The sequence below is a fragment of the Panthera onca genome, chromosome A3 (assembly GCF_046562875.1).
Source record: "Panthera onca isolate mPanOnc1 chromosome A3, mPanOnc1 haplotype 2, whole genome shotgun sequence".
NCBI lineage: Eukaryota > Metazoa > Chordata > Mammalia > Carnivora > Felidae > Panthera > Panthera onca.
Genome location: NC_138341.1, coordinates 34546164 through 35615224, shown reverse-complemented (window position 1 = coordinate 35615224; position 1069061 = coordinate 34546164). Strand labels below are relative to the sequence as shown.

The 1069061-nt window shown below is 44.6% G+C and overlaps 19 protein-coding genes, 7 long non-coding RNA genes, 1 other non-coding gene and 2 pseudogenes across 73 annotated transcripts; 11 read left to right on the top strand and 18 right to left on the bottom strand.

The window, feature by feature from the left end:
* The first annotated feature begins 13819 nt into the window (after window positions 1-13819).
* On the top strand, window positions 13820-22611 carry LOC132692043 (oxaloacetate tautomerase FAHD2A, mitochondrial). 5 transcript variants are annotated; one of them, XM_078444761.2, is made up of 9 exons: window positions 13820-14020; window positions 15905-15968; window positions 16265-16512; window positions 18334-18550; window positions 20674-20733; window positions 20926-21088; window positions 21972-22080; window positions 22191-22278; window positions 22391-22611. In XM_078444761.2, exons 2-9 carry the CDS (start codon window positions 15960-15962, stop codon window positions 22451-22453), a joined length of 957 nt encoding a protein of 318 aa, XP_078300887.1. In that variant the 5' UTR covers window positions 13820-14020; window positions 15905-15959; the 3' UTR covers window positions 22454-22611. The 5 variants fall into 5 exon arrangements, with proteins under 5 accessions (XP_078300887.1, XP_078300891.1, XP_078300890.1 ...); XM_078444765.2 differs by lacking the exon at window positions 15905-15968 and having other exon boundaries at window positions 16342-16512; XM_078444764.2 differs by lacking the exon at window positions 15905-15968 and having other exon boundaries at window positions 16288-16512.
* A 171-nt stretch (window positions 22612-22782) lies between these two features.
* GPAT2 (glycerol-3-phosphate acyltransferase 2, mitochondrial) lies at window positions 22783-35679 on the bottom strand. 7 transcript variants are annotated; one of them, XM_078444760.2, is made up of 22 exons: window positions 35567-35676; window positions 33132-33259; window positions 32883-32996; window positions 32129-32202; window positions 31595-31699; window positions 31222-31350; window positions 28848-28947; window positions 28330-28463; window positions 27924-28023; window positions 27615-27827; window positions 26924-27043; window positions 26672-26754; window positions 26203-26321; window positions 25405-25475; window positions 25056-25314; window positions 24819-24967; window positions 24564-24641; window positions 23950-24081; window positions 23748-23868; window positions 23583-23648; window positions 23299-23354; window positions 22783-23025 (listed from the first exon to the last, which is right to left on the bottom strand). In XM_078444760.2, exons 2-22 carry the CDS (start codon window positions 33192-33194, stop codon window positions 22909-22911), a joined length of 2403 nt encoding a protein of 800 aa, XP_078300886.2. In that variant the 5' UTR covers window positions 33195-33259; window positions 35567-35676; the 3' UTR covers window positions 22783-22908. The 7 variants fall into 7 exon arrangements, with proteins under 7 accessions (XP_078300886.2, XP_078300884.2, XP_078300883.2 ...); XM_078444758.2 differs by having other exon boundaries at window positions 23748-24081; window positions 35567-35678; XM_078444757.2 differs by having other exon boundaries at window positions 23583-23868; window positions 35567-35677.
* A 741-nt stretch (window positions 35680-36420) lies between these two features.
* LOC144615823 (uncharacterized) lies at window positions 36421-53065 on the bottom strand. The gene is made up of 3 exons (XR_013554433.2): window positions 52878-53065; window positions 47972-48057; window positions 36421-36826 (listed from the first exon to the last, which is right to left on the bottom strand). It is a non-coding gene; the product is annotated as an uncharacterized LOC144615823 (long non-coding RNA).
* A 47607-nt stretch (window positions 53066-100672) lies between these two features.
* Window positions 100673-104543, bottom strand: ADRA2B (adrenoceptor alpha 2B). The gene has a single exon (XM_060653930.3). It carries the CDS (start codon window positions 104072-104074, stop codon window positions 102746-102748), a length of 1329 nt encoding a protein of 442 aa, XP_060509913.1. The 5' UTR covers window positions 104075-104543; the 3' UTR covers window positions 100673-102745.
* Window positions 104544-107276: 2733 nt separating this feature from the next.
* ASTL (astacin like metalloendopeptidase) lies at window positions 107277-126672 on the bottom strand. The gene is made up of 9 exons (XM_060653935.3): window positions 126495-126672; window positions 125719-125844; window positions 123525-123586; window positions 122114-122204; window positions 121317-121434; window positions 120372-120553; window positions 116441-116522; window positions 116188-116342; window positions 107277-111968 (listed from the first exon to the last, which is right to left on the bottom strand). The coding sequence occupies exons 1-9, from the start codon at window positions 126586-126588 to the stop codon at window positions 111568-111570; spliced, it is 1311 nt and encodes a 436-aa protein (XP_060509918.1). The 5' UTR covers window positions 126589-126672; the 3' UTR covers window positions 107277-111567.
* A 3879-nt stretch (window positions 126673-130551) lies between these two features.
* On the bottom strand, window positions 130552-132901 carry DUSP2 (dual specificity phosphatase 2). Its single transcript, XM_060653921.3, has 4 exons — window positions 132398-132901; window positions 132179-132300; window positions 131528-131747; window positions 130552-131425 (listed from the first exon to the last, which is right to left on the bottom strand). Exons 1-4 carry the CDS (start codon window positions 132783-132785, stop codon window positions 131211-131213), a joined length of 945 nt encoding a protein of 314 aa, XP_060509904.1. The 5' UTR covers window positions 132786-132901; the 3' UTR covers window positions 130552-131210.
* Window positions 132902-160071: 27170 nt separating this feature from the next.
* Window positions 160072-187397, bottom strand: STARD7 (StAR related lipid transfer domain containing 7). The gene is made up of 8 exons (XM_060653865.3): window positions 186359-187397; window positions 176439-176647; window positions 175830-175879; window positions 173987-174097; window positions 173824-173906; window positions 173274-173373; window positions 164618-164702; window positions 160072-163526 (listed from the first exon to the last, which is right to left on the bottom strand). The coding sequence occupies exons 1-8, from the start codon at window positions 186676-186678 to the stop codon at window positions 163342-163344; spliced, it is 1143 nt and encodes a 380-aa protein (XP_060509848.1). The 5' UTR covers window positions 186679-187397; the 3' UTR covers window positions 160072-163341.
* Window positions 186997-188270, top strand: LOC132691986 (uncharacterized). The gene is made up of 2 exons (XR_009616121.2): window positions 186997-187109; window positions 188112-188270. It is a non-coding gene; the product is annotated as an uncharacterized LOC132691986 (long non-coding RNA).
* A 7313-nt stretch (window positions 188271-195583) lies between these two features.
* Window positions 195584-208617, bottom strand: TMEM127 (transmembrane protein 127). 2 transcript variants are annotated; one of them, XM_060653895.3, is made up of 4 exons: window positions 208457-208616; window positions 207732-208049; window positions 198826-198990; window positions 195584-198044 (listed from the first exon to the last, which is right to left on the bottom strand). In XM_060653895.3, the coding sequence occupies exons 2-4, from the start codon at window positions 207973-207975 to the stop codon at window positions 197737-197739; spliced, it is 717 nt and encodes a 238-aa protein (XP_060509878.1). In that variant the 5' UTR covers window positions 207976-208049; window positions 208457-208616; the 3' UTR covers window positions 195584-197736. The 2 variants fall into 2 exon arrangements, with proteins under 2 accessions (XP_060509878.1, XP_060509885.1); XM_060653902.3 differs by lacking the exon at window positions 207732-208049 and having other exon boundaries at window positions 208457-208617.
* A 159-nt stretch (window positions 208618-208776) lies between these two features.
* Window positions 208777-214723, top strand: CIAO1 (cytosolic iron-sulfur assembly component 1). Its single transcript, XM_060653881.3, has 7 exons — window positions 208777-209079; window positions 209660-209808; window positions 209962-210073; window positions 210176-210264; window positions 210511-210712; window positions 211345-211432; window positions 212313-214723. The coding sequence occupies exons 1-7, from the start codon at window positions 208941-208943 to the stop codon at window positions 212551-212553; spliced, it is 1020 nt and encodes a 339-aa protein (XP_060509864.1). The 5' UTR covers window positions 208777-208940; the 3' UTR covers window positions 212554-214723.
* Window positions 214724-215405: 682 nt separating this feature from the next.
* Window positions 215406-244170, bottom strand: SNRNP200 (small nuclear ribonucleoprotein U5 subunit 200). The gene is made up of 45 exons (XM_060653857.3): window positions 244000-244170; window positions 243323-243486; window positions 240798-240969; window positions 239897-240089; window positions 239358-239413; window positions 237615-237713; window positions 237090-237242; window positions 236881-236980; window positions 236558-236694; window positions 235885-235968; window positions 235603-235776; window positions 235167-235304; window positions 234803-234958; window positions 234099-234269; window positions 232406-232599; window positions 232076-232199; window positions 230702-230851; window positions 230349-230459; window positions 229672-229803; window positions 229302-229490; window positions 228543-228740; window positions 227987-228139; window positions 227793-227873; window positions 227436-227519; window positions 226459-226565; window positions 226005-226123; window positions 225558-225712; window positions 225256-225445; window positions 224875-225048; window positions 223305-223465; window positions 222764-222991; window positions 222216-222407; window positions 221948-222126; window positions 221609-221760; window positions 220648-220756; window positions 219733-219841; window positions 219017-219206; window positions 218758-218922; window positions 218412-218533; window positions 218047-218190; window positions 217771-217947; window positions 217302-217462; window positions 217105-217186; window positions 215946-216038; window positions 215406-215842 (listed from the first exon to the last, which is right to left on the bottom strand). The coding sequence occupies exons 1-45, from the start codon at window positions 244042-244044 to the stop codon at window positions 215699-215701; spliced, it is 6411 nt and encodes a 2136-aa protein (XP_060509840.1). The 5' UTR covers window positions 244045-244170; the 3' UTR covers window positions 215406-215698.
* Window positions 244171-255290: 11120 nt separating this feature from the next.
* On the bottom strand, window positions 255291-288699 carry NCAPH (non-SMC condensin I complex subunit H). Of its 2 annotated transcripts, none has more exons than XM_060653794.2 (18): window positions 288584-288699; window positions 284270-284489; window positions 284019-284109; window positions 283017-283109; window positions 282556-282691; window positions 281755-281879; window positions 274991-275180; window positions 273254-273345; window positions 272336-272541; window positions 268497-268645; window positions 268039-268145; window positions 266800-266922; window positions 263854-263964; window positions 262483-262665; window positions 261711-261824; window positions 259438-259529; window positions 259025-259100; window positions 255291-255817 (listed from the first exon to the last, which is right to left on the bottom strand). In XM_060653794.2, the coding sequence occupies exons 1-18, from the start codon at window positions 288600-288602 to the stop codon at window positions 255758-255760; spliced, it is 2187 nt and encodes a 728-aa protein (XP_060509777.1). In that variant the 5' UTR covers window positions 288603-288699; the 3' UTR covers window positions 255291-255757. The 2 variants fall into 2 exon arrangements, with proteins under 2 accessions (XP_060509777.1, XP_060509783.1); XM_060653800.2 differs by having other exon boundaries at window positions 262489-262665.
* A 3684-nt stretch (window positions 288700-292383) lies between these two features.
* On the bottom strand, window positions 292384-296996 carry ITPRIPL1 (ITPRIP like 1). 5 transcript variants are annotated; one of them, XR_009616105.2, is made up of 3 exons: window positions 296764-296996; window positions 296495-296607; window positions 292384-293005 (listed from the first exon to the last, which is right to left on the bottom strand). XR_009616105.2 is itself a non-coding variant. In XM_060653834.2 (2 exons), exon 2 carries the CDS (start codon window positions 295636-295638, stop codon window positions 293995-293997), a length of 1644 nt encoding a protein of 547 aa, XP_060509817.1. In that variant the 5' UTR covers window positions 295639-295652; window positions 296764-296996; the 3' UTR covers window positions 293956-293994. The 5 variants fall into 5 exon arrangements, 4 of the variants coding, with proteins under 4 accessions (XP_060509817.1, XP_060509805.1, XP_060509810.1 ...); XM_060653834.2 differs by lacking the exons at window positions 292384-293005; window positions 296495-296607 and adding an exon at window positions 293956-295652; XM_060653822.1 differs by lacking the exons at window positions 292384-293005; window positions 296764-296996 and adding an exon at window positions 293956-295931 and having other exon boundaries at window positions 296495-296606.
* Window positions 296543-316176, top strand: LOC132691955 (uncharacterized). The gene is made up of 2 exons (XR_009616107.2): window positions 296543-296624; window positions 315921-316176. It is a non-coding gene; the product is annotated as an uncharacterized LOC132691955 (long non-coding RNA).
* Window positions 316177-335707: 19531 nt separating this feature from the next.
* Window positions 335708-341068, bottom strand: NEURL3 (neuralized E3 ubiquitin protein ligase 3). 2 transcript variants are annotated; one of them, XM_078444766.2, is made up of 5 exons: window positions 340894-341068; window positions 340517-340654; window positions 337699-338184; window positions 336694-336762; window positions 335708-336045 (listed from the first exon to the last, which is right to left on the bottom strand). In XM_078444766.2, exons 1-5 carry the CDS (start codon window positions 340919-340921, stop codon window positions 335825-335827), a joined length of 942 nt encoding a protein of 313 aa, XP_078300892.2. In that variant the 5' UTR covers window positions 340922-341068; the 3' UTR covers window positions 335708-335824. The 2 variants fall into 2 exon arrangements, with proteins under 2 accessions (XP_078300892.2, XP_078300893.2); XM_078444767.2 differs by lacking the exon at window positions 340517-340654 and having other exon boundaries at window positions 340894-341060.
* Window positions 341069-373486: 32418 nt separating this feature from the next.
* ARID5A (AT-rich interaction domain 5A) lies at window positions 373487-387147 on the top strand. Of its 2 annotated transcripts, XM_060653673.2 has the most exons (7): window positions 373487-373619; window positions 381942-382057; window positions 383548-383686; window positions 384030-384082; window positions 384564-384661; window positions 384963-385122; window positions 385544-387147. In XM_060653673.2, exons 1-7 carry the CDS (start codon window positions 373616-373618, stop codon window positions 386780-386782), a joined length of 1809 nt encoding a protein of 602 aa, XP_060509656.2. In that variant the 5' UTR covers window positions 373487-373615; the 3' UTR covers window positions 386783-387147. The 2 variants fall into 2 exon arrangements, with proteins under 2 accessions (XP_060509656.2, XP_078300894.1); XM_078444768.1 differs by lacking the exons at window positions 373487-373619; window positions 383548-383686 and having other exon boundaries at window positions 381943-382057.
* Window positions 387148-400002: 12855 nt separating this feature from the next.
* LOC132691908 (pancreatic progenitor cell differentiation and proliferation factor pseudogene) lies at window positions 400003-400644 on the top strand (annotated as a pseudogene).
* An 8464-nt stretch (window positions 400645-409108) lies between these two features.
* On the bottom strand, window positions 409109-635808 carry MTA3 (metastasis associated 1 family member 3). 9 transcript variants are annotated; one of them, XR_009616011.3, is made up of 18 exons: window positions 591646-591780; window positions 589898-589965; window positions 580494-580587; window positions 529147-529273; window positions 505199-505262; window positions 502024-502141; window positions 487859-487961; window positions 483815-483914; window positions 464295-464483; window positions 454749-454823; window positions 452244-452302; window positions 447024-447148; window positions 443240-443391; window positions 442073-442295; window positions 432923-433009; window positions 430038-430184; window positions 413540-413613; window positions 409110-412752 (listed from the first exon to the last, which is right to left on the bottom strand). XR_009616011.3 is itself a non-coding variant. In XM_078444770.2 (17 exons), the coding sequence occupies exons 3-17, from the start codon at window positions 580513-580515 to the stop codon at window positions 412727-412729; spliced, it is 1617 nt and encodes a 538-aa protein (XP_078300896.1). In that variant the 5' UTR covers window positions 580516-580587; window positions 589898-589965; window positions 635339-635808; the 3' UTR covers window positions 409109-412726. The 9 variants fall into 9 exon arrangements, 8 of the variants coding, with proteins under 8 accessions (XP_078300896.1, XP_078300898.1, XP_078300900.1 ...); XM_078444770.2 differs by lacking the exons at window positions 413540-413613; window positions 591646-591780 and adding an exon at window positions 635339-635808 and having other exon boundaries at window positions 409109-412752; XM_078444772.2 differs by lacking the exons at window positions 413540-413613; window positions 591646-591780 and adding an exon at window positions 591338-591582 and having other exon boundaries at window positions 409109-412752.
* Window positions 488335-490946, top strand: LOC132691912 (uncharacterized). The gene is made up of 2 exons (XR_009616074.1): window positions 488335-488627; window positions 490650-490946. It is a non-coding gene; the product is annotated as an uncharacterized LOC132691912 (long non-coding RNA).
* Window positions 556442-556514, bottom strand: TRNAK-CUU (transfer RNA lysine (anticodon CUU)). The gene has a single exon. It is a non-coding gene; the product is annotated as a tRNA-Lys (tRNA).
* A 343-nt stretch (window positions 635809-636151) lies between the features above and the next one.
* Window positions 636152-700506, top strand: KCNG3 (potassium voltage-gated channel modifier subfamily G member 3). 7 transcript variants are annotated; one of them, XM_060653729.3, is made up of 5 exons: window positions 636152-637602; window positions 678545-678618; window positions 692345-692397; window positions 696881-697065; window positions 698197-699251. In XM_060653729.3, exons 1-4 carry the CDS (start codon window positions 636938-636940, stop codon window positions 697028-697030), a joined length of 942 nt encoding a protein of 313 aa, XP_060509712.2. In that variant the 5' UTR covers window positions 636152-636937; the 3' UTR covers window positions 697031-697065; window positions 698197-699251. The 7 variants fall into 7 exon arrangements, with proteins under 7 accessions (XP_060509712.2, XP_060509722.1, XP_060509731.1 ...); XM_060653739.3 differs by lacking the exons at window positions 696881-697065; window positions 698197-699251 and adding exons at window positions 693459-693479; window positions 694348-696860; XM_060653748.3 differs by lacking the exons at window positions 696881-697065; window positions 698197-699251 and adding an exon at window positions 699266-700506.
* Window positions 700507-704488: 3982 nt separating this feature from the next.
* Window positions 704489-705030, bottom strand: LOC132691904 (small ribosomal subunit protein uS17 pseudogene; annotated as a pseudogene).
* A 26844-nt stretch (window positions 705031-731874) lies between these two features.
* LOC132691814 (uncharacterized) lies at window positions 731875-737623 on the bottom strand. The gene is made up of 3 exons (XR_009616005.3): window positions 737529-737623; window positions 734961-735138; window positions 731875-734300 (listed from the first exon to the last, which is right to left on the bottom strand). It is a non-coding gene; the product is annotated as an uncharacterized LOC132691814 (long non-coding RNA).
* A 148-nt stretch (window positions 737624-737771) lies between these two features.
* COX7A2L (cytochrome c oxidase subunit 7A2 like) lies at window positions 737772-759373 on the top strand. Of its 2 annotated transcripts, none has more exons than XM_060653546.3 (3): window positions 737772-737972; window positions 757307-757438; window positions 758500-759373. In XM_060653546.3, exons 1-3 carry the CDS (start codon window positions 737901-737903, stop codon window positions 758638-758640), a joined length of 345 nt encoding a protein of 114 aa, XP_060509529.1. In that variant the 5' UTR covers window positions 737772-737900; the 3' UTR covers window positions 758641-759373. The 2 variants fall into 2 exon arrangements, with proteins under 2 accessions (XP_060509529.1, XP_060509519.1); XM_060653536.3 differs by having other exon boundaries at window positions 737772-737978.
* Window positions 738627-757298, top strand: LOC132691810 (uncharacterized). Of its 2 annotated transcripts, none has more exons than XR_009616002.3 (3): window positions 738627-738810; window positions 743881-744004; window positions 750224-757298. It is a non-coding gene; the product is annotated as an uncharacterized LOC132691810 (long non-coding RNA). The 2 variants fall into 2 exon arrangements; XR_009616004.3 differs by lacking the exon at window positions 750224-757298 and adding an exon at window positions 745091-745663.
* A 3886-nt stretch (window positions 759374-763259) lies between the features above and the next one.
* LOC132691804 (uncharacterized) lies at window positions 763260-774594 on the top strand. Of its 2 annotated transcripts, none has more exons than XR_013554752.2 (3): window positions 763260-765327; window positions 770643-771736; window positions 771856-774594. XR_013554752.2 is itself a non-coding variant. In XM_081795218.1 (3 exons), exons 1-3 carry the CDS (start codon window positions 770599-770601, stop codon window positions 772044-772046), a joined length of 483 nt encoding a protein of 160 aa, XP_081651344.1. In that variant the 5' UTR covers window positions 767355-770598; the 3' UTR covers window positions 772047-774594. The 2 variants fall into 2 exon arrangements, 1 of the variants encoding a protein (XP_081651344.1); XM_081795218.1 differs by lacking the exon at window positions 763260-765327 and having other exon boundaries at window positions 767355-770770; window positions 771617-771736.
* On the bottom strand, window positions 773461-933751 carry EML4 (EMAP like 4). 11 transcript variants are annotated; one of them, XM_078444776.2, is made up of 26 exons: window positions 933440-933751; window positions 873158-873233; window positions 863461-863643; window positions 849333-849350; window positions 846446-846575; window positions 842674-842847; window positions 840654-840782; window positions 840135-840160; window positions 839898-839930; window positions 826869-826992; window positions 824756-824905; window positions 823727-823796; window positions 822509-822619; window positions 821686-821781; window positions 816893-817027; window positions 816646-816781; window positions 805556-805707; window positions 803497-803622; window positions 803063-803194; window positions 802289-802356; window positions 791661-791749; window positions 790229-790326; window positions 780449-780536; window positions 779844-779942; window positions 777091-777221; window positions 773461-776226 (listed from the first exon to the last, which is right to left on the bottom strand). In XM_078444776.2, the coding sequence occupies exons 2-26, from the start codon at window positions 873222-873224 to the stop codon at window positions 775753-775755; spliced, it is 3039 nt and encodes a 1012-aa protein (XP_078300902.1). In that variant the 5' UTR covers window positions 873225-873233; window positions 933440-933751; the 3' UTR covers window positions 773461-775752. The 11 variants fall into 11 exon arrangements, with proteins under 11 accessions (XP_078300902.1, XP_060509438.1, XP_081651339.1 ...); XM_060653455.3 differs by lacking the exon at window positions 873158-873233; XM_081795213.1 differs by lacking the exon at window positions 933440-933751 and having other exon boundaries at window positions 873158-873466.
* An 8489-nt stretch (window positions 933752-942240) lies between these two features.
* On the bottom strand, window positions 942241-1003336 carry LOC144615958 (uncharacterized). The gene is made up of 7 exons (XR_014137405.1): window positions 1002966-1003336; window positions 1002010-1002096; window positions 1000666-1000988; window positions 998540-998632; window positions 947548-947674; window positions 946900-947030; window positions 942241-943310 (listed from the first exon to the last, which is right to left on the bottom strand). It is a non-coding gene; the product is annotated as an uncharacterized LOC144615958 (long non-coding RNA).
* Window positions 1003337-1037907: 34571 nt separating this feature from the next.
* On the bottom strand, window positions 1037908-1054283 carry PKDCC (protein kinase domain containing, cytoplasmic). 2 transcript variants are annotated; one of them, XM_060653409.3, is made up of 7 exons: window positions 1053476-1054283; window positions 1049136-1049258; window positions 1048268-1048539; window positions 1047534-1047613; window positions 1047170-1047277; window positions 1045393-1045566; window positions 1037908-1038333 (listed from the first exon to the last, which is right to left on the bottom strand). In XM_060653409.3, the coding sequence occupies exons 1-7, from the start codon at window positions 1054112-1054114 to the stop codon at window positions 1038314-1038316; spliced, it is 1416 nt and encodes a 471-aa protein (XP_060509392.1). In that variant the 5' UTR covers window positions 1054115-1054283; the 3' UTR covers window positions 1037908-1038313. The 2 variants fall into 2 exon arrangements, with proteins under 2 accessions (XP_060509392.1, XP_060509382.1); XM_060653399.3 differs by lacking the exon at window positions 1037908-1038333 and adding an exon at window positions 1044225-1045172.
* Window positions 1054284-1069061: the final 14778 nt, after the last annotated feature.

The following is a 1069061-nucleotide window of genomic DNA, read 5'->3' as shown; positions in this document are numbered from 1 at the left end:
CAGGGCTCCCTCTGTTCAGGTCTCTTAGCTGGCTTTGAACATTACCGAACCTTCCTTTAAATGCAGTATCTAAGTCTACCCCATCCCTTTGCCTGAGATGGCCCCTCCATTCGCTTGGCAACAAACGGCTGTCAGGAACTTCGCTCTCACTGAGGTCCCTGGGCACCATGGGAACGAAAGACACCAGTCTTCCGCTTCCCCGCATCCTCCCCCTGCTCCTGGCAGTAGCCTCCCAATCTCGCCTGCGGAGCCCTCCTCCATGCTCCATTGGTGAAGCCCTGGCGGCCATACTACCTCTAAACCCAGATGAAGCTAATCGCGGCAACGCCTTTCCCCGTCAGTGATTGGTTGGGGGGCGGGCACCTGACCCGATTACAGCCAATGAGGCCCAGGGAGACATATGCTGGGCATGCTGGGAAAAGGCGCTGCTGCCCTACTCCCAGATACTGGGTCGTGTGAGTCCTGGAGTTGTTGCTGCAGCTTCGTACCTGCAGGGAGCCGCGGGAATGAAGCCGGTGCAGAAGATGGCCTGACTGAGGCATGGAGAGACAGAAAGCAAGGTCCGGGGAAGGCAAATGGGGGAGGGGAAGCTCTTGAGCTCAAAATCAAACTGCACCTTAAGCAAGCCCCCTCCCACTCTCTAGACTCTTCACTTATGAGCCACTGGTTAATAGGATTCCCCTCTCCACCCCCACCGCCATAAGCCAGTTAGACCTGGGTTGACTGGCACTTTTGCTGAAAAATTCTCAACTGCTGTGGCCCCGCATGTCAGGCTCAGCTGTGGGGTGGTGAACATGCGTTCCAGACTCCAGCGGGCCCTGAAGGAAGCGGGGCGGGGCGGTCAGGGGCCAGAGTGCCCAGTGCTGTCTCTTCTGCCAGATTGTGGGCGTCTTGCAAGTGGGAGCCATGGTGGTCCCTCCTGGGGCCAGGACTGGCACTGTGGCTGGCACATTGGGGAAGGGAGTGGTCAGTAATGCTGCTGAACCGAAGGTTATAGGGAAGGAGGCCATGGCAGACAGCCCAGGGTGGGGCCAGGTGTCAGGGCCCTGAGCCTAATGGGTCATGGGACCCGCTTTTCCGCAGCACCAGGGTCAGAGTCTTTTTTGAAACATCTTTTGAAACATTTCCTCTGGCCTGCACTGTAGAGCACAGTCTGAGCACTCACCCCCAGCCCAGCCCCTCTTTTTTCTACTTTCCTGAGCAATTCTGGTTGTGTCCTGACCCAGGAGCACAGCAAATGAAGCCAGGCAATGGTTTTTCCCAGTTTTGAAAAATTACCAAATACAGTAAAACATCCAGAAACTAAAAATAAAGCCCCAAAGAGCAGGCCATCAGTCAGTCCCCCACAGCCAACTGCCAGCCCAACCAGTATTGTGAAATCCTCAAGTTCCCTGCTTTGTTGACGAACTTCCCCAGCCCTGAGTGGAACTTTGTCCTGGGCAGAACGAATGGAGCCCAAAGGGAGGTGGCCCTGGTCTCTGACTTGTGTCCCCCCCACCCCAGGCCATATCCCCTGTGTCTGTGGGACAGGCATCGAGACTCTCCAGCCCCCATCCATCCCAGCCCATTACTTCACTATTCATCCATCCATTCATTCATTCATTCATTCATTGGAAAAAACAACAACAACCTTTGTACACCCAGCACTCTGGGGCAGTCTGAGGATAAAATCACAGAATATTTGCAGACCTCTCCCTGGTGGAGCCTATAATTTCTTGAAGACAAGACGTTGATAAAGTCTTCACTGAAAAGATAAATCACTCAAAAGGGTGTAAATTTACAACCAGTGCCACAGCCACAAAGGTGAGGTCTGAGAACCTTTGGACAGGCCACGTGACCTCAGGAGGCTTCCTGAGGGAAGTGGCATTTGAGCTAAACCTGAAGCATGAGCGGGAGGGAGCCAGGTAAGGGGTTGTGGCACAGGAGGGAGACAGCACTGCCCAGAACTGGGCTAGAGAGACGGGACTTGGAGCCCGGAATCCTGAGCACAGATGGAGGTGAAATGGGGAGGTGCTCTGAAGGCTTGGGCCTCAGCCTGAGGGCAGCAGGAAGGCACTGATAAGTGTATTATTGTCAAATCATCATTCTGAAGATGCCCCTCTGGCTGAAACATGGACTCCAAATCGGAGGGGCCAGAGAAGATGCAGGGAAACCAGAGAGGATGCTGTTGGGGTCAGCTACGACAGCATAGCAGTCATTGATTATTATTACATCTCAGAGTGATGTTTGTTCAAGATCTCTCATGCACTTGCAATTAGACAGTGGCTGGGGTAGGAGTCATCTGATAATAGAAACTTATGGCAGATAGGGACACTATATGGAGCTTCTGGAAAGCACTGATAAGAGAATCATCACAGTTCAGATTCTAGGACTGTAGAGCATGTCTATACCCTCTTCTCAAATATCTACTCTGACTTTGAAAAACAGCTCTGGCTTGCTGTTGGGTTTTATGTCCCACCATAGGCTATTAGGTGGCCATGCAGTCTGAGCTGCCCAAAAAATCTGGGTGTTGTTGGATCCCTCAGTTATAAGGTTGGGCATGTGCAGCATCAGTCTGTCATCAAATGGAAATGGTAGCTAAGAGTCCGAGCTCAGGCAGGTGTGGAAGATACAACTAAGTTGAATGCGCAGGTGACTCAGATTGTTTTCACACCAATTCCAGTCGCATTGCCTCCTCTCTCTCTCTCAACCCACAGGCAAGGCTTCCTGGGATGATCTTTAGGATATGTTTACAGAAAATGAAAAAATTCTGGGGCACCTAGGTGGCTCAGTTGGTTGAGCGTCCAACTTTGGCTTAGGTCTGTGGGTTCGAGCCCCGTGTCAGGCTCTGTGCTGACAGCTCAGAGCCTGGAGTTGCTTCAAATTCTGTGTCTCCCTCTGTCTCTGCCCCTCCCCTGCTCGTACTCTGTCTCTCTCTTTCTCTCAAAAATAAACACTAAAAAAATAAAAATAAAAATAAAATATTCAAGCATGCTCTACAGATGGGTTTGCATGAAATGACGCTGATAATTCCCCAAAGTTACAAGGCAGCATGGCCATCTCATTCAGGGATGAAGGTCAATGGTAAAGAAAAATTTCCCATGTGGCTAGAACTTTGGGCAATGTGTTTGATTTTCTGGAGTGAGAGATGGCCAGAAGTATGAATCTACTGGTTATTGGTTCATGATCTGTTAATGGTTTGGCTTTATGGTCAAGCACTTGGAAGGAACAGGAATGAAAGATTGGTGTAATAGGGTTCTCCAAAGAATAGAACCTAGGTAGATAGATAGATAGATAGATAGATAGATAGATAGATAGATATTTTAAGGAATTGCTTATGTGATTGTGGAGGCTTTGTGTGTCCAAAATCTAATGGGATAGGCCAGCAGTTTGGAGATTCTGGAAAGAGCTGCAGTTTGAATTGAAAAGCCATCTGCTGGAAAAATTCTTTCTTGCTTGGAGTAGGGTGGGTAGGTGTCAGTCTTTGTTCTGTTAAGGCCTTCAATGGATTGGACATGGCACATGCACATTATGAAAGCAATATGCTTTACTCAAATTCCACTGATATAAATGCTAATTTTATGAAACCAATATTTCACTGTATGTTAACTAAAATTTAAATTAAAAAAATATATCTTGCTGAAAAAAAATGTTAATTTTGGGGCACTTGGGTGGCTCAGTTGGTTAAGCATCCAACTCTTGATTTCAGCTCAGGTCATGAAATGAGAGGTCATGATCTCACAGTTCATCAGATTGAGCCCCGTGTAGGGCTCCAAGCACAAAGCCTGCTTGGGATTCTCTGTCTCTCTGTCTCTCTCTCTCTCTCTCTGTCTCTCTCTCTCTCTCTCTCTCTGCCCTCTCCCCACTCATGCCCTCTCTCTCTCAAAATAAATAAACATTTTTAAAAATGTTAATTTCATCCAAAGAACACTCTCACAGAAACATACAGAATAATGTTTGACCAAATTTCTGGGCACCGTGGCCAAGCCAAACTGACACATAAAATTACCATCCCAATTGATGACAGGTAAGTCTGGAGAAGAGTTATGGGGATGGACCTCTCTGAAAGGACATAGACTATGAAGATATTAGTGTACATGTGAATGCCCACCAAAAGGCATCCATTGCAAAGGAGCACAACAATAGGTGGGAAACATGGATACTTACTAACATACTCTGGATGTTAGTTAGCCTCTCTCCCCACCCTAGTGCTTGCTCAATGGGCCCATGAACAGGATGGCAGGAATAGGGTCCATGCATGGTCTCAGCAATGTGCACTTACCCTTACCAAGACTGACCTAACGCTATTGCTAGGTGCCCAGTCTGCCAACAGCAGAGACCAGTGTTAATCCTTGATATGGCACCACTCCTTGTGGGCACCAGCTAGCTACCTAGTGGCAAGTAGATTACTTTGGACCTCCTGCATCACAGAAGGCACAGAGATTTGCCCTCCCAAGACACGTATTAGTAGTAAAGTTTAATGAAAAATACAGCAATAGTAAAGGTTAATGAAAAACTACAGAAACCAAAAAAGGCAGGACCATTGAGGGCTCAAACATTTTGGGAATGAGAGTTTAAGTCACTCCTCTAGGTGTGAACCCCGAGCAGTTAAGGTTCTCCTTGAGGGCAGGGGAAATACAGAGGGTGCAGTGAGAGAAGAAAGCTATCAGTATCGGTTACAGCCTTGTGACAAATTACAGAAAGGAGAACTGTAGTAGTTTGGCTGCTTTTTTATTTGTTTTCATTGATTTTTTAATCATTTTAATTTTTTTTCATCATAAGTGTAGTTTTTAATCTTCATCCTCTATTCCTCCCATCCCCTCATCCACCTCCCCTTTGGTAACCATAAGTTTGTTCTTTATAATTTAGAATCTGTTGGTTTGTTGCTCTCTTTTGTTTTTCTTTTGTTCATTTGTTTGTTTTATTTAATCCTATATATGAATGAGATCGTATGATATTTGTCTTTCTCTGACTGATTGCTGACTAACTCTATCCATGTTGTTGCAAATAGCAAGATTTCATTTTTTCTTATGGCTGAATAATATTTCATCATGTATATACCACATCTTCTCTATCTTTTCATCTGTCAATGGACACTTGGGCTGTTTCCATAGTTTGGCTATTGTAAATAATGTGGTAAACATAGGGATGCATATATCCCTTTGAATTAGTGTTTCTGTATTTTTTGGATAAATACTCAATAGTGTGATTACTGGATCATAGGGTAGTTCTATTTTTAATTTTTGGGGGGGAACCTCCATACTGTTTTCCATAATGGCTGCACCAGTTTGCATTCCCACCAACAATTCATGAAGGTTCTTTTTTCTCCATATACTCACCAACACTTGTTATTTCTTGTGTTTTTTATTTTAACCGTTCTGAAAGGTGTGAGGTGATATAGCTCATTGTGGTTTTGGTTTGCATTTCCCTCATGATGAGTGATGTTAAACATCTTTTGATGTGTCCACTGGCCATCTGTATGTCTTCTTTGGAGAAATGTCTGTTCATGTCTTCTGCCCATTTTTTAATTGGATTATTTGTTTTTTGGGTACTGAGTTATATCAGTTCTTTGTATATTTTGGATATTAACCCTTTATCAGATATGTCATTTGTAAATGTCTTCTCTCATTCACTATGTTGCCTTTTAGTTTTGTTGATTGTTTCCTTTGTTGTGCAGAAACTTTTTATTTTGATGTAGTCCCCGTAGTTTATATTTGCCTTTGTTTCCTTTGCCTCAGGAGACATCTGTAAAAAAAAATGTTGCAGAGCATCTGGGTGGCTCAGTCAGCTAAGCATCCAACTTTAGCTCAGGTCACGATCTCACAGTTCATGAGTTCGAGCCGGTGTGTCAGTCTCTGTGCTGACATCTCAGAGCCTGGAGCCTGCTTCACATTCTGTGTCTCCCTCTCTCTGCTTCTCCCCAACTCACACTCTGTCTCTCTTCCTCTCAAAAATAAACATAAAAAAATTTGTTTTTAAGTGTTGCTATGGCTCATGTCAAGAGACATTACCACCTATCCTCTCTTCTAGGATTTTTATGGCTTCAGGTCTCACATTTAGGTCTTTAATCCATTTTGAGTTTACTTTTGTGGGTGGTAAAAGAGTGGTCAGTTTCATTCTTTTGCATTGAAGAGACTGTTTTTCCCCATTGTATATTCATCCCTCCTTTGTCAAAGATTAATTGGCCATAAAACTGTGGGTTTGTTTCTGGGTTTTCTGTTCCATTCCCATTGATCCATGGATCTGTTTTTGTGCCAGTACCATACTGTTTTGATTACTACAGCTTTGTAATATAACTTGAAATCTGGAATTATGACACCTCTAGTTTTGTTTTTCTTTTTCAAAATTGCTTTGGCTATTCAAGATCTTTTGTGGTTCCATACAAATTTTAGGATTGTTTGTTATAATTCTGTGAAAAGTTTTGCTTATTTTCTATTTGATATGTTTGGATATGCTAACCATTTGTTTCTCCTTCCCAATTTTCCTTTATCCACAAGTTGTCAGAAACTTAGGCAACAGAATATTCTAACAGGGGACTTTTACTAAATTGAGCAATGATTAACATAGTGAGTGATGGGTACCTTGACCCCTGGGGAAAGGATGAGAACTTCTTCACTCCTAAGAAGAGTAACCTCATATTAGATAGAAATCGAGAGTTATTTTGTTGATGTACAGAATTCAAATATGTGTCAGGGGGTACATCTGGAAGCAGAGTAGTCAAAGGGCTGGACTGTGCCAGTTACCTATTTATTGCTTGTCAGCTCTAGATTCACCTTTTTTTTTTTTTTTGCCTATTCTGTAAAAATGGATCCAGGCACTTTAAATATTTTCTCCTTTCCAGCTGACACTAAAGCATTGTCTACAGAGGGCACTGGAGAGACATTCTAGGAAGAAAGGATTATGCTTCCTGTTTTCAGCATTCTCACTAGACCAGCTCCTGCAGACTTCTTCAGCAGCAGGATCCTACAGCATTCCCCACTTCCCCAGTGCCCAGCTCCTGCAGTACCTGGTCCCAGAAGCTCTGGTGGCCAGCAACCTCCCTTGGCACTCCCTTTGTCAGTTGGCTTTGTAACAGAGAGCTTCCAGTAAAATGTTGCCAGTACCCTAAAGCTTGGATTTCAAGTGAGCTCCAGATTTCTAGTAGGTTTCACCAGCACAGCTCTAAACATCTCTGCCATCTCCAACAAGGGGAGTGGGGGGAATCCCAGCCTTGGCAGGTTTCTTCCTAGGGTGCTTTCTCGAGTCTTAAGGGTTTGACTTCTTATATCCGTTATTACTTTTATATTCTTTAGAGTCTTACTGGGCAATCCCTCACGACTCCAATCCCCTGTTCTACTTAATACGTCCTATACTAAACTTAAGTCTGATCAAATTCCCGTGTGATTTCTTTCCTGATTGGACCTAGACTGATACGCTGTTGAGAGAGAGAGCCAAGAAGAGGCTGTACCACCTTTTATTGCCTAGCTGTTATAGGCTGAATTGTGTCCCCCCAAAATTCATAGGTTGAAGTCCCAACCCCTAGTACTTCAGAATGTGACTGTATTTGAAGATAAGTCTTTTAAAGAGGTGATTAAGTTAAAATGAGGTTGTTAGGGTGGGCCCTAATCCAGTATGACTGGTGTCCTCATAAAAAGAGGAAATGTAGTCACACAGACACTAGGGGTGCATACACAGAGGGACGACCATGTGAAGAGCCAGCAAGAAGGTGGTCATCTGCAGGCCAATGAGAGAGGCCTCAGAAGAACCCAACCTGCCAACACCTTAATCTCAGATTTCCAGCCTTCAAAACTGAGAAAACGAACGTGTGTTCTTTAAACCACCTGCTGTTATGGCAGCCCAAGCAGAGTAATACACTGACCTTGGCAGTCAGGCAGGATCATCCACTGCACTGTATTTAGTAGAAGTGAGTCACTAAGTTCAGCTCACAGAAAATTAGATGGATGAAAATTAGATACCACTTACTGATGGAAGGAGTGTTAAACAACTTGTGAACATGTTTTAAAATCTGTCAGAAAGGCATAGTAGGAACGCAGCCAGGTAGGATATAATAGTGGCTTGACCTGGGATAAGAAGTCTAACAACTCAGATTTGGAAAGGTAATGTTGCTGGGACATGAAGATGAATTGGAAATGAAAGAGTGAGGGAAGGGCAAAGACTGAATTCTGGTTTGGGAGCTGTTCAGCTGGACAGCTTGTCATGACATCCCCTGAAATAGAGAAGAAGACCATGTTTGACGTGGAAAAATCATAAGTTCAGTCTTGGACATGTTGTTTACGGTGCTTTTGAGACATCAAAATGGAGATGTCCAATAGGCAGTTGGATTCATGTGAGACTTATTTCTGTGGTGATAATGAAACCATCAAGCATGAAAAAGATTGCTTAGGGATCCTACTGAGTGAGGAGAAGAGCAGTAAGGATCATGCTTTGAGCGATGCCATCATTTATAGGGTATGTGGAGGAGGGTAGGTTTGAAAGGGACTGAGATGGAGGAGGAAATTCAAAAAAGTGTAGAGTGACAGGAGACTTATCAGTTCAGACTGTGTGTGACTGCAAGTAACAGGGATCCAAAATAACAGTGGCTTAAAAAAAAGATTTTTTTTCTCTCGCTTGCACGGAATACCAAAACCCCCATCAGTAACCCCTAGCAACCATTAATCTGTTTTCCATCTCTGTAATCTTGAGATGTTCCATAAATGGTGTCATACAGAATGTGACCTTTGGAGATTGGCCTTTTTCACTCAGCACAATGCCCTTGAGATCCATCCAAGTTATTGTGGATATCCAAAGTTGTTTCCTTTTTATTGACAAGTAGTATTTCATAGTATGGATGTACCACATTTTGGTTAACCATTCACCTACTGTAAAATATTTTGGTTGTTTCCATGGTTTTAGCTATTGCAAATAAAACCGCTATGAACAATCATGTATAGAATTTTATTTCTCTGGGATAAATGCCCAGGACTACAGTTTCTGGGCCATATGGTAAGTGCATGTTTAGTTTTTTTAAGAAACAACCAAACTATTTTCTAGAGTGGCTATGGCATTTGACATTCCTGTCAGCAATGTATAAGAAATCCAGTTATCTGCATCCTCCCCAGCATTTGGTATTGTCACTATTTTTTCAACTGTTCTAATAATTGTGCAGTGATATCTCATCATGGTCTTAATTTACATCCCCCTAATTTCTATAGAGATATTGAACATCTTTTCATGTGATCATATGCCATTTGTATAGCTTCCAGTGAAACATCTCTTCGTGTCCTTTATCCACTGATTGTTTTTTTCTGCTGATTTTTGAGGGGTTTTCTTTTTTCTTTTTTAACTGAAGTATAGTTGACACTATTTTACATTAGTTTCAGGTATACAACATAGTGATTCGACAAGTCTGTGGGTTTTTTATATATCCTAGTGTGCGTTCTTTGTCAGCTATGTAGTTTGCAAATATTTTCACCCTTTCTGTAGCTTGTTCTTTCACCCACTTAACATCCTTTTGCAGAGTAAAAGGTTTTAATTATGATGAAGTCCACTACTTTTTTTTTTTTCCTGTATTAAGCTTTTGGGGTAATGTCTAAGAACCTTTCACTAAGCCATATGTCTCAAAGATTTTCTCCTATATTTTCTTCTAAAAGCTTGATAATCTTAGGGGCACCTGGATGAATCAGTCAGTTGAGCATCCAATTCTTGGTATTGGCTCAGGTCATGATCTCACGGTTCGTGGGATCAAGTCCTGTGTCGGTATCTACACTGACAGCCCGGAGCCTGCTTGGGCTCACCCTCTCTTTCTCTCTGCCCCTCCCCCACTCATTCTCTCTTCCCTCTCTCTCTCAAAATAAAAAATAAACTTAAAAAAAAATAAGAGGGGCGCCTGGGTGGCTCAGCCGGTTAAGCGGCCGACTTCGGCTCAGGTCATGATCTCGCGGTCCGTGAGTTCGAGCCCCGCGTCGGGCTCTGTGCTGACAGCTCAGAGCCTGGAGCCTGTTTCAGATTCTGTGTCTCCCTCTCTCCGACCCTCCCCCGTTCATGCTCTGTCTCTCTCTGTCTCAAAAAAATAAATAAACGTTAAAAAAAATTTTTTTTAAAAATAAGATAATAAAAGCTTGATAATTTTACATTGTAAATTTAAATCTGTGACCCATTTTGAGTTAAATTTTATATAAGATCATGGATGTACAGTTGCTCCAGCACCGTTTGTTGGAAGGACTATCTTTCCTCCATTGAATTGCTTTTGTATCTTTCTCAAAACCAGCTGGATATATTTCTGTGGGTCCATTGATCTGTCTATTCCTCTGCCAAGATCACACAATCTTGATTACAATAACCACATAATAAGTCTTGAAATCAGGTCGACTGGTTATTCTCACTTTATTCTTCTTTTGAAAAGTTAGCTATTTGTTTTAGCTATTCTAGTTCCTTTGCCTTTCTGTGTAAATTTTAGAATAGTCTTGTCTTTATGTAGAAAAAATTGTGATTGGATATTGGTAGGAATTGTGTTACATTTGTATATCAGTTTGTGGAGAATTAACATCTTTACTGTGTTGGGTCTTCCAATCTGTGGGCAGGGTATATATCTCATTACTTATGCTGATCTTTGATTTCTTTTGTCAGTGTTTTATAGTTTTCAGCATACAAGTCCTGTACGTGTTTAGTTAGATTTGCACCTAAGTATTTATTTTTATTTGAGCAAATAGTATTATATTTTTAATTTCAGGATACACATTTTCATTGCTAGTGTGCCGAAATACGGTTGATTTTTGTATGTTGATCTTGTACTCTGTAAACTTGCTGGATTCACTTATTATTTCCAGGAGGGTTTTTTCCCCCACTGTGGATTTTCTATGAAGACAACAATACCATCTGCAAAAAGAGATCGTTTTATTTCTTCCCTTCCAATCTATACATTTTTTATTTCCTTTCAATTGCCTTATTGTACTAGCTAGAATTTGCGGTACTATGATGAATAAGAGGGGTAGGAACCGGCGTTCTTTCCTTGTTCTCAGTCTTGAGGGGAAAGCATTCAATTTTTCACCATTAACCATATTAACTGTAGGCTTTTTGGTAAATGTTCTTTATCAAGTTGAAGAAGTTCCCTTCTCAGTTTTGAGAGTATGTTTCATGAATGGGTGTTGGATTTTGTTGGATTTTTCTACACTAATTGATATGACTTTGTGATTTTTTTTCTTTAGCTTATTAACCTGGTGAATTATATTTAGTGTTTGGATATTGAATGTGCCTTGTATTCCTGCAATAAACCGTTTGGTCATGGTAGAAAATTATCTTCATATATTGCTGACTTAGATTTGCTAATATTTGGTTAAGGACTTTTACATCTGTATTCATGAGATATATTGCTTTGTGGTTTCCTTTTTTTTTTTTTAATTTTTTTTTTAACGTTTATTTATTTTTGAGACAGAGAGAGACAGAGCATGAATGGGGGAGGGTCAGAGAGAGGGAGACACAGAATCTGAAACAGGCTCCAGGCTCTGAGCTGTCAGCACAGAGCCCGACGCGGGGCTCGAACTCACGGACCGCGAGATCATGACCTGAGCCGAAGTCGGCCGCTTAACCGACTGAGCCACCCAGGCGCCCCTGTGGTTTCCTTTTTTGTACTGTCTTTGTTTTCTGGTATCAGGGTAATACTAGCTTCATAAAATGAATTGAGACATGTTCCTTCCTATTCAACTTTCTGAAATAGATTATGTGGAATTGCTGTTCATTCTTTTTTTTTTTTTTTTTTTTCAACGTTTTTTATTTATTTTTGGGACAGAGAGAGACAGAGCATGAACAGGGGAGGGGCAGAGAGAGAGGGAGACACAGAATCGGAAACAGGCTCCAGGCTCCGAGCCATCAGCCCAGAGCCTGACGCGGGGCTCGAACTCACGGACCGCGAGATCGTGACCTGGCTGAAGTCGGACGCTTAACCGACTGCGCCACCCAGGCGCCCCTCATTCTTTAAACATTTGGTAGAATTCTCCAATGAAACCATCTGGGACTAGATCTTTCTTTTTTAGGAGTTTTGTTGTTGTTTGTTTATTTTGAGAGAGAGTGAGCATGCGTAGAGAAAGGGAAGGAGAGAGAGAATCCGAGAGAGGCTTTGTGCTCCCAGGATCCCAGAGCAGAACCCAATGTGGGGCTTGAACTCAGGAACAGTGAGATCATGACCTGAGCCCAAATCAAGAGTCAGCCGCTTAACCAGCTGAGCCATCCAGGTGCCCCTCAGGACTTTTTAAGTTACAAATTCAATTTCCTTAATAGATACAGTGCTATCCAAACTATCTATTTCATTTTGGGTGAATTGTGACAGGCTGTTTTAAGGAATTGCTCCATTTCATCAAGGTTGTAAAATTTATGTGTGTAGCTTTGTTCATAGTATTCTCTCATCTTTTTGATCGTGGTCTTTAATAACATCACCTATTTCATCTTGTCCAGAAGCAGAAGTCCTCTCCCTGGCATTTCGAAGGTGCAGTCCCCAAATTTTGCCTAAGTTGTATGTTCCCCTGTCTCCCTGTTTCCCTTCAGTCTTTCTGGCTGATCCTTACCTGATGGGTCTTCTGACTGGGGGTTATATCAGACTCTCTTTACCACATTCCTCCTGATCACACTTACCCTCACAAGTCCCGTTTCTCTCTGTATGCTGACCTCTACCTTCAAGCTAGACTAGAACCCCAAGTTCTAAGACCTGTGTCTCCATGTCCACCCTGCATTGCCTCCTTGAATGTGTCACAGGCACATTAAATACAACCCATCCAAACACTGAGCTCATCATCCTCTCCCTAGACCTGCTGCCCCTCGAGAATGGAGGACCCCTGTCTCCATGAACGGCACTGCCATTTACCAGCCAGAAACCTAGGATTGGCCTGAGACCTTCTTCCGCCTTCACTTCCACTTCCTGTCATCATCAAGAGCTGTCTGTTCTACCTTCTAAACATGTCTGGATTCTCACCGTCTCTGCCACACACCAAGCCACCTGCCCCACTGCACTCATTTGCCTTGGAGGAGTGGCCAGAGCAAAAGTTCTCAAATGCAAGTCTAACCCTGTGTGTGACATGTCCCGTGTGCTTAGATAAGGCTCAAACTCCTTCGTGGGACAAGTAAAGCCCTTGATGATCTGGTCCTTGATTAAGTCTTGGGCATCTTGCCCAGACCACTTAATATGTCTTCATATGCCAGAGGCCTACAGAGCCGGATTGTAACTGCCTGTGTAATTAAAACACCTCTACACGAGAATGCCTGTTCTCTGATGCTGGAGGTTATGCCTCCCGCTGTCCTGCCCTAGGCCCAGCACAATGCGTGTGAAGACAGGGCTGCTTGAGAATGGCAGTAAAGGACTGCACTTGGGGTCAAAAATGCTGGTTCCACTACTCACACTCCTGTGTCACCTTGAGCAAAACACTTCCGCCTCGGGTTTCCCATATGTCAAATGGGTGCAATCATCCCTCTTCTCTGTGATATGTCAGAATCAGAAGACAAAAATATTCGTTGTTGTGAACCGGCACGCCATCACTTGGTCTCCTCCACCACACTTTGCCCAACAATCAGAACGGTGCCTGGCCTAGAAGCAGGGCCCGACGCAGGTGAGGCCAGCGAGGCGCCTAGGGCACAAAATTTCAGGAAGCCCTCCTTGTCGTTTTCGTGCAGTTGCAGGGCGCGCTGACGAGGAGTGTCCGCCCGGGGTGGGGGGAGGGGGAGCGGAACGGAGGCGGCCGGCCTCACCTGCGTCGGGACCTGCCCAGACGCCTGAAGGAACCGGTGAAAGACAACCTGCCCTCCAGCGCTAGGCCCGCCCCCTCCGTGGCTTGGCTTCCGGGTCGGAATGAGGCGCCCTTCTATTGGCTGTTGTTCTCTGGCGTCACTAGGCAGCGCCCGCTTGTGCAAAAGTCTTACTTAGTGAAGCAGCCTGGCGTGTTGTCCCCGCAGTTCCCCGCCGGTCGCTGTTTCCGAAACGCGCTGCAGGTGTCTAGGCGCCCGCTGACCTCGGCCCCCAGCTCGGTGAGCCCTAGCCCGACAGCTCAGGGAGCCCGGCAAGACCCGCCGCCGCGGCCAGGTAGGTTGGGGTGGGGGGGCGGGCCGGTCTCAGCCTCCCTCCAGGTCTCCCGCTGGGGTCAGGACTGGACCGGGCCCCCCCATCCCTCTGACCACACGGGTGGGGTGGGCCGTCGTGAGTTCCCGCTGAGTGCCAGGGACCAAGCTGGGGGACTGGTTCAGGGTGCCGAGCGAGTGGGTGGCGGGACGGGGCCCACGTCTCTCAAGCTGTGATGCTTGTGCTGTTTCTGCCTCGAATCTCTGCGTCTTTGCTTAAGAACACTTTTCCAGAGTTGAACTGAGCTCGTGCCCTGTTGCATCGTGATTACCGCAGAAGCACGGAGGCCACTTTCTAACTGGTACTTTGGCAGATGATTTCTTTACGCCTCAGTGTCCCCTTTGTAAAATGGGACCTTGTGCCTGAGGGGATTGCTGTAGGGTGGAATGAGAGCCTGAATATGCCTGTCATGTGGGAAGGTCATAGTCAATGGGGCCTGGGGTTATCTTGGAGAGCAGATGACCAGCCTTATTCCTGAAGCAGCAGTCAGAATGTGACCCAAGTTTTCCCTGGCTGATAGCAGACAAGGTGTCTATGGGGCTCTGGGAGATCTGTTGGAGATCTAACCCCCACCCATCTCTAGGACACTTTAGCCCAAGCCAAGAATTTCGATGTCACCTGGACTTGGATTCAAGTCCCAGCTATTTTCTCTCCCTGGGAACTTGGGAAAACCCCTTCATCTTACTAAGCCTTCGTTTTTTCATTTGTAAAATGGGGCTAACAGTACCCATCTTCCATAACTGTCAAGAGAATTAAATCAGATATTATAGGTAAAGCACTTAACACCTGGCATTCAGTGGGAGTGGTTACTGTTTTTTCAGTGTGTGGAGATCTGAGTGCATGCATTTTGGCTTGAACACATTTTTGACAGTAGCATGGTTGTATAAGACAGGAGGGCAGAAGTTTCAAAGCTCCTTGTTTTCTGGTCAAACTTATTGGCCATGACAGTAGTCAGATCAGTGACCTGGGTCTAATGAATCTTTAACTGAAGGTGGCAAATTGAGTCATCAGGGTGAGGACCAGGAGTCTGGGTCCACCTCCACATGACTGAGCATAAAGGGCTGCTTTTTAAAGCAAGGGCCCATGCAGGGCAGAGACTGTTTGGAATGAAGGCCAGACTTAGATTAAAAACAAAACAGGAGAATGGGGTTTGCCTCTGAGTAAAGCCTGGAACTCAAAACAGGACCTGAGCCCTGTTGATACCTTCTAAGTGATTTGAGAAAGGAAGACATAGCCATATTGACAATCACCAAGCTTTCCCAAGTAGTGAAAAGTCAAGCCCCTGCTTCTGGCATTTGTTCATTCAACAGAGAGCAGTGTAGAGCCTTCTGTGTGCCAGTCACAATGCTATGAAAAAGCAGTGAAAAGGACAGAGGTAGTCTTAGAACCCAGAGAGGAGACAGCCCAATGATGCCTGTCAGGCTTTGACCCTGCCCTTTGTCTGCAGTCTCTTCCCTCAGGTAGCCTGTACTTCAGCAGGAGAAACTAAATACTGTCTGGAGAGGCTCATGGGAGTTGCTTCTAGAAGGCTGGGATAGCCTGGTAGGGGGTTTAGCTTGGTAATGTGAGCAGTGGAAAGCATTTTCACTAGGAGGTTAATAGGATCAAACTGGCATTTAAAAATTTGCCTATGACAGCTGTGAAGCCAGTTTTACCAGTGGTCACTTGCCCATGCTGTGCCCCACTCTTAACTAATTTCTAGTCCTGCTTATTTTAAGGCCAGCCCAGCTCAGCTCAGTATCACTTCAAGAAACTAGACAAAGGCAGGACCCTTGGTCTTTACAACAGTGGTCCCAATTGCTGGATCTTACTTACAACGTCATTGTTAATATCCGTCTCCCCTGACAGCAGGACGGCAGGACTGAATGTGTCTGATCTATACTGTTTGTCCAGTGCCTCAGAGATGTGCCAGGTACAGTGTAAACCTCTAGAAAGCACTGGTTGAAGGAACACTGGAATCCCTCCTATCTAGATTAGTGCCTGGCATGAAGTAGTCACTCTTCTAGAAATGCTTCATTACATGCATTGAATTGAGAAAAAAAAAAAGTCACCTTATAAAATGTAACAGTGAAATAACTAATAAATGCAGACTACTTCTAGGAATGGCTGGTGGGCAAAAGGGCTTGGGCTGCAGCTCAGGGAACTTTGTGGATCTTGATGGTGGTTTTAGCTCCCTCTGTCCCCTAGGACCTAATTTTTTCTTCACAGGTTCTGATGCTGGTCTCTTGTAGAAGGTTGCTCACAGCTTTGCTGCAGGCTCAGAAGTGGCCCTTTCAACCCTCCAGAAATATGAGACTGGTGCAGTTCCAGGCACCCCACCTGATGGGACCTCACCTGGGCCTGGAATCAGGGAATGGCGGGGGGGTCATTAACCTCAACGCCTTTGACCCCACACTGCCCAAGACAATGATGGAGTTCCTGGAGCAGGGAGAGGCCACTCTCTCGGTGGCAAGAAGGTAAATCAACAGGCAGCATAGCCCTACAGTGGCTGTCCTGCTACCCTCTTTCTCGTTCCACCCATTCCTGCCCTGGGAAACAACCAGCTAGTAACTTTTTTGCAAGTGAGCAGGGTAACTCTACCTTTCCTTTCTCACCTGTTCTCTTAGTGAAGAGTCTTAGAAATCTTGTATGACAACATCCTCAGGCCCAGGGATGGTGATTAACTATCCCAAAGCCACATATTTGGTGGTGGAGCCAGAACTGCTTCATCACACTTGCCTTCCCCAGGGTATTAAGTTCCTGGCTGCCTGAGGAGTCTGGGACCTGGGAGGGGGGGAGGGAGGGGAGGGAAGGTCTGGATTCTTGGCTCCTTGAAGGAGAGAGGACTGCAAAGAGGTGTTCTTATAGATAGTTCTTGGGTTTGGGCTAGATTAGGTAGGGACTTCCCCAAAGCCAGGATCCGTGTGGAATCTGATGAAATTAATTGAGAACCACTTTGAGTTATTATTTTTACATATTAAACCGGCAAAAATACAGACGTTTGGCAGCACACAGCGTTGGTGACGGTATGCTTCCTATACTGTCATAGTCTTGCAAGATTAGAAACTACACGGGTGCCTGGGTGGCTCAGTCGGTTAAGCGTCCGACTTCGGCCGAGGTCGTGATCTCACAGTTTGTGAGTTGGAGCCCCACGTCGGGCTCTGTGCTGACAGCTCAGAGCCTGGAGCTTGCTTTGGATTCTGTGTCTCCCTCTCCCTCTGCCCCTCCCCTGCTTACACTCTGTCTCTCTTTCTCTCTCCCTCTCAAAAAATAAATAATAAAACATTTTAAAAAATTTTAAAAAGAAAGAAACTACTTCTGTATCCCTCATCAGGTAACTGGGTGTATCTGTATTGTGCAGGTATATACAGCCATATGAAAAAAGAGGGGAAAGTATATACTGTTATGGAGAGATCTCCAAAAATATGTATTTATTTATTTATTTTTGAGTTTGAGAGAGAGTGCACAAGCATGCATGCATGCAAATAGTAGAGGGGCAGAGAGAGAGAGAGAGAGAGAGAGAGAGGGAGAGGGAGAGAAAGGGAGAGAATGAATCCCAAGCAGGCTCTGCACTGTCAGTACAGAGCCCAACGTGGGGCTTGAACTCATGAACCGTGAGATCATGACCTAAGCTGAAATCAAGAGTTGGATGCTTAACTGAGTGACCCAGGTGCCCCTAAAAAATACATGTATTTTTAAAAATGTATTTGGTGTCATTTGCCTAAAAAAAGGACGGGAGGAGCAGAGTATACATAGAGCAGCCATGAAGAGCTACACAGGACACAGTAGCTGTGTCCAAGGTTGGAGCAGGGTGACTAGGAGAAGGGGCAGTAGAGAGGCCTTTCCATTCTTCCCATTTGCACCTTTTGAATTCCTTACATGACATGTATTACCTAACAGGGGAAAGGAAATCAACATAGATAAAAATAAAGTGTTCTGATACCAAGGGACAATAGCTGGGTTTGATTTCCACATTGATTGTGATGGTTTATAGATCTAGAAGTATATAATTGTAAGTTTGTTTATTTGAGAGATTATGCCCAGGAGGGGCAGAGAAAGGGGGAGAGAGAATCTCAAGCAGGCTCCAGTTGTGAGCGTGGAGCCCACTGCAGGGCTCGAACTCAAGAACCATGAGGTCATGACCTGAGCTGAAAAAGAGTTGGACGCATGACCAACTGAGCCACCCAGGCGCCCCTTTAAAGAGCAAAACTTGTGGCTGCTGCAGTACCTGCCCAGCGTGTCCAAGGGTTGCTGGCCTGCTCCCAATCAGTCCCTCTCTCCTGCTCTTGTCTCTGCAGAGCTCTGGCTGCCCAGTTGCCAGTCCTACCACGGTCAGAGGTGACCTTTCTGGCCCCGGTCACACGGCCAGACAAGGTGGTGTGTGTGGGAATGAATTATGTGGACCACTGCAAAGAGCAGAACGTTCCTGTGCCCAAGGAGCCCATCATCTTCAGCAAGTTTGCCAGTTCCATCGTGGGGCCCTACGACGAGGTCATCCTCCCACCCTTGAGCCAGGTCAGTGCTTCCTTCCTCACTGCCCTCCCCAGTCACCGGGGCCCAGCGCATGGGTGCTCAGCACTCAGGATGCCTAAAGAAGCCGCCTGTTGCTTAGTGTATTAAGCAGATACTACTGGGGACTATACAGTGGAAGGCTGGTCTCAGGAGAAAAAAGAATTAACATATCTTTTACTGATTACAAAAATAGTGCACCTTAATTGTAGAAAAATAAGAAAATTTAGCATGCATCTTCTAAGAGTAAGCAGTGTCCTGCATGACCGTAATAGCCACTATCACCACTAAGAAAATTAACATAATACCCATTATATGGTCCAATTGGGAATATTCCCAATTGCCTCCAAAGAGGATTTCTAATTTGGGTACGGTTTTATTTTTTGTTGAACCAGGGTTAGTCAAGGCCACACATTGTACTTGGCTATGTCTCTTTAGGGCTTTTAATCTAAACAGGGATCCACAGACTTTCTCAGAGGGTCAGTTAGCAAATAATAGACTCTGAATGCTATAGAGTGTCTGTTGCAACAACTCAGCTTTGCCACTGTCATGGAAAAGTAGCCGTGGCTGATACATAAATGAGTGAATATGGCTGTGTTCCAGGAAAACTTTATAAAAGCAGGCAGTGAACTGGATCCGGCCTGTGGGCCATAGTTTGGTGATTTCTGATAGCAAACAGTCCCCCTGCCATTTTCTAGCTTTCGTGACACTGATTTTTTGAAGAATCCTGACAAGTTCTCTTAGCATATCCCGCACTCTGGATTTGTCGGTTTCCTCATGATTAGATTTAAATGTTTTTGTCAAGGATTTTACATAGTTCATTTGGACTGCTGTAACAGAATATCACAGACTGGGTGGCTTATAAACAACGAATTTCTCACAGTTCTGGAGGCTGGGAAGTCCAGGATCAAGGTGCTGATACATTTGGTGCTTGGTTCATGGACTACTGTCTTTTTGCAGTTTCCTCACATGGTAGAAGGGCAAGAATCTCTTTTATAAGGGCACTAACCCTGTTCATGATATGAATGCAGTCTGTACCAACAGATGTGCATCACACCCCATTGAGAGGCCATTTGATCACTTGGTTTACTTGATGTTCACGATCTCTTCGTTGGAAAGGTGCCTTTCACTGTGGTAATTAAGCAGTCTGTAGGGTAGTAATTTGAGAACCTGTGACTATTCTTATTGCCACATAGCTTTTCATTCAGGGATCCTCACCTGAATCCATTATTGTATGTATTAGGGGTTAGAAAAAGGTGATTTTTCTGTCATGCCGCCTCTACTCTTATTAGCTGGCATCCTGTGAAGAAAAGCTGCCTCCCTTTTTATACTCCTGTCCCTAGCAGGGTGTATTTCTGATTTTTATTTTTACCCAGTATGTTGTAATCTATCACTTACATTCTTTTTGATATTCAAATGCTCTCAATTTGGCCAGTGGGGGGCTCCAAGTTGGCCCCATCCTTGTCACTTTTTGAGTACTTCCCTTGCTTTCTGGCCAAGATATTCCAGGCTCATCTTGTATTCTGTCTCAGACCTGGAATTTGCCATTTCCCCTAAGAAACCTAGTTCTGTCTAGTGGGAAGCAATCCTAGAGACCAAGATCAGGTGTTGGGGTGCTCAGATCAACTGGTTGTTACCATTAGAACGAGCAACCAGTTTGAAAGGCTAAGTTGTATCTGTTTTATAGTTGTACTTTACAGATTATGGGAAAGGCTGAGCATGTTTTCCTTTTTCTGTGGCCATGCTCATTTCTTTTCATTTAAATGAGTTAATACCCGAAAGCATATAGAATGCTATTGGCGTGCAGTAGGGCTAGCTGTTATTACTTGGTATTCACCCTTTTTTGAAGGCATCAAGTCACTTGTAAATTCAGTGCCCAGACTCCTCTTGCCTTCTGCAGTCACAGTGGAGAGCTGTGCCCGCATGGAGTGGTATTACCTGCCAGTGCTCGAGGATTATGGGTCTACAAGCCACACTTCCCCCTCCTTCACTACATCTGGCTCATGGTGAACACATATGTGGGCCCACAGCCCCTCCCCACTGTTAGAGACCCAGGGCCTGAGGCAGGGTGGTGCATACCCCTCAGCATGGGAATGGAGCCAGGCAGCCCACTGCTTCTTTCTTTACAGGAGGTGGACTGGGAGGTGGAGCTGGCTGTGATCATTGGAAGGAAAGGCAAGCACATCAAGGTAAGGTGGAAGAGGAGTGGCCAGCGGTCTGTGCCATTGGGAAATGGTTGGCAACTACCTGCTCCCAGCCTTATTCCTTGCCCATCTTTGGCTAGTTCTGGCTACTAACATGGGATAAAGGCTTGGTCATGGGGGTTGGTGTCACCGTGATGATCTAACTTCCAATCTGGCCAAATCCCCTGTCCCCTAAAGGCCACAGATGCCATGGCTCACGTAGCCGGCTTCACTGTGGCTCATGATGTAAGTGCTCGTGACTGGCAAATGAGACGCAATGGAAAGCAGTGGCTGCTGGGAAAAACCTTTGACACCTTCTGCCCCCTGGGCCCTGCCTTGGTGACCAAGGACAGTATAGCAGGTAGGTCTTGAGATAACCCGTGTGGTAACTCTTCCTGCTCTTGCATGGATGCATCAGAGTAAATGAAAAGCAGCACTCAGGAAGTTCGGAGTATGGAGTTGCCTTTTGCTGACTCCTTAGAGAGCAAGTCAGCCTAGGCCATGAGTTTCACAGGCGTCCTTCATGTCCCTCACTGCAGAGGTATGACTTCCTCTAGCTGCCACTATCCAGGAGCATCTTTAAGTTGGAAAGAACCAGAAGTTAGGTATTGAGCATCGGAAAGTGGCTGTCAAAAGCCTGTACACCTTTTCCACAGTAAGGAAGATCAGGACCTCTGCAGCCAGTGTTAACAGGGCAGCACCGGTTATAAGCAGCAAGGGCAGAGTGAACAAGAGGAAAGCCCGTGATTAGGAGGGCAGACAGCCATCTAGGTGGGGGTGTGTCCATGCGGTCCAGGCTTTACACCACCTGATGTAGCCAGCCATCAGTGAAGTGAAACTGTTCCAGCTGCTCTAAGGAGCGTGAGTGTATACGGTAAAAAATAAAATAAAAGTGCTTATTAGGGCACTAGTACGGGTAAGCTGTCCCCTGCCGTCAGATGCAGGAGACTTCAGTGCCCCTGCCTATACAGATACCAAGTCACTTCTGTATCTGCAGCTGTCAGCCTCTGCTGTGGACAGATGGCCATTTAAGGCAAAAACAGCCATTTTTTTCTCTCCCAACTGAGGGTCTGGGACAGGCCCTCCTAAACTCACCCAGATACTCTGCTAGGTGGTAGACGCAAGACCAGCAGACAGGCCTTTCATTTGGGAAGTCACAAAGCCTCCCTCTGTATTTGCTTTGAGTAAAGGGAGGGGTTTGAGAGAAAACAAGAACCCCAACGTGGTGCTTTTGCATTTTTCAGATCCACACAACTTAAAGATCTGCTGCCGAGTGAACGGGGAAGTGGTCCAGAGCAGCAACACCAACCAGATGGTGTTTAAGACAGAAGAGCTGATAGCCTGGGTCTCCCAGTAAGTGGGATGGGGCCCTACCTCAAACACCCACCTGAGGTTGACCTGAGCCTTCCAGTCTTGGCTGTGGCCATCTCAGCCCCTGGTCTCACCTGTCCCATTTGCCCCAGGTTCGTGACTCTTTACCCAGGGGATGTCATCCTGACTGGGACGCCCCCAGGTGTTGGTGTATTCAGGAAACCTCCAGTCTTTCTCAAGGTAGGTTGACTGAAAGGAGGAAAGGGCACACACACCCAGAATTCCTGGCAGCCTTGAGAAATCCAGGCCTCGGAGCCCAAAGGACTGATGTCCTCATGGCCTGCTGTTGCAGAAGGGTGATGAAGTTCAGTGTGAAATCGAAGAACTAGGCGTCATCATCAACAAGGTGGTGTGATGGGTCTTACCACAAGCCCTGGACTTAAGAGGTGGGAGCATCCACTGCCGTCCATCACAGGGAGCAGCCCAGTGCCAGCTGTTTCAAGCTGCCTCTTCTGGGTGGAGGGAGAGGGATGGAGCCCTCCTCATCAATAAAATTCTCAGCCCAGAGCAGCAGCTTGGCCTCTGCTACAGTTTATCGTCTTTTAGGGCTTTAGGGAACAAGATACAGCATTCTTACAGGGAAGGAGAAGATACCCCAAAAAAGACACTGGCCTTGGGAAAAGTCCAGTCCCCTCGCTTAACACACCAAAGGATGAAGAATGCAAGAGAGTCGACAAGGGACAATGAAACAAGAAAAGGCTTTATATACAGTTCGGGTAAGGGTGTACAGCCTCCCTTCCAGTCTTCTGGCTCCAGCGCATGGCTATGATCTGGGGCTGAGAATCTCAGCAGGCACTCCGTCCCACAGTTCTAGCTACAAATGAACTGCCGGATGAACTGTTCCAGCTTCTCCTGATTTTCCCAGCTGGTGAACGCAGGGGACAGGTAGAGCATGGGGCCTGCGGGGCTGGGCGTCTGCTGCAGCACCTGGACCATAGAGAAGGGCTGTGAGCGCCCACCCGGGAGGCTGTGCCCATCCCTCGGCAAACTGCCGTGAGACCTGGGGACCACTGGGCCTTAGTGTTTGAGTGCAAGTGCTGCCTCTTAAGCCCCCCAGGGGTAGTGGTTTAGGAGACCAAGAAGGCCAGGAAAACCATCCTACCTTCTCCAACTACTGTCACCATACCTATTCTTCCCAGAGCAACTCTCTCAGGGTGTAGGGGTGGGAGGCAGGAGGATGGTAAAACTGGCTCCTCTTACCCCCAGGTCTCTGAAGGTCCAAATAGCACTGATGGCAAGATTTGGGTCTGCGCACTCTGGAAGGAAGGGAGAAGTGAAGGCTAGAGGGAGTGGCAGGGAACCACTGGGAATAGGCTTCTCTTGTGTTGAGAAGGAACTAACCAAAAAGATAGGGCTCAGACCCTCTCTGTACCCTGCAGCCCTCCTTCCTGGAGTTGGGGTTGTCACTGACCAGCAGGGGGCAGCAGCCACTGGCAAACCCTCCCCTGCCTTCAGGGAGTCTGGGCTGGCCGCTGCGGACTCACCAAAGAACCCTTCCTCCTGGGCAGTGGCCTGCAAGAACTGGAACAGCTGCTCAGCGTAGCCCGACTCTGTGGGAGAGAAAAACCTAGGCCTGGGGCCCCTGCACAGCCTCTGCCCTGAGCTCTCCCCCCTCCCTCTGTGGAGAGCCAGGGAAACGTGGGCCTCACCTGTATCAGGCAGCTGTCCCTGGTGGAGGAAGGTGGCAGCCTGTGCAAAGGCCTTGAGCAGCGGGCTAAGCAGGCGGCAGAGGAAGAGGAAGAAGTCGGGGCAGTGTGACTGCTGACTGAGCTGGAGGGGGACAGACCAGAATGAGGGCAGCTCCCACTGCCTGCCTGCCGCCTCCTTCCACTGTGGTTTCTCCCAACTTACCCTGAAGAACCGGCCCTCAGCCTCCTCGAAGTCATCACTGTCACTATCAGTAAAGTCTCCACTTGGCTTCCACAGCAGCTTTGCGCTTAAACGCTGCCGCCCTGTGTCACAGGCCGGCCTGGAGCCTGGGGTCTGGGGGCCATGGGAGTTATTGGTCCCTAACAGGTTCAGCCTTGAGCCTCCCACTTCCCCAGACCAAGTACATAGACCAGGCACATGAAGGTGAAACCAGAAAAGGAGACCCAAGGAGCCCAAGAGGACACCCAGGACCACACTAGACCGTGACACCTGCTGAGCCAACTTGCAGGGTGAAAGGAAGTGAGCACTGACTCAAGAACCACAGTTCTGTGGACAAGAAATGGGGGTGGGGGGCAAACAGGAGGTATGCACAGAACCTCAGAGGTACAGCTGTCCAGTCCTGTCATGATAGGGAAGATGTGGCAAATCCAGGGCAAAGAAGAGCAGAGGCGGGACCCAGGCCTCCCTGTCTGCCAGGCCAGGGACATGTCCACCCCCACAGCACACTAGGGCAGAGGAAGAGCCTGGGGCAGCTGTCATTCTGGGTGGGAGTAGGCAGCCAGGCCCCAGTCGGACTTTGTCTCCTCTCCGCCTACCTCCTCGGCAACCAGGAGCCCACACTGGATGAGACGGTCCAGCACTTCCTGACAGTAGCAGTAGGAAGACTGACAGGGCTGAGGAGAAAAAGCACCCATATGGCCTCAAGAGAACCAGGAAATGGGCAGGAGCCCAGCCAGAGCAGGGCCAGAGACCTCCTGCCGTAGGAGGATTTAAGGGGTTGGACTGGGCAGGCGTGGGCCCCGGACCTCTTCCGACAACCACGTGGGGGAGGCTGACGGGACAGGGCTGACCTGTAACAGCAGCAGGTCCTGTGGTAGCAAGTGCAGCAGCAGCAGGATCTGGCGGTACAGCTCGTTCTGGCTCAGCAGCTCGATGCCCTGTAGCTCCCAGGGTCCCTCAGGCGGCACCCTGCCTGCCAACAGTCCCCGGACAGCACAGGCTTGGAGAGGAGAGGGCCTCGAATGAAGAAGGAAGCCACTCCCTCACCCCTACACCCGTCCCACCCAGCCCAGGCCCCGGGGACGCACCACCCACAGCTTCACTCAGGAAGGCAGGCAGCAGCTCAGCACTCAGATGTGCCAGGTGGGTGAGGCCGGGACCCAGCCGAGGAACTACGAGCAAGTCCCCCTGATGGACGCGGAGGAGGGTCACGTGTGCCTGTAGCAGGCTCAGCGTGTGCTGCACAAGGCACCGCAACTGCCCTGAGAAGCCCACGTCAAAGCCACGCAGTAGCGTCTCCTCGGTCAGCCAGGAGAACTCCCCCAGGAGCTGTGACAGGAACACACCCTGCGGTGGGGGGGGGGGGGGGGGTACGGTACAGGAGCTGAGCAGGAGGGCCACACCCCCTCCCCCAGCCCCTACTACTCTGTCCCCTACCTTCTGGTGCTTGAAGAGCAGCAGTGTCGCCATGATGGCCGTGCTCATCACTGCCGAGCTCATCACGCTGGCTGGGGCCGCGGTGGGAGAGGAGAGGGAATGCTGATCGGGGCCTGAGGCCCAGCAGCCTACTCCTTCCATCACCCAGCGAGTCTTCCTAGTCAAGAACCCTCCTCCCCCAACCCGTAGCAGCGGCCACACACCCCCCACACAACTCCACCACAGGCAAGGGGAGAGAAGGCCTGGTCCCTGAGTGCCACCCTTTCCTGTGGAGAACCAACATTTATCAAATACATGCTGAGAGCTCAGGGACCATCCCTGCCTCACAAGCCTACTCAACCCATAGTCTTTGCCACAGAGAAGGCGCCCGAGAAGGGTAGTAAAGAGAATTCGGTTAACCTAGTGTCTGCTTTAGAGGGTGCTCTTAAGTCCCTTATATGCGTAACTCTGTGCAGCTGCCATCAGCCTCATTTACAGCTAAGGTAAAGTGATGAGCCCAAGGCAGGGCCAGGTATGGCCTTGGGTACGTGGCTCATCCAGGCATCTGCCCCCTGCACAGTGCATCCTCCATGGCTTAGCCGGCCTGTGTGCACTCTAGTGGCTCCCTCCTGTTCTCCCTGGCTGCCCTGGCTCCCCAGAGCCAAGAAAGCTTCCACTCCTCTTCACATGTCCCAAGTGGGCCACACAGGAGTGGGCATCGGGTGCAGAAACCCGTTTGGAATGGAGGGTCCCAATGACTGGCTGAACCAGTAGAGACACTACTCAGGAGCCTCCCCTGAAAGGCCCAGATCCCCTCACCATTCAGGACATGACGGCTCAGCCTCCTGACCAGGAGCTGGTCCTCTTCCTTGAGCGCCAGAAGGGGCCCAGTTGCTGGAGTCCACTCCTGCTCCTTCTCCGTGTCTGGGACAGTAGTGCTGGGATAGAGACACAGATCACAGGATAAAGGGACCGAACCTAAAAACAGTTGTGGGGAAGCCAACCTTCCTCAAAGGTAAGGATATTTCCCCATCCCCACTCCCAAGGCAAGAGGTGGCCCATGTAACTCTAGCCCCTTCCAGGCCTATCTGCCACGTCCCGCAGTCAGGTTATAGGCAAGGAGGGAGGCCTGGGACTGTTCTAGATGACCCATGGATAACTGGCGAGGGAAGGCTGGAGGAAACGGTGATGTGTTTGTGGGTATGGGGGAAAGGGGTGCCAGTTTACAAGCTGGATTGACAGGGCTACCAGCCTTGCCCCTGAGACCCACACACGCCCATGCCCCTACCATTGGCCCAGCACGATGGGCTGCAGCAGCTGCTCCAGGGTCTGCCTGCTGCCCCAGCAGCTTCTAGCGTTGATGGTGTATTCCTGCCCAGGACAAGGCTCTTAGGTGGCCTACCCTGGCCCACCAGGAAACCTGCACATAGCACATCTGAGGCAGGCAAGGCTATCCCTGCAGAGGGCTTTGAGGGCCAGGCTGCCAGAAGCCACGGGACAGACCCCAGGTACTCCCAGCCTTACCCAACAGGCTGCATACCTGTAGGGAGAAGGGCTGGGCCAGGTGAACACGGACACAGACTGGGCGGCTGCGGCCCCAGCCTCGCAGGATCCGCAGGACAGCCAGAGCTCCTGTCCACAACCCCAGTGGGGCCGAGGCCTGCAGGGAGGGAGGGGTTGAGTGAACAGATTTCCTGGGGTCACTGTTTTCTGCTCTGCTTTATCTTGGGCCCAAACTGGTACATGACCATGACCTCTTCAAGCTTATTTTCTCAACCACGAAACAGGAGAAATCCCTCTAACTGGGTCTTGTGAGGATGAAATGACTCAGTAACTATAAGGGCCTTGGCAAGTGCCACAGGATGATGATTGAAGAAGTCCTTTGAATTCTCCCCTTAACCCTAGCCCTAAAGGGAACTGGCCACAGGACACAATAATGTGTATCTTCTCATGGGGTACCTGGGTGGCTTAGTCGCTTAAGTATTCGACTTCGGTTCAGGTCATGATCCCATAGCTCATGGGCTCGAGCCCTGCATCAGGCTCTGTGCTGACCGCTCAGAGTCTGGAGCCTGCTTTGAATTCCATTGTGTCCCTCTCTCTCTGACCCTCCCCTGCTGCTTGCACTATCTGTCTCTCGAAAATAAATTTAAAAAATTTTTAAAAACCAAAACAATGTGTATCTTTTCTAGAGATGGTACCCATCTGGGGTCCCCGGGGCAGGAGGGTCTCACGTGGTATGCATCACAGGGTGCATCTGGAACCAGATCATAGGTGATGGCCACTGGCACCAGCATAGCATCTGGGACAACGCCCACCTGGACAGCCTCCACCACCAGTCCCAGCCAGTTTTGGCCCAGGGCTGACAGCCGAGGCCCCAGGACCCCAGGAGGCTCTTCCAGGAATATAAGCAAGGGCTGCTTGCTGACCAACAGCTGCTCTATAGCCTGGAAGAGAATTAGGGGAGGCAGATATCAAGGCCAGAGGAGCAACAAGTCCCTGTACTCTGGGCTGGCCCCACTGGAACCACTGGGGGCACTTACGGCATGGACCACGGCCCTTGCAATGACTCCCTCAGAGCTGTCCAAGGTGAGGTTGGCCTCTGGGGGCAGGAAAAGCCCCCCAAGCTTCTTTAGCAGGGCTCTGTGAGGCACAAGGCAAAGCTTGATGAGAGAAGGGGCTCAGGAGATGGGACCAAGGCAGGATAAGCTAGTGAGAGCTTTGGCCCACCACCGCCAGCCTGGATCCTGCCTGAATATCCTGAATCCAGGCATGGCCTTAGGGCTAACCCTCCATCTGAGCCCCACCGGTGGAGATGGCAGACTTGGGAACAGAGAGACAATGAAGAAGGCTTCTGGGCAGCTGCAACACCCCCATACACATCCCCACACACCCCTGCCCTGGGCTGGGGACTTCTGCCTTGCATGTCTAGGGGCACAAAGCTTTTACCTGAGGGTGGGAGAGCAGGTGCGGGGGTCCCAAGCCACACGGAGCACACCCAGGCCTTGGGAGAGCAGCACAAAGGGCAGCAGGATCCCATCCAGGAGGGACTTGTGGGTAGAGAGGAGGACAAGCGGCAAGCCCTGCTTGGGGACAGCCAGAGGGAAGTGCCAATCCGCCCCCACCCTGAAGATGCAGGAAGCTGAAACCCAGCACCTCCGGACCCAGGGCAGCCCCAGAGGGAGGGAGGGTTCAGCTGAGCAGTTCTTCCTCTGAGCACATTTCCCAAAAGTAGAGGAGCTCTGTCAACAACTTTTAAGGTAATGCACTGACATAATGGTTAAGACCATGATGAAAAGACGTTAGAGGAAGCCCCATGGGAGCAAGACCGTGAGACACGAAGAGAAGGTCGTCAAAGAGCAGTGGATTTTTCCCACCAGCTGATGGGGCTGGTCCCAACTTGGGGCTTGGCTAGCCTCTGCTCCTCTGTTCCCGCCATCCCCATCCCAATGGAGGGCGGGCCTTACCGCCTGGGCGGCCTGGTGGACCATCTTCATCTGGCCCTTGTGGAGCTGCACGTTCAGGAAGACACATTTCAGGAACCGCAGCAGCGCCCAGCTGAATAGTCTGGAGAGGGACAGCCAGTCTGAGGTTGTATCTGGGCCCCACAGGCCCTCAGAACGCTGCCCAGCACTCCTCTAAGGCAAGTACTATTACTGTCCCCACGTTATGGAAGAAGGAAGTGAGCCTTGAGGAGGTTACAGAAGCTGAACAGTAGAGAAAGCTAAGTGGTGGTGCAGAGGCTGGAAGGCAGGCCTGACACCAAACTCCACGCCTGTGAGGTGCTGTTACTTTCCCAAGACTTCATGGTGCAACTGCCTCAAATCAGCTTCAGGGCATCTCCTGCCTCCATTTACCCCAAAGGAAATTAGAGTACCAAGACCCTCTCTAGGCATAACCTAGCCTGGTCTTTGAAAACTGCTGGGAAAGGTGAAATATAAAGGAAGGAGTTAGTGATACAAAAAGGGGAGAACTGAAAGGGCCAAGTCCCTGAGGCAGCATTCCCCAGAGGCCCAGTGGGGGGACTGGTGGGGAACAAGGACAGAAGCGTAGATGCAAGCACCACAGAGACGTGGTGGACAGGCAGCATGCCCTCGTCCAGTGGCTTCTATTTCTCTATGAAGCAGAAGATGGGGGCATCAGCTGACAGTGGGTAAACCTGAGGAGCAGTCTGGATCAGTCTGGGCGAATGCTATGTGCCTCTTTGAGAATCTCATAAAGGAAACAGAAAAGGCAGGTACAGAAAAGGCAGGTAGCTGAGTCCAAACAGAACCAAGTGACTCCTTCACCAGGACATTATCATCATGAATTCCAATGCTCTGGAACTGAAGCAAGTCTAGGAGGGAAGAAAAGACAAGAGAGGGGCTGATGACTGGTATAAAGATGGTCAGGTCAAGGGACTAGAAGTCTCAGCAAAGTCAAACAACTGTCACATGGAAGGCTGGTCAAAGTTACTGACAACCTCTACTTCCTGTCCTAACCAAGCAGTTGACCACTGAGCACTTTCAAGACAGCTAAGCACCACGCACAGCCCTGTGCCTTCTTTCCCTCAGTGACTCATTCATCTCTCAGCTTTAAACATCATCCGTATGCTAAAGCTTTGCAAATCTATGCTCCTGGCCCCAATCTCTTCTGAGCTCCAGACTAAGCAACTACCTCTTCAGTGTCTCCAACAAGTCAGGTATCTGAAACTCTTTATGTCCAAAACATCCTTTGTGGGCCAAACTCACTCCTCCCCAAGCCTGCCCCCTCCATCCACAACACCAGGTGCTCTGCCAAAAACCTGGCTCTCCCGTGACTGAGATCTCTTCCCCTCATTGCCCCCACCCTCAATCCATCAGGGAGACCTGTTAATTTCACACTGGCCTCTCAATCCATTTTTCCAACCCCTACTGTCACCACCCCATGCCCCATGGATGGCACCTCACCTGGACTAACAAAGCTTCCCAAATAGTCTTCTGTTCTCTACTCTTGATTCCAATTAATCTTGTCAGTTCCTGCCTAAAACCTTTCCATTGGTTTTCACTGCACTTAAAAATCAAATTCAAACAACTTGAATGGCCCTGCATATCTTGTCCCTTCTCTCAATTTCGTCTCCAACAGCTCTCTCTCCCTCACTCACCAGCTTCCAACCCCATCAGCTTCTTGAGCAAATGTGGCCCTTTCCTATGGCCACAGCTCATGCTATTCCCTCCAGGACTGTTCCCTCCAACCTTGCCCCCTCGACGTTGGCTCCTTTCCCCTTTGTGTCCCTGGCTTACAAGTCTCTTTCTCCCCTGCAGGTATTCTCAATCCTAGCCCTTGTTCTGTCCTTGCAGCCATGTGTTACTCTGTCCCAAGCGTCCCTCCACTCTCCAGGAACAGTGCCCTGCATCTCAGAAGAGCTCAGACCTGTGTTACAGGAGTGTGGGAGAGAGCATGGGAGCCTGTAAGATGGAGGAAACCAGCCACCTCACCTCCTCCACAGGAACCTGATCTGGGGAGAGAAAGAAGAACAGAAAAGGAGCTGAAGTCTGGACCACAACCAAGGCTTCCTGGGGTGACCCCCAACCCCCTATCCTCAGGACAGAGAGACAACGCCAGGCCAGCAATGGTAAGAACCTGGGCTGGAAGCTGACTCAGGTCAAAGCCTCACCCCATACCTGACTGGCCCCACCAAGGAGCCAGCTGTCCTCAAAAGGTCTCACAGTGTCTTCAGGCATTCCCTCGGGCTCTCTGGTAAACACACCATCCAACTTCCCGGGAGGGGAGTCTAGTCTTTCCCCAAACTTAACCAACACTCATTTTCCAGAAGGGCAGAGGCCCCAGCCCAGAAAAGAATGCCCCTCAGCACAGAGTTACCTGAGTAGGAAGGGGCAGGGTGGAGCCTGGATATGGCCCAGGATGCGCTGTACCTCTTTCTTCACAAGGCCTGACACCTGGCCTTCTCCAGCCCCTCCTGGGTCCCTCCCTGAGATGACATTCTGCACCCTGTGGTGTGAGGAGGAGTGGTGTTAGGCTGGGGCAGGACTAAGATCTCTCAGGTAACTTCCCTCAGCACCACAGCATCCCGATGAGCACAGATTCCAGTATTTATCCTACATCTTTAAAGAAGGGCGCCAGGCAAAGCTAATGCTCTAGAAGCCAGCCCTCTCAACCACCCCTACCTAGAGCATCTGTCATCCCTTCAAGGGTCTCAGAAGTGCCATCCAGACCCCAGTCCATGCCTCCTCACCCAGTTCTTTCCATGATCTTCTCTGGGGCGTCCCGACAAGGTGGTATGTGTTGCTCCAGTGACCACAGAAAACAGCAGAGCCTCCGAACCAGCCAGCCCCGAAACCTGAGCACAGCCCCCAGAGCAGGGGGAAGATGTTTCAGAGGGCCCACGCTGCACTAGGGTCTACAGAGCATGCTCCATCAGAAAGGGATCACACCTGAGTCCCACGGCCTGAGAACACCTGAGCTTGGCTTATCATGGAGCAGGAAGAAGCAGCACCTGCCCCTCTGTGCCCCCATCCCTCCCCTCTCCCTGCTGAGTGGGGTACGGGTTTAGGGCCTGACACACTGTGGGCAATCCATAAATGCTCACAGAACAATCTGCAGGAGAGTTCCAAGCTGCCTCTCCCCACCTGCGGGTATGGAACAGAGGATGGGGGCCCTTCTTTTTCCACCAAAGGGAAAAATAATGACACCACAAAGCAGGGCCCCAGCAGCCCTGCACCCAAGGGCCCTGCCCACCACCCTCCACCCATCCCCCAGCTCTGACTACCTGGTGTTCTCCTCCTTCACCAGAATCACGTTGCAGAAGCCTAGATCCATTATGCTTCTGTGAAAGAGGGACTCCTGCACGAGAGGGGCCAGGGACAGCATGTCCTTGGGGGGAGGGGGGCCTTCACAAACCAACAAAGGAAAGCTCCTGCTCTATCTTCTGTAGTCTCTGCCTGATGAACTATTGAGTATACCAGGAGACAATTACACCACAGCATTTCATTTCTCATCTTGAGACTTCCTCAGGAAGAAGAGTTCCATGGTCAAAGCAGAAGTGTTGCACTCTCTACAGAATCAGCCTCTTGGAGCGTAGCATATAAAGTCTCTGAGAAGTTCTCTTATCAACATCAGAGAACATGTAGCCTGGATCTCTGCCAGGACCCTGGGGCTCATCAGCACCAGCACATGGCATGGACACAAGGTCTTCAAGCATGTGTTGCATGTTATGTGACTTTAGTGTCCCCAGAACAGAACAGTAAGACTCACACAGGCATGGCCAGACCCCAGCCCTCTGGCCACACCCTAGCTCCTCTCTCTGCACTTCTCCACCCAACTCTCCCAGGCCTGGAAGCCAGCCCCAGGCTGACAATACAACCAACACGGGTGCATCCATCCCCTGGAGAGAAGAGCAGAGGCATGGGCAGGAGAGGGCTGAACTCAGAAAGACATAAAGGAAGCTGCTTCCCAAAGCCATGGCTCTCATAGTCAAGTTTCCCCAAGATTCCTGGATGGGGCCCAGCCCCAACATCACTCACCCAGCTCTTAGGAGTGCAGGTCTGGCAGCAGCGACCCACAAAGGGGCGATATTTCCCCAGGAATGGGGTAACAGCCTCCAGTTTCATCCCAAAGCCTGAGGACCACAAGCTGGTCTGGAAAAGGGCCACAGGAAGAAATGAGAGGTCTCAAAGTCCTTAGCAGGGGGAAGGAAGTTCCAGAAGTGAGGGGACATGGGAGGGGAGGGGAGAGGACAGAGGGTACTGGGGGAATGGGAAGGGCCACACTACCTCCCGGCTGTTCTGGGTGTTCCTCTGCTTGGTCTGGAGTCTGGCTTCCAACATGGTATCCATTGGGGGCCTATAAAATCTGGGAACTAGCCACTTCTGCGCCTCTCTCTCCCCCACAGGAACCTTACCTGGGGAGAGGAAGAAGGATGGAGGGGAAACTGTAGTTTGGGCCACAACCAGAAGTTCCTGGAGTGACTCTTCCTCAGCCCCCACCTCCAGAACGGACGGACAATACCTGGCCCAGGAGGAGTGAGAAGCCAGGATGGAAGATGGAGGGAGACTGGCTGAGATCAAAGCCCCACCCTATACCTGACAAGCCCTACAAAGGAAGCCAGCTGGCCTCAAAAGATATCACAACGTCCAGATCAGGGGCTCCCTCAGGCTAACATGAAAGGGATCAGCTGTCTTGCCATCAACAGGCACCCTGCCATCTCATAGTACAGACGGGGGTGACAATGGAAACTGAGACCCCTTCTGTGCACAGGGAAAGAAGGCTGGATTGGCAGGAAGGAGGCATCAGACTGCTAAAGAGGAACAGGACCATCATCACAAGGCTACCAGGTCCTGCTCAGCTGCTCTTCCCTTTGCACCAGAAGACAGAAATTTATCCATCCAATCATGGGTACTAGGTGGGGGACAGTTGGGGGCCAGAACACAGACCTGTTCCCAAGGAATGCTCATCTGGTTGGGAGCAAGACAGACTTTTCCATAGTGGATCCCCTCGTAATAGTACTCTCCACAAACGCTCCCACCTGGTATCTCCTCAGCACCCTCTTTCCCACCATAATACTCCCCTGAACTAACAAACATCTTTCTTCCCCAAAACGACTCTGAACTCCTCTGGGCCTAGAAACTGGACGCTAAAAACCCCTCTGACCAGATTTCTCACAATGTCGCTGATGGGTAGGCTGATCCAATTATTGATGTTACCCCACCACACAATGAACAAAATAACCATGTGGAAGCGCCTTCTCCCTTCCCCGTCATCCCACCAAATTCTGTCCATGGCTCTCCATCCTTGATGCCTCTGGATCACCCTCTAATTTTTGCCTCTGTTCATTGATTCCCCCAGCCCAAGCTTGCTGGGCAAGAAGCCTCCTGCAGGGCCAAGGTTTCATTTCCCCACATCATCTGAAAGTCTCCTGGGGGCAACAGCTGCACAGAGGAGGGACCCAGGAAGTGCTGGATGGCAGACTGGAACTTCCTCTCCCAGAATTCCCCTGGGTCTCTCCTCTTCCCACTTAGCACAGTTTAGAACCATGAAGCCAAGAGGCAGGAGGATGGAAATTCCTTCAGTGCACAAGCTCTGGTAGACTCATTCCAAATGTACTTCCTACTTTGAAAAACGTTCTCACAGCCCCATTCACAGACACTTGGCACAGGGAGCTCCCAAGCCAAGGCTGCCATGTGAAGATTTCTGCCTACTCTGCAAGGAGGATGTCTTCTCCCCAGCCTCAGACCACCCCCAATCTTAAAATCTAGCCCCATTAGATCCGTGCCAACCCTAAAGGGGCAGCGTAAAACACAGGCAAGGGGTAACTCCCATTCACCCCAAGTCAACTACTCCGCTCATAAGATCCAGAGGTCAGTTCTGGGGTAGATCTTTCTAGTGCTCAAGTCCCCAAAATAGGGGCTTCTGTCACTCTGTAGCTCCTGCCTGGACATCTATAGCAGAGGTGGCAAACTGGCATCGCAAGGGCCAAATGTAGTTCATATACGTATTTTACTTGGCCACATAATGTTCTAAAACTTGATTAATTAACTTCAACATTTAAAGCTAGTGTGCTTGCTCTATTAAAAACAACAGGTTTCCAACTGCTGTTGTTATATTTAAAAAAAAAAAAAAAAAAAAAAAAAAAAAAAAAAAAACACTCCCCAACCTGAGAGCGGGCATCTCTGGCTTGTACCCCAGACGGCCTGGGCTGGCTGGAGCCCGGAAGCACTGCCTTACCATTTGCCACATCAATCATGCCTGATACCCAGCCCGTGTGCACAGCTGAGTTTGCAGCCCCTGGTCAAGGGATAACATCCAAACCCGCTCTCCTGTGTGGAATGTCTGTTCCCCACAAAGAGCCGCAGCTTGAACACGGCGTGCCGAGGGAACGGAGGGAGGAGCGGGCTCGGAACTCGGGCCTCTCACCAGACCCCTCGCAAAGCGTTCCCCGAGCTGTCTCAAGATAACGAAAAAGCGACTGCGCCAGTGGCGGGGTCGAACGTCTGACCTGGACGCGTCCCATAGGTCTAGGCTGCCGGGAAGCCACAGTAGGACTCATCTGCGCGGCAGGCCGTGCAAAGTCCGCACTCCGATCAACCCTCGCCAACCCCCTCCCGAAAAGTCGCCCGAGCCGAGCTGGCTCCCAAGATGGGAAGGCCCCGGAACTATCCTAGGCCTGGTCTGACCTGCCCCAGCGCGGGAGCAAACCCACGGTTCTCACCTCACACCCGCCGCCAACTCCCGCCAAAACAGCAGCCCGTGAAGACGCCGGAAGGCAAGGGCTGGCGGCCTCTGCGTAGCCGGCTAAAAGGGAGCCCCGTTCACCAATTGGAACGCGCACCGGGCTCGGGGGCCCGCCCCCGCGGCGCCCCGCCACGCCCCGCCACGCCCCGCCACGCCCCACGTCACGCCGTGCCACGCCACGCCCCACGCCACGCCACGCCACGCGTGCGTTGCTCGGCCACGTGATCCTTCCTGGGGGCGGGGGCCAAGTTGACTGTAGGCGGAGCGGCTGCATTCTGATGGCGTGGAAGTCGCGTGCAGGGCACAGGCTCCTGGGGGCACCTCTGTTTTTGTGCTGCGCCCGGTTCGCCCTTCCAGGCAGGTTCTGTGGGGACGTGGAGACCCCTGGAGACGTCCTTGAGACTCGAGGATACCCAAAGGTTGAACAAGGACTCCAGGGCAGCCAGTTTCTAATAAATGAGTTTCTCTCCCGGATATATGGCCTCCTACGCTGGAGTTCAGCATCTAGCAAAATTCCAAGTTGGGAACGTTTAGAAAAGAGAATCACCAGAAGCCAGTTATGGATCATGGAAAAACAAGTCCGTCCTCCCCAGTGTCATTTCCCTCCTTGGTTAGAACTCTAGACCATAGTCAAGGGACGAGCTGCAGTCACCAGGTACCTGGGTTTCAGGTGGTCCTGTGACCCGTTTATTTATTCGTGCGGTTATTGGATTGATACCCAACTCATGTCTCGGCCCTAAGCGTCAGGTGAATGAAGACTGCATTAACTCATTCATCTTTTGACTGTTCCCAACACACATCAGGGGACCCGCAAGTAGCAGGCAAACCATATAGAATAAATGAGGGAAGGAACAATGACGGCTGTGTTCCCCCACTGCTCCCATGTAATGAACGCACTTGATGCACAAGAGAAACCCAGTTTCAGAATATTGTTGTCGCAGCATGAGCAAAACCACATGGAGGCCTGGCTGTGAGAGAGAGAAAAGGTGGTTCACATCCCTTCCTCCTCGACTCACTGCCCTTGATGTGACTGCCCCCAACCTACCCCTCCAGGGTGTAGCCATCTCTCTGCCTCCTTTGTGCCACTTTGCGTAATATCTACCCAGGCTGTATGTTTGTGTCCGTTGACTTTAACCCGGGTTTGCGGTGCCCTTTCAGCCCTTGCAAAATCCATGTTTCCCATGATACCTTTCTTTTCTGGGTGCACTGGCCACAACTAGATCCTGCGATCCTGAGGCTGAAACAAAACAAAAACAAAACCACCTTTATTTAGAAGTTGTGAGTTGACTCCTAAGAGAACAGATTTGAGTTTACCTGACACCCGCTTTGTTCTGGGAACACTATCTATATAGGCCGTTGAATTTCACAGTTATCTGAGGTAGGTTCCCACCTCTCCTTCTGAGGGAGATTCAATGTTGACGTAGCCCCAAGCATTCCCAAGATGCCTCAGACTGGCGAGTTGCCCGGATTGTGACAGCAGAAACCAAGTCTGTCAGCGAGCAGAGTATGTTCTCAGTCATGTTGCTTCTTTGGAAAAAAAAAAAATGTGTTTTGTTTTTGTTGTTTGCTGTGATTTGGACATTTGAAAAGAAGCCTCACCTCTTAGACGTGGATCTGAGTTGGGGAATTGAAGATTCAAGAAGGTGCAGAAAACATGGAGCTGCCATGCAGCCAGACCTGCAGGCCAGCTGCTGTGGAGAATGACTGTGACTGACCTGACCTTGGGAGAAACAGAGCAGCTCATTTGGGCTTGGACCCACCCAACCTGGATGGCAACTCAGGAGCCCCAGACAGAGAAAGACACTCACCAGGGGGTGTCAGAGAAAAAGTCCCTTTCTCAGATTACCACCTCCCTTTCCAGGTCTAGGGGCTCAGCCCAGTTACCTTCAGAGGTAACCATTGTGTTGTGCTCTGTGTTGCACTTCCCTTCCACTGTTCCAGAACCTTCCATAAAGTCTTGTTAAATTTTGCAATAAACTGCACAGTTGAGAATGGAGGAGTGGAATCCGGGCGCTGGGGGCTGGAAAGTGGGAAAACGAAAGCTGCAAAGAGATGCTCACCATCTTACTCCCTGGCCGAGGTTGGCAGATCTGTGGAAGAACACTTGAGCCATGAAGCTGGGGTGGGGGATGGGGAATGAGGAGTGGGAATATGAAGTCCTTGTATAATAGTTGGAATTTGGGATTCTAGGAATGTCAGAAACAGTGTGAAAAGTTAAAGGCTGGATGGCCTGAGGAAGGAGGTTGTTTTGTGTTAAAGGGCTCGGTCCTTCACCCCAACATCTTTATCCACAACTTGAATATTGACCCAGAAGGTGGGTTTAGCATTCTAGAAGATGCCATGAAACAATAAGGAATAAAAGGTATTTGCTGGCAGAATTAGGGTTCAAAGAGATTCTGCGAAATGGGAAATTAGAACCAAAACCAGCCTCAACCTAAAAGTGGTGATCCTGAGGAATGACAGTCGAGCAGAGTGGGCATAAAGCTGGACTTGTTGTTGTGGTCTCTGTCCAGAAGCACTCTTTTCCTTTCCACCGATCATAACTCAAATAAACCCAAGCCAAAAGATAATGGGTTGGCTCACATAACTAGAAAGTGTAGGTGTGCTAACTTCGGGCATAACTGGATCCAGTGATCAAACGATGTTGTCAGTCTCTGATTTCTCTCTTGTGTGTCTACACTACTTGTCTCTAATTGGTTTTATTCTTCTTGACACTTCTCTCCTATACCAAGATGATTGCCAGCAACCTAAGACCCATCTGCTTTAGCAACCTTAGAAAGAAATGTCTGTCCCCCAACATCCATATGAAAACCCCGGGGAAGACTCTGATGGGTCCTGCTAGGATCGTCTGCCCACCCTCTGTGGCAATCTGCCCACCGTCTGCCCAATCCCTGTGTCTAGGGAGTATGGTGCCATATTGGTTCCGCCCAGACCACTGCCCTCTCTCCCTAACTATGCAAAATGAAGGGGGGACACCTTGATTGACCACCACAACAGGAATGGGATGTGGAGAGGTTGATTCCCTCAGGGAAGGGGTGCTGGCTGAAAAAGCAACATGCCCGTCATGGTTTCTGCTGCTGACTTATTACCAACGCTAGGCTGGGACCATTTGTTTGGTCTCTGCTACGTCCCAGGGCCAGCACTGTGGACTCTTGATAAATGTTTGTTGAGTGATGAGTGAACTTCCTTCTCTGTGGACCTTAGTTCTCTTCTTCTATTGAATAAAGATAATAATCTGTCTACTTACTTCGCATGGTTAGAATGTGGCTCAGGAAGACTGTGGAGGGGATGGGTTTGGAAAAGCATGATCAATCCTCCAAACAACACTGATGATGGTGAACCAGCCAGTGCCACCATGTGATGCTGGCCAGGAGGGTTGGACAACCCTGGGGAAAGCCAGGAATCGTTCTGTTGTTCTGTGATCCCCTTGCCCCTTGCTCTCACTTCAGGGGAACCCAACCCTTCTGGGTGGGAAGCTCAACTTCCCACTATATGCTTTTTATCTATCATACTTGGATTTCATCTACCCAGAAAACATAGGTTCTGTAACAGGATGTTTCCCTTCCTATTGCCCAACTTGCCTGGGATCGGAGGAAGTGGTGCTGAGTAACATTCTAGAGCCACTCTTTCTTCCTTTTTGGAGATCAACTCCTAGCATTGATTTAGCAAACTCCATCCATTGCCTGCTAATTGTTAGGTGGGAGCAAAGTGTGGGTGTAGACACTCCCCAAATAGAGTCATCTCATGCTCTTGGGAGGGGTGGCCTGATATACGATGATGTTACCTCTCCCTAAATTAATCTGTAACGTCGCTATAATCCCAATAAAAATTCCAGCTATGAAAGCTTACTCCAAAATGTGTGAGGAGGAATAAATTTCTACAGATGCCTACGTAAAAGGGGAATGGACAGGAATCTCTCTCTCCCAAATATTTAAGCATACTACAATGACGTTGTTTAAAAACAAACAAAAGAACAGTCTGATGTTAGTGAAAGAACAGACAACCCCTGGGGACATGGTGGAGAGTTTAGAAATGGATCCCTAGTTCTAAGGAAGCTTAATATACAATAAAAGGTGCATCAAAGTCTGCTGGTCTTACTGGGAAAATTCTGACTCACTTTATAGGGAAAAATGATGTTATCCCATTACAAGGAGAGTGCTCAGATGGTCAAAGAGTCCATGTGAATGGCCGAATGATAACATTGATAGGAAAAAAAAACACACACACACACACGGAGGGGAATATCTATGAAACCCAGAGCGAGGAAAGGATTTAATAGACAAAATTTCAAAGCACAATCCATAAAGCAAAAAAAAAAAAAGGGGGGGGGGGGAAGAGGGGTACTTTACTATATCATAATGAAAGATATCTGTCCCAAATGACACATGACAAAATGAGAGAAGATATGTGCAAAGTCTAAAATTTACAAGATTAGTACAGCCTTAGTGTACAAGGAACTCCTGCAAATCATCAAGAAAAATAAATGAACAAAGGATATGAGCAGGCACTTGTTGGAAGAGGAAACCCCCCCAAAATCTAAGAAACCTATGTGGATATGGTCAAAACCACTAGTAGAGAAATTCAGATGATAACAATAAGACATCCAAACAGACTTTTCCCTAAAGAAGACATACAAATGGCCAAGAAGCACATGAAAAGATGCTCAACATTGCTAATCATTAGGGAAATGCAAATCAAAACCACAATGAGATACCACCTTGCACCCATTAGGATGGCTACTAAGAAAACAGCAAACAAGTGTTGGTGAGGATATGGAGAAATTGGAACCCTTTGCAGCTGTTGGTCGAGTATAAAATGGAAACATAGGTAAACAATGTAAAATAGGAAAAACGATGCGGTAGTTCCTCAAGAAATTAAGACTAGAACTTCCATGTGATCCAACAATCCTTTTTTTTTTTTTTTAACGTTTATTTATTTTTGAGAGAGAGAGCAGAGGAGGGGCAGAGAGAGAGAGAGAGAGAATCCCAAGCAGGCGCAATGCTCTCAGTGCAGAGCCTGGCACGGGGCTCGATCCCACAAACTGGGAGATCACGACCTGAGCCAAAACCGAGAGTTGGAAGCTTGACCATCTGAGCTACCCAGGAGCTCTGAGATATGGCAATTCTAATTCTGGGTACATACCCTAGAGAATTGAAAGCAGAATCTCCAAGAGATATTTGTGCACACATAACTAGAGCAGCATTATTCACAGTAGCCAAACAAATGGAAGCAACCCGAGTGTCCATCAACAGATGAATAGATAAACAAGCTGTGGTACATACATACGATGGAATATTATTCAGCCTTAAGAAGGAAGGAATTTCTGACACATGCTACAACACGGATGAACCTCGAGGCTGAGGGAAATGAGCCAGGCAGAAAGAGACTGGTGTAAGTTTATGATTCCACTTATATGAGGTACCTAGAACATTCAAATGCATAGAGATAGAAAGCAGAATGGTGGTTGCCAGGGGCAGAGGCAAGAAGGAAATGGTAACTCAGTGTTTAATGGGTACAGAGTTTCTGTTTTACAAGATGAAAAGCATTCCTGAGATGGACGGTGGTGACAGCTACACAGCGGTGTGAATGCAATTAACAACGCTGAGCTGTCTACGTAAAGTGGTTAAGATGGAAAGATTAATGATGTGGATTCTTCACCATAATTTAAAAACCACCACCACCAAAAATATCATGCTACACCTATGTGGTAGGCAGAATTCTAAGATGAGCCCCACTGCCCAAGCCCTGTATAATTCTCTGCCCTTGACTACGGGCAGAACTTATAAGCTTGCCTCTAACCAGTGAGATATAACAAAGGTGATGGGATGTCAACCCCTGATTAGGTTATGGATTATGGAAAAGGTGAAGAGAATTTGCTGATGTAATGAAAGCCCTGGTCAGTTGACTTTAATTTACTCAGAAGGGAGATTATCCTAGGTGAGTCAAACCTAATCATGCGAGTTGTTTTTAAAAAAGGATGTAGAGGGGTGCTGGGTGGCTCAGTTGGTTAAGCATCTGACTCTTTTTTTTTTTTTTAATTTTTTTTTAACGTTTATTTCTTTTTAAGACAGAGAGAGACAGAGCATGAACGGGGAAGGGTCAGAGAGAGAGGGAGACACAGAATCTGAAACAGGCTCCAGGCTCTGAGCAGTCAGCACAGAGCCCGACACGGGGCTTGAACCCACAGACCACGAGATCATGACCTGAGCCGAAGTCGGACGCTTAACTGACTGAGCCACCCAGGCGCCCCAGCATCTGACTCTTGATATCAGCTCAGGTTGTGATCTCGAGGTCATAGGATCGAGCCCCCAGGTGGGCTTTGGTGTTGTGGAGCCTGCTTGGGATTCTCTCTCTCTCTCTCTCTCTCTGCCCTCCCCCCACTCTCCCTCATTCCCTTTCTCTTTCTCAAAATAAATAAACATTTTTTTTTAAAAAAAAGGATATAGAGATCAGAGACTCTCCTGCTGACCCCGAAAGAAGCAAGCCACCTTGAGTTCTACAACCACAAGGAGATGAATTCTGCCAACAGCCTGAGGCAGCTTGGAGGCAGTTCTCTGTCTCTTTGAGCCGCCGATGAGAATGCAGCCTGCCCAATACCTTGATTGCGGGCCGAGCAGGACACCCGGCTGAGCCAGACCCAGACTCCTGGTCCACAGAAAATAGGAGGTAAAAAAATGCATATTATTCCAAGCCACGCCGTTTGTGGTAACTTGCTGCACAGCAGCAGAGAACTAAGGCAATCTTGCAGACAGGCCAGACTTAGCTGAATAAAGCCCAGTGTCAGCGTCAGGTGGAAATGTGGGGATGTCGGCGAGGGTGTTGCGGTGGAGGACAGACCAGAGCAGCCGTGGTGGAGATAATGCTGTGAAGAGCACACAGCCCTACAACCCTGTGACCCCATTCCCAGGTAGAGATGCAAAAAACGTGGACGCAGGTCCATAGGACGTGTATAGCATAATGCTCTGGGGACAAGGGTTGTCAGAGAGAACCTAGGTGTCCATCCCGGGGAGAGTGGGAAGAAGCATGGGAATGGCTCACACCGTGAATTATGCAGCAGGCAGGCGAGATTAAATGCACACATAGCAACGTGGATGGGCCTTAATGCTGAGTGTAAAATGTGAGAAATGACACCAGAACCAAAACACTACCATTTGCAGAAAAAAAGAAAAAAAAAACCCATAAAGACAATATCCATCTTGCAAAAGCACCTACAAGGGGGTGGAGGAACGAGTTCCATTAGCATGTTGCCTCTGCGGAGGAAGGGAATGGAAGTGGGGTAGAGATAAAAGAGAATAAGGAAAACAAGAGAGGCGTTTTATATTGACCAAAGATGATAATGCACCGGGGAACTTAACTCCACTTGAGAGTACAATGAACTGTACCTGAGGCCCCGCAGCAGCTGAGGCGACAGTAAGGTCCACTCCCGCCACAGCTGGGCAGGGAGCGAAAGGACAGGGGATGCTAATGAAGTGAGACATTAATTCAGCCCCAGAGGGAGTCCTGCCTTTATATTCGTAACGACTTGTAATGGGAATGACAGAGAGCCTAAAATTGTTCAATTTTGTTTCTTTATTTTTAATAAAGGGAATTTATCGGCTCAAATGACCTAGAGGTAGGTTTCAGGTATAGACGGATTCAGGAACTGAGATAATGTGATCAGGATGTCCCCGGGTGCTCTTCCAATCGGCTTGCCTCTGGGTTGTCTTCCTTCTTAGGCTGACCCCATTGGATGACAGAGATGGTCCCTAGCAATGCCAGCTGTAAAGTCTCCAGCCAACGAACCCCGAAGTGTGGGCTTCCCTCGTCCAGAGGTTCCCACAAAAGTCCCACAACTAACCCTGAGTCACGGAGTCACATGCCCACACCTGAGCCAATCCCCAGGGCTCTGATGGCCACGCCGGGGTGGCATAATCACCTGGGACCGTTGGGGAATCCTGATAGAGAGAATGGCCCAAGCAAGAGCTTAGCAACATGAAGACACAACAGCAGAATGTGAGGTTCCTTGCTGCCTGGCTCAGGCCTGGCCGTCCCAGGGAGGCAGGCACCATTAGAGTCTCTGAGCAGAAGGATCAGATCTGCAATTTGCAGACCACTTGGCAGCTAGCGGTGGGTGGCCTGGGGGGGAGCGGGCGACATTCAGGCCCTCCAGCATTTCCTCTGACAAAGAAAATGCCTCCAGAAGTGCCCCCCTCTAAGCCATTCTCCCTGCCAGAGTCTCTTTCCCAGAAAGCAAAGAGGCTAGCAGGCTCAGAGTGTTTTCAACATAAATGGTTGCGGGAGGGCCCTCTTGGGGTCCTGGGTCATTGCAAGAGAGCTCATATGGAAGCAAATCTATATAATCAGTTGCCAGAAAAGTACTTAACTGGCCTGTATTCATCCTGCACCAGGAGAGCTGCAGAGACAGAATGGTCCCAATCCCTCAACAAAAACCCATTCTGGGCCAGCCCCAGGGTCTGGGGATTCTCCAGCACTTAACCACCAGCCTTTCTGCCCCACCCGGCCCACGAGCACCTGGTGGGTGGCTGCTGCATTGTCTCTTGAGGGCACTGGGGGCAATGCTGGGCTGCGCTGGGCAGGGCTATGGTGGGGGGAGGCATGGGGATCTGAAGACCTTTCTTTATGTGGCCCCCACAACACCTCCCCTCAAGCCACATCTCCCGCTGCCTGGGGTTTTGAATGCAGTTCTCAGGCTTTTTCATGGCTGTAGTGGGCAGCATGTTGCCTAATGAACAGCCAGCTACAAGAGGCTGAGCTCCAACTGTGGGCAAAGAACAGGTAGCGCTGCTTTCCCCCAGAATGGGGAGGCTTGGTGCGGGTCTGCACCTGCCTCTGGAGCAGGAAATGCAGCAGAGAGAGATGTACGGATTGGTTAGAGTGCTTTCAGCTGAAAGAAATAGAAGGCCCAACTCAAAGGGGCTTCAACAATAAAAGAGAGGTCGCCTGCACAAGGAAGCCCCGAGGGAGGATAGCTCAGGGCTGGTTAGTTCAGTGCTACAGTGACATCAGTAGAGACCCAGGGCTTTGGATGCGGAGCATCAGAAGCTCCAGGAGGAATGAGATCAGCTGAAAAAAAAAAAAATGGGTTTGATCTTATAGACAGCTTCCCGTGCTGTCCTCAATGGGCCAGCTCTGCTCTTGGGGCAGCTTCTCTCATGATCACAGCATGGCTGCCACAGCTCCAGACATCGCATCCAGACATGACTGCACACAGCAGAGGAGACCACCTCTTCCTGGTTTACTCCTCTTCTTCTTCTTCTTCTTCTTCTTCTTTTTTTTTTTTTCTTCTCCTGGTTACATCTTGTTAAGAGTAAGGGAACTTTTCCCAGAATCCCCCTAGCAGCTTCTGTGTCTTATCTCACTGGCCAGAATTTCATCACGCACTCATTCTTGGCCAGTCTCCAGCAGAGGGCACTGGCTTACAGGGTGTGGACTACCCCAACAGTACCGGATTCTGACCCTCCAGCAGCATCTGTGACACCGAGACACAGAGGTTCTTCCCTTCACAAGTCAGTGGAGAGGGGTTTGGGGTTCTAGCCCTGTTTTCTTCACCAATCAATGTCTGATCCTGGACAAGTCGGATCCCCTTGTCAGTCACCCACGTGGCAGGCATTCACAACTTGCAAACACACTCCTGATTCGGCTTGGTGGCAATGCGCCCAGCCAGAGGAGAGATCACGACTGTGTAAGCAGTTGTGACAGTACCTCTGTCCTTTGTTAAATACGTGCCTGGGCAGCCTCCACTGCAACGAGGTGTAACCATGTGACCCATTCCCAGGCGATGACACAGAAGGGGGACCCGGCTGCGGTATTTCTGGAAAAGATGGGGAAGGCCCTCACCTCTTTTCTTTCCCCTGCCTTTCTCCCTTCTTTCCAGTTTTGTTCACCAGTAAGCGAGGACGTGATTTTTGGAGCCGTGGCAGCCATTTTGCAATGAGGGAAATACCAAGAAAATCTCAGACTTGCTAACCTCACGTTGTCACGTTACTGGGCTGTGAGACAATCCTAAAACCACATGGATTTGTTACGTGGGTAAAATAAACTCCCATTCAACTAGGCCTCCATTGGTTGAGCTCTCTTTACCGGTAGCCAAAATACCTTAACTGACACGGAGCTCAGTTTCTTTACCAATAAAACGAAAAGACTGACTCCAGTGGTGGCCATCTTCCTTTGGGTTCTCCTCTTTGATGAAGGACTCCTCCTAGAATTTCCCCTTTAGAGCACCAAGGAAGGCCAAGTTCCTGCCGATCTTCCGTCTGTCCTTGCAAACCTGATAGGGCCAAATGATGACAATAGAGAGTCCCTGAAGCCCTTTCCTTTCCTGCCGGGAAACTCCATCCATGACCAAAAGGACACGGGTGAGAATCAGTCACAGGTTCATATAACAAAACCACAGAAGCCTGACAATAGCATCTTAAGCAAATAAGCTTTGGGTTTTTTTTTTTACCTCAATAAGAAGTCCAGAGGCCAGGAGGCCACTGGGGTTTGGGTGAGGTTATCAGGGACCGGGGTCCTTTCAACTTCCTACCTTGTCATCCTTGGCAAGTGCCTTTGTCTTTATGGTCACAAGACGCCCGTTACCCTTTCAGGCAGAGCTTCATGGTCCAGAGAGGAATAAGGGGAAAGGGAAAGGCCAAAGGGAAGAGTCACCGAGTCTCACAAGAAATCCCTACTCAGAGGCCACCTGTCATTGGTAATTTGGGTTGTGTAACCATCCCTGGCTTTGAGGGAGAAGAAGGGGAGAATGGCTGTTGGGTAGACAACTAACCACATGGGCCACCAGGTTTGGGGTCAGAAGAGCTGGGGTGTAGTCCCACTACTTGCTGCTGCCTCTGTGACCCTGGCAGTTGGGTGAAGTCTTGAGTCTCAGGAGCCTCATCTGTCTGGCATCCGCGCGAGGGTCCCCAAAAGGCTGGGGTGCTAGTTTGGCGACCTGGGGTTGGTGTGGGAATGGGAAGGGTGGCTTACTCAGGCTCTTTTGATTTTAAGTGATAGACACTCACTCAACTTCTCTACACAGAAAAAAAGAGGTGGCACATCTCAGACCCGCTGGGCCAGGGGAGAGGTCAGACCTCAGGTGGGACTGGACCACAAGCTGGAGAGCCCTTAGAGACAGGAGCCACCGCCCTCTCTGGCTCTCCTGGCCTCGGGCTTGCCTCCAAGCCCGCCTTGGCTTTTTCGCCCTTGCTGTCTGCACCTTCTATCCCCCTGGAGGAAGAGAGGCTTCCTCAGCCTATAGCTCCCACGTTCCCCTGGTCAATGGACTGCTGGCGTGTCTGCATTCTTATTGCGGATTTGTGGGGAAGAGGGTCTGATGGTCCAGCTCATACTTGCGTCCACCTCTTATCCCATCGGTCCAGCCGTAGGATTAGCTGAGGCTGACTAGCACACCCGAGACAAAGCGCTGCCCACCAGGGGAGAGGTGATGCAGAGGCAGGAGAGTCCTCCTCGGGGTTACGGGAGGCAGGGTCCTGTGGGAAGGATGGCTGGTTGAAGGCCGACTTTATGCATTTTTTTTTTTGAGAGAGTGCAGGGGAGGGGGGAAAAAGAGAGAGAGAGACAGAGAGAGGATTCAAAGCAGGCTCTGCCCTGACAGCGGAGAGCCCAACGCGGGGCTCCATCTCAGGAACTGAACCGTGAGATCGTGACCTGAGCTGAAGTCGCTTAACCACTTGAGCCACCCAGGCGCCCCCGGACTTCACGTGTTCTCATGTGTCCAAAGCTTCATTCGCTTCAGTCAAGTCGGATGCTCCCTTTCCCCTCACCCCCTCTTCAGGATGGAATCCGTTTCCTTGGGACCATATGATCCCAAAACAGCTCCCAGGAGACCGTGGGGAGGGAAACGGGGGAAATGAAAGATGTCCCCACATCAGTCACCTCCAAGATCTTGCCAGTTTGAACAGGACAAGAAAGCAGATGGGAGGCGGAAGAATGAACCTGGATGAATGCACGTCCTGATCCCTGGAAACAGTTACACGGCACAGGTTATACGGTAAGGCAGAATTCTGGCTGCAGATGGAATTAAGAATACCGGGCAGCTGCCCTTAAAATAAGGAGATGATCCTGATTATCCAGGTGGGCCCAATGTCATCACAAGAGTCCTTTAAACATGGAGAGGGAGGCAGAAGAGACGTGATCTGAGACTCGAGCAGCAGTTGCTGGCTTTGGAGATGGAAAGGGGCCACAAGCCAAAGAGTGTGGGCAGCTCGCGGAAGCTGGAAGAGGCAGAAAATAAATTGTCCCGTAGAGCCTGGAGAAAGGAACACAGCCCTGGAGCCATCCTGATTTTAACCCAGCGATACCTGGGTCAGGGTTCTGACTTCCAGAATTATAAGATAGTAAATTTGTATTGTGTTAAGCCACTGAGTTGGTGGTAAATGCTTACCCTGCAGCAATGGGAAGTTAATACACAGCATTTCAAGAGCAGCCTTCCACATGGTGGGAGTGATGGAAAGGCATCCGGGGCAGGCGCTGCAAAACAGAAATAAAATATTAAAAATTTCTGCATTTCTACATTTCTAGCAGCCACATATGACACATAAGAAGAACAGGGGCACCTGGGTGGCTCAATGGGTTAAGCATCTGACTTCAGCTCAGGTCACGATCTCACAGTTCACCAGTTCGAGCCCCGCGTTGGGCTCTGTGCTGACAGCTCAGAGCCTGGAGCCTGCTTCATGGATTCTGCGTCTCCCTCTCTCTCTGCCCCTCCCCTGCTCCTGCTCTATCTCTCTCTCTCTCTCAAAAATAAATAAACATTAAAAAAAAATTTTTTAAGGGGCACCTGGGTCACTCAGTCGGTTATGCATCCAACTTCGGCTCAGGTCATGATCTCGCAGTCCGTGAGTCCGAGCCCCGCGTCAGGCTCTATGCTGACAGCTCAGAGCCTGGAGCCTACTTCAGATTCTGTGTCTCCCTCTCTCTGCCCCTTCCCCGCTCGTGCTCTGTCTCTCTCTGTCTCTCAAAAATGAATAAACATTAAAAAAAAATCTTTTTTTAATTTTTTTAAAGAACAGGCAAAATCAGTTTCAATAACGTTTTAAAGCAACATGTTCTGAATACTGTCATTTCAACATATAATCGATACAAATAAATGAGACATTTATGGTATTAATTAGTGAGATAATCTCTGGTGTTAGATATTATTAATGAGATGTTCCACGTTCTGTTTTCATCCTGTCTTCAGAAGCCCGTGTGCATTTTACACTCACAGGACATCTCAATTTTTCCGGACACGTTTCAAGTGCTCATGAGCCACACATGGCCAGTGGCTACTGTGGTGGACTGCATAGTGGCCATACCTCTGGTTGCTCGACTGGCAACAGCTAGCAGTAGCCTGGACAGGGATCCATTTGTGAGACACACAAGGGAAACTGCCAACCCCTGCTGATCTGCGGCTATGGGTAAGACATCTGAGAGTCAAGTTCTTTCCTAATCAGGATCCTCAGTGGCCGTGGGGGCACCTCGATTGTGTTTGTGCATCTGAGAGTCCAGAGGGGTCAGTGGGCTTAATCATGGTGGACAGGAAGGCCCCAGAGAAGACAGGCGTGGCTACCAGCTTGGGGGAAATGACAGCTCCTTGGATTGAGGGTGGAGAGTCCCATGGGAACACGCACAGGCTAAGAAGGAAATTTTAAAAGCCTGTGCCTGGAACATTCTGCCTCTAAAGAATCAGGTGAGCTCAGAGCAGGGAGCCAACTACAGAGAGAGTGTGAGACGGCTTCATATTTGGAAAGTAGACAGAAACCGTTGCTTGGGCTTTGGATGCGGAGCATCAGAAACTCCAGGAGGAATGAGATCAGCTGAAAAAAAAAAAAATGGGTTTGATCTTATAGACCAAACAGGAACAGTGGGGAACAGGCCAAAACCAGAGTGGAGGAGAACAGAAAGCCGCCTCCATGGCTGTAATTCTGCTCCTCATCTTTGGGGGAAGGTGGGACCAGCTGGGAACAGGCTGAAGGTGATGTCGGTGGTAGCCTAAGGGGTGGCCAGGAGAGGGAGGAAAGCTTAGCTGCAGGAGAAGAGCAGAGGCAGGGCCTGGGGGGGGGGGGGGGGGGCTACACTGTGGACAGATCACAGGAGTCACTTATAGCCCAGCCCAGGGCCTGAAAGAACCAAGGGAAGTCGGCTGGGGCCAGCAGCTCTGGGCCGACTGGCCCAGCCAGCCCTCCCCAGGCGAGGATGATGGTAGCAGCCTTCAGCCCCTCTCCCCACACTGTAGACAGAAGAGAGCTGGAGAAGCCAGAAAGGGGGGGAGCTGACCTGGCGTCCCCCCTCCCCAGGAGGGTGCAGCCCAGGCCTCCAGCATCCCATGGAGCTCAACTGTTAAAATCTGCTCAGCACTTAAAAGTTCCAGCCACTAGTTGGGGCCAAAAAAACGTCCTTGGTCTTTGACCTTGGCCTGTGGCAACATCGCCTTTTTCTACAGGGAGTATGGGACCTAGGAGCTGAGAATACCCTTCAGCCAACTTACACATCATCTCCCTTACTCTTACCATAGTCATTCAAGGTGGGGATCATTCTTGCCCATTTCATGCCTGAGAAAACAGAACCTCGGGGAGGTGGGGGGAGACTCCGTGGAATAGTCAGGACAGGGCTTGGTTTGCTGTTGCAACCAACATCTTTGAAATCTCATACCAACACAATAGTTCATTCTGGCTCCCACTATATGTCTCTAGGGGGCTGGCAGGAGCATCGTCTCCGCACAGGTCACTCAGGGATTCAGGCTGATTGAGGCTCTGCTCTCTGGAACAGTGGCCTTCCCAAACCCCCTGGCAGGGGAGGATACAGCTGGAGGCTTGCACACTGGCTCTTCTATGCTTTGGTGTGGCCCTGCCTAACTAGAAAGGAGCAGGGAAGTCTGAGAGAGCAGCGAGGATGTCCAATGAGGCACACGCAGTCAGGAAATGAGAGCAAGTTTTTAACTCAGGAGTGTCTAATGTCACAGTCCTTGCTCTCAAGTCTATATTATACAGCTTTGCCCCCAATGACTTTGAATGCTTGTTGTGAGCTGTACGGCAATGCGCAAGTTCAAGGGATGTCAACACCATGACTCCCCGATAGTTTCATAAATCTCCTCCTCAGCCCCTCCCCAGGGAGAGAGGGCTCTGCAAACCAAGGGCCCTCTCCGGCCAGGAGGCAATCGGGCACTACCCCTGCCCTCTGGGCCTCTCCCCTGCATTCCAGCCTGCACACTATGTCCCTGTTTAGTCCAGTGCCCTCAGGTTCCTAAGCTGGAAGATTCCTTTTCATTCTTGTGGAATCTGGAGCCCCAGTTCTCCTCCACCGCTAGTGCCTGCCCCAATCCTTGCTACCGGCCCTGCTAATCTGTTAATTATCCGCTGCTAGCGGTGAAGCCTGTTAATTGAAAACTCAGCCCCCTCCTTTAATTGCCTGCCTGCCTTCTGGCTGTTTCGGTTTCCTCTCCATTCTCTGTAAGCTGTTGGGCCTTTGGTTCTCTGCCTTTGAGTTCTGGATTTCTTCCTGGCCATTTGTTACCGCCTTTTACAGAGCTGATCACTGGGGCTGCTGAGGCCCTGGTGTGAGAATGAGGGAGTCGCACCCACTCCTTCTTGATCTACTGTGGGGGGCAGGAAGGCAGATAAAGCAGTTTGCCCCAGGAACTAATGGAGAGGTACTGGGCCAGTGGGAGGACTCACAGGGGAAGCAGATTTTAACTTAAACGAAATGCCAAACTCCCCGTCCTTGCAGAGCTGGCCAGAGGAGCTGGCTGCCTGGGAGGGTTGTCAGGGGCCTCAAAGCGGGCTGTGCAGGTGCCTGGAAGGTTCCCACTCTGAGTCTCCCCCTCACCCCCACACCCACTGCCTAGAGGGTTTTCTGACCTTCAGTCCTTTGAATCTGGCCCCTGGCCTCATCCACCCCTTCTCTCCCTGGCACATCACCAGATTGGCCAGGCACAGATAGAATTTGCAAGTGTCAACAATCTGATGAGTGAAAAAAAGCAAAGTTCAGAAAAATGGGGATAATATGATCCCATTTTTCTAATAAAACTGAGTGGGGTAAATATATATATATATATATATATATGTTTGTAACACATTTTTTTTTTAATTTTTTTTTCAACGTTTTTTATTTATTTTTGGACAGAGAGAGAGCATGAACGGGGGAGGGGCAGAGAGAGAGGGAGACACAGAATCGGAAGCAGGCTCCAGGCTCTGAGCCATCAGCCCAGAGCCTGACGCGGGGCTCAAACTCACGGACCGCGAGATCGTGACCTGGCTGAAGTCGGACGCTTAACCGACTGCGCCACCCAGGCGCCCCTGTAACACATTTTTTTAAAGTTCTAGTAAAATACCCACCAAATTGATGAGCAGTAATTTTTGGAGGGTGGGTTGGGAGAAGGAGAAGTGAAGACTAACATTTTTATTGTTACCATTTGAATTATTTCACCAAGAAAGGGAGCACGTGAACATTTGTCCTCAATGGCTATCACCTTGGACAAACCACTTGACCACCATGAGCCCCAGGGACCTCATCCGTAAAAGGGAGACTTGTCCTCAAATCCCCTTTCACTCTGTATTAGGGCTCTTGGTTGGAAGCAACCTAAACCAACCCAAGCTTGTATAATAAAAAGGGGAAGCATTTTGGGGTGCCTGAATGGCTATAAGTTAAGCATCCAATGCTTGATTTCGGCTCAGGTCATGATCTCACAGTTTGTGAGTTCAAGCCCCGTGTCAGGCTCCACGCACAGGCTCCACAGCATGGAACCTGCTTGGGATTCTCTCCCTCTCTCTCTGTCCCTCCCTGGTTTGTGCTCTCTCTCTCTCTCTCTCTCCCAATAAATAAATAAGCTTTTAAAAAAGGTGTGGGGAGAAGCCTTTCATAAAAGGACACAGAGATTTTTATGCATCCAGATGTTAGGCAAGAAGAATAATGCTAGGGATATCTCTCCATCTCTCCTTACCTGTGTTCCTGTTTTCTCCTCTCTCTTTAAAGAATGATTTCTCTGCTTCCACATCCCCATGGAAAAAAAACAAAGCAGTAAGGTTTACATATCATGGGTCTAGCCCACTAGAAAGGCCTAGGTCCTAATTCTAAAGTCTTAGGCAAGGTTCTTATTGGCCAACTTGGTGACTATCAGTCAGGACAGGCTGGGGTATGCTGTGGTAACAGACAGCCCCCAAATCTCAATGGCTTTAAAGCAGTAAAATGTCTTACACATGCAACATGTCCACCGTGGATATCGTCACTCCGTGACCCAGTATGATGGAGGCTGCCTCTCAACAGGGGCATCCAGGACCTCACAAACACGGAAAGAGATGGGGGAGACTAACATGGGCTCTTAAAGCTTCCTCCCGGAAGTCACACGCACATCGCTTCCTGTGACGTTTGGTTGGTCAGAGCAATCAGATGCCACAGGCCTGAACTGCAGTGGACAGAGAAGTCAACCACGATGAGCCTGGAATCGAAGAAACAGCCCCACTGACTACCAGAATGACCACCTACCCACTCTCCTTTCACTGGCCCATCCCTACAGGAAGTCCCACTATGCTAATGAAATGCTGCCAGCAAAGGAGGCAGAGATTCTTGGGGAGGCTTCAGTTTCCTGCCATTGTTAGCTTGCTCCTCTTCTGTGGTGCAAAAACAAAGACAAAAACACATCAAGGCTGGGAGCTAGAGGTCCAAAAGATTGCTGGAGACTCCCGGTGAATCCCAGGGTTGCCAAGGCCCCCACTCCCCACACTTCGGAACTTGGGGTCCCAGGAGGACAGCCTTCTCCTCAACCCAACCTTTTCCCCCTTCCAGCATGAAAGACAATACTTCTGAAGGTTAGGAGTCTGGGTAGAGGTGGGGGATGGGAGGGAACCTCTGAAAAATTCTACCTAAGGATCCACAACATAAGCTCCTTGCTCTGGTGGTCCCTCACCGTCTTCATCTTCAGAAACCATGTGGACATTAAGGAGTGGGTGCCAGGCAGAGGTGAACTTCAGGGTTCAGAGGTCTGGGTTCAAGCCCTGGCTCTATCACTAACTGGCTCTCTGACCTGGGCAAGTCAGTTAATACCCTGGAGCCTCAGTTTCCTCATCTGTAAGCTGGGTTAATTACAAGGTCTGGCTGCCCGATGGTCCTTCTGGGTTCTGGTGAGGACCGGCTGCTATGATGGGTGTCACGGCTCCTTGCAAGGGGTGATGCCTGGGCAAATATAAAAGGTTATCTTTGTTGTCATGGCCTGCCTGGGATCCTCACGAGGGACTGGCCCTGCCCTGCCTCACGCCTGCCCCTGGGAATGGCCCACCTTCTCTCGTGCCTCCCCACCCAGCCATGAAACAGTCACTCTGCCAGCTCTGGAGAAGAACTCATCTCTGAGATTTTAGACAGAATAATTTCTTCTCCCTCTCACGCCTGCCTGTCCGGGAAAATCACACAACCCACACGCTCCCCCCCGTGTGCACCCACACGCTCCCAAAGCCATTGTTTCCCTCATAAGCCAGCAAAAAGCTTCCCATCTCTGCGAAGCCGAGTGAGGCATGGGAAGAGGAGGGGAGGCTGAGGAAAGAGGGCTGGCACCCCTACCTAGAGGGGCTCCTAGCACCTGGCCAAGGGCTGACCTCAGGAGGCAGGGACTGGGCTCCTTCCAGACTCCCACCCATCTGGTTCCGGCCACGAAGCTAGCTCTGGATCAGTTCAGTCACCCTGCGAGGCCCACCCTGCTGAGGCCTTGACCCAAGCCACTGCAGAAGCCACACAGGGCAGGAGTGAGTGTCAGTGCCCTGGCGTCAACGGCTGTTAACCCACCCAGGGAGCGTGGGTCACACAGCCAGTTAGTGACAGGCAGGATGAGAAGTCCCATGCTCTTTCTGCACTCTTTCCCAGACCTTCTTGCCACCGGAGGCCTGGAAGCCAGAAGAGCCTGGAAGGAGTTTCAAGGAGAGCCCAGGGACACTGGGAGCCCCAACTCCTCCCTCCCGGTACTGGGCTCACCCAGGTCTCTGCCACCCAGCACTGCTGGGGTTGGTTCCGCCAGCTCTTGGAAATAGCAGCCCCTTTTCCCAGCACACCATTCATCACGAGGACCAGGCTCCATCAGGCATAAAGCCTGCAAGGTCCCCATCAAGTGCAGGCATCCAAGGAGCAGGCCGGCTTCACCAACTGTGACTGAGTCTCTTCGGGACTGGACAGGTACGCCTGGAGAGGGGCACACCCTGGCCACCCTCCCCTCCAGTAGAAGGCAGGTTCTAGATCAGGGTCCATAAGGGGCTGATGTGGACCCTTCCCCCTCTACCATCCAGGACCCTGGGTCTGGGGACTGATGATGGATTAAGGGAGCTCAGGGAGCAAGGAAGTGCAAGGCAGACAGAGCATTTGGGGGGAGACTGGAGATAGCGGACCCTTTCTCTACAGTAATGCCGACCTTTGCTCAAAACCTGTTTCCACGCCTCCTGTTTCTCCCCAGACGTGGCCTTCTACCAAAGGGCCTTGAGGAGGGAAGCCAGAAATAGCTGAGGCACCAGAGTCTGCCCCTTCTTGCAGCTCCCAGGTGGATACTGCTCCCCTCTCAGAGACTGGGGTGGGTTCTCCAGGATGGGAGGGAGCTGATCCCAGAGAAGGAAGGCGGTCTGAGAGAGGAAGTGGCCTTCCCAGGCTCCCAGGACAGGGTTCCTGGCCCCGGGAACTGGGGGACACGCCCCATCTCTGCTGTTCCCACAGCCACCTCCTTCTGACCCCTCCACAAACTCCCTTGTCACTGCACCTGGCCCCACAGCCCATCAGGAGCCAGGGAAAGCACCTCTCCAGGCACCAAAGGGTTTTGTGGACGGCACTGAGAGACAAAGCTTAGGGCCATCCTGGGGACTGATCATTATCCAGTCCCACCATAACCAGGGCCATAAATATGCCATGTTCCTTGACCCAGTAATCCCACTGTTTGGAATTCCTCCCAAAGACATAATTGCAAGGGGAAAATAGCTATATGTGCACGGCTGTTTATAGCAACATTATTTATAATAGTACAAAACTGGAATCAGCCAAAAAGCTCTGCAAGTTGTGGAGCGGATGGATGATGTGTCAATAAGGCAGAATATTTATGACGCGGCCAGGAAAAATGGCAACCTTGGAAAATTCTTCGTGAAATAATGTTAAGGGAAAAGAGAACAAAAACGTGTACACGTTTATTCAGTCAGCAAATGGTAACTGAGTACTGGGTCTAGGCCAGACTAGTACTGCTCTAGGCACTGGAGAGACTACCATGCATGGGACCAAGCCCTTACCCTCCTGGAAGGAACATTCCAGAAGTGATGCATATGGTAAACAAGGAATCATAACATCATCAGTTAAGTGCCTCCCTAAGACAGGCAGTGAACAGAGAGACTCTCCCAACCCCCACCCCCTGCCCTAGCTGCTCTCTGCTGCTCACTGTGGGGTCCATCTTGTCTGGGCAAGTGTGTCACCAGAATGTGGCCCAGCAGAGGACCACGGACTCCCAAGGGAAAAGCCTTTCATCAGGCAAGGGCTACACCCAGGAGTGAGGAAGACAGGGACACCGTGCAACAATAACCAGGCCAAGGGCAATGGAAACAGCCAGCCTGAAGGGTCTTCAGGAGGGAAATCTGGCAGGGCACTTTTGGAAAGCCCATGAACGCTTGGGTTTGCGGACGAGCCAGGGGGAGAAGCAGCGCCCCCAGAGTGTGAGCTAGGTTTTCTACTAACCTGGCAAGTAGGGGCTCAGGATTGACTGTGCCTTGGGGACTAGGGGTCCAACCTGTCCTAGCAGGACCAGATCTGTATGTAGGATGTGTCCCATGGTGGCCCGTGGAGGTAAGCAGGTAGGAAGGAGGGGTCCAAGTGTAATCTAGAGGTGGGCCGGCCCCAGTCCTGCCCACTCTGTGAAGCCCACTCCATTCAGATGCAGAATCCTCCCTCACTAGGTCCTCCTGCATGGGGGCAAGAGATTCACAGAGCAGTGGGGCTTGGAGGGATGGAGAAGCCAGGTTTCCAAGAACAGGAGGCCTTTTCCATTTTCCCAGAGCCTGGAGGGATCTTCCTAGGGTGGGGCAGAGCCCAGGCATGGAATTGCAGGGCACCCCCACCAAGTCCAGGGTCCAAGTAGACTGCTGGCTGTGGTCAGGGCTGGGGAACACTCTCTGTCATCACTCTCCTAGCCCAAGCAGAAGCTAAGAGACTCCCAGCTCGGGGCCCGTGGGAGGCACCAGGCAAACAGAGGAGTCGCAAGCTAAACATGCTATTAGCAGCGACGGAGAAGTGACAATTATCTGCACAGCTGTCAGCAGCATCTCTCTGCCCCCTCGAACCCGCACTCGGGGAGGGGCCACCTCTCATCTGCCTTCCCAGAGATCCCAACCCAGGAGAGAAAGGTGAGGAGGCGGGCATTCTGGGCCACCATTCCCTCGTGCTATGCCCGGGCCTTTCCCTGGGGATCTGGCCTTTCATCTGGTGACAGGGGACAGAATGGCAAGGCCCATCTCTCCACCTGTCCCCCTATAGCTGGGCCTTTGTTTCTCCAACTGCGAGCCGGTGGTGAAAGTAACACCGCCTCACGGGGTTGTTGGGAGGGTCCAGTGAGATATTTTGTGTAAAAGCACCTTGCAAATGCTAGAGGGCCACGGGGTCACTGTTGTTACAATTCTTCCATCCCAAAGATCTAATCTCCAGGGGTTCTCATTGTCTATTTCACTCACATGGAATCAAATTGAGGCCTAGGAAGCGCAAGCAATGTGACCAAAGTCACACAGCTACAAACGGAAATAGGTGTCAGTTTCAACGTTGGAACCCAGAGGAAGCTCAAAGAACATCTACCCCCATTCTGTTAAAGGGGACCTGAGGTCCAGAAAAGTGACCACAGAGCAGGATGGAGGGCGGACAGCACTGAAGGCCAGCCCTGCCAGTTCCCGCCCGGTGCCTTCTCTGGCTTTGTCCCCAGCCGGGGGCTGCTGGCCAGAGCAGCTGAGGAATGAACCAACCGCGGAGAACTGAAGCTCAACCCCAGCGGCCCTACTGGAGCTTGTGCCTCTCAGAGGGGCCCTCTCGGAGACGCAGTGCCATCACCTAGAGGAGTACACGCCTAGTGTTGGGCGTGTGGGCTCCACGGCCAGCTAATGAGAGGTGGGCCTTGACTGGAGGGGTAAGGAGCCTGTCCAGGTACCACAGCCAGTCACCCTTTCTGAAAGCTCACTCTGTCAGCTCTTGGGAACCGAACACCTTCCCCCAACACTGCCCCTCCAACGGGGTCAGTCTCCACATCTGACCGAAGAGCGCCCTGCAGGGGGTAGGCTGGGAGGTGAGAGGCAGGGTGAGAGGCAGGGTGTGCTTGGGGCCCTGCCCACCTGCCCGCCCCCACCTCCAGTCAGCCTCAGGAAAGCGTTCAGGGGAAGAGCAGCGGACTGGGGAGGCGGGGATGATGTGTCCCACTTGTGTGGGAGAGATGGTGAGGGGGGATGGGGGTGACTCAGAGGACAGTGGGGGACATGACGTGTATCAAGGAACCAAGTGGAAGAGAAGGGAGGTGGCGGCTCAGGGATGGTCAAGGAGGGGGTGCATGGCGAAGGAACTCATTCCCAGAAGCCACTTGGCCACCTCGCAGGACTTTAAAAGGCGACAGGCTCATGCCCCTTGGGATTCATTTCGGCTCTGAGTAACAGCGTGTGAACAAGAGGGAAGTTTATTTCTCTCTCACACCTGCCTGTGGGGAGCCTGGAGCCAACCTAATGGCACTGCTCTGTGAGTGTCAGAGGGCTAGGGGGGCCCTCTAGCCCACCCACAGCCCTCTCACCCCCAGGCAGCACGTACAGAAGCCTTGCCTTTCTTCCCTCTGCTTACGCTCAGCTGTGTGCCAGGGCTCTCTGGGCCTCAGCTGCCTGGTCTGGAAAGAAGGCAGAATGCTAGTGCCCCTGCCATCAGGGAGCACTCAGGGAAGACTCTGCCCCCGGCCGCCCTGTCCCCCCGACTGACCCACCCTCAACCCGGGCCTCTGCGGCCACAACCATGACAGGGGTCATTGGCAGAGTGAGGGCTCTAAGAGGAAGTACTGGGAGCATCCAGGGACATCAGCGGAGATCATCTTGGGTGGCCCCTTCTTCTCTCTTAGAGCCTCCTCCCCAACAAGACGCCCTGGGCCCTTGGCCTTTCTGGACAGGCCTCCCACTGTGGCCTGAGTGTCTTTGCCTTGCTACTGGTGTTCACATTGTAAAACAGAGGAGGGTGATGCTTAATCCAAAGGAGCAAAGCTCTAATGGAGAGATTTCAGCCTTGAGGGGGAAGAGTTTGGCACGGTGTCCCCCACTCCGCCATGTGTCCTGAGCCTGTCCTGAGCTCCGGGTTCCCTGACTTTTCCACTGCCATCTGCACATTCCCCACAGAGACAGCCAGCCTTCAGGGAACCCTTGAGCTGCTCTTCGGGGTGACCCCGTGCCAATTACCCTTCCTTCCTCCCTCTAAGGGATAATGTGAGAACTGGTGTGTGTGTGTGTGTGTGTGTGTGTGTGTGTGTGTGAAGGGACCTGGGGGGGAGTCTGCTGAGACTTCTGGGGAAACTCCCCATTTGCTGTCTTTGGATGTGTGAGGACATGTTGTCTAAGCAGCGGCAGCCATCTTGTGACCATGAGGAAACAAGCCCAAAGAGGGGGGTGGGGGGGGAATGGTCCTTGACTACATCATTGAGATGCTAAATTAGCCAGCCCTGGCAACGCCCTGCCTCTATTTGTTATGTGACATAATAAAAGCATCACGTGCATTTACACATTTTAGATGGGCAAACTCCTTTAGTTGCAGCCAAAAGTACTCTAACACAAAAGCCAAACACTATCTGGTGCCCACCTGCCTTTTCAGCCTCATCTTCCACCACAACCCTTCTAATGCATCTCTAGGTGAAACATGTTTTGCTTTCTTTGTTTTGCCTGCTGCCGATGGGCCACCTCCGGTCTCTTCTAATTGGTGAACTCTTAGCCATCCCTCAAAGCCCAGATCAAAAACTCCCTCTTCTGCAAACTTCTAAGATCCCCCAGGCAGAACTCAAGGCCCTGTTTTGTTATTTCAAACGCCTTCTTCCCAGATAATTCTCTGTCCACTCGTCAGCTGCTCACCCCAATGCACTGTGAGCTCCTCGACGTTAAAGACCCCTTCTTCTTTATCAGAGTCTCCCCTCACACTGCACCTGGCATGCTACAGGTTCTTAGTAAATGCTGAATGCTGAATAAATAAAAACCCTCCCTCCTCCAGCCCTCAACTCTCCTGATGTTCTTGTCCAGCTGGGCAGGAAGGTGGTATACCTCTCACTCCCCAGGGAAAAGAATGCCAAGGTCGCCAGACTGGTCGACACAAAGTGAGGACTCCAGGCTGGGTTTCCTGGCTCCTGTCCAGGGCTCTTTCCAGAACTGAGTGGGGGAAACTGGGTGTGTTTCAGAGCTGGCATGACAGCTGTCCAAATTGACGTGACAGTGAGGGAGGCAGGAGCTGGGGGAGCAGAGGGAGCTGTCAGGTGCTGAACAATGCCGCCTGCCAGCCACCGAAGAGCAGAGGGGGGTGGGGAGGGGGAAGGGAGTTTGGTGCCGGGAAGGGGCTTGGGACCTCTTCTCCCAAGCACACCCACTACCCCAGCCCGTGCTGAGTCAAGCCTCTCACCAGGCAAAGGTGTGGACCCTGCAGCCGGTGGGCTCAGGGTCAGCCAGGGCCCCTTTGGGAACTCAACGAGAGTGGCTTGGAGGGGCTTTGGAGACTGGAATGGTGCTTTGCCCATGTGGGGAGGGAGCAGGGTTCAGTGGCAAGAGCACCAGCCATTTCTGGGGATGTGGACCGGGCTCCTGGGGCCAGCCCTGCTCCTCTGAAGCTAATGGCAGGATTGGATATATGCTGTGACTTCTGAGCCCCCCTCCTAGAGGCCCATGGAGCTGGGTTCCTGAGCGCCGAGCTGCCCTGGCCACAGCACACAGACACTCTGGGCCTGGTTCCTGCCTGAGTCCAGCCAGTGTGGCCTCTGCAGGCCTTCCTTCAGCTGCAGACCAAATCTGCCTTCCTGAGACCTGAGCCTCCCAGGCAGGGTGGCAGTGGAGGAGGGATGGGGGGGGGGGGGGGAGCAGTGCTCAGGAGCTGCAGCCAAGAGTTTTATTTTTTATTTATTTACTAGGTTTTCAAGATTTTTAAGTTGCTCAAGAACATCTTTTTGTAAGAAAAAAAAAAAAAAAACCCCACACACTTGAATATTCTAGGCAATGCTAATGTGTCTTTTAACTACTTCCTGCTCCCCCAAACAAGTTTCTGTCCCTAGAGATAGTAACTTCAGCTGGTATTATTTTTTCATAAAAATACTCCATGCAAAAACATATACTTGTTCATGGTAAACAGGTACCAAATATCTACGATGAAACGTTTCCTTCTCCCCAGTAATCATTATTAACAATTTTGGGGGGGCGGGTCTTCCTCTGAACCTTCCAAAATTCAAATACGGGAGTAAGATATTCATCGTTTTCTCACAAAATACATAGTCCTTGTTTTCTACACAAATGGGGTCATGTTCTGTACGCGGTCCCGCTTCTCAGAGGCTTCTCCTTGCACACCCAGAAAGACCGCAAAGGTGGCTGCTGGGGCGTCCCTTCTCCCAACTGCTGAGCTATGACTAACCCGGCCCAGTCCCTGCAGTGGACCCGTCCCTGGGGTCTGCGGAGCTGGGGGAGGAGTCCGGGTGCGCGTAGTGGGATGGCGAGCATCCACGAGGGGCACTCAGAGGGTCCCGGACTAGCTGCTGGTGACCTCAAGCCCGCCACCAACCTTGAGTTTCTCCACGGGAGGTCGGAGTGGGAGTGAGTGATGGAGTCAGTCCAGTCCCTTCCTGCCTCCCCAAGGATGAGCAGGGGGTCACATCGTCCCGTGCCTCTCCAGGAGATGGCCCCAGTTCAGCAGCATGAGCTTGCTGACGGTGTTTGCTCTGCACCAGCAACCCCCGGCCGGGATCCCAGGCTGGGCACCACTGTGCCTGCTCCCTGCCCTCTACTTGTCCATTCCTTCTTTTTTTTTAATTTTTTTTTTTAAGTTTATTTATCTTGAGAGGAGAGAGAGAGAGAGAGAGAGCAGGGGAGCAGCAGAGAGAGAGGGAGAGAGAGAGAATCCCGGGGCTCCATCCCAGGACCATGAGATCACGACCTGAGCGGGAACCAAGAGTCAGACGCTCAACCGACCGAGCCACCCGACGTCCTATTTGTCCATTCGTTCTGATACCGGGAGTCCTGAAACAATGGCACAGACTGGGAGGCTGTGTGGCCAGTGAGGCTCAGCAAAAGGCCTCACGCCTCACCCCCCCCCCCCCCCAGCCAAGGCAAAAGGAGGCTTCAGCCTAGCTTGGCTGTTACCCCATGTCTACCTCGACTGCTGCTGTACTCATTCAAAAAACAAACGCCCTCTCTGCCAAAACAAAGAAAAAAAGGGGGGGAGGAACCCCAATAAAAAACTTAATATTCCTGAGATGTAGGTCTTCTCAAACAGGAGGCAGCTACTGCTAGAGCAGAGTTTGGGAGAGGCAGGGGTGGGCTCTCTCTCTCTCTCTCTCTCTTTTTTTTCTTATTAATGCTTTCCATTTTTGCCCAGGAGGTGCCTCTTGTCAAAATACTTTCCTGGAATGTGATCTCCATGTGCCTGGCTAGGAATTAAAGTTGCTGTCGGTTAGTGTTTTCTTTGCCTGTTTGCTGTGTTTGTTTGTAATGATCGCCAGGCGGGGGTGGAGGGGGGCGGCGAGGGCGGTTAGTGACAGGATGTTACAACGGAGGTCGAGAGAGGGACATGTGCACAAGGTCAGGGGGAGCTGCCCCAGCAGTAGCTGGGGGCCAAAAGGGTCAACCAGCCAGGGGGTCAAATCCTCCCTGAAGCCAGCCATCTGCTACCAGAACCTGGATGAATACATTGGCCCAACTATGCATCAAGCGTGACGATACGCTGAAGACATTTGCAGACATAGCTGCCTCGTCGGCCCCTTTTCTCGGGGAATTTTGGGAAGAGATGTTCCATCAAAACCAGGCAGGAGCTCCAAGCAGCACTGACAAGGACTTACGTGGGCTTTTGGAGACCTGAGGGCTCAACGCAACCTCCTCGCCTGAGCAAGAGGAAACAGGGCTCTGAACGATGATGTTAAGGAACTGTCCAGGTCCCTCGGCCAGGCCCAGGTCACTGCTTTCCCCTGTGGACCACGGAGCTGAGAAAATGGATCCAGTGACGCAAGGGCTCGGGGCCACTCCGGATCTGGCCGCGGCTCTTCAGTTGTCCACTCGCCGGGCCTGGCAGTCTGGAGCGCAGATTTAGGAGAAATCCCAAGGCTCCTGCAGGTTCAGCAGGAACAGGTGCGTGATGGGCCCAGGAGTGGTTACACGTGGCCCAGGATCCGCCAAGCCTAGTACGAATGTGCTCCAAGGCCCAGTCCTGGCACGGGTTCATTGCTTCTCTGATCAGACAGCAAGTCCTGCCAACAGTCCTCAGGCTCCCCGAGACCACTGTAGGAGGCCAGACAAAGATCCGGTGGCCCCAGGGGTCTGCTCTTGAGCCTTTTGCCTGGAATCCCATTTCCTGGAGTAGAATCTGCAGCCCAAGGGGAGGGGCCAGGAACGCATGTCCTCCGGGCTCTCCCCCCACCCTCCCATCCCCTCCCCCTGATCCCTTGGGGAGTGGCATCGATGATTCTTTGTCAGTCTGCACCGGTGGCTGTCAGTGTTATGCCTCATTCCCTTAGTCTTAGTCCCATGAAGTCTCCTCTTATTATCACACAACTACTGCCATTTGACGGGCTTTGCTCTCTTTATTTTGGAAATAAACAGTTTTGAATCCTGAAAGCAAGAAAACAGGATGCTGAGTGGCCTGGCCAGGGTCTGCCAGGTGGTAATAGGAGTATAAACAGTAAGGATGAGAACTGTCATTAACCGAACACTTTGCTCCATATACAGTCTCACTTACTTTCACTCAGCGTGGTCTGCAAAGGCCCCCCCGCTAGTCCCCCATTTTATGGTGAGGCTCAGAGGCATGAGGCCAAGTGTCCCAGTTCACCTGCTCCTATGTTACGAGCTGGGATTTGAAACCAGAATCTTCTGCCTCTGTGGCTTCTCAGCCTGTCCCTTCCTCAGTCTCCCGAGGGGACTCAGCGGCACTGTGCTGGGCCATCCCACTGAGGTGATCAGAACGCATGACCTGGACCCTGACCGGAAGCAGACACTGTGCACTGGGGAGTGGGTGGACAAGAGGGACGAGACATGGTCCTCCCCACAGCGGGGGGGGTTTGCCGGGAGCAAGGGAACCCCCCAGTGAAGCTGGAAATGGCCATCCATCCTCGATGGTGAACCGCACCCTGCCATGGGGAGCCACGGGGAGACACTTCAGTGATAGAAGCAGCGTGAGTCGAGGTGGAGGGGGCTCCTGGGCAAAGGCCCAGAGGTGCTGCAGGTGAGGGGAATTTGGGAATTGGTGAAGACGTTGGAGGTGGCTGTGAGGCCCCATGTTGGGGAGAAGCTGAGAGAGAACAGCCCCTCTGGCGGTGGTCCCCTACTTCCCTCTGGGGCCCCTGAGTGGGGCTGTCTCCCCACCCCCACTCCCATCCAGGGAGAGCACTGCTGCCCTGGGCAGGCCAGGGAAACAGTCGGGGTTCTGATGTGCAAAGAAGGCCCCTCCAGCCCCTTTCAAGAGGCAGCCTGGGGGAAGGGGGAAACTCAGAGTCCATCCCACTGAGTGACCTTCCTTCTGGAGACCCCCCACACCCAAGGCTCTAATCTCCTTCCAAAGTGATAAGAGCCAAAGATAGTAGCAAAACCACTCTTGTAAAGTGAGTGCTAGAAGGATGTAAGTGAAAAGGGCCAGGATGTCAGAGGTGAAGGACTTCTGAGCTGTTCTCGCATCCAGTCTTCATTTTACAGAGGAAGAAACAGGCCCAGGGAGGTCATATAATGTGCCCGAGATGAGCCAGTGACTTGGAGAGAGAACCTTGCCGTCTCTCCTACACCATGCTGCCCGCAGACTGACAACTCTTTTCTCACCTCCTTTACCTGCCCCTGACCCCAAATATTTCTCCTCAACCTGCCATACTGGATGGGATCACATCATTAAGACAGTTTCTTGGAGGTGGTTAATCTGCATGCCCTTTTTAGGAAGGCTTTAAATGGGTATCAGTCACTCACACCTTAGTATGAACTAGTTTTATCAGCTGCTTTCCCCAGAGCTAACAAAGCATGGGCATTGGTGGAAGGGGAATTTTTTTTTTTTTTTAAAGGGCAGAGAAAGGGATAACTGGATTCTCTGGCTTTGTTCAGGGAAGACAAGCTTAAATGGGCCCCAGGCAGCTGTTCTAGTGCAAAGAGGAGGTCTGCTTTCAAGTCCAATTTCTCAGATTTATTCTCTCTAAGCCCCACGTCCTATCTCTGCAAAACAGCAGCAGTGAATTGACTGAATCAGAAGTCCCCTCCAGGCTGACATTCTAGTTTTCCCCACCACAAGGAAAGGGTCCCAGAAAGGGTGTGAGCAGTCCTCCAGCTCCCCAGCTTCCCCACCCCTACCCCACAACCCCACCCCAGGTCCCAGAACAGGAAGGCAGACTTCAGAACCTTTCATCTCATGGGCCAAGTCCTGTTGGGGCTCCCATGAAGGCAGGAAGATGGGCTCCAGCAGGAGTCAATCACAGAGGGAAATTCCTGCGTTGTCAGCACAGAAGGAAGCAGACTGAACCTCTCAGCCCATCTCTACCTTCAGCCTGTAACAGCCTCTTCCGGGGAGCAGGACCTGACTCCCTCCCCGACAAACATAAACATCTGTTCTATTTGTGAGTTTTCCACAGCTTACAGAGCTCCATATATCCATTACTTCTCTCTTTTCATGCTAACAGTACTTTATTGCAGTACAGTATAATTAACATACAATGTAGTGTGCAAATCTTAAGTATACAGCTCAAGGAATCTCTGAAATGGGTACACTCCTGCAGCCATCACTTACATCAGGATAATAAATGAGTCTTGCAATGGTGTAATTTATTTACCCCTCTCAGTCCTTTGTGCTAGTGTTACCGTATATTTTACTTCTGCATTCTTATTATTTTTGCTTTAAATGGCCAAAAGCCTTTTTAAAAACGGGGGGGGGGGGGGACTGATCTGTTATATTTGTCCACATGTTTACAATTTCTAGAGTCTCCATTTCTTTCTGGTAGTCTGGGCTTCTTTCCCTTGGCCCGAAGAACTTCCTTTAATATTTCTTGTAGTATAAGCCTTCTAGCAATGATTCTCCAAGCTTTTATTTGCATCTATGTTCATGAAAGATATTGGTCCATAGTTTTCTTTTCTTGTAATGTCTTTTTCTGATTTTGGTGTTAGGGTGATGTTGGCTTCACAAAATGAGTCAGGAAGTATTTCCTCTGCTTCTATCCTCTGCAAGCAATTGTAGAAAATTAGTATAAATTCTTCCTTAAATGCTGGGTAGAATTCACCAGTGAACCCATCTGGGCCTGGTGCTTTCTGTTTTAGAAGGTTATTAGTTATTGACTCAATTTCTTTATAGATCTATGCCTATTCAGATTGTCTATTTCACCGTGCATGAGTTGACAGATTGTATCTTTCAAGGAATTGGTCCGTTTTGCGTAGATTATCAAGTTTGTGGGCATAGGTCAGCTCATAATATTCCCTTATTATCATTTTAATAAAGGATCTGGAGTGATGAACCCTCCTTCATTTCTGATGTTAGTAATTTGTGTCCTCTTTCTTTTTTTCTTAGTTTGATTGGCTAAAGGTTTATCAATTTTATTGATCTTTTCAAAGAACCCACTCTTGTTTTCATTGGTGTTCTCTTTGGATTTCCTGTCAGATTGCTAGCCTGAGGGGTTTATCTCATTGGTCTTTATCAAGAGCAGAGCAAGATGGAAGCTGGGTTAGTTTCAGTTCACTGAGGTTTTAATATTTCAAGGGTGAGTTCAGGTCCCATCCCCCTCCATCAGGGCTTTGGATCTAAGCACCGTGAGATATCTGTGTGTGTGTGTGTGTGTACCTATGTTTCTTTTTTTTTTTAATGTTTATTTATTTATTTATTTTGAGAGAGAGAGAGAGCACGAGCAGGGGTGGGACAAAGAGAGAGAGAGAGAGAGAGAGAGAGAGAGAGAGAGAGAGAACACCAAGCAGGCTCCATGCTCTCAGCACAGAGCCCAACATGGGGCTCAAACTCACGAACCAAGAGATCACATCTTAGCTGAAATCAAGAGTCGACTGCTTAACCGACTGGGCCACCAAGGTGCCCCTCTATCTATGTTTCTATCTGCTTATCTATCTATCTATCTAATCTATCATGTATCTCATACTTTCCAGACCTGGCCCCGGCTGATGCTTATTCAGCCAAAGCTCCCTGGAGAAAAACTGGCAGGCCAGCTGGTAGACGATAGCTCTATCTTTGGGGGCTTCTCTAGACTCTAATATACCAGACAAGTTCACCTGGTTGTTGAAAGTTTGGACATTGTCTCGTTTCCCAGGAAAGTCCCTCCACCTGTCAGGCCTGCGCCTCCATTACCCAGTTTAGGCAACCACCCCCCCCACCCCCGGCAGTATGAAAGCAACTGCCAATCTCTTCTCTCCTGAAAGGCTTTGCCCTCTCTGTAATTTAGTTCACTTGGACTGTGTGTGTGTGTGTGTGTGTGTGTGTGTGTGTGTGTGTGTCTACAGCTTTCTATGGCTTTAAAGGAAACATTTAAAAATTTTTGTCTGCTGTGCTCTTCAGTTTGGATAATTTATTTCAATCTGCCTTTGAGTTCCCTGATCCTTGTTGCTATGGCAGGAACAATGGTCTTTCACAACCTTCCATATCCTACCAGAGCTGTGCCTATTATCTCCTTCTAGCCTCCCATCAGCTCTGTGAATTGGTCAGGTCAGGGATTGGCATCATCGTCCCTGTTTCACAGCTGAGGGCACAAAGGACTAGAATGGTCTGTGAACGCTCAGAAGACATAATGAAGCCCTAACTGGAACCCCATCTCCTCAGCCCAGTGCCCTTCCCCGCACGACTCTGCCATGGGGCTCCTGCTCACGTGACCAGGCTCCTTGTCAACCCCGCTTCACGTGGGCCATGAGGCACCGCACAGAGCTGGACCCTAGGGTTCAGGTCTCCCTGGCCCTGTTCAGTCCCTGTGTCCACTCCTTCTCTCAGAGTGGAGGGAAGCTCGAGCAACCCCAGCAAGGCTTGGGGGCCCTCCAGACTGAAGGAGCCTATAGGACACCCCACCCCACCCCCGAAGCCCTAGGGACGGGCTGCCTGTACCCTCTGTACTTTTGCCCTACTCATGCTCCAACACACAGACACAACTTGTCCTCTGGTTCCATCCAGACTCCAAACAGCCCTGCATTTTCATCCCTAGCCACTTGAATGAAACCCTCTAAACCCAGTTTCCCAGGGCCAGAAGCTCAGCTAACAGCTAATATCACAAAGGCATCATTGTTGGACCAGGGAACCCTCTCTGGTGACTGGGTCCTCATCTGCTATACCTTTCCTTCCGAGAAATATTAACAGCCCACAGAAAATGGCTCTGTTTACGACGTGTACAATTTTGACCTTAAGTGTCTTATTTAGTGCCTGCTGCGTGCCAGGCTTTGGGCAATAATGCCATAATCCTTCATCTTCATAGGCAATCTGGCCAAACCCTGCAAACATCTGAAATGCCTGCAAACATTCTTTCTCCCTGTCCCAGTCCCTTGGCCCTGCTACCTACAAGGGCTGCTTGTCCTCTGAGGCACTTGAGAGGCTGTCTTTCCGGATGCGCAGTCGCTTTCCCAACATTAATTATTGTCACGGTTCAGCCCTGCGCTCCCAAATCCCACCTCCCCCTCACAAATTTAGAAGTAAATGGTGCCTCGAGATGCTCCCTGATTTGCAGGGTGGTGGTGACTGACAACCTTGAAATCCGGTGAATAATCTCAACTCCCAGGACCAGGTCATCATCCCCACCCCTTCCCTGGAGCATGCTGAAATAGATCCTTTGGGCAAGCCCGTTGGGCTCACAGTGGACCCCAATATCAGACACCCGGGCCTGCCATAACTCTAATGGGCTCACATCGTGGGCAGAAGGCATGAGCAGGGTGAGTTCACCCTCCACTCTTTGGAGTAGAGAGGCCTGGATTTAGATCCTGGTCGCCCACTTATTGACTGAGCTTGGCCATTTGCTTTCCACCTATCTGGCCTCCAGTGAGGACAGGCCAGGGCACTGCATCAGTGTACCAGTAATGAAGAGAATGCTCACTTCCAACGCCCATGTCCTCTGCTGACCTCCATCAAGTGTTTGGGCTGGCCCAAACACTGCTCTCAGTGGTGGGAAAGCTTTCCTACGACTCCATTGGAACAGCCTCCCCCCAAAATAACACAGGTTTGAGGTTCACAACCAATACTCAAGGCCACCAAAGGGCTCTTCTGAGTCTGTAGGAGGAAGCTTTGAACCCATGCAAATCTTGTTCAGATACCAGCTCTGCCATTTATCCCCCCTGTGACCTCGGGCACTTATTTAGCCTCCGTGGGACCCAGTTACCTCATCTGAAAGGAGAATGATGACACCTGAGAGGAGATGGCTCGTGTATGACGTACACCTAGCTCACGAACAGGTGTTCAGTAATGTCCATTGTCTGCCTCCCTCCTTTCCCTCCCCTCCCCAGGTAGGAACTACAGAAACCTGCAGACACGGCCAAGCACTCACTGTCTTGACTATATGACCTTTGAAAAATCAGGGAGGCACGAGGGGTGCCAACAGACAAGTCATGGGGGGGATTTTGCACCCATTTTCAAAGAAGAGATTAAAAGACCCGCATACGGTGAAGCTTGAATTTTATCTCCAGCAAGATTCGCAAACTATTCAGTGGCTTGACTCACAAGCACCGGGAAATGGCGTCTGCAGGCTCTTCGGGAAGGAAGCAATAGTCGCCGCTATGCAGGGCCCCGCCGCTGGCCATGCCAACCCAAACCCCTTCCCCTCTTTGGTACCTGACCGGCATTAGGAAGAAGATGTTAGAAGCATAGCATTTCTCGATTTGACAAACTGTCTCACAGTCCCCTCGGCGGTGATGGGCACAGGTTATAGCTCAGTGGTGCATTTACACAGATGAAGGAGCAACTAATTATTCACAGACTGGGCCTCTGACACTTAGCCATGGGACTCTATCCTAGCCCAAGAGCTTGACAATGAGTTGGGTGGGCCACAGTATATCTATTAACCAACGCCAAGGTCACACCGGCTAGAAAGGATGGCGAGCTCATTGAATGAGGATCTAGATTCAGAATTAACCCAAGACTGTGGAGCAGTGGGTGTACTCTGAGACGTTGCTGGTGGGAGTGAAGAGAATACAGGCACTTTGGGGGAAAAAAATCTGTCAGTGTCTTATAAAATTAAATATACAGCTACATATGAGCCAGCGATTCCAGTATTAAATATTTACCCAAGAGAAATGAAGACATATGTCCACACAAAGGCTCAAACACAAACGTTCTTAGCAGGTTTGTTCATAACAGCCAACAATTGTGAATGGCCTAGCTGTCCATCAGTAGGATGGAACCTAAACACAGTGTGGTATAGTCATACAACAGAACACTACTCCGCAACAAAAAGGAACAAGCCACAGACATACGCAGCAATGTCAGTGACTCTCAAGAACGTGTTGCTGATAAAAAAAAAAAGTCTGACACTGTAAGAGTCCACTTATCTGAGTTTCTAGAATAGGCAAAACCCATCAAAACAGTGCTTGCCTCTAGAGGGTTCAGATGGACGTTGCCAGGGAAAGGCTTGAAAGAGCTTTCTGGGGTGACGGTAACGTTCTCTATCTTGAGAGCGATTGGGGCTACACAGGTGTTCGCGTCGGTCAAAACCTGGGACTCGTACATTTCGTTGTATATACCAAAAACACGTAAATCAATATTGATCTCTAGTCAATGTATGCCCGCTGGAATATTGGGGGGAGCGGCAGGAGAAGAGTACTGATGTCTGCAACTTACTTCGGAAGTTACCGAAAGGTACACTGAATATTCCAGGTGGGTAGATATGTGGTAAAGGATACTAAAATAGAAATTACAGGATCAAGGTGGTGAGTACACAGGTGTTTCCCATCTGATTCATTCAACGTTTTTACAGGTTTGAAAATTTCATAATAAGATGTTCAAAAAAATTAACCCACCAGGATAGGGAGATGGCCGAGAATCAGTAGGGTGAATCGAATGCCAGTGAAGGACAACGGTCTCTTCAGCTAGAGGTGCTTCTTTGCTTGAGCAAGGAATGAGCGCGTCTCGGTTCGCCAGCTGTTTACATTCATATTCACGTTCAGCTCATAAGTTTGTTACGAGCCCATGTGCTGCTCCTGTAGAAGACGCTGGATTAATAGATGGTTCCACAATCCCTGCTCATAGACAGCATCCATACTGCTCACATCCCCTTGATGCTGGCGATCCTGTTGGGAGAGACATTAGCAAATGACTGTGTATCGATCAGGATATGCTGCATTTCACTGCAGTAACAAAAGATCCCCAAATCTCAACGGCTTCTCGCTCATGTTCCACGTTTGTGGTGGCTCTGACCCATGTCATCTTAGCTCTGGAACCCAAGCTAACAAAGTAGCCTTTATCTGGGAAATTCTGTCTGGTGACAGAGGGAAAAGAGACAGAGCAAACCACAGACTGGCTCTTACAGCTTTGGCCTGAAAGGGACATGTGACATTTCTGCTCACAGATCATCGGCCTAAACAAGGAACATGGCTCCTCCTTGGTTCAGCTGGACGCGGATGCCCCGTTCTCCTGTGGGGAGAGGTACAGTAGACCATGGCCAACAGTGATTTGCTTTACTCTGAGGATTCCATCAGGATGTGTGAAGTCTGGGAAGGGTGAGAGGACTACGAGAGAAGAGGTTGGGGGATGACATGACGCTTTTCTTCAGACACTTTGAAGGACACAGGTCGAGGCTTGCTCTGCATCACTCCAGATGGCAGCCTAAGGACGTTTCCAATGGCTGGGAGTGACTGGTCACCACAGGAAGCACTTTCTTCTTCTTTTTTTCAAAGTTTATCCATTTATCTTGAGAGAGAGGGAATGCATGCACGTGAGCGGGGGAGGGGCAGAGAGAGAGCAGGAGAAAGAGAGAGAATCCCGAGCAGGCTCCATGCTGTCAGTGCTGACACAGGGCTCGAACCCATGTACCATGAGATCATGACCCGAGCTGAAACCAAGAGCCCGACATTCAACCGACAGAGCCCCCCAGGTGCCCCAGGAAGGACTTGCTAACAAAGACCACCCAACAGTTGGGAGCAAGGAGGGCACAAATTACCTGGGCACCTCCGTGGGCCCCGCATGGTGCCCAGCACTTAAAGATATTGTATTGCATCCTTCCTATCCGCCTGAAAATACTCAGCCCAGCTGCCCACAAGGCAGTGAGCTCCTTGTCCTCAGAAGGATGTAAGCAGAGCCCGGATGGCCATGTGACAGTGCTGTGGATGCAACCCCTGCATGGGAACGGTGAGGTCAGACCGGAGTGTACCCACCCCCCACCAAAGTACCCTTGGGAGGGGGCACCTGGGAGGGCCTCTATGCTCTCTCTTGGCATCACCTGCCCCTCACAGGACTGCCAGCTGGGCTGCTTCATAACCAGGGTTCCAAACAAGCATGCTTTCTGGGAGGGGACCACGAGGGCAGAAACCTCCAGCCTTGGGCAGCTGCCCAGGGCTCTGAGACCTGGAATGCTGGCCAGGACTATTACTGAGCACCTATGACCTTGGCAAGGGTCTAGCTGCAGGGGAGGGGGCACTGACCCAGCGCGCTTGCGAGTAACTCAAGCAGATGGGCCTGGCCTGCGTCTCCGGGTCTCTGAGCGCATCCGCCAGAGCCACATGGAAAGAGCGTCGGCCAGCTGTCCAGTGTGGCTCCCACGACATACTCAGGGCTACAAGCAGGCAGTTCCGGTGAGCCGCACTCCCACGGGGCGCCCGCTGTATGTAGAGAGACCGCCTGCTCTCTCGCAGATGATTTACTTCTCAAAAATATCAGGCCCATCTTGCCATTGTGATAACCCTTTTCGTGAGGATAGTACTTTCCAGCTGAAGCCTCTGCGGGCTCCACCCCTGCGTCCTGGCCAGGGCAGGGATCCAGTCCCAGGCTCGCACATGCCCCAGCACAGGTGCTAGTTTGGGAGGCCAGGCAAAAGAGAAGGACCCAGCCTGCAGCCCAGACGCTTGCCTGCCCCCTGGGAACACTCCGTTTGCCCCGCTGAAGCCGCTGAATTGGGCTGCAAGGCCAGCCCTTCACTCCACCTCCCACTCGAGCAGCACCTGACAGCTACAAATTTCCTCCACCTCCAGGGGTGTACCTGACCTCACAACATCCCTGGAGAGGAGGGAAGCAGCCTGCCCAAGGTCACGCCACTGGTAAAGGACAGGCAGAGGCGGGGACCCACGTCTCCAGCTTCTCAGAGCCCCGTGCACGACTGCCCTCCTTCCTACCCACCCGTGGGCCAGCTCCTGGGCTGTGTCTACGCGAGTAGGAAGCCCGCCCCTCCCGCCTCTTCCCCCAGCCCTGGCAGGGCCTCCACATCCTGGAGTCAACGCACAGTGAACTTCTGCCCTAGGGGTCCCTCCCGCTCAAGCCTGGTGCGGAGCCATTGGCCTCCAGGGTGGTGGATACCAGAGAGGCAGAATACAGGCCTGGCTCAGGGCTGGCCAGCCACAGGCCAGGGACTGCAGAGCTGCTCACGTCCGCACATTTCTGAGCATCTACATCCCTTGGCTCGCTTCCAGGGCCCAAGACTCCCACCCCTCCGCTGGGGACAGCCGCCTTCTGCACTCAGCCAGAGGTGGCCCAAGAATTCTGGCTGGCTCAGCCTCCTACTCCGACCTCGGCAGAGAGGCACGCGGAAGGCCATGCCTCCCTGGCCCTCCCGCCCCTGCTCTCTCCTAGGGCTGCACGATCAAATGCTGACCCTCAGGGCTGCCGCCCTGCCTGGGCCCCCACACACAAGCCCCACCTCCCACAACTGCTTCACACCCCCTGGGGCGGCTCACCCTCTCCCTCCAGCCACGATGCCCTTCCCCACTCTTGCCTCTTTCTTCCCAGGCGCGTGAGCCAAGGCACAGGCCTCCACTCAGGCCCTGTGAGGTGCCCCGGGCAGACTTATTTCAGTGTCCTTCCTCCCCCCCCCCCGCGCCCTCTAGCCTCCCATGGATGTCCTTCAATACCCAGGTATCCTTAGAACTATCTAGTATGATTCATGGATGCCGGTGCTCTCAGTTCACAGAAGTGTTTTCACGGTATAGCCCCTGCCCATCACATACATCTTTACTCAGCACCGTATTCTTAGGATCTCCCGGGGATGATGTGTCACCTTGCTCATGGCTCCTGACGGCCGTGTGGCTCACACCTATCTGTCCTCCTGACGCTGCACCGCTGATTTAATCCTACACTACCCTGCCATAAACAACACTTCGAGAACCATCCTCGTGAAAGCTCCTGTAGACCTGCGTGGGAGCTGCCTGTGGGACGCCACAGAGTTACGCATACTTCGTATCCTAGGTGCTGTCGGATTGTTCCCGAGCCACAGGACTGTCCCCGCTCCACTAGATGGCATGATGAGAGGAGAGAGGACGTGCTCATTTGGAAAAGTCTTTGCTTCCTGACAAGGCAGGAGCTGATGTTTGAAAGAAGGCAAGCTTAGGGTGCAGGGGACAGGTGTCTCCAAAGAGAAGGTGAGGAAAAAAAAAAAAAAAAAAAAAAGAGAAGGTGAGGAAGGAGAGAGGAGAAAGGAAGGAGCTGCCGTGGCGGGGTCGGGGGTGGGGAGGAGGCCAAGTGAGGAGTCCCATGGGCAGATTCGGAGCTGTCTAAAATGTCACCTTAGAGCTACTCGCTCTGCGGGATATGGTGAGACCTCCCTCCTCAGAACTACCAGCTGCTCCGAGGCATCTGCTCTCTTCCCACAATGCTTCATATGAGGGGGCTTCTGAGGGGCCCGAGGAGGGGAGCAGTGGTATGGAGCAGACACCAGTGTGGGGGTCAAACGGGGAAGAATAGAGCACCGGTGGTACCAGACCTCCTCCTAGAGGGCTTCAGGCCCCCCGCCCCGGAGCACGGGGTTTGGGGTTCTTGGCCATCTCGTCTAGATCCCAAGGGCGGGGAGGTGCTCCTGACACCCGGAGGATGCCGCCTGGCAGGTGTGGACGTTGTTGAGGACGTCACTTCCCACATCGCAGAGCGCGCCGCTCAGGACCCTGGGGAGAAACGCCCTCTGCACAGTTACCTGTGCTGCGTCTGAGCCTGGTTGTGGGCGGAGCTAATGAACTGTGTACATCCGGTCTCTAATCAGGTTTCCCACTGAGGCCACCGTTATCACGGGGGGGGGGGGGGGCGCCTGGGTGGCCACCTCTCCCTGGGTTCCCGGGTCATCTTTTCACTTTCCTGATGGTGTTCTTGGAAGCATGGGGTTTTTTTGTTTTGTTTTGTTTTTTCGAAAAAGTCCAGTTTATCCATTTTTTTTCCCCTTCGGTTGCTTGTACTCTCGGTGTCACATCTAAGAAACCACTGCCCAGTCCAATGCCGTGAGATTATGTCTGTTTTCTTGTAAGAGTTTTGTCGTTGAGTTCTTCCATTTAAATCTTTGCTCCATTTGGAATTAATTTTTGTATGTGCTGTGACACAGGGATCAAAATTCTTTCTTTGCTTGCGGCCATCCAGTGTCCCAACACCATTTGGTGGAAAACCTATTCTTGCCCCTACTGGGTTCTCTTGGTACCGTGGTCAAAAATCAGTTGGATGTAGGAGCGCCTGGGTGACTCAGTCAGTTGAGTGTCTGACACTTGGTTTTGGCTCAGGACACGATGTCACAGTTCGTGGGATCAAGCCCTGCATCAGGCAGTGTGGAGCCTGCTTCTCTTAGCCTCTCTCTCTCTTTCACATACACACACACACACACACACACACAATAAATAAATAAATTGAAAAAAAATAATTTGGATGTAAATGCGAGGGTTTATTTCTAGATTCTGAGTTCTACTCCATTGATGGGAATGTAACCTTGTGCCAGTTCCACACAGTCTTTAGCTAAAGTAACTTGGTAGTAAGTTTTGAAGTCAGAAATTCTCTATCTTTGTTCTCTTCCAATATTGTGTTGGCTATTCTGGGTTCTTTACATTTCCGTTTGAATAGCAGGGTCAACTTTTCCATTCTTTTGAGAAGCCAGCTGGAATTTTGATAGAGATTACATTGAGTCTGTAGTTCAGTTGGGGGAATATCGCCATATTAACCGTATCAAGTCTTCTGATCTATGGACATCTATTTTCATTTCTTTAGATCTGCTTTGCTTTCTTTCAACAGTGTTCTATGGTTTCCAGAGTATGTTTTTCACTTCTTTTGTTACATTTGTTCGTCAGCGTTCTGTTCTTTGATACCATTGTAAATGGGATTGTTTTTTTTTTTAATCTTACAATGAAGTCGGATTATTCATTGCGACTATATAAATACCCAAGGAGAGACCAATATCCTCTTTCCCTCCTGTGGTTTGGTCTCCCTCCTCTCTGGGCCATGGCCCTGAGCCACCCTGGGTTCCAGCGGCATCACCCAATGTCACCAGGGTTTGGCACTGGCCTCTGTCCCCACCAGACCATGGCTCTTCGAGGGCCTCATTCCGGCACAGGGCCCGGTATCAGGGCATGTTCATCCTGGGAAATGAATGAATGAGTGAGTGAGTGAATGAAGGAACGGATGGACAAATCAATCCATCCTGGGTGCTGGATCCTGCATGTTATGGGGCACCTGCCCCCAGATCACTGGCCTGAGGTCCTCCAGGTGAGTCCCGGACTGATCCTGTACCTTTCCCGGAGGCACTTCCGCCCCCTGCCCTCCACCCACACTCCAGGGAAATGGACCCAGGAGGGCGGCTGGCTTCCTAGCACTTCCCTGCAGGCTGCGAGGGAAAGGTTCATTGGAGGGGGAGCTTCGTGAACGGAGAGGGAAGTGGGCCAGCACTGGGGAGCGGAAGCCCTCCCCCAAGGGCCAGGCAGGCTCCAGGCCGCCAAACGGTTGAAACAACCCAAACGTCCATCCACTGATGGGCCGATAAACAAATTGTATATTTATGCCAGCAAGGATCATTTGGCCATAAAGAGAAATGAAGCACGGATACATCCGACAACAGGAGGAACCCTGAAAACGCTACGCTAAGTGAAAGACGCCGGGCCTAAAAGGCCACATATTGTGCGATTCCATCTACAGGAAATCCCTAGAATGGGAACATCCATGGAGACGGAAAAGCGACCGGTGGTTGCCAGGAACTGGGGGTAGGAAGCGGAGCCAAAGGTCGAGAGGTGATGGATAAAGGGTACAGGGTTTCTTTTGGGGGGGTGACGGAAATGTTCTAATGTTGATGGTGGTGATGGCTGCATAGCCCATGCATATACCGAAAGCCACTGAAGTGTGTACTTTAAATGGGTAGATTATATGGTGCATTATAAAGTCTATCTCAACAAAGAGGGAGAATTGTATATGAACTATATCCCAGTAAAGATTTGTTTTAGATCTCCTTGGAGGGGCACCCGCAGTAGCTCAGCCCCCTTTCCCAGGAGAGGAAGGGGCAGAAGGTTCTGGGTCTAGTCCCCAGCAGCAGCACAGATGTGCCGGTCACCTTAACCAGGCCATCTCCCCTCTCTGGAGCTTGTCTCCTCATCTCCAGAATGGGGGGACCAGGTGACATCTGAGCGCCTTTTCACCCCTGATGTGTAATGACTCAAAATGTGGCAGCCCTTTGAGCCAGCAGCCCCAGTTCTGGAAATCTCGCCAGGAGAGCCATCCTCGGGCAGGAGAAAGCACTATTGCTCAAAAATGTTCCAGGCAGCGTTCTCTGCAGAGCTGAAAAACCAGAAGCCACCTAAGCTCCCAACCACAATAGAACAGTTACATAAACAGCAGTTGTGCCATTTAAAACGGGGCCTAAAAATCCCAACAAACATGGGAAAGGCTGCTGCTGTGACATTTGGTGCAACGCGGGGACAGGGCTGAGTGAGGACAGGAGGCCAGGACCACGTAAACGTTCCCAGAGTGCAACAGGGACAGACTGGAGCTGGCGCATCAGGGAGAAGCCGTGAGACAGAGCACGTGTCCCACTAATACTGAGAAACCCACCAAACGTCACCACCACGGTGCCTGTGTGACCTACGAGGTGGAAATCAGTTTCTCCGTGTGTAGTGTGTGTTGCACAGGTGACCCGTAGGCTGTGGTTGCCTCATGGGGCAGGCGGACTCGGTGACAAGGAAGCCAAGCGGCCACTCCCCAGGCTGCCTCGAAGTCGGGGTCCCTGATGGGCAGGGGTCCCCCGGGGGGCAGCTGCCAGGGACCGTGGGGAGGTCCAGGAGGAGCATCCTCACTCAGCTGGATTAGCCCCCACTGCCCGAGGCAGGGCTATTCTTCTCTGAAAGCTGGGGCAGTGGTGGCAGGGGCTGGCTGGGCCTCTCCTCTGGCCGTACCAGGTCTGGCCCAGCGAGCTCAGCACAGCTCCCCTCCCGTCCTTCCGTGGGCCCAGTGGGCCCAGGCTTTCCTCACCTCAGTGCCTTCCCACCCCCTCCTCCCCTGCCCCATGCTTCCTGTGGGTGGCTCCCTGCAGGCCTTCATGGCCCTTACCCCCGCATCCATTTCACAGGGACAAAGGAGGCTGGCCACACCACCTTACCCGAGCCAAAGAAAAAGCCACACTCCTGACCCCCTGCACCTGGGAGGAAGGAAAGAGGAGATGAGGAAGTGAGGGAGGATCCAGCAGCTGGCATGGTTGACCGGGCTCTGGTCAAACTCAGCTGTCCTCAACCACCTCTGGCCAGCAGCCGTCAGGGTCTGGGGCGTGGCTCTTGTCCCAGGTACAGGTCTCACCTGAGCTCTGGTTGGGGCCAGCCACCTGGGCAACTGCTGTCCTCAGGTCTCAGAGACAGAGCAAGCCAAGGCAAACAGAGGAACTTCAGGGGATAGGGCTCCTGGGAGTGGGGCCAAGGCAAGAGACAGGGGGTGCTCTGGGCCCAGGAACCGACCCCCAAAAGTCCTGGACGGGCTTTTCCGTTTTCCGAAGCAGTTTGCCACGCGGGGCCTCGTTCACCTTCCAGACTCAGCCCCTAGCCTGAGAGACGGGCAGGACAAGCCCCGTCTTACAAACAAAAAAGCCATTTGTGGGCCTGCTTTGTGACAGGCTCTGCACAGGCTGCTGGCATGCCCAGTCTGGAGACGGACAGACAGAGAGACAACCAAGAATGGTGCGGTGGGGAAGGAGGCCAGCAGAATGTGTCCTCGGGCTGGCTGCCAAGCCCAGGCATGAGAGCCATCACGACGGGGGTTCAGAAAGCCTCCCAGAGCAGCGAGGCCCGGAGTGGTGAAGGCTGGGGAGAAAAGGCCAACAGGAATGGCACGTGCAAAGGCTTAGTGATGATGTCAAGTGGCTTCAATTCCTGAGACGTTACTAAGTGCCCGCCGCTATCTCAGTGCCTAATTTTGCAGGGTAGGTATTCTTGTGTCATTTCACAGATGAGAAAACCGAGTGGTATGCTAATGGCCCGCCCACAGTTACTCCTCTAAGATTTTTGTACGTTAGGGTAGGTGAACTGCCATAACAAAGAACCCCCAAATCTCTGTGGCTTAGCACAAATCGATTCCTTGCTCACCTCATAGTCCTGTGTGAGTCAGGCACCCGCCTCCAAGCTGTGACTCAGAGACCCAGGCTCCGTTCATCCTCTGGGACCACTAGGTTTAGCCCATTGGCCTTTGAGGTTACTGCGGGGTGGAAACTGAGCTGGCGACTGCACAGGGGAGACTTTTCTGGGCCAAGTAGAAGCGGCATGTGTCACTTCTGCCCCCTTCCCACCGGCCCTATCCATGCCTGGGTGAAAGGGGTAGGAAATGTGGTCTATTGGGTGCTCAGGAAGAAGAGAAACCCAAGGACATCAGGGATCCTGAACGACTGATCCCTGAGCAATTGAGCCTGAACCTGTGTCCTTAGCCATAGTCTGCTGCCTCCCACACATTCTGGAAGAACTGGGCACCTTGGCTCCAAGGTAAGGAACTGGCATGGCTCAAATGCAAGGGTGGGGAAGGACTAGCCCTCAGAGGGCTGCAGGCCAAATGTGAAGGTCTATAGCACCAGCCACGGTGTCTGGACTTCATCCCCAGGCAGCGAGGAGCCACTGACAGGCTTTAGGCAGGAAAGTGCCATGGGTAAGTCTGGGTTCTAAAGAGATAAGACTGCCTGGGTAGGAGGGGAGGGGCAGGGGTGGGAGGTAAAGGAAACAAGTCCAAGAAGTCATGTGAATGGCCCAGGATCCATGGTGACCCACAGTTGAGTCTCTGGACCCCCACTCCAGTGTTCATCCTCCTCTATCCCAGCCCATTCTGGAAGCCCGGCCACAGGATCTCTGCAGGAGCCCTAAGCAGGACACCCTAGCCCCACCCCAAAGGACAGCTAAGGGAAGGCTGCCCTTGCTCTGGGAGGGCGGACATGTGGCTGTAATTCTATTGTGAGTGTCTGGGAGCTGGCAAGGACAGAGGGACCGATAACCACGTTTTGTTCATTGCAGGCGCCCGCACATCACTCAGGCCCAGGGAGGAGCCATTAACCTAGATCGAGTGTGCCCTGCAGGGAAACCATCTCCCAGAAGCCTCATTAGGACAGGGCCTTGCAGCGAGACCCAAGGGGGTGGGTACGGTGGGGCCGCTGGGGAGGCTGGGGATGTCCCTCCCCAGGAGGAAGCGTTGGTGGGGCAGGTAAATCATCGGGCCCTGGATCATGGCTCTTCGTTGCCCGAGGAGGACAGGTGTTTCCAGCCCCTGTAAACCTCCTCAGACCCCTTCTTGTCCCTATGCAGCCTGGTGACAACACCTCGCCTTTTTTGTCCCCTCTAGACCCTCTCTTCTCCACAGCCCCCACCCCAGGGTTCTCACAGAGAGGTGGAAGGCCCCCTGCCCCTGACCACAGCTACTGGCTCTTCTCCTCCCTTGTCCTCACCCCTCCTCATGGCCTCCCAGCTAACCACAGTGGCGGCCATAACCACCATCCCGGTTCCCCAGTGCTGGCCACGGGCAGGCCTGTTCTCACACTCCACTCGCGTCACCTCACCTCACCATGAATCAGCTTGTGAGCACCGTCCTTCCCAGATCCACAGACGACGGGCTGCTGCCCAGAGAGGGCAGGGAGCTTGCCGGAGGTCACACAGCAGCAGGGGCCAGAGCCAGAAGTGCTATGTTTACCCCCCTCCTGGCCCTGTCCCATCCCATCCTCAGCCCGCTGTCCTCTCCCTCTGCGTTCCCCCTCCAGCCACACTTTCCACCCTGGGGAGAAGAGCTCGGGCTCCTTATGTCCTGTGGACGCAAGCTGCCCCTCAGATCTGGGAGGGTGACATCAGCTGATGGGTGGCCTTAGGGCTCCATCCCAGTGGACAGAAGCAAAGGGAAGGCAGGCATAACTTCAAGGAAAACAGCCCCTAAAGGAGCTGCACGCAGTGGGCAGTTCCCCGTGGAGCCAAGGATGTTATTACCTCCACGCCCACATGCCTCCTTGGTGGCCCAGGAACACCGGGAAACCAGATGTCTGCCTTCCACTGGCAGAAGCAGCCAGCGAGGATCTCGAATGGGAAGCAGGGGAAGCTGGCAGTGAGAGGCTCACCTATAGATGGGCCGAGTGCCCTCTGTCCCTGGAAGGGTGGAAGGGTTGGCTGGGTGGGACTTCAGAAGAGGACACGAAAGAAGTATGAAAAGGCCAAAGGGAGGCCCAGTGCTGTCTTACGATCTCTGCTCACCTCAGCCGCTTGGTATAAGGAGGTCTCGTCTTCAGGCCTGAGCCCAAATGAAAATTCCTCATATTCGAATTCCTTCACCGACAGCTACAGTTGCCTGAAGTTATGGCTCACCACCTCCTCCGTATCTGAGCCTCGTCCCACCTCGTCTCTGCCTTTAGCTGACGCACCCGGGGAACAGAGGTCCAGGGCAATTCTCTGGAAGATGTAACCCCATAGCACTTGCCTTGCCGGGACAGGCAGCCTTTGGAATCAGAGACCTGGGTGTCATTCTGGGCCCCTTATTGGATGCGGCGTGCCCCTGGGCAGGTGGCTTCACCTCTCTGAACGTTAGCTTCCTGTAATGTAAATGGACCAACGTAGCCTATCTTGCACGGTTGTGGGGATCCCATGCCCCCAGTACAGACCACACCAGGGCTCATGGTCCTCGAGGGCCAACTCTGTCACCTCCCACTTCGATTGCCCGCGACCCTGGCAACCTCCAGGAACGGTCTGTCCGCTTTGCCTCCCAGTCAACTTCTGGAGAGCTGAACTCATTGTTAGTTTCCACACCAGGTCCCCCACTTAAGTTCCACATTTCTGACCTGAGAATGGTGATCATCCTAGACACTGGGGCCAAAAGCTGTGAAATCATCTTTGACTCCGCCTTTTGGCTTAAATCCTTCTACGCATGGTCACCAAGCTTGGGTAAGAGTCCCTTACCCAAATTTGCCTTCACTCCAGTCCTCTATACTCAGACCAGGGTCGAGACTAAGAGCCTGTCCGCAGCAAGGGCCCTCTATATGAGCTATGGGGTGTGGGTGGGGAGGCAGAGGTGGGGCCCTACCCTCAGGGAGCATCCCATCAATGCAGGAGACTGGTTTGTCCAACCTTCCCCATGACCAACAGCACCATCAACAAAGGCAGTCTGGGAAAGCTACAGGTGGCACTTGGATGGGGTATTAAAAGATACGGAGCACTGAAATCAGGGCAGAGGTGGGGAAGGGCGTTCCAGGCTAGGGAACATAAACTGTCCATTCAATAATATTTTAAGTGCCTGTTGTGTGCAGGCACCTTATGGCCCATACCGAGGAGAGAAGACCCTGTTCTCATGGAGTTGACAAATTCAAACACAATTAAGTACTATGAGGAAAATAAAACACAGCATGTGGTGAAGAGTGGCAAAGGGAAGCCTCTCTAAGGAAACATTTCCAGAAGATCTTCATGATAAAAAGGAGGCACATAACACTGAAGGGAAGAACGTTCTAGGCAAAGGGAACAGCAAGTGCAAAGAAGACAAGCCTGTCTTCTTCAGGGAACAAAAGTACCTTTTGTTTTTAATGTTTATTTATTTTTGAGACAGAGACAGAGCATGAGCGAGGAAGGGACAGAGAGAGAGGGAGACACAGAATCCGAAGCAGGCTCCAGGCTCTGAGCTGTCAGCACAGAGCCCGACACGGGGCTCGAACTCTTCAAACACGAGATCATGACCTGAGCTGAAGTCGGACACTCAACCGACTGAGCCACCCAGGTGCCCCCCCTTTTATATATATATATATATAAAATATATATATATATTTTTTTATGTTTATTTATTTTTGAGACGGAGAGAGACAGAGCATGAGTGAGGAAGGGACAGAGAGAAAGGGAGACGGAACAAACATACTTTTACAGGGACCCCTGGGTGGCTCAGCTGATTAAGCATCCGGCTGTCAATTTCAGCTCCAGTCATGATCTCACGGTTGGTAGGTTTGAGCCCCGCATCGGGCTCTGCACTGGCAGTGCGGAGCCTGCTTGGGATTCCCTCTCTCTCCCCCTCTTTGCTTATGTGCATGCACTTTCTCTCTCAAAATAAATAAATAAACTTAAAAAAATACTTTTTCTAATCCAGACAGTGTGGTACTGACATAAGGATAGACACATAGACTAATGGGGTAGAACTGAGAGTCCAGAAAGAAATCCATATGTCTGTAGCTAACTGATCTGCAACAAGGGTGCCAAGATTGTTCCATGAGAAAAGAATAATCTTTTTGACAAATGGTCCTGGGGATAACTAGGTATCCACCTGCCAAAGAACGAAGGTGGTCCCCTACCTCACAGCATACACAAAAATGAACTCGAAATATGTAAATGTAAGGGCTAACCTTATAAAACTCTTGGAAGAAAATATTCATGACCTTGGGTTTGGCAATGAATTCTTAGACATGACACTGAAGTCACAAGCAACAAAAGGAACACGTAGAGACAAAAGGGGCTTCATCAAAAAATTTTAAAAACTTTTGTGCATCAAGAAAAGGAAAAGAAATGGTATCTGTAAATCAAATCCTTACAGATTTCGAAAGAATCTAGTTTCCAGAATATATAAAGAGCACTTACAAATCAATAATAAAAAGATAAATAGTCCAACTAAAAAAACGGGCAAGAGATCTGAATAGACATGTCTCCAGAAAAGATATATAAATGACCAACGAGCACACGTAAAGATCTTCAGCATCCCTAATCATCAGGGAAATGCAAATCAAAACCACAACAAGACACCACCTTACACCCATTACAGTGGTCAGAATTTTTAAAACAAACAGTAAAAGTCTTGTTGAGGATATGGAGGAACCGGAACTCTCATACACTGCCGGTAGGAATGTAGCATGGGGAAGCTGCTTTAGAGAACAGTTGGGCAGTCCCTCAAAAATAGAAACATAGAATTACCATACGAATCAGCAATTCCACTCCTAGATATATACCCAGGAGAACTGAAAACAGGTACACAAGTGTTCATAAGAGTACTATTCACAACAGTCTAAAGGTGGAAACAACCCAAATGTCTATCGCCCGCCGAGTGATTAAAAAACATGATATATGGGGCGCCTGGGTGGCTCAGTCGGTTAAGTGTCCGACTTCAGCTCAGGTCATGATCTCATGGTCCATGAGTTCGAGCCCCGCGTCGGGCTCTGGACTGACAGCTCAGAGCCTGGAGCCTGCTTCAGATCCTGTGTCTCCCTCTCTCTCTGCCCCTCCCCCATTCATGCTCTGTCTCTCTCTGTCTCAAAAATAAATAAACATTAAAAAAAATTTTTTTTAAAAACCTGATATGCTCCACACCACTCTTTGTCAGGGAAATACACGTCAAAATCATGATGAGATACCACCTCACACCTGTCAGAGTGGCTAAAATTAACAACACAAGAAACAAAAGATGTGGGCGAGGATGTGGAGAAAGGGGAACCCTCTTGCACGGCTGGTGGGAACGCAAACTGGTACAGTCGCTCTGGAGAAGAGTATGGAGGTTCCTCAAGAAACTAAAAATAGAACTACCCTACGATCCAGCAGTCGCATTATGAGCTATTTACCCAAAAGATACAAAAATACAGGTTCGAAGGGGTACGTGCACCCCAGTGTTTATAGCAGCATTATCAACAATAGTCAAACTATGGAGAGAGCCCAAAAGTCCATCGACTGGTGACTGAATAAAGAAGATGTGGTGTGTGGGTGGGTGTGTACACGATGGAATTATTACTCAGCCATCAGAAAGAATGAAGTCTTGCCATTTGCAATGAGGGTAGTGGAGCTGGAATGCATTATGCTAAGCGAATTAAGTCAACCGGAGAAAGACAAATGCCATATGACTTCGCTCATATGTGGCATTTAAGAAACAAAGCAGATGAACCCATGGGAAGGAAGGAGGCAAGAGAAGAGAGGGGGAAAAAAAAAACCCAAGAGACTCTTAATGATAGAGAACAAACTGTGGGTTGACAGAGGGACGTGGGTGGGAGATGGGCTAGATGGGTGATGGGTACTGAGGAGGGCACTTGTGATGAGCACTGGGGGTTGTAGGTAAGTGATGAATCACTGAATCCTCCTGAAACCAGTATTGCAACCGTGTGGTAACTAAAATTTAAATTTTAAAAAAAGGAAAAAAGGGAGTATATCTGTTCAACGGGATAACAATCAGCCATGAAAAGGAATGAGTTCTGACACCTGCTACAGTTAAGCAGTAACTTAAAACATGCTAAGCGAAAGATGCCGGGTGCAAAGCGTCCTGGAAAAAAACATGCTAAGCGAAAGATGCCGGATGCAAAGGGTCACATACTGTACGATTCCCTATACAAGAAATATCCAGAATAGGTAAATCCATGGAGACAGAAAGTAGGCTCATGGTTGCTAGGGGTGGCAGGAGGCATGGTCACACAACACTGCCAATGTATTAAACGCCACTAAATCGTACACTTTCAGATGGTTAATCTTATGTTATGTGAGTTTTATCTCAATAAAAAAATACATTTTCTGGGGCGCCTGGGTGGCTCAGTCGGTTGGGCGGCCGACTTCGGCTCAGGTCATGATCTCGCGGTCCGTGAGTTCGAGCCCCGCGTCGGGCTCTGTGCTGACAGCTCAGAGCCTGGAGCCTGTTTCAGATTCTGTGTCTCCCTCCCTCTGACCCTCCCCCGTTCATGCTCTGTCTCTCTCTGTCTCAAAAATAAATAAACGTTAAAAAAAAATTTTTTTTTTAAAAATACATTTTCTGACAAAATCCTTACAGAGTACATAAAGAACCCTTATAAATTGATAAGAAAAAGACAAACAACCCCGTTTTTTAAATGAGCAAAAAGACTTGAACACACTCTTCACCAAAGAAGATATCCAGGGGCACCGGGTGGCTCAGTCGGTTGAGCGTCCGACTTCAGCTCAGGTCATGGTCTTGCAGTTCGGGAGTTCGAGCCCTGCGTTGGGCTCGGTGCCGACAGCTCAGAGCCTGGAGCCTGCTTCGAATTCTGTATCTCTCTCTCTCTCTCTCTCTCCCCCTCCCCTGCTCATCCTCTGTCTCTCAAAAATAAATAAATGTTAAAAAAAAAATTTTTTTAAACAAAAGAAGATATCCAAATAGCCAACAAGCACCTGAAAAGATGCTCAACATCATTAGTCAATAGGAAAATGCAAATTAAAACCACAAGGAGATACTACTACACACCCAACAGACTGGCCAAACGCGCTGGCGAGGACGCAGGGCAGCAGGAACTCTCTTCCGCGGCTGAGAGAAGTGGAATTGATATACCCACTAACGCTAAATCCTCGCCTATCTCATGACCCAGTAGTTCTACTCTTAGGTATTCACCCAAAAGAAATGGGTCTTTTGTGTCCGCCAAAAACATGTCCGTGAGCATCTATATTGGCTTTGTTCATAGTCACCAAAAACTGGGAACCATCCACATGTCCAGCGGCAGGGAATGAGTCAACAAACTGTAGTATTAGACCAACATTGAGACAGCCTGGACAGCCCGCCCAGATGTTATACTGATCAAGAGAGGCCGGACACAAAAGAATACGTGTTTTGGTTACATGTCTATGAAAGTTCCGGGAGGCAAAACTCATCTCTGGTGATGTAAAGCAGAATGATGTTCTCTCCTGGGGACCGCTGACTGGGAAGGGGGGACAAGAGACTTTCTGGGGTAAAGGGAATGCTCTGTACCTTGATCTGGGTGGTATATACATACACAGAAAGGGCCCTTGAGCTGTACCCATGGTCCTTCTGAGTGCAGAGTGGAGAGGGGTTTGCAGGGGGCTAGGTCGGCAGTGGGGGTCGTGCTGTGACTGGCACAATCGCCCAGCAAGCATCTCCTTGACCTGGCTGGTCGGGCCTGAACTCAGGGTGTTCATAAGTGTTCATAAGAGTACTCAGTACTCAGGGTGGACTCAGTCTGGGTGTCAGGTAAGGAGGGTCTTGAGGAGGTTTTCTCCCGCGCCACCCTGGCCTAAGTGACAAGACTCAGGCCAAGACAGGAGGAGGGACTCATTCCGCCGGACAGGAGTGGTGGCAGAGCGGGGCAGAAGCCAAGTCCTGGCCCCCTGGCCTGGTGCTCACTCACTCCAGGCAGCAAGCTGCTCTCATATGATGCTCTGTGAGAAATAATGGCATGTCCTTTGAAAGTCCTAAAAGGACACCTCGAAATAGGGACACAGGAGGGCGGGAGAGGGTCATTCTAAGAACTGAAAAGTTCAGCAGCCAGATGGGAGTGAGTAAGGCATTTCCACCCATCCTCAGCCGGATGAATGGTTCGCAGGGGAGAAGGAACCCAGGTCAGGTGTTCAACACACGCCTGGCTCAGTGTAGGACCCAATGAACGGGGTGTCAGGACCGGTAGGAGTGAGCTCTGAGATGTCTGAAGAAGTCGGGGACGCCGTGGGGCCCACAGTTCATCATAGAGGGGTTCCAGCTCAAGCTGAGGAAAGCTGGGGGACTTTGAGAATGAGCTAAGTCCCTTGGGGGCACAGAAAGACAGGGGGTCTGGGACTGCTGGGATGAGGCAGGCCTGGCCTCCGGGTAGTGCCGGCTTAGCACCAGTTCAGACCAGCTCCCAGACCTGTGGCTTCCAGCGGTGGGGGGGGGGGGGGGGGGGGGGCCACCTCTGAGGCCCCACCGCCGCCAGGCCCTCCCTCATGGTTGGCAGCCAGAGACTCCCAGGCCAGGGAGTGAGAGGAAAGAGAAGGGAGGGTCGGGAGAAGGCAGAAGCACCTGGCATTTTGGTCCCCACCCTCCCTCGAGGTCTCTTCCCCCCCATGAGGAAGAGGCTCTGTCCGGGAGTGAGTCTCCACTGTTAAAAATAACCTGCCTTTCCATCATCCCGACAGCCGCACTCTGGGACAGCATGTTCCAAGGCCCAAGACGCTCTCTAGGGACGGGAACAACAGGGCAAGAAGGGTTGTGCCCAGGCCAGGAGAGCGTGCAGACGCCAGCGCCTCACAGGCCTGATTCAGGCTCCCGGCCACATCAGTCTTCCTGCGCCTCAAGGTCCTGGGGTATTGGGTCCAGTGGGGAGAGCCCCGGGAGTGCCTGTGGGGTGCTGTGGTCACCTGGGAGGCCCACGGGACCTATAGGATTTGTGGGCCTCTCCTGGTCATCTAGAACTCCCTCCCCCCCTTGCATGGAACCCAGCAAAAAAGAGGGTGCTGCCTCTTCCTACACGGCTTCCTCCTCTGCTTCCCCAAAACATCCCTGGCTGGGCCCGGAGGGAACTTTACAGGGGCTCAGGGGGAGGGGGAGAGGAGGGACTCGTAGGCATGTGAAGCCCATGTCCTTGTCCTGCTCCTCTGCGGCCCCCTCCCCATAGGAGAGGAAGAGGGTAGCAACAGCACTCGGGGTTAAGAGCCCAGGCTCGGCACAAAGACCTGGGTTCAAGTGCCGGCACACCTCTGAGTGACCTTGAGAAAGTTACTTAACCTCTCTGTGCCCTGATTCCCTCATTGGTAAAATAGACGCTCACGGTCCCAACTTATAGGGTTGCCGTGAGGGCTAAATGTGTTCCACATGTTACTAAATGCACAGCACCTGACACGTAGTGAACATAAATAGTGTTACTGGAGCACCATGGTGAAGAGCACTGCTATGGAAAGGAATTTCAAGTCTAGCCTCCTCCATTGGCCGGCTGTGCAGCCTTGAGCAACTTGCTTGACTCCTCTGATCTTTCACTTCCTGGCCTGTACAACAGAATAGTACCACTTACCTCCTGGAGCTGTTGCAAGGTTTCTTATACAGACACTCTTCCAATGGTGCTGAGCATGTAGGGGGCACTCAGTAAGTGTGCAAGTCCCCAGTCAGGAGAGCATTTGAACTGGGGTTCCAGAGAGGGACAGTCCAAAGGCAGGGGTTGGTGGAGGTCAGGGAGGAGTAAGGGAAGCCCCTTTGGCCACGCTTTTCCAGAAGTAGCTGGAAGCCTTCTGGCCACACACCTTATAGGCTGGGGGTTCTTGGGGCATGCCTAACCTGGGCTCACCTATGCCCAGGCGACACAGCCCCATAGGCTTCCCGAGGCCCCTGCAGACCCATCCAGCAGGCCCCCTGTCCCCCGCTTCATGCTATCCCTGCTGCACTCAAGGGTGGGGAGGAGAAGGAGGGAGAGAGACACACAGACAAGCAGAGAGAGGGAGACAGACAGAAACCAAGAAAGAGTCTCAGGATCCGGGAAAAGGAAAGAGAAGGGGAGAAGGAAGGAGAGATGAGACCCACAGTCACAAAGTGAGACCAAAAACAAAAGTAACAGGAAAATTCTGGAAATTTTGAAAACAGGAGTGACCTCTCTGAAAGGACAAAATGGGAGGGAGGGAGAGAGGGGGACAGCTGGGGAACCCTGAGGTGGGGGGGGGGGGGGTTGCTGCAGGGACGATGATGAAGCCCAGGGAGCTGGAGATAGCCTGACTCCCCTGCAAATAGGGCTTTTACCTAAGGATGGGTAATATGTTGTCATGACAACAGATGTAGCATTTAGGGTAATTACTGGTGAATAACAGAGAAGAGGTAGCAGTCCTAGCTGGTGCAGCAGCCCAGAGAGGGAGGGGGTGGTCTTGGAGGCAGCCCTGGGCCCCCATCTGCCCCTGCCCCAGCCCACACCCTTAACCTCTCGGCCCAGCCGGGAACTTTCCAGTCCAAAAGTCTGCCCCGGAGCTGACCTTCTGAACGACACCCACGTCCCCAGGTTACCTAGTCCTCCCGGCAAACACAGGCACCGTCTCTGTGACAAGCATTTCAACGTAACTTTCTCCACGACCCTCTGGGTGAGGTACAGCAGGGACGCCATATTGCAGATGACAATACAAGACTCGGACAAGTTGAGAAACTTTTATGAGGTCACATAGCAAATAAGCCAGGATCGGAATGCAGCGTTGCTCCTCCACACAGCCGCTCCCCAGATGATTCCTGGGACGAAGGCCGGTCCTAGGTCGGCCTAGAGACAGGCTATTCCAGAGCATCTCACCCTCCGGCATCTGCCGGAAAGGGTCAGAGACAGCGTTTGTGGGTGAGACGGGGAGGGGGCATTACAGAAAACGTTCAGAAAATGCTCTCTACAGACATTCCGTTTTGTCTTGAGATCATTCTATCTTGTAGCTGAGAATACAGGCTCACAGAGAAGGGACTTGCCCAAGAACCCCTTTTGGTCGGGAACAGATGCCCTGTTAACGAGCAGCTATCTGCTCTGGGGCTGTTCCAGGCCTGATCAAGCTGGATACCCCGGGATTGCGAGAATTTCGGGAGCTTGCTTGCACGGTGAGTGCAGGGCCTGGGCTCTGTGTGTCGTGCTCCTGAGTCTGGGGGCTTAGGGAAGCTCAGAGGCCAAGGCTCCCAGGAGGCTCCCTGCGGCCCACAGCAGCCCCCACCAGGAAGCCGTGATGTCCACAGCTGCACTTTCTGTTCTCGTCCTCTGGGCCATTAGCCTCACATCCAGAGAGCCTCCAGACAGATGTCTACCTCAGGGCTACCAGGCTGAGGGGGGGTGGGACATCCCAGCTCCCAGAGCAGGGGAGGGAGTGGCCTGGCCCTAGCCAGGCAATCGTAGGGCAGCAGGAAGCGCATGCTTGGCCTCGGCAGGAGGGCATGTTTGTTAGTGATCCCAGTCTCTGGGAGGATGAGGCTCTGGCCTTTCACATGCCTTCAGGGCTCCATGCGGTGGGCCCAGAGCCCTCCCTGGCTGGCGGCAGGGTGACAGCAGGGGCCCTCTTAACACCCCCAGGCCCATCCCAAGGGAGCCTCCTCAAGGATGAGACCCAGATCAGGGCTTCCCTAAAATAACCCCCAGAATCTAGAAAGGCTAGCCAGGACTGGAGCATGACCCAGCTGGGAGGGGAGAGGGCCAAGGGGCTCCAGGCTTCCAGAGGCTCTGGGCTGCCTGCCACAAGGGAGTGGGGCTGTTGAGGGGGAAGGAGGGTGTGCTTGCACGTGCACGTGAGTGAGAGAGGGGAAGGGGGGCGCTCATGGGATGGAGCTGTGGTCGGTGAGGCAAGACTGAGGATTCTGAGCCCTTCTAGAGAATGTATGAACAGACCTGAAGAAACAAAGGAAGAAGAGGAGGAGGAGAAATGAAGGCGAGGGAATAAAGGGGGCTGACAGCCTTGCACAGGGGTCCCTCCTGCAAGCTGCTTGGCCACCCTGGACCCTTTCCAACAGCCCCTGGATGCAGGCCTGTCCCCGCAGCTGCAGGTGGCCCAGGACCTGAGCCCAGCCCCCTCCTGAGGACCTCGCTGCCCTCTCACGCTGCCCGGCCCCACCGTGACCACAGGGGCACAGGTGAAGCAACAGGCATTCGGCAGAGCAAGAGTGGCCCTGCACGGAGGCTCAAGGACAGCCAAGGGGACAATGACCTCCGGGTGGTCAGGGTTCTCCGCAACAGGGGCTCTTTGGTGTGAGGAGAGGAAGGAGGGGAGAGGGCCCTCCACATTTACCCTGGCATCTGAAAAGCCCTCCCAGCCCCCAGAGCGCAGGGTGGAGGGGAAGACACGCCATGCCCCCAAGGTGTCAGCAAGCCTGGCAGGGGGGCTAAGGTGGGGGCCATGTAAACCCTGAAGAATTGTGGGGCGGCCGATGTCATACCCACAGGCCTGTTACCACACCTGCAGAGCGGCTTTTTTCATCACAGACCCTCACATCGCCCCTCATTCTAAGAGCCGTGTGGGTGTTGGTGCCCTATCTGGGCTGAAGCCCCCTGCAGAAGCCCTCCCCCCACCCCACCCCGCCGCAAGGAGACCTGGGCTTGGCTGTGGCTCCAGGCAAAGCCACCCAAGTGACTGAGACAAGAGCCTAAGCTACCTGGGCCTGGTTTCTGCATCTGCAGAATGAAAGGGTAGAAATGAAATTGGATGCACAGGGTTTGATGCACTCAAAGGAATGCATGGGAAACGGGGTCCTCTGCATGTAGCCAGGAGTCTGGGGAGGCCCGCAGGTCCATGGAGGCCAGTGCCCCTCACCCAAACCCAGGGAGCAGCCAGCTGAGAGACTTCAGGCCAGAGAGAAGAAAATAAACAAACAAGTTTGTTGGCCGCCTTCGGCTGGCCGTGACCGTCTCCTCCCCTTTGCCTCCTCCTCCTCCTGACACTCATCATTCTTCCCCACTTCCTGGAGCCAGGAGACCCTGACATCCCGACTTATTTTTAGTCAGCTGCCTCTGGAGCAGGGCTGCTGGCCCTGCGCCTCACCCCGCCCTGTCCCCTGCCCCTGGGGTGCATCCTAGGGCCAGAAGGCACCTCAGATCGTGAGCAAACCCACACCCAAGCCACAGCGGGGACAGTATTCTGCCCCCCTGCTCCCTCTTCCGTCCCCCTCCTGCCTGAGACGCCAGCCATCAGTCCTCAGCAGAGCGCAGCCCTCCCGCAGGCCTCCTTCCTGGCTTCCTGCCCTCACCAAGGTCCCCCGCCCCGCCTTCCCTTCTAGAATACTGAGTGTCCTGTTCTGTACTTCATCCCTCTGTGCTCTGTAACCTTGGTGCCGGGGGCCTCTTCCTTGCCCACTGGGTCCCCCCAGAAGCCCCCCACCTCACCCCTAGGGTGCAGTGTGGTGTTGTCTCTCTCTTAGACACAGGTCCTCGAAATTACTCATCCTGGACCAGCTGTCCATCCTGTGACTACAGCCAAGATGGGCATAGGGCAGAGGGTGGGGGGTGGAGGGCATCACTGGGGGCAGCCTCTACCTACCTCCACAGGCCCCAGAAGTTTCCCCCCGAGCCCCAGACTTGTTCAGTCCACCCAGCCAAACCAAAGCTATGCTGTGGGGGGACTCACGGCTCCCCCGGCCCCCAAAAGTGGCTCAGCCAACAACCAACACCCATTACTGTTCGAGACCATCCCTTGAGGCTCTCACCTCCCACCCTCCTGCCCACTCTTCCTCCCTCCCTGGAAGGAATTCTCATAAATATGGTTTTCTTCCCCTCACCACATTTCCAAGGATATTTTAATAACCCTGGAGACTGCGTTAAGGGCAACTGGCCAACCAGGCCAGTCCTTAGATTTTCACCGTTTGTCGGGCACAGTCAGGCCTAGGATACACGGCGGACGGGAGAGTTAACCATCGCAGCCCACAGGGAGCTTACGTTCCAGTAGGGGACAATGACAAGGAGGAGACAGGTAAGTGAAATATGCAGGATGCTCGCTGGTCATAAGTGCTGAGGAAACTTCCAGCAGGAAGGGGGGATACATGTTAGGAGGGGCCGGGGAAGGCTCAGCACACGGCCACACGGATGCACACTGAGGGATGGGGGCTGCAGGGTGGCCTCGTGCTCTGCAGGTGGAGGAAATCTGGCCCAAAGTCTGGAACACAGGGAGCAACACCATCCGCTCCAACCAGGTGATTGGACTCACAAGCAGCAGAATAGGCCATTCAACTGCGTGGGCCGGGTGACTCTTGAACCATCCTTGCCTTCCTTTACACACTCTCGAGAGAATAAGACCTCCTAGTGCCCCTGTGCCCCTTTCCCACTCTTCCTGCCCATCTCTGGCCCAGGCCAAGGTGTGCTGGCCCAAGAAGCTCCCACTCTCACCCAACCTCTGCCATGTTGCCTGGCCCCATTCCCTCTGCTGGCAACTGTGTTTCCACATGCGATCTTCTCAGTCTCTGGGGTTCTTCCGCGCCCGGACGTTCGATCCCTGGGTCCTGCTGCTGCGGCGGCTGCAGAAATCCTAGAGGTCTCCAGAAACGGCCCTCCTTCCCGCCCTCAATGGCTCCGCTGCCATCAGGCCGGGCAGCCCTTTCCCCCACGCCTGCCCAGAACAAGGGTTCTCCCAACGCTGAGGGGCAAACGGGTTTCATCTTGCACAGCAGCTGCTGCTGTTGGAGGATGCCTGGCTGGCACTGCCTGTGGGCTTGTCTCAGTGCATAGGGAGTTCTGGGTTCCAGAGCTGACATCTGTCATGCACACAGCAGTAGAGGGGTAGGTATACACATGCTACATTTAACACATTCACCTGAGAACCTTCCCTTCCCAGCTACACCCTGGAAAGAGCTTGGCAGAAGCTCTTGGTGGGAGAGGCTTTTGGAGCCCAAGGAAGGAAGGGGTGAGGGAAGGTGGAAAGAGCAGACTCCCTATGCCAGAGGGGGCCATCTTCCAGGGCACAGAGCCCACCCTCCTTCCATCAGGCTGCTGAGTGGTGACTCAGGGGGCACCGGGGACCAGGAGTTCTACTAGCTTACCTTGAAAAGGACCTGGACTTTGAGAGGAATAATCAGACTGGCCCTGCCACTCCCGGGCACTCTTTCAGGACCTTTTCTACACACGTCTACCTCTCAGCACACCTCTCCCATCCTAATGTAGTTAACCTACCATTTGAAATGGGGGGAAACTGAGGCTCAGAGAGGTTTGGCGGTTTGCCTGAGGCCACGTGGCCCACAGGCAACAAAGCCAGGTTTGATGACAAAGTCAGTACCCTTTTCACGCTGCCAGTGGGATGATCCAACCGGTGTGCTCTCTCTACCTGTCCTGTCACTGACCGGCCGCGTCTAGGCTCCCACACTCCTGGACAGGTCCCTGCCACCACCTCCTGGGATGTCCTGGTGCTTCGCCCACACTGCAGGACAGTTCCCCCCCCCCGCCTAGCTCAGCCAAGACCAGCACGAAACCTTCCAACAGAATTTCTCTAGGAAACTCCGGAAAACAAAACAAAACAGAACGATTAAGCCCCCACATCAGAGATTCATTCCCAGAGCACAGGGGCCCCAGCCTTAGGTGACTAAGGCCAACACTGCCCCAGTTTCCTGGGAAAATGCACGCAGTCAGCAATGTTGCCTGGTGCGCTCTGTGCTGGGCTGTGAGGGGAGCACAGGCACCCCCTCTGCCCTCAGCTTCCGTCATCCGAAGGCAGAAGGCACACGCACCGCAGCTGGGGTTAACGTGGGCTTCCTCTCTCTGTGTCATTCTGGTCCTGACCCCATGGCAGCATGGTTTCTCCAGGAGCCCTTCTCCCAGGGGACCTCACCCACGTCCCTTCCCCTTCCCCACCTTTTTTTAAATGTTTATTTATTTTGGAGAGAAAGGGAGAACTGGGGGAGGGGCAGAGACAGAGACCCAGAGAGAGAGAGAGAGAGAGAGAGAGAGAGAGAGGAAGAGAGAGAGAATCCCAAGCAGCCTCCGCGCTGTCAGCACAGAGCCCAACCCGGGGCTCAGTCCCATGAACTGAATGGTGAGACCATGACCTGAGCCGAAGTCAGACACTCAACCGACTGAGCCACCCAGGTGCCCCTCCCTGCCTTTCTTTAGACCCAACATAAAACAAGGGCTGGCCTCTGCCACGCCACAGGCACGTGTCCACCCCCGTGCCACCAGCTCCCAGCCTGCCATGGAGGAATGAATGTCTTCTGAGGCGGCTCTTCTGAAGTTCATGCCAGTGAGATTTTGCTGGGACATAGGTGTCAAGGGCAGGACAGGGAGGTGGCTGATGTGTGTTACGTGAGCCTGGGGTAGGAAGGGGATGGAGGTCATAGGCGCCCCCAGAGGAGGAAGCCTGGTGGGCGGGAAGGGGGAGTTGCTTCCTAAAAATGGATAGGTAGAAAAAAGCAGGGGTGGAGTGGGGACAGGAAGCCACTGACCGGGCCCCTTTCTCTCCCTGCCCCTGCTCCGCGGTTCTTAGGGCAGAACCCAGGACATGACTTGAACATGCTCCAATCTGACTCCTTTATCTGACAACGAGGAATTTGAAGCCCAGAGAAGGGAAGGGATTTGCCCAAGGTCACTGAGCAATTTGATGGCCCTACTGGGACCATGACCCAAGCCGCTGGACCCTGGCCAATGCTTCGGAAACAGCTGAGGGAATCCTTCCGGCAGTCACCAGTCTTGCACCCACCGTAACTCCAGCTGCCAGGCCAGCATGGGATGGAGAGGCCATAGCCTGTCCAAATTTGTAGCCAGGACAGCAGTGTCACAGCGGCACCTGACCAAGAGCACCGGGGACCTAGTGGAGCCTGGGAGGGAGGGCTGGATTTAACCCTTGCCCCCCCCCCACTTCAGTGTCCAGGGACCCCAGCAGCAGGCTCAGACAGCCTCCCACACTCCCTGTCTCCCAGCTGCAGCCAGCCTGGGATGGGAACAGGGATGACAGGGACACCGGGACTCCACACTGCCACCCACACTACCATGGTCCGGCCCTCTTCCCTCCTAAAGCAGCCCAGGCCCCCACGGGAGCAGAGGTAGTGGCATTTCATCTGAGCCTTGGCTGCCCTCAGGTTGGAGGGCCCACCCCCAGCTCCAGAAGGGGCCTGCCCCCTCCCCAGGGAAATCAAAGATTAAGACCACTGCATCCTGGGGCTAGGGCCCAGCACCTCCCCCCCAGCCACCAGAGCGCCAGGGACCCCAGAGGGCTACAGCGGGGCCAGAAATAGCCCCAAACTGCCAGGGAGGGAGGCTCTTTTTTAGTCTCTAGTATGTTCTGGTCCCCTTGCAACCACAATGGTCCATGGAGCCTGCAGGTCCCATGAAGAGCCAGGACCATCCCCAAGGGGGAGGCAGAAGTCAGAAGTTCAGCAGGAGGCAGAGGGGACACTCAGGGAAGGGGGAGAAGCCTCTGAGGACCCGGAAGTGGGAAGGGCCAGGAGAGGAGGGGAGAGAGGAAGGAAGGGGGGGGGGGTAAAATCCCAGGGGGAGGGGGTGGGTATTAAGCGGGGAGGGCACTCTTCCTTTTAAATCACTGCTAATCGATAGATGGCCACAAGGCCACGCCAAGGGCAGGAGCCTTTGGCCAAAGGCCAGGCGAGGGTGTGAGAAGATCAGAGCCGGCAAGCCCTGGGGAGGGTGCAAGCTGACATCCAGGCTCCTTCCAGCCCTGGCGTGCTGACAACAGCCGTCCCCACGCGGGACGGAAGGACGGACGGATGCAGGAGCACGAAGAATCCCAGAATCTAATTTTAGCTGAGTGCTCCCGCCTCTCCTGCTAACCGTGAGCAGAGCTTCCCACCCCTGCCCAGCTCCCGCTCTCACGGAGGTACCCGCAGGCAGGGAGATCACCCCCCACAAAGCCGTGAGGTCTCTGCGGGGGGCTGAGATCCTCCAGCCAGCACAGGGCAGGGGCTCTGCTGGGCTGGGAAGGCCCGAGGCCTGTTTCCCCACCCTCGGAATGTGGGTTTTCCAGAAAGCTGGGGGCAGGGCAGAGATGGAGCCTCAAGCTAGGTCAACCCATGGTTGACCATGGAGTCAACCCCTCGTGGGCAGGCAGGGACACTGAAGCCCCAAGAAGAACCAAGCCCTGCTTGGGCAGCCCGACAAATGCAGACAAAGGCATTTTTGCAAATGACCCCGGCCTCCCCATCACCCCCCCACCCAGTGCGATTTTCACGGGCACGAAATCCCACACCAGCCCTGCCGCGCACAGCGACCAGGCCCTCCAGGCAGAACGCCTGGCCAGCAGCAGGGAAGCAGAAGATCGCCCAGTACCAGCTTCACCTGGACAGAGGGCTCTTCGGGCCCAGCCAGCAGCAACCCCATCTGCAGGCGGTAGCTGAGCGAGGTCTCACATCCCGGTTCTCGGCACCCCCCCCCCCAAACACAGAAAAGGGAGGTCACGCGGAGGATGGGAGTTGCAGGGGCCTAATGACCTCACAGACTCCCTCCCCCTTGAGCTCCACCTTGAGTCTTTTTTTTTTAAAAATTTTTTTTTTTTCAACGTTTTTTTATTTATTTTTGGGATAGAGAGAGACAGAGCATGAACGGGGGAGGGGCAGAGAGAGAGGGAGACACAGAATCGGAAACAGGCTCCAGGCTCCGAGCCATCAGCCCAGAGCCTGACGCGGGGCTCGAACTCACAGACCGCGAGATCGTGACCTGGCTGAAGTCGGACGCTTAACCGACTGCGCCACCCAGGCGCCCCTCCACCTTGAGTCTTGGAGGCAGGTCAGTGGGCCCTAGGGGCACAGGTGCCTTTTGAGCAGGCGGATTGGGGGTGTCCCTCCTGCAGCAATGTTCCAAAGAGGAATTTCCAGCGGCCCTGAATTTCTCAGCAGCTGGCCCGAGGCAGAGGCTGAGATTGAACTCCCTTTCAAGGGTGTCCCCTGCGATCCAGGGACCCAGATTCTTACACGCTGAGTGAAACTGGAGGGGAGATGTCTTCCGCCGCTTCTTTAACGGCCTTCTCGGTTGGTCCCTCCCTCTGTCAAGGTCGTCCTAAGACAGAAGCTAGAAAGGTCCGCAGAAGGTAGACGCGCCCTGGCGAGACAGCTCACATCCACCTGGTGAACTGCCAAGCCTCCCTGCTGCCTTCTGTCCCCCACCCTCACCTCCAAGGTGTTTGGGGGATTATTCCTGGGCGGAGGCGTGCTATACTGCCCCTCCCCCCCCATCTCTGCTGCTCTGAGCCCACCTCCTCAACAAACTAACCCTCAGATGGGCTCAGGATGAAATCAAACGTAGGTGCTGTTCACACAGAACAGCAGGAATGGGGGGGGGGGGCGGGGTGCGGCGGTGAGAGGAGGAGAAGGCAGCCTGGGAGCCGGGGGTCCTGGGATCGAGCTCCAGCTACACCACCTGTTAACTGTGCGACCCAGGACTCTGATCCTCAGACTCTGAGGATCTGAGAACTGCATAAAGTAGCACAATGGGGATGAGCCTAGCCCTGGCCCTGGCACGCAGCCGGCTGTCAGGGGACGTTTCCTGAACCCGTGCTGTCATTCCTTGAGTCTAGATGCTATCCCTTCAGTATGAAGGCTTGGAACGGCAGGCACGGTGACAGGGCAGCCACGTCTGCCGCCACGTGGCTGTGGGGGTGGGGGTCCAAGGCAAGCCATCGCTCCCTGGGCCTCAGTCATTTCTTTACTAAAATTCGGGGTTTAGACTGAGCTGTCAGGAATGGAAAACCTGTGAAACACATACCATCACTCACATAGTCCGCAGCAGTGACAGGCGTGAGCGGCCCATCGCAGCACTGCCGCCTGCCGATTCCAGCCAGGTGCAGTTGCGGAATCCCCGAACGGCCAGCGCCATCGAGAGAGAGCTGGAACCACAACTCTTCTGCACCTGCATTTTAACGCTTTGTGGTTCGGGGGGCCCAGCCGGGTGACCTGGGGCCTCAGTTTCCTCCTTGGTAAAAACAGCCACACCCAGCAAGGTTGGGAGAATGAAGATAACGTGTTCAGACTGGACTGCCAAAAGTCCAGCTCCAGAAGGGCTCATTTTCTGCCACCAGCGCCAGAGACTGGGCAGGGAGCTCTTCCCCCAGCCACAGGGGCCTGCCTCCCACAGACCCTCAGGTAAAACAGTGTGGCCCAGTGGAAAGAGCTTGCAACTGGTGACCTCTGTCAAGCCGTCACAGCTTTCTGAGCCTGTTTCCCCTGAATAAAATGGGCAGATCCTTCTTTTACACAGTGGGCATAAGGATTAAACAAGGTAATTGGACGAGGTGCCAGAAAACTGATTGGCTCAGTCAATGGAAACAAATGAACTTCTTTAATCTAACCCCATCAAGCCTCCTGGCTTTGGCGCTGGAAACGCAGACGGGTAGGAATTGCTGGGAGCTCCTCCCGGGCGAGTGTGGCTTGTTTGTTTGTTTGTTTTGTTTTATTTTTAATGTTTATTTATTATTGAGAGACAGAGAGAGACAGAGCATGAGCAGGGGAGGGGCAGAGAGAGGGGAGACACAGAATCTGAAGCAGGCTCCAGGCTCCGAGCTGTCCGCACAGAGCCCGACGCGGGGCTCGAACCCACAAACCGCGAGATCATGACCTGAGCCGAAGTCGACGCTTAACCGACTGAGCCACCCAGGCGCCCCCCCGAGTATGGCTTTCTTACCAAGTCCTCGATGAAGCCCACTGTCCCTCCCCCACGTTCACCAGTGATGGTAGATACGTAGGCGTCTCCATCGGTTGCCCATGGCGGAAGCCATGGCCCCAGGAAAGTGTGAATCCTGTTTATGGGAGATGGCCACCCACCACCAGACCCTGGGGCCTCACTGCTCCTCCCTCTGCCCTTCCCTCCCAGCCCTCGCGCCTCCCTGGGTCCTGCCCCTGCCCCCAGCCTGCTGGCCTCCCTGGCCCTCAGAACCGGGCCAACCTGATACAGGCCCCAGAGGCTGCCCTCACAGAGGTGGGATGGGATCCCCAACTCAACTCCTTACCCAACTCATATGGTGGCTCTGGGGCCTCAGAGGCCTCCTCTGGGAAATGAGATTGATAGGAGTGACGTCCACAGGTCCTCCAGCTCTGATATTCGTAACTGAATCTTAGCGTCAAAGAGCCTGGAGCAGAGCGGTTCTGTTCCACTCTTGCCCTCGCCGAAGACAGCAGCTGAAAACATTCTGCAGAGTGACCATCCTGCCTTCCTCCCCGTGTTCCTCCCGCCCCCCGTGGGTGCTGTCCAACTACCTCCTCTGGCCCCCAGCTGCTGCACCTGACCGCAAGGCGGGGCTGGCTTTAGACTGACTCTCAAACTGTCACAAATCCCCCAAACGCACCCTTGGCGCGTGCTGTCCTCTGCCCGAAACACCTTTCCTGTCTTGTTTCTTGGTGTACCCTTGCTCTTCCCCCAAGACCCAGCCCCAAGGCCCCCTCCTCCGGGAAGCCCTCCTTTTCTTCCCTTGCCAGGCAGCCAGTCTCAGGCTTCTCTGGCCACTCTCGTCCCACTGACTGGCAATGATAAGGGACGCGGAATGGACAAAGCAGACAGGCAGGTGGATAGGTACCAGGTACCTAGGGGAGGAAAGGGCAACTGGCCCTGGGAAGGAGCCCATGCTTACAGATGCTATTCAAGTAGCTGAGAAATAATTACTCCTGGCAGCTCTTGGGCAACAAGGACACAGCTTGCTTATTACAAAATATCCTTTATTGATAAAATAGCTCAGACTTAAAAAAAAAAAAAAAATACCTGCATATCACAACAAGGGGGCCACAGGCAATAATTGCAGGAGTCTCCCGGGACACACGCAAGACCAGTCAGCAGATGTCACAAGTCAGCCACTCCCCTGGGCCCAGCCTCCCCAGCCTCACCCCAAGGCAATGCCCTGGCCTCACAATGAGATTGTAAGAAGGAGCTAGACAGCCCCTCTCCCCAGAAAGGACTCTCTTTGGTCTCCATTCTCTCCACCCCAGAAAGCTCTCCAAATCCGGCCGGGCCCCTCAGAGTGCCAACAGTGCCTTGGCTGCTCAGCCCTACCCCCCATGCTAGATGCCCGCTGGCTTAATGCTGAAGCCAGGAGCTCCTTGGAGAAGACTGGAAAACATCCTTCCAATGCTCCCAAGTCTTCTGGGTGCTAGGTCCTGGGGTTGGGGAGAGAACCAGGAGAGGAGAGGCCCCTGGAGCCTCATCAGTGGGGTGAAGCAACATGGCTGGGTCAGAGATGGCCAGCCGGCCCCCACCCAAGGTAGGATCAGTTACACATCACAGGGACCCACGTGGGGCTTGGAGAACCGCCTGGGCGCTCTGGTGGAAGGCTCCTGAAGGAGTCCACAGGGCCCTCACTCACCCGTTCCAGCCCCAGCGCCTGCCTGGGGGCTCTGTCACCCACCACAGACTCTCATCTCAGATTGTTCTGATGGGGTGGGTATTTTTAGCCATCTTGGGGAAACAATTTGCCTGCTTGATGACAAAAGACTTGTCCCCCGTTGTGGGGGGGGGGGGGCCAAGCCACCGAAAACCCTCTCGGTGTCGCGGGTGAAATGTCGAGGAGCTGTCATGCAGCATAACAACTAAACCCTTGCAGGCACAAGAAGGTGATCTCGAAGAAATCCTTTAACTGAAATAGTTGGTTCTCTCTACCATTCCCCACTTCCAGTTTGGGGTAAGAATTCCCGCACCCCAGGCACAGAACAAAAGTCTACAGGAAGACAGGTGGTGGTAAACACAGAGAAAGGGGATTTTTATATCTCCAAATAATCATATTTTCTGGTTCTCTAGTGCGTTCCCCTACGGAGCTCAAAGCTTTCCGCAAAGCCTTTCATCTCCCTGCAGCAAGTAGGCAGCATGCCATTGTCGCCAGGTTTTTGCAGGGGGTGAATGCTAGTGATCAGGGATCTCCCATCGAGGCAGAGGCCAGACCTCCAGACCACCCCACCAAGGCGAGGCCTCTGCTGGCACACACACCCGCCTGCCAGAGGGGTGCCAGGTAAGGAAAACGATTCCAGAGAAGGTTCTGGCCTTTAAAGGAGCTACAAATCTAAAGGTAGGGGGAAAGGGAAGAAGGACCAGAAACAGTGCCAGGCCGTTAACTCCCCACCCAGTGCCTGATGGGGACCATGGGCGCCCAACGTGGATCCCTCGTTTCTGCCTCTTCCTCCTCAGCAGCGGGTCCTCCTGGGAAAAGTGGAAGGCTGGCTTCCTGCTCTTTACCCGGGGAAGATGAGAAACAAAAACGCCAAAAGCAAGTGACCAGCCAGGGAACAAAGGGTCCTTAAGGAAGGAAAGCCCACCCATGGGCTTGCAGGGGTCCAGGGTATTGGGAGAGAAGTGCTCTATCTGGCCCAGCCTTGGCTATGTTCAGGAAGGTCCAAGCCTCATCCGTGGGCCTGTGTTCACGGGGGTAGAGAAGATGTCCCCCCACAGCCAAGCCAGCAATCGGAGGCCTCAGCTGGACCCCTGTGAACAGCACCCCTGCCCCTCCCAGGGGGGCTCCCAGGATGAAGCCTGCAGGACCCAGGCAGGGACCAGGAAGCCCCAGGGAGGTGGCCACATAAAATAGGGCAAGAATCAGGGTGGCCCTGGTGCCGCCTGGCACCAACCCCACACGGGTGGCGGGCAGGTGGCTCACCATGCCGTCTGGGTCCACTGGCGGCAGAGGATCCTCCGGAAGGCACGGCGAAAGTCCTGGTTAAAGATAGTATAGATAACAGGGTTCAGCGAGCTGTTGCAGTAGCCGATCCAGAAGAAGAACTGGAAGAGGCCATGGGGCACCTTGCAGTGCTGTGGGCAGATGGCACCCAGGCTGTAGCTGAAGAAGAAGGGGAACCAGCAGAGCACAAAAACGCCGATGACCACGGCCAGCACAAAGGTGAACCGCTTCTCCCGAGTCAGCTGCGCCCGCCGCCGCCACCACTGCCCGCTCGAGGTGCCCACGCCCCTGCCCAGGAGCACCTGGCCACGTAGAGTTGCCAGCACCCGGGACCCCTGTGGCTGCTGCAGGGGTGGGCTACAGGCGGAGGCAGGAGATGCTGGCAAGGCCTGAGGCTCACACTCTTCCTCCTCCTCCTCAGCTTCTTCCTCTGGAGATGCCCCACAAACGCCTTCCTTCCGACCCTGGCCTGAGTTGGGAAGGGCCGACCAGCTGGGTGGCAGGGCAGGGGTCGCAGGATCTTCAGGGGTCTCCCCCTCCTCCTTCTCCCCAGTGGGCTTGGAGTGACCATTGGCCTCTCCAGAAGCAGCCAGAGAGGCCAGGGTTGGCATTTTGGTTGAAGTTCCAGTAGGGACGGGGCGGGGCTGCTTAGACTCACCCTCCCTAGGGCGGCCCTTGGCCCTGGGACCTCTGCGGTGGCTGCGCTTGGCGATCAGGTAGATGCGCAGGTAGACCAGGATCATGATGAGGCAGGGTGCGAAGAAAGATCCGATGCTAGAGGCCAGGATGTACCAGGCCTCTTGGTTAAGTTTGCACTGCGGGCGCCCACGAGGCTGGGGCCCCTGGTCGCCCTTGTAGATAAGCGGCGGCAGGGAGATGACAGCTGCGATGAGCCACACGGTGAGGATGATGCACTTGATGCGGCGTGGGGTGCGCTTGGAGTTGTACTCCAGCGCCCGACTCACGGCCCAGTACCTGTCCAGGCTGATGGCGCACAGGTGCACGATGGACGAGGTACAGAAGAGCACGTCGAGCGCCAAGTACACCTCACACCACGTGCGCCGGAAGTACCAGTAGCCCAGCAGCTCGTTGGCCAGCGAGAAAGGGATGATGAGCGTGGCCACCAGGATGTCGGCGGCGGCCAGCGACACTAGGAACAGGTTCTGCGGGGCGCGCAGCGAGCGACTCGTCAACACAGCCAAGATGACCAGCGCGTTGCCAAAGATGGTGAAAAGGATGAGGAACGTGATGACCGCCGCGATGGCCGCGGTGGCCTGCACCGAGTAGGGCTCCTGGTGGTCCATGACGGGGCGGGACGCGGCCAGAGGGGTCGCTGCTCGCCCAGAGCGTGCTCAGCCGGAGGCGGTACTGTCCTGCGCAGCTAGGCTAGAAGGGGGGATCGACCCCCTGGCGGCGCACAAGGCGCTGGAGCCTCATGGCCAGGCCGAACCGGGCCAAGGAGACGGAGGGATGCCTGGGGCCAGCCACCGCCCTCCTACATCCTCTTCCACCGACACCCGGCGTCCCTGCCGTCCTCTCCAGAGAAGTTTTCCAAGTTGTCCCGCTGCCGTCCCCGCCCCGCCCGGGACCGGGGGAAAGTTGCGCCCTCCCGCTACGAAGCTGCTGGACGCACGCTGGGACCCGGGACCCGGCAGGCCCGGCGTTGGGGCGGGGGGCGCGCCACCGGTTCTCGGAGGAGGCGCAGCAGCCGAGGCGCCCGTTCCGCTCGCTGGCTCTGGCCGGGAGCCGCGCCTGCAAGCAGCCCGCCGCGGCAGGGGAATGGGAGGAGAGCGAGCGCGCCGGAGGAGGGAGGAGACTGGAGGCGGGAGTAGGAGGAGGGGAGGGAGGCGGGGCGGGCGGCTGACCACGGGTGGGTGGAAGGTGCGCCTGGCGCGAGGACCGGCCGGCAGCAGCCTGCCCTCCTCGAGGGCCTCCGCCCTGGCGCTCCTACCCCTTTTCCTCCTGGCCTCCGCGCCACGGAAGGCCAGAGATCCGCGTCTGGGGTCTTCGGGACTCCGGGAAGGACGTTTGCAGAAGTGGAAGGATGGGTGCGCACGGGGCGCTGGGACCCGGGAGGGACCTCTCTTCCTGCAGACCGGGTCCGAGCACCAGGATCTGGGACGGTGGGTGCCAGCTGATCTCTCCCCGCGCCGCCCAGGAGCCCCAAGGAGAGGGTGGGTGGGTGGGTGGATTGGGGCCACCGGAACATAGTGAACCACCCCTCCTACCCGGTGCCCGCGAAGGAAGCCGAGTAGGAGTTGGGGGAGCGGGAAGACTGCCCTGGAACCCCTTCCCCAAATGCTCTCTCTCCCGGAGCGGATTCCGTCGGGCTTGCGGAGCCCAGGATGGCGCGCGTGGCAGGTTGCGAGCGCCCCCTGCCGCCGCCCGCGTGTGGCGATAGTCCGCGGCCAGCCGGGAGACCCGCGTCCTCGCCGCGTTCTGGGGGCGCAAGGAAAAGGTTCCCAAGGTCGGTGGGGCAAGCCAGTGCTCCAAGATTTATGACTTCAGTGTTTCTGTTTCCCCGCAGCTGCCTCGGTTTCCTCCACTAAGGGCAAAGAGGTAAGAGGAAAACTGGCTTGGACTCCACTCTCAGCAGCAGCAATGGAGACTCAGGCAAGGGTGGGATCTTCTTAACACAGCTCAGAGAAGAAGTAGGTGTCAGGGGAGGCTATGAAGGGAGAAGCATCCCTTTGTGTTTTGACACCACCCCCCTCCATTCCTGCACCCCCCACATATCTGCTGCACACCCTCTTGGAGTGGCTGTGGAAGGAGCCCCGTCTGGCACCCTCACCCTACTCACTCTCCCTGTGGCCGCTGCCACCAGCGTCAGGCTGGGCAGCCTCAAGGGCACATTTTTTCACCGCTTCTGGAGCCCCTGACGCTATAACCCCAGACTAGAGCCAGGCCCCATATTTATAGCCCACAGCTCTGCATGACATCCTCTGTATAAATAAGCATCGAGCCACTGCTGAAAGTAGGCCTCCTCCAGAGGACCAGGCCTTGAGACAGCATGCATACTGCACCTCCCTTCCTGACTGTTCCATCTTCATGGGACCAGGGAATGACTGCTCAGTGCCCACAGACAATATCTCACCCCTACCCAGGCTCACACGGCAGGGGGTGGAGGGGTTCCTCCCTACAGGTCCACCCCTGCCTCCTGCCATTCTACTCAGCTGTTTTCTTAGGGGGATCGCCCGACAGCCTGATGGTGGGAGAGGGCAGCCGGCCTGTCTCACCTCCTCCAGAGACAGGTTTTTATGGACACATCCCTCCCACCGGCTGGGCTGGGCTGATAGGCCTGGGCCCTGAGGTTGCCAGGGATGGAGAAGTCTCGGTAGCCCCTTCCCTGAGGGAGGACTGAGGGGTGGCCACCGGAACTTGGAAAGCAGCCACTTAGTTTCCTGCCTTGTCTCCGAGACTCCCTGTCCCAGGGGCGGAGGGGGCTGAGGAGTCGGAGTGTTCTGGTGGCCCATAGCGACATTAAGAGGGACCACTTTTTCATTCTCTCCAACCATACTCAGACTGGGGGGGGGGGGGGGGCACTGGGTATCTCCCAACACTGCAATCAGCATCAGCCTTTGGTCTCCTGGCCCAAGTTTTCCTTGAAAGGTGAGGCTGCCAGGACCCCGAAGGAGCTGAGGCCAGGGCTGCTCAGACTCTCTCCCCTGCTCCTTCCTCCCCCACTGGGTCTTCACTGAAGGGGCAGCTCTGGATCTACCAAGCATCTCGCCCTAATGGGCACAAGCCTGGGGCGGGGAGCAGGGGAGGGGGGAGGGAGCCAGGGAGAGTCTACAGGCATCTGTGAGACACAGCCCCAGGGTCTGTGTCACCTGCTGCCACCTCCCAGATGTGCAGCTGGCTCTTGGGGCAGTGGAGACCCTATCCCATGACTTGATTCCCCCTCTTCTCTGCAGCTTCCACGTCCCCCCCCCCCCCATGCACCTTCCAGTACTGCCTGCCCCGCCCAGCCCGGCATGAATCAGAGCCCTGGGGCCTTAGCAGGGCTTTCCTTCAGCTCTTCCCCAACTGGATCTGACCACTTCCACCAGGGCTGGCAGGACTCAATCCCGGACCCAGCCAGGAGCACCCAGCCACCTGTGGTGGGAGAGGAAGGCCGTGATGGGCACTGGCCTGCCTTCCTGGCCCCACCAGGCTACCTGTTGGTCCCTGGGCAAGCCCTGAGCTCCCACATCTCCAGTCCTTCCCAGGGGCTGGCACCACCCCCCCTCCGACTCTCCAAGGTCCACTCACCTTTCACCCACTGCCCTCGCAGAGAGAAAGAGACACTGCTTTTCAAGTTCTTTGATGCTACGTCCACAGTACCCCTTTCACGCTCAGAGAGGTACTGAGGTGGGGGTGGATGGGTTTGCTGCATCACGCACCCCTCCCCCACCGTCCTATGGAGCACACATCCCTTCTCTGTCCCCAGTACCCGGCCAAGATTGCTGAATGACGAGGGGGAGTGGCAGCCTAGCGTCCACGGATGACCTCCACAGGAGCCTTTCTGAAGGTAGGGCCAAATGAAGGCATCCCCGAGGGGTGCCCTTGGGAAGAGGGGCCAGGGGTGGGGGGGGAAGTTGACCTCGCACCATCTTTTCCAAAGAAAAGTCTTTTCCACCATCCCTAACTGTGAGAGCACAGCAAGAGACGTGCCACCTTAGTTGATCGCGCTGGAGCCACTTATCCGGGTCCGAGAGAGGACACTGGCCCCAGATTCTCCTGTGCCAGAGTTCCGCAGGGACGACGCCCAACTGGGCTTTGCACCCCAGCTTTCCCCAGTAGCCGCAGCCTTTCAAATCCCCCGAAACCCCCCCCCCCGTGTGACCCAACCCCTTGACTTTCCCAGGCCCTTGAGCCACGCCCTCTATAATGTAAGGCCACCACCCTCTCCTCCATCACAACTCACCCGACAAAACCCCAACCCTGGTCAGACCTAAATAACCCCCCCAGCTTTTACCCGAGCAGCTGCTCTTTCCGGTGCAAAACACTCACTGCATCCACTGGCCTCGCTTTAAAGTCAGGACCACACATCTCCAGACTTCCCTAGTGTGCTCACCTTTCCCACTCTTCAGAATCTGCATCCCTCTCCTCCTCCTCGCCCCGCACGCCCTCCCCCACTCCAAGCTGTGACTTTGCCTCGGACTTAGAAGATGAAAGCCATTAGGCAGGAAGTCACCCCCACAAGCTCTTGCATCCGAGCTCCATCTCTGCTCCGAGGGCAAGTCCTGCGTGTGTGTCCCGAACCCTCTCCTATCCCCCAGGACTCTGCTCCTGCAATTATCACCCTCCACGGTCACTCCTCCCCTGCTACAGGGCCAGGCCCTGCCCTGGAAAGCCCTCTATGTCCTCTGTAGCTGCTGGCTTCTCAAGCTCTTTGCTGCACGGTCTCTAACTCCTCACATTCTCTCCTTGACCCTGTCCTCGGCTGAATCTACTGCTGGTGGGTCATTCGGGACTCATGCCCGAGTGTGTCCTCTTAATTTTCTCAGCAACATTTTAGACAACAGACTCTTGCCCCCCCCCGGGGACACTGCAGGCCTGACTCCCTCCTTACCGCTCACCCCTTCCTTCTCAGCCCCCTCTTCTCCCCCAAAACTCCCAATCACCGATTCTCACGGAGAGTGGTTTTTGCCCCTTCTCCTCCAGGGACATTTGGCAATCTGGCACTTGAAGAGATTTCTCGATTGTCACAAGAGGAAGGGGGCGCTACTGGCACCTGGTGGGTAGTGGCCAAGGGCCCTGCTAAACACCTTACAACGTACAGGACGGCCCCCACGACAATTATGACAGAAAACACTAGTAACGCGGAGACGGAGAGACCCTGGCCTAAATGCCGCAGCACCCCCGTTCAGTCCTGGGGTCCCTTTTCTTCTGGCCCCAAACTCCTCTTGGTAGTTTCCTCTAGCTCCACAGCTCCCACCTAGAGGCTGAGGACTCCCCAAACTACATCTCCAGCCCTGAACTCCAGGCTCATTCAGCCCGCACACTCTCTCCTCTCCTGAGGTCCCGGTGCTGTATGTGGGACCCTCACGCCTGCGTCAGTCACAAGTGTGGTTGCCTCAACCTCCAAAACATACTCCAGAAGCATCCACTTCTGCCCATTTCCAGTCCCCATCACTCTGGTTTGTACAACTGTAGTTAGTGGCTTCCACCTGTTCTCCCTGCTTCCGGTCTATTTTCCACGGAGCATCCAGAGTGATTTTTTTTTAAATCCTGGATCTTGCCCCTCCCCTACTTAGAACCCTCCAGTGGCTGCTCCCTGTTGCTCCTGGAATAAAACCATCCCTCACTCACCTTGCTCTGCCAACATCCCCCATCCCACCTCATTTCACCCCTCCCATCACACCTTCCTTCTTTCTGCCTTAGGGACTTTGCACTGGCTATTTCCTTGGATTTTTTTTTTACGAGATAGTCCCTCCTATCATTTGGGTCCCAGTTGAAATACCAACCTAAAGGAATGCCCCCCCCCAATCATTTACCAATCTTAATCACTGTCCTTATTTATCTAATCACGGCCCATCCCTCTCCCACCCCCGAAATAACCTCCACAAGAATAGAAACCCTGCCTTGCCCACCATGTTAGTCCTGGTGCCTATAGCCGAGCCAGCCTGGCACGTAATACAACCGATTCTGTCCAATGAGTGAACAAATTGATGAGTGAGCCCACATAGGTATGTGCCTGGGGATTGAGGAATAGGCCACAGGCCAGGGTAACAGCCCAGGGCCCCGGCCACAGCACACCCCTCATGCCAGGGCTCCAGGGGCTGGACCCCAGGGGCAGGGTGGCGCCTGTGGAACAGACCTGGAGAAGGGGAGCTGTAGTGATAGGTGGCTCCATGGGGGAAGGACAAGGGCAGCCTCATCCCTGATCACCCCCAAAGAAGAGGGCAAAACACTCTTCCCCTTGAGCCGCCGGGCTCAGCCAGCCCCACCCACCCTCTGGAGAGCCCAAATTCTGAGACCGAAAGCCATATCCTAATGGAGGCTCATCATGGGCAGCCTCTAAGAACGGGGAGGGCCTCCTCGTGGTCACCAAGCACATCACCTGCTCTGACCTAGGGTGACCACTGAGAACCCCCAGCCCAGAACCAGAGGCCTGGCTCCACTACTTAGACCCAGAGATGCTAAGGCGGCCACACTCATTTCTCTGATAGGCTGGGGCACTACATTACATTCTCGATCTTTGCTTGGGAATCTCCCAGGGGAGCTGTCACCCTGCGAGGAGCACGTCACCCACTTTAAACTCAGACAGTCCTCCCCTCGTGTCTGGGGGGGGCAAGCAGAAGGACAGTGTTTCCCCCACCCGACGGTCCTCCCCTCGTGTCTGGGGAGGCAAGCAGAGGGACAGTGTTTCCCCCACCCGACGGTCCTTCCCTAAGGCTAATCCCTGAGACCAGGCCCCTATTCAGTCTGAGAAAATCCGTGAACTCAAGACTGAAACCCAAGAGAGACTGAGGGCAGAGGCTCCAGGCTCCTGCAAGGATGCCCCCCCTACCCCGACTCGGCCCAGGAGGCTGGCAAAGGCCAAGCTCTCCCCCAAACTCAAGCACAGCAAGCCTCAGCCCTGCGCTGCTGACCCTCTGCTTCCCCGCTCTCCACCCCAAGAAAGTGGGTGTAACCACCTGAGGGTCCCTCCCAGGTCAGTCAGCAAGGTTAAATGCACTCAGGCACAGCCCAGTACCTAGCTCCTGGAGCAAGTACCCAATTTTATTTTTGCCTTCCCCCAAAACATGTGAGGAACTTGGCCCCACGGGGCCAGGGCACAGGCCCCTACTTCCCTCCAGGCAGGGCTTCCTGGGGCTTCTGACAGTTCATAAGGATGGTGCCACTCCAGCTCTGGGGGTGTGTGTGGGGGTGCTCCTGGCCTGTCAGCCCATGTGGAGACCTTATTAATTCCTGGAACAGCCCTCACACAGGAAGCAGGAGACAGGAATAGGCATTTGCTGAAGGAAGATAAGCAGGGTGACCAGCCCCCTCCCCTACAGCCCCTTCACACCTTCCAGGGCCTCCTCTGGCCAAGTCCCTGTGTGGAAGGGAAGGGTTCTTGGAAAGCAGAGCAGGCTGGGAAGGAGCTTTGAGTCCTAGGTTCAGGGGCCTCACATTCTTGCTGAGTTTCCCCATTGTGCAGTGTTAGAGGGTGCCTCCAACCCTTCCTCGTCGCCCCATGGAGTGGCATCCCTGCCTCTAGAACCTTCCTGCACTGCAGGGGAGCAAGCTGAAAGCCTCCTGGGGAATAAGGCTGGAGGTTACAGCCACAGGACAACACTCCTAGCACCCAGACATCAGGGACAGGAGACTTCTCCCACGAGCCATGGGCTCCCCTGCAAGTCCTGGCCCAAGGGAGAGACAGAGGCAATACCTTAGCATGCTGGGAATGCTGTGACTCACCTACAGAATGATTCCCAGGGGACTTCAGGGCTGGAACCTGCCTCTGCCCCCCTTTCCAGACCCCTGGCCCTGGAGCCCTAGAGAATGTCACCTCCCCTTCCCAGCAGCCTCCGGGACTAGGGCAGAAGTTGAAAGCAGGCAGAACCAGGCAGCTCTTGACTGGCCTGCCTTCCCCGGATAAACCTAGAAGTCCCTTAGAAGCCCCTAGTCCCTAGAAGCCCTTAGGAGAACATATGGAGAAGAAAGGGGCAGAGGGAGAGTCCCAGGCCTCACACAGGGTAGCCAGATTGGGGCTGGAAGACAGGGTACTGCCCGGAGGGGGCTAGGGGCTACTCTAGACGGAGATGCCCTTCCCGGTTGGGGACAGAAGCCATAGGCTCGACTTCTGCACATCCCCCTGAAAGGACTTTCAGGTACATGTGCTCCTGGGAGAGCTGCTCCCCAAAGCCTCCTGGATGGGTCCTGGCTGGTCTTCTGCTTCCGGAGAAGCAGTGAGTGGTACGGAGGGCACTTGGGCCAGCCAGGACCTCTCTAGAGCCAAACCAGGAATGCCTGCTCCAGGCCTGGAGTTGAGGGAGGAAGCTGGGGTCTGAAGCAGCCTTGCAGAGGCCCCCACACCCAACTTTCTCAGCGCAGGGAGCTTCCAGCTACGTGGGCTCTCTCCAGGCCCTGCAACAATGCGCTGGGCTCTAGCCTTGGAGCCACTGGGGTCGGGGCGCCCAGATTCTGCCGACAATGCCTTCAGAAGCTGCTGCAGGTATGGTCTAGAGGCAGGAGTAGGGCTCCTACCATTGCTGTGGGGCTGGAACCCTGAAGCAGGAAAGACAGGAGGTTATGGCCCGGAAACACAGCAGGAAAACGTGTGGCCCAGCTGTAGAGAGCCAGAGTGACCTTCAGTTTCGTTCATACGGATAGCTCAGCTCATCGGAGATAACCTGCCTCGCCCCTGCTTAACGCTTTCAAGACCCAAATTCTCAACCCACACTTAAGGACGAGGACGACAGAACTCCTCAGTCACCACCACAAAGGCCCTCGGGCTCTCTTCCATGGTCTCCCACTCATACCCCCGAGCTGCTGATGGTCAAGCCACCAGATAGCTAAGGGTGGAAAGCACTGCAGCCCTCGCCATTCCGACACCTCCTGGGGTCCTCTGTACTGAGGGACACCCTGCTCTCACCACCCCATGTCTGAAGCCTCCTATAGAACTTTTCCTGGACTTGCAACCACCTGCCAAACCCAGAGCATCAGGAGGACATTACTGAGCCCTGTCAGGCCCATGTCCTTAGTGAGACAGGCCCTCTTTGCTCTTCCCTGCCTCTCCTGGACCACCGCTGCCACCCACTGCTTTGTAAACCTCTTCATCTTAAGCCCAAGTTATCTGGCCAGGCCTCTCCACCCTCTCAGTGCTGCCTCTCACCCATCACCCCTGCCCAGGCGCTGAAGGCTTCATGATGAGCCCACCCTTCCATCAACAGACCCTGACCAGGGGGGGGGTGCCTGGGTGGCTCAGTCGGTTGAGCATCCGACCTCGGCCCAGGTCATGATCTCACAGTCTGTGGGTTTGAGCCCCGTATCAGGCTCTGGGCTGACAGCTTGCTCAGAGCCTGCAGCCTGCTTCAGATTTTGTGTCTCCTTCTCTCTATCTGCCCCTCCCCCGCTCATGCTCGGTCTCTCAAAAATAAATAAATGTTAAAAGAAAAATAAAAAAATTAAAAAAAAAACAGATACTGACAAAATCAGAGCTGATCGGCTTCAAACAGTGACTCTTCTCCCCCCTGGTCCCATTGATCTCACAGTTCATTCCCTGCTCCCCACCAGACCTGGTCAGTACCAGAAACCATCGCTGCAGAAGTCTGGGTTCCTGGCAGCCCACGCCTATATTTCCAGCTCGCTTGTTTAAATATCACAACGATCTAGCCCCTTGAGCGTAGGGACTCCGAGGTCTTCCTGCTTACAAGCTCCTCACTTCCAGATCGTTCTCCTCATCTGACTTGGGCTCCACACGCTTCACTGCAATTACACCTCAAGCACCGTCCCCTCTGTCACACCTGCCCACAAAACCCCAGTCCTGGAGAACCAAGTCACCAACCTATGCCATGCCTCCACCTGGCTGCCCCAGCACCACCCACAGCCCTGCAGGGTATCTCTAGCTGGTTTCTTCTCCCGCAGCCCAGTCGGCAACATCACACCCTTTCCCTTCACATCCATCCCCTTCTCCCCAGCCTCGAGGCTGGTGACTTCATGTCATTCTCTGTGACCAAAGCCCTCAGAAGTGCATGAATCTGCACCTCAAGACCCACATGCAAATTTAGGTCTGCACCTGTCTTCCTTCTCATTAGGACCAACGAAGCTCAGACATATCCTTGGAGACCTATCCACCAAGGGCATCTCCTACCCAAATGTTCTAGATATGCATCCTTCTGCCCTCTGAATCCAACCTTTCTCTTTCTCCATTGGGTTATTTCAGCATCCAAGCATGCTTGAATGTCTGCCATCATGGTAAACCTTCCCTAGACCCACAGCCCCTTCCAGCCACTTCCCAATTTCATTTCTCCTAATAGTCCAACCTCAACAATAGTTACCCACAAAGCTCTTGCCACATTATCTATACTTATTAACTTCAAAAAGTATGCAATATTTGATATTATGTATGGGAAATAATAGTCTAAGAAATGGTGCTAGAGGGGCACCTGGGTGGCTTAGTTGGTTAAGCATCCAACTTCAGCTCAGGTCATGATCTCATGATTTGTGAGTTTGAGTCCCACATTGGACTCTCCACTCTCAGCACAGAGCCTACTTCTGTCTCCCTCTTCCCCCCCGCCCCCAATGACTTGTGCATGCTCTCTAAAAAATAAGTAAATGACAAAAAAAAAATAGTGCTAGAACTGGGTAGCAAAAGTCACATGCAAAAGATTTAGGATTAAATCTTCATGAACTTGGCTTAGGCAAAGGCTAATCAGATAGGACACCAAAACCACAGTAAAAGAACAGGTAAATCGGACCCCATCAAAATTAAAAATGTTTGCATTCAAAGGACACCATCAACCTAGAGAATGTGAGAAAATATTTGCAAATGATAGGTCTGATAAGGGACATGTATCTAGAATGCACAAAGAACACTTTCAACTCAGCAATAGAAAGATAACCCAAATGAAAAACAGGTAAAAGGATCAAAACCCACTTCTTTGAAGATATGCAGATGGCCGATCATCTGTATGCAGTGCAAATCAAAATGCCAATGAGCTGCCATTTCATACCCACTGAGGATAGAAATAAAAGGATAGATAATAGCTAGTGTTGGCAAGGGCATGGAGAAGTTGGAACCTTCGTACGCTGCTTGTGAGAGTGAAAAATGATACAACCAATTCGGAAAACAATTTAGCAATTCAATCTGGAGTTACCCTAGGACCCAGCAATCTACTCGTAAGCATATATCCAAAGGAAAAGACATAGGTTCACATAAGTTCCTGTAAACAAACATTCGTGGTAACGTGAATCATAATAGCCAGAAAGTTGAAGTAACTCAGACGTCCTTCAACTGATGAACGGACAAAACGTAGCTCATCCATCCAAGTTGGAGTGTCATTTGACAGTAAGAGAATGAAGTGTTTCTATAGGTTGCAATATGGATGAGCTTTGAAAACATGAAGTAAAAGAAGCCAGTCACAAAAGATCATGCATCCTAGAATTCCATTTACGTAAAATTTCCAGACTAGGCAACCCTAGAGAAAGCATAGAGCCATGGTTACCTCGGGGGGTGCTCACGTGCCACTTACTGGTTATGGGACATTGGCCAAGTCAATTAAACCCTCTAAAAAACAAAAAAAGAATAAAAAAAAAAAAAAAAAAGAAGTCAAACTGTTTACCAAAGTGGCTGTAACAATTTATACTCCTGTCCACAGGGTATGGACAGGACATTACTCCATTTTCTTATTAGTATCGGGTATTATCAAGTTTTTAGATTTCTGTTAATTTAAGGGGTAAAAAAGCGGTAACATTGTGGTCTTCACTTGCCATTTCCTCAATTATGAATAAGGTTGATGGTCTTGTGTTTATTTCCCATTTGGTTTTTTTCCCCCCATTAGGTCTCTTGCCCTTTTTCCTGCTTTGTATTTTGCTCAGCATGTGTTTATCTATATTATTATATATTAATATGTAATATATATCATGTATTTTAGATACAGTTATGGGTTGCAAGAGTTCTGATTTGTAACCTGTATTTTCACTCTGTCTTGATAAGTAGCTATTATGTCATTACAGTAGAAGTAGTAGTTATTATATAGTAAGAGTAGTTACTAATGTAGTTGGATTTATGAATCTTTGCAGTTTTATGGTTTGCTTTGTGTCTCATTTAAGAGCCTGGGGGGCTCAGTCAGGTAAGCGTCCAACTTCGACTCAGGTCATGATCTCACGGTTCATGAGTTCAAGCCCCACGTCAGGCTCTGTGCTGACAGCTCAGAGCCTGGAGCCTGCTTCAGATTCCATGTCTCCCTCTCTCTCTGTCCCTCCCCCACTTGCACTCGCTGTCTCAAAAATAAACATTAAAAAAAAAAAAAAGAAATTCTGTTTCTATACATCTACCTTTTAACATCCTTTTGCTTCCAATAATTTAATAGGTTTGGTTGCTTTCAATGTAGATAATCATCGTCTGTGAATAGTGACAGTTTGCCTCCTTTCCAATACTCAGATTTTTAATTTTTTTTTCTTGCCATACTACAATGGCTAAGACCTTCACTACAGTATTGAATAGATGGGACAACAGTGGAAAAAAACCTGTTTTGGTCCTGAGTTTAGTGCTTTAACATTAAAAAGGATTTTTGCTCTGGGTTTTTGGAAGATACTCATGTTAGGGTTAAGAAAGGGACCTCTATTCCTAAGGGTTCTTAATCCTACGTGATCATTTTCACATATTTTGTTTTACATGTCTTGTGGTAACCCCAGTGATTTTGTCCTGCAGCCTCAGTCCCCCACTTTACCCTCATTGACACCACCTCAATATAGGATCCTTCCAATTTCTCAAGTCACTCACCTCTCCCACGGGGACTTTGGCCACTTGGGCTGCAGTCATAAAGCCTGAGGACCCGTGTGATGTCCGAGGTGCTCAGGTTCCATCGCTGGCCAATGTGGACACTGGGAGCCCAGAGCGGTGTGATAGTGGGCAGCCCACGCCGGCTGAAGGCAAGCCTGAAACCCAGTAGGTGGGGACCTGAATCCAGATCACAGCGGGGGCTGGCTGGGCAGTGTAGAAGGAAGGAACGTAGAAAAGGAAAGGGGGTCCTCACCTCCCATAGTGCATCACTGATGAGTAGTCATAGGGCACCAGCATGTTGCTGCTCCGAGATTTGATGAAGTTGATTTCAAAGCCTGGGAAAAACAGAAACCAAAACCAACAAAACTTGGTGATAAGAGAAGAAGGCAGGGAAGGGAGGGGTGGGGTGATAGGGGCCTTCGAGGTACTTGTACCCTACCTGAGCTGACAGATCTAAAACTACAGCCAGATGTGCCCCCCTCCCAGTACCAACCAGTCCCTGGTCCCCATCTTCTTGGTGCTTTCACTGCCAACTCCTGTCTTCCCCGCGATGGGTCCAGACCAGCACTAGCTGATGTGGAAGCACAGGGACCTCACAGCTTCCTAGAGCTCACTCTGCTTCTGTCCCCTGTCAAGCTCACCAGTGTGCATCTACCTTTACAGAACAGCTCCCGCTAAGTCAAATGCTACGCAGGGTCTCTGATGCCCCCTACCCGCGAGATAGAGTACCTACCCTTCAACCCAGCTTTAGAGACCCACTCGCCCATCACCTGCTGTTGGGCTCCCACTCCCCAGCAGGTCACCTTGTTCTTCCTGCCTCAGGCTAGCAGCACCCATCCCCCAGGTTCAAGTGAAACACTCCCCCGCTGGCTAGAGCACCATTTCCCCCATCAGTTGGGTCCCCCAGGCCTGAGAGGGACAAGATTCCCTCCCCCAGCCGCTGTCCTGCCCTTCACAGTGAGCCTCTGAATAAACAGCCATACCCTGGGTATTTGCTCTCCCAACACCCCCCAGGCCCCGCCAGCCTCTTCCACAACCTGCCATACCAGCCTCTAGAGCACACTTACCTCTTCCTTTTAAAAACCCTTAAGATATTAAACAGTTTTGAACTGGCAACATATTCATCTGGTTTAAAAGTCAAAAAAACAAAAGTGACACAAAAACAGATACTCAGATCAGTGGAACAGAAGAGAGAACCCAGAAATGCACCCACAAACATATGGCCAACTCATCTTTGATAAAGCAGGAAAGAATATCCAATGGAATAAAGACAGCCTCTTCAGCAAGTGGTGCTGGGAAAACTGGACAGCGACATGCAGAAGAATGAACCTGGACCACTTTCTTACACCATACACAAAAATAAACTGAAAATGGATGAAAGACCTCAATGTAAGACAGGAAGCCATCAAAATCCTCAAGGAGAAAGCAGGCAAAAACCCCTTTGACCTCGGCCGCAGCAACTTCTTACTCAACACGTCTCCAGAGGCAAGGGAAACAAACAAAAATGAACTATTGGGACCTTGTCAAAATAAAAAGCTTCTGCACAGCAAAGGAAACAATCAGCAAAACTAAAAGGTAACTAATGGAATGGTAGAACATATTTGCAAACGACATATCAGATAAAGGGTTAGTATCCAAAATCTACAGAGAACTTATCAAACACCCCAAAAAACAGATAATCCAGTGAAGAAATGGGCAAAAGACATGAATAGACACTTCTCCAAAGAAGACATCCAGATGTTCGACACATGAAAAAATGCTCGACATTACTCATCATCAGGGAAATACAAATCAAAAACCCCAATGAGATACCACTTCACACCTGTGAGAATGGCTAACATTAACAACTCGGGTGACAACAGATGTTGGCGAGGATGCAGAGAAAGAGGATCTCTTTTGCATTGTTGGTGGAAATGCAAGCTGATGCAGCCACTCTGGAAAACACTATGGTGATTCCTCAAAAAATTAAAAAGAACTACTCTACGACCCAGCAATTACACTACTAGGTATTTATCCAAGGGATACAGGTGTGCTGTTTCGAAGGGACATATGCACCCCAATGTCTATAGCAGCACTGTCAACAATAGCCAAAGTATGGAAAGAGCCCAAATGTCCATCAATGGATGAATGGATAAAGATGTGGTGTGTATATACAATGGAGTATTACTCAGCAATCACAAAGAAGGAAATCTTGACATTTGCAGCTACATGAATGGAACTGGAGGGTATTATGCTAAGCGAAATTAGTCAGAGAAAGACAAATATCATAATACTTCACTCATATGAGGACTCTAAGATACAAAACAGACGGACATAAGGGAAGGGAAGCAAAAATATAAAAAGAGGGAGGAGGACAAAACAGAAGAGACTCATAAATATGGAGAACAAACTGCGGGTTGCTGGAGGGGTTTTGGGAGGGGGGATGGGCTAAATGGGGAAGGGGCACTAAGGAATCTACTCCTGAAATCACTTTTGCACCATGTGCTAACTAACTTGGATGTAAATTATAAAAAAATAAAATGGATTAAAAAAAAAAGTAAAAAAAAAAAAATGTTGAGCTATGTGATAAACCTCCCCCTCTATCTTCCTTCCAAGTTCCCAGCTCCCCACCCCCAATTACAGTTATTAGTTTGTATATCTTAGTTTGTTCTACACATGTCAACTAATACAAATGTATTCTCATTTTTCTTCATCCTTTAGAATTTTTTTTTATTATTTGGCGGGGGGGGGGGGCGAGAGGGGGGCGAGAGGGGAATGAATCTTAACCAGGCTCCACGCTCAGCACGGAGTCCTATATGGGGCACAATCTTACAACCCTGGGATCATGACCTGAGCTGAAATCAAGAGTCGAATGCTCAACTGACTGAGCTACCCAGGCACCCCTCATTTCTCTTCATTCTTAAACAATTTTTCCCCACTAGAGTACCTGGTGTCTTAACCTGTTTTATGGTTAAGGTTGAGTTTGAGTGTCGTTGGTTTTCTAATTCATTAACTTCTGTCTTTAATTTCATTCCCTCCTGCTTTCCTTTATTTTATAAATTGGACTTAAAAAAATAGAAAAAATTAAGTATTTAATTTTTTCTATTTTTATTGATAAGAATTTAAGTCTACACAATTTCCCTGAACACTGCTTTAGCTGTGAATGATTAGTTCTAATGTGTTACGATTTTTTTTTTTTTTAAGAACTCCTGCAATTTAACCTTGGAACTAAAAGAAAGGATTATTGTTGTTTTTTTAGACTTGAACTTCCAAGTATAAGAAGTTTTCAGTTTTGATTTGTTATTTTCTACTTTGCATTTTACATCACCAACAAAACACTTGAATTAACTTTTTCAAATTTGATATTTTTCTATCATATGGTAAGTTTTTGCAAGTATTCCATGAGCACTTGGAAGGATTATAGTCTCTGTTTTCAGGGTACAGTCACTATCATCACCCCCTTCCTTAGACTAAGCTCTGATCTCAAGCTTCATCCCTCCTCTCATTATCAGGTGCTACCCAAGTCTCCCCCAGAACACCCTTTCTCTGGGGCTCCATGAATGCGGATCTCTTGAGCAGCAGCCCCCTGCCTACTTGACCTGGTTCCCTCCACAACAGCGGAAGTGCTCATGCCACAAGTTCTCCACTTACAGGAAGCCTTTGAACCCTTCCCCTTTTATACCCATTCCTCTAGACCAAACCCCTTATCATGTATCTCCTCTGCTTCCCTCTTTCATGAAGGGATTGTCTCTACTCTTCTCGTTCCCTGAATCAGGCTCTCCCCCCAACAAGGGTGGGATCCCACCATTACGGGGGTCAGATGGCCAGCACACAGCTCCTGCTCACCAGCATCCGACACAGTGGCCCACTCCCAGACCAGCCTCGGCTTTGCCCCTGCCACCTGTCAGGACATGGCCCCCCGTGCTTCCTCTGTCCCGCAGGCCCATTGGTGCCCATCTCACAAGGGCGGAGCCTCCTGCGTCTGGCAGATGGAAGGCTCGGGGCCCGGAGCAGCAGTATCTGGACCACCTCCAGGTCTCAAAGAGAAGCAGGAGCCCCACCTTCCCAATGGTGGACAAGCAGGTGGTAAGAAAGATGGATAACCTCTTCTAAAGTGGCAGGCAACTCTTCAGGCCCTGGCCAGAGGCTGCCCTCTCGCCCCGAGACCCCCAGGTCCAGCGTGGGCTGTGCACGATTTGCCTTACCTGGAAGGATCTCATTCCAGTTGACACGGATATAGTGGTCCCGGTCAGCCCGTGAGTGCTCATGCCAGAAGCCCAGTACGTGCATGAGCTCATGCAGGACAATGCCTGGGCCCTTCTGGAGACATGTAGGTGCCAGGGATACCACCTGCATCCCTCCACTGCGTCCCACGCTGGAGAAACACCTGCAGGGCCAGGAGAGGACACTGGGTAGACACTAGCCCAGAGATCCAGAGCAGACCCAGGCCCCTTCCCCCTCCTCCCATGTCCTGGGATGAATGACCATCAACGGGTAGTCTCCATCCTGGATTCTAGTCCCAGGTTTGCAATTCCCAAGCCCCTTCACCACTTGGGCATCCGTGAAATGGGTACACTGGAACTCATTACCAACCCGAGGTACAGGGAAGATGTAGACATGAATAGGAGCACAGATACCGGAAGCGGCTCATTGAATGAGCATCCCCATCCAGGGTCCCCAAGTCAAAGTTTTCACACATGATCTTAGGTCTCTAACAAGCTAGGAAATGGGTATTGCCGTTATCCCTGCTTCCACAGAGAAGGCAGGGGAGCCTCGCAAGATAAGGCACTTGCCTGGCGTTGGGTGGTTCCTACACTCTGAAACCCAGATCCAAGGCCAGGTGTCTCCCATGAAAGCTGTCCCCATTCACCAGACCGTGAAGTCTCCCCAGAGGAGGGTTTTGTAAGGGACATCAAGCACCTGATTCCCCTCCTTCTCCACCTTCTGCCTTGGGTATTTGTAGGTCTAACTCCCACAGGGCAGACCACTCAAGGGGGGGTGGGTGGGCTTTGGATCTGGGAAGACAGGCCCCCAAATAGGTTTTAGAGAATGGCCTAGTTAAAGCCAGGCTGAAGGCAGAAGAAAGCCGAGGAACTCCCCCTGCACATGCGCGCTTATGCATGGATACGCACGCCCCCAGGAGTACTTACCCAGACATGGGGACGATGGAAATGAAGTCTCTCTGGCCCTGGTAGGCAACAAACCTGACGCATGTGAAGCGTTCAAACTCGGCAAATGCCTTTAGGAAGATGTCGCGGCTGGCTTTATCTGGGGAGGCAACACCCCGGCTGAACCTCCCACCAAGACCCCAGAGCCCCTGTGACCCGTTGGGAGTCCGCGTGCAGGGTGAGCACAGAGCTTCAAATCCCTCTTCCAAAATGGAAGGTCAAGAAAGGGGAGGGGTGCCTGGGTGGCTCAGTCGGTTAAGCGTCCGACTTCGGCTCAGGTCATGATCTCTCAGTTTGCAAGTTCGTGCCCTGCGTCGGGCTCTGTGCCGACAGCTCAGAGCCTGGAGCCTGCTTCGGATTCTGTCTCCCCCCTCTCTCTCTCTTCCCCTCCCCCACTCATACTTTTGTTTTCTCAAAAATAAAAATTAAGAAAAAAAAAAGGGGGTAGCCTGGGGCTCAGGGAGGAGGTAGAGAAAGCTGGGTCCCAGACAGGCCCCAGCTCTGTGACCTTAGGTAGGTCCCTGTCCTCTGGACTGGTCTTGAAATGGGTCAGCTAGTCCTTGGCTGTCCCCCCATCAGCTCTTCTGGGGTTTTGGCCCTCCCAGCTCAGGAGGCTCACGGGAATAAAAGGGCTTCTTGTGGAAAGGCTCTTTGGTGGTATCCGTGAGGAGAGGCAGAGGGAAGAAACCCAGAGAGGAGCCCAGGCTGCACAGGGAGGAAGGGGTCGGGGCCGGAGGGAGGCCCACGGCTCCCAGGACCCAGAGCACATGCTTACTCACCGTATCTGCTGGAGATCAGGAAGGGGACCTCCACAACCTCCCCATTCTTGGGCCACTTGTTGCTGGTAGTTGAGAACAGCCGCAAGGGACTCTGAAGAGAGAGGGCACTTTAGGGACCCCTGGGGAGTCCTGGGGTAGGACTAGACCCCTGGGATAGGACTAGACCCCTGGGATAGGACTAGCCTAGCATCTTGCCCCCAATGGTGCCAAATCTCAGGCCATAAGAACCCTAAAGATGTGAGAAGCAGGACACAGGTCCAGGAGGGTGAGGAGGACATCAGAAACAGGACAGAGCGCTGGGAGATGTGGGGGCCCGCTAGGTGAGCCGTGGTGACTACCACCACCCTTTGTGCCACACAACAGAACTTGTTACCGATTGTATCCAACAGAAAAACAAAACTGCTTGTTCCCAACGAGGCTAACGAGGCATCCCAGCTCCCCAGGGGGGCCTAGTTCCAAAGAGCTCAAGGGCCCACCAGCAGCCCCATCCTTCCAGAAACACAGCGGTCAGCCGAACATCCCTGAATGTTAGGGCTCATGCTAAGGCAACACCCCTGGCCTCAGCAGCTCCTCTTTCCACTCTTCCAGCAACCAAAACCGTTGGAGGCACGGGCTTCACGGAAGCCCAGCAGGTCCTGCCCCACTGGCTACCACAGGCTTCGCCGGATTCCGCTCTTACCCTGGCCTCACTGAATAACCGGAAACAGGGGCCTCACCCCACCCCCAGGGCTCCCACCCAGCCCCAGCCTTTGACTCTGCAGCCCAGCCTCACGCTGTGCCCTCAGTGGGCGGTCACCAAACCCCAGAAGGGTATTGCTGTCACCAGGTCGCAGTTCTGGTCTGGGCACCTCTGCCACCCAGTCTCCTGAAACATGGCTCTGTTCCCCTGAACACCGTGCATTCTCGGCTCCCTGGCAAAGTCACCCCAGTTCCCACCCAGCCTTCTGACTCCACCCCTCACCTCCCACGGGGATGGGGTCCCTGCCTTACCTCCCCAAACCGTGGCCACCACCCCGGTGTTCACGACCACCACCGCCCTACAGCCCCACCAGCCCCTCTGCCGATCTGTGCTCATCTCTTCCTTCATTCTAGTACTTTCTGAGCACCCCCCCTGGGCACAGTACCAAGCTGGATCTTGAGGGCTCAAATGCCCTCCTTCAGGAAGCCCTCCGAGGCCGATTGCTGTTACCACTGTAGAAGTTACCCTCCCTCCTTTTCCCTTCAGTCTGGCTAATTGTGGAACATTCACTGTGACTTTAGCAAGAAGGGGGGCGGGAGGGGGGAGTCTATCAAGCTACGAGCGACAGAGACAGGTCCTTCACACGTCACACCCCCATGACACCAGAGGCTGGGCTCGAAGGCCTCCAACAAGATCGTGAAGTTATTTACACAGATGTGTATGCTTGCTCACCGGCCGGAGGATGTCCCCCTCGAGGAGGAAGCTGCTCTCTGGGGTTTCCTCTGGGATGAGCCCTGGGAAGGAAGGGAAGGAGTGTGTGAGCCCATGCCCCCCAGAATCCAGACTCTAAGGACAGGCCCCAGAAGCAACCCCAAAGTCTGTCCTTCCTGACTCTGAAGCTGGAGCTTCCCTGGGCCCCCGAGGCTGTGTGGCCTCAGGCTAGTCACACGGCCCCTCTGAGTCTCCCGTCTACATAATATATATGGCCCCTCGGCCCAGTCACATCTCTCCCTTGCTCAAACACGGCCCAGAGCACCTGCCACCCACACACCTCCCTCTGCGTTTGAGCCTCTCTGCTAATCAGAAGCAGACTTTTTCTCCAGCTGTCTCCTTCACCCCCCTCTCCAGCACAGGCCATACTCTAGGAACATGCCCTGGACCCCCCCCCCCCCCCCGTCCTACCTCATCCCCCCTCTAATGCCCGCCGATTGGTAGGATATTCAGGACCCTTTCGGGGACAAGTGAAATTCCAGCTCACGCCACCACAGAAGGGAGGGAAGTCTGGATCCGGTTGAGTCTGCCTCCCCCCGCCCCCCCCCCCATCTCAGCTAGTCTCTGCTTCTGTCTCCAGCCTCCGTTTCTGCCACAGCCCCGTGAGGAGTCTTAGAGGAGGGTCTGGCACCCTGGCGATACCTTAGGTCAGGTTCCCTAGAAGCAGAGCCTGGGCTGGGGAGGCACCCGCAAGCGATTTACTGAGGGGTGCTGGGGAACACCCCGACTCCGCCGGGGTGCAGCCCCAGTCTGATCCCACAGGAGCTCTGGACCCCAAATGGCACCACAGATTTGTTCCACTTTGAGGCAGGGGACTGACCCGTGGCCCACAGGAGTCACGGCGGGCCGCCTTGGGCAGGGGAGGGAGTGGCTTCCTAAGCATCCCTGGCAGAGGGCCTTCAGCTGCGAGGCCTTAGTGGCCCACATTCCTGGCAGCTGGGGCTGGGGTGTGCTTCCCGGTAAAGGGCCTCTCGGATAGCAGTTGGGCTCCAGCAGCCCGAGCTGAGAGTATCCATGGCAGCCCAAAATCAATGCCAGGGAAGCCTCAGATGGGTTCTGGCTACCTCCAGACCGGTCACAGTTACCAAAAGGTCGCACGCTGCCCTGAGGCTCCGTAGCTCCGGGGCTCCAAGTCGGTTCAGACCACAGGGTAGCCGCCACGTTCGGGAGATCCCCATCCCTCCAAAGTCACCCCCCGTCCCCCCGACACTTCGGCTCCAACACCCGAATTCCAGTATTCCCCCCACCCCCGCAGCTTCATTCCAGGTTATCTATACATTCTCTTTAATTTTTTTTTTTTAACTGTTCATTTGTTTTTGAGAGAGACACACACACATACAGAGTGCAAGTGGGGGACAGAGAAAGAGGGAGACACAGAACCTGAGGCAGGCTCCGTGCTGACACGGGGCTCGATCTCACGAACTATAAGATCATGACCTGAGCTGAAGTCAGATGCTTAACCAACTGAGCCACCCAGGCGCCCCTAGACGTTCCCTTTCTTCAGCGGGGATCCCCAGACAGGAAGGCCATGGGCCTCATGCCTCTTTGTGTTTATAGCCCAGCTCATACCCTCACACCTGCAGCCTATCCTGCACCAGGTGGCTGACATCTTTTCGAACATCCGCTGATGACTTAGTTTAACACCAGCCGGAGCATCTGAAGACCCACGTTTTTATCGGGACATTTTTAAAAACGTAGGCTTTCCTGGGGCGCCTGGGTGGCTCAGTCGGTTAAGCGGCCGACTTCAGCTCAGGTCATGATCTTGCGGTCCATGAGTTCGAGCCCCGCGTCGGGCTCTGGGCTGATGGCTCAGAGCCTGGAGCCTGTTTCAGATTCTGTGTCTCCCTCTCTCTGACCCTCCCCTGTTCATGCTCTGTCTCTCCCTGTCTCAAAAATAAATAAAACGTTAAAAAAAAAAAAAAAAAACGTAGGCTTTCCTCCCTTCTTATAAAAGCAACGATCTCATGGAAAAGATACAGAAATACAGACTTTTCAAGAGTTGCCCATAGACCGAGGAACTGCTACTCACCCAGAGCCCAGTAATCTGGCACAGTTCCAGCTCATTCTGCTCATCCGCGTGTTCTGCGTGGTTTTCACCACACTACATGGACAATTTCGTAGCCCCTCACCCCACAAGAAGACACAGCACCCTCACCTTGGTTAATGGCAGGGATGTCCTTGTCCCAGGATGTCTGGGTCCCCTCGGGGTTCAGGCCCTCCGAGAAGCTGGTTCCACAGGCTTCTGAGCAGCTGGAGGCTGAGGGTGCTCCTAGGATCAAACCTGGCCCAGATGGGCACACACCCATGATGCCCGAAGTGCCCTCATTGGCGAGAGAGGACAACAGGGCCTGGGGGGTGGGGGGTGGGGGCTGGGTAGTATCAGACCACAACAGCCAGGCCCTTCGCAAAGGCAGACCCCCAGAAAGTAGTCCTGGGAGACTGCCTGGCCTTCCCTCAGTCCAAGCTGATAGCAAGGCCTAGACAACTTGAAGGAGCTCCTTTAAGGGGACCAACACTGGGTTCCAAAAAGCAGCCCCAGGCTCTGAATAGCTGTGTATATGAGATAGGGGAGGAAGCAAAAGAGAGAGGCGGGACCAGACCTCAGGCTCTAACACTGAGGGTGAGCCCGGGCTAGCTGCCCCGACCCCATGCCTCCCTTCTCAGCCCAGGCCTCTGGAAATCAGACTCAGATCGAGCAAGCCTAGCATGACCAGCAAAACAAGGATGCCTGAGGGCCACACCTGCTACCTCCTGCCAGGCAGGCCCTCTGCTTTCAGGATCTTCAGGATGCCTCCCCTTGGTGCCCCCTAGGAACTGATTTCTGGGAACATCCCTGGAGAGCCCATTTTCTGCGCCGTTCAGATCCCTGCAGGCTCCAGCCACACCCTTCTCGCCTCTACTCAGCACTCTGCAGGCTAGCAGCCCACTTACCTGGCAAAGAGACCAGACCCAGCACCCAAGGCCAGAGACCTCCCATATTCATGCTATGGTGGCCCCCCGCGGGCCCTGCAGCAAGCGGGAGCATGACTCCCAGGCGAGGACAAGCCAGCCACTCCCACCCCCACTCCCACGCTTAAATAGCTGCGTCTCCAGCCCCCACCTGCAGCCTTGCCCCAACCAACTCCACCTGCTGCCCTACCCATTCCTACCTGTGTTCCCCACCCCCAGCCCTACCCACCCCTACGTGTGTCCCCCACCCCCAGCCCAGGCCGAGCCTTCTGGACCCTAGTCAACCCTTCCCAGCCTGGCTGAAGTGGGCAAGAAGGCAAGCATCCAGGCACAAAGCGCCCTGCAGGGAGGGAGGGGCCCACTTGGGAGTGTGCCTCTTCTGAGGTCCCCTCCCACCACCAGGGGGCAGAGGAACACCACAGAAGGGTGCTGAGGTGGGCGCCCTGGCGTGGACCTCATCCTCCAATATGTGGAGACCCGTTCCTGCCCCCGCCCTGTGCGCAGACATGGGGAAAGCTGCCTGAGACCCTGAGGCACCACAGTCTGTCTGTGGGAGGAGGGAAAGGGCACTAATTTTTATAAGCGGACAATCACAAGCGTAGGGATCAGGAAAAGTTTACACGCTGAACGCCCGGCGTAACCAGCACCCCAGAGAAGCCTGCCATGTGGAAAGGGGGATCTCTTGCATATCGGGACCCTCGCAGGGACACTACCCCTGTCATCCCCCACAACAGCCTTGCAAGACTGGCATTTATCCCCATTTGGCAGATCCAGAAACTAAGGCTCCTTACCCATCTCCCTCCTCCTCTCTGCTCCTTGGCCTCTGAAGAAGCCCATTCTCAGAGCTTGGTCACCAAGGGTCCCGCCTGGATTTAAATCCTGGAGGTGAGGGATTTGGGGACCTCCCCAGCCAGTGCCCAGTGAAAAGAAGCAACAGAGACGAGGCAAGGTCACCGGCTGCCGTCCACAAGTGCCTCTCCGCATCCTGCCGTGCCTAGAACCCAGCATTTCTCAAAGGACAGGAGTCAGAATCACAGGGAGAACAGACAGGTGCCCCTGGTGCCTGGACACAGTATTAATGTGTGTAAAAATGCATGGAGCTGGCCGCTTCGGATGAGTGCTTTGTAAAATAATCGTAATAAGAATCGCCCTGCTTGGGTAGAGCAACAGATTCTCAGTTGAGAGATACAGTTTGACTTGAGGACATTACGTTAAGCAAAATAAGCCATTCACCGCAGGGAAAATATGGTATGATTCCGCTTATGAAGTATACAGTCAGGTTCAGAGACAGAAAGAGTGGTGGCTGCCAGGGCCTGGGGGAAAAGAGAAAATGGGGAGTGGTTGTTTAATGGGTACAGAGTTTCAGCTTTGCAAGATGGGAAAGTTCTGGAGACCTTGAATATGCTCAACATTACCGTACACTTAGAAATGGTAAAGATGATACATTTTATGTTATACACGAATGTATAATGTCTCTGCAGGGGATACATTCCAAGACCCCCAGTGGGTGCCTGAAATTGTGGATAATACAAACCCCTATATATAGTATTTTTTCCTATACAAACATACCTATGATAAACACTTAAATTACAAATTAGGCATAGTAGGGGCGCCTGGGTGGCTCAGTTGGTTAAGCGTCCGACTCTTGATCTCAGCTCGGGTCTTGATCTCAGGGTCGTTTCAGGCCCTGTGTTGGGCGCCATGCTGGATATAGTGCCTGGGAAGGAAGGAAGGAAGGAAGGAGGGAAGGAAGGAAAGGAAGGAAGGAAGGAAGGAAGGAAGGAAAGGAAGGAAGGAAGGAAGGAAGGGAGGGAGGGAGGGAGGAGGGAGGGAGGGAGGGAGGGAGGGAAGGAAGGAAGGAAGGAAGGAAAGGAAGGAAGGAAGGAAGGAAGGAAGGAAGGAGGGAGGGAGGGAAGGAAGGAAGGAGGGAAAGGAAGGAAGGAAGGAAGGAAGGAAGGAAGGAAGGAGGGAGGGAGGGAGGGAAGGAAGGAAGGAAGGAAAGGAAGGAAAGGAAGGAAGGAAGGAAGGAAGGAAGGAAGGAAGGAAGGAAGGAAGGGGTACCTGGGTGGTTCTGTCGATTAAACATCAGACTCTTGATTTCAGCTCAGGTCATGTTCCAGGTTTGTGGGACTGAGCCCCCCACATCAGGCTATGCACTGAGCGTGAAACCTGCTTAAGATTCTTTCTCTCTCTCTCTCTCTCTCTACCCTCTCCCCGCCTCCCTCCCTCTGCCCGTCTCCCCTGCTCATGTTCTCTCTCTCTCAAATAAAAAAATATATATATTTAAAAAATAAATAAGAAGGAAGGAGGGGGAGAGACAGAAATGCCGTTTGTTTAGAAAACAAAAACACAGGCAAGGGAGGCTGGATGGGGAGGGTAGATGGAAGGGATGGGGTAGCGGTGAGGGTGGGGTGGGCAGCCACCAGTCCTGCTGTTTGTGAGACGTGACCGTGTGGTGGGAAGGCTCCCGTGACTCAGGGCCCCCCATGCTCTCCCCACCCCACAACCCCAAGCTGAGCGGCTGGTAGCAGGTCCAAACGGAAGCCCCACTCAGGACCTAAGGAAGCCCGGATAGTAAGCCCGGCTCTGCCCAGCTCTCACCCACCCCTAGACGGCCGAGGGAGCAAGGCGCTGGGGGCGGGCTGTTCGTCCTTCACCCGGCCTTGTGGAACGAGTGCCCACGTGTGCCAGACCCCGGGCACAGAGGGCAGAGCAGACCACAGGCCCTGCCCTCATGAGCATCCAGCCCAGTGGAGACGCATACTTTCACACCCGCACGCCCGAAAACCTTCACCGACCATCCACCAACGTGTCCTGAGCACCTACTATGTGCAGGTGCTGAACTAAGCCCCTTAAACGGATTGACTTGTGTCATTCTCAAGACCACCCTAACTGCCAGGGGCTCCTAATAAAACCCCACTTTACAGATAAGGGAACTGAAATACAGCGAGCAAAGCTGGCTCCCTAACCGTCAAACTACACCCCTCAGGTGCACCCTGCCAGGCGCTCAGAATTTCCTAAGGAAGAGCCAGCACTCCGCGGGGATGACCCTTGAGCTGAGTTTGGAAAGGCAGAGTTAGATGACACTCCAAGCGGCCAGGAGCATCAGAGCGGAGGCTGAATGACACAGGGTGAGCTGTCCAAGAGCTGTCCTCAAGGGCCTCAGCACCCCTGCCCTCTGGCAAATCACAGTACCCGTTTCCGGCCGCCCCAGCATGCGCCCCTCCACTTCTGGCTTGGCCTGGGCCCACGACTCATGCCTCCCCAGACAGCGTAGTCTCAAACCAGGCAAGTAACCAATATTCGGTCAAGGCATGCTACTTGAGTGGGTGGAAAGAACAACCAAGCCCATGCCTGGTGACGTGTTCTCCACACCAGACCCCGGGCCACATGACTTCTGGGGACAAGAAGGAACTCTGGAACAGGGGCTTCCGGGAGCCCCGGCACAAACAGGCATTCCGAGGCTTGGGGGCCCGGCCCGGGTGTGTGAGAGAAGAGGTGAGAGAGGCTGTGCTGCCCTCCTGTAGGGAAAAGGGGGCCCGGCCTAGCACACACACGTGCGTACGGCCACGGGAAGAGCCACACGCGTGGGCACACACACAGATACGTTCAAGTACACACGGCATGTAGGTGTGTGCGAGCCGAGCACAGACATCCACGCCCGTGGCAGCAGCCACATACATAGACCCGCACACGTACATATGCACCCACGTTCCAAAAAGGAAGTGGGGCCCGAGCCATGGACACATGGCCTTTTCCCCACAGGGTCCAAAGCCAGTCACAGGAATAAGGTTGGAGACCGTCTCCCTGAAACTGCCTCCTTCAGCTCTGGAGACAGACAGAGCTGGGCCAGGACACCCACACGGGGGGGCGGAGGTGGGGGGCAGGGCCGAGGGGCTCCTCCTGCAGGTGAGGCCCCCCCACCAGCACCTTCTTCCTTCCACTTCTTGGATACTGCCGGCACGAGGAAAGGTGAGGTCTGATGAAACAGCGTCCGAGCATTTTCCCAGGCACTGACTTGAGACCGACGCTTGAGAAGTTGTTTTTTAAACAAAACAATATTTTATTGACGCATCCTCAATGTTCCGTATAAATATAAAGTGCTAAGTTTCCAACCCCCGCCCACAGGGCCGGGAGGAAGTGGGGGAGGGAGTGTTAAATGTCAGCTGAACACAAATAACTTTCCAGCACCTGGCCAATACAGGCGTGAAACACTCACACACATACACACGTGCGCACACGCAAGCACAGAGGTCCGGACGCCCCAGACGCGTCACTTCCCCGACACCCAGCTCCCCAGGAGCTCAGGGCTCAGACTCCAGGCCTGTAGTGGAACCCCCCCCCCCCCGCCCCTGCAGACGGGGCTCCTGATTGTCACAGCTTGTTCCCTTAGAGCTCTCGGGCTGCCAAGGGCTCCAACACGGTGGTGGGACCAGTGGGAATCCATGGGTGTAGAGTCCAGTCAGTTTCTGCCAGAAGACGGAGGGGCGAGGGGAAGCAGACATGCCCTCCATTCTGGTCCCTCGGGATGAGGGCCAGCCCTCAAACCTAGCAGAAGAGCACCAGGTGAGAAAGTCCAGCATTCCCACATTCCCAGCACCACCAGCTGGGGGCTTTTCGAATTCCAGGGAAGGGGCAGCTTTCCCTGAACGGAGGGACCCGGTGGCCCTGGGGGAGCCAGCAAGGTGCGGCCCTGCCTCAGTGACATAGCACCTGCGTCTCAAACTGTAGCAGCTGCCCCATGAAACTGAAGTTGGGGGAGATGACTCCCCGGCGTTGCTTAACAAAGTCGAAGGCCTCGTCCAGCCTCACGCGGCGGCTCTGGATCAGGTAAGCCAGGCAGATGGTGGCGGAGCGTGAGATGCCCGCCTGGCAGTGTACGAGTACCCGGCCTCCAGCGTTCTTCACCGAGTCTGCAAAGGAGACGGGGAAGGGGAGGAGGGTCAGACAAGACGGCGGGCAGGGGAGCTGACAGGTGCCCCTTCAGGTCCCTGGGCTGAGGGCCCCCCTCTTACCAATGAAGCTGATGGCCTCCTGGAACCAGGCACTGATCTCCACCATCTGGTTGTCCTCCACCGGGATGCTCTTGTAGCGGAAAAGGCCCTCAAAGTGGTTGGGGCAGCTGGCGGAGACGTTGAGGACAGCTGTGATGCCACAAGCCTGCAGCCCCTGCAGGTCGGAGGAGTGGCTGCAGCTGCCCAGGAACAGGTAGGGTAAGATCTCCACAGGGCCGCCCTGCATGGGGAGGAGGAAAGGGGTGATGGTGAGGTCTTCTCAGCCCAGGCCTGGAGAGCCTGAACACCAGTGAGGGAAGAGAGGGCAGGCTGGCCTGGACAAGAGGAGCCCTCAGCCTATCCTGACCAGGATCACACTCAGGAATACGAGGACACAAGGGGACACACACAAACACGCACCTCCCCCATCAAGGCCCCAAATACACTTCAGGCACACAGATTCACGTGAGCAGCCCATATCATACACACATAGATGTGCTCCCGTTTGCTGCGGACACACACACACACACACACACACACACACACACACGAATGTGGACATGGAGAGACTCCTGGCATCCACAAGTGGCGGCCTCTTTCCCCAGAGGTGCCTATCGGGCAAATACGGAGGTGGCGGGGAGAGCAGTGCACGGAGCCCTGATCTCAACTCACCTGGTCGTAAAAGGGAGCCCTGGCGTCAGAACGGCTGTTCTCGGCCCCAACAGGCGACATGGCCGGGGCGGGGGACTCGGAGCACAGATCGGGGCAGCAGGCCTGGAAGCCGTCGAAGCCGCCTGCAGGGAGGGAGAGGGCCGGTTAGCGGGGTGGGCCCGGCGGGGGCGGCGGGCTGGGAGCGTGGGCCGGGAGGGGGCCGGCGCGGGCGGCGCTCACCTCGCAGGAAGCAGACGGCCGTGGGCCCCGCGCGGGTCTCGGGCAGCAGCGCGGAGAGCAGCGCGTGTGCCGGGCCGTCGGGCGGGAGCGCGGCCACCGAGGCGCTGCCCTCGTCCAGCACCACGGCCCGCGCCAGCTCCCCGCGGGCCAGGCGCGCCCGCAGCGCACGGTCGGGCAGCAGGCAGGCGAGGGCGGCGGCGGGCGGGCCCCGCGCTCGGCGCCGCAGCAGCGCGTTCCAGGGCACGGGTCGCGCGTGGCGCACGTGGTGCCGACAGAAGGCCAGGAAGGGGCGACAGTCGAGCAGCAGCGTGCGCTCGGCCTCCCGCGGCTCCCGCAGCAGCGCGCCCAGCGCCGCGCAGTCCAGCTCGCGCGCCGCCTCCAGCCCCATAGCGACGGCCGTGGCTCTTCGGGCCCCTCTAACTGCGCTTCCTCTTCTCGTAATCCGGAGCGCTCCCGGACTCTCACGGCCTCCGCGCTGCCCGAAAGGAGGGTTCTGGGCGCCCTGGGCGGCGCCCCGGCTTAAGTACCCCTGGGCCGGCCTCCCGGGTCACCATACAAGGGCAGCAGGAAGGCGCCGGCGCCCGCCCCCGCGGCCCGCAGCTGGCGCGAGCTGGGCGGGCCCGGGGACGGGGCGGGCGGAGGGTGGGGGAGGAAGCCGGGACCAGCTGGGGAGGGAAGGCGTTTGCCAGGATCAGCGGGGCGCGAATGCCACCCGCCACTTCTGCGCCCTAGCCTGGAAGAACGCTCCCACCCCTTGAGCTGCTCCACACTGCTCAGTGCTTGGGAACTGGCTTCTCAGGTGCACATCCCCGTGCCCGGAGACTTCGGCGCCAGCGGTGCCCCTTGCTGAGCTTCCTCTGCCTTCTGCCTTTCTCTTCCAGGATCTTCCCTCTAGGAATTTGTTACCCAAAAAAATTGACATTGTGATGATTTTTACACTGAAGACTGGGAAGCCATGCTGAGATGGCCGTTTTCTAGTTAGAAATCTCGCACAGGAGAAACTTTATTTCCCCTTCTCCCTCCTCTCCCGCACTGCATGGCTGAGATCAGCACTCTGGGTCTTACAGCAGGTTAGTGGCCAGGCTAGCCCGGACCATTATCCTCTGGGCCCAAGACCCCTGGACATTGGCATGAGAAGGACCCCTGGACCTTCCAGGGGAAAGGCGGGGCGCCTATGATAAGTTTCCCGTTATGAGTGGGGCAAGGCTTCCCCTGGGGCCCAGGGAAACCCCAGGGGCCCAGGGCGAAGCACTTCCCCAAGTCACAGGCCTACTCGGAAGGGGAACTCTGGCTGACGTTGCTGGGCTCTCCCTGGGGCCTTGTGGGAATTTCAAGAGCCTCACCAAGGGGAAGAGGGAGAAGAACTACCAGAATCTGCCTCCTCCACCCCCTTACCACGCCCCCTGTCAACCCTTCCTAGGCTGTAGCAGGCCCCCTGGACAGCAGGGACCTTGGACTGGCACCAGAGCAAGACAGTGAGCATTGAGAATGGGGAGCTCAGCAACCTACATCCCTCTGCCTGCCCCCACCCCAGCCACAAGCCCAGGGACCGGATGTGGTGAGGCCCAGGTGTGGGGTGGGGCGGGGGGGGGGGGGGGGATCTGGGCCCCTGGGTTGGGGGCAAGAAATTTTGGCCGCTGAACTCCAAAGCAGAGATGTTTAGGAGCTGCCCCCATTCCTGCCCCTAGCTGTGTGGGATTTCAGATCCCAACCCTTAGGCCCCCACTACTCAGTGCCCTGTGTAAGATCCTTCCAGCTCCCTTGCTGTTCCCTGTGTCCAGACTGTCTTGGAGGGCTGCAGCTAGGACCCGTGTCAACCCCCAAGCCCTCTACTTGGCTTATAAACTCTAAACTCCTCAAGATGGTGGGTCTACGTGTCTATAGATGTTGGAGCATGGTCTGTATGCACAGTGTTTGAGACCGTTTGTAGCTTATGTGTGCTGTGGGGAAGAGAGGATCCAGGGAACAGAAGCCCCACGGACTCCAGAGATTCTTGGGGCCAAGTCACTCTCTCATGCCTCAGTGTCCCCATCTGTAAGATGGGAGCTCGTAGTTCACCAGCTGTTCACCCACACCGGTTCCAAGGCCATGAGGTGACACCACCACCTGGGCCCCTGCAGTGTCCTGTCCCTCCCTACAGGCCAGTCTGGAGGCTGAGGCGGCAAAGCCCACAACAGAGCCGGGGTGTCTGGGCCACAGATCCCAGAGGCTGATACGGGGCCCTTATCCTTGGCATCAGCCTGGCAAATGACTTAATGGCTGATTCCAGGGGCAAATTACAGAGCATGCAAAAGAATAGTCAGGTCCAGTCTTGCTAACCCGTGGGGCTGGCGTCACCTGCCACGCTGGGAGCCACGGCCTTCCAGCTCCTTGGGGAGGAGGAGAGAGAACTGGCCCGCTGAGATCCTGACTCAGGAGTGAAAATCAGCTCGATGGTGGGGGCTGCAGATCGCGGACTCCCATGCTGGGCTGTTGCCCTCCTTGGGAAAAACGGACTCGAAGTTCCACTCGGGAGTGGGAGTACATTATCAAAGGCTTGCTCTGGTGACACAGTCCCCGGGGCCCTGCCCAGCGCTCTGCCTGAGGTGGCTGGATATGTGTCGTCACCCCCTCGAAGCCACCTGCTGTGGGGCTGTCCCTTTTGCAGCTCTGGAACACAGACTCGAGGAGGCCTGACTTAGCACTGAAAGAGGAGCTTCTCTTTTGCCTCCTTCCCCCTCTTCCCAAACTGGGGTAACCCCCACCCCCAATAACAGGGTGAAAGCCCAAGGCCGGGGTAAGAAGAAAGGGAGAAGAAGACGCAAACCCACGTCCCACCCCCACTTCTGCTCTGACTAAAGAGCCCAGACCTTTGGTGAGTCATGGCAGGGGATGTCTTCCCTCCTCTGCCACCTCCTGAAGGAACACCGTCCCCCCTGGCAGAGGGGAGGCAGGGCTCCGGGCACACACGGGTGAAGACAGTGTGAGGAGGGGTCTCAGTTAGACTGGATGCCCCCCAGGCTGCAGGTTCTGGAGGGCGGACCCCGCTCGTCACTAGACCGTAAGGGACAACAGCAGGGGTGTGCCATACTCAGTTACAGAGCGGACACTGTTAAGTAGGTTTGGGACCCACCTTCATTTTTTTTCTTTTTAATTAAAATATCTAATTGGAACAAATGATGATGCTGTGTTATTCTTTGTAACCACCTGCTTGGACAGTGAAGTGTCGTTCACCTCCTGCCTTTGGGATTTCTGGTCTTTCCCTGCCCCCCTAGCACATCTACCCAGCCCCCACGCCAAGTGGTTTCCCTTCTACAATCACGAAGCTCGAAGCTCTGTGCTGATGTGGGCTTGTGTGTCGTATTCCTTCCTCCTCCTTCCAAACCTACACCCCAAGCCTGTGCCCCAGGGAGGAAGGAAGAAATGAATGGCATGGCTATCATCGTCTATGCCAGGGAGGCACGAAGGTGAGAGTGACGAGTGATGGCCACCCTCAGCCTCATCTGAGGAGTGAGTCAGGGTGATGTCAGGTTTCCTGTGCCAGGCCTCTGCCTAGGAGGCACGGCGGCCACCCCCACAGGCTCCTGCCAGGCGGGCACGGTGACTGCATGCTCTTCGAAGATGGCCCTGTCCAGCACCACGGGGAGCATCCAGGTGTCAGAAAGCCCGACTCGGAAGAGGGGCCTCCTGTGGCCGAAGGGGCTGGCGTCTGTCCCCACACACGTTGTCACATGTACTTGTGGGCAGGAGCACAGTCAGGCAGTCTGCTGGGAAAGCTCTCCTCCCCACAATAGATATGTCGAGAAGAAAGTCTCTACTGGAAGCCGGTGTGGCTTTGACACCTCTCGAACATTAGCGCCTTCCCCAAGCGTCCATATCCAGATCACTCTTTCCTTTGTGCATTTGCTCATTTACCGGCCCCTCACTCAAAAAATATATTTTGAGGACCCGTGATGTGTCAGGTACTTTTCTGGGTGCTGGGAATACAGCAGTAAATCACAAACCACTGCCCTCAGGGGGCTGACCTCATTGTTTCAATAATATTTGTTTTTGTGATTATGTCGTATTCATGGCAAGTGAGACTAGTTATCCACCTAGAGTAATGATATAGTTGGATGGTACAGATGGGACCCAAAGATGTTAAAGAGTGTGACACAGGTGGGAGAGTCAGGACTCACTGTCCAGGAGAGAATCCCCACAGCCCCTTCCAGCTTCTGTGTGGTTCTGGGGTCTGGTTCTCCCTCCTGCCATGGTCCCCCATCAAAAGAGGAGCATGAGGCATGGAGGACGGAGGCGAGAGCAGGCCACAGCCATGACGAAGGGCATCTAGGAGACCCGGTCCCATTGCCAAAGCCAGAGCCAGCTCCCCTGGGCGAGAGCCATGCTCCACGGGCGTATCCATCAAAAGGACCCGGGCTGCACCCCTGGGTGTGCCCGGGCTTGGGGCTAGGGGAGATCTTCTCTCCGCACTCTTCCCTTGGCAGGCACCCACCCCCAGCACACGCTGGGCCCCCAGCACTTGCCTCTTGCAGCCGTGAAACGGTCCCTTCCCACCCTGTTGGCCAGATGTGCCCTCGGCTTAGGATGAAGTGGCCGAGAAGGGAAGAAGAGGTTGCTAAGGAAGAGCTCAGTCACCAGTGGGAACGGTTAGGCAAGAGGCGAGGGATTCTCAGAAATGTGACCACACTGCGGTCTCAGGGTGCGTGGCTCTGTGGTAAGAGGACTCCCAGGGCTGCCTCACAGCCAGGGCTGGGGGCAGTGTGAGGGGTGGCAAGGGGGCTTGGAGGCCCAGAGGAGCCAGAGACTGTTCCTTCCCACCTGTCACCCCTGACACCTTTACCACCACCAAAGACCAGGCTGGTCCACTCCCCTGAAGACGAGTGATGCCACCAGCAGCAGGGCAGTGGCCGCAGCGTGTATCGGTGAGCGCTGGGGGCTCTGGAGCCACATTGCCTTGGCTCAAACACAGCTGGGCTGCTTCCTTGCTGTGTGGCCTTGGACAAGTCACTTAACCTCTCTGTGCCCTCATGAAACAAGAGCAGTTACTAGCACTGCGATGGGGGTCTCCTAGGCATTCCTGCATCTAAGCTTCAGGGCTTGGGAGCCGACCTCATTACCCAGGCTTTGCAGACAGGGAAACCCAGGCCCAAAGGGGTCAGGTGGTGGAACCAAGGCCACACGGCCCGTAAATGCGAAAACTGGGAAGCCTGGCTCTGTCCTAAAACCTGTACGGGAATGGTCACATTCAAACCTCAGACAGCCCTAAGAGGTAGGAACGACTGGTACTTCAAATACAAATGGGGGAACCCAGGCACCAAGAGGCTAAGTTACCCAAGCTGTCGTAGCTGATAGATCGTAGAGCCAGAGTTTGAGCTCACAATTTTGTGTCCCTCCCTCCAGCCCTCGGAATCCAGATCCCCACCCCACCCACCCAGGCTCCTCTTATCTGCTCCTACTCTTGCCCAAAGCCCTTCTCTCGGCTGGGCTCTGGGCACACAGGCGGCCATCCAGGAGGACCTTGCTATTTGTAGGGCATCAGCGCTATCCCCTGGCTCGGCCACAAAGCCCTTGAGGATGCGGGGTGCACAGGGCCCCGGACAGCCCGACGCTCAGCTCACGGCCACAGCCCGACGCACCTCTGTAGATATGTTAACGTGTCTCTGTGCTAGCCCTAAAACAGGAAGCTGATTACATAGGAAGTCGAAAATCCACACTGTTGAACAGAGGTCAGTGTCAGGATGGGGCCCGCTAGGCCCCTCACTCCGACCTTCTCCCGGCGCCAGAGCAGAAGAGGAGCCCTCAGGTCCCCACCGCAGGGAATGGTTCCGGAGAGGAAACAGGCCGGCATATGAGGAGAGAAGTCCTCGGAACCCGTGCAGGGAGCCGTTGGGGGCCGCTGCAGTGGCTCAGGGGAACTGGTTGGACCTGGGGGGGGTAATGAAGATGGAGAATGTGTCCAGATCAGGTGTGGGGAGAACGAGCAGGGACTGCGGACAGAGCCACTGGAGGAGGGCTCCCGGGTTTGGGCTGAGCAGAGGGCTGGACAGCTGTCTAAGGGAAGGATGAGGCCAGGCCTTCCTCTCCTCCTTCCCGACCTCGAGCTCTGCCTGGGCACCTGCTCCCCCAGCCAGGGGACCCAGAAGCCAGCCAGGGGACGCCAGCTGCTGTGTGTGCTCACCACGTCCCGGGACTCGGTTTTACAGTCTGGAAGAGGGCCGCTTACTCAGCACGTGTGAAGGAGAAGGGCAGAGAAGGGAGGCCACCTATGCCACAGCCAGAGAGGAGCTGGGGGGCTGGAGGACACGGGGTGCCCAGGAGTGCCCTGGCTCTGAGGCTGGCTGTAGCAGCACAGATGGCTTGGGGGTTGAGAGAGGAAGTGTCTGGAGAGGATTAGGCGGATCAGGGCCACAGATCGGATTATGCTGCCCTTGAAGAAAAGCCGAAGCCCTCACTGTTCATGGAGTCGCCCCTGGACATCTAGAGAGGGCCACGCGCACGTGCGTGCACGTGCACACACCCACACACACGTGCATGCACGATCACACGCGCACATGTTCTTTGGAGGGGAGATCACCCTGGGAGATCGCGAGGCCAAACAAGATGGCCCGCATTAGTGTTGGACTCTGCAAATACAGTGGCAAAGGCTCTCCTGGGTGTCAGGCCCTGTGCTGGGTGCCCCAGGGACACTTCACTGTGAGCTGGGCTTTGCTGTCATCCCCAGTGACACAATTCCTTATAGCCCATCCACTACCCCAAGTCAGGGAGACGGCGATACAGGCAGAAATGTCCAAGGAGCCAGGCCTGGCTGTATTCTCGGCAGGTCCTTTTTGAGCATCCCAACCAAGGTGCCCTGCTTCTTCCCGGGGGGGAAGCTGCTGTCCCGTCTCCCCAGCCTGACTCATGCATAGCAAGGACTGGGCAAGGAGTGCCGGCCTCAGTTTCCCCAGGGGCAGGGGCAGGCCTCCGATTTAGTCTGACACAGGAAAGGGCCCTGGGGGCTAGGCCAGGCGGGTCACCGGTAGTTTCGCAGGCCCACCTTCCTGGAGCCTGCGATGGCCAGGTAGGCACAGATGCCCAGTGTTCCTGCCATCATGGGGCGGGCTGGCTGAGGCTGCAAGATCACGCTGGCCTGAGCGCAAAAGAGCAGGAGGTTGGAACGAGGCCATGGGCCCCAGGGTGCAGCCCCAAAGACAAGAGTCATTAGGCTAGAAATCCAGGCGGTTAGACCTCCCCACTGCTGGTCTGAGTACTAAGGGTGGGGAAGGGACACCAGAGACACAGGAGGGCCAGAGGGTGTGCTGTCCTTGCCCAGAACCCATAGGAGGACCCACGGGAGGGCAGGAGAGCAGTGCCCTGGGAGGTGTGTCTGGTGCAGCAGCTGGAAAGACCTACATCTGGGCCACCTGCCCCCACCCCCACCGCCATTGCTGAAGCCACCGTCTCCAGGAAAAGTTCCTGGGCCCTAGTGCAGCCCCGCAGATTTCCCCTCAGGGGCCGGTGTCTCTGGGAGCCCTCCTCCATCCTACCCTGCAGCCCCACACCATCCCAGGCCCAGCACAGCTGCTGCTCCAGGGACGCTCCCCTGCATGGTGCTGGAGCGGTGGAGTGTCCCCACCTGAAGGTCAGTTCCGTCCCCAGCCTGAGGCTCTTGTCCATCAAGGCCAAAGGAGTGAGAGGAAGCCGGCACTCTGAGGTCAGAATTGCAGAACTGCCCCCCCCCCCCCCATAGAGCAGGTGCCCCAGAGCCTGGGGACATCTTCCCATCTGGGGACTGAAGCCCCTGCCGAGGCAGGGGGGTGGCAGACGTGAACTAGACAGCTCCTTCCAGCACAGGATGCTCACCAGGTAGAACAAGATTTTTGGTTGCTTCCCCACACACCAGAATTTCAGTTCCCTGTACCCTTCCCCCACCAGGCCCCTCTGCCCAGGCTGCAGACTCTAGCCCAGGCTAAGGGGCCTGGCCATGGGTCTCTCCACATGCCGCCAACCTTCCCCAGCTCCTGGGGGCCGGGGCCTGCCTTCTGCTGCCCCACTGAACACCCCAGACCCTGCGGGCTTGCTTAGCTCTGTTCCAGGAGCCCCAGGCATCTGGGTGGTGCCTCACACGGGCCGAGAGCAAGAAACACTCAGCAATGTTTTCAAACTCACACTTTTTGTGGACCTACCAGATGTTAGGTACACTCTATGGCATTTCTCATTCTTCGCTTTATGTCACTTGAAGAGATAGGAATTACTGGGGTGCCTGGGTGGCTTAGTCGTTACGCATCGGACTTCACCTTAGGTAATGATCTCACAGTTCGTGAGCTGGAGCCCTGCTTCGGCTGAGCACAAGCCCTGGGTGAGCCCCACTTCTCTCTCTCTCTCTCAGCCCCTTGTGGGATTCTCTCTCTCTCTCTCTCTCTGCCCCTTGCTCACTTGCACCCTCTCTCTTTAGAAAAAAAAAAAAAAAGATAGGAATTCCCTTAACTTTGACAGGAATTACTTTTTCTCCCCACTTTGCAGATGAAAAAACTGAGGTTCAGAGATTTTCCCTAGTGTGTTCAAGGTTGAGCTGCGATGTCAGCCCTCCCGTTCCCCGTGAGGTCCCTGTGCTTGGTGCATTGCTCCTGCCTCTCCAACGACAGGAAGCAAGTCTAAGGTGGCCCTGGGCCCCGAACCCCCCACCCACCCACAGTAGCTACAAATTAGAGGGACTGGATCCCATCTTCCAGGGGCTAGGGAACCTCTCCACCTTGACTGAGAGATAAGCTCGCTTTGCCTCCACCTCCAGGAAGCCTCCCTGGCGGCCCTGATGGAGCGTCGACTGTCTCTCGACTCTCTCTCGGAAGCACCACAGCACTGTTGAGCCCTCAGGAGCTTGTGGCTGTACCGGAGCCTCTGTGCACTCAGCTGCCGCCTGCCCCTCTCGGATGTCACTCTGTCTCTCTGTCTCTCGGTGCCAAGCAAAGGACTGGAGTCAAGGAGGTGGGTGCAGAGCGCTCTCGTGCATCCTTTCTTCCTTTCCCTGCTTTGCCTCACCCAGGCCTCACCCCGGGGAATTTCATTAGCCCTAATCTACAGGTGACAAAAGAGGTCCAGAGAGGACCTAGAAGTGAGACCTGCGAGGCCACGTCCAGAGCAGGGGGCTGGTGGAGGGGAGGACCTGTCTCGTCTAAGCTCCTAGAGATGCACTCCCTTCCTTCCACCCCTTTACAGAACTCTCCTGCCCCTGGGCCAACCGCAGTTGCCCGACTGTCACAAGAGGCCCTGTGCCAGAGCCACGCTGAGCAATGAGGCCGTGGGCAGCTGACAGCCGCGGTTCCTGTGGGGGAAGGGTCAGGAGCAGGTCACAGAGGAGCCACTGGGCTTGTCCTCGGTGGTCTCCCATTTCCCCATCCAGAGCCTCAGGGCTGGAAGAGAAGTTCACTGCGTCCTGGCCAGGGAGGGAATAAGTTGCTGGAGCCGTGGGGTGGCCACGTGGGTCTGGGGGACACGGGCCAAGGCAGTGTCCAGCAGCCTGAAATCTTTGAGGTGAGGCCAGGCTGGGCTCCCCCATGCCCCCACCCTGCAGGGGGCCAGGGCAGCTCCCCCAGACTGGTGCTATGCCGTGACAGATCTCGACGGGGGGGGAAGAGACCCCACAGCCCCAGTCGAATAAGGGAAACAGAAACTGCTTGCATACCAACAAGGAGGCACCTTCCCCTTCCCAGTGAGCCCTGCTGGGCAGCCCCCTCGTGCTGTGCTGTGGCTGGTGAGTCAGCCTCAGACGCCTCCCGAGGAAGGGCCCAGAGCAGCGCCACCTTGCCTGCCTGCCTGCCTTGTTGTGGGAACTGAATCAGCCGCCTTCCGGAAAGGCATTTTGGAAACTATGAAGGGCTGTGCATGTGTAAATAATGTAAAGGATTATGGAACAATAGGCTCGTGACCCAGCGGCCAGACCTGGGCCCACACCTAACTGCAAGGAAGACCCGTTATCCTCGGCAGCCACGTCCCCAGCTAAAATCCCAGGCTCCACCACGCCAAGCAAGCTTGTCAAAACACAGATCCCGTTTAACACTCATTCAAGATAACGGAAAAGCGGCATTCTTAGCATACGAGGTATAGAAAGAAATAGAAGCCTCCTTAAGTCCAGCGAACATCATACTTAATAGCGAAGCTTCCAGATTATTCTCCTAGGAGGAAGAACAAGACAAGCTAGCCCACTAGAACAGCTGCCGGACAGAGGCCTGCGTGTCCTGGTCTTTCAACGGGACAAGAAAGAGATGTAGGAGGAGAACATAAACCATTGTTATTTGTAGGAAATATGACTCCCTGTCAGAAGAATCTAAGAGAATCATCTGACAAATATTAGCACTATAAAGGGAAATCAGCAAGGTAACCAGATACAAGATCATCACACAATAATCCTTGCTTCCCTACACACACACACACACACACACACACACACACACACACCCCAATGGGAAATTATAGCAAAATGTTGCCGTTCAAAATATTAACAAAAACTATAAGATAACCAAGAAACAAGCCTAACAGGAAGGTGCAAGACCCGTGTGAAGACAGCTGTAAAATTTGGTTGAAAGGACGTGGTAAAGCTAAGTATACAGAGAACTATGTCAGGCCCCATAATAAGAATATTTCACATGAAGATGTGCGGTCCTACCTGGCTTGATCTATAAATGCATTACAACCCAATCGTGAGATGTTCTTTTTTTTTTTAATGTTTATTTATTTTTGACAGAGAGAGAGAGACAGAGCATGAGTGGGGGAGGGGCAGAGAGAGAGGCAGACACAGAACCCAAAGCAGGCTCCAGGCTCCGAGCTGTCAGCACAGAGCCCGATGAGGGGCTCGAACTCACAGACTGCGAGATCATGACCTGAGCCGAACTCGGACACTCAACCAACTGAGCCACCCGGGCGCCCCAAACAGTGAGATGTTCTAATGGGATCTGACAAAACTTTTTTTACATTCATGTGAAAAGAGAAAATATTACAAAAACAGCAAAGAAATTTTTGAAAATTAAGAACACACAGGGAGGACTTGTCCCACTTATTCTAAAAATAAACTACTGGCCTGTCAGTTAAGTGTCCGACTGCTGATTTTAGCTCAGGTCGTGATCTCACAGTTCGTGAATTCGAGCTCTGAGTCGGGCTCTGTGTGGATGGCGTGGAAACCTGCTTGGTATTCTCTCTCTCTCCCTCTCTTTTTCTGCCCCTCTCCTGTTCATGTTCTCTCTCTCCTTCTCTTCCTCTGCCCCTCTCCTGTTCATGTTCTCTCTCTCTCTCTCTCAAAATAAATGAACTTTAAAAGAATAAGCCACAAAACTCTAGTGATTTTTTTTTGTTTTTTTTATAAACCATTCAAAAAAAAATTTTAATGGTTATTTATTTTCGAGAGAGAGAGAGAGAGAGAGAGAGAGAGCACAAGCCGGGGAGGGGTAGAGAGAGAAGGAGACACAGAATCGGAAGCAGGCTCAGGCTCTGAGCTGTCAGCACAGAGCCCCACACGGGGCTTAAACTCACGGACTGAGATCATGACCTGAGCCAAAGTCAGACACTTAACCAACTGAGCCACCCAGGCGCCCCAAAAGTCTGGTCATTTTTCAAGTGTGGTTCTGTCCCAGAAATAGGCAGGTGGAACAATGGAACTGATTAGAAGGTCCAAAAGCCCACTTAGTGACACAGGCGGCATTTCAAACCAGCAGAGCAAAGATTGGACCCTTCCACATACAGCAATAGGACAGCTGGCTATCCACTCCTTCAAAATTTTTGATCCATATCTCAAATTCACAAAAACACATTGCATGGAGAATAAATCACTTAAAATAAGACCAAAATATGCAAGTATTAGAGAAAATCTCCACCAGAGTATGTTGGAAGCTTTGGGGTTAAAAAGCCATAAGCAAAATGCACAACACAAAAGCCACATGTGGAAGAATTGATACGTTTGAACTCCTGTAAATTGGGTGTCAGATGGCGGTCACAGAAAAAAATAAACAGGGAGGAGAAAGGGAGTGTGGGGAAGGAAAGCAAGAATAAAAAAAAGTCAAAGAACACAACAGAAAAAGGGGCAAAGAAGAGCAACGTAGAATTCACAGGTCAAGAAATGCAAATGTCCGGGGCGCCTGGGTGGCTCATTCGGTTGAGCATCCGACTTCGGCTCAGGTCATGATCTTGCGATTCGTGAGTTCAAGCCCCACGTTGGGCTCTATGTGGACAGCTCGGAGCCTGGAGCCTGCTTCAGATTCTGTGTCTCCCTCTCTCTGCCCCTTTCCTGCTCATGCCCTGTCTCTCTCTGTCGCTCAAAAAATGAATAAACGTTTAAAAAAATTTTTTTTAAATGCAAATGTCCAACAAACATACTCTGCCCACAGGAACAATGTGATGGGGTTATTTGCTCAGTACTGGGAGGGTCAGGTAAATGAGTAACCCCACGCCCCTTTGGTGGGAGTATAAATTGGTATCATTGGCGGGGGTGGTACGTGCAATTCAGCAAGGCCTATCCAAATGTTGAAAGCACATGCCCTTTGACCCCACAACCCCTCTTGTGGGTATCACTCTGGAAAGAGAATTGTACAAAGATTTCCGATGCAGCATTGTCTGTATCGGGGGGAAATGGAATACACAATTTTTACAGTTCTACGAAGCACCTGTAAAAGAATCATGACGCAAATCTACACACACTCATCTAGAACAAGCTGCAAGAGAATATGAAAAAGGGGAGCTGCCCATAAGGTCGTATGGTATGATACTATTTTTATAAAAAAGAGAAAGCTCTGTATTCTATATAAATGTAAATATGTATCAAGACACTCTAGGAGGGGGGCACCTGGGTGGCTGAGTCGTTAAGCGTCCGACTTCCGCTCAGGTCATGATCTCGCAGTTCACGGGTTCGAGCCCCACATGGGGCTCTGTGCGGACAGCTCAGAGCCTAAAGCCTGCTTCTGATTCTGTGTCTCCCTCTCTCTCTGCCCCTCCCCTGCCATGCTCTGCCTCTCTCTCTCTCTCTCAAAAATAAATTAGAACATTAAAACAAAGAAAGTTTTTTGAAGACGCTTTAGGAGAAAAAGTCTGGTTACAAACCAAGGACAAGCACTGAAGCACCCAGAGGTGGCTGCTGGTGTGACAAGAGCTGCAGGGGCCACACCGTGGCTGGGCCAGGCCAGGAAGCGAATGTCTAGGATTCTCCCACAAGTGAACTGTCAGGGGAAGGGGCCCTGAGGTCCGCTGCGGGGGCGTGTGGCAGGGATTGCTCTGACAAGGAAAGAGAGTGTCAGTGTTAGTGTTGGTGGGAGGCCAGGCCAGAGGGGAGACTGAAGGCCCTGAGCAGGCCAAGTGGGTCGGCTCTGGCCGGGTGCGCAAAGAGAGGCCCCCCCATGACACTGACGCACACACCTTAGGCCAGGTGTGCCCCAGCACCCTGTGCTGGCTGACCCCACCTGGGATGCCTTTACCCACCCCTCACAGGCCCCTCCTTCAAGAGTTCCCTTACGCCTCACTTCCTCCAGGAAGCCTTCCCAGATCCTCAGGCTGAAACAAGGGCCTCTCCGAGGGTCTCCCAGAGCCCAGGCTCACCACTGCACTCCACCCCTCCCAATACTCAGGCCTCCCTGATGTCAGGGAATGGGCCTTGGCAGTTTCACGTTGCCCGCTCTTAGCTCAGGCCTGGCCCGAGCAGGTCCTCCATCGGGGTCTACGGGATGGACAAGTGACATTTTTGCCCTGTTCTTCCTTCAGGTTTGGTTTCGCCCTTGGATACCAGACCTCCCTGGGGTAGCTGGGGAGATTTAATCCCCATCTCTCCAGAAGGCACCGTTCCTGACCTCTCACCCAGGGGTCTGCTTCTGCCCTGGCTGGGAGCCAGGTGGGGCAGGGGAGGCCTGTCAGGGAGCAGGATGTGACGACTCCCACGCAGCCCAGGGTCTTTTTCCGTGGCTCAGAACACAGCGCACCAGGTGGCTGCCTTTGCTGGGAGCCACCTTGCTTCTCACGGCCCGGCCCCTCTCTGCTCACATCCTGTTTCCACCCCTCTGACACCCTGGGCCCCAAGACTTGGGCCCCCACCCCTGCCTGCTGGGTTTTCACACGGCCTTTCCTGGGTGTTCTAGGAGCACAAGCTCTTGCTTTCAACACCTGGGGGCTTGAAGGAATTTGCACTTGATTTCGCCCTCCTGAAGGAACAGTCTTAATGTGTCAAATGTCTCATGGGGCAGGCTCAGCTTAGAACAGCACCAAGGTGGAGGGGAAGGAGCAAGGGTCAGGTCAGGTCAGGTCAGGCAGGGTCAGGAAGCTGGGCTCCAAGCCTATTTCTCTCACCAACACACTACATGACCTTGGGCGAGATCCTTAAACGACCTGAGCCTCAGTTTCCTTGGCTACCAAATGGGAATCCAAAGCGGGTGGCCTCACCGTGAAACCCAGCAACAAAGACACCCACAGCATACCATTGAGACCCCAAGTCCTACTTCCCCCAGGACAGGCGCCTCATCTGCCACACCCCACCCTGCACTCAGTTACCACACAACAGTGGCTATGTTCCCTAGTTGTCCCAGAAATCTACCCCACTATAGAAAACTGAGAACAAACGGAAAAGAAAGGAGAAGACACTGAAGCATTGGCCATAACCCACCTTGGTTCATTTTTGGAGTCACTCGCTCCCTAGGTGTGAGACCTTTGCACTTGGTGAGAAAGGGCAGGGAGGGAAGTTCATTACTGAAAGCAAGGCCGTTAGCCCCACAAGGCCTGGCAGGGAGCCCCAGACAGACTGCCCCTCCTCTGGCAGCACAGAGAGACCCTGCCCCTCACCCCCCGCCCCCATCCTCCTCACCAGCTGGTCCCACCAGCCGGGTAGCCCTCCAAGAACCCCTGTAGCCTCCCCTTTCATCAACATCTCCCCTTCCGGGGCAAGTCCAGCAGTGGGGCTGGAAGCCAGGCAGGCGGAGGAGGAGGCCAGTCCTGACCGGGAACACAGCATCACACACCCTACGGTGGACACGACCCGTGGTGGCTGGTCTCCAGACCTCCCCTACCCGATGCACGGAGTCCCGCCCTTCTCAGCCATCCGGCAGCAGGGCAGAGCCACGTGACCCACTCCAGCCAATGAAATGTCACTTCCGGTCTGGGGCGCTGAAAAGGCCTGTGGGCTTTTCCAGTCTTGCTCTCTCCCTCCGGCCTTCCGACGGGGAGGACGTCCTGTTCTGCGGGCAGTGCAACAACACGAGGGAGGTCTGTGAGCCAGCCCTGAACCTCTGTTAACGTGTCCAGTGGTAGGCATGGTAGGGCGGCAGTGTACCGTAACCCAGCTCTCCGGCTTCGCGCGGCAGTCTGCCATGGCTGGAAAGCCCCACGTTTGTTTCTACTGGGACAAACCCACTCTCTGCGGCCCTGCCCCTCCGCCCCCCAGCTCCCATGTCACATCTATTAAACCCCTCTGCTTCCTGTCACCCACCACCGTCTGGGGCCTGAGCTTCTCCTCAGCCTTCAGACGATTAGTCATGTACATCCTGTTCGTCCTCCTCCTGGGGATCCTCGATAGTGAGGGGTTCTCTCCTATCTGGCCTGAGGGCCAGCACCTTGGAGACAGCCCCACATGGAAGGGCAGCTGTTACCGGCCCTAACTCTGACTGCCGCCATCAGTCAGTCTACCCTGGTACAGGAGTTTGCTGTTGGCAAACTCCAACAAGGGTGGAGGGGGTGGAAGAAACCCCTCCTATTACATTTGGGCACTGTTACTGACCACACATTTGGCTTCCTGGTCGTTTTTTCATTTACTATAACCTAAGCATGTCCCCATGTCTCAAGCACCTACCCACAAGAACCGAAGACACTTGCTTCTGTCCACAGCACTTCCTGGCTTACTGTAGCTACTCTTCCTGCCCCCTGCCAAGTCCTGAACTCCCTTCCTTTTTTGTCCTTCCAAACCTGACACCTGGGGGAAAAAACCTAATGGCTCAATCCAGCGCTCAGCTTTGGTAGCTAACGCTGCTGGAGAAAACCACCATAATGGGTCCTTCTCTGCTCCTCTCTCCCACTCTTGGGTCGCCTGATCCTTGTGCCCCTCTCCCACTCCTTGGCAGCCTAGCTTCTGTGCTAGCTACGCTTAGAACATAAAACTGGTAAACCAGATGGGCAAAGCAAGGTTTGATCCCTACCTCACACCACCTACATAATGGAGTAGATATCTAAATATACAAAGTTAAACTATAAAGCTAAGAGATAAGCATGTGGGAGGGCATCTTTTTTACCTTGAGGGAATAAAGATTTTAAAAGCACAGATTATAGTTGAAAAAGTGGGTTTGACTACATAAAAAGTAAAGATCTCAGCTCAATAAACAACATCAAAGATAGTACTAGATGAGTGATAAATTGGAAGAAAATGTTTGCAGTGTCTAAAACTGACAACAGTTATTGCATATATATTATCTTTTGTTTCATAAATAAACTATTAAAAATCCTAATTCAGGGGCGCCTGGGTGGCTCAGTCGGTTAAGCATCTGACTTCGGCTCAGGTCATGATCTCGTGGTCCATGAGTTCGAGCCCCGCATCGGGCTCTGTGCTGACAGCTCAGAACCTGGAGCCTGTTTTGGATTCTGTGTCTCCCTCTCTCTCTGACCCTCCCCCGTTCATGCTCTGTCTCTCCCTGTCTCAAAAATAAATAAACGTGCGGGGCGCCTGGGTGGCGCAGTCGGTTAAGCGTCCGACTTCAGCCAGGTCACGATCTCGCGGTCCGTGAGTTCGAGCCCCGCGTCAGGCTCTGGGCTGATGGCTCGGAGCCTGGAGCCTGTTTCCGATTCTGTGTCTCCCTCTCTCTCTGTCCCTCCCCCGTTCATGCTCTGTCTCTCTCTGTCCCAAAAATAAATTAAAAAAAAAAATAAATAAAAAAATAAAATAAAATAAATAAACGTTAAAAAAATTTTTTTTTAAATCCTAATTCAGCATATACAAGGAAATTTTGCAAATCAAGAAAAAAAATAGAGAATTTATACAGAAATGGAGGTAGCCATAATAGGCAATCCATATAAGGGAAATCTAAATGTTTAATAAGTATATAGAGAAATCTTAAACTCCCTAGCAATTAGATAATTCAAAAATAAAACTATGAGATATCCCTTTACACCATCCAGATTAGCAAAATTAAAAATAAAATTAAAAATCAGAGGTGCCTGGGTGGCTCAGTTGGTTGAACATCTAACTCTTGATTTCAGCTCAGGTCATGGAATTGAGCCCCATGTCAGGCTCCACACTGAGCATGGAGCCTGCTTAAGACTCTCTCTCTCTCTCTCTCTCTCTCTCTCTCTCTCTGTCTCTCCCTCTGCTCCTTTTCCCTTGCTTGCACACACACGCACACACACACACACTCTCTCTCCCTCTCTCTCTCAAAAAATAAAATAGATAAAATAATTAAAAATAAATAAAACAGATAATACCAAGTGCTGGCAAAGATGTACGGAAAGAAACATGGCAGTATTTAGTCAAAACAGTATACTTCATTGGCAAAATCTCTGTATCCTCACTCTTAAAGAAAGAAAAGCACAAAAGACAAAAACCAAAAAAACCTTCCCTGTAAGAAGTGTGGGAAAGGGTAGAATAAGGCAAGGAAGGAAAAAGGTAGGGAAGAAGAGGAATGACACTCCCATTCTGCCTCATATGAAATACAAAATAATCTGCAGTGAGGAGATATATGTAATAATATAGAACAAGGAATAACTGGAAATATCCTCAACATTAAATGTGAATCTTACCTCATACCATATATAAAAATTAACTTGCACAGATCATGAACCTAAATGTAAAACCTAAAATTATAAAGTGTCTAGAAGAAAACATAGGAGAAAATCTTTGCATCCTTGAGTTGGGCAAAGATTTCTTAGAACACAAAAGCACAAAATATAAAAGAAAAAAATTAATAAGTTGGACTTCATCAAAATTATAAACGTGTGCTCTTTGAAAGATACCATTAAAAAAAAAAAGGCAAGCCACAGTGAGAACATATTCCCAACACATGTATCAGACAAAGTACTTGTACCTAAAATATACAAATATGTTGGGGCGCCTGGGTGGCTCAGTCGGTTAAGCGTCCGACTTCGGCTCAGGTCACGATCTCGCGGTCCATGAGTTCGAGCCCCGCGTCGGGCTCTGTGCTGACCGCTCGGAGCCTGGGGCCTGTTTCAGATTCTGTGTCTCCCTCTCTCTCTGACCCTACCCCGTTCATGCTCTGTCTCTCTCTGTCTCAAAAATAAATAAACGTTAAAAAAAAAATAAAATAAAATATCCAAATATGCAACTCAACAATAAAATGATAAATAATCCAATTTTTAAGTGAGCAAAGGTATTGAATAGACATTCTTCCAAAAAAAGATAAAAAATGGCCAATAAACACATGAAAAGATGCCCAAACCATTACTCATTGGGGAAGTGCAAATCAAAACCACAGTAAAATACCAGTTCCCATCCACTGAGATGGCTAGAATGAAAAAAACAGTAACAAGTGTTGAAGACGTGCAGAAATTGCAATCCTTGTAAGTTGCTAGTGCGAATGTAAAAATTGCAGCTGCTTTGGAAAACAGTGTGATAGTAACTCAAAAAGCTAAACAGAGTTATCATATGACCCATCAATTCCAGTCCTAGGTACACAATCAAGAGAATTATTTAAACATATGTCCCTACAAAAACTTAAACATGAATGTTCATAATGGAATTATTCATAACAGCCAAAAAAGTAGAAAAAAACTCAAACGTTAAGCAAATGATAAATGGATAAACAAAATGTGGTATATCCATGCCGTGGAATAGTATTCAATCATATAAAGGAATGAAGTACTGATTACATGCTATGGCATGGGTGAACCTTGAAAACATTATGCTAAGTGAAAGAAGCCCGTCAAAAGGACCACACATAGGGCACCTGAGTGGCTCAGTCAGTTAAGTGTCTGACTCTTGCTTTCAGCTCAGGTCATGATCTCATGGTTCGTGGGTTTGAGCCCCATGTTGGGCTCTGTGCTGACAGCATGGAGCCTGCTTGCAATTCTCTCTCCCCCTCTCTCTCTGCCCTTCCCCTACTCACTCTCTCTCTCTCTGTTCTCACTCAAAATAAATAAACTTAAAAAAAAAAAAAAAAAGACCACATACTGTATGGCTCCATTTACATCAAATGTTCCATAGGGACAAAAAATAGATTAGGGGTGGCCAGGGACTAGGGAGAGGGATGGGCGATTGCTGATGGGTCTGGGGATTCGGTGGGGTGGGCCATAAAAGTGCTTGGAATTAGAGAGTGATAATGGTTGCACAACTTTGTGAATATGTTAGAAACCACTGACTGTACTCTTTGAAGGGGTGAATTTTATGGTATATGAATTGTATGCAACTCAATATTTTAAAAGAGAAAAAAAATAAGGGGCGACTGGGTGGCGCAGTCGGTTAAGCGTCCGACTTCCGCCAGGTCACTATCTCACGGTCCGTGAGTTCGAGCCCCGCGTCGGGCTCTGGGCTGATGGCTCGGAGCCTGGAGCCTGTTTCCGATTCTGTGTCTCCCTCTCTCTCTCTCTGCCCCTCCCCGTTCATGCTCTGTCTCTCTCTGTCCCAAAAATAAATAAAAAACGTTGAAAAAAAAATTTTTGAAAAAAAAAAATAAATAAAAAAATAAAAGAGAAAAAAATAAGATTCTTACACTGTAAAAACTCTTACAGTGTAATAAGAACACAAACCACCTAATAAAATTGAACAAAAGATTTCAAATGACACTTCATAGAAGATTTATGAATGCCAATAAACACACAAAAATGCTAAACATCATTAGTCATTAGGGACATGCAAATTAAAAGGCTAATGAGCAAGAACATGGATAGACTTAGAGGGTATTATACTAAGTAAAGTAAGTCAGATAGAGAAAGACAAATATCGAATGATTTTTATATGTAGAATCTAAAAACCAACACAAACGAACAAACAAAACAAAACAGGAACAGACTCATAGACACAGGAAACAAACTGGTATTTACCAGAATGAGGAGGTGTGGGGAGCAGGCAAAATAGTGATGGGTATTAAAAGTTACAAACTTTCAGTTATAAAATAAGTAAGTCATGGGGATATAACGTAGAGCATAGGGAATATTGTCAATACTATTGTGATAACTTTATGTGGTCGGTAGACTGTGGGGATCATTCTATAATATATAAAAATCATCAAATCACTATGACCTACACCTGAAACTCACAGGATGTATGTCAATTATACTTCAATTTTCAAAAAGGATGAGAAGACGCCATAACATGTCTTGGCAGTAAGACGGAGCAACTGAAACTCTCATTCACTGCTGGTGGGAATGCAAAATGTCACCACCGCTTCGGAAAACAGTTTGGCAGTTACTTAAAAATGTTTGAACACACAGCTACCACATGACTCAGCCATTCCATCCTAGGTATTTCCTTAAAAAACAAAAGCAAACCTCAAAAACACAGTCACACAAAGGCTTGTACATAAATGTTTATAGCAGCCCTATTTGTAGTAACCCAGATCTGGGAACAATCCAAATGTCTCTCAACAGGTGAATGAATTAACAAACTGTGGTATATCCATGCTGTGGAATAACAATTAGCAATAGAAAGCGAGGAACTATTAAAAAATGCAGTGAAGAGGGGCGCCTGGGTGATTAAGTCAGTTAAGCAACTGACTTCAGCTCAGGTCATGATCTCGCGGTTCATGGGTTCGAGCCCCGCCCTGGGCCCTGTGCCGACAGCACAGAGCCTGGAGCCTGCTTCGGATTGTGTTTCCCGCTCTCTCTGCCCCTCCCCTGCTCGCTCTCTGTCTCTCTCTCTCAGAAATAAACATTTAAAAATGTTTTTAAAAATGCAATGTGGACCAATCGAGGATCATTATGCTGAATGAAAGAAGCCATGGGAAAAAAATAGGACATACCGTACGACACCATTTATATAAAATCCTAGAATATGTGAGCTATTTGATGGAGAAAGCAGATTAGTGGTTACCTGGGGACAGGGCTAGAGGCACAAAGGAATTTTATAAACGATGGAATGATGATGAAATATTCATTATTTTACTTGTGATGATGGGGTCACAGGTATACACACACACACACACACACACACACACACACACACACATCAAAATTGATTAGATCATGCATTTTAAATACATGCCATTAGGGGCGCCTGGGTGGCTCAGTTGGTTAAGCGTCCGACTTCGGGTCAGGTCATGATCTCACGGTCCGTGAGCTCGAGCCCCGCCTTGGGCTCTGTGCTGACCCCTCAGAGCCTGGAGCCTGTTTCAGATTCTGTGTCTCCCTCTCTCTCTCTGACCCTCCCCCGTTCATGCTCTGTCTCTCTCTGTCTCAAAAATAAATAAACGTTAAAAAAAAAATTTTTTAAAAATACATACCATTAACTGTACTTTGATTACACATCAACAAGTTAGGAGAATAAACTACATAAAGAAACAAAAACAAACCCAGGTAGATGTCAGACTGAAAACGCCCGTTACCTTTTGCGCCCACCTGAAACCCCACTTCAACAACAATTAAAGGAAGCAAAATTTAAGGCAAACCCCACACAGTCAAGGAGAAAGAGGAACAACAGGAAAAACGTTTTGGGAACTGGAAAGCAGGTGCACAAAATGGTACATGGCTTAGGGGAAACAAAAAATTGAATTCCTAGTCAGTAGTGGGGACAAGTGAGAAACCCACTTACACAGCAGAATCCGCGAAAGGCTCAGAATAAGTGGGACACCGAGCGGAGCAAAGCGAGGGCCTAGAATAAGAAGCAGCTGAAGGTCCGTGTGAAACACAGCCAGCCCACCCCACAATGAAGTTCATAGCCAGGTGCCGACACTCACACGCTCACAGCCCCCCAGACTGAGTTTCTTAATATGAACTCAAACCAATGGCTTTTAGCCACTCAAGGAACGCCTCTATTATTCAGGAGAAGGATAGTCCATCCTTGGACATTCCCAAGTGGAAGGGGAAGGGAGATCTCTGGGAGATCTCTCCTGCCCAGCCGTCTCCTGGAAGGAGAAGCCGTTAATACCTGCTCTGGCTGAATATCAAGAGACCACAGTCGGCAGATGGGGGGCGGGGGTGTGAATTTGCGATCAAAACACAACAAAGCAAATGAGAAACCAAGTACTCACTCCAGGCAAAAATAAAGAGGTGTGCAAGAAAGAATCAGAGCCTGCTTCTGATTCTGTGTCTCCCTCTCTCTGCCCCACCCCTACTCATGCTCTCTCTCTCTCAAAAATAAATAAACATTTAAAAAAAAAAAAAGACACTGATTCTCTGGGATATGAGGATTACAAATAATTTTTCTTTATAGTTTTGTGAGTAAAATAAATGTTTTAACTTTTTCACCGCACAATTATTACTTCAGGAAACAAAAGAATATGAAGGCAAAATCAAGAATTTTCTCACTGGTGAATCAGCATGACACTGGAGCGTAGGTTCCAGACTGTGGGCGGGTCTCGGGAATGGAGTTTCCGCTTCATCCCCACACAGAGCTGACACTCCTTTGGTCCTCCATGTTGGACTGCTTAATTCTGTCTAGTTCAATGTCGACTCCCCAGCTGCTTCATAAATCGTTTGAAAGTCATCAGGCACATAGTGGGTCTTCAATAATTCCTTGCTATATATCACCACACCGTGCCTTCTTTCGCAGGCACAGAAATACAGCAAACAAAGAATTATAACAGGATGAAACTAATACAACATTGTATGTTATCACTGTAATTAAAAGAAAAACTATTTTTTTTTAAGTTTATTTATTTTTGAGAGAGAGAGAGAGCACAAGTTGGGGAGGGGCTGAGAGAGAGGAGACAGAGAATCTCAAGCAGGCTCTGCCCTGTCAGCGTGGAGCCCGATGCCGGGCTCCAACTCACAAACGGTGAGCTCATGACCTGAGCCAAAGTCAAGAGTTAGACACTTAACTGACTGAGCCACCCAGGCGCCTCTAACATAAAAACTTGGAAAGGAAAGGAAAGGAAAGGAAAGGAAAGGAAAGGAAAGGAAAGGAAAGGAAAGGAAAGGAAAGGAAAGGAAAGGAAAGGAAAGGAAAGGAAAGGAAAGGAAAGGAAAGGAAAGGAAAGGGAAAAGAAAAGAAAAGAAAAGAAAAGAGGTGCCTGGGTGGCTCAGTCGGTTAAGCATCTGACTCTGGATCTCAGCTCAGGTCATGAGCTCAAGGTTCGTGAGTTCAAGCCCCGCATCAGGCTCTGTGCTCACAGCAAGGAGCCTGCCTGGGATTCTGTCTCTCCTTCTCTCTGCCCCTCCCCTAGTGTGCGCTCTCTTTCTCTCTCTCTCTCTCTCTCTCTCTCAAAATAAATAAATACACTAAAAAGAAATTTTTTTTAAAAGAAAAGAAAAGAATTATAACAGGAAATGCAGGAATTATAACAGGAGGACGGGTCCTCTGCTTAGCCCATCAGTTCTGGCTGGCGCCGGAGGTTAGCACCTAACTCCTTAGAGCGGGGGCTGGACTGGCCACAGGCTGTCAGGGAAGAAGCAGCAAATCAAAGCCACTGCCTCTTTATCCCCACCTCTCTCTCTTTCCCTTGCACAAACCCTTCGTCACTAGGCAGCGAGCCTATGAATCTCCCACTGGCCCTCAGCCTCGTCTTCCCAACTTATTATATACACCCACACAGGTTGTGGTCATCCGACCTACTTCCTCTCTCATTTATTCATAGGTCTTGATGTCCATCAAAGCTTTGAGGGAGGGGGAGTGGTGCCCAAATAGACCCACATTGAACTGTTGGCTTTTATGAGATGTAAAATCCTTCCAGCAGCCAAGGGCAGAGAAGAGGCTCCCAGCAGGCGGTGCAGCCCTGCCCCCTGCTGCTCCCACGCTGAAGCTGCAGGACAGGTGACCCTGCCCAGGCTGGGGAGTCTTTCTGGACTCCATACAGGGCCATTTCTTTTGAAAAGTCATTCTTACATTGAGTTCTCTGTAATTTACCCTTGTTAGGGATTAAATTGTTTCCCCTCAGAATTCATATGTTGAAGTCCTAGCCCCCAGACCACAGAATGTGACCTTATATTTGAAAACAGTGCCATTGCAGATGTAATTAATTAGGTTAAGAGGTGGTTACACTAGGGGCACCTGGACGGCTTAGTCGGTACAGCACGTGACTCTAGATCTCAGGGTGGTGAGTTTGAGCCCCGTGTCGGGGGTAGAGTTTACTTAAAAAGAAAAAGAAAAAAAAAAAGGTTGGGGCTCCTGGGTGGCTCAGTCAGTTAAATGTCCAACTTCGGATCAGGTCATGATCTTGTGGTTCCTGAGTTCAAGCCCCACGTCAGGCTCTATGCTGTCAGCATGGAACCTGTTCTGGATCCTCTGTCCCCCTCTCTTTGCCCCTCCCCCTATTGTGTGCTCGTTCACGCGTGCACTCTCTTTCTCTCCCTCAAAAATAATAAACATTTAAATAAAACTTTTTTTTAAATGTTTATTTATTATTTTTGAGGCACAGAAATACAGGCACAGAAATAATAAACATTTAAAAAAAACATTTTTTTAAATGTTTATTTATTATTTTTGAGGGAGAGAGAGAGAGATAGGACATGAGTGAGGGAGGGGCAGAGAGAGAGGGACACACAGAATCTAAAGCAGGCTCCAGACTCTGAGCTGTCAGCCCAGAGCCCAATCCGGGTCTCGAACCCACGAGCTGTGAGATCATGACCTGAGCTGAAGTCGGACGCTTAACCAACTGAGCCACCCAGGGGTCCCCTCAATAAACATTTTTTTTAAACAGGTTAAAAAAAGAGATGAGGTTTTACTTAAACAGAGAGGGCCTCTAATCCGATATGACTGGTTCCTTGCAAAAAGGGAAATCTGGACACAGACACACGCACACAAGGAGAACACTGCGAACCTGAAGGCAAAGATTGGGGTGTCGCGTCTACAAGCCACGGAACACCACAGGTTGCCGCCAAGCACCAGAAGCTGAGAGAGAGGCCTGGAACGGACTCTCCCTCCCAGCCCTCAGAAGGGACCAACCCTGCTGAGACCTCGATCTTGGACTTCCGGCCTGCAAATCTGTGACAGCCCGTTTCTGTTGGTCAAGCCACTCAGCTTGCGGTTGTTATGGCAGCCCTAGCAAACCAGAATTATCTACTGGCATTTTTGCAGTAGACTCTGGATCCAGAGTCTTTGAAGTGCCACACTGAAAGTTGTGGGCGAGGATGTTTCAACCGTAATTTGGCGAACCCTGTCAGTTGCCCCCATCTCCTCTCTCTCCGTTTTCCTCAGCAAAATTACCTCTGAATTTTAACTGGGCATATGGAGGCTCCAAGGAGCAACTACTCCTCAACAGCTGGGTGTGGTCTTTTGACGAAGTTCTGGCTACTGGTCTATAAAGCAGAAATGGTGTGGCATTCTGGGAAGCGTCCTCAAGGGAAGGGACATTCTCTTTCCCCCTCCCCGCCTTCCCACCAGCAAAACACAGACATGGCGGCTGGTGGGAGAGCAGGCCCCACCCAGGCAGTGACTCAACAGGTAACGAGCAGACACAGTCCCGGTCCTCAGGGTGCTCACCTGCCGGGGAACAGAGTCAGGTCCAGTCCTGGGCGCCACATTTTAGGGAAAACAGTCACACAAATATAACACAATGCTTGGGTCTCACCCTCAGAGATTCAGATGTAACAGTGTACCATTCTCATGTTGAAGGTGGGACAAGACAGCAGGAGCCTGGGTCTGGAACTACCAGCCCTGGACTATGTTCACAATAGAACATTGTTAGTTTGGTTTCAGCCATATTGTGGGTTTCTGTCCCTGAAGGCTTAACATAATCCTAACGCACACACATAACAGAGTCTTACGATCACGATAAAATGCATAAACCGTAAAAACATTAATATTAGTACTTTCAAACACCCACCCTACCTTTTTAGGGGTGGTCAGGCTCTTTAAAAGTGGATGCTAGAGTTAGGTCATTTCTAAGTTATCTGAAAAAAAATTTTAAGTGCACTTGCAGAACAGAATCAACCATGAGGTTATTAAAAGTAACTGACAGTGTGTGGCCTGGAGTTTCTTTTGGAATGATGCTCTGTCAAGTATCCACTGAGCTTTGTAGGAACAAATACATTGTACATTAAGATCACTTCCAGGGGCACCTGGCCGGCTCAGTCAGTGGAGCCTGCAACTCTTCATCCTGGGGTTGTGACTTCGAGCCCCAGAGCCCACGTTGGGTGTAGAGATTACTTGAAATATAAAATCTTAAAAAAAAAAAAAAAAAAAAAAAAAAATCCCTTCCATCCACGTGCCGTAATTTTTAACTCTTTCAAGTTTATGAGAAATCAGAATTCTCAGATTTTATGAAGAGTACTTTCATTGTTAAAGGAAAATTTCCAGACTCCGGTGCTCCCATGCTGAGCAGAGACTGGTTACTTTGGAACTATTTTTAGAAAATGCTACCCTAAGATGTCCCCAAGAATACCACCCCATCCCTTTATTAACCCATATGTCATTGTAAAGTGGTATATATGGTTAAGTTTCAAAGATAGAAATTTCATTTATGCTTCTTTTTGAGAGAGGGTGCGAGAGACAGCATGCACACACGTGGCGGAAGGGCAGAGAGAGAAAGAATCCCAAGCAGGCTCCACACTGTCAGCGCGGAGCCCAAGGCGGGGCTCAAACCCATGAAACGAGAGCTCGCGACCTGAGCCGAAATCAAGTCACTCACTCCAATATTTATGCTTCTGACACTTCCAGAAAGAGCATCACCAAACAATTAGCAATTGGATGGTGGAACTAGCGGGTAAGGGGGAGGCTTAAGCCATGTAAAAGTTAACAAGAGCGGATAAAAAGCAAGCCTATGATCCAGGTTCCAAAAGAAGTCAGCCACCCTGGGAAGGAATCAAGCAGGACAGTATTTATGAGAAACTAAATGTGAAGACATGCTGCTGGAGGGGTCTTTGGCGAGGTCAAAGCTAGGTCTGCATCCTGGCTCTGTCACTTCCTGTGTAACCTTGAGCAAGAAGATTCCTTAACCTCTGATGCCATTTCCTTGCTTATACGACAAGGATAGCTACATACTCACAGGGCTGTGGTAGGATTAGAGATCTTGCATGAATGCATGAAGCATGGTATCCGGCACCGTGAGTGCTCAGTAATGGTGGCTATTATTAGCTGATCCCAAGCCCAACCTAAGCCAACAGTGTGACAAGACTGGTGACAAGTTAATGACACCTTTGCCTGGATTAGAAGTGTGCAGATCAAGGGAGATTGCAGCCTATTTTTAATCCTTCTGATTGCTGTAACATTCCATACTTACACCCTCAGCAATTCTGATGTAATTGGTCTGGGGTGAGATCCTGGCACGGAGTTTTCAAAGCTCGAGTTTGAGAACCACTGCACTACATCTGAAGCACCCAGAAAGCTACATTACAAAGGGCAGGCTACCGTTGACTTAGCTACTTGGCTATTGACTAACACAACACTCGATATTTAACTGGATCCTGGATTTGGGGGAGGTACTGTTAAGTCACTGGGCGGGGGAGACAACTGGGGAAATTTTAATATGGAGTGAGTTATTAGATATTACATAGATATTACATTCTCTGTGCTAATGGTTAGTGTGGTTACAAAGAACATCACTGTAAAAAAAAAAAAAAAAAAGCATACTCAAGTTAGGGGTGAAATATGGTGATGTTTGAAACTTATTTTCAAATGGTCATGAAAACTCTACTCAGACTACCAGAACAAAATACCATAGACCGGGTAGCTTAAACAACAGAACTTTATTTCTTACAGTTATGCAGGTTAAAAGTCCAAGCTCAAGGTGCTGGCCAATCCTGTTCCCGGTGAAAACACTCTCCCCTGGCTTGCCAGGCTACCTTGTTGTCTGCACAACGGTGGAAGGGAAGAACAAGCAAACCTTTGGGGTCTCTTCTCATAAGGGGACAGATCCGTTCATGGAGGGTTCCACCCTCATGACCTCATCTCATTCAAATCACCTCCCAAAGGCCCCATTTCCAATACTATCACATTGGCCATAAGGACTTTCAGCATGTGAATTTTAGGGAGACAGTTCAGTCCACAGCAAAGTGTATTTATATATAAAGACAAAGCACACACCATAATAAGTTAACAACCAGCAAAGGTAGGGGGAGGGCATACAAAGTTTTATTATTTTTCAATTTTTCAAACATTTTCATAATAAAGAGTTGGAAGGATTTTTGAAGCTGCTAGCAACAGAAAACCTGGGGAAGGGTAAAGGTCACATGAGCACGGTCTTCAAGAATGTGAAGTACTATCCCATGGAAATGTTTTCCTTGTGTTGTTCCAAAGACAGGGCTTGACCCACTGATCCTGGTAGATGCTGAGGTGGCACATTTAGTCTCAACATAAAGGACTTCCTGAAAGCTAGAACTGTCCAACAATGGAAATGTTGCTTTCTGTAAGAACTCAAATGCTTCTCAGTGGAAGTGTTAATGCAGAATCTGGAGAACGATGTCAAGGATGCCACGTGTAGGGGCCTCTGCAGCAGGGCGGAGGCCAGAGTCACCAACTCCCCAAACTGATTATAAAAACACATGTGCACCCATAAGCATACAACACCTAACAAGTAGTCTACAAGCAGGGATGGCTTTCCAGTGATTATCTCCGAACAATTTGGAGAAAAGAGCCTTAATGGTTCAGGTGTACATTTGTGTTCACGTAGTGTTTCCCACAGGCAGAATCACACATAAACTCAAAATTCACGTTATGCTCTTAAGTGTCTCCGATCTATCCATCGCCTTGCAACAAATTTACACTCTAGCAGAACTGCTTGTGTGACCCTACTTCCCACCAGGCCAAGTGGGGTTTGAACTCACCACCCTCCCTCTCCAGCCAGAGTCCCGGTCTGCCTCCCGCACTAGACCTGGCTTCCTCAAATCCTTTCCTCCTTTCCTTGCTCCCTCCCAAGTTTCACTGTCAGCAAAGCTCAAACACTGTTTCCTCAGGTTGATCCTTCCTTAAAAGCAAAGGAGATGGTGAGTAGATTAAGACAACGAAGTGGAAACAGGTGGTTTGTTTTCATTTGCCAAACTGGCTACCTGGAAAGGGCTCATAATCAAGGCAAGGTGGTTAGCTCTGTGTTAGCCCCTACCCAGACCACACCTTGCTGCTTCCATGTGCCAACCCTAAGTAGAAACACTCCAACTTTCTGATCAGGAAGAAACCATAAGCCCAATATACAAGATTTCCCACCACCACATGTCCAAAGACAAACACTCTTGTACCAATCTTTATGTATTTATTCACACATTTGATAAAAATGTCACAGTTAGAAGTGAAATCATTACAATGACATAAGTAACTGTACAGACTGACCCCAAGTATAGGGTCAAGTTGCCAAAAATAGGAACATGAGCAACACATAGCTCCTTAACACCTGTGCACTCACACACTCTTAACCACACCACCATCCATGCCCCAACAATCACAGGCGCTAAGTTCAGACATAGCCCAGGGAGCTTTTCCCTGGCTTCTGTGAAGTCCTGGGGATGAGAAGAGAGAAATGATCAATGAAAAGAAGCTGGAGATACTCAACACATCTCTCTGTTCTGCCAACGACTCAGAGAAGGCAAGACATGAGACACGGGGGCAGTTATTTCCTTGGCACAAAACTTAACAGGCAACAAAAATGTCCAGAGGTTTGAGTCAATCTGAGGCTTAGATCCCCTTTTCAACAACACAAAAGGGTAGCCAAGTAGGAAAAAAGGGGAAAATCCAGCCGTTTAAATTCTACGGAAAAAAGAGAAGGGAGTATTTAAAACTTGATCCCTATTCTGTCAGATTGCAGCAGGACCATAAGCAAAATCAGCCAGGCCAAACTGATACATCTGATTGTGACTTTACCCAAACAGTGTAGTTTTGCTTTCGTTTTAACTCTGAAAAGAGGAGGAAAAACTTTGCAGGGGAAGAAAAGGGTCACATAAACCACATCCCCATTATATTAGTATTTGGGGCAAGATTACATCTAATTCTTCACACAGCTTGTCTACAGCTCTGAGAGCTCCAAGGGAGTGGCCCAACCCCCATTCCTCTGCCTTTAGCCTTCCAAGATGGACAAGTCCTCAGCATCCAGTCAAACCTGAAGTGTGAAAAATAATGCCTGAATCAACATGGTGTTTTCTCTACAGTAGGACTATGGAGAAATCCTACTCAAGTTCCCAATTCCTACATTTTGACACAAAGGTTAAAAAAACAAAAAACAAAACAAAAAAAACCCCAAACCTAAAGTGTGATATTTTGAGCATCACCACTGACCCTATCAAAACAATGATGACACAGAAAGCTACCATCTGAAAGGATTCATTTCCCAGTGTTCTTGATAAACGGACTAAGGAAGGAGGCGATGATCCAAATTAATATAGTGCATGTATAGAGAAGAACTGGTCAATGCAAAGGAAACTGCTTTGGGGGGTGGCGAGTCAATGGGGTGGTATTTGGGAGGCAGGAATTCCTTGGTACAAACTTGATGTCCCTAAAGATAGAAGCAGGGTGAGGACAAGGCACTTACACTGCCAAGCAATAGTTCACATCCATTCAACACTAGGACTGTTACCAAGAGCACTCCCAATGACCCCTCATTGAAGACTCAACTGGCCAACTGTACTTTCCAGCTGGACCTTCAGAACTGAAGGAAATCCCAAGCGCCGCAGAACCGATGGTGAGAACTGGAATGTTGGCAGAGGAAACTACTCAGGAAGCGAAAAGAAGTTGTCCCCTTCTGGCCTGAGGTGAGAGGTTTGTTCCAGATTAGCTCAATGAAATACTGAATTTCAAAATGCTTGGCCTGAGAATATGACAACCCCCTCATGGATGATTCCTCCTGTTTTGATAAAGAGCAATAAGGGCTCTGAATGAAATCGGACACCAGTTATTGAGTTATCCTGCACTGGTGGTTACAGCAGACGCTTTCTAATACATGTCCCCATTCTGTAGCAGATAAGGAACTGAGACAGGGCTAAAAGCAGCCTGTCCCTTCTTATCCCAAAACCCTTCAAGCGTACTCGATCCGGGCAGGGCCACAACTACCCTCATTTTTCCGCTCTGAAGACGGGGTGGTAGCCTTGGCTTCACTACCCGTTTCCAGAGGCTTAGATGAGATATAGTCCTTTACTTTGATCTCCATGTTCTTGGCTTTCAGAGTGGCCATGTGCAGCTTCTCCAGGAAATCTGGCATGCCTGGTGGGAGAGAGGAAAATCTGGGTAGGCTGAAATACAAACTGACAATAGGCTCAAAATTAGAAGGCCCTATTTCTTTCACGGTAGGGAGCCAATTCCTTTCTTATAAAGATCACAGCCTAATCAACAACCTGTGAGTGACAGCTGCCTCCTAAAATGTATACAGTGAAAACAATCCATGACCTCGGAGATCCTTTGGAAAGGGGTACTGATCAAGCCGCATAAGGCTTTTAGGTGATTAAAACACCACTTATCAGTAGCATAGCCTAATTATCTGCCAATTTTATTTAGACAAATATCAAACAGAAACACCTAATCTCTCCATTCTCCCCCTGAGGTATTAGAAGCTGCCTACAGAGAAGCAAAAGAAAGAAAATCACATGAGGATGCTTTTTAAAACAAGGAATTGGAAGAAAAAGGTACAGTTACAGCTGTGATATGTAGCCTTTGTCAAGATACATGGTAGCCCCTTTCTCAAGGTTACTGTCCTATAACTACCACATTTTTTCCACCAGATTGTATGGCCTCCAACACTATCTAAAAAGAAAAAAATTGTTAACACATTAACATACACAGTCCATATTTAAGGAATAAAAGCTGAGCAACTGTTCTTAAAACTCCCTTCTGGGCACATGTTGCTTTCAGGGACTCCCTAACTCTCATCCCTCTGAACCCCAGCTGGAGGTTTCAATGTCTTCACAGTATTCAAGAATGGACCAGGAAAGATATTTAATTTCTCCAACAGTGCTCCCATGAGACAAGCACTAATCTTGCTTGCCATTAAGAGCTAGAGAAAAACAGGGGCGCCTGGGTGGCTCAGTCGGTTAAGCATCCGACTTCAGCTCAGGTCACGATCTCGCGGTCCGTGAGTTCGAGCCCCGCGTCGGGCTCTGGGCTGATGGCTCAGAGCCTGGAGCCTGCTTCCGATTCTGTGTCTCCCTCTCTCTCTGCCCCTCCCCTGTTCATGCTCTGTCTCTCTCTGTCCCAAAAATAAATAAACGTTAAAAAAAAAATTTTTTTTTAAAAAAGAGCTAGAGAAAAACAAAATGCTCAGCCCAGGTTCCAGGCCTTGTATACAAGTGCCCACTCACCACTGGAAACCATCCAACTAACGCAGTAGCGAGGAAACACAGTCTGGGGATTGTCACTGTAGGTCAACAAGTAGTCAAAGCCATTCTGAAAAAGAAGTACAGCAAAAATAATGATACCTGAATTACCCACCATAGCTTCCATATCCAGTACCCCAGAATGATCATGATCGGACTCTGGGGCAGACAGTGTCATTTTTTACCCCGCACAGAAAAGTGTTAATACTGAAGACCTCAGAGGTTGCCATTCGTAGAAGGGCCACCCTACAAGGTTGGCCCTCGGGTGGTATCCGGGAACTTGGCTCCCGGAGTATTCCCAGTCAAGTGTAAGGGTGACTCCCTGTGTGTCTTGTCTGTTTGTGCAAACAATCATACAGTTTGCGCTAACCACCTGTTTTCCTTCTGGGGACATCTGGAATTTTGGTATGTGCTATGCAGAGGATCCCTATGTGACCAGCCCTGAATAAAAATCTTGGGTGCTGAGTCTCTAATGGGCTTCTCTGGGCAGAAACATCACATACCTGTTGCTATGTTTTTGTTGCTGGAAGAATGTGCTCTCCTTCACGGGAGACAGCAAGAGGAAGCCTCCACATGGATTCCTTCAGACTCTGCCTGTCTCTTCCCTTATGATCCAGCTGCGTATCCTTACTACGTGACTATATAATGAATCTTAGTCATGAGTACAATTACATGCTTAGTCCTAGGAGTCCTTCCTGTGAATTTTGGGAGTGGTCTTGAAAATCCCAACACATATCCCAAAATGTTTAAAGGTCCTAATCTTTATCAAAATGATACAAACTCTGGGGCGCCTGGGTGGCTCAGCTGGTGAAGTGTCCGACTTTGGCTCAGGTCATAATCTCGTGGTTCATGGGTTCGAGCCCTGCATCGGGCTTTGTGCTGACAGCTCGGACCCTGGATCCTGCTTCGGAGTCCACGTCTCCCTCTCTCTGCCCCTCTCCCACTTGTGCTCTTTCTCTCAAGAATAAACATTAAAAAAAATTCCCGGGGGTGCCTGGGGGGCTCAGTCAGTTAAGCATCCGATTTCGGCTCAGGTCATGATCTCACAGTTTTCGAGCCCCGTATCAGGCTCTGTGCTGACAGCTCAGAGCCTGGAGCTTGCTTTGGATTCTGTGTCTCCTCTCTCTGCCCCTCCCCGACTTGTGCTCTCTCAAAAATAAATACATGTAAAAAATTTTTTTTTAATTTTTAAAAATTATTTTTAAAATGATATAAACTCTGCCGCACTGCTGCTACTACTACCAGCAAACCTTTATAGACCACTTAATGGTGTGCCAGGAACGATTTCAACTTATAATGTAGATACTGTTACCCCATTTTATAGGGGGGGAAACTGAGCAAAAAGAAGGAGCTTTGCCCAAGGTTACCCACAAACTCAATGACAGCCAAGACGAACCCAGAATTCTGACTGCAGGGCCCTTGCACCCACCACTCTTTTTGGCTCAGCACTCTCATTGCCTAACTCCAGTGAAGGACAGGAAATTAAGGAGATTTACAAGTGTCCTGATCCTAGCAGAAGTAACCAATCATGCTCCATCCAAAGGGGTAAGAGATAACCGCTCTTATGTTGCACTTTTTTTTTAATGTTTATTTTTTAGAGAGAGAGTACATGCGTGAGCAGGAGAGGGGCAGAGAGAGAGGCACAGAGAGGATCTGAAGCAGGCTTTGTGCTGACAGCAGAGAGCCTGACATGGGACTCCAACTCAGGAACCGTAAGATCATGACCTGAGCTGAAGTCGGACGCTTAACCACTGAGCCACCCAGGTGCTCCTATGTCTGTACTTTTTAAAGCAGAGTGGCCACAACTCCAGGTGGTAGAACTACAACTTTAAATTCCCATGGTTTTTTTTTTTAAACCAGTTTTTTAAAATGTTTATGTATTTATTTTTGAGAGAGAGAGAGAGAGAGCACAAGCAGGGGAGGCAAAGACAGAGACAGAGACAAAGGATCCCAAGCAGGCTCTGCTCCAACAGCAGAGAGCCCGATGCAGGGCTTGAACTCACAAACCATGAAATCATGACCTGAGCCAAAGTGGGATGCTCAACTGACTAAACCACGCAGGTGCCCCTAAATTCCCACACTTTTACACCAAAGTTCTTTTTTTTCCTGAATGGATTGTTTAATCTTTTATTCATTTACTCAATACATATTTGAATGTCTGCTGTGATTGGCACTGTGCTGGGTATGACAGAGCAAACAAAAATGTGCTAGTCCCTGCCCTCAGGAGCTTTCAATTAACAGAATAGATGCTGTAACAGAGATACAGATGAATACTATGGAAGTAAAGAGAAGGGAAAGGTAAAACCCGTACAGTGGAAACAGTAACAGTACCCACCACAAAGGTTGGCTAGAAAACTAAATTAATTAATATATATAAAAGACTTTATTCTTCCCATAAAACACTTGGGCTGAGAAGTCAAGAGACCCAGGTTCTCATCCACCACTACTTGTGTTTTAAAAGGAAACCAAAAACAATGATTACCCATAAGAAGAAGGATGGAACTGGGTGGAAGGTACAGGGATATAAGCAAAATCACTCTAGTTATTGATAAATTTCACTTTGGAAAAACAAATTTTTTTCATAATTTAATAAAACAAAATTAAGTTTAAAAAGCAGTATCTAAAAATCAAAAGTAAAGTAGAAAACAGGGAACCCAACTACAAACTGAGTCAGTAAGAAAAATCACAAAGAGAACACCTATTTCAAATAACTTTAAGTGTTTATTTTTGGGGGCGTCTGGATGGCTCAGTCGGTTGAATGACCGACTTTGGGTCAGGTCATGATCTCACGGTTCATGGGTTCGAGCCCCGCGTCCGGCTCTGGGCTGACAGCTCAGAGCCTGGAGCCTGCTTTGGATTCTGTGTGTGTCTCTCTCTCTGCCCCTCCCCCACTCATGCCCTCTCTTCTGCCTCTCAAAAATAAAGAAACGTAATAAAAAACTTTTTTTTAATGTTTATTTTTTGAGAGAGAGAGTGGGGGAGGGGCAGAGGGAGAAAGGGACAGAGGATCCAAATCGGGCTCACGCTGACAGCAGAGAGATGACATGGGCTCAAACCCACAAACCACAAGATCATGACCCAAGCTGAATTTGGATGCTTAACTGACTGAGCCACCCAGGTGCCTCTCAAGTAACTTAAACTCAATTATTTTGTACCCTGTGTACATACCCTAAGGATAAAAAAATATATATATACAAATTTTAAATCATCACATTATTGGTGATCTTTGCGGTATTACTCTGAAGCTGTTGTGTATATATCAGGTTAAAGCAAATGGGTAGTTATGTTTGGAGTGATAAGAACTGAATTTCTCATCATGGGAAAATATGATAGATGTAAGACACAAAATAATAAACAACTCTCCAGTCTGAAATTTGAATTAAAAGTATTGGCATGTATTCAAGATTTATCTTTAAAACAAACAAGTAAAATTTATTACTTAGTTTTATCTTCTGAAAAGACCTAAAAACAATGAGCAAACCAATAGCTATTACTCCTAGAAACCAAATTCTGGTTATTTATTTTTAAAGATTTTATTTTCAAGTAATACCTATACCAAACCTGGGGCCTGAACTTACAACCCTGAGATCAAGAATCACTTGCTCTACTGACTGAGCCAGTCATCATCCCCAAATCCTGGTATTTAAATGACATTTTCTTAAAAGGAACCAGGACTCCCTAAAGAAATGCTAATTTCAGCTAAACCTATACAAGATGAACCTAGGATATCTTGTAACAGCAGAAAACAAAAGAACCCCTGAGGTCAAGTCAAAAGGATTCAAGCCAGGAAGATGAGGCCCCTAATGGCCAAAATTGGGACAAATTTGAGTATCAATAATTGTAGGGGCACCTGAGTGGCTCAGTCAGTTAAGCATCCAACTCTTGATTTCAACTCCAGTCATGATCTTGCAGTTCATGGGTTCAAGCCCTACACTGGGTTCTGTGCTAAGAGCTTGGAGCCTGCTTCAGATTCTCTCTCTCCCTCTCTCTGCCCCTCCCCCCTGCTCGCACCTCTCTCTCAAAATAAACAAACTGAAAAAAAGAAAAAGAATAACTGCAATAGGTTAAAACTAACCAAACATGTTTAAAAACTGAAATAGCTACCCTCAAGACAAAAAGCTTCTACACAGCAAAGTAAACAATCAGCAAAACTAAAAGGTAACCAATGGAATGGGAGAAGATATTTGCAAATAACAGATGAGATAAACAGTTAGTATTCAAAATCTACAAAGAACTTCTCAAACTCAACACCCAAAAAGCAAATAATCCAGTGAAGAAATGGGCAAAAGACATGAATAGACGCTTCTCCAAAGAAGACCTCCAGATGGCTAACAGACACATGAAAAAATGCTCAACATTCCTCATCATCAGGAAAATACAAATCAAAACCACAGTGAGATACCACCTCACACCATTTAGAATGGCTAAAATTAATAATTCAGGCAACAACAGATGCTGGCAAGGATGTGGAGAAAGGGGAACCCTTTTGCACTGCTGGTAGGAAATCAAACTGATGTAGTTACTCCGGAAAAGTGTGGAGGGTCCTCAAAAAATTTAAAATAGAACTACCCTACAACCCAGCAATTGCACTACTAGGTATTTATCCAAAAGATATGGGAGTGCTGATTTGAAGGGGGGCCATGCACCCCAATGTTTATAGCAGCACTATTAACAATAGCCAAAGTATGGAAAGAGCTCAAATGTCCATCAACTAATGAATAAAGAAGCTATGATACACACACATACATACACACACACACACACACACACACACACACACACACACACTGGAATATTACCTGGCGATCAAAAAGAATGAAATCTTGCCATTTGCTACAATGTGGATGGAACTAGAATGTATTATGTATGCTGTTTGAAATAAATCAGGCAGAGAAAGCCAAATATCCTAGGATTTTACTCATATGTGGAATTTAAGATACAAAACAGATGAACATAAGGGAAGAGAAGCAAAAATAATATAAAAACAGAGAGGGACACAAACCATAAGAGACTCTTAAATACAGAGAACAAACTGGGGGTTGGTGGTGGGGTGCTAGGTGGGAGGTATGGGCTAAATGAGCAAGGGGCATTAAGGTGGACACTTGCTGGGATGCGCCCTGGGTGTTATATGTAAGTGATGAATCATTAACTTCTATTCCTGAAATCATTATTACACTATATGTTAACTAACTTGGATTTAAATTAAAAAAAAACACCAACAACTAAAATAGCATTAGAAGAAGTCTTCTATCGGTTCTTCTACAGCAAAGACTAATGGTATTTGTCTATAACAAAAAAATAAAAACTTTACCTTTGGAGGATCCCTGGTTGAAAGGACCAATGCATTATTTTGAAACTCATAAATAAAGGAACAAATCAACCATTTCTCTTACTTCCCTTTCCTATGTGCACTATAGAAAACCAAACAGTTGGTGAGGAAAATTACCTTAATGTATTTCAATTAATAAGTGGAAATAGATGAAGAAAAATAAAGGAATTACAAAACCAGCAATTTGTTATACCCCTAATGAAATAACGGATCTGAGCCATAATCACCAATCATTTCTAAATTCACAAAGAAAGAAACAGTCATCAACTGGCCTTCTGATACAGTGGTCTTGCCCAAAACAACCAACCAACCTGAATCTGTTCAAGCCTGAGGTTTGAACAGTAACTACCAATACCCAGGAAATATAGGCAGGGGACAGGGACAGAGGAACACATTAAATGATACTATGGAGATACAATCATCAAGATCCAGGACAAAAAACCCTGCTTCTTCAACAAATATAATTGCAAAACAACAACAACAACAAGAAACAAAAAACAAAACAAAAAACAAAAAAGAAAGAGGGGAAACATACTGACTTCAAAAGACTCAAGAGATAATATGAACAAATTTCAAATGTCTAGAGTCTGAATGATATTATTTTTTTCCTTCAAGAATTTTATCTTTTGGGGGGAGCTTGGGCGGCTCAGTCGGTTTAGTGTCCGACTTCAGCTCAGGTCATGATCTCACAGTCTGTGAGTTCAAGCCCCGCGTCAGGCTCTGTGCTGACAGCTCAGAGCCTGGAGCCTGCTTCTGACTCCTTGTCTCCCTCTCTCTCTGCCCCCTGCCCTGCTTACACTCTGTCTCTCAAAAAGCAAATAAACAAAAAAAAACAAAAAAACAAAAAAAAAAAATCTTCTGGCACACCTGGGTGGCTCAGTTGGTTAAGCATCGACTCTTGATTTCAGCTCAGGTCATGATCTCACGGTTCATGAGTTCAAGCCCTGTGCCAGGCTCCACACTGACAGCAAAGAGCCTGCCTGGGATCCTCTCTGACCCTCCCAGCTCGTGCTCTCTCAAAATAAATAAGAAAAAAAAAAAAGATATTTATTTTTTATTTTTTTATTTTGAGAGAGATAGAGACAGAAACCAAAGACTCAACCAAAACCAAAACCAAGACTCAACACTTAACCAACTGAGCCACCACCCAGGTGCCCAAACTTTTTTTTTTTTTTAAAGCAGGCTCCATGCCCAGCACGGAGTCTGACGCAGGGCTTCATTTCACAACTGGGAGATCATGACCTGAGCCAAAATCAAGAGTAAGACGCTTAACCAACTGAGTCCTGAGTCAAATAAACTACAAAAAAATTCATGGACCATCAGGAAAATATGAACACTAACTAGATTATTTGATATTAGGGATTATTATGACACTGAGGTTGTATTTCCAAAAATGCTTTTTCTTTTTGAGATAAATACTGAAATATCTATAGAAGAATTCTTCTATGGGTTCTTCTATAGTAAAGCAAGAAACTGTTTCAAAATAATCAGGAGAGCAGGAAAAGGGACAAGAAAGGATATAGATAAAATAAGTTTGTCCATGAGTTGATCACTGTTGGAGCTGGGAATGGATATAGAAGGTTCATCAACATGATTCTTTCTACTTCTTTATCTTTTAATTAGGGAAAATTTGAAATGTATATAAAAGTAAAACAAATAAAACACCATACCTTGGCTCAAGGATCTATTTTCCATCTGCCAAGTCCAAATGCAGCTGCCTGGTTTTCAAGTATTCTATCTACGTGGTCAATGTTAACTTATCACTCCTCCCTAATCTCAACTTTCCTTTCTGAGTGGTGAGTCTCTGAACCTATTCATGGCTCATTTTTGTCTTTGTCCGCCCCCAGGGCACTTCCTGTTTTCCTCTATCCAGTCTGCCTTTTCAAGAGACCCCACTCAAATCTTACCTTTTTCATAAGAGCTTGCCACCAATACACTAAAAGAATTATATAGATAATTTCTATTGTTCCCCCACCCCAACTGAAAGAAATTATTTACTGGGCCCCTGCTAGATACAACACACTCGGCTAGGTGCTAAACGATGCCTTGGCTATTTCATGGTCATGGTTTCTAAAGGTAGCAATGCTGGAACTCAAGTCAGTTTTTTCCCAATAGGAAATATATGGGGGGCAAGGTTAAAATTTTAAAGGAAAAGAGTGAGACCTAAGTTTGTCTCCCACACGGTCTCCAGCCTGACCCAGGCTCCCCTTCCTAAAGGCAACTAGCCATGGACACTAAGTAGCCTTACTATTTCTTTTCTATTTTCTAAAGTTCTAAAGGACTTTTTAACTACAACACACTGTAAATAAACTTTTTACACTGCAACCAGTTCTCTCTCAGCCTCATACACACACATTCATACATCCGTATGTACCTAAACAAGTCTCATGAAATATGCTTACACTCAGATGATTTCTACTCCATGTATTTTTTCTTTTCTTTTTTTTTTAGCTGGTCATAATGCACTAAATTAATTTTGTCTTCCACTAACGGGTAGCAATCTGTTTGAAAAATATTGCTCTAAAAATAGTATACAAGTAAACACACAGATCTCCCAGTTAAAAAGAGTCAATCACCACATTAACTGAAGCGAACCACCATTTCTGTCATATTTAAAGTCCCACGTCAGGCAGTATAAATAGAACAACTTGTTGAAAACAAAACCATACTAACACACAGTTCATCCAGCTCAAAAATAAAAGTAATGAAAGAAACAAAGCCTTTAATTATAAAGTGAAATACAACTAAAACCAGCAACCACTGGAATCAATACGTAGTAAACTCAATAGATTTCACAAAAAAAAAAAAAAAAAGCAATTCCCTACATTGAAAAAAAAATTCTTCTCAAAGAAAGGTCACAGAATTTTAAAGAAAGCTGAGAACATTATTTTAACACTCTCATTTTACAGATAAGGAAACAGAAATCCAGAAAGGTTTCAAATGTTTTGCCCACTGTGGTGAAATTTTGATGGAAAAGGTGCTCCTTCAGTTCCCAAAGAATGCCGCTAACAGGTCGTCGTCTTCTCCTGTCTCTCACAAACAGGAGTCGTGGGTCATCAGAACTTTGTCCTGGAGGATCTTCCAGGTGTATCACCCTACAGCAATGGTTCTCAAACCAGTAGCATCACATGGGGACCTCTTAAAAATGAGAATTCTTGGGCCATACCCCAGCACTGTATGTTAACAAGCTCCAGTGGACTCTGATGCACGCCAAGTTTGAGAACCACTGCCCTTCCCAGTTCAGACAAAAGGCATTCCTTGAGAAAATCCCATAGCAGCTACACATCATCTCTCGGATGATGTAAAACTCACCTCATCAAATGACTTGTGGGGACGGATAACCATCTGGGATTCATACGATCTGACCCTTACAAATTCTGGAGACTCTGGAACACTAGGGTGCTCCACAGCACTGGTAAGGAGAAAAGTTAAGGAAACTCAGTAATGTTTACATACAAAACAGCGTAAGAGCTAAAGTTAAGAGGAAAATCTAAAAAGCTGGCTCTAACTTTTAAAATAAAACAAAACAGAGAGTCACCAAGATGAATGAATACAAATTAAGTTCTAAAAACAAAGTGAGTTTCCTTGGTGATTCCTAGGCTTTGTAACCTTTGTGCTGAAGAAAAAAGCACTTATTTTTCTAATTATCAATATTAAGGTTAAAGAAATGGTTTAATGAAAAGTTTACATCCCTTCTATCTTCCTAGACTGTCACCAGTCAAAGCCCACTCGTGTTCTAGCTGGGATGGATGGGGTCCTAGCAGCGCCTCTATTAACAACAAGACCATGCAAACTCCCACCAGACATCTATGAAGGACACAGCTAAAGGGTCTCAGGAGGAGCCACAAGTAACCACACATACCGTGACACCAACACCATCACGTTGTTTTCCTGATCCACGCTATACCGTCGAACATAAACATAATCCCGGGAATACATTGGATACTAAAGGAAACAATAGGCAGAATTAGTGTTCTGCCTCACATGGATGTGATAAAAGTAAAAACAGTAACGAAAATACTCACAGGAAAATGGGTTACCCAGTGAAGAACCTCAGAACCACTAACCACATCCCTCTCAATCACTTCCAGCTTGATTACCAGGGCATCCCACTTTTTTCTATACTCTGTATCCAGCTGTAGAAAGAGAAGAGACTGTCAAGACCTAAGAAATTCAAAACAAAGCTGCAGAAGACTTCTCCAGATGCTTGGACCTCTGACCCAAGGATCTTATTCTGAAATGGAAACCTGACCTAAAAGTGGCAAAGTATGAAAAACACAGCTGTGTTTATTTTAGACAAGTCTTTCAAAATCCTTTCTTATAGGCCAATAGCATTATCTTGAAAGTGAATCTTACTAAAGAAAGGCAAAGCACAGGGGCGCCTGGGGGGCTCAGTCAGTTAAGGAACCAACTCTTGATTTTGGCTCAGGTCATGATCTCATAGTTCATGGGGTAGAGCCCCACGTTAGGCTCTGCACTGACTGCATGGAGCCTATTTCGGATCCTCTCTCTGCCCCTCCCCGCTCGCTCTCTCTCTCAAAAATAAGTATTTTTTTAAAAAGGCAAAGCAAAGGAAAATATAAGAAAAAACTATTGTGATAGACATGTTTAGGGAAAATTTAATAGGTAATGACATACAAATGTACAAGGGTAAAACAAATTTTTAAAGATTTAAACAGACAAAAAGCCCAAAAGTATGAGCAACACTTCACAAAAAGAAATGCAGGCAGCGTATGTTTAAATTTCTAGCATCAGGGGCGCCTGGGTGGCTCAGTCGGTTGGGCGTCCGACTTCGGCTCAGGTCACGATCTCGCCGTCCGTGGGTTCAGGCCCCGCGTCAGGCTCTGGGCTGATGGCTCGGAGCCTGGAGCCTGCTTCCGATTCTGTGTCTCCCTCTCTCTCTGCCCCTCCCCCGTTCATGCTCTGTCTCTCTCTGTCTCAAAAATAAATAAACGTTAAAAAAAAAAAAAAATTTAAATTTCTAGCATCACTTGTAACCAGGGAATTTCAAAATAAGACATATCATACACATCCAAACTCAACAAAAATTCCATATAAATTAACAAAATTCAGTGTTTGGGGGGAAGTGTGCACTTGCATATTATTAGTGAGTGTCATAATCATTAATTAGCTACTGAAAGCCTGATAAAACAGTGAAAAATCCAAGAAGGAAAAAAAAATTTTTATACAACTCTAGGTGATCCCACCTCCCCTTTTCGTACATTTCCACCCAAGGAAGAAAGGAGTCTTTGAATACTCTTCATCTTTACTAATTAAATAGCTTCACTGTGGCAATATTCCACATTACTAAATCCTGATTGGATCTGCACTCAAGAGGAAAATGCTGTAAAGAACATTGTCGGGTCAATAGATAAAAACTGGAATACAAACAAGAGTAGAAGAGCTGCAAAAAAAAAAAAAAAAAAAAAAAAAAAAAAAAAAGAGTATAAGAGCTGCATCAATGTTAAATTTAGAGACTTTCATAATGGCACCACAGTTAGGAGACTATGTCTAGTTTTAGGAAATACACACTGAAGGATTTTGGAATAAAGGGACACGTATGTAACTTACCCTTAAATTGTTTAGGAAAAAATAACCGTAACACCTTATAAAATACTAAAAACATTCAATTACATTCCTCTAATTGATCTTCCCAACAGCCCTGTAAGAGGATAGAATCAGTCTCATCCCCTTGGACAAAGAGTAAGTCCAATGTGTACCTAGATGCTATTTGACAGGAGAAGAAGGATACAAAGATAGATGTACTGAAGCCAATGTCTTCAGAGTTAAAGAAATTATTCATGTGGACAGTTTGCAGTGGATTTCCAGGCTTAGAAGCTCCAAATCTGGGAAGAAAAATTTACTCACCTGAACGTTGAAGAACTGCCGGGGTGTCACATCTGTGTAGGTTCCAAAAACTAGAATGACATAACAAAGAATAAGGGATTAATGCCACATCCCCATCACTTGCCTTATTCCTATCACTTAACTGCATTCCAATTATAGAGTACAGACAGATCTTAAAGGCAGATTCAGGAGCACCTGGGTGGCTCAGTCAGGCGACTCGTAATTTCAGCTCAGGTCATGACTCCAGGGTTCCTGAGATGGAGCCCCACATGGGGCTCTGTGCTGACACAGCGGAGCCTGCTTGGGATTCTCTCACTCCCTCTCTGCCCCCCCCCCCCAATAAATAAACATCAACAACAAAAAAACATTTGCTATAGAAACATAAAAGGCAGATTCAAAAACTAGATTATCCTATTGGGACAGCAAAGACAGACAAAGACAACCTACAGCAAAGTATAGCAATGAAGACACTGAGATACTTGTCATCTGGGGGAGGCAAAACAAAAACAAGAAACCATGGTAAATTTTCTGATCAAGAATCAGAAAAGAACAGTTTAGAGAGGATGAGGAACAAAAGTCCTGCACACCTGGGCAACCATGGAACACACAAGGCAGCCAAGCTGGGCTCACCTCTGTACTGGTAAAGGTGAGTGCCTGTAATAGGGCGCCGCCACAGCTTAAAGTGTTTCTTATCCATCACCATTTCCCATGGCTGCTCTTTGCCCCCTAAATCTTCATTCCCTTCTGTCTGGGATTTTGGTTCTGAAGGGTGGCGTTCAACTCCAGAGCGCTGAAACACATGTGACATTTCCTCCAACCGCTTCATCTCATCAATGGATCTGCAAAGAAAAACAAAAGGAATGGTGCAGGTGGTTGTAATTAACCTGTGAAATGAAACGTCCACACAATGACTTGCATAAGAAAGGTGTGGGTTTAAAGCAGTATAAAATGAATAAAAACCTGACTTCCTGAGTTTGAATCCCAGTCCAACATTCATTCACCAAAACATTAAATTACTTGACCAGTCTGTATTCTTAATCTGTAAAATGGGGATAATAACAGCACCTACCTCAAAGGGTTGATTATAAAAACTTATATAATTACATATTTTTCCTCCTCTTTTAAAAATATAATTCACATTCCAGAAGAATCATCATTTTATAGCGTATAATACAATGTTTTTTAGTATAGTCACAAGGTTGTGTAACCATTACCATTAATTCCAAAACATTTTCATCATCCCCCCAAAAAACTATACCCATTGGCAGTCACTCACTCCCATAACCTCTCACAACCACACATCTATTTTCCATCTCTATGAACTTGTCTATTTTGGACAATTAATATAAATATTATACAATATATAGTCCCTTGTGTCTTGCTTTTTCCACTCAGCATATTTTCTTATGAATTTTTTAATGTTTATTTTTGACAGAGAGAGAGGGAGAGAAAGGGAGGGAGGGGCAGAGAGAGAGGGGAAACACAGAATCTGAAGCAGGCTCCAGACTCTGAGCTGTCAGCATGGAGCCCGATGTGGGGCTCAAACCCACAAACCACGAGATCATGACCTGAGTAAGCTCAAGTAGGATGCTTAACCGACTGAGCCACCCAGGCGCCCCTCCACTCAGCATAATTTCAAGGTTCATTCATGGTGTACTTTGTTCCCCTCTTTTTTGGCTGAATACTTCTATTTCATTGAATGATACATCACATTTTGTTTATCCATTCATCAGGTGATGGGCACTTAAGTTTCTACTTTTTGGCTGTTATAAATAATAATGCTATAAACAGTTGTGTACAAGTTTTCATGTAGACACAGTTCTACACAGCTTTCAGTTCTCCTGGGTAGATTCCTAGGATCGAATTTGCTGGGTCATGGCAACTCTATGTTTAACCTTTTGAGAAACTGCCCAATTATTTTCCAAAGCAGCTGCACCATTTTTATATTCATACCAACAATGTATGAGGGTTCCAACTGCTTCACATCCTTGCCAACACTTGTTATTGTCTATCTTCATGGTTCTAGCAATCCTAGTGGGTGTGAGAAGCATATCTCATTATGGTCTTTGATTTATATTTCCCCAGGGCCTAATGATGCTAAGCATATTTTCAAGTGCTTATTGGCCATTTGCGTATCTTCTTTGGAGAAACAGCTATGGAACTCTTCACCTATTTTTAAATGTTTGAGAGAAAGAGCACATATGCACCGCATGTGGGGGCGGGGCAGAGAGAGAGAGAGAAAGAGAAAGAAAGAGAGAGTGTGTCCCAAGCAGGCTCCGTACTGTCAGCCCAAAGCCCTACATAGGACTTGATCTCAGGAACCCTGGGATCATGACGTGACCCGAAATCAAGAGTTGGACATTTGGGGGCACCTGGGTGACTCAGTTGGTTAAGTGTCTGACTTTGGCTCAGGTCATGATCTCATAGTTCCTGAGTTCAAGGCTGCTTCGGGCTCTGTGGCTGACAGCTCAGAGCTGGAGCTTGCTTCAGATTCCATGTCTCCCTCCCCCACTCGCACTCGGTCTCTCAAAAATAAACGTTAAAAAAAAAAAAAAAGTCAGACACTTAACCAACTGAGCCACCCAGGCGCCCCTTTGCGTATTTTTAAACTGTTATTTTATTGCATTTTTTTATTGTTGAAATGTAAGAGTTCTTCTATATACTCTCAGTAACAGTCCCTTATCAGATATAATTTCTATTTTGTCCATTGCTTTGGGTTATCTTTTCAGTTTTTTGATAGTGACCTTTGATGCACAAAAGTTTTTAATTTTGATGAAATCCAATTCACCTATTTTTTTCTTTAATTGCCTGTGTTTTTGGAGTTACAGTTAAGAAACCATCACTGCCTAATCCAAAGTCATAAGGACTCATGCCTATATTTTCCTCTAAGAGTTTTAGTATTTTTTTTTAATTTTTTTTTTTTAACGTTTATTTATTTTTGAGACAGAGAGAGACAGAGCATGAACGGGGGAGGGGCAGAGAGAGAGGGAGACACAGAATCGGAAGCAGGCTCCAGGCTCTGAGCCATCAGCCCAGAGCCCGACGCGGGGCTCGAACTCACGGTCCGTGAGATTGTGACCTGAGCCGAAGTCGGACGCCCAACCGACTGAGCCACCCAGGCGCCCCAAGAGTTTTAGTATTAAAAAAAAAAGTTTTAGTATTAGTTTACACTTTGATCCATTTTGAGTTAATTTTTGTGTATGGTATGAGGCAGGGGGTCTAAATTCATTATTTAGAATGTGCCTCTCCAGTTGTCCCAGACCCATTTGAAGACTATTCTTTGCCCACTGAATTGTCTGGCACTTTTTTTGAAAATCAACTGGCCATAAATATAAGGGTTTATTTCTAAAACTCTCCATTTTATTCCAACAATTTATTTATCCATCCTTATGCCAGTACCATATATGTTTTTAAATATTTATTTATTTAAGAGAGAGGGTAAGTGGGTTTGAGGCAAAGGGAAAAGGAGAGTGAGAGAATCCCAAGTGGCTCCACACTCAGTGTGGAGCCCAACATGGCGCTCATTCCCACAACTGTGAGATGATGATCTGAGCTGAAATCAAGAGTCCAATGTTTTGTTTTAATTTTTTTTAATTAAATAATATAAGTAAAATAAAATAAAATATAAATAAAATAAATATTCATTTTTGAGAGACGGAGACAGAGTGCGAGTGGGGGAGGAGCAGAGAGAGTGGGAGAATCCGAAGAGGGCTCCAGACTCTGAGCTGTCAGCACAGGGCCCGACGCGGGGTTCAAACTCACAAACCGTGAGATCCTGACCTGAGCCAAAGTCGGACACTTAACCGACTGAGCCACCCAGGCGCCCCGAGAGTCCAATGTTTAACTGACTAAGCCACCCAAGCACCCCCCATATCATCTTAATTACTATAGCTTGGTAATAAGTTTTCAAATCAGGAAGAGAGAGTCCTCCAACTTTGTCCTCCTTTTTCAAAACTGTTTTGACCATTCTGGGTTTTTTCATTTCCATATGAGTATCAGGATCAGCTTGTCAAATTGCACAAAATAGTGTACTAATTAAGACTTTGATAAGGATTGTATTGAATTTATAGATCAGTTTGACTAGTATTGCTATCTTCACAATCATCTTCCAATCCATGAACACAGCTTATCTGCCCATTTATATGTTTTAAAATTTCTTGCAATGATCTTTTGCAGTTAAAAAAAAAAAAAATGTTGTTGAACAGTACCATGTTGAACAGAAGTGGTGAGAGCAGACATACTTGTCTTATTCCTGATCTTAAGAGAAAACCTTTCAGTCCCTCACCATTAAACTATGCTGCTAGCTATGTCTTTTGTAGATGCCCTTAATCAAGTTGAGGAAGTTTCCTTCTATTCCTAGTTGTTGAATGATTTTTTATCATGAGAGGAGGTTGGACTATCAAAATGCTTTTCTGCCTGTACTGAGATGATCATGTGGTTTTTTAGCCTTTATTAATGCGGTGTATTAAACTGATTTTTATTTGATGAACTAACCTTACTTTCCTGGAATAAAACCCACTACTTCATGTCCCTTTTTATATGTTGTTGGATTCAGTTTGTTAGTATTTTGTTCAGAACTACATGAAGCTTTAAAACATCCAAGATAATACCATATAACCTTCTATGTTTCATTATATATTATTTAGGAACATATGCCTATGTATAAAGACACAGATGGGAATGAAATACAACAAACTGAGATAGATAATCTGGGGGACAGGGGAGATTTCAACTGGACAAGAGTACAGAGAAGTCGTTAATGGTATCTTATTTTATTTCTTAAATATAACTGTATTTGTAACATTCATGTTAAAGTCTTTTTATACATCTGAAACATTTTATAATAGTTTTTAAAACATGGCTTATATTTTTGCCTTAATGTTTAAATAGCCCATGGAAAGAAAGATTGCTGGCTGTCTGCATCATATACAACTCTTCTGTTATTCAAGACTGAAGAAGACATCAACTACTGATAGACTGTCTGAAATGCCCACTCTTCTTCAACCTTCAAAAAAACACACAGTTCAAGGTCAACTTCCAGGCAGAGTAACCATATTCTTTTACTTTTATTCCTCTACAGCCATATATCATATTATAATTAATCTATCTTTATACATGCCTCTTTACTAAACTATGAATTCCCTAATGTCCCCAAATCAGTCTTTCATGTCTGTATTCCCAGCATCTAGAAGTACCTAGTAAACATTAAAGACTCCAATGTTTACTGAATAAATGGAGTATATATGAAAGCAGGCCTCAATGATTCAAATTCTTATTAAAAGATTATATTAACACATTACTTTAAAAGCCAAAAATTCAAAGTTATACTAGTGGCCCAAGATTAAAAGTTTAGAGCAACCCAAAGTGATGGTGACTGTAAAGACCTGTGTTCCAGTCCTCACTCTGCCAACTATGTGATCTTATGCCAAGTCATTTTACCTGTAAATCCCTCCCTTTTTCTACCCGTAATGTTAAGACATTATTTCTTGAAGATTTCTATTAGCTCTAAAATTCCGTTTCTCTGAATTTTAAACTTTGGGCTTCAATGAGAATCCCAAAATAGGTGGGATATAGCCCTCTTTCAAGCCCTAGCAGTTGAAGTACAGCACCTAACTTAAAGGAGGTTAATTAGAGACTTCTGGTAGAGGATGTGAATCTTGAGGAAATAATACAAGGCATGGGATCTTTTGGAGATTATTCTCAGTGATCTTGAAGAAGTTGAGAGTCTAGCAGTGCAACCAACCTAGGGGAAACAAAATCAGCACTAGTACCCTAAGGAGATTGATTATTCCTATGGCAAGTCTTGGCTGTTCTCTTGGCCAACCTGTACTCTGGTCTTCTTGTCAATGCCCTGAGTGACCTAACATCTTTCTGATTAATCCCTTTGGCTTAAGTTAACCAATATCACCTCTGTTTGCAACCAAGAACCCTAGCCAGTACAATTTATACTGATGTTCTGATGAAAAAAGTTTAACCATTTTTAAAAAGTTTTAATTTGAATTAAAAATTGCAAAACAGGATTCACTGCTACCACTACAAACACATATAGAAATAGGAAAGGAACTTTATACAGTAAGATCTTTCAGAGAAAAAAGCAAAAGCAAAACCAGAACCAGACTGGCTCAGAGAACAATTCAGGCATCACACAGCACCAATTATGACACTTTTAGGACTAGTAAAGCATTCTTCAGTAAAAATTAAGCACCACCCTTGAATGTCATTCTTATCACATATTGAAGAAGGGGAGGAATGTCTTATTAAAACTTCATCAGAGGCTCATAAAACTACATAGTAAGGTTTTAAGAAAATTATATGACTACAGGCAATACTTTTAATGGCCTTCTAAGGTGGTACAGAGCTTCTGACCCATTGCTTTATCAACCTCTCCTATATAATTAAAGGCCACTAGGTGACCTTGATTAAAATTATGAGACCAAGTCCCCAGAGGGGGAGAGAAAGGTCTTGTGAAGGCCTGACATTCATACTTGAAATAGCACAATCTGAATGCTGGCACAAGACTGCGACATGAAAATGCAAATGATTCTTGTCCACAGATTCAACAATATGTGAAGGGTCTCAACTTCTTCTTTTTTTTTTTTTTAAATGTTTATTTATTTTTGAGAGAGAGGCAGAATGCAAGCAGAGGGAAGGGCAGAGAGAGAGGAAGACACAGAATCAGAAGCAGGCTACAGGCTCTGAGCCAGAGCTCGATGTGGGGCCCAAACCCACAAACTGTGAGATCATGACCTGAGCCGAAGTCGGTCGCTTAACGGACTGAGACACCTAGGCGCCCCCAAAGGGTCTCAACTTCTAAATGCTGACATGACAGACATCATTAGCAGCACACAGGTGTTCAAAGTCAGTCACTATCCTGTATGTGGAGGAAGGAAAACCTCTCACCATACATCTCTTTAGCCTGCTGTGCCAAATCCTGTTTGGACAGGGTGAGTGTCTAAACCTTGTTATCTAAGAGACTTAAACAGGTAATAAGAAGAAAGGACAAAAGAGATTATTCCCAAAATAGTAACAGAACCAGCAGATTAGTAAAAGGATTAAGAAAAAGACAGCCAATGCTTACCTTTCTCCAAAACTAAAGTCATTTCAATATGGATTGAGAGGTATAGAAAGAAAATGAAGACATAAAACTATTAAAACAGAGTAATAAGTATAACCAGGTTCGGCCATGTTAAGTCCTGCCCCAGTATAGAGTTTGATATAAGGGCCCAAAATGATTCAAATAAAGCCATCCCGAAATTAGCCATCCCGAAATTAGTAATTTCAGTAACACAACTGCCTCAATTCACATAATCCCTTCCTTAAATTACAAATTACGGTCAAAGTTAGAAACTTTCAAGTACAACTGTTACAAGACAACACATCTACAAATAACAAAACATCAGCTAGCTCACTGCAATTCTGGGCCAACTGGTTAACGGGAAAATAATGAAGACAATGTAAAAAATTTCAAGTCAGGTTTAATGTAGTCCTGATGATCTAAGAAGGGTATGCCAGCAAAAAATCTTCAAGTGACAGTGGCAAAAAAGATGAAGGACCTTTTGTTGGTCATTTATCTAATTAATAATACACCAAAAAGTTACAATTATTCTAAATGACCTGAGATAAAAGCGGGAAACTAAACAATTTCTTTATGAAATTTTACTGGTACTTATTTACTCAAATTTCTGGAGCAATGGACTGTAACTTTTTTAACAGGAGGAGGGGTTAATAGAACATTTTCCCCTAGCCTTTCATATTTCTTAACTTCCTTCCTCCTTTTGTTCTTGTAATTTTTTTTTTAATGTTCCAAAGCAATAAAAAATTACTACTGTATTTTTCCATAAGATCTGTCCTGGGCTCACAGAATGCCAGCTAGTACCAAAAACAATGATTGAAAGTTATTTTGTTTGATTTGTTTAATTGAAGCCACTGGGTAAGAATACTAGACTAAGCATTAAAAGACCTGATTTCTACACCTGGTGCCCATCAGTGCGTCAGAGTCACTTTGTACACGTTACTCCATTTCTCAAATTTTCTTGCTGTTGCTAAATAAATGAGATTCTATTTGTTAAGATGTTCTCAAGCATAGAAGAATTGAAAGCCAGGTTATTCCTTTTCATTCTGAACGGAGACTCAAGTAATATAAGAAAAAACACATGCCACGTTTAAAGCATACATTCAAAGAGTACCAGCACAAGTTGGTACAAAAACAGCACAGAAGAACCAAATGCTGTGATTTAGGGGCCATGGGACAATCATGCTCTTCTTTCATTAACAATGAAAAAAATGCACTTGTCCTGAGGCACATTCAACTGCGCTCCATTATGGAAGCCACCCAAAATCATTTCACTAGAACAAAGAAAATCTAAGATGTTCCAAACTAGCTATAAGAACCTCAGCAGTGCCTCCTTTAAAGCAAATAAAATACTTAAACGACAAACAAAAAATGTTAACCTGAACCCAGAATATTTTATTAAATAAAATATATGACAAGATATTAGAAACATAAAAAACCTATAGAACCACCGTACAATCGGCATATAGTTGAACAGCGTTACTATTCGTCTCCCTAGCAAGGTAACAAACATTTTTTTTTAGTTCTCAAAATGGACACCTTCATCAAATTTTAGGTATATGACTGAATTCAAGCATGAACTAGAAAACAAATTGTTAAACGAAGATCTTTACTACAACAACTCTGGAGAATCAGAAAGGACCTTCAGTGTTCTGACTGGCCTTCATCTAAGCTTATGAAATTCACGAGTGGGTTAACAGAGGGCAATACCTCTTCAGGAGCTGGATTAGAACCAAGAGTGTTTCAAATGCCCCCAGGTTTCACAGACAGCTCAAAGAGAAGGGAAATGGTACGAATACAGGGCCTGGTCATCAACTGGTCTCTTTCTGCTACAGTGGGTAGTGACTACGGACTCAAATGTTTTACCACATGCATTTTTTATCTTGTTTTCCTCTCTAGCTCCTGCTAATGGCAAGCCTACTAAACAAAGGCCCCAGGACAGATTGTCCATAAAAACACATGAAATAAGCCAAAGAACGTCATCTACCACCCAGGCCCCCAATGCTATTCAATTCCCATCCCAAAACATCTCCCTCTCTTTTGCACCAGGTAGCCCTTTTCTGGTTTTCTTGTCTTTCCTTAATAGATCCAACTGGGAATTTTCCTCTCAAACTTGACTACTGGGGAACATAGGTATTTCATCATCAAAAAGAAAACGAAAATTCAAACAGTTAATTGATAATTTCTTAATACAAAGGTTTTCCTCCCATAAGTCGTTTTATTTCCCATACCTGAGACTGAGAAGTTGCACAAGAATACTAACAGAAACTAGGAAAGCAACCTATCATGCTTTGGTATCTTAACATTTTTGTGAATAAGATTAAGACTTTCAATTGCATTTATATCCTCAGGGTGGATATTTAGTAACTAGTTTTCTATATGTATTATCATAGTAATGCAGGGATCAAAAACCATAGCCTAGGGCCAACCACTTAATTTTGTAAAGATTTACAGGGAAACAAAAATTTAGGGGGTGGAGGGAGAGAGGGGATAGCTGTTAAAAGGAAAATACAGAGGGGCGTCTGCGTGGGTCAGTTGGTTAAGCATCTGGACTCTGATTTCGGCTCAGGTCATTATCTCACGGTTGTGGGCTCTGCGCTGACACTTCGGATCCTGCTTGGGATTCTCTCCCTCTCTCTCCCTTTTTCTCTGTTCCTCTCCCACTTATGCTCTCTCTCAAAATAAATAAACTTAAAAAAAAAGTTTACTAAAAAAAGGAAAATACAAAGATACTGTAAAGCAAGAACTAAATCAAGGCTTCCCATGAAATGAGTTGAAAACTATAAGGATTAAGATTCAGAACCACAGATTAACAAATTCAACCAATGGTACTGCATTTTTCACCCAGAAATTTTGATGATGATGACAGCGTAACTTCAGAGTCTAATGAAACACTATTCCCTAAGTTGTAGTTAGAGCAGCAAAAAACTGACCTAATTTTTGCAGGTTAAAATGGCTGGGCTACTGGTCTGAGAGGCCAAAAGCCTTTCCAGCCTCATAATTCTGTCACAGCAGCAAAAGAGCTCTCCTGGCATTTCTCACGAAATCCCATTTGGAATGCAGTAATTTTGTAAATTACATATCCTTAGGTCAAATTTGAAACCTGCATTGAATTTGCACCTTTTTGGAAGAATTAAAGATTACGTGAACCAATGGGTTACATGCCTTCAAGACCTAATTTGTTTTTTACAACGTTATTTCTTCGGCGTGATACTCCCTATTCAAAGTCTTCCCACCTACACCAATCTGCATTTCGTTATTTCTAGCCAAATGAAATTAGCACAGAAAGACAATAAAAAAAAAAAAAAAAAAACATGGTGTGCTAACACAGGATCAAGTTACTGCATCGTCACTTCAAGTACCACCGGGTAAACCAGACACACTGACCGAAAAGGCAGGCCCGGAGGATCGATGTGCCGATCTCCCAATCTGACCCGCGCCAGCGAACCGGACCGAACGACCTCGTCTCCGGACTCACCTCTGCAACTCCTCCTCCTGGATCCTCTCCTCGTCCCACACGAACGCGCCAGCGAGCGCCGCCATCAAGGCAGAGGCATGGCCAGGGCGGCCGCGCAGCCGGCGCCAGAGGCGGCCGAGAAGGACGCGGCGCGAGGTCTCCGAGTAGAGGCGGCCGTACAGCTGCGCGATCTGCTGCGCGCGCCGCACACGCAGGCCCGTCACGAAGCGGCACTGATTGGCCAGCAGGGCTAGCAGGCCCCCGCCCCGCGCCCCCGCGCGTCCCGCCGCCGCCGCGCCCGCTAGCCAGGCGGCCAGGGCCCGCGGCCTCCGCAGGAACATGCCGCCGACGCGCGCCCCGCCCAGACCCTCTTGCCCCACCCCTCGGCTCCCGCTGCGCGCCCGGAGGCGAACTAGGCCTCCCTCTCGGGGCAAAAAGAACGGGTCCGGGAAGGCGCGGGCGGCCTGCCGCGAGTGCCCCTAGTCGGTCGGCCCCGAGCTCGTCTCACGGTCTAACAGGCTTTTCATCTCTCTCTGCAGTAAACGTTGAGGAAGAGTCCCCTTTGCGGAGAGAGTCGGTCATGGCACAGTCGCGGGGGTGGCCCCGCAACCTCTGCAAGAGGCCTTCCTGGGCTCAGGCCGCGAACGCGGCAGGCCAACAGCCGGTCAGCGTTGCTGGCTCCCTGCTTCCTTGGCGTCCTCAAGCCGGCACCGGGGCCCTGATGTGCAGCGCTCGGGAAGCAGCGAAGTGGGCGGCTCAGTCGCAGCAGCAGGTGAGGTCCCGGGCGTTCGGCGTCCGCCACATGCGCTGCTCGCCTGCAACCTACCCCCTTCGTGGCCACCCGGCTCCTGATTGGGCGCGGTCCGGACTCCTCGGTGCTGATTGGCGCTGCCCAGTGCTCGTCAGCGCTCCTTCCCGCCCCTTCGTGTAGCGCGCTGGGCCCCTAGCTAGCAAGGTAGGTGGCGCGGCGGAGAGCCAGTCAAGGGCGCCTCGGAGAGTGACCCGTAGACCCCGCCGCCGCCGCCGCCGCCGCCATATTCCGACCAAAAGACCCCACCCCGCGGGGGGGCGCGACCAGGTGTCAGTTAGAGTCCTGCGCAGTGCTCAATTGGTTTGAGAGGCGGGGGAGCGTCTCCTGTTTCACTACTTTGAATCTTGGGTGGAATGGGGTCTTGGTATTGCCTCTGCGGGACGCTGGGGGTGTCCAGGTTCGGGTGGGGAGAGGGCGGGACGGTGTAGACTCCTTTGGTGAATGGAGACCTTGCTGAGGCCTAGAAGCAGCTGCCATCAATACCTTCTTCGATCTCTCCGGCTGGCCTCTCCCGGAAGCGCTTTTAATAACCAAAGGTAGTGGGATGGTCTCCGAGGGTCGGAGTCGTAGCACTCATCTCTCTGAACCCCACGTCGCTAGAGTGGGCCGATGTGGCATCCTTAGAGCCTAGGACACTTTCCAGAGAGCTACGTGGGCAGGTGGCCTGTCACAGTCTGGAAATTGAAAAACCTTTTGGTAAAAGGGCAGCAGAATGGAGTTACTTGGGACAGATGCCCTAGTTCGCGTAGTAGCTGTCCCACTCTCTTTGACTCAAAGATGTTAGCGTGAGAAGGTAAACAGGTCTCCTAAAACCTACTGTGCACCACCCGTGAACACCCTGGCTAAACGATTTCGAAAGCCATCAAATTACTAATCTGTACCCATCTCATTAATACAACTGTTGGATGGATGTCCAGTAGGAAAACCTTACACTAAATTATTTCCTTTTTTTTTTCCTTACAGGTACCTTAGGGACGAGAAAATATATGTAAAAGGACGTCTTGCTACAAAAGGGGTTGTGCTCATTCCAAGACCATGCATTTAGAAATTTTACTCTTACTGTAGCTAGTTGAACCGTTGCAGAGATTAATAAAAAATGTTAATCTAAAAAGAGAAAAAAAAATCAAACTTTACTGGAAGCTGAAGTTTAGATCTATCCTATCCAGACTGTCTGCTTTTACTCTGGGGATTGGTATTGATATTTATTTTCCCCAGAAAGCAGGTAAGGAGAAATGGGTATATAACAGAAAATAGTATTTGAAACTTTGAGTCAGGATTTTCCCAGTGATGGCCAGGAGGGGGCTGTGTGGAGAGAGGTTGAACTCTCCTACTGTCTTGCTCCCTTGATTAAAAGCTTAGCACTTCTGCTTTTTTGGGTTTTTTTTTCTTTTTTCTTTTCTGTTTTTGTTTTGTTTATCAAAATGAGTTCTCAAGAACTTCAGCTGAGCCCCTCTAACCCTCAAATCTAGCCATTTTCTCCATCTCTACTGCCTCTTCCTTCAGTACATAAACATAAGTCCATCTTCAAAAAAGCTTTGAGAAAAAGAGACCTTTAACTCATCCTCTTTTCAGATGCCGCCTCTCTCCTTCCTTTCACAGCTATGATTTTGTTTTTTATAAGGATGGCATAAATATGCTTGCTGTCTCCATTTCTGTACCAACTTACCAATTCTTCCACTTTAGAATTTTAGAGATCAATTTCTTCTACAGCATTCTCTCTTCTACTTTTCTGTTGAGGCCCTAACAGTATTCTCTAGCCTGACCTCCCTTCCAATCCGTTATCAACAAACTTTTTGCTTGTGTATCCCCAGAACAAGTTGAAAAACTATTCCCTTTGTATACTTTTGTTGGCCCCAAATTCTTCATCATGAGCTTTTCTTGTGTAAGTTAGGTTCTGCCCTTTAGACCTACTAAAACATAAAGTTAAATAGGCCCAGCAATAATTCATAGCAGGACAGAAGTAGTACATCCAGAATTGGGTATGGACAGGATCAGGGGCACAAGTCAGCTCTACCAGCAGATGACCTAGACATTCATGTCACCGTTTTTGCACCAATGCCTCTGCCCTCAACTCATACCTATGGTTACATAGGGAGTGAGGTCCCTTTGATCAGCTAACAAGGAAAAAAAGCAAAATTTAATTTGCTGATAGGTCTGAATGGTACATGGATGCAAGTAGAAAATGAACTGTGTCTGTACTATAGCCCCACCCTGAGGTGATCCTGAAAGACAGTGGCCAGGAAAATTCTCCCAAAGGATAAATCCTCAGTGGTGCACCTGGCCATTCACTTTGTGTGGAAATGTAGCAGTAGTTAAAATATGTATGGACTCACAGCACTGGCAGTTGACTTGGCTGGTTGACTGGGGACCTGGCAGGAGAAAGAAAGATGGACAAAAAGGGGCACCTGGGTGGCACAGTCAGCTGAGCATCCGATCATGATCTCACAGCTCATGAGTTTGAGCCCTGCATCAGACTATGTGCTGACAGCTCAGAGTCTAGAGCCTGCTTCAGATTCTGTGTCGCCATCTTTCTCTACCCTCCCCCCCCCCCCCCCCCCCCGCCACATGGGCTCACTTGCTCTCTCTCAAAAATAAGTGCACATGAAAAAAAAAACAGACAAGAAGGTCTGGGAGAAGGGTACCTGGGTGGCTCAGTCGATTACATGTCCGACTCTTGGTTTTTGTTCAGGTCGTGATCTCACGGTTTTGTGAGTCAAGCCCCGCATTGGGCCCTGCACTGGTAGCATGAAGCCTGCATGGGATTCTCTGTCTCTGCTCTCTGCCCCTCCCCACTCATGCTGTCTTTGTCTCTGTCAAAAATAAACTTAAAAAAAAACAAAAGGTCTGAGAGAGAGAGGAGTATATAGGTGGACTCTGAGTAGACAAGAAGTGTACAGATGCCCTGCAGAGAGTATCTACCCTGAAAGAGGCCCTAAAGAACAAGTAGGAAGAATAACTTACCAGTTGATGGCCCCCAGATGCTATCAGCCACCTCAGTACCAGCACAATGGGTATGTGAATGGAGCAGCCATGGTAGCAGGAATGGGAGTAATACATGGATCCAAGAACATAGGCTCTACTCGCAAAAGCTGAGACCACTGCTGAATGCCCAAACTAGCAGCAATTAAGCCAATGCTGAGCCCCCCCAAATAGCAATATTCCTCAAGGAGAGCAACCAGGCTGGATGACAAGTTGACTGCGTTGGATACTCTCCATCCTGGAAAAGGCAACAATTTATTTTGACTGAAATTGCTACATTGTGGGCGTTTGCTTTTTCTGCCTGCAGGGTCTCAGCCAGCACCAGTGTCTTTTGAGTGTTACTGAATGTCTGACCTATTGACATAGGATCCCATATAACAGTGCATCAGACCAAAGGACCCATTCATTGCACAGCAAAGGAGGCATGACCGTGGCACGTGACCATGGGATCCACTGGCCTTATCACATTCTATACCATCCAGATGCCAGCATGAACAGAGAGAAGGAGTGGACTGTAAAGGCATAGCTGAGGTTCCAGCACAGAGATGATACCAACTAAGGATAGGGTACCACCTTCCATGACACCATGTACACTCTGTCAACAGTATGGTGCTGTGTCCCAATAAGAACAGACAGGTCCAGAAGCAAGTGGTGGAAGTAGGAGTGGCTTCACGTACCATTAAGCCCAGTGATCCCATTGGGTATTTCTCACTGCACCTGTGAACTTTGAGGGTTTTGAGGCCCTGGTTCCCAAAATGGGAGTATTTTCATCAGGGGCTATAACAAAAATCCCATTGAACTTTAACCTTCAGGTGCCACCAGACACTTTGAGCCCCTTATGCCAAGGGACCAGCAGGCAAGGAGCAGGCGTCACCATCCCAGCAGCAGTAATTGACCCTGATTAGCAGGAAGAGCCAGGGCTACAGTTACACAATGGGAGCAAAGAGGAAGATACTTTGTTAGCACCCAGACAGTCCAGCTGGCTGTGTCTTTGTTACCCCATTGCTCAATGTTGAGAGTAAATAGAGAAGTGCAGCAACTATGGCCAGAAAAGAACACCGTGACTAGGCACTCAGCTTAAGTGCTTCCTGAGGGTGAGAAGCATCTAAAATGGATAGAAGAGGAAGATGATGTTATCTAGTTGGGGCCTCAAGACCAGCTGTTGGGGGAAACGTGGCTTATCCCATGAACCATCGGCTTCCTGCAGAAAAATCAAGCTGCTCCCAAAACTTACGCAAAGAAGTGGATCTGAGTAGTAAACAGAAGGAACAGTGGACACCATGATATGCCATTGCAGGTCCACCTTCATGACTGAAGAGCTTCTTGTTCCTAGGTACTTTGAGTGTTGTTGGCTGACAGCCCTCAGTTATCAGTCCTCTAGGAATTGCCCTCATGTGATGGAGCTTCCTCGCCCGAGGTAACACCTTCCTCTCTGGGGCATGCATCCAGTGACTCGCTGAAGCCAGCATATAAAGGCCTGGTCCCCCCACCCCAATTCAGGACAACTCAAAAGGCCATCATCCCAGCTTCAGAACTCTGTGGGGTCAGGCCTTTGTGGAGATGACTTTGCACCCCACTTTCTCCCTCTGACCAGGACTGCTTCCTTCCCTTCCTCCATAGGTGTTGAACCAGAGAACACCCCCAGTACCACATCACATGCTAATCTTTATCTCACAGTCTGCTGCCCAGGGAACCCAACTCTGTCCTCAAGATCAATACAGTCTGTCTGTCCAGAGAACTGGTATTGGGAGTCGGCTCATGGACTCTCTTTGCCTAGAAAGTGCTAGGGGCCCTGAATACTCCCCTCTCCAGATGTCTTTCTCTGGTATCCCTTAGCAGATGCCCTTGCCCTCTGACCCATCCTTCCTCGTGGCAGGTTCCTCATGCAGGCTCCAGGTCCTAGACTAGACATAATCTCTCCCGGTTTGGGGATCTGGCAGTTAGGAAGCACCAATTTATTGGTTTAGCAGCATTTGTAAAAATCACTTCTTAGGCATTCCCCAGAGAGTTAAATGGGCCCACTCTAAATTAATTAGGATTTGATGCCCATGCCTTGGTCCCTTTTCCCCAGTACTTGGAAAGTAAGTTGTCTAAGACTGATGCAAACCCTGGGTTCCAACGGTCAGGCTAAGAGGCAGCAGTAATTGCCTTCTCCTTGCTTCAAAATGGTACGTAACCCAAAGCTCTATTCATCTATTATTTAGAACGGAAAGTATTTACAACATTTATCCACTTATTCATCCATCCGTATGTGAGATCTTTTCATAGCAGGCAGTTTCCCCTAATTCACAACCTAAAAACAATTCAGGAAAACATGTGTTCTTGTCATCAAGGATACAGCTTGAGCTGCCAGGCCAAAGCACTTCAGGTCAAGTCTTCCAGAACCAGATCAAAATCCCTTCGACAAAAGAGACATCCCGGTCCTTAAACAAGAGATTAGTAACAGCCTAGGGCTGCTTTGACCATCTTCACCACCTTTGGGGAGAAATTACCTGAGCCCATGAGAAGAACGGAGAGAGAGAGAGAAATAGTGTCTTGACATCATCATTTGAGTACTTGGATCCCGCCAAGTCACTGTTTCAGTTATGCAAACCAATAAATTAATTCCATTTAAGATAGTTCTGTGTTAAGAGTTCTGTATCTTGGAGCTGTAAGTATTCTGACAAAACCTTTGCTTTCCAGGCCCTCACGGGCTGGATCCCTCCACCTTATTACTCTCCTCCTGTGGGTTATCACCACTTCAAAACACTGACTCATTGCTCCCCCCCACCCCCAAAAGCCTGTCCCTTTCTTACTGTCACACCATTGATTACATTATTCTCATGAGAACCTGCCCATTCTTCAATGCCTGTATTGAGTCTCTCCTTCATGAAGCCTTCCGAGACCATTAGTCTCAAGGGGCATCAAACTGCTTTTGTCAGGTCTCTGCAGGTCTTGTAGATTTCCTCTTTCCTGACAGCTGGACTAGAAGGCCCTCAAGAACGAGGATCGTATGAATTCATATATTTGCATCCTTCACAAAGCACACTATGTTCATTTGGTGAGTGAACATTGCATAAGAAAGCAAGCCTCCCTGCCCCTAACGAAGTAATGTAAAAAACAAGACATAAGGCCTGTGCAACCTAATAGTCTGTGTGTTCAAGTGAACATATGCACAAATTTCTCTCACCACTCTTACTAGAGCACAAGGAAGCAAACAGGTGGGAAAGCATGAATAAGGGATGGCCTTCCCTTTTGAAAACAAAACCCACCCACCACCCCAGTGTTATTCCACAAGGAACCTCTCTGCCAATAGTTGGGGCACCAGAAATCTGGGTGAGAGAACCCCAAGAGGAAGGTAACACCAAGGTGGAGGACCGAGTTACAGGGTCTTGTCAGACCTCGCCATTAAGGGAAGGTCCTTTACAAGGCTAGCTGCCATTTTTGCTACAGAGACCAAGAGAACTGGAAGCTTCCAAACAGGGCTGCCTGCAGGCCCGGTAACTCCAGCCCCATTCTCAGAGCCTTCCAAGCCCTTAAGTAAGATGGAACCACAGATGTCTCTTTGAAAGTTTTACATCACCAAACTCTCCAGAGACATGGTTGTCCAAAAGGCTGAGGGGACTCTATGTCTTCTTGAACTCATGTTACAAAGCCCCTCACCATTCACTGTGGTTTTTTTTTTTCCCACTCAGCTGAGTGGGCAGACCAGGCCAACATAAATCTTTGAGCTTTAAGAAACCGCTGAAATCTCTCCTGAGGAAACTTCCCCTGCCCACAGCAGCAAAGCCAAGCGTTTTCCCCAAAGTGAGGAACTGTTACATTAATTCTCAAAGTGGGCACCTAATAGAGAGCCTTCACTTTAGGTACACCATTCAAAGAGTCATTTTCTCCCCTCCACGTGCCTCCCAAACGTTAACTAAAATGCCACTCCCAGAAAAAAATGCAGGGGAGAAGATTTCGGGCTATTTGGAAACAAGGGCCAAAAAGTTTTTTAGTTCCTTTGTCTCCCCACAGAACCTTGTGACCTATGAGTTTAGTGGCTGATGGTGTAGACATCTGTGGGTGCGATGTCAGCTGAAGATTCTCTAGTTATTTTAAGAAAACTGCTCTTCCCCAAGACCCAACCACCTCTTCCTCTGTTCTCCAAGGTTCTCTCCTTGCTGCCCTTCGCATCCTGCATCTTCTCATCTGTGAGCCCTTCTAAGCCCACACTGCTGACTCTGCCTCCATGCCATGAGATTGGTCTCTTCCCCTTCCGCAAGCTTCCAGGCCCCCACACCACTTCCCATTTCCCACACCCTCAGGCTCTGACACTTAACAGGAGTTGGGCCTCCGTCACACTGTCACCAGTCATTAAAAGAAACCTGGATCCCTCCTGTCTCTTCTCAAAACCTTTCCAGGATTCCCCACTGCTTTTAGTGCCTTCAATGGGCCTCTTACCTTTCTAACCTCTTCTCTCACTACATCCGGGCCTCCAGTTGTGCTTCTGCTCGCTATTCCTTCAGTGGGAACTCCCCACGCCCTACCTCCAAATTCTCACGGTAAGCCTGGTTCAAGGTGCCCTCCTCCGTGAAGCCTTTTGTAATCACTCAAGTCATAACCAGCCTCCCCTCTTGACACAGCACTTTCCCCAACTGTCCATTAGACCACTTACTTCACTGCCTGTTTGTGAACAAGACCATCTCCTGAACTAAGAATACAAAATTCTTGGAGACGGGGGCCACTGGTCATCTTGTTTCTTCTCATGGTGCCTAAGGGCGCCTCATATACAACACGGGCCATTTGTAAAGATCTGAAATGAGATGAGACAGAGCACATCCTAGCTTTCAGGAAAGATGTGTATTCTTCCAAAGGGGAAAAAAAAAAAAAAAAAAAAAAAAAAGAACACCTAAACAGGCTGCTCCTCAAAGGGAGCCCTAAACCCTTCTGCCATGATATACATTTGGCCTAGTGTGTTGGCTGAACGAAGGGAAGATGGGTAGCCACGTGAGGCGTGGACACTAAAGGCAGGATCCTTCTACAAGTTACACTCCTGGAACTGTCTCCACTCGCATGCCTCTCCCTGTAAGTAAGTAATCATTCCCTGTGGTTTCAAAAGGAAGTGCAGCAACTTCTCCAAGTCCTAGCTCTGAAGAAGTCTATTTCTCTCCGCATCATGGCTGGGGTTCAGATGCAGCTTTCTCTTCTGCAGCCAACCAGCAGCTGCAGAAAAGAGCTCAGGGTCTGAAGACAGGGACCGGGCTGGAGGTGTCTATTGCTCCTACCCTTGGGACCCTGGTGTGGAAGGTCTCAGGATTAGGGGGGGGGGGGGGTCTTAGGGGTGAAAATGCCTTGCATGGAGTAAGCACATGCAAGTCCCTTCTTTTCTTTTTATTTGATTACACACTTCATCAATTTCTCCTGCTTCTCTAAGAGGAAGGGAACAAACCAAATCAGGGAAACTGCAACAGAAAAATGACAGGGAGCCACTGGCATTTACATTCTTATTTGTAGTTTGTTTTGTTTTGCTTTTTAATTTTTTTTTTCTAGAAAAAAAAAAAAAAACACAACCAGGGGGATATATATGACAAACTATCAGTGTCAGGATGGCAGGGAAAAAGAGAAAGGCCAGAGGTATGGGGAGCTAATAAAAAGTGGGTTCCAAATCACATGGAACGGTCCACAGGGTCATGTCTGGGTCCTCATGAGATGACTGGTCACTTTGGCATGCGTGTTTGGTGCCCGGTCTCTTGGTCTGCCTGCTTGGACACCCACGGTCTGAGAGAGCTGGCCACACCCTGGAGATCTGCCAAAGGCAAACTCGGACTTTACAGACAGACGTAAGACTTAATTTAGCTCCTTGGCTTTGTGCTCAGGTATCATACTGCGGTCTTTCTTGCCGAAAAGTCTGGAAGAGTGTGAGAGTCACCATGGGACACACGTTGGCATCACAGTGAACTCCAGGCAGCCGCTCACTCGTGCACAGACATGGTCTTCACCTCCCACGCAGGCATCTGTCCAGATGTCCCCAGGACGACAGGCTGAAGAAGGACGAGATACAAGACAGTCCCTTTCTAGCCCCAACTCAACAGTGGTATCCATTCTCCGGTCTTGTTCGGTCTGTTGCCCGTGAAAGGAAATTGGGATCCAATCTGCTTTTCAGCTCGGCATTGGACACTGATTCCAAAGAAGCCCGGCCATCTGGATCCACGCTGAAGATCTCTCACGTTTCTCCCACTTTTGCCCCAGATCTCAGGGCAGAGTTTCCAGCCAGACCCAAAGCTATGTGTGGCAAACAGGATAGCCAGAGTGATGGCTGGGCAAGGAAGAGCCAGCGGCACACTCCTAGACCAGACAGAGTACATTCGAGAAGAGAAGAGGGGCATGCAGCAAGCCGTTGCCCCAAGTCACAGTCCAGGGGACACACTGAGCCTGAAGAACACAGCCAGGTCCGTTAGTCCGACAGGGTGGTGTTGACACCTCACGCGATGGGACCCCACTGGTGGCGGTTCCTATGTGGAGAGTGGCGGGTTTCCTGCCCTACTGTGGCCCCTGTTCCTGCACGGAGGCCAGGTTACATCTCAGTGCCACAGTCCTGAGGAGCACCACGCTGGCCGGCCAGCCAGGCCACAGTCCTCAGCCCCTCGGGGGCTGCCAGGGCTCTGGGTTCCACAGGAAGGGCCCAGGGAGCCGGGTCACTGCAGGGAGCAAGGGAAGGGAGCAAGGGAAGAGGCTGCATTCTGCTGGGAGAGGTTCAGGGAGGACCTACCTGGGAGGAGTGGTGGCCCCAAACACTGCGGAGCCAAAAGGAATGGGATACGTGTCTGAAAAAACGACAACAGTCTTGTCGCTAGTTTAAAAACAATATTGTTGCTGTTGGTTGTTTTGCTTGATCCTTCTAAAACCACTCACGTTTTAAAAGGTGAAGGGGCTAGGGAGATTTGGCCCCCCTCACTCTGATCCTTTATGGGCACCAGGGGGGCCTCAGGCCCACGCCAGCTGCTGCTCTCTTTGCCTGGGCTCCAGTCACCCAAGCAAGGGCAGGGCGGGGAGAGCACTGGCTCTGCTTCCCGACAGCAATTCCTTCTTCCCATAAAACCAGAACACACGTAATGGGAAGTCCAAAGACTAAAGTGCAGAGAATTCCGTGGAGTGGACGGCCCGGTACTGGGGCCCTCCAAGAAGGAATGGGGGGGTGGGGTCAGTCCAGGGTTACAACTGTGGGACAAACACGGACTGTTATGAAGTAAGCCTGCAGGGCATAGCCCCCTTTCCCTTTGCACCTGCTGACACTTCTATCTGGGACTGTCCACTGTCAGCAGCATCCCAAGGAAAGTCCCAGTTTCGAAGATACGGCCCATGAAGGGAGAAAAGTTGTATGACCATCCCTGGTTGGTAAGGACTAGTGACCGCGAAGGGACAGGAAGGTGACAAGAGGGGAAACAGTGCATTATATAAAATCTGCGAATCCCAGGTTTCGAGAGCAGGGATACATGAACAACCTTAAAGGCAGAGTCTCTCCTGGGAAGGTTTGGTGAAATGGTCAGGATCCTACCAGTGAGGCCTGCTGGGGACAGGAGCTCCTCTGGGGGTGAGAAGCGCCGCAGAGTGGGGAGGGGCTGCTGTGGCAGAAAGCCCTCGGCCGGCATTAGGGTGTGTAGGCCGGGGGCGGCTGGAATTGGTTGATAACCTCATACTCTGCTGGGTAGGGCTCGTTCTCCTCCATCTCGGAGAGCAGCTCTAGGGCCTGCTCCTCCTCCTCTGTGGGGTAGTGGCGCAGGAGGTTGGCTGCTGTGGCCAGGATCGAGGCTCCACCGGCTCCTGCCACCAGGTAGAAACTAACAGCAAAGGTGACATAGACCTGGGAGCCATGGTACTTCTTATGTTGCTGCTGCTGGGCCAGGATGAGTTCAGAAGCCCAGTAGGAAAAGCCGATGACGGTGGCACACTGCAGGACTGGGGGACAGAGCGACAGCATGGGGATTAGTAGGCACCCTGCAGCCAGGATGCTCAAAGAACCAACTGCAGCCTCTCCGCCCAAACCTCATTCTCAGAGAACCTGCCCGGCTCCAGACACTGCAGTGGGGAGCTCTCTTGGCCAGGAAAATTCTCGGGCTGGGGCTGGGCCCAGAGGCCCGACCCCTTCTTGGCCAGTCAGAGTCTCTGCGTCTCAAGAATTTGGAATTGGGATATCAGGCTGCTATAAGTCACTGTGTGTTTGAAAGGGATAGACCAGCTCATGCAGTTTGGGGGTGGAATCGGCACCACCACAAGTCAAATCAACACAGCAGCCCAGTCATGAGGGAGGACAGAGGCTGCACCTAATAGAGAAAGGTGGCATGCAGGGAAGCAGGAAGAGAGAAGGCGATGAGACCAGGTACTCCAGGGGAGATACAGTGAGACACCCCGGTTTCCTTCCCTGCTTGTGCCAGGCCCCGTGAACCCCAGCTGAGCTTCGACTCCAGTTCTTAGAGAGCACAGAGATTTCTTGTGGAATACGAACAATATTCCCTCTCCACAGCTGGGCCGAGTGGCTCTGTGGCCCTGGCAGGCATAAATGCGAATGAAAGAAACAAGCTGCTATTACAACTCCATGCTTTGTGAAAGGCTAAAGCTGAAATAAGAATCTGGAATGGTGTCTGCTCACAGAAACCCCTAGGACCCCAACTGCAACTCCAGACGGGGTGCCTCTGCCCTGTGGCAGTTCCTTCCCCACCGTGAGCAGGCCCAAGCGTACCTGTAAGGATGTGGGCGAAGGCATAGCGACGGGTGATCTTCAGAGCTGGATGCTTGGGCCCAAAGACATCTAGGAGGAACGCAGAGAGACTACACAGGATGCCCAGGAAGCAGAAGGCGGCGATGACCCGCAGGAGCAGTACTGTCTGGGGATTCATGCAGAAGTCTGTAGGGGAAGAACCAGATCTTCAGGACCCCAAGCAACACCTTGGTGCAGAAAGCCTCCCGCTGGGAGGTGTTTGTCCCCCTCTACCACAGTCCTGGGGAACCAGGGGAGTACTGGACCGAGCAGTCTTGGCTCCTGCTCCAGCTGGCCTCCACAGGAGATGGAACAGCAGACAGGAACCCTGGTCACTGCTCCCATGAGCCTCAGGTCCTTCTTCCCTTTCCAACAAAATCAGCCTGAGTGAAGGGCTCCACTTCCTCGTGCTTGCCACCCTCTGCTAACCATTTGTAAAGACCTTGACGATTAGCCTGACATGGTAACCCACTCTGCGAAAAGCGTGCTTTGGGCTGGCAGGAAAAGCCCACTGACTTCTGAGCTGGGACGGCCAAAGAGGCTAAGGCCAGAGGCCGATTAATGTTGACTGTCTATCTAGCCACTCATTCATTCCCTTGTTCAAAAAGAAGTTGAAGCAGTTTACAAAAACAGAGAATTAGAAGAGTGCTAAATAAACCAGGAAAGAGGGTAGACTAGTAAGTCACATTTATTTTTGCTCCCTCCTTGCACGCTACTAAAACAAAAGAAAAAAAATTTAAGGCATAAACCCACACAAAGAGGAGAGGGGCAAAACAAAATTCTGGAAACTGGAAATTAAAAGGAGTTAGAACTACTCAGAATGGACTTAACGTACTAGGTAAGCCCAAGTAGCCCACTAGATAAGCTTTTCCCAGATGTGGGAAAAGCTAAGAAGCAATTAGTTTACACCACAAAAGCCTAACAGACTCCGAAACTGACAGCCCCCGACACCTTCTAAAATGAGGCCAAGGCTATTGAGGGGTGCATGCTCTACCCAAACGAAGGAGTGAACCAAGAAAAAGGAAGATGCTGAAACAAGAGCCCCAACACTCAGAGTCCAGAGTCCCCAGGGTCATGGAGAAGGGAGGTCCCAGGATGACAACCATCACCAGACACAAACAGCAAACTTCTAGGACTTTAGAAACTTCTTTAAAAAAAAAAAAAAATCATCGGGGCGCCTGGGTGGCTCAGTCGGTTAAGCGGCCGACTTCGGCTCAGGTCATGATGTCGCGGTCTGTGGGTTCGAGCCCCACATCGGGCTCTGTGCTGACAGCTCGGAGCCTGGAGCCTGTTTCAGATTCTGTGTCTCCCTCACTCTGAACCTCCCCCGTTCATGCTCTGTCTCTCTTTGTCTCAAAAATAAACGTTAAAAAAAAAAATTAAAAAAAAAAATCATCTAGACAACACTGTTCCATTGTATATCTATGCAAACTACTAGAGCTCCCAGAATCACATAGAATAAAGGCCCATCCAAGAAGAAACCATTTTAGGCTTTGGTAGAAAGAAATGGGCCTTCACTAACTCTCCCCCTTCTATTCTAACCATGGGCAAATTCTTCTTTCATTTAGGCCATGGGTCACCAACTGATTTAGGGCAATTTGGAAAGGGCCGGCAGGACTTAGACTATAGGCTTCTTTCCTGAGTCTTGATCTGAGGCTGACACTGACAGGCTGTGGGATGATGGTCATCAATCTAGTTCACATGAAAATCGCAAGGGTGCTGGCTGAGAGCATGTTCCCAGGCCCCAGAGATTCTGAGCCCTCAGCCTGAAGCAGGGCCTAGGGATCTGGATTTTAGCAAGCAGCCCAGGTAATTCCCAGGCAGGTGGGCCAGGCCTTACATTCCAAGAAACACTGACCCCAGACCTATGATGGAAAGTGGACTGCTGAAGAATAGTCCAGGAACCTGGAGAGACGACCTGAACCCCACAAGGCAGGCTCAAACCAACAGACACTGGCATCACTGGATCTTGGGCAGAGGGTATGGCCTCCCACCCTGAAGAACCAGACCAAGAGGCTCTGGGCCTTTGTGACAGCATGCATTCCCTGCCTCAGGCTCAGAATTCACCCGGCAGATGTTGGCTGAGCTCACACAGGACTCCTATGCCTCCATCTGGCTGCAGATCATTCATTAAGCTGCCCCAGAGCTATCTGCCGCTCTCTTGTCAGCTGACCATCTGTTTTGGGTCCCATCATCCAGCCTGGGAAACCGTCTGCTGCTAAGAGGCTTGCCTATGAGTGAGCTCTGCCAGCAACCAGGACCAGCCTTCGCTTAACCCAGCCCTGCATCGCCTAAGACAGCGCTATGGCCTGAAGGAGTCTAGAAACCCACAGGCCTCACTGAAAGAAAAGCTCCTGGAGGCAGGAGGCTGTCTCCTGCCTTTGCTTGAATATTGTTAAAAGCTCTCTGAGACAGTTCTTCTTGGGCTCCACACGGCACATAGCAGGGACGGGACAGGACGGGACAAAAGTGTTCTTCTAGTGCTTCCAAGAATAACCTGAGAGCGGCAGGGTGTAAGGGCTTACATCACACTCGGCACTGCAGCAGGCTGTGTTCTGATTTCAGCAGCATTACTTAATGTGGCCAGACACTCTGAGTGGTGCTTTAATTGTGGTTCTTAAAAATCAACTAGGGGCACCTGGGTGGCTCGGTTGATTAAGCATCTGACTTCTGCTCAGGTCATGATCTCATGGTTCCTGTGTTTGAGCCCCACATGGGACTCCACACGGAGAGTATGGAGCCTGCTTGGGGTTCTCTCTCTCTCTCTCTCTCTCTCTCTCTCTCTCTCTCTCTTTCTTTCTCTCCCCCCCCCCTCCCCCACTTGCACTTTCTATCAAAATAAATAAATAAATAAACAAACCAAATTTCGGAGTGCCTGGGTGACTCAGTTGGTTGAACATCTGACTCTTGATCTAGGCTCAGGTCAAGGTCTTGAGGTTTCGGAGTTCAGGCCCCACATCAGGCTCTGTGCGAAAAGCACCGAGCCTGCCTGAGATCCTGTCCCCCTCTCTCTCTGCCCCTCCCCTACTCACACACATGCACGCACATGTGCACGTGTGCTCTCTCCCTCAAAAATAAACTTAAAGAAAAAAAACCAACTAAATTTTAACAATTAGTTTTAACTGAAAGAAGTAATACATCAGTGCTTCAGACACTTTCTTTGGCTGCATAGGGAGTACAGGATGTTCGTTTTATTACCATCCTTAAAAATACATTTATTATATATACTCCTATTATGTCTTATGTTTCGTAATACACTTATTTCAATAATAACGAAGACGTGCACGTGATAAAAACCTTCAGAGAGGACGTCCCTACCCTTCCAAATGCCCAACTGCCCCACCCAAGAGACAAATATTATTGGTGGTTTCTTGTGTACCCCTCCAGGAATAGCCTGTGTGCACAGATGGGTCATACATTATTTTAGTTGGGGCACCTGGCTGGCTTGATCAGTAGAGCATGTTACTCTTGACCTTGAGGTTGTGAATGCAAGCCCCACATTGGGTGTAGAGCCTACTTTAAAAAAAAAAAAAAAAAAAAAGTGTTACTTTAGGTATGCCTCACTCCACACTGGGGGATTCATCACACAGCTCAGATGAGGAATCGGAGGCTCCAGGAGGTCAAGGGACTTCCTCCAGGTCACACAGCACAGTTAAGACTCCAAACCCGCATCAGCCTCCCTTGCATCATGAGGCTTGGAATCATCAAGCACCAGACTTAGCCGTTTCATTCTTTCCTAATGGAAGTAATCAATCAAATCCTAAAGAGCGGTATTTGAACGAAGGGTCAGAAGTTAATACGAATGCTGTCAGAGCCATCCTCAGAGCCAGTGGCTGCTGAGCTCACTAACGGAACAGCTGGAAGCATGAAAGCTCTTCTAGGCAAGAAAGGCTTGGGTCATTGAGCCATGAGAAGTGGGAATCACTGGGCAAAACCTGCTCGGTGTGGTCTGGGCTTCTGCAGCCATCGGTCTGGCTCTTGAAAGCAGTGGGGACGCCAGAAAGGCACCGAATCCTAGACCGACCACAGACTCTGTGTTACCTTGAGCAAGTCACTTAACTGCCCTGCTCTCTCATCTAGCAAATGAAAGCAGTAACACCTGCTCCCTCTATGAAGGGGTGTGCCGAAAGAGTCAACTCACACCATGCCAGGAATGGGCCTGTACGGACTGCCACTGGCCCACTCTCTCGGCACTGGGGCTGTTATGGCTGGGCCACAGCTGTGTCATCCCCGGCGTGCCTTTCCTCCTTCCACTGGTACTTCCTCCTCTGCACACGTCAGCCAGTGTGGGCCAGGGAAAGAGCCGACTAAAGCCAGACTGAGAATCTGCCCACAAGAGTGATAATGTGGTACAGAGAAAGAGCTTTTGACCCAAAATTCAAATGAGTTTTGTTTCAATATGACCACCTTTCTCTACCCCAAAGCTGTGAGTAAACCCTCAGGCATGGTGGGGAAGCGAAATACAAACTTCCCTTGTAGGGGCGCCGGGGTGGCTTAGTCGGTTGGGCGTCCGACTTTGGCTCAGGTCATGATCTCATGGTTTGTGGGTTCGAGCCCTACGTTGGGCTCTGTGCTGACAGCTCAGAGCCTGGAGCCTGCTTTGGATTTGTGTATCTCCCTCGTTTTTTGCTCCTCCCCGGCTTGCACTCTGTGTGTGTCTCTCTCTCAAAAATAAATAAAGAAAGAAGTAAATAAACATTAAAAAGTGTTTTAAAAAATAAAATAAACTTCCCTTGGAGTGATGTTTACAGATACCCCAGGAGTCTGCCTCATATCCCAAGAAGTCTTTCATCAGAGAGTCTCCAAGCACACAGAAAAGCCAGGCAGAGTTATTGCAGACATGCTTAGAACTCAGCTCAGACTCTCCCAGGGTCAGGATCTCAATGTCTGTTTCTCTCCTCCCCTGCCAGACATCAGTATGGCAGGGAGGGCAACGAATATCCACTCCCTTGAGGGTTGCTAAAGGGAAAAAAAAAATCCCCAAATGTTATGTATGTTTTTTTTTTTTTAATTTTTTAACGTTTATTTATTTTTGAGAGAGAGAGAGAGAGACAGAGCATGAACGGGGGAGGGGCAGAGAGAGAGGGAGACACAGAACAGGAAGCAGGCTCCAGGCTCTGAGCCATCAGCCCAGAGCCCGATGCGGGGCTCGAACTCACGGAACGTGAGATCGTGACCTGAGCTGAAGTCAGACGCTTAACCGACTGAGCCACCCAGGCGCCCCAAGTATTATTTTATTTGTGGAGAGAAATGGCATATGGGGCAGGGTCCTAATTTTAAATTCAAACCAGTGGTACAGTCTACTACACTCTAGTAAGTCAGAGAACACATCCTCTTCTCCAGTTGTGCTGTTTATTTTGGTAATTATTGCTGACTGTCCCCTCCAGTCACCAGGGAAGAAGGCAGCTGCTGTGTAATAGGATCCCAAGGAACTGACTTTGCCCAAGGTCACTGGTGTGTCACTGGGCTGGATTTGTTTTGAAGGCCCTGGCTCTTCCTGTCTACCTGCCCATTGCTCTCACCCCCTCCTCCTGCAGGCAGGAGGGTTAAAGTGGCTTCTGGACAGTTCCCTTCTTCTGTCTCATCCTCCATCCCTTCACCCCTCACTGGAGTCTCAGCGAGTCAGAGGCACTTCCCCCTTGCCCCAATCCTTCTCAGAGTTCATCTATCCCACCTGCACAGCTCACTGTGACTTTTTAGCTTCCAGACAGGCTTCTGACACAGGACTCCAACAGGGCCCTCTAGTGCCTGGCTGGGTATTACCACAGATACTCAAGGTTCTAGCTGAGCTTCCTCTGGGGACAGGCCCGGCAGGCATTGAAAGTGCCAGCTGCATTAGTCACCACTCAGCAGGCACACTGGCCCTCCCTGGAAGGGCCTTGATCTTCGTGGCTTGTTGTCAACTGTGATTCATTGACTTCAAATCCCAAACTTCCTCATTCTCCAAAGATGCTTCCTGAAGCTGTGAGCTGCCCTTTGCTGGCCACACTTGATAGCAGGGACTGGGGCTCAGAAGGAACAATTATCTGGGGCTCTGCTGCCTGGGGCCACTAGCAGTCTGAGCATATCTATGGACCTGGGCCCAGGGTGAAGAGCTGTGTGAGAAGCAGGCACCCCCTGGAGAGTGGAAGAATTCAGGACCAAATCTTTTGAGCCAGCCAGCATTTGCCAAAGCCTTCTGGGGCTCTGCAAGTGACAGCAAGAGGGTGAGTGGCTTTGCCTCAGGATCACCAACTTGAGCTGGAATGCTGAGGCCACGAGGGATAAGAAGCACAGCTTTGGCTGGGCTTGTGAGAAAAACTCTACTAGAATGGGGAGATAATAAGCCTTGGACAGCTCCAATAGAAGGAAAAAGAAACCTCGAGTGTACAAAGTACGGTGCTAAGAGTGGAGGTCCACCACCACCTGAGCCTGAGACCTTTGTGAAGTGAGGTTAGGACGTTAGGACAGTACTTACCAAAGAAAGATATTCAGAAGAAACTAAAGCCAGACATGGAGTGTGCTTAGCACAACGCCTAGCACTCAAGAAGGGGGGCTGCGAAACAGGAAGGCACTGCTCCAAAGCCTGCCGGCCCCATCTACTCCCCTTCACCTGCAGAGACCTGGTAGGGCCTGTTCTCCCTCTGGTAGCAACTATAGGCATCAGATCTGTGCCCCGCAGCTCTGCTCCCTCCTGAGATATGGAATATCCCAGGCTTTCATGCTAGGACATGGGTTAGGCCCTAAGGATCAACATAATTGTACAGGAAAGCCCATGTGTAAAGGCCCATGGGGTACCAAAAACCCAACAGGTACAGAGAAAAGGAAGAGAAGCCATCAGGGACCTCCTGATTCCTTGCCTTGTTCTCTGAGAGTTCATGAGGTACCACTGGCACCTTCCTTATTAATGGACGCCCACATGTTCCTAGCTTGCAATGGCCAACAAGGTGGCCACGGAAAAGTAGGTTGAAACTATCCATGGGGTAAGATCGCTAAATGCGTGAGTAAATGTAATGTAAAGATTAAGGCAACATGCTTTATAAAAGACCAAATCTGGCTTGAAAAACTTAAAAAGGGTAAATATATACGTCAACAAAAGAGAACCTGCATCAAGAATTTGTTTTTATTTTTTAAATGCCTTTAACAAGGATGCACACCAATGTGGAACACTCATGAGATCATTCTCTATGACACTCAAGTAAAACAAAGGTGAAGAAACATAGGAGACAGCATCATTTTATACTGGACTCGATAGATGTCAGCAGCCTTAGCTCTGCCCCCAGTTGTGTGACCCTGGAGAGATCACTTCACTTTTCTCAGACACAGCTTGCTGGGCCTCTGAAATAAGGACATGGGACCAGAGTGCCTCTCCCTCCATCACACAGATTCTGTGAGCCTCTCCAGGAATGATTTGAAAGGGGGGAAGCACCATGAACTCTCTCCCAGTTTGCAGGGGACAGGTTACACTGGAACAGCAGATGATCAGTGGCAAAGATCTAGATGAAGTAATGGAAAGGCAGCAGCTGTGCTCCAAGGTAGGTAGTGTGCTGAGGGTAAAACCATCCAGGCTCTACTCAAGCTGGATGGCTTTTCTGCCACCAGCTACACGCCAGAGAAAAAGCTGCACGTCACGAGGCCTCCATCATGTGTATAACTTGGGTCTCAGTGAGCCCAACCAGCAAATTTCATCACAGTGAAATGTAGAAGTAAACAAGAAACCCCCATCCTGTTCTCTACAAAACTATCCTAAAACATCGAAAACTCCAGAGAGATTCAAAACAGCAAGAGAACTCTTAGAGAAAGACAACATTAGGATCTAAGGATAGGGTTTTTCAGACTAGGCCTGCAGAAGCGGCATATAATCCAAAGCACGGGAGAGAATTTGACCTTTTCACTAAATCCCAGTGCCTGAATCCTTAAAGAGGCAAAGTGAAGATAGCTAATGCTTCCGATACATAGGGAAGTAAACATCTGGAATGCATCACAGATGGGGGTGGCCCAGGGAGAAAATATGAAGACCTTCATAAACGGTTCAAAAGACCTTGGAGGTAATGAACTGTGCTGTTACTAAGGGCTTTTGGGGATTCTCTGACCATTTTGGGGGTTGAAGCCAGGCAAGTGCAGTCCTGCTTCCCACCACACAGCCTTTACTTTCATTACTGGAGACAGGGCTGGGCAGGATAACCTATGAGGCTCCCTGGGACAGCCCCTCCCCCCCCCCACACACACACCCACCTCCGGAAATTTTGGTCTCCTCTGTGCCCAAGTAAAGAGAACAGTCCCTTTCTTCTCTCCTGGCCACCGGGCTAAGAAGCATGATGAAGAACAAAGCAATCTTACTTCACTCGAGCCCACCCGCTTGTCAAGGTTCCAAGAGACAAATTCCGATTGTTTTACCGAGGGGGCAATGGAACTGACTTCTGGTTATCGAAAATGCCATAAACTCCCTTTTTCTCTAGCAAAAACCCAGTTATGATAGAACTCTAAAATATCTATTGAAAGCTGGCCACAATAAAGTTCCTCTTCCTCCCTCCATCTGGCTGCCCCAAAGAAACCTTCCTATATTCCGTAGGTTCCTCATAAAGGGGCAGCTAATTGTGATGCCTAGCACCCTTATCAGTTCTCGATATACAGCGCCCTTCCTTAGGCAGAATCCTAAAATAACAGCAGTCCAGATTAGCACGGCGTAAGAAGTAGGTGCCTGGCTGAATAACATCAGAATTAATGAGGGGCCAGACCCCAAACAGAGCCACCTGGTGGGCATGTACACCAGGCAAGAATGGGGGTGTTTTCTTAAAGCCAAGTGCCTGCCCCTGGCTATCTCTGCTCCAGCCCGCACCGCATTCTGTTCTCCACCAAGGATGTCCTTATCGCTCAGAAAGAAGAGGGCCGGCGCGCAGCGCCCTCACCTTTCAGCAGGTCCGGGTGCACGTAGCCCAGCACGTCGGAGACCCCCAGCTCCTGACGAGAACAGGTGCCACCGTGGATGTGCAGCCAGGCAGGCTCCGCGAGGGCAGTGCACAGCGCCGTGATGGACAGGGCACCCGGCAGAGCCGAGGCCAAACTACGCTCCGGCTGCTTGGGCAGAGCGCTGCCTCCAGGGCTCCTCCGCCGGCGCCCGCCGGGCAGCCCTGCGCCTCCGGGGGCGTACATGCCCGGGGCCGCCCGCCGTCGCTCCGCGGTCGCTGCTGTTCGCCGCGGACCTCCGCAGGGCGCGCTGAGCCTGCCTGTCCCGGGGAGGAGAGCAAGGCACTGGGTTCACGGAAGGGGGGGCTGGCGCAGCGCTGTCAGGGCCCACACTCGAGAATAGGGGGTGGGACCTGGGGCCAAGCATAGACAGGAGGGCTGCAGGGAGTCGGGGGGCGGGGACAGGGTCCCTGGAATGGGGCTGCGGAGGTGAGGAATAGGGACCCGGAGAGGGACGAGGGCCGGCCAGGTCTGGGCAGGCCAGAGTAGAGGCGCTAGTATCTGCTACTGATGAGAGAAAGATCTGGGGTCTCCGCCAGAGAGTGCCGAGGGGTAGAGGACCGGGCTGGGCCGCGGGGATCGGGGACCCGGGATCTGGAAACAGTCCTCTCGGGGTGCGACCTGTGGCCAGAAAGGAGCCTCCCCTACACCGACTCCTGTTCCTCACCGGTCAGCAGGCCTCAGGGCCGGTATGGCGCCGCTCAGTTCTGTCAGGGGCTCCGCAGCTGCCGGGAGCCGAGCGATCCCAGGCCCCAAACCCGCAACGCCCGGACCGACCCGGGCCGATCCACTTCCGGCTTCCTCCACCTCTGCCTCCGCCTCCTCCGGCTCCCCGCCCCGTCCCCCGCGCGCGTCACAGCCCGGGCGCGCCGCCGGCTCCCTGCGCAGGGCCTCACGGGACTGGTAGTTCGAGACTGTCCCGCGGTGGTTTCCTCCTGGGGTGGGGGGAAATTGACTACAACTCCCAGAGGGCAGCACAGCCGCAGCAGCGGGCACTTCAGTTCCCAGGAAGACCCGGGCCTTCGGGCGGAAGTGGCGGGACCCGAAGGCCTTGGAAGGCCGGAGTGGGCGTCGCGGGGGTTTGCACCGACTGGCTCGTTATCGGCGCTCCTGCATCTGCCCACCTCCTCCGCACCCTGCTCCGGGTCGTCATGAAGGACTCGCTGGTGCTGCTGGCCCGCGTCCCGGCACACCCGGACTCCCGCTGCTGGTTCTTGGCCTGGAACCCCGCGGGAACCTTGCTGGCGTCGTGCGGTGGTGACCGTAGAGTCCGCATCTGGGGAACAGAAGGTCTGTCCCGGCCTCGCTGCGCGACCCTTGCTGCCGTGGGTTCCGCGTGCGCGTAATGTGGGTGCCGGGCTTAGGGAGTGCGCAGCCTTTGGGGCAAGCCGACCCTGAATGGGGTTACAGGCTAAAGGGGAGGAGGGAGAGGCCGCCTTCAAGTTGGCCACTCTGGGAAAGACTTTTTGGGCAAAGGAGTCGGCAAGTATTGGAAGCAAAAACGTCAGTAGGCTGAAACTGTCGAGGGGATTGTGATAATTGCTGAGGCCGGAAAGGGAGAAGAGAAGGGTGGTAGGAATGTATCGTGCAGAGTAATTTGCTACACAGGGTGAAGTTTAAATTTTATCCTGAGAGCATTTGGGAGCCATTGACAGTTTTAAATCAGGAAGGTGACTCCTCAGATTTGTTTTATAAGGATGCCTCCAAAGGAAGTAGAGGAAGTTACAGCTTTCTGAAAGCATGTTGTTAAATATGCCTGTTGAGCCCAGCATGGCTCCCGCACTAGCCCTTATTATCTAACGGCATTGACATTGCTTCTGCACGTTCTAGTGCACCCAGCTCCAGAGACTGGCCTGTCCTCTGCTTTTAGGTGACAGCTGGATCTGCAAATCTGTCCTTTCCGAAGGCCACCAGCGCACTGTGCGGAAGGTGGCCTGGTCTCCCTGTGGCAATTACCTAGCCTCTGCCAGTTTCGATGCTACCACGTGCATTTGGAAAAAGAACCAGGATGACTTTGAGGTAACCAGGCTGGATGGGAGCAGGATTGTTGCCTTTTTGCTCCCTAGGGCTGTTTCGGGAACCTGAGCCAACCTGGACTAGCTGGGCTATACCCATGTGAAGAACCCCAGGGGTCTCAGCTGTTTGATTCTTGTCTCTCTTCCCTTTTCACAGTGTGTAACGACTCTGGAGGGCCATGAAAATGAGGTCAAGTCAGTGGCCTGGGCTCCTTCTGGCAACCTCCTTGCCACCTGCAGCCGAGATAAGAGTGTGTGGGTCTGGGAAGGTGAGTCTAGGTCCTTCCAGACGCAGTTGCAAGCCAGTGAACAGACTCTATATCCCTGACAGGGTCAGCTGGTGGGCTCCTTTTTTTTTCCCCCTCCCACAGTTGATGAAGAAGATGAGTATGAATGTGTCAGTGTCCTCAACTCTCATACACAGGATGTCAAGCATGTGGTTTGGCACCCAAGCCAAGAGGTAAGTGTGAGGTGAGCTATCTCGTTGGGAAGAAATTTCGGTGTGGAGTGTTATGCCCAGCCTTCCTTTCCTCTTCAGCCTCAACCTGGCTTTTATGGGGGATCTCTATCTGTGGCTAAAAGTATTTTTAATCCCTTTATAGAGACAGATCCCTGGGACTGTCCTAGCTGGGAGAGATCTTGGAAATAGGCACTTCCTGAGCCACAGAGACAAGTGCTGTGTTCCCTCTCTCCCCCACCCCCCCAGCTGTTAGCCTCTGCCAGCTATGATGACACAGTGAAGCTCTACCGGGAGGAAGAGGATGATTGGGTATGCTATGCCACCCTCGAAGGCCATGAATCCACGGTGTGGAGCTTAGCCTTTGACCCCAGTGGCCAGCGCCTGGCGTCTTGCAGTGATGACCGTACTGTGCGTATCTGGCGCCAGTATCTACCAAACAACGAGCAAGGTGAGGGGCCAGAGAGCTAAAGGAGACTCCTCTTTCGTGCGGTTTATAGTCTACTAAGGGTCTGAGACATATAGATGAGTCACAGCAAATTGGGGTAGGAAGGGGATGTGCCACGAGAGGGCTCCCGAGTGAGTACTGGCAGAATCAGGGAAGACTGTGGAAGAGGAGCCATTTCATCTGAATTTGAAAGTGTACAGGATTTTAACACGAGGAATTTAGCATGAGACTTCTGGGTGAATACAGAACAACATGAGCAAAGGCATTGAAGGCGTAAAAGCCTAGATTTATGTCAGGAACCCTGATTTCCTTTAGATGGAGGATAGGGTGTAAAGGATTCTGGGAGAAATAAGGCAGGTTGGGTGGCTGGTTGGTGGCCTTAAAAGACAGGCCAACTAGTCAGACATAGTCCGTAGCAAAAAGTTTTTAAAAAACAGGACATTTCCTTCTCAGCATTCTGGAAAAACCCCTGTCTGGCCACAGTATGTAAGGCGGATCAGTAAGGATGGGGACAGGGGAACGAAAATGAGGTCTCAGATTGAAGGTGGGGGTAAGGGAGGGCAGACTAGGATCTCCTCCCCTGAGATGCCCGGGACACAGACATGTCTTAGGCTCAAGAGAAGTCTGTTGTGCAGGGGTGGCATGCAGCGGCTCTGACCCCAGCTGGAAATGTATCTGCACTTTGTCAGGCTTCCACTCCAGGACCATTTACGACGTTGCTTGGTAAGACCTCCATCCCCACATCTGCCCATTTGGAGAGATTTTAGAGAAGTCAAGACCCCGTGCGTCTCTCTACCACCTTTGAGAGTACATGGAAATGGAGACCAGCCACTTTCATTTATTCAAATCGGGCAGACTGTCTAGCTCAGAGCTGGCTGGCCTGAGGTTCACAGGAGCCGGGAACAGACTTACAGACCCAGGCCTGTACCTATGTTAACATCTAGGCTGTGAGGGCAGCACCAGCCTTGTGGTAGGGGTGGGTATGGGGGTGGTCACGGCATCATACCATCCAGAAATATTTATTCTTAAAATTGGGACTCATGGCTGGGGTTTTTATGGTTGGTAACACTGACTCTACCCTTATGGAGTCTAGAAAAGCCATACCATTCATCTAGGAGAGTCCGTCAGAGGGCAATTCTGGCCATAACTATCTGTCTGTAGGAAAAAATCCTAAGCAATGAAAAGAGTTGATGTGCATCTAAGCTTTATTTATATTAGCAAACGTTTGGGAATAACGAAAGTGACCTTAAATAAAGTATGGTGAAGTTCAGTGGCCTAGTACTGTTCAAAAAAAATGGTTAAGAATAGCTCACGACAAGGGAAACTGCTTAGGCTAAGTGAAGAAAGTGCAGCTCAGAATCGTGGAGTTTTGGGGTTGACCGGGGAAACCCAACCTAGATGGCAGCACTTGAATTCAGGGGGGACAGATTTGTGGCTGTGGTTAGTTAGGGAAGCTTTTCAGTAATAGGCGTTTAGCTGAGGCCTGCAGTTTGGGAAGAGCTGGCCAAGGACTGTAGAACCAATCTCTTGTGCCTAATTTGCCAAGGGGGGGGGGGGGTGGAGGAGCCACTTGCATACTCACTGATGCACATGTTCCTCTCAGGTGTCAGCTGACAGGGGCCCTGGCCACAGCTTGTGGGGATGATGCCATCCGTGTGTTTGAGGAGGATCCCAGCTCAGATCCACAGCAGCCCACCTTCTCCCTGACAGCCCACTTGCCTCAGGCCCACTCCCAGGATGTCAATTGTGTGGCCTGGAACCCTAAGGAGCAGGGGCTCCTGGCCTCCTGCAGTGACGACGGGGAGGTGGCCTTTTGGAAGTATCAGCGACCAGAAGGCATCTGAGCTACCTTGACCTTGGAGAGCTACCTTGACCTTGGACAGAATCATGGCTTCCCAGAAAATGCCGTAAGACTTTCCCAGCCCCAAGAGGACCTAGAAAAGCATCCTTGACCTTCGCTTAACTTGGCTCTCTTCCATTCACACTTGGGTAGAAGTACAGAGTCACAGAACTGCTCACTCTCCCCATCCTTTGACATGGGACCCTTGGTAAAGAGCTACAGAACATCCGGTGCATTGTGGTCATGCCACAGATCTTGCTTGCTTGAGGGCAGTGTTAAGTTCTGGGGGATGAATATAGTATTTATAATCACCTTATCTCTATGTAGAAAGGATGCCTCTTAGGCCTTTCAGAAATTGGAAGCTTTGTAGAAATAGGTCATCTGAGTCCCAAGTCCAATTTTATAAGGACATTCACAATTTAAAAGAAGTCCATGGTGAGTCCTTTTCTGAAATTGGTCCTGCCTTCCTGATTTCTGGGTAATCCTTACAGATAAGACGTTCAAATCAAGATTGAAGGAAACTTTTTAACGTAGGCTGGTTTAGGGGAAGATACACTTCTGCTTTCCCTTAGAAACCCTCGTGTATCTTCTGTGCCATATGCTGTGGTGGCAACTGAAAATGCTGAAAAATAAATGAAGACGTGAACACTAGAAGTTATTATTGGCTAGGCTGTACGTTCTCAGTGGGGCTAAAAATTAGTTTCTGAAAATTTTAGCAAAAAAAATCTAAGAGACCGTTTGTGACCCTCTTAAAGGGCCACCAGTTATTAAATTTTCATGGCGGGGGCAAGTAGGAAAAAGATAGCTAATAAGGCTCATTGGAGGCATAATGAAAAAAGGTAGAGAATCACTCCATAGGCAATCAGTTCTTCAGTGTCACCCAGGTTGTCTTCTGCAAGTCACTTCCAAATGGGTTTTGACTTGAGGACCATCCTCAGAGCTACAGCCTTCGCCTGATTTTTTACACCACGAAAATTATGACCTTAGACTTGAAAACACACCTGAGGCAACACCTAGCACAATAGCTCTCAGAGTGTGGTCCCAAGAGCCTTTCAGGAGATCTGAGAGGTCAGCTGTTGGCACCTTGGCAGGAATAAAGGCAGCGGCAGCCAATACCAGTGGTCATGGTCTTCAGCCGCCTTGCTCTCCTGGTAAAAAAAAATACTGGTAACCTCACTTAAGAAATATCCTGGATAGAACCAATAAAAAGTTTGTTAAATCTTGACCCCTAAGAATGAGCTAATATTCTGACAGTGGAAAGCATGATAAAGCCATTCTGTACACTGAAGGTGGTCTCGACAAAAAGTTGTACAGTTGAGTTACAAGCTGAATTAGGTCTTCATGGCATACCATTTTTACTCGAACTAGCAAATTGTTATTTAGAATTGGCTATTTGGCAGACATTTGCTGGGAAACAGATGGAATGAGACTTTCACTTCAAGGGAAACTGAGTGTTGCCAGTGAAAAAATAGAGCTCTCAAGCAAAAATGAGACTTGTATTGCCACCATGAACTTGACATCTTCCCAACACTTAAGACTTTTCTGATGAGATTGGTGGTACTAACAGATGTGATTTGTATGATGAAACGTGTCATTTGGAAGATTTGCCTAAGTCCATGAACCAACATTTTTCAAATGAGTCAGGCGCGATGTCACGAAATCATTCGTGGGTAAGAGATTCATTCAAAACGGGTTTTAACAATAGAGGACAAAAAGTTTATTACCGATGAGGTTTCAGATTCCACACTGCCTTTAAAAAACTCACTTGCAGAGTCTTGCTGTAGTATCTAGTAGCCGATCGCCTGAAAGGCTTGAAAAGCCCCTCCCTTTTCTGACTTTATGTCTGTATAAAATCAGCTTTACGTCATTTCACTTCAACTCAAAACAATATACAAAATTGTAGAAACAGCTATGAGAATGTCTTCCATTAAACCAGACATTAAAGATCTGTAAGGGTGCCTCGGTGGCTGTCGGTTAAGCATCTGTCCAACTCTTGATTTTAGTTCAGGTCATGATTTCACAGTTCGTGGGATTGAGCACCCCCCACTCCCCCACACACACTGCGCTCTGCACAGACACAGAGCCAGCTTGAGATTCCCTCTCTTCCTCTCTGTCCCTCTCCCACTTGCATTCTCTCAAAATAAAAAAAAATAAAAATAATTGTAGAAGTGTAAAATGCAGTCTTCTCCCTGGATTTGTTTTGGAAGGTAGTTTTCATAAAAAATTATTTTTAAATGCATTAAGTTTTGTTTTATTCTTTAGTACAGTAAAGGTCGATAGATGATAAAATTTCTTTGGGGTTCTTAATTTTTTTGTAGTGTAAAAGGGGTCCTAAAGTCATATTATTTGAAAACTACTGGTTTAGAGAAACTGAAAATTGTCTCTAATTTTATGCACATTTATTCCTAAAGAACGGAAGGCAAGAATTTGAAGAGGAAAATTTGTAAATCTAAGATCACAAAATTGCTTTACCAAGACTGGGCCCCACCCAGCTGGTGCATTTTAATCCCCTTTTTCTGCTACTGCCTCCTTAAGGAAGGGGAAACTGCAGATCGTGAGAGACTAACATTCAGTGTTAATTCCCACAGTAGTGCTGATATCTGGGTAACAACTGAGGTAGTAGACAAGGGCATAAATCTGACCAGAGAAGCTATCTCACATTGATCCCTCCCTCACACTGACTAAAATGGCTGTGGGTGACAGCCCAGCTAAACAGTAGCCTTATCCTCTACAGGTATTCATTATAAGCAAGTTCAATGGCTAAAAAAAAAAAACAAAAAAAAAACCACCATCGTTTTGGCCAAGGGCCTTAGGTAGACAAAAGAAACATTCCTTTGGAAACACTGCAAAGACAAGTGGTTTCTCCAAGTTATTTTATTAGAATGTTTGACAAAAGGAACTACACAGAACATGGCTAAAAATGCTGTACACAGTTTATGCTTGACAGTTACGGGACACCTGCAGACACTGGATCCCAAGTCTAGATGGCAAGGTAACAAGAGGGCAAAGTAGAGGAGGGGGGCCGGGACAGTACCTGCACTGACTGGCCAGACCTCACACGAACAGATCCGGTCCCCACAGGACTGTACATCTTCCTGATTCAGGTGCAACTCTTCTCTCCTCTTTGCAAGAGTTAAGTGCCTCTGGACTCAGTCGGAATCACTGTCTGTCTCCGCTTCTTTCACATCCACGCTGAATTTGTATTCCTGGTCACATCCCATGTAAGCATCACTCATGAAATACAGAGTGTAGTTGTGGGCGCCAGTGGCTGGGGCCACAAAGTCAAGCTTCACCTACAGAGAGCAGAAGAAATCCAGGTGAGCATGAATGCAGTGAGGGAAGAATTCTCACCCTGACCCCAGCTCAGAACAAATGCCAGGGCCAGCATACACTCACCTTGGCCTTCTGCTGCAAGGTCAGCCTCTTGATGGAGATGAGGCTATTGGACTTGGCATCGCCGATCACTACCCACCAGCCCTCTTCACGTTTCTGCAGTGACCAAAAGCCAAGAATTTCGGCACGTAAAACTTGACAGCCATGAGACCATAGGAATGATTATAAAAGCAGGAAAAAAAAGCCCAGATAGAAAGCTTTCTAAAATTTCCTCAATTTGTTATAACTAAGATTTCAAAACTATCGAAAGGTATCTCAAATGAACTCCACTTTTAAGTAGCAAATGAACTCATTGTGGGTTCTGGCTCATTTCCTTATTTGTTCCAGAACGTCTTCTCCCATTCAGTCCTTGTCACTGAATCCAAGATTCCACTATTAGAGATCTAGCCTTTGTGGCCAGGCAGCTGAGTTCTCAGAGATCCTTTTTAAGTAAACACATATGCCAGATAAGCAGAACATGTTAACATGGAGACAAGCTGCCGACAGAGAGGATCCAAAGCAGGCCTTGCCTCTATTGAAAGCCTCTCTGCTGGGCATTCCTGTCAGAAAGCCCAGGTGTTGGTTTAAAGCACTCTTTCCCCAGAGCCTATTAACTAGTTTGTAAAATAAAACATTACAACATATCTGGTTTCTGCTTTCAGTCTTCAATTATTCTCTCATATAAGGAATCAGACTTTTTTTCTGGTGGTAAAGAACCAAGTAACTGGAAGCAGAGTGAGGGGTAGTGAGAGAGGAGAGAGAAGAAACACGGACTGGAAAAACCCAAGTATCCCAGAGCCATTTAAAAACAAATGCATCTTAACAGTCATAGAGAATGACAATACTGTAGAAGTGATGTCTTTAACAATGATCAGTCACCTACTAAATTGTTTTAAAGCAAAAAACAATCAACAAAACCACCCATGGCCCCAAGATTAATTCTCAGCTTTGTGTCTTGTCATTACTCTAAATTTCCCTTCCCCAGTGACAATGTGCCCTTGAACTCTGTACTCTAGCCAATGGCTAAGGCCTCCAGAAGACACCTCATACCGCTACTTAAAAACGGAGTTGGAGATTCCTTTTGACCATTTAAAAATCTTAGTTATATCAAACTGTCTTTCACAGGGACATTTCAAAAAGCTTTCTATTGGGTTTTTGTTTTTGTCCAGCTATGAAAACACACCTGTGGAAAGAGAGGTGCTATCACAGGGCCCGTGACCTCCTCCTCTCGCTCCAGCTGCACCAGCACCACAACTGGCCCGCCACTGTGGGAGAAGAGTAGGGCAGCACATCAGCAACGTGGCAGTGGGGTCAGAGCGCCCTGTCATGTTGTACCCAGCAGGGACCCTGGGGCAGGGCACCCGGCTGACCATGGCTCACCTGCGGATGCTGTCCTTATCCACCACTTCATAAGACAGCTCGATATTAGGGTAGCGGTTGCAGAAACGGGCCACGTCCGCGATCTGGCTGTCAGACAGCTGAAGCAACGCATTTCGTTCTTCATCTTCCATCTCCATGATGTCAAAAACACTCTCTACTCCCTGCAGTGCGTATTCAGAGGTCAGGGAAGGAGAACACATACTAACGGCAAACGAAACCTGGCTCCAAACAACTGCTGGTTCAACTCCTATGCTATCAGATCATCTAAATACACGATTTCAGAAAGAACACAGCCCACAACCGTCCAATCGTCAGGCTCCCTAGTACCTCAATACGTGACACCCTCAGGGAAACCAGAATTAGAACCCCCCCTGTACTGTGACTCCCCTCCCACAACCGTCACAAGTCCCCTCCTTCCCCTAGAAACTTGGCTCAGCCACCCAACAATCCGGGTCCAGATTCAGCTCACCTTGTCTGTACAACGTTTAATATGCTCTGAGGTGAAGTGTGGCAGCTGTTTCAGGTACGAGTCCTTGGACCACATGGCTTGGGTGACCATCTGGGCCAGCTCCATAGCTGCCAGAGCAGGGCTAAGCCACCCATTGCTGGAAAGGACATCCACACAGGCCTGGATGAGCCGGATTGCCTGAACCGAGACAGGAGTACAGGACAAGGTAGGGTTGGAACCACTACTTCACAGGCCACCACTGGCCCCTCCACACCCGCACCCGCACCCACACTATACCTTGCTAAGAATTTCCTCAGTATCCGACTGCAGCTCGGCACTCAGCTGCATGCGGGACAGGTGAGCTTGCAGAAGCAGGTTGGTCTTGACATGTGGGTCATTGAATTTAGGATTATTCAGCTTATGGGGGACCTTCTGAGCCAACTGGAGAGTGGAAGAAAAATAGCTGGTGATGAACAGGTGACCCTGCCTGAGAACAGCTCTCAGGCCCAAAGTACCACCTGCCCCAAGCTCACAACCCTTCAAAACAGAAGTGTGGGTGATGTGTTAGGATCTTCCTGTGGTGACAAGGACAACATGTGCTCTGGGCACACAGGCCAAGTTTCAACTCTAAAGATGTCCTCCTGAATCCAAGATGCCCTCACCTGCCGCAGGAGGTTATCTTCATGGTGCCGGATGGGAATGTTCTCATACTCCGCCGCATTGGAGATGATTTCAATAAGCCCTCGCACCTTGGTCTTGGCATTCAGGGACATGCTGAAGAGCTCTGACAGCCAAAGAGAAGGAGAAACGGGAGGAGTCAAACGCAGGTAGAAAAGGAGCAGGTAGGAGAGTTAACTGGATTACTCCTCCCGACCCTATGATACATCCCTGGAATGTGCTTCCAGGGCACTGGAAGCCCTGTGCTCTCTCATCCCAGTGGGCTGCAGACCCCTGCATAAGGCTTCTTTAGCTTGGGCTCCCCAGACACAGCCCCTGCCGGCCCCTCACCAATGGTGGTGTAGTTGATGTAATAGTAAGCAGCGATCATGCCCAGGTTCAGAGGTGCCACATCCATTTCATCCTCAATGCTGATGCACTTGGACTGCTCTAAGTCACTCAGGGTCTGCTCCACAAGCTCGGACAAGTGGTCAGACAGGTGACGATGGGAGATCCCTGCAAAGGTGAGAGAGAAGTGGGGAGTCACAGGGAGACTGGCCGGCAAGGTCTATGAGCCACAAAAGGATACCGTGCTCCAAAGTCCACTGACCCTGCAGGTTGTAATAATTGGGGTTCTGTGTCATGCGGCGGTACAGAAAGGTCCAGGTGAGGTAGTCCACAGCATCCTGCTTGTTCTCAATGGTCTTGGTGACAATCTCAGCATTGAAATGGTCATGCATACAGTGGTCCAGGTGGGACTCTACTGGCAAGGGCTCATATAAGAACTTTTTGAAGAAATCCTACAGGTTGGAAAAGAACAGACAGTAATACTCAATGACAACATGGTCACAATGAAGGGCCAAGGGCAAATCAACAGGGAACGGCCCTTGTGTGACAGACATAGCTAATACAATAATGGAAGAAATCGGTTGCAGAGACAAGGTGAACTAGGTCTGGACCTGGAATGCTGGATGTGTGTGTCCGTTCCCACTGGCATCAATGGTATTGATGCCAAAAATACCAATACCACTGGTATTTTTATGGTGGGAACAGGGATACAGCAAGTCACACAGGCCTAACAGTACATGAGAAACCACCCAGAAGGTGAAAACCTTGACACATGGGAGTCCACAGCAGTAGCAAAAACAAAGGGCTACAAAATTCCACGTGGCTAAGAGGTTTATTACCAAAGCAATGTGGAAAATTAAAAAACAAACAAACAAAAAACAGAAGTTGACAGAAAAACTGTAAACAATGAAAGGCATCTATTAAAGAATCTACTCTGAGGCCCAGGATCTCAAGAGGGTGCAAAAGGCCAGGACTGACCTTTTTGGAGCCCTGGCACATGATAACACAGCGCCCCTCATCATCCTGCAAAGGGCGGTTGGCATGGCCCACCATCTGAAGCACGTCGTAGATAGGGTAATCCACATACCTGGTGACAGAGAGAAGAAGGCAGGCAAAAGGTCCGTCACCACAGAGGCCATACTCAGGAGGCTAAGACTACCTCAATGTCAAAGAATAAAATGTAAACATAGGACACAGTGGCAAATTACAGCTGACTTCTGTATTTACGGCTTCTTGTGCTCAGGTACTAGCTTCACTTGTTTAGAGATTACAGTTTTCAAGTTTAAGAGCTGGGACTCTGCTGCTCAGGGTCCTTAAACCAAAGCTACCAACCCATCGAGTGCCAAAAGCAAGTAACTCCCTGTTAAAGGATTAAATATGTAAGTCAACTCCCCAAAGAGGTGTATACTTCAAGAATTCTCAAGTCACCAGACTTAAATCCATACCTAGACGCAGTTTTAGGCATTAAAAATAAGCCCATAAATAACAGTCACTTAAAAAAAAAGTCTGCATTTTGAGAAAAAAAATTAAGAGTTAAATCATTCAATTTTTTTTGGAGAAAAATGGATCCTTCTACTTCTCGTCACCACAAAGGTATGTGACTTGGACCATATCACCTTCCCAGTCTATAAAATACACGAGTTAACTACCTAATCTTCAGCTCAAACTTCCTGGTTCTCTAACTTGCTGAAATGAGAGGAAGATCATAAAAGCAAATGTGAACCTAGGTCCTAAGACTAAAAAAACTCTCCGACACCTGGCTGTAGGGGAACCTCAGCTGACTGTTTAGTTCCCTAACACTTCTTTTTCGTAATAGCTAATTTCCAGATCTTCAGATGTTATGTTCATTTTAGGAGGAAGGTTCCCGTTAATGCACAGCACAGCTAGACTCACGCATGAATCTTGCCATTGTAGTACTGGGTGTCCATGATGATCACCAGGTGGGCGGCCACATTCATGCCCCAGCAGAGACTCCGGGAAGCTACCACCACCTGGATAGCCCCTGGATAGTAGAGAGAAGAAGACTGAGTGCAGGGCTCACTGGGAGCCTCCTTCTGTGCAGATAGGGGCTTATCCTATGCTAAGTTTCAGAACTCAGAGCAAAGCGTGCTGGGAAATGAGCCCTAATAATGCCTAAGGGTTAACACAGTACTAGAAAAGGGAGCTCTATGCTGCTGTTGCCCTGCTTGGGGGCCTATCCTAGGGGAAACAAGGTAATCTTGGGACCGAATCCGAAGCCCAGAGAAAGCCAGGGTTAGCCATCTGCCTGACACACTGGCCTTGTTGACTGGAAAATGCTAACACCAACTCAGTCATAGGCCAGCTCAGTACACGGCAGCAAAACTGAGCTAAGTGTACATCAAACCAAATAGATTCAAGGGCCAATGAGTGCCAGTAAGTGGTTCTGGCAGGAGCATCTCCATTGCAGCTCCAACAAAGAATGTCAGAGTGACAATACTCTATGTGAAATGCCAGAGGTCAACAAGTGACAGTGGCACACAGGCCACCCAAGGGAGACTCTACCGTTTACTACATCTCTAAGGTCTAACAACCTTGGCGAATCTGGTATCCATAGAAAACCAGGTCTACTGGTCAAAGGTCTAGAAAACCAGCTTCTGAAGTAATACGACCGTATGTGCCTGTTTTCTCAGCTAGCCAGTAGGGATAATATCCTACCTATACCACAAGGTTACTGGGAAAATCAAATGAGATAATACGTAAAACAATCAGAAAAGTATTTTGAAGGTGGTAAGTGTGCAGTAGGGAAGTATCACCCACATCCTAAAGTTTCGTTCCTACCACCTGTGACACTCCCAGATACAATCTCCCTCTAGGCCACAGCACTTTTTTTCACCTGAGCTGAAGAGCTGTTCTACCAGGCGTCGCTCCATGGGGCTGAGCCCCTCATGCAGGTAGCCCACTCCATTTAACAGTGTTTCCTTAAGCGTGCTGTCACTTAGTTTCTCCAGGTACGGGATCAGATCCTTCTCCGTGCAGTGCAAAAACCTAAGCAGCACGGGCACTGATTTAGCTCAGAGCAGTTCCAATCCCTTGCAAGACCCTTCCAACTGTGCGGTTGCCCAGCCCCTGGCCCCAATGGGGCTAACCCCCACCCTCATAAACAGAACACTCTTCAGGATCAGCCAACCTCACTGACCCAACTTCCCCCCCTCCCCCGCCCCCGCCATCCCACCTCTGCCGCTGGATATCTGCTGCACACGTGGTGAGAATGTCAATTGCAGTGAGGCGGGTCTGCTTTCGAGACGGAACAAAAACAATGACAGGCTTCTTGGGAGAGTGTTTGGTGATAGCATGGTACACGGGCTTGGCCATGGAGAGCAGGCGAGTTTGTGTATGGCTAATGTTGAAGCCCTGGAGACCGAGGAAAACGAAAAGACAGAAGTTACAATACCTGGTACTTCAACAAGAGGCCACGCAGGAACGGGGAGAGCGGGCCCTACCTGGATGTGCAGCTCCAAGGGCACAGGGCGCACGTTAGGGTGGAAGTTGAAAGTCGAGGTGGCACTGCACCCCAGCCAGTGGGCCACATCCTTGGCATTCGAAAGCGAAGAGCTAAGTGCCACAATGCGAATGGGTCGCTCAATCTGGGAGGAGATGTAGCGCATCCGGGAGCAGATCACTTCTAAGACAGGCTGGGACAGAGGCGGGGAGTCACTAGGGGCCCGGGCTCTCCTTCCCCATCCTCCACCCTGACTTAGGCTTTCTGTCTAGTTCAACCACCTCAAAATCATCACCTAACTCTTCCTTCTAATTAAGGGCTCTCCAATCTTTGGTTCTACCTCCTCCATAGCAGCCAATCTTCACTAAGCAATGCTATTTTCCAAAAGTACTACAAAAAAGTCTCACAACGTCCTTTTGGAATAGGGTGACAAGCAGAATCCTCCTGGGAGAAGCACCTAGTCTATGGCCTCAGACCCAAACCGAAGTCCCCAAAGCTAAGGACACTCAGCCAATCGCAGCCCCTCCAGTGTGCAAGGTTAAGCCATACCCCATTCTCGCCCCCGATAAGGTGGACTTCATCCACCACGAAGAGGTTGATGTTTTGGACATTCTTGCGCTGCTTCCACCGCCGAGAAAGAATGTCCCACTTCTCAGGGGTGCTGATGATGATATTGCCCTTGCCCAGAAGCTTCAGGTCCGTGCTAGTCTCCCCCGTCAGGAGTACCACCTTCTTGTTGAGCCTGTCCTGGAACTTCTCATACCAGTCCATGTAAACCTGGCACGCAGGGAGAGGAAGGGCAGCAAACATCAGGCCACGACAGGCATCGTTTCATTTGTAATGAGAATTGCCTGAGAAGCCAAACAGAGAGACCTGATGGTCTGTAGATCTCAAGCTACCTTATGATCCCACACTGACCTTTAAGAGTATTTTTCTTTAGGACACAAACTGGGGACGTGAACAAAAGAAAGCAAAGGGTCTCGCCCCAATTAACCCTGCAAATTTCAAGGGCTTAGAAAATCTTGATCTGGACTCAGATAAAAATAGCTTCCAGGAAAATTCACACGTGACACAGCAGCACGCCACATACCTGCTCTGCCAGAGCCTCCATGGGAGTGATGTAGACACAGCGTCCCTCTGAGTTCTGCAGCAGCATCCGCAGGATGGCAAATTCCGCACAGATGGTCTTGCCGCTGCCCGTGGGGGCCCCCACGAACACATTGTCATCACTGTTGTAGACGGTGTTGAACACTGGAAGCCGGCAGAGCAGCAGTGGGAACATCAAAGAGAAAAGACACTCAGACCACTCCTCAGAACAGAGGACACCCGGAGAAACTCAGCCAGTCGACTGCCAAGTGCCGACAACGAAGGGGGAGGCATCAGGGCCTCTAATTACGGTCAGCCTACTACACCTCTCCCCTCATGCTCTCCCTCTCACACACAAGCAACAGGCGAAAAGCCCAAGACCAAGAAGTCCAGTAGCAGGGAGATCTGCAAGGTGGCAGAGAAAGTAGACCAAGTATCCGGTGCTTCTCTGCCAGTCTTCTCAGGGACCAGGATACGGAACAAAAAGGAACTGGCTACCATTCTCTGGCTACCCTCCGACACTCTCCTTGAAAGAAGGTAAAGCCTCCGTCCTGGCATCAAGACTGGTTAAAGTCAGTTGGGGGGGGGCACCTGGGTTGTTCAGTCAGTTAAGTGTCCAACTTCGGCTCAGGTCATGATCTCACGGTTTGTGAGTTCAGGCCCCCGCATCAGGCTCTGTGCTGACAGCTCAGAGCCTGGAGTCTGCTTCAGATTCTGTGTCTCCCTCCCTCTCTGTCCCTCCCCCGCTCACACTGTCTCTTAAAAATAAACATTAAAAAAAAAAAAAAAAGATTGGTTAAAGTCCAAGTTCTGTTTATTAAATGATTCAGTTGAGGTGCCTCTCTGTGCCTAGCTTCCTCATCTGTAAAGCAAGACACTAATAATAGTATCACAAGTAGTAAATCCCCCATAGGATCAGTGAGAGGAATAAAAGAGAAAATAACCAGATGTACTCAGCCAAAGTACTTAGGAAACAGGACATGCCCTGTGAACATGCCTGTTATTTAAAACGACAGACAGGGGAGTGCCTGGGTGGCTCAGTCAGTTGAGCATTCATTCGACTCTGCTTTATCTCAGGTCATGATCTCTCAGTCTGTGGGTTTGAGCTCCGTGTCAGGGTCTGCGCTGACAGTGCAGAGCCTAGTTAGGACTCTCTCTCTCTCTCCCTCTCTGCCCCTCCCCTGTGTGCGCTCTCTCAAAATAAAAATAAACTTAAAATAATGCATTAAAAAAAAATGAAGGGAAAGGAGGCTTCAGTCAACACTGCACATGCTGCACACACATGAACAACAGGAGCACAGATCCAGCCTCCTGAGCCTGAGAAACAACAATGCACCATAATACGACCTTGTTCTGACCCTCCTCAATGACACAGGCAAATAAGCAAAGGAAATCTAAGAGTAACCGAGGACTGAGAAAGTAAAAAGTCCTAGTGTGCTCCAACAGTTGCCACTGATGAGCTCCCACACCTACCTGAGCGCCCTACGTCCCTTCTTGCCACTGAACATATCTGTCTCTACAGAGCCTTTAAGGTCCTCCAGAGGAATGAACCGCGTGGGGATGGAAACACCTACCTTGGGTCTGGATGGGGTTGAAGAAAGGAAATTTATCCTGGTAAAGGCTCTCAAAAGCACTGTTTCTCAGGGCAGACACGGGCAAAGGCTGCAGGTCCAGAAGCTCGGTTGGAGGTGGGTACTTCTCCGGTAGGATCAGGTGCCGGAAGGAGACAGGCAGCTGGGTCTCACAAGCTGCCAGAACAGAAACGGGAGAGGTCATAAGCACTCCTCTCTTTACCTAATGACCCCTCAGAGCCCCTCCATGCACACTGAAAACCCCAAAGCAGCAGCAGATAGTATCACTCTGACCCCACGAAGTCCAGTCCAGCACAAAGTGAAAGACACTCTTGATTCCCCCAGAAGACCTGTCCCTATGGGACCGTACAGAGACACACTCACAGAGCCAGCGGTCAGACACCACTCGGATGAAGTACTGAGGGGGCAGCGGTTCAAAGACAGGAACAAAAAACGTAATGAGGTGCTCATCCTGAGCATACTTGGCCTTGAGTAGAAAATACTCATGGTGGAGTATCACCTCACTGTCTACATCCTCCACCAGAATCCAGAATGCCTCTGACGAACCGTGTACCTGTCAACACAAGCACAAGTAAAAGGAACACGAGCCAGCGTGGACTTGCACCTCCAATCCAGCTCTCCTCAGGGGCATTCGCGAGTAGTCCCTCCGCCAAGCAAAGCCTCACCTTTTCATCCCACTGGAAATCCGGCGTGATGGTCAGCTCCACTTTTAGGGTGGAACGTGTGATAGGCTGCAGGTGCACCGACAACTCCAACTTGGGGAAGAGGTGGACGTACTTGTGGATGGTCTTCCCCATCTTCGGCATGCGGATAAGCTCCCCTAGAAGGACAGGAGGGTACAGGGGCTGCAGCCCAGCCTTCCAAGCACAGCTGCAAACCGGGCCTTGAGGGCAAGTGGCAGAGTCCGCTCTGGCGGGCAGACTCCTCCTCCCTCCACTCTCAGTGCAGTCCAGAGGAGTCAAAGTCCCGGGACCAAGAGCTAGCCACGTTACTTCAGCAGAATAGGAGAAGTGAACACAGGACAGTAGGGCACCGGGCCCCGGAGACAGAAAGCAAGAGGGCTTAGAAAGATTTCTGAGCAGTAAGGACAAGGAGGATAGCTCCCCACACACCTATCTCATTATGATTCAGGTCATACAGACGCTCAAAGGGGAAGTTTTTCTTCTCGATCTTCTTCACTACCTCCTCAGGGAGTTTCCGGAACTGGCGCAGAGGACACATGGACTGCCACCTAGCCAGGAAGGAAACATTAACTGTCAGTCCCCTGTGAAACAAACTGCCTTTGTCATGGCTTCCAATTAGCTGTGACCACACAAAACAGTCATTAAAGGAAGGCATCTGGAACTGTACCAGCAGTGACACTTGAAAGCCATCACTCATCACCACTCTCCTCCCACCCCCAGGCTCCACCTCAAAGGGCCCTCCGTCTTCTCAAGTTTTAGCCAAGTTCAAGTCCCATCTCATGAGTGAGGACCAGAGATAAGAGCACTCCCAGGCTTCCCCACGACATCCTCAGCCTGGGGACCTTAACTTATGTGACCGGCTCCCAGCCCAGTGGGTCCTTACATGCGCTTATCAATCATCTTGCAGAGGTTCAGTGTCTTGTCTGTAAGCTGCGCCCAACCTCGATTCAGGACAATTTCAAAGATGGCACGCATCAACCTGCCAGCCGACTGGGAAAGATAAAGCATTCCCTCTGTTAAGTCCCCACCATCCCCAACCTAATGAAGCCACTCTACACGTGGCTTAATTACCTCAAGCTCTGATGCAATCGGTCACACCTCTCAAAAATAAAGCCCTCTGTAATTACTCCCCCACCCTTTTTAAAGACTTTTTTAAAGTTTATTTATTTGTTTTGAGAAAGAGGGAGAGCAGGGGAAGGGCAGAGAGAGAGAAAGAATCCCCATTTGTACCGTCAGCACAGAGCCCAATGCGGGACTCAAACTCACGAACTCATGAGATCATGACCTAAGCCAAAATCAAGACTGAGATGCTTAACTGACTGGGCCACCCAGGCGCCCCTGCCTTTCCCCTTTTAGGTAGCTGATGTTTGCTGAATGCAGAATAGTTAGAAAAGGGCAGCTCGAGCTTACTGTACAACATCTTAACCTAATAACCATTGTGATTTTAAAGTTCGGCTCATTTAGTACTCAGGGTTCTAGCGAAAGCAAGGATGCTAATGACTTGCCCTCAAAGGTAAAGACGAACTGTAGCTAATAGAACCTTTTGCCATTTCTGGATTTACAGATGAGCCTAGCCGTAGTGGAAAGTCACTCTCTGTAGGGAAGCAGACATTGTGTCTTGTGGCTCTCCCTATGGAACCTGCCCAGCACTCTCTCTTAAGGCCCTACCTCTCCTCACACTCAAGATCAGCGACACAGAATGGCTATGCCATATGCACATAATCAACGAGCCAACTAGAACAAAACTTGGCCTTCTCCCCTCCTCACTAGCGTCAGCCCTGTTTTTTCCAAGACACACAACAGCACAAGGGACTGGAACTGTTTAGGCCTCTTCTCCCGGCAGCACAACTGCGCTCTCACCTGCGTAACATACACCATGTCTGCCATCAGCGCAAAGCCCTCCAATTTCAGCTGTGAGATGAAGGCTTGGAGAAGCACATTGATCTGGAAAAAAGCAAGGTCAGCAAGAAGATCGCCAGTCATTGATGGTGCAAGAAGGTGAATCACACTTCTGCTCTGGGATCCATGGATCATGCCGAATCGGATCCACAACTCCCGCTTTATAGGCATTAAATAACTGCTACTCCACATAAAGAACATGCGGAAAGGATGCAAAACCCAGGAAAACTGAGCAAGTCATCGAACATGAACGTAGATTCAAGGTTCACTTTTTACAAAACCATCCAATCCTTATGCCAAGCAGAGGAGTGAGCTCACCTTTGCACTGGGTTCCTCAATGCTCTCCTTTACAGGGATGGGCACCCTCTCCAGCAACTTCTGCAGCTCCAGCTTCTCCTCCTGCCACAAGAAGGGAACCGGTCAAGGAAAAGCCAGGTGACTAAGGAGAGAACCCATCCAGCGACTCAGCAGTGAGTACCAACCACCCGTCCCAACACGCTGTGTGGACTCACCTCTCTCACAGTGATGTTCTTGAACTCTGAAGACAACGAGAAGACTCTGAAAAGCTCAATTTCACTTAGGGTGGGCTTCAGCAGCTGGTTGTAGGTCTGTACCGTGTCATTGGTGATGTAGTAGTGGCTGGCTATACGGCCCAGTTCTGTCACCTATGAAGGAGGAAGACTCAATCCAACGGCGATCATTAACAAGTGGCAACCTCTCACTGTAGACAACAGGGGCCCACTGGAGGAACTCACAGTAACAAGAGTTTCTGGCCCAAGCACATGAAGAAAGATGGCACAACAAACTGACCTATGGTGAACTGATGCCCACACAGAAAAGACAGGTGAATGAGCTGCCTCGACTCAAGTGACAGAAAGCAGGCACCCTCAGGTTCTACTATACCATTTTAGAGGTTCCCAGATTCAAAGGGCACAGTCTAATCCCACCTGTTTTTCTACACAATGGGCAATTACACAGGCAGTGCTCAAATCAAGAAAACAATTTAAAAAATTGCCTGAGATCACCACTTTTACTGAGACCTGTGGCTCAATCCCTCAACCCACTCACCTGGAAGTTGCCTGTCTTCTTGTCATACTTGACCAGATTGTTCTTATCCAGCATCAAGGCGGCAGTATGAACCAGATCCAGTCGGCGCTGGTCCAGCAGGGGATCTCCCTTGAGGTCATCATGAGAGATGCCATAGAGGGTTGGGGATCGGAGCATTCGGATATACAGATAGGCATATCCAAGCCAGTTCACCGCATCCTACAAGAGAAAACCCGCTGGTCTGCGCATGGAGTAATTATGTCCAAATGAAAAGCTCCCAGAGGTCACTTAGAAATTAATTCCAAGGACGCCTGAGTGACTCAGTCGGTTAAGTGTCTGACTCTTGATTTTGGCTCAGGTCATGATCTTACAGTTTGTGGGAAGGAGCCCCAAGTTGGGCTCCACGTTGTCTCCACGCAGTGCAGATTCTCTCTCTCCCTCTCTCTCGGCCCCTCCCCTGCTCGCATGCACATACTCTCTCTCAAAATATTTTTTAAAAAAAGAGAAATTAATTCCCAACTAGAAGAATGTATGTTGTCTTCTGAAGGTTTCTAGTATCTTATTAGAACGACAGAGTTCTGAGATCTTGGTAACAAGGGGAATTGTCAGCCACAGAGTTGACAAGCTTCAGAGAGACTGCTTACATTGAAGATGTGGGGCACAGGGTTGGAAGCCCCTACGTGCTGGTGGTCCACAACACCACAATGGAGACCATCCCACCCTGGTACCTTGGCTTCTCTGGAGAAGGCAAGACGCGTGACGGGCAGAGCCCTTCCCTACCTTGGCATTCTGGACATTCCCCAGCACGATTTCCGCATTGAGCATGTCAGGCAACTTTGATACCATCTGGCTCTCAATAGGAAGTTGCTGATTGAGGAGGGACAGGTAGTACTGTAGCTCCCCATGAGACGTGATGAGTATGCCTTCGCCCTTGGTGTCATACTGGGGTCTTCCAGCACGTCCCAGCATCTAGGTCAGAAACAGGTTGCAAACCTTTTAAGAGAGCTATGGCCACAGAGCCTCCGGTTTTGTTCCCAGACTTCTACTTTACAGAACCCCACCTTCCATCTGCCACCTTTTTGGCCTCTTTGCATAAATTTTATACACAGGATACCTTTCCCCACTGAAAATAACCTCAAAGGCTCTATACCTGCAGAATGTCCAGTGCCCCCAGTTCTGTCCAACGCCCCTTCTCTGGACTGTACACCTGGGTGCCTTTGATGATGACTGTATGTGCGGGGAGATTCACACCCCAAGCCAGAGTTGCTGTGGAAACTAAAACCTATAGAAGCAAAGCCAAGGTAATAAAGAAAAGACGTTACCACCACAGGGTTAGTATCCCCAAGTTCTCTTAGAAACTGGCCTTAAAGGTTCTAGCAGGACTGAGGTGGGTCCCACACTTGTCAAGGTAACACTGGAATAAAGAGGAAAGGAGTCCCTTGGTTCCTCGTCTATTCAATAATTAACATTCCACAGTTCTCGAGATACTTAAGAGGTAAAACTGTAGGCTAATATTAATCAACTTAAAGTTACCAAACAATTAACAATACACCCTGAGAGAGAGAACATACGAGGTCCTAACCTTACGAGGCCCTGCTTGGTGACATCTGGAGTCACTGACACGCTTCCTTTGTTATGCTTCTCAAACGCTTTCCTAAAATCACTCCTCTTCCCTGATGCAGTAGGTGAAGAGCTGGGAGAGGTGGCCAAAGTTCTATCTACCGTACCTCCCACAACCCTCTAACCTGGTTTACCATAAGGTACTGGGTGCAAACATGGCATCTGACACCTGAAGTCTTCTGATGCCTACACTTTGCCCACGCTCACCTGAATGTGTTTATCAGCAAAAAGATCCTCTACAAGTGTCCGGTCAACTCTGGTCATGCCTGCATGATGAATAGCAAAGCCATATGGCAGAAGATCCTTCAGCTCCAGATTCTGTGGAACAGAAAAAAAACAGGTGAGGAGGTGAGCCTCGCTGTGGGAACTCCACAGAGACTAAGTAGATCTCTTCCCGTGAGACCCTGCCCCCTACCTATTCCACAGAACCAGACCCAGACAATCAACCTTCACCTGTGTGAAACAACAGCACCACGATGCAGTCGAGGACTGTCTGGACAACCTCGGATTGAACCAGTTACCAGGTAGGAAACAAGAGAACCGGGCCTGTCTCTCCTCACCTTGCACTGCTCAGCTTCCGTCCGAAGAACTTCGGTGGAGGCTGAGCCCTCTCTCAGAAACAGACCCAGAGTGTCCTTCTCTAGGCACATGTCCCGGATGGCCCTGGCCGTCTTCCCAGTCTCCTTCCGGGAGTGGACAAACACCAGCACCTAAGGAGAAACCACAGTTTGCCACAGTCAAGAGACGCAGCTACCACTGTCACTCCTCTGGCCCCATGGCACCAGCACCAGGAAGCAGAAGCTACACTGTTATGAGGCCAGAAACCCCGAGAAGAGCAATGGCAGGAAGGTATACTGATTCAGAAGCGCCTAAGACCCTGTGTGAATAAAGTACAAAGTACAGTGGCAGAGTTCTGTAGCTGGGAAACTAAGCTAACTCTTCGCATCCTATCTTTAAAACCACATTTAAGTATAATATAGATGCAAATTCAGAACTCCCAGTAATAAATCTGTGTTCAGGCACCTGACAGGATTCTAAGTCACCTGAAGAATGTGTCTGCAAAGTAACAGCTCATATACTGTATTCAATGATAGGCACTAGCCTTTGTAAAAGGACTTAGGAAGTCTCAGTATAGACTAGTACCATTTGGTAGGAAATAAAGTCCTCCAAGTATTTAGTGCTGAGAAAAGATTTGTCTTGGGGCACCTAAGTGGCTTAGTCGGTTAAGCATCCAACTCAGTTTCATTTCAGCTCGGGTCATGAACTCAATTTTGTAAGTTCAAGCCCCATACTGGCAGCGCAGAGCCAGCTTGGGATCCTTTCTCTCTCCACTCTCTTAAAATAAATACACTTAAAAAGAAAGAAAAGATTGGTCTCTTCATCTAGATTCATAGGCTTTTTTTATAAAAAAATATACACACCCTGCCACTTTCCCTTGGTTTTTGTCTTGGTTAACGTGACCAAATGGTGTTTAATTAAAAAAATATATTTTTTCTAGTAAAATGTCCTCTTTCACTAGTTTTTAGTTTTCAACTTTATTTTCACTGTAAGTCAGCCAAATCTTTTATGGAAGGACCCTTGATAATGTAGAGAGACAGACTGATTATCCACACCCGGGGATTTCTTTTTTGGGAGTTTTTAAATTACAAATTCAATTTCCTTAATGGCTATGAAACTATTCAGGTTATCTTCTTCATCAAGGCTGAGTTTTGGTAGTTAGTAATTTTTGAGGAACAGGCCCCTTATTTTTTCTAGGTTGTCAAATGTACATGTGAAGTTATTCATAATAATCCTTTATTATCCTTTCAATGGCTACAGGTTCCATGTTAATATCCAATTTCATTCCTAATACTGGTGATTTGTCTTGTGTCTTTTCTCTTTATAGAAGTCAAAAATGCAAAAGAACAGAGTTTAATAGGAAACCATAGATAGACCTGATTTTTTCCAGCATGTTCCATGATTTTCTCATAGACTATTTCATTCATGATCTGGAAACGCTTGATAGCTTTTTTCTCTGTGATACCCACATAAGTCTGTTCCAGAGGCACTGGGCGGAAGCTAGAAATTCAAATTAGATAAATGAGGTTTTTGGCACAAAATAGTGAGGAAACAGACAGTTGTTTTCAATGGAAAGGACATTCTTTCCTGGATTCACACCACATCAAAACCCAAAATCCGTCTAATACCCAATCCAAAAGAGCTCCTTGAAAAGGGGGAAGGGCATCAGGAAGGTCACCCTAATCTTCTCCCAGTCTTTCTTGTACCTGTTGTCAAAGTAAAAGAGGCCCTTGGCAGGATCTACACGCAGAAAGGTAGCCACATCTTCATAGTTGGGGAGGGTGGCACTAAGACCGATGAGTCGGACATCCTCTTGGGTCATCTCAATGTTTCGGATGGCCCTGGCCACCAAAGCTTCCAAAACAGGACCTCTGTCATCGTGGAGAAGATGGATCTCATCCTAAGGCATGAGGGGGTGGCCAATTACCTCTAGGGCTAGAAAAATGTAGTCCTCTTTCCTAATAGACCTATCCTGTAGTACATACCTACCAAGCCAAATAAAGAAGAAAGGGGATCCCAAGCAAGAGAAACCCAAAGGGTGAGACAATACTCACTACGAAATACCCCAGAAAATAACATGCTCTGACCACCAAGCTGCTTTGCTAGTTTAGTGAAACCTAATGCTTTATGGCAAGAAAATCTGATACTTCAGGTAAATGAGCTCATTATAACTTCACTCAAAGATTAATTTCTTTACTAAAAATGAAGCTTCTCAGCAAACTTTATTTATATCAAATAAGGCTTCACCCCTGGGCAGTCATTCTTCCTACTCTGTGCTTGCAAAAGATATGAATCAAATGATGAGTTCACATAGCCTAAGGCAGTGCTTCTTGAATGTCAGCATGTAGCAGAGAATCTTACTAAAATGTAGATTATGTTTCAGTAGATGTGGGATGAGGTCAGGGAGTGCACTTCTAACAAGACTTTGAGTAGAACTAAAGCAGGGGCTGGCAAACTTCACAAAGGGCCAGTCAGGATTTTAAGCTTGTGGGCCATACAGTCTGTTACAAACAGAGCTGACCCTTGTACAGTGCAGGGGTTACGGATGCTCCACACAGTCGAGAATCCACTTACAACTTTTGACTCGCCCAGAACTTAACTACTGAGAGCCTACTGTTTACCAGAAGCCTTACCAATAACATAAACAGTTGATTAACACATATCTTGTACTTGTTTTCTATACTGTATTCTTACGATACTGTAAACTAAAGAAAACGTTATTGGAATCATAAAGAAAAAATACATTTATAGTCCAGTACTGTATTTACCGAAAAAAATCATCATAAAAGCGGACCTGCAGTTCAAGCCTGTGTTGTTCAAGAGCCAATTGTACTCAATTCTGTCACTAAAGCACAAAAGCAGCTGTAACAATATGTAAATAAATGGGTATGGCTATACTCTGATCAAACAAAATCCAGTAGACACAGACTGCCAAGCCCTGCTCTAGAATGCTGAAAATCAACATGTGAGGTCTCCTTTCTGCTTTCCCAGACAACTTAAAGAAACTACAACCAGACTCAAGGTCATTCTTCTCTGGGTGCTCTCTGTACATTTGGAACACAATATCCTGATTCCTTCCTCATTCCCCTCGAGAATGGATTATTTATTTATAAAGCCCCCCTGGGAGGAGGACACAATTAGTTTTGTCTGTTTACATTTACTCCAAAACATTTCGGACACAAAAAAACACATAAAGAACAACATGGCAGACACCATGCACCTCCTCAGAAATCTTTCACTTAGGGGCAGATTCTCATTTAACGGTAACAGCAATACTGACAACAGCTGTCATTATAAAGGCTAGTGACTAGAGGAAAGCACTGAAGAAACAGCGTTAAAATTCAGCAAACCCTCCTCGACCAGGCCTGGTCTCTACGTGCTCAAGTACTCCCTGCTCACCAGAATGATGAGCCGCACGAGCTGTGTGTAGGTGCGCTCCCCACCCTTGCGGGTAATGATGTCCCACTTCTCGGGGGTGCAGACGATGATCTGAGTGGCGCTGATCTCCTCCTTGCACAGCTGGTGGTCGCCAGTCAGTTCTGCAACAGTGATGCCATAGGTCGCCAAGCGCTAGGTGGAGGAGAGGCACGTCAGGCAAGAATGCTTGAAGGGGGCCTTGCCACCACACTTTATCTGGGAAGTCTGAATGTAGGGTATTATTGGAAGGAGGTATCGACCCAACAGGGAAATATCATATGAACACAAACACGTATTTCTAAAATAAACCCAAGTTTACACTCAGGCAAATGAAGCAAAGAATTTCTGGGATGTCTGCACAAAGAGGGGGAAATGGAAACTTGTAGACAACAGGACCTGGAATAACACCGCTATGTCTAATGTCAACCATATCCTATGAGCATTTCATAAATTCTTCAGTAATGTACATAACAGCAGAAAACTGACTCAGAGACAGTAACAGAAAGATGCTAAATCCTCGCAAAAGTCCAAGACAAGCCCAGGACACTCTTGCTTCAGAAATACTCGGACCCTGGGTCAAGCTCCACCTTGAAGTGGAAGAAAAACACCATACAAGACATTCCAGAGATGTCCCAGCACAAGCAGTGATGCACTAGACCTGTTCCCAATACCTTTCTACCCCTTACCTTTCCGAAACTGCCCACCATCTCCTGCACCAGAGATCTCATAGGAGCAATGTAGATGATCTTGAAGTCATCCACGTTGATAGTGCCATCCATGTTAATGTGTTTCCCTATCTCTCGGAGCATACACATCAGGGCCACGTTGGTCTTACCCGCACCCTAAGACAGAATCAAGGATGAGAAGGCCTGTTTACCTGTCCTCACTTCTACGGGCTTATCGGCAAAACAGACACCAGAGCACCTCCTAGGACATCTCCTCCATCAAAGAGAAAAGAACTGGGAGAGGATTTGGGTGAAGATGAACCATCTCGCCACCAAAAACATACACCACTTCCCACAGGAACAAAGCAGCCAGGGCAGTGCTTACAGTAGGGGCGCACAGCAGCAGATTCTCATCTGTTTCCAGAGCAGCACGGTAGAGTTTACTCTGGATCCGATTCAGTGTTTTGAAGCCCTCAAATCCAGCCTGGGCATACTTCGGCAGCTTCTCCACTGGAAGCAGTTGCTAGAAGGAAGAAATGCCATGCATGTCACACACTGGCAGCACCCTTGAGCAGGCTGTTTTTGCGGGATGGCCAGGATTGTATTTCCTGGCGCCCTCCCTGAATAACTCTGCACTGAAGGCCAGATGAGAAATTCAATACTGTCCCCTGGACTCAAAATCAAAACGGGAAACTCTGAAGCAACTTCCATTTCTGGGATAAACGATCTATGACACAAGGTCACATTTTGGCCAATGGGTTGAAATCCAAACTGGAAGGAAGATGAACTGAGCAGAAAACTGAGAAAAATAATTCACTCACTTCTTCTGAACCAAAGGGCTTGGGCTTCAGAGCAGGCACATGCACCTCTTCATAGCCCTTGCGCTGGCGACGGAAGGACCCATCAGGAAGCTGACAACGTTTATTGGCCATGAAGTGGCTCCCCTGGGTAAAAACCAGGTCCTCCAAGTCCAGAACCTGACGCGGAGCCAGTGCCTGGGAAGATGGGGGTAAAAAAACAAAAACAAAAAAAAACACACAGTGAACAAGGCGAACAACTAAGTTTTCCATCCGGCATAGCCTTAGAAATGACCCAATACTTACCTCTCCACCCTGGTCCAGATCCATGGTTTCCAAGTCTGTGTCCATTCGGGACTGTCGTACTCGCTCTCTCCGAGACCTTTCCTCCTGTGACGGGGAAAGATATAAAGTAACAATTATTCACCGTTGTAGGTTCTGGTCCCTTCCAACCCCTGCTTAGCGAAGCCTGACTCACAGGTGCTGACCAGTAAGTCTCCAAACAGAAAGAGGGCCCTTTATGTTCAGACATTTGCCACAGGGACCACCAGAATGATGACAGCAAACAGCTTTAAAGGGACAATGCACAGCGCAGGGATTTCAAAAGTAGACATTCAGCAATTCAGCATCAAGGGCTATCCCTACAGGTAGAAGCGTGGGTTCTGTGTTCAGCCAACACATGTGTTCTGTCCCAGCATTTTCAGTAGATACCATGATTTATTGTGTAACCAAAGAGTGAACCGTCCATGGTGCTGGTGAAGACCATGGGAAGTCAACAGTCTCTTGACCACACCAATGTCAATGTGTAGATTTTAATCTACACCAGTGACAAACCTCAAAGAATTCAGAGAAATTACTTCTTCAATTCCCTTTTCTAATAGGAATTCAGCTCTACGCTACAATCTTCTAAATGAGGTCTCCTTTCCAAATCAAACAGTCTAGCTCCAGAATCAGACAGATAAACCAACCCAGCCCTTACCCGGATCAGATCCTCCTTCTCGGTCTCATGGAGCTGGTAGAGGAACTTGGAGAGCTCTGGATCAGCTTCCATCTTTCCCATGATCCTTTCCTTTTCCGCTTCACTCTGTGCACTGGCCAGTAAGGTGCAGTATAAAACTGGCAACAGCAAAAGGAAGAAAGGGAAGGTGAGAAGAAGGGGGTAAGGTAAAAATCAACCTTCAACCTTGGGGGAGGAAGCAAACTAAATGAAAGAAGCGCTGAAGCTATGAAAATTAACAAAGCCTCCATCACACATGCACACACACCACGTATATGCTCCAGAAGAGACCACTATATACTCACTCATCATCCTGTGCTGTCGCAACACTTTAATAAAATCAAAAGTGTTGAAACCAAGGAGCAGAACCAGCTGGTTCTCACATTCCCGATCATCACTGGCCGTCTGCAGAGAGAAGGTAACACCATGATTAAGGACGCAGCCATCTGCTTCCATCCACCGTCCCATCTGCTAAGATACATACAATGAACACAAAACAACGTCCTGGCTGTACCTTCAAAATCTCCAACACTTCATCTGCCTTCTTCTGTGACACAATGGCATCATCATAGAAGCGACTGAGCTGCCGCTGTAGCCAAAACGCATCGATATCCCGAGGATGCAAATCCTTCTTCTTAGAACTCATCAGTTCCCCCGACGCTACAAGCTACAAAGGTAACCAGGCACTTAGCTCACACCATGTCTGTCTGCACCAACAGCTTTCTCATCATCCTACAACAAAGTTCTACCTGCCACCCATAGCCTACGATCCTTTGAGGACTTTCCAGAAGGAAAAAACAAAACTCTGCTACATTGAGCTCAGGAGCATACCAAACTAAGATTTCACCAACACATGCCTTTGGAAAGGAGAATGAGTGACTGAAGCCTTAAGAAAATCAAGACACTGCATGTTTATTACGGCTCCTATAAAAGGGTAGCTTGGTAAGTAATATATAACAGGACCTACATATGAGAAACAAATGCTACACCCAGAAATCCCCTGACCTTGCAGCAACAGGCAAAAACAAACTGTACTTACATTAGCTGAAAGGGTGCAGCGCACCACAGCCTCATCCCCTTCCATGTCATCATCAGATGCCTCTTCTCGAACTTCCCCATACACATCTTCATCACCTTCCTACAGAAACAGCCCAACCCCAACTCATGATTTGGAAGTGACTCTGGCATCACCACAGAACTTCTCCCCTCAATCACTTAATATTGGATCCATGGTTAGAGCAATGGTTGGGGGAAGGGGGAGGTAACCAATAGCTTACTGGAGCCAGGGTCAGTCTTACTCCACAGTACATTTAATTGAATGACCTCATTACTCTTAAGTCCACTTGGCATGGATTCATTCGATGCTTCTACTCTCTCTTCTGCTTCTCCTCTTAGTTTACTAAACTCCCTTAAATTTATTTTTTGCGAGAGAGAGAGGCAGAGAGAGGAAAAAAGAGAATCGCAAGCAGGCTCCACACCACCAGTGAGAAGCCCAATGCGGGGCTCAAACTCACGAACCAGGAGATCATGACCTGAGCCAAAGTCAGATGCTTAACTGACTGAGCCACCAGGCGCCCCAAGAAATTCTGATTAGGTGGTAAATCTCAGTGGCTGCTGCAATTGTTACTTTAACAAACATGTACAAAATATGCCTGTGCTCTTGGGCAAAAGTGCATTCTTTTAAAACTGGCACAGGAGCACCAGGGTGGCTCAGTTGGTTGGGTGTCCAACTTCGGCTCAGGTCATGATCTCACAGCTCATGGATTCAGGCCCCATGTCAGGCTCTGTGCTGAGGCTCGAAGCCTGAAGGCTGCTTCAGATTCTGTGTCTCCCTCTTTCTCTGCCCCCCACCCCCATTCATCTCTCTCTCTCTCTCTTAAAAATAAATAAGCATTAAAAAATTTTTTTTTTAAATGGCAGGACACAATACTGAAAATTGGAAAATTATCACAATAAATTAAAACGCAGTAAAACAGGGGCGCCTGGGTGGCTCAGTTGGTTAAGCATCCCATTTCGGCTCAGGCCGTGGTCTCGCGGCTTGTGGGTTCTAGCCCTACGTCAGGCTCTGTGCTGACAGCTCAGAGCCTGGAGCCTGCTTCGGAATCTGTGTCTCCTCCTCTCTCTGCCCCTCCCATGCTCATGCTCTCTCACTGTCTCTCAATAATAAATAAATGTTTAAAAAAATAAGTAAATAAAATAAAATGCAGTAAAACATGGTAATGTATGCCCTCAATGGAGGTGCATGCTGTACTTTTTGTCTTTTTGCTGATCCACATAATTTATTTTAAATTATTATATGTTTAGGGGCACCTGGATGGCTCAGTCAGTTGAGTGTCCGATTTAGGCTCAGGTCATGATCTCACAGTTTGTGAGTTCGAGCCCCACATCAGGCTCTGTGCTGACAGCTCAGAGCCTGGAGCCTGCTTCAGATTCTGTGTCTCCCTCTCTCTCTGCCCCTCCCCTGCTCATGCTCTGTCTCTGTCTCAAAAATAAATAAAACGTTAAAAAAAAAATTTTATAAAACAAAAATAAAAAATTTTAAAAAACCAAATTATTATATGCTTACATTTGTAAGTTCAAATTTGCTTTATAAATCCCTAAAGGCAACCGCAGCAAATTCTTAGCAACATAATATTTATGCCTGAGTTAGACATCCATAAAACAAACACCGTAAAATTCATCTGGCTTCAGTTAGGAAGCTTCTTTACGCCAGAAGTGGTCCCCTCACCTTAACAATTTCAAAAAATAAAAACAGACTGCATCCGTTTGCTTTATCACTCACCTCCTCATCAGACTCAAACTGAACATTCACACCATACGTCTCATCAATGTTGTCATCTGCAACGGTAAGAAGTAAGAAAAAGAATAGTGAATTAGTGTAATGAGGCACTTTGGAGCTAATTCCTCCCCAACTGCCTGACTTGCCTGTCATCAGCATAGATCTATAGTCTCAGGACCCACAGACTAAGACACTTAATATAAGAGAGCCATCCACATTGCCACCTCTGAGGCCTTCTCCAACCTGCCAGTTCTGGATACGGCCCTGCATCGCCTGCTCAACCACCCGAACGTGCCACACTCCTGCCCCCACACAGGCTCTGCCCAAGTTTTCCCCCAGGTTCTATACAAAAGGGTCTTAAGAGTAAGAAATGGCTGCTGTATCTAGGGATTCTGATTCACCAATCACAACTCTTCAAACACCAAAGAGGTTACAAGAACTCACTGACACATGCAGAGGTTTTAATGACTGAGGCTAGAAGATCAAGTTTAGAAGTCAAAAGCAATCATTTAATAAGATAAGGACATAAAGAACTCAGTTACCCATATTCTGGATTTCCTTGTCTCCACCGTAGTCTGTGATCTTTTTGCCCAAGTTCACTAGCACGTGGTATCTGGTATCATCTGTCTGACCCAACAGCAGGTCAATCTCCTTTCTCCTTTCCTTGTCCCGAAGCTTTTCATTCTTTAGAACAGCTAGAACTTCATCAGCTGCCCCACAAAGGATATCACGTGGCTAGAGGCAAAAAAAAAAAAAAATTTTAGAACAAGATCTAGAACATCACTGACCAGCTTCATGTGACAACAGGATGTGAACAGCCATGCCTCTTTAAACCTTGCCTACCAGATTCTGACTACTTTCATCACTACTAATAAAAAATGCCACAACCGAAGGAAGACCCATCTGTTTTTAAAAAGATTAGGTAGGTGGTCTTAAGAGGTAGGACCCAGATTCCACAAGTCTGGCACATTTCTACAGGTGGCAGAGGCGCTCCTCAATGCTCCTCTAGCCCACCAAACTTTTGGTAATTCTTTACCCTCGCCAGAGCCTCTGAGATGCATAAAGACCCTTAAACTAATCACACATATATAATGCTCAAGAGCACAAATTTCAGATATAGAATATCCGGGCTCCTATGGTGGCCCTGCAACCTCTATCACGTAGGAAAATTACTTAACTATTCTTTGCCTCGTATCTCTCGCCTGTAAAATGAAAAATAAATATTAACAGGGCCTAGTCACAGACCTGATGTCATCGAGGACTGAAAAAGAGAAAACACGTAAAGTGCTATTCCACATAAAGCAAGTGCTCAGTAAATATTAGCCACTTCCACAAACTGCTATCGTCCGCAAAGAAAAATCCACAGTCAAGGTTCTTCTGATACTTCCCAGTTGCAATTCTCTCCCTCTCCAAACACATGGTTTCACCCTCTGGCTTCCTCACCTGGTCCCCAAGGGCAGCTTGGATGAAGCTGAGTAGCACCTCATAGGTCTCCCGGGTCTCTTTAGTCTTGGGCTTATAGATAATGCCCACCATCTCATCGATGCCCTCCGAGAGCAGAGTATAACCCTTCATCTTGTTAATGTCATGTCGGTCCTCATCACGCTTTCTTCGCCTAATGAACACATGATATTGAAGAGGTAGAATCTCCCCACAAAGGCAAAACTAAATCAAGCCTATCCTCTTCTCCTCAGCTTCATGGCACACAGGTAATGTTTAAAAACATGAATCTATACCTCAGCAAATGATTCCCACTTGGCCAGGTTTATGCGGAAAAAGTAACAAGGAGGGAATCCTCTGTTATTCTCTCACTAAACACACTAAATGTTGCAATGAGACAGCCTCCTCACTCACTTGAAAAAGGACAACCCTTTTTGGGTTGTTGGCATAACACTACAATCGAATTTCAACTGGCCACACCTCAGACACAGTTTCTTTTTCTGGCCAGAGAAACTGAGGATCCAAAGGAATCTACTACCATTAATTCTCAACAAATTATAACAAATCTGTAAAGGAAGCCATACTCTGCAAGGTCAAGAAACCATGATGTATTTATTCACTTCAAATGTAAATAATCAAGGGGTGCCTGGCTGGCTCAGTCGGTAGATCATGCAACTCATGATCATGGGGTTGTGGGTTACAGCCCCATGTTGGGTGTAAAGATTACTTAAAAATAAAATATTTTTTTTAATTTTTTTTTTTTTTAAAGAGAGCAAGAGAGCACGCATGAGCAGGGGAGGGACAGAGAGAGAGAATCTGCCATCAGCATGGAGCCCAATGCGGGGCTCAAACTCACGAAACCTTGAGGTCATGACCTGAGCCGAAATTGAGAGTCAGAGGCTTAACCGACTGAGCCACCCAAGCACCCCAAAAATTAAATCTTAAAACAAACAAACAAACAAACATAACTAATCAAAACTGGGCCTCTGAATTACTGAGGTTTCATCATTGAAGAGGGAAAAGAGACAGAGATGATCAGAGATTTCAAAACACAAGGATGAGGGGCGCCTGGGCAGCTTAGTCGGTTGGGCGTCTGACTTTAGCTCAGGTCATGATCTTCCGGTTTGTGAGTTCGAGCCCTGTGTCTGGCTCTGTGCTGACAGCTCAGAGCCCGGAACCTTCTTTGGATTCTGTGTCTCCCTCTCTCTCTCTGCCCCTTACCTGCTCACACTTTGTCTCTCTCTCTCTCCCTCTCTCTCAAAAATAAAAAAATAGGGGCGCCTGGGTGGCTCAGTCGGTTAAGCGGCCGACTTCGGCTCAGGTCATGATCTTGCGGTCCGTGAGTTCGAGCTCTGCGTCGGGCTCTGTGCTGACCGCTCAGAGCCTAGAGCCTGTTTCAGATTCTGTGTCTCCCTCTCTCTGACCCTCCCCCATTCATGCTCTGTCTCTTTCTGTCTCAAAAATAAATAAATATTTAAAAAAATTAAAAAAATAAAAATAAAAAATAAAAAAAATAAATAAATAAACAAAAAAAAAAAAAAAACATACAGATGAGGTAAAGTTCAATGATTTTTAAGTTTTGAAATATGTCCCCAGGGGTGCGCAGGTGACTCAGTGGGTTAATCACCCGACTTTGGCTCAGGCCATGATCTCGCAGTTTGTGAGTTTGAGCCCCACGTCAGGCTCTATGCTATCAGTGGACAGCCCACTTCAGATCCTGTCTCCCATTCTCTCTGCTCTTCCCCCGCTTGCGCACACACATGCACATGCTCACTCTGTCTCTCTCTCTCTCTCTATATATATATATATCCCCTCAGAAGTTAAAAAAAGAAACAAAAAACAAAAACACACACAACAAAACCCAAAACGAAACAAAAAACCTGTCTTTCTTACTATGGATGCTTGAGCGTTAATCTATAACGACAAAAGTAGGAAGTGGTCAACAGCAAAAGAAAGAAGTAAGGGTGGGAAGTTCATAATGGAAGAAAAGGAGTTACTGAGACAGAGAACAGCAAGGGTCCTGAAAATATCGTGGAGAAAATTAAGATCCCTCTATGGACCAGAAACACATACGTTAGAAAAAGATCTAAAAGTTTTCTCACTTCAGGTATGCTGATTGAGGCCAAAGACCCTTTTAAGTCTCACGTTCCATTTATTTTTTTTAATTTTTTTTTTTTAACGTTTATTTATTTTTGAGACAGAGAGAGACAGAGCATGAACGGGGGAGGGTCAGAGAGAGGGAGACACAGAATCTGAAACAGGCTCCAGGCTCTGAGCTGTCAGCACAGAGCCCGACGCGGGGCTCGAACTCACGGACCTTGAGATCGTGACCTGAGCCGAAGTCGGCCGCTTAACCGACTGAGCCACCCAGGCGCCCCTCACGTTCCATTTTTACCTTCACTAAGTTGTTTGATTGCCCCCCGTGTCTCATCTTGCACCAAACATTTCAGCAAAAAAGTTGGTCAAATGCTCAAGCAAAGATGGACTCTGGATCTGAAAAAAAAAATCATTTTCTCCCTGGTACTCACTTGGCTCTTCTTTCCTCCTGCATCTGTGGTTTGGTCCGTTGAGCTTTATCTCCCATCCGGGTGCCCTCCAGCTTCCCAACCAGGGACAGCACCTCTCCTGTGGGTTCATCCCGCCGGGTCCGGTCAATGAGAGAGCGGTCAGCTTGGAGGACAAGATTCGAGTTCTGAAAACATCAAAACACTATCAAAGCTCTGCCACCAGTAAGGCCACTTGTTGTATCACAGGAATACAATTTTGATGATATCAAAATTAGTAAGAACTGGAGCAAATGAGTGCCGACACGGACAGTGGGAATAAGAGGTTTTCCTTAAGATGAAAGAGCGCCATGTGACTGCGCGGGAGGAAAGAGCGATCAAATGAGTGGAACGACCCTTGTGCCTAACACTGCCCGTTAATAATCCACCTCTGGGAAAAGCGTTGGGTTCGCTGGGTGGGGGAAATAAACGGGGGCGGGTATAGCGCTGAGGGGACAGGGAGCAAACACTCCTAGCGGAATTCTTAGCCCATAACACCCGCCCTAGACCCTAGTGGGGCTATTCGTGTCATCCTGTACCCCCCACCTCAGCCCGGGTCTGATTTCCTCTCCGCTTTCGTGGTTCACCTGCAGGCCTTCTGACTTGCCTCCCGCTCCCCACTGGGCTCCCTAGCCCGGGCCCTCCCCCGAGCCCACACGCACCGCCTTGTACTCGTACTGCAGGCTACGGGCGGTCACATCCGCCATGGCCGCGGCTGCCGGGGGGTCTCAGTGCTCAGCTCCCCTCACCGCACTTCACGAAACGCCGTCGCTCTCCTCTCCCGCCCGGCCCCAGCGACGCAGGACTGACGCACAGGACAGGCACTGAGACGGGCTCCTTTCCGCTTCCGGGTCGCGCGCCGGAAGTATGGGTGGGGCGTGTCTCCGGAGAGAGTGTGTCGCTCACCCGCGCGGCCTTCTGGGCGTGGCCGGAGCAATCGGGGCGGCGAATCCCGGTACCCCTAGACTCCGGTTCCAGCCACCCCTTGGGACTTAAGACACTTCACCCCCCCCCCCCCCACCGTAGGCTTCCGGCCTCGGGCTGCGGCCTTCGGCCTCTTCACATCACCGCGAAACCTACACCTGCCTAACCCAAGAACTTTTCCACGCACTTCTTCCTGACTCTAGCCACTCTCTTGTAAGCCGTACTGGCAAGAAGGGCCTAATTAGCTCCTTTTCCGGTTGAGGAAACTGAAGCACCCAGCGAACGGTTTAAGAGTGTGTGTCTGTGGCGTCTGGGTGGCTCAGTCAGTTAAGAGTCTGACTTCGGCTGAGGTCATGATCTCACAGCTCGTGTGAGTTCAAGCCCCGCGTCGGGCTCTGTGCTGACAGCTCAGAGCCTGGAGCCTGCTTCACATTCTGCGTCTCCCTCTCTCTCTGCTCCTCCCCTACTCACGCTCTGTCTCTCAATAATAAACGTTAAAAAAAAAAAATTGTGTGTGTGCGCGTGCGTGTGAATTACTGGTATCTTCCCTTTGGATTTCAATTATGTTTTTAGCGATTGGAAGAATTGTCCCCCACCCATCCCACCTAAAACCCTTGCATGCCTACAAGACCCTCCTGGATCTGCTGGGGCCTTCTATTTGCTCCTAAATGCTTGTCTCATTCTTTTGCAGAGCCCAAGGGACATTGTGAAGGTAGCTGCCCTTTTGGTAGGAACAGCTCCTTGAAGTCAGTGACTTAATTCCTTCCTCAAGGGCAAAGCCCCAGGGCCAGGAGGCACTCCTGCCTTCCTACCCACAATGAACTAATTTTCGCCTGTGGAATGGCAACTAATAACTGAATGGTTATCTCACTTAGAGTCTGTTTGCTTTTGAAAGAGAAATGAAAGGGAAGATGAGTATTAAGCAAAAGGCATTCATCCTCTATAACAGTGTCCTGGGCCAAATTTGCCCTGCAGGGGTTTTTTGTTTGGCTCTGTTGGCTCCTTACTTAAAAACTGGGATAGTTCACGAAAAATCTGGGTTTTTAACATCTATGGAGAAATCAGAATACTGGCCACATGAGACCCACATTCCTACATGGCCTGCATGCCCAGTGCTAGTCAGCAACTTGCTGTCCTTAGAGGATACGCATGCCCCCCCCCTCCCCCCCGCTCTGCACGTAGCTTGCAGCCCTGCCCACATTTTTGTTTGTCTAACTTCCAGGGGACAGTCAAGTCCTTGCTGCAGCTCTGCTCCTCAGTGGCATTGTGACTTTGAGGTAGCTACCTGGTCTGTCTGGGTGAGCCTCATTTTGTCATCTTTAAAATTGAGGCAATTAAACTTTCCTCATATGAGTGTTGTGATTAAATCAGGTAGTGTGGGTTTTTTTTTGTTTGTTTGTTTAATTTTTTTAACGTTTATTTATTTTTGAGACAGAGAGAGACAGAGCATGAAAGGGGAGGGTCAGAGAGAGGGAGACACAGAATCTGAAACAGGCTCCAGGCTCTGAGCTGTCCGCACAGAGCCCGACGCGGGGCTTGAACTCACGGACCGCGAGATCCGAAGTCGGCCGCTTAACCGACTGAGCCACCCAGGCGCCCCAATCAGGTAGTGTGTTTAAAAGCACCAGTGAATGTATCAAGGTGAGGGCTTACTGAAGGTTATTTAAATCTGAATCCTGAAGACTGACTTTTGTTCTATGGCCATCCTGTGGGTCACCCACCTGACACAAAAGAAGCTGCTATTTCAAGGATTCTGCTTTGCATTTTTTAAGTTTTTATTTATTTTGAGAGACAGAGTGAGCAGGGGAGAGGCAGAGAGAGAGAAGGAGAGAGAGAATCCCAAGCAGATTCCACACCATCCTCAAGAAGCCTGATGCGGGGCTTGAACTCATGAACCATGAGATCATGACCTGAGCCAAAACCAAGAGTTAGATGCTTAACGGACTGAGCCACCCAGGTGCCCCTCAGTGAAGGTGTCTGTCTGTTTGTTTGTTTTAACATTTATTTGAGTGGGGGGGGGGGGGGCAGAGAGAAAGAGAGACACAGAATCTGAAGCAAACTCCGGGCTCTGAGTTGTCAGCACAGAGCCCAACGCAGGGCTCAAACTCACCTACTGCGAGATCATGACCTGAGCCGAAGTCAGACACTCAACCAATTGAGCCACCCAGGCACCCCTCAGTGAAGATGTTTTTTAAAAAAAATTTTTGGGGCGCCTGGGTGGCGCAGTCGGTTAAGCGTCCGACTTCAGCCAGGTCACGATCTCGCGGTCCGTGAGTTCGAGCCCCGCGTCAGGCTCTGGGCTGATGGCTCGGAGCCTGGAGCCTGTTTCCGATTCTGTGTCTCCCTCTCTCTCTGCCCCTCCCCGGTTCATGCTCTGTCTCTCTCTGTCCCAAAAATAAATTTAAAAAAGTTGAAAAAAAAAAATTAAAAAAAAAAAAAATTTTTAACAGGATTATCCCCAGAAAGCTGAAGGACCCAGGAGCACCCTGACATGCACAGACCCTTGTGGGGGATGTTCGTTACCAAATTGGGCTCAGCTTTAAATATATTTTTTTTAACGTTTATTTATTTTTGAGACAGAGAGAGACAGAGCATGAACGGGGGAGGGACAGAGAGACAGGGAGACACAGAATCGGAAGCAAGCTCCAGGCTCTGAGCCATCAGCCCAGAGCCCGACGCGGGGCTCGAACTCACAAACCGTGAGATCGTGACCTGAGCTGAAGTCGGACGCTCAACCGACTGAGCCACCCAGGCGCCCCAGATTGGGCTCAGCTTTAACTGTCTTCCAGTCTATATGTGCCCCACTGTGCTGCCTCTCTGCAGAGATTCAGAATTCACTACTCCCTAGCGCCAGGCCTGGACACGGGGTTACCCGGGCTCCTGGGCCCTGCATTTCTGTACCTTAAGATCGGTTATTTCATTTAGTTAACCTCTCAAATATTACGTGTGCATTAAACTTTGTGAGCACTTTTAGGGACTCAGAGAAAAATGATGCAGTTAGAACCTTTGAGAAGTTACATAGTCTTGCAGGACAAAGGAAATGTACCGGTAACTGTACCGGTAATTAAAAAGCCTAGCGTAAGGTACCAGAAAAGGAAAAGTCCATATGCTCCCATACCTCCTCACCTTTCCCCCCCTTAACTAAAGCCCCCTCAACACTGCCTCCTGGCAAACAGTCTCTCCTTTGCTCTCCTGCCCACTGCTCCCTTGCAGTGTATCCAATAAACTTCCATTTCAGAAGAAAAAAAGAAAAAAGGAAAAAAAAAAAAAAAACTGACTGCAGTCAGTGTCACAAGGGGGCGTTGTGAGAAATCAGAGAAGTCCCTTCTGATTGGAGAGAATGAGCGAGAATTTGCAGCTGTAAAGGACCGCTAGGATTTCAGTAGAGGCAGGGAGTGGGGGAGATTTCAAGGGCATACAGAAGCAGCAAAAGTAGGAAGGTAGGAAGACAGGGATATATTCTAGGAACTGTTAAGAACAATTCAGATGAATGAAGTCCAAATGTGAGGAATGAAACAGTGTAATAATTTGGATAGATATAATGCAGAATCTCTTGAAAAAATAATGCCATTGTAAAGAGCTTTTTCTTTATTCTTGGAGACAATAGGAAGCCATACAGATTTCTGGTTCGGGAGGGTTAAGTTTGTTTTTACATCTGTATAGCAGGTGTTTGATTAGAGAGACTAACATTTAGATTAAGCAAAAAAAAAAAAAAAAAAAAAAAAAAACCAAAAAAACAAAAAAACCCCTACCGTGTATCATGTGGCAAGCACTTGTAAAGTGCCACTTTAGCATACGTGGTCTCATTTAATCCCCATACAGCCCTATTAGATATATTTATTTCCCCCATTTTACCAATGAAGAAATCGAGGCCCAGGGAAGATAACTGACTTGCCTGGCCTCACCTGCCTCAAAGCCAGCCTGTCTCATTCCAGATCCTCTGCACAGGGGCTTCCTCACAGAGCTGGGTATGAGGAAGGTCATTCTCACAGTACTAGGCAATGTGTAGGTGGGAGAGTGGGATGTAGGGGAGACCAGAGACAGGGAGTAGAGCTGGGAGGCCATCGAAGAAGGCAGAGCAAGAGGTTAGGTGTGCCTGATGGGGGTTCCACCGGCAGGGGTAATGAAATGTTAGAAATGCGAGTGAAATTCAAAGGCACTGGGTGATTGGTATATCCAGGAGGCTGTTAGGTTGCCTGAACTCTTGGGTTGGGAAAGAGGAGTGCTGGGTTGCCCAAAAGCTCCCGGTAACTTGCGTATTAGGTAGTGAAATGCCTCCTGACCCAGGATTGAACATTCACATTATAGGGTTTGAGTGAGGCTAAATTAAACGACTCCAGTAAACACAGCGTCCTATGTGGAGAAGGGATTCAGTAAATCCCGTGTGCCTAGAACAGTAACCCAGTAACGCACACTTTTGAACTACTCCATTCATTCACTTCTTCATTCAGCAAAATTTTATTGTGTCCTATGTGCCATTCACCACGCTAGGTTCCAGGGCTGTATCAGCAACAAGTCAGATATTATATGCACGTGCACGTAAGATTTAACCATGTAGTGACATAATTTATTTTCTAATTAATTTATCTGGTGTATGTTTCTCAACGGGATCAGCTGCCTTTCCAGGTCTTCACCTTAGGAAGCAATGCCCTGGCATTAACCAAGAGGCAGTTTGATGTGGTGATTAAAAGCATGGACTCTTGTGTCAGACTGCTGGGGTTCAAATCCCAGCATCCCCCCTTACCAGCTGTGCAATCTTAGGCATCACTTGTGGAACGGAGATCGTCTTACCTACCGTAGGCTTGCTGGGCACCTAGAACTCCACCAGGAAGTAGAAAGGATCAAGTGTTGTCCAACACAGCTGCATTTCTCAAAAGCATTTATGAAGTACTTTGTGTTTGGAGGCAGTTTGTGACTCGAACACAGGCGAATGGTCTCATTTTTTTTTTTTTTTTTTTGTCATATCCTTGCTTTACTATAAATGGTCTTACCTGATGGCCCTGCCACACAGCTAACTTGGTTCCGAATGACTGTTGGCTCTTTCCTAGACTCTACCCACCCCCCCCCCACAAAGAAGATAACAGTTTGCCAGGATCAGGTGCATCCAGTAGCACGGTTGTAGGTTGGGTGGCTGTGCCAGAATGTTCTGTGTTTGGGGCCACATTGTCAGGCCAAGCGTGTGACTTATTTGCAGGGCTTCCTGAGAACTCATGTGATGCACAGGTTGCTTGTTCAGAAATGAAATGGTGTCCTAACTATATATAAACATAGGCAGTCGTCATATGTCAAGGTGTGGCTCATACTGGTTCTGTGATGGAACCATTCCTAACGAGGCGGCCGGTGGCCTGCAGTTTTGAGGACTGGCTTCTGCCACAGATGGAGGACAGACTCGTGTAGCAAAGCTGACTCTCCTGCTTGTACTGGGCAGTACCTCTGCTAGGCTTTCCCTTCCCTTCCGTACCATCCCATTCCCTCCAATTCCCATTGCAGAGCAGAAGTTTCTTTTAAAAGAAAGCACGGGGAGGCCTGGCTGGCTCAGTCAGAAGAGCACGCAGCTCTTGATCTCAGGGTTGTGAATCCAAGCCCCACGCCTCGTGTAGAGATTACTTACATAAACTTAAAAATGAATGAATGAAAAAAAATGAATGAATGAATGAATGAGAGGGATAAAGGGAGACACAGAACATACCTGCACTGCATGTTGCTGCATTCTTGCCCATCTTCCTCTCTGGGCACTGATTTTCTTTCATCTTGGCAGCTCTAAGTCCGTGCCCATTAATCTCTCCAAGCCCCGGACTGCTGGTTGGGACTAAAGCCAGATCCCAAGCCCCAGTCACTTTTTCCTGAAGCACCGTGGCCTTCAGCACGGACGCAGTACTTGCCAGGCGCTTGTGACTGGGCCCAGGATGAGGAGGATCGCCAAGTGCAAGCTCTTCCCAGGGACAGACACCAGCAGCGGAGGGCAGGCTGAGTGAAGAAGGCTTGGAATGCTGATTCCTGCCAGAGACCCATGTGCCGAGGAGATGGGCAACGAAAGCATACCAGTGTGCCCCATCACACTGGTACCTCAGAAGCCGCTTGGGGCTCCTCTCCATGTGCTCCTCTCCCCCTCTCTCCACCAGAGGTAAACCCTTCCCTGACTTTTATATTAGCCATTCTCTTGCTTTTCTTCGTAGTCTTACTAGTTACGTAGGATCTCTAAACAACGTATTGCTCAGTTTTAAGAAAATGAGTAGCAAACACCATACCCCACTGTGCAAAGAAAGGGCAATTTGGTCCCAATAGATGGAGCATCAGAAGGTCAAAGCAGAATGTCTGCATCAGAGGCTGGCCTCGACTCCCCTGAGCATCTATGGGGCCACGCCAGGCAGTGAGTGGGCGAGGCCACAAAGGAGGCCTGGAAGCACGGGGTTCAGGACACTTGGGCACCTAGCAGGGTCTTGGTGTGGACCAGTACAGCTTCTTGGAAAGGGGTACGTGTGAGGGTTGTTCTGTTGTCTTTTAAACATTGTATGACCCATGGGGCGCCTGGGTGGCTCCATCGGTTGGGCGACCGACTTTGGCTCAGGTCATGACCTCACCGTTCGTGAGTTCGAGCCCTGCTTCGGGCTCTGTGCTGACAGCTCAGAGCCTGGAGCCTGCTTCGGATTCTGTATCTCCCTCTCTCTCTGCCCCTCCCCTGCTCATTCTCTGTCTCTCTCTGTCTGAAAAAAATAAAAATAAATTATAAAAAAAAAAAAAGATTTTCTCTGTTCTTTCTGGGCCCCCAAATTGTCATGTGTGGGACATACCTAGCGACCCTCCTAAGTCCTCTCCATTCTTTTCCAGCCGTTGGCATTTTTACTCCAATTCGGGGACATTGCTTCTGTTTTATCCTTCAGTCTCAGTAGCACCTGCCACACCGCACACCCCTCATTCCACATCCCTGCGTCCCTTGTCAGCCTGGAACACCTGTGGCAGGTCTCAACCCTTCAAGGCAGACGGCCGCCACCTCTTCCTCAAGGCCTCCCTGGGCTTCACCTTCAGGGTCAGTTGAACATTTACCAGTATCTCACCGAAATAGGTGAACAAATATAAATAAAGCCTATTTCAAAGAGAAGCATGAAGGAAGGATTCTAGAATCCTTAGAGATGAGACCTACCCTTGCCAGCTCTGAGGTAATCATCCTGATGAAGTCTGGGGGTGACAGTGGGGTGACCCGGAGCTGACGGCCAAGAGAGAATTCTCGAAGACATCCTTGGTGCAAAGAGGTGACTTTATTAAAGCACAGGGACAGGACCTATGGGCAGGAAGAGCTGCATGGGGTTGTGACGGATAACTCATTATATACCCTCAGGTTGGGAGGGGGTCAGGGATAGAGTAAGTCTCTAAGGTATTTGGGAAGCAAGGTTTCCAGGACCTTGAGGGGCTAGCTGTTGCTAGGGAAACACCATTTATTACCTTTTAGTAAAACCTCAGGCATAAGACCCTTCAGATGTATATGGGGAGGCCATAAGCTTGGAGGATGATTGCCAGCATATATCTTGGGGCAGTTGAGATAAAGGAAGTAGACTTAACAGGATCCTCAAGGTTGGGATAATGTTAAGCCAAGGTTCTCTTTTGCCCCTAGCATAGTGTCATCATCGAGGCAGCTGAGTTCCTAGAGAACGTCACTCTGCTGGTCCTAAGGACTTGTCAATGGGCTACAGGCAGTAAGGAAATTTAATTTTACATTTGCCTTAGTTTCCCACATCATCATGGCAAGCGCTTAAACCCCGTTCCTTTGTTCTTGGGTAACCAGGCGTGTCCGAGGACTATCACACACATTCCACCTGTGATGGGGGTGCTGTTAGCTTGTATTTTGCCCTCAGCTTGCCCCCCACGCTCCCTCATCAGTCCCTCAGCTCCAACCCACCCTCTATTCTGTGCCACTCTGCAAGCCCCATTTCTGCTTTGCCAGCCACTCCCAGCCAGGTTATGCCAACGGGAGGCACTTGAATGAGACTGCAGGGCTGGAGAAAAAAGGACTCGCTCCTTCCTGTCCGCTTCCTGATCCTGTGAGCATCACCCAGTGGTGCTTCCTCATGTCATTAGCGGCCCACCGATCTTCCAGCACCCAGCACCAGCTTCGCCATGTCCCCCTTAGACACCATCATTAGCTGGGCAGCACCCTTCCTCAGGGGCCAGTTTCTGCTCCGCAGAGCCCTCTTCGAAGTTTTCCTTTGCTCCTTTTGTTTTCCCAGCCCTGGGGCCACTGTTTGCTTCTAGCAGTTGCTACTTTAGATGCCCTATATACCTAGCAAACAGTTCTTTATAGTAAGTTCTTTATTCATGTTCTAGGTTTCTGTCTCCTGACTAGATCCTGTTACAACTCCCATCTTTATTTTACAGAAACTGTATTTTACAGGAGGGGACTGCAACCCAGAGGGACACTTTTAAGGCAATATCCTGAATTCAGTGTGGGACTGCAACCCAGAGGCAACCCAGATATTTAAGGCAATATCCTGAATTCAGTGTTCTTATTCATCTGTAAGAAGAGGGGATGGTTTCCCAAACGGGGCTTCCATTTTGGCAAAGGAGTAGTTCTCGCGTATTTTTGCCCAGGACACCCCCACTGGTGAGGCTGAGCATTTCAGCCCGGTGGCTTCATGTGTCTTTTCCACACTGGCTGCATTTCCTCCTGCCACAGGGGGACTCTCCTCCATTGTTTTTGTGTTCTGATCGCACCTTCAGCAGGAAGAGGGAGGGCATTCTGATGCCTTAGTGTTTCCTTCCAGGGAATGGCCTCCTTCTCCTCCTCTGATTCTGCAGGATTTTTAATTCCTAAGGAACTGTGACCAGATCTCACTTTGGAAAACCCGGTTGTAAATGAACTCCACTCATCCTTATCCAGGAAAAACAATCTCTAATGTTAGGGAAACGATTTCTGTTATGAAAAAGTACTCTGCGCTCGGACTCGGAAGATCTGGAACAGCTTGCTCCCAGAGCCTCCTGACAAGCAGGGAAAATTGGGAAACCGTTCTATTTCCTTCCTGGGGAAGTAAAAAAAAAAAAAAAGCTTGTTTAGCAGAGCTCCAGAAGGAAACTTTCCGTTCAGGCATCCCCAAAGGACAGAGGAAGTTTATCTTCATTGGAAATGCGACCTGCCCCCCCCCCCCCCCCCCGCAGCTCCTCGTAGTCTGAATTATCATTGCAGAGAGGGTGCAAGGACATCATAAGCAAGAAGAGACACTTAATCTCGAATGAACAGTGTTAAGATATCAACCCACTGAGAGAGGTACTGAGAGAGGTACCACGTGGCCTATGACAGAGACACAAATGCAGTACTGTCCCATTTAACCTGACAAAGGTTTTTCCTCTGATTTGAGACTTTGTGCATATGGAAATCTTACAAAGGCATGCAAATGAAATCGCCTTTTCCTTCAGAATTTTTTTTTTTTTTTTTTTTTTTTTTTTTGAGAGAGAGGCCCTATGAGTGAGGAAGGGGCAAGGAGAGAGGGAGACACAGAATCCAAAGCAAGCTCCAGGCTCCGAGCTGCCAGCACAGAGCCCAACGCGGGGCTCGAACCCACGAACCGCAAGATCATGACCTGAGCCAAAGTAGGACGCTGAGCCACCCAAGCACCCCATGTCATAAATCATTTTTATTTTTAAAAAATTTTTTTTAACTTTTATTTTTGAGACAGAGAGAGACAGAGCATGAATGGGGGAGGGGCAGAGAGAGAGGGAGACACAGAATCCGAAGCAGGCTCCAGGCTCTGAGCCATCAGCCCAGAGCCCGACACAGGGCTCGAACTCATGGACCGCGCGATCGTGACCTGAGCTGAAGTCGGACGCTCAACCAACTGAGCCACCCAGGCGCCCCTTTTAAAAAAATTTTTTTTTAACATTTATTTATTTTTGAGACAGAGAGAGACAGAGCATGAATGGGGGAGGGGCAGAGAGAGAGGGTAAATCATTTTTATCAAAAAGAATAAAATGTGATCAACTCAGCACTGTTGGAAGAATCCGAGGCAGCTTGGTGACTGGAGCCCAGAGGAGCACTTTGCTTCTCTAGTCAGCTATGAGCAGTGCATGTGGTACACCTGATGTGCAGATGAACAAACACAGGCTCTTCCTTGCTTTACTGAACAGAATCATCCCTGGGAAACAGGACTAGAGAGGAGTGTACAGGCTTGGCTGGTTGCGCTCCCAGAAGTAAGAGCAGAGCAGGAGAGGCAGTGCTCACCTGGCAGGGGAAAGGCGTGGGGGGCTTCAGCCCCAGCAGGACAGGGATCCTCACTCAGCATCACCGCCTTTTCCTCTAACGCATGTTCATAAGTCTACCCTCTCAATGTGGCAGAACCGGTAACATTTTTTGGACACGATTTGGGAAGCACGTTCTGGGGTGTGTTTTGTGTGGTTTTTGGCTTAGAAATAAGTTCTTTATTATCAAGAGCTATTGCCAGTCAAATACCTCACTGCTTCTGATCTAACATCCAAGATCTCTATTTACCCAGTGAGTGGTGACAGGGTGCTCTGATAGACGGAGGACCTGCCAAGGAGAGAATTACTTGGATCAATGTCTACAGGCAGAGCCTGTGATCTGAGCAGCATATAGTGCCAGTGGCTAAGAACAGACTCTTAAGAAGCACATTAGTTCAAGATCAGTCTCTGACAGCTGTCTACCCTTAGGCAGGTTCCTTTACCTTCAAGTACCTATTTCTCCTCTGTAAGTGAGTGATGAAACTATGTTCCTCACAGAGATGCTAAGAAGGCTGAGTGAAGTAATCCACAGGAGGTAGCCGCTTAAACAAAGGTTAGCAATTTTTACCACCATCACCCTCCAGCAGAATTCATAGACCCAATGGACCCAATCTGGAAATCTGAACCTCCAGCCAGTGGTTTCTTTCTCCTCTACTGTTACAAGACCAATCTTCTCAGCCCTTAAGTGTTTCCTGCCTTTACTGACACACAGGTACCTCATCAAGCTAACAAGACTGCAACCCCCTTAAGGGAAAGCACCAGCTCTAAAACTTATCTAGAAGACAGTCAAATATTTTGTCAAGCATATGATTCAGAATGATTTTATTTAAGCAGACATAACATATATACATTTGTAAGTGCACAGACGATGTATTTTATGTACATGGCTTAGACAGCTGTTTAAAGACAACCAGTGCCCACTGGGAAATAATTTTCTACAAAAGTGTGGAAAAAAACAAAGATCAACTGAGGAGGCAAAAACTAGACATGAATTCAAAACATGGGTATAGGTTTTCATAATCAAGAGCAGTGCCTTCACCATCTCCTCCCTGTGGTCACCACAGGGCAGGAAACTTTAATCAAAGAGCTTCAGGGTGCTGGTTCCCAGACCGTGAGGAAGAGAAGGGAAGAGCAACAGATAAAAAACCCGGCACTTTGGTAGTGGGCTACAGCCTGGCCACAGGCCTGCCGCACTTGCAGCACCCAGAGTGGGGACGTCCCGGTCACCGAAGAAGCGATGAGCCCCTTTCTGCCAACTCTTCTCGGGCAAACTCAATCCCCTTGCCTCACAAGAATGTCGGAAAGGTCCTCAGTTCCTTCCAGCTTTAGATTCTGAAGGAAGATCAAACACATGAACAGATTCTAATCAAGGTAACAGGGTGGTGACTACAAAGAATGAACTTAGTCCCATGATTGTAAGAAAATTATGTTATAGCAAATATCATTTGCATAATAAAGCTAATTGCAAATCCTTGCCAACTGCAGGGGGAAAAAAGGCAAAAAGACTTCCTGGTGCTGGTTCCTGCAACAACCTCTCTCTGTAACGGGCCCAAGAGCTAAGCTATTTGCTCTGGAAGGAACGAAAAGTGGATGGGAAGCCACCAGGAGACACAACACATGCTTGTTAACCCTGTCCATGTGCGGCCTTGTCCAGGCCCTCCCCCTCCCTGCCCCATAACCTCATCCCTGAGGACGGCCGTGACAGCCCCCTCGCTCCATCTGCTCAGGCCTTTCCCTACCTCTCAGCTCTTCCCCCACCTAACACCCCCACTCTCCCACCCCATGAATTCCCCACCAATCCCAGGCACTTGTTTCCTTTAGGACCAAACAATTGCCAGAGGCGTGTCTTTCCTAAGCTCACCACAAGCATACCTCCCCTCACTTGGCACTGGAGGCAGGCACGATGTGCTGGCACTCAGCAACCACACCACCCTTTCTGGTGCACCTTCCTGTACTGCTAACGATGGAAAGCTGAAATCATACCCCCCTGAAGTGTGACTTCTACGACTCAGGTTCCAGAAGCGGTTCAGGTTTGGGTAATCAGTCACACCATATTGGCACTCAGGCCCACAGAGGTAGAGGAGACCCTGCGTCCACCACTGCACCCCACGCCCCGTCGCACTTCTCAGGGGAGCTCATTCCCAGAGTGGCTGATGAAGAATCCAGATGGGAGTGAAAGACAGGGAGAAAGAAGGCCACAAGAGAGTCATGTTCTGGTATTAAGCGTTGTGAAATTTCTCTTGGTGGTTCTAAACTGAGTTACCACACACCCCTGCAGACTATCATGGTAACTGACAGGGTCAATGTTACAGTCAAATCTTCTCAAACAGCCCAAAGCCAAGACCCAGCAATGGCCTCCCTCAGCGCTTAGCCCAAGGGTTTCTGGTCTGGTGCCATCTCCCCATCCTTTAAATGCTGAGCGCTCTGGGCCCCTAAAGACACACTCGATCACAGCACAACAATCCCGGCCCTGCTGTTGGGGGAAGCGGCGCAGTGCTGGAGCCAGAGCATTATGTGCCTCAGTGAGACCACAGAATCACCGATGCTTTTTAGCAGGGTTTCCTCGGCCCGGTCTATTTCGGAACCGAGTGTAGACCATACAGCCGCTCTCTCACAGGGAAGAGGCAGGCTTCTGCAGAGACACACAGCCCAGGGCAACACCGATTCTCAGACTGGTGCAATTGAGTGAAATCAGTAACATTCTCAATTTGGACTCAAGATGAGGGTTTCTGAGCTTTGGGGGCACCCTGTGCTTTAGGAGCCTGTATGTGCTAGGAGAACACACCCAGAGGGAGAGTTCACCAGCACCTACGTCCGTAAAGATGGTGTGAGGTTCCAGGCCTCCCCCAGAACAGCTTTACAGTCACACTTCTGAATGTCAGACAGATGGATGGCTTGTGTGCCCTCCTCTTCAGATGGGGAATCCTCCTCAGAGCCATTTGTGGATTTCTTGTCAGGATGATAATATCTTTTTGTTTTTTTTTTTTCCTCCTAGTTATTCTTTCTTCATGTAGTTTGCTTCTGACATTGGATAAGTTGGAACATGTCAAGAATCACACGGAGCCATTCTCACTGCCATCTCCCACAACCACGGATGGGGCTGTGTGTCCCCTAGCCTTGTCTTCAGGACTTCTGAACAGGGCACATGATCTCTGCAGTCAGCCACTGCTGCTTACCACCTTTCACCCTGCAGCCATGTGAGTTCAACGTTCCTGGGTCAATAATCAACCACGGTGACTCTAATGTATAAGCTCTTCCCGTCAGAAGCTAAGCTGGGTTGCTCTGTTCACGCCTCAGTAGTGAACGCCCGGGCCCAACAGTCAGCACCGTAGGTGCACACGCGCAGCACCTGTCCTGGCTCACTGGCTCTTCCACATCTCTTCCCCGCCCAGCCTCAAAACTAGCTTCTGCCAAATGGACACTTTCTTCTTCTTCAGTGAGGTCATGAGCTTCGAAAGAGAAAAAGTGGTCCCTGACTCCCAGTGGGAGGTCCACGTGGATAGGCTGAAGGCTATCCTACACGGGTCATCCTGCAAGGGAACCTCTCGCCTTCGGGCCCAGCAGTCAGTCCAAGCAAGCCCAGAGCTGCGAAACAGCCGATCATTGCGTCATTTTAATTACGAGGCCAGAGGTCAGGCACTGGCACACAGGAAATCCTGGGTGCTTCTGCAGCACCCCATTTTTGCTGGCATTCCAGTGCAATCTTATCGATCCTCTCAAACCACTCTTCAGTGTTCAGACAGGCGCCACACTCTCGGCTCTGGGGCAGGGTTCCGGTCTTGGAGGAGGTTAGAATCCACAGCTGTGGTGCACGATAGCAGCGAGACATGCCCAGCCCTAGTGATGCTCTACTTCAAGAGCCAAAGTCTACGTGAGGGACCGGCTGCCTAAGGACACAAAAGGATACAAAGGGTACAAAGCCTCACGCAGTGCCACTTGTTGGGGCTTGTTGCTGGCTGCCTCACCGGGCTGCCTCCTGGGTAGCTGCCACCACACTCTTGGGAAGATGGGTCCCTGCCCGCTCTTCTGGTGACTGTGCCACGACTGCTCAGTTCTGCTGGCTGGCGTGGCACACTGCGGAGCCTGGCATTGTTGGTGGTGCAGCCCTGCTGGCCATGGCCTCCATGTCTCACTATCCTCTCCCTGCATCAATTTTCCTTTCATCCTCACCTGGCCCTCCGTCCTCCACCACATCTCCATGTGTCTTGACTTTGGCACCGGCAGGATTTGCCCTTTAAAGCCTCCGACACCCAAAAATACAAAAGCACTTTATGCTTTAAAGTTGGGAACTGACAGATCACAATTCAGCACCTAAAAATTTCCCCAGTTGGGTCCTCCTCATTATTTTCATTGCTAATCACACCAAGTGGCCTTTTTCTAAGTCACTTCTAAGTGCATGGTTAATCCTCTGGGTTGAAAGTACTGCGTGAGTCACTGTATTTAAGATGTCCTATGAGGTTGCCCGTGAGAGATCTAATTAAGAGCTCAAACAGGTTGCGATGAACACAGAATACTCCCACGCTTACCAGATTTACCTACCTTTTCATTGGCTAAATGTAGGAGACAGGCAAAGGCCAGAGGTATAGAGAGGTTCTGAGCCATGAGGGGAGGCAAACTATAAAACAAAGAGGCAAGTATTCAGCTGGGTCACTGCAGTTCTAGGAACAAAGGCTCTTTCATCAAGTATGAATACACATGTCCAGTGAACAAACTAAGCAGAAACAAAGAAATATTTCAGATGCATCTTATAAGCAGGTTCTTCTAGTTTCTCATTTGGAAATAAAATATCACTTGTCCCATTCCAGTCAATGGTGCAGAAAAATGCCTTTTTAAAAGTTGGTCTCTATTAACTCATTTCACAATGCAAAGAAGACACGGAAAAACTGCCCCAAGTATTAAGAGAGCAGAGTGTGTGCAGAGGGTCTGTCAGCCCTGCGGTCACTGGCACGCACCTCTTCTGCAGATCCTTTGTGAGCCTGCTGAGCATCTTCTCATCAGCCACCTTTCCCATGTCCCCTTCTTTTCCAGTTTCACTGTGGTTTGTCTAACAGAAGAAGGATATTGACAACTCCGATATGTAGGACCAGTTCACTTTCGAGAAAGCAACATAAACCTAAAGATTGTATCTCCAAAAAGTCTACATCTGAATGAAACCACATTTTCTAAGTTACATCTTAAAGAAAAGGGACCCATAAGGGGACTCCATTCCTTAGCCCTGCACCAGGACACTGACTACCAAGTGATGGTAAATGTTGATGTCAATGCCAGTGTAATCCCAGTAAAGGAAAAATTGCAAAAAGTCTTCTAGTTTTCTCTGAGGAAAAAAATACAAAACAACAAAAGCCATGATCATTTATAGTTTCAACTGGCCTAACGCAGCCAAGGGCAGCACAGAATCCATAATCCATACGGCAAGCAGTTATCAAAGGATGTCATGTCTCGTATTTGTGTTACAATAATTCAGAATGTGTACATGGTGGGTGGGATGGGGAGGCAGGACAGGATGGGTGACAGTATACATAAAACAGTGATAGTTATCAGAAGTAGGTGTTCACTATACTATTCTCTCTCTACAAATATGTTTGAGTATTTTCGTGATAAAAGACTTTTTAAAAAAGGATAAATTCTTAGTTAACCATAATCCCTGGAGTAGAGGGTATTCTAAGTTGTTTAAATTCAAAGTTTGGGGTGCCTGAGTGGCGCAGTCAGTTGAGTGTCCAACTCACTTTTGGCTCAGGTCATGATCCCAGGGTTGTGGGATCAAGCCCCACATCGGGCTCTGTGCTGAGCATGGAGCCTGCTTAAGATATTCCCTCCCTCCCTCCCTCTCTCTCTCCTTCTCCCTCCTACCCCCCACCCCCCCTCCCTGGTCGCGTGCTGTCTCTCTAAAAATAAAATAAATCTTTAGGGGTGTCTGGGTAGCTCAATCAGTTAAGCATCCGACTTTGGCTCAGGTCATGATCTCTGTGAGTTCCAGCCCCGCAGCAGGCTCTGTGCTGACAGTTCACAGCCTGGAGCCTGCTTCTGTGTGTGTCTCTCTCTCTGCCCCTTCCCAGCTTGTGCTCTGTCTTCCTCTTTCAAAAATAAATAAACGCTTAAAAACAAACAAACAAACCTTTAAAAAATAAATAAATCTTCAAAATAAATATATAAATAAATAAACTCAAAGTTTACGTAGAACCCCTTTCCTACTTTTTTTATTTTTAATTTTTTAAGATGTTTTATTATTTATTTTCGAGAGAGAGACAGAGACAGAGTGTGAGCGGACACACTCTGAGAGAGAAAGAGGGAGACACAGAATCCAAAGCAGGCTCCGGTCACTGAGCTGTCATCACAGAGCCTGACGCGGGGCTCAAACTCATAAGCTGTGAGATCATAACCTGAGCCAAAGTTGGACACTTAACCGACTGAGCTACCCAGGCACCCCACCCCTTTTCTACTTTGTAAAAAGCGCATTTCCCTTACATTTGCATCCTATTCAGTTTTAGGCATATGATTGGAGCCTTAGCTGATATGTAGGACTACACAACTCAGGGTCCTCAGTCAAAGCATGATTTTCACTTCTCAGCCAACAGGAGAAGGTATAGGAGAACGGGTTGGGTTTGGAAAGCTCAGAACATTGCCTGAGCATTAGCGGTCCAATAGAGAGGATGGAAGGATTCTGGTTAACTGAAAGTTACATTTAGTTGGAAAGAGTCAGTCAAGGTTTCACCTTGTTCTGAAGGAGAAAGAGACAATTTGACAAAATTGTTTTTTACTATTTTCCTACTTTGATTATATTTCCCAAATCAAGAAGTATTAGATCAAAGGGCTTAAACATTTTATGGCACCTGAGATGTTAGAATTTGCTTTCCAAAAGGGTCATTTATCAACTTAAATTGCACCAGCAGTGAGTAAATGCTCCAAGCTTTTCCTCAACTCTGTACTGAAAAAATTGTTTAACTGCTAAAGTTGCTATTTTAAAGGAGCCTAAAATGCTTTCATCTGTATTTTTTGATTACCAGCAAGGCTGAATAATGTCACATGCATTAGTTTACCATCTGCATCGCCTTTGGTGTGACTTGCGTGTTCATATACTTGGTTCATTTCTCTTTCGGAGGTGTGAAATTTCTTTGTATTTCTGAATGAATGCTTTCTGAATTCACGCCACTGATCTTAGAGCCTTAACCATGAGCTATTCCCCTCCCACATGCCGGGCACCTAGAGAGTAAGCAGAACATGTTACCTCCGCGTCTGCATGCTTGGAGAACTCTGTCAGCAAACTCCACATGCTTTGCTTCAACTTCTTCATGTCCATCTTTTTGGCAGTCTTGGCATAATGGATTTCAATTTTATTTACCTGCAATAGATATATAACCAAGTAAAACTAAGTAAAATAAAAAAAAACATTTACCATCAACCCATTGTAAAATCAAAAGTCTGGAGTTCAAATAAAGAATCTAGTTTGGTTTAATCCAAGGAGTTCTAGAACTTCCTTTGGATATACCAAAATAGAGTCCCTTCCTTTAATCTAATTTCTTGTTGATCAAGTATAATCTACATTAAGACTAACCTGGAATCCCAGTGTAAGAGACATAGGTCAATCAAATATATATGAAATCACCAAGCCTGTCACTTGGTACGGGACAGATGCTTAATGCATGATAATTTAATACAAATTGAATCTGGCCAAGATTTTCCAGAGACAAATAGCTAGCCTCACGCAATCAGCACAGAAACCGATTTTCCCTGCCTGCAGCCTTCATTCACATACTTTACCACTTTGCCCCTAGTTATATGGTTTATCACAATCTCTGGAGAGATGACTAATTCTACACATACTTAATTAGCATCAGCTCATTCCCAACACAGCCCTACTTAAGAGTCAGCCACTTAAAGAGCAACGACTTAAAATAGAGGGGGAAAAAAAAAAAAAATCAAGCCCAGACCAATATGACTCTCATATAGGAGGCAAATTAAATAGATCTCAGGCAAACAATATAATTCTCGGCTTTCACCTCTACCTTCTGAGGTTCAGCTACCAGATTCGACTCCCCATAAGTGGTGATGTCCAATCCTTGGACTTCAGGGATATCATCATCCTCTTGTGTTGTTTTAGGTGGATGGCAAGATGTAAGGTCAAAGGTCCCAACTGGTCCCACAAATAAATCATCCGACTCTTCATAATCACTGTCAGCAGCCTGGGAAAGAAAACAGTTCTTCAAGTTTGGCAGAAGCTGTCTGAGAGGCTTAGAAGTATCCTTGAAAAAGACTGTATTTACACATCAAGAGCAGAGCACCTGAGAATTCATTGTGTGAGTCAACCCTACGATGGACTTCTAGGTGCCTCTACTTATCTTCCTGTTATACATAAACCCTAAGAGGAAAGCTAGCTGTTAACTAAGACCTCTAGAGCAAGTTAAAAGGAATTCAATAATCACAACTGCCAGTATCACCTTTGGCTTCAGGCCAACTTAAGATTTCATTTTATAGAAAGCATTCTTGAAACACTGGAGATCTGACCCACATCCCTCACCCAATGTGAGCACAAGAGTCGCCAGGGGTCTCCAGCCGGCCACAGGATTCCTGTCCGGGAGCCATGAAAAATTCATTTTTGGACCAAGGCCAGCAGGGATGGATCAGATCTCTGGGCTGGGACCTAGGACTTGTTTTTAGCAGTGATTCTTTTTTAGGGTGATTCTTAAACACCCGGAAAGTTTGAGAAGCACTCAAGAGGTCTGGATTTTCACTAAAATGTAACAACGCAATTCTCCACGTAAGATGGTAAGGTGAACAAACTATTCTGCAGTTCTTGTCCCTCTCCCTACAGGGACACAGATGAGGCCTAATATTTTCCCCCTTTCTGTTATTTACATTCGCTATCTCATTAGTGGACTCACAGTAGGAATACTGAGATTATTTAGCCTAAACCTAGATCTAAATTTGGGGAGTAGCTTGTATAAGTTTGCAATGTAAGAACCAAAATCAGAGCTAGAAGCCTAGTCTCCTGAATCTACCCCATAGACTTTTTGCCTATCAGATCACACCATCTTCACATGTCTATGTGCTCTGTCTCCCTAGCCGAAATACTAGCTCCTCAGAGCAGGAAGAGTATTTTCCTTTGAAATCCCAAAATAGCCAAGATAAGTGCTTTGCACAGGCTAAAGATATTGACTGGTTTATGATCATTCGCTTTCCGCATGTAGGACTGGTGGCAAAGCAGGCCAAGGTTTTGGCTGTTTCCTCACCTTTGCTCATTCCCTGATGCCTGGGGCAGGGCAGGCAGCCACAAACTCCCCACCTGATTTAGAATTTCCTGCAGCTTTCCACCATATAGGAAAGAAGGCTCTTCCGCTTAGAAGAGAGGACAGAGCTCTTCTCTCCTTTACCTGTAATCCAGGGCAAAAGTTGGAGGTGTCGTTAGGGTTGTTGTAATCATAGTCTCCAATTTCTTCATAATGTTCAGTTCCTGCCCTCTGGCCTTGGGCCATCTTAAGTAACTAGAATGAAGGAAAGAATAACAGTAGAAAGCAATTTCTAGGAAAGCATCTCTAAACTAAGATGGACAATAACCTTAGTTCTTATGATCAATCTCCTAGAATTATAGAATTTTAGGGGTGTCTGGGTGGCTCAGCCGGTTAAGCGTCTGACTTCAGCTCAGGTCATGATCTCACGGTTCGTGAGTTTGAGCCCCACGTCGGGCTCTGTGCTGACAGCCCAGAGCCTGGATGGAACTTGCTTCAGATTCTGTGTCTCCCTCTCTCTCTGCCCCTTCCCTGCTCACACTCTGTCTCTATCTCTCAACAATAAAAATGTTAAAAAAGGGGCGCCTGGGTGGTTCAGTCGGTTAAGTGGCCAACTTCGGCTCAGGTCACGATCTCGCGGTCCGTGAGTTCGAGCCCCGCGTCGGGCTCTGTGCTGACCGCTCAGAGCCTGGAGCCTGTTTCGGATTCTGTGTCTCCCTCTCTCTGACCCTCCCCTGTTCATGCTCTGTCTCTCTCTGTCTCAAAAATAAATAAACATTAAAAAAAAAAAAAAAAATTAAAAAAAATGTTAAAAAAAAAATTAAAAAAAAAATAGAATTATAGAATTTTAGAGTTCTAAGGGCCCTGAAAAGTCATCTTAATCCTGACAACTTCAACTGCACAGCTCCGTTCTAGAGCAAGCCCTGGGGTAGCAGGGCTTGGAGACTCCATCCAACCCAAATAAACCAGAGAGCTAGTGTGCAATTAGGTCTGTGCACAACTTTATTGGAAAGGGTTTCTTCATTAAAAACAAAACTGCCTAAAGCTATCTGAAAAGAAGTCAACTTGGTTGCCGCTCGAGCAATTCTGAGAAAACCCATTCACAATTTTAATTCACAGGCAGCCTGTCTCATTTCTGAGACAATCATAAGAAGAAACATTCAGCTTTTTTCCCTGTTGTTACACACAGGGTCCTTGTTCTGCCTTCCAGAGCCTCAGAGAACAAGTCTGCCTCCTCCTTTGGGAATGCCTGTGACCACAGCCCTTCAGATATTTGCTGATCTTTAGACCAGTGATTTTTGCCTGAGGGGTTTCTTTGGGGAGAAGGACATGAGGCTGAAGGTATGTAGTTTACAAAGCATACTGAATATTTTAATACAACTCTATACCCAAAAGCAGCCAAAAAAAACCCTTCACAATGTTTTTATAATACAAATCCAAAAATAATATTCAGCAATAGGTATTTATTGTCTACTTTCTTCCACTGTTCCTCCTATAACACTATTTCTAAATCCCTCTCCATTTAGGATACTCTCCTCGAGGCACACTCTAAATTGTCCATAGTCTACAAAAAGTGTTTCAGGAAGGGAACATGACAACGGTTGCTATTAGAATCCCCTTGCAAGATATTAAACTGGATGGGTGGTTGATCTGTATAGTCTCTAACCAAATAGTGCTTATTAATCCAGCATCTAATTTCCAGGGTTTCCAGAGCTTAACAGTGATTTTCCCAGTGTAACTCTGCTGGGAAGGTCAGGGAACTCCAGCTCCTGCTGCCTGGCTGCCCTACCACACACCGTGTATTTGTTCCTATGGACAATCAGAAGCAAAAGTTCTTTCTCTATAAGAGACAATCATAAAACAAAAAACAAAAACAAAAAACCACCCCCTGGAATGCAATGTCTCAAAGACTTTGTTCTACCACCTTAACATCTGAATACGCAAATTCCCACCGAAGGCCACAATCTTCAAATGTTCACAATAAGGGCTTGAGGGAAAAGGGGGTGGCTTGTGGCCACAGAGAGCAGCTCCAGGCTGGGCAAGGTTTGAGAAGTGTCCTACCATTCTGCTCTTCCGCCACAGGGTTCCATTTTCTGATCAGAACGAGGGGGCTAGCATCTTACCAATACTGACCATAGCCATACTTTCTCATACTGCGGTTTTGTATCTCTTTCTGCACTTTTAAGAGTATTTCTATTAAGTAAACAGTGTTGATTAAAAAGGAAAATAAATTACTGTTGGTTTATAAAAACACAATGTGAGATATCAGTGATTTGGGGGAGCTGTATACATATCATTACGGTCTTGTACAGAAACAGGCAAAATAAGGAAAAGGAAACTGAAGACGGTTTGTGTATATGACGCCACAAGACTAGAACCACCAGGAATGCAAATGAATGGGGGTCTAGATAAATGAAAGCTAGCTTGAACCACTGACTGGTTGCCCTGGCAACAGTGACATGCGCTTGCTACCAGCATCACCAGAAGAACCACAGGCAGATGAAGCGAACGGCGACTAGGTACAGCACCAAGTGGTCTGGAGTGCTCATCTTAACAGAGGAGCCAGGAAGGTCGCGCAGCACTGGAGAACTCCCTGAGGACTGCACAGTCAGACACCGGCACCTACATCACCCCTCATGTCACAGTCTACACCCCGTCCACACCCTGACCATGAGGAAGGCAACGTGGGCTGGGAACAGCATCTGCCTAGTGAATCCACCACCTCAACAAGAAAGTAGAGAATCAAGCAATAACTAACATCTTGTAAGAACCTCAACAAAAGATTGTTTATCGCCCTAGCATTTCAGCGTGTAGGGCTCAGTGTCCATCCGGAGGTCTAACCAACTGATGTATTTCAAATCTTTGGTGTGCATCTATCCCATAAGCTTTCCCTTTAGCTCTGCTATACCCACTGCGTCTTCCAGTAACTGCCCTGGGCTAACACACATCTCTCCTCTCGCTCTCTCCTTTTCCTTAAAGGCACTGTCTGACAGTCACACTACCCATCATTCGATACCTCTGATGCTATCAGCAGGTTAGACAACAGCAGCAGCCTGAACGAACCAAGGAACAGTCTTATCCTGGTCTTACCCTGGTTCCTGGTTTGAGATGCAGCTGGACAAGATTATCAGTCTCATACAGGAAATCCGTAGGAAGAGTGGTAGCTCTCCAATTCTGATTCTCCAAAGTGGATTTGGTCAGAATAGTAGCAGCCTATTAAAAAAAAAAAGTTTTGGGGCGCCTGGGTGGCGCAGTCGGTTAAGCGTCCGACTTCAGCCAGGTCACGATCTCGCGGTCTGTGGGTTCGAGCCCCGCATCGGGCTCTGGGCTGATGGCTCAGAGCCTGGAGCCTGTTTCCGATTCTGTGTCTCCATCTCTCTCTGCCCCTCCCCCGTTCATGCTCTGTCTCTCTCTGTCCCAAAAATAAATAAAAAACGTTGAAAAAAAAAATTTAAAAAAAAAAAAAAAAAAGTTTTTAGGCATCTTTAATAAGAATGTTCTAAACATATATATATATATATATATATATATATATATATTTTTTTTTTTTTTTTTTTTTTTTTTTTGAGGAGCTTGGAAAGGATTTGGGCAGCACTAGTCTACTGTCAGAATTCCCAGTTCCATGTGAAAGAGTGATTTTGCTAGACATTATTCCTATTCTAAACCTGATTCTATCTGCCACTGAGTTCGGGTTTTTTTCTCAATTCCTCTAGAGACTGAGGGAGAATGAAACCATCTATTTACTCTAAAACTTATATTTGTAATTAATTGTTTAAAAAATCACATCTGTGGGGCATCTGGGTGGCTGTTGGTTAAGCGTCCAACTCTTGATTTTGGCTCAAGTCAGGATGTCGCCATTTTGAGTTTGAGTCCTGCACTGGGCTTCATGATGACAGCACAGAGTCTGCTTGGGATTCTCTCCTCCTTCTCTCTCTCTCTCTCTGCTCTTCTCTTGCTCACATACACTAGTGCTCTCTCCCTCTCTCAAAATAATAAATAAACTTAAAACAAAAATCACATCTAGGGGTGCCTGGGTGGCTCAGTTGGTTGAGTGTCTGACTTCAGCTCAGGCCATGATCTCACAGCCCATGAGTTCAAGCCCCACGTTGGGCTCTGTGCTGACAGCTCAGAGCTGGAGCCTGCTCTGGATTCTGTGTCTCCCTCTCTCTCTGCTCCTAACCCACTCGCATTCTGTTTCTGTCTCTCTCAAAATAAATAAATACTAAAAAAAAAAAAAAAAAAAAAAAAAAAAAAAATCACATCTGAAAAGAAAGAAGAGTAAAAAGAGTAATTTAAGAAAGCACATATGCTAATAAATCTAGCACAAACCTTTGTTTTTCGAAAATATATGTCAAAGTCAATATCATCATCAAAGTCAATTTCAAAATCTTTCTTTGTATTCTTCTTTTTGTTTTCTGATTTGGAGGCAGCATCATCTGCAGAAATGAACACAGACATCAATACCGTTCACCTCTGTGGACAATATTTACCCATTCTGCAGGATCCTTATCAATGGCAAAATACCATTTTTATCTGAACAACATAATGGCATTAGGAAAGGCAAACCACATACCTATTTCATCAACTGGTAATTTGTGGTCTTGCTAACAAAACACAATAAAAAATATGCTAATTAATCCCTTCCATTCAAAGATAGAATGCAAAACATAAAACGCTGGCAAGCCCTTCAGAGTTCTAGAGTCCTGCCTTGTAAGCTTGTGGTCATTCCCACACATGCTGGATGGTCACTGACACTACGTGTTCAAGTTCCATCTAGAAGTACATACGTTTGAGTCGGGGTCTAAAGCGCCAGTGATCCGGGCCAGCCCACATCGACATGGTACGGGGACTAAAATAGGAATATTCTCCAGGTTTCATGGACAGAAGGGGGCACATGGTCCTAATGTCTCCATCCCCAAGGGGAATCATTTCTTCCCTGTAACACACATGAAATCACATTTTTACATGTACAACCACGTACATGTCAATATATATAACACAATCATGCATTTACACGTAAAGCAGCATGTGAGGCAACTGAAGACTACCTACTCAGCTTTCACAGATGGGCAGGATTTCTAAGAGTTAGTTCAATATAAATACTTCATCGTTAAAAATCCTTTAGTTCTTACTTAGTCAAAGCGCTTTTGCTTCTCTTAATTTTATAACAATATGATCATAGCTATACAAGGAGGTTTTAAAGTGCTTCATAAAATGCAAGTTTACCCACTTGAGAGACAAGAAAAGTGGCAGAGAGAAAGTTGGACTGCACAGTTAATAAAATGCCAGAGCTGGGAGTTGGACACAATTCTCTGAATCAGCTTCAAGATCTTTCCATATGGAAGATTTCCCACCACACAAGATGATAATCTCTCTCTCATTCTTTCTTCACCATCCTTCCAAAAGTGAGGGCTCCAATAACACTAGTGTAATCTCTACCAAAAGTGAAACAGATGTTATTCTAATTTGTCCCCCAAATGATCGGGGTGGGGAGGGGCACTTGTAATCCGTTAAGCCATCTTAGCTTTATTCTTTGCTGTGTGTGAAGTCTAACTGGCCAGTCCAGCATGGCAGTTTTCGGTTGATTTTTCAACCTTTCTACAAGGTACTAGTATGTGCGAGGTAGCTTTCTCCTAAAGGCCCCTGACACATCAGAAAGTATGTTAGTGCTGCTATACTGCCCTCTAAAGGTAAAGGTAACAAGGGAACTTCAGGCACCAAGGGGTTTTTCATCCATACTGTGCGATCCATACACACAAATCCTCTTTACATCAAACCTTATGGAATAAGGTTAAAAAGTTTTAACAGGGGACTTCACCTGTATCTACAGAATATTTATTTAAGAACTAGGAAACTGGATTTGTATAATTATTGTGCAATTAAAACTTAATTTTAAAAATAAGAATATGCTCAAAAAAATTCACATTTCCAGTCTGTAGAACACCCATGTTACTGATAACAACTGTACTACACTGTGAGCTCCGGAGGGAGAAAGACGATGCCTTCAGTAGAATCTCTGCTCAATTCTCACAGATACTGTTCTGTTTTGGCAGTCATGCTGGGACTTTATTGGGAACTTATAGGCAAAGCTGTAAAGAGCTTGGCCCCCATCCCCTGAGAATCTGTGGGCCAGGGCAGGGCTAAGGCCCTTGAGGCTTGAACTCTAGCCATTTTATCTTACGATACACAATACTATGTGGCAGGCACCCTACTGGTCCTAAGTCCCTGACTCAACAACCAACCTACTTCATGGTCTATCCAGTTTTCAAGGCCTACCCCCCACCCCCATCAAGCTTCTCTAATCCCCTCTGGGGGAACTATTTCTTTTACCTGCTCCCCCACCGCAGGGCTCCTCCTTCAATTCAGCACCAGTTCAGCACATCACACTTTAACCTGCAGGGTAAAGGTCTCCTCCCAGTTGGCTTCTAGCACATCACCCAGCACTTAGCAAAATGCTTCATTCTTACATGCATGGAGCAGGCTGTGGTGGGCCCTGGAGTATAGACTAGGTCTGTAACCACAGCAAGCACCTGTACACAGAGAGATTGGCTAGAGCACACGTGGCCCACTGCTGCAGGAAGAGGGAATGCGCCCAAGATGCTGCTGGACATACAACACTTCTGTCAGGCCCGGCCTTGTTAACAGATGATGTGCACAGTTGTCCAAGTGTTGCCATCCAGGGACCAATAACATGGGGCATCCTACAGAACACTGGAATTTATAATTCAGCACTGCCATAACCCACCTTGAGCTAGAGAAGCCCTTAAAGACCTTTTAGTCCAGTACAGTGTTGTCATCACGGGTGCACAGTACAATCACCCAGGAAAAGTTTGGGAAATGTGACGAAGAGCCTGGCTTCAGGGACTCTCAGTGAAATGCTCTGGGGGGGAGCCTACTATCCAAAGTTCATTACATGCAGCCAGAATTGGCCAAAGGTGCTGAGTGATACCCAGCTCCATCCCAGCATTTAACTTCTCTGAGCCTGTTCCCCCATCTGTGAAGTGGGGATAACAGGACTTAATGATAAGGTTGTTGTAAGGCTTAAGAAATGACATTTTCTGCACTACGTAAATTATGGGAGGCAATGCAGGTAAGGCACCTGGCATGGGTCTGGCACAAAGCCAGAATAATATAGCACTCATGAGCTCAGACATTATTATCTAGTCCAAACCCTTCATTTTATGGATGAGAACACAAGACCCTAAAAGGTGATGCCACTTGCCTCTGTCCCACATCTCACATCTATCAATGACAGAGTCAAGTCTGTGCAGTTTAAATATTTACTGAGCTCTCGGGAAAGAACAGCACCAGGCCAAGGATAGGGATTTCAAGATGGACAAAACCTTAGGCTAGAACCTAAGCCCCCTGGCCCTAATGCACTCAGTAGGATGGACTCTACGATTTCATTCTGTTTGAAACTGGAGAGAAATGGAGACATTTATTCAAAATAACAAAATGGAAGTAACTAAAGCCCTTTGTTACCATCAACTCCTCAGATGCCAGGAAAAGTAACAGTTGTTCTCTGACATTTGAAAATGATATTAAAAGAGCTAATCCCACCAACCTGCCTACCATTTCTCACTTTGTAGAAGATAGGATGGGAACGGGGACAAGATTGCAAGTATACTAACAGTACAAACCAGGAGAAGAAAGGACGGTGCCAAAGGTCTTAGATGGTAGTTTTGCCTTGAGGTGCTAAATGTTTAGCCCATCACTATCTACTCCGATTTGAAGAGACATTATCAATCAAATCATTTTCCACATAAGCAGACAAATTATACGGGACAACTTCTAAGGTTTCACCCCATAGCAAACCAGCTTAGCTGTCCCCAGTCACAGGCACACAAAACTGCTGTAGGCACAGGGACTGTTCGTTTGTAGTCTTATGGAATCTCCCACACCCAAGCCTATTCATGACCTTTAGAGGCCCTTGGTACTACGTGATTATGATGCTTCCAAGCCATATTCAAAATTAAAACAATACTAATCTCTTCAGTACGTATAAAAAGGCCCAGAAAGCTCTGATTTTCTTCTATGCCTACTAGAGTAATAAAAAATTTAAATTACTACAGGCTAATTCCTCCTGCCCGATATGCTCAGTTTTATTTGCTTATTTAGTTTCCCCTGCTTTGCTTATCCCTGGTCTGCCTATCTGGTAACTGAACACTGCCCAGCCCCCCTTCTTTGCTTGACCCTGAAGAGGCAGGGGCCACTGTTTCTGTAAGCAGCACATAAGCCTGTTTGTGTCTATAACTGACATGCAGTGATGTAGCCAAAAGCCAGACTATGCGTCATGTGTAGAAAGAAAGCACACTCTGTGCTACCAAAACACGTAACAAGAGCCACCACTGAAGTAGCTCCTGTATCCCGGGTACTTTTTTCCAGCACTTTACATATTTTAGTTCTATCCTTACAAACTCCCACAGTGTCAGTTTTATAACCACTAAGTTGCTGAGCCAAATTCACAGGCAGGTGTGATTCTGTGAGTCAGAACGGCTCAGCCTGTGTGGACTACATGGCCAGCACGCCAGCCTAGCCAGTCTCAGAGATGAAATTCGACTGTCTCAGCAGGGAAAGAACAAATGGAAAACTCCGCTGGGAACATCTGTGGCCCTGAGAGCCTTACGGGCAGCTATGAGTGTGGCAGGGTTCCTTCCAGCTCCTGAACTCAGCGTTGTCCCCAGCCATGCTGTGTTCAGGCTCATCGTTCGCATCAAAGTCGTCCTCCACGGGCCCATCAGGAAAATCCCCGCAGTCATCCTCCTCTACCTCGGCGTTGATGTCAAACACCTGTTCGTTTTTCTTGAACTTGTCTACCAGGGCAGACACGGACTGGAGAGGACAAAGAGAGGGTTCTCTAGTACTCCCCATTCCCACGGCCACCCCAGCCACCGCTGGAGGAACAGACTCCTTTCTCATCCCAAAATTCGAGTTTCCAGCCTCTCCTCCCACCTCCCCAGAGCCAACGTTCTCACGATAGTAAAGCGCTGAGGAAGTTTATATTGTGCAGCACAGGATGAAGCTGTATTGTCATCAGGCACATTTTGTAAAACATGAAACAGGAATCTGTATCCATTAACTACATGTTTAGAGAAAACTGTTTTCCATGGAGACCATTTATTCTGGAAGTGGTAGTATGTAGGCTAAAGGGGGCCATACTAAAAATATACAGAGGAAAGCTCTACACATGACAATTTCTCAGGAAACTCTGTGCCAAGGGACTCAACCCTGAAGAGCAGGAAATTCCTTGAGCCTGACAGCAGCCTGAGACCAGAGGACTGGAATTAACCATGTTAGAGGGTAAAGCTAATTAAAAAAATGCACACCCAGGAATGACAGGGCTGCCTCACCCTCCATTCCTAGCCCCCAGGTTTTAGTCCTTACAGAAGTGCCAAGGGAAATATTTTCTATACTCTTGGCCAAATAAAAATGATGCCACAGTTTTGGTTCTCACTGGGCAGGACTTGTCTTGGGCCATCTCACTGAAACCATGAGCAGTTGGACAAATGCCCAGAGCCCTTAGAAGTCTAAAAGTTGAACTCACCTCATTATGTGCCTCGCTGTCCCATTTAGTGAACTGGAACCCAGCCAGGGAAGGGCAGATCTGGCAATCTTCCACACACTGTTGCAAGGGCGCTGGAGAGAACAGAAGATGGCAAAGAGGGACGATGGCAAAGAATGTGGATGGAGCACACTCCTCCCTGCTCAGAACGACCAGAGCAGCACGATGGAGATGGGAGGCTCAGTTGCCTCTTGTTCTGTGGCAGAGGCTGGCTGGAGGCCAAGCTCCAGGTCACAGACTTCTGTCCAGGGAGAGGGTGGTGCTCCAAAGACATACCCACACTGGAAGCAGGCTCCACATTGGCATTCCAAGAGTTACTTAAACATTAGGGCAGAAACCTGAAGCACAGACATTTGACTCTGAAATGGACTCTGTGCCCCTATGCTATAGCTGGGAAATCAAAAACCCTTCCAAAAAGTGTACCAACTGGGGGTACCTGGGTGGCTCAGTCAGTTGAGTGTCCGACTTCAGCACAGGCCATGACCTTGCAGCTCGGGAGTTTGAGCTCTACGTTGGGCTCTTTGCTGTCAGCACAGAGTCCACTTCCGATCTTCTGTCTCCCTCGCTCGCTCTGCCCCACCCCTGCTTGTGCTCACTCTCTCTCTCTCTCAAAAAAAAAAAAAAAAAAAAAAAAAAAAAGTGTACTAACTGCGCAACCAATCATGCAATGCTACTTATTTTAGTCCCAAACTAAACTAGTTACCTCACAAGATTAAAGTCCCAGTTGGGAGCATAAACTTGGAAATAGATCATGAGCACAAAACAGCTGTACTTAGAAAACTTTAGACGAGAATCGGGGCGCCTGGGTGGCTCAGTCGGTTAAGTGTCTGACTCTTGATTTTGGCTCAGGTCATGATCTCACAGTTCATGAGATCAAGCCCTGCATCAGGCTCCATGCTGGGCGTGCAGCCTGCTTAAGTTTCTCTCCCTCTGCCCCTCCCCTGCTCACACATGTGCACGTGTGCACTCTCTCTCTCTCAAAGCAAAAAACAAAAAAAAGAAAAAAAACTTTATACAAGAATAGAAAGGATGAAAATGGGCACCGTAACATCTGTGTGGCCCTGGGGGCAGGGGGGTGGGGGGGAGGACCAATTTCATGCAACACATAAAAAAGACTGCACACAAGTGTAGCTACTACATTCCTGCACCTGCCATCCCCCCCACCCACGGCTGTCACAATTTCTCAGATGATTCAGAGGGGTATGGACGGTAGGATGGGAGGGGGGATAAAACCCTTTCCAAGCCAGTATAAGGAGTTAACAAAAGGACAGGTCCATTCTCAGACCACCACAGTGGAGTCTGAAAATAATTCACAATGCCCTCTTCTCCTCAGGACCCCCTAAATTGGTAACAGAAGAACAAGGCCTCCCTGGCTCACCAAAAGCCTATTTTAAAGCTCCTTTCCCAAGTCCAAACTGTGACAGGCCAGGCTTAGCCCAGGGCTCTAAAACGTGACTGTGCAAGCTGGCTGCTGACAGGGGCACATGAGGGATGCAACACATATAGACCAGGTGGGCATCAGCTACTACTCTTAGACTCCATGCTGCAGAGATGAAGAGAAGTTAGTTTCTTCCAAAAGGATGCCCAATTTGGCATTCCAGAGGCACCTTCTGGTAATTTAGCCAAGCAACGTAATGACAGGCTTATTACACTCCAGGGCTGTACGGAAACTTTTCTGATGACTGAAATGCTCTGGTGAGACTCACTATGTGTACTCACCCTTTAAATCTGTCATTTCTACCCAACCTAAATCTGGCAACTCCAGGGGTTCTTCAGTGGAGAGAGTCTGGACATCGGAAGGAAACAGCAGCTCACTTCTGTAGTCATGGCAGTGGAGGGTCGAGAGAAATACCCCCGCTGTGCTGCACTCATCGAATGAGGCTGCTGTCTTCTGAAACATGGGATCGATCTGAACGTAAAAACAGAGGGAACCGAAGAATTATGGAATGCAGCCAAAGCAAATATAAAATCTCATTCACTGGACCCTGCTTATACACAACTGCATATGCTGGATTGAAGTATCTCTGCACATGATCCAAACAGGTCGAGGGCTTTCTGATAGGTAGAATCTCATCCTAGCAGATACCAATTGAAAAGGAAGCCTGTGTGTGGTCAGATGAATAAATGCATAGTGCTCAAGTACACGGTAAATGGGAACAAGCTTCTACTATGTCAATCTGTTTATAATCTACACAGACAGTATCCCTCTGCTGGTCTCTTTCCATAAGTCAGTTTTCAAATAGCTATCTCTAGTAGAATGCTATCACAACAAATTCTGTGGACTTAGAAAACCTGTATGAGGGATCTGTTCACAAGATCCCGTTATTACTCTGAACAGAAATATTTTCACAGATTTGAAGGAACACACTAAGAGATTGAGGGGAAAGACAGGCAGAGTCAGCAGGACTAGATGGATGGGTAAAACATGGAATAGGCTGTAAGAAGGCTCCCAAGGTTGGGATAAGGAGTAGGAGTGGCACGGCCACATGACACCAATCCCAAAGGCAGAACAGGGCACAGAGCACGAGAACAAGGACAGAGCAAGGCACACGCACGTGTGGCAAGAGGACAGAAGTCACCTGATTGTACAGGTGGCCCTGCGACAGGAAACAGGTTGGGTACTGGATTCACAGGTTTTATGTCTCCGGATGTAGCTACTACGGAGAGAAGAGGCCTCAGGTGGGATGACAGATGTGGGTCTCTGGCTCTTTCCTGGCCCCCTTAGCTCTGAGCCTGGCCCCACCAGAACCAAGACTCTCCTCTCGCCTTCCCAATAAACCTGTCTCACCATCCTCCTAGCCCGAGTATCACATATATCACCTCCAAGTTCTTCCTGTCTCCCTACCGCTCACCCAGTCACACAGCCTGGCAAGTTTTCCTCCTCGCACATCTCTACCATCTATCGCTTCCTTCTTCACCCCTATTGCCGCCAATACAACCCACGCCTAAGTTAACCCTTGCCTCTGGTCTTTCTCATTTCCCATTCCAAAAATACTAGTGTTGCTATTCCCATTCCCTTCCTAAAATGCTACCCAGACCATTGGCTTCCCACCTGGAGCCCCACACCCTTTGAGGTCCTGTGTGGGTAGTTAATGAAACTCAGCATTTCAAAGAGTCAATGCAGGAACTGTAAATGCTAAAATAAAACTGAAAAACACTAGTTTTCCTCACTTTTGTCTAGAATTACATCATGCTAGTGTAGGAACAATGGTCTTGACTAACATCTTTGAGTAATTTGAGGGGAAAATGAATTATTGCTAACTGCATAGTTTGGGTAGATAAAGCTTTTGTCTTTTATTTATGTATTTATTTATATTTTAAGTAATCCCTACATCCACCATGGGGCTGAAACTCACAGCCCCAAGATCAAGAGTCACATGCTCTAAAGACTGAGATAGCCAGGTACCTTGGGTAGAACAACCTTTGAAACAAGGGTCCACAGCAAGGAAAAGACAGAGTAAAAAGAGACCTTGGTAGACAACGAACTGCATGGTAAAGCCTAGGTGGTTTCAGCTGTGTGAGTAAATACTAGACAAACTCTAGTTTGGCTCTAGACAAACTTATAAACCACCCAGCTGCCTAGCTGCCTAGAATCACCTTCCTGGCAATCTCCATCTGAAAATACCTACCTTTCCTTTAAGGCCCAGTTTCAAATTTCACCTCTTCCATCAATTCTGACCTCCACCCACTCTGATTTCCTATACTATGTGCCTTGAACTTCCTTTCATTGTATCTATTTGTGCTCTCCTGGTTTAAAGAACTGGAGCATAATCAGGTTGGAATCTCTCATGACAGCAAACATTTTGCACACAGAGAGCTGTGTCCAAAACAGATCAGCTCATACACAAATAAGAGTTCTCAACTGGTCTAGACACACCCACAGAACATTTGCTTTCTCATCTCCATGCCATCTCCAAGAGAATGTGGGTTCAAGAAACAGTTGAAACTTCAAATTTTAGGTTTGTGACAATCTCTCCCTCTTGTTTATCTTCCAAATTGGGCTTTGGGCCATTACGGCAGATTACAGAGCAAAAAAATACTTTCTAGGATGGGGTACTTGGTGTTTCTTCAAGACTAATGATGGGGCTCCTGAGTGGCTCAGTCGGTTAGTCATCCAACTCAGTCTGGGTCATAATCCCACAGTCTGTGAGTTCGAGCCCCGCATTGGGCTCTCTCCTCTCAGCACAGAACCAGCTTCACATTCTTTCTCTCTCCTCTCTTTGCCTGTCCCCACCCTCAAAATAAATAAACTTAAAAAAAAAAAACAAAAAACCCAACACCAAAAGACGAATGATTTCACTTGGCCTAGATGTAGCTGACCACCACAGGCTTAGAGGGAGCAGCACTGCTTGCTCTCTCATTCTCTCTTTAGAACAACTGGAAAGGGTAGTTACTGCAAGCTTCCTCAGGCTCCCTGGAACTGGGTCTACCTGGTCAGAAAAAAGATGATTGGAAACAGAATTTTCTGTAAGAGCTGAAGTTGGATGTAAGAAAAGGGGAAAATGGAGAACTGGGGAGGGGACAGGAAGGTGGGAAAGAATTATATGGCTTCTCTTCAGATGTATGCAACATATTACTATGGATAAAAAGCAGTTTGCTAGGAACAGATTCACTACCACAAAACCCGTATGTGGATAGGACTAATGTCACCTGTTCTTACAATTTAACAAAGTGAGATTCAGAGTCTTTTCCCAAACCACACAGCTAAGACAGTGGAACTAGGATCTGAACTTTACATCACCTGCCTAGAAATCTGGCACTACCCAAGGTCAACGCTGACACATCGATAAATACAACTCTCTCTCCCCAAAGCACCTGCCACCCTTGTTTTTCCCCCTCCCTCTTTGGCCTTGGCCTCAGTGGATCCACCTTCCTCAGGCCCCATCCTGCCAATTCACACACAGTCCTCACACTAGCACAGGCTAGAGCCTCCAGGCAAGTCCAGAGAAGAACTGCCCCACCACTCAGAATAAGACTGGCAAGGCTCCTCTCTCCTAGCCCCCCGCATGCTCAGCCTCTACCACTTCCATCTGCCATGAGGCCACCAGGACTAATTTCATTATTACCCTCTATTTAGTTTATTTATTAGTTACGTATAAAAGACCCAGGAGCCCCCAGGATTCTACATTTCCCAGGCTCTAAACCCTATACAGCTCCGACATCCCCTTTTTGGGCCCCACCCCCCTCTCTTAACAATTGATAATTTCTGCCAGGGCCCTCTAGACTCGGTCAGTCATCACCGAAATTCCCTACATTCCCCCACTTCTTTCTTCACCTACCAGCTGTAACTCATTCATTTTCAATGGGGGTGATATCATTCTAAAGGAAGTGAAAACGGGTTCTGGGAGAGGGTGAAAAAAAATCTCAGAAGTTATAATAACTTGCGGTTCTAAGCCTCAAACTTACCTGACAAAATCTTATTCCTTTATAATTCATTTCAGGGCAGGGGTAGGAAGACAATATCTAAAAAGGCTCTGGAGGAGGAAGAGAATGACAAAACGCTAAGGGGCACTGCTCTAATGAAACCTGCTGTCTGCCCAAGGACACTGCTTCCCTGCAGGCTCACCAGTGCGGCTGCTTCCTCTTCCGCAGCTCTCCAACCGACCGCTGGCCTAGATGTGGGATAGGTGAAGTTCCTTGTTCCTCATCGCTGCTTCCAGATTACTCTCCTTCCCAAGTCCTAAAACCCTCAGCTTTGAACGTAATATAAGGTCAGACCTCATCACCCTCTGCCCATATGTTTTTCAATCTCCTTCCAATCCCCAGGTCTACCCAATTCTTGGGAGACCTTAATATGCACTCTTGGCTCATTACTATTCTCCAATTTTACTGCTGTCATAGTTTTTGGTGGTTTCAATATCCATCTATCCATCCATCCAGCACTGTGGCCTCTCAGTTCCTTGATATCCTCTCCTTCAATGGTCTTGAGCTTCATCCTGAAAATCCCAGGACTTCCAGAGATCCCAGCATGAACCCCACACCTCCTGTCTTTTACTCCCTTTCTTCTTCTCTGAATTGAATCCTAACCATGACTGCAGCCTCTCTGTTGCTCAACTCTAAGTGCCCCTGACAGTCACCTCACATCTTTCCAGCCAACACCTTCTTGTCTCTAACACCAAGAAGTCTTTGACCCACCAGGCCCTACAACCACTGATCATACGGCTTTATGCTGTCCCTCTTTTCCCCACCAAAGTTCCATAAACACTGATCGTAACCACCCCCTCACACATGATCTTCACTCCAGTGCTCCTTTCTAGCTGTGTCACATTGATTCAGCTGAATACAATCCTGTATTAAATCCAGCTTTCTGCCCGCTTCACGCTCGCACCCACACAGCTAACCACTGTCAGAGAAACACACAAAGTCACGTTGACTGAACTTACTTTATATTCGTCTGCCACGGCCTTCAAGTCAACCATGAGTATTGTCTGGCAAGCAAACTCTACTTCCCCAGTCCACTTGCTCACCCACCCTCCTACCTTTTTCTCTCCTCAAACCTTTACCTTTCCTCTTCCACACAGTTGATGGTCTGGCTTCCTATTTTCAATGGGGGGGGGAGTGGGGGGGTGCTGGTGGGACACAACCAGAAGGGACTACCTGGAACGCTCCCACACGTGCACACTTGCATGCCATCTCTCACCAGCCATGGGTGCTCCTTAGCCAAATTCTGTCGACACTGTCCATTCCCTTCCCTTCTCACGAGCTCAAAGACTCTACTTGAGCAAGTCTCCTCCATTCTCCACTAGACTGTTCCCATCAACAAGTAAACATGCTGTTAATTCTCCCATTAAAAAAGCAAAAACCAGGAAAACCCTCCAGACCTTACTTTCTTCTCCACTTGCCACCCATTACTCTGTTCCAAATTATAGCAAAACTCTTCAAAAGAACAGCCTATAGTGTCTTCATTCCTCTCTTGCCATTTGTTTGCCCCCATTTATTAAGAAAAATTTCAAGCCTACAAGAATGTTGAAATAGTAATAAGAACCTCTGTGTGGGTAACATTTTGCATATCTGCTTTCTCTCTTTGCCACCCCCACCGAACCTTTTCGGAAGTAGATATTGTGACACTTTACCTCTCTGCCAGTTATTAAGGTATTGCTTCTCAGACCCAAACCAACTTCGTATTGTCCGCTCTGTGATGCTAGCTCTAGGACCACATTTGGGCTTTGCCAGCAGCTTCCTGTTCGGCTCCACCAGTAGGGGACACTAGAGGGAGCTTGCAAGGCTACAGGAAGGGACTTGCTTCTTTCTGTAGGCTTCCTGTTGCTGTCACCCAGCAGGACTTCTTCACCCCAGATGCACTAGCTGAGTTCAATTTGCACTTTTACTCACACTCACAGAACCAGCCTCACTGTGTGCCCCTCACAGACACCAGCACCAACCAGAATGCCTTCCTCAGAGGTCTGGGTCCTGGGTCCCACAAGCCCCTCTTCCAAACTCAGGGACACTGAGCCAAGCAGCACCCATTCCTTGGTCTGAGTTTCAGCTCCATAGGCCCTTCCTTCTCCAAGAATACCAGTGGCCCCAGGTTGCCACTTTGGTAGAGCTGATCACTCCCTCCTCCCTGACACTTTCTCATTTGGGTGCCACACCCTCCTGGTCTTCCTCCTACCTACTGAATGTTTCTTCTTTGGCTCTTTGAATTCTTAAGATTGGGGTATCCCAGGGCTCAGTCCTTTTTCTACCTATGCTCATTCTGGTGATCAATTCCAGTCTCTTGACCTTAACTGCCATTTACAAATGTCATGGAGGTAGGAGAATGTAATCTAGTCCACTGTTGGTGGCATAGTAGATTGGTACGACCCAATGGAAATTCTATGACTCAGAATTTTCTTACAGATACATCCTCAGAAGACCACAAATATGTACAAGAATGTTCACTGAGATACTGTTTTTAATAGCAAAATTTTAAAAAAGCTTGTACCAACACCTTTGCTTTAAATTAACTATGCTAAAGATAAATGAAGCCTCTGGCTGCCTTTAAGCAGATTCCTTAGGATTTGCCAGATCGTAAGGCTGTTTACAGCAAGGACTCTGGAGCGAGGCCACTTAGTTTCAAATCCCAGCTTGCTTACTAGCTGTATCATTTTGGGCAAGTTACTTAACGCCCTGTACCTCAAGCGAGGTAACACAGCTCAGCTCACAGGCTTTGGGCAGGATAGGGTACCCAGTAAATGCACAGTGAAAGTTAGCCATCATTATCTTTGCTGCATGTACTAGGAAAGAAAATTAATGGTATGATCGATTAGAGTCCTTGGTAATTTGCCATCTCTTTCGACTCAATCATTCTGAAATATTGTGGGGAAAGCAGGGACTTATACCTGTCTTCACTATAAAGCTAAGGGATGATAATGCAGATGCCAATTATATATTTTACTCCCTTGAGGCCTAAGCAAACGCATACCGGGCAGGCTTGGCTCTGCCGAGTTTCAGCCACTGAGGCTCCGAATTAGTCAGAGACCACACTGCACACAGTTCCTCACCTCACACTTCCGATCTGCTTCAGAGACATTGAGGTTGCTTATATTCTGTTCGATGGTTTTGTAGGAGTGCTTCTTCTTTGGCTTTTGAGCCTTTTTGGTTGTTCCTGTCTCAGTAGCACTTCCATCTGAAAGAAGAAATAAGACTAGTTACTGCAAGGATTGCTCTGGAGCACGTAACTAAACTAATTAACTCATGTTCTTCAAACCTCTAAAGAGCAATCATAATTGGAATGTGCCATTCTCTCAAAGCAAAAGGCTCATCTAATCCGCAGCTTCAGGGACGCCTGGGTGGTTCAGTCAGTTAAGCGTCTGACTTGGGCTCAGGTCATGATCTCGTGGCTCGTGAGTTTGAGTCCCATGTCAGGCTCCATGCTGACAGCTCAGAGCCTGGAGCCCGCTTCAAATTCTCTCTCCCTCTCTCTCTCTCTCTCTACCCCTCCCCTGCTCATGCTCTGCCTCTCTCTCAAAAACTAATCCACAGCTTCGGGAGAAACCTTAAGTATTTGGCTTCTAATACAAGCCAATTTCTAAAGCCCCCCCAAATCAGAAGCTCCCCCACTTGGTGATGTTTACTCAATCTTGCCTAAATAAAAGCCAAAAGTTTTAGTAAGGTTCTTCTCTTTTTTGAAGAAAAACAACTCTAGGGCTTAAGGATCTTCTCATATACAATTCTGAAAATGTTCATGTCTTCAGTCGAATGAGATTATTGATTTCCTACGACTTCATTCCAACATATTACTCAAATCACTACCTGCTACACCCTTAAGCCAGCCCCTTAAATCCAGATCTGAACCCACATACCTGCATCATGGTTCTCTACCTCTGGAGATGGCGCATCTTTGCCCAGCCCCCCGAGGACTCTGTATACATCGGCATGGACAGCGTCCACCCGCACAGCGTAGATCTTGGTGCTGGCATCCAGAGTGCCAGCGGCCACCTAGTCAAACAAGCAGAGCTATACTCACTGGAGGCATAAAAAGGAACTGCCGAACAAGCAAAAACACAGCAAGCTTTGTAAAATATTTACTTGCTCTTAAGAAAAAAATGACAAAGATTCCCCTAAGACTGACAGGGAATAAACAAAATATAACACAAAGAGATCTCTAGTTCATCAGTTTAGGAAAGAAAGTAAAGAAGCTAATAAAATGTCTTATACAAGGAAGGTTCTCATGTATTTGCAGAATTCAAGTACAGGATTGTGCTAAATATCAGAAATAATCATCATTAATTCACATCCAAGAGAAGGTGAACATCCTTCTTACTTTAAAGTTGGTCGGTTCGGTGTCTTTCTGTTTAAGAATCTCTGACATGAAATCAATCAAGTGCAAACCAAAAGCATTCTTGGTAGTAATTTTCTGAAAACAGAAAAACGTAGAAAGGTTTGTTATTTATAGCCTAGGCTCATGTAAATAATGCTACCCTAATAGAGGAAGCTACGCTTTTACAAAGTAACAGCCCACATCTCACCACAGGTATCAATTCCCACAAACACTTGATGACAGGGCTAAATCCATACACGTATCTCCCCATTCTCAAGGCCCAGAGGGTGACAGCACACTTCCTGAGTTTTCACTGTACGCAGACCCTGTTCTAAGCACTGCACATAAAGGGACTCGGTCACCCTCAGAACAACTCTAGGAGGCAGGTACTAGTCACATTCTCATTTTACAGCGGACAATGCAGCAGAGTGCTTAGGCGACTTGCCGATACTATACAGCTCGTGAATGGCAGGGGCTGGATTCCAACAGAGGCTAGCTCTAGAACTCACACTATTAACCCCTAAGCAATGCTGCCTCTCTAGATACACTGCAGGTGGCAGGCAACCTTATCAAAAAGAGCATCGAAGGCCCATAAGAAGCAGCAAAAGCATGCCGAAAAATATTAGCATTAAGAAGAGTCGCTGGACAATGAAAGCACATAATTATCATCAATTGCGCGTTCTCCACAGAATCAAGGATAGATTTCCCTTGTGATCAAGTTGCAGTATCTTCACTGATAATCCAGCAGATACTCACATTTTTCTTTTTTTTAATAATTTTTTAAAAATTTATTTTGAGAAAGAGACAGCACAAGCGGGGGGAGGGGCAGAGAGAGAGAGAGAGAGAGAGAGAGAGAGAGAGAGAGAATCCCAAGCAGGCTCCGTGCTGCCAGAGCAGAGTCTGACATGGGGCTCGAACTCATGAACCAGCAAGATCATGACCTGAGCCGAAACCAAGAGCCGGACACTCGACCAACTAAGCCACCCAGGCGCCCCAGATACTCACATTTTCAGTGGATAGTTTGATACAGGTGGAGTAATGTTCTGTAATCTGTGTATTTGTAAATTTAGGAATCGTGGCTGAAACGTCAATATTCCTACACGAAAAACAAAAACAACAAACTCTGGCAAGGATCCATGATACCCTAAACTTTCAAAATCTGGATCCAGAATCCCACATGGTATCGTGGAGATGCCAGACCCACGTGACCCGCGTCAGGACAGCCACCCAATGGAGGCAGCCCCGAATGCACTCACCTGCTCGATGGGGAGGCTAGCAAATGAGGCGAGTCTGCGCTGAACTGCAGGTCCAGGACTCGGGAGCGTCTCCGCTGCAGTCGCTCCTTTTCGTCGTCATTCTGAGGAAAGTCTTCAAGGACGGGGGTGCCAGGAGTATTGAGAGGGGCCTTCCGAGGCAGGGGCATCGAGAACACCCGTTCTGAAGGTGAGGAGGTACTGTGGGGGTGCCCACGGATTTCTGAAGAAAAAGGTATTCACTGTGGCTGACGGTGATGGAGCCAAACACTTGCTCAACAAACCTTCCACAGAACATTTCCTATTCTAAAGTGGGCTTGGGGCCTCTCCTGGGGTGGAAGTTCACTGCACATTTGCCACCAAGACCTTTTCCAACTCGAATATTCCGTGGCTAGAACCTCTATAGTTTACGTTTTTCTTGGCGTGACGGCCTTCTGATGCTTCCTTGACAAATTAGTGAGGTCTGAAAGGAGGTCAAATTCGAGAAGGGCTGAGAATCAGTCAGTGGATTTAACCACCTGGAGGTTTATTGGTGACCTCGACAATAGCCGTTTTCCTAGGGTAGCAGCGGGAGGAGAAAGTCAAACAGGCATAGATTCCAGGGAAGATAGGAGAAGAGACACTGGGAGACAGTAAATGGAGACAAGGTTTTCAAGGACTTACGTGGTAATAAGGAAGGACTAAAATGGGAGGGAAGCAGTTGAAAGGGAAGTGAGGTTGAGAAATTAATTTTAAGATGGGAAAACTCCAGCTTAATAGAGAGAATGAAGCAAAGAAATTGTATTAGTTTCCTATTGCTGCTATTAACAAATTACTACAAACTTAGTGGTTTAAACCAACACAAACGTATTCTCTTGCGGTCCTGGAGTCAGAGTCTAAAATCAAGGTGTTAGCAGGGCCGTGTTCTTTCTGGAGGCTTCAGGGAAGAATCTCCTTCCCTGTCTTTTTCAACTTTTAGAGGCTGCCTACATTCGTCCCATCACTCCAACCTCTTGTTTCTGTCATCACATTGCCTTCTGACTGTGAACCTCCTGCATCCCTCTTATGAGGACCACTGAGATTGCACTGGGCCCATCCAGATTATCTGGGATAATCTCCCCATCTCAAGACCCCTAACCTAATCATATCTGCAAAGTCCTTTTCAAATTATAATCTTGTATTAGAGTGTGTGTGTGTGTATATATATATATATATATATATATATATTTATTTATTTAGTAGCCTCTACAACCAACATGGGGCTCCAATTCACAGCCCCAAATTCAAGAGTTGTATGCTTTTCCAACTGAGCCAGGCAGGTGCCCCAGCAAAGTCCGTTTTACCACATAAGGATACCATATTCAAAGGTTCCAGGTATCTTTGGGGGGGGGGGGGGCACTATTCACAGCGATCATGCAGAATAAAGGGTAAAAGTCACTGAACAATGCATTCAAGGAACAATGCATTCAAGGAAGTAAGAGCATTGCTTTTCCTTACAGAAAGCCCATCCACAGCAAGAGAAAGGAAGCCAGACAACACAGACAGAGATACAGGTAAGGGAGCAAGCACAACGGTGCATTTGTGGATGTTCCTTTTGGACTGTTTTAATTTTCTTAGTAAAATAAGAAGCACATAAAAACCAAAACGCAGTAGCTAAGGGTGAGGGCCAGGGAGGAGGTACTGGAGATTTCAGGAGAGAAAGGAAGGTATGGAATAGCCATCTAGAAGAAGGAGAGTGGATGAACAAGGGAATACAGCATGACTGCTGGGCAGCTTTAGGGTCCCCTTGAGACCATCAAGTGAGCAGGGGCAAGGAGAGTAGGCAGAGTTGGAATTAATCAGGATTGTGATTTTATCAAGAAAGTATACAGAGGCCGGAAGAGGGCAAAAGGCTAGAAGGGGTTAGAAGCGTATGAAACAGAGTGATTGACCAGGGAATGTAAGCTAAGTAAGGAGGGGAACAAGAACATGAGAGACATGAGGGACAGACAGTGAAAAGTAAAGAATATAGGGGCTCCTGGGTGACTCAGTCAATTAAGCGTCCAACTTCAGCTCAGGTCATGATCTCATGGTTCGTGGGTTTGAGCCCCGCATCGGGCTCTGTGCTGCCAGCTCAGAGCCTGGAGCCTGGAGCCTGCTTTGGATTCTGTGTCTCCCTCTCTCTCTCTCTCTCTCTCTCTCTCTCTCTGCCCCTCCCCTGCTCATGCTCTGTCTCTCTCTGTCTCAAAAAAAAAAAAAATTAAAAAAAAAAAAGTGATACACAATTAACACTAAGTGTTGCCCATGTAAGGGGAAGGGAACATAAGTGGCAAAGGGTGGGGGGGGGGGGCGCGCTAGGTGGCTCAGTCAGTTAAGCGTCCCACTCTTGATTTCAGCTCAGGTCATGATCTCACAGTTCCGTGAGTTACAGCCCTGAGTAAGGCTCTACGCTGACAGCACAGAGACTGCTTGGGATTCTCCCTCTCTCTCTGCCCTTCCCCGGCTCACACTCTGTCTCTCCCAAAAGAAATAAACTTAAAAATAAAAACATTAATTGGGGCGCCTGGGTAGGCTCAGTTGGTTAAAGTGTCTGACTTCAGCTCAGGTCATGATCTCAACTGTTCGTGAGTTCAAGCCCCACATGGGGCTCTCTGCTGTCAGTGCGGAGCCCCTTCACATCCTCTCTCTCTCTCAAAAAAAAAAACATTAATTTTTTCAAAAGTGGTGCATAGGGATAAAAGGGAATAAATAAAATACAAGAAGAACTTCACATGTTCCCCTGATAGCTTCCCACAGGCTGAAGAGTATGTTTGACATTAACTCTGAGGTGAGGTCAAAACAAACAAAAGGAACAGAAAGAGAAAATAGAAAAGGAAGGAGGCAAGAGACATATTTAGGGAATGAATCAAGAGGACTTGTTACTATCTGGATGAGGGCACTTCCAGAGAAGAAGGGGAGTTGGACCTTGAGACAAAAGACTTTAACAGAAATAGGAAGCACTGAAGGAGGAACCTAAGAGGGAAACTCAAGATGGGGATCAGAGGCACGCTTCAATTCTTGGAATACTCCTCAGATTTCTCTCGTTCAGATGATTACTGAGCTCAAAGACACTTTCTACATCTACTTCCTTACCTCCCATTCGTTTTTCAAACCTCTATGTCTGGCTACCACCCCCACCACTTTATGAAAACTATCTTGTTACTATCACCTACAACTTCTGGCTACTTTTCAGGCTTCATCTCTCTGTAGAGTTTCAGCAGCATGTGAAACAGATGAAAACCCTTCAAGTGCTTCTTGAAACACTCCTGGTTTCTATGTCACCGCTCTCTTCTGACGGTTTTTCAAGCTCCCCCTTCTCTATCTAGCTTCTAAATGCTGGTCCTGAGTGTCTTTTCTTACAGGGTCTTTCTAGCATTCTCACCTGTTCCCATGGTTTTATGATCTATATGATGATGATGTCCAAATTTGTTCCTGAGTGGCCCATATCACTCCCCGGAGTGTCCAACTCTTATCCCAATGTTTACTGACCCGTTCAACAGTCTCTCACATGAGTCATTTACCACGTCCAAAACGTAACTCTAAATTTCCAAACCTTTTACCAAGACCTGCAAAGGCCCTGCCTACCTCAAGGGCCTCACTCACTGTTCAGGCACAATGTTGCTAGTCCTAGCGGAAGCCAGGCTCTTTCCTCCTTGCCCTTTTATCGCACCTGCTTCTTCTCCCTAGAACCCGTTCCCCAGTCTCTGCTCTAAGACCTTCCTTGCATCCTCAAATGAAAGGGGCCCCTCCCCTTACTCTGCTATTCTCAATCACAGCACTCAGCCTCATGCGCAATTCTTTCGTTTGTTAACTGGCTCCCCAACTAGAATACAAGCTCCAAGAGGTTGGGATCTTAACTGTTTTGTTCTTTACTGTATCTCTGCACCTGACAGAGCGTTTGGCCCAAAGGGAGCGCTCAACGCTTACTGAATGAATGCAAAAATACATGCACGCGTGCGAAGCGTACGGCAGGCCCAGGAAAACCACCGTTTCAATGGAGAGACACCGCGCACGGCATAGAAGCCTACAGGAAAGGTCGCCCCACACCCAGCGACCGTAAGGAGGAGTGGGGATCGGCCCAAGCGCTCCGGACGCCGACTGAAGCCGTGTCCTGATTGGCGGGGCACACCCCTCCCCCACTCTTCCTTCCCGCCTCTTCCTCTCGGCGCCTGCCTCTCCCTCCACCAGCAGAGCCCAAGACCAACAACTAGGCCGAGAATATCCGCATCTCCCGCTCAGTCCGCCTGCCGACCCTGCCCGCCCGGAGCACCGCTTCACGTCGACCCCTTCCAGCGGCACCCCGCACCCGCTCAACCTCACCTGGGCAGGGAGGCCCCATCTCGCTCTCCCTGTCTGGAGCTGGTTTTAAATCGCGCGCCGAGACGCTTTAACGGCGTAACGGCCGCGGTGACGTTTGCCGTGGGCGGGGCCAGAAGCGGGCCTGCGCAGGCCGCCTCATCCTCCGCCCGCAAAGGGGGTGTGCCGGGCTGTGCACTAGTGTGCTGCTTGGAATGGCTGGTTTCCTGCTCGGTTCCTGTGAGCGCACTGTAGAGGGTCCATGGACTCCCTGAAATAGCATGAAAACTCCCTCTTTTCGAGCTTAGGCGCGGAACTGGGCACTAGCCCACTAGCTGGGCTCCAGCGCGGAGCAGGACGGGCGAAGACACTGCTTTCACGCAATTCACTTTCTAACGATGGGGGCAGATTACTAGGAAACAAGGTTAATTTCTCATAGTGACCTGTATTATGAGGGCAGCAAAACACTAAGGAGGTAGAAAGCGATGGATGGGGTATGGGACAGAGGTGAGAAGGAGCCAACAACACAATGGACGGATCGGGCAGGCGGACAGGTGCGAAATGTTGTATATACAGTTTTGAATGAAGGCCATCATTTTTACTCACATTCTTGTGAAAAGCTTAATGGATATGTACACCTCCCCCCCCCCCCCCCCCACACACACACACACACACACTCCTACCCCTGCCACACTAAAGAAAAGGTTAAGGTCAGAAATGAGATGGGTATAATTGGCACCTACCCATTCTTCATGTGGTCCCAAGAATCGTATTATGGGAGGAAAGGCCAGGGAAATTTCCCCAAATATCTCTAGAATATCCTATAATTTCTTTTTTGTTTTTTATTTATTTTGAGAGAGAGAAGGAGAATCCCAAGCAGGATCTGCACTGTCAACACGGAGCCGGACCTGGGGCTTAATCCCATGAGTTCTGAGGTCATGACCTGAGCCAAAATCAAGAGCCTAACTGGCTGAGCCACTCAGGCACCACCCTGCCCCCATTATTTCTTACAACACACATCTGGCATTTTATGCAGTGTTTCCCCTCAAGGGTGTTATTGGTATTCAGGGTGAAACAATTCTTGACACGTGGGACTCTGTAGGACTGTTCAGCAACCTCCACACCATTTGTCCGCTGAATGCCATCAGTGCCCCTCCGTCATTAAAAGTACTACCCTTTGTTGCAAACCTCTTCATAAGCCTATTTGCTTTTGCACAAATAGTGACCACCTTCAAATCTTTAGCGCAAGGCAGTGTGGAATAGAAGAATGCAGGTTTACAGTGTCTTTCAGCAAATGATTCTACCAGCCACCCAGGGACCCAAATCAGCACCCAGGAGCCATCCTGGATGCCTTATTCTCTATACACAATCTATTGTTGAACTCTTTTTACTTCCTAAAAAGCTCTTCAGCCCTGCGTCTCTTTTTCATCCATATTACCTTCTTGCTGGTCTGCAGCAGCCCCACACCTGCTCCGACACCCTCCTCATTGCACCCAGGGTGGTTGTTGCTAAGTACCTGTTGCTAAGTACCGACCTGTCACTTCCCAAAGTCTCAAACCATTCAAAAGTTCCATTGCTCTGGGAACTTCTAAAGTAGTCTAGAAGGCCCTACAGGGTCTGGTCCCTGCAGCCTCTCCAGCTTCATCTTGCACCTTGCCTCCGCTTACTTCCTGCCCTCCAGACACTTGGGCCTTCCATCAGACTCTCCCTCATCATGCCCATTCCCACAAGGCCTCTGCACATGCCATGTGCACATGTCCTCCACATAGGATCTCAACCCCATCTTCACCCAGTTGGCACCTGTCAAGTTTCAGCTCACATCACTTCCTCAGGGAAGCCTTCCTTGATACGCTCAAGTGTCCTTACTGGAAGTTTTAGTGGAACTTGTCACCTTTGAAATTTCACATCCGCTGGTGTGACTATTTCATGTCTGTCTCCTCCACAGGTTGTCAGTTCCATGAGGATGAAGCCATTGTTTTCCCAGGGCCCGGTGCTAGCCCCGGACACAGCAAGTGCTTGAATATGTATTGAATGTGTGAAGTTGGAAGACAGGCTTAAATCCTCGGTTGGGCATGTGAACCTCTCTGGGCCTCATTTTCTTCTCTGTTTATAAAACAGTGAAGATAATACCCCTTCACTGGACTGCTTGGGGCTCCCTGTGCTGGGAGGGAGAGCCAGCTCCGCCCCCTGCAGGCGGGTCATTCACCTCCAGATCTGAATGCCGTCTTTGTTTCTCGAGGGGTTAGTTGGGTGGAGGGTGCCAAAAGATTGAATGATTTATCAGTGGTATCAGTGGTATGCAAAACTCAATTGCTCTGCACACACCCAAAGTAGTGCCTCCCGCCCCCACTCCTGGTCTGCCAGAAAAGCAGTACTGGGGCCATTCCCCTTCCCCATTTCACTCCTTATCAAGATCTACTTCCCCGAAATGAATGGCAAAAACCTTTAGGTGAGGAACGATACCGTTATCGGTTGGCGACCTGAACAATCTTTCGGCTTCAAATTTGCCCTGACCTTCCATCCTGCAGCTGGCTTGTATCATAATGTAGTTCATGATATAAACAAGTCACTGGGGCTCAACAGGCATGTAGTGCAAATGGCTTTACGTTCATTTTGGCCTCTGAGCAAATGCCTTTAATTTTTGTACGTGATACGAAACTCCTGACCTAAAGACTGGGCTAAGGACCAACAATTTCTGTCTTCTAGAATTTCTAAACAACACACCACCCTTTATCTTAATGTAGTGCTTTTAGCTTTTCAAAGCATGTTAACTCCTACATCTTGATATTCCCAAGACCATGCTGGAAGGTTGCTAGGACATGCACTTTCCTCCGGGCTCTGCCTTTTACTAGCTATGTGACCTTGAGGAAGTTGTGTACCATTTCTTTTTCTTTTTTAAATTTATTTTGAGAGAGACAGAGACAGCGCGAGTTGGGGAGGGACAGAGAGAGAATCCCAAGCAAGCTCCGCACTCTCAGCACAGAGCCCAACGCAGAGTTCAAACCCAGGAACTGTGAGATCATGACCTGAACCAAAACCAAGAGTCGGACGCTTAACCGACTGAGCCACCCAGGCGCCCCAGTGTGTACCATTTCTGTGCCTCAGTTTCCTCATAGGTAAAATGGAAGGGATAAAGCCCTCACTTCATGGTGTTATAGTGTGAGGACTAAATGAGTTACCTCACTTAGAGGTAACTTAGCATTAAGAACAGTGCCTGGACCATTGGCAATGCTCAATGAACGTTAAGTATAACCATTACTAGAACTCCTGTTGTATCCTGGGTGCCGGCCAGGAATTGTTTTAGAATAAAGCTCAGCTTCCTAAATTATCTAGAGAAGTTTCCCCTTTCATTGTAAGAGTATTCCCAGAGCACAACAGCTCTGTTCTTTCCATTACTACTTGTTTTTTCTATACTCGTTCTTAACACCCTCTGCCCCACCCAAGCTTCGCTGACTGTTCCCTTTGTTGTCTTCTGTTCGCTCCTCTTTTCTTACCTCTTACTAGACTGGAAACCACAGAGCTCTAGAACATCATACTACCTTTCAACTTGACAGATTTGTGCCTCCTACAGCTTCTGCATGTTGTTTGCAGTCTTTTAAATTGGCTGATATTTTGGTTTGGGCACCATGAAAATGAATAACATTCTGAATTATTCTTTCCTGGCTACTGGCCATGCCACTGGGAAACCTCAGGGCAGACTGGTTCAAGGTGCATTGAGAAATAGCAGGATGTACTGGATGAAGCTATCAGGAGAACATGGACATGTTGGGAACAGGCATGTGAGAATACTGGTCTTCTGTGTGTGTTATTATGTAGATTCCAACTGACACACAAAATAACTTCCTTTATTGATTCAGAACTAAAACATCAACAAATTGTTTTCTAAACAAAAAGAATATGGATGTTTCTAAAACATCAAAATCCCAACGAGCATGGAACCAACCATCACTGCATCTTAGCTTGAAAGCAGTACCTGGCACGTATCAGCAGATAACACGGGAGCACAGCCATTAATGTGCGGTAGGAGCCTCAAATATTGACTTGCATCAGCTTCTGGGACATAAATTTGTAGTTTAATTTTGCCGTGGGAGGGGTGTGGATACAGCAAAAGCCTACCAGGCCAGCATCTAAAACCCCTGTGATCGAGTTAAATGTGCGGCCAGGTTCTCCTCCCCAGATCTTCCTGGCATGCAGGGAAGGAACAGCATTGTTATTTCCAAAACAACCACACCCACAACTACAGTCACTTTTCTTAAGCCTCCTCATCAGGATGCCCAGGTTTTTGAGAGACGGGAAAAATCCACCAATCGTATCTTCAGAATCACGACTTTGTTGGAGCTGGACTGCTCCACAGTCCCTTCCTGTCCGACCCTGGCAACGGGCCTGGATTGTGATGATCCTGCTTTGCAAAACCGCAAACATAGTTCAAAAAACTCCCTTTGTCATCTTTGAAAAGAGAATACAAAGGCATTAACAGACTGAGAAAAAGCACGGCTACACATGGGGGTTAAACCTTTTCATTTGACAAAACAAATGGCTCCCTTTAGAAACACTAATTGTTCATCTCAGAGCCACCCGCCCCCCACCCAGCCAAAAAAAAAAAAAGACTGTCCTCTGTAAGGGTTTTATAACATTGGTTTCAGGCTTGAGAAGCTTGTTAGATGCTGGCTATGTCATTAATTTTAGTAAATACACTAAATTTACTAAATTTACACAATTATGAAATAGATCACCATTGACTTAATATTTGTGAATCAGTGCTAATGAATTCTTTGGGTAGTAGTGGGAGTTTTCTTTCAGATTCATAAAAACAGCTGTATTATATTCTACTTCATATATTATATGAAAATAGGGCTAAATTAAGAAAGGGAAAACAAACATCTTGGTTATATCTTCAAATAGAGAAGGTCTGAAAAATTAGATCCTAACACACAAGCAATTGCCTTCACAGGTATTTAGGATAAAATGATGCGCTATCAGCTTGGATGTGAATTAAACTAACAGTTCAACCAGGAAACCAGGTTGCAAGGAATGTTGCTGGGAGTCATTCACAAAAAGGAATAAGCTGCGACGGAGGTATTCTCTGGTTCTCTTTCACTTCCAGTGTTGATACAAAACACAACTTCACAGGCCGCCTCTGGATTTCAACTCTAGCTGCAAGATCCTCCTATAACACCCGTTTCCCTGGGCCCTCTTTGGGTCATGCTAAAAGGCAGGAGAAGAAAACCTCAGAAGACACACTGTAGATCAGACCCTACAGGTTGGACCCCATCCTTATGAGCACTTCGGGTACCCCGTAAAGTGTCTTTATCTATCATAGCCCCCCCACTGGCAAGGTAAACATCACACATACCACTGACGTGTCCTGAAAAATAAACTCTTTGGCAGCCTGAGGATTCAGAAATACCTTCTCCCCTTTTTTAATGGCCTTTACATTAATGTGCCCCAGCCAATGGGGCACAGGGCAGCGTTTTCACTTGGGTCAGAAGGTTGTGGAATTCTTCCACTGCCTGTGAGTGTGCCATGGGGTTTAGCACCAGGTGTTGGAAGAGATTGACAGGCTCAGCATTCCGAAATGTCTTAGGGATCGGGATGGTCAGGGGCAGGAAGGCGTTACCAATGAGGAAATGATGGAGGGACCGTTGCTGGAGGCCACGGCCCAAGAACCAGAGGATGTCCTGGAGCCGCTGGGAGAGCATGCTGTGCTGCCAGTCTGTTAGGGGCAGCCGCAGCAACAGGTGCATGAGGGCCGTTTTGAAGTGGTAAGAGGTGAGGATAGGACGAGATGCTCCCTGGGGTAAGCTCTGAAGGTCCCGGAGACTTAAAATGATCTGGAGGCACTTGAGGTGGCAGGTGTTCTCCGGAGCAAAACGCCCTACCAGCTTCAGGAACAAGTGTTCACAGGCTGCAAAGGACTCAGGCCAGTCCACACTGGTGAGCTGTTCCTGGTCAGGAGCCTGACTCACCAAGTAGACCAACGTGTCTTCCCGTTGCACCCCCAGAACCAAGTGGATCGAGAGAAAGCGGCCTGAGCGGTAGTCCAGCCTGAGCTTGCAGGAGGTGGTAGACGGTGGGAGGCTGAGCTTAAAGTCATACTTGTGGGCCACAAGGGCCCAGGCATTGCCCATCATGTTCCGGAACCACTGTACTGTCTTGCACACGTCCAGGTGGGAGCCAGTGCAGAGAGCCACCTTGATGGTGCTGCTACACTTGCTTAGGAGAGCCGAGTGATCCCTGTGGTGGTGCACCAGGCACAGCACGTCCCCCAGAATCTTCTCACGTTTGCACACACATTCCGACTCTACCAGCACAGAGCCACAGCGGCGGCCTAGGGTCGGATCCCTCATCTCCAGCACAAACATAGTGCCCTGCGGAGGGACAATGGGCACCAGGATATCAAATTTCTGAGTCTCGTGAAGGGTTCCCCATTTCTCAAAGGCAGCCCCGATGCCCAGGCAGTCCTCCAGCTGTGGGTGAGCCTCCCGGCGGCTGAGCACCCGACAGGCCTCAATGAGGTCATCCACAAAGCTCTCTACGAATTCGCAGGTGCAGGACAGATCACGGGTGACATTCTGGACGTAGTGTTTGTAAAAGGATTCCAGGGCCTCCCTCGAGGGGAAGTCAGTAAGCCAGTTATAGGAGGTGACGGGCACAACACGGACTTCCTCCTCCTCCTCATCGCTGCTGGAATCAAAGGCCGGCTCATGCTGCATGTTCTGTCGCAGGAGCTCAAAGATGAGAAAAAGGCAGAAGAGGCCAGCATTCCACAGGTTTCCCAGCAGCCAGCCCAGTGGCCCCTCCTGGCCATCAGCCTGGAATGGCCACCCCATGTCTTGCTTCCCCAACACTAACTGGTCACTGGATGTGTCTCCTCTCCAGAAGTTCTCTGCCTTCTGCTTCTGCTCAGCTGCCCGCTTTCTCTCTTCAAACTCTAGCTCCAACTGGCGCATCTCCTCGCTCATCCGCTTCTCCAGCTGCCGACTTCTGGCTAGTGTGTCCAGGTCCATCCGGTCGCTGACCATCAAGGGGTGGTGAACAACATACATCACTGCCAGGAACAGAAGGCTTATCACAGCCATGGAGGCCTCTGCATCTGGAGAAGTTAGGAGGGTGGGAGTCAGTGGTGATCTTCGGGATTCATCTGCTCTCCAGTGCGTACTCCCCAGAGCCCTGGAACCCCAAATCCTGGAAGGTACTCAGGACAAACAGAAAGCTCACAGAGCTGAGCATGGACAGAGCAAGGGTCTGCCCAGGAGGTGGTCTGGGAGAAATGGGGTCAGCAAGATGTGCCACTCGGTCTTTCTGCTTTCCTTCCACATGGTGTGGGTGGTATTTAGGCTTCCAGAGTATGGACCCAGGACTGTTTTCATTCCTGTGTAGAATAGGGAGGGGGACCCTTGTGGTAGGGTGGCCTCACCCGATTCATCAGTCCACCGTGGGCACCAGGAAGGCACCGTGCCCTGCTGATCCCAGAGGGCCTTCCACTGGCAGAAAGTACTGATCTTCCTGGGCAACACCTTTCCAAATCTTGCCAGGCAGCCAACCCCAGGCCCCCAGCTGTAGCATCCCACTTCTGTGACTTCACAATCCTCATTCTGCTCACCCTGTGTCATCAGACCACTCAGCCTCTCCTCCCTCGTGCCCAGTGGGGCAACTGCCAGTGGGCACCAGGGAGGCACAGTCCTGCCATCCTCCTCTCCACTGATTCCTGCTGTGCTCTCTCTCTGAGGTCCTAAAGCTTATTATGCTGTATGCCCCTTCTTGGATGGGCCAGACGCAGAGGCAGGGAAGGCTCCACCTCTCAGCCCAGGAAAGTTCATGAAGAACCAGCTGCCCAAAGCCACTTGACAGTCAGCAGTCATCGGATCCTCTGCCTCCCACCCACCACGAGGCCGGAAGCTTCTTGCATTCACCCCCACAAATTACTGGGCTTACCGAGATTACGAGATTACGAAGGACTATGCCGTGTGGGCGCTGAAGCCAGGTGGAGGGACTCTCCTCCCTTTGGAACTTGGCCTTGCTTAGTCTCACTGCCCGCTCCAGGAGCTCTGTTAAAATTTACAAGGTACCGGGCTGGGTTGTGGTTCAAAGCAGGGTGCCCCCTCCCATTCATAACTTCCCCAAATTCCACGCCCAGAGATCCCTATTCCCATCCGCCTACCCTTCTGGGGGTTTCTCCCAGGACTTGGGGCCAGGTTACTCACCGTCGGTGTTAGCGGGAACACGGTCTTAAAGAGACAGTGCGGCCTGACCGCCCCCGCCTTTTTCCCGGCGGGGTGGGAGCTCCGTGTGCCTCGCCGGGGCCGCCCGGGGGAGTAGCCCCTCTCTCCTCTCCCGGGGAACGCACCATCTTGTCCGAGGGCCCGATTGCCAGTGCGCGGCCCGCCTGGGAGACCCCACCGCGCCGGGCGCCGCTCCGTGGGCGCCGCTCCGTGGGCGCGGGCCCCCGCACCGCGGATCCCGCCGTCCAGGCTCCGCCCCTCCCAAGCTCCTCCTACCCCAACCCCACCTCCCAGCGCGCAGCTGGAGCGCCGCCCTGGGGCCCCGGTGGCCCTGATCGCGTACGCGCGCCTTCTGTCCGCCGCTCCGACTCCCGCGGGGTCGTGTGCAGAGCGGAGGGGTTGTGGTCTCGGACTCACAGCCGAGGGGCGCGCACGCCCCTGGGGGTGGTACCAGGGGCAACTGCAGTGCCGGTTGCCGGCTTCACGCAGCTCAATTCGCCGAGGATATACTTACTGGGAATTTGGAACGCACCGTACATATACAGCGAAGAGGATCGTGGCATGACTAGGAATTGACGGGTGGGGGGGACAGTGCGCGTCATTCCCTCTTCGGGCTCGTCCTGCGCAAAACGGCACAGGAGCTGAGGTGTGTCGACAAGGTCCGTAAGGTGCCTCTCACCCCCAGCCCACGCCCAGGCTCAGGTGCCTTTCCCCACCTCCTTTCTCCTGTGGAGGTGGTTGTCATTAAAGGACCAGACAGAACGCAAAGACCTGGCTTGAGGCCTTACTTGTCACTCACTACGTAGGAGTAAGAATCCTAAACCTCCGGGGTAGCTCTGTTGATGAGATGGCGTATAAAGGAAAACTTCATGAAGTGTGGAAACTGGACAAGATTTATAATACACTGAGCTATCCCAACAGAAGGGATTTCCCAGAGAGGCTGAAGAACCCCCAGCCTTCCTGTCCTGCGTCAGCTAACCAAGGAGAAAAGGAAGTGATATCTTTCCATGCTTATTAACCAAAGTCCTTCTTCCGGAAGACAGTCAAGTTTCAGGCCTCCTTATCCAGTGGCAATGTAGAGGTGGCCCCAAACAACTTGGACAGTGCTTCCAAAAACACTTATTTCCCTGTGGAGGAGGAAAGACTGTCTTCTGGCTGACCATGACTGAAGTTCCAAAGTTAATTTTTCTAAACTTGAGGGCTACTACCAGTAAGCATTAGTGCTATCAGGCAGTGACAATGAAATTTTCTATTATTTTTTTATGACAACGTTGGGATGAAAAAAATACATTTCAGGGTGTGCGAAACAATGGTGGTTAAAGCCACATGTTTAAAAATGTGTCATGATCAAATAAGGGTTTGTTTCAAAAGTGATTGTCATGTCAGAAGACATTTGCTCGCTTGCGCTCATGAAGTTGGTTGCTATAGCAGACAAACTCCAAGCTGGAGAAATATTCATCCGTGTAAATATCACACTTAAAGCAGCAAGAAGCCCTCTAGCAGTGAACATTTCTTGGCCTGTTTTTGGTGACTTTTCTTCTTCAGCATAATGTGAAGTGATTGCTGGCTTAGTGGGATTAAAAGAAAATCGAGTCACTTGACACCTTGGCATTGATGCTAATTGGTGATTGTACACAAATGACATGAGGAAACTGGCAGTGGCCACTCATTTTAACAATTGAATTCCACTGTGGTGGGATTGACCCTTGTCAAGGAAGGAAACATGGTAGTTTCCCCCCCAAATAGTTTTATTTTTATCATTGGAAAATAAGACCTAGAACGTAAGTACCTTCATAACCTATGTACGATTCTGCCTCTTGGCCTGCAAAACCTAAAGTGTGTTTGAGACTATTAGTGTTTTGGGGGGCACCTGGCTGGCTCAGTTGGAGAAGTATGTGACTCTTGATCTCAGGGTCATGAGTTCGAGCCCCACATTGGGTGCAGGGATAACTTAAATAAACAAAAGTAAAAATAAAGACTATTAGTGTTTTGGTGAGAAGAGTTGCTCAAAGAATTGAGGATGTGGGTAGAAACGTCAATAATCAGTTTAGGGGCTCCTGGGTCGTTCAGTCAGTTAAGCATCCAACTCGTGATCTCAGCTCAGGTCTTGATCCCAGGGTCATGAGTTTGAGCCCCGTGTTGGGCTCTGTGCTGGGCATGAAGCCTACTTTAAAAAAAAAAGAAAAAGAAATCAATTTAAAAACAGGTCATATGATTCTGAGTGATTTTTCTTTGGCTTGATGAATCAGCAAATGTTACTAATACTGCTCAGTTATTGCTGTTTTTTGTTGTTGTTTGTTTGTTTGTTTGTTTTTGAGAGAGAGAGAGAATCCCAGCAGGGGCAGTCCCAAGATGGGCAGAGAGAGAAGTGGGGCTTAGCTGAAACGGGGCTCATGTTTTACCTGAAGGCAGACTCGTGTTCACCAGATGCAGGGCTTGAACTCACAAACCATGAGATCATGACTTGAACGGAAGTCAGATGCTCAACAGCTGAGGCACCCAGGCGCCTGAGTTGCTGCTGTTTATTCAGGAAGTCGATGCAGAGTTTGCAATTACTGAAGAATTAGACTTTATGAATAGTCTGCATGGGACAACTACAGGCAGGAATATTTCTTTAAAAAAAATTTTTTTAATCTCTATTTATTTTTGAGAGAGAGAGAGAGGAGAGACAGACTGCGACTGGGGGAGGAATGGAGAAAGAGGGAGACACAGGATCTGAAGCAGGCTCCAGGCTCTGAGCTGTCAGCACAGAGCCCAATGCGGGGCTTGAACTCATGAACTGTGAGATCATGACCTGAGCTGAAGTTGGACGCTTAACCAACTGAGCCACCCAGGTGCCCCAAGAATATTTCAAAGAAGCTGAGAAAACACTAATTCAGTACAACCTGACGTGGAATCTGTTAATATATGTTACAACTGATGGTAATAAAAAAACACGGAACAGAAAAAGGCTTAGATAGGCAAATTTACAAAGCTTGCGAAAATGTCAGGTGTTTCAAGCCTATGGTTATTCATCATATTATTCATTGGCAGGTACTTTGTGGAAAATATTCGAATCTGTCATGTATTTGTGAACCACTAGTGTCAATGGTAAACTTTGTTCATTCTCATGGACTTAAAAATCGTCAGTTCTGGGAAGTTCCATCAGAAACAGATACTGAGTATCTTGACTTGCCCTACCATCATTATCAGTTTACAATCTTTTCGAGCTTGGGGATGAGATTAAAATTTTTCTATGGGGCGCCTGGGTGGCGCAGTCGGTTAAGCGTCCGACTTCAGCCAGGTCACGATCTCGCGGTCCGTGAGTTCGAGCCCCGCGTCAGGCTCTGGGCCGATGGCTCGGAGCCTGGAGCCTGTTTCCGATTCTGTGTCTCCCTCTCTCTCTGCCCCTCCCCCGTTCATGCTCTGTCTCTCTCTGTCCCAAAAATAAAAAAAAAAAAAAAAAAAAAAGTTGAAAAAAAAAAAAAATTTTTTTTCTAAACAAGGGGTACCTGGGTGGCTCAGTCGGCTTAAGCATCCGACTTTGGCTCAGGTCATGATCTCACAGTTGGTGGGTTCAAGCCCTGCATCAGGCTCCGTGCTGACAGTGCAGAGCCTGCTTAGGATTCTCTTTCTCCCTCTCTCTGCCTCTGCCCCTCCCCCGCTCATGTTTCTCTCTCTCTCTCTCTCTCTCTCTCTCTCAAAATAAACTTAAAAAAAACACATTTTTTTCTTTTTTTTTTTTTTTTTTTTTTTTTTTAAATTTCTTTTTCAACGTTTTTTATTTATTTTTGGGACAGAGAGAGACAGAGCATGAACGGGGGAGGGTCAGAGAGAGAGGGAGACACAGAATCAGAAGCAGGCTCCAGGCTCTGAGCCATCAGCCCAGAGCCCGACGCGGGGCTCGAACTCACGGACCGCGAGATCGCGACCTGGCTGAAGTCGGACGCTTAACCGACTGCGCCACCCAGGCGCCCCAACACATTTTTTTTCTAAACAAGAACTGCCCTCAGCTAGTCTTATCAAACACTGAACGACTTTGGAAATCAGCTTTTTGTTGTAGATTTGAGACTGCTTCTTAATGAAGTCAACATAAATTTACAAGTCAAAATGGCATTTACATATGAAATTTATTCTCGGACCAAATCATTTTAACAAACAGTCACAAGTAATACCAAGCTGTTTTTTACACTTCCAGCGCTGTCAAAAGATTAAACAAGAAGCAAGATGCCCATTCCTACCTAAATTTATAGCAGATATATTTTCTGAGCTCAAACTACAGTTCCAGCAGAGTTAGTCAGACATCAGTGCAAGTGGAAAGAATACTTCTATATTTCAAAATCCATTTAACTTTGCAATTGAGGATCTTCCACATAATATTCAATTAGAAGTCATTAATCTGGGGGGCACCTGGGTGGCTTAGTTGGTTAAGCTTCCAACTTCAGCTCAGGTCATGATCTTGCCATTGGTGAGTTCAACCCCGCCTCCGGCTCTGTGCTGACAGCTCAGAGCCTGGAGCCTGCTTCAGATTCTGTGTCTCCCTCTCTCTCTGCTCTTCACCCACTCACACACTGTCTCTCTCTCTCAAAAATAAGTAAACATTAAAAAAAATTTTTTTAAAGAAGTGATTAACTGGGGGGTGCCTGGGTGGCTCAGTGGTTAAGTGTCTGATTCTTGATCTTGGCTCAGGTCATGATCTCACAGTTCATGAGACTGAGCCCCGGATCCAGCTTTGCACTAACAGTGTGGAGACTGCTTGGGATTCTCACTCTCCCTCCTTCCCTCCTTCTCTCTTCCCTACCCCACTCATGCTCTCTCTCTCTCTCTCTCAAAATAAATAAACATTTAAGAAAAAGAATTGATTAATCTGTAGTGTAATGACATACTAAAAAGGCAAGTAAGAATCTAATATAAGAATGAATACTTTCAATTTAATATGAATACATTCATATTAATTCATAATATGAATATGTTTAATATGAATATGTTCAAATTAATATTTAATATGTTGTGGATTAATATATCAATTTTTGTTAACTATTGAAAAACATCTTCAAAGAGGCAATACGTAATATCTCATTACATATCAGCATTAACAGATGAACATTTGCAATCAATTTGGATGATAGGAAACATACACTTTGAGCCCTAATTAAGTGCCATGTTATTTCCAAAAAATAAAGGAATTCCATTCTTTTCGTTAGTAGCCCCATATTACAAAAAAAATGCACTTGATTATTATTGTACTTTGAATTTTGTCAATAGAATTTTGTGGCAATGTATTTTCTCTCTTGTTATGTAAACGCCTACATAACATCCTTGATTCTGCCTCTTGGCTGGCAAACACTAAAACGTTTACTATCTAGATGGCCATTTACAGAAAAAGTCAACTGTCCTTTACTCTTTTTTTTAATGTTTATTGATTCATTTTGAGAGACAGCACGCGAGCAGAGTGCAAGCAGGGAAGGGGCAGAGAGGGAGAGAGAGAATCCCAAGCAGGCTCCATGCTGTCAGCACAGAGCCAAATATGGGGCTCAAACCCACTACCGTGAGATCATAACCTGAGCTGAAACCAAGAGTTGTATGCTCTACCGACTGAGCCACCCAGGTACCCCTGTCCTTTGCTTTTAAGTAGCAAAACGTGCACATTTCCCCAAAAATTCATTTTTAAAGTTTTGTCTTTTTGTAAAAATGACACGTTCATTGTAAACATGCATATTCTATAGGAGGAATAGGAAAAGAAGCTACCCTCATCCCACACTACTCAAAGTGTTACAGATTTGGGGAGTACCTTCTAGGCACGATTTGTGCCAGTATTTCCAAAAATTTGCCCCTTGGAACACTAGTGGCTCAAGTTGACCCTCATCAAAAAGATTTGTATGATGTTTCTTAGTATCATTTTAAAAACTCATAAACACAAAAAAAAAATTGTGAAAAATTTGGAAAATACAGAAAAGTTAAAAAAAAAAAAAAAAACATTAAAATAAAATCACCCTGAGCCTGGGTGGCTCACTCGGTTAAGCATCTGACTTTGGCTCAGGTCACGATCTCAAGGTCAGTGAGTTCCAGCCCTGCATAGGGCTCTGTGCTGACAGCTCAGAGCCTGGAGCCTGCTTCAGATTCTTTGTCTCCCTCTCTCTCTGCCCCATCCCCGCTTGTGCTCTGTCTCTCTCTGGCTCTCAAAAATGAATAAATGTTAAAAAAAAATTTTTTTTTTTTTAATCACCCTTCATCCTTTGGTATCAGTTAGGATCCCCAGCAGGATTTGATTGCATACTTATGCTGGGTAATTGAGGAGGGTTTAATCAGGGAACAAGAGTTTCAGGGTTTGGGGAAAACTGCAAGGGATGATTATGGTTCCTGGAGCCAGTCCAACAGGGAGCCTCTCTCTGGGTAAGGGTGAGGCGGAGGGGGAGTGATTTGTTACCAAAACTTAAGAGGGTAACTATGTGGAGAGGATGTCTGATAAGAAAATGTGGTCTTCAGTTGAGAGGATGAAGTCAACCCTGTGGGGCACCACAGGAAGAGAGCTGAGTTCTCTCAAAACTCATTTCCTGGGGCGCCTGGGTGGCTCAGTCGGTTGAGCGTCCGACTTCGGCTCAGGTCATGATCTCACGGTCTGTGAGTTCGAGCCCCGCGTCAGGCTCTGTGCTGACAGCTCAGAGCCTGGAGCCTGTTTCGGATTCTGTGTCTCCCTCTCTCTCTGCCCCTCCCCCCTGTTCACGCTCTGTCTCTCTCTGTCTCAAAAATAAATAAACGTTAAAAAAAAAATTAAAAAAAAAAAAAAACTCATTTCCTGCTGATGCCTCCCGTTGGCCAAAACCAATTGAACAAGGGAACAAGGGAGCCTTTTGATTCCATCCTTCTGGGTCAGTGCATGCCCTGGGGCACAGAGCAGGAATGAGAAAGAGGGGGGTCTGCAGGAGCAAAGAGAGAATATACACAATGTCACAGTCAAAGGTACCCAAACCCAACGAGCAACAGTCTGTGAGCTCAAACTCAGAGATGAAGCTGCCTTAGCTACATACAAACACATTTGAATCCCACATTTAGATCCACTGCGCTGTTCTCTAAAAAGAAACAGGATTCCTTGGAGGGTGATGACACAACACGTCAAGACATCCAAAAAGTCAGGTGAGCCTATAACATCTTGCTGAGGTTAGAAAATGAGAAGCCCAGGGGCGCCTGGGTGGCTCAGTCGATTAAGCATCTGACTTTGGCTCAGGTCATGATCTCACGGTTTGTGAGTTCGAGCCCCGCGTCGGGCTCTGTGCTGACAGCTCAGAGCCTGGAACCTGCTTCTGATTCTGTGTCTCCCTCTCTCTCTGTCCCTCCCCTGCTCATGCTCTGTCTCTGTCTCAGAAATAAATAAATATTAAAAAAAAAGAAAATGAGAAGCCCACTCAGACCTGTCTCAGGTGATGTTAGAAAAGGTATGAAGAGGCCACACAGAGAGAACTTCCACTGCTAGTGTGAATGGCAGATGACACATGAAAAAATGTTAATTATTGGCATAACTTGAGCCATGGATCTGTGAAAATACTTTTTAAGTGATATAAAGTTTTTGGAAAAGATTGTTGTGATGCACCCATCTGTTTTCAATATTTTTACCAAAATTAAATCACTATATAAGTCTTAGACTCATGTTTTGGTCATTACACAATAAACCTATAAAAATTTAGGAATATGCTGTATGTATAAAAAATAGAATGTGTAAGTCCACATTAAAGTGGGAAATAGACAAGGGGCGCCTGGGTGGCTCAGTCAGTTGAGCATCTGACTTTGGCCCAGGTCATGATCTCACGTTCATGGGTCTGAGCCTAGCAACGTGCTCTGTGCTGACAGCTCCGAGCCTAGAGCCTGCTTCAGATTCTGTGTCTCCCTCTCTCTCTGCCCTTCCCCTACTCATTCTCTGTCTCTCTCTCTCTCTCTTAAAAATAAACATTAAAAAAAATTTTTTTTTATAAAGTGGGAAATAGACCATTGTCTGGTAAGTGAACAAAAAAGCAGCTTACAAAAGCATGCTGTGGTTTAATCCCTTGCGTGTGTATTACATGCCTAAGAAAAAGTTTCAAAGGGTGGATTCCAAAATAACTTACAGTGATCCTCTGAGGATGGAGAAATTGATTACAAGTGACTTTTACCTCTCTCTATGCCTTTTTTGAGCTATATAACAACGAACAGGTAGTATTTTCACATTGTAAAAATACCGTTCAGACAGTGCCCAGTTAATGAATGAATGGGATCTGTGCTCAAAGATCTGGCGTGTCTTAGTTGAATAGAGCTCAACTTGCAGTTTCTAAAGAAGCAGGGGCTCCCACGCTGACGTGTTTAACCCAGGATCCGATTTGTGCTCGGGCGGCGTCCTCGCGGTTCCGGAGACCCGGCAAGGGGCTTCCTCGCCCGGTCAATTCACTGGGCGCCACGAGCGCCCTCTCCGAAACCGGAACAGCGCCGCAGCCACCGTAACTGTCCCCGCAGCCGCCAAGGCGCAGCCATGCTCCCGCCGCCTTTCCGCCCTCTCCAGGCTCTCAGCCCCACCCCCTGCCCCATCCAATCCCCCGCGACACATCGGTTAGAGCGAGCGACTTTGGGGGTCACAATGGTTGCCATTGTGGCGCGGGCGCATGGTTGCCAGACCCTGGAGAGCCTATGAAAGAGGATCTGGGCCAGCACTTCGCTCCATGTCACATGCAGATGGGTGATAAGTGGGTAGATGCCGTAGATGGAGAGAAGGTATATTAGTTTCCTGGGGCTGCCACACATTTTTGGTGGCTTAATACAATAATACAATAAAAAAAATGATCCACTCTGGGGCACCTGGGTGGCTCAGTCGGTTACAGCTTTGGCTCAGGTCATGATCTCACCATTCCTGAGTCTGAGCCCCACACTGGGCTCAGCCCTGACAGCCAGCCGAGCCTGCTTGGGATTCTGCCTCCCTCTCTCCCTGCCCATCCCCTGTTGCTCTCACTCTTTTTCAAACATAAATGAACATCGGAAAAAAAAAAAATTATCCACTCACAGTTCTGGAGGCCAGAAGTCCAAACTGAAGGCACTGGCGGGGCCATGCTTCCTCTGAAGGGTCTAGAGAAGAAGCCTTCCTTGCCTCGGGGTTTCTTACTTTGTAGTGGGATCATTCTGATCTGCAACTCCATCTTTATATCTCCTTCTGTGTCCCCTTCTCTGTCTCCTACAAGGAGGCTGTCTTTGGATATAGGCACCAACCTAATGCAGTATGGTCTCATTTTTATCTTTACCTTAATCACACCTGCAAAGACCCTATTTTCAAATAAGGTCTCATTCCTAGGTTCTGGGTGGACGTGAATCTTCTGGGCGGTGGGGACACTATTTAACTCAGTACAGACATGTACTATCTGTATAGGTCTACACAGATAGATGGATTAAAAGGCAGACCCTGGATTGGGGGTGGTATGAGAGGCTGAATTGTGTCCCCCTAAAACTCTATGTTGAAGACCTAACCCTCAGTATCTCAGAATGCAACTCTATTTGGAAATAGGATCCTTGCAGATCGACGATCATGTTAAGATGAGGTCATCAGGGTAGGTCCTAATCCAGTATGACTGGTGTCTTTATAAAAAGGGAACCACCTCACACCCTTAGGATGGCTACCATAAGAAGCAAGAGAGAGAGAGAGAGAGAGAGAGAGAGAGAGAGGGAATTATAAGTGTTGGTGAGGATGTGGAGAAACTGGAACCCCTCTACACTGTTGGCAAGAATGTAAAAGGATGCAACCACCGTGGAAAACAATGGAAGTTCCTCAAAAAAATTACAAATAGAACAACCAGATGATCCAGCAATTCCACTTCCGGGTCGGTACCCCAAAGAAGTGAAAGCAAGGTCTTGAAGGGATATTTGTATACCCATGTTCATTATAGCATTGTTCTCAATAGCCAAAGGGCAGAAGCAAACTATGTGTCCATTTGGAACAGTCATACAAAATTATCTTGACCCAGAGTGGAGGGCTGAGAGATCCATGGGCAAGCCCTGGCTCTGCCACCTGCTTGTTCTGTAACGTGGGCAAGTCACTTCCTGTCACTCTGGTCCTGGGCTCCTGATGTGTAAACACTGGGCCTGAATGGACCTCTTCCAGCTGGCATAGCTTTCATCTATTGAAAACAATGGCCCCAGTGTACCAGCCAGGCAAGAGCATGCCTTTCGTGCCTCAGACTCATTCAGCCTCAAGAACTGCGGGGGCCAGTTCCCCCAGGGTGGCCCGGGGACACTGATGTCAGATCTGTGATGTCAGCACCACACACTGGCTAAAAGGACCCATGCCCCCAGTCTCTCTCAAGTTGTAACCAAATGGTTGACTGAAAAGACACCAGAGGCTGAGATGAGGGTCCCTTCTCTGCTTTCCTACATATGATGCAATCAACCTTGTGCCTGGCACCCACCAAGCAGGCCTTGCCCTCACCCCATCTGCCTCCCAGAGCACATGCGTTCCTCCTCACTCAGCCAACCCAGAGTCCCTGAGGCTCCTAGCTAGGCTGGAACTGGCCTCAGTTTGGCCTCCCAGAGTACGGCCTCCTCCTGCTCTGTCTTCTCTTGTTCTCAAGGATGGCCCCGCTTGTCAGAGCCCTGCTCTCCCTGGTTCCCAATCTGCCATTCTGCCCTGGACTGTGGACTGATGCCTGACTTGGTCCTGAATGTTAACACATGGCATTTGCAAGGACATTCCCTTACACCTAGGCACTAGCTAGATTCTAATTTCTCTCTACAAAGGGTATCTGCAAAAAAAAATTTTTTTCCCATCTTGGGTTATTTACTTGAAAAAATATATATATATCTGGTTGGTGACATTTTCTCAGACTCTAAAATTGTAACACACATGTTATAGTAATTATATGAATCTTTATGGGACCACAGGAAGTGAATACTAAGGTTGGGCTGTCCTGGCAAATCCAGGTGAATGGTCAACGGGACTATGATCTCAACAGTGGAATTCCTTGCTGATCCCCAAACCCTGGACTTTGCCCCATCCCCTATTCACTTACTTCCCAAAAACTCCCTCTCCTGTCTTCTGGGTCTAAGTGTCTCCTCGGTGAGTGTCTCCCAGCACCCAGCCCTCGAAACAAGCAGGCGTCACATTTTAGGGAATGAATCGATGGCTTTGGACAACTACTCTCCCCAATCCAGTCAGTGTCCCTTTCTTGTCTTTTTTACCCCATCAGACACTCCACTCCAGCGAGGCCTTTGGCTTCTGTCCTCAAAGTGCATTGTTATAGCACTCCTTGCTATGAAGGAGACACAAATTATCTGAGTTGGGAAAGAAGGAGGAGAGGGGGAAGAGGGACATAGAAAGGTTAGAGGCTAGGGTGAGTCCTGATGGAGGGGCCCATCATTGCTCTACCTAAAACCCCCAGAGGGGGCCAAAGGGGAAAAAAATCATTTCCCCCCTACCCTTCTAAGTTCTCTGTGCGGGACCTTGTAATAAGACAGATTAACAAGAGAAAGAATTACATAATTGTATTAACATGCATACTTCATGTATGCATTAGGAGACACCTAGGAAAAAATGAGTAACTCTCCAAGATGGCTTAGAACTCAGGCTTAGGGGCACCTGGGTGGCTCAGTCAGTTGAGCATCCAACTCCTGATTTCAGTTCGGGTCATGATCTTATAGTTCATGGGATCGAGCCCCACATCAGGCTCTGCAAGCTCTCTCTCTCTCACTCTCTGCTCCTCCCCCACTCACTCACTCTCTTAAAAATAAACATTAAAAAAAGAACAACAACTCAGGCTTAAATACCACTTATCAGACAAAAGAAAGAAGGGTGTGGCAGAGGCCAGTTATGGGAGATGACCAGGAAGAGTACAGAAAACAAGAGTGAGGTTTGTTCTGCATTTAAGTGCCTTCTTCATTAGTAAGAGTTTATGTTAATTAAAAGCAATTTTTAAAATTTTTATTCATTTTTGAGAGGGGAGAGGGGCAGAGAAAGGGGGGGGGGGGACACAGAATCTGAAGCAGGCTCTGGGCTCCAAGCTGTCAGCACAGAGGCCAACGTGGGGCTCGAACCCATGAACCGTGAGATCATGACCTGAGCTGAAGTCGGACACTTAACTGACTGAGCCACCCAGCCTCCTCAAGAGTATATTTTAAAGTCATTCTTCTCTTCCTGGTTCAGAGAGGGAGATGCCTTTATAAGTGGAGTTTTCTTTTATATAGATTTCTCTTACAAAAGGGAAACTTTGACTCTATTTTCAGAGCTTCTCCTTTGCCTGCTATTTCTCAAAAATTATCAGCTCAAAATTTTCCTAATGCCAAAGATATCCTAACGTATATTTTTGGGTGGTACTTTCTGGTCTTCTATGGAGTGAAGGGGATCCTGATAGTTTGAACATAAGAGAGCTGGAGAGGGGCTGCACAAGATCTCTGCTGTGTGTAAAGAGACCTGGGGACTGCTCCAGCAAGCTTCCACGGGCCCTCAAAGGAGTGGAAGTGGCAGAGGGCATGCAAGAAGGTAGACCTCTGGAGCCCAGAGCTGTACTTGGGACCTGCATGAGCCAGCAGATGGGAGCAGAGGGCCAAGGAGTGAGTTTCTTCCAAGAACTTGGGTGCAGCCTTGGAGAAAGGGGTTGTGGGAAGTATAATAAAAAACAAAATGTTCTTCCAACCCAGAACACCTCTCCACAAAGGTATTAGGACAAAAAAAACCCAGTTTTGTTATTAAATAAGCATTAAATCAGTGAAGGAAATCAGAATGTCACCCCAAAACATACTTTTAACATAAAAATTACGTTGAGCTGAAGGCAATTAAGAAGCAAAAAATGCAGTAAAATCTCTCTCTACACTTCCCCCTTTCTGACTAAAGGCAGGACATAAACTCCCCCCTTACTGAGGACAGACTTATCAGCCCAGAGACAGCACCAGAGGAACCTGCAAGCACACCTCACTTCATGAGTTTCCTCCTGTACATTTACCTTCATTAGCTTCCTCCTGCCCTTGGAAGCTTAAAAATGCTTTCCTTTGGGGGCGATTGGGTGGCTTAGCTGGTTAAGCATCTGACTCTTGATTTCAGCTCAAGTCATGATCTCACAGTTCATGAAATCAAGCCCCATGTCGGGCTCTGCACTGACAGTGGAGATCCTGCTGGGTATTCTCTCTCTCTCTGCTTCTCTCTGTCTCTGAAAACAAAACAAAAACCTGCTTTCCTTTGTCCTGTCATTTCTCCACAAATTGTTCTTTATTGAAGGTGCTTCATAAGCTAGAGTTCTAAGCCTCCACTTCGAGTTACTCTTTGTGTACGTTTCTTCAACTATACAAATTAAGAAACTTTTTGTTTTGTTAGCATCCCATTTGAAAAATCCAAGAGGGGTAGAAGTAAAATTTTGCCTGCCCTACCCCAGAATGTGCGCTACCTCCCTTGACGTTTGAATTTTTTTTTTTTAAGTAGGCTCCATGCCCAGGGTAGGGCTTGAACTAGACAACTGCCCCGCCCCCCCACCCCCCAATCAAGAATGCCAGTCAGGTGTCCCAATGTTTGCATTTCATAAAGATAGCTCCCAGGCCCCTGATGAAACATTCCTGAGCTGTGAGACTGGCCAGAGTACTAGTGGCTTGGTCATTAAAAAGATTTACGTACAGGGGTGCCTGGGTGGCTCATTCAGTTACGTGTCCACCTTTGGCTCAGGTCATGATCTTGTGGTTCATGAGTTCAAGCCCAGCATCAGGCTCTCTGCTGTCAGCACAGAGCCCGCTTCAGATCCTCTGTCCACCCCCCCCCAACCCTGCTCTCTGCCCCTCCCCTGCTCATGTTCTCTCTCTCAAAAATAAACATTAAAAAAAAATTTATGTACACTGAAGAGGACAGAGAAAGACATTCTGAAAAGAAAGGGAGTGGGAGAAGTCTCTCATCAACAAGGAGAATTAAGCCTCTTATTTGTAATTTGTGTCTGGCCTTATGGGGTCCTGACTGAGCCGACCGACACTTGCCTGGGCTTGTCCTGAATTGACCAGGGTAATTTCTGCCACATAATGGGATGGAAACTTAAGCCAGGAATTCAATGTAAGTGGAGACATTTTTTTTAAGTGGATTTTATTTTTGCACCTCTGAATTCCTGCTGTACACCGTTTAAAGCATTTGAAGCTAAATGAGGTTTAATTCTCACAAAAGTACACGGCTTCTGACTGGGAAGAGGTATGGGAGCTACCTCTCAGGGAGATAAGTAGACACCTGCCTTCGCTCTGACACCTGGGCAGAGGACACGGCCCAGCAAGTGGCAGTCACATTCCTGTCCCTGCACACACCCGCCAGTCACACCTTGGGCAGGAGCCCTGCCTAATACCTTGGCTCCCACTGCTTCTTGGCTAAAGTCCAGGTGCCCACCCTGACTCAGGCCCCGGCGATGTATCCTAGTCCATCCTGACCCCTGGGCCACTCTGAGTTCCTTTTGGTTCCTTGAGAGCACCAGGCTGTTCCCTCTGGTGAAATCCTGCTTACCTACCAGGTGCAGCTGGAAGGACATGGCCTCTGGGGGCCTTCTGTGACTCTCCCAGGACTGGGTTAGGTGCCCCCATCACGTGCCATCCCTTCCATCACCCCCTGAGAGAAGCTCTTTCTGTCCATCTCTGCTGCCTAACAAAATGGGCACCAATTAGAGCTGAACGAATGGATGGTGGGCAGGTGGGTGGCCGGGGCCTCTCTCACCCAGGGCAGCCCACACCTGGTTGTCTCTCATGCCCAGTAGCGTGCAGTGAGGTCTACCTGATGAGAAGGAGGGGCTAGGCAGGGTCCGGGAGCTGATCTGTGTATGTTGTATCCAGCATACTCTGCTTGGCTTCCTGGGCCAGTGCATTCTGTCAGATGCAGAGCTGCTTCTTGGCTCACGTGGGGAAAAGGATGGATGGACAGACAAAAGGACAGAGGGACAAGTTGGGGGGGTATGCATCAGGGCCACAACCTCCATCCCGGGGGCTCCCTGTATCTTTCCGCTCTTCTTATCTGCCCTGGCGGGGATGGCCAGGCCAGGCCAGTGACTGGAAGGGTGACTAGGAGAGTGCTTGACTCACCCTGGGCCTATCCAGCATGACAGAGCCCAGAACCTGGGCACAATTAAAAAAAAAATTTTTTTTTTTTAACATTTATTCATTTTCGAGAGGCAGAGCACAAATGGGGGAGGGGCAGAGAGAGAGGGAGACGCAGAATCCGAAGCAGGCTCCAGGCTCCGAGCTGTCAGCACACAGCCCGACGCAGGGCTCGAACCCACGGACTGTGGGATCGTGACCTGAGCCAAAGTCGGACGCTCCACTGACTGAGCCACCCAGGCACCCCTGGGCACAATTTTAGAGCCACGGGGGAGAGGCAGGATGGCCTGTGGGAACCAAACACGGCACCCAGCCACACAGCCCTTAGAGCTATGTGTGCACACATGTGCACACATGCACTTGATATGTCCGTGAGCATGTACCCCTGGTCCTTCCTCCCCCCCACCCCCCTGTCTGCTCACACCTGGTGCCCATCTAAGTTTGTAGCTGGCGGCATGTATATCTGGGTCCAGCTATGTGTCTCCAAGCATGCGTGTGGACGGACACACAAGTCTGAGGGGCAGGAACCAGGCAGAGTCCCACTCTCAGGCCAGCCTGCGTAAGGGTAGATGTTTGCCTGACCCCAGCATGTCTCCATCTGCAACTGATCCTCACAGAGTACAGACAGCTCAGCTGTTGACAGTTACAGAAATGTCAGATCAGCTTTAGGCTGGGTTTTGAAGAGAGATATGGCCCTGGAAAGAGCCAAATTCAGTTTGCTTAATAGTAAACTGAAACACGAACAGGGTCTTCTAGGTAAGGACTGGACCATTAGGACCTGAGTCTTTGACAGAGGTCTCACGTGTTGTCAGCACCTGCGCTCCCTCCATTAATTACTTGTGGAGACACTGTTGTATTAGGCAGGACTTACTGTAGGCAACTTGAGTTCGTCTCAGTAGGTGAAGGGGTAAGTAAGGCAGGGCTTACTCCATTAATTTTGACTAAAATGGTCCCTTTTGGATAGAATTAGCACTCTATAGGGAAGGAGAAACTTTTCCTTTTACACTCTTATGTTCTGTACCCAAGTCCTGCAAATTAAACTAACAAAAGACAGATTAGTAAGAGAAAAGGTATGTAAGTTTTATTGTATGTGCATGGGGGCTTCACAGAAAAGAAGTGAAAAACCCAAAGAAGCTGTTAGATTCTGGCACTTGATATACTATTTTAAAAAAGGGATAAGTTATGGAAAAGAGACAAGACAAAGGAAAGGGGGGATGGCTCCTAGGGGCTGTAAATTGTGGGGAGGTGACTAGGAAATAATTGTGGGCAGACCAGGGTTGTTTAGGAAGATCTGTTCTGCAGACTCCTCTCTGCAATCTCCAGTCTTGTTATGGGAGAGGGAACACTTTTACAAATGGAAATTTACGTTCTGTGTTTTGGCAGAAAGGGTTAGAGCAGAGTTTTTTTTTTTTTTTAATGTTTATTTATTTTTGAGACAGAGAGAGACAGAGCATGAGCAGGGAAGGGGCAGAGAGAGAGGGAGACACAGAATCTGAAGCAGGCTGCAGGCTCTGAGCTGTCAGCACAGAGCCCGACGCAGGGCTCGAACTCACGAACTATGAGATCATGACCTGAGCTGAAGTCGGACGCTCAACCGACTGAGCCACCCAGGCGCCCCTAGAGCGGAGAGTTCTACCTGTGTCCACTGTTTCTCAATTGCCTTCAGCTCTAAATAATCCTTATGCCAAACTGGCATATTTTGGGGTGGCATGTTCTGGACCCCTTCAACCGCATTAGCTGAACAGAGCATCGCAAACCTACATACTTTTGGCACTTTGTTTTTATATGGTATAGAGAGGCTAAGTACATTCAGGTCTGTTAATAAGCATGAAAAACTGTACTATAAGCAAACACGTTTCTGTTCATAAAATTTGCTAGTTTACTCATACAGAATGCTGGCATGTGACAGTTCACTACTGTCTACTATTTTCTCTGTAAGAGAAAGGCTACAAACAGTTAAAAATCATAACTAGTACATATAGTTAAAACTACTAGAAATAATAAGGATGAAGAAAAACGACCGCGCATGAAGAGTATGCAAGAAAAGTAGGATATATTTATCGATAAGGAAAGGTATGAAGTTTGAAGGATGTGTTTTTGTTCTGGGAAAAAGAGAGGTATTTTATTTTAAAATAGAATGACTGGTTGCTCCAGAATGAAAAGAGGAAAATGTAGAAAAATAGACAAATACTTGAATGAATATAGGAAAACTGTAAAAGGTTTGCAGAAAATAGACCTTATCTCATGTAGTCAAGCTGAATAAGACTTGAATGGATTTGTTTCAAGGTCTTAAAAAAAAAAAAAAAAGAGCTTTAACCACAAAAATACACTGGTGCAAATACATTTGGTTTTCTCTCTGTTAGAATGACGATGTTTCCTTAGAATATCATTCTGCTCTTAAGAGATTGTAAAAGCTTTCTTCTGAACCTTTTGAGTCATCTGCCTAGGACACCAAGATCTTAATCAGAATAATTTCAGGTGCTTTACGCTAACCTTTATCATATCTTTGACTATTTAAGAGAACCAAGACTTCCCACATTGAAAAGGGCTAACGTGTTTTACATTTTTGACAATTTCATCTTCCCCAAATCAAGTCCTAAATGAAGTTTGTTTGACCTCAGACTAACTTTGGAATTTCCTAGAGAGTTCCTGGAAAATCTCAAAGGCTCTGTTCTTTCACTTTGTAGACAAACAGATGTTCGAGTAATTAGGTTTCTTTGATTTGTTAAATTGCATAAAAGGGCGTTGTCAAATAGAAGTTTTAACCTTTCTAGATTTGCTTGGGTAAATATTATTAATGTAAATATTTTGGAAATTGTATAACATTTACAAAAATTTGTCAATACCTTTGCTAACCATGGTATGGCCTAATATAATGCCATTAGTCCAAATCCTGGTTATTTTTGTTATGTGTCACAGATGCAATGGCATGTTCTTATCAAATGAACTCTCACGATCTTTAGAAGTCAACAGGTTCATTGAACTCCTAACCCAGGATCAAATGGAACAAGAATTGATTACATGGGGGGCACCTGGGTGGCTCAGTCAGTTAAGCATCTCTTTTTTTTTCCTTAAGGTTATTTATTTATTTATTTTGAGAGAGAAGAAAGGGAGAAGGGGAAGCCCAAGCAGGGCTCTGTGCTGTCAGGGCGGAGCCCGATCTCACGAGCTATCAGATCATGACCTGAGCCGGATGCTTAACCATCTGAGCCACTCAGGTGCCCCAAACATTTGACTTTTGATCTTAGCTCAGGTCTTGATCTCAGGGTCATGAGTTCAAGCCCCAAACTGGGCTCCTCGCTGGGTGTGAAGGCTACTTAAAAAAAAAATAAATTGATTAAATGGAACTGAGTTAACAGATTAAAGGATGATTATGGCTATTTTTTAGAACACTGCTAATGCTTTAATGTTCTCTTTTCCAGACATAAGGAATCCCTTTCACTTAAACTGTCTATAACTTACAATAGTTAAGTAGATTATACTTTTGTAAGATAAAGCACTTACCTTTTCTCCCTCTCTGATCCCTTGAGAATTTGGAAACTCTTATTGAATATTCTTATTTCTATGGCAATATAATTACTTGAATAAGTTCAATAAGAACCTGTTCTTGTAACAGGACATAATTGGTTAGATTTGGATAACATTAGTTAAATATCCAAGGTTTTGAGTGAATGTCATATTTCAGAATGATGCAGAGAATCAGATAGGTAGGACCATACGGTTCTAAGAAACCAGGTTTAACTTTATAGAGCCAATGCTTACAAGGTGTTCTGGGAAAAATCATCCTGATACCTGGCTTACAGGGTTCCCAGTCTTCTCCCATTCCCCTGACTTGGCATCACTGAAAGCTAAACCTGCCTTCTTCCAGAAGCCTGCAAGCTAAAGGTGGGGAATTTGACATAAACGTCAAAGAAATCACCATCGTGCCTGCTGCTGAGAAACTTCACCAGATCACCCCGTACCATCACCAAAGACATTCAGACTGAAGATCAGGGAGTTTCTTGGATTGCCAGTCCTGTCCTCAAGCCCAACATCTGGAAAATCTCAACTGGCAGATCTCTGGACTCAGAAACTGGGTTTCCAACCATTAACTTTTTTTCCTTTTATTTTTATAGAAATTCCTCTCAGTAAATGCCTGAATGCACACCCCATCCAGCACATACCCTCTACCCCTAACTCCAAATAGATGGTACAGCCGATCCTTAATGAGCAAAAGGCAACCAAGTAAGAACACGGACTTCTTTTCAGGGGAAAGAAGAATGTCACTCCTTTCCTTGGACGAGAGGGGGATTGATAAAGAGTCTCTCTCTGACCAAATTTGAATCAGGCTCCTCTGAGCTCTTTCCAACAAGGCCTTGACTTTTGGACTTCCGTGTTCATCTTTGCATTGTCTAATTTCATAAGCACTCTCCTAAGTTCGTTTAGCCAGAATCTCCAGCTTCCGTGTCTGGTTGATCTCAATAGCTGATCAGGTTTCTCAGCCTCCACCCACCCCCCCCCACCCCCAGATGATGTCTGATTATCTTGGCCTGCTGCCTTCAGCAAGAGTCCTGTTAGGTAGGTTAGCCAGGATCCCACTGACCCCTGCTGTTTCCTCTTAGTTATTTTCCATCCCCTGATCCCTACCCCGCTCCTTGGCTATAAATTCCCCCTTGCCCATGCTGCATTCAGAGTTGAATCCATTCTGTCTCCCCCAGTGCAAGACCCCATTACAGTGGTCCTGATACCCATTGCCCTGGTCCCCCCCCCCTTGAGTAAAGTTGGCCTTACTGTTCTTTAACAAGTGTCATGAAGAATCTTCTCTTTAGCACACTCCTCCTTCCCTCTGAGGGAGAGAGCCTAGCCCCTATGGCTCTTCCTCCTCCATTCCTGGGAAGGACCTAGGTGCCCCTGCCTGAGGAATATGCTCCTGATCATCTCCTACTCAGGGTTCCCCTGTCTGCTATCTTATTCCCAGTGTGGGTCCCTAGGGCTCCTTCTAGAGACACGCCAGTGTTTGGGCTCTGGCCCCAGGACATTGTGGCTCTCTGTGCCCTGGCCACATTTCTTTAGGCCCTGGGCCCCTCAGTCGGCTGTCCCCACGTGCTACATGCAGCCCTTGCCAGAGGCTGCTGTCTAGCACTGGCTGAGAGCCTGGCAGGACTGAGCACGCCAGAGCCCAGGGGCTCAGAGACACTGGCCTGGCCTGACAGATGTCCATACTCTCAAGTCCTATCTCCTGTCCCTGAGTCCCTTTGGGCGAGTTAGAGCCGGCTGCTAGGTCCAGGTCATTGCTTGGTGTCTCCTGGGGCACTTGCCCTGGGGGCTTCTCCTATTTGCCCTGAGACTGCTTCCCTGGGAGTGGTCCCAGGCCTTCTGGAGGGTGGGAGTCATAGGTATGCCCTCCCCTCACTGACAGCAGTGAAGGCAGACCAGGGGCCATGTGTATACTTTTGTTGGTCATCCCGTCTGCCTGTGGGAGGGGCGTGTAGGCAGGGAGACAGGCTCCCTGGGGCAGGTGAGGGGCATCTGACTTCACATCTCCTGGTCTTTGCCCTCATGGACAAGTGGCCTGGAATGGGGATACGGTTGGCACTGCTCATAGAGTCTGACCAGGCCTGGGGCAGAAAGCGGGAGGCTCATGCTTGTGACCTTTCTCACCCTGCAGGGTTGATGGACACTGACCAACTGATCTCCACAGAAAGATCAGTGCCTCTGCAGCCTCTTGATGTTGCAGGACCACTCTGGGTACATTCTCATGACCTCATGGCCATCAAGAGGCCCAGCTAACAGGGACAGATGGCCACCTCACCTACTGTAGGAAGTCGGCGGCCTGGCAGCCCACGACAGAATGGCTTCTGGCCTCTGTCTGCCAAGTGATGGCCGCCCAGGTCAAGCCCTGAGGTCAGCAAAGGGACACCAGGGCTGCCCTCCACACCACCCTCAGCAGGTTGGCCAACACTCTACAAAAGTCGCTGGCTTTCCCTCCCGCCCCGGCAGATGGGCTCAGTATTCACTTTCCTCCGTCTTGGTGACCAAAGGCCCCCTACTGGCATCTTGTTCAAGAAGTGTCCTAGCTTTTGAGATGCTCTGTTCCTGGTGCAGGCCCACCCCAGATGTGCAGGGACACTCCAAGTTCCTTGTCTGGCTGGAAGGCTAAGGGAAAAAAACGGGAATCTGTTCTCTTTGGGGGACGTGCTTGTGGCCTCGGCACCTGCTGAGTGTTCAGAACGTTCCCTTTGTTACCCTTCATTAATCCTTCCCTCAGTCCTCCCCAGTGCCAGACAACAGGGAAGGAAACCTATTCCAACTCTAAGCCAGAGGCCTTAAATTCCAATGCAGGGAAAACAGCTAAGCATTAGTGAATGTCACAGCCTCAGGGAATACACTTGGACCTCTTGTTTTCTCACCTTGGATAGACACAAGGATATCTGGCTCTCTCGGCCCTGGGCTCTTCCTTCATGTTGTGCAAGGACAGAAAGCATGGCCTCCCGCTCCATGGCTGGCTCCTGGGAAGAACATCCAAGGTGTTTGCTCAGAGGCTGCAAACTAGCAACCCCCCAGATTCTGGCCTACGGGCATGGTTTAATAGGTCTGCACTAGCCCAAGCAGTAAATAAGTTTGCCATTAAAAAACTGGAAGGTTTCCCATATAAACCTGGATTTTCAACTCTTAAAAAAAAAAAAAAAAAAAAAAAAAAAACAAAAAAAACTTGGCAACATTGGGCCTTGATTCTGGCAACAAGTGTGTGGAGCTGAGTCATGACTGCTCCCCGTCTCCCCATGGTCCCCACCAAGCCTGGCTACCTACTTGGCATCACTGCCATCCTCGGATGCATCGCCCACCTGGTCCTTGTGGTATCTGAGTTTGCTGCGGCATCTGGGGCCCAGGTTGGGGCAACTGGCATCCAAGGTCGTTGCGGAGGCATCCCCCTAGCGGGGGCTCTAGAGCCCCATGGCTGCTCGGTCAGGCGGCCCAGCACCGATGCCCTGCTCTGGCCACAAGGTGGCAGTGCAGCGCGTGGAAAGCATGCTGGCTTGCGGCACGAGACCAAGTGTTCTCCACCTCTGTCCCCGGCCAGGGGCTGCCCTGGTCAGGCCTAGGTTGCAGCTTCCCCTCAGGTGAGGAATCCATTGCTGGATTTTTAAAAAAAACAGCTCCGAGGTACTTAATATGCGACTCACTGCATATATTCAAATTGTACCATTTGCCAAATTTTGATACACATACACACCTGTGAAACTTACTGCAATCACAATCCTAAACGCAGCCATTACTGCCCGAAGTTTCCTCCTGCTCCTCCTCATCCCTCACAGGCTCATTTGAAGTTTATAGAAATTTGGGTCTTTCTGCTTTCACTCACCATAATTATTTTGAGATGCATCCATGTTGCTTTTATAATAGCCCATTCGATGTTACTGCAGTAACACTCTGACTTCCTACAGTAGGTGAGGTGGCCCTCTGTCACTGCCAGTGTTACTGCCTCCCGTGCATGGAGACACTGTCTTTGTCTACCTGTTCATTTGTTGGTGGGCTTTTTTATTCTCAGTGTGGGACAATGACAAACAAACCTGCTACGAACATTCACGCGCAAGTCGTTGTGGGGGCACCTGCTCTCCTTCTCTCGAGTAAAGAGGCGGGAGCGGAACGGCAGGGCCTTACGGTAGGTGTACATCTGACTTTTAAAGAAAACGCCAGGGGCGCCTGGGTGGCTCAGTCGGTTGAGCGTCCGACTTCGGCTCAGGTCACGATCTCGCGGTCCGTGATTTCGAGCGCCGCGTCGGGCTCTGGGCTGACGGCTCGGAGCCTGGAGCCTGCTTCCGATTCTGCGTCTCCCCTCTCTCTCTGACCCTCCCCTGTTCATGCTCATGCTCTGTCTCTCTCTGTCTCAAAAATAAATAAACATTAAAAAAAAAATAAAAAAGAAAACGCCAAGCTGGTTCTGGTTCAAGGTGATGATGTAGGAAGATCCTGAACTCCTCTTCCAGGGACACACTGAATCTACAGCTACACATGGAACAGTTTCCTCTGAAAGAAACCCCAATCTAGATGAGTAATTCCTACATATCAGAAGAATGAGGGGCACGTGGCTTAGTCAGATAACTCTTGATATCAGGATTGTGAGTTCAAGCCCCACACTGGGTGTAGAGATTTTTTTTTTTTTTTAATGTTTATTTCTTAGAGAGAGAGAGACAGAGTTTGAGAGGGGGAGGGAAGGGGGGGCGGGGACACAGAATCGGAAGCAGGTTCCAGGCTCCCAGCCGTCAGCCCAGAGCCCGACGCGGCGCTCGAACTCACGGACCGCGAGATCGTGACCTGAGCCGAAGTCGGACGCTTAATGGACTGAGCCACCCAGGTGCCCCTAGAGATTACTTAAAAAAATAAATAAATAAATAAAATCTGTTTTAAAAAATGAGAAAAAACACTTATGGGTAGGAGACACTGAGACATAGATCTCGCTATAAACCTCACCCCCCAGGGTAACAACCCATAAGCAGGAGGGAACTCTAAACCCACAGTTCCCTGAGGAGTGAAGGATTTGAGCCCCACATCTGGCACCCCAACTTTTAAGACCTACACCTGAGAGATGAGCCTCCAAAACCATCTAGCTTTGAAAGCCAATGGGGTTTACGTCCCTGAGACCCACAAGGCCTTGGCAAACAAGCACCAGTTCTTGGAGGGGGGGGGCAGATCGTGTGGACTCACCTGGCTGCCCTCGGGGCCAGCAGAGACACAGCCAACTGAAAAGGGACCAGTCTTCCTGTGAAAAAGGCCTCCAGCTTTGGCCTGAGGGGCAGGCATCTAACTTAACACACGTCTAGGGCCTACTGAATTAAGCCCCAAGATGGAGGCCAGCAGGGGTCATCTGTGTGGTCCGCCCTCTCCCTCACTCCAGGTCAGCAGGGTCTCTAGAAAAGGAGCTAGAACCCTAGTCTGGCACCCTGGTTTTCCCGGTTACCACCCTTGCCCGCCTATCTCTGGTGGCCAGCAGGGCTTGTGCTCCCAGGTCCCCCAGGGCCGTCACCAACGGAGTAGGAGTTCTTACCCAGCCACTACCCACAACACAAGGCAGGGAGGTACAGCCTGAGGCGTCCGTCCCCACATGAAAGAGGCCTATTAGCTTATCTTCACAGCTGCAGCCGAGGGGCAGGCTTTTAATTAAACACTCATCTAAGGGCCTCTGGTAATTTCTCTCCAGAAACCTCAGAGGGCAGGTGCTAGCTTTGTGCTCTCCCTCTGCCTCGCTCCGCTCCACACGTGGCCAGTGTCTCCCCAAAAGGAGCTTGCGAACAAATCTTCTGCCCCAGTTTTTGTGGCTGCTGCTCAGGAGACACCCTTTGATCCCCTGGCTCTGGTGGCCAGCACGGCTTCCATTCACGGGTCCCCTAAGACTATAACAAATGGTCTTCACCTGGGAATTTGAGAAGATAGGCGCACCCCCGTGTTCATAGCAGCATTGCTTACAATAGGCAAGACACAGAAACAACCTAAGTACCCATCAATGGATGAATGGATAGAGAAATGTGGTGTATGTATACAATGGAATATTATTCAGCCATAAGAAAGAAAGAAATCCTGCCATTTGTAAGGACCTGGATGGAACTTGAGGGCATAATGCTAAGTGAACATGAGGCTGTGAGCACAGTACGCACTCACGGAATCACAGAAAGCACACGCCTCCCTTGAGCCTCTGGGGAAAGTTCTTAAGCAGTACCTGGGAGGCTCGTGAGTACCGCACTGACCCACGGGTGTTCCTGGTAACATCGCCAGGAGACAGGCCCTGGGCTGTCATGTTCTAGGAGGAGCTTGCTGAGGAGGAGTGCCACCATGAAAGGACCAACCGTCGTCTGACCCTGTGGTTAAGGCAGGGCGGCAGAGGGAACCCAGTGTAAGAAAGGAAAATGCCATGCCCTGTCTGCCTCTTACCCAGGGGCTCATACTTCTCCCTTAGACTGCTTTAGGACCTCTGCCTTGACTCCCACCAGGAGCTGAGGCATTGGCGGTGGCTGCTCACCAGGGACACCAAAGGGAGCCAAGAATGAGAGGAGATGGGGTTTCACTTCTGCCCAAGCCTCCCGCTCAGCTCCCTTGAGTGGCAAATGCACTCCTCTCGGGGGCAAGCACCCACCCTTGGAGGTACGCACTGAAATGCTGGTGGCTGTGGGAGAGAACAGTCTCTCTGTGAAGGAGAAGGCTGTGCTGCTATCTGCCAGCTTCCCCCCCTCCCCCCCGCCCCGCCCTGCCCTTAACTGCGCAGACAGGGCGTTGGTCACACATTTAGTTTACCCGGGGCAGGTTTCTACGTGCAGGTTTGTAGCGTCAGGGAGGACCCCAGAGGTTCCCGGTAACATTGCATATCTTTAGCTATTGGTGAATTTGGAGCTGTGACAACAAACAGAAAAGGAAGTGACACTTTTTTTTTTAATGTTTATTTATTTTTGAGAGAGAGAGAGAGCGTGCGCGCGCACATGCACACACACACACACACACACACACACACACACGAGCGGAGAAGAAGCAGAGAGAGAGGGAGACACAGAATCTGAAGCTGGCTCCAGGCTCTGAGCTGTTAACAGACTGAGCCATCCAGAGGCCCCGGAAGGAACACTTTCTTATCCACTTGATGAGATTATTTTTACTTAGATTTCAAAGTAGGTGAGGACACTATGAAAATAGACAATTAGAGGTCTCACTCACTTGTGGACATAGACAGTAAGTCCTAACAATAAGTCCTTGGATAAAAGATAATAATCTGTTATCCAAGATTCTGAAATCTAAAAAGCTCTGAAACCAAAAGATTTTCCGTAAGTCATTTGGAGGCAGAACCTGAAGTGAAGTCCTTATTTATCCCACTTAATATTCACAAGTTTGTGGCAGGAGTTTTATCATGTTTGGTTACAAAGTCCTTTCCCTGGATTTGGTGGTATTCAATACATGGTGCATTCACTATTTTCCCTTTCTCAAATCCAAAAATTTCCAAATTCCAAAACACATCTTTACAAATTTTCAGAGTAGGAACTATGGATCTATATTAGCAATCTGAATCTTATCTAGAAATCCTATGCAGAAAAAGCTTGGTTTGTGAGCATAATTCATCCTGGAAACATGCTTGTAATCCAAAGCAACTGCATATTAAAGTCAATTGCTTCCTAAGAAATAATGGCAGATGATTCATTCCACAACCCCAAAGTATTCATATAAAAATGATTATAATACCGCAATATAATACAAAATAATAAAGAAAATATATAAAAAAAAAACAAACAACCTGCCACTTACCTTTGAAAGCTTTTGTGGCTGGGAGACAAAAGAGAGGAGGGTTTTCGTGTAGGACAACTTTCACTAACACTAACAGAGTCACTGGTATCTCTTGGCTAATGGAATCTGTTTCTGCATGGGGGCCATTGTATACGCTTGCACGGATGTTGACGACAATACGGTATGAATACTCTCTTGTCATATACTGTATTTAATGTGACTGGCAATAAGGCAGCAGAGGAAAGGGTCTATATCTGCAGGCGGCCTGACCTAGAATGAAGCATGGCATTACTAAGCTTACTCTTGGATGGAAAAGCAAAGGACTGTCCAGAGGTGCTTTGAAGTGACAAAAAATACACTGTTGCCAGCTGTGGGCACCTTCCAATGTTCTGAAAAATCACTGCTTTCTGCCAAACACCGTGGCCTGAGACCAAGCATCCCAGCATGGGAGACAATCATCCACAATCCCGCAGAGAGAGAGACAGAGCGAGAGTGAGAGCGAGAGCGAGAGCGAGAGCGAGAGCGAGAGAGAGGGAAACCATTGGCTCAGTTGTGATCATGTGATGTTCGACATTACATACTGCTTGTATTGCTAGACATCACTCATTTAACAGGTTAAAATTTGTTGGAAATGTTTGCTTGTCTTGCAGAACACTCGCTGAACAAGTTACTTGTAATCCAAGGTTTTACTGTAAATATATATTGCTATGTTCACCGTGTCCTGTGCAGGAGGCATTATCTCTACCCCCTTTATGAGATGAGGAAACTGTGGTGCAAAGAAGTGAGGTTTTCACCTGTTTTGTCATCTGTGAAAAGGAGCTGCTGATAGGTCCTCCTTTAGACTGTTAGTGTGAGTGGCAAATATGTAAGTTCCTGTGAAGTGCTTAGAGCCGCTAGTGGGCTGGGGTTGATTTGAAGCATGCTTTTGCAACGTGCTTTTTCCAATCAACATTGTATTTTGGAGATCTGTCTGGGTGACGCTCATAGCCCTCGCTCATCCATTGTGTGAGCACTTTGATTTCAACCGTTCTCCTGTTGATGGACACTGTGGCAGTTGGGTCCTTCCAGAAGCAGATGCCAAGAGACAATTACACATACAAGGCATTTATGGGGGGGGAGGGGGGTTACGTCCTGTGGAGGATAAAGGGGGACAAATGCAGAAAGAGGTGAGAGCGTTCACATGTGATGCAGGCCTGACACCTGTGGAGGGAGAAGGGAAGGAAGGAAGGTTGGAGGGGAAGAGCTGGGTCTGTGGGACAGCCCCCAGGAAGATTGGCTGGGCTGATGAGGCAATCATTGAGCGAACGGCACCATCACAGGAACCTCCACGCTACAGGGGTGGGCCTACCCTGGAGCTCCGCCATGTTAGTCAAAGGCCGGGAGCAGCCATGGGAAGCTGGGCTCTTGGTCCCTCACGGTCCCCATAGCAGAGGTCTGGGCAGGATGTTTCTGTGGCAGCCATAGGCATTTGGGTCGTTTCACATTTATCCCAATGGGTTTTACCTATGGTGGTGACTGGGCCCACCCTGCTGAGGTGACTACATCCACTGGGTGCTGTCAGAATCAGATTTGTGGGCCTCATAAACTCACTGAGGTGAAAAGGCTTGCCTCAGGCCTCTTCAGGGTCAGCCCCCAATTCATCCCTCTAAGAGGACACAGACTGTCTTGACATGTCTTTGTGGCTGGGAGAACACCTACTTGCTACACAGGTATGGGACCCTTGGGTCCCCTTCCTCACAAACATCAAAAAAGGATTCTACCTTAGGGTAACCCAAGGGTCTTTGTCCCCTTCCAGCCAAGGGTCGTGTCTTCTTCAGTGTCCATTTGGGGAAGGAAAAGGACAGTGTATTTTTTCCAGTATAGTAATTTAGGTTCTTTCTTTTAGGAAGCTCGGGGCTCTTGGGGTAGTCCACCCCAGGACCACACACACTTTGAGGGGACAAGTGAAGAACTGAATGTATTTGATCCTCTTTTCGGCCAGCAGGACCCAGGAGGAGCACAGGGAGTGGGGAGAGGTCCTGGAGAGGAAGCCAGAAAGATGGTTTGGACACAATGTCTAGGCCTCAGCTTTCCTAGCTGTAAATGGAAATATTGCCACCTGCTGTGACCCACCTACTTCATGCAGACCAGAGGATCCCAGAGTCATCTAGGACTAGTCATCTAGTCACCTACCTCCTCCGCCTTCAAAGGAAGGCATGGGGGGGGAGTAGGACAGCTGGCAGACAGGACACTGATCTGGTGCAGGTCCACAGTGGGATGGACCCTGCCACTAGGCTCGGGAATTTTCCTCTGCCACCCTCCCCAGCCTTTGCTTGTGGACTTCTTCCAAGTGGAATTTCCTGAATAGCTTATCAGCAGGCAGGAGACCTCTGCACGCAGAGCAGGGGGTGGGGGATCCAGGGGGATTAAGTAGGCCGTGTGTGTGTGTGTGTGTGTGTGTGTGTGTGTGTGTGTGTGTGGTGTGTGTGTGTGTGTGTGGTGTGTGTGTGTGTGTGTGTGTGTGTGTGTGTGTTGGACAGGGGACACAATGGACTTGGTCCCTAGGGGAGGGCTTGTTATTCCCCAGACTGAAGTCACACATTCCTTATCTGGAGTCAGGAGCCTTATCTGGAAGTCACCTGAACAAGGGAATTTTTCTCCAGTCTCCAGGAAAGCCCCATTGAAGCCCCATCGCAGGTCCCTGCACCCAGCCCAAGCTGGCTTTGTGTTTATCGCAAACATTGATAATCCTCAGTTTGCACTTTCACTTTCCTTTCACTCTATATATTATCCTCGTGATGATGATTCATTATATACTCACTCTCTTTGCTTTGATCCAGTAGCGTCCTATCACTTAAAACTATAAATCTCGAACTTCCAGGAAAGTGAAACTTAGAAGCAGGCTGTTTCTCTCCTAAGTTTGTTTGTTTGTTTATAGAACTTGAGCAGGAGAGAGAAGAAGAGGGAGAGAGAAAGAGAGTCCCAAGCAGACTCCAAGCTCAGTGTAAAGGCCAACGTGGGGCTTGATCCCGTGACCCTGGGATCGTGACCTGAGCCAAAATCAAGAGTCGGATGCTCAACCAACTGAGCCACCCAGGTACCCCTCTCCTAAGTACCTTATAAGCAGAGCATTTTTGGCTGTGGTGGGACAGGCCCAGTGACCTGTGGCCTCTACAGATTAGCTTCCCTGGGGTCGGCTCGGGCAGCAAGGGCTGCCCTCAGCCACCCGCGGCCATCAGAGCACTCCATGGTCAGTTCCAGCCACCTTCCCCTTCCGGCTCCCTCTGCTTTGGCCAGTGTGACCTCCTCATTGTTCCTCTGACACAGCCTGCACTTTTCCACCTTGCCATGAGCTGTGTTCACTATGTGGACTACCTGAATTTCTCCTCCTGTCCCCAAATAGCCATTTGCCCTGTAAGTACAGTTCAAGTGTCATTTCCTCTTTGAAGCGTTTCCTGCTCCCAGGATTGCCTTCCTCTTCTTCTCCCACTTGCATTTCATTATGCATCTGTTTCAGTGTCTATTTGGGTGTGGGGTGGGGTTTTTTTTTTTTTTTTGGCATCACTTAAAGAAAAATTTTTTTAATGTTTATTTTCTTGAGAGACAGAGAGTAAGTGGACAGGGGCAGAGAGAGAGAGACACAGAATCCAAAGCAGGCTCCAGGCTCTGAGCAGTCACCCCAGGGCCTGACGTGGGGCTTGAATCATAAACTGTGAGATCATGACCTGAGCTGAAGTCAGACGCTTAACCCACTGAGCCACCCAGGTGCCCCAGTTTTTTTGCAACATTTTTACGCTGAGGTATAATCCACATTCCATGCTATCCACACTCTAAACTGTGCAGCTCAGCTCAGTGGTTGTTAGTATATTCACAAAGGAGTGCAACCACCAGTACAATCAATTTTAGACCATTTTCCTCACCCCAAAAAGAAAACTTGTACCCCTTAGCTGTCACTCCCCAATCCTCCCTGTCCCCAGCCATGGCACCTGCTGATTTACTTTCTGTCTTTGTGGATTTGCCTCTTCTGTCACACAATATGTGGCCTTTATGAGTGGCTTCCTGCTCTTCGTATGCTTTCAAGATTCATCCATGTTGTAGCATGCATCAGCATTTTATCTCTCTCTTTTTTTTTAAGTTTTTTTTTTTTATTTTGAGAGTGAGAGAGAAAGCACAGGTGGGGTACAAGCAGAGAAAGAGGAGGAGAGACAATCCCAAGCAGGCTCTGCCTTTTCAGCCCAGAGCCCAACACAGGGCTTGAACCCACGAACCATGAGAACATAACCTGAGCCAAAGTTGGACGCTTAAGTGGAGGAGGCACCCAGGCGCCCCATCACTTCAGCCCTTTTTTATGGTGAAAGACTATCCCATTGTATAGATATACCACATTTTGTTTATCCATTCATCAGCTGGTGGACATTTGGGTTGTTTTCCACTTTGGGGCTACTATGAATAATCCTGCTATCAACACTTGTATACAAGTTTTTGTGTGGACATATGATTTCAATTCTCTAGGGTGTATACCTACGAGTGAAATTGCTGAGTCGCATAACTATGTTTAACTTTTTGAGGAACTACCAGATTATTTACCAAAGCAACTATTTTTATTTTTTTAACTGATATAGAAACTCATTCTCATTGTTAAAAAAAAAAAAGAAAAAGCTTAATATTGCAGTTAAATTTAAATTTTTCTCAGTCAAGTTTCCACTACCCCACTCCTTTCCTCAGGGTTACCTCTCTTATCCTTCTAGATCCTTTACTATGCATTGACTAATACACACACACACTTGATATATTTTTACATACATTAAACTGACTATATGTCACATTCCGTATGTCAGAAATATCATGATAACTTGTCCTTTGTAACCATGGTACAATGTTCCCCAAGTCGATAAACCCTAATTAATATAAGCTCACCCACACACTCCTCCATTTGCTTTAATCCAGTGACTTTCCATCTCACCAGTGTGAGTGATATTCTAGAATAAATAAAACTGGGGCAATAGGTTATGAATACTTTATTTTATTTTATTTTATATATATATATATATTTTTTTTAACATTTTATTCATTTTTGAGACAGAGAGAGACAGAGAGAGACAGAGCATGAACGGGGGAGGGTCAGAGAGAGAGGGAGACACAGAATCTGAAACAGGCTCCAGGCTCTGAGCAGTCAGCACAGAGCCCGATGCGGGGCTCGAACTCACATACCGCGAGATTGTGACCTGAGCCGAAGTCAGACGCTTAACCGACTGAGCCACCCAGGCACCCCTGAATACTTTAAATTTCAGTAGACGATGTCACAAATTTTTTTGTTCAATCAATTTCCATTCTGTTGGCATTTTATTGCTGCCTTCATTTGCATTTCCCAGACCTTGGTGAACAAGATCGTCTATCACATGTTCATTGGATGCTTGGATTGATTTCCCTGTATGTGACCTTAGGTACTTGCATGGAGAGCTATTTGTGATTTTCTTATAGATTGTAGGAGTGAATGCTGTATATACTTGGATATCAATCCATTCTGTTATATATGCTGAAATACCCTATTTCCTAATGGTTAACTTGCCTTTCAGTTTCATTTATGGTATCTTTTGGCAAAGTAGCGCTTTTTAACAATCTGTATGTAATCAAACTTGCCAGTCTCCCCTTCATTGCCTTGGTTTTTTTGTATCTTGTTTTAAAAGGCCACCACTGCTCTGAGGTCAAATATTTTCTCATATTGTTCTTTAAAATACCTTGTGCACATCAAATGTGGTAAACATGCACAAGCACAGAACATGATGGCAAAAAAAAATCAAGCTACCAATTAAATAAAATAAATTCTATCAAAAGACACATGTGAGACATTTGCTCAGCAAATGATATAAAAATAAATTACTTCGGATTTAAATATTGCCTATTAAATGGAAAAGTCATGTGCTGTGATTCTGCAAAGATATAAACTCCAAGGAAACACAAATTGCAGTAGCGAATAAAGCCCATGATTTCAGTGGTTTGGCACAACAGAGGTTCCGTTTTCATCCACATTACAGTCCAATGCTGTGATTCCTGGTTAGCTCACCTTCTGTCTTATGTTTTGACCATTCCCTAGAATCTCAAGTGTCCTCTGCACGCAAGAAGTACATTGGGGAAGAGAGGAGCCTCAGAGCAGATATAGCACCTACTGTGCTCTCTCACATTCCTTCGGTGAAGGTTCAGAATGTAGTCCCAGGCTGGGCAGCTGCTTCCTGGCAACAACCTTGTACTTGTACTCGCTTTGAGTCTTGCCAAAAACCCATGGATTATGGGTCCAAGGGAGCTCAGTGCTCACGGGCATCAGGGAAGCTCTATACGAATGGAGCAGCTGAGAATGACCACCAGGCATATTGTGCGAATCTCCTATGCTACTGCATTCTCCTTTGTGCTCTTAGACCTCATTGCATTTGTATTCTTCCCTTATTCTTTCTTCCTTTCTCATGTTCCAAGATTCCTTCTTCTATAATTACTGATTTTTCTGTTTGGGGAACTTCTTTTTGTCATTCCTTTAGGTTTGCTGGTGACGAATTCTCTTAGTTTTCCTTCATCTGAGAAGATCTTGATTTCCTCTTCATTCCTGAAGGGTCATTTCTCTGGACATAAAATTCTGAACTGATAGTTTTTTTTCCCCTGCCCTTGAAAAATGTGACACTTCCTTGTGGCCCCCATGGTTTCTGATGAGAAATCTATTGTCATTACAACGGCTTTTCCCCTAAATGTAAGGTACTATTTTTACTGGCTGACATTAATACCATATAAATACTTGTTACATGGGAATGCAAACTGGTGCAGCCACTCTGGAAAACAGTAAGGAATTTCCTCAAAAAACTAAAAATAGAACTACCCTACAACCTAGCAATTGCACTACTAGGCATTTATCCAAGGGATACAGGTGTGCTGTTTTGAAGGGACACATGCACCCCCATGTTTCGAAGGGACACATGCACCCCCATGTTTATAGCAGCACTGTCAACAATAGCCAAAGTACGGAAAGAGCCCAAATGTCCATCGATGGATGAATGGATAAAGAAGATGTGGTATATATACACAATGGAGTATTACTCAGCAATCAAAAAGAATGAAATCTTGCCATTTTGCAACTACATGGATGGAACTAGAGAATATTGTGCTAAGCGAAATTAGTCAGAGAAGGACAAATATCATATGACTTCACTCATATAAGATACAAAACAGATGAACATAAGTGAAGGGAAGCAAAAATAATATAAAAACAGGGAGAGGGACAAAATATAAGAGATTCTTAAATATAGAGAACAAACAGAGGGTTGCTGGAGGGGTTGTGGGACGGGGGGATGGGCTAAGGGGGGGGGGTAAGGGGCATTAAGGAATCTACTCCTGAAATCATTGTTGCACTGTATGCTAACTAACTTGGATGTAAATTTTTAAAAATAATTAATTAATTAATTAAAAAGAATTTCTATTTGGTTGGGTTTTAAAAAATTTTTTTATTACATTTATTTTTGAGAGGCAAAGTGAGATAGAGGGCGAGCGGGGGAGGGGCAGAGAGAGACGAGACACAGAATATGGGAACAGGCTCCAGGCTCTGAGCAAGCATTCAGCACAGAGCCTGACTCGGGGTTCAAACCCATGAACAGTGAGATCATGACCTGAGCCGAAACCAGACACTTAACCGGCTGAGCCACCCAAGCGCCCATGGTTGCTTTTTATAATTTCTATCTCCCTACTGAGGTTCTCTACCTGGTGAGACACTGGTAGCACACTTTCCTTTAATTCTTTGGACAGTTTCCTTTAATACTTTGAACAGATTTATTTATTTATTTATTTATTTATTTATTTATTTTAACATTTTATTTCTTTTTGAGACAGAGAGAGACAGAGCATGAACGGGGGAGGGGCAGAAAGAGAGGGAGACACAGAATTGGAAGCAGGCTCCAGGCTCTGAGCCATTAGCCCAGAGCCCGACGCGGGGCTCGAACTCACGGACCGCGAGATCGTGACCTGAGCTGAAGTCGGACGCTTAACCGACTGAGCCACCCAGGCGCCCCTTTTTTAAAAATTTTTTTTTCAACGTTTTTTTTAAATTTATTTTTGGGACAGAGAGAGACAGAGCATGAACGGGGGAGGGGCAGAGAGAGAGGGAGACACAGAATCAGAAACAGGCTCCAGGCTCCGAGCCATCAGCCCAGAGCCTGACGCGGGGCTCGAACTCACGGACCACGAGATCGTGACCTGGCCGAAGTCGGACGCTTAACCGACTGCCAGGCGCCCCTTTTTGAACAGATTTATAATAGCTCATGTGAGTCTCTGTCTAATACAGGTGGCCAACAGACACATGATAAGATGCTCAACATCACTCATCATAAGGGGAATGCAAATCAAACCTATCATGAGATACCACCTCACACTTGTCAGAATGGCTAAAATCAAAACCATAAGAAACAAGTGTTGGCAAGGATGTGGAGAAACAGGAACTCTTGTGCAGTGTTGGAGGGGGGAGTGCAAACTGGCATAGCCACTGCCATTGTGGGGCAGTAATGAAGATTCCTCAAAAAATTAAAAAGAGAACTACAGGGGCGCCTGGGTGGCTCAGTCGGTTAAGCGGCCGACTTCGGCTCAGGTCATGATCTAACGGTTCATGAGTTCGAGCCCCGCGTTGGGCTCTGTGCTGACTACTCAGAGCCTGGAGCCTGTTTCAGATTCTGTGTCTCCCTCTCTCTCTGACCCTCCCCCGTTCATGCTCTGTCTCTCTCTGTCTCAAAAATAAATAAACGTTAAAAAAAAATTAAAAAAAAAAAAAAAAAAGAACTACACTACAATCCAGCAATCACACTACTGAATATTTAACCAAGGAATACAAAAACACTGAATTCAAAAGGATATAGGCAACCCTATGTTTATTGCAGCAATATTTATAATAGGCAAATTATGGAAGCAGCCCAAGAGTCCATTGATAGATGACCGGATAAAGAAGATGTGGTTTACATATACAATGGAATATTGTTCAGCCATAAAAAAGAATGAAGTCTTCCCATTTGCAATGACACAGATGGAGCTGGAGAGTATAATGCTAAGGGAAAAAAGTCAGGGAAAGACAAATACTATATGATTTCACTCATATGTGGAATTTAATCAACAAAGGAGAAACGAGGGCGAGAAAGACAAAGCGAGAAACAGACTCTTAACTACAGAGAACAAACAAACTGGTTACCAGAGGAGAGGTGGGTAGGGGGATGGCTGAAACAGGCGAAGGGGTGAAGAGCACATTTATCATGATGAGCACTGAGTAATGTATAGAATTGGTGAATCACTATATTGTACACCTGAAACGAATATAACACTGTGTGTTAACTAAAAAAAAAAAAAAAGAAGAAGAAGAAGAAGAAAAAAAAGACAAAGAAAAATTAAACTAAGAAAAATAAATAAAATCTTTGTCTAGCAAGTTCAACATCTAGCCTTCTTCAGGGGCAGTTTCTAGTGACTGATTTTTTTCCTGTGTATGGGCCATACTTTCCTGTTTCTTTTCAGGTTATATATATACAGATAGAGAGAGAGAGAGAGATTTATTTTTCCTTTTGAAAACCAGATCCTCCTAGGGGTGCCTGGGTGGCTCAGTCGGTTAAGCGGCCGACTTCGGCTCAGGTCATGATCTCGCGGTCCGTGAGTTCGAGCCCTGTGTTGGGCTCTGTGCTGACAGCTCAGAGCCTGGAGCCTTGTTCGGATTCTGTGTCTCCCTCTTTCTCTGACCCTCCCTGTTCATGCTCTCTCTCTGTCTCAAAAAAAAATAAATGTTAAAAAAAAAATTTTTTTTTTAAATTTATTTTGAAAACCAGATCCTCTAGATAATATCATCTGGCAACTCTGAATATGACACCACCACCACCACCACCCCTGCCGGGGTTCGTTGCTACTGTTGTTTGTGTATCCATTTGTTTAGTGACTTTCTGGGACAAGTTCTGTAAGGTCTACTTTTTTTTATTTTTTATTTTTTTTAATGTGTATTTATTTTTGAGACAGAATGAAACAGAGCATGAGTTGGGGTAGGGGCAGAGCGAGAGGGAGACACAGAATCTGAAGCAGGCTCCTGGCTCTGAGCTGTCAGCACAGAGCCTGACGCGGGGGCTTGAACCCACCAACCGTGAGATCGTGACCTGAGCCGAAGCCAGACGCTTAACCGACTGAGCCACCCCGGTGCTCCTGTAAGGTCTATATTCCTTGTAGCATGCAGCCACTGATGTCTCCACTCAGTTAGCTTAATAGTCAGCTAATGACTGGACAGAGATTCCCTTAAATGCCTTGAGCTATAAATCTTCCACTCTTTGCCAAGGAGCTCTGTGGGTTGAGGCATGCCTTCAATGCTCAGGCAATTTACAACTCTGTCTTACTGTTTACTTTCTGCTTGCACAGCACCTCAAGGGAAGCCAGAAGTGAGAGACTGGGGCCCTCTCAGGCCTTTCCAGACCATGCACGCAGTCATTCAGATCCCCAGAAATATACCAGAGTTTTTCAAAGTCCCCTGTGAACATTTATCTTCTCAGGTCTTCCTTTTAAATTTTTGGCCGGGCTCATGTTTGCCCCAACTGGTATCTCAGTCTTAGGTAGCTGTGATGTTAAGCAACTGAAGCTGATTATATTTGACAAATGCCCTGGGAATAGGGGTTTTCCTGAGTAGAGAGCTCCAAGTTGGATTAAGTAATGACAACACCCCATAAATCAAGCTTTTCCAATGAATTGCCATTCAGGTCAAATAGTGATGATGTTTGGGTGATAGAACTTTCTGAGATGTTCCTAACCCAATCTGTCCCCTTAAGAGCTTCCAGGCTGCTGGTTTTTAAGGCTGCTATGGAGCTGGGACTAGAGGCATGGCAGTAGGCCAAGTCAATACCCCACAAACCCCACTGTTCTTACCAAACCTGAGCAGTTTCTCTTGGATAAACCCCTCGTCAGACTGTTGTTAGGCTTTGGTGAATAGCTAGAGTTCTAGAAAAAGTTGATTTTTTACAATCTTGCCAATATTTTTGTTGCTTTTATGGAGGAATGGATTTACAGAACTCCTTACTCCGCCATTGCAGAAGTCTCCCTGCTCCGGTTACAGATCCGTTCTAAGACCAGGCTTGCTTAGGGGTTAACTACGAAGAAGGTATTCCCTGGAAATACGATTAAAGTAATGCCCCTGCCTTGGAGGTGTCTGGATTTAACAACAAAAGGACACTTAAAAAGACGAAAAAAGGATCTGCAGGAATTATTCCAAAATAACCGGGGTGACATGGGGGCCCTTGGTAAAACTCAGTAAGCTGTCAGGACTCACACCCGGATCCCTGACGCCTCGCCCACTGACCTCTTGGCTGCTTCTCCTGGGAGATGCCTTTTCCAGGAGAAGGGAGATGCTGTATTTTGAGTATTTCATCTAAGGTACAAGTTTCATACTCACTATTCTCACACACGCCAGCAAACACAATGATCTTATTTCCACTTTACAGATGAAGGAACTGAGGCTCGCAGAAATCAAGGCCCATGACCAAAATTAGACCACTCACGAGTGGTGGAGAGGGGATCCGACTCCAGAGTGTGAGCTACACCATTCTCACCAAACCCAACGCACTGACCCACTGGCTGGCAATGGTGTGGGTAGGGAGGCGGTTGATGAAGCATCATTACAAGTCTGAGCACAATAGTCGGAACTGCCTTTTTAGTCCTCTCTCTCGGGAGATACCTCCCCACTGGTCACGGTACAAGAACAGCAGCAAAGTATCAGGTATGGCTTGCCCCCGCCACAAGCACCTGCTGAGGTGGGCTCTTGGGTCAACTCCTCCCTTCGTTCAGGAGTCAGAACCTCCTGGAAGTCCCCCCAAAGTCAAGGGTGGCAGGGGCAAAGCCCGGCTGTGACTTCAGGCCTGGGAGTGTAGGACCGTCCCCTTCACGTGCTCAGCAGAATAAAGTCCACAGACCTGAATGCCCAAGTCCCACCCAGTCCACCGCAAGCCTAGGGTGTATCCGGAGAGGACAGAGGGTTCCCCAATGCCCTAGCATCCCGACAGGCCACAGCTCCATCCACTCCCCCTGACTGTGGCAAAGAGGACATATTCATTGCAAATCATTCCCAAAAGACAAACTTTATTTTGACACCTCAGAATTTGGCAAGGACAAAGGCATAGCAACGACAGCATAGTCTCATGTGCGGAAATCTCTTCAGAAACGCGATCTCACTGGAACCTCACAATCACCCTGCAAGGCAGGCAAGCAGGTCTCTCCTATCCACTTTATGGAGGATTTGTCAGAGGTCACCCAGCTTCCACACGGGACTGTAAACATTCCACCCAGATGCCTCTGTGTGTCTGGTCCAGGCTCCTCAATACCCAGGGGTGGGCTGGGATTTCACCAGATACATGCAGTTACCTTAACTTCCCCAGCTACGAAACTAGGGATCAGGCTGTCTCATCTCTATATAAAGGCCCTTCTCATGGATGTGACCTACACGGACCACGATTGCTAGGTCTATGGTGGCTGGACCAGGTGGCCAGCCAAAAGCCTTGGCAAGCCCTGGGCACAAATGAACTTGGAGCCAAGCAGGGGGGGACCAGAAGGCTGCTGGCCCACTGCTGAGCCACTTTCTACAGGAACCCCACTAGGAAGGGAGTTCTGGTGTGGGCAGAAAAAGGGGCTCCTCCTTGCTCCACGGACCCCAACCTGTTGGGGAGGGGGAAAGAGCCTCCCTGCCCCCATCTCTTGTTGATGACCAGCTTTTCTGACTCTTCTCCAGAATGGAGGTGGGGCTGCACCTCCTCCCTCTGGCTCAGAGCTAGATTCAATTTGCTACCTGCATCAGGAGGCCCTCCCCAGTCCTCAGAATGGGAGGGCCCCACGCTGGGACCACCGCCTTGATCTCCCAGCGACATACAGGGCATTTGGCCAAGTCCCTGAAGACCCGCAAGGCACAGTAGCTGCAGAAGTGTGTGTGGCCGCAGGGAACCAGGTAGGTGTTGGCAGCGTGGTGGAAACAGATGGCACATTCCTCTCCTGCTGTGGCTGGGAAAGGGGACAACACGAGTTGGGGCACGTGGGGGCAAAGCACGGGCAGCCTACTCATGCTATAACCACAGGACAGAAAACCAGGCAGGCCTATTTTGACTATTAATGAGAAAATGCTCACAACATAACCAAATGAAAAGAAATGGGAAGAAAACCATACTGCACATACATATATATCATAAAATTCCAACTTGGAAAAAAAAGGAAAACAGCACAATTCCTCATAGATATATGACTACAAAATAGTAGGAGGAAATCCCCCTAAGAGGCAGTGGTGATTTTTTTTTTTTACTTCCTTATTTATCCTCTAATATTTATTTTCTTTCTGTTTGGCAAAACTTTTATTACGAACATGGACTGCTTTTTCAAGCGGGGACAAAACAACGTCATTTGTTCACGAATGTGCTCTTGTAACTTGAAAAGTTAGCCAATGTTCTAGAAGGCAAAGCTATTAAATTGCTTTTAGGTTTCTAGCAGGCAGAGCCAAATCTTTTGGCCTAAAGCCCGTGGGAGACTTCGTGGGACTCGGAAGGATTTTAGCCAGTTCCCAGAGCTGGGGCCTCCCTGGGGTGGGGGTGGGGGCCTCTGGTGCTAGAGTCCTGGGGAGCCTGTCCCTGGCTCGCTGGGCTCGGGGAAGCCACTCACCTTCCGGCTGCAGAGACTCATCGATGAGGGCCCGTGGCACGGTTGAGGGGAAGGCACTGGCTGTGGGATCTGAGGGAGAGAGGGAAACTCAGGACCCAGGAAAGCAAAGCCCAGGTGCTTCCACCCTACCAGGCCCTTGAAAGAGTCCCACCTGCTTGCTTGCAGTGCTGGAGCTCCCCGCTGATCTTATGGCCCCAGCCACCCCTTCCCCAGTTCACCCCAGCAGAGAATTTGTGAAGCTGTCAACACTTTTTCCTAAAACCACCCTTCCTTTAAACATCTCCCCTTTGCCCTGGTGCCGCCGCCTGACTGGAGACCCTCAGTGTTACCCACCTTCATAAACCCGGATGTGCATTAAAATCCCCCAGGAGGTGGGGAAAACAGGTGCTTGGCTCTACACCAGACCTACCCAATCAGGCGTCCCAGGGGCGAGACTTCAGCCACTGTGACAAGGGATTTTATAAACGGTAGGGGTGGGGGAAGAGGAAATGGACTGCTTGTGTAGGCCGGGGGACAACAAGCACAGGAATGCCAGTATTTCTTTCTATAGATGTTTCCTGTATCCACTCTCCCTCAAGTCCACTCTCCTTTCAGGTGGCTAGAGGGATGGTTACGGTTTCCCCACTCATTGACTGGACGGCTCACTCTGCCCCCACAGGCAGTCTTCCTGTGCATCTCTAACTAACCGCTTACACTTCTGTTCCCTTTGCTTGCCACGCTTGACTCCCCTGAACTCCTACTAAGGCAGCAAAACCCAGCCCCCGACCTCTCCTTTTGTGAAACAGCCCTTTGACAGATGTTTGGAGTGCTAGTCATAGCATTCCCTAGGGACAAGGCTGCCCTCCCTTTGACTGGGGTCTTGTCCATCTGGCGTCTCCAGTGCCAGTGACGTAAAACTGACCGTATAGGAAAAGATGAAAGGCTCCCCCCACGGCTCTGGATGGGGACGCAGTACCACCCGAGCCACCCGAGGGGCGGTGCCCGGGTCCTCGCGGATTGTCTCACCCAGTAGCTTGATGGCCTTGGTGGTCCCGTACACGTCCATCACGGCCCAGAGGGGGGCGCCCATGAGCACGCCCTTGCGCAGCAGCAGCCGGGGGCCCGAGTTGACCCTGACGAAGAGCCGGCCCCTGCGGTTCACCCAGAAGCAGACCACGTCCCCCGCCAGCGCGCAGCCCTCGGGTAGCATGGCCGCCCATGTCGGGCTCTGCAGCTCCAGGTCCGGGCACACGAAGGGTGGCAGGCTGGGCGCGGACACCCGCGCGGGGTCCAGGCGCGTGAAGCCCACGCGGAGCCCGCCGCACCAGCCGCCCTCGTGCCACACCACGCGGACCGCCACCCGCTCCCCGGGAAGCACCGGCCGCTGGCTGAACACGATGCCGTCGTGGAACGTGGCGTTCCTGCGCGCAGTGCACCGCTGGGCGTCTAGACGCACCTGCGCGCCCTTGGCCTCAGGGTGGAAGCGCAGTGTCTCCTGGGGCGCCTTGGTGTCTGCGGAGATGGGGGGGGGGGTGGGGGGATGGTGACGTCAGTGTGGTCTGGATCCGGACTCATTTGCTCCCCAGAGCTATCTCCGCCCCCCACCCCCGCATCTCCCCGGGGCCATTGCCCCTGCCCTCATCCAGGGAGCCCCCAGAGACCTGATTAGAGCCTGGTGAGGAGCACACTTTGCATGTCTGGGATCTGAATTCCCACTGTGAATTCCCCCCCTCAGTTCCCCTCCCGGAGGGATGTTGTAAAATCACGCCTACATGTACCGGCTCTAAATACCTAGTCACAGTTATTGGCATTAACTAGAAAGAGCAGGTGTTAGAAATAGTATACATAATATGATCCAGGTTTTGTTCGACACATATGTTTAACACACACACATATATTCTCCCTGTATCTAGAAACAACCTGAAAGGAGATGGGTCTGCTAATGGTGCTCAGCTCTGGCAGATGGGTCCTGGTATTGCAGCTGTTTTCCTCTCTGTTTGTCTGACTTTATGATTGTCCCACAGAAAACCTGCATCATTTGTGAAGGCCGTGGCCCCCAGTGAGGGTGACTTCCTTTTCCTAGGAGAGAAAGGGGTCCAACAGCTCCCCCACAGAGCCAGGTGGGGAGGCACAGGCTAGAGAGGGAGTCCCAGGTTGTGGCGGGGGCGGGGTGTCAGAATGGTGGGCTGGGCCAGCCAAGGCCCAGGGCTGAGCTTTGAAATCCGGGGACTTCCCGACCCCGCTCCACTTGGCAGTCGGGAGGGGAAGTTCCCTACTGGGCAGCCTTTCCTCTCAAGCCTCAGGCCTGAGCCTGGAGGAAGCTGGTGAGCTTCCTGAGCCAGAACTGCTCTCCTCCCTTACCCCCCTCTTGTCCTGTTCTTTCTTGGTTAGAGGAGGGAAGCTGAAAATAGCGAATTCAATCAGCAGGAGCCTGGGTGGCTCAGTCGGTTGAGCATCGGCTCAGGGCATGATCTCACAGTTTGTGAGTTTGAGCCCCACATTCGGCTCTGTGCTGATCGCTCGGATCCTGGAGCCTGCTTCAGATTCTCTGTCTCCCTCTCTCGCTGCCCCTCCTCTGCTTATGCTCTGTCTCTGTCTCTCTCTCAAAAATAAATAAACACTAAAAAAAAAAAAAAGGGAATTCAGTCCAGACTTGAGCCTGAACCTAACCCAAAAGAGCAAGGCCCCTCCCCTCCCAGATCTCATCAGCTTCTCCAGCTCTGCTCCTCTGATTACTCACAAGCCTGCAAGATTCCAACGGGTCACAAGGTGCAACACTCAATCTGGTCAGGCACAAGGGACACCCTTGAGGTCATAGTCAATCTGTTTCCGATGGATTCAGGCCAGAGGCAAGCATATCGTAGTTCCATGGTTCCCCTCACTGAGGCATTAGGAACAAGCACTCACTCTGGCCTTGGGGACCTCTGAACCCCGCTCACAGGGTCCTGCTATCCAAGCTCACCCCTCCCTCACCCACATCCCCTGCATGTCACCCCTTCCTGGAATACCCTAATCTCTCCCTCCCTTCCTGATAGTCTGCCCAGATGCCTTTCCCTGGAGGCTATGCACAAGCAAAGGGGAGTCCCCAAGTAGGCACGGACGGTGGGTGACCAGGAGTCAGAGCCGAGGGCCCTGACATCGGATGGACTTGTCTTTGGGCCTACTGCAGAGTCACTGCAGGAGCTCTGAGGAGGGCAGCCATGTCTGATACCCAGATTCTAGTCCCCGCTCTGTTGGTCACCTATGCAGGTCACTGCCCCACTGGGTATAGGTCTCCTTATCCACCAATGGGATCGATATGCATGGTCAGCCAAGACCTGCAGTCTCCAGGTACCTGCCTGGAGATCCTGAGTATGAGGAGCTGACTGCCCCCCTGGGTAGGCATCGTGACTTTTGCATGCCTCCCCTCCCCCCACCACACCCCCCAGGTAGATTCAAAGAAAATCTTGGCAGTAAGTCTCTTGGAATCTAAGTAACTGAGGGTCAGCCCCCTGCTCAGCAAGGACCTCCCCAGATCTCTATCACCTTCTTCATCACCACCCCTCCAGTCACCACGCCTCTTGGGTGCCAGGCACCTGTTAACCCTTACAGCTTCTTTCACTCCTCCCACAACCTGCAGGGAAGCACCCAGAGGGAACTGAGTTGGGGTGGTTCTGCACATCTTCACAGCCAGGAGTGGAGGAGCTGGGGCCCCACTCCTGCCCCCCACACTCCTTGCTGCCTCCTTCATGGCACCACCATGACCTGGAATCCAGACACAGTTGCCACAGCAGCAGCAGCAGCAACAGAAGCTTGGCCCCCACCGTCCTTACCACCTCCCTGCCCCCCAAGCTCGGGGCAGTACCTGCTGCTGGTATGTGAGCCTTTGGTGCCCTTAGGGAGCCAAGGGCTGAGACTCCAGGCTCTCTGCCTGGGAGGGAGCAGGGTTCTGAGATGCAGTCTGGATCTCTGGCAGTAAAAGCAGATTCTCTCTCTCCTGCCCCTGCACACCAAGGGAACGCTGTGGTCTCAGGTGAGGCTCTCAGAGAACTACTGTGCCTGGCAACCTTTTGGTCTGTGCTTCTGACAGCCCTATAAGCTGTCAGGCAAGGTGAATCGCCTTGGCCCCAGCCTGAAGATGAAGAAACTGAGGCCCTAGGAAAAACTGACTCGCCCAAGGTTCCACAGCCTCCCCTCTGCCTCTTGCATCCCTTGCAGACCAAACTTAGGGCTCCCACTTACCAGCCTGGGAGGAGAGCTGGGCCCCCATCAGCCTGGGATCCTCGGGCACGGATACCTGAATCTGGAAGGAATTGTCTGGAGAAGGCCAGTAGACAGGTTTCCAAAGGCTCAGCAGGTCCCTTCGTTATGGGTCAGGATCATGTTACATAGTTGATGATTAATTAGATGTTGCTGTCACGGGTTATGATATCCAGGGAATTTCCTGATGATTGCCTCTGGCTCACCACAGAACTGCTGCAGCTGGCTGACCTAAAAGGAAGCAGCGACTGGGGAGGTGGCCCGGGCAGGATTTAGGATAGACTGCTCCCTTACTTCTGACCAGTCTTCTCCGCCAGGCTGTGCATTATCATGGCTTGAGGCACATTTAGAAGTACTCACGCGCAAACTGATCCCAGTGGCACAGGGTGGGGCGCAGCATCAGTAGTTTATAAAAGCACCCTGGATGATTCTAATGTACAGTCAAGGTGGAGATTCACTGCTACAGAGCCCGGTACACACACAAGGTGCTTAATCAATGTTGCTGAAGTGGATTGAATTGAATTGGCTGCATCCCAGGACCTGTGAAGTTGCCCCAGCCCTGGGTCTCAGGCAGAGAGGAGAGGGGTGAGTCAGACCGAACGGGAGAGGTGTTGATTGCTTCCCCAACCTTGCTGGAATCAGAATTGCACTTTCCACAATCCACTACAAAATGCATATAGTCCCACAGGACAGGTCATGCCAGAGGCCTGGCTCCCAGTGTGTTAGCTGTGGCAAAGAAGTCAAAGATCTGGGATCCCTGGCTGGCTCAGTCGGTAGAGCAAGTGACTCCTGATCTCAGGGTGGTGAGTTCAAGCCCCATATTGGGCATGGAGTCTATTTAAAAAAAAAGCAAAAAAAGTCAGAGATCTTCTGCCCCCTCCATTCCTATAGGGAAACTGAGGCTGGTAGAGGTAAAATGGCTTGTTCTCACCCGGTGCTTCTCACATTGCAACAGGCACATGAACCTCCTGGAGATCATATTAAAATGCTGATTGGTTCAGAAGGTCTGGGGCTATGGCTGGAATTTTACTTTTCTAACAAGGTGGTTCTGTGGAACCCACTTTAGGTGGCAAGGCTCTGGGTTAGTTTGGAGACTTATGAGTATCCTGGCCCTCCACCTCCAGGCTAGGACCTTCCCCAAGACCCCAGATCAAGGTCATGATCAGTGACTACCCTGAACTCAGCTATGAGGATAGATATCCCCATGCCTGTCCCAGGAGGAGCTGGGGATGGTGGCTCAGGTGACTGGGCTGGGGAGATTGTGGAAAAGAATGAAAGCAGGGCACCTGGGTGGCTCAGTCGGTTGAGCGTCTGACTTCGGCTCAGGTCATGATCTCACAGCTCGTGAGTTCAAGCCCTGCGTCGGGCTCTGTGCTGACAGCTCAGACCCTGGAGCCTGTTTCAGATTCTGTGTCTCCCTCTCTCTCTGCCCCAACCCACTCGTATTCTGTCTCTGTCTCTCTCAAAAATAAATAAACATTAAAAAAAATTAAAAAAAAAAAAAGAAAGAAAAGGATGAAAGGTCTGGAGACCCAGGTTCTGCCTCCTGTGTTTTCTTCCCCTCCCCTGCCCTTCCTGGGCCCTGGTGTCCCCATGTGTAAAGCAGGAAGCCAAGGTGAGCTGGTCTATGGGCCCTTCTAGCACAGACATGCTGTGGCTTTAGTCTCTGCAATGGAGAAGTGACAGCGGTCTGGCCCCAGTTCACCTCAGAAGATCTGCCTGGACCCTGGACCTTCTCTTGCATACCACACCCCAGGCCAGGCTCCCTCAGTTTCCCCCTCTAGAAGCAGTGTTCTAAAGGCCAAAGGCAAACTGGTCAATAGCAATCACAGTGAGTCCAAGGTTGGTTCCAGCTGGTCCAGTCTGAGGCAAGGGCCCCACGCTTTATGGTCCTGCTGGCCCAACCTGAGGGATCCAGGCTTAGGGCATCCCCTTATCTCTTATCAGTGCTGGGGCCCAGAGTTCCCTCCCCTCTCTCAGAGCCCTGGCTCCAGGCGTATCACTGGCTGCCTTGGGTGGTGACCAGACTGCTGGAGCCCAGAAGACCTTGTTGATAAACCACATTCTTACAAAAGATGTGATTATGGAAGCTTATCAGAGAAATCAGGTCGTGAGCCTCAGGCCTGGTGGAAAATTAGCCGGCAAGTCGTAGACCTCAGGGTACCCGATGCCGACAGGCTGAGGTGGTGTGGTTCTATCTTCAGGACCGCGGTGGGAGTAGGCCTTTCTGGGAACTGCAATCCCACCTCAGGCCTTGACACCCAGGGCACGGGGGTGCCCAAGCAGCACCTCCATCACCCACGCCCACGTTTGTTCACTTAACGAACACCGCTGTTCTAAGCCCCGTACTGCATTAACTTGATGACCCTTGTGGCAACTTCTCAAAAATACCTATTTATTGTAATCATTCCCATTTTGCAGACTGGGAGAACAAGGCACAAATCGGTGAAGCAAATTGTTTACAACCACAAGGCAGTGCCTCGGCCTTGGCCCTCCGGCTGGAGAGCAGGTGCCTTGACCACTGTGCTACTGTCACCGAACCAAGCCCATAAAAGCTGACAGAGCTTTTGCGGTGAAGAAAGATAGGCTATTTATTGGTGTGGCACCAGCGGGGAGAAGGGGGGCGGGGAGGGGGGAGGGGAGGGGGAGGGTGGATGGCGCTCCCAGTCCCGAGCTCCCGATGGCTTACAAGCAGAGGTTTTTAAAGGATGAAAATCCAGGGTAAGGGTGTCAGGATCTTGGATCATGCCAAATGATTAGGGATGAGGTTGGCTATAATATTTCCTCTCTTGATCATCTGGCATCTCCCGGACTAATGGCGGTAAGGCGATGGTTCCGCTTCGGGGGCCTGGAATTGGGACACATTCTCCGCAGATGGCAGACTGTTGTCCTCTCTAGAGCACAAGGGCAGAAATTCTCCATCCTGTGACTGTCACTAAGCTGCAAACGAGTATGGTTGTTTTTTCTTGCCAACATGGCACATTATGTTTGTTATCTCAGGCAGAACGGCATCCCACAGGCTTTTCGGGAGGCAACTTTTTCTTGTTTCTCTGCAGATGTATAAAACAGTAACAGGGCTCTGGTCGGAGGCAGCTAGGAGCCGTGTGTCTGACTCGTGGGGTCTGTGGGGGCTTGCATCAGTGGTTTCACTATGCCCCTTCCATGCCTCCTCACTTATGCCACTGAGCAGCTTTCGGAGCATTTATTGACCCTCCCTGTTCAACTGTGCTGACACACAGTAGGAGCTTTGTGGACTGTTGCTAACGGGTTGCCTGAGTGTGAGGCAGAGGCCGCCTCAAGATGATGGAGACAGCACCCTCCCCTCCCCTCCTGGCCACCTCCACCGCAAGACTGCTGTGTACCTTTGCTCCAAGGGAGTGACTAGCCCTCTGGAGGAGGGCGGCCTCCGGACAGTCATTGAAGCGTCCCCTGGTGGCTGTAGTCAGTACTGCAGGATGTGCTGAGGCCCTCCAAGCTAGGAGGGCCAGGGAGGTCGGAGGGTGGAGCTTCTGAGCCTCTGGGCCTCCTCTCCCGATCCCGAAGCTCCTCAGAGTCCCTCCGTCCCTCCCCAGGCTTCCCTCACTGGCAGTCAACCCTCAGTTTGCCCAGGGACCCATCATTTCAAAGGGCTTTCACAGAAGCCATCTCCTAAATTGCCTCAAGCGCTCTGAGAAGCTGCTGGAAAACTGTTTCAATCCCCACCATACAGCTGAGGAAGCCTAGCACTTGCCCAGGGCTCGTGACAACTGTGGTGGAACAGAAACGGAAAGCCAATGGCAGCCCAGCCCCTTGTGTCTCCCACCACGGGCGCCCTGGGACCCCTACCTTACGACCCCTGCCTGTGTTCAGCTGCTCCCCACTGGGCCAAAATCCGGGAGGGCAAGGGGCTGCCATGCCCGGAAACCAGCCCCTGGAAATATCGGGGCTGGGTGCGCAGTAGGTGGTCAGCAAGGATTTGTCAATGCCAAACAGCGCAGCCTGGCAGTTTCTTCTAAACTTGCTGGTCCGCCTACCCAATGACCCAGAGATGCCGCCCGTAGGTGAGTATCCAATGAATGTACTTGGGTGCAGGTGTCCACGAAGACTGGTACATGAATCCTCAGAGCAGCGTGATTCATGGCAGCCCCCGACTAGAAACCCACCAGTAATCTGTCTCAGGGGCTGCTCCCTGGGGAACCCAACCTCCCCCACCCATCAACAGGAGAACGGAAAAATATTACCATGCAGTCATACCATGGAAGACTCGTGGCCACAAAAACGAACAAATTACTGTTATCCACAACATAGTTAAACCTCGCTGATGTGACGCTGACCTCAGAGAAGATCCAGAAAGCCCCCACCACATGCCTCCATTTACATGAAGTTCAAAAACTGGCTAAAGGAATGTATGGTGTTAGGAATCAGGATAGTGCTCACCTTTGGGACTTAATGACTGAGAAGGGGCACAAGGGAGCCTCTGGGGTGCTGGAACTATCTTCTCTCTTGTTTGGGTGATGTGTATACATGTGGAAAAATTCATCCAGGTGGACCCTCAACTTGCATGTTAATTGTACCTTAATTAAATATTGGTTAAATTCCCTTCCAGACCTAAAACTCGTATTCTGAGTGAGCTGATAAATGATGGATTATCCACACTCCCTTGGAAAATCTGCCCGAGGAGCCAGAGTGCTTGGCTAGCACTGCCGCCTGGTGGAGAGAAACGGAACGGACTGTGGGTCTGATAACCCTGGAGGGAAATGGTTGGGGACCACGCAGGCTCCCACCTGCATCCTTGGGTACTGGTTCTCCTTCCGCCCACTTGATTCCTGCCGATGAGCCATCTAACAACTCTGTTGGGGGGCTACCATATCCTTTGGGTTAATAGCTGGACCCCCACTCTGCGGCTTGGGGGCCAGAAGTCAGGAGACAGAGGCTAGGGTGTGCAGGTAAAGTAGTCAGCCCCTAGTTAGATCTGTGCCATTACTTCCATCCTGCTGCCCTGTCCAGATATTCCTGGGCCCTGATTCTGCCGTGGGCCTCCACTGGCCCTGGGACCCCTGGCTCCTGCCCTACCAGCATCAGAGCACCCTCCATGGTGTTAGTGTGGAGCCTTTCAGCAAGGGGAGCCAGAGGAGGCAGATACTGCTAGGGGGCCTACTGGCTGCTCAGAGGTAAGAGAAAGAGGAAGGGGAGGGGCTTAAGTTTGGTTTCCTGTCTTCCTTCTCCCTGTATCCCCCTCTTCCCACACCCATCTGTCAGAATGTCTGTCCTGGGAATCTGTGGCAGCTGCCTTGAAGATGTTGGGGGGGGGGCGGGGGGTGTTCAACAAAAATTTATTGATTACCTCCTACGTGCCAAGCACTGTACTAATTTCTGGGTAAGCAGAGATTGAAGAAAACCCAATTTCTTGTCCCCTGGTCAATTCAAGTAGCCCTGGTACTTAGGTAAGTGCTATAAGAAAACCAAACTGAGGAGGTGCCTGGGTGACTCAGTTGGTTAGGCATCCAACTTCGGCTTAGGTCATGATCTCATGGGTTTGTGAGTTCAAGCCCTCCTTCGGGCTCTGTGCTGATAGCTCAGAGCCTGGAGTCTGCTTCAGATTTTGCGTCTCCCTCTCTCTCTGTCCTCCCCCCACTTGTGCTCGCTCTCTCACTTTCTCTCTCTCAAAAATAAATAAACATTAACAAAAAAAAAAAAAAAAAAAAAAAAAAGACCAAACTGAGGACTGGGAAAACCATGGCTACAGTAGGGGGTTGTCATGCCCAGAGAATGGATGAAGGTTTTGTGGAGTAATAGCTATTAAAATCAATACCTACAACATGATTAGGCCTTCAACAGCAAGAAAGGAAAGAAAGGCATCACGGGGAAGGAGGAACCGCATATGCAAAGGCATATAGAAGTGTAATTGGCATACTGCCATCTGGCTGTATCAATCAAGATCAGGATTTACTTGTACATAACAGAATATCCAAAAGAATAGTGGCTTAGAGGAGATCTGTTCGTTTCCTTTTCACATAAAATTAGTTGAAAGGAGGCAGTCTAGGGTAACCATGACAGCTCTATGGCTGTAAGGAGCCCAGGTTCTCTCTAGTTTTCTGCTCCACCATTCTAGCACTGGCCTCCATACTCAAGATCACTTTACGGACCAAAAGGGCTGCTGGAGCTCCAGCCAGCACATCAGCATTCCAGGCGGCAGGAAGGAGAAAGACCCAAAAAGGCATTCCTCTCAGCTAAGTTAACTCCCTATAAGCCAATTTACTGCAAGGCGTACATAACATTTTCATTAACATCTCATTGGCCTGAATTTTGTCGTGTGGCCACAACTAGCTGTAAGGGAAGCTGAGAAATGGTGGCTTTATTGGGGGAGCTGCTAAAAATCAAGGTTCTCTTGTGAACGGAGAAGGAGAAAACACACATTAGGTAGGCAGCAAGCCCTGTCTAGCTCAGTGGTAGAACACTGGTCCTCCAGAGTGTGGACAGAGGAGGCAGCAAGGAACTAGATCACAGGGGCCATTCTTTTTTTTTTTTTTTTTTAATTTTTTTTTCAACGTTTTTTATTTATTTTTGGGACAGAGAGAGACAGAGCATGAACGGGGGAGGGGCAGAGAGAGAGGGAGACACAGAATCGGAAACCGGCTCCAGGCTCCGAGCCATCAGCCCAGAGCCCGACGCGGGGCTTGAACTCACGGACCGCGAGATCGTGACCTGGCTGAAGTCGGACGCTTAACCGACTGCGCCACCCAGGCGCCCCATCACAGGGGCCATTCTAAGGAGGGCTTGGACTTGACTCTGTAGAAAATAGGGAATTACTGAAGGCTTCTGAGCAGGAGCCTTGGGTCAGGGGGCTTGGAACAATCTGCTTTGGGGAAGGATCCATCAGGCAGAACATAGCAGGGTGAGTGCAGATGCAGTTTCAGGAGTGATGAGCTGGGGCACGAGGAGGAGGCCATGCAGGGCTGAAGAGGGCACAATAGGAGAGCTGAAGTCAAGCCCGGGTGACAGTGGGAGGTGATACCAGGTACCAGGGGAGGGACACACACCTGCTGACAGCAAGCCTGGGAGGAATACAAGTCTGGGAAGAGATCTGAGTCTGAGGCGGCTACAAGCCATCAAGTCAGAGGGCTCAATGGCACCTGAGAATCCAAGCAGAAGCTTCGGCTAGAAGACAGGGCTGGGCGTATAGATCTGGGAGTCAGGAGTCACAGTGGGGGGTGAAGTCAGTAGGCAGGGGTGTCCAGCTGTTGAACTAGAGGAATGTGATGGAGCCTCCAGAATTACTCAGGGAAGGAGGACAATGGAGCGGGCAAGTGCATAAGCTCTGGAGCCAGGCAGAGCAGGGTTCGAGTCCTGACTTCACCACTTGACAGCCAGAACCCTCCAGGCCAGCTGATGGCCCTAAGCCTTAACCTTCTCATCTGCAAAAGGGAACAAAGGAGGGCGGCCTCCGGACAGTCATTGAAGCGTCCCCTGGTGGCTGTAGTCAGTACTGCAGGATGTGCTGAGGCCCTCCAAGCTAGGAAGGAGGGCCAGGGAGGTCGGAGGGTGGAGCTTCTGAGCCTCTGGGCCTCCTCTCCCGATCCCGAAGCTCCTCAGAGTCCCTCCGTCCCTCCCCAGGCTTCCCTCACTGGCAGTCAACCCTCAGTTTGCCCAGGGACCCATCATTTCAAAAGGCTTTCACAGAAGTCATCTCCTAAGTTGCCTCAAGCGCTCTGAGAAGCTGCTGGAAAACTGTTTCAATCCCCACCATACAGCTGAGGAAGCCTAGCACTTGCCCAGGGCTCGTGACAACTGTGGTGGAACAGAAACGGAAAGCCAATGGCAGCCCAGCCCCTTGTGTCTCCCACCACGGGCGCCCTGGGACCCCTACCTTGAGGGCTGATAGGATTCAATGGATAAGTGTTTTGCAAAGGGAACTGCACTCATTAGTAAATACCAGTCCTTACCATAAAAGGGGCAGCCTTCCTCTTATTGGAGGGGACATCAGTGCCTTTCTTGGGGCCATGGGTGTGCCCTGTAGTCTTCCTGCTGGAGGATGGGTCCCCTGGAGCACTTTGTGGGCTCACTGGGGAGTGAATCACGGGCACTGTGCATCTCCAGGGCCCCGAGGACCTCTGACCCAGTATGGCCAGGGTAGCCCCTGGCTCAGCCAAATCTCTGGGCAAGAACACCAGCAGCCCAAGCTAGTAGATTGGGAGAGGAGTTATGATTTTGCTCGGTGGCAGTCTAGCAGGAGGGTGAGGCCAGCCATAGACTCCACAGAGATTATTTTAAGTAGACCCAGCTCGGTTTTGGAAACTAAGGAAGACAACAGTTGCCGGGGCAGAGGGAAAGAGTCCAGCCAGCCATCAGGAGCGGACAAGTGGCACGTCCTCTGCACGAGCCCAGGCATGCAGGATGGGCAAGCAATATCCAGCCAGGGGGAAAGGCCCAGCTTGGAGTCTGGGAAGACACTCCCACCTCAGCCCAGAAACCTGGCTCATCTACTTTGCATCCAGAAGGACAGTCTAGCCCTTATCCCTAGAATGATCCCCAGACAGAATTTTGGGGAAGCCAGCATGACAGGGACAAGCCCGGGAATAAGGGCTCTCCAGGACATGGAGAGCATCATGGAGAGGGGCATCAGAGACATGGGAGGTGCCAGAAGCATGGCATCCCAGAAGCTAAGAATGGGCCAAACAGGAGGAGTGGGAGGTAGCCAGGTACTGCGTGGGATGAGAGCTGGGAAGAGGCCGTTGGGTTTTTCCAGGAGGAGGTCAGTGGTTGGAGGGGTGGTGGCAAAAGCCAGGGGGCAGCTCCTGGGGAAGTGAAGGTTGTGTGAGTGACAGGATCCCATAGGCTGTGAGTATAGCTGCAGGTGACAGAGGTTCGAAATGGCTCAGCACAGAGGTTCATTTCCTTCAAAGTACAAACTTGGGGGTGGGGGCTCCACTCCGCAAAGCCAGCACGGGCCAGAGCACTCCAACTCTTGCTTACCCTCGCTAGGGTACTGGCGTCCTCTCTGTGGTCCAGAATGCTTGCCCCACAGCATCGTGCCGCCAGCAGGAGGAAGGGGGCCAAGGCAGCACATGGCGTGCCCCCTTCCCTTCAAGGGCACAGCCAGGAGGGTTCCCGGGACCCCTCAATTCACCTGGAATCCCATTGGCCAAAGCTTAGTCACTTGGCCACACCCAGTGACAAGGACTAGGAAATGTCGCCTTTATTCTGGACAGTCCTCTGCTCAGCTAGAAACTGGGGCATGCCGTTGCTATGAGAGAGAAGGAGAGAATGGCTATAGGAGGAAAAACGAGCAGTCACAGGGTGCAGGGGAAGAGGGAGGGGGTGGCAGCCAGAGGGCAGCGGGTGAAGGAAGGAAAGCTTTGAGCATGAAAACGCCAGCACACGGGGGCAGGGCCACGTGTGTGCACCCTGCGGGCGCCTGGCCTGAGTGCCATGACGCCTGTACCCCATTGTGGAGGCGCTGCAGGTGGGTGGGGAGGGGAGCTATTGTTGCTGAGAACTGGCTAGGAAGACAAATCACCGACCTTTCCAGCAGAATTTTTCAAGATTCCCTGGAGGTCCTTCTGGCCCCAAACCAAAGCCAAAATAGCATAGAGAGAAAGAAAATATTTTCTTTCCACTCCTTTGAGCTTTTGGCCATTGTCACTGGGTCCAGTGCCGGGGCTACGGGCACAGTCCTTGGGGGAGGAGTGACCACCCTCCCAGACCCCTCCGCCGTGGCAGAGCCGACACTACGAATATACGGCCAGAGCGGGCTCCAGACTATTCTGTCCCTCTAGGGGCCTCTCCTCTCTCCAGGTGAGCTTTAGGAAGCAGGATAAGAACAGACCCATCGCCTAGGAATGAAGGGGTTAGCAATAGGGGTGTCTCTGTCCTCACTGGGCTGTGCATCTATTGCCTTCTGCTGCCTCTCTCTGCTCCTCATTGTGTGTGGACAATATATGTCGGAGGGAAGGAAGACAGGGTCTTTGAATTCCGTCTCAGTAGGATGAAGCTGTCCGGAGGGTTGATTTCCCCCTGGGTCTTTTGGCAACGGGATGCAGGCGTGTGCTTCGGGCACCATGTTGTGAGTTTACAAACGGTTTGCCCCTGTATGCTTCATTCTCTCCTTTTGTGAGGGGACACGTGTCTCATCCTTGGTGTGTGCCTTCACTGGGGACCTCATCAGCTCGATTCTTTCAGTCAGACAGTTGGCAAACATTCCCTGGGGCTCGTGTCAGCTAAGTACCACAGACTAGCTTAGTGTGGTGGCAGCACAGAGTCAGGTCTCTGTCACCCACGGGCTCTGGGACTTGGGCATGTCACAGATGGGGGAACTGAGGCTCAAGGTTGCGTAGCTAGTATAGGTTAAACCAAGATTGATTCTAAAGTTCTTCATTCTTTTACTCATTCTAATGTTATTTATTTTTAAGAGAGATTGGGCGGGGGGGGGAGAGGGAGAGAGGGAAAGCAGGACCCGGGGAAGGGCGGAAAGAGAAAGAGGGAGAGAATCTCAAGCAGGTTCTGCACCACCAGCGCGGAGCCCGATGCGGGGCTCGAACTCACAAAACCGTGAGATCATGCCCTGAGCCGAAACCAAGATTCTGACGCTTAACCGACTGAGCCACCCAGGCGCCCCCATTCTTTTACTAATTCTAAAACAAAGATAATTGGCTCCTGAGTGAAAACACTAAAGGCATTTGAAAAGTGTGCAAACGGTACTTACACATAGTTGGCAGCGTATGTTGTTTAAAACCCCATTTCCTTGTTCTCAGGTGTGTTCCAGATAGATGAGGTGGCCAAACCCGGGGCTTCTGGATAAGTGAGCAGGTGCCTCTCTGGGTGAAATTGCACACGGGCCATGTGTCTGCGGGAGCCACACTGAGAGCAGGGCCCATGAGTGAGCTTCCAGCCCTCTTGCACGGTGGGGTGAGCCCTTCTTAGAGCTGAAATAACAGGCCTGAGCTGAGCCTTCTTTTTTAGGTCCAGAAGGGAGACCCCTGCCTCCCCTCAAAGTCTCCGGGAAGAGGTCAGCAGAGGCCCCCATGTTTCTTTAGGCTCCTCTTGGCCCTGTTTCTTCCTTCTGCTGAATTCTCCTTTCCTGTGGATGTTTTCTTCCCTGCAGGCAGCACACCCCGAGATGGGCTCTTCTTTGGTTTTACTTAACTACCACGGGCACAGGCATTGGTGTAGGCCCCTGCTGCATGAGAGGAGGGAGGATTCACAGCAGCTGAACACAGAGAACAAAGTTAAATGAAGCTTCACCGCTATTTTCACGGGTCCCGGGATGTCTCCACCGCCAGGATTTCTTGCTGTTTGTTCTTTAGGAGCCAAGGCCCTTCCCTTATCCCCCCAGGCCCTGTGGTCTTCGGGCATCTCAGAACCAGCTCTCACCTCCTTACCCTCCAACTCCTGTTTATTTCCTATGCAGAGATGTTCAGCTCCCCACCCGCAACCCATGCTGTCTCCAGGCCTCACTTTGCAGGTCCCAAGACTCCCTGAGGTATTCTGCTGGCCATCAAGACCATCGCTTGCAGATTCTGGCAACATCCTGGACTCAACCGACACTGACACCCCTCCCCTTGAAAACACTGAGAAATGTAGAGTAAAATATTAACTGAAAGATAATAGAACCGCAGTGGAACTTTGAAGAAAGGGTGGGGAAACGCCCAGGTGTCTGGTGGACAGAACGAATCTGTAGTCAGAGTTGAACTCTGACCCTGGATACGTGGGCCCTAATGACAGGGGCCAGAAGAATCAATGCCCTCCACGGGTCAAGGGGCGTGGCCTTAAGAAAACATGGAACAGAGACCCCTGTATAAGCTAGAACACCGGAAGGGCTGCCCCTCAGGAAAGATTCGACCCACCAACCTAGAGAACTGACAGTGAATCTCGTCTTGGCTTAGGGCTCTGGGAGAAAAGATTCCCAGGAAAAATCAAAACTTAAAACCTGAACTGTTTGTGGAAGTAGCATCTAAATGTATGCTGTCCACGGGGCAAAGAATTCCCAAGTTCTTATGCCATTTAATTTCTTGTGAAAATTTAACACAAAAATATTCCCCGTGGGGCGCCTGGGTGGCTCAGTCAGTTAAACGTCCGGCTCTTGATCTCAGCTCAGGTCTCGTTCTCAGGGTCATGAGTTCGAGTCTTGCATTGGACTCTGAGCGGGGGGGGGGGGGGGGGGGGGGGGGGTGAAGCCTGCTTAAAAAACAATAAAAAGGGGCACCTGGGTGGCTAGGTTGGTTAAGCATCCGACTCCTGATATTGGCTAGGGTCGTGATCTCGCAGTTGTGGGACTGAGCCCCGTGTCGGGCTCTGTGCTAAGCGTGGAGCCTGCTTGGGATTCTCTCTCTCCCCCTGCTCTCTCTCTCTGTCTCAAAAATAAATAAATAAACTTAAATTTAAAAAAATCTCCTGATGAGCCCTTGAGGCCATTGTAGAAGTAAATACAAAACAGATCTCTGAGGCCCATTTTCCCAACTCAGGACACACGACTCCCACAGAACAAACAGCCTCACTGAAGGTGAGCTCACAAACACCAGGGACAAATCACATGAAGAAACCATCTACTGTGAAGGAGGGTCAGCAAGTATAATAAATAGAAAAGTCATTATCTCCAAGGATTGGGATGATAGAACAAGCTGAAAAAGATATCAAATCAGTATGTTAAACTAATTAAAAATATAAAGGAAGGAATAAAAAGGATAGTGAACGAACAGGATACTTTGAAAAAGAACAGATCGAATGGATGAAAGTTTGCTCGAATGGAAAAAAGATACGGACCTTCAGACTGAAAAGGCACACTGGATCCTGGGTAGGATAAATAAAAAGAAATCCACATATAGACACGGCAGAGCACCAAAGATAATCTTAAAAGCAATCAGAGAGGAAACACGGTTTACTTGAAAAGGACCAATAATTACACTGATTGCAGACAACTTATCCACAGTAATAGAGGCCATGAGATAATCCGTGTATAAATCTAAACAGTCATTGATTTTAGCACTGCTAAATGTTTATTGCAGCATTATTTACATTAGCCAAATGATGGCAGCAGCCCAAGTGTCCATCTATAGATGAATGGATAAAGAAGATGTGGTATTTATAGCCAATGGAATATTACTCAGCCATAAAAAGAATTAAATTTCACCTTTTGCAACAACATGGATGGTTCTAGAGGGTGTAACGCTAAGCGAAATAAGTCAGCCAGAGAAAGACAAATACCATATGTTTGCACTCATGTGTGGAATTTAAGAAACGAAACAAAGGAAAAAAAAAGAGACAAACCAAAAAACAGACTTTTTTCCCCCAAAAAGTAGACTCTTAACTATCGAGAACAAACGGGGGGTTACCAGAGGAGAGGTAGGTAGGGAGACAGGGGAAATAGGTGAAGGGGTTAAGAGCACACTTAACACGATGAGCAGTGAGCAATGTGTAGAATTGTTGAATCACTGTATTGTACACCTGACCCTAAAATAACACTGTATGTTATACTGGAATTAATATTTTTAAAATTAAAAATACAACAAAGGGGCGCCCGGGTGGCTCGGTCGGTTAAGCGGCCGACTTCGGCTCAGGTCATGATCTCGCGGTCTGTGAGTTCGGGCCCCGCGTCAGGCTCTGTGCTGCCAGCTCAGAGCCTGGAGCCTGTTTCGGATTCTGTGTCTCCCTCTCTTTGACCCTCCCCCGTTCATGCTCTGTCTCTCTCTGTCTCAAAAATAAATAAACGTTAAAAAAATTTTTTTTTTAAAAATACAACAAAAATGTCACTGATTTATACCACCACCAACAATAATAAATAATTTGAGATGTTAAAAATAAGATGAAATAAAATATTAGATAACAATGCATGGAAAATGAGAGGTGGGTAATTGGAGTTGAAGCCTTTTGTTTTTAATTTTTAAAAAATGCTTATTTATTTTTGACAGAGAGAGAGAGAGACAGAGCATGAGCAGGGAGGGGCAGAGAGAAAGGAAGACACAGAATCCCAAGCAGGCTCCGAGCCTTTAGCACAGGGCTGGATGCGGGGCTTGAACTCACAGACCACAAGATCATGACCTGAACGAAAGTCAGACTGAGCCACCCAGGGGCCCCTGGAATTGAAGCTTTTAAGATCCTTGGCATTGTTATGGGAAGAGCATAAAGATACTGATTAATTTCATCCCTTGTTAAGTCAGATTTGCATAATAGAGATGTAAATTGACCACTTAAAAGAATAAAAACCCAGTATGCAATATCCAAACCAGTAGAGGGAAAAGGGGTGAGCATGAAGAAAATTTGAAAATTTGATCAATCTAACAGAAGGTAGCAAAAGGAGAACAGAAGTAAAGCAAGAACATGGTAAATATAAGATAAATAAAAGAACAAGTTATGAAATATATCAATAATAACAAGATATGTAAAAGGACTAAAGTTGCCACTTACATAGCAGAAATTCTTGGACTATATTTTTACAGCTCTAGCTATATGCTGTTTACAGGACATATATCTAAACCATAATGATACAGAAATATTGGAAGTATTTTTGTGCTAAGCAGATACGAATCAAAAGAATGATAAATGTAGCAATATTAATAGTAGACAAAAGTCACTAATAGGGAAAAAGGAGTCACTATACAATGATGAAAAGAATAATTCACCAGTAGACTAAATCCTGAACCTACTACACCTAATGTCTTCAGAACATACACAACAAAATGGGGTACCTGGGTGGCTCAGTTGGTTAAGCAGTTAAGTGGCTCAGGTCATGATCTCACGGTTCATGAGCCCCCATCGGGCTCTGTGCTGACAGCTCAGCCTGGAGCCTGCTTTGGATTCTGTGTCTCCCTCTCTCTCTGTCCTTCCCCCACTCACACTCTCTCTCTCTCTCAAAAATAAATTAAAAAAAAAAAAACAAAACATTAGAGGGGCACCTGGGTGGCTCAGTTGGTTGAGCGTCCGACTTCGGCTCAGGTCATGATCTCGCGGTCCGTGAGTTCGAGCCCCGCGTCGGGCTCTGTGCTGACAGAGCCTGGAGCCCATTTCGGATTCTGTGTCTCCCTCTCTCTGACCCTCCCCTGTTCATACTCTGTCTCTCTCTGCCTCAAAAATAAATAAACGTTAAAAAAAAAATTAAAAAAAAACATTAGAATATACATTACAAAATTACAAGGAAACACTGGCAAAGCCACAATCATAGTGGCAGATTTTATTTTATTTTTTATTATTATTTTTTTTTATGGTGCAACTTAATAAGTTTATATAAGTAGCATGGGGACAGGACTGCTGGGCAGAAAGAGCTGTACTTTTTGCTGTGTGAGTCTGGTGGTTATATACTTATTCTTTTTCCTAAATATAATTTATTGTCAAGTTAACTAACAGTGTTTACAGTATAGTCTTAGCTTCAGGAGTAGATTCGCATGATTCATCACTTACATACAACACCCAGTGCTCATCCCAACAAGTGCCTTCCTCAATGCCCATCACCCATTTTCCCCTTCCCCCCCCCCCCCCCATCAGCCCTCAGTTTGTTTTCTGCATTTAAGAATCTTTTATTGGGGGTGCCTGGGTGGCTCAGTTGGTTAAGCCACTGACTTTGGCTCAGGTCATGATCTTGCAGTTGTGGGTTCAAGCCCTGAGTTGGGCTCTGTGTTGACAGCTCAGAGCCCGGAGCCTCCTTCTGAATCTATGACTCTCTTTCTCTCTCTCTCTCTCTCTCTCAAAAATAAATAAACATTGGGGCGCCTGGGTGGCTCAGTCGGTTGAGCGTCCGACTTCAGCTCAGGTCACGATCTCGCGGTCCGTGAGTTCGAGCCCCGCGTCAGGCTCTGGGCTGATGGCTCAGAGCCTGGAGCCTGCTTCCGATTCTGTGTCTCCCTCTCTCTCTGCCCCTCCCCCATTCATGCTCTGTCTCTGTCTCAAAAATAAATAAACATTAAAAAAAAAATTTAAAAAAATAAATAAACATTAAAAAAAACAAAACACAAAACCCTTGGATGTTTGAAATACTAAAAAAAAAAAAAAAAAAAAAAAAAGAAAGTCTCTTATGGTTTGCCTCCCTCTCTGTTTGAGATTATTTTTTCCCTCACAGTGGCAGATCTTATTTATTTTTTTATTTAAAAAAAGTTTCTTTATTTATTTTGAGAGAGAGAGAGAGAGCGAGCAGGGGAGGGGCAGAGAGCGAGGGAGACAGAATAGTGGCAGATTTTAAACAAAGTGCTATCGACCCCAGGTCTCCCTTGCCCAAATCACAGAAGCTTTAAGATTACAGTCTTTCCTTTAACACAATCTAACTCTAGACATAATTCCTTCACTCGCCAGCATCTGTAAACTGAAGGAAGCGGTACATATTTTCCTCACCCTGCGTGAATAACTGCACACTTACTAGGCAGCAGAAATGTACATAGCCAGATGTTTTTATTCAAATAGTCATTTTTTTTTTCCCTCTTGCCACAAATGCGTGGACCTCAAGGGGCAGCAGCTGTCCCAGGATGTCCTTTAAACCTAGAGGAGCCCTTATTTTGGGGAGCCTGGGTGGCTCTGTCGGTTAAGCGTCTGACTTCGGCTCAGGTCATGATCTCACAGTTCATGAGTTTGAGCCCCGTGTCGGGCTCTGTGCTGACAGCTCAGAGCCTGGAGCCTGCTTCCGATTCTGTGTCTCCCTCTCCCTCTGCCCCTCCCCTGCTCATGCTCTGACTCTCTCTGACTTTCAATAATAAATAAACATTAAAAAAAAATTTTAACATAGAGGAGCACCTATTTTGCCCTTAGGGTGGCTGAGCTCCTTAAGACACCGGGTTGCAGGGGTGCCTGGGTGGCTCAGTCGGGTAAGTGCCCGACTCTCGATTTCGACTCAAGTCAGGATCTCATGGTTCTTGAGATGAAGCTACTGGGCTCTGCACTTTAGCGCGGAGCCTGCTTGGGATTCTCTCTCTTCCTCTCTTTCTGCCTTTCTCTCTCTCTCTCAAAATAAACTTTAAAGAAACCCTTCATATTAAAAAAAAAAAAAAGACACTAGGCTACAGTAATCTGAGTTTTTGTAAATTAAATCCTATTCCCCAGCACATAGATGGTTAGAGGTATATTGCATATTCACATATTATAAATGAGCAAAAGTGGGTACTTTAAAAAAACCTTCAATGTTATCTTATTCGACCTCTGGTTTACAGATAAGCAAATGAGACAGAGCAAAGGAGTTTCCCAGGGCCCTATAGCCAGTGTGGGGACGGAGGGGCGCCAGCACCTGCCTTCTGACTTCAGAATTGCATTGAATTTCATGTCACAAAAACCCAAGGATGGTGGCTTAACCACATGGGGGCTCATCTTGTTCAAAGGACAAGAAGCCCTGGAGTGGGAAGTCCAGTCTGTACAGTTGCTCAGGCAAATCATCAAGGATCCAGCACCCTTTCAGCCTCCTGTTTTGCTTCCTTGGCAAGCAGCTTTCTTCCTTATGGTTTCAAGATAGCTGCCTCACCCCGCTGCACCTTCCAAGCAGGAAGAAAAAGGAAGTGACAAAGAGGAAGGGACAGAGACTAGAACAGGAAAGTCAAACCCTCCTAGAAACCCCCAGCTGACTTCTTACATCTCATTGACCAGCACTTGGTCTCGAGGCCACCTCTAGCTGCAAGGGATGCTGGGAATTTATTTACATATTTAATTTTGCCAACTCCCCCCAAATCAGGGTTCCGCCATGTACTCCATTAACATTTGTTAATTGCCTACTGTTTCTAGGACTATAGCTCAAGCCCTCACCTCACCTCCAGCTACTCCAGGTACCTCCAGATTAGGACTTTTTCCCTCACTCGCATTGTCCTCACTGCATCATATTGTAGCTATCCTCAACTTGGCCCTGGAAACTAAATTGTCAGCTTTTTGAAATCAGGGACTACAGTCAGTATGAAAATGACCTCCTGGAGGAAAGCACTTGCGAAGTCTGCTGGGCCATACATACACAAAGTGGGATTTTTATTGTCGATATCGATATCAATACGTTTTGCACAATCCCCCCCCCCCCTCCCCATAGTGGCTCTGTCTTTGCACACGTATGTGTTCAGCACATGGTTCTTCTGTTGTTTAATACACCACATGGGCATTTCCTCTCCCTCCTCCTCTACCCCTCCAGTTTCTGCTGGGTGTGCAAGAGCTCAGGAATCATGGCCAGCCTCTAGGTATCCGGGGATGCCCTCTCCAGTGGAGAAAAGCAGCCCAAGGGGAGTGAGACCCCCCCCCCCCCCATCAGCACTTCCTCATGTCCACCACAGGCCCCAGTCCCAGCCTGGCAGGCCTCTGTATGAAGCCCGGGGATATGGCAGTGCTATGGGAAGGGAGAGGGTGAAGTGGAGAGGCTACAGGACAGACTAAGCCGAGGGGCGACGGAAGCAGGACCAAGCACAGATGAGGACTAGAGAAGGCCTTTGTCCCCCCAGAAACCAAAGCCTACATTGCCCCCTCCTGGGGTTGGTGGTAAGGCCCCGCCCAACCCTGGGCCCGATGCAATTCTGTCCAGCCGTGAGAAGACAGCAGGATGCAGGTTGTAAGGCTAGTGAGCCACACAAGGCTGATTTTTCACACATTGATCTCACTGTCTTCACATCCGGACTAAGGTGTTTCCATTTTACAGATAAGAAGAGTGAGGCCCAGAGGCTAAGTAGCACGCTAGGGGCCCGCACAGTAAGCGGCAGGACTGGAAGCTGATTTGACTCGGAGCCCTGAAGACGGGCGCTGTGCCTCCAGCTTAAGGCACATCCCTGAGGTGGCAGGTGGCTGAGGCAGTAGGGGTCAGACCAGAGGGAAGAGCCCCTAGGAGGTGAGGTGCCTGGTTGCCACCCTCCCGTCTATGGCTCCCTCCTGCCCCTCCACAGCCAGCAAGAGCAATTCTATGGAGCGCTGGCTCCCGTGGGCTCCCCACTCCAGGGCAGGATCTCAACTCCTCCATCTGGGGGCCATCAGAGAAAGCTCCCCAGAATGCAGCAGACTAAGACTGAGACCTGCAGCCCCCCTCTCCCTCCCAATCCCCCTGCGCTTGCTGGGAATCTGGAGCCTGCCCAGCTCTCTCTCTCCAGACCAGGGTGCCCCTCATCCCCAGGCCCTCCTGCCTTCTCGGTGGCCCCAGAGGCTCCCCCTTCCCTGTCTCTTTCCCCGCTGGTCCTCTGGCATGGTGGTTGCTCCTGAGTTGTGTGCAGGGAGGCTGACACGGTGGGGGAGGGGGGTGTGGATAGAATGCCAGGAAGCCTGAGCCCAAGCTCTATCCTTCATCTGCTGACCCCTTTCCCAGAGGAGGCGTGACAAATTCAAATGAAGACAGCGTTTAGGCTCCCGACCAAGAGTCCTCGGGTCCTTGCAGGCAGCCCTGACTGCACAGACTTTTATGAGAAAGCAAATCATAAGAAGACCATCTCCTTGGGAGGACTTCGTTGGGACAGAAACTGCACATTGGTGCCAATTCTGGCCCATCTCCGTGTCAACATGGACAGAATGTACGACGGCATCCGATGCGAAATCCCAGCAAAGAGCCTCAGTCAACGGTGTGGTTCCTCTGATTGCAATGACAACAACACAGATAGTGGCTCCATTTCTAGAGCACACACGGCTCCTCTTTCTAGTGCCTGTCATGACCTAGAGAGGTATTGCTGTATGTATTTTACAGATAAGGAAACTGAGGTTACTGAGGTTAGGTAACTTGACCAAGGTCACATATTTAGAAAGTGGTGGAACTTTTCAAAATACTAAGTTGGGGAAATGCTCGCCATTTGTACAGAAGTTTTCGATAAAGCATAAGAACGCAGGTTTCCAGTTAACCCTCAGTTACCCAGAAAAGTCAATTCCCCAGAATGCCCCTACATATGTGTGCACGTTGTGCCTGCCAGCCCTTGGGTATTTTGATTAACAGAGCTCTTCACAGGGGCGCCTGGGTGGCTCAGTCGTTTAAATGTCCGACTTCGGCTCAGGTCATGATCTCGTGGCTCGTGAGTTTGGGCCCCGCGTCAGGTTCTGTGCTGACAGCTCAGAGCCTGGAGCCTGCTTCGGATTCTCTGTCTCCCTCTCTCTCCTCCCCTCCCTCTCCCTCCCTCTCTTTCTCTCTCAAAAATAAAAAGAAATTAAAAAAAAACAACAAACAGAGCTCTTGATAAACAGGCCAGACCTGTATTCTTGTATCCTTGGTAACTGTATTCTTGTATCCTTGGAGACCCCCCCCAAGAAAAAGCAAAACATACTCCTTTCAGAGCAACCTCAGGGAAGGGGCCGGGTAGGAAGCATCCATCACCAATGGAGGCACAGACATCCATTTGGGTCCCCTCTCCGACCCCTGACTCTCAAGAGCAGCTGACCCAGGGTTGACAGGCCACCTCCCTGTACTCGTTGCAACGCTGAGGGAAAAGCAGGAGACTGGCAGGCACAGAATAGCGCTCAGCCACCAATCTGCAGCATGGCGTTGAGCAAGTAGCTTCCTTTCTCTGCAGCTTTGTTTTTTTTACTTGTAAAATCAGGAGTCAGCAAACTTTTGTTTAAGGTCTCAGTCACATATATATTTTTTTAGTTTTTTTTTTTTAATTTAATTAATCTCTACACCCAACGTGGGGTTCAAACTCACCACCCCTGAGATCAAGAGCCCCGGGCTCTTCCAAATGAGGTGCCCCACATATTCTTTTTTTTTTTTTTAGGATTTTTTTTTTTTTTTTTTTTTTAGTTTATTTATTGATTTTGAGAGAGAGACAGAGACAGTGAATGGGGGAGGGTCAGAGAGAGAAAGGGAGAGAGAGAATCCCAAGCAGGCTCCTTGCTGTCAGCACACAGCCTGATGCAAGGCTCGAACTCATGAACCATGAGATCACAACCTGAGCTGAAACCAAGAGTCGGACCTTTAACCCACTGAGCCACCCAGGAGCTCACACATTCGTTTTGTTTTGTTTTGTTTTGTTTTGTTTTGTTTTGTTTTGTTTTATACAACCCTTTAGGGGCACTTGGGTGGCACAGTCCATTGAGCATCTGACTTTTGATTGCGGCTCAGGTCATGATCTCACGGTTCATGAGTTCAAGCCCCACATCGGGCTCTGGGCTGATGGTGTGGAGCCTGCTTGGGATTCTGTCTCTCCTTCTGTCTGCCTCTCCTCCACTTGTGCTCTCTCTCTCTTTTTGCTCCCACCTTTCTCCCAGGAGCCAGGGTCTCCCTTCAGCCCTCAGAGTTAATAGTCACCCCCCTGCTCTAAACCATTTATAATATGAACATATTTCATGTCAGTGTTAGCGGCCACTCCAAGCCCCTAGAGTGGCCCCCTCCTTGGTGCCTTCCCCCTCCTCCAGACCTCCCTGGAACTTAGCAACTACAGGGGGATAATGCCAGGTGTTCTGGCACCAGTGGCCCAGCCCTGCCAGCCCCAACCAGCCCTGCCAAGGGGCGTGTGTGTGTCTGTGCACCTGTGTCCTCCTCACTTGGTCAGCTGACCCCACATGTCCCTGACCTTGGCCATGTTCTGTGCTCGTCCTTGCGTGGGGTGTACATCAGCCAGGCCCTCCATGCCACCGCCGTCTCGTGTCTGTAGGCTCATCTGCTCGAGAGCAGCTGTGTTCCTGGCCCTTCCTGGGAGCTCCCGATGGTCCTGCTTACAGGGCGAATTTTGTGCTGAGGTGGTGAGCTGGGCTGAGGGGGCAGTTCAGCAGGCCCAGGCCAGGTGTTCTCGGTGGCCAGGAAGATGAACCATCAGCATCTCCTTTTCACACCTGTCCTAAGGTCAGAATGAACTTGAATCCAGCAAGGGCCCTGAACTAGAGAGTTTCTGTGACTGCAAAGGCTGGGCAGTTGAGTCGGGGTCCAGAGGGGTCAGAATCCACAAGCTGGATGAAGACAGCTCCCTAGGCCCCACCTGGCCCACCGCACCCTGGCAGTCCAACCTGAAAAAAATGATGAACTACTACATATGAATCAATGTTTCTCTCCCGGTTAATGACAATTCAAAAAAAAAAAAAAAAAAAAAAATCTTGTTAATTCGGGCCTCACTGTGTCCACCAGGATGCTGGCCAGAGGGCTAGCACTGCTGAGCTAAGGGGCCTGGAAGTGACATTGAGTGTAGGGGGCTGTGTCAAGGATGTTGAACCTACTTGAGTGATTCTTTTCAAATTGGTTTTAAGCTGGTCTCTACGGTGGGAAGACAGGCCTATTGGAAGAGGGGGTAGAGGCCCCCAGGAGTGAAACTTCCAGGGAAAATTCTGAAGAGCTTCATACCTCTATCCTCAGGAGGGTGTACAGGCATTTGCAAACTGCTGGAGAGGGAACAGCAGAGGGAACAGAGGATGCAAACACACAGAAGCATGAGGGACTTGTTGAATGACCTGAGAAGGATGGGCTCAGGGCAGGGCTTACTGGGGTGGGTAGATGGAGTTCTCCTTCAACTCTGCCAGAGCACCCCAATCATCTGGGCCTCGAAGAGGATCCCCAGAAGGCCCCAGACGCCCAACAGAGCCTGTGGGACTGGAGGAAGCTCCATTTCCCCAACCAGCCCTTTCTGCCCTGAGCCCTTCCTGGCCCCTTTTCTGGGGAAAAGAACTATGTGGGGGCACGGGGCTTTCAGCGAAGCCCGAGGGGCCAGCGAGGCTCGGGCCCCGGAGCTCCCTGCCTGGCAGTAATTTGGGTCCCTGGGAAATATTGGCGGCCTTGGCTAACCGAATTATTCTTTCGGTTTGAACCAGCTCCCCCTTTTGACTCAGATCCGGCTGGGCAGGGAAAGCGCTTTCCGAAACTCCCGCCCCGTCCTGCCAGCCCAGACGGAGAGGGGGCGGGGGGCGCAGCGCAGCGGCTCCGAGTTGGGCTCCCGCCCCCGGTTGGGGGCCTGGGGTCCGCCCCGCCCCCACCCCCAGGCCGCGCCCTCTGCCCCCCTCCCCTGCGCCACTCTACCCCCTACGACTGGCCCCTCCTCCACTGGGCGCCCGCTGGGGCACCGGAGGACTGGGGCGCGAGCCTGGTTCACCAAGCACGTGCTTAAGGCACCAAAATAGAAAAAGAAAATACTTGGAAAGAATTTGATATTTCCAAACGAGCATCGAAATCGCCTTACGGGAAAAGTCAGTCTTGTGGGACTTCTTTACACCAATGTAACCGTTCAGGGTTGTTTTTCTTTCAAATTACGCCACGGGGTGGGCATCCTGATCTTTTTCAGGGTTTAATGTCTACCCCCGCCCCGTCCCCAGGGGCCCTCAGGCCTCGGGGCCTCTCCAGCAGCACCCCATGTCAAATATTTTCAAGTCCGCGGGTCAAATCCCTGGGGCCACAGGGCTGCCCAGCTGTTATTTTGCAGAATTTCTCTCGCGGCTGCCCACTAGCAGTTCTGCTTATTGCTCCTGCCACTGACTCACAAGTGGAGGAGGGGATTTCTGAGCTGTTTCAAAACTTAACCAGAATAGTAGGGGGTTCATGCAGCCCTTGTTTATTTTTTTCAGAAAAGCCCCCAGAGCCAACAAAACATGACACATACAACAGAAGGGAAGGTGGGGTGGGCAGGGGCCTTCCAGGACCAAATGGCCTGCCTGCTTGTTAGAGCTAGACCTGGAGCCCAGGCTTCCTGTCTTTCTTCCCGGACGCCTGGCTCATGCCATGCCTGCTGCTTTGCTCTGGGCTACGGAGAAGAGCTGGCATTTATGGAGACCTTCCTCCTGCCGTGCACGGCTCTAAGCTCTTTACAAGAAGTAGCTCATCTAGAAGCTGTGCTGCCGTAGTTGCACTAGAAGGTGCGAGAGCTGTTATTGTGCCATCCCCCTTTTACGGATGAGAAAACTGAGCGTGAAGAACTTCATTGACTTATGCAGAAAGATCCTGCACAGCCACAGCAAGCCCCGCGCTCACCAGAGTGCGGCTCCTGGGTGTCTGGAACTTCCCTATCGCAGAGGCCAGTGGGTTAGGAGCTTGGGGACTCTGAGATCCTGTAGGGACGTCCAGGATCCTGGATCCTGAGCGGCATCTAGGGCCCGAGATCTTGCTCACTGTCACCACCGAGGGTCCACCAGCAACAGGGATACCCAGCGTAGGGGCTCTGATCTAAGCCGCCAGCCTGGGGCCAGAAGGATGGAGAGGCCACCAGACCTGCAGAGTTACCCAGCCCTGGAACTCCAGGAAGAAGGGAATGTGTGTGACCTCAAGGCCAAAATACAGAGTATCTGCCCTTAAAAACTAGGAAGTGCTGCCCTGGGGAAGGCCTAGATGGTACGTGGTGATGGGGGAGGGTGGTAGGAGGAGGTGGAAATGGACATCCTGCCCTTTCTCCCTTCCTTCCCCTCCTTCAGCCCCCTTCTGTGGATCTTCATTATGCACCAGCTATGTGCCCACCCTCAATGGCCTCCCACTTGCTCCTCTTCCTTCCCAATTCCCTTTTTCGCCAACGGAGATCTCCTGAGCCAGTGTGGGACCTCAGACAAGTCCCTTCCATCTCTGAACATCAGTCTCTCTGGAGGAGCAGTGGCCTGGGCGCTGTGGCCCTGCCAGCAGCATGGTGCAGGCCAATGGGAAGGACCATTCTTAACCGGGGGATAGAGCCTCAGTGGATGCTGGACAGTCACACAATGACATGGGACTGACCACAAGAGCACCAGTGTGGCAAATGTCACAGCAGAGGTATATGATGGGAGCACCGGGACTCAGAGGGGATGTGGATTCCTGCTTCATGTGGAGCCTTGAAAGATGAGCAGAGGTTCCTGGGTGTGCAAGGCGGGACCTACCGAGCCAGGGAAGGGCCCTCAGACACAGAGGGAACAGCAAGCACAAACACTTGGGGTCAGGAATAGAGCATACAGCACCGGGAATACAGTCCTCTGGCTGTATTGCAAGATTGGTCAGGGAGGGGTGAATGTCAAGCTGCCACCATGCCCAAGAGCTGGATGTACTGCAGGCCCAACACCCAGAGGAGCCACCTACGTGCAGCCTTGTGTCTTCAGCTGTGGCTAGTACCAGTAGTCGGGTCTGGAAGAGCCTGCTGAGGCCAAGGCAGGGAAGGAAGTCAGTTGCAACAGCAAAATCCCACAAGGCCAGCCCCATGGCTGAAGAAACCAAGGTACAGATGGACAGCTAGGGAGAGGCAGGAGGGCTGGACAACCATCTTCCCCTTCCGGAGGCCAAGGTAGGCCAACTTGGTGCCCCAGATGTGGAGAAGGAAGCCCCAGGGGTGTGGGCTCTAGTACAGGTGAGGGTGTACATATGTGTATGTGTTCCTATGTGTGAGCTAGGGGCTCCTCTGCATGCAGGATGCGTGTGCAAATGCACAGGTTTGTACACATGCTCTTGGGTACACAGAAGCAGGAAGGATGTACGGTGGGTGTAGGGAGAATTTGAGCTTCTGGTTGGCAGAGTGGGAAGGAAGGAGGGCCTGAGGTATAGGCAGGACCATTTGGATCTGAGCTCCCCTTTGGTTCTCCCTGCCAGGCACTGCTTCAAACATTGTTGGGATGTCAGGAAGGGAGGACAGGCCTCACCAGTGGCATTTGCAGGGCGGGTAATACTGAGATGATGAATGCAGAGGCCTGGCCTTCAGGCATGGGATTAGATGTGAGGAGAGGCATAGAGAGAGCAGGAAACTTCTAACGGACGTGAGTTCTGGGAACCAATGGGTCCCAGACAACTCCAAGCCTGGAAGCTTTAGTTTTGACGTTAGCAAGGTCCCATGCATTCCTTTGGGAATGCAGGAACTAAAGCAGCCTCTCCCATTCCCCCCTAAAGCCCAGGCTTGAAGTACTCAAGGGGTTGATGGAGACTGCTCAGGTTGGTAATGACTCACTTACCTTGCCCATAATTCCTCCTGGCATCCTGGCTAGACCCTAAGACCCCACCAGAGACTTCAAGACTCTGAAGCTACTACCTGAAAACTCAGAAAACTTGACCAGGTGGGAAGTCTCAGGGCCCAGCCCAGATCACCAAGAACAAGGCTTGGGGGTGGGATGGGGGGAATTCAACCCAGGTCTCCCCTGGGGGGCACAGGGCTGTGCAGAAGGGCCATTGGGGAAGATGCCTGTTGTGCTAAGAGATAGTTGGGATGGGGGGGGGGGGGTGGTTGGAGGCTATTTAAGTATTTACTTCTTTACTTTCTTCCACAGGCTCAGAAGCACACTGAATTTGCCCTGTCCAGAGGCTGTTTTCACAGAACACCACCAACACAACAGAATGATCATTTGCTGAAGGACTATTTTATTTCCACCCTCATATTAATCTTGCAAGGTAAGTATTGCTAACCCCGTTTACACGTGGGGAAATTGAAGATTAAAGACAGTGAGTAAGTTGTGCTAACTTACCTGCAAAAGGGGGCAGCGGGATGGCAAAACAGTCTGCCTGGCTTCAGAGCCTGGGCGGTTCCTGTTCCAGTAGCCTGGCTGAGACTGAATGCAGTCTCCTGGGAACTTGTGAACGTGTCTGTGCATCCCCTTGTCCTTTGGTTGAAGGAATGAATGAGTGAATGAATGAATAATAAAATACATAGATAATAAAAGGGCCTAACTTAACTGCCAAGAGTGAATGTGTGTAAGGAGCTTAGAGCTGGGCCTGGCCTGCCTCAAACTTTCAGTCACTCTAAGCTTCAATTATCCTATGCTGCCTTGGGGGCCAGCTCGGGAAGCCAGTGGGCAGTCTCTGGGCCCCAGCAGCCTTACCTGGTAAGGATCCAGGTTAGGGCCGCCGTGAGTGGGAGGATACCTGTGTCTGGCTCACAGCTGGCACGGAGTCTGGCACTCACCTCATGGTGTTGGCCCTGGAGGGGTCTCAGACAACAGGCTCTAGATGTGAAGAGGCAGCTTCTTGATCAGCTAGCTCTCCCCAATTCATCATAATCCTGCCCTCAGGACTCCAGAAGCTGCGCTGGTGGTCATCGCCACGCCCACGACTTTGCTGCAAGTTTAAGGGAACTCCCAGGAGATTGGGGACCCCCATTTTCCTCGCTCCGTATCCCCAAGTCAGTCCCAACCCTTCATTCCGACAGTAGGCCTGCAGCTGCCGGGATATGAATTCTGGAATCCGGGAGGAAGCGGGAGGCACTAAAGAAAAGAGAGCTCCTCTGGCCTAGTACCCCCACCATTCACCTTGCAGGGCTGCCCCAACGAGGGACACCGATTCTTCCGACAGGGGGCAGCTCCAAACTTTCCCCGAAGCCCTTACCAACGTAGTAAACTGAGGCCTGGCGGGACGCGAACCCCCCCCCCCCCACCCGCCGCCTTCCCCTCCTTCGCCCCCTAACCCCCCCCCCCGCCCCCCACCCATAACTGGCTGGCTGCCCGAGCCCAGGGTCCAGCTGTCAAGGCCCTGGCATCCAGCCCCTCCCCGGGGCAGGGCAGAGCAGCAGAGGCGCGCCAGCCGCGCCCCCTCCTGGCTGGGCTCCCGGCCGGGCCTCGGGAGCCTGCCTCTCCCCCTCTGATGTAAACTGATATTTTAATTCTCTTACAAGGAATGGTGTTTAGAGAAATGACTTAACCGGATTACTCATCGTCTATAATGACTTGGCCTGGCTCCGAGGCTATTCCTAGACATGACGCTTGAGGCTTTGATTCTTTCTTTCTCTGCTTGTGCTACTTTTTTTTTTTTTTTTTTTTTTAATACCAAGAAATTACAGCCTTGTGCTCGCGGCGGCCCCGCCCCTACACGCCCCACGCACAGCATCCTGGGAGACGTAGTTCTCTCCTAGCCCGTCTGCCGCGCCGCGCCCCAGCTTTCCGCATCTTGGCCGGGGGCAGGCGTGCGGCGGCGTCCATCCTGGGAACCTGCCTGTGATAGGGAACCCTACAGGAGAAACCCCCGTTGCGCGGCAACTGGGCAAGTCACTTAACCCGTACGTGCCTTGGTTTACTCCTCTGTCAAATGGGAGACAGTAGTAAAACATCGTGTTGAAGAGACAACTGAAATCTTATTTTAAGTAAAAGGGCTGGCTGCACAGACTCCAGGTTTTAAGAAGTCTTTGTCCTGTGCATATGTACTGACCTCCAATCTACTTACTACTTTGTATCACAAAGTGACACAAAGAACCAGGCTTCAGTTATTCCCGTCCCTGGGACTTAACCGGGCCCTAGCGCACAGTGGGCCTTTCTTTACTCCTTACTGTTCGCAGATGAGCCTCTGAACTTGTCCAGCACTTACTCTCTGCTCCTCAGCGCCCTCAACTGTCATAAGCGGCTAAATACAGTGTCCACATCACAGGGTCGAGATGATACTAAACGACATAATTGACCTAAGATGCCTGGTATATCGTCTGATAAACATGGTCCAAGGCATTGCACCCTCCTAGGGCCAGGGTGTGGCTCAGTAACCGTGTGAAGGAGAAATTCTCTGCAGTCTATGAGGTTGGCAAGGCTACATCTTCTGATCCAAAAGATGAGGCCTTTGTTCTAGTTGTGGCTAGGCCCTCAGGGCCTAGCCCAGTGCTGGCACATAGTAGGACGAACAACAAATGTTGGATAAATGAGACAGTACCCCTACTTTGTAGATGAGGAACCTGAGGATCCAACAGGTCAAGTGACTTGGTCAAGGCCACATAGCTGAGCTGTCTGAGTAGGGATGGAAACCCCAATTTTTTCTCGTCATTCCCCTCCCCCATACACAGGGGAATTGGCTTTCACCCTTCAGGCTCAGGAAGGGCAGAATCTCAGGTTTCCACCCAGCTAGGACCGTGGTGGGGTGGAGGAGCTCCCAGCCCAAGGCCTGGCCCAACAAAGGAAGTTGGTCCAGATTCAGCGAGGGCAGGGCTAAGGGGTGGGGGTGGGGTTAGAGGGAACAAGCAGTTGGGTGTAGACAGGGCTTCCAGTGTGGACAGAGCTTGGGGAAGCTAGTTTTCACGTGCCCTGGGGGAAAGTGGCCAAAACTCTTCCAGCTGGAAGTTGGGCCCTTGGCGAACTCAATCTTGGCTGGATCCCTGCCCCAGCACCACACCTCGTCACTCCCTCACCCCCAGCAGGTCCCCAAAGGCTGAAAGCTATTCTTGGCTTTTTCTAAAAGAGGCATTTGAAGCCATGAGCCAATTTTTTCCATTCCTGAGCTTGGGTATCATCTATTTCGGGCGTTTGTTGTTTTCCATGCGTCGCAGTGCCACTGTGAAGCCGGCCTTTCCTGGACAGCTAGCACGAGGGAGCAAGGCAGGAGCAAGGCGGGGCCAGCGGTTAAAAATACTTCCCGCTTCATTTCTCCTTTGAAAACAAAGCCCTGGGGGCCTTGTGCAACTGCTGAGCCTGGGAACCGAGTTTCCCAGGGCAAAAACTGGCTGTGTGTTGTTTCCTGAGTGAGCTGGATGGGCTTGTGTGGGTCCCAGAAGAAGCAACACTGACTTGCTGTGTGATCTTCTGCAACACACTTAACGTCTCTGGGCCTAGTGGCCTCCTTTCTAAAATGAGGCCAGGTGGACACATCTTGAATGGTCTCTCCAGCTCTGTGAGCTCCTAGAGAAGAACCACCCCCAGGGCCAGATTTTCTTCCTAGAACTGGGCCAGCAAGGGGTGCTGGGACACGGAGGTCGCAGTTAGGAGAAGGCAGCTTTTAGCTTTAGCGCAGGCTCTGGGAAGGCTTTGTGAGCTTCTGAGCCCTGAAGTGTTCTAAGGTGGTCCTGAATGTTCTCAGAGGATTCATGTAATCGAAAAAAGATGAAAGGCCATTAAAGAGGGAGTTATTTAAAGATACTGTGGTAGAGCCACACCAAGGCATGCAGCCCAGGAGTTATGAGACAAGCAGGTCTGTGTCCTGACATGGAGGGATCTCCAGAATCTATTGTTGGACAAAAAAGCAAGAACGGAACAATTAGAAATGTATCATTTGGGGTCTCTGGGTGGCTGGTTAAGCAATTGACTGTCGACTTCGGCTCAGGTCATGATCCTACAGTCCTGGGATCTTGGGAACGAGCCCCAAATCAGGCTCTCTGTGGGTTGTGGAGCCTGCTTGGGATTCTCTCTCTCCCTCTGCCTCTCCCCTGCTCGCACACTGTCTCTCTCTCTCTCTCTCTCTCAAAAAAAAAGTATTATTTGTTTAAAAACACACATAAAACAAAGCTAAATAATTTTTTATACCATGGATACATATATTTATGAACATGCATAGGGCACATTCTGGAAGATTTTACCCAATCTGATAATAGTCTTTATCTCTGGGGCAAGGAGGGCACTGAATTTGGAGTGGTGTCAGAGAGTGATGATTTGTTTGTAATGTTTTCCAGGAAGAATGCATTTACTAGTGGGGTTTATGTGTTTGCTTGTTTGTTTTTATTGAGACACACCGAAAGACACCAAGACATTGAGGGGCGAGGCGACTCCTCTCAGGCTGTCTTAGGCTGGGACCCCATGGACAGAGGGTGAAGGGGCAGAGTGGCTGTGGGCAAGAGGTGGAGGTGTGTGAGATACAGGCTTGAGCAATGGAAGTGTTTATGCTTTTAGGGAGGCAAATGGAGATGTTGTTCCCCTGCAAGATTTATTGGCCATTGTAAATTACGTTCTGTTGCAAACAGTTGCCTCAGGAGGCAATTAAATTTAGATCATATTGTTCTCAGGTTGGCACAGGCAGGTGTTGACTTGCTGAGGCTTTGCACAACAGCCCCTGTCTGTAAGTGTGCGGTGGCCTGGATGGCAGAATAACCCTATTCCCTGGGGGGGATAAGCTGCTACTTTGTAAGGTAGTGAGCTCTTTGTCAGAGGGGCTAATCAATTCAGGAGGGAGGATCTGGCCTAGACTGTGACCCTGAGGGGAGCATGCAGGTTTCTGAACGGAAGCTCAGGCAATCAATCCTGATAGAATGGGTGAAAGTGGGACTAGAAAGGCCATTAAACTTCCTGATGGCATCCCATTGCAGGGTGGGCCACCACAGCCTCAGCTGTCCTGGAGAGTTTGTAAACTGGTAAGTGGGGCACATCAGTACCATCACCATGATAACGACTGTTGTGGGCAGTTACTAAATACTGTCGGTGATGTGTCTGTTACCAAATCTCCAGGTGCTGGCTCTTAAGAACCAACCCACCGTGAGGGAGGGCTCACAGTGTTATCTGTGCTGGACTGAGCCTGCAGGAGATCTTGCCACCAACCTGCAGCCCTGGTCCATTTGGGTAGGTGGGCAGTAATGGGTACCAAAAAGTTTGGTGGGTGCCTGGGTATGAGGGCTCCTCAACCAGCTGTATTTCAAGTCTACACCTCACTCCTGGATTCCAGGACTCCGTTGAAGCTACTGGTGGGCATCTTGCTGGCCCACTACTTCCTCACCAGCGCTGTGTCTTTCCCTTCGGCTCTCTCCTCAGGCTGTTGTCCCTGATTCTGTTAACGGCACTGCTGAGAAATTGCTGAGGTGACTGGTTAAGGAGGCTTGTTCTGGAGCCCCAGTGCCTGGGTTTCGCTCAGCCTCTGCCATTTGCCAGTTGTATCACTTGAGGCGAGTAACCTCCTAGAGCCTCAGTTTTACCCTATAAAATGGGGACAGCGATTTGATGGGAAATATCTAGAGTTGTTGTACTAAAATAATCAACAGAAGAAACTGTGAGTGCCTACTATGTGTTAGGAACAGGGTTCAAGTCCTAGCTAGCCAAATGTTGAAACCTCAACCTCTTTTTTCAAACTGCCGTAAAATATACATAATATAAAATTTACCATTGTAACCATTTTGAAGTGTGCATTTCAGTTGCGTTAAGGTTATTCAGGTTGTTGTGCATAGATCACCACCATCCTTGGCTCCTTTTTTCATCTTGCAAAATGAAAACTCTGTACTTACTAAACACCAATTCCCCTTTCCTCCCTTCCCCCAGCCCTTGGCAACCACCATTCTACTATTTGTCTCTATGAATTGGACTCTAAGTACCTCGTATAAGTGGAATATACTGTATTTGTCCTTACGTGACTGGCATATTTCACTGAGCATAATGTCTTCGAGATTCATCCATGTAGCACGTGTCAGAATTTCCTTTCTTTTTAAGGCTGAATGATGATACTCCATTATATGGACACACCACAGTTTATCCATTCATCTGTCCGTGGACACTGGCTTGTTCCCACCTTTTGGCTGCTGTGGATGATGCTGTGAGACGTTGGGCTCTCAAAGGTGAGCCTCAGTTTCCTCTTCTGTGCTGCGCACCTGGCCAAGTTACTCCTCCCTGCGGTGGAAGCTGCCTCGGCGGGCTCAGCAGCTCCTCGGGTGCCCATTCCACTCTAGCCTCACCCTCAGCTCCCCAAGCAGGGGTCATGCTCCCTTGTTGGAATGCTTTGTAGCTGCCAGTCCCTGGCCTTGTGACATCTGCAGACATTGCCCCAAGAGTTTCTGGGACCCCACAGAATTTTGACCAAAGGACTTGCTAGTTTGGTCTGGGGTCCTTGTTTAGCTAACACCAACCGCCTCTACTTCTATGTTGGGCGGGGTGGGAGTTGGAAAATACCCAGGACCCAGTTCAAGTCAAAGTCAGATGCACTTTGCTCAACCCACTCAGCCCCAGGGTCCCGTTGACGAGCAACGAGGAATTTTCCAAGGTTAGTTTTGTCCCTAGAGGCACAGGCAGCAGCGATTCCTGCGTGTCCTGCCTATCTCAGGTACCTCGGTCTCTGAGCCTGGGGAGAGGGAAAGCGCACTACAAGTCCCAGAGGTCCTCGGGCTCAGGGGGCGGCCCCGGCCCCCGCGCGGAAGAATTGGACCCACCAACCGGAGCCCAGAGCGGGGCGGGGGCGGTGCCCGGGAGGGGCGGGGCGGGGCTGTGGGGAGGAGGCAGGCTTGCTGCGCCAAGGGCCAGTTGCGCGGAGAGCGCGGGGTTGGAGAGCCGCGCGTGCGGAGGGCCTCGGGTGGGCGCCGAGGGACCTCTCCGGGCCATGGGTAAGCAGCTCCTTGGCCTGTCCCGGTACGGGGCTGGCGGCCTCGTGGGGAGGGCGAGGTTGCCCTGCCAGGTGCCCTCCGGGCCCTCGTGGCCATCCGGGCCCCCAGGAGGGGCGGAGCGGGGCCGGGGGTGGACTCCGGGGCGAAGGCGCGGGCACCCTAGCCCCGCTGGGGCGCCAGGGCCCTCCACCCTACGCGGGAGGGGTGAGGCTGGGTGTCGGCGCTCACTCTTCGAAAAAAGGAGAGACAAAAAGTTTTGGCGGCCAGGGGCTTCCCGGACGTTTATCTCGAAACTCTTTTCGTCGTCTCTTGGCTGAAATTTACCAAGTCCTGTACGGTTCTGTCATCCCACTTCCTGCTGTGGTTTCAATCTCGAGCTGGTCTCAGCTAATTTGTTGTGACAGGCTGTCCGCAGCAGTTTCTCTGCCTCCCAGCCCCCATTTGCCCCCCCCCCCCCGCCCCGCCCCGTCACATCCCCGCGGTTCTCAGAACCCGCCGGCGCCGCCGAGAAGAGGCACCGGGGTCCCTGGGCGCGCGCGGGGCGCTTTCCACTGCGGCCGCCGTTTCCTGAAAGTGACTCTGCGCGGGTTTTGAAGAACTTGCTCAATGCACTTTGAAGAATCAACTGTTCCTCTTTCAGCAAAGGGGTGTTCTGATCCTTCGGCGGTTACCGGCTTCCCGCCCCCTACCCTTTCTCTTTCTCTTTTCTCTTCCCTTTTTCTCTTTTCTTCTCTGTTCTCTCTTATTCTTGTCTCCTGTCCACCTTCCTCTGCCCTCCCCCACCCGCCCGGCAAGAAAGAGCTATCTTCCCTCTTTGCTATCGTCCTCTTTCTTGTGTCTTCTCTTTCCTCGGGTCTCCTGAAGGGACTAGGTGGCGGCCCCGGGAGTGATGGGGCGGGGTGGGGGTGGGGGGGCGAGAGAGTTGAAGCGCAGGCTGCGACCGTGCAAGGAGAGAGATGTTTGCCTTCGCGCTCAGCCGGAGCTGCGGAGTTTGGTGCATCTCGGTCCCTTCGCAGAGTGTCCGGGGGCGCCTTCAGGCGGGGTTCAGCCCCGCCGATGTGGGTGGGGGGTGGCGGGGCTCTCTAAGCGCCGGACTCTGAGGGTTCAGGGTGCCAGGTCTGGGGGCACTGTGCTGGCCGGGTCCAGCGTCCCTTTGTTTTCGGCCGGTCAACTGTCAGGGAGGGGTCCGCGGGGCCGAGGGGAGGATAACAGGTGCTTCTCGCCCCCCGCCGGAGCACCACTGTTGAGGGAGTCAGCGTCTCTGTGCCTACATGCCCCCTGGGGCAAAGGAGGGGTAGGAGATAGTGACTAGAGAGTCTAGCGCCCAGAGTGGAGTTCCAGACTCCGCTGGAGCCCTGGGGACCCGCCTGGGGCGTGTGGAACATAGAGTGGCAGAGGTAGAAAGGACCTCAGGGGATCAGTCCCTCTTCCTTTGATTTACAGGCGGAGAAACTGAGGCTTAGAGTGAGGTCTGGCAGTGAGAGAGAGGCAGACCTCCCAAGACCTCTCCCCTCCCCCTTGCCCTCCTGTTACCTGATGGTAGACTGGCCAGGGACTGCCCACTCTCCCTTTTAGCCCCCTGGGGTTTCTACCAGGTGGGTGGAAATGCTGAAAGGCTATGGAGTGCCCCCTGGCAAGAGTTAGGCAGTCTTCCTCATGTCCTGGCTGTGTCTCTACTCGTGGGTCATGTCTTGGACAAGTCACTGAACCCAGTTTCTCCCTAGGTGGAATGGGAACACAAACTTAAAGTTCATGGGGACCTAGGAGACAGTCCTTACATGGAGCTGTTACTGTTATCAAATACCACCCAGACTTGGGGGGGGGGGGGGGACAGTGGGTATTCAGCCTATCCTGGCATAGGGTCTTTTAGGACATACCAGAGCTGACTAAAGGGGGACAAGAGTCCTAGTGCGGTTAGGAGACGGTAGTCTCACATTTGGAGCCCCCATGCCACCTACCTTTCTATATTTCTCTCAAGACTGTCATCTTGGCCCCAGCTACTCTCAAACCCCGTTTTCCTGTGCCCCAGCTGAGACACTGAGGCAGGGCTGGGGCAGAAGCTGCACCCTTCGGGGGTCCCTTGTCCGGCTCATGCGTCCTCAGCCCTTGGCAGTCCTCCCTCCCCAAACTGCCCACTGGAGAAAGCTCCGCACCGAGACTTTGCCAGGCAGCCGGCTCCTGGGCCACAGAGTGGACTGGCGGCCTCAAAGGCTGTCTTTGTTTCAGCTCCGGCTCAAACTAAGAGAAACTTAAGCCAACAACCTCAGGCGAGGTGGGGCTAGGCGAGGTGGGGCGGTTTCTGCTGGTTGTTATTGGGCTGCTGTTACCATTATTGTCGTAATTGACGCAATTGATGCAGTGCTCCCAGTGGGTGACTTTTCATGAAAGGAAGTGTTGCTTCCTTCCCATCACACCAAGGGTGAATGGGGCGGGGCAGGGCAAGAGAAAGAGAGAGAAGAGGAGAGGAGAGAGATATAAGCGGTGCGGTCTGGCACTAGGTCTCTGACGGGCTCTATGGCTTTGAATTAGTCACAGCCCAAGCCCCTCTCTGAGGTATCAGGAGCATCTGAGATCACGTGGTCTTACTGCATCCATGTGGTTGTTTATGGAGCACTTGTTCCAGGCCTCACGCTGCTCTGGACAGTGAGATACAGTGGGAAGTGAGCAGCACAGGCAGACCTCGGATCCCACTGAGGGGCGTGTGTACACAACACACACTTGGCTGTGGTTTGTGTCGGAAGCCTTGTTTCTTTGTCCTGCTTAGAACATCGGGCCCTTGGGGGTCTAGCAGTGAAAGGGATACCATAGTACAGAAGCAGTGGCTGACTTGGTAAAAGATGCAGCTCTGTGGAGCAGAGCCCCTTCCCACTCTTACCTGATTTCAGCTTGTCAGCAGAAGCCAGACTTTTTAGCAGATTAATAGGAGTGGTGTGATGGGAGATTGCTTCTTTCAGGGAGAGGAGCAAGCTTGCACCCTTTGAGCAGATAAGGAGCTTGGCGTCTCCCTGTTTCCATTAAAAAGTCCAGATCTCAGAGCTCAGTTTTGGGACGGTCAGACTGCTCTGGTTCTGAATCCCAGCTTTGCCACTAGTAAGCTGGGTGATTTCAGGCAAGTGATGAACCTCTCGGATCCTCACGTATTGTATCTGTAAAAGGGGGGAGATAGAACCCACTGGGTGGCTGGGAAGATTCAGTGAAGCGGTGTACAAAAATGCCTAGTCCACGGCCCGGCAGAGCACTGAGCTGAGTTGGTGGAGTGTATGATTTGGAAAGGGAGGTAAGGAATCGCTTGAGAACAAGTAGACTCCAGGGAGCGTCCTCTTTTGGAGTTAGTGACTGAAACTAACCTCTTCACTGCTGTGGTTTCTGGAGCTGGGGTTTAAGCTTGGACTTTAACACAAGCCATGGAGTTAAACAGATCAGATACCTAATACCAGAAGGGCTTTGGGCAGCACGCCACCCCCAAGCACCCTGCCACCCCTGTTCACTCCCCAGTGAGGCACGGAGTCACAAGGGCCCAAGGGCTCAACTCCTGGCCCAACCAGCAGCCTCCTGTTCTCTTCCCAACAGTGAGAGGAGGAAACAACAGAGACTGTGGAGCCAAGTCCTGCTGTAGATTATCAAAGCTTTTCTCACACTATTATCTAGCTGCCCAAAACACAAGGAGTAAGCTCAACAGAAAGCACACAGGGCCTTTAAGAAGGAACGTCTGAGGACAGCAAAGGGAGACCTGAATCTGGGGAGACATGTGGTCCTGAAAAAAGGAAGGTGCCATATCAGAAAGGTGTTCTCTTTCTTCAAAGTAATTTCTAAGTTTAAATGCAATTCAACCAAAACCCCAGTGTTTTTTTTTTTTTTTTTTTAAGGGAATGTGACAAATTATCCTGAAGTTCAGATAATTATTTAAAAAGAGTAATGATGGGGGACTTGCCCTCTGGATAGTCAGTTGTTTTACAGTTAAAACAGCATGCATGAGTACTGGCATTCCACAGTGAAGGAAACAGTAGAAAATTCCAGAAACGGTTTCAGGTGTGTTCCTTTCGTTGTTATTTATTTTGAGAGAGAGAGAGAGACAGAGCTTGAGCACACAAATCGGGGAGGGGCAGAGAGAGAGAGGGAGAGGGAATCCCAAGCAGGCTCTGTACTGTCAGCACAGAGCCCGATGTGGGGCTGGATCTCATGAACGGTGAGATCGTGACCTGAGCCAAAATCAAGAGTCCGACCGCTTAACTGACTGAACCACCCTGGCGCCCCTCCTATAAATTCCTTATAAACCTTTAGATTATGGGGAGAGTAGCATTTCAAATCACTGGGGGAAGGGCATCACTCAGTCAATATTGGGACACGTAACCGTTGGGGGGAAATGTGATTAGATCCCCATCTCATACCTTATAGATTCCAGCTGTGTTCACAGTAAACAATGAAATCATCATCATCATTATTGTCATTATTGCTTCCTGGATGGAAAAAGCCATGTCTGAACGACATTCCTTTGACCAGCAGTGGTTTTCTTCTTGCAAGTTGGATCCACCTTCCCGTTACAGTGGGGCATCTGAGGCTTTGTGGCGATAGCAGGACAGTAACTCAGAGGTTGCTGGGCAGCAGCAGTCACTCAGGAGCAGGTGGGACTCTTCTGCCTCTGCAGGCTGGATGTGGTTGGGAGACTGGGATGGCCGGTCCCCGAGACTCTTTCCTCCCCTGCAGAGCCGGGAGAGCAGCCCAGCCCTTCCTCAGAGCACTGGAAGGTATGGGAGCTGGGAACCTGGCAGGCAGGGGAACCCGCCTGTCACCTGTGGCAGGGGTTTCACACTTAGTTTTCCTAGCAGAACCCTCTTCCAAATGAAGATGATCTAGAACCCTGGGGTTCCATGACTTGGGGTAGCCAGGGACAGGACAGAGGGCACCCTGGAGAAGGAGGGAGAGGACTGTCCTCTCCCTCAGCTGAGGCTGTGGAAGTGGGGCCCAGAAGGCCCTGCCAGGCAGAGAGCATACTAGCCTGGTTGGGAGGGAGTGGAGGCTGAGTTCATTTGGGGACTCAGCTGGACACAGAGATAAAGAGAGTGTTTCCCTTTGTAGCTCTAGGCAAGAGCTCTAATCCTTTTCCTGTCTGGGGTTAAACGGCTCAGATTGGTGACCTCCTTTCCAGGTAACTTGAGTGCCTGGCTCCAGGAGATTTTCCCCTCAGTGTGGCCCAGGCAGATCTTACCAATTCTGGAACCAAGCAGAAGGGATAGAGGTCCTCTGGCCCAGTGGCTCTCAAATTGGCTGCCCCCTTTAAGATCCCTTAGGGAGCTTTAAACTGATGCCCCTGCAGAACCTTAAATCAGACTGGGGGTGGGGGACACAGTCACCAATGTCTTTAAAACGCTCCCTGGTGATTCTAATGGGTACTGATCCTACCACTTTATTTTTCTGCAGCTGAGGGCAGCCACTTACGAGGGTCACATACCAAGTTTGTAGGAAGGCTCCAGTGAGAAGCCCCAGGATCACCACATGTAGGGACTCAGGGTGGAGAGAGTCCTTTGATGCTGAGAAGCTGAGCAAGCAGGAAAGAAGGCAGAGAGGGTGTGAAGACAGGTGGAGAGGGGTGCCTGGGTGGCTCAGTTGGTTAAGGGCCCGACTTCAGCTCAGGTCACCATCTTGCGGTCTGTGAGTTCGAGCCCTGCATCGGGGCTCCGTTGACAGCTTGGAGCCTGGAGCCTACTTCAAATTCTGTGTCTCCCTCTCTCTCTGCCCCTTCCCCATTCGCACTCTGTCTCTGTCTTTCAAAAATGAATAAATGTTAAAAAGAAAAAAGGACAGGTGGAGAGGGCAGGAGGGCAGGGAGAAGAGCTGGGGAAAGTGGCTGTGCCTGTGACCTGGCCCGTGGACTTTAGGAATTCAGGGAGAGTGGCCAAAGGACTCCAGGCTCTTTCCCATTTCACAGAAGGGAAGACTGAGGCATAGAGTCACCAAGAACTTGGTTGGAAAGGCATCAGTTGGGGAGGTGGGGGCAGGTCAGTTGTTAACACCTGGTTATTTCTGGATATTGACCATGTCTTGATTGGTCAGAAGCCAGCCTGAGAAGAAGGCCTGAGTGCCTTTCTCTTTGACAAGCCTTAGGATTGGTTTCTCTTCCAAGTTTATTTGGACTTCTCATCAAGGCTTTTTAAATGCTGGTGATGACAACAGCAACCACGATGGTGGCAAGGCCAGGCCACTTGGATTGGTGGTCACACAGACCTTACTTTGAACCCTGGTCTCCCAGGGAGGCAAGCAACTTAGCTTCTCTGGCTTCAGTTTCCCCTCTTTAAAAGGAGATCCCTGGGGCGCCTGGGTGGCTCAGTCGGTTAAGCGGCCAACTTCGGCTCAGGTCATGATCTCGCGGTCTGTGAGTTCGAGCCCCGCGTCGGGCTCTGTGCTGACAGCTCAGAGCCTGGAGCCTGTTTCGGATTCTGTGTCTCCCTCTCTCTGACCCTCCCCTGTTCATGCTCTGTCTCTCTCTGTCTCAAAAATAAATAAACGTTAAAAAAATTAAAAAAAATAAAATAAAATAAATAAAAGGAGATCCCTCCTGGAGGCCCCTCCGTGGCTCAGTCAGTTAAGCATCCGACTTCTGCTCAGGTCATGATCTTCGTTCACGAGTTTGAGCCCCGCATCGGGCTCTGTGCCAGCAGCCTGGAGCCTGCTTTGGATTCTATGTCTCCCTGTCTCTGCCCTTCCTCTGTTCACACTCTCTCTCTCTCTCTCAAAAATAAATAAAAACATTAAAAAGAAATAAAAAAAAAAAAACTAAATGAGATCCCTCCTGAGGGCACCTGGGTGGCTCAGTCAGTTAAGTGCCTGACTCTTGATTTGGGCTCAGGTCGTGGTCTCACAGTGGTGAGATCGAGCCCCACGTCGGGATTCTCTCTCTCTCCCCCCTTCTCTGCCCCTTCCCCGCTCACGTGTGTGCACGCACACCATCTCTCTGTCTCTCAAAATCAACGTTTTTAAAAAAAATGAGCTCCCTTCTGGGACTAAATAAGAGAACACACGTGGAAGAGCCAGGGACCCGTGCGGTACAAGCGAGTAGTTGCAAGCAGGGTGAAGCTTCCATGAGCGACCACCGAAGGGCACACTATCCCGTGGCCAAAGGTTCTGGCCTCGTGGGCCACGCTGGTGTGGGTTTGTTGTTGTCACGGCGATTCTTTTTCTCTCCAGGACAGAAAGGGGAGCTCGTAGGTGCCCAGTGGTAAGGATTTCCTGAGCTGGAGCAAACCGGGAGAATGGGAGCGTTCATACTAGGTTAACAAAAAGGAAGAGAAGGTTAGAAAGAAGGGGAGATCCAAAGCCCGGGGCTCCTGGTCTGAGGTGCACTGCCAGCTTGTCCGAGGGCTGGAGGCGGTTTCCAGTGTTTTTTGCAGGGACACGGGTGTTGTGCCCTTGCAGCTATCAGCTTGTGGCTGCCCTTGGTAAAGTCGAGTGCCTCCTGCCCTCCATGCATGTTGTTGTGAGACACGCTCCTTCTCACTGAAACCCGGCGCCTACTGTGTGGCTTCACTAACTGTCAGGAAGCCACATGCGCAGTGGGCAGTTCAGTCCGGATGGCTGTGAGTGGCCGAGGGTGCCCAGCGGAGCAAGATGGTTGTGCTAGGCTGGGGGCTGGGAAGGGCCACCCACAAGAAGTGGCTTGTCAGGTGAGACCCTTGCAGGTGACAGGAGCAAGTGGCCTAATGAGGGACAGTTAGCCCTCTGCCAGTGCTCATAGAAAGGTCAGATGTTTCATAAACAGGAGCTTCTAGCCTTCTCGATTATTCCTGGAGGATCCAAGCACCCGCTGTGGTGCTCTTGGGCTCACAAACGTGGGAACCTCTGCAGCTTTCCCAGTTGGGCTGAGGTGCTGTGAAAACGCTCTGGCTGAATGTGGGGCAGGTTTTGGAGACAGGGTTTCCTTGAGCACCATGGCCCGACCTTACTCTCCTCTGACGTGACCCCAGGGTGGTTTAAATTTTCCTTCAAAGGATGTGGGGAGCTGGCTGGAACAGAGGAAGGAACAGCAGCAGGTGTGGGGCTCAGTCGGAGGTGAGCCTGGCAGAGAGGAGGGAGAGCAGAGTTGGCCACCGGGGTGAGCCCACAGGTGTGTGTAAAGGGCCAGCCTGTGTGCAGCCAGGGACCAGGAGGCAGGGGACACTTTGCCGAAGGAAGGGGAGGACTCGCTCCACACCTGGTGGGTTCAGATGGGGGATGGGAGGACCTGCCATCTCTCCCAGAGGACCTCTCCTCACTGCCTGTTCTTCTTGCCTGCGTCTCAAGTGCTCTCTCTCCCCCCTCCCCCACCCCTTCCCCTTCCCCTCTTTGCAGCACCTCCTGTCAAAGGGAAAAGGAAACAGTCAGAGGAGGGTGATCCCCTAGACCCATCTGTGTCCCCTCAACGCGATGGTGAACAGAGCAGGAGCCAGAGCCCCATCCATCTGGAGGTGAGTTGGGCGACCCCTGGGGGCCTCTTCCCTGCCCCTCCCCCCCTCACCTGTGCACAGCCTCCCAGGTGAACTTCGGGACTCCCCAAGCTCTCAGGAGGATGTGTTCCCCACGCTCCAGTCTGCTGAGCCGGGCCCAGCCCTGGGGTTTTGGGCCTGCATCAGGTGTGGGGAGCTGGGAGCCAGGGAGAGGAGGATCCTCCCGTCACCCATGGCAGGGGTTTCAGACTTAGTTTTCCTAGCAGAACCCCCTTATCAAATGAAGATCTGCCTGGAGCCCTGATGAATGAAACCGATAAAAGCACTGTTTTAAGATGTAAAACCACATGTACATCCGTGCATCCCTCCAAGTTTACAGCGTGGGTATTAGAGTCCCTCAGCGAGATCACTAAGGCCATTTCGGTGAGCAGGGTCTGAGAGGGAGCCGTGGGCGACCCAGCGGAGCATTGGCCTGAACGTCCATTCGTCTTGGCCGTTTGCTTTGGTGGCACAGCCTGGAGTAAAAATCCTGATTCATGTAGCAGAGTAGTCGCAAATGGTAACGGTTTTTCACAGCTTGCGCGGAAGAGCTGCCGAGGGAGTGCCTTCATTCTGAGGCCTGCACAAGACCAGCTGCCTTGGTCTCCAGTGCGTCACAGTTTCATAGGTGACGCGTGAGTTTGCGTGCCATTCATGGTCGGAGGTCTTCGTTCAGTGTCAGAAACACTGAAATGGTACTTGAATAGAATGTTTTGGGAATGCACAGCTGTCTGTACTGTTCTAGGCCCTCATGGTTTACATCCTTCTGGTGTTTAGGGCCTCCCCATCCAGGACCTGGGAGCTGTCTGCTCTCCAAGCCCTGAGCCCCAGCTCAACCATACCCCACTGCCCTGAGCCACCAACCAAATGAATACCATCAGCAGACACTGCCCCTCTGGAAGCAGGAACTGAACGTCCTGACAGAAGTGTGTCAGGAACCCAGGATAGGGCTTCACCACCCTAAATTTAGCACGCAGACTGGCAGCTCAGAGAGGCAGGCCACCACAGCAATGGCTCAGTGGACACAGGACCCCGCAGTGCCAGAAAACACCAAGCACCTTTGCTCCTTCGGCTTGGGGACTCTGAGCCTGCCACCAGGAGCTCACAGTCTGGTAGAGGAGCTGAGACACAGATAGAACAAATCCAGAGCAAGATAGAGAAGTGCTCTGTGCCTGGAGAGAGGCCTGGGGAGCTGCAGGGCTGCTCCTATGGCTGTCTCTGGAGCTGGGCCTCTGTGGACCCTGACTTGGGGTCCTGGGTACTAATAGCTGACAACTGCGTCTTTCTGATGCCAAGAGACAGATCACTCCAGCCCAGAGCCATAAGCTGGATGCTGGGAGCCTGCTCCCTCCTACGGGAGCCTGCGGTTGGGGACCACACGCTTCATTCCTCCCCAGCAGCCAGTGGCTCCGCCTGTCCCCGGCCACCCGCCAACTGGGGGCTCATCCCAATGCCTCCTGTTCTTTCCCCAGGACTCCCCCGAGGCAGGCGGGGAGCGGGAGGAGGACCAGGAGCGGGAGGAGGAGCAGGCCTTCCTGGTCAGCCTCTACAAGTTCATGAAGGAGCGACACACGCCCATCGAGAGGGTGCCCCATCTCGGCTTCAAGCAGAGTGCGTCCCTGGGGTGCAGGCAGGGAGGGGGAGCCTGGCAGGGGATCCCATCCAGGTAGGGTGTCAGGGCAGGCACCTCCACTCTGGACACCCCTGGGTGATGCCAGCCCACAGAAGGGGCACCCCCCTCCAGGCACAGGGCTGCAGTGGGTGGGGCCGGATCTCTGTCCTCCTTGGCCACTGGACTGCCAGTGCACAGGGCCTAGTCCACCCATCCATTGCAGTGGCCCTGTCTGGATGTGTGCTGGTTCTGTGCCTGCCTGACAGGTCCACGGGAATGGGCTGCTGGTTGTGCCCTCCCCCTACAGAGGCTGACAGGGGCCCTGCCCTCTCTCTTCTCCAGTTAACCTGTGGAAGATCTACAAAGCAGTGGAGAAGCTGGGGGCCTATGAGATGGTAAGGAGGCACCTCTGGGTCCTTGCCATGCTGCATCTCCCAGGCCTTCCCCACTGCACCCTGTGGGGTCCTGGGGAGGAAGGGCCCTGTCCCCACCTCCAGATAGGAGGCAGAGGCAGGGTCCCAAATCCCGCCCCTTCCCTAGCTCTCCTGCATGCTGTGTGCTGTGGGGGAAGAGGGCCTGCCTTGCCGGCTTGTACTTTGCTGCTCAAAGCAAGTTTTCCTGTCTTCCCATCTGTTCTGTCTTCCTCGTGCTCCCTTTGCCTGGAAAGCTGCTGGGGCCAGCAGCCGGGCAGTGGCCCCTGGGAGGGAGGGCTGGCTAGCGGCCAGGCGAGCCCCTTCCCAGCTCCCTGCCGCCACTGCTGGAGAAGCAGCTGCAAAACTGCAGTCCCTGTCCCTGTCCAGTGGGGACCTGGAGCTTCCAGGACTCCACCAGCAGGGGAAGGTGTGCCGGTCGTGCCCTCACGAGGTGCCCTTGCAGGTGACCGGCCGCCGCCTCTGGAAGAACGTGTACGACGAGCTGGGGGGCAGCCCGGGCAGCACCAGCGCGGCCACGTGCACACGCCGCCACTACGAGAGGTACGGCCCCTGGTGAGACCCTGCCTGCAGGACACCTCGGCCCTCACCTCGGGGCGGGGTGGGGCAGGGCGGGGCAGAGCAGGACCTGGGGGCAGGGGGCAGGGTGGGAGGTGGGGGGGGCAGGACGTCCACACCTCCCACTGGACGTACAAGCCTGAGCTGCCTGTGCCGCATTCATCACCACCCAGGCCCAGCTCGGCCACACCGAATGCCTCCTGGGCCAAATGAGGGAGAGAGGTGGGAGGTGTGGCACGTGCCTGCCAGGCTGGCCTCCTGGTGGACACGCTGTGCTCCTGCTCAGGCTGGTGCTCCCATACGTGCGGCACCTGAAGGGGGAGGACGACAAGCCGCTGCCCCCTTCCAAGCCCAGGAAGCAATACAAGATGGCCAAGGAGCCCCGCGGGGATGACGGGGCCCCTGAGAAGCCAAAGAAGGCCAAGGAGGAGAAGCGGTTAGACCAAGTAAGCTCTGAGCCTGCCTGGACCACCAGCTAACCCCAGGCCTCCCTGTCCCCTGGTCCCCTGCCAAACACCTCCCTCTTACCACCCACGTCATGGCCGCAGAGCACCTTGCCCAGGATAGCCAGAACCTACTCTGACGGCAGATCCGTGGGGGGCTCCAGGGTCATGGTTGTGCCAGTTCAAATGAGAGGCCCCATGGGGTCTGAACTCCAGCCCGCACCTCATTCACCAGGCCCTGTGTCCTGATATACCATGCTGTGCCTGTTCAGAGGACAGGAGACTGTTTGAAAATTTTTCACAAAGGTGCTACAAGAGTGAACAGAGGCTCTTGGGACCCCTCTGTGACTCTGCTCCACAGGGCCCCCAGGTCAGGGTATGTGGCTCACACCCAGCCCTGAGGCATGAACTTTTCTCATTCCAGATGATGCCAGGAAAGACCAAGACAGATGCTGCCACGGACCTGGCACAGCTTCCTAGCCAGGAGCCCCCCAGGGATGGCACAGAACAGCCAGGCCCAGCCCTGGGCACCTCTCTGCCCTTCGTGGGTGCCAGCAGCTGCCCTGAGGCCTACAAGCGGCTCCTGTCCAGCTTCTACTGCAAAGGAACACATGGCATCATGTCACCATTGGCCAAAAAGAAGCTCCTGGCCCAGGTGAGCAAGGCGGAGGCCTTGCAGTGCCAGGAGGAGGGCTGTCGCCACGGTGCCAGGAGCCCTAATGGGGACCCCCAGGCATCCCCAGCTGTTCACCTCTCCGAAAGTCCTCAGAGCCCAGGAAAGCCAGCTGAGAACTCCAGGCACCGGCTGACCCCTCAGGAGGGATTACAGGCACCTGGTGGCAGCCTCAGGGAGGAGGCTCTGGCCGGTCCTCGCCTGCCAGCCCCCATCTTCACTGGCTGTTTCCATGCGTACCCCACCGAGGTGCTGAAGCCCGTCAGCCAGCACCCCCGGGACTTCTTCCCCAGCCTTAAAGATGGGGCGCTATTAGGGCCCCCTGGCAAAGAGGAGGGCCTGCTGGTCAAAGAGCCCCAGTTGGTGTGGGGCGGGGATGCCAACCGCCCGTCTGCATTCCATAAAGGCAGCTCGAGAAGGGGCAGCCCCTACCCCAAGCCCAAAGCCTGCTGGGTGTCCCCCATGGCCAAGGTCTCTGCCGAGAGCCCTGCACCCCCACCTACCTTCCCTAGCATCCCAGGCCTGAGCAACAAGCGCAGCCTGGAAGAAGAGGGCTTTGCCCATGGTGGCAAAAAACTGCGGGCAGTGTCTCCCTTTCTTAAGGAGGTGGACGCCAAGGAGTGCGGGGCCAAATCCGTGGGGTCCAGCTTGGCCGTGTCCTGCCTGCTGGGCCCAGCGCTGGGGCCCACCCTCCCCGAGGCCTACAGGGGCACCATGCTGCGTTGCCCGCTGAACTTTGCCGGCACCCCGGACCACTTAAAGGGCCAAGCCACACTCCCCTTCAGCCCCCTGGTCATCCCTACCTTCCCGGCCCACTTCCTAGCCACTACAGCGCCCTCCCCCATGGCCACCGGTCTGATGCACTTCCCCCCGGCATCCTTCGACAGTGCCCTTCGCCACAGACTTTGCCCAGCCTCATCTGCATGGCACGTGCCACCTGCCACAACCTATGCAGCACCCCACTTCTTCCACCTCAACACCAAGCTTTAGGTCTGAGCCCACAGGGCTGTGCCGTGCTGTGCAGGGTCTGAAGTGGCCTGAGACGGGGAGGCACTGCCGGGGGTCTGGGCTGGAGCCTCTTCCCCAGGAGAGCTTGGCTGTGCCCAATGCAGGAACGTGCCACCCCTGTCTGGGCAGCCTGGCACAGAGAGGGAGGCAGCGGGAAAACTGGGTTTGTCTCGAGGAAGCAGCCCAAGCCTGCGGGGCCGTGGGAGAAGACGGTGCTGGGCTGGCAGCTCCCAGCTTGGTCCCCAGAGCAGAAGCCAGGAACGTGGTGAAGGGCCAAGGAGCTGGGTAGCACTTTGAGGTATGCAGGCTGCCCATGGAAAATCCAATAAAAGACCAATGCGGATCCACCCAGCCCTGAGGTGTGCATGGTTTGGACCTTCACAGGGGCAGGTGAGGCTGGGGCGTGTTCATGGGTGGAGGCGTTGGTGACAGGGCTGGGGGAGCCAAGGAGAGAGACCTACCTTGCATCCACTCAGATCCAAAATGCCTCCACCCCCGCCGAAGAGCAGGGGGTCAAGTCTCCTGTTCATAATTCAGCAGGCTGCAACATTCGTCCTGTGCTTTCTGTCCACTTTCATAGTAGAGTCTCAGGGCAACTGCCTGTCAGGTGGGGGTCTGAGGCTCTGAGAGGGCTGGTGACTTGCCCTGGTTCCCCCAGGTAGTGACTGAGCAGAGCTAGCCACTTGGGTGTGATTCGAGTACTCAGAGCTAAACCACAGGACCCCCAACCATGAACAGCAGGAAGAGCCCTGGGGGCCAAGGGTGTGAGCAGGGAATCTGATTGGTCTGTTCTGGTGGTGGACTTACAGAGCCTGCTGCTCAATCCTCCCAGTGAGCCCCCTCACCTGCCCAGGGGTGGCCCAGGAGGTTCCCGATTTGGGTAGGCACCTAGAGGGGAAGGGGAGTGAAGGGGGCAGAATCTTGGCCTGGGCATCTGTGTTCATTAGATACGGTTGTTCTGGGGGCTCAGACCCTGCAGCCTAAACAACCTCCTTGCTAAAGGCTCAGTTTGGGGAGCTGTCTCAGTAGGAGGGAGGGCAGGAGGGCCCCTTTCAGAGGCTTCCCGCTCCTCCCCAGGCTGCCTGGCCTCAGAGGCCGGCACAGTAACCTGCTGAGCTTCGCGTGTTCCTGCAAAGGCAGTGCTGCTCCAGAATGCAGGGATGGTAGGGGTGGGGGCCAGGCCCCCAACTTCCAGCCTCCAGCCTCAGATTGGTCAACGGGGGGCCTTTGACCTGTGCGGTTGGCACTTTCCTGCCTTCTGGGATACTCATGACCTCAGGTCATGGGAGGGGCAATCTAGCGTGACAACCCCGCCCCCACCCCCACACTTAGTTAACAGATGTGTAGGCTGAGGCCCCCCCGTGGGTTCTGTTTGCCCAATGCCACCGCTGAGTATGAGAGAACCCAGACCGGGGCGCACACAGCATTTCTGACACCAGGGGGTGGGCTACCAGGGCTGAAGGCATCCCATCCAGCCTTGCCTCCAGCTTCCACCCCTGGAAGCTGCCTGTGGAGGGGGAGCTCAGATGGGCACAGGCCAGAGAGCTGCCCTCCTAGGGATGGGGTAGCCAGAGGGTGGTAGTCACCGCTCCTGGCTCTGCTGGGGGTCCCTCGATTCCCCCTCCCTCCTGGGCGATGGCCAGATACCAGCCTGAGTAGCGGCATGACCTCCAGTCCCGAATCCCCTGTTCCCACATGCTGCCCATCTCTCTAGGCTCCTGGAATCTCTGGTGAACAAAGAGGGGCGGGAGGGCTGAATTCTGCCACCCTCCCTGCGAGTGCCCTGGGTGCTGGGCCACAGGCCACGGGGTCAGATCCCCTAGGTAAGGGAGAGGCGAGGGCCACCTGTTGTGTGCAGGGTCCTGCCTGAGATGGGGCACAGCCACTGAGGTCCTTGTTATCTGCAAAGGCACAGTGCCCTCGTTCTGGCACAGAGGTGGGAGGTGCGCACCAGGCAGAACTTGGGCACAGGATGTTCAGAGCTGTGATGGTGGTGCCCTCTGCAGGCTGTTTGGGGGACTACACCTTGTGGAGAGGCTGCGACCTGAAGTTGGCTCCTGAGAAGGAGGCTGTGGCCCTTGCTTGGGGGTCAGCAAATACCCAGGGCTCAATGTGGGCATGCTTCCTGGGAAATTTCTGCGCCCTGCATTTCCAGTGTGCCGCTTTACATGATTTTTCTCACTTGCCCCTCATGATTCTGGGGAAGGTACTGTCCTGATTTACAAATGAGGAAACAGCTCCGAGAGCTCTATTAGGTTCAGACGCTGCTGACAGGCAAGCCTGACTCACTGGAAGGACATCCTGCACGTGCTTCCTGGGCACCGCCGCCCTACGTGCACAGGTGTGCTCCAGGTCGTGCTGTTTTCATACCCTATTCCTTTGCATTCCTGCTGTGTCCTGACAGCCCTTGCCTCTGCCCTGGGGACCCACAGGCCAGCAGGACTGGCCAGAACCTACCGTTGGGGCATAAGCCATGTCTCAGGACCATTTTAAAGACCGCTTTCAAACTGTCTGTGGCATTCAAGCTGTTGAGGGTGGCAGTGAGGGCTTGCTGGGTGGCGATGAGTGGAGGCAACTCGGGAAGGAACATTCCTTTTCCTGGTGACCGTTGAAGCAGAAGGCCGTGTGTCAGGCATTCGACAGACAGTGAGCTTCCATTCCTAGCGGGTTCCAGGCACTGGTTTAGGTGTTGGGATGGACGCATCAGTGGACAAGGCACTCAAGCCCCCGCCCTCATGGAGAGGACATTCTATAGGCGAAGAGGGGGCAGAAAATAAGTGAATCAAATACAGAGCATGTCTCCCCAGGGAGAAAAATAGGGCTGGGGAGGGGAGTGTGCAGTTTGTTTTTGCGGTAAAATGTAACTTAGCCTAACATTTACCTCATTCTGCCCATTTTTAAGTGTGCGTTTGAGTGCACAGCGTACAATGTTGGGCTGCCACCACCACCATCCATGTCTAGGCTAAACAGGGCGGCCAGGAGTTCTCAGTGGAAGGTGGCATCTGAGCAGTGGCTGGAGGAGGTGATGGGGGAGCCGCGTGGCTCCTGAGGAGGGCAGAGGGAAGGGGGTGGGGACGAAAGCCCTGGGCAGGAGTGGGCACGTGCGTGAGGAACTAGAAGGCCTATGGAGTTGGAAGAGAGTGAGCTGGGGTAGAAACAGGGTTCCACAGGTGGCTGAGGCTGGATGTGTAGAGCCTTCTGGGTTCCAGTGTGAGCCAGAGCAGAGGAGGGTCATGGTCTCCAGCTCTCACAAGAGGCTTGTGGTTTCTGGGTGGGACCAGGTGCTGGGGGGTGGGGGTGGCAGGAGCCCATCTACAGAGACACAAGCAGCAGGCTTGGGCACACGTCCCCAGCGGGTGGGGGCTGTGCACACCTCTGGTGAGTGCTTTTGTTCTCCTAGGAAGAGGGGGCAGGATGGAGGTCTGAGGAGGGAGAAGGGCAACTAGAGATCTCCAAGAGAGGGGGCAAGGCTACACAGAGCAGGGTGCGGGGGCTTCTGGAAAGCCCCAAGTTCCCACCCCAAGAGGCTAGTGGCGGGAGTTTCCATGGGACTAGCAGCGGTGAGGTGGTCTCCCTGACACTTGGGCCAGCTGGATGCAGAGCCAGGACTTGCAGAGGGGGCACTAGGTGCCACGTGAGTGGGAGCTGCACCCGGAGAGCCGGCCGAGCAAGGGCGACCATGATAGGGGGCGGCAGAGAGGAGGCTGGGAGGATGCAGTGAAGGACCCAGGACGGGTGGGACCAAGGGATGGTAGGTCCTGGTGGCTTCAGAGGAAGGATGAGGAGATGAATGTGCTGAGGGAGGGCGAGGAGGCCCGGGTACGGGAAGCTCTGAAATCAGCACAATAGCATAGCAGTGGTTTGGGGCAAGGCCTACCTCTGAGTCTTTGAGGATCAAGAATGGAGGATGGGGAGGAGGGAGTACAGCAAGGACCCTAGTCAGGGTCTCCTGGCATGACCTTCAAAGGGGGGAGCACGGGGTCTGGAAGCAGGGCTTTGCTCAGCCACCCTCAGGGGTGTGTGAAGTGTCCCACACTGGAGGCGCAGCAGGGGAGCATCTAGAGGTGGGCACAGGGTTGGCCGGCAGAGGAAGCCCCACAGGTAAGAGATTTCCATTTAAACTCAAGACCAGAGCATGCAGAGAGTGGCCTGAAGATGTGTTTGGTTTGTTTGAACCGATGTGATATAAAAAAGGTTTTTGTAACTAGTTGCCAGCGTTTAAAAATCAAGAGATTTCCCATAAAAGTTTGGATATCGGGCTTCTCTTTAAAAATCGGAACCTCTGGCCACATGAGACCATTTCCTGGAGCTCAGTAAGCGCTGCTGCCCCTTGGACAGGGATTCCTGCCCATTCAGTACAGTCTCCCCGACGCCCCTTGTCCTTAACCCCAAGGGACCCAGCTCCAGCCAGGCCACCTGGTCTCTCCTCTGTTCAAGCCAAAGTCCTGCTGCTGCGCGGCCACTAGGGGGCAGCTTTTGTTCTTTGTTGTCCACAAGATCAGTTTCCTAAGCAAGAGTGTCGCTGCTGGGAAACTCAACAGGGCTTCCAGACCAGAGGGCAGAGCAGAGTCTGGTTGTTGCCAAGTTGTCTGTGCAGTGTCCCCTGGTGTACGGGGACAGGGGCAGGCAGTGGTGGGCTGGCCAGCGCATGGGCATGGGTCCCCATCTTGCCCAAATCCTGATGAATCAAAAGCCTTTGCCCTTCCCTGGGCCACATCTGTGTGTCTGTGAAAGGAGTATGGTCACTTCTAGGTTCTGCCTGTGACCCAGAATAAGATGCAGATAGGCTCTAGTGACTGATGAAGGACAGGTGACCTCTCCCCCCCACCCCCCCAAATCCTGGTCCTGGAGGACCTTCCCAGCTTCTCTGGGTCCCTGGCCACTCCCGGAAAGCCACTTCTCATCTGTGCACAGCAAGTGGCAGCCACTGTTCAGCCTGTCTGTGAGGCCCCCACAGGGAGGGGAGGGGCTGCTGGAGGGAACAGGGAGAAGGGGCTCCAGGCAGGGGTCTTAGAAGGACGGCTGCACCACTGCCACCACCCCCGCCAGGCTTCCAGCTGTCTCCAGGGTTCCTGCTTGGCCTTGTCACCCCTCCCTTGAGGGAGCAACGGGGAAAAGATCAAAAAGCTGGAAACCAGAACACGGGCCATGAGATGACTCCCCCACAGATTCAGTGAGGGTTCTTAGGCCCTTTACTTGCAAGCAACAGCAAGGAACTCCCACCCAGGCAGGAAAGAGCCTGTGGGGCTCAGAGACCCCAGGGAGAACAGAACAACCACACACAGGGACCGTAGCCATGCATCTCTGGGGCACTGCCATCCGGGAGCTGGGGCCGCCTCCTTCTGGCTCATCTCTTCCCAACGATGCCACGCTGGTAGCTTGAACTAGGCCACAGTGAGAGCGTTCACACCCCCCAGGAACCAGCGTAGGTACAAGTCAGAGCATCCCCTTTCCTTGTCGCTCCATGCCCCCCAACGCTTGGGGCTCCAGCATTTAACGGCACACGACCACCATCTGGTTCAGCTTCGGTGGCTAGGCCTCCTGGTGGGCCTTAGCTCAAGGATAAGTTTTGAGGAGAGAGGATCTGATCTTATGTCCTGTGCTCACCTGTGTTCCTGAGGCACCAGCCTGTCATTTCAGAAGTGTATCCTCCAGGTAGACCAGAACAGTAGCAGCCACTGGTGATGTCAGGGGAATACACTCCCCCTGGGCTTCCTTTTCCCCGTCTATAATATGGAAGTGAGTAATTTCTACCTCGAGAGTTGTGGGCAGTTAGCGAAAGTGCTTTGCAAACTAAAGTTCTGGATGCATGTGAATCATCACCTCCTTCTCTGCAGTTCTGTCTGGCCCAGCCTGACCACCCCCTGCCTGCCCTGTATCTCAGGGCTTTTTTTTTTTTTTTTTTTTAATAATTCATTGTCAAGTTAGCTAACATACAGTGTATACAGTGTAGTCTTGGCTTCAGGAGTAGATTCCTGTGATTCATCACTTACATACGACACCCAGTGCTCATCCCAACAAATGCCCTCCTCAACGCCCGTCATATCGCTCATCGTCAGGGAAATACAAATCAAAACCACACTGAGATACCACCTCACACCGGTCAGAGCGGCTAAAATGAACAAATCAGGAAACTACGGATGCTGGCGAGGATGTGGAGAAACAAGAATCCTCTTGCACTGTTGGTGGGAATGCAAACTGGTGCAGCCGCTCTGGAAAACAGTGTGGAGGTTCCTCAAAAATTTAAAATAAGAGCTTCCCTATGACTCAGCAATAGCACTACTAGGAATTTATCCAAAGGATACATGAGTGCTGATCATAGGGGCACATGTACCTCAGGGCTTTTGAAATTTGGGCTTATTGCCAACTGCTCTCCTGCCTGACTTCTGACTTAGAGCCATCCTGACCTTTGTGTCCTGTCTGGGTCTGGGACAAGAATGGTGAATCTGGGGTGCCTGGTTGGCTCAGTCGGTTAAGCATCCAACTCTTGACTTTGGCTCAGGTCATGATCTCAAAGTTCATGGGATTGAGCTCTGAGTGGGGCTCCACACTGACAGCATAGAGCCTGCTTGGGATTCTCTCTCTCACTCTCTCTCTGACTCAAAATAAATAAACATTGGGAAAAAAATGATAAATCTGCTTCACCCCAGGTACCAACTCTCATTGTTCCTGGTTGCCTGCAGTTTTGGGTTGACTCAGTCTGAGAGTGATGCATTGATTAGTAATGTCTGCCAAGGACCTGGGAAGTGGAAGATACTTACCTGCCACAGAGTTGCCATCCTCATCTCTCTCTCTCTCTCTCTCTCTCTCTCTCTCTCTCTCTCTATGCATGATCATGGGCCAACTTAGCGCCACATCTCAGCTGCAGGTCCTGTGCTCACGAGCAAGGGTTGTGGGACAGAAGAGCTTGGGCCAGGGATCCTAATCCTAGAAGCCTGAGTTGGACATCACTTGCCTGGGTAGTAATCAGGGAGGCAACTTCTTAGGAGAAATCCAGATAGGTTACTCCCTCCCCTCCCAAAAGAGGTCTCCCCCCCGCCCCCATCCCCATGAGCTGTGTGGAGAGAGGTAATTGATGATGAACTCCAAGAGTAGAGTAGAACAATTTTAGTGTCATTGTGGAGTGACTGCAGTGCTTTGGAGGTGCGTGGCAGAAATTAGTAGATGATCCATTAAAAGAATTCCAAATTCCAACTCTGGTCGGCTCACCTCTGCCATAAACTTGGCCCATGGCCCTCTGCCCTCAGGTTAAACCCCAAATGTCTTAGTTTAGAAGGCTCTTCCCTCAGTCTCCTGGCTCCATGGTCCTCCCAGCCTCTGTCTGGGTTAAGCCCTGAGCTACTACCTCAGCTCTGGAAGCACAGAAAACATCTACCTGAAAAGCTTTTCTCTACTGCTCCCGCTACTCCAGCCTCACCCAGAAGTTTTCCTCCCAGAGCCTTACTGGGTTAGGTACCCATCCCCTGTGCCCCCACAGCACCTAGTACTGCTCACATACTGCCACTGCTGGACCTGTTAGAGTCTGCACCCTCCTGCCACACCATAGGCTCCCTGAGGGAAGTCCGTGTTTCCCCCCCATCACCACCAATCCCCAGTTCTACCTAGCCCATAGGACAGGCGTCCTGGTCCCACCCTATTTTTTAGCCCAATTATTCTCAGAAACACTCCCCTTCAGAGTGTTCCCCAGCTGCCTCTGAGTGGTTCCCAAACGACTTGCTCAGGAGTCATCCCCAGGTTATTTCTAGAGGACTCTTCCTCACTCCATCAGCCTGAAATGCTGGTGGCCCTGGAGAGGAGCAGCTCTTCCCAAGTGACCTCAGCCAATTCCTTGCCTGGCTTTGGAGAAGGGGTAGAACCCATCCTTGACTATTGCTTCAGAAATATGGGCCAAGCCCCTTCTCATCCCCCCTACATACACATACACACATACACACACATACACACACACACACACACACACACACACACACACACACACACACACGACTAGGCAAGAATAGTAGCAAGATTTCATTAAACTTTCAGGAAAAACAGCAGGGAGGCACAACCCATAACTGCTTCCTGAAATTGCTACTCAGATGGTGCCATACCCAGTTCCAAAGTTACCCTTAATAGGAACCTTATGAGGACATCTATCCAGTACTTTTTTTTGAAATTTTTTTAGTGTTTAGTTTTGAGAGAGACAGAGTGTGAGTGGGGGAGGCACAGAGAAAGAGAGGGAGACACAGAATCTGAAACAGGGTCCAGGCTCTGAGCTGTCAGCACAGAGCCCAACGTAGGGCTAGAACTCAGGAACGGTGAGATCATGACCTAGGCTGAAGTTGGATGCTTAACTGACTGAACCACCCAGGTGCCCCAGCTCTTTTTTTTTTTTTTTTAATGTTTATTTTTGAGACAACGCATGCGTGAAAGTGGGGGAGGGGCAGAGAGAGAGAGGGAGACCTAGAATCTGAAACAGTTTCCAGGCTCTGAGCTGTCAACACAGAGCCCGATGTGGGGCTTGAACTCTCAAACCGCAAGATCATGACCTGAGCTGAAGTCGGACGCTTAACTGACTAAGCCACCCAGGCTCCCCTATCTATCCATTACTCTTCACATTTCATCATAAGGAATTCACCCATAAAAGATCATCAATTACCACAGCATTTTGCCCACTATAACCATCCCATTTACTTCTAGGCTTGTAATACACACTCCAACCCCTAGAGGCACACTTACCAGCAAAAAAAGGGACTTGGCCACTTTCCACCCACTCACCCCCACCTCCCCTGGGAACCTGCAATACCAGTGAGGTAAGTCTCAACATCTCCCTCCTTGAAAATTCCAGCTCCTCGCCTGGGCCTCTATGTCAGGAGCCAGATCTCCAGCCACTCTCTGCAGCCCCAGGCAGCGCCACACCTTGGTCATTAGCCAGACTCACTTCCTGCCTCAGGGAAAGGAGGACGGGTTTGTCAGTCTTCACCCACTTTTGAGGCTCTTCTCTCTAAATCCTCATATCCAGTCCCAGAATCAACCTCTGCTCCTGGACCAGTGGTTAAAACTTTTGAAACTGGGAGGCGCAGGGATTTTGGGTCAGGGATAATGGAATAAAAGAAGCCAGAGAGAGATTTGGAGGCGCTCCTGGCCACACTGAAGCCTTCTGCATTCCTCCACTTTACATTTGCTGGCAGGATTTACCCCCTTCTGTTCACCTTCAGTTCCTTTATTCTATCCCTCGAGGGACTCCACAAGGGAACTGCTATGGTCTGAACGTTGAAAACCTAATGTCCCATGTGATGGGTATTAATAGATGGGGCCTTTAGGAGGCGATTAGGTCATGTGTGCAGAGCCCCTGCAAATGGCATTCGTGCCCTCATAAAAGAGGCCCGAGAAAGTTCCCTTGCTCCTTCCCCTTTGTGAGGGACAGCGAAAAGCCAGCCTAGAAAGCAGGCTCTCACCAAACACTGCATTTGCTGGCACCTTAATCTTGGATTTCCCAGCCTCCAGAACTATGAGAAATAAATTTCCATTGTTTATAAGGCACCTAGTTTGTGGTATTTTGTTCGAGTAGCTGAAACAGACTAAGACAAAACCTAGGAGGAAACTGTTGCTGTGTGCATGAACGTGCATACATGCGTGTAAGGTGCATGTGGGTATACATGTAGGGAAGTACACATGTGTGTGTAACTATCATAGCAAATAAAATATTACCCATTTCCCCATGTCCCTTCTCATCACATCCCCATACTTCCCAAACCAGAACTTGGGGCATGTGGTTTGACAGAAATTTTCTTTTTTTATAATGTTTGTTTATTTTTGAGGGAGAGTGCACATGCACACATGGGGAAGGAGTGGAGAGAGGGGGAGACAGAATTCTAAGCAGGCTCCACACTGTCAGTGCAGAGCCCGACGTGGGGCTTGAACTCACAAACCATGAGATCGTGACCTGAGCTGAAATCAAGAGTCTGATGCTTACCCATCTGAGCCACCCAGGTACTCCTAGTTCTAGGAATTTATTATAGAAAATGATTGGAGATATTTGGCAATAAAGAAGAAAGGGCTCGTAAATGACAATCATACCTCTGGTGAGAAGACCGTCTGCATCTGTGGCATTGAAATTATGAATAGGAAGACTATGTAGCAAAATAGAAAAAAATATATATATATATGTGCATATTATTACTATCATTTATTTTATTTTATTATTTTTTTAATGTTTATTTATTTATTTTGAGAGAGCATGTACTCTCGAGCAGGAGGGGAGCAGAGAGGGAGACAGAGAATCTCAAGCATGCTCCGTGCACAGTGCAGAGTCTGACTCGGGGCTCGATCGCATGATCAACTGACGGAGCCACCCAGGCGCCCCAATTACTATATTGTTTAAATGAGTACTTAGTGGCACTCTTGGAATGTAGGCAACAGGAATCATTTTGGTGATTTAAGGAATGTCTGAAAAGGAGACGGTGGCTCACAAACTTGAAGGACTAGAAGACGATCAGGACCTGGAAAATGTGGGCCGGATCAGTGCATGGAGGCCTGGAGGCAGAGACCGGCTGAGTCTCCTGGGGGCGGTGAGAGGAAGTGGCCAGAATGAATCTGTTCTTGTGTTACTGGGCTCACGATTAAATGCTTGGTCAGAAGCATGCCTACACAAAGTGAGCAGACTCTGTCAGTTAACCACCTAACACCATCCCCTATTTGCTCTTGCTAACAGAATTCCAACTAGGTCCAGGGCATCATCCCAGGATTCATGGGACATGATTAATGTAAGCCAGTCAGAACAAAGCTGTTCCCCACGTCCCTAGCCTCCTGGCAGCCGGGAGCCATCACCCAGCTCTGACCACTGAGATTTGGTAGGGTCTAAATTGTATTCCCACCAAATTTACATTAAAGCTCTAAGTCCTAATATGACTGTGTTTGGGGATAGGGCCTTTAGGGAGGTCATTAAGGTTAAATGAGGTCATAAGGGTGGGGCACTAACCCAATATGACTGGTATCCTTATAAGAAGAGACATAAGAGAGCTCCAACTGCCCCCTGCCCCGCTCCTGCCCCAAGGACCAAGTGAGGATTTAACAAGAAAGCAGGCATCTGTACTACAGGAGGAGAGGCTTCATCAGAAACCAACCCTATTAGACCTTGATCTTGGACTTTGTTGATAGCATCTGTGTGGTTGTAATAGACAGCCCATGGTCATCTCCAGAATGGTCCAACAATATCTACTCCCCTTCCAGGGCCAGGCCATATCTAATTGGACTAATGGAGCTGAGTCAGGGTCATGGCTATGCTCCATGGAGACCCTGCATGTCCTGGGGCATCCCAAATCTTTCTTGGAGCCTGAGGGAATTCCCAGAATCCTCCCCACAAATCCCTCTTTGAGTATAAACCGGCCAGAAGCAATTTCTGCTACTTGCCACTTGAACACCACCAGCCATCCAGGTCTCCTTTATGGTGAATGTCCAGGGGCTCTAGCCATGGGTCCCAGCAGCCCCACATCAGTGGAGTTGGGCTGAGCCTTGTCCCCCTGCCGAGTCAGTAATGACCGAGAAGACTCCCCGGGGCTTGTGCTGAGCTGGGCCACCTAACAGCCCTCTGTGGCCAAGACAAGGATATTGGTCTTTGGTGGCCCAAACCGCTTCTCCATCACTTTTGCCAAAGCACACCCCTGAGGGCAAGGAACTTCTGGTACCCTAGTATCCTGGGCTTCCAGTTCACAAGTAAGTGAAGGACTCTGTCCAGACAGTAAGTCAGGCCTCTCTGGTTTGTAATAATGGGAGGAAGTGTGCCAGACAGTGGAGAATCTGAACCACTCCAGAGTTTTCAGTAAACATTGCTCAGTGTTCAGCTACATTTGAGAACTGGGAGCAAGAAGAGCTCTGACTATTCTTTTCTAGGAAAAACCTAGTCATGAGTTGTATGCAAACAATGCCTAGAGTTTATAAGGCAGTCCTTGCAGCTTCTTTGCCCCACTGTTGGGCCTTGTCAGACCGGTGCTTGTACAGAAAGCAAAGGAAAGCTAAATCAGACACCATGGAATTTGGAATCTAAATCAGAGAGAGAAAGAGGGAAGAGAGAGGGCAATGGGAAGGGAGGGAGGAGTGGGGAAGCAGATAGGAAGGCAGACTTCTAGTGACCTGCAGGAGGGATGAGGGAAGGTGCTGATAAATGATAATAATGGTTTATAGAGGTCTTGTCCTTGTTGGTGAAAGACAACAAAGCATCTAGTTTGCTACTCTTCTGTTTTGTGTATTTTGAACTCAAATCAATTTAAGAATCGGTAAGCACTGAGAAGAGAACGGCACAATGATAGGAAATGTTCAAAAACTGAGTTTTGTTTTTCTCTGTGTATTTCTTCTCTTGTTTTGTTTTAGACAGAGTGTGTGAGCAGGAGAGAGGGGCAGAGGGAGAAGAGAGGGAATCAAGCAGGCTCCACACATTAGCACGGAGCCCAATTGTGGGGCTCAATCCCACAACCCTAGGATCATGACAAAGCCGAAGTCAAGAGTTGGAGGCCCAACCAACTGAGCCACCCAGGTGCCCCTTTTCTGTGTATTCTTGACCCATGGCTAAAATTTTGGAATTGCAGCTATAATCCCTATTTGTATGTTTGTGTCTGAGTGTGTAGTATTTTCTTACCTTCAGATTATCAAATTAGTTAAATCATAAATCTCTTACAGGACCTCTATTCTGATTGAGACTTATTTATCTTAGAGATGGAGGCTTATATAAACTGAATATTCCTAAAATTCCTCCAAATTAAGGAAATTGAACTTCTAATACTTTCAACAAGTGGGGGTGGGAGAGAGGGAGAGGAGGAGGAATACACATTATGTTTAAAACAACTCAAATGTTTTTTTAAGAATTCAACATCACGGGGCACCTGGGTGGCTCAGTTCGTTGAGCATCAGACTCTTGATTTCAGCTCAGGTCATGGTCTCACCCTTTGTGGGTTCCAGCCTGGCATGAGGTTCCCCCCTGACCGTGCAAGTGCATGCCAGTGCGGGGGCCTGCTTGGGATTCTGTGTCTTCCTTTTCCTGCCCACCCCCCCCCACTTATGCGCCCACATACTCTCTCAAAATAAACTTTAAAAGAAAAAAAAAAGAATTAACTATCACATAATTTATATATATTTTTTGCAAGTGACACTAATATTATTTTAACAAAAACAGCTATGTCTTCTCTGAATTGTCAGCATTAAGCTTAGAGCAGGATTTGTGGTGGAGCTGCCTTAGGCGGTGTCTGCAAATGGGTCCTTAGCATCCCGTGCCTGCCACCGTGATCTTGATCGAGCGCCAAGGCCCTCGAGGGGTCGCATGGGAGGTTTCCACTAGCCCACAAGCGACAGCATGGCAGCCATCCCCTCCAGCGGTTTGCTCATGGCCACCCACGACTATTACCGCTGCCTGGGTTCCACTGCCAGCAACAGCTCCTGTGGAGGTGCAGAGTATCCTGGGGAAGCCATCCCTCACCACCCCGGTCCCTCCAAGGCCGACCCAGGTCACTGGATGGCAAGTTTCTTTTTTGGGAAGTCCACCCTCCCGTTCATGGCAACACGCTCGGAATCTCCCCAGGCCTCCAGCGACTTGATCGCCTGTGACTTGACTCTGGAAGCCATGAGGAAGCAGCAGCCTGGTGGCCAGTCTGGCAAAGCGAACACCGAACACCCGTCCCCAGTCCTGAGAGGCCACTGGCCCTCTTCAGGAGGCGCTAGGCTCATCAGAGCCCCTCCTGTCCCCTCCTCTCTCCACGTAGATTAGGCAGGCTGCAGCAAGTGGAAACAGTTGGGTTCTTTTAGATCAAAATAACAAAACACCAAAAAGGAAGTCAAGAGAATCCCACTCTTTACTATCCAAGCCACACACAAGCCTTCCTGATACCCTGTAATCGTGTGCCTTGCACCAGGTGGGAAACAAACTCCAAGCGGTTGGTCAGTTTAAAAAAAAAAAAAAAAAAAAAGTATAATATAAGCTTACATTTTATCCTATTTAGGTGTGTTCTTCCTAAACTCCTACAGATTTACTGATCAAATAAGCTAGCACTGCTTTTATTTAATGTTTAAGAATATGAAACATTTATGGGGCACCGGGATGGCATAGTCGGTTAAGCATCTGACTTCAGGTCAGGTCATGATCTCACGGGTTTTGAGTTCAAGGTTTTTGAGCTCTGTGCTGACAGCTCATAGCCTGCAGCCTGCTGCAGATTCTGTCTCTGTCTCTCTCTCAAATATAAAAAGATAAATAAATAAATATAAAATTATGTTTAATCAAATTGAATCATTATTCTGATAACCTTTCATTTCAAGAGTAATTATATTTTGCTGTGTGTCAACTAGAAGATAGTGTCCGATAACTTTAGGTAACCTAAAAATCTTAGATTGATTCTAAATCGGGTTTGATAATGGATATTCATTTAATTCCTAAATAATTTTTTACTAAAATACTGAAACATTATTTCAAGCATAAGTTTTAGTTTATGTATTTTTGCCTCTTTATATGGTACTGAAGGATGGATATATATATATGTGTGTGTGTGTGTGTGTGTATATATATATATATATATATATATATATATATATATATATTTAGGTCTATTAATAAACATGTTCATTTTTGCCACCTTGAGAAGTTGCAATATAATGGGTGTGTATGGATATAGAAAGTTGTACTTTTGCAGAAAGAAATTTACATGAGTTTGGGTCAAAGCTGGCTAAGTACTGATTGGTTTTTTGACATGATATTCAAAAAAAGCTTTAGAATCAAATTATTATACTGATCCAAAATCAGAATTTGGCTTTCTCTGTTAAAATGACAAAATTTTCTTGGATTATCGGTCTCCTCTTAATAAGGACTTGGTTAAAAGTTTTCTTTACCTTCTAGTTATCTGCTTAGACGGCAAAGATTCTGTGTCTTAAAAGAATAAATTCTTGGGGCACCTGGGTGGCTCAGTTGGTTGAGCATCTGACTTCGGCTCAGGTCATGATGTCGCGGCTCCTGAGTTTGAGCCCCGTGTCGGGCTATGTGCCGATGGCTCGGGGCCTGGAGCCTGCTTCAGATTCTGTGTCTCCCTCTCTCTCTGCCCCTCCCCTGCTTGTACTCTGTCTCTCTCTCTCAAAAACAAATAAACATTAAAAAAAATTATGCTTTAGGTTGACTATATCATGTCCTTGATTATTTAAGAGAATAAAGTCTCACTTTTGAAAGAGCAAAGGTTCTTTACGATCATGTTTCCTTTAAAAATTGTTTTACTATTATTTAAAAACATTTTTAATGTTTATTTATTTTTGAGAGAGAGAGAGAGAGAAAGAGCAAGTAGGGGAGGGGCAGAGAGAGAGGGAGACACAATCCGAGGCAGGCTCCAGGCTCTGAGCTGTCAGCCCAGAGCCCGATGCAGGTCTTGAACCCATGAATCATGAGATCACGACCTGACCTGAAGTCGGATGTTTAAACAACTGAGTCACCCAGGTCCCCATGTTTTACTATTATTTTAGTTAATTGTGGGAGTCAAGGGGCACCTGGCTGGCTCAGTTGGAAAAGCATGCAACTCTTGATCTCAGGGTCATGAGTTCAAAGCCCATGTTGGGTGTAGAGATGACTAAAAATAAAAAAATAAATAAACTTAAAAATATATATATGGTAGGGGCGCCTGGGTGGCTCACTCCATTGGGTGTCTGGCTTCGGCCCAGGTCATGATCTCACAGTTTGTGATTTCGAGTCCTGTGCTGACAGCAGAAAGCCCACTTTGGATCCTCTCTCTCTCTCTCTCTCTCTCTCTGCTCCTTCCCTGCTCACTCTCTCAAAAATAATTTAAAAAAAATATGGTATCCAAATATTGTTTTACAGTAATCCATAATCCTACCTTAAGTGCTCAAAACTCCTGGCGGAAGCTTTTGATATTTTGTCCTCCTCAAATCCTCTCTTAAATGCATATAAATAAGTGAAAGAAGCCAATCTGAAAAGGCTACATACTGTATGTTTCCAACTAAATGACATTCTAGAAAAGGCCAACTATGGAGACAGTAAAAAGATCAGTGGTTGCCCCGGGGTTTGGTGGGGGTGGGGTGGGGCAGGGAGGGCGGTGTGGGTAGAGATGGAGAGTGGGGGAACAATAGGCAGAGCACAGAAGAATTTTAGGGCAGTGAAAATACTCTGTGATACCATAATAATGGATACATGTTATTTATTTAATAAATAAAATCTTTATTAAAAAAATCCAATTCTGAAGATTATCTTTCACACCTAAAACTGTCTTTGAGATCTCCCAGAGGGTCTCCAGAAAATCATTTAGGATTTTTTTTTTTTAATTTTTGTTGTTGTTTATTTATTTTTGAGAGAGACAGAATGTAAGTGGGTTGGGGCAGAGAGAGAGGGAGGCACAGAATCCAAAGCACGCTCCAGGCTCTGAGCTGTCAGTACAGAGCCTGATGTGGGGCTCGAACTCATGAGCTGCGAGATCATGACCTGAGCCGAAGTTGGACACTCAACCAATGAAGCCACCCAGGCACCCCAAGGATTTTTTAAGTTTGTAAAAAGAGAGGTATTACAATTAGGCTTATCTGATACATTACTATTAATGAGTAGCACAGAAAGGTTTGTTAAATGAAGAGATGCTTTCATTCAGGTAAAATGTTATTAACATAAGATTTTCATAAATTGTATGCTGTACAGGAAGTTCTAGAGAACTGTCAGTGCCCTAGCTGTCTATGACAGGTTTCCATTTATCAGAGTCCTAGTGCTGCTTTGCCTGATATTAGACAAAAACAGGTTAGTGTTATTAATCATAATTTGTTAGTTTTTATTTTTATTATATTTTAATGTTTATTTTTGACAGAGAGAGAGAGAGAGAGAGAGAGAGACAGAGCATGAGCAGGGGAGGGGCAGAGAGAGAGGGAGACACAGAATCCCAAGCAGGCTCCAGGCTCCGAGCTGTCAGCACAGAGCCCGATGCGGGTCTTGAACCCACAGACCGCAAGATCATGGCCTGAGCCGAAGTCAGACGCTCAACCGACTGAGCAATCCAGGCACCCCAATTTGTTAGTTTTTAAATTGTTAACTTGGTTGCAACTTTACTTCTTTGATTCAAATCCAGTACCTTGTAGGCCAGTGTGTTTTTTGCTTTTTAAGTTTTATTTATTTATTTTGAAAGAGAGAGAGCACAAGCTGGGAAGGGACAGAGTGGGAGAGAGAGGATCCCAAGCAGGCTCTGTGCTAGTGCAGAGCTTGACACAGGACTCGAACCCACGAACCATGAGATCATGACCTGAGCTGAAATCAAGAGTCAGATGCTTAACTGACTGAGCCACCCAAGTGCCCCAGGCCAGTGGTTTTTAAAAAAATTTTTTATGTTTATTTATTTTTGAGAGAGAGAAAGACAGAGTGCCAGCAGGGGAGGGGCAGAGATAGAGGGAGACACAGAATCTGAAGCAGGCCCTGGGGTCCAAGCCGTCAGCACAGAGCCTAATGCGGGGCTTGAACCCATGAACAGCAAGATCATGACCTGAGCCAAAGTCAGAGGCTTAACCGACTGAGCCACCCACGCGCCCCAGGCCAGTGGTTTTTGATTAGAGATTCACATTGCTTATCGTGGGGTTTTATTAATACATAGGCATTTATGACCTAATCCAAATTTACAGAGTCTCTTTCCTTGATATTCTTAACATATTCTTGGTGTCAAAGGAAAGATCAAATCCAGATTTAGTAAGGAGAGATTTTATCTGAAGGATTACTACAAGGGCGGCAGTGGAGGGGGGACACTTGCAAGGAGGCGTGAGGGCCGGCATATGTGACTACTGCAACAGGGAGAACCCTAAGACCTGCATGTGTCATGTTGAGTTAGGCAAAAAGAGCTTTTCTTTTATAGAAAAGAATGAGTGTCAGTGAGATGAAAGGCATGATAGGATAGTAAATCAGAGTGTTTTACCCTGAGGCCAGCCTATTTCACCCTGAGGCCAGGGTTTGTGTGCTTGCTCAGGCTGAAGGTGGGCCAAAGTTCAGGGGCCTATGGGAAGGAGAGAATCTTAACCAAAGTTTGGTTAAAAAGCATATTGTTGCCATTAATCAGTGGGGGACAAAACAATTCAGCTAATCCTTCATGAGTCAAAGCTCAATGAACTCCAAAAAAGATAAACTCAAAGAGACCCACCTGCACTGACACATATTAGAAGCAAACTTTCAAAACACAAAGGACAAAGAGAGCATTTAAAAAGCAGTAACAGGGGTGCCTGGGTGGCTCAGTCGGTTAAGCGTCCGACTTCGGCTCAGGTCATGATCTTGCGGTCCGTGCGTTCGAGCCCCGCATCAGGCTCTGTGCTGACAGCTCAGAGCCTGGAGCCTGTTTCCGATTCTGTGTCTCCCTCTCTCTGGCCCTCCCCCGTTCATGCTCTGTCTCTGTCTCAAAAATGAATAAACATTAAATAAATAAATAAATAAATAAATAAATAAATAAATAAAAAGCAGTAACAGAGGAGTGAATCATCACATGCAAGGGGGCTCATTAAGATAATAAGCAGATTTCCCATCAAAAACTTTGGAGGCCAGAAGGCAGTGGACCAATATATTCAAAGTACTAAAAGAAAAATCTGCCAATCAAGAACGTTGTGTGTGGCAACTTGTCCTTCAAAAGTGAGGAAGAAATCAAGAAATTTCCAGTGAGGCAAAAATCGAAAGGGAGTTTGTAACCACAAGACCTACCCACCAAGACATGATGAAGGGAGTTTCACAAGTTGAAATCACAGGACACTAAACAGTAAGTTGAAGCCACATGTAGGAGTAAAGATTTCAATAAAGGTAAATACATAGGTATTAATGTAGTGTTATTGTAACAATGGTTTGTAACTGTACTTTTGTTTGCCTTCTACATGATTTAAAAGACTAATACATTGAAAGAAAAACAATGATTAGTATAAAAGCTAATATTACTATAACTTTGGGTTCTAACTCCAAATCTTTTTTCTACATAATTTAATGCATTTAAAAGAATCATTAATTTATGGTTTTGGGCACACAATGTATAAAAATGTAATTCTGTGATATCAACAACCAAAAGGGGTAGGGATAGAGCTATAAAGGAAGAGAGTTTTTGGTACGTTATTGAAGTTAAGCTGGTTTAAATTCAAATTAGAGTTATAACTTTAGCATGTTAAGTGCAATCCCCATGGTAACCACAAAGAAAATAACTATAGAATATACACAAAAGGAATTTAAACGCTTCACTACCAAAAAATTAACAAAAGACAAAAAATGACAGTAATGTAGGAATGAGAAACATAAAAAGCTATAGTGCATATAGCAAACAAATAGCACAATGACAGAAGTAAGTCCCCCCCTTATCAGTAATTGCTTTAAATGTAAATGGATTAAACTCATCAATTAAAAGACAGAGATTGGCAGAATGGATAAAAACATAAGATCCAACTATGTGCTATCTACAAGAGACTCACTTGAGATCCAAAGTCACAAACAGGTTGAAAGTGGAAGAATGGGAAAAGATATTTCATGCAAATAGTAACCAAAAGAGAGGGCTATATTAATACCAGACAAAATAGCTTTTAAATAAAAAAATACAAAGAAGGATACTATATATTGACAAAAGGTTCTATACAGCAAGATGATAAAACAATTACAATCATACATGCACTTAATGACAGACCATCACAATATATAAAGCACAACTGGACAGAATTGAAGGGTGAGAAAGACAGTTCCATAGCCATAAAGACTTCAGTACCCCACTCTCAATAATGGGTAGAACAACCACACAGAAATAAGTAAGGAAACAGAACTCACCACAATAAACCAACTAGGTCTAGCTGACACGTACAGAACACTCCACTCAACAACAACAGAAAACATGTTCTTCTCAAGTACATGGAACATTTTCCAAGATAGAGCATATGTTAGGCCGTAGATTAAGTCTCAACAGACTTAAAAAGACAGAAATCATAAAAAGTATCTTTATCTACAACAGGATGAAGTTAGAAATCAATAACAGGGGCACCTGAGTTGCTCAGTCGGTTAAGCATCCGACTCTTGATTTTGGCTCAGGTCATGGTCACAGGGTCGTGAGATTGAGCCCCGTGTTGGGCTCCACACTGAATCTCCTGCTTGAGATTCTCTCTCTCTTTCCCTCTGCCCCTCCTCTGCTTGCTCATTCTCTGAAAGAAAGAAAGAAAGAAAGAAAGAAAGAGAGAGAGAGAGAAAGAAAGAAAGAAAGAAAGAAGGAAAAAAGGGAAAAAAAAGGAAAGAAAAAAAAACCCACTAGGGACAATGAATCACAAACAGCCAAGTAGCCTGTTAAGCTGTGGCCAATCAAATAAAAAATAAATCAATAACAAAAGGAAAACTGGAAAATTCATGAAACTGTGGAAATTAAATACAGTTTTAAGCAACCAATGGATCAAAGAAGAGATCATAAGATAAATAAGACAATACTTAGAGATGAATGAAAATGAAAACAATTAAAAGGAAAAATACAACTACCATAAGATCCAGTAATTCCACTTCTGGATATTTATCTGAAGAAAACAAAGTCACTATCTCAAAAAAAAAAAATATCTGCACCCCTATGTTCACTGCAGCACGATTTACAATATCCAAGTCATGGAAACAACTGAAGTCTCTACTGAGAGATGAATGGATAAAGAAAATGCGGGGTGTGAACACACAGACACATACAGGAATATTATTTAGCCATAAAAAAGAAGGACATGTTGCCATTTGTGAGAACATGGATAGACCTTGAGGGCATTACACTAACTGAAAGAAGTCAGACAGACTTTGAAATTTACCAAGAGAGTAAGTCTTAAAAGTTCCCATAAAGAAAGAAACAAACAAACAAACAAACTTGTAACTATGTGTGGTGTTGGCTATTAACTGAACTTATTGTGGTAATCATTTTGATATTATATATATGAAATGATTGTGTTGTACATCTAAAACGAATACAGTGTTATATATTAATTACGTCTCAATAAAAAAAAAAAAAGAAAAAAAGAAAAAGAAAACTTTGCAAAGGAAACAAAACACCTAGTCTCTCTCTCTCTGACCCCAGGGTCTGTGAAAGCCCAGTGGAGATCCCAGGCCTGCATTTCTTCTAGCGGTAACAAAGCAGGTCCCCCAGTGTCATACAAGGCCTGCTAAACAGAAGACTGAAATAAGCTCGAGTTTCATAGAGAATATACTCAAGACCTCTCGGTTTCAATCAAAACCACTCAACGAACATACCATGAACCAGGAAAATCTCAGCTGGAGTGAGAAAAGACAATGGACTGTTAACACTGCGATGCCACAGATATTAGAATTGTCTAACGAGGATCTTAAGGCAGTCAGCATAAAAATACTGCAGTGAGCAATTGTGAACACACTTGAGACAAATGAAAAAAGAAACTTCTCAGGGCTACTGTGCTCCATCTTGAGGGGTCCCCCTGCTCCCACAAACCTTCCCTGACCACTAGTCCTGCCTTACTGAGCCCTCTATCCCAGAATTCCTGCAAGAACAGACACAGCCTTAATTACCAGGCTTCTGGTCTCTGGTAACCTTGTACGTGTCAATCTTGCTTCTCTCGTGAAACCATGGAAAGAAACTCGGTGTCCCTCTCTCTCTTTTTTAAAAAATCTCTCACAAATCTCGGCAAAGAATAGGTGCACTTCACAGACAGGGGCTGAAGGGGTCCTTGAGTGAACCTACAGTGGCTCCTAGCACAGCACCTGACACAGAGTCTACACTGCAGTCAAACAGGTTTGAAGCAATAAAATATACAACAGAGAATCATTTCTACAAAGCAGGTTTCGGCACTCAGGAAACAGTGGAGAATGCAAGGCATTTGGATCAGGCTCCCTGTCCCTTTAACAAAACTCAGACATTTCTCTTCTACTTACAGGCCTGAGAAGAAGGTGCTGGACTTCCATCTGTGTAATGTGCAGCTCCTGGGTCCATGTCACCTGCTCGGTAGCCTTCTTCTCACACGGGGGCCCAGCACACAGCCCCACAACCCAGCACTGGGCACAGCAGTGCAGGAGTGGTTGATGGGGAAGGTTTCTCCTCATACCTCCAGGCCCAGGGGACATAGGGGTCAACGGCCACCTCCTGGAGTGACCTAGCTTCATGTCCTCAGGATGTGGCTTATGAGACAGTAGAGGAAAATGCAGACCCTGGGGAAAGGCCTCTGAGAGTCTCAGTGTGGCTGGGGGGAAATCAGCCTAACCAGCCTGGCCCGTGAGCTACACAGGGGGCCAGGGAACCCAAGACAAGGAGCACCTGATGCTGAGCGCTGGGGCGAGCGTGCACTGAGCCTTCCGGCTGAGCCGCCATCCCAGCAAAGGACAGCATAAAACCAGGCATCATCTCCAGAAATTTATTGGAAACACGATACAAACTGATCAGTAGACGGCATCTACTTACAGACAGACAGTCCACACTGCAATATCACGCTCTGAATGAATTATCCTGGGGAAACACTCATGACCACTGATGCATGGTCCAGGCTAGTGTCCTCTGGCAGGGAAAATCAGAAATTGGGGACAGAGGGAATGGAGGGGAGGGATGGACAGAAAACTAGGACATGGCTTTCCTGAGGGGAATCGTGAGGTGGGATTGCTAAATGCATAAATTCCCCCAAAGGAAAATAGGGACAGCCGTTAAGAATAAAGCCTTTCCCCCCTCCATTCCAAAAGCATTCTCCTCTCTAGGTGAGTGAAAGTCTATGAACCCCCCACAGGGGCAGCTCCTCTGTCTACCCTCACTGGGGTCTTAGGATAGCGTGGGAACATAAACACCAGGCTGGACATGACACAGGGCAGACGGAGGCCACACACATCCCAGCCTGCTTGCCCTCAGACCCTCTCCTCTACCTCCCCCGCTCTGTTCTGAGTGGTGGGCCTGACCACTGCAGCGAGCTTCTCCTGGGACCCCAGGTCATCTGGCTTCCAGTGGGGTTTAACTAACGAGAGGCACCTGAAGAAACTACAGAGCACGAGGAAAGCAGAAGCCAGGCTATTTGTCCCCCACACCTGGGGAGTAGGGACCCTTCCGGCAGGGACCATGCCTCCCCATCGCCCCAGCTCCCATGAGATCGGCCTCTGTGGGCCCCAGTTCCTCCCAGTGGCTCTAGTCCCCGTGCTCTGGTAACATAGCCTCTCCCCATGTCCCACCAGCTTCGGGTGGTGGCAGTTTCCTGCTGTCGTTCTCCACCTCTGGGCTGCCCCTCATTCTCCTGTTCGGCCTCTCCGCTCTTCTTGTTTCTGTGTTCAACAGTTCTCTGGATTAAAGCTCCTCTGTTTTAAATACTTGGAGTGCCTTCTGTTTCCCCGGTTGGACGCTGACTGATAGAAACGGGGCTGTGGGCAAGGTACAGCTGTGAGAGGCGGGCTGAAAACCAGTCTGTCCTCCTCTTTGTCACCATCTCTAGGAGTGGGCAGGTGGTGATGGCAGAGTGGGAAGATGGCTTGTGAACTTCTGTGTCTTCAACCAAGGGAACACAGATCAGGCTCAGCACAGCGAGTGCCACTGGGCACGTCTGCTGTGGCCATGTCCACCCCACAAGCTCACTGCACAATGGTGACACTCGGGCCCCAGGAACGGGGTCGCTGGGAAACCCTCTCAGCACCAACTGCTCAGAACGGCCAAGGCAAAGGTTAGAGGCTCCTGGGGGTCGTTCCTCCAGTCCGTGGAGTGTTCAATCAGAATGCTGGGAACTTTCCAGAGATGAAATGGGAACGTAAGATCTTCGTCAACGGCCTCTTTGTAGGAGGATGGGGCTGAAGAACCTGGAGTTCTTACTACAAGGTGAAGAGCTTTCTTGGTACATGTGGCTCAATGCAAACTGCATGTGTCCCAGAGCTAAATGGGAGCTACAACTGGGGTGGGTGGGCTTCTCTGTTCTCCTTTCAGACCAGGCTTGGCCCCCAACTCCAAATCTCCTGGGCCTGGGTGAGGAGGGACTCTCCCAACAGGCAGAGAGAAGGAAGCTGGCAGCAGAGTCATGGGCAGCAGACTTTTCTCTAATCAACAGTCACATATCACATGGGTCAGGAGAGGTGTGCGTAAGGGCCAGGGAGCCATTGCACCTTCTGTGTCCGTGTGTGACAATAAATCCAGGGCGGGACACAAGACAGCCTTCCCATGTCTTTCTTTAGAGAGAACACACCATGTGGCATGGGAGGCAGAGTGCCAGTTGCCTCTTCCCCCAGGGCTTTTTGGAGGGGACTTCTCTGCAGGGAGCCCTGAGGGCGATGCCTATCACCTCCGCCCTGCTCCCTGGACACCTCTGACACAGGCCTTCCATCGGGGCCCCAAGCCACAACCCAAAACAGCTCCAAGAGTTGGTAGTGGTGAGAACATCCCCAGGTCACCCTTGCAAATGCCAAAGGTGAGAAGCAGCTCCTTAGAAGAGAAGCCATGCTGGCTGCAGAACTGGAGGGAAAAGGCAGCTCGATCTCTCGGCATCGCCTTCAGCCGTCATCCACTGTGTTCTCTTTGCTGAGCTGAACCCAGCCTCTGAGGATCTGGATGTCTACAGTGTCGTCATTTTAGCGATACTGCACTCTGCTTGGGAGGTCGGGGGGGTGGGGTGGAGGTAGGGGGGAGTGTCAACTCAATTGTAGTCATTCTGTCCTGCAACCACCTGGCTGTCTGGCCATTCATCCAGCTGCAGACCCCAGGGACAGCTGGAAGGCCAGACTCCAGTTTTCCTTCACGGTGCCATGAGCCTGTGCCCTGCAGCCTGTCCCTGAAATGGAGGACAGGGGAGTGGCCAGACTCATGTGCCTGGGGGGGGGGGGGGCACTAAGCTATTCCTGCCCCTGCAGCTGTGTGCACAGTGGCACAGAATGGCCAGCCTGCCGTGCCAGCGAGGGCTGGTGCTGAGGGCAGACAGGAAGAACCCAAGCCAGGGAAAACCGGGTCACAGGCACGTCTCCCGGGGCCTAGGCACATGTGTTCACAGAACTGTCTGGGCCAGAAAGGTGGGGGGCTCGTGGTCATACATACACACTCACCTGCACACACAGATCTCTCACTTCACCCTCGTAGGCCAAACAGATTCCGTCTGCTTAAAACAAACCTGGGTGATTTGCGACTCGTGGAAGGACCAACCTGGCTGCAAGTCCTTGGTGGCTGGCTGGGCTGTAAGGGAACAGGGCAGTACACGAATGGCTTGTCACAGTGATATACACGCTCGACTCCGTTTAAACACCTGCTCTTGCTGGAGCTGAGACCAGGGAGAACCAGAGGACACCAGCCTCTCTCCGACAATAGAATACACGTGATATGAAGAGCTCACAGGCTTACCAAAAACGATTTTCTTATTTTTTTGTCAGAATCTCATAATTCTGTACCTAGGAAGGGTGGAGGAGGGGGAGCCGAATATAGAATGCAGGGGTGGGAGCAAAATTTCCCCGTTAAAAAATATAAAGATGAAGCCTATTGAGAGAAAGCCAAGTGACAGTAACGGCAAGGATGGGGGGATATCATGAACGGCATAAACACTGGCACATTTCTTAAGAAAAATCCATTCAGAAAGATGCCATGTCCCTCCTGTACACCATCGTGGTGCCTACGACAGGGCTGAGCGGACACATGCAGGGCAGCCGCAGATCTGAGCTCTCAGCAGCCCCGCTGCCCGAGGAACCACTGGGTGGGCCTAGGAGCAGAGGGCTAGAGAAGGAGGAGGTGCAGGGGCTCCCTCGTCCCCTCAATTTTCAGGCAGGTCCCGCCGTGGGATAGTGAGGTCTCTGAGAGGAAAGCGAGGTGACACGGATTCACACATGGAGATGCAGCTTTGGGGACGTGCACTCCCACAGTTTCTTCCCCTGCCCCACCGAGTCTCCAGGGGGCACATGTGTCTGTCTCCCACTGAGATGTACTGGAAATGGGGCTGCCTCCTTCCCAGGCACGACTGTGAACATCAGCAGGACAGTGTAGCAAGTCTTGGCTTATAGGATGAAACAGGGATAGCTCAGTCCGACACGCAGCATGTGAATTCTGGGGAAGGAGAGAGACAGGGTCAAAGTTAAAAGAGTTCTGATGGAGGAGGCCAGGCGCAAGCAAGGACAGAATCAGCCTTCCCACCAACAGTGTCACAGACTTCAAGGAAAGGGGGTCTGGCATTAATTCAAATAAAAGCTCACAGGGTAGTTTAAGGCTGGAGGGAAGTCTAATTGAGGCCAAGAAAATATGTGAATGACACTGAAGTATCTTAAAAGCTGGGTTTTGGATGGGCGGGTTTGGTGGTCACAGCCAAGGCATACAGCATACCAGGCAGGTGCTGATGGGCTTATCAAACCGACATCGAGGAACGTCTCTGAGCAGATACTGAGGAGTGGGGAGCACAATTAGCCTGGAGGAGACACAGTGTGATCTGAAGTCACCATAATTCATCATGGTGATGTGGGCACTCAGAGGCTAGGAACACATTTTCCTACAGGAGGGGAGTGAACCTCAAACACCCACGGTGTCATAGTGGCCCCTCCTTCCCACCCCCTCTGCTTCCCCCCAAAACCTTCAACTCTCCTTCCCAGGGTGGGTTACCTAGAGACTCTCAACAGAAACAAGTAAACGAAAAGCAGAAGTGGCCTGCAAACCACATCATCGTCATCTGCTATCACTCACAAGGTTGTGAAACCTTTTGCTTGGTTATTAGGAAAGTGGCTGGGAGGGCAGTGGGGGTTGTTTGCTGAGATGGGACCAGGTGCCCCAGCCAAGGAAGTGCTCAGACATGCTCTCCCATCACATGCCACTCTGCAACCAGGAGAGGACAAGGGATGCTCACCTTCACAGCCTCCCGCCATCCTGAGGAAGGTCTGCAGGATGGAGCAGAGCTGCGCCTTCACTTCATGAGCCTTTCTAGAATAGGGGAGATATATGTACACAGCCTGGTAGTTGATAGGGCTTGGCAAATATGTGTTAAATAAAAACCCAGATAATTGAGTTTAGGACTCAGGCTAACATTCGCTTTATTGAACTTACTATGGGATATATAACTGCAGGATTTAACTTTCATCAGAACCTTGTGAGCATCAGAAAGGGTGGGAACTTGCTCGAGGTCATACAGCGAGTAAGTTGAGGATTTGAACCCAGATCTTCTTAATACAGGTCAAGATTTCCCTACTACACCAAGCTGCCCCATTTTCCATCCGTCCCAGTAAGAGCATACTGTCCTCTTCAGTGTCTAAGTGAAGGGTTATGTATGTGTCAGAGCCTCTGATATTTCTTAGAAATCTCTCTCTCTCTCTCTCTCTCTCTCTCTCTCTCTCTCTCCCTCCCTCTCTCTCTCTCTCTCTCTCTCTCTTTTTGCAGGGGGTGAGGGGGGGTGCTCTGTCATTCATTTTTTTGTCCAGCCCCTGTGGAATTAAGCCATCTGCAAGAAGAGCCAATTGTAATAGTTTCCCAAGTTTTTGACCTGCCTTGGTGAACTGTGCTTTCTTTTATTTGTGCCAAACTTACCTGCTTCAGTTTCAAAAGCAACCCTCTGGCATCTAGGTTCACACCTGCCTTCTTCACGCTGGCCGTGGTTTTGAGATATGTCACCTCTCTGCATTCCTGGCTGAAGAATCCCAGTGCTTACCATCTGCCCTTGCAAGGCTATCACTTCACTGCCCTGCGCTTAGAGCTTCCTCAGTCCCACTGCATTTCCTTGAAGCAAGGAACAAGAGCCATATGCGGGGCCCAGACACAGAGGCCCCAGCACAGCACAGAGCTCCAGGACAAAATGGACACTCCTTCTCAGGTCTCCTTCCTAGATGATATAGCCCAAATCATTTCCCCTTTTTGCTTATAAATACATTCTCAAAAGCATTAATCTGCATTTGCTACTTCTGTCTATACTAACCCTGATTCATAAGCACTTGTTTTTTTACAAACATTTCCCTCTCGGTTTAAACTATTCAGAAGTACTTCATGTCCACGGACTTGGAGATTCTACGCTCTAACCAATGCAATGAAAGCAACCTTCTTGAAGGTTTTCAGCTGCTGGATTCTGAGTTCATTTCCATCCCTTCTGTAACCCGGAGGAGAAGCCACCATCAGAATTTTGGAGGCTGGAAAGCAGATATACGAGTGATAACAGATTACGCACTCAAGAAAGCCAGACCTGAAGCTGGCAGTGTGGAAAGCCAAGAACCCAATTTGTCTAAAGGGCTCTCAAGTGGCTCAGGAATTAACACTAGAGACCTCTGGCAGTGAGGGAGAGATACTGAAGCAGGGAGATTAGTTGAAGGCTGTTTGAGAAGCAGCTGGACCCCGAGAAGCCCTCCTGACTCCATACCCCTACGCAACTGCCTGCCTCCCACAAGTCTGAGTGTGTATCCTCTGAAGAGGACCCGACAGAGGGTCTCAGTCCTAGGGGACACTAGGCAACAAGCACAGTTGAGGGCAGGGCTGGCTACTCCAAAACTGAGGAATCAAGTGAACATATGCCTACTGGTGGTGAGACCTCCAGCCTTCTTCCCATTTAGCTCCCAGAAAGCATGCAGCTAAACCTTCAACTTTGGGGGGAGAGACTGTTCTATGGTATGGCATTTGTGTCCCCACAAAATTCCTATCTTGAAATCTTAATGCCCAATGTGATGGTATTGGGAGGTAACCTTCGGGAAGTGCTCAGAGGGCATAATCTTCATGGGTGGGATTAAGGCTCTTATAAAAGAGACCCCACAGAGCTCCCTAGCCCCTTCTAACATGTGAGGACACAGAGAGGAGTCAGCAGTCTGATACCTAGAAAAGGGATTTCACCAGAACTCAACCATGTCAGCACCCTGATCTTGGACTTCCCAGCCTCTACAACTGTGAGAACTAAATTTATGTTATTAAAGGTGATCCATCCACAGTATTTTGTTATAGCAGCCCAAATGGACTAAGATAGATGGGAAGAATCTTCTCTGGGAAATGTGACCAGCCTATGAGACCAGCCTATGAGATAGTGGCATTTGAGTCACCGAACAAACAGTCCAGCCTGATCACCATACTGGGAAGTGTATTACAGTCTCCCCCCATAAGCAGAGCACAGAGCTTTCAGTCTGATTCTATTCCCCTACTCTTAAACATTCGTAGACAACCACAGGTCACCAGGGAAAAACCTGCAACATAAACGTCAGAGGCCAAAACAAAGAACAAAGAGAAGAATTAAAATCGGAAGAAACATACTATTCATGGAGAAGAAAACTTAAAAAACAGAAAATGCTATAAATATCCTCAGAAGACTAAAAAAAGATACAGTATCCATGAAACACAAACAGTATGCTATCAAAAAAATAAACAAGCAAACAAACATGAGAGAGCCAAGGGGAGCTGGCAGGGAACCTATAGAAAGACTGAAGAATTCTGCATTCTATAATGGTGGGCTAATTTGTATTAGATTAACCCTCCAGCCAATAATAGTAACAAACTTTGGATAAAATATTAACAAAAAAAAACTCCTTGAAGATTCTGGAGAGCAACCAAAAATCAGGCAAAAACTGGAGGGCATATGATCCTTGAAAAAAAAAAGTGAGATTAGGGGAGATCCACCCTTAACTGGCTTTTCCTTTGTGGGCACGTTTTCCAGTACAAAAGGGAAATGGCTCAAGCAGAAAACTGCAATCTAAGCGGGCTGAAGAATCAGGGAGAGTTCAGAGTTTGAGGCTGCCAATACAGCTGGAAATACAGGAGGAGGTCTGGAAAGGAAGAGGACAGGGAAAGGGAAGCTGCCATATCTACATACAAATCCCCCTCAAATCATTGGCCGATTCTGGAACTATGCAATTGTGAGGTGGGACCCTAAGAAGCCCAGATGGAAACATCAGCTGGAAGGCTAACAAAGGCTGAGCAGCAACCTCAGCAGCTGTCTAGTACTAGGAAGACAGAGTTTGGAGTTCAAGTTCTGACAAGTGGGAAGGGCTGTACAAACAGCTTGGTCTTTCCGTTGAAATCTCACGGAACTCAGAGCAAAACTGAAATAGACCAGACCTATTAAAGCTTTAAACCAAGGCTGCATAAAACCAGAAGAGACTCTTGGATACTGACAACAAACTGAGGGTTGATGGGGGTGGGGGAGAGGGGAAAGTGGGTGATGGGCATTGAGGAGGGCATTTTTTGGGATGAGCACTGGGTGTTGTATGGAAACAAATTTGACAATTATATTTTAAAAATAATAATAATATAAACAAACAAACAAACAAACAAACAAACCAGACTGCATAGAATCAAAGTGACCTGCCAATTTAATTGCTTGCTAGAACAAAACGCAACACTCTGCAGTGGAAAATAACAGAATCCGGAGTCTCTAAAACTTATCATCCACACTGACCGGTATTCGTTAAAAACTAATAGCCTGATCAACCCACCAAAACAAAATACAGTTAGTAGAAAATGACTAATGAATGATTCAGATGTTAGAATTAGCAGATATGGATATAAAATATTCACTATAGGGGCACTTGGGTGGCTCAGTCAGTTAAGCATCTGACTCTGGATTTCAGCTCAGTTCATGATCTCACAGTTTAAGAGTTTGAGCCCCGCCTCAGGCTCTGAGCTGACAGGGAGGAGCCTGCTTGGGATCCTCTCTCCCTTTCTGCCCTTCCCCTGCTCTCTCTTTCTCTCAAAATAAATTTTTAAAACTTAAAAAAAAAAAAAAACATAAAAAAATAGATGATTGTTGGGCACTTGGGTGGCTCATTTGGCTAAGTGTCCAGCTTCCACTCAGGTCATGATCTTATGGTTTGTGAGTTCGAGCCCCACATCAGGCTCTGTGCAGACAGCTCAGAGCCTGAAGCCTGCTTTGGATTCTGTGTCTCCCTCTCCCTCTGCCCACCCCTGCTCACACTCTTTCTCTCTCTCAAAAATAAATAGATATTAAAAAAAATTTTTAATAGATAATTATTTAAAACCATAAAAAAAGAAAATATTCTCTATAAGTTTGTTAAAGAATCTATAGGGACACCAGGGTGGCTTGGTTGGTTAAGTGTTTGGATCTTAGTTTTGGTTCAGGTCATAATCTCATGGTGGGTTTGAGCCTCTCACTGAGCTCTGTGCTGATAGCGCGGAGCCTGCTTGGGATTCTCTCTCTCCTTCTCTCTCTCTCATGTTTGTGTGTGTGCACTCTCTCTCTCAAAATAAATAAATAAATAAACTTTAGCCAAAAACAAAGAGAAAAATAATCTATAAAAAAAAAGATGAATGTACAGCGACATGCAGAATGAACCTGGACCAATTTCTTACACCATACACAAAAATAAACTCAAATGGATGAAAGACCTAAATGTGAGACAGGAAGCCATCAAAATCCTCAAGGAGAAAGCAGGCAAACACCTCTTTGACCTTGGCCACAGCAACTTCTTACTCAACACGTCTCCGGAGGCAAGGGAAACAAAAGCAAAAATGAACTACTGGGACTTCATCAAAATAAAAAGCTTCTGCACAGCGAAGGAAACAATCAGCAAAACTAAAAGGCAACCAACAGAATGGGAGAAGATATTTGCAAACGACATATCAGATAAAGGGTTAGTATCCAAAATCTATAAAGAACTTATCAAACTCAACACCCAAAAAACAAACCAGTGAATGAGTGGGCAAAAGACATGAATAGACATTTCTCCAAAGAAGACATCCAGATGGCCAACCGACACATGAAAAAATGCTCAACATCACTCATAATCAGGGAAATACAAATCAAAACCACAGTGAGAACCACCTTACACCTGTCACAATGGCTAACATTAACAACTCAGGCAACAACAGATGTTGGTGAGGATGCGGGAAAAGAGGATCTCTTTTGCATTGTTGGTGGGAATGCAAGCTGGTGCAGCCACTCTGGAAAACAGTATGGAGGTTCCTCAAAAAATTAAAAATAGAACTACCCTAGACCCAGCAATGGCACTACTAAGTATTTATCCAAGGGATACAGGTGTGCTGTTCCGAAGGGACACATGCACCCCCATGTTTATAGCAGCACTATCAACAATAGCCAAAGTATGGAAAGAGCCCAAATGTCCATTGATGGATGAATGGATAAAGAAGATACACACACACACACACACACACAATGGAGTATTACTCAGCAATCAAAAAGAATGAAATCTTGCCATTTGCAACTACATGGATGGAACTAGAGGGTATTATGCTAAGCGAAATTAGTCAGAGAAAGACAAATATCATATGACTTCACTCATATGAGGACTTTAAGACACAGAACAGATGAATATAAGGGAAGGGAAGCAAAAATAATATAAAAACAGGGAGAGGGACAAAACATAAGAGACTCTTAAATATGGAGAACAAACAGAGGGTTACTGGAGGGGTTATGGGAGGGGGGATGGGCTAAATGGATAAGGGACATTAAGAAATCTACTCCTGAAATCATTGTTGCACTATATGCTAACTAATGTGTATGTAAATTTAAAAAATTAAATTAAAATAAATAAATAAATAAACGTTAAAAAAAAAAGATGAACGTAATGGGTAACAAGATGGTGTATTTTAGGAGAAATATAAAAAAACTAAAAGGAAATTCTAAAACTGAAAAATACAAAATCTGAAATGAATAATTTGTTAGATGGGATAATAGCAGATCCAATACTGTAGAAGAGGGACGTGTGCTTGGTTCAGTCAGTTGAGCATATGACTTGATCTCTGGGTCATGAGTTCCAGCTGCATGTTGGGTATAGAGTTTACTTTAAAAAAAAATACTGCAGGGGCACCTGGGTGGCTCAGTTGGTTAAGCGTCTGCCTTCAGCTCAGGTCATGATCTTGCGGTTTGTGAGTTCGAGCCCGCGTCGGGCTCTGTGCTGACAGCTCAGAGCCTGGAGCCTGTGTCAGATTCTGTGTCTGCCCCTCCCCTGCTCCTGCTCTGACTCTCTCTGTCTTTGAATAATAATTAAACGTTAAAAAAATTTAAAAAAAATACTGCAGAAGAATCAATGAATTTGAAGATCTCTAAAAAAAAAATTACTGAAACTGACAAACAATACGTACTGTATGACTCCATTTATATAAAATTCTAAAAAATATAGTCTGTGGTGACAAAAAGTGGATCAGTGGTCACCTGAGATGATGTGGGGAGATGGGGTGGGTGGGAGAGTAGATTATAAAGGGGTACAAAAAAAGTTGTTGAGGGTGATGGATACGTTTATTAAGTATATAATGGATGGATAAGGGATTGTGGTATTTCCTGGGGTATACATATGTTAAACTTATCAAGTTGTACATTTATTGTTATTCATTTAAAAAAAATTTTTTTTTTAACGTTTATTTATTTTTGAGGCAGAGAGAGACAGAGCATGAATGGGGGGAGGGTCAGAGAGAGAGGGAGACACAGAATCGGAAGCAGGCTCCAGGCTCTGAGCTGTCAGCACAGAGCCCGACGCAGGGCTCGAACTTGTGAACCACAAGATCATGACCCGAGCCGAAGTCGGTGACTCAACTGACTGAGCCACCCAGGCGCCCCGTTATTTATTTTTTTAAAGTTTGTTTATTTATCTTGAGAGAGAGAGTGTGTGCAAGCAGGGGAGGAGCAAAGAGAGAAGGGGAGAGAGAGACTCCCAAGTGGACTCCATGCTGACACTATGGTTGTCAGTGGGGCTCAGTCTCACAAACATGAGATCAGGATCTGAGCTGAAATCAAGAGTTGGATGCTTAATCGACTGAGTCACATAGGCACCCCTCAAGTTGTATATTTTAAATATGTGTAGTTGAGGGGCGCCTAGCTGGCTCAATTAACTGTCCCACTCTTGATTTCAGCTCAGGTCATGATCCCAGGATTGTGGGATACAACCCTGCACTGGGCTCTGTGCTAAGCGTGGAGCCTGTTTAAGATTTTTCTCTCTCGGAAAGACAGATACCATATGGTTTCACTCTTATGTGGATCCTGAGAAACATAACAGAAACCCATGGGGGAGGGGAAGGAAAAAAAAAAAAAAAAAAGAGGCTAGAGTGGGAGAGAGCCAAAGCATAAGAGACTGTTAAAAACTGAGAACAAACTGAGGGTTGATGGGGGGTGGGTGGGAGGGCAGGGTGGGTGATGGGTATTGAGGAGGGCACCTTTTGGGATGAGCACTGGGGGTTGTATGGAAACCAATTTGACAGTAAATTTCATATATTAAAAAATAAAAAAAAAAAAAAGATTTTTCTCTCTCGGGGCGCCTGGGTGGCTTGGTCGGTTAAGCGTCCGACTTCGGCTCAGGTCATGATCTCACGGTCCATGAGTTCGAGCCCCGCGTCGGGCTCTGTGTTGACAGCTCAGAGCCTGGAGCCTGTTTCGGATTCTGTGTTTCCCTCTCTGTCTGCTCCTCCCCTGTTCATGCTCTGTCTCTCTCTGTCTCAAAAATAAATAAACGTTAAAAAAAATTAAAAAAAAAAAAAGATTTCTCTCTCTCTCTCTCTCTCCCTCTGCCCCTCTCCCTACTCATGCTCTCTCTTTAAAAAAAAAATATGTATATAACATATATATGTACATATATATATATATATGTATATCTATAAGAATATATATAAGGATCATTTCACAGTGATAAAAAGGTACAAAAGACCTAAAAATTCTAATTATATATACCATCAATAATAGAATTTCAAAATACTAAGGCAAAAACTGACAGAATAAAGGGAGAAATAGACAAATCTGGTTGGAATGTAAATTTGAGAAAGTCTCCCAGAAAATAGAACAAAAAGACACAGAGAAATAAAACTGGAGAGACAAAAGAAAATCGGAAGACCAGTATAGGTCTAATGTCCAACATCTTGACCCTTTCTTCTGCTGACTTTACAGTTCCAGATACCTTAAATGTGGTCAGCCTTGTTTCCCCAGAACTCACTCTTGGCCTTGCTCCCCAGCTGCCCTGGAAAGGGGCTCCTTGTTGTCACTCAGTGAAGCTGCAGTTAGACTGTCATGGAAACAGTCTTCTCAGATTATCTTCTTCAGGCACCTCCGTTTAACAAAGTTGCCTTCAAGCTTGCTCCTCAGTTCTACATTAATTGCTTTTCATATTCATCTATATGTAAATAATTGTTGATAAAAATAAATATTTGGTTGAGGGAGAAAAATGCATAAATTATAACTCAGATGTTTTCTGAGCTTAAAGAGTACTCAGTCATCTGGAAGGGAAAACAGGAAACAGGAAAAGAAAATAATAAAGAGCAAGATTGGGAAGCTTAAAATGAACCCAGTGGGAGGTCTCCAAATCAACTGGACTGTGACAAATCCTTCCATTTCCATTGCCCTGGGCACCCCCCCCCCCCCCCGGCAGATTCAGAACACTCCTCACCTCCATCCTGGGACCCAAAGAGAATGCTCAGGAGGATACCTAAATCAGTTGATTTCAGGAGTTGATCTTTACTTCCTCGGAGTATCAAGATCTAATACTGATGTCCTAATGCCTTTCTCAGACATCTGTGTCTGCTCTTTTGATGGATGGGTCACACTTACTCTAAGGAAGAGTTGTTTCTCAGGGACCTAATCCCCTTCTTCTGCTGTCTCCCTCACTTTCCTTTCCCAAGCATCCACCTTTCCCCACAAAAAAACCAGGACTTAGCTCTCAAGTCAGGGGTTCCCTTTCTTTCTCAGAGATTCATCCTCTACATGTCACTGAGAATGGGAATACATTGGGACAGGTTGGTTAAAAAGGTTTCCTGTTGGGGCGCCTGGGTGGCTCAGTCGGTTAAGCGTCCGACTTCGGCTCAGGTCATGATCTCACGGTCCGTGAGTTCGAGCCCCACGTCGGGCTCTGTGCTGACAGCTCAGAGCCTGGAGGCTGCTTCTGATTCTGTGTCTCCCTCTCTCTCTGACCCTCCCCCATTCACGCTCTGTCTCTGTCTCAAAAATAAATAAACATTAAAAAAAAAGAAATTTAAAAAAAAAAGGTTTCCTGTAATGACCCTTGCAGGCAAACAGAGATTGACTGAGGAGGCCAGAGCTGCCCCTGAGAGCTGAGGACCCTTGAGTAACTACCATGGACTTCTGCCACTCTTCTAAGATCTCCATATTGCTGAGAGGGTGTCAAGAATAGACCTCCGACAGGCTCACACACTAGTATTTCCCTCAGGAATAGGATAAAAGTATTCTCTGGAAGAAACTGATATTAGTAAACTCAGGAATGGTCCCAGGGGTGGCCGATTTGACATCCTTCCGGAATATTCCAAAACACCAAGTTGTTAATTACTCATGCCTAATGTACTTGGGTCTTTCTCTACAATGCCACCTTATGGCATCCACTCCCCTCAGATAATGCTTCTATGTCCCGAAACTCTCTAGATATATTAGGTACTCTGCTATAATTACTTGACATTCAATAAACCCTGGGGCCATAATGATCCATTGGAAAATACTGAAAAAAAAATTCAAAGTCACTTTTATCTATTAAACCAGGTTGTAACATTACATTCTGAGACAAGGAGATCAGAGGCAAATCCAGGGGCACTTGATGTTCTTCCATAAACACTATTTTGGAAGATAAAAAAAAAAAACATGAAGTCTCTTGAAATGATATAAAAATGTTGACAGAAGGCGGCCTGGGCCCAAGTGTGCCTAGGAATGTCATCAGCTGTTGCTGGAAGTCTATTTTTGTTGGGATTTGTGAAGACAGCAGAAGCATTCCCAGAGCGTTCTCACTGCTCTCACTGGTACAGTGGACCTCCCACCCCCCATTTTCCGGAGTTGGGATGCAAACAGCTGGAGCTATTGAATCACTGAGTCAGAAACAAGTCGTCCAAAGGACAGTCTTCACACCCTAGATCATAATATTGTACTTAGAGGCATCCACATTGGATACCCTCTTCATAGGAGACTTAGAGAAATGATATTACTCAATGTGGAAAACAAATAAGGAAAAAAACCTGGATCTGCACTGTATTCACAGACCCCAGGGGAAATAAGCCAGAAGAGAGCAGATTAAAAAGGAGTTTATTGTACCATTCATCAATTTCCTTGGCTCAGATGCCCTGACTCTGTCCCACTGATAACTCACCTCTCTCCTGAGCCTGTTGGCTTTGGTATACCCGACACACTGAATCCGGCTTCAGTAGTACCCCTGGGACAAAAGCTGTATCATCTCAGAAAAAGATGATAAGAGCACACCTCCAATTGATGTCCCCTCGGTCATATCACTACAAAACAGAAGTTGTTCTCTAGGGTCCCCATTTGATAAAGACAGAGACATAGCAGCCAGACGCCTGTCCCTGTGCAGCAGAATAAAAGATCTGCTCCCTGGGGCGGGGAGGGCCAGGGCATCTTCTTAGGGGTCAGGAGAGAGGGGTCAGCCCCTCTCTCTCCTCTCTGGAGTGTTTTCTGACTCAGCCCTCATTCTGAAAAAGATTCCACTGTCTCAGGATGGTGATATTCCATCCCCTCTGCTGTAGGGTCTCTAACTGCAGGAGCCTATATGAGGCTAAATGAGCCCTCTTTATCAATCTGATTTCCTGTCTTTAATACTCCTTTAAATAGCTTAATCAAAGGCAATTTCTCTTTATAGATACTGGGCCCTTCTAATGTGCAAATATACTTTGGAACACACCCATTTACTTCCAAGCAAACCCATGAGTCATTTTTTGGAAATCCTATGTTTATGTCAGAAATAAATGTAAATAAATGTGTTGACACTTTATTTATATACAATCCACATATGACTACAAAAACTTTGGTTGATATCTTAACAATTTTCAAAATAGTTCTTCTAAAAAGGGGGGGGGGGGATAGAATCTGAGCACTTAATGAATACCTACCATGAGTCAGAGTCAATGCTGGGTGTACCCTATAATTTAATTTAAACACATTTCACCTTTAGGTGATTCTGTGAATTTTCTCTTGTTTCTTTTTTTCTCCCCTCTCTCTGACACTAATATAGTTCTTATGCCCTACATTTCAGAAAATGTAGGGGGTATGTTACAGGCAGAAAAGCCTCACAGAGGCAGGAGATGGAGGGATAGCTTTGATCAGACAATCATGGCTTATACCTCACAGTCTAAGTACAGAAAAACACCTACTATGTTCCTCTCTATATTCACAAACACACACCCATCTCCAACATGGAGAAAACATAAACATCTCCCAGGTATTTGTTGCACTGAGCACACAAATCCTGGTCCTTATACACCAAGTGGAAACAACCCCAGATTGGAGTTTAAATCTCATCTCTGCTACTTGTTAGCAGTGTGGCTTTAGTGAAATCCCTCAACCTCTTTGAGCCTGGGGTTTTTCATTATTAAAATGCATGTTATAACAACTATCTCATAAAGAGTTTGGAAGATCAGGGGCGCCTGGGTGGCTCAACTGGTTAAGCATCTGATTTCGGCTCAGGTCATGATCTAACGGTTCGTGAGTTCGAGCCCCGTGCCTGGCTCTGTGCTGACAGCTCAGAGCCTGGAGTCTGCTTCAGATTCTGTGTCTCCCTCTGTCTGCCCCTCCGCCGCTTGCACTCTGTCTCTCACATTGTCTCAAAAATAAATAAACGTTGGGGCGCCTGGGTGGCGCAGTCGGTTAAGCGTCCGGCTTCAGCCAGGTCACGATCTCGCGGTCCGTGAGTTCGAGCCCCGCGTCAGGCTCTGGGCTGATGGCTCGGAGCCTGGAGCCTGTTTCCGATTCTGTGTCTCCCTCTCTCTCTGCCCCTCCCCCGTTCATGCTCTGTCTCTCTCTGTCCCAAAAATAAATTAAAAAAAAAAAAATAAATAAATAAATAAACGTTAAAAAATAATCTTTAAAAAAAAAAAGAGTTTGGCAGATCAAGTGGTATAAGGTAGACGCAATATCTTTAATCATTATCACAACCCCATTAAGGCAAATGAAATTTGTACTTTACAGAGGAGAAAACAGGTTTCAAGAATCTGAGTGACTCACCCAAGGCCACACAGGAAGTAATCAGAGAAGTGAGCAGTTAATCCTAGATGGTTCCAAACACTTAGAGGTACGTTTTCCCCCATGGCACAGAGAAATCCCATCTGCCCTGTTGCCCTCTCTTTTGGGCTCTCACACATGGAAAGGCTTTTTCCAGTAATTGCTCTTCTCTCCCCACTGATCTCAGGGCTTTCTCTACTCACAGCTACGTGGAATTAACCAAGTCAGCCAAATGTGGTAGGTACTTGGCTCGCTGGCAATAAAAAGGTCACCAAAGCACCTGCAAGTCAGCAAAGGAGATAGGATTTGGAAAGCATGTGATGGCAGGCGGCACATTACTGGCCCACCGCCTGACGGGAAAGACTGGAGTATAGCAGACAGTGGTAAGGAGCTGTGTAAGTCTATGTTTTGAAATTTCATTCTTCCTGCCATTACTGACCCCAAATAATGAGGCTTCTTACGTATGCAGATTCTGTTTTCATGCTTGGAGTTTAAGTTCCAGTAGGGGAGTCACAGAGGGCTGGGTGTGGCCCGGTGCCAAGGGTTAAGCTTAACAGAAGACACAGAGGTCTGATTTCTAACCATCGGTGCCTTTAAGAGGCCAGGGCCAGATGAAAGACAGTGACTTTCAGGAAGATGATAAGAAGCTGCCCATCATTTAAAAAATTTTTGTTTAACATTTATTCATTTTTGAGAGACAGAGAGAGACAGAGCACAAGCAGGGGTGAGGCAGAGAGAGAGGGAGACATAGAATCTGAAGCAGGCTCCAGGCTCTGAGCTGTCAGCACAGAGCCCAACAATCATGGCCTGAGCTGAATTTGGACGCTTAACTAAGCCACCCAGGCACACCCCCACCTTTTTTTTTTTTTTTTTTTTTTTTAAATGTCAGGTAAAATCCTTCCTACCAGCAGGAATCCAGAGCCTCTTTATCCATCATCATGAACTTCCAGCTGAAGGTGGAGGGTGAATAAAGGGAGGCAAGCCCCTGAGAAGGGGACAGGAAGCCCTAACGCTGAGATATCTGGATATTTCAGTACAGTCAGGTTTTGTTTCCAGTTAAATTAGTTCTGTCCATCAACATCCTGTTTGGTGTGCTCATCTGTCTGGCATGCTGGTAATTAAGTAGCAATGCTAACAGATTTTATTATTGGATCACAGGGCGAGGCTTTTCCATGAGTTTGTATCCATCAATTCCAGTAAGTGATGGTATTGACTATCTCATGAAAACTCACTATTGACCTAATTTTTTTTTCCCCTAGTACTTTGAGTTCACTTTGGAAGCTCAGGTTAGTCTGGATCCTATGTCCCAAGGAAATAAGAAATAGACCCTTTATCCCAAGGAAAAGCTTCACTGGGAGTACAAAAATGGGGACATTTTCGGGGCGCCTGGGTGGCTCAGTCGGTTAAGCGTCCGACTTCAGCTCAGGTCACGATCTCGCGGTCCGCGAGTTCGAGCCCCGCATCGGGCTCTGGGCTGATGGCTCAGAGCCTGGAGCTTGCTTCCGATTCTGTGTCTCCCTCTCTCTCTGCCCCTCCCCCGTTCATGCTGTGTCTCTCTCTGTCTCAAAAAAAAATAAACGTTAAAAAAAAAAATTAAAAAAAAAAAATAAATGGGGACATTTTCTACAATGTGTGTTTCCCTTACACTTGTCTCTCAGCTCCACACCCATCCATTTAAATTCAGCTTAGCGACGCTGGGCCTGGGACTCTGCAAATACTTCTCCTTCGCCATCTGGCTCCCTGATACACCAGTAGGGGGTGCTAGAGGGAGGCTGTAAGGCTGGCAGCCACAGAAGGCGCTTGCCGGGTCCTGCTCCCGCCTCACCCCCCCCCCCCCCCCCCCGCCCCGCCCCATAGCAGGTGCAGTTTGCTCCGTTCCCAGCTTTGCTTCACGCTGCCGGAACCAGCCTCATCACACTTGAGAGATGCCAGCACCCGCAGAGCAGCGCCTTTCCTCGGGGCCTCAGTTCTAGCTCCTCGGGCCTCCTCGAGCCTCTAGCATGTGATAACCGCAACTGCTTGCTTTTGCTCTCCCAGCCCTAGGGATGGCGGCTGCTTCCTGTGCCCCTCACCATGTTCCGTCACCTATTCTGTCCTCCAAGACCTGCAATATTGACTTCTTACGTTAAGTTAGCGAGAACGACTTCTGCGTTTTCTACTTTGCTGACAAATATTTGAGAGCCACAACTTCTTTTATAGCCGTGGTTAAGAGCAAACTCTGAAATCAGCCACACCTGAATAGGAATCCCAATCCATTTATGCAGTGCCTGGTAACTTTGGACAATTTAAAAAAAAAAATTTTTTTTTTAATGTTTATTTATTTTTGAGACAGAGAGAGACAGAACATGAACGGGAGAGGGTCAGAGAGAGAGGGAGACACAGAATCTGAAGCAGGCTCCAGGCTCTGAGCTGTCAGCACAGAGCCCGACGCGGGGCTCGAACTCATGGACCGTGAGATCATGACCTGAGCTGAAGTCGGACGCCCAACCGACTGAGCCACCCAGGCGCCCCTGGAAAATTTAATTTACCTCTCTCTAGGTCTCATTTTTCTCAGTCACTTTCGTTTATTCAATCAACATTGATTAAACACCTACTAAGTTCCAGGCACTGTGCTAGGCAGTAGAAATACAATGTTATGCAAAACAGTTAAATGCCCTGACCCCGTAGAACCTTCTGTCACGTGAATCAAATGAGATAACACAGGTAAGGCACATGTCATCCAGCCTTCCTCTCCATACCATGCCGGGAGAGCAAAGACAAAAGGGTATGGAAGGATAAAGGTGTCTCAACAGCTAGGTCTTTCCAGAAAATGAGATGAGTGTCTTTCCCTAAACAAGGTTGAAGGTCTCCGAAAACATAACACCAGGGATTCATTGTACGTCCTGTCCATTCCTCCTGCTCGGAGCGGAGAAGCAATGACCTTGCAGCAGCAATCTTCCGAAGGAAATGGGGCAAACAGGCGTAGAGAGGGAACACTATGAGGTGGCATTTTTTAGAAATTCTAAAGATATAGGTAGCTGTGATACAAGGAAAGAGCAACGTGAATTGCAATGCGGGGCTAGGACTGGGGCCCAGTGTGAGTGTGACCATTGGGCCCAAGTGGAAAAAGAGAGTAGAGAGCTGTTATTCCAACTGTAGTCACTACAAGAGTCTTCTTACCAGAAAGTGTAGATGTACATGCATGTGTATGTATCAAATGAACTGGAACTTAATTTCTGCTTTCAATACACCTAGAGAGGCCAGAGAGGTCGTGAGGTGGAAAAGAAAGATCCCTGATTCCATGTAAGCCTGAATCCAAAAGCCCCAGGCTGTGGGCAAGCAAAAGCTGGAAAGAAATCCAATCTCCACATTTGGACACAACCCGTCCTTAGTCTTCTGCTATCCAGATACCAAGAGTATTGTGGCAAAAATGGCCAATGTCCTTGTTAGCGAAGAAGTATCCTGCAAGACTACTGTGTAGCTAAGTTCTTGAAAGTCATATCTATAACATATTGATATCCTATAAATGCAAACTAAACTCTTCACCCTCAATTTTTTATCCATTTTGACATCACTGTGACCACGGAAAGTCATACTGAAGGAAAACAACCACGGGAAACGATTACTAGAAGGTCTATTCCACATCCCTGCTCTAGGGCCTCATTATAAATAATTTACTGTCATTGAAGGAATTTAGAAGCCCTGAAGACATGAAAAGCCTGGAGAGAGTTTTACTCGTAAATAAATACCAACATTTCAACAATCAAGACAGCTTCAAATTCCAGGACTGTTGAAATGAACAGTATATACTGCCTGCATGATTTATTATGCTTGTGCTGATGGTCCAAATGGGGAGGATAATTCAATTCCACCTGAAGAGTCATTATAGGGCCAAGCCCCAAGAGAAGTACTTTGGATAAGAGGTGATATTTCTCAGCTTTTCCATTTCGAACAAATTATTATTTCTGTATTTGAGACATCACCCAGGCAATCTCCTTCATGACTTGTAGCACTCTTGAGCAATTAAAAAAAATTTTATAAGGTGAAAGAAGTAGGGGACAAATGCCAAATGCAAAATGATCCGCAGAATGCTGAAAAACCCTCCCCCCAGAGAGCACGGCTGCCTCAGACATAAGGTGAAATCGTCCCTTCTGCTCAAGGAAAACATAAATGAGCAGTGAGTATGCATCCCAGCAAGAACATTATCGCCTAGCAGAGGCAACCTGATAAATACAGACTTCCTCTCCAAACGAGTCTCCTCACAGGGAATGTGAGGAAAGGGCCCCTTCTGAGGTGAATATCACTTGGCAAAATGTCCTCACTGTGGCACGCGGCAGCCTTCCCTCTTCTCCCCTTACCACACATTCAGTTCAATTAGAGGGTAGAAGAACCTGTTTGCTACACGTCTTGCATTTGTCACGGGACATGCTGAGAGCCGACAAGGGCAGAGAGGCCCTGGCCTATCAGACCAGCGCTCCCCAGGATTCCTGGGCTTACATACCATCCAGGCCATTGTGATGACTGTAGTTCCTTTTCCCCAAAATGCTCAGAGACGTGTGATTTGGGGTGGTTAGCATCCGCTTGGTAGTGGGGGTTTGCAGGCTTGGTGTAGATCGAATGACATTAGGTTTCTTCGAAGGATGGATCTCTGGCAGGGGGAGAAAAGGTTTCTCAACTCAGAGCATGGTATTAAAAATCTCTGTGTGCACTTACAGTGCCTAATAGGCACACATCTTACTTCTTAATGAGCTGAGAGTCAGTTCCTTATGAGCCAGCCTGTTTTCCCAAGGACCTCCATAATGATTCAGCTTCAAGTGCTGTTACCATGGCTTTCCTTATCAAAAGTGAGCTGCCTCTTCCTCTGCTAGCTGGAGCTCTGAGCTTCATGTTGGGAGTACAAGCAACAACGACAACAACAAAAACCACCAACAAAAAGCCACTGCCACTTCAGAAGGTCACTGAAACACAGATTTACTAAGGGAATAAGGCAGCCAACTCTTCAAGGTTTTAGAAATGTAAACATTATCTGGAGAAGTAGCCTGACAGAGAAAACTAACTCTGCTCCATCAAAACAAAAACATAGCATGCAGCATGTCTGGGGTGTGAGAGATTTCTGAAAAACAAGATTCCTCATCTGGCTCTGCAACCAGGGTTTAGGACCAGGGTTAATCACGTCCAGTCCAGAACATGTGGATACAGCTGAAACCTGACACCAAACTCCAAATTCTACAGTCAAGACGTAGTGGAAGAAAAGCTTTGATGGAGGATATATCACACAACGATAACGTGCATGTGGCATACTGTGTTTACATCAAGTATGTTGTTGTCGGCCACATAGCCCAGAATTACTTGCGTATTTCGGATAAAGCAGGCGGACAGAAATTGCAGCCTATAGGAACTGGATTTGAGGATCTCAGTCTGTTACTGATATGGACCACCTCTTGTCCAAAGCTAAACCTGCTTACTGATCCTGAGTCACCAGGTGTGCACAAGCCACCCTGTCTTCCCAGGGGAGGGCCAGGATATCAGCCTCATTTCCTGAAACTCAGGAAAAACGGTTAGGATTGTTACAAGTACTTTATCTTGGTCTGGTCAAAACTCTACACTCGCCCAAATTCAGGAACAGATCAAGGGCTAACCAAAATGGAGTGCTGATTTTTTTTCACCGTGGCATTGAAGGCTTGCCAACCTTTTCATTACAACCTCCACACTACACTCCTTCCAGACCAGACAACTTGCCTTTGGACTCACTGAACCGTTTATTTATGAAGTTCCCTTGGCCTCAGAAAGGAAAAAAAAATATTTTTTTCCTATTGTTCTACCTATTTAAATACTACTTTATCATTCGAGGCTGAGATCAAATACTGCTTTCTCCATGTAGGCTGCCGGAACTCTCATCATCAGAAGTCACTCCTCCTTCTTCTAACTGTCCAATGAATATTGCCTGTAATTCCTTTATAGGAGCTAATCATTTGCTTAATTGTCCTTACCTGTGTGCTTTCCCTACTAAACTAAGGTTTTGGAGGGCAGAGTCTTACTCATCTTGGTGTTCCCCCAAATCAATTAGCATAGTGTCTTGTACGTAGTAAAAACTCAGAAATACGTTAGGTAGGGATGTGTTTCAGCTGGTAAGAAGAGGACAGCTTTGGGCTTATGTAGTAGGCACAAAGACCAGTTTGCCCATAGGAGGAACACACAATTACCCGTGGAAAAACTAATATGCAATGTTAGCTGCATATTAGAAATATGCAAATATTAGAAATAATTCTATTTCTTATGATCAGAGACTTTTCCTTGCATGGTGGGAGTAGGGGCTTCTAGGCTTACGTCCTGCAAGGGAATACAGACAGCAACCTTCAAGGACTTGATCACCATGACTAGGTCCTGCCTATGATAACCAGGTGATATTTTCGGGGGCTATCAAAGCAACTCTTTAGGCTCTGAGAAATAAAACAAGAAATAAGGTGACCAAGTAAAATCAAAGAGGGAGCTGTGAGCTTCTGACTTTTGGATGTGCTGATGAGGACGAGATAATATACCAAGTTCAAGGCTACACTTTGAATTTTAAAGGCGTGTCTAGAGTCTGAACACTTCATAACCGTGTATCTTTCTGACAGAGCAATAAGGTTCAATGCAACTCTGAGTACCTCTTTCACTTTTACTGAGAAAATAAAAAAAGCAAGAATATTAGAAGCACAAAAACATGCCATTATAGCTCCTACGTATACCAGGAACCATTTTAGGAACCATTATTTTGTAAATTACCTTAACACTCGCAAAAAACAAAAAGAGGGTGACTGCCTACTGATTTTTACAAATACTATTCTTAATTGTGCTATTTCAACATGTATATGGAACCATCACCTTTGGCAACTTCCAAGTTAAATAAGATGATAAAAACCAGAAAGCAATACAAATGTTTCCCTTTCAAAGTAACTTTAATTGGTACATTAAAACCATAAATATTTTTTAAAGGTGGGTTAAAACCACTTTTATCTCATTAAAAAAAATAAGCCAAGTGGAAGGATTTAAATCAAAACATTAAGAATATTCATCCTCTAAAAATTTAGTGATTCTTGTTTTCCTCTTTTTGCTTTATCTGTATTTATATCCATAAATATACATTACATTTTTATTTAATGATTTTTTGGGGGGGAAACAGTAAACATATCCATAACTGTGTGCACATGCTGTGTGTATATGTTTTGGTAATACAAAGAAAAGTTTCTAAAACAAAAAAAATTGACTATATATAGGAAAGTATCCAATTTCAGCTACTTGAAAGGCTTGGATTTAGTTTAAGTGCTTGTCAATTTAGAGTAGCCAAATACTTAGAAGGTACCGAAATTGTTGTTTGAAATTTTCCCTCTGTTAGAAAATACCCACCTAAGTACCCAATGATACATGCCAAAGGTTTCCTAGTGCTTTTGCTTTTCAGTGGGCTTCCAGATAGTTCGGCATGTCTGTCTGCATCTGAGGAGAGAAGGAAACACGGAGACAACCAATGAGGCTGATTTCGCTACCTATACTACACACGCTGCAGAAAAAAAAAAAAAAAAAAAGGTTCAAGTGGACGACGATGCAAAATATCCACCAGATTCCTGCATAGTTTCCTTTGGGTTTGAGAAAACTGTTTCTAGTTCTGGTTCCCAATTACTGAATGAAGGATTTACCTGGAGAACACTCACTTTAAAGCCTCACAGGAGTATAGCTAACACACATCTTACACATGTGCTTTGTTTCTGTGTGGGCCTATCGGCAAAATAGTAAAAATATGCTTCCTTTCTAGCCATGGCATTGCTTCGATACAGTAGAAAAACTTCTGGGCAGTATGATGTGAAATCAGTCCTCATGTAAGATGAATCTGGCATAGAAAACAAAAACGACAGCTGACAGAGGCAACACACTTGGCCATCCTTGACCTATGGGAGTGAGGCTCCGCTGAGAAGTCTTCATCTCTCTTGATTAAACTCAAGTCCATTAGATAAGAGCCTCACGCGGGTAAAAGTGGGTCACTGGCTTTATTGCTGATTTTCTTATCCTTCATATCCTACTGTGATGTCACTAGTGCTGAGATTCAAAAGGTTCCCTGTATGTAGACAGAGTATGTCATCCATTAGTCAGAACATTACGATACTGAGAATGGATATTAGCATTCATAAAAGTTCACATCACGTTCCTCATACCCTACCAGAAGACACTTCTGACGGAGAAAAATAAAGCATACAACACAAACACTCTCTGTGTTGTAATTAGCTGTCATTAGGGTGGCAGAGTAGATGTGGAACATGACTGCTCTCACACCAGAGTTAAGTTACGAAAATACAATTTGAAGGGACCAAAAAAAAAAAAAAAAAAGGTATTGAAATGTTTTTTAAATTTGCAGGTATTGTCATAAAGCTTAACAAGGTAGTTTTAGCAGATATTATTTTGCTACGTTTATGCTTTTTCCCCACCTTCAAATACTTGACAAAAATGTTCTGTAGGTTTTCTGTGGCTGAGACCACATTTTTAGGCGTACCTACAGGAAACTGCTTTTGACATCCGTTGGAATATTCTGCACTATTAGTGTTAAAATGTGCAATTCAATCTGGAGTCTCAAATCATTTAAAATTAAAAATTAACTTTTTCATAAGCTCTAGCCCTCTCACCTAGGAAACTACAATTTTTTTTAATGTTTTTTATTTATTTTTGATAGAGAGAGCATGAGCAGGGGAAGGACAGAGAGAGAAGGGGACAGAGCATCTGAAGTGGGCTCCATCCCGACAGCAGAGAGTCCAATGCAGGGCTTGAACTCAAGAACTGTGAGATCATGACCTGGGCCAAAGCTGGACACTTAACTGACTGAGCTACACAGGTGCCCCACCAAGGAAACTATTTTAACTATTAAACAGAAAGAGGTGGGAAAATAGTATTTAAAAAAACCCATTTATAATAAACAAAGCACATACTGCAGACAGCCTCAAGTAATAGGAATCTGAATATGTATCCCAAGCACTGGCTAATTATTATACAACCATGGATAACTATAAATGATCCAATTTCTTTTCTGGCTCAGTGGATTTCCTTTGGAAGGAAAATTATTAAGATACGAAAATTTTCACCTGTTGTTGAACAGTAGTGAAAATATAAGAAGAAATTCTAAGCATATTTTGGAAGAATAATCTAAATAAACATTAAAAAGCAGCATGGGGGTTGCCTGGGTGGCTCAGTTGGTTAAGCATTGGACTCTTGATTTTGGCTCAGGTCATGGTCTCATGGTTCATAGGATCAAGCTTTATTTCAGGCTTTGTGCTGAGTGTGGAGCCTGGTTAAGAATCTCTCCTCCTCTCTCTCTCTGCCCCTCCCCCCTCCCCCAAATAAATAAACATTAAAAAAAAAAAAAGGTAGCACAAACCCTGCAGGGACCAAATACCTGCCAAATCACTAGTATTTAATGCTAAGTAATTCCTTCATAATATTGCTAATTCACACAAATTTCAAGTTAGACTTGGGATGAGGACAAGAGAAAATTTTATTTTTTTTATTAAGGAAAGAAAGCTTGAATGAATCAGCCTGGTACTTCCTCTGTGTTTTGGACAAAGGCAATTGTTGTATTACCAGTAATATGACTAACTTCACACTTTGTTCCCGTGGATAAGGCCCAAAGGAAAACTGCCAATGTGGCTGCAGCTTCTGGACTCCCAAAGGACTATCAATTTGACAAGAATCAACAGAATGGACAGCCTATCAAAGGGGTCACCAGCACAATACTAAAGATATTTCATTTGAAATTAAACTAATCTGCTTTTAATTTCTCATTAAATCAGTAGGATTAATGATGTGATGTGCCAAGTGACAATTTACAGAGCACCTGAGTGGGGGATCAAAGCTCTTTAGAAGGATCACTAATCGCCAGTATGTTTTAAAAGAAAGTAGTTGGTGGCAAGAATTCTCAGTCTCAACGATGAGGAAATCAGGATCAAAAGTGCTAAAACTAGCTAGTTACTGTTTGACGTCACAACTGCACGCATTCAGTGATACACTCTGAATATGCATGGGAAAAATACCTTCTGCCCCAAGGGAATGATCATAAACATAGGATTATCGGGTCCACACGTGAGTTGGTTAAACAGAATCTTGGTCTGCACTCAAGAGCAGGCCGGTGGTGCCACTTGTCAGTTGGTCCTGGCTCTCAAATTATTCACCTAACTCTACTGAAACACAGAGCATTCATTAGGATGCGTTAAAAGTGCATAGATAAAACAAGCTGCCTGAGAAATGTCCAAAGAACCCAGAAGGAATAAAAATTTGCCCAGAAAGAGGGAGAAAATGGGCTCCTCACTCAAATCACTTGGTTGCACACAGGCACATTTCTTTGGCTTCCTAGAGTTGCATCTCCTTGAGGTAAACCTAGAAAAACACTATTGCTTTTATTGCAACTCATGGTCATTTTTCTAAAATGTTTTGGAAATGTGTGTGTGTGTGTGTGTGTGTGTGTGTGTGTGTGTGTGTGTGATGGTTGGGGGAGGGAATAAAATAGAAAAACTACAAAAAGTACACACTGAATTAAACTTCACAAAAACATCTCACATGGGCTTCCAAGACTGCTGTCAAAATAAAACCACTCAGAATTTTCTTAAAGGAATTGCAAAAGCATTTCTATTTTTATGTATTTATAAGAAAGCTTCCTGCCCAGCGTGGAGCCCAACATGGGGCTTGAACTCATGACCCAGAGATCAAGACCTGAGCTGAGATCAAGAGTCTGACACCCAACCAACTGAGCAACCTAGGCGACCCTGCAAAGACATTTCTTTCCTTTTCTCTTCCTTCCTTCCTTCCTCCCTTCCTGCCTTCCTTCCTTCCTTCCTTCCTTCCTTTCTTTCTTTCTTTCTCTTTTTCTCTTTCTTTCTTTCCTTTCTTTTTCTTTCTTTCTTAATGTTTATTTATTTTTGAGACAGTGAGCAAGCAGGGAGAAGTGGAGAGAGAGGGAGAAAGAATTCCAAGCAGGCCTCGCACTGTCAGCGCAGAGTCCTACGTGGGGTTCAAACCACAAACTGTGAGATCATGACCTGAGCTGAAATCAAGAGTCAGATGCTTAACCAAATGAGCCACCCAGGCATTTTGTAAAGAAGACGCAAAACCTAGGTGCCATTAAAAGAAATGATAAATTCAACTATGTTTTAAAAAAAAATCTGCTTGACAAATTCATCATAAACAAAGTCAAAGGCAAAATGGAGGAAAATATTTGCACCATTTATCACAGATCAAGAGCTAACTTCCTTAAAATATAAAAGTTCTCACAAGTCAGTAAGACTTCTAATAGAAAACAGGCCAGGGGCAAAAACAGTTGACAGAAAAGGAAATACAAATGGTTTTCAAATATATGCAAATATTTCTACCTCATTCAAAATGAGAAATGCAAACTAATATAACTTACGTGTCACCTGTCAACTAGTCAAGGGTTTCAAAGATGAATAACACTGATGGCAAGGTTCTAGAGAAACAGGCATTCTCTGCATATCGTGGGTGGGAGCTCAAATCATAGTTTTTCTAAAGGTTACTGGGTAGTGACTATTAAAATCTCAAAGGCATGTTCTTTGACCCAGATGTTCTACTTTTAGAGGTCCTGTAACCTACATGCACATTTCACACATTAGTATGAAATGCTATCTGCATAAGGATATTTGTTGCAACATTACATAACAGAAAATAAATGGAAATAACCTAAAAATCTGTTTAATAGAAAACTGGTTAAAATAAACATACAACAGATTATGTTTATTGAGTGTTGACCCTTGATTTTGGCTCAGGTCACAATCCCAGGGTCATGGGATCAAGTCCCGTGTAGGGCTCTGTGCTGAGCATGGAGCCTGCCTGAGATTCTCTCTCTACCCACCCCTCCCTCTTCCCCTCTCCCCTGCTTGCTATAGCTAGTTGTTTTCTTTTTTAATGTTTATTTATTTTTGAGATGGGGGAGTAGAGAGGCAGAGACAGAGGGAGACAGAGGATCTGAAATGGGCTCTGCGCTGACAGCAGAGAGCCCGATGTGGGGCTCAAACTCATGATGAACCGTGAGATCATGCCTTGAGCCGAAGATGGATGCTTAACTGACTGAGCCATCCAGGAACCCCTCACGGTTTCTAAAAAATAAAATTAAAAATTAAAAAAAGCCAGGTGCAGAACAATGTGGACATTAACATCTGTATTAAAACACAAAAGGAATACACCTCCTTAGACTGGTATAGATACACAGAATATCTCTGGATACTTTACATGCTATGACAACATTTACACTCTGAAGGTGGTAGAAACGGGAATGACAGTAAGATTTGTAACCACTTTTGTATCTTTAGAAAAATTTAAAGTGTCCATTCAGAAATAAATTTTTATTACAAATAAACTACCCCAAATACCAAAACTATTCTCTCCTAATACTGGAATTTGAAAATTTCACACAACTTTATATAAACTTTTGCTGAGAAATCCCTAGGGAAAAAACTCATAAAATATATATTAACAGCTTCTGAATACAGGCCCTTGGGATACTTCCAAAGTTGAATTAGCATCTTCAAACATACAAAAGTAGCTCCAGGTGTCTCTCGAGGAGCGTCATACTAGGGAATGATGGTCATTCAAGTCACAAACCAGTGAGTCACCCACGCAAGCTACCAAGGTGGCAGGTCAACTGCTTGGATCCGCTCCCCTTGGCACTTTAGCTTTATCTATGGAATGCTGCTCATAGAAACCTCAGTTTCTGAGGATTCTGAATCTCAAGCAGTAACCCTGTGCTCATCAGGTGTTGGGTGATTTTATAAATCTTTGATAAAATCATCGGGGAGCTCAGTGGTAACGTCTGATGGCAATAACAAAGGAGGAACACCATTATCATACTGTGGCTTTCTTACTGGGTGGGGTGGGGTGTCAAGGGGGAGAAGAGACAGGCTGTCTGAAACTTGGCAACCCATGCTGTTGGTCTGCAAATCTTGTCAAGGACACAGTACTTCTCTTTCTGCAATGTTTTGGTTTTTGGTCTACCAGTCCATGTTTAATAGCCACTATCTATGTGGTAGAACTGGCTGAGGCATTGTGTATTAACGTTAGTAATAAGTAATAGTAAATGTTAGTAAGTACTAAGTCATGGACTTATTATATATTTACATATAAAGGTGTATCATCGGGGCACCTGGGTGGCTCAGTTGGTTAAGTGTCCGACTTTGGCTCAGGTCATGATCTCGTGGCTCGTGAGTTCGAGCCCCAAGTTGCGCTCTGTGCTGACAACTCAGAACCTGGAGTCTGCTTCGGATTCTGTCACTCTCTCTGCCCCTCCCCCCACTCACGTGGTCTCTCTCCCTCTCAAATATAAATATTAAAAAAATTTTTTTAAGTGTATTATTAAACAAATAGATATTTGGGGGAATTTGGTTTTTAAAAAAAATCACCTTCTGGGGTGCCTGGATGGCTCAGTTGGTTGAGCATCCAATTTTGTTCATGATCTCATAGTTCATGAGTTCCGACCCCATATCAGGCTCTGCGATGATAGTGCGGAGATTGCTTGGGATTCTCTCTCTGCCCCTCCCCTGCTTACTCTCTTTCAAAATAAATAAACTTAAAAAATAAAAATAAAAAATCACCCTCTCTCTATAGATCTCATATGTATATATTTTTAAACATGTTGATCATACTATATACTTAAGTTTTTAAAATTGTTTTTTAAAATAGGAAATGTACTCCCAGGGCTCAAAGGTGAAAACGTATAAAAGGATAAACAGGAGGAAGTCTCCTCTCCACACCTTTGCCTTAGCCTCCCAGTTTCCCTTCCCACAGATACTATTACTTCTTACATTTTCTCTGTGATACTTTATGGATATACAAAGATTCCCCTTTTTACTCTACCGTTTTAATAGTTTTCTTAATGAAAATAAAGGCCAGAGAGTGCTATTTTAATAATTAAAAAAACCCCAAAAAACAAACAAAAAAAAAACCAAAAACATTTTCTCTAAAAGGATCAACTTGTTAAGCACCAAGTTACAATTATGATCTGCACCATCTGAGAATTTATCTCATTAGCTCTTCACTTCACTCTTATGCAGTCTGTCACCCCATGAACTCTGGCTAGGACACTGGCTGTGATGGGGTTGCCAAAGCCAGAAGCCATGGGAAGGGTCAGCTTGTACAATGCTTAGAACTCTCAAGTTCCCAAGGAAAACGATTTACCTTCGAAATATTATGAAGAATTATTCTAAAATGCATCAACGAGAGCTCTTGATCCATCAATATCTATAGAATTACAGACTTTCATCTGATCTGAAAGTACATCCATACTGTATCATAGGGATTCTTAACTTTTTTTGAGGAGGGATGGGGGGGGGGGGTCACCATTGCCCTTGAGAAACCAAGGAAAGCTTACTAAAAACATAAATACACCTATACATTCCCACTGGACCAAAGACATGGTTGCCTCCAGACATCAGGTTATTAACATCTCATTTTCTCTGTAACAAGCCAAGATCAAGGACCTGCTGAGGAGGTTTTAACAAGGTACATATAAGAAGGGAGAAGATGGTGTAAGAATCAATTAGACGCTAGAAGAGTTCATTAGTTGCCTGTCTGAAAAAAAAAAAAAAAAAAAATAGATGGCTGCTAATACTTTGTAATTTTAAATTTCAAGGTAAAACTATTCTGAAAATCTGATCCTATACGTAACTTGACCAATGAAGCAAAATACACAATAAAATATGCTCCTTGAATCTCATCACAAAATGACTCTGTTATTTTATTATTATTATAACTATATGTTTATAGAAATTAAAACACATGTAATTTAACCTTGGACCCCTCCCCCCAACTTTTTTTTAGCAGCATGGCCTTTCAATTGAGAATACATAAAATGAGGTAACAGAAAAATACATTTCACTGAAGAATAATCAAAATAAAGGAAACCTGCAAATTTACTGGGAGACTAATGGAAGAGCCATGGGAAATAGAAGCTTCCTCAGCTGCCAATTTAGTTGATGATGAATTCTCTTCCATTCATTGGAACAAACAGGATTTTGGATCCTGGCCAATTTTAATGGAAGAATTTCATTCATTTCTTCTCATGTTTTATTATCCTGTTTAGTTAAGAAATTATATAAATGTGTTTTAAATCAGCTAAGCAGTTTAGATGAATGTAAGTATTTTCCAGTTTCTTAAGATGGGTAAGAAAATGATAAGAGCATAAATCCATGAATTCAGAAATGCTAGCATGAAATTTCCTATCAGCCTAAGTTCCAAATATACATGAGTCTAATGTAGCTAAATTTCCCTCCATGGGACTCAAGAGAGTACTACCATTTTCCACTCTCTTTACACAGCACTTTTCTTCTCCTTGTAAAGCTTTTACCTGTAAGTTGTAAAGCCTTTCAACCATTCTGCTGAAAATCACCTTTAGGAACAAAAAATGATTTTCAATCATCACTCCTTAAATGGATATCCTCTTTAAATCAAAATGAACATCTCATAATAAATTTCTTTTCTCACAAAGAAAAAGCATCTACTCGATGTTTATAAGATTTCCTCTCTGTTAAGCCAGACAAGTTTTCTCATCCTTCAGGGGAAGAAGTTGCATGGTCTAACATGTCCGCCAGGCATGTGACTAAATGTAGCAAGGCTAGAATCAGAGCCTAACACACAAATTATGGACACATTTTAGGGGCACATGGTAATAACAGAACCACCCACAATTCACTGATATATATATAAAACCTTTGTTCTAAGCAAAAAAATGAAACATAAGCAAGACTGAACATGTTGGAAATGAGAGTAACAGTCATGGAAATGTTACACGGTAATATATGTATGATTATGAAATGGAAACCAAATTGGACAAATAGAAAGAATGCTCAGCCACAAATATGGTCACTAGCCTATAAAAACTAAATACAAATGTTCAGAAAATGCACCCACAGACACTCAAGTTCATTTACAATTTGTTAAATCTTCAAAGAATTGTGGTGTTTGTAATGCAGCTTTGTGAATTTCCATAATACTGTAGAACTGTAAAAGGTTCGTGGGAAAATGAGAGGTTTACAAAGACAGGCAATTTCTAATTAGCGTAAATTGGCAACTTTTATTCAAACCTAACGAAGCCAGGTAAGACCAGACTGCATGTCTCAACCCTGGAGTTGCGCTGTGACGCCATCCTTAGGGATTACATGGCGACACTACCTTATGGGTGAAAGCGTCTCTTCAGTAAGGGTTCTTAGGCACTTCCATCACAAAACCTCACTGGGCAAGGGCACCTCCCACCAATTCTCTGCCGGGCACTATTCTCTCTGCAGAGGGACTGCGAGAGATTTCAGGGTCTCCTTTTCAGGTTGGCATGATACAAATGGCAGCAGACAAAAACAATGTTAAAAAAATAAACCAAATAAAAGGCTGTACACAAGAACTTATGTTTATTGCAAACAAACAAACAAACGAACAAAAAAAAAAAAAACAAAAAAGAGAGATAGAGAAGGAGAGAAAATGGTCAGAAGCACGACACATAAGGTTAAGAATTTAAAAGCATCTTACATTCTGCCCTAATGGCAGCATAATTAATAGGAACAAACGGCCGTCTTGCTGCCTGCCGCAGCCGAAGGGTATTTTTGCAGACCTGACGAGCAAATTTTGTGAAATATGTAGTGTGAAGGAAGAAAGCTTGGCGGGTCTTCACTGCAGACTTGGGGCTCCCAGTGTTTCGAACTGGCATCCCCTGCATGGCCTGGCGAGACACATGACTCCTGACACGAGGGTCCTGCAAAATCAGACACCAATGGACATGTGAAAACCAGAATGCTATTTGCATCAGGCTCAAAAGAAAAGGCAATTTTAAATTTTTCCACTGAACTTAATACTGTACCCCCACAGGAGAGAATTTAAAAGTATGCACTTTTGGGAAGAGGGTCGGGGAGGTGGGAGGGTGTGTGATCGTATTTTTGTTTTTTAAGTTTTTATTTTAAACACACAGTGTTACATTAGTTTCAGGTGTACAACAGAGTGATTCCACACTTCCATACATCACCCTGTGTTCATCACAAATGCACTCTTTCCAGTATTTCTGTCTTTAAATGGACCTTAACAATCCAAAATCACATTCGCAACAGTAAAAAGTTGCCAAAGGTGTTTTTAAATTATCTTATTTTTTTAATAGTGAAGGAGTCCTGAAATCCTGTTAGCCCTTAAAGAGAAGTCTCCCTCTGAAAGACATAGGTCTATAGACGTAGACATTGCCTGATATCTGCAACCTACAAGAATTTTACCAAAATTGTATTTCAACTCAAGATTGAGTCCATACCACTTTCTCGTCCCTCTATGATAGCCCAGGGCAGAAAAAAGGTTCAATTTGTATTTATTACTTTATGTAGTAAGGCATAGTTTCAACAGTATTCAAAGGTTGCAAACTGTTTTCAAAAAAGCACTTAAAACATTAAATTTGCAAGCTTTCTACTTATGCTAACACCTCCCACACACATTGTTCTTTTGTCTGAGTAATCACACAAGACCAATATTTTGAATACCTGAAAAAATCTGATATGCCCCTGCCTCTCTCTCCATGCCCACCTTAAACCTTGTGGTGCTATGTTTAGTTATAAAAAACAGCTTTGTTTTTAAGTGATCCTATACTGTACTTCTGTTTCCAAGGAGTGACCTAGCCATTGAAATGACATTTCTCAACATAAAAGACTATTGCTCATATACCTCTGTAGTTGGGCTGGGAGATAACTTCTCTTCTTCTGACTGGGTGGGCATTTTCAGGCCTCCGTATTTTTTCCAATAGAGCCAACAGGTTGCACACAATCTACACTGCATATTAGGTGGGCCCCAAGAATACCACTGATGAGACTGTGTAGCTAAAGATAGAGGAAAAATAGAAAAAACAAAGAATGCTATATAACTTGTAACATTAATACACCTACCATCAAATATTTTAAAAAATATTCCAAAGCCATATTTAGCTTACAATGTTATTTTTCTTTCCCCAGTCCACCCAAACATAAAAGTCTAATACACACATGTAGTTTTCAAGATTCAGAATCCATTAAACCTTTTATTTCTATATATATGAGTGTCTGTGGCTCCTGTTAAAAGAGGCTATTAGATGAAGTATCCTATATAATATGCTGTGCTATCACTGAGGGAGTTTTGTTGATTAAAAATACTCTCTAATGTGTACATTTCTGGAAATAAGTTACCAGAAAGATCATTATTATTAGATTAATGTTTAAAGTCTAAATCTAGGTTTCCAAATTGATGGTTCAGAAACTACCTCAGAGTTTAAGGTGCTCAGAGGGGCCCCAGTGATTAGGGCAGGAATCTGTCAGAAATGGGTATGGGGGGCAACTGGGTGGCTCAGTTGGTTAAGGTCCAACTCTTGATTTTGGCTCAGGTCATGGTCTCACAGTTCATGAGATGGAGCTCACAGCATAGAGCCTACTTGGCATTCTCTCTCTCCCTTCTCTCCCTCTCTCTCTCAAACTTAAAAAAAGAATGAAATAGGTATCTGTTTTCCATTTCATTATTTTAATCAATGAGCAAAATAATTATTTTAATATTTCTCCCTTTCAAAACAGAATACCTTTCAAAACTGTAAGTCCAGATCAAGTGAGCATAGCAGCCAAGATCACAGAATGCTTAAGACCTAATAACTCGGCTGATTTATCACTTAGCTAAACACCGCAAGCCTGTGTCGGTTTTGTTATGCAGTTTGAATTACTGCCACATGACATTTAAAGTATTCTATTCTCACAATGGATGAGAAGTTTACGACAGAAAACACTGACACTGAAACATTAAGTTAATGAGGTACATAAAAATTATTATAATTCTGTGAGTTTGCCTTGGAATACTCTTCCTCTTGCAAGTCACCTTCATCAGGTCAAAATGTTCAAATAGCATATCAAGGTGTCAAATAACACCTCACAAGTCAATATCAAAAAGATAAAATATACTGACCATTATAATCAAACTGCTTCTTAGTTGTTGTTTTTAAAAAATTTTTATTTCAGAGAGAGAGAGAGTGCAAGTGGAGGAGAGGGAGGGAGGGGAGAAAGAGAGAGGCAGAGAGGAGGAAGAGGAGAGAGACAGAGAGAGAGAGAGAATATCTCAAGCAGGCTCTACACTCAGCACAGAGCCTGACATGAGGCTTGATCCCATGATCCTAGAATCATGACCTGAGCCTAAAATCAAAAGTCAGACACTCAACCAACTAAGCCACCAAAGGTGCCCCAAAGTCCTTCTCAGTTTATTGAGAATAATACTGTATACATATCACGTGTTATTTCTGGTGGACTCCTTGCAGATAGCAGGACCTTCCCTTTTATAATTTGAAACATTTAAGTCAAATAAGTTGATTTTTATTAACACGAATTTTAAGAATCCTAAATATTAGGCATGGACCTATTTTGGATTCTGAATATGAAATTTCACTCATATTTAAAGATACATTTTTACTCATGCCATGTCATTTTAATGTTTATCAACAAACATCTTTCCCCTTGCATAATTAACTCAAATTAAAAAGTGACAAAAAGAAAACACCATATAAAGATAAATTTTACATGTATAAGATACATTTTATGATAAATATTACTTAAGGAGTCTATAAAAATATTAGAAAATAAAAACTGCTTATTTTTCATACACGCATAAAAATGACAGAATAATTATTTTAAGGGATATGTGAGACTACATGAGTCTAAAAGGGGTAAGACAGATTAGGGGTGCCTCGGTGGCTCAGTCGATTGAGCGGCTGACTTCAGCTCAGGTCATGATCTCGCGGTTCACAAGTTCAAGCCCTGCGTCGGGCTCTGTGCTGACAGCTCAGAGCCTGGAGCCTGCTTCAGATTCTGTATGTCCGTCTCTCTCTCTCTCTCTGCCCCTCCCCTGCTCATGCTCTGTCTCTCTCTTTGTCAAAAAAAAAAAAAAAAAAAAAAAAGACAGATTAAGCCCCAATTTGTTTGTAGGATTTTTATTTTCATTTAAATATACATAAACTTCAATATCTAAGAGTTTCCAATTCAAAGGCATCCATGATGCAACACATAGAAAATTTTGACCAGAAGAATCTAATATTCCCAAAACAATTCCCTTTTGTGCTTCCGTGGTACCGAGAAATGGTTAGGCATGTACCATTTCTATGAAGTTGGCAATTTGACTCACACTTTCCTTGGTTTCAGGTAAGATAATTATATGACCTAGTTTTAAAAGTCTTTTCTAGACTTTGAAATCTTAAAAAATAAATAAATAGAAGTATTTTTCTAATGCTGAAGCTTGGCGTAGAGTATGGAGCAGAGGCACAAGTGTTCTTCATTCCTACGTCCTGAGGGCAGTAAGCTATGTTTATCCTTCCAAAGAGCTGCTGAGAGACAAAAACTGGGCACCGAGTAGCCTTTCAATAAAATTAGTTTCTTTCCCTTCCAGGCCACTTTGACTGTAAGGAAATATAGATTATAATGTCACTAATGTCCATTAAGAGATTATGTGGTTGTTTGAGATTTTATTTTGTAAATTTTATTTTGAGAGAGAGAGAGAGAGAGAGAGAGAGAGAATGCTCACGCGCTTAGGGGAGAGGCAGAGAGAAAGAAGGGAATCCCAAGCAGGCTCCACACTGTCAGAGCAGAAGAGCCTGACTTGAGGGTCCATCTCACGAACAGATCATGACCTGAACTGAAATCAAGAGTCAGACACCCAACCAACTGAGACATCCAGGCGCGTCAAGATTTTAAATAATGTAAAAATATAAAAAGTGAGGGGTGCCTGGCTGGCTCAGTTGGTACAGCATGAGACCCTTTACCTCAGGGCTGTGAGTATGAGCTCCATGTTGGGTGTAGAGATTACTTAAAAAAAAAAAAAAAATCTTAAAACACACACACACACACACACACACACAGAGTAAACCAAAAAAAAAAAAAAGGCAAGATAAAAAAAACCAAAAGTGTACCAATTACTTCATCTCACCAGACCAATTTAACATCCGGGTCAAATATAATGTCTGTCAGTGTCTGACAGGTTTTGACATGGATAAACACCAATAAATATACTGGGGCCCTGAAAGCAAAAGCAAACACCCTAGAACAGCATCTCCCAAACCAGTGCATTCTGAGGGAACCTGGTCTGAGGATTAGAAATAGCAGTTTATCCACACACAGGTCTTTCTGACAGGATTTTCTGGAGCCTTTAATTTGTCAAAGTGTACTAAGAAACTCCAAAATTGGATTTGCTATATTCTGTGGGGCTGTGGCTTGCACAAAGCTAATAACCACTCTGTGGCTTAGCAAACACGGCTGCGGAATACTCAACAAACACAGGACTCCACAGGAGCAAAGCAAAGCAAACTCAATAGCGAAATACAGCGTTCAGGCGGACGGGCATGTATTCGTTCCGCTGCTCTCTGAGCAGCACCGTGAAAGGACACCCCCCACCCCTCAATGCCACCGCAAATGTGCCTCAAGGAGAGAAGAAAGGCCTGCTGGAGAACTCTTACCGTAGCAGCTCTCACAGGCTCGCCCTAGGAGGGGGTTCTGTGGCTGGAATGTGGTCCCCACGGCTCCATTCACAGCACCAGGTTTGCCGTTGCTGGCGGATATTTGGTTGGGATTTGGTTTGCTGCTTTCAATGAAATATAAAGGGAGGTGATAAAAATGACTTGTAAAACAAGGCAAAAGTCTCTGTATCTCATCGTCGACTTAACTACATATAAACATCTGAAGGTTTAGTAAATAAGAAATAAGCTGGTAAAAATAAGGTGTTAAAATGAACTCAAACCATTCATTTTTGCAAAACAAGGCCCTGTAAAAACCAATCTCTTATGCCTGATAGAAAATAAATAGAGCCATTGGCTCTTCTCCATCCAAATACAATTTCCTTAGAACACCTTCTGCTGCTTTTAAAAGATACAAGTTCCTAAGCTTTATTACATGAAGCTTTATTATCATGAAGTCTCCTAAGAATAAAAGATAATTTTTGGGGTCAAATAAATGAAGCCAAAGCAGAGTGTTGTGTTTAGAGAAAACCACTGTGCCATCCCTGTTGCAGGTGTGAAAGCTGCAGACTCTGTGCGTTGTTGGCTCTTGAGTGGAAGCTGTTGGCATTTCAGGAGATTTAACCGGTTATGATAATAATTTCTACTGCTACATTTCAATTTTTATGAGGAAGACTACAATAGCACTTTAAATTAGGAAAGCCAACACAATTTATTTTGAGTTTTTCCTTTTAAGAAAAAATTTTAGGAAGAGGAAAAAGGAGACACCTATCAAGTATCTACATGAAAACTTCCCAGGCCATCCTTCCTTAGAAATAGGTAGCCCAGATTACCTTGTACTTACTGTGCAAACACGGCTGACTTTTCCCCGTGTAGGGTAAGCTAATTCCCCTGCTTATAAAGCCGGGCCTAAGAATACAACACAGGTGCACATGACATGTTCTCAATAAATTCAAAGTTCATTAAACATATTTATTCAGTGCCTCGTAAACAAAAGTGCCTGACCTCAAGGAGCTTTCATTCTAGAGGAGCTTCCACTTCTATTTACTAGACAGAAGACAAGCAAAATAAATAAAGTGGCCAACTATTTGTCAGCAATGAATGCTGAATGACTAAATGCAGATTATAGTCTATGTCCCCACAGCTACTGAAATAATGAGAGTTCACAATTAACAACACACTTGGAGTTTCAACACAGAGTTGGCTCAGGAGTTTCCTCTTTGCTGTTCTCTGTTTGTTCAATTCCATTTACCAGTGAAAGCCTATTGTATAAACTTGGCCTGATGGCAAATTACGATTTCTTTCTGGCATTGGTACCGTAACTCTTAGGTGATACCTCTCTGCCACCCCAGAAGAAATCATTTAACTCCGTGTGCACTGAGGTCCCTATTCTGTAACAGGGCTATTATTTACACTTCTAACCTGTGCCAGCAATGTGTTTTCAAGACAATTCGTTTTTTAAAACATATTTTAAACAAGACAGAATGCATTTTTCTTCTTAAAGTTTGCAGCTGAAAACATACACAACTAAAAGTGGTGATTTATAATGACTAAGATTTCTAAGGGTGTGTAATAATATTCAATTTAAAAAAATCTACTATATATAGATAGAAGTGATGGCCCCTTAAATCAAATGACTGGTATCAGAAGGCTTCCCCCCAAATATGAAAATTTCTGACATTTAAACCCGGGCTAAATATATGTGTTAAAAAAGAGCTAATACAAATTCACAATTGAGCTGCCTTAAGCAAACACAATTTTAGTTGTTCAATTGAATTTTGAATGTTATTTGACTGAATAAACCACTGATCTTCATTATAACTGTAAAAGGAGAACAAGTGTGCAAAGACTCAATGAATATAGATGTGTGAATCACTTAAAATTAGTTCTGCAAATTCAAGTACCTACAGGTTAATTCTCAGGTGACCAACGAGGTCAATGCGACCATTTGAATAAACTTACTCTAAGACAAACATACCAAAAAAAGTTTTTAAAGCTGCATTATATGAAACTGCCCTTTAATCTAATACCCAAACCTCTCTTCCCTCATCTGTATTCCAGATTCTACCCCTAGTGCCCTCCTGAGAATTTTGTACATTCAGTTCTCTTTCCTGGACCCTACTCATGGTCATGTAAACCTATTTCTCCTACTTCAAAAACTCCCGGGGCGCCTGGGTGGCTAAGTTGGTTAAGCATCCAACTTCAGCTCAGGTCATGATCTCACGGTTCATGAGTTCAAGCCCTGTGTCGGGCTCTGTGCTGACAACTCAGAGCCTGGAGCCTGCTTTGGATTCTGTGCCTCCCTCTCTCTCTGCCCCTCCCTGCCTCCCTTGCTCTCTCTCAAAAATAAACATTAAAAAAACAAAACAATCAAAAAAACCTGTTACTCTTTTCCAACCAGCCCCTCAAAGAGCTCTTTCAACTGACCTTTCCAGCCAGTTTCGTTGAGTGCTGCTAGTCCTGTCTGCAGTTCCTTAGTTCATATGCAGTCTTCACCATTACATTATAGATGACCAGTGACCTACCTCCATGTTGCTAAATTCCCAGGCTATTTTTCATCAACATCTGACATAATTAATTAATCTCTTTCCCTCCTTGAAATACACTCCTCTCTCAGCTTTTGTGATAATGCACACACCTTGCTGTCCTACTTTATTGAAATTCTGGATTTCCTCAAGCTTGGTCCAAGACCCTTTTATCTTATTCTTCCTCCGAATAAAGCTCATCCATGGTTTCAAACACAATATTATATGCTGATGGAGCTCAAATTTCTATCTCTAGGGCAAAACTCTCCCCTGAGCTTAAGACCAATATATCCGACATCATATTCAACACCTCCTTTTGGGATAGAGCAAATTCAGAATGACCTAACTTGCTTCTCTGCCAGCGTCTTAGCTTGGCGAAGAACACAGTAACCCACCTTGTTGTGCTGGCCAGAAATCTGGGACTCTAGCTTGATATTTCCCCTCTGCCCCTCCATACAAGTCAATCACCTCCAAGTGGTAGACCATTTCCAGGGCCACAACCCCAGGTCAAGCTACTGTCATCTTTCTTCTCTAAGAACTTCAAAATTGGTCTCCTTACATCCACTATTACTCCCCTTCCCCAAACCGTTTTCCAAAATATAGCCAGTGATCTTAAACTACAAATTTGGTCATGACACTTTCCTGTTTAAAATCCATTTCCACTGTTCATCAGATGGGTAAATCCTGGCCCCTGCCGACCATACCTGCCTCCCATACCTCACCAGTCTCTTTATAAAAGCTCTACTGCCTTTCTCTCGGCTCCTAAACTATGTTCTGCCCCTTCCAATCTCAGGATCCCCTTGACCTGGAAAGCCTGTACCAACTGGTTAATTCTTCTTCCTCCTCCAGAGTTCATTCAAACTCACTTCCACAAGGAATCTTGCCTGTCAGCATCAACAGAGTCTGGTCCCCTGGTGTAAATTCTCATAAAAGCTATTCTGTTCTTCTCCATTACAGTACTTGTCACACTAGGCAACTGTTTGGCATCTGTCTTCCCCACACTAGAATGAAGCCTGTCTTCTTAACCTTTCTATCTCTAGTACTGAACAAAGTGCTCTGCATATAGAAGCCTGCCAGGCTCAAAAGAATGATAGCATAACGTAATTCTCAATCTATTATTTGTTTCAAAATACTCGATTTCACAGTTAATTGTGAAATTCGTCAAAGGACTCAGATTCTTATCCAACTCACTGTAACTTCATACCTTCTATTTAGATAAAGATTTATGTAACTTTTTTTCAAGTTATGACTAGAAACTGTCGTGATCTTCAAAAACCATTCACTTAGATCAGGTTGGCATTGTAAATATTTTAAGTTCCGTGGGTATTACAATTTCTGTCAAAACCACTGAACGCTGCCACTGAAGCACGAAAGCAGACATAAACAACACATAAATGAATGAGTATGGGTGTGTTCCAACCACACTTTCTTTACAAAAACAGGCGTCGGGTCAGATATGGCCTGCAGACTAGAGCGTGCTGGCCTTTGACTTAAATTGAGACTCCCACAAAGTCAATGCAAAACATAACAGAAACAATTATCTGGGTTAGTAGGTGAAAACTGGCTAAACGTACTTTTCCTTTGCTGTGACAGCACCACAACGCACAAGAAAGCTGCCACACTTGTCTCTGAAAATCTGACACATGAATCATAACACTGTTCTCTTTGGGGAGTTGTTCTTTTACAAATTACTCAAATAAAATATCCTAAAATACTGGAAACTACTGCAGAAGGGACATTACCTCTCTGAATAAAAATTATGAATCCTGTCAATTACATGTTATCTGCCTTGAGATAAAAAAATCATTAAAAAAAATCACAATTCATGGTCTATGAGGCCTCATACATATATATAAATATGTATTAATATATCAAAATTCAATAAACAAAATGCTATGTATAAAACAACTACACTAAACACAGAGTGAGAAAAATCTTGGAGCAGTAGATAGCACTTTGAGAAAATTTCATTTTAAACCCCAAAGAACCTAGTATAGCACTAGGTGCTTGATAAACCAAATTTTCCTGAACAAATGAACAACGAACTCTAAAGATCTCAAAAAAAAAAAAAAAAAAATTACAATTCATTTAAAATGTAGCAAATGAAAAGCAAACCGGCATTCATTTTGATATGATAGTGATTTCTAAGCCCCCAAAATAATGATGATAGAACACCAGCCATGTGAGACAGCTGACATCTATTCATTACTCATCCAACAAAGTATGGTTCTTACTGCTTTCTCTCACCCTTCTCCCAAGCAAACAATGTAAAATCCTCCACCAAATCAACACCCTCAAAAAGGCAATGTGAACTACCCATCCCCCAAAACTCCGTTCCATAACATAGTTTCAAAAGCTGCTTAGCTTTCTGAAACACATTTGTTTCAAGTAATAGAGTTTCACAGGTTAGTTTTCTGATGCTTTCCCTGCAACGTTCCTAGAAGTATACTGTGGGTATTTTATTTTCCCTTTAGTCCTTTTGTCTCCTTGGGGTTTCACCCATCAGCCAATTTTCTTTCTAAAAAAAAGAAAAAAATCACTGTCGTGGTATAATGGAAAGCAAGTCTCATGCTTTGTAGTGGAAGAAAATAAGATACACAAAGAAATCCGAATTTAGCTGAAACTGACCACAATTACATATTTTGTTTTGATAGAATTAATACCATGACAAATATTTAAAAAGATTTCCATTACTTACTAAGTTGGGATATACACTTGTTTCAGTTTACTCTCAGCTTCTGCTGCCTTTAGACGTTTCTAATTCAAAAGACAGATAAAATATTTTACGTACAAGGCTAACAATTATTGCCACTTCATTGTCTTAGAAAATTCACATGAAAATGAAATATTAAAACATCGTTCGCACAAATTGCCATTTTAAGAAGGGCCTTTCCCTTCCTGTGCACATTAAACTGCAGTGTTCTGTAAGACAACTGACTAGATTCTGAGGTTCAGACTGCAAGTATTAATAACATTTGAGACATAGGTTTTAAAAATAAAGCTGTAAACAAGTGAAGTTTCCACTGCTCCCTGAGTGAGTAAACAGGGCTCACAAGTAACCATTTTTACTTTTCAAATTTAGTTTCTACTTTCTTTACAGCCCTTCTGGGAGAAACACACACACTCTGCTTTAAAAAAAATTTTTTTTTGAAAAATGATTAGTTTCCGGGGCGCCTGGGTGGCGCAGTCGGTTAAGCGTCCGACTTCAGCCAGGTCACGATCTCGCGGTCCGTGAGTTCGAGCCCCGCGTCAGGCTCTGGGCTGATGGCTCGGAGCCTGGAGCCTCTTTCCGATTCTGTGTCTCCCTCTCTCTCTGCCCCTCCCCCGTTCATGCTCTGTCTCTCTCTGTCCCAAAAATAAATTAAAAAAAAAAAAAAAAAAAAAAAAAGATTAGTTTCCAAGGTCCATGCAAAAGAAAGAGACAACTCTCCCAAGTACAATTAAATAAACATTTATCCTCAAATGTTAAGAGATATGCAATAAACTTTAAAGCTGGCTGAACTCACATCAGATTTTAAAAGCCAAATGTAGGTAAAGGAATAGGGGAAAGATTATGTAATCATTTCCAGAAAATGATCAACACAGTAAATGAATATAAGCAAGGAAGGAAAAAAAATACATGTTGTAGATATCCAAAAAGAAGACAAAACAGAATGTAAGGCATTCATCCACTTTCTCAATGAGGAGAAAAAAAAAACAAACATTTAAGGCGACAACTTAAAATTTTTAGAGACAGAGTAGAAATTTTTGGAAATAATTTAATTCAAAAACCACTTTTCAACCACTCATGATGCCATCATCTCCACCACCTTTAAGGGACTTTTTTTGCCCTGAAAAATTCAAGTTTCCAGAGCACACGGTCTTCACTTCTACCTATGTTGTTTAAAATAAGCACTTTTGTATTATGATGCTGACGCCAGAAATTTTTCAATAAGCCATGGGTATCTCTTCATTATTCATGACCTCGACAACTCACTATGATCATTTAGTATCCAACACTTGTCACTGTGTGATCACATAACTTAGGGAAAATAATGTCTGTGTTAAATATATTTGCTCCTTTCTTTACCACCTCTAACCTATGACTAGAAGAATCTAAAAACAAGTATTGACTGAAGTCACTAAGGAAAATGTACCTTTCCCCCAAAGTAATAGTACTCAAAATAAGTAATTTAGAGATTTACCTCAACTTGGAACATTAAGGAAAGACTCAAATTAAAAGATTCCCTGCTTTTAGAAATAATTTTGGAGAAAAACTTATGCATACTACCAGACCATCAAACTAGTAAGACTAACAGTTAAGGTCAAAGATGTATATATGACACAAATGTCATCTAAGGAGGTTTTCAGAAGATCTTTTAAAATATCTCAAACTGGGAGCGCCTGGGTGGCTCAGTCGGTTAAGCGTCCGACTTCAGCTCAGGTCATGATCTCACAGTGAGTTCGAGCCCCGCATCAGGCTCTGTGCTGACAGCTCAGAGCCTGGAGCCCGCATCAGATTCTGTGTCTCCTCCTCTCTCTGCCCTTCCCCAGCTCATGCTCTGTCTCTCTCTGTCTCAAAAAGAAATAAAAACACACAAAAAAATTTTTTTAAAAATATATCAAACTATATGGTTGATGGCATTGATCTGAATTTCTAATACTTCATAAAATGACCTTACATCTTAGGCCATTCCTATCAACTATACTCAGAAAGAGACAAAGCACCAGGCACCTGCAAGGATAATACTGCCTCTCTAGTGGTTATCTCCCCTTGTCATCCTTCCAAAATATTTATCATAGTGACTTTGAAGTCAGAAAATACTAGAACTAAAATCTTAAAACAACATCTTAAGGATGTTAAAAACAGTATAGAAAAGAGAAAGCCAACAAATTTAAAATTAAGTGTATTGCTAAGAAATACTAAGATATAGGGGCGCCCGGGTGGCTTGGTCGGTTAAGCGTCCGACTTCGGCTCAGGTCACGATCTCGCAGTCCGTGAGTTCGAGCCCCGTGTCGGGCTCTGTGCTGACAGCTCAGAGCCTGGAGCCTGTTTCAGATTCTGTGTCTCCCTCTCTCTCTGCTCTTCCCCTGTTCATGCTCTGTCTCTCTCTGTCTCAAAAATAAATAAACGTTAAAAAAAAAAAAAAAAAAGAAATACTAAGATCTAAAAAGAAAGCTCACTTTAATGCAATAGTATTGGTAGCAGTATGAAGAAAATTACCTGCTGCACATATCGGTCAGTAGTTTTCCACATGTAATAATATTCAATGATGCTAGTCAATGATTTCCAAGGGAGCTGAAAAAATATTTAACATGATAATGAAAACAAGGCATTACTGTAGGAACGGCTTTCTTTTTTAAGTCACGTTTTAAAAAATAATGAGGCAAATATCCACACAGAAGATTCACTCTAGGAGAAGTATTTGAGAAAACTAAAGTTAATTCTTAGCAAAGTGTACCCCAAACAAGTTACATTCAGTCAGAAACTCTAAAACAACACAGTCTATTTCTCAGCTCCCATTTTGTTACAGATGATAAACATTATGACTGATAATATTTCAGGACCTATTCAGGAAAGTTATTCTCGGGCTACAGGTGGCACTGAAGTAGCACAATGTTTAGAAATGACATTTAAATAGATTTAGCCCAAGTTACTTTAACTTCCAAAGATGCCAGCTACAACTGGGTGTCGTTTGGCCTCTGCAGTAACCGTTCTCATCTTTTCCAAAACTGCTTTATTTTCACCTATTTTGTTATAAATAAAATAAAACCTAAGCCTCTGAAAGAGTACACAGTTGAGTGTAGTCTTGCATTTGAAAAACAGGAAGCTTACCCTTTGCTATTTTCCATAATTATTCAAAACTGGCCAAATGAACGCCCACTAAGGAGACCCACAGCCAAAGAATATATTCAGGAATATGTCAGTATATTCCCTCTGTAAAGGGAAATCTGTCAGTCATCCCAGATGCACATGGGAATAGATCAAACCTTCAAGCGAATGACTGTCAACGGTCACAGTTTGTAGCGGTTGCATCAGATTCTACAGATAGGTGACTCAGCACTCTCTCTGACTTCTAGCTAACTTGCCCTAATGCACCATCGGGATTAGAGAATCAAAACAGTACTTCCCAGACCCCACTGCAGCTAGAGGTCTGCTTGAAATCCATGTGTACAATATCCACACTATTCTTTAATCACCTCAACATTTCACTCACCTGTTTGCTATGAAAAGAAAACAGATGGGAGTTTTGAGAAAGGAAATTATTTTAAGCTTAACTGGGTAGCAACTCCAACAGCAGTTACGAATGTGGTCTCTTTAAAGGACCCAATCAGCACAGCCACTGGCATGTGCGTTGCAGCTAAAGCAAACAGTTTTCTATAACCCAACAAGCAATCTAATGGGAGTTGAAAGTGTCTGAGGGATGGGGTAAGGAGCCCATGGCAAGACCTCACAAGGCAAGACCTCAGAGGACAGTCACGGGCACAGTCCCCTAGGGCTTCAAGCAAGGTAAGACCTCGTCATCTGCTAACTATTCTTCACCTGAGAAACACCCCTGGCATTCATTTATTTACCTGGAAGCCTGAGAAAAGGAAACCAAGTGACTATGTAACCTGAGCTTCATCATCAGCCAGATTTTATCTGAGCCATCAAGTCCTAATCAGCTGTGCTCAGCACCACCACTCTTTTATCAAGAAGTATAGCCCTGAAGGCACAAATGACATGTCCCAGTGTGTCTACTCCTGTTGCAGTATCATTTCTCCCTCAACCCTCATGGCTCCACAGGAGTTCCCTATGACCTGTCAAGTGAGAAGGAAAAAAATCTGAATGTGGCAGATGGCTTTGCATGATATACTGGCATGAGCCAGAATTCTGCTGCAGCATTTTGGCCCCGAGCAGGGGTGGCTCTAAAGCACAGTGAAGAAGAAAGATCCTTTAAAAGGGCAGGGCATTAGAGTCACCATCTGGTTTCCTAGTCTGAGTTGAAGGAAAGCTGGCCAGAGGTACTAATCCATACCCACTCAGGGAGAGTGGTTATCTACCTGTCACAATGATCAGGGAGGGACTTGAAAGGAAGCAGATTAGAAGGTTGGTAACAATGAGGCTTAGGAAAGAGGTTTGTGGGACAGACACTTCTTGATGGGCCTAAGTGTGAGGATCTTTATATCCCCATGTTTATCAAAGGCTCCTTCTGGAGAGGAGGGTCTCTTAACATCAAGAGGGCAAGATGATCTCTAGGGTTATCAGCCAGCCTGTTTCCCTAGCCACAATGACTGTTCAAAGGACACATCAACAAAATGGACACAGAGGCAAGCAGATTACATATGGGTACCCCTACATGGACATCCTCTCACCAAATTTGATCTGATTACTCCAGGTGTCCAATCTGCAAGGAACAATGTACACTGGGCTTCCAACATGGCACCATTCCTGGTAACATGTCAGTTACATTAGACTCTCAGCATCCTGGAATGAACAGACATCTTGTTCTTGTTGAATAAACAATTATTCTAAATATGATTTGCCTTTTCTGCCTGTAATGCATTGGCTAGCAATACCAACCACAGACTAATGAATGACTTATTCTCACAGAACAGCTTCTAACTCAGGGCTCAGAACCCTCAGGAATAAAGGTTTGGGTTATGCTACCAAGTTGAGAACTCTGGTCATCAAAGGTACTAAGGAGAGAACATTGGGGGAATTTGATTTTGAATGCCAATGAAGGCCTCAGGATAAGTTTCAGAAAAGAGAAAGGAAGACTAAAGAAGCTATCTATATTGCCTTCCTTGTTTATCATAATTATTTTCCTTCAGCAGCCCAATTCCTTTTTTTTTTTTTTTTAAGAGAGTGAATGAGTTGGGGATGAGGGGCAGAGGGAGGAAGAGAGAGGGAGAGGGAGGGAGAATCCCAAGCAGGCCCTAAGCTAGATAATGTCATTCCCACCTTAAAAATGAGAAGAAAACACCCAGATAACCTACAAAACCATACCGATTCTTGAGCTAATGTTACAAGACAATCAACTGAACTGGATTCCAAAGTCACTCAGTACTCAAAGACTAGACTCATGAGCTACTTTTACTTTGGCAAAGCACCAATAAATAAATAAATAAATGAATAAATAAATAAATAAATAAATAAAGATAACAAATAAAAACAAAGTAAGAAGAAAACAGCCAAAAATTTACCAAATTATTAAAGGTCAACAGTGAGCTAGGACAACTGTTGTAGCATCTATGGGATCTCTAGACACTAGGGGAATCCATCCACATTTGCCACGGGTCTCCATCAGATGTTCATCAGAAAGATCTGGGCCAGAGCAGGAAACCTGAGAAAGCCCCTGTTGGCGGTGATGTAATTTGCACTTGATCTTAGCTAAAAGGCCGAGAAGTGGTGGTGGTGATGTAATTTGAATCTACACAAATAAATGAAGAGGAGCAGAAGTGATAACATTTTTAAAAATAAATAACAATACATAAATAAACATGGGGGAAAAATATTTTTAAAAATCTCTTTAAAAAGATCACAGTCTAAAGCCAAAAAAGTTATAATTCACTGTGGGATTTAGAACATAGCCAGAATTATATATGACAAAAAAAGCACAAGAATGGGAGGGAGGAACTGGAAATATATTGTCACATGGTTCTTCTTCTTCTTTTTTGTTTTAAGTAAGCTCTACACCCAATATGGGTCTTGGAGCTTGAACTCACGACCTAGAGATTAAGAGTCACATGCTCTATGGATGGAACCAACCAGGCATCCCAATCACATGGTTCTTATAATCTATGTGACCTAAGTGAGTTTGACTGAAGACAGACTGTAGGACATTAAAGATGTATACTGTAAACCACTACAAAAATAAAAGTTTAATTGGTAGGTCACTAGTAGAAATAAAACTGGAATAAAAAAATTAATTTAAGGGGCACCTGGGTGGCTCAGTGGGTTAGGCATCCAACCTCACCTTAGGTCACGATCTCACAGTTAGTGGGTTCTAGCCCTGTGTCGGGCTCTGTGCTGACAGCTCAGAGCCTGGAGTCTGCTTCAAATTCTGTGTCTCTCTCTCTATTTCTGTCCTTCCCCCAACTGTGTTCTGTCTCTCAAAAACAAACATAAAAAAAAATTTTTTAATTAATTTTAAAAAGGGGAAAAGAACAAAGAACAATGGGACAAATGGAAAATTAATGGGAAGATGACTGGTTTAAACCAAAACTTGTAATATTGATAATTACATTAAAGGTAAATGGTCTAAACAATCCAAGTAAAAGGTAAAGACTGTTAGACTGGTTTAAAAAAAAAAAAAAGATCCTATTGTATTCAGTCTACAAAAAGCCCACTTCGAACATAAGTAAGACACAAATAAAGTGATGGAAACAAGATATACCATGTAATCAATAGAATAAAGCTGGAGTGGTTATATTAATAGACCTCACCATAAGGAATATTACCATGGATAAAGAGGCATGATGTAAAGACAAAAGGGTCAATTCATTATGAGAACATAACAGTCCTAAATGTATGTACCTAATAACAGAGATTCAACATAATTAAAGCAAAAACCTATTGTAACTGAAAAGAAAAACAGAAAAATTCACAAGCATAGCTAGAGGCTTTCAATACTACTCTCTCAACAGAACAGGTAGACAGAAAATCAGTAAGGCTCCAGAAGACTTGAACACCATCAATAAATCTGACCTAAGTAGCATTTATAGAACATTCCACCAAATAGCAAAATATCTCTTCAAGAGCACATGGAACATTCACCATAGTAAGACCATATACAGGATGAGAATCACATCTCAAAAATGTAAAATTTGATTTTTTTTACAAAGTATGTTTTCTGATCACAACAGAATTAAACTAGACTTCAGTAACAAAAATATGTGAAAAAGATGCAAATACGTGGAACTTACCTCTAAATAATCCATGAGCCAAAGAAGAAAATCAGAAAGAAAAACAAAAAATACTGATGCAATGAAAATGAAAACACAACTTATCAAAACGTGGAGACAGGCCCTGTAGTAGTTGGGCCTGCTGACGTTGAGACAGGAGCACTGAAGAAACCCTCCCACATTCCAGGCCCCACATTAAGCATAGGTAAGAATTTGATGTCTGTGAATGTTCAGATCACCTCCTATTTATTGCTTCAGTGAGGGGAGGAACCTGCCCCTCAAAACAGTATCAGATGGCCAGGATGTACAACACACGACACTGAAGACAAAACAGAGGAGTCTGACTGGTTTATTAGTCACAGATACTCACAGTCCAGGGGAAGATGACACCATGTAGGGCCACAGCGAGTCACTAGGGGCTGCGGAAGTGAGGTTCTGTGTAACAAGAGGGTGAGGTGTGCCCTGGTTCTGAAGACAGTTCCCAGGGGAAGATGTGACTGGCCTGTCTCAGTAATTCTGCAGGCTAGCAGGGAAGTGAAACCCATGAGGTTGAAGGCTGCGGGGGAGCTAGAACTGGGCAGGTGGGGAGTCTTTCCTGCTGGTGAAGGATATATTTGGCAAAAGGAGTGGAACTCACAGTGAAGTTTTTGTGGCCCAGTGAGGCTCAAAGATATCAAGGCAGCACATGAAATTTTTGGTTAGGCCTTCCAATACAGCGGTACCCTGAAGGTAAACAGAACAACCACCAAATCCAAACCTGGTCCAACTACAGATTAGATTAATATATTAAAGGACTGGGTTAAAAAGGTAAGACAGCACACATGAATAGATAGGGATTTAAACAGAGAAAAGCATAAAAAAGAAAACATAGGGGCGCCTGGGTGGCTCGGTCGGTTGAGTGTCTGACTTCAGCTCAGGTCATGATCTCACACTCCGTGAGTTCAAGCCCCGTGTCGGGCTCTGTGCTGACAGCTCAGAGCCTGGAGCCTGTTTCAGATTCTGTGTCTCCCTCTCTCTGTGACCCTCCCCCATTCATGCTCTGTTTCTCTCTGTCTCAAAAATAAATAAAAACGTTTAAAAAAAAAAATTAAAAAAAAAAAAAAGAAAACATAAATGTTAGCAAAATATGCTAACATATTTGAAGAATTCCTTTAAGAAGTTTATCAGTATACTGGACATGGCAGAGAAAATTAGTGCACTGAAAAATAGATCAATCTAAATTATAAATTATACAAACTAATACACAAAGAGTAAACCTTAGTTCTCAGAAATTCATTAAAATAATTACAAAGAAAAATATACCCAGGTGCATTGTAGTAATAATAAAACTGCTATTAAACAAACAAACAAAACCCAAAACTGAAGGTAAAGACAAAATCTTGAGCACAAAGAAAAAGAAACATTCACATACGTAAGAACTTCTCATCAGAAACTACGTAAGCCAGATAGAGATACACCTTTAGAGCACTGAAAGAGAAAAAGAAAAAAAAATGAATTCTACAAAGAATACCATTTTTGGGGTGTCTGGGTGACTCAGTCGGTTAAGCATTCGACTTTGGCTCAGGTCATGATTTCACAGTTTTTAAGTTCGAGCCCCACGTCGGGCTCTGCTGACAGCTCAGAGCCTGGACCTGCTTTGGATTCTGTGTCTCCCTCTCTCTCTCTGCCCCTCTCCCACTCGCTCACACTCAGTCTCTCTCTCTCTCTCTCTCTCTCTCTCTCTCTCTCTCTCTCTCAAAAATAAACAAACATAAAAAAAAATAAAAAGAATAACATTTTTGTTAAAAAGGACAGGAAGACAAATTTAAGATAAGGCTAAAATCACTGTCAGCTAAGTACACTCTCAACAAATGATTACAAGAAAAGTTTCAACCTTAAAAAGATACTAGGAAAAGACAAAGCACTTCGGCACAAAGCAAGCTGAAGAAAGGAAATGACAAACATAAAAGTGGAAGTTAATGAAACAAACAAACAACAACAAAAATCAAGCAAGCAAAAAACTGGGTCTTTGCAAAGGTCAAAAACATCGATTAAGTCCTTGCTGGACTGATGAGGAAAACTACCAGTATCAGGAATGTGAGGGGGCATCACTACAGATCCATCCCACAGATCTTTGAAGGATAATATGAAATTATGAACCACTTTAGAACAATAACCACTTTATAACATTTCATGACAGGAGATATCTGTCTTTGTATCCCACAGCTATGGACAATGAAAACAGCCCTGGGAGGTTCAGAGTCAAATAAGAAACTATGGCAACACAGTGGCGCAAAAGATGAAGAATAACCACAGAAAAAGGATCACCAGGGAGGTAGGCTTAGCTGAGACACCTGGAACCGGCTAAGAACAAAGAAGAAGGGTAAAGGCTATCAGTGTAAGTGGGTGCCAGTGTGGTCCGCAGTGCCCCGCTCTGCAGAGGAGCCTGGCAGCCACTGCCACTGAAGATCTCGAGGACCTCAACAGCCTTCATGACAGCTGCAGACTCCCTGCCATGTGCACAGCTGAGGACTCTGTAGTATTTGTTGGCGTGGACTCCAGCAGCCTATTCTGCAGAGGAAACTGACGGCTTCTGCCACTGAGGTAACCAACAGCCACTGCTGATACTGACCTCCTAGGGAGGGAGATGCTGCTCCACCCCTCCCAGATGCTGCTGTGTCTCCACCCCAGGAACAGGGCTGCCAGCCCCCATCTCCAACCCTGTGCATATCCGGGACCCCAGAACTCTGGCCGCTCCACATGCATCCACACTTCAGACCTTGGTTCCATGGTGGTTCTGCATGAGTTCACCTCTCGGTCACCGACACTGCAGGCTAGCCAGCACACCAGACCCCAGGCTGCTGTCACTCTGGGAGCATACATGCTCCGCTCCTGGTTCTGACCCAAGCTGATCCAGGCACCACTGCCATGGCAAAGGTACCCTGAAGCCAGATCCAATGCCAAGAGGGATCCCTTCGGCAATGACACACCCCATGGGGGAGAAAGAGATCAGGAGATCCCCAGCAGCCTTCACTGCCACTGCAGACACCCAGAGAATGGGCCGTTGAGGACCCCTGCAATCTCAACCGACAACTGACCTCAGCAGATGGAACTGAATGTACACTATGCTGATGGGCCTTCCCAAGAGCTGGAACCATCATACACAAGCTTCCCACACCCTTGTATCCACGGCAGGCGAAGGTCTCTCCCTGCCCACTAAAACCAGTCTGTAAAGTCTGGTAGAGGTGACTGATCAATCAAATGCACAAACATCAGCACAAAGCTATAAGAAATACGAAGGTAAGGAAGCATGACATCACCAAAGAAACACAGTAATCTTCCAGCAACTGACCCCAAAGAAATGGAGAGCTATGATTTCCTGATAATAATTTCAAAATCATGGTTTTAAGGAAGCTCAGTGAGCTCCAGGAAAATACAGATGAAAGGGCGGGCCTATGCCGGCCGTCTCCATCTTGTTCTGTGTCCTTCACCTTGACCACACCTCCTCCCCTTGAGCAACCCACCCCCCCACCTGCCTAACAGGATTCGGACCCTTCCCCAGCCAATCGGCTGAGGCCACAGCCATTACCTCACCAACTGCCCCTAGGCCCCAATAAAACCTTTGTCCTTTTGAAACTCGCTCTCTCTCCCTGGTATCTCACAGCTGCGTCGGTGCAGGTAGGGGATTGAGCTCGAACTAGCTCGAATAAAGGCTCTTTTGCTTTTACATCGGACTCGGCTCCCTAGTGTAGTGGTCTTTGGGGATCACGAATTCTGGGCATAACAACAGATAGAACTGAAATCAGGACATAGACCCCAATACCAGGAAAACAATACACAAAATAAGTTCAACAGAGAGAAAGAAATCATAAAACAAACAAACACAAGTTCTAAAACTGAAGAATACAATGAGAAATGTAATATGGAACATCAATAATGGACATTTGTGAACTCAAAAACAGGTCATTAGAAATTATCCAGTCAGAGTGAAAAGAAGAAAAATGAAGGAAAAAGAGTATATCTAGTCAGTAGAAGGAAGGAAACAATAAAGGTCAAAGCAGAAATAAATGAAGTATAAACTAGAAAGACAAAAGATCGATGAAACTAAGAGTTCCTTTTTTGGAAAGATAAAACCAAACTGACAAACTTTAACGAGTCTAAAAAAAAAGAGAGAGAGAAGACTGAAATAAATAAAATCAGAAAGGAGAATCAGAGGAGACGTTATACCTGATACTGCAGAAATAAGAAGGAATATAAGAGACTGCTATTCACAATTATACACCAACGAACTGGATAATCTAGAAAGGATAATTGTCCTAGGAAGTTATCAATGGACTTCTCAAATAGAAATTTCCCCATTTCAAAGAGATTAAAAGCTTAATTAAAGAGAGCAATTCCATACATACAAGGACAAAAGGAAGTACATAAAAGTAGGCCAGATTATCTAGTATTTAAAATGCAAGTGAGAAACTATGTATCATTAAGAGGAGTCAAGGACGGACCCATAAAGCAAATTTTCCATACTGCTTGCTACAGGTTGTTTCCATATTAAAGGACCACATCAAACTCAGGCTCAACAATTAGTAAGATAACTAGAAAAATATAGAAGGTCCAAAGGAGAGCAACAAACTTAATGCAGACCTCAGAAATATTTTGTGCAAATGGTTAGAAAAGCCATCCATATTTTAAACTTGGAATTCAGAGCCTCCTGATCCCAGGTTTTATAATTGCTTCCCAGAACAAATGTCAATTTCTCTCTCTGCAAGACTAGCCTTTATTCTATGTTGAGCGGATAAACATTACTATGTTGTAAGCTTGCTAAATGAAAACTTTAAGGTTTACCAGCTTTTTAACAAAGATAAAATATTCCCATCCAACATTTTAGGTGCAGTTTTCTACTTACAAAGTCTTGACGTATGTCATTGAAGTCTTTGCCATATTTTTCCAGTGCCTCTTCAAATAAACTAGCTTCAGAAGCTGACCACTCTTCCATTTCATCTCTGCATAAAACAGGCCCTCCAAGCGGTACTAAGACACTAATTGCACTGCTTAAATCATAGCTGTGCCTATACAATGTGTCCATAGCATGAAACTGAAGAAAACAAACAAAATGGAGAGAAAAGATCAGTCAGAAATGCAAACTTGCCAGATTATTTAAGAACAGGAATACTAAAATGCATGATGCACTGAATTAACACTAATATACGTAGGTGTTTAAGTAACAAAATTAAGAAAAAATTTAAAAAACAGATTACCTATTTAAAATGTCATTTACTGATTTAAGAAAATGTTGATTTATAAGGTGTGTATTTAAAAAAATGCATTCATTTGTTACAGTAACCTAACCATGAAAATCCAGGGCCTCCGGGCACAGGTATTAACTGGGAAGCCAGTAAGTTTCACCATCCTTTCAGTTAAAAGTGCCAGAATCACTTCACCTATTATACAGGGTTGTCACAGCCTTCCTTGACAAGGGAATAATAGATTATGTATCAGACAGAGAAAAAATATTCCCAGGTTGGATTAAGACAATGATGCACTAAGAACGAGAGTTACAGAAAACAATGGAATTGAGAATCAGGGTGACAAAACAAAACTACACATCCATGTTACACAAACAAAACAAAACACATATCCATGTAGAATCAGTAACTGGTTGAGATCTTCTAAGACCAAGAACAGATGACTAGGCTTGCTTGAATCAGCTAGGCTGGCATGGGTTTCCTACATATTTCAGGAGAGAATGATATAAAGAGTAATTTGAAACGAGGAAAAGATAGATTAGGATAATATACCTGTTTTTTTGCAAAAGTACCTTGGGTCTGGCTTATTTAAAACACATTCTTCTTCCCATCAGAAGCTGTGAAGAAACTTAGGTTCCAAAACTTCAAAGTTTGAAAAACCTGTGATGGTATTTCTACTGGAGAACCAGAAATTCATTCATAACATATACACACATTTGTATATGTGGAAGGAAAACTGCAGAACAGGGTGACTGGCTCTGCTGTGTCTGGATAAGCATGTAGGTGTGGCCCAGAATTGGTCGGCAAGGTGACCAAATCCTTACCAAGTGAGGACTAGTTCTATTAAACTTTCTAACTTATGGGGGCACCTGGGTGACTCAGTCGGTTGAGCGTCTGACTTTGGCTCAGGTCATGATCTCACGGTTCGTGAGTTCAAGCCCCACATCTGGCTCTGCGCTGACAGCTCAGAGACTGCAGCCTGCTTCGGATTCTGTGTCTCCCCCTCTCTCTGCCCCTTACGCCCACTCACACGCTCTCTCTCTCTCTTTCTCTCTCTCAAAACTAAACATTAAAAAAAAAATGTTTTTTAACTTTCTACCATATGAAAGCCAAGTCCCGCACCTTGCACACAGTATCTACCGATATTAAAATTTTCACAAATGGGGATAGTATCACATCCATGTGGCAACATGTCTCTTCATATTTAGCTGGTGAGTTCCCTACTACTCATACAGGAGTATAAAATAAACTCAAATATAGGAGCGCCTGGGTGGCTCAGTCGGTTAAGCGTCCGACTTCAGCTCAGGTCACGATCTCACAGTCCGTGGGTTCGAGCCCTGCGTCGGGCTCTGGGCTGATGGCTCAGAGCCTGGAGCCTGCTTCCAATTCTGTGTCTCCCTCTCTCTCTGCCCCTCCCCTGTTCATGCTCTCTGTCTCAAAAATAAATAAACGTTAAAAAAAAAATTAAAAAAAAATAAAATAAACTCAAATATCAACAAACACCTGTTAAAGAGAAAAAAATCACTGGCTACAGTATGCATTAAAAAGACCTATTTATACTGTGATACATTAAGACACTGAATATGAATTTGTTGACAGAACTAAAGGTGGGATTCAGGACATACAGACATGTTTAAGGTACAGTACCTAACTGCTTTAATAAGGATTAACATCTCTCTTAAATAAATCACTGGATTCTACAAAACAAAAGCAAGCAGGAATCTCATTACCTGTTCCTTAGTCATAATCACAGCTAGGACCACTGATCACGTATAGTCTTTTGCTGTATGTGTCACAATCATGGAATAACTTCAATTTTTAAGTGAATTTCTTCTCACCTTTCCACAACAACGGTTACAAAAATGTTAGAATTTTTGATCTTTGGATCTTTACTCTTTGCCTGTGCTCTGCAAACTTCATAATCAACGAAACCCCACTTTTCTAACTAAACTTCTCACTTGACAGACTCATCAGTTTCACTGTACTGTGCACTGTTAAATAAGTTTACATCATTCTTGAAATTATTTAGTTCCTAGATAAGTGATCTACAAAAATGAAAGCAAAGTTCAATAGCATGCAGGGATCCCTTCAATTAATAATATATTACTATAAACAGTTATTTTTGAAACTAAATTTACAATGGATAACAAAACTGAAGATTAAATGGTATTCAAAATCAATAATTATACAAATTAACTCTGCTGCTGACATTCCTCAAGAGGTAGTAGTTCTTATAATTAACAGGTGCTCTGAAACCCAAAGTCACAAGACTAAATGAGTGTTTCTCAGCTGATATTATAGCAGCCACTCAAAGCATAAAAGGATCTTCGTTCTTTTGTTCACGCGAGATGATGAAAAGGCTTCTCTTACAGGCACTTTTACAAATGATGATAGGCTATTATCTCATAGAGTTTCAAAGAACCAAAGTAACATCACAGGCTTTATAAGTGATTATGACCCAAATCTGAAGCGAATAGATTGTTTTAATGATTCTGTTCCTCACGGAGTGTGTGTTACTGGACACCGAAGTAAGCAATGGCTTTCGGAAGACTAACCCCTGCACTGTCACAAATCAAGTGGAAAGAATGGGTCCAACTTATAGGCAACTGGAGGCTATGAAACCCCCAGAGTCCAATTTGAAACGCAGCCCGGAGGAGAGCGCTGTCATGATCAGTATGCGTAGAAAAAAATCTACATCCCATCAGACGTATGCACTATGGAATTCCCAGGGAATAATTTTATTTAAATTGATGACCAAATTCATAAAGGAAACCAGAGGACCACATTATGGGCTAGAAGTCCATATTAACTCCATCTTTCTGACACACATAGGAGGCTCCTTCTGAATGGACTTTTACAGAGTTCAACATCACGCTAAAAAGCTGTAAGCAAAACACAGAATCTACCTTCTATAACATAACAGACAACATCAAGTGAAGACTCTCAGAAATAGGCTAACACAAGACATAGGAGTCTGACATCTGACTTACGGTTTATCAGTAAGATAACAACAATTCCAAGAGCTAGACATGTAAGAGAACACACTGGAAGATTCCGTTTATATGAACTTTGAGAAAAGTAACAATCAGTGGTGAGAGAAGTCAGAATAATGATTCCCCCAGAAGGAGGGGGCAATCATTGACTGGGAAGAGGCATGAGGGAATCTTTTGGGATTCTGGTAAAGTTCTTTAGATCTGGGTGGTCGATTACATGAATGTATACATATACACAAGTTTGCAAACGATGCACCTGAGTGTACTGAATACACTTTACTGTGTATACGCCTCAATTTAAAGTAACACAAAGAATTTAAGGAGTAAATGTAAAACAACAGAAAGTCTTCCCTCCAGATAAATACAAAGATACCGTGTTTTCAATAGAGATACACATACACACAAGATCCATTCAAATCTAAATTTAAAAAATCATAAGAACTCAGCACAAGCTGTTCTCTCTGCCAAATAGTGGTGAAGGTGTTGTCATATTTCATCTCATTCATAACAGATGGAGATGACAAACAGAAGTATTTTCGGAGGAAGACTGACAAGGAAAGCTCGGCAGTGAAATTCTCATCCTTCGCTCATTAAGTACAATCACACAACGGTAGACTGGATTATTATTCAGCAAATATTCACTCCCTCCCCTGGGCCTTCACAGAAGAGGAGTCTTCCACTCCACTGATGTGGAGCCTGGCCACGTGACCTGACTGGCAGATAAGATGTTCAAGATACGTGACAGAACAGAGCCCTGGCATGTGTTTGCATATCTAGGTTTGCCCTCTTGAGCTACTGGCTTTTGTCACCAGAGGAGGAGATACACATGGAGCAGATCTGGACTCACACTGTAGTTTGGCACCTAAATTGGCCCAGTCTAGTTCAGCAGAATCCTAGACAATCTGCAAAGGAGTATATAAGAAATTAATGCTTGTTGTTATAAGCCACTGAAATACTAGGCAGTGTAACAGATACTGTGTTTTTCCTTTTGAGAGTTAAGAACCTACTCACTCCGTGCTAGATGTGCTATCAGCAGACACCCTCAGCTGTCACCTTTGGAATGATTTCAATTCAAGAAAGAATCATCACCCAAGATCATGCCCTTTTCCTGGCACAGCCTTTATCCGATGATGCAGGGGTATACAGGCTCAGCCTGTCACCCGGATTTGGGACAACTCTTCGAAGTGTCCCGTGGAGTCGGCGGAGGCTTCAGGTATCATAGCCCACTTTCTTCCTCAGTTCAATCCTGCCTCCATCCCTCCTCTTCCACAGTTTTTTTTTTTTCCTTAAATTTTTTAATGTTTATTTTTGAGAGAGAGAGAGAGAGAGAGAGAGAGAGAGAGAGAGAGAGAGAGAGAGAGAGAACGAACAGGGGAGGGGCAGAGGGAGAGGGAGACACAGAATCTGAAGCAGGCTCTAGGCTCTGAGCTGTCAGCACAGAGTCCGACGTGGGGCTCGAACTCACGAAACAGGAGATCATGACCTGAGCCAAAGTTTGACGTTTAACCAACTGAGCCACCAGGCACCCCCCACAGGTTTTGATTCCTAATAAATTTCCTACATACAAATCTCTATCTTAGCCTGTTTCTCAGAAACCCAGCATGTAACATGTAGCTTTATTTTGACAACAGCTAACTGATATACATACATATTCAATCCTAACTATTGATTTGGTCAGAATGTTACAAAAACTTTGCATGTGTACCTCCAGCACAAATTATAGCATTCAGAACACTAAATCTATTTCAAAATTAATGAGCATATGGTTTTTCCCAAGCAGAAGGTGAATATAAACTCTCAGGAGTAAACCACAAACCATGATCAAGGCAAAACATTTTATATATATGTAAAAGAGAAGTATGCCATGCATTCTCAAGTTTTGCTTCAATGCACAGTATTCAAAACAAAATCCCTCATTCATCATCAAATTTGTTAAGACTTAGTTGTCATTCACTCAAATCAATCTACAGGACACCCTGAGTCATGTCCTCATGTGTATTCAGACCTTTTGATTATCACAGGAAAGCTACGGGTCTAGTAAGCCACTGTAACCCCATGGCCCTAAATGTACTTTGCATGAGCAGAACTGAAAATTCTTCCCCCCTGGCTCTGATTCTAGACACAAACCAGACAAATACAGTAAAACCTTGGATTGTGAGTAACTGGTTCTACGCGTGTTCTGCAAGACAAGAAAACATTTCTAATAAATTTTAACTTGATCAACGAACATTGTCTTGCAAAATGAGTAGTACATGATGCTGAATGTCACACAATCACAACTGGGCCAATGGTTCTTTCTTCCCTCTCTCTCTCGCTCTGTCTCTCTCTCTGCAGGATTGTGGATGATTGTCTCCCGTGCTTGGATGCTTGGTCTCAGGCCACAGTGTTTGGCAGAAAGCAGTGATTTTTCAGAACATTGGAAGGTGCCCACAGCTGGCACCAGTGTATTTTTTGTCACTTCAAAGCACCTCTGGACAATCCTTTGCTTTTCCATCCAAGAGTAAGCTTAGCAATGCCATGCTTCATTCTAGGTCAGGCCGCCTGCAGATATAGACCCTTTCCTCTGCTGCCTTATTGCCAGTCACATTAAATACAGTATATGACAAGAGAGTATTCATACTGTACTGTAGTCAACATCCGTTAGTGATAGTGAAAGTCGTCCTACACAATAACCTCCCCTCTTGTCTTCCTCATCAGCCACGAAGGTTTTCAAAGGTAAGTATAGGCTAATTTGTTTATTCTTCTTTATATTTTATCTTTTCTTTATAATTTTGTAATGATTACAGTAGTGTAATCATTTTTATATGAATATTTTGGGGTTGTGGAATGAATCATCTGAGTTTCCATTATTCCTTATAGGGAAATTCATTTTGATATACAAGTGCTTTGGATTACAAGCCTGTTTCTGGAATGAATTATGCTCACAAACCAAGGGTTTACTGTAAAACAACTATGTGAGGACACTGAAGAACAACCAATGCAAGCAAGGGGAGACTAAAATAATTCAGGTAGAATATGTATGACACGTGGGCTTCCACAATGACTTAACCTTTACCTTGATGGCATTTTCTAGACAGAACAGACAAAAACAGAAAGCTTCTTTTGCATTAGGCCATGGTAAAAGTAAGACCCATGCAGCAAAATGCTGGGGAGGATTATATTGCAGGCCCTAAAGGAAATCACAATATAGTAAAAGAACTGGCCTATGTTTCTCTGACCACAACCCCCAAGGCAATTAAGATAAACTTATGAACCTCATTTCCTTGGAAATTAACTCACAATTAAATGCAAAATTATAAAGTAAATTAGGAAATACTTAGAACCAAATGATAATGAAAATACTACATATCAAACTTTAGGATATACAGAGGTACATTTATAATCGTAAATATTGATGATGGAAAACTAGACAAAGTTGATGGGCTAAAAAATCAGTCTTAAAAAGCTGGAATGGGAGGGGTGCCTGAGAGGCTCAGTTGGTTAAGCGTCTCACTCTTAATTTTGGCTCAGGTCATGATCTCAGAGTTGGGAGACTGAACCCCACGTCAAGTCCCAGCTGGGCATGGAACCTGCTTAAGATTCATACTCTCTCATTCTGTCTCTCTCCCACACACACAACCCACCCCCACCCCCGCCAAAAAAAAGAAAAAAAAAAAAAAAAGCTGGAACAGGAATATCAGAGTAAAGCCTAAGATAAGTAGAAGGAGGAAAATAAACAGAAAAAAAAAAAACCTAAATAGAAAACATACAATAATAAAAAAAAAACCATACAGGGGCGCCTGGGTGGCTCAGTCGGTTGAGTGTCCGACTTCGGCTCAGGTCATGATCTCGTGGTCTGTGAGTTTGAGCCCCGTGTCAGGCTCTATGCTAATAGCTCAGAGCCTGGAGTCTGCTTCAGATTCTGTGGCTCCCTCTCTCTCTGCCCCTCCCCCGCTCATGCTCTGTCTCTCTCTCTCTCTCTGTCAAAAATAAACATTAAAAAAATTTTTTTTAATTAAAAAAAAAACATACAAAAAATCAACTCAATTAAAATCTCACTCTTTTAGATAATAAAAAAGAAAAGAAAAATCTGGCAAAACTGTCAAAAAAAATGGGAAATGACATACATAAACAATAACAATGAAAAGCTACTTATAACTGGAGACTTACCAATTTATTCTAATTAAAGAATACTCCGAAAACTTACATTGATAAATTTGAAAAGTTAGGGTGAAATGGAAATTCTCCTGACTTAACTGACCAAAGTGGACTTAAGTAAAATAAAAACTTATTTCAATTATAAATCAAATTATAACCACAACCCAAACTAAGGGATGTTCTACAAAATAAATGGCCTGTACTTTGAAAATGCCACGTCATGAAAGACAGAAAGAATGAGGAACTGTTCTGGACTGAAAGAAATTAAAATGATATAACTAAATGCAATAAATGATTTTCAAGGGAATCTTAAAGCAGAAAAAAATTTTTTTGTTTTGTTATAATGAACATAACTGGAACAACTAGAAAATTTCACTAAAGCCTCTAGATTAGATAACAGTGCTACAGTAACATTCATTTCCTGCCTCAGTGATATACTTAGAAGGAAGAAAAATTTCATGTTTCATATGATTTACTGCAGTGGTAGTCTTATTAGTTTTAATTCTAATTTATAGCCTTGAGAACATGGACAGTACTCTTAAATTTTAAGAAAACGTGTTTTAAAAAAATTACATGGATTCTCAGTTCATCAATTTTATGCTCATTTTGAAGACTAGATTTCTAACGTAAGCTGATAAACCTAAAATTTTAATCTGAAGATTTATATATTCTGCAGACTACAATTCCTTTAAATGCTATAATGACCATGAATTGCAATCTATCCTCAAATTCCCAGTACCCTCAATGCCCTGAATGAAATATGTAATTTCAACAGGACTCACAAATGAAGAGAATGAAATGCAGGATTAATGGCTAGCAATTTTACAAAGAGTTAATATCTGAAGAATAAAATTACTGTTGGTTAAGTCAACTTTCTATTTTCAAGAAAATAAGTTACTTACTTTTTCTAAGTTTTTCTTAAAAAAATTTTTTATTGTAAAAATTATAGCTTGTTTTAAGGGGAAGATCTTTATTATTTTTTTAAAGTTTATTTTTGAGAGAGAAAGAGACAGAGCACAAGCAGGGGAAGGGGCAGAGAGAGAGAAGGAGACACAGAATCTTAAGCAGGCTCCAGGCCTGCATCAGCCCAAAGCCTGATGTGGGACTTGAACTTGAACCAGGAGACCATGACCTGAGCCGAAGTAGGACGCTTAACCGACTGAGCCACCGAGGCACCCTTAAGGGGAAGATCTTTATATCATATAATGAACTCCTTGTAACAATTGTATTAAAATGTATGGTCACTCATAACCTAGTGACCATATTCAAATTTGATAACCTACTACAATGACAGTAAATATGGCATGATAAAAGCCCTTTCAGACAATCAATAATGACATAAAATCAGAAGAAAGTAAATGAGATTCAACAAGATTGGGGGGAAAATATATCATTGTTATCACCATCTCAACAAACAATATTACCAAGCTCTCAACACTGTGCCACACGCTGCTCTAAATGATTTACAAGTACCACCTTGTTTAATCCTCAAGTTGATGCCACATGGTAACTCAGAGACAGACTTTTCCAGAGGCTGGGAAGAGGGTGCCAGAGATCCTGTTCAGGACACAGAGATATCACATACTCTCTCTTCCAGTGTGGCTAGAGTCTCAAGAGCCAGCAAAGCCCCGTGTTTGTGAATATTAACTTAAACAAAGGCACAAAAACTGTCAAACGTAATTTCTTCTGGAATGCTGAGGGAAGCTCAAAAAGATTTGTAGCATAGCAATAAATCACTTGTCTTCCACACAACCTGGGCGGTCAATTTCACGGAGAGTTTCATGCCCTCAGAAAACCCAGGGGCCCAGGAAAAACAACAATGAGGTGTGGTCTGGGGACCCACTGCAGTTCCATCAAATTCTATATTCTTGGGACAGGTACATCTGCAATTTGTAGTTATGCCTGTATACCCTCTTCTTGTCAACAGATAACCCCCTGAAGCAGTACAGATAGGTTTCATAGCATTATTCCCATTATGGATGAGGAAACTCAGGCACGGGGAGGCTACATAACTTGTAGAAGACTAAATGGATCATAAGCTATAGGTCCAGGGGGGAAAAAAAACCCCAGAGAATCATAAAAGTATATCCACTTGTACACCCATGTTCATAGCAGTATTATTCATAATAGCCAAAAGGTAGAAGGAACCTAAGTTTCTACTGAATAAACACAATGTGGTATATGCGTACGATAAAATACTATGCAGCCTTGAAAAGGAAGGAAACGATGACACATAGGACAATATGGATGAACCTGAAGACATTATGCTAAGTGAAATAAGCACATCACAGAAGGGCGAATACCGTGTGGTTCCCCTCAAATGAAGTACCCAGAGTAGTCAAAATCACAGCAACAGAAATTAGAACGGTGGTTGCTAAGGGCTGGGGAATAGAGAGTTGTTATTTAATGAGTACAGAGTTTCAGTTGGGGAAGACGAAAACATCCTGGTGATGGCTGCACAAGAGTGTGAATACTTAATGCGAGAGAACAATACGCTTAAAAATGGCTAAAATGGCAAATTTTTATGTTGTGTATATTTTACCACAGTTTTTAAACAAGTATGTCCAGTGCCAGAAACTTTCTATAACTCCTGGTCTTTAGACCGTGTGTGTTCAGCTCTGTTGACACAATGAAATTATTTTCAAATATATATCACTCGTAGTGATGAGATGCATTCAAAAAAGACCTATTAACATGCTAGATAACATTTTAATAGAAATAACATACTCCAATGACCTATTTTAATAAGAACCTATTGTCTTATGTCCCAGAGAGAGAAACTAATTTATTCATTCTCAGATATTTACTGAACACCTAGTAAATATATCCCAGGAACTATGCTTGGTACTGGGAATTCAACAGTGAGGAAAAACAGGTATGGTCACTATATTGATGAATACTACAAGCTGATATGTAGGGAAGGGGAAGAAGAGAGAGATACACATTAATGAAATAATCACAAAAACAAGTGTTTAATTACAAATAATTAACATGGAGGAATGTTGTTGTGTCTCTCTCCATGAGCACACCACAAGAGTAACCTGCCCTAGATGGATAGATTAGACACAATTTGAAAACAGATTAAGAGTCAATTAGGTGGTGGGGCACCTGGGTGGCTCAGCTGTTTAAGTGGCCAACTCTTGGTTTTGGATCAGGTCACAATCTCACCTTTTGTGGGTTCGAGCCCAGCACTGGGCTCTACACTGTCAGTGCAGAGCCTGCTCAGGATTCTCTCTCTCTCTCCCTCTCTCTCTGCCCCTCCCCCACTAATTAGTTCTCTCTCTCTCTCTCTTTTTCTCTCTCTCTTTCAAAATAAATAAATAAATTTGGGGAGCCTAGGTGGCTCAGTTGGTTAAACGTCCAACTTCCACTCAGGTCATGATTTTGCGGTCCATGAGTTCAAATGCCACATCAGGCTCTGTGCTGACAGCTCAGAGCCTCGAGCCTTTTCAGATTCTGTGTCTCCCTCTTTCTCTGCCCCTCCCCTGCTCACACTCTGTCTCTGTCTCTCTCTCAAAAGTAAACAAACATTTTTTTAAAAACCCTTAAAAATAAATAAATAAATAAATAAATAAATAAATAAATAAATAACAGTTAATTGCATGGGGCTGTGAGAGCATCCAAGCAAAGGGAACTAAAGTTGCAAAGGTCCTGTGGCAGGAGACAGACCACAGAATCAAAGAAGGCTGGCTGGGGCCCAGAAGACATAGAGGAAAGGCTGGGGTACAGGACAGGGCAGACTGGCCAGGCAAACCCCCACAGCTTTTTTTGACTCTTTTAAGGATCTGGGTTTTTATCCTGAAAGCAATTAAAGGCCAGTAAAAGGATGTAAGATAGGAGACAGCAAAATAAAAATTGCATTTTAAAAAGATCAGATAGAATTAGAGATATCCCAGAATGCAGTCTTCTCCCTAGGAAATCAACACAGCCTGACCTTTCTCAGAACCAGACTCAGCATCAAAAATCCTGTTTCTAGTACTGAGTCTGTCAGAAATTAAATATGAATCTTTATAGAAGTTACTTCACCATTATCTCTAATATGATCTATCCTGGAAGATTTTTGAGGCCCCAAACAACTCAAAAAACTCTTTTTCTCAGATCTTTTCGTCCAACTTGCTTTAGTCCTCAGAGTTCAAGGAAAAGAGAAATCTAGCACTTCTTTAATTACCTGTTTTCCGAGACTGAGGCTCTGCTCTGGCGATAGCTCCCTACCAATGCACATGGCACCCTCCGCCCCGTAACAGGCCTGGCCCTCCACCAACTACCTACAGACCACTTCGGGGTTTACTGTGTTCTAAAGAATTTTGTTTCCACAATGGGGCGAAGGGAGGTCAATGTAGGTTGTAAACTGATTGTTTTTTTCTTTGCATATTGTACAAAGGACACTTTACATCTTAATGAAATGAGGGTGAAATCTAGGAAGCCTCCATGACAACTTCAGTGTTGTAACAATTATAAATCTTATCATGTTTCTTAGACTAGCAGTGTTTGAAATTCAGTCTAGCTATGATTGTAACAGGTCTCAAAATAAGGAAGTCAGACCTAGCAATCTGCAGGCATCTTAATTACCTGCTCCCAAAACATTACTGGTGATTTGACAAGTAGCATGCAGAGTCTAGGATAAACAGATGCTTCAGATTAAGAATGCTGACAGTCAGCTGCAGTCCCTTACAGGAAAAGCCACAGTGAAAATCACCTAGGACAGACCACTGGAGTTCCCACAGTTCTGTAACCGTGCCCTCTCTGCAGTAAGAAGTCTTCAGAGAAAGTCTGGTCATCTGATGGAGAAAGGTACTAACCACATCTGTATAGGTCTGAAAACACTGAAAGAAAAATAAGAACCTGACTCTCCAAATTCAACTGAATGATGAATCTAATTTTCATTTATTTTTTTAAATCTAATTTTCATTTCATGGGACAAAACAACTTACCAGCTTCTCATATGATCTTTTTTGGAAAACAATCTGCAAAACTCACATTATCAATGTACAAGTAATCAACTTTTAACCACTCCCACTCATTTCCATACAGGTGCCCCAGGATTTTATATGTTAACATCAAAGAGGAAGGCATGAAGCTACCAGGCAAAGAGGACTAAAGGTGCAGGACATGGCATCTGAAATCACAAAGTGCATCAATTTCCTCCTGCTTTTGTGACTTCTGAAAGATATCAATTTCATGGCACTGAAAGTAATCTAGACACAAGAGCCACATATAGAAAGAGTCCAAGTACAGCTGAACCTAGCGTCCGTTAGAGCAGGAAACCAAAGCATTTCAATGTTGCAGACAGAAGACCAGATCTTCAGCGCTGCCTAATCCGATGATTTTTAAAACCCAAGCCAACCCAACCCAAAAAGCAATGATTTTTAAACCCAAGCCATTTTAAGGAGAGTGAAACAAAAAAGATGTAATCTGGGAGAGAGAATCTCAGGTAGGAGTCGAGAACAGATCCAAATCCTGTCTCTGAAACTGAAACCAGCTGTACAAACATGACAAACACAATTCCCTGAGCCTCTGAGTACACTTCTGCTTTAAAAAGTAACAATTACAGGGGTGGCTGGGTGGCTCAGTTGGTTAAGCGTCTGACTCTGGATTTCAGCTCAGGTCTGATACCAGGGTTGTGGGATCGAGCCCCACATCACATCGGGCTCCACGCTAAGCACAGAGCCTGCTTAATATTCTCTTTCTCCCTCTGCCTCTCTCGCCCACTCCCGCACTCTTTCTCTCTCTAAAATAAAAAGAAGCAACAATTATAGTAGTAAACAATTTAAGATGGTAGCTATAACACAAAGTGTCTTCCTAAGTGCTGAATACTAAAAGAAAAAAACCAGAAGAAATGCAAACATTGGAGGGTGTGAAAGCATCCAGCCAGAAGGAACATGTAGGCAAGTGCTGCAAAAGATAAACACAAAATGATGTTTAAACTAATTAAGGTACATAGGTTGTGTTCTCTTTAAAATGCTTCTTTTATAACCCGCCTTCACTGACAGAAACAAATACCGAATCTTTAAAAACTCTGCCCTCTTAGGGGGCACCTGGGTGGCTCAGCTGGTTAAGTATTTGACTTTGGCTCAGGTCATGATCTCACAGCTCAGGACTTTGAGCCCCACATTGGGCTTTGTGCTGACAGCTCAGAGCCTGGAGCCTGCTTCGGATTCTGTCTCCCTCTTTCTCTCTCTGCTCCTCCTGAGCGCGTGCTCAGTCTCTCAAAAATAAATAAACATTTAAAATAAAATAAAGACGCTGCCTTCTTCCAAAAGAAATTCACCTGCTGTCCCACCAGTCACCACCAGTGGGAAGCAGAGAGTTGCTGCAGCCCGAACCAAAAGCTCACATACCTGCTCTTCACCTGTTCACACCTATCTTCAGGCAAATCAGCCCCAACTATCACAGAGCTCTGTACCATCTCAGGAACAGGTTCTCCCTTGTCACTCCTCAGAGGGTGGAAGGAATCTGCTGCACTACAACAGGGTGAGCATCCCCAGTTATAATCTGGGAAGCATTATCTCAGAAGATGAGTGTTAAACCATAAGAGAGTAGCTATGTAAGTAACAGTATATCTATACAAGGCACAATCACACAACATTAAAAAAAAAAAAAAACTTTCCAGATTCTCATGATGATATGAAAAAGTATTTATTTTATATTGTTAGGGAATATGTGGTGGGGGAGGCAAAGTACAAAACTCAGATTTAAATGACTTCCACTATGTGTTAAAAAAAAGTTCACATGGGGGCACCTGGGTGGCTCAGCCAGTTGAGCATCCAACTTTGGCCCAGGTCATGATCTCACGATTCTTGAGTTCGAGCCCCATGTTGGGCTCTGTGCTAACAGTTTGGAGCCTGGAGCCTGCTTCAAATTCTGTGTCTCCCTGTCTCTCTGCCCCTTCCCCACTCGTGTTCTCTCTCTCTCTCAAGAATAAACATTAAAAAAAAAGAAAAAGAAAGAAAACGTTCATGTGGGGCTTATCAGCTTTTTATAATGTGGTACTTGTGCAGGGACAGATCAACAAAACAGAGGAGAAGAGATAACAAATCCAGAAGCAAGCCCAAGCATATCTAAAACCTTGAAAAAAGAGGAAGGAAGGATTACAAAATCATGAGGACAAGAAATTCAATAAAAGGTATTGAGATGACTATTTTCCATATGGAAAAAAAGACTCCTATACCTCATTCAAGTCTCAAAAATAAACTCCAGATATATTTATAATCACGAATATGAATACTATTTTTAAACTGTTAGAAAAAAACAATGACACAAGTGAAGAATGGACAAAGGATATGAATCTAAAATACAAAGAAAAACCACGAAGAGTCAATAAACAAGAAAACCTGCTTTACCTTATTAAGAAATACAAATTAAAATGAGGGAAGCATCAGGTTAGTAAAAATCTTAGTCTGAAAATACCCAATGTTGTAGCCAATGTAAGAAAATGGATGAAGACAGGAAAACACTCATTGACTGCTTGTGGGATTATAAGTTTCTACCAGGGCACCTGGGTGGCTCAGTCGGTTGTGTCTGACTGTTGATTTTGGCTCAGGTCATGATCTCACGGTTTGTGAGATCGAGCCCTGCATAGGGTTCTGCCTTAACAGGGCAGAGCCTGCTTGGGATTCTCTCTCTCCCTTCTCTCTGCCCCTCTCCATCACATGCTAGTACACGCGCACACACACACTCTGTCTCTCTCAAAATAAACCCACATTTTAAAAATAAATACATAAACTTATTTTTGCCTTGTGTAGAATAAGTTGGCTGTGTTTGGGCAAATCCAAAGTGAGCAGTGCCCTATGAATCACTATGAATAACTATTCCCATTCTAGTTATGCCAGAGAGTTCACATACACACTCACAAAGGGTATGTGTTGGGATTTTCAATGCAGCATTATGGGTAGTAGCAAATGAAAAATGTTTTGAAGGAGTCCAGATGTTCATCGGAAAGAGAATACATAAGTAATGTGGTGTAGTATTCCATGAAGGAGTACTACAAATACTACCCAGTGGTTAAAATGAGTGAACTAGGGGTAAAAAAAAAAAAAAAAAATTAAGGGCACCTGGGTGGTTCAGTCGGTTGAGTCTGACTTCGGCCCAGGTCATGATCTCACAGTTCGTGAGTTCAAGCCCCGAGTCAGGCTCTGTGCTGACAGCTCAGAGCCTGGAGCCTGCTTTGGATTCTGTGTCTCTCTCACTCTCTCTGCCCCTCCCCAGCTCATACTCGCACTCTGTCGCTGTCAAAAATAAATAAACTTAAAAAAATAATAGTAATAAAATAAAATAAAATAAAAATAAAATGAGTGAACTAGGTATGTGTTTATTAACATGGCTAGAGAGCAGTAAGAGGCAAAGAGCAAGATGTCACAGAGTAAAGTGAAACACATGCAAAACAAACTTTATGTTGTTTTCAGACACACAAATACATAGTGGAACCAGAAAACTAGATACACAACAAATCTGTTATAGTGGCTGCCTCTTGACAGGAGGCAAGGGTGATGGGCATTAGAGGTACAGATAGAGGATGCAGAATAGGACTAGGGAGAGAGTATTAGAAATTGTAATTGTTTTTATAATTTTTTTTAATCCAAAGAACTAAAACACTAACATTTGTTTTGGCTGGCTCAATACATTATCCTCCGTACTGTTCTGTAATTTGCGGGTATTACTGTTCATAATACACGAAGAGTGGCTGAAAGGAAATATTACGAAATGGTAAGAATATTCCACTCTGGATAATGAGTACAAGACTTTTTTTTTTTTTTTTTTTTTGCCTGCTGCTGTACTAAATTTTGCAATTTTTCATAATAAGCATACACTAATTTTATAATTGGGAGAAAAATCTTGAACGTGGAAAAAATACAAGTAGTGATTAGATTCCACATTACTTTGGTTCGCATAAATATCTGTTGACAGGATTTTGAAGGTTTTTACAAATGTGACACTTTGTACTCTCACATCTTTGGTAAAGTACAACCTCTAAACAACCAAAATATAAACCTACTTTGAAACCCCGAAACTTTTATAGAAAACATTAATGTACCAATGGAGAACAGAACTTGCTTCTATGAACAACATTCTAGTCTCTAAGAAAGCATAAAGAGAGGTGCTCCATGATGGCTACAGACTGTTCATGCTTTCACCATTATCTATACTGTAAGAAAGCACTGTAAGAAACAAATTTGATGTGAATTCTGCATGAGTTTTTACATTACTGCGGTATTTCGTTGAAAGCATTTCAAACTGGAACATAATGAGAAAGTAGTAACACCTCTCACTGTATTCCATTCCCTCAGAAAACAAAATTGAGGGGCACCTGGGTGGCTCAGTCGGTTGGGTGTCAACTTCAGCTCAGGTCATGATCTCACAGTTTGTGAGTTGGAGCCCCACATGCGTCTCTCTGTGCCAACAGCCTGGAGCCTGCTTCTGATTCGGAATCTCTCTCTCTGCCTCTCCCCTGCTCACACTCTGTCTGTCTCTCTCTCAAAAATAAACATTAAAAAACTTTAAAAAAGGGAGCGCCTGGGTGGCTCAGTCGGTTAAGCCTCCGACTTCAGCTCAGGTCATGATCTCGCGGTCCATGAGTTCGAGCCCTGCATCAGGCTCTGTGCTGACCGCTCGGAGCCTGGAGCCTGTTTCGGATTCTGTGTCTCCCTCTCTCTGACCCTCCCCCATTCATGCTCTGTCTCTGCCTCAAAAATAAACAAACGTTAAAAAAAATTAAAAACAACAACAACAACAACAACAAAATTGAGACTTTTAGGAGTGGACTTGAGGAAACCTGTCATGAGGTACTGAGTGCCGGTATCCTAAGTAACAAGATTTGGATTAGCATTGAAGTACCTGAGACAGAAAAGAGTGGTCAGATTTTGGATATGTTTTGGGGAGAGAAATTCCAGCACTTTTTGATGCATTTTATTTGGCAATGATTATGGCCTGAAGAGGTGAAAGGAAAACATGATTGGAAAATGTATTTCTTTATACTATAAAACTCTGATAAATTTAACAGAAAAAAAAATTATTGCTCACGTTTTTCTGCATACTCTGGGCAAGACTGCATTTGTAGTCATCATCAACAGAGCATAGTAATGACTTCTTTTTTTTAGTTTATTTGTAACATTTATTCATTTTTTGAGAGACAGAGGGAGACAGAGCGTGAGTGAGGGAGGGACAGAGAGAGAGAGAGGGAGACACAGAATCCGAAGCAGGCTCCAGGCTCTGAGCTGTCAGCACAGAGCCCGACACGGGTCTCAAACTCATGAACTGCGAGATCATGACCTGAGCTGAAGTTGGACACTTAACTGATTGAGCCACCCAAGTGCCCCTTTTTTTGGTCTATTTTGAGATAGAGTGAGAGAGTAAGAGAGAGAGAGAGCGAGAGAGAGCAAGCGGGGGAGGGGTGGAGAGAGACTGGATGTGAGCTCAAACTCACAAACCATGAGATCATGACCTAACCCAAAATCAAGAGTCGGACACTTAACTGACTAAGCCATACAGGCACCCCCACAGTAATGACTTTAAAGAGAATACCTAGATGGGAATGCAAGCTGGTGCAGCCGCTCTGGAAAATAGTATGGAGGTTCCTCAAAATACTAAACATAGAACTACCCTACGACCCATCAATTGCACTACTAGGCATTTATCCAAGAGATACAGGTGTGTTGTTTCGAAGGGACACATGCACCCCCATGTTTATAGCAGCACTATCAACAGTAGCCAAAGTACGGAAAGAGCCCAAGTGTCCATCGATGGATGAATGGATAAAGGAGATGTGGTATATATATTCAATGGAGTATCACTCGGCAATCAAAAAGAATGAAATCTTGCCATTTGCAACTACGTGGATGGAACTGGAAGGTATTATGCTAAGTGAAATTAGTCAGAGAAAGACAAAAATCATGACTTCACTCCTATGAGGACTTTAAGAGACAAAACAGATGAACATAAGGGAAGGGAAACAAAAATAATATACAAACAGGGAGGGGGACAAAACAGAAGAGACTCATAAATATGGAGAACAAACTGAGGGTTATGGGAGGGGTTGTGGGAGGGGGGATGGGCTAAATGGCTAAGGAGCACTAAGGAATCTACTCCTGAAATCATTGTTGCACTATATGCTAATTTGGAAGTAAATTTTAAAAAATAAAAAATTAAATTAAAAAAAAGAGAGAATACCTAGAAACTAGTATTCAAAAGAGACAGGATGGATAACATAGTGTCATGAGTTATGGTGTATCCAGCATTAAATAAATAGCTGCAGAGGCAAGAAGATCTACATTATTTATAATAAAGCAGCTGTGAAGAGATATGGTATTATGAAAAGAAAAAACAAACTGTAACTTTTATTACGTGTAATGGATATCGGTCAAATAACCTCACCAAAACTCAGTTTTCTCATCTGTAAAATGAGCACGTTATCATGCTTTCTCAAAAGGCTGTGGCAATCATATACAGAAAGTAACTTCAATCGGCAAACATCTGGGGCGCCTGGGTGCCTCAGTCAGTTAAGCATCCGACTTAGGTTCAGGTGATGATCTCGTGGTTCATGGGTTTGAGCCCCACACTGGGCTCTCTGCTGTCAGCACACAGCCTGCTTTGGGTCTTCTGTCCCCTTCTCTTTCTGCCCCTCTCCCACTCATATGTCCTCTCAAAAATAAACGTTTAGAGAAAAAAAGAGTTCCTTCTCACATTAAAAACTGTAAAGCATTATATTTGATACACAACGATTTAAGTACATAGATAGAATATGAGGAAAAAAGCATACAAGTGAAAAGAGATGGGTCAGAATGTTTCCCCAGAATATTTTTTTATTGTTTGACACCTATTCCATCAGCAGCCATTCATATTCGTCGCAGCTCACAAACATAAGTGGTGACTTAGGATGAGACACTCTACCCCCAGTTAACAAATCAGCCAAGTCAAATCAACCTAGCAGTCAGCAGGGCTAAGAGCCAGAAAGCTCTTTCAACAGAAAGCTCTCCCATCCATAACACTGCTATACTGGCTTTAAAATTAAAGTAGCAGAGGGAATAATAACTCCTAAATTTCAGAAAGCATCTTACCAGGGTGATGTCTCGAGAAGCTGCAGCTGCGCTCATATGCAAACTAGGCTGCCTCACAGAACTGCTGCAATCAAGGGCTCGAGCAAACGTCCCAACAGCACTGAATAATCCACAAAAACAAAGAAGAAAAATTAAGGCAACATTATTTTTTTATACTTAAAAAAACACATTTGGGTAGTGCGTGAAAATTGTAAAAGTCAGTGCTAAGGATCCAGGGGCTGCGAGCTGAGGTCTGAGTGTGAGTCTCAGCCTTGTCTGCAATGGGTGTGTGGCGCCTTGGACGAGATGCCTCAGTTTCTTCCTGTGTAGAGAACAGTGGTGGCCAAGAAGCGCACTACGTTTGTCTCTGCTACAGTTCTTTTTTGGGGCGGAGGGGGGGGGGGAGCTCGTTCCCTTCTTGCTCTTGGTGTGGTCATTTAGGGAGGATCCCCCAGAGGGGACTGCACTAGGCAATCTGCCTCGGGGACTTAAGAGAGAGGGGACATCACACTACGAAACCAAACCTCTTAAGCATCTAGCAGTCTCAGAAAGTCGTCATTCCTGAGTGTACTGGCCTCCAAGAGAGGAGGTAATCCCCTAAACAGGCAGTGGGGAATTATTTCCCATGTCCTTTTATGGTTGGGGCTCATCTTGGTCAAGACTTTTCTTTACACAGGAAAACAGGTAAATTTACACAGGTAAATAACAAATATAGCTGTCAGGTGGGTATGTGCTATGGAGAAGAAGAAGAAGAAAAAAAAGAAAAGTCAAACAAGTTCTTAGATGTTTGAGAATCAAATATCCAATGAAAAGTATTTTCTTTAAGATTTAAGCATTGACAAGCCAATTAACTATATATGGGTCATTATAATGAAATTGAGAAAAAGTGATTTGTGTGCCATAAAGAAGGGAAAGATCTATCATGAAATGCCATGGAGCAACCAATTTGGTATTCAACTGTGCTCAAAAAATGAGCCGTAAGTGAGCTGCAGAGTTTGACTATTACTGCAAAACAAGTTCTGACCACTTTTTTTTAGCCTAAATTGTGAAATCCCAGGAACATTTTTACCTTGAAATGAGGTATCATCAATTGCAGCAATTCTTCCTATAAATAGGGCTCAAGATGTAATAGGTTTCCACTTAAAAAACAAAACAATTACCACAACACTTTTTTTCACTTAATGATTTAGAAGGCCTTCCCATAAAGCGTGAAATAAACATTTAGACCTGCTGCTTGTTGTATTTCATTTTATTTTGTTATTATTTTAATTTCTTCTCTCCCTTTGTTGTGTTTTAAGCATGTTAGCTGAGGAAAATTTTTTAATGTTCTGATTAACATAGAACACACATGCATAAAAACACACATTGCACAGCTATGCAGTAACTGCAAGGTGAAGCCATCCATGTCACTAACACCCAGCTCAGGGTACAGCAACCGCACCCCAGTAGACTCCTCCTGCTCCTTCCCAATCTGTCATCTCTCCTTCGTCCCAAAAGAGAACCACCATCATGGATTCTAACATCACGGGTTAGTTTTGCTCATTTGAAAACTTAACAGAAGCACATACTATGTACTCTTTTCACATGCAGCTTCTTCTGTTCAAAATTATGTCTGTGGGCTCACCCACACTACTGGTTATAGAGGCGTTCATTCATTTTCCTTGCTATGGAGCATTCCTTTCTATGATGCCCCCTCCCCCTCTGTTGTTGATGGACATCAATGCCCAGTTTGGGGCTACTCTGGGTAGTGCCATGAATGCCATCTGTATATGCGACTTTTGGTGCACAGGGGTATGTATGCAATTCTGCTGAGTATACAGTCAGGAGTGAAACTCAAAGGATGTGTGTGTAGGTCAGATGAGAGCAAAGTGGTTATACCAACTTACACTCGCACCACCACAACAGCAGGGTGCTGGCTGCTCTACCTCTTTACCAATGTTTGGCACTTTCAAATTTTCACCATTCTGGTGGAATGTGCAGTGGTATTTGATTATGGTCTTAATTTGTATTTTAGACCATTTAAAAAAACAAAAATAAAAATGGAGGGGGCGCCTGGGTGGCTCAATTGGTTGAACATCTGACTCTTGATTTCAGCTCAGGTCATGATCTCAGAGTCCTGGGATCAAGCCCCACATCGGGCTCTGTGCTGAGGATCCAGCCAGCTTAAGATTCTCTCTCTCTAGGGGCACCGGGGTGGCTTAGTCAGTTGAGTGGCTGGCTTCAGCTCAGGTCATGACCTTGTGGCCCATGAATTTGAGCCCCGCGTCAGGCTCTGTGCTGACAGCTCAGAGTCTGGATCCTGCTTCAGATTCTGTGTCTCCCTCTCTCTCTCTCTGCCCTTCCCCGACTCCACTCTGTTTCTCTTTCTCTCTCTTTCTCAAAAATGAATAAATGTTAAAAAAAAAAAAATTAAAGATTCTCTCTCTTTCTCTAAAAAAAGAAAAAAAAATGAAAAAGGCACCAGGTGCATCTCCTTGGTGTCTTTCATGCTGGCTTGAAGGAAAAAGGAAAAAACAAAGAAAACCAAATTTGAAACTGCAATGTCTACTAAATAATCCCAGATCTGGGTAACCTGCCTGGAGTCCAGGCCAGCGGCTCCACCAAGGATTCATTTCCACTCTCAAATCTTCAATTCCTCGATCTACTGACTGGCTTCCCCAGCAATGTACATCAGGTCTCCATCCGAGCACCAGTGGCTAGGTGTCTGAGTGCTGGAGTCCAAACGCCTGGCTGCTGACATGACGTGTGACTTCCATGGTGCCAGGCACCATGAACAGTGCTGTCACGTCAACTGTGCTGTCATGTCAGGGTGCGCTGAGACCCTTTTATCCTTTGGGTCATGAAGAAAGTTCAACAGAAAATTAGAGAACATAATGGAGACCCTTGTGATCACATCTGTATCTACTGGGTTCTAATATTTTGCCAGACTTGATTCATTGTTTAAGGAAATAAATATTAGAAATGTTGTTAGAGCCTCCTATATACATCTCCCACATCATACATACACATGACATACATATTCATCTATATGGCCATTAATGAAAACATGGTTTGTTCATGGTATAACTTTTTAAGTGATCATACTGTGTGTATCCTCACTCAACATTAGTTTTGAGATTTATCTCTTTGCTATATATCCCTCGAATTCATTCATTTTCATTATTGAATATACTTCAATTCACTTACCAAGTGCTTGTTGACATATTCTTAGGGTTTTTTTCCCCCAATTTTCCACTATTTACACTGCTATGATACACTCACTTACTTGCTGCTTTGCAGTAACTCCGCCATGAATATCATTTACTTTTATAATTGAAACAATAAAAATACATTTTTGTCCCATTCATTTTCTCAAAGGGTGTGTGGTGGGTCAAGTGCAGGAGAGCCAGCCAGTCAGGCAGCCAGGCTTAAGGCTCTCAAAGAAAGTTATACGCTTAGCAACAGGCCCTCCTCATACGTGGGTGCAGTAAGAGGAAGGCAAGATGCACATCACTATGGACACCTGAACAATCCCCATCTAGCGTGAAAGAGGTAACTGCTTTAATTAAAGATATGGGGATTCAGGTGATGAATTTCATCTTCATACTGTTCTGTAGTGCCCAAAGTTTTACCAGAAGAAATTATTATTTTCTTAATTGGTAAATTAATAAATATATTTTCAAACAAAAACTAACAATCATACTTAGGAGGTGGCATGATATATATTTCGGCTTTCTTACTTAACTAGAAAAAGAATACAACCAATGGAAAAGGTAGAATACAAAGAAAGAAACATACATACACCTATAAATTCTTACAAAAAGAAATTTCTTGGAGTTGGGGGTGGTACAGTTGGGTTAAATGCCCAACTCTTGATCTCAGCTCAGGTCACGATCTCACAGTTCGTGAGTTTGAGCCTCACATCGGGCTGTGTGCTGACCCTGCTTAGATTCTCTCTCTCCCTCTTTTTCTCTCTTTGCCACGCCCCCGTTTGTGCGCACGCGCTGTCAAGTAAAATGAACAAACTTAAAAAAAAGAAAAATGTTTAAAAAAAGAAATTTCTTGACTCAACAGTGCCATACTTACCGTGCTACAACTAAAAACTGGTCAATCTGTCGATCTGTAAGTGGGCTATTTGGATCCCAGACTTTAACTTCCAATTTGGACTGTTCCCTCTCATCTGATTCTCCTGTCCGAGAACAAAGGAAATGGAGTCTTGTTACTTAACAAGGCAACCGTTGCATTCCGTCGAGGACTGTGGGCACTACCGCGTTCAAAATTTGGTACATTCTTTCAGCAGATGGACAACATTTTGTAAAGTGAACACTGATAATAATACAACGAAACCAACCGCAGCAGATCTTCATTTAGTTAGTAGCATGTATTTCCTGAGTACTTGCATGTGTGAGGCACTAAACCTCATGCTGAGGGATATAAAAACAAAACAAAAAGCACGCCTGCTATGAGACGCTTTCACTGGTAAAACTAACACATAAGTAACTATGATACAAACGAAAAGAAACGTGTCATAAGGACATACAGAAAAGGCTGTAAAATTCTGACAATGAGAGGAATCACTTCAGACAAGCTAGGGAATGATGTCATAAAGGGCGTGGTATTTCTGCTAAGAACTGAAGGCTCTGATTGCACCAGCAGGGAGAAGGACTTAAAGTAAGAAATAAGAATGTGAGCAAAGTCAGGCGGCTTTAAGATGTGACAGAAAAACAGCTCATTTTGTCACGAGCACATTAAAGGGAATGAGAGTAGATAACTAAAAGAAGGTTACGAACATAGTACTGAAGATTCTACACAGATTTTACTTCGGGGCAATGAAAAGCACCAGCCTTTTCAGTAGGTGAGTGGCAAGACCAGAAGGAAACTTCATACCTCACACTTAGCAATGATATGTGATGAAGACAAAATATAGTGCTGACGCTGATGACAGAGAGCAAAGACAGGAGACATGTGTAGCAGGTAAATTTCAAGTCTTGAGAACTGCATGCATAGCGCTGGCATTAACAGAAAGCAGGAATGCTAGCAGGGCTGAGGAAAAGACTGACAATAATGCAGGATGCTTGCTTTATTTTAGGAATCTCTCACAAGGAGATAGAACTGTCAGGCGGGACTCAATGTCAAGACAAAGGATAGTAACGGAAAAGAGATGTGGGAGGCAACTGGAAGTCCGATTTACAGCTACGGATTTCTTATTAGGCTGGGGACTGATTTTGGCTTTGTTTAGCTTTTGATTTATGAGGCAGAATGCCTTGCACTGGCTGATACACTCTGAAGCTAAACATCCCTGGTGACTGACAATCCTAGGCTATGAGCCTCTAATGTGCTCAGTCCTAGCATAGGAGCAAGCAGGAATCAGAGGCTCAACAGGAGAAAGGGGGTGGAGGAGGGTGGCAAGGACCCAGCCTTTCCACCTGCAGTCTCCTAAGTCAGCCACTGCAGTCAGGGTGGGGCTTGCCCTGCCTTGTTCAAAGGCAGGTAACCACAGAGCCAATCTCCACCCCCAACATAAAGAAGCACAAGCAGAGCAGAGCGAGTACTAGATCTAAAGTGTTTGAAAGGACTTTGGTTTTCATTGGTTTTTGCTTACAATTCTCAGCAACCTAAGCCAAGACATTCAACATCACCTCACAGTTAAAAGCCAAAAGATTTGCAAACTGTATGAAACTTGAGAGCAGAATCACACAATTACACTTCCCTGTAATCTTCAAAAAATAAAACTTAAGATAAATGATAACAGTACGAAAGATAATAATGGTAAATAACACAGGATGATTAAATGATGATGGTATCCAGTATTAAGCCCCTGTCACATTATATACTCCAGAATGTAATGATAAAACTGGTATTTACGTTTCAAATATAAGTTAATTAAGTTGACACATTTCAATCCTATCCATACACTCTACAGCATATAGCAGAAAGAGAATTCTGTGTAAGAATTCTAAACAGGGGCACCTGGTGGCTCAGTCAGTTAAGTGTCTAGACAACTTTGGTTCAGGTCTTGATCTCACGGTTTGTGGGTTCGAGCCCCATATTGGGCTCTGCGCTAACAGCTCAGAGCCTGGAGCCTGCTTCAGATTCTGTGTCTCCCTCATTCTCTCTCTGCTCCTCCTCTGCTTGTGCTGTCTCTCAAAAATAAACATTAACAAAAATATAGCAGCAACAACCAAAACAAAATAATAAATACAGAAATGTTCCTGGGGTGCCTGGGTGGCTCAGTCAGTTAAGTGCCTGACTTCGGCTCAGGTCACGATCTCACAGTTCGTGAGTTCAAGCCCCGCATCGGGCTCTGTGCAGATAGCTCAGAGCCTGGAGCCGGCTTCGGATTCTGTGTCTCCCTCTCTCTCTACCCCTCCCCCACTCACGCTCTTTTTGTCTCAAAAATAAATAAACATCAAAAAAATTAAAAAAAAAATTTAATGAAATTTTCCATATCTTGGGGTGCCTGGGTGGCTCACTTGGTTAAGTGTCCAACTCTTGATTCTGGCTCAAGTCATGATATCACAGTTGTGAGATTGAGCCCTGCATCAGATTCTGTGCAGTAATCTTTGGAATGGTCTTGGTGACTATGGTATGAGCCAGAGATGGGACCAAGAATACTGGTCATGTTCATGCTAGTCATTGCAATAATCTCACCTCACTCTTTCATTTATGATAATCCAGGCAATCAGTCCAGTCCCAGTCTCATCCCACACCAGCTTACGTACATCTTCCTAATCTCTGAATTCTTAAAAAATGTATTTACCAACTAATTACATGAATGTATATATAGCACCTTATTTTTGCTTCATAAATTTTTCATAATTTTGAAAAAAATACAGATTTAGCAATGATTTTAAATGTGGTATCCTTAATCCTCCAGCTACCTCAAATTTTAAGATTTCTATTAAATATGGATGAAAGAAGAAAAGAAACGAACAAAGAAAAAGAAAAAAAGAAAAAAGAAAATTCGGACCAAGTACTTCTTCAGTATAATCACCTAAAAATATATAATAGAGTTCAAAGCCTCTGAAGAACTAAAGCTATATGGAAATCATCTTATAGGCTCTTTCCTGGATAATTAGAAATATTCTTTGTTCTAAACACAATTCATTTTCTTTGCACCAATCATCAGAGTACAATACTTGTCATGCTATTATTAAATTCAGAAACACACAAAGATGCCATTAGTCACCATTTTTATTCAATATTGTTCTCAAAGTTCTGGCCAATGTTTTACATTATCAATCAAAGGAATGATGAGTTACTAGAGACAAATACTGTACATCATTTACATGTGGGATCTAAAAAAGCAATACTCATAAAAACCAGAGAGTAGGGGCGCCTGGGTGGCTCAGTCGGTTAAGCGGCCGACTTCGGCTCAGGTCATGATCTCGCGGTCCGTGAGTTCAAGCCCCGCGTCGGGCTCTGTGCTGATAGCTCAGAGCCTGGAGCCTGTTTCAGATTCTGTGTCTCCCTCTCTCTGACCCTCCCCCGTTCATGCTGTCTCCCTCTGTCTCAAAAATAAATAAATTTAAAAAAAAATAAAATAAAAAATAAACCAGAGAGTGGAACAGTGGTTACCAGGGGCTGGAGTGTAGGGAAATTGAAAAGGGAAAGATGTTGTTTTGGGATACAAATTCCAACTACTAGAAAAGTAAGTCCTGGAGATCCAATGCATAGCATAGTGACTATAGTCAATAATACTATAAACTTCAACGTTGGTAAGAGACTAGATCTTAATTGTTCCTGCAACAAAAAAGAAAGGATAATTATACGATGTGATAGCGGTGTTAGCTAAGCTATGGTAGTAATCGCATTGCAACATATAAAGTCAGCAAATCAACACTCTGTACACAAACTTACACAATGTTATGTGTCAGTTATATCTCAATAAAAATATCTTATAAAAAATAAGGAACTAGAAAATATCTATATAAAAGTAACTAGAATGGCACAATAAAAATAGAACATAAAAAATCCAGTGCCATTCCAAAGAAAATATAATGTAAAAAAAATTTTTTTGTTGCTGTAATAGAAAATATAACACTAAGAAACAAAACTGGAGTTATGTTTATATAAAACAAAACTTTTTTTTTTAAATGTTTATTTTTGACAGAGAGAGACAGAGCATGAGCAGGGGAGGGGCAGAGAGAGAGAGGGACACAGAATCTGAAGCAGGCTCCAGGCTCTGAGCTGTCAGCACAGAGCTGGACACGGGGCTCGAACTCACGGACCACAAGATCATGACCTGAGCCGAAGTCGGACACTCAACCGACTGAGCCACCCAGGCGCCCCTAAAACAAAACTTTTAAAGAAACTTTCAAAGAAGATAACTTGATTAAAAAAGAGTAAAGATTTAAAATCCTAAGGATATCATTTTTGTACAAGTATACCAACAGGCTAAATTTCACAAAATTTACTTTGAAAGCCAATAAAATAATTTGAATAGTAATCACCACAAATCCAAGAATAATAATAAAAGAATTAACTAGGGGCACCCAGGTGGCTTAGTCAGTTAAGCATCCAACTCTTAATTTTGGCTCAGGTCATGATCTCATGGTTCGTGAGTGAGTTCGAACTCCACACTGGGCTCTGTGCTGACAGCAGGGAGCTTGCTTGGGATTTGCTCTCTCCTTCCTTCTCTGCCCCTCCTCCTCTCGTGCTTTTCTCTCTCTCAGGATAAATAAATAAACTAACAAAAAAAAATTAACTAAACTGGATGGGACTATAATATATAACAATAGTAAATAAATAATTTACTGGCACAAAAATAAACAAAAGCATAGATGTAGACTAGATCACACAATTTATACTTCAAAATTAAGTATTACTTTTTTTAAGTTTATTCGTTTATTTAGAGAGCAAGTGGGGGAGGGGCAGGGAGAGGGAGGGAGAGCGAATTCCCAGAGAATTCCACAATTAGTGCAGAGTCCAATGTGGGGCTTGAACTCATGAACCATGAGATGATGACCTGAGTCAAAGTTGGACACATAACCAGACACTGTCTAACGTCCTCTGCCCCAAGTGAGAATTACTGTTCTACACGGTTGTAATTAACACCTGCTTACAACCAATGGGTGGTTTGTAAGTTAGTTAACATCCACCACATTTGTTGCAAAGTATATTCTGCAAAATTACACACTAAAAAAAATAGGGCTGTGGAAAATAAAACTATGAAAACCTATTAAACTCGGTAAGCAGAGCATTAAAAAGAAGTAATAATCATAATAAAACTACTAGCACAGTTACATCCCCACTGACATTTGCAACAAAAACAATGGTTGGTTGACTCTTTTATCTCCTTAAATCCTGGACTCATACCTCCTCCAGGGAGATGTAAGGTCGTATACAGCTTCTACATAATTAAAAAAACAAAAAACAGGGTACAGGTTTTTTTTTTTTTTTTTTTTTTAAACAATAGGGGGAAAATATCGTCAAAGCCCCCTTCATCTGTAACTCTTAAGCTTCCACACATAGTTTTATCATAGTGGAAAGTGCCACAGATTTTGAAGGTGCTAAACCAGCCTTTACATGCACTAGAGGAAAGCACTTCTTGCAGAATTTGCATCTTTTTTTTTTCCTCTTAAACTGTCTTCATCTGTGAGAATACCTGCTTCCTTGACTGCTGAGAAAAGTCTCATATAAATTGACCCACTTCCACGCCGTACTGACATTTCCCTATTTATCAACTGCATCTGAATTAACTGCAGCAGAAGAGATTATACGAATTTAATTCTTATAACTCTCAAAGACAGACATGTCTTGAAATGCCCAAATATCAACAAGAGTTATTTAACTGATGGCAGGAGACAGTGGTGGCCAGGGGAGAAGCAACTGTGGCAGTGAACATGAGTGTCGGGCACTTTGCTAAATGCTTTACAGGTCACTTCCTCGGATCATCACAACACTGTGATGTGTGCGCATACATATTATTCTCTTTTCAAAGAAGAGGAAATGGGGGTGCCTGGGTGGCTCAGTGGGTTGGATGTCCGGCTTCAGCTCAGGTCATGATCTCGCAGTTTCTGAGTTCAAGTCCCACGTTGGGCTCTGTAATGACAGCTGAGAGCCTGGAGCCTGCTTGGGATTCTGTGTCTCCCTCTCTCTCTCTCTGCCCCTCCCCACTCCTGCTCTGTCTCTCTCTCTCTCTCTCACTCTCTCTAAAATAAACAAACATAATAAATAAATAAATAAATAAATAAATAGGAGGAAATGGGAACTTAGAGGGGTTAGTTTTCCCAAGGTGACTCAGCTAAACATATTATTGCCAGGTTTTGCACAAACCTACAAACCCATAGTCATTTTAGTTTATTAATTTAATGTTACTATAATACTGTTTTGCAGTTACAAATTTTAATTAATATGTAAAAAGATTTTGTTGACACTTTCAGTATTACAGTGAAATAATAATTCAAAACTTCCCACGTTATGACATCTTTTTCAATGGGAAATTCTCCAGGTGGTTATTTCAAACGCAACGGAAGATTTAAAATCTCAAAGAAACCTTTATCTTCCCTTGCAAACTACATACTGGTCTTTCCAGATCTCAAGAGTTTGTTAGATGGTGGGTAGCCATAAGCGAACTTTTAAATTCTGAAACTACAAAAAGATTTATTCACTAGCAAGACAAATGCCACAACAACGTCTTAGAATCCCAAGACACATTCACAAACAAAGCAAGCCTGTTATATATTCTGGCACGGTGTTGATGCTGCCACCTACTGGGGGTATTAATTCAGGTTCTATATCCCATGCCAATGCAAACTGGAATATGGCCACTGGTCAAAATGTACCCACTCAAGAGTATCAAAAGGGTTAGTAAACACAGACTCTGGCAACTCCTAAACATCTGTTGAGTATGGTATTTTCTGTATTCAATTTCCCTGCAAACAGGTACTAGCTACGTATATGAAGGTAATGTCATATTTTCCTTTTTTTTTTTAAGTTTTTATTTATTTTTGAGAGAGAGAAAGAGAGAGACAGAGAGAGACAGAGCTCGAGTAGGAGAAGGGCAGAGAGAAAAAGGGAGACACAGAATCTAAAACAGGCCCCAGGCTCTGAGCTGTCAGGACAGAGCCCAATGTGGGGCTCGAACCTGTGAACTGCGAGATCATGACCTGAGTCCAAGTTGGTGCTTAACCGACTAAGCCACCCAGGAGCCCTACAAGAAATATAACTGTTGGTATACCCATTTGTCACCCTATACCCTCTTCCCTGAAAATGTATTACTCACAAAAAAGGAAGCTCTTTATATCTTGCATCTAGTTAGTTGCCTGATTACAAGTGAAATGAAACATCTTGGATATGCTAAATGCTTTAGGCTCAAATAAGAATCCAACGTGACTTCTTCATTTATGATGAAAAATGTGGTGTTTTTCTTTGTTACAGATGAATACTTACAGCTAACAAATTATAAACTTAAAAATAAACTTAACGAGAAATGTATAGAATCTATATGACTACAACTATATTGAGAAAAAACATTAACATAGGGAAAGGGAAAGAGAGAGAGAGAGAGAGAGAGAAGTGAACCATAAGAGACTCTTAACTCTAGAGAAGAAACTGAGGGTTGATGGACAAGGTGGGTGGGAGACAGGCTAAATGGTGATGGGTATTAAAGAGGGCACTTTTTGTGATGAATACTGGGTGTTATATGTAAGTGATGAATCACTGAATTCTACAACCGAAACCAATTTTACCATATATGTTAAATAACTTGAAACGAGAAAGAAAAAAAAAAAAAAAAGAAAAAGAAAAACAAAACCACAAGACCCAAAAGTAGCCTTGAAGAAAGAAAAAAAAAAAAATCCCTTATTTCTAATTAAGACTTTTCAAAACCATCAAAAGTCTGTTCCCTCTAAATTAACTGAAACTCCAACAGACATACTTAAGAAAGATTCAAACTGATAATAAAATTTATTTGGAAAAATAAGAGGAGAATTAGCCTCACCAGATATTACCACACACTACAAAGTCACTATAATTAAAAGTGTGAGTTATTAGAGCATTAACAGGCAAACAGACCAGTGGGACAGAATAAAAATCTCAGAAACAGACCCATGTAGACACAGAGAAACAGACTCAATATTATGAAATGACCGGTTGCCTCCCAAAGGAATAAATAATATTAATACAATTTCAGTCCGAATTCTAATGAAATCTGGAGGGAAGAATTTGACAAACTGATGAAAAACTTCAACAGTCAGGGGGCAAAAAATCTCTGAGATGAGACACCTCCCCACACTGACACACACACAGAGGATATTTTAAAGAACAATGAAGGGAAACTTGTTCTATAATAAGAGACAGATAAACTTGGATCTATCATCTATTACACAATGAAACATTGAATACAATTTCATGGATCTATACATACAGTAGCTATATAACAAACTGGAGAACATGTTAAATTAATAACAGTATTTAACAGTGGGCAAAGAGGGATGATCTAAGGGACTACTTTTTGTTTTCAGTTACTTGCACTTTCACTTTGCAAATTATTGCACAATTTGCAATAAAGTAATTTTAAAATCTAAAAACTGGGAAGAAGCAAAGAAAATACAGTGGAGCCCTCATTGTTAACCTATGTTGCAAAGGGACTTCGTCAAAGACCCCTCTAACTGTGTGGTTTATCTGGCGATTCTGACTATATGATGAAGAGACAGGACTCAGAAAGAAGCACTGAACAGCAGCCTTCAGCATGTAATTCTCTCAATCCTGAGAGTTACTGGGGTATCTCAAGAGATTCAATGGGGACTTCTCTCCCACCTCATCCCTAATAGCCAGGCTTTTCTTATTTTATTTACGGTCATATTGTAGGGTGTTTCATCTGGACAAAGGATTCCATTACCTAAATAAAGTTTGTAACCACCCACCCAAAAGACTGCCAGGAGAAACACTATATTAAAGGCAATTAAGACTTGTTGATGAGGGGTGCCTGGGTGGCTCACTTAAGCCTAGGATTCGACTCTTGATTTCAGCTCAAGTAATGATCTCAAGTTCTGAGATGGAGCCTGGTGTCGGGCTCCATGCTGAGCATGGAATCTGCTTGGAATTCTCTCTCTCTCTCCCTCCCTCCCCCACTCACTCTCTCTCATGTGTACATGCTCTCTCACTCTCTAAATAAGTATATAAACATTTAAAAAATCTATTAAATAAAAGATCTATTATATAAATGAACATTTAGTCACATTTTTTAAACATAAAGTTTGCCCTTGTCAGAGAAGTGGTGCAATTCTTCAAATGCTACAAGCTGTTAAGAATCATTCCTCTTACAAATAAGAACTTCAAGGGGCGCCTGGGTGGCGCAGTCGGTTAAGCGTCCGACTTCAGCCAGGTCACGATCTCACGGTCCGTGAGTTCGAGCCCCGCGTCGGGCTCTGGGCTGATGGCTCAGAGCCTGGAGCCTGTTTCCGATTCTGTGTCTCCCTCTCTCTCTCTGTCCCTCCCCTGTTCATGCTCTGTCTCTCTCTGTCCCAAAAATAAATAAACGTTGAAAAAAAAAAAATTAAAAAAATTAAAAAATTAAAAAATTAAAAAAAAAAAAATTAAAAATTAAAAAAAAAAAAAAGAACTTCAAGTCTGGTTTGAGAAGAACCATAGAATAAATTATTGCATTTTATGTATCATTTTGTTTCCTAAAATCTTTTTTTTTTTTTTTTTTTAATATTCTAATCTAGGTAGAGACTCCTGGGTGGCTAGTCGGTTGAGCGTCTGACTCTTGATTTCAGCTCAGGTCATGATCCCAGGGTCATAGGATCAAGCCCTGCATGGGGCTCCATGTTGAGCGTGGAACCTGATTAAATTTTCTCTCTCTCTCTCTCTCTCTCTCTCTCTCTCTCTCTCCCCCCCCCACCCCCCGTCCCTCTGTCCAGCTCATGCTCTTTCTAAAAAAAAAAAATGCTTGGGAATGCAAGCTGGTGCAGCCGCTCTGGAAAACAGTAAGGAGGTTCCTCAAAAAACTAAAAATAGAACTACCCTACGACCCAGCAATTACACTACTAGGCATTTATCCAAGGGATACAGGTGTGCTATTTCGAAGGGACACATGCACCCCCATATTTATAGCAGCACTATCAACAATAGCCAAAGTACGGAAAGAGCCCAAATGTCCATCGATGGATGAATGGATAAAGAAGAGGTGGTATATATAGACAATGGAGTATTACTCGGCAATCAAAAAGAATGAAATCTTGCCATTTGCAACTACGTGGCTGGAACTAGAGGGTATTATGCTAAGTGAAATTAGTCAGAGAAAGACAAAAATCATAGGACTTCACTCCTATGAGGACTTTAAGAGACAAAACAGATGAACATAAGGGAAGGGAAACAAAAATAATATACAAACAGGGAGGGGGACAAAACAGAAGAGACTCATAAATATGGAGAACAAACTGAGGGTTACGGGAGGGGTTGTGGGAGGGGGGATGGGCTAAATGGGGAAGGGGCACTAAGGAATCTACTCCTGAAATCATTGTTACACTAGATGCTAACTAATTTGGATGTAAATTTTAAAAAATTAAAATAAAATTAAAAAAAATTCTACTCTAGGTAGATATGCTTTCCAAATAACATTACACTAACCAGACTTTATGCCTTTCAGGGGTAAATACCATATTTAAATAGTTTTCTGGATAACAGGAACTTGTGAGTTTCCATGATCTGATTCTTCTGCCCAGTGTTACTTGAAACATCCCAACTTCATGACTTGGTTCAGCATTTATCTCTCCACGAGCAATACACAATTTCTAGGCTTTCTATACATCAGGGCATATGCTCAGTGCTCAAGGGAGAACCACACAATCAATACCTGAGTGTTGATTTTAAAATTTCTGAAGTCAAACAATAAAAAATAGTGTAAAAGATAACATGAACGACTGATCTCCACAGTTCAAAGATGGGAGGGACTGGGGTTCAGGAAGGAGTGACAAAGGCTGCTGAGGGGATGCGGAACTTGGGCTGGGGGCCTACACACACATGAGCACTAAGGACCTTCCTGGCTTTTGGCCTGTGCACGGATGGACTTGCCGAACTACCTCACTTGGAACATATGCTTTTGTCCAAAACTCACAGAACTGCTCACTAAAAACGGGGGGATGTACTATATATAAATCATACCTTAATTAAAACAAGGGAAAACCCACCACCTGTCAATGACTACCTGGAAGACAATTAGGCATTCTGTATAAAATTTCAGACATACATGCCCTAAGACTCAGCAATTCTACTTTATTTGCCAGTTATATCCAGAGCACAAAATTATCCATTATACTCATTACAGCACTGTTTATAAATTTTAAAAATCAAGCTTTTGGAGGGGGGAATAAAATGTTTAGTGAACAATTAGGTACAGAGATAGAAGTCTAACATCAAACATTAAGGACTAAAGATGTAAAAATTCCTTCTGGAAGATAAACTGATTTGCACAGATGAGAACATCAATGAATGCAATCTCTCAACCTATAATAAACTGATTCACTACTCTCAATCTGTTCAAAATCATTTCCAAACGCAGGTGAGTGCAGACATGGCGTTCTGTTCTTCAAGCTTAATCTTTATTGACTGACTTTTCCTGGCACTTAAGTTCAGGAAAACACAGATGACTGTAGCCTGGCATTATTCACAGCCACCACTGACACCAACGTGTACAATTCTCACACTCTATCTTGAGTATCTATTGATTTAACTCTTCTGCATACATTTTCTTAGAAGTATGACAAGGAAAAGAGAGAGAAGAACATATGGAAGAACTCCTATGTTTTTATAAAAATTTAGATTGGGGTGCCTGGGTGGTTCAGTCCGGTAAGCGTCCAACTTCAGCTTAGGTCATGATCTCACCGTTCGAGAGTTCAAGCCCCGCATCGGGCTCACTGCTATCAGTGCAGGGCCCATTTCAGATCCTCTGTCCCTCCTTCTCTCTGGCCCTCCTCTACTCGCACTATTGCTCTCTCTCAAAAATAAACATTTAAAAAAAAGTTTATTTTAGTAATCTCTACACCCAACATGGGGCTTGATCTCACGACCCCGAGATCATAGTCATATGCTCCTCCGACTGAGCCAGCCAGGCACTCCTGGCAGCACTTGTATGTTTTAATAATCAGGGGGCAAAAACAAAAAGTGAAGGCCTTTTGGTGAGTAACGCAAATCGTAAAGACCTTAAAGGAAAAGACTAAGAAAGCCCAAACTTTTGTATGATAAAGAATATACTTAAATTTAAAGTCACTATTAAAAAATTTTTAATCAAATAATTAGGTCTGTGGGGGAGAGGTTTATAATCCTTGTAGACAAGGTAAATACTTCTGTGTTTGCTTACCTTTAGTAGTCAAGTAATTCTTGCCAATGCATAAAAAGATAAACAACCAAGTAGAAAAAGCACAAGATGGGGCACCTGGGTGGCTCAGTCCATTCGGTGTCCGACTCTTGATTTCAGCTTGGGTCATGATCTCACGGTTGTGGGACTGAGCACCATATTGGGCTCTGTGATCAACTTGGAGCCTGGTTAAGGGAAAAACCCTTTCTCTCACCCTCTCCCTCTGCCCTTCTCCGGCTTGCATGTGCATTCTCTCCCTCTTCCTCACCCTCTCTCTCTCTCTGAAAAAAAGAGTGTGCCTGGGTGGCTCAGTCAGTGGGGCGTCCGGATCTTGATTTCAGTTCACGTCATGATCTCATAGCCGTGTGATCGAGCCCTGAGCCAGGCTCTGTGCTGACAGCACCAAGTCTGCTTGGGATTCTCTCTTTACTCTTTCTGCCCCTTCTCTGCTCTCATGTGAGCTCTCTCTCAAAATAAATAAACTTTACAGTGAAAGAAAGAAAGAAAGAAAGAAAGAAAGAAAGAAAGAAAGAAAGAAAGAAAGAAAGAAAAAGAAAGAAAGAAAGAAAGAGGTGCCTGGGTGGCTCAGTCGGCTAGACATCCGACTTCAGCTCAGGTCATGATCTCATGGTCTGTGAGTTCGAGCCCCGTGTCAGGCTCCGTGCTGACAGCTCGGAGCTCAGAGTCTGGAACCTGCTTCGGATTCTGTGTGTGTGTGTGTGTCTGTCCCTACCCCCACTCATGCTCTGTCTCTCAAAAATAAATAAACATTAAAAAAAAAAAAAAAGAAAAAGAAAATGTCCAAGAAATTTAAAGGCTAAAGATAACTAGGGCAAGCATAATTTCAATTTTAAAACAAAACAAAACAAAAAACTCTAAGACAATTATATATAAAAATGTGGCTTAAAAATGGAGGGTGAAAAAATTCCTCATAATCAGTGTTGGTGAAAGCACCTGGTTCTTTCATACTATAGTAACAGTCGTTTTGAAGAGCAAAGGAGCATTTTCAATATGTAAAATGTATATACCATTTCACTTCCAAGAAGTTATGCTTGAAAAAAATATATAGGTATAGCTTTTCTAGCAGCATCAATTTGTAACATCGAAAACATAAATGCCTAAAAGTCTACCAATAGGGGGCTGGAAGAGGGAATTATAGTACATCCACGCAAATTTAAGACCTGCACAGTTAGTGGAAAGAATAAAAGTCACTGTACTCATAGGGAAAAGTACTAAAGTTACGCGGTTAACTGAAGAAAGCAGTTGCAGAGTAACACATGCAACACGGCACTGCATGTGGACCCTTCCTGGACGGAGGGTAAGCCAGCGTGAACCAAATAAACACACCCGAAACGACCATAGTGATTAAATATGGGTTTGGAATGAAGGAGAACAGATGGTGTTCATTTCCTACATTATACATTTCTGTGTTTCATTTTTTAATGTTAAGAATGTTTACTTTTGAAATCAGAAAATAAAGGTTTTGAGTGTACAGTTTTAACAGGAGAAAGAAAAATTTGTCTTGTTAGGAAGATATTTTTGAAATGCAAAGCTCTGTATCTCTCCAGTACATAACTACCCAGATTAGCCCAAATCCCCACCAAAACATAACTGTTCACTAGATTCCAGGCACCTCAGTTAGATGATTTAGGAGCATTCAGGATTTCAAGGCATGTACATATCACATGAAGACATAAGTTCAACGATACGAACATTCTAGAAGTTGCATTTAAAAGGAAAACACAGCCAGAAAACTCACAAAAATGTAAAATAAAAATCAAACAATTGGTCAAATAAATTATTTTCTGTTGTTATTTGTTGTATTTCTACAAGGGGAAGAACTTGTAAACTTTAGCCCAAAAGACGTTTCTCCCATATGAGGAAAAGAATATTTGAGTTTCAAGACATATTTGTTTTCATAGGACTTGAAACCCAAAGAAAAACATACCTTCTAAGAGCATTTCTGGAATGTCTGCTTGATATCTAGGTCCCACTCTGATTTCACCTTTGTCAGCTAATAGTGTTTTCACTGAAGGGTCGTAGACCAATGAGTAGAAAAAGGTATCCTGAGAAAAAAATGACAGAAAATATCTAGGTAAGCTCAACTCCTTCTACTTTTTATAAAGCAATGAGGCCAATGTCATGATAATGAAATCATAAAACTTCAGAGAGTATATAAAATTTCCTTTTGGTGAATAAATTCATGAATCTTGAAGAAGAGAACAATGTTAGGGTCATCATGTAAAACAGTGTAAAATTAAATCAAGCAAAAACAATAGCATACAATCAAGGTAGATTATAAAGTTTTGTTGTTTTAGTCTAAAAGAAAACCAATGAACTGCTCTAAAACAGATTCTGAGCTAGCAAAGCTAAGCTCTAAGTCAAAGGTAAGACACCGGAATCAAGCAATCATTTAAATCTCTAAAGCCCACACCAAACAACGAGGACACAAGGCGCCCTTACTTCTGGAGCGTCCACCCACATTTCATCAACATACTCAAATGGATACACATTTCACATTAAAGTTTAGAAGAGCTGAGCTTACATACAGTTTCCTAATTAAAATGTCACATTGCATTATTTCATGGAGCATCTATTAATTCCATTTCTGCAGTTCTCCTTTGAATCCTGAAACATTCATATTTATATATAAATAGCCACATAAACGTAACTACCTACCACCACTGGCACACCCACCAACTTTCCAAGGTTCTTTAAAACGCAAAAAGGCCCTAGTTGCTGAGTCTAATGGATAAAATGACCAGGCTACCAGGCCTTTGCTGAATTCTGCATCACTACTGGAGGTCTTAAAAGGTCTTGTCCCTGCTTCCTGCTAGGATTCTGAGGGTTATCTACTATACAACTCTCTGCATTATATGCTGGAGGGGTCTGCTCCTACCATCAGCACTTTACCAAGACCATGCCGAGCAAGCTACAAATAAGAGATAATCTACCAGTTTGTAAAGCTTTCTCCTTACAGACTGTGATAAAGGGAAAGGAGAAAAACAGACAAGGCGATACCATCCATTCAGAATTCTTCTGCATGGGTCATGGTCAGAAGAAAAGACTAAAGAATCAAACACAACAATATGACAATTTATGCATATAAAAAAAAGTCTACCTGGGGAAAAGAAAAAAAATCTGCAGAATATATAAACCAACCTGCTCAATAGGCTGATGGAGGATGATCAATACGTAATCAGAATTGTTTGTTTTGTAAGACAGGAGAAACAATGTTACTAGGGTGACTGACGCTGCTGCCGTTGGCACAGTAAGGGCTTTCAAGGTACACATACTTCTGGTCACTTTTATTGTGTAAAACATGTTAGTATAGTATTCTAGAAAAATGGGATTTTGCCATACTATACAGTAGAATAAAATGAAATTATTACTTAGGGCCACAGAAGTTGCTTAAGACTCCTTAAATTTACATGTGCCAATATGGGTAATCGCTTAAAATGTAAAGGTAATGTTAATTTTTCTAAAAGGAAAACATTGTGATTAGAAAGTTGTCCTTTAAGGGGTGCCTGGGTGGCTCAGTTGGTTAAGCATCAACTTTTGATCTCAGCTCAGGTCTTGATCTCAGGTTCCTGAGTTCAGCAAAAATACCACGTTTTTAAAAAAATTACAGCGTCTTGGGGCGCCTGGGTGGCGCAGTCGGTTAAGTGTCCGACTTCAGCCAGGTCACGATCTCGCGGTCCGTGAGTTCGAGCCCCGCGTCAGGCTCTGGGCTGATGGCTCAGAGCCTGGAGCCTGATTCCGATTCTGTGTCTCCCTCTCTCTCTGCCCCTCCCCCGTTCATGCTCTGTCTCTCTCTGTCCCAAAAATAAATAAAAACCGTTGAAAAAAAAAATTAAAAAAAAAAAAAAAAAATTACAGCGTCTTAACAGCCAAATACACCAGTAAAATAAACTGAAACATACTCATGTTTCCTCCTTTTATTCCTGCTTCTATGAACTAATGGTAACATCTGAGCATTCTCTTTATCCATATTATTTTCCACATGTTGACTGACAACAAACACTATTACCTTCTTTTCTAAATTTCACAAGAGTAAGTTATAAAGACTATCAACCTTTTTTCTGCCTTGAACATTTACCTCCTCTTAGTTTTCTGTTCAATTTTCTAACGTACAGTAGTTCCACATGTCTGCATCAATCCTTTCAGGGACAACACTTTTAAGTATAATAAAAATTTTGGGGGGGGGGGGGGGGGCGCCTGGGTGGCTCAGTCGGTTAAGCGTCCGACTTTGGCTCAGGTCATGATCTCACAGTCCGTGGGTTCAAGCCCCGCGTCAGGCTCTGTGCTGACAGCTCAGAGCCTGGAGCCTGCTTCCGATTCTGTGTCTCCCTCTCTCTCTGCCCCTTCCCCGCTCATGCTCTGTCTCTCAAAAATAAATATTGAAAAAAAATTTAAAAAAATTTTTTTGAATATATCCCTTTAATTCTTTAAACGCATACATACATACATACATACATACATACATACATACATAAAGATTTGGGAAAACAAAAACATCATGCAACTATAAAGGTTAAATCTTAAAATGTCAACAGTAAAAATTTTCTCATTGTGGAATATTCTGTTTACAGGAATTTCCTCCTTCTAATGAAGTATATGCTCTCACCCAACTTGTGAAAATATGTTTAAAATGTTTCTTGTTGAAGTTCACAGAAGGAAACACTTGTAGTTGACAAAGTTTATGGAGATTCTAGGAAAGAAAGCAGACCACCAGTGCTAGGATCTCATCTGGAAAAAGCCTAAAATAAAATCTCTTTATTTAAACAACAACAAAAACAAAGAACAGGGAGGAGGATTGAGTACACAAAAGTCACTTATTTCATAAAGCCAAAAATATTTCTACTGCTACCAACTACATCATCATACCTTATAAAGCCTTTCATTACCAGCTTAAAAAAGACGGCACAGAAGTTTTTGCCAACTCTTCTCTCAGTTAACCAGAAAAATAAAATTATCTAAAAGTATTCTGGTCATTACACTTTTATATAATGCTGCTCTCCCGGTGCAATAGTTTGGTACAAGAAGAAATACATTTAAAGGTATGGGCTTCATGTGAAATCAAGGGGGAAAAAAAACATAAAATAAGCGCAATTGTGAATTACCTCTTTATCAAGATATGACAATACTGACTCTGTCTCATTCAGAAGGGCAACACTGCATTTTCCCCTGTTGAAAAAGGGAAAAAGTGAATGAATGTCAGAAAAGCCACCTCACCTTCACATCGATGACATATACAAAGTCAGGAATATTCAGAATGTAAAGTTACTATTAAGAAACTAGATGGCAGTTACAAATATACGTAAATGTATACACTTAGACTCGCTTTACAATCCTGGTGTTGTAGACATAAAAAATAAGACTGTTTTTGTAGGCATTTACTGCGAGGCTAACCTGTGGAAGGAACTGTTGTTAGGCAGTAAATTTTATGACATAAAACACTTCACGGGTATTTTCTAATTATTACAGAAAAAAAAAAGGAGTACAATGAAACCTTCGTATTAAAAGTGAGTTTCTGAATCTATAAAAAGTTAATGTGAGGTGATTTTATACAAGGAGTCTTTAGACAAAGACTTCACCATGCAAACCAGTACCTAAATAATCTTTGGATTTTTTAAGTGGCCACTGCATATGAGGACCTAAAAATAATATACATTCATCAGGATTAACTAGCTTACCTTTATTGACCTTGCTCTAAAGCCTAGTTAAAATTTAAATACACTGCTATAAAGTAGGGGGCAAAATAAAGATCTACAGATTCAAAGACCTTGAAGTCTGATGGCATTTACCTTTGATCACAGCCCTCGGTGTGAGTTTGAAAACGAATGTCTATTAAAAAAAACAAAAAACAGTCTTGTCCAGACTTGAGAAAAACTGAAGTTATCCAAGTAGAGGCATTTATTACAAATACGTTTTCAATTATCCTCACTATCTTGAAAAATCTGTAGACCTACAAATTTAACAGGAGAAATTTGGTAGACAATTCAAGTTACAGATAATTGGTTAGGACTCACAAAATATTGTTTAAATGCCATAATGCTATTTGATTTTGTAACAAAAGTCACTTCTTGCTCCCCACAAAAAAACAAGCAAAAACAAATCGTCACATATACATTGAATGGGAAGCTAAAAGAGCAGGCTGTTCGAACACCAGAGTGAAAAACAATTCAAAGGAAAAGATTACCAAAAGCAAAATAAAATGTAAAAAACACTCACACAAAGGTCAAAAATTACAGGTTACCGAACATTTCCCAAATGTATATTCCTTAAATTTAAAAAAGTTTAACCCTCATAAAAACATCTTTTTCTGGTAATCATCTATAGTTAATATAACTTCAAAAGACTTCTGAGAACATGTGTTATTTCCATATTATCTTCTCAAATCTCTAAGTTAGCGAGAGTTATAAGGGTTTTTGGTTTTTCTAGTATATTTTATTCATGCAAATTACTGAAGCAGAAAAATTAACATTACTTCGGAGCATATAACAGCACTCACGGTCAACAATTACCTGACATGCTCGCGGAAAGGACAGAATAACGAGCAGGGAAATTGCTCCGCTGAGGTTTGCACATCTACAGCTGTCACAGAAGAACTTCTGTGACCTGTGTGTGTGCTCCTAACACATGCAATGTGCATAAGTGGGTTTCCAAAAATAGGTTTCGTCTAGGTTTTTTTTGCCTCTGCAACAGCTGACAAAGCAGTATTTCTAACATTTAATACTTAATTACCTAGAAGAAATAAAATCTTATTTTTTTTAAAGTTCTCTAAAGCCACTTTTTTTTTTTTAAGTGCAGAGGAGCAAAAGCTGAATGTCATCTTAATAGATACCACTTTCTTCAACAGTCACTTGAATTTCAAGGGTTAACAGACACTGAAAATTTACACAAACAATACAGCCTACTTAAGAGTTTCTTCCATACAGTCTGAAATGACAAGAGGATTTAAACTGAATCATCAAACCACTATTTTCATATTTATATTAGGAGATAAGAAAACACTGGTTATGTACTCTTTTAGAGATACAACACGACTGCAAAATTAAGAGGATACCCAGCCAATCTAAAATACAAGTTATTTGGGTTAATGTAGCTTTTATGCAAAGATGAAAAAAATAATTCATGATTTTTCATCTGTAAGTTTTCTTTACCGCAGCTATGTATTTTTCTCCCAAACTAAAAATGAAAATCTGAGGGGCACCCGGGTGGCTCAGTGGGTTAAGCATCTGACTTCAGCTCAGGTCATGATCTTGTAGTTCATGTCTCGTAGTTTGAGACCCACCTCAGGCTCTGTGCCAACAGCTCAGAGCCTGGAGCCCTCTTTATGAGTCTGTGGGTCTCCCTCGCTCTCTGCCCCTCCCCTGCTCACGCTCAGTCTCTTTCTCTCAAAAATAAATAAACATTATAAAATTTTTTAAAAGGAAAATGAAAATCTGACACTTAAAATATTCAAATACATATACTAACAGCTAACAAAGCAGGAAGTTGAGTCAGAATTGTTTTATGAAGTAAATATGAATATGTAATTAACAGATGTACTACCACGCCAAGAGTTGTTGATAAAAGTAGTTTAAAAAAACACGTAAAGAGCTGGCTTCCTTTATGCTGAACAAATCTTGGCTCACAGAAAAAGAAATAGGATGAATTTTAAGCTAACCCCAAACTAAAGGAACTATTATCAAACGGTGAATATAGATAACCCAACTGATTTATGCTGAATCTCAAGCAATGACCCTAATTGTGCTCTTCCACCATACTTTAGTCCGTAAAGAACAAAGATACCCAAACATGATGATATAAATATAAAACACATCAAAGACCTTAATACGAAGAAAAATCACTCCAGGCCTGTATAATTATTTATGTTGCTTTTCTACAAGCAACTATATACAGTAACACAGAATTTTTCACTGAAAAAGGTTTTAAAAACATACTCTGTTTGCTTCAGAAACTGGGCAGGGTGTTGGGACAGAGAGACATGTGAATAAATAATTATGACACAACGCAATCCTGTGTTTAATGGCAGGTTCTGATCAGCCTATCTGCTTAACAGGATGTTCAGTATACTCCCACAGATTCAAAAACCACATGTAAAAGGTGCACCCAGGTTACAGATTTATTTAAAGATGCTACCTGTTTGTATACATGAAAGAAGAAGTTTAAATTAGCATCCATTTCCCCAGTGCCTAAAGACTTTCGGTTTCATACCACTCCAGCTTGTAGAATAATGGTGCAGGACCACCAGGGTCCCTGCTTAGGAAAATGAAAATTTCTTAGTGTCACACCAGATTTATTAAAGCCGAACATCTTGGGGAGGGATCGAGAAATCCTCGTGGTTAGGAAGAATCACCAGGTGATCCTTAGTCAGATTTACTGAATCCCAAGATCTCAGGGAGGGATCAAGGAATCTACATGGAAAAACAAGCATCACCCGGTGATTGTTAGGCATAATGAACTTGAAAAACCCCTACTACAGATGCAGAGTCTGACTAAACTTTCCTTGTTCAATGAAAGACAATAGTTTTTCATGATAGAAAGGCATTTTCTCAATGGCCTTATGAGTCTTACAGTTGTTCTGGATTCTGAACATTTTCTCATATTGAAAACAATGCTAAGTTCTGTGATTGGAAATTCAGCGAATAGACAGTTTTAAACAGTATTTAATCCAAATTTTTAAAAAATGAAGTTCAAAGATCCAAAATGCTTTCAGAAAATGATATTTCACAACAGCAATACTGTAAAATAGGACAAAAGGAGATTCAAAATTCTGAATGAAAGGATTCCCAAATCAAAATTTAATGCCTAAAAAAATCAGCAGCTAAGTGTAGAAAACATTTTCAAGATAAGCAAGGACTAAGAATTTTTTACATTTTAGAAGACTAATTGAAAGGAAAGGCAAAAGGGGCACCTGGCTGTCTCAGTCAGTAGAGCATGTGATTCTTGGTATCAGAGTCATGAGTTCGAGTCCCACACTGGGTATATATCTTACTAAAAAAATAAAGAAGAAGGAAAACAAAGGCAGAACAATTATTAAGTCCAAGGAAAACAAAAGGCTGTACAAGAAAGAATATGTGGGGAATCCTTACATGTTCATAAAACACAATGACTGATTATTAAGTTAAAGAAAAATTGTGATATATTGGAAACGTGAGGGAAAGGAAATAGAGAAGAGAAAGCAGAAATTTCTACAATTGAAAAAGTAAGAGTAAGCAGTGTAAGAGAGGTATAAATGCAGGAAAATGACTATGCTGGGGGAACTCTGCTTATGACTGCTTTGGATATTATTACACAGCTATATACATATGTTTGATTTTTTAAAATACAATTTAGGGGCGCCTGGATGCTCACTCAGTAAAGCATCCGACTTTGGCTCACGTAATGATCTCGAGGTTCGTGGGCTCCAGCCCTGTGTCAGGCACACTGCTGTTGGTGTAGAGCCTGCTTTGGATCCTCTGTCCTACCCCCCGCACCGTCCCGGTCTCTCTCTGCCCCACCCCACCCCTGCTTGCACTCTCTCTCTCAAAAATGAATAAACATTTTAAAAACTCTAACATAAATCTTAAAAAAAAAAAAACTATTTAAATTTAAAGTAACAGGGGGGATCCTAATTAGATGAAGTGCATAAATTTATATAAATAATATATATACCAAGGAAGCAAAGATTATTTACCATGACTCTATATTAGGTTTTCTAAACCTTGGCACTATTTTTTTTAATGTTTATTTATTTGTTTTGAGACAGAGAGAGAGAGAACGAGCATGCACACACAGGGGAGGCGCAGAGAACCCCAAGCAGGGAGCCAGACCCATGAGACTATGACCTGAGCTGCAAAGAGTCAGATGCTTAACCAAACGAGCCATGCAGGAGTTCCCTCGACCTTGGCATTATTAACACGTGAAGCCAGGTAATTCTTTGCTGTGGGGGACTGTCCCATGCACGTACGGTGTTAGCAGCATCACTGGCCTCTGCCAACTGGATAACAGTAGCTCCCCCACACGAAGCTTAGACAACCAAATCTTCCCAGACTTTAATGAATGGTCCCCAGGAGACAAAACTGTCCCTTGTTGAGAATCACTGGTCTGCATTATAGAACTGATGAACCATGGGCTAACTATATCTTAATAACAAACACATAAGGACTGTGTCATAGAAGTGATATAAGTGAAAGAATATGATTTTATGGATCTTTAGACTATAAAAAGAAGGACAAAAACAGAGAAAGAAATCTGGAATCCTTCAAATACTTCTATTTAAAGACACATTTTCTAATACTTCTTTAACAGATGTTAAGAAATAAAAACTAAAGAAGGCCAAACACAAAAACAAAGATGATTCTGCAAAGAAAAGGGACATGTAGTGTTTTGAAAAACTCATTCTATTCTGTCTGTGGTACGTAGAGAATGCCAAAGCAACAAAGCTTTCGCATGATTCTGGAGATTTGATAACAAATATGAAACAAACTACAAAAAAGGAATTCAAGGGTGAAAAAATCCTTCTCTTGGTGCCACTTTTCCCTTTTATAGCTAGGACAAAGTGGAATGTCCAAAAGAAGGCAGTAGTTATTAGGAAGATCCTCTTCCCTGGGACAGGATGACAAACTGTTTTGATTACAAAGGCCCTTCCACAACCATGCAGGATAACATGTAAAATATATGCTTTTCTGCACTGGGACTCTGGTGGGAGAAAGAAACACTTCAACCCACAGAGGATAAAATGATCCTTTCAAAGTAAAGATTTTACCATACAAAGACAACATTCAAGAGAAAGTGTGCTAAACACATGGGCTTTAAAATGTAAAACTGTGGGGCGACTTAGTCGGTGAAGCTTCTGACTTCAGCTCAGTGCTGACAGCTCAGAGCCTGGAGCCTGCTTCGGATTCCGTGTCTCCCTCTCTCTCTGCCCCTCCACCTCCCCACCCCCCCCCCCCAATAAATACACATTAAAAAGAATGTTAAACTGTGATATGATTTTTCTCTTCACTGTATTTTTTTTCTCACATCCTTCCACTAAGCAATCCTATGAGTTTACGCACACTAATTAACTTCCTTATGTTAGTTTCTTAAGCAACACTACTTGTAGTCTTCAATAGTATCATTTTCGCTAATTCAAATTGTTTACAAATAGCAATAAAATTGCAAAAAATCTAACATCTTAAAATACTGGCATAATAAAATGTACAGGAAGAAAACTGCCTTATTAGGATTTTTTTTAGATTCTGAATGAGTTCCTTTAACATTAATAGCTAAACTGAAAAGAGTCTGCTAATTCAAGTGGAGTGCTATTTCATTATATAGTTAAAAGTTAGCAGGTACTTGGGTGGCTCAGTTGTTAAGCATCTGACTTCGGCTGAGGTCATGATCTCACAGTTCGCGAGCTCAAGTCCCACAGAGAGTGAGCTGGAGCCCGCTTCGGGTAAAAAACGAGACCCACTTCTCTCTTCTCTCTCCCCCTTTCCCTTTCTCTCTCTCTCTCAGAAAAAAAAAAAAAATAAATAAATAAAAAGAAATTAAAAATAAAAGTTAGCATTACTATTTTTCAATAAACATAAGTCTTTTAAAAATTGTTTTCTCGGGGTGCCTGGGTGGCTCAGTTAAGCATCCTACTCAAGTCAAGTTCTCGCAGTTGGTGCTCATGAATTTAAGTCACTAAATTTAAGGCTCTCTGCGGTCAGCTTCAGATCCTCTGTGAACCTCTCTCTCTGCCCCTCCCCTGTTTGCTCTATCTCAAAAACAAATAAACATTTAAAAATAATTGTTTTCTCAAGTTGCCTGGCTGGCTTAGTCAGTAAAGCATGTGGGATCATGAGTTCAAACCCACATCAGGTGTAGAGCTTACTTAAAAAAATTTGCGGGGGGTGGGGGGGAGCACCTGGGTGGCTCAGTTGATTAAGCATCACACTTCTGATGAGGTCATGATCTCACAGTTCACGAGTTCAAGCCCTGCATCGGGCTCTGTGCTGACAACTCAGAGCCTGGAGCCTGATTCATATTCTGTGTCTCCTTATCTCTCAAAAATAAATTAACACTGAAAAAAAATTTTTTTTAATTTGAAAGAGAGAATGAGCAACAGAGGGACAGAGCGAGAGGGGGAGAGAGAATCCCAAGCAGGCTCCATGCTCAGTGCAGAACCCAACATGGGGCTTAAACCTGTGACCATGGGTTCATGACCTGAGCTGACATCAAAAGTTGGACACTCAACCAACTGAGCCACACAGTCACCCCCACAAAAAATTTTTAATTGTTTGCTGGGAATATGACAAAAAAGGCCTCAACAGACCTAAATTTACAAATTACAAATCCTTTTACTTGAATCTCCCTGTTTTGATCAACACAGAAATATGAGGGGTGCCTGGGTGGCTCAGTCGGTTAAGCGGCCGACTTCGGCTCAGGTCATGATCTCGCGGTCAGTGAGTTCGAGCCCCGCGTTGGGCTCTGTGCTGACAGCTCAGAGCCTGGAGCCTGCTTCCGATTCTGTGTCTCCCTCTCTCTGACCCTCCCCCGTACATACTCTGTCCTCTCTCTGTCTCAAAAATAAATAAACGTTAAAAAAAAAAATTAAAAAAAAAGAAATATGAATGAATACAAAATCCAGAAAATATAATTAGGAGATGTTCATCTATTTTACTTGATATGACTTATTTTGTACATCTTCACCCAATCATGCACATGTGAAGGGACCTATGCCCAAGTTTATTCTTTGCAGTATTATTTTAACAGCAAAAAGCTAAAATGAACCAAGTATCTATTAATTAGGATTAAATAAATTAGACATATGAAACAACTATAGAAAAGATGAAGCAGATCCTTATTATCTGATACGGAATTATGCCCAAGATATTTCATTTAAAAAGCACAATGTATAGGGCACCTGGGTGGCTTAGTCGTTAAGCATCTGACTTAGGCTCAGGTCATGACCTCTCCGTTTGTGAGTTCGAGTCCAACATTGGGGCAAGAGCCCCGCTTCGGGTAAGCTTGAGGCCCGAATCCGGTGAGCATGAGACCCGTTTCAAGTGAGCCCTACTTCTCTCTCCTCTCTATCCCTCTGCCCCTCACTCAGTTGCAAGCCTCTCTCTCTCTCTCTCTCTCTCTCTCTCCCTCTGAAAAAAAAAGCACAATGTAGAAAGCAAGATGGAGTCACTCAAGATAAACAGTGACTTATGTCAAGCAGTGACACAAGCAGCCAAGGGTGTTACAGCTAAGACCAGATATCACTGAAACCACCACAGACTGATGGCATCCAAAACTGATAACCAGAGCAAAGCCAAGAGAGTCTGGAAGAACTAAGAGTGATAACAAGAAGAAACCTGCAAAGGCCCAAGACTGACTAAACTGTGTTTTCCTAATGTTTATTTATTATATTTTAGAAAGAGAGAGAGAGAGAGAGAGAGAGAGAGAGAGAGAGCGCGCAAGTGGAGGAGGGGCACAGAGGGAGACAGAGGATCCCAAGCAGGCTCTCTGCTATCAGCCAGATGTGGGGGCTCGAAATCCTGAACTGAGAAATCACGACCTGAGCTGAAGTCAGAGGCTTAATGGACTGAACCACCCAGGTGCCCAACTAAAACTCTTTAAAAAGGAAGGACTTCGCAGCAAGCTGTCAGACTGTCCAGATGCTGAGCCTTCCAAGATCTGACCACATTAAAAAGGCAACTCCCGAAGGCTATGCCTGACTGATCTGTGACCATAACAGAGATGCTCCACTGGTTGAATGAACATAACACACAGTAAGCACCAAGAGCTGACCTGGATGGGACCGAGGCCTGATCTCAACTACACACTCACAGACTGACTTTGCATTTGGTTCGTTAACTTCTTATCCCTAACTGTATCTTGCTTGCTGTGTGACTTCGTATTGTGCTTTGCTCTGTGTGCCCTGTACTAAGGCAAGTTGAACACATAGTGAAATGTCACTGAGTTTGGAATCCTAAACCTGCTTTACAATTGTGTTTACCTTGCCGTGACTGAATAAAGCTGCACTATGGAAAGACACGACTCATACAGGAGTCATTATAGCATTCTCACAATTATATAACATCACAATTTATTCCATGATTTACTACAGACATAAACATACACACTTCTTTGCTTCTATATGCATGAATTGTTTCTGGAAGCATATGTAAGATTCTAGAAACAGTGATGGGCTAGGGGACTGTATAGGAGTGAGACACTTTATTGTGTACCCCAGATTTTGATTTTGAACCATGTCAATATATCACATATCCCTCCTCAATGTTTAAACTTTGAATATATTTTTTATTATTTAAAAAAAAAATTAACATTTATTTTTGAAAGACAGAGACAGAGCACTAAGTAGGAGAGGGGCAGAGAGAGGGAGACACAGAATCTGCAGCAGGCTCCAGGCTCTGAGCTGTCAGCAGAGAGCCTGATGCGGGGCTTGAACCCACAAACGTGAAATCATGACCTGAGATGAAGTTGGACGCTTAACTGACTAAGTCACCCAGACGTCCCTCGTTATGATTTTTTAAATGCGTATTTTGAGAGAAAGAGAAAGGGGGAGGGAGGGAGGGAGGGAGGGAGGGAGGGAGGGAGGGAGAGAGAGAGAGAGAGAGAGAGAGAGAGAGAGAGAGAGAGACACCCAAGCAGGCTCCATGCTCAGCACAGAGCCTGACATACGGCTCAATCTCATGACCATGAGATCATGACCTGAGCCAAAATCAACAGTCTGATGTCTAACTGACTGAGCCACCTAGGTGCCCCACGTTTTTCATTACGATTAAGTGTATGCTTTAATCTCCATCACATATTTCCCTCATTCTCCTACCCACCTCTCCTATGGTACCCATCAGTTTGTTGTCTATAGTTAAGAGTCTGTTTGTCAGTTTCTCTCTCTCTTTTTTTTTTTTGCTTGTTTTGTTCCTTAAATTCCACCTATGAGTGAGATGATGTATGGTATTTGTCTTTCTCTGACTGACTTATTTCATTTAGCATTATATTCTCTAGCTCTATCCATGTTGCTGCAAATGGCAAGGTTTCATTCTTTTTTATGGCTGATTCATATTCAAGTGTGTGTGTGTGTGTGTGTGTGTGTGTGTGTGTGTGTGTGACATCTTTTTTTATCCATTCATCTATCAGTGGACACTTGAGATGCTTCCAGTTTGGTTATTGTAAATAATGCTGTGGTGCGTCTAAGTGGCTCAGTCAGTTGAGTGTCCGTCCAACTCGGATTTCAGCTAAGGTTGTGCAATCAAGCCCCATATCATGCTCCACACTGAGCAGGGAGCCTGCTTAATATTCTCTCTCTCTCTCTCTCTCTCTCTCTCTCTGCCCTTCTCCCCCACTCTCTCTCTTTCTAAAATAATAACAATAATAATGCTGCAATAAACAAAGGAGTGCACATATCCCTTTGAATTAAATTTTTTTTTTTTGTATTTTTGGGAAAATGCCCAGTAGTGAGATTACTAGATCATAGTGTAATTCTATTTTTAATTGTTTGAGAAATTTCCATACCGTTTTCCAGAGTTGGTGCACCAGTTTGCATTCCCACCAACAGTGCAAGAGAATTCCTTTGTGTCCACATCCTCACCTACACTTGTTGATTCTTGAATTTTTGATTTTAGCCACTCTGACAGGTGTGAGGTGTTATCTCATTGTAGTTCCAATTTTCATTTCCCTGATGATCAGTGATGTTGAACATCTTTTCATGTGTCTGTTGACCATCTATATGCCTTCTTTGGAGAAATGTCTCCTCAGATCTTCTGCTCATTTTTTAATGTGCATTATCTGTTTTTTGGGTGTTGAGCTGTATAAGTTCTTTTATATATTTTAGATCCTAACCCTTTATCAAATATGTCATTTGCAAATATCCTCTCCCATTCAGTAAGCTGCCTTTTGGTTTTGTTGATTTTTTCCTTCACTGTACAGAAGCTTTTTATTTTGATGTAGCCCTATAGTTTATTTTTGCCTTGTATTACCCTTCCCTCAAGAGACATATCTAGAAAAATGTTGTACAGCTGATGACAGAGAAATTACTCTCTATGCTCTCTTCAAGGATTTTTATGGTTTCTGGTCTCACATTCAGGTCTCTAATCCATTTTGAGTTTATTTTTGTGTATGGAGAAAGAACATGGCCCAGTTTCATTCTTTTGCACATAGTTAGCTGTCCAATTTTCCCAACAGCATGTTGAACAGATTGTCTTTTTCCCATTGTATATTCACTCCTCCTTTGTCAAAGATTAATTAGCCATATAACTGTGGGTTTATTTCTGGGTTTTCTATTCTGTTCCACTGATCTTTGTGTCTATCTTTTTTATGCCAGTACCACACTGTTTTAAGTATGACCACTTTGTAATATAACTTGAAGCCTGGAATTATGATACCTCCAGTTTTGTTATTCTTTTTTAAGACTGCTTTGCCTATTAGAAGTCTTTTGTGGTTCCATACAAATTTTAGGATTGTGTGTTCTAGTTCTGTGAAAAATGCTGTTGGTATTTTAATAGAGACTGCATTAAATCTGTACACTGCTTTGGGTAGTACACACATTTTAACAATATTTGTTCTTCCAACCAATGTTTACATCTTCAAAAGGAGGGGGCTGATCAATTTTCTTGTGATCCCGAGAACAACCACAAAAAAATCTGCTCTATTATCCATTACCTTTGGATACCAGGTTACTCCCAGCACTCCTTCAAACCGTATATGGATATACTATCCCCAACCATACCAATTCCTAAATCCATCTACTCCCATAAACTCTAATCTATTAACTACAGCTTTGCACTCCTGGAATACTCTTTTGTTTAAAAAACAACTCTGGGGGCGCCTGGATGGCTGAGTCGGTTAAGCGTCCGACTTCGGCTCAGGTCATGATCTCGCGGTCCGTGAGTTCGAGCCCCGCGTCGGGCTCTGTGCTGACGGCTCAGAGCCTGGAGCCTGTTTCAGATTCTGTGTCTCCCTCTCTCTCTCTGACCCTCCCCCATTCATGCTCTGTCTCTCTCTGTCTCAAAAATAAATAAACGTTAAAAAATTTTTTTAAATAAATAAATAAAAATAAAAAACAACTCTGCTTATAGATAGGCAATTATTGTTCATTTATTAGTCTCTGATATGTATGACCACCTAAAAGAAAAATTCTACCTTCTAACACTATTTGTTCTAGGTAAAACATGAATTAAAAAAAAAAAAAAATTCAAATTCCAGCTTCTGAAAGTGGATGGGACACCTGGGTGGCTCAGTCGGTTGGGCACCCAGCTTCACCTCAGGTCATGATCCTGCGGTTTGGGAGTTTGGGCCTCTCATCAGGCTCGCTGCTGTCAGCACAGAACCTGCTTTGGATCCTCTGCCCCCTTCTCTCTGCCCCTCCCATGCTTGTGCTTGCTCTCGCTCTCTCTCAAAAATAAATAAACCTTAAAAAAAAATGGGTGGAAAGGTCTTTTTAAATGGTGAATAAACTTATGAGAGTCACTCAGCATTTCCCAAACAGTTTGATAACTCCAGTTCACAAATAGACACAAAGGCACAAATCCCAGTACTATAAAGTGTTATTTATTTAGTGACCTAATTGAGAAAAGTTTAACAGCATTCTTTTTTTGTAAAAGTTTACTTATTTATTTTGAGTAGGGGGCAGAGACTCCCAAGCAGGCTCCATGCTCAGTGTGGGTGGGACATGGGTGGGACTCGATCCCAAGACCCTGAGATCTTGACCTGAGCCAATATCAAGAGTTGATATCAAGAGTCAGACGCTCAACCGACTGAGCCACCCAGGCACCCCAACATTCTAATGGGGAAGAAAGGTAGTATTTTTAGAGTCTCAACAGAATAATAATGAATTAAATGACAGGCAAAGCCCATCCATTCATCGGAAAAATGGACATTTGGGCTCTTTCCATACTTTGAGCCTCTGAAATTAAAAAAACATTTTTTATGTTTTTTTTGAAAGAGAGAGAGAGAGAGAATGAGTGAGAGAGGAGAGACAGAGAGAGGGGGAGACACAGGATCCAAAGCAGGCTCCAGGCTCTGAGCCATCAGCACAGAACCCGACACAGGGCTCCAACTCACAGACTGCGAGATCATGACCTGAGCCGAAGTCGGCGTTCAACCAACCAAGCCACCCAGGAGCCCCAAGCCTCCGAAATTTTAAAATATAGTTGGCAATATTAAAATGTCAGATGTGCTAGGAGATAAAAGTCAAAGATTTAGCTTAGAACCAAAAACAGAAAATATGAGAAAAGACAGTAAACCAAGAACTCCAGGAGAGCGAACACATAAGCAATGTAAGTACTAGAAAGAAAAAAAGTTTGAAAGAAATGTTAGGAAAACAATTCCCAGGGGTACCTGGGTGGCTCAGTCAGTTTAGCAGCCAACTCGTGATTTTGGCTCAGGTCATGAGCTCACTATTCATGAGACTGAGTTCCAAGTCGGGCTCTGCTGATGGCACAGAGCCTGCTTAGGTTTCTCCCTCCTCCTCTCTCTGCCCCTTCCCTGTTTGCGTTCTCTTTCTGTATCTATCTCTCAAAATAAATAAACATTAAAAAAATAATAATAAAGATTTCCCAGCTATGAAGGAAGACCAGTATCTTCCAATTAAAATGGTCTACCAAATATCCTCAATACTGAGGCATCACTCAAACTTCTGGATACAATAAGAGAATTACATTCTTCATCTATTGGTAAGAGAATTCGAAGAAGATTTAAGAGAAGGGAAAAAATAGGTAATGTGAAAGTTTGGATATAAAACTACTGTTCGGTGACAATAGACATTTGAGGACAATAGGGTAATTCCTTCAAAGTTTTGATGGAAAATAACTTTCAACCCCAAATTCAATACCAAACCAAGTATGCATCATGTGTATAGTAAGTTATCCAGAAATTTCATTCCAGAATAGCATAGCAAGCATTATAAAATAGGTAAAAGAGAGCTTGAATCTGATAGAGCCAAGAACTTCTGCTGTAAGGTACTGTACATGAAGACATAAAACTAAAATTAAGAATCAGAACCAAGGAGCGCCTGGGTGGCACAGTTGGTTAAGCTTCTGACCTCCGCTCAGGTCATGACTTCGTGGTTCACGAGTTTGAGGCCCGCGTCGGGCTCTGTGATGGCAGCTCAGACTCTGGAGACTGCTTTGCAGATTCTGTTTCTCCCTCTCTCTCTGCCCCTCTCCCCTCATACTCTGTCTCTATCTCAAAAATAAATAAAACATTTAAAAAATTAAAAAAAAAAAAAAGAATCAGAACCAAAAAACAGAGAAGTCTTTCAACTGGTATAATGAAGAAGGAATGAATATCAGTACTCTGTAATAACTATGAATATCTCTAGGTAATAATCAGCAAATACCAGTAACATCCTGAAAAGATATTATATACCTCCTGATATACAATGCCACCCACAAAGAAGTTGTTAACTCTTGCACTTCTTCTTTCTCACAAAAGAAAAAAGAAAGAGACTGAACCACATCTCTGTATCTAGTTATCAATTCACAAGAAATATGAGGGAGAATGGAACATGGTAAAGAACAAAATGGGGATATAGTCAGCAAATCCAAATGGTAAGAAACAAAACCCTTATTTGGTCACAAAAATAGCAAGGGCAGGGGCACCTGGGTGGCCCAGTCAGTTGAGCCTCCAACCGACTCTTGATTTTGGCTTGGGTCATGATCTCGTGGTGGTGAGAGTGAGCTCCAAGTAGGGCTCCCCACTGGGCGTGGAGCCTGGTTAAGATTCTCTCTCTCCCTCTGTCCCTCCCCTGCTTGGAGAGTGAGGATGCTCTCTTTCTCTCTCAAAAAATTAAAGATATAAAATCTAAAAAAAAAAAAAAAAAAAGTAGATAAAGAAAAAGAGAAGCCTTCGTTTATTTTCCCCTGTAACCACCCAAATGACTTGGCACCATTTCCTGAAAAGACTTCTCTTTGCAGTAGTTCCTTCATCAAATATCAAGTTGTATTATATATGTGGGTCTGTTCTGACTTTTCCATTCTGTTCCACTTATTTCTCAATCCACTTATTAATACCATCTTGCTTTAATTACTGTAACTATATAAATGTCTTAATATCGATTGATATAAATCTAACAGTTTTTGTTCAAGACTGACTTTGTCAATGGTTCTCAAACTTTCTGATCTCAAGATCACTTTACATTACTAAAAAATCATTGAGGACCTCAAAGAACATTCGCCTCTGTGAGTTACATCAATCAATATTTACCATGTTAGAAATTCAAAGTGAGAAAAATTTAACATTTGCTAATTTAAAATAAAAATGAACATTAGCAAATACTTGTTATGAACAATTAACTGTCTTTTCCAAAACAAAAAACTTTTCACGAGAACAGTGGCACTCTTTTCATTTTTGCCTGTCTCTTCAATGTGTTGCTTAACAGACAGCTAGATTTTCAGGTTTATTTCATTTTCAAAAGGCATCCATCAAACACTTGTGTCTAAATAACCACAGTTTGTCTTTCAGCGGTTACTGCAAGTAATAACGGCGCTCTAGGAAAAAGCAGGTAGTTTGGCTTACATTTCAAAGACTGTCGTGAGATTGTTTTTTTCTCAAGATAACTATCACACTTTCAAACATGACAGAAGTGATTTACATGTATTTCCCATTTCATCGGGCAGAATGTTAAAGAGACATTTAATGGTAGTTAAACCACTGAAACAGCGGTTACACAGCATCGTCACTATACTGAATGGCAGTGAACTAGATCCTCTACACTGCACAATGGTTAATCTGATGTGTTAATTTTTCAGTTTTGTTTTAGGACATGAGGGATTCAGATTTATTAAAATAATAAATTGTACCATTTTGTCAAGAGCATTCTTTTTGTTGTTGTTTAAATGTTTATTTTACTTATCTTGAGAGAGAGAGAGGGAGGGAGGGAGGGAGGGAGAGAGAGCACGCAAGTGGGGGAGGAACATAGAGAGAGGGAGAGAGAGAGCCCCAAGTAGGTTCCACACTGTCAGCCCAGAGCCCAACACAGAGCTCAATCCCATGAACTGTGAGATCATGACCTGGACTGAAATCAAGAGTTGGAAGCTTAACTGACTGAGCCACCCATGCGCCCCTTGTCAAGAATATTCTTAAGTGGAACTTGTCATTTTGGTTATTGTTTGTTTTACTGCAAATTCACAGAGGTGAAGAATACAGCGATGACTCTAGCACAATTTAGTGCCACTGATGAGATTCACACTAAGTTTGCCCACCACTGCTTTTGCAAGACTAAAACAGTGAAAAGGTGAGTAACATCTTACTATTGTTATAAAATAGTTTTGATTTCACAAAACCCCTGAAAGGGTCTAAGGGACACTCAGGAGTCCACAAACCATGATTTGAAAACACTTTGTTTTCACTGTTCTTGGTTCTTTCCATTCTCATAAATTCTGGAATCAATTCCTCAATTCTCAATTTACACACACACACAACACACTTGCTGAGCCTTTCCTTGGAACAGCACTGAATCTTTAGATCAATTTGGGGAAAACTGACATATTTACTTAAGTGCATTTACTTAAGTCAAATTCCTTCAGCAACCCTTTGTAGTTTCCATGGAGAGTTTTAGATCTTTCCCCTTTTCTTATACATCTTTCTTTAGATTTATTCTACGTATTCAATGCTTTTCGATGAAATTGTAAATGGTATCTTCTAAAACTTAGTTTTCTAACTGACCCCTCTTCATACCATATACAAAAAACAGACTTAAATACAAAAAGTGAGGTACTGGCTGGCTCAGTCAGAGGAGCATATGACTCTTGATCTCTGGGTCACGAGCTCAAGCCCCATGTTAGGGTGCAGAACTTACTTAAATAAAAAATGGTTAGGGGTGCCTGGGTGGCTCAGTCAGTTAGGCATCCAACTTCAGCTCAGGTCATGATCTCGCGGTTCGTGAATTCGAGCCCTGCATCGGACTCTGTGCTGACAGCTCAGAGCCTGGAGCCTGCTTCAGATTCTGTGTCTCCCCCTCTCTTTGCCCCTCCCCTGCTCGCTCTCCCTCTCTCTTTCTCTCTCTCGCTCTTGCTTTCTATCTAAAATATATAAACATTAAAAACAATTTTTTTTTATGGTTAAAAAAATACAAAAGGTGAAACAGCAAAACTTCAGGAAAACATAGGCGAGTACCTTCATGATCACAGGAAATCTTTTGCCTGCGGTAACACTTCGACTTGTTTTTGAATGAGCACTCTTCCTGAGTGACAAAGTATTCTTACTCTAGTTTCATTCTGCTCCCTCACGTATATCAAACTTCTCAGGCATGTCTGTCAGCTTCTCAAGAATGGAATTTTTCCAGCCTTTATTTAACTATCCTCCCCTCCTCCTGCTGTTCCATTGTTCCTTTCCAACCACATTTCTCAAATATTTAAAAACAAACCAACCAACCTAGAAAGAGCAAAGATGACACCAGTGCCGCTGAAGAATAAGCACAAGCTGATGAGAGAGGAAGCTACGCACAAGTAACACGGCGCCTCTGCCGTTCCACGTCCGTTCCAGCAACCCGCAGCCAAAACGCAATGGCTACAGGGAAGATTAGAAAAGAAAAATGCACTAAGCATACACCAAAATGTTGGTGCTGCTGAATGGAGAACTACAGGCGTGTGTGTTTGTGAGTGTATGATAGAGACAGCGTGTATCTTTTTCTGTATTTGACATTTCAACAATAAGTTATAATTCTTTCATTATCAGAAAATAAACAAAAGGTTTTTTTTTAATTTTAACATGCAGTAATGTTGAAGGAACTACAAAATGGGAATATTCATAATATACTGAGGTGGGAATATAAACTGACAATTTTTTTTAAATTTTTTAAATGTTTCTTTTTGAGAGAGAGAGAGACCAGAGCGTGAGCAGGGGAGGGGCAGAAAGAGAGGGAGATACAGAATCAAGAGTAGGTTCCAGGCTCTGGGTGGACAGCACAGAACCCACATGGGGCTCGAACCCATGAACCATAAGATCATGACCTGAGCCAAAGTCAGACACTTAACTGACTGAGCCACCCAGGCACCCCTAAACTGACAGTAATTCATCTTTCTTTCTTTCTTTCTTTCTTTCTTTCTTTCTTTCTTTCTTTCTTTCTTTCTTTCTTTAACATTTATTTATTTTTGAGACAGAAAGAGACAGAGCATGAATGGGGGAGGGTCAGAGAGAGAGGGAGACACAGAATCCGAAACAGGCTCCAGGCTCTGAGCTGTCAGCAGAGCCCGACACAGGGCTCGAACTCACGGACCGCGAGATCATGACCTGAGCCGAAGTCGGACGCTCAACTGACTGAGCCACCCAGGCGCCCCAAACTGACAGTAATTCTTGAAGAAAACAGCATTTTGCAAAAAAATATTTGAAAAAACATACCCCTAAATTAGAAACAGGTCTGCTGGGGGCACCTGGGTGGCTTAGTCGATTGAGCGTCTGACTTTGGCTCAGGTCATGATCTCATGGTTCATGAGTTCAGTCCCCACGTTGGGCTCACTAATGTCATCTTGTAGGCGCAGAGCCTGCTTCAGATACTCTGTCCCTTTTTCTCTCTGCCCCTCTCCCACTTACGCTCGCTCTCAAAAAAGAAATAAAATATTAAAAAAAAAAAAAAGAAAAGAAAGAAAGAAACAGGTCTGCTATCAAACAGTACGTATAGTTAATGATACTAATTTACTACTACTGGAGAAGGGAAGATAAAGACGAGTTCTCTCAGTGGATTTCCATCTACTCTGTCTTCATCAGAATCACCCATGTTGAAGATGAATGCAAAATGGCATTTTCCCTCTCTAATGCCCAAATTCGCAAAATTTAAAATAAGCTTCTACCCATTATATGTCTAATGTGTTTTCACATTTCAGAAAAAATGGAAACGTAGAAAACCATAAAGAAGAAAGTTGCTTGCATTTTCTGATATTAAAACAAATCTGAAATCTCTCAAATACCAAATTCCTATTTACATTCATGATGTAGATACATGCTTGCTAAATGAAAATGATCTTATTTATTCATAAAGTAAAGATCACTGACTAAACAAAATAAAACAATTCTTCAATAAACATATCAGTATATATTTCTCCACAAACTTGCATCGAGAACTCTGGTTAAATAAAATCCAAGAAGTAGAACTGTTAGGTCAAAGGATATGTACACATTACAATCTGGTGTTTCCGATTATACTTACACTCAAATACGGCAGAGTTATTTATCAGTTTCCCTACCCTCACAAACAATGCACATCGAGACAAGAACTATGGTCTTCCATGCCTCAAATTTTAACTCTTGTTCGCTAGAAACTTCCATTCTCCCTTTCTCATGGCTGCTATGTACGGCTCAGAAATTCACTTTATTCAGTGACAGTATATACACAAAAACAATTTCCTATCCTCCTCTGCCTAGTCCTCCTGGTAAAAGCTTGATGTTGACTCTGAGTACCTCACTCTCCCTGAGAGTCCTGAGCAACCTGTGATTCCAGACATCCAATCTTTAATTCTTGTGAAAGGAGAGAGGCACGCAATCTAAAATGTCATTTATGATCAGTAATAATTAAGAAGACATTATTCTATTATCTGTTGATGATTTTCATTTCCTCAAAGATAACAAAGTTAAATGACAACTATACAAGCTTCAAATTCTGACTGGCTATTTTGTGCTGTGCTGTGTTCTGCAGTAGGCAGGAAAAAGATAAAGATACCGACCTTCAAGAATCTAACACTCTGGGGCGCCTGGGTGGCTCAGCTGGTTAAGCATCCGACTCGATTTCAGCTCAGGTTATGATCTCATGATTCGTGAGATCGAGCCATGTGTTGGGCTGCTTGTGCTTCTCTCTCTCCCTCTCTCAAATAAACTTTCAAAAAACAAAAAAGGAATCTTACACTCTAAGACGATGTCTAGACAAACCTAGACAATCTAGACAAATTATACCTAAGCCATAAGATTTTTATCAGCTGCTCAAGATACTTTTTCAATTGAATTAAGAAAGCTCCTTGTTTTGGACGTGAGGAGACCATGCAGAAGCAACAGGGTACCACATAAACCATGAAAAGTTTATTACACATTGTGGCTACAGCCAGTCTTCCACAGAGCAATAATGGTGATTATGATGGTGGTGATGTTTATATTCTGGAATCCTAACCTAAAATTTGTTTAAAAGGATAAGAATATAAGGCTTTCCCCAAAGCACCCTGCCATTAAAGGACTGCTTGGACACTATGTGCACCTATGTCTTTCAGACTTATCCTACAGCTGACATCACATTTAGGTTCTGGAATAGGTTCTCTGGACTTCTTAAAAAGCATAGTCAAGGGTTAAGCAATGAGGTAGACAGGATCCTTACCACAGATGCTAAGAGGGCCAGGTCTGCAACATGGATATAATGGTTTACCTACCACCACTTACTTTTCATAACAAGACAGACTTAAAGAACGAATCATCAGGTCCAAAAGCCCTTACTACAGGAAAAATTTGAGGCCAATAATCAACAGGTATCTAAGAAAATGCTTTTAAGACACAATGAAGCGTAACTTCAAAGGCTGTGATCCAGATCCCAAGGTTGGCAAACAGGTAAGGACTGGCTCTTTTTAAATGACTGACTACCTGCACCAGAGGCTTGGAAGAGACATTAACCATTACATGTACGATGCTGTGATTAGCTTATAAAAGGCCAAGTTCTTTGTGTTCAAGATGTGGAAAAACTGACACTGGAACACATATAAGACACATCCATGACTGAGGCACCCAATCAAGTAAGTAGTTCCTACTTGCCACCATGTATGTAGCATTGTAGCATCATCTTTTAGTATAATAGTACAGTCTATATGCTTAACTTAGTTTTTAGTTTAGTTCTGTCCATTTGACCTGAACATATAAATAGAAAACTTGGGGCGCCTGGGTGGCTTGGTCGGTTAAGTGTCCGACTTCGGCTCAGGTCATGATCTCATGGCCCGTGAGTTCAAGCCCCGCGTCCGGCTCTGTGCTGACCGCTCAGAGCCTGGAGCCTGTTTCAGATTCCGTGTCTCCCTCTCTCTCTGCCCCATCCCCACTCATGTTCTGTCTCTCTCTGTCTCAAAAATAAATAAACGTTAAAAAAATTATAAATAAATAAATAAATAGAAAACTTATGTGAAAAAATAAAATATCAAAGAACCTACCTATCCAACAAGTAACTCAACAGCTTTGTTTTTAATCTCTGATGTTTTTTTAACACTTACAGTCATATATACATCGTAATGCTGTCTATCTGCAGCCAGGTGGTCTGGTTCAATTTCTCAATCTGCCATTTAAACCTGTGACACTGACAAGTTACTTTATCTTTTTGTCCTTCAGTCTCATCTGTAAAATGGGGATAATAACAGAACCTACTTTATAAAGTGATTGTGGGGATTAAATAAAATACATATAAAACAACTGGAATAATATCTGTCACAAAGGTTCAATGAATGTTAGAATTTTTGAAAGCCAAGTTCAATAAATACAGTCTATCTGTGAGACTGAATACAGTATTATATACCCATAACAGGTCTAGCAGCTGCATAACAATTTTACAGTGCTTTAGAGTGTTTGTAGCATATAAGCTATTACTAATGACTTAAGGCACCGTGCATGAAACATGCTGCCTCTCTCCTTACCAACACCACCCCCCAAAGAAGTGTTCCAAAGACACTTTCTTTGTTCAAGTCCTATCCAGCTCACAAACACAAGGTGAATCACTAAGTGTCCAGAATTGTCCCAGTCCTGGTTTACTCTCTCTCTGCCAGCGGAATCAGAAGGAACAAAGAGTGGTCTCCATACCACTTTGAAAAGCTTATACTATCCAGTGAGTATTGTTGCTCACACACTACAAAGGCATTCAAGAATGTTTTCTCCTACATTCCATGTGGCACTGAGGAAATTCTGGGCACTTGATAATGTCCCTGGAGAATAAAAAGCCAGTATTCACCGAATTACCGCTCTTTCCTGCCAAAGAACAATGGGACTTGAGTAATTTTCTCCTGTTATAGCAGAAATAGATAGGGCATGACTTCAACATTAGCAAAATGTGAAGATCACTCCAATGTGTACTTGTTCCATGCATCAGCCTGTGGGCTGGTCAGCATGGCTCCAGGCTTTGGCCGGAGACTACCCCTAACCCCTACCACTTCAGCTGTTAGAAAATGAGAGCAGATGAGAAACAGATGAGGAAGTGTGGCTCTGAACTATTCCCTCTCAACTTGGAAAAAATAAAAAAATAAAGCCTCAAATGTTTAATAATTCAAAACAAATTACTGGTAAATGCACCCAGTCAACCCCTTGAATTTCAAAGACGGGGGACCTCACCTTATTTATCAAGCACTTAGTAAGGGCCTTATTCTAGAAATATATTCAGGAAATATGTTCAACAGTGACTGAATGAATGATCATGTATTCTACATAATTTCTATGTTCAACACACGGGTGTCTTGCTAATTATATTCCAATATACTCTCTTAGTTCTATGGATGACAAAAAACACATTACTAGTTTTTCCATTCCAAGCAATCTGTTAAAGGAAACATTACTTATAAACAGATTCTAAGCTATCAGGACGGTAAATTAAAAATGTACTTTCGTGTTTTGGGTACATTTTTAAAACCATTTGTCAGATTCTCATTCTGGCAGGATTCTTATGACTAGCCACATTACTTCTTGAGCTTAAAATGAATCTGTAGATTCTAGTTTCTTCCAATTAAGTAATAAATGCATATGGCTCTCCAACATTATTAGTTATATATGTCTTTAAGAAAATTATGAAATATGTTTTCATGTTCCATCTGGACAAAAATAATTTCCTTTCCTACTTCTTAAAATACCCCACTGGTAGGTAAAATGACTGTTTCCATATTACCTGGCCAGATCCAGATTATTTTTTCCAGCAAAGGACCTAGTCACACAGAATACACTAACTCTAGCCAATCTAAATACAGGGTCCCCTAAAAAACTTAATAAAGCAATGCTGTGATGTTAACTACTAAGATCAAGTTATTTCTGAAAAGATTTAGAGCACGAGGAATTCCAGTATCTGTCATACATTTTCTGCTTTAGAAAATCTGTGTCCGTTTCTGAAAAGGGAAATATGCACAAACGTCCTGGGAGCTGGGTGTGTGTCTGTGTGTGTGATACGAGGACCAAATCACAGCTTAAGTCTCCAAATCTGTCTTAGCCTAAAAAAGACAGATTCAGTACCCACACTGGGGGTTAAAGAAGAGGGGCCAATTTTTGAAATAAAGACTTAACACCCTGTAATTCCTTATATAAACAGTTGTTAAGGCAATCATGACTGGTAGAGAGGTGAATTAAAGAAGCAAAGTTTGTGAACAAAAGTTGAAGAAATTTCTTTAACACGAAGGGGACAAAAACCCTGCATCCCCTCACATGCACCACCCCTGCACACAGCCACACACACTTGTTCCCTCTGAGTGAAACACACCCCACAGTCTCTCCAAGGTTGACTAAATGCCAAGTTTACCTGACCTTGAGGGTCAGTAATTGTACATCTTCTGAGTTCAAACATTTTGTTAGACATCCGAGATGTTTATGCTTGAATTTTACCGCTTCCAGCATATCATAAAAGATACCACCATTCATCTACAGCCCCCAAAACGACAAACCAGGGACAAAATGTTTTCACTTTTGCTTACCGTCAATGCATAGAGCAGATGCAAGTAAGTAATAAAAAACAGAAACTTTTTCATCCCAGAGATCCTCAATAGAAAATACAGTCTACAAAACCAAGAGTCACCTGCCTGGGAACCAGATCTTGTGTTTCAGTTCTGGAATTCTAATGACTGACTCCATAATGTTCTAGAAATCTGGTGAAGACCAGAATTTCCTAAAATACTGTTTGCTGGATACTGTTCTGTGGGATGCTAACAGATACTCAAATAAATTGGGAAAGTCTGGATTAAAATAAAGCTAAAATGGTTACTTTACTTGAAAACACTCACAGGGCTTTAATATGGTAGTAACACTATAAATTTCCAAGATAAAATTCCATTATGAGACCTAGAATAAACTAATTTGAGCAAGATCATGAAAGAGTTTGGAAATGCTTCAAAGAAGGCTGTTTTGTATTTTTTCTGTCACAACATTATGGAATACCTCATATCAACTTCTAAGAAGTTCTTACCTGATATGTGTTGCAGGCAGAGATTCATACTGGCGCGACAAAAAGAGCTCTCTATGTTTCAACTGATGTTTCTGTTTATCAGTCAAGTCCGCCTCAATTGTTGTTTCAGATTCTTCCTCAATTTCTTCTACACAAATAAAATTCAAAGAATGCATTATTTTTTTTAAATTATTATTTTTTTTAACGTTTATTTATTTTTGGGACAGAGAGAGACAGAGCATGAACAGGGGAGGGGCAGAGAGAGAGGGAGACACAGAATCGGAAACAGGCTCCAGGCTCTGAGCCGTCAGCCCAGAGCCCGATGCGGGGCTCGAACTCACGGACTGCGAGATCGTGACCTGAGCTGAAGTAGGATGCTTAACCGACTGAGCCACCCAGGCGCCCCCAAAGAATGCATTATTACAAAGCACATTACCTATCTGGAAATTAAGACAGACCAACCTTTCATTCAATATTTTCTTCAAACCAACTGATTTTATTATTTTTTATTTTAAATTTACATATTTAATTTGGTATTTGAGTTACAACCATAAAATAACATTAACCAGGCCACAAACAAAGACGAAGAATTCCAATTTTAAAATGGCAGATGGGGGCACCTGGGTGACTCAGTCAGTTTAGTGTCTGACTTTGGTTCAGGTCATGATCTTGCAATCCCTGAGCTTGAGCCCCGTGTCGGGCTCTGTGCTGACAGCTCAGAGCCTGGAGCCTGCTTTGGATTCTGTGTGTGTGTGTGTCTCTCTCTCTCTCTGCCCCTCCCCCAATCATGCTCGCAGGCTCACGCGCTCTCTTTCTCTCTCTCTCAAAAATAAACATTAAAATATTAAAATAAAATACAATTAAGATGTACCAATATTTCAATGACAGTAAAAATGGAAGCAATAACGACAAAAACTTTTGACTAAAAAAAGTTTTAGAAGATGGAAAGCAGATAAAAACAAAAGAAAACAAAACAGAAAGTATACGCTTAGCCAAGAGAAGGAAGTGACAATCTATATATGTATAGACAGATGCAAGGAAGAGGCAAGCACAAAGCTTGAGGTGCCTTAACCCTCAAGATACCAAAAAGTACAGTGAGAAAGGAGGAGGCGAGAGACAAAGCCAGGAGGAAAGGTTGAAAGTCCATCTACAACACTGTAACTAAATCCCAGAATACTCTATTTTAAAAAGAGAACAATCAGAAAACAAGAAATAAGATAATACTTTTTAATTTGATAACACAAACAAAAAAGCTAGTAGAAGGATTATAAGGTACTAATTAGGAAATCTCCCAGAAATTTCAACACAAAGACATAGAGATAAATACGTGACAACCAACAGATTTTAAAAAATTAAAAGATACCTTATAAAGTCCAACATCCCAGGAATAAAAGTTCCAGACAGAAACAATAGAGAAAACACATTTCATTATCTCTTTTGGTGGGGAGAGGGAGTGGAGGAAGACTTATCAAAGAAATGATTCAAGAACATTTCCCCTTACTGAGGAAGAGGACCATCCAAACTGAATTTCTGGCACACTTCTTAATTTATTTAAGTGCTAACATGAGATCACGAACGCTTACAGAAAAGAAACATAGGTCACATGCAAAGAAACTAGAATCAGTGTGGAATTATACATGAATAGTAATACTATTCCATCCTAAGATGCTAAAGCAATGCTATCCAAGAGGGAAAATGACAGTCAACCTAGAACCATACTTGATTTTTTTGTTTTGTTTTTAATTTGAGAAAGAGAAAGTGCACACATGAGCAGGGGATAGGAGCAGTGGGGCAGAGGGAGAGAGGATCCCAAGCAGGTTCCAAACTCAGCACAGAGACCAACATGGGGCTCAGCTCTGGGATCATGACGTGAGCTGAAATCAAGAGTCGGACCCTCAACCGACTAAGCTACCTAGACGCTGTGCTTGTAAACTGTAAATTATTTATCAGTCTGGAAACAGAGTAAGAACAATCTTTCTTTCATTCAACCACGATTTATTAAGTGCCCAAACAGGCACTAGTTGAAGTGTTGGAAACAAGCCGTGAGCAGAAGTTATTGAGAAGCAGCGTTGGAAGCAAGGGACAGGAGATAGCAAAGTTTTACATAAGTTTAAAAAAAACTGTATTTAGGGGCACCTGGGTGACTCAGTCAAGCATCCAACTTTGACTCAGGTCATAATTTCATGGCTCGTGAATTCGAGCCCCAAGTCAGGCTCTGTGCTGACGGCTCAGAGCCTGGAGCCTGCTTCAGATTCTGTGTCTCCCTGTCTCTCTGCTCCTTCTCCACTTGCTCTTGGTGTCTCTGTCTCTCAAAAATAAACATTTAAAAACTAATATTAGCGGCATCTGGGTGGCTCAGTTGGTTAAGCTTCCGACTTCGGCTCAGGTCACGATCTCACGGTTAGTAAGTCTGAGCCCCAAGTCGGGCCTTGCACTGACAGCTCAGAGCCTTGAGCCTATTTCAGATTCTGTGTCTCCCTCTCTGTCTGCCCCCTCCCCCGCTCACACTTGGTCTCTCTCTGTCTCTCAAAAATAAATAAATGTCAAAAAAAATTTTTTTAATTACACTAGTAATAAAAATTTAAAAGCTGAATTTACTAATCTTATTAAAGGGGTGTCTGGGTGACTCAGTCGGTTAGGCGTCTGACTTCAGCTTGGGTCATAATCTCACAGTTTCTAAGTTCGAGCCCCATGTCGGGGTCTGCACTGACAGCTCAGAGACTAGGGCCTGCTTTGGATTCTGTCTCTCTCTCTCTCTCTCTCTCTCTCTGCCCCTCCTCTGCTGCCCCTCTTCCGTTCATACTCACTCTCTCTAAAATAAACATTAAAAACAAAATCTTTTTAAAGAAAAAAAATGACCAGTGTCATTTACAGATATAATTCAAAATAATTTTAGATACAAAAATTTCTTAATATAAAAGCTCTCAGGGCTCACAGATCCTCTGCAGTCTTACTTGGACCAGACTGTGTGGGAACATCAGGGGCACTGAGGACTCAGCCAATGATACTACTGGAAGGGGGTGGCGGTGGGGGTGGGGGTTGCTCTTCATGCAGGAAGAGTTTAAGTTTAGGACTCAGAGACTTTAATTTTGGGACACTGATGGGCAACACACACACAGAGACACAGAGAAATATATACACGTGTGTTATATTTCTCCCTATTCTTCTAAGTTCCTATTTGGGGACCCGGAACCACAAAAGGGATTTTACCACATACAATTCTCTAGTTATAGCAGAGCTTTTGAACTGCATAAGGATAATGAATGGGCTAAGCATCAGATCTTTTCTACAGTGCTTTCAAATTTTTAAAACCCTTTAATTGAAAATGAACCTGAAAAACTGACTTAGAGAAAGATTCACCTAGCTCCAAAAAAAGACTAAAATGATTTAAAATTCTTTGAATATTCTTTTTAATGAACTACTCAAACAGAAACACAGCCCTAAAAAGCCATTTACTTGCATAGGCATTTCACCAGTGGAATCAATGAAGTTACTGCTGCATTAGCAATATCAGCACCAGCAAATATCACGTATCAAATTATACCCTTTACTTAATTAGGATTTGATAAATTGTTGTTCCGTAAAACACAAGCTAACTGAATTCTAATGTGTACCCTGTACAGCTAAAACCACAACAAACTTTACCAATAAGAGCAGCAAATCTTATTCCCTTATACAACCTCTTACTGCAGGGTGAAAAGGCCTAGAATCTCTTACGTGCAACCACAACAAAAACCGAAATCACAACTGTACCTAAAAGTCACCTTTCAAAATGTACTAGTTAAATTTCATTTACATATTTTTATAAATTTACATTGGCTTCTGAATAGGAATGATTCTCAAGCCATTAAATCCTAAAAACATTAAATGGTCACAATGGCAAAACCGGCATTTAGGCAATGAAAAATTTAAAAAGACCTAATTATCATCAGAAATGGAGTACATGGTAATATATTCCTAATTTTTCTTAAACCGTTTTACCAAGCTGATGAAACATCAAATTTGCTACCTTCTAACAGTTATTGAAATATAAGTCCCATACTCTATACCATGGTAAGAGAGACTGATACCAAATTAGTTACTATACTTTCTTTACAGCTGGAAAACTTTCCATACAGTTTATTAGTAATAAGGCACTGACTGGAAGCATAGAGGGGAGAAAGAGTAGAGAAGGAAACTGAACAATGGGGATTGTATAAAACTTTAAGGAGCAATATAAATATCAGTATCTTCTGGGACACCTGGGTGGTACAGTCGGTTAAGCGTCCAGCTCTTGATTTGGGCTCAGGTCATGATCTCATGGTTTTTGAGTCCTGTGTCAGGCTCCATGCTGACAGCACGGAGCCTGCGTGGGATTCTCTCTTTCTCTCTCTCTCTCTCTCTGACCCTCTCCCCCTCTCGCGCCCGCTTGCTCTCTTCTCTCTCAAAATAAATAAACTTAAAAAAATACTAATATCTTCTGTTTTAGTAGTATGGGGCACATAATACACAACCCACCAACGCTCTTACAAATTTCAAAGTTTTAGACTGCAGGATGAGAAAGAAGCCATGGCCAAAAATCTCAGCAAGGCTAATTACACATGCAGGCTGAGAGGGGATGGGACAAAGTGAGTACAAACAGTGTCCAAGAAGTGGGGATCAGAGAGCAAATCAAACTAGCCAAATAGTCCAGAATATCAGAACGTCCAGCTATGGGATTTGGGAGATCAGTCTTTTCAGCAGTAGGTTACAATCAGGAACTTGGGCAAAGCTCTAAAGAATGGGCATGTGACATACACAAGACCAGAGCCAGCCACTGATGAATTAAGGTATCTGAACAAGGGACAGAAGGGAAGGAAGGAGCAGTCATTACTGATTCTAGGTACTTCTGGACTTGAAACTGGGTGTTCTTCAGAATAGATTGGCATTCTAATAATTCCTTCCAGTTAGTTGGGAGGTGTGGAGGGGGAAGTAGACAGGAGGAGAGCCCTCCACAGACTTTTCCCAAGCTTCCTTAGGTCTCTATTTTAATGGAATATCAGCCCACAATGATAAGATGTTACTGGTACAGACCATACAGAAAAGCAGGTGGTTAAAAGTTTTTGTCTGTAGATGCATTTAACAAGTATCCAAATGTTTGAAGGCATATTATTGGGACTGAAAATAGCTCAGTATTGATGTAACTCAAGTTTGCCTAGGGAGAAAAAAAGTTTTGAAAAAAGGAATAAGCAAGTTGAATAAAATTAGAAGGATTTTGTGACAATTGAGATTTCAGGAAACTATCTGAAGGAAGAAAAACAGTTTGACAGTTTAGAGACAAATAATCAGTAAAGAAAAATCAGTTATATTTCCATCATTAGCAATGAAAAATCCAAAACTGAAATTAAGAAAACAATTTTGGGGCGCCTGGGTGGCTCAGTCGGTTAAGCATCCGACTTCGGCTCAGGTCACGATCTTGTGGTCCGTGAGTTCGAGCCCCACGTCAGGCTCTGTGCTGACAGCTCAGAGCCTGGAGCCTGTTTCAGATTCTGTGTCTCCCTCTCTCTGACCCTCCCCCGTTCATGCTGTCTCTCCCTGTCTCAAAAATAAATAAACGTGGGGCGCCTGGGTGGCGCAGTCGGTTAAGCGTCCGACTTCAGCCAGGTCACGATCTCGCGGTCCGTGAGTTCGAGCCCCGCGTCAGGCTCTGGGCTGATGGCTCGGAGCCTGGAGCCTGTTTCCGATTCTGTGTCTCCCTCTCTCTCTGCCCCTCCCCCGTTCATGCTCTGTCTCTCTCTGTCCCAAAAATAAATAAAAAATGTTAAAAAATAAATAAATAAATAAATAAACGTTAAAAAAAAATTTTTTTTTAAAAGAAAACAATTTCATTTACAATGGCACAATAGGAAAAAAATACTTAGAAAAATATTTAACAAAGGACAAAACTTGCATACTAAAAACTACAAAACACTGTTGAAATAAATCAATCAATAAATGGAAAGACTACGTTCACAGACTGAATGACTTCCTATGGTTAAATGGCAATTCTCCCTAAACTGATCTACAGATTCAATGCAACCTCTACCAATATTTCAGCGGTCTTTTCACAAAAATTGACCAACAAACCCTAAAATTCATTCGGACATATAAGTGACCCATAATAGCCAAAATAATTTTAAAAAAGAAGTTAAAAGGACTCTCACACACTTCCATATTTCAAAGCTACAGCAAGACCGTGTGGTATTAGCATAAGGACAGGCATATACATCAGAGGAAGAGAGTCTAGAAATAAGCTCATACATTTATGGTTAACTGATTTTGGACAAAAGTATCAAGACAATTCATTCACGGGACGCCTGGGTGGCTCAGTCAGTGTCTGATTTCAGCTTAGGTTCCTGAGATCGAGCCCCACAACAGCTCTGCTCTGACAGTGTGGAGTGGAGCCTGCTTGGGATTCTCTCTCTCTCTCTCTCTCTCTCTCTCTCTCTCTCTCCCCCTCTTTCTCTCTCTGTCCCCCTCCCCCTCATCTCTCTCAAAATAAATAAACATTTTTTTTTTAAAAGACAATTTGTTGTGGGAAAATATCTTTATTCTACAAATGACACAATTTTTTTCCTACAAATATCAAACTGGTTATGAAGAATGAAGAATGAAGTTTCACTCTCACACCATATACAAAAATGAATGCAAAATGAATCAACCTCCTAAATTTAAGAGCTAAAATTATAATACTTTTAGATAAAATACAGGTATAGACCTTCATGACTTTAGACTAGGTAATGGTTTCTTTACTATGGCACCCTAAAGCATAAGCAACCAAAAAATATTTATGAATGGAATATTAAAATTTTTGTACTTAAAAGGACACTATCAAGAAACTAGAGATGGGGCACCTGGCTGGCTCAATCAGTAGAGCATGTGACTCAATCTTGGGGTTGTAAGTTCAAGCCCCATGTTGGGCACAAAGCTTACTTACAAAAAAGAAAATAAAGTAGAAACAATCCACACCACAGAATGGGAGAAAATATTTGCATACATGTTTCTGGTAAGAATTTAGTATCCAGAATATATAAAGAATTCTTACAACACTTAAAAAAAAAAAAAAAAAAAACCAACCCATTAAATAGTGGGCAGAGGATTTCAACAGACATTTCTCCAAGAGATATACAAATGGCCCATAAGTAAATGAAAAGATGTTCAACATCATTAGTCACTAGGGAAATGCAAATCAAAATATACTGAGATATTTCAAACCAACTAGGATGACTACAATCAAAAAGATATAACAAGCATTGGCAAGAATGTGGAAAATTGGAATCTTTGTACATTATTGGTGAGAATGTAAAATGGTGCAGCTGCATTGTTAAACAGTTTGGCAGTTCTTCAGACTGCTAAACATAGTTACCATAAACCAAGTATTATTCAGCCATAAAAAGGAATGAAGTGCTGATGATTTATTCTACAACATAGATGAACTTTGAGACATTATACTAAATGAAACATTATGAAAGTGAAAGACACAAAGGGCCATATACTATATGATTCCATTTATATGAAAAGTCCAGAATGAGCAAATCCAGAGACAGGAGGTAAATGAGTAGTTGCTAGGGACTGGGTGGAGGGGAAATGGGGGAGTGACTGATAACAGGGATGGGTTTCTTTTCGGAGTGATAAAAATGTCCTGGAATTAAATAATGGTTATGGTCGCACAAATTTGTGACTATACTAAAAGTTACCAAATTATATACATTTTTTATTTAAAAAAAATTTTTTTTTTAACGTTTATTTATTTTTGAGACAGAGAGAGACAGAGCATGAACAGGGGAGGGTCAGAGAGAGGGAGACACAGAATCTGAAACAGGCTCCAGGCTCTGAGCTGTCAGCACAGAGCCCGACATGGAGCTCGAACTCACGGACCGCGAGATCATGACCTGAGCCGAAGTCAGCCGCTTAACCGACTGAGCCACCCAGGCGCCCCATTTTTTAAAAGACGAATTATAGGGGACATGAACTTATCCAAAAGCAAAAGAGCTAAACTTGAGAAAAAAGTCAAATAAAATGCAAAAGGTCAGCGGAGCCACCATCTTCCAGGAATGCATCAGAAGGACCAGCACAGGGGCGCCTGGGTGGCTCGGTCGGTTAAGCGTCCGACTTCGGCTCAGGTCATGATCTCACGGTCCATGGGTTCAAGCCCCGCGTCGGGCTCTGTGCTGACAGCTCAGAGCCTGGAGCCTGTTTCAGATTCTGTGTCTCCCTCTCTCTGTGACCCTCCCCTGTTCATGCTCTGTCTCTCTCTGTCTCAAAAATAAATAAACGCTAAAAAAAAAAATAAAAAAATAAAAAAATAAAAAAAAAAGAAGGACCAGCACAAAGGGAAAGAGGCAGCACCTGCTGTATGTTCCCTAGGCCTTTAGAAAACATGGAGCTGTTCCTGTGGCCACATCCATGCTCATCTACAAGAAAGGTGATGTTGCAGACATCAAGGGAAGGGGCACTGTTCAAAAAGCAGTGCCCCACAACTATTACCGTGGCAAAACTGGAAGAGTCTACAGTGTTGCCAGCATGCTGTTGGCACTGTTGTAAATCGGCAAGTTTGGGGCAAGATTCTTGCCACGTGAATTAATGCACGTATTGAGCATAGTAATAAGCACTCTAAGAGTAGAGACAGCTTCCTGAACCGCGTGAAGGAAAATGATCAGAAAAAGGAGGACACCAAAGGCAAAGGTACTTGGGTTCAACTGAAGCCCCAACCTGCCCCACCCGGAGAAGTGCACTTTGTCAGAACCTGTGGAAAGAGCCTGAGCTGCTGGAACCCATTACCTATGAATTCATGGCATGATAGTTATTTAAAAAAAAGGGAGAGAAAGAGAGAGAGAGAGACCTCTGGACTGTAAAAACATACACAAACACACAATGCAAAAAAGGCCAAAAGAATAAATTTCAGTACAGTCATGTAATGAAATTCTATTCAGTAGCTAAAAATGCATGAATGATTCCAAGTACGAACATGCATGGATCTCAAAAACTTGATGTTGAGCAAAAAAGCAATCTGTAGAAGGATACATATGTACAATAACATTTATTTTTTTAATGTAAAAACAGTGCTCTATAAAAATACACACACGTATAGCAAAAATATAAAAACATGAATGGAAAAAACACACCAAGTTAAGACATCAATTCACCTATGGAGAAACTAGGAATGGAATGGGGTTGGGAAGGCATACACATGACACTATAAGAATCTGAAGCAAATCTGTGAAAATATTAAGAGAAGACAAACCTGGCTGGTAGATTCATATTAACACTACATTATTGCCTCTTTTCTGCTTCCTAAAAATACTTTGAAATAAAAAGTAATAGGACCCAACAGAAGGGTAACAGTCCTTTTCCCTGTACCAAAACTCTAATCCAGGTTAAGCTCTATTTTTTTTCCTTCATGGCAATAACATCTATAGTTGATAATCATGTCTTTCTTTTTTTAATGTTTATTTATTTTTGAGAGAGAGAGAGAGCAAGTAGGAGAAGGGCAGAGAGAGAGAGAGGGAGATACAGAATCTGAAGCACACTCCAGGCTCTGAGCTGTCAGCACAGAGCCCAACTCAGGGTTCGAACTCATGAACCATGAGATCGTGACCTGAGCCAAAGTCCAACGGTTAACCAACGGAGCCACCCAGGTGCCCTGATAATAATTTCTTTAACCTATATCTTTGTTTTCTTCATCTCTTTCTATCACCTTGCAAAAATGTAAATTTCAACTGGCATTAACCAATTTCTGAAATATATGCAAATAAATATACATATTTATAAATATTAAATATACAAATAAATTTTGGTTTTGAAAATTAAAAAAGGAAGAGAGCAAAATAGAAAAGTAGGGCGGCTTGGGAGATCAAAATCAGGCAGGAACTAAGAGTCCAATGCTTTTGTAAACAAATGCTCAGTCAGTTAAGCATCCAGCTTCAGCTCAGGTCATGATCTTGCAGTTCTGGAGTTAGAGCCCTGCGTTGGACTCTGTGCTGACAGCTCTGAGCCTGGAGCCTGCTTTGGATTCTGTGTCTCCCCCTCTCTCTGCTCCCCCCCTGTTCGTGCTGTTTGTCTCTCTCTCTCTCTCAAAAATAAATAAACATTAAAAAAATTTTTTATTTTAATGCATGAGGGGCCCCTGGGTAAGCTCAGTTGGTCAGGTGTCTGACTCTGGATTTTGGCTCAGGTCATGCTCTCAGTTTGTCAGGCTCTGTGCTGACAGTGTGGAGCCTGCTTGAGATCCTCTCTCTCTCTCTCTCTCTGTCTCTCTCTCTGCCCCTCTCCTGCTTGCTCTTTCTCTCTCAAAAGAAACTTAAAAAAAAAAAAAAAGAAAGAAAGAAAGAAAGAAAGAAAGAAACACATGATATAAACAAGAGAGAATACTGGAGTAGATGAAAAGTTACCAGAAGTAAGAAGATCAAATGTAAACTTGAAAGAAGTCTCTGAGATATGGTACCTGATCTATTCAGACTTTCGCCAATCTCCATGCAGCAGAATCCCCTGCTCTTTGCCACAAAGCAGAACCCACATGAGCTTACGTACTTGTGACAGAATGTCTTGTACTACAGTCCATCTGATTTAGAGTCCCTTGAGAACAAAGCTGGGCCATTTATCTTTGTATTCATGCTCTTTTACTCATGGGGATTCAAGAAATGTTTATAAGAGACTGGGTAAGAATTATCAGGTAACACAAGTGAGTGGCTGCAAGGACAGACAGATGCACAAAGTTAAGACATAAACACTACACAGAGTAACTACCAAAAAGTTACTGTTCAAGGGGCTCCACTTTTCACAATTCTTTCAAGATCTAACAAGGTGGATGGGAGATCAGGCTTCAGAGTCACACTTGAATCCAAAGTCTAGTATCAAATGCTCCCAGTTATGTGACCTCGGGCAAGTTATTTAGTTTTTGTAATCCTCAGTTTCTTTATCTGTAAAATGTGTACATAATTCTTCCTCCCTCATAAGGTTACTGTAAGGATTGAGATAATGCACATAAATTGCTTAGCACAATGTCTAACACAGAATTAGATTTTAAAAACTGCTATTACTGGGGCGCCTGGGTGGCTCAGTCGGTTGAGCGTCCGACTTCGGCTCAGGTCATGATCTCACAGCTTGTGGGTTCGAGCCCCGCGTCGGGCTCTGTGCTGACTGCTCAGAGCCTGGAGCCTGTTTCAGATTCTGTGTCTCCCTCTCTCTCTGACCCTCCCCCGTTCATGCTCTGTCTCTCTCTGTCTCAAAAATAAATAAACGTTAAAAAAAAAATTTAAAAAAAAAAACTGCTATTACTATATATTTTTTGTTATTACTATTTTTTGTTTGTTTTTTATTTTTTGGTTTTTTGGAGAGAGAGAGGCAGAGGGAGAGGGAGGAGAGAATCTTAAGCAGGCTCCATACCCAGCATGAAGCCTGACACAGGGCTTGATCTAATGACTGTGAGATCACGACCTGAGCCAAAATCAAGAGCTGGAGGCTTGATCACTGAGCCACCCAGGCACTCTGCTATTACTATTTCTGTTTTTTGGGTTTTTTTGGTTTTTTTAATGTTTACTTAGTTTTGAAAGGTAGAGAAAGAGAGAGAGAGAGCAGGGTAGGGGCAGATAGAGAGGGAGACACAGAATCCCAAGCCGGCTCCAGGCTCTGAGCTGTCAGCACAGAGCCTGATGCAGGGCTCAAACTCACCAACTATGAGATCATGATCTGAGCTGAAGTTGGATGCTTAACCAACTGAGCCACTCAGGCACCTCTGCTATTACTATTTCTTAAATGAAATTTAATATGATCTTCGACATCTGGAAAACAATTCCTATATTCTAAAATAAGGTTCTTGGGGCACATGGGTAGCTCAGTTGGTTGGGCATCCGACTTTGGCTCAGGTCATAATCATGGTTCATGGGCATGGGGCCTGCTCTGGATCCTCTGTCCGCATCTCTCCCTGCCCCTTCCCCACTTGTTCTCTCTCAAAATAAAAAAATAAGCTTTAAAAAATAAATTACCAAAAAAATGGCTCTTCATTATGAAGGCAAGTCATATTAAAATAAAAACAAATTAAAAATCTGTTTTCACTTTTTTTGAAAAAGATTTTATTTGTAGGTAATCTCTACTGTTTTTAAGCTTTTTAGTCTCAGAACTACTTATATCTTAAACCCTAAGACCTCAAAGAGCGTTTGTTTAATGTGTTATATCTACCAATACTGTATTAGAAATTAAAATGAGGAGGGGCGCCTGGGTGGCGCAGTCGGTTAAGTGTCCGACTTCAGCCAGGTCACGATCTCGCGGTCTGTGAGTTCGAGCCCCGCGTCAGGCTCTGGGCTGATGGCTCGGAGCCTGGAGCCTGTTTCCGATTCTGTGTCTCCCTCTCTCTCTCTGCCCCTCCCCCGTTCATGCTCTGTCTCTCTCTGTCCCAAAAATAAATAAAAAACGTTGAAAAAAAAATTAAAAAAAAAAAAAAAAAAAAAAAAAGAAATTAAAATGAGGAAATTTTTTTTTTCCTGAGAGAGACAGAGACAGGGAGAATGCCTGCGCAAGAGGAGGGGAGGTGCAGAAAGAGTGGGGGCAGAGGATCCAAAGCGGGCTCTGCGCTGACTGCAGCAAGCCTGATGTGGGGCTCAAACTCACAAACCATGAGATCATGACTGAGCCGAAGTCAGACGCTTAATCAATTGCGCTACCCAGGCACCCTTAAAATGAAGAAATTTTAAAACACAAGAAATTACAAGCACACAGTCCACATTATCATGAGAGTGATGATGCCATTGCATGTCATATAGTCTCTGGAAAATCTCAGCTACGTACTCATGAGAGAATTAGTGGAACAATTAAATGACAACTTAGAGTTATTATGAAAATTGTTCTGTCCTCCAGACCACCCTGAAAGACATTCAGGAATGACTGATCTCTGCAAAAGAATTACTAACTGAAGTCTAACCTGAAAAGAAAAATAAAAACTGCCTGAAGCAAGACTTTTTTACTTTATTGAATTTAAGAAACCTGCTACAAATTTTATCTTCACATTGTATGATATAATGACTCATAAGTTGTTCTACAGCAAGTTAGGATCCCATCAGAAATTTAAGCTATTTCTGCTTTACATTTATTTATTCAAAGAACACTGCATCTGGCAAAGGCTGCCCAATCTTATAATATATTCAAAGTCCATCTGGAATTTTATACAGCCTTAACATGCCACCATGCATTTTCCCACTTGCTATCAATTTTTAAATTTAAGTAACAAAACAAAAGGATTAGAAGTAACTAAATTTTCCAGCATCACCAGACCACCATCCTCCCCAAATCATTACGGACACAGAAGCCATTATCTTCCTACGACGCAACTCACCTTTCTCCTCTGCTTTGATTAAAAGAACAAAAACGAAACACAAAACCCCCAGTCACTTTCAATCACCAATGGAATCACAACTAAACTTTCATGGCTAAGAAATTTCCCAATGATCAGTCCTGTCATATGTTGGACCTATTCCCCTCCCAACCCTACCCTTTTCCTGGGAAAGAAAAGAAAGGAGAGAAAGGAAAGAAAGGAAAGGAAAGGAAAGGAAAGGAAAGGAAAGGAAAGGAAAGGAGAGAGAGAGAGAGAGAAAGAAAGAAAGAGAAAATTTATTCATGTGCCTACCAATGTGTTCTGAGGATATCTGTGAGGAAGACATAAAAGTCCTGCCCTGATATGGGGCACCTCCGGGCCTCAGCTGGTTGAGTGTCCAACTCTTAATTTTGGCTCGGGTCATGATCTCATGGCTCCAGAGTTCAAGCCCCATGTAGGGCTCTGAGCTGACAGTGAGAAGCCTGCTTGGGATTCTCTATCTCCTTCTCTCTCTGACCCTCCCCCACTCGTGCTCTCTCTTCTCTCTCTCTCTCAAAATAAATAAATATACTTATAAAAAAAAAAGTCCTTCCCTGATAGATTATAGTTGACCCAGGATCACAGATAAAAATTTATTATCTCAAGTGTGGTATTATAAACTTCTGTAGGGTGCTCCAGAAGCATGACAGAGGAAACTAATGTAGCCTGAGGGTCCAGCAGAGCCTTCTGTGAAGAAGCATAGGTTAAGTGAGACCTGAAGGAAAGGGGGGGTAGGGGTGGGTGGGTCCGCATCATTTTTAAACTAGAGAACGCAAGACTGCACAAGGCTGGCCCAGGCCTTATCTGTACTTGAACTTGGCTAGACCATGAGAATTTCCTTCTTCAACTACCTTCACATCTTGTTGACTATATCAGTGGAGAGCCACATTTAGGGTGACTGGAACTGTCCTGGTTTTAAAACTGAAAGTTCTCTGTTCAGAGAACCCGTCAGGATGGTTGGTCACCCTAGCTCTCATTTTACTCAACCTGAGTATGACCCTTTGGTCTAATGAAAGAAAACTTACGGTCTCATAATGGTGAAAATTTAAAAGACTAAAACTACCAGATCTCATTAAGAACATAAACCACCTGGAATTCCCATACATTAACAAACAAAGTAAAAACTGGCTGGACCACTGTGGGAAATTTTTTGGCAATATCTACCGAAGTAAATTTACACCCACCCCATAAATCAACAATTCCACTTCTAGGTATTTACCCAAGAGTAATGAGAGTTTAAATACACCAGAGGACTTGTACAAGATGTTCCTAGCAGCTTTGTCATAGGAGCCAAAAACTGGAAACCACTCAGATGTCCATCAACAGAAGAAGGAATACTACTGGGCCAGAGAAAGGAACAAGTGATAACAAGCAAGAGCACCAATGGATCCCATAAGCAGGGAGCTAAGGGAAAAAGTGAGGTAAAAAAGGGCAAATACTGTAGGTACTCCATCTAGATGAAATTAAAAACTTGGCAAAACTAACAGATGGTGGGTAGACATCTGAACAGTGATTACCTGCGGGAGGCAGAGGGCAGTAAGGACCAGGAATGGGCATAAGGAATCCAATAGGGTATTAGAAAGATTCTCTATCTTGAGCTGAGTAGTAGTAATATGGAGGTTTTGTGGGTTTGTTTTTTTTTTAATGTGTATTTATTTTTGAGAGAGAGAAAGAGAGACAGAGCGCACGCACAAACCGGGGAGGGGCAGAGAGAGAGGGAGACAGAGGATCTGAAGTGGGCTCCATGCTGACAGCAGAGAGCCTGGTGTAGGGCTCCAACTTCCAAATGGTGAGACTGTGACCCGAGCCGAAGTCAGACACTTAACCAACTGAGCCACCCAGCCACACCCAGAGCTGAGTACATTTTATGTGTACATAAAAATGTACACATGTTTAGAAAATTTACTGACCTGCACACTTCACCCATTCCATTGTATTTTATATCTTGACTTAAAACAATTTTTTTTAAAGAACTAGGACTTATGCTTCTGGACAAATGAATTAACAGGGACCAGATCTACCCTCCTGTCGGAAACAACCAAAACAATTCAAAATTAATAAACAATTTAAACAGCAGACAGCAGACAAAATACAGGAAACACCAGTTTTCTTAACACTGGACCACTGGGCATCAGGTGATGAAGAAGAGTAATTCTTGAGAGACAGGAAGCAAACAAGAGATGAGCCCCCTAACATTACTTAACTGCCTTGAGAGAATTTCCTGGCAACAATAGAAGGAGAAGAAACTGAGGCAAAGCCTGGCAGAGTCCCAGAGTTAGGGAGACAAAGCTGAGCAACCAGGGAGATCAAAGCAACTAGAGAGCAAAAGACAGTACCAAAGAACAAAGAAAACTTAGACACTGGAGGGGGTGATCCTCGATCTCAATACCAATCAAAGCACATGAAGAAACTACCAGAAGCCAAGGAAAGAATCATTAGAAAAGAATCAGAAGGAACAGTGCCCAGTGATCACACAGGGCCATGAACAGATTTGTTCCCAAACAGCTACACTGGAAAAACTCATAATTCACAGCGTATTGGGTAGAGTACACAGAAAAGTCTTGCCTAAGTAATGGGGAACAATTAAGCCCTAGATTGAGCTCTGACTGCTCCATGTTCATTTAGCAAAGATATGAAAGTCATAAACACAATAACCAAAAGGATCAAACTGTTACCAAGTAACCTGAGTGCATCCCAGAACAAAACTCAGTTAAGATTTACAGGAATAGGAAAATATCCAGGACGAAGAAAAGTAAAATTGACCAGGTCTACCACACACCTAATAGAAGGCCTAAATTCAAGACTGCCCATACCAACTGTAGGCAGAGTGAAGGCACCAAAACTCTTACACTACCTATGTGAATATAAAATGGTACAATCATGTTGGCAAACAGTTCACGGTTTCTTAAAAAGCTAAAAATACCCCTATCGCATGGATAAAGCCATTCTACTCCAAGAGAATGTATGTCTGTACAAAAACTTGTAAACAAATAACCACAGCAACTGTATGTGTAGTAGCCAAAAGCTGGAAACAAGTAAAATGTCCAATAACAGATGAGTGAATAAATAAATGGTGGTACATCCACACAATGGACTGCTACTCAACAATAAAAAGGAACAAATCATCAGTGCTGACAGACATACTGTGTTCATGGATTAGAAGACCTAACATTGTTAAGATGTCAATTCCCCTCAAATTGATTAATGGATTTAACGCAATCCCAATCAAAATCCCAGCAGGCTTTTTCTACAAGTTGACAAGCTGATACTAAAATTCAGATGGAAATGCAAATGATCCAGAATATAGCCAGCCAAAAGAACTCTGAAAATGAGAAATCAAAGTTGGAGGGCTAATGTTACTTGATTTCAAGTATTAAAAAGCTACAATAATCAAAAGCAGGTTATTGGCAAGAAGAGCAACAAATGGATCAGCGGAACAGAACGGAAAAGCCAGAAACAGAGCCACACATATGCGACCAACTGATTTGACAAAGCCACAAAATCAGTGCAAACGGAGAAAGTGCAAACCTTTCCCACACACGGTGCTGGAGCAACCGGATATGCACACGCCCCTCGCCCCACAAAGAAAGGAACTTGGGTATGGATGACTCGCACTACATATAAAAATTAATTGAAAGTGGGTCGTAACTTAAATGTTAAATCTAAAACTATGAAACTTCTACAATACAGGAGAAGACTAAATGACAGCAAAGCATGAAAGTAAAATTGATTCATACTTTCTGGAATGCTCTTTGGGAACATGTATTACTAAAAACCTTAGAAACTGTATACACATGCTCTCTGAATCATACAAAAAGAAAAAAAAAGACAATCCCCCAAAAAAGGTACATTTATTTACTAGGACAGTCACTGAAGCGTTTTTTTCGATTCCTTTTTCTCTGTAAACTACTAAACAATCAAAAATAATTCTACAATGGTACACTCTATTTACAGTTGTGAATTATGTGACATATGAATTACCAATATAAGAAAGATGAGCCATCCCATACTATAAAATATAACCTTTTTCAAAGCTTTAAGCCATATGGAAACCAAGGACCAGAAGATTTATAGTCTACCATGGACAAAATGGAAACAAGAATCAATCACAGAGTAGAGGATTACAATAACATTTCTTACAGACATTTTCTGCAGTTTATTTCCCTCTGGGAGCCTTTCACTAATGAGCTTCATAATTTCTCAAAATTTCTTATAATCCTGTCATCCTTTCCTATCCTATTTATAGTCATTTATATGAAAAGATATACAGTCATAAGCAAGTTTTTTTAAGTCTTTTCAAATAAGGGAAAATAAAGAAAACATTTCCCCAACTATACAGAGTACTGAGTAATCTGAAAACAAAGCTGAAGTAATCTGAAAAACAAACCTCAACAAAGGAAATGGACTTGCTACTTAAACTAGAAAAACACAACAAAGGAGTCAACCATATTACACCTGAAAGGCAAAATAAATTATATAAAAACCGGAAATAACATCTTTTATTTTTGCTATCTCTAGAGATGTCTTTCCAGTATCCTAACCTTTAATAATTTTTCGACCAGGTTGAAATTAATTCCTGCCAGGAAGCATAGTTTCACCCACATGCATTTCCAATACTCTTAAATGTAAAAGCAAGTTCGGCCAACCAGCTATTTTTACAGCCTTGCCACAAAGACTCACAAGTCCCCACAGAATGAAAATATTCATGCAGCTTTAAAGACTAATGTCAAGAGTGGGAAAAAACACAAGACAAAGCAAGAGATCGTGGAAAAAAAAATTGTGCTAAAAAGAATGAATTTATAAAAAATCTGTATTTATGCAACAAAGCTACATAGAACCAAGATATTGTATCAGATGGTGTCCAAAGCTATACTTTATTCCAAGATCTATAAATACTGGCCAACAGAAAGGTTTAATTTGGCTGTGAAGAAATGTAATTTTTCCACTAAACTATGGGCAGTGGGGAGAGGAGATCAGGCTCATAAAGTGGTATGATTGGAAAAGTAACCCTTTAATCGAGGTAAGAACTCTAAACTATTCTTATTTAACCTAAGATGCAGTTTACCCTCTATCTTTCACTCAAGGGAATTAAAAAAAAAAAAAGTCAGGAGTTGATCTGATACGCAGTATCAAACACAGTACACGGAAAACACAAAATAAATAAGCTTTCAACATCATATAGCAACCTAGCCCTTAGCAGTTCAAGGTCTTCCACCAGTGAAATATAATACATCCTTTGCAAGTTTAAAACATTAATGCAAATTCCAATGTGGGTTGAAAACAATTGCTGATTAGAGTAAACATGTAATGGTATTTCATCATTCTATTTCTATATCAGAATGAGAGCTCATCACATAACATTTCTATTCTACCAAGAATGATTTTATTCCCCATTCTTTTTTAATAGTTTAAGGACAAAAGTAGGGCAGAAGAAAGTCTTTTCCCTAAAAACAACTTGAAAATACGCATTCTTGGAATTTAAGTACTTCTGCCTTTCCCTCCTCCAAAAAAGACTCAAACTACAAAAACAAGTTTACATCTAAGAAATGTTAAAATTTAATAAATACTAACAGGGGCACCTGGCTGACTCAGTCAGCAAAGCATATGGCTCTTAATCTTGGGGTTGTGAGTTCGAGCCCCACGCTGGGTGTAGAGATTATTTACATAAGTAAACTTTTAAAAAATACTGATAATGTTATGCCAAGGGAATTTATGAAGGGCCTTTTAAAGGGTGCAGCATTGGGGCGCCTGGGTGGCTCAGTCGGTTGAGCCTCCGACTTCGGCTCAGGTCACGATCTCGCGGTTCGTGAGTTCAAGCCCCACGTCGGGCTCTGGGCTGATGGCTCAGAGCCTGGAGCCTGCTTCCGATTCTGTGTCTCCCTCTCTCTCTGCCCCTCCCCCGTTCATGCTCTGTCTCTCTCTGTCCCAAAAATAAATAAACGTTAAAAAAAAAATTAAAAAAAAAAAAAGGGTGCAGCATTGAGCCTGGGTGGCTCAGTCGGTTGAGCTTCCGACTTCGGCTCAGGTCATGATCTCACGGTCTCTGAGTTCGATCCCCACATTGGGCTCTGTGCTGACAGCTCAGAGCCTGGAGCCTGCTTTGAATTCTGTGTCTCCCTCTCTCTCTGACTCCCCCCCCATTCATGCTCTCTCTCTGTCTCAAAAATAAAATAAAACATTAAAAAAAATTTTTAAAGGGTGCAGCACAGGACCTGGGAAAATTATTCTGAGCATCAGTTTATTTTTATTTTTTATTTTTTTTAATTTTTTTTTTCAACGTTTTTTATTTATTTTTGGGACAGAGAGAGACAGAGCATGAACGGGGGAGGGGCAGAGAGAGAGGGAGACACAGAATCGGAAACAAGCTCCAGGCTCCGAGCCATCAGCCCAGAGCCTGACGCGGGGCTCGAACTCACAGACCGCGAGATCGTGACCTGGCTGAAGTCGGACGCTTAACCGACTGCGCCACCCAGGCGCCCCTGAGCATCAGTTTAGAAGGTGTGTAGAGGGGTAGCTCTCTGAGGGAAAGAGGGCACCCGGAGGGCTTCTGAATGACCACAACTTCTCCGTAACTGTAAGCATCTTCATTAGGAAATATGTAAGACATTGTTGCTGTATACTAACCTCTGCCAATAAGTGCTGTACGTATTAAGTAAAATATCTCTTCCAGCTAACTCATAGCTCCTTACCCTGCCCTTGCCCGCTTGTGGATGGTGATGGTGGTGGGGGTGGATGGTGGTGATGGAGCCGCTGATGGCGGGGAACAGCAACATGCTCCAGGAAAGATACACGGTGAGGACTCAGTGTCCCATGCAAGGGAGAAGCCCTAGGAAATGGCAACAACCAGTCTTGTGGGGTTGTGCTTCCCAAACGTGCAAGGGGCACACTGCTGCTCTTCACTGTACACCCACCCACACTCTTCTATTCGTCTTATACTTTTTATGACATAATGGGACCTGTGCACTATAGCCCTGAAAGGGGAAACGTTAAGTATGAAAAGAGAAAATGTTTTAAGCCCACCAGCTCTCTATAATGCCTTAAAGTGTTGTTTATTAAACACATAGAATAAAGCCAAGAGCCCTTCTTATATCTTGGATGAAAAAAACAAGGTAACAGAGGAAAAGAATAGAGACTATCTGGACTCTAGGTCTGGAATCTGTGTTGTGCCACGATGCCTACTTGGCTCGTAAGGGAAGGAATATGGCCCCTGAAAGCCTTACGATAAATGGGTGAAGGCAGAAGCTGCCATCAAAGATGCCTCTCACCTCAGCTCGGCAACAGAACTGGCCAGATCCAAGAGGATTTTCCTAAGTATTCTCTCCGCCTCTCTGCAAGAAGACTTTCCCATCTATACCGTCCCATTCTTAACCAAAATTGTCATGATACAATTCTCTTTACTCTTTTGTAAAATGTATAGGTGACCAGGGTACTCAAACTTGTGAATGACCATTTCCTAAAAGCATGTGGTATCACTTTAGAAACCCCCCAACAGGGGTCAGGTGTCCTTCCTAGGTATTTCACCTCTGCCACAGCACTTACTACACCGTGTTAAAACACCACGTGCCTGTGACCCCAGGACAAAAGGCTTTCAGATTTCAGAGCACAGAGTAGTGTCTGGTCACTGTTAACATACCTAGCACCAAGAATAGACACTTGATTATTTACTGAAGGAGTAAGAACAAGATATTGGAAGGAGCATGGCCCACTAAGAAGGAATGGATTTGGGATTTCCAATTCTAGTTCTAGAATGTCACTCACTTGCTTGATGTATAATCCTGAATAAGGTATACCAAACACAGCAATAATAATCCTTATCTACCACCATCACGATCATCTATCAAAATGCCACCGCAGTAAATATTTGGATTTTCTCAACTTCATTCCTTCCCTTTGGAGAGATCTGAAAGCTTAAAACGAATTCCTAGTTTCCCACACACAAAAAGTTGTGCAAGGAACTGGCATAAAAGGTATTGAGAGGCTATGAGCCCAATGAGGCTGGGGTCACCTTCCTGAGACCCTTAGCAGTTAGCCAGGAAAGCTGAAAAAGTGAAGCTTTGATGCAGCAACGTCCATTCTCAGGTGTCATGAAAGGAGTGAGCGTCAACAGCTTCTGGATATGACCTCTACAATCTTGGACTGAGGCTTCAGGTGACCACTGCCAACTTCCACTTTCCTGGCTCTGCAGGACAACTGAAAAAGCATGCTGCCAGCTTAGCTGCAGGGAAAGCTTCAGAGGGAGCAGCTTCCCACATGGGTCAGTTCTCTGAACTGTTACGGGAGTCCTCCTGGGGCCGAGCCTAGGATACGACCTTCAGTCTTTCCATTATTTCATAAGCACCTAATTCCCAGTAATAGATCATATGTAGGCTGGTTTCTGTTTCTCTCAAATGATTCCGACTGATATAAAAAGCACTGTTTTCTGCATACCTCATGATTTGCTAGGTACTTTATTCATTGTATTCCACATAACTCTCAAGACAAGGAGGGTAGGTAACAAGGTAGAAAGTATTAGTAAGCCCCTTGTAAAGAGGAAGACACTAAGGCTCAAAATGATTGATTAATCTGCCCAAGGCACATGACAAAATCAACATTAATATCCATGTCTGGCTCCAAAACTTGTTTTTCTACACAGCCAAACTGGACAAACATAAAATGGGGTATAGCCATATTTACCTTCTCCAAAGTAAATTTTAAAAACGAGATAAATAAAACAGAAAAGCAGCAATCAGAGGACAGAATATTGGTCTGTCTAGGTAACCTTGGGTCAAGGACTTAGCCACAAAGTACAGTTTGAACAGATTACGTATAATAAGGTCCTTCCTTCCTTCCAGGTCTAAAATTCTATAGTTTGAAATGCAAAATGAAAACATACTTTGAGCAATTCTAAATACAGGCTACGTGCGCACACACACACACACACACACACACACACACACACACACACACGTAAAAGCACTAATAGAAACACAGGTGGCAATAGGAAGCTACAGAATTCAGTGTGTTATTACTGTACCTCAATGCTCAATGAAACAATTTAAAAAGTAATCTGTGGAAAATTTTAGATTAGCTACTGACTACAAAAATTATTTTCATTCAATTAGTCATACGAAAATACAAAACAGGAGTCTACAAATTAAGTTGAAGCTAAAACAAACCTTTAAAGAAGCTTAACAAAATCTAACTATTGGAATGCCTCACTTAATAATCAATAAACAATGTGACATCAATTTTAAAGTATTAATAAAGTACTAGCTTTGTTTAGGCTAAGAGCTTTGTTTAGGGGCAGCTGGGTGGCTCAGTCAGTTGAGCATCCAACTCCTGATTTTAGCTCAGATCATAATCTCACGGTTGGCAAGTTCAAGCCCCGAGTCAGGCCCCACGATGGGTGAGGAGCCTGTCTGGGACTCTCTCTCTCTGCCCCTTCCCTGCTTGTAATTGAATGCGCACTCCCTCTCTCTCAAAATAAATAAATAAACTTTTTTTTTTTTTAAAAAGGGAAGTTTAAAAAGATAATAGCAGCCATTAACATTCAAAGTAACGGATCAATAAGAAAATGTGTATCATAAAACATAATTAACTTGCCAAATAATAAGCCTCGGTAATATTTACAGTTGATAATAATCTGGTTAATGAGACACAAACTTGCCATAACTGCTAATTATAAAATGTCATTCCCCAAAATAAAAACATTTTAAACAGCAAGAGAAAATTGTCCTTATAAATGAACATTTATTACTTTTAATGCTGTAACAAAAAATAGATTTTGTTTTTTTTTATTTTTTAAAAAATTTTTTTTTTATCGTTTATTTATTTTTGAGACAGAGGGAGACAGAGCATGAACAGGGGAGGGTCAGAGAGAGGGAGACACAGAATCTGAAACAGGCTCCAGGCTCTGAGCTGTCAGCACAGAGCCCGACGCGGGGCTCGAACTCACAGACCGCGAGATCATGACCTGAGCCGAAGTCGGCCGCCCAACCGACTGAGCCACCCAGGCGCCCCAGATTTTTGTGCCAACTCCAATCAACTGGTAGTAGCTGCTTGGAAAGGACTAAGAAGGGTCTCCAGGGGCAGAGTTAGGGCTCGGTGTCTCAGATTTGCCATATTTGGCCCTGGATTCAGAAAAGGAGAATGTCAGGCTGACATCAACGTATCTACACACGTAACAGACTAGACTAAGAAGCAACAGACCTATGCGCTATACTCTCATAATGTCAAACTTCCTAAGAAAATATAACAGACATCTAGAATTCGAATATGTTTAGCCTTATCCCTGCTAATAAAATTTGTGGTCAAAGTACAAAAACTGGAATGAAGAAAAAGTTCTTCAAATGCCAGGGTAATTTCTTTTCTTTTTTAATGTTTATTTTTGAGAAGGAGAGAGAGAGAGAGAGAGAGAGAGAGAGAGAGAGAAACGAACATCGGGGAGGGGCAGAGAAAGAGGGAGACACAGAATCCGAAGCAGGCTCCAAGTTCAGAGCTTGTCAGCCCAGAGCCTAATGTGGGGCTAGAACCCATGAACCATGAGATCGTGACCTGAGCCAAAGTCAAACGCTTACCCGACTGAGGCCCCAGGTACCCCATCTTTTTTTTTCTTTTCCTTAATTTTATCTATTTACTTTGAGAGAGGGTGTGATAGGTGTCGGAGAGGGACAGAGAGGGAAACAGAGGGAATCCCAAGCAGGCTCTGCACTGCCAGCACAGAACCCACTAACCTGAGATCGTGACCTGAACCGAAGTAGGACACTCAACCGACTGAGCCACCCAGGCACCCAGCCAGGGTAACTTTCTATCGTATTTTCCCTTCTCTCTTTGGTATTCCTCTTCCGAGCACAGCTGGCTCTTGAACATCATGGGCTTGATGTGCAGGGGTCCACTTATAAGTGGATTTGTTTCAATAAAAACAGAATATAAATGTATTTTCTGTTCCTTATGATACACTTAATAACATTTTTTTTCTCTAGCTTACTTTATTGTAAGGAGACAACATACAATATGTATAGCATACAAAATGTTAATTGACTGTTTATGTTATCAGTAAACCTTCCAGTCAACAACAGGCTATTAGTAGTTGAGTTTTTGGAGAGTCAAAAGTTATACACGGACATTTTACTGTGCAGAGGATTGGCACCCCACACCCCTGCACAACTCAAGGGTCAACTCTACAAATTCGACAAATGGGTTGAACGAATCACAAAATAGACACAGCTGCTGATGCAATAAGTCACCAAAGTATTATATCACAGAATTCTCCAAATAAGCCACACAAAAGGGCTAAGAAATAAAAGAATGACACCAAGTGAACAGAAATGACCAACTTCTGTTACTAGGAATTCCATAAAGAGAACAGAGAGGACAGAAGGACAACACAGGGACACCTGGGTGGCTTAGTTGGTCAAGTGTCCGACTTTGACTCTCGTCATGATCTCATGGTTCATGAGTTCAAGCACCGCATCAGACTCTCTGCTGACAGCGCAGAGCCTGCTTCAGATCCTCTGTTCTCCCTCTCTCTCTGCCCCTACCCTGCTTGCGCTCTCTCTCTCAAAAATAAAAATTTTAAGGGGCGCCTGGATGGCTCAGTAGGTTAAGCATCTGACTTCGGCTCAGGTCATGATCTCGTGGTTCATGAGTTCAAGCCCCACATCGGGCTCTGTGCTGACAGCTCAGAGCCTGGAGCCTGCTTCAGATTCTGTCTCCGTCTCTCTCTGCCCCTTCCCCACTCATGCTCTTTCTCAAATATAAATAAAACATTAAAAAAAATAAAAAAAAAAATAAAAATTTAAAATATAATAAAATTACTAAAATAAATAAAGAACAACACAGAAACAGTAATCTTAGATGAAAACACTCCTGAGCTGAAAACAAAATAAAGGTCCTCCCTCACTTCAACATATTTACCAAAAATAAACAAAATGGTTACTGAAGCAAGTCCAACATGTAGACATAGTCTGGTAAAATTTCAGAACACCAATTCTAAAGGAGAAAAGCTTCCAGAGGACAAAACATGTTACCTACAAAAGAGTGAGAATCAGACTGACATCAGACTTCTTATCAACAACACTGAATTCCAGAAGACAATGAGGCAATTGCTCCAAAGTTCTGAGAGGAAACTATTTCGAACCTAGAATTCTATAAAAAGCCAAACTAGCATTCAAGTGTGATGGTAAAATAGAGACATTTTAAGGCAGGCAAAGATTTAGAAAGTTCACCACCCACAGACGCTTGCTGAAAAAAACTTTGATAGCGACACATTTCAGCAAAGCAAAACACAAATGTAATTCAAAAATAAAGATAACTTGGATACCAGAAACAGTAGCAAGAGAACAAATGAGTAAAACGAAGATATAAACCTTAAAAAGCAGCTATGTAATGTAAGATGGACTTATATGTAATAAGTACTGAGAACAGTGTCTGGTACGATGTGCTGTTACTAAGTCATCACTACTTAACTCTAAAATTCCAGAACAGGGGCGCCTGGGTGGCTCAGTCGGTTGAGCGGCCGACTTTGACTCAGGTCACGATCTCATGGTCCGTGAGTTCGAGCCCCGCACTGGGCTCTGTGCTGACAGCTCAGAGCCTGGAGCCTGTTTCAGATTCTGTGTCTCCCTCTCTCTCTGCCCCTCCCCCGTTCATGCTCTGTCTCTCTCTGTCTCAAAATAAATAAACGTTAAAAAAAAAAAATTTTTTTTTTAATTCCGGAACAAAATGCTGTATAATGTCAACACTGGAAGGTAGAGGACAAGGAAGACAATGTACGCTCAATGTTTTTCCTTATTCTAAGGGGAGAATAACTGGTGGGAAAGTATAGGGTTAACCACGTCCGTTTAAATGTAAGGATATCTGGTTTTTTCCTTTATTGACTTAAAGATTTTCCCATTACAAATTATTTTAACAAAACTTAATAGAAAACAGGCAAAAGGTTTAAACAGAAAAGGAAATATAAGGTGGCCTCTATAAAAAAGCCACGCTATTGTAAGAAATGTAAAATAAAACTATACCAAGGTATCATTTTTTTTTACCTATTAGATTAGTAAGGATCAAAAGCCTGATATGATAGTAGGAGTGCCTGGATGGCTGTCGGTTGGGCATATGACTCTCGGTTTCAGCTCAGGTCACGATCTCACAGTTTGTGTTTAAGCCCCACATTGGGCTCTGCGCTGACAGTGCGGAGCCTGCTTGGGATTCTATCTCTCCCTCTCTCTCTGCCCCTCCTCCCCGCCTCAAAAGTAAATAAATAAACTTAAAAAAAAGGCCTGATAGTAAACGTATTGGTAAGGGTGAAAGGGATTAGGCACTCATTCACTGATGGTAGGTATAAACTGGTACCCTATCTGAGGCAGGCAATTTGGCAATGTTTATCAAAATTACAATGTACAACCTTGAGACCCCACAATTGTGATTCTAGGAATCTATCCTAAATACAGATACTCTGTTCATACATGCACTAAATGATATGCACTCTGCAGAATTGTGGAACAGTAAAGGATGATAAACCCAGTCCTCCACCAGTATATAGGGGTCAAATTATAGTACAAACTGTGGAATACAATGCAGTCAGTAAAAGAAACTAATAATATGGAAGGATCTCCAAGATAAATGAGAAAAAAAGCAAGGGCCAGGAAAATTAATACAGTGCATCAGAAGTCTTCAAAAGGTGAACTTGAACCCCTCTGTGAGTACATGAAGACATTCCATGGGACACAGAAACACAGGTTTAAGGAAGCTGATTTTTTTTTAAGCGATGAAGATTTTTTTTTTTAAGTTTGTTTATTTTGAGAAAGAACGTGTGCATGAGCAGGGGAGGGGCAGAGACAGAGTTAGAGAATCCCAAGCAGACTCCCCACAGCCAGCACACATCCCAACACAGGGATCCAACCCATGAACTATGAGATCATGACCCGAACCAAAATCAAGAGTCAGTTAGATACTTACCCAACTCTACCCATGCAACCTGACTGATATTTTTAATAGGCTATAGGCCCAATGTGGGGCTTGAACTCATGACCCTGAGATCAAGAGTCACATGCTCTACCAACTGAGCCAACCAGGCACCCCCCTAAAGAGATCAATTTTTATTTTTATTTTTAGGAGATCAATTTTCATTTACTTTTTAAAATGTTTATTGATTTTGAGAGAGAGCGGGCCTGCATGCATGCAAGCAGGGGGAGGATCAGAGAGACAGCACAAGAGAGGATCCCAAGCAGTCTCCACACTGTCAGTGCAGAGCCTGACAAAGGGCTGTCTCACAAAAAACTGAGCCACCCAGGCACCTCCAGGAGACCAATTTTTAGATCAACTTCCTCAGATACTACTTCCTGTTCTGCCTGAGAACTAGCACAAGGTATAGGCATCTGGCTGACCCTTCTTTTCTCATTTCCACGACCCTCTTAAATCTCTACCACCTTCAACCTTACAGTGAAACACAACCCCGGAGAGTAAAAACCAAACAAACACACAATATAATCTCTAAGAAGCCACTTTAACCAAAACATCAGAAACACACACAGTGGGTTTTATGTCTTATACATATTTCAGTTACAAAAGAAGTGTGGTATTAGCATTGGGGTATTTGGGTATTGGGATGTTATGGATTCAGAAATATTTAAGACTATGGCACTTCATGGGGCACCTGGGTGGCTCAGTCGGTTAAGCGTCCGACTTCGGCTCAGGTCATGATCTCACGGTCCGTGAGTTCGAGCCCCGCGTCAGGCTCTGTGCTGACAGCTCAGAGCCTGGAGCCTGTTTCGGATTCTGTGTCTCCCTCTCTCTCTGACCCTCCCCCATTCATGCTCTGTCTCTCTCTCTCTCAAAAATAAATAAAACATTAAAAAAAAAAATTAAAAAAAAAAAAAAAAAGACTATGGCACTTCATGTCTCCCTACCAAATTGATAATGAACAATTTCCATTTAAAGACTTCACTTTTGGGGGCGCCTGAGTGGCTTGGTCGGTTAAGCATCTGACTCTTGATTTCTCCACACTGGGTATGGAGCCTGCTTGAGATTCTCTCTCTCCCTCTGTCCCTCCCCAACTGAATGGTGGTCAAAAAATACCATCACCCCAGGGCACCTAGGTGCCTCAGTAGGTTAAGCATCCAACTCTTGATCTCAGCTCACATTATAATCTCATGGCCATTAGCTCGAGCTCTGCATCGGGTTCTGCACTGACATCGTGGAGTCTGCTTGGAATTATCTCTTGCTCTCTCTCTCTCTCTCTCTCTTTCTCTGCCCTTCCCACTCTAGTGCTCTCTCTCAAAATAAATACACTTCAAAAAGATGGGGTGCCTAGGTGGCTCAGTCGGTTAAGCATCTAACTTTGGCTCAGGTCATAACCTCACAGTTCGTGGGTTTGAGCCCCGCACTGGGCTCTGTGCTGACAGCTCAGAGCCTAGAGCCTGCTTCGGATTCTGTGTGTCCCCCTCTCTCTGGCTTTCTCCCGCTCACACTCTGTCTCTCTCTCTCTCTGTCTCAAAAATAAATAAACATTAAAAAAAAATTTTTTAAATAACAGGTCCACTATACTTCACTACAAAATAATTTTTTAAGACATTAAAAAAAAAAAATCACACCTGAGAAAACAGTCCTAAGAAAACAAAACAAAACAAAAAAACAGGTGCCAGGCTAGCTCAGTCAGTAGAGCATCGACTCTTAATCCCAGGGTCTCTTAATCCCACGGTCCTGAGTTCAAGCCCCATGTTGGTTATAGAGCCTATTTAAAAACAAACAAAAAAGAAAAGAAGAAAACAAGGAGTGTAAAAACTTACAAGACCATCACAGCAAGACTCCAAGCATTCTCAAAAGTCTATCTTAGAAATCAGAAGGAAATGGCTGCCTTGGATATGCATAGTACTCACTAAAACCACAAGAAAAGAGATTCCAAAAAAGTCAGTGTGATTTAGCTGCCTAGTTTGTCAATGAAGACTGGCTTGACCATTAAGGTTTACTGGTGATCATTTTCCAGGATTGAATAAATGAAATCTGTAGTTCCAACAATCTGATGAAAACATATTTAATAAATATCAATTTACATATATTTAAATATATTTTAAGTATATACATAAAATTCATAATTTTCCCAGACATAAATTTAAAATGTAAAGGTTTATTTATTTATTATTGGTTTTTTTTAATGTTTATTTATTTATTTTTGAGAGAGAGCACATGAGTAGGGGAGGGGCAGAGAGGGAGAGAGAGAATCCCAAGCAGGCTCCATGCTGTCATCACAGAGCCCAACATGGGGCTCGATTTCACAAACTCCAGGATCATGATCTGAGCCGAAATCAAGAGTCAAGACACTTAACCAACTGAGCCACCCAGGCACCCCTAAAATGTAAATGTGTATTTAAATGAACATTATTTCAACTTCCTCAAACATTTCTGAATATATTAGTTTAAATAAGGTCCTGGGGGGCCTGGGTGGGCAGCTAAGGTCTGACTTCAGCTCAGTTCATGATCTCACCGTCCTTAAGTTTGAGCCTCTCACTGGGTTCTGTGCTGACAGCTCAGAGCCTGAAGCTTGCTTTGGATTCTGTGTCTCCCTCTCTCTCTGCCCCTCCCCTGCTGGCTCTCTAGCTCTTAAAAATAAACATTTTTTAAAAACTTAAATGAGGTCCCTATGATGGTTAATTTTGTGTCTCAAATTGGCTAGGATAACCATTGCTCTCATTCGAAATATAATCTAGGTGTTGCTCCCAAAATATTTGGTAGATGTGATTAACATCAGCTGAATCTAAGCAAAAGAGAGTGTCCTCAATAATCTGGGTGGGCCTCATCTAAACAGGTGAAAGTCCTCATGAGCAAAACTGTATTGCTCTGAGGAAGAGATTCCACCAACCAGCCTACCAGTCAAGATTTCCAGCCTCTACAATCATATAAGCCAATTACTTGCAATAAATCTATTTATGATTTACATAACCAGTTGGAAATTATATAGGTGTGTGTGAGTAAGTACACAGGAGGTATGTATGCGTGTGTGTGTGTGTATGTATGTATGTGTATATGTATATGTATAAAATCTACAAATAACTGGTTCTGTTTCTCTGTATATATACCTATAAAACCTACAACTGATACAATTTCCAACAGATAAAAGAGTAAGAAGTACAATTAACAGTCATTTGTTAGGTGTTGTTGGTGTTACTGTGCTTCTCAGAAAATGAGACCACGAAGGACTCTAATCACTGGTTAATAAACCTCTTCCAAGTCTGGTGGTTTCAAATTCTCTTCTTTCAGCAAAACTGAAGGAGGACCTAATTGAATTGTCAGCTACTAAACCATTATTAAAAATCACTTTTGATGAAAATCTGCTATATGATTTTTCACATACAACTCAGAAGAACCAAGAAAGAGACACTTGTAAGCTCTGAGGGCAGAGATTTCTGTTGCTTTGTTCACTGCTTATCCCTGGAGCTTAGAAGAGTCCAGAACATAGTAGGAGCTCAAAGTACATTCGAAAAATGAATAAATGAGCAAAACTCCACCATTCTCATCTAATAACTTACATGAAAACATTTTGTCAAAAGCTACATCTATAAACCCAAAAATCACAAAGAGAAAATGCCAAACCCTGTCTCATTCTAGCAATGAGTTACATTTACACAAGCATTCATTAACTAATTGGGAGTGAGAGGAAACCCCATCTATCTTGTTAAGAGATGATTTCCGGTAAAAATGTATTTTTATGTGTAATAATTATCATATTTTTAATAATACTAGTACTATAATAAATCCAAAAGAAATTTTTAAGACTCTGAGCCTTATGAACGCAGGAAATATAAATGTTTTTAATTTTTATTTACACATTTTGTTGCAGAGAAGGATATGATGATGAATAAAACTTTCATGCATAAAATACATTAGGCTAAAATTCTGTGGAGAAAACAAAATGGAAAGGAGCTCAAGGAAAAAAAAGGATCACATAAAATTTCAAACTGTTAGAATAGAACTGGTTCTCCCTATTTTTAACCTGTGATGGTGGGCAAATTGTTACATTATTTCTCTTCCACTGGAATACTTTATTTATTGTTTATTTTTTTAGAGTAAGTGAGACAGAGACAGACAGACAGACAGACAGACAGGGAGGGAGGGGCAGAGAAGGATCCAAAGCAGGCTCCACACTGACAGCACAGAGCTCAATGTGGGGCTCATGCTCAGGAACCGCAAGATCACGACCTTAGCAGAAGTCAGTCGCTTAACTAACTGAGCCACCCAGGTGCCCCTCTACCAGAATACTTTAAAGTGTGATATAACAATTTATTTTTAAACATCACTGTTTACAACATACGAAATATTACATCTTTGCGACTATTTTAATTTAAGTAAGCTCTACACCCATCATGGGGCTTGAACTCACAACCCTGAGATCAAGAGGCACATGCTCTACTGAGCCACTGAGCCAGCCAGGCACCTCCACAACTATTTTAAGCTTTAGATATCAAGTTTGTATTTTTTTCATTTTTTTTTATTTGAATAAAATTGGCACACAATGGTACATTAGTTTCAGGTGTACAATATAGTGATTTGACAAGTTTTACATTAGGCTGTGTTCACCACAAATGTAGTTATCATCCATCACCATACAACCAATTACAATATCACTGACTATATTCCTTCTGCTGTCTTTTATTCCCATGATGTATTCATTCCATAACTGGAAGCCTGCATCTCCCACTCCCCTTCACTAATTTTACTCATCTCTCCACCCCCACCCACTTCTGACAACCATCAGTTTTTTCCTCTATATTTATAGCTCTGGTTCTGCTTTTTGTTTGTTTTTTGTTTTTAAGGTTCCCATATGAGTGAAATCACATGGTATTTGTCTTTAACATTTCACTTAGCATAATACTCACTAGCTCCATCCATGTCGTCACAAATGGCATGATCTCATCCTTTTTTAAGGCTGCATAATATTCTTATGTGTGCGTGGGGGGGGGGTGTACGCGCACATGTGTTGTGTGTTATCTTGGCTATCATAAATAATGCTGCAATAAACATTGGGGTGCATATATCTTTTTGAATTAGTGTTTTTGCTTTCCTTGGGGACGTAGGCAGTACTACTGGATTATATGGTATTTCTATTTTAAAATTTTTAAGGAATCTCCATACTGTTTTTCACAGTGGCTGTACCACTTTACATTCCCACCAACAGTATACAACAATTATATGTCAACTTTACAGGGACAACTGCATGACTCTGTCAGTTGGGCATCCAACTCTTGATTTTGGCTCAGGCACGATCTCACAGTTTGTGAGTTCGAGCCCATCAGGCTCTGCGCTGCAGAGACTGCGTGGGACTCTCACTCTCTCTCTCTCCTTCTGTTCCTCTTTCTCTACCTCTCTCTCTCAAAATAAATAAAAAAAAAAAGATGTCAACTTTACAGTGTACAGGAGAGTAAAGGTTTTTTTAAATAATTAAGGGAAATAATTTTGAGGGCAAAAAACATAAAAACCACTATACTGTGCCATCGTTTTTGTTTAAAAAAAAAAAGTTGGGAAAATGCATGTATACACCTATATACTACTTCCTTCTATGTACATTGACTTTTCTCTAGAAAAGACACCAGAAACTAGTAACAATGATGATCTGTGGGGGAGATTTAGGGCTTTGGAGACTTGATGTGGGGAGTTTTTACACTATACTTTGGTACCCTTTAAATGTTAGCCCATATTCAAATATTACCTTTCAAAAACAAATTTTTAACAAGTAAAATAAAACGTGAAGAAACAAAAAAAATGTGAAGGCAAGTATTACAAGACTACAAATAGGATGATTTCTTTCCTAAAAAGAAGAAAATTTGATAAAACCAATACAAGGCAAGGAAGGAGGGAGAAAACACACACAGGAGTTAAAATAAAATATGATTAAATACAAAAGAATTAAATATCCTTACTGAAGTTAGAGACCCTCGGAATGGGTTTAAGGAGACCAAAAAATGAAAACAAAACTAATCCAGCTGTAAGTGGATTAAAGAGATATGACACTCCAGATTAAAAATAAAAGGATTAAAAAATGTATAAACTAGGGTGGCTCAGTCAGTTAAGTGTTGGACTCTCGACTTCAGCTCAGGTCATGATCTCACATTTGTGGGATTGAGCCTCCCATCAGGTTCCGTGCTGACAGTGCGGAGTCACTTGGGACTCTCTGTCCCTCTCTCTCTGCGGGGCTCAAACCCCACAAACCACCAGATCATGACCCGAGCCAAAGTCAGATGCTCAACCAACTGAGCCACCGAGGCGCCCTGGGTAGGCATAGAGATTACTTTAAAAAATAATAAATTACCTCGATTTTTTTTTTAAAAAGGATTTACTAGAAAACACGAAAGAAAACAAACAAATCCGACTTTTTCCCTCTCCATTCTTTGTTTTCTTCCCAGCGTATGATAGCATCACTTTGCCAAGGTCCATATAAAGTTCTATTAGGATTTTGACTGGAATTCCATCAATCTTATAGATATATCTGGGAGAAATTTAAACATTTACAACATTGAATACTATTTTCAAGAACAAGCTACTGAATTTACAACTTCTACATTTTCTCCTGTTTCATTAATTGTTGCTTTTATATTTAATAATTCCTTCCCTCTTTTGGATTTTCTTTTTCTCTTCTATCTCAATGCCTGGCTTTAATAATTACTTCCAGTCATTTTTTTCAAGGTGTGCTTTCAGTCTTCAAATTTTCTTTCTTTCTTTCTTTCTTTTTTTCAACTTATTAATTTTGAGAAAGAGAGTGAGCAGAGGAGGGACAGAGGGATGGGGAGAGACAGAGAGAGAGAGAGATAAAATCCCAAGTAGGCTCCATACTGTCAGCGCAGAGCTGGAAGCAGGGCTCGATCCCACAAACCATGGAATCATGACCAAAGCCAGAATCAGGGTCAGACCGTTAACCAGGTGAGTCACCCAGGCACCCCTGAAGTCTTTAAATTTTCTTTGGAGTGTCACTCTGGCCTCATCCTACAGGTTTTTAAGATATAGTACTTTCATTGTCATTCATCTTGGAATCACTTGCTACTGAAGATTTTATTTCTCCTTTAGCACAAAAGTTGGCTATAAGCATGTTTTTTAAATTTCTAAATTGGATACTCACATGGCTTGTTATCCTTTTATTGTTGTTTACTTCATTGCCTTGTAGACAGAATGTTACTTGTGCATTCCTATTTTTGGTATTTGTTAAAAGGTTTTCTTTGGGCCTCATTTATAGATGAATGTTATGAATAACAGTCTGTCTTTTAACAGGACAATTTATCCCACTCACATTTTTTGTCATTTGATATGTGTGGCCTCATTTTGGCCATCTTGTATTTATTTACCTTATTGTTCTTTATCCATCTTCTCTTGAGTTGGGGCCTATTTGGGACCATTTTAAATTCATCTATTAGTCTAGTAACACAAATGAAGTAAAATCAATGTATTTTTCCATTGGTTATCCTTAAATCAAGATATAGTGAATATAGTAATCTATTACTCAACATAACTGAGGGGCACCTAGGTGGCTCAGTTGGTTGGTTGAGCATCTGACTTTGGCTCATGTCATGATCTTGCGTCTCGGCTCATGGGTTCAAGCCCCATGTTGGGCTTTGCACTGACAGCGTGGAGCCTGCTTTGGATTCTGTGTCTGCCCCTCTCTCTGCTCCTCCCCTGCTCCTGGTGTGCTCCCTCTCATCTCTCTCTCAAAAATAAACATTAAGGGGCGCCTGGGTGGCGCAGTTGGTTAGGCGTCCAACTTCGGCTCGGGTCATGATCTCATGGTTTATGAGTTCGAACCCCGCGTTGGGCTCTGTGCTGATGGCTCAGAGCCTGGAGCATGCTTTGGATTCTGTGTCTCCCTCTCTCTCTGCTCCTAACCCGCTCATGCTCTGTCTCTTTCTCTCAAAAATAAATAATCATTTAAAAAAATAAATAAATAAACATTAAAGAAAAGAAAGAAAGAAAAAGAAACAGGGGCAACTGGATGGCTCAGTCAGTTAAGCATTTGGACTTCAGTTCAGGTCATGATCTTGCAGTTCTTGAGTTCGAGCCCCACATCGGGGTCTGCACTGACAGTGGGGATCCTCTCTCCCTCTCTCTCTCTCTGCCCCTCCCCAACTTGCACACGCATGCACACTTTCTCTTTCTCTCAAAATGACTAAATTTAGGGATGCTTGGGTGGCTCAGTGGGTTAAGCATCTGACTTCAGCTCAGGTCATGATCTCACAGTCCGTGAGTTCAAGCCCCACATCAGGCTCTGTGGTGACAGATGAGCCTGGAGCCTGCTTCGGATTCTGTGTCTCCCCCTCCCCCACTCACACCCACTCCCCCAAAATAAACATAGAAAAATTAAAAATAAATAAACTTTAAAAAAAGAAATATAGGGGCACCTGGGTGGCTCAGTCGGTTAAGCAACCGACTTCGGCTCAGGTCATGATCTCGCGGTCCATGAGTTCAAGCCCCGCGTCGGGCTCTGTGCTGACAGCTCAGAGCCTGGAGCCTGCTTCAGATTCTGTGTGTGTCTCTCTCTCTCTCTCTCTCTCTCTCTGCCCCTCCACTGCTCATGCTCTGTGTCTCTCTGTCTCTCAATAATAAATAAACGTTAAAAAATTAAAAAAAAATAAAAAATAAAAAATAAAACAATAAAAAAAGAAATATAACCGAATACCTATTATCTTCCCCTTCCCTCAGAAAAGACTTGTATTTCCCTACTCTATTTATGCTTTTAAAGTATACTTATTTATTTTGAGACAGTGAGCATGCAAGCAGGGGGACAGAGAGAGAGGGGGCAGAGACAGGGGCAGGGAAAGACAGACTGACAAGCAGGCTCCACATTGTCAGCGTGGAGCCAGATGCGGTGCTCGAACTCACAAGCTGTGAGATCATGACCTGAGCCGAAATCAAGAGTCAGATGCCCAACCGACTGAACCACCCAGGCGCCCCCTCCTGCTGTTTTGTTTTTTTTTTAATGTTTATTTATTTTGAGAGAGAGTGTGCAAGCAGGGGAGGGGATGAGAGAGAGGGAGAGAGAGAATCCCAAGCAGGCTCCGCATTGTCAGTGCAAAGCCTGATGTGGGGCTCAAACCATGAGATTGTGACCTGAGCCAAAACCAAGAATCAAGAATCAAGACTCAACTGACTGAGCCACCCATGCGGCCCCACCTCACTGCTCTGTGTCTAATGATCTGATAATATAAACTTTTATTCCTAAATTAGATATTTGTATACTAAAAAATACCTTTATTGGATCACTCATACTGTTATTGAATTCTCAACTTTAAATAATTTGCTCTTCTACTAAGAAATATAATCCTCATTCTTTTATTGGTAACTTCCTTTTTTTTTTAATATTTATTTTGAAAGTGAATGCACACATATGTGCAAGTGTAGGAAAGGGGTAGAGAGAAAGAAAGAATCCCAAGCAGGTTCTGTACTGTGAGAGCAGAGCCCAACGTGGGACTTGATCTCCCAAACCACGAGATCATGACCTGAGCCAAAATCAAAAGATTGGCTGTTTGGCAACAAAGGTTGGGCACCTTTTTTTAACTTCTTAAACTTTACAGGATCCTCAGTTTTTCTTTGGTGTTCTGAAATGAAGTATCTGCAACTTTTTTTTTTTCATTCAATCTAAAGACTGTCCCTTAATTCTGGGGAAATGTAATTCTTTTTAATAATTTCTCCTTTTCATTTATTTTCTTTCCTTTCATTTATTTTGATTTTTAATGTTTATTATTTATGTAGAAAGAGAGAGAGTGTGTGTGCATGCAAGAAGAGGGGCAGAGAAAGAGGAGAGAGAGAAGAGAGAGAATCCCAAGCAGGCTCTGTGCTATCAGCACGGAGACTGACGTGGGGCTCAATCCCAGAAACCGTGAGATCATAACCTGACAGACCTCAAGAGTAGGATGCTCAACAGACTAAGCTGCTCAGGTGCCCCCTTTCATTTATTCTCATTATTTAAATCCATCAGTGTCTTTATCATTCAGTCCTTCTAGTCTTTCTTTTATTTCAACAGGCATTTTTAACTTCCCCAAAACACGTTCTTATTCTGATTCTTCATTTATAACTGTATGTGTTACGTAGGATCAACACTTATACACATAAATATATATGTATGTAGAAATTCACACACGAATATCTATAAATTTCGCCTTTTCACAAATGTTTCAAACCTGGGGTTAAAACTTACATATTCATATCATTATTAGCTCAACTATATATTGTGCCATCTGTCTATGTTGACATGTGTAAGTGTGTTTTCATTTGAATGGCTGAAGGGATTCCAGAATATGTGCAGTAAACAAAGTTTGTTTAGTTTAGTACCCTATTGCTGGACACTTAGGTATCTCTCACTTTTTGCTATTACAAAGGCACATTTCCTTGAGTACTTGCCTATGATTAGTATCCAGTAATGGAAATACTGAGTTTTAATTTTGCTAGGTATTCCCAAATTCTCCCTTAAATTCCAGGTCAAGGCAGTATCAATCTTAGCATAGTATAAATAATTTTAACTTTTTTATTACTTGAAACTTTAATCTCTGGGGCGCCTGGGTGGCTCAGTCGGTTAAGCGTCCGACTTCAGCTCAGGTCACAATCTCACGGTCCGTGAGTTTGAGCCCCGCGTTGGGCTCTGGGCTGATGGCTCAGAGCCCGGAGCCTGTTTCCGATTCTGTGTCTCCCTCTCTCTCTGCCCCTCCCCCGTTCATGTTCTGTCTCTCTCTGTCTCAAAAATAAAATAAACGTTAAAAAAAAATTAAAAAAAAAAAAAGAAACTTTAATCTCTAATTTTCGGGAATTAAGGAAAAATTAAGTTTTTGTTTTAATTTTTTTTTTAAGGTTTTTTATTTATTTTTGAGACAGAGAGAGACAGAGCATGAATGGGGGAGGGGCAGAGAGAGAGGGAGACACAGAATTGGAAGCAGGCTCCAGGCTCTGAGCCATCAGCCCAGAGCCCGACGCGGGGCTCGAACTCACGGACTGCGAGATCGTGACCTGAGCTGAAGTCGGACGCTTAACCGACTGAGCCACGCAGGCGCCCCTAAGTTTTTTTTTTAAGTAAGCTCTATGCCCATCATGAGGCCTGAACTCACAACCCCAGGATCAGGAGTACACATGCTCTACCAACTGAGCCAGAATTTTTTTAAATCTGTACATACCAAGTAACTTCACTTCTATGTTCTCAGCCTTATGGTAAATGTTAGCCCATATATTAAGTCAAAAAGACACAGTTTTTATTCTATGACACAGAGTTTAGTGCAGTGGTTCTTCAACAGGTACTAGTCTACAACCTAAGAAGTCCTTTGGAAAGGGTTGGTTAGAGGCAGGGGTTGGAGGGGGGGGGGGGGTAACACAACGGGAGTGGTAATAATATTTCATATGTAAAAGAATGTTAAACGTAAAATTCAACACCAAAAAAACAAAAGCCATATAAAAATGAGCAGAGGATTTGAAGAGACATTTTTCCAAAGAAGACATACAGATGGCCAGACACATAAAAAGATGCTCAATATGGCTCATCATCAGGGAAATATATTTCAAAACTACAATGAGGTATCACCTCACACCTGTCAGAATGGTTAGTATCAGAAAGACAAATAACAAGTGTTGGCAAGGATGTGGAGAAAAGGGAACCCTCATGCACCACTGGTGGGAACGTAAATTGGTACAGCCACTGTGGAAAACAGTATGGAGGCTCCTCAAAAAATTAAAAAAAAGAAATATATATATGTGAATTGATAAGTCACTACTGGGCATTTCCAAAAAAGGAAAACACGAATTCAAAAAGATACAGGAACTCCTATATTTACTGCAGCATTATTTACAATAGCTAAAATACAGAAGCAGCCCAAGTGTCTGCTGATAGATGACTGGATAAAGAAGACGTAATACACACACACACACACACACACACACACACACACACACACAAATGGAATATTAAAAAAGAATGAAACAGCCATAAAAAAAGAATAAAATCTTGCCATTTGTGACAACACGGGTGGACCTACAGGGTATAATACTGAGTGAGAGATAAATACCGTACGATTTCACTCATATGTGGAATCTAAAAAACAAAACAAATAAATGAACAAACAAAAAACCAAACTCATAAATACCAAGAACTGGTGGGTTGCCAGTAGGGGAAGAAGGGCAAAATAGGTGAAGGGGATTAAGAGGTACAATTCTCCAGTTATAAAATTAAAAAGCCATGAGGCTGAAAAGTACAGCATAGGGCATATAGTCAGTAATACTGTAACAGTGTTGTATGGTGACAGATGGGAGCCACACTTATCAAGGAAAGCATAGCATAATGCTATATAATAGAACTGTCAAATCACTATGTTGTACATCTGAAACTATTACAACAAGAACGTTAGACACCTGATAGATATGCAGTATATAGCAAAAGGCAGTCCAGTACCAGAGCACTGATTCACACGACTTTCAATGTCCCTCTGAACGTTTATACAGGCGAAAGACATGACTCTGTTACTGGAAACTAGGGTGAACTCCACTTTACGGATGAGAAAGAAGTATTTTGGACGCGGTTTTAATATAACTGAATTTTCCAGGAATGCAGGCATCATATAAAAACAGAGACGACTTTGTGGTGTTCAGAACTTACCAAGAGCACCATTCTGAAAAGTCTCCAGAGTTCCTAATATAACTTTTCAGTCCCGGGGCGCCTGGGTGGCTCAGTCGGTTAAGCGGCCGACTTCGGCTCAGGTCACGATCTCACGGTCCGTGAGTTCGAGCCCCGCGTCGGGCTCTGTGCTGACAGCTCGGAGCCTGGAGCCTGTTTCAGATTCTGTGTCTCCCTCTCTCTGACCCTCCCCCATTCGTGCTCTGTCTCTCTCTGTCTCAAAAATAAATAAACGTTAAAAAAAAAAACAACTATTTGGAGTTCCAAGACTCACCAGACTTTCTCATTTAAAAAATAAATAAATAGGGGCACCTGGGTGGCTCAGTCGGTTAAGCGTCCGACTTCGGCTCAGGTCATGATCTCGCGGTTCGTGAGTTCAAGCCCCACGTCGGGCTCTGTGCTGACAGCTCAGAGCCTGGAGCCTGTTTCAGATTCTGTGTCTCCCTCTCTCTCTGACCCTCCCCCATTCATGCTCTGTCTTTCTCTGTCTCAAAAATAAATAAACGTTAAAAAAAAAAAAAAAATAAATAAATAAATAAATAAATAAATAAATAAATAACATTTCAGTCTAATCTATAACTGCTGCATTGCTAGCAATACCATGCATGCATGCAGACATTTCGTAATTCCACGGTCTTCCACTATAGTCATGCCCCACTATTTACACAGACTGAAATACAGTATGTATGATCTTATTACATTACATATTCCATTATTATAATCTATTATTTTAAGTTTTTTACTTTATATATCAGTTAGAACATAATATTGTTAGTTTTGTTGTTTACATTATAAGTTATACTATCGATGAATTTCACATCAGAATAATAAAGAGGGTATTTTTCCCGACTTGTGCTCACTGTGGCCAAAAATTAAGTAAGAGGAAAATATTCAGTGTAAGTCAATGTATCAAAAGAAAACAAGGTTTACTTAAAGAAAACTAATAGTTCATTAAATATTTTTAGTAAACAGTCATAAACTTTGATATTGACCTTAAACTGTCATCGAAATTACACAAAAAAAGAAAATCTAGGGGCGCCTGGGTGGCTCAGTCGGTTAAGCGTCCGACTTCGGCTCAGGTCATGATCTCACGGTCCGTGGGTTCGAGCCCCGCGTCGGGCTCTGGGCTGATGGCTCAGAGCCTGGAGCCTGCTTCCGATTCTGTGTCTCCCTCTCTCTCTGCCCCTCCCCCGTTCGTGCTCTGTCTCTCTCTGTCTCAAAAATAAATAAACGTTATAAAAAAAAAAATTAAAAAAAAAAAGACAATCTATTATGATCCTGTTCCAGTTAACTATTGTGGAGTTACGAATCACCCTAAAACTCGACGGCACAAGACAACGGCTATTATATTTTACGCACAAGTTCAGTGGGTAAGGAATTCGGACACAGCACAACAGTCTTGCTTTTGCTTCACAATGACCAGGGCCTGAACAGGAACTCAAATGGGTGAGGCCAGATCAACTGGCTCCTTCAGCCACGAGTCTACCACCTGGGCTCTCAGCTAGGGCTGTCAACCATGGCATCTATCCATAGCCTCTCCATGTGGCTTGGCCTTCTCACAGTATGGTGGCTGACTTCCCAACAGGAGTATCCTGAGAGCAAACATTCCAAGGGAACCAGGCAGAAGCTGCACGGCCTTTTATGACTTAACTTAGCCTTGGGAGTCACATAGCATTACTTCCACCACACTGTCACACCACACAATGACAGAGACCCCATCTAACAATGGAAGGAATGTCAAAGAATTTGGGGACCACATTTGAAAACCCTCACAGATTCTTTTCAGCCAACCAAGATGCTAAAACAAAATGACTGATAGTCTGGCTGTTCAGATCTGTTCCCCTCGCTGCTGAGTTTAAAGCCACAAATATTTATATCAACAAATGTAATGAATAAGACACATGAAGCCTCAAAAAATGATCAAGGCCAGGTTCCCAACAGTAAAGAACTTAACATTGAGCACTCAGAAGGTACAAACTGTGTGCTAAGACCAGGAAAGAAAGCTGGAAAGGACAAAGCAGATATATTCAAAACAATCGGTTTCAGTATTTTAACGATCAGTTGTGATTACTGGTTACAAATCTTTTAAAAAGAGGTGCAATTCTTTTTATAAAATCCTACTTAAGTCCAAAATACCTATAAAATATAATAAACATTCTATATCTTTTTAATAATTATAAATCATGTACTACAAAAATCTTTAAAAAAAATTAAGTTCCCAATACGCCCTTTGACACCAAAACATTTTATGAGACCATGACTCAGACTGGGATGAGATAAGAACTGGGTATAGAAGTCACGTCACCTTTTACCTGTAACAAATCTATAACCTTATCGACTAATAAGATTACCACATCCTGAAATGTCTCATTATTTAAAATTTTAAGAATAATGTCAAGGGGCACCTGGCTGGCTCAGTCGGAAGAATATGTGACTCTTGATCTCAGGGTCACAGTTCAAACCCCACAGTGGGTACAGAGATTACTAAAAGAAATAATAGTAATAAACCTAAAAGAAAAAAAAGAATGTCAAAAAAAAGAAAAAGAATGTCAACACTACTTTCTGATTCTACTCAAAACAGTAACACAAAAATGCCAAGAATTATTAACAACATGGTGACAATAGGAACATGACTTAAGGTAGGTAGGATCAGCCTCTTTCCAGTTCTCTCCAAGAGCTAATCCTGGTTTTATAATTTTGAGTTGGAATAAATATAAATTCCCATCTTCTTTCCTTTTCTGCCTTCACAGAGCTCCAAGTGTATGCTTATTGTAGTGGAAACACAGGAGTAAACAGAATGAGCATTCATCAGAAAATAACTATTTTCACTCACTTCCCTGTGTCCCAACTTCAGCCCACAGTAAGTGACATAACAATGGAAAAGCTGGGAAGAAAATTTTAAGGAAGGAAGAGAGCAGAGCGATAAGTACAGTAAACACTTTACCTTCTGCCAAACAGTTTAAATAAAAAGAAAGGTGATATAAAATTTAACTTTCTAAAGCTTTGCATTTTAAGAATCACAATATAAAAGTATACGATGTGTTGGGGCACTGGGGTGGCTCAGTGGGTTGAACATCTGACTTCAGCTCAGGTCATGATCTCAAGGTTTGTGAGCTGAGCCCCACCTCGGGTTCACTAGTGTCAGCACAAAACCTGCTTCAGATCCTCTGTCCCACTCTCTCTCTGGCCCTCTCCCACTCATTCTCTCTCTCTCTCTCTCTCTCTCTCTCTCAAAAATAAATAAAACATTAAAAAAAAAAAACTAACGCTTTAAAAAAGAAGTATACAGGGGCGCCTGGGTGGCTCAGTCGGTTAAGCGTCCGACTTCGGCTCAGGTCATGATCTTGCGGTCTGTGAGTTCAAGCCCCGCGTCAGGTTCTGTGCTGACAGCTCAGAGCCTGGAGCCTGTTTCGGATTCTGTGTCTCCCTCTCTCTGACCCTCCCCCGTTCATGCTCTGTCTCTCTCTGTCCCAAAAATAAATAAAAAAAATAATAAATAAATAAATAAATAAACATTAAAAAAAATAATAAAAAAATAAAAAAGAAGTATACAATATGTCAAAAAAATCTAAAACTGTAAAGAATATAAAGCTATATAAAATATAAAAAAGTTATCAAGAATACCAATGAATTTCATTTTTGAAAATTCCAACAGTCCTAAGAACCGTGTCCATCTGAAACTATTTTTTTTTAAAACAAAATTCCTTTTCTAATAGAAATGCTTTTTAAAGTATGTACTCTGGCTTTTCATGAAATTACAGTAGGAAAGAATTGGTAATAAGACTATAGTCTGACTTCTTTTCATCCTTATAAATATACTATCATCAAATATCCAATCTGTTAAAAGTACATGGTAATCTAGATATAGTACCGCCCTCTCTCAAAGAGTCTCTCCCTTAATGCTCAGACTATGGTCACTAAGACCACTTCCCAGTAAAAGGAACCAGGGTTCCAGAGATGAGGTCTGGGGCAAGAAATTTAAAAGATGAGCCTGGAACATCTTGTCATATCAAAAAAGCAAGTAACATAACAAAGACTACAAAGATCATTTCAAAATGATCCAAGAACCATTCTCTTTGCAGGATACCAGGAATCACCTCATTATTTTTGAAAACTGGTAATAACTGAAAAAAGGAAAAAGCACATCAAGACTTTAATTCAACCTGCCTTTCCTAGAAGATCTGAACCTGAAGATTAACATGATAGCTGACACAGGGAAAATTCTCTTCACAGAAATAGTCTATGCCAATAAATTAGGGGATGAGGGGCACCTACGTGGCTCAGTCAGTTAAGCATCCAACTCTTGATTTTGGCTCAGGTCATGATCTCATGGTTCGTGGGATCAAGCCCTACATCAGGCTCTGCGCTGACAGCATGGAGCCTGCTTAGGATTCTGTCTCTCTCTGTACTCTTTCTCAAAATAAATTATAAACAAACAAACAAACAAATAAATAAATAAAAATGAGGGGATGATAGAATTATGATAGAAAGCATAATTTTCACAACTTTAATGAATTAATCTAGGCAATCATCAATGATTAATAACATTACAAAAAGATACCTTAAAAATTCTGAGCCTGATAGGCTCAGTCAATACAGCATGTGACTCCTGATCTCAGAGTTCTGAATTCAAGCCCCATGCTAGCTGAAGAAATTACAAAAAAATAATTCTTTAAAAAAAAATTCTATTTTTATTTTTCGCTTTAAAAGGCATTAGTAGGAAATTTTGCAAAACCTAAGTCTACAGATTAGAGTATTATCATGCTTGGTTAGGTAAGAAAATCTGCTTGTTTTTAAAAGATATACACTGAAGTATCTTTAGGAATTTGGGGAAATATGTCGTCAACTTAAATGGCTCAAAAAAACTAGTACGTATATAGATATAATAGAGCAAAGAGTAAAATGTTAACATTTTGGGAATCTGGGTGGAGAATATATGGGATTTCTTGGTAATGTTTTTAATAATTTTTCTGTAAAAGTTATTTCAAAGTAAAGTGTTAAAAAAAATGAGACACAGGAAACAATACATTATGGACATCATGAGAGAAGTACACAAATACTACCTCACGAAGTAATCTGGCATCCCTTACCCCATTTCCCCTCCAAAATAACCATGTGGATTTAGATCCTCTAGAATCTGGACCTAACCATCTGTCTACAGAAAAAATGTGGTAAAGGACACAACAGAGATGCAATAAACAAACTCCAGACCAAAGGAAATTCCTGTGTAGGTGAACAACCTGCTATCTTCAACAGAACGATGAGGAATAGAGGGAAAATATATGAATGAATATCTACACAAAAATTTGTATATGAATGTTCACAACAGCATTATTCAAAATCACCAGAAAGTGAAACAATCCAAATTGTCCTTCCACTGAAGAGTAAACAAAATGTATATCCACCCAATGAAATATCATTCAGCTATAAAAAAAAAAAAAAAAAAAAAAAAAAGAATTAAAAAAAGGGGGTTGCCTTGGTGGCTCAGCCAGTTAAGTATCCAACTTCAGTTCAGGTCATGATTTCATGACTTCATGGATCCCACTTCGGATCCTCTGTCTCTGCCCCTCTCCCACTCAAACTCAAGTGTGCGTGTTTTCTCTCTCTGTCTCTCTCTCGAAAATAAATATTTATAGGGGCACCTGGGTGGTTCAGTTGGTTGAGCGTCTGACTTCAGCCCAGGTCATGATCTTGTGGTTCCTGAGTTCAAGCCCCACATCGGGTTCACTGCTGTCAGCTATCAGAGCTGAGCCTGCTTTGGAATCTCTGTGCCCCTCTCTGCCCCTCCCCTGCTTGCACTCTCAAGGAAAAAAGAAAGGAAGGAAGGAAGGAAGGAAGGAAGGAAGGAAGGAAGGAATCAATAGATAGGAATTCAGGCAGCAACATGGAAAAAACTTGAAAACACTATGCTAAATTTTAAAAAGCCAGACAAGAAGACACATTATTAGAGGCACCTGAAGGTTCTTGATCTTGAGGTCCTGAGTTCAAACCCCTGGTAGAGTGTAGAGCTTACTAAAAACAACAACAACAACAACAACAACAACAACAAAAACACCTACCCACACACATATTATATGATTCCATCAAAGGAAATGTCCAGAAAAGGCCAATCTATAGAGACAGAAAGTGGATCAATGGCTGCCAGAGGCTGAAGGGGGAATGGGAAGTAACTGATTTCCTTTGGGGATGATGAAAACATTCTGAAATTAGACAGCAGTAATAGTTTCAGCTTTGTGAGTATACTAAAAGCCACTCAATTGCTCACTTCAAAAGAACAGATTTTAGGGGCGCCTGGGTGGCTCAGTCGGTTGAGCGTCCGACTTCAGCTCAGGTCACGATCTCACAGTCCGTGAGTTCGAGCCCCGCATCGGGCTCTGGGCCGATGGCTCAGAGCCTGGAGCCTGCTTCCGATTCTGTGTCTCCCTCTATCTCTGCCCCTCCCCCATTCATGCTCTGTCTCTCTCTGTCTCAAAAATAAATAAACATTAAAAAAAAATTTAAAAAAAAAAAAAAGAACAGATTTTATGCTATGTGAATTATGTATCAATTTAAAATAATGAATGAAGAGGGGCGCCTGCGTAGCTCAGTGGGTTAAGCTTCTGACTTTGGCTCAGGTCATGGATCTCACAGTTCCTGAGTTCCAGCCCCGCTTCGTGCTCTGTGCTGACAGCTTGGAGCCCGGAGCCTGCTTCAGATTCTGTGTCTCCCTCTCTCTCTGCCCCTCCCCTGCTCATGCTCTGTCTCTCTCTCTCTCAAAAACAAATAAACATTTAAAAGAAATGTTTCTTAAATAATGAAAAGAAATTATAAAAGAAAAATGTGAAAACTAACTAGATATTTCATGAGCATACAGAATCCCAAATGAGCAAAGAATGCTAAAATGAGTAGGCTAAAGATTAAGAACAAGGTATTCACATAGTTGCTAATAATCTCCCCCCAAATAACTTACTAAATACAAAGGGACACCACCCTGACCAAGTCATCAAACCAAACACAATCAATATTAGGACAAACCCAATTATGTGTCTCCTAATATAAGGCATGGAGAGGGATACAATAAGACTTCCATGGCATCCCTACAAAAATTACATAGCCTGCAAAAACAATACCCTAAATCTAATCATGAGGAAACATCAGACAAACACAAATTGAGCCATGTTCTACAAAATAATGGGCCTGTTTTCTTGAAAAATGTTAAGGTCAAAAAACACAAACAAAAAGACTGAGGAACTAGTTCCATATCAAGGAGACAGGACAACAAAATACAATGTGTGAGTCTGGGTTTTATTCTAAACTAAGAAAAATAGGGACACCTGGGTGGCTTAGCTGGTTAAGCGTCTGACTCTTGCTTTCAGCTCAGGTCATGATCTCACAGTCTGTGGGCTCCACGATGACAGTGCAGAGCCTGCCTGGGATTCTCTCTCTGCTCCTCCCCTGCTTAGGCACACATTTTCTCTCAAAATAAATAAATAAACATTAAAAATAAGTAAATAAAGGGCACCTGGGTGGCTCAGTCGATTAAATGTCCAACTGCGGGTCAGATAATGATCTCATGGTTCATGAGTTCAAGCCCCACATCGGGCTCTCCACTGGTGGGGCAGAGCCTGCTTGGGATTCTCTCTCTCTCTCTCTCTCTCTGCCCCTTCCCCACTTGTGCTCTCTCTCTCTCAAAATAAATAAATAAAATTTATAAATAAATATAAATAAACTAAGAAAAAACATACACAGCTACAAAGAACACCATTAGTACATAAAATTTGATTAAGGACTATGAATAATGGTTTTGTGTGAATATTAGGTTTCCGGAATTGTTTACTATACTGTGGTTATGTAAAATAATTTCTTTGCATTTAGGAAAAACACACTGATGTCTCCAACTTACTCTCAAATGATTCAGTTTATACATATAATAAGAATAATAAAGTCAATAGGGCAAACTGTTAATTGCTGAATCTGGGTAGAGGCCATATGGGAGTTCCTTGTATGTTCTTGGTACTTTCTGTAAGTTTGAATGAGGCCATATCTTTTACAAATACATACTGAAGTATTTACAGATGAAATGGTAAGATTTCTCTGATGAGCTCCAAAATAAGGGGCAAGTAGGGGTACAGATGAATTAATTGGTCATTTATTGATAACTGTTAAAGCAAAGTAATGGAAACATCAGGTGGATTACACACTTCTCTGTACTTTTGTATATTTGAAATTTTCTGTAATAAAAAGTTTTAAAGGAGTTGAAAATGGGAAAGTTTTTTTAAACGGAGAAACCGAGGCTCAGGAAATTTAAGCCCAGTTTTGAAATCTTTCAAATACATGATGCTCTCTCCATTAATCCTCCTATAAAACCTCTTTATACAGCAAGAACTATTCAAGCAGTTTTATTCTTCCCACCTGAAATTTTGGTCAATAACAACAGAAATACAAGATACTTCTGACTCCACCATACCTAAGCATATAGCTACCTCTGAGGATAAACTCAATAGATAATAGAAGAAACAAGCAAATGCAGATAGAAGTAATCCACCCAACGATCTACAAATTGCTCAGAAGGTAGAAAAATCAACTGAGGAGCACCTGGGTGGCTTAGCCGGTTGAGTAGATGACTTTGGCTTAGGTCATGATCTCACAGTTGGGGAGTTTGAGCCCCACATCGGGCTCACTGCTGTCAGTGCAGAGCCCACTTCTGATCCTCTGTCTCTTTCCCCCTCCCCAGCTCACGTTCTCTCTCAAAAATAAGTAAGACATTTAAAAAAAGAAAAAGAAAAACCAACTGACATTTTATTTTTTTTTAATGTTTACTTATTGTTGGGGGGGGGGAGAGGAAGGAGGGGCAGAGAGAAAACAGAGGATGCAAAACAGGCTCTGCACTGAGAGTGGAGAAAGCCCGATGTGGGGCTTGAACTCACAAACCGTGAGATCATGACCTGAGCCAAAGCTGGACGCTTAACCTGCTGAGCCACCCAGGCGCCCCCTCTCTAAATCTTTTTCTTTTTTTTCTAAATCTCTTAAATTTGATTTCTAAGGGTCAATACCAAGGGCCTATTCAATTCTGATTTTCTACATCTACATGCCTAAAATAGCACAAAATGTGGCCACGCTGAGAACAGTCAGCAGACAGGGCGCCTGGGTGTCTCACTCATTTAAATGCCCGACTCTTGGTTTTGACTCAGGTCATGATCTTGCAGTTGGTAAGATCGAGCCCTGAGTCAGACTCTATACTGACAACAAATAGCCTGCTTAGGACTCTATCTCTCCCACTCTCTCTGCCCCTCCCCTGCTCATTCTCTCTCTCTCAAAATAAATAAACATTTTAAAAAATAATAAAAAGTAGTACTTTGGTCTCATACAGGAAGGACAAACAGGAATGCCCTGAATCTGTCACCATATAATTTGTAATTATAGAACAACTCATATCATAATAAACCCTTTTTATACAATAAACAGAAATTTAACTATGAACTACAGCAGAAAATATAGTAGGAATTTAACTTATGAGACAATCAATCTTCCAGGTTAAACCAGCAACACAGTGGGCAAATAATTATCACACAGGCACAGAATAAACCTGTGTATACAATAGCCTCTCCTACCCCATTACCGAAACACTCCAAAAGCTTCAGGATCCCCAAGACCAGAGTATTGCAGATCACAGTGTCAAACTGAAAAACGCACAGACATATGGTCCTAGTCTCATATATTTTGTAGGGCAAAAATTACTTTCAAAATTAAGTATTGTACTGGGGCGCCTGGGTGCCTCAGTCGGTTAAACGTCCGACTCCTGGTTTTGGCTCAGGTCATGATCTCACAGTTCCTTGAGTTTGAGCCCACGCTGACAGTGCAGAGCCTGCTTGAGATTCTCACTCTTCTCTCTGCCCCTCCTGCATGCTGTCTCTCTCTCTCAAAATAAATAAATAAACTTAAAAATAAAGTACTATACTTATGTTTCACATATGTCTTCTTTCTTAAAATTTAAGCCACTTTTTTTTTATCATTGTGTTTATTGTTTTAAAAAATTAAAGGGGTAGGAGTGCCTGGGTGGCTCAGCTGGTTGAGCATCTGACTTCAGCTCAGGTCATGATCTCAACGGCTTGTGAACTCTGAGCCCCGCATCGGGCTCTGTGCTGACAGCTTGGAGCCTGGAGCCTGCTTCGGATTCTGTGTTTCCCTCTCTCTCTGCCCCTCCCCCCACCCATGCTCTGTCTCTGTCTCCAAAATAAATAAACATTGGGGCGCCTGGGTGGCTCAGTCGGTTAAGCATCCGACTTCGGCTCAGGTCATGATCTCACGGTCCGTGAGTTCGAGCCCCGCATCAGGCTCTGTGCTGGCAGTTCAGAGCCCGGAGCCTGCTTCAGATTCTGTGTCTCCCTCTCTCTCTGGCCCTCCCCCATTCATGCTCTGTCTCAAAAATAAATAAACATTAAAAAAAATTTTTTTTTTAATAAATAAATAAACATTAAAAAAATTTTTTTTTTAATTAAAGGGGTAGAGCACCTGGCTAACTCAGTCGGTAGAGCACGTGACTCCTTATCTTGGGGTTGTGTTCAAGCCCCAAGTTGGGTACAGCGATGATTTAATAACAAAATGTTTTTAAAAAATTAAAAAATAAGTTAAAAAGATTAAAAATAATAAAAAACAACAGGAGCTGAAATACACCAAAGCTGTTGATCACGGTGGAAAAACATACAATAAAGATTAATCTACAAAGAAGGGCTCAGAGTTGCGAATTACAGAAGATCACAATATCTAAACACCACTTTGCACTTCTTTCTCTGGCAAACCTTTTTTCATACATACCTAATACACTGTACATATAATAACTACTCAGAATTTTTTAAAATGTAAATATTACCCAATTGTTTCAGAGGGGAAAAAAATGTCCTCCAAAATACCAATGAAGTATAAATTTCCTCATACCCAAACCCTTTCAAAACCACCAATAAAAACTGAGGATGGCACAACACTATGCTGATTGTATGCAAAAACCTACTTGCAGAGTTGTTTCAGTGTATTGAGTAATAAGCATATGATGCAATCTAAGAAAATATATAGTGGGGCGCCTGGGTGGCTCAGTCGGTTAAGCGGCCGACTTCGGCTCGGGTCGTGATCTCGCGGTCCGTGAGTTCCAGTCCCGCGTCGGGCTCTGTGCTGACAGCTCAGAGCCTGGAGCCTGTTTCGGATTCTGTGTCTCCCTCTCTCTGACCCTCCCCCGTTCATGCTCTGTCTCAAAAATAAATAAACGTTAAAAAAAAACAAAAAAAACGAAACTATATACTAAAACCAAGTACCACTGAAAAAATTACTCCCATCTAAACTAAGAGGAAGACAAATGGAAAGGCAAAAAAGTACAGGTAACAAAAAGTATTTTTCCTCCTATCATGGAAAACAAAAAACTTCAAACATTTTTTAATTAAAACAAGACAATTAACTTACTAGCATGCTTGTCTGCAAGCATTATAAGCGTGTTGGAAATATCTCGCCGTCTATAAAAGCACACTACTTTTGCTTCCACGTTGCCCGTTGCAGTCTAAGAGAGAAGAAAAATAAAAGTTATCTGTACCGAAGAATAGACTCAAATAGTTTACAAAACAAAACTAAATACAACACAATTACAAGATCAATCTCATTTACACTGTGCCAATCACAACTGCAGGATAATCAGAGAGCTGAAAAAATTGAAATGAGGATGTGCAGCATTTGCAAAGGTTCCAAGTTAAACTAAAATGTCAAAATTAAATAACTTACTAGTATCAATTAATCTAAAGTGATCACACCCCTTTAATGACTAAAGCCAGATGCTTAAATCTGCTTAGCCCTGAGAAACTAATCCCCCAAATTTTCAGAGTCACAACGTAACTTACTTAAGACAGCAAAACATATCCCACTCCCAGAGGAGAAGCTAAAAGTAAAATCATCCAGCCCACTCCAGAACACCCCCATGTTTCATGATGGTGAAGCCCCGTAGGTCCGGGCAGCCGTCAGACAGAATGGAGCAGAAGACCTGGAAAAGCATTCTCCAGCCCTGGTTAAGTCTATGAATCTGTAATAGTTGATCTTCTCAGCAGTACTTAGTTTACCTTCACATATGAAAGTATTAAAATCTCTGAGTTATGAACGCTGAAGTTCTTATTTATTTTTGACTACAGTCTAGAATACAACCAATATTCAGTTAGGTTGTAATTTGCTGCAGCTGGGGCCCAGGTTCCTACTCTCCTCCTATTCCTTATGAATTCTGAGAACTTTCAAGGTCAGTCATTCATTACAAAGTTCCTTGTAAAAACACATAGATTACAGTAAAATGCTATTGTGATTTCCAATTTCAAACAAATATGAGAACAAATTTTCAGAATTTCTCTGGGCTTACAGATATATTCAGACATAAAGAAATAAGAATATACTTATGCTACAGTAAATTTGTCAATTTTATGAAGTTCAGCAGCAGTATTTTAGAGTGAGAAATAGTCATGGAGAAATATTGCCCTCTGAATTGAAATCATATTAAATCCTAACCAAAGTGCTTCTATATTTCACAATATTGTGATCAAATACATCCTCCAGAAGTAATGATCCAGCAATCTAATAAATGAACAGGTCAATACTTCTTGTAAATAAAATCTATCAATGACTACAATTATAAGCTCTTTATCAGTTTTGTCTTAAGACAAAAGCACATTCAAAACCCAAAGCAAGTGTCTAATGGCATATTTTTTCTGCCTTTCTAGTGAGTTCCTCCACTAGGAATACTCCACAAAAACGAATTCAAAACTGCTTGGGGTGGAGGGGCACAGTTCAAAATAAACAGTTTTGGGGCACCTGAGTGGCTCAGGCAGTTAAGGATCTGACTTTGGCTCAGGTCATGATCTAACAGTCTGTGAGTTCCAGCCCCACATTGCATTGAGCTCTCTATTAGGGCAGAGCCCACTTCAGATCCTCTTGTCTCCCTCGCTCTCTGCCCCTCCCCCACGCATTCTTTTTTCTCTCTCTCAAATATAATAAAAAACAAACATTTCGGGGCGCCTGGGTGGCTCAGTCAGTTAAGCGTCTGACTTGGGCTCAGTTAATGATCTCACAGTTTGTGAGTTTGAGGCCCACATCAGGCTCTGTGCTGACAGCTCATGGAGCCTTCTTACTTGTGCTGTGTCTGTCTCTCAAAAATAAATAAAAATGTAAAAAAAAAAAAAATTTTTTTTTTAAAAAACATTTAGGGGTGCCCGGGTGACTCAGTCGGTTGAGCGTCCAACTTCGGCTCAGGTCATGACCTCACAGTCCGTGGGTTCCAGCCCACATCAGGCTCTGTGCTGACAGCTCAGCCTGGAGCCTGCTTGAGATTCCGTATCTCCCTCTCCCTCTGCCCCTCTGCCACTTGTGTTCTCTCTCTCACACACACAGAAATAAATAAATAAACTTAAAAAAATAAAATTTTTAAAATAAACGTTTTTTAAAAATTAAAAAAATAAAGTCTCTTCTGAACTATGTACACACTTGGCCATTAGGTACTTTGTAACTACAGTGTTCCTCTTCCCCTCCACAAATACACATACAACACACACATGCACACACACACACACAACCTCCAGCATTCCTCTAAAGTTGAACTACTCAAAGGATGGTCCAAGACCTAGTCTACAACTGTTGCTGTGTAATGAAATGAGAACTGAGAGTGAGAGTGTGTATTAGAGCATCTGATAGTTAATTTTAATCTGTTGAACCTACTAATGAAAAATGAAGGCTTGTGGTTTTATAAGCTTATTTTAAACTTCATTTTTCTATTATTTATTTTCATTTTATAAAAGCAGTCTGAGATAGTGAACATTCTTTTAATGTTTATTTATCTTGAGAGAGACAGACAGACAGAGTGCAAGCAGGGGAGGGGCAGAGAAAGAGGGAAACACAGAATCTGAAGAAGGCTCCAGGCTCTGAGCTGTCAGCACAGAGCCCAACATGGGGCTTGAAGTCACAAACCGTGAGATCACGACCTGAGCCGAAGTCGGACACTTAGCAAACTGAGCCACCCAGGTGCCCCAGATAGTGAACATTCTTAAAAATCTTTCACCAGGGGCGCCTGGGTGGCGCAGTCGGTTAAGCCTCCGACTTCAGCCAGGTCACGATCTCGCGGTCCGTGAGTTCGAGCCCCGCGTCAGGCTCTGGGCTGATGGCTCAGAGCCTGGAGCCTGTTTCCGATTCTGTGTCTCCCTCTCTCTCTGCCCCTCCCCCTTTCATGCTCTGTCTCTCTCTGTCCCAAAAATAAATAAAAAACATTGAAAAAAAAAATTAAAAAAAAAAAAAAAAAAAAAAATCTTTCACCACAGGGTGCCTGGGTGATTCAATCAGTTGGGCATCCAACTTCTGATCTCTGCTCAGGTCTCTCGTTTCATGGAATGGAGCCCCGAGTCAGGCTTGGTGCTGAGAGTGCAGAGCCTGCTTGGATTCTCATTCTCCCTCTCTCTGTGTCTGCCTCTCTCTCCCTCTCAAAATAGATAAATAAATGTGAAAAAAAAAAAAAATCTCTCACCACAAATAGTTCTCCAAGCACTGCTCTAAAAACCTAGGTTAGGAGTGCCTGGCTGGCTCAGTCAGTAGAGCATCTATCTGACTCTTGATCTCAGGGCTGTGAGTTCGAGCTCCACATTGGGTGTAGAGGTTACTTTAAAAAAGTGAAAAAAAATTTGGTATATATAAAAGTCTGGCTATACTTTCAACTCACCACATTTCTTTTGAGACTTTCCTCTGTGCCCAAGCACTGAGCTAAGCTCCATGGATACATAGTGCCCACCCTCACGAAGCCTCCACTCTAGCAAGGATGTCTATTCACATCATCTCCTTTCCAACCCTCCAAAGCCCAGTTGGAATCATGTCCCTCACCTGATTGGAAACCTTCACCAGTTCCCTGCAACTAAAGCATAAATGTAAAATGTGCCTGACAATATTGCCACTCATATTTTCCTTTACAACTTCCTTTCCCCTCCAGACTCTACTTCTCTCACTCATGGAAGCAGGAAGAGCAACCCACTGCGGGAAGGCAGAGGAAAGGGGGTAGAGTCCTAGGAAAGAAGGAAAGGAGTCCAACAGGTGAAGCATGGAAAGCTGAGTGTCCAAGAAAAAAGAAGGACCAGGGAAAACCACATAGGTGGGAAAAGCAGGGACATGTGTAAAGAAGAACCCACAGTGGATGTCAACTTTTCTTCTGTATTCTTTTCTCCATGTGCATTGCAGCCTCTTAAATCCCGTTCCGTCAAGCATGTTTACTGAAATATCCTCTAGCAATAAGGGGCTTTTCTTAAGCTCTAGAATCATTTTAGTCATACTCATGTCTGTTTCTATCCCGGACTTAGAAAGTACATTATTAAACACACACACACACACACACACACACACACACACACACACACACAGTTTCCATTTCAAAACGTCTGTGGTTTGCTCAAACTAAAGAACAAGTGAAAAGGTGCTTTCCCAATTTCTGTCCTTTTTCCCAAGAGATCTAAAATGGTAGGAGAGGTCTCAACCTGGGTTTCACGAAAGGGCTTTGAGGGACTCTCCTGAAATTATGTGCAAATGTAGTTGGAGGCAAGGGTGTCATCAGATTCTCAAAGAAATTAGTGATTCCCCTCTTCCCCCCCCAAAAAAAAACCCATAAGACTAGAAACAGTAAAATGAATCTCAGAGCAAGTCATAGGGCTAATAAAATATACAGAATATGAAGATACACACAAATAATACAGCATACACACCAAAAGAATTTTAGTAGCAAATAACAAACAAATTTTTCCACAAGTTTAACTTCCCAAACTTCCTGACACTACACTATTATGTGCACACAGCTTTCTCTCAACATGAATGCAGATGCAATCTTTTTAATTTTTTTAATTTGAGAGAGAGAGAGTAAATGCCAGAGTAGGGGAGAGGAACAGAGGGACAGAGAGAATCTTAAACAGGCTCCATGCTCAGCACAAAGCCCAATGCAGGACTCGATCCTACAACCCTGGGTTCATGACAAGCTGAAATCAAGACTTGGCCACTCAACCAACTGAGCTCCCCCAGCCACCCCCCCACTGCCCCGCCGCCCTGGAGGCCAGCAGATGCAATCTTTAGAAGTAGGAGCAACATCCAACCTAGATAATGACTAAATAAAATATACCGAAAGTTGTTTCTATTTTAATCTTATATTCACCCTCCAAAAGATTATCTTCACAAGGGGCACCTGGCTGGCTCAGTTGGTTAAGCGTCTGACTTCGGCTCAGGTCATGATCTCTCGGTTTGAGGGTTTGAGCCCCGTACTGGCCTCTATGTTGACAGCTCAGAGCCTGGAGCCTGCTTCAGATTCTGTGTCTCCTTCTCTCTCTGTCCCTCCCTCACTTGCACTCTGTCTCTCTCTCTCTCTCTCAAAAATAAACACCAAAAAAGATTTTTTTAATAAAAATAAATTTTTATTATTTTTAAATTTAAAATTTAAAATTTTATTTTTATTAATTTATTAAATAAATTAAATTTTTATTTAATAAAATAAAATAAAATAATTAAACACACACACACATATTCTATTCAGAAGATAATTAATACGGGGGCGCCTGGGTGGCTCAGTCGGTTGAGCGTCCGACTTCAGCTCAGGTCATGATCCCGCAGTGTGAGTTCAAGCCCCCCATCGGGCTCGGTGCTGACAGCCCAGAGCCTGGAGCCTGCTTTGGATTCTGTGTCTCCCTCTCTCTCTGCCCCTCCCCCACTCATGTTCTGTCTCCCTCTCTCTCTGTCAAAAATAAAAGTAAACATTAAAAAAATTAAAAAAAAAAAAAAAAAAAAGATAATTACTAGAGATGCCTGGCTGGCACAATTAGAAGAAATGCAATTCTTGATCTCAGGGTCATAAATTCAAGCCCCATGTTAGGTGTAGAAATTAAATAAATAAAAACTTTAAAGAAAAAAAGAAAGGACATTAACCTATTTTAGTAACTATCTTCTTAAAATTTATTTTTGTTTTATTTTTTTATTAAAAAAATTTTTTTAAGTTTATTTATTTGGAGAGAGAGAGAGAGAACAAGCGGATGAGGGGCAGAGAGAGGGAGAGAGAATCCCAAGCAGGCTCCACGCCACCAATGAAGAGCCCAATGTGGGGCTGGAACTTAAACTGTGAGATCATGACCTGAACTGAGATCAAGAGTCAGACACTTAACTGACTGTGCCACCCAGGCGCCCCAAATTTTATTTATTTTTAGTAATTTCTACACCCAACATGGGGCTTGTACTCACGACCCTGAGACCAAGAGTCGCATGTTCCACTGACTGAGGCAAGCCAGGCACTCCTAGGTAAATGTCCTTTCTTATCCTGGCTTATCAATTGGAACATATTAAGTACTCTTAAATTCATTACTGGGATTTTCCATCATGTTAATTTTCCCCACTTTGCCAATTTGACCTATGCTACTCTCAGGGCCTGTATCTGGAACATTTGTGTGGGCTCTCTCCCATGGCTACCTTTCTCATCCTTTAGGACTCAACTTCAGTGTCCTTAAAATTCTTTCCCCTTCTGGGGCACCTGGGTCGCTCTGTAGGTTAATCATCCAACTCTTGGTTTAAGCTCAGGTCATGATCTCATGGTTTGCTTCGTGAGTTCAAGCCCTTTGTTGGGCTCTGCGTGGACAGTGCAGAGCCTGCTTGGGATTCTCTGTCTCTCTTATGCTGTCACTTTCTCTTGCTCTCTCTCAAAAATAAATAAATAAACTTCAATGAAAAAAAAATCCTTTGCCCTTCTATCCAAAAGGAGTGACCCCTATTATTCTCTATGTTAAGATCCTTGTTTATTTCCTTCTTAAAAGTTAACATCATTTTCACTATTTTTTTTTTTTTATGTCTGGTAACTTGTCTTTCATGTGTCTCCCTCATGAGACTATGAGGAGGGGCAGAAAATAGGTCCATATTGTTCACTGTTGTGTATCAGCTAGACTAGTGCCTGGTACACAACAAGTACTCAATAAATATTTGTTTAATGAATTCTTTAAAATGAGAAATCTTGGGGCAACTGGGTGGCTCAGTTGGTTGAGCGCCCAACTTCAGCTCAGGTCATGATCTCAGTTTGTGGGTTCGAGCCCCACATTGGGCTCACTGCTGTCAACCTAAAGCTCACTTGGGATCCCCTGTCTCTCCCCTCCTCTGCCCCTCCTCTACTTGCACTCTCTCAAAAGTAAATAAAACATTTTTTTAAAATAAATGAGATACCCTTTCCATATCCCTTCAAAAATAAAGGCCCTATGTAAATATTCACTATTTAATACTAGTCAATCTCACTTATTTACCAATAATCCATCTATTTAAATTGCCACTGTCTGAAATTACAAACTGTAGTCTCTCACAGTTCAATCATTCCCAGCCTCCCAAAAACCATTATTATAATAAGGACTCTCTGCTGAAAGCAGAGGACCAGGAAGAAGTTATGGATGGGAAGACAAGGGTACTTTCTTTTTTTTTTTAATTTTTTTAAATGTTTTTACTTATTTTTGAGACAGAGAGAGACAGAGCGTGAGCAGGGGAGGGGCAGAGAGAGAGGGAGACACAGAATCCGAATTAGGCTCCAAGCTCTGAGCTGTCAGCACAGAGCCCGACACAGGGCTCGAACTCACAGACCACGAGATCATGACCTGAGCTGAAGTCGGACGCTTAACTGACTAAGCCACCCAGTCGTTCCTCTTTTTTTTTTTTTTTAAAGTAGGCTTCATGCCAGCGCAGAGACCAATGTAAGGCTTGAACTCACAACCCTCAGATCAAGACTTCAGCTAAGATCAAGAGTCAGAGGCTTACCAGACCAAGCCGAGGCGCCACTGTTTTTCAAATATAATTTATTATTATTATTACTATTTTAAGTAGGCTCCACACCCAGCATGGAGCCCAACACAGGGCTTGAATTCACAACCCTGAGATCAAGACCTGAGCTGAGATCAGGAGTCGGATGCTCAACCGACTAAGCCACTCAGGTGCCCTGAGGGATACTTTTGAAGTGAACAGTATTATGACGACAAAGGAGTGTGAAATGAGCGAAGTTCAAGCTAGAGGGTGCAATCCAGTCATATTACCACTGCATACCTCTAAACAACACTCCATGATGCATCTACCTTAAAGGTTTAAGGTTATTTTGAGGCTCAGAAAAAGTAACAAACGTGAATCCCCAAGATTATACGCTTCCAGAACACCATGTCCTGATGTTTGCAAATTTAGCACAGCTGCAATTTTCCTTCTAATTGTGGGATACTTTGGCTGATGATTGTCTCACTACTGGACCTATTTTTGTTCATCCCTGAATTCCTAAAAGCACATATCTAAAAATGCCTGGCAGGTAGCAGGTCCTCAGAAATATCTGTAAAACGAACAAATCAAAATAATTTGTAAACAGTAAAAGCTATGTGCAAGCATTAACACCAGACACTGGAGAAATTCATTAATTCAACAAATAATTACTGAATGTCTTAACTATGTACCAATCACTTTATTCAAAGGCACTTGGGATGCATTAGTGAACAGAAAAGATCACTACACACATAGAGCTTACATTCTAGTCTGAGAAAACAGGCAATGAAAATAAACACAATAATTAAGTATACTTGAAGGTGATAAATGATATGGTTTTAAAAAAGAGCAAGGCAAAAAAAAAAAAAAAAAAAAAAAAAAAGAGCAAGGCAGAGCAAGGTACAGGGGATTAGAAATGACTCGGTGGTCCTAAGGTGGGTGCACATGAAAACAGCCAAGAATCTACCTGCTACATATGAGCAAGGCAGAGAGCCTCAAAGTGGAGGTCAGAGGGATAGGGAGTAGCCAAAGAATACCAGTCTCACAGGCCAACATTTCTCTTTTGTATCCTAATTAATTTTCTACATAAACTGATAAACAGCTTCGAGTTGCCTACACTTTACATCAATAACGTAAAAAAGGTTAAAATGACACCCCAACAGTTCCCACCCACAGACTGATCTAATCCTGAGACCATTCTCTTTATTTGGTAGTAGTGGTCTCAAAATACGACAACAGTTTTACAAATGCAAGGTCCACGGGGTATCTCCAGAAGCAAACCAAGATCTCGGGGCTCATAAACCAGAAATGCCCTAAACCACACCCCACTTCCTGGGGCTCAGAACTGGACCAGCCTCCAGATGGTACTTTGGGGGAAAGGTTTCAGCTAGATAGTGCCAACATTTTAACACTATGAATTCTCATAAGCTGTACAAATAAGCTTCCCAGTTGGTTTGGAGGAAAACAGAGCATCATTAGTAATCTATGGTTCATATAGTTTATGACTGTTTTCATAAGCCACCATTGCATTCATATGCAAACAGTCACAATGCTTCTGATGTCCTGGACACCAGCGACCAGGGACAAACCTTAATATAAAAGTTTTATTTACCTAAGGCCTAAAGTAGGAAGCTACTTTGCATTATACCAAAACTGTATTCTTATTAGTCTAGTCCAGAATTTTACAAATTCCCTTCAATATTAGATTTCATAGCTTCCTCCTTCTAAAGATGGAAGAGGAAAATCATGATTCACTAAAAAGGGAGAAATACAATTATGACTCTAAATATAAAAAGGGACTGAATTACAGGAGTGACCTGCTCTGAGAAGCTCCGAGCAATGTGAAGAAATATGCAGATGTTAAATACTCAGTACATTTAATATCACAGGTAATTATAAAAAGTAAAAGAATATTCAGAATCCTGCCTAACTCTCTAATCTGCAATCTCTACTTTCAAAGACTCTAGGACTGAAAGTAAAATCACCTCTTATGCCCTTTACCTAATTACCCTTCAATGGAAAACAATTATTTTTTAATATTAGAATCAAGAAAGCTCAGTGTATACCTTGTTGAGTTCTTCTATCCTTCTGATTAGGTACGGGTTACTGGAGGAATTCTCAAAGTAGACATAATCTGTAATTAAAGGAAGTAAAGAGCTTAATCTTTTCAACAGAAAGTTCACATTTGTCAATCTATGACTTTCTATATTAGGCAAATTCACTTTCAAAATGAAGTGCAGACTTCGTTCCCTGATAAAAGCAAATTTAGTAATACAAGTTTAATATATTTTCTCATAAGCCTACTATTCACAGACCCTCATTTTCCTAATATTTTCATTTCAATTAACGTTTTATCAAGTTCTCCTAAACTTTCACACCACCCATCACTAAATAATAAACAAACAGACCCCTCTTATCATTAAGTAGTCAGAGCTGACTAAACATGTCTTTTATGCTGTAACTGCTCCCACATCTTTTCCCTCAATCCAATTTACCCTGGAGTATGCTTCTCACATAAAACTATTGACCTAAGACAAATTTAGAGCATCTTGAAAAGCTTAGCAGCCCAAAATACATTTCAATCACTAAAAAAAAACAAAGCGAAACAAAACAAAAACCAATCAAGTGAGCTGAGCAGGTAAGAGGAAGCACACTGACAAACTTTTCCACAGGTCTGAGATGATGGGGGGGCAGAGGGGTGTACGGACATGAAAGGGGGGTTCACTTTCTGACAGAGCTCTCTAGAGATGATATCAGGCTTTTAAAAAACTCTTTACCATATTTAATCCAGATCCATGCAGGGTTGTGTTGTAAAGAAATCACAACCGGCTTTCAATAAAAAGGATAAAAATTTTCAAGTGTGGCTTTTCCTCTCATCTAATAGGCTCACTGGAAACTTCCCACTGTGTGTTTATTTGAAAGGTTGGGCTGCGTTGTTATTGTCTATCTCAGTGGCTCTTTCCCGTCGCTCTTCTGCAAAGTGGCCTCATTTGGCCAGGCCATTCCCACCACCATCCATCAGGAGCTCACTAATGAGCAGAGAAGAGCGAGTCTCACACACAAACACGCCACTTATCTGAATTATTATTTTACCAAGAAAGAGGGAGGAGGGCGTCGTGAGTAGGGAGAAAGTTTGTTTGACCTTATTTCTCTCTCCTGCAGAAGGCTGGGAAGGAGGCAGACACCAGAGCAAACGTCCAGGCAGAGCTCAACTCCCCACCTCTGGCTGCGGTGCCCTGGCCCCACTGTGTCCCATCTTGGGGGGGCTGGGCAAGAAACGGGGGGGGGGGGGGTGAGGAAGGAGAGGTGCAGGGCCCCGTCCCCACAAACAGGCCCCTGGCTGTGCCCCTGGCTGAACCCCCATCGCCCCCACCCCCACCCCACACTCCCACTAAAGGGGAGAAGGAGTAGAGGAGGGGGGGATGTCCCCCCATCCTCTCCAACCCCCACAGCCTGGAAGCCACGCGGGGAAAGACCATCCTATCAGGGGGTTCGACGGCCCATACCCAATGCGGGTGTCCTGGAGGGGGGCGTCTGAGGATTCACACCCCCAAGTACAGGCCTGGCCCTAGAAAACTGAGCGGGGGTGGGAGCGAGGGGCAGGGTGGGCGCCGGCCCCCAGCCGGCCACAGTCGAGGGAGGGGCGGGTGGCGGGGGTGGGAAACCCCGGCCCCTTCGGCGGGCCCCGGCGCCCCCCGCCCCCTGCGCCCTCGGCCGGGTCGCCCGCGGCTCCCAGCGGTTAGGGTGAACTCGCCCCGATCCCCCACTCCCGAGCCCGCCCCCAGACGGGCCGGGTCGGGCCGAGCTTTCCTACCTCCGACCCGGTACATGTTGGCCGCCATGTCCGCCCGCCCGCCCGCGGAGCCCGAGCCGAGCCCCGCCCGCCGCCGCCGCCGCAGCCGCCGCCGCCGCCGCCTCAGCCTCGGCCGCCGCCGCCGCCGCCGCCGCCTCGCCACGGGGGGGAGGGGAGGGAGGGACCGAGGGGAGGGGGAAGTGAAGGGGAGGGGACGCCACGGGGTGGGGGCAGGTTACCGCCCCCAGCGACGGGCTTGCAAGGCCGAGTGGGCCGGGCCGGGGGAGGTCGCTGCGGGGCCAGCAAGGACTTGGGGCGGGCGGTAGCTTGGGGGCCCTTGCTGGAAGTGGAGTACCCTAGGGCAAGGGTCGTGGCCGAAGCAGAGGCCTGTACTCGCAAAGGCGGACCTGGGGCTGTTAGAGGATTGGGGCGGGGGCAGGGGCTCAGGCTCTCCCGAGCCGGTACCGCCTCAGCCAGTGTACCCTGTCACCTGGCCACCTCCAGACAGGTCTTCCTCCCTGCTCTGTCCCTGGGAGACCCCTGTATGCGAGACCTCTAGCACGTGGGCGCCAGCCTCAGGGCAAACACTTGGGTACAACTAAGTGCACGCCGCAGAGCACCTTTCTCGTGGTGACATTAATGCAGTGGTCCTGGGTCATGCACACCTTGGGGCCAGGAGGACTCCAGGTGCTTCCAGCATCCTCAGGGAAAGCCCCAGCTGGGGACAAGTGTAGAAAAAACTGACGCCCTCCCAAGTTTACCCCAACTGCATTGGTAGGTCTATCAGCGTTCACCCCAAAACCGAGTTGAATAGAACCCACTCCCCCCCCCCCCCCCACGTGGAGGCCTCACCTCTAGACAGGCCCTACACACTGCGCTGCCCTGCCAGGAAAAGAGGCCCTTAGAGAAGGGAGTGGGGGGGTTCTTTTTGCCCATAGGGGAACAGGACCCTACCTTTCACCACCAACCACAAAGGAGGAGATAGTTTTAGTCACCTTGCCACTGATGCACTGTTAACTAGTTATGTGTCTAAAGCTTTTAAATCATTATTATTTTCCCATGCTAATTCTCTAGGCAATCCCTGTGTTCTCAGCCTTAATTCCCTCACAGGAAACTAACAAAAAACAAATAGAGTTGAATCTTAGCTGGGGCAATCCCCCCAAATGAACGCAAACAACTTTCTTTAAAAAGCCAATCCATTCCAAACTGCTCCCAGGCATTGTCATATAATCAGCATAAAGATGATCCCTCCCCTTCCTGGGCTGTTTGGAGTTTCTGGTGATTTACAGCTACATGTTGGTGACTCTGGGTGTGGGATCTGTGCAGGGATGGGAAGTGTCCTAAGAAAAGATTGTGTTTTGTTTGTATGGTGATGGCATTTGTGATGGTCCGTTATCACAAATTACTAAGGTGAAAAAAATAATTTCCTACATAGCTGAGGCAAAGTAAAAAATAAAAAAAAACACCTTTGCCTGAATCACCTTGATTATGTGTGACCCAAGTTTCTTCAGATATAAAATGGGAACATTAATTCCATTTCACAGGTGAGTTGAGGATCAGTTGTGATGATATATGAAAATGCTTTATAAATCTTTCAGCAGAGAGCACTATGTAAATAACAGGTGTCTGTTGCTTTTTATTAACTCCATAATGTTTCAGATTCCCAAGGGTTTTATACCATGGGTACAATGTGAGCCTGTGTCAGCTCTTCTGACCCAGAGAAAAAAGCAGAAGTGTTCTGTTATGCACACTGAATAGTTGTCGTTTATCATAATCCTTTTACTGGACATCCCACGGAAAACATATTGTGACATATCTGACATCACTGTCTCCATTTCTGTGCTGACACATAAATAGGTTGAATAATTCACCTGGAGTCATCCCGTAAACTGGTAGCAGTATTGAGATTATAATTCAGCCCTTTCCTCTGGCCTACAATTCTCTAAACCAGAAGCCTTTTTCCAAGTGAAAAGGCCACCTGAAAACCATAAACTACGAAGGAACAGATCACAAGCTTTAAAGCCTTTGACCATTCCATCATTTTTAAATAAATGAGCACTTTTCCCCCCTTCAAAATATTTCTGTATTTCTGTTAGTTCCGTACTGCTCTCTCATTTCCCCAACTTTGTGCACCTTAGCAAGTATTTGTGGTGACTGTACTAACCATACTTAATGGGCAAAAGGTGCCAAGAAAACTTCCTCCATCCATACCCACCTCCTGTCCTTAGGAACAGTCTTATCCAGAAGTCCCCCATTGAAAGGTTTCAGAGACTTGGGGGGAGGAGCAGGAAGTACGATGGTGCCAGAACCCAGGGCCTTTTCCTTCCTCTAGATTTTGTATGTTCAACCTCTTCCACCTCCAGCTCCTGGGCCGGTGTCTTCTACATAGTACATGCTCCATATCTGAAAGCATAAATACCAATGATGGGCTCAGTATAGTTAGAGAACTAGGTACTGATTTGAATGCGAGGATTTTGTCTATGAAACTTACATGCCTCCTAATATCAAAGAGGTACTGCCATAATGGAGTTTCGCAAATGTTTGGAGATTAAAAGAAACCCTCAAAGCAGAGAAAGGGTGGAAAAGCCTTTACCTTCAAAGGAAGCAAAGGTACCTCTACCTCCGGAGGCTGTGTGGTTCAGATCACCACAAACTTGTCATCAACCAGCCCAAACTTCACTCCTAGTTTGGCTATTTAGCTGTAAGACCTTGAGCAAGATACTTATCCTCACCGAGCCTCAAGTTCTTCAAAATACGATTAGGGATTGATACTTATAGCAAAGTCTTGTGCTTAAAACAATACATAAAGTGTTTGGCACATGTTAAGAGTTACCTATATATTAGGTCCTTTCTCTCTATGCCAGCCACCCTCACCACTAAGGAAGAGGTGTCTCTCAGACCTTGCCAGAAATCCCCTGGCAAATCCAACCTTCCGTGGGAAAAATTTCCTGGCATGGCTATTGTGATTAAAGAATCATTGTAAGCGGGGGGGGGGGGGGGGGGGGGGGGGGGGGGTGGTCGGGGGGGTGCTAGGTGGCTCAGATAGTAAGCATCTGACTCTTGATTTTGGTTCAGGTCATGATCTCATGGTGAGCAGGGAGCCTGCTTGAGATTCTCTCTCTCTCTCTCTCTCTCTCTCTCTCTCTCTCTCTCCTCTCTCTCTCTCTCTCAAAATAAATAAATAAATAAACATTGAAAAAAAAAGAGAGAGAATCATGGTAAGAAATTGTCTAAAGGCCCATTGTGTTCCTGTGTCAGTTTCTAGCATCCCACCACTTAGCTGAAGAGAAATGGATGCTCAAGAAAGCAGTAAATGGGGACACCTGGGTGACTCAGTCAGTTGCATGTCCGACTCTTGATTTCAACTCAGGTCATGATCCCAGGGTCGTGGGATCAAGCCTCAGGACAGGCTCCAAGCTGAATACGGAGCCTGCTTAAGATTCTCTTTTTCTCTTTTTCTCTCCCTCGGCCCCTGTGCCCCTTTCATAAGAAAGGAGGGAAGGAAGAAGTAAATGAGACAGAGTTGATTTTTGTCTCAATCTGAGGATAGAGTTTTCATACAGGTTCTACAGAGCTGGCCAGAGACTAGAAGCTTCGTGATATTGAATTCAGGAAAGGAACTTGGGTAGGAGGGGGGTGTCTAGAATCTAATTAATCTGAAATTAGATGCCAGGTTTTGGATAAAGGATTATATCTTATTGTTTGTGTTTTCTATGATTTGTTTCTCTCTCTGTCTTTTTTTCTTTTCTTTCACTAACTTGTTTTGTTATTTAGTAAAATTCTTTTGGAAAAAGGCCAGCCTGTCTCAGCTATTCTAAGGAGATCCTAGGCTTTAAAGGCACATGTGCTGTATCCTAGGAGAAAGCTAAGCATATAACAGCAAGAATCAAAGCAGGGAGCCCCCGAGGGAAAGGAAATGAGAGTCAGGAGTTTTGTAGCTTCTAGAGTCAAGGAGCATCGCCTTCCATCCATCCCTGTGCTGAAAACATGAAGCTCAGGGCTAATCTCAGAAGGTCTTGGTTTTTGGAAATGTGCATTTTAGGAGTCCATGGTTTTCTCATGCCCTCCAAGGGGATCTGGCTCAGCCATTGGGTTGCATCCACAGGAGGTTCCTACTCTAGAGACAGCATTGCTTCCAGGTAGCAGAAAAGGGACCAGAAATCACAATGGGGACAAGCATGAGCCCCTGGAAGGTTGAACTAATTGATCTTAAAGCTTCCCTTTTTTAGCTGGCAAAATGCTATAAATTTGGACAGGGAGATGGCTGGGCAGTACAGGGTGTGGAGTCAGGAAAACGAATTATAAGGGGCAATGGGAATGTCTAAGGGATTTAACAGGGAGTGTTTATAGGAATGACACAGGCTGCAGTAAAGAGGATTAGACAAGATGGAAGGGTCTAGGCAGGAGATCAGTTGGTAGGTTGGTGAGGAAACATGATGAGATTGGTAGGTTGGTGAGAAGGGATGATGGCTTGACCTAGGGTAGAGGCAGGGGGATGGGAGAAAAGTAGAGGGATTTGAGAAAGATTCAGGAGGTAGGGGTTATGGGATCTGATGACTTTGGAGAGGTAGAGTATGAGTAACTGGGTGGGAAGAGGTATGATGCAGTGGGTTTAAAACGCTAGAGTAGGGGGGCACCTGGCTGACTCAGTAGGAAGAGCATGCAACTCTTGATCTCAGGGTCGTGAGTTCAAGCCTTGCATTGGGTATAGAGATTACTGAAAAATAAATGAACTTTAAACTTTTTTAAAAGGTTTATTTTTAAGAGAGAGAGAGAGAAAGAGGGAGGGCACGAGTGGGGGAGGGGCAGAGAGAGACAGACAGACAGACAAAGGATCGGAAGTGGGCTCTGTGCTGACAGCAGCAAGCCGGATGTGGGGTTCCAACTCATGAACCATGAGATCATGACCCGAGCCAAAGTCAGATGCTCAACTGACTGAGCCACCCAGGCGCCCCTAAATAAATAAACTGTTAAAAATTAATTAATTAATTAAAAAAAATACTGTAGGGTAGGCAATTTGGGGGAGGAGGGATAGTTGACAGGTTTAATGTTAAGCAAATTGTGTTGTTTTCCTTTTGGAAACATCCAGGTAGATGCTTCGTCTTTAGGAAAGAGGTGGACAAATAGGCCTAGAGCTTAAAAGAGAGATCTGCAGTGAAAATAGCCTCTTCTGTGTCACCATCTACACAGAGCCTGCCTGTCTTGTCTAAGGAGTAAACCAAACCCTGGCCCCAGGGGAAGAAGCAGGTTCCCTGAGTCCTTCAGCTTGGGAAAAAAACAGGTTTAGCAGGTCCGGGTTCAGGAGATCAGAGTCCAGGTCCAAATGTGCAAACAGGCAGGGCATGGGCAGACAGCCACACAAGTCGCTGACCAAGACAGACAGTGAAGATGTAGGGGAATGCCCAGGGCTGACCATCTCACAAGGGTCAGTGAGCAAAATTCTCAGACTGAGATAGAGAGTTCCGCTCCCAGCTCTGGAAAAGCAGCCAGGGTTGAGGAGAAGGAAGGAGGAAAGCCAGAAAGAAGAGGAGAAGGGAAGGGATCCAGTCTGAAAAAGCAAACCTGACTACTCTCTACCTTACCTTCTTGCCTCTAAGATCCTATGGTGTGGGTTGAATGGTAGTCTCCCAAAAGATATGGCTTGTGAATGGGATCTTATTTAGATAAAGGGTATTTTCAGATGAAATTAAGTTAAGGATCTGGAGATGAAATCATCCTGGATTAGAATGGGCCCTAAATCCAATCACAAGTGTTCTTATGGGAGGTGGGAGACACAAAGTGAAGAGGAGAAGTCCATGTGAAGGTGGAGGCAGCGACTGGAGTTACTCAATCGTAAGCCAAGGAATACCAAAGCCTGCCAGCAACCACCAGATATTGGAGAAGAAGTATGGAATGAATTCTCCCTCAGAGCCCTCAGAAGGAATCAACCCAGGGTGTCTGGGTGGCTCAGTCAGTTAAGTGTCCGACTCTTGATTTTGACTCTTGACTTCTACTCAGGTCATGATCTCATGGTTTTTGAGTTCAAGCCCTGCATTGGGTTCTGCACAGACAGCAAGGAGCCTGCTTGGGATTCTCTCGCCCTCCCTCTCTCTGCCCCTCCTCTGCTCATTCTCTCTGTCTCTCTCTCTTGCTCTCAAAACAAAATAAACTTTTTTTTTTTTTTTTAAAGAAGGAATCAACCCCGCTGACATGTTGATTCCTGGGTTCTGGCTACCAGAACTGTGGTGAAAATATGTTTCTGTTGTTTGAAGAAACCCAGTTTGTGGTAATTTGTACAGCAGATCTAGAAAACTAATACAGATGCTATCCACAACTCAATTTTAAGTAAATATAGATTCATCCAGAAAACACTGAACACTATATGCAGAGACAAAGGGATGCAGAAGAAAAGAAGGACGCAGAAAGAAAGGAATCCAATACCACTTCATCTAAGTCCTATTCAAACCAAAGATGGCAAAAATTTTGTACCAAATTATATAGGACGACACTTAATCATGTAGGCTGTTGTTCCCTCTTACCCCAGTACTATAATAGCTTTTTTAAAAAAATGTTTCTTTATTCGTTTTTGAGAGAGAGTAAGAGCACAAGCAGGGGAGGGGCAGAGAGAGAGGGAGACACAGAATCCAAAGCAGGCTCCAGGCTCTGAGCTGTCAGCAAAAAGCCCGGCATGGGACTCGAACCCACAACCCGTGAGATCATGACCTGAGCCAAAGTCGGATGCTCAAGTGACTGAGCCCCCCAGGCGCCCCTGTTATAGCTTTTCATTGCCATTTACCTATTCTTTCAGATGAACTGTGTCTTCGTGGTAAGATCAGTGAATCCCATAGGTATAGGCCACTTACTGCATTTTTTTTATCTTAAAAAATGTTTCTTGGTTGTAAGTGATGCTGGGCGTGATAACATGGTCTGAAATAAAGCCTTTTGAAAGTTAAAAAAAAAACAAATCAAAAAGATCACTTGAGCTGCAGTGCAGAGGATAGACTGTGGGGAATGGAAACAGGGAGACTAGTTAGAAGGCTAACATAGTTCAAGGAGGAAGAAGGTGACAAACGTTTGGAATAGAATTGTAGCTGTCATGGCCCAAGGAGTTGTTTTTTTTTGTTTTGTTTTGTTTTGTTTTTTTGTGGGAGATACATTTTTAAGGCAGAGCCAACAGTTCTTGCTGAAGGATTGGATGTAGGAGATGAGAGGACAAAATCATAGATGTTAGTACTGCCAAATGCTTATAGATATCTGTTCAGAGGTGTTAAACAGACAAGCAGATGTGGGCTCTGGAGCTCAGCACAGAGACACAGGCTAAAAATGCAAATCTGTTTAGGCAGTCAATGAGGCTGGGGACTGGTCAGTTCAGCTGAGAGAGAGTGTAGATGGGGGAGGCAGGCAGAAGCCTACACCCTGGGGCAAGCCAGCATTTTGCTAGCAGGTTCTGTACCCCAGCTGCACCAGAGGAACTACTTATCATTACCGGTCCCACCCCCCAGAGATCCCGATTTAATTAGTGCAGAGTGGACCCTGATTTTCAGCTAAAAGAAAAAAAAAATTCTCAGGTTATTCTGAAATACAGTCAAGACTGAGACATACTCATGTAGTGATCAGAAGAGGAGAGGCACAGAGGAGGACTGAGGGAGCAGTGAGGTAGGCGGGAGAAAAGCCAGAGGAGTACGGGTCCCAGAAACCAAGTGAATAAGGGAGGGGCTCAGCTGTGACAAATCAGAGCAACAGATCATCGACCCCTGGATTTGACAAGGTGCTGGTCATCAGAGACCAACTCCTCTGTTACCATCTTTCCTTTGGTGGCTCCTGACTCTCCAGATACCTAGGCAGCTCAAAATGGATTAGTAGAGTTTGGCCCTAGAGATTCTACAGAGTGGATGACTCCAAGGACAGAGAGTAGGGCTTCTGAACTCCCCAGACTGAGGGATGAAGACTGGAGTTTGCTCTTTTCATCAGCTCCTTTTATGTTTATCTGTGGTTTATAGCAGCTGCCCTTTCTGAAAGAGACTGAGGGGGAAAAAATATATTAAAAAAAAAAAAATAAAAGAGACTGAGGGAAGTTTATTTGCACTCTTGATTTCAGAAAGCACAGACTATGTGGAAGGGCTCAAAGCTATACTTTGAACTCCTGGATAAATAGATCGTTGTTTATGTTTCCTTTTATCTCTGCGAAGTTTTGGAGGAAAAAAGCACAAGTATTACAGAGCTGTCCCAAGGAGCTTCTTTTACAAAGCCAAAGCCAGGACCATATCATTAATGGCAACTAACACAGTGCTCCCCATCTAATTGCATAGATCAGAGCACTGAGGGGTTAGCTCCAAAAAGAGGGCACCTGGAGGCAGTTTAATCTTTTTGAGGTTTTGCCAAAGGACACCCAGGACTTGTCCAGCCAAATCCCATCATTGGTTCCTTTCTGTACGAGGAGAAAAAGTGTGCATCTCCTGAAGTCCTAACTTTCCCCCCAGGCTCCTGGTATCATGGGGTGAAATTTAGACTGTGTTCTTGGAATAGAAGGCAGAACCCATGTTACAAGCCAGAATTCTGGAGGTGAAAGGAGGATGGAAGGTTCCAGTATTTCATGGAGTCTCCTTAATACCTCTGCCCTTGAACTCAACTGCCTCCTTTTATTTGGTATCCTGATTCTCTGCTCTATATTCACACAGGATTTAGGTTGGACCTGTTCTAAGTGGCCCTGACGTCTCTCCAACAGGTTGAAGCAACCTTGAAGGTGGAGTCCAAACACTCTGTGGCATCGGTGTTCCTTCCTCTTCCTGCTTCTCTCACTCTCCCCACCAGTGAGACCCCTGCACCCCCTCATGGCCTCTCAGATCTGCCCTGCGATGGGGAAGCACAATGACTCCATCCAGGAGTAGCTTCGAGGAGAAGCCTTTAGGCTCAAGACGGACTTCTCTGTTCTGGTCCAGCTTCTCCCAAAGCGACTGCAGCAGAGGGCAGGCCCTGAGACTTGAGGGATGGCATGACTCCCAGCCAGTGGCATGTTCCTGGGATCAGATGCATTATTTATGATGCTGGTGTCAGCATGGCTCCCAGGCACCAGGGGAAATGGAAAAGGCACTTGGGCCTGGGCTGATTAAACTAAATATTTAAACAGGAATCAGGAATTGAGGCAAAATTCATTTTTCTTCAGTAAGGCAGAGAGCGCCACAAATGACTTCAAGGCTGGGGACTTAGTAAACACCATGCTGATCATCAGGGAAGACTGGAGGCCTCTGGTCCTCCACAGTCAGCTCCCTGTTCCCTCTCTGGGGCAGATCTCAAGGGTTTGCAGGGGACTTGGGAGTCAGAGTAGGGGAGGAGAGATGAAGGAATCGGGGAATGGTTTGAGACACTGTGGGAATGAGGTTAGGAAACACCAGGACAAAAGTCAGACTGAGTTCATGCCTCCAGCTGCTGCTTCTTTCTCCAGAGACTTCCATTTCCTTGTCTCCCAAGATCTGTTCCATTGCATTTGCCCACATTATCACATTTATCTTTTGATTAGTCCGAAGGAGGGTGGTAGGGTGTCAGGCAATCATGGACCAACACTCTTCTCTTAATTCTTCTTCTTTTAAAAAATTTCTTTTAATGTTTATTTATTCTTGAGAGAGAGAGAGAGAGACAGAGCATGAGTTGGGGGGGGGGGCAGAGAGAGAGAGGGAGACACAGAATCCGAAGCAGGCTCCAGGCTCTGAGCTGTTAGCACAGAGCCCGACATGGGGCTCGAACTCACAGACTAGGAGATCATGACCTGAGCTGAAGTCGGACACTTCACCGACTGAGCCACCCAGGCGCCCCTTCTCTTAATTCTTCTCATCTCACCAGAGACAGGTCCCAGTCAGGAAGCCAACCTCCATCCATTTGCACACTAACATACTGGAGACTGTGCACAGACAGCCCACATGAGGTCTGGGCCCTCCATTCACAACATCCAGAAACCTCTAGATTTGAGCAAAGATGAGATTTGAAAAGGAAATTTCCTGGTGGGAAGAAGCCCTTGTCATTTGGTTTGGTTCTTCCCGCTGTGTTTTTTCCCTCCCTGTGGGGTCCATCACTTGTATTTCCACACGAGTCACCATCCCTGGCCCCCAGGGATGTGATTTTCTCAGTCCCAGCATGAACATGCTCCCTTCGCCTGTCCTCTTATTACAGCTGAGACAGGTTGGCATTTTCAAAATTAACTTTTGTAAGAACTTAGGAAAGAAAGGGAAATAATTGCAGAAAATACAAATGAGTAAGTTCAATTCAATTCAACGTTTATTGAGAGTCTTGTGCTTAGCCAATATGCTGTACTCTGAGTTACCTTGATGGTTAAAATAGTGTTCTGGTCCTCAAGGAGTTCACTGCCCAATAGAAGAGGTAGTCATGAATATATGGTGAGGTATAATCTAATAAGATAAGGGCCACGTTAGCCCAGAATTGGGAGCAATTAATATGGTCTGCTGTAGGGGTAGGGCTTCCAGAGAAGGCTTTAAGAGAAGGTAATATTTGGGGTACCTGGGTGGCTCAGTCTGGTAAGCATCCGACTTCAGCTCAGGTTATGATCTAGCGGTTCATAGGTTTGAGCCCCGTGTCGGGCTCTGTGCTGACAGCTCTCGTAGCCTGGAGCCTGTTTTGGATTCTGTCTCCCGCTCTCTCTCTCTGCCCCTCCCCCACTAGTGCTCTGTCTCCTCCCCTACCCCCCCCCAGTCAAAAATAAATAAACATTAAAAAAATAGAGAGAGAAGGTAATGGACCTTCAATTAAAATGAGGATTTTGCCTGGTAAAGAGTCAGAAAGGACATTCCAGTCAAAGGAAGCAGCATATAGAAAGTACACACAATGAGGGGCGCCTGGGTGGCTCAGCGGGTTAAGCGTTCGACTTTGGCTTAGGTCATGATCTGTGCTGACAGCTCAGAGCCTGGAGCCTGCTTCCAATTCTGTGTCTCCCTGTCTCTCTGCCCCTCCCCTGTTCACACTCTGTCTTTCAATAATAAATAAAAACGTTAAAAAAAAAATTTAAAGAAAGTACACACATGGCATATAAGAACCAACTGCAAAGTTGGTTCAAGGCCAGATCGCTAAAGAGCTTGACTTGATCATATGGTGCCTATAGGCACTGGGGAGCTAACATGATTATGTCTGTGTTTAAGTAAGAAGTATAGTAGTGGCTAAAATTTAATAAACTGGCATTTTGATTTATGCCACAGTCTCCTGTGAGTTAAGCATAAATATATTAAGTTTCTAGACCTGCAGAACTGACAATTGAGCGTGGGCTAAAGTATCATCACCCCATGAAACAGCCAGGCTCCCCAGAAGACTTACTTTTTCTTTAAAGTTTATTTATTTATTTTGAGAGAGAGAGAGAGCACAAGTGAGGGAAGAGGCAGAAAGAGAGAGAGAGAGAGAGAGAGAGAGAGAGAGAGAGAGAGAATCTCAAGAAGGCTCCACACTCAGCACAGAGTCTGAATGTGGGGCTCGTACTCACCAACCATAGGATCATGACCTGAGCAGAAATCAAGAGTCGGATGCTTAACCAACTGAGCCATCCAGGCGCCCCATCAGAAACATTTTTTAATTAAGAGAAAATAAAAAAAACAATGACATAGACACAAAATGATAGAGTAGAACTTTCTGAAGTCAAGTTTATCAGTCCAGAAATTATCACTTCTCTCGGGTGTTAGGACTGCACCCCTTTCCCTTGCACTCCTTCAGGTGCCAATCACCTGCTTGGCACAGAGGTGGGGGAAGACACTGAGGCAGAGGGGAAAGACAGAAAGCCTCCCCACCCTTCTAGTGCATCCCAGATGTCTGTTCCTCTCTGAGATATAGCCTTATTCCACCCCTGAGTTCATGACACAGTCCTGCTGTCCGGCTCAGGTCATGATCTTGCGATCTGTAGGTTCGAGCCCCGTGTCGGGTTCTGTGCTGACAGATCAGAGCCTGGAGCCTGCTTCTGATTCTGTGTCTCCCTCTCTCTCTGCTCCTCCCTGACTCATGCTCTCTGTCTCAGAAATAAATAAACATTAAAAAAAAAATTAAAAAAAAAAGAAAGCTGACCACACCCAACAAGGGGTTAAGGCACAAAGTCAAAATAGAAAGGATTCTCTGGACTTCTGGACCTGACTTGAAATATTCAATGTGAAAGCAAATTCTGGGGAAAGAAAGAAACCATGGAATTGTATTTTGGATGATTTTTTTTTTCTGATTATGAAAGTAGTATATATTCAATGTAGAAAACCAGAAAAATATAGGAAGGGATTTAAAAAAACAATACTTGTGATCTCACCACCCAGATATAACCGATGATAACATGTTAGTTCACCTTTCCAATGCTGTTTCAATGCAAAAGTATTATTTTTTAATCAAATTATAAAAAAATAGAATGCTTTTTTGGAAATTTTTCCCTTAAACTAACTTTGTTAGCTTATATAAACCAAAAAAAACCAAAAAAACAAAAAAACAACAACAACAACAACAACAAAAAACAAACGAAACAAAACACAAAACTTAAGTAATATAGCTAAGAAGATATCAGATCACAAATGCCTGTGGACTCCAGGCTGAGATGAAACTTTTGTGTGGAGACCGCAGGGAGCCTCTGAAAGGTCTTAAGCAAGGATGTGACAAGCATCTTAGAAATAACTCTCCAGAGCAGCAAGGAGGACAAATCCGAGAAGGGCAAGATTAATGCAAGGAAGATAGGGAAGCTGAAGGGACTCCATCTTTAGAAAGGCTCTGTCTCTGTTGCTTTTCTGCTAGCCCCCATTTACTCACGTTCTATATTTCACCTTGCATCTGAATAAACCAAAGAAGCTATGTTCCTGCTCCAAGGGGGAGACAAGAAAGTTGATCATTCTCTGAGTTTCATCCTAGGCCCCCAAATACCTGACAACATCTAAAAAGAACTGGATCCCCAACACGTTCCAGGACATTAGCTTCGAACAAACCCCAGTCGACACTGGCATCAATACCCCCTACCTTTGGTAATTTATGAAATAACACCAATTATTCGTTTGACAGCCATTTTTGATTGGACTCTGCCCTGGATTCCTGAAGGAACACATACCGTGGACCCCTTTCCAATATAAACCCCTTAACCCCAAGTGACGATGAGACTCCCTCTCCTCTCCTCTCCTTTCCTTTTGGAGTCTCTCAGATACTCTGTCTGCTATGCTCTATTACTCACCCTCTTCAATAAACTTTGCTTTTACTTCTTCCTGGCTCAGGTTTGATTTCTATCCTGTGCTAAACCAAAGACCCTTTTGGCTGGTCCTGTGGGGGGCCCCTCTGGATCTCTGGACCTGGCCTGCCTAAGCCCAGTTACAGAAAGCATTTTTAATAGTCCAGTTTTTGCAGAAAGCTTTTTAAAAAAAGATTTTATTGTATTTTATTTTGAGGGGAGGGAAGGGCAGAGAGAGAGGGAGAGAGAATCCCAAGCAAGCTCCACACCCGGTGCAGAGCCCAATACCGGGCTTGATTTCATGACTGTGAGATCATGACCCGAGCCCACATCATGCCCTGAGCCAAAATCAAGAGTCAGATGCCAAACGGACTGAGCCACCCAGGTGCCCCAGGGTTTTATCTTTAATCTGTACACCCAATGTGGGGCTGAACTCACAAACCCAAGAACAAGAGTCCCATGCTCTACTGAGCCAGCCAGGCGTCCCACAGAAAGCTTTTTCAGTAGTCCAAGTAAGAGATGGTTTTAAGACCGCCTTCTTCATATTCTGTTCTTAACTTGTGGATTGACTTAGATTCACTTGCATTCTGAATTATTCATTAATTACCCAAGAGAGAGAAGTAAGGAATAACTGAATCCCTACAATGGCTACAAGATTCTACCCCTCTGATTTATACCTCTATCCTTTCTTCTCTACTATGGTCTTTTGCCTATCAGCTCCCTGGAGCTCAGCCACACTGGTCTCCTGGTTATTCCCTGGCTATACCAGACACTCACCAGTCTCAGGGCCTTTGTAATTCTGCTTAGCCCCCAAACTCCCTCCCTCACCTGCTAACATCTTAACTCAAACACTACTTTCTTATTACCACCTTCTCAGCCATACTATTTAAAATTGTAACTTCTACCCAACTCCCCAGCACTCCATATTGCTTCCTCCTGCTTTATTGTTATCTGACATACCACATATTTCACTTATTATCTGTTCCTTCTGCTAAAAATGTCATCCCTTTGAGGATAGGTATGTTTCTCTGTCCGTTTTATCCACAGATATCTCCTCAAGGCCCAAAATAGCACCCGGCAGGCAGAAGATAATCTAGAAATACTTACTGATTTAATGAGTGAACCGAACTTGAAGCTGTATTGGAGAAAGTCCTTCCCATCCACTATGTTAACAAGGTATTGTGTGCATAAAAAAAGTAATCTTCAGTATTTCTGTAACTTAGATTCCTTAGCACAATTTCAAGACTAGTCTTTTAAAATCTGTCCCTGGGAAAGGGCTAGTATCCAAAATCTATAAAGAGCTCACCAAACTCCACACCGGAAAAACAAATAACCCAGTGAAGAAATGGGCAGAAAACATGAATAGACACTTCTCTAAAGAAGACATCCGGATGGCCAAAAAGCACATGAAAAGATGCTCAACGTCGCTCCTCATCAGGGAAATACAAATCAAAACCACACTCAGATATCACCTCACGCCAGTCGGAGTGGCCAAAATGAACAAATCAGGAGACTATAGATACTGGTGAGGATGTGGAGAAACGGGAACCCTCTTGCACTGTTGGTGGGAATGCAAATTGGTGCAGCCACTCTGGAAAGCAGTGTGGAGGTTCCTCAGAAAATTAAAAATAGACCTACCCTATGACCCAGCAATAGCACTGCTAGGAATTTACCGAAGGGATACAGTACTGATGCATAGGGGCACTTGTACCCCAATGTTTATAGCAGCACTCTCAACAATAGCCAAATTATGGAAACAGCCTAAATGTCCATCAACTGATGAATGGATAAAGAAATTGTGGTTTATATACACAATGGAGTACTATGTGGCAATGAGAAAGAATGAAATATGGCCCTTTGTAGCCACGTGGATGGAACTGGAGAGTGTTATGCTAAGTGAAATAAGCCATACAGTGAGGGACAGATACCATATGTTTTCACTCTTATGTGGATCCTGAGAAACCTGGCAGAAACCTATGGGGGAGGGGAAGGAAAAAAAAAAAAAGAGGTTAGAGTGGGAGAGAGCCAAAGCATAAGAGACTCTTAAAAACTGAGAACAAACTGAGGGTTGATGGGGGGGGGGAGGGAGTGGAGTGTGAGTGGTGGGTATTGAGGAGGGCACCTTTTGGGATGAGCAGTGGGTGTTGTATGGAAACCAATTTGACAACAAATTTCATATATTGAAAATAAATAAATAAATAAATAAATAAAAATAAATTAAATCAATCAATCAATCAATCAATCAATCATAAAATCTGTCCCTGGGGTGCCTCGCCGGCTCAGCCAGTAGAGCACATGACTCTTGATCTTGAGTCTGTGAGTTCAAGTCCCACACTGGGTGTAGAGATTACTTAAAAATTAGGTCTTTTTTATTTTTTAAAAATGTTTTATTTCTTTTCGAGAGAGACAGCGTGAGCAGAAGAGGGGCAGAGAAGGGGGGAACAGAAGATCTAAAGTGGGCTTTGTGCTGACAGCAGCAAGCCCACGTGGGGCTCAAACTCACACACCCCTGAGCTGAAGTCGGACGCACAACCACCTGAGCCACCAGGTGCCCACCAAATTAAATCTTTTTTGAAAAAAAAAAGTCTTTAAAAATAAATATGTTAATTAATTTAAAAACCTGTCCCCGATTTTCCCTTCCCAATCTCCTGTCCCATGCCTTCTTCACATACCCGACCCACCAGCACCTTGAGCAGGGCACGGACTTGACTCAGCCTTGACCTCCCACATCTACATTCTCAGAACCTGGCCTTCCCTCCCTCCTGCTCCACTGGACTAAACTCTCAGTTTATACAAAAACTCCTCTCCAGGGCACAAACCCCTCACCGAACTATTGTAACACCACAGTTGTTTGGGCCTGTCCCTCCACCGTTTCAAAGGGCTCCAAACCTGGCTGATCATCAGGACCTCGGGGCAATTTGTTTTCTCGTTGGTTTTCTTTTTTTTACTAGACTCCCAGACCCCACCCTAGACCTATAACATCTCTTTTTGGAAAAAAGATGATCAAAATCTGGTTGCCAGGTTAGACTGCAGGCAGTGGCCACCCCTAGACTTGATTATACACATTTTGCTACAAAAACCCATAGAGGTCCAGGGAAGTGCAGGGTCTTGCTTCAGGTTTCACAAAGCCAAGTAGGAGAGAGGAAGACATCCTAATTCAGGGCCCGGGACTGCCAGCATCCCACACAGACTTCTCACCCAGTGTGGGACCAGGCCACACCCTCCACTAATCTCCTGGCTGCCTTTGTTTGAGTGGAGTCACTTCATTAGCATGTAACAATGGAGACATCCAAGGTGCCCTCCTGTTTTCCATTTACGATTTAAGTGCCGGCAATCACCAGGCGTCTCCATTGTCATTGCTATTAGCTGGACTTAATGGTCTTTTCTTAAAACTATAAGGTCCTCCCTATCTCCCTCCCTCCCCCCATCAGGTTATTTGCAGAAAAATTCTGGAATCCGCCAATCACCTTTTCAGGAATGGCTCAGGGAAGCTTCATGTAAGTAGTACCATTATCATTGTGATTAGCGTGATCCTGAACCCTTCATTTCTTGGAATTTTTCTTGGGAGGCAGATTCAGGATACTCTGCTTAAAAGAATTTCAATAAATAGAATTTTGGGTTGGAAGTCTTCCCAACTGCCGTGAGACTGTAAAAACAGGGGTCTCAGGTCAGAAGTCCTGGTCTGGAATCTCAACTCCACCCCTCACTGACTTGGGGGGCTGAAACCTCCGGGCTTCGATTTTCACATCCATAAGCTATTTGCTCTTGTATCCAAAACTTCTGACGATCCTAATGCAGTCTATTGAAAATGGGTTGTAAACTTTAAACCCTCTCAAAAACCTGCCATGCACCAGACACAAAGCTTTGCACGTTTTCTCTAATGAGTTAGGCATTCTGTTCTAATTTTCCACGTAGGAAATCGGATTCCTCCTTGACATCCCTCCCTGTGTGCACACGTCCCCACCTCCCCATTATTAACTCCCAACACCTCGAGTCTCTCTGGGAAACTCCAGCCCTTCCCTCCATCCCAGAAGCATGACCTTCATTGCCCGGGTAGTTCCCCCAGAGCATTTCTCTCCTGAATTACTAACAAAGCCTTGCATTTTCTTAGGTTCTTTCTATCCTCCAGAGGGATCTCTTTGTCCTGCAAATCTCTCGAGCCACTCCCCTAACATGCTCCACTGCTCCCCCCACAGTTTGGCTGAGCTCGAACCACCATCCCTGACCTCCCTCCCCTGACTGTACTTGCTTGCTACCCCACACTGAGAAGCTAAACACCGCCTGAGCTACCCCTGTGTTCCTTCATCTCCTAGCCTTTGTATTAGCTGATTCTCACCCCTTTGACTCTACCTGGCAACTCCTACTGGCAGCTAGAAGCACCTCTTCCCCAAGCACATAGGCTGATGGGTGTTCCTCTGTGTTCCCTTGGCACTGGGCCGCATAGCTCCATTACTGCACATTACATTTCCGTTCATGGCGCTGGAATGTACATTCTGGCCTCTAGGTCGGCAAACACTTGCATGGCGAAGAGTGAGAAATTGACATTAAGGTGGCGGAAGGAGGGGATAAGGTTGTAATGCCTGGTGCGTAATGGCAGATGAAGCTGGACAAGAAAAACTAGAAAATTTGGAGTCTTGATGGTTAAGAAACTTTGGGTTTTACCCTGTAGGTGATCAGGGAGTTTCTATGCAGAGAGTGACAGTGGATTTATGTTTTTAATGAGATATAGTCTGATTCTACTGTGGAAAATGAACTGGAGGGCAGAGAACAAGTAAGGTTAGGGTGGAGGCCATTGCAACAGTCCAGAAAAGTGCTTCACCAAAGAAGGCAGTTGTGGGAGTGGAGATAGGAGACAGAAGGAGAGGATACAGGGAAGCTTGGCAGTAGAGGGAAATGCCATCAAGTGTTTGTTTGGTTATGTGGTAAACATGGATTTGTAGGGGAAGATAGTTTTGATTTGGTCATGATAAATTTGGACTATTTATAGCAATATCCAGCTTGGTTGGAAATATATCTAGAGCTGAATGTAAAGCAGAGCTATGATAAAGATTTATGAGTCTTTTCTATACAGGTGACAGTTAAAACCACAGAAGTGGAGAGGATCGCTGAGGGGAAAATTGTAGAATGAACTAAGAATCTAGCACTTTTTCATATGTGTCTCTTGTTACAATGTCACAAATCCATAAATCAAGTGACATTAGTTAATCCACTTGAGAATTCACTTGAGGATAACTCTTCTGGGATTAAAAATCTTGATGGTCACATGACCAGACTGTTTTCCACAGCTGTTATCACATGGACCTGGGGTAATAGAGGCCTCTATTCTGTGAGACCGGAACAAACCATTGTGTTAATCAAAGGATGGAATGTTCAAGGTCAGATACTGTTGGTTGTCAACTACCAGCCATTGCCAAGGAGCCAGGCAAGAAATGGACCAGGTGGTCTTTGGTGTTCTGTACCATCCTCTTCACATTTGAGGATCTGTAACAGAAAGCTCTCAGGAAAGGGGCGCTTGGGTGGCTCAGTCGGTTAAGCGGCCGACTTCGGCTCAGGTCATGATCTCGCGGTCCGTGAGTTCGAGCCCCGCGTCAGGCTCTGTGCTGACAGCTCAGAGCCTGGAGCCTGTTTCAGATTCTGTGTCTCCCTCTCTCTCTGGCCCTCCCCCTTTCATGCTCTGTCTCTCTCTCTCTCTCTCTCTCTCAAAAATAAATAAAATGTTAAAAAAAATTTTTTTTTAATAAAAAAAAAAGCTCTCAGGAAAATTGTAACAACATAAGCCCATGACCTATATTTTCTTTTTTTTCTTGTGTTTATTTAATTTTGGGGTGCCTGGGTGGCTCAGTCGGTTGAGTGCCGACTTCGGCTCAGGTCATGATCTCAAGGTTCATGGGTTCGAGCCCCGCATTGGGCTCTGGGCTGACAGCTCAGAGCCTGGAGCCTGTTTTGGGTTCTGTCTGTCTCTGTCTCTCTGCCCCTCCCCCCTCCCCCGCACTCTTTCTCACTATCTCAAAAATAAACATAAAAATTTTTAATGTTTATTTATTTTTGAGCAAGAGAGAGAGCACGTGGCACGGGATGGGTAGAGAGGGAGAGAAAGAATCCCAAGCAGGCTCCCGGCTGAGCGCAGAGCTCAATTTCAACGCTGGGCTTGAACTCGTGACCGAGAGATCATGACCTGAGCTGAAATCAAGAGTCAGACGCGTAACTGACTGAGCCACCCAGATGCCCCGACCTACATTTTCTGAGAACTCACCCACGCTCCCAACCCCCTGCACAGAGCGGGGGATCAGGGTCATGTCTGTCATTGACAGGGGAACAAGGGAAAGACCCCTGACTCGGGGGGAGTCAGTTACTCAAGAATGTGAGAGTATGACAAGTACTCTCGGGAGTCTCTGTACTTGATCTAGGAGTACATACCTTTTGGAATTTTGGCAGGGGGAGGTCAGCTATCTTTTCTGTGAGCACAGAGGAAGTTCATCGGCAGAGAAAGCAGAATAAAGCAGGGAACATCAATGTAACCCCTAAAAGAGAGAGATAGAGACAGGGAAAATATGCTAAAAAAAAAAAAAAAAAAAAATGGAGAAAATGGCTGCCTTGGCTCCTCACAGCCCTCCATTTCCAGATTTCCCTCCCAAGGCCCTTGGTTTTTTTTGGACTCATAGCTTCTGTCTTCATTTTTGCCTAAGCTGATCTGAGCGGGCTGCTGTTATTTACAACCACGGAGCAATCGACAGTAGCCATCTAGGTAGGGGCCTCAACGGGAGAAGTGGTTAGAATAGGTATTACGGAGAAGACTTGGAGAATACCTAAATCCTGTCAAGAGGCTGAAGTATATCCTTAGGACTGAAACGGATTTGGTGAAAGCTATAAACCAATCAACTGTTACTTTGAGAAAAGGATACTGCAGGGTACAGGAGTGTAGTACAAAATGGGTGCTTTGCAGTGTTTGTTGAATGGCTAAAACTAAAAGGCAAATATCAAATGGGGGGGGTGATTCACAATAAAGGGGAAATACTTGTTCTACTCACATCATTCTCACTTCTCATTTTAACGAAAGTTCTACGAGGCTAACGCCCACTATTGGCTGTAACGGGCATTATTTTGTCTGTGTACAGCTGGGCCCTTTTATTTCCTTCACCCCACTCAACCCCTGTGAGTGGACAGGGCAGGACGTGTGATGCACGCTGGACCATCCAGAGTCCTTCTCTGGCATTTTGAAATTTCCAGCCAGAGAGTAAGGAAGGCGCAGCTCCTTTCTAGTGGTAGATGTGAGGCTCGGAGGCTGATTTGGTTGACAAATTCCCAGCTGAGCCCAACAAAGCCACTGATCGGTATACCTGTGCCATGCTCAAACGTGAGGTATGAGGGAACCACTATCCTAATCACCCAATTTGCCAATGAGGCAGGATTGCCGTAGAGATGGTCTACAGCCTGCCTCTGTGTGCATAGACTTGATTGGCTGTATGCCCTCTCCATCTTCGTGAGGCAGAAGGGGAGATCTTTGGAGGGTCAATGCTCTATACCCTATCTTTTATCTACATGGTCATGCTGAAAGCTGCAGGACAATTCTGTGAATCCTTTCAGAATGATGCAGATCATCAACAGGTACAAATGTGTTACTCCAGTATTCATTTTCCTCTTCTTAGTGACACAACAATGATTTTACTCGAGGCAGTAACTCATCTTTCTCAAAGGCATTTCTTGGGGCGCCTGGGTAGCTCAGTCAGTTAAGTGTCGGACTCCGGCTCAGGTCATGGATCTCTCAGTTTGTGAGTTCGACCCGTACGTTGGGCTCTGGGCTGACACCTCAGAGCCTAGAGCCTGCTTCAGATTCTTTGTCTCCCTCTCTCTGCCCTCCCTCCCTTGCTCTCTTTCTCTCTCTCTCTCAAAAATAAACATTAAAAATTTTTTTTGAAAAAAGGCATTTCCCAGTCTCTCTTGAAGTTGGTGTACTATGTGACCAAGTCTGACCAATGAAATGCAGGTAGAAGCATTATAGGGTACTTTGGGGGAATCTCCCTAAAAAGAAAGAAAAGATCTTAGTCCCTCCCTTTTCACCTTTCTTCTGCCTGGAACTTGAATTCTAATAGACCTCTTGAACCATGAGACAATCAACCAAGGATAGCTCCCTTGTTATTCAGGACCTGAATGCCTTTTTTCTTTTTTTTTTTTTAAATGTTTATTTATTGGCGTGCCTGGCTGGCTCGGTGGGTTAAGCATCTGACTTCAGCTCAGGTCATGATCTCGCGGTCCGTGAGTTCGAGCCCCACGTCGGGCTCTGTGCTGACTGCTCAGAGCCTGGAGCCTGTTTCAGATTCTGTGTCTCCCTCTCTCTCTGCCCCTCCCCCGTTCATGCTCTGTCTCTCTCTGTCTCAAAAATAAATAAACATTAAATGTTTATTTATTTATTTTGAGAGACAGAAGGGGCACAGAGCGGGAGAGAGAGAGAATCCTAAGAAGGCTCCGAGCTGCCAGTGCAGTGCAGAGTCTGATGCAGGGCTCAAACCCACGAACAGTGAGATCATGATCTGAGCCGAAACCAAGAGGTGGCCACTTAACTGACTGAGCCACCTAGGTGCCCCAGGACCTCAGTTCCTTCTATCTTGCTGCCCCATCTAGCTTATTGCCTCACGGTCCAAGATAGCTGTTAGAAATCCATGCAATGCTTCTCATTAGGTTCTGTTGCATATAACAGACTAAGTCCCCCCCAAAAAGTAGCAAAACAAGACAGAAGTTTTTATCTCTCAAAATTTTTTTTTTCCTCGGTGCCTGGCTGACTCAGTCAGAAGAGCATGTGACTCTTGATCTAGGGATTGTGAGTTTGAGCCTCATGTTGGGTGTAGAGATTACTTAAATAAACTTAACAAAAATTTTTTTCTTTAAGAGAGAAATAAAGTCCTGTCTAATTTATACAACCGTTATGTGGGGTTTTGTCTATTACAAGCAACTGAACTGAATCATCCATCAAGTAAGCTAGAGTGGGCACTGGAGTATATTGGAGGAGTCAGTGATGGGGCCAGTTCCTGGCTCACTGTGAGTAAGGGTACTGTCCCATGGGAATCTGCCCCCCACCTGCAGAATCTTCACAAAATTGTCAGGGCCTTCCACCAAGCAAACTAGGTAGAGAGATTCCACCTGAGCTACTTCTGAGAGAAAGGCTGAAAGGGTGTTAGTCTAAACGTTGCCTCCCCATTGAGCATAAGACTTCAGGTTCCATCTGGAATGGTCCCTGCTTCTTTGTTTCCTCACCCTCTCTCGAGGGCCTAGAATCTAGACCGCCACTATCCATATCCATAAGCCATATATGCAATTTAAAAATTTCTAGTAGCCACATTAAAAAAAAGTAGGGGCGCCCTGGTGGCTCAGTTGGTTAAGCGTCCGACTTCAGCTCAGGTCATGATCTCGCAGTTCCTGGGTTCGAGCCTTGCATCGGGCTCTGTGTTGACAGCTCAGAGCCTGGAGCCTGTTTTGGATTCTGTGTCTCCCCCTCTCTCTCTGCCCCTCTGCTGCTCATGCTATCTCTCTCTCTCAAAAATAAGTAAACGTTTTAAAAAACATTAAAAAAAAAAGTAAAAAGAGGGGCACTTGGGTGGCTTAGTTGGTTAAGCATCCGACTTTGGCTCAGGTCATGATCTCACGGTTTGTGAGTTTGAGCCCCGCATCAGGCTCTGTGCTGACAGTGCAGACCCTGCTTCGGATCCTCTGTCTGCCCCTCTCTCTTCCCCTTCCCCGCTCACAATCTCTCCCTCTCAAAAATAAATAAACGTTAAGAAAAAGTAAAAAGAGATAGGTAAAGTTTATTTATTTGTTTTGAAAGAGAAAGAGAGAAAAAGAGCTTGAGTGGGGGAGGGGCGGAAAGTGGGAAAGAGAGAGATTCCCAAGGAGGCTCTGCGCTGAAAGATCACAGCCTGAGCCAAAGTCAGGCACCTAACCAACTAAGCCACCCAGGCATGCCTGGTAAAGTTTATTTTAATAACACAGCTTACTCAAGCCAGAATATGCAAAATACTATCACTTTCAACATAATCAAGGTAATCAGTATAAACAGAATCATTATAAACTGTATTGGATCATATGTAATCAATAGAAAAATTATTAACAAAATGTTTTACATTTGGGATGCCTTGCTGATTTAGCCAGTAGACTATGTGACTCTTTCTTTTAACGTTTATTTATTTTGAGAGAGAGCATACGCCAGCAGGGGAGGGGCAGAGAGAGAGGGGGAGAGACAGAGTCCTAAGCAGGCTCGGGGTGAGGCCTGATGCAGGGCTGGATCTCATGAACTGAGAGATCATGCCCTGAGCCTAAATCAAGAGTCAGGTGCTTAACCAACTGAGCCACCCAGCTGCCCCGAGTATGTGACTCTTGAGCTCCAGCTTATGAGCTCGAGCTCTACATTGGGTATAGAGTTTACTTAAAAAAAAAAAAAAAAAAAAAAAAAAAAAAGACATTTAATGTCTTTTTTTGTTCCAAGTCTTTGAAATCCAGTGTACATTTTACACTTAGAATGCATCTCGATTTGGGCTGGCTACATTCAAGTGTTCAATAGTTCCACGTGGTTGTAATTTGCCTCTGTTTATAATCTCATGGTGAGGTTTTTGCCTCTCTGCCTGGCTCTTTTGGATTGATGCATGAAAAAAAAAATTTTTTTTTAAATGTTTAGTTTTGAGAGAGAGAGAGAGAGAGACATACACAGAGAGTGAGTGGGGGAGGGGCAGAGAGAGAGAGGGAGACAGAATCTGAAGCAGGCTCCAGGCTCTGAGCTGTCAGCACAGAGCCTGAGGCAGGGCCCTAACTCACAAACTGTGAGATCATGACCTGAACCAAAGTCGGGCACCTAACTGACTGAGCCACCCAGGTGCCCTGATGCTTTTTTTTTTTTTTTTTTTTTGCAGTGTTCTTGGATCTTTTAGATCTTCTTTGCCTCTTGGTCCATATAGTCATGGACCAGCCCCATCTCCATTCCGTGCCTCACCTGGACGACCTGATGTCTAAAAGGGAAGTTCCTCTGGTGCTTTTCAGTTATATGGCTGATCCTTCACACTGGCGGTCTCACACCATTGCTACCCAAATGCCAAGAGTTAAGATCTAGCAAAGGAAACAGAAAGCTCGGGAGGCAGAATCACCTGATGAGTGAGGTTATTCTTGATGTTAATCACTTGGGAAACTGGCAAGTCCTCAGAGTGGAAATCAAAACTGGGACACAGGGTAAGGTCAGGTGCAGAAGGGCTTTCTCTCTTGGCTCTCAGTTGCCCAATGGATATATGAGGTCATCATATTGCTCTTGGCACCTAAGGACAGGCAAGGACCTGGAGCAGGAGGGATCAAGGCCAGGGCTGGTGCAGTTGTATGAATTCCTGTGGATAGAACTGTGATTTTCAAACAGCGCTCTCTGAAGCCCCTCATTTGTGGAGATCCTCTGGGGGCTACGTGGAATAGGATGTAAAGGGAGTGAAGGGGATGCCTAGTGGATAGAATTCTATGCTCTCCAAGCCCTCCCTCAACCTGAGCAGGGCTTCTTTTATCTACTCAGACATTAAGGTTTTGCATAGTAATTTATTTTTTATTTATTTATTTATTTTTTACCGTTTATTTATTTTTGAGACAGAGAGAGACAGAGCATGAACGGGGGAGGGGCAGAGAGAGAGGGAGGCACAGAATCGGAAGCAGGCTCCAGGCTCTGAGCCATCAGCCCAGAGCCCGACGCGGGGCTCGAACTCGCGGACCGCGAGATTGTGACCTGAGCTGAAGTCGGACACTTAACCGACTGAGCCACCCAGGCGCCCCAGTAATTTATTTTTTAAACGCCTCCACTACTTAAAAGGAAAAAGCCCAAAAACCTGAAAATGACTGAGATAGGAAAAAAACAAAACAAACAAACAAAAACCCTGATGCTCAGAGAGGGTAGGTGATTTTCCTAAGATTACACAGCTAGTCAGTGGTAAAGCCAGAATCCAAAGGTCCAGGTCTATCTCACAAAGCTAAGCTCCTTTTACAAGAGACATAGGTAATTTCCTTGGCTCACTACAAAGATATGTGGTGCTTAGAGAGTCCAGAAACTAAGGAGAGATCTCATGGTAGAATGAGTCCAGAAACTAAGGAGAGATCTCATGGTAGAATGAAGCTTTCACATGTAGTGGTAGGATCTGGGCATAATGAACTCCTGCTGAGAATGTCCCCTAACAAAGGAGAGCAAGTCTTAGGGCTCTGCAGAAGAATTTTGACATTTTTATTTTACTTTTTAAATGTTTATTCATTTTATTTTTATTTTTTATTTATTTATTTTTTTAAACATTTTATTTATTATTATTGAGAGAGACAGAGTGTGAGCAGGGGAGGGGCAGAGAGAGAGGGAGACACAGAATCGGAAGCAGGCTCCAGGCTCCGAGCTGTCAGCACAGAGCCCGATGCAGGGCTCGAACTCTCAAACTGCGAGATCATGACCTGAGCCGAAGTCAGATGCTTAACCGACTGAGCCACAGGGAGAGAGAGAAAGAGAGACAGAGAGAGAGGAGAGAGAGAGAGAGAGAGAGAGAGCGAGCACGTGCGCGCGCGAGCCGGGGAGGGGCAAAGAGAGAGAGGGAGACAGAGGATTCAAAGCAGGCTCTATGCTAACAGCAGAAAACCCAATGCAGGGCTTGAACTCACAAACTGCGAGATCATGTCAGATGCTCAAATGACTGAGCCACCCAGGTGCAACATTTTTACTTATTAAAAAGCAGTATTTTAGGGGGTGTCTGGATGGCTCAGTTGGTTAAGCACCCAACTTCGGCTCAGGTCATGATCTCGCGGTTCGTGAGTTCGAGCCCTGCGTCAGGATCTGTGTTGACAGCTCAGAGCCTAGAGCCTGCTTCAGATTCTGTGTTTCTCTCTCTGCCCCTCCCCTACTCTCTCTCTCTCTCTCTAAATAAACATTAAAAAAAACAGTATTTTTTTTTATGAAGAAGAAAAAGTATTTGAAATATGTCAGAAGACTGAAGTTTGAGTCAACATGCCTTCCCTAGGCTCTTCAAACTTGCATTATCTTTGTCTATTGGTAATATCTGGAGGTCAAGACTTATGCCTTAAGGGGCTCATAGCTGCATATGAGCATATTCTCAGGGCCACATCCAGCTGTTCTCCTTCCAAACTGAACATTCAACATACTTTTTCAGTAAAAAAGAGAAGGTAGGGGGCGCCTGGGTGGGTGAGTCGGTTGAGCATCGGACACCTGATTTTGGTTCAGGTCATGATCTCAGGTCATGGGATTGAGTCCCTCATTGGGCTCTGTCTGCACTGAGCATGGAGCCTGCTTGGGATTGTCTCTCTCCCTTTCTCTCTGCCCCTCCCCTGCTCACACCCGCACTCTCTCTCTTTCTCTCTCAAAATAAAACATTAAAAAAAAAAAAAAAGAAATAAAGGAAGGAGGAAAGGGAGGGAGAGAGAGAGGGGAGGGAAGAAAGGGAGTGACTAACATGAGACAAAGCCATGCAGGCCTCCTTAGTATTCCTGCAACACACTCAGCATGTTGCTGCCTCAGGGCCTTTGCACTCCTCTCTCTTTCCCTCTCCTCCAAAAGCCTCACACCTAACCCCTTTCCTTCACTGAGGTTTCTGCTGAATGGAGAGGGTTTCCTTGACTACCTTATCTAAAAGCCTTAACCCTGCTTTTTCTTCATAGCATTAATCAGCACCTAACATATACTTACTTAAAAAATATATGTATCATTAAACTTTATTTCGCAGTTTTGAGGAGTATTGGTCAGGTACTTTATAGAATGTTTATATTTACTTTTTTTGTATCATCTCCATTTCTCCATTAGAACATAGGCTCCCAAACTACAGAGAGTTTTGTTCTCTGTTGTATTCTCAGAAAATACAACAATGCCAGGCACATAGGGATTTCTCAATAAATGTTGAATGGAAGAATAACAAAATAAATCATGGCCCAGCCATAGGGGGAGGGGGGCTCAGAAACACAGGCCATCTTCTAGAGGGCCCAGAGATGAGGGTGAATGCAGCTGCCCTCGGGGTGCCTGTCATTTGTCTGGGTTCACATGGCAGAGCACAGCGAGTGTTGGCAGGGCCAATAGAAGTTCCAAGGAATGCATTAATCATCTTGGCAGGACCCTGGAGGCCTAGGGAAGTGTGGGACATAGGCCGAGCCATGAATCTTGGTCTCACCCATGATTTCTTTTTTTAAAGTAAGCTCTGTGCTCAATGTGGGGCTTGAACTCACAACCCCAAGATCAAGAGTCACATGCTTTATCAGCTGAGCCAGTCAGGTGCCCCAAGATTTTTTTTTTTTTTTAATCCAAGCACCTGCAATCATTTATTTAATCAATGCAGTTTTAATGTGTCCCACAATTAGTATAACCAAGTGCCTGTTGGTTCGCCTTCAACAAGACTTGACCACGGTCACCTTTGCTAGAGTCGGCATGCCCTGGCTAAAGAGGTACTTCAGGATGGCCACTTCTGGCCATACCACAGCGTCCCTGTTTCTGAAGAGGTGATTGTATTAGTCGTGGGGAGAGAGGGTTTCTAATTTACTATTCCAAAGAGAATCCCAAAATTCAGTGACTTTAAGAACAAAGAAGCTGATTTCTCTTTTGCATAACATCTGAGATGAGTGTCTAGGTCAGTAGGTAACTTTGCCTCTTGAGGTTATTTAGAGGCCAGGTTCCTTCCTATGGTTCCTCCATCTGCTATGGTCTCATCTCCCTGGTTGAAGCTGGTCCATTGCTTTGTCCAGATTCCAGCAGTGGGGAGGTAGGAGGAGACCCTGTGTCCACCCACATTTAGAACTTTGAGGCCAAGTTCAAGAAATGTAGATTGAACTATAAGTCCTTTTAGGATAATGATTGATTAAAAATTCATCTTTATGGGGCGCCTGGCTGGCTCAGTCAGTTAAGTGTCCGACTTCAGCCCAGGTCATGATCTCTCAGTCCGTGAGTTCGAGCCCCGTGTCGGGCTCTGTGCTGTCAGTTCAGAGCCTGGAGCTTGCTTCGGATTCTGTGTCTCCTTCTCTCTCCACCCCTCCCCCACTCACGCTCTGTCTCTATCAAAAAATGAATAAACGTTAAAAAAATTTTTTTTTAAATTCGTCTTTATGGGGCGCCTGGCTGGCTCAGTCGGTACAGCATGTGACTTGATCTCAGGGTTGTGAGTGCTCTATGTTGGGTATGGAGATTACATAAAAATAAAATCCTTAAAAAATTTCATCTTTGCATCTTAAATTCCCAGTATCTAGCACAGTAACTACACATAGATGTTGCTAATAAATATACGTTGAAGTTTGTGTTAGTTAAGTTTCTTTTAGTTGCAAGAAAATATTATTGAGAGGTGAGTGGAAAGCTTCTCTGGGTGACTCCTAGAATTGACAAAAAGGAGCTCAGTACAAAGTCTCAGAAAGAACGGGAAATGGCACAGCTACAGGGGCCTCGGCAGCTGGTTCATGGACATTTTCTGTAGGGCAATATTCTGGATTCAGCTCCCAACACTGAGGCTTGGTTGTTATTGATTCATTGAACGCTCCAGATCCACCAGCAAGAGAATGTGGCTGTCCCAGGCCGGGCCAGCTGTCATTCCCTCTCAGTCAGCCCTAGCCAGGAGCTGGGAGGAAAAACACAGACAAGAACCCTGGTCACCAGCCTGAGAACATTTCCAGAGAAGGGAAAATTGTCCCATGAATTATTATCCAAATGCCTGACCACACCCTAGTTCAGGAAGCCTCACAAGCTTCAGTTCGTTAGGTGGGGATACAGCAGCCAAAGAATAGGACAAGCTATTCAAAGTAGCTGAGCCTTGGAGGTGGTTTTGAAAATGTGTAGAGCTTGGAACACGCACTAGGCAGTGGTAATCTTGGCAGGGTCCCAGTTTGTTACTTTCATGCTTTGCAAATTTTCCAGGAGACTCTGGCAGGTACCTTGAGGGTCTGATGACCTCCCACCATAAGCGTGGGTCTACGTGTTTCAGGGGGACATGGATCTTCTGCCTTCTTCTGCCTGTGCTTGGACCTGAGGGATGAATGGAAGCTCAGTCTAATCTCTGTTCTACCATTAAGACTATACCTTGGCTTCTTGCTCTTCCCTGAGCCTTCTAGAAGCACGGGGCCTCCAGTTCTGCTAAGCAGTTGGCTTATGTGTCTTATTCCAGAGGGGCTGACTACTGGAACAACATTATTCCAGAGCAAGCCCCATACCAAGAGCCACAAGTCATCTGCCCCAACCTTCCTGGAGATGCCACTGTGCCCTGACTATACGCTTCCCACAAATTCGAGACACAGATATCTTATATTCTGCCGGGAGTAACCTCATGATCCTACAGCATGTCGAAGTTAGGAAGGGAGCATGTTGTTAACTATCTCTCAGTCTCCCCAGTCGGGTTTAAAATTAGGAAGACTGCTCAGTCAGCCTCTATCACACAGCTGGAAAGATTAGTAAATTATCTATTTGCATGAGGAACTTGGACAGCTTGGCTCAGCTGCCTTAGAAGGAATCAGATACAATTATCTGGCAACTAGCCAGCCTAGATTAGCCAGTCTGACAAAAGGCTTCCCAAACTGGCTTGAATTAATGAAAAGGAAAGTGTTCTGCCTACATTTTTAATTTAATTTTATATTTTAGTATTTATTTTTGAGAGAGAGACAGAGTGTGTGTGTGTGCATGCGAGCAGGGGAGGGGCAGAGAGTGAGGTCTACAGATGGTCTGAAGCGGGCACTGTGCTGACAGCAGAAAGCCTGACGGAGGGGCTCAAACTCACAAACAGCGAGATCATGACCCGAGCTGAAGTTGGGCTTAACCGACGGAGTCACCCAAGCGCCCCTTATTTTAAGTAATCTCTATACCCATCATGGGGCTCAAACTCACAACCCCAAGATCAAGAGTTGCATGTTCTTCCGAATAAGCCATCCAGGCACCCCAGGTTCTGCCTACTCTTGGGTGCCACTCATTCCTTTTGAACTCTCATTCATGGCCCTACATAATGATATCTGGTTTCTAAGTGTGACGTTGGGCTCACCCGGTTTGAGTTACCCATGAAGGTGGTACAAGGGTTTGAGAGGTATACTGGTTATCTATTGCTGTGTGACAAATTACCCCAAAACGTAGCAGTATAAAACAACATTTATTATCTCAGTTTCTGTTGTCAGGCATCTGGCCACAGCTTATCTGGGTGTCTCTTGTTCAGGATCTCTCACAAGGTTGCGGTCAGTTTGCTGGCTGAGGCAGCAGTCATCACAAGGCTCAACTAGGGTAGGATCGGCCTCCAAGTTCACTCCTGTGGCTGTTGGTAGGTCTTGGGTCCTCTCTATTTGTTGACCAGGCACATCGTCTCCTTGCCATATGGGCCTCTCTGTAGAGCAGCTCACACCATGGCAGCTGGCTTCCCTCCTCAGAGTGAGCAAATGAGAGAGAACAAGAGAGAACACCCAAGATGGAAGCTGCAGTCTTTTTGTAAACGAATCTTGAATATATCATTGTATCACCTTTGCTGTGTTTTATTGATTAGAAGTGAGTTACTAGCTCCAGTCCGTACTCTAGAGGAGGAGACCATCCAAGAAGTCACTGCGGGTCATCTTACAGGCTGCCTACCACAGAAGTGTCAAAGACGGAACGCCAATAGAGGTTTGTCAGTTCTAGGAGATGTCAGGACAAAGGAGTGAGGTATTTATCAAAGTCAAGGACTTGAGGTTGGAGCCAGGAAGCTGGGACATTAGGGTAGAAAGGCCAAGCAGAAGAGCCAGTTTGGGAAAGGTTTCGGGGAAGAAGACCAGAGATAATGTGTCATTCTCATCACCTCATTTCAAGGGGTACTTACTATTCACAAGGTATCATTGGTGATGTTGACCATTTTGTTCAAATTGTACTAGCTTTCACCATTGGAAGCCGTTCTCGTTGACTTGTCTGTTGCTTTGACATACTGCCATCATTGCGGTGTTTTTGAGTTCCTTTTTTGGAGAGTAGCATTAGAAACCAAGATCTGGGGGTGACTGGGTGGTTCAGTCGGTTAAGCGTCCGACTTCAGCTCAGGTCATGATCTCGCGGTCTGTGAGATTGAGCCCCGCGTCGGGCTCTGTGCTGACAGCTCAGAGCCTGAAGCCTGTTTCGGATTCTGTGTCTCCCTCTCTCTCTGACCCTCCCCCATTCATGCTCTGTCTCTCCCTGTCTCAAAAATAAATAAACGTTAAAAAAAAAAAATTAAAAAAAAAAAAAGAAACCAAGATCTGGGTGCTGAGTATGTTCAACTCAACTGTATTTTCAAACTTTATTTCCTCACCTAAGATAAAATGTGCTATACTTTTTCAAAGGCTTACTTTTGTTTCCATTATGGGTTCTTAATTTCTTTGTATACTTTGTGGGCTTTTTTCCAGGGGTGGGGAGGAGGAGAAGGAGAATCTTAAGCAGGCTCCATGCCTGTTGTGGAGCCCAATGTGGGGCTTGATCTCATGACTGTGAGATCATGACCTGAGCCAAAATCAAGAGTTGGATGCTTAACCAACTGAGCCACCAGGCACCCCTCTTTGTACACTTTGATATGCATTTTCTCTTCTGCTTTCTCTCTACATATAAAGGTGCTTCAATGGACTTTGGTTGGACTGATGTCCATGGTTTGTCACCACTAGATTTCTCAGTCACATTTACTGTTTCATGTTTAGACTTAAGCTCCCATAGTCATTTCTCTCCTTCTGAATGTAAGGGTATTGATTGCCATTTTGCAAAATGAAACTATAACATTTGCTTTGAGTTTGTAAGCCTATAAAAATTGGAATTCTGGGGGTACCTGGGTGGCTCAGTCACTTGAGTGCCTGACTTTGGCTCAGGTCATGATCTCACGGTTTGTGAGTTTGAGCCCCGCGTCGGGCTCTGTGCTGACAGCTCAGAGCCTGGAGCCTGCTTTGGATTCTGTGTCTCCCTCTCTCTTTGACCCTCCCCTGCTCATGCTCTGTCTCTGTCTTTCAAAAATGAATAAACGTTTAAAAAATAAGTAAAGTAAGATAATTAGAATTTTGTAAACCCATTGGAGGGGAAGGAGAAAGGCAGTCAGCTGGACACCCAGGGACCTGGGTTGAGTTGGGACCCTAAACCAGGGTCCACTGAGTTTCATGGAGATGTGTCCTTTTTTTTTTTTTTTTCTTAATAAAAAGCCTGGATCAAAGGAAAAGGGAGCAATATTTATGGTGTTTTTTAAAATTTATCTCTGTGGCTATTGCTCTGAAACCCAAATCCCTTTCCCTTTGGTTTAATAAACACAAACTGAGCTTTTACAGAAAGAGCTTTTAAAATAAACACACACACACACACACACACACACACACACACACGCACACAAATGAAAACATGAAAGTATAGATTTTGTACAAACAGCATAAAAATGGTGAGCTAGCAGCACAGTTTTCTTGACCTGAGATAACCATGATCTTCCCAACTTTCCTTATTACAGGCCTGGGATTCTTCGAGCCCTCATTTCTATCTCTCAACCTGAGGGGGAGGAGGAGGGCCAGTATTGCTGGTCTGATGGGAGTCTGAGATCTTTCCCTGGCCTTCCTGAGAATGAGCTTCCATTTGCCTCTCAGACCAGCCTGGGATGCCTGGTGACCTGCGTGCTTCTCTGGCCTTCTGAGTCTCCTTGATTCCCAGCTTATTGATTCCGGGTCTCATTGCCTGGACTTCAAATCAGCTGGGCCTAACTTTCCAAATGTCTTTCCAGCAGGTCGTGATAAGTCTGGTTATACTCTTCCATGGAGCTATGTCCCGTGATAGCTTTAAGTGTAGTGTTCCCGTTGACAGTGTGGTCTCTGGAGGCCACTTTCTTCATAACTTAGAACCCATCCCTTTTCCTGGGTGTGGTCACTGGTCTTTCCTTTCTAGGCCTCCTCGTGGCCCTCAGGCAGGTTCTTCTTTTAGCTCCTGAAATGTTCAGTTCCAAGGATATGTGTGAAACTGAGAAGATTGACCTGCTGAAGCTCAACGATGGCAAGTATTCCAAGTTGTTCTCATTTTGTTCCTTAAAGTCCTTCTGACCCTAATTGGTTTTTGCCATATGAATCGCTATAGTTCAACATCTAAAAAAATACCCGAAACGTCCAACAAGGCACTTGCTAAGGCAGAGATACAATGGGCTGCCCCCTGAAGGGGTAACCGGAGATGCCAGCCTCTCCTATGTGCCTAGTTGATTATTTAGCAGGTTAGAAGTGAGGACAAGAGTGAACATTCCTCTAGAGGATCCCATGGTGACGGACTCGAATGAAGTGGCAGGGTTACTTGTATACCTTGCATTTTCACAGTTTGGGAGAATGGATTGAGTGGCACCATTCAAACTGGTTTCCATAAGGGTCCTATAAGTGAGGGGATGTCTTAGCAATGTTTATACGGTATATAAATATCACTCTTGACTTGGTCACTAGGGGGAAATCACAGCGAACTATAAATGGAAAGTCCTGACTAATGCTGATTCAATGGGAGTTATATTCACAATTTCTCCCTTTCCGTGAAGTATCTGTTGCTACTGAGATAGCCCACTGGTGTAGTCATTGAGAGTTTGCTGCTGATCCCTTGACACCATCTAAGTTAAATACAGACTACATCGAGAGAAGAGAATGCCTTGGCATTGGCACAGGGAACTTGGTAAGCCTATTTTCTTCTTTCTTTGGAGATTTACACTGACATTTACTCTAATTGTTCTTGCAGTTTCATCCATCACAATAGAAGCTAGTGAAAGGGTATAAAAAGCTTCTTGGTGTTCCTTTGCTACAAAGATTTTTTATTTGTGATTGCTTTCCTCTGGAAAGGAAAAAAATCCTCCTTGGAAGCCCGACGGTACTAACAAATGTTAAGCAGAGGGCAAGGTCCCTCTCAGGCATAGGAAGGTCCTATCTGAAGAGAGGATCTGATGCCACTTAGCCACGTGGCATTACAGCCAGCACTCAGTTGAGCATTTTTTGCTGAGCCATTGGCTCTGTTCTCCGACCCAGGCCTTAGCGAGGCTTATACCGACGTAATTGCATCTGCTCCAGACCTCCTTTAAAAACTGTAAATCTTCCAGATTGCTGCATTTCTCAGCTTTCCACTAAAAGCATACTTTTTGCTAACCCGTTGGACATGTATCTCAGGGAAAACAGAGGCTGGGGTTTTGCCGTAGAAGGGTATGGGATCACACAAACCAGAGCTGGATGATTTTATCTCGGGTTAAGAACTGGAGAAAAACAGTCTGTATTTTAAATCCTGTACCTTAGCGAAAAATGCAATCGCTGTTGAAGAGTGTATCAATTATTAAGTGTGGAGCCAATGCTATTTTGGTTGCATCTACGAGAAGATCATTTCCAGGAATACCATAAGCTTCGTTTCAGTCAACTCCAGCCCCAATCTTTCCTCTGAGGCAGAAATAATAGCAGTGGGCATTGGTGGGGGTGGGGAGGAGGGCTGGGATTGTGGGGCAGGGAAACAAGATTGTTACAGGGACAGAAGGGTAAGAACAGCAGGTGTTTTTCAAAGCAGACTCCTAAACTAGTTAATTTTGGTTCATTAATGTTGATAAAGGCAGCTCTCTTCTTTGCAGAATGGATAGAACGCAGCAGGGAACTTTCATTCATTTTGAAAATGTCTTTGATTTTTCTTGTGTGTAGAATCCTTTCTTGGGCTGTTTGAATATGCCCTGTGATGTGGTAAGGGGCAAAGTGGGGGAATCCCTCTCTCTCTGCTTGGCTCTCCCACTTCCTTCCTGTCTGGGCTCAAAGCCTGCTTTGCTGGAAAGCTTCTCCTGCTGATCTGGAACACCCAATCAGCCAGTAGGGTCTCTGAGATGCCAGTCTACCATCAGGGCAAGAGCCTTTTAGATTACTTTCCATATTTTCTATAGTTCCTGAGCCAAGATACACAGAACCTCCTGGATCCACATCCAACCCTTTCTGGACAGTTTTATTTATTTTTTTGGTAATAATTTTGAAGTGTTTAATTCAATCATGGCCAGTTTTTTTCCCTTGAAGCCTCTAGTCTGCTTCCACAATATGTCTTTCCTCCAAGGACAGGTACAGGTGGATGACGGGACCCAGACACGAATAGAACTGATTCCAAGAATTTTTCTAATGAAAGCATTTGCTAGGTAAGGACTTCAGGGTTGGGGCCTGACCCAGGGTTGGGGCCTGCTAAATGAGTAGAGCTTCTGCAGTGCTTTTAATGCTAGGAAGCTGGCATATGCTGTAGGTCTGGGGAAAAACAGTGCCAAGATCTTCTCTGCCAGTATGCCAATCATTTAATGAAACTGAAGTGGCTTTTCAGAAAGAGCTTGTTTTTTTCAAGTTGGTCATTTCTTTTTAAAAAAAAATTTTTTTTTTAATGTTTTTATTTATTTTTGCGACAGAGAGAGATAGAGCATGAGCAGGGGAGGGACAGAGAGGAGGGAGACACAGAATCTGAAACAGGCTCCAGGCTCTGAGCTGTCAGCACAGAGCCCGACGCGGGGCTTGAACCCACAGACTGTGAGATCATGACTTGAGCCGAAGTCGGATGCTTAACCGACTGAGCCACCCAGGCGCCCCTCAAGTTGGTCATTTCTAACTTCACTATTATGTATACACTGACACTGCCGGTTCAGCACGCAGAGAACATTATTATTATTACCATTATTTTAAAGTACCATTTTGTTTTTTTTTTTGTTTTTTTTTTCTTTTTTTTTCAACGTTTTTCATTTATTTTTGGGACAGAGAGAGACAGAGCATGATCGGGGGAGGGGCAGAGAGAGAGGGAGACACAGAATCGGAAACAGGCTCCAGGCTCCGAGCCATCAGCCCAGAGCCCGACGCGGGGCTCGAACTCACGGACCGCGAGATCGTGACCTGGCTGAAGTCGGACGCTTAACCGACTGCGCCACCCAGGCGCCCCTAAAGTACCATTTTAAAGTAGCCTCCATGCCGATTATGGAGCCCAGGGTGGGGCTTGATCGAGACCTAAGCTGGGATCAAGAGTCAGGTGCTTAACTGATTGAGCTACCCAGGCGCCCACAGAGAACATTATTTTAAGCATTCCTGTTTTGATTTAGAACATTATTTTAATCAAAAACAATAGTCATTTATTCCCTCATTCAACATACAGTTATTGCGCTTCAGCAAGGAGCCCAGTGCTGTTCTAGGAGCTGCTCTAGGACATTGCTGTGAACCAGTCCCCAGGCCCATTCTCGAAGGGAGTGAGCAGAGTCTGATGGGGGAGACAGATGATAAACAAGTAACAGGTAGATGAACAAGAGGATTCTTTTTTTTTTTTTTTTTTTTTAATTTTTGAGACAGAGAGAGACAGAGCATGAACGGGGAGGGTCAGAGAGAGGGAGACACAGAATCTGAAACAGGCTCCAGGCTCTGAGCTGTCAGCACAGAGCCCGATGCGGGGCTTGAACTCACGGACCGCGAGATCATGACCTGAGTCGAAGTCGGCTGCTTAACCGACTGAGCCACCCAGGCTCCCCAAGATGATTCTTTTTAAAATCGTGATAAGGGGATAAAAAAAAATAGGCTCATACACTAGCATGGGTGTTCGGGGAAGGCCTCTCCAAGGAAGTGACCTTTGAACTGAGACTTGAGAAACAAGGAGGCAGCCACATAATGCTCTGGGTCAGAGTGTTCCAGGCAGAGGGAGCAGTGGGTGCCTGGTCCCAGATGTAACTGAGCAGAGGAAGCAGGATACACCAAGAACTGGCCCAAGGGAAAAGAGAATTTGGTAGGAGGACATGTACTGAGAATTTTTCTTTTTTGAACTTTTTTTTTTTTTTAAACTGAAAACATAATCTTTGAACTCAGTTAAAAGAAAAAAGCACACAGAAGGTTTACAACCAATAAAAGTAGGTCTCATATTTACTCTAACCTTCCCAGTCTCTTGACTAGGAAACAATTACCCATAACTGTATTTTATGTATCCTTTCAGAAGCCTTATCCATGTATTTGTTTTTAAACGTTTATTTATTTTTGAGACAGAGAGAGAGACACAGCATGGATGGGGGAGGGTCAGAGAGAGAGGGAGACACAGAATCCGAAACAGGCTCCAGACTCTAAGCTGTCAGCACAGAGCCTGACGTGGGGCTCGAACTCATGGACTGTGAGATCATGACCTGAGCTGAAGTCAGATGCTTAACCGACTGAGCCACCCAGGCACCCCTCCATATATTTTTAAAAATTTAATTTATTTTTTATTTGAGAGAGAGAGAGAGCATGAGCAGAGCACGGGGGCAGAGGGAGAAAGAGAGAGAGAATCCTAAGCAAGCTCCATGCTCAGTGTGGAGGCTGATGTGGGTCTCAATTCCATGACCCCTGAGGTCATGACCTGAGCTGAAATCAAGAGTTGGATTCTCAACCAACTGAGACACCCAGGCACCCCAATATATCCATGTATCTTTAATATAAAGAAGGCATAATTTAACCCATAGCACAGGACTTAGCACAGTTCCCTAATTATGGACATTTAGGTACTTTCTAGACTTTTGCTATTGAAAACAGTGCAATGATCCTTAAATGTACGTCTCTATGAAATATGTGAATTTACTTGTAGGATAAATTCCTAGCGTTAAAATTGCTGGACCATGGGGCGCCTGGGTGGCTCAGTCGGTTAAGCGTCCGACTTCAGCTCAGGTCACGATCTCGCGGTCCGTGAGTTCGAGCCCCGCGTCGGGCTCTGGGCTGATGGCTCAGAGCCTGGAGCCTGTTTCCGATTCTGTGTCTCCCTCTCTCTCTGCCCCTCCCCTGTTCATGCTCTGTCTCTCTCTGTCTCAAAAATAAATAAAAACATTAAAAAAAAAATTAAAAAAAAATTGCTGGACCATTAGGTGTGTGCATTTAAAATTTTAATAGGCATTGCCGAATGTGTGTTCAGCTTTTTTATACTCTAGAGAAATTAGAGGGACTCTTCATTATAGATATCATGAAGAAGTACATTCTGATCTGGTGTGAAGGAATAATTGTCAACATTCATAAATAAGCTTAAATGAAGCTCGGGGCACCTGGGTGGCTCAGTCGGATAAGCGTCCGACTTCAGCTCAGGTCATGATCTTGTAGTTCGTGAGTTCGAGCCCCGCATCGGGCTCTGTGCTGACAGCTCAGAGCCTGGAGCCTGCTTCAGATTCTGTGTCTCCCTCTCTCTCCGCCCCACCCCTGCTTGTGCTCTGTCTCTGTCTTTCAAGAATGAATAAACAAAACAAAAAAAAAAGAAAAAAAAAATGAAGCTCAAGGTTTAAAATTTTTATTTTTATTTTTGTATTATGGACTATTTGAAATAAATACAAATGGGGAGAGATTAATATCATGAACTCTATCACTCAGCTTCAACAATGATCAACTCATGGTTAATCTTGTTTCATCTATGTCCTCAATCCACTTGCTCTTGCTTATTTTCTTAAAAAATGTTTAATGTTTATTTATTTTTGAGAGACAGAGCACAAGCTGGGAAGGGGCAGAGAGAGGGGGAGACACGGAATCCTAAGAAGGCTCCAGGCTGTGAGCCATCTGCACGGAGCCCGATGTGGGGCTTGAACTCATGAACCACGAGATCATGACTTGAGCTGGTCAGATGCTTAACCAACTGAGCCACCTAGGCGCCCCTCCCTTGATTATTTTGAAGCAAATATCAGACATTATATCCTCTCCTGCTTAAATATCTCAGGATCTGAAGGTGACTTTTTGAAGATTAGCTATCTTGTGGAATGACCCCCTTCAAGATTTGTCAGATTCTTGTCTCTGGATCAACCAAAATCGTTCCTCCCTCCCCAGGGGTATTTGATGCTTGGTAGAGAGGGGAGTCAGTGGTGAGATAACATGGTAGGCAGGAGACCCTGCATGGACTTTGGGTTTCCGTACTGGGGCTAGTGCTTCCTAGCAGCTGTGGGTCCTTAAGCAAGTCCAACCTCTTGAAGCCTCATTTCCTTATTTGGAAAGTGACGGTTAGAGGAAGAGGTTTTTGTGGAAAGCTGAGCTTGTGGTGCCACACAGTAAGGGCTCTCGGTTACTGTAAGCAGCAAGGGGCAAGGAGTGGTAGTGGGGAGAAGGGGCCATTATACCACCATCCAACATAGCAGCATAGGAATGAGGGTTGGGTGAAGATAAAGGAGAAGGGCCATTCTGTAAAAGGCACCAAAAATGTTTTTGCTGTTAATGCCGAAGAGTAGCAGAATATGCCACTCTAAAATATGCCACTTTGGCATAAGGATCACTTTGAGCTAAAAGCACTTACAAAAACATCAGCTACAAGAAGGGTGCTCTGATCTTCCCCCTTTTCTTTCTAAAAGCAGATGAAACCCCCATATGGAAGATGTCTTCCCTATACTAGGAGTTAAGTACCATTTTTATCATCAAGGATGAGAGAAGTTGAAGCGGAGAGAGTTCTGTACAAGCAGACTTTGTCAAAACAATTTGTCTTCCTTTAGCCTCCCCATATATTTTAGTTACTTTTCCGTAACTGCCTTTCTTTGTTCAACCGATATAAAAGCATTTAAGTGGGGCACCTGGGTGATTAAGTCAGTTAAGTGTTCAACTCTTGATTTCTGCTCAGGTCATGATTTTGTGGTCATGAGATCAAGCCCTGCGTTGGGTTTCACGCACTGGCATCTGCTTAAGATTCTCTTCCCCTCAAAAAAAAAAAAAAAAAGCATTTAGGTTCTGCTACTTCCTTGGGTCTTCATTTTCTTTTTTAAGTTTTTTTAAACATTTATTTATTTTTGAGAGACAGAGCAAGAGCAGGAGCAGGGGAGGGGCAGAGAGAGAGAGGGAGACACAGAATCTGAAGAAGGCTCCAGGCTCTGAGCTGTCAGCACAGAGCCCGATGCGGGGCTTGAACTCACAAACCGTGGGATCATCACCTGAGCCGAAGTCGGATGCTTAACCAAGTGAGCCACCCAGGTGCCCCGGGTCTTTGTTTTCTTATAAAACTTAAATTTGTATGCTTTTCTCTATTAATTTGTCCTATACCAGCTTAATTCTTAGGCCCAGTCAAAAACCCTAAAATGCTGGAGGTAAAATTATGCCTCCCCTTATAATGATTACACAGTGATCTTCTCAAAGCTGGAGATTTAAGGAAGATAGCGTTCCTTTATGATTTAAGAGCATAAAATGTCCTGGAGCAGAGAATAAGGCAGGACACTGGTGAGGGTGAAAATCCCTCTGGTGGCTTCTCACCACAGGGTTTAAGAACAGGGTTAAGAACAGGGTTTGTGTCGGGGAGCCTGGGTGGCTCAGTCAGCTGAGTGTCCAGCTTCGGTTCAGGTTGTGATTTCATGATTCATGGGTTCAAGCCTGCATTGGGCTCTGTGCTGATGGCTCACAGCCTGGAGCCTGCTTTGGATTCTATGTCTCCCTCTCTCTCTACCCTTCCCCTACTCATGCTCTGTCTCTCTCAAAAATAAATAAACATTTAAAAAAAAAAAAAAAAAAGAACGGGTTTCATGTGGTGGGACGGTTTTGAGGGCAACTTATTAAAAGTTGCAGTTTTATCTTGTACTTGGGTAACTGTGCATAGTAGGTGAAGTCATTAGAGTCTTTCCTTTATATAAAATTAGAGACATTGGAAGGCTATGTTTCCGTTCAAAAAACTGACCTTTTTTTAAAATTTTTTTTACATTTATTTATTTTTGAGACAGAGCACAAGTGGGGAGGGGCAGAGAGAGAAGGAGACAGAATCTGAAGCAGGCTCCAGGCTCTGAGCTGTCAGCACAGAGCCCAACCCCACGCGAGGCTCAAACTCACAAACCATAAGATCATGACCTGAGCCGAAGTTGGACGCTCAACCAACTGAGCCACCCAGGCGCCCCGAAAAACTGACCTTTTAAAGCATCCACTGATTCTGCAGATGCTGAGAAATAAGCTGGTGTAACCATAAACACTTGGAAATAAAAAATAACAGCAGAGTGAGAGCTTTTCAAAGCAGTCAATAAGTAAGCAGCAAAGACCGATAGTGCCCACAGGGTATTTCAAATTATAAAGCTTTGGGGCAGGGTGTTCAGAGTCCCCGAGCACAACTAGTTGTGCAATGCTAAGTGATAGAGGAATGTGTGTTCCACTCAGACTCAGCAGTATGAGGGGCAGCACGTTTCACCGAATTTTTGATGTTTTAGGTTACTATTGTGATTGGTCACATTTTTTTTAAATAAAATTTTTTACATGTTTATTTATTATTGAGAGACAGAGAGACACAGAATGTGAGCAGGGGAGGGGTTAGAAGAGAGAGGGAGACACAGAATCTGAAGCAGGCTCCAGGCTCTGAGCCGCCAGCACAGAGCCCAACGCGGGGCTCAAACTCATAAACCGCGAGATCATGACCTGAGCTGAAGTCGGACGCTTATCCGACTGAGCCACCCAGGCGCCCCTGTTTGGTCACATTTTTAGATGAATCCATTTGTCTTTATTTAGAACACAGGAATAAGAGTGAGCATGGCTTGACTGGGCTAGTGGAAGCATACACAAAGTGAATTTTCTAGTATCATGCCCTGAGCTGTAGGATACCCTCATATGATCTCTTAATCCTCACGTCACCCTATGATAAAGCTACCATTCTCTCCATTCTATGGATGACAAAACCGAGGCTCAAAGAATTTGTTCCAGATCACTTAGCAAATAAATTGTGCAGCCAGAATTTCATTCTAGGGAGGGCCTTAATAACCAGTTCAGACTCGTTATTAGACAATTTGTAATTCCACAGATCTATGGTCCTTTAAGGTTCTGAACTGGGGAATGGCTTGATCAAAATGAACAGAAAGAGCTGTCTGGTGGCATAATACAGGATTCACAGAGGAAGGAAAGAACTGGAGCATGGAGAGATCAGATGGAAGGTTGTGGCAGGAAGACAGGCCCTGGAGATCGAGTGACCAGAGTTTGGAGCTAGAAAACTCGGTTCCAGCCTGGGCTGTACCATAATGCTGCTATGGGGAACCTTAGGCAAGTTATAGCCACATCTCTGACATCTTGTTACTCCTCCCTAAATAATGGGTTGATAAATTGAGACGAGACAATCTCTTGGTTCTTTCAAACTCTAAAATTCTGCCTGGTGCCTTTAAATTTTAATGCATTCTAAAGATTTATATTATGAAAGCCCTAAATATCATCCAGAATCCCGAAAAGAATTTAGATGAAATGATTCTCAAAGTAGTCTTTTGAAAGTACAAAGGAATAGAATTTTTAGTAATTCTAAGAACATAGTTTTTAAGAATATTTTCTAAACTGGATTATATTGAGACAAGCCCATCATTTCTGCATCTTACTGTTTTGTTTAAGAACGTGATTTGAGGGGGGAGGAAAAGAACATGATTTGGGTATTGCTGCGGCAGCAGTGGTTGATGATATTAAAATCAAATAAACATATTACTCTTGAAACAAATGAAATTATTTAAACCTACCTCTCTAAGAAATTTTATGAAAATATACCTAGGAGGCACAAATTATATTATCATCAAATTAATTTGTTTTCTAAGCTCAAATTTAATTTAAAATGTGATAATTCTCCAACTGGTTCAGTCAATAGACTTTAAAGGGATTTTAGATAGAGAACACAGGAAATAGATACAGTAACGTTGGAGAAAATAATCAACAAAATAGTTGTTCTGTTGCTGTGATGCTTCTAGAAGGTATTTTCAACAACTCCCTGAGGAATTGGCTCTTGCTGGAATGAAGCCAGGTTCTTCTCTCTGCTCACATCCGCAAACTTTTCTCCATTCTCATATCCTATAACAAACTATTTCCAAGCCTTGCTGAGTCCTTGGTCTCAGTGTTTTTCAGAACTGACACTGCCTCAAAAAAGAAAAAAAAAAAAAAAGGGGGAAAAGAAAAGAAAGAACTGGCTTTTCCTCATCTACAAAGATTTGGGTTGGGGTTCCCATTCCTGGGTGGCAGAAATGGTCTTCTCCTTAGAATAAATTGAAGGGCAAAAGAACCTTCCTGAATGAAGCTTTCATCAAGCCATTTTTGTTATTAAAACATTCAGGCATCCCATTACTTAGAGTTTGAAATCTAAATTCTGCAGTTGAGATCCCCTTCCTTTGAGCCAAGCAAATGCATTAGCTTTCTTTACAGACTTTAATCCTTTACATCTGAGATTCTATTTGGAATGCTTTTCTGCTCTTTTTCTCTGCCAGCACATGACCACCACCTCTTGAAACCATCTATCTTGAAACTCATTTCCTTCAGGATGTTTTCCTGGTTTAGTAGCTACTTTGCAAACAAACAACTCTTGTTTTTGAGCTTTTAATCACATTAAGTGCTTTTAAGATAAATTATCCAAGTCAAGGGATAAACAACATATAGAGATTTCCATTCTTTAAGAAACCACCCAGAGGGATTTTACTTTGTGAGGAGGGATATAGGCACTTGAATTTGTAGGTGTCTTGCTTTTTAGCTGAATCCACACTAGAATCAGGGCAAAATGACTCTTTATGGTGACCTCTAGTGGGCACGGGACAATCCTACAAATTATGAAAAGTGAAGGGCAAAGTAAAACCCTTCCCAGTAACCAGCTGGGTTACTCGGCGGTCAGAAGACCGCATCCCACCCCACCCCACCCCTACCCCACCCTTATTTTCAATTCCAGTATTTGTTTTGCATCGAACAGTTTGTCTTACAACTCACCTGTTTCGCCTCTGGCGGGCACCGCGCGGGCTGGGCTACCGGTGTCGGATGTCGCGTGAATTGCAGGTAGCAGTTTAAAATAATCCCTGCCAAGTGGAACCCACTCCCTGCGCTTCGACCAGAAGGCAGGGCAGTTCGCTCTGAGGAGCCTTAAAGGGCACTTCAAGCTCCAAGAGCCAGTGCTGCAGCCGGCTCGGGGGTGCACAGGGGAAATCAAGACATTATGAAAAGGAGGGCGCAGATGAAGGCTACGGGAAAATTGTGTTCTTGCCAGTGGCAGAGCGATCCTCCTCAGACTTTCACCCCACTCTACAGAAAGCGTTCTGGGGGGGGGGGGGGAGAGGGTGTCCAGGAGCGGTACACGTAGGCGCCCTTTTAGGATCCGCGCCCCACAACGCTGGGGGTGGGCCCCTCCCTTCCGCGGGAGGACAGGCGGGAGGGCGACAACGAGCCTGGGTGCTGGGGTGTGTGGTCGCCTTTAGAGCGGTATGTGGGTCTCCGTGCCGCCAGAGGAAAAGCAAGTCGTCAAGAAAAGCAATTGCTGGGGTGCCTTCTTTGAGAAATCCCTTGGGGCGCTCTCAGAAACTGCGCTGGGTTCCGGATAGTTTCTGGAAAAAGCTCTCCAAACGCCGTCTGCCCCCGCTCCTCAAATCCTGCACCCCAGTCCTCACCCCTCCTTACCCTCCTGCCGCCTCCATTTGGCGGGGGGGGGGGGGGGGAGCGGTTAAAAGGGGGCCGCCCAAGTCATCCTGATGGCCCCGGGTGGCACGCGGGAGCAGGCACCCCGGCCGCGGGGCTTAGCCGCCCCCACCCCCGGGGCTCCCCGTTGCTCCCTTCCCCGCCCCGCGGACCACTCCTGGCCGCAGCGGGCGGGAGCGGAGGGGGAGGACGGCGTCACGAGGCGGGGAGCCCGAGGTCCAGGGCGGGGCGCCGGGGAATCCCAGCCGAGCGGGCCCGGGAGGTGCGGGCGCGGGTGGGCAGAGGAGGGCGGCGCGTGGAGGGAGGTGAGCCGAGCTGAGCCGGGAGGCGAGGAGGGGGAACCGCGAGGAGGCCCCGCCCCCGCCTCGCGGAGCCGGCTCTCCGCCGCCTCCGAACCCGCTCACTTTGCCTCTCGCCTCTGGACGGCGGCGGGGCGGTTGCCGGAACCGCGGCCAGAGGGAGCGCCGGGGACCGTAAGCCATCCCGCACCGGCGCCTCCGCCCGCCGCCCGCGCCCCTCACGGGGGGCACAGCGCCGCCGCTTTGAAAGGACACCCTGGCCTCGCAGGGGGGCACCCCCCTCCCCAGGCGCTGACAGTCTCATTCCCAGCCAACGGGGCGCAGCGCTGACGCCTGAGGGGACTCCCCGGCCACCTGCAGGTACCGCCGAGCCGAGGGAGCGTCGCTAGCAGCAACGCCTGGCCGCGGAGGAGGCTAGAGCCGAGGGGTCTCCGGGTCGGCGAAGGGCAGGAGCGGAGCCCGCAGCGGGAGCCGGCCGGCCAGCCCGCGGGCCCCGACGGCGCGCTCCCCCGTCGGCCAACGGCAGGCAGGCCCCGCGCGGCGACCGGGGGGGGGGGGGGCGGCGGCGGCCTCGGGCCTCGGGGCCTCGGGGCGGCCAGCCATGACCTTCGGGCGCAGCGGGGCGGCCTCGGTGGTGCTGAACGTGGGCGGCGCCCGGTACTCGCTGTCCCGGGAGCTGCTGAAGGACTTCCCGCTGCGCCGCGTGAGCCGGCTGCACGGCTGCCGCTCTGAGCGCGACGTGCTGGAGGTGTGCGACGACTACGACCGCGAGCGCAACGAGTACTTCTTCGACCGGCACTCGGAGGCCTTCGGCTTCATCCTGCTCTACGTGCGCGGCCACGGAAAGCTGCGCTTCGCGCCGCGGATGTGCGAGCTCTCATTTTACAACGAGATGATCTACTGGGGCCTGGAAGGCGCGCACCTAGAGTACTGCTGCCAGCGCCGCCTCGACGACCGCATGTCCGACACCTACACCTTCTACTCGGCCGACGAGCCCGGCGCCCTGGGCCGCGACGAGGTGCGACCGGGCGGTGCCGAGGCGGCCCCCTCCAGGCGCTGGCTCGAGCGCATGAGGCGGACCTTCGAGGAGCCCACGTCGTCTCTGGCCGCGCAGATCCTGGCCAGCGTGTCGGTAGTGTTCGTGATCGTGTCCATGGTGGTGCTGTGCGCCAGCACACTGCCCGACTGGCGCGCCGCGGCGGCCGATAACCGCAGCCTGGATGACCGGAGCAGGTACTCCGCCGGCCCTGGGAGGGAGCCCTCCGGGTAGGACGCACTGCTTCTCTGCCCGTCCCGTCCGTCCTGTCGCGTCTGTCCGTCCCGTCCGTCGGTCCCGTCTCCGTCCTATTTGCCTCCGGGCTGCCGAGCCAGGCTAGGTTCCCGGCCCAGCGAGGCCCCAGGCGGGGCCCCAGGCGTGGCCAGGCAGGGGATGGGTTTGTCCTCACTCCCCACTCCCTATTTACCTGGAACCAGGCGGCTCTGGTCCTTATACTAGACTCCCCTCTTTTTTTTTTTTTTTTTTTTTTGTAAATCTTTTAACATGTATTTACCCTTGAAAGACAGAGTGAGAGAGGGGGAGAGGCAGAGAAAGGGAGACACAGAATCTGAAGCAGCCTCTAGGCTGTCAGCACAGAGCCCGACGTGGGGCTCGAACTCACAAACGGGGAAATCGTGACCCGAGCTGAGGTTGGATGCTTAATCGACTGAGCCACCTAGGCGCCCCTACACTCCCTTCTTGAGGGCGAGTCGCCAGGCATGGGGAAGGGCAGGTAGAGATAAACAAGCCTCCCATCTTTTAGTTTACTTTTGAGCAAATAGCAACTAATTAGATTTCTTTAAACTTTTATTGTTAGCATTACAATTTAACCTTGGGTTAAGAGCAGTTTGAATTATTTGCCAATTTTTGGTGGTTGAAAAGATTGAAGTATTGTTATGGTGAAATGTGGTTTACTATGCACTGGCCACACATTCTAAACACTCTACATAATATGTACTTTAATGGAATTGTATTATCAAAGAGATTAACAACAAAAGACTCTAAATAATGGATGTCTGCCCTTTTCTCTCTTCTTTTCCTACCAAGTATGTAGTTAGCAAAGCACCTGTTCACTGCTTGGTACCAAAGATACACACTGTGGCTTTCAGAAGGGTCTTCAGTGTGGGGAGGGAAAAAATCACTACCTTGGAAAAGAAGAAACATTTAAACCGCCCCAAATCCAGAAACATTATTGGACTAATCTTTTTTTTTTTTTTTTCCACTTTATTGGGATAAAAGGAAAATATTTTAATCTTTCCTTAGATCATGTTTACCTTTCTTTTTTTTTTTTTAATTTTTTTTTTTTTACCGTTTATTTATTTTTGAGACAGAGAGAGACCGAGCATGAACGGGGGAGGGTCAGAGAGAGGGAGACACAGCATGTGAAACAGGCTCCAGGCTCTGAGCGGTCAGCCCAGAGCCCGACGCGGGGCTCGAACTCACGGACCGCGAGATCGTGACCTGAGCCAAAGCCGGACGCTCAACCGACTGAGCCACCCAGGCGCCCCTGTTTACCTTTCAATAGAGATAACACACTTCTGTTTTTAGAGCTAGTGAGTTCATTTTGCATATTTGGTAGGAGGAATAAACAGTAAAGTTGGCTTTGAAGGGAAACAGTCTCTTGGGGGCACAAACACAAGATTGTATATTCTGTTTTACCTTTGACACTGTTTTAAGATGCCTCGTCCATTCATATTTATTTCCTTATTTATTTATTTTTCTCCTTCCATTCATTTTTAAAATTAGGTTGTGCCTGATAATCTTTTCCTGATAGAGATGTGTATGTTTCCGGTGGTATTATATGCCTTGATGTTACAGTGCATTAGTTCCACATAATAGTCTTCCTTTGGAGAGTGAAGATTGTTTTTTAATGTAAGAGGTAAATAAAATTGCCTAGTACCACAGAGTCCATTACCGATATAGTGATATCTTGGCATGAAATCCAAGATACATGCGTTAAAAGGAAATTCATTAGACTAATTGTGTGTAATGTATTAGGTTCTGAGTTTTTGATTTACAGATAAGAATTACTTATTTGGTACTCATCAGTACAATGAAATTAATTTATATACCTAAATACATAAATGTCCTTGATTCTTTTAGGAAACCATGGGACAATGAGCCTTGAAATGATTCACTAGTAATTGTGGAATTCTAAGGTTAGTGAAAGTTCAAGCTACATTAGCAAAGGAAACAGGAGAATTGAGTTAGACTTCCTGAGTCTGCAAAAGAAGTGAAGGAAGAAGAGGAATTCTTGATTTGTGTATATGTATTTTACGTATGTGTATAATTATTCAAGTCAGAACTGTTTCCTAGATACCCAGATATTTCAGGCAAAAGCATGTTTTTTCTTGGCTTAATGGCCCAGTTTTAAGCTTCACACTCCAAGTGTAGGTATGAAAATCAACCTCTGTAATCCCAAACAGGTAAGCTGAAGGAGCTGAGGAGGCTGGAAGTCACAGAGGGAGCCTCCCATAGGCCTCCTCCAACTGACAGGGCCTCTACGCTGGTGCTTTGACAATAGTCTCTCAAACCCTGCTTGCTTGTGTTTGCCGAAATTAGACTTTTTAAAACATCATTCTGATCATCTGACCATATTTGGCACCTACCGAATAAAGCCAAAACATTTTTCTTGTCCTTCAAAGCTCTTTATGGGTTACCCACAATCTGCCTTTCTTGACTTATCCTGTCATCATTTGCAAGCATCTTTTTTGAGTATGTGCTGTTTAAGGCACTGTTCGTACTCCAAATATTGTAACTTTTTTCCTGGTTGTTTTCTAAAGAAAAGGTGTCAAATTGCTGATGTCGGAATGAGAGGCACAATTGATTAACAATTGAGTTGTTCTGGAATACAGTCTGGCCTTCAAAGTGGAAGGGGATGGAAACAAGTCATCTTTGGAAGGTTGCAGAGGTTGTGCACTGCCCAACAGTGGTGGGGGAGTGGTTGTCATTTATAAAAACTGTATTCACAACCTTTACAACCAGGTGTGCTCCACCTGAGAACATAATAAGGAGAATTTTCCAGGTAAAGAGAACGGCAGGGGCATAGGCATGAAATTTGCATATTATGTTTAGGGAGTGTGAGTCCAATGATTGAGTGAGAGGTGGAGGCACAGCAGATGTTCGAAAGCCTCAAATGAGAAGGATAATGATTTTATTTCGTTAGGCAGTAGTTAGCTGTTGGCAGGGTTGGGGTAAGTAGGTTATGTATATAAAATCATGAGTGTCATGAGTTGTGCACTGCGAACTGGGGATGGGGAAGATTGGAAGCAGGAGGATGAGTTTGGAGATCTTTGCAGAGGGAAGGATTGCTCTGAGGGGGTAAGAATGGAGAAGAAATGATCTCTCTGGAAAATATTAGAAAGACTCAAAATTAATCCAGGGCATTGGAAGGATACAGGCATCAGGGACTGAGTACTTGGACTTCCAGGAGCTAGGAGTACTCCCTGTCACTTGCCGGCTCCATTTGTCCATACTGGCCTGCTCACTCGTTCCTGAACCCACCCGAATGTTCCTTACTGTGCAGTCCCTTGCCTGTCGAAATTGAATCATCCATCAAGCCCAACTTAGATTCTGTTTCTTTTTTGAAGCCTTTCCTGCCTACCTGAGTAGATGTGATGTTTTCTTTTGAATTTCTTGAGGGATTTCTTATTTGTTCTACTTATTTGCCATCTATAATGTCCTTCCTAGCATGGTAGTTATTTTTTCATATAAACATGTCCTCGTTTCTAAACTAGATGAGAGGAAAAGGCCTAGAAGGCAGCTAAATTCTATACTATTTATTATGACGGCATCTTTTAGAAAAAAAATTATTTCGGCACAATAAATGTCTACTGTTTATATTATAATTCAAAATACAGCCTTCCAGGATGATATCTTCTGTTGCATAGATTGAAGAGCTGTGTGGGGTAAGGCTGTGGGCTTCAGCTGGTGGAACTCTTAGTTGAGGAGGACAGGATCTTGTGCTAAGAATGAGAAAAAAAGTCTGTTAAATCAAGGAATGATTGTTTATTAGGTAGTGATTTTGCAAAAGGAATAAAGATAAGCATAGGATTTCTTTTTATTAATCTTTGAAATATTAGAATAGCATACAATCTCAAGTTTGGAAGAAATCTTGAGAGGTCTTCCAAATCAATAATTTGAAAGTTTTTTTCTGTATGAATATGATCTTTTTTTTTTAAGGTTTATTTATTTGTCTTGAGAGAGAGAGAGAGAGAGAGAGAGAGAGAGAGAGAAAGAGAATACCAAGCAGGCTCTGCACTGTCAGTACAGAGCCCGACATGGGGCTTAAACTCATGAATCATGAGATCATGACCTAAGCTGAAATCAAGAGTCCACGCTTAACTGACTGAGCCACCTAGGTACCCCATGAATATGTTCCTTTTAAATTGATTTGTTCTAGGTGATTAATAATCATATAAATAATGGTTTAAAGTCCAGACGCTATAAAAGCAAGCCTTTCTCCATCTCCTGGGCATTTACTTCTTTTCCCTAGATGTAACCAAAGTTACTTGATTTTGTGTGTCATTTTAGAGACATTTTATGTACTTACAAACATATCATAGATATTTACAAACAACACAACAAAAACAGTATAATAATACTTTTCTGAAACTTCCTTTTCAAACTAACCAACATGTCTTGGAGATTGTTCTGTATAAGTCTATAAAGAGCTACCCAGTTATTTTATGCAGCTGTATAATATTCCACTGTATGAATGTCTCATAATTTTTGGACATTTATGTTGTCTCATCTATAGAGAATGCTGCAATGAATATCCTTGTGCATGTACATTATTTTGCTTTTATCCATAGGATAAACTCCTGAAAGTTAAGACATAGGGTCAAAGGGCATGTGGATTTGTAATTTGCATAGGTAATTCCAAAGTGCTCTTCAAAAAGATGATATCGTTTTATACTCCTGCCTGCAGTGTGTGGGAAAATACGCTTTTTCTTTCTGTTTTTTTATTTTTTATTTTTAAAGTTTATTTTATTTTGAGAGAGAGAGTGCATGTGTATGAGCGGAGGAGGGGCAGAGACAGAATCTCAAGCAGGCTCACACTGTCAGCTCAGAGCCTAACATGGGGCTCTAACTCACGAACCCCCAGGTCGTGACCTGAGCAGAGATCAAGAGTCAGACACTCAAATGACTGAGCCAGCCAGGCACCTGACCCACTCTTTTAAAACCACTCATGGGGCGCCTGGGTGGCTTAAGGGTCCGACTTCAGCTCAGGTTATGATCTCGCAGTTCCTGGGTTCGAGCGCTGCGTTGGGCTCTGTGCTGACAGCTCAGAGCCTGGAGGCTGCCTTGAATTCAGTGCCTCTCTCTCTCTCTCTCTCTCTCTCTCTCTCTCTTTCTCTCTTCCCCTGCTTGTGCTCTGTCACTCACAAAAAATAAATAGATAAATAAAATCACTCAGCATGGCTGCCTGTGTCATAAAAAGATACTCTATGCTAGTCAGAACTTTGAGGAAAAGGTCACATATAAAGTACTTCTCACCTTTACTTTTTGGTCCCCTTTGCCTCTGAACTTATGTCCCCTCAGCCAATCTCAGCTGTTGTGTTGTCTTTTGAATTTTAAATCTCTTTATGGTGCAAAGTCTTGCTGTAATTTTAATCTGTCCTTCAGAAATTATTTCTAAAAGTTGCTTCATGTTGGAATTTTGATCTTTAATTTGTATTGCTTTGTGGTGTGGCAGTGAGAATCTGAGGAGATGTAAAGATGTTCAAGTTTTTTTTGCAGTGTTATTTTTAACCCAAGTTTTAAAAATGAAATACATAATCAAAATGAAACACCAAGTGGTGGAAATTTAAAAATCAATTGTATTATTTCTATTGCCTATTAGGTCAATATTGTATAAATTCAGTAGGTTTTTAAGTACTTTAAAAATAAAAAGCAATATTTGAAACTGAAGGTGAAAGTCTCAGTGCTTTTACTTTGCAGATAAGGTGGATACTTTCAGAAGCCGGTAATTAATAGATCTCTGATAGGATTGAACATAACCCTGAATCTCAGTTAAATTTTGTTCTTGCACAGTGGACTGTTTCTTTTAATATATGTACAGGGTTTTTCTATCTGCTGCCAGTTTTAGAATGCAGTGGAAACTTTCTTTTGTCAATACTCTTTTTTTAATCAAGGTGCTTTTTTTCTCCCTCAGTAAGCAAATTAATTTTCTTTTTTTTTTTTTTTAATTTTTTTTTTTTAACGTTTATTTATTTTTGAGACACAGAGAGACAGAGCATGAACGGGGGAGGGTCAGAGAGAGAGAGGGAGACACAGAATCGGAAACAGGCTCCAGGCTCTGAGCTGTCAGCACAGAGCCTGACGCGGGGCTCAAACTCACCGACTGCAAGATCATGACCTGAGCCGAAGTCGGCCGCTTAACCGACTGAGCCACCCAGGTGCCCCGCAAATTAATTTTCAATGTTGTTCTTTTTATTTTATTTTTTTTAAGTGAAAAGTTTGCTCACTGGAGTAAAGTATGGTTCTCAGTGTTGTGAAGTGAAGCGTAAACATGCCCCTCTCTCCTCAATCCCATTACCCAGTTTCTCGGTATTCTTTCCTCAAATGCCCATATAAATGTAGGTACACGTGCGCGTACACACACACGTGTGTATAAATTATATGTACATATTATAGATACTTTTAAAAATTTATAACTGGGATCATTCTATAATGTTGTTTAACAATTTGCTTTTTTGTCTGCACATCTTGGAACTCTTTCCTTATCAGTTGGATAGAAATCTTCCTCGTTCTTTTGAAAACCTGTAGAATGTTCCATTGTATGGCCGGACCACAGTTCAGTGAACAAGCCTCTGTCCTGTCAGTAATAGTGATGGCTGTCATAGTTAAATTTATTTCATAGTTCGTATATGCTAGCTGCTTGTTAAGTTTTTACATGTAGTTTGTCATCTAAGTCTCCTGTAACAATCTTGTGAGGTGGCACCGTTACTATCTTCATTTTATGAGTGAGATTTAGAGAGGTGAAGCAGCACGTAAGCTCACAGAGTGGGTAAATGGTGACCCGGCATTTGGTTCCCATGTCCCTGCTCCATACTACTGTGGAATGTTTGGTTTTGACTCCAGTTTTTCAAAAATGCAAATGGTGGTAAAGAACAGTCTTTTTCATATATCTTTTTTGCAAATTGGCGTGAGTATATATGTTAGATAAATTCTGAAGTGGAAATCGCTGGATCAAGAGGATTGTGTTTAAATTTTTTTTTTTGTTAATATTTTTATTTATTTTTGAGACAGAGACAGAGACAGAGCATGAGCAGGGGAGGGGCAGAGAGAGGGGGAGACACAGAATCCGAAGCAGGCTCCAGGCTTCAAGCTGTCAGCACAGAGCCTGACACGGGGCTCGAACCCACAGACTGTGAGATCATACCTGAGCCAAAGTCGGACGCTCAACTGACTGAGCCACCCAGGCGTCCCGAGGATTGTATTTAAAAAAAGTTTTTTTGTCGGGGCGCCTGGGTGGCTCAGTCAGTTAAGTGTCCGACTTCAGGTCATGATCTCATGGTACGCAAGGTCAAGCCCCATGTTGGGCTCTATGCTGACAGCTCAGAGCCTGGAGCCTGCTTCAGATTCTGTCTCCCTCTGTCTCTGTTCCTCCCCTGCTCACGCTCTGTCTCTCTCTCTCTCTCTCAAAAGTAAATAAATACTAAAAAAAAATTTTTTTTTAAATTTTGTCAGCTATTACCAAATTTCCCTTAAACTGAGTGCAATTTAGCACTACTCTTTATTAGTGATAGTGACTGTTATAACATGAATGCAATTAATAATGAATAGAATGCTAATATTAATAAAATTTTAATAGAAAACATTTGGAAATAATCACCTTAAAAAAATAAAACAGCTTTAAAGGGGAGCCTGAGTGACTCAATTGGTTAAACATCTGACTTTGGCTCAGGTCATGATCTCAGTTCCTAAGTTCAAGCCCCACATTGGGCTGTCTGCTCCTCTCAGCACAGAGCCCTCTTTGGATCCTCTGTCCCCCTCTTTCTTTGCCCCTCCCCAGCTTGTTCTTTCTTTCTCTCTCTCTAAATAAATAAACTTAAAAAAAAAAAGAATGTCTTAAAAAATATGTAACAGCTTTTTTTTTTTAGTTTTTTAAAAATGTTTTTATTTATTTATTTTTTTTGAGACAGAGAGAGAGCATGAGCAGGGGAGGGCCAGAGAGAGAGGGAGACACAGAATCCAAAGCAGGCTCCAGGTTCTGAGCTGTCAGCACAGAGCCTGATGCAGGGCTCGAGCTCATGGACTGTGAGATCATGACCTGAGCCGAAGTTGGATGCTTAACCGACTGAGCCACGCAAGAGCCCCAAAAATGTAACCGCTTTATTGAGATATAACTCGCATACTGTAGAACTCACCTTTAAAGTGCACAATTCATGGGGCGCCTGGGTGGCTCAGTCGGTTAAGTGGCTGACTTCGGCTCAGGTCAGGATCTCAAGGTTCATGGGTTCAAGCCCTGCACCAGGCTTTATGCTGACAGCTCAGACCCTGGAGCCCGAGTCTCCTTCTCCCTCTGCCCCTCCCCCACTCATGCTCTGTCTCTCTCGCTTTCCATCTCTCTCTCTCTCTCTCTCTCTCTCTCTCTCTGTTTGCCTCTCTCTCAAAAATGAATTAAAAAAAAATTTAAAAATATACAATTCAGGAGTGCCCAGCTGGTTCACTCTGTTGAGCAGAAGACTCTTGATCCTGAGAAGACTCATGAGTTCAAACCCCACACTGGGCGTGGAGCCTACTTAAAAAAAAATTAAGTAAAGCACACAATTCAGTGAATTTTACTGTATTCACCGAGTTGTACAAGTATCGATCATCATCCATTCTACTTGAAGCATTATGTTTTGGTGATGTGTTTGAAGGAGTATTAAAATGTGTTAGAAAGCTGGAACCCATGAATGGCTAAGAAAGGGACCCAGGCATTTTGACTGAGCAAATGAATCAGATGAAGCAATAGGCAAAACATTTGTGTTTGAATTCATTCATTCATTCATGAACGGGTGGGTTCTGTTGGGAGTGTTTGGAAGAGTTATATGTATTTAAGTGATTTTCTCTGCCTGCTGGTAGCAAGGACTCCTCAGCTTTTCCTCTACTGGCGAAGGGAAGCGTGTAATTGAGGCAATCATCTGACTTTCTCAGGCCAAAAAAATGTCAAAAGGAAAAGGCGATGGTGTTAAGAATTCAGGACTCCCGAGTCGGGAGGCCTCCCTGGAGTTAATTCATTACCCTGCTCTGGGCCTGTACCCTCCTCAGTTAAGTGGGGATTTTACATAGAAGGGTCAACGAGAGAATGAAGACTGAGCCCTTAGCAGGAAACTGAACTCCTTAGCTCGTTACCTTTCCTTGTATTGGGCCTCTTCCCGCTGTCTCTCTTTTCTTGAGTTGCTTGTGAATGTCTTACCTCCCTTTTCGTCTACGAGTTCTTTGAGAACAGAAATTCTTCCTTCACAACATGTAGTTCAATACCTTGCACATGGGCAGTCCTTCAGTGTGTATTTTATGTACGTGTGAAAGAAACATGCAGGTACAACTGTTTTCATTTTTTAAAAGATTTTTATTTTGTCTTCTTTATTTATGTTTAAAATGTTTATTTATTTTGAGAGAGAGAGAGAGAGACCAAGAGTGTGCATGAGCAAGAGAGGGATAGAGAAGGGGAGGGAGAGAGAGAGAGAGAGAGAGAGAGAGAGAGAGAGAGAATCTTAAGCAGGTGCCATGCTTAGAGTAGAGCCAAACACGGGACTTGATCCCATAAATTGTGAGATCATGACCTGAGCCAAAATCAAGAGTTGGATGCTTAATCAACTGAGCCCCCCAGGCGCCCCTAAAGATTTTATTAAGTATAATCTCTGCACCCACCATGGGGCTTGAGCTCACAATCCTGAGATCAAGATCTGCATGCTCCAGCAACTGAGCCAGCCAGGTGCCCCACATTTTCATTTTTGATACGAGAGTGTGTGTTTTTATAAGTTGCCTTCAACCTATGAGTAGGTTATATTTTAAGGACTTACTTGCAAATGGGTTTTATGGCTTTCCATTCATTTATTCATGAAGTTCGACAAACATTTATTGAACAACTCCTATATATCTGGGACTGTTCTGGGGGCTGGAGATATAGCAGTGAACAAATAAAAAAAAAAAAACAACAACCAGAGTCCTTGCCCTCAAGAACCATCTGTTCTAATAAATAAATATATAATGATAGTGATAGATACTATGAAGAAACAAAGCAGAATTAAGGGATTTATAGAGTGTGGACCATAGTCAGGAAACGCCTCTCTAATCAGGCGGTTGATGTCTGAACAAGGACCGGGAGGGATGCAGGGAGCAGCCATGAAGGTATCTGGCCAAGAGAGTTCCAGGCAGAGAGCATGTAAGCACAGACTTTGAGGGGGGTGTGCCCTTGGTCTGTTGGAGGAACAGCAAGGAAGCAGAGAGGTAGGGGTGACCAGGGTCTCTGCTGTCCCCCACACATTCTGTTGCAGGACTGGTGGTCTGGAACAAGGGTGGGCAGGCTGCGGCCTGCAGACAACTTAGGCCCGTTGCCTGTTTTTGTACAGCATAGGGGTAGGGGTTGGGAATTGGGGGTGATGGTGACAGTGACAGTGGGGGGGGGGGGAATGGAGTTCTTGTAGAGCTGTATGGGTGCACCAGCTAAAGGGATTTACTTTTGATAGTCTTCATTTTTAAAACAGAAAATAAAATGGTAAGGACTTTGGATTTGTATTGGAATGTGGGTTTTGAGCAGAAGACATAACTTGATTGAATTGAAAAAAATTTTAAAGTAATCTCTGCACCCAATAGGGGGCTCAAACTCATGACCCAGAGGTCAAAAGTTGGATGGTCTATGGACTGAGCCAGCCAGGTGCCCCTGGTTTAATTTAAAATTTTAAGAGATGACTCTGGCCCCGGTATGGAGGGCAGACTCTAGGGGGCAAGGGTGGAGCCAGTGAGGCCAGTTAGGACCCCCATTTCACCTAATACTCAAAGGGCTGCCTAGAGCCCTGGGTCCAGGCTGCTAGCTGCCGTGTTGATCTGAGTTGCCGTGGCAGGGTTTCCTTTTTCGTTTTCTGGGTAAAACTATTGTCGTAATTGGTCAGGTTTGCCTCTGACATCATTGCATGACCAGGGCTCTGCTGTTCCCCCCACACTCTGTTGCAGGACTGGTGGTCTGGAGCAAGGGTGGGCAGACTGTGGCCTGCAGACAACTCGGGCCCGCTGCCTGCTTCTGTACAGCCCCTGAGCTAAATGGTTTTTACACTTTTAAAATGGTGAGGAAAAAAAATCAAAAGAAGACTGTTTTGTGACTCATGCAAATTATCTGACATTCAGATTTCAGCGTCCATAAATACAGTTTTACTGGTGCACAGCCATGCTCATTTGTTTACATGTTGTCTGTGGCAGCTTCCTGCTACTTGGGTGGAGTTGAACACTTGAACATTTGCAACAGAGGCTAGCTGGCTTGCAAAGCCTGAAACGTTGACTCTCTGGCTCTTTACAGAAAAAGCTTGTCAACCCTGGGTCTAGAATGGTCTTGTCGTAGGTTTCAGCCTGTCCGGCTGTGTGTCCTCGGGCACATTCCTTCTCGAAGCCTCGGTGTTCTCATTTGTAAAGTAAGGATAGCGGTAGAGGGTTGAGGATGGGTTACTAACTGCTGTCTTCTAACCAGCTTGATGCCAGATGCTGCCCTTGGATCTCACTGAGGCCCACCCTGACTCACAGATTGTTCTGTTTTCCCAAGATACTTCCCCTAACCAGAGCTCATTATTCGATCCTAAGAGTTCTGGTACAGTAGGGACTTTTATTAGCATTTTCGGTTGGGGTGGGAAATCCAGTATTTATAAGTTAGGGACAGTCTGTATTAATTTCAGATCACAGATTTAGACTTACCAATTTACTCTGAACTGGTGAATGTGAGAGGTAGTTGGGGAAAGGATGGATGATCAAAACTGGGATTCACCAGGTAGGGTCCTAGTAAATCAGGGACTGCATTTTTATGGGAAATAAAATGGGAAGTACATATCAAAAAAGGAAGGTGTCCTGGGACGCCTGGCTGGCTCAGTCGGTTGAGCGTCTGACTTTCGATTTCAGGTCAGGCCATGATCCCAGGGTCATGGGATCGAGCCCTAAGTCCAGGTCTGCTCTGAGTGTGGAGCCTGCTTAAGATATTCTCGCTCTCTCTCTCTTTCTCTCTCTACCCCTTTGTCCCTCTCCCCAGCTCTCTCTCTCTCTCCTCTAAAATAAAAACAAAAAAACAAAACAAAAAAGGAAGGGAGTCCTATTTATTAATATATGGTGTAACTCAGTTGGCCTTGAGACATAACCAAGACAGCCCTTGCCATCCAGTAGCTTCCTGTGTAGGGAGGGGAGGAACCAGAGTCACTGATGGCGAGAAGGTGAGGTGGTCCTGCTGTAGAAGGGAACACAGGCACAGGAGCAGAACTAGTGCTACCTGAGGTGTCACTTCTGGTGTAGTGTCATTTAAGTCTTCCTGGCATTCCTGGAATGCCGGGCACAAGAGCTCTGGGGAAGGGACGGCGGCACCAGATGGTGTTTAGTAGCTGTTGTGTTCACCACTGTGTACTCGTGGTTAGAAAAAAGTGTCACAAGGAATGCCCTTGGCAATGTAGTCGAAATTACTGCTTTTAATTACACCTGACCCTTAAGTATGTATTTTAACATCTTCTACGTGATGAAACGGGAAGTTGCAGCGGGCACTTCTGCTACATACTGAAATCCTGTGGCTGTCTCGAGGGAAAGAACTTGTACAGTTGGATGAGTTGCAAGCTGCACCAGCACCTGTTTTCACGAAACATTGTTATTTGCAAGAATGACTGACAAACTGTGGTATTCAGACTTGAATACCTTAGCAGACATTTTCTCATAAATGAACAAGGTGAGTCTGTCACTTCAAGGACAACGATGGCCAGCGTTTGTTGCCAGTGATAAAGTGAGAGCTCCCTGGGGCGCCTGGGTGGCTCAGTCGGTTAAGCGTCCGACTTCGGCTCAGGTCATGGTCTTGCAGTCCGTGAGTTCGAGCCCCGCGTCGGGCTCTGTGCTGACCGCTCAGAGCCTGGAGCCTGTTTCAGATTCTGTGTCTCCCTCTCTCTCTGACCCTGCCCCGTTCATGCTCTGTCTCTGTCTCAAAAATAAACGTTAAAAAAAAAAAATTATAAAAAAATGAGAGCTCCCAAGTAAAAATTAGACACTTGGAAAACTTGAACCAGCCACTGTGCACTTGCCAGCTTCCCAATACTTAACTTTTCTGATGAGATTGGTAGTGATATTAATAAATGTGATTTTTAAAATATTATAGCACGAAATGTGTTAACATTTGGAAGATGTGCATAACTCAGGAACCAATACATCCTAAATGACCCAACACCTGATGTTACAATACCATGCAAAAGATCCACCCCGAGTGACCGGGAACTAATGGGTTTTATGGTAACTGAACATCAAAAGTTCAGTGACAAGATTTGCTTCCACATGGTAGCTAACCTTTAAGAAACTACCACTTTTTGGGGTGCCCGGGTGGCTCAATCGGTTGGGCATCTGACTCTTGATTTTGGCTCAGGTCATGATCTCACAGTCGGTCATGGAATCAAGCCCTGCATCAGGCTGTGTGCTGAGCCTGCTTAAGATTCTCTCTCCATCTCCCTCTGGCTTTCCCTTGCTGGTGCATGTGCTTTCTCTCTAAATAAATAAAACAACATAGTATGATATACCGAATGCAGGAACAGATATGAAAAATTCAGCTGTTATATATATATTTCAATTCTCTATCTCTCCCTCCTTTTGTCTCCTTCCCTCCTTCCCTCTCTCCCTTCCTTTTTCTCTCTTTTTGTCTTAGAATTCAAAAGTGGAGAAGGTTGTCATAGGGAAATGCATTTACACATCATTTGAACTGAAAAAAAGAAATCTGTCTGTTCCTTAAGAAACTACATCTGATTTGAATGATTGGTTTCACAGTGAGGATTGACTTTGCAGATTCAGTTACATGGCAAGCATGTTCCAAAAGCTGAATAAGTGTGCAGTTGCAAGGTTTTGATGAAAACATACTTAAATCACATAGTAAGATATAAATATTTCATTTGAAATGATGTATTGACAGGGTGCCTGTCTGGCTTTTGGAAGAGCGTGCAACTTTTGATCTAGGGGTTGGGAATTTGAGCCCCGTGTTGGACTCAGAACAAATAAACTTTTATAATAAAAAAACAAATGAACTTTAAAATAAAATGTTGTATTGACAAAGATGTATTGAAATATTTTAATATCTCAACCCTCTGTAATATTGATCAGATTTAGAACTGGTGCCTTAAAGCAGAGTAGTAACTGGTGTATCTGGCAGCCGCTGAATGCATCTTGGTCTAAATGTTTCTTTTTTTTTTTTTCAATATATGAAATTTATTGTCAGATTGGTTTCCATACAACACCCAGTGCTCATCCCAAAAGGTGCCCTCCCTCCCCTCTAAATGTTTCTTTTAATGCAGTACCTCCCAGGAAGTGTGAAAGTGAGTGATTCTAATGAGGTGCAGTGAATCCTTTTGCAAATTAGGTGATGGTCAATTTTGCTTTCAGCAAATTTGAAGAACATAATTGACTTTACAGTAGATTATTAAAAACAATTTTTTCCAATTTTTAATTTTATAAATATCAAGCCTATAGGAAAGTTGCAAGAATAATACAAAGAACAGCCTCTCTGTATCTGTAATTATTATACTTGGCTGGAAAATTTGAGAGTTGGTTGCAAACATCTTGACACTTCATCCCTAAATACTTCTGCACATACCTTCTAAAAACAAGGACATTTTCCCATCTAACAAAACAATGATCACAATCAGGATAAGAGACAGACAGAGCAGGGCTCCATCCCACCACCCTGGGGTCATGAGCTGATCCGAAATCAAGAGTCGGATGGGTGTTCAACCAACTGAGCTACCCAGGTGCCCCTGGATATTATTTAACAGTGATGATTTTGGAGACTCTAGGCCAGTTGTTTTATAGATGTCCCTGAATTTGAACTTGTCTGATGCTTTCTTAATTATATTCAAGTCAAAACTTCTCGATAGAAATACTACATAGATGTATAAAGAATTGTTTAAAAAGATTTCATTTTTGTCATGTTTATTTTGGGAGGGGAAAGGCAGAAAGAGAGAGAATCTGAAGTAGGCTCCACATTGTCAGCCCAGAGCCCACCTCAGGACTCAAACTCACAAACCATGAGATCATGATCTGAGCTGAAATCAAGAGTTGGACACCTAACTGACTGAGCCACCCAGGTGGCCCTAAAGATTTCATTTTTAAGTAATCTCTGTACCCAGTGTGGGGCTTGAACTCACAACCTTGAGATCTAGAGTCGCATGCTCTTCTGACGGAGCCAGCCAGGTCCCCTGTGAAAAGAATTATTGATGATAGATGATAATGGATCAAAATGTGGTTTTTTTGCATATACTTGGAAGGAGGTAAAAGAATAACATTCCTATAATACAACTTCTTCCATTTTCCTCTACTTGTTTAAGTAAATAAGGATTCTCAGCCATTTTATGTGTAAAAACAAAAATAGGATTAGAAATGATGCTGATTTATGTCATTCTACCAATTGAAGGAAATACTCCTGTATTAATTTGAATTAAAATATCCAACTGCTGGGGCGCCTGGGTGGCTCAGTCGGTTAAGCATCTGACTTCGGCTCAGGTCATGATCTTGTGACCTTGTGAGTTCAAGTCCCGTGTCCACCTCTGTGCTGACAGCTCAGAGCCTGGAGCCTGCTTCAGATTCTATCTCCCTCTCTCCCTGCCCCTCCCCCACTTATGCTCTGTCTCTCTCAGAAAATGAATAAACATTAAAAAAAAATCCAGGGGCGCCTGGGTGGCTCAGTCGGTTAAGCGTCCGACTTCAACTCAGGTCACGATCTTGCGGTCCGTGAGTTCGAGCCCCGCGTCGGGCTCTGGGCTGATGGCTCAGAGCCTGGAGCCTGCTTCCGATTCTGTGTCTCCCTCTCTCTCTGCCCCTCCCCCGTTCATGCTCTGTCTCTCTCTGTCTCAAAAATAAATAAACGTTAAAAAAAAAAAATTATAAAAAAAAAAAAAAATCCAAATGCTAAAAGGACATAAACTAATTGAAAAGGAAAGAAACCTATCAATTTCATTAAAAGATGCAGTTCAAATAAAATTTTACTTTATGCTTAATTAATTACATGTTGAATTTTGTAATGATAACAAATTTAACACAGATTACAGGAAATTATAGATTCAGTGAAAATTAAGATATAAGCATTTAGGTGTATGATAGTATGTTTAAATTTTTTCAAGCGTTAGAAATATATCATATCAGAATAAAATTATGTGAGAGAAGTGGAATGGAAATACAAGTTTTTTTTTTTTTAATGTTTATTTTTGAGGGACAGAGACAGAGCATGAGTGGGGGAGGGAAAAAGAGAGAGGGAAACACAGAATCTGAAGCAGGCTTCAGGTTCCAAGCTGTCAGCACAGAGCCCAATGTTAGGCTTGAACTCACAAGCCGTGAGATCATGACCTGAGCCAAAGTTGGACATTTAACTGACTGAGCCACCCAGGCGCCCCGGAAATAGAAGTTTTATGAGAAAAAGTAACAGTGTAAAATTCCTGTTAAAGGAGGGTTTGTTAGTGTATTTTTTAATTGAAAGTTGATGGCTTGTATCAAAACACTACAGTATTTGGACTCATTAGATAATTTTTTTTAAGTATATTTATTTATTTTGAGCGACACAGAGAGTATATGGGAGCAGCAGAGAGAGAGAGAGAGAGAGAGAGAGAGAGAGAGAGAATCCCAAGCAGGCTCCTTGTTGACATTGCGGAGGACGCAGGGCTTGAACCCACAAACTGCGAGATCATGCCCTAAGCCAAAATTAAGAGTTGGACGCTTAACCGACTGAGCCACCCAGGTGCCCCTAGATAATTTTCAAAGATTTTTTTTTTTTTAATGTTTTACTTATTTTTGACAGAGAGACAGAGAGAGAGAGAGAGAGAGAGACAGAGCACGAGTGGGGGAGGGGCAGAGAGAGAGGGAGACACAGAATCCGAAGCAGGCTCCAGGCTCCGAGCTGTCAGCACAGAGCTTGATGCGGGGCTCGAACTCACGTTAATGAGATCATGACCTGAGCTGAAGTCGGGCGCTCAACCGACTGAGCCACCCAGGCGCCCCCCTAGATAATTTTTAAAAATGAAGTAACATTTTATTTTTAAAATGTCAATATTTGCAACCTGCCAGAATTTACATGCTTTGCAACTATACTAACTTGATAAAAACTGTTGGGTCAAAATAAAATCGTCCTAGGGAGATCCATAGTTTTTCTAAACTGTTTTAAGAGTCACACGAGCAAAAGGTTTGGGGACCACTCTGCTCAAGGTAGTGAGGAGGGAGGCGAGAGCTGCCGGGATGGTTTTGGAAGATCACGTTGCTCTGGTCAGTAAGTCAGGAGAGCGCCATGAGGTGTCAGGAGATGAGGGTGGTCACAGACGGGGCGTCAGGTTGGGCAGCAGTTCCCGGAATGACACGTTAAGTTCCCGGAGTGTTTACCTTTATGAGAAGGGGACAAGATGCCAAAGAAGCATTTAGACCCTTACATAACAATACTGAAGTACAGCATTGGAAGACAGCATTAAGCTTTTGGATTTTATAAAATGCCTCTTCATCGAACATTGGCCACCCTTGGATTCATTTACTAATGATGTGCATTAATTTATAATCCCCAAGGGTATGGTTGTGTGATATGATGTGACACGTTCTGTAGAGAAATAGAAACCTTTCCTTTCTTTGTGTCACGTTAAGGGAAACTTTGCAGTCTGGGCTAGTTGGCGCATCGTCTCGCGAGCACCTTTGCGCGTGTGCAGGGTGGGAGTAGGTGAAATAAATATTCCAGAGCTCCCCACTATCTGCCCAGCCACACCGACGACGCACTCTGAGGTTGTTGGTATGTCGGGTCATAGGTCGTAGGTTAGGCCATAGGGCAGTCGAATAACCGACTGTAGGTCACAGGAATGTGAAGGCATTGGGGATCACCCGGGTCAGGTTCCAGAGCTCGCGTGCTTCACCCGAATTCTTGCTTTCTGTGCCACGGCAGCTCTGCTTTGGGGCAGGTAGACGATGCGTGGAGACCTTTGACTTGTCTCAGGAACCTCATTAAGGACCGTGTTGAATTTAATTGATAGTTATTTTTATGTATGTCGTTTAAGTAAATGAAAGTAATTTTTCAGTCTCTAGAAAGATAAAACTTGTCTTACTAGCTAACAACAGTACAATATACAATGGGCTTTGAAGCACATTGTGCTTTTTCTTTTTTTCTCAATTAATCTGTGTAATTTATTTAAATGTTGTTGCTTTAAAGAGCATTTGCTGTAATGGTCTGAGGAATTTTTTTTTTTTTTAAGATAAGAGACTATGGGAAATACAACAAAACTTAAGCATTAAAAAAATGTAGAATTCCTTATGCCAATCGAAATGTATTTTCCTGGACCACAACTACCACAGAATCCCAAGCAGGCTCCAGGCTCTGAGCTATCAGTACAGAGCCCAATGCAGGGATCGAACTCACGAACCCCAAGATCATGTGCTGAGCTGAAGTCGGACGTGTAACTGACTGAGCCACCCAGGTGCCCCTGCAGCTTGCCTTTTTAGCTCAACTTTATATGTTTTTGAGATTTGTGTATATTGATATCTATAGCTGTAGCCCTTTCATTTTAACTGTAATGTGGTAAGCATTGATTTATTTGTTCTTCCTGCAGTGGAAATTTTGCTTTTACTGTAGTGCTGCAATGAATAGTATTATTTATGTCTCTGTGCACATATAGGAGAATTGCTGTAATGTATCTATCTAGGACTGGAGTTGCTATATTGTAAGATATGCACATCTCCCCTAGATGTTGCTAATAGCTCTCCAGAGTAGTTGCACTGATTTATTCTCCTACTGGTTGGGAATGAGAGTCTTTTTTGCTCAGTCCTTGCTGTATCCACATGTTATCAGATGTCAGACTTTAAAACTTTCGCTAATCTAATTGGTATGAAATAATATCTCACATTTTATTCTTTTTAAAGCAATTTTATTGGGCTATAATTTACACAAAATGAAGTGCATCCCTTTTTAAGTATATAGTTTGATATTTGACAAATGTGTGTATCCGTGTGCTTACCATCCCAATCAGAATACAAACATTTTTCACCCTAAAAAGTTGTCTTATTGCCTTAGGCAGCTACTGATTTTCATCACTGTTTGTACTTAGAAATGAAAACAATATTTTTTTAAATTTAATGTTTATTTATTTTGAGAGAGAGAGAGAGAGAGAGAGACAAGAGTGTGAGCAGGGGAGGACAGAGAGAGAGGGAGACACAGAATCTGAAGCAGGCTCCAGGCTCTGAGCTGTCAGCACAGAGCCCAACGTGGGGCTTGAACTCACAGCTGTGAGGTCATGACCTGAGCTGAAGTTGGACATTCAACTGACTGAGCCACCCAGGCTCAGTACTTAGAAATATTTTTTGAAGTTCATTTATTTATAATCTCTACATCCAATGTGGGGCTCGAACCTATGACCATGAGATTAAGAGTCGCCATGCTCCATGGACTGAGCCAGCCAGGGATCCCTGTACTTAGAATTTTTTTTTTTTTTTTTTTTTTTTTTTAATGTTTTATTTATTTTTGAGACAGAGAGAGACAGAGCATGAACGGGGGAGGGGCAGAGAGAGAGGGAGACACAGAATCGGAAGCAGGCTCCAGGCTCTGAGCCATCAGCCCAGAGCCCGATGCGGGGCTCGAACTCATGGACCGCGAGATCGTGACCTGAGCCGAAGTCGGCCGCTTAACCGACTGAGCCACCCAGGCGCCCCCTTGTACTTAGAATTTAATATGACTAGAGTTATATAGGCTGTACTCTTTTGTGTCTGGCTTCTTTTCATCAGCATAATGTTTTTTGTGTTTTTTAAAGTTTATTTATTTAAATAAGCTTTCTACCCAGTGTGGGGCTCGAACTCACGACCCCTGAACTCAAGAGTCACAAGCTCTTCTGACTGACCTAGTAAGGCGGCCCATCGTTATAATGTTTTTAAACATTCATCCATGTGTTATTTATATCAGTAGTTTGTTACTTAAAAAAAAATTGCAGATGTAATTCACATAAAACTCACCATTTTCTTCAAGTGTATAATTTGATGGTTTTTATTATAGTCACTGTATTGTGTAACCATCACCACTGTTGCAGAACATTTCATCACCCCAGAAAGAAACCTCCGCTCTGATAGCAGTCACTCTTCATTCCCCTCTCCTCCTATCCCCTGATAGCCATTAATCTACTTTTGTCTCTGGATTTGCCTGTTCTGGACATATATAAATGCAGTTATACAATAATGGAGTCTTTTGTGTCTGGCTTCTTTCACTTAGCATAATGTTTTCAAGGTTCATCAATGTGTATGTAGCATGAATCAGTACCTCATTCCTCTTTATGGCTGAGTAAGTGTCTGTTGTATGGTTATGCCCCATTTTGTTTATCCATTCATCAGTTGATGAGCATGTGGGTTGTTTCCACTCTTTTATGAATAATGCTGCTATGAGCATTCGTATATTGCAAGTTTTTGTGTCAACCCATGTTTTCATTTCTTTGGGGTAGATACCTAGGAATGGAATTGCTGGTCATATGGTAATTCTGGGTAATTTTTTGAGGAAAGATCATTCTTTTTTGTAATATTCCATTGTATGAATATACCACATTTTGTTTATCAGTTCCTCATTTAATAGGCATTTGCATTATTTCTTGTTTTTATTATTTTATTTTTTTTAAGATTTAATTTTTAAGTAATCTCTATACCCAACGTGGGCTCAAACTCATATAAGCCCAAGGCCCCGGGTCCCACACTCCACCCACTGAGCCAGCCAGGCACTCCTGCTTCCTCTTTTTTTTTTTTTCAATGTTTATTTTTGAGAGGGAGAGAGAGAGAGAGTGCGCGCGAGCAAGCTCTGGGGAAGGGCAGAGAAAATGGGGGAGAGAGGATCTGAAGTGGGCTCTGTGCTGATGGCAGGGAGCCTGATGCGGGCCCGAACTCACAAACTGCAAGATCATGACCTGAGCAGAAGTCGGATGCTTAACCGACTGAGCCACCCAGGCGCCCCACTTCTTCTTTTCAGTAATAAATAAATCTGTTATGGACACTCTTGTACAAGAGTTTTTATGGACATATTTTTTTTTTCCTCTTGGACAAATACCTAGGAGTGAACTGTTGGATCATGGAGTAGATGTATATTTAACTTTTAAGATACCGACAAACTGTTTTCTAAAGTGGTTGTACTATTTTATACTCCCACCAACAGTGTATGAGAGTTCCAGTTGCTTTGTGTCCTCACTAACGCTGGGTCTTGTCAGTCTCTAATTTTGGCTGTTCTAGTGGGAGTGTATGGTATGTCATTGTGGTTAATTTGCATTTTCCTGATTACTAGTGAAGTTGAACATCTTTTCATATTATTTTTTGCCATATGCATTTCCTCTTTGTGAATTGTATGTTCATATCCTATGCTTTTTTTTCTATTAAAAATTTTTTTTAGTTTATTTATTTATTTTGAGAGAGAAAGAGAGAGAGCCAGGGAGGGGTAGAAAGAAAGGGAGAGAGAGAATCCTAAGCAGGTCCCGTGCTGTCAGCCTGGAGCGCCACGTGGGGCTTGAACCCACGAACCACGAGATCATGACCTGAGCCAAAATCAAGGGTTGGACTTAACCAACTGAACCACCCAGGTGCCCCTATTTCTATTTTTTTCTTTTTCTTTTTTTTTTTTAATTTTTAAAATTTATTTTTATTTATTTTTTGAGAAGGGGGGGGAGAGACAGAGAGAGAGAGAGAAAGCATGAGCAGGGGAGGGGCAGAGACAGAGGGAGACACAGGATTCGTAACAGGCTCCAGGCTCTGAGCTGTCAGCACAGAGCCCGATGCGGAACTCAAACCTACAAACTTCGAGGGGCGCCTGGGTGGCTCAGTCGGTTGAGCGCCGACTTCGGCTCAGGTCACGATCTCGCGGTCCATGAGTTCGAGCCCCGCATCGGGCGCCTGTGCTGACAGCTCGGAGCCCGGAGCCTGTTTCGGGTTCTGTGTCTCCCTCTCTCTGACCCTCCCCCATTATGCTCTGTCTCTCTCTGTCTCAAAAATAAATAAACGTTAAAAAAAAAACACAAAAAAAAAACCTACAAACTTCGAGATCATGAGCCGAAGTTGGATGCTCAACCGGCTGAGCCGAAGTTGGATGCTCAACCGGCTGAGCCACCCAGGTGCCCCTAATTCTATTTTTTTCTTAAGGATTAATTATACATCCTGGGTACTGATTTCTGTCAATTATATAAATTGCAAGTATTTTCTTCCTGACTGTGGCTTGCCTTTGACTTTATAGTGTTTTTTTGGTGTACAGAAGCTATACAGTTTAGCATAGACAAATTTATCAGTATAGTCCTTTATGGTTTACGTGTTTTATTATTAAGAAAGCATCTCCTACCTTTAACATTATAAGGATTCTTGTATATTTTTAAATATTTTCCTAAAATTGAAAAAATACTTAGAAAATTTATGTAACTTTTATTTTTTGAATTTGGCCTTTAATCTACCTAAAATTATTTACAATGTGAGAGATATAATTTTTTTTTTCTTTTTCTTTTTCTTTTTCTTTTTCTTTTTTTTTTTTTTTTAATGTTTATTGATTTTGGGGTGGGGGGTGGCAGAGAGAAGGGAAGGGAGAGAGAATCCCAAGCAGGTTACACCTGAGCCTGACACAGGGCTCGATCTCCTGACTATGAGATCATGACCTGAACAGAAATCAAGAGTCAGACGCTTAACTGACTGAGCCACCCAGGCACCCCTAATTTGTTTTTTTCATGTGGATAACAGTTTCCTCAGCACTGTAGAATAGTCCAGTATTTACCCCACTGATGTGGAGAGCCTTGTCTGCCATGGATCCCATCTCTGTGAGTATGTGGACTTCTGGGTTCACCCTTCTCCCCATTGCTTTTTGTTGCCTTTTTTTTTTTTCCTTGGTGAGTCTTACTAGGGGCAAGATATCATTAATCTTTTCATGGAAACAGCTTTTGGTTTTGTTCTTCTCTTTTTTGTATCTTTGCGTCCTTTTTATATTTGTGTTTTTTGATCTTTATTACTTTCCTGACTCTTTCTTTTCCCTTCTGCCCTCTAGTAGTTCTGAGTCATACAAAATTTGCTTTAATGAAAACTCATTTCAGGAAATCATTAACTCATTGATTGTGTCATGTGTTTTAGTCCATCAGAAGTCTATCTAGGGCATGGGGGCCATGGCCACACTGTTTCCCAGACTGGACGTGCCATGCTGTACCACCATGCACGAAGTATAAGAGTTTCAGTTATTTCACATCCTTGCCAATGTTTGGTGTTAATCAATCTTGGGTGAATAGTAATATCTCATTGTGGTTTTAATTTTCATTTCCCTGATGATGAGAATATTGATCATGTTTTTCATGTATTTATTGGCCATTTATATTATGTGAAGTGTTCAAATACTGAGCATATTTTTTTAAGTTGGGCTTTTGGTCTTTATTACTGAATTACAGGAGCTCTTTATGCATCCTGGATGCCAGTCCTTTGTCAGATAAATGTTTTGCATGTGTTTTCCTCTAGTGACTGGTTTGCCTACTCAGTTTCTTAATGGTGTCTTTTGTTGTACATACAGTAGTCCCTCTCCCAACTGCAGTTTTGCTTCCCACAGTTTCTGTTACCCACAGTCAACCACGGTCCAGAAGTAGATGAGCCTCCTTCTGACAATCAGAAGGTCAGTAGTGGCCTAACGCTATGTCACAGTGCCTACATCATGCATCTCATTTCATCTCATCACGTGAGGCTTATCATCTGGTATCATCACGAGAAGGATGAGTATAGTGCAGTAAAACATTTTGAGAGAGAAAGGGGGAGAGAAACCGCAATTACATAACTTGTATTACAGTATACTGTAAAAATTGTTTGATTTTTAAAAAAAAATTTTTTTTTCAACGTTTATTTATTTTTGAGACAGAGAGAGACAGAGCATGAACAGGGGAGGGTTAGAGAGAGAGGGAGACACGGAATCCGAAACAGGCTGCAGGCTCTGAGCGGTCAGCACAGAGCCCGACGCGGGGCTCGAACTCACAGGCCGTGAGATCATGACCTGAGCCGAAGTCGGACGCCCAACCGACCAAGCCACCCAGGCGCCCCTAAAAATTGTTTGATTTTTATAATTAGTTACTGTTGTTCATCTCTAATTGTGCCTAATTGGTAAATTAAACTTTGTCAGAGGTATGTATGTATAAGAAAAAACATATATAGGATTGGGTACTATCTGTGGTTTCAGGTATCCACTGGGGTCTGTCTGGAATGTATCCCCCATGGATAAGGGAGGACTAAGGTACCAAAGTTTTAAATTGTGATGAAATCTAACTTACCAATATTTTCTTTTATGATAAGTACTTTGTCCTGTGTACAAAAGTTGTACGCAAATCACGAAGATGATTCCTGCATTTTTCTTCGAAAATTTTTATGATGTTAGCTTTTATACTCCATCTCATTAATTTTTTGTGTGTGATATGAAGTAAGAATAGTAATATATTATCTTTATTTTTTAAAATTTTTATTTATTTAGCTTTAAAAGATAATTTAAGTAATCTCTGTACCCAACATGGTGAGAGAGTGAAAGAGAGAGAGAGCATGGGAGAGGCAGAGAGAGAGAGAGGGAGTGAAAGAATCCCAAGCAGGCTCCACCCTGTCAGCGTGGAGCCCGATGTGGGGCTCGAACTCATGAACCATGAGATCATGACCTGAGCTGAGATCAAGAGTTGATCACTTAACCGACTGAGCCACCCAGGCACCCCCTGTTTGTTCCTTTAAATCAACACAACAAGCACAACAATGCGCTCACTACTGATGAAATTTATTATACCATTTATTCAAACATTATCGAATACCTCATGATTAGGCACTAAAGTGATTTTTAAAAAGACAGACACCCCCCCCCCCCAAATCCCTCCTAGCTGGGGAAACAGATAAATACACAATCATGTCACAGTGTGGTATGTGCTATGCTAGAGGTAAACACTGACTGTTTCAGGGGCATAGGAGAAACCCAGTCATGCTTAGAACCTAAGGTGAGGCTTTCCAAGGGTGGTGATACTTGAGCTCAGATTCGAAAGTCTGGTTGCTGTTAGCCAGGATGGGGGGGTTAGATGTGCAAAGGAAGAGGCATGAGAATGTTTCACATTGCTTGGAACAGATGGTGCAGGGCGGTGAGTGACATGATCTGGAGCCTTGTATGGTGTGATCATGTATTCAGCTTCTATCTGATGATAGCTGGGAGTCAGTAACTCATTACTGGGAGTTGAACGTTGCTGCTTTTAGTGCTGCAAATGTTTTGTATCCTTGACTGTAGAATAAAACAGTTAACTTGTTTCAGTAAGACCTAACTTCTGCATATTTTAATAGCCCTATAATTGATTAAATCTTTTGTGTGTATGTTGTTGGAAGTTTTGTGGGAAGAAGTATCATTTATGTCCTGATGGTTGCATATGGGAACCTGGTACACAGTAATTAAGCAAAAATAACTCAACCTAAGTTCTGGACTTACTGTTTACCTGTGGTTAGAAAATAGCAAATAAAGGGGAGCCTGGATGGCTTAGTTGGTTAAGTGTCTGACTCTTTTTTTTTTTTTAATTATTTTTGAGAGAGAGAGACAGTGTGAGGAGGAGAGAGGGAGACACAGAATCTGAAGTAGGCTCCACACTCTGAGCTGTTAGCACAGAGCCCGATGCAAGGCTCGAACTCATGAACTGCAAGATCGTGACCTGAGCCAAAGCCAGAGGCTTAACTGCTTGAGCCACCCAGGCTCCCCAAGTGTCTTTCTCTTGATTTTGGTTCAGGTCGTGATCTCTCAGTTTGTGGGATCGAGCCCCATGTGGGGCTCTGCGCAGACAGCACAGAGCCTCTTTGGGATTCTGTTTCTCTCTCTGCCCCTCCACTACTTATGAGTATGCACATGCACACACACACTTTCTCTCCTCTCTCAAATAAACTTAAAAAAATAGCAAATAATGATATTAACATGAAATACCTCACTTTTGAAAATATCGTTCTTTTGAAATTAATTTTGAGTGGCTTTGCAGGCAAAAACATTTTTGACATCAAAATGATAAAATGCCATTACAGAAAAGAAATGACATCCATTTTTATGAGATGATCTTGTCTGAAGAGGAGGATGGTCTCCTGATGTCACTTCCTGTTTCTTAATTCTTTTACTAATGAATTGCCAATTAAATAAAAAGGGACTAGAACCCATCTAGAGAGTTACATATGGAATGGGAACAGAACAGATTGATTTTCTTACAGTATTTAGATGGATTTGTGTTGTTTGAGGCGGTGGTGAAGGTGCTGGGAGAGATCACTATGCCTGCAGATGAAGGGGGTCCACCTGATGTGGACAATCAGGTGGCCTGGAAGGGCAGGTGCTGATCAGTTTGGATTTCTATTGCTCTTATCTCTTGGAAGTTTTTTATTTATTTTTTAATTTTATTTTTAATTAAAAAAAATTTTTTTAAATGTTTATTCATTTTTGAGAGACAGAGAGAGACAGAGAGAGACAGAGCATGAACGGGGGAGGGTCAGAGAGAGAGGGAGACACAGAATCTGAAACAGGCTCCAGGCTCTGAGCTTTCAGCACAGAGCCTGACGCGGGGCTCAAACTCACGAACTGCGAGATCCTGACGTGAGCTGAAGTCAGACACTCAACCGACTGAGCCACCAGGCGCCCCCTTGGAAGTTTTTTAGTAGTGAGACTTGTAACCACAGATTGTGGGTCTCTGTACTTGTAATTGTATGTCCATTGAACATGGTAATCTTCTAAAAGCATATTCCTTAGCAGTTGGTGAAGAGAAGCCAGCCCAATGGTCCTGACTTGGAGAGCCTCGGCTCAGACCAAAATGCAGATGGTTTCTTCACAGTCACAACAGAGCTGAGGTCCTTAATTAGAGGGTAATGAACATGAACACTGAAGAAAGTGTTGATGCAATTCTTTACATAATTTCACTCCGAAAAGATGATTTCTGTCTTTCCATCTGTTAGGAAAATGAAGAGAATGGTTCAGAGCAGCCATCTCTTGTAGTGAGATTTTTCAGTTTAGGGACAGCCTGGTTCCTCTGCCTCATACATCTCTCCAGGAGGTTTGGGACAGTGATGAATGTCTGTCGAGTGCTGGGCATCTGCTCACATCCTTGTAGCCCGATTCTCTGCCCCTCACTGCCAGCCAGTGGCAGGGTCTTGCTGAAGGCTTCTGGCATCTATCTCCTATCATTTCATTTCATTTCATTCCATTTCACTCCTATCATCTACTAGTTTGGGCCTTCCATGTGTCTTGTCTGTGTCATAGCCTCCTGACTGTTTGCACACTCCAGCCATCCCATAAACTCCTGCCTGATGCATATTCCCACAGCCTGCTAGGCCACTTCCCAGCTCACGGTTCTGGCACCATGCCCAGCACATAGTAACCTCTTAAGAAATGCTTATCGAATGAATGAATCCACCTGTTGCCAAATCTTTAATGGGTTCCCTTTGCCTTTAAAGCTGTAACTTGAGGAGCACCTGGGTGGCTCAGTAGGTTAAGTGTCCAACTTTCAGCTCAGGGCATGATTTCTCAGCTCATGAGTTTGAGCTCTGCGTCAGGCTCTGTGTTGTCAACTCAGAGCCTGTGTCGGATCCTGTCTGCCCCTCCCCTGCTCGTGCGCTTGCTCTCTCTCTCAAAAAAAAAAAAAGGCTGTAACTTGTCTGTCATAAGCCATCAGCTTCACTGAAGGCTCCTGTGTACACACCCAGCCATAATTCCCATGTTCACCACCCCGCCCTTCCCACTACACATCTCACTTTGCAACCAGGCGAGGCTCCTGTTCTCTGAGTGCCATGGTGCTTTTCTGATTCTGTGCTTTTTCTGACTTGGCTTGGGTGGCTCAGTTGATTAAGCATCCAACTTATTGACCTTGGCTCTTGGATCACGGTTCATGAGTTTGAGCCCCGTGTCAGGCTCTTTGCTGGCAATGCAGAGCCTGCTTGGGATTGTGTCTCTCCCTCTCTCTGCCCCTCCCCATCTCGTGCTTGCGCTCTCTCTCAAAATAAGTAAATAGGGGCCCCTGGATGGCTCAGTTGCTTAAGTGTCCACCTCTTGGTTTCGGCTTAGGTCATGAACTCACGTTTCATGGGTTTGAGCCCTCTGCACTGATGGTGCGGGGCCTGCTTGGGATTCCCTCTCCCTCTCTCTCTGCCCCTCCCCTGAACACGCCCTCAAAAATAAGTAAACATTGGGGCGCCTGGGTGGCTCAGTGGGTTAAGCATCAGACTCTTGATCTCAGCTCAGGTCATGATCTCATGGTTGCATGAGTTCGAGCCCCACATCAGGCTCTGAGTACTGACTGCACGGACAGAACCTGCTTGAGATTCTCTCTCTCTCCCTGTCTCTGCCCTTGCCCTCTCCCCTGAGCTCTCCCTGTCTCTCTCAAAACAAATAAATAAACTTAAAAAAATAAAAATAAAAAATAAACATTGAAAAAAATTAAATAAAAACTTTTTAAAAATCACATGGTTAATACTTGAATACATTCCAGTTGTGAAAAATTCAACTATTCATGGATGTTTATGGTGAAAAATGGATTCCTACCCTTACAGTCCTCTACTTGCCAATTTCCCTCTTCCTCTTGGGATCACCACTAAAATAATATGATCTCTTGGCTCCTCTCCTGGGTACATATGTACCTATAACATGACATGGTGTATTTAATGCACCAACCTCATAGTCACTTTAATAAATGGTGCCCATGATCATTGCCATCACATAAACTTCAGGCTCCAATTTACCTTTCCATCTTCTTAAATGTAGCTGCTTTTACGTCTCTAGGTTTACCCAGTACTTTCCTGCCTTTGCTTGTGCTGGTCTTTCCATGACAAATTAAATTGCCACTTTTTCAAAGAAGCCTTCCATAATCCCCTAGGTGAAGGAAAACTTACCTTCTGCTGAACTTCATGTAGTTGATTACAGCATTTACCACTTTCTACATTTTATATTTGAGTTTATATGGGTAAGGTTGTTGGAGATAGCATGTCTTACCTTTTTACTAAATTAAAAAAATTTTTTAGACTAAGTTATAGTCTTTCTTTTTCTTCTCCTCCTCCTTCTCAGGTTTACCAGTTTATTGAAGGATGTGATAAAGGATACAAATCAATAGCCAGATGAAGAAATACGTAGGGCAATATATGGAGAAAGGGCCAAATCTCCACGTGTTCACAAACTCAGAAGCTCAAAGCTTGAAATTGTATCTTTTTCTAAAAAATGATCTCCGTGCCCAACATGGGGCTCAAACTCATGATCCTGCGGTCAAGAGTCAGATGCTGTATGTACTGAGCCAGCCAGGCGTCCCCAAAATTGTATCTTTTTTAAAAAACTTTTTATTTTGAAACAACTTCAGACTCACAAGAGGTTGCGGAAATAGCATAGAAAGTTCTAGTGTACCCTTCATTGAGCTTTCTCCAGTTAACATCTTATATAACTATAGTTCTATCTGTAATTCCTCTTTCTAGACCTCTCTGTGGCTCTATAGAGTCTGGCATACAGTAGGCACTCATAAGTCTTATTGCATGATGAATGGATTAATGTGCTCATGGACTTAGAATCACAGCCAAGTAATAGATTGGCATCCCATCCTTACTACAGGATGTTGGATTGCCCTGGCTTGTACGGACCTGTCTCAGGAGACTCAGATCGAGGCCTTGGACATTTTCTGACTCTCTTCATGAACGTTTGTTTGACCCACCAGGCAGGGAGGACAAGAAAGGGTTCCGAGATACATGCCCACACCTGGGATTTATTTCAAAATAATACCTGCGGAGGGACGTGGATGCGGGTGTGTGTATGGAAGAATTAGCTATGAGCTGATGGTTGATGGGACTGGGTACGTGGGGGTTCATAACACCATTCTGTCTTCATTTGTATATTGAATGGGTCTCGATTTCCTCATCTCGAAAGTTAGCCCCCTCGTCCCCCCTACACACACTGCCACATTGCCAAAGCATCACAACCATTTCTTCCTTAGGTTTTAGAATCCATCACTACTAAGTCACACTAGCAGGACAGAGTTCCTAGCAAGATACTCAGGTTCTACTACAGTGCACTTAATTCATGTATTTGGGTTGAAAATGGGACTGATTATTATGCCTGAAGGAGAAGGTCAGGGTTATTTGTTAATTGCCTGTGATTTTCACAGAGACACACTCTGATGTTTGATGGATTTATATATGGTGAATAGCCCCTTGTCCTGGCAGAGCAGGTATTGTGACCCTTGGATGTATAGTCAAGAATTTGGTTGTTCCTTTGTAGAAGATCACTCGTCCCTATTTGTAAAGAGAAAATGTGGATCTGGTACCCATGTTGTTAAAATAGAGGACAGAGAAATGACAGAGGAGAAACTATGCTGTGCAGTTAGGAGGTAGAGCCCCATTTTACTCAGGCAAGGGAGAGAAGTGCATGCTCCTGTCTACTAAGTGGGGAGTAAAGGAGCACGGGCAGCCCAGTGCCTGTGGTCATAGGGAGAAGACGTCCAGCAGCATAATAGCAGCTTCTTTAAACCTCCCGTGAGAGAGCCCAGTCCTGCATAGTCAATCCTCAACTCCCAGGGCCTTTCTATCTATCACTATTCCATATCCTGCCACATATTCTAAAGAAATCGCCATCCAAACACAGGCATGAGTAAGCACAGTAATATCAACGGAGGAACATAAAGTAACAAGTATACATTGATTACAGCAATAAGGAAATATGTAGATCCCAGCCAGGACTCAACGTAGTACACAACCAATGAGTATATATTACTTAAACAATTTTTTTCCCAACATTTATTTATTTTTGAGAGAGAATGAGCGTGAGCAGGCGAGGGGCAGAGAGAGAGGGGGACAGAGGGTCTGAAGCCAGCTCTGTGCTGACGGCAGCAAGTCTGATGCAGGGCTTGAACTCACAGTGAGATCATGACCTGAGCTGAAGTCGGACGCTTAACCAACTGAGCCACCCAGTTATTATTATAATAATTATTACTAATATTATATATGTGTGTGTGTGTGTGTGTGTGTGTGTGTGTGTGTGTGTATAGAGAGAGGGAGAGAGGGAGAGTGTGTGGGCAGGGGAGGGGGCAGAGGGAAGGAATTTCAAGCAAGATCCATGCTCAATGTGGAGCCTGATGCAGGGCTCCAGCCCACCACCCTGTGATCGTGACTTGAGCCAAAATCAAGAATCAGATGCTCAACCGACTGAGCCACCCAGGTGGTCTATGAATATATATTATTAATCTACCATTTATTAGCTGTGTGGCATGAACAAATGACTTCTCTTTGCTTCAGTTTCCTCATTTATAAGTGGTGAAGATAGCAAAACTTACTGCATTTAGTTGTTGTGGATTAATTAGTACATGTATATTTAGAGAAAGATGCTTGGTACTTGAGTGGGCCCATAATCTGTTTTTATTTATTCTCATTGATCTAGATTGGAAGATAAAAAGATATGAATGGTATGGATTTTTTTTGGCATGGATTTTTTAAAGGTAATTAAAGTGCACAAGAAAAATCAAGATTTGTTTTAAAAATTCTGGTATTTTTCCCATTTAACTTATTGTTGTGGAGAAAACTCTTGTAGGGATATAAAAGACATTCTAGGTAATGTGGTGAACACTGATGTGCAGTTTGTTGGAAATTTTTATTACACCATGTATTATTACACTCTCTGTGCCTGTTAGAAATGTGATTGGAAATGCGTTATACATTTAAGTCTGAAAGCTTGGGGTAGGAAGGGTGTGCCCTTTGTGGCACTCCTGGGGTTGTGCTGGCTGGTTCAAGCTGCTGACAACTCCATCATGGTGATTGCTCTTCTATTTGGGCATGCTTTTTACTTTTTCTTAAAAAAAAAAGTGTTTTTAAATTGGAAAAATAATATGTGCACACAGTCAAGCATTTAACAGTACAAAAGGGATTGAAAGTAAAAAAGTGGGTTTCCATCCTGCATCAGGTTCCCAGGCTCTCTTCCTAGAGGCAGCAACTGGTGTTACCAGTTTCTTGAAGTAGCCTTCCAGAACATGCATGCGTGCATACACATACATTCAAACAATTACAGCATAATTATGTACTGTTCTACATCTATACGTCTTGAAGAATGTTTCACATCAAAGCTCAGTAATGCACCTTATTCCTTTTCATGCCTACACAGTACAAAGTCCTAAAGTTGCCGATAACTGGGGTGCCTGGGTGACTCAGTCATTTGAGCGTTGGACTGTGCTGACAGCTCGGAGCCTGGAGCCTGCTTCAGATTCTGTGTCTCCCTCTCTCCCTTCCCCTCTCTCGCTCGCACTCTGTCTCTCTCTCTCTCAAAAATAAATATTAAAAAAAATTTTTTTAAATAAATTGAACCCTTAAAATCCTATTCCAGTTTAAAGATAATTTGAAGTTATTATGTCAGAAATATACCTGCACCCCCGTGTTTGTTGCAGCATTATTTACAACAGCCAAGACTTGGAAACAATGTGTGTCCATTGACAGATGAACGAATAAAGAAAATGTGGCATATATAATGGAATATTATTCGTCCATAAAAAAGAAGGAAGTCTTGCCGTTTGTGACAACATGAATGGACCTTGAGGGCATTTTGCTAAGTGAAATAGGTCAGACAAAGAAAGATAAATACTGTATATCTTGGGACACTTGGGTGGCTCAATCGGTTAAGTGTCTAACTCTTGGTTAGCGCTCAGGTCATGATCTTGCGGTTTGTGGGTGGGAGCCCTGGGTGAGGAGCCTGCTGGGGATTCTCTCTTGCTCTCTCTCTCTCTCTGACTCTCCCATGCTCGTGTTCTCTCTCAAAATAAATAAGCAAACTTAAAAAAAAAAAAAACACCTCTATAATCTTATCTATGGAATCCCAAAAGACCAAACTTTATAGATAGAACAGTTTGATGGTTGCCAGAGGAGGGGCGTGGGGGTAGGAGAAATGTGGGTGAATGTGTCAAAAGGTACAAACTTCCAGTTACATGATCAGTAGTTCTGGGGATGTAACGTACAGCATGGTGACTATAGTCAACAGTACTGTGTTACTGCAGTACCGAAAAGTTGCAAAGAGAGTAGATCTTAAAAGTTCTCATCTTAAAAAATACTTGTAACTGTGAGGTGATGGATGTTAATTAAACTTACTGTGGCAATCATTTCGCAGTATATACATAGACCAAATTGTTGTGTTGTACACCTAAAACTAATGCAATGTAATATATCAATCATGTCTCAGTAAAACTGGAAAGAAATAGAATAGAAAACATTTTTAAGAGATAATTTAATAGGAAAAAGAGTTCTTGGGATTTGAATTAATACAACATTTTCTTATGTTGTATTATACATTGTGATATTGTTCTTATTTTTAATATAGCTTTGTTATAATTACATATGTATAGATGTGCATATGCATATAAGTGTATAAAATATATAATGTGTGTGTAATAACTATTTCAGATGGTTCTCTGTTCTCTTGTATGTTCTCTTGTATGTTTGTATAGTTCATTTAGCTTTATCAAGTCAACTATCCAGTAAAAACATTCAGTCGTTGGCTGTTTATATATTTTTTTCTCTTTTTTTGCTTTCAAATTTTTTAATGTTTATTTATTTTTGAGAGAGGGAGAGAGAGAGAGAGACAGACAGAGTGTGAGTGCGGGAGGGGCGAGAGAGAGAGAGACAGAATCTGAAGCAGGCTCCAGGCTCTGAGCTGTCAGCACAGAGCCTGACACAGGACCTGAACTGATGGACCGTGAGATCATGACCTGAGCCAAAGTCGGACACTTAACTGACTGAGCCACCCACGTGCCTTTATATTTTTCTTTTATTTTTCTGTTTTATTTTAATTTTTTTAATGTCTGTTCATTTTTGAGAGACCAAGACAGAGCACGAGCAGGGGAGGGGCAGAGAGAGAAGGAGACACAGAATCCGAAGCAGGCTCCAGGCTCTGAGCTGTCAGCACAGAGCCCAACATGTGGCTTGAACTCATGAACCGTGAGATCATGACCTGAGCCAAAGTTGGATGCTTAACCAACTGAGCCGCCGAGGCGCCCCTATTTTCTTAATTGTCCCTGTGGTTTTGAATTTGAATCAGGTTCTTCTTGGTGCACATCACGAGAGCAATCACCTTAAATCCTTTTGAGGTAAAGCAGAATAAGTTACCTAGTTAATTAATGACAGGGCCAGCACCATTTTTCCCCCATTTGCCAGCATGGCTCAGTGGTCTGAGGCTCTGGCTCCAGTCTCTGGTAGGTTTGAATCCCACCGCTGCCTTTTTTTTTTTTTTTTTTTTTAATTTTGATTAAAAAAAAAAAACGTAAAATTTACCATTTTAATCATTTTTATATGTACATTTCAGTAGTGTTAGGTATATTCATGTTGTTGTGAAATAGATCTCCAGAACATTTTCATCCTGCAAATCTGAAACTCTGTGCCTATGGAACAATAATTCCTCTTTCTCCTGTCCCCCTAGCCCCTGATAACCACCGTTCTACTTTCTGTTTCTGTGAGGTTGACTACTTTAGATATCACAAAAGGGAACTCATACAGCGTTTGTCTTTTTGTGGCTGAATTATTTCACGTAGTATAATGTCCTCAAGGTTTATCCATCTTGTAGCATGTGACAGGTTTCCTTCCTTGGCAAGGCTGAATAACTCTCCATTGTATGTATACACCACATTTTGTTTATCCATTCATTGTTTTTATTTTTTATAAATTTTTATTTCTTTAACATTTATTCATTATTGAGAGATAGAGAGACACAGAGCGTGAGCAGGGGAGGGGTAGAGAGAGAAGAGACACAGAATCTGAAGCAGGCTCCAGGCTCTGAGTTGTCAGCACAGAGCCTGATGCGGGGCTCAAACTCACAAACTGTGAGATCATGACCTGAGCCGAAGTCGGTTGCTTAACCAACTGAGCCACCTGGGCGCCCCTATCCATTCATTGATTTATTTTTATTTTTTTTTATTTTTATTTTTTTTAGTGTTTATTTTTATTTTTGACAGAGAATGAGCGGGGGAGGGGCAGAGAGAAAGGGAGACACAGAATCCAATTCGGGCTCTGTGCTGCTAGTGCAGACAGGGCTTGAACTCCGTGAACCTCAAGATCATGACCTATGCTGAAGTCAGACACTTAACCGACTGAGCCACCCAGACACTCCATGTCCTTTGCTAATTTTTTAATTAGGTAATTTGATTTTTGTTGTTGAGTTGTAGGAATTCTTCGTATATCCTGGATTTTGACCCTTTATCAGATAGATAATTTGGAAATAACGTCCCCCATTCTGTAGTTTGCCTTTTCACTCTGCTCACAGACTGTGTCTTCTGATGCACAAGTGTTTAAGTTTGATATCTTCCCATTTGTCTTTTGGTGTCTCTGCTCTTGGTGTCATATCCAAAAAATCATTGGCCAAGTCCAATGTCATGAAGTTTTTTCCCTATGTTTTCTTTTAGGAGTTTCATAGTTTGAGGTCTATAGTCCATTTTTGAGTTCATTTTTGTGTATGGTATAATACAAGGGTCCAATTGAATGGATGTTTTTGATGGTGTGCTTCAATTATCCCTTAAGGGTCCAGAAGAACCAGAAGGCTTCTTGTGCCTGTGGAGTGGCCATCCCGGGCTCTTGAGTTCGATCAAAGTTATTTACGTCATACTGGACAAACATCTGTTGAGTACATGCTAAGTGTCTGATGGGTCTGGGAAATAAGAGAAGGAATTAACAAAAACAGTAAACTAACAAATAGAATAAAGATAATAAAATAATAAAAAATTCACATCTCTGGGGTGATGTGAATGCTCTGCATCTCTATAGGAGTTTAGATTATAGAGGCTATGCATTTGTCAAAACTCCGTGAATGTACACTTAGGGTTTGTGCATTTCATTGCATGTGAAGTTTACATAAAAAAAAGAAACAAATATTGAACTCTAGTTGATGATAAGCACTTTGAAGTTTTTAGAGGCAAGTGCATTTCCCTCTTTAAAAAAAAGAAAAAAGATATTTTCATCCTGCAAATCTGAAACTCTGTGCCTATGGTGGTGCCTGGATGGCTCAGTTGGTTGAGCGTCCACCTTCGGCTCGGGTCATGATCTCACCGTTCTTGGGTTCGAGCCCAGTGTCAGGGTCTGTGCTGACGGCTCAGAGCCCGGAGCCTGCTTTAGATTCTGTCTCTGTCTCTGTCTCTTTCTCTATCCCTCCCCTGCTTATGTGCTCTCTCTCTCCCTTTCTCCCTCTCTCAAAAATAAGCAAACATTTAAAAATCAGTCAAAATACAAAAAGTAATAGATGCGTAGAGAGGTTAATAGGTGATAAGCAAGTATATTTAAAGTGAATTTGCTCCCTGCTTGACATGTTTCATAATAAAATGTTGACGAAAGAAGATGAGCAGGTGGTACGCAGAGACTTACCTTTACCCCACAGAGCACAGTTAATGGCCAAATGGGTTTTGTCAGGGTGGGAGGGTGAGCGGTAGAACTGGTTAGTACTGAAAGCATCTGCTCCCTTTTGGAACCTCTGGACAGATGTACCTTCTATCACGGGGGATCGGTTGAATGACTGATGCTAGCCAGCAATTGCTGTGGTGCTCCAGTACCTACAGGAAGGAATATGTTTTACGTTGTAACTTAAGGTACAATTATACGTAACCAAAGCAAAAATTTCATAGAACTATACTTTGCACTCTGATGTTTGCTATTCAGTTTCTGGAAGAAAAAAAAAAAAAAGGTCAGTTTTGATCCATTAACAGGTTAAGAACTGACAGTTTGAAAAATGCTGCTCTAACACATAAACCGTGGAGACCGAAAGATTGACACACATCATTTCACGTTCACAGCGAACGTTGCCATCAAAATCGTTAGCATCTTTAAATATTTCTTAGAGCTTCAAAGCCCAGGGGAGCTGGGTCTCCTTACACATGCCACTATAATCTCAGTTGTGTGACCTTGGAAAAGATGTTTAAATTTTCAGCCTCAGTTTCATCATCTGGAAAATGGAGATATTAGGGGAAATGCACACTTCATAGCCCTCTAGAAAAGGATTCAATGAGGTGATGTCTGTAAAGTGCTTAGCACAGTGCCCAGCGTTGAAAGGCTCCAACAGGTGGTGAATATTTTTATTAGCCATGAATTCACGAACTTCTGTGTTTGGGCCTCAAAAGAAATCAAAATGGGCTTCAGTGGAATATGGTGTCCCTCGGTGTCTTCTTTAGTTCTTTTTTCCCGTTTGTTTTTTATAGAAGTAACCTTTTGGAAGTACCCACTTGTTGGCTGTAGCTAGCACTCAGTAAAACAGTACTCAGTTTTCCAGCAGTTGGTGGTGGTGGCTTTGGCGAGAATGCCATTTGGAAACATGGGGAGTTTTGGCAGGCTTTGTCGTGTTTGTTGTTGGAGACTGCCTTGGCATAGTCCTGGGTGAAGGAGGGATGCCTGGGGTTTCTCACTGATTCATCCCTTTGGCAGAGAATTCTGGATAAACTGCATCTGATTTGGGGGGGTGGGCAGGAAGAGCCCAGAGGGCCTCATTACAAAGGAGTTTACCTCTTTGAAATTCCCTTACCGACAGTTTATTCTACACCATTTCGATTTCCTCGTCTTTAATCCGAACAACTTTGGCTCTTGGTGGAAATAATTAGAACACGTGCTGGTATTTTTGGCACAATTGGCATTTTTGCTTTTCTTAATTTAGTGGAATGTGAGGGTTTTATTGCTGGGAGGGCCCTTGCAAGACCACTGTGAGTCTGCCGCTTGATAGGCCCCTTCAGCAGGCCTTTGGCAACAGGTGGGGCACTCCTGCTCCTGTGTGGCTAGAGAGAGGAGAGACACAGTACTTTAGCTGTCGGACTGGGGCGTTTTAACCACAGCCAACCTGAGAAAATGATTGCTATCACCACTGTGTGCTGCTGCAGTCTCTCTTTTAAAAAAAAAAAAAATTTTTTTTAATGTTTATTTATTTTTAACAGAGACAGAATGCGAGTGGGTTAGGGGCAGAGAGAGAGGGAGACACAGAAGCAGAAGCGGGCTCCAGGCTCTGACCTGTCAGCACAGAGCCCGACGCGGGGCTCGAACTCACAAACCGTGAGATCACAACCTGAGCCGAAGTCGGACGCTCAACCGACTGAGCCACCCAAGCGCCCCTGCAGTCTCTTTTGAGTATGCATCTTACTACTTACTGTGTTTACCAGCTTATTACCTAGAATAGCAGCCAAGTTAGCAATCTCAGTGGCTTAACACAACCAAGATTTATTTGTTGCTCACATATCATATCCAATCAGAGTCAGGGTGGAGAATGTCTGTCTTTCTCTATACAGACACTCAGGGGCTTGGGCTGATAGGGGCCCCAACCATCTTGTAGCCATTTAGGGGGACTCATGACTTCCAGGTTGCCATGGCAGGGAAGAGAATCAGCATTCACTCTTCAGTGTTTTTGCCTAGAAGTGATAGAGTCATTTTGCTCATAGTTCATTGGTCCATACTGGTCGTATGACCCTGCCTAACTGCAGGGGGACTGGAAATATGGGGGATCCTATGGAATATTCGATGAGCATTACCAAGGAGAGATGATATGTGGTATTATGTGTGTTAAAACTATATATTGAGGGGCACCTGGGTGGCTAAGTCGGTTGAGCATCTGACTTTGGCTCAGGTCATGATCTCGCAGTTCGTGAGTTCAAGCCCCACATTGGGCTCACTGCTGTCAGCCTGTCAGAGCAGAGCAGGCTTTGGATCCTCTGTCCCCCTCTCTCTGCCTGCCCTTCCCCCACTTGCACTCTCCCCAAAATAAATGAATATTAAAAAAGAAACTACATATTGAAAAAATGCAGCTTCCGATTTTCTAGATCTGCCAAGTTTCATTTAATCTCCCAATTTTCTAAGTCTCCAGGTTCAAAGAGGCCACCATGGCAGCAGCTTTTACTGATGGCCTGGTAGGGGCAGGGAAGCTGCTGCCAATCGCAGAGTTACGGGATTCATGAGCAGAGCAGCAGGTAATACAACAGGGAAATGGCGGGGGCAACTGTGACTTCTGCTGACTTGGTGTGGTTACTTTGTGTGGTAGCCTGAAAAATCCTCCCCCCTTTCTTTACCCCATAGATAGCAGGTCCTGATCCCTGGAGCCAGTGGGTGTTACCTATATGGCATCAGGGGTTTCGCAGATTGATTAGATTAAGGATCTTGAGTTGGGGGTTATCCTGGATTAGCCCAGTGGGCCCTGAATGCTGTCACATGTATCCTCATGAGAAGGGAGCAGAGGGATTTGACACTCTGACAGAAGAGGAGGAGGCAGTGGACCATGGAGGCAGAGACTAGAGTGACATGGCTACAAGCCAAGGAATGCCCACAGCCATCAGAAGCTGGAAGAGGCAAGGAGTGGATTCTCCTCTAGAGCCTCCGAAGGGATTGTGGCCCAGTAACTGGGGGATGGGGCAAGAGTGAAAATTTTCTTTCCGTACTCTCTTTTTTCTTTCTTTTTTTTTAAGTTTTTTTTTTTTGTTTTTTTTTTTAATGTTTATTCATTTTTGAGACAGAGAGAGAGAGAGAGAGAGCACGCACGAGTTGGGAGGGGGAGAGATAATCCTAAGCAGGCTTTGTGCTTGTCAGTGCAGAGCCTTACATGGGCCTGGAACCCACGAACCATGAGATCATGACCAGAACCGAAGTCCAGAGTCAGTCACTCAACCGACTGAGCTACCCAGGCGCCCCTCCTTACTCTCTTTTCTCATCTTTTAAATTTAAACCATGTGAATCTACTACCTATTCAAAAGAAAGCAAATAAAATTAACCTTTACAGTTCTGCCAACCCTACAGTAGGGGAACATGGTTCATTTTATTGTGATCTTGTAGAATGCACAACTTGTGATGTGTGGAATGCACTTGTCATTCTTTTCAGAATGTTGCCCCATGGGCCCTCCCATCCCACCTACTCCAGTTTCTTCTCTCTCTCTTCCGGTGTTCGGGGGGTAAGTCAGTGGTGGGAAAGAATTATGTGGAAAAAAATAAATGATGCTGTAATAATTACAACTTTTGCTTAGAATTTCAAAAGGTAATCTGACTAAAACTTACCTCAGAATTACCTCCCTTTCTGGATCAAGGCTTCCAAAACAGTGTGCTGAGATTTAATTTCCTCAGCCTTGAGGAGTGCAGGCGAGGGCCAGGGTAGCCAGAGCCCAACCCCCACCCCCCCGGCTGGTGGCTTCTACTTCGAGAATACTGCCCGTTGCTGACAGTGTGCTATGTAAATATTATTATTTTCAATGTGTGCAGTGATGTGGAAAGGTTGGTAAATACTGCTCTAGGTAAACTGTGGCCTTATATTTTAGAATACGTGTTGCATAAAAACAGCTATGGAAAACAAACAAACAAACTTGCTGGGTCTTTGGGAAAAATTTAGTGATCGTTTTGCTCCGGTGCAGGAGTCCTTAGCCTTTTTTCCCCCGCGACCCTTGTGATGAGGATGGTCATGACCCGGTGGCCATCCTGGTGAGGGCACTGGCACTTTTGCATAGCCCAAAAAGCTGGCTCGGCTTCAGTGTTTCCCACACACGCCTATAGGAAAAGAAAGTAGAGTAACATTTTAGGAAATGATCTTGAGTTCACTCTTATTTACCAAGAAGTGAATTGATGAAAACTTGGGTGTGTCCACCATCTGTAGGAACAAAGGCATTCTGACCCACATCATAAGTGACATCACAGTTGGGAACAACTGTCCTCACAGCGTAAGTAACATTTCGTATTGTGGCTAGCTGCATATATAAGGTAATTTTAAAACAACAAATAAGAGATCAAGTTTTTTAAAGAATTGGTGACAAGCAAAAAAAAAAAAAAAAAAAAATAGTGGTACCACATGCAGTGTATAAATAGAAACTTTATCAAGTTCAATTTTCATTTGAATTATATTTGTTGTTCTGTTGTGTCCTGGTGGGTCTGATGATGTTGGTAATGCTGTCTGTTCTTTATGTTTTCTGGAAAAAGTAACTGAATTAGTATGTCAATGTAGTATTATCTGAAGATATCTAAGAGCTGTTAAAATGTTTAAAAATAAAATGATCAATTCTCCCTTTGTTCTCTTGACAGGATAATTGAAGCTATCTGCATAGGTTGGTTCACTGCAGAGTGCATCGTGAGGTTCATCGTCTCCAAAAACAAGTGTGAGTTTGTCAAGAGACCCCTGAACATCATTGATTTACTGGCAATCACTCCGTATTACATCTCCGTGTTAATGACAGTATTTACGGGCGAGAACTCTCAACTCCAGAGGGCTGGAGTCACCTTGAGGGTGCTTAGAATGATGAGGATTTTTTGGGTGATTAAGCTTGCCCGTCACTTCATTGGTCTCCAGACACTTGGTTTGACTCTCAAACGATGTTATCGAGAGATGGTTATGTTACTTGTCTTCATTTGTGTTGCCATGGCAATCTTTAGTGCACTTTCTCAGCTTCTTGAACATGGGTTGGACCTGGAAACATCCAACAAGGACTTCGCCAGCATCCCTGCTGCCTGCTGGTGGGTGATTATCTCTATGACTACAGTTGGCTATGGAGATATGTATCCTATCACCATGCCTGGAAGAATTCTTGGAGGAGTTTGTGTTGTCAGTGGGATTGTTCTCTTGGCATTACCTATCACTTTTATCTACCATAGCTTCGTGCAGTGTTACCATGAGCTCAAGTTTAGATCAGCTAGATATAGTAGAAGCCTCTCTGCTGAGTTCCTAAATTAATGCATTGCAAATCAATTCTTGCATCCACTTCGTTTGATAGAAAGAGTTGACTCTCCTTCCTAGTCATCATGTGCTTCTTGCTGGGTGAGTGCTGCAGTGGTACTACCATCATGTTGGTAGGGTAAAAATTACCCTTCCCAGCTGAAGGGGTGAAAAAATGTACTTATAATGGAGTAAGTAGGATTGAGACCGTGAAGGGAAAACAGTGACTCCTAGAATAAATTTTAGGACCTTATTTTATTTATGCCTGTCTTCTTCTTGCCTTGAACAATTACACTTTTTGTGTTTGTTTTAAAGTATAGTATGTGAACGTTTTAAAGCCAAAAGGTACCATTTTCCAAATGTTTTCCCATCTTATGAAATTCAGAAGAAGCTTGGAAGTTACAGTGTTTTTTTTTTTTTGTTGGAGAGTAACATTTTTATTTCTAAATGTTTTATAATCTCTCATATCAATGTCAGAAGTATCCTGGAAACATATGTCACATGCAGGAACTGTTTAACAAATACTTTAAAAATTTGGCCAAATTTTAAACTGTATAATGGAGCTAGATATGAGCAAGGATAGTATTTGAAAAACTTTCCTAGCATATTTCTCAATTCCCTGATTTATTTTTGTTTCTATTATTCACCTTATCACACAGCTTTACGGAAGCTTGAGCATGTTTTCTTTTTTCCGTTTTGGATTTCTTTTATCTTTTTACTGAAGTGACTCAACAGAGTATTTCAGAATGAGGGGAGCTTGTATTGTTTTAGCATTTTATTGGAGTTCATTTTACTTGAATTCATTCACTGCTGTTACTAGGTGATAATTGTCCTAACATTCAGATGTCCAAACAAGAATATTTCCAACATAGGAATGATAATAGAAATAGTTTGATATTACAACCCATATTTATCTACTTCTGCTCTTAATTTTTTTCCGTGGGTTTAATAAGACTTAGCAGATGAAAGGATGTTTATGTAGCCTTTTTATACCAAAGTCATATTTAGATGTTGTCACGGGATTATCATAAAAAGAGAAATTAAATATTTCCTTACTCTTGGTTGCTATGTAGCTAAGCCAGTTTTAAGCCAGCTAAAAGCAGTGAATACATAATTGTTTGATCTGAGCTTCACCATGTTGAATTGCAGCTACACCAAAACTTCTTGTAACAATATTGAACAATATGCCACATTAATCTGGGTAGATTATTAGGATTAGATAATATAAAACTGTTGACTGTTTAGTGCTAAAATTTAGCAATATGAATTAAGATTTTGCTTTGTTAATCAGTTGCCATAAAGAAGTTAATATATAAACACAAAAAATTAAAGTCATAGATTCACAAATAATTTAATGTTATATACTGCAGTTTAGTGGGAGTGGAGAGGGTGGGTGGAGAGGAGATGGGGCCTGGATATATTTATTACAGAACAGAAGTGTTCATTAAAAGAATATTAGCTATCATCTAGTTCAAACGTCAACTAGCACAAGCAGACAACCAGGGCAAGAGAGGATATGACTGTGGAGGAATTAGGGCCAAAACCTGGATGTCTAAAAACCTACTTAGCCCAGCAGCTTATTCTTAACACATGTTTAGGGTTTGAGAAAAGCCTCAAGAAGCCACACTTCTTTGCCATTGCCATTGCTGGGGTAATAATAGCAAAACCATTCCTTTTCCCTAATTTCTGAGTTTATGTGACATTTTGGCCATGAAAAGAATCTCACCCCATCTTTTTTACTATTGCACACTGGTATTGGTATGCTGCTTATTATATACTCAAAATAAATTCTGTTATTTCTTGTCTACTTATTGTATTTTAATATATTTGAAATAAATGGCATGGATTTATTTTTTCTTACCTATTTTGATTAGGGCCTTGTGGTTCATGCGAATAATATGCAGATGAAAGCATCCCCATATTACTAATAAAAATATGGCAGCCATCCATTTTGCTGGCACTGAGAAGCCTTCATGGAAGTATGTCTTATGTCCCCAAATAAATTATAATCATCTTGAGGGCTGGGGCCCTCTTTCCAGCACACACCTTCATAGCCCCACAGCGTCTGTGACAGGTTTGGGCACATGCTATCGTTGACTGATTTGGGGGGAGAGATTTCTGTGTGAAGAGGCAAGGAGAAGCCCACACCCACAAGTGCACATGTAGAGCCGCATGTGTGAACACACACACAGACTTTGAGGCTGCCCTTAAGGAACAAGAAATCTCCTGTTGGTGGTGACAGACCAAGGACGTCTAATGACTAATCCAGCTACCCATTTACTAAGAATGGTGATAAGAAATTATAGAATACTTCATGAGTTAAGAGACTGTATCATGGACATTGTAATTTTTGAGGAACAGAGGCGTTTTTCATGAAACTTTTCCCTGAATGTTACTGCTTTTAAAAAAGCCATTCAGTAGGGCGATTTTTTAGTTGTGCATTTGGACGTTTCTCATAACTCCATCGTCACAGCACAGATACTTTCGTTAGGATCTGTGTTAATACCAGTAAGTCAGATGTTATCCTAAATTATTAGAATGCTCAGTGAGGAAAGAGGAAACCCGAATGTTGGTTCTGGTTTTACCACATGTGAGATTGTAACTTAACCTTAGGTATATCTTGTTTTGTATCCTCTAAGATGGTGGGGTTTTTTCCAGATTAAAGATACAAATTACAGAATGCCTTTAAAAGCGAACATACTCTTAACAATCCAAGGCCTTATTTATCTTTTTCTTTTATGGCTCTTTTGTACTGTGGGTTGCTGGTTGAAACTGGCATTTGCATTTGCTTGGCTCTTGGTTTTCGCAGTTACTTGTCACCACACATTTGTAAGTTCTTCCTTTCTTAAAAAATGTAGAAATACGTTCTTTCACAGTGGCTGTCAGTAAGTCAAAGTAGTATTCTGTTTTTAAGTTTTGGTCCAGATGTCTTCCTTAGGTCTCCTGTGATCTGGGAGGTGGGGAAGATGGGGTTACATTGGATATTGGTGTTGGAAGGATTTCCTTTGTTGGCTTGATGTTTTCTAAAAGCACCTTATTTTTCCTCTTTGTTATAGAAATGAAAAATAAAAAACTGAAACCTCCTAGCTGTGCTTCACTGTTAAGCTTCTGTAACCCCAAACTTAGTACATAGCTTCACAAAATATTTCCAGAGCCCTCTGATCCTACATAAATGTACATTCACTTATAGTATGCAATATACAGTCCAAACAAATATGGTGTAAATATTTCATAGTGTGACAGTAAATTAGAACTAAAGGGCCCTAGGGGTCAGTTAAGCATCCGACTTCAGCTCAGGTCACGATCTCATGGTTCGTGGGTTTGAGCCCCACATCAGGCTCTGTGCTGACAGCTCGGAGCCTGGAGCCTGCTTCGGATTCTGTCTCCGTCTCTCTCTGTGCCTCCCCCGCTCATGCTCTGTCTTTCTCTCTCAAAAATAAATAAACATTAAAAAAAAAAAAAAAAGAACTAAAGAGCCCTAGAGACCTTCTGGTCTACCACGTCCCCTTCCTTTGCCCTTTATCTTGTCCAAATGTCAGCGGCCAAGGAACTGTGCTCCCAGTGGCTTATGAGTTAGCTGTCATCCTGATTTACCTGGGACTTTCTTCGTTTTACCACTGAAGGTCCCCCCATCCGGGGAGATCCTTTCATCTCAAGAGAGATGGTCACCTGGGAGAGTTGGTCACCCTAGTATCAGGTCAGGCCCCCGAAACCTGATTTTCAGATTTTTAGTTCAGTAGTCTTTGGACATACTTCTATTTTATAACATCAGAAAGCATGAAGGATTTCTTTTTAAATATTTTCTTTGGGGCCTTGGAGCCCCTTCTTATAGGTCAAATAAAGAGCAAATGTTGCTTGTAGACACCCTAGATGTCAGGAAGGATGGCTTGGGACAAGTGTATAGGGAACTCAGACTTTCAGTAGAGTTTTTAAGTTTATTTATTTATTTTGAGAGAGAGCGAGAGAGCGAGCACTGGCATGCAGGGAGGGGAGGGGCAGAGCCCCTCACAGACTGAGCCACCCAGGCGCCCTCCAGTAAGTACTTAAACTTTGGGCCATTAGTGTCAATTTAATTGTCAGTTTATTGTTTTAGTGAATTGAACTTGATAATCTGCATTTATGCTATAATTTAAGCAAATTAATTAAAGTAGCTTTGGTGAGAATCCTTTGATTTAACACTATACCAAGCATAGTGAAAACATAAATGACATTTAGTGAATGAAAGCCTGAGGGAATAAATATTTGGATTTCACCTACCAGAACTAAGTAATGCGATGTCATTTATATCTGAAGAAGTGATCTTGCTTTATTTATGCAACATTGTATTAACACTGAAACTAAAATTTCACACAATTTTGTATTAGGTAGTTTCCCCTCCCCTTAGACTTTAATTATTTCATTTTTTTTAAAGTTTATTTATTTTGAGAGGGGCAGAGAGAGAAAGAGAGCGCCTGCGAGCAGGGGCGGGCAGAGAGAGGGGGACCGAAGATCTGAAGCAAACTTCGCACTGATCGCAGAGAACCTGGTGTGGGGCTTGAACTCAGGAACCAAGACATCGTGACCTGAGTCGAAGTGGGATGCTTGACCGACTGAGCCACCCGGGCGCCCCAAGGTGATTTGTTTTTAAAGAAAGAACACATAAGTAATGACAGGTGTTTTTGTTGTATTAATATACAATGAATTGTTCAATTTACATGTTTTTTAGCTGTGTGCTACAAGCTTGATCTGACAGCTCTGGTGGGTTTCCGTGTTTTCTTTCTCTGCCATACAGAAGGCAGGAGAATTCCACGTTTTTAGTGGAGAATAGTATTCGAGTTACAAATCCTGAACTGTGATACAAGCGGGGTGTGTGTGTGGTCATAGCTATACGTGCATTTATTTTGTTTTATTGTTTTAGCCATAGCGAATCTTTTATATGAAACACTTGGAGGTAAAAATGCAAAATCATGAAATTGATGTAAGGTTTGTAAGTTTCAAGTGAAAGGTTTTTGTTCATAGGACAGAATTGGAAAGTTTAGATTTTTTGCTTTGAGATAAACTGCCTAGCTTCTTATCTGTATTTTTATTCAATTTTTCTTATCATTTGGAAGTTTACTATTATAAACTACTATTTACTATTATAAATAGTAGAAATCATAGTTGTAAAATTAGAATAATGGGTCGTGGTCCCTTTCTTGATAAGATTTGTCTTATAATGATTTAAGGGAAATCACATTTTATTAACTTTCCCAATTAACTCAATTTAAAAAGATCAGGTGGAAGTTGAGCAACATATATGTTTGTCTTTTTCTTAAGTAATTTTTAAATTTTTGCTACAGTTTTTTTTCCCATTTTATTTATTTTAGAGAGCATGACCGGGGGAGAGGGGCAGAGGGAGAGAGAGAGAATCCCAGGCAGGCTCCATGCTTAGCACGGAGCCTGATGTGGGGCTCCATCCCACAACCCTAGGATCATGACCTGAGCCAAAATCAAGAGTCAGACACTCAACAGACCGAGCCACCCAGGTGCCCCTTATATACATTTTTAAAATGTATGCACCTTTATATGCTGCAGTGCAAGGCAGAGATAGGAGGACTGTAGCATGCAAGAAATAATTAGGTGCATCCCACTTTTTGTAATAAATAGGTTTACAAACGTATGGAAAAAAAGGTTGGTAAACTTCATCATATTTCATATACACAATAATGGATGTGTACAGGAATCCAATTAGGGAATCCCTCCTGTGAGTCAACCTTCTTTTGTGTTATTATCCCCTAGCATATGTTTTTTAGGTTTGACTTTTCATGTATATAATAATGAGGTCTTATGAGATGGGCATACCTGTATAGGAATCAGAATCAGATTAAATTGGGGCACCAGGATGGCTCAGTCGGTTAAGTGCCTGACTTCGGCTCAGGTCATGATCTCATGGTTTGTGAGCTGGAGCCTGCTTCAGATTCTGACTAAGCCAGCCAGGCACCCCTCATTGTGATTTTGATTTGCATTTCCCTAATGACTAATGATATTGAGCATATTTTCATGTACTTATAATGATTTATGTACCTTTGGGAGAAATGTCTATTCAAATAATTCTCCCATTTAAAAAATGGGTTGTCTTTTTATTGTTGAATGATAAGACTTCTTTACATATTCTAGATACCAGATCCTTAACAGATACATGATTTACAAATCTTTTCTCTCAGTTTGAGGGTTGTCTTTTCACTTGCTTAAGAGTATCATTTGTAGCATGCAAATTTTTTTAAATTTTCTTTATTTTAAATTTTCTTTTTAGTTTTTTAAAATTTACATCCAAATTAGCATATAGTGAAACAATGATTTCAGGAGTAGATTCCTTAATGCCCCTTACCCACTTAGCCCATCCCCCGTCCCACAACCCCTCCAGCAACCCTCAGTTTGTTCTCCATATTTATGAGTCTCTTCTGTTTTGTCCCCCTCCCTGTTTGTATATTATTTTTGTTTCCCTTCCCTTATGTTCATCTGTTTTGTCTCTTAAAGTCCTCATAGGAGTGAAGTCATATGATTTTTGTCTTTCTCTGACTGACTAATTTCACTTAGCATAATACCTTCCAGTTCCATCCACGTAGTTGCAAATGGCAAGATTTCATTCTTTTTGATTGCCGAGTAATACTCCATTGTGTATATATACCACATCTTCTTTATCCATTCATCCATCGATGGACATTTGGGCTCTTTCCATACTTTGGCTGTTGTTGACAGTGCTGCTATAAACATGGGGGTGCATGTGTCCCTTCGAAACAGCACACCTGTATCCCTTGGATAAATGCCTAGTAGTGCAATTGCTGGGTCGTAGGGTAGTTCTATTTTCAGTTTTTTGAGGAACCTCCATACTGTTTTCCAGACTGGCTGCACCAGCTTGCGTTGCCACCAACAATGGAAAAGAGATCCTCTTTCTCTGCATCCTCGCCAACATCTGCCGTTGCCTGATTTGTTAATGTTAGCCATTCTGACAGGTGTAAGGTAGTATCTCATTATGGTTTTGATTTGTATTTCCCTGATGATGAGTGATGTTGAGCATTTTTTCATGTGTCTGTTAGCCATCTGGATGTCTTCTTTGGAGAAGTGTCTATTCATGTCTTTTGCCCATTTCTTCACTGGATTATTTGTTTTTGGGGTGTTGAGTTTAGTAAGTTCTTTATAGATTTTGGATACTAACCCTTTATCTGATATGTCATTTGCATGCAAATTTTTTTTAAGTTTATTTATTGATTTTGAGAGAGAAAGACGGAGAGGCAAGGAAAGAGAGAGAGAGAGAGAGAGAGAGAGAGAGAGAGAGAGAGAAAATCCTAAGCAGGCTCCACACCAGCAGCACAGAGCCAGACATGGGACTCAAACTCACAAACCGTGAGATCATGACCCAAGCTGAAACCAAGAGTTGGTTAACTAACTGAGCCACCCAGGCACACCTTGTAGCAAAGAAGTTTTAATTTTCAACGTAATCCAGTTTATCTTTTTTGTCTCTTCTGCTTTTGGTGTTGTATCTAAGAAACTCAAGGTCATGAAGATTTACTCCTATGTTTCCTTCTAAAAATTTTATAGTTCTAGGTCTTATTTTCAGGGATCTGATCCATTTTGAGTTAATTTTTGTATATGGTATGAGGTAGGGGTCCAACTTCATTTTTTCGAGGTGGTATCCTGTTTGTTGTTCCTCTACCATTGAAAACACTTTTTTCCACCATTGAGTGGTATTGGCATAGTTGTCAAAAATCAGATTGCCATAGATGTATGTGTTTATTTCTCCTGAACACCCAGTTCTCTTCCATTGATCTATATGTCTGTTATTCCAGAACCACAGAGAAGACTTTGGAGTAAGTTTGGAAATCAGGAAGTGTGAGTTCTTCTTTTATAGGATTGTTACGTATCTCTTGCATTTCCATATGAATTTAGTATCAGCTTGTCCACTTCTGCAAAAAAAGGCAGTTGGAAATTTGATAGAGAATTGCATTGAATTCTGATTGAGAATGTAGATCAATCAGGGTAGTACTGCCCTCTTAACAATATTGAGTCTTCCAATCCATGAACACAGTATGTCTTTCCATTTACTTAAGTCTTGTTTAATTTCCTTCAGTGTTCTATAGTTTACAGTACAGAAGCCTTGCACTTCTTTGGTTTAATTTATTCTTAGTATTTATTCTTTTTGATGCTATTGTTAATGCAGTTGCTTTCTTAATTTCATTTTCAGATTATTCATTGCTAGTGTATAGAAACACAACTGATTTTTGTATCTTGATCTTGTGTCCTGGAACCTTGCTGAGCTTTAATAGTTCTAATAGTTTTTTGAGGATTCTTCACAGGTTTTTACATATCATCTGCAAAGAGAGATAATTTTACTTCTTCCTTCCTTTTATCTCTTTGTCTTACTGAATTACCCCAGCTAGAACTTCGCTAAAAGTCTCAAATAGATGTGGTGAGGGTGGATATCCTTGTCTTATTCCTGATCTTAGGGAGAAAACTTCCAGTCTTTCACCATTAGGTATGATGTTCGCTACGGGTTTTTCATAGATGCTCTTGAACGGGTTGAGAAACCTTTCCTGTATTTCTAGTTTGTTCAGTGCTTTATCATGAAAGGTTTTTGGATTGTAGAAATGTGTTTTAATGAAGAGATGGGTAGATTTTATTGTGAGTTGAGTTGTACTGTCAGTGTCGGGAAATACGTTTTGTTGAAGTGGGTTTCCAACTCTCTACAAGATAACTAATCGGGTTGAAGCCATAGAATTGCTTGTTGATGCTTTTTACGGTTCATCAATTGATGTACATTTAATGGTTTCTAAGACTATTAAACCGATTCTCTTCATTACCTCAAGTTAATTTGAGTTTGTGTTCACTTGCCTAAAGATACAGAGACGCACAGACACAAGAAAGATAATGTGTTTCTGTTGGTTGGGTTTTTTTTAATGCCTTTTTATTACCTGACCTTGTGCTTCTCATACTCAGATAGTCCAGGAATGGTGACAGGATGCCAGTGGGTGGAGAGAGGCGCGCTCCATCCCCATGAACAGTCCTTGCTCTTGCGTGCAGTTCTCTTCCGCCTGTCTTGGGGGTACCTTGGTAGAAAAGCTCAAGAAGCAGGGAGCCTCTCTGCACTCCCGGGGACTGGATTTCCTAGCGTGTGTTAAGTCCACATCCTTTCATAGTACTTACAGGAAGTGCAAGAATCACTGAATTACTGGGACGGGGAGGGAGTCCTCTCCAAAACAAGACTTGATAGTTAATTAACCTGTGGCATTGCTTGCTGTAGGAAAGTTATTTATTTATTTATTTATTTATTTATTTATTTATTAATTTATTTAAATCCTTTGTGTACACATAGTAGGAGGGTTTGCCTAACAAGTATCACTACTGTGCTGGGCCCTGCGGGGCCCACAGAGGTGACTGTCAGCTGGCCTCACCCTGGCAGGTACCCTTTGAAAAACCCATTCCGTTCTGTGCAAAAGATTCATTTTGTTATTGGTTTAACCTGAGGGTCCTTTTCACAAATACTAAGCCCAGATTTTTTTAAACGTAATCCCTCACCGTGAATATAATCATTGTGAAATTCCTCTAGGAAATTATGTCAGTAAAATAATTGAAGGAAAGCTCAATATTATCTGTAAACAACGCTTCCCCAGATGGTTTGAAAGATCACTTACAAGGTCGCGTTTTGCAGTCTTTTTTTTTTTTTTTTTTTAACGTTTATTTATTTTTGAGACAGAGAGAGACAGAGCATGAACGGGGGAGGGTCAGAGAGAGAGGGAGACACAGAATCTGAAACAGGCTCCAGGCTCTGAGCTGTCAGCACAGAGCCCGACGCGGGGCTTGAACTCACGGACCGCGAGATCATGACCTGAGCCGAAGTTGGACGCTTAACCGACTGAGCCACCCAGGCGCCCCACAGTCTGACTTTTAATGGGTAGAGCTCCACTGGCATTTTTTTTTTTTTTTTTTTTTTACGAGTCATATTGCTAATGTGGTATTTGACTGAATACTTAACAGCTGTCTACTTTTGTACATATGCCCCAAAGGCCTTTGGTTACTGACTACAGTTTTAATAAATCTCACGAGTATGCTGGGTGAATGTTAATAATCTTCAGTACAAATGTGGACATCAGACCCGATGGAGTTACGATCCAGGATTTTGGACACCCTACTTTTGTAGTGTTATTTACTAAAAATGTTTAGGAAAAAAAGTTTCAAAGAGAGGTGTTCTTTGCTACAAATGTATTCAGTACTATTCATAACAACCATTCTTAGGAATAGTAGAATTCCCAATTGCTAGTCACTGAATACTTTAATAATGACTATCGTTCCTTATATTTACAGGGTAATGAGAATTATGGCAGCTTTTTCATAAAATGTAATGTACTAATGTCTTAACCATTCTTTTATTTTTACTTACTACTTTTATTAACTATTCTGAAAGTAAATCTCTGACCCTAGTTGGTCATCCTAAAAAACAAAATTTGCTGGGGCACCTGGGTGGCTCAGTTGGTTAAGCGTCCGGCTTCGGCTCAGGTCATGATCTCACTGTTCGTGAGTTCGAGCCCCACATCAGGCTCTGTGCTGACAGCTCAGAGCCTGGAGCCTGCTTCAGATTCTGTGTGTGTCTCTCTCTCTCTCTGCCCCACCCCCGCTCACACTCTGTCTCTCTCTCTCAGTAATAAACATTAAAAAAAAATTGAGAGAAAAAAAGTGTAACTAGCAGTAACTCAAAAATACATTAGTCTCACTGTATTTATGGGTTCACGTTTCACAGGGGACCTGTGGGCCCCGGAAGTAATGGGTGTTTGTTGTAAAAGACCGAGCAGCAGCTGCCTGAGTCTGGTGGTTCTGATTTCTCTTCTGCCTCTCGGAGATGGCCTCCCTCAGCGATGCACCCCTTCCGGTGTTGCCTTCACCTGGTACACACTGGTTGATTCTTCTTCTTTCTCGGTTCAAATTCCAGAGTAGCATTACCATCACTAAGGTATGGGAGTGGTTTTCTAAGCCGGGCCTCCAGGCTCGGGGAGAGCAATCTTTCTGAGGCGGGGATATTGCTGTGGGCAGGGCAGTTTCTCTTGAGGAGGAGATGTTGAAAGTGCCATAATTGTTCTGCTGGGAGATTGCGCAGAACGCCAACCCAGGCCACCATGTTTAGGGCATTTTGCCGATTGGACGTGACAAACAGGTAGTAGTAGCAAGTACTTAGTGATTGGCCTTGTCTGGTGTAGTCAGAGTAGAAAACTGATCTTACCCAGAGTTGAAGTTGCTGTTGCGATTAGCCACGGTTACAAGAGTAAGTCATTCTGTGGGCAGAAGCTGTGGCTGATTTGTGGCTGTCTCTGGAAGTCCCGAGTGTTTGAAGTCAGTGGCATGTGTGGTTAATTACTAAATAAGCAGATTTCTAGATGCCTTCAAATGAAGGAACACTTAACCTTTACACTTGGAGCTGCTTTCCTTTGCCCCCTACTATTAACCAATGTCAGGACATTTTTACAAAGGAGAAATCTGAGTTTGGTGCCAATGAGAACTTGAGGGTGCTTTGTGCCTGTCCCTCTAGAATCAGCCGGAGACCCCCACAACCAGCTGCTGCCTGATACCACTGTGGAAGTGGGATTTAGGTTGTGGATCCTCCAGTTACTCTGTGTATGTCTGTCCTAATGGAAACTTCTGTTCATCCGTCCACAGTCTGAAACTCTTTTTGTTCATATGCCAAAAAAGCTTTAAAAATTTATGTACGTAATTCTGTACACCCATCATGGGGCTTGAACCCATGACCCCAAGATCAAGAGTCACATGCTCTTCTGGCTGAGCCAGCCAGGAGCCCCCTCCAAATCTGGGATATCATTCAGCTTTTTTGTTACTATTATCTATTCATTTACATAGTCTAATTTTTTGAGTCCCTCTTTGTTTCCCTTATTTTGATCTAATTTGGAAATTTAAGAAGCATTTCCTGTTGAACTTCCCCCTTAGAACAGTATTTTTCTAGAGTACCTGATTAAATTAATAGGTGAAAATAATTAGAATTTTTTTTTCTCTTAATATCACTGGGAGTTTGGCAAAGGAAACAGGTGCAGTAATGATCAAACTTAAAATAATTTACGCTGTCATTAGTTTACCTTTGTATTTAGACACAATGAATACTATCTACTTTCATTTCACGGAAAACATTTTTAATGTGAGTACTGTTAGTACAGATTTCTTCACTGAATGTCATTGCATCAGACTATTCAATAACTAAAAATACATGGAGACTATACGTTTTTGGACAAGCAGAAATCTAGGGTACATTTTTTTCCACTTTACGTAGTATCCCTCACTTTTCACTTTTGGGCCCCAAACTAATGGCTTACATGTTAGTGTACTGAATGGCTTATGACTTAGATTTATATTATCTTTCACTGTATACAGCCATTGACTGGAAATATCCAAAGGTAAAACTGTTATGCCATTTCTAACTTGAAAGTAAAGAATATATCTACTTTTGTAAAGGTCACAGAATGTAGATTTTTTAAATATATTATACATACCGAGTTATAAATGCTATTCTATTTAAATTACTTAAGTAAAGGTATATATATGTCTGTTTTGCACTAAATAGTACCTTATACATTCAACCATTTTTACATCACAGTAGTTCAGTCTTATGTTAAAAAATGATAGGAAAAGTTTTTCTTGGATGTATTTTAAAATTTGCTTTTTGCTTAAGTTTAATTTTGCTCAATAAGCTCATCATCTCACCATCCCACATGAGACCAAGTCCTCTCTTTAGTTCAGAATAGCTTAAATTTTGGTGCACATTTTTGCTATTTTCAGAAACCAAGTTGAAGTAGCCTTATATCAAAGGTAGCCTTATGTGGAGAGCCTTATTGCAAAGATTTTAGAGTATTTAATTTCTAGTATTTTTTCTAGAATTCAGAATCTTGGGTATTTCTGGACATACAAGAACTTTGAAAAGAGTTCCGTATTTCGTTATGGGTAAAATATGTTAAGTACGTTGAGAATGCCTTTACACTTTCTGACATTTGTATTTATGTTAATTAAGTAAAGTTATACCTCAGTTTTTTGTTGAATTTTGTACTGTCATATGATAAAGTTCACCAGTGGATAAATTGCTGTGTATGTGTGTGATAAAGATACTTGCCTTAAAATAGAGCACTTCTGTTTTGCAAACAGCTGTGGTCGAATTGTCTTTCCAGTTACTCATCTTTCTGTGCACCTGGTGACTGCAGGCCTGATAAAGTCCATGGAGGTAAGAAAGAAGATGAACATCGTTTCATTGTTAGCAATCTAAACCTAGATTAAAAAGCATTTTGACATGTCAAGATTTTTATGGGAAAAATTAATGTGTGTGTGGGGGGGGGTAGCATTCACTGCTAAAGATAGCAAATGGTTGAATAGATTAAATATGTATTGGTTTTAACCATTATTTCTTATTGACCTTATTCTCAATGGGAATAGTGATTCAAATGTTTGTATGGCCAGTTCTATTACTTCCACTGTGTATTCATAACTAGTGCTAATTGTCATTATTATTGGCCATTGCATAAATCATGGAGGAATCAGATGTACTGTATCAAACAAGAGGGAAGGTAATTCGGATAGTAAAGACTGTATTATATATAGTTTTGGATTTCAGGTAATCATTTTATTATTTGGTAGCTCTTTTAGGAATGATGGTTTAAATGGACATAGTTTCTCTCTAATAAAACGATTGATAAAATCAGCTCAATTTATGTGGCACAATTTTGTTGTTTTCTACTTTAATATGGGATTAGTAAAATGTGCAACCATATGGGTCATAGCTTTTCTTACTCGGCTGTGCAACTTATGTATTTATGTTAGATCTTTAAGAGTACCTGAAATGTGCATCAAATATTTAATTAATTAATGGTTGAAGCCTTTTAGCATCTTTAATCCTTAAGGAAGTATTTTATAAAAAAAAAATTAGCTTTGTTACGATATCATTATGTTGTATGTACATCTGAAAATAATCTGTACAGCCTGAACATTGAAATAGTTAATAAATTTTGACTTTGAGAACCACCCACCGCTGCTAAGTACATGTCACTGTCTGTCGAGTTGACTTCAGTAACTAGTGTAATTCATTCTTGGTGGACTGTTTCCCTTTTGTTCCGAACCAAAACTTCACTTTGCAATAAACTAATGGTGGTTGAAGCACAAAAGATGTCTCCTGGCTGTGACAGTGTCTCTGACGGTCACGTGGCTTTGAATCAATCCTTTGATCTTTCTCTGACCTGCTTTCACATTTTCTTTTTCTCCCTTTTAACAACTCCTCGTCTCCGTGCTAAGAACACGAATCATCCACGTGAGGTAAGTTCCCAGGCTGTGATGACAGGTGCCCATAGGCACATAGTATGTGTGGAGCTGAATCAGAAATTTTGGAGTTTGTACCTTCTAGACGCTACGCTTGTTTGTAGTATCTTCTCAGTGACACAAATGCCTGCCAGACCCTTTCAGTTTTCTTAGTGAAAAGGCTGCACGACCCTCCGCCCCCTTTATCCCTCATGTCTCTCTCTTCTGCATGATCCCTTCCCACACACCCACCCCCCACTCCCCTGACTGCCTGGAGAAAGGGAGTTTAGATTAGACACTCTTGTACTCCAGCAGCCCCTTGATTTGATGGTGCGTCAGCCCCACCGCCAGAAGCCCCTTGCTCTGAGGTGGCCAACAGCATGGCACAGTCCTCAGCAGAGGCCAGCGATGGCTCAGGCAGGCATTTCCTGAGAGCAGAGGCTCTGCTTGTCCTGATTGTCTCAGCAGGCCTTGGAAATGGGCTTAATTGTGGAAAGCACCCCTCCAGGAGTAGATGCAGGGACTGCTGAGGACAGAGAAGTAGGTACCTTCCTGGATAGCTGTCGAGTTCATGCTCAACACGTTCCCCCCCAGGGTCCCTGCTGACTGAGGTGGGAAAACAGTCTAGTCGGCCCAAGCGCTGAGGTGGGGTTTTCGTTTATTGCTATTAAAGTTATTGTTTCAGGAGCTGGGCATAAAGCTACAAAAACAGTGGGGACCACAAGGAATTTGTGATAATTGCATTTAAGATAGGAATCCATTCGTCAGGTAACACTTATGTGCTGTTAATCAGAATGATGGCTTCTAAGCCACAGGGTTTGCTTCTCAACTGAGTTTTTCTTTATGTTTTATTTTTGGAACTAATCAGGTTTTTGTTTTCTTTTAGGGAAAAACAATAGCAAATGTCAGACTGAACATTGTATGGTTGGATTATTTTTCACATATTTAAAAGAATTACCAGCCAGTGTGCATGGTTGAAATTTTTGGTGGCTGAGAAGATAATTAATGTTTTGGTTAAGAAAAGGCGGGGGGGGGATTTTTGGAAGACCCCCCCCACCCCCCACCTCCTTAGTGTCTTGAGTTGACAAGGCAAGAGAGATATCCCTCAGAAGCTCCATCATCTCCATCCTGTGTAACTCTTAGGTAGGTTCTGTGAATGTACCTCTCTGCTTGTGTTCGGCTGCGAATACAGCAAGGTTCTGACGGATATTTGGCCAAAAATGAGTTTTGGCACTCAGCTAGTAGAGCAATGTAACCTTTTCAAGGCCAAGGAATTTGTGTGTGTGTGGGTGGTCCTTCTGTGTGCTGAAAATGTTGAAATAAGTGTTTCTACGCTGCTCAGTTCTGAAGAATTTGTGGTGCTTGAGGCAGGGGTCTTAAGGAGCCAGAGGCATCTGAGGAGAAAGGAACTTGACTCCTTAGGCAGTGAATTCTTTTTATTGGAGCTATGTCGGAGAGATTGGACACATCTTAAAAATTAACTGATTTTCAAAAATGTGTGAACGTAGTGGGGCGCCTGGGTGGCTCAGTTGGTTAAGCGTCCGACTTCGGCTCAGGTCATGATCTCGCGGTTCGTGAGTTCGAGCCGCACGTCGGGCTCTGTGCTGACAGCTCGGAGCCTGGAGCCTGCTTTGGATTCTGTGTCTCCCTCCCTCTCTGACCCTCCCCTGCTCATGCTTTGTCTCTCTCTGTCTCAAAAATAAATAAAACGTTAAAACAAAAATTTTTTTTAAATGTGTGAGAGTAGTATAATACACACACTAGAAAACATAAGAAACCAGAAGAGAGAAAAAAAATAACTACATACTTCCCCATCAGTGTTACAAGTTACTGTCCTCACCTGGCTTTATGTATACCTTTTATTGCCTCATTTCTGTCTGTGGTGGGCCCTACGCATGCGTGTGGAAGACACGCTTCCTATTCTTGATGAACTCCCAGTGGATAAAGAGACCAGTAAGAAAACATGAAAGGGCATTAGGGGCAAAGTTTATGAAATGACTGCTGTGGATCCCGGAAGACAGTCACCTCATTCAGCTCAGGAGTCAAGGAAGGCTTCCTGGAGGAAGTGATTCTGAAATTCAGTTCAGGGAGACAGGCTCTTAAGGATTTGCAACATGTGCAGGGTTCAGCATGCAGCAGGAGAACGTGACTTATTCTGGCAACTGCACTTGGTCGGCAAGTACACAGAGAAGAGTGTTGGGGGGTGGGGTGCTAGTGGGTGGGCAGAGGCCAGATTAGGCAAGGCCACATGTGCCAGCCAAGGAGATGGGCTTGACCCTGCAGGGAGGGAGCCACCGAAGGACATAAACCAGGAGAATGGCATGGCAAGGTTTGTCTTTAGGGAGGATCACTCTTTTTCAAGATTGTTTTTGTTGTTGTTGTTGTGTTTTGTTTTGAGAGAGAGAGAGAGAGAGAGAGAGAGCGCGCGCGCGCGCACAGGTGCAAGTGAGCACAAGTGGGGGAAGGGCAAAGGCAGAAGGAGAGAGAATCTTAAGCCGGCTCCACACCCAGCCCAGGGGCCCACCTGGGGCTTGAGCCCACGACTGTGAGATCATGACCTGGGCAGAAATCAAGAGTCAGATACTTAACGGACTGAGCCTCCCAGGCGCACCAAGGAGGGTCACTCTTTGAGCTAAGTCAAGGGTGGAGTGGGACCAACTCATCACCCAGATAGGAAGAAGTGAGATAAGAGAGGATCCAGTAGCAGAGAAAAGAGACAGGGAGAGAGTGGGAGTTAACTCCATTTTGGACGTTAAATCTGAGGAGGCTGGGCAGCATCCAAATGCTAGTGACTGCCTGAAGCCCTGGGGAGAGGTCTAATCTAGAGTCATCCAAGCGGTCGGGATTTGGGAATCCTTGGCACATAGATGAAAGTAGAAGCTAGTCTGGAATAGGCTAAGAAAGAAATTCCTCTGAAAGGGAGTATTGAGGGAATAGAGGAGGCAACCTGCATTCACCTCCAGGAGACTAGCAAACGAGGCCAGAGGAGGAGGGGAGGGTGAGGGGCCCTGCAATGTCGAGTGCCTCCCAGTAGTCAGGAGAGCGCAAGACTGGGAAGCGATCATTGGACTCAGCCACTGGGAACTCTAGTTAAATTTCAGCTGAAATTAAACCTAGCTCTTCGATGGCTGAATCTTCACCCTGGACAGACTGCCCCGTGGAAGAGAGGGAATCTGTGGTCAAAACTGACCAGCAGCCTGGGTTCGTGTGCGTGGTGCTGGCCTGGAAGCCCGGTCGGGATTTGGCCCCGAGCACCACTGTGGCTCGCTGTGAGTAGCTGCTTCTACCGTGGCAGCTGTGTCCCACTGGCCCAGAACGTGAAATCGAGAGCAGAAAGTTCAGGTCACGTAGCATACAAGGTGGACGTAGCTGAGCGTCACTCCAGGCCGTCCGGCTGCCTGGCAGATCTTTGATTCCAGGTTGCCATTTGCTGGAGTGTAATCTCTTCCAAGGATGTTAAGAAGCAGCGTTGGAACATCACTCTCAAGCACCTGGGAGATGCGGAGGAGAGCTCCCTGGGGCCTGCCAGGAACAGTGTTCCACAGTGTGAACAGCTGGAATCCCAGTAGCTTTTTCAGTTAAAAACCAGGAGCAGTTACACAAGGTAGCGTTCTTACTGCAAATGATGTAGCTGAAATGAAGTGTATTCTTAATCACATTTAGGCTCAGGGAATATGATACTGTAATGAGCTTCAGCTTTGTCCAAAAGGGACTGTTATTACTAATAATCATTAATCATTATGGCCCATAAAATCTGATACAGAAGAATAGGAGAATTAAAGGAGAAAAAAAGTGACAGTATCCTGTGGAAGAGTGTCATTTAGTCATTTACAGCTTCCTGCAGGGTAGTTTTAATTTTTAATTAATGTTCTTCATTTATGGAAGTTCTGTTGCTGGCCCACTAGTGGAGGCACCCTGAGCTTTGACTAATAATTTTTTAAAGGATTTTCTATTTTTTTAATGTTTATTTTTGAGAGAGAGAGAGAGAGAGGGAGGGACAGAGAGAGGGAGACAGAGGATCTGAAGCAGGCTCCGAGATGTGAACATAGAGACTGATACGGGGCTCAAACCCACGAACCCATGAGATTATGACCTGAGCCGAAATCAGGGGCTGGCCACTCAACCGACCGATCCACCCAGGCACCCCTTTTACAAATAATTTTTAAAAACACATTTGCAGGGAAACCTGACTGGCTCAGTTGGTAGAGCACATGACTCGATCTCAGGTTTGTAAGTTCAAGCCCCACGTTGAGTATAGAGTTTATTTATTTATTTATTTATTTATTTTTGAGTATAGAGTTTATTTAAAAACAAAACAAAACAGGGGCACCTGGGTGGCTCAGTTGGTTGGGCATCCAATTTGGGCTCAGGTCGTGATCTTGTGGTCCATGAGTTCGAGCCCCGCATCGGGCTCTGTGCTGACAGCTCAGAGCCCGGAGCCTGCTTCGGAATCTGTGACTCCCCCTCTCTCTCTGTCCCCTCCCCAGCTCATGCTCTGTCTCTGTCTCTCAAAAAATAAATAAGTGTTAAAAAAAGTTAATAAAAACAAGACCAAACCATATTTTCAGTGACTCATTATGTCTCTTGTTTGTCCTGCTTCTCATCAAAAGGAAACATTTATTTTTAAAACTCTTTATTAGTTTAAGTTGCATAAAAATTAAAACAAATTTAAATAATATAAGAATATATAGAATGAAGACTAAAAGTTTTCTCCATTCTAAATTGAACCCAACAGGAGTGCTTGGGTGGCTCAGTCAGTTGAGCATCCAACTTCGGCTCACAGTTCATGAGTTCAAGCCCCGCATCAGTCTCTGTGCTGACAGCCTGCTTTGGATTCTGTGTCTCCCTCTCTCTGCCCCTCCCCCGCTTGTGCTCTGTCTCTTTCTCGCTCTCTAAAATAAATAGACATTGAAAATTTTTTAAAAAATAAATAAATTGACACCCACTGGTAGTGTTTCTTGTGTAATATGTTAGACCTTTTTCTATAATAGCATGTATGTATTTAACTACTATTAAATTAAGAATGCATAGTAACAGTAGCCAGAAAGGTAGAAATAACTCATGTCCATTAACAGATGAATGGACAGACGAGATGTTGGGGGTACACACATGCATACATGCACACACACATGCACACACACACGCACACACACATGCACACACACAAAGGAACAATACTCAGCCTTAGAAACGAATGAGTTTCTCATACATGCTCCTACATGGATAAACGTTGAAAACATTATACTAAGTTAATAAGCCAGACACAAAAGGACAAATAATGTATGGTTCCACTTATGTGAGGTAGCTAGAATATACAAGTTTGTAGAGACAAAAAGAATAGAGGATTACCAGGAGCTTGGGGTGGAAGGACTGGAGAAATTGTTGAATGGGTATAGAGTTTCTGTTTGGAATGATGAAAATATCTGGAAATGGCAGTGATGGTTGCCATTCAGAGCATTTTGAATGTACTTAATGCCACTGAATTATACACTTGAAATGGTTAAAATGGCAAATTTTATGTATATTTTACCGTGATAAAAAAAGAAAAGCACAGTGGGTATGTAATTTTCACATTTACTCTAAACACTTAGAAACGATATAAAATATGTGATAAAAATATTTTTAAAATGTATTTACACTTGACAGCTTGAAGTTTGTATCAGTCACCTTGGACGAAGCTATGCAGTGCTAACCAGCAACCCCCTAAATCTTCATTTCTTACAAGCAGAAAAGTTTATTTTTTGCTCACATTACATGTCTTTCACAGATTGGCTGTGATTCTGGCCGTATCCTTTTCATTCCAGGAGCCAGGGTGAAGAAGCTGCCTTCATCTTGAGATGTTGCTATTCTTGTGCCAGAGGAAAAAAGAGAAGATGGCGAAGCATGCAGGATCTTAAGATTTCTAGTTGGAAGTGGCACGCTTCATTTTCATTCACATCTCGTTGATAGCGCTAATGACTTGCCTCTTTTTCTTTCTTTCTTTCTCTTTCTTTCTTTCTTTTCTCTCTCTCTTTCTTTCTTTCTTTCTTTCTTTCTTTCTTTCTTTTCTTCCTTCCTTCCTTCCTTCCTTCCTTCCTTTCTTTCTTTCTTTCTTTCTTTCTTTCTTTCTTTCTTTCTTTCTTTCTTGAGGGAGAGAGACAATCTTAAGCAGGCTCCCCGCGCAGCGCAGGGCCCGACATGGGGCTCCATCCCATGGCCCCGGGATCATGACGCCAGCTAAAATCAAATCAAGAGTCAGATGCTTAACCAACTGAGCTACCCAGGCACCCTTTTTTACTTGATCCTGTTTTAACACCAAAAACAACTTCCAGATGAATTGAAAATCTGAGCATGAAAACAAAACTTGAAAACTGTTAAAAGTATTTTTAATGTTTCAAAATTTAAAAAAAAATTTTAGTTTTTTAAATGTTTATTTACTTATTTTGAGAGTGAGAGAGCACAGGGAGGGGTAGAGAGACAGGGAGAGAGAGAAAATCCCAAGCAGGCTATGCGCTGTCAGCATGGAGCCCTATGGGGGACTCGAACTCACAAACCGTGAGTTCATGATCTGAGCTGAGATCAAGAGCGCTTAACTGACTGAGCCACCCAGGCACCCCTATTTTTTATTTGTATTTTTTAAAATTTATTTATTTATTTTGAAAGAGAGAGAGAGAAAGGGTGTGTATGAGCCGGGGAGGGGCAGAGAGGGAGAGAGAGAATTCCAAGCAGGCTCTGTGCTGTCAGTGCAGAGCCGAATTCATGAACCGTGAGATCATGACCTGAGCCAAAATCAAGGGTTGGACGCTTAACCCACTGAGCCACCCAGATGCCCCATTGCTCCAACCTCTCTTTAATGGGGCACCTGGGTGGCTCAGTGGGTTAAGCGACGGACTCTTGATTTTGGCTCAGGGAATGATTTCACGGTTTGTGAGTTCGAGCCCCACATCGGGCTCCGTGCTAACAGGGCGGAGCCTGCATGGGATTCTCTCTCTCCCTCTCTCTGTGCCCCTCCCCCACTCGTTTTCTCTGTCTCTCTCAAAAATAAATAAACTTAAAAATAAAAACATTTTTTCAATGGCGTAATCTTTTCCTACTCCTAGATTTAAACTCTGGCAAGCCTGAGACTTTTCCATTCATTCTTAGATAGCATTCTTAGAGTCACTTTAATGCATAAGCCTATTCTCGGTTTATAAATATTACCCATTCAAGATCTTAAAACTTTGAACTTGGGGCGCCTGGCTGGCTCAATTGGTGGCGCGTGCAACTCTTGACCTCAGGGCTGATCACACGTCCTGTGTGGAGATTGCTTAAAAATAAAATCTTGAAAAAAAAAAAAACAAAAAACTTTGAACTTGATTTAATGTAGAAAGTTTTTCTTTCCTCCAACTTAGATCTGCTCTGAGTGGGCAGCCTGAAGTGAGAAAGAAGGGGGCAGTTAGTGTTTTTGCTAGGTCATTGTCTTGGGCTGTCTCCAGACCCCACACCCTAGCCTTGGTTCTTATCTTTCCATGGCCCAGGGGTAGAAGGGAAGGAATGAGCAGGGCTCCCTCATAACATGGCTTTGAGCTATGGGTTTGGCAGAGATTAAAGCATTTTTTTTTTTTTCTCTCGGGGACACTTTCATGGCCCTCTTAGGAGATTCTCTTAGGGTCCTCTTTCCTGCAGGTCCCTCCACCCTCACAGATGTGTTCTGTGGTGAGTGGCTGCTGTGTCTCCTTCTAGCCCCCTGGGAACGGGATTCATCTCTAGCTTCTTGCTGCTGGGTCCCCTTTGCTTCTTCAAGCAGCCCCACTGGACAGGACCACAGCCTCATTGGACAGGACCATTGCCAGCCCTCTCCACACTGCCCTCGTTTTATTCATGGAAACACTCCTGCATCCTTTTTCTTGATGAACTCAGAATAGGGAGCCAAAGCAGCAGCAGTCTCTTGGCTCTCCCATCTAAGCAATCCGTTCTCATGCCTGCTCTCTGGGTTTCCTGGACAAGAGTCTGATGCTGATCCACAGAGACCCCCAACTATAGGAACACACACGGCGAGCTCCATGAGTGGTGTTGCAGTGATATGTCCATTCTCTCTAGGATTGAGGCAAGGTAGGAAGCAACCCTGTGCCTCCTGCCAAGATGGGCCAGCAACTATTCATTGTAGGGCAAAAAGCCTCTGAAGAAATCTCTTCAGAAATTTCTCTTCTCTCTCCACACTCTGACTCTTCTATTATTTTTTACTGTTTATTTATTTTTGAGACAGAGAGTGAGGGACAGAGAGGAAAGAGACAGAATCCCAAGCAGGCTCTGAACTCAGCGCAGAACCCAATGCGGGCCTCGAACTCACAAACGGTGAGATCAAGGGGCACCTGGGTGGCTCAGTCGGTTAAGCATCCGACTTCGACTCAGGTCACGATCTCGCGGTCCGTGAGTTCGAGCTCTGAGTCGGGCTCTGGGCTGATGGCTCGGAGCCTGGAGCCTGCTTCGGATTCTGTGTCTCCCTCTCTCTCTCTGCCCCTCCCCCATTCATGCTCTCTCTCTGTCTCAAAAATAAATAAGCGTTAAAAAAAAATTTTTTTTAAAAACAGTGAGATCAAGACCTGAGCCGGAATCAAGAGTTGTACGCTTAACCAACTGAGCCCCCCAGGCATCCCCATTATTCTTGACCTGGCTAAGGACTCTAGTTTTCTGAAATTTCCTTTGTAAATTCTGCATATGGAGACCAAGCCGCATGCCCACTTTGGTATTTTGGTATAGAACATATCAGTACCTCTGAGTGAAGATTAGAATTGAAGCAGGAAGAGCCCTCTTTGAACATCCTGTGACACAGAGAACTAGAATAGAGAACTTCTACAAATCAAAAAGAAAGCGCCAACCCAGAATTTTTAAAAATGGGCAAAGGATATGAACAGGCAAGTCAGAAAGCTGAACCTTGTAGGGCAATGAACATTGAAGATGCTGAGGCTGAGGCATTTCCCATCCTGCTCCCAGAAGGTCGGGCAGCCGTTGTCTCTCTTCTTTGGGGCAGTGTTGTTCACGGTGCCATCTGTCAGAAATTCTTTTCCCATTTCTCCTGGGAGCTCTGGGATCCTGATGCAAGCAGGACTCCTGTTGGCCCTGAGTCCCTAGAATGAGCCCCCTGTGCTGCCCCCAGGACACCATGGGAAGCTTTCCCCCTCCATCTTCTATGTGTGCCTGTCTGTAGCTCGTTGGCATCTTGTGGATCCCCTCACTAGCAGAGAGGAAGGGATAAACCTACTTTTGTAAATTGTGTTCTTCCAAGGCCATTTCAGAATTAATAATCAGGTTACATGTGTCATAGATACCCAGAGCTTTAAATTGTAATGGGGTTTCCTTTGGAAGCAGCTGCTACATTTCTTGGACTCTTCCTGTGTTTTTTTTTTAGGTCTCTAAAGGATTGGCTTCTTTAGAGGATTTTTGTTTATTTCATTTGGAAGGTCATAATCATTATCGAAACCTTTCCAAGTCGTTCATAATGTCGTGTGTCTCAAAAACTCATGGTAGGACTTCGGTGTGTCCTGGGTGTTGGAAACAGATCCCGATTCCCAGGGCTTTTCCTGGAGGGGCCACCTTCTCACCTCTGGCCTGAACAAAATGAGGGCCACCCACCAAAATGATGGAGGCAGCTGTGGCAAGAAGCCCTGGTCTCAGAGTCCAACTCCAAAGCGTTGTTACCTTGCCTCGATTTTAAAGACGCATCTGCCGGTTGGAGCTGTCATGAGAATTACATGACGGAATGAATATGTGTGAGGGTGAGTGTAGGGGCTCACAAATGCAAGCTCTTCTAGTACAGAGCACGGCCAACTGCGGCTTCTTAAAAGTCGATTCTCTTTACTTCTAATTCACTTTTTTTTTTTTTTTTTGCTCATAACTAAAGTACTTTTCTAGAAAAAAAAAAAAAGTCGATTCTCTTTTTTTCCCATCATTAAATGAGTTCAGATGCATGAGAGTTTTGAGAACACAAGCAAGGAGAAGGAGAGCAACCATGTAACTCTGTATCCCATGCCCTTGTAGTCATTATTCCATGCCAAGGCTAGGACTATTTTTTCACACTGTTGTAAACATGTGGAACATAAGATGTTGAGTATTACATTTATACCTAATATCACAAGACTTTCTCACATTATTTCAGTCTTTGTAAACCTAGGGGTTTTTCTCTTTACCATTAAATTTTTTGGTTATGAAACCATGATTCCAAAGCTGAAACTATATAATCGGTGTGTAAGTGAGTGCTGACCCCTTTCCTCCCCTGCCCCGTTGCCTGCTTCTAACCATTTTATTTGTTGATGATTTGCTTTCCAGTGCTTTTTTTTTTTTTTTAATGTTTATTTTTGAGAGACAGCCAGAGCACAAGCAGGGGAGGGGCAGAGAGTGAGGAAGACACAGAATCCGAAGCAGGCTCTAGGCTCTGAGCTGTCAGCACAGAGCCGATTTTGGGCTTGAACTCACAGACCATGATATCATGACCTGACCGAAGTCAGACGCTCGACTGAGTGAGCCAGCCAGGCGCCCTTCAGTGCTTATATAATTAGTATTTTCCCTTCCTTCCCATGTGAAAAGTAGCACACTATAGTTTTTTCATTAAACAGTATATCCTGAAGACCATTCCATGTCAATAATTAGAGTTTTTCCTCATTGCTTTTTATGGCAATGTGTGGCTATATTTTAGCTCATTCAACCAGTTTTCTAAACAATGGACATTTAAGTCCTTTTCAGTTTTATACCATTACAAATAAAGCCGTGGGTGCCTGGGTGGCTCAGTCAGTTAAGCGTCGCTTATTTTTTTTTTTTTTAATTTTTGTAATGCTTATTTTATTTTTGAGAGAGACAATATGAGTGGGGTAGGGGCAGAGAGAAAGGGAGACACAGAATCTGAAGCAATCCAAAAAGTAAGGACATTCTCCAAAATAAACTTCATCACACCTTTCAATAATAAACAGTACTTTTTTTAAAGTAGACTAATTTCCTAGTTTCTTTTTTTTCTTTTCTTTTTCTCTTTTCTTTTTTTTTTTTTTTTTTTCTTTTGACTGGGAAAATAACTTTATTTCCTTTGGGGGTGTGGGCAGACTTCTAGTCTCAGAACTTACTGGAATTGTTCCTTGGTGCCAGTGGCCTTTGTGACTTTGAGTACATTGAAGCACACAGTCTTGATCAAGGGCCAGCACTTGCACACTGTGGCAGTGTCGCCAATCTGGGCATCCCTGAAAGGGGACAGGTGCACGGACATGTTCTTATGGTGTTTCTCAAAGTGGTTATACTTTCAGATGTGGTGGAGGTGACAGTGGTCTTCTGCATCTTTGCTTTGGTCATCACACCAGACAGAATCTGCCCTTGGATGGAGACATCAGTAAAGGGGCATTTTTGGTCGATATTAAGTGCCCTCAGTGGCCTCCTTGGGCGTCTTGAAGCCCAGACCGATGTTTCTGTAGTATCGCAGGAACTTCTCCAGCCAGTTTCTCCTAGCAGGACCCTCGTCTTATTTTGAAAGATGGTTGGCTGAATCTGCTTCAGCCAACTGAATGTAAGTACACTGAGTCTGAATGTCCGCCATCTTCCCGGCCACTTGGAAAAAGGAAGGTCCCCAGTTTCTGACACCTAGTATTTATTCAAATTTCCTTGGTTGTTCCAAAAATATCTTTTACAATTTGTTTTTTAAACCAGGATCCAATCAAATACCACAGACTGCATTTGGTTGTTATATCTTTTTTATTTAAAGCGGGTTCCCCCTCATACCCCTTTTTGTCATCAAACTGACTCCAAGAGACTTGGCCAATTGTGTTGTGATGTGTCCCACATCCTCGATTTGTCTGATTGTTTATTCATGATGTCATTGACCTTGTTTCTTTATGCCATGTTTTTCTGTCTTTTTTTTTTTTTTTAAGTTTTGTTCATTCCAGGTAGTTTCTGTTGGGTTTTTTGATCTCTTTCCCAAGAGGCTGATCCTAGACTGATTGGAATCTCTGCCAGTTGTGGATTGTTTACCTTGTGGGTCTTGTCCTTATCGGCTGGGTCCTATCGATGCCTCCCTGATGTCAGGAAGTCTCATTCCCTGAGAAGATGCATCCAGCCAGTTTCCTGCTTGGAGAGTATACACCTGGGAGCCAGTGGGAGAAGGAGTTTGGGCTCTCAATATTCAACACTTAAACATCCTCCAATTACCCTGTGTTCCAACTGAAAACTTGGGTCATGTTTCTCAGACCCGAGACCCTCTCTTGTCTCCAGATAATAGACCTCAAGTTTCTAGCTGGGGTAGGGGGGAGACCACCACCCAGGAGAGGGGATCTGGGGGTCTAAATGCTTTTTTTTTTTTTAAGTGATCTCTAGGGCACATGGGTGGCTCAGTCAGTTAAGCGTCCGACTTCAGCTGAGGTTGTGATCTCACGGCTTGTGGATTCGAGCACTGCGGCGGGCTCTGTGCTGACAGTTCAGAGCCTGGAGCCTGCTTCAGATTCTGTGTCTCCCTCTCCCTCTCTGCCCTTCCCCTGTTCGCACTCTGTCTCTCTCTTTCCTTCTTAAAAATAAATAAACATTGGGGCGCCTGGGTGGCTCAGTTGGTTGGGCGGCCGACTTCGGCTCAGGTCATGATCTCGCGGTCCGTGAGTTCGAGCCCCGCATCGGGCTTTGTGCTGACAGCTCAGAGCCTGAAGCCTGTTTCAGATTCTGCGTCTCCCTCTCTCTGACCCTCCCCCGTTCATGCTCTGTCTCTCTCTGTCTCAAAAATAAATGTTAAAAAAATAAATAAATAAAAAAAATAATAAACATTAAAATTAAAAAAAACAAAAAAAACAACTAATCTCTACATCCAACATGGGGCTGGCACTCACGACCCTGAGATCAAGAGTCATATGCTCTACCAACTGAGCCAGCCCGGTATCCCTCCAACTGTTTCTGAAACAGCCTTTTCACCAATCCTGCTTTGGGCTCCACCTTCACCGTCATTACCCATGGTACCTGTTGGCCAATCCCTGAGCCTTTGGGGGTGGGCTGTAAAAGGGACTCCTGTTTGTTTTTTGTGTGTGTGTGTGTTTGTTTCCTACCTGTTGGCTTCTATTTCAGCTTTCTCAGAAATGCCTAAATCATTCGGCACTTCCCCATCTGCTTTTTGGCTTCCAAAATATTGTTGTTGCCATCCCCTCTTCTGTCTCTTCTTGGCCCTTGCGGGTTTGCATCCTTTCCAAATCCCTTTACTGATGCTTTGGAGGAGTAAAAGAGGAGGGGGCAGGAGAAATACATGGATCTACCCACCAGCTTATCCAGTCTTTGGTTTCGAGAAATGCTTGGTTGGTTTGATGAGCATTTTGGTTGTAGAAGACCCCTGGGTATTCAGATCTAGGTGAGGGCAGCACAAAGAGGAAGCTGAATTGCCCAGCATTGCACTGAGGAGGAGGATTTTGAGAGAACTCTGCAATGACTGGAGCTCCAGCAGTTATCTTGTGTTATGAAGTAACCTTGAAGAGGGAACAGAAAGAGAGGAGTCTGGCTCTAATAATACCATGAAGCTCCCATACCAGTTCTGCACTATTTACGTCTGGACTTTTTTTTCCCTTTTTTTTTTTTTTTAAACGTACAGAAGAAAATTCTTTGGGGTTTTCCCCCCCTCTGTTTTATCGTTATAGTCACTATCACATGCCAAGTACTGCTCTAAGTGCTTGGCTTATATACTAATTTTTATACCAACTTATGAAGTCAGTACTATTACTGTCCCTGTTTGACACATGAGCAGTGAAGCACGACGTGGTTACCTAACTTGCCTGAAGTGACGTAGCTAGTAAAAGCTAGTAAACTAGGCGGTTTGGGCTTGTAAGCACCGGTCTGTTACCTCAGCATGGCCAAACCCAGTCCTCACCAACACGGCTGTGCAGTGCAGTCCCAGAACCTGCCACCCACCACAGTCGTGCGGTATTGGTGACTTTTCAGAATTCCTGGTGAATGATTTATAAGATACCAGGCAGTAAGCACACTCCCGCCCACCCCTGGACCCCCAAGAGTCCCCTGTCCCCTGACACTGAAGGGAATGAAGGGGATTTCAGAGCTACAGGTTGTGAGCGGCTGTGGTGCAGGCAAAGGTCTGAGAAGCAGGGGGGAAGGACCCAGTGACGTGGCAGAGCAGGGTGCGGGCAGTAGGCAGCAGCACAGACAAAGAGCAAATGGCAGACAAGGCCCCTTTCCCCAAACGCATTTCCAACATTTTGAACCATTTCCTCAGGACGGATTCCCAGGCATGGGCTTTTGCACATCTTGACTTCATTTGAATAGAACTGGTGAAAAGAATCCTTTCGCCAATTTCAGATGCTTGGCTCATTAGGAACAAAGAGATCCCCCTAGATTCTGCTATATCCCCGGTCGGTAAAATTAGAGGCCAAATTTTAAGATACTAATAAGAGCGCTTGGCACCATGAAATCGTCTTTATTGATTGAATTAATCAAAGACATGAGACATAAAGTGTTAAAAAGAGAGATGAGGGTGCCTGGGTAGCTCAGTCAGTTAAGCATCCAACTCTTGATTTTGGCTCAGGTCTAGATCCCAGGGCTGTCAGATGAAGCCTCACGTCCGGTTCCAAGCTGGGCATGGAGCCTGCTTAAGATTCTCTCTCTCTCTCTCTCTCTCTCTCTCTCTCTCTCTCTCTCTCCCCCTCTGCTTCTGTCTTGATCATGTTCTGTTCTAGATAGGTAGGTAGGTAGATAGATAGATAAGAGAAATGAATGTGTCTGGATGTTAACTCCTTTGATTAATGAGGAGGTCTGGAGGTCCAGCCTGAAGGAAGCTATAAGCAAGAAATTTGGCTGTTCCTTTTATTGCCTGAGCTCTCTGCAACTTGCAATACTTGGGGACATCAATTCCAGTCCTTGGTCCCCAAGGTGATTTTAAACAAGCCAACCTCAAGCACACCTTTGCACGCTAGAAGGTGCTTGAGACATTGAGCTCATGCTGGTTAGCTGTGATTTGTGGGGGCTGTGAGTCCGTTTGCCCTTGGTCCTCAGGCAGCTCTCAGGGGCTTGCCTCCTGGTCACAGAAGTAAGGACAGTCGAGGAGGGTGGTCCTTGGGGGACTCCATGAGGAGGCTACGGGATCAATAATACCATCTTAGAGATGTATTTCTGCTCCGATTTTTCTCTTGCATTCTTAATTAAGACACGCAATATAATGAGGCACGTGGGTCCTGCATTTGGAATGCAAATCTGGCCTGCAGAGCCACATCCTGGCAGAGCTGCCCGGGAGGAGACAGTTATAGCAGCTCTCACCAGTAGAGTCCTTCTAGAAGATTCCCCAGGAGAACCACAAACTTGGTCCCATATTACTTCCCCTCTGAATAGGGGCCGGTGGCGATGGCCTGGGGGAAATCCTAAGCTGAAGCTAGACTGCCTGAAGAAACAAATAGTTGTCCCCACCGTCACTTGCTGGAAGTGTCCAAATTGGACTCTCAGAGAAAATGAGAGAAAATGAAAATATAAGCAAATCAATCATGGTTTCAGATAGATGTGGAGCTTGGGAGATAAGACCTATGAATGCTGGCCTGAGAATTGTTCTAATGGCTCACTAAATATTTGTTAAGTTTTTGAATCACCTAAGAGAAACAGTCTCTCTAAGGAAAGAACAAAGACTTTCAAACAGTGCTGAGAAAGGCACAGAGCTGCTCCACGGGATCAAAACGGCCTTATTCAGGGTAGTTTGATAAACAACCCAGCAGCCTTTTCTCAGCTTTCATTTTCTCCCTTCTGATCATTCCTATATTTTATGACTTCTAGTTCCTTCATTCACTGTTACCCCTGGGGATAGGGTCATGGAGCCATCAGGGATACATTCAGGAACAGAATATTAAAGGTGCCATCCTTGTTCTGCATTAAAAAGAGAACATCACAGAGCCACGGAAAATGAAGCAAATCATTCACCTAGGTCGGCTGGGAATAGATCATTCCCCAGGCTCTGCACCCACCATTCGTAAACGAATCCAAACCTTTTCTGCAGAAGCTTAAAAGATTTTATTCCTAATCCGTCCCCCCGCCCCCCGCCCTAGAGCTTTGGAAATATGGCTCTGTAATTTAATGATTACAGGAGATGAGCAAAAGAATGAACTAAATAAGATAGCATCAGCTTGCCTTGTAATGAGGAGCCAAATTTTCCAAATATAGAGCAAAATCCAATTGTGATGCTGTTGTTTATGATTCCTGCCTAACAGTGACATGAGAGACCCTGTGGGAACACATGCATGACCTTTCCCACACAAAGAGCCTTCCCCTTGGCATTTTACAGAGTTTGGGGAGATAAACCATAATGGTCAATTTCTCTAAGTCACTCTCACTGCCTTGTATAGCAGTAACTTTGCTGATGCAACAAGCATAGGCTGGAACAAGACATACCCTAAAGCAATGAACAATAATTACTAGTTAGCATTAGACACAACAGGCCCCCAAAACACCAGGGGATTTTCCTGTGGCTGATAAAAAGTGAGAGTTAAAAAGTGTACATCGTCTTTACCCGCTCATCTGTCCATGGACACTTGGGCTGCTTCCATAATTTGGCCATTGTAAATAATGCTGCGTGATGCCACACAATACACAATGCAGTATGACAAACAAACAAACAAAACCCCACAACGTGGTGTCCTGGGTTAAATCCTGGGAGAGTAGGAGGACCTTAGCAGAAAAGCTGGTGAAGTGAGAACTAAGTCTGCAGTTGAGTGAATAGTAATGTATTAGTGTTAATTTCTCAGATTTGACAGATGCACCATGTTTTGGTAATATGTTATTTAGCCCTAGGAGAAACTGGGTAATAGGCATATAGGAACTCTGTTCTCTGTACTGTCATTGCAACTTTTCTGTAGGTAGAAATTTATCCCCAAATAAAAAGTTAATGTTGAAAAAAGTGAGGCTACATTTTCATTTGCTACTGGTGGGAGTATAAATGAGCGCAGATGTTCTGACACTGCTCATCAAAGGTTTCAGAGGGGGACCTGGATGGCTCAGTCGGTTGAGCATCTGACTCTTGGTTTCAGCTCAGGTCACGATCTCACGGTTTTGTGAGTTCGAGCCTTGCGTCGGGCTCTGCGCTGGCAGCTGGGAGCCTGCTTGAGATTCTCCCTCTCCCTCTCTCTCTGCCCTTTCCCCGCTCATGCTGTCTCTGTCTCTATCAAAATAAATAAATAAACTTTAAAATTTTTAATTAAAAAAAAAAAAAGTCTTTAGAAGTGCCCAGGCCCATTGACCCAAACCTGCACTCTCAGTAATCTGTCCTAAGGAAGCAGTCAAGGCTGTTCATCCCAGCACTCTCTGTAATGGGGAAAGTTGGCTGCAAACTAAAAGGCTAAAATTGGGACCATAGGAACAATAATGCGGCCATACCGAGGAATAGGTGGGTTACTAAAATCAATGTGGGGAAAGCAAATTTGATGATGTGGAAAGACTGTCACCATATATTGTTGACTGAAAATAGCCAGCCACAAACTATTCCTCATGGTGCCATGTTTTTCTCTCTCTCTTAATCCGTGCACTTAGGAGAATAGTAGGAGATACACCTACTAAGGATACACCTCTAAGGATAAAGAGTGGTTTTCTCCAGGCAAGTGAGATTGTGGGCGCTATGGCCTGAATTGTGTCTCCTTTAATTCATATGTTGCAGCTCTAGACTCCCTACGTGACTGACTGTATTTGGAGATAGGGCCCGTCTGGAGGCAATTAGGGTTAAATGAAGTCATAAGGGAGGGGTCCTAATTCTCTATAGAATTAGGCCTTATAGGAAGAAAAGAGATGTCTCTCTCTGGGCACTTGCACGTGCATCAAGTGAAAACGAAGCTAGAAGGCAGCTGTCTGCAAGCCAAGAAGAAAGGTCTCCCCAGAACCTGACCACACCGACACCCTGATCTCAGACTTTCAGCCCCCAGAACTGTGAGAAAGTAAATGTCTGTTGTTAAAGGCACCCGGTCTGTGGTATTTTGTTACGGCAGCCTGAGCTGACTAAGACAGTGGATATACTAGGTTTTCTTGGTTTTGCTCTCTGCTCTTCTGTAATGAATACGAATTGCTTTATTATCTGGAGGACAAAGAATGTGAAAATTGTGTTTTGTTTACTATTGACAGAAGGAAACACAACTGCCTGAGTCTCCTTCAGGAATAGTCTTTGCAGTCATTTCCTCGTGGAGTCAACCTACAGTCATAACTTCAGTTATGCCCTACTCTTGATCTTGGGGTTGTCAATTGGAGCCCCACTTTGGGTGTAGAGAGTACTTAAAAATAAAATCTTAAAAAAAATAAGGGGCGCCTGGGTGGCTCAGTCAGTTAAGGGTCCCGACTTCAGCTCGGGTCAGAATCTCACAGTTCGTGACTTTGAGCCCCGCATCAGGCTCGCTGCTCTCAGCACAGATCCCGCTTCAGATCCTCTGTCACCCACCCTCCCACCTGCTCCTCCTCTGCTCACGTACTCTCTCTCAAAAATAAACCCTTAAAAATAAATAAATAAAACGCATATCTGTATATATTTGACTACCATAGAGGTAAGCAAGCAGGTAATATCACACCCCATGGGTGAAGTTCGGGGACGTTACTTGACTTGACAAGGTCACATGCCTAGTGGAGCTGGAGCCAGGACCAGGACCCGGGCCTCTTGACTCCCAAGACCAGTGCCCATCTCTGCTACCAGTTACTGCCGTTCCAGCTCTTTCTTTTGTAGCAGTCCTGGGCCATCTCCTGTGTAGGATTCAGAGAGCTGACTCAGTCCCCCAGAGTCCCACCCCGGGCAAATTCTGGTCCTCATAAATTTCATACTGGAGACAGAAAGACATTACATTCTTCTACTTCCGTGCCAATCATGACCTATTTCTGGAAACTCAAAGGCTGTGCCAGCTTTGATGGAGGTTCAAGCAAGCAGCCTTGATTTACCCTGTGCATCTACCTGGCTGCAAGGTGAAGCCTGGACGCTAGGCTCCAGAAGCAAGGTGGTGTTTTCTGAAAGTGACCCTGCCTGAGCTGGAAATGTCAGGACCTGTCAGTGTTGGGATCTCGCTTCAGATGTCTTTATGTACTTGTTCCACATCGGCCAGTAGTAGGAGCTTGGATAAATATCTTTATGTTCTCTTGGAGATTTTGTAGTTTTTGTATTAGTGAATGAATGCATTAGTGAATGGCAGATATAGGAACTTCTGTAAAAATAGTTATTTTTAAAGTGTATTTATTTTGAGAGAGACAGAGATAGCACAAGTGAGGGAACAGCAGAGAGAGAGAGAGAGAGAGAGAGAGAGAGAGAGAGAGAGAATGGAGAGAGAGAGAGAGAGAGAGACAATCCTAAGCAGGCTGCATTCTGTCAGCACAGAGCCCAGCTCGGGGCTTGAACCCACAAAGCTGGGAGATCATGAGCTGAAACCAAGAGTTTGAGGCTTAACTGACTGAGCCATCCAGGTGCCCCAGATGTTTATTTATTTTTGAGAGAGAGAGAGAGAGAGAGAGCATGGGGAAGGGGCACAGAGGGAGGGAGAGAGAGGATCTGAAGCAGGTTCCATGCTGACAGCAGAGAGCCTGACTCAGGTCTCTAACTCATGAACTGGTAGATCATGCCCCGAGCTGAAGTCAGATGCTTAATGGACTGAGCCACCCAGGAGCCCCTATTTTCTAGATTCTTAATGTTCAGAGAATCGAATAAAAATTTAGGTAACTAAATGGCAGGACCAGTAAGGGTTTGTATTGGCATGGGGATTACTACTGCTCTCTTTGACTATGGAAGTTAAAAAATCAGTGTACTTATAAAGTAGGGAAATAAAACCACTGTCCTCTATGTACATTCAGTGGACATACCTGTGCTTGAAATGTGCAGGGCATTGCACTTGGCTTATAGGAAATGCAAAGCCGAACCCAAAAATAATACCTACTCTCAAGATATGAGTAGTCCACTGGGGGAGATAGACACGTAAACACACTGTTACCCAAGGCAGTCAGGTTTCAATCCGGAGAGTGGTTGGAAATGCGAGGGACATTATTTTAACTGTCACAAATGCTGGGGATCATCTCTTGGCACAGGGCTTGGGCAGGTCCAGGGATACTGAACATCCTGCAGTCTTGGGAAGTGTTCCGTGCAACACAAACTTGTCTGGCTCAAAATGCTGAGTGTCTTAAAGGAGGATCTGGTGCAGGGAAAACACAGGGCTGGGTGGAGAGGCTGGAGCTTCCAGGGAGACGACACTGAGCTGATGTCTACAGGTGTGTGTGGGGGGCTGTTTTGACAGGCACAGCTGGCACCGGGATATCATAGATGGAGGGGGCAAGGTGAGCCGACACCAGACGTGAGAACACACAGGGCACAGTCTCAGGATGACAGGTAGTTCAAGGTTTGGGGAGTAGAGAGAAGACTGGAACCATATAATAGGTCTCGAAGTGCGATGCTAAGAAGTTTGGACTCTGTTTCCTGATTGGTGGGTAGGCCCCGGAAGGAAGTTCATACACAGGACACAGAGCAAAACTGCTTCGGAAGGATGAATCTGGGAACAGTGTACGGGATGGGCCGGACCAACCTGCTCCACCACTTGTGGAGTCTGCTGCTCACTTTATTTCACCTCTCTTAGCCTCGGATTTCCCATCCACAAAATATCTAGCACACAAGTTGTTTTAAGGTTTAAGGGAGACCTTATGTAAAGTGCCCAGCACACGTTGGTAACGGCGGTCATTATCGTTTGTGGCTTCAGGCTTATTGGTTTCTGCGTCCACCACTACCAGTTGCTGAGCCCTAAAGCTGCCCATAGATACAGGTAAATTGCTGCGGTTTGGTGCAAAGGTGTGTTAGCCACTGGTGGAAGGGATGATTCTGGTCTTTTCCCCTTGACCTTCCTCCCACGGGGGAAATAGGGGAGGCAGAGCTGCAGCCCATAGCCATGCCCCTGTTCCTACATGGGCCGTCCCTAAATCATGAAGATGCTCTTGGAGTGGTTCAGGACCTCAGAGGTCAACTTACATCCCCGAGTGAAATTCAGACGGGGGGCGGGACTGACCTGCTGTCACGCAGCAGAGCAGTGTGATCAGAGTTGGGACCGACCCAGGTGTCAGAGCCCCCAGCACTTGCACTGTCGCTGGTGGGGTGAGGAGAGAGCTGGTGGCCGGGTGGTGGCCCTCTCCCTGCCTTACTCCTTATGCCTGGAAGGTGAGAGGTCCTCAGCAGGAGGAGGGGGACGCTTCAGTCACAGGGAGCACGAGTATCAGACAGAGGCCCTCCCTTTTAAACTCTCCGTGGCTGCCCTATATGGGCAGAGTGCAGACTCAGACTCAGATTCTTCAGCATGGCCTCCACGCCCCCCTAGTGGCCTGTCCTGCAGACACAGCCCATCTCTCTGCTCCTCTGCACGCCCCTGCTGGCTTTCCTCGAAACCTTCCTGCCCTCTGCGGACACTAGCACTTTTCTGCCTTATGTCCCCGCGTCATTCTCTCTCCCTACAGAAATCCTGTGTATCTCAGTCCATCTCAGCCTCCTGGAAGCCTTCCCCCGTCCCCGCTTTGGGAAGGGCTCCCTCTGCTGCCTCCGAGCACTTGGCCACAGCCTGACCTGGCCAGCCTCGTGTCACAGAGCGTTGACTAGCACCTGCCGTTTGTCTCCGGGGCTCTATGCTCCTCAAGAGTGAGGACTGGTCCTTGCTCAGCATCCCAAAGGCAGCCCTTGTTCATGCTGGCATTCTCCGGGCCCATCTCAGTGCCTTGCAGGTCCTCGCCAATGATTAATACTTCTTCACCGGGATTACATTTTTCTCTCCTCCACTGTAGGATACGTAGTAACTGGCCAACAAATCAAACCTTTGTGCGATTTGAGGACTGAATAAGGAAAGACTAGCACTGGGGAGACATTTATTCCCCCAATTATTTACAAGAAATACCAGAGGCCTGAAGTTATAAACATCAGCTGGCAGCCCAGCTGATGACCCATGTGTCCCAGCTTCCTAGAGTAGCAGGGGGGTGGCCTTGCTGATGACCACTCTCCAGAGACGGGCAAAGCTGGCACCCTGCAGAGCTGGGGGGCAGGGGGACAGGATGGAGGAAAGGAGGCTTGGGGAAGCACTGGCTGCTGTATTTTTGGAAAAAAGAAGCCAGCATATTTCAGCTTGGGCTTTGCAACACCCTCTTCCAACATTTTCTCTCATAAAAGCCAGTAATAGAATCGTTAATGCTGCTTTTTAAAATTTAGACAGTTCCTTTTACCTGAGCAATTCTGGGGCTTGAGGACCAGTAATCTGATGGCTTGGGAAGTTACTCTAATAACTTTATTTTTGCAAAGTGAAAGAAAACGGCCCGGTTGTTGTTGTTATTAAACCAGTAGGTGTTTTGTAGATAATTACACAGTAGGCTCAGAGTCAAACCAGAGCTCCAGCTCCAGTTCCCAGTTAGAGCAAACCCCCACGCCTGCTCTGGTCTGGAGGTCTAAAAGCTGTTGACCAGATCTTCAAGAAGCAAGTAACACCGTGGCGTGCCTTGTGCCAAACTCTCAGGCCTTTGTCCTTCCCCGAGACTGTCCCCTGAGAGTCCCTGAGGAGGAATGGTTTAGGAGGGTGGCTGACTGACCCACAGTGGAACTTTGTGAGTGGTCCTTACCCAAGGTGTCAGGCCTGCAAACACTTTGGGTGCTGTTTCCATCCGCAGCCCTTTACTGGTTCCCCTTGAACCACCAACGTGGCGGGCCAGGATTCTGGGTTTATGAAACTAAGAGGAGTTACCCAAAGCTCAGTCGTTTTAGGCTCCATTTATTTGACCAACTGGCTCTTCACTGGCAGTGGGGGGAAAAGAAACAAGCTGAGGTCATCAGACACTGGCATAAGTCACCAAGAGGTGACTAGAGGCCGGAGAAGGGGCTTGAGGTCGGGGAGGGATTTTGGAGAGGGGGAGGGACTTCTAGCCTTGGTTTCTCTAAGGACAAACCTGTTAAAGTTGACCTTTAAACACAGCCACCTGATTTCCAGGCCAAACTGGCTTCTCCCTTGCAAAGCTTGCCATGGACTGTGCAGCTGCGTCCCTCAAGGCTGTTGGAAAAAAGTCATCTGTTCTAAAAAAAATAATAGTAATCCTGTTTTGAAGCCTCCAGTACATCCCACCATGCAGAGCGAGTGTTGTAGAAGAAACACGGGTCTTTGGGCTCTGTTTCAGGCCATTAACTTAATGGCCCTGGCGCTTGGAAGGTCTGCTGAGGATAAGAGTTACCCTGTACAGAAACATTCATCTGGCTGCGAACACATTCTCGTGCTCTGAGTAATGGTCATTTGAAGTAACGTGTGGGTTTTCTCCCGTCTGATTGTTGTGAACATTATTTAGGCTCCTTTGGAAAAGCGGTAACAGCCCCGAGAAGCTCGAAGAACGACAGACTTTTCCTTTCCTCCCAATCAGATGGGGTATGAGAATCATTTTGCACAAGTTGAGGACTGGTACCCAGCCATCGCAGCTGAGAAGATAATTAGGAGATAATGTCAGTGGCAGAGACGGTTGTCAGAGCAGAGTGGTCTCCTGCCGCTCTCTGAGTGCTGAGTATGGATGTGGGGAGGGCAGGGGGAGCAAAATCCTCAGCGGAAATAAATGTGGAGGAAAAGCCGACGATTGCTTTGCTGCTAAGGAGGTGATCGTCTTGCGGCAAAATAGTCTGCCGACGGCACACCCCACCAAGTGCCCGCGTCGCCCCCTGCTCCCCGAACTCCCTTACATAGACGTGGGCAGAGGCGGGTGTCACCAGCTATTACAACGCACAGCTGAGATAAGGAGGCAGCTAATTGAATTTAATTCACTGAGGAGGCAACCAATTTTGTGCCGAAGCTTAACTTCTGGATGGTAAATATTTTGCACTTGGTGCTCATCTCCTGAACACTGAATGGCAATTGTTTTTGCGAGACAGATTGTTCAGTCAAAGGGCAGAATGGTGGGCAGTCAGGGAGCGTCTGGCAGGGGACCCCAGGTCTGGCCTTTAGCCCGTGTTAGTGGGTTGGCCTATTCTCCCCGTTGCCAGGGCCTGCTGCCTGAGGGACACATGCACAACAGGGACCAGGGTCTGTGAGGCAGCCTTTGTGATGAGGCCCTAGATCCAAATTTAGATTTGCCAAAGTAAACAAAAATGCAACCCTCCCACTCCACTGTATGTGACAGATAGTAGGACATTTGGAATGTTGTGTGTGTGTGAGCAGTGCTTACTTATGGAAAAACTGTTCCTTGAGGTTTTGGATAGTATGTGATGCAATGTGTTTCTTCCTTCCTTCCTTTCTTTCTTTCTTTCTTTCTTTCTTTCTTTCTTTCTTTCTTTCTTTCATGTTTATTTGTTTTTGAGAGAGAGAGAGAGAGAGACAGAGACAGAGACAGACTCCGAAGCAGGCTCCAGGCTCTGAGCCGTCAGCACAGAGCCCTACCCGGGGCTTGAACCCACGAACTGTGAGATCATGACCTGAGCTGAAGTTGGATGCTTAACTGACTGAGCCACCCAGGCGCCCCAGTACCATGCATTTCTAAACTTTGTCTGCCACTATCGGTCTGTGGTCACCAGCTGGCTGTGTCGCTAGTGTTTCTCCCGGGTGGAGATTGTTTCCTCTCCCCTTTTCTGTTTCCTTCCCACCCTTGTTTGTTTTATTTCAGAGCTGACTTGGGATAGCATCTCAGGTATCACACATTTTCCTCCACATTTTCTCTGATTGAGTACTCTGCACAGTGCTTGGCCCATCATGGATACTCAACAGGAATTCGTGGGATGAATAAGTGAAAAAACCAAAACCAAAACCAGAACCTGTTCTGTGTTTTTCTTTCTTTCTTCAAGGAACTAGACAGGAGAGGTGGCTTCAGTGACTTTGAGTTGTGATGGTTATTGTGTGATCCATGAAACCCTTATCTACAAACTTGCAGAGTCTCAGGGAGGGTTGTTATTCTTCATTTGCACCTGGGAGCAGCTGTCTTGTCGTCATGGACCCCAAGGGGTGGCGTTCCACTGCCAAAGAGCCTGGCAGTTCACTTGAGTTCCTCATACTCAGAGGGGTCCTGTCACTTATGACAACTAGTTTGATGGCGTTTTTCTTCATGGCTCACACTCAAGAACCAAGGAATGAATGCAGATACTCACACAGACCAGTCCCAGTGTGGGATAGTCACTGTCTGAAAACAGATAGGGGTGCCTGAGTGGCTCAGTCGGTTAAACATCTGACTTCGGCTCAGGTCATGATCTCACAGCTCTTGAGTTCGAGCCCTGCCTCAGGCTCTGTGCTGACAGCTCAGAGACTGGAGCCTGCTTCGGATTCTGTGTCTCCTTCTCTCTCTGCCTCTCCCCGACTTGCAAGTTGTCTCTCAAAAATGAATAAACGTTAAAAAAATTTTTTTTTGAAAACAGATAAAACAAAATTAATTATAGCAAGAAAATAAAAGAAACAAAGTTCATTCTGTTAGAATGAAACTCAATGAATTTATAATTTCTCAGATATTTTCCTTTGAGAAGAACCACTTATCAGAGATGGACTCTGATGAACCAAGGCTGGAAAGTGATAACTACGTAGTGATTGTAGCCCAACCAGGGATTGGGAGAAAGAGGAGAATTTAGTTGAGCAAAGTCAGAAATTCCAGTGGGATGTTTTCTGTACATCAATCAGACTGGGAGAATCGAGGTGGCAGCTGCCTTGGGGGCTGAAAACCAGTCATTCTCAAGGGGTCCAACACGGACTTTAAGGGGTAGAGAATGTATATTTCCTGCAATTATTTATATTTTTTACAAAATGGAAATATTTCTCTTTTTTTTATAAAACTTTATAAAATGTAGTTGTTTTTTTTTAATTTTTTTCCCATTTATTTATTTTTCGAGAGACATAGAGAGACAGAGCACAAGTTGGGGAGGGGCAGAGAGAGAAGGAGACACAGAATCTGAAGCAGACTCCAGGCTCTGAGCTGTCAGCACAGAACCTGATGCGGGGCTCGAACTCACAAACTGTGAGATCATGACCTGAGCCGAAGTCAGACGCTTAACTGACTGGGCCACCCAGGCGCCCCTAAAATGTAGTTATTTATTTATTTACTTATTTAAGATTTTAACTTTTAGGTAATCTCTGTATCCAATGTGGGGCTTGAACCCACCACCCTAAGATCAAGAGTCACATGCTTCACCGACTGAGCCAGCCAGGCACCCCATAAAATCTTTAAACGTTATAAAAGTAAATAAAATTGGAGGTGTATATCCATGTAATCTTACCTTGTAAGACCACTTTGAGTGGATGCTGGTTGGTCCTGCCATATTCCATTGGGGGTCCCCTCAGTTCACCTGAAAACAGGTCTCATATTCACAACCCAAGCAAGGGGCGATGAATGTCTCCGTAGATCCATCTGTGTGGAGTAATTCTTTTTTTTTTTTTTAATGTGTATTATTTTTGAAAGAGAGAGAGAGCACGAGTGGGGAAGAGGCAGAGAGAGAGAGGGAGACACAGAATCCAAAGCAGGCTCCAGGCTTTGAGCTGTCAGCTCAGAGCGTGCCCCGGGGCTCGAACCCACGAACCGTGAGATCATGAGCTGAGCCGAAGTCGACTACTTAACCGACTGAGCCACCCAGGCGCCCCTGTGTGGGGTAATTCTGAGGGCCCTCAGGAGGTGGAGCCCTGGGTGCCCCCAGAGCACATCAACACACACCCTTGGTCCAATCTCATTAGTCTCTCTGTACTTCCTAAGGCCATCTCTCAAATAATGTGCTTGCACTCAAATGTTTGCCTCATGGTGTGCTTGGGGAGCCCTACTGCATTCATAACCACCTCCTAGATTTACACTGTCTGCACCCAGGACCAGGGAAGGGCCATGGCTTAGGGCACTCCTGCCTTTCTGCCTCATTTTTTTTCTCTCCTACCCAAGGCTCCCTGCGCCTCATCTCTCTTCCTTCTGCTGCTCAGCTCTCTGGTCCAGAGCCCATCTCTCTGCGCATGGAGTCACATTCGCACCCAGCATGTTTTCGTGTTTATTTTGGTAACATAAGTATTTTGTAGAGGCACACCTTAATTTACAGCTCAGTATGTACACATTCAATCATCATTTGCTCAAGCACACATGTCGATCTTCATCGTATCAAGCACAGGGCAGACCAGAGGAATAGGTCCTGTGTCTATCCTCAAAGCAGGGGAGTAGGAAGACAGAGACAGACATTTATGAAATAGGTACAGTATAGTATGCCAAGTGCTATTATAGACATTGGGGTGGAGAGTTGGAGTTAGGAATTTAGAATGCAATAGAAACAATGTAATGCTTGTTGGCTTCCGGGCAGATATAATAGGTTGAATAAAGACACCCCAAAGATGTCCAAATCCAGATCCCCAGAACCTGTGAATATATTACTTTACATGGTAAAAGAGACCTCATACATAATTAAATCACACAATTAGAGAAGGGGAGATTAACTTGGATTATCCAAGTGGGCCCAACGTAATCACAAGAGTCCTTGTAAGAGGGAAGTAGAAATGTCAGACGCAGAGAGAGAAAGATTTAAAGCTGTTACACTGCTACCTTTTAAGACAGAGGAAGGGGCCGTGAGCCAAAGAATGAAGGCATCCTTGAGAATCTGGAAAAGGAACCATCCCTGCCAACAGCATGATGTTAGTCCAGTGGAACTGATTTTGGACTTCTGGCCCCCAGAATTATGAGTAAATTTGTATTGCTTTAAGCCACTAAATATATAGTAATTTGCTATAGCACTAATAGGAAACTAATGCAGCAGGTTAACTGTCACCAGATAAAATAAAAACACCCAGCTAAATTTGAATTTCAGATAATGAATAGTTTTTTTTAAGAACTTTTCTTTGTTTAATGCTCACTCATTTGAGAGAGAGAGAGAGAGAGAGAGAGAGAGAGAGTGGGGGAGGGGCAGAGAGAGAGGGAGACACAGAATCTCAAGCAGGCTCTAGGCTCTGAGATGTCAGCACAGAGCCTAATGAGGGGCTTGAACTCATGAACTGCGAGATCATGACCTGAACCGAAGTCAGACACTTAACCCACTGAGCCATCCAGGCGCCCCATGACTTTCTTTTTTTTAATGTTTTATTTATTTTTGAGAGAGAGAGAGAGAGAGAGAGAGAGCGCGCGCGCAAGTGGGGGAGGGGCAGAGAGAGGCGGACAGAATATCTGAAGCTGGCTCTGCACTGACAGCAGTGAACTCAGTGCGGGGCTTGAACTCACAAACCCGTTAGATCATGACCTGAGCCAAAGTTGGACACCCAACCGACTGAGCCACCCAGGCACCCCAACAATGAATAGTTTTTTTCGATACAATTTTTAATATATTTTTTTGATGTAAGTACGTCCCATGCAATATTTGGGATGTACTTCTACTGAAAAATTATTTGTTATTTATCTGAACTTCAAATTTAACAGTGTGTTTCATATTACTGTTTGTTAAACCTGACCACCCCACCAGTAGCTGAATTGGGGGGTGGCCCCATTGAGGGTAGATCTGGGTGTGCAGGCCTTCTGGGACCTACCATCAGGTTCCCGACCCCTTGGAAAACTGAGCCCTCCTTATCCTCAACTACCTCCAGTGTCCTGGTCCTCTAAGCCCAGCCACGGGCCAGTCCTGAGGATGAAGCAAGAGAGGTCTGGATGCTAAGCAAGGCCCCCCAGAGCTGTGGCAAATTCTGGATCTTCCCGCAGCAGCCCTGGGAGAAGACACTGCTTGCCATAGGAGGCCCATAGCGCTCCCAGCAGAGTGCTGAGACTAGACTGGTGTGAGACTTTCCCAATCCGCTGGCCGAATGAATACATCATTGAGAAGCCAGCAAATCTGTGAGGAGAAATGGCCATAATCATCTTTGTGGTTTAAGAAATACAAATTTAAACAAGAAAAGAACATTTTTGCCTATCAGATTAGCTAAAATTTGAAAGATAATAAGGGCAGCTGACTTTATGGGTGCTTAGGTCATGCCGGGCACTTTGGGAGGGATTCCCTGATGTAGCACCCACAGCAACCTTTGCTGCTGGTTCTGTCATTGTCATTCCTCATAGGGACTGAGGCTTAGTGACGCTAAGCAGGTGGCGTAGCCATGAGGCGGGAGCAGGGCTGAGGCCCCACACCCCAGCCTGCACCCTTCCCACACACCCTGGGGTAGAGGGGCTGGAGAAATGGCTGCAGCCTTTCGGTAAGGTAAGTCAACAATACCTAACAAAATTGAGATGCATACCCTCATCAACCCAGAGTTGCTCATCAATAGGGGCCTATTAAAATAAATTATGTCACATTCATGCAAATGAGGTGTATTGGGAAGGGTGAGTATGTGCGTGCATGCACACATGCATGTGTGTGTATGTAAAGAGAGGCCATGACGACATAGGAGCATCGTTGAGAAAATAGAAAGTTGTGGAACAGGATTCCATTTTGTTTTGGTAAAGTGTCCATATATAAGTATCTATACTATTTTAGCTATACTTTCTACTTATATTTATCTATATTATCTATACATTTATGTCTCTATATCTAATCACAAAATCTGTAATGAACATGTATTATTTTTGAAGTCCAAACATTACCATATTTGAGTCTCTCTGAACTTCTGCTCATTCTTCAGAGTCCTTGTCCCACCACACAGCCCTGGTTCAGTTTGCCTCAGGGCCTGGAACGCTGCTGTCCCCAGGACCTAGAGTGCTGCCTGCCTTCCTCCCCCATGATACCCGTTGAATTGTCCTTTTCCTTCAAGATTGGCTCACTGTCCACCCACCACTGCTGTCTCTCCTCCCCGTGAGGTTCCCAAATTTGCAGGTTCTGGGCAATCTTGTCTCAAAAGCATCTAGATCACATCCACAGGCACAATTTTGCACTTTTGTAAAGCCCTCTGTGGTACCCTCACCGTGTCTTGTGTAAGCATTAACAGACTGCAAATATCTTGAAAGCAGGTGTAGATCCACTCCTGTGGACTTCCCTTCAGCTTTCTAGCAAACCCCAGGGCAGGTGCTGGCCATTGCTGAACAGAGAGGCAGAAACATAGTCAAGAGCTACTTCTACTGTGCCCTTGCCAGATAGGATGCGAAAGAGCAGTAGAAAGGTTTCCCTGTAATCATTTATGGTTTGCATCTCTTGGTCTGTATTTCTTGAATCTATTAACCTATGAAGTTAAAAATAATTTTACAAAAGCAACACATTGTAGAAATATTGAAAAATACAGAAAAAAAACATTAAAAAATGAAAGTAAAACACTTTTAATTCTACCCCCTTATCTTCCCTTTTGATGAAACATATAAAGTAAAATAGGAATAGAAAAGATCCTCTTGCTGTCCCAGAGTTAAACCCTGTGCATTAATGACTGGGCACAAAGCAGGCTAGACTTTTGTTTCTATGCATACACTAAATGTAATATCTCTCCATATTAATAGCTATCTATCTATCATCATCATCTTGGTAGAAACAGAAGCTTGTATTCTCATATTCTCAATAGTTCGTGTGTCCAGAGCCCAAGGAGTTTCTACCATGCTCTCTCCTTTGTATCTGCTGTCAAAAAACTCTATGAAGTATGAAAAGATGCTCAGGGGGTGCCTGGGTGGCTCAGTCAGTTAAGCATCTGACTCTTGATTTTGGCTCAGGTCATGATCTTGCAGCTCGTGAGATCGAACCCTGTGTTGGGGTCTGCACTGACAGTGTTGAACCTAGTTGGGATCCTCGCTCTTCCGCTCACTCTCTGCCCCTCCCCTGCTCTCACACCCGTGTTCTCTCTCTCTCTCTCTCTCTCTCTCTCTCTCTCTCTCAAAATAATAAACATTATTTTAAAGTTAAAAAAAAAGAGAAAAGGAAAGATGCTCAACATCACTAGTCATTAGAGGAGTGCGAGTCAAAACCATGGGATACCACTTCATTCTGATTAGGTTGGCTATTTAAAAAAAACCCAGAAAGGGGCACCTGGGTGGCTCAGCTGGTTAAGCATCCGACTTCAGCTCAGGTCATGATCTCACAGTTTGTGAGTTCGAGCCCCGCATCGGGCTCTGTGCTGACAGCCTGGAGCCTACTTCGGATTCTGTGTCTCCCTCTCTCTCTGCTCCTCCCTTGCTCATGCTCTGTCTCTCTCTCTCCTTCAAAAATAAATAAAAACATTAAAAAAAAAATAAAACCCCCCAGAAAATGACAAGTGCTGGCGAGGATATGGAGAAATTGAAACCCTGTACGTTGCAAGTGGGAATGTAAAACAGTGCAGTCACTGTGGAAAGGGGTATGATGATTCGTCAAAATATTTTACAGAATTACATGTGATACAACAATTCCACTTTTGGGTACACACCCCACAGAAGTGAAAGCAGGAACTCAAACAGATGTTTGTGCACTCGTGTTCACAGCAGCATTATTCACAGTAATCAAGAGATGGAAGCAACCTACGTGTCCATTGAAAGATGATTGGACAAACTGAATGTGGTACGTACATGTGATGGAATATTATGCAGCCTTAAAAAGGAAGGACGTTTTGAGACATGTTACACATGGATGTGCCTTGAAGGCATAATGCTAAGTGAATTAAGCCAGTCACAAAGGACAAATATTGTGTAATTCTTCTTACATGAGGTTCCTGGAGAAGTCAAATTCAGAAACAGAAAGTAGAATGGTGGGTCCAAGGACTGGGCTGGGGGCTTGGGGGAATAGGGAGTTAGTGTTTAAGGACTACAGAATTTCAGTTGGGAAAGATGAAAAAGTCCTGGAGATGGATGGTAGTGATGTTTGCACAACAATGTAAGTACTTAATGCCACAGAACTGTGCACTTAAAAATAGTTAAAACAGTACATTTTCTGTTTTTTTAATTTAAATTTTAATTTTTTAAAAGTTTATTTATTTTGAGGAAGAGAGAGAAAAAGAGAGAGAGAGTGACGGGGGGGGGGGGGGGGGGGAGGGGCAGAGAGAGAGGGAGAGACAGAATCCCAAGCAGGCTCCCTATTGGCAGCGCAGAGTCTGAGGCGGGGCTCGATCTCACGAACCACGAGATCATGACCTGAGCCGAAATCAAGTCAGATGCTCAACTGACTGAGCTACCCAGGCGCCCCTAAGTTTTATGTTCTGTATATTTTACCACACACACACACACACACACACACACAATGGCTTTGTGAAGGAGTCAAGGGTGGTGTTCTGTCCCTCAGGACTGGAACTTGGGGTGGTTGGCTTCAGAGCCCGATCTTTAGCCTCATGCTGTACCCTCTTTCTGGTAAAAGACAAATCCATTGGCCAAGTAGGCGACAACTCTCGGTAGCTAAAGGCAGGTTCTGAAACGGTGAGCACCAGCGGAGTCTTGCATTCACGGGACGTGGATAAATCCCGTGCATTTTGACCAGTTCTGCCTTCCTGAGCCCTTCAAAGGGAATTTTTAGGCAGAGATGACAGAGGTTCCCTGTACTTTTCACAGCACACTGTATCACTACAGCTGCCGTCACTTCTCCCCTGTGGCCTCCCTCCCTTCTCTTAGAACCCACTGCCTTTTTGACATGAAAAATGTACTATAATGAGTCTACTGGCTAATTAATTAAAAGGGAAAAAAATCCCAATCTTCAAATATGAAATGATTAATTACATAAGCATTAACGCCTCTGCACCCTCAGAACGGCACGTCTTTAATTTAAAACTTTTCCAGCACATTATTTTCTGCCGACGTGCGTGTTTTCTGCCGGTACAAGGCCGGCTTCTCGTACACCCCAGTCCATTTCACAGCAAATGGCCCCAAATGGTGTTTATCCCGTTCATTAGGAGACTGTATCAATTAAGCAGGCCTGGATGAGCTGCCTGTCCAGGCCTGCACCCCCTGGGCCCGCGTGACTGTGTTCACACCCACAAGCCGCCTGGGACACCCCACGCCCCTCCCCACTGCGGAGGGGCCACCTCACCGCTTAGGGGCCCTGATGCTTTTCACAAGATCAGGGCAGAGCTCTGAGATCAGGAAGTGTTGTTGTGTGATGCTTACACTTCATGGATTTTAAAAAGTGTATTGTTTGGCTCAGACACCTGACTCCAAGCTGCTGGCTTCCTGAATCTTTTAGTTTATTTTGTGTATTTTGTTTTATTTTGAGAGAAGGAGAGAGAGAGAGAGAGAGAGCGAGCGTGAGTGGGGGAAGAGCAGAGAGAGAGAGAATCCCAAACAGGCCCTGCACCACCACTGCAGAGCCCGATACAGGGCTCAAACTCGAACACCGTGAGATCACGACCTGAGCCAAAATCAAGAGTCAGATGCTTCACCGGCTGAGCCACCCAGGTGCCCCTGGTTTTTCGTTTTTAACCAGAAGAACCTTACCCCTCTCTTCTTCCCCTGCTTCCCAGCCCGCACTGCTTGAGAGGTCTTTGTTCACCTTACTCAGGCCCCCTCTGCTTGACCTTTGTCCCTTGCAGGAAGTGAGGTCAGGGCTTCAAGGCCTGCTCCACAGGAGCTGCTGGGGTCTTAGGCCTGGGTGGGCAGCAGGGAGGCCTGTGTACTGCCCCTTCCCTTGTACCTGTTGTCTGTGGGCCGAGACCACTTTTCAGGGGATTCGCCTAGGCCCAAGAGTGGCGCTCGAATCCGCTGGCACCAGCTGGTTGCTGACCAATCAGCACGTGAAACATTTCTCCGAGGAACAAGGTGCCACTTCACAAGCGGAAGTGTTGGAACGCGCTGAATTCCTGGGTGGAGTGGTTGTCTACATCCGGGCGGCAATAGAAGAACTTGTTTATACTTCTGGCTGTAACAACCATAATCTGACGGGAGAAGCCTACAGAGGCAAAGCTCTACGTGGCTCAAAGGTGGAGATGCTAATGGAGGACACATGCTGAGAATGACACTTCCACTTTCCAGAAGCATAAAATGGTATTTTTTTCCCATAGAAATTGTGAAAAAGAGAAGCTATTATGGTTCAACATTTAGACGGGCATTAAAGCACTTTGGGTCTGAATTGAAATTATTACTATTTTTTTTACTCCTGTGGCCTGAATTCATTAGCAAATGAGTGGGATTTCCTACTTTTGGGATTTGAACAAACAGGAAGGTTGTTCTAAGTGTCTCCTTTCTCTTTCCCACTTTTTTTTTTTTAATGTTTATTTATTTTTGAGAGAGAGATACAGAGTGTGAATCGGGGAGGGGCAGAAAAGAGGGAGGCGCAGAATCCGAAGCGGGCTCCGGGCTGTGAGCTGTCAGCACAGAACCCGACGCGGGGCTCGAACCCACGAACCTGGAGATCATGACCTGAGCCGAAGTCAGACACTTAGCCAACTGAGCCACGCAGGTGCCGCTCTTTCTCACTTTGATCCCCTTAAATCTGAGCTGTCCAATATCGCAGCCATCAGCTGGATGTTATCCAAAGAAATATTAAAATAATGTAAAGTTACAAATTAAATTCATCAGCTCTGCCAGCCACATTTCAAGTGATCGACAGCCGCACGTGGCTGGCACAGACCTACAATATTACCCTCACCACAGAATGTTCTATTGTACTGCTAATCTACCTTTATTATCAAAGCTAACTGTGCATTTTGGAGTAGTAGTTATTCAACAGCATTTTTTTGTAGCCTATATGTAATTTAATTAACAAGTCACTGAAACACTTAGTAGTTTTTCCCCCCTAAATCTCATCTTCCCAAGACCCCCACCGCACACAGTGACCCTACTGACTCAGTGCTCCAGCTACAAGGCTCCGTGAAGTTGTTTCTTATGTGGTCCTCCTTAGAAACGAAAAGTTCTCCATAATTTTCTAAATCATAGGTCTGCAAGCCCAGGAGAGGGGTATAAACGTCTGATGGCAACAGACCAGCATCCTCAGCCAACTGCCTGTGTCAAGGCCATTGCTGCTGTCCCCTTGCCAGCTGCCTCAGGGACCACCTCAGATCCTAATTGGCCTGACTCCACCCATTCCCGTGACATCCTGTTATTGGCCGGACAGTGTCAATGTGGCAAAAACGTGGCCTGAGGCCATAAGGACAAAACTGCCTTTGTGCCTGTGAGGTGCTGCTAGATGGCTGTGGGCCTCCGGTGGTGGCCATCCACTCAGGTTACACATGGCTCTATCAGGGGAATTGAATGGAAAGTGATTTCTTCGCTACAATATTTGCCGTTGGTGTAAAAGTAGGTTTGGTCTTTTTTGCCTCGTTTTTAATTCTGAAGCATAGAATCCTTACGGAGAGTACTTATTCTTGCATCATTTAACTTAGAATCCTAACGTGCCGCTCGCCCCGACGCTTGCAGGATAAATGGCACTTTTACAACCCACCGGAAATTAAGCGCTATTTGACTGGCAGCATTACAGCTCTCTTGGAAAAGCCTGTGGCCACCGCTCTCAGTTCTTGAATGTGATCAGCCCCCAGCCCTCCCAGAGCTTGCAGGAAGTCGGGCCCCTGGCCTGGTTAGTATCCCTGCTGCAAAACCTTGTCCTGGACACTAAACGTTATTGGCTGGACAGGTTTTCAGATCCAAAGGCAGGTACCTGTGTGAAGCCTCATCAGGCCCTCCTAGGGAGGGAATGATGTGGGGACCCGTGGCACTCCAGGGGCCTCCTAGACCTTCTCCAAGGCTGGCCCTGGGATTGCTACCTGCCTTGTCCATTTCTGGGCCGGGGAGGCTTCCCTGTACCTGTTTGTGTCGTGGGTAGAGTCTGAAAGGCCCTCCTGTGGATGAAAACCCTCTGCAAATGAAGTCTCATCAGCCGATTGAAAAGCAGTAATACTCCATTGTTTCTGAAAGAATCCTTGCACTTAGAGGCAGAGGAGAAATTATTACAGAACTAAGTTATTAGATCCATTCCATGGAATATTTTTTAAAAACCAAACTCGTTTTCCCGAGAGGAGATTTAATGCAATCTCTCTCTCGTTTAAAACACCTGATGTCACCACTCTGCCTCTAGCAGCAGGCTGGCTCCCGAAAACAAGGGGATATTGCTGTGATGAGAACATGGCCGGGGGTGTGTGCCAGGCAGGACAACGCCAAGAAGCCAAAAACAACAAAAGGAAAAATGATGAAGTGAGATCCACCCAGATGGTAAACACAGCACCAGAGCTCAACAAACACACACACGGCCCTCCTATGGTGGGAGGAAGGGGGGTAGCAGCCGGGCAGGTCAGTCTAGAGATGAACAGAAACTGCGGGGGGTCCGGGAAGACTGGGCATTAACTGGGGTGATCACCACGGTAAGTCCGGGAGCCCCCGTTTGGTTGGATCTCTGCCCCAGCCAAGGCTGGGGGATGGGTGTATCAGAGAAAAGGGTTAACAGGATCTGGCAAAAGCCATCCTGTCTGTCCCGTTGCTGCTGCAAACTATCAGCAATGGTAATAGCAGCTACAGTTTCACGAGTGCTTACTATATTCTAGGCACTCAGTCCTCACAGAGTAGATACTGTCCCCATTTTATAGACAAAGTAAGTGACAGTGAAGTTAAGTGAAAAATCCTGTGGCAGGTACACAAACCACTAATTAAACCCTGGTGAGACTTAGCATCACAGAAATTTCAATTCACTGGGTTAACAGGGTCCTCGTGGCACACGATGGAGCAAGAAAGGTGCTTCTCATGATTTGGTAGCAGTTGTTACAAGCTTTTTAACCTATCTGCTGTGTTCAAATTCAGTAGTTACCTGTGTGATTCATATTAGTCATTTATTTTGATTAAGGAAAAGGAATTGGTTTAGAGAGACACTTAATGTAATCTATTCTTAAAATTGTGGAGATTTTTGTAATGCTCTCAATGTTTCTTTTTAGTGGGTGTGGGAGAGCTGGGGACAGGAAGGAAGGTGGGGTGTTAGAAGGCAAACATAGAAAAGATTCTTCATAAAAAAAGAAAACACGTCTAGAAATGATTGCTCCATAAACAAAACATGAGTGCACACAGTAATTTCATGTTCTCGTTCCACCCACTCAGTTGTTCTTAATGACTCAAGAACAGAACTGCCTGGGCAGATTTACAGGCTCTGCGTTCCTGACATCTGTGCCGAAACAAGGCTACGGTTGTGTGTTCGCAGGGCGCTCACTTCTGCTCGGGGGAGAAAACACAAACACCTTGATTTGAATTTTACCTTTACCATGATTTACATGAATAGAGATGCAGTTGTTCTCCACTCTGGATCCATGGACTGTTAGGATAGAAGAATAGGTGCCAGGAAAGAGGACAGGGTACCCTTGAGCTTGGGAGTTGAATGGGATGTGATGATAGCACGCAATCATGTGCTAAGAACCACGTCTTCTCCAGCTCTCCTCACTGTTAGAAAGCCAGGCTTCCACCTAAGTCTCTAGCTGGAAATCTTTGGGTTGTTTGGATCGGTGCTTTGGCAAATTCTTCTTCTAGGTCAGAGTCAGTGGAGGGCAGGGTTGTGGCTGGGGGTTATAGGCCCAGGGCAAGTGGTGCTTGACTTGGGCTTCCCGAGTTTCTTAGCTGTGATTTTGGGAATGTCATACTCTCTCCCCTTTTTTCAAGGGGGGAACTGCCTTCCATTAGACACTTTTCCCAGATGTATAACTTCCTCCTCCCCTCCCCCCACCCCGCCACCCCCATGGCCTTGCTTCCCAGACTGTAATAGTGATAGTCAGAGCCTGACCATTTCTTGGAAGAAGACCTCCAGGCTAACCTCTCTGTGCCTCCACCCCAAGTCGGCCATCTAGAATCACCTGGCATCCTGTGCCCATGTACTAGTGAACACAGGCTGGAACCTTGCTACTGGATAACACGATAATCCTATGATATATATCCTTCATTTCATCTCTGAGACATGAGTGGGGAAGTCACTTTCCCGAGGTAACTAAACTTGTCAGTGGAAAGAACTGGGATTCAGCCCTAGGCTGGTCTTATGTTCTGGCCAAATGTTCTAGCCAAGTACCTGTCACCCTCTTCTAGAAGGTGATCTGAAGTTAGACCTGTGACTCTGTGTTTCTGTGTAGCAGAAACTAGAGAGATGTCACATCTCTACCGTTTAAGAATCTAAGGCGGAAGGAGAGGCAAGTAAAATTATGGATCTGGCATTTGAAAATGATGTGATTTTTTATTTTCATGCTGATGTTAAAAGGTTGGCTATTATTTTAGTGGGATACTCCTCTCTTTGGCCTTCAAGATTTCAAGATAGATTCCACATCTTTGGGGGCTGTTTTCATACTGGGTTCTACCTGACAGTTCTGATCTGTTGTCCCACAGCCTTACCTAATATTTACCACTCTTGGGGAAAGGAGAAAGGAAGAGGGAAATGCTACAGGGAGATTGGGTGGCGTTTGAGGAAATGGAAAGATTTTTAGGTTACAATTCTAATTGAAACCAGCTAACTTTCTACAAGCACAAAATCCAATGGACTTAAAATTCTAATGCTTTATATATCATGCTAAATTAATTTTTGGTTCATATCAGTGACTAGGTTCAGTTTTATAATTTTTGCTCAATAATATTTTCCATAGAGACGTCTATATATTTACATATTTTCTCTTGATTTTTTTCACACCATCTTATTTAATTGTTGCAGTCACCCTGTTAAGTTGAAATTTGTATTCTGTGGCCGAGAAAGGTTGAGGAACTAGGATACATAAGTCCAGTGCAGAGCTGACACCTGGACATGTTAACTTTTATTGGCTACGGAGCACCCATGTTTTGATACTGGTTAAAGTTACGTAGGTTTTTCTAAAGACAGAAAGTTCTACTACCTGAAAAGAAAATGGTCCATCAACATTTACCTTCTTGAAACCCAGGTTTTTCATTTCTCTTTTCACTTGATCATCAGTTTCCATGGCCATCAGAATGCTCATGTAAATAACTACCCAGGATGGTCACTCATTTCTCACAGCAATGCGTGGAGGTGATGTTTGTTCTTTTGTTCGTTCGTTTGTTCATTCATTCATTTCTCCAACAGCCCCGTGAAGTACCACTATAATTAACCCTAAGGGGCAGAAGGACCCTCAGGTGACCTTTCCTGTGGCTTAATACTTGGAGACTGTCACTCAGTAGGCTCCTCACATCTATGCAAGGGATGATAAAAGAATATTATAGGGGTGCCTGGGTGGCTCAGTCGGTTAAGCATCTGACTCTGGCTCAGATCACGATCTCAAGGTTGGTGAGTTCGAGCCTTGCATCAGGCTTTGTGCTGACAGCTCAGAGCCTGGAGCCTGCCTCTGATTCTGTGTCTCCCTCTCTCTCTCTGCCCCTTCCTCACCTGCACTCTGTGTCTCTCTCTCTCTCAAAAGTAAATAAAAACATTAAGTTTAAGGAAAAAAAGAATATTCTAAATTAATTGGTAGTTTGGGGTATAAGTATACAGAAACATATGAAAATTCTAATTTTTATGCCTTTTGGGGACTTTGTATTATTTGTCTGTGTGTATATGGACTTACAAAAAGGTTACTAAGGCTCGTTGTAAAATATTGCAACGCTGCAGGCATTCAGGGCACAGAGTGAGAATCTCCAGGAGTTAGGAATCACCCTCTGACCCCCACTGGAGAAGGCCACTTCTTTCATTCTCTGTACAAGACAACATTATGTTATATATGCTAAATTTGAATAGATGATGTTAATGTAAAGTTGCATGAATCTTATTTTGGATTTCCACTTTTTTTTCTATGCATAATTAAGTATATTTAAAATGATTTAAAATAAATTATGAGTCATACCTCAGCCTTTCTTAACGAGAGAGATGAAATGTGATGTGTCAAAATTGAGTTAAATCCATAATCTCTGCGGATGTGCTTTTGACTTGCACATAACGAGAAGCAGGCAGACGAAAGTGAGGCGGCTTCACACACCATATCGACATTCAACAACGAGAAGGTCAGAGCAGGGAGTTGATGTCAATATGTTCATCCTCTATTGCAATAAAGCTGTCCCAGCAACTGCAACCCCAACTGCCTTTTCCCCTCCTACGGGTGAGAAATGTGCCATTCAGACCCTTACTTCCTCCTGTGAAATTACAATGCTTTAACACAGGTTTCATTGTTTTCCGATAATATCGATATAATCTAGATTTCAGGTTTCAAAGACAAACTTAAACTCACACACCCCATAGGGCTTTGTTTGACAAAAAGACTACGAGACGGCAGCTGAGATGCCTATTCTGCCACATGAAAATTACCAAATAATTGCATGGCAGGTGTCATCGTTCTGAAAATCATAAAATGTGTGTAGGTCTCTCTTTTGTTTTCCAGTGTTTTACTGGGGATGCTTTTCTTGGGGACATCACTAGCTGTTTTGAACACTGGGGAAATGTTTTTCCTCTGCCTTCCTTTTTGCCAAAGAGAGGATAGATAGAAGCCACAATAAAAAACACATGACACTATTATAGTCCATTTCCCACCGGGGAAACTACATTAGAATGGGCGAAATGCACAGGCACAGACATGCCTCCCCAGCTTAGAAAGTTACTCAGTTGGTAGTTTTGGCAGCAGAAGAACCATAAAAGTGGGGAAAGCGGGGCTTCCTGGAGGCCTGCATGCCCGAGACGCCTTCCCCAGGGTAAATCAGCCCAGAACAAACGCTCATTACTCAGACATCTGTTCCCCACTGGTGACACCGAGGCCAGGTGATATATGAACCCTTCTGAAGACAGGGAAAGATCGAAGGAATCGGAGAGAGGAGCCCACAATGACCTCCCTCAACTACTACAGGGCCTGCATGCTTTACAACTTGGCCCGACCCACCAAGCGTTCATTTTTAAAAAGTCACTTCTTGGAAAAGCGGAGAATTTAAAAAAATTAAGAACTATTTCACACGGAGGCAGTTTCTATTTATATCCAGCACAAACCAATTTAAAATTTATACTGGTCTTCCATCCACTCTCCAGTGCTTTCACAGAGCAGCCTGCCAGAGGCCATTAGTGCACCGTCCTCACAAATGGAGAAGCGGCAGTGGTCTGATTCCCCCAGAGCCAGACTGGCGTTTGAACTTGCCCGCTTGCACGCTCTCCTAGATCGCCTGATGATTGACACGTCCGTGTGCACGGTGAATTGTGGTCACTTCCCCTCAGAATAGGATCCAGCGAACAACCTGAAGGGATCACGATATAAAGAAAGATCATGCTTTGGTGTTGGGTGGGATATGCAAATAAGAATGAGAATAGCTGGCTTTAGTGCTGTCAGAGTGCTGTGTTTTATTTGAGAAATGAGACAAAATCTTCCTATGATCAGCCACTCCATGTGACATCCCAACCCACACTCTGCTACTGACATTTTACCTCCCACTGAACAGCCCGGCTGTTGTAACATTTTCAGGATTCTTAATTTATGTCTTGCAGGATCTAAAATCAGATGGCAGGAACTTTAAGAAAATAACCAGTGTTGACAGGCACCTTTATACTTCAAGAAGCTGGTACACCTGAGTGCTACTAAGAGTTGGGGAATGTTTTCTACTTATTTCTTGAATATATGTCCAGAAGACAGTAGAACGGAAACAAAGAGCTGTCCTAAATCATTTAATTTTCTCTTTTCAATCCATACTCTGTGAAACACCTTTCCTTCCACCTGGTATTTTTTAACAAGCTTATGCCCCTTTCTTACTATGAGTCATTCCAGCATTTAAAAAATTAATTGATTAATTACATTAATCAAGAAAAGACTTCTACATATCATCAAGAACTGTGGAAAAATAAAATGAGTGAAAGGTAAGATCAGCAAGTTAACATTTGTGTAAGCTTTGTAACTTACTGACCTGTTGGGGCACCTGGGTGGCTCAGTCGGTTGGGCGTCCGACTTCGGCTCAGGTCATGAACTCACGGTCCGTGAGTTCGAGCCCCGCGTCGGGCTCTGTGCTGTCAGTTCAGAGCCTGGAGCCTGCTTCGGATTCTGTCTCCCTCTCTCTCTGCCCTTCCCCCACTCACGCTCTGTCTCTATATAAAAAAAATGAATAAACGTTAAAAAAAATTTATAACTTACTGAACTGTTGATTCTCAGAACACTAGTGAGGGGAAAATATGGTGATGATGATGATGATGATGATTCCTACCTTACAGAAGAGGCAAGGGAAGCTCAGAAAATGGAAATGAGTAGTTGCAAACCCCTCAGCCTTGAAGAAATCGCAACTGCAACTCAAACCCAAATTGCATGTTCTTTCCACGATACCACACTGTTGCTTTGTAAAAGCAGCGACTTTGGATGAGCTGATCATATGAATGTGCCTGAAACCTTTGCTCTTAAGAGCACTGGCAGTGCTGAACACTTGGGGTTCTCGGGCTTATACCTGGCAAAGTCGGGATGCTGGTATATACCCGAGATCTGGAGCACTCAGCCTTCATCCTCTTCAGAATGGATTTATGTCTATTCTCTGTCACGTAGTGCTTCAGAGTACGGGTTTTGAGCCAGATGACTAGGTCTGCTACTAACTAGTAGCTGACCTGGGCAAGCCACTTAACTTTTCTGGGCCTTTTCCTGTATTATAAGATGAGGATGATAATAACACTTGCCTCATAGGATTGTTGTAAAGATTAAATGAGTTTATTTGTGCAAAATGCTATATAAAGGTTAGTATCATCTATCAGTTTTCTACATGCTTTCATAAATGCATTATAATATGCTTGTGAAAACCTGCAGTTAGACGACAAAGCTAAGAAAAGCCTTGCTCTATCCCTGGAGGTAGGAAACTAGTATACTCCTTTCATACAGTACCTTGCACATAGCAGAGGCTTAAAAGACATATTATTTTTTTGAGTATAGTTGACACAATATTACATTAATTTCAGGTGTACAACAGAGTGTTTGGACAAGTTAATATATTATGCTATGTTTACTGCAGGTGTAGACACTCTCTGTTCCAAAAGATCACTATTACAATATCATTGCTCTATTCCTTCTGCTATGCCTTTTATTCCTGTGACTTATTCATTCTGTAACTGGAGGCCTGTATCTCCCACTCCCCTTCACCCATTTAGCCCAACCTCCCACCCCTCTCCCCTCCGGGTATTTATTTATAGGTCTGATTCTGCTTTTTATTTGCTTATTCGAATTTTTTTACATTCTACTTATGAGTGAAATCATATAGTATTTGTCTTTTCCAGTCTGACTTATTTCACTAAGCATAATACCTTCTAGATCCATCAATATTGTCACAAATGGCAAGATCTTTCTTTTTTACGGTTGTGTAATATTCCATTATAATCTATCTACACACACACATTCCTTATTAATTTGTCTATTGATGGACACATAGGTTGCTTCCATATTTTGCCTATTGTAAATAATGCTGCAATAAACGGGGCTGCATACATATCTTTTCAAATTAGTGTTTTCATTTTCTTTGGGTAAATACTAGTGGAATTATTCAATCATATGGTATTTCCATTTTTAATTTAAAAATATATTGAACTAAAGTGAATACTACTGGAACTTAAAATGGTAGTCCTAGATCTTCCAAGTTCAAGGTCCAAAGTTTTCTTTTCTTTTTTAAAATTTATTTATTTTTTTTGAGAGAGAGAGAGAGAGAGAGAGAGAGAGAGGAGAGAGAGAAAGAGAGACTACAAGTGGGGGGGGGGGGGGCGGGCAGAGAGAGAGGGAGGGAGAGAGAATCCCAAGCAGCCTCTGTGCTGTCAGCACTCAGCTGCATGGGCGGCTCCATCCCGGAACCATGAGATCATGACCTGAGCTGAAATCAAGACTTGGAGGCTTAACTGACTGAGCCACCAGATGCCCCTCAAGGATTTTTCAAGTATTTTCAAGTATTTTTAGTCTACTTTCCCTCTACTCCCCACCTCATTCATCTCAAAGGGCAGAGGCCTGAAAAAGGATGAATAACCAACCAATTCCCATAAAACTCAAGTAAGAATAAAAACTAGTTCTGAGAAACTTTGCAAAATATACATCCTGGTGCTTGAAGTTTAGGTCACTAGGTGTTTCTTCTGCACAAAGCACAAGAGGTTATCTTTATATTATTGGGGCGAAACCCCTAACAGCCAGCCCTCTGTACTAAAAAGCTTTCAGCAAAAGATTCCACATTTTCTTATTTGCTCCCCGACTCCCAGGCGGCCGGAGAAGCCCGGCGGACGGGTTCATACTCCGACTGAGTGAGAGCTGGACGCTTCACCAGGTGACCAAAGGAAGGAAGGAAAGAAATAAGACTGAGCAAATTAAGTTTGGTAAAGGAAGAGAAGCCTTCAAACCAAGAACCAAGTGGCAGCCCCCCAACACTCGCTCTCCCCGCCCCTCCCGCCCAAACCCCGCCCAGGGCCCGCCCAACCCCGCCCAGGGCTCGCCCCACTCAACCCCGCCCAGGGCCTGCCCACTCAACCCGGGCGAGTCCCGTAGCCTCCATCCTGGTTTCGTGGGGCGCTTGCGCATTTTTAAGGCGTCTTGGCACTGCCCGAATCTAAATGTGGGTAAGGGGCAGGGAACTTCGTGGTTTCTACAGATCCCCCTCTGGCGGCTTTCTGCACTCTCCAAGAGCTTGTTTTTTTGTTTTTGCCTTTCTTGTCATTAGACCCCGGCTTCTTCTTCCCTGATATACTGAAGAGGGCATGTTATAAATTAGGCGATATCCGGGCAGCCCGTCTCCTGGCGCAGGGTCCTTGGGCTGAAGCTTAAGGCGACGGCAGGGAAGGCAGGGTCCTTCTCTGAGGCAGTCGCGCAGGCACCGGCTGCGGGTAGCCGGTCACCGGGCGTCATGTATTACAAGTTTAGTGGCTTCACGCAGAAGTTGACTGGAACATGGGCTTCCGACGCTTACAGCCCTCAGGTACAGGTAGCTTCAGGCCCTCTCGGACAAAAGTGGCTGCCCGAGCCTCTGTGCCAGGCAGTCGTGGCGCCGGAACCGGGTGGGGTTTCTGCCTGCGGTTCGGTTTAGCTCGGCACCATCCCTCCCGGCGCCTCTCAACATCTTGCGGCGGCCATAAAGGCTCCTAATTCTGTAGCTGCTTCCCCGTCGGGGCTGGCCCGGGGCGGAAGTTGGGCCTGGCACTCAGCTGGGGTCAAGGTGACCTCCGAGGTCGCTGCTTCTGGGTCTTCGGGGTGGCTTGTGGGGTCGGCGTGGCCCAGAATGCGACCCCGAAGTTCGGCTTTGTCCTTTTTAAGGAGGTTTCGCTTTTGGTCTCCTCGGTGCTCCATTGCTTACCCCGCCCCGTGTAGCCCAAAAGCCTCATCAAAGCACGAGATTGGAGAGCTGGGATGACAGCCCCGAGGGAAGCCATAGGGGCAGGAGAGGCTGTAGGATCAGAATTAAGAGACCTAATGGGTTCTTTCAAATGTCCAGGTGAGCCTGGGCAGTTACGTGTAACGACCTTAACGTTTCTCAACGGTGAAATGGTTGATGGCCGTTATTTGAGTCTAAAAAGTATTCCAATTTCATTCAGATTTTGCCTGTTGAAGTTTGTCTCAGTGGTAGACTTTTTTTTTTTTTTTTTTTTTTTAAGTTATTTGAGAGGGAGCGCGGGCAGAGAGCCAGAGGGAGAGAGAATCCCAAGTAGGCTCCATACCATCAGCACAGAGCCCAAATGGGGGCTCCAGTTCACAAGTGTGAGATACCACCTGGCTGAAATCAAGAGCTTAACCGACTGAACCACCCAGGTCCCCCTTCGGTTGTAGACTCTTAATATGAGCTAACATCGTGGCTTTGATGCTTTGATTTTATGGCCTTTCCCAGGATTACTTTATCGTGAGCTTAGTTTCATCTAGGGCAGCTTTCCTACAGGTTAAATGAAATGACTGGCAGTCTTTGGCAGGTGGTTGGTACTTGATAAGTGGTAGCTATTCTCCAGAAGTTGAGTGTTAGATACCATCATATTCCTTATCCTCATGGAGTAGTGTGGGAACGGTTTGTGAAATACGCAGTTGGAAAACTGGACTGGAATAGTAAGGATCCTACGTGGGGTGTAAAGAATGCTCTATTATGTTACTTCCTCCTTTTTCTGGGGGACACAGCGGCTTGTCTAAGTGGGGAAGGTGTTTAAGAGTAATTTCAGTCTAAGATTGGACGTGCTGTTAATGTTAACTAGGGTAGAGAGGGGAAAAAGGGCAAGTTTTGGGGGGGGGTGTGGGGTTTGGGAGGAAGGGTCCAGGTTTATAAATGTTGACCATTGGATGATGTCATGTTTGGTACCAGCTGGATTTATGAATATGAAGTTTAATAGAGCTGGCTGTCTTCAGCCCATAATTGGTAGAATCTGTGGTGGGGAGGGGATCATCCAGGGAGCATATAAGGAAGAAAGGTGGGAAGATGACTAGGCTACAGAAACGCGAAGCGGAGGGTAGAGGAGGAAAATTTATCAAAAGAACAAACCAGGTGGGGCGCCTGCGTGGCTCAGTCGGTTGAATGTCCGACTTCGGCTCAGATCATAGTCTTGAGGTTCAAGAGCTCAAGCCCAGCATTGGGCTCTGTGCTGACAGCTGGGAGCCTGGAGCCTGCTTCAGATTCTGTCTTCCTCTCTCTCTGCCCCTCCCCTGCTCGTGCTCTCTCTCTAAAAAATAAAGAAACATTTTGAAAAAAACAAACCAAGATTAGAAGGGAAACCATCCTGGTGGTGTCACTGACGCCAAATGGGGTCAAAGAAAGATCAAAGGACGTCAAAGAAGGAATTGTCCATAGGGATTTATTTATTTTGTAGATTACAGGGGAATAGCCTTTTCTATCATATTTGTTTCAAAAGACATGTAGTTTTCATGCACTGATCTTAAATGTTACAGTGTAATGAGTTGTGACAAATGCATACACTGTAACCTCCAGCCCTGTTAACATATAGGACATTCCATCACCCCTAGGAAGTTCCCTTCCCTACTCAGACTTTTATAAATAGTTTTGCATGTTTCTGAATTTCAGGGAAGTGGAACCACATGCTACTCTTTTATAAGGTTTTTTTGTCCTTCCATACTGTTTTTTGGTTTATTTTTGAGAGAGTGATAAAGTACGGCAGGGGAGGGGCAGAGAGAGGGAGACTGAGAATCCAAGCAGGTTCCAGGCTCTGAGCTGTCAGCACAGAGCTCGATGCAGGGCTTGAACTCATGACGCGCGACCATGACCTGAGCCGAAGTTGGATGCTTAACCAACAGTCACCCAGGCGCCCTAGCATATATTGAAATTAGCTCTCAGAGATTACCCTGAGATTAGCAGAGATTTTTACCCTGAAATGCATGTGGTACAGATAGGGCCTTCAGATTTTTAGCACCTCTTAAATTGTGTTTCTCTTGAGAATTTAAACTTCTTAGTCACTTAAGGATTTCCTTTTTTCCCCCCTAGATCTGTTTTTATTTATTTATTTATTTTTAGAGCGTGAGCAAGTGGAGGAGAGGGGCAGAAGGAGAGAGTTAGAGAGAATGTTCCAAGCAGGCTTCATGCTTCTTAGTCACTTAAGGATTTCCTTTTTTTTTAAATCAGTTTTTAAAATTTTTTGTTTTTATTAAAAATTTTTTTTTGATGTTTATTTTCGATAGAGTGCGAACAGGGGAGGGGCAGAGAAAGAGGGAGACAGAATCTGAAGCTGAGCTGTCAGCACAGAGCCTGTTGCGGGGGCTCGAACTCAAGAATTGTGAGATCATGACCTGAGCTGAAGTTGGACACTCAACTGACTGAGCCACCCAGGCGCCCCGATTGATTGATTGATTGACTGATTGATTGAGAGAGCGCGAGCAAGGGCGGGGAGAAGGTGGAGAGAGAGGGAGAGAGAAAATAGCCCAAGCAGGCTCCACACTATTTGCGGAGCCCTATGCGGGCTTATCCCAGGACTCTGGGAACATGACTTGAGCCGAAATCAAGAGCTCTTTGACTGAACCACCCAGGTGCCCAAGGATTTCTTAAGCTATGTTGAAAGAAGTGATACTGTGTAGACTTTATCTATGGATTTCAGAGTGCTTGTGACAGGCACACACCCCACCCCACCCCCAAACCAGGTGTTCTGGCTTTGGTAATTAGGAGTACTTTAGTTTTTCCTTTCCTGGAAACGTTAACAATGTAAAATGTATATGTTTGTAACTCTCAGTATTTCCTAAAGTGAATAAGCTAACATGCATTGAATAACTTGGTATAGAAAGGCTAGTTTGCTAACAATGGTACAGGTAGATCAATTTGATAAGTAATTGTATTTTCCAGTGGTTGATAGAAAAGTATTTTCCTTTTTGTGTCCTATGTCAAAATAAATTGAGGCTAATAAACACGGAAAGATGCTCAATATCATTAGTCATTAGGGAAATGCAAATCAAAACTGCAGTGAGATACCACTTCACACCTGCTAAAATCAGAAGACAGACAACAGGTGTTAGTGAGAATGTGGCGAAACAGGACCCCTACTGTATTGCTGGTGGGAATGTAAAATGATTCAGCTGTGGCAGGATTCTCCCACAGGAGTGGTGACACCAAGGCTTTTCTTTCCAGGAAGCAACTTTATTCTTGCCCACACTGCTCAGTTGGGTTTGTACTCAAAGCACTGAGCCCTGAATGCCACGTGGCGTAGTTTTTTAAGACGTTTTTTTACTTCTTTGTCTCCCATATATGGTAACACACAAACATGTAGTTTGATTAAGTGGTCTCCTGTTAACAAGGTCGTGAGGGATGTTGTCATTTATGCGTATAGGTCAGGTTGCCTTGAGGTTTTTGTCTTTCCTTAGGGAGGGGACCCTACCACACAGCCACTTTGGAAATAGTCCAGTAGTTTCTTAAAAAGTGAACATTTTGGGGTGCCTGGGTGGTTCATTCATTTAAGCGTCCGACTTTGGCTCAGGTCATGATCTTGCAGTCCATGGGTTCGAGCCCCGTGTCGGGCTCTGTGCTGACAACTCAGCCTGGAGCCTGCTTCAGATTCTATGTCTCTCTCTCTCTTTCTCTCTCTGCCCCTCCTCCGCTTGTGTGCACACTCACTCTCTCTCAAAAATAAATAAACGTTAAAAATTAAAAAAAAGAAAAAAGAAACGCGTTTACCTTATGACCCAACAGTTCTTCTAATTAAGAGGGCAGGATGACCTTCTAGGTAAAGGGACTTGTGGGAGTGATGGGGTGGGGGCTGCTGCAGGGGAATCACTGAGTAGTAAGTTTAGCTGTGGTAGGTGGAGATAGGTCATGAAGGGTATAGGATGGTAGGACTTAATTTTGTGAGAAACAAATAGGAATTTGCAAAGCGACTTGATGCAGGAAGTTGTGGTAGAGTCTTATCCAGAGGTTGGAACAAGGACATACTTCTTACCTTTAGTTGCGTGAAGGTTTATGATGGAGGAACAAGTATCATAACCAGAGCTGTGCTTCGAAAAGTTAGTCTACTGGGAGAGACCAGTGAAAGGATGCCTCTTATACCCATAGAATAGTTCAGGGTCTTCTGAGTGGGAAAGGAGAAACGGATGTCTGGGAGATAAGGACTTAGTGACTGATGAGGGAGATTGTGGGAATGAGAAAGGAGGACTCTGAGATGACAGTAATGAGAGGAGGGTGGTGCTGTCCTTAAAAACAGGGGGCTCCTGAATAGATTTGTGAGAAACTGGGTGAATTTAGGACTTGCAGAGTGTGACGTGTCTGGGAAACATGGAGGTGGTGATATCTAGCTGGCAGTTAGGAACAACTTGAGTCACTGCAGATTGAAACTTGATTCTAGTCCTAAATCAGAGGGCAAGAGGTTTTCGGTTTCTATCAGTTAAAAAAAAATTTTTTTTAAATATTTGTTTTTGAGAGAAAGAGAGAGCACGAGCAGGAGAGGAGCAGAAAGAGAGGGAGACAGAGTCCGAAACAGGGTCCAGGCTCTGAGCTGTCATTACAGAGCCCGACGCGGGGCTCAAACTCGGACTGTGAGATCATGACTTGAGCTGAAGTCGGGCGCTTAGCTGACTGAGCCACCCAGGTGCCTCTAAAAATTAAAAAAAAAAAATTGGGTAATTCTCTTATTTCTTCTCTTTCTCAAACCTAAAAGGTAGAGCAAAAGGGAAACTTGGGCCAGTCAACTTCAGGGGGAAAAAAATCAAGCGTGCGTCTCTAAAAATTTGGAGCAAGTAGTAGGGGCCCTTGGCTGCTTCGTTTGGTGGAGCTGGCTCTCTTGGATCTTGGGGTTGTGAGTTTCAGTCTGTGTTGAGTGTGGAGATTACTTAAAAATAAAGTCTTAAAAAAAAATTATTTTGGAGCAATTAGACTAAGGAGAATTCAACTGCTAAATGGTTGTGGTTGAATGGTTTTAACTGTAGGGGTAGTGATTGTGTAAATAGCTAAGAGATTTGCTATTAAAAAGCAAAACCGGGGCGCCTGGGTGGCTCAGTCAGTTGAGTGTCCGACTTCGGCTTGGGTCATGATCTCATGGTTCGTGAGTTCGAGCCCTGCATCAGGCTCTGTGCTGACAGCTCAGAGCCTGGAACCTGCTTCAGATTCTGTGTCTCCCTCTCTCTGCCCATCCTCTGCTTGTGCTCTCTCTCTCTCTCTCTCCAAAAATAAACATTAAAAAAAAATTAAAAAAAAAACACAGCAAAACCTGTGATTTCCATTTGGTCTACAGTCCACTATTTTAAGAACAGCATTCATTCACTAGTTTTCTTCTTCGTGGGAGGTATGGGAGGCTCTGCCATCAAGTGCTGATTTGGTTTACATGACTTTGGTTCTGAAATACTCAAGTCTACATTGTTGTGAAGCTATAGCTTATTTATACTTACAACAAATATTTATTGAATGTGCTTTTTGCTTTTTTAAGTCTAGGAAAGTAAGAGCAGTGAACAAAACCTGCCCTCATGGGGCTTCTATTGCAGTCGGGGAGACACAGTAAACAAAGTAAAATACAATATACCATGTGCTGATAAGTGCTGTGGAGAAAGAGGGTAAGTGGGAGGACATGCCGTAAAAGGGTGGTGAGGGAATGTCTCACTGAGAAGGTGACACATGGGCAAAAACCTGAAGGAGGTGAGGGTGCCAGCCACGTGGATACCTAGAGAAGAGCATTGTAGGTAGAGGGAACAATGCCTGATGCCTGGGAGATTTAAGGGGCTTGTCTAGTGGGCTGGGGTGGAGAGAGGGGATGATGGTGGTGGTGGAGTGGTGGGGTTTGAAGGGTGCATCTCACGTGGCCCTGGAAGCCATTGTAGTAATTTTGGGTTTAGCTCAGTGAGATAGGACGCTTTGGGAGAGGTTTGAGCTGAGTAGTGATCTCTCCAATCACTGGTTGCTGCATTAAGAGTAGAATGCAGGGTAGCAAGTGTGGAAATGGAAGGAGGGTGAGCAATTAAGAGGGTGTCATAAAGATCCAGGGGTTTGGGGGCACCTGGGTGGCTCAGTTGGTTGAGCCTTCGAGGCTTGACACCGGCTCAGGTCATAATCTCCCTCTTTCTCTGCCCCTCCCTTGATCTTGTTCTCTGTAAACTTAAAAAAAAAAAAAAATCCAGGGGCTTGGACCAGAGTATGCATTGGTGGAGATGGGTGAGACGTGGTCAGATTCTGAATAGATTTTGAAGGTAGAGCCATAAGGATTTACAGTGTGTGTGCAGAATTAAGAATGATTCCAAGGATTTGGGCCAGAAAACCTGTAACTATGCTGTTGTCAGTTTTCAGATGGGGAGGCTCATAATTGTATATTGGGACAGCTGCAACCCTGGAAGAGGCATGCATGAAGGGATTTCCTTTCCTGTAAATACAGCTTCTTGGTTAATTAAGTCCACTCTTGAGAACACCAGTGTCGGTCTTGTCTAGCTGCCTTGAAACATTGGAAACATTGACTGCTCTTAAATTGTTAGGAAGTTTAATGACAGATAGATGAATATCCATTCCTTTTATTGGTGGGGCCAGGACAGTTGAATTATTGATTGTATGGTATAATAAAATTGTGTAGGTTTGAATCCCATCTTCCTAATGGAATCTCTGAGCTTTGTTTTAATCATCTGTAACTTGGGCTGATAATACCTTATTTACAGGGTTGATGTGAAGAATATTCATGAAGGTTTTGTAGGATTCTGAGGATGTAGAATTTTATGATGTTAAAATATGCATATGAAGAAAGATTGGAGGAGAATATACAGTTCATAATGGTTGATGGGATAAGGTAATGGGATTATAGGTAATTTTAAAATTCTATATTCCAAACTTTTACAGTATTCTAAATGGAAATACGGAATTATTTAAAACCATTCAGATGGTTGATACTCCTGTTTTCAGATATTGTTCAACAGCTGCTGTAGTTCTGAATCACTTGATGGGTGAACAAACACTGAGCAATTAGGTATAATCCTTTCTAAAAATGCTCCACATTAGTCCTGTCAAAACAAGAATTTAATTTCAAACCATTTTTGGAGATGCTTGGTATAAAGGATTTTTCAATTTTTGCATTCAAGGAGAAATCCTTAGAGGAGAAAATACAGAGCTCACATGTTAAAATTTTCAGTTCAAAGAGCGATCCTTTTTTGCCTTCTTATCTCAGTCATTAGGACCTCTCTTCCCATCTCTGAATCCTTGTGAGTCTGAGTGTATTATATTACTAAATTTAGACTAGTGGCTTACTCACCAAACTTTATATGAATTATTGCTTTTTTTTTTTTTTTTTTTTTTTTAATTTTTTTTTTTTTCAACGTTTTTTATTTATTTTTGGGACAGAGAGAGACAGAGCATGAACGGGGGAGGGGCAGAGAGAGAGGGAGACACAGAATCTGAAACAGGCTCCAGGCTCCGAGCCATCAGCCCAGAGCCTGACGCGGGGCTCGAACTCACAGACCGCGAGATCGTGACCTGGCTGAAGTCGGACGCTTAACCGACTGCGCCACCCAGGCGCCCCGAATTATTGCTTTTAAGCAGTAGTTGAGAGGGGCAGTGGGGGCAGGTAGTGGAATACTTAAAAACCCAAGTCTCTCAGGGGCGCCTGGGTGGCTCAGTTGGTTAAGCATCTAACTTCAACTCAGGTCATGATCTCACAGTTCATGAGTTCGAGCCCCACATTAGGCTCTGTGCTGACAGCTGAGAGCCTGGAGCCTGGTTCTGAATCTGTGACTGTCTCTCTGTCTCCCTCTGCCCCTCCTCCACTCACACTTGCACGCATGTGCACACTCTCGCTCACTCTGTGTGTGTGTGTCTCTCTCTCTCTCTCTCTCAATAAGTAAATAAATAAATGTTAAAAAAAAATTAAAAAGCAGAAAACAAACCAAGTCTCTGGACTTTAGAGAGGCCTGAATTTTGGCACTAAACTCCATCTTTTTTGCAACATGCTCTTAGGCAAGTTACCCTCTCTGATCTAGTTTTCTCCTGTATAAAATAGAAACAGTAACATCTTGGTAGGTTTGCTGGCAGGATTAAATGAGATGATGCTGTGAAATGCTTGACAGGATGCTGGGTGTATAACAAGGGCTCAGTAGATAATTAGTGGCTGTTATTCCATAACATTAATGTCCATAATGGCAGAGATCGTATCTGTCTTCTTCATCGTATATTTTCACTAAGTGTTCAGTAATATGTGCTGAGTGAGTGAATGCAGTGCAGATAATTCCCATTTGTGTGACTATGTCAAAGAAATAGAAACCAAGTTTACTTTTGGAGGGGGGAGTTTAATTGAAGTGTAGTTGATTTACAATATTAGTTTTAGGTGTATACAACGTAGTGATTTCACAATTATATACATTACAAAATGCTCACTACAGTAAGTGTACTTACTATCTGTCACCTTACAAAGCGATTACGGCATTATTGACTATACTGTACTTTTCATCTTCCTGGCATGTATTTTATAACTGGATATTTGTACCTCTTTATTTCCTTCACCTCTTTCATTCTCTCGATCCCTCTCCCCTCTGGCAACCACCAGTTAGTTCTTTGTATTTGTGGGTCTGTGTATATTTTTTGTTTATTTTTTAGATTCCACACCTAAGTAGAATAATAATGGTATTTGTTTTTTTCTGCCTGACTTATTTCACTTAGAGTACCCTCATTCCTATCCAGGTTGTTGGCCAATGGCAAGATCTCATTTTTATGGCTGAATATTACTCCACATCTTCTTTATCCATTCATCTATTAGAGGACACTTAAGTTGTTTTTGTATTTTGGCTGTTGTAAATAATACTGCAGTAAACATAGGGGCGCACTTATCTTTTAGAACTGACATTTTTGTTTTCTTCGAGTAAATACCCAGAAGCAGAATTACTGGTTTGTATGGTATTTGTATTATTAATATTTTGAGGAACCTGCATTACTGTTTTCCATAATGGGTGTACCAGTCTGTATTTCCATCAGCAGTGGATGAGGTTTGTTTTTTCTTTACATCCTTGCCAGCACTTGTTGTTTCTTGTCTTTTTGATACTTGCCATTCTGAGTGGTGTGAGGTGATACTGTGGTTTTTGATTTGTATTTCCCTGATAATTAGTGATATTGAACAACTTCTTATGTGTCTGTTGGCCGTCTGTAAGTCGTCTTTGGAAAACGTGTGTTCCAGGTCTTCTGTACGTTTTTTTGGTATTGAGTTGTATAAGTTCTTTATGTATTTTAGATAATAACCCCTTACTGGATGTATCATTTGCACAGATCTTCTCCCATTCAGTAGGTTGCCTTTTTGTTTTGTTGGTTTCCTTCACTGTGCAAAAAGGTTTTTAGTTTGATGTAGTCCCAATTTATTTTTGCTTTTTTTTTTAATGTTTATTTATTTTTGACATAGAGACACACACACCTAGAGCATGAGTGGGAGAGGGGCAGAGAAGGAGGGAGACACAGAATCCGAAGCAGGCTCCAGGCTCTGAGCTGTCAGCACAGAGCCCGATGTGGGGCTCGAACTCACAGACCGCGAGATCATGACCTGAGCCAAAGTTGGACGCTCAACTGACTGAGCCACCCAGGCGCCCCTAAAGATTGGTGCCACATCTGTCAGGCAGTGTTGACAGACTTATCAAAAATGATATTTCCACTCTGCTTAATAGTTCTCTGCTTCTTTCTGTCTCATGGTAGTTCCTCGAGGGCTTTGACAATCAGCAGAGGCAAGAAGGTCCCACTTTAATCTGGGTTTATCTATTTGGAATGGTGAGTTTCGCTGTAATCCCTAGATCCTTCCAATCACCAGTTGCCTTGGCTATGTCATCACCAACCTTTTTTGGAATCAGACTCAGGCAGCTGATTTGTGGGTCAGGGCAGACATGGCATCAACTTTCCCACCGGTGCACCTCCATATATGACTTTGATCTCATTAGGGTTGAACTTAGGTGGCCTGGTGAAGGTGGCTGGATGAACCCAGATTTGGGATGACCAAAAACAGTTGCACCTTCACCTTCTCCGCCAAAAGTCAAAAGCATTTTTTTTTTTTTTTTTTTTTTTTTAAAGTAAGCTCTAGGGGCACCTGGGTGGCTCAGTTGGTTAAGTGTCCAGCTTCAGCTCAGGTCATGATCTCACAGTTCATGGGTTTGAGCTGCACATTGTGCTCTGTGCTGACAGCTCAGAGCCCAGAGCTTGCTTTGGGTTCTGTGTCTCCCTCTCTCTTTGCCCCTCCCCTGCTCGTGCTCTGTCTCTCTCTGAAAAATAAACATTAAAAAAATAAATACAATAAAATAAAGTAAGCTCTATGCCCAGTGTAGGGCTTGAACTCATGACCCTAGAATCTAGAGTCACATGCTGTGCCACTGAGCCAGTCAGGTGCCCCCAGTTTCATTCTTTTGCATGTAGCTGTCCAGTTTTAATAACACTACTAATGAAGAGACTGTCATTTCCCCATTGTATATTTTTGTCTCCTTTGTTGTAGGGTTGACCATGTAAGTGTCAGTGTTGTATTTCTGGGCTCTGTATTCTGTTCTGTTGATCTGTGTTTTAGTGCCAGTACCATACTGTTTTGATTACTGTAGCTTTTAGTATATCTTGAAATTTGCGATTGTGATAACTTTAGCTTTGTTCTTTCTCAAGATTGCTTTGGCTATTTGGGATCTTTTGTGATTCCATACAAATTTTAGGGTTATTCTAGGTCTGTGAAAAATCTTATTGGTATTTTGATAGGGATTGCATTGAATATGTAGGTTGCTTTGGGTAATGTGGGCATTGTAACAGTATGAATTCTTCCAATTAATGAGCCTGGTATATTTTTCCATTTATGTGTGTCTTCAATTTCCTTCTTTACTGTCTTAATAGTTTTTGAAGTGCAGGTCTTTCACCTCCTTGGTTAAATTTATTCCTTAAGTATTTTATTCTTTTTGATGCAGTTGTAATTGGGATTGTTTCCTTAATCTGCTTCTTCATTGTTAGTAGATATCAAAATGCCACAGGTTTCTTTAATTTTGTATCTTGCAACTTTACATGTATTGTAATAGTTTTTTGGTTGAGCCTTTAGGGTTTTCTTTTCCTTTTTATTTTTCTTTTTAAATTTTTTTATTTTTTAGAGAGAGAACATGAACAGGAGAGAGGGACAGAGGGAGAGAATCTTAAGCAGGGCTCAGTCTCACACCCTGGGATCATGACTTGAGCTGAAATCATGAGTCAGACACTCAGCTGACTGAGCCATCCAGATGCCCCTAGGGTTTTTCTTATGTCAGCTGCAAATAGTGAAAGTTTTTACTTTTCTCTTACCAATTAGGATATGTTTTATTTCTTGTTTGATTACTGTGGCTAAGACTTCCAATACTGTGTTGAATAAAAGTGAAAATGGACATCCTTGTCTTGTTCCTGATCTTAGAGAAAAAGCTTTCACTTTTCACCATTGAGTATGATGTTAGCTGTGGATTTGTTATATATGGTCTTTATTATGTTGAGGTATGTTCCCTCTAAACCCACTTTGTTGAGAGTTTTTATCATGAATGGGTCCGATGTTTTGTCCGATGTTTTTTCTCATCTGTTGAGGTGATAATGTGATTTTTATCCTTCATTTTGTTAATGTTGTGTATCACTTTGATTTGTGGATATGAAACCAATCTTGCATCCTGGAGTAAATCCCACTTGATCGTGGTGAATGATCTTTTTAATGTATTGTTGAATTTAGTTTGCTAATTTTGTTGAGTATTTTTTGCATCTGTATTCATCAGAGATACTGGACTATATATATCTATATATATCTATATCTATATACATAAAATTTGTATTGTCTTTGGTTTTGTTATCAGGGTAATGCTCGCTTTGTAGAATGAATTTGGAAGAGTTTTTTGGAATCATTTGAGAAAGATAAGTGTTAACTCTTTTTTCTTACTATTTTTTTATTTAAAAAAATTTTTAACATTTATTTTTAAGAGACAGTGACAGAGGCATAGAGAGAGGGAGAAATAGAATCTGAAACAGGATCCAGGCTCTGAGCTGTCAGCATAGAGCCTGACATGGGGTTTGAACTCGTGAATTGCAAGACCATGACCTGAGTTAAAGTCAGACGCTTCACTGACTGAGCCACCCAGGTGCCCCTCTTACTATTTTTTTTAATATTTATTTTATTTTTGAGAGAAAGAGAAACAGAGTGTGAGCAGGGGAGGGGCAGAGAGAAAGAGGGAGACACAGAATCTGAAGCAGGCTGCAGACTCTGAGCTGTCAGCACAGAACCTGATGCAGGGCTCGAACTCATGAACTGAGAGATCATGACCTGAGCCAAAGTCGGATGCTTAACCGACTGAGCCACCCAGGTGCCCCTTAACTCTTCTTTAAATGTTTAGTAGAATTTGCTTGTGAAGCATGTGGTCCTGGGCTTTTCTTTCTTGGGAGGTTTTTTTTTTTTTTTTATTACAGATTCACTTTCACTGCTAATAATTGGTCTGCTCAGGTTTTCTATTTCTTCCTGATTGAGTCTTGGAAGAATTGCATGTTTGTAGGAATTTATCCATTTCTTCTAAGTTGTCCAACTTGTTGGCATATAATTTTCATAATAGTCTCTTATAATCCTTTGTATTTCTGTGGTGTCAGTTGTAACTTCTATTTGTGATTTTGTTGGAGTTCTCTCTTTCTCGGTAAGTCTGGCTAAAGGTTTATCAATTTTGTTTATCTGTTTGCAGAACTAGCTCTTAGTTTCATTGATCTTTTTTTAGTCCCCATTTCACTTATTTCTACTATTAGTCTGTGTTTAACTTCGTTCTACTATAATTGTTATTTTCTTCTTTCTACTAACTTTGGTCTTTGTTCTTTTTCTGGTTCCTTTAGGTGTAAAGTTAAGATTGAGATATTTCTTGTTTCTTGAAGTGGACCTTCATTGTTATAAACTTCCCTCTTAGAACTGCTTTTGTTGCATCCCAGAGATTTTGAACATTGTTTCCATTTTCATTTCTCCATGGATTTTTAAATTTCCCTTTTGATTTCTTCTTTGACCCATGGGTTGTTCAGGAGCATGTTGTTTAGCCTCCATGTGTTTTTGTTTTTTTTTTCCATTTTTTTCCCTGTAATTGATTTCTGGTTTCATACTGTTGTGATTGGAGAAGATGCTCTGTCTTATTAAATTAATTGAGACTTGTTTTGTGGCCTAATATGTAATCTGTCCTGGAAAACGTTCCACGTACACTTGAAAAGAATGTATATTCTGCTGTTTTGGGATGGAATATTCTATATATATCTGCTAGGTCTGTCTGGTTTAATGTTGTTCAAAGCCATATTGATTTTTATGTCTGGATGCTTTATCCATTGATGTAAGTGGGTTGTTAAAGTCCCCTGCTGTTATTGTGTTACTGTCAATTTCTCCCTTTGTGCCTATTACTATTTGCTCTGTATATGGTGCCCCTGTGTTGGGTGCATGGATAGATATTTACAGTTGTTATATCGTCTTGTTGGATTAATCCCTTTATATAATGCCCTTCTTTGTCTCTTATTAGAATTTTTGTTTTAAAAATTTTTTAATGTTAATTTATTTTTGAGAGAGAGAGCTCTCACATGGGTGGGGAAGGGGCAGAGAGAGAGGGAGACACAGAATCTGAATCAGGCTCCAGGTTCTGAGCTGTCAGCACAAACACCAATGTGAGGCTCGAATTCACTAACTACACGATCTTAGCCTGAGCTCAAGTTGGACAGTTAACCACCTGAGCCACCCAGGTGCCCCTTTACTGTCTTTGCTTTAAATTCTACTTTGTCTGACATAAGTTTGCTATCCCAGCTTTCTTTTTGCTTCCATTTATGTGGGGAATATATGTATTTTTTATATCCCTTAACTTTCAGTTTGTATGTGTCTTTAGGACTGAAAGAGCCTCTGGTAGGCAGCATATAGATGGGTCTTGTTTTTTATTCATTGAGTCACCTTGTCTTTTGATTGGAGTATTTAGACCATTTACATTTAAAGTAATAATTGACAGGTTTATGCTTATCGCTGTTGTGTCAATTGTGTTCTTATTGTTTTTGTAGGTTTTCTGTTTCTTCTACTTGCTTCTCTTGTAATTGATGACTTTAGTGTTTTACTTGGATTCCTTTCTTTTTATTCTTTGTGGATTTTTATAGGTGTATGGTTAGCATGAGGTTCATATATAACATCCTAAGTATATAGCAGTCTATATTAAGTTGATGGTTGCTTAAGTTCAAACACATTCTAAAAGCACTACATAATAAACCCTCCCCCATGTTTTATGTGTATAATGTCATATTTTACATCTTTGTATTTTGTGACTGTCAGTGAATTAAAAAAAATTTTCTTTAATGTTTATTTTTGAGATAGAGACAGAGTGTGAGCAGGGGAGGAGCAGAGAGAGAGAGGGAGACACAGAATCTGAAGCAGGCTCCAGGCTCTGAGCTGTCAGCACAGAGCCTGACGTGGGGCTCGAACCCATAAACGGTGAGATTCAGCTGAACCCATGACCTGAGCTGAAGTCGGACGCTTAACTGACTGAGCCACACAGGCACCCCAACGAATTTTTTATTAATACTTATTTATTTTGAGAGAGAACACAAGCAGGAGGAGGAGAGGGGCAGAGAGAGGTAGAGAGAGAATCCCAAGCAGCCTTCATGCTGTCAGCGCCGAGCCTGACATGGGGCTTGATTCCACGAGTTGTGAGATCATGACCGGAGCCAAAATCAAGAGTTGGACACTTAACCCGCTGAGCCCCTCAGGCACCCCTCAGCAAATTTTTTAGATGTAATTGATTTTACTACTCTTGTCTTTGAACTTTCATACCAGTTTTATAAGTGATTGATTTACTACCTTTATTATGTTTGTTTTTACCAGTGAAGTTTTTTTCCTTTCATAATTTTCTTTTAGTTATGGCCTTTTCTTTTCCACTTAAAGTCCCTTTAACATTTCTTCTAAGGTTAGTTGAGTGGTGATGAACTTCTTTAACTTTTGTCTGGGAAACTCTTATTTGTCCTTCAGTTCTGAATGATAATCTGGTCAGGTGGAGCATTCTTGGTTATAGGGTTTTTCCTTTCAGTCAATGCTTTGCATATATTGTGCCACTCCTTTCTGGTCTGCACTGATTTTGCTGGAAAATCAGCTGATAGCCTTTATGGGGTTTTCTTTGTACATAATTAGTTGCTTATCTCTTGCTCCTTTTAAGATTCTGCCTTTAATTTTTGACATTTTGTTGTTATTGTGTCTTGGTACGGACCTTCCTGGGTTCATCTTGTTTGGGACTTTCTCTGCTTCCTGAACCTAGATGTCTGCTTTTCCCAGGTTAGAGAAGTTTTCAGCTGTTATTTCTTTAAATAACTTTTCTGCCCCTTTCTCTCTTTTCCTTCTAGGACCCCTATAATGTGAATATTAGTACAGTTGACATTGTCATATGGGTCCCTTTAATCTATCCACATTTTTTTCTTTTATTTTTTAATGTTTTTATTTTTGAGAGAGAGTATGAGCAGGGGAGGGGAACGGGCAGAGAAAGAGAGAGAGAGAGAAAACACAGAATCTGAAGCAGGCTCCAGGCTGAGCTGTCAGCATAGAGCCAGATGTTGGACTTGAGCTCGTGAACCATGAGATCATGACCTGAGCTGAAGTCAGGTGCTCAACCTACTGAGCCACCCAGGTGCCCCATCCTCATTTTTTCTTATTCTTTCCTTTTGCCGTTCAGCTTGGGTGCTTTCTGTTACTTTGTCTTCCAGATTGTTGATCTGTTTATCTGTATCTTCTAATCTGCTGATTCCTTCTAGTGGTTTTTCATTTCAGTTACTGTATTTTTCAACACTGATTGGTTCTTTCCTAGTTCTTCTTTGAGTTCTCTTAAACTCTTTCTCAATTCCGGTGAGCATCTCTATGACCATTGCTTTGAACTCTTTATCAGGTAGATTGCTTATCTCCATTTTTTTGGGTTCTCTTTCTGAAGTTTTGTTCTTTTCTTTGGAATGTATTCTTTTTTCTCATTTTGTTTGACGGTCTATGTTTGTTTCTATGAATTAGGTGAAACAGTTACCTTCTCCAGTCTTAAAGGGGTAGCCTTGTGTAGGAATGTGCCTTGTATAGACTGTGTGTGCCTGGTGGCTTTGTTTGGCTAGAGCTGTAGTGGGCATGGGCTGAGGGCACATTCACAGGGCACATTCCCTGTGGGATGGTGGGAGCTGGGGTGAGTTCAGACCAGGTGGTTCAGGAGTGCTTGGTTCCAGTGCTGCCCTACTGGGACAGCAGGAGCTGGGTTGTCCTCAGGCTCTCCACCTTGGGCCTCTCCCTAGTGGGATGGCTGAAAGAGCCTCTGGTAGGGCAGGTATGGGTTGGGGTGCTCTGCGTAGGAAGTACCCTGGCTGGCTGGCTGGCTGGAGCTGAAGCAGATGCAGGCCCGGGGTGTCCCAGGGTGCTTCTTGCCTGGGCCACCTTGGTGAGATAGCTAGGGCTGTAGTTGGTGCAGGCTGGGGTAGCACCTTGGTGGGACCGTTGGAAGTGAGGCAGGTGCATGTGGTGGGGGACACCTGGAGCTGGTGTGTGGGCTAGGGCCTGGGGCTAGAGGGTACAGGCTGGCTAGAGTGCCTGCTCCCATCTGCACTATCAAGGTAGAGGGGGGAACATAATGGTGCTTGCTAGCACCTTCTAACCGAAGAGAGTTCTAACAGTTCCCCTACCATTTAGTAGTTGCTCTAGGGTTAATAAATGGGTTTCCTTCACTTACAGTCTATTTACTGTTTATACTGTTGTGTGTGTGCGGTTTTTTGTTTTTTGCTTTTTTGTTTGTTTTTTTTTTTTTGCCATGGCTCAGGTTGGGTGAATCTGTGCAGGCCTATCTGTGCTATTCCTCCCTACTTCAGTTCCTCCTATCAGGGTGGGATTCCTGTTGTTACATTCCTGTTGTTACATTTCTATTGTTAACACCCCCCTTCCCCCCATCTCTGTCTCCAGCTGTTCTCTGTGTGGTCACGCTATCCTTTGTTGTGTGGAAGCTGTTGAATCAGCCTTCAGTTCTTATTCAGGAGGAATTGCTCTCTGTGTAGGTGTAGATTTGGTGTGTTCTTGGGAGGAGGTGAGTTCAGCGTCTTTCTATGCTGCCGTCTAGGACCGAAACCCAAGTTTGCTTTAATACTTTTTTGTTGCCCTGTTGATCCTAATGCTTACCTGGTAGGAGTATCATTGAGGCTTTCAATAATATGATCTTTAGGTCTTGTCAGTTATAGGTAAATTTATATTTCTTTGAAGAGATCAAGAACCAGGGGTCTGACAACTATGTTAATTTGAGCAAAGGGTTTTTTTTCCTCCTTCATCTGTAAAATAGAAGAGGGTGGGCTTGAACTCTGCTTCCTAACTTTAAGTTTTTATTTTTTATAGTTAGAATTTAATATAAAAGGATGTGTTTTATTGGTTTGTAACTCTAGCTCCTATCTTAATGTGCAGGTTATTTTGGAGAACCATCTTGATCTATATTTGCCACTGTAGATTTACTCCATCAGATAGAAAACCAGAGTTTCCCTTGGGTTCCTTTTTTTTTTTTTTTTTTAATAGCTTTATTGAAATATAATTCACATACCATACATTCACTCATTTAAAGTGTACAACTCAGTGTTTTAGTGTAACCATGTGCAACCATTACCGCATTAACTTTAGAGCATTTTCATGCCCTTGAGAAGAAACCTATAACCTGCAGTTATCACCCCCCTATTGCTTATTCCCCAGCCCTAAGCAGCTGCTTATTTACTTTCCGTTTTTCTAGGTTTTCTTGCTTTGGACTTTCATATGAATGGGATCATATAATCTGTGGTCTTTTGACTAGCTTCTTTTACTTGGCATAGCCTGTAACAGTACTTTGTTTTTCTTCCCCTTTAAGTTCTTTTTAAGCCTGTGGGTCCTTCTATCCATATGGCTCTAGGAGTTGCTAATAGCAAACCTGTGTTAACTCCCAAGTCTCATTCTGTTTATATTTATTGACTGTAAATATTCAATGTTAAGCACATATTTATTATGCTGTTTTTTCAGTGGTAGATACTATTACTTTTGTATACATGTCACAGATGAGAACATTGAAATTTCCTTAAGTTTTATTATTTGTTTTTTAACTTATGGGTTTATTAATGCCGGAAATTTCAATTGCTCTAATTTTTTTGTTTTCTGGTCCTGAAAGACAAGTCTCTTACCATTGCAGGCTCTTCCAGATCGGGCTTTTTCTTTACAGTGTGTCTGGAAAGTTTCTGAAGTCTACTCTGGGGTTAGAAGTCCTGTGTTAGTACATCAGCTCACCCAGAGGAGAAAAGGGACAGCCAGGTCCCTTTTGAAATGTAGCCAAAAGTTCATACAGATTAAAAATGTTTTATTGAGGGGCACCTGGGTGGCAGAGTCAGTTAAGCATCTGACTTCAGCTCAGGTTATGATCTCACCGTTCATGAGTTTGAGCCCTACATTGGGCTCTGTGCTGACAGCTCAGAGCCTGGAGCCAGCTTTGGGTTCTGTGTCTCCTTCCCTCTGCCCCTCCCCCATTCATTTTCTTTCTTTCTTTCTTTCTTTCTCTCTCTCTCTCTCTCTCTCACTCACGCTCGCTCTCAAAAATAAAAATCTTAAAAATGTTTTATTGATAGGAAGGTAGATATAATAGGTTTTCTGGAAGCTCAGATTGGGCTTTTGTGATTGTTTGCTTCTCTCTCCCTCACCTCAAACCCCCATCTTAATGGCAGGGAATTCTTGATGGGGTTTGCTGTGGGAAAGTGTTTTGTTAAAAGTTTAAGGACTTTAAATCTTAAAATTAAAGGCCTTGTAATGCAAACTTGGAGAGCCTTTCCTTCCCTCTTGTGTGGTTGAATGACTGCCTCCATGATTTCAGATAGCCTGCTTGTTGAAGGTTGTTCATATGCCCAGACATGCTTTCAACTTGACATTTTCCTTTTTCTTACAGGGATTAAGGCCTGTGGTTTCCACAGAAGCACCGCCAATCATATTTGCCACACCCACCAAACTGAGTTCTGATTTTACTGCATATGATTATGCTGGGAAAAACAAAGTTCCTGAGCTGCAGAAGCTTTTCCAGGTGAGAGAAAACACTAGAGGAGACACTAGAGAATGACTTGTTATTTTGGCAGTGAGTTTTCTTCTAATTGTTTTTGCTTGCTTGATATTAAAATTCACTGAGCTGTTAGAAGAGGCTCTCTTGGGTTTGCTGATCAACAGCAGCCAGAATTGGATTTCAGAATATTATTAATGTTAATCTACATACAGATAATTGAGAGATCAGTGGCCCGGCTGCATCTCTGGTGCCGTGGGAGCGAGTGTTTGTTATTGCTGTTGCTAGAAGGTAGCTTCCCATATCCTCAGAAATATGTGCAGATTCAGGACTGGCTTGGGGACTTTTGGTCAGGTTAATCCCTTTTTTTTTTTTTTTTAGGTTAATCCCTTTTTAATCTGATAAATAAGACTTGATTGGGCATTTGGAGTCTTGAGTTATAGTGGGGGAGGGAGTTTGGAGACTGTGCAAAATAATGGATTAAACATTTTATGGAGACTCTCTTTTTTAAAGGTTTTGTTATCTTTTTAAGTAGGCTCCAGGCCCAGGGTTTGAACTCACAACCCTGAGATTAAGAGTTACGTGCTCTACCAGCTGAGCCAGCCAGGCGCCCCTAGAGTCTTTTTCTTTTTAAACAAGGGTTTACCAGCTTAATGGAAAGAAACTGAATACAACATGACTTGAGCCTACTAACTGACCTGGTGTGCTCAGACATCACTGACTAATGATCAGAAGTCAAACTAAATGTGGAGCATGTCTTGTACCTGCAGTCATTTAGCTGTGGGTTATTTTTGCCTTTAAAAGAAATTCACCAGTGCGACTGGCCTAGTTAAGCAATATATGATAAATTCCTTAGAAACTTGAAATTTGTTGCATGCAGGTTCCTGAGGCCCCATTTTGGAGAATGACTTTGGCCTTCCAAGCTTTAGCTGCGTATTTAAGAAAATGTACACCACTGTTGAGTCAGGATTCTAAGGGATTGGTGGTTTTTCCCCTGCAGTGTGTTGATGCCTTAGTTATGAAGACCTATTAGCCTAAACTGTAAAGTCTTCTTATTAACCATGTCCTTGATAATCCTTGCTTTCCAGAAGTCCGACGGTGTGCCCATCCACCTGAAACGAGGCCTGCCTGACCAAATGTTGTACCGGACCACCATGGCGCTGACAGTGGGAGGGACCATCTACTGCCTGATTGCTCTCTACATGGCTTCGCAGCCCAAAAACAAATGAGTTAGGCTGCAGAGGACTGGTTTGCTTTTTGGCATAAACCCTTTGAATTTTCATTTTTCATTGTTGTGTAAACATTTTCTTTTTTACTTGAATGGTTTACTTAACATTTTCCCAGAAAAATAGATATTAAGGCCGTATTTTGGTTTGTTTATGAAATGCACATGGTCCATCAGAGCTCATTGGATAGTTAAGACTATTGTTTAAAGAAATGCTGCTGCTCTTTGAGCTCCTGATTTCCCTGGAGATTCTGGACGAAGGTTGCACACAGGCTCATTAACAGCAGTCTGTGTGGAGATCCTTAGGGACTTATGGTGGTGTTTTTGAGCATGGGGTGCAGAAGCCTTTCTGGATTTGGATGTGACTGAGGAAGGAAGACAGAGGCCAAGGCCAGGAGCATGAAACAGGAGTTTGAGTTAGTAGACACCTTAGGGACTTTTCCTTCTTGTGACAAAATGTTGAGAAAAATTATTTGTTGCCTGCCTCTATTCATTGGGCAGTTTGTTTCCAAGGGTTATTTGCCTCATCTCCGATCACTAGTGAAATTTTATGTGTAATTGTTATGTATTTATTCCACCTTGGGAACAGAGAACACCTGTTTAGTGTTGCACTTTGGAGCAGTGTGTTTTATTAATGCAGCTGTGACACAGATTCTCCTTTACCTTTTCAAAATGTTATGGCTTTAAATTGTGATTTATTTTGAATGTGGAATAAATACATGAATGAAAAATATAAATTTTGAAGTCCTTTTGAATGACCTTTCAGAATACTTTCAGAAAACCAGAGGCATCTTAAACCTGAGTCTAATTTCTTTCTTTTTAATTGGGCACCAGATAATCTTTACAAAGTAGTTCCTCAAAGTCAAGTAATAGGCCAATGGCATATTGATGATTACCATATGGTTCCTTGTAAGAAACCAGCTTGCCCCTTCGTGAAATGTGCCTGTAATACACAGTTCTTTAGACATTAATTTCCTGTGCTGTCACAATTGGTAGATTTCACATACCCTATATTAATGCTGAGAAAAGGTGGGATTTTATTTTATAGAAAGTGGTAGTCTGTATCTTGCCATAGCAAAGAAGAGTGACCTTTTACTAAGGATAAAATAAACACTCACTAGCATCCTCACTGGCTAGGAAGCCCTTATTTGCCTATACAAATCTAAACTGTATTCTTCTCTGGTATTTCCCCCAAGTTTTTAGTTTGAAAACTTTCAGACTACAGGAAGATTATAAGAATAGTATGATATACACAGTATATCCTTCACTTAGCAATAATTGCCACCTTTGCCTTTTCTTGCTCTCTTACAAATGGCGGGCACACAATGAATGTACGTAAACACATTTGTTTTTTGCTGAATCATTTAAGATTAAGCCATGCAATTGTAATAGTTCAGCCATAATTCCTTTAGGCAGTGTCTCCTAAGAATAAGGACATTCTCCTTCATGATCATAACATAGTTGCCACACTCAGATTAACATTGATAACAATACTATTTAATATATATTCTATATTTAATTTTCCCAGGTATCACAATGATGTATCCTTTATAGTTGTGTTTTTAAAAATAACAACTTTATTGGGATATAATTCACATACCATACAATTCACCTATTTTTTTGTTTATTTTTGAGAGAGGGAAAGCTTGAGCAGGGGAGGGGCAGAGAGAGAGGGAGACACAGAATCTGAAACAGGCTCCAGGCTCTGAGCTGTTAGCACAGAGCCTGATGGTGGGGCTCTAACCCACGAACCATGAGATCATGACCTGAGCCGAAGTCGGACGCTCAACTGACTGAGCCACCCAGGTGCCCCCAATTTACCTATTTAAAGTGTGCAATTCAGGGGTGCCGGGGTGGCTTGGTTGAGTGTCTTTTTTTTTTTTTTTTTTTAATGTTGACTTATTTTTGAGAGGGAGGGTGGGAGAGGGAGAGAGAAGCAGGCTTCAGGCTCTGAGCCGTCAGCACAGAGCCCAATATGGGGTTTGAACCCATGAACGGCGAGGTCATGGCCTGAGTGGAAGTTGGATGCTCAACCGACTGAGCCACCCAAACTCCCCAAGAGTCCCACTCTTGATTTCATCTTAGGTCATGATCCCAGGGTCTTAGGGATTGAGCCCCCTTTGGGGCACGCTGAGCGTGGAGCCTGCTTAGGTTTCTCTTTCCCCCCACTTCTGCCCCTCCCCCTCTGCTTCTGCGCACACACACTTGCTCTCTCAGAAACATTTAAAGTGTACAGTTGAGTGGTTTTTATCATATACAGAGTTGTGCAACCATCACCACAATCAATTTTAAAATATTTTCATGACCCTAAGAGGAAGCTCTCTGCCTGTGCCTGTTAGCAGTTGTTCATCTTCCTCACCCTACCTCCTAGCCTTAGGCAACCACTGATCTCTATTTTCTGTCTCTATAGATTTTTTTTTTCTGGGTATTTTATGTAAATATCTTTTTTTTGTTTGTTTGAGAGAGATCCAGCACACGAGAGGGGCAGAGAGAGAGAATCCCAAGCAGGCTCCACACTGTCAGCATCAAGCCCGATGTGGGGCTCAATCTCACAAACCTGTGAAGTAATGACCTGAGCCGAAATCAAAAGTCAGACACTTAACCAAGCCCAGGGGCCGCCCAGGTGCCCCGTAAATAGCATTTAACGTGTGATCTTCTGTGACTGTTTTCTCTCATTGTAATGATTTTGAGGTTCATCCATGTTGTGGCATTGTGTCAAAACTTCATTCCTTTTCGTGGCTGAATAATGTTTCATTGTATAGACACCCCACATTTTGTTTATCTGTTCATCAGTTGATGGATTTGGGTTATTTCCACTTTTGACTACTATGAATATGCTTAGATGGAAGTTGATATACAAGTTTTTGAACAGGCCTGTGTTTTCGTTTCTCTTGGGTACCTGCCTAGGATATACCTAGGAGTGGAATTGCTGGGTCATATGGTAACTCCGTGTTTATTTTTTTGAAGAATTGCCAGACTTCCTAAATCAGCTTTATCATTTTACATTTCTTCCAGCAGTGCCAGTTGGCTTTTGTTTTTAGTTTCAGGATCCATTCAAGGATCACACATTGTCTTTAATTGTCATGTCCCTTTAGTCTTTTTTGATCCAGAGTAGCCCCAGTGCCCTTCGTCACAGAGTTTGGAGAGTTCAGGGCGGTGTTTTGTAGAACATCCTTCAACTTGGATTTGTCTTACTGTCTCCTTATGATTGGGTTGAAGTTAAAACATTTTTGTCAGGAATTCTTCATATACGATGTATTCTTACTATATCAAGTGGCACTCGATACCAGTTTGTCCCATTATTGGCAATTTGAAGTTAGGATAACTTAATTCAGCTGTTGTCTGTTAGATTTCTCCCTTATAAGATACCCTTTCCCTTTGTAACTAGTAAGTAATCTATGGGGTGGTAGTTGAGACTGGGAATATCCTGTCCTCGGCAGTGTTGTACCCAGTATAGTAGTCCTTGGTGATTCTTGACTGAATCATTTATTCCTTAAGGTGGTTGTAAAAAAGTGATTCTGTAGTCTGTCATTCCTTCTACACTGTTGACATTTTCCTGGGAAGCTGGGTTACCCCCACTCCTTTAAGACGCTTTAGTGTAATTTCCTCATTCACTATAATAACCATCCCTGTCATTAATCATTCCAGTGCTTAAATGCAGCCCAGACTTTGCTTCCGTGTCCTTTTGACATGCCCCATCCGTGTTTGTGTGTTTTCTGTACGTTCTGACACACAAGATGCTTTCTATGCTTACCTTGTTTTTTTCTCTACTCTAGTTTCCTCTGTTTACTTTCAGATATGTTCTATTTTTATATACGGATGCATTTTCCTTCTCTGCCTGTTTTATTTTTGCCCAAATGGTACTATACATTCCTACTAGTCAGTCATAGTCTGGAACTTGTTCTCTGCCTCATTTTTGTGAATTATATTCTATTTTATGAACACACCATAGTTTATTTAGCTAGTCTCCTTTTGATGGGTATTTAGTCTTAAGTTTTTTGCTTTTATAAACACTGCTTTAATATATAACCTTTCCATCTCATTTTACATATTGTTGAATGTATTTGTAGGATAATTTCTAAAAGTGAGACTGTAAGGCAAAGGGGATGTGTGTTTCCAATTTTGATAGCTACTCCTTACTAACAGAATAGTGCTGGTGTTTGTTCCTGTTTAGCTGTGATGAGGGTGCCTGTTTCTCCTCCCTTTTGCCAGCAAAGTGCTGTATCAAATTTTGTCTTTGCCATCCTGGTAAGTGGTAACGTTTCTTTGGTTTACATTGTCTTTCTATTATAATGAGTGATGTTGAATATCTTTCTTTTATTTAAAATTTATTTTTAACTTTTAAAATCCTTTTTTTTTTTTTTTTTTTTTTTTTTAAATTTTTTTTAATGTTTATTTATTTTTGAGACAGAGAGAGACAGAGCATGAATGGGGGAGGGGCAGAGAGAGAGGGAGACACACAATCGGAAGCAGGCTCCAGGCTCTGAGCCATCAGCCCAGAGCCTGACGCGGGGCTCGAACTCACGAACCGTGAAATCGTGACCTGAGCTGAAGTCGGACGCTCAACCGACTGAGCCACCCAGGCGCCCCAATCCTTTTTTTTTTTTAAGTTTATTTATTTTGAGAGAGAAATCAGGGGAGGGGCAGAGAGAGGAGTGAGAGAATCCTAAGCAGGCTCCTTGCTGTCCACACAGAGCCCGATGTGGGGCTTGAACTCACAAACCATGAGATCATGACCTGAGCCGCAATCAAGGGTCAGATACTTAACCGACTGAGCCACACAGGTGCCCCTTATTTTTAAGTAATGTCTATACACAACATGGGGCTTGAACTACCAATCTGAGATCAAGAGTTGCATGCTCCACAGCTGAGCCAGCCAGGCACCCCTAAAATCCTTTCATTTTTCAAGTTATTTCTTTTTTTTTTTTGTCTACTGTCTTTTCGGATACTTTGCCCACATATGTCCAGGTGCTCTTTGATAATGCTGTAAATGTCATTGGTCCATGTGGCTGACTTCTCTGGAACAGACTCTGTTGACTTCTGTGTGAGCCAAACCTCTTCTGGTCATAACTCCCAGAAATTTATTAAAACCAGCCGGTGCAGAAAGAGGGATTTTCTAGAACCCCAGTGGAGCTGGGCCTCACAAAGACTTGCTTTTGGGATCACGGTGCGTGATGTTTCTGTCACTGTTGGCTGTGCAGCTTTTTCTTTCTCTGTTTCTCGTCTGTTGCACATGGTAGGAAATGTCTAGTTGTCCAGTCACCGGAAACCAGCCTCAAGTTTCAGTAGAGAGAATATCTTTAGCTCCTTCTGGAGCCTCCCAGGGTGGGGACAGGGGTGGGATGGGTCATTCGCCTTTTCTGCCATTGGCAGCTGTCACTTGCATAAGCTTCAATTGGGAATCCTGACCTCTGTGTGGTACCAGGGTGCAGGGGGTGCTGTGCTGGCTCAGGAGGTGCTGGATGCGTGGACAGAGGACAGATGCTGCTTTTGCTCAGGGTCTGGAGTCCGTTAGAACTGCTTTCCAAGGGAGTTGCTACAAAAACTAATGGAAAGGGCCAGCAGAGTGGCTGGGAATGGAGTTTTTCTCTTTTTCTCTGAGTTCTGACAAAGCCCTCCTGGGACATCATGCCTTCCCTTGTCCTGACCTTGGCCATGACCTTGAGCTTTGTCATGGTCTCATGGGTGGACCTCAGGGCCAAAGCGATGGCGCTTCACACCGCCCAACACATACATACTGGCCGGATTTGCCAAGCGTAAATAGCGCATTCCAGTGGAAGTGCCGGCCCAGGCTGCGGGACGTGCTGGCGCCCCCTCCTGGTCGGCAGCGGGAAGGCCTGGGAAGGCCGACCCGGAGAGCTCGAGGCTGGGGCTGGGCTGCAGCGCGGGCTGCCGGCTTAGAGGGGGTTCCTGAGGGCCCGTCACGCGCTTCAGCCGCCCCGGGAGCGGGGAGATGTGGGAGCAGGGCAGGTAGGCAGGAGTAGAGCGGGGCTTGGGCAGGAGTCCGCCGTCCGCAGCATCTGTGGGGAAAAGCTGAGGAAGGAGGCAGCTTGGTCGCTCAGCTCAGCGCAAGCCCCTCTCCTCAGGCGCTGGCAGAGGTTACGGGATTGCCTTGCCACCAGAGAGGGTGGGCAAGAAGATGGCGTTCCAGAACCCGTTATTACCTGCCAGGCTCCAGGCCCGTCTCCTGCTCCCCCACAGCTCCCCTGCTCAGGCCACAGAACCTCCGTGTTAGACAGCAGATTAATTTGAAAATTGAGTTGCAGCTGGATGAGTTGATGTCAACTTCAAAGTTCAGTGGTGTTTAATTAAAGCCATCCAGAGACGAAACCCGCTCCCAGGAAATTATTCTGACCGAATAATTAAAGAGAATAAAGGTTAGATTTGTATTTCTGGCTGAGTCTGTGTTGCATTCGGCATCTCCAAAACATGAATTCCATTAACCTTTCGTGAACCAACATTAAATTGCTTTCAATTAGTTGTCATTCTAATTAAAGCAGAGTCGCACAGAAGAGCCTTTGTTTATGCTCGGTGTCTGTTCCCTTTTCTCCTCTGGAATTACGTCTTCTTGAAGAAACGGTCATTTGGAAAATTGTTTGTAACTTTGTGTCTGCCCGTCCCTCCTTCGGTCAGGACCTATTCATTGAACGTCTGGAAGAATCGGGGAGGCGGGCCATGGCCGAAGGCTGGGGTAAGTCTTCACTGCTGTGGCTGGTTGAGGTGACTTGCAGACATGTGTCCCGTGGCTGCGGGAGACCAGGTTGAGGAATGGTTAAGTAGTCTGCCCAGCCTGGGAAGTTGGTCTGCCCAGGAGGGCTTGTGGGTTGCGAGGGGCGTGCGCTTGCTGCCATTAAAAACAGAAGAGGGGGGGAGGGGAGGCGCCTGGGCGGCTCTGTTGATTAGGTGTGTCTGACTCTTGATTTTGGCCCAGGTTGTGATCTCACAGTTTGTGAGATTGAGCCCCGCATCCGGCTCTGCGCTGACGGTGTGCAGCCTGCTTGGGATTCTGTCTCTTTCTCTCTCCCTCCCTCCCTCCCTCTCTCTCTCTCTGTTTCTCCCCTGCTCACTGTCTATCTCAAAAATAAATAAAGAAAAACAGGGCGGGGTGCCTGGCTGGCTCCGTTGGTAGAGTGAGTTGACCCTTCATCTTGGGGTTGTGAGTTCGAATCCCATGTTGGGTGTGGAGATTACTTGAAAAATAAAATCTTAAAACAGAAGAGGCAGCTTGACTCTACTTGCAAAGACAGTCATACCTCAGGCTTTGTCCCCAAGAGCCGCTCAGGCCTGGGGTTTCTTAGTGCTATTGGTCACAACCCCCTCCCCCCCCCCCCCCCCCCCCCCCCCCCCGGCTTCTGAGCTGGCTCTGCGAATCTTGTTCTTTTCTTTCCTGGTTCCCTTGCTCCCTGGGCTGTCTCCGGCTCTTCACGAGTTTTATGTGTTTTTTTTGTTTTTTTTTGTTTTGTTTTTTTTTTAACATTTATTTATTAGTGAGAGACAGACACAGAGCGTGAGCAGGGGAGGAGTAGAAAGAGGGGGAGACACAGAATCCCAAGCAGGCTCCAGGCTCTGAGCTGTCAGCACAGAGCCCGACGCGGGGCTCGAACTCACGGACCGCGAGATCATGACCTGAGCCGAAGTCGGACACTTAACCGACTGAGCTACCCAGGCACCCCACGAGTTTTATGTTCTTAACCTTATGGGCCATCAGGTGCCCTGTTGTCCTTTCCCACAAGACTTTGCCAGGAGCAGGTCTGGGCTTATTTGAGGATAGATAAGACACCCTGTTCCCCTGTCAGCCCGATCTTTACCATCACTAACCCTCAGCACAGACTGTTCCTTCTCTAATTGCTGTGTGCCAGATTCTGTGGGGCAGGAGAGACCAGAGAGGGGTGACCCTGTCTCTGGTCTCCAGAGTTCACGGAATGATGAGCACAAGCAACGTGCGACAGAACATCTGGAGGCGGAGGCAGGGCGCGGGGAGGAGCAGCAGGGACGGAAGGGCCACTGTGTAAATTGCGTAGTGCATTGCAGGTGGGGAAGGACGTTGGCCTGAGGGACGAGCACGTGCTGATGTGTGAGAGCATCTTGCATGTGCGTGACGAGGTGGGGAGACAGGAATGTTAGAATCCGTGACTGAAGAGGGAGGCTCGGGCCAGCTCATGAACGACCCTGGCGTGTGTGCGTGGGTGCGTGTATGTGTGCGTGTGAGAGCGAGAGAAAGGTTCCGTTGTTGACTCGGCTTGGCTTCTGGGCGGGTGGAGGCACAAGATGGCGGGTAAACAGCAAGGCATGTTTTGTTAGGGAAAAATGGATGGTCTGTGAGGCCTCTAGGCAAAGAATTCCGATAGGCAGTTGGGTCTGGAGATAGAAATTGGAGAGTGAGGGGCGCCTGGGCGTCTCGGCTAAGTGGCCGACTTGCGCTCAGGTCATGATCTCATGGGTTCGAGCCCCACGTCGGGCTCTGTGCTGACAACTCGGAGCCTGGAGCCTGCTTTGGATTCTGTGTCTCCCTCTCTGGCCCTCCCCAGCTGGTGCTTGCTCTCTGGCTCTCAAAAAATGAATGAAAATGTTAAAAAAAAAAAAATTAAAAAGAGAAGAAAAGAAATTGGAGAGAGAGCAGGATTCAGGGGCAGTGGTGTAAGTGAGGAGCCAGAATGGGGGAAACAGCACTATTTGCAGAGTGGGTGGGGAGGAGAGGGGCTTGTGGTGGCTCATAGGGGGAGCATGGACACGTTATATGGAAGAAGCCAGACACAGAACATAGCATGTGATTCCACGTATATAAATGTCAAAACCAGGAGAAACTAACCCGTGGTGATAGAGGTCAGCCTTGTGAAGAACATTCCGTGTCTTCATGTGGGTGATTACACGTATGTGCGCATATAGACCGATACGCTAAGATCTGGGCGCCCTACTGTAAGTTACACCTAAACAACAGTCTTACCAAAAAAAAAAAAAAAAAAAAAAAGGATGGAAGTGTAGGGAAGGAAAAATAATTTTCTTTCCCCTCTTCTGACTTCTTGGCCCAGACCCCTGTCATAAAAGATTAACAAGAGAAAAGAGTTTAATAACATGTTTACCCCCTGTGTACATCATGGGAGATGCCCGGGGGGCAGTGACTCATCCCCTGAGGTGGCTTAGAGCTCAGGCTTCAATAGCTCTCGGGAAGGAAAGGGGAAGGCAGGCCTCGGAGGGGGAAGAAGACGATTTTTGAGGAAGGTGAAAGGGCCCTTAGAAGAACAGCTTGTGACAAAGCTTGTGAGCATGTGGCGCCCCGCTTCTGGTCTCCTCTCCTGTGGTAATGGCTGAAGACACCCCCAGGGAGGGGATCTGTGACAATCGAGTTCCTTTGGGAGCATCTGTCTTGAGGCAGGAAGGGGGTTCAGAGAAAGGCTCTCCCTGCATCTGCTGGTTTCCAAGTGCCTCCAGCCCGAAGGCATCACTCTACCAGAGTGGCATATCTTTGGGTGGCGGGTTTTTTGCTACACTTCGGAAGGAAGATGGAAGGAAGGGAGGAAGGAGGGAGGAAGGAGGGAGGAAGACGGAGGGAACAAGGAAGCCTGGAGCCTGTGGTGTCGGGAGAGGGTGGATATTCAAGGAAGAATGAGGGCCGGTGTCGCTCACGCCGAGAGGTGCGGCCACGGGCTGGCTCTGTAGGGCGGCGTGCGTGTGACCGTGTCCTCGGAAGCCTCCCTGCCAGCCCTCCCGTGTTCACTAGCGTGTGTTCCTCGCGCTGTCGAATGGGGGGCATAGAACAGACCCCGACGTGGAATCCGAGCAGGGAGGGGGCGCGATCCTCAGGTCACAGCCATACCCGAGGACTCTCCCGTGCTCTTGTCCGTAGCTCCCACCAGTGCGAACGGCCACGTCTGTGGCTCCCTGCGTGCCCTCCCCGCCGAATCCCTGTGTTTAAATTTGATAACGTTTAATTTAAAAAGGTGATTAATGACTGTAATTTAATTTAAAAGAACTGTCTTCTATTTTAATGTGTGGGTTTCCCATAGAAACCACTTCAGCTTCGGCGGCCCTCCATGGCGGCTTTATTAAGGGAGCCATCTGCAGGCTTTCCTGGCTTTCCTGACAATCTGTCGTGCTGCTCCCCGCTTCCAGTGCAAACACTGTTCATTGTGTGGGAGGCTCCAGCCGGCCGTCGGGAGGGGACAGCCTTCCCTCCCTGTGCGTGTGGCACAGCTGGGCTCTTTCTCTCCTGTTCTGTGGATGCTGGGCCTTCACTGGGCAGGTAGGGGCAGAGCCCAAAGCTCGCCGGATGGGCCTCCCCCGTGCCTCGGATGCTGTGCGTGGGTCTGGCCCTCGCTGATGGCACCTAAACTTACCTAAGCCCACAGTGAAAAATGGCTTTCTCATCTCAGCTTTGTTTTCTCTGTCAGATTCCTCACTTGCCCAGAGGCAGGGCCGACCCGTGGTGCCACGAGAACCGGATTGGATCTTCCCGATGCTCCAGGGTCCTGTGAGGGCTGAGTCTTAACACAGTTCCTCCAGGAGGGAGGGGACTCTTGGCTCAGCCCCGAATTAATTCATCTTCTAAATGGAAATGTCAAAGCCTGGCAAACATTCCTGTAATGATTCTGGTGAGGGGGTATTCACGGGCAGCAAACAGTAGGCCACGTGAAAATGGATTTTGCCCGGGAAGCCGGGCTCTGTCTCTCTCAAGGGAGAAACCTTGATAACCTAATCTCAATTCTGCACCGGTTTCTGGAGGGCCGCCTAAGGAGTGGAATTTTTTTTTCTTGTCATTTCATTAGTTCTGAATAAGGGAAGGTGATTCAGCTCCGGCCCCCGAGGGCAGGAAGCAGCAGCAGGGTCGCTTCAGGAGAGGGTTTCCGAGAAAGGGAGTTTCCAGATCCGAAGAAGCCGGTGAGAAACCAGGAGGGAGGGGTACCGAGTGGCCCAGCCAAGCGGGAGGACACCAGAGGGCCATCTTCCCTCCGTGCCTGTCATCCGAGGGGCTCACCGCCCGGTGGATCCTCAGGGCCCCCAGGTCGCCTCTTGCCCCCTCCCCCCCACTCCATGGCAGATGTCGTCTCCACCTTGCCTGAGATGGGCTAGGAATTCTCCCACAGACCCTGGGAGCCAAGCGCCCCTGACAAGCAGCCTGTCCCCTGGCAATTACTAACCAGTTGTCTGTAGTTTGGTCATTTCAAGAATGTTATGGACATGGAAATACAGTTGATAAGCTTTCAAGATTGGTTTTTTCACTATGAATAATGAATACTCTTAGGCTTCTAAATTTTCATGTATCAATGGTTCTTTTGTTTGTTAAGTAGTCAATTTAGAGGGAATGCATGTGTGTGGGGGGAGGGGCAGAGGGAGAGAATCCCAAGGAGGCTCCGCCCTTGCCAGTACCGAGTCTGAGACTCACAAACTGAGATGGTGACCTGAGCCGAAATCAAGAGTCAGGTGTTTAACCGCCTGAGCTACCCAGGTGCCCCAGCATCATTTTTTATTAAACATAAAAATTTCACCTTTTGGCTGTTGTTAGAGAATCTAAGCAATGGGTGGGTGGTTGCAGTAAATGACCAACCCAAGATTCCTTGGTGAAGGATACTCGTCACGTTTCAGATCATATACTGTTTATAGCATGCAGTTAAGTTTTCTAACTTGGGGGGAAGCCGACTTGGCTATATACGAATCCTAAACTATCCCACCTTTCTTGGTTACGTGCGCCGCGAGGGCAGGGCCGGGTCAGTCTGGCCATCGGGTTCCCTGCTGATCCCGGCACAGCTCCTTGCATGAGGCAGGTGGTGACCAACACCTGGTGCGTGGACGACTCCTTCGGATGTGGTGCCACACACACGTCCCAGGTAGCCCGCTGGCTACCACTTGGAAGGTGCTGGCGGCAGAGGACGTTTTTATCTCAGGGAGACGAGTCTGTAGAATCAAGAGGACCCGCCTTGTCCAGACACCCGACTCAGGTTAACCGAACTAGTGTTTGGCGGTTGACATGGTAAGAGAATGCCGGCTTCTGGTTTCCCTGCTCCCAACCAGGTTTCCAGGTCAGCCCAGCCCGGTGTTGGCTAACTGGGCATCACTGTGCGAGGCAGGCTCCGAGGACCTTTCCCGAGCGCTGTGGCCCGGTGGCTGTGTGAACATCCAGAAGGAAGCGGGAAGATCAGGTATGAAGGCTTGGCTTTTTACTGAAAGGTTATTTTTCCCACCTGGGACCATTTCTTCTGGTACCCTCTGTGTTTGCCGTTCCTGTTGTGAGATCTGGGGAAAGTAAACTCTGCCAGGAGTTGAAATCTGCCTCTGGAGCCGGTTTTGTGTCATCCCACTAAGATGTTTAGCCATCAGCACCGTGATTATGCATATTCATCTCTGTGTCGATGGGCGGCTCCCTAGGAAGATCTATTTTCAGGACCACATGCTTACATTGCTGAGGGACAGGAGGTGCAAGATCAAAGCCCCGTGGCCGAGCGGGGCCTGCCGTGGGATGGGGAATGGGGACAGAGTGGAGAATGCACTTGGCTAATGACAGAAGTTGCTACGCTCCTTTTTGGGTGTAATGGAAATTGCCCAAAGCTTGAAAAATGAGGGAGCAGCGTCGCCAAACAGGTTTAAACTGAACATTAGGGACGGAGGACGCATGTGCCTGACTCTGGCCAAAGAAGGCAGGAAGAGCAGGCAGTTGCCGGCTGCAGGTGCCACAGGATGATGTAAGGGCCTGGAAGCTTCTCTGCCCTGCGCTCTGGTTATAGGGGCGGCGGGAGAGGGCACTTGTGCATGAGAAGGGTCCCTTCACCTTTGTGACTCTCTTCGCAGCCCTGTGCTGTCTTCTCCGGGTCTGATTGCTTCCTGTGGTTTTTCCTTCTGCTGCTCTGAAATGCTTGCTATTCGTTTAACCTAGTTCATCCTTTGTATTAACGGCGACTAAATGGTCACTCTGGAGGCCGGAGGACCTGGCTTCCAGCCTTGGCTCGGCCACCTGCTAGTAGTGTGACCTGACTTCTCTGTTCCTCAAGTTGCCTTGTGTGTAGAATGGAGAGAATGGAGTTTAGGATTGTTGGAAGAACTGAATGAGTTAACACACGGAAAGCACGTGTCATCTGAGGTGCCAGCTGTTACCGTGGAACAGCAATTAGGTATGTGGCGGGACCGGATTTTAGCCACGGAGCATTTGTTTTTTGTTTTTGCCCGTTTCCTGTTTTCGTCCTTTGAGATACAGAAGTAGCACCAGTAAGTTTTTTCTGCCATATTTCAGGATTGGTTAAAAACAACCACCACAAAAACGTGTTCGGTTCAGTAAGCCACGGTCTCCCGAGGACGTCACCCAGGGATGCAGAAGTGAAACAAGCTGACGTTTCCAGAGACGGTGAGACTTTTTTCCGTTTGGGATTCTCTTTATTCTTTTGCCTTTATATCAGAGCATTAAGGGTTATCGTAGGGATTTAGTAACGCACGTAGAGTAGAAATTCAGGTTTTCTTTGGAATAGGTGAACCGGTTAGCACAGAAAGTGTAACATTATGTATGACCCCGTGAGGAGAGCAGGAGCTGCCTCTTTACAAAGAGTTACATCTGTGTTTTTGGGAAAAATGCCTGAGACCTTTCTGTGGTCCTCGAGGACTCCAGTCCTGGGCGTCCCAGGCCAAGGCGGCTGCTCCAGCAGGGACAGGCTTCCGTGCTGGCGACAGATGGGCAGCCTGCGGGCAGGGGCTTCCCCCACTCACTCCCGCAGCCAAGTCGGAGATGGACACAGGCTCCCTGTTTCCCTAGCCCCTTGGCCGATTCTCCAAAGATTTACCCTCCTTCTCTCCTCCTCCCTCCCTGTTCCTAAAGGATGTCTGTCTCCTAGTTTGAGTAGCAGAGGCGCAAGCTTTGAGGTTACAAAACATGAAGTCCTGGCCGGTATCGAAGTCTGGGAACACGGGCCACTTCCCAGTCTCCCAGCTCTTCTCCTCGCCCGCAGGGAACACTCCCGGCACGTGAGGGCCAGGGTGATGGGACCGCGCTGGGCCACACAGGTGCCCCGCCGGCAGCTCTCCTTGCCCCAAGTCCTACATGTCTGCTCTTCAGGCCTGTCAAGAACAGAAACATGTTCTTGAACTCTGTTTCAGTGCCAGCTCTAAGCTGGAAACCTAATTCCTTCTAGAAGTTAAACCAACACCTCAGTGTGCTCAAAATCGAATTCATCATTTCCCCCTTTGGGATCCCCTTATGTTATTGAGAGGAAAAAATCACATTGTTCAGTGAGTTTGCTCAGATGTGTCAGCCCTTCTGTCTCCGAATCGGTGAGGTAAGTAATCCCTACCCCACGGTAGCCTCTCAGGGGTTCGTGTCTGTGGGCGGTTGCGAACACAAGATTCAGGGTCAGTGCGGATGAATGAGGGAACGATGAAAACCCCATCATCTCCGTGCCTTTAAAATGGAGGACCGTATGGAATGCTCCCGATCTGACTTTTCAGAGAGAAAAAGTCGTAGCAGCCGGCGTATGGTTGTGGCGTACAGAGGCTCTGGGTCCCTGCGCAACACAGGGGGGCCGGCGACAGCTGGGGCCGCGGCGCCCTCCGGAGCGCGAGGCCTTCACAAGGGCTGACGCGGGGCGGCGGCGACGGGAGTCCGTCCGGCAGGTAGCCAGGATCACCAGGGTTATCCGGTGTTAAACGTGAGAAAGCGTAGTCGTGAAATAAATGAAAATGAAGCTACTCGCCTGTTAACTGGGAGCATAAATGAGAAGTAATTTCCTCTAACATAACGAGATGGGAGTTCGTTCCCACCAGGATGGTTGTGTCCACAAGCGGTGGTCAGCTGATGGCTGGACAGCGTGGAGACGAGCAGCACAAGCAAAGGAAGAGTCAAGACACAGGAAACATTTTGATTATTTTATTTCATAATCTTCAAAATCTTCTGCCATGAGACAGGAATGCATGATAGAAATGGCTCAACATCTTCACATGAAACACTTGGATTCATTTTCATTCACAAGTTTTCTAAAAACATCTACAATTTCATAATCCCACCCACCTGCAACCATTATCACAGATTTAATTGACCATTAAACAGTAGTTGCCAGCAAGAGAGCTGGAACGCTTCTGCGCATTAGTAGTGTCTTTTGAAACTACCACCCAAGAGTATCACCGTCATAAATCTCATTGTACACAGCAACCGCAACGGTGACTGGTGTCCCAGGCACACTCCCTGCTGATCGGAGAGAGCTGTATCTCCCAGGTAAAGAAATGCTTTTTCTTCTAGAACTACTCGTTCATCTCAGTATTTTTCTTGCAGGGAAGGAGCACATGCTGATCTTGATGGTTCAGTTACGCTAATAGGCAAGTATATATGCCTGGCATTTATTGATGCTCTCTGATAATTATGTACAGAACATACTGAAAAGTGGATTGCTTGGAATCTAGGTCTCTTCTTTTGAAGAGAACTCCTTTGAGGTTTTTTTTTGAACTGTAAACAAAAGGAAAGAGATATACGTGGACATATACCTATACACATAGAGATATACACTGAGTATTTTCAATGTGGTGTATATCTTCTATAGATACACACAGAGTGTCTACACTCACCCCTTCACACATACCCACACCCTTACATACAGCATGTGAATATAAATGTTGTGAGTGTCCTTGGGAGTTCACTGGAGTTTGTATATTAATTACCAAATGGTGATGAAATACCTGATTTGTATTACTCCTGAGAAGATACTAGAAGGGAATGACAGTTCTGATGCACTTTGGAATGGCACAATCACGTAAACACTTGCATACTTAAGACTTCTGAACTCAAAGTTTCTAAACATGGTCTAACAACAAAAAAAAAAACAACAAAAAAACAAAAGAACAATTCAGCAAGTTAAAAAATAAATCAAAACAGTATTTTATAATCAATGTATAAACAAATATATAGGAAATGCGTATTTGTCAGTAATTATTTTTATAGTAGGAAACATGTACTTAAGAAAAACATAGTTATCTGACAAAACTTAAAACAAAACCCCCCTACTATCCAATGCATAACACACGCGTTGCCCATGACAGCAGAGGGCAGCCGTGTCAGAACTGCAAGGCCTTGCAGCAACTCTACCAGAGAAAAATGAGCATATGTAGCAAGTCTGTTAAGTATGCAATTTATAAAAAATGACTGTGACTGTTATATTTCTATAAAAAAGAATTTGTAATTTGCTGAGTGTCTTATCCCTCAATGTAATCTGTATAAAAGTTACAATAAAACCAATGAATTTCAAGCACCAATTCAAACTTACTGTATTTGTATTTCTCCTGTTATGAAAGAGACAAATTATGAGGAAGGCTAAGTTCAAATTAGCCAAGTAATTATTATAGTTTTATAGGCATGCGGTTTCTTCTTCCATTCATGTGGATGCCAAACATTACAAAATGTTTCGGCCAGTAAAGGAATCCTTGGAGGAACCCATTATTTCTGAGAATTAATGGTTTAATATACATTAAAAGCTCTTTAACAAACCACTGCTTTCTTAGTTTTCAGATACAACAGGTCTGCACACAAGAAATCAAGGGACTGTTCCTCATCACGACTTAGAAAGGCAGCATCTGGACGCCTACCGCTAGTGGAAGCAAAGGGCGCTAGGACTCAAGGCAACACCATCGCTTGTGGCGAGACTGAAGTTTTTAACTAAAAAATTTCCACTAGACAATTGGGGTGGGAGGATAGCTCAGTAAGAGAGTGTTTTTTTCTTCCTGATTTCTTTTTCTGCATCAGGGAAAAAAAAGTAGCACAGTCTGAGCCAGTAGATGAGTAACCGTGTTTGTGATGCCTCTGGTTGTTCCTGAAGAAGACTTGTTCAGATAACAAGGGGTTGATTTCAAATCCATACAACTGCTGTTTTTGTTTCCAGTATTTACATCACACCACTTACATACGTGGTCATTTCTGAGACATTAATGTTTCAGTCTCTCTCGCTATTAAGAGTTTGGTTAATTTTCAACACACACCAAACAACCGACATGGTCGGCTGCATTTGAGACTGAAGGTAAGACCACTGAAAACAGATCGTGTGGAAACGCAAATCGCAATCAATAGTGATCTGCGTCGCTTCCCAGCCTGTTATCTGAACTCTATCACAAGATCACATGCAGCTGAAGGAGGAGAGAGACTCGGGCTGAAGCCCTGGTGTTAAGACAGGGCTGGGGGGCCTTGCCGGTCCTCGGTAAGAACAGATTCACTCTGCTCCTTGCTTATCTCGCTGGATGGCTCCTCAAAAATGGGCTCACCGAGGTCCTCGCTGCCCCCTTCACTCTGTTCCTCGATGTGGTCTTCGCTGGGCTCCATGGTCTGTTCCAGGCTGTTCTCCAGAAGTGTGGGAGAATTGCTTATTCTACTTTCGTCTTCAGCTGCCTCATTTAAGGGCTGGGACGGAGGCGGTGTGGGAGTATCAGACTGCATGACACTTTCAATGGAAGAGATGGGGGCTTTGGTTAGAGTACCATCGGCTACGATCTCATTTTGAGGCAAAGGTAACTTTTCTACAAGTTTCCACTGAATGATGCTCATGTCTTTTCCACCAGTTGAAATCAGGTGACTGTCACTGTGTGTAAAACTGACATTGGTGACATGGCTGCTGTGGGCGCTGTACTTGTGACTGGGAGCCTGTGTGAAACAAATCAGACCAGAAAATTAGCCTCATTCCTTACATGCCTCCTTACAGCAATGAAAGTGACTAGGTAAGGGAAGTAATTCAGTTTCTGAAACAGTAATTCAGACCAAAGCCACAGTCATCAAATCTGGGGAACAGAACTAGCAGCAATTTCCTTTCAATACCTACTTATACGGGAGAAACAAAACAGAATAATTGGACACACATCCATACCGTCGACCATATATTTTAAAAAATAACGAACAGTCTGTCTCTTCTGGATATCAGTTTGGTATACTTATACAGACATTAGCCATTATTCTGCTGAGATGGCTAAGGGAGAACTTACTAGGCGGGCAGGACTGTAGTTGATTTAGAAAATGGCCCCATTGGTCTTATGTATTTATTTTTAATATTTTTTTATTGGAGAGGGGCAGTGGGATAGAGAAATATCTTAAGCAGGGTCCATGCTCAGCATGGAGCCCAACACAGGGCTCGATCCCATGACCCTGGGATTGTGACCTGAGCCAAAATCATGAGCTGGGATGTTCAACCGACTAAGCCACCCAGGCACCCTGATCCCGTAAGCTTTATAATGGTGATCATATGTGTAACAAAGTATGTTAGTAGGTTTAGGAGACATTAAACCTGTTAAAAAATTATTTAAAAAGCAGATGATAAACAGTAAGAAAACACCAGCTTGACCTTAAAAGGAGCAGGGCCTGCCTGGACACTTACAAGGGGCACTGTTGTCCCTCTGTGCACCTCAGCAGCACGGGTAGTAATGAGTAACTCTGCACATATCTTCTCTTCACTGACACAAAATTAGCCCCCAACAAAAGGCCCTACAACACTAGTTTTCATTATATTGATTTTACCTTTGCTTTGGAGCAGGGATATTGAAACAGATGGACTTTGCAGAAGTCGTCAGCAACAGCGATCACCTTCCTATTGTGGGATCGCACCAGTGCATTGATATCTGTCCCATCGGATCCTTCTGGCCAGACACCTTTGATACGGAAACACAGTGGTGGAGGAAAATTAGTCTAAAATATAACTGTGATACTACATAGGCTTATTTCATTTTAGAATCTTACTTTCATCTGTGTTCAAACTCTTAGCTGCTAACATTTTCCTTACAAATTTCTTAGTAGTGCAATACCTCTTTTAAAGGATGAAGTTTTACCCGAAATCTAATAATAAAATTAAGCCAAAAATAGCCTCAAGATGGAAAATTTAAAGACACAAAAGTACTCACTAGTACCCAGCAGGTGGCACTCATTTGTTTTAGTTTAACTCACCTCTGCAAATAAGCTCTTCCTTTCTAAAGTTTCTAGTTGGAGGGGAAATTCTCAGTTAGTTGTGTGGTGAGGTACGGAAAGAAAGCCATAGCATTAGTTCTTCCAAGGAGACTCTGGGGAAACTGTGTAAAATGCACACACTCCTTCTCTGCTGTTCCCTTCAGGTGGGCACTTGAAGAGAACCTCGAAGATTCTTAATAGAAATGCATAGGCCATCTACAAGTCTACCATGCTGCCCCACAGAATTTTCCTGTAACTATGATTTATGTCCAGAGACACTACAAATTTAATTATTCTGAATCATTATGAGGCACTGGTGATCATGTCAATGTAGTTAGCACAAAACTCTATTAGACTAGATGGAACTTATGGAATGTATAAGGGCTGAGATGCTGGCCTCCTATGGTTCAGTGCTATTCTAAAGAACAAATAAGTTTTTGGTAAATTTGCTGAGTCAAAACACTTTTTTTATTAAAAAAAAAAGTTTTTTAATGTTTATTTTTGAGACAGAGACAGAGCATGAGCGGAGGAGGGGCAGAGAGAGAGGGAGACACAGAATCCGAAGCAGGCTCCAGGCTCCGAGCTGTCAGCACAGAGCCCGACGTGGGGCTCGAACTCACAAGCCGTGAGATCATGACCTGAGCCACCCAGGTGCCCCTAAAACACTTCTTAACTGACACCTCTTACTAAGTAAATGAGTATTGTTTCATTAAAATATCAAGGTACGGGGGCGCCTGAGTGCCTCAGTCAGTTAAGTGACCGACTTCAGCTCAGGTCATGATCTCGCGGCTCGTGAGTTCGAGTCCCACGTCGGGCTCTGTGCTGATGGCTCAGAGCCTGGAGCCTGCTTCAGATTCTGTGACTCTGTCTCTTCCCCTGCCCCACTTGTGCTCTGTCTCTCTCAAAAATAAATGACCATTAAAAAAAATTTTTTTTAAATAACTAGGTAAATTACCAGCCATTGGCTACTGCTTCAGTTTCACCCAGAGTAATGAAACTGTATGTGGACTAGTCCGGATTATTTTTTAAATTTCTTGCTAGTCTAGGCATTCTCCTCCATCCCTATAGCAGTTGTGTTTACTTTTTTGAGAGAGAGCACGCAAATGGAGGGACCAGGGGGGTGGGGGTGGGGGGAGAGAATCCCAAGCAGGCTCCATGCCCAGCTCGGAGACTGACATGGGGCTTGATCTCATGACCCTGGGATCATGACCTGAGCTGAAATTGAGAGGCGGATGCTTAACCAACTGAGCCACCTGGGTGTCCCTGCACTCCAAATTTTATCTTTAAATAATATCTACTAAAAATGCCTTTATACTTCAAATGCATTCATATGCAAAAGAGTAAGAACTGCTGACAAGGATGTGGGGAAACAGAACCCTCGTACATCACTGGTGGGAATGTAAATGGTGCAGCCGCTTCAGGAAAACAGTCTGGCATTCTCCAAAAGGTTAAACACAAGGTTACCATTTGACCCTCGAATCCCACTCCTAGATATATACTCCAGGGAAACGAAGACATGCCGATACGAAAGCTTGCACATGCTTGTTTGCAGCAGCATTATTTATAACAGCTGAAAAGCAGAAACAACTCAAGAGTCCATCAACTGATAAATGGACAAGCAAAATGTGGCATATGCATGCAACGGGATATTGTTCAGCCATAAAACGAAGTGCTCATACAGGTTACAATGTGGATGAAACCTGAAAACGGTCTATAGCAAAGAAACCTGTTTCAATGCGTCACACGTTGTGTGACTGCATTTATACGAATTACTGAATAGGCAGAGGTCATTAGAGAAAAAGCAGATGAGTGGCTGCTGGGGGCAGAGGAAGGGGGAGAGGTGGGGAGTGACTGCCAATGGGTAGAGGGTTTCTTTTTTGGGGTGAGGAAAATGTTCTACAAGCAGACAGTGCTGATGGCCACACAACTCTGAATATCCTAAAACCACTGTACTGTATACTTTAAATAGACGAATTATGTAGTATGTGAATCACAGCTCAATAAAGCTATTTTAAAAATTTACAAATTTAAAAAATTCAGTTTTTACTTGGAGGAAAAACATGGGAAGACAATCTGTGCTATTATTGTAAATTTTTTCCTTTTAATTGTCTTTCATATTTATTGAGGACCAAAAGTCTGCTGGACTCTGCAGAGAACACACTTCACAATGGTTCAATCCTAATACACTTAATTTCTCTGAGTCTGGCATCAGTAGCGACAACACTGAAGAACATACACAGACTACTTTTCACTTAGCAATTTAACCAAGTAAGTATTATACATAAAAACCCCACAAACTACCTTTTCCTCATCAGGTGTCATGTTCTTACCAAAGACTTGAAAGCCTAGGACGCAGGTATATGTCGTCCAATCGATGTCCTTACAATCTGATCGATTCCTGATTAGTTTGCAGCCACTCGGAATGTCCCCTTTAAATTTAGAAACAGGAAGTATAATCATAGTGACTGTGTACAAATGTTTTTGAAAGTGCATCTTGATTCAAACTAGCCACGTTTACTTGTATTTATAATCCACACACTGAAAAACATTAAGACACATTTAAAAAGGAAAAGAAAGTGCTCACTTTACCGTTCATAGAACCACAAACTTGTTCCCCACTGAAATTGTTCTTGCTTCTTTAAGAAGCGTAAATGCCTATCCATTATACTCTTTCCTGTCTCCAGGAAAAGTTGTTAAATACAAAACTGTATGAGAGCAGCAATCTCCCTGAGTAATTTCTTAAGACTACATATCTACATATTTAAATTAATTCATTACTTTCTGGGAGAAGTGAACCACATTTGAAAGTCTCATTCCTTAGCTCAGAGTAACATGTGCTTTGTCAAATCAGAGAGGCCAGCATGCACTCTCTGCACAGCCTGCTCATCTGTGCCCGACAGACCCATCTCAGCCATATCTAGTCGTTCATACTTACAGTACAATATCTCATAGTCTCCTGAGTTAGACATTATATATTTATTGTCTGGGGACCAGTCAAGGTGTGTGATATAGCTGGAATGTCCCTAGAGAAAAACAGAGCGACAATTAGGAAAGCATTCAGTGTTTTGAATAAGTCGTTTAATAGTTAGCCAATACTTTCTCTGCGTAGCCATTCATCTGGAATTCCTCAAGTACAGAGAGGAGTATCACAGCCTCTAGAACTGAACAGGGCTCACAACAGGTCTTTAGTTCTTTCTCACCATGTCTCACTGGCAACTGAAGAGGCAGGTATTTAAGAATCTCATGCCCTACCAACTGAGCTAGCCAGGCGCCCCAAGAGGCAGGTATTTAAAGATGCCAGTGATACATGAAGAGTTGTGGCGGAACTCTGGAAGACAGAGATCTCACCACAGTGGAAACATGTGGAAACACTTGGAACTTGGGAACATGCTGTTGGCCTTTCCACGCAGATAGCAGCCACAAGCACCGACTACTTGTGTCAGACTTCCAACAATGAGGAGTCTCTTAAACTTGTGCCTTAAAGGATACTTCACAGATAACCATATCCTCAGGCCTTATTTCAAGTCACTGGTGTCCCCTTTAGAGGGACTTCATTTATGAGAATGAAGTAATGGTTCCAGGAGCTGCTGCTTAGTATCCACAGTACACCCCAGAGGCTGGGGAATGTGGCACACGTATATGGGCATATGGAGGGTTCCTAGAAAAACTCTCAAAGAGTATTTCTGGGGAAAACTCACCCAACATGTACTCCTTCAGAACAAGTGGATCCAATCTAATTAACTCCTTAAGCAGTGATTTTTTTTTTTTTTTTAATCTATTCATTCTGAGAAAGTGAGCTTGGGGAGAGGGGCAGAGAGAGGAGAGAAAAGATCCCAAGCAAGCTCTGTACTGTGCTGTCAGCACAGAGTGTGATGTGGGGCTCGAACCCCTGAACCATGAGATCGTGACCTGAGCCAGAATCAAGAGTCAGATGCATAACTGACCGAGCCACCCAGGTGCCCCAAGACCGTGATCTTTTTCTGCTCTGGTTTTACTAACACTGTGGGAATTAAGGCAAAAAAACTACCAAATGCTGTATTTTGTTGGCTTCCTATGTAAGCATCTGATGATTTCTAAGATAAATCACACACAGGTCTTAACGGTTTACCAAAGTCAATGGAGACTCAAAAGCACTTTTATCTCCTACCATCTATGGTAAAACATATTTAATTTCTATTGTACTTTTTGAATTACTAGCTTTCTGCACCCATGATTTTATTTTTTAAGTTAAAAAATCCAAAATAACTTAGGCACAGCTTTTAATGTTTCACACAAAACATTCTAATTACTCCATTATCCTTCTGGAGTCTAACGACACCTGCCTGGAGCTAAGATCTCCTTCACAGTGCTGTATGGCAAATATACATATTTAAACACTTAAATGAATTTAAATTATGGGATTTTGAGAACTGTGAAGCTCCTGAACTCACCAGAGACGAGGAGGTATACTGGAAAACAGGTTTGGAATCACTTGCTAGGCACAACGGAGATCTACCAACTTAACAAGAAATCAATTTTCAGAGCCCGAAAGACCCATGTGGTTACTGGATATTTTCTGAATATGGCAGAAGGATGGGGTTCACACAAATCCTCTTCCTGGCGCACACGAGTCTGATGGCGCTGGGCTCTGGTGTCAGGAGAAGCCATGCTTCTTAGATAAGAAAACTACATGAAGGACCGATCTCACTAGATTACCCAGGCAAAGTGCAGTCCCCCAAGAAGCATTCACATCAACGTAGAAGTGTTTAAAAATATAATCTGGATCTCTGTGAAAATGCTTTAGTAACATTATTTAGAAGAGCATCAAAAGCTTATATGTAGGGGAGCCTGGGTGGCTCAGTTGGGTGAGGGTCCAGCTTCGACTCAGGTCATGATCTCACAATCTGTGGGTTCAAGCTCCATGTCAGGTTTTGTGATGGCAGTGCAGAGCCTGCTTCAGATTCTCAGTCTCCCTCTCTCTCTGCCCCCCCCCCCCCACTTGCGCTCGCACGCTCTAACATAAAAAAAAAAAAGCATTGTATGTATACATAATATTCAAGTAGCTCCATCTGTACTGGACATAGAACATATTTAGAAGGTCAGTATAAAGTCTTCTCAAAAAGGACTCCTGAGTAGCAAAAGTACCCAAATAAAGGAAAGACCCTGGGGAAGTTATCAATTCATACCAGAAAAACAAAGTGAGTATTTTCTCCCTCATATGGATTCCAATAAATAAGCAAAGAAAAGATTAAATGCAACTGTTTGGCATCTGTAATGTTACCTTCCCATACACCACCTCAGAGTGTCCTTGCTTCACCCAACTCATAGGCCATGGAAGGTACAGGCACAGCTTGGGGGAGGGTAGCTTCAAATACCACCCCAAGGGCGCACACACAGTTGGGAGCAAATCTAGTACACTTGTGGGGTGCCTGGGAGGCTCAGCTCGTTCAGCGTCTGACTCTGCACTGGAGTCTGCATGGAGCCTGCTTAGGAAGATCCCTCCTCCCCTACTCGCTCTCAAAAAAATAATTTTTTTTTTTCTTTTACTATACTTCCTTGAAAAGAAACAGTGAAGTATTTTCTAAGCCGGAATTTTCATTACTGCTATTAAATAATCACAGTAATAATCACAAGTGATGGAACCCAAGACGACTACTCTGAAAAAAATCAGAGATATTTTAGCTACATCTTTGTCAACTAGAAGACCATCTACATCAGTGGCTTGCAACCCTGGCTATATATTAAAAATTATATGGGGAGTTTTTTAAAAAAGTTCCAAGGCCTAGAGTTAGGGATCTCACCTTTTCCTTGTAAGTAGGTACCAGACATGACTCCCCCTTACCATCTAGAGCAGTGCTAACGGAACTTGCTGTAGTAATGAAAATGTGTGGACATACACGGTCCAGTGCAGCAGCAACTAGCCACCTGTGGCTTCTGAGTACTTGAAATATGGCTAGTGCTCCCAGGGAACTGAATTGTATTTAATTTCATGAATGGAAAGTTGTAGTTAGTAGCTGTGATATTGGATAATGCAGAGAACAGTCCATTCTTACCCTACTGATATGAAATATTTCTTATCCTCTAGTAAATTTCGATATAAACAGATACCTGTTTCTGAACTTTCTTTTCTGTTCCATTAGTCTGCCTATCTCCAGTCAACTGGAATAGTTTTGTGGTATGTGGAAAATTTCAGATGAACTTTCAAAACATTTTATCATAAATAACATGTTGAAAATTCAAATAAGAGGGTGCCTGAGTGGCTCAGTTAAGTGTCTGACTCTTGATTTGGGCTCAGGTCAAGATCTCACAGTTCAGGAGTTTGAGCCCCATGTCAGGCTCTGCACTAAGAGTGTGGAACCTGCTTGGGATTCTCCCCCTCCCCCTCTCTCTGACCTTCTCCAGCTTGTGCTTTCTCTCTCTCAAAATAAACAAACAAACTTAAAAAAATATTTAGGACTGCATCAAATTTAGACAATAATTTGTAGAGAACAGCTATTTTTATCAAATCTTTTGATCCAGAAACATGTTATAACTATTTTTTCAGCCATGTTTCCTGTGCTTTACTTGCTAGGTTTATTCTCAAAGCATCTACAGTTCTGGTTGCTATTGCAAACAGGATTTTTCCCCCATCAAAGTTCTGATGTGCTTTTGCTGGTTTGAGGGAAAATTATTATTACTATTTTAGTTTTATTTATTTAATTAGTCTCTACACCCCATATAGGGATTGAACTCAAAGACACTGAGATCAACAGTTGCATGTTCTTCTGACTGAGTCAGCCAGGAGCCCTGAGAGAAAGTTATTCTTTATAGAATAGGTTGCTAGCTCCTATACAATCCAATTCTGCCACCCTTTTGTTAAGAGCCCACCTAAAACACTGGATTTCCCAATTTCTTTTGCAGCTAGAGGTGGTGCAGAAATCACTGAGTGGGGCTTCTAGGGAAACTTTAAGAGAACTGATTTAGGAGGAGCAGTGTCTTTTCCCCTTGCTCTGATCCTCTCCTCCTGGAACTAGATCTGATGACTGGAGAATGACAGAATACAAAGAAAGGAAGATCCTATGTCCCTGATGACTTTTGTTTAAATGATAACACATCCCTCATTTTTTTACTGCAATATATCCTGTTACACGAACACTGAATCCTAATCCCATACTGGATTAGTTTCTTGGAGATTTTTTTTTTTTTTTTAATGTTTATTTATTTAGAGAGGGAGAGAGTATGAGTGGGGGAGGGGCAGAGAGAGGGGAGGGGTGACAGACAGAAATCCAAGCAGGGTCCGCGCTGTCAGCATAGAGCACGATGTGTGGCTTGATCTCACCAACCATGAGATCATGACCTGAGCCGAAATCAACAGGACGCTTAACCAACTGAGCCACCCAGGTGCCCCGTTTTCTTGGAGATTTCTAAGCAGACTGTTAAAGACTCTTTTATGCTTCTCTTTTTGATGTATATTTTCAATTACCAAAATCCTGGCAAAAAGGACCTTACTTTTACCAGCATTTCTTTCCTATCAGGACAGACTTTGTAATAGTACACCATTGCACCTTCAATATATTACATTTTCTACGCTAAGGTCTCAGAATGTGTTAAATCCTTTTACCAAGAATTGGAGTCAAAGACAACGCCAGTGTGCTGGCACTCAGGGGCAGAATAAAAGCATCTTAATCCTTGGGGGCCTGGGTGGCTCAGTCGGTTAAGTGCCCGACTTTGGCTCAGGTCATGATCTTGCGATTCATGATTTCGAGCGCCATGTCAGGCTCTCTGCTGTCAATGCAGAGCCTGCTTCACATCCTCTGTCTCCCTCACTCTACTCCTTCTCCAGCCTCTCTCTCTCAAATAGAAATAAGCATAAATAAAATTTAGAAAATTTTCAAAAAAAAAAAAAAAGGCATCATAAAAAAAGCATCCCACTGCAAACAGAGTAGAAACTTTAGGTTGGTCAGAACACTTAAACTCTTTCAAGGAAAATACACAATTATCCACAATTAGAAAACTATTTTTGAACTTTCATAGATTCATATTAAATGCTGAAAGACACCCTTATGTAACACCCGGGGTTGTCTCATCTAGTTACTGAGAACAATGCTGCTGCTGATGGCACCCAACACTGAGCAGAGAACATTCTATGCACAGGGCATACACGGTCAACTCTCAATCTTCCAGGAGCCTGCAGGAGGACGCCCACTTAGCAGATGAGCAAGTCCAGGAGGCAAAGAGAGGTTACATAACTTTTCTGAAGTCACTATTATAAAAAAGAATTGGTGGAGCCAGAGTTTAAGCCCAGGTCAGAGATGTCTGGACCAAATGAAACACAGCATTTAAATCATGCTTATCTTTTACTCATTTCTCTAACAGTGAAGATGAGCAGAAAGTAATTTAAAAGTAGCATTTCAGAAAAAGAATTTATAAGTAAGGACTTTTTCAGTACATTTTCAAAATAGCACAGGAAAAGCTGAGGTAAAGAAACACTGTATGGAAAGCAAGAAAACTATAAAACCTCACAATCCTCAAAGGTATTTCAGATAACCAACCAGCAGTCTTCAAATTCTTCTAAGCTATAAAATCAAGAGAAGCCCCATATACAAAGCAAAGAAAATCAGATCCATACTAGCCCGGCCCAGCCCCACCCCCAAACCCTGGGGCTTTGCAGAAGTTAAAAAGAGCTTCTGAATCCAAAGCCTTTTTATAAACTTTTCCATAGCAGCAGTTATAAAATCAAACTGCTTATACAGTGAATATATGATATAACCACGAACCCCTGAATCCCACAGGTTAGTCAGACCACTTTTTCTAGTCTGTATTAAACACTAAGAAGATGGATGCTTTCATGGGAAGTAAAGAAAGACAAAAGGTCATTCTAAATTATACGATCTGAGTGAGAGGCACAAAATGCCACAGATCTGGTCAAGTAGGCCCAGGGTGTGTGCTAGAGGGGATGTGGAGAACCCAAGGGCAGCAGGAAGATGGTGCGCTCCCAGGGGCAAACGCGGGAAGTGAGATGGCAGACAGGCCACAGAAGAGAAAATGAAAGGCTGCCACACAGAAACAGTATGGAAGGATGACTCCATTCCTTTTTTTTTTTTTTAATGTTTATTTTTGAAAGAGCGGGGAAGAGAGCAAGCGTGGGGAAGAGGCAGAGAGAGAGGGGGACAGAGGATCCGAAGTGGGCCCTACGCGGACAGCAGAGAGCCCGGTGTGGGGCTTGAACCGTGAGATCAAGACCTGAGCCAAAGTGGGACGCTTAACTGACTGAACCACCCCGGCGCCCCAGGATGACTCCATTCTATGTCTCTTCCTCTCTATTCCTCAGCCAGACAGGTCAGGCTCATGGAGAGAAGATCATTTCTTGGAAGATCACTAGGGTTCCTTCAAAGAGAAGTTCCAGGACCATATGTGTAGAAACAAACTTGAGGTGTTTGAGGGGGAATATCTGCTACATAACAGCATGTAAATTTCAATGAAATGGAAGAATAAATTTTGTGTGTTTATGGAAACTACAGTGGGAATTAAACTTTAGAATTGACATCAAATAAGGCAGAAAAGAGCAAAGAAACAAGAGCCCTAATAGGTCCAAGGCCAGCAAGTCTAGAGTACAACCTGACCGCACGTATGAATCTGTCCACAGCAAGTGTTGTGCAGGTGGCGGCGGCAGGGTGGTCAGCACGTAAACAGAGCCGCAGAGGCAAATGTGGACAGTACCACCTAAGGTCTAGGGTAGAGGGACCTGAACCAGGACCACTTCCAGGGGAAGCTACTGACCTACTGGGGATCGAGGTGCCAGGCTTGCTCACTTCCTCATGATACTCTGGTTACACATGCAATTTTTGTCTAAAGGGAAGTACTGGCTGGAGGATGTGCATGTCCTGTTCCCTTGGCATTTATAGATCTTATTTTAAATGAATAAACTAGCATTCTGATTACGAGTTGGTTTCCTGAGGCCTGCTTATGGAGAGGAAAGCTGGTTGGCCAGAGGAAACTAGGATTCAGTCCCTTATCAGTTATAGCTCTTGTAAATTGGTATTTTACACAGGAGAACCTGTGTGATATAAGCCCATGTCTCTAAAAGGGTCTTGTTTTGTTTTTTTAGCTTATTACAGTGAGCAAGGCCTTGGCCTGTCACAACCTTGTCAAGCAAGCCACCGTGAGGGACTCACACATCATCAGTTAGCTGCCTTTTACTGAGACATGCTCCTTGGTGTTCTTGGTACCAGTCATCTTCTCATCTGACATTTCCACAAAAAGTGATGCCATCAAGAGGGACAGGCTCCAACTGCTTAATTCATTAGAGAGACATTCTCTAAAAATTCTAAATAAATAGGCTTCTGCAGCTATTTTGGTTACTTAAAATATTGACTAGTAATAGGAAAATATTGGAATTGAAATAGAAAACAGCATTTGTATCTGCAACCATGAATAGTTCCTAACCTTCACAACAATCCTATATAGTAGGAACTATTAAAATGTCCAATTTTAAGATAATAAAATCAAGATTTAAAGAAGTTAACTAACTGGCCTAAAGTCAAATCTATTACCAGCAAAACCAGCATTAGCTTGGTTCTGTCTGTCCTCTACCCTAACAGACACCAGATAAAAGCGGTCAACATGAAACTGTAACACCAGCTGGTGGAAGCAGACAGCAAGGAGAAGTGACAGCTGGAAGCAAAGTACAAAACACAAGATAATTAGAAAAGCAGAGTAGCCGAGCCTCTCATTACAGGCTCAAACAGCACTATCAACTTTAACAGTTCTGAAGGAGATCTCAAAATAATATTTTCAAATGCTTTCAAGATAAAAGCTGCTTAACTGGAGAAGGCTAAGTCTCATGCAATTGAGACATTTCTCAACACTCTCGAGGTCATTCTCAGGACAATGAGACAAATACTGAAAAACCTGAGGCATTATCATTACAGTGGAAAGTCTGCTGTACTAAGAGAAGAGGGTTCCGGCCCCAAGTTTGCCATCATGTCAAGATGCAACCAAGGCCAAGTCCTTTATCTTTTCTGAAACTCAGTCTCTTTATCAGTAAAATGAGGGCTGAGCCAAGTGTGTGCTACAAGGCTCCCTGGAAAATTTTATGATTCCACCATTAAATTATAGTTGATATACTCTGTTTACTAAGACATGGACTTTTTTAAAAGGTTGAGGTAAAAAATAATTAAAAACTTGGTGCCTGGTGGGGTAAACCTCAGTAACCGAAAATTCCTTTCAGCGGAGCATTTCACTTACTCATGTGGTGCAAAGAGGCATTACTGTACTATTCCACATCACGAAGATAATAAATCAATTAAAAGAGATTTCAATAGATTACTGGGTAATGATTCATAATTGTTGTCAAGAAAAAAAATAATTTTGGATAAATTCTAAAACTTTGAGGTTGCTTGTAGACTGTTTATAGGCTGGTTTTAGGTGCACATACACAAAATAAATAAACAAGTCTCTTCTCTGACTAGTAAATGGGTTTTGCTCATGTACATGCTTCTAAAAACAAATTCTTTTATTTCTCTCCCTAAAACTATTTTGGATCTGTGCTGCCACTAATCACTAATTCATCAGTTTTCAGCCCTAATTTCCTAACACACATACCATGCTACTCATTTTCTATAAAAATAATAGTTACCACATACTGAGTAACCTATTATTTGCCAAGCACTATTTGAAATACTTCATACGTATTAACTTATTTTAATCCAGTGAAGTAGAAAACTGCTATTATCCTCATTTTTATAGATGAGAAAATTGAAACAGAAGGTTTAAGTAACTTGCCCAAGGTCACACTAGCTTGTAAGTGGTGAAATAAGAATTCAAATTCAGGTAGTCTGATCCCAAATATGTGCCCTTGACACTATAGTATACTACCTGCCTTTCTTATCCTGCCCTCAGCTCAAATGTATACTTTTTGAAGAAACAAAAATCTTATATTCCTGGTGTCCAGAACATTTCTTAAATTAGCAGAACACTGTCATAAGGTAAGTACTCAGTATGTCCACAGGATTAAATCGAATCTTTACCTTACAATGATAACCTACTCAATCAGGACAACAAATTGAAGGAAATATGCTTCTGTTAACTCTCTTAATAAATTACTTTTAGTGGTAAGAGAGGTGACACAGGAAACTGCAGGGTGTTGGGGGTGGGCAAGAATGTGGGACACCGGGATTAAAAGTGAGATTGCCCTTTCATTTCTGACTTACTCCATTTTTAAGAAGTGTTATTATTCTAAGGGTTTCCTATGGACACAGCTGTGGTTTAAGAAATTGCCTTAAATTGAAAGAAGTATTAAACTCCCAACAAAAGGAGAAACTTTTTTTTTTTTTTTTAAGATGGGGGGTGGGGAGGGCTGGGGGAGAGAGAGAGAGAGAGAGAGAAATTGAACATGTGAGCAAAGGAGGGGGCAGAGGGAGAGGGGGAGAATCTTAAGCATGTTCCATGCTCAGCACAGAGCCCAACACGGAGCTCGATCTCATTACTGAGATCATGACCTGAGATGAAATCAAGAGTTGGATGCTTAACCGACTGAGCCACCCAGGAACCCCAAAAGAAGAAGTATTTCTAAAGCACACAGGGAACTGCAGTATTTTGCTGTCAAGTAATCTTCATTTTCACAGAGTGAGATTAAAGTTTAAAGCAGTGAAAGATAGAAAATAATGGAAACATCAATGTAAACATTTAACTTTTTAACAGAAGTAAAATTTTCCAGCAATTTTCCAGCTTAATTTATTTTACTTCAACCACTTACAGTGCACTTTCCATATCTGCTATATTTTCTTCCATTTTCTGAGACTACATAGAGGTAAATAAAGTTGTCATGAGATCCTACAGCCAGGAGGGTGCCATCTAGAATGAGACAGGAAAAAGTGTTAACTAGAGAAATGTACTGATGGATTCATTTGCTGCTACTTTATTGGACCTGTATTAAATGCTATTTTACAAATGTTGCTAAATCTCATGAATTTAACTGGTATTTGGTATTTGATGAATAAATCCTTCCATCACTAAGCGCACTTGAACAACAGTCATTTTTTCAGAGAACTCACAGGCCTTGGACCCTAGCCTCATCTTCTTCTAGGTAGCTACAATATGGCCCCAGGAAAGTTAACCTGTTCTTATGGGTCTAGGTACCCAGTACTCACAAGCCGAGGGTACAATTGCTCATTTCAGTGGAGCATACATAACTTCTCTAACTATAGTCTCTTGGGAATGGACTATATTCTCTTCCTTCATGGTCTCTTCTATTGTTCTTACCACTTTACAGATGGTCAATAAAGTCTAACTGACCTTTGGATTTTTAACTACTACACTTGCAGTAATTTGTTAGTAGAGACTAAAAAACCAAACAGAATACCTTTTCTGCCTTAAGATAACTTGCCAGGCTTATAGCTTGAAGCAAATACTTTTCCTTCCACGTTCAACTCAGAGAACAGTATTCTGTGGTTCCTTTGAAACAACTTAGAAGCAATCAAAAAAATCCTTTGGATCCCACACTGATCCAACAACTACTGGAATAGATTTTCAAATATAAGCAAAAGTCACTCACACTAACTCCAGGGAAGAATATGAATCAAAACCATATTAATAATGGGGAAAAGGAATTGGAATACTGTGAGAACATAATTAATATTTTGAATAAGGTGTAAAGAATTATTCAAATAAGGCTAAATGAATTTATCAAATTCTTATAATGAGCTGAGTATTTTATCTAAGTAACAAAACCAATCATTACTATGTAGCCAGTAATAATGTAACTAGATTTTAAAGAACCTGAATAGGTTCTATCACAGTGTATTTTGAACATTACTATAATTTTTATTTTCTTACATATAAAAAAAGGTTGCTAAATAGATGTAACAGTCAGTCTAATACCTATCCAAAATTCTAAGTATGTGTGTAATTCCCCTAAAATGGGATTTGACTGTACTATATTCTGCTTTCAATTGCAAAAGCAGTTGTAACAGTTTGTTCTAAATTTGCTTGATGATTTATAATGTTGTTTAACTTTAGAAGTTCTTTTGCAGTCTCCTGCAGAATTTAATCTGATACTGGGGGAAACATATTCAATACTTAACAAGTCTAGAGAGTAGGAAAAAAAATAGTTTTATTGGAAGTGAAAAAATGCACTTTCAGAGAAATGCTGTGAATGCCAGGATGGGGGGGGGGGTCAATCTGCCTACCTACTGAGTAGCGCATCACAGAGAGCTGTTCATTCCCATCTGTGTGGATAGAAACTAGATCTCTGGTTTCTGCATCCAGAACAAACCACCTATTAAGAAGTAAAAATCAAAATTTTCTTTAGATGTCAGCACTTAAAGAAAAAAAAATTGCTTTTTTCCCTTTTAAAAAACTTTAACGAATTTTAACAATGCCCTGAAGTATAACATGATGACATGTGTCCTTCTAATGAAGGATGAACTCATTTGCAGAGTGTTGCTAAATACAATATAAATATGTGGGCCTAGGCATGTTCTCATTTCTATTTAGGTATTCATTGAATGCCAACTGTGTCTCTTTGCTAGGCACCATCTAAACACAAAGTTAAGATGACAGGATTAATTTTTTTCAAGATTATACTCGAGATGGGGAAGAAGAAAAGAGCCAACTGAAACAAAGAACAATTAAGTGCCAATCTCAGTGATGGTGACCATATACAACAGAGGAACTCATAGAATGGAAGTGAATGATAGAGGACACAGAAAAACCTTTAGGAAGGATGTAGGACTCGTTGAGCTGAATGCTGCGGGAAAGAGGTACAGGCAGTTCAAGCAGGAAGAGTGACAGCTGCACAGCTATGGAGATGGGAAGGAGCACAGACAGTATGAAGGTGGGAGGGGAAGGCAGAGGGTCATTCATTTGGTGTGATTTCAAATGAATCACCAGGGGGCGCTCTGCCCTTCCAATACCTCCATACATGCACACAGTTCAATTCTTTCAAAAATAGTTTTTCATTCACATTTACAGGAAAAGTCAAAATGTAAAAGCTTTTCGGAGGTTAAATAATGACTTAAATTCCACTATATAATAAATGACTTATCAAACCTTTTTATAAGAGCACTTGAAGGAGGGGGATGTGTTTCAGAAAAGCATGGCAAGATACAAGGTATAAAGCAAAGACTGGGAACTAAGGACAGACAACTAGAGACTGGGTAAGTGAGAGGAGGGCAGGGTACAGACAGCACACACAGCTAGTTGGAGGAATTTAGAGTTGGGCATTGCCTGGCTCGTATCAGTCACTAAATACACACATGGAGAATGAATAAACAAGTATAACATAACTCTTGAACATGACAAAAGCCAAGTTTTGGCAAGGAAAAAAGCAACAAGTTTTGTTTTTAAGATGGAAAAATTCACCACTAAAATCAGCCAATATAGAAATCATAATGACAGTTCCTTACAATTTTGAAGTCTTAAAACTAAAACCTGGAAAGAGACCATTTCCCCTTCAGATAAAAGAAATACATTTTTTAAAATATGAAATTTATTGTCAAATTGGTTTCCATACAATACCCAGGGCTCATCCCAACAGGTGTCCTCCTCAATGCCCAGCACCCACCCCCCATCAACCCTCAGTTTATTCTCAGTTTTTAAGAGTTTCTTATGGTTTGGCTCTCTCCCTCTCTAATTTTGAGTGCGTTTGAGTAGCTTGTGAACTAAGGGTGCAAGCTTCTAGGTAGCTAGCCTAATTTATAAGTTCTGTCTGCTACATGGATAAGAGAAATAGCATCTATAGAATTATGAATACTTATGGCCAAAATAGGAAACTGACTCTGAAGCTCTATGCTGCAAGTTTGCTGATCATTTCCATTTCAAAAGGTGTGTAACTTTAAATTTTTTTTTTTTTTTAACGTTTATTTATTTTTGAGACAGAGAGAGACAGAGCATGAACAGGGGAGGAGCAGAGAGAGAGGGAGACACAGAATCTGAAACAGGCTCCAGGCTCTGAGCTGTCAGCACAGAGCCCGACGCGGGGCTCGAACTCACGGACCGCGAGATCGTGACCTGAGCTGAAGTCGGACGCTTAACCGACCAAGCCACCCAGGCGCCCCAAAAGGTGTGTAACTTTACTGCAACTAGACAGTACCCACAGATTATAGGTTTCTTCTGAGAATGTAATTCATTAATCAATTTTTTAAAAAGACTGATTTAGTTATTGAGAGAGAGAGAGAGAAAGAAAGAGCACGCTTACGCACAAGCAGGAGAGGGGCAGAGAGAGAGAGAGAGGGAGAGAGAGAGAATCCCAAGCAGGCTCCACACTGTCAGCAAGGAAGGAGCCCAATGTGGGACTTGAACTCACGAACCATGAGATCATGGCCTGAGCTGAAATCAAGAGTAGGATGTTTAACTGACTGAGCCACCCAGGCGCCCCTTCATTAATCAATTTTTATAGCTACCACCGTGAAACTCATCTGAGCCAAGAAATGCCAAAGGTGAAGCCAAGTGAATTGCCTTCTCAGAGTAAGGGCACAAAATATTCCAACTCAGACTGAACAGACAGACCTAAAGAACAATGAGATGACAACACCACACTGTAAGTATCATGTTTCAAGTTTTTAATGAGTTTATGGAAACTTTATTATACTTTCTCAGGCATTTCAAAATTGCCATTCTTTATTTGGAGAGCCCCAACTACTGTTTTAAGACTGTTTCCAAGTCAGTTTAATCTTCCTAGGAAAACTGCAAATAATTTTCTCTTTTTGGAATTCCCTTAAAAGGTAGTGAAAACAAAACAAAAACAAAAACCCAGAATGTCTGTTGGTGTAAGATGTAGAAACCTAAAGCTCTGCGTTGTTTACTGATTAGAGATGGTAGCGATCCAAAATAAAATAAAAACCTTGCCTACGTTTTCTATTTCTTTAATTATATACCAAAAGTTAATTAATCTGCTTTAGGCAAGTAATTCAACAACTTTGCTATAGAAAGAATCCAACTTCCATACGGACCTTAGCAATAATTTTAAAGGTCTTACCCTTTCCATTACATGAATTATGTTCTACCTTTCAGAAAAGACTTTTGGGCCCAGGACCTCTGTTTCTAATAAATGTACACAGAAGACGAGAAATTCTATAGCAAAGGGAATTTTCAAGAAATATTTACGTTTTCACTGTGCTGAACTGTATGTATTTTTATTCCAGTACGGAATATATACACTGGAACCAAGCTTCTGCTTTAAGATAATTTGGAATCATTATTGGGACTTTTACGTCCTGTAGGACCTAATGAATCCTATTCTAAATGTATCACAGACTGGAAATCTTTGGTCATACACTTAATCTGACTTGTGGTCAAGTACCAAAATGTAGTACCATCATTTATCTTTTTAAAAAGATACTATATTGATGTCTTTAGTGGCAAGAAAAGAATCAAGATTTTAGAGATGGACAGTATCGTATTTTAAAATCCCTAAATGAATATATACATTCATAATAGGAGTTAAAAAAATATTCATGCTCATATAAAGTGTGTCCTCTGGGTGGCAGGTTTGTAACCCATTCCCCCATGCCCTGCGCTGTCCCCCTCCTTCTTTATGATCTTCTACTTATAAGAACAGGAATATGGCTTTTATAATCAGAAAAATGTAAAGCTACAAAACAGGGGGAAGAGAAGCCCAACTCAAATAAGAGCCCAACTCTTATTTTACAAATTAAAAACAATGATATGCTCTGATTTCAAAACATCTGACCAGTTATCAACCAACCAGTCAGGTGACAGAGCCTCTGACCCTTGGGCTTTTCACTAATATCACACAAGGGAAGGAGATGATGCATGGAAAGTGCTCTATGTCTTTGAGATACACTAACATTCAGAGATCCAGAGAAAAAAGGAGTTAGCAAAGGAGGCAGAATAGTTTATAATCTAATTGAGGAGACAGAATGAGTTCATAAAGTGGTAAATATTTGAAAGTAACACGAATTATACAAGTTATAAGGTTTATGAAGTCTCAGAGCAGGGTGCAGTCACTGTGGAGATGGGTGGTCTAGGATTTCATTGTACCAAATGTGGCAAGAAACAGACAGGTGGAGAGCACTAGACAAGAAACTACAAAAAGGGCTGGCATGTTTATAAAGGACAACAACTTGACCATGCTGGCTAGAGTGCTGAGGGAAAGATTTTTAATGAGCTTTAAAGGCCAGGCTAACAAGTTTAGGGGCTCCTGGGTGGCTCAGTCGGTTGAATGCCCGACTTCAGCTCAGGCCGTGATCTCATGGTCTGTGGGTTCGAGCCCCATGTCAGGCTCTGTGCTGACAGCTCAGAGCCTGGAGCTGCTTCAGATTCTGTGTCTCCCTCTCTCTCTGCCCCTCCCCCACTCATTTTCTCCGTCTCTCTCTCTCTCTCTCTCTCTCTCTGTCCCTTTCCCACTCATATTATCTCTCTCTCTCATTCTCTTCCATTCTCTCTCTCTCTCTCTCTCAAAAATAAATATTAAAAAAAATTTTTTTAAAGGCCAGGCTAACAAGTTTGGATTCCACTGTTTAGGTATCAAGAAGAACTTAGTTATTAGCTACATTGCTAGCTTGCCAAAGTTATAGTCACCATCAAATTTGAGGAGCTGAGCCAGATCACTTAAGTCTCTCCAGGTCAAAGGTTTTATGATTCCAGATCAACTAAATTCTTTACCCGCCCAGTAATCAGGCTCACTTTCCCAGCTTGCTTCCTTGTCAAAGCTGTCACTATCACTGTAGACCAGAAGAAATTCTGGGATCTTCTCTGAAGTCATTTCTCTGAGTCTGTCCACTCTCCATCCATATATGTTATACATTACTATGTATAGTACATTACTATGTATAGAACATACTTGTTCTATATACTGACTCAATTTTGTGGATTCCTTTCTTTGAAACAATTTTCAACTTTAACCCTTGCTTTTTATTCTCCTTATCCTCAGGTCTACTGATTTCTCTAATTCTGTGGGTCTCACCTCCATTCACCAGCCTATAAAATGACTATGGCAAAAACTCACTCTTTAAATACTGTATGTTGGTTGGAAATAGAACCCAAGACCAGAGTAAAGTTCTGTGAAAGCTACTTGGAGAATTCTGAGTTGATATAGACCTGACATCCTGATGGGATGGTATCTGTGGTTCCTCTGAGGTCCAGAGGTGGTATAAAGATTAAGTGCCTTTGAAAAACTGGTTTCAAAAAACAGGAAGGGGAAGGATAGTCAACTGGGGTCTTGGAAAAATCAAGCAGAATGTATTTTTACCAATAATTCAGAGATTATAAACTTCCAAATTCATAATAGTTCAGGTTTACATTTATTGTTAGTTCTATGAAAAACTTTAAATCCCATCAAGAAACCCAAATTTTAGGGGTGCCTGGGTGGCTCAGTCAGTTAAATGACCTGTTCTTGGTTGGGGCTCAGGTCACGATCTCACAGGTTTGTGAGATTGAGCCCCATGTCGGGCTCTGCACTGACAGCTTGAAGCCTGCTTGGGATTCTCTCTCTTCCTCTCTTGCTGGTCCTGCCCTGCTCATGTGTGCTTTCTGGCTCTCTCTCTCTCAAAAAATAAATGAACTTAAAAAAACTAAAAGAAGAAACCCAAATTTAAAAAAATGAGACAGTGTGGTAAATACACAGTGGAATATTCAACTGCCATAAAGAACGAGACCTTACCATCTGCAACAACACGGATGGACCTAGAGGACATAACATTGAGTGAATTAAGTCAATCAATGAAAGACAAATACCATATGAATTCACTCATGTTGAATTTAAGAAATGAAACAAACGGGCAAAGGGAAAAATGAGAGGGGCAAACCAAAAAACAGACTCTTAACTACAGAGAGCAAACTGATGGTTACCAGAGGGGAGGTGGGGGAGGTGGGGGAGGTGGGTGAGGGGGTGGGTGAAATAGGTGATGGGGATTAGAGTGCACTTGTGACGAGCACTGGGTGTTACATGGAAGTGTTGAATCACTACATACGTTGTACACCTGAAACTCAATGTTTTTTTAAATTTTTATTTTTTTTTTTGAGGGAGAAAGAGAGCATGAGCAGGAGAGGGGTAGAGAGGGAGGAAACACAGAATCGAAGCAGGCTTCAGGCTCTGAGCTATTCAAGCACGTGGGGCTTGAACTCACGAACTGCGGGACCATGGCCTGAGCTGAAGTCAGGCACTTAACCGACTGAGCCACCCAGGCGCCCCCACCTGAAACTAATACTACACTGTATATTACCTAACTGGAATTTAAAATAAAAACAAACATTTTTGGAAGAAACTGAAGATCTCCATAAATGGAAAAACTCTGTTCATAAATTAAAAGACTTAATATTGTTAAGATACTGACATTCCCCAAACTGGCCTACTGAAAAAAATTCCTATCAAAATGCCAGCTAGCTTCTTTGTAGAAATGGATAAAACTGATCTTAAAATCCATGTGGAAATTCAAAGGATCCTGAATAGCCAAAACAACCTCAAGAAAACAAAACAAAAAAGCAAAAAACCACCCCCCCCAAAGTTGGAGGTTGGAGGACTCACATTTCCTAACTTCAAAATTTACTACAAAGCTACAATAATCAAGGCTGTGGTACTGCCACAAGGATGGACATATAGACCAATGGAATAGTATTCGGAATCCAGATGGAAACAAATACATTTATTCAACTGACTTTCGACAAGGGCATCAATACCATTCAGTGGGGGAAATGTTGCTGTTACAACTGGATACCCACATGCAAGAGAATGAAGGTGGAGATCTGCCTTACACCATATGCGAAGATTAACTTAAGATGAATCAAGAGACCTAAAGGTAAGAGCTAAAACTATAAAGTTCCTAGGATAAAACAATGGAGTATATCCTTATGACAAAGAAACAAGAGAAAGAATAGATGAATTGGACTATATAAAACTTTAAAACTTTTGTGTCATAAATGTTACCATCAAGAAAGCAAAAAGACAATCCTTGGAACAAGAGCAAATATTTGCAAATCATATATCTGATAAGGTACTAAATCCGGAATATATGAAGGATCCTTACAACTCAAGAAAAGAAAGACAAACCAGTTCAAAGATGGGCACAGGATGTGAATAGACATTTCTCTAAAGAGGCTATACAAGTCAAAACCATAACAAAAAAGCATTTCACATCCACTATGATGGCTATAATCAAAATACAATGACAAAAGCTGGAGGACATGTGGGGAAACTGGATCCCTCATACTTTGCTGGTGGAATTGTAAAATGACGTAGCTACTGTGGAAAACAAGTTGGTTGTTCATCAAAATGTTAAACACAGAGTTATCACATGGCCCAGCAACTCTACTCCTTATTATATGCTCAAGAGAGTTGAAAACATATGTCCACACAGAAACTTGTATATGAACGTTTATAGCAGCAGTATTCATACTAGCCAAAGAGTGGAAATAAGTTAAATATCTACCAACTACCTGATGAAGGTATATCCTACAACAGAATATTACTTGGCCACAAATAATATAATAATACTTTAAATGGGTGACTTTTATGATATATGAGTTATATATACCTCAATAAAGCTGTTAAAAAGGATCCTTATTATGTGAGGATTAGCATATTAAGGAAGAACTATGTCCCCTTAGGGGTATGCACTTTTGTTTCTCTTAGAAATTGTAACAGTAATACATTATTTAAAAAAATTTTGTTTAATGTTTTATTTTTGAGAGAGAGAGAGCGAGCAAGTAGGGGGAGGGCATAGAGAGAGGGAGACACAGAATCTGAAGCAGGCTCCAGGCTCTGAGCTGTCTGCACAGACCCCAACGTGGGGCTCAAACTCATGAACCATGAAACCATGACCTGAGACTAAGTGGGATGCTTCACCGAATGAGCCACCCAGGCACCCCAGTTATATACATTGCTTTAAATGATAATTTTATTTATCACTATAATAATTTATCTACACTTGTGCTTACTTCTTGATTCCAACAAGTAGATTTCTAGATTTGGACACGAAAAGATCTTTAAAGATTTTGCTAGTCACCTTCTCTGGATCATGCACGTGTTGCATTATATTAAAAAAAAAAAATTCCTTGCCCTAAGTGTATGACTTTTTTTTTTTTTTTTCCAGGCTGAGGGGTCAGTGATCATAATCTGATCTGGCTACACTGAGGAATTTTCAGTTTAGACACTAGAGCCAGGTATTCACAGACCCAGGTAAAAAATAAAAATAAAAGAGAAAGTTCTCTGGGAATCAACAGGATCTAACTAGATGCGAAACCAAAGACAGGAATAACATACAGAATGAACATGCATAATGACATTTCTCTTAGATTCTAAATAATCTCCAGCATCACTCTCATTTATAAGGTGTTTTCTACTCACACCTCCAAGAGGAAATGATTGACTTTAGTTTATGTCACTTAAATTAAATGAGTGACTTTTCATTTTAAGCTGGTTAATGACGACTTTACAGCTATGTAAATCTTAGAAAATAACTTTAGTGTATTTAAATCAGATTAGTTTTTCCTTAAAAATTGGGGCTCTGTATATATTGCACACACGCACACACCCCCGGCTCCATTCATTGAATGAAGTGCTGTGTCTCAATGACTCAAATCCCTTTACCCCTTGCACTCTATTCAGTGTTTAATTTCTTTGTATAAATAGTAAATGTTTCTAAAATCTGTCAGCCAGTGATTTAACCTTCAAAGGTAAACTTTCCTTACAATACTTCTAAGTAACGCTACAAACACTATAAGCATGTGTCAAGGAGCATTGATGGAGTCGTGGAAAGAGATCAGCTTTGGAACCATATAGAACCTGAGTTCAAATCCTAGCTCAATTTCAAGTGATAAGCTCTATGGGTCTTGGTTTCGTGTCTGTGCAATGGAGATATTAATAAATATTTTGTTGCACTCTTGTGAAAATTTAAAGAAATATATAAAAATAATTTAGTACAAGGTCTTAGCTTCAGCATTTGTTGACATTTGTTCAGCTGCCCAAAAAATCTGAAGTGAACTCCTTTGTGGTTTTCTGAAAACGAGTTGTATATACTTTCTAGCTCAGGTTGTTTCTTATGTGCCTAAGACTTTTGTGTAAAATAAAAAATAATTTCCATCAAATCCTACAAAGTGACCTGCCATATACCTAAGTTGAAGTAATAATCTAATACCAACATGCATTTTGGAGAAATCTGAGATAGTAAAGCTGTCTATATTTGCGAGTTTCACTTAATCTCCCTCCCTAGCACCCTAATTCTAAAATACAATTATTTCAGAATCAGTCAGATAGCATCTCTATTACATACCCATGTTTCACAGTTTATCATTAGAGATCTGTTTTTCCATGATTCTGAAAGATTTGTAGTGCTATAAAGGAGAAGAAACTTGAATGTTTTGACTTTCTAGAGGTGTTAATTTGTATCCAACAACCAAAGGGGGAAAACTTGCTATAAAAAAAAAACAACAACAAACTCCAGATGACTAACTTTAGAATTAAATGAACTGGCTGATTTGAAATGTTTATCATATAAACAAAAGTATTTGTATAAGTGTGTTCAAGATAGTTTCACCTCATCAGAAATCAGCATTCCACATTTCCTATCAGTTTAACTTTTGGAAATTTACTTCATATTTTTCTTCTGCCTTTTTAATAAAGAAATTAAGTTAGCTGTGATGAGGGCTTCTTACTAGCAGAGGCAATAAAAAGGACTCAAGAATATACAGGTAATAAATACATGTTACTTATTAAGGTTATTAATGACAGGTACTATGTAAGGTCTGTAAAGACAAGTAATTAGTAACAATTTCAGGAAATAAACCTTTATTATCTATCTGTGTAACATTAAAAAAAGACAGGATGGGGGCGCCTGGGTGGCTCAGTCGGTTGGGCGTCCGACTTCAGCTCGGGTCATGATCTCGCAGTCCGTGAGTTCGAGCCCCGCATCGGGCTCTAGGCTGATGGCTCGGAGCCTGGAGCCTGTTTCCGATTCTGTGTCTCCCTCTCTCTCTGCCCCTCCCCCGTTCATGCTCTGTCTCTCTGTCTCAAAAATAAATAAACGTTAAAAAAAAAAAATTAAAAAAAAAAAAGACAGGATGACAAAAGCTATAGAGCAATTTATAAAAGTTCAATTAGGTTATTTCAGCTTCAAATCCCTTTCCTTAAAAAAAAAATGAGTAAAGGGGTGCCTGGGTGGCTCAGTCGGTTAAGCATCCAACTTAGGCTCAGGTCATTATCTCACAGTTTGTGAGTTTGAGCCCCTCGTCAGGCTCTGACAGCTCAGAGCCTGGACCCTGCTTTGGATTATGTGTCTCCCTCTCTCTGCTCCTACCCCACTTGCATTTTCTCTCTCTCTCAAAAATAAATAAACCAAAAAAAAAAAAAAAAAAAAAAAAGAGATGACAAATTTTCTGACACCATAAAAAGTTCCACCAAGGAGAGTCAAGTCAGCAGAATTACCGCTTTCTCAATGAAGCCTATCCTAACCACTCTATCATTTTGCAACTGCACCCTCTCCCAATCCCTCTTAATATACTCAGTGCCCCACCCCTACCTTCATGACTTTTAACATTTTTTAACTTAATTCGTTATAATATTTATTTTTTATTCTGCCTCCACCCACACATAGTAAAACATGGGCTCCAAAGGGGCAGGGATTTTTGTTTTGCACACTGAAGTAGTCTGAATGCCCACAGGAGTGTCCAACAAATGGTAGGTGCTCAAGAAACAATTACGGAATGATTGAATGAGGATACATAGCAGGTAAGAGCAACACGCATATTCATATGCCACTTAAGAGATTAATTCTCTAGATCAGACTGAGAACATTCCTGAATAAGTTAATCATCCCACCACTTCAGATTACTCAGCTCACATTTCCCTTCAAGACCCTACCTGCCTGAGTGCGTTCCTATGGCCACCACTGTGCCACTTGGATGAAAATCTGCACAGTGTCCTGGTTCCTAGAAGAGAGACAGACAGCTGTTGGGGAGTACATGAGAAAGTCCCCCTAGATCTATGGGATAGTGGCAAAGACATCTGAAAATAACTGGTTTCATATAATCATAGAATTCCGATCAACTTTATTGTAGCCAATGAAAAACATCACATGGATATGAGGTAAAAGAATTTCAGAGCAGGAAGGGTATGTGGGCAAAGTGGTGAGGGAAAAGGACAGCCAGCTTGTGGCTAGGCAGTGTAATAATAAGGATAATAACAACAAACATGTATACAGTTCCTTAGTCTGCAAAGAACGTGTATACACACTTAGGCTAGAAAAGGTGGATGTCTGGGTGGGGTAGGGAGAAAATACAGTGAGAGATCAACTCAAAAAGCAGATAGTAGAGTCTGTTAGTGAGCAGTGCTTACACAGAGTCCAACTGCAACACCACCAGAGGCCCAAACATTCTGTAACAATTAATGCTCCATAAATATGTGAAATTTTTTTGATTTTTTTTTTCTGAAACTGACAGAAAAATTGAGCTTTTGCCCTAATTTGCTTCTTTAAACTGGGTTCACATTACACTTTCATCCTTATTTCATCCCCTTTACTAAACTGTATAAATATACTTGGTTGTAATTAATGCTGAGTCCTTTTTCCTTTGCTGCTCCCAACTGACGTTTGGGGAGTTTCTGTGGGGAGATTATAACACATTTTGTTTTACTCACATCTACAAGCCTGGTCCATTCCAGCCTGTGTTCTACTGAGTTCCACATGCACACCTGTCTGTCCTGAGCACATGTCAAGAGCAAATCTTTAAAGGGATGTGTGGCAAGACCCCAAAGCTCATCTGTATGACCCTGAAAATGAAATACACTCACTGTTATAAGAAACAAAGGGTATCATCAAAAATATTCAGTTAATGATTAAAATCATACATCAGGGCACCTGGGTGGCTCTGTTGGTTGAACATCCAACTTCAGCTCAAGTCATGATCTCATGGTTAGGGAGTTTGAGCCCCACATCAGGCTCTCTGCTGCCAGCGTGGAGCCTGCTTCAGATCCTCTGTCCCCCACCCTCTGCCCTCTTCCCGCCCCCTGCTGCTCATGAATGCGCTCTAAAATAAACATTTAGAAGAATTGGCTACAATCATACATCTTACCTGTACTTCTATTTGGAAGCCATCATTAAATGTTCCCCGTAAAATGAAGTTTCGTGATGTGCCTACTAAAAATTGATCTGCCTTTCCTTCTGCTACAGCTCTGATTGTTCCATACTGATCAGGAACCTAAAAGATAAATTTGTAAAGTCACCATAGATAATAACATGCATTAATTACTACCTGAAGACTGCATTTATAGCTGTAAGCAATTATGGGGTAATAAATGACAAAATTCCAAAACTGAAAGTCATATGGTAATATTATACTAATAAGTTTATTTGTTCAATTACATTTTATTACACAGAAGTTATCATGCATTATTGTCAACATTCTTTGCTTTAGTCAATTTTTAAAAAAAATAATTACTTTGAGAGGCAGAGAAAACGTGCACATGAGCATACGAGTTGGGGAGGGGTAGAGAGAGAGTGTGAGAGAGAACTCCAAGCAGGCTCTGCAATGTCAGTGAAGATTCCGACACAGGGCTCAATCCCACGATCATGACCTGAGCCGAAATCAAGAGTTGGACACTTAACTGAGCCACCCAGGCGCCCCTGCTTTAGTCAATTTTTATATTTATATTTTATATGATCTCAAGAGTTAAGGGCTAGAAGTAGGGGAAAAAGGAAAAAGTTCTATTAGACCACATGAAAAGTGTGGTCTGGTGGTGTTATTTACCAGTTATGTTATTTTGGGTACATCATTTAGCTAGCCTAAGACGAATTTCTTTATCTGTAATATGGGGAAATAATAATATATGCCCTACCTATTCTTAATTGTTGTAAGAATAAAAATGTAAGAATAGCCCATGTGAAATTTCTTTGTTAACTAAAAAGCAATATATTGTGAAGTGTTATAACTGTCCTTATAGGACTCCTTGGGAGATCAATCTCATATGCGTTACATGGTATATACTCTCAGTGAATGGTGTATTAATAATAAGCCCAAGGAATGACCCTGAAATAATACAATTCTTTATAAAGGAGGACACGAATAATTGAATTCTAACGGTAATCCAAACTGATGGCGAGGGGAAGAATGAACTAGATGGTGTAGCTTTTGATTACAAAGAATGTAAGTTATCTGTGGAAAAAAAAAAAAGAAATAGTAAAGGAAGTGACATTTCCCTGGTGAACTTAAGGTTGAGATAAAGGGAACCTTTCGACTTATCTTCTTGGAAATAAAACCAAGAGCAGTATTATCAGGATCCTCTTTTTTAGAAAACATTTTGTCTGGAAAACATGTTACATGTTGAAAACACTGAGCCTAAATTAAAAATTTAAATCACAAAAAAATAGAACACTAAACTGAGTGAAATTTGCCCTTGCTTTGAGAATCACTGACCTATAAAATACTATTCTTAACCATTTCACATCCAGAGACAGACCTCAATTTAATTAGCAAACTTTCACTGAGCACATAGTATCTGTGGATACACTTAGTCCATGATATGAAGCAGACACAAACTTAGATAACTAGCAATTATCATTCAGCCCGCTGTTTAAAATTACTTCCAATTTGTTTTAAATGTTTTATTTTATTTTTGAGATACAGAGAGAGGGAGGTGCAGAGAGAGAAGGGGACAGAGGATCTGAAGTGGGCTCTGTGCCAACAGCAGTGAGACCAATGTGGGACTTGAACTCATGTATTGCGAGATCATGACCTGAGCCAAAGTCAGACGCTTAACTGACTGAGCCACCAGGGCACCCCTAAAGATTACTTTCAAGTTTTAAAATCAAACTGCTTATTTTGTATGCCTTGGAATTGAATAGTTTATTAGATGAATGTCTGCTGAATTTTAAATATGCATGGTTATATTTTTGGATCACTATAAACTAATCTCAGAAATAAACAACTAGTTATTCTGACCAATATATTGTTTTTACTTTTTCAAATTATTAATGAATGGTTCTTTTTCCTTCTTTTTTTTTTTTTAAGACAATGAAATGACAAGAATGTGTACCAATTTCCCAGGAAAGTGTGTTATCTTAATGTGGGATGAAAGACATGCATTTAGAGGGCTTAATATTTTAAAATTTTCATGTTTCATTTTCATCCTTACCTCTATTTCTCTTTCAGGATTCAGATCATGATCCCACAGAATTATTTTTCGGTCTTTCCCTCCTCCAGTTAATAACATTCCATTTCTCATCTGACAAAGTGTGAACACACTCCCATCATGAGCTTTGATTTGTTTGCTGATCTGATAAACACCTAGTAAGATGAGAGTAAAAAAAAAAAAAAAAAAAACCACTAGTGATACATTTTCCATCAGAATTTAGTGTCTTTTTGGAAGAAAACTTTATAGAGTGAATAATCAAAAGTTCCTACTTTTGCATTTATGTCAGTATTTAGTTACTCTGAAAACATTTCAAAATAATTCTTACAAAAAGATAAGCTAAAGTAGTGATAACTCTACAGACAACATAGGATATCTTAGCCTCAGAACTTACTATGTCTTATAATCATTCTGTATGGTAGTTACGGTAGGTATTACTCTTCTGATTTTAGAGCTGAGGACACCACATAGCTAGTGACAAAGCTGCGACAAGTACTCCAGTCTTTACTCACCATTCCTTTAACTTTCCCCAAAAGTCTTCATTTCCTGCTGAGGTAACAGCCGTAACACTTAACAACCACTGTTGATGTGGAAGCCTTCTGCTCTGCCTTTACTTTACTTGCTATGAAATGGAGGACTGAGAAAGATACTGGGGCAGAAGTGGGCACTGGCAGCCTAGAGCTGTGGCTTTTGATCAACTAAAGAAGTATTTTTAATATATTTTTTTAAGTTTATTTTGAGAGAGAGAGAGAGAGAGAGAGAGAGAGAGAGAATGAGAGAGCGAGCATGAGAAGGGAAGGGGTAGAGGGAGAGAGAAAATCCCAAGCAAACTCCACAGTCAGTGCAGAGTCTGATGCAGGGGTTCCAACCCATGAACTATGAGATCATGACTTGCACGGAAATCAAGAATTGGATGCTCAACTGAGCCACCCAGGCGCCCCGAGGAGTATTTAAAAATTTTTTTAAAAAAATTTTACAGAGAGAATGAGAGCACACATCAGGGAAAAGGGGCAGAGGGACAGAATCTTAAGCAGGCTCAACATTCACACAGAGCCTGATGTGGGGCTTGATCCCACGACCCTGGAATCATGACCTGAGCTGAAATCAAGAGTTGGATGCTCAACGGGCTGAGCCATCCAGGTGCCCTCAACTAGAGAAGCATTTGAAAAACCGGTCCAGTTGTACTAATATGATGGCTGAATGATAGCCCAGCTTTCTTGTATCTCCACGGAACTTTACATGTACCCAGGGAGGGAGAGGGCAGGTCCATAAAAAAATATTTAAGTAAAGTCCATGTGGAGATTAACAAACAAATTATGTACATACATACAACTGGCCCCTGAATAACAAAGAATTTAGGTGTGCCAACCCCTTGTGCAGTTCAAAATCTTGTGTATAGCTTTTGGCCCTCCAAAAACTTAACTAATAGCCTACTGCTGACCAGACACCTTGCTGATGATACCAACAGTCGATTAACATGTATTTTGCATGCTGTATAAATTACATACTGTACTCTTCCAATAAAGTAAGCTAGAAAAAATATTAAAGCCATAAAAAAATACATTTATAGTACTGTACTGTAAAAATGTGTAGGGGCGCCTGGGTGGCTCAATAGCTTAAGCATCTGACTCTTGATTTAGGTTCAGGTCATGATCTGACAGTTTGTGGGATCCAGCCCCGGGTTGGGCTCTGCACTGACGACATGCAGCCTGCTTGGGATTTTCTTTCACCCTCTCTCTTGCCACCCCCCAACCCCCACCCCCAAGGGCTCTCTCTCTCTCCCAAAATAAACTTTAAAAGAAAAAAAAATACCAGGGCGCCTGGGTGGCTCAGTCAGTTGAGTGTCCAACTTCGGCTCAGGTCAAGATCTCACAGCTCCTGAGTTCAAGCCCCACGTTGGGCTCTGTGCCGATAGCTCAGAGCCTGGAGCCTACTTCAGATTCTAGGTCTCTGTCTCTCACTTCCCCTCCCCTGCTCGTGCTCTGTCTCTCAAAAATAAACATTAAAAACAAAACAAAAAATCTGCACATAAGTGGGCCCATGCAATTCAAAACCCATGCTGTTCAAGGGTCAATTATGTATGTATGTATTATATATATGTAATCAGATATACATGTGTGTGTGTGTATGTATATATATATATATATATATATATATTTATATATATATATATATATATATATATATCAGATCCTTTTTAAATTAATTAATTAAATTTTAAATAGGCTCCATGCCTACCATGGGGCTTGAACCCATGAACCCGAGATCAAGAATGTCATGCTCCACCTAGTGAGCTAGCCTGGTGCCCCTCAGATCCTCTTTCTTGAGGGTGAGGGTAAGATTTTAGTATTCAAACTATAACCAGTTCATTTCCTGAGACCTTCTCTTTGGTATTCATGATATGTTAACTCATAGAAGCTCTTTATCTGGCTAGTGAGGCTAGGAGAGCAAGAGTAAAGCTCTTAGGAAGATATCTTGTAGAATTAGTAAGTAGGTTACAAACGGGAAGGTAGAGCCTTGTTTAAATATGGCCCAAATCAGTCAACAGATCTAAAATCGCTTGGAAAAATGAAAAAAATTACAAGTTTAAAAATTATTCAGTGGGGGCACCTGGGTGGCTCAGTCGGTTAAGCGTCCGACTTCAGCTCAGGTCATGATCTCACGGTCTGTGAGTTCGAGCCCCGCGTTGGGCTCTGTGCTGACAGCTCAGAGCCTGGAGCCTGTTTCAGATTCTGTGTGTCCCTCTCTCTCTCTCTGACCCTCCCCCATTCATGCTCTATCTCGCTCTGTCTCAAAAATTAATAAAAAACGTTAAAAAATTAAAAAAAAATTATTCAGTGGGAGAAATGGGTGAAGGTGGTTAAAAGGTACAAACTTCCAGTTATAAGATAAAGAAGTTCTTGGAAGTTAACACACAGCATGGTGACTACAGTTAAGAATACACTATTGTATATTTGAAAGTTGTTAAGAGAGTAGATTTTTTTTTTTTTGTTTATTTTGAGAGAGAGAGAGAGAAGGGGGTGGGGAGGAGCAGAGTGAAAGAGAGAATCCCATGCAGGCTCTCTACATTGTAAGTGCAGAGCCCAATGCAGGGCTTGAACTTACGAACTGCGAGATCATGACCTGAGCTGAAATCAAGAGTCGAACGCCTAAACAAGCGAGTCACCCAAGCACCCCTAAGAGAGTAGATCTTAAAAGCTCTCATCAAAAGAGAAAAATCTGTAACTATATGAGGTGCTGGACGTAAACAAAACTTACTGTGATAGTCACTTTGCAATATAAACATATATCAAATCAAATCATTGTTATATATCTTAAATGTATACAAAATCATATCCCAATTATACCTCAATAAAACTGAAAAAAATTGTTCATTTTCTAAGTTGTTCAACTGAAAAATGGATAAACACAATATGTACATTTATAATGTAATACTATTCAGCCACAAAAAGAATGAGGTATGATATGTGCCACAACATAGATGAATCTTGAAAACATTAAGGTTCTAATAAAAGAAGCCAGTCACAAAGGACCATATACTGTATGACTCCATTTATGTGAAATGTCCAAAGGAGGCAAATCCCTAGAGACCAAAAGCTGACGAATGGTTGCTACAGGCTGCCGGGAGGGAGAAATAGCAAATGACTGCTAATGGACCCAGTGTTTGTTTTTGGGGTGATGAAATGTTCTGAAATTGGATAGTGGTGATGGTTGTATGACTCCATGAGTGTACTAAAAATCAAGTGTACATTTTAAAAGGGTGAGTTTTATGGTATGTGAACTTAATAAATCTCAATAAAGCTGTCATTGAGATTGTTCATTTTTACTTATCTATTTGAGCTGCCACTGTATTTAAGAAATTAACTGAAATTTGAATTTAAAAAAAATGCTGCAGCTGGCTCTAAAAATTACTCAGTGTGAGGATGCTAGTGGTACAGATACTTAATAGAAAAGTGTATTTGGCAGGGAGCAAGGAAATGGCTTCCCTGATTTGGAGTAGAGCTTGCTTGAATCAGCAGAGCCGGGGGCAGAACTCCAACAAACTTTTATTCATGTCAACTGCCTCAGTGCACATCAACATTCATCACCTAAAAATACTTTAAACACTGAACACTACAACTGTGTCCAGCACGATAGCCAGCCAATTATTTATCATGGCTCTGATGTGACCAAGAAAGAAAGGACATCTGAGAGATGTAAATTTTTTGAGTGTTGTTGGATTTGGGCATTAAGACAAAAAAAAAAAAAAAAAAAAAAAAAGCAAAGGGCTTATTTTCTCACGCATGGTCAAATAACAAGAGTAGTCTGAAAGTACCATGGTACCATGCAAGAAATCACAAAAAAACACAGAGATGTGGAATTTCATGGATCTCCATCAGAATGTAGAAATATGCAATACAGTTTTTTTTTTAATTCAGTCTTCCATACTTCCAAACACCACATAAACCTCATTAAACACTTAAGATCTTCCTAGAATGATGGAATGTTAGAAAACAGAAAATAAACCTGAGGAACAAATGCTTCATCAAGAATAAAAATATCTAAGTAGCATAAACTCCATGAAATTTTCACTTTCTACCTCCTACCCCAGGAGAGTTATTTCCTGAGAAGGACCTAATATTAGCTGAGCTAAAGTTTCTGTGTTTCAAATTTATACAAATTACCAAAGCTCCCTTTAGACAGTATTTACTGAGAAAACAAATTTTCAGTCAGGGCGCCTGGGTGGCTCAGTCAGTTGAGCGTCTGACTCTTGATTTCGGCTCAGGCCATGATCTCATGGTCGGTGAGAATCAACCCTGCATCAGGCTCTGCATTCACAGGGCAGAGCCTGCCTGGGATTCTCTTTCTCCCTCTCTCTCTGCCCCTCCCCTGTGTTCGTTCTCTCTCTCTCTCTCTCTCTCACACACACACACACACTCTCTCTCTCTCTCTAAATAAATAAATAAATAATAAACAAACATTTAAAAAAAAGGCCCAAATTATCAAAGATTTCTTTCTCATGAGCCTGTATTTCTGACATTCCAATTTAAGCCAAATAATTTTTGAAATACCTACCAAGAAAAATAATTATCCTTGAATTTAAAAACCTACTGTACCTTCAGGTATTTAATTTCAAATCTCCCCTTTCTTATCATCTCTAACAGAAACAAAGTTTCCTTAAAAAGCAGTTTACCTTGACTGCCAAATATGGATAGTCTCAAGGGCTTTCTGTGCCTGTTTAAGAACTATGGAATCAAATGTTAGGGAGACTTTGAAACTTATGTTATATTCTTAGCAACTGGGCAAATATGTCCATGTTGATAATTTGGAGCATGTAAAATGGTGTTTCTTAAAGAAATCCGGCAAAGATTTAAGAAAAATGGACATTTTAATGATCTTGTAGATATTCTCAAATTCCCCTCCCCCCACTTAAAATTTATGAATTATTTCATAGAAGAAAAATCTGAACTTTTTCATATACGTTGGAAAGAACAATTACTTTGTACTCAACATGAGAAACAGAAAATAACGAAATAGCCTAAGTGGTGATCAGCACTTAGGTGATCAGCGTACACACACATACACATATACAATGGAATAAAAAAAGAAGATAATCCTGCAATTTGTAACAACATGGATGAACCCTGAGGGCATTATGCTTAGTGAAATTAGTCAGACACGGAAAAACAAATACTATATGATTTCACTTACAAGTAAAATCTAAAAAAATGAACAGAAACAGGTGGTGGCGGGGGAAATGGGTGACAATGGTCGAAAGGTAGAAATATCTAGTTATTAGATAAAATTCTGGGGATGTAATATACAGCATGGTGACTATAATTAATACTATATTGTACATTTGAAAGATGCTGAGAGTAGATCTTAAAAGTTCTCATCACAAGAAAAAAACTGCGAAGCGATGGATATTAACTAAACATTTATGGTAATCATTTGGCATATACATTATGCTGTACACTTTAAACTGTGCAATGTTATATGCCAATTGCAGCTCAATAAAATCAGGAAAAAATAGAAAATTCTAATTACTTTGAAGATTTCTGTTAATTTAAGGTAAGGAAAAAATGGTTTGGAAGCAAGAAGAAAATATACAAAGAGCTTATGAAGTATAAAATACAGTTTTGGTTTGTTTGCTATTAGTAGAGTAAAAAATTAGCTATGGAATTATACTTCCACCATCCAAAATAAAGGGATGAATGTCCCTTTATCAGACACGTTATCACAGTACACTCAGATCTGGTTGAAAAGACTGCCACGGATGCAGAAATGCAAAATGGATCAATCTACTGAAATTTTTGGCAAGAATTTAAAAATGGAAACTTTGAGTGTTCATTGCACTCATCAAATCCTTCCTAGCCATACTTACAGAACTGAAACCCTCAAATGTAAAGGAAGGAACGAAATTCTTAACAAGTTTGCCCATAACGGGATCAGTCATATGGCAGAGGACAACACAGTCCATTTTATATGCCCAGCAATTTACAAAGATTAGATTTCCTGTTTCCTGTATGTTCACATGCAGATTTCTGGAAAAAAGCCCAAGCCACAAGTTTTTTAGACAAAAACCAAAATAAAAACAACCTCTCCCTGCCTCCCACTTCAACACACATTAAGGCTAATGAAGGGTACATTTATACCCAAATTCTGCTTAGTGTCAGAGGATAACATGTCACTGTTTTGGTAGACACTGCTGTTCCTTGCGTTTCTAATACTGAACAAATGTGCCCAGGAAAAAGAAAACAGAGATAAGTGGGAAAGGTAGTTGATTAATATCACTGTTCTTTTTTTTTTCTTTAAAGTTTGCGAGAGAGAGCATGCTTGCGCACACGTGAGCAGGGGAGGGGCAGAGAGAGAGAATCCCAAGCAGACTCTGTGCTGTCAGTGCGAAGCTGGTCGCAGGGCTCGAACTCAACCCTGAGATCATGACCTGAGCCAAAATCAAGAGTTGGGCACTTAACCTGTGGAAACCACCCAGGTGCCCCCGCCTACCATTCTTTTTTCTTAAGAATCCGCAATCCACTGCTATCCTTATTGTGAGTTTTGAACCTGAATTGGACAAAACAAGCTAAAGAATGCATGGCCAATGATTGAGATCTGGATCACTGGTAGTAAAATTTAAGGATTGACAACTATCCAAGTCACCTGCCAAACTTAGAAATTCAGTTGAATGAATATGGAGAACACTACTGTAGTACATCTCCAAAAATATATAGTTTAAAATCTGCGCAATCATAGAAATCTGCAGTGCTATAGTCAAATTCCCCATTTCCATGAAAATAGTGCTTTCATCTGTACCACTCAACTTTTATTCCTACACTAACACCCAAAGGTAAGAGTAAAGTCATTTCCTTAATAAAATGTTTAACAAATACTTTTCAAACAGCTAGTAACAGCTGCCAGACATTATCTGAATCCTGGGAAAGTCAGACTTATTAGGGAAGACAGACATGTAAATTAGGACTTTCCTTCTGAGCAGAGAAACAAGGATCCCCTTATTCCTACGTTATTTGTGGTGATTTCCACGGTCTGATGCAGACTCCAGAGAGACAAAGGGAAGTTGTTTCAGCGTGTTTAAGGTGAGGGGGATGAATAAGAGAAACCAGGGCATGCTGCTCTCCCAATCCCCAGGGGAAATGTCTCAGGCACCCCAAGTTGGTTCCCTGTCAACCCCTACCTCTCTTCTTGTGGATTCTCAGACTCTGATCGGTATAGCTAGTTTTCTTTCTGCTGTTACCACCTGTTACTGCTAATAAATAAGCTCTCTCTGCTCCCAGCCCACTGATTTTAGAACAACATCTCTAATTTTTCTTATAAACTTCTACTCTGAAGGAAGCATGATAGTCTGGATATTTTTTCAGCTTTTTCTTAATAGTAAAAAAAAAAGGGGGGGGGGTGTTGAAAAAGGTTATTTTCAATGTTGCTCTTGTAATTTTTTTCACCTACCAGAGAAAAGGGCAAAGTGGACCTACGTGTTTGGGTACAAATGGGGCTTAAAAATTTATCTTTATTTCTGAGAAAAATCAATTTGAGGTAAAGCTAAAGAAATGCCAAAGCCTATTATGGGGGCTGGGAAGAGGGGCTGTAGTGAGAAAAAGAAGGGGACCAAACTATGAGTTTATTCTCCCCCCCTCCCATTTTATAATATGGCCATGCATATTTAAAAAAAAATTTTTTTTAAACATTTATATTTATTTTTGAGAGACAGAGAGAGAGCATGAGCAGGGGGAGGGGCAGAGAGAGAGGGAGACACAGAATCCAAAGCAGGTTCCAGGCTCCAAGCTATCAGCACAGAGCCTGACGTGGGGCTCGAACTCACAAACTGCGAGATCATGACCTGAGCCTAAGTCGGACGCTTAACCAACTGAGCCACCCAGGTGTCCCTGTTTCTTTCTTTCTTTTTTTTTATGGTATTTTTAATTTTTTTTCAAGTTTTTAAAAAATTTATTATTTTTAAAAATTTACATTCAAGTAGTTATCATATAGTGTAACAATGATTTCAGGAGTAGATCCCTTAATGCTCTTTACCCATTTAGCCCATTCCTCCTCCCACAACTCCACCACTAACCCTGTTTGTTCTCCATATTTAAGAGTCTCTTATGTTTTGTCCCCATTTTTACACTATTTTTGCTTCCCTTCCCTTATGTTCATCTATCTTGTATCTTAAAGTCCTCATATAAGTGAAGTCATATGATATTCGTCTTTCTCTAATTTCGCTTAGCATAATACCATCCAGTTCTATCCAGGTAGTTGCAAATGGCAAGATTTCATTCTTTTTGATTAACATGGCCATACACACTACCCTCACAGGACGCAGCCCAAGGGAGACTGAACCCTCTAGTCTGTTGCTATGTTGAGAAAAGCAGAGGAGAAAGGTAGGAAATGTGCCACAAATGTAGTAATTGGGACAATCATTCTTTATTACTACACTATAAAGAGCTGTTAGTCATGAGCTGTTAAGATCTTTGGAAACAGCCTTTCAAGAGTTGATAAGGATAGTTTTAATCACTAATTGTTTAGAAAATAATATCTCTAAGTTCACAGGGTTTTGGTTTTATTATTATTTGTTATAGTAAACCTACTATCCACAGAAAAGACAAAGGTTTTAGCTGGATCTCAATTCCAACAAGTAGAACTCTGAAGTAATGGAGTCTATGTGATACTTTACATGACATTACTATTGTTCTTTTTGTATCCGTTAAAAACAGAAACTTCAGGGGTGCCTGGATGGCTCAGCTGGTTAAGTGTCCGACTCTTGGTTCTGACTCAGGTCATGACCTTGTGGCTTCATGGGACTGGGCATGTACTGACAATGTAGGGCCTGCTTGGGATTGTCTCTCCCCTTCTCTGCCTCTCCTCTGCTCACACTATCCCTTTAAAAACGTCAAGTCTTTAACAAAGTCACCTTTACTGAGAGCAATGTCATCCTGCATGACCCCCCCCCCCCCCATTTACCCACATAGAATATCTCAGCTTCTAAAGCTCCAGTCTCAGAATGAATGGAAGCTCTTGCTATTTTTCAAGGATAATTCTTCCTCCTATACCTAATCCAGGTATTCTCCTGTCTCTAAGAGTTTTAGTTTCCTCCTTGTCACTGGCAATTCCCATTTTACTTCAGGTTTTAGGCACCCTTCAGAAGACTACTGACTGACTCTAGTAACTCTCTACTTCCCATTCCATTTTCACGTTGGATTCTCAAAATTCTCCATTTTCAAACTGGCCATTCTATACTTAGCTGTTTTGGGGCCTTAATCTAAGTTCTGTTGATACTGTAAACCACTAATGGTTGTTTCTTAGTTTTAATTCTTGATTTCTTTATAGCACTGATACTCCTAGAAACTCCTCCCTTCTTTGGGGGCACTAAATAAACAGTTCAATCTTGTTAATTTTTTCTTTTTTTAATTTTTTTTTTTTTTACATTTATTTATTTTTGAGAGACAGAGAGAGACATAGCACAAGTCGGGGAGGGGCAGAGAGAGAAGGAGACACAGAATCCGAAGCAGGCCCCAAGCTCCAAGCCATCAGCACAGAGCCCGATGCCAGGGCTCAAACCCACAAACTGTGAGATAATGACCTGAGCCGAAGTCGGATGCTTAACTGAGCCACCCACGTGCCCCAACTTTTTTCTTTTTACATCTTATTTCTCACCAGGGTCTTTTCTGGTATCTAACTGGGGGATAAAGACCATCAGCCTCACAACTTGTCTTTCATGGTCAACTCAACCAGTTTTAAGGATTCTTTTTCGGTTACAAAAAAATCTGTATCTTAATCCTTACTTAAATTTTTAATTACTTAGACTGTATTAATTAAACTGATAGTAGGAATTATAAAACACTACTCTTTTTTAAAATCAAATTTCCTTCGGGGTGCCTGGGTGGCTCAGTCAGTTGAGCATCCAACTTCGGCTCAGGTCATGATCTCACGGTTTGTGAGTTCAAGCCCCACGTTGGGCTCTGTGCTGACACCTTGGAGCCTGGAGCCTGCTTTGGATTCTGTGTCTCCCTCTCTCTCTGCCCCAGCCCCACTTGTGCTCTTTCTCTGTCTCTCAAAAATAAGTAAATGTAAAAAAAAACAATTAAAAAAAATCAGATTTCCCTCAAGTTGGCTATTTCTCATCTCTGTTAACACTTGTACACGACAAATTTATTCACATTATCCTGGATGCCTCACATTCATATCCATCTTTCTGCCTCTGCTTGCACTGTTTCCCTAAACTGGGATCAATGTTCCATATCTTTTGAAGTTTTGTATCATTATGGCTTAACTTAAATACCATTTCTTCTGTGAAGCCTTCACAAAACACTAAAGATCAGGATGATTTCTCTCTCAATCTTTGTACTCTTTAAATTAGTATATATATCTTTATCATCTCTAATTACTTTGTATTAACCTCCTAGAAGGAAAGGTTCAATATTGTCAAACGTAGGTTATATATGGTCATGAATAGGTGTGTAAACAATTTAACTTTAAAAAACAGATCATGAAAAACGTTAAAAACAAAATGCATGTTGATGACTCTCCTGGTCTGAGTAAGAGCCGGCCTACAACAGCAAGACGTACACGTTAAAAGTGAGGACTTCAGTGTGAGAATACTGTACCTTTAGGCCCTTTCCCTGGTGTCGGTTCTACAGTAGTTTTGCTCCATATAAGTATGACTCCACCTGAGTCACCAGTAAGAACATCTCCGTTTCCCAAGAATGCTAAACACTGCACAAATTTTGGTTTTTCATATTTCTACAATGAAACAATGAGAATTTTCAGTTTTTCCTTTGGCATGATGACTATGTTTACTAAACAATAAAAATTAAAAGTTTTATAATGAAGTTTTAACATTCTGATCCTTACCCCAAAAATTCCCTGTTTTCTTGTTAGTGAATTACCACTCCAGGTCCAGAAAAAAATATGAGATTTACCACATGTTATGATGGTATTTGCGTCTGTTGGATGGAATTCCACAGCCAAAACAACTTCATTTGTTGTCTGTGGATAAGAAATAAAGCTTTAGATGAAGTGTATATCCTTATCTCCAGCAAGTACCAATTATAGCTACTGACAATTGAAGACTAGGAAACATTTTGAGATAATGCCTTTTCTATTAAGATCAATTTTCCTGAAAAATTTTAATAGATTTTCAGAATAATGATTTAAATTTGATGTCCTCACACTAGTGTATCATCTTTTATGCTATTTATATATAATAACTCTGCATTAGGAAGACATATGAATTAGTTTTAGATTTTAATTTCCTGCACATTCAGGGAAAAGTATAATAATAGTAGCAAATCAAGAGCCATGTACATTCTATCTTAAAGACAGATTGCTATTCTGATTAAAAAAAAAGTCTTATCTTTCTTTGTACTATTATTGACCATTCAAGAAAATATTACTGATTTAGAGATTCGTCATGAGGCTGAAGGCTTAAAAAGTAGACATAGAAGAGTCACTACAGATTCCTATAGAAATGAAAAAACAAAAAAGAAAGAATTCTTATGCTCTTTCTAGAAAGGACAAGATTTAAAAGAACTGGAGTGAAAAAGGAAGAAAACAGGCATGAGAGTCACAAAGGAATTACAAATGTAGTGTTTTCACAAAATTACTGAATTGAGGATACTTAAAAAATTGTTTTTAATGTTTATTTTTGAGAGAGAGAATGAGTGAGCAAGTGTGGGGGGGGGGCAGAGAGAGAGCAAGCGAGAGAGAGAGAGAGAGAGAGAGAGAGGGAAACAGAAGATCTGAAGCAGGCTCTGTGCTGACAGCAGAGAGCCTGATGTGGGGCTCGAACCCACAAGCCATGAGACCACGATCTGAGCTGAAGCTGGACGCTTAACTGACTAGGCCACCCAGGCGCCCAGAGGTTTTATATACATGTTTTTTTTTTTCCTTTTTTTAATGTTTTTACTTAGTTTTTTGAGAGGGAGTGTGAGCAGGGGAGGAGCAGAGAGAGAGGGAGACACAGATTCTGAAGTAGACTCTAGGCTCTGAGCTGTCAGCACAGAGCCCGACACAGGGCTCAAACCCACAAACTGTGAGATTATGACCTGAGCTGAAGTCAGGCGCTCAACTGACTTAGCCACCCAGGCGCCCCTGCATTTTAATAATTAAGCAGCCCTTAGTTTTCACTTGGATAAAATAAAAACTACTTGACAGTTGAATCTCATGCCAAATGGATTAACTGACGGTTATAAAGCTAACTACAAATATTTCCAGTATACAAACCCATAATGCTAGTGGTAAGATATCAAGACATGATTTGAAATAATCTATGAAATTAAATCACTTTGGGTATGAGTGTAGCATAATAGAATATTTTACTTGGATTTTTATTGTTGTATAATACACACACACACACACACACACACACACACACACACACACATTAAAGTACACAAATCCTAAGTGCATAGCTTGATAAATTTTCACAAATCGAACACATCTCTGCATAGAAGAAAAAGAACATTACTAACATCGCACAAACACCTTAGATCCCTTTAGAAAAGGGGACACTATCCCCTACCTCTGTTCAAGCAGCTATGATCCTGATTTGTGGCAGCACAGATTACTCTGCTTTATTTAAATGGAATCACACAGAATATCCTCCTCTGTGTCTGGCCCTATTTTATCTACATTACATTCATGACATTTACTTCATATTGGTGCATATATTGTAATTTTTTCCTCATTACTGTATTGTATTCTTTTATATGTAAAGACCACGTTATTGATTTATCCATCCTCCTACTAACTGGCATTTGGGTAACTTCCTTTTTTTTTTGTTTTTTGCTACCATTATTTTTGATTACTTGTCTTTTGGTCAACACATGTATATACTTTTGTTGGATTTATACCAAGGAGTGGAACAGGATGGTAGAGGGTATGCACATGTGTATGTTCAAACTTAGAAGGTAATGCCAAGCAGTTTTCCAAAATGGCTGTGTCAATTTCTATGTCCAACATACAGGAGTGTATGCGAGTTCCGGTTACTTTACACCCTCATCAACTTTAGTTATTTTTGTCTACTCTCATCCCTTCATATTTCCACATACACTTAGCTTGTCAACATCCATGAAAATCATGCTGAGATTTTGACTATGTTGAAAGTACAGATCAGGGGCACCTGGGTGGCTCAGTCGGCTAAGGGTCTGACTTCAGCTCAGGTCATGATCTCACAGCTCATGAGTTTGAGCCCCGTGTCGGGCTCTGTGCTGACAGCTCAGAGCCTGGAGCCTGCTTCGGATTCTGTGTTTCCCTCTCTCTGCCCCACCCCTGCTTGAGCTGTTTCTGTCTCTCAAAAAATGAATAAATGTTAAAAAAATGTTAAAATGTTTAAAAAATTAAAAAAAGAGAAAGTACAGATCAGAAATAAATTTTTAAAAAGTACAGATCAATATGCAGAGAAGTAACAATTTGTATATCCACGATTATTGTATATTCTATCCACGATTATTGTATATTCCTCCATTTATTTAGGTCTTCCTTAGTTTCTGTCAATAAGGTTTTGAAGTTGCCTTATTGAATTTCAAACTTCTATAAATTAACTAGGTATGTACCAGTTCCCAAATTTTTGTGACTTAACAAAAATAGAGCTTACCTACAGTGGAAGAGAATAAGGTCAACACACAGGGGAAAGAGGAGAGACAAGAGAGTCAGTGATCCGGTCCCTGAATCAAGTCATTCCTGAGATAAAATTCCTCTCTGACCTTTATTAGAGGTTTTCTTTTTCTCCCTAAACATGAATAAATTCTCTTTAAGTTATCTTTAGTTGTTTTTCAGTCACTTGCACTGGAAAGAGCTCTAATACAGACATCTGGGACAGACCTTAGGGAACTTCAGTGTGAGAAGCAAGGGGAAAAGAGCTTCTAGCTTGCACAAGTAGCTGGAATGTGGTGTTAATCACGGAGAGGCGAAAACTGTTTGGGGCCTAAGGGGGATGACTGGTGCACATTGGGACATGTTGATTTTGACTTGCAGGACAGGACACTCAAATAAATGAGAGAGATCTGGGCTAGAGTTAACTGATCCGGGACACAGTAGACAGTAACTAAGGCCATGAGAGAATACATGATACCAGTGGAGGACACAGGATATAACTCTGAAGAATACCAACATTTAAGGTCTTGGAAAGGAGAACACAGAGTGGCCAGTAGGAGGAAAACCACAAGACATCATCTGATAGCCTTTACTACAAAGGATCAAACGCACACATTTTACTTCGGTATAACATCCTTATGTTTCAATGTTAAATTACTCTAAATGATGGCTGAAAGACAATCTATATCTTCATTTATGTTTTTCAAGGTTTGAGGTTTCTGGACATGTTATATTCTTTTCAATTAAAAATCAAATCTACTCTATTTTTTTCAAAAGATTAACTCACACTATTTAAAAGAATCTCTTTTTGGCCAACAAGCTGAAAGCTTTAGCTTATACCAAACAAAACTGCTGAGAGAGAGAGTGCTCAACTAAAAAGGAATGTGATGTTATTTAGGAGTACAGCAAATATGTCATAGGCTTTTTTTAGTCATCCTGTCACTCTGAATCCCTCTGAAAGCCTGTCAGAAGGAGGCCATTTCGACCCATATTTGCAGCATTAACCTTATATTCTTCCTCTTACAAGTTATAGCCAGATCCACACAAAGGGATCAACCCTATTCTATAGCAATTATAAATACTATAGCAGTTTATGTAGTAATCCCATACATGTATTAAAACCAAAAAACTTATCCTTACATATGCTTTTCGGTTATGTTAGTTATATTCCAAAGGATGAATTTTTCCTTTAGATTTTTAATGCTTTAAAGATTGAATAAATGACAAATTTTGTTAAAGAGAAACCAGATAGCGTAATCAGAGTTAATTTTGAGATTAGATACCCATCTACTTTGGCATTTCAGTAGCACAATATGCCTGAAGTATCACTGAAATTTGGTTGAAGTTGCTTGACTATTTTATCTTAAGAATACTTTGGGGTGCCTGGGTGGCTCAGTCAGTTAAGCATCGACTCCTGGTTTTGGCTCAGGTTCATGATCTCAAGGTTCGTGAGTTCAAGCCATGCGTTGGGCTCTGCACTGTCATGGCAGAGCCTGCTTTGGATTCTCTCTCTCCCTCTCTCTCTGCCCCTCCCCTGGTCTTTCTTTCTTTCTCTCAAAATAAAGAATACTGGGGTGCCTGGGTGGCTCAGTTGGTTGAGCATCCAACTATTGATTTTAGCTCAGGTCATGATTTCACCGTTTGTGGCATCGAGCCCCACGTCGGGCTCTGCACTGACAGCATGGAGCCTACTTGGGATTCTCTCTCACCCTCTCTCTCTGCTCCTCCCCTGCTCGAGCACTCCCTCTAAATAAATAAATAAATAAATAAATAAACATTAAAGAAAAAAAGAATACTTTAAGAACTGATCTCAGAATCTATAGATAACTATCACAGAAAGTATAAATAGGTGTTGTTAAAAAAAAAAAAAAAAGAATACTTTAAGAATGGTATTCCTAATACCATAAAATGACGACAAATCAATAAATCTAATGAATATGGCCAACTGGTATGCTCTTGCAACTTAAGGATATGCAGTATACATCCAAGGATCTGAAAAAAAATAATGTATTCTAAAAAACAATACTCAATTAAAATTTATTTTGATTTACCTTTATTTCTGCTCCCTTTGATTTTTTCTGCCAATCCCAAACAGTAAGCATATGCTCATTGGAGTCATCAATAACACATAAATGAACACCTGAATCCTAAAGAAAAGTCAATTCAAGGCATTTAAAACTTTTCAGATAAGGGTGACTTTCTAAGAAGAAATACCGTATTATTAAAACTGGCAACATTAATATAATCCCAAACCCTTTAAACTTGAAAAGGATATAAACTTGAAATAAAATGATTATACTATTTACTGACTGTATTTTCTTCAGAAATATAATGAAGATTCTTTTTAAAAATACTTCCTGTTTTTAATCTTGTTTCCAAGGTTAACTTCCACTTACTATATAGTTACTTGTATTATTCAAATCGCAATTTAGCTTTCCATGATATACCTGACTTACATTAACACAGATAAACAAGATAAATAAAACATAAATAACTTCTTTTCTAGGAGAACTGGCCAGCTTTCATGTCTGTAAATTTTCTAAATAAAGTAAGATTTCCATGATTCAAGCTGAAGCAAAAGCATAGCTTACTGCTTATTTCAACTGGACCATGCTATACATATATTCCTCTAACAATTTCCTGCTATTACACTAGAATCCTAGTTCAGAACAGAACAAAAGTATAATTAAGTATAACAAAACCTGTATCCCATTTAAACCAGAGTACTTTAGTACCTAGGTTAAAATGCTGGCCACTGCTAAGCAACAGCTAACAATTCAGAGTTATCACTTTCTATGAACACAGACACAGACACAAAATTGAGCTTGACTTCTTTCCTGCAGCTTGCTTACTTCCTTAAAAATTGTTACTTACTGCTTTTGAAAAATCCAGGCATCCTACTCCACGCTCAAAGGTCCCAAGTCCAATAATTTGCAGAGTGGATAAACTAACTGAATCCCACACTCTGACATGGGGTTGCAGAGGCTGCAAAAACAAGGGGAAAAATACAATAGCAAGACTAACTGGTATTCAGGTGGATGCAAGTAAATACTACTATCACACAGAACTGCATTCCATCTTTCAAAAGCAGTGGGTCTGGATAAACATCTAATATAAAATAGCTACTACATTTAGACATGACCCCAAAGAATCTTGAGCAGATATTTTCTTCTCATACCATGAAAACAAGAAAAGAACAACAGTGATAACAGTAGCAGCAAATGATTTAGTATTTACTATGTCATACACTATTCTAAGTATATCGCATGTATTGATTCATTTAATCCCACAAACTATGTACTGTTATAATTACCATTTAACAGATGAGGAAACTTAGATTTGAATAACTTGCCCAAAGTTATACAGCTATTAAAAGGTGGAGTTAGGAGTCTAACCATGGCAAATTTGCTCTGGATACTCTGCTTTTAACATTACCTTCATTTCTAGGAAAATAATACTTTTTTTCTAATAAGTGTCCAATACATTGCTAACCAAACAGTTCTTAAATAGAATTTGTAACTGGAAGGGGCCTTAGAAGTCATCCATTATAACCATTGTGACTCCTTTTCTTTAAATAAACTGAAGCCAGAGAATGTCATGGGTACAGTCATACACATGTTAATCAATCATCAATAATATTCATTGCTGATCCTTACAAATAAGGGATTTGTTATATAAGCCAATTTAATAATACTGAATAGGAACTGACATTTTTAAAGTGTTATCAGTTCTAGTCAAATATAAAGTCAAGAGGTCCATCAACATAGTGAAAATGCGGTACCTTCTGGCAAACACTGGTAAGTTATGCTATGTTAAAAAAAAAAAATCAACAAGCTTACAAGTCCTCCCAATTTTACAAGTAAATAGTTTCCTCAGGGAGAACACTTATTTTTAGAGAAAAATATTTAAGTAGTATGATTCTGTTTTTTGGAATCTTCTTACATTCTACTATTTTTTCCCTGCTTATACTAGAAATCCCTTAGCTGCCAAATTTTAAAAGAATGAAATAAATGAGCTGCGGTTAAAATTCCTATCAACTCCATTCTAATGACAATGTCACTGATACAGCATGCAGAACCCTATGCCACTCACCCTTCCATCTTTATCCACTCCAGCAATCTGTCCAGTTGCGATCCTAATTTTGTCAGGATGTATAGCAAGGCTAAAAAGCAGTATTAACAACAGTTTTAAATATGGGAAACATTTCAAGTAGCCGAAAGTATGCCTTAGTATCAACATTTATCAATTTTCAAACATTTTTAATCATTAATAAATTCTCATTGTGACCTGTTTTCTTTAGCAAATCAAATAATCATCAATCACCTAGAAGATGTTTTTTCCTAAGTTTTCGGCTGCACTTTTTCTTTCTTTGTTAAATTAAACAAATTAATGGAGCCCTAAATTTGAAGAAAACACATATTCACAATTACAGGGTAAGTTAAAATGTCTTCATCTGTTCCAGCTCCTTTCTAGTCCTGCACATAGGCACGCATACTCAGACGGTTTTATTACGGGGAAGGTGCAGTTGTGCACTGTGCAAACTCTGTGTCAACATCAGCATATTCCCCTTTTGTGACATCATCCGTATGCATCTTATTAACAGCTCTTCTACCATTTCTACTTTTCTACAAAGGAACACAATGAACATCTTCACATAGTACCTCCAACCTTTTAATTAGCTCTTAATGCTGAACCCTTAGGTCAGATTTGGGGCATTTTAAGATTTTAAGACTGAAAACTGTGTAGCATACATGCCCACATTCCTCATGATCAACATACGAGTGACTAGCAAAGTTTTTTTTTTTTTTTAAAGATGTCTTCCTGTCCATATTTAGACTCCTTTCTCTATCTTGCAACCAAAGGGTAAGCTTATTAAGAATGTAAATTTTTTGCTCTTGTTATGTACTGCTCATTCCTTTCCAGAAGAGTAGTATCAATTAAAATTGTCTTAAGATTCCACTACCGCTTCCCCATATTAAAGTGCTTTTTAAAATATATCTACACAATACCCATAATATCCTTAAGATCTGAGCTCTCCAGAAGAAATCATTTCTGAAAAACCCAAATTATAAAGAAATGCAAAAATGACAAAGAAAAACACAAGTATTAAATGATACCAACCATTTCACACAGTCTGTGTGACCCAGGTAGTGTCGCTGAGTTCTCTCCTCATAATTAAACAGTACTACTACTGATGCTATGAAATAAACTATTTCTCCGGTAGGAAGAAGGTAAACATTAGCACGGCAGTCCTTTCCTCGGTAACCATATCTTAAACAGGAGTCAAGGTTTTTAATAAATATTACTTTTAAGGTGTAAACTAAAGTTTTTCATGGATCCCTAAGGGAATCAGGAAAGTATAAAGAAAACCGGAATGCATCATCAGAACTAAGAAACTCAAGTCCTGCCACTAGCCAGGGTGCAACCCTGAGTTTTTAATGTGCACAAAACTTAGATCCCTCATTCCGCAAATACATACTGAGTTCCTAACACGTGGCAGGCACAGAGCAGAACATATACTTCTGAACATAATGAATGGACACCTGTGTCCCTGGAGCTTAGCTCTGGCAATGATGACAAAAACAAACACTAAATATATCATTAGAAATTGTGGAAAGACAAGGGAAAAAATAGTGGTTGTTTCCTTAAGTGAGAATACCTATTTTCACAATTAAACTAAACAAAGAACACCTAATTTAAATGGAGAGAAAGTGCAGAGAGGGATCAAAAGAAGGGTGGAGAAAATGACATTTATGCTTGACTGAAATAATGAGTAAGACAGGAATACTTGGGTGGCTCAGTTGGTTAAGTGTCCAACTCTTGATTTCGGCTCAGATCATGATCTCACGGTTTGTGAGTTCAAGCCCTGCATCGAACTCTGTGCTGATAGCACTGAGCCTGCTTGGGATTCTGTCTCCCTCTCTCTCTGCCCTGCTTGCTATGTCTGTCTGTCTGTCTATCTCTCAAAATAAGTAAAAATAAACTAAAAGAAAAATGAGTAAGACAGCCAGGCACAGCTTGGTAGTATTTATTAAAAAGTTGTAGAGGGCTCACTTCGGCAGCACATATACTAAAAAGTTGTACAGATGGCGCCTGGGTGGCTCAGTCAGTTAAGCATCTGACTTCAGCTCAGGTCATGATCTCATGGTTCGTGGGTTCAAGTCCCGCGTCGGGCTCTGTGCAGACAGCTCAGAGCCTGGAACCTGCTTCAGATTCTGTGTCTCCCTCTCTCTCTGCCTCTCTCCCATTTGCACTCTGTCTCTCTCTCAAAAATAAACAAACATTAAAAAAAAAAAAAAAAAGTTGTACAGAATTACAGGATTGGTGAGTTTTCCAAAGCTAATTTGTGTGGAAAGGAGGGAATGAATCAAAGGGCAGGGGAAGTGGGTACAGAATGGAGGCAAAAAGTTGAGTTCAAACTACTGACTCCATTCTGCTTCGTGGACTTTCTCAAAGGTTCTGAGAGAAAAATTTCTAAGTGAAATTAAGAGAGCTCTTTTATATAGTCATTTTTTACCAAGTCTGGCTGACAGGTTAATTCTGGTATTAGAATCACCTTATTAATTTGATGTCTTTATATAAAATAATTTACATTATTTCACAGGTTACAAAATGCTTAACTGATGTTTTCTTATTTAATTCTTACAAAAGCTCAGTGAAGTAGGAGTTATTAACTTGTAAGTGAAGTAAGGTTCACTGAGGGTGGTGGGGCTGATTCTTCTAATTCCATTCCAATGTCTTCTCTACCACATCGCAAATACCTACCATGATGTTCATAGAACACTGTTTGCCCTATCCAAAATTATTATAATTTGGGTGGTTTTAAATTGCTATTGGGAAAATACACGTAATATGTGGAGGATGAGAGGTAACATTTTTTTACTTTCTCAAGTGGTTGCTATACTCATCACACTTTTCTTGTATAAAGAGAATTTTTTTAATAGTTTAATTATTCGAGAGAGCAGGTGTGCGTGCTTGTGAACACGAGCGGAGGAGCTGCAGGGAGAGAGTGAGAACCCAAGCAGATGCTGCGCTGTCAGCGCAGAGCCTGATGCAGGGTTAATCTCACGAATGATGAGATCAACACCTGAGCTGAAATCAAGAGTTGAACGCTCAATCAAGTAAGTCACTGGGGCCCCCGTCGTACAACAACAATTTTGACAGAGGTTAGGTAAACTAATTTTTCTTCAATTGAAGACAAAGTGAACACATTTGCTGTCACAGTAGAGGATACACCCACTCCAGTTTCAGCTTCTCAGGAGGCAGTTCTGTTCTGATGTCGTCATAGTTTTCAACATCAGAAGGAATGAACATTGTAATTGGCCGACCTCGCATAAACATTTTAACATATTCTCCTTCTGTTGAAACATAAGACAAAAAAATTAAGTCAGTTTTGTGAATAACCATAGAAAAGTGGATTTTTAAGGTGGTATAGTAAGAGCAAGACAAAAATAGCTAGTACAGAGTTTTATTCTTATACATAATCATTTTTATATAAAGACTTTGTCTAAAACATTGTAGGGAAAAAATACCAGTCGTTTCCTTAAGTGAGAATACCTATTTTCACAATTAAACTAAACAAGGAGGTCAGGAAGGTTGAGGTAGAAAAATGCAAAAAAAAAAAAAAAATTATGATGGAAGTTTTTCTGACAGTTGAAAAGAAGAAAAAGATTATCAGGGCAGATGACAACCGTATCTACCACACTACCTGATCAACCTACTGATGTTTAATGACATACAAAAAACATGGCCTGAGAATATACCATAATGAGAGGAGTAACACAGCCTCCTAAGTCAGGATACAGAGAGAAGATAAGAGCTCTGCTATTCACAGTGAGTACAGCTGGAAAGAAGACCAACTTCCCTCACTGCAGGACTGTGCCTACAATCAGGGCTGGGCCTAAACAATTAAATTCAATTACAATATGCTAACATATTTAAATTCAATTACAATATGCTAACGTTTTTAAAAGACAGTGCTACGAAACAGTTTTCTAATTAGCAGTATAGGTTCTAAAACATCTTTATAGACCAAATAGTTGTTTATAAGATCTGCAACAATCTAAAACTAAAAATGTTAGACAAGTCTAGAATCAAATCATATTTGTTGCGAATCTTTTACAAAAGGAAACAAAACTTCACTAAACAGATGAGTTTGTTCCTTAAAAACAATGAACACCCCTCCTTGGCCCAGCATTCCAATGACCTACATCTAGGTAAGTTTAATAAATGTTGACAATGATGGTGAAATGGCTACAAGAGAACCTGAATGGGAAGATGAAAGTAAGGGATTCAGTATAAAAGCCTAGGAAATGTCTAGCACCTACCAACTTGTTTGGCTTGCTATGAAAAAACAGCATTAGAAACAGACTGCACATGTGGTCATCAACCTGAGGCTGATACAACTCTAGGACCTCTAATAATGACCTAAGCTACTAAGTAGAAGAGTACATAATAATTCAATAGTTTATATGATGCAAACCATGGAAGAAGGAAAGATAAATTACTTGATGAACGTCTGCAAGTATTTCTTCAGAGTCAGATTAAACAACTGTGTTATGGGTGAGAAGTTCAAGTTATTTTTATTATTATTACTCACTTGTGCTTGGCCTCATGGATTGATCTAAGAACAGGCTAAGACCTCCCACGCCACAGTTTTCACACCACATGATGTAGGTCTTTATTACTTCTGAATCTAAGAGTGGGCTCTGCTTCCTGATGATTTTTAGCACAGCTGGACTCTGATGAGAACTAAATGATTACCAGCTGCAACTATTTCTCTTCTGCAATCGTATTTATCTGTGTCTCCTTGTCCTTTTTTGTATAGTTTATTTTCTTATAGGTATCAATTTGTTATATAATTTTCCCTCAAAGTTTTTTTTTTTTTTTTTTTTAAAGAATATAAATTCTTAGAGGTAGATATCCTGTCCCTTGGAATTTCCCCTAGGATCTTTGATCAGGGGTATATATCATAAATGCTTTCTGAATGAAAAAACAAAACAATTAGTAGATGCTTCTATCACCACCTAGAAGAGATCACATGTCCAGGGAAGGGAATGGGTTAGGGATAATAGTATCAAAGAAAATAAAAGCTCTCTTTTGCGAAGAGAGAAAGCTAAGAATACCATATTGATTCTTCTGTCAGTTATTATTTATCAATTATTCCTTTAGCAGCACAAACAACTAAGTAAAAGCAAAGGAACTATCTAGTGCTTGTCAACTTTTCTAATATAAAAATGGCAATACACGTCAGGATGAAAGTGCTTTCCCTTTCTGGAAACTGGCAGTACATATGTTGGAGGCCAGGTATGTCATCTAGGAACCACAAACAATTCCTGAGACTGAGGGACACGATACATTATAGTGGAAAGAACACGAGCTCTGGAAAAAGACTGATTGAGATCTGTGTTCCAGCTTTACCACTTCCTAGTTGCGTGACTTTGGCCTCATTTTCTTTCCTTTTTTTTTTAAAGTTTTTTTTCTTAACGTTTATTTATTATTGAGAGACAGAGAGAGACAGAGCATAAGCATGGGAGGGGCAGAGAGAGGAGGAGACACAGAATCTGAAGCAGGCTCCAGGCTCTGAGCTGTCAGCACAGAGCCCAAAGCGGGACTCGAACTTACGGACCGTGAGATCATGACCTGAGCAAAGTCAGACACTTAACCAACTGAACCACCCAGGTGCCCCTGGCCTCATTTTCTTATTATATAAAATGATACTATGATTTACCACCTGTGATTGTGATTAATTAAATAAGACTTCACACTGTAAAGGATAATATGAGGTCCTCAACAAATATTTATTCCCTTCCCTTTGAGAAGGATTTGAGACCATTCTGAATACTGTCTAGGAACTGCTTATATGATTTAACACACTGGAATATCTCTTCATAAGCTTTAAAATGACTGTCCACAGAATAGTATGTATAGGCAAATAAGCTAGAATTCTAATTCTATCATGTACTTTTTTTTAATGTTTATTTTGAGAGAGTGAGAGAGAGAGAGAGAGAGAGAGAGAGAGAGAGAATGAACGAATATGAGCAGGGGAGGGGCAGAGAAGAGAGGGTGAGAGAATCTCAAGCAGACTCCACACTCAGTGCAGAGTCCAATGTAGGGTTCGAACTCACGACCTCAAGATCATGACCTGAGCTGAAATCTAGAGTCAGATGCTTAAATGAGTCACTCAGATGCCCCTGCTACTGGAACATTTTAAATTACATACGTGTTATACATTATGTTTCTATTGGATAGTACTTTTCAGACAGTAGTAAGGTCCTCAGGTTGGTCCACAGAAGTCCAAGTACCTGACAATACAGCTTACTTATAATCCAAATAATAGAAGCTTGAGCTCTGGATCCCAAGAGTAGGAAATCAGAGAGTACAAAAGAAGAGGAGGATGTTTCTGCTCTACTATCTTTGGGAGGAGTGAATGCTAGGCAGAAATTTGAAACACTGGATGTTAACACTTCCTTTCTTTGTCCTTCTCACTGCTGGCACTTCCCCTTCTGTCTGCTTAAGTCTTGTTAATTTAATCTTCTACTTTAGCATCTCCCCTAGGCTAGCCTATCCTGCAGCTGTCCTATCTTGCAAAGTGCTCCAAATTGCAAAATGACCTTAATCCAAACTTTTGGGATAGTTATCTAAGGTGTTCTGAAAAAGCAGTATTGCTGAAATGATTCATACAGATACAAATAACTGGTTATTAAAGTTACTTATATATTTAAGTAAACCCTACCACCAACATGGGGCTTGAACTCAAGACCTCAAGATCAAAAGAGTTGCATGCTCTACCAAATGAGCTAGCCAGGTGCCCCAAAGTTACTCATTTATTTAAAACATACTTATTAAAATTTATTAACCTTTCATAGACTAATAGTAAAAGGCAAAAGTGAACAAGGAAGTTAGTAGTGGCATACTCTGCTCCTCGATCAGTTCCCCTAGTGCTTTTTTTCCTACAGCTTGCTCTCTTTTTGGACTTAGAGATTAAAAAAAAAAAAAAAAAAAAAAGAACAACACAAAGGCTTTCAAAGGCAACAGCAGAGCTTCGGGCTTTGGACAATGACTGTACTTATTTGTATAATGAGTAGTGCCTACAGAAAGCCTCTGAACATCTAGAATGCTTACAGTTTAACACATCTTTCTCCCCAAAGTTTCCATTTTAGAAATCCACTTTTATTTGTATTTTATTATTTTTTTAATAGTTTACTTATTTAGAGAGAGAGAGAGAGAGAGACAGAGCATGAGCTGAGGAGGGGCATAGAGAGAGGGAGGAAGAGAATCCCAAGCAGGCTCTGAGCTGTCAGTGCAGAGCCCAACATGGGGCTCGAACTCATGAACCGTGAGATCATGACCTGAGCTGAAATCAAAAGTCAGATGCTCAACTGATTGAGCCACCCAGGCACCCCTCACTTTTATTTGTATTTTACAATCTTTAGAACCAAAAAGCCCCCCCCCTACTAACCCAAATCTGGAATTTGAAATTCATATTTAACTATAATGTAGGAGAGTGTGATGCTATCTAATTCTGGCAAACAGAAAATTGGAAAATCTTTACTTAGTTTGAGCTTTTTCTGTAGAACAGTTGTATTCCCCAAAACCATAAAGCTCCAGAACAGGTGGGTAAACAAGAGGCTAGAAATACTAACTATACTTTTATAGTAGAAAGTGACAAAGAGCATTTTGGGTAGGCTAAAATCTTTCCTTAAAAATAATTTATTCTCTAGAGATATCAAGTCCTAGTTAATTATTCAGTTACACTATAGTAATAACTTAATATTTTAAAATTCCAATGAAACAGTGTGATCTTTAAAACTCTTTGGACTTTGAATAGGGAACTTGATTTGTACAATAAAGTCTAAACCTTTTCAAAGGTTTAGCTGTCAAAATAGATAAAATTAGATTCCTGAATAAAAAAGGGGGGTGTGGATTTAGAAGGATATAATGTAACCCTCCTATTTCGCAGATTTAAAAATTCTTAGTTGGGGTGCTTGCCAAGTATTATGTATTACTGTATTATGTGTTATGTTTTACTTGCTAGGACAAGAACTCAGATTTGAAAAATGTGACCAAGTAGTAAAATGTTACCTTAATTTTCTTTGTTCAGACTTACTGGCTAGTAAATTTTATGGAATTTTTTTTTTTTTTTTTTTTTTAAATTTTTAACGTTTATTTATTTTTGAGACAGAGAGAGACAGAGCATGAATGGGGGAGGGTCAGAGAGAGAGGGAGACACAGAATCTGAAACAGGCCCCGGGCTCTGAGCTGTCAGCACAGAGCCTGACGCGGGGCTCGAACTCAGACTGTGAGATCATGACCCGAGCTGAAGTCGGACGCTCAACCGACCGAGCCACCCAGGCGCCCCTGGAATTTTTAATGACATGGAGGTAGCAAGGTGAAGTGAGGGTGCACAATGAAAATATAGAAGAAGTGAACCCAGCCTCCTAGGAGCTTACAACAGAGACATAACCAAGTCTTATTTAACTGTGAATCAACTCATATACTAATTACAGTAATATGCCCACTTGTAGTTAGTTTCTTGAATCTAAACCTCCTTTAATCAGATTTCTCTTTGATATTTTGTTTGCAACTGTGACTGTCATTAAAATCACTTCAAGATAATCAGATATGGGTGTTTGCTTAAGCATTTTGGATCATTTTTTACTATCTGAAAAAGGCGTTCTTTGGCAAAAGATGGGAAAGAAGTCTAGTTCAACAATATAGGACACATAAAACTTCTAAAAGACTCGTTGCCGTATTGCTGAAAACTTTTTTTTTAATGTTTATTTTTGAGAGTGCAACAGCGAGCACGTGTGGGGGAGGGGCAGAGGATCTGAAGCCAGCTCTGTGCTGAAAGCAGAGACTGATGTGGGGCTCGATCTCACAAACCGTGAGAGTTGGGCACTTAACGGACTAAGCCACCAAGACACCCTGAAAGCTTTTCTGAACTAAGCAAAATAGGACTGTATTTTAAAAAACTCCCTCAAATCTCTCATTTATATCCTTAGGAAGTTATTTTAAGCATGAAATTAAGGTTTTTTTTCATTTTATCTGAATATACCAAGTTAGAATTTTTTTAAAAATAAGAAATTCAGAAAAAATAAGATATTCAAAAGAGAAACTTCAGATATCAAAATATTTACCCCTCTAACTCCTTTTCAATTAACCATAGCAGGAAGCGAACCAGGAGGCCCCAAGGAAACAATAAAAACCTGTATATGAAATTCTACATAAACAGAATTAAGGAGAGGTTTCAACTTTACCTTTAATGTTCTATTTCTTTAAAAAACAACCTGAGCTGGGGCACCTGGGGAGCTCAGTTGGTTAAGTAACAGACTCCTGATTTCAGCTCAAGTCATGATCTCCTGGCTGTCAGGCTCTGCACTGTCAGCAAGGAGCCTGCTTGGGATTCTCCAGGTGACCCTCCCTTGCTAGTGTGTGTGCTCTCTCTCTCTCAAAATAAACAAATATTGAAACAAACATAATACCTGAATCAAAGCAAAATAAAGATTTAAGAAATCTGAGTCCTTTGTATACGGATGCTTGCTATAGTATTTGTATGTATTTTTAGAAAGATTAAAATATTTCACCATCTTAAAAAAGTTTTAAAAGCTTTATTAAAGGAAATAGTCAACAGAATATTTCTGGTAAAACTGTTCTGTGGAGAACCAATTAGAAGTACAGTTCAGGAACATGGCATGTGATTTGCTGCAATTCTTCCTGCAATTTCAGTATGTGTCACTGATAAATTATATCTCTTGCTTGCTAAGCCTAATCACAAGTTTCAGAATTCTTTTCAAAGTGCTTCAGGAAAACAGTAACAAGTGAGAGAGTAAGAAACACATATAGAGCTTTAAGCAGTTCACCGACATGCTTGAAGAATGGAGACTTTTCTGGTTAACTGCATTTTCTAGTTTAGACTTTATTTATTTATTTATTTATTTATTTAAACATTATTTATCTTTGAGAGAGAGAGACAGTGGGGGGGGGGGGGGGGAGGAACAGACAGAGAGCGAGACACAGAATCCAAAGCAGGCTCCAGGCTCTGAGCTGTCACCACAGAGCCTGACACTGTGCTTAAACCTAGGAACCATGCATGAGATTGACCTGAGCTGAAGTCGGACACTTAACTGACTGACGCCACCCAGGCATCCCTAGTTTAGACTATTTAAAAAGCTTATGCCTGGGGGGTTGTGAAAATACAATATGGATGAAAAGTCTTTAACCAGAATAAAATAAATATGCACAAGACTATTATGTTCTGTTACGAAAAGTCTTATTCTCCATTTCCAAAAGTGGCAGGTTGGGATGTTTTTCTCAGCTGAAAATAAGGAAAGAGGATGTCAAGAACAAATATTCTTTTTTATAATTATTTTTTTTAATGTTTGTTTATTTTTGAGAGAGAAAGAGAGACAGAGCATGAGCGGGGAGGGGCAGAGAGAGAGGGAGACGCAGAATCTGAAGCAGGCTCCAGGCTCTGAGCTGTCAGCACAGAGCCCGACGCGGGGCTCGAACTCACAGAGTGTGAGATCATGACCTGAGCCGAAGTCGGATGCTTAACCAACTGAGCCACCCAGTTCTTAAAAGTTGGGATTGTTTAGGGGCGCCTGGGTGGCTCAGTTGGTTAAGTGTCCGACTTCGGCTCAGGTCATGATCTCGCGGTTTGTGTGTTCAAGCCCCGTGTCAGGCTCTGTGATGACAGCTCGGAGCCTGGAGCTTGATTCAGATTCTGTGTCTCCTCTCTCTGTCCCTTCCCCACTTGTGCTCGGTCTCTATCAAAAAATAAATAAATGTAAGAAAAAAAAAGTTGGGATTGTTTATATTAAAAATAATAACTGGACAGTCTTTAAACATTTTTATCTAGAAGACTGTTAACAACAACATCAAGAAATAAGATCTCTGCTTCACAGGACTCAAGGAATCTTTAACAAAGAAAAGGTTCTCCTGTCTGGTTTCCTTTTAAAATATCGAGAATACCCGGACAAATCTCAGACCTAGGGTTCCAAGTAATGTTTATGTCGCCCACTTAAAATAAGCCAGTATCTAAATTTCAGGCGTATATGGGGCGCCTGGGTGGCTCAGTCGGTTAAGCATCCGACTTCGGCTCAGGTCATGATCTCACAGTCCGTGAGTTCGAGCCCTGCGTCAGGCTCTGTGCTGACAGCTCAGAGCCTGGAGCCTGTTTCAGATTCTGTGTCTCCCTCTCTCTGACCCTCCCCCGTTCATGCTCTGTCTCTCTCTGTCTCAAAAATAAACGTTAAAAAAATTAAAAAAAAATAAAATGTTTATTTAAAAAAAATAATAAATAAATTTCAGGAGTATATTTTTTGGAAATGCAATGTTTGGTTTCCTGCCCTTTGTGCCTATTTACACTGGAACAGACTTGAAGCTAGCACTCTTCCCAAATTCTGGAATTGCAAAGTTTTGGATACCACCTTAACAAGGGTAAATTCTATCCGTGGCTCAACTAAGGGCTTTTGGCTTATTGGGTTTGTTTCAAAAGGCACACCCTCTCAGCAGGTGACAATACACTCCCTCCCTCTCAGTAGGTCACATAACATAAGACAGTGTCAGCCAGACACTGCTATCCTATATATTCGTATAGATAAATTTTAGCTGTTCTTTCAGACACAATGCTCAGTTTACACAGGTGTGATAAGGTTTTAGGACAGACCATGCCCAGAGCCAACAAGTCAGAAAACAACACATGGCATGAACAAAAGCACCTACACTGAAACTCTTTAAAAGGTAGATTGAAAGCAAGTTAGTTAAGGTTGGGGGCGGGGAGCTGTCCTCCATTTTCTATTTGTTGCAAGAAAGAGCTTTAAAAAGTTATTAAAGACTGTTAGCAACATCTAGTCTAAGCCTTACTATATGTGAGGAAACTGAGGTCCAAGACATAGGAAAACTTTATTATCAGATGAATAATGTTTCGCTTCTTTCTATAATTTCCTTTGGCAAATTCCTAACTCACATTCATAATTTCAGTCATTTAGTATATGGATTCTTTAACTTAAAAAAAATTTTTTTTAATGTTTATGTTTTAGAGAGAGAGACAAGAGTGTGAGTGGGGGAGGGAAGAAGAAAGAGGGGGACACAGAATCCCAGGCAGGCCCCAGGCTCTGCGCTGTCAGTATAGAGCTTGACATGAGGCTCAAACCTGTGAACCATGAGATCATGACCTGAGCTGAAGTTGGATGCTCAACCAACTGAGCCACCCAGGCACCCCAATTCTTTAACCTTTTTTATGGTGCAGGTCATTTCACCCCTAACCAGGACTCATTTTTAATATTCTTGCACTTTTTCTGCTATAACACTTCCCTTTCTAAGTGAGGTGCCTAATGAAGCTTTTGCTACTTACCTGCTCATTACATATCTCAGTATGTATTACCTCCTGACACATTATTTTTTTCTTATCATGTAGAATGTAAGTGCCACAGAGAACAGAAACTGTAACTGCTGTATCCCCAAGTGCCTAAGGATAGGGTCTGTCAAAATAAGCACTCAATAAATATTTGTTAAATGAGTGAATGTTTAAAATGTGTATCTGATAAAGAATAAAGAAATGTATCAGAACTATAATAGCTGTTAAAATGACAAGATTACTCCATTTTCCTTCCTTTTCCCAATTTTGAAATGAGTTTATTATTTTCAGATTATCTGAATAACTCTTTTTGCTACACCAAATTATTGAAGGGTTTTAGATACATATTTCAAAATGGCTTTTAAAGTAGTTTTCATCTGCAGTCATTTTTAGACAGATAACTAGCAAGAAATAGTTACTTTTCAATTCTCTAAGATATTATAATAACTGTTCTCCCATCTAAACACACCTGTAATCAGGACCCTACTGCATCAATTTGGTAGTTAAGCAAGAATGAATCTAAGCTTAGAGCAGTGAGGCAGCACTATGAAAGGAAGTAAGAGTGTGATCTGGTAACTGATAAGTTCCCTTTTCCTCAATTAAGCAGATATCTCCCCAGTAAGTAGATCTGAGTCATTCAAGTTCTCAACATGATCAGACTTAACTATGTGCTAATTCTAAACAGCATTAAGTTATGTGGTATCTTGGCCTTATGAAGACTTAATTCACTTCAAATAGATTTGGACTCCAGTCCCCCAAAATAATTTCCATCCAAGTAATTGGAGTTTCCCTAGAAAATAGTGGTAGAAAAAATATTCATCACTTCTGCCCCAGTCACTCATTTATTTAACAATATTTATGGAGCTCCAGGCACTAGGCTAGTCACTGAGAATCTCTAAATAATTTATAAAAGGTGTTTATAGCCCCCTAAGTTAGCTCAAAAGACTTTCTCATCAATAACTTATCGAATGAATGGCACTGTATTAGAACCTATCTGCTACACCTAACAACGAATAACCCTATAGGAAAACTTAGTCACAGTCTAACTTGATGTGCTAAGTCTGTGGAGCAGAATCCAACAGAACTACTGAGAAAAGTGACTTACATTTCAGGGATTTGAGTGAATGAACTGAGTAAGAGCCTCTTTTTGGTGGTATAACCTATCCTACCTCCCACACCTAGCCTCAGACTGTCCTGGGTACATCCCGTTCCATTCCATCTCCTACTCCTTTCAACTACAGTTCTCTTCCTTCTGCCTGAGTGCTGATCAAAATATGCAGTTTAATAGCTCTTCTCGTACTCTACTATGGCTGAAGGACACAGGTCTTTCAGGTCAAGCTTTTCTCTGCTACCACTCACCTAATGTACCAAATGTAAATAGTCTTCTTCCCAAATCAAAGCAGATGGCTTGGAGCAAGTCACACTTGTCATTGTCAAAACATAGCTAAAGAAATTAATAAATCACATTTTTAAAAGATTGTCCAAAAATGATAGGTATTTTGGATTAATACCTCAAGTACAAGAAAATGTGCTGTAAAATATGCCATGCAAAATGAATGCAAACTTTAAAAATATACCTACAACTTATATCAAATGAAGATCATCTATTTAATGGTTATCTTTTCATCTTACTACACATATTTATTTGAGTGCAAGATTTAAACTGTCAGATATATATATATATATAGATATAGATATATATATATAGATATATATATATACATACACATAAAACTGAAATTTACCTGGTACTATGTGCCAGATACTACACTTTACCTTTAATGTTTGTATTAACTCTTTGAAGGTTTATTATGGTCTCAACAACAAGAAAACAAAGACTTAAGAAGGCAAAAAAATGTGCTCAAGGTCACATAGCTAAGTAAATGGTGAAACCAGTCTCTGGACTTTAAAATACACGTTTTAACATTGATACTACATTGCTAGCTACGCATCTCTACAAGTAAATTGTCTTATAGAAACTGAATTCCAAAACTTTTATTCTTTTCCACACCTCTCCTTCTTCTCCTCCTCCTCAAATGTTCATTTTAGTAGATACCCCTTACCTAGTTGCTCAAGCTAGCCTTCATAGATTCCCATTGTTCCTTACCTCCTATTCCCTACCTATCTTACCTCTTAAACCATCTAGATTCCATCTACTTCTTTCTATAGGCTCTGTCTCAATCACAGTCAGGCCTCAACTACCTCACAGGCTGCAGCACAAAAGTTCTCTATGAAGGGACACTCCGGTGATAGAGTCTATATCCAGACAAAATATAACTGATTGAAGTGGAAAAGTAATAGACTCAAATTCCAAAAATAAGGCTAAATGCAAGAAACGCTTGACATTAATAAATTCCAACATCTGGGACAATCTTTTTGAGCTAAAATTCTTGTAACAGAATTTATTTTTCTATCTCCTTTTCTAGCTTTTCATTCCATCCTTCTTCCTAGACACTGGCTAAAACCCTGCTCAGTGATGCTTCTGTGGCAAAATCCTTCCCTCTTAAGTATATTTATTTGCCTGCTTACCTGAATGGCTTTGAAAATTGTCACCAACACAAACCAATCACCTATATACTAATCTTATGTTCTTTTTTCCTTCCAAAGAACATTCTACAACATAAGAAAATGGCAGGCAGCTCTAGGAGGATTTTATAAAATCTGAGCTTTTTAGCAAAACATTGTAATAATAATAGCACCTTTTTACAGTTACAATGTTTTCTGTTTTTAAAGCACTTTCATATACCTTATTTCATTCTTCGGCAGTCATGTTAAGTAAGCCTTATAGGTATTATCTTCAGATCAGAAAACTACACAGAGACATTGTCATTTTGTCTAGATCACAAGGCTATTATGCAGAAGAGCCAAGACCAAATTCTAAAGAGAGACTCTCCACTCACAGCTCTTTCCACTAGTTATCACTACCTCTATTTTTAAAAAAATGTTTGATATATAGTAAGAATTGTCTTTATAAATTAAATTTCATTTTTTTCCTTAAAGTATTTCAACCATTACTTAAGCTATACTTATTTCTAAAGAGGAAGAAAGTATGACCTAACATAGAATAATGACAGCAAAAATCAATTTCATTTAGAATTTCTATGCAAAAACAAATGATCCAAAGAAGATTACAAATAAACATTTCTTTTCTTATTAGAATCAAAAACAGGAAAAATCCATAGCAATCAAGTTAATCTCTAACAAAAATTTTAACCACCTTGTATCTGGTTAATGCAATAGCCCAGAAAATAAAGATAACTATGACACATAGAAATGAGCTGTAAAAAGCATGCACAGAAAGAACATGCTTTCATTTAGAATAGCATGCTTCAATTAAATTTGCAGGCAATCTAAGGAGAATGTAAAACTGATGTAACAGAACTTACCTACCTTGCAATTAAATTGAATACACATTTACGGAAAGTCTGCTCTCCTTTTTTGGTCAGAACAAGCCAACAACAGCAAGTAGCCAGAAATTACAATTAATGTAAAAAGAAAAATTCAAGAGGAAATGGATTTGCTAGACTCATTATATATTCAGTCTTAGCTTCAAGAAATGAGTATTTGCAATGAGGCTGGCAAGACAGGAAATTGAGTTAAAATTGATCAATCTTTTAAATGGCTTTTCTAAGTACAACTTTTATTTTTTTTAAAAAAGGGGAAAATTCTCTTTAGTATTTTATGCCTCTTTGTAATGATGTGTTTATTTCTACTGTTGACCTTGAATCTTCAGAGCTCCCAGAAATAAGATGGATTTTTGGAAAAGTAGTTGGATTCACTAGTCCCAATTACATACTTCTGTCATTAAGAGGAAAGTCAGAGAGTACAAATAATGAAAAGCCAAATAAGAGATCCAGGAAGAAATTAACTTAGGAGGCGACCAACTGTGTAGCTTATTCTTACCTTGGTTGCTTTTTTCACGGGTTGACATTTTTGCTGGTTGAGACAAAAATGACATATCTTACAATAAAAACTGGGCATTTTCTTAAATGACTATAATAAACGTACTTCTCTTTGATTATTATGAGCTGATAAGGTACACTGAATGAAAATAAGTCAATACTCTTAATAATTAGCAAAAACTTAACTGGTGTAGAAAAGCAAGAGAAATACTTTCTTTGAAAAGGATTTTTAATTTACCTTGGTTGATGATGACATCTTTATGCCTACAAAAAAAGAAGACAATCAAAGGACATTTATGTTATAATTTTACTTGGCTTACCATTAGAATCACCTAAAGAAATTGTTAAAAGTTTCAATGCTTAGGCCACACCCAAGATAAATCTTTAGAAATGAAATTCAGACATTATTTTAACAAGTCTGTCATTGGTCTCAACTATTAATATATATACTGTTTTATAAGACAATGAATATTCCATAAGATCTAAACAGTGAAAGTATAGAAAGAACTTCAAAAAATATTCAAATCTTAGGGGATTAGAGAGATTAATTATTTGAGTAGGGAACACAAACAGGAAGATATAGCTGTCTTTCTTTTTTGGAAACACTTAAAAGAAAAAAATACACTTAGAAGAAAAAAAGATACACATTATAATATAGATTTTTAAAAAATGATCCCAAAACAGACATATAATTGGACATGCGAGCATGACAGTCACATAATTAATTTTCAGATAACTGAGAAAGTATAATACTTACTTATCTGTATTTTTTATAACTTTTGATATTAATTTTGATGTTGAAACTGCTCTCAATAATTTATTACGACTCTCATCTGAATTTTCCCATGAATTATGTGACTTTTCAGTTGTCAGTGGTCGCTTTATGCTGGAAGAAACATATTAATTTCTTAGAGAAAAATTCTTTGAGTAGCAATGACATGTAATTGACAGCTTAAACAGAACATAAAAGCAGCAATTAACATTTCCTTAAAGCTAATCCAGAAAAGAGAAGGAAGGATTAGTTGAAAGGTTCCGCCTGGATGAGTGCAGGAGTTAAACAAGGCATTTACCAAGTCTGTTTATAATTCTCGCTAGAACAAGTATTACTTGATTAAAAAAATCAATCTGTACTTTTTTTTGAATAGGAAAAAAATCTATATGCTTAAATCCCTGAGTAAAATATTTCTCATAATTTGTGAAACTGTGTGAGTTTGTGAAAATAACCTGTACTTTTTCAAAGTCATTACAAGGCTGCTGTTTTCATCTTTTATATCATTGTGTAATTCATTATATATGGTACAAATGACAATTTGTAAGTAAAATGTAGGACTAAAGGTAAAACTCTTGTGACATCTTTTACAGACAATGATCAGAAATAAACATGACTTAACACAAAAAATGTATCATCAACACTGATTCCATGTATTTATAAATGAAATTTTTGAATTATAAATATATTTTGGTTGCATTGCTAACTATCCTACCACTCATCCAGTCTCCAATACTTCTGGCAATAGTATATCCAAAGAGCAATTTAGAATGGCAAGCACATTTCCACGAGACCTAAGAAGCTGAAAAAAAGATCTGGGACAAAGAAGATACCAAGTCAAATCAGAACCTTAAAGAGATTGATTATAAAAAAGCCACCTTTAATCACACACAATCCAAAGTCATGTAACATTAATAAACTATATCCAAGAAGAACTCCACATGACACCAGGCAAAAAAATTACAAACCATTTAGATAGCAAAAGAATCTGCGTGAGACACACAGACAAAGCATTTTTTAAAAGTTAAACATGCACCAATCAAATGAAGACTGTTTTGTTTTCCCAAATTTCCATTAGGGATTTGAGACAGAATTATTAAACTGAGCAAATAAAAATACATTATAAATCTTTTAGGAATGGTTGTCATTTATTTTACTAAAATATTTTCCTCACTAGTTCTGGGAATGGTGTAATATTTTCCTAAGATTTCCAAGCAGAAGTATGATGATAAAATATATCTATACCTAATCATAAAGCTTGAACCTGCATTTCTAAAACAGGCAAACTTCATTAAGTTGGTCTAAATATTTGATTACAAGGCAGCTGTAGCACTAAACTCCCAGCATGCAGGTTTAGATCCCCAATTTAGGCTCACACACATTGTTAGAATGTTTCTCCCTTCTCCCCCTCTCATAACTTTAAAATATTAATTATTACAGACACAGAGAGAAGCCCTCAAGCAAGCCTTTAGCATAGAAAAGACCAGATGAAATGATTTCTCTACTCAAGCAAGAACTTATCCTCCCAAAACCCAAAACTGAAACTGAGATGCAGTCAAAATGAAGAGCCATTTGCTGAGAAGGGCCCTTGCAAGTTCAAGGTTGTAATGATGCCAAAATATGATGAGGATAATTACATGGCAATTTTCTGCCATGGTTATAAATTTATGCATAGTTTATATAAATTTTTAACATTTTGTAATTTTATTATAAAAATATTGTTTGGTTTCAAAGTAAGTTATTGTGGCCTTCCTTTCATCAAATTGTTTATAACTTAGAGATTTTTTTTTTCCAGTTTTAACTGAGAAATTTTGACATTAAATCTTCACTCCCCAATAAGCTAAAATACAGATTTTAACAACAAAGAAGGGGCGGGGGGGGGTGTGTGTGTGCGGGGAGCCACTAGGCTTTTCTATTGGAATCCATGGATAGCCAACATTTCTCAAGTCACAGAATTCAGGTATCATTACAACCATTCCCTAGCTCTGTACTCGGGGACAGTTAAAACCTTTTGGTGGGAGTAGAATTCTTGCTTTCTTGAGTTTGTCTGTGTATTTGGAGAGGCTGTGAAGAGGGCTGGGGAGAAGGTGATGCTCGAATTTGTGGACTTTGATCATTAGAATGAGATTCCTCTTTTTTTTCTCTCTGTCCTTGTGGTTTTTCTTTCTTTTTTTCTGTACCACTGTAAAATAAAGTATAACATGGAACAACACATATTTAAACAAATAGAAGATATATCAAGCGATGGAAAAAGTGGTTATTATATAATTCAAAATGCTAAATCATACAGCTAATACAATTTACACTCCTTTCATATAATGATGAAAATATTTCCTTGAAAGTTCTGGAAGCTATTAAAAATCTTCAGTGAAGAATTTATAAGAAAATCCTATGAAGATTGTCCCCTTGAGACCAAAATAGCCCAATGCATTTTGCCATCTTGGAAGATTTGGGGAACAGCAGCAGCTCTCTTAGCTGACTTCAACTTACCCAAATCAGAGCATTAGTGACACTTTCCATTTCCTCTGTAAAACATACTGAATGATGTGCAAGGCACTCTAAATGCTATGTTTAGTAGATTATGTTCTAATTCCCATTTCTTCTGTGTATTTCTCCTCCTGCTTAGTTGAGTTTTGAATTTACCAGCTGATCCCCCCACGAATCCAGAGCCTGGTTATGCCAGTTGAACTTGTTATTTTAATTATGTAAATTAATTAAATACAAAGAAAACTGACAAAATATACATAGAAAAGAAAACTGTAATTTCCACAAAAATGAAGTTGAATGCTCTGGAAAGACTCCATAGAAATCAGTTAGTAAAAGAAACTGCTATTAAATTTTATGTAGGTGAGAAAATTAAAAAAAGGTTGAGGAATAAAATCATAAGGTGGGGGGAACGCCTGGGTGGCTCAGTCGGTTAAGCTGGTACAACTTCGGCTCAGGTCATGATCTCATGGTTCAAAGGTTAGATCCCTGTGTCAGGCTCTGTGCTGACAGCTCGGAGCCTGTAGCCTGCTTTGTTTGGATTCTGTGTCTCCCTCTCTCTCTGCCCCTCCCCTTCTCACACGGTGGCTCGCTCTTAAAAAATTTTAACATTAAAAAAAAAAAAAAAAAAAAAAAAAAAAAGGTTGTTTTGCAAGAGTTTTAAATTTATTACTGTCTTAAAATTGAAACTAACAATTACAAAAAATAATTTATGGGTGTATTTTATGCAAGATAGTCAACAAGGAATCTAATCAGACACGTAATTAAAAAGAGGGTGGGAGGCTCGGCCTTTCATAAAAAAATTGACAAATATGTCAATATATTTACAGTTAAAATATTTAAGATATTTATGTATAAATTCTTGTGTTTCTGCACTTTGACTCTTGATTAATGAAGCACACTCCATTTCTAATCACTGGATAAGAGTCCTTATATTGCACATTTTTGACAATATTACAAACCAGATGGAATCAAGATCTGAATTCCATGGCTAAAAAGGTAGAAAACCATCAACTGTCTACAGTTCTTAATCAGAAGACAGTTTAGAATTTGACTATAAAGTGCATAAATCCACAAGGAGGAGGTACGTTTAAGAATATATTAAACAAATATACATAATATATACAATTTATTACAGAGTAATAGTTAAAAATGTTAAAATACAATTTTAAAATGACATTTAATTTGATTTAGTTTTGATACCTTCTGACCGCAGACTGGTCCCCAACTTTCTACTTCATATTCAGTTTTTAAAAGTTTGGGCTGAGAAATACAGTTCCACCTCAAAAATACCAGAGTAACTTTGAAATTTAAAACTGATTTAGAAATTCTTTCTTGTTGGTCTTCAAACATTCAAATCCTGAATGTACAGGACACTAGTCTTATGTGGGCCCAATACAACCCAAAAGAGATTTTCCTCCTGAGTATTTAAAAGCAAAATACAGAGCCTCTGCACCATAAAGTGACAAACTCGGCTAGTCTTAAGATTACCGAGTTACTATTGTGCATAGTACTGATCACTGTGCAGGACCAATTACATAAGAAAACGGGCTGAATCCAAACCACTACTAAAAACAAGGAAGTTTATTAAAAATATTAAAATTTCCACTATGCATTTATAACTTGTCCTTTTCTCCTAAAAGGGAAGCATAGATAATACATTTTGGCATGTCTGGAGGAGAAAGTCTGGATTCCAAAATGACAATGACTTCAAACACTGAATTCTACAAGGGGCTTTTAAAAGGCCTAAAAGATCAGGGCCCCTGGCTGGCTCAGTCAGTGCAGCATGCAACTCTTGATCGAGTTTCAAACCCCACACTGGGTACAGAGATTACTTAAAAATAAAAAATATTTAATAAATAAGTAAATAAATAACCTAAAGATCTTGTTATTTCTTTACTATTCCTGTAGCCAAATGTTTGGTTAGCATCTATAAATCCACACTGATGAGTAACTTGTCACTGGCATTAGTTCATTAAGGCAACCATTTTTTATCAGTACATTTTAAATATTATTCCATTACTTAAGGTTTTTCCTTAGTTATTCCTTGAAGAGAACAGTTGTAAGATTATGTAGTTGATCTCTTATGGTCTCTCCAAACTCTATGTGGGATAATCTGCTAGGAATTACACAAAAGTGCAAAAATTCTGTAAGCAATTTTATTGAAACAGATTAATTCATTGATGAAAAGAACATATAGAATGTAAATCTGTAGTTCACTGAAACTCTTTTGTAATATTTCCACTGCCCTTCTACCTACCATCCCCTAACACAGACACACACACACACACACACACACACAACACAGTACTATATAGTACATATACTATTTGTACATAATACAAAGTATTATGCCTTTTTTTTATAGCATGGTTAAAGAATAAAAGTTATAATAGTGTTCAACCTCCCACAAATGTATATATACTGAAGATTCTATTTCTCCTTTAAAAACTGCTGTATAGGGGCGCCTCAGCACCCCTGGGTGGCTCAGTCGGTTGAGCATCCGACTTCGGCCCAGGTCACGATCTCGCAGTCCGTGGGTTCGAGCCCCGCATCGGGCTCTGTGCTGACAGCTCGGAGCTCGGAGTCCGGAGCCTGTTTCAGATTCTGTGTCTCCCTCTCTCTCTGACCCTGCCCTGTTCATGCTCTCTCTGTCTCAAAAATAAACACTAAAACAAAAAAATTAAAAAAAAATAAAAATAAAAAAATAAAAACTGCTGTATCAAATGTATTCCTTATATAAGCACAGAAAATGTGCTTATATAATTAAATATAGTGATGCTTATCTCATCAACAAATGCTTGTTAAAAAGAAACAAAACCACGGGCGCCTGGATGGCTCAGCTGGTTAAGCATCTGATTCTTGATTTCAGCTCAGGTCACAATCTCATGGTTCCTGAGTTCCAGGGAGCCTGTTTGTGATTCCCTCTCTGCCCCTCCCGCCCCCCTCCCACTAGCATGTGTGTGTGTGTGCGTGTGCATGTGCGTGCATGCTTACACACTCTCTCTTTCTCAAAATAAATAAATTAATAAAAAATAAAAAGAAACAAACCAAACCAGGAATGAAAACACTTTCTTTAGTAGGAACCAAAAGTTACCTCACACAACTCGATAGGTTACATGAATGTAAACTAACTGGGTGGGCTGGGTGGGTTTCTACATTCAGAGTTAAAGAATTCAAAGGACATGCTCACTTTAATTCCATACAGTCCTATTTCATTTTTTTTTTCAAAAGTAGAATTATCACATTCAGACAATTTTGCAATGGTAGCTTTTCTTTCCCTTACAAATGGATACCTTTTAGCAGCAGATGAAAGAGTTTCTTTCCTTGCAATTGCGACAGAGCTGGTGTGGCTTGGCTTTCTGTTTGCACCACTCCCGTTGGTTATACAGGACATAGAAATAGCTTCTCGAAGGCCTGGCTGGCCTAAAAGTGGTTAAGAAAAAATTTACATTAAACTTCAAAATATTTCTCAAAAACTGGGAACTTAAAAATTAAGTCCATTAAAATGTGTTTAGAACTAAGTAAGCAGACTGCTTCCTCTGGTAAGCAGAACACAGTATTTTTGTCTCAAAACTTAATCTCATCAAATGGATCTATAAAAAGGCCATGCTAAATTGCTACAATGTAGCTAGACTTATTCTCTAGCTAAATAGTTTGCACCCCACACACAGCAGCTTTAAAAAACATGATTCAAAGTTGTGCTTCAGGTAAACCACAAATCTCCACATCACTGATTTTCAGAAATCACTCAGGTTCTACTGAAATCAAATTATTCAGAAATTCTAGAACCATAAATGTTAAGTCTTACAATGTTATTCCATATAAATAAAGCATAAATGTATAAAGCAACCTCTGCTTTCTTAATTTATATTGTAGAAGGATTGGAATAAATATGTGATGAGTATGATCGCTTCTCGGCCTTTTGGTAAGATCAAGTGTAATATGTGATGAGTATGGGTAAACAGGAGACCTATTTCCCAGAAAAAGTTTCAAATATAATAATGTACAGTAACCCCCAAATTATGCTAATATCACTGGTCATGAAATCTACCACTAGTCTGCCAAACTGGCGACTTCTTGTTGATTTGACTGTTATTTTTTTTTGATTGTGGCAAAATATAACAAAATTTACCATTTTAAGCATTTAAAAAAAGGTACAATTCAGTGGCATTTAGCATATTTACTACACTGTGCAATCATATTCAATTCCAGAACATTTTGATCACCCCAAACAGAAACCCTGTACTCACTGAGCATTCACTTCCCATTCCTTTCTTCCTCCCCTCAGCCCATGTCAAAGGTTAATTTGCATCATCTCTTTGTATCTGCCTCTTCTGAATATTTCATATACATGGAACCATACAATATGTGCTCTTTTGTGTCTGGCTTATTTTACTTAGCACAGTGTGTTCAAGGTTCATCCATGTGGCAACACATATGAGTACTTTATTATTTTTTATGGATGAGTAATACTCCATCGTATGAATATACCACATCTTGTTTATCCATTCATCTGTTGATGGATAATTGGGTAGTTTCAATCTTTAGGCTAATGTGAATTGTATTGCCATAAACCTTTTTATACAAGTTTTCATTTGAACATCTATTTTCAATTCTTTGGGGTATATAACTTAGGAGTAGAACTGCTGGGTCACATGGTTATTTTAACTTAATGAGGAACTAATAAGACAGCAGATGCATAATTTTACAATCCCACCATCAATGTATTATTTCAATGAATTATTTCACCACATCCTTGCTAACGCTTATTTTCAGTTTTTTTTTTTAATTATAGACATCTCAGTTAATATTAAGTGCTATTTCACTGTGGTTTTGATTTACATTTCTCCAATGATGAGAATATCTTGAGCTTGTTGGCCATTTGTGTTTCTTTAGAGAAATATCTATTCAAGTCCTTTGCCCATTTTTCAACAGAACAATATTATGTAAATTGTTCATAATGCACTCTTACAATCCTTTTATTTCTGAAAGGTTCCCACTTTCATTTCTGATTTTAGCAATTTTTGGGGTGGGGGAGGGTCAGAGAAAGAGGGAAAGAGAGAATCCTAAGCAGGCTCTATACTCAGCACAGGGCCTGACATGGGGCTTGATCTCAAAAAACCTGTGAAATCATGACCGGAGCTGAAATCAAGAGTGGAATGCTTAACCGATGGAAGCACCCAGGTGCCCCTCTGATTTCAGCAATTTAATTTTTTTTTTAATGTTTATTTATTTTTGAGAGAGAAAGAAAGAGAAAGAGAGAGAGACAGACAGACTCGGGGAGAGGCAGAGAGAGGGAGGGAGACACAGAATCTGAAGCAGGCTCCAGGCTTTGAGCTGTCAGCACAGAGCCTGATGCGGGGCTCGAACCACGAATCGGACTGTGAGATCACGACATGAGCTAAAGTCAGACACTTAACCAACTGAGTCACCCAAGTACCCCAAATTTAGCAATTTAAAGCTTCCCTTTCTTTTTTTCAGTCTACCTAAAATCTTGTCAAGTTTGTTGATCTTTTAAAACACCAACTTTTGGTTGCATTGGTTCATTGTTTTTCTGTTCTCTATTTATCTTTAACCTTTATTATTTCTTTCCCTTTGCTAGTGTTGGGTTTGGTATTTTTCTGTTTCCTTAAAATTAGGTTACTAAATTGAAATCTTTTTTTTTAATGTTTTATTTATTTTTGAGAGAGAAAGACACAGAGTGTGAACAGAGGAGGGGCAAAGGGAGAGGGAGACACAGAATCCAAAGCGGGCTCCAGGCTCTGAGCTGTCAGCACAGAGCCCGACGTGGGGCTTGAACTCACGAATGGTGAGATCAGACCTGAGCCGAAGTTGGACACTTAACTGACTGAGCCACCCAGGTGCCCCAAATTGAAATCTTTTTTACCACAGGCATTTACAACTATAAATTTTCCTCTGAGCACTACTTTTGCTATACCAATAGCTGGTTTTGAAATGCAGTAAAACCTTGGTTTGTGAGCATAATTCATTCTGGAAACATGCTTGTAATCCAAAGCACTTGTATATCAAAGCAAATTTCCCCAAAGAAATAATGGAAACTGAGATGATTTGTTCCACAACCCCAAAATATTCATTTAAAAATGATTACAACACAGTAATATAATACAAAATAATAACTACAAAATATGAAGAAGAATAAACAAATTAACCTGCACTTACCTTTGAAAATCTTCATGGCTGGTGTGAGGGAGACAAGAGAGAGAAGGGTTATTGTGTAGGATGACTTTCACTCTCACCAATGTAACCAGTGCTATCTCTTGGCTCAATAGAACCTTTTTCTACATGGGGGCCATTGTATATGCTCGTACGGATGCTGACTACAGTATTAACAAAACTCTTGTCATACATTGTGTTTAATGTAACTGGCAATAAGGCAGGAGAGGAAAAGGGTCTATATCTGCAGGCAGCCTGACCTAGAATGAAGCAAAGCATTCCTGAGCTTACTCTTGTATGGAAAAGCAAAGGATTGTCTATAGGCACGTTGAAGCGACAAAAACTACACTAGTGCCAGTTGTGGGCACCTTCCAATGTTCTGAAAAATCACTGATTTCTGAGAAACACCACAGCCTGAGACCAGGCATGGGACACAATCACCCACAACCCCACAGAGAGAGAGAGAGAGAGAGAGAGAGAGAGAGAGCGCGTGAGCGTGTGTGCCATTGGCTCAGTTGTGATCATGTGGTATTTGGTGTCACGTACTACCTGTACTGCAGGACGTGACTCATTTTTCAAGGTAAAATTTATTAGAAACATTTACTCATCTGGGGCGCCTGCGTGGCTCAGTCAGTTGAGTGTCTGACTTCGGCTCAGGTCATGATCTCACAGCTCATGAGTTCGGAGCCCCGCGTTGGGCTCTGTGCTGACAGCTCGGAGCCTGGAGCCTGCTTCAGATTCTGTGTCTCCCTCTCTCTCTGCCCCTAACCCACTCACATCCTGTCTCTGTCTCTCTCAAAGGTAAATAAACGTTACAACAAATTTTTTTTTTAAATAAAAAAAATAAAGAAAGAAATGTTTACTCATCTTGCGCAACACTCGTAGAACAACTTACTCGCAATGCAAGGTTTAGTGTATAATTTTTTGTTTTTTGTTACACACTAAACAATCCCCATTAACCACTACATAACACACACACACACACACACACACAGTCTGCAATCTACTTTCTATGCTCTCTTTCAATGTCCCAAACCTTGTCTCAAAACGGAGATCATGGGAATGCAAGCTGGTGCAGCCATTCTGGAAAACAGTATGGAGGTTCCTCAAAAAACTAAAAATAGAACTACCCTATGAGCCAACAATTGCTCTACTAGGCATTTATCCACGGGATACAGGTGTGCTGTTTCGAAGGGACACATGCACCCCCATGATTATAGTAGCACTATCAACAATAGCCAAAGTATGGAAAGAGCCCAAATGTCCATCAATGGATGAATGGATAAAGAAAATGTGGTATATACATACAATGGAGTATTACTCGGCAATCAAAAAGAATGAAATCTTGCCATTTGCAACTACATGGATGGAACTGGACGGTATTATGCTAAGTGAAATTAGAGAAAGACAAAAATCATATGACTTCACTCCTATGAGGACTTTAAGAGTCAAAACAGATGAATATAAGGGAAGGGAAACAAAAATAATATAAAAACAGGGAGGGGGACAACACAGAAGGACTCATAAATATGGAAAACAAATTGAGGGTTACTGGAGGGGTTGTGGGAGGGGGGATGGGCTAAATGGGTAAGGGGCACTAAGGAATCTACTCTTGAAATCACTATTGCACTATATGCTAACTAATCTGGATGTAAATTAAAAAAAAAAATAACAAACAAAATTAAAAAATAAATAAAGGGGTTCTGGAGATGATAAAATGATATGTAAATGTGATTTCATGTTGTTCATTTATGAAAATTTTTCAAAAGTTAACAGCACAAATCAAAGTTTGATTATTGTTGAAACCAAAAAAAAAAACAAAAGAAATCAGGAGATCAACCACACCCATTAGGTGATTACACTATAGCTATTACATCAAAAACAAAAAAACGCAAGTGTTGCAAAGAATGTGAAGAAACTGGAATCCTTGTGTATTTCTGGTAGGAATGCAACTCAACCTTCTGCAATCTATCATCTAACCACTTCACAGAAATTTTTCTTGCCAATATCACCAACGGTTCTTTGTCACTAAATTCAAAGGATGCTTTCCAGTCCTTATCTTGCTTGGCTTTCCCTCACCAACTAATACTGCTGACCATTCAGGCAAGGACGGTATTCAGGCAGGAACAATGTCCTTAGTTTCTAGGACACTGCCTTTGCCTGAATTTTGTCTTAGCTCTCTGACCATTTTTTCTCACTCTCGTTTGCTGGATCTTCTTTTCCTGCTTACATTTTACTACCACCCACTCATGGTATAAACCAGAAAACAGGAAATTAGCTTTGATTCTTCCATTTCCATACAGCCAACAATTAATAGGTGACTAAGTCCTTTGCTGCTTCTACAACTTCTTTTTGTTTTATTTTTCCCTGGTTTTAATTGAGACATAACTGGTATACAGTAAGTTGTACATGTATAAAGTGTACGATTTACTAAGTTTTGACATACATATATGTCTGTGAAACAATCACCACAATCAACACAGTGAACATAGCCATCATCCTCAAAAGTGTCCTTGTGTCCTATAATCCACCTCTCCCTCCCTCAACTTTGGACTCCAAGCAACCACCACTCTACTTCCTAATCACTACAGGTTAGTTCACATTTTCTAGCATTTTATATAATGGAATAATACAATGTATATCTTTCTTGCCTGATGTTTTAAATTCAGCATAATTATGCTAAGTTTCATCTGAGCTGATAAGTGTATCAACAGATTATTCCTTTTTATAACCCAATACTATTCCATTACATGGATATATCACAATACTTTTATTCATTTACCTGTAGACATTGGGGTTGTTTTCATATTTTTGTATTACAAATAAAGCTACAAAGAACGTAAGTGTACAAGTCTTTGTGGGATACATGCTTTCATTTCTTAAAGGTAAATACCTGGGTTGTATGGTACCTGAATATTTAGCTTTTTCAGAAACTGCCAAATTGTTTTCCAAAGTGGTTGCACCATTTTACATTCCTACCTGCACTGTATAAAAGTTCCAGTTGTTCTGCATCCTTGCAAATACTTGGAAGGACCAGTCTTTTTCATTTTAGCCACCTTGCTGAGCATGTAGTGGCATCTCACTGTGGTTTTCATCTGCATTTCCTTAATGTCTAAAACTACTGAGTATCTTTTTATGTGCTTGACATCCATATATCTTTGTTAGTCATGTGTACGTTTATATATTTTGCCTATTTTTTAAATGGGCTGTCTTCTAGATAAAAGTTTTTTGAGAGATATGTGTTGAAACTATTTTTTCCCGTTTTGTAGCTTGCCTTTTTATTTTCAAAAATCTTTGGAAGAACAAGATTTTTAAATTTTGATGTTCAACTAATGGCTTTCTCCCTTATTATTTGTACTTGTTTGTGTCCTATTTACGACATTCTTTCTAAACCCACGGTCATTAAAGGTTCCCCCCTGTATTTTCTTACAGAAATTTTATGGATTTAGCTCTTATGCTGAGGTCTATGATCCATTTTGTTCATTTTTGTATGGTGTGAGATAACAGTCAAGGCGGGTTTGTTTTTTTGTTTTGTTTTGGCTTATGACCAAAATCTTGAATTCAATTTTTCCTCCTATCCTTTCTTACACCTAATCTTTAACATTTGTTCTGCTACTTGGAATGTTCTTCACCTGGAAGGCTCATCCTCACCTTTTAAATTTCAGCTGAACAGCACTTCGTCAAAGAAGGCTTTTATGATCATCTTACTCTCTTACTACCCCATTTCCTTTGCAGTCCTTATCCCCATTTATAATTATTTGTAACTCTATTTGGAAACCTTACTTGTTTTGTGCTTCTTGTATGTATCCCTGTGATTTATACTGTGCTTGGCACACAGAAAGCACCTGATCAGTATCTGAAGACTAAATGAATGCAACTTCACCACGACTGCCTCAAATTTCTGTTCTGGATTATGTTCAGTTTTAGCTCTATTCTCCCTACTTGCTATATTACCCTTCTCTTAAGGCATTGTCAACACTGCATCAGAATCCTCTTTCTGAAACATGCTGTATGTCTTTGAATTTGATATGCCATCAATAGTAACATGCACCATCATCTTGAATGCCCTATAAGGATGTGCTGCTTGTGAGAACTGTAGGCACAATCAATTGTAAGAAACAGGTGCTGTAATTTCAGAGATGTTAAAATGCAAGAAATATAGGGATTTCAGAATTAATGAATTTCTGTAAATCAACCTGTCGCTCCTCACTTTAAAATCCCTAAATGGTTCTCCAGTGCCCTCCGGATAAGAACTAAATTCCTCAGAAAGGCATAAGAAAACCTTTCACCAAGGGCCCTATCTAACAGTCTAGGTTCATTTCTTAACACTCCCAACCTCACACCTCATGCTTCAGTTTCCTCTGAATTCCTTAACTAAGTACTTTTACTCCTTTGTGCTTTTGCGCCTGGATTGTCCTTTCTGGCATATGCTAGTCATCCCTGCTTGCCTAAATTAACACATATTCATCATCCATCTACCCATGGGTTTACAAAAGACTTACAAGCCTTGTTTTACAAAAGAGTAAAAGGCAGTTACTGGCATCACGGAGTTCAACATCTTGGAAGAGAATCACACTGGCAATGAAAATATGTGGTAAGTACAGTAACAGTGATATGAACAGAGTATGAACAAGTACAAAGGAAAGACACATAACTCTATAAAGATGATTAGGAGCACAGAACTCAAAAAAGATTTCCTAGAAGAAATGCAGAACCAAGTGTTAAGCCAAGTAAAAGATAGGTGATAAGATACTTGGAGCTTACTCTAGTATGTGCAAAGAAACAGACTATAATAGCAAAGTGGGGTGTGTGTGAGTGCATGGAAGAGAGGAGGCAGACAAAAAGCTCTTTGTGTGGTGAGAATGTGAAACAAGAGACAGCAGAGTCCAGATGGGAGAGGTTAGATGGGAGCAGTTAGATTATGGAGACTCTATCTACAGAGGATAGAGATCACTAAAAGGGTTTGAGCTGGAAAAAAGGAGTTAGTTCAATTTACATTTTAGAGAAAACCCTCTAGTGGCTACGTGAAGAGCAGATTTTAGGGCAGTGGTCCAAGCATAGATGATGGAGATATGAAATAAGAGCCTGGTAGCATGAATGCAGGGGAGGAGTCAGTTTTAAGAAATGTTTAGAAGACTTAAAGAATAAGGAGTTCAATTTGGGGACATTGTACATTTACGAATTCTGAAGGACACACAAACAGAACAATCTAGTAAGACAGACAATTCTGAAGTGCTGAAGCCTAGATCTGGGAACAATTTGGGAACTGGTACTAATAAGTGGCTATTAAAATCATGAAGGTAGATGAGTGCTGATGTCACCTCCTGCAAGGAACCTTCAACTCCGGTTTGAGTTAATTATTTATCCTAGGTGCTCCCACAGCACCCTGAATTTACCTTTTTAATACGAATTACCTATGATTTTGTAATACTGACCTATCTGTCTTCTCAGTTTACCTGAGGTCCTTTGGGGGCAAAGTCCGTGTTTTTTATTTCTTTAATCTCCACCACCTAAAACAGTGCCTCGTTCACTGAAAAGATGAAGGAAACAGACACTGTCAATACAGTAAATGGTGTGGAGTAATATTAATTATCAAGTGCTTGCCAGGTGCTAGGCATTGTCCTAGGTACTTTATAAGTGGTATATCCTTTAACCTTACCCATAATCCTGAAAGGGATTTATTATTATCATCCCAATTTTACTGAAGAAGAAATTGGAGAGATTATTAACATGCTCAAGGTTCTATTGTGGTAAGCAGTGAAATCAACATTTGAGTCCAGACAGAAGGAGTAGTTAAGTAAGGAGAAAGAAATAATTCTGCCAAACGTAGAGTGACATTTTAAGCAGTGCCAGGATAACACACAGAAACTTACCAGAGGGAGTAGGGGGAAAGGAAATTCTAAGCAGACAATAGTACTAAATCATCAAGGACCCCAGATACTAATGTAAACAGCAAGAGGGGCGCCTGGGTGTCTCAGTAGGTTAAGCATCCAACCTCAGCTTAGGTCATGATCTCACAGTTTGTGGGTTCAAGCCCCACATCGGGTTCTCTGCTATCAGTACAGAGCCTGCTTCAGATCCTCTGTTCCCCTCTCTCTGCCCTTCCACTGCTAGTGTTTTCTCTCACAAAAACAAATAAACATTAAAAATAATATAAATGGGGCGCCTGGGTGGCGCAGTCGGTTAAGCATCCGACTTCAGCCAGGTCACGATCTCGCGGTCCGGGAGTTCGAGCCCCGCGTCAGGCTCTGGGCTGATGGCTCGGAGCCTGGAGCCTGTTTCTGATTCTGTGTCTCCCTCTCTCTCTGCCCCTCCCCAGTTCATGCTCTGTCTCTCTCTGTCCCAAAAATAAAATAAAAAACGTTGAAAAAAAAAATTTTTAAATAATATAAATAAATAAATAGCAAGAAAAGGCCAAAAGAAGGTTTTCATGGTCGCCTTTAATCCTACAGTTTAATTTGAAATAGCTCTTGGTACTGGGAATCCTTAGCATTTGGATGAAAGAGTGAATCATCTCCCAAGGTAGAGGCAATGCATTAAGTAAAGCAGAGGCAGGAAACAAAAAGGAACTGTGGGTGAATGCTTGTTTTTCAGTTGAGAAGTCTAAAGTGTATTCTTTGAAATTCAGAATATTAGGAACTTAACTGGAAGAATGGAACATAAAAATGATTATTGAAGTTACACAGATCCATGACTGGAATGCACCATTAGTGCTCTGTGTGTGTGCATATATGTATATATGTGTATGCACACACACACATCCCTCTCCTCTATGGCTTAGACATTATAAAGTCTGAGCCGTGATCTCAAAGATTAGCCTACAGGACTGGAAGCAGCAAGAACCTCTCCTTTTTTACAAAAGTATAAGTAGTTCTATTTCTGAGCAGGAACCTGGCTGAAATAGAAATTTAGGCTAAAAGTCTATAAACCAGGAAGGTATTTAGTTTTAATTAGAGTAGAAACCATCATTAATGCCAGCTGAAGGCCAACAATAATTTTTATACTTTATGATGACATAAGAATACTAACCATATGTTTTATATTCCTTGATGACAGACCCAAGCATAGGACCTTTCTGATAACTTAGCCTGACAGTTCCTAAATACTAATGACTATACTATACTCTAGACTCACACAGTAAAGTTATCACTAGAAACTGTTCCATATTCAAAATCACAAAATCTAAAATCCTGGCTACCCTAATCCCTAATATTCTCTTAATCTTGGATCTATCCCAATCCCCCTCTCTAAACCAGTTTTTTTTTTTTTAACCACAACTTCCTGCTTCTAAAACTTTCTATTCTCCACATTCAATTTAACAAGTACTTACTGAGTCATCCCAAGGCTAGCTGTTAGTAACAAACTGTCCCTGCCTTCAAATAGATTATAATCTAGCAGGAACATCAAATATACGTACCAAAACAGACTTTTAAAACTTTTTAAATGATTCCAAGAAGAGACAAAGAAATGGTAATATTGTCAGGAAATAGTTTGAACCTTAAAAGATGGAAAAATATGGCGGGCACCTGGATGGCTCAGTTGGTTGTGTCCGACTATTGATTTCAACTCAAGTCATGATTTCTCCATACGTGGAACTGAGCCCTTTGTTGGGCTCTGCGCTGACAGTGCAGAGCCTGTTTTGGATTCTCTCTCAAAATAAATAAACATTAAAAAAAAAAAAAAAAAAAAAAAAAAAGATGGGAAAATTTTTGATCAGAAGAAGGATAAAGATGGCCCATGGAGGAAAAACTCTAGCTGACACTCAAAATTTTTTATTTATCTCAGATTCTCTATCATATGCCCCACAGCTCCAACTGCAGACCTCTTCCACTCTCTTTATATTTTCAAGCTCCTTTCCTTTTGTCTCACAGGAAGGTGTACTTCAGTCCTTTCAACTCCTAATGGCCACTAGTTTTTTGAAAGTATATTTTGAGTTGAAATGACCAAAGATAGATTTGACTTTCATATAGAAATGGAACTCTAGATTTCGGGAAACGGTAATTGTTGCCTGGTCTGAGGCAATATCCATTCATATACTTCTATATGCAAAGTGCATCTTAGAAGTCTTTGATCTGTTGTCAAATAATAAAACACTTCCATCTCCTACCACAATCACCAGTCACTTTGGCCCAAGGGCCCACCAAGGAAATTTACTTTCCAACCAGATTAGTATAATTTACTTATCAACATCATTTACAGCAAACTTATGACAATTTCTGTCTTTTCCCAAATGTTATCTGGAGTAAGAGGCAATGATACAGACCTGTGCCTGTATGTTATCCCAGTTTCTACACAATTAGGATTGTTTTTTTTAAGAAAACAGATACTCTTTACATTTCAATTTTGCCTCTGGGCTCTCTCATTTCTCAAATGTCATCTGCAATGCTTGATACTTTTGGTTTACCAGCAGTTTCCTGGTGTAAAATGACTGATTCTCATCTTCAGATAAATTTGACTCCTTTGCTTATATACCATTGTATACTAACAGCTTGTCTTCACATAATGCCACTGGACTGTATTCTCAAATTACATTCATTTGGTCACCCTGAGAGGTCTTAATGGGTTTCCCAGGCACCAGCTGTGACATAATTTGTCTTCCTGGCAGCTAATCTTGCCAAAGTGTTCCCTGGGCCTTCCCGTTTGTTCCAAAATACAGGTAATTTTTTTTTTCCTTTTGGCAGGAACTCCGTTACAACTGCTACATATATTATGAACATATGCCGTCAAAAGGAAAAAATTCTCCAACAGAAGAGAAGGTATATGAGAAACTTAAATGACTGGCTACCTTAAAAACTACTGGGAGGTGGAGGGGACGCCTGGGTGGCTCAGTCAGTTAAGCGTCAGACTTTGGCTCAGGTCATGATCTCTTGGTTTGTGAGTTTGAGCCCTGCATCAGGCTCTGTGCTCACAGCTTAGAGCCTGGCGCCTGCTTCATATTCTGTGTCTCCTGGCCCCTCCCATGCTCATGTTCTGTCTCTGTCTCTCAATAATAAATAAACGTTAAAAAAAAAATTAAAAGGAAAAAAAAAACTACTGGGAAAATTTCTACCTTAGTTAAGTGTCGAGCATAATATACTGGAGAAAAAAATGGGGCTTAGCTTTTAATACCGCTGGCACATGAGAAGGAATAAACTAACAGAAGAGTACTAAAAATACTGAAATGACTAGTTAGGTGTGCTTCTGACTTAGACATCTACTGAATGGTAATATTACTACAAAGTGACACAGTAGAATGTCATTAAACCAGCAGCATACACAACATTTAGTTTTAGTCACACCTAAAGCTATGTCCCCCCCCCATATCACCACCATCTAGCAAAATTAGTTGAATTTATCAATAAGGAAGTTAGCTTATACTTTTAACCACAGTTTCATAAAGAGCTTTCACACTTATTTATCCAACAGGGGGTTAGCCTTACTTCTAAAGAAAAATTCTCTAAAAAAGTGTAGCTATCTAAGCAAATGATAGTGAGTATTCTCCTATCAGTAATTTATGTGAAAGTGAATACAATAAATTCTAATTTCACAGAGGACTAAAAAAAAAATTCACATAGAAGATAAAATTTTCCACAGTATCAGAAATTACTTTTTCAATAAAGAAAAAATATACAAGGGGCCCCTGGGTGGTTCAGTGGGTTAAGTGTCGGACTTCAGCTCAGGTCATGATCTCATGGTTCGTTGAGTTCGAGCCCCACGTCAGGTCCACGCTGACATCTCAGAGCCTAGAACCTGCTTTGTATTCTGTGTTTCCCTCTCTCTGTCCCTCCCCTCCTCGGGCTCTGTCTCTCTCTCTCTCAAAAATAAACAAACATTAAAAAGAAATTAAAAATATATACAAAATTCCCACAAAATAATTTTATTTTTTAAAAAGAGCATTTTATGAAAAACGTCATTTATTATAAAATACTTTGCTTAAAATGATCATTACAAATATTCATAATATAAATCCTGTTTAATATCAAAACTGACAGTTGATCTTTATTAGGCTATATACAAACGTCAATAGTGAAGAATCACCTAATATTTTCCCAATAATTCCTATTGTATATTATAAACTCCACGATACAGCTGTTTAGAATTTCCAATAATAAATTTAAAACCTTTAAATACATATTTCTCTAAGTATCAATATTGGCAAACAAAAATTAGTCAAGCAAATTTTTCCACTAAAAGGAACCAGAGTAATTCTTAACAATGAATTATGCTCATCTCTAAAATAGTATCTCCCCAAATTGTTATATAATCAACTCCCCCTTTAATCTCTTTTATAGACAGCATTTCAAAGCCTGCATCTAACTAAGTAACTTAAAGAATAATCACTAGTAGGTTACGTGGGTGGCTCAGGTGGTTGAGTGCTGACTTCAGTTCAGGTCATGATCTCATGGCTCGTGGTTCGAGCCTTGCGTTGGGCTTTGTGCTGACAGCTCAGAGCCTGGAGCCTATTTTGGATTCTGTGTCTCCCTCTCTCTCTGCCCCTCCCCCATTCACACTCTGTATCTCTCTCTCAAAAATAAACATAAAAATTTTTTAAAAAGTCAAAAAAAAAGAAAAAAAGAATAATCACTAGTGGACCCCATTTCAGAATATAACCATGTTGGCACATTGTAAGAAGAGCAGTCATAGTAAGCTTATAAAGTACAATTAGTGGAAAGGAGCTCCCTATCTAATTAATAAGGTTATTAATAAGGATTAGGAGTTGATAGTATGTGGGGGAAAAAAGTTCCAATGTAGCAGCTGCAGATGGCTCTGTAACTCCAGAACTAGGTTAAGTCGTCACTAAAGAGCCTTAAATAAATCTGATCCTAAATTCACTTCAGAGACAAAAGGAATTATGAGTAAGGACAACTAAACAAAGACTAGAAAGAGTAACTTACAGAAAGTATGTCCCTGGAGAATAGGAACTACAGCTATTTAATTTTATTTGTATTTTATGACATTGGAACAGGTAAGTATGAAGTAACTGATGCATCATACAAAATTTACCATTGTCTATCAAATTTTTAAAAAGCAGTCTTTAAATTTCTCTATAAATGGGTGCCTGGGTGGCTCAGTTGGTTGAGCGTCCGACTTCAGCTCAGGTCATGATCTCACACTCCGTGAGTCTGAGCCCGCGTCGGGCTCTGGGCTGACAGCTCAGAGCCTGGAGCCCACTTCAGATTCTGTGTCTCCCCCTCTCTCTGCCCCTCCCCTGCTCATGCTCTGTCTCTCTCTGTCTCAAAAATAAATTAAAAAAATTAAAAAAAATTTTTTAAATTTCTTTATAAATATTTTTTACTCAAATATCTTGGGAAATAAAAAAATCAGAAAAAAGTGTTTAAATTTTTCTCAACACAAAATTATAACGTACTGTTGTTTTAGCATAATAAAAAAATTCTCAATGTTTTTTAACTAGTATGACCTATTTAAAATAAGCTTTCTTTTTTAAAAAAATCTTTTTAACGTTTATTTATCTTTGAAAGAGAGAGCGAGTGAGCTGGAGAGGGGCAGAGCGAGGGAGACACAGAATCTGAAGCAGGCTCCAGGCTGTGAGCTGTCAGCACAGAGCACCTGGGGCTCAAACTCATGAACCATGAGATCATGACCTGAGCAGAAGTTAGACGTTAAACCGACTGAGCCACCCAGGTGCCCCTGAAATAAGCTTTCAAAAATATTGTGGATAATAACCAAACACTGTACCATTTTCTCTTTCAGAATTTAAAATATTTATACAGTCAGAAGCTGAGGTTACATGTCAATTATAAATGGTGTGTTCTTTCTCTACACCAAGTTCACCTTCCCTTTAAAGCCCACACACACTAACTGATCTGGCTCCTCATTCTACTCTAACAACTCCAGAATCCTCTTATTAAAATCAATTTATAACCAAATAAAGTTCTTCCTGGCTTGATTTTGGCAGTCCTCAAAGCTGGTTCTCAAAAAAATTTAAGGACTGCAATATAACAACATTATTAGCTAAAGTGGTTTCTATGAAATCTTTTGCCAAACTTTCCAGTCCCTTATCCCTTGTCACTGACACATTTATCTTACTAACCACTAATGGAGCAGATCAACCCAGCCACCTGTCTAAGTCTCCACTATTAACTACCTAGGCCTAGAGTATTTGAAGGTGGGAAGTATAAGAATGGGAATCACATTGTGTGTGTATACACACACACACACACACACACACACACACACACACACACACACACATATATCACATCTTCTTTACCCATTCATTTATTAAAAATACAGCATAGGGAAGGGAATATAGTCATTAATACTGTAATAATGTAAGGTATGATAATGTATGGGAACTATCATGGAGAGCACTGACTAAACAGAATTGTTGAATCATGATACTGTACACTTGAAACTAATGTAACACTGTATGTTAACTATACACTTCAATAATAAAAATAACTTAAAAAAAAAAAGAATGGGAACCACACAATCAGAATGCACCACTTCAGTGTTTTCAAGGTGACTCAGCACTTCCTTTGTATGTCTATGGTCTCCTATTCTCTAGTCATTCCAATTACCCCTTTTTTCACCAGTAGGAACTGTCTTACCTTCTTAGAGAGCATCACTGTCTCCTGAGGAAAAGTGGTAAGGAATCGAAGTTCCAGCCCTGACAACTGTGAATATTTAGGGACCCCCACATAGTTTTAGCTCTTTTCAGTCTATCCCAGAAGAAGGAGTCTTCTAAGACCAATAGTTTCTTACCTGTGCTACAGTTCTTGTCCAAACTCTCAGGAAACCCGCCTCATCAATTCCCACCCCCTATTCATGTTGGCATTAATATCTTCCTCCATGCTGTCTTTTGTCCTCAACTTATCTTTATCCTCAAGTCTATAACATCTTAAACAATAAAAATTAAATTAGAGCTGACCTTCAATTTAACATCTTCCTCTAGTTACTACCATCTTTCTTCCCTCAGGCCTATTTTTTGAAGAGTGACTATAGTTGCTACTCCCAATTCCGCAATTCTCATCAACTGTAATTTGATTTGCAATCCTATCACTCCACTACAATTGCTTGTGGAGGTTTCTAGTAACCTCATAAATGCCAAATCCAAGGGTCACCTCTCAGTCTTTGTTTTATTCAATCTCTTTGTAGCATCTGGCAACATGAATCACTTTTTCTTTGCTGAAATACTAGAGCTCCCAAGAGAACTATCCTGAGCCTCGTTCTCATTTTACATCCTCTTTCTATGGCTCCAACTATTATCCATAAGCTGAATATTCCCAAATTCTTCCTGCTAGCCAAGATTAACATGAACACTAGACCTATAATTCAGCTATCTATGTGTCTACCTCCACACCATATAACTTCAAACTCAACATTCAGAAACTGAATTCATAAATATCCTCACTTTGCCCATTGCCAAAATGGGGGATAGTTATGCCTATGTCCATCTACTCTATCAAAAAAAATCGTAAGATATATGAAATAATAGATTCAGTTGCTTAACATAAAAGAATTTAAAATTCTTTCTGAGTGGTTGGAGGAAGGGAAAGGCCACACAAGATCTGCTCCAAACTCAGAATAATAGCATTCTAATGACTGTTTCTCTCAACCTGTGAAAACCCTTAATATCTAGAAGTTAAAATTAACACGGTACTGGGGTTGGTAGTAAGTTTCAGAGCTTAAATTCTTCAGAACTTTTCTCACTAATGACCACAGAAGGCTTAGAATAAGGTTGTTTGAACTATGACTTTTATCATTTCTGTAATGGTAAGAGGACTGACTCAAAAAGTACATGGGTGCCTATCTACTATGTTCAAGATACAATGCTAATTAATTACTATGGGAGACACAAAAAGAAGATTCAATTCCTGCCCTCAGTAAATTTGTTATCTAGTTGGAAAATACTAAATTCACACAAATACTATGACATAAAAGCTGTATGTACAATCAGTGGTATTACAAAAATATTCCTACTTAAAATAATAAATAGTAAACTTTCAGAATTTCTTGGGAATAAAAAAAAAAAAAAAGGCAATGTAACAAACTATAGTTACAGCTAATCCAAAAGACAAACTATAGTTTTATATTCTTGGTTTAATGTCACTGATAAAATACACAAGTTTTACACATTATTGCAAAGTAAGCTGCAAAAAGCAAGACTTTTCCTACTTTAATAAACAATTACCTTTACTTGGAACTGATTTTTTCACTGAGGCTACATGATCTTCGGAGATTGCAAGACGCCTCAAAACATCAGCCAAAGCTGCCTTTAGCACAGTGATTTCATCTTCTTGTTGTTGAACTCGTAACTCAAGAGCTGAGAGGCGATCTTGAACGTCGGAAGTACTTGCAGCAGAAATACTATCATCTATAAAATGAAGAAGATGGTTTTTTTTTGTTTTTTGTTTTAAGTAAACTGTTCAAGAAAGAATCTAACAACAAATAAAGAGATCTATTCAGGGGTGCCTGGGTGGCTCAGACGGTTGAGCTTCTGACTCTTGATTTTGGCTTAGGTCATGATCTCACAGTCATGGATACAAGCCCTGAATTGGGCTCTGTGCTGACAGCACGAAGCCTGCTTGGGATTCTCTCTCTCAAAATAAACAAACATTTAAAAAAACAAAAAAACAAAAAAGATTCTCCCTTTCCCCGTCTCTCCCCACCCTCCCACCTCTGCTCACACTCACTCTCATGCTCTTAAAAAAACAACAAACAAAAAAAGGAACATAAAGAAGATCTATTCAGGTAAGTCTTTTAAAAGATGACAAAAATTGGGGGGAAAAAACAAACCCATCATTTTTACACAGATTAACTTCTGTAAATATTTTCCATGGCTATTTGAATGAATTAAAAATAGTAAAAGTTAATATATCTGACATAAAACTACAATTATGAAAATTTTCCCCATGATCAAATTTTCCCATTATACTATAACCTTAACTAGTTTTTTCATCAAAATTTTCTCTAAATAGATCACTTTGGAGACTTCTGGAAACTTGCAAGATAGTCAACTATCCAAAGTATCCTTTAAATTATCACATCATTATCCTACTTCTCTATGAAAATAAAAAAGGAGTACAAATCACTTCACAGTTTTGCTTTATGTATAAGACTGCGAACCACTCACCTTCAGCATCAATGACCAGAAAGCACTCTTTATTTCTGTCTTTACTATACTCCCCAAATGCCACAAGATATTGCTATATATTCTTGTTTTTTCTTACCCGATGTCCCAACTCTTGAAAAAGGAAGTGTGGTTTCTATAAAGCACACAGCTAATACTTATTTGTTAGGTATGTAACAACAACAACAAAAAGCCTAATTAAGTTTAACTATAACATAGCAATTACAAACTACTTCCAAAGCTATGTAACTTTAGAGCACACTGTTAACAGTTGGGTCAGTCAGAACCCAAACGTATAGAAAGATCAATAGCTGTTGGCTAATGCACTATAAGCACGAAAATTCAGATTCTTACAAGAAGTATGGTTTGGACCAGAGTTTTATAAACTGGGTCAGTTATTCACACAATAAAGGCGTAGTGTGCCATTTTTCTCCTACTGAGAGAATGTGTTATCCACCTTCCTAAAAAGACAATTTAACTCAAAGTTTGAGTTAAAACAATTCAGCACTTAAAAAGCAAGGCTATCACCACTTTGTTATGGAGCCGTAAACAATATTTATGTTTAAAATCACATATGCCAACAGACCTCTCAGGTATACATATGTACTCTCTTCTTTTTTTTTTTTTTTTAATTTTTTAAACGTTATTTTTGTGAAAGAGAGAGAGAGAGAGAGAGAGAGCGAGCGCAAGAAGGAAGAAGGGGAGGGACAAAGAGAGAGGGAGACACAGAATCAGATGCAGGCTCCAGGCTCTGAGCTGTCCGCAGAGAGGCCGACATGGGGCTCGAACCCATGAACGGTGAGATCATAACTTGAGCCGAAGTCAGACGCTTAACGGACTAAACCACCCAGGCACCCCATACTCTCTTCTGCTTTTAGAGGTATTTCATGCACAATCTTTGAGAAGTACCAGTATAGAATGAAAATTTATCTTCAATTTAGACTTTAATAACGATTAGTTGTATAATCTTAGGCAAATTCTCTGAACCTCAATTTCTTCATCTTTAAACAGGTTATGAGGAAGGTGCCTAAACATGTTTGATATCCAACAAATGTTAGGATACAACAGAAAAGTACAATAGTTGTAATTTGAGTGCTTTGGGTGCATTTGTTACATAAAAGGAGTTCTGTCAAACTGAGATGCTTAAGAAAAGGACTAGTAAGAACAATTCAGTCTCTGACTTTAGAAATTTTAATATTTGAGGCCTCTTTCATTTCCACAGTGGCCCAGCTGAATTCTAGCTGACCCACACACTTCGTGCATTCTATTATGTCACTATGATTTTTGTCTGCCCAGAATGCCTTCCTATTTTCCTTCTTCTGGTTGGAAGAAAAGCACCTCTTCTCTTTTGTGGAACTCTACCATTTTCTGAAGTCCCATTAGGGCTGTTAATCAATGATGCCTCATTCTCCCCTCTACCACCCTGAACTATTAATAGGTTAACCATACAAAATGGCCTTTCAAGTTGGTAAAAAATATTTACTGGCAATTTCATATGGTTTAATCTACTACTACTTACAGGAGTGGTTGTGAGATGTGGGCTAGGCCAAATGGAATCCTCCCAAGTTTCCCAGAGGCGGAGCTGTAGTCCATCCTTCTTCCTGGTTTGCTAACTAAGGACACAGACCTAAGGCCATTAGTGACAGAGAGTCTTAACTGCCCTGAGATGCAGTTCTAGTCTCTGAAATCCAGGACCTTCCATTCTCAGAGTTGCTCTAATATTCCTCCTAGCTAATTATATCTAATAAATTCCCTTTTTGCAAGCCATTTCTTGTAAGCCAAAGGTCCTGATGAAGACAGTAAATAATATGGATGTGCCATTCTACACTGTTCTCAATTTATAAAGGATGAGTTATATAATTAAATTGCAATCACAAACAACATATTTATGTGATTTTTATAAATACATAATCTTAATTATTTTAGGAAGGCAGCAGAGCCTGGTGGAAAGACTATCAGACTATAAGGTCAAGGTTATACAGCATTTTACTACTGACATGGTACTAGTTTTCATTTTTGTCAAGTCATTTAACTTTTCTAAACTTTTTTTTCCTTAGTGATTGAGGTTTTTATTATGTGAAACGTGAAATGAAGGGTGGTTCAGCTTGTAAAAATCCTACCATGACCTGCTAGATACTGTGATAAGACGCAAGGACAATTTTTCAAAGGGCATAACAAATACAAGGTTAACTATTAACAATGTCCTGCGTTTATATTGTACCTTTCATATTATTACCTTATCCCCCTCCTCACACTATCTATATTTGATATTTGAGGAAATAGCTCAAGAAGTTAAATAGCCTTGCCCAAGGTCACCAAATCAGTCTTGATACCTGAGACTCAAACACAGGACTCTTGGCTCACAATTTAAGTGCCCCTTTAGTGTATTTCATGCTACATTCTTAACAATAATCACAGGAGGACCAAAAAAATGTATTTTTTTCCCCCACAAAGCTACTTAAGAGTTATAACTACTGAGTGACATAATCATGTTTTTGTTTGAAAAAGGTAATTTTGGGGGCGCCTGGGCGGCTCAGTCAGTTAAGCATCCAACTCTTGATTTCCACTCAGTTCATGATCTTGTGGTTTGTGAGTTTGAGCTCTGTACTGACAGCTCAGAGCCTGGAGCCTGCTTTGGATTCTGTGTCGTCCTCTCTCTCTGACCCTCCCCCGTTCACACTTGGTGTCTCTCTCTCTCTCTCAGAAATAAACATTAAAAAAATTAAAAATACATAAATAAAACAAAGCTTCATATTTATATATGTATATATTGTACACATAGAAAAAAGTCTAGAGGGATACACATCAAACTGGTGACTGGGTTATTTCTGATTAGGAGAATGAGATTGGAAAGAGAGGAGTAAAAAGTAATTTTCGCTTTTCAGTGTAAGTATTTCTATATTACCTGAAATTCACCATAAAAATGTATAAAATGTTAATCTTTTTTTAAGTTTACTTATTTTGAGGCAGGAAGGGTTGTTGTCTTTAACACAGCCTCTTTTCTAGCCTTTGTAATCAATGAGTAAAAATTTGCATTAATTGCCTTATATTCTAGCATTTTTTAAATTTTTTTTTAACATTTATTTTTGAGACAGAGAGAGAGAGAGAGAGCGAGTGCGCGCGCGAGCATAAAGGGGGGAGGGGCAGAGAGAGAGGGAGACACAGAATCGGAAGCAGGCTCCAGGCTCTGAGCCATCAGCCCAGAGCCCGACGCGGGGCTCGAACTCACGGACTGCGAGATCATGACCTGAGCTGAAGTTGGATGCTTAACTGACTGAGCCACCCAGGTGCCCCTTCTAGCATGTTTTTTAATAAAATTGGAACACTGTGCATGGAACGAACTTGCTTTAAGAAATCAAGCTCCAGAAGCAATGCATTTTAGCTTAAGATTAAGTAACATATAGGGGTGCCTGGGTGCCTCAGTCGGTTAAGCGTCCGACTCTCAATTTCAGCTCAGGTCATGATCTCAGTTTGAGACCCACATGGGGCTCTGTGCTGACAGCGCAGAGCCTGCTTGGGATTCTCTCTCTGCCCCACTTGCTTTCTCTCTCTCTCTCTCTCTCTCTCTCCCCCTCTCCCTCTCTCCTACCGTTTTATAGGTAAATAAACTAAGACTCTAGGTACTCAAGTGAATTCCTCTTGGTCAAACAGCAAACTGGGGTTAGAATTGCTCCCTGAGATGACTCTAAAAAATCCATCGCTCTTCTCTATTTTGAAAACTTTGCTCTTATTTTTTTCTCTCATGATCTAATGCACCACACTCTCTCTCCTTCACAAGACATATCTGTTCAGCAAATAGAATATATCTACTTTCTGGGAGCTTTTTACACCTCCTTTTCCTAATGTAAGTATACATTAGCTCCTTTTCCTTATACAATAAGCTCTCATTTCTTTGCTCCTTTTCAAGATAGTTTCTAGCCTTAAAAGTTACTACAAATGAATCCTCAAGGGTTGTTAAACTCATTGGGGGGGAAGGGTTGAGGGAGGTGAATGGAGAGAGAATGGAGGTCCATAAACCTCTTATCTATCAGTCTACTCTTATTTGTTGGCATAAGTCTCTTTTATTAGTGGTGTAAGCAAATTTATATGTAACTAGTAGACTTCAATATTCAATATTATAGTGTTAAAACTACAATGATAGCTGTTCATTATGCTTTTACTACAATGAATCAGTTAATTTGGCTTCTGAGTTATTCAGAAATACATTACCTTTGCAGAGATAAACATATTCTATTCTAAATATCCAAAAGTTGGCAATCCAGCAACACATCAGAATGAGACATGCCTATATAGTCTAGTACCTTTTCAATGCTAATGATTTTGTGTAAATCTTTCTGAAGTAAAATACTTTCTTGCCTTCTTGACTAAGACATACAATTCTAATTTAGCCACTTCTAGATGGCTCAATCTTCATTGAGAATACTAATTACTTTGTGCTACAAGTACTGTGACAGAATGATGCACTAGAGGCTATTATATTTCTAATTAAAACACTCAAAGTGTTACATTTTCAAATTCCTAATCTTTCAGGATACCTTTTCTGCTTCACTATTTGCAGTTAGGATTAACTATGGCTGTCTATAGCAACATTCTTTCCCAATCTAACTTCCTAAATTATGGGATACTGGATAACCAAGCTTTTTGTTTACAAGAAAATAATCTTTGAAATTAGAACTTCTTCTATTTAAAAAATTATATTAGAATATATATTATATACACATGCATTATATATATGATTTATACAATCTAAACAGAAAGGGAGGGAAAAAAAAGCAGCCTTGGACCTAATATTAGTGTCACTGGAGGCCCAGAGGAAGAGAAAAAGATTCTAGCTGATAAAAATATGTAAATAATGACTAAACTTCCCAAGTTAAATTAAAATTTACAAATTCATTAAAATTAAGTATATAATGAAGTTATTATCTCCACCACACACAAAAATAAAATCCAAGTAAATTAAAGGATTAAAGATAAAATTATAAAACCTTTAGTAAGTAAGAGAGAATATCTTCATATTTTGGAAGTGAAGGAGAGGTTCCTAAATGAGACACAGAAAGCACTACCCATAAAAGTAAAGACTGATACTTATCTACATTAGAATTCAGAATGTATGCACACTAAAAGACACGATAAAGAGAAAAAGCAATTTACAAACTGGGAGAAGATAGTTTTAACACATAGTAATGAATTACTATCCTGAATAAAGAATTCCTGCAAACTGTAACAGAAAAATTGGTAAAAATCTCGACTAAGCATCACAAAAAGGAACAAATGGCCAATGAACATATGAAATGAGGCTCAAGCACCTCATTAATAATTTTGGAAAGCAGGGGCACCTGGGTGGCTCAATTGGTTAAGTGTCCAACATCAGCTCAGGTCATGATCTCACAGTTTGTGAGTTCAAGCCCTGCATCGGGCTCTGTGCTGACAGCTCAGAGCGTGGAGCCTGCTTCAGATTCTGTCTGTCTGTCTGTCTCTCTCTCTGCCCCTCCCCCACTCACACTGTTTTTTCTCTCTCTCTCAAAAATAAGCATTTAAAATAATAAAAATAAATTAAAATTTTGGAAAGGAAAATTAAAACCATATAAAATACTATTTTATACTCACCAAACTGGCAAAACATTCAAAGTGTGACAATATCAAGTGTTCCCAGGGATACAGAGTAATGTGAACTCTCCTACATTATTGCTAGGAGATATAAACTGTTTCAATGACTTTGTGGGGAGGAGGGGGGGAACCCAACCATGGCATCATCTGGTAAAACTGAAGATGCACACATCTTATGACTCAGCAAGTTCACTTCTAGGTGTATATACCCTATCCTACAGCAGGACTGGCAAGCGTTTTCTGTTAAAGAGCTAGATAAATATTTTAGCTTTGCAGACCATAGAGCCCCTGTAGCAATTACTCAGATCTGCCTTTATAATACAAAAAACAGCTATATATAAACATGTAAATGATTGGGTATGGCTATGTTCCAATAAAACTTTACAAAACAGGTTATCTACCAGGTATTCCCAGTCTCTGCTCTTGCACACATATACCAAGAGGCATGTTCAAGAATGTTTACAACAGCATAGTTCAAAATAGAAACACGGGAAAAAAATCTAAATGTTCGTCAACTGTAAAATGGGTAAATAAACTGTGATACAAACATTCAACAGAATAATACTGAGTGGTAATGCACCATCATGTATGAGTCCAAGGAATATACTGATAAGCATAAAAAGCAAGTCAGATAAACTTTATAAAAATTCAAAAAACACAAAAATAAGTAACATATTATTTAGAATAAAACTATAAAGAGAATAATATACACAAAATTTGTGACAATAGTTACTTCTGGTGACAGAGGGCAAGGGCTAGTATAGGGAGGCATCCACAGAAAACGTAACATCTGTATCATAAAAAAAAAAAAAGAATTTTGGAGATGAGTAAATTATAGTTGGTTTCCTCATTTCATTTTTTGGAGAATCATCTTTGCACATTAAATTTTCCAAAACAGATAAAAAGTGGAGTTGTACTTCCAAAAAACTCTGAGGTTTTATGTCATAAAAACAACTAAATAAGATGGTTTTTATGACAGTTTGAGGCTAATGGTAGGACCCTTAATTATTACCTATAAATCTCTGGGGGAAAAAATAGTTCATTTCAGAAAAGTATATTATTCAGTACACAATACCATTCAAAGAACAAATATTAAAAAATGTTTTTAAATGGTCTATGATCTCCCCTTGTTAAAAACACTTATGTTAAGGCACTGGCAGGATTTACTGGGTAGAAAGACAATGCAAATTGGAAGATTAGAGGAGCTAATAAGGATGAAGAAACATGAGAAAATAGTAACAATACCATGCATTGTTTACAGCTGAAAAAAATATGGCACTAGCTTAAAGGACTATAAACAGGCAACTGATTAAATGGTTGCACTATGGTATACTATGTACTCTTAAAAAGGATGATGTATATTTATAATCATCAACAAGTTTATTAAGAGTGACCACATACTATGAAATTAAAAATATATAGACAAAAAATTTGCAAGGCAACAATTACTGTGTATTTTGTGTAGAACTGTATTATCTACAGGTATACATGTATATACAGATATAGAGACACTAGAGGTAGGTCTCAGAGAAGTGGGATTTCTGAGGATTTTTGCTGCCTTATACTCTTTTAAATGAATTTTCTGTGCGCATGTGCGTGCACGCACACACACACAATTCTGTGTAAATAAAATTTAAATTATTTTCTCAGAAAAAAAAACAAAGTTAATTTAGGCTGTGATGTAGAATTTTCAATGCAAATTTGGTTAATTTATAGATTTTTATGCTTTATAAGAACAGAACCCCCTCATGAGAAGTTTCATGGGGCTAGGAAGAGGATCTGGAAGAAACAATTTTGGCCAATGAAAGCATTTCTGTAAAAAGTATGACTATAAATGATACTCAAAAAGAATATTCTCAGGCTAAGAAGAGACACAAAAATCAATACAATACATTCAAAGGAAGAGCTGGTCTTTAAAAATTATTTGTTTATAACACAAAACACAATTACAAATGATTTGCCACGTTAGTAAATTCGTATCAGAAGGAATTTAGCAACTTAAATGATTTTTTTGTTTTGTTCTAAAGTGGAATTGGTTGTCTTCAAATATTGCATAAAGACAGAAATACTTAAGGACTATATCAAGAAGTAATGCACTATGTGTTCTACAACGGCTAAAATTTATTTGTGGAAATAAACCAAAGAAAATATATTCTAAAAACACAGCTACTCATAGGAAGATATATTTATATTTATGCAGGAATTAAGGTTTCCTACTTATCATAATATTCTATTTCAAAAGTCACATTTTTCTCTCAAAGTTTTAATTAAGTAAGGCATTTAAATTGCTAAAACCTTGGATATTTTATTTTGCTAGTAAATGACAATATCAATTACCTCCAGTTAGCAATATGATTCTATGAAAGTAAGACTGGCTTCTGGCTTCAATGAAATAACACAAATAATGTTGCTTATTTTCCATTTTTAAAACTAAGTGTTTTTCCTTGTAATACAGTCTTACTAAAAATTCATCTACTAGCATAAAAGAGAAACTGTGTTAAGTAAAAAAACAAAAGACAAACAAAGCAAAACACACACACACACACACACACACACAGACACCCCGAAAAATATTTCTGTTACAGTACTCTGAGCATGGTGGCTGGTCCCAGGGACAGACTTTACTTATTCTATCACCAGGATTAATTCACAATTAAAATGGCTCCCCCCCAACTCTTACTTAATTTAACAAAAAAGAATTAAAAACAGATAATTCTGCTTTTGATGAAATTTTCTGGTTAGACTTCATAGAAGCAAACATCAAGCTTAATTACATAATTTATGATTTGCTATTATTTTAGAGAGGCATTTTTGAATTATTTTCCATTAAAAGCTGCTGTTTTAATTTTTTCCCTCAAGAATAGTGTAATGGCCATCCTTTGTGGGGGGCAGGGAAAGAACAAGTTGAGCAAAGCCCACTCTGCCCTCACAAAAGGATTATATTTATTTACATAGTGGGTTCAGTCTTAAATACTTTGTAAAAGTATGTAAGCAAATATTTATGCCATTACTGACACGTATATTTAAAGAGAGGAGGGGGGCGGGGGGGAAAGAACGGATCTAGGTTCACTCCCAGTCCTCAGACTTCTTTTGTCATGAGTAAAGTCTGTGAGACAGGTTTTGAATTCGCGGGAAAGGAAAGATACGTTACCAGTGCAGAAGTTCGTAAGTGTAGAGGAAACACACACTGAAGCGAGACCAGGCAAGCTGTCTTCCATTCTTGCCACCTACGTTACAAGCAATATAAACCAGTTCTGTCTACGTTTCCTGCTGCCTTCCCAGATAGTTCCAGAGCAAATCCCAGCTCTCTAACTCTCACGACATACTTTACATTCTGAGGAAATCCTCCCGGTCCAGATGGCCTACCACAAAGCACTTCTATGTTGGCACAAATAAAAATTTCTTAAGATAGCTCTTCTCCTGTCCCTTTGCTCTCTGAAGTAAAGTTTTCTACTTATTTATAAAGAGAGACAAAGACACTGAAGGAGAGAGAGCAAACAGAGCATGCAGCCAAAAGGGGGTAAAGATACAGACAAAAAACTTTGGCTGCTTTGGGGAGTGGCTAAACTCCAGGCATAGGCAGAAACACATGAATTAATACACCACATGAAAACAATAATTTGGTTGTCCTCAGACTTTTCTGATCTTCTTTTAATTGATTGAGCATAAAGTGCAACTGCTTCAAATACAAAACTCAGTTTTTGCCTTTTGAAACTGAAACACAAAATATACTCAACAGTTTCTATAAGTAACACAGTTAAAGCCCCCAAAGTATTTTCCTCTACTAGGAAATAAAAAAATTAAGAATGTGTGTGCAAAGTGACAAATCTCATTTCCTTTTTTCCTTTTCGTTTTGAATAAAATAAAATCCACCGTTACTTTAAAGAAACTAAAAGAATTATCACTTTTCAATGATTTTTGAAATTTTAGTGTTAAAACTAGCATGGCTGATTCATTATAAGCATTGTACTTAAGTGAGATGAATGTACAATGAGAAGTCATTTTCTTAATTCACTTAATTTCCCAAATTACTGTAAAATAGTACAACTGCACGAGTAATAAACAATTTTTAATGCTTATTTATTTTGAGACAGAGCGAGCAAGCAAGCGAGCATGAGCAGAGGAGGGGCAGAGGAGAGAGAATCCCAAGCAGACTGTGAGCTGTGAGCACCTTGACCCCACAAACTGGGAGATCATGACCTGAGCCCAATCAAGAGTCTACAATGCACTGAACTGTGACCATGAGGTAGTGAAGATGGAAGGGGGAAATAAATGGGTGAGGGGTGGAGACAATGTTGCGGAAGGATGATGATGGGGTTTTTGCTCCAATATATTTTCAGGGTCTGGGGAAAAAAAATCAACAAGAGAGTGATGTGTACTAATATGAAAGGACATACAGGAAAACTCTAGTTAAAGAAGATGTGAAGGGCTAAAATAGAAAATACAGACCAGGGGTTCCTGGCTGGCTCAGTCAGAAGACCATGGGACTCTTGATCTTGGGGTTGTGAGTTCCAGCCCCACACGTGGTGTAGAGATTACTTAAATAAATAAAACTTAAAAAGAAAGGAAGAAAGAAAATACAGCCCAAAGAATGAGCCTTGAAAAGGGACACTGTTTTATCTAAGAAGAAAGAGGATGAAAGCAGGCACAGATGTTTGTTTTTATACCAAAATTTTTAATCTGTAAAGTAGGAGACAAGGTTGCCTGTTAAAAAGAGCTGGTTAAAGAGCTAGAGCTGAGTGTGGAATGTCTATACCATCTGACACATCATATTGCAGGATATTGTTAATTATCTTTTAATAAAGTTACATTCTAAATTCCTAACTAGATTGCAAAGTCCTCTAGGGGAGAAGCTATTTCGTTTTATTTTCCTCTACACCTGGAAAACACCATTAGCACTGGTAACTCTCCAAACACTGGTTGATTTATTGTGGACACACTGTAGAATCAGCAGCAAAGACAGGACTAAACAAGGGGCGAGATAGAGACCCCTTTTACCTTAGTGACATGCAGAGTACTGGGGTCGCTTTAGAAGAACAGAACCCCCACAGGCAAAGTTTCATGGGGCTGGGGAAAGGATCTGGAAGAAACAATTTTAGCCGATGACTGATAGAAAAGACAGGTTATCTCTCATTGCCCTAAATATTTCTTTCTTTTTTGGCTTCTTCTTTCTCTGAATATCCCCTTTTCCTCTTTTGTTCCTGGACTTTGAGATTCTCTCTCTCCCTGCCTTTCTTCCCCTTCCTTCCCCTCTCTCTGTCACAATATGCCCATTAAGTATATTTTTGTTATTGCTGTCACAGTTTTAGAGATTTAGCCTAATCAAGAGGTTAGATATTTTTGCACTACAAGGCCTCAACCCAGGACTACAGACAACTTATTTCACTAATTTTTTTGTTATGAGTAAATAAGCTAAAATGCCTATATCTCTCCATTAAAACAAACAACCCACTCTCTTCCCCTTACTGATTCCTTAGACAAACTCAATGCTTTCTTTATGTATTTAGTCCTAAACTTACTCATTCACATTTTCTCTCTCCCTCTTCTCCCTGCCCCCCCTACCCCTCCTGGCGAATCATCAGTCCTTGGCAGAAAATATAGTCCCTATCTTGCTTTAAGAAAAATATTCTACCATGTATGTTTTTATTAACAAAATTGTTCTTGGAATATAAAGTTCATGTGTAACCAAAATTTTATTTAGTATATATACAGTGGTTAAGAATATAGTGCTGAATTTAGACTACCTGGATTCAAAAACTGGCTCACCATTTACTAACTGTATAACTCTGGTCAAGTTTCTTAACTTCTCCACACCTCTGTTTCTTCATCTTTAAAATGAGTCTAAGAGTACCTAACATATAAAATCGAAGAGAATTTAATTAGATAAAAATCATTAAAAAACACTTAAAAATGACAGCAAAACAGTGAAAGTCTTATGAATGTTAGCTATTACTAAAATAATTACTAAGATTCTAAAATAAAGGCCTGGTAAACCCACACCTAAATTGACTAAATTCTCAATGTTCAGTAAGATCTGCAGGGTCAGGCACCTAAGCAGTTAAAGATTTACTGGAACAGTCTCTGAAAAGTCAGCAGAAAGAGATGCTACATTATTTTACTAATTACTTATTCACCAAATTCCATTTCATCATCAGAATGTTAAACTGGGGGATGCCTGGGTGGCTTAGTTGGTTAAGTGTCCAACTTTGACTCGGGTCATTTGGTTCGGGAGTTCAAGCCCCACATCAGGCTCTCAGCTGTCAGTGTGGAGCCTGCTTCGGGCTCTCTGTTTCCCTCTCTCTCTGCCCCTGCCCCACTCTGTCTCTCAAAAATAAACAAACACTTAAAAAAAAAAAAAAAAGCTAAATTGGAGTTAGCAGATTAACATTTAATGAACTTCTAATTATATGCCATTCATTGGATAAGATAGTCTCCAAACCTAAAAAGCATGGATGAGTGGGGGAGAAAGAAATGCAAACAAAGTGTAATACAACACTTGCCCTGACAGATTTATACAGAAAATAGTGAGACTCAAAAAAGAAAACCAGTCGATTTTTAATGGGAGGGAAAAATGAAAGTTTGGTCTCTGGAACAAGTTATTTAAATAAAATATTGATGATAATTTTTAGAAAAATTTAGAAAAGCAATGCAACTGGAGAGCTATGTAAACCTATAAAACATCAGGCAAAAATACAACTTTTTTTAAAGCATTTTTTAAAGTTTATTTATTTTGAGAGAAAGAGAGAAAGAAAGACATCCCAAGCAGGCGTCACACTGTCAACACAGAACCCAAAGTGGAGCTCAATCTCACGAACCTCGAGATCACGACCTGAGCTGGTTAGATGCTTGACCAACTGAGTCAACCAGGTGCCCCCCCAAAATATAACTTCTAAATAAGTTTACAGATATAACCCAAACAATATGATTCTAAGTACTAAATATTAAAATGTTATATAAGCTGTAAGTATACACTTTTGTCTATTTTAAAAACAAGTAGCATTATTGCTTTAAAAAATAACACAGATTTTTAGATTTCTGAAAAATACTTATTCATCCTAAATTTTATTGAGTGACTAGTTTCTCAGGCACCTATGTTAACTCCTAAGGACCCAAATTCAAATTCAGTTCTTCCTACTTCAAAAAGGAAAAAAAAATTTAAAGGCACAATTTGGAAAAAAATATTTGGAATCATACAAGAAATAAGTAAATATATCAATAAGAAAAGAGGTCGACCTGATCAAAAAATGTGAAAGAGATGAATAGGTAAACTTCTGTTTATATGGAAGGTGGAAAGATGGATCACCCTTACTAGTAATTAGGAACATACAAATTAAAATCACAGGCTACTATTTCATATCCATTAAATAAACAAAAGTTGTAAATTCTGGCAACACTAAATGTTGGCATCAGAACTTCCATATGTTTTGAAGAGAAGTGTACATTAAAAAACTACACTGAAGGAATAATCCAGCAAGATTCACTAAATATTAAGATCTACTTACTGAGCAATCCAGCAACACTAGTCTCAAAAATAGGTCAAGGACTTGAATAGACATTTCTCCAAAGAAGATACACGAACTGCCAGTAAGTACATGAAAGTACTTTCTCCACAAGTGGAGAAAGAATCCTCGTGCGTTGCTGGTGGAAATGCAAAATTATGTAGCCACTGCATAATATGTCCTGGTGGTTCCTCAAAAAGTTAAACATATGATCCAGCAATTCCACTTTACAGGAATTGAAAACAGGGACTCAAACATATACTTGTACCCCAGTGTTTAACAGTAACATCATTCACAACAGTGAAAAGGTGGAAACCACCCAAATGTCTATCCACAGATGAATGGACAAAATGTGTATATACATACAATGGAGTATGATCCAACCTTAAAAAATAAAATGCGGACACATGCTACAATATGGGTGAGTCTTGAAAATATTATGCTAAATAAAATAAACCAGATACAATGCTGGTGAGAATGTAAATGGTACAACCACTTTGGAAAATATTCTGGCAGTTCTTCAAAAAGTTAAACATAGATTGCTATAAGACCCAGCAATTCTCTCCTAGGTATACACCTAAGAGAAATGAAAACGTGTCTACGTAAAAACTTACACATGAATGTTCACAGCAGCATTATGTACGAGAGTCAAAAAGCAGAATAACCCAAATGTGCATCAAATAATGGATATCATTCATGTGGTATATCCAAACAATGGATTATTCAACTATAGAAAGGAATGGAATACTGATACACATTACAATATGGATGCATCAGGAAAACATGCTAAGTTAAAGAAAGATGCCAGTCACAAAGACGACTTATTGTATGATTCCATTTATAGGAGATGTCCACAAGGGGCAAATGTGTAACAGAAAGTAGATTAGTGGTTACCTAGGATCTGCAGGAGGAATGGAGAGCAACTGCTAAAGAATACAGAATTTCTTCTCTGGGTGTTGAGAGTAGTCTAGAACTGATAGTGGTACAAGTTACACAACCTATGAATATACTAAAAACAACTGAATTGAGTATTTTAAATGTGTGAACTGTATGGTATATGAATTATATCTCAAACAAGCTGTTGTCAAAACAACAGCAAACTCCTCATTTAATAAGCAACAAAAACTTTCATAATTTAAAATGTAAATTCACTTAGAAGTAAGTAGAATTTAAATTTTCCCAAAAGTATAAATGATGGCAGAAGACAACTGGGGCATAACTGTGTATCTGAAAAGGGCAGATCACCTAAAAGAATAACCTAAATAAGGGTACAAATGAGGGAGAAGAGAAAAGGTGGAGTTGTAAGGACAATTTCACCTTTTTCATAATGTAGCCTAGAGCCAGCATTGCTTAATAAACTATTAATCTGTATTTACTCAATTGTCCAAAGAATAAAAATGTAATGACCTTTGTAACCAAAGATCTTATTTACTGTATCTAGATGTGTTTTAGGATTTTTTTCACATACTGTGAGAGATATGGGCTAAGTAGGACGAAATCTCTCACATAGTACTCTTGTAATAGGTGCAGACTTAAAAAAAAAAAAATGGTTACTTCCTATAAGCAAGGAGAGGAAAGATAATTGGCTAGAGTAAAATCTGCAGTTGTGACTGCTGGCATTTAAGATCTGTTCAAAAGCAAAAAGAAAACATTGTTGAGATGATTAAACTTGACACTGCTGAAAGCATGTCTTTACAATTACAAATGACTTAGCCTCTTCAGTCAGCAGGACAGAAAATTAAAACAATTTTTACTGTTCCTATGGGCTAAATAAAAATATGAGAGCAATCAGTAGCTAGTATGTTAGGACACAGGCAGTTGTACTGGTACATTTGTGAACTGCTACAAACTTTCTTAAAAGTAATCTGGTAATAGCTATTTAAAATTACACACACACTCTTTGATCCAACAACGTATGTAGTAAGGAGAGAAGGGACTATATAAACAAGACTTAAAGGTCTATCAAAATGAGAACAGGTGAACGAAATGGCTCCTAAATATGAAATATTATACACTATTAAAAGAATGTATCATATGTCTATCAATGTGGTGTGAAGGTTATCCATAGGAGACACATTAAGTGAAAAAAGCTAGTTGCCAGTAAGCAACAGATAATGCACAGCCATTGTACACACAGTGTTATTTTATGTCCTGTTTTTGAAACAAACAACAAAACCTGTTCATGTAGAACAGGGGTCAGCAAACTTTTTCTGTAAAGGACCAAAGAGTAAATATTTTAGGCTTTGCAATGTCAAAAGAACTCTGTCCCAACTATTGCACTCTATTGTAGCAACATGTCTACAAATGAGCTTGGCTATGTTCCAATAAAACTTAATAGACACTGAAGTTAGAATCTCATATAACTTTCATGGGTCATAAAATATTCTTTTGATTTTTTTCAACCATTTAAAAATATAAAAACACACTCTTGGCTCACAGGATGTACAGATACAGTGGATTTGGCACGAGGGCCGTATTTTGTCTACCTCTACCACAGAAGGATACAAACTAAACTATTAACAAGGGTTATCTTGTACAAAGTTTGATTTGTTAAAATGTGCAAGTACATATTTATAATTTACAAATACATAATTTTTAAAGTATCTAAGACAGGAATCAGTTTTACTGACAAAGTAAATTTTATTAATAAGGCTGAGACCGGCCTCCATAATCAGAATTGGCAGTGTATTAATTTTATGACTTTATTTCTCCATGGCTACAGAAACAGAATAAGAAGGAGACAATAAGCGAAATAAATTTTTATTTAGTGCCAAATTAGAGAATCCGGCATTTTATTGTCCTTCTTGCTGCACAATCTTTGCTTATGTATAGTGAAGGTTCTCAAGCTGGTAGATATGATACAGAAAAGACTACTCAGACTTCTAGGTGAGGGCGGATAGATTTACATTTTCAGAAAACCTCTCCTATTTCCACATAAAGAATATTTTTTAATAAAATCACTAACACATTGTATCCCAAGGATTTGATATTGTTGAATAAGGAACTGAGAGACAGGAAAAAAAGTTATTTTCTAAGCTTTTACCATATGTCCAACACTTTATTAGGTATATGGTAGGATATAAAAGTGATGTAGGTTAAGATGTGGTCCTCTCAAAGAACTTTCAAAGATGCAAAAATCCTAAAAAAAGAATTAGCAAACCAAAAGCAGTAACATATAAAAAAGATAATAAATCACAACCAAGTTGACTTTATTGAAGAAACTTACATTAACAGAAAAAAATCATTAATTTCAAACAAAAGGCATTTCATGAAATTTAAAATCCATCAAAACAAAAACATTAAATACTATGAATAGAAGGGAACATCCTTAGTCTGATAACAAAGGCATTATAGCAGATCACATTTTCTGCATTTCTCTCTTGCACTAGCTGGACACATGCATACGAAAACATAGATGTGTTCTTATACTATGACGGACAGACATTCCTTTCAGCAAAAAGCAGGGTCTGTGCTCCCTTTCTCTTGCATCTGGTTGGGGGCTTGTGACTGCTCCAATCAGAGTATAGCAAAAGTAATGCTTATATGACTTGAGACTAGGCTGTAAAAAGGATACAGCTTCTTTTCTCTTGTTTGGGAATGTTTGCTTTAGGAGAAACCAACCACCATGCTGTGAAGAAGCTCACACTAGGCCACATGGCGGAGACCACCTCTCCACAGGTGGAGAGGAAAGGAGGCTCCCGGCAAAGAGCCAGCATCAACAATCAGACATGAGTAAATGAGTCTTCAGATGGTTCCTCTCTCCCTCTGCCTTTGCATCTTGCAGCCAAGGCTTCAGACAACACAGAATAGAGATAAGCCTTCCATGGTGTGCCCTACTTAAATTCCTAATCCACAAAAACTATGATCATAATAAATGGTTGCTTTATGCTATTAAAATTTTTTTTAATGTTTATTTTTTGAGAGAGTGCAAGCGGGGGAGGGGCAGGGGACCCAACAGTAGCAAGCCCTCTGTGGGGCTCAACCAACCCAGCCACCCATACACCCCATAGGCCATTAAAATTTTCTTAAATGAGGGGTGCCTGGGTGGCTCTGTTGGTTGAGTGTAGGACTTCAGCTCAGGTCATGATCTCGTGGTTTCTGGGTTTGAGCCCCATGTCAGGCTCCATGCTGACAGTGCAGTGTCTGCTTGGAATTCTCTTTTGCTCTCTCTTCTTCTCTCTCTGCCCCTCCCCCCACCTGTGTTTTCTCTCTCAAAATATACTTAAAACTTCTTTTCTTAAATGTGTGTTTATCTATTTGGGGTGGGAGGGTGGGGAGAGAGAGGGAGACAGAGTATCCCAAGCAGGTTCTGTGCTATCAGCACAGAGCCCAGTGTGGGGCTACATCTCATGAACCATGAGATCATGACCTGAGTTGAAATCAAGAGTCGGATGCTTAACCAACTGAGCCACCCAGGCACCCCATATGCCATTAAATTTTTAATTGATTATGCAGCCATAGTAAGTGCAACAGGCAAATAACAAAAATTAAAAAATGACACCATCATATTTAATGTTGGAAATACTGAAAGCTTTCCTTTTGAGATAGGGAACAAAATAAACAAGGATACCTACTCTCACCACTTCTCTTTTATACTGCAGTCCTACTCAGTTCAGTAAGACAAGAGAAATAAATTAGACATTAGAAAAGAATAAAACGATCATTCACAGACAACATGATTATGTATATAAAAATACCAAAAATATATAGACAGCTGATTAGAATTAATAGTGAGCTTAGCAAGGTTGATGGATACAGGTCAATACACAAAATCAACTATATTACTCTATCCTAGAAACAAACAGAAAAACAATGGCTTTAAAGAATATCATTTACAGGAATACTAAAAAAAATACCTAGTAATAAAAATAATAAAATGACGTTCAAGACTTCTGCACATAAAACTAGTAAATGTTGTCGAGAGAAATTAAATACCTAAATAATTGGATAAATATGCCAAATGCATGGATTGAAGACTCAATGAAAACATGCCACTTTTACTCTGATTTGGAAATTTAATGCAGTATGGAAAAAATTTCAACACTTTGTGTGTGTTCATGCACACATGTGTTCCTGTGGATGGAATTTGGTAAGCTTATTCTGAAGTTTACACAGAAAAGCAAAAAGTCAAGAATAAGTAAAACCCTCATGAACAAAAGGAAAAATGTAGGTGCACTTGCTCTACTACATAGCAAGACTTATTATGAAACTACAGTAATTAAGACAAAGGTAGACAAATAAACCCATAGAACTGAAAAGAGACTCCAAAATTAAGCACACTCATATACAGACCAAAGGCGGCACTTTGGAGAGCTGGGGAAACAAGATCCATGCCAATAAATAATGCTGGGTCAGGTGGATCTGCATATGGGGGAGGGGAGGGAATAAAACTTGACCCTTACCTCAGGGCATATACAAAAATCAATTCCAGATCTAACTGTGAAAGACAAAACAATAAAGCTTTCAGAAGATAGTTAAACAGATACGGAAATCACTATTGATAAGGGAAAAGATTAATATTGGGACCAACCTTAAAACTGAGAATGTCCATTATAAAAAGACACTATTAAAAGTGAAAGGGCACGCCAGAATAGGAGAAAGCAGTTGGAACATAACTGACAAAGGGCTCATATCCTGAATATACAGAGAATACTTATAAATCAACCAGAAAAAGACAGTTGTCCGATACAAAAATGAATAAAAGAGTTGAACAGGAACTTTAAAAAAGAGGACATCCAATTGGCCAATAAATATGTGAAAAGATGCTCAACCTTATTGGTATTCAAGAAAACGCAATTTGAAACCATAATAAAATACCACTACACACTCACTGGGTGGCTTAAATTAAAAAGACTAACAATACCTAGTGTTGGTGAAGAAGTAGAACAACACAAACTCTTAGAACTGCTGATGGAACTATATACTAGTACAGCCAGGATGGAAAACTATTTGGCATCACTATTAAAGTGGGATAAACACATTCCCTACAACTCAGCATTCCAATCCTAGGATTATACTCAACAGAAATATGTGTACCAAAAAATATGTACAGGAAATCAGAGCAGTATTATCCGTAACAGTCAGACACTGGAAACAAATCAAATCCATCAATATTAGAACAGACAAATAAACTGTGGCATATTCATATAACACAGTATCATTCAGCAAGGATACTGAACGAACCACAGCTACACAACATGAATGACTCTCAAACAGTACTGAGCAAAAGAAACCAAACACAAAAGAGTATATGTTTTAAGATTCCACTTACATAAACCAGGTAAAACTACACAATATTGTCAAAAATTAAGATAGCAGTTATTTTTGGAGATATTGGGGGGGGGTAATAATTGGGAGAAGAGGAAAGGTGTAGGGTCCTCTGGGGTATTGGGTATGCTCTCTTTCTTTTTACCTGGATTATGATTACATGTATTAAGTGTCAATAAAAGGTTTTTAAATGTGGAGCTCACACCCTCAATATATATAAATTCTTTATACGTGTATTACTCTGCTAATATGTTATGAACATTATAAAACATGTAAAAAATAGAAATCTGGAAAGTATGGATAAAAATAAGCATCTTAGATGTCCTGCTAATTACAGCATCAGTTTCATACTTTCATTAGAGTTTGGTGTATGTATGTGTGCTGGAAAATAGCATTTTTATTTCTTTCAAGTGAAGGGAGTATTTTAATCTTGATGTTATAACTTTTTATTACTTTCACACACATTGCCTAATTTTCCCAGTTGGACTTAATCACCAAGATGCTTATAATATTTAAATTTTATGCAGGCCTAGAGTGGTGAATATTAAGACCTGACAAACTACTTTTTGCTTTTTCTATCATTAGCTAATATTTTAAGGCACAATATATATATTTAGGGAAAGAATCAAACATATTTCAAACAAGTCACCTGAGTAATTTTGACTTTGGAGAGATGACTTCTTATCAAACCTGACTGGATCACTAATTTTAAACCTATAATGTGTCTGAAAAACAACTTGAACAAAAATATAAAACGGTCTGTGCCATTTTCTTCTTCTCCTCTGCTTATTAACATCTCTTAAATCTCTCGTTTCTTCAAAGAAATCTTTTTTAAGACACTTATCTATTTTATGAGAATCAGATAATACATAAACATACTTAACAAAGTACGAGTAAATGGCAATATGATGCAACACACGGAGAGCGAATGGGAGAGAGCTCCATTGTAAATTCCTGCATGGAACTCCCACTCCTCCTTAGGTGACAGAGGACAAACTGACAGACTGACGGAGCATGTGAATCGTTCTATCAGATATTGGTACGGCTTAATTTCTTTCCTCTATCTTAGGTCTAAAAGTAAATACAAAAATTCTAATATTTTTTTCCCCGCATCAGCAATAAATCATTTTACACACTTCACTCTGAAGAATACGGTCTTGGAGGGCAGCCAGGGAGTGGCCAGATCAAATTTGCAATTTAAGCAGCTCATCCCCTGGTGGTTACGTGGAGGATGGATTTAAGGCAAAGAAACTGCTTGAGAGAGATAAGACTAGAAGGAAGCAACAGATAAGAAGTTGTGAGACCTGTTCAGGTTGGAGGTAATGGTAGCGTAAACAAGGCAGTGGCAACATAAATATGGGAAACTATGTATTTGATATGGACAACTGATACTTTTTCAGTTATACGGGTGATATGTGCATTATATGTAAATAAGGTCATTTTTATAGAACTCTGATGATTTGAATGATCTAGAACATACAGTATGAGTGAAAATAAAATGACTATTCAAAAGAAGCTTCAAAACATATTTTCATGACATCCCTCACCACCGCCCCCACCCACCCCCCCCCCCCCCCCCGCCCACATACACACAAACTGCCACCTCTAAACTCTTCTTATAATAGAAATTACGAAGCAGGCTATCCCTGGCCACAAAGAAGTTTAAAATGCTCCTGTACCAAAACAAAGCAAAAATCCAAACACATAAACACAGATTTGATTTTTTAAAAAACTTTATGTTACATGAAATCTGTTATTTTTTAATTTGGGAAAACTAAAAGAAAAATCAAAGATAAAACCTAAAGCAAGTTAGGGATGCCTGGGTGGCTCAGTTGGTTAAGTGTCTGACTTCATTCAGGTCATGATATCACTGCTCGTGAGTTTGAGTCCCATTTCGGCTCTCTGCTGTCAGCACAGAGCGCGCTGTGGATCCTCTGTCACACTCCCCCCCCCCCATCCTCCCCCCCTCCCCTGCTCTCTCTCTAAACTAAATAAAAACATTTAAAAAAAAATATTAAAAAAAACTAAGTTAAAGATTTGGAGAACTTGGAAATTTATAAAGGAGGCCTTTTGAAAAGCTTTTCATCTATTTCCTTATGAAAATGGTCTCTTCAACAAATGGGGTTGCTGCTGTAATTAATCAATTCAAGATCTACAACTAAACTTCTTGGCTTCAGAATTCACCTAATTCACTGTGAGTTCCTTATTGACAAGAGCCATCACTGTTTAAATGATGTCACTGATAAACTAGGCCAACGGTGTGTCTCAGGTAATTTTTAGGAAAATACGTACAAACATTACCCAATTGCATTATACCTATATTAAAGGTTTTTGGGTTTTTTTTTTTTTTAAGTTTTCACTGACTGAAAAAAACAAAGGCAAAACCATTACCATTCTACTGGTTGAAATCCAAAACTCAAATATTCTTATTGTCAAAGTAAAGCATCCTCAAAATTTAAAAGAGCACCCATGTACCTCTAGTATGGAGTTTTATTGTGCTATTTAGACAGGAAACAAGTGTGAGAGGCTGACACCAAGTAAATATGACATGGCAAACTTAAATCTCCTTTCCCGTATCCTTCTATTCTCTTCAGATCAACTCAGGAGGATCCACATAAATGAGAGATACAAGTAGTAATTCTTAAGTGTAGAATAGATGGGATATCCTAAAGCCCACTCTGCAAGAAGATGATACAATCTGGATCTCCCCAGATCTGGCTCAAACCCATAAAGTCATCCCAGGATCAACTTAACATTCTAGGAATTTTCCAAAAATCGGATGAATAGAGCCCAGATCAGATTCCTCACGTCTTCCCCAAAGTAAATCTACATTTTCAAAAGTCAGATCAAGCCCAGATCATTTTTTCTGCATTCATTTTGCTATAATATTTGTTGATAGAGCTGATACTTGGACATATGCTCCCACCAATGTAGCAATCAAGCAATGTAGTTCAAGTTACCTAACTGCTCATTAAGACCATGAATATATGCACACACAAACATGACCAAATGTCCAGAAGCATATTTTAAGAATCCCCAGAGTGCATCTTTTTCATGGACAGAAAGCTCTGTTTAGGTCTGTATTATGTAAATAACTTAATTCAAGCACAGTAAAGCCTAAAAGATAAATGTTAAGTTTCAGGTATCTAAAGTTACTATACGAAAAATAGTAACCATCTGTTTCCACAGAGGCCAAACAAGATGAAATATACTCACTATATAACATGAAGAATGTAGGCTAGATGGGATTTTTTTTTTTCTACAATAAAGGTTAATTCTAGGAAGAATGAATCTTGACAATCAAGAACTGCTTTCTCTGAAAAATCTATTAATAAAACAAGAGACTCAACTAACTGCCTTGATGGATTAAGTATAATTCTCTATCACTGTAGAAGGACTCAAAAACTATCTTCTGTAAGACCCTGTATCCCTACAATTAGAGAATTCAATTTGTTTGACCAGCTAATTATGCTCAAGCTAAGAGAAAAATTTGCAACCACCACTTATGTAAGTATACATTATATTAGCAAGTGGTAGTGCACTGGCTACTGCTTTTTAGAATCCAAAGGAGTTACACAGCAAAGAGGAATAAAAATCAGAGTAAATATATAACATATCTAGTCTTTCTACTTGACATCAAAGGTTTCTAATATGCTTAAACTTGTAGGTAAACTTTAAATACGAAGTTTACTCAACTCTGAGAATATCTGTCAAAATACTGGTAAAAAATGAAAATTTACTTAACAAAAATGTTTCATCACATTTGAATGTAACTTTTTCCCTAACTTCCTAATCTGTTCCTGATATAGAACTAAAGTCAATCTTTATTCCTTTCAACTTCTTTCTCTGCAGTTTTAACTCTTAAGGTTGTGTGCATCAGAGGGATGGGGTAATGAACTTTACATATAACCAATTTCAGGCAATAAGCAATAACATGTGACTGGGTTCAATAGCTTTCCTCAATTGGGAAGCAACTTACTTGCCCATGGTTAAAAACAGTGGTCCTGTCATTCAATCAAATATCAAATACTCATTAATTATCAGGCTATTATATAATAATCTGAACACTTCACATGTTTTAAAAAAGATTTTTAAACTATATACACTAGCAATTATTGCAAAAATATATGAAATAAAAAAATAACAGGAAATAATAGTTGTGCTTATGCTGGGGTTGTGGATGACTGTTTTTATAATTACCAAAAAAAAAAAAAAATTCTCTTTTTCCTCTGAAGATCTTAGTGAGACTATTAGGGGTAAGAGTTGTGAAAACTGGGGCACCTGGGTGGTTCAGTCAGTTGGGCATCTGACTTCGGCTCAGGTCATAATCTTGCAGTCCATGAGTTCGAGTCCCACATGGGGCTCTGTGCTGACAGCTCAGAGCCTGGAGCCTGCTTTGGATTCTATGTCTCCCTCTCTCTCTGCCCCTAGCCCACTCACACTCTGTCTCTCTCAAAAATAAATAAATATTAAAGAAAAGGGGGGGGGGGGGGCGCCTGAGTGGCTCAGTCGGTAAAGCGTCCAACTTAGGCTCAGGTCATGATCTCACAGTTCATGGGTTCAAGCCCTGAGTTGGGCTCCTTGCTGACAGCTTGGAGCCTGGAGCCTACTTTAGATTCTGTGTCTTCCTCACTCTCTGCCCCTCCCCTGCTCACATTCTGTCTCTCTCTCTCAAAAATAAACCATTAAAAAATATTTAAAAAGGAAGAGTTGTGAAAAACTAAACCAAAGTGTGACTGGATAGGTGACATTATATAAAGCAGGTTGAAAAGGTCCACGCAGGGAAGTTCTCAGATAAAATATGCTAATAGGAATTCTTTACATTTTCTGACTATCCTTTAAGGTAAAAGGATCAGAAAGAAAATTAATTTAAATCTGTAACTGATTCCTGCAACTTACTTTTAAGTTTATCAGAAATTAAGATGATGGATGATGGATAAACATGGGAAAACCCAATTATAGCAAAATGTTAATTACAGAATCTAAGTGGTGGATAAATGTGTTCACTGTAAATTCTTTCTTCTTTCCTGTATATTAAATGTTTTTCATAATAAAACAGGAAAACTATCTGAGGTAGACACTTCTACGGGAAAATATAAATTGCAGAGTACTCTGGAAGTTTTGTAGGGAAATAAAAATATTATAGTAGTGGAGTTTTATGAAAATCAGCTTGAATATATGATTTGAATACCATTCTGTTAAAAAATTTTAATTTTTATATATACTATTTGAAGTTACAGATTCTTAGATCATGTAGCATGGCGAGTCTCCAAAGTTGACTCCCCTCCCCCTGCAGTAATCATGCCCTTGGGGAGCCCTGTCCTTTGAATTTGGGCTGGCTCTGTGACTTGCTTTTGACCAAGAGCAGCTGCACAACTTCCAAGACTAAATATTAAGTCTTGCAGATTCTAAAATTCTGGTGGTTCTTTCTTTAAAAGTACTGAGATGCCATTTAATAAGTCTGATGACTCTAAACCACCATGCTGGAGAGGCCACCTATAGGTGATTAGTTTGACAGTCCTAGCTAAGCCCAGCCTGCCAGCCATCCAGACATGTACCAGACATGTAAATAAAACTGTCTGACCTTCCAGTTGAGTATCACCAAGTGACCTCAATGGAGAAGAACTGCCTGATTAAGCTCTGCCCAAATTTCTGACCCACATTAATGTGAAATATAACATGATTGTTGTTTTAAGCCACTAAATTTTGAGTATTTTTAAAAAACCAGAATAGATAAATAAGGCGCCTTAAACAATAATTATTTAGTCCAAATCCTTCATTTTATAAACTGATCCATTCTCAATGAACTGAAAAATAAAAAAGAACTCTAAACTCTGGCTTAGGAGGAAAGGTTAAAAAGATAAAAGAAAAGGCTAAATAGGAATTATCTCTGCCTAGCTATTCAAATACACAAACTCCAGTGTATATTAAAAACTCAGCTAAGCAACAAGTAATACACATTATATCAAACACCCATTAAAGTTTAAGACCATTTCTTAAAGCATTACTGTTTTACATTTTGTGTGATATTTAAAGAAGTGTTAGATATAATTTTTGCCATTTAAATTCATACTGAATCTATTGCCTGATATTGTTAATGATCTGCAACTCCCTCCTAAGTTGTTGCCTTATTAAAAGTTAGTAGAGAATGAACTGAATCTAAATGAGAAAATGTTATAAGCCTCTAAAGTTTGGTTTTCATTTACTTGCTGGGAAAATGTTTAGGGATCACAAACTTGGGTATTACCTATCACTTAACACAATACTTGATATAGGCAAAAAACCAAAGTTCTAGGACTACACACACAATAGACACTTGATAAATGCTGATGGAGTAAATATTTTAAAAATCCTGTATTCAGCTTATAAATTATAATTGTGTGAGACAACCTTAAATTGGCACACCTAAATAACAACATAGTCATCAATACCCCTAAATATATACTAGTTTTAAGAAAAGGCAAAAACACCTTCTAACTAGTTGTAAGAATTAAAACTAATTTTTACATCTGTCCTAGAACTAAAAATTTAGAAGGTATTAAATTACTGCCCTTATTAATCTTCTATTTCCTTTATATGTATGTTTCTAGAATTTCTCCATGCTATTAAAATGATCAAACTATTCCTTTCTTCCAGTAAAGGCAGCAAGAGAAAAGTGAGTCGTTAGGCTACTTTGACTAAACTGAAGCACCCATTTGTATATAAAAGTATAAATAGGAAAGATTCAATTTCCTGGAGATTAAAAAGCTACCACAATTTCTTAACTTTAATGTAGTTCAATTTATCTTTTTTTTTCTTTTATGGTAAGTCTAACAGGAGACCAGATAAATCAATTACGTATTTATACAAAGCAATTTCATATAGCAATGGAAATGAACAAACTACAGCTCTAAAAATCTTGCAAATATAATGCTGAGCAAAAGAAGCCAGACACAAGAGCCATACGGAATGATTTCAAAAACAGTCAAAATTAATCTACGGTGTTAGAGGTCAAGATGGTTTCCCTTAGGGGAGGAGGAGGAATAACTTAGAGTCACTAAAGGCTTCTAGAATTCTGGTAATGTTTTGTAATCTGTGATGTGTTTTCATCTGTATACTTTCTTTATGTATGCTGTACTTCAATTAAAAGTTTACATTAAAATGGGAGGGTGCCTGGGTGGCTCGGTCAGTAGAGCGGTCTGACTCTTGGTTTTGGCTCAGGTCATCATCTCATGGTGTGTGGGATCAAGCCTCACATCAGGATCCACGCTAACAGCATGGAGCCTGCTTAGGATTCTCTGCTCTACCCACCCCCCCCATCCCCGCTTTCCACCTCATCCCCTGCTTGTACCCTCTCTCAAAATAAATAAATTTTTTTAAAAGTTTACATTAAGATGGGAGAAGAAAAATAAGATTTTAATATTTTTACACCTGAAGAAGAGGTATTCCACCACTTTAGTCATGTTATTTTCCAATATGCTCATTTGTTTGCACAACCATGACACAAAATGATACAATTTATAGAAGGTGGCTTGAAGATCACATAAGCCAAATGAAAATGCAGAACCTGACTTCCAAGGTCACATAAGACAAGGCAGCACCAGGACTAGAAAAGAGCTCCAAACTCCTATTCTAGTGCTTTACTACTACATAATACTATCAACTCCTCTTTCTCTAGTAGCTACTTTTAAAGTTATCTTGCAGATACACTGTCCTATTCCCAAACCCTGAACAGTACAGTGGTATGATGTTGCCCGAAAAGAAACACTTGAAAATTGTTATGAAGACACAGAAATGAATGAAAAAAATAATAATCTGTCTTACTATGGTATATACAAATACAGTAAATGTATCTGTCAACTTCATATCACTATATCTGTTACTGTTTAGAAAAAAAGTTCTAATGGAAAGAAAATTAAGATGAAACTTTACCAGTGACTTATTAGGGAGGAGATATTAGGGAGGAGATCTAAAAATGCCCCCCCCCATAGTCTCAAACATTTATAAAATATTCTGATTTCTTGTAATAAAACATACATAGCATAAATATACAGTAAATATTTTAATATATACTGCAGAGTCTATTTTTTAATATATTTCCCTTCCTTCTCTTTAAAATGCTGGAAGTAGTTACATAAAAATTATAAATGGTTATTGAAAGGTAAATTTGGAAATATAGTATTTAATTTAATTCATTAAAAGTGACTTTAAATATATACTACTTCAATTTTCAAACACCATATATTACTCTGTAAACAAAATATGCAATAAATTAAAATTTTTTCATTAAGAAATTAAAACCACAACAAAACATTACAATCTTAATAGATGATCAAAAAAGCCCCAAAGTAGTCAAGTACCATGATAACTAAGGAAAGCCATTATGTATGTTTACATACCATTTTTAAGTGGGTTATTGTATGTCTGGGAAGAAAATAATTACTGTTTGCTGCCAGTCTGTTTATATCACCCACCAGGGGAAAGGGTAAGTCTTACCCTAGTCAGAACACTGGCAACACATTACTAAGGTATTAGGAACAAAGTTATACAACTTAAATTTCATTGCTTCAATGAGAAACCTCCTTGGAAAGATAAAGATTTCAATGTCTCTAATAACATTTAATTTGAATAGCCAAGTCCTTTAATAATTAGAACTAACCCCTTTAGGCATGTCATACATAAAGCAATGACTTTCAACTTTGTTACAAAAGACAAAGGGAATTGATCCATTGGTTCAGATATTTTCAAATTACTCCAGTATATAACAGCATAAGATTCTATCCAAGCCAATTTCCTCACTGTTCTGCAGATAATGCTGACTTTGTTGCCTGAAATGACTTCACCCACCTTTAAGACCCCACCATAGGTCTCACCTCCAGAAAGTTCTTCCTTTCATTCAACAATGAACCTTTTCTTCCTTTAACTCTTGTAAGCCTCACCTCTCTCATTTAGTACTTAATATCTAGCGGTATATTATGGGCTTTTTTCAACCGTTCTTACAGACTGTTAACCAAATACAACTGTAAGTCTCTTCATGATAGATGATATTTCATACTCTTCAATCTCCCACAGTACCTACTATGGTAGGTACACCAAGCACATTATAGACATCCTAATAAGTGTTGAATACGAAAAAATAGTTGTACTGTATTTGTGGGGAAAAAGCAGCACTGCTCTAATGTATGAAGTATATGAGAGTATGAAAGACAGAGTTTTACATGGCCTTCTTTTAATTACTTCAGGGAGAAAGTCTGTTTTTTAATACCTAACACCATCCCAATATTTAAACATAATTCAATTTTAAGATGAATTTAAGAATTTTCCTTAACATAATTTTCTATCTATTGAGGGATACAAAATTTTATTTTAAAATAAGCTTATCTAAATCTAGGTCATTTTATAGTGTAGAGAGAAAAGACATTCTCAAAAAAAAAAAAAAAAAAAAATGATGGGGGTATGTCAAAAGGACAAAAGAGCCACTTAAAAGAGCTCTCGATGGCCTAAGTTGAAATAATCTAAGCAACAAAATTAAGTAGTAATGGATTATAACCCAAAGTATAAAATACCCAGGAGTCCATACCGATATAAATGACTAACTATACTAAGTTACGCAGGAGAAAGGACAAATCTCCTAGACAGAAGAATTCCAAATAAATTATGCAGATACACTGCCTTCAAGGAGGTAGAGCATAATTACTCCCCATTCCTTAAGTGTGGGTTGTACATAATGACTTCCTTCCGAAGAGTACAGTATGGAAGGGTGGAAAAGAATAATTTTACAGCAGAGATCTGACAAGCACTACCTGAGCCAGGTGACTGGGGTCAATATCAGGTTATAAATTACATTACTACTATGTACACATGTTCCCACATATATATGCAGCTATGTATGATGTTATGAAAATGGTACTTACATCTTTGTGGTCTTCCTCTCCCAACCTATAACCCTGGTCTAATCATGAGAAACAGCAGACAAATTCTAGTACAAGTACATCCCATAATATACCTAACCAATACTCCCCAAAATTGTCAAGGTCATCAAAAACAAGGAAAAACTGAGAAACTGTCACAGCCAAGAAAAGCCTAAGTAGACATGATAACTGGGTGTGATGTAGATAGAAAAAGAACATTAGATTAAAAACTAAAGAAACCTGATGGGCTTTAGTTAGTAATAATGTATCAATACTGATTTGTTCCTTGTAACAACTGTAGCATACTAATATAAAATGTTGGTAACAGGAAAAGCTGTGGGGAGAGTGGGGAAATGTGGAAACTCTTGTACTGTTCTATTTTTCTGTAAATTTAAAACTATTCTAATAGTCTACCAATTTAAAAAGGTCATTCTAAATAAGATTATTAAGTAAAATAGTACCAGTTGTGGAAGAATAGGAAAAATCATGAAGGTAGTACTCAAATGACTAAAGTCTGGAAAATGAACACTTACAAGGAAACATTTTGGAAAACACAAGGTTTTCACAAAGTCTCATCATACTAGTTACAGCATTTCCTCATCCATAAGATGGAAAGAATATACCTACACCACAAGACTGTTGTGAGGATTAAATCAGATCATGAATAACTGCTTTATAAATTGTATAGCTCTGTACAAATGTAAACCCTTTTAAGAAGGAATATAACACATACTTTTGGAAAAAAAGATGGATGTTGAAGGAAAGTTAAAGCACTATTCCGCTTTGTGGTATTTGTGTAAAAAAAAAGCCACATAAAAACTAAGCATAAGTGTCTAAAATTACTTCATGTTTTTAGCTATGTAGTCTTGAGTTGCCAAATAACTGCTTTTAGTATTTTAGTGATTATATTTTTATTATTGTAATTTCTCACCTTTACAATGAAATCATAATAAAGATGTATTTTAAGTACTTAAAAAAAGGAGTAAGACCGAACTCTAGTGCCTAGGAACAGACACTTAGGAGATAAAACATAAGGAAAAAAAGGAAGCGATTACAGTAGTTTCTACCTTATCCACAGTTTTGCTTTCTGCGGTTTCAGTTACCGCAGTCAAATATTGTCTGAAATATTTAATGGAAAATTCCAGAAATAAACAATTCATAACTTTTAACTTATGCGCCATTCTGAGTAGCCTGATGAAAAATCAGGCCTTCCTACTTTGACCAGCCGGGAATGAGACTCATCCCTTTGACCAGCATATCCATGCTGTATATGGTACCCACCTATTAGTCACGTATAGTAAGTATGTATATACTAGAAAAAACATAGTATATATGTGTTTTGGTACTGTTCGTGGGTTCAGGAATCCCCAGGGGTGCTTAGAACCTACCCCCTGCAGATAAAGAAGGACTACAGTACTACAAAGTCAGAGTCGAGAGATAATTTTGGAGGTAACAAACTGACTGGGGTGGGCATTAGGAAGGAGCTTCTGGTGTGGCTGACAGAATTCTATTTCTTGTTCTGGACTGAGGTTACAAGGGTGTTCACTTCATAATAATTTACTATGTGTAAATTTGTGTGTTTTTTCTGAATCTGTTTTAGCTTTATAATAAAAAGGCAAAAAAAAAAAAAAAAGAGAGAGAGAGAAAGGAAATTCCAAAATACGGTGTGAAAAGAACATTTAACAATCTAAATACAAAATCTTAAAGAGAAATCTTAGTTCTTTTATTATAAAAATCAGTACCTCAAAAAATTCTGGTTCTAAATGATGTGAGACAAAGCTACCTAAGTTTCGAAACAGGTATGAAAATGAATGTTTACCTCAAAATCTGAATCTCCACTCTATAATTTACTAACCTTATATTCTTAAATCACTAACTCTCTACTCAGAAGATAAAATAAGACCTCCCTCCCAGGGTGAAAGGGAAGAATAAATGGAATAAATACAAACATGGGTTGAAAACCAAAATGGTAGACAAATGTAATTTGTATCTGTCCACTGAAGAAGAGATGAACCAGAAATCTGAATTGCCATCACAAAGCAGGCTCCTGCATATTGTTCTCTGACTTCAGAAGGTGTCAAAGCTCATTTCCAAATACTGCCATTTTCAGAGGACTCTCCATTACAAGTCAGTACTGCAACATTTTGAGAGAGCACATGAACGGGGGAGGAGCAGATAAGTGAGGGAGAGACAGAATCTTCAGCAGGCTCCAAGCCCAGGGTGGATCTCACAACCCTGATAACATGACCTGAGCCGAAATTAAGAGTCAGACACTTAACCAACTGAGCTATCCAGACACCCCTGCAGTGCAACATTTAAGTTAGGGAAAAGCTTCCTACAGATAAGATAATACATGATTGTCTAACACATAGAACAACTGGAAAACTAATGAGTCATCAGGAAAGCAAAGGTGAATTCACATTTTATTTATATTATGCCAAACCTAGAGAAGTCATGTCAACTTCAACCAACCAGAACTGAGCCAGTAACCAGAAAATAACTACCAAAAAAAAAAAAAAAAAGCTTTTAACAGTCAGAACTTAAACCGTAAAGTTAGAAGTACTAAGTACAAAAATCACTTGTTTTCAGGAAGTTTCCCCTGGCTCTTGATTAGAATTGTGAACAAACCAAAGTAATCTGGTTTTCCAATTCACAGAAAATGAAAGGCAATAAATTAAAAAGTGATTCAGATGAAGCTAAGGTAAGCAAGAACAACTCATCAATAAGAAAACAACTATTTTTAAAAAGACAGAAAGTCAAAGAACATAGGGTTCGAGATCATTCATTGTAGAGGCAAACAACCCGAAGACATTTCAATCACCTTAAAATTATTTATGTGAGGGGCACCTGAGCAACTCAGTTGGTTAAGCGTCTGACTCTTGATTTTGGCTCAAGTCATAATGTCATGGTTCGTGAGATCGAGCCTTGCCTTGGGCTCTGCACTGGCAGCGAGGAGCCTGTTTAGGATTCATTATCTCTCTCTCTCTCTCTCTCTCTCTCTCTCTCTCTGCCCCTCCTCTGCTCCCTCTCTCCCTCTCTCTCAAAATAAATAAATGTTAAAAAAATTTATTTAATTACTTATACGAAAATTAGGTATACCTGATATTATTTTATTACCATATATTTGGAGGTTGTACTGTATACATAAATATAGTTACATACAGTACTTATAAAAGTTTTGGTCATGTTTGAATACTACTTATATAAAACTACACATGATATTATCAGATAGAGGAAGTGTTATATATCTGACTCCAAAAGTTATTTCATTTTAGAATGTGATCAGTAATCATGCTGACATATTTATACATTTTTACATAACTATATTGAAAAACGGTAATGAATATATTGCTAACGTGTATTGAACATTTATTCAGTGCTACATGCACTTAAACTCACTTAACTTCACAAATTTAGAAATATTAGATAAAACCATATGAAACTACCAACACACAACTGTTTTTGACCTACAAAAAGATATTTAAATTATCTGCAGATAATTACAGATGTAGAAATTAACCAAAGAGAAGTTGGTTACATAACCAATAAACGGTAGGTTCAGAATTTGAATCCAGGCCTTTTTTTCCCCCCCCTTAAATTCCTGGAAGTAGGAATAGCCTCCCCAACCCCCACCCCCCATCCAGTCCTCTTAATGATTTTGCCATTTAGTACCACGTAATAAATTCCTTTCTGTTCAAACTAGCTAGAAAAGATTCTGGGTTTCTGCAACTAAATGTGATACATAATTGTTCTAACTATTTTTCCCAAACATAATTCATTAACTAATCCATCCTCTTCCCATTAATTTGAAATGTGACCTTCATCATATGCCAAATACTTTATATATTTAAGTCTGTTCTTTTAAAAATATTTTCCCTGTTTATTCAACTGCCAACACCAAACTTTTTTGATTACTATAACTTTATAGTAATCGTTAGTATGTGTTTGGGTAAATGCCCAGGCCTGTCTCGATCACAGTTCTGTTCAAATTCACCAGTTGACTATTATAATTCACTGTGAGGATTCAAATTTTATTATTTGCTATATTAAACAGAAGTTGATATCCCTCAAGTTAATGCAGGTAATGCCCTCAAATGTTTCTTATATTAAATAGCTCCACCATAGAAGAGCCCTTAGGCTCTGTTAAGAAAAAAACCACTTTATCCAAATGATCAAAGAAAACATGACAAATAATGTAACAAATACCTAGCATGTGTCCCTCATATGATGCACTCTAAGGACACAATATCACTCAGTATACATGCCAAAAACACATATCCTAAATCTAATCATGATGAAGTATCAGATAAACCCAATTGACAGACATCCTACAAAATAAATGGCTGGTAATCTTCAAAAATGTTAATGTCATAAGAAGAACGAAAAAAAAAGACTCAGGAATGGTTCAGTTCCAGATTAAAGAAAGTGAGAAGAATAAAGAAACATAAAAGTTATAATTTAATGTTTATTTATTTTTGAGAGAGAGAGAGAGGGAGCACATGTGTACCCGCTGTGGGGGGAGGGGCAGAGACAGGGAAACAGGATCCGAAGCAGGCTCTGCACTAACAGCAGAGAGCCTGAGGTACAGCTCCAACTCACAAAATGTGAGATCATGACCTGAGCCTAACCGACTGAGCCACCCAGGCGCCCCAAGAAACATAAAAATTTAAATACAATGAATGGTCCTGGATTGGAACAGGAAAAAAAAAAAAAAAAAAAAAAGCCACACGGAACAAACTGGTGATAATATCCACAGATTCAAAAATATTACTGCACAAATGTTTATTTCCTGATTCTGATCACTGTTCTGTAGTTGTGTAAGTGAATACCCTTATAATTAAGAAATGTTCGGGGCGACTGGGTGGCTCAGTCGGTTAAGCGTCTGACTTCGGCTCAGGTCCGTGAGTTCGAGCCCCGCGTCAGGCTCTGTGGTGACCGCTCAGAGCCTGGAGCCTGTTTCAGATTCTGTGTCTCCCTCTCTCTCTGCCCCTCCCCTGTTCATGCTCTGTCTCTGTCTCAAAAATAAATAAACGTTAAAAGAAAAATTTAAAAAAGAAACGTTCATTGAAGTGTTTAGGGATAAAGGGACATTATATTTGCAACTTACTATCAAATGGTTCAGTAGGAAAAAGATGTGTGTAGAGAAAGAATGGTAAAGCATACATGGCACAATGTTAACAACTGTGAATCTGACTGAAGAATATTCAGTTCTTTTCCATATATTTGACATTGCTGCAAAATAAAAGTTAAAGAGAAAAAGAGAAATAATGCATTTTAGAAAAAATTCTCATACACACAAACATGGAATTCATGAAGTTTTTACTTTTCTCCCAAGTTAGCAAAAACAAGTACAAGATATGGTCTCTATTCTCTAGGAGTTTCCATTTAGCTGGAGTGACAAAAGCAAATATCCAATTTTTAATAAGGAACGTCATAAAGCAGGAAAAGAGTAGTTATCAAATGAGTGACAGAAGCAATAAAGTGCTAGGAATTTAGAGGAAAAAAAGATCACAATGGACAAGAATGGTCCCACTGAAAGAAAAGACATTAGATTCAGGTCTTGAAGTCTAAGTAAAACCTGCCTAGACAAAAAGAGAAAGAACATTCCAAAGTAGAATATCTGTAGATAAATGAACGAGTATAGAGATTGACTACACAGTCTGTTAACACGGGAGAATGAAAGTCAGGGCTAGAAAGGAAGGCTGGAGCCAAATCATGGAGAGCTTTGAATCCTACCCTAAAGAAAATTAGATTTCATACTACAGGCAATAGCCAACCACTAAATGATTCTGACATATTATTATTAATACAAATAATTTCTACATTTCTGTCTACAATCTGATTCACTCAACTTAACAATTCCTAAAAAGAACCTTTCCTTTTGTGCTAATGAAACTTTTGCTTCCTCCATTTGAATGCCGGCTGATTCAGGGCTTACCAAACACAATTTAATACCAAACATTTATTAAATGCTTATTTGGGGTCAGGCAAGCCAGGGAAGCTGACTCAGCCCCAACCATACAGTCCCTATAAAGGACTATTTAATTCAACACCACTGACATCTATAACTGGTACTGGTCAAACAGAAATTAATTTAGTTTTATTTAGTATATATCTTTTCCTTATGAAATATTAAAATGTAAATATTTGCTCATAAACCTCATTATGTATATGGACAGATTTTTATTTTATTAGTGCTGATCTGTCAACACTAAAGGTTTCATAAAGCATTTTAATTCAGAATCACATATCAGTGATCACATCTGGAAGTATTTTTTGTTGCACATAAGCCAAAGTTACACTGAATTCATACTACAGGGTCAAGTTTATAAATGACAAATTGTAATCTAAGATGCCAATTTTGTGAATTCTGCATGAATCATCTTTTTTGAGAACCCTTCATTATATTTCCAACACCCTTTCCCTCAGAAGAATCAAATTACCTCAGCACCTAATACACCAAAAGGCCTAGAATCAAAGTAGTTTTTTTGATTATAAAACACAAAATAGCAATTTAATAGGAATGACTAAGAGTTGAATATTTATGATTTCTAAAAGCATAGGGTGTGGTAATAGGAAGAATTATAATATTAAAAGCTCTCATAACCTTAGCATTTCATGACTATCTGCCTAAAAGAACATTTACCTAGATTCATTGCTAACTTGTACCTGTACCTGACAAAACTAGATTACTATAAAGGATCATTAGAAGAATTCTCCATTTCTGTTATCCTTGGTGGGGAAAAGAACAATTATAGCAAGCCATTCAGCAGGAGTCAGCAAACTACTGCCCAGACGCCAATTCTGGTCCCACCACCTGTTTTTGTAGGACCAGAAAAACAAGAATTATTTTTTACATTTTTAAATAGCTGAAAAACAAATTCGAAGGAGTATTTCAGGACACATGAAAATTATATAAAACCGTGTCCATACATAAAGTTTTATCAGAACACTGCCCCTCCCATTCTTCTAAGTATTGTGTAGCTGCTTTATTAAAACAAGAGTTGAGTAATTCTCCCAGAGACCATTTGGCCCACAAAGCCTAAAATATTTACTATCTGGCCATTTACAGAAAAGGTTTGCCAGTACCTGCCATACAGCACAGTAGATAAGAGATTAAGCCTTAGGCACTGAAATCAGACAACCTAGATTCAAGATCTATATGTGCCACTAGTTACATAGCTTGTCCAGTCATTAAATGGCTTCAAAACTCAGATTTCTAATTTTTTAAAAGACAGACAATAATAGTATCTACCTCAGAAGACTGCTTACAAGCATTGAAAAGGATAAAAACATGTGAAGTGCTTAGCACTATACCTAATATATAGTAAACATAAATATTAGATAATGTTCTTACATTTTTATTATTATCACCATCACCAAGTTGTAGGGGAATCTTTCCTTATCAAACTGTTGGGATCCAGGCCTTCTTCTTACTACATATGCAGCATAAAAGTACAGCACTTATCCTTGTTTTAATTTTTTCCCTCCTTAGCTCCAGGAAATAAAAGTCACACCAAAACATGCAGAAAAGACCTTTATAAAATACAGGGTGGCTACAGAAACAGATAAATATACATAAAAGTGGTTTATAATATTAATCTGTGATTCCAGACTTTATGGCCACCCTGTACAACTATTTCTATAGGCAATGATATCATTCATTATAATACAAATAAAATCTACATAATGTTCAAGTGAACTGTGTTATATTAACTTTAATTATAGTTATGTTAAGACATTTGGTTTGCTTAATAATGACAAGCCAAATTTATTCAAGTTCAGAAAAACTGTACTGTATATAATATATACTCAAAATGTTTTCGATTCAGATCCTATCGTAAACAAAAAAGAGACTACCATAGAAAGATAAATTATGTCTATTGGGCTATGAAGAAAAAAATAAACTTACCTTTATTTTATAATTTTTTAAAAATGTTTACTTTTTTGAGAGAGAGAGAGAAAGAGAGCGTGTGAGTGAGTAGGGGAAGGGAAGAGAGGGGGAGACCCAGAATCTGAAGCTGGCTCCAGGCTCTGTTCTGTCAGCATAGAGCCCAATGCCAGGCTGACACCCACAAACCATGAGATCATGACCTGAGCCAAAGTCAGACACTCAACCAACTGAGCCACCTGGGTGCCTGAAAAATAAACTTACCTTTAAATGATACTTATGGAAAGTGTTACATCATACTATTTTAAATTTTTAAAGGTTTAATAGCCATAAGTTCAACTTCAAAAACTAAGTTAAAAACTGACATACACTGAGACTAGCTATATGTCACTGAGAAAGTTATTTAACACAAGACTTAGTTTCCTCATCTATAAAATGGGGATACTAACTTCTTCATAAGCTTACTGTGAGAATTAAATGGGTCAATACATAGAACTTGGAACAGAACCTGATACATAGTTGTGCTCAATATATGTTAGTTACTACAATTATATATTCATTTAATCAAATTGCTACATTTTTATGGAAATGCTTTCAAAGTTACAATTCCTAGCTAGCCTGTGGCCAAGAAAAACAACCTGAAAATTAGCACAAATCACAAAATGTTCAGAACTCTACTGATGGAAATTAGAATACAGGTATTCCACAGGGCACCTGGGTAGCTTAGTCAGTTAAGCGTCTGACTTTGGCTCAGGTCATGATCTCACGGTTCATGAGTTCGAGCCCCACGTCGGGCTCTGTGCTGACATCTCAGAGACTGGAGCCTGCTTCAGATTCTGTATCTCCCTCTCTCTCTGCCCTTCCCCTGCTCACACTGTATCTCTCTCTCTTTCTCTCAAAAAATGATAAACATTAAAAAAAAAAAAAAAGAATACAGGTATTCTTCACTTAAAAGGAAATTTACATGGACTTCAAATTTTAAACTAAGTCATAAACCTAAAGACCCTGGTCTTCCAAACTTGGGAATTTAGGGAAGCACTACATACCATTGCCATGTTGCTGTTGCAATCAATAATTAGAGGATGCAATTCACTTCCTTCATCTGGACCATCCCTAGGGAAACACACCAGGCAATCCATGGAGAAAAGGGGTGGCAAAGACCTGGACTAAAAGACTACACAGTGGTAGTTTGTGGGTGGGCCACCATTTCCTGCCTGTTTCCCCTACACTTCCCTGCAAAGCACTGGAAATTTCAGTCTTTTGCTTTATATGCTATTTTCTCCCACAAAAGACTGAATAACAGACATGCCAATATTATTATATGAGTGTCTGCAAAAACACTTAAAAATGCCAAAAAAAGATTTAAAATGATCCTTTAGGTATGGACTTAGAAATGTTGTGATATTTAGAGCCAAACTGATGAACTTGAGGATTACTGTCTCCACAAAGAAAGTCTGAGTCTGAATTAGAGCCACAATTTCTGAAACTACCTTTTCAACTAAGAGAATTCAAGCAAAAAATACATGACCAGCAAATAAGAATACGTATTTGAATAAACAAACTAAATTTGCCTTGACAACACAAATTAACACTTATCCACATAAGCATTTACACTGAATTCACAAAAGATTACCATTTCTAGCTAAATGTATAGCAAAGGTCATAAGCAGTTACCTTTGAAATACTTCCCTACTCATGTCTACACAGTACTAATATTTCTATTCTAAATACTGGCAACCGTATTTTTCCCAGCCATTGTTCATCCTATTAAGAAATGATACCCTATCAAAATTGTTTGAGACTGGCACAAAAGAAGTTCTATGTAATAGTTATCACCATTTTATAGAAAATGGCCTCCTTCCATGTTTCCACAACAACACAGATGACTTTTGTTTCCCTAACACATTCACCATGTGACTAGTCAATGACAGACCTTGGATTCCCATAAGCTTGGTTCGTCCTCTTTCCCACCCCTCCTCTCTCCTGAAAGGTTACCTTCCTTTCCGATGCTTTTCACTATGTCCTTTGCAATGCTGCTTTTCTTTTATGAACAAACTCTGCTAGACCCCTTACAGGACCTCACTCTACTTATCTTTCTCTATACCTCTCATACAACAGACTAGGAGATACCAGCATTTTATCTTTTTCCTGTTGTGGCACACATATGATTACTCTGAAAGTCTCCTGTTACAACTTTCCTCCTTTACTTGTAATTAGGCTCTATCTAACTAACTTTCATTACTATCATCCACCAACTTCCCCGTCACTCCCCAACTTACAAAGAATTTTAATGTCTGTTTTACTACACCTCCCTTGCCTTTTTGGTCATCAACAATTTGAGTGACTTTCACATCCATATGAACGACCTATAGCTGCTCTCCTCCTTAAAGAGAAGACTACCCAACTACAACGGTCTTCATATCCAATATACTCAAATAATCTGCTTCCGTGACCACTCTGGACCTTACCATCCAAAACAGTTAAACATCTGAAATCTTAAAATTCATTACTGTGGCCTATAACCACCAGTTCTTATCCTTCAGCTCTTTCACTTTTTTTTAACCTCATGGAACTTTGGTGTTATGCTCCTCCATTTTCTCCCTACCTATAAGCTTTCTCTTGGCTTCAATCCTTTCCCTATCCAGCCCAGGCACCCAGGATACATCCTTTCAACCACTCTCACCACATTACCTTCAGCTTTTGGTCCCTAGGTCTTTTCACACTATTCTAAGTTTTATTCTTCCATTACTAGCATACTGCAGAGAGAGTAGGCATGGGGGGTACACCTCACAGAGGTCACCACAAAATCCACAGCCACCAAACTCATTTGAGTCTCTACATTTCCCAAGTAAAGTCCTACTCCCATTAACCTCAGTAAGTATTTCAGATCTTCACAATTCCCTTCCAGCTTTCAACTCCACCACTTCTCGTACTTTAGGAATGTGTCCTCACTTCGGGCACCTGGGTAGCTCAGTCGGTTGAGCGTCCAACTCTTGATTTCAGCTCAGGTCATAATCCCAGGGTCATGGGATCAAGCCCTGCATCAGGCTCCATGCTGAGCATGGGGTCTGCTGAAGACTCTCTCTTTCTCCCTCTGCCCCTCTCCCCTGCTCATATGCTTCCTCTCTCTCTCTCAAAAGAAGAAAAAAAAGTTAAAAATAAAAAAAATGTGCCCTCACCTCCTCTTTCAAAAAGAAAATAGTAGACTTCAAGAACAATACTCTCAGTATAGCATCCTTACATCCTTTTCTCCAAACTCAATGAAACGGTTATTTCTTTGGTTAAATACTAATCCTCTCCCAGTGCTCTGTAGTACACTCCTACTACTATCTTGTAGGGACCTTATGTCCATTAAATACATGTCCTGTCTGTCTCACATCTAACCTGTCTACTGGTCATTTGCTCTCAGCATATAAATATATGCACATCTCTATCAACTTAAAGAATTCATGCCCAATTTTAAGTCAGACCCCTCCACTAGCTCCCAGAAGAAAGCTCTGGTAGGAGTAAGCTACAGTTGTTGTTTTGACATTTTCATTTTCCATTCACCACCTACCTTGTAGCAAAATGGTCTCTATAATTCCACTAAAGTCACTAATAGCCTAATTTAATCCTCACACCAACCCTATAAACTAGATATAAGCTTTATCCTCATTTTACAAATGAGGCACAGAACATCAAATAACCTGAGGACATAAACTAGTAATTGTGAGAGCCAGGATTTATACTCAGGCACTGTGACTCTCTCTAGAGCCCAGATTCTTAACCACTATCCTAATATAAGTACATATAACATATATTCAAATTACAAGAACATGTATTATTCCTCTAATTCAATCTTACAAATCTTGGGTAGAAGGGGTAGAGGGGGGGTCGGGAATAAGCACATCTTGAATTATTTCCAGAAATGTAATGTTGTCGATAACTAAAAATACACTTAATGGCTTAAATGACATTTATTCACCATTCTGATATATGTTCACTGGTTTCTTCTAAAGTGCCAGGAAATTATTACTTACAAATCTTTGTTTTTTAAGGTAAAATATATTTCCTAGATACTAAAATTACTTATTGAAAAGACCTACAATTTGTATTGAATTTACACTATACACCTTCCTTTCTAAAGTCTGTTTTTAATTTACTGCTGGGAATTTTCATTAAAAAAATACATTATTTTGTTAAGTAGATGTCTTAAATATATCTTTGCAAACAGAACACTGGCAAAAGAGGATTATTTTATTGCCTATGTTTATCTCTTTTGGGTTTTCTTCACCATAAATCATTTTTCTATTAATAAGTTACGAAGACCCAATTTACTTTCTTAAGCCAACATTTACTTAGATTCTTGTAGCATGGCTGCTTTACATTCTTGCACAGCTCTTTTCTAGAATTATTCTACAGCCTACAAGAACAGTGTATACAATGAGTGAAATTTATTTTTTTAAAAGTAGACAGGCACTCTTATACTAATCTCTATAAAAAATGGGACTTCCCTTCTCTTTCCCACAGGGCCAGTTACAGAAAACTTTTCCAGTTTCTCTGTACTCCACAAACTTATGCTTCTTGGGGAGGAGAGGAGAAGGAGCTTCTAATTTGATGGGTTAAGAATCCAAATTCTTCTTTGGATCAAATTTTTAACAAGGAATGCAGTTACTGCATAGAAAATAGCCTTCTTTCCCTTTCTCACTCTTGCTCTTCCTCAGGCTTTCAGGTAGGCTGATAACCTGGTGTGTAAAGCAGGCCTGTAATCCTCCAGCCAGCTGCCAGGTAAATGTATGCACAATAAGCACAGCAGACTGAACTCTCCCCACAGGCAAGTCCCATATTCTAGGATTTGTTAGAGACAGCAGCCAACTCCCAACTAGTCCAGAGATCTATGCTATGTTCTCAAATACCAGCATTATCAGAAAGCCTAAATTTTAGAAAGGGACAGGGGTATGTGCCTTAATGCTGTGTCCCTTACTTATCTCTTAGCACCTGGAGAGAGGAGAGCTAAATGATTGGCACCCCTAACCTAAATGTTTACCATAAGCTAGTGTCAGCACTACAACAACCTACACTGAATTAAGTGCTAAATACTGTTATATACCCTTTTAATCCTGATCATGCAATGTAAATATTTTTATCCAAATTTATTAATGAGAAAACTAAGGCTAATTAACTTGTCCAAGCTTCCAAAGCTAGCAAATTTTCTAAGTAAGGTTCAATCTCAAATCTGATTCCAAAATTCTCAATTACAATACTTGACTTAATGAAAATAAAATATTCCATCTAAATGTAGTCAAAGTATGGTATGAAATATCACCAATATCTAAACAGTTTTCAAAGACACATTTGTCTGCCACAAAAAAGGAATAACCTATCCTATAAAATCTGGTTAATGAAATACTAGGTTCCATAGAGAATTCAGTTACTGAAAAATAATTAACTTTAATAACACTTGGTGCAATAAAGATTGAGGGAAAAAAATCTACAATGACCTAATGCTCCATTTCCGTCCAGGCTTCCTGTAGTAAATGTATGATGTTGCAATAAAGCTCTTTGAAAAATGAATCATCTTGAACCAAACATAATCAACAAGATAATGATTAACCAAAGGCTGGCACAAATCCTACCAGAGTAATATAATGCAAACTCAGCCTCTTAAAAGATAACTCATGTTTAATGCTGGTATCTCAAAAATGTAAGCCAATGATTAGGTCTATGTAATATATCTATATACTAACACAAGTCTATGTAGATCTACATTTAAATTTTTCCTGTCTTAAATTTTTATAATTATCATAATTTACCCACAAAACCTAACAAATGGGCTTTATGGTGTCATAGCTACATTGCCCACTCTGCACAAAACTCCAGAAAATTGTTTCCTAATGTTTACTACAATGAATATATTTCTGCTTATTTTAGGAAGTCATAAAAACTGGGCATGACACATTAGGCACCTATATTACTATGAACACTGTATCCTTTAAAAAATGTAACAATGTACTGTCTTTCACACAAAATTAAATTGGTGAATTATCACGTCCCATATGCTCTATTTTATTTGGTAGCACAATGGAGTTATCCTATGCCCTCTTACTTGAGAACAATACAAATCTACTAAATAGATAACACAGGTTAGAAAAAACTGGGTAAATTAACTGGATGGCCACAAAACAAGGCTAAGTTAGGTGGATCCTGAACCTGTAATTCTGACCTCAGAAGCACAGTTTCTATAACCAATGAGCTAGCCAACCATGTAACTACTTGGAGAACTAATTATTTTATAATGTAATATTCAAAACTTAATTGGGAAGTAAAGCAAAGTCTTTAACAAACACTGCTGCTTGTTAAGGAAAAAAAAAAAAAAAAAAAGAGGGGCGCCTGGGTGGCTCAGTCAGTTAAGCGGCCGACTTTGGCTCAGGTCATGATCTCACGGTCCATGAGTTCAAGCCCCGCGTCAGGCTCTGTGCTGACAGCTCAGAGCCTGGAGCCTGTTTCAGATTCTGTGTCTCCCTCTCTCTGACCCTCCCCCATTCATGCTCTGTCTCTGTCTTAAAAATAAATAAACGTTAAAAAAAAAAAAAAGAACTTTAACCCTTATCTGATACCACATACAGAAATTAATTTGAAACAGTATACTTAAAAGTAAAAGCACTAGCCACAGGAAACAAAAGATAAATTAGACTTAATAAAAATTTTTTAATTAGTATTAATCAAAAGACAGCATTAAGAAAATAACTGGGCAAGCTGCAACCTGGAGGAAAATATTAATGGCACATATAGCTGACAAAGGATTTATATTCACAGTACATAAGTTCAACAAATCAACAATAAAAATATAAATAATCCAATAAAAAATGTTTAGTGAAAAATAACTGAAAAAATACAAATATATTTATATTTAAAAGGACTTGATTTTCTTCACCAGATACTATAAGATATTGCAGTTTTAAATAAACCATTCACATTAGAAAAGTCTATGATAACCATCTTTATATGTGTATTTATGTAGAGTATTAAAAAAAGATATTATAAACATTATTTAAAATGAGCACATAAATTGCCTTGAAAATGGTAACAGGGACATTCCAAAACCATTTGATGATAAAGATCAACACATTAAAAAGAAGAATGCATAGGCGAGCCTGGCTGGCTCAGCTGGTGGAGCATGCAACCCTTGATCTCGGGAGTTGTAAGTTCAAGCTCCATGGTAGGTGTACAGATTACTTAAAAATAAAATCTTAAAAAAAAAAAAAAAAAAAAAAAAAAAAGAATGCAAAGGGCCCCTGAGTGGCTCAGTTGGTTAAGCGACCAACTCTTGATTTCAGCTGAGGTCATTATCTCACAGTTCATGAGATCCAGCTCCAAGTCGGGCTCTGCGCTTCTTTGCCAACAGCTGACAGTGTGGAGCCTGCTTGGGATTCTCATTCTCTCTCTGTCTGCTCCTTTCTCTTTCTCAAATAAACATTAAAAAAAAGAATGCATATAATGACGCTTAACAGATAAACAACAAGCGTGAAAAAATGAAAAACAGTGTACATCAACAACGACCCTTTAAGAAATGTCAGAGATGTGGGGTGCGTGGGGTGGCTCCATTAGTTAAGCATCCAACGTCAGCACCGACCATGATCTCACAGTTTATGAGTTTGAGCCCCAGGTCAGGCTGGCTGCTGTCAGAATGGAGTCTGCTTCGGTTCCTCTGTCTCCCTCTCTCTCTGCCCCTCCCCTGCTCTCACTCTCTCTCTTAAAAACAAAAACCTCAAAATGGCAATCACCTTTGCCGAAAAGAAAAGAAGAGAGAAGGGAAGAGAAGAGAAGAGAAGAGAAGAGAAGAGAAGAGAAGAGAAGAGAAGAGAAAAAAGAAAAGCTCAGAGATGAGGGGCATCTGGGTGGTTTAGTTGGTTAAGCACTTGATTTCAGCTCAGGTCATGATCTCATGGTTCCTAGGTTCAAGACCCGAGTAGAGTTTGGTGCTAACATCACAGAGCCTGGTTGGGATACATATTCATTCTCTCTCTCTCTCTCTCTCTCACTCTCCCTCCCTCCCTCCCACTCATATTCTCTCTCCCTCTCTCAAAATAAATAAATAAATAACCCCCCCCCCCAAAGTCAGAGATGAAAGAACTTAAAAGAAATTAAATCATTTTAGTCTTTATGATAGCATTAGATTGGATTTGGCCCTAAGAAATAAAATTGCAACACCAATTTCTTTCCTAAGAAATCTTTCCACTCATCCTAAACAATTACACAACAGATATAACTCCAAATACTTTTCCTCCTTTTATTCTTCATCCCCAAACCTTTTAGAAGTTTTTCCTTCAGCAGAGTAAATTGCATGCACATTATGTAGTATTTACTATGAAGCATGCTGTGATGTAGCTAAAGACTAATGTTTAGCTAATGAATCCAACCAGCCAAACGTGTCAATTCCCACAGCTTCCCAGCCATACCCTCCACCATCTCAGAGCTTACAAAGCAATTGTTGGTTTCACCTATCACTTCTCTAGATTAGCAAAATCCTGAATGCTTTTTATACATGTACCAAGAATCTCAAGGTCTCCAGATAAGGACTAGAGAAAACTAAAAACAATGATAGCGGAATCAATTATTCTGAAAACTCTGAGACAACAGCAACTGCTTTCTAGGCTTTTGAATTCTAGTGGAAGCCAATTATTCTAGCAACACACACTCATTTTAACATGCAAAGTTTTGAAATGACCTTCCCGTATTTCTCATCCAGGCTTTCATGTTATAAAAGTGACAGGAGAGGACCAAGATCTTTGCCATAAAAGCACATTAGTGTTTGAGGGACTGGAAGTGGTCAGGAAACAATGCAAAGAGCACAGACTTTTTTTTTTTTTTTTAATTTTTTTTTTTTTAACGTTTATTTATTTTTGAGACAGAGAGAGACAGAGCATGAACGGGGGAGGGGCAGAGAGAGAGGGAGACACAGAATCGGAAGCAGGCTCCAGGCTCTGAGCCATCAGCCCAGAGCCCGACGCGGGGCTCGAACTCACGGACTGCGAGATCGTGACCTGAGCCGAAGTCGGACACTTAACCAACTGAGCCACCCAGGCGCCCCGAGCACAGACTTTTTAGAAGAAGAGAGTAACTTCCACTGAGGTATAAGATCTAGACTCTTGAGGAGGAGACGCTCAAAACTAGGGTCTTTTAAAATTCAGTTTGAGATGATGATAAAGCAAGCAAGGGGCAATGAAAATTAGAGTGAAGAAAAGAGAAGTGAAGGTGATACAAATAGGTAAATAAAAAATATAAAATTAAATCCATAAATTAAACAATGATTGTAAACAGACTTGATGTGGTATTGCTTGTCCAACTCGTAACTCCCCCAAGTGGCCATGTGTTCTACCCTTTCCCTTCATTTGAGAAACTACTCAATCCCCCTCATACTATTCTAAACATTGGTCTCAACTGAACACTGTTATCTTCCTACTTGATGACCTTGACCTTTCCATACACAATGATTAGTTGTGGGCTTGAAAACTGGATGTAGGGGTGCCTAGATGGCTCAGTCAGTTAAGCGTCCAGGCCTTGATTTCAGCTCAGGTCATGATCTCCCAGGTTGTGAGATCCAGCCCTGCATCAGTCTCTGAGCTGACCATGAGGGGCCTGCTTGGGATTCTCTCCCCAACCCCCCCTCTGCCCCTCCTCAGCTCTCACTCAAAAATAAGCAAACATTTTTTAAAAAGTTGGATGTAAGCAGGACCAAAGTCCTTTCTTTGGATTTTTTCAAGCTAGTGCCAAGAAAAGGAAACTGAGAAGGTTGTTCCAGTCAGGATGACTCCTGACTCTGGAAAAGACTTATTTCAAAGAACAAAGCCAATATGTACAGAGAAATGGAAGAGAAAATCCTAATGTTAATGTATATCTGTCCTCAATTACGTACACAGTTACTGTTAAGAAATAATGAATAGGGGCGCCTGGGTGGCTTAGTCGGTTAAGCAGCCGACTTCGGCTCAGATCATGATCTCGCGGTCCGTGGGTTCGAGCCCCGCGTCGGGCTCTGTGCTGACAGCTCAGAGCCTGGAGCCTGTTTCAGATTCTGTGTCGCCCTCTCTCTGACCCTCCCCTGTTCATGCTGTCTCTCCCTGTCTCAAAAATAAATAAAACGTTAAAAAATTAAAAAAAAAAAATGAATATAAAGCCACTTTGTAAACTCTTTATCAGGGTTTATTCAGATTTGACAAATGTAATCATTTTAGTTTTTAATACATTTAAATTGTGCATATGTATACACATATCAAGTAGAAACAAATGCATAGTAAGTTTGGGGGTTGGCAGACGGTGGGTGGACAGCCAAATCTCATCTATTTTTGTAGGGCCTGTGCACTAAGAATTGTTTTGTTGTTGTTCTTTTTAATTTTGTTTTAAATTTTTTTTTAATGTTCATTTTTATTTTTGAGAGAGAGGGATGGAGTGTAAGTGGGACAGGGGCAGAGAGAGACACACACAAAATCTGAAGCAGGCTCCAGGCTCTGAGCTGTCAACACAGAGCCTGATGTGAGGCTCAAACTCATGAACCGTGAGATCATGACCTGGGCCGAAACCAGACACTTAACCAACTGAGCAACCTAGACACCCCTTTACATTTTTTAAGGTTTGGGGGTAAAAAATCAACAACAGAATATTTTGCAGTATGTGAAAATTAAATGAAATTCAAGTTTCATTGTCCATGAAGTTTTATCAAAACACAAACACACCCATTTGTTAGACTGTCCATGGATGCTTTCATGCTACAACAGAATTAAGTAGTTGCCTTTAGAGAAAGTTTGCCAACTCCTATACAACATGGTAAACACACACACCAAAACCCTTAAAATGCTTGTTAGGAAGGTAGGATCGTAAGTAATCTCATATTGCCTCTACCTTTCCAGGCTGATATGTGATATTACTTTCTATAAAAAAACTTTAAATTAAAAAAAAAAACAACCTGGAAAAGGGCTGTAATAGCTTCTGATTTCCCTTCCTCCACTGCATAGTTCTTTCAGTTCATCTAAGTCTTTCCCACACCAAGTAAATAGCACCACCAAATAGACCAGGCTAACAAACTAGGAGTTAGTTATCCATGACTCATTCCTTCTCTTCATCCCTTACCATCCACCCACCAGCACACCCATAGGCTCTTCAAAATATATTCCAAATGCTACCACTTCTTTCACCACTACCACCCAAACCCCAGTTGTCACCATCTTTCACCAGTACTCCTTCAAGAACCTCCTACCTAAGACCTGAGGTTGTAGGGGTATGAGCAGGGAGGGACTTAAAGGGAGGGACTGAAGGAGTAAGGTTTGGCAACAGAAGAAAATATAAATAACTCACACACACTCAAACAGTCTAAAATTTAAGTTTTATTATTCTTGCTCTCATTTTGGGAAGAATATTTCAAATCTTAAAACAGTTCTTCACCATCACCCCCCCCCCCATTTATTTATTTACTTATAGGACTTATTTAGGACTATATTCTCTATGCTGTACCTTTCATCCCTGTGACTTATTCATTCTGTAACAAGAACAGTTCTTTAAAAAAAATTTTTTTTAATGTTTATTTAGAGAGAGAGAGAGAGAGAGAGAGAGAGAGAGAGAAAGCACAAGCAGGGGAGGGGCAGAGAGAGAGGGAGACACAGAATCCGAAGCAGGCTCCAGGCTCTGAGCTGTCAGCGCAGAGCCCCACGAGGGTCTTGAACTCACAAACCATGGAGATTGTGACCTGAGCCGAAGTCAGACTCTTAACCAACTGAGCCACCCAGGCACCCCCGGAAGAGTTCTCTTAAAAGGAATCTTTCAGCTTTCATTTAACAAATCCTAAATGATTTCTAAATTTAAAATGAAAAAATAAATATTCCAGTTGTAAAACACAGCACTGAAAAAAAATAAAGCCCAATTTGACTTCTTAATGTATCTTGTGACCAAGAAAATGTATTAAATGTTCTTTTATAGCTCTATACTTTAATTTTAAAAATTTATTGGTTGAATTTTTCATAAAATACTCATTCTCCAATATTCAACATAAAAGAACATAAGCAAGTGAAAACAGTATGGTGTACTGGAAAGCATACTGGATTTCTGAAGGCGTAACACTTGTTTCACTGTACTAATTATATGATCTCAAACTAGCCCTCTTAAATCTTATAGCTTCCTCATTTGTAAAATAAAGATACTAATGCCTACTCTTCATATTCTTGAAATTTTAAAAAGTAAACTCTAAAATATAAATATAAAATGTTAACAACAATCATTGAAATATATCCTTTTCTCTCAGTCTACAAAGTTTCAATTTCCTCTACATTATTTTTCAAATGTAAAAAAGAATTTTATTGAAATATTTACCATATAGTTATATTAACCAAGACAGTGTGGTATTTGCTTAATGATAAACATAGCAATCTATGGAACAGAACAGAGAGTCCAGAAATAGAGTGACACAAGTGGATAAAGGCTAATCTTCTCAATAAACGGTGCTGGAACAAAGGAGTATCAATGTGCAAATCTTACCTCATACTATACACAAAAATTAATTCTAAAGGGATCACAGACCTAAAAATAAGAGCTTAAATGATAAACTTTAAGAAGAAAGTAACAGGAGAAAAAATGACATAATAAGAAATATGTATTTGATTTCTGCCTCCAGTTCCTGGCACAGAACTCCTAAGACCCTTGGGATTTTCTGAGTAATAGGGGTGAGAGGAGCTGAGTTTATGCTAACGAGGTAACTTTTAGAGAATGGGGCCTGGTTACCAGAGGAATCAACCGGGTAATCAGAGAGTTGGAACTTGCAGCCCCTCCCCCTAAACCTCTGGAGAGGGGAGGACTGGAGATTGAGTTCAGTCACCTACGGTCAATGATTTAATCAATTGTGCCTATGTAATAAATCTCCTTAAGAACTCTAAATGATGGAATTCAGAGAGCTTCCAGTTAATGAACACATCAAATTGCTGGGAGGGTGACACCCTCAGAGGGCAAGGAAGCTCCACCCCTCTTCCCACATGCCTTATCGGATACATCTCTTCCATTCGAATATTTCTGAGGTGTAGCTGTGTAATAAACCAATAATAGTAAATAAGGTGTTTTCCTGAGTTCTGTGGGCCAATCTAGCAAACTGTCAAACCCAAGGAGGGGGCCACAGGAATTACCCATTTATAACTGGTCAGTCAGAAGTATTTGAGACCCAGGGTGCCTGCATGGCTCAGTCAGTTAAGTGTCCAACTTTTGATTTTGGCTCAGGTCATGATCTCATGGTCCTGAGATCAAGCTCTGTATTGGGCTCAGCATGGAGTGAGGAACCTGCCTGGCATTCTCTCTCCCTCTCTCACTGCCACTTTTCCCACTTAAGCATTCATGCTTGCTCGCTCTCTCTCTCTCTCTCTCTCTCAAAATAAATAAATAAACTTTAAAAAGAAGTACTTGAGGCCCAAACTTGTAACTGGCATCTGAAGTGGGAGGTAATCTCGTGGGACTGAAGCCTTAACCTGTAGGATCTGCACTAACTCTAGGTAGTGTCAGAATTTCCTGGTGTGGAAAACCCCATACATCTAGTGTCAGAAGTGTTCTGAGTAGAGGAATCAGTTTTCTTTTAGAATCTTTGTGATCTCGAATTAACCAAAATTCTGAAATAAGACAAAAAATACATACTATAAAAGAAAAAAAAAACAATGAAATGAACATCAAAATAAATTGCTAAGCTGGATTTTATCAAAATAACCGTTCACTCTTCAAAAGACACTGTTAAGTAAAGGAAAAGTTTAGCCACAATCTGGAAGAAAATATCCACAGAGACCATCCAATTTTTAAAAAATGAGCACCATATGGTGCACCTGGGTGGCTTAGTTGGTTAAGCGTCTGCTTTAGGAATAAGGTCATGGTCTCACACTTTGTGAGTTTGAGTCCTGCATCAGGCTCTCTGCTGTCAGCACAGAGCCCACTTCATATCCTCTATCCCCCTCTCTCTCTGCCCCTCCCCTGCTCACTGTTTCTCAATCTTAAAAATAAATAAATAACTTGGGGCGCCTGGGTGGCTCAGTTGGTTGGGCATCCGGCTTCAGCTCAGGTCATGATCACGAGTTTGAGCCCCCACATGGGGCTCTGTGTTGACAACTCAGAGCCTGGACCTGCTTTGGATTCTGTATCTCTCTCTCTCTCTCTCTGCCCCTCCCTTGCACGTGTTCTGTCTCTCTCTCTCAAGAATAAACATTAAAAAATAATAAATAAATAAACTTTAAAAAAATGAACACCATACATACAAATCCATAGAGGTGGAAAGTAGATTAGTGGTTGCAGGGGCTATGGGGACACACATATTCGAATGTTCATACCAACTTTATTCATAATAGCCCAAAACTGTAACAACTGAAATGTCCATCATCTGGTGAATGGAGAAACTAATTGGTGGTATATTCATATAATAAAGTGTTACTTAGCAATAAAAAGGAACAAACTACTAAACACACAACATGGATGAATCTCAAAAACATTATGCTAGGTGAAAAGCACAAAAGACCAGACTGTAAGGTCACAGCTATATGAAATTCTAAAAAAAATAAAATACAGCAATAGAAAGTAGATCAGTGGTTGCCAGTAACTGGAGGTAGAAGGCACCACTGCAAAGAGATATGCGAAAACTTTCTGGGGTAATGGAAATGTTCTGTATCTTTTTAAAAAAATGTTTATTTCTTTAAAAAAAATTTTTTTAAACGTTTATTTATTATTGAGAGACAGAGAGACACAGAGCATGAGCAGGGGAGGGGCTGAGAGATGGAGAGAGACAGAACCCAAAGCAGGCTCCAGGCTCTGAGCTGTCAGCACAGAGCCTGACGCGGGGCTTGAACTCACAAACCGCAAGATCATGACCTGAGCCGAAGTCGGACGCTTAACCAAGTGAGCCACCCAGGCGCCCCCAAAAAATGTTTATTTCTAAGAGACACTGTGCATGCAAATGCAGGACAGGAGCTGGGGGAGAGTGCCAAGCAGGCTCCACACTGTCAGGGAAGAGGCCAATGTGGGGCTCGATTCCACAAACCGTGGGATCATGACCTGAGCCACATTCAAGAGTTGGGTGCTTGACCAACTGAGCCACCCAAGTGCCCCAGCAATGTTCTATATCTTGACTGTTACAATGGATACACAACTATATAAATTTTTCAAGGCATAATTACTGTGCACTTAAAATTAGCACAGTTTATTGCAGGTAAAGCATAATTCAAAAAAGCTGATTTTTAAAAAATGAAATCTCAAAACTACCCTTTATTCTTTTTCATTAAAATCAAGATATGATAATGAGGTGTTCTGTAATGTTTCAAAACAAATGACTGTGAGAATCTGCTATCAAGAATGTATCTTAGAGTCACCTGGCTGGCTCAGGTGGTAGAGCATGTGCCTCTTGACCTCAGGGTTGTGAGTTTGAGTTCCACAATGGGTGTAGAGATTGCTTTCAAAAATGTATTTTATTTGATAACAAAAATGCCAAATTACCAAAGGAACAGAGTACGCTTAGTTTTGAAGAAGTACAATACTTTGACAAAATAACAGACTGGCTTATCTAGGATTACACAAAATGTCAGTGATAAGAGGTAGGAAGAGATTAATAAGCAGGGTAAGAAGACGATTCTCAACACCTTGCTCTAAAGACATTTTCTCATACAACTCATAGGAATGTATCTTTTTCTTATCTGTTGGTTTTCAAATTCCCTCATTTTCCTAGGGTGTACGGTTAAGTCTGTCAATATCTTATGGCAAAAAAAAGGGATATTGAAAGTATCCACAGAAGATTCCCCCCAAAAAGGTAGTAGAGTAAGGGTTGAAGATGAAAAGTTAAGTTGGAGCCAGGTGGCAGGGAAGGTTGGAGACCCAGCTAAAAGTTTATCTCATAGAAATTGGAAATGATAAAAAGTTTTTAAGCTCGGTAATAACAAAATGTTGATATACTGAAAGAAGAATCTGGTGGCCATATGCAGGGTAAATCAGAGTATGAAAAGATCAAAAGCTAAAACATTCATTTGTAGACATCAAAACAATTGCCTAAAGTGGATCAGAACATTTAAAACCACATCAGTGGTTTTCAAACTACCGAAATGACTTCTTTGTTGTTGTCATGACAGAGTCATATCCCTGTGAGTTCTGTCCAAAAAACATCTAATATCATCTTATAGGTGCTACTACCAAACAACTGTTCAGAGCACAGCAAACAGCCCAAACTACTCTAAGTACCAAAGTAGGTGTTAAAGTCCGGAAAGAAAGAGGGCCAGAAGGTGAAAGAGGTGACCTCATCCTGATCACACAACCCACTGTTTGCCTCCACCATCACCACCACCCACAAACAGCTGTCTGGAGAGCTCTGCTGCATCCTGGGAATTCTCCTGAGTAAATACATAGGAGTCCTGAATCTAGGCTGATAAACAGACAAACCTATAGTAATTAACCTGGTAAAAAACTACATATAAGATTTTATAGAAATACAATCAAAATTCTTCCACAAGAAAAAATGTTAAAACTGAAAGAAATACATGTCCAAATACTAAAAAATACTATAGTAAACAATAAAATTTTAAATATGAATGATGAAACAAAAAGACTAAGAATCTGAGAATGAACATCTAAAAAAGTATATATGTAAAATAAATAAATAAAAATAAAAAAGTATGTATGTTCCAAATCCCTATCATAAGATCAAATGCCCAGGTATGATAACAAAGTAGCCTCAGTACAGTTGTCAATGTTTTACCTGATTTGTATCCCCATGATTACTTTTCTCTAAGCTTATCTGACACAACCAAACCCCACACAGGTTCTATCATTATCTATTCTATGAAAAAAGGATAGTATGTTTATAATTGACAATGCAGACATCAATGTTTATACAGGATCATTGACGTCCTACTGTAAATAATTTAATGAAAATTGTTTATCGTCTATCTCCCTTCACTGTAAGCTTCAATACAGCAGGGGTTTTTGTTTCTTTTGTTCACTGACATATTCCCAGTATGAAAACAATTCCTGGTGTGTAGCAGTTGCTGAATAAATATTTGCTGATCTATTAGATTTTCATTTTGGGAGCTTTCAGTCACCAAAAAGCTTTCACAAATATTACTATAATCATCATCCCCATGTAAAGGTTGTAATAACAGGTTCAGTTTTGTTCGATTTACTTAAAAGTCACACTTAAGGTTTTTTATTTTTTGAGGGTATTTTTTATTTTTATTTTTTTTTTTCAACGTTTTTTATTTATTTTTGGGACAGAGAGAGACAGAGCATGAACGGGGGAGGGGCAGAGAGAGAGGGAGACACAGAATCGGAAACAGGCTCCAGGCTCCGAGCCATCAGCCCAGAGCCTGACGCGGGGCTCGAACTCACGGACCGCGAGATCGTGACCTGGCTGAAGTCGGACGCTCAACCGACTGCGCCACCCAGGCGCCCCTTGAGGGTATTTTTTAAAGTTTAAATTAAGACGTTTGTGTCCTTTAGAAAGTTATTAATTTATGTAAAGTGTCTGACATAGTTCCTAAATCACAGCTGAATAAATGTTAGTGTCTTTGCCTTGCTACCCTCTTTGAAAAAGTTATTCAACTGAACCAAATTTCTTGAAATGTAGTCTATGAAGTATAGCATCAATGACTGTTTCCTAAAGGAAGTATACTGAAGACTGTAGACTTAACTAACAATCACAGGACTCATACTCCAACAAAGACATAGAAAAACACACGGCGCCTGGGTGTCTCAGTCGGTTAAACGACCGACTTTGACTCAGGTTATCATCTTGAGGTTCATGGGTCTGAGCCCTGTGAGGGCACCGTCAGCACGGAGCCTGCTTAAGATTCTCTCTCTCTCTGCACCTCCCAAACTTGCGCTTTCTCTCTATAAATAAATGTTTTAAATGTTCTAAAATTTTAAGAAGACAGAAAAGGCAAGTATCTTAGAAAACTACTTACACAGGTGACAGAGAGAGGATATAAGTCACAGAATTCACTGCTTTAAATTAGGATGATACCAGGAGAACACAGTTGATAACAGTGGCATAGGTTGAAAATTGCAACCAAACTGGTCTCTATTGGTAGGTAGCCTGTCATTTTCTCAGGTATATGGGAGGAGGACAAAAAAAAAAAAAAAAAGTAAATATCATTCCTTTAAGCGATTTCCAAGAGCTGGAGTGCTACTATGTCCTGACCTCTATTTTTCTGCTTACACCCTAAACAAAGACATGCTTCTAAACACAAAACAAAACAAAACGAAACAAAACAACAATAAAAAGGCTGGATGGTGGAGGCTTAAAGGAGCCCTCCATGTTTCCAAAGCTTCCTATACTTCATCATCACAATTCTTACTACTTTGTATTTTAAAAGCCTACATTATAAGCTCCATAGGGCTCTGTTTATATCTGGAAGAGTGCTGAGCACATACCAAGCATTCAATAAATATTTCCTGAATAAATATGGCCTGAATCCCCAACAGAATTAAAAGCTTCATGAGAGCAGGGATTTCAAGTGTCTCATTCACCAATTTTCCAATGCACTTAGCCCAGAGTATGATCCAAAGAAGCTAATCAAATTCTATTTACTTAATGAATGTGTTTATGACCAGAAAACAAAAAATAAAATAAAATAAAAAAGTAGTCTACATGAGACACAAACCCACATACTTAGCCATTATAGTATGCACTAGTGAACCAAAATGAAGAGTTTCACAGTGTTTCAGCATGCATATAATCATTGAATCTCATTCACAAAAATTTCAGGAAGTCAAATATTAATTACTTTCCCAATCATCTTGCTTTACTCTAAACTTTGTTCCCCAGTACTTTATTGCAAATAATCCACAAACTAGATCCTAAAATTTCAGAAATGGTTGTTTATGTCAAAAACATATCCACACTAATTATAACTGGAGAGACTAAAGAAATAAAATGAATGCCAAGAGGTACTCAAAGCAGTCAAAGAAAATCAAAGGCTATGCCTCAACTAACTGAAAACAGGATATCCTTCAAAGTTAAAAAAAAAAACAAAACAACCTACTCACTCACCAACAGGATTCAGTTATGACACTTTTCTGGAACAAATGGCTCAAAGAAAACTGCAAACAAATTTTGTCATTTGCTCTAATATATGTCACTTACACATCAGCATTCCACTATCACTTAAAGATCAGCAAAAGGTAGTGATATCGAGACCAGCATGCAAGAGTAGAAGATGGTTTAAGGAAAAACGTAAGATATCAACACTAAACAGTTTTGTTTTAAAAAGGGAAGTCATCTCAACTTTAGGAAGTCATCAATTTTGGAAAGTCAGAAAAAATACATTCTCTGGAAAAAAATTAAAAAGGAAAAAGAAGTGCATTCTCATGGAATATGACAAAAATAATACAGCATAATTTGACTCCATAGTACACTAATATCTCACTGAGCCAGAGATTTATCTTAGAAAAAAAAAAAAAAAGATAATATTAACAAAAGAAAATACTGGAAGTATAAACAGTCTACAATTCAAAACATATATATACAGGGGCACCTGGGTGGCTCAGTCAATTAAGCGGCCGACTTCGGCTCAGGTCATGATCTTGTGGTTCATGTGTTTGAGCCCTGCATAGGGCTCTGTGCTGACAGCTGAGAGCCAGGAGCCTGCTTCAGATTCTGTGTCTACCTCTCTGTCTGCCCCTCCCCCACTCATTCCTTTCTCTCTCTCTCTCTCTCTCTCTCTCTCAAAAACAAACATTAAAAAAATTTTTTAACATATATGTATACTTATCTGAACCCTATGTTTTAAATATATCTATATACATAAAATCAAGTTTGTGAACTAAAAACCTCATGCATTTTATTAAGGTCCTCATTCAGAAGTCTATTATTTTCCTCTGAAAAACATGTGGTAGCCTGTTATTCAAATAACACCAACATTAGCAATATTTATTAAGTATGATCTTATCCCTGTAGGTGCTATACCATGCAATTTCAATAGGCATAGGCCTTGATCTTTAGATTCCTCTTTTTTTGAGATTCAAAACAATCCTTACACATAAGTCAAACCAGCTTTGTTATCTGGCTTCCTAGACCACAGCAAATTTAAAATTGGGAATCAAAAGAAAGGCTAGACTGGAAACAGTAACCAATCCGGTAACAATGAGCACCTCTAGAGCCTAGAGTACCATTTCGTGTCCAAAGGAATGATGTTTAGAGAAATAGCTGACCGCAGAAATTGGAGCAAGAAGTGTAACAGAAAGTTTGAACACTGTCACATCAGAAAGCAAGGAAACCAGCAAAGACCACTAGAATTAGGACTCAGGAGTTGATCTAAAGATGCTTCTACAGGTCAATCATGGGAAAATCTGAGCATAAAAAAAGATTAATGGCAACATGCTGAAACACATAAAATAAGTAAAAATCCATAACTTTCAATATACAGAAGACAAAGAAACATGCTTAAAAAACATCAAACGATATACAATCAGCACTTATATTAAACTCTACAGAACAAAAGGTCTAGTTTAACAAATTGCAAAGGAAAAAGAAAAAGGAAAGGGAAATACATATTAAAAGACTTAAGAAACACAGCAACCAAATGCAATATATGGATCTTGTTTAAATCCTGATTTAAAAAAAACCACTGTAAAATGACACTTCTGAGACACTCAGGAAAAGTGACTGGATATCTGATATTAAGAAATTACTGTCAAATTTAAGGTCCAATAATGAAAGAAGAGTCACAAACTCAAATATTATGGGTGAGATTTCATAACAATACAATAAAGCACATTGATGCTAGCTGATAAGCAACAGCAAAGAAGACAGTTATAATTATGTAGAGTCATTTAGGATATGGAACAAACAGCGCTACACAAAAGCTCTTGAAGGCACCGCTGTGTTACAGCAAAGAACCATGACTGACGCTCATAATAACCACCATCAGTCATCAAGAATAAGTTAAATTATGCTCTAGATACACAGCTTAAGGAGATGAGATGTCCAAATAATGAATACAATGCATTAAAGTTTATATTTATACCTGCTGAGAAGGAAAGATTGATCACAATTTTGTAAAGGAAAAAAACATGGTTGATTTTGCTGCTTAAATAGATTTTCTTTCACCCAACCCCCCTAACATACACAGCACCTAACAGTACTTTGCTCCAAGATAATTGCCAACTGTTGAAACACAGTAATAGTAATACTACAGAATAGTAATGAATATAATCCTGACTTCCCACTAACAAATATCTTCAAATTAATTTACATTAATGACCTAGTCTATGGTTTGACACAATTTTTAGGTGTAAGATAAAACACTATGCAGTTACAAATTACTAAAAAACATAAAAAATGTTAGCTAACTAAAGACTCAATTCAAACTCTCATCTGAACCCTATTAAAAATTATATAAAATAGATATGCATGTTGTTATGGGTTGGATTTTATGTCCACATCATCTCATTATGTCAAAAAGCAAGAAAGTCCTCAAAAGAATGATGGGAACATATCAAAAGAATGCAGAAGCTAGCATGAATGGGCATCCACTAGCCAAAATGGGGCCAATGTGAGCATCAAAATAAATAATGGATTAGAACCCATTGAAAAAAATAGGATACCTGAGTCCATACAGAGATAAATAAACCAATAAACTGAAAGTCCAATGAGGAACAGAATATTTACAAAGTTTCAAAGCACCTCCTACAAAATACTTACTAATAACAACAAAAAAAATTTAAGTACTTTTACAGTGCAGAAGCCAGGTAGAGACAACACCTTAATCAAATGATCAAAGTGGTCATCAGTAATAGTACATTTCAAAGATATGTGCCACGTGACAGGATGCAATGAAACAAAATACAGTTTTTCACCTTTGTGGCATTTGTGCCAAGGATGCAGGGCTTGAATTGAATCAGGAGGACACGTCAAATTAAGGAACATTCTACAAAACAACGGGCCTGTAATCTTATAAAGTATCAAGATCATAAAACCCAAGAAAAGACTAGACAACTAGAAGACTAAAGAGACATGACAACTAAATGCAATATTTGATTCTGAACTGGATCTTTTTGCTATAAAAGACATTATTAAGACAATTAGCAAAATTTGAATGGGTCTGAGGATTAGATAGTAGTAATGTATCAATATTAATTTCCTACTTTTCTTAGCTGTAGAATGGTTATGTAGGAGAATGACTTTGTTTATAGGATGTATATAAAGTTATATATAAAACATTTTTTTAATGTTTATTCATTTTTGAGAGAGAGAGTGTGCGCGAGTGGGGGAAGGGGAGGGGGGGAGGGAGGGAGGGAGAGAGGGAGAGAGGGAGAGAGAGGGAGAGGGAGAGAGAGGGAGAGAGAGGGAGAGAGAGGGAGAGAGAGGGAGAGAGAGGGAGAGAGAGGGAGAGAGAGGGAGAGAGAGGGAGAGAGAGGGAGAGAGGGAGAGAGAGGGAGAGAGGGAGAGAGGGAGAGAAGGAGGGAGAGAGGGAGAGAGAGAGAGAGAGAGAGAGAGAGAGAGAGAGAATCTGAAGTAGGCTGCAGGCTCCAAGCTGTCAGCACAGAGCCCGACATGGGGCTCGAACCCACAAGCTATGAAATCATGACCTGAACTGAAGTCAGACACTCAACCAACCCAGGTGCCCCGAAAGTTATATATAATTAAGTTCAACAACTAAATTCTCAAAATGTTATGAGCATGAAGACCGACACCCCACCACATCTTGGGCTAGAGTAATGTTGCAAATACATGCCTACAGAGGTCAGGCAATAAAATACCTGAAACAAGCTAGGTGTAAGGTAAGGACTGAGGCTGCTTATCTGACATACCACTTCGTGCATATATAGATCATGTGGAATGCAAGCCCACAAGGGCAAGATCATTCCATTTTTTCAAGAGAAACCAGAGACCCAGATTTTTATGTGAAATTTCCCAATTTTTAAAACACTCAAAAGTGCCAAACAAAACATGTCTGTCGGCTAAATTTGAACCACAGCTGCCTCAGGCCCAAAGGCATGTTTCTCAAACTGAGACCTAGGGATAAAAGGAAACCACATGATATACATGGAACATATTCTTACAGCCACAGTTTTATCCCATGAGTTTGCCTGGAATTTTCAGAGAGAGGAGACATTTCTATACTTTTAAAATGCTGTATTATGGAATTTAATGCAAAGTTCATATGATTTTTTAGTAATTTCAAACTTACAGAAAAGCTATAAGAACAAGAATAACACAAAAAATAGCCATACAGCTTTTACCAATTTCACCTATTGTTAACATTTTACTCATCTTTATTCGCACATGAGCCTCCTCCCTCCTTGCATATACATATACGTGATTATGCACATGCATTACAAATACAGATATACATCTAAAAAACACACATACATATTACATAACTTTTTCTGAACCATTTGAGAATAACTTACATATACCATGGCTCTTTATCCTTAAAAACTTCTGTTTCCTAAGGAAAAAAAAAAAAAATACTCCCTTCCATAACCTTAGGATAGTGAAAACCTTCAGTAAAGGTTTTTATCTAATCTGCCATCTGCAGTCCAATTTTATCTTATCTACCATCCATAGTCCAATTTTGCCAAATGATCCAATGATACCCTTTATAGCATTTTCCCTTCTACTGTAAGATCCAGTCTAGGATCACATATTGCAATAGCTGTCATGTCTCTTTACTCTCCTTTAATCCGAACATTCCACAGCCTTTCTTTGTGTAATTAAAAAAACAAACAAACAAAAAAACCACAAAACCAGTCTTTCCACCATTTAAAAAAAAACAGGATGCTTCCCAATTCGGAGTTCACTCAAGATTAGATTCAGGTTATCCATTCGTGGATGGAGAACTACATAAACGATTTGTTCTCAGGACATTATATTCAGAGGCACACGATGTCCACTAGTGCTATTCATTTTGATCACATGCTTAAGGTAGTGTCTGATTTCACCACTATAGAGTGTAGAGTATAGAGTTACTATTTTTCCCCCTTTGAAATTAAAGAGCAATATATGGGGAGATATTTAAGACTATGCAAAACAACCTGCTCCTCATCAAATATCGCCTTAGATTTAGTTATCTATCAATGATTGGCTATACTCCCAGGTCCCTCAGGTGTAGTGCTCACTTCCTCTACTTTAGGAGCATCAATACAATGGTTTGAGTGCAAGACTAGAATATTAGGCCAAGCTTCTAGGAAAAAAATGTATTTGAGCCATGGCTTAAAGACCGAATATACATTTTTTTTTTTCTTTAGAGAGAGAGAGAGAGAGAGAAGTGAGCTGGGGAGAGGGGCAGAGAAAGAGGACGAGAGAGAGAGAGAGAGAGAGAGAGAGAGAGAATCTTAAGGCAGGCTCCATGCTCACTCCCTGCAGAACCTGACATGGGGCTCAATCCCACAACCCTGGGATCATGACCTGAGCTAAAATCAAGAGTCAGACACTCAACTGACTGAGCTGCCTAGGCACCCCCCGTCACCAAAGACTGGATAGATTTCGAATATCTACTGAGGTGGAGAACCAGTCAAGACACAAACAACTTCATCAGGAAAGCTAAAAAACACAACATGGTGAATCCTTCTGCAAAGTAAAAAATATACCCTAGCCTAACAGTTTTATAAAACCATATTTCTACATACTGAGTTTGCCTGAATTACACTGATGCTAGAACTATAGATATATTTTACTGCTATTGATACTAACTATATTCCAATCATTATATCCAGATCCTAAAAACTTTTGGAAAACAGAGCACACAGTTTATTACAACCACTTCTGATGTTCATCCAACTTTTCATATGGATGTCAACCTTCTCACTTAGTCTCTCAAAGATCAGGATCAGCCACTAAAAGTATATATTTCATCTGACTGTGACCCATAGTAAGAAATAAATTTTACACTGCAACCTACAGCAAACATACACAACCGAAATGAAAAGCTTCTTGAAGCGATATCATGTGAAGCATTGATATCTTATAATCTTTTTTTTTTTCCTCCTCCTCCTTTTTCTTCTCAATGTTGGTCTTGATCCCAAATAAATTTCTAAGTCCATAATTATAAGTCATGCACAAGAACTACATTTGAAAAACACTACCCTAGGGGTGCCTGGGTGACTCAGTGGGTTAAGCGGCTGAGGCTCAGGTCATGATCTTGCAGTTTGTGAGTTCAAGGCTGGTGTCGGGGCTCTGTGCTGACAGCTCAGCTTCAGATTCTGTGTGTGTGTGTGTGTGTCTCTCTCTCTCTCTGCCCCCCCCCCCCCCACGCTCTCTCTCTCAAAAAAATAAACAAATATTAAAAAAAAAATTTTTTTTTAAAGAAAGAAAAACGCTACCCTAGAACCTGGCATGGAGTTCTTTACCAGATTAGATTCCCAACAAAGTCTGGGACAAAGTTTTCACTCCAGGTGAAACAAGAAAAACAAGAACACAATGAGTGATTTTTTTAAAGGACTCTATTCTGAGATTGTATATAATTTTTTCATCTTCAAAAGCTCTTTCTTTTATGAAACAATGGTGAAAGTGAAAGTTGTAAGTTGTCCATCATATACTGGTCCCCTAATTTTTTCCCCACATTTTGCTGGATCATAAAATCTCCAATGTTGTGCTGTGAGCTTTCAAAGACACACAAGAGTGTTAGTCTTCAACGGGTTTATAATTTGGCTGGAGAAACTAATAATAATTCTAAGACTCGTCATAATTATTTCTACCTTATAAGAAGAAATATCCCGTGATAAGTCCCCTAAGAATGCTCTTAGGATAACAGTTCAGTACTTTGGGCTGGGAATGAATGAAAGGGAATAAACAAGGAAAGGCATTTAGAAAGGAAACAGTATTTGAGTTGGGCCTTGAAGGGTACTGAGAAATAGTCACAGGGATGAAAAAGCACCAAAATTTGGGGAACAAGACACAGGTCATCTTTGGCCAGAGCTTAAGACTGTACAAGGAGATAATGGAGGACCTAGAGAACAAGGCTAACTTGTTTGAATTCGGTCATCAGGGCAATGAAGCGGAGAGAGTGTATGGCACAATCATAGCATTGCCTTAGGAATATTAACCTGAAGCCCCCCTCCTCCGACCCCATATAAAATAAACTGGACAAGGTGGAAATTCTTTAGGCTATGCAATAATCCAAACATGGAATAATTAAGTACTTGAACTGTAGCTGGGGAAAAGGAAAGCAAGGGATGAGAAAAGGGGACAAGAATTGAAAAGTCCCAGAAGACATTTTAATGTGGCAGGCAAAAATGGCAAGGGATCAAACATGGTTCTGATATTTCAAGGCTGGATGATACAGACAATGGATAATAAGGAAAAGAAGCTGATTTAGAGGAAGAGGAGTTCAGATTCAGGATATGTTAGATGCAGGAGTAGGTTATAAAGAGTTAGTAGTAGGGTACAGAAAAGAATATTGAACTCCATCAGAAAAATCAGAGTTCAGGGCACTTGGGTGGCTCAGTCAGTTAAGTGTCCCATTCTTGGTTTAGGTTCAGATCATAATCTCACAGTTTGTGAGTTTGAGCCCTGAGATTGGCTCCATGCTGAGACTGAGAGTGTGGAGCCTGATTGGGATTCTCTCTCCCGGCTCTCTACCCTCCCCCACTTGCACTTTCTCTCAAAACAAACTTTAAAAAAAAGAAAAAGAAAAATCGGAGTTCAAGTGGAAAAAAATGGTCAGTATCCAAAAAAAGCAAAAAAACAAAAGCACAACAAAACTGGATCTATAGTATGATTTTAACTGTGTAAAAAATTAGGCATAGAGGGGTGCCTGGGTGGCTCAGTCAGTTAAGCGTCCGACTTCAGCTCAGGTCATGATCCTGCGGTCCATGAGTCCAAGCCCCGCACTGGCTCTGTGCTGACAGCCCAGATCCTGGAGCCTGCTTCGGATTCTGTGTCTCCCTCTCTCTCTGACCCTCCCTGCTCGCTCTTGCTCTCTGTCTCTCAAAAATAAATAAACATTAAAAAAAAAAAATTAGGCATAGAAAAAGACTAAAAACAAGTATATCAACATGTTAACATCGGCTGCATACAGATGAGCTAAAGGAAAGATCATTTATTTTTCTTTCTTCTTTGTATTGTGTTTTCACTGGATACAAAGTCAACAAATTAGCCACCCCCCAAAAAAAAGTAAGAAAGGAAAAAGAAACACCTGGATTCAAATAGTCTTTTTTTAAAAAATCACAAACTCTCTGAACCTGTTTCCTCATCTATAAAAGGAGAATAATTTCTTCTCTCCCAAGATTAGTGTGAAGATTAAGTGAGATAAAGTACTTGTAAATTATAAAGCAATATGCAATCTTAAGACATTATAATAGTCTGAGAGAGCTAAAATTACAGGACAAGAGATCATACACAGATACAGAAATAAACTCCAGATTTGAGAATCTTCCATACTGAGGTTATAGCTGAAGTGGATTACTTCCTTAGACTTATTAAAAGTCTTAGAACCTACCCATTTCAAAATAAAAATGTTCTTCTCAAATTTCTTAGGAATACTGAAGTTTTACATGCTATAGAAATAGACTCCTAGACATAAAATTAAGACAATACTTTTCCTACATGTTACTCAAACATAAGGTGGAAAAGACCTAGTAATTTCACTCCCTGTATTTGGACAGCTAAATAAATTATTTCATTGTCTTAAAAAGCCAGGCTCTATAGAGGTACATTTAGCAATCTCCACATGTTCTGTCTCGGAAGTTACATGCTTTATACATAGCACAGCATTCTAAATGGTGTTTCTCCTCTCTAGTCCCATTTCTGGTCCTTCCTCATGCTTAAACATCTCTGGGTATCTATTTAAAACCAGAGAGTAAACTCCTAAAGGACAAGAAGCATGTCTTATATTTGTCCTTCCCATAAGAACAACCAAGTACAGTACTGGTCACAAAACAGGTACTAACCCACATGCATACTAAGAAATACTCTAAGCTCATGTCACAGATGTTGTAGTAACCATGTAAGAGTTACTATTCATTTCTTATATAACTTAAGCCTATTTTCAGCCCTTCAAGAGACAACTAATAAATAAAAAGTTCCCCAATATTGTATGAGAAACATTTTTATGTGAATAAACAGTGCTTAAGACTAGATTAATACTTAAAAATCACATACTGCACTGTTTCTTTAAGAGTATATATGAGATGAAAATAGTTCTAATATTGTGATGTTAAGATTGTTTTCTTAAAATATTTAATAAATGGAAGAACACTGCTATTGTTTGTTCATATACCCTGTCCCAAAATGTAAGATTTCTTACAGATACTAACCCTACTTTCATTTACTGACATTTTTATTTTTAAAAACTTTTGAGTTTTGTTTTTTAACCTTTGGAGCAGAACGTTAAAACTGATACGGTTAACTACAGGCTTTTTTTTTTTTTTTTTTTTTTTAAGTATAAGCACTGACAAACCCGTAGGCTAATTCCAAGATAAAAGTCTTAAAATTAAAACCTTTGTGGGGTGCCTGAGTGTTTCAGTTGGTTCAGCATACGACTTCGGCTCAGGTCATGATCTCACGGTTCGTGGGTTCAAGCCCCACGTTGGGCTCTGTGCTGACGGCTGAGAGCCTGGAACCTGCTTCGGATTCTGTGTCTCCCTCTCTTTCTGCCCCTCCCCTGCTCATGCTCTGTCTCTCTCTCAAAAATGAATTAAACATTAAAAAAAATACCTTTGTTATGAAAAAGAGATGCTAAAAAAGACTAAGGATGAATGCACCTAAGTAAGTCTGGGCGCGGGGTGGGAGGGCTAAGTGGGTGTGTGTGTGTGTGTGTGTGTGTGTAGTAATTTGAAGGCAGGATATCAAGATAGATTGTTCAGGGTACTCCCCCCCCACCCTAATTTTTTTTTTTAATTGTTTCCAAAGTAGCTGCCTTTTTAAATTACCATAGTCTGTGAACTAAAAGATTCTATGCCTAAGGGAAATTCCAGAGTACAAGCACCTGCCAGCCAAACTGCCTAAAATTCAGCGGCGGCAGAGATTAAACGCATCCTTTACTTTTTATGTAAAACAAAAAGTAATACAACAGGTATATAATTTCAATGTGACACATATAACATAACCAATCCCCTAACACTGCTCTCAACAATTTCAAAAACCACTACAGTTTTAATTGCCATTGTACATCTTATAAAATGCATATAATAGTGTTTTCCTTATCTAAACACTCAACCATTATGGGTACAGTTTGAATTTTAAGATTTCCACTTTACAAATGGATCTTATTATTCAGCAGAAGACTCCCTTAAATAATCAGCTTCTCTGGAATCATTCTGTTTATAAAGCACCTAACTTTTCTGCTTATATAAGTGTAGTTTTCTCACATTTTTTTTTCAAGAACCCATCTGGTATACAAAAGGAGATATACATGTATACCTCCTTGAGAATAAATAAATGCTTTCAATACTTGTGGCCCCAGAGGAACTTCACATGTTTCGAATTGTTTAGTTTAAAAAAAAAAGTTTTAAACACCTTCTAGAATACAAGTGCTTGCCTTTACATTCATGGCTCTCTTAATGATAAAATAAGGATCAATGTAAGCTCTAGACTAAATGAACTGCAGGGAACAGAAACAAGCAATTTGGCAAGAGCTAAGCAAAGCTCTGTTTAAAGACTACCAGTAAAATATACCAGCGTTACCCCTCCCCCACCCCTCATCCCTTAGAGGTTTCAATTAAGATGGGGCCTAGTTTTGCTCTTACAAGGGGGACAGAAAGAGAAAGCACAGAACTCCTGTTGAAAACTAGCTTCATCAGGAGCAGCTTCAGAAATACTTCCAGGAACCATTTCTTTCCTTCTCTGTTGACAGAGGTTCCTCTCTTTAGAGAGAGGCATCTCCCCTGCAGCTGATCAACACCATATCTAAAGAAAAGTCTCATCCACTCAAGGACGGCATCAAATGAATACAAAAAATATCTACCGTTGGGGTCCGCTATAAAACTCTATGAAAAGTGAAGCCCCAACAACGGTTGATCTTCACAGTCCAATCTCTCATATCAGTTGCCTCATGAATTGGATAAGAAGGGATAAAGTTATTTAACAAGGCGTATCTACTGTTTCAAAATAAACTTAAGTGCCCCCAATTGGTAAGAAAGAGTCCCTCAAAACACTTAGAGAAAATGAAGCCTTGGCAAGCCTTCCACAAGTCCTTGGAATCAAAAAGAAAAGAAATAAAGGCGGATTTCTACTGAGTAGTCACCCACCATTCCTAAAAGCTGAGGAGCCAACAATGCAGCGATATCTCAGTCCCACAACATCTCCCACTATGCTCAATTTTTGCCCTAGCATACGATCACTTCTTTGTGAACATATAGGACAAGTCTTTCAGTCATGCTTAGCGAATAAATGCACCCATGAGGCTTAAAAAAAAAAAAAAATTAAAAAGCAGTGAAAAATTGATGCCTCTTTAAAAGGAGTCAAGAATGAAACAACCTCACTATGTAAGGAATTATAAGACATCAAAGGTTAGATAATGGGCAACAGGTGCCTTTGGGAGGAAAGAGAAACACTCAGTTGTCTCCTATTTTAGGATTTCCACTCTCAAAGCACTCTAGTGTGTGTTTTTCTTTTCTTCCCATAGAGGGTCAGGGCCAAAATTATGGTTTTTACTATTTAATACCAGTAATGGGTCCAATGCTCTTCGACTAACTTTTTTACTTTAGATTTAAAAAATTCATCTAATCCCAACATGGCTGAATAAAGTATGGCCTATGGCCAGATCATGCACTGATCCATGAACACTCACCAAGCAGGGATTTATTATCAAGAAATGCAAAAGAAAGGCTTCTGAAGACAAACTACCTCCACATAAAACACTGAAAATATAAATCCAGCAGCAGGTATCACATAACTGCAGAATCAGCCAAAGCAGAAACTGTTTCTCTCACCATCCTAACAGTTGAGCTCAATCTTTACAGTAACCAGATTCCAATGGCCTCAAAGAATAGTAATTCCAGACACAGATTATAGGGCAGTTGAGTACCAGCTTCTAGTTCTGATTCCCTTAGTTACAAAATTTACTACCTTTATTCTGGTGAAAGGGAACACTGGAAGGATACTGCAGCCTACTTAATAACCTCTTCCATTCCACAAAGACAACATATTCCAAAAATGGAGAATCCTTTCTTTCCCTGACAGAGGCCCCCTTTCCTATGGATTCACTGGGCAGGATTACTTCTCCCCAGCATGCTCGCAGAGCCAGAAAATACTTCTGCTTTCACTCTTCTTTTAAAGAGGGTCCCCCAACACACATGCACCTCTTCCTTTCCTGTATTAAGCAAATGATGCTTCAGTGCTTCTAGTTCTCTCCACCACTGCAAAATGTTCAGAGAAGTGGAAGGAGAGAAGGGAAGTTGTCAGACACCGAAAGATACTTAAAAGCAGCCTCCAAATTTAAAGTGAAGACTGAGGGGGGGGGGGTGCCCTCTTCCTGAAGAGGGAATGGGGGTCCGTACCCTAAAAAGGGACCCTCTGCGTGGGTGAGGGGTGCCTCCACTCTGAAAGAGAGTTCAGTATGTGGAAAGGGGAAGGAATGTTGTGCCCTGAAGCGAGGTCAGGGTTTCAGAAAGGGGTGCTCCAACCCTGAAGATGGGTCTGTGGGGGGAGCCGTGAGTGTATGGGAGGGGTGTACGAGTTACTGGGGGGGGGGGGGCTCTCTGAGAGAGGGGGTTTCCACTTTGGGGAAGGAGGGCCCTGCACTGAAGGGGACGCTGGGAGGAAGGGAGGGTCTTGCTGGGGAGGGCTGGGCATGGGGGAGGGGAGGGGTTCTGAGTCCACCAGAGCCAGTAGAGGGGCGGCAGCCTCGAGGGGAACATGTGCAGTGGAACTACTACCATCCCCAGGGGCAGGGTGGAGAGCAGGGCCTGGGCTGTGTTTGTACAGAACAAGGCTCCCACCCTGCGCAGAAGCCGGAGGAGTCCCCAGCCGTACTCACCGAGGCTGCCGGCGAAACCGTCCATCTTGCGGGGAAAGCGCCGGGCTCGGGGCTCAGCGGGGCGGGCACTTCATTCAGCGGACCGACAGACTGGCCAACGCTGAGCCTGACCCGCTCACTCTCTAGGTCGCCCGGCTCGACTCCTAGCCCCCGCCTCCGTCGTCCGTCGGTCCGTCCGCCCCGGGACAGTCAGCCGCGGCCGCCCGGGCCACTTCTCCGTCAGGTTGAGAGCCGCACCGCTCCGCCGCCTGCCCGGCCTCCCTCCCAGGCAGCAGCCGTGAACGCCGCGCCGCGCCCCGCCCCCGCGCCCGCGCGCAGCGGTAGCTCCGCCCCCGCGCACGCCGTCACGCTTCCGACTCCGCCTCCCACGTGACAACACGGAGGCGGGGGCTTGTCGACCCTTCCTTCTCACCTTGCTTCGGCCTCGGGTTCCTGCCTCCTGGAGCCGGAATAGTGGCTGCGCTTGCGCAGTGGTCCTGCCGAGGGCGTAGGACTTGGGTCTTGAAGCTGGTTACGAATAGGTGGCGATAAGGGGTGGCCTCAGGCTTGAGATTCTCAGGAGCATCGAGGGACTCTCTCTCGTAGCCCCCAGGGAGCCTGCGGAGTACCCCTGGAGCCCAAGTCTAGAACCCCTTGGACAAAAGATGGTAACCCCGTGGGTCCTACGAGGACACCAAGGAGGCAACCAAGATGTGGGAGGATTCCCTTCCTCGGGTTCTCCTTCTGTCCCAGTAGGGGATATATGGGGCAAGTGTTCCTAACTCAAGGCCACCACCAATGCTAGGGCTCAAGACAAACTGGAGACAAGGAATGTTAGTGCTGGACAAGACCCTTGCCTCCTTTTCAGGGAGGACACTGAGCCTTAGAAAGGTGATCTGCCCAAGGTCATGGAGAAGCAGAGCTAGAACTCAGACTTCCTTACTTCCCCTGATGTTCTTTGCACCAGAGTTGCAAAGCAACCCCTTACAGGGCATAACATAGGACTGCCTACTAATGAACTCTAACAAAGGGTTTTAGTAAAGTAAGCCTGAGTTCTCAGCCCAATTCCATGTGACTCAGTAAGGTGAGCGTCAAGTCTCTAAACTTATTTGGGATTCACTTTATTCATTTGCAAAGGGAAGGACTGGACTTGTAACCAAATGATGTACACAACCTTCATCATCCTCCTGTCTCCCCTGCTCACCCTGTTCTTCATCCTTCTGAAGACCTTCCAGTGGTTTCCAAAGTTCCTCTTGGGACTTGGTTGTGTGGATCAGAGTAATAAAGAGAACTGTGAGGTGCTCATCAACTAAATTGAGGTATAAGCAATTAAGAGCTGAGATAGAGAGGGAGGAATTAGAGTCATTCTAGACAGGTTGCAGGTGAAAGGGACAGCCTGAAGAAGGGAGATGAGAAAAAGGAGGTTAGCAACTACCATAATGAGAGGGACTTAGAATTAGATGGTTAAAAGGATTGTTAAACATTTTGTTTCTGTATTGCAGCATACTTCTCCCCCCAGCCCTCGGGGGTGCCTCTTTCAAAATCCCCCCTAAAAATCCTCCCTAAATTACTTTTCATGTCCCTTTTGGATATCAGACCTATATGTCTTCTGAATATCATACCACGTAGAGACAGGCCATTAGGCAGCCAAGATTAGTTGAGGTTACAGACTAAATGGTATCCAGAGTTTCCTCCTGTTTCAAAATTAAATTATTTACCTACTATGGGCATTTTTATATCTGTAAGTTCCTATTAAGCCTAACCACTTAATGTTTGAGAAGCCCCAGTTCTGACAGCTGGTCTTCTGTGTCTGCAAGCTATACTCTCTGCCTTAGGTCAATTAAAAGAATAAGGACTTCCACTGATATACTAGTATACAGATATATATTTTTTAATTCAGAGAAGGAGTCACCTTTTGTGCAGCCCGAAGCTTTTACTATTGGTGGGGCCCTTCTAAAAAAAAAAAATCTATCTATCTATCTATATATATATATTCATATATATATGTATACATAAATGTATAAAATTAGGTTAAATGGAGTATTTATTTAGAGAAAAATCACAACAGATTACACATTTTAAGAAGCCTACAAATACTACAAATCTTACAAAATCAAGAAATATAACATTTAATTACTGGATGTTAACTCCAATTTGTTTTTTACTAAATTTCTCGGTTGCATACTCTGATTATTTCTTCATATGACAACGATTCTTTTTTCTTAATAGATATCTTTTACGGGGATCCTGCTATATAACAGGTTTTATATCCAGATGTTTTATACACCTAACCCTATTCCAGTGTTACACCAGGTCCATGAGATCAGTGTTATGAACATGACAGTGCTTTTTAAATAACTTTTTAAGAGAGGATAAAAAAGATAATTTAGTTTTTCCTCTAGCATGGTTTGTCAAAGTTGTCTTATTATTGGGATGTAGTTGGAATGCATAAAAAACCACTTTGCACACATAGTACAGGTTGTTTCTAGTATTGATGCAGGAATTCTGATGAATTCTATTTCATGCGATTCCCATTTTAAAAAATAAAATAAGTAGGGGTGCCTGGGGGCTCAGTCAGTTGAGCATCTGACTTTGGCTCAGGTCATGATATCACAGTTTGTAAGTTCGAGCCCCGCATCGGACTTGCTGCTGTCGGCACAGAACCTGCTTTGGATCATTTGTCCCCGCCTCTCTCTCTGCCCCTCTCCCACTCATTCCCTCTGTCTCTGTCTCTCTCTCAAAGATGAATAAATATTTAAAAAATAATAATTTAAAAGAAAAAAGAAAATAAATAAAATGTATGGTGAATTTTAAATTATGCATACTGTATTTATTATTGAGTATATATTCCTGACTGAACTTCTATTTTATTTGACATCAATGAGAACCAAATATATATCATGTATATAATGATTAGAAGAATATCCCCTGGGCTAACTTCTGGCTTTTTATGTTTCAAACCTTATTTCTCCCACAAGACCCACACACTTTCAGTGCTAGCCGTATGTTCATAGCATATTATGACCCCTAGTCCTACCACCTCCATGACAGGATGCTGGGCAAATCAGTGCAATGGCCCATAGGAATATTCCTGGAATCTATTGCTAAACAAAGGCAGCCAGCAATAATTTAATTAAATGTGACTGTAACCCACGTAAGTATGTCTCATTAAGCCTGACATTAAATGTATCTTCAACTCGGCTTTCTCTTAGCCATATACCGAAACTATCCGAGGCCACTCCAACACCACCTGACATAAAGGGAAATGTGACAAAGGAGAGATTGTAGTGGAAAGACACTTTCCCAGGGCCTTGGAAAAGCCTTGGGAGAGACCTCTAGAGCTTAAGTTTCTTTAAGTTCTTGATAAATCAGCCTCTGTTTCAGTTACCTTTATTTTTACAAAATTAGCCCATGCTCATCCTAACTAGTGAAGCAACCCCCCCAAACATATATATATATTTATATTTATATATATATTTGTAATTATATATATAAATATAAATATAAATATAAATATATATATATATATATATATATATATATGGGCAAAGACAGGAAAAATGAAATAAATGCTCATTCAGAAAAAGGACAACTGGGAGGAGAAATATAGTGACCATTTGTCTACAGTAATTCCAGATTTCTGGGATAAGCATAATGCTTACATAACCAGAATGCTGGGATAAGCATTATGAAGGGTAAGGCAAGTTCCTCACTTAAATCTTACTCTTCTTTCCAAGGAATTTCCTTGTTCGTTATACTCCATGGCCTCTGGCTTTGCTATTCTGTGACAGGGTGTTGAGGAACACACCTTCCTCACAGGCTGTTCGGCTCACTTCTTCCTGGTGCAAATATGAGATCCAAAGGTTATTTCCGACTCAAATAATCAAAGGATTTCTTTGAGAACATGATTCCCTCAAAAACTTGGTAGGCTTCTGATCTGTTTTCTTCCAGTGAGCAACATGTGCCAATAACCACACCCATACTTCTTTTCTACACATAATTCTCAAGTATGATTTATATTTTTCCTTTCCTTTACCAGTTCCTCTCTCTCTGAATTTAATGGGGGTGGGGGCTAATTCAAGCCATTAGACTTGGATGAAAAGACCACACTCTTTTTTTTTTTTTTTTTAATGCTTATTTATTTTTGAGAGAGGGAGAGAAACAGAGACAGAGCACGGGCAGGGAAGGGACAGAGAGAGAGGGAGACACAGAATCCAAAGCAAACTCCGGGCTCTGAGCTGTCAGCACAGAGCCTGACATGGGGCTCGAACCCACAAACCATGAGATCATGACCTGAGCCAAAGTCGGACGCTTAACAGACTGAGCCACCCAGGTACTTGAGAAGACCACACTCTTTTTTTTTTTTCTTTTTTTTTTTTTTTTAATTTTTTTTTTAATGTTTATTTATTTTTGAGACAGAGAGAGACAGAGCATGAACGGGGGAGGGTCACAGAGAGGAGACACAGAATCTGAAACAGGCTCCAGGCTCTGAGCTGTCAGCACAGAGCCCGACGCGGGGCCCGAACCCACGAACCGTGAGATCATGACCTGAGCCGAAGTCGGACGCTTAACCGACTGAGCCACCCAGGCGCCCCGAGAAGACCACACTCTTAATCAAACCATTGCTGTAGACTGGATCTAAATGGACCTTTGCTGCTGAAAGGTTTTTAACATTTTGTTTCTTATCTGGGTATCTAGAAGTAGTCAGCTTTCTAATCTTCTAGCTTCCAAATTTCTGAACTTCTCTAAGTCTCTTTTATTTCCATTTCCAAATCAGCCAATTCTTGCTTGAGTTTTTCTCTTTCTTGTCATACTTCACTAACGATAGCAAATAGTAGCCAACACACATTACTACTCTAGCTCTTTCCAAAAAACTTCCTCTAGAGCTATAGGCTTACTAGGCAAGTAGTGTGCTACCTTCTGAGCTGCACAGGCAACAGTTGTAGCAAATTTTTTGCCATGACATAACAAAGTTGTCAGGTAATTCTACCTCCAGTTGTTGTTTACACACCATCTCCAAGCTAATTATGAATTCAAGGTCACATGTTTGAGTTATTTTTTTTTCCTTCTGCATCATTCAACTTCAAGGTTTCTTTTTCTGTGTGAGTCAAGATAAGCTAACTGCTCTTACAAACAATCCCCAAATTTCTGTTAGCTTAATATAATCAAATGTTTTCACTCTTATCACTATCCAATGCAGACCATTGGGGGACTCTGCTCCATGAAGTCACTCAAGGACCCAGGCTTCTATCTTGGACTGTACTTTTTCCAGCTAGTGAATGGGAGTAGTAGTGGAACAACATAGAGGATCAATCAGGAAGCTTGGAAGCCCTGGAAGTATGCCTGTCACTTTTACCCACATTCTACGGGCCACATCTTAGGTGCATGAGCACACTTAACTGCAAGGGAGGCTGGGAAGTACAGCCTAACTTTGTAAGCAGAAGGAAAAGAGAAACATTCTGGTGACAGCTAGCCAAAGAGTTCCTGCCATACTTATCTTCATAGCTCTTATCAGAGTTATACTTTTTCATTTACTTCCATGATTATTCAATAAATGCCTCACCCATTATATTATATAGCACAGGGAGAGTTTTTAATTTTTTTTACGTTTATTTATTTTTGATAGAGAGAGACAGAGCACAAGTGGGGGAAGGACAGAGAGAGAAGAAGACACAGAACCCATAGCAGGCTCCAGCTCTGAGGTGTCAGCACAGAGCCCGATGCGGAGCTCAAACCCACAAACCGCGAGATTATGACCTGAGCCAAAGTCGGACGCTTAACCGAATGAGCCACCCCGGCGCCCCAGGAGAGCTTTTAGAATATAGGAGAGGTAGTGCATCCCCATGGTGATGAGTACAGATTCTGGAATCATACTACTTAGACTAAAATCCCAATGCTACCACTTGGTAGGTATGCAACACTCTCTCTGTGCCTCAGTTTTTTCATCTGTGAAATGAAGATGATACCATTTCTAATTCTTAGAGTAATTGAGAAGATACAATTACATAATACATGTAAAGCGCTTAGCACAGGGCCCACTATGTTGTAAGTACATGGTATTAGCTGCTGTTATTATTATAAGTGGGCTTGTGTTGTGTCTGTTTTTGCTTAAACTGTTATACTCAGGGCCTATTACAGAGAAGCTGGTCAATAAATATTTATTAATATTGGACAAACATAGAAGAACTCTGAAAACTAGTCAATCTGAATACATTATTTCAACAACCAATGCCCAACTGTTTTAAAGCAGCCAGTATTAATTTTTCTGTTTTATATTTACCAAATTAGATCTGACAAACTCTGCCATAATAAAATGGAAGATTGAACATAAATCCTTCAAAATGAAAATTTAGCTGGACATTATCATCAAACACACATAACAACCCAAATATACTATATAATTACTATATAATTACCAATTACTGGATAGGCATTTAGATTCTTCAAAGGATTTATCTTCAGATTATTTTCTTTTTTTAAACGTATTTATTTTTGAGACACACACACACACACACACACACACACACACACAAAGAGAGAGTGGGGGAGGGACAGAAAGAGGGGGACAGAGGATCTTAAGTGGGCTCCCTACTGACAGCAGAGAGCCCGATATGGGGCTCAGACTCATGAACCGTGAGATCATGACCTAAGCCGAAGTTGGATGCTTAACCGCCTGAGCCACCCAGGTGCCCCTTTAGATTATTTTCAGTACAGAACTCCCCTCCCCCTCACTTTCAGCCCCTCAAGTGCTATTTAATTCAGGCAAATGTAAAATATATGCCATTTTTCAGGAGGCCAATTATTGCAAAAGGCCAACTATAGCTATATCAAATAATACAAATTTAAAACATTCTCTTCGTACATAGAAGCTTGACTCTGCATAGTTACCTTCCCCTCTATGTCAAAAAGAGTTTATGGCTGAAGCAGTTTCACAATACTTTTAAAGACATACAACACCTATTGTCAAAGATTTGAAGAAAAATGAAAGATTTACATACTGATTTGTTTGTTTTGTTCTAATTAGCCAGATGACCTTGAAAGGTAACTATAAACTCTCTTGGCTTCTTGACTTTTGTTTTCTCAGTGTCAGTCTAAGAATACATTGTTTGCGGTCCCCTGTGTCGTTGGTGTGGATCCAACAGCTCTCCAAGGAGTCGCGTTGCACGGGGGTTGAGTTGACTGTTCCTGTGACTGTAAACCCCTAAGACCACACTTGAGGGTTTACATAGGGTTTTCTGTTTGTGCCTTGGGTTTTTCGCTCCACTTCGTTTTGGTACCTTAACTCCATTTACAGCCAAATCAGTTTCATGATGTTTATAAAACTTTTTCTGATACCAAATGGAGAAAAGGAAGGGAGGGAAAAAATATTTTTACAAAGTAATAACATTTAAAACTGAGCAGTTTAAATGTTGCTGTTTTTACCTATCTGTTCTTGTTCAAAAGTGGGACATTCCCAGGAAGAGGAAGGTTCTACTTGATTCCTTAAGTGGCCAAAAGCCCCAGCCCAGAATACACCTCCTACGCCCGAATTCTTGCAATATTATTTCCCAGTTGGTTGAGGCCAAGGCAAAAAGACATCCTTTTAATGGTTGGACAGGATCAGGTACTTAAATGATTTCATGTCAGTGTTTTCTTTATTGTTTTACAGTAAAACAACCTTTAGGGGAAAAAAAGTGTCAGTCAAGAATAATGAAGTGTTTTTTGTGTTGTTTTTAGTTTTTAAAAGTATGTTGGGTTTTCCACTCCATTTATTTCATTGTCTTAATGTTATTTTATTTTATTATTTCTATTTTATTTTATTTTTTTAATGTTTGTTTATTTTTGAGAGAGAGCGCACAAGCTGGGGACAGAGAGAGAAGGAGACACAGAATCTGAAGCAGGCTCCAGGCTCTGAGCTGTCAGCACCCCCAACAGGGGGGCTTGAAGCCATGAACCATGAGATCATGACCTGAGCCAAAGCTGGAAGCTTAAATGGCTGAGCCACCCCGGCACCCCTATTTTATTATTAAAATTTTTTTTTCCTGTTTATTTATTTTGAGAGAGAGAGGGGGGGAGACAGAGCACAAGCGGGGGGCGGGGGGGGGGCAGAGACAGAGGAAGAGAGAGAATTCCAAGCAGGCTCTGCACTGTCAGTGCTCGATCCTGCAAACTGCAAGATCACAGCCTGAGCTGAAATCAAGAGCCGGGCATTTAACCAACTGAGCCACCCAGGTGCCCCTTGTTGTCCTAATGTCATTTTAAAGACTAAACCCAATAGTCAAGGAATTGTATAGATTGCCCACATGAACATAAGTATTATAGAGGAAAAAAAAAACTTAAAAGTTTTCCTTTTGGAAAAAAGAGCGAGCTTCTATGTTTAACATAAGCAGTGTGTGAAAGAGCTCCAAAATCTGTAAGAGGCTAAATGGCAGTGTTGTTCGGGTTCTAACCATAAAGCATGCCCAGGGATAACTTTAAGATTATTGCAAGGGAAAAAAACAAAGAGTGTTGGAGGAGATACCCCAAATTGTTAAACAGTAATTGCCTCTAGGAAATAACATTGGGTGGGGGAAGGCAAAGGTAGAGAGAGATACAAGGGATTTGACTTCTATATGATTTTAATAATATCCTAAATGCGTTCCTTTTTACAAATCATTAAAGATGCAAAAACAAAAAGAAAATATGTTGCAGCGCATATTAATTCACACATTCACCCGCAAACTGTATCTGCAGAGACTGGTTTAAAATATCATGCTTATTAAATAACTGTTTTACTAATCTTGGCATGATTGCTATCTTTCACCTAAGACTTTCCAGACTTACTGACCTCAGAAAAGAATCAAGCAATTAGCAGTCCTGTAAATTCTTGGCAAGAGCTTATGTGAATGAAATCTATCCTGCGGGGATGGCCAAACTTGCCTCACTGAGGGGGTTTGCTGTGTGGATACAAGAGTGAGGGAATGGATGTGGACACATGTTAATGTTAATTGCTCTGATGGTGCCATTCACAACTGGCAGAGAGAAGAGACCCAGCCTGGGCTGTGGAGTTAAATTTTCCTGGTGCCAACTGAGCATTTACACCATGAAGTGGGGCTTAAAACTTTTTGAGATTGTAGAACCAGCTTCAAAATTTCTGTGTGCTAGGGCTTCACCACATTTCTTGGATGTTGGGCAAACCTTAGACATGACAACCAATAATTTTCATCTGTCCACCAAAACTGTACACTTTTTCCCCCACAAGGAATTCATAGCAGCCTCTCACAAAATTGAAATTCTGCAGGGAAATACTTTAAAAGAGCAATGTTATAGTGGAAAGCAGCCAATCGGGGAAATTCAACTCTCAAAATTAATAACACAGGAAGTTCTCTACTTGCAAGTAAAATATTTCCAAAAGGTCATTTGTAAGTCAGCTGTTTGAAATCAGGAACAATGCTATAAATGATGGTTAGATTGCCAGCCCCCAAAACATGTAGAATACTGATCCCAGCCTGCCTGCATTAAAACCACATTGATGGCAACTGACTTAAGGTTTTGAATCAGACAGGTCTGTAATTGAATATTGCCCAGCATAAGCATCTGTGGGTTGGTGTTGCAACCTAGATGCAAATTATTAACAACACCATTCTGACTTTCAAAGAGCTTTTGAATGCCCTAGGAGATATGTTTTATTACCCTCACTTTTCAGACCAAAAAAAGGAGCCTCAGGAGTATACAATTAGAATGTGGGAAAATCAGGGTTTGAACCCATGTCAATCTGCATCTGAAGGTCAAGCATTTTCACCACCCCAGTTGCCTCGTGGTCTCCTTGGGATTCTTGTTGTGAAGATCCTTGGATGCCAGGCTGAGACATCTATCAACAATGTAGTTTTAGCAGCAAGTGATATGATCAAAGTGTTGTCACAGAAAAATTAACCTGTGGGTGGATAAATTGGAGGAGGCATTGAAAGTGGGGCATGCAATTAGGAGGCTATTGCAGTGGAGAGGTAGCTGCAGAAAGGTCCAAGAAGAAAAGAGTGTGAAGGAAAACAACAAATGAATGCACAATAAACAAAACCCTCACAGACCTGGATGACTGCCTCGGAAGCTGAGGGAGAGGTGGAGTAAAGGAGATTACTAAGGTGCAGTTCCTAGTGATGGATAGAATGATGTCAGCATTAAATGCAAGTGGCAGCTTAAAGAAATGAAGTGATTCTAAAAAATAAAAAATGATTGTTAATTGCATTTTTTTCTTGGCCTGCGTCAGAATCTCTTTCCTTTTATGGGAGGCTGAAGAGAATTAGAGGTCATTTTTGGCATGACTTAGACCAACTAGAAGCCCAAGCTCAGCTTTTTAAATTGGGGGGAATAATACAAAAACTAGCAGTTAGGCACCACACTGAAAGTCAGGTTGAGAAATCGAAGTCCAGCCCTGATCGTGGGGGAGGCAGGGGAAACGGGGGGGACAGCCAGCTCCAAGGTAGCGTCCTCAACAGACTCCTCCTGTGGGGTGAATTTGGCCATGCTCTCTGTGCCCTAGACTGCCTGGGTTCCTGCCCGTTTTCCATGCTTGGTCCTCTGGCTTCCCTGTTGGCCCAGTGAGCCACCTGATATCCTCCCGGTGAATTCATTTTCTGTGTGACTTAGCCAAAGTGGGTTTCTGTTGTTTGCAGTTGAGAACCCTGAGTGGTACAAACATTGCCTTTACTTTTAAACATACTGTGCTAGCATCATGCCCACACCCCCAGATGGAAGCCTCCAGCACACGGCTCAAAATGTGGGGTTAGGGTTAAGGAGATGGCTGGGTCTGGGAATATAGATTCAGGATATTTCTAAAGAGAGCCAGAGATATAAGCCATGAGGAATCATCAAGGGAAAATATCTGAGAGAGAGAGAAAATGAAATAAGCAGAGTGTAGGATTGAGGGGCCACCAAAATTTACTTAGGAGGCAAGAGAAGGAATCTGAGAAAAAAACAGTAACAGTTGTAGGAAACAAATTAAAAATAGTGCCATATCACAGAACCCAAAGGAGCCAAGGCTTAAAAAAAATGATGGGAATCAGGCGGTACTAAATACTAGAGTCCAAGGAAGATGAGAACTGAGAAAGGGTCATTGGTTATAGTGATTAGAAGGTCACTGGTCTTTAGAGAGCTGTTTCATCATGATGGTGGGAAAAGATACCAGGTTGTAGGGGGGTGAAGTGAAGACTGAGAGGGTAGTGTGAAAGCAGAAGGAGAAAATAGAGGCCATAGTTTAAAGAAGTTTGGGGCACCTGCGGGGGCTTCATCCGTTGAGCATCCGACTTCGGCTCAGGTCATGATCTCAAGGTTCATGAGTTCAAACCCTGCATCGGGCTCTCTGCTGTCAGCGCAGAGCCCACTTTGGATCAACTGTCCTCCCCTCTTTCTGCCCCAGCCCAGTGCGCTCTCTCTCTCTCAAAAATAAATGAAACGTTTAAAGAAGTTTGGCAGGATTTTGTCTGTCTTCTTCACCGCTGTTAGTCCCAGTTCCTAGAAAGGTACTGTGGCAAGTGCTCAATAAATATTTGTTCGGTGAAAAAAGAAGAGCAAAAGCAGAAAATTAACTTGAACTGAAGAATGGCAAAGGGGCCCATTTGTAGAATTGCGGGTACCTGAGTTTGCTTGCAAGCCAGGGTTATCAAGTCCTCCCTCCCCCTTCCTCCTTCAGCCGGAGAACCTGATTTCCTAGACTCTCCACTAGTTACCTGCTCCTTCCCCACCCCACACCACTATCCCCAGTACGCCACTACTCAGTCTCTTTGTATGATAAGCTGATATACTTACCATTCCTTACAAAACAATTTCTCATCCACATTAATTTACTATTGTCCTCAGAAAACACTATTTCTTTGACTGATTTATGTCCCACTGAGGTAAGTCTAATATTCTTTATCCATATTTATTCCCATACCACAGTAGAACCTCAATAAGCTGTTACAATGACCTGATAAAACTAAGTCTGGGGGCGCCTGGGTGGCTCAGTCAGTTGAGCGTCCGACTTCGGTTCGGGTCATGATCTCACCATTTGTTGAGTTCCAGCCCCGCGTTGGGCTCTGTGCTGACAGCTCAGAGCCCGGAGCCTGCTTCAGATTCTGTGCCCACCGCCCCCCCCCACCCCATCCCACTCGCATTCTGTGTCTGTCTCTCTCAAAAATAAATAAACATTAAAAAAAAAAAAACCTAACTAAGTCTGAGTAACTAGAAACTTAATTTCAGGTATACCATCAGATGAGACTGCAATTGCATATTTTTACATATTCACTACTCTTTAATACCCCAAAATTTAAACCCAGGACCAAATGACCAAGTAAAATATCAAAACGTTGTAAACAAATCTTATAAAAGCATAAAGGTAAAAAGGCCTCTGATTTAAAACTGTGATTTAAAATAAAATAAATCTTTTATTTTTAATTTTTATTTTAAATTATTCTCTCTCCAAATGTCAGAAGTCTATGAGTAAAGAACAGGTACTTTAAAAATAAATTGTAGGGGTGCCTGGCTGGCTCAGTCGGTGGAGCCTGCAACTCTTGATCTCAGGGTTGTAAGTTCAAGCCCCATGCTGGGTGTACAGATTACCTTAAAAAAATAAAATCTTTTTTTTTTTTTTGAGAGAGAGAGAGAGCACCAGCAAGTAGGGGAGAGAGACAGAGGGAGAGAGAGAGAGAATCCCAAGCAGGCTCCACACTCAGAGTGGAGCCTGCTGTGGGGCTCAATCTCACGACCCTGTGATCATGACCTGAGCTGAAATCAAGAGTCAGACGCTCAACTGACTGAGCCACCCCAGGCACATCCCAAAAATAAAATCATAAAAAAATAAAAAAAAATTTTGAAAAAAATACATTGTAACTAGAAGTGTAAGAAGTCTAAGTGGTTCTTAAATACAATGAAACACTTGGACTATAATAAGAAGATTAAAGACCTGGAGGTTTCCCGCCCCTAGATTATGGTCCTTCATGGGTATAACTAAAGTACTTCAAGGTTTTCCAATGCATTTGAGAAGCAGTTTCCTTTTTCCCTACAGACTTAAGGGAGGCGGTCTTTGAGTGCCTATTATAGGTCCATCAGAGGAGTAAACAGATGGGTATTACTGCACTAATTTGTCTTTAGGCAGTCAGAAATTATTTTTAGAGAAAGACAGGAAGAAATATAATATGAATAATTTGCTTTTGATCATGTCATTCCCTTTAGTTTCTATTCTTGACAATTTTATGTGCATGTACATGCAAACAGAATGCATGTGTGTGCACGTATGTGTGCCTCTGTGTAAGTGGTCAAGAAGCTTTTTGTATCTTTCTTCATTCTCCTCCTAGTCTAAAGCTTGGCTTTGCCTCACTGGGTGCTTGATCAAGGTGTGAATGGTCTGTAAGAGCAGAGCATTTCCAGTTGCATAGGCCAATGATGGTCATCATCAATGTCCGCCCAGCACACAATCCATGGCGTAAGATGGGCCACGCTCACACCAAAGCAAGAAGCTGTTCTTGTGGGAGAGCCCCTGGGGAGCTTACCAGGGCCAGGGACATGGGAAAAGCATCTTCTTGTCAGTGTGGAGCAATTGCCAGTCTCAGTCATCAAGGATTTTGCACAGAACCAGGCTCACCAAGTTGGCTTAACTGCAGTTCAAGAAATGTAGGCACAGCTAAGGACAGGAGCAAACATTGCACAGACAAAGGAATACAAATCACCAATAATTCTATATAAGAACAAGAACATTTGACAAGTACAAATGAAAGGGATACCATTTGGCAGAAATAAAATTGGGAAAAAAGTTTTTTTTAAGTTTATTTATTTATTTTGAGAGAGAGAGGGAGAGCATGCATGTACACAAGCCGGGGAAGGGCAGACAGAGAGAGAGAGAGAGAGAGAGAGAGAGAGAGAGAGAATCCCAAGCAGGCTCCACGCTATCAGTGCAGAGCCTGATGCAGGACTCAAACCCACAAACCATGAGATCGTGACCTGAGCTGAAATCAAGAGTTGGACGCTTAACCAACTGAGCCACCCAGGCGTCCCCAATTTTTTTTTTTCTAATACTATTTAGTGTAGATGAAGAGGCAGGTAAACAGGTAGTCTTATATACTGTTAGTAGTTGTGTAAAATTGTCAACAGTTTTGGAAAGCATGTAGTAGCATTTATCAAAAGCCCTAAAATGTGATTACCTTTAACTCAGCAACTTCCCTTTGAAGTATTAGTCCAAAGGAAATAATCAGAGCTATGTACCAGGAGGTATCTACCAAGAAGTCTCCTCACAATTTTATTTTTGAATGCTGCAAAATCAAAAACAACCTACAACGAGAAAAGACGAGATTACAAAATAATACTAATACTGTATGATCTCAGGATCATAAAAGAGATGATTATATGTATATAGATGTATGGACAAAAGGTTGAAAAAATATCTACAAGAATGTTAACAGTGGTGGGGCACCCGAATCGCTCAGTCAGTTAAGTGTTCAACTCTTGATTTCAGCTCAGGTCATGATCTCACGGTTCAGGGGATCAAGTTCCACGTTGGGCTCTGCACTGACAGCACAGAGACTTCTTGGGATTCTCTCTCTCACTGCCCTTCCTCTGCTCATGGGTGCACCCTTACTCTCTCTCTCTCAAAAATAAATAAATAGGGGCACCTGGATGGCTCAGTCGGTTGAGTGTCCGACTTCGGCTAAGGTCATGATCTCGCAGTTTGTGAGTTCGAGCCCCGCATCAGGCTCTGTGCTGACAGCTCAGAGCCTGGAGCCTGCCTCAGATTCTGTGTCTCGCTCTCTCTCTGCCCCTCCCCTGCTCATGCTCTGTCTCTCTCTGTCTCAAAAATAAATTAAAAAACATTTAAGAAAATAAATAAATAAACATTAAAAAAAAAGAATGTTAACTGTTACTCTCTGAGTTCTGGGATTATGAGTGATTTTTATTTTATTCTTTGTACTTTTTTCTATCTCTATAACGCACGTGATTACTTTGGCACTCAGCAGCAGTGTTGTTAAAAACAAATAAAAGGAAATGTCCAGCACTAGCCCAGGTTCTTTTATGATTTAATTATAATTCAGGAGACACAGGGGCACCTGGGTGGCTCAATGAAATGTCCAACTTTGGCTCAGGTCATGATCTCACTGTTAGTGAGTTCAAGCCCTGAATCAGGCTCTGCACTGTCGGTGTGGAACCTGCTTGGGATTCTCTCTCTGCCCTCTCTCTCTCTTTGTCCCTACGCTGCTTGAGTACTCTTTTTCTCAAAAATAAAATAAAACATAAAAAAAAAAAACAACCAATTCAGGAGATACAACTAAACTTCTTGCTTAGTTTTCATATCTGCTCAGTGGAGGAATTGTAATGTCAAATGTTTAAAGTGCAGAACAAGAGTTCTAGTTACTTCCAAAGAACTACTTCCCATGAATTGAGGAAGTCAGAGAAATTGAACAGCTTGCATAGATGTCTTCCTTGATCTACACTTCCTTATTTGGGAGCAGGGTCAGCAACAGGGTAGATGTTTCCTAGTGGACTGCTCTCTACACATTCCTGCCCACCTGGGGTGCTAGGAACCTTCAGCTGCTCATAGTGACCCTTGAATTGAGGGGTGCACTTAAGGAAGAGACAGGAGAGAGCTGGTGGGAACACATCATTTGTAATGTTTCTCTTAAAGCAATGACATCAAATCCTTCCTGAAACTCTTCATGTTCTCATGGACAACATTAGATATGGCAATCTGGTCCTGTAAGTGATCTCCAAGCCCAGTCACATTTTCCCATCAATATTCCCCACAATGATATTTAAAGTCTTGGTCACTATGAGTATATTATGTAAGACCAAGTAGGCATTTACCTAGAGCCACCTATAGGGGTAAACTTGAGAGAATTGGAGACAAGATTTTCCCTCAATCATGCCACCAGAAGATGGATTATTTCACATTGCCTTCAAAGTATAAAGGAGAGAATTAAGAAGTTCCCTTTAAGGGAAGCTAGTGAGTTCTCTCTGTAGGGAATATTGATGTTTCCTCAGCCAACCCTGCTAAAGAAAGACTATCATGAAGGTAAAGAAAGACAATTCTTTTGACATGGACATTGAGACATATTTTCTTGGTGAAATGCCTTGGTAAAAAGCAAATGCCTTCTTGTGTTTGTCATGTTCACCATCTTTAAATGAGCACAGCTAAACCCCCGAATGTGCAAGTTACTCTACAAACATGTAGTGAAATGGACATTCATATAATTCTGGAACTATGGGGGCATGGTGGTTATGGAGTCCTTCTGGGTACGATCTTTCCAGTGGGCAATTTGTCAGTTTCTATTAAAAACCTAAAACTGTTTGTACCATTTGCCGCAGACAATACAGTTCTGAGAACTTACCATGAGAAATAATCTTTTAATGTGCAAAAAAGACTACATAGGAATGTTCACTGCAGTATTATTTACAAAAGTGAAAAACTAAAAGAAGTCCAATAATTGGAATTAGTTAAATAAATCACAGCATAATCACACCATAGGGTACTAAGAGGCCATTATTTGTTATATTCTTATTATGTACTTGAATAATATTTAGGGATACTAAGAAAGATTCATGATACGAAGTGGGAAAAGTATACACTATAAACCCAACGTAGATACATACTGTATACACACAACACACATTTATATATATATATATATATATATATATATATATATATATATATATACAGAGAGAGAGACAGATAGAGAGACAGAGATTCTCTAGATTTCCCAATTTTACTAGTTTACCTTCTTTTCACATATCATAATTCTACTCTCCATCTTCTAGGACTGCAGGAAGTCCAATCCTCTCTCCAGGTATTTCTGAGAACCTCCAGGAAGCGTTTACATATTCCACAATCTATGTGGGTTTCCACTGGTCACCTGCTCTCCAATCACCCCTGGATATCTCATAATGGCTTTTCCAGCTGGTTGTCACACTCTAATCTACCTTACCATGAAATGGGAAAATCTTTCTATTTCCCAAGACACAGCTAACATAAGGCTGCAATTTCAACAAACTTTGTGAAGTCTTGAGGATTACATAAGGGAATTACAGTGCAGAAAAATAAAACTTAAAGGTGGATATCAGGTATCATTGCTTCTAAAGTTTCCCTGCACAGCTCTTTCCAGGGGCTCCCTCTGAGCAGTCCCTCCCTTTAGCTCTCAGCCTGCCACTGTGGCATTGGAATGTGCCCCACCCTCCTGGATGGGGCTCTCATCTGGTACTCTTGACCCAAGTCCTGGGGCCCCAGCTTCTTATTTCTGACCATCAACAGAGGAAATGAGATATTGCAATTATCTGGACAGAGGTCTACCTGCCCCCAATAAAAAGTGACTCTGTGTTATTAAACAGAAGCCTCAGCATCTCCAACTAAAACATCTGCATTTGCATTACTCCACTGGGAACAACCAGTTGCCACTTCTTTTGGAACCATAAGAACATAAAAACAGTTGTCACTAAAGACAAAGTCCATCTTCCATCCTTAGCACATTTAAGAAAAAATTTTAGAAATCTAGAATGCAGTTTCAGATGCATAATAACCAATGAACAGTAAACAAGTTCTCACTATGTGTCAGGTACCACCCCAAGCACTAAGCATATATGAACTCTTTAATCTTCCTGAGACTCTTCTATGGCAAGTGCCATCGTTAATATCCCCATGTGGATGGAGAAATTAAGACAGAGAGCAGTTAAAAAATTTTCCCCAAATCCCAGAGCCAGAAAGTGGTGAAGCAAGACTATAGTTAGGGAAGCTCATTCTAGAGATTTGGCCACTTTCACCTACTGTATTATATTACCTCACAGGGCTGGGGGAAGGGAAGACATGAAAAGTAAAGGAAGAAAGAAGATGGTGACTTGATTTCCACCACCCCCCCCCCCCCAAATTGTCTGAAAGGAACTTTACTTTTAGAATTCGGAACTAGAATGTATCTGTATCATTTATTTCCGTATCAATATCCATCTCCATATGTGTATCTATGCATGTGTTGGGGACAGAAACAAAAAGCCACTGTAGGCATTGCAACTTCATCTCCATAGTTCACACTGACCCCTCCTACTTGGCCATTGTGGTAGACATGCTCAGTTGACTGAACTCGTAGGAGACTACCAACACTCTTTTCTTACCTACAGATTTGAAATTGGAATTGAGAGTCAGCCAGTCAATCTGGGATAGTCTCTTATGCAGAGGACATATATAGTCAGAATAAGTTAACTGCTATGACAAACAATCTCCAAATTTCAGGAGCTTTAGTTTGTTTCTCTGCAATATCACAGTTTCAATGTAGGTAGATGGAGATGGGGAAATGGCATGCTCCACAAATTTTATCAAGCACACAGGCTCCTTCCATCTAGTGGCTCATCTATTCTCTAAGGCTTTAGTCACAGGAAGAGGGAGGGGGGTATAGAGTAGGGTTTTTTAGTTGGTCAGGCCTGGAAAACTCACTTCTGCCCCCATTCCAAAGGCCATAACTCATCACATGATCCCATCTAAGTGCAAAGAATACTGGGAAATGTAGTCCAGTTGTATGCCCAGAAAGAAAACCTAGGTGATCATCGAGTTAGTCTCTGTCATGACATACAAGTTTTGAACTACAGAATTCATAGTCTGTCTGCTATATGCATGAAAAAGCTAAGAAAGCTGATTTGTAGAGAGACAAGAACGAAGCAAATGTCCACAGGGAAGAAGATGACAGTGAGGGGGAGAGAGAGAAAGAGAGACAGAGGGAATTATATGGGTTTCTGGCTTTCTACCTTGTGACACTCCTTTTTTTGTTTCACTTTATTCTGTTTTTGTATATATATAATCTTTGTACTAATAGTTTTATTAAGATAGAATTCACAACTCATAAAATTAAGCTTTTTAAATTATACAATTGGGTGGCTTTTAGTATACTCAGAGTACTGCAACCATCATCACTATCTAATTCCAGAGCTTTTTTATCCCTTACAAAAGAAACTTTAGGCATGCCTGACTTGGTCATTTGGTGGAGCATGCAACTCTTGATCTCGGGGTCATGGGTTTGAACCCCACGCTGGGTACAGAGATTATTTAAAAACAAAATCTTGGGGCACCTGGGTGGCTGAGTTGGTTGAGCGTTCGACTTCAGCTCAGGTCATGATCTTGTGGTTCATGGGTTCAAGCCCCACGTTAGGCTCTGTGCTGACAGCTCAGAGCCTGGAGCCTGCTTCGGATTCTGTGTCTCTCTCCCTGCCTCTCCCTCCCCCACTTGTGCTCTGTCTGTCTCTCTCTCTCTCTCTCAAAAATGAATAAACATTAAAATTTTTTTAATTAAAAAAATAAAAATAAAATAAAATCTTAAAAAAAAAAAAAAGAGGGGCGCCTGGGTGGCTCAGTCGGTTGGGCGACTGACTTCGGCTCAGGTCATGATCTCACAGTCCGTGAGTTCGAGCCCCGCATCGGGCTCTGTGCTGACAGCTTGGAGCCTGTTTCAGATTCTGTGTCTCCCTCTCTCTCTGACCCTCCCCCATTCATGCTCTGTCTCTCTATGTCTCAAAAATAAATAAACGTCAAATAAAAAAAATTAAAAAAAAAAAAAAAAAAAAAAAAAAGAAACTCCAGGCCCATTAGCATTCCCCACTCTGCCCAGCCCCTAGCAACCACTATACTACTTCCAGTCTATGGATTTGCCTATTCTAGCCTTTTACTATAAATGGAATCATACAGTATGTGACCTTTTGTGTCTAGCTTCTTTCACTTATTCAGGGTTCAGCCATGTTGTATGTATCAAACGTCATTGTTTTTTTTACGACTAAATAACATTCCATTGCATGGATGTATCAATTTATTTATCCACTCATCATTTGGCGGGTATTTAAGCTTCTTCCCACTTTTTGCCTATGATGAATAATGCTGCTATAAACATTGGTGTACAAATTTTTGTGTGCACATACCTTTCCATAGGAGGGGAATTGCTGGGTCATATGGTAACAGCCCTATGGATTAACACTTTGAGGAACTGACACTAGTTTTTAAAAATTCTGGCTGCCCTTGAACTACTTAAGCGTCCTTCACATGAATACATGAATTCTTTTTTTCTTCTTCATCTTTAATCAACTTGAGTTAGTTGCAGTTAATATTATTTGCAACCTCAAGAGCCTTATACTCCTGTTGCTTCTGGTTTAAACTTTTCCTGATTCCTCATCCCCTTTATTTTGGCTCTCTTTTTGCCTGCCTTTTTGATAATGCTTTAGTTTAGTTTTTTTTGGCTACAAGTATCAGGCACTCATTCCAGTTAGCTCAAGTATAAGAATGTTAAGAAAAATACATGATAAGATAATGGGAGTTTTCAGAAACCCAAGATCAGGAACCATGATGGGCTGGCTTCAGAGAAACTAGTGGTAAAAGCTAGTGCTCAATTTCAAGTGGCAGTACAGACTTCACCCATAGAATATAAGTGTTCACAGCATTTAATAACTAGAAATATAGTTCAACCATACTCCTTTCTAACTAACTGGTAATATCCGTCTTTGCTTTCATGCCACCTCTCTGAGAAAGGGACTCTGATTCTCCCAGCATCTCTTGCTCTCTCTTTTTTTAAAGTTTATTTATTTATTTGGAGACAGAGACAGCCGGGGAGGGGTGGAGAGCGTGGGAGAGAGAGAGAGAGAGAGAGAGAGAGAGAGAGAGAGAAAATCCCAAGCAGACTCCACACTGTCAGTGCAGAGCCTGATGTGGGGCTTGAACTCATGACCTATAAGATCATGACCTGAGCCAAAATCAAGAGTCTGGATGTTCGACCAACCTAACCACCCTAGCGTCCCAACCCAGTGTCTCTTTTCATACCAGTTACAGGTCAAGGAAATCTAGCCAATCTATGGATTGGCTGTCCTTGAATCAGGTGCCCACTTCTTGTCCAATCAGCCATGAGAACAGACTGCTGGATCACATGTATAAAACATGACTGCTAGGCCTACCTTTTTTTTTTTTTTTTTTTTTTTTTTTAGCAGGGACTAGGGGCTAGGGCAGTTTCCACTAGATGATACCGGTGTGGGAGGGCATGGTGACTGATTGATCTTTTTATGTGTGGTTGGTATTTTTAATGAAAAATGGATCACTTCTTTTCCAATAAACGTCTACCTTTGGTCCTAGCAATTCTGCCAGAATATAGTTCTTTGTATCTAATCTCCAGGTTTATGCATTGTAATTAAGGGTAAGATGAGTCCATGGACCCATCCCAAGACTCAAGTACCTCCCTGTGGAAGGAGTTGGATTAGGCATGGGTGATAGAGACATCCTGTCCTCTTGACTGATGTGAAGAGTAAAGGGGTAGAAAGGAGTCCCTGAGAAGCCCCTATTTCCTGTTCCCATTAGAGCTCCCCCCATTCTCTATCTTCCACCCTATTTCCTAAAATGGTATGAGCCAGAGCCACAGCCAAGGCTCAAAGAGTATAGCAAGTTGTCCGCAATTGTCAGGTTGACACTCAACATGTCACAGCTGGAACAGAACAGGAAGCTCCTTGAGTCAAAACTTAAGCATTCGGATGGGTAGAAATCTGGCCTTAACTACTTTCTTTCTATAAGGACAGAATCCAGAGATAGAAGTTTATTTAGGAAAGGAAAATGCAGGTTTTAGTATGTTAGAATGAGTGATAACTTCTGAAATGAAAACTTAAACTCTTATCATTAAAACAGGAACTTTCTAGAATATTAAATTACAAGTGTATGTATACATACTTTTTCCTTAACAAAGCAAAAAATTTAAAAACCTATTCAGTTTTAGGAAGTCTTCCATTTAAAAAGATATACTGATTTCTAAAGAGAGTAGGCCCATAGTCTGTCCTAATTTTATTTATTGTTCCTTGTCTGTATTTTTTTAATATGCTTCCATGGGTTTGCCAGATTGTCTGGACATGCACCAAAAGAAATATCTTACCCATATCTTTAAGGAAAAAGGCATTTCGTATACACATATCTAAAAGCTAAAGTAGCTTGAGGGTGGGGATGGGGGCAGGGATGGAGGACACAGGAGGCAGGGTTTCATTTTTTACTAGCAAGCTTTTGACCAGACTTTCTGAACCTCAGCATGTTAGGAATTTGGGTTGGCCAGGTCTGTTGTGAAAGACTCATATGCTGCAGGAATCGGAAAAAGAAAAGATTATTTGCATGAGGTTTGCACTACCTAATTGGATACGTACTGTTCCGTAACAGGGCATAACACAAACATGTTTGTTTATTTTAAGGCCATCTGCTGACTTGCATTGTGAGTTTGCTCAGCGGGCCAGTGTGGCACAGAGAGGCAGAGTCGAGAGCTCCTACCTGGGGCCTCTAAAGGCAAGTGCTGGTATCATCCCTTGAAGGGCTTTCTCAACACTGGATGGTTATTGTCAGAACAATCCTTAGTAAGGCTGGCTCTTGGTAGTTTAAGAACTCTCCTTGATGTAGCAATCATGTTGCCCTTTTAGAGCACTTGTATATTCCTAAGTATATTCCAAAGAGGTCCAGTTCCCATTCACAATATGGCCGTAAAATGTGACAAGATGAGGCTCAGGGTCTTATTGAAGTGATGCCATGGATTTTAGAACAAAGAAGAGAGGTGTAGAGTGTGGACAGAGAGGTCAAGAGTATGGACTTGGGAGCCAGCCAGCCTGGGTTGGAATCCTATCCCTTCTTTTGCTAGTCCTGGTCTTGGGTAAGTTACTTAACCTCTCTGCGCCTCGATTTCCCAATTTGTAATATGGGGATTACTTAGCCCCTACTATAGTTGCATCATAATGAGTATTAAATGAGTTAACATTTGGAAGGTGATTAGGGCATTGTGTAACAGGTAGTAAGTGCTATACATGTTTGGTAAGTAGAAGTCAAATATACTGATGGCTGGTGAAGCTTGTGTTGATTAGCACCAGAACTGTCTATCCTCAGATGAGAAAAGACTGCATGCTAGAAGCAACCCAAATTAGGACACATATAAATAAGTTACAGTGTGGTTGTACCATGAAACAACATACTAGCCATTTTTAAAATGAAGTATATCTCTATACACTGCTGTGGAATAATCCTTAAGAGGTATTGTTAAGGGACAGAGAAGTCCCCATACAACACATGTGGGAATAATTACGAGATTTAGCACTTACTGAAGATTTTCTATGCATCAAACACTGTTTTAAAAGCTTTGTATGTATTAACTCATCTCATTTCTGTGCAAGGAAGGTACTGGCTTTTCCCCCATTGTGGAGATGATGAGATAACGGAGTCTCAGAGAGGCTATGTAATTTGTCTAAGATCACCCAGCAAGTAGATAGATGAACTGGGATTTGAATTCAGATGGTCTTGTTCCAGAATCCGTTTATTAATCACCATGTTAAACTACTCTTCCAATGGCATATGCATGCAAATAAAACTATATACATATAAAGATAAATACATATGAAAAACAAAACAAAACAAGGCCTGGAAGTGTAGACACTAACCATAAACTCCTAAGGAGAGGAGTAGGGTTGAATGGGGTCAGAAGGAAGCAGATGCAAAGGAGAAGGGGGACTTTCACTTCTTATGACATATACTTGTATTTTATTTGAATTATTTAATGTAGCTAAAATGTGAATTCATATACTGCTTTTGGACTTAAAAATACTTATTAAAATAAATGAATTAATTTTATTTAACAATTATGAAGGACTTAACTCTATACCAGGCAGTGCTCTTAGTGCTTTACAAATCAAATAACTTAGTTTTTAAAAATCTCCATTTTGCAGATGAGGAAACCTAGGTACTTCTCACACAGTGAGTAAGAGGCCAAGTTGGGATTTGAACCCATGGAGTCTGGCTACAGATTCTGTACTCTTAGTCACTCTACTAGATATGTATACATGTGTGAGCTGAGCCCTGAACCAATGCTTCTTTGCACATTTTCAAATGCTAGGCAGGCTACCACCCACTCTATGTCATGGGGAACACCTTCAGTCAGGTGGTCAGACTGCAATCACACAAACGGGGCCTTGGATTCCATTGCTACTAGTTACTGGCTTTGTGACCTTGGGCTACTTACTTAACAATGTTGATCTCAGTATCTTCAACTGTAAGATGGAGATAATAACAGTCACTATCTCATAAGGTCAAAAAGCATTAACATATATAAAGTGCTTAGCGCAGAATCTGGCACACGACAAGAAATAACTCAATGTTAATTGTTGCCATTATAATTATTAGTTTGTTATCTTACTACCTCTTTCCCAAGGAGGCTTTTTCTCCCATCTGTACTTGGGACACAAAGCCCCATACCTTTGATCCAGCCCTTATACGGCAAGGGGTTTACCCACTGATGTGCTTGCAAAAAAGTACACCCAGGTATATGTATAAAGATGTTCACTTAGGTGTGGTTTGTTTAAGCATCAGCTGGAACCACCTAAACATTCATCATTAGGAAACGTTAAATACATTTTGCTATATCCAAATAAGGAACAATATTTGGGGACCCTAGGTAGGCCCGGTGAACAGCAGCCTTCTTCCCTGCTTGGGTTCTGAACAAATTGAAAAATAAAACAAAGGACCTGAAGATGAAGGCCTAACTATCTCTGATAAAAGGCAAAGTTGGATGTAGGACCATATGTAATCTCACATTAAGTGGCAGACGTTTCATACCATTGAAACCCAGAGTTGAGCAGCCATTCACCCAGTTCTGCCTACTTCTACAGGAGCCAAAGGCACACTCTTTACAGGTAACTCAGTGCTCAGAAGAAAGGGCAGAGTTGAACCTAACATGTCTAGGTTATTCTTCCAAACTTATGAGTCAGATAAGTCACTCTGGTCTCAGGGAGTAGAAGAAGTAAAGGGACAGAAAGGGGGCAGGAATTATATTGAGTGCCTCTCATTTGGAAGGCACATTCTTTTTGTTTATGTTTATGTTTATTTTATGTTTATTTATTTTTGAGAGAGAGAGAGAAACACCGTGAGGGAGGGAGGGCTAGCGAGAGAGGGAGACACGGAATCCAAAGCAGGTGTCAGGGTCAGCACAGAGGGGTTTGAACCAAGGAACCGTGAGATCATGACCTGAGCTGAAGTCGGACGCTTAACTGACTGAGCCACCGGGTGCCATTGGAAGGCACATTCTAACAAAGACTCGGCAGACATTAAAAGAAGGGAGTAGATCTGCAGTGCACATGTGGAAAGAGCTCTCAGGCAGCATTTTAGCTGAAAAAAGCAAAATGCAGAATAAGTATAGCAAGACCTCTTTTATGTAAAATTTTATTAAAAGGCATACATAAATATGGAGTAACAAGAATAACAAAAAATAGTATAGTTCTATTTTGGGGGAGGGACTTGAGCAGAATAGGGAGTTTTTATTCTTCCTTTTATACCTTTTAATTATTTTATTTTTTATTAAACAATTTTTTTTAATTTGGAAGTTTTTTTTTTTTAAGTTTTTTATTAGTTATTTTGAGAGAGACAGAGACAGTGCAAGTGGGGAAGGGCAGAAAGAGGAGACAGAGAATCCCAAGCAGTCTCCACACTGTCAGGATGGAGCCCGAAGCAGGGCTCGAATCCACAAAACCGTGAGATCATGACCTGAGCTGAATCCAAAAGTCAGATGATTAACCGACTGAGCCACCCAGGTACCCCTTCCTTTTATACCTTTTAAAAATTGTTTTAATTTTCTGCTTACGCATTTATGACTTTTGAACATTTTTAATGTTTATTTATTCTTGAGAGAGAGACAGACAGACAGAGCATGAGTGGGGGAGAGGCAGAGTGAGAGAGGGACACAGAATCTGAAGCGGGTTCCAGGCTTTGAGCTGTCAGCACAGAGCCCTATGCGGGGCTCGAACTCACCAGGCGTGAAATCATGACCTGAGCCGAAGTCCGTCGCTTAACCAACCGAGCCACCCAGGTGCCCCGCATTTATGACTTTTATTATTTTTTTAAGCTTTTTTTTTTTACATTTATTTATTTTTGAGAAACAGAGTGAGACAAAGCGTGAGCGGGGGAGGGGCAGAGAGAGAAGGAGACACAGAGTCTGAAGCAGGCTCCAGGCTCTGACCAAGCGGTCAGCATAGAGCCTGATACGGGGCTCGAACCCACAAGCTGTGAGATCATGACCTGAGCCAAAGTTGGATGCTCAACCGACTGAGCCACCCAGGCGCCCCTATTATTATGATTTTTTAATGCTATTGGGGTTGTCTGGACTGTGGGATTCATGGCCATTATTGTTTTCATCTTTATACTACCCTGCAAAAATAAGTTATCATGCATATTATTTAAAAAAATAAAAACAAGGGGCGCCTGGGTGGCTCAGTGGGTTAAGCATCCGACTTCAGCATAGGTCATGATCTCACAGTTCGTGGGTTCGAGCCCTGTGTCGGGCACTGTGCTGACAGCTAGGAGCCTGGAGCCTTTTTTGGATTCTGTGTCTCCTTCTCTCTCCGCCTCTCCCCTGCTTGCACTCTGTGTGTGTGTGTGTGTGTGTGTGTGTCTCAAAAATAAATAAACGTTAAAAAATAATAAAAAATAAAAACAATAAAAACAAGACAGCATAAAAAAAAAAGTGCCTTCTAACTTCAGGAGTCCTAATGAGCTATAATCAGAGAGACGCCAGACTAGTCAAAATTGGAAGAAAGAGCTATAATCACAGGAAAAAAACCTCTCTCCACAATTTGAAGTATCCCAGAAAAAGCAGCAGTAATGACAGCAGGCTGACTTCAGGAAAAGCAGGGACAAGAGGAGTTGTGGCAGGGCCTGCGGGGGCCAGCACGGGCGATAATGTAAAATTATGTCGGAAAACAAAAACTGCCACGAGGACCCAGGGACCCCAAGAAAGAGAGAGACAGAAACCGCCACGTAGGGCCGGGGGACCCCAAGAAAGAGACCAAAGGGGCTGAGGTGTAAAATAAACCAGAAGGAACTTAGGGTAAATGCTAAGTGGATTATGACTCACGGTCTGACGGCCCTCAGTACTTGAGTGGCCTTGGAGAAACCGGGTCATAGTTGTATAACCAAGGCACCGTGCCTGAGAAACACCATGGATGGTTGACTTTCTTGCTGCAGCCTCAGGTAATGAAAACGAGGTTAGTGTGACAGACCCACAGCCGGGCCAGGTAGGCACCTCAATCAAGTATTTCATCTCTCCCTCTGCCTGCCAAAGCGCTGGCAGAGAGGAGCATCATTACAGGAAAGCATGCATGTGGCCTAATTACTTGTCACAGTCCTCTGTCCACTAGACTAGGCCCTGTGAGAGAATTCCAAGGAATTAACTTTCATGGGGACGAAATACAGTAATTCATGTTGCAATCCTGCACAAGTCACTGAACAGATACGTTAAGACCCAAATTCCTTACAGCAGCTTTGATTTACCACACCCTTCACGTTCCAAGCAGAGCTCTGAGTGCTGCTGCCCACGTGAAGCCATTTCTCGCTGTTCTCTGGCAGTTAAGTGCTCAAGAAGAAAGATGTTTCTTCAACTTCCTTTGGTTCTCACAAAACGAAAGCAGCCGTTACATAATCAAGCCCGTGAAAGGCTCCATGGGTTAAGAAGTCCCCGACGTTTTTCCCTGCCTTCGGTGATTTTCTCTGTTTAAAGTATTCAGAAACAGTGAAAGTTCACGAAGAAAAAACATCTCCAGCAGGAAGATGAGTGAGAGTTAGCACCAAAACTCACTCATATGTCCATGAGGTTGTAACTTAATCTTGACAACATAGTCTTTCCTGGAAGAGATTCGAACAGCGATTTATCATTTTATAATTTGTGGTTTAAATGTGAGCTATAAACCAACCAGATGTATTGGTTTGAGGCACTTTTGATTCCTTTTAAATCCCCAGGAGGCAGGAAGCCGGCTTCAAACTTGAGGCCCCAGGCTCTTGGGCTTTCACAGAGAGAGAGCAAAGGACAAGGTTTCTGTATTCACTCTCTTTCCTTAGGAAATGTATGGAATGCACGCCTTTGTTTGTTTTAGACTGGGGTGGGGGGGGAGGAGCACTTTGATAGCTGGAGCCATGAGCTGGCCCCCTCATATCTTTGGAGGGTGGGTTTTCATATGTTCCAGGGTCCCCTGGGAATGAGAAGCTGGAAGCCTGAGAGGGGGGAAATGGGTGGAGAAAGGGGAAGCAAGGGGGAAGGGAGGAGTGCCAGAGATAACTGCTGACTTCACACTTCTCCACCGGGGCCTGCCCTGCCTACCTCTGTTGACATCAAAGCCCTTTGCGTCTGCTCAGTCAGCCCTGCTGGCCGCCAGTGGGAGAGAAGGAATTGGCTGTGAGCCCTAGAACAAAATTAAGAACAAAATTTCTGAAATTCACTTTGCCTTCAAAAAAAAAAAGATTTTCAGCTCTGGGTGGTAGTTGTGGGGTTGCCCCACCCTGGGATTCAAAGCATCCACCAGGGACAGAGGGCAGCTTTTACAGAGTTGTCTCCAGAAACTTGAGCGGCTTCCCAAGGTGTCTCACTGGTTCTACAGCAGTGTTGGCTGTCTGTGGGCCCATGGGTGTGGCTTTCGAAATCATGTTGGGGCGCCTGGATTTGGGAAGACATGCCTTCTCTCCTCTCCTCGGAGCAACGTAGTGCATCAGATTTTTGCTGGCAGCTGAGCTCCTGTGTCTGTTGCCATTCTTTCTCCTCCCTGCTCCCCGTGCTGGGATTTACTTGTTTTCCTTCCCCTCCGTCTTTTCGCTGCAGTCCTCTTGCCCATTCCCCAGAAAGAGGCAGAGCAACGAAGGTGGCCATCCTGTCTGCTGTCACCGATGACTTACCATTCTAATCCCAGGTTGGAAAGCATCACAGCACCCTCACGGCGCAAGAACAGTGGTCACAGATCCCACAGGTTAAAACCCAGCTCTACAACAGAGCTTTAGAAGGTATATACGCGTGCATGATATTTCACGATTCTCTCTGCCGCTAGCGCCAGACGGTATTGGAAGTGTTAGCTTTAACCATCTTCTACTGTTCAAGGTGAATTTAAAGATGAGCGTGGCCTAGAAAGTGGGTGCCGTGGAAGTCCACCTCCAGTAGCAAACCTGAGCACTGCACGCGGTTGAGAAGGTTCTGGTTACAGATCACAGTTACAGATGGAAGGATGCCTGTGCTCTTCCTCTTCTAACTTTATCACTGCTGGCTCGAGAAAGTTCTTAGAGGAGTCTGACCTAGGCTTTTGGCACACGGTCACACTGCAGGCTGTCTGTGCCTGCTGTGTCCAGCTTTGTGATTGGACGGAAGGGCATATTGAAAAAGAACACGTGATACTTGTCCTTAAGGGAAATCACAGAGAGGTCACATTTTGAGATAGGAAATTGGTGAACGAGATAGTCCAAACCCTCTATTTTAAAACCAGGGACTTTTAAACTGGGAAATGAAAGCTTAGACCAAGTTAGTTAAGAGATTTACCTAAGGTAAGGCTGCATTGGTTAAGGCCACAAACAAGAATTAGAATCAGAGACAGTTTGTAGCAAATGCATCCTGTGGATCCAAATCTAGATCTAAGTGCCACTTAAAACCAGCATACTACAACAGACGTCCTGAAGTTCTTTATAGGTTAAGATAGCTGACAGGGAAACCTGCCCTCGGTTTTCTAGATTCAAACTTAACTCTACCCGCCCCCACCCCCACCCCCATTCCGCCAGTTCTGGGGTTTCAACCAAGTACTGTCAACACATTTGAAATTGACTCAAAATTCTTTTTGGAGAGCCATGTCAGTTCAGCTTGCAGGCACTGTTGGGGCCCCCTTCCAAGAAGAAACAGGCCGGGCATTCTCTCTGGGCTAGACCCAAGTCAGGCTCTGCCTGCCTGGGAGTGTGTCGTCTCTCTGTCTTTGACAGTCTGATGGCTGAAGGTCCAGGCTCCTGCTCTTCAGTCAACACAACCAAATATCTGCAGTGTTGGCTCGACTCACAGGCCTGAATCTTCAGCTCTCACGGAGTTGAGACAAATTCTTTTTTTAAAGAGACATTAAGGATATATTAAGCTTCTCTTCCCTGAATTCTCTTCCCCAGACTTCCCTCATCACCCTTTTGCTACTATTTATTTCTCGGTATCCAGTATGACCTAGGTACTAGGGAAAACAAGGCAGACGTGGCCCATACCCTCACGGGATTTTTAAGTGCCATGGGTAATCACTGTAAAGCCAACTTCGGTTGAAAAATAACACATGATGGACAGCCCACAGCCTTCTGTCTCTTTAATCCTGCATCCACCCCACCTGACAAAGTGAGGGATCTAATATTCACGTTCTTCAGAGTTCTGCTGGCTCACTTCCCAGCTGCGGTCAAATTCTCTGCATGCTTATTCCTCCTTTTCTGGATTACTTGTGGAATTGCCAGGAGGGCAGAGACATGAAGAATGCAGGCAGTGAGAAAAAAAAAAAAAAAAGCATCTGCAAACGATTGACTGAACCCAGTTGTAGTTGGACAGAGTCAGGGCTCTCAGTTGCAAGCAACAGAGACCAACACTGACTGATCTAAGCGGAAAAGGAATTCGTTGGAAGGCTATGGAGTAACTCACAGAATCACAGAGAAGGCAGGAGAAACAGGCTCAGAAAACACAGGGACCGGGACCTCAGGGACACATCCCAGGTCACAGGCACAGTCGCAGCACAAAAAAATGAGGATACCACTGTGGCTGCTGCCTGGTGATTCACCACGGCTCAGGCTGCTCTCACCTTCAGCCCTGGACACTGGATACCACCATGAGCACCATTGCCCTGGGAGCCTCGATATTTTTGTTGCCCTGCAGCCTCCCTGGGAAGGATTCTCCCTGTCCCTGTTTGCTGGTACCAGTAACTTCTGATTCCATCAGAAGCAGGTGCACCTTATTGGCCAGGTGCCGCCGTGTGTCCATGTCCTAGCTGCAAAGGAGACTGGAGAAGAGAGCATCTGACCCTTGGGGCTCTCAGGGTACCAAGATTCACAAGGTGATAAATGTCCTAAGCTTGGGAGAGGAGTTCAGACGCTGGGTGGCGAGAAATGACCTGACTAGCCCCCCTTCCTCTAATCCCAAGTGAAGGGGAGGGATCAATATTGCTGGCCTCCCAGAGAGTTGGTAATGAATCCAGTATACACATTCCAGCACTAAGGGCAGTATCCATTGACCTGAGAGGCAGGCCACGTAGGAGGGAGCAAAGCCAGCACAACCAGTTGATCTCCTGTCAGGGAAGGAGGAAATGACTTCTCCCAGGCTGTCTCTCTCCCTTCAGCTTTAGTGGGGAGGGGAGAGGGAGTGGAGGGGAGGCTTCCTGCTGGCTCAAGCAGCTCTCCACCTGCACCTAGATTAGCTCTGTCTACCCTAGCTATCCTGTTTGTGCCAGTAGGAAGGAAATTGCAGCTGCCACCATCTAAGAACAAAAGACCAGGGGCACCTGGGGGGCTCAGTTGGTTGAGTGTCTGACTTTGGCTCAGCTCAGGATCTCATGGTTTGTGGGTTCGAGCCTGGAGACTGCTTCGGATTCTGTGTCTTCCATCCCTGTCTCTGGCCCTCCCCAGCTGGTGCTCACACTCTGTCTCTCTTTCAAAAATAAATAAACATTAAAAAAAAAAAAATTAAAAGCAAAAGACCAAAGCCTGTGTCAAGAAGAGTTTTACCTGTGGCTTTGACTTCTCATCCCAGACCTGTTATTTAGTCTTTTGATAATCTGTGGATCTTGACATACGGTGATTCATTTTGGTTTTGTCACTGTTAGCCACCAGGCGCAGGAACTGGTGCATCTGAGATGGGGACGGGTAGGTAGGGAGGGGGGACATGTGTGCTAATCAGCAAGACTTCAAAGCTCCAGGCCACAGTTTCCTCTCCCTGATGTTGTGCAGCCCAGGGCGGAGGGAGCTTAATCTATGGTTTATTTATTGTTTGTTTTAGTCTCCCACCCATTAGGGACTTGGTTAAAAAAAAAAAAAAAAAAAAAAAGCCCCAAATAAAACCAAAAAAAGGAAACTCTTTTTTTGAGTCATCTAATTATTTGTTCCCTGCCTTTAAAAGAGAGGGAAATGAATCCCCAAATGTAGCAGTCATTAAAGGATGATATGCGTGGTCAGGCAGGGTCTCAAAGCCATTTCCAGGATCCTGCCCTGGGGTGGGCCCAGGGTGACACACTGTTTTCCTTTATCCTTTTCCTGGGGATGTGGCTGGGAAGTACCTTCTGGGCAGGGTGGGTAATTCCAACTGTGTGATTCTAGTTTGCAGGGAGTAAGGTCTTGTGGGAAGGCCTCTTTTCCTCTACCCCTTATGATAAGCCTAGTTTTTACAGCATCCCTACCTTTTCCTTAAGGCTGTCAGAAGCTACTAGGGGAGCCACACGTAAAACCTTCATAAAAGCTCTGGGCAATTGAAAACTTCCCAGCGCCCCTTTATTAATCAGATCACTGGAAACCAATACATTTAGAATCTGTTAGCTTAGCTCCTTGTAAAAATGCTTTCACCGAGCCAAGGTTCAATAGCATAGTCCTAAATTTCTTACAAAGTGAACATAAGAGATAGGGGGAAAGAAAAAGCTCAAGGGAAGACATTATCCATTATGTTTCTCAGAATCTGTCTTTTAAAGATCCATGTAATAAATTTAAAATTTAGCCTGAGGAAAAACATTATGTTTCCTCATGAGCTGATATTGCTTCCTTTTTTTCAGAAAATAAGAGTGATGTAACCAATTGCGTTTCCCTTTTTGCTTTGACTGTCAGGGAGTCCAGACTTCAATTTAATATCCATTTACAAAATTATCTTATCTCCGGTTCCTGTTCTTCTCTTTCCTCTCTGTGGTTTCTCATCTCCCATTTTATCTTTACTTTAACTGCCTCACCTATTTGTGCATTTGATTTCAGCTACATCAGAGTTTTTAAAGGAGGCAAAGTATAACAAACAGCAAAGTCAACCAACAAATCAGTAACACGATCAAAGTCACCCAGAACTTGATCTCACTTTTCTGATGTCCCCAGGCTAGTTGGAGAGACTAACTCACAGGCTCCAACACATGCAACTATTATGGGAATATGTTCAAGTATTAAATTAGAAGAATAAAGGTTTTAGGGATTGAGGAGACAGATCAGCGAAGACCGGAACAGTCGAGAAAGGCCTCCTGAAGGAGGCAATAATTATTATAAGCATTGAAGGCTTGGATTCATTTCATTGGACCTGCTGTATGATTTGGTTGGACTGTAGGAGGCATTGGTGCAAGTACCTGGGACTTTGTCTGGGGGGCACTTTGAACTTCTCTGAGCGACCAGTGCATTGCTTTCTAGGGAGAAACTATGTGAAGGTAATGGGGTCAATGCTCAGTAAAAGGGTGAAATGGGTGGGACTGGTCTGGGTGCTATTGGCATTTTAGATGGGACACTTCTTCATTGGAATTGCCTGCTGCAGTATGTTTGGCATCCTGGTTCACACCCATTACATGCCAGTAGCCACCCCCAGTTTTGGGGACAGCCCCAAATGTCTGCACACTTTCCCTACGCCTCCTGGAGGGCAGTAACCACCCACGTGAGACCTACCACTCCCTCAGATACCCAAGAGTCTCCTCTTTTTAGCCTGCCATCCTCAGCTAGGCTTTCCAGATTTGCAAATAAAATAGAGAACTCCCAGTTAAATTTGAATTTCAGAAAAATAACAAATAAGTTTTTAGCATACGTGTGTCTCAAATATTGCATTATTTGTCACTTATCTGAGATTCAAAACATTTTTTAAGTTTATTTATTTTGAGAGAGAGAGAGAGAGAGAGGCAGAGAGTGAGGGAGAGAGAGAATCTCTCATGCACCGTGACCTTGTGACCTGATGGAAACCAAGAGTCGGACACTCAACTGACTGAACCACCCAGGCACCCCTGAAATTCAAATTTAACTGAAGGTCCTTATTTTATCTGGAAGCCCTGCTTACAGTCTATCACCACCACATACAAACCTGCCTCCGGAAAATTCTAACTGGGTTGATCAGTGCTCTGTGTGCTGAACCATCCCCTTCTTCTTCCCTGTGAGACCCATCTGTTCTGCATTCCAGTTCCTCATGTTCATTCTCTGTTCTAATCTCAGGGGACAAATCAGATTTGTCCACTTTTAATCAGATGAACCAGTTCTTAATATGTAGACTAGTTATCCCAACCACATGACATCTTTTAAAAAAAATTACATACACATTTTTATCAAACGAAAAAAAATCTATGGAGCAAAAATGTATTTGGAATCAGTTATGATATACACATCATTCAAAATTACATCCCGTATTTTTTGCAACCAGATAACATCACAGCTTGGTTAAAGTACACACCAGACTCCAGAAGGCCCTCAACTTGAATGGTGGTGGGGAGGACAGATGGGGAGGTAAGAACCACTCTTAGGGCTTACAACTGATGCCACAGGACCCTAAAATTTCAGTGACTCCCAACTTTGCCTGCGCCATGGAGAGCTTTAAACATGGCTGATGTCTGGTCCTACCCTCAGAGACTCTGAGTGAATTATTCCAGGGTGGAGCTTGGGCAGAGGCATTTTTTAAAACCCCCCTCACTTCCCATGGTTCTAACATGCAGCCAAGGTTGAGAATCATTTGTCTACTTTCTGAAAAAAGAGAGAGGAAAGCGCAAGCCAGGGGATGAGAGGGAAAGAGAGAATGAGATCTGGTTTCAGGTGCTCTGCTTGGCATTGGTCACTGAGGGGATTTAGAAGAGTCAAGAGACAAACATATTCCACTCAAGCCAGGGGGAAAAAATTTCAAGAAAATAATATACTCCGAATGTGTTCCATTTCGAGCAAAACAGATGTGAAAAAGAACTTTTGAAGAACCCAGAGAATGCTCCATTTTGTGCCAGACACTGTCCTTAGAGATGTCCCAGTTTACAAAAAGGCAAAAAAAAAAAAAAAAAAAAAAAAGTCCCCTAGAAAGAGTCCCCTTTTTCTTTGCTACCCAGTGATTTGACCAATATTAGCATCAGGTTTAGAACCCAGGCTGCTCACATGCATGCCCTTGCTGGGGTTGGATAAGGAGCAAGCTTCTGACGTCACCATTGGGCACCTCAGAGAGAGAGGCTCCCCTCTCGGTTCTGGTGGGCTGTGAGCCCAGGGTGTCTGTCAGTCCCTGTGTTATCGCACACGCTGGCCTCGCCTTTAACAAGTAGGTCAGCACAGACATGGCTCCGGCCTCCACCAAGAGGTGCTTGCCGCTGGCAGGAAGCTGCTTCTGCAGAATTAAAAACCATCAGAGTTGATCAAAGGAAGTGCAGGGTAGGCTGGCGGGCGGGCCAGATCTTAATCTCTGCTTGCTGGCCTCACACATCACTGCACATGAGTCACCCCGCTGAGCTCAGCGGACATGCTGTTTGGATTAGGCTTTTACAGGCAAGGTTTGCCAAGCTCGCCTTTGCCGGCTCGGCTTGCTGCACAGAACAGCCGAGAGGTGAAGAAGGAAGGTGGGGATGTGGGTTAGATGTGGCTGCCCGGGTGCCAGGGAGGAGGCGGTTGGCTCCCCAGGTACCCATGATTGTGGCACCAGGGAGGGGTTGTGACGCCTCAGCCCACCTTCCCGGCTCGGCATGCCGAACCCCGTCATGAGCAACAGAGCCCACACCAGGCCCACACATCCTTCCTCTCTTGCCAACTCTCCAATTAAGATGTCCCATTACAGGACACACATTTTGCCTTCACTCAATCATTTGCCTCTCAACGAGCAGGAATTCCTTTTCTCAAAAGCAGGCAAACACTTCACCACTCAGGCATCTTGCTCAAAAGCAGTGGAGTCCAGCAAAAAAGGGAGGGAAGTCAGAAAATAAAAATTCCTAAATTAAGAGCCAACCCATAAAAGCAGGGCTTCCCCTGGTGCCTGGCCGGTGTGACATCACCATGAATTACTCAATGAAAATGGTGTCAGAGTAGCAGCTCGATTATATGTGGAAAATATCCTCAAGAAACAGAATTCTGCAGGAACGAAGTAGGGGTAGAAGAATCCCACCCTGCACTTAGGTCTTCTTAAGGTGCCTCTACCGGGCTGATTTCCCTGGGCCGAGAGCAGGGGGAGATTCTCTTCGGAGCAGCACCTGGCAGGATCTGGGTGCTCGGGAGCTGTGGAAGATATAACCCAGTGGTTTGCTTTGCTTCCTTCTGTGGAAGCAATGGTAGGAACAAGACCAAAATCCTTTGTTTCAGATTCTGCCAAGTTTTGCTTCTGTGCATGGTAACTTGGGAAGAGGCAGCCCCCGTTATTTTGGAAGCCAAGGATTTTTGGCTTATAGTCTCTGCTGGGATTCTCTTTAGAGTATTTTAGACTCTCATTTATTAAAGGCATCTAAATGGAGGTGGAAGTCCTTGACACTTTGAAAATAAATGTTGCCACCAATCCCTACACCACTGTGGACTCTAAACCACAAATTTTCAAGTTTACCATTGTTCACTTGGCTGTAATTTAAAGAGTAGTTCTTGTTCCCGGCTTCAGGTTTATTCTAGTCTACTTTTCATTCTCAGGGTGATCAAATTTGCCCAAGAATCCTGTGTTTCCTTTCCTCTATTATCTTTACTTTTTATTTACTTTTTATTTTAATTTTTTAAAATGTTTTTATTTATTTTCGAAGGAGAGAGAGAGAGCATGAACGGGGGAGCAGAGAGAGAGGGAGACACAGAATCCGAAGCAGGATCCAGTCTCCGAGCTGCCAGCACAGAGCCCGATGCGGGGCTCGAACTCACGATCTGTGAGATCATGACCTGAGCCGAAGTCGGACGCTTAACCGATTGAGCCACCCAGGTGCCCCTACTTTTTATTTTATTTTTAAAAAATGTTTATTTAGTTTTGAGAGAGAGAGAGACAGAGCGTGAGCTGGGGAAAGGGAGAGAGAGAGAAGGAGACACAGAATCCAAAATAGGCTCCAGGCTCTGAGCTGTCAGCACAGAGCCTGACGTGGGGCTCGAACTCGGAACGGTGAGATCATGACCTAGGTCGAAGTTGGACGCTTAACCCACTGAGCCACCCAGGCGCCCCTATTTATTTATTTTCTAATGTTTATTTACTTTTGAGAGAGAGAGAGAGAGACAGAGCATGAGTGGGGTAGGGGCAGAGAGAGGGAGACCCAGAATCCGAAGCAGGCTCTGGGCTCCAAGCTATCAGCACAGAGCCCAATGCAGGGCTCGAACCCACGAACCGTGAGATCATGACCTGAGCCAAAGTTGGACGCTTAACTGACTGAGCCATCCAGGTGCCACTATTATCTTCACTTTAAAGTTTTCCACTTTAATGGAAAGGTACCACCTTGGGTAGCCTTCCAGTTATTAAAGCACCGTGCAGCAATGTAACACAGTTATTGGGGTCTGCCGGCCAGAAAGCCTACATGCACTTGAGCCCTGGCTCTGCCACCAACTAGCAGAGTGACCTTAGAGCAATTTTCTTAACCCCTTGTGATCTCAATTTCCTCATCTGTAAAATATGGGTGGGTGAGGTGACTCATTGGTGAGGACTAATGAGCTAATGCAACCTAGTAAAGTCCCCGGCACCAAGTAAACACATAATAATATATTATTATTTATATTACAATAATTACTCTGCAACCAGTGCTATATAGCTAATGGCGGTAAGCTTAATTGGAATCAACAGCTTACAATTCTTCCTTCTGCAATTCTCAATGCCCAGAGAGTTAATATTTGCTTTAATCGAAAGTATTTGCTTGATGATGCCTGTGTATTATTTGTTTTAAAAAGACCATAAGAGAGGAGGGGAGGATCCTTTTAAGTAACCAAAAGTATGTACTTACCCTTGGGGGTTCTTTCTATAACTGGAGGAGGAAAAGTCTTATAACTCTTCAGGGTTTGCTATGGATGGGGGCCAGAGTGTGCAGATTCACTTTCTAGTAGAGTCTGTTAGTAGACACAGCCCTGGGTAGGAATTTCATGTGGCTTAATGTATCAAAAAAGCACATCTACAAGCTTCTACCAGTTCTCTGGGGAGCAGGGCATGATGGTAGCCATTGGAGGCCTTTCTGTTTAGAAAGGCACAGGGATGGTATATTTCTGGTGCACAAGTAGGCCCTAGACACAGTCTATAGGAAGAGGCTGAGAACTGGCACTGCTCTGCGTAACAGAAAGTAAAGGCCTATCTCTATTAGTTGGGCAGAATATGTTACCTTTAGGAAGACAGCCTCCTTAATGTGGATTTAGACTGAGACTGTCGGTTTATCTTTGGTGTGTATGTGTGATCGAAGAGTACTCGCAGGAGATCAGAAGACCAGCGGAAGAATGACGAGGGGTATCTTAACTTTGTGTTGACAGAGGGACCCCGAAGAGAACAAGAACTGGGGAAATGAAGCCTTTCGTGGATTATTCTGGGAATCATCCAGTTACATGGCATGATCCTTCATGGAGTAACTCAGACTTTGAGAAATATATTGTTGTGGGTTATTTGTATCTTACAGATGATACTATTTGGGGTACGGGGTAAGGGGTGGGTGGACCTTGTTGGGTGGGAATATTATGAAAGGGAAGTTTCATTAAAATGTAAGCCCTGTGATAGCTTGTATTATATTCTGTCCTAGAACAGTTCATGGGACATAGTAGGTACTCAGTAAATGTTTGCCGATTGAATGAATTTCATCATGGAGAAGAGAACGGGGGGCTTACAGAGGAAAAGAGGAAAAAGAGGATGGGCCCTGGACTGGTCAGCAGTGCAAGGAGATAGGGGATGACCATGAAGGGACGTTGTTGAAGTGTTTTTTTGTTTTCTTCCATTGGGCTCTGGGAACAATCACATGTAATATCCAGCATTTCCCCCCTTGTACTTATCTCCAAACTTACAATGAAGTGGTTTCTATACATGTATTAGAGGTAGAGAATCAAGGGCAAGATAACAAAAGCAAGTGTGGTTTGCCTGCAGCATCCCTTGCACAGTTTTCTGTTGCTGGTGTAATAAATTAGCACAAACTTAGTGGCTTAAAAATCCCACAAATTTATGATCATACTGGTCTGGATGTCAGAAGACCTAAAGTCAAGGTGTTGGTAGGGCTGTGTTCCTTTTTGAGACTCTAAGCTAGAATCTGTTTTCTTACCCTTTTCAGCTTCTAAAGATTGCCCGCGTCCCTCACCCCTTCCTCGCTTCCCTCTGACCTCTGCTTCCATCCCTGCATCTCCTTCTCTGACTCTTCCTCTCCTGCCTTCTTCTCTCCCTTATAAGGACCCTTGTGATTGCACCGTGTTCACCAATATAATCTTCCCATCTCAAAGTCCTTAACTTAATCACATCTGCAAAGTCCTTTGCCACGTAAGGTAACGCATTCACAGGTTCCAGGATACGGGAGTTCTTTGGGGCCATTATTTTGTCTACCGCATCCCTGAGGCCACTGTCGGTGTCACATTGAGGGAGAAGGGCAGCAGCCTCAGAGCATAGGCCAGGACCCCCACTGGAGGGAGCAAAGACCCTGGCTGAGCAGGTGAAAGCAGAGGAACAGGCTGAAGCCTGGACTGGCTTTGGAGTTGAGACACCAACTCCCTTTCTGCAAATACACTGGAAGGAAAGCGATTCTTGGTAACAAAGGCAGAAAGACAGATTCAGACAGCACTCAGGTTACAGCTCTTTTCCAGTTTGAGGGTTAAGAATTTGAGACAATTTGTAAGGTGCAGTGCCTGGTTTCTAGCAGGTGTGCAAATCAATAAGAGCCATCTGTTATTAATACCAGAAGGAGAGGGGTCAGGGGACTTCCAGAGCCCCAGGTGCCTGGGGAGGAAGGTCTATGTCCGTGACCATGGGGAAACAGGAAGAAGACCTATCAGAAGGGAATAAGGTATGAGGCAGGTGTGCAGACATAGAGTTTCAACTGCTCTTTATCTTAACTTCTTCCCACATGAGCTAGGAGGAAGCATCTGGCCAGTTCTTTAATGAAACTTGGAACTCACTGCTATAGTCAAGAAGGAAATATTTTTGTGGTTTTTCTGTGGGGGAAGAAAGTAATAAATCTTTCTGTTGTTGAAGGAACACCTTTCAGTGGTGTAGTTCTGAGAGGGATATATTATTCTTAAAGTGTACGTGCTTGAAAGTTTGTTAGAGTCAGGCCATTGGGAAGCTTCACGCAGACTCTGAAGGGCAGGGACAAAGTATGAGCTGATGGTCACAAGCTCTATAGAAGACAGCCACAAGGAATACAGATTTAAGAAATAGACATTCCTATTAGAACAGCTAGGGTTTTAGGGGGAGTTTAACTCTGTAAAGCTCATCTGTATCTCCCCATGGATTTCCTATGGGGTTCCTCTTCAGCAATGGAATGTTCATGATCAGTGCCGCTCTGATGAATTGGGTGTGGTGGCAGAAGGGGATGAGACTGGGGACCCCTGGCTGGCTCAGTGGGAGGAGCAGGTGACTCTTGATCTCGAGGTTGTGAGTTCAAGCACCATGTTGGGTGTAGAGATCACGGCCAACAAAAAAATTAAAAAAAAAGAAAAGAAGAAGACAAGATCTTGTTCTTGGGGAGACTGTTCATTCAACACAGATATGTTGAGCTCTTGTGGTATACGTGGCACTGTCCCAGGTTGAGGAGACACGGCAGTGGTCAAAATAGATCACAAATAATCAATATGTATCAGGTTGTGATAAGGGGAAACAAGGCAGAATGAAGGGGTTGCGAGTGGCAGTGGATGCGTGTTATCTGATATAGGTTGTAGGGAAGGCCTCTCTGATAATGGGGGCTTGTGCAGAGACCTGAAAGAGGTGCAGGTGGCAAAGGGGCAAGTCACATAGACATCTGAAGCGTGGCCCAGAAGGAGGAACATTTACTAAACCATGTGAGAACAACTCAGTTTCTAGTGGGCACTATAAACAGCGCTGGCTTGTCCCCCTCCTTCGGGATCCCCCTCCCCCACAGCTGCAGCTCCTGGCGGTTCCTCGGTATCACTTGCCCTCATCTTCAGCCACAGTTGCCCAGACCTGAAAAGGGCATCCTGCCCAAACTGGGACAATCAGAGCCTGAGACGGATGCTGTGGTAGCAATCTCGTATAAAGTGATGAGAGCCAGAGAAGGGCAATAACAAGGGGGAACTCAGCAGTGTGCTGCCTGCCTATGCTGGCTGACCTGGGGTTTTGAGTATAGGAGACTTCAATTACCAGTATGGGATTAGCAAACAGCAAATAGCAGTGTGGGATCTTCATGACTGAGAGTGGGTTTATCAGTCTTTGAGCCAAAGACCCTCCCCCCGCCCCCAACCATGTCTATGCCTAGGCAGTCCCGACTTTTACTGAGGTAAGCCAACCCAATGTAGCTACTCTGCCTAAACCTCCTGAGTATAGACATATAGATTAGATGCAGGAATACTTATACTGAGATGGCTTTTGCGTGAAGCAACATTTCCCCTGTATTCCCGATGCATACATGAGAAGTAGAAATGTAATGTGGATTTTTCATAACTGTTTTGCTCTTTTTTAAGTTTATTTATTTTTGAGAGAGAGACAGACAGAGCACAAGCAGGGGAGGGGCAGAGACAGAGGGAGACACAGAATCTGAAGCAGGCTCCAGGCTCTGAGCTGTCAGCACAGAGCCCAATGCGGGGCTTGAACTTCGAGATCATAACCTGAGCCGAAGTTGGATGCTTAACCGACTGAGCCACCCAGGCGCCCCTGTTTTGCTCTTTTCTAAGGTGTTACCTTTTCAAAAAGCCTGGGCGTTCCTATCCTGACAATGTCAATTCAAATGGTAGGTGTAAGGCAGTTTAAAAAAAAAAAAAAAAAAAAAAAAAAAAGGCCAGTTTTCAAATGAGGAAGCAATGCCCTTCTAATACCCTGAATATCCAGGGGGGATGGAGCAAGTCAGGCTCTGACAAGCCTCTTGTTCCAAGCTTTGCCATCTCCTGGACTACAGCCTCTCCACAACTCACCCTGAACTGGCTGAGCAGTTTTCTTCATGAGTAAAATGCAAATAGCAATGTTCTTCAGGCCAGGGCATTTGTTTCTCCTGAGGAGTTTGTGAATTTCCAAGGTGTTTCTCTGCTGAGCTGAGATTTCATGAAATAAACTGTCAAGAATCTTACTGTAGCATCTTGCACCAAATACTAAATGCCTAACAAATATCAGTAGTTACTAAATAAATACCAGTGCATATAGAGGTCATGTCATAAATCAAAGTCCTTGTTAGAAATGTATGTTGAAGTATTTACGACACTGTGTCTGGCATTTGCTTTTTTTTTTTTTTTTTTTTTTTAATTTTATTTTTTTTTTATTTTTTAATATATGAAATTTACTGTCAAATTGGTTTCCATACAACACCCAGTGCTCATCCCAAAAGGTGCCCTCCTCAATACCCATCACCCACCCTGCCCTCCCTCCCACCCCCCATCAACCCTCAGTTTGTTCTCAGTTTTTAACAGTCTCTTATGCTTTGGCTCTCTCCCACTCTAACCTCTTTTTTTTTTTTTTTCCTTCCCCTCCCCCATGGGTTTCTGTTATGTTTCTCAGGATCCACATAAGAGTGAAACCATATGGTATCTGTCTTTCTCTGTATGGCTTATTTCACTTAGCATCACACTCTCCAGTTCCATCCATGTTGCTACAAAAGGCCATATTTCATTTTTTCTCATTGCCACGTAGTATTCCATTGTGTATATAAACCACAATTTCTTTATCCATTCATCAGTTGATGGACATTTAGGCTCTTTCCATAATTTGGCTATTGTTGAGAGTGCCGCTATAAACATTGGGGTACAGGTGCCCCTATGCATCAGTACTCCTGTATCCCTTGGATAAATTCCTAGCAGTGCTATTGCTGGGTCATAGGGTAGGTCTATTTTTAATTTTCTGAGGAACCTCCACACTGCTTTCCAGAGCGGCTGCACCAATTTGCATTCCCACCAACAGTGCAAGAGGGTTCCTGTTTCTCCACATCCTCTCCAGCATCTGTAGTCTCCTGATTTCTTCATTTTGGCCACTCTGACTGGCGTGAGGTGATATCTGAGTGTGGTTTTGATTTGTATTTCCCTGATAAGGAGCGACGTTGAACATCTTTTCATGTGCCTGTTGGCCATCCGGATGTCTTCTTTAGAGAAGTGTCTATTCATGTTTTCTGCCCATTTCTTCACTGGGTTATTTGTTTTTCGGGTGTGGAGTTTGGTGAGCTCTTTATAGATTTTGGATACTAGCCCTTTGTCCGATGTGTCATTTGCAAATATCTTTTCCCATTCCGTTGGTTGCCTTTTAGTTTTGTTGGTTGTTTCCTTTGCTGTGCAGAAGCTTTTTATCTTCATAAGGTCCCAGTAGTTCACTTTTGCTTTTAATTCCCTTGCCTTTGGGGATGTGCCGAGTAAGAGATTGCTACGGCTGAGGTCAGAGAGGTCTTTTCCTGCTTTCTCCTCTAAGGTTTTGATGGTTTCCTGTCTCACATTCAGGTCCTTTATCCATTTTGAGTTTATTTTTGGGAATGGTGTGAGAAAGTGGTCTAGTTTCAACCTTCTGCATGTTGCTGTCCAGTTCTCCCAGCACCATTTGTTAAAGAGACTGTCTTTTTTCCATTGGATGTTCTTTCCTGCTTTGTCAAAGATGAGTTGGCCATACGTTTGTGGGTCTAGTTCTGGGGTTTCTATTCTATTCCATTGGTCTATGTGTCTGTTTTTATGGCATTTGCTTTTAAAAATTCTTGTAGAGGGGCGCCTGGGTGGCTCAGTCGGTTGAGTGCCGACTTCGGCTCAGGTCACGATCTCGCGGTCCGTGAGTTCGAGCCCCTCATCGGGCCCCTGTGCTGACAGCTCAGAGCCTGGAGCCTGCTTCAGATTCTGTGTCTCCCTCTCTCTGACCCTCCCCCATTCATGCTCTGTCTCTCTCTGTCTCAAAAATGAATAAAAACGTTAAAAAAAAATTTAAAATAAAAAAAAATAAAAATTCTTGTAGAGGGGCGCCTGGGTGGCTCAGTTGGTTAAGCATCTGACTTTGGCTCAGGTCATGATCTCATGGTTCGTGGGTTTGAGCCCCGCGTCGGGCTCTGTGCTGACAGCTAGGAGCCTGGAGCCTGCTTCTGATTCTGTGTCTCCCTCTCTCTCTGCCCCTCCCCTGCTCACGCTCTGTCTCTCTCCTTCAAAAATAAATAAATGTAAAAAAAAAAAAAATTATTGTAAAAAAAGAAGAAAAATGTACATATTTGTGGGGGTATAGGAGTGGGGTGGGGTGACAGATGAAGCAAGATTGGCACATACGGAGATTGTTCAAGCTGGGTGGTGGGGACATGGGAGTTTATTATTCCATTCCCTTTTGCTTTGTGCGTGTCTGAAAGTTTTCATGATTAAAAAGTTAAAAAAGGAAAAAAAAAAGATGTCACTGTCTGACCCACTGTTTCCCCTCTTGACCATGTTGTTACATAATATCAGCAGGGGTCCTAATGTGCGGAATTTGATTATGGGAGTTTTCACAGCATGACTTCAACAAAGAGAAAAAATGTGATGGATTATTTCTGGAGAGTGGAGCAGTCAGGGTTTCCAAGAAAAGTGATGTTGAAATGAATAACGAGGATTCTCTGCTCTGTGATGCAGGCTGCCGGGCTCCAGTCAAACATTCTGGGAAATTGTTGAAGGGGATGGTATGGCCCCTGCAGCCCCGCACTTCCTTGTGCAATGGAGGCAAGATCCCCGTAGTGCATGAAGTTTCAGTTAGTCCCTCATTGGGATTTACTCATACTTTCTACCCAGGGCTGTAGCTGGGACCATGTGGTAGCTGCAGGTCGGTCCTCTACCCTGGCTCTCTGAGCTTCGGTGTCTTCCAGGGGTGATGTAGAGGGAGGTGTGTGCGGTGCAATAGGCAGCTTGCAGCCAGTGTCCAGCATTCTCGTAGACATTCCCACTAAGCCCAGAAAGGACTGGAATGCAACTCGGGGAAGTTCTCTCCTCTCGTCCTGTCACTGGGCCTGGAGGGTGGGGTGGAAATCGGCTTTTGGGCAACCACACCCAGCTCCCTATCCACTCTGGCCAGAGACTTCACATCTTCAACAGCTGCTGTCTGTGTTTGGCTTTCAACTCGGCTGCCTCGACCCAGCTCCCAGAGACCAGTTTGCAGGGCACAACTGTGACACTGGCGTTCCAATCATATCTGATCTGCACCCCCTCCCCAATGCTCTCCTGCCACACACATTGTGTGCCTTCATTTCATTTCTAAGGCAGGGTTTATCTCAGGAGGTGCATCTATGATTTGCCCCATGGTTTTGTTGTGGAGTTTCTTAAGACTTTAACCAAAGCTTGTCACTTAAAATGTGGGAGGAGAGGCGCCTGGGTGTCTCAGTTGGTTGAGTCTCTGACTTTGGCTCAGGCCATGATCTTGCGGTTTGTGAGTTTAAGCCCCGCATGGGGCTCACTGCTGTCAGTGCAGAGCCTGCTTTGGATCCTCTGTCCCTCTCTCTGCCACTCCCCTGCTCACACTCTCTCTCAAAAATAAATCAACATTTTAAAAAATTGTGGGAAGAATTGGTTCTTTTTTTTTTTTTTTAAAGTGGCCTTCAGTGGAATAAAGAATAAACTAATGGATATACATTCATCTTGTATTACTTGGACCACTCTGTGGGATAAGACTGCAGTAAGTGATGCTTTAGGAAGTATCATGGCCCTTCTATGTCATAATTAATTTTATAAATCAAGATATGGCATGGGCTATGGACTTTGTGGTACTGTCTTTTTTTAAGGGCTTATCACCCCTTAAAATCATTCAACTCCTTTCATATAGCAATAGCAGGCCTAGAAACTTCTACAAAGGAAATAATTAAAAAGAAGAAGAGAGGATGGGGCACCTGGGTGGCTCAGTCGGTTAAGCGACTGACTCTTGATTTCAGCTCAGGTCATGATCTCACAGTTCGTGGGTTCAAGCCCCATGTCAGGCTCTCTGCTGATGGCACAGAATTTGCTTGGGATCCTCTCTCTTCTCTCTCTCTGCCTCTCCCCCTGCTCATGCACTCTTTCTTTCAAAATAAATAAATAAACAATAAAAAAAACCTAAAAAATTTTAAAACAAAGAAGAAAGGAAATTTTTATATATACTTAGGTTTTTATGCGATAATCACTTATAATGGTGAAAACTGGAAACAAGTTGATGTATAGCAGCAGGGAAATGGTTAAGCAAATCATGGTATGCCTACAGAAAGCCATGCAGCCACACAAAATGATAATTAGAAAGACTATACAAGGACAATGAAAAATGTTGGTTAAGTGATGTTAAACAAGAAAGTAGAACACAGAAATTATATGAACTTTATATTATAATGTAAAATATTTCTATATCTGAACAAAGACTGGAAGGAAATTTGGGAGAAGAGAAAGTGGTTAAGTGGTGGAAAAATGAGTGATGTTTTTCTTTTTAAATACCTTTAGTGTTGTAGACTTGTTTTGGTAACAAATAATCTTAAAAAAAAAAAAATACCCAAGCTCCCTAACTTGTTGTGGTTGTCTTTCACTTTGGGTAATAACTGAGAAAACATTCAGAACATAGAGGAAGTCACATTAGCAACTACCATGTCTTGAGTTTAGATTGTGACTTACTGATAATGACAGGAGTCAGGTAAGGGGATCTGAAGGTAACAGATACAGAAAATAGGTCCAAGAAGGCAGTTTTGGGTAAAGGATTTGCATAGTTGAATATTTTATGAGAAGGAACAAACTCACATTGATTCATTAGTCTCTACTGAAGGTGACATACCTACGAAGGAGAAAGAGAGAGACAGAGCAAGTGTGCATCAGAGAGGCATCTCATTAGTCTTTCTCTTCATCTCTCTGGAATACACCCTCTAAAACATTAATGTTTGTTTGTTTGTTTGTTTGTCTGTTTGTTTTTGACTGATCTTTTCCCTGGAGGTAGCCAAGAAACTTACCTGGAGGAATGATTCAAATCATTCCTGATTTTAAATATTAATCCTTGGCCAACATAATTAATCATAGTGTGACAGCACTTGGAAGCACTCAAACAAAACAGCCTTTACACATAGGAGATGCATCCACTCCAAACTGCCCTTCCCTCATAATCTTGCCCCAAACTTGTGTGGGTGGCTTGGGGCAAAGGCTGGTCCCTGGCTGTCAATGTCATGTATTAATGGAGTGAAGCAGGCTGAGAGTCTGCAGCCTGAGGAGGTTTTTGGAGAAGAGCCTGTATGTCAGGGTTAATTACAGCCTGGTTTAAATCTTAGCTTGTGGATGGACCATGAAAAAGGCGGATTGATGACTACTGTGTGGTCAGATGACCCTAGATACTTTTATCTTTCAAGAGGAAAAAGAAAAACCTTAGAATCATCTCCAGGGCACAGACACTGTGGTAGGTCCAGTGCAAATTATAAGCTTTGGGTTAGACGTGGCTCCTGCCCACAACCTAGAAGAGTGTATTAGAGGGACAGAATCAAAATACAAATAGAATTCAAGTCAATAAACATGCCTCACAGAATAAAATACAAGTAGCTCAAAGCAATCAACTTTGAGTTAGGAAACCTGTGTTTAAATCCCAGTTAGGCTCTCTGATTAACTGTGTCATCCTGGACAAGTGTCTGAAACTTAATTTCATTTTCAAAATGGGAATGAATAATGCCTACCTCAAAGGTATTAAGTAAGATAATGCATTGGAGAATCTGTTAAATCCATAATGTGGACTGCATAAGTCAGTGGTTCTCAAAGTTGGCTGCACACTGGAATCACTCAGAAGTTAAAAAAAAAAAATACTGATGCCTGAATCACACTCTCAGGGATTCTGAATTAATTGGTATCAAATGTGGATTTGGTAGTGAGATGTTTAGAAGTGTAGAGGAGAAAGAAACAAACCCACAATTATAATTGAACATTTTAATACCCTTGTCTCAATAATTGATAGGAAATCAGTAAGGACATAAGAGACTTGAGCAATACCATAAACCAAATTGACTTACTTGACATTTTAAGAACACTCCGCTTAACAACATCAGAATACACATTCTCTTCAAGCGCACACAGAAAACTTTTCTAGATCATATTCTAGGCTGTAAGATAAGTCTTAAGAAATTTTAAAATAGGGGCGCCTGGGTGGCTCAGTCGGTTGAGCATCTGACTTCAGCTCAGGTCATGATCTCACAGTCCGTGAGTTTGAGCCCCGCATTGGAGGCTCTGTGCTGACAGCTCAGAGACCAGAGCCTGCTTTGGATTCTGTGTCTCCCTCTCTCTCTGCCCCTCCCCCGCTCGCACTCTGTATCTCTCTCTCTCTCAAAAATAAACAAACATTAAAAAAATAAGGAAATTTAAAATATTCAAATCAGACAAAGTGTGTTCTTTGACCACAGTGGAATTAGGCTAGATAGTAAAAACAAAAAGATATCTGAGAAATATCCAAGTATTTATAAATTTACAAGTTTACATAATTCTAAATAACCCATGGATCAAAGAAGAAATCAAAAAGGAAATTAGGAGATATCTGCAACTAAAGGAAAACACATGTCAAAATGTGTAAGATTCAGCCTAAACATGTATTTACAGGAAAATTTATCACACTATACACTTATATTAGCAAAGAAGGAAGGTCTCAAACCAATGATCTGAGATTCTACCCTCAGCAACTAGAAAAAGAACAAATTAAATCTAAACTAAGCAGAAGAATGTAAATAATAAACATGAAGAAGTCAGAGAATTAGAACAGAGAAAAACAATAGAGAAAAATCAATGAAACCCAAAGCTGTTTCTTTGAGAAGATCAATCAAATTGATAGACCTGTAGCCAGACACATTAGGAAGAGAAAGGATACAAATTACTTGTATTAGGAATGAGAGAGGTGATATCATTACAGACTCTACAGATATTAAAAGTATTATAAGAGAATATTAAGAACAACTTCATGCCAATAAACTTTATCAACTTAGAGAAGACGGAAAAATTCTTTGGGAAATACAAATTACCACAGCTTTTTCATGAAGAAATAGATAACCTGGATAGTTCTACATCTATCAGATAAATTGTATTAGTAGTTAAAAATCTCCCCACATAGAGAATTTCAGTTCTAGATAGTGAATTCTATCAAATATTTAAGGAAGAAATAATACTGATTCTACACACAAACACTTAAGGGAAATACATCCCATCTCATTCTAGGAGACCCAACATTACTCTGATACCAAAACCAAACAAAAACATTATAAAAGAAAGCTAGAAAGCAATATTCCTCATTAGTACAGATGCAAAAATTCTTTAAAAAAATTTTTTTTTATTTATTAAGTAATCTCTTCCCCCAGTGTGAGGCTCAGACTCATGACCCCAAGATCAAGAGTCACATGCTCTATTAACTGAGCCAGCCAGGTGCCCCCAGATGCAAAAATTCTTAAGCAAATTTTATCAGATAGAATCTAACAATATATTAAAAAGAATAATTGGGGGGTTACCCCAGGAATGCAAGTTTGGTTTGATATTTTAAAATCAATTTAATTCACTATATTAACATATGGATATCTTATATTTGTATATAATTAAAAGAAAAACCATGTGAGTATCCTAATAGAACCAGAAAAAGGATTTGACAGAATCTAAGATCCATTTCTGATTAAAAAAAAAAAGCAACTCTCAGCAAAAAGGGGAACTTCTTAACTCAGGAAAGGGCATCCATGAAAAACATAAAGCTAACATCATGTTAACATTAATGGGAAAGACTGGTTGCTTTTCCTCTAAAACAGGAACAAAGCAAGCTTGTCCATTGTCATTACTTCTATTCAACATTGTACTTCTTCTAGCTAGTGCAATAAGACAAGATAAAAAATAAAAGGAATCCAGATTAGACAAGAAGAAGTAAACTGTCTTTATTCTCAGATCACATAATTATCTATGTAGAAAATTCTATGGAATCAACAAAATAGCTACAGAACTAATAAGTGAGTTTAGTGAGCCTGCAGGATACAAGATCAATACTAAAAATCAACTGTGTTTCTAAATAGTTTAAGAACCCATGAGAAATTGAAATTATATAAATGTTAGCATTCGTAAGAACATAAAAAATCAAATACTTGGAAACAAACCTCATGAAAGGAGTGCAAAACCTGTACACTGAAAAAACATTGCTAAGAGAAGTAAAAGAAGACTAAATATATGGACAGATTTATTGTGTTCATGGATTTTAAGAGTCAATATTGCTAAGGTGTCAGTTCTCCTCAAAGAGGCCTATAGATTCAATGCAATCTCAGTCAAAACCTTATTAGGCTTTTTAAACACAGCAATTGATAAACTTATTCTAAAATTATTTTCCTTTGAAGAAGAATAGAATTAGATTTCAATAGACTAATAACAAAGCTACAGTAATAAAGACAATGTGATATTAGTATGAAGATCGATCAATGGGACAGAATAGAGAATTTAGGTTAGACCCATAAGTATATAGTCAATTGACTTTCAACAAAGATGCAAAGAAAATTCAGTAGAGAAAGACCAATCTTTTCAATAAATGGTGCTGTAGCTATTGGATATCCATAAGCAAAAAAGTAAAAAATCATTCCAAACCTAGCATCACATATAAAAATGAACTCAAAGTAGATCATGGACCTAATATAAAATCTAAATTATAAAACTTCTGGAAAAAATATAGCACAAAATCTTTGTGATCTTGGGTTTGGTAAAAATTGCTCAGCTATATCACCAAAAGCACAATCCATGAGAGAAAGTTAATAAATTGGACTTCATCAAAATTAAGAACTTCTCTTTGAAAGACATTGTTAAGGGAACAAAAGGAATGGGAGAAAATATGTGTCAATTATATATCTGACAAAGGACTTATATACAAATTATATAAATAGCTCTGAAAACTCAACAGTTAAGAAAATAAAACAAAATGTAATATTAAAAATGAGGAAAAGATTTGAAAGACTCCACCAAAGAAGAAATAGGGATGACAAATATACACATGAAAAGATTCTCATCATCAGTAGTCATTGGAAGTGTAAGCTAGTACCGTAATGGAGATACTTTTAACTAATACCATAATGGAGATACCATTACACATCTATTAGAATGGCTAAAATAAAAAATACTGACCATACCAACTGCTGGAGAGGATGTGGAATAACTGGAATTCTTATACATTTCTAGTGGACAAGTAAAATGGTACAACCACATTGAGAAACAGTTTGGCAGCTTATTTTATTTTATTATTTATTTATTTATTTTAGAGAGGGAGTGTATGTGAGCTGGGGAGAGGGGCAGAGGGAGAGGAAGAGAGAGAGAATCTCAAGCAGGCTCCACACTCAGTGTAGAGCCCACTGCGGGGCTTGATCCCATGACCCTGGGATCATGATGTGAGCCAAAATCAAGAGTGGGACACTGAACCAATTGAGCCACTCAGATGCCCTAGCAGCTTCTTTTAATGTTAAATATATGCTTGCCACACCCACTTCTAGGCATTTACCTAAAGAAGTAAAATCTTGGGGTGCCTGGGTGGCTCAGTCGGTTGAGCATCTGACTTCAGCTTAGGTCATGATCTCAGGGTTTGTGGGTTCAAGCCCCATGTCAGGCTCTGTGCTGACAGCTCAGAGCCTGGAGCCTGCTTCAGATTCTGTTTCCCTCTCTCTCTGCCCCTCCCCTGCTCGAGCTCTGTCTCTCTCTGTCTCTCAAAAATAAATTTTAAAAATGTTAAAAAATTTTTTAAGGAAGTAAAAACTTGAATACTCATACCTGTACATGAAAGCTTACAGCAGTGTCATTCATGATTGTCTAAAGTTTGAAACAACCCAAACGTCCTTCAGTGGTGAATGGTTAGACAATCTGTGGTACATCCATACAACGGAATATTACTCAGAAATAAAAAAGGTCAACTATTGAAACACACAACAACATGGATGAATCTCAGAATAATTATGCCGCATGAAAGAAGTCAGACCAAAAAACAAAACAAAACACCTCAAAAGGCAGGGTTTCATTTATGTAAAATTCCAGAAAATGCAAACTCAGATATAGTGGCAGAAAAGTAAGTTGTTGAAGGATGGGGGGAGGGATTATCAAGGGGCACAAGTAATTTTGGGGGTGATTGGCTTGCTTGTGGTGACAGCTTCACAGGTATATAACATATATCAAAATTTACCCAATTATACACTTTAAGTATGTGCAGATTATTGTATGTTATTTAAACCTCAAGAAAGCTGTTTAAAAAAATATAATCCAGGTGACTTATGTACAGCTAAGTTTGAGGACCATTGGAACACATATACAACTATCCTAAGTCTTCAGCCTTTGGCTTAGAGGTTGGGCTACCATTAGCCCACAGGGAGTTTTCTGTTTTCCAGATTCCAGCCAGTTTTACAAATCTGAAAACCATAGGATAGCTACAGAATGAGCATACAAATCATCAGATAGATTCATTTTAGTAGTTCCAGAGCCTTCAGCTTAAGCTACCAGGAAGTACTAGATAAAAATTACTAATCTGAAATGAAATATAGCAAGATACTCAAGCCTTTAAACTTCCAGGGCTATAAATCACCCATAGCGCAGAGACGATTTTGGAACTGGTAATTTGATGAAATTGCTCCTCCCATCTCTCACAGACTCAGCTACTGAACTACCCTTACTTTATTAGAGGTTGTTATTTGAACCCATTCCATTTTCTGCTTCTCTTTCCTTTGACCCAATCTGCAGGGCTTCCAAGAATAGGTACTTGAATGTACTGAAGAAGTTGCTTTGTTATGCTATGCAAGACTTCCTTAAATGAGTATATTTCCCCTTCCTCTCGATGACTCAAATAGAACAAACTATAAAGGGCCTGAAATTGGCTGAATGAGACTAGTCTATCTGCTGTGCCCAGTTTGCTCAGAGGCAGCGAAATGACCTACTGTAACATATTTTGACCTTCAACGTGCATATGAATCACCTGGGGGCCTGTCAAAATGCAGATTCTGAGTCAGTAAGATTGGGGTTGGACCCAAGATTCTGCATTTCTAACCAGCTTCTCCCTGGGAAGGCCAATGCTGCTAGTTGGGTTGGAAGACAAATGACCTTTCAAAGTCTTTTCATCCCTGGTACACTATGGAGCAACAATGATCCTAATAGGGAAGAGGTCATTCAAGTCAGAAGGAGGAACAAAGTATTAGCATTGCCTTTGATGACGCTCATCCAGTTATGAAACCCCTGCATTAAATGTTTATACATCCAGTAAAAGAATGCATTTGTTGTGATTAGCTCAGAAGGTTTACAAAATGTTGTTGATTGAATTTTCTTACCTTTTCCTGCAATGGGTTACAGCAGACAGAATGAATGGTTTTTGTAGGTTATAGTTAGTTAACCCAAGATAAGCCACTTTATCATTTCTGCATCACATCACCTCTTGTGTGTGCTCCCCTCCCCCGCTTCTTACAAAGGATACATAATACGGAGGTATGAAACTTGAACGTTTAGTATACTACACAGCTGATGTTTTTAGTTCTTATGACAAATGGGCTGGTTTCGCTCTTAGATAGTGAGAGGATTATATTGCATGTCCTGAATTTTCCTCTTTTGGAGGCAAAGACAGTTCTGGTAACAGCAGCAGTTGCTTCTAATGATTTAGAGTTATAGCAAAATCCGTTGGAAAGAATTGCAGGACAGTTTTGAGGCATGGTCATGAATCTTCCTAGGGAAGCTGGCTGCAGCCCTTGGGTGGGTCTTTCTCACCCACTACTTACTTTCTTCCCCCTCTGCTTTGTACATCAAATCGCATGATTTTTTTCCAAAGCAAATTCTTGATTTTTGGAAAGGAACAGAGTAGTTTAGTTTTGCCTAAAACTGACACATTTAAACAAATACATTTCAAATATATGTGAACTTACAATTTAAACAAAGTGTCCTTGATGTGCTTAAAATCAGGCCAGTCTATATTTTCATGAAAATTCTTATTATGGGTAATTTTCCATCTCAGTTTACCCTGCTATTTAAATGAGTTCATCGTGATTTTCAATGAAAAAAAAAACTGAGAAAAATGCATCCATAAAAGCTGAGAGTAAATCCATATTCATAGCTCTGTATTCCTTGTCCAGGATTCCTTATTAACTGATTACAAGAGCAATTTTCTGTCTTTCAAGTCCGTTTCTGCAGAAGAATTTGAATCACCACTGGAATGAATGTGGTAACGGGAGTAGTTCTGTCAACAATATGTGACACGAGGGAGGGGAGGAGAGAAGCGGGGCTGTCTGGACGATGGTTTTGGATGGGGTTTGGGATTTTTTGTTGCTGCCAGAAAACTCAAAGTTCAAAGAGAGTAGAAAAGCATATTGATTAGCTCTGGACTGGTCAAAGACTAGATTTATATCTGAGTTTAACTAATGTTTTACACATGGTCTCCTTTGTGTTTAAAAGATGTTGTACCCGGGTTAGTTAAAGACTAGGGCCAGCTGAAAGCAATTCCTCTTCTTGTCTTCTCTCTTCCAAATCATGATCATTTAATAGGCAGTTAAATATTAAGTCCCTAGAAACAAAAGAAAGTGGGACTGGCCCAAATGACCTGTGATCTCTGAAGTCCCCATTGGTGCCATAAGATGTCCATGGCATATTTTTCTCCCCAAACCCCCTATCCCAGAGGCCATGTTCATGGAGATATCTGGAGAACCAAAAGCTGACCCACTTCCCTCTGTGCCAATTCATCTTCCTTTTCCCAGTTTATCAAAGAGATTTGAATCTTCTGATGACAAATTTCAGCCCCAATCAGTTAATTTTCATTAAAAAATTATGTTGCTAACATTATTGAGGTTATTATGCTAAGCACTTTGCATACATGAAGTATTTAATTCTCACAATACCCATTCTATAGATGAGAAACTTGAGGCTCAGGCAGGTTACCCAATTTGTTCAAGTCCTCAAGGCCAGAATCCAAAAGACAGAAAACTTAACCCCAGAACATGTGCTCTTAACCACTGTGCTATCCTGCTTCCCTCATCTGCAGATTCCTTCAGGACCTGGGAACTGAAGGAGTTTGGGAAAGGGACAGGGATGTGTACTTTTTAATGAAACCGCTTTAAAACTTCATAGTTGTCCATCCATTCAACAGTAGCCTGTTCCTGCTCAACTCTTCCAGAAGTAGACTTTTTAATTTTTTTAATGTTTATTTATTTTTTTTGGGGGGGGGGAGAGAGAGAGAGAGAGAGAGAGAGAGAGAGATCATAAGTGGGGGAGGGGCCGAGAGAGAGAGAGAGAGAGAGAGAGCGCACATCCTAAGCAGACTCTGTGCTGTCAGCCCAGAGCCTGACTTGGGGCTTGAGCTCATGAACCTTGAGATCATGACCTGAGCCAAAATCAAGAGTCAGGTGCTTAACTGACTAAGCCACCCAGAGACCCCCAGAAGTATACTTTCAATTAAAGGTCACAGTGTCACTCCACAGCAGACACCTTTCCCTGGTAAGTGACCTCCTAACTAATTCCCTCCACACTGGGTAAGTCTCCTGCAGCTACGTTTCTATTTTATTTTATTTTATTTTATTTTATTTTATTTTATTTTATTTTATTTTTTAAAGTTTATTTATTATTGAGAGACAAAGAGACAGAGCACGAGCATGGGAGGGGCAGAGAGAAGGACATAGAATCTGAAACAGGCTCTAGGCTCTGAGCTGTCAGCACAGAGCCCGATGTGGGGCTCGAACTCACAAACTGTGAGATCATGACCTGAGCTGAAGTCGAATGCATAACCGACTGAGCCACCCAGGCGCCCCATCTATGTTTCTATTTTAAAACCTGTCCCCCGAGTCAGAGTGATGAGTCCCAAGCTGGGTCAACAAGATTCCTTCCATTGGAAATCTGAAACTGGGAAGGAGGGAGAATTAGTTTCCTATGGGTCTGGAACCACTATATGCAAAGCTAGTGTAACATGCAAACTCAGGAAAGCCATTTTCTTCCACAAATGAGAGAGAGGAGAGAGGAGGGAAGGAGTGGGAGAAGAGCAGAGAAGGAGAGAGGAGAGAGATAGAATATAAAGAACATGAAGCAGACACACAGAGAAGCTGAGACCAGATAGGGAACTTTTTGCCAGCTTTCCAGTACTCAGATCCAATTCTTAATGAAGCATCCCGATTTCCCTAAGAATACTTCCCTTTCACTTAAGCTGGTCCAAGTTGGTTTCTGTCCCTGGTAATCAAAATCCTGATTAATACTTACTCAAACTCCTATAAGATCCAGGGATTCTGACACTTCTGTATCACCCCAGAGTCCAACAAAAGACTGTGCATACAATTAATGTTTCGTTCTCCATTCTTTGCCCCATTGTACTTCAACCCTCTCCACTTATCTTGAATCTTAATTCAATTATCTAATTGTATTGTCTGAATCCAGGCTCTTTTCTCTCTGTTTACCTTACATTCTACCATGTGATCAATCTTCCAAAATTTGTTTTCCCCCATGTATTGCTTTCCAGCTCAAAAATCTCCAGGGGCTCACTAGCCCCTAATTGTGCTTCGTGAAACACCAGAGATGTTCCATGATAAAAACAGTTCTGTGGCTAAAGACTCTTGGGATATCTGATTTCCCTCTCTCGACTTTGACACATACATAAGCATATTAAAGGCTTTGAGAAGCTCTGCTTATGAATCATCTACACCACCACCAAAAAACGAAAACAAAACCAAAAACATAACTCAGCTTGAATTGGTTTGATTTAACGTTTCCTTTCTTGGTGTAATACTGATGGTACAAGGGGAAATATCTACGGACTCTTTTTGGCTGTCTGCTTATGTCCCCCATATATGAATTATCTGATTTGATTGGTCATTTCTCCCTCAGCTGCAGCCAGATGCGCCCATGCTTTGTTCCCTCTGTGCCTCTGGCACAGTGTCCCCTCTGTGTGGAATGCTCCTCGCTCACTCCACCTCCAAGCTTCATCTCTATGGAGTTTTCTCAAATCACCCAATTCCACATTGTGCCCATACTTTCCTCACCTCTGAAGGGTCTTGTGATTTGAACCAGTTAGCATTTAGTCATACAACTCTTTCCAATTATATATTTATCAACCCAAGAAGACTACAAGTTTCTCAAAGGCAGAGATCACATCTTTTCTTCTATAATATCCAGCTCAGAACTAGCACAAAAAGAAATATATATATTTGTCCTTACTGAAAAAAAAATATATATATATTTGTCCTTACTGAAAAATATTGCAGTTTATGTGAATGACATCAATGGTTGCAGTTATAGGTGCATTTATAAAACCATTTAACTCATGGCATTCAGCGTACCACTAAAGGGCAATCATTTTTTTAAAAGATTTTATTTTTAAGTAATCTCTACACCCAATGTGGGGCTCAAACCCACAACCGCAAGATCAAGAGTCACGTGCTCTACACAGTGAGCCAACCAGGCACCCCTACATGGCAATAATTTTAACACTAATCGCTATTTTAAGGAGAAGACCAGCAAAACTTATTTTTTTGAATAAAAACAATGATTCATCTGATAAAGATGTATTGATATAAATATAAAACATGTTTTATACAAAAATAAAATAGATATAATATGAAAATACTAGTATATTCCGGTTCCATTCATTGCCTCTCAACAAATTATAACCTTAGAATAAATTTTAGATTGGAACTATAGATGGTTGGATTTGGGTAGTCCTCTGATTTTACAGATGAGGAAACAAAGATTAAGAATTGGGGCTCACTGTTTCCGATTCTGTGTCTCCCTCTCTCTCTGCCCCTCCCCCGTTCATGCTCTGTCTCTCTCTGTCCCAAAAATAAATAAATTAAAAAAAAAAAAAAAAAAAAAAAAAGAATTGGGGCTCAATCATGCAGCAAGGCTTGGAGAAGCAGGAACCAGATTGGGGTGGGGGTGGCTCCTGGTTTGGAGCCCAGGGCTTGTTCCCACTGTTGTGCACTGTCCAGAATGCCAAGTGTAGATTTTGAGAAGGGCAGTTAAGACACATACTGGGAATAATGACGAAGAGGATAGGTATTTCGGTGTCTGTACCATTAGGGAAAGAGGGAGGCACGAGGGTGCAGAAAAGTATTTAAGGAGAGCTAGGACCAGGAAAACTGTAGGACACCAAGCCAACTCCCTTGCCTAGGACTCTTGTGAAAGGTAGCCTTTTCCAATGTAAAGGTCTGTGTGACATAGGTACTACTTTAGAACTTGAATTTCATCTTTCTGTGAAGGATATGCCTAACATTTGTTAGTATGTACTCTGTACTTTGCTAGGTACTTTGTTCATGCCTTCTCCTTTGATTCTCACTCCATCCTGTGAGGCAACAATTCTCCATCTAAGAATATTCTAGAAAAATGAAGGAACTTACCCTTGGTTGCTTTCCAGGTAAGGGGTTTGTCCCTAGAACTTTTGCTCTTTTTTTTTAAATTTTATTTTTAGTTTTTTAAAATTTACATCCAAATTAGTTAGCATATAGTGCAACAATGATTTCAGGAGTAGATTCCTTAGTGCCCATTTAGCCCATTTAGCCCATCCCACCTCCCACAACCCTTCCAGCAACCCTCAGTTTGTTATCCATATTTATGAGTCTCTTCTGTGTTGTCCCTCTCCCTGGTTTTATATTATTTTTGTTTCCCTTCCCTTATGTTCATCTGTTTTATCTCTTAAAGCCCTCGTAGGAGTGAAGTCATATGATTTTTGTCTTTCTCTGACTGACTAATTTCACTTAGCATAATACCCTCTAGTTCCATCCACATAGTTGCAAATGGCAAGATTTCATTCTTTTTGATTGCCGAGTAATACTCCATTGTGTATATATACATATACATATATATATATGTATATGTATATATACACATACATATATATATGTATATATATATATATATACACACATATATATATGTATATATATGTATATATATATACACCACATCCTCTTTATCCATTCATCCATCGATGGACATTTGGGCTCTTTCCATACGTTGGCTATTATTGATAGTGCTGCTATAAACATGGGGATGCATGTGTCCCTTCGAAACAGCACACCTATATCCCTTGGATAAATGCCTAGTAGTGCAATTGCTGGGTCATAGGGTAGTTCTATGTTTAGTTTTTTGAGGAACCTCCATACTGTTTTCCAGAGTGGTTGCACCAGCTTGCATTCCCAAAAAAGAAATATTTTTAAGAATGATGCACTGAATGTTTTAGGCTAACTCCCTGACAGAGTGACTGACATTTTTTTCTCCATCTGCTCAAGAACAGCAAGGATGGTAAGGATGTTCAAAACCTAATGCCAGGCTTTCTCCGAAGAACACAAGGATGGCTGATTCCTTACGAAGAGTTACATCTGCCATAGCAAGGTTCTCTTAGGTATAGGATTTTATTTCATTTTTTTTAAATGTTTATTTATTTTTGAGAGGCAGAGAAGAAATGTGAGTGGGGCAAGAGCAGAGAGAGAGATGGAGAGAATCCCAACCAGGCTCCTTGATGTCAACACAGAGCTCGACCCAGAGTTTGAACTCACAAACCTTGAGATCATGACCTGAGCCGAAATCAAGAGGTGGACGCTCAACCAACTGGGCCACCCAGGCACTACGTTGGCATAGTATTTTAAAGGGATCCTTATTTGCTTGTAAGGGATGGATGTCAGAATGCTTGAAAACAGGGGTTGTACAAGATAACCCTGTCACAGATAAGATTCCATGCTCAGAAACAGCCTAAATGCTCTTCCATATAAAACTGGTTAAATCTATAGAGCACAAAACCATAAATAGCTTTAACAAATCATATTGTCAAAGAATATTTAACGACTTGGGAAGATTTTTATGATATATTGTCAAGTGAGAAAAATTTCCAAAAAAGCATTATTCTATTTTTTTATAATTTGATTAAAAAATAATACTTTTGCATTGAAACAGCATTGGAAAGGTGAACTAACATGTTATCATCGGTTATATCTGGGTGGTGAGATCACAAGTATTGTTTTTTTAAATCCCTTCCTATATTTTTCTGGTTTTCTACATTGAATATATATTACTTTCATAATCAGAAAAAAAAAATCATCCAAAATACAATTCCATGGTTTCTTTCTTTCCCCAGAATTTGCTTTCACGTTGAATATTTCAAGTCAGGTCCAGAAGTCCAGAGAATCCTTTCTATTTTGACTTTGTGCCTTAACCCCTTGTTGGGTGTGGTCAGCTTTCTTTTTTTTTTTTTAATTTTTTTTTTAATGTTTATTTATTTCTGAGACAGAGAGCATGAGTCAGGGAGGAGCAGAGAGAGAGGGAGACACAGAATCAGAAGCAGGCTCCAGGCTCTGATCTGTCAGCACAGAACCCGACACGGGGCTCGAACCTACAGATCACAAGATCATGACCTGAGCTGAAGTTGGACACTTAACCGACTGAGCCACCCAGGCGCCCCCAGCTTTCTTTTTTGACTATGCATTGGGCTAATATAGGAATGTCTCAGAATCCACTGATACCTTAGGCACTGTTTGGGGTCAGCATCCAAGATGAATATAAGGAGCAGATACTGTCCCCAGACATATTCTGACTTCTCTTATTCCTTTCTCCCCATCTCACTCTCTCTTCCCCTAGAAATAAAATGCTGATGGATACGGATGTTTAAACCACCTCCCCAGGGGCTAAAAAGAGACACGGAGGAGAAGCATAGGATCACACATTATCTCCACAAGAGTATAGCTTTATCTACTACTGCCTAAGATTCCAGTTCAGCTGCTCTGTTTCTGTGCTGATCAGAATAATAACCAGAAAGGGGGAAGACTTGGAAGGAGCCAGAGCAAGCCAGAAACGATTATGTTGGAAATGGAGAAAAGAAAAAGGTCAGGGAGGCAGGGAAAGTGCAAAAGAATCAAGAGCTCTCTCTCTCTCTCTCTCTCTCTCTCTCTCTCTCTCTCTCTCTGTGTGTGTGTGTGTGTGTGTGTGTGTGTGTGTGTGTGTGTGTGATGGAAGCGTAGAGGGTGGGGGAGGGGTATGAGCCGAGAGTGAAGAGGACAAAACAGGGCAGCTGTGAATGGAAAAAAGAGAGGCTACCTTGTATACTGAGAATATACTTACCTGCTTTAACTTTCTCTAACGAGATTGGGTAAATATTTTAACTGACTTAAATTGCATTTCTCTACAGGAGTGCAGTTTCTTCTCCTGTGTTTTTGTGCTTACTCTGAACAACACAGCGTTCCTTATTGTACTTGGGTTACACAAACATGAATGTCTTCCCCATGAATGGAAGAATTCTGTAGAGAAAATGACACAGGCTTACCCTATTTCAATGCCTATTGGCCACTCTCTTAGCACTAGGTAGCCTCCAACAACACACATATATTCTACATGATGAAAGGTGCAGCCGAGCAAGCCCCTGTTTGGGAAAGGCACTGCGTGCCTTTGAGTGCCTCCCGTGCATTGGGATCTTGTTATTATGTCTGGTCAAGAGCCATCTTCTGGAGCTTCTGCCCAAAGTCTTTTGGAAACTAAGGGATGCCTGGGTGTTGTTTAGGTATGTTTTGAGGCGAAGTCTCAAGGAAATTCTATTTCTCTTTAGGACAGGTAAAGCCTCCTGCCCCTGCCCCTACTCTGGCCTCAAGCAGCTGGGGCAGCAACACGGCTGATGCTCCAGTGTCTGTAACCAAAATGCCTGGAGGACCTCAGAAGACACATTTAACTTAGTTTATCCTGAGTGCTCAGACTCCTTGCATAACACTGGCATCTTCTGAGAAAGGATATGTTGGCAGTTAGCCTCGAGGCTGCAATCCCTGAGGGAAAGGAAGGCATGGCCTCCAGAAGGCCTCTGTTAACAGTGGACATGGTGGGGGCCAGACATGCAGAACTGTTAACCCGTCTTCATCCAATGATTGCAGAATTCTGATGCAATGGGCCCGGACACTGCACGAAACATCTGGTACTGCAACATCCTCTACTGAGAAGGCATTTAGGAGAACAGGAGAAGAGAGAGAAGTTTCTTTTCCAAAGACCTCACTCCTAGGATCCTCTGTTTTTACCTTTATTCCATCTGATGCCTCTCTGTCAAATTGTGTAAATGGCTCCTGTAAGGCTGGGAGAGCAGCTAAAAAGCAACTGTCCATGGATAGTAACTGGGTAAGTCAGTGTCATTGGCCTAGGCCTGTACTTACTCTATACATGCTAAGTAAATAAAGTCACTTTATTACCTACCATGTGGGAGATCTCATCTCTCTCTCTCTCTCTTTCTCTCCCTCTGTAATGATAAGCATGGAGTTTGGTTGTTCATTTCAACTGGACCTGACTTTGCTCTTAATCATGCATTGATAGTCAGGTTCAATTGCTCTTGCTAGTTCCATTCTCTTTTTTTGCTCTTGGCCTAGCCATTTCTGATGGCCAAGAAAATCAGTTCATCTCTGTTTGCATTCTTTTCATTCATTCATTCATTCATTCAAAAAAAAAAAATATATATATATATAGTCTCCCTATCATATGTCAGGCACTGTTCTAAGCATTTGGGATATATTTGTAAACAAAATAGACAAAGATTCCTGTGTGGTGGGGGAGGGAGATATAAATTACACAGTATGTTAGAAGGTAGTAAGTGTCATGGGGACAAAAACCCAATGTTGTGTAGGTTAAGTGATCTGGAGTGTTGGGATATAGGGGAATGGACAAGTTTCAGTATTAAACATGGTAGTTAGGGTACCTCATTGGAAAGGTAAGATATAAAGATTGAAGGAATGAGAAAGTTCATCAGGCAGATTTCTGGGGCAAGGGTGTTCAGCTAGAGGGTAGAGCTAGAGCAGAGACCTCAGCGTGGTAACATGCGTTACCCAGTGCGTTGAGACACAGGAAGAGCAAGGAGGCTAGACTCCCAGGATGAGTGAAGGTGAGAGTATCAGGAGAGAAAGATGGAGAGGTAAGGGGTGAGTGGGTTAGGTAGATAATGCAAAACCCTCCTGGCTGTCGTAGAAACTTCGGTTTTTACACTGAGAGAAATGGGGAGTCACTGAAGACTTACTCTAAAGAAATGGAGGGGGTGGCTACTGAAGGGTTTTGATTAGAGAAGTGCTATGATCTAAGGTATATTTTAAAGGGATCAGTCTGGGGTGCCCGAGTGGCTCAGTTGGCTAAGCATCCAACTCTTGATTTTGGCTCAGGTCCTGATCTCACCGTTAGTAGTTCAGGCCCCCGTATCAGGCTCTGTGCTGTTAGCACAGAGCCTGCTTGGAATTCTTTCTCTCCCTCTCTCTGCCCCTCCCCTGCTTGTGTTCTCATGAGCACTCGCTCTCACTCTCTCTCTCTCAAAAATAAATAAATAAATGTAAAACAAAATTAAAGGGGTCCATCTGGCTTCCATGTTGAAGATAATTGTATAAACAGGGACACTTGACAGGAGGCTCCAGTAGTAATCCAGGTGACAGATAATGGTGACTTGGACTAATTTGGCAGCAGGTGGTGAGATATAGTTGGATTCGGATATACTTTGAAGATAATTAATTCCTATCACATCTGATGTGTGTGTAATAGGAAGTCAAGAGTGACTCGTTTTTGGGTCTGAGAACCTGTAAGAATAGAGTTACCATCAATTGTGATGGGAAAGGCTGCAGACAGATCACGTTTGGGGAAGCATCTCATTAGTTCCATTTTGGACATCTTGAGTTTGGAGATATGGAGCAGACAGTTGGAAATATGGGTCTGGACTTCAGAGGGGAGGTCTCAGCTGGAGATATAAATGTGTGTCACGGGTGTTTTGATAGTATTTAAAACTACATATCTGTATGAGATCAAAAGAGGTGGATAAAGAAGAATAGAAAGCTGAGGTCTGAGCCCTGGGTACTTCCCCATTTAGAGGTCAGGCAAAAGAGGTAGAATCAGAAAAAGAGATTGAGAAGGGAGGAGTAGTAAGGTAGGAAGAAAACCAAGAGAGTGTGATGTCCTGGAAGCCCAGTGAAGAAAGTGCATCAAGGAGGAGAATGTAGCGAACTTTATTGGATGCTATTAATGGATAAAATGAGAACTGAGAATTGGAGACTGGATTTACTAACACGGAAGTCATGGTGACTTTGACAAGAACAATCTCTGTGGAGTGGTGGGGACATGAGCCTGATTTGGGGCTGGTTTAAGACAGGGATAGAGGAGAGGAGTTTGACAAGTAGATCATTCTTTGAGGAGTTTCATCTAAAGGGAGGCAAACAAATGGGACAGAGGCTGCCAAGGGAAATACGGCCATTAAAAGATGTTGTTTTTTAAGATGGGAGGAACAATAGTATGCTTGTGTGCTGATGGAAATGGTCCAATAGAGAGTGACAATTTGGTTAAGAGAGAAAAAGAAGAGTTGCTGAAGTAATGTCCTTGAGTAAGTGAGATATAATGGTGGGAATCTGCAGAGTTCTCTTCTGGTTGGTTGTATTTTTCCAGTGGAAAAAAGAATCTAATTAGCAGCTGAGAGTGGGGATGGGAAGGACATGTTAAGGGTTTGCGAAAAGAAGGTGTGGAACTGTCATCTAGGAGTATAAGTGAGTGAATGGATCAGGGAAATATAAGTATGACCACTGGGCAGCATTAAGGACCCAATGGAGTTCCATCAGCATGGATTTAAAGTGAAATCAAGCTGTGTAGCCGTGTATTTTTCTCTAGCCACGTTTAGCTGCAGGTGTGGGGGTGTGGAGTAGTCAGAATTTGATTTCATTAGGTCTACTGTCATGCCAGGTGAGCATGACAAAGAAGCAAAGAATTGAGAGTGTATAGAAGGGGGCAGGGGTATAGTTACAGTGACTGACCAGAAATTTACATTAGGTCAGGAGGGGAGTAAGAACATCAAAGGCATGGACCACAGTGAAGGCTGGTGGGCTCAACAGACTTGAGGTCCTGGTGGGGTCAAAGGATGGTTGGGATCAGCAAGAAAGACAGGAGGTTGGGGTCAGAGAGTGGGGTGCGTGAAATTGAGATTATGGAGGTGTTGCAATTATGGATAATCATAACTCTGGGTTTAACGGAGGGAAAAATTATTGGAGAGAGGAGTTGAACAAACTGAGTGGCCTGAGTACTGGAAGGGTCATCTGTATCTACAGCAATTGCCAATAGTTAAGGTGGTATTGGAGGGGCGCCTGGGTGGCTCAGTCGGTTAAGCGTCCGACTTCAGTTCAGGTCATGATCTCACAGTTTGTGAGGCCGAGCCCCACATCGGGCTCTGTGCTGATCGTTCACAGCCTGGGGCCTGCTTCAGATTCTGTGTCTTCTTCTCTCTGCCCCTCCCCTGCTCATGCTCTGTCTCTCAAAAATAAATAAACATTAAAAAAAAAAAAAAAAAAAGATGCTATTGGAAAGAGTGACAGTGAACCGGGATCTAGAATAATTGAACAATAACCCCTGGGGGGCAAGAGAAGACAGTCGTGATTCATATTGTCTGATGATGTGAAATTCAATGTGAGGTGCAAGGGTTTACAGAGAAGGGAGAGAATACTCCTAAAAGTGACAATGAAGACCAAGCAGGACACCCATCTCACCTCCAGGCCTAGGATGAGGGCTGTGACAGAAAGATCAGGCCTCGCTTGGGAAGGCTGCCAGGCAGCAGGGAGTTCAGGGGAGACCCAGGTGTCCTGTAGGGAAAGAAGCAATGAGAATGATTAGAGAATAGGTTGAGGACAAGGGAGATTTTGCTAGCCATTGATCATAAAATCTAGAGGCCACAGAGAAGAGTTTCGGGTGTTAGGGAGGGTGAGAGAAGGCCACAGAATTGGGGAAAGACAGGGCCTGGTGGGGATCAGAGGTCTGGAAGCAAGGGGGGGAAGGGGACTTGGGAGCCAGGGAGATTTAAGAACTGACATAAACAGGGACAAGGAAACAGTGAGGTTAGTCCCATTGGATACAAAGTAGATGACGGTAGCAAGACTGACTGTTGGGGTTCAGGAGGGATTTCTGGGGCTCCCGATGATGGGGGAAGGTTAGGGAAGCTCTCTGAACAGAGTGTGCCCCTGTCCCAGCCTGGCAAGTTCCTCCACCCCCACTCTGTAATTTTTCACCTTTTCCAAATGCTGCACCCAGCAGTTACGACAATTCTGACTGCCATGTTGTCCACTGGTTTTGAAAGAAGTCAGATTTTCCTGTCTCTGGTTACTGAACTTCCTGTTTCTCTAAAAGCCCTAAAAGCACTTCATCACATCCACCCCTCTCCCTGTCCAAGAGTACACAGCCAGGGCTCTGCTGACACCTGTCACATGGGCTATTGCCAGAAAAAGTATGAGTTCAAACAGTCATAGACATGCAACCCTCCCAGATGGGCATTTGGGGAAGGACGAGGCAGCCCCGAGGTCTATCAGTCTACCTAAAGGCTACGTCATCCATTCCCACATCTCCATACAAAACCTCTTTCCCTCTCTGTCTGCACAATAAACTGCTTTGGCAGGAAGAGCTTCCAAATTCAGGGAAGATGGTTTTCCCTCATGTGGTCCACGTTTCAGAGAACACATCTGCTCACCATCTTGGTGAATGAGATCGTGCTTCAGTCCCTGGCTGCCCAGGCCCCAGTTAATCACTTGGTCCCTGTCTTCATTCAGCTCCTCTTCTGGGCTTAGCTCTATCCTGGTCACAAGCCAGACCCATTCCTTTGGGCTCGCTCACAGCCTGAGTCGGCGGCCCTCTAATCATCTCCAGGGTTTGCTTCTGGATGTTACCCAAGGCACTTACAGAAGGAGGATTGGGGAAGGCAGCCCAGGATGCTAAAAAAAGCTTGGTGTTCGCTGAGTTAGAAGAAAGGAAGAGCTCCTGGGAAATAGGTGATGTTTCTTTTGCACATCCATGACAGCTGTTTGAACAATTTCTCATCTTGTGGTCTTCTAGGACCCTAGAAATCTTCTCTGCTCTGCTCTGGGAGGGCCTGACACCTTGTCTGGGGAAGCCCCACTTTCTCTCCTACCCTCACCTTAATTTACCACAATGAATCTCCCTAATACTTTAAGTATGGTAAAATGTCCATACTGGTATGTGACCAACGAGGTTCAATAGTTACCTCTTTAGTGAATATTTGCATTTTAGTGAAGGAGATGAGGGTCAGCAAATTCAAACCCCAATGGGCCAGGCTGTAGCGGGGAAGACAGGATAGGACAGCCCTGAAGGTGGGAGAAGTCAGAGTCCATGTCATTGCAGGGAGAGATTTGGGGGAGAAGCTAAAAAAAAAATCTAGATATTTCTGTGCCATCTTCCAATTTTAAATGTTTGGTAGTTAACTTAAATAAAAATACTAGGATGGGGCAGCTGGGTGGCTCCATTGGTTGAGTGTCCAACTCTTGGTTTCATGACTTTGAGCCCAGAGTTGGGCTCTGTGCTGGCAGTTTGGAGCCTGCTTGGGATTGTCTGTGTGTGTGTCTCTCTCTCTCTCTCTCTCTCTCTCCCTCTCTCTCTGCCCTTCCCCCACTCATGCTGTCTCTGTCTCTCTCAAATAAAAAAAAAAAAAGCTAGGAAAGTCAGACAAAATAGGTCTTGGGCCAGTGGTCCAAAGTGAGTTACCAGTGACCTATATAAATTTAAACACACATCTGATTCTTTAACGGTTGATTTTTAGTAAAAAGGCCACTTGGGCCTCCATGTGGTCCTGAAATCACACAGGAAGGGCTGGTCCAGGGCTGACCCTGACCTTGGTGACTTATATCCAGTCCATTTAGAATCTTGTTTCTATGGACAGTTTGTTCCTCCATTCACTGGGGTCTTGGAGTTGGTCCCCTGAGGCCACTCAGTTTAATGAGGTTGCACTCAGATCTGCTAGGTGCAGGTGAGTGTTGCAGGAATGTCTTCTTTGCTGTTAAAGGCAGTTAAAGACTGCGGTGGAGTTGTTTCCATTGATGGTCAGAAAGGCCATCAGAATTGATTATCCCCCAGCAGAAGTTCAAGTCATGACCAGTGGAGTCAGATCCCTGAGTTCAAACCTCTCTTCTGCCAGCCGGGTACCGGCTTCCTCATCTGTAAAATGGAGAATGAATAGTGACTTCTAAGTAGGATTTCTTGTTGAGATAGAGCTGGCAAAGCTTCCTTAGCATAGGGATTAAAGAGTATGCTCCCACATTGGAAGAGGAATTGGGACTACATTTTTAGAAGGATTATCTACTGTGTTCTAATGCGGCGATTTAAAGTTATTTTTACAGCCGTATTTAAAAACTGATAGTTCAGTCCATTTCACGCATCATCTTCAAACCTGCCTTGCTCTTGCTAACCTCTCTCCAAGCCATCAGGTGTCTGAATTTCCGGGGGATATTTCTGGTGTCTGAGTCCCTGAGCCTTAGGTGTGAGAACTCTAATAACCTCTTCTCCAGTGAAGTCTCTTGCTATCCAACAGACTCTGCTTCAGTGAGCTGCACCCCACCAAGTCCCAGGCCCAGGAGACTGGCTTAGAAAGTCCCACTAAGCTCTTGGGAACCAGCCTGCTCGGAAAAGAATTCCCTTTTCTAGTGGAACTTTATCCCCTCTTTGCTTCTTCTTTCCCCTCTTTTAAATCTACTCTGCTTCCAGCCTGTCCCCCCTCACCGCCAACAAAAAGTGCTACCAAAAATTTAGAATCAAGTTGTAAATTGTTAAATCTGATTCAGGTGGTTGCCTTCCAGCCAAAGGCACCATCTGGTCTATCTTGAAAGAGGAGTCAGACTTTCTTGAAGCCGGGTCCCAGCATGGGGTTCTTGTGAGAAGCCTTCTACAAATACCAGAGGAGGGAGGAAGTGTCTAGGATTGGGAATTAGGGAGAGGTATCCTGGGTAGAGGGAAAACCCTTAGGTTGGGCAGTCATGGGGTCTCAGAGAGGGGAACCAATCAGGCTTCTGATACACATGCAGTCTGCCCTTCCCACCTCTGGGAGACCCGCCTACAGCGCCCCAGTGGCCCTGAAGTGCCAGGCTTAGAGAGGGGTGGGTGGCAAGGGGCTGCCCAAGAGCTCAGTCTCCCGGCTGGACTAGGATATTTATAGCACCTGTGTTTCTGGGCCCGTCTCTACCTGGATTTATGTGGTCTGTGGCTGTAGCGTTTGTGAGGAATGAGGGGCGCACATCTTGCTGCAAGGGCTGTTCTTGGCCTTGGGACTCTGGCTGGAATGAAAGTTACAAAATCAAAACAAGGGGCCATCTGGGGGAACACCGAGACAGAGTGGCTCTTTCGTGCTGCGTCTGCAAGGCGGTCGGGCTGGTGAAACCCGGGGCTTTCCGACCCACCTAGCGTTATATTTATGGCAGCTGTGGGCGTGGGTGAGGCAGGTGTGAGGTGGCCGGGGAAGCGGATCCCACCCTCCCAGTTGCTTGGGGCTGTTCCTCCAAAGGGTTAAAGCCTGAAAGAACGTTCTCTCTCTGGGGATCTGCACTTTGAAAGAGGAGCCTGGAGAACACGTGGTGGCCCATCCTCTGTTCCAGAACAGCAAAACTAGAGTCCAAGTCTGAAGACCCATCATCCAGGCCCGCACCTTCAACTTTCCCTAATCAGTATGTGTCTGGCTGCTCTCAGACTATAATGACATAATTAAAACAAACAAACAAACAAAAACAACCCACAAAAAAACAAAAAAACTAAATAGTCGTCCTTTAAGCTTTTCAAGAACCAGAGGGCAAATAATCCATAGGAAGACTGCTTTGGGACCTTCAGGCATTCTGTACATGCACGAGGGAGCAGTCTTGAGCAGGCTGGGCTGGCAGGCAGCCATCCACATGCCTACCTGTAAAGCCAGCCCTGACTGCTCCTTCTGCAAACTAGACTGGAATTAGAGGCCACAGGCAGGATGAGTAGGAAGATCTAGGAAAGCTAACGGCAGTAGCGATACCCAGAGAAACAAAAACCTCGTTGACGTTTGTCCTGCAAGTTACTTTCCTCACTTAACCTAAAGGCAGCACAAATGAGGAAGCACTATTGTTAGGGTCACCATTTCACAGATGGAAAAACCGAGGCTTAGAAAGGCTAACGGACTTGCCCGAAGGTGACGCAGCAAGTGCCAACTTCAGTTTCAAACTCAGATTCTGGGGACTCCAGAGGGCCGGCGGGGAAACACAGAAGGCGAGAGAGCGGCCCCGCGGGGCGGGGAGAGGAGAGGAGAGGAGAGAAACGGAACCGGGGGCGTCGCGCAGGCCCGGGCTGTTGGAACGGCTGGTTTGGTGTTGGAACGGCTGGCCGGGAATCCTGAGCGGGACAGCGGGGCCCGGGCAGCTGCCAGACGCGGCTGGTGACTGGCCCGCGCCGCCCGGCCCCAACCTCCCAGGCGCGCTGCGGTCGGGCAGCGAGCAGGCCACATACCGCGCGGCGCAGAGGAAATGGCTGGAATTCCTCCCGCGGCGCCTCGCTCGGGCCTGGGGCGGGCGGGGCGGGGCGGGGAGGGCGCCCGAGGGAGCGTGCGCAGGCGCTGCGGGGCGCAGGCAGGGGGCGGCTCGGCTCTCAGCCCCCGCACCGGCGGGGGCCCCTCCCCCGGGAGCGTCCCCGGAGCTCGTGAAGGGGCACGGGCTTGCTCCCCCAGAGACTCCCCGGGCCAGCCCAGCCTCCTGCCTCCTCGACCTGTCGGTGGCTCAGGTTGTCTGGGTAGGCCCTGTGGGGAGTGGTACTGCACCCCTGCTGATCGGCCATCGGGCCCCTCAGACTCTGGGGTGGCGCGCAACACAGCACACAGCTCGCACAAGACGCCTGGGCCCCTGCGGAGGGGGGTGCTGAAGCTCTGCGCAGTGAGACCTCTGCACGTCCCAGTCTATCCTGTTTTTTCAGAAAGCCCTGGCCTGATGTCTGCAAATGTTCTAGGCCTGGCCTTCGGTGGCTTGCTGCGGAGGACTCTCATTACTACAGGCCTTGGGAGCGAGGCAGGAGTTGGCTTGGAAGGAGAGGCTGATCCCGCAGGAGAATGCAGGAGTCTGGGTGCTCTAGTATGAGGGCTGGGGGAGGAGTGCAGGGTGGTAGACACAGCCTGAGCGGTGAATTGGCCTGAGTAATGAGGCTGCTTTCCAGAGTGTGGAGTCATGAGGGGATAGAAAACCTTCTTGGGGTCAGCCTAGCCTGGGAAAGCTCCCGTTCCACCCCTGGACAAGACCACAACATAACTAGGGGGAGGGGAAGATTTGCATGGAGGACCATGGTTTGGGGCCCAGGTTAACCTCTGCTAGGAGGGTAGCCCCTGGGGGCTTGAACAGGGGCTGGTTGACTGAGGATCTGTCCAGTCAAGAATAGCATTTGGGGGCGCCTTGGGTGGCTCAGTCTGTTGAGCATCCGACTTCGGCTCGGGTCATGATCTCACCGGGTGGGTTTGCACCCTTCACAGGGCTTTGCCCTGATGGTGGGAGCCAGCTTGGATTCTCTCCCTCTCTCTCTTGCCCCGCCCCTATTTGCGCACATGCGTGCTATTATTCAATGAGTAATAATTTAAAAAAAGAGGGGGCTCAGCATCCAGCTGAGCACATGCACCCTATTTGCACACATGCATCCTCTCTATTATTCAATGAGTAATAATTAAAAAAAAGAGGGGGCTCAGCATCCAGCTCTTGATTTCAGCTCAGAGCATGATCTCACATGAGTTTGAACCCCTCATCAGGCTCTGTGCTGACCGAGTGGAGCCTGCTTGGCATTCTGTCTCCCTCTCTGCCCCTCCCCCGCTTTATGCATGTTCTCTCTTTCTCAAAATAAATAAATAAACTTTAAAAAAGTAGAAGAACTTTTGAAGAGCTTCTGGCCCTTTACTGGAAACTCATTATGGAGGACTTCTGTATTTATAGCCAGCAGACTGTTTCATCACCCTGAGGCTACTCTCTTCCTTTCTCTGGCTGGTGAGTCCCACCTGGGCTTTCAGCTCCCATACCCTCTCCGTGAATACTTCCTTGACCCTCCACTATATTCTATTCCCCCAGATTGCTTCCACTGCATACATAATTTCATCTCTCACACAGGCTTGTGAATAATTTGTTTATAAATGTATCTCCCCAGTTAGATAACATCTCCACAAGGTCAATGACTGGTTGAATCTTAGTATTTTTGTGGACTTCACTGTCTAGTGTGGTGCTTGCGTTATAGTAAAGACACTATTTAAATATTTGTTGAATGAATGAATGAATGAATGAGAGAAAGAGGAAGGAATTGGGTGGGCATAATACAAACAGAAGCAGAGATCAAAGAAAAGCGGCCCGATGAGGATTCTGCTAGAAAGCTCTAATCTTTGCTTCCTGCATATGGAGAGAATACTATCTAGGTCCTGTTCTGTCCTCTCTCACCTGCACCCCTCAGGTGTGCCCAGTCCAGAGGGCCTGACACCATTACTTATCCCAAATCTCTCTGACCTTCATACTGTGATCCTAACCTTTATCCTAATGCCCAGTCTCACTCTCTTACCCTGGCTTTAGCCTCTGGGTGTGGCTTTGTCCAGATGTGCCCGTTTCCATCTCCTACCCTTCTCCATCTCCCCATCCAGTACTTCCCATGCTGGCCCTCCTCATTTCTCTGCCCAGGGCCCAGGAGGGTCTGATTCCACATAAAGTGGTACTGTCCGCCTTTTCAAAGGTTTGGAGCACAGAAGGTGGTGCCCTGGCCCAAGGCTGGGAGCAGGGATTGGTGGTGACTTTGCTTGCCTCGGGAGTGGAATGGCGTCAAGTGTGGAAGCAGGACAGTGACAGAGTTCCCCAGACTGACCCACATCACTTCTGAGTCCAAGTTACCAGCTTAATTTCTACCCTCTCCAAGGGGCTTCTGAGAAGCCAGACCGAGATCTGGGGAGGGACTCTTCTGCAAGGTCCTGGAAGGAAGTAGGAGCCAGAGGTGGGCCTGTCCTAACGCTCCTGCCCCTCTTCAGGCATGTGTGGTGGGTGGCACTGTAACTGGGGAGGAGAAGGGGATGAGGTATCATTTCCAAGGCCGCCCCTGGACACTCACCCATGAGGAGCAGGCCCAGGAAGCCTTGGCAGACCCTTAATACAGACACAGGCAGACAGAAACACAGACAGCTCACAATGACAGTATCAATTCTGGGAATTTTGGAAGTCAAAACCCCTACATTTTTCACAAGAAAAAGGAACAGATTTTGGCATCTTTGCTCCAGAAACAGGAACTGACCAAGACAGTGACCTCTGATAATCACTTCTCATCTCAGTGCTCAGAAGGGTTCCCTAAGCCCATCTGTTTTCTCCCCAGAGTTCTGTGGACCAGGAATCCCCGGGTTTTATGGGACAGTACGGGAGGAAGGGAAAGGAAAGGGAGATAGGCATGATGGAGGGAAGAAGGGAAGATATTTATTTATTTGTATTTATATTTATTCATTTTTGAGATAGAGAGAGAGGAAGGGGAGGGGCAGAGAGAGAGGAGCGCGGTGAATCCAAAGCCGGCTCTGCGCTGACAGCAGCGAGCCTGATGTGGGGCTCGAACTCATGAACCGTGAGATCATAACCTGAACTGAAGTCAGATGTTCATTTGACAGAGCCACCCAGGTGTCCCGAAGGGGAGATATTTTTGAAGTGGTATGCCTTTGAGGACTGAGGAAGCCAGGAGCCTGATAGAGATGGGGTTGGGGCCGGAAAGCACCTCACAGGTGCTCAGTGTTTTTTCATCTCTTCATGGACAGAGCATCCATATTGCGTGTCCCTTAGAGATCATGGTTCTTTGGACCTGTATTCTCACAGCACTGAAGTATAGCAAACACCCTTAGCTGTATTACCTCCTCTGCATTGATTGAGGACCTACTACATGTCAAACAAGTTGCTGGGTACTGAGTGACTAAGAGACAGCTTTTTCCATTCCAGAACCTAGAGCTGAGTAGAAGGAGTTGGCATTCAAATAAGAGAGCATTAAGAGAATGAAGCTGACGATAACCATTGCCAAGAGAGAAGGGAGAGGCCGCATCAGGTTGGGGTGGAGTACGAAAAACCTTAAGAAGAAGTTGGCATTTGAGAGCATTTGAGTGGCCTTGAAAGGAAAACGGGCATTAGCCATGTAGAGGTGGGGAAGGAGTTCCTTCCAGGGCAGGAAGGAAGTGCATCAGCAAAGGCACAGGGGAGGTCAGGTGCTAGTGCATCCAAGGCACTGACAGCATAGGGCAAAAGTGGGTACAAAGGAGTATTAGAAGAAATGGCTGGAGTAGGAGGTGGGGTCCACTTTGTAGAGGGTCCTGAATGCCAGACTGAGGTCCATGAGATTTCTCAGAGGACCATGAGGAGGACTTGACCGGCAATGGCATGACATCATTCTGCTGGCAGCTCAGAAAGAAGTGAGGTGGTGGGAAGGGCTGGGGAGAGAAGAGGAAGCAGCCAGACCCTGTGCATGGATAACTCAACCAGACCACTAAAGTGTTTTCTATTCCCAGCTCCTCATCTGTGCAGCTGACCTGAAATTGGTTCCATTGAGTAGATCTTTGCTGGGGACGGGTTTGCGCCGTAAAAGTCGGAGCCTCAGTTCTCCTATGAGAGCAAACTGACTATTGAAGGTGGCTTCTCTGTTCCTGTGTGAAAAGGCCAGAGTAGTAATCACTGTGGGCAATCAGAGGCTTCCTCCTTGTGGACAGGCCAGTGAGCAGTGCCTGTGCTAACATGGGGAAGGGTGAGACGTTGAGGGTAGCCCAGATCTGGGGGAGAGACAGTCTTCTGAAGCAGCTGGGTTGGAGAGGAGTCTGGAAGGAGGTACTAGGGGCCAGAGGGCACTGGGTGGTGGTCTCTGGGCCAAAAGTTCTCTGAATAGACCCAGCTGGTCCCCCTGCTGGGTCTGGGGCTCTATCCTTCACAGAACACTTCTCACATGGGGTGAGAAGGAACTTTCTCAGCAATAGGCAGAGAGAATTGTATTGGTCGTGTATTTTTAAAAGCGTTTTAATCTATTTTTGAGAGAAAGAGAGAGAGAGAGGCAGAGAGAGGGGGGTACAGAGGGTCCAAGGCAAGCTCTACACCGATAGCAGAGAGCCGGATGCGGGGCTTGAACTCATGAACCATGAGATCATGACCTGAGCTGACCTTCTTTCCTTTCCCTGGCTCCCCCAACCCACCCCCCACCATCTCCTACTTCTCCCTTGGAGCATGTTAGCATTTCATCAATTCATTCTATGCATATTTATGATTTCAACCTGCCAGGTTCTGTACTAGACATGGGAACACAATGGTGAACAATGCTAATGATGGAAACAGATAAAGGCCCTAGAAGGGCCTGGAGATCTCTCCATGGCCTGATGAGGTCTGAGATGCTACTTGGCTGGAAGAGGCAGAACTGTCCTTGCCAGTTATGATTTTGTGGCGCCATCTGCTGGTCACATGTAGACACGTAGACAGGGTTAGGTGTAAATCTCCGCCCAAAGAAATGGACGATTAAAATAAAGAGGGTAACACAGCTACGTACATACCTAAAACATACACGTGTTCACAAACAAATATACATATAAACAAGACACGTAGTCGCAGGTAGAGATTCAGTATCTAGCACAGTTCTTTACTTTTGGAGTCCAATAAGTACAGTTGACCCTTGAACACTACCGTGGGGTGGCGGAGTCAGGGTTAGGGATTCCTACGTGTGCAGTTGAAAATCTGCATATTACCTTTGACTCCCCCAAATCTTACCTTAATAATAGCCTACTGTTGACTGGAAGCTCTACCATTAACATGAATGGTCGATGAACACATATTTTGTATATGTGTATATATTATATTATTACAATAAAGTAAGCTAGAGAAAGAAAATTTTATTAAGAAAATCAGAGAAGAGGAACACACGGGTGGCTCAGTCAGTTAAGCGTCCCACTTTTTTTTTTTTTTAAAGTTTATTTATTTACTTCGAGAGACAGCGAGTGAGCAGAGAATGGGCAGAGAGAGAGAGAAGGAGAGAGAGAATCCCAGGCAGGCTCCGCACTGCCAGCCCCTTTTGGGACTGGAACTCACGAACCCTGAGATCATGACCTGAGCTGAAATCAAGAGTTGGAAGCTTAACCAACTGAGCGACCCAGGCACCCCAAGTGTCCTACTCTTGATTTCAGCTCAGGTCATGATCTCACAGAGGGGAAATCAAGTCCCCTGTGGGGCTCTCTGCTGTGTAGAGCCTGCTTAAGATTCTCTCTCTCTCTCTCTCTCTCTCTCTCTCTCTCTCTCTCTTTCTCTCCCTCTGCCCCTTTACTCTCCTTGTACTCTGTCTTTCAAAAAAAAAAAAAAAAAAAAGAAGAAGAGAAAATACACTTAACAGTACTGTATTATAATTTAAAATATTTTTAATGTTTTATTTATTTTTGAGAGAGAGACAGAGCATGAGTGTGGGAGGGACAGAGAGGGAGACACACACATACAGAATCCGAAGCAGGCTCTAGGCTCTGAGCTGTCAGCACAGAGCCTGATGTGGGGCTTGAACTCACGGACCGCAAGATCATGACCTGAGCTGAAGTCAGTCGCTCAACTGACTGAGCCACTCAGATGCCCAGTACTGTACTGTATTTAAAAAAATTGTTTTAAATGTCTATTTATTTTTGAGAAAGGAGAGGGAGAGAGAGAGAGAGGCAGAGAGAAGGAAACACAGAATCCAAATGCAGGCTCCAGGCTCTGAACTGTTAGCACAGAGCCTGACGCGGGGCTTGAACTCACAAGCTGCGAGATCATGATCTGAGCCGAAGTTGAACATTTAGCCGACTGAGCCACCCAGGCATCCCAGTACTGTACTGTATTTATAGCAAAAAAATCCACCTGTAAGTGGACCCTCACAGTTCAAACCTGTGCTGTTCAAGGATCAACAGTATTTGCTAGTCTACAAAATAAAATCCAAATTCTTCAGTTAAGCTTTCTTTCAGGCTTATTCTTCGCTCCCCTTTCTTGCCAATTGGCTGAGTGCTCCATCATCACTTGCCTCCTACCTATATTCCTTCCCTGCCCCCTCTTATTAATTCGTTAAGACCAAGGTCAAATGCCATCTTCCCCCCTTACCTTTCTAGCTAAGATGATGACTTTCTCAGACAAAGAAACTGATCCCATTCACAATTGCACTAAGAAGCATAAAATATCTAGGAATAAATCTAACCAAAGATGTACAAGATCTGTATGCTGAAAACTATAGAAAGCTTATGAAGGAAATTGAAGAAGATACAAAGAAATGGAAAAACATTCTGTGCTCATGGGTTGGAAGAATAAACATTGTTAAAATGTCAATACTACCCAAAGCTATCTACACATTCAATGCACTCCCAATCAAAATTGCACCAGCATTCTTCTCGAAGCTAGAACAAGCAATCCTAAAATTCGTATGTAACCACAAAAGGCCCCGAATAGCCAAAGTAATTTTGAAGAAGAAGACCAAAGCAGGAGGCATCACAATCTCAGACTTCAGCCTCTACTACAAAGCTGTAATCATCAAGACAGCATGGTATTGGCACAAAAACAGACACATAGACCAATGGAATAGAAGAGAAACCCCAGAACTAGACCCACAAAAGTATGGCCAACTCATCTTTGACAAAGCAGGAAAGAATATCCAATGGAAAAAAGACAGTCTCTTTAACAAATGGTGCTGGGAGAACTGGACAGCAACATGCAGAAGAATGAAACTAGACCACTTTCTCACACCATTCACAAAAATAAACTCAAAATGGATAAAGGACCTGAATGTGAGACAGGAAACCATCAAAACCCTAGAGGAGAAAGCAGGAAAAGACCTCTCTGACCTCAGCCGCAGCAATTTCTTACTTGACACATCCCCAAAGGCAAGGGAATTAAAAGCAAAAATGAACTATCAGGTCCTCATGAAGATAAAAAGCTTCTGCACAGCCAAGGAAACAATCAACAAAACTAAAAGGCAACCAACGGAATGGGAAAAGATATTTGCAAATGACATATCGGACAAAGGGCTAGTATCCAAAATCTATAAAGAATCCACCAAACTCCACACCCAAAAAACAAATAATCCAGTGAAGAAATGGGCAGAAAACATGAATAGATACTTCTCTAAAGAAGACATCCAGATGACCAACAGGCACATGAAAAGATGCTCAACGTCGCTCCTCATTAGGAAGATACAAATCAAAACCACACTCAGATATCACCTCACGCCAGTCAGAGTGGCCAAAATGAACAAATCAGGAGACTATAGATGCTGGCGAGGATGTGGAGAAACGGGAACCCTCTTGCACTGTTGGTGGGAATGCAAATTGGTGCAGCCACTCTGGAAAACAGTGTGGAGGTTCCTCAAAAAATTAAAAATAGACCTACTCTATGACCCAGCAATAGCACTGCTAGGAATTTACTCAAGGGATACAGGAGTACTGATGCATAGGGGCACTTGTACCCCAATGTTTATAGCAGCACTCTCAACAATAGCCAAATTGTGGAAAGAGCCTAAATGTCCATCAACTGATGAATGGATAAAGAAATTGTGGTTTATATACACAATGGAGTACTATGTGACAATGAGAAAGAATGAAATATGGCCTTTTGTAGCAACGTGGATGGAACTGGAGAGTGTTATGCTAAGTGAAATAAGCCATACAGAGAAAGACAGATACCATATGTTTTCACTCTTATGTGGATCCTGAGAAACTTAACAGAAACCCATGGGGGAGGGGAAGGAAAAAAAAAATGAGGTTAGAGTGGGAGAGAGCCAAAGCATAAGAGACTCTTAAAAACTGAAAAACTGAGGGTTGATGGGGGGTGGGAGGGAGGGAAGGGTAGGTGATGGGCATTGAAGAGGGCATCTTTTGGGATGAGCACTGGGTGTTGTATGGAAACAAATTTGACAATAAATTTCATATATTAAAAAAAAGATAATGACTTTCTCTTCTGAATTTCCATAACTTTATAATATTTATCATTTCACTGACTTGCGTTTTAGCTATGAGGACATGTGTTTTCTCCTTTTCTACTCTGTAAACTCCTCCAGGGTACTTGACTTGTGCTTGACTCATGTTTGTCTTCCCCCATAGTGCCCGGCACATTGCTTTGCACAAAGCTGGGGCTCAGTAAGTGTTTGCTGAGTGAATGAGTGACACAGTCACAGACACAGAGGAAAACAAAGGTAGTACACAGAAATGCAGCTCTATTCACATAAATTTCTTTATACTTGCAAAAATGATACACATTTACATGAAAACACAGATATGTGAGTAGACATGCTGTTTACTTTAAGCCCTTTGTTATTTCTGCTGTCTTCATTCTAATCCAGATCTCCACCCCACCATCCCACTGACTGACAGCAACATATTCTTCCCTTTCTTTCTTTCTTTCTTTCTTTCTTCTTTCTTCTTTCTTCCTTTTTTGAGAGAGAGAGAGAGGACACAAGTGAGCAAGGGAGAGAAAGAGAGAATCCCAGGAGGGGCAAGAGAGAGAGACAGACAGAGAAGTGGGGGTCACCTGAAGTTGGGCTCAAACTCACGAACTGTTAGATCATGACCTGAGCCTAAGTCAGATGCTTAATGACTGAGCCATCCAGGAGCCCTGACAGCAATAAACTCTTAACTCCTCTCCATTTCTAGTTCTTTCCTTTCCACTTTTTCATGGTCCTCAAGCTGTACTTTCCTAAAACACCTCTTTGATGATATTATTCTTTAGCTCAAGAACTCCAGCAGTTCTTGTTGCCTAGCATGATAAAATCTGGAAAAAACCTCAATTCTTTCTTTTCTGCTCTCTCTTCAAGTAAGGGAGTGTTAGTTATAACCAGTGAGAAAGGAGTGGAAGTGGTTTCTGGGACAGTTTGTCATTACCTATTAAAAGAGAGAATTGTAGTTGGTGCCACTTGTCCTCCTTCCTTACTGCTTTGAATGTGGTTACAAAGGAACTGCAGCAGCCACTTTGCAACCATGAGGAAAAAAAAAAAAAAAACCAAACAAGCTATTGCTCCTGACCCCACTGAGTAGGTGAACAAATGCTACTGTTTCTAGATTCCTTGTTTATATGAAGAAAACAAAACAAAACACCCGTTTGTTTAAGCCACTGCAAGTCATGTTTTTTGTTATTCTCATCTGGATGTAATCCTAATTCATGATTTTTAAATATCCCCCTTCCTTCAATACCCACAGGATAAAGTTGGATTTCCTTAACCTGGTAGTTTTAATTTTTAAATTTTTAAAAGTTTATTTATTTTTTAAGTAATCTCTGTGCCCAACATAGGGCTCGAACTCATGATCCCAAGATCCAGAGTTACATATTCTTCCAAGTGAGCCAGTCAGGTGCCCCAACCTGGTATTTTTTTTTTTTTTAATGTTTATTTATTTTTAAGAAAGAGAGACGGAGAGAGAGAGAGAGAGAGAGAGCGCACAAGCGGGGGATGGGCAGAGAGAGAGGGAGACACAGAATCCGAAGCAGGCTCCAGGCTCTGAGCTGTTAGCACAGAGCTGGACGTGGGGCTGGAACCCACAAACTGCGAGATCATGGCCTGAGCGGAGGTCAGACGCTTCACCAACTGAGCCAGGATGAGAAAAAGCAGACATAGGATGAGCAAAGGAAAGAGCTTTCCAGGCAGAAGGAGTAGCGTCCACAAAGGTCCTGAGGCAGAGTACTCATGATCTGGCTCCATTCTACTCATACAGCCAGAATTTCCAGTATTTCCAATATTCTTTCCATGGCTACACACTAGCCTAAGCCTCTAGCCTCTCTTGTCTGGTCAATTTCAGTAACTTCCCAATTCATCTCCTTGCTCCTGCTACTCATTTCCTCTAATCCATTCTCCTCACAGCAGCCAGAGATCTTTTTAAAATAATTCAAATCAAATGTCTTTTCTATGCTTAAATCCCTTCAGTGGTTGTTGTTTTTTTTTTTTTTTTTTTAAACATTTATTTATTTTTGAGACAGAGAGAGACAGAGCATGAACAGGGGAGGGTCAGAGAGAGGGAGACACAGAATCCGAAACAGGCTCCAGGCTCTGAGCTGTCAGCACAGAGCCCGACGCAGGGCTTGAACTCACGGACTGCGAGATCATGACCCGAGCTGAAGTCGGCCGCTTAACCGACTGAGCCACCCAGGCGCCCCTCCTTCAGTGGTTTTTTATTACTCTTTGACTCAAGCCCAAACTCTTCAATAAAACCCAAACTTCTACAAGGATCTGCAGGGTGCAGATCAGTGGTCCTTGACCCCAGACTCACATTAGAATTACCTAGGCAAAAATGAACTATTGGGACCTCATCAAAATAAAAAGCTTCTGCACAGTGAAGGAAACAATCAGCAAAACCAAAAAGCAACCAACGGAATGGAAGAAGATATTTACAAATGACATATCAGATAAAGGGTTAGTATCCAAAATCTATAAAGAACTTATCAAACTCAACACCCAAAAAGCAAATAATCCAGTGAAGAAATGGGCAAAAGACATGAATAGACACTTCTCCAAAGAAGACATCCAGATGGCTAACAGACACATGAAAAAATGCTCAACATCACTCATCATCGGGGAAATACAAATCAAAACCATACTGAGATACCACCTCACACCTGTCAGAATGGCTCAAATTAACAACTCAGGCAACAACAGATGTTGGCAAGGATGCGGAGACAGAGGATCTCTTTTGCACTGCTGGTAGGAATGAAAAATGGTGCAGCCACTCTGGGAAACAGTATGGAGGTTCCTCAAAGAACTAAAAATACAACTACCCTACGACCCAACAATTGCACTACTAGGCATTTATTCAAGGGATACAGGTGTGCTGTTTCGAAGGGATACATGCACCCCCATGTTTATAGCAGCACTATCAACAATAGACAAAGTATGGAAAGAGCCCAAATGTCCATCGATGAATGAATGGATAAAGAAGATGTGGTATATATATACAATGGAGTATTACTCGGCAACCAAAAAGAATGAAATCTTGACATTTCCAACTACGTGGATGGAACTGGAGGGTATTATGCTAAGTGAAATTAGTCAGAGAAAGACAAAAATCATATGACTTCACTCCTATAAGGACTTTAAGAGATAAAACAGATGAACATAAGGGAAGAGAAACAAAAATAATATAAAAACAGGGAGGGGGACAAAACAGAAGAGACTCTTAAATATAGAGAACAAACAGAGGGTTACTGGAGGGGTTGTGGGAGGGGGGATGGGCTAAATGGGTAAGGGGCACGAAGGAATCTACTCCTGAAATCATTGTTGCACTATATGCTAACTAACTTGGATGTAAATTAAAAAAAAATTACTTAGGATTATTATTTTATTTTATTTTTATTTTATTTTAGAATTACCTAGGAATATTTTCAAAATGATCAGTGGTTGGGGTGCCTCGGTGGCTCAGTCAGTTAAGCATCTGACTCTTGTTTTTGGCTCAGGTGGTGATCTTGTGGCTCGTGAGATCGAGCCCTGCATTGGGCTTTGTGCTGATGGCACAGGGCCTGCTTGGAATTTTGTCTCCCTTTCTCTCTGTCCCTCCTCTGCTTTCTCTCTATCTCTCTCAAAATAAATAAAGATAAACTTAAAAATAAAAATGATCGGTGGCTGAGCTCCACTTTTACACATTCTGATCTAATATGTATGGGATGGGGTCTGGGGCACAGACATTTTTACAAATTCCTAAGTAGATGCAGAAGTACAGTCAGGGTTTAGAACCTCTGATTTTGACCTTGACTGTTTGTCTACCCTCACCTAGCGCCAGGCACACATATGGCTCCCTCTGCTTTAACTGTGTTCTTCTTTTTTTAATTCTCCCAACAAGCCAAACTCTTTTTGGCTTCAGGACTTTTGTGGATGCTGTTCCCTCTGCCCGGAAAGCTCTTTCTGTTGCTCATCCTATGTCTGCTTGGTTTTTCCATCCTTCAGGCTTAATCTAAATATATCCTGTTCAGAGAGGCCTCCCTTAACCATTTCATTTAAAATTGTCACCCTTGTCATTTTCTTGTTGTAATTTCTTGCTTCCTTTTTTAAAATTTCTTTTTTTAATGTTTATTTTTTTGAGACAGAGACAGAGCGTGAGCAGGGGAGGGGCAGAGAGAGAGAGAGAGAGAGAGAGAGACAGAATCCAAAGCAGGCTTCAGGCTCTGCACTGTCAGCACAGAGCCCAATGTGGGGCTCGAACCCACAAACCGTGATATCATGACCTGAGCCAAAGTCAGATGCTTAACTGACTGAGCCACACAGGCACCCCAGCATTTAGATTATTTTTAAGTAACTCAACTATCTGCCCCCACCCCGAGTCTCACTAGTCTTTAAAGAAAGAACAAAATTTAGCCACTTAACAATGTAACATTCACATTGTGCAGGAGGATCCAAAAAAATTTACTAGCGTACTAAGAGGAAGGAAAATATTACCATTACCTGAGAGAAAATTAATGATTATCATACAAGGACTTTAAAAGAGCTATTATAAAGATGTTCAGGGATTTAAAGGAAAACAAGAACATAATAAGAAGAGAAATATAAAATCTAAAAATGAACCAAAGTATCAAATTTTCTAGAACTTAAAAATATAATATCCAGAGTGAAAAATGCACTAAATGGGCCCAACAGCACATAGATTAGAAGTTGCAGAAGAAAGTATCTATGAATGTGCAAACACAGCAACTCTCCCAGCTGAAGTCCCCAGAAACCCATTGCCTTGTGGGATAATATCAGCATTCTAATACATATGTGATTAGAGTTCCAGAAGGAGAGAAAAGAGTGAATGTGTCAGAAACATACTGGAAAAAATGTCTGAAAAATGTCCACATTTGATGGAAGCTAAAAACTACAATATCCAAGAATCTCAATGAACACCCAACCTGGTTAAATACGAAGAAAACCATATCAAGATGCCTCATATCATTGCTACAATATAATCATGAAAAGAAAAATCAGAAAAGCTGCCAGAAGAAGACATATTACATATAGAAACCAAAGGTAGGAATGAACACTAACTTCTCATCAGAAACAGTGAAAGCCAGAAGAGAGAAGAATGATGTTTTTAAAGTTCTATCAGAAAAAAAAAAAAAAAATCAACCTAGAATTCCATATCCAGCAAAAAATATCCTCCAAAGTGAAAAGATCATTCAAAATCATTCAAATGAATTGAAAATAAAGGAATTCCTCCCCCCAAAACCCCAAACTTGAGAGAACTCAACACTGGCATAATTCACTACATGAAATGTTAAAGGAAATCCTTCAAATTGAAGGAAAATGATAGCAGATGGAAACTTTAACAGAGAGGGATGAATGATCAAAGCTGACAAAAGAAGAAATAAAAACATGAATAGCTCTATATCTATGAAAGAAACTGCACTTATAATTTAAAAATTCTTTCCACAAAGAATACCCCCACACCAGGTTTTTCTGGTGAACAGGTAAAGAAAAAATAATACCGATGTATCACATTTTCAGAAAACAGGAGAGAAAACATTTCTCAACTCATTTTATGAGATTAAAGAAGAGGTTGACAAATATTTTAGACTGTTTTAGGCTACTGCTCTTTGTCCTCTGTGTCCTTCTCCTCCTTCCTCCTCTCTTCCTTTTTCACAATCCTTTACAATTGTAAAAGCCATTCTTAGTTTACAGTCTATAAAAAAACTGGCAAGGGTCAGACTAGTCCTGTGGGCCCCAGTCTGCCACCCACTGGGCTAAACCACTAGTAAACTACACAGATTTTACTAAGGACTTTGGTAAGGTGGTAGAGAAGAGAGGTATATCTCACACCAAACAGCAACAACCTAGTAAATACTCCCATCAGACACTTAATGTCCAAATATTTTGGGGTTTTCTAAGTATCTTTTTGTTATTAATTTCTAGTTTAACTTCAGTTTGGCCAGAGAACATGCTTTGTGTAATTTTAAGTCTCTAAAATTTTTGAGGTTTGTTTTATGTCCCTCTGATGGTCTATCTTAGTCAATGATTCATGCACACTTGAAAGGAATGTGGATTTTGCTGTTGTTGGGTGGAGTGTTCTATAAATTCAGTTAGATCAAGTTCGTTGATAGTGATGTTTAGATTGTTTATATCCTCACTGATTTTCTGTCTACTTGTTTTATAACTTAATTACAGTCTCCAACTGTATGGATTAATCTATTTCTCCTTCCAGTTCTATCAGTTTTTGCCTCATATATTTGGAAGCCCTGTTGTTAGGTGCTTACAAATTTAAGATTATTATGCCTTCTTGGTGAACTGATCCCTTAATCATTAAATAAAATCCTTCTTTATCCTTGGTAATATTTGTTGTATTAAAGTTGACTTTGCCTGATGCTAACCTAGCCACCATACTTTTTTGGATGAGTGTTTACACAGTATAACTTTCACTATCTTTTTACTTTTAACCTATGTATATCTTTATATTAAAATGGGTTTCTTGTAGACAACATATAGTTAGATCTTGCTATTTTATCCCACATGACAGTCACTGTCTTTTAATCTGATTGTTTATACCGTTTAGACCATTCACATGGATTTAAATTTAACATCTTGCCAGTTGTTTTCTGTTTGTTTTGTCTGTTCCTTTTTGATTTTTTTTTCTTTTTTTCTGCCTGGTTTGGACTAAGAGTTTGTTACCATTTGATTTTGTCTCCATCATTGTTATCATTCATACCTTAAAAAATTTCATGTTGCCCACTGGTTTAAATTGCATGTATTTAATGAATCACAATTTCAGGTTGTCCTAAGATTTAAAATAAACATATTTAATTACTCACAGTCTATCTCCACGTGATATCATATAGCTACATCTGTCGTGTAAGAACCTTACGTTGGTCTAATCCCTATGCTTTCCTTCAGACTTCTAAGCTACTGTCATTCATTTTACTTTTATGCTATAAACCCGCAACATTTTTTACTGCTATTCTGGCTTAGACAGTCATTTATCTTTTAGAGTAATTAGAAATATAGGAAAATCTTTTGTCTTTACTTGATTTTAACTTTTTCTGGAGATCTAATTTCTGTTTGATACCATAATCCTTTTCCCTGGAGAACTTGCTTTAACATTTCACATAAGAGAGACCTACTTATATTTTATTCTCTTAGGTAGTGTTTGAAAAAATTTTTATTACTCTTTCATTTTGGAAAAATGTTCCACTGTGTATGAAACTTTGGGATGACTTTTTTTTTCTTTCAGCATTTTAAATACGTCAGTCCTTTCTCTTCCAGCTTTCATGATCTCCGATGAGAGGGCTACTGCAATTCTTATCTTTGTTCCTCTTCTTACAAAGCTGCCTCTCCTTAGTGGCTCTTCCTTGCAGTCTCTGCCTTCCCTCCACTTCCCTGAGCAATTGTGCTCTGGCCCCCAAAATGCACACCCCACCAGTTAAACAAAAGTCTGTCTCCTTAGAGTGAACTTGAACACCCATTCTTTGTCACCTGAGCATCTGTTGTTGCCTATAGTGGCCTGACTCCTGCCACCCTTGCCTATATCTTCATTCAAACATCTTCTAGAATATTCTTTCTGACCATATTTAGTAGTCTCCCTGAGAGGAGTTCTGAGAACTGCAGTTTTTTCCATTCTGTTACACACGTATGTGATGTAGACCCAGTGATGAGATCTGAAGGTTCATTGCCCAGCATACAGGATGGTTTGATATAGTTTTTGCCTTCTCTTTTCATCCTTCAAGTGTTTTCCTGTCAAGGATTCAATTTTTTAAGGTTTATTTATTTATTTATTTATTTAGAGAGAGAGAGCATGTACAAGCAGGGGAGGGGCAGAGAGAGAGAGAGAGGGAGAGAGAGAATCCCAAGAAGACTCCATGCTGTCAGCACAGAGCCTGTGACAATGCAGGGCTCGATCCCACAAATTGTGAGATCATGACCTGAGCCAAAATCAAGAGTTGGATGCTCAACCAACTGAGCCACCCAGGTGCCCTGTTTTTAGTTGTTTTTATTAGAGAAAGAGCTCTGAGTCTGTGTGTGGTTCAACCTGGCAGAGTTATTTTATTAATTCATCCATCTTTCTTTTAGTCTGATTTATCTTGTTTTATTTATTTGTATTAATAATTTAAGATCCTTTCCACTTACCTAGCCTACCTATTTACAGTAAGTATCACCTGAGAGACTGAATCTATATCCCTGTGGTAAGAATTACAGGACATGTGGATGGAATACTGTGGGCTTCCTGAGAGAACAGTGAGGAAAAATTTGGAATCAACTGTCAGGACCAAACTGAATGAAAAACGTAGGGGACGAGGCTGTGGGCAGTCTCTCTTTCTGTCATGGTACTGATCGCTTCTGGGGGTGGGGTGCTGACGGACCTTGAGGCTGGGAAGGATTTAGATGTGGAGTACAAGTTCAGAGAGCTGCTCCAGAAGGGAGCTATAAGGTGGCATTAGAGGGTAGTATTCTATGTCTTTCAACTTTGCCCTGGGGGAACATTTTTAAAGTTATTGAACAGAAGGGTCTATAGTGAAATGGAAAGAACCAGGCCACCCTTTGGAAAATTAACACAAAGAGCCAAGCACACTGAGGGAGACTTTTCTCCACCTCGGCAAGAACTGCAGCATCAGAACAGTGCTATCTTGGGTCCCCCAGGCTCCAGCAGAGAGTGGTATTGTGGCAGCAGGAGGAAATCTTTCATTACTTGTGAGCTGTCTACTGGGGAACAGCGTTCTGATGCTCAGAGGTACTCCAGTGTCCTTAGCGGAACACCCTGGCCATCACAGCTTCAGTATTTCCATATAGAATGGTTTAGGGGCTAGAGTGGGGAGTTGCAGAGGGACATAAGGCTGGGTTGGCTTAGCGAATGCACTGTGTGCTCGGCTGGCGTGCTTATATGAGATAGTTTTGTGGGCACTCCCACTTTCCTTCACCCAACTGCAATAATGAAAATAAAACATGCTACACGGAAATGCAAAAAGACAAGTACAAACCTATATAAGTATTGTTATTAACTCAATTTATAGGGCGGCTGTGTTCCTGTGAACCAATCCTTTCAATGTTCAACTCTCTCAACATTTCATATGCACAGTGCCTTGGGAGGTAGCAAAGAGAAAATCATTACCCCAGTTCCTAGCTGGGGATGAGGAACTCCATGGTGAAAGCTGTGTAATTAAAGAATCTAAGCTCCCTTAGGGGAGCTGCCTAGCTTATCTGTTGCCTATTCTCTAGTGTCTATAGTAGTACTTAGCCCAAGTATGGGTGCAGCAAATATTTCTTGAATGAGCAAAGCTGTAGTGATTCACGCTCTAAAGCAACTAATCCTCTATGTTGCAGATGAAGTTCCATTTTCTGTGTTTCATAACCTTGGTTTTAATGTTGGACTTTTAAAAAAGTCTGGACCCCTGTAATGTGAGCCAAGGGATGTTGGTTTTAGGGGGAAAGATAGAGGAGAGGAAGGGGAGGAAGAGGGTAAGTGCAGAAGAATGCACTCACCTGTTAAGGAAAAGTCATAGAAATAAGTTATGTATCCCCAACAGCCCTGCCAGCACCCACTTTCCAGAAAAGGTCAATCCAATTTCACCAAAAAATAGATGCTCTATGTAATGGTGAGAGAGTCTCAATTAAGACCCCCCCCACCCCCCATCCTATTTCTGTACCTGTTTTGGTCAAAGTTCCAAGTGAAACCTCAGATGATGAGAAATTTTCATGGAAACCATAATATCAGGGATGTTTGTGTATTCCCCCTTTCCCTGGACTAGTTGCTTCCGAGGATGAAGAGTTGAGTTCAAAGTTAAGGAGAAGTGGGGGTGAGCCCAGCCTGAGGCAGGCCGGTCTGGGTGACCATGAATGCGAAAAAGCTTCAGACTTGATGGAGGCTTACTGGACTGATGAAGGCACAATCCAGCACAGGGCTTGCATGATCTCTGTTTTCTAGTCTCTTCTTGCTCTATTTCGGAGGCAGAGTGGAAAGCTGAGACTGATTTCTGTCTGGCTGGGGCTGGGCTGCACGCTGAGGGACAGCTGCCTTAGGCCGCGAGGTTGAACTAGGCAGGATGCTGGCCTCTTCTCAGTGTATTTCTCCCTTTTGGCCACCAGATGACGATACCTCCCTCCAAACAGAACCAGAGTCGCCGGATTCTTGACACAAAATTGTTACTTCTTCTGAGGACGTACAGCTGCCCTGAAGAATTTGGGGAGGGGGGCTTGGCCACCCTGACTACTACAGAGTTGTTTGTCCAATCAACATTTACTGAGAACTTGCTATGTGTCCAGCCCTGGGCTACGTGTGCCAGTGGGGTGGAGGGAGGGGGTACAAGAAGTGGAGAGCCCTCAAGGCTTCTCCTTCCGTGGCTCTTAACAGCCTAGTAAGGGAGGCAGGAATTCAGCAAATAATTACAAAACCATGAACTCATTTCAACTCTGGCAAGTGTTATAAATGATAAATATAAGGTGTTATTGAGAGCATTTTCAGAGGAAGAATTTGATCCCATTTGGGCTGTCAGGAAAGCCTGCTCTGTTAATGAACCACTGTGTATCCTTACACACCCCTTCACATACCCTGACACACGGACTATCACACACTCCATTTTATTCCCATTTTATCGTTTATGGATCCCCCAAAGCATCTCTTCATACAGTCCCGTCATGGACTCCACTGCAATTCCAGATGCCATTTACCCGCTACACCTTCCTCACGTAACCTTGAACAAATCCCTTCACACTTCCTTCCCAGCCTCGACCGTGACCCTGTTGTACATCCCACCACTCGCCCCTTTGGAATACTTCATTACAAACCCTCAAAAGACCCTGGTCTTATTCATCTTTGCCTCCCACGGTACTAGACGGGTAATATGTTCTTGGAAATACTTGGCAAGCCAAAGACCAGATGGCTTGATACCCTATATCACATACTCTATCACAGGCTTGTCATGGCTCTTGTCACAGAGTCAGGGTCTCAGCCCCCAGACTGGAAAGGCTCAGGCCTCTGTTGCCTTCTTCCTTTAGGAGGGGGCTGAGAAGGAAGGTGTTCATCTCTGGATGCTTCCTTGTCCCCCTCAAGTCACATCAGGCCAGACGGGCCCCCTCCCTCCATAAGGAAGGTACTGTTGAGCACAGGCTGGGTCCTGCAGTCTGACTTGGTCTTTGGCACCCACACCCATTAATGGTCACCCTTTTACCTCCTCCTCAGAGCACACCGGGCTCCTGATTATGGGTCTGCCGACTATGTTCCCAATCTGAGGCTTCCCTTTCCCTCCTTCTCTAAAGGTCCAGAGAGCACAGAAGGGAGCATCTGGGGGGCTGAAAGTGGTCTCGGGGAACCATCCAGTTCAACCCCCTCCTCTCCCCCAAGCTCCCTCTCCTTTCCCTGGCCCTTCCTGTTTATCTAGTCCTTCTTTGGGGAATGTAAACACACGGTTGCCTTACCTAACGAGTGAGAGCTGTGAGAAGACAGAAAGACCAAGTCTAAATGTCATGCAGCAAGTGAGGAAACCAAGGTCCAGAGAGCAGAAGTCATTTGCCCACAGTGGTCAGGGCAGTGGTCGGGGCACAGCCAGATCCCCCACACTGCATGCAGTGTCCTAGAGACGACCACCCCTTAAGCAGCGTCTTTGTGTGCATTAGCTGAGAAATGCTACTTCCGTTAGGAAGGCACGTCCGAAGTAAACCACTCTAGAGATTGCATTTCAAGATTGATAGACATGGCTTTTGCATTATCTGCTGTTTCAGATTAGCTATGCTGTGGCTTCATTCTTTAGCGCTGATATTGGGGGTGGGAGGAATAGAGAGTGGGGGCTGGGGAGCCAATGTTGAGTCCCTCTCGCAGGCCTCAGGCTCCAGCCTGCAAGACAAGGCCCGAGAAGGACAGGGTGATCCATCCTATATTTTCAGTCCGTCAGGAGATTTCATTGTTTAAACAAACATTTCAGCGAAGCCATCCAGCTGGGCAGTGATTTATGGCTCTGGCTGCAGTTTTTCCCCAACAAAGATAAACAATCGTACAACTCTTGGGACCGGAGCTGGGACTCCTGGTTCTAATAACTTGGAGCTGGCCGGACCACGCCAGCCATCGCCTGGTCTGGGGTTTGGTTAGGATCTGTTCACACTGGTCCTGCGGCTAAGCCACAAACCTTGGGGGACCATGTTGTGTTTGGAAGCTAGACCCATTGCCTACAGGGCAGGAGAGAGTGGCAGGCAGGAGAGAAATGGCTCAGGGTTGAGGCTTCAGGCCCATCCCCCTCTTCCAGGAGGGCAGCCGCGTTCTGCATTCCGCACAGTGGATATTTGGTGGTTTTGGTCAATAGCGTCTGTTCTTCCTTCTTTTGGTAACATTATGTCAGTTTCCTTTTGCGGAACTGTTTCTGGATGTATACCACGCCCATGTGCTCATAGAATCCAATCAACCCTCGGCACTGAGAGTGGGTATGTGGTCAGGCCCTGCCTATCAGGGAGATACGTTGCCGTGGCCATAGTGATTGGCTCTATATGGACATCTAACCCATTAAAAAAAAAGCAAGGCAATGAGGCCTCTGCTGGGGTTGCTAGGAAGGAGGCAGATACCTTTTCTCTTTGGACTTGAATTTGAGATGAGGTGCAAGTATCAGAGGCCAATAGAGCTGTTGCTACCGTCTTGCCTCCACAGGGGACAGCCTCTCTGATAACAGAGCCAATACGCAGGAAGTGAGGCTAAGAGGGGAGAGCGAGGAGAGAGACCTGCTTCTCCACCCCAGGAGCCCCTTTCTTGTTTAAAGGTATCCTTTCACTTGTAACTGAAAGATTAACCCATACCCATCATCTGATTAACCAATACCTAGCATCATGAGACCAGCTAGGGAAGGCAGCTCCAGCAGCCTCCAGCCCAGCTGCTAGGATGTGGTGGTTTAGCCAGAGAATAGTAACTCCTTGGTCACCACTCCACCACCGCCACTGCCCACCCCCCACCTCCGTCAATCTGATTACTTGTGTCTACAATTTATTTCAACAAAAGGTTAAGGAAATGGGCGGATGCAGGGATGAAGCTCCCATTTCCCCTGGAGTTCTTGGTTTATTTAGGACAGATTGAGATGTGTGTCTCAGGAAAAGAACAAACAAAGTGCCTTTGTGCAAAGGAAGAAAAGCTCGCATCTGATAATTGGGGACCGGTGGAGACTGTGTGGAGAAAAGGTGTTTGGGATGAGTTTTGAAAGATGAGGAGAATTTAGGTAGGCAGAGATGGGCAGAAGGCTTTACAAAGAGGAAATAATGTGATGAAAATCAGGGAGGAGGGAAAGACTATTAGGGGAACATCGAAAAGTGGAGTTGGACTGGAAGGTAGGAGATTTAGGGGAATCAGCAGCTGGCAAAGTAAATTGTTAATCTAGACAGATGCCTCTAATGAGAAGCTTGTTTTTAGTTCCTGTGGTGATGGCGAGTTACTTAACACTGTTGAGCAGGGCTGTGCCCTCATTGGACTTTCTCTTGACTATAGATGGGAGAGGGAGAGACTAAATGTGGAAAAGCCACTGAGGAAGTATTAGGAGATCACCTTGACTCATTCATAGGACAGGGAGAGAGTGAGGGGAGGAAAGGCAGGGAGTGAAAACAGGAAGTTGTTCTAGTTGCTATTTCATTCTTACTCTAAGAAGTGTGAGATTCCTGGAGCACAGCTTAAAGCCCAAAGGTCATTAAAGGAAAGGTTGACATATTTAACTACATAAAACTTTAAAATTTCAAAACTGCCATAAAATCAAGACAAGGAAAAACTGGGAAAAAATATTTGCCACACATGACACAGGGTTAATCTCCTAAATATATATAAAGATCTTTTATATTTGAGAAATAAAAAAAATTACAAAAAATGGAAAAATGTACAAAGGACATCAATAGACATTTCATAGGAAAAAACAATGGTCATTAAACATATGAAAATATAATAATGATAAATAACACATACATAGAGTTTTATATTCACTTATACATTTTATTTTCAAAATAACTATATGAAAAATGTATTATTATCATGATACCCTTTTATTTTTTTGATGAGAAACCAAAAAGATAGGTTAAGTAAATTACCAAAGGTCACCCAATTGATAAACGACTGGGTTGGGATTTGAACCCAAGGAATCAAGGACCAGGTTTTGTCTTCTCAAGCTTTATGTTACCCTTCTTGCTCAATACCACCTATCCTAAAAGAAATTCAAATTAAAAATATATCAAAACATCATTCTTTGTACCAGACTGACACAGATAAAAAAGTTTTGTGGATGATTGGGAAAACTGGGAGGAAACCAACACTTTTGCGTTTTGTTGGTAGAAGTGTGAACAGGAACAATCATTTTGGAGGCAATTTGGCAATATGTGTGAAAGTTTTAAACACACATTTGCTTTGTCCTAGAAATTCCATTTCTAGCATTCTTTTAACAGATGTACAAAGGGAAACACACAGAGATATTTACTGTACCGTGTTCATAATAACAAAAGACTGGAAACAAGCTAAATATCCATTAATAGAGAATTTGGTGCATGGGTTATGGTACCTCCATAAAGCTGACAAGAATAATAAGTCCTATCTATATGTACATTATGGAACCCGCTCTAAGATATATTCAATGAAAAGGCAAGGAGGAGAACAAGGTGTGGAGTATGCCACACAGCATATGCATCTCCATTTATGCTCACCAAGGAACAGTGTTGGCCTCTGGGGAAGGGAGCTGGGTGTCTCAGATAGGGATAAGAGGGAGCAAGTTTTTTCATTATACATGTTTTGGTATTGTTGAAAAACATTTCTTAACATGTTCAGGGATCATCTTTTCAAAGATGAAAATTTACAATGAAATATAGTACTGCATGGAACAAAAACCACAAGGGAGGATGTGATTTCCATTTCACTCATTGTCCAGCTTGTCACCTGCCTTGTTCCAATAGGAAGGAAAAGTGGGCTGTGCTGTAGGGTTGCAACAGAACTGAAGGATGGGGAGCCAGGGCTTGGGAGTTTGGTGATCTTTACCAGGGAAAAGATATCTTTCCAGATGGGCATTATTTTAAGATAGGAAACATGTAAATTCTCTCTCTCTCCTTTTAAAAAAAAAATTTTTTTATGTTTATTTATTTTTGAGAGTGAGAGAGACAGAGCACAAGCAGGGGAGGGGCAGAGAGAAAGGGAGACAGAGAATCCAAAGCAGACTCCAAGCTCTGAGCTGTCAGCACAGAGCCCGACGTGGGGCTCGAACCCACAGACCATGAGATCATGACCTGACCCTAAGTCGGACGCTCAACCCACTGAGCCACCCAGGCACCCCCCTCTCTCTCCTTTTTTAATGTTCCATATATCAGAATTTATCTCCTTTCTTCTTTAAAAAAACACAAAAAGAATTAAAGTCCCTTTTGAAAAATTCCAATCTATTCCAGATGAACTTAGGAGAAAATGATTTTGCTCATGCCTAGGCGGAGTGGTGCAGCCATAGTGGGAACCAGAGAGACTCTGGGCCCAGGGGTTGGCAAGCACCGATAAGCCACTCCTTTCTCACCTCCCAGAGTGGTTCTTCACAAGCCTTCTTTGTGCACCCTTCACAAGGTGCTCTGTCTTCAAGGTGGCCAGTTTGATACTCTACAGGGGGCTTATGGAGGGCCTGAGCTAGGTTGAAGCAAGTGGATGGGGTAAGAGACATGGAGGAGACTTTAGTGTGGGATGTAGGGACTTTTGGGATTTTACAGAAAGGGGGAGGAGAAAGAGAAGAAGGCCCAAGTCGCTGAAGACCAGAAAGCAAAAACAGTACAAAAACAAGGCTAGGAGGGTGCATTTTATAAGCAACACTGCAAAGAACATCTTTGTAGACTTCTTGGTGCACTTGTTCAATTCTTTCTTTAGAATAAAGTTGTAGGGAAAAAAAAAGAATAAAGTTGTAGAAGTGGACCATCTGGGTCAAAGTTTATGTGTATGTGAAATTTCAATTCACATCAACAAATTGCACTCCAGCAAGATTTTTATCAATCTCACCCAGGCAGTGTATGAGTTTCCCTCTGTCCCTACACCTTTTGTCAATCATTTTGGAGAGATTTTGAAGCAGAAGGATGAGAATTTGATGGAGTTAATATCAGACATTCATTCTTCTTCTCAATAAGAGACAAGGTCCTGGCCCGAGCTCAGAAGGAGGGGTTCAGGGGCAAGACTGGGGCTCAAGGAGAGTGGAGGAGGTGAGAAGGATCAAAATGAGATGGCTCAGAGCAACTGTTGGGGGAAAAATTTTAATTTTTTTGTTTTTAATTCTTTTAATGTTCATTTTGTGTGTGTGTGAGATAGAGCATGAGCAGGGGAGGCGCAGAAAGTGAGGGAGACACAGAATCTGAAGCAGGTTCCAGGCTCTGAGCTGTCAGCACAGAGCCCGTTGCAGGGCTCGATCCCATGAACCGTGAGATCATGACCTGAGCCGCAGTCGGACGCCTAACCGACTGAGCCACTCAGGTGCCCCTGTTTTTAATTTTAAAAAGAGAATTGGGTGGACAATTCAATTTAACTCTAAAAACATTAATTTAGTGTCTACTAGGTGTGCCAACTATAAGGCACGCAAAAATGAGTAGGGCTTGGGTCCCCATCCCAAGATGCTCCTGTCCGAGAGCAGGTATCGACCTGTTAGTCGAGAATCACAATGCAGCATGAAACTGGGCTGGTAGAAGCAAAGGTTGCAGATGTAACACCGAAGAAAGAGTAACCGCTCTATGAGGTGGAGCCATGCTCTGAGGGAACGCTTAGCAGGGAGGCCAGGTCTGAGTCCAAGTTTTAAGGGTGGGTGAAAATCCTTACTTAGATGCCTGCCACCTAGCATGTGCTCAATCCCCTCCATGTGTGTTGTAATTGAGGTAGGTTAGTTTAACCCTCTTCCAGCTCGTGAACGGTGAGGGAGGTTTTGAGCTGCTTCATAGGGGGTTGGTAGGGGGGTGGTGATGGTAGTGGAAGGTGAGGCCCTGACTTCCCTCTCTTGAAGATTCAGGTGTCCTGGGACAAGGTGGGGCTGGGGGCAGTAATCTGGATGTGGAGAGATCACATTATGGACCTCGGTACCGGAGGCCATGGAAAGAATAGCCGTTGGTGGGCCCATCAGGAAAGACAGCCATGGGGTCCCTGGTGCTGGTGATGGCCAGTGCCCAGGGTTCTGGGGCCAGCGGTGTCCCTTACAGAGACCCTTTGCTGACATGGTCTTCATCTGGTCTGCGTGGGCTCTTCAGGCCAGGGGTTTACTGGCCTCTCTGTTCTCATTACCTTCCCTCCTTCTCCTCCCCTCGCTGTCTCAGAGGAATCTTCACTGTTTATTTTTGGGGAGTGTAGAGGAAGGGTGGAGAGGAGCCCTGCTCTCATTCAAGATGTTTCTCCTAAATAGTTTCATCTTGCCCAGGCTTCAAAGCTTGTATTTTTCCTTTTCTCCCTATCACATCCTTCCTTGAGGCAGAAGCGGTCCAGCCGCTTCATTGTGAATTGGGGTGAGGCAGCAGGGAATTCTTAGAGGAAAAGAATTGGTCATTATCTCCAGAATATTTCCTGCTGTGTTTTAGTAGGTGGTCCTGAGGCCACCACACACCTGGTAGCCCGGGATGCTACCTGCAAGTAAAGTAGTAAATGACAATTGCCTGGGGACCCATCTTGCAACCAAGACCTCCAAAGTGGCAATTTATATTAGCAAAATGAAAATAGACATCATGCTGTGTGGACTAAGCATGGCCTGGGTTCCACTGCAAGCTTTCGTTTTCCCAAGGAGCAGTGGCGGCCATCGGTGGGAGACTCAGGCTTAGGACCCCACTGTGGTTACACGCCCCGGCCTCAGTGCCTTGGGTCTTGGTCACTTGGTTTTGCCTGCGCTGTCTGCCCACTTCAGGGAGGGATGAATCTGGGGGGAGCTGGTGTCATAAGAAGCAGGACCATGTCATCAGGAGCATCATAGGGAAGGAGTGTCATGTTAGCCTGGGATCCCAGACCTCACCCATTTTGTCCAGTTGACATAGAGGAAACCCCATCCCTGGCCAAACTGCAACTTGTGTCAGCCTCGGTCCACCTGCTGACTTGTTTTCCTCCTTGGGCTGCTGTCCCTGAAGGGATTTCAGGGGAGAGGACAGTATGACCCACAGCTGGGGGAGGCACTCACAGGGCACGAGAGGAACTCACGGGAGGCAGAGCGCGAGGAGAGGGAGAATAAGGGCTGTGAAAAGCCGCTGAGCAGAGAGGGGGGCTGATGAAAATTACAAAGTCTGATAATCTTCCACCTTCACAACTCTTCATCTGAAGCATGAAATTTAATCAGATGTTTAAAGATCCTGAAGAAACAAATGAACAAACACAAGAGCAGAAAATGGCATCTGGGGGCAGGTGCAGCATCTGTATTATTACTACAGTGAAGACAGATATCGGAGCTGGCTGTGAGATTGGTTTTGGAAATCCTGTTATGTTGCTATGGGTAAACAAGCCCTGGGGAAAAATTGCTTTTCATTTCCTGAGATAGGAAGGGTAGGAACGGGGTGGGAGGAAGTGGTCATGAATCTCTGGAGACAGCCGTATCCGCGCCCTCATCAGCCAGGGAGAAGTCAGGTTGAAACCAGATGGCAAATATTTCAACACAAAGGACATCTGCCAGTGAGAGGGCATGTCCTGGGTCACGGGGTCCACCTGTCTGGTGCCAACATGCCGGTGGTCAGGGATGGCCACTGAGCTCCTACTGTGCGCTCAGTCTGTACTGTTGTGGCACACAACATAGGTCATTCACATTGTATTCCAAATGAATGCCATTTCCTAGAGCAGGTCCCAGTTATTATTGTTGTATGACAAATCGCCATAAAACTTAGCTTTTAGAAGCAACACTTTACGATTATTTTTCACGTTTTTGTGAGTTGGCTAAGGCTCCGTTGGGTGGTTCTCATTGGGGTTTCTCATATGGTTTCAGTCAGATGTCTCTGGCACTGTAGTGCATCAGTGAGGCTGAGTGATCCAGATGGTTCACTCGGTTGACACTGTTGACAATGGCTGTCCACTTGGGGTTCAGCCAGGGGCCGTTGACTTACGCGTGGCTTCTCCATGTGACTTGGGTGTCTCATAGTTTGATGGCTACTGAGAGGGAGTGTCCGAAAAGCAAATGTTTGAGGGGCCCCAGCAGAATTTGCCAGGCTTCTTATGACCTCGTCTTGAAAGTTTAAGAATGTCATTTCCACTGTCAAGTCCAGGTTCAAGGGAAAGGAATTAGACTCCACCGTTGAATGTGAGGATGGCACGTGGGCACAGGGAGGTAAGGAATCGATGGTGGGATGTTTGGAGACAAGCTACTGCTCATACCACAGAAGACCACTCAGAAGAGTCCTGTGCTTGGTTTAATTATCTGTCATCATCATTTTGAGATTTTTAGTGATTTGTAACAAGGAGCCCCTATTTTTATTTATTGCTTTATTTATTTATTTATTTATTTATTTATTTTTGCACATATAAATCAATTTGCATTTTTAATTTTTTTTAATGTTTTATTTATTTTTGAGACAGGGAGAGACAGAGCATGAACAGGGGAGGGTCAGAGAGAGGGAGACACAGAATCTGAAACAGGCTCCAGGCTCTGAGCTGTCAGCACAGAGCCCAACGTGGGGCTCGAACTCACGGACCGCGAGATCATGACCTGAGCCGAAGTCGCCGCTTAACCGACTGAGCCACACAGGCGCCCCCAATTTGCATTTTTATATACCAGCAAGGAACAATCCAAAAATAAAGTGAAGAAAAACAATTCTCTTCATAATAGCATCAAATAAGAATAAACTTATTCTTAAACTTAAGAATAAACTTAACAAAAACCTTTTTTTAAATTTTCTTAAAATTTTTTTTAATGTTTATTTATTTTTGAGAGACAGAGAGAGAGAGAGAGAGCATGGATTGGGGAGGGGCAGAGAGAGAGGGAGACAGAATCTGAAGCAGGTTTCAGGCTCTGAGCTGTCAGCACAGAGCCCAACGCGGGGCTCAAACTCACGAACTGTGAGATCATGACCTGAGCCGAAGTTGGACGCTTAATCGACTGAGCCACCCAGGCGCCCCTAATTTTCTTTTTTTTAAGTTTTTTTTCAATTTATTTATTTTGAGAGACACAGAGAGAGATTGAGAGAGAGAGAGAGAGAGAGAGAGAGAGAGAGAGAGATTGAGCAGGGGAGAGGCAGATTGACAATCCCAAACAGGTTCTATGCTATCTGTCAGTGTGGAGCCTGATGCAGGGCTTGACGCAGGAACTGAAAATATGACCTGAGCCGAAACCGAGTTGGACACTCAACAGACTGAGCCATCCAGGCACCCCAGGAGCCTCCTATTTTCATTTTGCAGCAGGCCTTGCAAATTAGGTAGCTGGTCCCGTCTAGGACCCGTTGTGAAGTATTTGTGCCGTGTGGTGAGGGGTGGGGCTTGTGCTGGGCTCTGTGCCTATGGAGAACTTAGAAGTGGGGACACAAGACTTATGGAAAACACTGAAGCTAGTAAATGACAATGTCCCAGCAGAAGTTAGGCTGTGATTGCCAAGGAGGGCCAAGGTGGGGTGGAGAGGATCCTTCCATTTTGCGTGTTGGCTTGGGCTCTTGCTCAGACTCTCAACCCATGTTGGGCAAAGCCTTCCTTCTCTCCCTGGAATTTTAGAAATGTCCTCTTATTCTCCCCACCCTACCTCTTCTCTTACCCTGATTCTTAGAACCTTTGTGCTGAAGGTCTTGTAGGGAGGGGCTATCCACATGAGGACTGGCTCCTAGGGTGGGGGTAGAGGGGAAGGGGAGACTCAGAGGCACATGAGCCTAATGCCCAGCTCAGGCTGAAGATCTTGAATGAGTCACTGGAAGATGCCTGAAGGTAGCTGGGCCAAATGTGGTCAGGGTTTCTGGGAGGAGATGGAGGGATAGGGGGAGGGGTCTCACTGGTCTCCCTTAGGAAGCATGCTGAGTTCTCTGGTGCCCTGGACAATGCCTCCCTCAGTCAGATGCCTCACTATTTGGCAAGGCACAGGGCATGCCTTTTTTCCAGGGTAGGAAATGGCTCAAAGCACCCCCCTAGTGCATAGACTGAGCCCAGCCCCTAATTAGAGCACAAAGCCAGACAGCCCCTGAGGGAGGGCACCACCTCTTTACAAACAATGCCCAGTTTCCTTCAGGGATATTTTCCTGCTGTGATGAATGTGCAAAATAACCTTTTGTTTGTGCATGTTAACAGGGCATCAGAAGCCGGATGACCCATTTCTATCTTTGCGAGGCTGAGAGGTCTAAGGATGGGGCTGCTTCTTGGGAAGGTGGTGATAGTATTTCCCCAAAACAGAGACACTTACAGCTGGCCCATCCAAGGCCTAGTGGGCCATTGTTCTTGGCTGGTGCTAGTCAATTGCCTGTTCACTCTCAGATTGGTTCCTTGACCTTGGTGGGCCGTTCCGTAAGAACTGCATTTCCCAGTCTCTTTGCCTTTTGGCTTCCAGGTAAGTCCATTCAATGAGGGGGGCAGCGTGGCCTGGCAGAAGATTAGAAGATGGTAGGAGGGGGAAAGGTGGGGTATTTCTTTCTGCTTCCTTTGGTGTCTTTGGCAGAATGTAAATCAATCTTTGCATGGCTCCAGCTCACATCAATGACCCCTCTTTCTGTGGTTGCAGTTCCCTCTGGACAGCCTTGGCTTTGACCCTGGTAACCCCACTTTCTCACTTTGCTTTCTCCCTCTGGCCCCAGAGCAGAAGTGGGTTCTTGCTGTTGCTCCTGTCTGGATTGTCTTATCATTCCTATGTGGCTTCTTAGCTCTTTATCCCCAGTGTAACCTCTTTTCTCTATTACGTTTCCTCTGACTGATCTCACTGGTCATCTGCCTTTTATGTACCCGGGAAGTCCCAGAGGTGAGGAAGGGTCCTGTGACCTGGCTCCGGGTGGAGTCTGCAGAGCTTAGCTCCAGGTGGAACCAAATGTTATGCCTACAGGCAACTGTATTCTAAACCTGAGAGCAAACTGAGAAGGCAGTTGGCCTGCTCTCACCGAGTTCAGGTCACTAGCACTCCTTGGACCACCTTGCTAAGGAAGAAGAGGCCCAGCCATGGCAGGTAAAGGGATAGTATGGCTGGTGTACACAGAGGCTGGGGTGGGGGTGGGGATGCTCTAGTGACTGCTTTCTGCCCTCATGAGGTGCTCTGATGGGGTGCTCACTTTCATTGCTTGTGCTTTTATGCTTTGGAAGCTAGCAACTAAGGGTATGTGTGTGGGTTGAGAAGCAGTATGAATATGTGTGTGTGTGTGTGTGTGTGTGTGTGTGTGTGTGTGTAAGGCTTAGGGGCTAATGTGGATGTGCAGTGTGAATTATACTGGCTTGCAAAGATGAATATGGATTAGGTTCCCATATCTGCAAGGATTATGGGTCTAGCGTAGGTGAACCTCAAGCGTGGCTCCCAAGGTCACTTGGTCTCCAAGACCAAGTCTTAAGTGTCATTGGTAAGACATGGGTCCAGAACAGAGTTTATGAAACTGTTGTTAGCTGGGCCTAAGAAAGAGACACATGGGAGCCGAACCCAAGGCAGGGGTTATGGGGACCTTCACCTTCCTTCCTTTGTTGGGGTCTAGCTTCCTCCAGATGTATTTACCACTGCAGGTCCCTCCACTGGGCCTACAGCAGAGGCCTATGGCCAAGTCACTTGCCAGATGGCAGTCAGGGGAGCTGTTAGTCCCTGATGGGCTGGGCTTTTCATTAAAAAAACCTGACCCTATCTATTTTGGTTCTTCCTTATCAGTAAGTAGGATCTGGGGGAGAAAAAATAGGCAAAGGGGTAAGAATCAGGAAAACCGGTGTAGTACCTGGACAGAGGAAGAGAGAGAGAGAGACATTACACCATGATGACCTTCAGCTTCTCTCTCCTGCACCTTCACCATGGGAACAGCACAGTCTCAGGCCTGCCCTGATTGCTTTGCTGATTAGCCCGGCCTGGGCCCAGGGGTCAGGAGTCAGGCTAGACCACCGTAGAACCTACTCCGCAGTCTTTCTCCCCTTCTCCAGGCTGGAGGCCAAGTTCTAACAATGCCACTCCCTCCCCCCACCCCCGGCCCACCTTTTTTTTTCTCAGCCCGCAGCCTTGTCTTGCTAATCTGTCCATCCTTCTAGGCCCAGGGCCCTGCTTTGTTCACTCTGGCCTCTTCCCTCACTAGAATCAGCCTTTGGTGGGTCCTGGAATCTGCTGACAGACCTTCCTGATGCTGCGTGCCTGCTTAGATTTTGGAACACCCCTCTGGAATTGCCCATTGCTGTGGCCCATCTGCTGGTAGGGACACCCTGTTACCAAATGCTGGAAGATCTGCCATCCCCTCCCCAGCCGCTGACTGGTGCTGAGCGGCCACCTGTTGTCTGTTTCCACACCCTTGCACACTGCATTCTGCCTGTCACTCTGGACGTCTGCCCAGCAGCTGCAGCTGAGGCTGTCCTGCCAGCACCTTCCCCAGCCCGATGGGTGGTCCTGTCCAGTCCTGGCCCTCCCAGTCTGCCTCATCTGCTACATGCACTGAGCCACATCTGGCTGAATATATTGCTGGAGTAGCCTGGATGGGCCTGGATATACTGACCCCCGGAAAGATGGGCATTGTCCCTCAGGACCTCTTGGAGAGGGTCAGGTCTGGAACCCAATAGCACAAGACAATAATGATGATAACCGCTAATGTTTACTGAGGACTTACGAAGTGACAGGCTCAATGATTTACCAACTTTATGAATGCCTCACAACTACCCTGTAAAATAAGTATTATTATATTCCCTTTTCACAATGAAGAAACCAATGCTACATGATATAGATGATTCCATGTTAAGGTCCCACAGGGCATGATTTATGGAGCTAGGATTATGCACTTCTGCTTTTTGGTCCTGCTTTCTGGGCACGAGGAAGACAGAAGAAGAGAAGGTGTTTTCAGCCTTTAGGTTACTAAGGCCCAAGAAAGCAGAAGGGAGGAGGATAGACTGGACAGGTCTATCCATAGGACAGGATGGACAAATGAGTAGACTCTCCTTCCTTGTCCAGATAACCATGACACAAGCTGATGTGGGATCAGGAACTTTCCTTCAAAGGGTAGAGATTGTGGGTAATTGCTTGCCACGTCTTTGGAAGACTTTGGCCCCCAGTGGGAAAAACCCATATTTGCGCTGGCTTCTGCCACCAGTTTCTTGTATTGGGAACACAAGATCCCATGAGTCCTACTGGACTCTGCAAACTGTGGTGATTGGCAACAGGGTTACAGCTGCAAAATGGATCAGGCTTTGTGGGGTCCCCAGGTTAGTCTTGGGGTCCTACCATCATCACAATTGCCCAAAGTGTGATTTTCAGATAGTCCAACTCATTCAAAAGGAAATTCTGCCTTTTGGTTTTGCCAAAGAGGGAGATGTTTCAAAGGGGACTCTGTGGTGAGGAGTCCCATTCTGAGGGTGCCGTGAGGGCCAGTGGAGCCCAGGCATGATCTGAGTGACACAGGTGAGCCTCACATGGTGGGGCCACGTGTGCCACTGCCTCCGCTCTGGAACCTGCAGGGTCCTCCATGCCTGGAATAGTCTGGATCTGCTGACTTGGCAAAATGGAGGTGGGGCTTGGTCCACATCTGGAGGGGAGAGGGAAGGAGCCCCCAGTTATTGGGCCGTGGAGGGGCTTGCCAGCTTTGCCCACAGCCCTGGGCTCCCCTTTTTTTCCCCTCAACCACAAGAACAGTGTAATTCTCCTCACGTTAAAAGTAAACATCTGGCAGCATCTGCAGCGCTCAAAATAAATCAAGAACTAATAGGAGGCGTTTGCAACCACAACAGGTCCTGGATAGGGAAGGAAGGGATGGTTCACTATGTAAAAGCCAGAGCTGGCTATTTACGGAGCCTCAACTCATTTGTTTCTTGACCGGTGGTTAATGAGTTGATCAGTCAGTGCACAAGCTCCTAGAAGGTCCTGCCGGTGTAGTTTGTTTGCTGTGGCTGTCCCAAGGCAGCAAGGACATCACATTAACCTCGTGAGGCCAGATGGTCCATGGTGTAGTAAAGGCTGGGAATGATGGTTTCCTGAAGCGTTAGCTGCCCCTTGCTGCAAGTCCAGGGTCAAATATCCAAGGACCTGTGAATAGTGGGAAAATAGTGGCGCAACCCTATGGGGTCACTGCAGGAAACAGGCTATTTTGCAGAAATGGAGCTCGCCCAGGCCCCTTTATGAGTGGTCAGAAGCAGATGCCAGTGTGGAAGCAGGTAGGACCCCTCCATGGTCAGCTGTGGTGCCAAGAGGAGCTCCCAGGATTGAGAGGGAGGGGGAAGCAGAGGGAGCGGAGACAGAACAGAAGAGGGGGCTACATCTTGGGTCAACCCTCTGAAGCCGGTAACTGGTGTTGGGGCAGCGGTATTGGAAGAAACAGCAATAAACACACTGACTGCTCGAGTCTGATCGACAAGCTGGAAACAGCCTGGGCCTGGCTGGCACCATCTGACAGCTGTGAGGGGCTCAGGGATGAAATCGGGCATCAAATCCACTCCTCACGGCACACTGAGTGCAAGCGACAGACGGAAAAACAGATTAATATTAAAAATGTCACCAGCTTTCACGGTTGGGCGAGAGAAACACTTCCAACTAGGGACAGATTTGCAAGACTTCATAATCCTGAGGACTAATATCCTTCATCACCCTCATCAAACAGCCAGAAGTGGTGCAGGGCTCACTGAAGAAGAAAGAGTGAGCGGGAGAACATGGGGAAGGTTGGGATGCCTAAATGCTCAGAAATCAGGCAGTTGGCTATAACTTCAGGAATGGGTTTTATACTGGAGGTCACAAACTGGCTGCCAGCTGACTGAATCCAGCTTGTAGACATGAACTAGGTGGCCCACAAATGTCTTTATTTTTGAGTTTGAACTAGAGGCCAAAATACACAAATCACGAGAATCACACACACACACACACACACACACACACACACACACACACACACAACTCTGATTCTCTTGAAATACCTATGGGCTCAGGCCTGAGTTCTCCAGATGGCATCAGGCACCACAGGCCTCCTTCCTGCTGGCTTCTACAGTCATTTGTGATTCTAACTCCTGTATTAAGCCATCAAGTACTTTTTATGGATCAGGGGGTTAGCAGGGCTGACTTTCTGAAAGTCCAAGTTAAATGAAGCTTATATAACAAAATGGGAGAGAGATTTTGGTCTTCCTTTAGGTGACAAGATCGAGCTACTCCTTTAATTGATTGAAACAATCATCTAATCAAAATCATTTTTTATTAAACAACAACATGCAAGAGAAGTTTATTTAAAAAATGCTGTTTAGTTTGTCACCCTTACAAAATTTTTAGCTGTGTGTATTTCTTCCAGTTTTTTCACATGATTTTTTACACAGTTGCATACGTGGGTTAGCATCCTGCTTTTCGCACTGAACACTGTAATGTACATATTTTATCACATTGCTATATAATCCTCATTTTTTGTTATTCTACATAATGTTTCAAGGAACATCTGCATGTATTTGGGTCTTTTTTTTTTGTATTTTGAAGTATTTGCTCAGAATATATTTTCAGAAGTAGCATGAGTGGGTTATATAATAACTTGCATATTAAAGAGTTAACCTGTAAATTCCTATCCCCAAAGTACCCTGTATAAATCTCTTCATCTCAGCAAATTGTTGGAGAGGCTGTAGGAAAAAAAAAGTCATTTCAGCATATGTGATAGGATTGTGGGTAATTTAAAAAAAAAATTCAGCATGTGAAGTCCATTCCGGGAATAGCACTATCTTGAGACCCAAGTCAAATAGTACTAAATGTACTAAGCAGAGGCCTATGTTTAAAGAAGAAACTCATTTGCTCTTAATAACTGCAAAATTCCGCATAGCTAAATGAGGGAGTCAGAATACTCCACAGAGAGAGCATCAAAGTCTGGTTCAAAAAGATATGGGAGGCCAAGATACAAGACAAACTGTCTTTCCCCATTAAAGCATCTTTGTGCCCTAAGTACAATAGTCATTTCTTAGAACAAGGGCTGCTTTTAAAATTTTTTATTGATGGGAGAAAAAAAATGACTAAACAAGACCAGAGCATTTAAAGGTATTTTATACCCTATAAACAACCTAAAGAGGGGCGTAAACAAGGTGATATGTCATAAAATGAAATGTGATACAGATAATCTTACCACTATCTTCTGTATGGGTTCAGATGACTAACAGTGCCCGAAATCTCCAAGTAATGGAAAGGAAGCACACTGTGTATTTTATTTTCATTTTGCCTACACATCTTTCCCCAAATAAATGAAGGGATTGACGTTATGGGAGGGGAGGACAAAATGAGAGCCTTCTCTAGAGATGGACCTCCTTGCCGAAGAACCGAAGGGTGCCAGAGGGGCTTCTGGGAAATGGCCCACAAGTTTTGTTTCCACGCCGGGCATGTCGGCAGCACCTCTCAGGGCAGGATTACAGAGCACTTGGGCGAACTCCACCTCCTGTGGGAAGGCAGCCTGACTTTGGTGAGGAGAAATCGTGCCTCCCTAATCTACTAGAGCTCTTTGAAGGGCCAAATAAGTGTATGGATAAGGAGGGAAACAGTAGACACACTCTATTTACATTTTTAAGGAGCTTCTGACAGGCTCCATACCAAAGCCTGTTGAGTCGCCATGGGAATGGGGGGAATGTCTGGTGACAATAAGGAACCGGCTTAGAGATAAGAAATACGGAGTAAGGATAAATAGGCCTTTCTTTGGATGGAAACGTGTTGACAGTGAGGCTCCTGGTGGGGAATTGAGGCTCCTGAGGGAGATGAGGTTAACTTGGCTCTTAGTGATTTGAGACGTGACCATCAGCCCTCTGCTTTCACAAGCGACTTGTGGAAATTGGCTTCATTGCCCTGTAGTCACAGCTCGTATATTACCGTGGTGTATTTGTGACATCTCTAGTGATGTTTTGGTGACACCTCTAGTGACACTGTGGGCCCTGAAAGGCAGGGGCATGTCTGATATTTCAGTATTCACTATGATGATTAGCACTTAAATATTCTGTGGCTTGAGCAGTTGAGAGAGGAGTGAGAGTGTACATTGAAATTGCCTGGCTCACCAATGATGCTGAGCTCTTCCATGTGGGGAGATGTCAACCAAAAACTGTAAGCTGCAGGGAGACACGGGACACTCGTGCGTAGTCTGATGTTCACCGTGGGCAAGGGTCGGTCGGGTAAAGCATTAAGTGAGCAATAATTCAAATTGCACTCTGTTTTTACTCTAAATGGCACAGACAGTCCATGTAAATGTGTGTTGAATTATACATCAGTTTAGAGAATAATAGTAAAAATTGTGCTTTTGAGGATGACAGATTTAAAGCTCTCAGTGACAGCCCAAGAAAGGGTTTTGGGTCGCTACAATCCAGGGCTTCTTAACCTAGTTTTCATCATTGCCCTCTCCCTTGCCAAGTACTCTTGTGGATACTTAAAAAAAATTTTTTTTAATGTTTATTTTTGAGAGAAAGACAAGAAGAGACAGAGCATGAGTGGGGGAGGGGCAGAGAGGGAGAGATGGAGACACAGAATCCAAAGCAGGCGCCAGGCTCTGGCTGTCAGCACAGAGCCCGTTGTGAGGCTCGAACTCACGAACCGTGAGATCATGACCTAAGCTGAAGTCAGATGCTTAACCCACTGAGCCACCCAGGTGCTCCTCTTTATGGATACTTTTATCCTAATTGCACCACCCCCATGGGATTTTAATAGCATAGTGTCTATCTGGGAGGGCCACCAGTCACTGGGATATCTGAGATTTTTTTTCATGTTCCAAGAGCCAGGTCTTGTCTCCTTGGGGATGATCACAGCCCTCAGGACAATGCATGCTCTCGAGGACTCCCTGACAATTACAGACCTCACACCAAGGTCCCTCTGGCTTCAGGTGGGTTTGACCGATGGAGAGCATCACAGGAGGTGGGGATTTAGAGGGGGCGGGGAGGAGGGTAACAACAGCGTACCTGGTCTTCTGGCTCCCTCCTTGTGAGGTCACCCTGCCTGGCCATGTCCTTTGGTCACTTGACTCCTTCCAGGTTCTCCTCTGAGGTCTGGTAGCAGATTATACTCCCTTCCCTTGGGTAGAGTTGGTAACACCTCTACTGCTATTAGCCCCAGCTTACAGCCCTATCCCTTAGGGTTCCCCTGTACCCACACATTTGTCAATATATCTTATGTTCAGTGTGTTCTCCATTTCCTGTTGGGACCCTGAATGATAGAGGGGGGAGGTCTTGTCACTACATCTCAGGAGAAACACTCTGGAGCTGAAAGGAGACCAGCAGAGGGTAGGTGAGTGATTGGGGGTGAGGGACTACATAGGATGGGGGAGAAGGACAAGGGATCATAGTCTTAAAAAAGGAGGCTGAGATGGGTCTTGTTCTGATTTATGGAATGGGGTGGGAGAATGAACTCCTTGTACATGGTCGTTAAGGATCCTCTAGAACTTAAGAGGTAATTTTCAGAAATATCGTGGTCTGTCCCCTTCACATAGATGGGACTTAGGTAGCATTTTCTCCACCTGATGGTGCAGTATTGGCCTGGATTCACAAAGAAGTGAACAGGGGAAATAAAAGTCCCTGTGACCGACCACAAAGGGGTCCTTAAAAAAGGTCAGGTTCTTTGGGGGCATCCTCACCCTTTGGGGATGAGCCAGAGAGGCAGGCCTGGTCTCCTTAAGTTGCCTTTTGGGTTTTCTGTCAAAGGCAGTCGTGGGTCTGGGAACCCTTCCCAGTGGAAGTGCAGGTCTGAGTGCATCAATGATCTGGGTTCAGGGGGACGCTGTGCTCCCCCGTGAGACAGAGGGTGGAGGGGAAAGAATACGGGCTTTTGGAGGCTTGCATCCTGGGTCTTCATCTGGGCCACCACCCGTTTCAGAGTTGCCATGGGGATTAAATGAGAAAGCGCATATAAGGCAGCCTGGCCCTCTTCCTAGCGGACTGAATAGTCTCATGCTCTGAGCCTACCAAGTCTTTTGCTGGCTCTGCCCCTTGGAACAGAGAGCAACCAGGCTTTACATGCTTTGGGCTCCAGAAGCCAAAGAGTGAAAGCAAGAAGCCGTTGTCATGGATGGCGGGCGGGTGGGCACATTATCCTGAGGCCTCCTAATCCCATTTTCTGCTTTCATGTTAATCCTTTTCCTCCTGTCTGCCACACACTCAACTCCCAGGGCACTGACCCGGAGAGCCCGGCTCCACCTCCTCCAGGCGATGGCAGGGTTCCCTGTTGGGGGTGCTGGAGGTGGGGTGTGGGGAGAGTCTGGCTGTGCCTTGGTCCTCCCCTGTCCACCTGGATACTCTTCCAGGCCAGGTCACTGATGAATGTCGAGGGCTCAGCTCGCTCAGAGCAGTGACAGGTCAATTAGTATTTCCTAAACACTTAACTGCTGACACTGGCTAAGACCCTCACTTGCATAATTTCATTCAGTCCCTATAACACTCCTGTGAAGCAGATATTATTGATCTGAAATTTGTAGGTGAGGAGATGGGAGGCTCAGGGAGTTGTCACAGCCCAGATCACACAAAGAGCAAAACACAGGACTGGCCAACATTCCTCCAGAGCCTCTCGGGGGACCAGTGGCAACATGACCCCTCTCATGTTGCTTCCTACTTCCCCAGCCCTGGAAAAGACTCACCTCTGGCTTCCCTCCTCTGGGACTGCCACCTGCAGCTTTGGTTGGGTGAATGTATTTCTTCCGTGCATGAGGCCTGAGTATCTTTGGCCGCGCAGCGGAGTGGAAAGAACATAGACTTTGGGGAGAGGGGGTGTGGTTCTGGCTTCCACAGGAAGGGGACAAGATGTACCCAGGAACTGAACGTTTTCCAGGGAGACAGGTGGCTACATGTGAGTGGCCATCTGTGGGGGAGGGATGATTTTGCCTCAGGCTTTTTACTCCCTGTCCTCTTCCTTTCAGGGCACTCTATCACCTCTCCATTCCCAGTTGCAAATGCCCTTTTCTCTGCTCTGCAGGACTGAGCCTGGCCATTTTTGCCCCAGATATCTAGGTTCTGAGGCAAGGCTCGCTCACTGGGGAAGAAGCAATCCACCCTCCCCTCAGCCGCCTGTGCCCCACTCTTTCTAAAACAGTTTAATGTGCTCTGGACCTCCAACTGGAATGATAATCGTACCCTGCTGAGGATAGGCCTGCCCCTCTCCCCCAGCCACCTCTAGAAACTTCTAGAGTCTAGAAGGCAGTTCTTGGTTCATCTTCAGCCTGCTCTTTTTCACTGAGCCACACAGTTCCCTGTGGGCCTCTCTGCTGACTGTAATCAAGGTCTTTGCTTCTCTCTGGACTGCACAGAACCTGCAGATTTTCCTGTCCCAGCCCCATGACACCTGCTTGGTCCCAGCTTAGCGACGTGGTTCCTTCTGTCCTCAGAGCTCTATGCACTGGTTGGCAGCTGGAGAATAACAGAGAAAGTGTAAATCTAACACTGGATGGCAGGGGCAGGCTAGATGTGTTGTAGCACATGAGTTCCGTTGAGGAAAGGGGTGTGGAGACTGAGGAAAGCTGAGGTCCTTCGTGGAAGGGTAGGGCCTGAGGGCGGCAAGCACGGCTGGGACCTGTCTTGGTTGAGACATGGTGTGAGATACTGTGGTGGCTCTGACCCTCCCCGCAATCACCAAGTCCAGGTAGACAGAGGCAAGATGTGGCCCGTGTGGCTTAGGCATGGTGGTAGTGAGGTGCAACCCTGAGGGTCTATGCAACATCCACGGTTAGGATTCTAGAACTAACACAGACTCCTCAATCCCCTAGAACTATACAGGGACGTCTTGTACCTGAGAACTTACAACAATGACATCTGTTGAAGAGAAATTGGGTTCTGAGTTAAAGTTTGGTCATTCTTTTCAAAACCCTCAAAGGTTTGTGTGCTTTGAAAATATTCTAGAAGCAGAACGGTGTGTAGGAGGGAAGGTGCAGGATTTCAAGTTAGAAAATACGTATCTGTGCTGGGCTCCCTGTGGCCTCCGTGTGATCTTGAACACTTAGGTCCTCATTTTCTGGGCTTCCACACGCTTGAGTCTTCCCCTCCTAGACCCTCCGGCCTAAAACCCAGGAAGAAGGGGCTAGTCTTTCCATAGACTTTCCTTTCTTCCCACTTTCCATATATTTCATGCTTGGGAAAAGGCTCTGAAAAAAAAATTGCCCATTAGCTTGCGGTGAGCGGTGGGGACGATGATGAGGCCAAACCTTGTATGGGGCAAAGGTGACCTGACGGCAGGTTGCTTGGGAGTCCCCTGACGTGGCTGACATCACGCCATTAGGACATCAGTCCTCTGGGTAAAAGCTTTGCATGGAAGAAGCCGGTGTGTATTAAAGCGTGAACCTCCCTGTAGGAAGAAGTCCTTCATGTCTTTTGTCCGGACATGGATATGGAGGGCCAAGGAGGGAGGTGGGCACCATGGGAGAGCGACCTCAAAACACGTTTTGCCAACTGCAGTGTTTGCCACAAAGATTTCACTCCTCCAGAGGTCATCCCCCATGACCTCCTGCCCCCATTTCCCCCAAACACCAAAGACGTTAAGTGAGAATGAGTAAGTCAGCCCAAGAAACTGTGGCTTGGGAAGAATCCTTGCCAGGAAACGTCATTTATTAATTGACTGATTTTTTTCCTTTTTCTTTCTTTCTTCTTTTTTCTTTTTTTTTTTTACAAAAATAAACATTTTAACGAACAAGAAATACAAAAGCTTCTGGATATACAAACTCCAGGAGAGGGGAGAGGCTGGTTTGGCTGCTTGGCGGCTTTCACTGAAAGCAAATGAGGCAGAAAGGCCCCGGCCCCACCCCCACCCCAGGTCCTGGCTCAAACCGCAACCTGCTCCTTGACCCCGTGTCTTGGCTCATACCATGTGTGTGCTCCTCTGTCCCCGCCTCTGCGCTGGCCTGCGGGTGCCCCCGGTTGAGTGGCCGGAGGCGGCCTCCCCAGGTACGGAGTTTCCCACATCCCAGAGCATCGCCATCCGGAGCTCGGCTGAGAGAACACCCCGTGACCGATTGTCCCACGCAGCCCCTGCCAGATTGTGGCGGGCAGCAGCAGCAGCAGCAGCAGCAGCAGCAGCAGGGGCTCTGGCTACATTCTCACACCATTCACACCATGAACACAGTGATGGGGCTGCCCACAGAACTGTCCCAGCGAGGGGCAGAGGCCCCCGCGGGGACACCAGCCTGAGCCTCGCTGGCAGCTCAGAGGGTTGCAGAGCCAGTCAGCCCCCCGTGATTCCTGGCCTGGGGCCAGCAGTCCCATACCTAGACCGGTAAACTCACATTTTAACATTTGGCATTATTGCACGTTGTCCTGGTCGCCTCACTGGGGGGTGTCAGCCTCGTCTGCAGGGCTTTGCAGGTGACATATGAAAGTCACTCCCTCCCTCCACAGGCGAGCCCAGCTGGCGGGGCTGCTCTGCCGCCAGCTGGGCCCTCAGGTCAGCGAGGCCCTCACATATGTGGTCTTGTTGGGATCGGGGACCACGTGGCTCCATCCTGTCTTGAAAAATACCAGCTGCCGACCTGGGGGCAGAGGTGAGACGTAACAGGACTGTTTCTCTCCCTGGAGGCGGGGCCAGTCTCCCTAATGTGACTGCCCAGAGGACACATATACTTGTCCCTCATCATCTCTGCCTTCTCGTCTTCTCATCAAACCTGGCTTCTGATGGGGGACCGCTACCTGTCAGTTTCTTCCAGGGAGCTCCAGTCACCTCCCTCCGGGTGTCCTTTCCCACTGGCTCACCTGTCCAGGTGGTCTGGTTGGTGACCACAAAGGCCTGGCACTGGGCATGGCTCTCACAGACGTCCACGGCCTCAGCCACGTTGAATACTGAAAGGAGGCAGCTTCCATGGTGGTAGGAGGGCCAGCAGCGGTAGTCTTCCTGGGGGATGGTGCTGCCTGGGAGGCGCTGGTACTCTGTGGGTTGGGGACGGAGCTCAGATGAGAACTCTGTGTCTCTAGGCATGAGGGCACTGGGGCCGCTTTATGAACAGGGCTAAGACTCATTTCCTAACGGAAAGCTGAAAGCTGAAATCTAGCCCTAGTGTGGAGATGATGAAGGCAGCTACCACTGGGGGACTGGGCTGACCACCCAGTAAAGGCAAAGGTGAGATTCAGTTTCTGGGAGATACACAGCTCCCAAATCTAAGAGTGCGCAGTGGGTTCAGACAGCACATGATGGCGGGCACATCGTGGGATAAACACACACAGAGCTGGAGATCAGGACATTTTAGACATTTAGAGCCGAGCTTCTCAAACTTCAGTGTGCCTGTGAATCTCCAGTGAATCTGGTTAAAGTGCAGATCCTGACTGAGAAGGTCTGGAGCGAGGCTTAGGATTGGGCACTTCTAACCAGCTTCTGGTGCTGCTGGTCTGCAGATGGCACTTTGGAATAGTGAGAGTTTAGAGCACCCCTTGGTCCTACTTCCTCCTGGCTTTGGGCAGAGAGGTTAGGCAAGCTCCTGAGGGAGGGGACAGTTAGAGGTTTCTGAGCTTAAGGGGAGGTTTCTGAGCTTAAGGGGAATGCAAATGAACGTGGAACACAGCAATGACAACTTCAGTGTCTGGGAGGGGGCTGGAGGAAAAATCTTTCCATTAGCGGAAAGAGCCCCCAAATGCTCTGAGAGCTCCTCAGTCAGGAAGATGCTTAGTTGCAGGCCGCCTGTTCACCTGAGTCCTTTCGGCTGCTAGGGGAGCCTCAGCTCTGCACTGATAATGCAGAGGCCCTGGGCCTCTGGTCACCCCGCCCTCCTGCCTCCTTCTTCTCCCAGGGACTAGACCAAAGTCCAGGGCTGGCTGTGATTTATAGCCCCATAAACGGCGTCCTCAGGGACAGAGCCAGCCATTGTTCACCTCGTTAAACTTTATTTACAGGGCTAACGAGGGCTCCCCCACCCCTAAGACTGGCCAGAGCTCCTTGAATACAGAGGCTGCCCACTCCTGGCCCCCCTGCCAACCATGATAAACCCCAGGGCCTCAGCGGAGGGACTATAGCAGTGGCTAGAATTCTCCGCCCGGAATTCTTGGGCTTCTTGACTCGTTTTGCTAAGGAGCCCCAACCACCTCCAGCCACCTTTCTCACCCCCAGAAGGGTAGAGGAAGGAAAGAGAAGCAAACATATATTGTATTCCAGCTGTGTTATAGGAACCAAGGTTAATTGCTTGCACACACTTCCCCTGGCATTTATTCCCCAGAAGTAGTTTGTGAGGCACGTAATAAACCCAATTCACAGATGAGCAAAGTGGGCTCGAGGTGAAGGTAATTCTGCTCGAAGTCACACAGTCAGTACATAGTGGGGTCTGGAGCCACCCGGAGAAGGGGTATCAGGGCCCACCTCCCCAGGTCAAGGCAGAATGACCACTCAGCCAGAGAGGACACCTCCAAGTAAAGGCTGAACAGTCAGTGGTCTCCCCAAGTGTGCCTTAGAAGGATAAGCCGCTTAGCCCAGTGAGGGCAACCACTCACCCTCCTACCTGTTCCCCACCTCCCCAGCCCCTGGGGCCCTGTTGGAGCCACTCACCCGCTCTGCCACCTGCCGTGGCATTCTGCAGGTACTGCCCGCTCTGGTACAGGTGTAGCACTTTCTCCAGCTGGGCCAGAGTCTCGTCTACTCCCCAGGTGAGCTCTCCTGCAGAGTGCAGTGTGGCTATGAGAGGGTACATGGGCTTCCACTCCTCCCTGAGGTGGCAACCAGCTGCCTTTCCCTCTCTCCCTCTGAAGCCTGGGCCCACATGACCAGCGTACTGGGAAGGGGGTTTGATACAGAATGCCACTTTGGGAAACGATGGTTTCTGGACTATGTGCTGTCCTGGGTTATTCTTGTCTCCATGCCTGCTGGGGGAGGGGCAGGGTGATGGGACGCGGAAGGGCCCTGGAGAGCTCACCTGTGGCATTGACAATGCTGTCCAGCAGAGGTCGTAGTGAGGGTGGGGCACTGTGGGGCAGGAGGTATGTGAAGAAAAACCTGGGACGGAGAGAAATCAGGGGCTCAGTGGTCCAGCCTTGGAGGACGCATCTTTCCTCTGCCCCAACTTGGGACAGAACCCTAATTGGGCCGGGGAGCCTGATCCCTCAGGCCTAGGCATAACTCCAGAGTGTACCAAGGAGTCTGCTCGGACTCAGGGTAGGGATCTGGGCATATGCTAAGGCCGAAACTTGACTTTACATGAAACTGAAAGCTGAGGTCTGTTTCCCTCATCCATCCCCAGGACTTCCCCCCCCACCCAGTCCCATCTTACCCCGTGAGCTGATCGCTTTCAGAGCAGCCCCCTGGCTGGGGCCCAGTGAGGAGCTTCCAGAGGTGAAGGACCAGGGGAGAAAGGGGGAACACCGATCCCACCAGCCCTAGACTCCACTGTGACACTATTTTAAGAAGTCTCCAGCTGCCACCCCCCAACCCAGATTCTCCTTGGAGCTATTTTTAGCATCATCATCAGGAGCCTGAATGTTCCCTTCTTGAGTGGGTGGAAGACTTTCTCTGCCGCTGCTGCTCTGTTGGTCAAGGCCGAGCCTCCCTGCCCTGGCTGGCCTCCTGGAGCCCACGCTGGCTCTCCCCTTGCCACGCCCTCCGGGGCCCACTCTCCCTCCCTGGCCTTCCTGAGTGGGAAGTGGAGGTCACCTGTAGGCATTGTAGAGGTTGCGCTTCTCATTCATGCCCTCACACCAGCCCTGGGCTGAGCAGGGCAGGGTGAAGTTCCTGGCTGGAAACTCCAGTATGCAGTCTGTGCTGCTTGTACATGGTGTCTCCTCCACGCGTGCGTCGTCCAGATCTGTTACCTTCAGCTCCCCATCCACCAGCACAAACTGTCGGGGGCGGAAGTCCAGCAGAGTGACGGAGCCCAGCGGGGAGTGGGCCAGGTGGTGGAGGAGGCGGCCCAGGCTCAGGCAGATCTGAGGGGTAGACACAAGGCTGCTCACTGTGTCTCTCCTGGGAAAGGGCCTGGGGGGCTCCAGGGCTCACCCCTTTGGGGTTCTGGACTTCGCTTGGGGTGGAGGGGTTGGCTTTTCTCTTAAAGGCCCCAGTACTTACTAAGGGCTGAGGGTCAGGGCCCTAACAGAGCAAGCCAGTGATTTTTCTATTAATCCAGGCTGGCCTGACCCTGACCATGGGCGGCACATAAGCTTGTGGGTAACGGATCTCCTCCCTGAAGCTGCATCTTGAATGTGGTTTTAGTTCAGTGTGTGGAAACAGAGGGAGGGTCAAGCTGACCTTAAGGTCTTTTCTAGTCCTTTGCAGCCAGGCTACGTGTGTGTGTGTGTGTGTGTGTGTGTGTGTGTGTGTGTGTAAGGGGGCAGGAGTACAAAAACGTCAGGATCCTCTAGGTCTTGCTTCTTTTTTTAACCCTTTGGCTGATGGCCGAGTCAGCTTTGCTCCAACTTTCCCTCCTTTTAGATGGAGGAGGAGTCAAGCTGCTCTGGAGGGCTGGCCTTCTAAGGGAAAACCATCCCAGGGAGGAACCCAGGGCCCGGCCCTCCTCCCTGCTTACTCGGAAACGGTCCTCCCAGGAAGTCTGCAGCAGCTGGATCATCTCCACAGGGGCACCCAGCTCTGTGATGGTAGTCAGGGTGTCTGGGATGTCCTCGCTGTCCTGGTAGCAGTAGCCATAGAGCTAGGGGAGGTCCAGGGCAGGTCATTAGGTCACAGGGTCGGGGTGGGGACAGAGAAGGGTTGGGCTGTCAGATGCCCCCTCCCTGTGCACTACCGACCCCCTACCCCCATCCCTAGGCTGTTGTTGCAGCTCAGGCCAGAAGAGACCAGCATTGACAGCATTGCCTGAGAAGCCTGCCCTCTGTCCCTGCAGCCAGAGTTCCTGCTGATTACATCAGCCTCTTACCTCCTGCCTCCCAGGTAAATGGGCAGGTCTGGACACCATGTGTCAACCATGTGCCAGGCACTGTGCTAAATGTTTTACATGCGTAACTCGATTCTTATAATAACTTTACACAGGCATAGTAGGTACTATTATTAGTCTCCAATTTACAGGTGAGGAAACCAACTCAGAGAGGTTAAGTTCCTTGCATAACATCACACAGCTGATAAATGCAGGAGCTAGGATTCAAATTTACGTCACTCGAATTCTAAGAATATCATCCGTTAATCAACAAGCCAGCAAATTGGTATTATACCTCTGCCTCTGCTCCAATCCTTCTCTATTCTTTATCATTTCTACTTGGGGGCAGCTTCATTCTTTTCTCAGCTCTGGTCTTGTGGGCGGTAAAACAAGCTCCCTCGGGATTGGGAACAAGCAGTAGGTAAGAACAAAGTGTCCAAGGGGCACATCCTTGGCGTGTTTTTCATATGTTGGTGGTGAGGGGGAGGCGGTGGTCACACCCACCAATGGGAAGAGTAGTAAGGGAAGGTTTCTGGGGAAGATCAGTTCTTTGGGGGCATGCTCACAAGGGCCTGCCCACTCCGTAGGACCTGAGGCTGGGCTTGGTACAGCTCAGCTCAGGGACTTGTGGGAAGCACAGCCTGACTTTGTCATTAACACCTAAACCAGCATCCACAGAGAGCCCTGCTTCCTTCAGCCTCTGCCACCACACCGCACATCAGTTAGGGGTCAGCTGCTGCTCAAAACAACCAGCACCCTGTGGGGTAGGAACACAAAGGCTGAGTTGTCCAGGCCGCAGCAGGCAGAGGGGAGAGCTGCACAATGTGGGGATTGAGGGGGGAGTGCGGCACAGGATCCAAGCACGGGCTAGATGTCCCTACATACCATACCATCACCCTTCTTACCATCATTCACACCCCGCCCAGATCTACTCCAGGCCCTCACATGCCCCCTTCGGTCCCAGGAGTGCCCTTTCAGCACCCCCTTCCTGAAGCCAGCGGCCCCAGTCCTGCTGGCATGAGAGAGAAGGCACGACTCAGCGTCCGCCATTAGCTCACCAGGGTGGTGAACTGGGGGATCAGGGGACAGTCCCAGGCACCCTCTTCTTCCCTCTCTGTCTGCTCCCCCACCTCGCACCAGCCCAGGGAGGCCCCAGATCCTGGTGGGGCGGGGTGGGGGGAGGAAGGTAAGGGGAGCAGCCCTGGGGCCTGGTTCTCATTTTCTTGCCCAGAGTCTGAGCCTTTGTGGGAAACTTCTGAAGGGTATTAAACACCCGGAGGTCGTTAAATGCGCTGTTAACGAGGTATTAATCAACACCCCTCAGGAAAAAATAAAAAGACACCATTAACCCCCCCAGGAAGCGTGAGGCTGAGCATTTCAGGCACATCTTTTGTTCGTTTGGGAGAAGAAATATACCCTAGCAGGGCCAGATTCTGGGCCCAAGAACGCCTGGGGCCCCATCTGAGGCCTGAGCTCCTGGGACTACGGGAGTTTGGGGGGAGGGAAGACCCTTGCGCCCTTTGACCCCAGGCTATAGAGGCATCTATCACGTGAGGAGTGTGTGTGTGTGTGTGTGTGTGTGTGAAGGGTGACGGAAGAAAGAGAGAGCTCACCCAGGCAGTCCCCAGAGACCAGAGAGAGTGCTGGGAGGTGCCCATGGGACATGTTACCTGGCTATTTTCTATTAGAACCCACAGAACCAACTTTGGGGTTGCCAGAGAGGGGGAAGGGGCTTCGGGTGGCCTGGGGGAGCCGGAACTGTCAGAAACATTCTTTGGCTCCTCCCCAGGGCATCTATCAAATGATTTTGAAATTTTAAATGATTAAGAGGTATTAAAACATTATTTCTAGTTCCCTGCGCACCCTCACTGAAGCCTCCTGAGCAAGAAGACCCCGCAGCAGGCTTCCCTGGCACCAGAGGTAACACGCTGCTGAGGAAGCCAGAAGGAGCCTGGCTGGGGGTCGGGGCGATCAATGGAAATCAGTCCCAAAGCAGTTCCTAAACTCACACCAAAGAAGCCTTTCCTTGCTGGAATGGCAGCTTTTTAGCTTTCCCCAGATGGAAAGGATTGGGACCCTTCCCACCATATAACCCTTATGCCCCAGGGTGACTAATACCAGTCTCTGACCCTGGAAAAGTCACACAGCCAACCTCAGACAGCCCAGTCTTGGTCTAGTGAGGGGATGGGTGAAAACTATTCGGCTGTTTCATATAATTTCATTTTGGCGCCTTCGGAATTGGGCAGGGGGCCTGACATTAAAGCTGACGATCACTCTGTGATGTGTGGGGGCAGTTGGCTAGATGCTGGTCAGGAAGCTTGGCTGGGGTTAGTGAGGGAGGGAGAAATTCCGTAAGAGACAGGGAAGCGCAGTAAACCTCAAACCTGTCCTAAGGGAGGGGCGTCTTGAGTCAATTAACTAACACTTAATGTCCTGCTTCTCCACTGCTTCAGAATCAGACTGACACCCCAGGGTTGCCAAAAAGTTCCCAAGAGCCCCTGGGAAGCGAAGAGAACAAGATCCTCCCAGTTAGAACGGCCACGTAACCAGCCGCTTGCTCCCCGGAGCTCCAGGCACAGTGTCAGCTGTGCAACCAGGCATAACTACCCACAACTGTTGGCTCTGCCTGACCTCCTGCAGCCAGTTCAGGGCCTAGGACCTGGTCACAAGTGTCTGACCAGAGTTCGGGTAGCCTGGGGAGACCTGGAGCCAGCGGGAATATAAATAGCTCTCTGGCCTCTCTCTCTCATTCTGGAATACCCACCCAGGCCTGGGGTCCATCTCCCTCCTCGCCAAAGGAGGGAAGGACTCCTGGATTTCTGGTCAGTTCTGCCGGGTGCAGAAAGGTTAATCTGAGTGGGCTAGGAGGTGGAAGGTGTGGGCAAGGTTCTTCTGCTGGGGAGTCTGCACACACCCTCTGTTCCGCGGGCCAAGACCAGTCAGGGATTCCCCTCTCAGTCTGCTCAGACATGTGCAAAGGGAACAGTTTGTCTAATCCTAGGGCCGACTCAAGGACATAGAGCTGGGGGAGAGGAGGAAGTGGGTGTGTTAGGGCAGTGCTGGGGCTGTGAGAGGCCCATGCTCTTAGTCTCGGCTGGAGGGGACAAGGGGTGGGGGTGTCTCATCTTTCCCCTCTGTCCCCCAGGGAACAAGAGGGACAGAGTCCCATTTAGCAGGAACCTGGGCATCTGGCTTTTTCAGTCTTCCAGCTACTGACCACATCTACTCTGATAATGTGACCCTGAGACCCTCGGGCCTGTAGTCTGTCCCCTGAGCACTGAGCTAAGACCCTAAGGCTTCCTCAAGGATTCAAGGGCTGACTTTAAGGCCTGGAGAATGGCAGGGTCACTTCTGGGAAGGGCTGTGCATTTCCTGGCCTACTACCCAATTCCCTCCAGTCCTTCTAGTGGCTTCTGGGTGGGGTAAGGGGTGGGGATAGTCTGGGAATCAAGCCTGACACAGGGTCTCTTTCTAGCCATTCCCAAACCCATTGCCGTCCCGTCCCATTTTCAAAGTCAGACAAGTCACTGGAAATTGAGAGAAGAGGGGTTCAGATTCCATCAGGAAAGGGGGCCCTATCATTGCAGTTGGAATCCTGACTCAGGGATGACCTCTGCTCTGTGTCTTGGCTTGCAGTTATTTCCCTGGCACTCAACACCCTAGCTCCAGCCCGAAGCAGGGTCCTAAGTCCTAACAGACCGGCACCCCTACCTCTAGTTTTGGGACCCTCTGTCCTGGCCTCTGTCTTCAAAGGATATGGTGTGGAAGCTGAGAGACCCAGGAGTCCCTCCTTAAAGAGACACCCACTCAGGAGTGAGAGGCAGGGTAGTGTGGTGGGAAGCAGCCACGGTGGGGGTTGTGCCCCCAGCTTAACGTGGACACAGTCACTGGGGCTCCGTTTCTTTACCTAGAAGACCAAGGGTTCTCTTCCAGCCAGAGTGACCGGGCTTGGGCACGTCCAGCCAGCACCTCCCCCCCCCCCCCCCGCGTCGTACCTGCAGCACGTTGGGGTGCCGCAGCCGCTCCAGCAGCACCATCTCCTTGAGCAGCTTGTGGGCCGCCAGCCGATAGCAGCCCCTCCGTGCCCCGAACTCGCGCACGCAGCTGCCCAGATCGTGGCCGCTGAAGTCCACCGCCTTGAGCGCCACCGCGGCGCCGCCGGGCAGGCGGACCCGATACACGGCCTTGGTGTAGCCTGAGCCCACGTACTGTGCGCCGGACACGTTGCGGAGCGCGGCGCAGCCCAGGCGCGGGCCCGAGCCGGAGGAGCCCGGGCCGGGAGCCGGGGGCCAGCCCGGGGCGCCGTCGGGCAGGGGCCGGGCCCGCGGGGGCCGGGGACGCTGCAGGCCCGGCCCGCCCGGAGCCAGGTCCATCAGGCGCCGCCGCTCCGGCCGGCCGGCCCCGGGCCCCGGGCCCCCGCGGGAATAGCGCTGCACCTCCTCGTAGCGCGCTCGGATCTGCCGGGCCAGTTCCCCGCGGCCCCCGCGACGGCCCGGGCCCGGGGCTGGCGACGGCCCGGGGGACTGGCCTGGCCGCGGAGGCTCCGACCCCGGTGCGAAGAGCACGTTGAGGACGGAGCCCAGCAGGAAGGAGGCGCAGAAACCCGCGGCTACCGCCGCCCGCCGGCGCCGCATCGCTCCCCTCCCCCCCGGCCGGCCGGCCCCGCGCGGCTCCCCGGCCCCGGCCCCGGCCCCAGGAGGCTCAGGCTCCGAGGCGGCTCCGCTCTGCGTCCCGCCGGCCCCCTGCCCAGTCCGCGCGCATGGCCCCGGCGGCCCCGACCCCGGCCCCTCGCGGGCCGCACATCGGCCTGACACTTGCCTCCCTCCCGCCCTGCCCCCGCCGCTTATAAGGCCCGGAGCCGCCCCCGCCCCCGCCCCCTCCGCCTCCGCCTCCCAGCTCCCGGCCCGAGCCCGTCCTCGGCGCCGCCCCCTCCGGCCGCCCGGCCCGGCCTTCCCCGCTGACTGACAGCGGGACCTCCTCCCGCGGCCGTCCGGGCCTGGGAAGCGGCGCGGAGGCGGCTCCGGCCCTGCCCAGCCCGCGGGCCCCCGAGCTCGGGCCGCGAGAGGGGGAGGGGGCAGCGGCGGCCCCACGACGCGCGGGAGCTCCGGGCCCCGCGCAAGGGCGGATAACGGGGCCGGGCTGCCGGATAACGGGACCGGGAGGCGGATAACGGAGCTGGCCGGGCGGGGTGGGGGAGAAGATAAAGGGGTGAAGCCGGAGGGTAATGGGCTGAGCTGGGGTGGGGGGGGGGCGGGTGGCGAGCAGCTGGCTCTGGGGTGGTGGGGGTCCGCGTGGTTTCAGAGCTCCCTCCCGGGACCCAGAGCCTCCCGCGGGTGGGGCTGGGGATGGCGGCTCCTCGCCTAATCTCGGATCTCTGGGCGAAGGGGGTGGGGGTGTGGAGAGGTGGACGCAGAGAGGCTGGCACCTGCGAGTCTGCGTGGGACGGGAACTCTGGGATCAGAGGAACAATCATGAGGTTTTCGAAGATGCCCTACTGAACCTCCACCCCTAAGTCTGGTTTCTCATTTTCCTTGTCCCTGCAGCCCCCAATCGAAACCCTCTCCCTGGGATCCCCGCAGTCAGACACGGTCATCAGCGGATCCAGAACCATATGCATGCTAGTAGCTTGTGCAAAGAATGCGTTTGTACCCACGGACGTGCGTGGTCCAGGCTGTCTGTGGACTGTGTGCACTGGTGTCTCTGAAGGGGCCACTGTGTCCGGGGAAAGGAAAGGAGTGTGTGTGTGCTCTGTGTGTAGGTTGGTGCTGACTCCGCCAGAACTTCTGGTCCCTCCTCCTCCCTCCCTGATTGCATCATTAGTGCTAATTGAGGGGCTTTCACACGCCAGTGCATTAGCTGTTTGGAGTGAGCTCCCCCCTCCTGGGAGAGATAAGCCGCTGCCCCTCCCCATCCCAGCCCTCCACATCCCCACAGCCCTGGAACTGTCCACCCAGAACCTCTCACCTTCCTGGGCACCTTCCTGCCTCCCTCTGGTTCTGGACTGGTTAATCTCTTTCTTCCCTGGCAGTGTCAGAAATTGGCTGGAGAGGAGTCAGGGAGGTGTCAGAAGGACACCTCTCTGAGGGGGTGTCCAGGAGGGGAGATTTTCCTGCAGGGGGCTGAAGAGGTCTGACATTCCTACAGAATGCAGTCACTGTGATGAGAGAGGGACAGAAATCTCTGCCTGATTCTTTTGGACTTGGAAGGGCAGAGGAGAGGACTGAGTCTTTGATCTCCAGCCTGTGATCCCACTGAGGTAGGGGCATCTATCCCTGACTCCTGGGGGTCCCCTGAGTCTCGAAAGTGGGGGCCCAGTCTAACTTAGCAAGCATGGGAAAGGCAGAGTGAGAACAGCCACGATTCTCCTGAGAACTTTGGGTTTGGTGAGTTCCGTCTGGTCCTGTTTAGCTGCTCTGATCTGCCCTGTGCTGGCCCACGGCTGCTGGGTGTGGGGGGAACACTCTGCGCAGATGCCCTCCCCAGCCCTCACACCAGATGTCTTTGTTCTAATTAACTGTGCTGGGAAAACCAACCTGGGTTTGTAAACAGAGCTACTGGCTAAAGTCAACAGGGAGCAGCAGCAAACAGCAAACATTCTCCTCACACAGCCTCAATCCAACCCAGCACCCCCCCCCCCCCCCCCCCGGGGGAGAGGAGAGGCTTGCAGATCATGAGGCCCCCTAGCCCACTACTGAGTCAGGGAAAGCTTATCTGCCTCGGTGAACCCAATATGGCTGTTCCCTTCCCGGTTCCAGGGGTTCCTCTGCTGGTGAGGACTGGGGATTCTGGGAGGAAACAGAGTTGCCACCCAATTTAGGCTGCGTCCCACTTCCGGCAATCTCCTATCTCCCCAGCCAGACTCTGCATCCAGAAGCAAGCCCTGGGGGGTGGGATGGGGGGGGTGGATGTTCCTTAAAGACCTTTCTTTGGGGCCTTCTCTGCACTAGGGTCTCAGAGAAGCCTCTGAGGTGGGAGTTGGCATTGTGAGTCTATAACTTAGAGTTGGTGAATATAACGCGAACATTGTTAAGTTTGTTACACATCAAGTAGGTATTATAATAACATGTTCTGAAATTAGATAATTATTCCTATGATATCTTTGCCAAGCTGCAGTGTTTCTATTTATGGTTTGAAAGTTTGGTGCACACAGGGGCCTGAGAAATAGGCACAAACGTACATACAACACACATGTGTAAGCCCACAGAGCGGTAGCTTCACACACAGGAACAAAGGCATTTCAGCTCTCTCCTCACACCCACTCTGTCTCCCTCACCGGCCTGCAGACACACAGACATATACAGTCTTTGATGCAAATAGGTTTTTGGCCTCTGAAAAAAAGGGATTGCACTTTTGGACAGATCAGAGTTTCTGAATTGGCAGTTCTTGAGTTCTTAACCAAATTTTGCTTGTTTGCTTTTTTTTTTTTTTTTTTTTTTTTTTTGCCACCCAGGGAGAGGAGTCCTCCTTTCAAAGAACTGAAAAAGACACAAAATACTCCTTCAAGCTCAGGATCTATAGTCTGCCCACCCACCGTGTGCCAGAGACCTGGCAGGACCAGTTTCCTCCTCAGGCCAGTGTCCAGCTCTGAGCCTTGAGTACCGACCGTCTTCACAGAGCCTTCCTCTCGCTGTCACTCACGGCCACAGCAGCCCTCAGACCAGAGTGTCTGCGAGTGTAAAGGCTCAGTGCTGCAGACACACCACCTTTTCCTGCTCCTCCCTCTGCCTGCCACACCCCTACCCAACCCAGAGGCTTCCTTGGATAGCAATCCTTGGGAAGAAGGCAGATGGCTCAGACTCTGAAATGCTAGATTTCTTTGGAAATGTCTTTTATTTATTTATTTTTTCTTAACGTTTATTTATTACTGAGAGACAGAGAGAGACAGAGCATGAGCATGGGAGGAGCAGAGAGAAAGGGAGACACAGAATCTGAAGCAGGCTTCAGGCTCTGAGCTGTCAGCACAGAGCCCGACGCGGGGCTCGAACTCACAAATCATGAGATCATGACCTGAGCCAAAGTCAGACGCTCAACTGACCGAGCCACCCAGGCACCCCTGGAAATGTCTTATAGATACCTCCTTTCTGCATGTTTTGTCCGGTGGTCCTAGGCTGCCAGGACTGTAATAGCAACCCCTCAGCAGCTCTTTATTGACTCCCTTTTTCCTCCAGCCCAGGCCTTAAACACGTCTTTTGGAGTATTATTCTTCTGTTCGAAAACTTGGAGGATAAACTGAACTGGGCCTTCGGGCCTCCTTGAGCTGCCCCAGCCCTCCACCTAGTCCTGTTTGCCCCTTTTCATTTCCCTGCACGGAGCCAGACTTCCCCTGCCTGGTGCCTGCACTGTGCCCTGACTTGCAGCCATCATTTTTTGCCCTCCCAGTTCCTCCTCCTTGAAATGCTCTCTTCTAGCTGGTTCTTCTAGGTCTCACAGAAAGTAGTGTGTTACAATGCTTCTCCCAACCGGGGGGGGGGGGGGGGGGGGGGAGGGGGGGGCGGTCCCTGGGTCCCTGGGATTTTGAAGGTAAATTCTCAGATTACTGTGGATGTATTTCCTTCAAAAGGAAATGTACACAATACATTTCCCTGGTCTCGGAAACCTCGATGTAGAGCTTGGGACTTGGAGTCAGAGAAACCAGGGTTCACATATGATTAGCTGAGTTACTTTGGGCGAGGTGGTTAACCTCTCTGTGTACTTAGTTTTCCCATTCAAATGTGGAAGAAAATAATACCTACCGCATGAAGTTGGCGGCGGGGGGTGGGGGGTGGGTGGATGTAATGCGAAGACAAGTAGAGGGCTCGGCACAGGGTAAGCCCTTAGTATGTGTAATCTATTTCTAGAATTCATGGTAGTATCAAGCAAATATCTGTGACAATGTGTAGGATGGCTTGGTTGGCTGTAACTCGGCCTAGAGGCAGAAATGACTGCTGCCATCCTGGTTTTCATTGGTGAAATCTCTCAGCCTCTTGGGCTTTCACTGTGCCTGGCATTTTCTCTTTTTCCCAAATCAGCAAACCACTGGTGGGTTGATCCGAAGGGGCCTCACTGCCTCCCGCACCCCACGGTGAGCTGTGGAGGGAAGACTGTGAATCAGGGCCTGACTCCTATTGCCAAAGTGACTGAGAGCAGGAGGGGCCTCGGATCTATCCTCCCTGGGGCAAGAAAGCTGTGGGATTTCAGATGGGGTGGATTCAGATGGAGGGAGGAGGGAAAGAGGTGGAGCCAGGCAGCCTGCTCTCCCACCCCCACTTCCCTCAGGTAGGAAGGGAAGCTGACGTTTCCAAAATATAAAAAACAGATGATGAAGGTCAGGTTTCCTACACACTGGAGAGCGGGAGCCCCAAGGCAGAGTCCCCAAGAAATGATCTGAGACAGAGATGGGGGCAGAGGGAGAAAGAGAGAAGAGACAAGATGGGCAAAGATGCAGAGACAGGGAGACAGAGACAAAAGGCCTGAATCCTGAGAAGAGTAGTCAGACAAAGAGAAAGCTGTGACCCAGGAGAGATTGTTCCACTTGTTTCTGGAAAAGAGCTTAGTTCCTCTGTGTGGGTCCCAAGATGCAAATGTGAGCCATTTTGGCTCCATGACCCTGTGACAGGGTGAGGCCCTCCAGGACCCGCGCAACCAAAAGGGTTTATAGGCTCGCAGATCTCTCACTGCCTGGGCTGGTCTCTCTGTGTGTCTGTGTGTCTGGGTCTGTGGTCCAGAGTGTCCCTCTCAGTCTCCCTCCCTGGGCAAGGCTCTCTCTTCCTCCCTCCTCCCTCCTGCTCAGCCTCACCCACCAGCCCAGAGAGATGTTGTAAGACAGCTTCTCTCTCTCTCCCTTTCCTGGGTGGCTGAGATGTGTGTCCTACATTGTTTCCTTTCATTGGAGTTGCTGGTGGGTAGAGGTGGGGGGAAGACAGAGAAGGCCGAGAGGTCCCTGTTTAGAGCCATTACCAGGGGGTAGAATAAGGGGGCTGCTGGTGTTCCTTCGACCCAGCCAAGAACTGAGACTGTGAGAGCTGAACCCCAGGGCTCCTGTTCCTGCGGCAGATAGAGAGGCTAGTAGATGGATGGAGAGTTGGTCATTGGATCACTGGGTGATGGATAGACTCTGGTGGCAGGGGCTGGTAAAAGGAGACCTTTGCCTTTGTCCAGAGGCCTTTGCATGGGAGAGCGATCGGAATGGAACATAGGGACTGGGTGATTGGATCTAACACGTTACACCTTCTCTGACCAGGCCAAATGTACCCTGAGTCGACGGGGCAACTTTCCTTCCAGGCTGTTGTCAAATAGAAAGAACCAGTTCTTCCCAAGCAACTTTGGGGTTGTGGTTTGGAAAGTGGAGAGAAAAGGCGAAGAAAGAGGAGCCGTTGTGTTTGTGCATCTGGTCCTGGACCTCTAGAGGGCTGAAAATTCTCTGCCTCTTCCCTGGCTGCCCCAGAAGGCTGGCCTGGACCGAGGCCCAGGAGGAAGTCTGCTCCGTAAAGTTAAGGAGATCTTGGCCCTACTTGTGCCCTCAGGAGTTTATGGTGTAATTGGGAAGATCACCCCAAACCATCAGAAGCTAATGCAAAGGAGACCGCGGAGGGTCTGGGGTGGGCAGGCAGGAAAGAACTGACCCTACCTGGAACCCTGATGGAGAACGGTCTAGCCTCTTGACACATACTGTGAGGTCAGTATTATTACACCTGTTTTATACATGAGGGAAATGAGTCTCGTGAGATTGAGGATTCTGTCGAATGTCACACAAATCTTGTGGCAGAGCAGACCACCATGAGATGAGGAAGCAGCGACTCAGGCCCTGATTTAGGTTTTCTCTCAGCTCTTTGTCGGTTTGGGAAAAGAAGAAGATTCCGGTCCCAAAGGAGACGGAGAGAGGCAAATAAATGCCACCAGTGGGAACCAAGATGGAAGTACGTTAAGTTAAGGTGTTTTGTCTCCAAGCAACAGAGCTTGATCGTCAAGTTGTATTATTTTGTCGTTCTTATTAATACTAATGATAGAGCACACTTATTCAATGCCTTTCATCATGATTTGATCCACTTAATACCTCTAGGAAATAAATACTGTTATTATCTCCAATTTTCAAGATGAGAAGATTGACATACTGAGAGGTTAGGTGACTAGTGGCCGAGCTGGGATTTGGACACAGATGCCTTTGCCTGCAGAGTTTGTTCTCTTCCAGGTTCTCTCCTGCTGCCTGTAATTTAGTTCACGGGGTGGGCTACGCCGGGCTGATTTCAGCTGTAAAAATCCCCAGGTCCATCTTTCCAAGCCCAGCATTGCTATCTGAAGTCAAAGATGGCTGTCTGATGATATTTGAGTCTTTATAGGACAGAGGTAGGCCCTGTGGGGCAGGGGACAGTGGGGAGAGAAGGAGGGAGATGTAGAAAGAGGGACACTGAAGAGACCTCCCCGCCCCCCTGTAGGGAAACCCACAGACTCAGGAGTAGAGACTAAACCCCCATGATGTGTTTTTCAGAGACCCTACAGGACCCTGTAAATCATTTCCCTCCTTCCCCTTCCCTGCAGGGGGCAGGGAACAAATCCGGAGTGATGTTTCACAAAGGGTTAACGAGACTCTGGGAGTCTGTATGGAATTAAAATAATTATTTGAAAAATCCCAAAAAAAGCACAAAAAAGGAAGTAAAAATTATACAAAATCCCTCCATTAAAGGAGATTATGTATCATAAGATGTGAAAGCACCTTGGCTGCCCCTCCAACCCCACTTGCTGAGGTTAGTCACCACTAGGAAGGATGTAGTGAGTAAAAACTTCCCAAGATGCCCCATGCACCCATCATCTCCCCCACCCCCATGAGCTTCCCTTGGTGACTCACTGCTGTACCCCAGGCTCCAAAGACACCTCACAGTCTGTCAATGCTTCTAAACTCAAACTCAAGTCCTGTGCTTTACAAAAAAAAAAAAAGTTTCTTGGATTTGCTCCTTTATTTTCCTCACTGCCATCCTCTCCAGTCCAGGCTCTTCCTCTCACATCTGGTCTGTTGATTGGGTCCCCTCACTCCCACCTCAAAGCATGTATGGGCACCAGATTCATCTGCCAAGAACACTGTTTCCAACACATCATTTTCCTGTTCTAAAATCTTTGATGACTCCCCATCATTTGGAGGATAATTTAGCTTGGCATGTAAAGTCAGTTGCAACCGACTTTTTCTATTCTTGTACCCGCAAATACTTCCTGACTCCATTTGCAGCCTGGCTGGCTGCTTCGCCAATCTTAGGGAACACTCTGCTTCTCCCGCCTGACAACACCCTGTCCCCACCTGTCCGAAGCTTGCCCGTCCTTCAAGGCCCAGCTCAAGGCTTTCTTTTTCCAACAAGCCTTCCCTGATTGTTTTAGTTCACGTTTACTGATCCTTCCCCAAATCCCTGAACACAAGGAAGCTATAGCTCGTGGTTTAGCATACCCTGGTTGGAAAGAGACCTTGGGTGTCACCAAAGAATAGTAGTTCCCAGCCTGGAGCCAAAAGATCTCCCAGAGTCTATAAATGTATTGGGGAATGGGGAGCTATTGTGAGTATTTCAGAAAGCCTCTAGGAAATTATACATATTTCATGATAAATGTACCCTGTCAAAGGAAACATTGAATTTCTTCACTTGTGGCCAGAATTGTATCATGCATTGGGTTTCTTGTCCTGATGAATGACATTGGCTATGTTTATTAAGAAAAATGCTTAGGGACACCTCGGTGTCTCAGTCATTTAGGCATCTGATTCTGGCTCAGGTCATGATCCCATGGTTCATGAGTTCGAGCCCTGCATTGGGCTCTATCCTGACAGCTTGGAGCCTGGAGCCTGATTCAGATTCTGTGTCTCCCTGTCTCTCTGCCCTCCCTTGCTTGTGCTCTGTCTGTATGTCTGTCTCTCTCTCAAAAATAAACATCATACAAATTTAAAAAAAAAATAGGGTGACTGGGTGCCTCAGTTGGTTAGGCATCTGACTCTTGATATTGGGTCAGGTCATGACCTCATGGCTGGTGGGTTCAAGCCCTGCGTCAGGCTCTGCGCTGACAGTGCAAAGCCTGCTTGGGATTCTCTCTCTCCCTCTGCCCCACCTGCTTGCGCTCACTCTCTGTCTCTCTCTTAAGGTAAATGAATAAACTTTAACAAAAAATTGCAAAAACGGAGGAAAATCGTGTTACGTAAATGTATCGTGGTAGGTAGTCTCTAAAACATCTGGGGTTTGTGGGCCAGCAAGATGAATAAAAGGGATCCTTGATGGTGAAAAAGTTGAAGTCGTACATGCTGCCCAGTCTCCTGACCAAAGGAGGACTCCTTCCTGACATTTGAACAGCCAATCACGCCCCACTTTTGTGATGGACAAGGTCACTTTCTTACAGGAGGCCGAGACATTATTTGATTGTAGTAGATGGAAACCATCTTCCTCAGGACAGCTTTTCAAGTATTTAAATATAACTTAAAACCTCCGTTGGCTTCCAGTTCCCTGTAGGTCAAGGATGAACTTTCATCTGTGTTCTCTGAGGCCCCACATCCTAGAGCCTTGTCCACTCCTACTTCTGCCGTAACTGTGCCCTGTCTCTTGAACTCTGCTCAGGACCCGCTGACCCTCCCTTGCTTCTCCTTTCACTTACTGTTCCTCTGTTTGGAACACTCTTGTCTCCCCTCTTTACCTAGTGATTCCACTCATCCTTAGAGCTCAGCTAAGACACCTCCCCAAGGAAGCCTTTCCTGATCACCCCCAGGATGGGTGCTTGTAGCCCTTTGTACGTATCCATTGAAACACTCACTGTGGTCATAATTTCTCTCAATGACACAAATGAGTCTGTCTATTCTGGACTATATAGTCCATGAAAGCAGGGCCTTGTTTGAGTTCTGCTCCCAGTATATCCCCATCACCTAGCATGGTGCCATGCTAGGCCTATAGGCAATTCATTAAATATTGACTAATAGTGTTAGTTTCTATTTCATGAGTCTGTTAGAAACGAAATGTGTGGGGTGCTTGGGTGGCTCAGTTGGTTAAGTGTCTTGACTTTGGCCTAGGTCATGATCTCGCCGTTCCCAAGTTCGAGCCCTGTGTCCAGCTCTGTGCTGACAGCTCAGAGCCTGGAGCCTGTTTCGGATTCTGTGTCTCCCTCTCTTTCGCTCTCTCTGCCCCTCCCCCACTCACGCTCTGTCTCTCTGTCTCTCTCTCTCAAAAGTAAATAAATACTAAAAAAAAAGAAACAAAACGTGTGCAAAAGCACCATGTAAGCTATAAATCAGGGCCTATAATAATTTTAGGAGTGATGACTATTACTGTTTCCTCAGTTACATTTTGATCTCCTAGATGGGAGCAGATATATACCCCCCCTCCATACCTTTCTTCCCCTGGGCACCTCCTGGCTTGGTAACGAATGACCTAGTGTACAGACTCAACTGTTCCCCACCCCCCCCTTTCTGTTTTAATTGCAAATTAATCTGACTAAATGCAGTTCCCTCTAAATGTTCAATCGTATCCTTCCTCTCATTCCTTTCTCCCCTTCCGTCATACATTTATTGATCACCTATTCTATGCTACACACCAAACAAATAACCAGGGACACAAAGATGAATGATGGACTCTGTTCTGACATAGTCTTACGTTAGAGGGTCTCCTGATTTTCTCCCCAGATCACGCTCCTTTGATTACTTGGTTGATAATGCTCCTCTCACACTAGGGCCCCAGGATCTTTGCACTTGCTGTTCCCTCTGCCCGGAAAGCTCTTCTCTCAGACCTTTCTGTGGGTTGGCTCCTTCTCCATATATTCAAGTCTTGGCTCAGATGTCATATCACAGGCCTCCTCTGACCACTGTCTAGCAAATCACCCTGTTTTGTCCTCAGAGCCCTTCTTGTCTGAAATTATCTTGATATGTCCGATATATTTTTTTGTTGTCAGTCTCCCCTCATTAGAATGTAAGCACCATGAGAGCAGGGGCTTCGTTTTGTTCACTGCTGCACACTCAGAGCTCCAAGTAGTGGCAACATATAGTAGGTACTCAGTAAATAATTGTGGAAGGACTGAACATGTTGTTCCTCAGATCTGTCAACTCAAGCCAAGCTCCTCCCCTCCTATGGTTTGGACAACATACATCTAGTAATGTGCTTGGTCTGATTTTTTTTTTCCCCCGGGGTTATCAGCCTTGTGCCAGAGACTAAATAACAAATATCTCCTCATTGACAGAAAAAAAAAATGCTCTCCTTTTGTTTTAATTTTAACCTTTATTTATTTTTGAGACAGAGAGAGACAGAGCATGAACGGGGGAGGGTCAGAGAGAGAGGGAGGCACAGAATCTGAAGCAGGCTCCAGGCTCTGAACTGTCAGCACAGAGCCCGACGCAGGGCTCGAACTCATGGACCGTGAGATCATGACCTGAGCCAAAGTCGGATGCTTAACCGACTGAGCCACCCAGGCACCCCAAGCTCTCCTTTTGTTTTAACCAAACCCAACCTCTTTATCATATGCCTGGCTTTCTGCTTTGTGCAACTGTGACCAAAACTACTCCCCAGAATTTACCTGCCTCATGTCTCATTCCCTCAGGGCTCTACTTTGTGACTTTTAAGGTGACAATCAGTTAATCCAATAACAGAATCCTGCTAATGTGCTAACGGGAGAGGGTGAAAAAAAGGCTCCCAGCTCCCTCCCTTCTGATTCAGGTAACATCTGTACATTTAACAGGGCCCTTCTGGAGACAATTAAATAAATGCTTTATTGAAACAATAAAATTAATAGGGGTCTCATGGAACTCAATGAAAGGTTTTTAAAAATTAACTTCATTGTTTTTTAAGCTTCAAATTAAGCTTTGCTAGGCAAGGGGTAGGGCAGGACCAAATTACATTAAAGCAGGTCCCTGCCCACAGGACCACCCTTGCGGGATTGAGGTCCCAGGTCTGAGCTTTCCCTGGGGAAGGGCCGTTGCTGCCATTCTGGGGTGCTGTCTTCAATGGGCTCCCACAGTAAGAGGTTTTTCTAAATCGTAGGTCTGGTTCTGTTGCTGGGAGTCTGCGACCTTACAGATTGATTAATTCCATGAGATTTGGGTGCCCTAGTTCAGGTATCCCAGCAAAGGAAACGTCATGATGACATTTGTCATGTTGAACAAATGAAACAATGCACACTGGGGACACTCACTCTGACACGAAGTGTGTGGGACATGTGTCTGTTCCTCCATTTCTCTGCATCCAGGCCCACCCACCCTACCGTATTGCCCCACAACCCCTGGCTGGCCTTGTAACCTGTGATCACGTATTTCTCCCTAGGAACCATTTTCAGCCTCAAGAAAAGCCTAAGAAGTCAGAGTTTGTCAAATCAGAACCTGAGGCCAAAGTTTTCGGAAAATCTGTGGGTGGTTCTGCTGGGGGGCGGGGGCCGGGGAGCGGGTGTGATGTGGGACCAGGGGACTTCCTCATGAAGGATTGCCCGGCTTGGAGGGTCATGGGACCCTGGATGGGGAAATTCTTGTGAAAGATACGGTTCTCTGTCCAGGCGGATAGAGCTGGCATAAGACTGTCTTCAGGACTCCTCATTATTCCTATCAAGGTAGCACATTGATTCAAACCATCTGTGGGCTTGTGAGGTCTGATTAGACTTGGCGTTTCCAACCCTGGGCTCCCGACTTACGCCCTATGTGAGTGTGAAGAGCAGGCTGGAGGTGCTGTTGAAGTCCGGGGTGGACCCTGTCTCTGAGCCCCAGACTCTTTGCCCCCAGTGACTCGGGGCGCCTGCAGCTCGAGGCCCCACCCCTCTCCTGGACTGCCAGCAGGCACCGGGAGGGGTCCTGAGCTGAAAGTCAGAAGACTTCTGCATCTAGCCCTGCCCTTAACTAGTTACGTGACTTAGAGCAAGTTGTTTAGTCTTTCCGTACCTCAGTTTTTTTCATCTGCAAAATGGGGATAATGATACCTGCGGTGGTTGTTTTGAGGATGAAATGAGGTGCAAATGTGAATCACTTTGAAGTGCACCGAGAAAAGACTGTACAAAAGTTGTTATTTCATTAATGGTGTCCCCATTGTCAGGGGACAGGGCTCTCTTGCCCTGGAGCTGCTACCAGGTTCAGGACACCTCTGAGCTCTGGAAGGGAGCATAAAGCTTTGGGGGGTTTTGTTTATTAACTCCTCTGGCCCCACACTTCCCCTAGAGGGCTTCTGTCCTCTTACCTCTCCACCGCCCTCCTAGTCTCCCAGACTGGAGATCTTAGAGGTGTCTTTGACTCATCCCACTCCTTTATCCTCTTACATCTATTCTGTCAACACATCCTTTTCTTCCTTTGAAATCTATCCCAGACTCACCTTTTCTTTCCTGATCCCACTGCCATCACCTTAGTCTAAGCCATCATTACCTGGGTTTCCTCGGGAGCTCCCCAACTCGTTTCCCTCCTTTGCTGTCCTTCCCCTTCATGCCTTCTTGCACAGGGCTGCCAGATTAATCTTCCCAAGGGCCACTTTGTATCAGGTCACCCCCCTGCTCAAGGAAGCTCGATGGCTCCCTGATTATCTCATCAAGGCCATTCTCCCTGTGGAGAATGTCTTCCACCCCTCTGTTACATCTGCTCTATACACCTGATTTCCCACAGCCCCCTGCACGTGCCCCCCTATACAACCAGACTTATTCCTTCCTGCCCTCCAAAGAAGCCAGCCCAGCTTCTGCTTCTATGTCTCTGCACGGGTCCGTTTACCCTGCTTGGAGTGGGAATCTCTTCTCCTGTAGCCTCCCTCTCCTTCTCACTGTCAATTGTCTACATTCTGTAGCATCCAGCTCAAGTCCCTAGCCACCACCACCCCCCCAGACATTTCTTTTTTTAAAAAATATTTTAATGTTTCTTTAATTTGAGAGAGACAGTGTCAGGGCAGGGGCAGAGTGAGAGAGAGAAGAGAGAGAGAATTCTAAGCAGGCTCTGCATTGTCAACACAGAGCCCAATGCCGGGCTCGATTCCACAAACCGTGGGATTAGGACCTGAGCCGAAACCAAGAGTCAGATGCTTAACTGACTGAGCCACCCAGGTGCCCCCCCCAACCCCCGCCAGACATTTCTTAGGAGGGTGTCTCATGGGACTATCTCTCCGTTCCATGTATCCTGAATTCTTTTTGCATATACTTGGCAGTACTGATTTAGTACCAATTATCTTTTATTTCTTGTCCCCCTGCCCTGCCTCCCCTACCTAGATTTTAAACTCTTTGAGGGCTGGGACCCTGTCTTGTATGTTTCCCATAACATCTAATCAAAGGCTGGAGGCCCTATAAAATCTTGGTTGATTGTGTGGACAAAGAGGTCTGCTTCAGTGCATGGGGGCTGAGCGTGGAGATTCTCTATTCTAAATAGAGATTTTCTGTCCCCTCCGCTACCCCCCCTGCTCTTCAGAGCTCCCCCTCCAACGTCTTCATCCATCAGTAATAAAGCAGGAACAATAGGGGGTTTCTTTCTAATTAAAGGGAGCAGTTAGTGTTTCCACTTCAAAGCTCTGGGAGAGAAGACTTTTGTTCCTCAGGCCTGGGAGCTCTGGGAGCCCGGGTTGGGTGGGGAAGTGGAGCTCCAGGCCCAGCCAAGCATTAAGCTCGTGAACCTGAGATCTCCCCGTTTGCAGGCAGAGAAGCTCAAATTTAAAACAACAACGTAATTTAGTAACTTCGGCTCTGATAAAACAGTTGGGGGAATTTCTTCTCTCCTAGCGTCTGAAGCCAATGTTATTACAGGTGTGTGTGCTTGTCTCTCCCACACCCTACCCGGCCCCTGTCGCCCCGCCACACACAGCACACACATGTGCCACCCCACACACTCACACGTATGTGGGACTCACAAAGCATACATGGAGCTTACTTAGTGGGTACATCTCCTCACCCCCGTTCCCGGGGCATTTCAGCCTGTGCTATCCCACACACCCAGCTCCTGTCGAATGTATTATGTCTCCACCTCTAAATGCTGGGCCACAAGGCGCTCTGGCTAGAGAACCATCCGTATCTATTTAGCTGCAAGTCAGCTAGGCAGAGAGGTATTCTCCCCTGACGCACACCTCCTTCCAACATACATGGGTCACAGACTGATTCTCTACACTAGGCCCAGACTGAGTCCCGCCCTGATAATAAAGTGGCCCGTGCCTCAGACCACAGACTGAGACCCCAAAGTGGCCACTGTTTGGGTGTTTGGCCTAACAGTAGACCCAACAAAAAGCATGATTGAGTCTTTGGTCTAACAAATAGTCTCACAAATTTGATCCATTGATGAGGGAGGTGAGAAGAGAGAGCTTGTGGCCCAGTTCCACTGTTTTCCACTCTGCAAAGCCCACATCACCCACACATTCATCGTGTATTGATCATCTATTCTTTGCAGTAGAGTGGTAAGCAAGTCAATATATGGGCCCTGTCCTCAAACATCTCTATGTTAGATTAATAGCATGGGTTTTTGCATTTCATGATCCTGTGTTCAAGTTCCCCCTCCTTGATTTACTAGCTGGGTCACTTTGGACAAGTTACGTAACCTTTCTAAATCTCAATTTGCTTATAGGTAAATTGGAGATAATAATAATAATGACCTCTAGGGAACGTTAAAAGGATTAAAGGAGGTCATGTATCAAGTGCTAACACAGTGCCTGGCACATAGAATATCCT

Coding starts and splice junctions, on each gene's coding strand:
- LOC132691804 (XM_081795218.1), top strand. CDS start 770,599: ATGGTAAGAGAATGCCGGCTTCTGGTTTCCCTGCTCCCAACCAGGTTT. Junction 770,771..771,616: donor GAAGGAAGCGGGAAGATCAG/GTATGAAGGCTT, acceptor CTGTTCCTCAAG/TTGCCTTGTGTGTAGAATGG. Junction 771,737..771,855: donor TACCGTGGAACAGCAATTAG/GTATGTGGCGGG, acceptor GCCATATTTCAG/GATTGGTTAAAAACAACCAC.
- SNRNP200 (XM_060653857.3), bottom strand. CDS start 244,044: ATGGCGGATGTGACCGCCCGTAGCCTGCAGTACGAGTACAAGGCG. Junction 243,487..243,999: donor TGCAGTACGAGTACAAGGCG/GTGCGTGTGGGC, acceptor TGATGTTTTCAG/AACTCGAATCTTGTCCTCCA. Junction 235,777..235,884: donor ATCTGGACCAGGGTGGAGAG/GTAAGTATTGGG, acceptor CCATCTTCCCAG/GCACTGGCTCCGCGTCAGGT.
- KCNG3 (XM_060653693.3), top strand. CDS start 636,938: ATGACCTTCGGGCGCAGCGGGGCGGCCTCGGTGGTGCTGAACGTGGGC. Junction 637,603..678,544: donor CCTGGGAGGGAGCCCTCCGG/GTAGGACGCACT, acceptor TTCTCTTGACAG/GATAATTGAAGCTATCTGCA.
- TMEM127 (XM_060653895.3), bottom strand. CDS start 207,975: ATGTACGCCCCCGGAGGCGCAGGGCTGCCCGGCGGGCGCCGGCGGAGG. Junction 198,991..207,731: donor GCACCCGGACCTGCTGAAAG/GTGAGGGCGCTG, acceptor CTTCCCCTACAG/ACTTCTGCATGAATCCCCAG. Junction 198,045..198,825: donor CTTCGCCCACATCCTTACAG/GTACGCTTGGGC, acceptor TCTGTCCCCCAG/TCCTGCAGTGTGCCACCGTC.
- ARID5A (XM_060653673.2), top strand. Junction 383,687..384,029: donor CCATCTCGGCTTCAAGCAGA/GTGCGTCCCTGG, acceptor TCTCTTCTCCAG/TTAACCTGTGGAAGATCTAC. Junction 384,662..384,962: donor ACACGCCGCCACTACGAGAG/GTACGGCCCCTG, acceptor GCTCCTGCTCAG/GCTGGTGCTCCCATACGTGC.
- ASTL (XM_060653935.3), bottom strand. CDS start 126,588: ATGCTCCCGCTTGCTGCAGGGCCCGCGGGGGGCCACCATAGCATGAAT. Junction 121,435..122,113: donor CCTGATCTCCAGCAGATACG/GTGAGTAAGCAT, acceptor TTGCCTCCCCAG/ATAAAGCCAGCCGCGACATC. Junction 111,969..116,187: donor CCAAAGTCCCCGTGGGAGAG/GTGAGTGACTTG, acceptor TTCCTGCTTCAG/GGTTCCAGCCCCACAGCAAT.
- STARD7 (XM_060653865.3), bottom strand. CDS start 186,678: ATGTTCCTGCGGAGGCCGCGGGCCCTGGCCGCCTGGCTAGCGGGCGCG. Junction 175,880..176,438: donor TCACCTTTACCAGTACAGAG/GTGAGCCCAGCT, acceptor ATGTCATTCTAG/TTTTTGGAACCTACACAGAT. Junction 174,098..175,829: donor GGCAGTTCTTCAACGTTCAG/GTGAGTAAATTT, acceptor CTCTTTCTACAG/CTGGATACAGAGTATAGAAA.
- EML4 (XM_078444776.2), bottom strand. CDS start 873,224: ATGGAAGACAGCTTGCCTGGTCTCGCTTCAGTGTGTGTTTCCTCTACA. Junction 840,783..842,673: donor AATTCTACTCCCACCAAAAG/GTTTTAACTGTC, acceptor TGTTTCTTCCAG/CATAAAGCGACCACTGACAA. Junction 776,227..777,090: donor ATCCCTGCTCCAAAGCAAAG/GTAAAATCAATA, acceptor TGTTTCACACAG/GCTCCCAGTCACAAGTACAG.
- GPAT2 (XM_078444754.2), bottom strand. CDS start 33,194: ATGGATACCATGTTGGAAGCCAGACTCCAGACCAAGCAGAGGAACACC. Junction 32,203..32,882: donor CCTGCACTCCTAAGAGCTGG/GTGAGTGATGTT, acceptor CCTCTCGTGCAG/GAGTCCCTCTTTCACAGAAG. Junction 27,828..27,923: donor CAAGGGCCGTGGTCCATGCC/GTAAGTGCCCCC, acceptor ATTCTCTTCCAG/GCTATAGAGCAGCTGTTGGT.
- MTA3 (XM_060653604.3), bottom strand. CDS start 591,673: ATGGCGGCCAACATGTACCGGGTCGGAG. Junction 483,915..487,858: donor CAGTTTTTAGTTGTAGCACG/GTAAGTATGGCA, acceptor TGGATTATTCAG/TGCTGTTGGGACGTTTGCTC. Junction 454,824..464,294: donor ATGACATACGTCAAGACTTT/GTAAGTAGAAAA, acceptor ATATTTTTTCAG/CTCCCTTGGAAATCATTGAC.
- LOC132692043 (XM_078444761.2), top strand. Junction 20,734..20,925: donor GGAAAGGCAAGCACATCAAG/GTAAGGTGGAAG, acceptor TGTCCCCTAAAG/GCCACAGATGCCATGGCTCA. Junction 22,081..22,190: donor CTGATAGCCTGGGTCTCCCA/GTAAGTGGGATG, acceptor CATTTGCCCCAG/GTTCGTGACTCTTTACCCAG.
- PKDCC (XM_060653399.3), bottom strand. CDS start 1,054,114: ATGCGGCGCCGGCGGGCGGCGGTAGCCGCGGGTTTCTGCGCCTCCTTC. Junction 1,049,259..1,053,475: donor GGCACCCCAACGTGCTGCAG/GTACGACGCGGG, acceptor GACCTCCCCTAG/CTCTATGGCTACTGCTACCA. Junction 1,045,567..1,047,169: donor CACGGCAGGTGGCAGAGCGG/GTGAGTGGCTCC, acceptor CCCAACCCACAG/AGTACCAGCGCCTCCCAGGC.
- ITPRIPL1 (XM_060653813.3), bottom strand. CDS start 296,172: ATGACACAGGGTGAGCAGAATGAGGATTGTGAAGTCACAGAAGTGGGA. Junction 295,653..295,976: donor ACGGTGGACTGATGAATCGG/GTGAGGCCACCC, acceptor TAACTTCTCCAG/ATGCAGAGGCCTCCATGGCT.
- NCAPH (XM_060653794.2), bottom strand. Junction 282,692..283,016: donor CCGAACCGACCAACTTTAAA/GTAAGAAGGATG, acceptor TTGTTTGACTAG/GTGGCCGCTGGCACTCTGGA. Junction 266,923..268,038: donor TATATTTTCGAAAAACAAAG/GTTTGTGCTAGA, acceptor TTTTTTTAATAG/GCTGCTACTATTCTGACCAA.
- CIAO1 (XM_060653881.3), top strand. CDS start 208,941: ATGAAGGACTCGCTGGTGCTGCTGGCCCGCGTCCCGGCACACCCGGAC. Junction 209,080..209,659: donor CCGCATCTGGGGAACAGAAG/GTCTGTCCCGGC, acceptor CTCTGCTTTTAG/GTGACAGCTGGATCTGCAAA. Junction 211,433..212,312: donor ACCATTTACGACGTTGCTTG/GTAAGACCTCCA, acceptor TGTTCCTCTCAG/GTGTCAGCTGACAGGGGCCC.
- COX7A2L (XM_060653536.3), top strand. CDS start 737,901: ATGTATTACAAGTTTAGTGGCTTCACGCAGAAGTTGACTGGAACATGG. Junction 737,979..757,306: donor CTTACAGCCCTCAGGTACAG/GTAGCTTCAGGC, acceptor TTTTTCTTACAG/GGATTAAGGCCTGTGGTTTC. Junction 757,439..758,499: donor AGCTGCAGAAGCTTTTCCAG/GTGAGAGAAAAC, acceptor CTTGCTTTCCAG/AAGTCCGACGGTGTGCCCAT.
- ADRA2B (XM_060653930.3), bottom strand. CDS start 104,074: ATGGACCACCAGGAGCCCTACTCGGTGCAGGCCACCGCGGCCATCGCG.
- NEURL3 (XM_078444766.2), bottom strand. CDS start 340,921: ATGGGGGCCCAGCTCTCCTCCCAGGCTG. Junction 338,185..340,516: donor GGCTCACATACCAGCAGCAG/GTACTGCCCCGA, acceptor CCATCTCCGCAG/ACACCAAGGCGCCCCAGGAG. Junction 336,046..336,693: donor TGAGTCTCTGCAGCCGGAAG/GTGAGTGGCTTC, acceptor CCCCTTTCCCAG/CCACAGCAGGAGAGGAATGT.
- DUSP2 (XM_060653921.3), bottom strand. CDS start 132,785: ATGGGGCTGGAGGCGGCGCGCGAGCTGGACTGCGCGGCGCTGGGCGCG. Junction 132,301..132,397: donor GGCCGTCTGCTTCCTGCGAG/GTGAGCGCCGCC, acceptor CCCTCCCTGCAG/GCGGCTTCGACGGCTTCCAG. Junction 131,748..132,178: donor GGGCTCCCTTTTACGACCAG/GTGAGTTGAGAT, acceptor CTCCCCATGCAG/GGCGGCCCTGTGGAGATCTT.